Source organism: Anabrus simplex, chromosome 6 (assembly GCF_040414725.1).
Source record: "Anabrus simplex isolate iqAnaSimp1 chromosome 6, ASM4041472v1, whole genome shotgun sequence".
NCBI lineage: Eukaryota > Metazoa > Arthropoda > Insecta > Orthoptera > Tettigoniidae > Anabrus > Anabrus simplex.
The window spans coordinates 19,031,322-20,184,754 of NC_090270.1; the positions used below are offsets into that span (position 1 = coordinate 19,031,322).

General features: G+C 39.5%; 1 protein-coding gene across 2 annotated transcripts; it reads left to right on the top strand.

Annotated features, from left to right (window-relative positions):
• The first annotated feature begins 43,122 nt into the window (after positions 1-43,122).
• On the top strand, positions 43,123-694,773 carry snama (something that sticks like glue). Of its 2 annotated transcripts, XM_067149701.2 has the most exons (21): positions 43,123-43,399; positions 86,998-87,201; positions 144,447-144,534; positions 144,676-144,721; positions 183,511-183,567; positions 183,656-183,744; positions 184,211-184,325; positions 195,607-195,731; positions 214,042-214,208; positions 221,897-222,166; positions 250,265-250,627; positions 297,328-297,403; positions 348,499-348,777; positions 363,506-363,637; positions 417,801-417,856; positions 437,230-437,337; positions 453,159-453,237; positions 453,340-453,621; positions 482,845-482,958; positions 530,329-530,481; positions 690,375-694,773. In XM_067149701.2, the coding sequence occupies exons 2-21, from the start codon at positions 87,036-87,038 to the stop codon at positions 694,069-694,071; spliced, it is 6,462 nt and encodes a 2,153-aa protein (XP_067005802.2). In that variant the 5' UTR covers positions 43,123-43,399; positions 86,998-87,035; the 3' UTR covers positions 694,072-694,773. The 2 variants fall into 2 exon arrangements, with proteins under 2 accessions (XP_067005802.2, XP_067005803.2); XM_067149702.2 differs by lacking the exon at positions 363,506-363,637.
• The last annotated feature ends 458,660 nt before the right edge of the window (positions 694,774-1,153,433 follow it).

The following is a 1,153,433-nucleotide window of genomic DNA, read 5'->3' on the forward strand; positions in this document are numbered from 1 at the left end:
TCAATCAATCAATCAATCAATCAATCAATACTGATCTGCATTTAGGGCAGTCGCCCAGGTGACAGATACCCTATCTATTTTTTCCTAATGATTTCAAAGAAATTGGAAATTTATTGAACATCTCACTTGGTAAGTTATTCCAATCCCTAACTCTCCTTCCTATAAACGAATATTTGCCCCAATTTGTCTTTTTGAATTCCAAGTTCATCTTCATATTGTGATCTCTCCTACTTTTAAAGACACCACTCAAAATTATTCGTCTACTGATGTCAATCCACGCCATCTCTCCGCTGAAATGAAATGGCGTATGGCTTTTAATACGGGGAATGTCTGAGGACATGTTCGGCTCGCCAGGTGTAGGTCTTTTGATTTGACCCCCGTAGGCAACCTGCGCGTCGTGATGAGGATGAAATGATGATGAAGACGACACATACACCCAGTCCCCGAACCCGGGACTCCTGTGACCATAGGCCAGCACGCTAACTATTTAGCCATGGAGCCGGACATCTCTCCACTGACAGCTTGGAACATACCACTTACTCGAGAAGCTCGTCTCCTTTCTCCCACGTCTTCTCAGCCCAAACTTTACAACATTTTTTTAACGCTACTCTTTTTTCGGAAATCGCCCGGAACAAATCGAGCTGCTTTTCTTTGGATTTTTTCTTCTTGAATCAAGTAATCCTGGTGAGAATACCATACACTGGAATCATACTCTAGTTGGGGTCTTACCAGAGACTTACATTCCCTCTCGTTTACATCCTTACCACAACCCCTAAATACCCTCATAACCATGTGCAGAGATTTGTAATCCTTATTACAATCATACCGTACATACGTGATTACCCCAATGAATGATCCCCCCAAAAGGAACTTTCACCCCATCAACGCAGTAATTAAAACTGTGATTACTTTTCCTATTTGTGAAACTCACAACCTGACTTTTAACCCAGTTTATCATCATACCATGCCTACTGTCCATCTCACAACATTATCGAGCTCATTTTACAGTTGCTTACAATCTTGTAACTTATTTATTACTCTATACAAAATAACATCATCTGCAAAAAGCCTTATCTCTGTTTCCACTTCTTTACACATATCACTGATATATATAAGAAAACATAAAGGTCCAATAATACAGCCTTGAGGAATTCCCCTCTTAATTCTTACAGGAACAGATAAAGCTTCGCCTATTCTAATTCTCTGAGTTCTATTTTCTAGAAATATAGCCACCCATCCAGTCACTCTTTTGTCAAGTCCAATTGCAGTCATTTTGCCAGTAGTCTCCCTTGATCTACCTTATCAAATGCCTTAGATAGGTCAATCACGATATTGTCCATTTGACCTCCAGAATCCATGTTATCTGCTATATCTTGCTGGAATCCTACAAGTTGAGCTTCAGTGGAATAACCTTTCCTAAACCCAAACTGCCGTCTATCACGCCAGTTATTAATTTCGCAAACATGTCTAATATAATCCGAAAGAATGCTTACCCAAAGCTTACATGCAATGTATGTCAAACTGATTGGCCTGTAATTTTCAGCTTTATGTTTATCACCATTTCATTTTTACACAGGGGGTACTATAGTAACTCTCCATTTTCACATTCCTCAACAATTGCTTTAAACCCATCCCAGAATCTGTTTACTTTTTATTTACCGTTTTCCACCGACCATAGTTACTTTTCTAAAACTCCCTCATGCCTGTTTTATCTGTCATATGGTACTGGCTAATAGTTCTAATTTTAATACTTTCCTTTCCTTCACATTTATTTTTAAGTGCCACTAAAAATGCTTCGTGATCACTAATACCATCTATGACTTCGGTTTGTCTATAGAGCTCATCTGGTTTTATCAGCACCACATCCAAAATGTTCTTCCCTCTAGTTGGTTCCATCACTGTCTGAATCATCTGCCCTTCCCATATTAACATATTTGCCATTTGTTGGTCATGTTTCCTGTCGTTCGCATTACCTTCCCAATCGACATTTAGTAAATTGAATCACCCGCTACAATCATGTTCCTTTCCTTATCGTTTCCCACATAACTGATTGTCTTATCAAATAATTCTGAATCAGCGTCAGGGTTACCCTTTCCCGGTCTGTACACTCCATAGACATCAAGTTGCCTATTATGTATAGAGATGAGTCTTACACCTAGAATTTCATGTCATCTTTAATTTCTTCGTAGCTTACAAATTCTTCTTTAACCATAATGAATACTCTCCCTCATACCATTCCTATCCTATATCTACGATACACACTCCAGTTCCGAGAGAAAATTTCTGCATCCATTATTAATTAATTCATTAATTAACTAATTTATTTATTTATTTATTTATTTGGGAAACTAAAACTGCGAGAAGCCGAATTACAGAGTACAGCAACGAAAATAAAATATTTACAATGGAGTACCACATAGCAAACATAAAAAAATAAGTGGAAGAACAGTGAGGAAAGAACATCTAATGATAAAAATAGAGGAAAAATTAAAAACTAACAAAATAACTGTAGAGACACCAATTAACAACAAAACATTAAGGCAAAAGAAACAACGTGGAAAATTAATGATTGAACGTAAGACGAAGAGAAGAACTTATAGCTAAGCACACTAAGATAAATACAGATACAACACATACGTAATGGTATAGTACCGTACATTAAAAAGCTATTACGTTATGTACAAAAGAGGGGACAACAATTTCTCAGCCATGATTCAACTCCTATTACAATATCCGGTAATTGTATATCCATTAAATTACTTAATTCTATTCCTTTCTTTACAATACTTCTACAGTTCAGCACTAACATAAAAATGTTAAAATGTCATCCCTACTTGACTTCCAGTTCCCTGTTCCCTTATCACCGCTCCCTAGGCCACCGCGTTTCCCTAAATATACCTCCCTATAACCCTTCTATACAAATTTCCTAACTTATACGTGCCACTGCGGTTTAAATGAATGCCATTTGAGCACCGATCCCTATCTCGTACCCACCAATTTGGATCTAGAAATCTCACTACCAGTTTACCACATACCCACTTCATAGTCTCATTTAAATCCCCAATCACCTTCCAATCAGTATTCCTCCTACACTGTATTCAACGTGAATATAACAGTGTTATTTGTCGTGAGGAATGTACATTGTTTAAAATCTATTGTAGCTTATGTTAAGATGCTACCGTGAATACCAATTTGGGAAGGGTAATGTGGTAGGTCAGTTTTTGCAGCTGGGGTAACGAACGTGTTCACCGCACGCCACTGCCTTCTAGTTCGCAATTTTTAGTGCTGCAGCCGATAGCAGTAACACCGCTGGCAGTATGGGACTTGTATTACCATGGAATACATGAAAATGGTGGGCTCTAACAGAAAACATGTAAGTAATATGCACATTGACAATGATTTCGGATAACTCGTGTTACTTACAACATGTTTGTTTATCACTATGGCACATTACCTCTTGACATCTGGAAATACATAGAAAACACACGAAAGGTTATTTACAAATGAAAACATAACGCAACCTTAACGCGGAGTTCTCTTGGTCAACACATCTACTTCGACCCACCTTTTTAGCTGACTAAAGTATTAGAGTGGTTATTGCGTAGAAGAGGGCTCGGGTGTTGGGGCTGAGGCTGCGGTATGGTCACATGCTAGGAGAGGGTGTAAAAGGAATGTTTTAAAAGTAGGACAACTAGGCAATACCATATGGCTGATCAGAGGAATTGGCACATTTTTAAAAAGCAATTATTATCAATGAAAAATGATAATACAATTGTAAACAGTCTTTGGGTTGGATTTAAGCAATTGTGGCGGATTGTAAAACTAGATATGTGCTGTTAAAAGTGGTTAGGAATGGAAAGGACCCATTATATTATAAGAAGGAAATGAAGTGGTAAAAAAGGAATTGAAGATTAAAAAGAAATAGAGTTACGAATGGTAGTGGGAGTAAGGAGAGATTGAAGGAGCTCACTAGGAAATTGAATTCAGCGAAAATGTTAGCTAAGAATAACATGAGCGCAAAGAAAATTAGGAGCTAAATGAATTTTAGGGAGCAATGGAAGGGCAAGTATAGATACTTTAAGCGGGAAACAGGTTCTAGGAATGACATTGCTGAGATCATTAATGAACAAGGGGAGTGTATATGCGTGGACTTACAGAAGGCCTAAGTATTTCGTCAGCAATATGTAAAGGTAGTTGGATATAAATATAATTTTCTGATAGATGAGGAGTTTAATAATGGCAAAATATTGAAATTTACATATGATAATAAAGATATTTATAAAAAGATACAGATGGGTTGTGATACAGTATTTTATCTGAAATACTACATTATTTGATTACTGTCTGCATGAAGGATCTATACCAAATGAATGGTGAGTATCCCCAGTGTACAAGGGAAAGAGTGGCAAACATAAAGCGGAATATCATTTAGCTTGTAATGTGCAGTTTGTAAGTTCTGGGAAAGTAGTCTTGCTTTTACATTAGACACGATCACGAAATTACTTAGTGATTTGATAGCAGCTAGTTTGGATTTAGGAAAGGTTATTTCGGTGAAGCTCAACGTGTATGATTCCAGCAAGATATAGGGAGCGTGGAAACGAACAGTGCTGCACTTTGGCGGCAACTCGGGTGCTAGTTGGTGTGACAGCTAGATGCTGTAAAGGCAGATGTTCTGAAGTGTTTCAATTGAAGTATGATCGATCTTATGAATCCTTCAATGTGTCGGAGCGATTGTGCTGTTGTCGGGTAAGACAATGAAATGAAAACACAGATTGAGAAGGAAAGCTTGCTTTACACTGATGGAAAGGAGTACAGTTGATGGGAAACAATGGACTCTTAATCCCTGTTCTCGTGTTTGCAGCGCGTATTTTGTCAGTGTCAACTCTGGATACAAACCAACTCAGTACCTGATGTTCAAAGCTAGTAACATAGAACAGGGCACAGTGCAGACAATTTCGGCGAAGTATGAAAGGTCTATATGCCTCCTAGCTCAGCGGATGATGAGGAAATCGAAAGAACATATGAAGAGATAGAAGATTTAATACAATATGTAAAAGGTGACGATAATCTAACTATGATGGGAGACTGGAATGCAGTTGTAGGCCAAGGAAGAGAAGGTAATACAGTAGGAGAATTTGAATTGGAACAAAGGAACGAAAGAGGAAGTCGGTTGGTTGAATTCTGCACTGATCATAATTTAGTCCTTGCCAATATGTTGGTTCAAACACCACAAACGACTGCTTTATACGTGGACGAGACCGGGAGACACTGGAAGGTATCAAATAGACTTCATTATGATTAGGCAGAGATTCAGAAACCAAGTGCTGGATTGCAAAACTTTCCCAGGAGCAGACGTGGACTCTGACCACAACTTGTTGTTCATGAAATGCCATTTGAAGCTGAAGAAATTGAAGAAAGGAAAGAATGCAAAAAGATGGGATCTAGACAAGTTAAAAGAAAAGAGCGTGAGGGATTGTTTCAAGGAATATATTGCAAAAGGACTAAATGAAAAGGCTGAAGGAAACACAATAGAGGAAGTTTGGATTGTCATGAAAAATGAAGTCAGCAGGGCTGCTGAAGAAATGTTAGGAAGGAAGAAAAGATTAACTAAGAATCAGTGGGTAACTCAGGAGATACTAGACCTAATTGATGAACGATGAAAATACAAGAATGCTAGAAATGAAGAGGGCAGAGAAGAATACAGGCGATTAAAGAATGAAGTGAATAGAAAGTGCAAGGTAGCTAAGGAAGACTGGCTGAAGGAGGAGTGCAAGGATGTCGAAAGTTGTATGGTCCTAGGAAAGGTAGATGCTGCATACATGAAAAGCAAGGGAACCTTTGGAAAAAGGAAATCTAGGTGTATGAATATTAAGAGCTCAGGTGGAGAGCCACTTCTAGGGAAAGAAGACAAAGCAGAAAGGTGGCAGGAACATATCCAACACTGTATCAAGGTGAAGATGTAGATGATTTGGTTCTTGATCAAGAAGAGTCTGTTGATGCTGATGAAATTGGAGACCCAATTTTTAAGTCAGAGTTTGACAGAGCTGTGATAGACCTAAATAAGAACAAGGCACCTGGAATTGATGACATTCCCTCTGAATTACTGACTGCATTAGGAGAAACCAGCATGGCAAGGCTATTCCATTTAGTGTGTAAGATGTATGAGACAGGAGAAGTCCCATCCAATTTTCGGCAGAATGTTGTTATACCTATTCCCAAGAAAGCCGGTGCTGACAGGTGTGAAAACTATAGCACCATTAGTTTAGTATCTCATGCCTGCAAAGTTTTAACACGTATTATTTACAGAAGAATAGAAAAACAAGTTGAAGCTGAGTTGGGAGAAGATCAGTTTGGCTGCAGAAGAAGTGTAGGAACACGTGAAGCATTCCTGACTTTACGTCTGATCTTAGAGGATCGAATCAAGAAGCATTCGTAGATCTAGAAAAGGCATTCGATAATGTATATAGGAGCAAGCTGTTAAAGATCCTGAAGGAGATTGGCATCAGATACCGAGAACGAAGAATTATCTACAATCTGTAAAAAAATTAGTCTGCAGTGATAAGAATCGAGGGCTTTGAAAAAGAAGCAGAAATCCAGAAAGGAGTGAGGCAAGGCTGCAGTTTATTCCCCTCCTTTTCAATGTTTACATAGAACAAGCAGTAAAGGAAATCAAAGAAAAATTTGGAAAGAGAATCACAATCCAAGGAGAGGAAATCAAAACCTTGAGATTTGCCGATTATATTGTTATTTTATCTGAGACTGCAGAAGATCTCGAGAAGCTGCTGATTGGTATGGACGAAGTCTTGAGTAAGGAGTACAAGATGAAAATAAATAAGTCCAAAACAAAAGTAATGGAATGCAGTCGAACGAAGGCAGGTGATGCAGGAAATATTAAATTAGGAAATGAAGTCTCAAAGTAAACGAATATTGTTACTTGGGTAGTAAAATAACTGAAGATGTCAGAGGTAAGGAGGACATAAAATGCGGATTAGCACAAGTAAGGAAGAGCTTTCCTAAGAAAAGAAATTTGCTCACTTGAAACATTGATATAGGAATTAGAAAGATGTTTTTGAAGACTTTCGTGTGGAGCGTGGCTTTGTGTGGAAGTGAAACATGGACGATAACTAGCTCAGAAAGAAAGAGAATAGAAGCTTTTGAAATGTTGTGTTACAGAAGAATGCTGAAGGTGAGATGGGTAGATAGAATCACGAATGAAAAGATACTGAATCGAATTGGTGAGAGGAGATCGATTTGTCTGAATTTGACAAGAAGAAGAGATAGAATGATAGGACACATCTTAAGACACCCAGGACTTGTTCAGTTAGTTTTTGAAGGAATTGTAGGTGGTAAGAACGGTAGGGGTAGACCAAGGTATGAATATGACAAGCAGATTAGAGCAGATGTAGGATGCAGTGTTTACGTAGAAATGAAAAGTTTAGCACATGATAGGGTGGCATGGATGGCTGCATCAAACCAGTCTATGGAATGATGACTCAAACAACAACATGAAAGAATAACTCCGAAGCAAACTAATCTAGAAACAGAGAACTCCAACAATGCACGTTCTAATTCTAGCTTTTCTTCAGACAGACGGTGAAGTGGTCAGTGAACAAAACATGTGTTAAATATTTTATTTTGCAACTAGCAAGTATACTTGTGCTTCACTACGGTATTTTATATTGTATACGCATATAGAAGTAAATTACTGTATATACAGATATACATACAGGTATAGATAAGGAATCTGCTCCACATACAACAACTTTTGGGCTATGTTTGCTGGACTTAGCCTGTAAAACTGACCGTTCATGATAGCTTCCTTATTAATGCTCCTGTCGAAAAAATGCACATGAGAGAAAATATTTTAGAAATGGATTTCCATCAAGGTTGGTCGATTTCCAGTCAGGTTGGTCTAGTAAATATTGTGGGAGAGTAAAATCACTGTTTCGGTTCCCTATAAACCCCCGGTCCATTCCGGGAATTTGAAGTGGTATGGACCTTTAAACTTAACTTTGGAGAGGTAGATGCTAAATATGAAGTTTGGTTGAAATATCTTCAGTAATTTTCAAGTTAAAAGAAATGCGCTTTACACGCACCCGCTCTTGAGTTAAGTCCGGTGGGATATGTACCGAAAAACGGTTCGTTAATGATAATATCTCCCTTATTAATCCTCGTATAGAAATGATGTACATGAGATAAAACGTTTTAGAAATTGATTTCCATTAAGGTAGGTAGTTTTCGATTAAGTTTGGTTGTGTGTATTTTGTGGGATTTCAAAATCACAGTTTCGGTTGCGTATGAACCCCAGTGATTTCAAGGATTTAGAAACATTATTGTATCTGAAACTTACCCAAGGACAGGTGTATTCTAAATATGAAGTATAGTAGAAATATATCCAGTAGTTTTCAAATAATAGACAAACAGACAAACAAACAGGCACCAAAGCTAAAACAATGCAGATGGTTATTATTACACCTGAAACGGATAACTGTACGTAAATTTCGCCAAAATAGTCAATGTACAGACACACGGTCGTTACGATTTTAGTATATAGAAAAGTAAGCAGACAATGACAGGCTCGGGTCTCAAGAACAACTCTCGTGTTCAGAGAGCAAAGGACACATTCATCGGTTACAAATTTGTCGAACAAAGTGAACATCATATGCTGCTACTAGTAGCATAAAATTAGAAGTTGCGAGCGCGTTTGTCGTGCGGTTAGGGTCACGCAGCTATGAGCTTGCATTAGGGAGATAGGGGGTTTAAAGCTCATTGTTGGCAGCCCTGAAGGTGTTTTCCGTGGATTCCTATTTTCATATCAGACAAATTCTGGGCTGTAACTTACCTTTATTAGAGTCACAGCCACTTTCTTCTCACTTGTAGCCCTTTCCTATCTCATCGTCAAGTATCAAGTTTCCGGTACTTGGGAATAACATTTCAATCGGCTGGAAAACAATTTTCCCTTCATGTCAAAGAAAGATTAAACGCGGCCATTAAAGCAATGGGTGACATCAAACTTCTCAGCAGCTTGTCACTGACGACGGCCATAGAGTTGTTTCATCTCAAAGTCAGTTAAGTTGCGTCCTACGGAATAGAAAACATATGGGTGCATCTTACCAAGGCACAATTGCAAAGTTTAGAGAATGTAAAATCAGCATTTCTTAAAAGAGTACTTTGTCTATCCAAGTACACTTCCCTTTGGATAATAAACACACAAATAAATCACAGACTGAGCGATTTAATACAAAGTGATACTTGTACCTGTGCGTAGTAGGCCTACGAGGCACTCCTCTTTAATTCGATATCTCCTTTATCTAATATATAAAGATTACCTTGAAGAAAACTGGGCTTGTCCGTACATGAAAAAGGACATATAATTTTAAAAAATGATAATGATCTTCTGAATCTGAATCTTCTGAATCTGTTATCAAACAATCTACACCAAATTGAAGCCTGTCCATGTAGGTTAAAGACATACCGGTAATTGTTTAGAGTCAATAGAGTTTTTATATTCATGTTCTTCAATGGTGAAAATCCCAAATATATCTTTAGTGTCTGAACGTTTCATTACTATGTTTACCATCATTGGTGGAAATTCTGCTATACCATATGTCAACATATATTTTTAAAGATTCCAGCAAAGAAGGCTTAGCATCACCAGGACCGTTCATTGTGTTGGCATAAACATTTCGGGTGTACTTCCCTTTCATTGAGCGCTGAACATTAGTCATTGTCCACCACTTCGAAACTATCGCAACACGTTACGTTTCATAGTTCTCATGAGAGTGAAGAAATTGTGGAATTTCGCTCCTTAAATTATTTTTAAACATTCAAAATGATGTTATAAATATCATTTTAGCAGTTTTATAATGTATTTCCATCTATCCAGCGAAGTGAAATATAAGAGAAAACGTTATTTGACTAAGGGAAATGTCTAAATAATCAGCTTGTGGTTCTCTTTTGCTATGGGGTTGTCCATCCATTCTGGCTGAATTTTTTTGATTCTAGTTAATTATATGTGATGAATAGTTGTTGGCGAAGTGTTTTCATAGGTGCAACAATGATTTTCCCTATGATGTTACATTTATCATGTTAAATTACCACCGTTGGTAAAATATGTATGTGATCTTTTCGTAATTTCTGGCGGATTGAACCAGATATTGTGTAGGTAGCTCTTTCAGTGGTATCAACACAAGTAATTTAATGTGATGCCGGGCTGAGTGGCTCAGACGGTTGAAACTGTGGCCTTCTGACCCTAACTTGGCGGGTTTGGTTCCGGCTCGGTCCGGTAGTATTTGTAGGTGCTCAGATAGGTCGGCCTTGTGTCGGTAGATTTACTGGCTGGTAAAGTAACTCCTGTGGGACTAAATTCCGGCATCTCCGAAAACCGTGAATTGGTTTATCGTCGAAATGATGTTATTGTGTGCTACCCTAACCTTGATCAGTCGGCATCTACTGCGACCACGACGTCCAATTGTAGTCGGTCTTGAATATACAGACCTTAATTCCACTCTCGATCGTTCGAAGATGGCAAATCTAGTAGCCGGATTTGTTGGAAACTTGGGCTTGTTGTTTATGTATGCAGACGATGTAATTTCATGAACGTTGACGAAAATATTAGTTTATAGAATATAAGTGTGCGAGTGTAATTATGTGAGTGAGTGGACACTTAGCTTCTTTAATTATTCGCAGTAATGCGAGAATGTTTGTTTTGATCTTATTGAGAGTCGGGATTAAATTGAACTACGGCAATGTTTCTCATACAACTATTCGTATGTTTTCTAAGGAATAAAACAGCCAGAGGGAGAGGTAGATTTGGAATAGGCCTATACATCATGACTATTTTGAAGTCGATGACAAAACTGTAGTGTGCATACATCATTTTGATAATAAGTCTGAGATTAGGAAATATTTTTTTTCTAATATAAATGGTGAACCTATTCGCTTTCCTCCAAAAATTAATTTAGATAAATGATACTATTAATATGACGATGTTGTGTCAGTGACTATGTGTTTGAATGTGTCAAGTGATTTAGATGCAAGTGTATTTTACAGTAATTTGTGTTCGTCTGCGGAAATGTTTGGCTCGAACTTGGAGTGGTACAAATCCTTTATATCTGACATATGGAGCAATGTGTTCACTGTTACACAGAAGAAGTATTTGTAGTGCAAGCTTTAACAGTACCAGCACCTTCCGATTTATGCTGAGGACATGTGTTATCAAGCAGACTTCACCAAATTGAAGCTCACGCATGTAGGTTAAAGAGTCAACGTTTAGATTCGATAGATTTTTGCTCTTATGTTCTTCAATGCATGAAGATCTGTTATGTCTTTTTTGTCTGAACATTTCATTACGGAGCTTACCATCATTGTGTGAGGTGCTACTAGGATATATGTCAACATACTCGTATGTTAGCATAACCAAGGCCGTTACTGGGGTTGCCATAATCATTTAGGATTTCCTTTCCTTTCATTGGGTACTGAACATTAAAAATTGGCCACCACTTCGAAAGTAAGGCAACAACTGTTTCATAGTTCCCAAGAGAGTGAATAAATCTAGGAATTCGCACTTTAATTTTTTTTGAAAATTCTAAGTGATGTTATAAATATCATTTCCACATTCTTATCAAGTTGTTGCTGTTTAAGACACCAGTCCATAGACTGGTTTGATGCAGCCCTCCACGCCACCCTATCCTGTGCTAACCTCTTCATATCTACATAACTACTACATCCTATATCTGCACTAATCTGCTTGTCATATTGAAATCTTGGTCTACACGCACCGTTCTCACCACCTACACTTCCCTCAAAAACCAACTGTACATCTTAAGATGTGCCCTATCATTCTATCTCTTCTTCTCGTCAAATTTAGCCAAATCGAACTCCTCTCACCAATTCGATTCAGTATCTTTTCATTCGTGATTCTATCTACCCATGTCACCTTCAGCATTCTTCTGTAACACCACATTTCAAAAGCGTCTATTCTCTTTCTTTCTGAGCTTGTTATTGTCCATGTTTCTCTTCCATACAATGCCACGCTCCAGACAAAAGTCTTCAAAATGTTTCCTAATTCCTATATCAATGTTCGAGGTGAACAAATTTATTTTCTTAAGAAAGACCATCCTCGCTTATGCTAGTCTGCATTTGATGTCCTCCTTACTTCAGCCACCATTAGTTATTTTTCTACTCAAGTAACAATATTCATCCACTTTCTTGAAGACTTCCTGCTTCACCCGACTCTTCGACAGCACCCCATTACTTTTGTTTAGGACTTATTTATTTTCATCTTGTATTCCTTCCCTAAAACTCTGTCCGTACCATGCAACAATTGCTCCAGATCATTTGCAGAGTCAGATAAAATAACAATATCATCAGAAAATCTCAGGGTTATGATTTCCTCTCCTTGAACTTTGATACCCTTTCCAAATTCCTCTTTGATTTCCTTTATTGCCTGTTCTATGTAAATATTTTAAAAGGAGAGGGGACAAACTTCAGCCTTTCCTCACTTCTTTCTGGATTGCTGACTCTTCTTCAAAGCCATCGATTCTTATCACTGCAGACTGATTTTTGCATAGACTGTAGATAATTCTTCATTCTCGGTATCTGATCCCGATCACCTTCAGAATCTCAAATAGCCTGGACCAATCAACATTATCGAATGCCATTTCTAGATCTACGAACGCCATGTACGTGGGCTTGTCATTCTTAATTCGGTCCTCTAAGATTAGAGAAAATTTAGGAATGCTTCACGTGTTCTCACATTTCTTCAGAAGCCAAATTGATCTTCTCCCAACTCAGTTTCAAATTGTCTTTCCATTCTTCTGTAGTAATATGTGTTTTCCAAGCTTGAGATTCTAAACTAATGGTGCGATAGTTTTCACACTTTTCAGCACCGGCTTTCTTGGGAATATGTATAACAACATTGAGATGGAACTGCTCCTGTATCGTTCATCTTACACACTAAACGCAACAACCTCTCCATGCTGGTTTCTGCTAAGGCAGTCAGTAATTCTGATTGTGTGTCATCAATTCCCGGTGCCTTGTTCCTAATTAGGTCTCTCAAAGCTCTGTCGAATTCGGACCTAAAATTCCCCTGTGGGTGGGGGCGATAGAATAACACCCACGGTAACTCCTGCCTGTCGTAAGAGGCGACTAAAAGGGGCCCCAGGGGCTCTGAACTTTGGAGCGTGGGTTGGCGACCACGGGGCCCTTAGCTGAGTCCTGGCATTGCTTCCACTTACTTGTGCCAGGCTCCTCACTTTAATCTACCCTATCCGACCTCCCTTGGTCAACTCTTGTTCTTTTCCGACCCCGACGCTATTAGGTTTGCGAGGGCTAGGGAGTCTTTCACTTTCACGCCCTTCGTGGCCCTTGTCTTTCTTTGGCCTATATCTTCATTTATCGAAGTGTCGGATCCCTTCCATTTTTTCTCTCTGATTAGTGTTATATAGAGGATGGTTGCCTAGTTGTACTTCCTCTTAAAACAATAATCACCACCACCACAACCACCTGACAAAATTTGGGTCTCCCACGTCATCAGCATCAACATCCTGTTCTTGTTCCATAACATTATCATCTACTTCTTTACCTTGATACAACGGTTTGGTATGTTCCTGCCATATTTCTGACTTGTCCTCTTTCCCGAGAAGTGGTTTTCCATCTGAGCTTTTAATATTCATACTCCTACTTTTCCTTTCTCCAAAGGTTTCCTTGATTTTCTTGTATGCAGCATCTACCTTTCCTATGGTCATACAACCTTCAACATCCTTGCACTTCTCTTTCAGCAATTCTTTCTTAGCTATCCTGCACTTTCTATCTACTTCATCCTTTCTTCCCCTGTATTCTTTTCTGCCCTCCTCAGTTTTTGCATTCTTGTACTTTCGTCGTTCGTCAATCAGGTCTAGTATCTATTGAGTTATCCATTGTTTCTTAGGTGATCTTTCATTTCTTCCTAACTTTTCTTCAGCAGCCTTACTGATCTCATTCTTCATGACTGTCCATTCTTGCTCTACTGTGTTTCCTTCAGCTTTTTCATTTAATCCCTGTGTTACATGTTCCTTCAAACAATTTTCACACTATTTTCTTTCAACTTGTCTAGATCCCATCTCCTTGTATTGCTTCCCTTCTTCAATTTCTTCAATTTCTTCAACTTCAGATGGCATTTCAAGACCAACAGGTTGTGGTCAGAGTCCACGTCTAAGTCTTGCAATCCAACGCCATTTCCATATATTCAGTGAAGTGAAATCTAGAAAATGTTGTGTAAGTGAAAAGGTCAAAATTAATCAGCTCTTTTAGTGTGGCGCTCTCCATCTATTATCGAAGAATATGATTATGCGATTCTAGTTTACTTTATGTGATGGGTAGATGTTAGCGAAGCGTTTTCATTCGTGCAATAGTGCTTTTTCCATATTATGTTACATTTATCATATTAAATTACTGCCATGGGTAAAATATGTGGGTTATTAGTTATTAGATAATACACTGTAGGTAGCACTGGCGGTGCAGTCGCGTGCGAAGTTGGACGAGCGCGCTGTTTGGCAAAAGGTGGATTGTTAGGCACTGTTGGGCACTGTCACTACTAGAGTTTCTCGATAAACTGAATTCTTATGTTTCTCTTAAGGAAAATGTCACTCTCGTGGCCAGCGTATGGCTGTACAGGGAGGTTCACAAAGGGCAATGGCGTATCATTTCACAGGTATGTTTAAAAAATCATTTTCGTGCGAATAAAATAATAATTTGTGTGACTCGCGGTTTCTTTCCCTGTCGGCGTGAATGAGATTCTTTGAACTTTACCATAAAGACTGAAATTAATGTTTTAGGAAATATATTCGTTGATATTTTTATTTCACTGAATGGCCCTATGTCTTTGAAAGCGAATATCCAGAAAATCCAGTGAAAGTGTATACGAATATAGGCCTGTGTACAGTATACATCGTGTTGGCAGATCATACACATATGCATAATCCCAATGTTAGAGGTAGGTTAACAAAGACAAATTTGTTTTGAAACCAATAGTCTCCAATAGGTTGATACACTGTTACTCTTCATTATAATCAGAAAGTAATGTTGATTTCTCAACATATTTCTTACAGCACTCATTATATTAACGGGTATAATTGGCTCATCATGGCCATGATTACTCAGTGTTTAGAGGTTAATTTGATGTATTTATTTTCCTTCCTTGTAATGCCGCTGATGTGCATAATAACGAGCAAGTGGTTGCGGGTTTTGGGTAGCGTAGCTGTGAACTTGCGATCGGGAGATAGTATATTCGAACTCCCCTCTCGGTAGACCTGAAGATGATTTTCGGTTGTTTCCTATTTTTATACCTTCATTAAGGCCACGACCGCTTCCTTCCCACTGCTATCCATTTCTAATCCCATCGTCTCCATAAGACCTATCTGTATCGGTGCGACGTAAACAAAATATTATTGTAAATTTTTCTTCAGTTCACTTCATGACGCTTGTTGCTTATCGAAGGTCATCGGCCCTCAGTTCTCTTCATTCATATAATTTTCCACTTTCCAATAAAGGAAGTCATTTTACAACTTAAAATCTTAAAGGAAACCAAGCATTTTACGAAAAGCTAGTTTTAAAAACTCCGTAGTAGACTGAAAATACAACCGAGTGTGATATTTCCAATTGTAATCACATTCAGGAAACAGCGATGACGATAATAATAATTGTACCGGAAAGTACACATAAACCCCGCACATTTAAAAGAAGCGCCTTAAAGAACGCTATCTCTTATACAGAACGTGAAATAATTACTGCTTGAAGTTGGTACTTTAATCAGAAGATGTCACTACTGAATAACTGAGAAGTTTGTCATTTCGAAGTTTCCTAAACGTCTGGATTTCTTGTTTTGTTTTGGTGTAAAGCAAGTAGTCTGAAATTTTCTCCATATATGTCCTTACAAAAACTGAGGTCATGCACTCTGGTGCAAGGTGGAAGAACTTGTGATTTAAAGAGGTTTTGTGTCTCTAGGTTTTCATAACTAAATCCATGTTCATATATTTTTGGGTTGGTAACCTTTCCTTCTCATCCCGTCAGCTTTTGAATTTGGCCAATTAGAAAATTTTGTATTTATTTTTCAGTCTATCATAGGCTACTTGTAGGTTTTTGGTGTAACTTTTGATTCAACCAATAAAAATTGAGAGGGCGGGTCCGGATTTTGCCCAGAACTCTCTCGAACCGTCGCCTCGCGTATATAAGCTGCGGCCTTTCCAGCTACCTTGTCTTTTGATCGCCGTATTTCTGAGAGTGTGTGTGTGTGTTTAAGACAGGAGGCGGGACGCCTCACTATTCGCCAGGCAGTCCATCAGCCAAGGTAATGACCATCAGTCTTATTTTCCTGTAGCTACCTCTGCAGACTTACACGAGGGGAAGGTTCAAATTTCTAACTATGTAACTACATTTTTCTAAAATGTAAATTTTATTTCGGCTAATGTAAAATTTCATTGTCTTAAATTGTAAATCGGGGATAGAGAGTGCGTTACCCTCTCGAGTTTCCCTTTAACTTTGTTTGAGGTGACTACGATTATGTAACTTTTTTCCTTTCCTGTAATGCATTAAATTAACCTTCAGTCTAGACACCTCAGTAGCCTGGGACTAGCATTTGCTTCATCGGGCCGAGAGCCCAATTAGGATTTTATACTTAATTTTCTAGGAGCGCAAGTGAATGCCTTCATTCATTTTGTGTTCGGGCCAGTAATTCAACTTCTTCCACGAAGGCCCAGTAGGTTGGGTACTAGTTACCCCTATGTAAAATAGTAACTTGTAGGTTGGGCCTAGAGAGGCCGGAAACTGTATGATTTTGTGTAATGTTGCCTTGAGTAGGCTGTAAGGAAGTGGGAGCGCAGTCTCTATGATTAATGTTGGAGAGCATGTAAGCTCTTTTCTGAGATTTTTGTAACATTGGGGGGTGCCTCTGGAAGGCTATAGATTTGTAACCTTTGGAGCTAAGTGCTCTTGTTTAGGGAATTTTCTCCTTGTCTATGTAAACACTAATTGGCGATATTGTAAAGTCGAAAATTTGGGGCTTGAAGCCCAAATCTGTTAAATTCCCTAATGTTGGGTTTTCCAATTTTTGTATCTCCATTACTATTTTGTACCTGATTACCAGTACCTAAAAATATTGTTTGTTAAGTTTGAGATTCTAAAGGAAATATAACCTTTATTTAAAGTTTTAAATTAATTTTTGATATCGTAGTTAGAACCATTAAAGACCAGCACCTTCTTTCACCTCTTTCTGCTCAACGGAAACACCGTAATAATAATAATAATAATAATAATAATAATAATAATAATAATAATAATAATAATAATAATAATAATAATAATAATAATAATAATAATTGTACCGGGTGGTACACCTCCACGCCGCTTGTTCAAATATTGCGCCAATTGAAACTCCTTTACAGGAGAAAGTCTGAACTTTAAAAAACTGTATCAACTCACTGTTTCTCCGAAAATGGCTCTGTGTAAATTTTGATGTGTTTTTGTTTGTCATTGATCAAGAAGTGTGGACGTTCTCTACCAGATGTCTCTACAAAAACTATGGTAATACACTCTGGTGCAATGGAATGAACTTTCTTGAAGAAATTTTGTATTCATAAGTTTTGTCTTTACTAAATTTTGTTCTGTCATTTGTGGGTTGGCAATACAAATCCTTTCTTTCCGCCTGTTTTGAATATAGCCAATCAGGAATTTCTGTAATTAATTTTCCACCAATAAGGTGTTTCTTCCTCGTCTTGTATATTAGTTTTTGCTGTTATCCAATAAAAGTTTGTGGGCGGGTTGTTATCATTCATGAAAGGTCTCGAACTTTCCACGAGGGTATAAAAACTGCATATTTTCTTGTCTCCTGGAGACTTCAGTAACATCAGTGGATATGTAGCAGGGGGCGGGAAGCGCCTCTTTCTTCGGGCAACAGATCTCCAACAAGGTAATGGCCTTTTAACATCTGTATTCCTTGCTAGCTCAGCAGTTTAACTCTCGGGGAGGGTTCGAAACCTTTAATATGTAACCAATTCCTTTAAAATGTAAATTACGTTTCAGTATATGTAGAAACTTCAAAACCCCTTTCCATAAAGCAGGGATAGAGAGTGCTTCACCCTCTCGAGCTCCCTTTCATTTTGAAATCGAGGTGACTACGTTTTCATAACCGTTTCTTCTCTCCCTTAATGTATTAAAGCTTTTTCATACGAGTCACCTCCCTAGCTTGGGATTAGCCCCTGTATATCGGCCTAGAACCACTTAGGTTTTAATATTGTATATTTAGGAGTGCAAGTTCACGCCTCCAGTCCTTTCTGTACTTTGGGCATTTAACTTAACCCGATGTTTTGTTTTCTTCATGCGAAGGCCCTGTAGGCAGGGTATTAAATACCCCTGTTTCTTTGTATGCCTTGATGGCAGTTTGAATAAGAGTCTGTTATTGTCTTTATAGGCTTGAAATATCGAGAGCGGGTCAGCTCTTTATGGTGTTGTGGTAAAGGTGCCTTAGAGAGGCTTGAGGTTAATAGTTGGGAGCAAGTGCTCCTTATATGAAGGGGTTTTCTGCCCCTGGGATCTGAACTGTAACCTGGCAAAGTTGAGCTTGCAGCTCGAGGAATGTAAAACGGGGCTCGAAGCCCAAATCTTATAACGAACTGTAATTTGTAATTGCTTTATTTGTTGATCTGCTACTTGGTACCTGTTAATACTCTGTTATTTGTTTATTTTGAAAAGAAAATATAACCTTTGTTAAAGTTTTAAATTAACTTTAATTTTGTAGTTGAGACCTATTCCAGCCCGCACCTTCTTTCACCTCTAACTACCACGGATATCTCCGTAATAATAATAATAATAATAATAATAATAATAATAATAATAATAATAATAATAATAATATCATTTTCCAGGGTAACAGAAGGATTCGTCTTGCCCATCCAAGATTACGTAATTCCTACACGGATATACCGCAGATTCATCAGACAACTGCGGCCACTGTCCTAGAAATGCAGAGAGCATGCATCACATCATCTCTGGCTGCCCATACTTGGTCAATACTGATTATAAACACTGATAAGATCAGGAAGAAAATCATTCATCAAAATCGAAAATGTATATTATCAACTGCATATTGGGAATACACACCTCCACCCGTTATCGAAAACTCTTCATACCGGTACAATCTTCTATAGAACTGACATGCCATAACTGATGTCAAGATCAGCAACAGCAGGCCAAATAATCGATAAAGCAAAAATATCCCTATACCTTATAGGAACTGCTTGTCCAAACAATGCCCATCTGCAAACAACTATAGCTACAAAGGTATCAAAATACACAGAATTGGCAATCGTCGTCGTCGTCCGCCACTACTTGTATCCGAGTGTATGTTTTTCACTTGCAATTCATGTACAGTCGTTTTGTGTAAATGACGTTGATGACTCATCAGGCAAATTATTGCATGGAACATGCGATCACATTTGGCACACCTGAGAGAACGGTGTGGACGTGTTTGAGTTTGTCCGAGTTTTCTTCTAAGACGAGCCTCTGTTTACAGTCTTAGACGCTCATTTTGAAACTGCAGTACGGTATTGGATTTGACTGCGCGCCAGCGAGGGCGATCTTCAGCAAGTGTGTGCCAGTTTCTGGGGTCAATGTTTGTGCTCTTCAAGGTTTTTTGAGCTGATCCTTGTAGCGTTTCAGAGGTGCACCACGTGCCCTCCTGCCAGAACTGAGTTCACTGTATAGTATCTGTCAGGGTAGCCTATTGTCATCCATGCGTTGGACATGACGAATCAATCTAAGCTAGTGACTTATGATGGAAGCTTATATACTGTTCATATGTGCCCTATCATGTACTACACAATTGGAGGCAAAATCCTCCCATTTGATATTCATAATGGTGAAAACGTTCCAATTTCTTGAAGTCACAGCGGTACAGAATCCATGTTTCACATCCGTACAATACAGTGGAGACAACGCCAGCTTGGTACACCATCGGTTTAGTGGATATATGTAGGTCTTTATTAGAAAAGACTTTGCGGGACAGACGTCCAAAAGCACAATGAGAAGTTCGTATTCTCTTTTCTACACCCATCTCCGAGGTACAACGAGACGAGAGAATACTCCCAAGGTAGGGAAAGAGGTCTACTTGTTCCAGAGATGTATCTGAGATGGTAATGTTGAAGTCTAGCAACCTAGTTCCCGAAAAGTTTGTGCTAAGACCTTAGTTTTCTAAATGTTGATAGACAGGCCAAAATGCTCATAAGCAGCCTTAAAGCAATCGACTGACAATTTCAAGTCCTCTGGAGAATGAGCTAGATTAGCATTGTCATCTGCATATTGCAGTTCAGTATCCCGGGTGAGAGCGGAGCGGAGTCTTGACTGACTAAAAATCCCTCCATCAAGTCTATAACTAATTTATACACCAACAATGTTGCCGGATGTCTCATAAAGCAAAGCTGTCAGGTACAAGGCAAACAGTGTAGGTGCAAGCACACAACCTTGCTTTAGTCCATTAGTAATAGGAAATTCTTCTGATACGTTGTTTTGATAGAGAACCTGGCCAACCATATAATCATGAAGAGCCCGGACGAGTCCCAAAAATGTCCGGGGTAGCCAAACATCACACACATCGTATCTCTAGGCACAGTATCGAAGGCTTTTTCCAAGTCATAAAACACCAAGAACTAGGGTTTCTGTCGTCCTCTGCATTTTTCTACAACTGTCTTGCGCAGAAGATCATGTCAGTGGTACTCTTGGATGTGCGAAACTCACACTGCGATTCAGGGAGTAACTTTTCAGACAGAGTTTGAAGCCGACTCAACAGGGTCCTGGCGAAAATTGTACCTACTATAGACAGCAGGGATATGCCACGGCAGTTACCACAAATGCACGTTCGCCCTTTTCGAAGATGGTGACTATGATAGAGTTCTTCATGTTGGCAGGTACGTATTCTGTTTCCCATATCCTTAGGATCAGAGAGACGAGCCTCGTTTTGAGAGGTAGGCCTCCTTTAAGAATGAGTTCTAGTGGAATATTGTCCGCTCCAGGAGCCTTTCTTGGTTTGAGGCTGAGAGGAGCTTTCCTATATTCATGATAGGTTGGTGGCATTGACATCCAAGGTTGCACAGGATTTTCAGCGGCAGTAGAACTGCGGTTTAAAAGTAAACTGAAGTGCTCTTTCCAACGTCTCAGAATGTCTTGATTGTCTGTAAAAATTGTAGTGTTGTCGGCAGCTTTCAAGCGCGGACAGGCCCATAAATCTGTTTTACTCCAGCATAGAAATTTTGCAGGTCCCTGGCATCTGACAAGTTTTGTAGTTCTTTTCCTTTTTGTTGCCACCAGTTGTTCCTTATTTCCCTTTTTTGGTCTGACATTTCTGCTTCAGCTCTTGAAAACGTGATCTCTTCAGTTGAGAAGATGGATGTTGTTTGGATGATAAAAAGGTATCCCGCTTGGCATTGACAGTGATGATTATGGATTCACAATTATCATCAAACCAGTCTTGTATTTTCATTTTCTCAAAGCCAATAGCACATTCTGATTGCTTGCTAATTTTATGTTGTGTGATCCATTCAAAATCTACGTCATCATTGTTGACTGGGTTGTGTGACAAGTGGTTTAAAATTGAATTCTGGTATTCAGAGGCAACAGCCTCATTCTGAAGTTTAACAGTGTTGAATTTTCTCCTAGAAGGATGCATGAGATGGACACGTCGTTCTGATGGATAGTAATCCTGAGTCGACTAAGAAGAAGTTTGTGGTCCAACAGTCATCAATGTTTCTAGCAGTCTTTGTAATCATAATATCTCTTCTGTTGCGTTGCCTGGTGGTGACATAGTTAATGAGGTGCCATTGTTTGGATCGAGCGTGCATCCGTGCAGTTTTGAAGCGGTTGGGAGATTGGAATTGTGTATTTGTGATAAATAGTTCATGTTCAGCACACAGGCCTAGTATTTAGTATTTATTCATGAACATAACATGCTTTTAGCCCAAATACATATTCTCAAAGCAATAATCCTATTAATAATAATAATAATAATAATAATAATAATAATAATAATAATAATAATAATAATAATAATAATAATAATAAACCAGAATCTACATACAAAAAGACTAATCTAGCCCTACACTGACCTTGTATTCACCACATGCCGTCACAACAGATAGTTCTCAAAGTCCGCTGACACTACTTTAGAACAGATTCAGCTCAAGTCCTTGTATGTAATGTTGCTTACTTCGCAGTCCTTGTTCCTTGACCCACTTACTCTGGATTTAAAGTACACAGAATGTCAACAACTGCATACCATCCTGCGAGCTCGCCATCGGTAAGGCCTCTACATTTTATACATACCATATCATTTACTTACTCAACTACTTCGTAAACTGTATGTCCTTTGTTGTCACTTGGTCTTACTTAACCTCCAGGCTCTAATTCTACCTACCAAACAAACTCAATCCACTGGATACTGTTAAACAAGACCCACATAAACAATATAAACACACGTCTCCATTCCAAGCACATATCCCTTTATTCCCTCCAAGCTATACTCACCACCATCGCCCTATGATTCTTCTTCTTCCATTTTTTCACATAGGCATTTTTCACCGCACATAAATACCTGTTCAATTCTCCTCTGTCTTCCAATCCCTTAATAATCCGCTCATCCCCTATTCCTAATATTTTCCGATTTTTGGTACTCAATAGACTATTTCTAATATTACTTGTTTCTTCACAATTATCTAATAAGGTAAAAATCATCGTTCTCTGCCCCACGAAGTATACATACTGCCTTTTCTCTACCTTTGAACTATCCCTTATTTTTATGAACCCCATTAGCTACCATACCAAACCTCTCCTGTTTAACCTCTCAACGTATCTAATATTTATCCCCGTTACTTCTTCTACTTTATTAAAACACTAAGAGAACTTCTTAATCTACTTTCGGCCAATAATTTCTGCCTATACATATCTTTAATCCTCCTTGACAGCACCTTCATCCCTCTAGCTTCTGTCTTCGTCCCCACCCCTTCGCACATGTACCCCAAGCCTATCATCTCCAAGTATCCCTTAATCTTTTCTAGCCAGCATCCCTTATGCATGCTTTTCCGTTGTTGTTCGTACGCGGCCTGTAATACCTTCCCACCTTCCTGTTTTTTAAATCCTTTTCAGACACTCAGATTCCAAATCCTCCCCACACATCAATTCCGCTCCTGCATTAGCTGTGCCCTGCGGGTGCCCCATCACAATCTTACCGAAATTAACCCCCATACTTCCGCGCCATACAATACCCTACCGAAAATCGCCAATCTGAAAACTAACCTCAAGTTTTTATAACTGGTACTCGGATATTTAGATAGCAAGTTTTTGACTGAGGCTAGGGCGGCCAAATTTCTGCTTCTCGCCCTACTAATCAGATCGTTCCAAGCTCCTTTACTGTTAATAATGACTCCTAAGTATTCCAACTACCTTACTTGTTCCAACCTTTCTCCCTGCAGGACCCGTTTTCCGTGCTCCCCTCTTCCTTTTTTACCTGGGCTACTAACATTTTAGATTTATTCCCATTAATTCTCAAGCCCTGTTTCTTCGCGAAAACCGACACTGCATTTAAAACCTTCTGCATCCCAACTGAAGTTAGTCATCAATATCACATCATCAGCAAAAATCAATCCCGGTACTTAATCACCGGCACGGCCCAGTTGCTAGCCCCATGCCCATCCAAGATATCGTTAAAAAAATAGAGACAATATTGGCGATAATTTGCACCCTTGCTTTAAACTCTGCTCAATCTATCGTCTCCCAATTTTACACAAAACCTGACCACCCTATATGTTCCCTCAACTGCCCTCATCATCTTTTCCGAAACCCCTAACCTGCCCAATTTCTCCAATAGAGCCCCTCTATTCACTTTATCAAACGCTTTTTCAAAATCGATTGCTGCCACATCCACCTCACTTCTAGAGAGGCTCCTATACTTCTCCAAGACTGTCGTCACTATCATTATATATTCCACTGTTCTTTTCTTTTTTCTAAGTCCCCCTTGGTAATCTGTCAATACTTCATTTCTTTCGACCCATTCACTTAACCTGTTCGCCAACACCACCGTGTAAATTTTACTTACGGAATCTAACAGAGATATTCCTCCATAATATTGTCCAAACTGTTCTTACTACCCTTTCCCTTATATATTGGACATACAATACCTATTTTCCATTCCTTCGGATACTTCCCCTCATCAAAGATCTTATTGAATAGTTTTTTTTTGCTAGCTGCTTTACGTCGCACCGACACAGATAGGTCTTATGGCGACGATGGGACAGGGAAGGGCTAGGAGTGGGAAGGAAGCGGCCGTGGCCTTAATTAAGGTACAGCCCCAGCATTTGCCTGGTGTGAAAATGGGAAACCACGGAAAACCATCTTCAGGGCTGCCGACAGTGGGGCTCGAACCCACGATCTCCCGGATGCAAGCTCACAGCCGCGCGCCTCTACGCGCACGGCCAACTCGCCCGGTATTGAATAGTTTAACTATGACCTCTATCATTGTCACATTCTTGCTAATTTCTTTCCAGAACTTATTATTGATCCCATTACATCCCCCAGTCGACCTTCTTATTCTTCTTATCACTCTCAAGGTTTCTTCTCTTGTAATTTCCTTGTCCAGTTCATAATTTGCCACTCTTCTATTCCTCCAAATTCCCCTGTTTTTCTCCGCCATACTTCCCCCTTTCCACCGAGTAATTCACCAAAGTAACTCACCCACTGAACATCCGCAATGCTCGTTCTCTCTATACTCCTTCCACCCATAATAATTTTATCAATCCTTTCCCAAACTTTTCAATGCTGTTAGTCTTACAATCTTTATTTATGGCTTAATTTTGTTCCTCTAACCACGCCTTTTTTACCTCACAAATTTTCTTTTTATACTCCTTCCTCAACTTACAGAAAACCTCCCTTTCTTCACTCCACCTTTCTTTCTATTCTCACCTAAAGCACCCAACACCCTCTTCCGCATTCCTTCACATTCTCTATTGAACCATTCTTCACCCTCGTTCTTTTTCCTCCTTCTACATGCTACCTTCTGTGCTATCATATTTATTTCTAAGGCTTTATCAATATTATTCTCCTCTAACGAACCTTCCCAGCCACATTTAAGAAATTGTAATTCCTCTTTTGCTACTCTATCCCATCGCGTCCCACTTCCTCTGACAATTTGTACTTATTATATCCACTCCCTAGTTTATCCTTCGTCTTAACTTCCTTCCGTATATGCTTCTCTTTCCCCCTTTTTAACATAACCCACACTGGGAAATAGTGCGATTCAATCCAGTCTCCTATTTCCATCCTTACAATATCCTCCAACACTCCTTCCCAGCTTAAAACCATATCTATCACACTACCTCCCTTCTCTGTAACATAAGTAAATTTCCCCGTACTGTCACCCTCCATCCATCCATTCAGAATATACAAATTTCCCGCAGCGCACATCTCTAGGAGCTTCTCCCCATAACTGTTTATAATTTTATCCTCATTATTTATTTATTTATTTATTTATTTATTTATTTATTTATTTATTTATTTATTTATTCACGAAGCACAAGATACAGCTGCACTGAGCAAATTTCACTTGCACTGTCAACAGACTATTTAACAAACGCAAACTTTCGTAATAAAATATAACAAACATATCAAAATATAACAAGATCAGGTACACATCCTACTAATAACTGTCCAAATCGAAAACCATAGAATGTCCATGTTCATAGCCAAGTCGTCGTGGGTCAAGATGGCGGTATAATCCCTTCACATCAACTTATCTTTAAGATACTATTTACACACCTCTCGAATTCACTTTTATTTGATGCTATATCAAGCTCTTGTCTCCTATTAATATTGTTAAAGAGTGTTGGGAGGCGGATTAGGAAAGATCGTTGAAGTATTGAGTGCTGAGTGTGAGGAATGTGGAGAAGGTCTTTGGTTCTGGTGGAACGGGAAGGAACGCGGAGAGAGAAGAGAGAAACAAGATGTTCCGAGCGGTAATGTCCATTTAAGATCTCGTGGAGGAAACTCAGGTCAGCTACCTGTCGCCTGATGTGCAGCGGTGACACATTAATTGCCATTAATACCTGCTGCGTAGACAGATTTCTGAGCTTGGGGTTTCTTTTCCTTGCAGCAAAGAAGGACACTGCTCTGTCTAACTGCTTAGTATTGGAGGGGGCGGCTGTTGTCCAAATCGGAGAGCAGTAGTTTAAGAGAGGTTGAACGATCGTGAGGAAGAAGTGACGAAGAGCAATGGGGTCAGAGATTTCTGTGAAGCGATAGAGAATGCCTAGTAATTTCATAGCCTTGGCTGTATATGTTTCTATATGGGTCTTAAATTGTAATTTTGTATCGAATATTACACCTAGGTCACGCTGTTGCGTAACCACGGTGATGGGCTTGTCGAGTAGGTAATATGATGTCGGTAGAGGAGATTTACGCAGTGTTATGGTCATGAGGCTGCATTTTTGTGGATTGGGGATAAGTTTCCAAGTACGGCACCAGTTCGACAGGGCATTAAGTGAGGACTGTAGCAGAGCTGCATCTGCTGGATTCCTGATCTCCCTCAATATCTTGCAGTCGTCAGCAAAGAGTAGGGTATTCGCTGTTTCGTTGAGTTCGGACGGCAGATCGTCCATAAACAAAGAAAACAGCAAGGGGCCAAGAGTACTGCCCTGTGGGACACCGGAGGTGACTGGTAACCATGAGGATGAAGTGCCTGATATTACCACTATCTGCCAATGGTTATGTAGGAAGCCAGCAAGAAGGGTCAGAAGACTGCCATGTATATTAAATCGTTCGGAGAGTTTATGGAGCAACAGAGTATGGTCAACAGAATCGAAAGCTTTCGAAATGTCTACGTAGCAGATATCCAGCTGTGATTTAGCTGCAATGGCGTGTGATGCAAAGCTATGCAGAGTGGCCAGGTTTGTTAGACAAGAGCCACCTGGTAGAAAACCATGCTGCTTGGTTGAGATATACGGCAAAGTGAATGCGAGGAGACGCTGGTGTATAATTTTTTCAAAGATAAAGGATAGTGTGGGGAGAATAGAGATTGGTCGGTAAGATGAAACATTAAATTTGTTGCCTGATTTGAGAAGTGGAACAATATTTGCCTGTTTCCAGGTAATAGGAAAATAGCCCGCGGCAAAACATCAGTTAAATAATTTAGAGAGAGGGACGCAAAGAGTGCTGGCAGTATTTTTTAGGAAAAGAGGACCTATAGTGTCGGCACCGGTAGCTTTGTTGGTACGAAGAGTTTGAAGAAGGTTATGAACTTCATTACTTCTACTTTTCAACATACGCCTTCCATCTTGCCTACTATATACTGGGCTCTGTTCCCCTATTCTCGCGTTCCAATCTCCGAATAACAACATATCCTCTTCTCCTGCAAAGTTCTCTCTTATCGTACTAATAACCACCAATAGCTCTTCAAAAAGATGCTTATTTGCATATACTGAACTATTAGGATGGCAATATACAAACGCTAGATTTATTTTCTTCATCCTTCCCTCTAACCATCCCATACTAAATCTGAACCATATGGTTTCTTTCATACCTGTCTCTATATCCTCCACCAGTTCAATAATTTCTTCCCAATTAATACTATCATCCCTCCTGGGGCGCGTTCCATAGTCCTCTTCTTTCTTCTGTATTTATGTCCGACTCGTTGGCTGGACGGTCAGCGAAGTGGTCTTCGGTTCAGAGGGCCCTGGGTTCGATTTCCGGCCGGACCGGGGATTTTAACCTTAATTGGTTAATTTCAATAGCACGGGGGCTGGGTATATGTGTTGTCTTCATGATCATTTCATCCTCATCACGACGCGCAGGTCGCCTACGGGGTCAAATAGAAAGACCTACTCCTGGCGAGCCGAACCCGTCTTGGGATATCCCGGCACTAAAAGCCATACGACATTTCATTTCATTTCATTTCATTTCATTTCATTTCTATATTTATATTTAACCACAAACCCTTTCCATGAGCCACGTCTCCAAGAGTGCCACAACATCGAAAATATCTACTACTTCCCGAACCTTCTTATTTCCTAATTTGCTTATTAGTCCCTTAATATTCACACATCCTATTTTCCAATATAGTTAACTTTCCCTCCCTCCCTTCTAAATTTCCTCCCCTCAACTTACTCCTTGTAGTACTCGCCCCTTCATTCCCTATCTCCATTCCTCCTTTTTTGACAACCTATTCCGTTCCACGCCCTCCGTATCCTCCAACCCTTTACATACTTTACCCCACAGGTCTTTTAAACTCCTACTTCCTCCTCTGCTCATAACACCTTTACCTTCCTGTCGATCACTCTTCTCATGTCCTTTCTTGCTCCCTAGACCACTGCACTCTGCTCTCGCCGTTTCTTGCTGCTCACCTTCACTCACCCCTTCACTGTTCTGATCTTCTGTATCCACACTGCACTGTCCATTCTCACCTGAGTTGATCTCCTCACCTTCCTCGGCTCCACCCCTCGTTGTTACTTCTTCCTTCCTTCCTTCCTTCCTTCCTTCATTCCATCTTGCCATCTCTCCTGCCTCGGTACTAACTCGTTCGTCCATCTCTTTCAGCTTCGCCATTGTGTGCTCCCTAAGCCATCTTCCATTCGTCACCACTAGACTCTGACCTCTTATTCGGGCCTTTAGGTCCTGCTGTCTCGCTCTCCACAGGTGTCTGTTCGGAATATTCATAATTTCACTTCCTTCTTTTCCCATGTCTTTTTTTCACCCCTACTTTCTGTCCCTGTAAATTATTACCGTTCTTTATCACAATTTCTGCCATTAGGGTAGATAATTTTTTTTACCCTAATTGGCCTCCGTCCTTTATTTTTCCCCACTCTCTCCATATCGTCTATGTCCACTTCACTGAAGTTTATCTTCATCCTATCCCGTATGACCTCTACCACCTTGGAGATTGGTTCAATCTTGCCTTCCCTCTCACCTTCTTCTCCCCCTGTGGGTGAGGGCGGTAGAATAACACCCACGGTATCCCCTGTCTGTCGTAAGAGGCAACTAAAAGGGGCCCCAGGGGCTCTTAACTTTGGAGCGTGGGTTGGCGACCACGGGGCCCTCAGCTGAGTCCTGACATTGCTTCCACCGGGCGAGTTGGCCGTGCGCGTAGAGGCGCGCGGCTGTGAGCTTGCATCCGGGAGATAGTAGGTTCGAATCCCACTGTCGGCAGCCCTGAAAATGGTTTTCCGTGGTTTCCCATTTTCACACCAGGCAAATGCTGGGGCTGTACCTTAATTAAGGCCACGGCCGCTTCCTTCCAAATCCTAGGCCTTTCCTATCCCATCGTCGCCATAAGACCTATCTGTGTCGGCGCGACGTAAAGTCCCTAGCTAGCATAACTTCTTAATAAATAGCAAATTTTACATACATTACATACATACATTGCTTCTACTTACTTGTGCCAGACTCTTTACTTTTATCTATCCTATCCGACCTCCCTTGGTCAACTCTTGTTCTTTTCCGACCCCACGCTATTAAGTTTGCGAGGGCTAGGGAGTCTTTCATTTTCACGACCTTCATGGCCCTTGTCTTCCTTTGGCCGATATCTTCATTTTTCGAAGTGTCGGATCCCTTCCATTTTCCCTTCCAATTAGTGTTATATAGAGGATGTTTGCCTAGTTGTACTTCCTCTTAAAACAATAATCACCACCACCACCACTCACCTTCTTCCACACCACATATAAATATGGCTTTCTTCATTCTCTCCCGCCTGTACCCCTCTACTTCTCTCTTCATCATCATCATCATAACCTCCTCTTCTAGATGTTTCACTTTCCGTCTTAATAACTCTATTTCCTTCTCATTGTTGCCCGCTCTCCTGTTCCATTCCTCATTTTTCGTTTCTAGCCGTTTCTTCATGTTCCCTATCTCATTTCTTTGCTCTTCCATCATGTACTTTATTTCCTGTACCTTATCCCATTGACAATTTTCTTTTATTACTTCGCTCACTAACACCTTATGTGCTGCCAAGTCCTCCATGCGGAATTTTCCGCTGGTACTTGGGCCTGGATTTAATTCCACCCCCCCCCCCTCAAAAACTAGCATCACAGCTATCACTGTCGCTACCAGCAACGCTTCACCCATTTTTACTTCTTCTTTTCTTATCACCAGTCCATTCTTCGCCTCCTTCCTCTGCTTCGACCGCAATTTCCCAATCGCGGCCCGGTACTGCTCAATACCGACCATGTTCACGGTACGCACTGCACCATGCGACTTCACTCATCGGTTGCTCAAGCTAGACTGACACAGGCTAGTAGTAATAGACCATTTAAATTGCGATTCCCAACACCTTGATTCCCCATGACATCTTCCCATAGCCGGTTATCATTACCCACTCTAGCGTTGAAGTTGCCAAGCAATAAGATCTTATCTGTTGCAAGTATCTTGGTGAGAACTGTGTTCAGATGTTGGTAGAACTGATTTTTGTACCTTCCTCATCTTTTAGAGTAGGGGCGTAGGCGGAAATAAGTGTAACGGCACTATCCTTAGAAAGAGGCACCCGCAGTGTCATAATCCTTTCATTTACTGCAGTTGGTGTGAGTTGATGTTCATACACTAAATTTGTCTTGACCGAAAACCATGAGTACGTTTTTCTCCTTCCTTCTTTCCTTTCCAAAAAATGGTGTATCCGCTTCTTCCTTCACTGATTTGTCCTTCATCTGATAGTCTTGTTTTGCTCAGAGCAGCGATGTCAATGTTTAGCTTTGCTAGCTCATGGGTAATAAGAGTTGTCCTACTTTCGGGCCTATTATTTTCCTTCAGGTCAAGTAGTGTTTTGACATGCCACGTGCCTACAGTTAAAATCGTGTTCTCAATATTCAATTGATTTCGACCGCATGAATTGAGACGACTCTCTGCGTGCGGTTTCCCAGACGGGTTCGAATGTGATTACCGATGTTTAGCTCACATTTTCTAGGGTCTCCCCCCTTTGGTGTGGGCAGCGGTGGTCCTAAATAGGCCTGCTCAGTTATAAATGCAGGACCGGTTCCATGGGTAGTCACGAGGTCTCAGGAAGGCGACCACCACACATCTATCGCCAACGTGCAGGTCCAGACTAGAAGCTCCCAGTTTCACCCAAAGCCTGCTCCCACCGTCCTTATCCCAACGCCGTTGGACTTTTTGAATAGCAAGTAAAATGGCCATGTGCGTGACTTTGTTTAAGGTGGACTACAACTTATCAGGAAGTGGCTTGAACACTATGATTCCAGAGCCATTCACCGCGGCACATATAGCATGAGACATGCGGGATCAAGCACCGGAACTGCAATGAACTGCCGCAGACTCCACAAAACTTGAGTTGCGCCTTTGTAGCCAGTCCGTCTGGCAAAGCCTCTTCCGCTAGCACAGCCGTTGGGAACCAGGGTTATTATATTGGTTCCCCATCCGCCTGCTTAATTGTTGGGTGATTTTGTAATTGTATTAATCCCCTGTACCTGGGCTGCCTCTTCCGCCATCTCCACTGTACCAAAGCACATCTTCTCCACCGTAGATGCCGTTGAGTTTTCCACCCATTACCGAAGGCAAGGGCCCTCCATATTTATGACCTCTTGGAGAGAGGGTGTCCCAGTACTGTAAAGCCCCCAGGAATTGGGCTAGCTGTTGGTCCGCGGGTTGTTTTAGGTATTTCAACCAGCCCTACATACTGTACTGGCCCCCTACAGTACGTAGGGCTGTTTGCCAATAGAACAGCGCCTACCGGATGAGTTGGTGGTGCGGTTAGGGGCTGGCAGTTGTGAGCTTGCATCCGGGAGATAGTGGGCTCGAACCCAACTGTCAGCAGCCCTAAAATTGATTTTCCGCTGTTTCCCATTTTCGCACCAGACAAATGCTGGGGCTGTTCCTTAATTAAGGTCACGGCCACTTTCTTCCCAGTTCTAGCCCCTTCCCATCCCATCGTCACCATAAGACCTCTCTGCGTCGGTGCGACGTAAAGCAAATAGAAGTCAGAACAACGCCTGTGGAAACTGGAGTCAGTCATCACACTTCCAATAGAAATATCATTTATTCCGAAAATCTTGCACGATTCTCTCTGGCCATTTTAAACCTGCATTAACTGCCACATAGCGAGATAGTTTCTAGAAATGACTTTTCCTCTGCGTTAACCCTCGAACCTGTAGGTGACGATAGATCGACAGGTGTACGCCTATCTCATCCGCCACTGACGATAGATCGTCAGGTCTACTTTACCAGTAAATACAGCTAAAAGATTTTGTGAATATTTCCGTTAGATGGCAGAATTCATCAGACGTGTTTCCTCCTTGGAAAGTGGAATGTTTCGATGTTAAAAACGTTGCTTACGCTATAATACAAGGCCTTGAAATGCACTAATGAAAACGGGTGCATTTTAGTTTACCATTCAGCCACTAGGATCGCGTTCTTGCCCCTTTGTGTTCCCATGGCCGTGTATGTCTATAAGTAAATTATATCCTAAATAAAGAGAGCTGAATGTTGTAGGTATCTAAAGTTTTAAAACTTTCCTACTCAGGGGCTTCTTATCAAGTTTCTAAACTTTCTCACTTCCACTTGAGTGGCTCGAAGCAATGTTGTCTAATAAAGGTCTCAGAAATTTTTGGAGTAGAAAAAGAGGTAGTTCGTCGTTTTTACACTCTCTACACTTAATTTCACTGATGAACCTGGCTTTTATAAAAAACGTACACATTTTTTGTAACTGTCGTCGGGGTAAATACTGCACAGCAGAGGTGACAAATTCCGTCATACGCTGCAAAAGACCCACAAACGATGATTTCGGGTATCTGAGTGCTCCTTGATCTTGAAAACGAATAAGACACAATGTTGGATTTTCACTAGCTGGAGAAGAGATATGTTCTAAACAGCCTTCACGGTCTCTTTGTTCTTCTGCCACACGCACTAAGTATCCTGCTACCATAGCTAGAGAAATGCCAGGTATTGTAGATGTTGAATCTGAAACAAATTAATTACATTTATGTACTGGCGAACACTTAATAATAAAGTATTATTCACACAGATCTGATGTAATTTACCTTGCAAGGGTTTTGTAATGATAGACATTATGTCTTCAGGAAGCTGCGGAATTTGCACATCATCGCGACTTTCATTCCTTCTATATTTTACATCCATCTGGCACATTCTTCATTGTAGTAAACTGGTTCGTACATTGCGAATTTTATCTTCATCCCTCAGCTCAACATTGCCATGTTTTGATGCCGCAATAATTCCTGTATGGAGCGTTGTTTCGATTGCGTTCATTGTGTCATTTCATCCCACTTTGCATCGTAGATGGCTAAAGGAAAGCTCAATATCATCGCTTGTTAGGTTCCTCGTCAAAACATAATGAAAATGTATACTTATGAGGTATTTTACGCAGGCCACAGTGGATTGGGTAGTCAAGACCAACGCCTGATACGTTTCCCTCGTAAATCTTTTCTCTTTCTATGGATGCATTTGAATGTTCTAGATATATGACAGGATATAATTTTTTTAACCAACTAAGGCGTTCATCTTCAATGCTGAAAAATGCCAGTTTGTTCTCATTCCTGGAATATGTCCCATCCGAGGTGTTGCAGACATCATGGGCATCGAACCACTTCAAAAATGCTCCATAAAACAAATTGTTTGTTTTTTAAACTGTTCTTGTCTTTAATGCTCTCGGGAAAAACCACCTCCATACTCTTCAAACCAGCGGTTGTTTCAGGGGGAAATACAATTTTGGCTCTTGCTACATTCATTTTCTCCAAATTTGTAGGGTAAACTACTTTTCTGGTTAGTTTCCTCACCGGTTTCATAATTGAAGATTTCTGAAGTTTGAAAATACCTCTAAAATGATCGGCGGTCACGATAGCATTGTTTACAAAAAAGTCTCGTGACAAATGTTGGGATCGCACGTTTTTTATGACATAACTGGGATCAAAACTTAGGAACAGCTGCCTAGTTTCATCAGCTGGAGGTCGTATCTCATGCGTAATGCTTCCTCCACAGAATGTTTCAAACGTCGAAACATTTACCTGGGAATGGTCGGTCACAATTCTGATCACTCTGAAACCACACTCTTCAACAGCATTTAACGCATCCAAGGTTAATTTTGCAAGCTGTGAGCCCGTAACGGATGAAGTGAAATAGAAAGACACCGGTATTCTGTAATATGTAGAGAGTCCCTTAAACAAAATGCAGAGTAGTATATTGGCTAACCTATCTTCGATTCCAAGAGCGTCAATGTCAATATCATTCAGTCTAATAAACATATCTAATTTCCTGTCATACATAAGTCTCGGCTTTATGGACATTTCATCTATTATAAGGGAACCAACCTTTTCGTTATCGTTCACTAACGACAGTTTTTCTGCCAGTAATCGGGTTTTAGTCAGTGAAGTTTTGCCCGTTTCCCCTTATGAGTATCCAACATACGACTTCAACGTTCTTGGATGAGGAAGATGCAAAATATCGAGTGTTCTGAGAAGCCGATAGCCAGTTGGCTACCTTGAAGATAATAGCACACAAATTTTAACTGTAGTCTCCTGGTACCGGTATTTACATTTCTTTTTTCCAAAGCTCTGAAGTTACTCTAACAAAAAGTTTGCTTTTATATTACCTTCTTCTTCAACTTCCTTCTGAATTTTAGAAACTCGACTTGCAAGATTTCCGGGATCATTCTTTACCTTTCTAAGTTCTGCTTCCAAGTCACGAATTTTTACGCGCAACTTCTTAATAATGGTCACGTGCTTTCTATTTCTTCTGATCTCCTTCCTTATTTTCCTGGTAATGTATTTCGGTAGTGTTGATTTTAGGACGGGAGAAAACTGTGTACCTACTGTTGTGGTACCTACAATTATCAGGTCAGATTCTCCAGTATTATCAGGCACAGGAGTATCCGATTGTTCCACACATTTTCTCTTATTTCTTATATACTCATTTTCAATGTCCGGTTTATCAAGCTATCTTTTCTCGAGAGCTTTCCTACATTTCAAAGTGTCTTGTTTGTGTTTGGGAAACTCTGTAAAAACTGAAGGGACTTTATTAGGCAGGAGTGTCTTTTTAGATGTACTTATACTAAAGTCTTCTTCTCTGAAGTGTTTACTGCACACCCTTAATTTTTCTGTGGGAACCCAGAGAGATTCCGGTTTTTCTCCTCCGCGAGATATGGCAACAAGCCATCGTTCTTTTAAACCACTATTCACTGGGAACTTGTGAAATGAAATTCCATTACCTTTAATTTCTCGTGAATGACAATAAGGAACACAGCAATAAACCATGATTGAAACCGCGAGTACTTATTATCACAAGAATACACACATTCATAACCAACTCAATACACACATTTAAAGGCGCGAACCTGGTAAGCAGGGGGCAATAAAGCGATCCTAGCGGCCCGGCAATGAAATGCAGTGTGACCACTTCGATAGCGTTTTACGGGCTCTATTTCCAGGCCTTGTATTATAACGTAGGCAACGGTTAAATATATTCACTTATGTGTGATATCATTGAAACAAATGAGGGTCGCAATTCGTACAGCTTTGAAACACGTGTTGATTTTGTTGTGACACGCTTTTATTTTGTACTGTGTGTTATGCACACACGATGGCTACATTTTCGAATTTAAATTATGAAGATATTGTAATAGAATTAAATGGATCTGTAAATTCAAGGCCTACTGCAGCAGAATGGATAAGTGTTGTACCACCTGAGGAAGGTTGTGAACACCCACCGGTTAGAGCTCTATCAACTACCGTACTTTTTATTGAATAATTCCTATAGTATTAACACTATTCACATAAAATTTGGATGTCTAACATCAGAATTAATTTCTCTGAAACATGTATATTTTAAAAAGTTTCAGAAAAGCTGATTAGTCATTTATATTTAATGCGTAATTAAAAATATATTTGCATTTTTGAGAGGGCATTTAAAGGGGCGGAAAATTAAGAAAATATTACATTGAAGGTAAATGCAAACCACTTTTCAAATAGTCCAGTTCATGCTGAATGTTTCGGTGTACCATATGAGCACATTCTGTGAATAATACATCTGTCAGATTGATATACATCTGGTACTGCAAATGTGTGGTGCACATCCACCGGTTAGAACCGGTTCGAGGGTTAAGTTTAACAACGTGAATGTCCAGGTCCCAGTTTCAGTGATTGATACCGAAGAATAGATTCCCAAAAACGATAGATGAAAATAGTGTCTAGGGACATAATGTGTGCACATTTGTGTCGTAATTATTTCTGTTGTAAATATTTGTAGGTATACCTGTATAGTTTCATAATTAATTGGTGGACTCCTTGCTTAGTCCGAATATCCCGTTATGTTACTGGCACAAGTCGAGCCTTCCCAATTTGATGTAAAAATGTAGGGACTATTGCATCTAAAATATCGTCGTGCTGATCAATGAAATCAGTTGCACCGGGTGGTGGTGGTGGTGGGGGAGTTGGTAGAGCCCTGCCAGAATAAAATGTCAGGTACCTCTACAGCTTGGGTCTTAGTTTTCCACCGAATGGATACGGTACCTCGCAAGTACATGAACTAGGCATGATGGCGTAAAATTTGATAGACACATGGATCTCTTTATGTAGGTATATTTTACCTTTTCTAATTCTGATATCACTTGTTGGCATAATTTGCGAAAACGCAGGCGTGAGCAAAATATGGCTTCCACCGAAGTACCAGTCTCACTCATGGTTGTGATTATGTGGAAACTTTTGTGGTTTGTTCGTGCTGATTAATGACTTTCAGAGCACGATTCGTGCGTGAAAGTTTTCGTAAAGGTGTTACTTATAGTGTCAGTCATGCTGGAATAGCCCTTTCTGGTGGCCTAGTGCTAATAGCAATTTGCAGATTACCTCACTCTCCTGATGGCGCCTTTTTTCCTTTTTTAGCTGTATATATATAAAATGCACAGTAGAGTTTTCCACCTATTCAATACTAAGTTGTATTTACAATATTTACGTCACATAGGACTAGTTTCAACCCTCATCATCAGACATATTAAAACATACACAATATTTGGCGAAATCCTAAAACATGTGTTCTAGCGGTAAGAGTCTTATGAAAATATAATTTTACAATATGAAGTGTGGTTGAAATGTTGCAGATAAAAATTAAATACTACGTGTGATGTAGGTGAGTAATTATTTATACAAGTACATAATACATGCTAAGAATTCTCGAACAAAAGTACAAATAAGGTGCACTGTGTTGTAAAAATTTATAGACTCACGGAATTCAGTAGGTCCTGTGATACATAACGGTTGTGGACGGGGTGCTATGGCAATAAAAATGAACAAAATGTAAACTGACACATATATAAAAATATACAAGAATGTACAATGTCTGAGTTACAAAATGTGTAGTTGATACTCTCTAGAAAAAGAGTCGACTATACACTGTATCAGCTTTTATATATGTGTCAGTTTACATCGTGTTCATTCTTATTGCCGTAGCACTCGGTCCACAACCGTTATGTATCACCAGGACCTAATGAATTCCTTGAGTCTATAAAATTTAACAACACAGAGCACCTTATTTGTACTTTTGTACTTTTGTTCGAGAATTCTTAGCATGTATAATGTACTTGTATTAATTATTACTCACCTATATCACACGTAATATTTCATTTTCATTTGCAACATTTCAACCACATTTCATTATTGTAAACTTATATTTTCATAAGACTCTTACCGCTAGAAAACATGTTTTTGGATTTCACCAAATAAGGCACCCATTTTCAAAGGGTTCCTTGTCCACTTATATGAAAAATTCATGTTATGGTATCAATGGCTTCGTCTATGCATCATCTATTGATTGATACTTGTCTTACTGAACCAAAACGGCCCAAAACCCTCGAATATTGCATTTGAATATCCCATGCAGTTCCAGGTGACCCTTGTCCAATGCCAGAAATCCAAGATGGCAGACATAATAATATACAGTAACAAACGGTTGCTTGTCCCATTGCGAGGGTAAGCAAGCTGCACTACTTAGTTCCAAAGTGACCCTTGCCCATGTGTTTGATATCCTATTACAATACTTTATTTTAAATGGGATTATTAACTCTTTGCTTTTTTTCAGTGAATAATACGTGCTTTCCAGTTGGCAACATTGCTTTCGTAGATAAATAAAATCAAAACTTTCTATTTTCAAGGAACAGGACGCCTGTAAGGTTTATGTGAATTATTGGTTCGAATTAGGTGAGTAATTGCAATGTGCTTATGTGTTTTATACTTCATTCATTATTTAGTGTACTTTATTGGGTTCATAACGAGAATTCTGGTTTTACAATGTAAGTCAATATCAATTGCAGACATGATGCAAGAATCAACACGCAGTGAAAATGAGGTTAGGCGAGAAGGAACAGTGACACCGTGTCCTAAAGGAAAGGCCAGAAAAAAGAACGAAATCCAATGTTATTGAAGAAGAATATGCATAAAAGAACTCTTTACTCCTCAAAGTGCCTACCGAAATTACCAGATTGCCAACACAAGGACCACAAGGATCTTCACTGCTCAAATATCACAATAGGGATGTATAGAACTAGCACCGATAGAGCGCACTGCTGTTGTACTGGGTAAGCGCAATGCCCTCTTCATTTGTCTCCTGTGTACTCATGCCGCTAAATATCCACGAATTTAAGTTGCTTAAATTGTTATTTTTGTGACTATGCCGAGCTTTACTGTGTTCCTCTTTGAAAAATCAGGGAAGCCCATTTTCGTTTCACCAGTTCCCACAAAATAAAGAAATGAGGAAGAAATGGATACATGCTCTTAGAAGAAAAATTTCGGTGATAAGAATCTGACCGAAAATATTAAAGTGTGTTCCCATTATTTTCAACCCGGTGACTTCACGCAATTTTTTTTGGGTAAGTACGATTTACGAAGGGAAATAATTTCCATTTTCTACCTATAAACTGATTAGGCATTTTGATAACTACCGCCGAATTTATGCGTTTGTATTTAAAGGTGAGAGAGCAAGATTAAAACCGGGCGTTGTTCCATCGCTTTTTGCGTGGACCACGAACACAACAAAAGCAAGGAAGAGGCCATACACCAGAAAATTGCCGGATTACCACGATAAGCCTACAATATCGGAATATGCAGAAATCACCTCCTTTGAAGTACGGGAAGAAATCCTTAATATACCCGAAGAAGTGAATGTTACATTTGTGACTCCCATTTTCAAAGACATCAGCACTAAAAAAATACAGCAGGTAATTTGGTTGTTGAGCAAACAATGCGTAATCTTGATGCCATATTGCGCTATACAGGGTTTGTAGGCGTCCAACATTGTAATTTGGTGTTTGCTGTTCTGGGAGAAAACAGATACAGTTTACAGACATTCCGTCTTGAACCCAGACTGTGTTTCTTCTTGACAGTTATGAATCTAAGGACCAACAAATCTGACAAAGAACTAAGCCTTAACTTCGGAATCCATGAAACTACTGTTGGGATAATATTTAATATTTGGGTTGATTTCATGTACTGCCAATTTAAAGAGTTGAACATGTGGCCTGATAGGGAAAATGTCCTTGAAAACATCCCCCTTGCTTTTAGACAGAAATATCCCTCGACTAGAGTTATAACTGGTGCAACTGAGATTATAATAGCAAAACTTGTTCCAAGGCCAAACATTCCACTTTAATAGGGCTAACTGTCCTCATCCGTTTGCTACGGGGATACTGAAAAGTTTATAAATTTTGGCTGCATGTTTCTGAACACTGAATAATACCAGTCTTAGGGAAGTGCTTCAGGGTAGCTTACAGCAGCAATATGCTTACAACATGCCTTGGGGCCTGATCCAGCAAAACGTTCACATTCCCTTCCTATAATGTCGCCAGGTACTCTTAAAATAAACTTCACATTATAGGCCTTATGTTTTGTGTACTCGGATTTCACAGCACTGCATTTTAGAATTTCACCCGATTGAAATTAACCTTTTATAAACTAAACAAACTTTTCGCTGAAAAGTCTGTATCCAGCACAACACAATGATTTGTGTTTGTAAACAGGTGCTCCATCTATTTCCGATTTTCTAAATACGAAATCAACCGTTAGATGCAAATCTGTGATAATAGTCTTCACCTTATGGCTGATGATCAAATATTCAAAGGAACCGGCACTGGGAAACTCAAAAATATTCACATGCCTTTGGTGGTGGATAAAGGCTGTATCTGCAGGTTCATGTAAGTAAGCCATCAACCTTAAAACAATACATGAATCGAAGTCTATAAACAAGGGGAGCAAGTGCGTGTATAAATATCTATTCATGATTTAAGTCTTGTGGAGATATATTTATATATTTATCGATGTACAACACTCAAGTAATTGTAATCTTTAGGAAAAGGCATGCTGACTCCTATTCATTATTTGGATAATAAAGCGTGTTATAAAATATTCTAATTACCGCTGTACTAATTCTTCATTACTCCCGCTAGTTTTAGCGTTTCTGGTCCGTAGCTCATTTTGCAGCTGTTTAACGCTTAAACGCTGAAAATCGTGCGTAATATACTAGGGGATATACCTATACATTTAATTAATATAGTCTTCGAGTAAAATTAGAGAAGATACAGTCCGCTTTAGCTCAGAAAACTCGGTCACATTCTATATATATATCTCGCAGCTGACTGGGAGAGACATAAGACGATCGCCTTGCGCTTACCCAGTAGTACACGAGCGCTATCTGGCGCGAACTTTCTCTGCCTACATCCCTATTGAAGACGTTCGAAAGTTCCACAACATGTTTTATTCCAGGAAAATGGATCATAGTTCAGCTAAAATACATCAGGATACCATAATTTTGAAATATACCAGAACAGAATCTCCTAAATGTAATCGAGCCAGAGGAGAACGTAAGAAAACCACCAAAAACTGGCCAAACAAAGCAATACAAAATCTGTCAGACGGCATTTCTGTGCATTTTAAACATTTCGAAGAAAAGAGTTCAAAGAGTGTGTAGGGCTCATTTTCAAACTGGTGAAAATCCCAGAGCAACTCGTGGTGGTGATCATCGCTCACAAGCACATGATTAGCGAAAACAATCAGTCAAAAGTTTCATTGAGGCCCTCGTGCCATTAGAATCCCATTACTGTCGTAATATCCAGACAAATAAGCAGTACTTAGATAGTACGCTAACAATTGCAAAACTTCATACATTTTACAGTATTCATGTGCTGAAGAAGCCTTGAAAGTGAAGTATGAATACTTCAGGAATATTTTTCTAAAGGAATATAAGCTGAGTTTTGAATCACCTGCTGTAGATACCTGTTCAAAGTGATTGCAATATGAGGAAAGATGTAAGTCCAATAAACTGGACAGAGATCTTGAAATTGAAAACAGATGTAGAGAAAACCATCACATTTTCCTTCGACTGCCAGAAAAATCTAGTTCTTCCTAAGTTACCTGACCAAGCCACCTACTATTCGCGACAATTGCACTTGTACAATTTTACGATATGTGAGGGCACATCGAAAGATAGGCAGTCTTGGGATAAAACTTTCATCTATTCTTGGACAGAAGCAGATAGTCATAAAGGATCATGCGAAATTGCCTCTGCAGTTTATGATAAACTAACCTCTGCCGACTTAGAACATTATGAAGTAATACGGTTGTTTGCTGATGGTTGTGGGGGACAAAATAAAAATACAATTATGATAGGAATGCTGGTGAAAGTGTTGCCCAATGCCACCCTCAACATTCGTGAGATACAACTTATCTTCCCAGTTCCCGGACATTCATTCCTTCCACCCGACCGTGTGTTTGGGCGCATTGAAAAAGAACTTAAGAAAATGAACACGATATGCAAACCTGAACACTACTATAGTGTCCTTGAGAAGAATGGGACTGTCCTAAAGATAGGTAGGGACTTCAACGTGTACAATTGCAAAGGAGCAACAGGGGAAATTTTGAAGAAACCTAACCATTGACACTTCCAATTTGCTGTAAGCAAGAGATTTATTATCACTCGAGGAAGGACACCGAATGGAGATATTCTTGTTCGAGGAGAGCATACATACAACACAGATCTGGGTGTAGGGCGGAAGGTTACAAAGCCAAATAAGAAGGTAACAGACATTGATCCACAGCAGTTCAATATCGGAATTCCGGTGAAGCAAGTTAAAAAAGAGGATATCAAGAGGTTACTTCAACTTCATAATGGTGAAGATTGGCATACCGTACCTGATTTTCTTTTCTACAAAGAAATCATCTCATCAAATTGCGCTAGAGAAAATTCAGACGTATCAGAGGATGAAAATGTGGGAGGACTGATGAAGGATGTTCCTGATTCAGCTGAATAATTGTGGATATGTTGGTTTCTAAACAGCAATGCAATCTATTTTCAAGTTTTCTGAATAAATTAGCTAACATTACATCAAGAATAATTGTTATTCATATCGTTAAAACAGTAATTTTAATTCATACAGAAACAAAATCTCCCTTGTCCATTTCATACTGTTCCAATAAGGCCCTTGTCCATCTTGCAGTTCCAAATGGCACCTTGTCCAAGTTATATTTTTTATTTTACGAAGAATCGTTGGATTTTACAAGCTGTGATCCCTCCAAAAGGCTTCCATGATCAATAGTAACAGATGTGCAAATATTATGAGCATAAAATAACAGTATGTCTGATATACATTTTTCGCGTTTTCCCAGAAATTTCACCTCTTGGACAAGGAACCCTTTGGAAATGGTCGCCTCAAATATTGTGTATGTTTTAATATGGCTGATGATGACCCCGAGTAAGGTTGAAACTAGTCCCATGTAACGTATATATTGTAAATACAACTTAGTATTGAATAGCTGGAAAACTCTACTGTGCATTATTCATGTTATCTCAGTTCAATACGGACCAACAATAAGAAATTCATAACCCTTAATGTTTCCGTATAACCTATGGTGATTCTTTTTGAAAATCCAATCAGACAATTCTGACAGATGCTTACGTTTTATCGTACTGTGTTTTGAACTGTAGTATCCGCTTGTGCCACGTGCAGCGTTTCGACGAGGTCTTTTCATTACTAGCTCCTCTTTGATACACTTATTGTGGGTTTTCGTTTTATTCCTAGACCAAATTCGTAAACTTCTATGAAACGGTCCGATGCGATGGAAAATGGATGTAGTGGATATTTTTTGTAAATGTAATGCTTCTGTGGAAATAACTTTGTGTGATGTGTGTTGAATATGCTTTTATGTAGAGCGAGTGAATTTGTTTCAAACTTCGAAGGGAGGATTTCGTTTAATGTGATCCGTGACCACAAATGTGCGGTTTGCATAATTTAAACCGGAATAATGTGCGCGGCTTGAGCCGTGCGTGCAAGATATATATATGACGTCAAGAGCGTACGGTGCGTTGTTTTTCTCCGTGGTTGAGTAAAATCAATACCCTTTACGTGGTAAGTAGAAAGAAAATTCGAAAGTTATATGAATGAGATATCCTTAACAAAAGTATAAATACATTTTTTATATTTTAATGACTGCAGCGCTTTAGTTTCAGTGGAAATTTGTTCTTGTGATGGTAGGATTTAGATGATATCAATATCTTCATTAATATATCTGTTGTTACTTGTACATATGCATATCATATAACGACATCTACTGATTTCAGTATTGTTCCGTTTGTAGTAATTAATATACTTATTGGTCAGACTAGGAGTAATGCCATTTGTATCAAGGGTGCGTTGTCCATCATCATCCCTACCTTACATTGTGAATCGTCTTTCATGATCATTTTGTATTTCCTTCGTCTTTATTCTTAGTTATTTGTAGTTGTGTAGGGGACGTATTCTACCACCAATGTTCAACTCGTGTTCTTTAAAGCTTTCGATCAGGAGTGAAACCAGCCGTATATTATACTTGGAATGTTTCAGAATTTAACCCAATATTACCATGTACAGAGATTATACTAAACAAGTTTCCAGTACCTACTTCAAAAGTGTATCGTGAACTATGTTTCTGATGTGCTGTACTGTTATTTGGTATGTAACACCAGGCACATGCATACAGTTTTGTGAGATCCTTGATGCTTGCCATGGAACTGTAAATTAATAATAAAAAATGCTTTGTGTTATTGAAAATATTGCATTTTGAGATTGGTTTCAAAGTAAATTGAGAAAGGCTTTATTGCCATTAAGTAATTCGTTTGTCATGAAATGAAATTGCTGCCAGTATTGAAATTCATCTATTCATATTCCTTTTCAGATTCTTCCCCCCTCCCTGTATATATCAAAAATAAAACATCAGATTTGGTGTTGATTTCATTTTGAGGACATAGTGTAGAACTTGTTGCCTAAGCCTGAAAAAGCAGACTGGTGAAGATGGTAAGATGTACTGAAATGGAACCTTTAGGGAATATGTAAACTTGCACATATTTTCTATGTACTGCAGCTGTCCTTCTGTTTTCTTTGGGTTGCCCTTTACTAGGCAGGTGGAACTCATGCAAAAATGATGTAACAATGCAAATAGTAGGTGAGAGGAGAGATCCTTCCTTCATGCTTGCCAGGGACTCTTGAACCTGCCCATAGAACTATTTTTACTATTCTTACTTTTATAGAAAAATAAAACCCGACGGTTACGTGAACGCTGGTGATCCACGAAATATCACTGTAGTATTTGTCACAAATGGAAGGTAATCATTGATTTTCTGAAATAAAGTCTCAAATCCCAGGTAGATTAAGAAATACCGTCGTTACTAGCAAGAAATATGAGTACGTACATACGAGCTTGAGGTCCAGGACTGGCACCGATGAATGGGTGTGCTATGTCTGTGATCTTTGTTATCTTTGTCCATATGTCTTGCATTCCGCTGCTCGCGCCGTCGTTTGTTTTTTCTTAAGGTCCAGGGCTGGCACCAACGAGCTCTAGCTCTCTTTCTAGCTCGTTGGCTGGCACCGATGAATGGGAGTGCAGGTATTTTGTTGAACCAAAAATAGCATGATCCCTGGACCAATACATATATATATTAAAAGGAAAATAGCATGATTCCTGGACCAATAAATCGTTTAATGAATCAGTTATAGTGCTCTTGAAGTGACAGCCCATCAAATTACATCGAATGAGAAAAATCAATAAAACGACACCAAAGAACTTCAGTGAGCAAAGACATCACAGACGACAGTGTTGGACAAACAAAACACTTACGCAAGCGCTGCGACGGAGCAAAAATAGTTGTAAGACAGTAAAATATGTATTCTCTAAAATAAAATATTTCGTATTATTTCTTAATCAACCTGGGATTTGAGACTTTATTTGAGTAAAAACAAGTACTCTCTTCAATTTGTGACAAATATTACAGTGATATTTCGTGGATCACCAGCGTTCACGTAACCAAACCCGACACAATGTCAGTCTCTGAGATGCAGCCATTTACCGTCCAATATTGGCTTGCGGGCAGTTCCTGATGTTTCTTATAGATCTTGCATCATGTGTGGCTCACTGCTACCACACTCCGCAAAAATAACAAAACCGTGGAGTTTGAAAGCGATGTATCGTGACGTCAAATTCTCTCATGTTCTTTTCACTTATCCAGTGGTTTTTGACACTAACCAGTGTTCCTGTTATTGGCCAATACTGTCACAGTGGGTGCTAGAAGCCCGTGGGCTGCTTCAGGGCTCTACCCCATTTGCTTGCCCCCAACCCAATGGTCTTGCCACTAGCCAGACCTAACCAGTCCAGCCAAATGGTTTTGCCACTAGCAGGATCTAACCAGTCCAGACAAGTGGTCTTGTCAGTAGCCAGACCTACATTCAGAAGTTGGTTGCCTTGTGTTGTGCACTGTGACATCGTGTGATGTGTGCCATGTTGGATTCTTAACCTCCCTTTTGCAAGCTGTTTAGCAAAGTTTTACCTTTCTTTGCAAGGATTTCTTTTAACCTGTGGTATTCTTATGATCTACAGTGACATTATCCTTTTTGTGAATTAAATTCATTGGCATTTTCTGAGCCAACTGAGTTGATGGATATCATTTCGTTAAAGGCCTCGCTAGGTTAATATTATACCAAAAGGCAAATGATGATAATCTTTCTTCAGTCTGCTTGTATATTATTGTCCAGTTCCATGGCTAAATGGTTAGTGTGCTGGCCTTTGGTCACAGGGGTCCCAGGTTCAATTCCTGGCAGGGTCGGGAATTTTAACCATCATTGGTTAATTTCTCTGGCACGGGGGCTGGGTGTATGTGTCCTCTTCTTCATAATTTCATCCTCATTACGACGCACTGGTCGCCTATGGGCGTCAAGTCAAAAAGACCTGCACCTGGCGAGCCAAACATGTCCTCCGACACTCCTGGCACTAAAAGCCATACACCATTTCATTTCATATTCATTATTAATGCTAGGGACCCAGCAACCCATCCCTAGAATTAGATTTACTTTTAAAACCTAATATACGGAAGACTCGGGTTTCGTAACCAACCACCGCAAAATAAAAGATCTTCAACAAAGGGGCCAGAAGCTGACATTTACAGTAGCGGAGGCTCTCTCCATTTGAGAGGCTATTAGCCAAACACCCACGATGGGTTAAGGCCCGCTCCCACCTAGTGGAATGGAATCGAATCGAACAGAATTTGTTTTTAACGTATGTTTAAACGGGAGATAGAGATGACGATAGCCATTGGTTGAATTAAACTGAACGGAACAGGATTTTCTGCCAATATTTTTCGACTAGCGGAGTGGAATCAAACAGAATTATCGACATCTGTGCAACTTTGTAGATGATCGGGATATTTCGGACGGCCATTTGGCGGTAAATGTATATCAGTTTCTGCTGGAAAGTCGGCTGTTTCCTGCAGACGATCGGGAACTTTGTTTCGTTATGGTTTGTTCAACTTACCAAGAACAGACACGGAAAACTTACCAGTTTAGTTCAAAAATATAATTTCCTCTACGACAAGACCCATGAGTACCGTATTATTGCAACAACATTAAGAAATAATATCTTGGAGGAAATAAGCGAGGCAATGAGAAATCAAACTGTTTAAAATATTCAGTTTCATGGTACATTACTGTAGCCTATATCCAATTTGTCATAATTATTGACTTCATCACAAAATCATGTTAAGTTGGTGTCCACATACAGTGCATCAGTACGATAATTGACGTCATTTGGGATGTACAGTACCTTTAAGGTTTATTATATTGACATTTGAACAATTTTGTAAGTGGCATTCCCTGAGTTTGACACTGTAATACATGTGTTCCCAACAAACCATACTGCATACGAAATTGCTCTGCTGAGGAAAATAAATACACTTCACAGTTTTTAATTGTGGTGCCTAGTTCTGAAAGTCGACATCTGCTTTTTTCAGGTTTTTGAGAAAAGTGAAAAAAACTGTTAAAATTCATCGTAACATAAAAATTCAAGATATTTTATCCGATTTTTGTTACGAACTGTAATATAAACATAAAAATAGTGCTAAAGGTTGATTGAGCTATTTGTTTAGGAGATATTTAGCATTTAAAATTGCAGATGTCGACTTTTTGAAGTACAGTAATGGAAAGTCATATTTTGGAACTAACTACTTGCATATGTTGAGTTTTGGAACAAAACACTGGCTTTTGCTAAATAAGGATTATTTTAGCCACATAATATTGTTATGCACTAATAATTTAGTAAACACGAAATTTACAGTGAGTACAATTTCTAGCAAATTGCATGAAAATTAGTATGTTGTAACATAATAGTTTGCAGCAAATTGGATGAAAAATAGTATGTACTAACATGATAGTTTGTAGCATATTAGATGAAAAATAGTATACAGGAACATAAGTTTCTAGCAAATTGGATGAAAAATAGTATGCTGTAACATAATAAAACACAATGAGCAGTTCATCACATGGATTAGATTCTTAAGTCGTTATGCAGTTCCCTGGGTTCACAAACGAGGTAGTCTGTCACGTCACCTTCCGTCATGTTTTCTTGATCCATGCACATCTTATAATATTGAAGTTCTGCATTGTTTTTCCACCCTTCTCCATAGTGAAGCGTCAGCAGTTTGTTCATGTCATTCATCTTTTCTTATTTGACGGCTACACCAAAAGGGAGCTGAATTTAATGAAAGTTACTGTTTTTCCCTTTTTAGTAATCCCTTTGAAGTCAGTGAAGTCAATCCTATAATTTTGCTCTCCACGAAGAAGAGTAGAGGGTTTTCCTTTCCTAAATACAAATCTCTTGCAAGATTGAATTTTAAAATGCCATGAACCTCGTGTTTTGAAGGATGATTGCATGCTGCCTTTCCAGTCATACACCGGACAATCAACACCTAACGTTTTCACTGTGTCAAACTGCATGAAGATATTAGTGTGGGTCTCTGGTTTTACAATAGTGTCTCTTACTCTAATCTCCTATTCAATTCTCTCAAAGACTCTGGCGGTACGAAGGAGTGTCCTACAACGGGAAATACCATTTCCACTTCATCAGCCTGTGCGGGGGAATTGTTAAAAAACCAATAGTGTCCCCTATTTCCCGGACAGGCTCAACCATTACACCAGAGTCCCAGAGGTTGACCATTTGTGTACTGGCTACTCTTATTTTTAGGGACAGTTTAAGGAACAAGGACTGACGACAATAGGAAAACACACAAATAAAAAGAATACGGCTTGACATTTATTATAAATAGCACTCCTATGAAACACATAAAACAAAATATTTAACAAAAATCTTGATGTTGGAGTTTTTATTTCTTCTAAGATTGTTTGAACAATTCTGCCTATCTGCTCCTTCCACACTGAAGCATGATTTAAACTGAAAGGTAAATCAAATCAAAATTAGCCTAGTCTGGCTTATTGAAAACAAAGTAGTTTGATAGTGAAACTCATCCTAATGTTATTGAATTAATTCATATAACATACGGGCTATTGCATTACAATATTTTAATTCAGAAATATATAACTTCCATTTAATGAAAATGCTAACAACGTCTTGAAAATCTCATAAATAATGCTGAAATATTTATCTCATAATCTCATCTTAATTATGATTAAATTCCATATTATCCAAGTAATTTTTACAACTCAAATTTAAATAAATTATATTTCTTGAGAATTAGTTTTAATTAATGATTTAAATATTACATACTCTCTGGAAGCCTGCATACTAACATCAAAGGATTGTAGTAGGATTCAAGCTTGTGAAATGAAATTTCTTAGAACTGCCCTCCAAAAGACCCGACTTGATCGTGTGAAAAATGATGAGATCCGATCTAACCTAGGTCTAAATGAATCAATGGAGGAAAGACTTAAGTCATGTAGACTTTGAACGAATGAATAGCACAAGGTTACCATGTGCTTATTTGGAGAAGAGAATAACAGGTAGAAGACCAGCTGGAAGACCAAGAAGATGGATGGACCAACTGAGGGAAGACGTGGAGAGAAGAGGATGGAATTGGGAATCTGTCTTGGACAAAAATGTTTTTGAATAGGCAACTTTGGAAGACGTTCGTTTTCAAACACCCTACCCGGCTCACTGGAAGGACAAACCGATGATGATAATATGATTTAAACAATTAAGTCGATCCAAGGTAAATTATTTTCATACTGTAAATAAACACTATTCTTTGACTATCCTTCAACATGATTCAAAATAACTCTGTCATTTATAAGTTTACGTTGCTCAACGCAAAGGAAAATTTGACAACTGTTTAAATATTCCTGTCAATCGAACTTTGTTCGTACGAGGTTGAAATAATATGGGCCTATTCATTTTAATGGCACGTTAACAAAAAATGCATTTAATTATCCTATAACAATTCCTAAACACAATAAATTCAACCAATAAACTCAGCACGAACAACGCCAAAATAACCTAGACCCACCATGATGAAAATGTGGTCTGGTTAAAACCACATTTAATATATCAGTAGAAAATTTTTCTAGCTACTACTCTCACACCACACTCACACATATGATACACTAAATTATGTACAGTATTTACACTCGAATTCTAGGATTAATTATTATATTATGACTTTTAATCATACTCCTGTCAGTGGAATGATCAGATGATGGTATTTGATAACTCATAATGTTTGACAGTCGGTAGCATGTGATTGAATATTGGCAATCACTTTTGAAAGAAGTAGTAGGATTTACACAACGTTGATCACATAAAATTCAGCTATGTGCCATGCAGAAGAAATAGACCACAATTATCACCCCATTAATCTTAAATATTAGTGTCACCGGACATGTGGTCTATGAGTAGCGATAAATTATTTTTATCCCTAAATCTCATTAATAATATTCTCCATGTGCTCAAAATTCGCAGAATGCATGGTAACACAAGACGCATGGTTCTCCAAATAAATCTAAAATGAATCCCGCAGGATTCAGTCATATTCCAGACCCGTATTTCACCCATAGAGCACACATTAACAATATCACAAGAACAAGAAACATTATTACTCAATACCATTAATCTCTCATTTAACTGGTTCAAAAGTTATTATTATTATTATTATCATCAGAGGTGATTATTAGTTATGCCATAAGTCTGAATTTAATAAATTTAATAGAGCACACAATTTGTGTATATAAAGCGATTACATGTCATTTAAGCATAAGTCTATTATAGGCCTGTTTCTCTTAGAGTATTCCACAACATGGTAATGAGGACAAGTCAAATCACACAGTGCACACACACAACTATCGTCAAGTTCATGAAAGATCCTAGTTTTGCAGCGTTTATAGTGGTATCCATGAATTGCCATAGAATTGATCAAATGTCGGAGATCCTGGTTTGTATTGGTCCAAGTTCTATTAGTCATTGCTTCAGTCGAATAGAATTCAGGACAAATATCATTCCTTTTGGCCAATCTTTCATCCAAGCATTCCTTCCATTGGTCAGTATAAGGTAGAGCAAGCTTGAATCTCAAATCTTCAATTAAGAAAGGCTCCTTTGCAAGTTCGTAAACCAGTTTCGATCTAGTAAATCTGGACACACAGAGGGTTGTCTTTAAGAATCGGGCTTTGATTTTTTCTCGAGTGTGTAGGTTATTCTTTGTTAGCTTATCCCAAATGATTTTTGCGGAGTTATTGTGATGAAGGCAGATTTGAAGATGTTTTCTAAAACAGAAGCTGCAGTATCCAATTCATTTTTCATTATTTTGTGGTTTAAGTCAATGATTTTCTCAGTGCTTTGCAGGAGGACACACTCATTAAGTTTTCGAGCTATAGGCTTCATAACGATTGGTGCATTCCATGGGTGAGAAAGAACATCCAAACCAAAGATCGCTGAAACTGGACAGTGCTTCTTTAATATTGACTCTGGAGATGAGTAGCATACCTTATAATCAATTAGTTTAAGTCCAGCACCTTTGAAAAATAAAACATCAATTGTACTGCTTCCATTGTGGGCAAGGTACGTCTTGTCAGATTTGCTGTTGACAAGAGTGAATCCTCCTTCCTTCGTTTGAAGCAATTCATGAGGGCTAGTTTACACGGGTAGAGTAGCGAGGCGAGTAGAGTAGATAGTAGAGTAGCCACGTTACTCTACTCTACCACTGTCTGGTAGAGTTGACCCTTGTATCGTTCATACGGGAGTAGAGTCATACAGTAGAGTAGAGTAGTAGCACCATGTCAAGACGCAAGCACATCGTAACGAAGAGTTTAAAGACATTTGCGAACATATTAATGCATAGGTTAGTGAAGCATTAGAAGAAGCAAATGAGGGAAGAAGGGAATGGGTAAGAGGCTGGCTTAGGAGAGATACACTCGGGGCATCAACATTCATTCTGAGAGAACTTGCGACAGAGTATAAAGAAGAATACAGAAAGTGTATGAGATCGAAGCCTGATAACTTTCAGACACTGTTAGATGCTATAGCACCGCAAATTCAAAGACACAACACAGTGATGAGAAATGCAATAACACCGAGATTTAAGCTTGAGGTGACTCTGAAGTTCTTGGCATACTAGCTACTCTACTCTACTTGCTACTATCCCAGTCGTTTACACGATGCTAGTAGCTCTACTATCCACTCTACTCGCCTCGCTACTCTCCCCGTGTAAACCTGACCTCGATATTCATTGTTGTCTATCCTGCAATTTAAGTCTCCAGCAATGATTGTATTATTTTTCTTGATTCACGTTCGATAGAGCAGTCATAAGAATATATAATACGTCTTCCATTGCTGAGGAAGGATCGACGTATAATCCTATTACCGATAATTTGTTAGATTCCATTATGATAATGTTCTTAACTCTATAAGTGCATGACAACTTTCCAACAACGGGTTTAAAGAAGCAGGCAATACCACTCATGGGTCTGCCTCGTTGCCCTTGTATGGCGAGTACTTACTCTGAGTAGAATCCGGGTATGTTGATTTCTGTGGTCGCGAATGTTTGTCATGATAATATCTTGATTGTCGATGAGATTTTCCGTAGCTAAGTCAGTGTTTTTAAGCCCTTCCACATTCCAAAGGAGGAAATTGAGAGTTATATTTTTCTTCTTTTCCCTGTTGTCGAAAAAGATGATATCTCCTCACCATGACATATTCTGGCCAGAGTTCCAGATCGATGACCTTTCCAAGATCGTTGAAAGGGATAACCACTTTGTATGATTTAAATATTCCTTTTGTTTGGAGTTGTTCACATTCTATGACCTCTTCTACTTTCAAGTTCTTCAAGTGATTCTTTATCATCTCTACTGAAGTATTTTGATCCAGTCGGGCTATGTAGAGCCATGCTCTTCGGGGAGCCGCATGAAGTTCCATGTTCTTTTTATCTTTCTCCTTTTCTAAATCGTTCCGCTTTGTTCCAATGAAAGTTGGAGTTTTTATTGATGTTATAGGGCCTATAAAATCTCTGTCTATTTTTGACGGTTTCAACCCATTCTGCGTTATCAGATGACTGTTGTTAAGATCTTATTAATGGTGTAGTATCTTTACTGTATTGAGGAAGTTCTTCTTTACCACCTACATTTCCCTGGACCCTTTGGGTAGAAACATTTGTTAATTCGAAGACCATCTTGGGCTTAAGGTTATGATCAGTCGTGCGTGTTGCTTTACAAACCATTATTTATGTCCCTTCACTTCTTTAGATTCTTTACATGACGTCATGTCTCTTGAGTTTGTGTCAGGTAGCATATCAATATCTACCGAGTTAACCTTATTGGGCACATTCAGGGCTGATCCTTTATAATTTATCTTCAAATCATTTAGCAACTTTTGCAGATGTTCTGATACCTTATTCAACACACTCCTTTCGATGTCAAAAAAGTTGATCTTCGATTTACATTCTATGCATAGCCATGTTAGTTTGCAGTTCTTCCGTTTTGCAATATCATATTCTCCTTTAGTTAGTTCTGAACAATGAAAGTGCTGCCACTGATGGTAACTCTCACATTCATTTGCTTCGACCTTACTAGTTACCGTTAATGTAGAAGGTTGTGAATGACGTGACTGTGAAACTGTGTATTAAAAGTTACAAGTGAGCCTAACTCTGATAACAGAGATTAACTAAAATTGTCTTTTGAGGCACATTATTCGGCAATATAGTGTGTAGTGATACAAAATTGCATAACGACAGAATAGGTAAGAAGTGCTGTGTATCTGAAATTACTCACAGGCTAAAGTGAGGTTAAGTAGAACAGTGGTAGTAAGAAACAGACTGTGCATTTGATTGTGCAAGGAGATCTCAAGATGCCGCTCACCACAGAGTTTACTACCGTAGAGGACAAATGTAACATTTGCTCCAAAATAAGTCTGAATTTAGTATTTCATTAGATGACACTATCCTACCTAAGTTCACTGAAATGCATCAGATAAGAAACACATTGAAATTCTGTCAAATAAGACTTGACAAAATTCTGTCCCACAAGAGTTCACAAATCAAAGATCGTCCAGATTAAATTATCTTTTATCGGAAGGGTCCATTATTTTTAAATAATAGATTTAAATATTTGCCTGGATTAGAATGAATCTCAGAAGACACTCCATAGGTAACTACACTAATAGAGACCAAATAACATTCATACACAACGTAACTATACTACCATGACACCTAGAGAATGAAAATGGAAAATATTGCAGTGTTGCACTAATCTAATAGAAATACTAATTCAAATGAAGAGGCACATATTACTTCTACATAGACGGACAGTAAAATGTTACAAAAATGTACTTGAATTTTGTGATGTGACTTCATCTCCCCCGATGGTCGAAAACAGCTCACATTTTGGACGTCCAGGTCGTGTTTTCCCTTATGTTACAAAGTGCCTACATTTCGCACAGCATGATGACAGCAAAGTCCATTTTCTCAGATGAAATGCCTCTCCTCTTGTAAATTGATGAGACATCCAGATGTGGCTGGGTATGGTGATCTGTAGAGTTCCTCTTCTCTCTTGAAAACTCTGAAGGTAGCTGAAACAGACACAAAATAGTCTTAGAAAAGTTGTCAATTCTAACCACGTGGAATTATTAAGTCTACGAAAACACTTAACTTCGAGGTTCATGAAGTCTGTAGCAGTAGAGTCAAATAATAAAGGAGAGAGTTTTAATGCATTTCATTCGGGTTTATATTCCCTCAATTAAGGTGTGGCTCTGTTCTTACACTTAATTGGCTATCGTGTCGTTCTGTGATTAGCTGTAATTGTTTCCAGAAATTACTGGTGCTCCAAGCGAACTATGACGCGCGCTCACTTGCGGAAGTGGCCTTGAAGAATTCCCAGCTGGCCATGTGACTAATATGTGTTCTCGATGCTGGCCGGAAAAATCAATACTCGGGCCTGGCCCAAAACTTGTCAGACAGCTTTTCTAAATGAGAATAAAACTTGACACTACCGGTACACTTCGAATAAAAGAATGATGTTAGCAATTAAAAATACTTAATAAAATGCTTATTACAGGTCAAATTTGAAGGGGACATAATGTCCCTTGGTTGGAGATGATTTAGTCGGTAGATTAAATCATAGTTTTAATTATTTTACTGTAGTTGTGTTCCCTGAAAATTTGCTTTTACAAACTGGGTTCTTCCATGTTTCCCTTCTGTAGCAAATAATCTTGTTGTGCACCTAGTCTGGTGTTGTCAGCTTCGACTGCAGCACATAGCAAGCAGAATTTTACCAACGACTTACTCTGTAGATCCTGGCATTCCTTGCATATCTCCTCGGGCATGTCCACTTGTGTTGCCGCATGATGATAAGCTGGATCCTCATTTTTCTCCGTCGGTGAATACTTTTCGTCATAGACGACGTTGACTTGAACAGCTGCGGTTTGTTTGGGTGGATAGTAAATCTTTAAATTGGCCACATGTAGATTGCTTCGTAGGTCTTGTCTGGACTTTGAATTTTGTAAGAGTTATTTCCGAAAACTTGAATGATTTTGTATGGTCCAACAAATAATGGTGCGAATTTGGCATAAACCTCGCCAGTAGGCTCTGATACACTCGGTTTCTTGAGAAAGACGTATTCTTGTAGCCTCAGAGGTCTGTGAATTTTCTTGTTCTGTACCCTTCTTTGGCGTCTCAGCATTCCTGAGCGATTTAGTAGCCTGTTCAATGTTCGCTCTGAGAGTGGGGTTAAGGGTTCCTGGACACTGAATTATATTGTCCCATGGTTTTATAGGATATTTATCAAAATGAAGCACAGATGGAATTCGAGATGTGGACTCATTGACAGTATTATTTGAGCATTCCATCATAATAGGTAATATGTCTACCCATTTCCAGTGTGAGTCACCGCAGAAGATACGGCAGAATTTAGCTAACTCTTGCATAACTCTTTCAGCTGGGTTACTAGACGGGTGTCGCACAGAATTTAAAACATGCTTAATGTCTAGCTGAATCGTAGCCTGATGAAATTTGGTGGACGTAAATTGCGATCCGTGATCTGTTAATAATGCCTTGTGCTTACCCATATGCGGAATAATAATATGAGTGATTCTACGTAACATTTGGAATTTGCCTTTTGGATGGGATATAAAATAACGTATTTTGAAAATCCGTCAATTGTGACAATGTGCCGGTTACCCCTTTTAGATGTCTGAATTTAGCCGAACAAGTCCATTGCATATAATTGTTGCGGTCCTGATGGTATAATTGGAATTGGATTTTGTTGCAATAGATGAGAACTAGGTTTAACTCTGTGACATATGTCGCATGTTCTGACTTCACTTTTGACGCAAGATCCGAGTCCTTCCCACGTAAACTTTTTCCTGAATTGTGGCTATTGTTTTATCCATGCCGCCATGACCTGTAATCCTGTGTGCATGCCAAATGAGCGTTTCTTGTAATTTCTGTGGGACTATGGCCCTTAATTTTGATCCAGCAGAATCCACAAATTTATACAGAACTAGCAGAAGTACCCGTTCTTCGTACGGGTTATCAGAAACTGGTTTTAGTTACTCATACTGTGGGTGTGACTGACTTCATTAGATATTTATATCACTGTTGTATTTACTTAAGTACGTAGAAATTATATGTCATGTTTGGAATTATTGTGTATCTTCTTCTTTTCTTCATGGGGCCTCTAAATATTAGTTCCTAATTAGCGTCGACCTCTAAGATCTTTTGTTACCATGTTTTTCTTTCATTCCCACCTAGATATACCTGTTCCGTTCACAAAGCTGTAGTAGGTTTAGTATAAGTATACTTCCGCTAGATAGTACCACAAATATAAATATTATTGAATGTATTTGTTTGATCCAACATTTCGTAAATAAAAAAGGAAATACGCGATGCATAAAAGAAACTACTATAATTATCGAGAATTATAATTCTCAGGGCTTGTCACTCATATTGCACATCATATAATGAATCTGAGTATAGATGTTGAAAAATAAATGTGGACGAAAATATCGGCACTAATAACATCAGTGATCATACTACCGCATGATTTGATAGAAAATAGTTTAAACTATAGGTAACAGACTCCGCAAAATGCTGAAACCTAAGCCAGTACGTAAAATCCGAGGCCCGTCGGCAACCGGTGGTCGCTGTACTACGGAGATCTCCGGGGCTATGATTTTTATACTTCACTCCCTTTCCATCCCCGCCCAAAGGAGTGCTATGAGCGTATTACACAACAGTTTAATTTTTCCAGATAATAAGTCAATTTTGGTTGGCAGTTATGCCCAAACGTACATGCATAATCTAGCTGCTGTAGAATCCTGGAGTTTGTAACAATTTGATGAATCCTGATAAATAAAATCATGAATAAAATATGTAAATAAAATATATTGCTCAAAACTTCATAAAATACTTGAAATAAATTAATATTACTCAAAATAATGTATCGAAATGTCCGTAGTATGGGCGCCAGAGTTCACCAGAATGGATCCCTCGAATTTTTGATAGAGCATGATAAACTTTATATCCCAGGGCGTGTACATAATGCTGCGGACTGGTTCATCTGCTGCAGGCCTTACCTAACCTCCTGAAAATGACTAAATAGGTAGGAACTGCACCTAGGTTCATCAATAACTCCACTGATTCTAAAATAGCTAACTATATTCTTAACAAAATCCGTGCATGAGCACCTCATCAACATACAACATTATACATATAATACACACATAAAATATTGTTGGAAGACTCCATATTTACAACAACAACATGAAAACCGTGGGAAAACGAAAGCGAGAACTAAGCTACCATTTGTAGATAGTCCGATGAAAAATGTACATGTATGAAGATAAATACCCTTCACTGTCTCTATATCAATTCGACTTACCGATTCTCATAATCGGCAGTTATCACATCACACAGATACTGTACCTAGTAATACTGTGTTCACATATTTTAACACTTGTTGTAAAGATATGTACACACGTCTGTCGATCCTCAACATAAATTATGGAAAGTCTGAGATAGCTTTCACCAACATATAATGCCAGACCTCCACAAGTACTACAATACTTAATGCATACGCCCTCCACAATTTGTTGATCAGCCACTTTCCATGAACATAACAAGACTACGTTCCACAAACGTTTGAAGTCCAGTCCCTTGCAGCCGTGTCACTCCAGTACCGTGTATCAGCACCACTTCTTTCCCGTACAGTGTGTCAGTTATCCTTCTTGTCCGTACCGAGTGGTTCTCTTATACAGTGTCACTGGTTGTAGTTGTCTTCCTTCTCGTTCCTTTACAATGTCCCTGGTTGCCGCCGTATGATCAACCTTTATAGACATCAACATCCCCCTCCTCTCAGATGATATGTCTGGAATGGTGCTTGCCAGCCAATCATGAGTGAACCTCATCTCAAGACCATGCCCTGAACTCATACTTGGTCTCAAGACATAAACAAACGCTCTGGTTTATTACATGAGTCAACGAACTTCCCTAGTACAATAACATCAACAAACAATGGGATGTCCGCATGAGTCATCCGAATTACCAGGTTCCAATATAGCAATGTTTTCCCACTCGTGCAAAACTCATATCTACATATGTGGATATCTTCCAGCTTACAAATATTATTGAAAAAATATACAAATGAAATACTGACGATAATAATAATAAATCAAATACTGACAATATCTCTTACTTCTACATATAGTGCGAGGGTGTGATATATATACTATCACAAGTTGACATTGCCATGGTTACGTCCGTTCGTTTCTTTATCTGATTCCTAGAGCAGGGTTAGTGTGGTTCCAATATCTCCATAACGGTTGGTTTTAGGGCCTTAAAACATGGTTTTCAGGCCCGTAGGGTTTACCCAGTTTTGTTCTTTGCGTCAAGGGGCTTAAAATGAGCTTTGTCTCGTCTTTGTACGACAAATTCGATTTCGCCTATATTAGCCTATTTTAATATTTTTATATCTGCCCCCGTTGCCACCCCCTCGAATTGTTTTGATAATAAAATACAGCCCATGTTACTCAGTGGTAATGTAGCTTTCTAGAGGTGAAGTAATTTTTAAAATCGGTTCAATAGTTTTTGAGTCTATGCATTACAAACAAATATACAAATTTTTCCTCTTTATAATATTAGTATAGAAGTATAGATTTCATCCCTACACATACGGTTGCTGTCAGGAAGGGCATCCATCCGTAAAACAGGGTCAAATCCACATGTGCGACACAGTTCAGACCCGCAACCCCACAGGTTTGGGTAAAGCGATAGAAAAAGATACTCATTTTAAAAATCGCTTTTTTATTCTTTTCACCCCCTTTAGTGGATTTTCCAAAAAGAGTGTGTTCATTTTTAAAAGAGATTCCAAGTACCAATTTTAAAGTCTGCAACATCATCATTTTTGAGATATATGTATCCTCATATAAATAATTCAACTCCTTCCTCACTTCTTTTCACACACAGGCCCCCCCCCCCCCTCCCTTAAGTGGATTTTCTGAAAACGAATATTTGTGTTCTTTTATTTTCAAAGGGGGATTACAAATATCAGGTTTAATGTCTGTAACATATTAGGTTTTTGTGATTTATTGTAGATAATTTTGCCGCTGTAGAATCCTGGAGCTGACATTGCTATGGTTATGGCAGTTCATTACTTTATCAGATTCCTAGAATAGGGGTGGTGTGGTGCCAATATCTCCGTTACGGTTGGTTTTAAGGTCATAAAACACGGTTTTTGGGCCCGTAGGGCTAACCGAGTTTTGTTCTTTGCGTCATGAGGATTAAATTGAGCTTTGTCTCGTCCTTATATGACAAATTCAATATTTTGCCTATATTAGCCTATTATTTTTATATCTACCCCCCCCCCCCCCCCCGTGCCCCCACCACGAATCGTTTTGAAAATAAAATACAGCCCTTGTTACTCATTGGCAATGTAGCTTTCTATAGGCGAAGTAATTTTTAAAATCGGTTCAGTAGTTTTTGAGTCTATTCGTTACAAACAAATTTTTCCTCTTTATAATATTAGTATAGATATCATCCAAATATTGGTACTTCCGAGCCTGTCTCCTCACTTTTCTATATCCAAGTTCTCCAGGTTTGATTTTGCCTTCCAGAAAGTTAATTATATGTCTTATCTTCGGATCTCGCCTTTGAGCTTGCCTGATGTAACTGAGCTTACGTAGGAAATCATTCCTGAACTAATTCATGTTGATGAATATCTACAATTTCCGTGTTAGGATTGCGACTTAAACAATTGGCTAGCAAGTTATTCTTCCCAGAACAATGCACAGAGTCCATCGATATACACGTTCCGAAGCCATAGTAGTCTTCATCATAAATGTAAGAGCTCGATGATCAGTCCTAACAATAATAGGAAATCCATAGATCCATTTCTGCCAGTATTTTAATGACTAACAATAGTTAACATTTCTAATTCTGTGGCCGAATAGTGTTTTTCATGTTTATGAAGCTTTCTACTAACAAATGCCAAGTATGTCTTCTCCTCAGGATTTTCAGCCTTCTCCTGGAGCAAAACAGCACTGATCCCGATACCGGATGCATCCGTTTGTAGGATAAACGGTCTTCTGAAGTCAGGATATCCCAATTTGATATTATTCAACATCATCTCCTTAGTCTTTAAGAAAGCCTGTTCACATTCATCATTCCAGTGCCAACGGTTTCCCTTTTTAAGTAGGTCCTGAACTGGCGCAACTATTTGTGTGTACCGTGGACAGTGATTCGCGAAAAACTGACACATAGCTAAAAATTGCCGTACTTGTTTCACCCGTATTGGTTTCGGAAACTTGCTAATGGCCTCAATCTTGAGCGGGTTTGGTTTTATCCCATTGCCATTGATGATGTGTCCCAAAAATAGAATTTCCGATTTGCAGAAGTGTGACTTTGCAAGAATGACGTGAAATCCTGCCCGTGAAAGATTATCCAGCAATTTCTCGAGCTTGACCAAATGTTCGTCCAATGTTTCACTTGCAAGTAACAGTTCATCAATATATCTGGTGGTAAGGCTTTTTACTTCCTCTGTTAAACATCTATCAAGTGCTCCAATGAGTACTGCACCAGCATTATACAAACCAAAAGGTAATCTGCAAAAATGTATGTCTGCTGATCATACATAAATCCGGTTAGCAATCTGGACTTCTCTTTGAGTAGAATATGGTGATAGGATGACGTAAAGTCTACAGATGAAAAATATCTCATTCCTTTAAATTTTCGGATTATATCTTTAATCGTAGGCAGCTGATTATACTCCGGAATTCTCTTGACAGACATAAACTAATAAGCACAATAACTTCTGGCTTAAATAATCTTGTAAGAAAAAACTTCTAAAACCAGAATAAAAGATCAAGATTATTAACAAGTTTGTTTGGCCTGGTTTGATCTATCCTCTACTATGTGCCCCTCTCACACAACTATCAAACACTTTTCTTAAAGATCTGGACAAAATTATAAGAATTTCTGTAAAAGAAATAATGATGCTGCCAGTTGATACTCCAAATTCGATGGTGTATAGTGCCAGAAAGGTCAGGGGGATGGGAATAATTTGCGCAGAATGGGAAGCTGATATACAGCATTACAATATTTGTAATCGCTTACTCCGTGTTCAGGACGTTCATGTACCATATGTAAGGAAGTTACCTGAAGAACAAGATATGGCACTCTACAGACTTGACATTAAAAAAGAAAGTCTCCCCCCAAAGATTGACAGAAGAAAACTACGTGAAATTACGAGAAATCCTTTCAGTAATGGTGCCAGCTACCACATAAAGGAAAAGGAGTAGTATTATATTCAGACTGCCTGAAAGCAAACTCCTGGATGACTCGTAAATCACCTCTGTCCTCTTCTGAATACATAAATGCCAAAATGGCTGCAACGAGACAGAAACCCTTGGACATGTGCTGGGATTCTGCCGGCGTACTGAACTAATGCGCAGCCATCCCCACCACCCTGTAAGAACGTCGATTGCTCAAGGCTTGAGACAGCATGGGTGGGAGGTGCACGAGGTGGTTTACTGCATCTCTACCGATGACTCTAATCGGAGGGCGGACATCATAGCCATCAACAGAGAGGACATTAAAGCAATGGTCTTAGATCCCACCATTCGCTTTGAAAGAGACCTTAATCCGGCTCAGGATGTGGACCTAGAAAAGCAAGCTATTTATGTTCCATGCTTGCCTTACCTTTCATCTAAGTATAAAATACCAATCGATCGGTGGATAGTCAGAGGCTGCTATTCGGAGCAAGAGGCATCCTCCCTAGTCAGACATCAAACTTCCTACAAAACTTGAAAGTTCCATTCTGCGAGTTAGAAAAAATAGTAATACAGATACTGAGGGGCACTCTGCAAATAATTCATTTCCATCTGTGACTGAGAACATGATTGACATTCCTCGCCCCACTCACCCTGGGAAAAAAGACGATAACAGCATCAACGATTAAATTTTCATTTCTTGATATTCTTAAACTTCATTGAAATTGAAACTGTATTCCGGATCCAAATGGTCACCCTCATTGGAGGACGGATGATTTATTTCTTTAATAAATCTCTCTCTCTTTACAGCATGTGCATCTAAACAAACACGTAAAGAACCATCGGGTTTAAATACTATTACCAGTGGGTTTATGAATGGTTTACTAGCCTTCATAATAATACCATCCCGTTCCATCTCTTCGATAATTTTTCCAACCCTGGAATGAAATTTCTCGGGGATTGGGTATGGCTTCTTTTTAAATGGTAGCAGTCAGTCACCAGTAATGAATATTTGAAATCCGGAATCCTGCCTGGTTTGGAATCAGAGGTTTTTATATTTCAACAATAGATCTCAGAGTTGAGTCTGTTCCTGCTCTGACCCTAATGTTTGTTTGACCTTGGCATGTATGAGGTCAAATGGATGTGCGTTTACTTTGCCATCTTCTAAGATGTTATCCATGGCCACATGAATTTCTTCTAATGCCTGGTCTTCAGTTTCCCCCGATGATAAGGCGTCTTCCATATGGAAAGTGCACGGGTCATACACACCATGAGGATTAAATGATGCTATTTCAGCAAAATCAGCCTTCCGAAATTGTATCTGATTCAGATTCATACCAATGGTCTATCCTTCGGCTTATGAAACGGACAAAGATCATTGCTATCCTAAAACCAGGAAAATCTAACGATCAACCCAAAAATTACCATCCAATTGCTCTTCTGAGCATAGTATACAAACTTCTAGAAAGGCTAATCTATAACAGAATTAGTTCAGTCATTTTTCACAATTTGCCTCTTGAACGAGCAGGGTTCCAACCAAACCGTAGCTGTACAGATCAGGTTTTATCACAAACAACATTTATTGAGGCAGGCTTTCAAAAACAACTGAAAACCTCTGTGGCATTTATTGATTTGACTGCAGCTTATGATACTGTGTTTAAACAAGGACTTATCTGCAAACTACTACGTGTTTTGCCATGTAAGAAGATTGCACGACTTATTGATAACATGCTCACCAAGAGGAAATTTCGTGTAATACTGGGAAATGGCACTAGCAGTGAGAAAACTCTAAACAATGGTCTTCCCCAAGGTTCTGTATTAGCTCCTCTGCTTTTCAACCTGTACATAGCTGATATACCTGAAACTAGCTCTAGGAAATTTGGATATGCTGATGATTGGGCTCTGGCAGTACAAGATAAATTCATGGAAAACACTGAAGAAACACTCACAGCTGATCTTACCACCTTGGGACAGTACTTTCGCAAATGGAGATTACAACCGAATCCAAATAAAAGTGAAGTTACATGTTTTCACCTTAGCAACAAAATGGTCAGTCGTGAACTGAAGGTTCAGTTTGAGAACACTTGTCTTGCCCACAACAGATATCCACAATATCTAAGGATTACTCTTGACAGAACTGTCCTTCAAGAAACATCTTCAGAATACGGCTGCTAAGTTACGATCAAGAAACATCTTACAGAAGCTGTGTGGAACCACCTGGGGATCAATAGCATCTACCCTACGGTCTTCAGCTCTTGGTCTTGTGTACTCTGCTGCAGAATACTGCTCATCGATATGGCTGAACAGCAGTCACACCAAATTGACACTCAGCTGAATCACACTATGCGTATGATATCAGGGACAATTAGATCTACTCCCACTTTCTGGCTGCCTGTTCTATCCCATATTCCACCACCTCACCTCTGTCGAGAAAATGCTCTCCTACGAGATTATACGAAAATAAGTCAGTTGCCAATCCATGGTGACATGAATGATGCTCTTATTAACAGACTAAAATCTAGACACCCACCTGTTAGAACAGCCAGAAACCTAGCAGACGCTAACTTTAATCTGCTTCAGGCCTGGAAGCAAGTATGGATATCCAGTGCTCCATCAGAATATCACTATCTACCATTGCTGAAAAACAAACCAGAGGGTTTTGATCTTCCACGAAAGACCTGGACAACTATCAACAGGATTCGGACTGACCATGGCAGATGTGCTGACTCCCTCCGTAAATGGGGAGTACTTAATTCGGCAGCGTGCAGTTGTGGTTCTATGAAGCAAACAGTTCAGCACATTGTGGAGCAGTGTCCTCTCACTGCCTACCAGGGAAACCCAAGAGACTTTCTGCTCTCACCCTTGTCTATTGACAATGTAAATAATTTGAACCTGTAAATACTTCAAACTGTAAATATTATGTATTACTATTGTATTTATATGTAATGTGGTTAGCCATACACTAAATAAATAAATCATACCAATGGTTGCCTGATATGATGTCAGAAAATCGGCTCCAAGAATAGTGTTGAACTTAATATGTGACATGGCCAAAAATAAATTTGGAAATCGAGTGTTGCTGATTTCTACATCAAGAAATGTTTGTTGCTTGCAGTAAACAGTCTTGTCTGGGATTCTTCCTTTTATCGTAACATGTGATACTGGGATGATCGGTATGTCATGTCTGTCCCTTAAATTTCAAAGCAGTCGCTTAAGTGCGGCCAGTATCCAGTATTCGGGAGATAGTAGGTTCGAACCCCTCTGTCGGCAGCCCTGAAACTGGTTTTCTGTGGTTTCCCATTTTCACACCAGGCAAATGCTGGGGCTGTACCTTAATTAAGGCCACGGCCGCTTCCTTCCCACTCCTAGCCCTTTCCTGTCCCATCGTCGCCATAAGAGCTATCTGTTAAGTAGATAAATTTCATAATTCGTCCGTATTGAACCAAGATTACAATTTATTAAAATTCGTATCCACCTTATAATTCGTATCCACTTTATTGAATAATTGTCATAAGACCTATCTGTGTCGGTGCGACGTAATGCAAGTAGCAAAAAAAAAAAAAAAAAAGTCATTCAAGAATGAAGTAGAAATTACACTAATGGTTGACCCTGTATCTGTTAAACATTTGACATTTACATTGCAGATTTGAGCAGAAATTATAGGTAGTGTATTCGAAGATTTATAATTTATCTGTTCATTCTCCTCCAGAAGGTCTTCTGATTTAGTTAACCAGGAATCTATCTGTATGACTATCCATTCCTGACATCCATCGGTGGTAGAAATCCTAGAATTCGATCTGTCTCCAACTAGTTCACACCGTTTTTTAATTTTTTAATTGCACCTAGATTGTGCCCATCACTACTGTGACTATTCATCCTCTCACGCTGCTTTGCTTCCTGGTATTGCAAACTTTCCGCCTCTACCATGTCAGGATTTGTGTCCTGTTCATGTATTGCTCGTTTCCATTTTCCTTTTCTTGAGCAGTTTTCTGTAAAACTTTCAAGTAGCGTTCTCTCTTCTCGGTGGTCTCTCCTCTCCCTTGGTTGGTGAAAGTTCTGCTCTCTTCTCCATCCTTGGCGGTATGTGTCGTATGGCCTTATCCTAGGGTTTCTTTGATTATGATCCCGGGTTCGTCCATTTCCAGGTCTGTGTATAGGTGAATGTTTTCGTGTTGAATTCCTGTCTTCAGAATTTCTTGTCCACATTCTTCCTTGATTATGTGGAACTCTTTCTTCTTGCCTGCTTGTGGTCATCTGATATACATGCCGTTCAGAATTAGTGGTTTTTACTGGTTCCTTTGACGTCATGTCCAGCTGCCTTAACATTGCCTCAGTTTGAATAGCAGTCTGCATGTTTGATGGAATCATTATACGCTGCATGTAGATAGGTAGTTGTCTAACAATTACTTTTACCAGTTCCTGCTTTGCTGGAGGTGAATCTAATTCTCGTAACTTCCGAAGTTGACTAGAGAAGAAGTCTGCGTATCGAGTTGGCGTAGATGAAGCATATTTCCTTGCATACAGCTCTATTTTAAGATTGTGCTGAACATCTGAGTTTGAATATTTTTCAAGAAAAGCCCTCTGGAAACCTTCAGAATCATCAAGTGAAAATCTGAACGCCACAAACCATGTGTGCACAGAATTTTCTAGTTATCGTTCAGTTATGCGTAGCTGTCACTCTGGAGGAATTTTCGCATCCCGGAAATAATCCTGAAGTTCATTGATGAAACTTTTAGGCGTTATTCCTTTGGCGTTATTAAATTTCTTGGGCTGGTTCTCCTGAAGTCTTATTATATTCACAATATGGGTCTGCCCTGTGGAATTTAATTGATTTGAGCTTACATTATTATCAATGAATGGGTTAGTTGAGTTTGAAGGGTTGACCAGATTTTGTCCCTGATTCACAATAGGTGTTGATTTAATTTCACCAGATATACGTTTTTCTAGCAAGTTCTGCTTTTCGAGTAGCAAAGCTGTGACCAAGCTTGCGCTCTCGCGTTTTAATTTAAGTACCTTCATCTCGTGCACTACATCCTTAATTCTCACGGTGAGTTCTCTTCTACTTTCCTCCACTTCTGTTTTTGAATCTGCCTTCACCTTTTGGATTTCTTGAACAAGAGTATCCTTTACTGCCTTAAGATCCTCTTGATTTTCTTCCAGTGCCTAATAAAAGTAATCCATTTTTTCTGCACTATTTGTGTTAACTAATTTGATCTCGGCAATGATTCCTTTTTCCACCTTTTTTCTTTGCCCATGCGGATTTATTAGCCGTAAGGTTTTTGACTTCTATGTTCTGGAAATTTTTCTCCACTTCGTCTTTATACTTGTCGAACGTGCATGATATCCTGTTGGACCTGTTACAACCTTTCACTAAATTCATTCCACATGTTGGGCATTGACTTACAGGGAGCTCCCTTCCATTGGGGGCCTGTCTAAAAAAGAGCAGCTGCACCACCTCAGGATGAGGAAACAAGCTTACTTTAGTCGAGATATAATCATAGTTGTTGCTGTTCCTATTAATATAGGCAGGCAAGATCATTAACAAGGTGATCGTTTAATATCTCGTAACTCCGGCCAATATAGGGTTTCTTGGGAGAGAAGTAGGTTTAAAGCATGATAAAAACAATCCAATTACAGTTGTTTTACTTGCCACTGTACCTGACAAATAATAATAATATTGATTCTTTTATGTCCCCACTTACTTTCAACGATTTTCGGAGACGTCAAACAAAACATACTCGGGTATGCGTTAATAAAAAATGGGAGACAACAAACACACAAAATTAAGCATTATGATAATAAACACATTACTGCCACTCCTGGAGATATCCATATATGTGGCAAACTTTCCTGTTTTTTATTTTTTGTTCTTTCTGCTGTGGAACTTTTTGCACTATCCGGGCTATAGCGTACCTAACTTAAAAAATGCAGTCTCTCTTATTTCATTTACAGCTGTTTAGGTAAATCCTGATGTGATAAATGTAGAGAACAAGCATGAAATATACTTAAAAAGAAGGGTCTGGCTTTCGACAGCCGCAGTTATCAAAAGAATTCTTCCAGTCACTATGTATTACGTTTGGAAATACAACTTATAACATACGCTAGTTATCAGCTGGTGGCTTGGAACGTTTTCAACAACACGGCTTTTATTCAGAAGGAGTGGCTTCTGCTACACATGCACCAGCTGGGAATATCAGAGACCATCTCCAGAAACCATTTGGGAATAGTTTCGCACAGTTCGGACTCTATAGTCGGGAACGAAACTATTTTTGAAAGGTTCAAAAAGATGGGACCTCGAATGCAAATATGCACACACGGTATAAACAATGCCATCTATGCATTCAAAGCGATTGTTGTGCTGCATTGTCAACTCTCTGCATCGTAGCCACTAGTTTCGCCATTGATGTAACAGGAAGGGAGTTTTGAAGTGCTCTCTCTTGCTATTCGCTATGCCTTCACATTTAGTTTTCTTCCTAGGCCATCTAATGTAAAGGGAGTTCTTCCTTCCTTTCTGATCCCCTCTTGTCTTATTCTTCAAGCGATTGTTCCTTTACGATTTTTTCTCATTTTTATAATTACCTTAATTTTCCTTTTCTATGGACTGATGACCATACGGTTTTACACCTTAAGAAGGCAATCACGACAAAAACCATTGCCATAGGTCTCATAAGTTCCACGATCACATGTTCAAACCTGGTAGAGGTAGTTGGATTTTTGAAGAGTGGAGAAATTCCATTTGTTACGCCATGTCGTAATTTTCTTTGTTAAAATGGAAGCCAATTTTTTGTTTAGTTTTTACTCTGTTAATCTATAACTGTTATGCTCTTCAGTCTGTCAAAACTAATTTATGACAAACATATTTTGTTTCTTTTTAAGTAATTACTTCAGAAGTGAAACATTCAACATCAAATTATACCTGAAAAAGAATTAGAATGACATGTTTCGTTTTTGAAAGGACATAATCACATTCTATCAAATCAATATTTTTCTAAAACCTATATATTTGGAAATTACAGTAGAGTCCCGTTAATCCGAAAGTCCGATTAATCCGAACTGAAATATTAAATGTCTAAAAAATTTCCCCTTATTGAAATGAAAGAACATATTATAGATTGAAAATTTACTTGCATTTTATTAGTCATATTTTACTAGAATAAATATAAACATAATTACACATCGTAAATCTTCAATCATTGGTCGTTCAACTTTACACTTTTAGTTTCTTTTGCCGTAGTGACTGGAACCTACTCGAAGATGCAGTGTTAAATCAGCGTCTCATAAACATCAGATCAGTGGGCGTAGCAGCGGAGTGCATTTATTTTATACGATATTTTATTAATGTAACTGTTAAAGAATGGTCATTTTAAATTACAGTATGTACTGTATTGTTAAAAACTATTTTCCTCAGACGGTTAAGTCGCTGGCCTTCTGACCCCAACTTGGCAGATTCGATCCTGGCTCATTTCGGTGGTATATGAAGGTGCTCAAATACGTCAGCCTCGTTTAAGTAGATTTGCTGTCACGTAAAAGAACTCCTGTGGGAGAAAATTGCGGCACCTAGGCGTCTCCGGAAACCGTAAAAGTATTTTAGCGATACGTAAAAACAATATCATTATTATTAGAAAATATTTTCCGGTTAATCCGAAAATTTCGTAATCCGAACAGACTCCGGTCGCAATTAGTTTGGATTAACGAGACTCTACTGTATTTGGAAATGAAACACCATTGATGTTTAAATTCTACTTATACCCTTTAATACTAGAAAGTTAGAGCTGAACTTACTGTAGTCCTTCCTTTCTCTGTGCTAGTCAGGCAAAGAGTGCACAAGATGCTGATGGCATGAGGCCAGTTAGCTACTTTTCCATCAACAATCGGTTATGTCATGCCCCGGTGAGGTTAACAGCCATGTTAATCTGAACTTCTAGCTTATTATTATTATTATTATTATTATTATTATTATTATTATTATTATTATTACTGTTTCTATTTTATAGTACTTTAATTGTTTTGGAAATTATTTGGGGATTGTTTCATGGGCATTTAATGGGCTGGCTAATTTACCGGTAATTTTTGTTATGTCATTTTCGGTGATGACTGCTTATCGTGGGAAGTGTGGGCTACATGTATTATTATTAGCATTATAATTGTCGTCATTGTTATTGTCGTGTATTAGGGAGTAAATATAAGTCAGTGACTTTGACAAAACCATGTATGAAACTAAATTAAAGCGTATCTTGTAAGACCTTATTTTTAATGATTAAAAATCCTTACTGAAACGTCTTCATTGGCAAAGACTCTGCAAATTCAGAGAATTTACTACAGATAAGAATATTCTAACCCACATCCTGGGTGTTTAATTCAAAGTAACTCCTGTGTGATGCATTAAGTGCTAATGCAAAAAGTGTTAAATAGTGCGAAGAGTGGGATTTTTTTTAAAGGCATGAGGTCTTTGAGGTTGGCATAGTTTTTTTTTTTTCAATGTAAATTTCTGTGGCTTCTTTAATGCTCAGAAATTAGCTTTTATTTTTGATGGGTAAAAGTTTAGATCTGTGTTGACGTCTGTGAAATGTTGTATACATGCTCTCCGAAGGCTGAATACTGATTGTATCTAATTACATTTTTGTATTCTTTGTATCTGGTATGGGAATTAGGTTTTGTTTGGCCAATATATGGTGCTGTGGTTTGGTTCTTGAGATTAGAGTTCATGAACTACTGATTTGGAGCATTTTGTCTTTTAGATGAATATTGTTACTTGGGTAGTTAAATAACTAACGATGGCAGAAGTAAGGAGGACATAAAGTGCAGACTAAGACAAGCAAGTAAGGCCTTTGTTAAGAAAAGAAATTTGCTTATTTTGAACACTGGTTTAGGGATTAGAAAGGTGGGCTTTCGTCTGGAGCGTGGCATTGCATGGAAGTGAAACACGGGCGATTACTAGCTCAGAAAGAAAGAAAATAGAATGTGGTGGTACAGAAGAATGCTGAAGGTGAGATGGGTTGATAGAATCATGAATGAAGAGATACTGAACCGTATTGGTGAGAGGATATCGATTTGATCATGTTGTTTCAGTCTTGTCCGTATTGACTTATATTCAATTTCTATGAAACACTTTCCCCCCTTGCCAATATTTTACATGTATATACATAAAATAAGAGTTTTGTCTGTACATCGCTCAGAATTTGAAAAGAATGGTATTTCTGTATCGGTCATGTCCACAGTAACAACGGAATGCACTTTTTACTTTTCCGTAATTTCTGTCTGTCTGTATGTACACGCATCATTAGAAAACGGCTAAAGATAATTGAATGAAAATTAGCTACAATCTAGGCTATAAATAATTTTATTCAAGCTGAGTGACATGGTAGCTTAGGAGAAGGCCTAAAATTTAATTCTTAAATATTTACGTCATTTGTGGTCCTAACTCATTGAAAACTGGTATACAAAGTCGGAGAATGAGCCACTACAATATACGCTCAATGAAATGGTAGTGTAGGTGAAGGCCTAAAATTTAATTCTAAAAAAATTATGTTATTAGTGGTCCTATCGTTAAATGCTACATAACCAAAGTTATATAGAATTAAATTTCCAACCATTTCTGTCTTATACACTTTTACCGTACCGGCTATGATAACACAGATATTAATGAATTTGTATTTTTGTTGCCAAGTCCATACTGACGCCGAGCCACGAGAAAATGAGTTAACATAATTTAATGAAAATCGGTATATAGAGTCGGGAAATAAGAAACTACAGTCTAAGCTATAAACAATTTTATTCACCCTGGATGAAATTGTAGTTTAGAGGGGGTAAGGTAAGGGTGTATTCTGCCCGAAGGCAGGAATGAACCTCCGCAGAGGTGTGCCTGAGCCGGAGTTTACGTACAGTAGTGTGGCCAGTTCCTTTCCGCTCCTCCATTCCCTTACCCCCACCAACAGTGCGTGGCAACCCATCCAAATCTTGACCACGCCCAGTGTTGCTTACCTTCGGAGATCTCACGGGATCCAGTGTTTCAACACGGCTACGGCCGTTGGCTTTGGTTTGGGGAAGGCACCTAAAATTTAATTTTCAAATACGTATGTTATTGGTCTTATCGAAAAGTACTACCTAACAAAACTTACATAGAATACAATTTCCGATCATTTATGTTTTATTCAGTTTTACCTTACCGACTATGATGAGTGGTATTTCAGAGTCTGAAAAAAACTAAATGTGAAGGCCTACAATATCGAAAGCGCATAACATTGATCAACAGTAACATTACATTGACCATTGTTTGTTGTGATGTTGTTATATGTCTCTTATGCTGCCTCTCAACTCCGATAGATGGGATTACTGCTGCGTACCGAGTGTAATAGCCTGACTGAATATTGGCGGGAAATAGCCGGGGAGTTGGAAAACTTTCTTCTTTAGCATGCCATTCCTCTGGTTCATACATTTTCTGATACAGCTGGTACGTAACACACTGGTTTTTCATAGAATTCCAGTTATTTGATCCCTACTCTGATGCCCTGTTTCGAATGAGCAGTGTGCATACTTAAGGCAGAGGCTGACTTAGTAGTAGTATGGCCTGGTCTAGAATAACAATTTTGGCTATTCCAAATTATAGCACCACAATTCACTAAATAACTCAAAATTCAACCCTAAAAAGAGCCGTTTCTTAAGAAAAGCCTCTTCCTCTTCACTTTTATTAAATTCTACATTCATTTTATTCCAAATTATCAGTGAAGAGAGGGTTTCTCCTCCGGCTTGGAGGAAAAATTTGCCTCCAAGTCAGATTTTTCCACCACCAGTATAGTGAATTGATATTTTCCGACTCACCGTGTACTCCTGGGAAACAGATTAGTAAAAGGGCATAGCTTTCGCCCTGGAAGTCTCCACTATTCGACCCGCTGAAAAAAGACGAAGAGTGTTCACGAATCACGGCTGTCTGCGGCTTGGTCATTCCAGCTCTGGAACTTTGGACTGTAGTGTCCTGTTCGTTTTTCATTTGATCGAGTATAGCATATGAATAGAAGCCGTATTTTTTGGTAATAACGATATGCACGAGTTTTTTTGATATCTTCTTTCTTGTCTATATATGACTTCCCAGGTACAAAAAATACCGCATTTTAGCAAAATGAACTCGCGAAATATCGCGAAATCTGATTTATTGCGCAAAATACGCAAATAATCACGAAATATACCGCACTTGGTACGAAAAATGCGAAGTGGCATCGGAAGAGCTCTCCAATAAACGTTTAAATGCTTCTGAGAACTTGACTATCGTAGTTTCCTTCTCATTTACTTGATAGTGCTGTACATTCTCTACACAAATGCACACAAAGCGGTACGCACTGTGTATCGAAAGTGTGTATTCAGTTCCGCGATCTTTAAGGCAATCGATAAAAATCAATATCTCTTATCGATTATAGCAAATAGAGTTGTGGTCGTAACAGGATACCGGTTGTAGATACAGCAGTGCGCAATGAGAACTCGTTACTTACAAACATTTATCGAGAAATGTCCAACATTTAAGTATTAAAATGCCGAAAAGTGAAGTCACAACAGGTTTTTCGAGGGCCGAGGAATACAAAAGCGAGGGTTTCTATGTACCTGATGCTGCAAGAAAGATTCTAATCTGTCAATAGTGTACCGGTAATATTCGTAAAGTGGAAACGTGCGATATAAACTGCAGAGAATCAGAATGAAGCAAATTAACATAATTCTAATCGGCAAATAACAATCGGCTATACTTTACAGATCGTAAAGTTGTTGAAAAATTATAGAGAGCAATTTGTAATAGACAAAAACAAAAAAAACATTCATGCAAGCAAACATTCCTCCAGAAAAATATGATAATCCTGGCATGAGGAACAGAATTAATATAAAAGGAAAGATAAATAATACGGTCTTTACTGTAAAATATAACGGTATTTGTGGGCCTATTTTAAATAAATCGCCTGTTTGAGTAGTAATAATTTTATTGTTTTTACGTCCCACTAACCACTTTTACGTTTTCCGGAGACGCAGAGGTACCGGAATCTTGTCCCGCAGGAGTTCTTTTACGTGCCAGTAAACTAGTGACACAAGGCTGACTCCTTCAAATACCACTGGACTGAGCGAGGATCGAACCTGCCAAATTGGGGTCAGAAAGCCAGTGCCTTAACCATCTGAGCTACTCATCCCCGACTGGGTAATATGAGCATATCCATGAACATCTTCCAGGGCTATATGACTTTGAAAAATGTAATGAAAGCACATCTGGTTCAGGAAGCGTAAGAAGACAGTGTTAGCAAAGTATTAGGAGGTTTTATAAGAGATAGTGAATTTGCTTCCAAGTGTTCGCAAGCATTATGGTTTCCTACGTCTAATGTGCTCAGCGAGAGGGGCTTCTCTGCTTACACAAAGGCACTTTCTGATTGTCGCACAATTCTGCATCCTGATAATGTTGAAACCATGCTTAGTTTGTACTTTGGAGACAAGTAATTCAATGTCTAAAAATGTAGGCTGTGTATAAATGTATATCACAGGGCAGATCACCTAACTTCATTTCGAAGTATCAGTGATTTATGTATTTATTTCTATAACAATTTGCATATTTGGGTTTTGTAAGATTTAATAACAATTATACATTACAAGAGTTTACTTTAAAACCCCTTATCACAAAATTAGTTACATTTACCCCATACGCTACTACAAGGAAGATTTCGCAGAAAACATCTGTCAGTATAACAATTTATTTCACGAAATACCTACCGAAATAGTGTCAGTTTTAACACCGAAATCAACAGTTTTATTTCACCAAAAAATAAGGCCCCTACATATGAAAGCATTGCTTTTAATCACGCCATTCCTACTGACGTCATTGTAATGTATGTTCATTTCAGTTGGAGAAACCACTAAGACAGCCTTTTTGAGGATGTAAAAAGGCAGGTGGAGAGTGAGTGTCTCCCATTATAATGAAAACTCCCTAACCTGATTGTGACTGGTGTGCAAGCGGGTCTACCATTACAGTGAAAATTCCCTAATTCAGTCTTCAAACGAGAAAATATGTTTGGTGATTTCCCCGTTGCGTTTTTATGGTAACGTTAATAGCTATGCAATTTAATACAATCTTGCTCAGCTCGTATACACTAGAATTCCGTAGCGAAGCACGGGTACATCAGCTAGTTTTATTATAATTATCTGCCATACATGTTTCAAGACCTACTGCAACTGTATACAAAAATTTGAAATCTGCTCTGTTCTTGAAACTTCTCCTTTCCTTAAGTCATTATTTACACTGCTATAGTTCTAAGACCTTTCATATAAATCCGAATTTCTCCTGGTAATCCCGTCCGACCATCGAGCCATTTTTAACTGTCAAGTTCTTCAGTTTCAGCTGGTACCAAATTTGTCAACATTAAAACAACATTACACTTGTCTGAGCCAAACAAACATGTCTTTGCTCCTCTGCTTGCTGCCAATGACCTTTTATAAGGAAAGAAGAATAGAGCAGATTTTAAATTTTAGTACATAGTGTATTGGTGTATAATTATAATGACTAACTTATAGTTCCGTTTTTATGAGTTTCGACTTGACAGCCGGAAGTCAGCCGGTGGTGCCAAATTGCCACGAATACAAACAGCTGATTTACGATACACAACACGAACAGAAATGTAAATACTGGAATATGTCTATAATCGGTTATTCTTTGTAGCAACATATTTCACGTAAGATCAATAATGCACAACACATTTAGGATAAGGCTACAAGATAAAAACATGTCAATGCTCGAACAGATAAACAGTGAGAAAATTAAATTAAATTTCTACTCACCATGTAGAAGATCTCGCGTTGCTGTTAGGTTCAGTTTCCCGTAACGAAGGAAATAATCCTGCGAAGCGAATATACCATTCATTTCTCGGTCACTATTGGCATTGTCATCATCTGTTGAGGTTTCACTCTCGCTTGACCCTAAAGAGATAATAAAGTCTTCAACATAATCGTCTGAACTACTTTATGCCCGTTCCTTCTGGCTCTCCACCACATAAACTGGGTACTGGGGCTAGTTTTGTTTCAAGGGATGCATAAGATCGCCCTTCCCCATGTCATCGCGAACCGAAATATTGTGCTCGTTCAACCACTTAATCAACTCATTCTTTCTAGCCGCCATTGTTGGTGCTTTGTCAAGAATGACTCTCTAACATTACAAACAATTTCCTGGGCCCGGATCCTTAGTGGAGTACCTCGTCTGAAGGGCTTTCTTCTCTTGGGAGCTTCATCCATAAACGTAGGCGTCGACATGACAGAACATCAAATTCACACACGGGCCTAAAATTAACCTACTATATAACTACCGAACGAAATGTTAAACTAAGCTACTGTATAAAATAGATCACCTGTTATACACTATTTACTACAATATAACGTGCTATACTATTAAAAATACTAAACAATACATTTATAAACTCTATACTGCGAAATATAAATGAACAACAACTTAGCACAAAGACTGCGAAAAGAACTGAGCACAATACAACACACAGCTGATAGCACGTGGTTACAGTAAACAACAAATCGACAACACTGCTAACCGCAACTGGAGTCTAACACGCTCTATCGGAGCGATCGGCTGTCTATGATTGGCTGTTGATTAATTCGCTTACCCTCCGCCAAAAGGCAGCGCTCAAACGTCAAGTCGAAACTCATAATAACTGAACTATAATAGGTTTTATTAATTTTATGATTTGAAAATTATTCCATTTAAAAAAATTTTACTAGTGCATAGTAAGTGCAAATGAACAATTTAGACACAAAAGAAATATTTTCATGATTTCAAGATTTATGTATACCTAATTTGTTTTGTTCTTTATTTGAATCAAAAGTACAATAGAATACTGTATTGTACAAATGTATCAAGTCCAAGGATTTAGTTTGATGTTTTGGCTGCGCAGGAGAAGAGAGCAGTAGCTCTCGAAACGATAACGGTAGATAATTATAATAAAATGTAAAGCATTGACAAGGCGGACGGTGTTTCATAGAAAGTGGCTAAATTGGTTGAGAAGAAGAAATAGAATGATAGGACACATCTTAAGACAATCAAGACTTGTTCAGTTTTTGAGAAAAGTGTAGGCGGTAGGAACGGTAGAGGTAGACCAAGGTGTAAATATAACAAGCAAATTAGAGCAGATGTTCTATGCAGTGGTTAGTTTAATTCAGTAATGTTTTATTTTACCCGGCAAGATTAAGGCCATCAGGCTTTCTCGTCCATCTAACCAGGCACTGAAATATACATTTAATACCTTACAATAATTAGATTTAATAGAAATTAAATTAATAATAGTACTGTACAAGAATGAAGAGTGATAAGATTAAATTAAGATGAAATAAATTGAGACTAAATTAAGATTAAATAAATTTGATATAATAAAAGGATAAATTCTTAAAACTAATATACTACATGTAAAAAAGAGGTAGTACATAAAATTTAATAACATTTGAAAAACAAATTGGGTAAGAATGTTAGACTAATCTTCTACCAGGACACCCATGACAATATAATGGTTGTGAGTAGCAGCATCAAGTTTACAGATGATCCTTACTGGTGCATAAAATGTCTCCAAAGTGCTTCCTTGAAAGTGAGAATAGCGCTTAACCCTCTGATACTTTTGGGAAGGAGTATCTACTCATGGCAGGCAATTACTGTGAATGATTTATCGTAGATGGCAGTTCTGTGGGTACCGGTAGGTAAAGCAAGGATGGAATTATTAGTAGATCTGGTGTTAAGACTGTGATAAGAAGATAGGTATTTGAAATATGAAGTAAGGTAAAATGGCTGTGAAGAATGAAGTATTTTATGAAGATGGCATAGGGTATGCACTGTGTGACGGATTTCTAGATAGGTGGTTATATGAAGGAGTTACGTGGTCATAGTACCGTAAGTTACAGTCGTATCTCACACATGCGTTTTGACCACGTTGTAATCGGCTCTATAACTTGCACCGAGCATCTCTTTAAATTGCGTCACAATAGTATAAATGAGGGAAAACCAGAGCTTCTACCAGCATTTTTTCTAGTTTTTCAGGAAATAAGTATTTATACCCGCGCAGCATGTGCAATGCAAAGCATGTTTCCGGGGTGATGTTCATAATATGAGTTTTCCATGACATGTCAGCATCGAAATTAATGCCTAGGACTTTTGCTAATGATATGAATGGTATGTTATTATTACATAACCTTACAGATGGCATCTCTGGTCAATTGACCTTCACTAGTAATTTTGGATATCCAAGGACGATGGCTTCCATTTTTGCTGGGTTTAACGTAAGACCACATCTCAAAGACCAACAAGGAAACGATGTTAGATTCTGATTTATTTTGTCTATGGCCGAAAATATTAGATCTGGAGATATATGGAGGGACATTTGTACATCATCAGCATAAATATGGTATTTGCAGTGCGTTAGGTTTTGGGAGACATCATTAATGTAAATAGAAAAAGGAAGGGGTCCTAACACCAACTCTTGGGGCACACCACACTGCATGGACCACCATGTTGATTTGTTTATCCTATCTGTAACACACTGCTGTCGGCCATGCAGATAGGAATGCAACCAAAGGAGGGCACTGTCCGAGAAATGGAGGGAATACAATTTCGGGAGCAAAATGCCAATGTCTACACAGTCAAAAGCTTTGCTCAACTCTAGAAATATTAAAACTATCACTTCCTTATAGTCCACCAAAGTCTTCTGTGACCTTCAGTAGTACCGTTGTAGTACAATGTGCTTGACGAAAACCTGATTGTAGTGGGTCAAGTAAGTTGTAATTCGTCATGTAGTCTGTTATTTGTCTATGAGCGATGCACTCTAGCGCTTTGGATAAAGCAGAAAGTATGGAGATGGCTCTGTAGTCGGATGGTTCAGAAGGGGAAGCTACTTTTTTTAGAGGACGTATAATGCCCGCTTTCCATGTTTTGGGAAATGTGCTGTCTACAAGGGAAGTGTTAAATTTGTTAATTAGTGCAGCTGATATCACGTCCAGAATAATTATCTATATCTATATTTCTATACTGTCATTTCCTTTTGCCGTTGATGTTATCTGATTTATAGCAAACCTGACTTGTGGGTGGGTTGCTGAATGGAAGTAGAAGTTTTCTCTATCTGTTCGCGTCTTTTGCATAATTACTGTCTAGAACTTCCTGTTTCAGGGCTGCATTTACAGTAATGTGCAGTTAGATGAAAAAATAATAATTCAGTTTTTCCAAGGGTATACACTATTTTCGTCGTTGTCTCGTCCTTTGGTAATTCCAAAGCTCTTTATGCATTTCCACAACACAGCTATTGAAACATTTGGTAGAATTAATCTGTGAGCGTGTCATAGTTTTGCGTTTCGAATCTGTTGGGTCATAGCATTTCTCAGGCCCGGTTTCATCAACACATGTTAAATATATACTAACAAGTTGTTCGTTAATACCGAGTTAAAAATTTAACATCTTGTTAGGTTTCTTGCGTTTCATCAAACTTTTCCTGTGAAATGTTAACTAATCGCCTGTTAACTCCACTAACATTGCGAAGTGGTGTGGATCACGGAGGCAGTGGTACGAACATGCTGTTTTACAGCGCGCTCCGATGCGCTTTTGTTTGAGTACAGCTGTTAAATATGGCGAGTGAAGCAAAGAGGAATCGAAGTTCCAATTTCTCTTCCTTCGAAAAGGAGTTGCTAATTGAGTTAGTAAGTAAAAATAAGGAAGTGATTGAGTGCAAGCGCACAGATGGCTTAAGAATAAGAGAAAAGGACGAGGCGTGGGAGAAAGTCCGGGAGGGTTTCAATTCTAATCTCAATGTAACCTCCCGGACTGCAAAACAACTTCGCCAGTTTTATATCAATATTAAAAGGCTGGCGAAGAAGGCAAAGGGAGAAGAACGGTTGGAGAGATTCAAAACAGGAGGTGGCCCCTACACTCCAACTGCAACCAAAATAGACGAAAGGGTTCTATCCTTGATAGAAGACCAGATAGAGCCCTGCAGTAACGTGTACGACTGTGATGCGGTTTACTACGGTATGTTTCTTCAATTCCCAAGTTCAATCCAAGTTCATCCCCTTTGATGATTGTTTTTATACTCAAGGCCTTCACAGTCTTAATGATATTATAAAAATATGGATCCATTTTAGTTTTAGACTCTCAAAATTTCATGTTTAATCACGTTTTAATCTTCAAAACTGTTAATTTCACTCTCTTTTAACATACTTTGGTGCATTATCGTTGTTTTAGATGTTATTGTATAATGTTTTACGAAACCATTTTTCAACATTTTAACCTATAATTTATAAGTATATGTATTATTTTAAGATTGATATAGGCTGATGATGCCCATAAGGAGGGTGAAACATGTACCTTTGACTTTTATGTATTATGTATAAAAAATATTTGACCATATGAAATAGTGGATCATATTGTATTGTATTGAACAGGTGGACTTATAATATTGTAATAATACTTGAGACAATCATCAGTACAGTCGCTCAGATGGTCATTACCACTTTCACTGCTTACACTCGGACAATGAGCACGTGGTCGGGTGTTTACAGAAAAATCGCCATTATCACTGCCAATAACACTTTCACTTTCCCCTTCCTTACTTGTTGGAGGAATGAATTCCTCATCTAAATCTTGTCATCCTCTTCTTCACTTAAATTATTAAGATAATACAGCCAGTTCTTCATCGTTAACAAAATAACTTCCCCGCTAGTCGCCATTTTACTCACGCGGTATGGAGATCATACGTCGTAGATGAACATGGACTTTAGAAGTTCAATGCATGATAACTAATGAATTTACATGCTATCTAGCGGCGTATTTAAAATCTTATGACCATTCTCAATGGATTCGACACATAAAATGTTGCCATCTGACGGCCCAAGTTGAACTAACTCGTATAGAAAAGCGCGCTATCCAAACAATGATGTATCGTGGTTGGCACTTTATGCGTATATACAACACAACGTTATATCGTTGCCTGGTACTCTATAGGTTAAACAACAAGCATCATCATTATCATCACCACCTTTTTGAGGCAATGAACACCAATTCTCAAACTCACATTCACAGAGCTGTTTCTTAACGTTATGGACATTGATATTACCATTTTCTATGCTTATGTCTCTGTTACGGATGTTGAGATTCTGCAGGCATTCTTGGATTTCGTGGTCATAATTCCTTGTAGTGTTAACATTCTTTAGCTTCAGGAAGGAGATGATTTTCTGAAGGAAGGCTTCCCATTTTGTTTTAAATAGTCCAAGACCTTTGCACTTTCTTTTTGAAACTGTCTGGTGTATTTCTTAGCAGCTGTAAAATACCCTTTTGGACACTGTTAATCATAATATCATTGTCATTTACTGGGTATCTTAGTAATGAACGTAGGTTTATGTGGCTCATAGTATTAATGTACATACATACATACATTATCATTATAGACTGTTATGCCTTTCAGCGTTCAGTCTGCAAGCCTCTGTGAATTTACTAAACGTCGCCACAATCCTCGATTTGCAGCTAGTGTTGTGGCCTCATTTAGTTCTATACCTCTTATCTTTAAATCGTTAGAAATCGAGTCTAACCATCGTCGTCTTGGCCTACCTGTACTTCTCTTACCCTCCACAACAGAGTCCATTATTTTCCTAGGTAACCTGTCCTCCTCCATTCGCCTCACATGAACCCAACACCGAAGCTGGTTTATGCGTACAGCTTCATCCATCGAGTTCAATCCTAAATTACCCTTTATATCCTCATTCCGTGTACCCTACTGCCGTTGTTTCCACCTGTTTGTACCAGCAATCATTCTTGCTACTTTCATGTCTGTTACACCCAGCTTTTGCTCCCGTAAAGCAAAGTTGGTCTGAAAACAGACCGATGTAAAGATAGTATCGTCTGGGAGCTGACTTCCTTCTTACAGAATACTGTTGATCGCAACTGCGAGCTTACTGTATTAGCTTTAAGGCACCTTGATTCAGTCTCACTATATTACCATCCTGGGAGAACACACAACCCAAATACTTGAAATTATCGACCTGTTCTAGCTTTGTATCACCAATCTGACATTCAATTCTGATGAATTTCTTGCCTACTGACATCAATTTAGTCTTCGAGAGGCTAATTTTCATACCAAACTCATTGCAACTCTTTACAAATTCCAAGATATTAGACTGCAGGCTTTCGGCACAATCTACCATTAAGACCAAGTCGTCAGCATAGGCCAGACTGCTTACTACATTTCCACCTAACTGAATCCCTCCCTGCCATTTTATATCTTTCAGCAAATGATCCTTGTAAACTACGAACAGCAAAGGTGAAAGATTACAGCCTTGTCTAACCCCTGTAAGTACCCTGAACCAAGAACTCATTCTACCATCAATTCTCACTGAAGCCCATGCCTTTGATTTATTTTAATAATCAACCTTTAATTCCATAGTCCCCAAGTATAGCGAACATCTTTTCCCTCGGTACCCTGTCATATGCTTTCTCTAGATCTACGAAACATAAACACAGCTGCCTATTCCTCTCGTAGCATTTTCAAATTACCTGGCGCATACTGAAAATCTGATCCTGACAGCCTCTCTGTGGTCTGAAACCACACTGGTTTTCATCCAACTTCTCAACGACTGATCGCACCCTCCCTTCCAAGATGCCAGTGAATACTTTGCCTGGTATACTAATCAATGAGATACCTCGATAGTTGTTGCAATCCTTCCTGTTCCCTTGCTTATAGAGAGGTGCAGTTACTGCTTTTGTCCAATCTGAAGGTACCTTGCCAACACTCCATGCTAATGTTACTATTCCATGAAGCCATTTCATCCCTGCCTTCCCACTATACTTCCCATTTCAGGTCTAATTTAATCTATTCCTGCTGCTTTATGACATTGGAGTTCATTTACCATCCTTTCCACTTCCTCAAGCGTAATTTCACCAACATCATTTTCCTTCTCCCCATGAGCTTGGCTGTTTGCAACACCACCAGGATGATTTCCTTTTACATTGAGAAGACATTCAAAGTATTTCCTCCACCTCTCCAGTGATTCTCTGGGATCTATTATGTGTTCACTTGAATTACTCAAAACACTGTTCATTCCCTTTTTCCCCTCCCTTCCTAAGGTTCCTTATTACTGTCCAGAAAGGTTTCCCTGCTGCTTGATCTAGCCTTTCCAGGTTATTACAAAAATCTTCCCATGACTTCTTTTTGGATTCAACAACTATTTGTTTCGCTCTGTTTCTTTCATCTACGTACAAATCCCTGTCTGCCTTGGCCCTTGTTTGGAGCCATTTCTGGTAAGCCTTCTTTTTACGTGTAGAAGCTGCTTTCACTTCATCATTCCACCAAGATTTTTGCCTCTTGCCATCTTGTTCGTAGGCATTCCCTAGCTGTTTCTACTACAGCATCCCTGTATGCCACCCATTTACTTTCTGTATCCTGAACCTGCATACTGTCCACTGTTAGAAATTTCTCATTAATCATATCCATGTACTTTTGTCTACTTTCCTCCTGGAGATTTTCTACCCTTATTCGTTTGCAGACAGATTTCACTTTCTCTCCCCTAGGCCTAGGGATACTTAGTTCACTACAGATCAGATAGTGGTCTGTATCATCGAAAAATCCCCGGAAAACTTGTACATTCCTAACTTCCTGAATTCGAAGTCTGTTAAGATATAGTCTATTATGGACCTGGTACCTCTAGCCTCCCATGTGTAGCCTTATGCTTGAAGAATGTATTCGTAACAGCTAAACCCATACTAGCACAGAAGTCCAGCAAACGCTTCCCATTCCCATTAGCTTCCATATCTTCCCCACATTTACCAATCATCCTTTCGTATCCTTCAGTTCTATTCCCAGCTCTCGCATTGAAATCGCCCATTAGCAGTATTCTATCCTTGCTGTTGACCCTGACCCCGATGTCACTCAATGCTTCATAAAACTTGTCAACTTCATCCTCATCTGCACCCTCACATGGTGAATACACGGAGACAATTATAGTCCTAATCCCTCCAACTGCCAAATCTACCCATATCATTCGCTTATTTACGTGCCTAACAGAAACTATGTTGCGTGCAATGGTATTCCTGATAAAGAGCCCTCCCTCAGATTCTGCCCTTCCCTTTCTAACACCCCTCAAGTACACTTTATAATCTCCTATCTCTTCCTCGTTATCTCCCCTTACCCGAATATCAGTTACTCCTAGCACATCCAGATACATCCTAATTGCTGACTCAGCCAGTTCTACTTTCTTCCATAAGCCCCATTGATATTGATAGCTCCCCATCAAATTCCATTTCGTTCGCCAAGTTGTTTCCAACGAGTCCCTCGCCTATCAAATGGGAGTGGGACTCTGTTACTCCCATAGGTCTGATGCTTGCTTAAAATGTTCTGAGCTCGGTAAATTCATGAAGCAGGATGCTACACTACTTGCACATAGTCCAAGCGAGGATCTCTCCTCTAACAGGTTATGGACCACCGGTGAATTGTATAGTCCTAGCCGCCTGAGCACAAGGAGGGCGATGACTCAGAATATGTCCGAGATGCCCTCTCCCCTTTCCGTAGCAACTGGTATCCCGAGTCTCAGCACCACTTACTAGGCCACTCAGGTGTTGCCCATGGTTCACGAACTAGGACGTGACTACAGAATCCCACACCATGAACCATCAGTATTAATGTAAATAAATAAATGAATACTGGGTTAAAATCACTATTTAATGAAGCCGAGCTTTCAGCCAAATTGCATTGGCCTTCATCAGGGCATGTTTAGTTCTTCTTTTGACAGTGAGCAAAGGAATTGCAAGAAACGTGGAAGTCATGACCGTACTATCCATGGCCTACCCCACTAATTGGACTCAAGGATCGCTGTGCTGTGGTTCACCGCCCTCTTTCGATGGTTTTGTGAGTGCGCCCCGCTATTCCATGGTAATGTTATGCATGTATTTCTGCAGTACAGGTCTACAGGTATTTGATGACTTGAACCCGTCTTCCCTGTTGATGGTCTTTGGGTGCAGCTCTATCTCTATGGCTTTTCCTACCAGTCGAGCATAGAAGTCTTTTACAGGCGCGATGTGAGGTATCACCACCCGTGCCATAAAGGAGCTCTCCATCGAACGTTATTTACTAGGGTGAATAACGTTACAGACGCTGATAACCACTCAAGTGCATTAAGAGAACTGACACCATCCATGAAGAAAAACGGCTATACGTCAGGAGACATAGCACAAGATGTGAAGATCAAGAAGCCTAACAGGGATATTACCAACCAGGACTACAGTAAAAAGAAGAAAGTGTTCCTTCGTTACGTGGCAGGTATAACTGACAGAATAGGGCGCATTTTTAGGAAGCACAATATAATTCTAGTTTTCACCACAGACCGGAAGCTCAAATCCCTGTTTCGACCATTCAGAGAAAAACCAGATCTTGAAACACCGGGCGTGTATGAAGTTCCATGTGGTTGTGGTTGCTCATATATTGGCATGACGAAAGGGTTGTCAGCATCAGGGTGAAAGAACACATTAGGTCGGTAAAGAATGTCGCTGTTTCATCCTCCACGCAGAATGTCACAAGCAAGTCTGCCATAGCAGAACATTTCTACAGTACAGATCATGAAATCCTCTTTGACCGGGCGAAGGTAATTGCGCCTGTAAAAGACTTCTATGCTCGACTGGAAAGAGAAGCCATAGAGATAGAGCTGCGCCCACATAACATCAACAGAGAAGACGGCTTCAAGTTATCAAATACAAGGAGACCTGTACTGCAGAAAACCATGCATAATACCACCATGGAACAGCGGGACGCACTCACAAAACCATCAACAGAGGGATCACAGCATGACGATCCTCGAGTCCAATTAGTGGGGTAGGCCGTGGATGGTACGGTCATGACTTCCACCTTTCTTGCAATTTCTTTGCTCACTGTTGTAAGCAGAACCTAACATGCCCTGACGAAGGCCAGTGCAATTTGGCTGAAAGCTCGGCTTCATTAAATAAATATAGTGTCTTTAATCCAGTATTCATTTATTTATTTACGTTAACTGGGTATCTTATTTATTAGAGGTTCTGGAAATGGTATATTAAATTTGGAGATATGAAAGGTACAAATTAAAATTTTGGTAAGGTTGCAGAAGGGGAGAAGTTGTAAGTTGATCTAATTTTCTTTTTTTTTTTTCTTCTTTTTTTTGTCGTCATAAGACCTATCAGTTTCGGCAACCTGAAGCCAGTTGTAAAAAAATAATAACTTTGTTTTAAGATAGCAACGAAAACAGTTTACTCATGGAATGACATACCAAGGTTGGCTAGCAAATTGTTTCGTTTGGTTCAGTGCTGGCTATTTGTTCCTTCGTACCCAGCTTCAGTGGCTCATAATTCAGTTTTCACTGAGACATTGATATGGCTTCTGACTTGCCAAGGTTCATTTCCAGTCTGATTTCGTGAAATGTATAAATTGCTAATATAACAAACACTGCTGTTGATTCAGAACATGTAATTGTTTTCCGGGCTTGCAGGCCGTGGTCCATCAGCATGTGATGGTCCCGACGTTTCGCCTAAGACTGCGTTCGACATCATGGGTTTCAACTTTGGTCTGCCATGCTGGAGGGGTGGTCACTGATAGGCTGTTCTTTGGTCAATGATTGAACTAATCACCCGTTGCTTTTTCTTGTCTGCTGCAGCCATTGTGTCCTCCAGGATTTAAGGCTTACAGGACTGGAAACCAGGCTTTGTTTACCCATTCAGATATCTCCTTGTGGTTGAAGCTGTTGGTGTGCTTCAGGATTTCAATGGCTTCCCTTTGTAGCTGGGCATGTATGATACAGTAGTTGACAGTACTTCTGTGTCACTGTATTGTATGCTGTGGCTTGCTAGCAGCGAGTGTTCAGCGACTGATGATCTTTCTACTTGTCCCACCCAGCTTTGTCTGTTATACTCCTTCAGTCGTGCCGTTGGCCTGCAAAATCAAGAATGGATAAATTAGACATTGTAGGAACCAGCGATTGTTAACATTTTTCCACAATTTCTAACCCAGAAATTTCTTGAAATATATGATCCACGGTGAGATTATAAATAGCTGGGGAGAGAGGAGATCCTTGCATTAATTCATGACATTTGGCAATAGGATTGGTCTTCCCACTGTTTGTTTTGACATGTTGTAACTCTCTTATGATCACAAGTTTTTTGGGCACATCCAAGGTATGGTTTCCTGCAGTTGGTTGTGGCCTATGTTATTGAAGGCCTTACGCATATCCAAGAAAGCAGGGTGGCAGAATTTTTTATGGTGTTATTTCTAACTTAATAGGCTAGAGGCTGTTGAACAGTTGCAGAGAGACTGCTGATATGGTTAGGTATACCTGTCTCTTATGTCAGGCTGGAGTTCTGTTGATCATTTAAGTTCATTCTTCTGTAACCTGCATAGTGTCTACACTTTTTTAAACCAAGGAAATAATATATCATATTTCTTTGTTTGTATTTTAGGTATTGTTCTCCCACTCTGATGATGTGAAGGTCATAAGATGTCTGTTCATTATAAGTTCAAATCTGCATTGGAGTTTGATACTGTGACTTTTGATGGTCTACACATATCAGTGCGTGACTTGAAGAAAGCAATTCTGCATCAGAAGCGAATAGGGAAAAACACTGATTTTGATCTACAGATTACAAATGCTCAAACTAAGGAAGGTATGTATTTTTGCATAATTTTCTCTATACTTTTGATGACCTTGAAGAAATGCTCATCAGCATAAATAACATTATTATGACAAGTTACTCATATAAATCGTACCTCACAAGAGTTGTAGGAGTGTGCCTGGGACCTGTCAATCCATTCTTAGAAATATATTTACTTTTATAACCTATTATAAATTACGTAACATTTTTCCATTCTACTGTCGCGAACAGCCACTGGCATTGGCTGAAATTTATACAGTATGGTGTATTTTACACAGGTGTTATTACAGGCTTTGGCATGTGCGCACACACGCACCTGCTACTTTAAACCATGTCTAACTGCATATATGCTGTAGTGAAATCATTGATGGTGATAACTTCAGTTGGTAGTAGCTGGTACAAACTAATGCAAAAAACGGACATTTTGCTCGGCAGCTACAGCAGCGTTTTATCAAGTTTTACCATACTTTTCTGTACTTGTACTGTTCATGGATGGGTTTTCCTTAACCCTCAAATGGTCCATGTAAACGACTGTTACGGTCACACGATTTTCAGGATTTTTGTTTACTTTCACTCAAAATTCTTAAAAATAGGTTTTAAAAGGAAATCATGCAGTATAATACATTTTATTAAATCATAATATCATAGGCTATTGAAATAAATATATTTTTGTTTCGTACCTTTCATTATATCGCTACAGCCATCCTGAGTTTCCAAAAAAGTGTTCCAAAATGATATTATCAAAATGTTTGCGCCTATACCAGACACTAAAATACTCGACTTACCCGAGAAAGTCAAATCACAATGTTGTACACAATTTTATGCACTTCAAAAAAATATAAACACTTTAGACGTTATATACACAAATAAAGATATATATATACACAAGCACTAGAACGCCCCCGCGAAGTCACTCAGAGGAACTACCAGAACTAGACTGCTCTCTCCTTTTTCTTCCTCTCTTTTCAGGCCTTCAAAAGTGCTGTAAATTGTGGTAACACCCCCTGTGAACTGCACAGTTACAACCAGGGCACAAATGTCTGGTCCTTCCCCTTTTTGTTGGTCCGCAGATTACGCATAAACGTTCCCGCTTTCCAGGAAGTCTGTCAATGTCACTGTCATTATCATTCATATCACTCGCGTCACTCATTATTTCATCCAACATCTTCCGAATGGGACTTGAACCCAAATTTCTTAGGACTTGAAACTAAATTACTCGCCATTTACGCAAAACACTGATAAAAACTGCGCGATCAACAGAAGACACCGTGACGCGGCAAGGCGCCATATTGTACTGCGCAGTTAAGGTAACGAGCCTAACTACTGAATTTTAAGGCTGTGCAGTACATTTAAACGGCAGTCTACAACCTAGGAACTAGAGTAAAAAGAGAGACTGTAATCTGCTGTTTAAAATGATACTACATTGAGCACATTTGTGTGTTACTACGCATAACGAGAGCGTGTCTAATGAACAGCTGCAAAACAGTCGATGTATCGTCGTTGACCGCAACAACGTGTACAAAAAGGGCGATGCATCGTCGTTTAACCATTTGAGGGTTAAAGTGTATGTTTTTTTCCTAACTTTGTAAGTGATGTAGTAACTTTTTTCATTATACCCACCATGCATTTAAGTTCGTATATAATATTGGCTCTTTACCTCTGTACATACAAGTGAGGTACCTTACCTACGGTCCTTTTCTGGTCAGAGTATTACTTTTTTTTTAAATGCTTGGTTGCTCTCTCAAATCACTTGTATTTTGAAATGTTGAAGCAGCATTAGGTAGGTTTTTTAAACCTGTATATTTTCATGAGTGTCTGCTCTTCAGTTGTTTCTTATGCTATGCCGAATTACTCTCAACATACATTAGATGATGATGATGATGATGCTTGTTGTTTTAAGGGACCCAACATCGAAGGTCATCGGATACTTTGTGTTGAAAAAAAAGGTGGATCAATTACGCTTACCTCTATTGTATGTGAATTTCTTTTCAATACGGACCAAAGATGTTTTTAATTTTAAAAGAATTATTCTCAACATTAAAAAAAAAAAGCTTTATTTTACAAATTAGATATGGAATCCTGCTTTATCTATATATATAAAATATACGAGTTTTGTCTGTACATTGCTCAGAATTTGAAAAGAATGGTATTTCTGTATCGGTCATGTCCACAGTAGCAAGAAAATGCATTTTTTTACTTTTCCGTAATTTCTGTGTCTGTATGTCTCTATGTACACGCATAACGAGAAAACGGCTGAAGAGCATTTAATGAAAACCGGAATGTAAATTCGGGTGATGAACTGCTAAAATCTAGGCTATAAATTATTTTAATCACGCTGATAGAAATGGTAGTTTAGGGGAAGGCCAAAAATTTTATTTTTAAATATTTACGTTATTAGTGGTCCCATTTCATTGAAAATTGGTTTGCAAAGTTGGAAAATGAGCCACTACAATTTAAGCTATAAGTAATGCTATGTACTCCGAGTGAAATGGTAGTTTAGGGGAAGGCCTAAATGTAATTCTCAAATATGTATATTATTAGTTGTCGTATCGATAAATACTACATAACCAAAGTTATAGAGAATAAAATTTCCGACCATTTATGTCTTATACATTTTTACCGTACTGGCCATGATAACACAGATATTCATGAATGCGGATTTTTGTTTTAAGTCCATATCAGTGCCAAGTCACGAGAAAATGGGTAAACAGAATTTAATGAAAATCGTTATGTGAAGTTGGGGAATAAGGAACTACAGTCTACACTACAAGTAATTTCGTAAGGTACCCTAATATCACAGAGTCGAAAGAAAACTAAATGTGAAGGCCTACAATACAGAAAGCTCATAACACTGAACAACACTAACTTTACATTGACCATTGTTTGTTGTGATGTGCTTTGTGTCTTTTGTTGCCAGTCATGTCCGATAGACAGGATTAACACTGTATACCGAGTATATTTTTAATTTGCTTTACGTCGCACCGACACAGATAGGTAATAGGGCGATGATGGGATAGGAAAAGGCTAGGAGTGGAAAGGAAGTGGCCCTGGCGTTAATTACGGTACAGCCCCAGCATTTGCCTGGTGTGAAAATGGAAGACAATGGAAAACTATCTTCAGGGCTGTCGACAGTGGTTTTCGAACCCACTACCTCCCGGATGCATACTCACAGCTGCGCGCCCCTAACCGCTCGGTTAACTCGCCCGGTCGTACCGAGTATAACAGCCTGCCTGAATATTTGCGGGGATTAGCTGGGGAGTTAGATAACTTTCTTCTTAAGCATGCCAATTCTCTGGTTCATAAATTTTCTGGTAGGTACTACCGGTATGTAACAAACTGGTTCATCATAGCAGTCAATCCGTACCCTGAGGCACTGATTGGAATGCGCAGTGTGTATGTTTAACGGCACAATGGCAAAGGAGTGTTCATGGCTGTCTGCGGCCTGGTCATTCCAGCACTGGAACTTTGGACTGTTAGATCGGCATCGTAGTACTGTTCATTAAAAGTGAGAACGTGCGGGTTTTCATTTGATTGAGTATTTTATATGATAACATTGCTTTTAAACCCTACATTCCTACTGACGTTTTTGTAATGGCCTAAGTTAACTGTAGTTAGGAAAACCACAAAGACAGTCTTTCTGAGAATCCCGTTGTGAAGCACGGGTACATCACCTATTCTATATATATAAAATAAGAGTTTTGTCTGTACATTGCTCAGAATTTGAAAAGAATGGCAATTCTGTATCGGTCATGTCCACAGTAACAAGAAAATGCATTTTTTTACTTTTCCGTAATTTCTGTCTGTATGTATGTACACGCATCACGAGAAAACGGCTAAAGAGAATTTAATGAAAATCGGAATGTAAATTGGGGTGATGAACTGCTACAATCTAGGCTATAAATTATTTTAATCATGTTGAATGAAATGGTAGTTTAGGGGAAGGCCTGAAATTTAAATCTCGAATATTTGTTATTAGTGGTCGTGTCTTAATGAAAATCAGTAGACTAAGATGGGAAATAAGTCACTACAAAATAGGCTATACAAGCTGAGAAGAATGGTATTTTGGGGGAAGGGCTAAAATTTAATTCTCAAATATTTTTTTAAATTATTGGTCGTATCTTCACGAAAATTGGTATGCAAAGTCGGGGAATAAGTCGCTATAATCTAGGCCATCAATAATGTTATTCACACTGGGTGAAATGGTAGTTTAGGGGAAGGTCTGAAATGTAATCTACATATATAAAATAAGAGTTTTGTCTGTACATTGCTCATAATTTGAAAACAATGGTATTTCTGTATCGGTCATGTTCACAGTAACGAGGAAATGCACTTTTTACTTTTCCGTAATTTCTGTCTGTCTGTCTGTCTGCCTGTCTGTCTGTCCACGCATCACTAGAATACGGCTAAAGGGAATTTAATGAAAATCGGTATGCAAAGTCGGAGAGTAAGTCAATATAGTCTAAGCCATAAATAATTTTATTCACGCTGAGTGAAATGGTAGTTTAGGGGAAGGCCTGAAATGTAATCTATATATATAAAATAAGAGTTTTGTCTGTACATTGCTCAGAATTTGAAAAGAATGGTATTTCTGTATCGGTCATGTCCATAGTAACAAGGAAATGCAATTTTTTCTTTTCCGTAATTTCTGTCTGTCTGTTTGTCTGTATGTACACGCATCACGAGCAAACAACTGAAGAGAATTGATTAAAGATCGGTATGCAAAGTCGGGGAATAAGTTGCTACAATCTAGGCTATAAATTATTTTAATCACGCTGAGGAAAATGGTAGTTTTGGGGAAGGCCTGAAATTTAATTCTCAAATATTTGTTATTAGTGGTCGTATCTTAATGAAAACCGGTAAGCAAAGTTGGTGAATAAGTCACTATAATCCATGGTATAAATAATAATTGTATTCACGCTGAGTGAAATGGTAGTTTAGGGGAGGTCTAAAATGTAATTCTCAAATATTTATGTTATTGGTGGCCGTATCTTAATGTAAATCAGTATTCGAAGTCGGGAAATGAGTCGGTATTTCTAGGTGATAAATAATTGTATTCACGCTGAGTGAAATGGTGGTTCAGGGAAGGCCTAAAATTTACTTCTGAAATATTCATGTTATTAGTGGTCCTATCTTAATGAAAATTTGGGCCGATGACCTTCGATGTTAGGCCCCTTAAAACAACAAGCATCATCATCATTAGTAAAAATCAGTATACAAATTTGTGGAACAAGTCGCTATAATCTAGGCCATAAGTAATTTTATTCACGCTGAGTGAAATGGTATTTTAGGGGAAAGCCTAACATTTAATTCTCAATTATTCATGTTATTAGTGGTTGCATCGATATAAATATTACATATCTAAAGTTATACAGTATTAAATTTCCGATCATTTACGTCTTATTCATTGTTACCATACCGGCTATTATCACAGAGATATTAATGAATTTGGATTTTTCTTACCAAGTCCATATCAGCGCCAAGTCACAGAATTTAATGAAAATTGGTATGTAAAGTCGGAGAATAATGAACTACAGTCTATGCTATAAATAATTTTATAAGACGCCCTAATATCACAAAGTCGAAAGAAAACTAAATGTGAAGGCCTATAATATAGAAAACTCTTAAAATTGATCAACAATAACATTACATTGACCATTGTTTGTTGTGATGTGCTTTGTGTCTTCTGTTGCCACTCATCTCCGATAGATAGGATTACTGCTGCATACCGAGTATTGTTTTAAAAATTTACCTTACGTTGCACCGACACAGATAGGTCTTATGGTGATGATGTGGTACTAAAGGGCTAGGGGTGTGAAGGAATCGGCCTTGGCCTTAATTAAGGTACAGCCAAAGCATTTGCCTGGTGTGAAAATGGGAAAGCACGGAATTCCATCTTCAGGGCTGCTGACAGTGGGGATCGAATCCACTATTTCCTGGATGCAAGCTCTCAGTTGCGCGCCTCTAACAACACGGCCAACTCGCCCGGTCGTACCGAGTTTAACAGCCTGCCTGAATATTGACGGGAAGTAGCTGAGAGTTAGATAACCTTCTTCTTTAGCTTGTCATTCCTCTGGTTCATAAATTTTCTGATATTACTGGTACGTAACATGCTGTTTCATTGAAGCTATTCAGTCCCTACACTATTGCACTGATTGGAATGAGCAGAGTGCATATTTAACGGAATAATATCAGAGGAGTGTTCACGGCTGTCTCTGGCCTGGTCATTCCAGCTTTGGAACTTTGGACTGTTAGATCGGCACCTTAGTACTGTAGTACATGTAATAAATATCATTTTTGGTCCGTATTGATGATGTAGATTGAAATAATAACATTAAGTTATTTATTAGACCACCTAATCAATACAAAATCGTCTTGGATGATTTACATAAATTTGTTAGCTAATAGTGGGACATGTTTCGCCTTCTCTGAAGGCATCATCAGCCATAGTCTTAACCTTAAATTAAAAATAAGCGTCTAAATAACATGTAGTGATGAAATGAATTTTAAAATCTTGAAGAGATTTGAAGTAAAATAACATTAAAAATAACAATGATGGTTTGAAAATACAATGTGATGAGATACAATAGTGGAAGTATTAACAAAATTAACCTTAGAAGGCTGCTAAAATAAGTACAATGGAATAAAACAACAGATTGTTATACAACAAGTAGTAAGATTGCATAAAAGTAAAGTTGATAGTAATGGCGGTTATAATTAGACGATGGCGAAAAATCTTATGTAATCAAAGTAAAGAGGAGAGAGTAAAAGTCAAAGTTAGTCGAGAGATCCGAAGTTCATTATGATCTTGAAGATAAAGGATGAAAGTCAGATGCATATGGTGAAGTTCACTATTAGCTAACAAATTTATGTAAATCATCCAAGACGATTTTGTATTGATTAGGTGGTCTAATAAATAACTTAATGTTATTATTTCAACCTTAGTACTGTTCGTTAAAAGTGAGAAAATGTTCACCATATGCATCTGACTTTCATCCTTTATCTTCAAGATCATAATGAACTTCGGATCTCTCGACTAACTTTGACTTTTACTCTCTCCTCTTTACTTTGATTACATAAGATTTTTCGCCATCGTCTAATTATAACCGCCATTACTATCAACTTTACTTTTATGCAATCTTACTACTTGTTGTATAACAATCTGTTGTTTTATTCCATTGTACTTATTTTAGCAGCCTTCTAAGGTTAATTTTGTTAATACTTCCACTATTGTATCTCATCACATTGTATTTTCAAACCATCATTGTTATTTTTAATGTTATTTTACTTCAAATCTCTTCAAGATTTTAAAATTCATTTCATCACTACATGTTATTTAGACGCTTATTTTTAATTTAAGGTTAAGACTATGGCTGATGATGCCTTCAGAGAAGGCGAAACATGTCCCACTATTAGCTAACAAATTTATGTAAATCATCCAAGACGATTTTGTATTGATTAGGTGGTCTAATAAATAACTTAATGTTATTATTTCAACCTTAGTACTGTTCGTTAAAAGTGAGAAAATGTGCGGTTTTTCATTTGATCGAGTATTTTATATGATAACATTGCTTTCAATCGCTACTTTCCTACCTACATTTTTGTAATGACCTATATTGACTTGAGTTATGAAAACCACAAAGTCAGTCTTTCTGAAAATCCCGTGTCAGCTAGTTTGCGCTAAAGGTAGTCTTATGAGTCCATAGCTCTTGCTAACAGGGTTACACAAGCCATATTTAAGTTCATCTCAATTTCATGGTTCTCGTCATACCGTATTTAGTTCAACAACAATAAAGGTGTTTTAATTTAATCCACCTATTCAATACTTTTATTTTCACTTATCGTGGTTACATAAATAGACTCACAGTTAAATGGGACATGTTTCGCCCTCAATTAAGGGCATCTTCAGCCTAAAAACAATCATCAAGAGTACAACTAATATTAAAAGTGGAAGCTAAATGTTTAGCCAGTTATTAAAATTCGGGACATAAAAATGTGAAAAATGATACAATATATAAAGATGCTAATGGAAACACTGTCGATGATTAAACTATAATCTTGTCGGAGACTAAAACTTCTTCCATTAAAATTCCAATTAAAACAGTTCATTTAAAATGTTAGTGGAAAACCAAAGTGGTAATAATATACAGCCAATGACATGAGGGCGTGAACACAAGCATAAACATGATTGTCATAAATACAATATGTCCAAGGCCGCTGATGAAATTCGTCAGCATGAAGTGAGACAGAAGCATCAGTTGAAAAATTGTAAGTGGCCCTTAGCACCGGTAGGTAATACTATTGGCTGAAACCTTGCCAGGAAATATCAATAGATACTGAAATAATGTTTTCTGTAAGAGAAGGAAAAGATGAAATTAGAAGTTGAACGTAAGGAGAGAATTCGGATTACATAAAATGAAACAGATGAGGACTTACATGTTAGTTGAAAGTTATTTGTTATCTACTGTTGTGTTGGTTGCTGCTCTTCTGTTGGCTCTAAGTCTGGTGTTGTAACTGTGCTGCAGAGGCAGCAGTGAACTCGGAGGGGAAGGAATAGGGGAGTGTGGAAGGGAGGAGAGGATGGGTGGAGTCAATTGTGACGAGGCTGACAAAGGGGCGGAGTCAACCATATTGCTGGAAGTAGGCTTAATATCTGTAGGTATGGGGGGAGTATTAGAGTATGAAGAATTAAATATATTAGGTATCCTGAATTTATTCGAATTAACTGACTTTAATAATTTCGGCATTACGTCATGTAACATACTTTTACTGTCCGTGGTTTCATTAAGATTCTGTTGCTTATTGTACGTCTGATCTAAATAGATATATAAACTTTCTAATTCGTTCAACATTCTCCCTTTTTCTGTGTTTCTAACTATCGCTAGGTCTTTCTCTATGGATTCAAATCTGTGACCAGTCTCCCTCATATGCAGACTCATCGCTGAATATTTCCTATGTTTTTCCACGTTAACATGTTCCATGTATCTTGTCATAAAACTTCTCCCAGTCTGTCCAACATACGAAAAATTACAGACCGCGCATTGCAAGCATGCATCAATCATACAATATGTCTGTGTTTTGTAGTTAATAATGTCTGCCTGTGTAATGGTTAGCACAATTAGTTGCTGTTCTTGGGAGTCTGACTTTGATTCCTGGTACCGTACTGCCAGTGATTTACGAATGGCAGGAAGGTTGATACGCAGTAAAAGCGGTACATGTAACTCCCCTCCACTCTAGAAAGAGAAAGAGCTGTACCACCTCGGGATGAGGAAACGAGTTTACTTTAGTTGAAAAATATTGACGGTTATTGCTATTTATACAGCAGGCGAGATCATTAACAAAGTGGTTGTTTAATATCTCGTTTGTTGGGCCAATATAGGTATATATGTGGAGAGAAGTAAGTTAAAAACGTGATAAAAGCTATCAAATTAAAACGACTGTTTTACTCGCCAACGTACCCAATAATAATAATAATAATAGTAATAGTAATAATTTTATGTCCCACGAACTTTAAATGATTTTCGGAGACTCCAAACAAAACATACTAGGGTATGCGTTAATAAAAAAAGAGACAACGAACGTACGGAATTAAACATTATGATAATAAAACGCATTACGGCCACACCTGTAGATATCCATAAATGCAGTATATTTTTCTGTTATTTATTTTTATTCTTTCCGTCGAGGAACTTTTGGCACTATCAGGGCGATAATATACCTAACCTAAACAAGGTAGTCTGTCTTATCTCATGGACAGCTGTTTACGTAAATCCTGATGTGATGAATGTAGAGAACAAGCATGAAACATACTTAAAAACAAGGGCCTGTGTTTCAACAACCGCAGTTATCAAAGAATGTTTCCAGTTACTATGTATTACATTCGGAAGTACAACTCGTAACATACGCTAGTTATCAGCTGATGGTTTGGCATGCTTTCTACAGCACGGCCTTATTCGGAAAGAGTAGCTTCTGCTACATATACACCAACCTGGAATATCAGAGACCATCTCCAGAAACCACTTGGGAATAGATTCACACTGTTTAGACTCTATAGACGGGAACAAAATTATTTTTGAAAGGTTCAAAAAGACGGGACTTCATATGCTATCACTTGCAGTGCATGGCTCAAAGAGAATGAAGCACGGCTGACGTGACTGACGAGATGGCAGTGAAGATGACGTCACTTGCAATGCCGATACGCCGAAGCAGGGCAGGGAAGTTGGCGGCGCAAGGCGATAATTCAAATGAAAGCGGTATCAAGTTTACTGTGTGTTAGGCCTACTGCTGAACTGACGGAGACAAATGACTGGCCATCAAGTTCTTTTGTATCAATATTTAATTATATGATCCCTTTTTTCTACGGGGTCGAGTATGAAGTGAGACGAATCTTTGTAGCGAGTTTTTACGGCTGTATGCCCCTCCTGACGCCAACCTCACCAGAGGAATTAATGAGATGTAACGAATGACGTAATATGAGTAACTAAAACAGATTTTTATATGTACTGTAGACCTAAAAGTCGTGTTCAGCATTTATTGTCTTTTTACGTTTCGAAATGCTGCCTTCCGACGAAAATAAGTTTTACATAAAATCAGCTTCATGGTCCGTATCGCACTTCAATAGATTCACAATGAAGTATTTATTTATTTTCCACCTAGTCGATACAATGATTGCCTAAGGCAATTTTTATTGGTCAAAAGTGGTACATGTTTCGTATATTATCAACATCTTCAGCCACATAACACAGTTTAGATGAAAAATATAAAATTGACAAAGTAATGCTTTAGAGGAAGTGTCCTTGATAATATACGAAACATGTACCACTTTTGACCAATAAAAATTGCCTTAGGCAATCATTGTATCGACTAGGTGGAAAATAAATAAATACTTCATTGTGAAAATAAGTTTGTTAAATAATAGTATAGAATGTTTACACATACACTTTATAGCCTAGAAGTCATGTGTTCCCTGTACAAAATTTACAGGTTATCGCATATTGGACCCCCCCTTTACTATTTTTGGCTGTAAAAATGGGGGGGAAAATGGGGTCTATTACGCGAGTAAATACGGTAATTGGTTGGCACTGAATATTTCTGAAATACTTAGGATTTGTGCATTTAAATAAACATATTTTGGGGGACAGTTTGTCACTCTGGCACTTCAAGACTGCAGCATTTGTAAGGATGTTGTTTTAATAATAACCTTTGTTGACTTCAGGAAGGCGTATGTCTTTATAGACTGTCATACACTTTTCAGTATACTAGAATATTTTCAAAAGAAGACATTTCACAAACAGTCAATGGCCACAAGGATCCTGAATTTTTACAATTTTGGTGATGTTAACCAGAAATATTAAAAATATTGTAAAGAAAGAAAACGCTTAATGATTTATCATTTAGGAGTAGTATAAGTGTATAGCAGTAATGCGATCGAAAGACAACCAGAAGTTTTGCAGGGGAGTGTTGATACAGGCTGAACGAAAACTCCACCAGGTGTCATATAGACAGAAATCTAAGTTCTTCCGACTAGCTCAAAAACAGACAGTCTCTTGCATGAACCCGGATGCTAGTAAAACTGTTGTCAATCTTTCCTAGAAATCCTTGGATGAGAACCAAATGGCAGTTCTAGCTAGGGGTATTAATTTCGCTGTCGCTCCCTCTAAAATTCCCACTGAGGAGTTAATTACCTCTGTTGAGGCAGCCATCCACAAACTACCTACGAATGAGGCTGAGGAGTTAGACAGAAATGTGTGAGACTCATACGGTCCGCTGTTGTACCTGCTCCCAATTTAAGAAGAGACGAGAGGAGAGCTCTGAAGGAATTTGGAAATGGTTTAGAACTGACCATTCTCTCAGCTGATAAGGATAATGTGACGGTGGTTATCAGAGATGTCAACTATTACGATTCAATCGTAATAATTACGAGTTGCCCATCACAATTACGCCTTTACGAATGACACACCACAAATTACGATTTTTGTTGATTTTAAAATCTAAGTGTATGAAGTGTTCAAAAGGATACACAAAGAATGCCATTACAGCTTGAATTCTCAGAATATTATTGTCAGATTTCTCAGTAATAATTTATACCCCTTTCCTGTCCCTCGTTCAAGAATATTTCGGGTTTTGACGCGCCAAACGCAGTGTGTGCTTCCAGTAACGGAAAAATAGGCACCTGTGAAGTGGTATATCTTGCGGAGTTGTTGTCTTTGTTCGTCACATGACCAGACTTCCATGCAAGTATGCGAGGTCTTTTGTCTTTGTTTTGGTAGCAAAGTGGTAACAAATCCCGTTTCATTGTGGATATTGTGTGTGTGACTGTTGTAGAAGTATTTATTGTGATTTTGGTTGCCAAATTTACGTATATTGCTCTTCTAGGATATATGCTAATCGTGTGTTACAAGATGCGAAAGGTGTGAAATAATGAAGTGATTTCTTGTGCAAGAAAATACGTGTGGCAACGTTACCGTGATTAGTGACGCTAGTAATAAACCAAAAATAGTTCAAAACTTCAGGGAGGAATACTTGAAAGAATGGCCCTGTTTACTCCGTTCCTTAAAATCTCATTTTGTAGTGTGTATAGCCGCGTTTTTTCATTTGTGCATGGTGAGGAAGAACAAGACTGAGTTCCGTGCTAATATGAACACCGAACTGTTAAGTGCTCTGTTAGTGCAGAGGATGCATACGATATCAAGAGAAAAAGCATGTCACCAGTGTTCGTTTACCAAACAGCAACTACAAGCTGCTAAGGGAGCAACTACAGTACTCAACAAAAGAAATGATCCTTCAACCTCCACTCAGATATGCACTGCAGATCACCTGTTACTTTAGCAGGTAAGAATCACACACTCTTTATATACCAGTGTTTGAATATCTGGTTGAACTGTATGTTGTTCATTGATTTTTCACTGATATGTAAGTTAGTAAGATCTCGAAAAAAATTTTTACGCTCCCCCCCCAATCCCCGAACGGGTGCATTACGAATTGCCTTTCTTCAAAGTTGGCATCTCTGGTTTATGGATGCTGACGACCGAGCTCGATAGCTGCAGTCGTTTAAGTGCGGCCAGTATCCGGTATTCGGGAGATAGTAGGTTCGAACCCCACTATCGGCAGCCCTGAAAATGGTTTTCCATTGTTTCCCATTTTCACACCAGGCAAATGCTGGGGCTGTACCTTAATTAAGGCCACGGCCGCTTCCTTCCCACTCCCAGCCCTTCCCTGTCCCATCGTCACCATAAGACCTATCTGTGTCGGCGCGACGCAAAGCAACTAGCAACAATATGGATGCTGACGTGTATAATAAAATCTTGGCTATATTGTCAGAGCCTGTTTACAGACTGAATTCACGTGACACCACCACTCTTGTGTCCAACGCCACTGGAAGTTTTTAGGGCAATCTTCAATTCCAAAAGAGGAGGCTAAACATCTGCCCCCGGGGGACGCAGTGCTACCTAGATTATATGGCTTCCTTAGGTCCATAAAGATCCCTTCAGACCTATTGTTATTGCGATAGGTCCTCTTACGTATGTTCTGGCTAAATACCTAAGCAAATTGCTTCAGCTACACATAAGACGTACTGAATCATATGTTAGGGACTCGGTATTTCGTCAACAAGTTGTCAACCATAACCCTTCAACCTAATGCACTTTTGGTGAATTACGATGTGGAGTCCTTGTTTACTAAAGTGCCGATTGATCGGTCTTGTCTCTCATTGAACATCTGTTCCCCGGGGGACATTACTAAGCTATTTTACCACTTCCAGCTGTTTCTTGTGGGGTGGAAATTTTTACAAATAGACGGACGGAGTGGCTGTGGGAAGTCCACTTTCGCTCGTAGTGGCTAATTTCTTTATGGAGCATTTTGAGGAGGAGACTATTGCTTCAGCGCCCGTCAAACCGAAGATTTGGTGAAGGTATGTCGATGATACATTTGAGGTCTGGACAGAAGGTCCTGAGAAACTTCATCTATTTCTAAACCACCTAAATTAGCAACATCTTTCAATTAAAATTCACTATGGAGATGGATTCGGATGGATGCCTTCCTTTCTTGGATGTCCTAGTAAAAAAGAAATCGGGCGACTCCGTAGGATACATCATCCGTAAGCCTACCCACGCAAATCACTATCTTCAGGCAGATTCTCACCACCATCCAGCACAAAAACAAGGTATTCCCACGACACTCACCAAGAGGGCGAGATGAGTTTGTGAGCCATCAAATATCCAGGTGGAGATGGACACAAAGTTGTGTTCAAGGGTAATGGTTACAGCGATTTGGAGATTCATAGAGCCCTGCGTCCCAGAGAAACGATCAAGCAAAGCTTACAGAAGGAAGAATTGAAGAGAACTGCCTACCTGCCTTACACCGTGTTTGGCACCGTCACTAAAATTGTTCATTTTAGGTAAAATTGTCCTCACTTTTACATCCCGGGGTATGCGAAATTTCCTGTACTTGCGGCAAGGTAATATATTGGTCAAACATGCCGGTCCATTGGTACTCGTATCAAGGAACATGAATGATATATTCATCTCAACCAGCCAGGCAAATCAGCAATAGCTGAGCACGCTCTATCGTCGGGTCATGATGCCGTGTTCCATGATACTCGAGCTCTTACCCACACTAGACACTACAGGTCCAGGATTGTACGGGAAGCTGTGGAAATACATAGAAATCCTAACAATTTCAACAGGGACACTGTCTATCAATTATCCCCCTGTGGTGGTGGTGGTGGTGGTGGTGGTGGTGGTGATTTTTGTTTTAAGAGGAAGTACAACTAGGCAACCATCCTCTATATAACACTAATCAGAGTGAAAAATGGAAGGGATCCGACACTTCGAACAATGAAGATATCGGCCAAAGGAAGACAAGGGCCACGAAGGGCGTGAAAATGAAAGACTCCCTAGCCCTCGCAAACCTAATAGCGTCAGGGTCGGAAAAGAACAAGAGTTGACCAAGGGAGGTCGGATAGGATAGATGAAAGTGAGGAGCCTGGCACAAGTAAGTGGAAGCAATGCCAGGACTCGGGAGTCTTTAATTTTCATGCCCTTCGTGGCCCTTGACTTACTTTGACTGATATCTTCATTTTTCAAAGTGTCGGATCCCTTCCATTTTTCCCTCTGATTAGTGTTATACAGAGGATGGTTGCCTAGTTGTACTTCCTCTTAAAACAATAATCACCACCACCACCACTGTCTAACAATTAACCTGCGGTAACTTGCACAGCGGGGAAAAGACCCCATGCTGGTTCTTTTACTCTGCCATTGGTCGTGCGGCTGGCAGACTGGTTCCCACCTCCACGATATCCATGGTGGGTGTATTACCAAGCAAATATGCTGTTACTGCAGTCACACAGTCACCAGGAGTCTTGTCTGGAGTGAGACTATTAGACTGTGGTGTTTTAGACCACACGCGCGCTCTCACGTAACGTATGTTGTAGTCTTTTGGGCCACGCGCGAGTGCTTGTGTGCCATAATTTGTGTTGCCAAGACGAACTCTGCTGAACAAGAGAACACTCTCAGGTTGCTTGAAAGTGTTGAAAAAGAGGAGATACTTAATGAACAATTAGAAAGGGAACTAGATGCAGTGAAAAGAAATATGTTTGGTGATGAGGAGAATGAAACTAACGATGACTTGTATTCGAAGGAAGAACATATGAATAGTAACACAGTAAAGGTTTCCACCTATTCAGTACTAATGTGTATTTACAATGTTGTAACTTACATGGAACTAGTTTCGACCCACCTAGGGGTCATCATCAGCCATATTAAAGCATACATAAGTTTTTTGTCGAATCCTAAAACATGTTATTTTTAACTGTAATAATCGTATGGATTTTATAATTTATAAAGTGAAGTTTGGTAATGAGATGAGAAATGTTAGTATGGTACAGGTGAGTAGTAAATAATAATATATATACAAACAAGTTTGGAACAAAGTACTAGTGAGGTGCTTAGAGTTGTAAAATATAACCTCGTGGATGTCAGTAGTCATCGTACTAAAGAAACAATGTAAAATAACACATATAAACTTATATACAAGTATGTACAAAGTCTGGAGAGTAAAGAGTGATACTCTTTTAATGTCGAGTCGGCTTGACACTGGTCACTTAAGCGGAGAAATTAGGTATTTGGTGTATTAAAGCTGTGTTGGTCGGTTGCGTTGTTGATTGTGGACGTGAAGTTATTTTTGAATTTCTGGTTGAGAAGAAGGTGGAAACTGCGCGTGGATATATTGATTCTCAGTTCTTAGCGGAGACCAAATTGGACCTGTTTAAATGGAGAAAGTCGGTAAAAACAAAAAATGGAGATAGGAAAAGGTTAACATAAAGTGAAAGGACGCTTACCTCACGTTGCGGTGTGTGTAGTATAGCTGATGGTGTGTGATTGGTGGCGGGGAGAGAAGTGTGGGTAGAGAAGAGGGCAGGTGCGTGCGGGTTAGGAGGGGGTTAGGAAGAGTGGGGGTGGCTTGGGGTGAGGTGGGGGTGGGGAGCTTTTAAGGCGGGGCTGAAGGGTGCGGGAAAAAGGGTAATTGTCTCGGAAAAGTACCTTCGATTAGACTTAGGATTGAGTTTTGGTTGGCTGCATTATTGTTTCTGAGGAAAGTGATGAATAGATCGAAGAGTATGTTGGGTTTCTCTGAGATTTCATTGAGATTGTGACTGGCGTTGAAGTATTGGTCTAGGTGTATGTAGTAATTTTCCATTATGTTGAGTAAAGGGCCCTTGTTTGCTAATTCGAGGATGTCCATGTCCTGTTCGATATTGGTGAAATTATGGTTATAATCATGCATGTGTTGGCCGATGGCTGAAAACCTGTTGTATTTTATTGCATTAGTGTGTTCGTGGTATCTGGTATTGAAGTTTCTACCGGTTTGTCCGATGTAGGATTTTTCACAGGTGTTGCATTTGATCCTGTAAACTCCTGATTTTAAAAAACTGTTGGTCTTGTTGATGTGTGAAGTATTGTGTAAGACGTTCGTGTTCTTATTGTTGGTTTTGAAGGCTATTTTAACGCCTTGTTTCTTGAAGATATTGGTTAACTTGTAGATATCATTGTTGAACGTGAAGGTGGAAAATGTTAGAGGTTTAGTCACTTCTTTTTTGAGGGTAGTTTTAGGGCGATGTTTGTGTTTATTGATTATCCTTTCTATAAAATGATTGCTGAAGCCGTTGTATTTTGCAATTCCGCGAATTGTGTTAAGTTCGTTCTTTAGATCTTTCTTGGACATAGGTATGCTGAAGGCTCGGTGAACTAGGTTGTTGTATGTGGCTCGTTTGTGGGACTGGGGGTGCACTGAATCTTGGCGAATGGTGGAGGCTGTTTGGGTAGGTTTTCTGAATATTTTATAACTGAAAGAATCTGAGTTTCTAGTGATAGTTAAATCTAGGAAGTTGATTTTTTGATTTGATTCGGATGTGGCCTCCACTGTATGCACTAGCCTTGCGTCTTGGGTGGTGTGCAGAGTCCCAACTGACGAGCCTAACTTAGCACACGAGGGCGAAACGCAGGCAACCGGGAATGAGTTGGCTGGAAAATTTGTAATGTCCAATAATGGACCATTATATTGGTATTATCAGTATCCAGTATTCGGAGACAGTAGGTTCGAACCCCACTTTCGGCAGCCCTGAAAATTGTTTTCCTGTTTCCCATTTTCACACCAGGCAAATGCTGGGGCTGTACCTTAATTAAGGCCACGGGCGCTTCCCTCCCACTCCTAGTCCTTCCCTGTCCCATCATCACCATAAGACCTATCTGTGTCGGTACGACGTAAAGCAACTAGCAAAAAGAAAGTTCACTTATCTTACCTGAGAGTTATTAGCACTCTTTCCTCAGCACTCGCACATTTCCTCATATTTGTATTTCGCTGTGGAATAGCAGGCGCAATAAGCTGCACCAAGTCCATTAACTGTGTTTGGTCATACGATAAAAAGAAATAAATTTAGCATCCGTTTGTTCGAACTCCTTTACTGCTATGAATAATCTGCAGTGGATGTTCTTTTCAAGATATGGGTGAACCCAATACCTTCTTCTATTTTTGTTCCTGAAATAATGAAACACAATCATGTCTTCTTCGTCACTTGAGTCAGTGGTTGACATTCTAGCAACGTTAAAAAGCGATCTAGCGAGTCCGCAACAAACTTTACAAATGGCTAATGAGGAAGAATCCCTCACTGTACAGTAACTTCGTGTGTGGAGCCGAAACACTATTCAGTTACTAACCAGTTTGTGACCCCGGTTACAAACCAGTCACGTTCCTAATGAGTAGCTCCGTGTGCAGAGGGCCTAACAAGTACAGATATCAACAACACTTACTCACGCACTATAACATATGCTCTCTTGGAGCCCAACAGTCATTCGCAGTCCATCACTTGCCTTAGAGTTCAGCCTGACTGCCTCACTGACTGACATCTCGATATATATACTGTGTGATCAGATGTCTAGAATGATCGATTTCTGGAAGGGTTCTTACCATACTCTAATGGAACACACTCAAAACATCGATCGACCAGCTAGTCGAATGGAGTACTCGAACTTTCGTTACTGTTTACCAATACACATAGAAATCTCTTCAACATTCCTAATGTCTCCACATGTATCTGGATAGTAAACCTTACAGTAAGTTTCCAGAACCCTTCATATATACCAAATTATAGTAGAATAAATCTAATATAAGAATATTATAGAGTTTTCTACCGCTTTCGACTATATAGATTTTGAGGTTAAACTTATACACAATACGTATTTGAGGTTATACAAATTTTGTAATACGTATTTACATGGCAACCATGTATTAGTCATATTTAACATTTAATAAAAGATAATTTAGCACTTAATAAAATATAACGAAAATACCAAACACAAAAATTGAAGGTTTTACACCAGTTACGATGTCGTACCTACGACAGTTTTCCCCCCTAAAACCTTCAATATCTATCCTGTACGTCCCTTACTGTAGGTCTTAAATTATATCTAGGTGTCCTTATATCTATGTCGTCGTCTCTCTTAGTTCTCACTATTTAATTACACTCAGATTACCTCAATCACACTGTCTTCTTGTTGGCGCTGTTGCAGTACACATTTCGCAGCCAGATAGTTCAATCCGTGGCCACCACCTTTCAGTGGGGGATCCACTTGATCTGCAGGTCCTAGCGTGGCAGTCAACGCTCCACTGATTTTTCCCACGTTCGCACCTTCGTGTTCTGTCAGGGCCCATGCATCTTCGTAGTCCACCGGTGTGATGCACGGGGGAGGCTCACACATCACAAACTTGGCCCTGTTCAGTCTCCTCTTTTTCCGGGGTGCTGAATTCAGTGTTCCTATCGGCATATGATTTCGTGCCGGGATTAGTATCCTGGTCAGGGGGCACCCTTGTTTGTTGGCTGTTCGTTTGGACCCCATTGGCTCTCCATCTCCTTGAGGGGGTCCCCCTGGCCATGTTGTTGCCATCGCTACAATGATCCCGTCGTCCCGTGGAGTTGCCGTCTTCACGGCGCCGGTGCTGCCATCGCTGCTTGCAGGCTTCTCCCGTGTCTCCAGAGCTGTTGTACTTTCACACAGTGCACTCTCTTTTTCCGCTGGGCCTTGAACTACGGACTCCAAAGGTTGCAGCTGAGGAATTGTCTTCGTATATTTACTTTTTCCTTCAGCCGTGATATCATTTTGATCAGTGGTTTTTCTTTCAGTTGCAGTAATTACATTAATCATTCTGTTGTATAATGTGCATTGCTGCAAAGTGATGATACAGCCATCTAGTATCACTGGCCATTTAAAGTTCAATTTGAGGCCTGTTTGGTTTGTGTTGTACCTCTGTTAAATCAGCCGTCCTGATGGAGGATGAAAGAAGAAAAAGATATCACTGAATTCCACTAAGTAAGGCACTTCAACTACTGCCTGTGCACTAGCAAGACCTAACCTATGATTTTTGTGGTGACACTTTACTGTGAGTCCTCTTGTTTTTCTCTTTTAGCCACTTTATGCTTTTCAATCATGACAGCTGCACCATTAGACCCTAGGCCCTCAAAATTACTAGTTTTTAACCCTATATTTTCAAGTGTTTGTTAGTTTGCAAGTTACAGTTTCAGCTTTCACATCAATAGTACTTCAGGTTGATATAAATCTAACCTGCTCCTCTTTAAGTTGGTTCACATATTTGATGAACACAATCAGTTGCTTCAATACAGAGATGACAGTAGTTTCATCACACAGAACACTGAAGTAATCTGCTGAATGTGCAGATTTCAATTTCTGAAGCCTGAACATCAAGAACTCTTGCATTATCCTTTCTGCAATATACAATCAACTCTCAGTGTACCGTAATCGGATCACCAATGTTGTGGCTTAACCACGATATCAAAAACACAAAAAATGCACGAGTGTTAGGAGTTACAATAATACAGAATTACAAAGGGTCGGGGATAATATTGCCAGGATGATGCTGTCATCACTAAAAAACTTGTTATGAGAAACTTGAGAAGCAAAATAAAGAAAAAGCGTTTCTAGGTACAAAAGCAGAAAAACATGACTGATTATCAGAAACAGTAAAGTTAGGTAGTCTGAATATTTTTCTTTGCCTTATTAGTTTCAACGAAAAGTGTTGTTTATTTTTCCATTTATTAATTGTGTTAAGTGCTATTTTTACTGCAACGTATTGGGTAAGTTAATAAAAAACAATGCAGTAGTATCATCATTTAAACTGTACTTTCAGTACACGTATTCTGTTTTTAACTTTTTTGCAGGTTAACCGCGATTTTACTTATCCGAGAAGCCTTAACCTCACATTATCCCGGTTAATCGAGAGTTGAGTGTAATGTGCATTGCCACTAATATAAAGATGCTCAGCGTATGTACAACCCATAGGCTTACATTGCTCGATCAACTTTCCATACAGTGTAGTACTATGTAGCTCTTTTTTTGCAAACCAATACCTTGACTTTAAAGTTTTGAGAAAAGCATCTTTCTGTAAATTATTTAAAACAGAAGTAAACTTTTCTATTTCACCAATTCTTGCAATAGTCCCCCTGAGAGTCCAGCCTTAGCTTTATGTAAACAACAATTAAGTGGAAATGTGATTTCAGTTCTATTGCTGATAGTAATATCTTTTGCAGGAAAGTTGAAAGTTCTTGACTGAAGCTGTACACATGCTTCCTCATCTGAAGCACCCTGCAGTCAGGCATTGTGAAGCTAGGAGAAGGAAGGTAGTGCCTAGTCAGAGAGCTCATAAGATGTTCAGCAAACTTTGAGAAAGCTGTGAAATGTAATTGACAAGAACAGAAAGCTATTGAGAGAGGAAAAAGAAAAAAAACTTAAGTACATTACAGTCAAAGGAGGAAAGCTGTGAGAAATGTGTTGAATGAGTAATGTGAAAAACATCACATTGACATCAGTCAAATCCACACACATTTCTCTTCCTTGTTATTTAAATCTGACCTTGTGCGTCATGAATACTCTTCTCTCCACCTCTGAAATTGAGCACGTCATTGGAAGAGTCAGAGGACACAGCAGTAACCAAACAATAAGCCGCTGTTGCAGTTCAGGGAATAGCCTGTAGGTTCTGATCATGTGCTTATTAGGGCTCTAAAAGATGACGCTTACTATGAAGTTGTAGCGCTAATTGTGATGTTCATGCTCTCCAAACCACTAGTTCCTAATTGCTTAGATATGCTACAACAGTTTTGATATTTAAAGGTGGTGAATTGTCAGATCTAAATTACTGAGATGTGTAATAATGATCTGTTCGGTACTGAGAAGAATTCTGGAATGAATACTCAAAAAGACTATTGTGATCGTTTTTCAGTTTCTCAGAACACAGAGGCTTCACTACTTTGCCTCTTGGGACCATTAATACTTCTGAACTTGAATCTATCCTTTCCTCAGTCGGTGTCCCCCCCAGACATTTTCGTCAGCAGGGCGGGAAATACTACTTGAAAATGAATGTGATAAAATTTTAATTTAATCCCACCATAGCCTTAACAGTAATATCAGACATGTAAAGGTTAACAGTAAAATGAAACTATGTTATCATGAACAAGACATAACAGAGTATTTTGAACTTCGTGTTCTACTGCTTGTTCATAACCATGTAACACCGGTACTTGCCACTCTGTTGCTGTAGAGTATCATACGGGTTTGCAACGTCATGCGGAATCGAATTCTGGCATGTGATTCAACACTAATCCAGATACCGCTCGCGCACGGCATTACGTAATAGTCAAGCTAAACATTCAAACTCCGATATAATTGATGCAATAATTCTTACAATAATGAAGATTTTTCATTTAAATAAACAGTTTTACAGTATTTATGTTTTTATTTGGACCACCCAATGACTTAAATATGCATTAATATTATGTAACTAGCACATATCTAGGTTATGTTACCTGGGCGGTCTGCAAAAACGACAGGGTCGTAGGGAGAACACTGCTCGGTAAAACATCAGAGGAAAGACCTTGTATTATTTCTTAGTATCAGTATTTTGTCCTCTTAAATTTTATTTATTTTGCTTTGATCAATCAGTCAATCGATCAATTATCATAGATCTGTATTTAGTGCTGTTAGCCCAGATGGCAGATGTTGTCTGTGATTGGCAAATTTTTTCTCTTAATCATCCTTACTGATTGGGTTGTCAAATTGTTTACTGCATGTCGTTTTCAGTTATTGTTTGGATATTTGCACAGCTCTTCTCTCCTAAAACACTGAAAGTCAGTGCCGCTATTTATGTATACATTTCTGCTTTCCCCATTTGTTAGTTTCATCCATGTTAAGCATTTTAAGTTTGTGTTAACATGAGATGGATTGTGCATGCTTCTAAGAGCTCTTGAGATAGTCTTGTAATCCAAACAGTTGGGAGCTGCATATAGATTATTAAAGTTTATTAACAAAGAAAACTCCAATTGCTTTAATGTTTTGCTTTTCAATTTGAAACAAATTTTTTTGTTCCACTTCACAGTATCAGGACCCTTAGGAGACATTTTTTGTTTCTTTGTAGTGGTATTCATTAGCAGTTGATGTATAACTTTTGTTTTTCATTTCAGGATATTTTCCTTGATTCCATGAGTGGCCAGTGAATAATTTTTCAGGTTTGCAACATTCTATCGAAGTAGTTTATGACCCAGATGAATGTTATTTATGTAATTGTATTTTCAAATTTTAAATTTTGACTTTTATCAAGTGCACAGTTGCTTAGCATTCTGCACAAGTTTCAAGCTACCAAGTCCTTTGTATCTCTTCGTAGTCTCTTTGGGCTGTATGTCAGGAAGACAAGAACTATTTCATATTTGCACATTCTTGCAATGAAAATATATTGAAGGGGATAGCAATAAATGGTAATGTGCCTCTGTGTATTTGGTGTCGGTGAACCCACTGAATTGGGTCATTGCTGAACTATACTAATGGGGAGGTTTGGGTTATATCCTCTGTGCCATTCGTGAGTAGTGTTGTAGGAGTAGGGGAGCTTATTGTCATGAATGAGGGACATTTTCATGAGTTTCTGCACCTGAAAGGAGAGCTTTTATATTTTTATCCTTGTGCGTATAGTCCCAAATACGAATGCGACTGTTGAAGTCACCAATTACAACCGACTTTTTATGACTTGAAGTTTTCAGGTGGAGTGAAGTGAAGTGGAACTCCTCATTAGGTACTGTATACACTGATGTGACCATATTGTTATTAAGTTTCAAAGATATCACAACATTATTTTCTTTTTTGTGATGAGACGGCTGACCTTGTGACCTGGTTTCACAAAAACATCACTTCCCTGTGCATGCTATTGTTCTGCGGTGAAGATCATTCCTGTGACCCTTTAACATCTTTGTTATTGTACCCTGTGAATTTTTTGCATGCACAATGTGTCTCACTTCTTCCTTGGCATAGTTCATATTGCAGTTGATCTTTGGCAGTTGATATGCCTTCACTCTTCAGAGAAATGATTGTTATTGTTGGCCCTAAGAAAGGCCATTCGTATGATTGCATTTTAACAAAGATATTACATTTCTGTTGTGAGGCAATCAGCCGTCTTGGAACAGTCTTGTGTCAAGGGGATGTCTGAATGCAGCAGTAACACTTTTAAATGTACCCTCTGTGGAGGCTTCTGTTGTGTCTCCTCTCTGAATATGGGATATTTTATTTATTTACTGCAGAATTTCTCAGAACTAGGCATAGTTTCCTACTTTTTGGTGTTTGGATAGAATTGTTACAAAGAGATATGTTCTTTATATTGTTTGAAGTGTTATTATTTTTCAGATTGATTTACATCTGTGTGGAAAAGGAAATTTATGGGGTACTCGATCTCAGTATTGTCACAGCATTTCTGCCATTTTGTTTGTAGACTTTGTCAGGGTCTGGGAGTGGCAAGTTAGTTTGGTGCTACCTGTGAGTGAAACTTAACTTTATAGGCAGATATAAAAATACACAGTAGTATATGGATACAAATTACTGAACATATTAACCATTCTTGTCAAGCACTTCTTTCAATGGTACACCAAGACATCAATGCTGGGGCATGGAAGAAATCTGCATCCAGTCCCCGAAGCCACGAACATCATGACATGCTGTATTGTCGTTGAACTGCTTACCACCCAGGTGCTTCTTTAAGACGTTTACTCCCATATCCGACTTAAGTTAGATAACATTTCACCAGTGCCTTAAGCCGTTTGATGAGGAAAAATTTCAAGATTTAAAATTCAGTGTGCATTTAGCGTCTTGGGTTTACCGAACATTCTTATTGGGAGCTAATACCTTAACACTTGTATGTGTTGTGGTTTGCCGTAATGGAATATATACAGGAATTTTTTGCGATTACTATGCTAAGCATTTAACATTAAAAGACTTATCATTCCTGCCTACCAGCCATGGGTACATATTGCAAGTCACAAGTATACTTGCACAGCTGTAGGTCGGTAATGTCTTTGAGCTGAAGCCTGTGGTTGCTGGATTGGGAGGGTCCATGAAAATAAACGGTGGTTGGTACGCGTGGATGTTAATGGGAGTTGAAAGAGTACCTTTGGATGTGGGGCTGTTTTGCCGCCTGTTATGTTTACAAAAAAAAAAAAAAAAAAAAAAATGTCGCTGATGAATGTGTTTGATCGACTGTGTGCACTCCACAGAGGGCATACCATACCAGAAAACATTATGAATGGAAGTTGCTCAGGAAATGGCCAGGAGTGAACGTGGTAATGATCCAAAGAGATGTAAGCCACTGGGTGCCAGGTTCTGTACATCCCACTAGGAAGTGTTAACAGTTCATGCATGCTGTTTGCATCAGCCTAGAAAAAATCAATTCCTGTTACAGGAGATGGCTTAATTCATTTCTTTCCCTGAGTGCTAAGAAACACATCCCCACTATCAGCCCCGTTTCCGCTACTGCTAGGTTCCCCAGTCCCTTTTACCTTCAGTTCCTGGAGGCGAATACCTTTCTGAATAACAGTATGCTTTGAAAGCCCTAATGTTTGACTATGTTCCACAACTTGATCTGTAGGAACAGAAGAATGACAATGCAAGCGTACAAATTCCCTCTCCCTCTCGTAAAACTCGCGAGTTTTCTGCACCAATTCACATGCCTGACTATTAAGGGGGACTCCTCGGCGCAAAGGATGATCACTTCGTGATTCATCACTATGTTGTCGTTTCCGTGACATCGCACTACACTAGTTAAAACAATCTTCACAATTATCTTAAAATGAAAGTAGCAAGAATGATTGCTGGTACAAACAGCTGGGAACAATGGCAGGATGGTACTCGGAATGAGGAGATAAAGGCTAATTTAGGAATGAACTTGATGGATGAAGCTGTACGCATAAACCAGCTTCGGTGGTGGGGTCATGTGAGGTGAATGGAGGGGGATAGGTTACCTAGGAGAATAATGGACTCTTTTATGGAGGGTAAGAGAAGTAGAGGTAGACCAAGACGACGATGGTTAGACTCGGTTTCTAACAGTTAAAGATAAGAGGTATAGAACTAAATGGGGCCACAACACCAGTTGCAAATCGAGGATTGTGGCGACGTTTAGTAAATTCACAGAGTCTTGCAGACTGAACACTGAAAGGCATAAGAGTATATAATGATAATGTATGTATGTTCATAATTATCTCACACATAAAAATACCACTTTCATCAACGCGCGAATGACACCTGACCACGTGCTAGAAAGACAGAAAAACGGCAGCACTTCAATACAGAAGTGAAAGTAGTTACAGATGGCACCACTATACTAGCCATATTGCCAACAACCACCAAATGAAAATAGTTCATTTTTATTTTGCAGCTCGCTTAAACATTGCATTTTTTAAAGATGCTCATGTTTTTGTAAGTAAATGCAAGGTTATACTGACTATACAAAATTAGATACGATCTAATGTGTATAAAATGCATAACTGTATCTGACATAAAAAGTAGTGGAATATTCGTTCTTATCGACGGATGACATTCTTCAAATTTTTTGTAGTTGTGCCAACATGACCTACAACTGTCAAGTGCAACCTTGTGCCGGCCCACCTGTAATTCAGGTGGACTTGCTGTCTCAAACACACTCCTTTTGTTAGCTTGTGAATGGCTCTCTGGAGCTGCTTGTTGTTCCAGCATTGCTGGTCTAGGAATGCATGCCACACATGTATCGGTGAGGGCTTACCTGCAAATTTGTGTTGTATGAAAATGAGGGAAATTTAAAAATGTGCAAGAGTAGTTTGTTTTACCCTTTTACTGCATTCTTATATCAGCCTGTAAAATAAAGTTTCTCCATGTGTACTCTTGTTACCTTATTTTTTTAAACTTCTTTGTACTTTAAAATCTATGATGCATGTGGTATTAACTCCTCAGGCCATTTCTATGTATGCATGTATGCGTGCAGTTAATAGCCACAGGGGCGGTACACTGTATATAGTACATGTACACTGCATGAAGTACTATGCAAGAGCAACATTTGTGCAGCTTCTGTCGTGCATTGGTGGAAATTGCTTATACCAGTGAGTTCTAGCTGTTCGTAAGCTTGTTGTTTTATTCATCATTGAAGTAAAGAATAATTTGCCTTATATTCTGTTGAGATGACATAGAAACTATGGACTTCTAGGTGTATTGGTCATGACTGCCCTCTGTGCCAACTTCCTATATTATGGTACAGTCGAAAGAGGAAGGTGAATCTGTCAGGGAAAGGACAACAACCAAAGAAAGCCAGGACCTTCGCATGATCTTTCACTATATAAATATCATTATTGATCCTTATTGAAGATACTATATGTAGGATGTCACCTATTCAATACATTATAATTTTTAAAATTTAAAAATTTATTCTTATTTCCATATGGGACATGTTTCACCCTTCTTTGTGGGCAACATCAGTCATAGTACTACCTCAAGGCATAAATCAGGTACCTGATTTGTAATTAAATTGTAAATACTAAGATACAAAATTGACATATTACAGTGAGAAAGTCAAGAGAAAAACAATGTTCAGTGATGATATAGATAACAATATATCAGCCATTGGCTGTAAATTATCAGTTGTGCAGGATAACAGCGTCAAATTGTTAGGGTACGTCCTACAAAGGATGACTTAATTTTAACATGGGGCAGTTTAAGGGAAAGTAAGTGACTTGTACTAATAGGTAAGACCACAGGGTATTTGACAGTGTCCAGCAGCAGTGGTCCATATGAAGTATTGATGTTATATTATCAGAAATGCTGGTAACTGTTACTAACATTTTATTAAGAAACAGTGTTCATTGAGAAAACAATGTTCGTTAATAAATGGAGTTTAAAGGGGTTTTATTTATAGATACAGTAGTCGCACCAATGCGTAAAACCACAAGGTATTTTAGCAGTGTCCAGCAGTGGTGGTCTGAAGAATAATTGACGCTACTCTATTAGAAAATCTTTATTTACAATCTTTATTTATTTACAATCATATTTATGTAATTACCCCAATGAAGATCTTTCCTTATATTTATAAACTTTATAATTTCCTAAGATTTTCTAATAGAGTAGCGTCAATTATTCTTCGGACCACCACTGCTGGACACTGCTAAAATACCTTGTGGTTTTACGCATTGGTGCCGACTACTGTGTCCATAAATCACTATCACTACTAATCTGCATTTAGGGCAGTTGCCCAGGTGGCAGATTTCCTATCTGTTGTTTTCCTAGCCTTTTCTTAAATGATTTCAAAGAAATTGGAAATTTATTGAACATCTCCCTTGGTAAGTTATTCCAATCCCTAACTCCCCTCCCTATAAACTAATATTTGCCCCAATTAGTCCTCTTGCATTCCAACTTTATCTTCATGTTGTGATCTTTCCTACTTTTAAAGACACCATCCAAACTTATTCGAACCGGGCGAGTTGGCCGTGCGCATAGAGGCGCGTGGCTGTGAGCTTGCATCCGGGATATCGTGGGTTCGAGCCCCACTGTCGGCAGCCCTGAAGATGGTTTTCCGTGGTTTCCCATTTTCACACCAGGCAAATGCTGGGGCTGTACTTAAATTAAGGCCACGGCCGCTTCCTTCCAACTCCTAGGGCTTTCCTATCCCATTGTCGCCATAAGACCTATCTGTGTCGGTGCGACGTAAAGAAAAAAAAACTTATTTGTCTACTGATGTCCTCCCACGCCATCTCTCTACTGACAGCTCGGAACATACCACTTTTATCACTTGCAACATACCACTTAGTCGAGCAGCTCGTCTTCTTTCTATACTATACTATACTATTACTGTCACAGAAGGATTTTGCCTGTGTTTTAGATGTATTTTTACTTTGTTGAGGAGGTTATAAATTAATATAGAAGCAGATATGCTGACCACTCCTTAAGTGAATATCTGAAAGTCAAGTTTGTGTGTTAGGAGCCAGGAGCTAGTGAGAGACGACGAAATTAATGGGGTGCTTGATCTCGGTATTGTCACAGCATGTCCACCATTTAGTTTGTAGACTTGGTGAGGGTCTGGGAGTGGCAAGTTAGTTTGGCCCTACCTGTGAGCAATTGATGTCACTGCTAAACTATTGGCGCTGTGTTTACCACTCAGAAAGGACGAGCCATACGTAAATTGCCAGCCCTCCTCCTTATGTTACACTGGATTCTGGACACAACCTCTTTCTGGAATAATGTCAGAGTTGCTGGGTCAGCCTATGTAACGTGATCAGGTCAGCGAGGGGATTCCATTGTGAGTTTTCAGGTATTTTCTAAATTTATGTAATACGAAATTAGTACTGACAGACTGAAAAGAGCCTCACAGTTATATATTAAAAAAATTTTCCAAATTATAATCATCCATCTTCTTCTTCTTTGTCTTCCTCTTCTTCTACCATTTTTCCTACACTTTGATGGGATCACAGGTGCGAACTACCAGTATGTTGCACGTATGGACTTGGCTTTTTTTTTTTTTTTTAACGGGTGAATGCCCTTTCTGATGCCAACTCCCTTGTGGAGAGGTGTGTTCACTATTGAATGTTTCTGTGGCAGTTTGTAGTATAATGTGTTGTGTGTGTATGGAGAGGAAAGCATCGGGACAAACACAAACACCCAATCCCTGAGCCTGAGGAATTAACTGTATGAATTTTTTTTCCTGACCCAGCAGAAATTGAACCTGGAACCCTCTGATCTGAAGGCCTTGCTATGCAGCCAATAATGCAGAAATGAACAAAATACATGCTCAAAATAATGAAACCAGAATTTCTGCCTGCCTGCCTGCCTACCTTCCTTCACAGAACATCACGATTGATGAATCTTTGACCTTGTGGAAAAGTCAGTTAGGCCTAAAACATTATACCCCTCTAAAAGCTGCGAAGTTCAGAATAAAAATGTTCAAACTTTGCGTATCATCTACAGGTATTCACTATTCACCCCTAAGGTCATTCAAGACACCGTTGGTAAGTCACCCTGAAAATTTTATGTTGGTAACATGCATAGTTCCTGCAATATGCAACATTTGTTGAGGTGCTTCAGAATCTTACTCTGCTAGCCAATTTAAATACCACCATGTAGAAGCTTGGCCACTTAAATGCTTATTTGAGAGGTTAAATGCTTTCAAGCACTAACTCTGTAGATCAGAAATATTACTGTCTGCTGGATGCTTATTTCTAAAGGGTTCCATATTTATCTGCTATGTTCACATTAAATCGTATCTGAAAGATATCTCTTGAAAATACATTGATGAATTCATGTCTTTAACGGATATTAACCTTTGTTGTCCACTCTCTGCTACAACTTAATCTTCACATGTACAGTAATAGAACTGGAATTATATTTACATAACTCTGATACTGGGTAATTAAGGTGATAAAACAGTGACAGTTCAGTGCAGTGGGGAAGTTATTATGCATGCTGAGCTACAGTTTAAAATCTTCTGATTCATTCAGTTAGTTCATAAGAAAAGTATTTGATAAAATCTTCTGAGTAACAATGAATAAAACACATTTATTTATTTCTTCTTCTGCACGAATGGGTCACTTATGACCACAAGGAATCAACATTTGTTGAGCTTTCCTCCTTGCCCATTAGTTCTTCATTTTTATTGATTGTTGTAATTTCTGTTCCTCTGACCAAGTACGTTGTGCTGGTTTCTTCTTATATTCCTCAAATGTCCTTGTGTGAACAATTTTCCTGATTACTTTTTATTCTGCAGATTTGGTGATCCTAATTCAGTGACGTCTTTCTCTACTTGCTTGTACCATTTTGATCTCATACATGTGATTTGCAGAAATTTGTGTATTCGATAAGTAAGTCTGGTGTTATTCATTCTTTCCAAATGGTTTAAAAATTGAATTTGTCACAGTCTCATTGTATCAGTAAGTTTAGGTATTTTTAAATATATTTCCGACTTGGGTTTGGGGTAACATATTCCATTTTAAATTCTGAACTATGATTTTTCTCATGATTTTCCTTCCTTTAAATCTCTAATTGTTCCTTTATATTTTTATGAATGTAAATTGAGCGTTTCTGAAGCATAAAGAGCTTCAGGTTTGATCACTGTTTAGTAATGACAAATTTTACTGTTCCAGGTCAAGTATTTTTTGTTTTAAATATTCCTTGTGTGTTGAAAAGCAATTTCCATTATCTGAATTCTTGAACCTACTGATTTTTTTCATTGCCATTTTCAGTGATCCATTTACCGAAGTACTTAAATTCCCAACTCTTGCAATTTAATTCATATCAATGATAAGTTCAGATAGAACATTTTTGATACCGTATTAATCGACGTAATTTTCTCGCTCACCGAATTTTGATGAGTAATTATTAGGATTTTTATTTTGTCCGCATAATATTAGCTCTCTCAAACTGTAGGCTACTCCAAATCTTAGCTCGGGCTCTGAAGGCGATGACGTTACCCTTTGACGTCATCGCAGGCCATAGTCTAGTCTGACCTTGAACGAAATTGTATTCCAATCCCCATAACAGATACATGTTGAAATTTGTTTTTTGTGGTAGTGTGTTAAGAAACAGCATTGCAAGTTTTCATAAGTAGGTAGCACACATTAAAGTGTCTTAGTGTGCTAAGTGCTGGTGTTACAATTCATTAGTTAGCACGGGGAAGTGCAACAACAGTACAGCTGAATATACGAGGTGTGTTCAAAAAAAGACCGAACTTTGTCAATTGCATGCAAACCGCATTGTCCATCACGAGTTTGTACCCCGAGGCCAGACAGTGAACAAAGAACTGTACCAGAATGTTTTAACGCATTTGAGAGATGCTGTGCGCAGGAAGAGGCCTGAACTGTGGGAAAACAAATCCTGGATGTTGCACCATGACAATGCGCCAGCACATGCCTCACTCTCGGTCCGTAGTTATCGGGCAAAACACCAAATTCCTGTTGTGCCCCATCTGCCGTATTCTCCCGACTTGGCTCCAGCAGACTTTTTCTTATTCCCCAAATTGAAAACCACCTTGAAAGGACATCGTTTCCAAGACATTGAAGAGATCAAGGAGAATGCGACGAGGCAACTTCGCGCCATCAAAGAAAGTGCATTCCAGGAAGCATTCCAAAAGTGGAAGAAACGTTGGCAACACGCTGTTGATAGTGCAGGGGGCTATTTTGAAGGGGACAGTCTGTGAAATGATGTAAGCTACATAATAAAGTTTTTCTAGCCACAGTTCGGTCTTTTTTTGAACACACCTCGTAAACCAAACTTAATAAAATGCGTTGAGGAGAACAGCAGCTGCGCAGCAGAGTGAAAATTTTCCATCTCAGAGACACGTGTTCGCTACTGGAGAAAGCAAAAGGTGGCTCTATACAATGCTAAGAAAAGTACGCAAACCTTCAGAAGTCCAAAACATGGAAAACATCCTGAGATAGATAATGAGCTCTTAATGTACTTCGACGAATTAAGAAACAATGTAGTTGGGGTATCACATGAAATGTTTCAATTTCGTGCACGTGTAATTGCAGCACGGAGAAATATACCCACAGCAGATTTCAACGCAAGCTGTGGCTGGGTACACAGATGGATGAGGGGAAATAATATTGTACTACGAAGAAGAACAGCTATGTGTCAAAAGCTGTCTGGTGATCACATGGATGGTAAAAGTTATTGAATTTCATCGCTGCTTAATTAGACTGTTGGAACACGATTTGTATTTGTCATGAATTTTTGCAATGTCGAGGAATACAACATTGCAAGAGACAGGAACTTAAAGATTATTAATGAAGACATCAGGCGCAGAAAAACTACGATGCACCATCATGCTTGCAATTATTGCACATAGAAGAAAACTTCACCCTATTATCTTCAAGAGAAAGACTATGCCTAAATGTCATTTTCCACATGATATACATGTATGCGTGCAGGAAGAGGGCTGGATGGGCAGCGATATAATGAAAGACTGTGTAAAAACTGTCTGGAAAAGCTGCCCTGGTGCTGTACTTTGCCTACCATTCATGTTAGTAATTGACAGCTCAAAGGTAGAACAGACATGGTAGTAATTCCAGGTGAATTGACATCTGTTCTACAACCTCTAGATGTGTCAATTAACAAACCTTTTAAGGATCATATCCATCATTTTTATATGGAATTGATGGCAGCGGGCAGGCACACATTCATTCCTGGTGGCAAGATTCGGCATCCTTCTTTAGAAGTAACGTGCCAGTGGATAATAGGAAGCTGGAATTTAATTCCATGTGAAATGGTTACCAAGAGCTTCTGAAAAATGGGAATATCCAACTCTCTGGATGGTCTCGAAGGTAATGACTTGTGGAACGACAGAGAATCACACTCCTCTGAATGAGACAACCCCTCATCGGCCTAGAGCAACGACGAAATATTGAAGTGTACCGTAAGTTTAATCAGTGCTTTCTTTATTACTGACATGTTACTTGCATTTTGTTACAGTGTTCATAACATTAACTCTTAACGCATGAACTACCATATTACTACTTTATCATTACAGATTTGTGGATGCAGGTTTCTAGACTTTGTGGTAACTGGTGCAGAAAAGCTCCTGTAGAGTACTAATTTTTGATCTTAATGGAACTTACTTATCCCAAAGAAGTTTTCTCACAAGGTGATAAAACTGTGCTCCATTCTGTACACTACACTCAACTCTCGATTAACTGGGATAATGTAGGGTTAAGGCTTCCCGGACATGTAAAATCGCGGTTAACCCGCATAAATTTAAAAATAGAACAGGCATACTGAGAGTACAGTTAAAATGATAATAAATGATACTACTGTACTGTTTTTTTATTAACTTATCACAATACGCTGCAGTAAAAGTAGCACTTAGCACAATTAATAAATGGAAAAATAAACAGCACTTTTCGTTGAAACTAATAAGTCAAAGAAAAATATTCAGACTGCCTAACTTTACTGTCTCTGAAAATAATCAATCATGGTTTTCTGCTTTAATGCAGAGAAACACTTTTTTCTTTATTTTGCTTCTCAAGTTTCTCAAAACAAGTTTTTTGGCGATGAGAGCATCAGTTTGGCCCTCGATGTACTCCAGCAATGACTGGACATTTGGCAAGGCAAGCCCCATGCGAAACTGTTTGTTGTGCTTGTATTACTGTTACACCTAATACACGTACATTTTAAATGTTTTTGATATCACGGTTAAGTTGCAGTAAGGTTGATCTAATTACGGTAAATCGAGGTTTGAGTGTACCAGTGATTTCTGCAAATGGTCGGCTGTCTGTTTTCATTACACTGCCAAGATAGAACTGTTGGACGTGTTCCAACTTGGATTGATTTTTTGCGATGTTAGTACGGATATTCTGTCGACTAACAGGCAACACTGTTGTTTAGGACTTGCTTACTTTGAGACCAAATTGCTTGAATATAGCATTCCAGTCATTCAGCTTCTGTTGTACTTCAGCCTCACTATCACATGCAAAATTTGACCAGTCGACCTCCTCTTTCATGCCTTTGTCCCCGTCCAAATTCTCCTGCTGCATTACCTTCTCTTCGTTGGCTTACCACTGCATTCCATTCCCCCATCACAGTTAGATTCTCATCTCCTTTTACATATTGTATTAATTCTTCTGTCACTTCATATATTCTTTCGATTTCTTCATCACCCACCATTGCAATGGGGCTGGGCTGAGTGGCTCAGACGGTTTAGGCGCTGGCCTTCTGACCCCAACTTGGCTGGTTTGATCCCGGGTTAGTCCAGTCCGGTGGTATTTGAAGGTCGTGTTGGTAGATTTATAACTCATGCGGGACAAAATTCTGGTACCTCGGTGTCTCTGAAAACGGTCAAAAAGTAGTTAGTGGTGCATAAAAAAAATTATTGTTTATAGTTCCGTTTTTATGAGTTTCGACTGGACAGTTAACCGGAAGTCAGACGGTGGTGCCAAATTGCTACGAATACAAACAGCTGATTTATGGTACACAACACGAACGGAAATGTATATACCGGAATATAAGTCCATAATCAATTATTCTTTGTAGCAACATACATAAATCACAAAGTTGAACAATAACACACAACACATTTAGGATAAGGTTACAAAATAAAAATATGTCAGTGCTCGAACAGATAAAACATGAGAAAATAAAATACAACTTATACTCACCACGTAGAAGAGCTCGCGTTGCTGTTAGATTCGGTTTCTCCTAAGGAAGGAAATAATCCTACAAAGGGAACACACCACTAATTTCTGAGTCACTAACGGCATTGCCACCGTCTGTTGAGGTTTCAATCTCGCCTGACCCTAACGAGATAATAAGGTCTTCAAGATAATCGTCTTTGAGACTTTCCTTCTCCCAAGCTTTAATCATCTCGGATTTCGTGTGTTTCACAACGTTGCTCCAGTCCTCCGCACTTATACCTAGTATATAACTACCGAACGAAATATTAAACTAAGCTACTATATAAACTAGATTACTATTGTACCTTGTTACACACTATTCACCACAATATAACACGCTATACTATTAAAAAATACTAAACAATAAATTTATAAACTATACACTATGAAATATAAACGAACAACCTAGCACAGTGACACACAAAGACCACGAAAAGAATTGAGCACAATACAACACACAGCTGATAGCACGTGGTTACAGTAAACAACAGACCGACAACACTGAATGCTGGAACTGGACTCTAACACAATCTATCGGAGCGATCGGCTGCCTATGATCGGCTGTTAATTCACTTACGCTCCGCCTGAAGGCTGCACTTAAACATCAAGTCGAAACTCATTATAACTGAATTATACATTTTGTGGCCTTTATTATTATTATTATTATTATTATTATTGTTGTTGTTGTTGTTGTTGGTGTGTGGTCATTTGCTTGGTGTCTGTTTTGACAGTAATCCGTTTCCTATGCCAGTTGTCATAGCTTCCTCGCTGCCCTATTTTCCTATTCATTACTAAACCAACTCCTGCATTTCTCCCGTTTTATTTTGTGTTTATACTTGACAACAATAATCCGTTCAGCTTGCTGGTTGTATTAACTTGCCTGCTGCCCTGTTTTGTTATTAAACCGACTCCTGCATTTCCCTTGTTTGATTTTGTCGTGATAAATCTGTAGTCGCCTGTCTAAGCTCCTTCTCTTTCTGCTACTGTATTTCACTTATACCTGATACATCTAACTTTAGTCTATCCATTTCTCTGTTCAGATTCTCTAACCTACCGCAATGATTCATACTTTTAACATTCCATGTTCCGACTCTGCTGAATGTCTGTATTAATCTCTCTGATGATTGCCCCCTTTCGTGTAGGCCCCACCCCGGAGATCGGAATGGGAGGCAATTTTACCTCCAGAATATTTTACCTAGGAGGAAGCCATCATCAGTACATTATTCGTTCATACAGAGAGCTGCATGTCCTTGGACCGAGCTCGATATCTGCAGTCGCTTAAGTGCGGCCAGTATCCAGTAATCGGGAGATCGTGGGTTCGAGCCCCACTGTCGGCAGCCCTGAAGATGGTTTTCCGTGGTTTCCCATTTTAACACCAGGCAAAGGCCGGGACTGTACCTTAATTAAGGCCACGGCCTCTTCCTTCCACTTCCTAAGCCTATCCCATCCCATCGTCGCCATAAGACATATCTGTGTCGGTGCGACGTAAAGCAAATAGCATGTCCTTGGGAGTTAGTTATTGCTGTAGTTTCTTGTTGCTTTCAGCCATATAGCAGTATCAACTTAGCTAAACCATGTTAAATATTATTACAAGGCCATATCATTATACAGTAGTGTGTGTAATATTACTATTGATCAGTTTTTTGAATTTAGTACACCGATATCCACTGTGTTATGTTTTCTCCTGACTCCGCGATATTAAGGCATGTGAGGTCAGGGTAGTTGGCTCTGCCTCCTGTCCCTGCTTGACGACTGCTCTAGAGCCAACTTGCTCCTCGCCTTTTATAGCCGATTGGCCTGGCGTGTGTAAAGGGGAAGTTAGCACTGGCGCAGCCTCGTCTGGACAAGAGGCTAGACACTAAATTTTACACTTGAGATTCTTCCACCGTTTTGATACTTTATTTTTCCTTTTAGCAAATTTTTTATTTATATGTCAACAGTACATGTTTCGTTCCTTATTTAGGAACATCCTCAGCTGTTATAGTGGCTTAGGTGAATGGTTAAGATTTTAAACACATAGATTTACAAATACATTGATTCACTTAAAAACTAAACACAAATTAAGATAGATGATATTAAAAACAATGTGGGGTTAGTGTGTTACTGGTATGAGAGACCAGTAACATACCAGTAACACACTAACCCCACATTGTTTTTAATATCATCTATCTTAATTTGTGTTTAGTTTTTAAGTGAATCAATGTATTTGTAAATCTATGTGTTTAAAATCTTAACCATTCACCTAAGCCACTATAACAGCTGAGGATGTTCCTAAATAAGGAACGAAACATGTACTGTTGACATATAAATAAAAAATTTGCCAAAAGGCAAAATAAAGTATCAAAACGGTGAAAGAATCTCAATAGTGTAAAATTTAGTGATTAGATTTTGATACGGAAAATGAAGCTGATTACTTGCAAAACAAGAGGCTAGAGCCGTGAGGTCCCTCTAAGGAGGTGGCCCCACCCATGCTATTTAATTATTATGTACATGTACAGTAGCACGTCCACAAACATTGTAAACAAAAATGACAAAGAAAGAAAAGGCAATTAAGCACACAATCATACACAAATGAAAGAAATGCACTGTTCTACTGGAGTTTGTTCGGAGGCTTCTTGCGTCTGGGGCTGCGACGGATCACCATCCTGGTCTTCTTCATTCGTTGGAGGTGTGTGACTGGCATCTCTCGTTTCGATGTGGTTGGTGATGGCAGTGGATTCCGCCGGATCCAGGGGAGAAGGTCTAGTGGAGGTGAGATGGTGGACGCGTCTACTGTGGAGCAGCTGCTTGTGCTGGAGCTGCTGCCGCCCCTCTTCCTCTTCCACCGCGGCTGACTATCCGATGCACCTCTTCCCCGTGCTGGTGAGGTGCGGCTGACTGTCCGACGTGGTAGAGGCTGGAATAGGAATCCGGCTGGGAGCTCTACGATTTCGTCCCCGGTTGCCTGGTCGAGTTGTATCGCCGAGTTCCAACCCCTGGAGAGGGCAATGTATAGCAGATTCCCTCTGTTGAAAGTGTACTTCCTCTGTGCGTGGTCGAGAGAGTACCACGGCGAGAGGAGCCAGAACGTTGTGGCGATCCCTGCCTGTTGGTAGTGTATGGAGCATGCCTTCCAGTGTGGATGCGATTTGGTACACTCGGTGGTCTGGAGGTGTCTCGAGGCCCTTGTTGTAATTGTGGGGCCGTAGATTGCGAAAGGGCAGTTCTTGGTCCTCTGGAAAGTTGTCCCCACCCGTGTCGTCCAGTTCTTGCTCTGGTTCGAAAAAATGCTCGGTAAGCTGCTGCATGCTTCTAGCGAGCTGATTCACAATGTGCGTGAGGTCTTGCAATGTCGGTGGGTTCTGTGGTTCTGGAGGCTGTTCTGGCTGAACTGAACTGGTTGCTGCGCTGCTGGCTGGACCTGAGGTTGCCGTTCCTGAGACATGGTGCGTTGTATGATGAGAGGAGTAATGGTCTGAGGTCGAGGAGAGCCTTGAGATGTACGTCTGGTACTTGGGAGTCTGACGTTCTTTTTGTCTAGCTACGTGCTTGATGACCTTGTAGGACAATGTAGTTTGCTTCTGCTGGGGGCCGCCTGACATTCTCCGATGGTCCGGCGAGGAGTCTGTGTGGGGGTTGCCCGTGGTTCACACCGTGCTTCACTGGTTAGTTGGCTCTGCCTCCTGTCCCGCTCTCGCATAAGACCTATCTGTGTCAGGGCACGTAAATCAGCTTGTTAAAAAAATGCATGTTATAAATAAAAAATATGTTAAAAGATCCACCTTTTCACCACAACAAATAATCCCTTGATTATTTTACTTCTGTATTCTTGTAAATATAGTGGGACATGTTTTGTCCTTAGTGGACATTATCAGTCGCATTTCGTTTGCAAAGATGAAGATTTACACAATGAATAGGTCCTTAAAAATACTACAGAATTAACAAACCTTACCTTACCTATGACGCGACGGCCCATTTTTGGGTCATGGTCTCCCCAGTTGCTCTCCGCCAAACTTGTCGTCTTGCGCAGCAACTCTCCAATTCCGGATCTTGAGGATGTGTGCTGTGTCCTGATGTACACCATCTTCCCATCTATTGGCAGCTTGAATTCTTGCATGTGTTTCTACCATTTCCTCATTCTTGTTGGTTAGATGTACACAAAGATATTTAAACTCATCCACCACCTCCACTTTGGATCCTTCAGGGACAAGTTGGTCATCTCTATACTTCCTTCTCCAAGCCTGCACCGTTACGCTATCTTTTGTTCATTGATCTTAAGTCCAATCTCTATGCCTTCTCTACTCAAGTCTTCAAATGCTTCTTTAACTGTCCTTGTTGATCTTGCCAAGCCCACTGAAATGCATGCACTAACTGACCCTTTGAGTGATATTTTCACACCATTCATAACAGGGACTGGCTGCATGAGCAATGGTATTACTAACATCACTCATACCTGTCACTTTCATATTGTTAAAGCTAAGGATGAGACTGAGACAGGTCAGTGAAAGTAACAAATTTGATATAGCCCATACCAGAAGACATAGTGATCTGTGTTAAGGTTCACAAAAACTGCAGCTGATCGGAGACCTTGTTGAAATCCAGCTTCAACTAGAGTTGTCAATGTTAAAACCTGGTCGCAGCAGCTCCGATGTTTCTTAAAGCGTACTGACAGTTGTTCTCCGTTATATACTAGACTGTAATATTTCAAAGACTAAATGAAATGGCTGAAAGAATCACAATAGATGAAGAGAGGATAGTCCTGAAGAATGAGATTAGGGATGGCTAGGGAAGAGTGGCTGAAAGAAAAGTGCAGAGATGTTAAAGGTTATTTGGTTGTAGGAAATTGCAGTACATGCTACATACAAGAAAATCAAGGAAACTTTTAGAGAAAGTAAAAGTAAAACAAGGTGCATGAATATTAGTAGTTCAGATAGAAAACAATTTCTAGGGAAGGAAGACGAGGCACAAAGTTGGTAGGGACATGCTCAACAATTGTATCAAGGGAAACAAGTAGATGATACAGTTCTGGAAAGAGAAGAGGCTGATAGAGAGAACAATGATTTATCGTTGAACTGTTGACTTCCTGAATTTACAGGTTACCACTATAGACAGGTAAAACGAAATTGATATACACTGACTGACTGTGACAATGCAACACCAAGGAGGAGTGGTTCGAAAGGGATGAATGTTGGGGAAAAAACAGAGATGGCACAGACGAATAATTGATGTTTATTTCAAACCGATATGCAGGTTACACAATGCGCACGGCATCGACTCAGTAGGATGTAAGACCACCGCGAGCGGCGATGCACGCAGAAACACGTCCAGGTACAGAGTCAATAAGAGTGCGGATGGTGTCCTGAGGGATGGTTCTCCATTCTCTGTCAACCATTTGCCACAGTTGGTCGTCCGTACGAGGCTGGGGCAGAGTTTGCAAACGGCGTCCAATGAGATCCCACACGTGTTCGATTGGTGAGAGATCCGGAGAGTACGCTGGCCACGGAAGCATCTGTACACCTCGTAGAGCCTGTTGGGAGATGCGAGCAGTGTGTGGGCGGGCATTATCCTGCTGAAACAGAGCATTGGGCAGCCCCTGAAGGTACGGGAGTGCCACCGGCCGCAGCACATGCTGCACGTAGCGGTGGGCATTTAACGTGCCTTGAATACGCACTAGAGGTGACGTGGAATCATACGCAATAGCGCCCCAAACCATGATGCCGCGTTGTCTAGCGGTAGGGCGCTCCACAGTTACTGCCGGATTTGACCTTTCTCCACGCCGACGCCACACTCGTCTGCGGTGACTATCACTGACAGAACAGAAGCGTGACTCATCGGAGAACACGACGTTCCGCCATTCCCTCATGCAAGTCGCTCTAGCCCGGCACCATGCCAGGCGTGCACGTCTATGCTGTGGGGTCAATGGTAGTCTTCTGAGCGGACGCCGGGAGTGCAGGCCTCCTTCAACCAATCGACGGGAAATTGTTCTGGTCGATATTGGAACAGCCAGGGTGTCTTGCACATGCTGAAGAATGGCGGTTGACGTGGCGTGCGGGGCTGCCACCGCTTGGCGGCGGATGCGCCGATCCTCGCGTGCTGACGTCACTCGGGCTGCGCCTGGACCCCTCGCACGTGCCACATGTCCCTGCGCCAACCATCTTCGCCCCAGGCGCTGCACCGTGGGCACATCCCTATGGGTATCGATTGCGATTTGACGAAGCGACCAACCTGCCCTTCTCAGCCCGATCACCATACCCCTCGTAAAGTCGTCTGTCTGCTGGAAATGCCTCCGTTGACGGCGGCCTGGCATTCTTAGCTATACACGTCACGTTCTACAATGACTGTCGGCTGAGAAATCACGGTACGAAGTGGGCCATTCGCCAACGCCGTGTCCCATTTATCGTTTGCTACGTGCGCAGCACAGCGGCGCATTTCACATCATGAGCATACCTCAGTGACGTCAGTCTACCCTGCAATTGGCATAAAGTTCTGACCACTCTTTCTTGGTGTTGCATTTGCTCTGTCAGTCAGTGTAAAATATAGGCTACAGTGCTGTAAACTGTATAGTCTACATAAATACAGTACATTGTACAATGCTTTATATTACTAACTATGGAGATGCGATTTTAAAATCCCCAATGAACTACAGATTACATTAACCCATTTCCCGCGCACATTTTCACTCCACTTATCACCAGGTATCAACCTATTATTTAGGAAAAATTGAAGCAGCGTACATTGTTTGAGAGAAAGTTAAATATAATAAAAATTACTGATTACAACATATTCAATTATTCAATAATATTAGAAAACATATCATCACATCAATTTCTCTATTCATAGAGTCATAATGTTGTTTGTTCAAACCTACCCCCTCCCCCGCCTTTCCCGTACTAGTGATACTCGACTCAGTGGTAGGCTCACAATTATTTATTTATTTTCCACCTAGTCGATACAATGAGTGCTTAAGGCAATTTAATGGTTGAAAGTGGTACATGTTTCGTATATTATCAACATCTTCAGCCACATAATACTGTTTAGATGAAAAATATATAAATTGACAAAGTAATGCTTTAGAGAAAGTGTCCTTAAAATTAACATAAGATAGACAACATTAAAACAAACAAATAACTAATAATTGTGAATCTATTGAAGTGCGATACGGACCATGAAGCTGATTTTATGGAATCAGTGGTAGGCTGTATTTGTCATATTCTCATGTTGTCTGAATCCCTCTAAACCAATATTTATGTGATTCTGGAAGAGGAATGGTGTCCATGTATATCAGCTTTTATTTTCTCTGAGCAATCTCTTCCTCTTTTGTATCTATATTACCGGAATGTGCCTGTTTGAATGTTGCGTGGATATATATGCAAATGGTTATGTCACTAAATAGTTTGTCTCCTCCTGACATATGTAAAAAGAATCCATTTTTCGTAACACACTTTTGAAATTATGGGCGGTTTCAAAATCATCCGTATAATCATTCGGAGTAACGAAACAAAATGTTTGTGTTACCTGAAATGCTGTGGCATCGCCATCAGGTCCGATTTCTCGAAATCCGTTTTTCACTTATATCACAGTTAACACTAAAATTATCTTCGTTGATATGTTATTCACTCACTAAAAATTCACGGACAGCCCTACTCAATGATTCTGTGTCACTTTCTTCACCTATATTCAGCTCAGTTTCAATATCCGCAGTATTCAATCCTGCCATGTTTAAGAACGAAACAGCTGACCTGCACTCGCGGAAGTTCAAGACTGTTGCCTAGGCAACGTCAAGACATATTATCGCTCTTCTTTTATTTCCTAAGCCTTATAGATTTTCCTGCGTGTTCGTAAATGTCTTATAAACATTTCACTGTCGGAAAAAAAATACAAAACTATTGCATAGATCGCAGACGTGTGGAGGTAATGCAGCTGGGCGCTTTTGGGCGCTAAGGACCGGAAAGCAAAGTGAACAGTCGGGCGCTAAGGGCGGGAAAGGGTTAACTACAATGTCTTGTATTCCATTTTTTTGGCAAGTTAAACTGCTTCCAGAATTTCGTGAAGAATGCTGATACCTTACCGCGCGCTCCATGCATCAGCCCAGTTACTTCAGTCTCTTGTTTCTACTTCCAGTATTAATACATGCAACTTCAGCGTTTATATTGAATGTGATCGATCATCTTCCGTATAGATTTCTCGCCAAATGAACGAGCAAGCTCCCACAGACTTGGAAATGTGCTGTTGACAGATTAATAATAACCCACAATTCTGACTGGTTGTAAACAAATATTGGGAGAACATTTTTGTACAATACGGATCATTGATGAAGTTTTTAACTTTAAACGTTTTTGTAATAAATGTACTGACGGCAGTTGTTAGTTCCTTAAAAATAAAGGCTGAAGTAAACGATTGCTTAATTTTAATACAAGGTACTGAAGTAAAATAAGAACGTGATACTTCTTCTCAAGATACAGCGGTGTGTGTAACTAATTTCAGAGGTTAGGTTATATACTCTCGTGTCTGGTTAAATTTCAGAAAGGCTGTTCCCATGTAAATTTATGATGAAAAGGTTATTACTATACAGGGAGCTTAAAATATGTTTTTGTAATACATGCATGGTAAACCTAGGTTAGGTGACGCCGCTTGAAGTAAGAAACTGGAAACGTTTGCCACAGAAGCCTCTGGAGTGATGCTGTTACAACTTTCACATACGAGTTTACAGTCTATCAGAATTCGAAAATGCCATAGTAATAAGTCAGCCACTGTATGGAAAACATCCAAAAAAAGTTTCGAACAAACTGTTTTCTGTTTCATACCGATGTTAATGTGTTTTTACTTTTATGGAAAATCGTATGTAACCTTATGAGAACAACCTTTAACCGAAACAGTTTTGCATTCACTGACGAAAGCTATTGTCAATCTATTGACCAATTAAGAGACGTCACTGTAAGATGTATCTGTTATAATCTATAAGTTTCATCTCTGTATTGATTAATTCACAATATAAAGTCTAAAAGTCTCCACCTTATCAATACGTTTATTACCCACTATCACTCACAGTACCGGTTTCGACACTTTGAGGGTCATCCTCAGCTGACGATCACAACATGCAGTTTAAAAACATCACATAGGAATGTTACATAGTCATTACATTGTTTTGGTTTTGACAAACCGTCAGTAGTGATTGATATAGTTCAAAAAACTTAACATATGTTAAAAGTACATTTTTGGATTATAGATATGTCATATAATATGGGAAGACATTATCATTTTACAAATGTTTCTAATCAATATAAAATTTAAAACTTAGTAGTATTATTAGATGTACAATATGTTTGAAGTATCTATTTTTCTACATTAAAACTTTTAACTAAATAGATAAAGCATTTTGGTGCAAGTTGATTCTTGCGGCGTATTATATGTACACTATGTTGTGTGATCACCGTGTTCATTTATTGGTGGTGTAATGGTCTGAAGTGACATGAATATTATATAAAATTAGATAGTTTTCGATGCGAGACTTTGTGATGTATATGCATAAAACTTCTAATTTATGCTAAGATTGAGTTAATGGTGAGATGCGGGTTGTGAAAGTGGAAGTTGTTTACAGTGACGTGCTTCCTTTAATTAATATTATTGATTTCTTCAAGTGTCATTGTGTTCTGAACATGTCATGTTTTAGCGTAAAAGCTCCTCTTCACTTTGTTGTGGATGTGTATTATATAGCTGTTGACACTTGGTGTGTATTATACGGCAGCACGTCGATTACTGTCTAGTTTTTTAAACTATATCAATCACTATAGACGGTTTGTCAAAACCAAAACAATGTAATGACTATGTAACATTCCTATGTGATGTTTTTAAACTGCATGTTGTGATCATCAGCTGAGGATGACCCTCAGAGGGTCGAAACTGGTACTGTGAGTGATAGTGTGTAATAAATGTATTGATACGGTGGAGACTTTTAGACTTTATATTGTAGATGTATCTGTGTCGGTGCAACGTAAAGCCAATAGCAAAAAAAAAAAAAAAAACCTTTTAAATAAATGGTTTAAAAACATCTACAGTAATGGTTGAATTAAGAAACACCGGCGAAGTCATGGGTACATGCTAGGTATGAATATAGACAGCTTGAAACAAAGAATACTTCCTCTGATCACTGTCTGCTATTTTTTAAGCTCTTGGGAAAATTCCTGTTTTATCTAATTAAGTCTGAACTGCAACTTCATGTTTACATAGCACATGGCATATTTTATGCTATGGTAGTACTGTAGTTATTGATAAAAACACCAGATAAAAGTTCAGCAGCCAAAAATGTGTGTGCCAAGAGGTCATTCAACTGGCATGTAAATCTTCAGGTAACATAATTATTAGGGCTAGGTTTTTATGACCTAAAAATCACCATAATATGCACAGAAAAAATGCTCTTATAACCTAAAATTTACCAAAATATGCACAATAACATAAAAAATATGACCCAACAGTATTATACTTGAGGTAAAATTCCAGTTGTAAAATCAATTAATAAGTCAGTTCATGACAATGAATCATTTATTTATGAATAAAATGCACAAGAAATGTTAAACTATGCAATTTGATATTATAGTGTGCTTCTTATTTTGTTAAAATTGTCAGTACATAGTTAACGCATGTTGTGATTATTTTCACATGCATCTCTATTTTCAGTTTATGAGCCCTGAGTTGCAATATACAATGAATACCTTGTGCAAATTTTCAAATAAAAAAAAATTCCTATTTTCAGCCAACAAAGCTTTGTACTTTGAAAAACTTCATTCTACTTCAGCTGACAAAAGAGGAGCATATTTGAAATGGACAGTGTCATTTGAATCTAATTCTAAATGATTAATAAGAGATAACTTTTCACCGAACAAAATCATTGAAATGGAACACAATGTGTTCTTTTTTTTTTCTAACACCTTTTCCATTTTTTATTGATACTTCTTGTCCTACTTTACCTCAAAAAACAAGTTATTTTCACTATCTGCTTCACTAGTGGCACTTGTGATTGCTTCAAAGCAGTTATAGTAGCAGGAAGAAAACAAAAATTTGATTTGATGTCTGAAAGTTGACCTGAAATGTCAGAATTGGACATTAATTCCTGGGCTAGTCCAATTGAAGCGGCTTCACTGCTATCAGATGAATCAGTGGTTCTTTTCACAGTGTGGAAGTTCTGGTAGTAATAGTTCAGGATTCAATCCAGGATCCCCATCTTGTCAAAATGGGAGAAGGCAACAAGAGAATGTCTGGAGCTGGCAACTTAAATGATGCAACATGTGAAGGGGCTTTCAAGAAGACCTTTTTGACACACCCAATCAATTTATCAACTTCACTGAATTGACTACGAATCTCTTCTGTAACTCTGTGTAAGGCGTGAGCTAAACAAGTCACATGCACCCTTTTTCTATATAATGTTTTTAGTGATTTGGCAGCTTTCACCATATAAGGCGCAGCATCCGTTACGAAGAGCAGTACATTGTCATGTTGAACGCCTTTGGTCCATATGGCATGCAAAGATCTGTCAAACAGTTTACTAATGGTAGAAAAATGGACATTTTTTCTAAATGTTCACAGTTTATTAGAAACGTTTCACCTGGACCATCTTCTCCCAAAGTCCCCACAATGACATTCACAATATATCTTCTCATAGAGTCTGTAGTTTCATACATACCCATATTTTCTTATTTGCAACCCGTCGTCTGATTTCTTGCATAGTTTGTTCGTAGTTTCGGCTGATGTAGTCCTTTCTTAGAGTGGAAGGATCAGGAGATTTGCCGGTGTATTTTTCCAAGAATTCACAAAATATTGGACGATTCAGCTTATTTAAGGGAGTTTGGCTCAAAGAAAGGCTGTACAAAGTTCTTCACAAAATGGTGAATAAGATTGGTGAGATTCTCCTAGGAGCATTTGCTGTAGTGTCTTTTCATTTTCGAATCATTTTACTCCACGTTTGTGTTTTTCTGTTGCCACATGCTGCTGAACGTTAAATGACTTCTCCACAGTTACTGTTACACCGCACAGTTTACAATACAGTATTTTACCATCACTCGCAAACACTTTCTCACCATATTGAGACACGAACTGTTGTAATTTTACTTGAATACTTTGCTTCACTTTAGGCATTTTTTCTGAACTGTACTACACAGAACACACACTTCCGACTTCACAAGATTTAATAACCTCTGCGACATACCAGGTTACGAAGGAAAGGCTCAAGTAGCTGCTTGCTCACTGTTGCGCAGGGGTAAAATCCATATTGTGAAATCCACAGAAATAGGGGAGGAACGTAGGTTCTTACCATTTTCCAGAAAACAAAATGTGATGTGTAATTCTGAGAAATAAAACAACTCAATTGAACACGGAAGAAAGAAACTGAATGAGAATAGGTCTTTAATACTACTATTAAAATTACTATCTAAAATATGCTCTATCACATAGAAATGACCATTTATGCATAAATATAACTTAACAAAGTACTATATTTACTTCTTTCATAACAAGCCTTTATATATTTAACGAACTTATCAGTCTTACCTAGAAATATATGCTCCATCATGAAAATCCTAGCCCTAATAATTATATACCCTGACTTTTTGATTCACTTGCTGTTCTCAGTGAACTTGCTGATAACACATTATTTTTCAAGAAGCTCTTTAATTACATTTTTGTTAAAACAAAAGGTCACATGACCATGGCCTGCTTAATTCTGTAAATATGTTCAATCTATTTCTGATGATTCAGCAGATTCCTAGTCTTTTAATGATAATAGTACTATTGTAGTCAAGTTGCTGTCCATTAGATATGTTTGAGATCTGTTAGAAGTCTCTGAAATGAAGATACAGTGCTCAAAGAAAGTTTTGCATATTAAGATTTCACATGGTGTATGTCATGGTACTACAAACATGTTTGCAGTATGTACTGATGTAGTATGTATGTACTGTATGTAGTGATGACATCAAGTTCAACATTTGTCTGATAGGGGGCATTTTTCATGTTAGTCAGTTCTTGTAAGATCGGTCGTGTATGGGCAGTATCGGTAGGACTGAGATAAACATGGCAAGATTACCCATTTCTGCTACTTGCTTCATTGAATTTGTAACATTGCTGCAAGATGGATTACGACAAGCGGATGTCACTGCTCATGTTGATGTTAGCCAGGATGATGTCTCCAGAGTTTGGAAAATGTTCAGTAAGACACGAATGGTTGCTGATTGACAGTGAGTTGGGTGCCCATGCGAAAGTTCTCGTATCCCACTGTCAGCAGCCCTGAAGATGGTTTTCTGTGGTTTCCCATTTTCACACCAGGCAAATACTGGGGCTGTACCTTAATTAAGGCCACGGCCAATTCCTTCCAATTCCTAGGCCTTTCCTACCCCATCGTTGCGAGGTTTTGGTATTTGTTGCTTTCAGCACGTCATAGGCCCATTGCTACTGCCACTTCATTCGTCCAGGATCTTCGGAGGGCTACTGGTGAAAATGTGTCAGATCAGACAATGCATAATTGGCACGTAAAAGAACTCCTGCGGGACAAAATTCCAGCACTTCGGCATCTCCGAAAACCGTAAAAGTAGTTAGTGGGACATAAAAACCAATAACATTATAAGTTTGTGTGAGGTGGGCAACAACTTATAGCCCATGGTATCAGGAAGGGTTAAAGCGTTAAAGCAGCAAGGTTGTTCCATAATGTTTTGGGGTGAGATCATGTTTGGTTAACATACACTAAAAAACAAAATAATGTGTATTTCTTTTTTGAAGGAGACTCCAAATACCAATTTTCACGTCTGTAACTTCAGTTATGAGAGATAAGTATCCTCCTAAAAGGTATTCAACCCCTTTTTCGCCTTTGTTTCGCCCCCTTAATGGCATTTTCCAAAAACAAATATGTTTCTTTATTTTTAAAGGAGACTCCTAGTACCAAATTTTATGTATGTAAACTTTTAAGTTTTTGAGATATGAGGTGTGGCAATTAATGAGACTGCGCCCCTCCTACTCCGCATGGTGGGAGGTTGTCGTTGGAATGTAGTTGACCTTGATCCTTCCTGAGCAAGCACACTTTGTTTCATCATTCTACCTGCTTTAGTTTGCTTTTGAGACTTGGGGTTGTAGCGAACGCTGTTGTGTAGTCGTGCCGCGATCATGGTGGACGTAAAACTCGAGCAGGGCATTAACCTGAAATTCCCAGTGAAATTAAAGAAATCGCCCATGAAATGTTTTCAAATGTTAAAGGAGGTGTTTAGTGACAATGCTATGTCACGTGCACGAGTGTTTGAGTGGCACAAGCGGTTTTCTTACGGTCGGGAAGAGGTTGAAGATGATGAACGTCCCGGACGACCTGTGACTGTCAGAAGTGAAGGAAACGTCCAGAAAGTCAACGAAATTGTGCGGAAAGACCGACGTCTGAGTATTCGGGTGATTGCCGACATGTTAAACATTAACAAAGAGACAGTGAGACAAATTTTGCATGATGAATTAAACATGAGAAAAGTTTGTGCGAAATTGGTCCCAAAAAACCTTACTCAGGAACAAAAAGACAATCGGAAGAACATGTGCTCTGACATGGAACAACTTGCACATGATCCCGACTTGCTCACAAATGTCATCACAGGTGACGAAACATGGATTTTCCATTATGACCCTGAAACAAAACTTCAATCCATGCACTGGAAGACCCCTCATCGCCAAGAATGAAAAAAACACAAATGAGCAAATCAAAACTGAAGGCAATGTTGAACCCTTTTTTTTTTTTTGTTGATATCCAGGGTGTTCTGATGATTGAATGGGTTCCTGAGGGTCAAACCGTTAGTCAGCAATACTATAAAGAAGTCCTAATCAAGCTAAGGGAATCAGTAAGGAAGAAAAGACCAGATGCATGGAAGAATGGCTCATGGATTCTTCACCACAACAACGCACCAGCCCACATCGCCCTGTCTGTAGCTGACAATCGCATTCCTGTGCTAGAACATCCTCCGTATTTGCCTGATCTTGCTCCATGTTACTTTTATTTCTTCCCAAAAGTGAAAAGTGTATTGAAGGGAACACGCTTTCAGTCTGTGGAACACGTAAAAGTAAAAACGGCAGAGGTGTTGCGCAGGGTGACAAAGGATGACCTACAGCATTGCTTCGAACAGTGGAAGGCACGAATGCAATGGTGTGTAGTTAGGGGAGGGGAGTATGTTGAAGGGGATAAAAGTGTATTGTAACTTTGTTTGCAATTAATCACATTTTTCACATCAGTCTCGTTATTTAATTTCCGCACCTCGTAACCTACAAATTCTGTACTATTCTGGCCCACAGCCACACAAACGTTACTTGTACGGAAGCTGGACAGTTTCTCTCCCTTGGTGGCATACAGCCACACACATTGTTCGCATGGTAGTCAAACCGATTCTCTCGATCTTTCGAAGTGTCATTCCCTATATTTCCTGTTCAAAGCCTCTCAAAGTTTTCCCCTCTACTTCTGTGGAAGTAAGATGTTTTTAAGTCTGATTGGTTCACGAGTTCCTCCCACTAACTGATAGGGTGTCATGAAATTCACTCGAACAATTAGCTTCTTACTGCGTCAACAGTCTATGCAACATTTGCTTCTAGAAACATTTATAGAACTTTCTTTTGCGTTTTCTGTTGTACACTGACCAACACAGTCCCAATTTCGAACATACTCTTCTTCTTGTAGCAGACACCATTGGCATGTATTACTGCACTTATAAGCAACACTTACGCAGCACATTACATCACAACAGAGTGTCCCCTTTCGATCAGAAACTTATACCTCAAACTGAAATCAACTAACTTTGCATGACAAAATTGGTTGTTTACTTCACCACGGAATTAGCTAAGGACGCCGGATTCAAAATTTATATGTAGTAATAATAATGTCAATATACTTTTTTTAGTTATCAAAGCAACTATCAATAACAGCACACCGAAATTAAAGGGCAATCATAAGAGACAGTTTAACATCCACAATTTGGAAATAATCAGTGTTATATATTTTAAAGGCTATAGTTTGTTACGACCATAGCTTCGATAAAATGTTTGTAAAATGTTTACAACCAGAATTTCTACCTTACAGCAGTGGAGGGGGTAAGTGATAAACATGTATTATGCGGTCTTTCATTTTCAGTCACCAACACAGTGACATCGTGTAGCTGACTGTTGCACAACATTACACACGACTATCTTGAGTTGCACCTGCTTGCTGCAAGTAAAACTTGTATGATGTCGTATATTTTGAATCCTTATAACTCTCTTCCACTCCAGCCGTATTGTTGTGGCGATCAATGGTTGATTGGCCAGGGAATAACTCTTGTTTGATTTCTATCCACTGCGGATTGTATGTGAATGTGATAAATAACTCTGCTGTGCCATAATGACGAACATACGACATGGCATCTTGAGCATATTCATGCGTATGTCAAGGACTTCCGATGTATGTTGTTGGAAGAATGGTCATCCGGCCGACATACTCTGCATTTCCATGACTGTTAATCACATATCGAAGGTGAATATACTCTTCAGAACGGAGTTTGCTCTGGTTCAACTTGATGAATGTCAAACGCTCTGTTTCAATTTTGACATACATATCAACAGTATATTGGTGAAATAATTGCCCACATTTCAATATCTGATTGTTTTCATTTTCACGAACCATAAGGCGGTATGAATAATACTTCACTGAACTGACTTTTTTATGGTTTTTGGCACCTGTAAAAAAATTGTTTTAATGACAGTCATTGAACTTGGATATAATACATATAGTAGCTATACAAAATATCCAAAGTTTATAATTACCTGTAAGGGGATTTATCATCTTGATCGAGAAGTTGTAACCATCTTCACCTTGCCAAAATATGATGGGATATTGTAGCGCATCGTATGAGTGTTGTATTTCATACACACGCTGTAACTGATCATTCTGGCGATGTAAAACAATATCACGGGCTTCTGAATTTTCTTCAACTATAACAATGGCAACTTCATCAGTTGTTGGCGCATTGAAATGTCTTGCATGTTGGCCCACAGGAGTTTTATCAGCTCTGATTACAATTTTATAATTATCAGATGGCATGAGATCCAGTGCAGTTTTAAACAATGTAATCAACTGATTGTGTTCATGAAAGAAAGTTTGTAATTGTTCTACAATGGACCTCTTCACTGAACTGTTATGTGCACAATGCAGATCAATTTCTTGTATTGAATTGCCCATGAAATAAATTTGCAGGAATTTGTAGTTGCAATCTAACACCGGCAACAGTGAACCTGCTCTGTGATATATTTTGGCCTTGTATCTGTAAATTCAGGACAGGTTTATTATTTTTGTCACAAAAACTATAACATAAAATAAACAAAGCAATATGGGGGATAAGTCTGTTTGTTATATGTTACCTTGAAAGTTGGCATGCAATTGTCTCGAAGTACATTTGTTGCCCCAAATGAAGTCATTTGAAAGAATTTGTTATATTTTTGGATATTTGTGGAAATGTATGGAATCTGTTCCTAAAACCAATGAGTACAATGGATCTGGTAGTGGAACCAATGTCACTAATTTCACTTTGCCATTTGCGCAACACAATTCAGCGGCTTCATTTTTTGTATTTCATTGCCTTACAATTTTGGCAAACTGAGTTCATAGATCCAATAGCAATGCATTTGTAGGCACTGTAGTGAATTCAAACATCATAACTGAAAGCAGCTCAATTCAAACTTGGAAGATTATTAACTGAACGACGCGCTGCACGGGTTTGTGATATCCAAATCCTTTAAGTTTTATTTCACTCTTCATGTTGTTGTGCAGTCCAATTAGACTGGAAATTAGCTTGGCTTGTAGCATTTCGAGTTCTTCGACCAAAGTTGCTCTGCCCGCGTCTTATAGGCGGCATGAGTCTTGAAATGAGTATACTGTATATGGAAGCACACAGAATAAACCAATCAACCAAAGAAATCAATGAACTTGTTTGTTGAGAAGCGAAGATTTAAAAATAATCAGGGTAGGCAAAGGTCTCCAACTATAACAAAACACGACACTACATGCGACTGTCTGGAGGGCGTATGTTTGGGAGATCTGTACCGGCAGTCGAGGCAGCCAGACAGCAAGCCAGCCGGCCGAGTCACGCGCGAAACCAAAACCCATGGAGACTTTCTTTCTGTCACAAACTGAGAACTAAGCGAGATAGGAACTTGGGGTTTATTTTAAAAATAACTTCCATATCAATACCATTTTCCTCGCTTTGACGCCGCATACAAATTCAATAGCAAAGAAGTTGGCCAGCGACTGACTTTTTCGTGAAAATTTGAATTTATAATTCCACCTTTACAATACTGTAATTGTCTTTATTATAAAGACTACATTAAATTATACTCGTGAAACATGTTTCGTCCTCTTATGAGACATCTTCAGTCACAAATACAAAACATTAAAAATAACACGAAGACATGTTGAAGTAAGTGAATAAAAAGTCTTTGTATCCTGTGACACGGCGTGATGGCGTCTTGTCAATCTTCAATGTTAAAATGGTGTGGCGTGAACATGATATGAAGCATGAAGTGCAGTTAAAATCACAGATTAAATTGTTGTTCAAAACAACGAATTTTCGATTATTAAACAACATAAGTGGCTGTGGGAATAAAATTAAATGCATATTGTACATAAAACAGTGTGGTGGTAATGCCACATTAAAATCGTTTTCTTGATTAGGAGGTGGAGTTATACTGATAATGCAAGTTGAACTTGATTATGTGTTGACAATAGGGGCCTAAAAAGAAAAATATGAATGAATTGAAGAACAAATTCAATTAAAATGTGAACTAAGTGCCCATCCAGTCACTCACCTCCTTGCCTGTCCTACGTCGACCACTCCATCTTAAGCGCTAAAGCTAACTGAGTGATGTCCTCGAAGGTCGTTGAGGACTGACTGTGAGGGGAAGTTGAGATGAGTTTGATGTAAGAGGATAGACGTGAGGTAAAGTATTACTCACGCGCCTTCGTGAAAAGAATTTATTGATTAACTCCTCGAAAAGTATATTGATATCCTCCGATATCTCATTAAGGTTATAAATTGGGTTGCATTTTTGATCAATATTTATAAATATGTTTTCTAAAATATTCAATAGATTTCCTTTCTTACATAAATGGAGAATTTGAGGGTCTTGTTGTATGCCCATGGATGTATGTTTGGTATCGTCCATATGAGAACCGAATGCTGAGAATCTGCCGTACTGTGATGAGGCTGAAATGATACAGAAGAGACTGTTGTTTCCGATAGTTTATCTGCGATCTCGGTTGCAATAAGCAGTAGGCTTTTTTCACACCTTGACTGCATACATTCACCTGAGTTCTGGTCACAACCACCTGAGATATAAACTCTCTATATTCAGTGTGTACAGGTACTTGTTACCTTTGCAGTGCCTACAAAAAAAAAAAAAAGAAGAAAAAAATCACATTTTTGTGGTAAATGCAACATGCATACTTTATGCGGGATGTTACGCTGAATATGCATATCAGGACGCAATTCAGCAAACTTTGAGAAACTCGCTGGCAATTTTCATAGTCTTGTGTAATAAAGTGTGGGCTTCTTTTAACGTTACCATTAAATATCTGATTGGAACTTCATTGATCTCACCACTGACATGGATTTTCTTAAAATCGTTGCTTCCTGGAGCCTGATATGAGATGGCGTCATTACATTACCCATTTTCTTGTCTTGCTAATACCTAAACCCTCTTTTCTTCCAAATACACAAGAAGTTTTCTTTTTTTTTGCGGTGAAGAGGACAAGGCTTCCTCTACAAGTTTTCTTCAGTTACCATAATGCTGCCTACGTATGACTCCTGTGTCAGGCATCGGAATATCGACACGATTGTCAGCTTCCTGCACTGTCGCCTATTTGTCCCTTTTCTGTTGAACTTGTATTTTGGAATCTTAATCTCTCTCTTCCTGCTTTAGTCATTCTTGCTCTATACCTTTCTTTTTTTTCTGCTATCTTTACGTTTTCTTGCCATTCTTTACAATCTTTCCCCTTCAGATGCTGTTTGTATTCTTGTTATCTTTCTGCTGCTGATTTCCCCATATTACTGTTTGTTTCTTGAGATATTGTGGTGAATTGGGGAATATATGAGGGACAGAGCCAGTTTTCAATTTTGATCTATTTCTAGGAATTTCTACCTGTTTGCCTTATATTACAAAAAAATCTGATTTAACCATACAGTAAATTCATCAGAAAAATGTGAATCACACACACAACACGTAACAGAAAACTTGTCTTTTCTGGGATTTGCCCTTTCCCATTTTGAAAATTCTGCTTCATTTTTAGGTGGATTAAAGAAGTGTTTACCTTTTGTAGTTTTATTGCCAGATTTACAGCCTGGAACGAAGCAAGTAGGCATTTTTGTCCTTCTCGGTATGCTTGTAAGTTCTATAAACTCAGCACTATGTTTACACTAAATAAACGAAGTCCATCACCAAATGACACACTCTTCGTTTTCACCTAACAATAATGCACAACATGTTTTTGGCCCTCACAGAACAACACTACCGAACATTAACATATTACAACCACAAATACAGTAATGGTGCTGCCCCTAGCGGGCGATTCATCAAGGTCTCTATACTAGCCAACAGGGAACAACATAAGAGCCCACGCTTTCTCTTCCACTCGTTACGCACGTAGCATAATATTTTGGAACTTACACTTTAAAATCCTTTGAGTAGTAGGCTACACAGTGGCATTTGAGCAGTTTTCAAATTTAGGAAGTAATAAATAATGAATAAGAGAATTTTAAAATTTTGTTTTCCTGTAATCCCTTTGATATGTTCCACTACGTCTCTCAGGAGTGAGTAGTACAGGGTGGCGCATGAAATGTCATACACTGGAAATTGTTTATAGAAAATGTAATATACAACATATTGAATACAAAATTGCATTACAACATTTCACTGACATGTGCATGGTTAGTCCGTGTGCAGTACATGTTCAATATGTCCACCTTCTCGGTGTACAACAGCTTCGAGACAAACCCGCATGTTCATGATCACTCCGCGCCACAAGTCCTCACTCAACCCTTGGAAGAAAGTCACAATGGCCGTTTGCAATTGCTGTGCATTTTCTGGTTTATGGCGGTAGATTGTCTCCTTCAAATATCCCCACAGGAAGAAGTCGCAGGGATTGAGATCGGGGCTATGCGGTGGCCAGACTGAGCTGCTCTGAAAATGCTTGGGATATTGATGGGTCATCACACGGGGCCCGAAATGTTCATTCAGGAAATCCAGAACAACATTTGCTGTGTGCGGATGAGCTCCATCTTGCATGAACCATTGTGTCTTTATTGGTAGTCGTGATGCAAAGAGTTCTCGAAGGAAACAGTTTGTCAACATGTCCAAGTAATGCGCACTATTGACTGTGTCATTGAAAAAAATTGATATAATAATTCCATGACTGGAAATTGCAGCCCACACACACACTTTCCCACCATGACTTTCAACCTCGTGCACAATAGCAGGCCGTTCTTTCACCCAAAACCGGACATTCTGTTTGTTCACTGCACCATTGAGATAGACGTTTGCCTCATCCATCACTGAACTATGTGTTGTGCAATACGGGATCACCTTCTCCAATAGCTCAGTCAGCAAACTGTACTCGCCGTACTGTAACTCTTGACAAGCGCTGTTAGTTTATGACCTATTGTCATTTTGTATGAAAACACGTCAAGGTCGGTGTGTAGTATTCTCTGAATTGACCGACGAGAGATGCCAAGCTGAACACATGCAGTTCTGGTGGATTTGGAGGGGCTCCGAACCACAGCCGCTCTAACAGCAGCAACATTCTCCGGTGAGCAGACTGGCTTGAGGCAGGGCAGTTTTCTCTCCAGTATGTTGCCTTCTGTTTCAAATTCTCTGGCCAGTTCGTATACCGTCTGACGCCAAGGAGCCCATCGAGTATGGAAATGAACACGAAACCTTTCCTGGGTCTGAGCTATGCTCTTTGTTTCCGCATAAAACAACACTATCTTCAATTCTCTTCACGCGTCAATCTCCCTTTGTTCGCCTTGCTGTTTAACTGGCAGCCGGTACGCATGCGCGACATGTGGTGCTGCCTGTCGGTTCATGCATGAAATATGGTTTCTGTTCACGAAAGGACCTGGTTGTGAGCCCAGGTTTACACATTTTATAAAACATTTCCGATGTATGACATTTCGTGCGCCACCCTGTAGATCAGGTACCCAGCTTGATTTCAGAAACTTAGCTTTCAAGTTTCGAGGGTGCTTAGTGCTTTGCTCATTTCTTTCAGTATATTGTGATGATGGAGCTCTGATACCCAAAAATACATCCCTGATAGTTGCAAGGATACCACTGACAGCTCAGCAAAAGAAAGCCTGGTAAGACTATTTCTTCGCTCTAATAGAAAGCATATGGTGGCTAAAAGAAAGTAAGTAAGAAAATGACAAAATATAGATTCCTCACAATGTATTTTTCTTCTTGGTAAAAGATTTTATTTGTCTTATTTTGCTCTATTTCAGGGATCGGGCAGAATCGAACCAACAGCTATCAGGGATACCTAAAGGGGTAAGTATTTTATATATTCATCATATACCTAAAAATTTAGGAATATTCTTCAAGTGTATTTGATACCTCTACCACAGGGGTAACACTAAACAAGGCACAAACACAGTTAAAAAGGGAAGGTAAGAGTACAATGCACAATATAAGAAAACACTACACACTTGGAAAAACAGTAGCTAGCATTATGCGGGTCTCCAACAAAACAAGTACGTAACTATCAGTGGGGCCAACTAGTGAACGACAAAACGGGAAGATGGAAGGGGCTGGGAAACTACCAAAGGCATGGACATGGCTTAGATAGCGGATTCCGAAATAAATGGCCGTGATCCTTAGATTTTAAAAATATTATTTAAAAGATAATTTTACAAATACATTCCAAGTTACGAGCTATAAGTTCAGTGATATACATAGCTTATTTCGTAGCAGTGTAAACTCAAATTTCAAATCAACTATACATCTAGTTACCAATGCAGTAGTACAATGCAATTTACAGGTTATCCAAAATGTAGCGTACCTAAAGTGATACAGAACTATCAGAGGCAAACCCCAAGGGAAATCCTATTAAACTACAATATACATATTTTAGTGAAACAAAACGGGAATGCCTCAGAAACGAACAGTTAAGTCTAGCTGAAAAACAAAGGCGTCATAAGTAACTAATTTGGTGAATCTAGGCGAGGTTAGGGCAGACTCCTGTATGAAAAGCAAATCGGAACGTTACGGAAATTTCAGCAGGAACGGAATTCAAGAGTGCTTACCCGAGGAGAGCGCCATCCCGAAAACCGGGGGACGTCAACCAGATAGGCTGCTCGCAGACAGATGGACAAAGACCGACAGAATTCAGGATACAGAATTAATTCGAACACTGCCTCGCTCACTATATATAGGAATTACTGGCCTTGGAGGCAACCAGTCAGCGTGCACGTGTTCCCTATCGCCACCTAGACTCACCAATCACAACCTTACTTTCGATCGAGAACTTTGACTAACATTCTAGAATACGCATGATTGCGAAAGTCGTATTTTTCCAGAATAGACAGAACACATACCAACAAAGTAACACACCCTGTACAAAAGTTATGTAACTTTCTGGATCTTTCCAGGAACTATAGACAGAATTCTACTATTTACAAATGCCTATGTTACAACATTATACAGTACAGGTTAGGTCAATAAAAATAAAACATCATATCGTATTTTTCAAACAAGGTCTTCAAAAAAAAAAAAAAACAAAAAAAAAAACATTCCACTCACATTACATAGTTCACGTGTAACATCTTCCTCCCCCGGAAAGTCGGGCCCTGCTCGACCAATAATATAACATCACTGGGGAGAAAGCGATAGAACGTTTTCACACAGTACCAATAGTAAAGGTACATTACTTTAACCCACCAAATTTCTTGAAGTTAATTTTGTCATAACCAACAACACAAACTGTCACATAATTTTCAAAAATAATATAGATCCACCTCTTGAATAAATATCACAAAATCCACATGGATTGTCACATTGCACTTCAAAATGCCTTCTTTCACAGATGATTAGACAATTTGTAGTCTGTCTACCAAATCATGTACACCATACTTTCTTCCAAATGTTAGAAATACCAAAACCTCTCACTTGTTGCTAACACTTTTGCACTACTTTCCCACAACAGTCACAGCACAGCTAGGCCACAGGTTCTTGCTGATGATGCGGCTGCCGTAACGGCCGTTTGCTGCCAGCCTCCATTCAATGTCAGTCCAAACCTGACACCTAGGTGAGATGCAGTTCAGTGATCTCTTGCACCAAATAAGCCGGGGTGAGATACCGTCCAGTCTGCCTGCCACCAATGGGACGTTCCCCGCAGGATAGTGGTGCCGGATGGTGACGCCCAAAGCACACAGTGTGCCTCCCAATTTGGCACTTCAGGTTGCTGCCCGAAGAAGCTGGTCACTGCAGCCGCTGTAACACACACAAACCGCAGCAGACAGGGAAATACCTTGAGGTAAAAGTATGCTGCTGGGCTCAAGATCTCGCGTAGAGTTACCCGATGGGTGGCTTAATGAATATGCAGGAGGAATTCTTCCTCGCACACAGGAATATTAGGGCACTAGCCCTGGGGTAAGCACTGCTATCTACAATTCACGTGACAAGATTATGGTGGGGATGAAAAGAAACTACAGGAGGGTGCCCTAAGCCTGACCGTAAAAGGAAGAAAATTCCAAGTAGTGACCTTAAACTAAAACTCATCTAACTTATAATACTAAATCGATTACACTAGAGGATACCTAAAGTATTCACTTATACAATTACATACAACTAACTTACAATAAAACTATTATCTTATAGCTGAAACCTTATAAATAACCTTACAATAAACTTATTTTATAACTAAATTCTTACAAATACAGTAACATAGAACTAAATCTACAAGGTCCCCAACAATGGTATTTACCCTTCCCTACCAGACTTAAGGTACCTTGATCTGGGAGAGATGTATTCTGCTGATCCTTTTCCTTTCGGGATCACTCACCAATAATGTCACCGGGGTAAGGAACTTTAAGATGGTGCAGGGACCTCGAAATCTGGGGGCCAACTTACTGATAACATGGTCCGCAGCACTACTGACGGGATGTGTTTTAATAAACACCTGGTCACCCACAGAGAGATCGTGCGGTCTTCGCCCGTGGTTGTAATTACGCTGGACCTTAGCGTAATAAACCTTCAAGTTCTTTCGTGCACGGTGCCAATTAGCTCGGATCTTTTCTGGGCTGCCATTGTCGGGCAGAAGATCATTAATTGACCATAGGTTAGATAGAGGAGAATTTAGAGTAAAAGCCAACATCAACGAAGCAGGGGTTTGCTTGTGGCTTTCATGGACAGCAGTGTTAAATGCAAATGACAACCAATTCAATGAGGAATCCCACTTGGAGTGGTCTGAGGAGTGATAAGCGATGAGGGCAGATCGCAGGTTACGATTCACTCTCTCAGCATAATTGGGCTTCAGGTAATACGGAGTAGTGGTTACATGAGCAATGGATAGATCAAAACAGAAATTCTGGAACTGGGCAGAAGTAAAGGCTCTTGCGTTATCACTTACCAAGAAATGACAGGGTCCAAACGAGGCGAATATCTGTTTCAAGCACGAGATGGTGGTGTTGGCGTTAGCCATCCTAGTGGGGAACAGCCACGTAAAACGCGAAAAGGCGTCAACACACACGAGTATGAAACGATTACCATTCCGAGATCTTGGGAAAGGACTAATATAGTCTATAAACAGTCTTTCCATGGGGCGAGAAGCTTGCTCAGAAGACAAGAGACCTAGACGAGTATTCGTGGCAGGTTTACTGATGTTGCAAATCTTACAGGACTTGACAAGGGTACGGATCTCAATATCCATGGATTTCCAAATAAAGTGGTTACGGATTTTTTCTCTTGTTTTGAAAACGCCCAGATGACCGCCCACTGGGGATTCATGAAAGTATTTGAAGAGAGCCGGGACCAGGTTAGTTGGGACTACAATTTTGGGGTCTCTGCGACCACGAGCAGGACAACACAAGACACCATTCTTAAGAATATAGGGCTTAACATGCTCACCGGATTTAATCCTGTCGACAATGGCTTTTAACTCAGGATCATCCTCTTGATGTTTGGCAATATCCTTGAAAAAGAAGGGAGAGTCAGTGAGAACTACATTGACAAAAGCTGATACTTGTTCGGGAGATGAGTCTACTGGCTCGGATTGAGGGTCAGAGCTGTCTGGATGGAACATTCTACTGAGGCCATCAGCCACAACGTTTTCCGTGCCACGAATGTGGCGGGCTTCAAATTGGAAGGCTGAGATGTGCACTGCCCATCGTGCTAGACGACCGGTCTTTCGCGGCTTGGCCAGTACCCAACTCAACGCCTGATTGTCAGTTTCCAGATTGAAAGGGAGATGTTCCAGGTAAATTCTGAAGCATTCTAAGGAGAAGACAACAGCCAGGGCTTCCAACTCATAAATGGAATAATTGCGCTCAGCAGGATTCAGGGCATGGGAAGCATAAGAAATAGGACGACGCCCTTCTTGAAATTCCTGTAGAAGAACTCCGGATATGCCTGAGGAAGAGGCGTCAGTCTGAAGAATGAAGCGTTTAGAGAAGTCTGGCATAGCCAATACAGGGGCGTTACATAAGGCAGATTTGAAGTCCATAAAGGCTTCACGTTGGGCATCACCCCACACAAATTTGGCATCCTTTCTTCTCAAATCATTTAATGGAGCTGTACGTTCAGCAAAATTAGGAATGAATTTGCGAAAGAAATTCACCATGCCAATGAATCTGGCTACAGCCTTGACGTCCTTTGGAGGGGGAAAACTCTGGATGGCGACAGTACGAGACCCGATCGATTGAGACAACCCTCCCCGACACGATATGTCCTAAGAAGGACATCTGGGGTTGTGCGACGGAAACCTTGGATGCCTCGAGGGTTAGACCCGCTTTACGCAGTCTTTCCACCACTTCGTTGAGATGGAGTAGCTGTTCCTCGAAGGTTTCGCTAAAAATTACGAGATCGTCAAGGTAATTATAAACAAACTTGAACTTAATGTCCGATAAGACATAATCTAGTAACCCTGTAAGGACAGCCGCTCCAGTTGCTAGGCCAAAAGGGACGCGTTCGAATTCATATAGGTTCCAGTCTGTTGCAAATGCAGTGAGATGCTTGGATTCTTCGGCAAGGGGTATCTGGTAATAAGCCTGATTTAAATCGAAAGTGGTGAAAATTTTTGCATTAGCGAACCAAGAAAAACAAGAGTGCAAATCAGGAAGTGGGACAGATTGGAGGACTACCTTACAGTTCAACATCCGATAGTCCACAACAGGCCGATAACCACCTTGTGGTTTAGGGACCAGAAACATGGGAGAAGAATAGGCTGACTTGGACGGGCGTATCACTCCGTCAGCAAGCATTTGATCAATGATAGCCTTCAGGGCTTTCATTTTGGGAGGTGACAACCGTTACGGAGGAGAGCGAACAGGTATGTTATCTGTAACCTCAATTTTGTATTCTAATACATTGGTGACGCCTAACCTGTCGGTGAAGACATCAGGGAACTAATCGCAGAGTTTCCTAAGTTGGTTGGCCTGCTCTTCGGGTAAGTGATTAAAATCAAAAGCCTTGGGTTCTACAGAATCTTCGGGAACAGCGTTAACATGGCAAGGCAGAATAGGGGAGCGATCACACAGCTCAAATGTTCTTGCAGAAAATTTGAAATGGAATCTGTTGAACTGGAGGTCCAAAATCATGCCTGTTTTTGCAATAAAATTTGGACCCAATATGAATTGGCAGGACAAATCTTTTGCCACTAGCACTGGCATTTTCCAGGTGAAACACGGACTCTAATCTTGACCTCTAGGGACCCTACAATATTCAATGTATTGGAATTAGCAGTATGGCAGGTTAAGGACACGGGTTGTAATGTAGGTAGCTTGCAAACAGTTTTCATAGAATCATACCAGGTCTCACTCATCAAGGTGGCACTACTCCCAGAGTCCAGCAACGCACAGACAGGTTCATTATTTACCTCTATGCATAAATATGGTAGTTTACAAGAAGGTATGGCAGAAATCCTACAAGATTGTTTTTTTTTTTTTGAAGACCTTTATTGAAAAATACGATATGATGTTTTATTTTTATTGACCTAACCTGTACTGTATAATGTTGTAACATAGGCATTTGTAAATAGTAGAATTCTGTCTATAGTTCCTGGAAAGATTCAGAAAGTTACATAACTTTTGTACAGGGTGTGTTACTTTGTTGGTATGTGTTCTAGAAAGTGTGTTCTGTCTATTCTGGAAAAATACGACTTTCGCGATCATGCGTATTCTAGAATGTTAGTCAAAGTTCTTGATCGAAAGTAAGGTAGTGATTGGTGAGTCTAGGTGGCGATAGGGAGCACGTGCACGCTGATTGGTTGCCTCCAAGGCCAGTAATTCCTATATATAATGAGCGAGGCAGTGTTCGAATTAATTCTGTATCCTGAATTCTGTCGGTCTTGGTCCATCTGTCTGCGAGCAGTCTATCTGGTTGACGTCCCCCGGTTTTCGGGATGGCGCTCTCCTCGGGTAAGCACTCTTGAAATCCTTTCCTGCTGAAATTTCCGTAATGTTCCGATTTGCTTTTCATTCAGGTGTCTGCCCTAACCTCTCCTAGATTCACCAAATTAGTTACTTATGACGCCTTTGTTTTTCAGCTAGACTTAACTGTTCGTTTCCGAGGCATTCCTGTTTTGTTTCACAAAAATATGTATATTGTAGTTTAATAGGATTTCCCTTGGGGTTTGCCTCTGATAGTTCTGTATCACTTTAGGTACGCTACATTTTGGATAACCTGTAAATTGCATTGTACTACTGCATTGGTAACTAGATGTATAGTTGATTTGAAATTTGAGTTTACACTGCTACGAAATAAGCTATGTATATCACTGAACTTATAGCTCGTAACTTGGAATGTATTTGTAAAATTATCTTTTAAATAATATTTTTAAAATCTGAGGATCACGGCCATTTATTTCGGAATCCGCTATCTAAGCCATGTCCATGCCTTTGGTAGTTTCCCAGCCCCTTCCATCTTCCCGTTTTGTCGTTCACTAGTTGGCCCCACTGATAGTTACGTACTTGTTTTGTTGGAGACCCGCATAATGCTAGCTACTGTTTTTCCAAGTGTGTAGTGTTTTCTTATATTGTGCATTGTACTCTTACCTTCCCTTTTTAACTGTGTTTGTGCCTTGTTTAGTGTTACCCCTGTAGTAGAGGTATCAGTATTTATGTCTGGTAGTAGAGGTATCAGTATTTATGTCTGATAGACTTGAAGGTTCTCTTGCTTAAATATACACTTATGTAACTGGAGAAATACAAGAGAAATGGAATAATGTGATACAACGGGGAAAGAAAGATCTGTGCTATTCACAGTATAGACAAAGTTGCTATACACCCAACTCTTGATTAACCAGGATAATCTAGGGGTAAGGTTTCCTGGATAAGTAAAATCGCAGTTAATCTGCAAAAAGTTAAGTAGAACAGGCATACTGAAAGTACATTTCGTGCAGGTCATAATCGTCATCCTTTCTTCAGATGTTTTATAGCCTGATGCACAATGCTCCTATTTGAAAGCAAGAGTATGGGTTGGTAGGCATTTCCAATACAGGCCAGACTCATCCGCATTGTGAATTTGTTCTCGGACCAAACCCTTACCCAGAACAATTTTTTCAAAATCCGAATTGAACTGTTCAACAGCTTCGGTATTTCCACTTAACAACTTGCCTTTTACACTAACATCATGAATGCCATGTCACTGTTTAAAGCTTGTAAATCATCGGGATGATGCGTCAAACTCGCCCTCCATCCCAAGAGCTTTAAAGAAAAACTTCACTTTAGTCATATAGATCGGTCCCGATACTGGAGTCCCTTGAGCTCGCTGCTATGAAAACCCCTCCAACATGCATTGGTCAAGCTCCTCAATCGTAGATTATTTTCATAGTTTTTCAGATTGCTATACCACTGTTTGCATCGGACGAACAAGCAAATGATAGAAGTTTGTCTTTGTTGTGTAAAATATTTGGCATTGTAGAATTACCAGCGTTTCATTGGGCACACACCTGTTTAACGGTAGAACCTCATTCTATATTTTATACAATATCCAACTTCTGTTGAATTGTCAAAATGACACGCTTCAGTTCTATTGCCATTGTTTGCGAACTGAACTGGACAGAACTAAAACAAGATAATGACTGAGAGTGGGGCGGCATGGAGTAGAACAGGTACTCGCGGCTGGTGACACACCAGCTACAAATAACTTCAAGGTCGTGCCACTCCTGCTGCTATTACGACTCGGCAATATTATCCCGACCCTTTGTAATTCTGTATTACTGTAACTTGTAACACTCGTGCATTTTTAGTGTATTTGAAATCACGGTTAAGCCGCAACACGGTTGATCTGATTAAGGTAAATTGGGAATTGAGTGTATTTTCTTTTCTTAGTAGCTAAGGTTATAGGATGAAATTTGATGTCCATTGAACTTGCTGGATAGATATGTAGACAGAGTTATTCAGCAAGTTCTGTTGCATTTTCTCTAGAGCCTTTATTTTATTGCCTTGGAAATTAACTATCTTGGTTTATTAGCTACTTAAGATAAAAATGTTTGTATGAAGTATTTATTAGGTAGATTTGACCGTTACAGTTCCTTATTAAGGATATTTTATCTTATTTTAATTGTAAGTCTATACGGAATGCAATATGAATTTTATTACATTTAATTACTAGCAACTCGATCCATTAGCACGTATGGTTTACATTTGGACACAGCAAATGTGTAATTTTCAAATAGATTGTCTTCTCCTTTTAAGACCCCATCTCCTTACAAAGATTGGCGATCCAGTTGATTATGATTACTTGTGAAGCGGCGGCTCGAAAAATTTCAATAGAAGTTCATCTATATTGGTGGCACAGGACTTTAACTCAGGAATTTCTTTGTCTCCCCACAGATTGTTGTCCTTCAGTTTTCCTCTAGATGAGGAGTTGAAGTTCATATCAATTACCTCTCATGATGTACCCGATGTACTTGAGTTTTCACTCCCTGATGTTTGTTAGCTCTTTTTTTTTCTTTCTTATTTATCAAGTTGGGGACTTTCTCATTGGTCTTCCTTTCTGTCAAGGATATTCAAAGAATTCTTTTGTACATTTTGAAAACTTCAATCTGTCTCTCCAGCAAAGTTCTGCGTATCCAGCCTTCGAAACCATACAGAAGGATGGGAAAAACATAAGCTTGCAACATCTGAACTTGTAGCTGAATGTTGAGATCTCTACTGATGAATAGGGCTTGCCCGATCCTTGATAAGATTTCATTCTTGGGATTGCATTCGCTATAGTCGCAAGTATTTCAAGTATGGCACTTGCTGAATAACTGGGTTGTTAGTATGCAACGAGACCTGCTTTGATGTTTTCGAAAATACAATCGGCCTGGTCTTGCCCATATTCATGACAGCCCGAATATTGCACTGATCTTATAATGTTATAAATAATAATTTGAAGATCACTAAGGCTACTGGCTAACACAACCATATCACGGTTATTAGTAATGAATTTGCCATTCATTCTGAAGCCTAGGTTAACACCCTCGACAGCTTCTTTGAACGCACCGTCAGAGTAGGTGTTAAAAAGGGAGACTAGACAGGACACATCTCTGTCGCATGCCTCTCCATATAGCTGTGTCCTTAGTTGTGGCTCCCTCTATTTTGACTTCTGCTGTTTAGTTCCAATAGAGCTGGTTATGTAGATCAAATGCATCAGCACCAGTAGTTTTTAAAATCTCAGCAAGTTTTGCATGAGATATGCATTCAAATGTTTTTCAGTAGTCTCTAAAACAAGCATACATATTGACGTTCATACCAGGCATCCCTGAGTCAAAATATTCAAAGAGAAAGGAGCTTTGCAAATTCTTAGTCCATTTCTAAAATCAAACTGCGTCAGACAATTTGGTGTTGACATTTCGCATAGATCAAGGCCTCTCAGGGTGCATGCACTGTGCACGGCGCGAAAGACTACCTTGCTTGGTTGACCAGAGTGCAGACCTCCACTCCTCGATTTGGAGCAATAGCGCTGTCTCTCTTTCCCCACACTCGTACCGCTCGCTCTGCCTGTCTCCCTCTTCCTCACTTGCTCTGTAGCGCTCCAAATCCGAGCCGAGTAGCCCAAAGACGAAGCATTGGTCCGAGCCGAGTGGGACCGATGCACTGTGCACTGGAACTCTGCCTCAATTTGCAGGCTCTGACATAGATATAAGTGTGGATGATACGTAAGATACGAAGGGCGATCATGCGATCATCATAATGTCTAGATGAGCAAGAGATGCAGGGAAACCATTTTCACTGAATATATATGCAGGGGTGCTGACTCCAAGGGTGCTATGGTGCTTGAGCACTCTCGCAAATAGGGGGGGGGGGGGAAATAAAGGAAAAGGAAGAATCTTAATTTTCGACGTATTTTATAAATGATAATGGCGGCTAATTTTTCCATTGACCCGAGAAGAGGTATATCAAATTTGACTTCTGCTGAGATTTTACCAGGGATGAAAACACGTTCAATTCTGGAATTTTGCCACTGAGAATCAAAAGTGACGAAACTCGTAAATTTTTCTCAACGGTGTAACAATTCCTCTCTCGACAGTCCCTCGCGACTTGTCCAAAAAATTCAGTCGTCCATGCTTAGTGCTACTCTCTAATGGAACTTTCGAAAGTAGGTTCGCTGGGAGCCCGGGTGCCATTCATTCATGAAGTAGAGTTCTTTGTGTTATGGCTACCTGCTACCACTCCTCTATTGACTTAATTCCTAGTGAAGTGTAAGTTAGCTTAATATTTTTTTTTCATTTGTGGTTGACATCGTTGTACAACGTTTCCATAAGTTTTGTGTTTACATAACATTTTGTGTAGAAAGTTTCTTCGCAGTAGATACAGTCATTGTTTGCTCCTCAATGAAAAACATGATTCGGCTACAGTGTTATCAGGAAAGTGTGCTTCAGGTGGCCCGGGTTCAACTACTGCATCTAAAAAAAGAAAGAAAGAAAGAAAGAAAAAGAAGTGGTGCTGGTGGGCATTCTTTTTAAAAAACTGTGGAAAGACAGAAAATATAAGTATTGCTTTAACAACTATAAGCATGATGAAGTGTTTTGTGTGAATGAAAATAATTTCTTCTAATGGACCTTTCGAAGAAAGAAAAATTGAAGGAGATGAAGACGTGATAAAAGCACTTGTGCTAGTTGGGTTTTCTTCTTGGAACAAAGCCTTGCAAAGATTTGGTTCTCAATAGAAGTTGGATTTTCATAAGCTCACCGGACAAAATATTTGTCACTCCTGGAGAAATCCTTACAAGCATCATTTAACACCGTGTAACTCTGCCTCTGGACTTGATAACTGCCTGGATCCAGTTAGGCAGTGAGTCCACAAGGTTGTGCAGGTACGTCGTATCCAGGTTAAGCCACTTGCTGAGGATTTACACGCTTAATTTCACCAAATTGCGAGGATGCTGATGTCTGCATTTTCCCCACTGTTCCAACCTGTCACACAGATTTTCAGTGCGGTTCAAGTCAGGTGATATTGCAGGCCAGTCAAAATGTAATAGGATGGGGGAGGGTTCATAAAACCAGTCACATATGCGTCCAGCGCAAAGAACTTTGCTGTTATCTTGAAAAATCGGGGTATCAGTAGCATACTCATCATGCAGATGTTGACTGAAAGGCAACACCTGGTTATCCAGGATGTCTAAATAAACATGCTGGTTCATGTTAGTGGTTCATCTCAGTGAGCGGGCTCAGTCCATGATACAAAAATCACCCCCAAAACATTACAAATCCACCTCCAGGTTTAACATGACTTTGCACACATCCAGGATGAAATGCTTCATTTGGCATTCGGTGCGCTCAGCGATGTGCGTTATTAGAATACAGGCAAAAATGTGATTCGTCAGACCAATTTACGTTCCACCAGTCAGCTACTGTCCATGTTCGATGATTTCTAGCCCATTGAAGATGTGCAGCTTTATGTGCCTGTGTGTGCAATGGCCTCTTGCGAGGTGACCGACTCCAAATGTTCATTGCAGTTCCCATCACAATGTTCTCTTGCTAACAGGTTGGGATTCTACCTTCATTCACTGACTGCAGCAGTCCCTGTTGGGTTTGAAAGTGATTTTGATTCACAAGCCACGTAACGCGTCTGCTGTCTCTCTGTCAGGATCTTTTTCCGACCATAATGGTGACTATATGTTTCGTGGCTGCGGGTAATACACCACTGCTAGTAGACATGTTGAACAGTTCCCAGCAAAACACCAACAAATCCAGCAACTTCATGATGTAAAACTAGTTTTCAAAATCAATAATAGGAATGCAGAAGTCTTATACAATGCCACATTCATAAACAGGTTCAATAGTTTTTCGAAATCAGGAGTGTACAGGATTATTTGCAAGAGTTGTAATTTTTATGTTGGACAGTCTGGGAGGAGCTTTGATATATGGCCATGGCCAAACACGATTGCCCTTGTTTGCCACTTTTTCACATCTGTACCATCTACCCATGTTGATGTACGGTGTCCGCTTGAAACATCGATGTCGTACTGATCACTACTGCTTTGTGCTCAAATAGAGGAAGTGCACATGCAGTTGAGCACAGGATTCGTTTGCTGCGCCATCTGCACAGGCTTAACGATCCGTCTGTGTGTGTGTGCACTAGGGTACTAATATTTTGTCCAGTGAGCTTATATCCTGCTGTGCTACGAAAAGTGTAATTGATAAAGGAGTGAACGGGCTGTATTTGATCTCTAAAGGAATGGATGGAGAAATGAAATATGCAAGAGTAGCTCTCTCAAGAATTTTATCTTCGGTGCAAGAGTTAGTAAACCATGGCTACCCATATGAAAATTCTAATTATCGTTGATTATTAGCATTTGTTGCTGAATATAAATCCCATTTATCCTCTTAGCTTCAAGCCCCATGGGCTTTAAACTTGGATACGTAGTTTGGCGACCACAGGGCTCTTAGCTGAGTCCTGACATTTAATTAGATTTTAATTTATATTTTTATAATTTTATCAAAATAAGGCAAATGTCATCCTATTCAGTGGGTAAATTTTAATTTAGGAATATCATTTCATCTTAAACTACCAGAGGCTGATGATCAAGGCATTAGGCTTCTTTAAACAGGAATAATATACACTGATTAGCTAGAACATTATGACCACCTACCTAATAGCCAGTATGTCAACATTTGGCACGGATAACAGCGGCGACGTATCTTATAATGAAGCAATGAGGCCTTGGTAGGTCGCTGGAGGGAGTTTGCACCACGTCTGCACACACAAGTCACCTAATTCCCATACATTCCAGGGAAGGGGGCGTTGAGCTCTGACACCACGTTCAATCATATCCCAGATATGTTCGATCAGGTTAAGATAGGGTGAGTTGGGGAACCAGCACATCAACTGCAACTCGCCGCAGTGTTCTTCGAACCACTCCATCACATTCCTGGCCTGGTGACATGGCGCATTATCTTGTCGAAAAATGTTACTGCCGTTGGGAAACATGATTGTCACGAAGGGGTGTATGTGGTCTGCAACCAGTGTATGATTCTTCTCGGCTGTCATGGTGCCTTGGACCCATGGATGCCCGTGTCAATGTTTCCCAGAGCGTAATTGCGCCGTCGCCAGCTTGTCTCCGTCCTGCAGTACAGGTGTCAGGAGTTGTACCCTGGAAGATAGCGGATTCGCATCCTCCAATCGGCGCGATGAAGAAGGTATCTCGATTCATCAGACCACGTTAACGCTCTGCCACTGCGTCAGTGTCCAGTGACGATGGTCACGAGCCCATTTCATTCGTAGTTGCCGATGCTATGGTGTTAACATTGGCACGTGCATGGTTCCACTAAGTTAAAAAGAAAGTATTATGTGGTTCTACCTTTCAGTACTATTAAAATAAGAAATGTAAGTTTACATTCCTATTTAATTAAAATTGGTTCCGGTTTCAACCAGTATTTTTGGTCATCATCAGCTGATCACAAATAGGTGTAAATCAATGCACAGGTAAATAAATTGCGAAGCATAAAGAATTCTGTAGTTTGTTGATAGTAAAGCACTAAAATCTTTAGGGAGTGCTGTGCGTTGAAAGATGCACAGGTAAAAATATGAAGTTTATATGATACTGTCCGATGCAGTTTATGAAGCACTATAACACACGTATTTATCATTTGCAGTTTATAAGGCACTGTACAATTTTAAAGATACTGCGTGTCAAGTAAGACATAAGTGTTAGAGAACACTGTACGGTAATAAGTCCATAATCAAATACGTATCCAAATAAGGTACTGAGCAAATTCTTGAAGAGTTCAATTGCAGTTTATGAGAAACTGTATAATTTTAGGGAATAGCACTGCCCGTGGATAGATCCAAAAATTATGAAGAAGTCGCTGATGAAATACGCAAATGTACTACGGAGCAAGTTCCTGAGGAGTAGATCAGCACTGTGCTCTTAAAGGCTCTTAATTTCAATGTGTTCGAGAGCACTGTGTGTGAAGAAGTCCAGAATCATATACATATCTAAATGTAGCACGGTTTAAATTCTTGAAGAGTTCAGCTGCAGGCCACGAGGCACTGTATAATTTTAGGAATTAGCACTGCTTGTTGATAGATCCAAAAATTATGAAGAAGTCGCCGATCAAATACACAAATGTACTACGGAGCAAGTTCCTGAGGAGTAGATCGGCACTGTGCTTCCAAAAATTTCGTAAGTTAGATCAGTGAAGTTATTAAAACATATGACATAGTGAAAAAACAATTATGAAGAGAAAAAAAATACTAAAAGGAGCAATATTGGAACAGTTGAGGAGCGTGATGACAGCGTGAGATATATATGAAGGTAAGAGTTGAGGTCGAACTTAGAATAGCGTAAAATATAAATTTGAAAGTTAGAGTGGTCAAAATCATTAGAGATGATAGAAAATGCAATTCAAGTATTGGTTAAGATGAATGAAACAATTTTCTGTAGTTTTTTAGAAGGGGGCCCTTGTTAATAACTTTAAGTATTGATAAAGACATAAAATACTTCAACCCCAATTTGAATTTAAATGACATTTCTGAAAAACATAATATTTTATTGGACTTCCTTATCCGCTTTTTCAAAAAAATGCTAAATTTACAAACCCAAATTCAATATTCCATTCCTTAAATAGTTCCCACCAACATTTTCCACTTCTTATAACCCACCCTCCTGATCCACCTTAAACTACTTCACCTCCTCATTTATTTCCCTATTCTTCCCTTTATTTTATTCATTATTTTTCTGCTTCAACTTTTTCTTTCTCCATAACACTCCTCTTTTTTCATTCTCCCATTTGAATTACATTTTCTAACATCTCTAATGATTTTGACCACTCTAACTTTCAAATTTAAATTTTACGCTATTCTAAGTTCGACCTCAGCGCTCACCTTCATATATATCTCACGCTATGTCATTATGCTCCTCAACTGTTCCAACATTGCACTTTTTAGTATTTTTTTCACTGTCATATGTTTTAATAACTTCATTGATCTATGGTTCATTCCACGTTAAGAAAACAGTACTGCTCTTATGACAACAGGTTTGCCATATCGAACGGCTCTGCGCAACACTATCACGGGGTAACGGCGGCATATACATCTGTGAAATTCAATATTTGACTTCAAGATAACAAGCGGAATGAACTAAGTTGAAATTTTTTTGTATGAAGTAAAGGGGATGGTGAGTTTACAGGGGCTATTTTTGGTTTGTACAGAATCAGAGGTTAACTACGGCACATAAGAAACCTTAGCATTGAAGTGTGAGGTGAACCGGCGGAGAAAATATACAAATAATATTTTTTATGGGCTCGAAGGGTGAATGATGCATTTAATTGCATTTAATAAATTTCCCCAGATGGGCTGAGTGGCTCAGACTGTCGAGGCGCTGGCCTTCTGACTCCAACCAGGCAGGTTCGATCCAGGCTCAGTCCGGTGGTATTTGAAGGTGCTCAAAAACGTTAGCCCTGTATCAGTAGATTTACTGGCACGTAAAAGAACTCCTGCGGGACTAAATTCCGGCACCTCAGCGTTTCCAAAATCCGTAAAAGTAGTTAATGGGACGTAAAGCAGCAATTATTATTTAATTTTCCCAGGCAACTCGGGGTTCTACTGTGCTGTCGTATCACCTAACAAAAGACAATAGTAAAAATTAAAAGCGGTCTTAAAGAAAACAGCAGTAAATTAAATGCGCTTAAGAAAGAACAACTAAATAACAAAAGCAAGCACAAACAAAACACATGGCAAATTTTTGTATCGGTACAAGTTATACCATGACTTTTCACTGCACACCACAGCATCAAAATCTTCAGTAACAACTTCTGTACAGTACGAAAATAACAGAACACACACAAATACTGTGCAATATACAACCAAAGTAAAATATCTGCCATTAGACAACAACTTTATGGTACTCGCCGAATGTTACTTCCTTGCCGCTGCAGGCTGAAGTCCTCTATCAATCAGAATCGGACGAAGATTCACTGCCGACAGCAATGATGAAGGTCTCTATTCTGTCCTGGATCAAATGAGATTTCCACATGTCAGCTTCAATATTTTTCACGTGTTTCACGTAGTTCGCCCAGTTTTCAGTAGACACGTGTAGGAAACCTTCATTGATGAGTCTTTCCATCTCCCTTGTTTGGAATGTGGTGTTGTTCATAGCAACATAGTGCTTCAATTGCGCCCAAACAAGTTCAATAGGATTCAGCTCACAATGGTATGGTGGTAAACAAAGAACCGTGACACCACTTTCTCTTGCCATTTCATCGATTCTGTGGCGATCGTATTTCCATCGCACACTTTACGAGGGGCATCGAGTCTGTTCTCAGCATGTTCTCATCATACACTACACCACGTTGTCGAAGCCATGACCGCAGGTTCTCTTTTTTCCATGCCTTCGTAGGCAGAGCTTCTTTCTTGCGGCTATGATAGGAGGCATTGTCAAGAACAATAACAGAGTTTGGCGGCAGGTTCGGTAGTAGACGTTCTTTAAAATATTCCTCATAACAATCACCGTCCATTACGTCGTGAGCATCTGCGGTATTCGTCTTGCACTGAAACACGTACTTCGCCCCTGGCACAAACCTATTCTCGTTACTGGCATGAACTAACGTAAACTGTGGACCACGACCTGTAGGTGACTTCAGACCGCAAGATAGTCCTGACAGAAAAGCATCCCGTGGAGTTGAAATGGTCTTATCTTTCCATTCTTTCCCAACAGTGTGCCCAGTGTTAACCCATGACTCATCAATGTAAAATATGTTCCTTCCCTCGCCTCTATATTTCTTAACTGTTGACAGATACTTGTGACGCCAAGATATAATGTCCTCTCTTTCTGTCAAATGAGCTGAATTTCCTTTCCTTTCGTACTGGAAACCCATGTCTCTCAACAAACGATACAAAGTTGTTCTTTTGAACTCGGGAAGGTCTTTATCATTCTTCACAGACTGTAGGACTTGCTGCAAGGTTGGAGGTTGGTTTTTAAGGAAAAATTCGTTCACTTTACGCCTTACACCACTGCGAACAAAATCATTGAATTTGACTGACCTGCTGTCTTTCCTTGGTGCTTTACGTTCTCTTGTTTTAATCGGAGAAGCCAAAGGTCCTGTAGTGGCTGCTGATCGCACTTCATAAACAGTCCTCTCAGAAATGCCTGTTGCTTCAGCAGTTTCTTTAACCACCCAGCTGAGACATTGATCTGGATTCTTTCGAGAAAGGTAATTAAGTACGTTAAGCACAGTTTGCTTTTGTTTCTTCCTTAGTACCTCTCCCTGTTTATTTTTATGGCCGTTCTCACCCATAACGCAAATAAATCACTATTAATGATCACTATTAATGTTAAAAGAAAGAAATCACACATGTAGGCTAATCACATAACACTCAAAAGAATACGATTAGGCCTCTACTCTGATATAAAGGCTGAAAAACACATGCAACAAATAAATACCGTAAACGACATCTCTACAAAAGAAATCACGGTGTTAATGTTTAAAAGAAAGAGATCACACAAATAGGCACACAAGACAAGTACGCACTGATTTACAGCCTAAAAACACACATGCAATAAAGAACTTAACTACAGAAGTGATCTGCCCGCAGTTCACAGATGCTTGTACCAGAGCAACATAGAAGGCAAATGAAGCGAGGCAATGAAGCGAGGCAATGAAGCGGTGGCTGTTCCCGCCATTGTACTTCCTCCCTACGAATGTATTTATAAAAAATAAAATGTTATATAGTTATTTTAATATTTCACGGGCAAAAATGCCTCATCTTTTTTATCTATCTTTCATAATACATTAAAAAGTACAGTGTACTATCCCTTAATCACGAATGGGTGTCTCAGAGGGGGTATGTTCACTCGTTGTAGGTCCGTAAGAGCAATACTGTTTTCTTAACGTGGAATGAGCTATAACTTACGAAACTTTTGGAAGCACAGTGCCGATCTACTCTTCAAGAACCTGCTCCGTAATACATTTATATATTTGATCGGCGACTTCATAATTTTTGGATCTATCGGCAAACAGTGCTAATTCCTAAAATTATACAGTGCCTCATGGACTGCAGCTGAACTCTTCAAGAATTTACTCCCTGCTACATTTAGATACGTATTTGATTCTGGACTTCTTCACACACAGTGCTCTCTAACACATTGAAATTAAGAGACTTTTAGAAGCACAGTGCTGATCTACTCCTCAGGAACTTGCTCCGTAGTACATTTGCGTATTTGATCGGCGACTTCTTCATAATTTTTGGATCTATCGACAGGCAGTGCTATTCCCTAAAATTATACGGTGTTTCATAAACTGCAATTGAACTCTTCAAGAATTTGCTTAGTACTATAGTTGGATTCGTATTTGATTATGGACTTCTACCCGTACAGTGCTCTCTAACGCTTATGTCTTACTAGCGTTCATGATTGACACGCAGTATCTTTAAAATTGTATAGTGCCTTATAAACTGCAGCTGATAAATACGTGTGTTATAGTGCTTCATAAACTGCATCTGACAGTATCATGTAAACTTCATATTTTTAACTGTGCATTTTTCAACGCACAGTACTCCCTAAAGATTTTAGTGCTTCACTATCAGCAACCTACAGAATTCTTTATACTTTGCAATTTATTTATCTGTGCATTGATTTACACCTATTTGTGATCGATCGGCTGATAATGACCAAAAATACTGGTCGAAACTGGTACCTATTTTAATTAATTAGGAATGTAAACTTACATTTCTTATTTTAATAGTATTGAAAGTTGAACCAATTCATACTTTCTTTTTAACTTATTAGTGAACTCACTTCAATACGGAACAATATGAAATTCTTATCTCTTACACGTATAGGTCGTTGGCTGGGGAGTATCATCCTTGGGTGTGTTTGGTGCACTGTGTGTGCAGACACACTTGTACTTTGCCCAGCATTAATGTCTGATGTTAGTTCCACCACAGTTCGCCGCCTGTCCTGTTTTACCAGTCTGCCCAGCCTACGACATCTGACATCTCTAACGAGGGGTGGCCGCCCAGCCCATTGATGTTTGGGCGTGGTTTCACCTTGGTTTCGCCACTTGTTGAAGACTCTCACCACAGCACTCCTTGAACACCCAACAATTCATGCAGTTTCTGATATGCGCAAAACACACCTCACATAATAACTGAACTTGAAATTTGGAGCATGGATTGGCGACCACGGGGCCCTTAGCTAAGTCCTGGCATTGCTTCCACTTACTTGTGCCAAGCTCCTCATTTTCATCTGTCCTATCTGACCTTCCTTGGTCAACTCTTGTTCTTTTCTGACTCCGACGCTATTAGGTTTCCGAGGGCTAGGGAGTCTTTCATTTTCATGCCCTTCATGGCCCTTGTCTTTCTTTGGCAGATACCTTCATTTTTCGAGTTGTCGGGTCCCTTCATTTTTTTTTTTCTCCTCAGGGCTAACGACCTTGAGTAGACAAACCGTCACCCGCTAGGGTGGCCTCATCTACATACTCGTTGGACTCAAACATGAAAGGAAACATTAATACAAAGAATACCCCAGGTGGTAACAAATCCACCCCCACTTGTGATGGGGCAAGCAGGTCATCGGATTCTGGGGAGCCTGCACCTTCATGTACTCCATGTACTACAGCAGAAAAGAAAGAGAAATATCACCTACTTGGCTACAGTGAACATCAACTCTTTGCTAAAGACTGGTAAACTTAAACAGACTGTGGACGTGCTAAACAAATATAACATCAAGATTGCAGCGCTACAAGAAACACGATTCACAGACGAAGATGCATTTGAACCCCAAGGATACAGAATATGCAAGGGGAAACCAAGCATCAGGGTGATTAAGACAGTCCCACATTTTGGCACTGGCTTTGCTGTTCATCATAGCATGATTGATCACATAATAGGGTTCACTTCACCTAATGATAGGACCTCCTCAATATCTTTGAGGTTCCTCAATAGGGCATATACCATAATGAACTTCCATGCACCCACAAATGACACAAATAGAAATGACCTGGAAGCAGTTGAACAATACTGGAACATTTTAGAAGAAGCCCTAGACAAGATCCCACAACATCATACCACCATACTGATGGGTGATTTCAATGTACAGGTAGGAATGGATAAAAAATATCGCAGGATAGTGGGCCTCTACCCAGCCCATAAGAGGACAAATAAGAACGGAGAATGTCTTATAGACCTTTGTGACAAATACGGTCTTGTCCTAAAATCAGCTGCCTTCAAACACCTGCCTAGGAAGGTGAAGACATGGAAGAGCCCAAACCCACTACTATGTGAATTCCAGATAGAATTCCAGATAGACCATGTGGCCATGGACAAAAAGCATCAAAATGAGATTCAGAATGTCAGGGTGCTAAGGGGTGCTAACTTAGACTTGGACCATTACCTATCTCTAGTAAAAACCATCCTACAACCACTGAGGCGGCCACTGAATGTCGGCAGAAAGGCTAAAATACTGAAGTTCAGCATCCTCTGACTGAGTGATGAAGACTGTGATTTCAAAGTCACTCTGAAAGAAAACACACAGAAGCAAGGGTGGCTCAACCTACAAAAAGCTCTACTGGACGTTGCTCAGAAGACCATGCCTGCCTCATCCAACAAAGGAAAACATCCATGGTGGACCACTACATGTGACCATGCTATAGAAGATAGATGCAGAGCCTGGGTCATGTGGAACCAATGCAAAAATGAGGCTAACTACCAGGCCTTCCTTACCCAAAGGAAAATAACTGCCAGTATAGTACGACAGGCTAAGAGGAACCCTAACAAGGCTCTAATAGAACAGGCGGAAGAGGACTTTAAGAGGCACAACTCAAGAGATTTCTACAGGGAACTCAGAAAACAGACAACGAAGTACACATCTCCCACCCTTCATCTTCGTGGACCTGATGGGAAGCTTCAGTTCAACAACAAGGATTGTACCAGTACTCTTGCAGGGTATTTCAAACAGCTCCTCAATGCAGAGGAACCTAAAGAGAGACTCGCATTCTCTGAGCCCTTTTCCAGAAACCAAAACTCCACACCGCTAACCATTGAAGAAATAAGGGAGATTATCAAGAGCCTAAAGAACAACAAGGCCTCAGGTGAAGACGGTATAGTAGCGGAGATGTGGAAACATGCTGACGAACAATCCATACAAAGCATCCATCAGATCATAGAGGATATTTGGGCAACGGAGACCTTACCTGAGGATGGACCTCAGCGATGATCCATCCTCTACACAAGAAAGGTAGTAAGATAGACCTCGAGAACTACAGAGGCATCTCTCTAATATTTGTTACGTACAAGATCTTTTCTAAAGCCCTGCGAACCAGAGTGGTCAGTCAACTGGATTCCCAATTAGGTGAATATCAGGCCGGTTTTCGCGCAAATAGATCTTGCACAGAGCAGATACGGAACAATCCTGAGGTATAAGAATCGTGGCAGACACCAGTGGGTAGTCATACTAGTGGACTTCCAGAAGGCGTATGATTCAATAGGTAGGCAGACCCTCTTCTCCACCTTATGGGAATTAGGCCTGGATGAGAAGACCACCAGACTAATCCAGGCTATGCTGAAGAACACCACCTCCAAAGTAAAGTTTAGAGGTGAGCAGCTTTCAGAGAGTTTCTCTATCCAAACGGGAGTTAGAGAAGGTGATGGAATTTCTTGCATTCTCTTTAATTGCGTTCTAGAGAAGATTATCAGGGAATGGACTGGCACATTACCTCCAGGAAGTGGACTGAAAATTGGCTACAAGAAAGATAATCTCAGTGTACCTTGCCTGACCTTTGCCGACGACCCTACCTTATTAGCCAACAACATAGAAGAAGCTACTCACCAGCTACAGAGCCTCTATACCATATCAGCTAAAACCGGCTTGAGGGTCAATATAAAGAAAACTGAGTTCATGACTAACATAAAGGGAGTCCCACCTACTATGCCGTTGGAAAACACCACCATTCGTAAGGTTCCTGCAGTGAAGTACCTAGGGGAGTGGATTTCAGCAACCGAGAATGAGACATCAGCGATAGACACCAGATGCACCAAGTTGGAAGGGATCTACCATACCTGTAAGAGCATCTATACATCCAGTGCCTCTCTAAGAACCTTAAACTCCAACATTACAATTCAGCAGTAAGACCGTCCGTACTGTATGCCTCTGAGTGTCTTCTGATGAACAGAAAAGGTCCACTGAGGAAGCTACAGCTCAAGGAACGAAAAATACTAAGGAGGATTTTAGGACCAATAAGAGAAGGGGATGGTATTTACAGGATAAGGCACAACAAAGAGATCTATGACCATCAAGAAGACATAGTTACATCCATGAGGAAGAGGCGGTTGACTTTCTATGGGCATTTGACTCGTATGAGTACTTACAGACTTACCAGCAAGATCTTTACCACTACAGGCAGAGGGAAAGCGTCCAAAAATAAATGGATCACCACAGTGAAGTCCGACTTAGAACAGCTGGGGATTTCAGAACAAACCATGCAGGATCGTGTATTATTCCGGCAGTTGACCTTTCAAGGTGTCTTTCTGGAGTGTCTCACCAGCAGACAGAGTACAGGCACCACCCGACCGAAGTGGACCGAGGTAAGGAAACAAGAACACAGCAGAAGATGAAAGCTTTCTGGGCGAAGAAAAAACAGAATTTCCATATAAGGAGTCAAAACGAGCCCCGTGGTCCTCAGTAGGCCCAAACAAGAAGAAGAAGAAGAACCGAACTTGAATTTCTTTGAGATCCACACTAACAGTAAACAGCTAACATGACCTTGTCCCCATCATAAGGTGTGCACTGCCAGCCATTTCATTGAATCTCTTTCTGTACTTCTGTCACACAGTGCACTGGGCAAGCACTCTCCTCCTGGATAAAATTCACTGTATGTTTGCTCATACTTCTTGGTGTGTAGGATGTTTAACCTCTGACAAGTTGTGACCACTACTTCAGTCATCGTTCTCACTTGAGTCCACTCGTGTACTGCAGGCATGCTGAATTCTTAAAGCCTGCACTTGTGTCTATGGGTCCTATTTCACAGACCTGGTGTAGAGCTTTATTTTGATGTCAGCCACAAAGTTGCATTCCTGGTCACTATATCCTGTATGTCAATGTAAGCAACTGGCCTATTTCACATCATTTGCTAAGAATAATAAATAATAATAGTTCCTTTTTGCTAGGAAAAAGAAGTATGAGGGAGGTAATAACAAAGTTTTTTATAGGTGAAATGGTCATTTCTTCTTTGTCAACTTGTAAAGCAGTCCCTAATTGAAGACCTCAGTGCAAGAAGGGGATAACTCAAAGTTTTTCTCTAAACCATTTTTGAAAAGGAAAAAAAAAAAAAAGTGCTTCTTTTTGCTTGAAGAAAGAGAGATTTTCTACTCACATACCAGCCTTTTTTTTTAAGAATCTTATCCCTTATATCAGTTCATTGGAAGAAAGGGATAAATATTGGAGATATCCTTATTTTACACCAAACATTGTTTTAGGAAATCAGATTACTGGGGACAAAATCGGAAGATGAAAAGTAGCAATTTAAAGCTGAAAAATGGCACATTTAATTAAAGCAGATGTGTTTTATACAGACATTATAGAGAAACAAAAGAATCTGAAACATATATACAGACACACTCTTTTGACTAGCATCAAAATATGCCGTTGCCTAAAGAGCCATCTATTGATGCCTATTATTCTCATCAGATTTGGATGTATAATTTTTGTATGTATTCAGCAAAACATAAATATGCTCATTTTTATATTTTGTATGATGAATGCACAGCAAAGAAAAGATCAACTGAAGTAATTTCTTTTTTAAAACATTATTTTTTGATAATGTGTTTGATTCATATGTAAGGAGACACTTTGTTTTTCAGACAGCTGCTGTGCACAAAATAGAAACTATGCTTTGGTACAGTTTATTATTTTGCTTGCATAAGGAGCGGGAGATATGATAATGTTCACCGATTTCCAGAAATTGGTTACATTGAGAACAACATTAGGAAAACAAGAAATTTATTTATCTGAAGAATGTAAAACACTGGTTATAACATCACCTCTGAAGTTCAGGGTGTTAAACAGGATCATGTTCAGAACTATGTCAGTCATCTAGAGCCAGTGTTCCCTAAAGAATGTTAAGAGCAAGACGAATGCAAAATTTAGTGTATCTAGATATTGTATTTTCCACTATAGAACCACATCAGATGCTTTGCAGTGCTGTGGCCATCAGAGTGGAATGTACTATGAACGTTCTGTGTGATGAAGCTTGGGCAGCGAGTAACACTCACTGCCGAGCCTTCATATGACAGTAGGCTTCCTACTAAGAATGCAAAATTCAAGGATACAATGAAACTTGCATTGCAGTACATTTGTAAGAGTGACATTGTGCTAGTATGAATGTCTGAAATCGGGATCAGTTTTGTGTTCCGAAAGTGGTGGTTCTTCTTTTTAGAGAATGACTCATTGAGAATGTGTTCTAATATTGCATGTATTATTTACATATGATTGATAATATGTCAGGTAAGAACTGTGTTAATATAATTTTCAAAATATTTTATATAATTATAAGTGTGTACTTCTAGAAATGCATGCGTGCGCACGCGCGTGCATGTATCACTTTTTCACTGACATTTTTATTACAGTAGATCAGATTTTTTAAATTAGTTAAATATGGTATAATATATATTTAAGAATTAAAGAATTAAATGCTAGCCAATGTGAAACAAACAGCATTTTTCATTACTAGATGCTCAGGAATGGAATGAATGAGCCCCCATCTTGCGGCTAGGATAGGAATTGTGCCGGCTGCCAAAGCCTGTCACACTCCTCTGAGGCAATGATTAATGACTGACAGATGAAATGAAATGATAGTCGAGAGTGTTGCTGGAATGAAATGTGACAGGGAAAACCGGAGTACCCGGAGAAAAATCTGTCCTGCCCCCACTTTGTCCAGCACAAATCTCACTTGGAGTGACCGAGATTTGAACCACGGAACCCAGCATTGAGAGGCCGACGTGCTGCCGTCTGAGCCACGGTGGCTTTTCTTATAGGTACAGAGATACAATTTTTTAAAATCCCTTAAAAATGCCCAGTCCAGAACGTTCGTTAGGGATATTCAGACCCTGACTGGAATGGGTTTAAAAAAAAAAGCCCTACAAGTGTTCACTGCTATATTCTGTAGTGCCAGGCGTTAATGCTGAAACTGTGGTGGTTTAGAAAATACTTTATAATATTGGTAAATGTTATCAGAAACCAAGAATATATGCACCATTTTGATCAGAAAGAGTTTTTCATGATAAAGAGACATATAAAAAATTAAAATAGTAGAACTAAAGGGTCTTTATAAAAAGCAGTTATTTTGTTATCCTGAAAATACAAAGTGAACTTGCACAAAAAATCATAAAAAATGGTAGACATATAAAAAATTTCCTCACACTACGCTGAAATAACACTGAAAGTTTCGAGAAAATCTGTACACAATTACCACTCCTAGAACACTTTGTCACAATAGTGGAAAAAAGAAAACCATCACTTTTTTCTTGCAGCTGCTTATTCTGATTCTACTTCTTAGCATCATTAGGAACTTAAGCTTGTACGCCTACTGCTGTAGTAATAACATTTACAGAATTCCTTGATATTTGAGGATAATGAGACAAAGTCTCTCATAGTGCATTGGCACTGCCGGTGGCTCAAAGTAGGCTACATAATGGCCTCCACGGTATGCACTAGCTATGCGTCTTGGTGGGTATGCTATGTACCAACTGATGAGCCCAACTTAGCACACGGGTGCGAAATGCTGGCTACCAGGAATGAGTTAGCTGGAAAATTTATAATGTCCAATAACGGACCATTTATATTGGTATTATCTGAGGATAAGTCGCCTTTTGAAACCTATCTCGTAATTGGGCTAAGAAAACTGTATTTTGAGAAAAACACAATTACATGCGCATGACTAAATCTGGTCTGCAGTGGTATATCATCATCTGACAGATTTTTCAAACTTCCTCCAGTTTCACCTTGATTTTCCGTGTCCTCAGAATCATTTTCACTATCAATTTTATCATCTTTAAAGTCGCTACCCTCATCAAAAGCTTGTAAAATATCCAATTCCATTAGCAACATTTTTGATTTTGCATCTACCTTGTTTGTTTACTACAGTCATGTGACGACTACTAGATACGAGATTTGTATAGACACGAATCTCCAACAAATATATCAAAAGCAACAGTAGTCGTGATAAATATGAACTATAGACATTCGAGTTAATGTAGTATGAATGTTTCACCAACAGGTGGTATAACAGTCAAGAAAAACACACTTTTACTGAGGATCTCATTAAGCAATCCTGACACCACAGGAAGGCGCAGTGAGCCACTTCTTAGTGATCCTTGACACTTCTTGGGTTAAGAAAACTGTATTTTGAGAAAAACACAATTACAGCTTTAACTATTTTCTTACCAATTGTACAAAGTTTTCATGACAGCTAGTGGCAAAGATTCGAACTGCTGTGTAACTTAGTTTGTTATGAAGACCCATAGGTAGCGCAAGAATACAAAACATAAAAATGCAATGTTTACACCCCAGACACTTTACTTCATATCTGCGGTAAAATTTCCATTGCTGATTTTGGGTTCCTTTCCGTGCAACAGGTCACAAATCATTGTCTGAATATTCTTACATTTTAGTATTATATATTGCTGGCTCTCTCTCAATTTCACTGGTAAAATCATTACTATATTGCGATCAGTGGCATGATGTATGATTCCACAACACACGAATTCAAGTAACTGCAACCACCAGAATAATTATCTGCTTGCACTGACTGGCTTGAACGTGTGGGGTCTGTCATTAACGGCGATCACCGCCAACAGTTTCCTCACCCTCAAACTTAAAATTTACATCAGGCAACTAGAGCAAGTAATAAATAAATAAATAAATGGATTGCCCTATAACTCCTTAAGGAGCATTTTATGATTTTATAATTACTGTTGTTATGTAGACTTAGTTAGCAATAATGACTTAGCCACAAAGTATTTCACATTTGGAACATATTGCATTTATTTGTGGTTACTTTAATGACCATTATCCATTCAGTCACCCTGTTGATACCCATCTGGACCGAGCTCGATAGCTGCAGTCGCTTAAGTGCGGCCAGTATCCAGTAATCGGGAGATGGTAGGATCGAACCCCACTGTCGGCAGCCCTGAAAATGGTTTTCCGTGGTTTCCCATTTTCACACCAGGCAAATGCTGGGGCTGTGCCTTAACTAAGGCCACGGCCGCTTCCTTCCCACTCCTAGCCCTTCCCTGTCCCATCGTCGCCATAAGACCTATCTGTGTCGGTGCGACGTAAAGCAACTAGCAAACAACAAAATACCCATCTGGATAGTGTTCACTTAAATAACCACTTACTCTCATTGATGATATTTTCATATTGGAATTATTTAAAGTTTGTGTTGAAAAGGCACGATGTTTCGGAACGTAATAAGGTCAGTACGGTTTATATTATAATGACGCTATTTATTACACATGTAAATCACAGATGGATGCAATGAAAAGCAATAGACATGGAGATTACAATCATGACGTGTCAGAATGGAAAAAGAAAGCGTAGTGTGTAGGTGGTGCTACTTGATGGTGGCTCAGCCAGAGTCATATGAATATAATATATAAATATTCTCAACACCCCCTCTCGAAGGCTGAACCAGCTTCAACGTTTCAGTCTTCTGACACCCATACATTCTAAGCACTTCTAATGCTTATCCTTCGGTAGTCCCTTGGTTAATATATCTGCAGGCATCTTCTCAGTTGACAAGCATTCGAGGTGAATGTCCCCAGATGAAGGAACCTCTCGTACAAAATGATGTCGCACATCAATTGGCTTAGTCCGAGCGTGGAAAACAGGATTTCCAGCAAGCTTCTGAGCTCCAATGTTGTTGTTACATAGCTGTACAGTCGACACGCTGTGAATACCTATCTCCCTTGCTAGTCGTAATAAGTGCACTGCCTCTTTTGAAGCCTCACTCAAGGCATATATTCAGCCTCCGTTGAGGACAATGCCACTGTCCTTTGTTTCCTGGATTCCCAAGATACGACTCCACCTTACATTGTAAAGGCAAAACCAATGTATGATCTGCGATTGTTGATGCATGCGGCCCAATCAGCCCAATCAGTTAAATTACTGGTATCGCTTTCAAAGGTGATTCCCACGTGAGAAGAACCCTTCAGGTACCTTAGTACCCTCTTTGCCGCTTGCCGGTGTTCTTTGCCAAAAGAATCATTGTATTGGCTTAAGACACTCCCTGCATGTGATATGTCTGGACACGTTGCAGTTGATGGGTACATAAGAGCACCTATGAGCTCTGTGTAGGGAGGCCTCTCACCATCATCCTTGGACCAAGTGCTTGATCTTGACATTTTAACTCCATCTTCAATTGGTGTGTTTGTGGGCTTGCAATCAGACATTCAAAAGCGATCTAAAATGTCCGTAATGTAACCTTCCTGTTTCAAGGTGATACCGGATTCATCTTGAGAAAACTCAATCTCGAGACAGTACTTAATGTCTCCTAGGTCTTTGACCTCAAACAACTTTTGTAGAAATTTGTGGACGTCATCAATTTCTCTCGAGTTCCGTGACAAAACGAAAATGTCATCAACATAAACTATTATTAGGAGAGCATCAGCATCCAAACCCTTCACATAGACGCTCGAATAGCTGGACGTTGGTTTGACACCGAGCTTTAGTAGTTGCTCATTCAAGCATTGGTGCCAACAGTGGCCAGCCTGCTTCAAACCATACAGAGCTTTTTTTAATATGGCACACACAATCCCTGTTCAGCATCTTCAGCATCCTCTTGGCTTCAGCTATGTCTCGGATGTTCGCATTGCTTTCCTGTACGTTGAATTTGAGTATTTCTTCGGTGTAGTTTGGTACCTCCATAAAGATTTCCTCTTCAACAATTCCATTATGCAGTTGGTACATCGAATTGTCGGACATACATTCCATGATGAGCAACGAGTGCAATAGCCAATCGTATTGAGCTTAGTTGTGCTACTGGTGTGAATGTTTCAGTATAATCTATACCTGGCCTCTGGGAAAAACCACTGGCCATGACTCTAGCCTTCCTTCCTTGTGATCTCACCATTTGGTCCGTACTTATTCCTAAGGACTAAACAACTTCTGATTGTCGTCCTATTTTCTGGGCTGTCAGTGAGATTCCAGGTCTTGTTTCTTAGAATGGAGACAAATTCATCTGCCATCTGTTAATGAACGTGTTGAAAATATTTGTAAGAAAGCATTTCAAAGATTGGGTTGCATTACTAGATATTCTAGAGAATTTTCAAACTTAGCTACCTATCGATTGCTGTATGTGTCTATGGTACGCCCTATACTAGAATACTGTACACCTGTTTGGAACCCTTCTCATCAGACCTCTATCCATAGATTAGATTCAGTACAACATAAATTTCTTCGTTTATATTCATTTACAGCAGGATTCTCATATGATGTTGATTATACATCCTTACAACAGTCCTTAAATATGCATAGCCTGTCACAACGCCGTGAATTATTGGATACACTCTTCATTTTTAAATTGCTTCATTCCTTGGTGAATTGTCCACAACTCCTTGCAAAAATTAACGTACATGTACCAGACAGACGCACAAGGTTCAAGAATACATTGTCTACAAATTGGCATGGAACTAACTACGCATTCAGTGGGCCAATTGAACGAATGTCAAGATCTCTAAACAAACTGGATATTGATATATTTAACTGGTCATTGTCAAAGTTGTGAAATCACTTACATAATCTCCAAATTTGACTGTTACTTTCCTGTGATTACTTGTAATATAACCTGTGTATATATCTGTACATATTTTTCTAATACTCCATTGAACTTTCTTTTTAGTGTGTTTTGTTTTGTTTATTCTTCTCTACTGTTATGTAAAATGGTATTACCATTAATAAAGTATTAATTAATTAATTAATTCATTAATTCATTAATCGCCAGCATCCTCTAATTTTTCTCCGGGCCTGAAAATGCCATCTGAATTGGAACCTCAGCCAGACATTCCGAATCAATTTGTCCTCCACAGTGTTCCCGGTAAAGCTTTCGAGGTCTGCCTCGTGTTCCCTAACGAATCATTTTTGGTCTTCCTGGAGCATGTCGAGATTGTTGTATTTCTGGTTCTGGTTCATTTTCAAAACCAAGAAATTCTTCTTTTGAACAATCCGGATCTTTGATGCTTTCTGTACCTTCTGTGTGTCTAGGAGTTATGTTTACATTGATGAAAGGATCAACCTGCTCTGGCTCTATCCTGCGATGATCTTCATCAAAGTGCTCTACAGTTGGGCTCTGACTTGGGAAAATATCATGATTATTTTTGCTCTTTTCTATCTCCTCTCAAATTCTAGACATCACGTGAGATTTCCACTTGTCGTTCCTGTGGTATCCAAATTCTGAAATTTTTGGACTGCTCTGCATATCTGAGGAATATGCCCTTTTTTCCTCGAGGGTCGAATTTTCCTCTGTTTGGTGATTGATTTGGGCAGTAGGTCTTCTTACATCCAAATTTTTCAAATTGACAAACACTTGGAACTTTTCCGGTCCAGGCTTCATGAGTTCGTCCACCCAGTTTACTTATAGGGCACCTGTTCCTAATGTAATTAACTGTTGCAACAGCCTCTGCGTAGAAAGGAGGAGGAAGTCTGGACTACATTAATAAACATCTGGCCATCTCAACGAGTGTACGGTTTTTCCTTTCTGCTACTCCACTATATTCCAGGTTACGCAGAATCGTCAGGCGTCGTAGGATCCCACAGCTCTTCAACAGTGTGTCGAATTGGGAATTCACTTACTCTGTACCATTATCAGACTGCAGAATCTTTATCTTTGCCTTTTTTCTGTGTTTCCAAACATTTTTGAAGTCCTGAAACCATTAACGACTTCATTTTTCTGACGATGAAAATTCTCTTCGCACCATCCAGTCGCATCGTCGACGAATGTGATGAACCCGCATTTCCATTCGAGGAAACCCTCTTAGGGCCACAAATATCGGAATGAATTAATTCCCCCGTTTCCATTCTCCTATCGGACTTCGTCTTAAAGGGACACGTGTCATCTCTCCTTGGAGACAGATACCACATTCAAAATCCTCTTCAGTGTCGATGACTTAGATTCCCTTTATCCTTTTATCCTTCACTGCCTCACGTATATTTGTTAAGTTTAGATGTCCCAATCGAATGTGCCAGTCCATAATAGATCCTTTTGGCGTGTCTTGAGCTTCGGTGTACGACCCATTAACTTAATAAAGTCCGTCTTTCCTATGCGCTATGAATAAGGTACTATCGTTCTCATCTGTAACTTGAGCGGATGTTTTGTCAAACACTACACGGTGATCTCTGTCTACGATCTTCCTGACTGAGAGTAGATTAGTATGAAGATCAGGTACGTATAATGTATCACATAGGTTGAAACTTTTATCATGACCATCAATGCTCACTGACATTGTCACAACACCTTTTGCACTTATTTTGGTTGTAGAACTGTTGGCTAACTTCAAATTGTTAGAAACATCGGATTCTACTTGTGAAAATAGTCCAGAGTTTTACACATGTGCGATGTACAGCCGCTGTCAAAGCACCACACTGTATCTGTGTCCCAGTCCATTACGAACTTGCACGAGTTCAGTTCTGATGTAATATATAGCAAGGTACTTCCTTCGGTATTGTGAGCATTGGCATGATCATTTTTACTCGATTTGCATTCCATCTTTTTACAATGATAACAACAAAGAGAAGTGGATCCTCCCTTTTCGCCTTTATCGACTTACAGTAGCTTCTGGGCTTTCTATAATTCTCGTTCTTGTATTTTTGTTCAACAGTCATACAGTTTTGCATCATGTTGTTTCGGTCACTGCTCCTCGCGTCACTTTCTTAGACAATTTTTATGCGTAATACCTCGGGCTTTGGAAGTTCATCGCGAGTAATATGGATAACAAATGATCGTTGATTGCTACATTCATACCATTGAGCTTGTCTACAGCATCGAAAAATCTCTGCAGATGATTGCGTACATCCCCATCTTCACTCATTCTTTAAAGCCCGATCTGCTTTAATGATGTTGCTTTCCGCGCTGGTCCCTTTGATTGGTAAATCGACTCTAGTTTTAGCCACAGTTCGCGCAAAGTGACACAGTCTTTTACCTGTTTCAATTCGGAGGGTTGAATCGCCAAGATGATATCTGACATTGCTTCATTGTCACGTTTTTCCCAATCTGTAATAGCGGCCGCGTTCTTGCTGACCGGTTCAGGCTTAACCTTTATCCCAGCTACATACGCCCACGTACGATTTTTTACTTTACAAATAAAAGTATTTATAAAACCCTCCTTATCAATACATAAACATAAACAAATAAAGACTTTTATTTGTAAAGTGACGACCATCAATACGGAATGAGATTTATAACTTGAAATGATTTTTTACCAACACAGCCTTCATGTGAATTTTCCACGTGTCAAAGTTGTCCTTTGACAATGTCTTGATGCGCACCATACTTGAAGTGTTCATCCTCACACCTATTTCTTCGCAGAAGACACTTGACTAAATGTTTAACTCAACCTCACCACTGTGCGTGACATGATGTTTTCACGCGTCTATTTTTCAGTGTATTTTATCACTCCTCATTTAATCACCTTCCAAACGCGCATCCTGGGCTCATAACTTGTTGAAAAGGCACGATGTTTTGGAACGTAATAAGGTCAGCACAGTTTTTATTAGAATGACACTATTTATTACATACGTAAATCACAGATGGATGCAGTGAAAAACAATAGACAAGGAGATGACAATCATGACATGTCAGAATGGAAAAAGAAACCGTAGTGTGTAGGTGGCGCTATTTGATGGTGGCTCAGCCAGTCATATGAATATATATAAATATTCTTAAAAGTTTGTTATCAAATTGGAATGATGTACATGATGAACTATATTAACATTTGAAGGGTGTAGGGGAAGAAATTGATAACCACCATTTTACAAATTTTACAGGAGATGAAAAACAAACTTTGAAACGCTATAGTGTTTAGATATATTGACGTAAATCTCTTTTAAACTAATAATTTAATAGACTGACATGTTGGCTACATGTTTTCAAAGGATCCTTATGATGTGTAGTAATAACAAATATGTAATAGTTTTAAAAACAGCTTGAGTACATAATCTGCAGTGGAAGAAACACGTAACTCCTAGACTTAACAAGGTCTTCCATTGAAATCAATATTACCTGAATTTCCATGGATTTTTTTATGTATAACTTGCTCCATCTTCTATGAGTGCTTGTTGCCATAATTATGGCTGTTGACCATAGGGGAAGGATGATGACTCCACCGGAACTCGAACACAGAAGCTCTCAATTTCTGGCCAGGTGCTCTGACCACTGAGCTGTGAAATCAGGACACTTTATCTGCTTGGATCAGGTACTTGTTGCAGTGACAACAATACCATCCTGGGTTCAAGTCCCAGTGGGGTCAGCTTTTTCCACTGTGGTAGGAATCTATAAGGCATCTGCTACACATAGAATGGAGGGTGGCGCAGGTTAGATTTACAATGTCGTCAGCTGTAGATCAAAGTTAATTTTAAGACAAATTTTCTCCCTCACGCACTGACAGGGAATCGAAACATGTTTGCAGAGGTGAGAATTCACTTAATTATCTCGTCCGAAAAAGTTAATTGTTACCAGTGTACGGCACATTATGAAACCCAATAATAGTATTTCTCACATTGTTGTTACATCTTAATGTGGAAGGTTTGTGAAATACTCAGCTGCTTGGAGGCTGCAGTGGCCTTTCAAACTTAGAATGTCATTGTACTTCTCACAAGACACTGGCAATAGATCTGCAAGCAAAAAAGTAAAGGGTGATAATTTTTCTGAGAGATTTATATAATGAAATACCATAATATAGCCAAAGTTGTATACAAAAATAGTATCTTAACTGTATACAGTGTTTCAGGTAAAGTGAATTGACCCTCTTGGTAGCTCCGGTTTCTGCACCCTCTTACTTTTGGGTTGTAGTATTGCTGCTTCTAGCCATCCACCATTATAAGTTGTTCTGTAGAGAACCAAAGTAGTGTGCTGCTGCAGTACGTCATATTCCTTCACAGGTCTGGTTGGAAATGGCAATTTCTTTTTGTACAACCCTTCCAAATGACGTGTCCAGCTTTTGATCATTTCTTGAGTTACTTCTTCAACATGAAGAGGAGAAGGTTTCCTGCAAGAATTCTTAAATACATTCATCCAGTGTTCTTGAATTTCTGCTGTGGGTTTCTGATTCACCAAACCGGTATTCTTACCACATTCCAAGTATGAGTGACCTCGTATGGAAAGGTGATCTTGATGGACTTGAATCTTTTCTCAATATGCATCAAGTGGTGGAAAAGTCTAAATATAGTAATATTTTTGTTTTGTCCTCCACATGAGTCACAAAACACTTTCAGTACTGAAACATTTTTGTCCAAATAATTATAAACAAAATGGTGGAGAAACAAAGACAATTTATCATCCCCTTTTTACCTACAGTCTCGGGATACATGTAAAAAACACTCTTTCCACTAGATAAAACATGGACAATGAAAGCATAAATGGAAATATGCGTCATTGGTTGTTATGTTTGGAAATGCCAGGCGCAAAGGAAACATGAGTGGAGTTGACAAGTTCTTCCCCTCTTCAGTTGGCGTTACATTTTCACCTCCTGTACAGATATTTTTATTTGTTCAATATCTCTGGACTGATCATGTTGTTTTCCTTGACAATCTACAATCAACTTGTGAAAATTTGAATTTATAATTCCACCTTTACAATACTGTAATTGTCTTTATTAAAAATACTACATTAAATTATCTCTTGAAATGTTTCGTCCTCTTATGGGACATCTTCAGTAACAAATACAAAACATTCAAAATAAGGTGAGGACACATTGAAATGAGTGAATAAAAAGTCTTTGTATTCTGTGGCGCGGCGTGATAGCATCTTGTCGATCTTCAATGTTAAAATGGTGCGGCCTGAACATGATCTGAAGCATGAAGTCCAGTTAAAGTCCAGTTAAAATCACAGATTAAATTGTTGTTCAATACAATGAATTTTCAATTATAAAATAACATGAGTGGCTGTGCAAATAAAATTATACGCATATTGTACATAAAACAGTGTGGTGGTAATGCCACATTAAAATAGCTTTCTTTGTATATACACAGTTCAAAGAAATTAGGGGGATAAGTTTTTGTACGTATGCCATGCTCCGCAAAACAATACCTCACATCCAGGTATATTACCAACTAAACTTTTATTTTTTACCATTGAAGTATACAAAATAACATCAATGGATTCGCGTTCATTTTCAGAACACAAACATAAATGTTCAAATAGGGGTGAAAACAAAGTGATAACAGTCTTCTAGGATGGAATTTTGTCATAGTTGGACAGCTGTCGACGAAGGTCACGTTGCGGTATCAGGTCCCATTCTTTAGTGAGAGCTTGTTCGAGGTCTTGGAGAGTCTGTGGTGGAACAGGACGTGCACGAACACTTCTCACAAGCCTATCCCACACATCCTCGATGGGATTAAGGTCAGGACTTACTGCTGGCCATTCCACCTCTTGAATGTTCAGTTCTCGCAAGACAGCTCTGGTGATGCGCGCTACACGAGCCCTGGCATTGTCGTGCATGAGTACGAATTCAGGGCCAACACCGTATGCAGCAACCGACACATGCTGTAGCAGTAGCTGCTCAATGTACCTTGCAGTAGTAAGATTACCACAGACGACGACAAGATCCGTACGTTACATGTTATATGTTACATGTTATAAATCTCATTTTTGGTCCATACGACCATCAATACTGATGCCACCCGACACTGTCACAGAACCTTGTCCGAATCGGTCACCTTCCTGGACAACATTTGGCATGTACTGCTCACCACGGCATCTCCATACATGTTGATGTCCATCACTCTGTGTCAGGGGAAATCTGGAGTTGTCTGTGAACAACACAGGTCTCCATTGGCAGAGTTACCACTTGACTGGGTACGGGCAAACAGAAGGTGAGCTGCGCGATATTGCTGCGTTAAATGGGGCACTCAAACAGGACATCTGGGTTGTAAGGACACTTCTCTTAACCTGTTCCTTACTGTCTGGTCAGACATCATGACTCCAGTCACCCTTCTGAAATCTTGTTGCAGTTCTCTGGCAGTTGCTGAACGACGCCGCAACACACAGATGGTCAGATATCGGTCATCCTATGGGGTTGTCATGTGTCCACGACCTTGTCCAACCTTCCTTGTGAACTGGCCTGTCTCACTGTAGCGATTCCACAAGTGGTGAATAACTGACGGAGAGACATTGAGATCCACAGCAACACGACGAAAAGTCCTGTATCAAATTGACGGCCCTTTTGACTTGAACCTCGTTACGATGTCTCATGGGATGTGCTGGTTAACGTACAACGTGCTCAGAGGGCCGTTGTAGTCTGTGTACCTCACAACAACACACGGGCGCATCGCTGTTCATTTTGTTTTGAGGGGTCACCTGGCAGTTTAATGCATGGCTACGCCTAAAGATGGAGTATAACTTCGATTTGACATACCTTGAGTAGCTAAGGTCTCAAGGTATGCTGTACGACCATTGGAACCTCATCTACCAATTTAAAGTTCACATACCAGACATTACAAAACATGTTCCCCTAATTATTTTGAACTTTGTAGTTATAACTTAATATAGAACACTGCTTCCTACAGTACAACAAAGCCTAAGCCTGCCTAATATTTTCAGCCACAACTTCAATTATTCAGTTTTCTTGTATTTCATACATAGCACACTATCTGCCTAATAGAATCCTTGCACCAAATGCTAACATGTGTTCTTGAAGAGAAAAGAAACCAATAAGGCTGAGAGAATCAAAACGTCAGTATTAGAGATACTAGATTTTAAAAAAAAAATACTTGTTTACAAATGTAATTATAAATGTAGCACAGTGCATGAAAGTATACGTATTTACCTCAATTCATTTGCAATTTGAAGTCTCCGGGGTTGCTACTCATCAGATATGTCAGTCCAAAATCGTTCAAAAGATACCTTGTCGGTAAAAGTAGGAAACAAAGCCTTACTAATGACAAAAAGTGAGTAATAACATATGCTTGCACACGGGTCAGGCCGCAGGGTGGTAGTGGTCATTTATGTAACATATGTAGGCACATGATTTTTTCCTATTTATGTTCAATTTCACAAAATGGAAACAACTTTTTTGCGTTATTTCACGAAATAGGGCTACCCCACTTTAATTTTGCTTTTAATCCTTTCCTAATGTTATTCATGAAAAGTTTAACTAGTGAGATATGGGAATTATTTATGTGAAAGATAGATAAATAAAGAGAAGCAATATTGATAACCATTCATTATTCCTTATGTAATATTGATTAGAACTATAATATAGCCCTAATTGCTTTACCCTACATGGCCACAGCTTTCACCCTATATGCCATACCATTAAGGGAATTTTTTTTTTAATGTTAAGAATTTCATGTTTGGTCCGTATTGAATAGAGATTACAAAACAATAAGTTAAATTTTACAAGATCCACCTTATCTATACAAGATATGTTGTTGATAAAAATTACATCATTTATTAAATGCTACTGGTTTCAACATCCATAAATGTCATCATAGCCAAATAGGGTCGTCATACAAAGATACACATTAAAGTTAAAACACATAAAATTGACCCTCATAGTTAAAATTATCTATAACAAGTTAAAATATAAAGCATATTTATGCTAAATGTCCAGGTTTGATTATATAATTAGTACAAGATTGACAACTTGTTAGTCACTAATAAAATAAAAATCTGAAGTTGGGAAGCCTCGTAGAAATAAGTTTGAAGTCATTGTCAGTATTACATTTTTTTAGATTTGGGTGCTTTGTATAGCATTGGCATGAACGTATGTAGAGAAATGTATGCTTATTGCGATGCAGTAATGTTAAATACGTTGAAAGAATTGGATGATGTTCCTCTGTGAGCGTAAATACAATATTAAGTCACTAGATAAAACATATAAAAGCCATCTTCGTAAGTACAATGTTATGTCGTATTTCTTTGGAGTGAGTGGATCTTGTGACTGGAACTGTATGTTGAAGAAGTTATAAAATATTCTCGATCCAATGCAGGCCTGTAGTATGAAAGATAAAAAAGAGTTAACTCGGATAGTAGAAATGGGGCCCGTTTATCGCCCCTCCCCCTCCTCCTACCTAACACTCCTCCCTCTCCGCACTTGTGTGTGCTATTTAGTTTTTTAATATATTTTTCAAATTATGTTAGTAGGTTCCTGATACTAGTAAATAAAAATAAATTAATTTTTCATTATGAAAGTATTATTTATTTTTCCTAGAAATTGCCCATTCTTTGGATTAGGCACTATGTGTTAATTGCATTTTAGTTTTTACAAGTGCTTTTGCTTCCATTGTAATGATTATTTTGATAGTAGCAGTATTACCAGGAGAGTTATATACAGTGCATTAACATGTGTTTTTTTATTCCACATTCTTATTATGGACGTCTTTTCTTGTCATTGTCAGTAAGTTTTTGTAACATGCTGGTATTTGTATTTACCACTCTGACACTTTACAATCTGTTGCATGGAAATTCAGGAATTTTGTTTATTTTTTAGTTGCAGAGTGATATAGTTTTGGATGGTCAAGATCCGGGATTGCATCGGCTTGCCAAGGTAAGCTGAGTGAAGTTTATTAGTAGAGAATGAATTTTGTTATTTCATTCAAACATCACACTAATTGCTTCTGCAATTTCTGCTGTAGGCTGTTGATCTATCAAGTCTGGATGCTAGTGAGGAGGATAAGATACAGGCTATGATGACCCAGTCGACTCAGGATTATAATCCTTCAAAGTATGTACCTCTTGACTTTGTAAATCTGTTCATTTTATTCAAGAAAATATGCTAGTACACTGTTCTAGCATATATACCTTTCATTTACTCTGTTAGAAGGCTAAGTACTTTCAAAGTTTATTCCTGGTTATCTCTGTAGCACGTGCTCTGCTTCCAGGCTTCTTAATTTAAATCATTAAGGTTGCATAATGTGGAACGATGTTGTCTCATGTCTCATTATGATTGTGTTGTACTGTAGCTATGATCACAGTATCAATAGTCATGTGAAATTATGAATTTGCTTTTGGGGGGAACATATATCTGCTTATCATATATGTTCAAGAAATGAACAAAAATACTGATTTATGTTATATTTTTTAGTAATATTTTATATTTGGTTTTGAAAACAATATCTGATTGAAAGAATAATTTTTATTATTTACTGATATTGCCTAATATAGCTATTTATTTATTTATTTATTTTCAGTTATATGAAAATACGGGGTGCTAATCAAATGGGTGAAGTCCCTTCAAATTATCGCTGTTACAAGTGTCATCAGCCAGGACATTGGATTAAAAATTGTCCTCTTGGTACAAATACGGTAAGATATACAAAATTTTGATAAGTTTGTTGGAAAAGTATTCAGCATCGACTAGTCAATTTCGTACTCCTTGGAGTATATTCGATAAAAGATTGTAGCCGCTGTATTCACAGTACCATCTATGCTGGTTCCCTTCTGATTTGCTGTCTTTGAATCCTGTTTAATATTTCTGTAAATAATGTAGCGGCCAAACTGATCCTGTACAATTGGTCCTGTACTATTGAACACGTTACCTGTAACTGATAATATTTCAAGCTTAAGTAATTGACACGCCCCCTCCACAAGTGATAATAAAATGGTGTCCAGCTAGTGACACCATGGGGTAAGCGTATCACAACAAGGAAGCAATAAAATTAAAATGCAACCAAAACACCAAAATAAAAGTTAAAACAAATGTGGAAGACTGAATATATAACACAAGGGGACCCATTTCCCAAGGAAAAAAAAAGGGGTGGAATCAACAAGGGGAACCAGAACAAGCATCTACAAGAAAACACGTACACCCTTTTAAAAAAAACAATACTATAATTAACTCAAACATCACTACAAACTATTACATCATTAGTACCAAATAACTATATGAAAAGGATTCATTTGTCTAGCTAGAAAAAAAACTTAAGTTTCAAGTGAATGAAAATAAATTCATAGGGCTAAGTCATATCTACAATACCATTTTAAAATAATTTGGGTTAAATTTAGTGCTTGGTAAATAAGAATTAAAATAAGTTTGGTAAATTTTTGCTTGGTAAATAAGAAAAATATAATTTGTAAATACTAAGGTGAGGTTTTTAACAATAAATATACTCTCTCTTAATATGAATAACTAAATAAATAAATAATTTAGGTAAATTGTACTAAATCAACAAAAACATAATATTTTTGAAAATGAAATACGAACCTTAGGGACCTAATTAATAAAGGAGCTCCATAAATAAAACTAAATGTATCATTTTACCTGATATCTACATTTAAAATAAATTAATTTTCTAAGGATCATTATTAGTGGAAGGTTCGAACACCGAACGCATAGTAGAAAATGCTAAATGCAAAACGCGTCGCCCGAATAAATCACAAGGGCATCACTGGCCAAAAATACCAGTCACTTAGCACATCCCCAAAAAAGAACCGAATAACATAGTAAAATTTAGCATCACCAAAATAAAACCACCAACAGAAGGAAACGAGAAGACATCGTTCATCTGCCGTACACTTGAAGAGAGAATCGGTCAGGTAATACCAAAATTAGTAATCACATACTCAAATACACACTCGTAAGAGAGCAATAACAATGGGCCTAACCCCACGGAATACAGAAGCAGACTCCCATGCGATAAGATAATAACAATAATAACAACAATAATACAACGGTTACGTAGCGACCAGACAGAGATAAGAACCGATAACCAACAATGACAACAGCAACGGATAGAAGAGATAAGGGAACCCAACAAAGCAAGAAAGATGAACGTAATAAGCCTTCCATTAACAATGTCCTTACATACTACAGAAACACTACTCGTAAAATGAATCACAATGAAATTTTGTTGTCGCAAATAGTCCAAAATATACTTGTCTAGCAAAATATTTAATAATAATAATAATACACTATTTGGGAAAATTAGTGTCGGTGGAGGTTGCTCGATGCACCATTCAAAAGTTCCCTTACTGAGGAGAAACGAACCCGTAATAAAATGAAGAAGAAAAAAAAAGAACAAGAAGTCACAATATAACGTCGCACACTGGCAGAATTTACAAGCACGGCAGCAATAATTCAAATGAAACACAAGCATGAAGGGAACGTCACAAGAAACACACCAAATTAAGCAGAAATAAAATAATAAATATGAAAAATAAAATGGAAAAGACCCAAACACACACAGGATTTAACGGTCGTAACAGTGCACATACAACGGCTCCAATATACAAGAGCACATGGCGGAAAGAACAGACCTAAACGACGCCTCGCAAAAATAAGTAGTTCATACTACAAGGCGCCCACAAAATTTAGCAAACATATCCACAAATAAAAAGAAGTAGTACTTACATGAATGACGAACACAAACACAAACTAATTCGTAAGTGAACAATGCATCGAGCAACACCATGTCACACGACTAAATTAACTCAACCTTAACTGCTACATACTTTACGTCAAATTAAAATACAATAAATATTTATATGTACAACTAATCCCTAGCAAGGGATTCACCACACTGTTTTATCCTATTCCCGTGGGAAGTAAATGCATCCTGCAATATAACGTAGGCATTACAAGCTATCTGACACCAGTCAGTTCAAAATGCCGTCAAGCAAGCCAGCAGTCGTAATCAGACTGCTCAGCGCATGGAGCACAGGCGTGAAAGTAGAGTCAGGCGCTATCTGTCTAACAGCGTTCAAACTCACTACAGGTTCCATAGCGTGCCGATAGGTCGCGTTAATGTACACTTCAGGCAGTTGAAGGCACTATGTTACCAACCTAGGAATGTCAAATGTGCCTAGCAAACGACCCAGCAACACATACGAAAAGTCCAAATATATTATACAGATACGAAGACGTACACCGACAGATTTCAAGTTTATTTATTAATTGTAACGCCACATAATGTACCTAATATTCAGCAATGTTCATATGTATTAGAGCATTAAGTCTTTAGGTTTTTTTTAAACGAGAAATTACCAGCGTTTCATCCCAGTGCAGCAGTGGGCTCATCACTTGGAATGCTGCATCTTTCCAAGATGCTGGCGCTAGTACGCCGTTGAGACACCACTGCAAGCGTCCTATGTAGGGCAATACAGTGACGGTGCACTAGGGGAAGCGTGCACCTCCACTTGTATAAATGCCTGCCTTTGGCCTAATCAAAAAATAAGGTTCCTAGAAAGAAACCATAATTTAATTTTGTCGATTGCAGATGTTAAAAATTCAAGCTCTTAAGTCTTTAGGCTTTTTCAATTACGAAATTACCAGCGTTTCACCCCATTGCAGCAGCGGGCTCATCACAATTGAAAATCCTAAAGACTTATTTGCAATCCATGAAATTCAATTATGGTTTCTTTCTAGGAACCTTATTTTTTTCATATGTATTTTCAATACATCAGCTGCACAATAATTAACTATACACCACCACCACCACCACCACCACCACCACCACCACCACCACCACCACCACCCTAATCGATCCAGTTCTTCCTTGGATGACCCCTTCATCTTTCTCAGGCTACACCGTAGCTGTTCTTTGTGAGTTCATTCTTTTGAGATGACCAAACCATTTCAGCCTGGCTTTGGCACTGATCTCACTAACGGGGTTTTTCACTGGGACAAGATGGCATACCTCGCCGTTTTGTATTTTGTCCCTCTTTGTCTCCTGAATTGTAGTTCTTAAAAACTTCATTTCCACTGCTTGTATTTTGCTGATATTTCTGTTGGTTTGGGTGCAGTTTTCTACCATAGAGTTAGTAAATGATACACTAGAGGTAGCATTGGCACCACTGTCTATGAGAGAATCACTGTAGCGAGCGGAGCATGTTGAAATCGCAGCCGTTTGGCAAAAAGCTCACTTTGCTGTACTCATCAGTGTAAATAAGGGACTTTTAAAAACTGTGTGGATATAATCTTCATTCTCAGTTGCGTTCCTTCTCTCCAGTCAAAAAGAAAGCCCAAAAAGCATAAATACAGGAGAAATGCGTGATAAAAGAAGAGGACCGTGTTCAGGTGCAGTTAAGTAACACAAAATCAATTTACTGTTCATATTAAGTCTTCTAACAACATGCGTTTAGAATGGGGGTGCGTATATTTCACTATTTTTTGTGTAAATGACCAGGACTTTGGTATAATTCTGCCCAACGACTGAAAATGTCTTCTCTTCTACGAAGCGGATGTGCAAGTTTTTAGGCCTTAAAATGTTAGCAAGATTTTGGGGTAAAGCAGACAGAATATTATCCTTGCCGGTTTAAACCCTAGCTTTCTGAGCACAAGTTTGCAGTTTCGAGCCTGGCTCAGTCCGGTGATATTTGAAGGTGCTCAGATATGTCAGCCTCTTGTAGATAGATTTACCGGCACATGAAGGAACTCCTGTGGGAAAAAATTCAGACATCTCAGCGTTTCCGAAAACCGTGCAATTACTTAGTGGGACGTAAAGCCAATATTACTGTTATTATTGTTGATGTTTTCTAAACGTGATTACAAGTGGAAATATGACACTCGGTTGTGGTTTCAGCCTATTATGGAGTTTTAATTTAGTTTTTCTGAAATGTATCATTTGCTTTAAGATTTTAATTTGTAAGATGATTTCTGTTAATGGTAAATTATATGATCGAAGAGAACTGAAAAAATACTTATAATATTTTTTATAATTTACTTTACATCGCACTGACACAGATAGGCCTTATGGCGACAATGTGATAGGAAAGTACTATTAGTGAGAAGGAAGCGCCCGTGGGCTTCATTAAGGTACAGCCCCAGTATTTACCCGGTGTGAAAATGGGAAACCATAGAAAACCATCTTCGGGGCTGCTGACAGTGGGGTTTGAACCCACTAGTTCCCGAAAGCAAGCTTACAGCTGCGTGGCCCTAACCGCGCGGCCAACTCGCTCGGTCAATTATTTATTATGTGTGTATATAGTCCTATATGACATTTAAAGGAATAATAATATTGACGTAAGTAAATGACTCATATGTTCACGCGGTGTTGCATGTCTAATCTCTTTGCTTGTGGCTTTACGTTGCATTGACACAGATAGGTCTTACGGCGACGGTGGGATAGGAAAGGCCTAGGAGTTGGATTTTATTTCACAGGTTTCCTTTTTGTTGTTATTGAAGATTATTGTTATTGTTACAGGAGTTTGTAAATATTTAACTTATGTGTTCTCTAGTCTGCTGTGAGGCAGGCAATTTTTATCTCACTATATGATCATACTTAAGTTGTAGACTGCTTTTTGAACATGTCTTCATATTCTCAATAAAGCTAAATTATAGAGCCTAGGTTTCTCAAGAGACAGATTGTCACGTGATTCTCGTCTTTTGAGTCTGGCCTTCTTATCATACATACAATGTTCAAACACATCAGTTACAAACATGGCCCTTATACTGTATTAAAGTGAGGGACATGATCATTTTCGAGGTATCGCTAGTGTATTTTTGTAATAGTCTATTTTTCTGTCTTCTTATTCAGTCTGCTAAGAGTCACCTATGGGTTATCCAAAGGATTTGTGTAGATTGTTCAGTTTTTATACTGAAGTATATTTTAATATTACCACAGTCTTGATATTATGTATATTTGTCGCGTGTGTACATGGTAATGGGTGTAAGGTGTTATTAATTTTGAAGCTGTCATTAATTTTGTAGGGCGGATGTTTTTATGTGTACGAAATGTAAGTTAATGTTTAAATTCCATACGATCTTCTCGTCAAGCTGAGGCGCACCCACAATATGACGGTAAGCACATGGACATGTCTTCCCCAAGCTTCTGCGCAGCCAGCGGTGATGGGCCTTGGGCTCTACAATATCAAAAGGACCTATTGATGTGCCAGAACAAGAAAAGCTCACAAGGCGCTTTTAAACAACAACAATATACAGTTCCTTCTCTCCTTTGAGATGTATTTTACAAGACTATCATCAAGATTTTAATATGTTATTAAATTTTTTAACTTACACTTAGTCAAAAACTCATCATTAGAATGAGTGACTTTAATCTTCACACCAAGATTAATCAAGAATATTACATTGTTAACCCATTACAACTAGAAGTTTCATGTTTTTAAACTTTGTTGTCAATTTTTTATCTAGAACTTTCTTTTAAGGGGAATACTTGATATATGTTCTTGTACCATGTATGTGTATATTGTCGTATTTATTTTGTTTTCATGCTCGCTTTATCAGATTGGCTGATGATGACACTGAGAATGTGTCGAAACTGGTACTGCAATAAATATGGTAACATAATTTTGCACAACAGAATTGTATTGTATTGAAAAGGTGGAACCTTTAAACTTAATATATTTCATTGTGATTCTCAGTTCATTACGGAACAGGCATAAAGTTTTTAACTTTGAATCGTCTCCTGTCATTTTATATTTAAATTTTCACCATTATATAATTTTCAAAATACTGTCCCATCTCATCTCTTATCTTTGTCATTCCAAGTGATGTTTCATTCTTCTTTCTCCAGGGCCTTTATTCCTTCATAGCTGCTTTTCTTGCTTTTCACCACTTGATACAACAGTTTCTTGTTGTTCTTGCTGTCCTCTTCTAGCTTCTGTGCGAATTCAGTCCGGACTTTCTCTTTAGAAAAGATTCTTTTCATTTGAAGTTTCAGGTCTCTGTACAGCTGACAGAGTGCTTCTAACTCTTCTCTTCATTCCCACACCTTTCTGGCGTTCTCTGTCTCTTAGTTTTCTGATTTTATTTTTCTCCTTTATTGCTGTTCAGACAGTTTCATTCCACCATGGAATTTCTTTCTGTCTTACTTTGCTACTTGTTTTGCCAACAATATTGACTGTATTGTACACAAGGTTTTTCTTAAATCCAAGCCATTCTTCTTCAGCTGTTCCCACTTAACATTTGGGCAGTTTGTTTCTATTTTTCATCTGCTATTCAGACTTCTTATCTGGTTTTTCAAATTCCCAAATTATCTTAGGTTGGCTATGAAGTTTCCTAAGGTGGTTGCTAACAACCTATGGTCACTACCTAAGCTTTCTCCTGTCAGCACTTTTACATCTCTAATAAATGTTCTAGTCTCTCATGTCTGCAATGACGTAGTCAATAAGAGGTTTCTGCTCTCCATACCAGCTGTATCTTGTGATCTTATGACTCAACTGCTTTTTGAACCAGGTGTTCTTAATTATTGGACTGTTTTGTATGCAGAAGTCAAGGAGACATTCACTCTCACGGTTCTTATTTCCATATCCTTGAGGACCGATCACTGCCTCACACCCTGTCCTTACAGGTCCACCTGAGCTTTTATTTCTCCCATAAGAGTATTATCTTGTTTGACATAGTCTTCTAATTCTTGAAGAAAGTCATCTTTCTTTTCCTGACTGCACCCACTATGTGAACCGTACGTAAACTTGAACAATGGTCAGGGTGTTTTTGTTGATTTTTTGATGTAGCTTAATAATTCGTTCATTAACATATTCTATATCAGCCATAGTATCAATGTTCTTGTTGATTATGAATGCCAGAATGCCTCGTTTCCTTCTTATTTCCATGCCAGTAGAGTTTGTACCCTTTCTGCTGCTATTTAGTTCGTTTCCCCTCCCTTTCCACTTGGTTTTGCTCATTCCAAGGACTTCAGTATTTCTTCTTTCAATGAGATCTATAAGCTCCTCACATTTAGCAGTCGGGGTTATGGTATTTAACCCCTAACCTGCCAAGCTAAAATGCTGTAGTACTGCTAAGACGGCCAACCTAAATTAAGGCAAAATGTAAGGTTTTACTGAAAATTTTGTACTAGCCTCAGTTTTGAAGCTATATAGATGATTTTTTAAAATTTTTATGATTCACGATATATCCATGTATATGTCCTGTGGTGAACTATTTTGCGATTTGTCTTTATGTTAAAAAAATAAGGAATTATTAATTTCCACTTTCTGTAATTTTACAAATTTGAATTAGTATTTGGTATGGTAATAATTATCTCACGTACATGTTAGTGTCATTTTTAGAATCACTAAACTGTGTTGTCTTTTAATGTTAAAAGTTTTAAATCTCTATGTTTAAAAATGTCCAAATGATTTTAATTTTTAAAAATGAAAATTTAGGTTCGTTGTTTTGTTGACTTGCTTTTCGCTGGTTAACTTTAACATCGTTGTCATCATCTTCACTTTTGTCAGTAGTAGTAGTTTGAGGAGGGATAACACCATTAGGCCTAATAATTATCTGTGACGTGAACTGTTACTGTCTGTCTCACTGTTTTCATCACTGGAAGATATATTACTGTCACTTCCTAACAACATAGCCTGAATGTATTTTTAACACAAGTACTCCAAAGAAGATTTTAACACCTTGCCGTATGCAAATTAGCAGTATTATACTAAAAAACACGTTAAAAAGCAAGACCTCGCGTCAAAGAAACATATAATACCAATATGGGAATCAACATCTATATCATCGAACAAACTTGCTGCGCAACGTTTGTGGTGCACGACATGGCCAGTGCGTGCCAACCTCTCAAAGAAGTAGAAAATAAGATTGTTATATTCTCTTTGTCAGAGAGAAAATGGTATTTACTTGTAGTTACAGATACCATGGATCATCCGCCATGCATACGAGAGTTATTTGTTGCGTTAAACTTGAACAAATGGTATTTGAAAACCGGCATTTACGGCATCGGCTTACATCGGATCTGTCGATAAACTTAACCATAGTACCGGTAGGTATTTTATTTGATCCTGTATTGACTTGTCTATTTAAAATAGTTTGTTTAATAGATTTACATTGGATTTTCGCAGCCATTTTGTTAGTGTTGCTATTTGAATTTATTTTTCCATCTGAGAATTTTCTTCTTTGATAATTTCGTATAACTTCGGGCTTATCACAGTCATCCTTACCAGAATTATACATAGGAGGTGATCTATGCCTTGGTTTCAGTTTACAATTTGACAATTTCTTCTCCCCTTGTTGGCTTGCTGGGCGTAACACAGGGCGAGGTTTTTCTGTCAGGGTTAACTCCTTTAGCCTTTGATAGTCCTCTATCCAATCTGCAAGACAGCAGTGTTGTGAAAAATTTGTGTGTCATTTCCTACACACAAGTTTCATCAAAACTGCTAAAGGAGAACTACTCCGCCCACAGCCGTTAGTCTTACCTTAGTTTGCCTGGTTTGGTACTGGTCGCAAGTCCCTCGGCCCGACAGTCGCAGGTCTACTAACACATATGGTAGCACAATGACCCTGACTGGACTTTAAATGATTATCTATACATATGAAACATAAAACGTAATGCACAATTGCCTTCAAGAGGACTGATAGATGGTTGTACGTTGCAAAACTTCCCTATAGTAACTGTTTTCTCTGTTAGTATTCAGACAGTTCCGTATGTACAGTAAAACCTATCTTTAGTGGAATCGAACACGACTTGCAAATTTTTCTCTTAGAGATAGATTTATGGTTTAGGGAAGTGGGCCTATGCAAAAATATTTAAACCATGTACTTGCATATAATGGACATACTGAGAATAAATAAAATGGTGTACATACCTTATTCAGTGTTATATTTACATATTTCTGCTACAAATTAATACAGTACAAGCCATACTTACAATGAACAGAAAAAGCCATACTTACAATGAATAGAAAAACATCACTGTACACATGAATTTTTTTTTTTTTTTTAAATACTCAAGGAGTGTTTTCTGCACACATTACTGTTTTGCTGCTCAACTTTCCACAAACACTTTAGCCTGAGAAACAGCACCAAGCATATTAGAATCCTTTCGTTGTAGGCCAAAGTGCTTTAGTTTATTTAAACTTCACAGCATCTTGATGATAAGTCTTTTACCTACACTCTTCTTCCGTCTCAGTGCCATATCCTTCTTCCTCCACCTCCTGTTCTCCTTTCTGATTTTCCATTAAAAGTCTGTTTATGTAGTCCTCGGCATTGCGATTGAAAGTGGCTTCTTTAAATGTTGTTTTGTAATTCTTGCAATTCATCTTCATTTTCCCCACTATCAGTAACTTTTCTCTTTGGAAACTCTCCCTTTCCAAAACACTTGTCACTGTTTTTGGTAACAACTTCTTTACACCTTGGCTTATCCAAAATATAGTATCAACCAGGGAGATGGTTTGAGCTAGTTCGGATGTGAATGATGAAGAATTCACGTTGGCAATCAACGATTGTATTAACAGTTTACAATAATGCACTTAAACGTTCTAAATGATTCCCTGTTTCATTGGTTGAGTAACACTTGTATTTGGAGGGAACCAAGCAAGTTGTGCATTGGAAAATTCGATGTGGGGTTGACATGTGGCATTATGTATATATATGTATATAGGCGAAACATTTAGGTTTTGCCTTTTAATTCTTCCATTAAATACCATTAACCATTTTTCCTTTTTGTTGAATCTCCATTCAAAGGGTAGAGTTTTTAAAGCATCGTGGCTTAGTAGCCTTATGAACACTAAGGCACCTGACATAAAACCACATAAAGAAGCCAGTCAATCTTTCTTTGGACAATTTTCCTCCCTAACACTTCTCACCTTTCAAACACAACGATTTATTTGGTAATGCACAGAAAAATAGTCTCATCGCCGTCTGTTAGATTTTCAGCGTCGTATCCTTCAATCACAGAAGGTAATTCAGAAATCCATTCAGTGATGGTCTGACTATTGATGTACTCGATTCACCATGAAGTTCATTAAAAACTATCTGATGTCCTTTGCAGAAACTCTCCAACCATTCATTCCATGCTTTGAATTCAGTCTTGCCTAGTTTTTCAGCCGTCTTTTTAGCGCATGCCTGTAACGTAGGTCCTGAAATGCAATTATTTCTTTCCCTGACACAGTCCACTCCCACACTGTTCATTAATGTTTTGGTTTTCAGTTTTCTTATGTTCTCTCTTTATTTTTCCATTAGCACTGTTTTCCCACTACTTCAAAATTTCAGTTTTCTTTGTTAAAATCTCGTACACTTCAGTTTTAGTTACATTAAGCATTTTCATAATCTGCATTACAATTACTTTATCTCGTTCACTAGCATGAATCACTGTTACTCTCGTGTTAAGATCAGGCACAGCTCTTGCTTTCGGAGACATAGTGACTACTGACGAACTGTGTCAGTAATGTAGGTTTAGAAGTGCTGAGTTAAATGCTGAATTCTAAGCTGATTGACAAGGGCAAAACAAAGACAGGCATTAGTTGATTGACAACTCATTAAAGCGAGAATTTCGAAAAGCTTGGACTACAGTAAACAGGCAGTTAGCCATACACTTTAATGTGTGAGATGGAGAACAAAAGAATGAAGATCTGTTTGCCCTTGTTAGGTAGAGAATTAACCGTTACAGTAGGTAAGGTAGACTTTCACAGGATGCCTGAAAATGTTCTAAAAACTACCTCCCGGAATGTGAAAAATTTCCTTTAAAATGTGTATTTTTATTTCCTTGGTCTGCATAACACAGTTTTAGTTTAATGAAGGGAATTAAACATGCTTTTCACCCCTAAATTCATGGGACTGTCAAATATTTCAGTTTCATACAAGTTTCTGTTTAATCAAGGGTCCATTGAAGGCATATTTTACTGTATTTACATTTTATGACAATTGATTTAAAAATTGATACATTTTTGTATTTTGTAGGAGCCCATAGAAATCAAGAAGAGTACTGGTATCCCTCGAAGTTTTATGGTTCCTGTGGATGGTCCTTCAGTTCCTGGAGCAATGATGACTCCTACAGGACAGTTTGCTGTTCCAGCTATTGATCAGTGAGTGTTCATTTAGCTTACATAATCCTCTCCATTATTTATGTGCCCAACGAAGTTTTAAACGAACATTTAATTTATTTAATTTTAATTGATGGTAGTATAGGTTTCTATTGCATACACAGAAGTAGTCCGCAATAAATGGCATATAGCTTTTCTGTCCCATGAACCTTTATTAAACTGTGTATTATCCTCTGTTACAGCGAGAACCCTATCACTGATACATTTGTTATTACGAACGATTAAGCGTGAGTTTTTTCCTGTTATAGGTATTTGTGCACTCCAGCGATTATATTGAATGCGAACGATCATCTTTGTTATAGTTTTTGTGCTACTTGTACTAGCGAGCTCTCTCGTCGATATTCAAACTCAAACGGGATGTTGGAGTCGATTAGTAATTCTTGCCGACCGGTGTTCTGTAAACACAATTCGAACTACTGCTGTCGGTCATCGCATTTATTATGGAAACATGTTCTGTTTCATTTTCAATCAATCAATGGATCAATCATTCAATTGGTCGATCAATCATAAATGCAGATCATTGATGATTGATTGGAAATGAAGGAGAACATTTTTCCATAATAAATGCGTAGATAACGTGGCCAATAGCAGTAGTTAATTTCAGTCATTCCAATATAGAGGTCCGTTATTGGACATAATCAATTTTCCAGTCAACTCATTCTTAGTTGCCAGCGTTTCACCCCTGTGTGCCAATTTGCGCTCGTTATTTGGTAACCATCTACAACGACGCATGGCTAGTGCGTACTGTGGAGGCCACTGCATAGGCTACTTTGAGCTACCGGCGGTGCCAGTGCACTATGAGAGACTTTGTCCCATTTACAAAAATGTTAGGGCATCAGATGATATTGATTCCCATAAGGAACCTTACATTTTTGTCCTGAATGAGTAAATCCATAATTCCAATATACTCATTTACTCATATTTCAGGTTCCCTAAGGGAATTCGTATCTATATCGGCAGTAGTTAACTCGTTAGAAATAAAGGCTGAAGTAAGTGATCGCTTAATTTAATGTTATGTACTGAAATTCAGTAAGAATGTGATACACCTCAAAATACGGCGCAGAGTGGATGATTGATTTCAGAGGTTAGTTTATTCAGTAAACCATTGTTTGGACGTTTCTGCAGGGGACAAGGAAAGAGAATGTGTCGAGTGAGAAAACATATTATTGAATACATGGATCAGAACTATCCAAGAGGGATATGTAAACACTTTTTTTGTGACATGTCTGCTTTTTACGGTGTGTATGTATGGGTTCAGGCTATCTACTGTTTCTAAAGATGAGGGTATCAAAAAGCGTGAGAAAGATGAGATAACAAATACAAGAACTTTTTCCACTAGGGATTATTAAATAACTCTGAAAACCGTAAAAGTAGTTATTGGGACGTAAAGCGAATAACTAATAACAACAGTGTTTTAAAAGGTGTGTCAAACACCAGACAACAAATACAAAACGATTTGCACTGTGGTCCATAAAAGTAGCAGTGCATTATTTGCAGATCTTTCTAAAACAAATGTTTGCAGAAGCCTTTATGTTTTGGACCAGTGGTTTATTAAACATTGTTTTCTGATTACATTCTTTGACTATGAATTATTTTGAAGTTAAACTTGGCGATGTGCGAGAGGATTACTGTGATCGTTTTCTCGAATACGATAACACTTGGAAGGTGCGAGTTTCAACATACGTGCCATCACTGAAAGATGTGGATGCCTTAATTTTTTATTCATCAGTAAGCGATATCACAAGTTTTTCAGTATCCATAACTGGGCTACACAATAATGAGACTACTCTAGTCAACTTCACACAATTGTTTCCAATCCATACGTAGGCTATCACATAACAAAAATTCGCTGCCCTTCACTGTATCACTCAGCACAGAATAAATTTTTAACTTATGAATGGAATGTGAAATACAAGCACCAACAGGCTTTCTGGGTTATTCAGCAATATTAATGAAAACCGGAGAGCAAAGTGACTTTCCCTGACGTAAACAGCTTGCTTCCTGAAGGTGTAATTTATATTGTAAAGTTCAGGACTTCTAGGCCATTTCTTGTTTTTGCGCAACTTTCTCCTACCGGCCTCCTGTGGCAAGGATGCTAATCTTGGTTGGAAATCACGTTCCTTCCACAAGGGATGATAACATTTTCAGGGCTTGGAAAAATGTGATTGTACTAAGCACTAATAGTGAAAATTTGTGACTCGATAAGTGAGGTACTTTTAAATTGATTTAATTCGATGTGAATCGGTATGTCGGTATTTAAGGCGTGCTAAGTGAGAAATCCCTAACAAGATTTCACTGTATTTTCTTGCATATGATTAAATTTAGGAAATGCTATTCGCATGGAAATTTATAACGAAAACTTTATCATTACTTTACTGGCGCTTGAAATATGTTTTCATGATGCATATAAACTTGTGAAAATTTGGATTTTATATTTCCACCTTTACAATACTGTAATTGTCTTTATTAAAAAGACTACATTAAATTACACTCGTGAAATATGTTTCATCCTCTTATGGGACATCTTCAGTCACAAATACAAGTACAAAACATTAAAAATAAGTCGAGGACACATTGAAATAAGTAAATAAAAAGTCTTTGTATCCTGTGACGCGGCGTGATGGCATCTCGTCAATCTTCAACGTTAAAATGGTGCGGCATGAACATGATATGAAGCATGAAGTCCAATTAAAATCATATGTTAAAATTGTTGTTCAAAACAAAGAATTGTCAATTATGTTACCTCTACTACAGTGGTAACACCAAACAAGGCACAAACACAGTTAAAAGGGGAAGGTAAGAGTACAATACACAATATAAGAAAACACTACACACTCGGAAAAACAGTAGCTAGCATTACGCGGATCTCCAACAAAACAAGCACGTAACTATCAGTAGGGGCAACTAGTGAACGACAAAACGGGAAGATGGAAGGGCTGGGAACCTACCAAAGGCATAGACATGGCTTAGATAGCAGATTCCGAAATGAATCACCGTGATCCTTAGTTTAAAAAAATATTATTTACAAGATAATTCTACAAATACATTCCATCCCCGAAGCCGGGGGACGTCAGCCAGATAGGCTGCTCGCAGACAGATAAACCGAGACCGACAGAATTCAGGATACAGAATTGATTCGAACACTGCCTCGCTCACTATATATAGGAATTACTGGTCTTGGAGGCAACCAATCAGCGTGCACGTGTTCCCTATCGCCACCTAGACTCGCCAATCACAACCTTACTTTCGATCGCGAATCAGCGTGCACGTGTTCCCTATCGCCACCTAGACTCACCAGTCACAACCTTACTTTCGATCGCGAACTTTGACTAACTTTCTAGAATACGCATGATTGCGAAAGTCGTATTTTTCCAGAATAGACAGAACACACTTTCTAGAACACATACCAACAAAGTAACACACCCTGTACAAAAGTTATGTAACTTTCTGGATCTTTCCAGGAACTATAGACAGAATTCTACTATTTACAAATGCCTATGTTACAACATTATACAGTACAGGTTAGGTCATTAAATTATCTTATGCTCTACAAATAACAGTACAGGTTGGGTCATGATAAATAAAACATTATATAGTACTTCGCCAATAAAGTCTTAAAAAAATTACATTCCACTCATGCTACATAGTTCACTTGTAACATCTTCATCCCCCCAAAAGTCGAGCCCAGCTCGACCAATAATATAACCTCACTGGGGAGCAAGCGATAGAATGTTTTCACACAGTACCGATAGTAAGGGTACATTACTTTAACCCACCAAATTTCTTGAAGTTAATTTTGTCATAACCAACAACACAAACTGTCACATAATTTTCAAAAATATAGATCCACCTCTTGAATAAATATCACAAAATCCACATGGATTGTCACATTGCACTTCAAAATGCCTTCTTTCACAGATGATTAGACAATTTGTAGTCTGTCTACCAAATCATGTACACCATACTTTCTTCCAAATGTTAGAAATACCAAAACCTCTCACTTGTTGCCAACACTTTTGCACTACTTTCCCACAACAGTCACAGCACAGCTAGGCCACAGGTTCTTGCTGATGATGCGGCTGCCGTAACGGCCGTTTGCTGCCAGCCTCCATTCAATGTCAGTCCAAACCTGACACCTAGGTGAGATGCAGTTCAGTGATCTCTTGCACCAAATAAGCCGGGGTGAGACACCGTCCAGTCTGCCTGCCACCAATGGGACGTTCCCCGCAGGATAGTGGTGCCGGATGGTGGCGCCCAAGGCACACAATGTGCCTCCCCATTTGGCACTTCAGGTTGCTGTCCGAAGAAGCTGGTCACTGCAGCCACTGTAACACACACAAACCGCAGCAGACAGGGGATCACTTTGAGGTAAAAGTATGGTGCTGGGTTCAAGATCTCGCGTAGAGTCACCCGATGGGTGGCTTAATAAGTATGCAGTAGGGACTCTCCCTCGTACACCAGGGATATTAGGGCACTAGCCCTGGGGTAAGCACTGCTATCTAAAATTCACGTGACAAGATTATGGTGGGGGTGAAAAGAAACTACAGGAGGGTGCCCTAAACCTGACCGTAAAAGGAAGAAAATTCCAAGTAGTGACCCTAAACTAAAACTTAGCTAACTTATACTACTAAATCGATTACACTAGAGGATACCTTAAGTATTCACTTACACAATTACTTACAACTAACTTAAATAAAACTTATTATTATCTTATAACTGAAACCTTATAAATAACCTTACAATAAACTTATTTTATAACTAAATTCTTACAAATAACATACAACTAAATCTACAAGGTCACCAACAATGGTATTTACCCTTCCCTACCAGACTTAAGGTACCTTGATCTGGGAGAGATGTACTCTGCTGATCCTTTTCCTTTCGGGATTGCTCACCAATAATGTCACCGGGGTAAGGAACTTTAAGATGGTGCAGGGACCTCGAAATCTGCGGGCCAACTTACTGATAACGTGGTCCGCAGCACTACTGACGGGATGTGTTCTAATAAATACCTGGTCACCCACAGAGAGATCGTGTGGTCTTCGCCCGTGGTTGTAATTACGCTGGACCTTAGGTTCTTTCGTGCACGGTGCCAATTAGCTCGGATCTTTTCTGGGCTGGCATCGTCGGGCAGAAGATCATTAATTGACCATAGGTTAGATAGGGGAGAATTTGGAGTAAAAGCCAACATCAACGAAGCAGGGGTTTGCTTGTGGCTTTCATGGACAGCAGTGTTAAATGCAAATGACAACCAATTCAATGAGGAATCCCACTTGGAGTGGTCTGAGGAGTGATAAGCGATGAGGGCAGATTGCAGGTTACGATTCACTCTCTCAGCATAATTGGGCTTCAGGTAATACGGAGTAGTGGTTACATGAGCAATGGATAGATCAAAACAGAAATTCTGGAACTGGGCAGAAGTAAAGGCTCTTGCGTTATCACTTACCAAGAACTGACAGGGTCCAAACGAGGCGAATATCTGTTTCAAGCACGAGATGGTGGTGTTGGCGTTAGCCATCCGAGTGGGGAACAGCCACGTAAAACGCGAAAAGGCGTCAACACACATGAGTATGAAACGATTACCATTCCGAGATCTCGGGAAAGGACCAATATAGTCTATGAACAGTCTTTCCATGGGGCGAGAAGCTTGCTCAGAAGACAAGAGACCTAGACGAGTATTCGTGGCAGGTTTACTGATGTTGCAAATCTTACAGGACTTGACAAGGGTACGGATCTCACTATCCATGGATTTCCAAATAAAGTGGTTACGGATTTTTTCTCTTGTTTTGAAAACGCCCAGATGACCGCCCACTGGGGATTCATGAAAGTATTTGAAGAGAGCCGGGACCAGGTTAGTTGGGACTACAATTTTGGGGTCTCTGCGACCACGAGCAGGACAACACAAGACACCATTCTTAAGAATATAGGGCTTAACATGCTCACCGGATTTAATCCTGTCGACAATGGCTTTTAACTCAGGATCATCCTCTTGATGTTTGGCAATATCCTTGAAAAGGAAGGGAGAGTCAGTGAGAACAGCATTGACAAAAGCTGATACTTGTTCGGGAGATGAGTCTACTGGCTCGGATTGAGGGTCAGAGCTGTCTGGATGGAACATTCTACTGAGGCCATCAGCCACAACGTTTTCCATGCCACGAATGTGGCGGGCTTCAAATTGGAAGGCTGAGATGCGCACTGCCCATCGTGCTAGACGACCGTTCTTTCGCGGCTTGGCCAGTACCCAACTCAACGCCTGATTTTCGGTTTCCAGATTGAAAGGGAGATGTTCCAGGTACATTCTGAAGCGTTCTAAGGAGAAGACAACAGCGAGGGCTTCCAGCTCATAAAGGGAATAATTGCGCTCAGCAGGATTCAGGGCACGGGAAGCATAAGAAATAGGACGGCGCCCTTCTTGAAATTCCTGTAGAAGAACTCCGGATATGCCTGAGGAAGAGGCGTCAGTCTGTAGGATGAAGCGTTTAGAAAAGTCTGGCATGGCCAGTACAGAAGCGTTACATAAGGCGGATTTCAAGTTCATGAAGGCTTCACGTTGGGCATCACCCCACACAAATTTGGCGTCCTTTCTTCTCAAGTCATTTAATGGGGCTGCACGTTCAGCAAAATTAGGAATGAACTTGCGAAAGAAATTCACCATGCCAATGAACCTGGCTACAGCCTTGACGTCCTTTGGAGGGGGAAAATTCTGGATGGCGGCAGTACGAGACTGACCGATTGAGACACCCCTCCCCGACACGATATGTCCTAAGGACATCTGGGGTTGTGCGAAGGAAACCTTGGATGCCTTACGCAGTCTTTCAAGCACTTGCTTGAGATGGAGTAGGTGTTCCTCGAAGGTTTCGCTAAAACTTACGAGATCGTCAAGGTAATTATAAACAAACTTGAAGTTAATGTCCGATAGGACATAATCTAGTAACCGTGTAAGTACAGCCGCTCCAGTTGCTAGGCCAAAAGGGACGCGTTCGAATTCATATAGGTTCCAGTCGGTTGCAAATGCAGTGAGATGCTTGGATTCTTTGGCAAGGGGTATCTGGTAATAAGCCTGATTTAAATCGAAAGTGGTGAGAATTTTTGCATTGGCAAACCAAGAAAAACAAGAGTGCAAATCAGGAAGTGGGACAGATTGGAGGACTACCTTACGGTTCAACATCCGATAGTCCACTACAGGCCGATAACCACCTTGTGGTTTAGGGACCAGAAACATGGGAGAAGAATAGGCTGACTTGGACGGGCGTATCACTCCGTCAGCGAGCATTTGATCAATGATAGCCTTCAGAGCTTTCATTTTGGGAGGTGACAACCGGTACGGAGGAGAGCGAACAGGTATGTTATCTGTAACCTCAATTTTGTATTCTAACACATTGGTGACGCCTAACCTGTCGGTGAAGACATCAGGGAACTTATCGCAGAGTTTCCTAAGTTGGTTGGCCTGCTCTTCGGGTAAGTGATTAAAATCAAAAGCCTTGGGTTCATCAGAATCTTCGGGGACAGCGTTAACATGGCAAGGCGGAATAGGGGAGCGATCACACAGCTCAAATGTTCTTGCACAAAATTTGAAATGGAATCTGTTGAACTGGAGGTCCAAAATCATGCCTGTTTTTGCAATAAAATTTGGACCCAATATGAATTGGCAGGACAAATCTTTTGCCACTAGCACTGGCATTTTCCAGGTGAAATCACGGACTCTAATCTTGACCTCTAGGGACCCTACAATATTCAATGAATTGGAATTAGCAGTATGGCAGGTTAAGGACATGGGTTGTAATGTAGGTAGCTTGCAAACAGTTTTCATAGAATCATACCAGGTCTCACTCATCAAGGTGACACTACTCCCAGAGTCTAGCAATGCACAGACAGGTTCATTATTTACCTCCATGCATAAATATGGTAGTTTACAAGAAGGTATGGCAGAAATCCTACAAGATTGTAAGAAATGAAGACCCCAGTCAGACTGGGAGCAATCATTAGCCTCAGAATAAAGTAAATCAACCAAGGTACAGTCATGATCGACAAGACAAGAAGCCATGCCTTGGGATTTGTCATCAGAACAGGCGGTTAGTCATCTAGCACTACTACGGCCTGGGGGTCCAGAGCCAGAAGTGTTCCGTGGGCACTGCCTTGAGAAATGCCTAGTTGATCCACAGTTACGGCAAGAAGTATTGGTGGAAGAGCCTCCACCCATCGCAGGTTTCCTATTGCCTAATGTCCCGGCCTTGGGACAGTCCCACTTGAGATGAGCCGTGGAGCCACAACTGAAACATGAACAGGGATTATGCGAGTTGGAAGCAGGTGACGGGATGGTTTTAGAATCCTGAGTAGGGGGTATGTTTATAGGAGGTGGGGCTAATGCCAGGCGCAGCTGGTCAGCATATCGAATGCCTTCAGCGGACACTGTAATTGCTTCCAGCTGGGCGAACGTTGCAGGTCGGGGTGAAAGAGCCGGATATGATCTATAGTTCGGGGCAAGACCTTCAACTATGTTGGCAACCATCTGAGCCTCTGAATAGTGGAGCCGGAAAATCTTAGCTTGGCGCTTAATGTCTTGAACATACTCAGATAGTGACTCATTAAAATGTTGTACTCTAAAATAGTGCTTCTGCACTAATGCAGACAAGGCACGAGCAGGAATGAAATATTCAAGAACATGGGCATGAAATTGATCTACTGACCATCTTTCAGTAATGGTCAATGTGCTCAGAAAGAGTTCCAGAGACATGTGGGAGCAATCATTAGCCTCAGAATAAAGTAAATCAACCAAGGTACAGTCATGATCGACAAGACAAGAAGCCATGCTTTGGGATTTGTCATCAGAACAGGCGGTTAGTCATCTAGCACTACTCCAGAGCTCCAGAGACATGTGGGTATAGAATTTGAAATACGTTATCGTTACTGAGATTATACACTATTGCCTGATCCTTGAACTTGGTTAGAAAGCGAAGGAAGGAAATAACTTCATCAACGGAGTTAGCTGAAAATTTAGAGATACCCCTAAACACAGTGGTCAACGGGTGAGGCAGATTGGAGAAAATCTAGGGGAAGACAGGTGTAGAGGGTGCTTGGGAAGGCTTAGAATAGTCCAGAGGGTTTAGCAAGGCCTCGTGCCTTTGATTCGGATGCCCTTGTGAAAAGGACGGAGTACAGGATAGGTTAGGATTAACGTTATCCTGCAATGTTACGGGCGCAGACAACCTAATTTGAGAAAGGTTCTCACTAATCTGAGAGACCATTTGGGCATTAACCGGTTGTGTAGAGGTTATGCAACTCGATACGGGTGGCGCTAGGACAGGTGGGTGGTTTTGCACCATTGAATCAGAACCGGGTTGATTAGGAATAGAAGGTAAACACTGAGCTTCAACAGAAGTAGCAGGAATCATAGGAAAACTTGTACGGTTACCAACATGCAAAAGAGATGTATCATTAGAATGACTTACAGGTGTCCTAGGTCCAGACAACGAAACAGAAGATCCCAGGGCAGCATTAGTCACCTCAGACTCCTGAATAGGCCTAACACCAGCACTAGGTGTCAGATCGCACACTTGAGCAGCAACAGATGCCTCGCCACAATTAACACTGTCACTCATTCCAGATGGGGTCGACACTTGAATTTGAGAAACGGTGTTATTTAACTTATTACCTTCACGGAAACCACTGATTCTAAGATATACTAACAATTTGTTGGTTATTTTGATCCACCTTTTCAATTGATCCACCCTTTCAATTGAAAAGGTGGATCAAAATAACCAACAAATTGTTCGTATCATAGCATAGTTCAATACGGGTCTAATAATGAGATTAGTTACATGTAACCACTGATTCTGTCGAAAACTTTGGAAAACTGTTCTAATAAGATCTGACATTTCTGCCGCTTAACTTCCGGCAATTCCATAGACAACACATCCTTAATCCTGTCCAAATAATGTAATAACTGCCCCTTAACCCGCGCTAATTGGCCATGCGAGGGCTTAGAAGCACTAAAGGACACAAGAATGGCGTTAAATTCAGGTAACCTATCTTCAATCACGGCCAAAGACTCACGCAACTCGTCTGTAGTTAACTCAGGTATGGTTATAGGTAGGTCAAGGGACTGCTTCAACAGGCTAGTGTCATCTCTGACATTCCCTGTCGAATTAATTTTGCGAATTTTTAACTCGTAAATCAGTTCTGCCTTTCTTAAATGGAAAGGATTAGGAACAGCGCGAGCCATCCTGACAGGTAGAAACAAGATTTCAAGCGATATACGAACCACAACTTTTACGGAGTTTTAGGTTAGGTTTGATCACGGTTCACTTTTCTTCTTCCGCAATCTAGCGCTTGCCTCTGCTACCAAAATGTTACCTCTACTACAGTGGTAACACCAAACAAGGCACAAACACAGTTAAAAGGGGAAACACAATATAAGAAAACACTACACACTCGGAAAAACAGTAGCTAGCATTACGCGGATCTCCAACAAAACAAGTACGTAACTATCAGTAGGGCCAACTAGTGAACGACAAAACGGGAAGATGGAAGGGCTGGGAACCTACCAAAGGCATGGACATGGCTTAGATAGCGGATTCCGAAATGAATCACCGTGATCCTTAGTTTTTTAAAAATATTATTTACAAGATAATTCTACAAATACATTCCAAGTTATGAGCTATAAGTTCAGTGATATACATAGGTTATTCGTAGCAATGTAAATTCAAATTACAAATCAACTGTACATCTAGTTACCAATGCAGTAGTACAATGCAATTTACAGGTTATCCAAAATCTAGCGTACCTAAAGTGATACAGAACTGTCAGAGGCAAACCCCAAGGGAAATCCTATTAAACTACAATATACATATTTTAGTGAAACAAAACGGGAATGCCTCGGAAATGAACAGGTAAGTCCAGCAGAAAAACTAAGGCGTCATAAGTAACTAATTTGGTGAATCTAGGCGAGGTTAGGGCAGACTCCTGTATGAAAAGCAAATCGGAACATTACGGAAATTTTAGCAGGAACGGAATTCAAGAGTGCTTACCCAAGCAGAGTGCCATCCCCGAAGCCGGGGGACGTCAACCAGATAGGCTGCTCGCAGACAGATAAACCGAGACCGACAGAATTCAGGATACAGAATTGATTCGAACACTGCCTCGCTCACTATATATAGGAATTACTGGCCTTGGAGGCAACCAATCAGCGTGCACGTGTTCCCTATCGCCACCTAGACTCACCAATCACAACCTTACTTTCGATCGCGAATCAGCGTGCACGTGTTCCCTATCGCCACCTAGACTCGCCAATCACAACCTTACTTTCGATCGCGAACTTTGACTAACATTCTAGAATACGCATGATTGTGAAAGTCGTATTTTTCCAGAATAGACAGAACACACTTTCTAGAACACATACCAACAAAGTAACACACCCTGTACAAAAGTTATGTAACTTTCTGGATCTTTCCAGGAACTATAGACAGAATTCTACTATTTACAAATGCCTATGTTACAACATTATACAGTACAGGTTAGGTCATTAAATTATCTTATGCTCTACAAATAACAGTACAGGCTAGGTCATGATAAATAAAACATTATATAGTACTTCACCAATAAAGTCTTAAAAAAATTACATTCCACTCATGCTACATAGTTCACTTGTAACAAATTATAAAACGCCATAAGTGGCTGTGCAAATAAAATTATGTGCATATTGTACATAAAACAGTGTCGTGGTGATGCCACATTAAAATAGCTTTCTTGATTAGGGGGTAGAGTTATACTGATGATGCAAGTTGAACCTGATTGTGTGTTGACAATAGGGGCCTAAGAAAGAAAAAGAAAATATGAATGAACTGAAGAATAAAATTCAGTTAAAATGTGAACTAAGTGCCCATCCAGTCACTCACCTCCTTGCCCGTCCTACGTCGACCACTCCACCTCAAGTGCTAAAGCTAACTGAGTCACGTCCTCTAAGGTCGTTGAGGGCTAACTGTGAGGGGAGGTTGAGGGGAGTTTGATGTAAGGGGAGAGGCGTGAGGTAAAGTATTACTCAAGCGTCTTCATGAAAAGAATTTATTCATGAACTCCTCGAAAAGTTCTGTATATTGATATCCTCCGATATCTCATTAAGATTATAAATGGGGTTGCTTTTTTGATCAGTATTTATAAAAATGTTTTCTAAAATATTCAATAGATTTCCTTTCTTACATAAATGGAGAATTTGAAGGTTTTGTTTTATGGCCGTGAATGTATGATTGGTATCGTCGATATGAGAACCGAATGCTGAGAATCTGCCGTACTTTGACGCATTAACATGTTCATTATTACCTTACGTTAAAATTGCGGCCTGTCTGTCCAATATAACTGGCGGAACACTGCTGACACTTTAATTTTTAAACACCTGATTTCTGAAATTTGCTATTGCCATTATTGATAGTGTGCTGATTGAAGAAAAGATGAGCGTTGTTATTGGTTGTTTTAAAAGAAACTTTCATATTAAGTTTCTTGAAAACGTTCGTGATTTCGTATTTTTTACTGTGACTATAGGTTGATACTTTGACAATACGGGCTCTAATATGAAGTTTATAACGTGCAATGTTGATAGCAACCAGTCAGGTAGAGCTAACAAATATTTAAATCTTAAGACCAAAATTGCGAAAATAGGTAAGGTCCCTCATCCCTAATTTTTTGAAATCTGTTCAAAACAGGAATGTATTGTCGTACTGGCTTAGAAAGACGCAAGATAAATGCAACATTTATGGATCAGGAACGAAGTTAACGAAATTCTTTATAGGAAAAAAGCATTACTTAACACTCAGTTATACGAGGCCCATCTCATCGCGTCTGCCTCCATTGCCCCATTAGACTGGAGTTCGTTTTAAAATTACGTAAGTGATAAAATTGCATACCGACTTGTAGATAAACAGAACAAGTTAGTCAACAAAACTAATACACTTAGGTGCAATAGTAAGAGAACTGAGACTGATTCTCCCTCGTCTAAGTATCATAACAATCAGACTCATTCAACCATTCCTGTCTTTCAAGAGTCGGTTATTAATCTTTCAGAGACTTGTTTTGATAAGTCCGAAATAAGTGTTATGGAGAAAGGTCCCAAATTCAATTGGCCCGTTCGATTTAAACTTAAAGACGCGATCACGATCACGGCGGAAGCCAAAAGTGCAATACAAAAGTTACCGATAGAGAACCAAACAGAGACGAGATTTAATATAAAGGGAAAAACTTTCTAATTTAATAAATAATAACAAAGATAGGGTTTCTACAAATCATAACCAAACAATAGCTTCATTGAAACAGAAAATTAAGGAGAATGGTTTGATTGTGACTAAGGCAGACAAGGGGAATGTGACGGTCATTATGAATAAAGAATCATACATACAGAAAACTGAAACCTTTTTCGCAGATAATTCATTAAAAATTATTGAAAAGATAGACCCGACGAATATCATCCAGAGAAACTTAAAGAAACTTCTTAAACAATCTTGTTTCATCCTTAATGAAAGGGAGTCCCAAAAACTTATTAATATGAACCCGGGTATTCCAACGGCTAGGGCACTACCGAAGGTGCATAAAGAGAATATATCTACAAGACCCATCATTAATTTCAGAAATAGCCCTATATATAAGACGTCTAGATTTCTACACAATTTTTTTTAAAAACATTATAGATTTGAGGGTAATAAGTCTATTAAGAATTCCAAAGAATTTTGCAATCGTATTAAAGATTTAAACATGCAATCGAACCGTAAGATGTATTCGTTTGACGTCAAAAATCTGTTCTTGAATATTCCACTGTCAAAAACTATAAATCTTGTAAAGAATAATCTACTTATATACAGTAATTTGAGTAGGCAGGAGATAGCCGATTTTATTAATATTTTGGAGTTCATCGTCGCTAATAATTACTTTACTTTCAACGGCCAAATATGTAAACAAGAAGGTCTTCCTATGGGGGCCCCAGCTTCGGGAATTATGGCGGAAATTTATATGGATTTTCTTGAAAATAGCAAAATCAACAACATTAGAGGAATAATAAGCTGGTTGAGATACGTAGATGATACGTTTACAATAATTGACCATAGCATTACTAATGGACAGGAGGTACACTGACTTAGCAAATGTCATGGGATAGTCACCTAATAGCGTGTGGGGCCTCCTCTGGCCCTGCGAACTGCAGTGAGATGCTGTGGAAGTGAGTCGACAAGTCCCTGGTAGCCCTATGGACGCAGCTGACACCAAATCATTTGCAGAGCGGCCGCCAATGCTGGTCTGTTCCTGGGTGCAGGATCCATGGCACGGAGCCTGCGTTGCAGGACATCCCAGGTATGCTCGATAGGGTTCATATCGGGGCTCCTGTGTGGCCATGGCAGTCGTTGGACCTCCGCTGTATGTTTCTGGAACCATTCCCCGGGCGACGTGGGAGCAATGTGGCGGCGTGTTATCATCTTGAAACAACGTAGAACCGTCAGGGCGCTGGAAGGCCAAAAATGGGTGGAGATGGTCTCCGAGCAGCTCAACATACCACGTACCATTCAAAGTCTCTTCCAGAACAACTAGGAGGCCTATTCCATACCAGGAAAATGCAGTTACTTTTTCTTTCATTCTTCTTTGCATGTATATATTCATATTTTTGTCTTAAAAATTAGTGTTATTTGTAGTTCTTAGTATTTTAAGTTAATCAATGTCATTGTATGGAATAATAATAATAGTATGTGTGTGGTTAAGTGTAAGAAAGGGCCAAGAGCCCTAACTTCGCCACAGAAAATAAAGGCTTTATCTATCTATCTATCTATCTATCTATCTATCTAGACCATAACAGAGACACCAGCGCCCTGGACCAAACCTTCGAGGCAGGCTGGATCCATCGCTTCATGTGGTCTGCGCCATACACGGTGCCTCCCATTGGCATGGTGCAGTTGAAATTGTGATTCGTCCGACCATACCACGTTACGCCATTGTTCCAGTGTCCATCCCTGGTGACTGGCGACAAATGAGCGTCATTGTGCCCGATGACGTTGGGTTAACAATGACACCCGTGTGCGGCGCCGGCTCCCATATCCCATAGAACCCATCTTCCTACGGATTGTCCACTGGGAGACGTGTCTAGCACGACCGGTGTTGAATTAAGCCGTGATTTGTTGCACGGTTGCCCGTCTGTCACTATTGACAATCTGTCTCAGATGTCGCCAGTCACGGTCATCGAGGGTGGTTGGATGGCCGGTTGTTCGTCTGTTGTGGACGGTGACACCCGCATTCAACCATTCACGATACACCCTGGACATGGTTGATTGTGTGAAGCCGAATTCACGCACTACTTCCGAAATTGCACTTCCCATCCGCCGGGCACCGACTGCCGTACCCCGTTCGAACGGTGTCGGCTCACGACTACGTTCCATGTTACACCTGTCACATGCACAGCCACTGCTCACAAGGTCTCCTATACAACTGCTGCTGGCACAGGGGGTGTGTGGTGCGCAGACAACACACCTGCGCATCAGTGCTCCGCTATCCCATGACATTTGATCAGTCAGTGTATTAGAACAATTAAACAATATTGATTCACAGATTAAATTTTCTTTCGAAAGTGAAAATAATACAGCATTAAATTTTCTTGACATTACAATTATTAACGACTCTAATAAACTTAGGTTTAAAATATTCAGGAAACCCACTCAAACGGCAAACGTAATTAGACAAAATTCCATACACCCGGCAGCACATTAGAGGGCCTCCTTTTACAGTATGATTTATAGAGCTTATAATATACCCATGTCAGAAGCAGATCGTAAAAATGAGTTGGTCACTATTTATTTTATAGCAAGAAGAAACTGGTTCTACAGGCAATTTGTGGATAAAATTATTAGCACAATTGAGAAAAAATCATTTTCCACATTAACCAGGGATACCAAAAAGAAATACGATAGTTATGCCCTTTTTACCTATAGTCACAGTAAAATATACGAAATCACGAATGTTTTCAAGAAAATTAATATGAAACTTGCTTTTAAAACAGCCAATAACAACGCTCATCTTTCCTTCAATCAGCATACTATCAATAATGGCAATAGCAAATTTCAGAAATCAGGGGTTTTTCGAATTTAAAGTGCCAGCAGTGTTCCGCCGGTTATATTGGACAGACAGGCCGCAATTTTAACATAAGGTATAATGAACCTGTTAATGCGCCAAAGTACGGCAGATTCTCAGTATTCGGTTCTCATATGGACGATACCAATCATACATTCACGGCCATATAATAAGACCTTCAAATTCTCCATTTAAGAAAGGAAATCTATTGAATATTTTAGAAAACATTTTTATAAATATTGATCAAAAATGCAACCCCATTTATAATCTTAATGAGATATCGGAGGATTTAAGATATTACTAAAATTTATTAGGATCAACCTATTCAATATAATAGAATTTACAAAATTTGAACTTAATAGGATGTAAGTCCTAATTTTGTAAATTCTATTGTATTGAATAGGTTGATTCTAATAAATTTTAGTAATATCTTAAATTGATGTACATTTCAATACGGACCAAATATGAAATTTGTAACATGTAATATCGGAGGATATCAATATACAGTACTTTTCGAGGAGCTAATGAATAAATTCTTTTCACGAAGGCGCGTGAGGTGGAGTGGTCGACGTAGGATGGGCAAGAAGGTGAGTGACTGGATGGGGACTTAGTTCGCATTTTAACTGAATTTTATTCTTCAGTTCATTCATATTTTCTTTTTCTTTTTTAGGCCCCTATTGTCAACACACAATCAGGTTCAACTTGCATCATCAGTATAACTCCACCTCCTAATCAAGAAAGCTATTTTAATGTGGTATCACCAGAACACTGTTTTATGTACAATATGCACATAATTTTATTCGCAGAGCCACTTACGGTGTTCTATAATTGACAATTAGTTGTTTTGAACAACAATTTTAACATATGATTTTAATTGGACTTCATGCTTCATATCATGTTCACGCCGCACCATTTTAACTTTGAAGATTGACCAGATGCCATCACGCCGCATCACAGGATACAAAGACTTTTTATTTACTTATTTCAATGTGTCCTCGCCTTACTTTTAATGTTTTGTATTTGTGACTGAAGATGTCCCATAAGAAACATTTTTCACAAGCGTAATTTAATGTAGTCTTTTTAATAAAGACAGTTACAGTATTGTTAAGGTGGAATTATAAAATCCAAATTTTCACAAGGTGATACTTTGACAATACGGGCCCTAATATGAAGTTTATAACATGCGATGATGCATATGAGGTTAAGTTAGGTTAGATGACGTAGTTTGAATAAGAAAACTGGAACTTTCGCCATAGAAGCCACTGGCTTTCAGAACAAAATTGAACATACACTTTCACATTGCCTGGCAATTAGAAGATAAACGATTAAGCCAAAGTATGGAAATATGCGAAAATGCAAGTTTTGAACAAACTGATTGCCGTTTCATACCAATTTTAATTTGTGTGGGTTTTTTCCTAACTGTTTAAAAAAATTGAATATAACGCAATTCGCTATAGGAAAAAAATTGAATATAATGGCAATTTGCTGTAGTAATTAAAATTTCCGATGTTATGAATTTTCGCTATAACAGACTTATACTGTACTTACAGATTATTAATGGCGTTTAATTATCATACCATTATATACTTTTAAAGTTTTATTTTTTATGTTTGTGAAAGGAACCTTTTTCTTAATGTAAATAAGGGTAAATCAAAGAGTAAGTTTCCCTAACGTTTAGTTAGTGAACAGAAAAGACAGACCAAGATAAAGAATTTTGTTTTATTTGGATATTGCTGCTTTAATTTTTGGATCACCACCAAAGTGTCTTTGATGGTAGAACGTGTTTTGTTAATACCTCTTACCTGATTGTGTTACACACCTGTCCTGTTCCATTTCATCTATGTATTAATGAATATGTTTGATGTACAGCTTCTCTGTTCTAGTCTTTCGTAGTTGTTCGAGTCTATGGCTGTGAATGCGTATTTTGTGTCATCAGTCCAATTTCACCGCTAACACATCTGCGTATCTCTGCCCATGCTTTCAGTGGTGTTACACCAGCGAGACTGCTGCTGCTACTGCAGTACTGCTAATACTACTACTTAAGCTATTTTCTATTCACTGTATGAGCATTTAATGTTCTGGTATATTTTACTTGTCTGTTTGATTTCTTAATCTCACTCTCTCTCTCTCTCTCTCTCTCTCTCTCTCATCTTGTGTTATAGAATTATATCTCATTGCATGCTACATTTTTCTTTTCTGACAGCCAAGCATACAAAGAAGGCAAAAAGGAACGACCACCATTTCAACCAGAACCTGAACATGCTGTACCCAAAATGGAAATACCAGATGATTTACAGTGCTCAGTTTGTAAGGATCTCTTAACAGATGCTGTAATGATACCATGTTGTGGAAATTCTTTCTGTGATGAATGTAAGTTGAATGCACTGAGTATGTAATTGCATGCTTCCTTGTGTCGTGTAATTTCTTTAATTACATTATCTATTTATTTGTCAAGAGTAAATTCTGTTAGTTAAATCTGTTCTACAAAGGGGATAAAATATTAAGTTAATTTAGGTTCAGATGAACATCTCTTATTGAAACTAATTGGGACCAACCCTAGTTCGGATGCTCGATTGTTCTGATAACCAATCCTTATCTTACCTTATCTTTACCTTATCTTATTGCAGTCCTTGAAGCCCCAAGGTACATAAAATTTCAAGGTTTCTCAAACTTGCAGGCTTCTTCTGCTGCACTTACGACACCCTTGTGGGGTCGTGGGTGTGAAATTTCTTGCACCTGTGGACTTGGATCTGTTTTACAACTGGATTTTCATTCTGAGACCACCCCTATATAGAGGGATGCAGAGTTGCCAAGGACTGCGGATTTTTTAAAGTTTCTATGATTTTCTCTCATATATTACGGCAATACGGAAGCGGTATTGATTGTTACGGATTTCACAAAATTGAAGTGATCTTTATAAATTCTCCATTTCTCCTGCGGATATGAAAAAAATTTCAATTCGCTTTGCGTCGCATCGACACATATAGGTTTTATGGCAGCGATGGAATAGGAAAGGGCTAAAGGGCCAGAAGTGGGAAGGAAGCAACCGTGCCCTTAACATGCAGCCTACAGCAGTTGCCTGGTGTGAAAATGGAAAACCATGGAAGACCATCTTCAGGGTTTGTGAGTAGTGGGGTTTGCACTCCCTATCTATGATAAAAAATAGTTTCATCTGCTGGGGACTCTGTGTTTGAAGTCAGTTAATGCAAAATTGGTGAAATATTGACTTTGCGCCTTTAACAGATGGTGTAACATCTTGTAAATTCCCAGCATATGCGCTTGGTTTCTGTTTATCTATGATTTAGTAACGAGTTGCCTTTGCTGTTTATTTCTTTCGTTACATGCTTTTGCTGCAAATTTATGTTGTGTATTACAAACATTTATTGGAGGTAAAGTTGAGAACAACATACCGTATTTCTCAGAATCAGAATGTCACTGAAAAATCAAGGGTTTTCTAGAATTTGTGACCTAACAGTAATGAACACCACTGGCAGCTACCAAGGTAATCACACTGCTCCCTCCTCCTCGCCCCTTACCCCTCAACATCCGCATCTTTATTAGGCCTATAGGCTACATCGCTAGCCGTGGCAACCAGTTATACAGTGCCTCAGTACAGCGTCACTGGTTCTTGGTAAATAGTGAAGAGAGAATGACATTCTACTTAGCGGGAGAAAGGTTTGCTGTACGGGCGACTGGGTGAGCGGCTGTCCCCTGAATAGATAAAAGTCCCTGTATTAGCCTCTACAAAAACGTTTCTCAAATCTGCAGAATGGCATCAAAACATGCGAGCCTTCGAATTCTTAGAAAGGCCATGGCTACTCAGTGGCAGAGTTAGAATGCGTCTGCTGTACCTGACACTTAGTAAAATTAACAGTTTTACAGACAGCAGGAATATTTTCGTTATGGATCGTCGTATTTTAAAGACATGTAGAGCCGGTATTCCTGGCAAATTTTCAACAGGTTCTCATCGATATTATGATGCCAGTTTTACGTTAATGGTTATTGAACATGTAGAAATGAAGAATAATTGTGCAGCTGCATGCAAATATGGTACAACTACAGCCACTGTTCCGCATTAGTGTGAAGACAAACATTGCCTAAAAATGCATTCAGTGGCCTGTAAGAAGGACACTTTAAAGGTCTAAGATCAAATACTGAGATATGTGCATGAAAAATGCAAGGGCGGAATGGCATACCATGGCACAGTAAACTTTTTGACCTTCATTGTCCATGTTTTCATTATACATCACTAGCCACTGAAGTCAGCCAAAGCTGCAAGAGAGACGTACGTCTAGTGGCAGCTGGTTGTACTGTTTTATAGATAGCAGGAATATTTTCCTAATGGATCGTCATGTTGTAGAGACGTAGAGCAGGTATTGCCGGCAAATTTTCAACGGGTTCTCTTCGATATTACGATGCCAATTTTAATTTAATGGTTATGAAACTCGCAGAAATAAAGAATAATTATGTAGCCACAAGAAAATACTGCATAACTAAAGCCAATGTTCGGTGTTGGTCTGAAGACAAAGATAGTCCAAAAATGCGTACTGTACAAGAAAGGCATTCAAATTATTTCACAAAGCGCTTTTTAAGCCTAATTTAATTTTTTTGAAGGACAATGTGGGGGGTCGTCTTGCATTCAGGGTCGGGTTGGATCCAGAGAAATGCGGTATGTATTAAATAATAAGAAGTTGTGTAAACGTAAAAACAATGAAGAGCCGAGTGATTGTGGAGAATGACGATCTGCAGTGAATCAGTATTACCGAAAGCAGTACACTGCATGCCTAGGACCACCGAAAATGTCACCGAAGCACATGTTCTGTGGAACATGAAAATGTTGATTTTAAAATTAAACATGGAGAACGCGATAACTTCCCACACCGTGCAGTGCAGGATGCTCTCGTCGTCTTCTTCTTTTTTTTTACAACAAAAAGTGACAGTAATACCGTTATACGCACCGATTGTTTTTTCACACTTTTTTGGGGGTGTATGACAACCTCTTATCCGCAGAAGACCATGCCACTATGGGCAATCACCTTTGAAAGTTGGCATCTTTGGGGATGTTTTCGATATCAGTTCTTTCTCTGGTGGTTAGTAGTATAGTGTGTTATGTTTATATGAAGAGGAGTGTATTGGGACAAACACCAATACGCAGTCCCCTTATCAGAGCTAAAAAGCCAGATGTGTTAAACATCCCCGATCTGGCTGGGAATCAGATTCAGGACCCTCCGAACCAAAGACCTTGATTTTGATCATTCAGCCTAGGAGCAGGACACACACAGATTAAAATACTGTATTTACTAACATAACGCCTCCTGTCCCCACCACTGTGACTATTTCCCCCTCACGATTTTTAGGAGATATTTTCTTAATCCTATATTCTCGCATTTTTTGCGTGCTGCGTGATTTCTGCTAGCATCTTGTACTCCTAATAAGCCTGTTTCCCAAATTCCAAGCATCTATAAATACCTCTGCAAATGGAAAGTCCAAGGCCATTAACCGTCTCTTCCAATTACAGTAGAAGTCCATTATAGTGAGAATTCATAAGAACTGTTGTCACATTGAAGATGATGGTCATTCATTCTCTTGCACATGACCAAGTTTAACCTCCAATTAATTCATGACCGAAGAATGTGCCCCGAAAAAAATGTTTCAAAATCCACTGGTCTGAAATATAAGGCTTCAGCTGACATTTGTTTTAGAAAGGGTGTGTGATCTGCAATAATGCGCTGATACTTTTATGAGCCACAGTGCAAATGTTTTAATATTTGTTGTCTGGTGTTTTACATAGCTGTTGTTATTTAATAATCCTCAGTGGAAAAGGTTTTCATATTTGTTTTTGGATATTTTCCCCCATTTTAATAGTTTTTATTCTTGTATTCAATAATATGCTTTTTCGCTTAACACATTCCCTTTCCTTCTGCTCTGCAGAAACAACCTAACGAGGTTTTACTAAATGAACTAACCTCTGATATCAGTCATACACTCTGTGCTGTATTTTGAGGTGTATCACGTTCTTACTTAATTTCAGTACATTGCATTAAAATTAAGAGATCATTTACTTCAGTAGAGTTAACGGGTTAACTACTGCTATCGGCCATGTTATTTACGTATTTATTACGGAAACATGTTCTCTTTCATTTCTAATTTTGGTCACAAAACACTAGTCGACGAGTTTTCTTAATCTGTTCCGACATCACCTTTGAGTTTGTCGAGAAGAGTGCTCGCTAGTGCACATAGCAAGTATAGTCTAACGAAGATGATCTGTCGCATTCAATATACAGTAGAACCTCGATATTTCGAAATCACTTAATACAAAATCTCGCCTAATTTGAAGCAGCTCTCGTTCCCGGAAACATGAGGTACGGTTTTGCACGTTATTTAAATCGTTTAATTCGAAATGCAGATAATTTTTAATTCAAAGAACAATCTCGGTCCTGTTATCAAAATACAGATTTTTAATTTGAAACTCCTTTACATTTTGAAAAAAATTGTACTTTATTGAGTAATTTAAATTTAAAATTTCTCCGCGTCATGAAAGAACACGTCTTCTGGGATGTGCAGGGGTAACTTTGCGCACTTTCACCTACTTCCTTGTGTCTACAGTGTGCTTCATATCTGCCATGTTCGAGCGGTATTATAATTATTTTGTATTCGGCATTTTAAGGAATGCCACAATATCACGTTAGCCTAGCAGGAAGTGTGCCGAGAGATAGAATCCGCGAACACTGGCGATGGTGACAGTTGGTGAAAAAGCGTGGCTTATAGCCTATAATCAATTCATACGCACCAAACAATGTTGACAATGCCAATGAAACTGCATTGTTTGTTTGTTTGTTTTATTTTTTAAATGCTGAGGCCAAACGGACTTACGGTTTTTAAGGAGAGAATTGCCACCCGGGAAATGTACTGTGTTGCTATGCAGTGCACACGGAAGCGAGAGACTTACTTCCCCTGTCATAGGAAAGTTCGAAAGGCCACGATATTTTAAGGTCATCGGGCACTTTCCATGCCATGCCAGAACAAGGCATCTAAAAATGCAGACAGTACAGTAATCCAAAAGATAAAGCATTTGTACAGGGGAGCCAGCTTAATTTTTCCTCGTATTGGAATCGTGTTTTTCTTCCTTTCGTTGCGTGGGGTTATGTTTGCCATTGTTTTATACAAGTGCATTTTTTGAATAATGTAAATGCACCTTGTTGGATAAATTTCTGAAATAGTGTTTTCCATGGCATTTGAAAAGTTTAAACTGAGAATCAAGATGATTGCATGCATGGGTCTAAGAAGTGCCATGGCAGGAAATCGTGCAAGTATAGTCACTGTAAGTTACTGTTGTTGTAACGTTTGTTAAGCCGCGATGTTTTAAGGGTATTGGGTACTTTTGTGCAAGCACACGGCATCTAAAATGCATACAGTACAGTAATCCAGTGAATAAAGCACTTGCACAGGGGAGCCTGTATAGATTTCTCCTTGACTTTGAATCATGTTTTCTTTCTTCTGATTTCATTGCGTTAGGTTATGTTTGCCGGTGAGTTATCCAAGTGCATTATTTGAATACTGTAAATGCAGCTTGTTGGATACATTTTGGAAATAGTTATTCTCCATGGCATTTGAGAGCTTTAAACTATGAATCAAGGTTAATTGCATGCAGTAATGGGTCTTAGAATATATTGTGACGCCACAAGGGTTGGCATTTCCGAAGTATGTGTTGGCACTTAATTCAAAATCACGTAATTTGAAGTTGATTTTCGCGTCCCAATGACTTCAAATTAACGAGGTTTTACTGTAATCGCTGGAGTGAAAAAATATCAATAACGGAAATATAACCCACTCTTTAATCACTAGTAATAATGGATTCATCAGTGATTGGTTTCTCACAGTAACCGAAGGATAGTACACAGTTAAATAAAGGAATTTTCAAGGGACAGAATAAAACTGTCATTACAACAGAGTTCTCGCTATATGCTGTACTCGCTATAATGGACTTCTACTGTACTTGCTACCCTGGCCTGCCTCCGGGCCAGACGTACGGAAACAAACACCTGCATTCAGTCTCTTAAAGGAGCAAGATGAGAGAGTTGTGAAGTGATGTGCAAAATGAGACAAAAGAATAGTAGCACTGCGCAGTTTAAACTTACAGTTGTTTATTTTATAGAAAGTTGCTGAATCAAGTGTGTGGAAAGGGAGTTTGGCATAGAATCAAAATTAATTTGCTATTGGCAGGCTCAGAAAGAAGAATTAAAGAAAGCTATGTCCATGTGTCGATCGTTTCGTGGGCCGATGTATGAAAATTTCCCGAGGTCGAGAAAGAAGGCCTTGACTATGTAGTGGAACTGAGAAATAATGGCATTTGTGTATCAAATGAGATGATGCAAATGAAAGCAAAGGGCACAGAAAGAAATCATATCACTTCAAGTGCGCAATTTAAGGTGAGCATGTGATGATCTGTTTGTTTTACGCAGGGAAATGGACTTGAAGAGTATCTGACCAGTCGATAAACATAAGGAATAAAGGAAGTTGCTAATTGAAATTTCCAATACTGAAGGTATTTTATTATTATCTTTAAATAAAGTGCATTATTGGTACCCTTCTCAACCTGCTGTAAGGTGAGACAGAAATATGCACATAGCTCTTTCACTGCGTACTGTACAGGACTAAAGTGATCCTATGTGGTCATAAAACGAGGAGTAGAAGAAATACAAAAATTCAGATGTGTCACCACATCAAATAAAATACTACAGACAATATTTGTAACATCACATTCAGTGTCTTCCCATGACTTTTGGCCACTCAGTGTACATAGTAAGGATAAATTAACAACAAAGGAAGATACATACAGAGAGATTGGAACATGAAAAGGAACACAAAGTAGGGCAGACAGTATGCAAATGGTTATTGGAAGAGGGAGCAATAGAAAAGGAGATGAGGACAAATACAAAAACACTTAAGTACAATTTCCACGTCTTGAGTTAGATGGGCTCTCTCCTAATCAGTCCCAATTCTTCTGCACCTGTCTCTTCTGAACCCTCATGGTGCGCTCGTTTCTGCTTCCCCCGTCCTCATGAGGGTGGACTTGAACACTCATAGAGGGGCCATCTTGATGGATCTTGAGTTTTGTGTGGTAATTGTGGGATAGGAAGAAAGTGGGATAAATAGAGGAAAAGGGAACAGACAAAACGATCATGATGAATACAAATAGGAAAAGATAAGGAACACAGGACAAGCACAAAAGGAGAAAAGGAATCCTGAAATAAAGAAGTGTCAAAGTCATTTGTATGAATAGAGGAACATGGAAGATCAGTTTGTGAAGAGAAAGCTCCAGAAAGAGAAGATAAGGACAGAAAGGAGAGTCTTACATCTCTTCTTATTCTCTCACTGCTGTTTTCACTAAGAATGGTTCTCTCTGTATCACTTCCAGTTCTTTTAACTCCATTTCTTCTCAGCCCCTGACAAGCTCTTTTCAGGTTCACAGCTTCATCGGGAAAGCAAACATCAGTACTCATCTGGGTGGGGGGGGGCATCTAGACTTAATGTGTGAAGCGGGGAATAAGAAAACTGAATAAACACACAAGGTTAAGGTGAATTGGAATTTTTGAAAAGTAATTTTACTTTTATATTTTACTTTTTATTAGGTATGCAAGGTGACTTCATGTGTAAAATATGGTTTGTAATTGGATAATAATAATAATAATAATAATAATAATAATAATAATAATAATAACAACAACACATTTAATAATGACTTCCTCATTCTGTGTGCATTTTGTACAATGCCTGAGAAGACTTCTTCAGTTAAAAGCAACTTCCAAATTTCTACTTCCAACATGTGTGTGAGCAAGTTTATGCACAGTTTTATCTCAGCTTAGACTAATTAAAGACTCAAAGGTACACCCTAACATTACCAATCAATAAGACAATCATTTTTGACAAAGTAGCTAAGAAGTAGGTGAAGAATTACAATCACTTTCAGTGTTTTCCTGTTGGAAATTTACATGAATGTTGTATTTTGGTTGTGAATGTACCGTATTTAGTTTCTTGTTTGTCTGTGCTACTTCTAGGTATTCGTACTGTTCTTCTGGAATCCGAAGACCATGAGTGCCCTGATTGTAAGGAAAAGGATGTTTCACCAGATACGTTGATACCAAATCGATTCCTTCGAAATAATGTAAATAATTTTAAGAATGCCACTGGATATAATAAGGTTGCTCCTCGGCAGCCTGTGAGAATGAATTTGGTGACAAACAGTGTCCCTGCAATTCAGGAACCTCCTCAGGCTGTTCCAGTTTTAGGGGTGCCACCTGCTGAGTATAGCAGCATGCCTCCTCCAGGTAAGTTTATATATAGGGAAATTAACAAAAATTTAGAAATGCAGTAACCTAATTAGACATTAAATACATATCCAAACACAAAGGCCTCTGGGCTCCTAGTTGGAAAAGAAATTGTCTAGGGTTAATTGAAGTTCGTGCTACTTTCTACTTTCTTGCTGTTTAAACCTCTCCATTTTCCCACATTGCTTTCTCTGTGTTCTGAGGCACACTAGCCGCACCTTCAATAAACCACCCTCAGTTGTTGTTCAAGGTAGATTGCAAGACTGTCTTGGAGAATTCTCTTTTTCATAATCATCATTATCCTTGTCACTTGCCTGAATTTCTTTGCAGATGAGATCGATGATCTGCTCCTTGCAAGTGATCACCATCATCAGGTGGCAGTGAGGTCATTGAAACTACATAAAAACTTGTTTTATTTGTTCTCACTTTACCCTTTCTGTGCCTTAGAAAATCCACTCATTGTTTTTTTTCCTGAGGTACGGACAGATTTCCTTTTCTTCCACTGTTAATTTATTTGGGATTTTCTTTTTTCCATTCATTAGTTTATTTTTACACTTTCAAGTCCTTGGAGATATTGAACTTCATTTATATATTTCAAATATTAATTTTGATTTACTTTTTGTTTTGTTTTTGTATTTTTGTTTCAAAAATGTGTTAGAACGCAAATATTTGTCAGAGACTCTTGGCGCCAAGAGGATGAGCAGCGACCTTCAAGACATTTGTGGAATCGGTTTACAACCACCTTTCCACTCGTGTATGATACGGTATCAATATCAGCACATTGTGCATTTAGGATTACGTTAACATTAATTTTCATTGTGAAAGGGGCCTTCAAAATTATTCAGACATATGCATTCATGATGATGGTGCAAAAATAAGTACTAGTAAGTATTAATCAGTGAGAAAAGAGAGCAAGTGAAGGTCTGCACTGATATGCTCTATAGCTGACAGCTGATTTTAAAATGGCTGCTTGTGGCCAGTTAGGTTATGTATGTATGGTATGCTAACATAAACCACTTAAGAAAGAACTTCACAATTACTGCAAATTCACTGGGGAATTGGTGCCCATATGTAAACTTTCAACACTGTATTTTAATATGATCTGTCTTCTCATAAAAGCAGGGATCTGGCAGGGCCTAGTGGCTCAGACGGTTGAGGCGCTGGCCTTCTGACCCCAACTTGGCAGGTTTGATCCTGGCTTAGTGAGGTGGTATTTGAAATTGCTCAAATCCACCAGCCTCTTATCAGTAGATTTACTGACACGTAAAAGAACTCCTGCGGGCCAAAATTCCGGCACCTCGGCGTCCCCGAAAACCGGAAAGGTAGTTAGTGTGATGTGAAGCCAATAACATTTTTATTATTAAAGCAGTGAAGAGTCTGATAAATTGCGTGTGGAACTATGAGCACCTGAACCAGCAATGTGTTCTAATTGGCTGATTTTATTATGTTCTGGATCAGTGCAAGCGTAGAAGCTTGGATCATGCAAGCTCTTATACTAATGTTTAATTGAACACTTGTTTATATGTACTGTTCGAGTATATAACATAGCATCTGATTTTTGTGTTTGTTACATTAATGTTTAATTTTCATTGGAATGGAGCCTGTATCGTACTGTGCAGAGTGAGTGGAAAGGAGGTCATTTGAAGGAACTGACATTCCAGTATGCCTCCGAAGACATATTTAATTCTGATGAGACAGATCTTTCCTTTCTTAAATGTTATGCTTGACTATGGGGGGGGGGATGCACCATAAGTAGAGGTGCAAGAAAGTGTTTGTGTGTTTGATTTTTTTTTTTTTTGGAAAAAAAGTGTTTAAAATTTAGAAAGTGATCAGGGTTGTGTAATAAGTGCATTTAAACGCTTTTAAAATGAATAAAATAATAATCATCATCATCATCAATAATGTCCCACTCCAGTCGCCTGTGTGGTTAACAAGCCTCCTCCACGCCTTTCTGTCCTTCCAAATCTGAACCATCCACCTTCTTCTCGCTCTTCCAAATGGTCTCTCTCCCTTAACTTCTCTTTCTAATTCCCTTCTTGCTACCCGTTCCTTTCCCATTCTTTTTAAATGTCTGAATCATCTCAGTCTTGCTTTCTGTATGTTCTGTATTTAGCTCTTCTCTGATTTTAATATTTTGGATTCTATCTCTTCTTGTCTAACTGATGTTCTTAAAAATTTCATTTCTACTGCTTGAATCTTACTATCTTGTCTCTTATTAGTTTCCAGCGTTTCTAGCCTGTATGTTACAATTGGTATGAAATACTGTTTATATAATGTTAATTTCGTTCTCTTGGGTACATCATCCCATAAAAGCTTTAATAATGCTACCCAGATATGTAAACTGTTCTACATTCTCTAACTGTCCTCCGTCTATGTTCAGTTGGCTTCTCTTTTTCTCTTTTCCACATTGCATGACAACAGTTTTCTCTTTACTTATTACCGTTCCAAACTCCAGATTTTCATTCCACATGTTCAGTCTCCTTTGTACTTCCTTTTCTCCCTTTCCCCAAATCACCACATCATCTGCAAATACCAAAGCATTCACTTCATCACTACTGATACTCTGTTTTACACGTTTTATGATTTCATCCATCAGTATAATAAACAATAATGGCAACTTGCACTTCCTTACTTGAGCCCTTTTTTTTTTTTTGTATAAAATGTTTCAGAGTCACCACTCCCCACTTGTACACTGCTTTTACTCTCATGATACACCATTTTTATTTTGTTAATTACAGTAGAACCTCAATAATTCAAAATCGGTTAATTCAAAATCCTGCCTAATTCGAAGAAGCTTTTGTTCCCGGAAACATGAGATAGAATTTAGCATGTTATTTAAATTGTTTAATTCAAAATATGGATAATTCGTAATTTGAAGTACAATGTACCAAAATTCAGACTTTTAATGTGAAACTGCCTTTACATTTTAAAACAATAGTACTTTACAGAGTAATTTAAATTGAAAATTTATCCGCCTCATGATAGAACGCATGTTCCGGAATGTTGATGGTAAGCTTTTTGCACTTACGCTCACTTCGGTGTGTCTACAGTGTGCTTCAAAATTGCTAAGTTGAATGAAATTGGAATTCTTTTGCATTCAACCTTTTAAAGAACGCCGTAATATCACGCAGCAGGCAGTGTGCGAAAAAACAGAATCCACAAACACTGGTGATGCCGACAGTTGACGAAAAAGCGTGGCTCATATAATCAATACGTAGGCACCAAACAATATTGTCATTGCCGATGAAACTACATTGCTTCCTTTTAATGCCGGGCCCAAACGGTCTTATGGTTTTAAAGGAGAAAGTGCCAGCCGGAGAATTGTACAAGGGTGGGGCTCATTGTGCTGTGTTGCAATGCACACGGAAGCGAGAAACTTTTTCCCCTCTGTTGCATTTGATCCAAACACCTCTCTGGTAGCTCATTAAATAGTTTAAATTGCACTGAATGAAACCACATGTTTATTTGACACTATAGATCACTTAAAACTAACAAATACATCAAGCCAACACGCGTGCCTAGTCGAGGTCCTCCATTCACACACTTCCTCCCATCATGCAACTCTCCTCTCACTCAGAGTCCTTGACAAGTGCTGCCACTGTATCACATGTCGTCAGTTGAACTAAACAGAGCGAAGGAACCTAACACCCTCGTTAAAGGAAAGTTCGATAAGCCACAATGTTTTAATGGCATCGGGCACTTTCCGTACAAGTACGAGGCATCTAAAAATGCAAACAGTACAGTAATCCAAATAGTAATGCGTTTGCAGCTTTGCACAGGGGAACCAGCATAATTTATCCTCGTCTTTGAATTGTGTGATTTTTTTCTTTCTTTCATTGCGTGAGGTTATGTTTGTCAGTGATTTATCCAAGTGCATTATTTGAACATTGTAAATGCACCATGTTGGATTCATTTTGGAAATATAATTTTTTTCCATGGCATTTGAAGGGTTTAAACTGTGAATCGAGGTGATTACATGCATTAATGGGTCCTAGAATACTTTGTGACACGGCAAGTGTTTACATTTCTGAAGTACGAGAAAAATGCCATGGCGTGAAATCATACAAGGATAGAGTCATAGGAAAGTTCGATTAGCCACGATGTTTTAAGGGTATCGGTCACTTTCTGTGTAAGTACAGGGCATCTAAGATGCGTACAGTACAATGAACAAAGCACTTGCACATGGGAGCTAGCATAGATTTCTCCTCGCCTTTGAATCGTGCTTTTTATTTCCTTCATTGTGTGGGGTTATGTTTCTCAGTGAGTTATCCAAGAGCATTATTTCAATGCTGTAAATGCACTTTCTTGGATACATTTTGGAAATCCGTATTTACTCAGACCCCCCTCTGGCTTTTCGAGACGAAAATAAAAAATAATAAATCTCGCATATAAGACCCCCCAACGGAATTCGTCAGAGAAGAACAATGATTCCTCTTGGAAGTGGGTACAAGTCTTATTGCAGCTCTGATGACGTCGCACAAATTTGTGATTAGTTTCGTCCGTACAACCTATGCAATGAAAACGCGTCGAATCCATGCGGTACCTACATCTGTGTTTCGTAGGTAAGAAATGTCTGCCTCCATAGCATAGGTCTATTGCAACTATGATGGCGTCGCACAAATACTGTAGGTGAATAGGCTTAGCTTTGTGTCCGACCCGCACATTGCAAACATGCATCAGTCATGCTATATGTCCGTATTTTGTAGTTAATAATAATCCGCCAGCGTAATGGTTAGCACAATTAGTTGCTGTTCTTGGGAATCTGCCTTTGATTCCCGGTACCATACTGCCAGACATTTACGAATGGCAGGAAGGTTGATATGCGGTAAAAGCGGTACATGTAACTCCCCTCCACTGGGGGTGTGTCTAAAAAGAGCTGTACCACCTCGGGATGAGGAAACAAGTTTACTTTAGTTGAGAAATATTTGCGGTTGTTGCTTTTTATACACCAGACGAGACCATTAATAAAGTGGTTGTTTAATATCTCGTAACTCTGGTCAATAGAGGTATATCTATATTTGGAGAGAGGTAAGTTTAAAATGTGATAAAAGCTATCCAATTAAAACGATTGTTTTACTCGCCAACGCACCTAACAAATAATAATAATAATAATAATAATAATAATAATAATAATAATAATAATAATAATAATTTTATGTCTCCACGTAGGCCTACTTTAAACGATTTTCGGAGATGCCAAACAAAACATACTAGGGTACCGGTATGCGTTAATGAAAAAAGAGACAAAAACGTACAAAATTAAACATTATAGTAATCAGTCACAACTGATCTGCATTTAGGGCAGTCGCCCAAGTGGCAGATTCCCTATCTGTTGTTTTCCTAGCCTTTTCTTAAATGATCGCAAAGAAATTGGAAAACTATTGAACATTTCCCTTGGTAAGTTATTCCAATCCCCAACTCCCCTTCCTACAAACGAATATTTGCCCAAATTAGTCCTCTTGAATTCCAACTTTATCTTCATATTGTGATCTTTCCTACTTTTAAAGACACCACTCAAACTTATTCGTCTACTGATGTCCTCCCACGCCATCTCTCCACTGACAGCTCAGAACATACAACTTAATCGAGCAGCTCGTCTCCTTTCTCCCAAGTCTTCCCAGCCCAAACTTTGCAACATTTTTGTAACGCTACTCTTTTCTCGGAAATCACCCATAACAAATCGAGCTGCTTTTTTTTGGGGGATTTCTCCCAGTTCTTGAATCAAGTAATCCTGGTGAGGGTCCCATACACTGAATCCATACTCTAGTTGGGGCTTACCAGAGACTTATATGCCCTCTCCTTAACATCCTTACTACAACCCCTAAATACCCTCATAACCATGTGCAGAGATCTGTACCCTAGGTACTTACAGTGATCCCCAAAAGGAACTTTTACCCCATCAACACAGTAATTAAAACTGAGAGTACTTTTCCTATTTGTGAAACTCACAACCTGACTTTTAACCCCGTTTATCATCATACCATTACCCACCGTCCATCTCACAACACTATTGAGGTCACCTTGCAGCTGCTCGCAATCTTGTAACTTATTTATTACTCTGTACAAAATAACATCATCTGCAAACAGCCTTATCTCTGATACCACTTCTTTACACATATCATTGATATTTATAAGAAAACATAAAGGTCTGATAATACTGCCTTCTTGTCAGATAAAGCTTCGCCTACTCTAATTCTCTGAGTTCTGTTTTCTAGAAATATAGCCACCCATTCAGTCACCCTTTTTTCTAGTCCAATAGCGCTCATTTTTGCCAGTAGTCTTCCATGATCTACCCTATCAAATGCCTTGGATAGGTCAGTGGCAATACAGTCCATTTGGACTCCTGAATCCAGGATATCTGCTATATCTTGCTGATATCCTACAAGCTTTGAGCCTCAGTGGAATAACCTTTCCTAGACCCAAACTGCCTTCTGTCAAATCAGTTATTAATTTTGCAAACATGTCTAATATAATCAGAAAGAATGCTTTCCCAAAGTTTACACACAATGCATGTCAAACTGACTGGCCTGTAATTTTCAGCTTTATGTTTATCACCCTTTCCTTTATACACAGGGGCTACTATAGCAATTCTCCATTCATTTGGTGTAGCTCCTTCAACCAAACAATAATCAAATAAGTATTTCAGATATGGTACTATATCCCAACCCATTGCCTTTAGTATATCCCCAGAAATCTTATTAATTCCAGCTGCTTTTCTAGTTTTCAAATTTTGTATCTTACTATAAATGTCATTTTTATCATAGGTAAATTTTAATACTTCTTTAGTATTACTCACCTCCCCTATCTGAACATTATCCTTGTAACCAACAATATTTACATACTGCCGACTGAATACTTCTGCCTTTTGAAGATCCTCGCATACACACTCCCCTTGTTCATTAATGATTCCTGGAATGTCCTTCTTTGAACCTGTTTCTGCCTTAAAGTACTTATACATACCCTTCCATTTTTCACTAAAATTTTTATGACCACCAATTATGCCTGCCATCATGTTATCCTTAGCTGACTTCTTTGCTAGATTCAAGTTCCTAGTAAGGTGCCTCAATTTCTCCTTACTTCCATAACCATTTCTAACTATTTCATTCCAATCTGCACCTCCTTCTTAGTCTCTTTATTTCTCTATTATAATATAGTGGATCTTTACCATTCCTTACCCCCTTTAAAGGTACAAACCTATTTTCACATTCCTCAACAATTGCTTAAAATCCATCCTAGAGTCTGTTTACATTTTTATTTATAATTTTCCAGCAATCATAGTTACTTTCTTTAAACTCCCTCATGCCTGTTTTATCAGCCATATGGTACTGCCTAATACAGTAGAACCTCGATAATTCGAAATCGGTTAATTCAAAATCCCGCCTAATTCGAAGAAGCTCTCGTACCCGGAAACATGAGATACAGTTTTGCATGTTATTTAAATTGTTTAATTCGAAATACGGATAATTCGTAATTCGAAGTACAATGTCGGCCCCATTACCGAAATTCAGACTTTTAATTCGAATCTGCCTTTACATTTTAAAACAATAGTATGTTACAGAGTAATATCTACTCGAAATTTATCCGCTCCTCGTCATAATAGAACGCGCGTTCCTTAACGTGGAAGGATAGCTTTCCGCACTTACACTCACTTCGGTGGGTCTACAGTGCGCTTCATGATTGCTAAATTGAATGAAATCGGAATTCTTTTGTATTCAACCTTTTAATGAACGCCGTAATATCACTCAACAGGCAGTGTGTGGAAAAACAGAATCCGCGTACACTGGCGATGCCGACAGTTGACGAAAAAGCGTAGGCACCGAACAATATTGTCATTGCCGGTGAAACTGCATTGCTTTATTTTAATGCAAGCCCAAACGGTCTTATGGTTTTAAATGGGGCATAGTGGTGCGTTGCAATGCTCATGGGATGGAAGCGAGAAACTTTATCCCCTCGTCATAGGAAAGTTCGATAAACCACAATGTTTCAAGGGCGTCGGGCACTTTCCATGCTAGTACAAAGCATATAAAAATACGAACAGTACAGAAATCCAAAAAAATAATGCATTTGCACAGGGGGACCGGCATAATTTATCCTCGTCCTTGATTGTGTGATTTTTTTTTCTTTCGTTGCGTGAGGTTATGTTTGTCAGTGATTTATCCAAGTGCATTATTTGAACATTGTAAATGCACCTTGTTGGATACATGTCGGAAATAGTTTTTTCCATGGCATTTGAAAGGTTTAAACTGTGAATCGAGAGGTGATTGCATGTATTAATGGGTCTTAGAATACTTTGTGACGCGGCAAGTGTTTACATTTCTGAAGTACGAAAGAAGTTGGCGGGAAATCGTACAAGGATAGAGTAATAGAAAAGTTCGATTTTAAGGGCATCGGGTACTTCCTTTGTAAATACAAGGCATCTAAAATGCATTAAGTATAGTAATCCAATTAATAAAGCACGTGCAGATGGAAGCCAGCATAGATTTCTCCTCGTCTTTGAATCGTGCTTTTTGTTTTTTGTTTTTCGTTGCGTGAGGTTATGTTTGCCAGTGAGATATCCGAGTGAATTACTTGAATACTGTAAATACACCTTCTTGGATACATTTTGGGAATAGTTCTTTTTTCATGGCATTTGAAGGGTATAAACTGTGAATCAAGGTTAACTGCATGCAGTAACAGGCCATAGAATATTTTGTAATGCGGCAAGGGTTGGTACTTCTGAATTGCGAATTGGCGGTTAATTCGAAATCACGTAATTCGAAGTCCGATTTTTGAGTCCCAACGACTTCGAATTAACGAGGTTTTACTGTAGTCCTAATTTTAATACCTTCCTTTCTTTCACATTTATTTTTAACTACGACTAAAGCAGCTTCGTGATCACTAATACCATCTATTACTTTGGTTTCTCTATAGAGCTCATCTGGTTTTTATCAGCACCACATCCAAAATATTCTTTCCTCTAGTTGGTTCCATCACTGCCGGGCTGAGTGGCTCAGACGGTTGAGGCGCTGGCCTTCTGACCCCAACGTGGCTGGTTTGATCCTGGCTCAGTCCGGTGGTATTTGAAGGTGCTCAAATACGTCAGCCTCGTGTCGGTAGATTTACTAGCACGTAAAAGAACTCCTGCGGGACTAAATTCCGGCACCTCGGCGTCTCCGAAAACCGTAAAAGAGTAGTTAGTGGGACGTAAAGCAAGTAACATTATTATTATTTATTGGTTTCATCACTTTCTGAATTAGGTGCCCTTACAAACCATTATTCTCGTCATTATTCCGTATTGAAGAATAGCTAATCACAAAGTTTATACAAGGAGTAATTTTAATACCACCTATTCAATACAATTTAATCCACTCTTGTGTCGTTAAATACACTTGGAAATTACCAGAAATTTGAAGGATGCATGTTTCGCCCACTGTTTATTGGGCATCGTTAGCCTCAATCAATCTTAAAACACGCATGGTCTAAGGAGTCATAATAATTTACATAAAACGTATTGAAGAATATTGACAAGTGTTAATACTGTGGATGCAAAGGGTTTACAGTACAAAAATATTGAATAAAACAGAACTTATGCTAAAATCACTTTGAAAAATTGAAAGACGTTAGTCTAAAAGTAAATGTCACATTATTTTAAAAAAAATAATCTATGTCTGACACTGAAATGGATCTTTTTGATAAAAAGCTTGAACAATATATATTACATTTGGAAAACAGAATATAAAAAAATAAGGTATCTTAATCTATACCGCCTCCAATTCGACTACATATTTTCATCCTTATTTTAAATTTTGGCCTCAAACATGAGCAAATACTGTATCATTTAACAGTCTAGTTCTTGTCCTGTGACGCCTTATTTTTGATATTCTGTTTTCCAAATGTAATATATATTGTTCAAGCTTTTTATCAGAAGGATCCATTTCAGTGTCAGACAGAGATTATTTTTTAAAAAACAATGTGTGACAATTACTTTTAGACAAACGTTTCAATTTTTCAAAGTGATTTTAGCATTAGTTCTGTTTTATTCAAAATTTTTGTACTGTAAACATTTTGCACGCACAGTATTAACACTTGTAAATATTCTTCAATACGTTTTATGTTAATTATGACTCCTTAGACCATGTGTGTTTTAAGATTGATTGCGGCTGATGATGCTCAATAAACAGTGGGCGAAACATGTACCCTTCAAATTTCTGGTAATTTCCATGTGTATTTAACCACACAATAGTGGAATAAATTGTACTTAATAGATGGTATTAAAATATGTAGGAAAATATTTAAGATTTATTACCACCTATTCAATTTTCATCACTTGTAATTAAAATTACTCCTTGTATAAACTTTGTGATTAGGTGCCCTTTCCATATTAACTTATTTGCCATTTGTTGTTCATGCTTCCTGTCGTTCGCATTACCTTTCCAATTAACATTTGGTAAATTGAGATCACCTGCTACACACGTTCCTTTCCTTATCGTTTCCCACATAGCTGATTATGTTATCAAATAATTCTGAATTAGCGTCAGCGCTACCCTTTCCCAGTCTGTACACTCCAAAGACTTCAAGTTGCCTATTATTTTTAGAGATGAGCCTTACACCCAGAATTTCATGTTTATCATCCTTAACTTTTTTGTAGGTTACAGATTCTTCTTTCACCAGAATGAATACTCCCCCTCCCACCATTCCTATCCTATCTCTACGATACACACTCCAGTTCTGTGAGAATATTTCTGCATCCATTATATCATTTCTCAGCTATGATTCAACTCCTATTACAATATCTGGTAAGTATATATTTATTAAATTAATTCGATTCCTTTGTTTACAATGCTTCTACAGTTGAGCACTAACATTTTTATGTCATCCCTACTTGATTTCCAGTTTCCTCTTCGCTTAACACCGCTCCCTAGGCTACCCCGTTTCCCTGAATGTACCTGCTTATAACCCTTCTAAACAAGTTTCCTAACCTGTATGTACCACTGCGGTTTAAGTGAAGGCCATCTGAGCGCAGATCCCTGCCTCCTACCCACCCATTAGGATCTAGAAATCTCACTCCCAGAGTTTCCCACATACCCACTCCATAGTCTCATTTAAATCCCCAATCACCTTCCAATCAGTATCCCTCCTACGCAGTATTCCACTGATAACAATCTCCGCTTCCCTAAACTTCACCCGTACTGCATTTACCAGATCCCACACATCCCCAACTATGTTGGTACTTATACCTGCTTGCCTTACGTTGTTAGTACCAACGTGAAACAATACCACCTTCTCTTTTCCCTCTTCCTTCTCTTCTACTTTCCTCAACATCTGCCTCAACCTGATTCCTGGATAACACTCTACCGTGGTTCCCTTTCCTCCACACACTTTCCCCACATGTCTAACGATGGAATCCCCCATGACCAGAGCCTCAACCCTACCCACCTCATTTGAATCCCTCCCCTCCTGGTCAGCCCTATCTTCTCTCACTGCAGCAGAAGCTACTTCCTCCTCCCTTTTCTCCCTCCCATGACCCTGTTCCACCTGTCTTTTCCTTTCCACTACACTACATTTCCTTTTCCTACCTTTTTCCTTCCTCCTACTTCCACACATATCAGCAACAGTTCCCTGTTCCTCATCTTCCCTCGGTTGTTCTACCTGCAGTGACTCGTACCGATTTCTCACAGACACCTGTCCTGAATTCTGATCCTGACCTTGCCCTTAGCCTGCAATCTCCTTCCCCTTAAAACATTAGACCACCAGTCTTCTACAATTCCTTCATTTCCTTCCCATCCCTCCTTTACACCTACTGTATCCTGTACATTATTTGAGGGAGCCCTACTTTCCTTCCTGTCCTCTGAGAGAATCCTAATTATCTCCCTCAAACTCTCCAACTCCTCCCTCGTACTCCTTAATGCCTGGTCACACCCACAGTTCCTACACTTGCACTGCGTAGCCATTATTTGCGGAATAATGGGAAGGAAAGGAAAGAAATTAATATTGCCTATAAAAATGAAAGGAAAGAAATATTGTCTAGGATAGTTCACAAAGATCACACAACAACAAGGTAATTAATATAAGCTACTACTACACAAATATACTATTTAGTTGTATGATTATTTTTTCTACAACACCCTAACAGAATGAAAATTACTGTTAATTACTGAAAACCAAAGGTAATGAAAAATGTGTTAAAGGTCCACCTTTTCAATATAATGAATGTTTATTGATGTGAGTATAAATCACATAATCAGTGTTCTCCCCAGAAATTTTTGTCAACCGGGTGGCAGGAATACTACTACAAAAATGAGTGATAAAATTTCAATAAATAAATTGTTTATTCCCCTCTGGTTGATATAGGTGGGGCACATGCTTGTATTAACAATAATATCAGAGAGGTAAACATAAACTGAAAAATTGATTTCACTGTTATCACCAAGACAAAATAAGATATATCTTTTTCTACCATTAAAAAATTGAAATTTACTTTTAGCATGACATTTATATGTTGATTCTTCTTTTCTTCTTTGAGGCTCGGTTGTCTGCAGCTCGTACATAATTGAATTCTATCGAGTCTGGTCCCTCTAGTGAAATCAGCATCAAATTGTTGACTGTGCTCTGCTTCATACGATTCCTCAAAGAGGTTTTAACTCTCTTCAAAGCCAAAAATTCCCTTTCACATTGAGCTGTGCTCACAGGTATGGACAGTCCAATAGCAGCTAGTCTTGCTAAATTTGGAAAAGATTCCTTAAGCTCGCATATTGTTGCAAACTTCATCATTATTTGTTTAGGTCTTAATCCAATTTGGACTCTATTTATGACTGGAGGGCTTCCCATTTTAGAGTAGAAATCAATAAGCAACTCAAAAGCTTCATTCTGATCTTGACTTTTTGCATTAAACACACTTAAAAAGCAGGAAATGATGGGCATATCTGGAAATATCTGTTCTAGATGCTGGATAACAGTATCTATGTACTTGTTATAAATTGTTGTCTTAAAGGTCACAACATCGACATCTGTGGAAGTCTGACCATTCACCAGCAAGATGGTGACTGAGACGATGAAAATGATTTCCTGGAGTGTCTTTCAATTGTAAGACGCTGAGTTTTGTGGCTTCTAAGATTGGCTCAATTTCTGTCAAGTCAATATCTTGCATTTGCCAAGCTTTAGACAATGTGCACAGAAGAGGTGAGATATCTGAAAGCATCATAATTGCAGCTGAGAAATTGTATGTCTTCATGTACTTGCTTAAGCCTTCAGCTGTAATATCATTCCTTTCAGTGGCCTCTCTTTCAAGTGCAGCAACAACACTCACCATAGATCTTCTTAGAGACTGTACAGCAGAGTCATCAGACAACCATCTAGTATCACTGGCCAATTTTAGTTTAATTTGAGGGCTGTCCATGATATTCTGGATTTCAGTTAAACCAGCCATCCTGACTGAGGAATTTTGAAAAAAGAAAAAGAGTTGTCTTAAAATGTCATTAAACTTCACTAAATAAGGGCACTTCAGCTGCTGCCTGGGCACTAGCAAGTGCCAATCTATGGTTAATGCAGTGACAGTTTACCACAAGTCCATTTGTTTTCTCTCTTAGCAGTGTTGCTACTCCCTTTTGCTTACTAATCATGACAGCTGCCCCATCAGATCCTAGACCTACCAAATTACACGTTTTTAACCCTAAATTTTCAAGGACATCAGTTAGTTTATTTGTTATGGTCTCAGCTTTACCATCAATGATGTTGCAGGTTGACACAAAACTAACATTAACCTCTTTTTCAAGTTGATTGACATATTTTATGTACACAATAAGTTGCTTCAGTACAGAAATATCTGTAGTTTCATCACACAGAACACTGAAGTAATCTGCTGAATGTATGTTCCTTAATATTTCACATACAATTTTTGCAGCTATAACATCAAGTAACTCCTGCATTATTCTTTCTGAAGTATAATTTGCATTATCACCAATATTAAGATGCTTTAGATATGTACAACCCATAGCCTCACAGTGTTTGAGCAATTTTCCATATAATGTTGTGTGTGGTAGCTCATTTTTTGCCAACCAATACATTGATCTTAGGGCTCTGAGAAAAGCATCTCTCTGTGAATTATTTAAAATAGAAACTGATTTTTCTGTTTGCCCAAATCCAGTTTCTTCAAATGCACGTCTTTCACCTAAGTTTGAACAAGAATCGGTATGCAGCTTGCTTTGTTCATGGTCAACTAAACTCTCCTTTCGAAGTCTTGCACACGGTATAGTCACCCAAGTCACTTCCTTCTTTGTTGGTTTCTTCAATGAACATTTTATACATGTGGAACAAAACATACCATTTTCTTCCACAACTAACCACGTAAATTGCTTAAACCAGTCATCGCTGATGCCTGATAAGCGGTGTTTAGAAGAATGTTTCACTTGTGGTTTTTCATTTTGAATATTTTCACCAGATGAGCCGGCCATAGCAATGTCCTTTTCGGAAATCTCTCCTGGTGTTGAATTATTACTTTTACTAGGTTCTTTCTTAAAGAAACTTAGAAGAGTAGATGTTTGGCAAGATTTCCTGCTCATTTTGAGAACACAGAATTTGGCGTCAAAAACACGAAGAAATGAAACGGGCAGTTCATTTAGGTAATTCCCGCCAAGAGATTGAAAATAATACCAATATCCGTGATGAATTAGAAAGTAAAGCACAAATGGAAAACACTGACAACAATAGTTAAAATGTAATTAAATCGGAACTATAATTCAACTGAAGTCCATTGTTAGCAGCAGTAAATGTTAAAGAAACCAAAAGAACACCGAACAAACAGATTTGCTTCGAAAACAACTAATTTGGTGACACTGAACACTAACGCATACTATTACCGATTCGTATGTTTCATATTCGATTGTAGATCGATATTTTCCGTCAAAATGGCTGCCATAGCAAATGCGCAATACCAAATATTGTATTGAAGTATTTGGTAAAATGTTGTGATAAGCTAGCGATGGAGTGGAGTCGAGAAAGTCTGTCTCGAGTTGAGTTCTATGCCTGGAAATGGACACTGCGCCGGAATCGAGTCCATGGGAATACGCATCGGTATCTCTGACTGTTCGTAAAATTACTTGTAACAACGAAACTAGCGGGAATGAAATCGTGATGTAACAAAGAAAGTGTGTTTAAAATAACACTTAATGACTACAAGACAATGATATGGTTCAATATATATTCGAAGTACATACATTTCAAATCAAGAATAAAATAATGAAGAAACCCCAAACTCGGTTAAATCTTAACTTAGGATAATCTCAAATATTGGTGTGGTATTCGCGTTACCACTTCATGAAATTAAGTATGGAAGGACTGAATGTCAGTAATTTCTGTGTAGCTGCTAGTGATATTGTTGCCTGACCGAGCGGCTCAGATTGTTGTGGAGCTGGCCTTCTGACTCCAACTTGGCAGGTTCGATCCTGGCTCAGTCCGGTAGTACTTGAATGTGCTCAAATGTGTCAACCTCGGTAGATTTACTGGCATGTAAAAAAACTCCTACGGGACACAATTCCAGCACCTAGGCGTCTCCGAAAACCGTCCAAAGTAGTTACTGGTACGTAAAGACAACATCATTATTATCAGTATAACACTGTTAATGAATTCACCAAGGTGACTGGGAGGATGCCGGTACCAAGCATCACATTGGAATGCATGACTTTAATAATGCTGCTGCAACAGATAATCCTCCCCAATTGATTCGCAAATGTATTTCTATATTGAGAGAATGTAGTTAGAATTTTGTGTTTTAGAATGCTACTAATATATCACAATCACCATCTCGTTCTTATAATGGTCTCTTACGATCCTAGCCAATATTATACGGTGTATTTCTTCCATTTGTATTGCATGGAATTTGTTATAATCGTTATTAATTCAAGTATTGACAGAGAATTTTGAACTTCTGGTGTTCTACCGCTCGTTCATAATCGTGTATCGCCGTGCTTGGCCACTCCGTTGCTGTGGAGTGCCGTGCGGGTTTGTGACTCATGAGGAATCTAGACGAGTGCTCGCAAGCGATTCTACGCTGATCCAAGAGCCGCTCACGCACAACGCTACGTTATAGTGAAGCAAAACATTTAAACTCCTATGTAATTATGCTGACAATGAATTTTTATCATTTAAATAAACAGTTTCACAGTATTTTAATTCGAAACAACTAATGACTCAACTATGTGTTCAAATAATGCAACTAGCACACATCTAGGTTATGTTAGCCGGCCGGTCTGTAACACAATTGTTAAGGTATGATACACGAGAAAATAGTCCATGTAGTCGTGTATCATACCTTAACAATTGTGTTACTCTCTCTGGTTTGCTTTCATTGTTTTAACTTGTTACAATTTAACTTTTAACATTAGTCCTTGTATTTGCTGTCATGTGTTTTATATTTTAACTAGTCATAGTTTAACATTTGTTTTGTTGGTGCTATCATGTGTTATATATTGCTATTTGATAAGCTGTATTTTGCTCAATTGATTCATTGGCTGATGATGATGTGCAATGAGCGTCGAAACTAGTACCACTCTTCTTTAAACGTTATGTGATATTACTCACATCAATAAACATTCATTGTATTGAAAATGTGGACCTTTAACACATTTTTCATTTTACTGTAATCCCAGTTCAGTACGGAACAAAATGAAGTTTCTAACTTTCAACTGAAAGAAATACACAGGAATTAGGTCTACACAATTCTAAACTGCAGTTAAGTCTACCCTAATTACTGCAACGGAATTCTAGTAAGAGAGTTAATACAGATACAACAGATACTATAGATACCGGTACTACAGATACTATACTACACAAATATTTCACAGTAATAGAATGAACACACTAATTTATAATAAGATACCTACTATAATACACTACAATGATTTTAAACTACGTTCAGACGTATCCTAATTATAATACAACAGGTTATTACTAAGCACAAACTGAGATGGAAATTACAATTAAAGTTTGAAATTCGCAAGTCGAAGTTACTCAAAAATAATAGAATAAGCATTCTAATTTCTAATAAGTCAGTACAGTACACTACAGCAGTTTAAAAACTACGTTCAGACGTATTTTAATTACAATAGGTTATTATTAAGCACAAATAGAAATGAAAATTGCAATTAGGCCTAAAGTTTGAATAAAACGCATTACCCCCACACCTGTAGATATCCATAAATGCGGTATATTTTCCTGTTATTTATTTTTATTCTTTCCATTGAGGAACTTTTGGCGCTATCAGGGCGATAATATACCTAACGTAAACAATGTGGTCTGCCTTATCTCATGGACACCTGTTTACGTAAATCCTAGTGTGATAAATGTAGAGAACAAGCATGAAATATACTTGAAAATAAGGATCTGTGTTTCAACAGCCGCAGTTACTAAAAGAATGTATCCAGTTACTATGTATTACATTCAAAACTACAACTCGTAACATATGCTAGTTATCAGCTGATGGTTTGGCATGCCTTGTACAGCATGGCTCTATTCGGAAGGAGTGGCTTCTGCTACATACACACCAACTGGGAATATCAGAGACCATCTCCAGAAACCATTTGGGAATACATTCACACTGTTTAGACTCTATAGTCGGGAATGAAATTATTTTTAAAAGGTTAAAAAAGAAGGGACCTTGTATGCTCTCAATTGCAGTGCATGCCTCAGAAAAAATGAAGCATGGCTGATGCGACTGACGAGATGGCAGTGAAGATGACGTCACTTGAAATGCCGACACGCAGGTATCAGGGCAGGGAAGTTGACGGCGCAAGGCGATAATATTCAAACGAAAGCAGTGATCAGGTTTACTGTGCGGTAGGCCTACTGCTGAACTGAGAGAGACAAATGACTGGCCATTATGTTCTTTTGTATCAATATTTAATTATATGATAACACGATACCTTTATCACTTTTTTCTACAGGGTCGGGTATGAAGTGAGACGAATCTTCGTAGCGAGCTTTTACGGCCGTATGCCCTTCCTGACGTCAGCCTCATCAGAGGAATTAATGAGATGTAACGAATGACGTGATATGAGTAACTAAAACGGACTTTTATATGTACCGTAGGCCTAAAAGTCGTGTTCACCCTTATTGTCTTTTTACGTTTAGAAATACTGCCTTCTGACGAAAATAGCCAATATAAAATACATTCTGGGTTTGTTAAATAATAATATAGAATGTTTACACGTACAATTTATAGCTGTTTATAGCCTAGAAGTAATGTGTTCACTGCACAAAATTTTGAGGTTATCGCATGTTGGCCGTAAAAGTGGGGGAATAAAGGGGTCTAATATGCGAGTAAATACGGTAGGGTTTTTTTTTTTTTTCATTACATTTCAAAGGTTTAAACTGTGAATCAAGGTTAACTGCATGCAGTAATGGGCCTAAGAATATTTTGTAACACTGCAAGGGTGGGCACTTCTGAATTATGAAGTGGCGATTAATTCGAAATCACGTAACTCAGTCGATTTTTGAGTCCCAATGACTTCAAATTAACAAGGTTTTACTGTAATGATTTTGGTACATTCCTTTTCCATAGGCATTCCCATACGTTTTCTCTTAACTGTATCATAAGCTTTTTCCAAATCCAAAAATACGAAGGTGATTTTCTTGTTCCTTTCAAGGTGTTTTTCCATTATCGTTCACACTGTAAATTTCAAGTCTATTATTGATCTATTCAGTCTAAGGCCACATTGTTCTTCCTCTAACTGTGTTTCTATTATATCCCCCAGTCTTTGGTCTATGACTCCGCCATTGTTTTTTAGCCCATGTGATAATAGGGTTATATCTCTATAATTTTCACATTTCTTCCTATTTCCTTTTTGGACAATGGTACAATGCTTCCTTGTTGCCAATTTTCAGGTATCCTTACATCCTTCTATATGGCATTGGGGGCTCGGTATAGCCACTGTGGTCCACTGTTTCCTGCTGCCTTAATCATATCAGCATTGAATTAGTCTTTTCCTTTGGTTATTGCGTTCACTGCCATTTCAAGTTCCAACCATGTTATCGAGTTCTCTTCTTTTTCTCCATCTATTATTTCCATTTCCTTATCTCCTTCCTCCGAGCAGCCATCCTCATTAGAGAGTTTTTCAAAATATTTTGCCATCACCTTCTAAAGCCCTTTTTCGTCATGTACTATGGATCCATCTCTCTCTAATGCCTTGATTTTTTTTTTTTAAATTTATTCTTTTCGTTTTTATTACGCTGTGTAATAGTGTCTGATTTCCGCGACTCTCTTGCTCAATTTTGTTCGTAAACTCTCCCCATTTCTCCTTTTCTTCCTTGATATTCTTCTTTACTTGTAGTTTCAATCTTTTGTATTCCACATGTAACTTTTCCATCTTATCCTCATCCCTCTGATACGTTTTTTGCTTTTCCTTATCCATTTCTTTCTTCACCTTTGTCCTTTCTTTTATTTCTTTTTTATTTTGTCTGTCCACCATTGTGTCTCCTTTCCCTTTTGTTTTCCCGCATACCTCAATTGCAGCTTCCACAAATGTCTGTCTTACATTGTCCCACTCTTCTTCTCCACTTCGTATTTCTGTGTTAGGCAGCTTGCTTTTTATACAGTCTTGGAATACCCCCTGTAGGTGGGGGACGCAGACGAAGAATTCACCCACGGTATCCTCTGTCTGTCGTAAGAGGCAACTAATAGGGGCGACCAAAGGATGATCAAATTAGAACCATGAAACTACTTGTAATTAGTACCACCACACGGGGAACACCTGGGTCGCTTTTGCTTGCGCGTAGTACCACTATGTTGGGTACCAAATAAGTTTGTGAAAAGTAGCAAACTAGAGCGCGGCGGCTTTTACAGTACCTGTGATTAGTAGCACTGTGTGAGTGACACCATGGGATGAGGGAACCCACGGTTCTGGTTTGCGTATGATTAATACTCACTATATGAGATGGGATAGTACAAGTCCCTGTGGTACCCTTATGTGATGAACACCATAGGTTTGTGTTGCCTGTAAATGGCGCCGCAATGTGTGAACCAGCGTAGGTCTGTAATACATGTGCGAATTTCATTACCTGTGAGCAGTACCGTAATGTGTGGAATACCGCGAGTCTACGCTACTCCGCAACATGACAAATACTATGGTTTTACTTTCCTAGCGATCAGTACCATTGTGAGGGGATGCTGACTTGGATTTTGGACCCCTTTCGACTACAAGTATCATCGATTCAGTATTGTGCTATAGAAGCAGTCCCTTTGTCAGTAATACTATTGTTCTACGCCCGCTTCTGTGCATGTGACGCGCTGTGGGTCGGTTCCACTGATCGTTTTAAATTCATATCCATCCATTCATTCTTCGTCCTCACATTTTGAATTGTGGTCAGTGAATGTTTTTGGGCTTTTAATTTGTTATTTCATTTTGTCTCATTTCGTAGGATTAGGGGCCGATGACCTATATGTTAGGCCCCTTTAATCATCATCATCATCATCACAATTGTGGAATGCCATTCTTTTATCCTCCTCCTCCAATTCCCAAATCCTGATCTTTGGTTTTGAGCTTGCATCCGGGAGATAGTAGGTTCAAATCCCACTATTGGCAGCCCTGAAGATGGTTTTCCGTTGTTTCCCATTTTCACACCAGGCAAATGCTGATGCTGTACCTTAATTAAGGCCACAGCTGCTTCCTTCCAACTCCTAAGCCTTTCCTATCCCATCGTCGCCATAAGACCTATCTGTGTCGGTGCGACGTAAAGCCCTCCCCCCCCCAAAAAAAACCACTTTGGTTTCTTCTTCAGTACAATTTTAGAGATTTTTACTTGTTTTAATTCCACAGTTAATAATCTATGATCACCTTCCATACTTTCACTGGGGATTATCTTTGTATTCTTGATGTATCTTCCCCATTCTCGGTCTGTTATTATAAATTACATGTAATTAATCTCATATTAAACCGTATTGAAGATGATATATTAAAATTATAAAATTATGAAATTCTGGGTGGTTATAAATAAAAGAAATACTGTTGTTATAAAATCGATGAGTGTTCGATACTGTCCATCCGAACTATATCGGCTGATGTTTTGGCTATTCCTCTTCATAAACCATGTGTTCTTTATTATCAGGTTGTTTCTGATACAAAAGTCCAATAGTTTCTCTCCATCTTCATTTCTATCACCATACCTTTGTGGGCCCAGAACATTCTCATATCCCATTCTATCAGTTCCCACATGGGCATTCAGATCTCCTATTGTCATGATCCCATCTCCAACAACATGTGTTTCCAGTTCATTGAGGAAATCTTCTTTTCCTTTCATGCTTCATCCTGTCTGTGGAGCATACACCTGTACTATCTTCAGTAGTTCCTTGTTTACATGTATGTCCATTATTATAATTCTTTTATTTACATACTCAATTTCAGCTATTGGTTCAACATTCTGATTCACTATAAATTCCACTCCATTTATTTATTTATTTATTTATTTATTTTATGCCTTCATTTGTGGCGAAGTTAAGGCTCACGGCCCTCTCTTACACTTAACCACATATCTAATAAACTTTATAAAACAGAATAATGAAATAATTTAACAAAATATAAATCCTAACCTCATTCATTCTTCCATTCATACAGCCATTCTTACAAGCTGGTTATACATTTAATAGGTAATCTCGGCAAGACCACTTAAAAGAAGCTAAGGAAGTGCAATTTCTAACACTGACTGGAAGGGAATTCGATAGCCTTGCACCAGACACTTGAAAGGAGCAGTTAAATGAAGATGCACAGGAATTGAGAGTGTCGTAGTCGATCGTGTGTTGTGTTCATGAGAGGATTTTCTTTCGGGGTTTACTCCCTTAGTCTTTGAAGATCCCTCTTCTCCACAAGGCAGTGGTTTCCTCTTCTAATTTTCCCCAGAGAGGATGGGTTGCCTCATCCATCCATCATTTTCGCCATTCTGAAGGTCTCCTTTTCTGCCTAAGATGCTGTTAAGGTCTTCACCTGTAACCCTGGGCACGGGTTCCACGTTATACCCCGTGAGACTGGGTCCCTGCCTGAACTTAGCTCCACTTCATACTGGCCTACTGATGTGGAGGATACCGTCCCCTGCAACGTCGATGCGCCAGACAAGAATTACTCAAGCGAAGGATAGTGGCGGTGACCCTGTCTCCCTTAAGCTGGGTTAATGGTTGTGTATGATGCCACAACCGATTAATAAAACATGAAGTAAAAAAGCAAATAGCACAGTTAAACCGTTAAACGTGCCTATGGAAGAATGAGAAAACGCTTATAGGACTTCAATTTTACATTCATCTCCATGCAGCATCTCATTCACATTTTCAGTGAATACAAGTTACCTTTTTCTGTTTTGTCCAGATACTGCAATGAAATCATTGAAAGTAGATCATGTTCAATGTCTCAGCATTTGCAGCTGTCGATCGTTGCCTCTTATCACTTACTCTCTCTTCTTCTTCTCTATTCATTCCCTTTTCCAGATTCTCTCTGGATAGAGTAGTGTACCAAAGCCCTCCACCTTATTCGATCTATCCACCATTCGTCTTCTAGTACTTTATTGTTATCGACTCCTCTATGTGCAATAGAGTCGAGAACAGAGCACCTCTATCTCATTCTAGGCCGTCCCCCAGGCCTCTTTCCTATCACTTACTATGAGACTATATTTTGAAAATGACCTTTCAGAATCCACATTTGAGTATGGATACACCCACAGTTTAATGCGCAGTTGCATAGTGTTGGTGAGCAAGCCGTAATCCTGTGAGGATCTCTGGAACATTCACATTATCTTGACGCAGTTGGTTCTTGATGGCAGTCAAGTAAATGCCATGATATTCTAAAAATTGTTGAGACACCATCCTCTAAGAAATGGGGCATTCTTCTTAAACTGGAGTAGTTCTCTAGGAGATATGTTTTTAGATGCATGCTGAGGATCAAACAATGGCCCAATGGCTTCTACAATCTTCTTTACTGGATCTGTGGTCCTTGAAAAAAACCTTATATTACTAGACCAACACGTAAATTGGACTTAACCACTATCTGCATCTTTTGAGGAAGCTGTTCCAAGTTCTGGAGGATTGTCTAGGATTGAGCTTTACCTCAAGTTCTTAACATTTGCACCATTTACTTCGGGACTCGGTGAATGTTCATCAAGAAGACTTTCATACAAATCTCCTCATGAAAAAGGAAATATGGTGTTAGACTTTTAAGATAGTGATATATAAGTTATTGTCCTCGGCTCATTGTTAATCTACACCTTCAAAGTTACTAAGATTCAGTGAACTCTTGTTAAGAGGACGTTCACACAAAACTTTAAGATAATTGCTGCTACATTTTTAGAAGAGAGTACTTTTAGGTTAATGTTCATGTCTTACGTTTTTAATCAAGTCATTCCTCCTATCATTTATATGATTTGTGTACACTTTTATGCATTGTTTTTGCAACCTTAAGTTTTTTGATTCTGCCGGATGGGGTCTGTGTGTATTTCATCCTCTTCAAGACTTGTAGGGCGCCTACGGGCGTCAAATCAAAAGATCTGCACCTGGCGGGCCAGACTTGTCCTGTTACACTCCCGGCACTAAAAGAAATACGCCGTTTTATTTTCATATTCGTCTGTATCGAACTACTGTCCATTGGGTATAAAGCCTGGATCTAGGTCACTTCTTCTTCAAAATCGTCATCGTGTTCAAAATAGTCTATTTCTCTTTCGTCATCGGGAAGTTCAGTGAGAATATTCTGGATTTCTTCTTCCATGAGATCTCCATCCATTTCAGACTATTGACCATATACGAAAACCTAAAAAATATAGATACAGAGTCCCGGTGTATATTTCCACACAACTACTGAGTGAAATGTTTCACTCTGTGTAATAAAATGCAAACTGTACGGTGATCATTAGTAGCAGTTCGTCTTGCAGGAGAAAGTAGTAATAAACGTTTATATGTAGCACTTTGTATTGGCGACGACTACGATTTTAAAAACTGATTCTGAACAACCCTTACCTCCACTCTCTCTGCTAGCAGGAAGGAGGCTAAACATTGCGCTATGCACTGCCAGATGTATGTGGGGATAGAATAAAAGGGAGAATGGGGGGAAGCTCAAGTGTATCACGTGTATGTCGCGGAGGTGAGCGCTACAGTTCTAGGGTTAATGAAATCCTGCTTTGCCATTCCAGTATACAATGTTAGGTGTTCGAAAAACCATTCCCTTTCGTTGGCTCAAATCCAAGCGGCTGTCAGTCTGCTTCTCTCCTTTACATCCTGCCCCCCACTGGTCAGGACAATGACATGCTGTACTTCCCCTACAGGTGCTTTCACTTCTCGTAATTTTTTAGAACTGTGTTGGGCTTCTTTGTGAGTATTTAATGATCTGCCTATTATGCCGGTAATTTCTTTATTATTAAAAATAAACATAAATATGGGATGAGAAGGTCCCACAAAGAACAAAAATGACCCTGTACAAGTCGTATTTCATTCCCATCCTTACATATTCTCTGGAAACCTGCACACTAACATCAAAGGATTGTAGTAGGATTCAAGCCTGTGAAATGAAATTTCTTAGAATTGCCCTCCAAAAGACCTGACTTGATCATGTGAAAAATGATGAGATCCGATCTAACCTAGGTCTAAATAAATCGATGGAGGAAAGACTTAGGTCATCTAGGCTTAAATGGTTTGGGCATGTAAATGAATGAATAGCACAAGGTTACCATGTGCTTATTTGGAAAAGGGAATAACAGGTAGAAGACCAGCTGGAAGACCAAGAAGATGATGGAAGACGTGGAGAGAAGAGGATGGAATTGGGAATCTGTCTTGGACAATGAAATGTTTCTGAATAGGCAACTTTGGAAGACGCTCGTTTTCAAACACTCTACCCGGCTCGCTGGAAGGGCAAACCGATGATGATGATTTCCAAATATTGAATGTGACTTGATAGAATCTGATGTTCTTTTAAAAACAAAACATGTCATTCTTTGTTTAATAGCAGATGTTTTATTCCTTGTTTCATAATGTTGTTTTACAGGTATGTTATAGTGTAATATTTATATTGAAATTGTGTGTTCTGCAGACTGGATAGCTTTTAAGTTTACATTTAAACTGAGTTGACACTGAAAAGTATAGCTTCCTTTTAAAAGAAAACCTTTTATACAGCTGGCTACCATCTGACATGAAATCAGTAATTCCTGCACCTGTTTGCTGTAATTTTTTGCATGATGACCTGAATGAGAATTTTTGCAGTTATTTCATCACAAATGCATTTCAGCTCTAGCGATATTTAGTTTATTCTGTGTTCTAATGAAATTATGTTTCTGATTAATGAAATTACATTCCTGATTCTTAAATTTCCTCTTTAACAAGGCAATTATTTTCCTAGCGTTTGTGGCATAAGTGCTATTTTCAGCTGCTAAGCATATGGGCTGATAACTGACATGTTTCTGATTAAGGCTTTTAATAGATATAGATGTTCACATGGATTGCCTTGTCACTGGAGAGTTATGTTTCCTAACTGTCTTAGAGAGACATTTGGGCTTGTCACGAAATATATGGGGGAATGTTTCTAGTTTTAATTTCCACCTCTCTTTTGTTATTTTTACTCTTTCGGCATTCTCCATAAATGAATGTACTTTCATTAAGAAGTTACAACAAAAATTAAGATCACACACACGAAACAATTATGAGTTGGTTTTCTGTCTTTTCTTCGGACACTCTTCTAACATTTGCATTTCATCTAACATAGCAAGCCAGTGCGTTCATTTATTTATCTAGGCAATGCCGTACTATTCCATTGGCTGGCATGGGTGGGCAAGCAAATCTGACTCCTCCCTCATATTCATAGTTGTTGTGGGTTTAGTGTAATGGTATCCTCCTCCCTCACCTTTCTCTCTCCTTGTGCACATATTATGGTAATACCGATATCAGTATCACACTTGTTATTTAATATTTGCTGTTTTGATATTGATACTGGTTGTTCAATAATATCGCATTATCAGAAGAAAACCTGGTGTATGAATATCGACTCCTATTATGTAAGAATGATGATCATTTTTGCAAGAAATGAAATTCATTTTTAGCCCATATTGTTGACATTAACAAGCATTATGGTACTTTTAAGAGAATTCCACTGTGACAAATTAAACAAATCAAAGATTTAATGTTATTCTGAAAGGAATAAATGTAATTTTTGTATTGTATTTATGATAATTTTAGCGGAGACCTTGGTTACGAATTGAACGACTCCTTATGTCAGTGATTAAAAATCATAGAAGATAGTTCTAATATTTTCTCTTTGTTTTGCAGGAAATTCCATTTTTACATGTCAAAGCATGCATACTGGTGGCATCCATTAATATTTAGATATTTACTAAACCTGGGCATGTTTTGTCCACTATAAAGCAAAATAATGAGGGAAATGGTCAGTTGTGTCGCACAATAAAGCCCAGCATACGACTTAAAATTTTTTTCTGCAAGATAGGTCATACACATTTTCTTTTTAACTCTAATCGTTCTCCAGGAAATTACGCTTTTGGTCGTGAAGTACGTTCCAGAGCAAGTACTGGCCAAGCGCTGTTCGGCTATAGTCTTGTCCCAGGTGGTCTCACAACTTCAATAATTTACAAATAGGCCCTTGAAAACTAATTCACAGAGTTGTTAACTAAACTCATTTTGTTAATGGCGACTTAAACATGACAGCTTACATATTTAACGTTGAGAACAAATGTACGTCAGTGACATTGCCAACCATCAGCTTATCAACAATGGGCTACATAATGCATCCACTTATAATAAAAATGTTGTGAAGATTTTATTGATAATTTAATTCGTTAGTGTTCTTTCTATATTTTCAGGTTTGAAACTGTCTCTTTAACACTGCCAATATCGAATGTTATCTGATCATCAGTTTCTTTTGTGACTTTAGTATCAGTATTTTTGGTATCAAAATATCATACTGAATGAGGTATAACAATGTGTGTATGTGTACATCTCTCTCTCTCTCTCTCTCTCTCTCTCTCTCTTGGAGACAGGGTGCATCTTGCTTGGAGACTGGAGAGCTCTAACTATGAGCTGCATCGCTTGGCCTTTTTTTTTAAATCCCAAGGGGCTCTAAAATCTAAACTATTTAACCAGAAAACCTCTGGTTTTGGAACAGTTTAAATGGGAAAAATATGAGGGTAATCCCAAAAAAAAACGTCTCCAGTTTTTTTATAAATACAAATAACTGTTTATTTCTATATTATATACATCATTTAAAGGTTGAACATTTATCTACATACTGGAATCACCATTTTGGTCGATGCATTTTTGTACATGCTCTGACAGTTTTTGTATGCCCACGACATACCAGCTCGCCGTCATGCTGTTGAGGAAGCATTGAACCGCATGTTTCACCTTGTAGCCAGAGTTTGTTTGGATTTTTGCAGTTTGGATGAAGAGGGATGCTGACACTCACATGATTGTTGTTTGGTCTTTGCCGCTATGCAAACAAAAAGGGTGATATTTTAAACTCGGTTGTTACGAGTGACAAAACCTTGATGTTCCACTTCACACCTGAGACCAAACAACAGTTACACAAGTGGCGGCAACCCTCTTTGCCCAACGCGCAGAAATTCAAACAAACACAGACAAGGTGAAAATGTGGCTCAATGCTTTCTCAATGGCATGGTGGCGAGCTGGTATGAAATGAGCATATAAAAAATGTTGCAGCCTCTGCAAAAAAAAAACGGACTGAAAAGTAGATTAATGTTCAACTTTTAAACTAATATAAATATTATAGAAATACACAGCTTTTTGTATTTATAAAAGAATAGGGAAACCTTATTTTTGGGGATTATTCTCGTGTGTCTTAATGTGACTGATCACATGTTAGCTGGGAAAACTTATTATGGAGCGACTTCAAACAACTTCACTGTAAATTTTCATGGTTCTTCACTCTCCTGTATCATTTGCTTAATCCAGGGGATCATTTATCCTCAATGAGACATATTGCCAAGTAATTTATTTGATGGTATTTGTCCATGGTGTGAGAGCTAGTCGACACATTCCCTTTCCTGCTGTGTGTTTCTGAGACTGTTTTCTCCACATAATGTGTCTGGCAAAAAGTAAAAAAGCAGGACTACATGTAATGCAGTTGTATTACTTTCCAGATCAACCACGCGATGGAATTGTACCACAGGTTATTACATCTGGTGCTCTGGTCCATGTGCCAACAGCTGCAACAGTCTCGAGTGCTATTCCTGTGTTGGGTGGGCCAAAAGTTATACCTCTTGTGCCAGATACTAACTCTACTGGAATCATTCATCCACACCACCAAGAGGCACCTGGAGATCCAATACCTTCTCACATCCACGGCCCACCTCCACGTAAAGGCATTGCACTCCAGCGACCTGATACTACACTCACAGAAGTTAGTCGTCCAGAACCAGGAGCTAGTGTTCCACCCAGTGCTCTTCGAACTACTCTTCGACAGGAACCTCCTCCTCCACTGGGCCACACCCATTCGCTTGAAGGTAATTCACATTTTAGATTAATCAGTGTTTTCGTTGTATCCACTCAGTATAGAGATGAGAGTAAATATATTCCTGATATTGGAATGATGGTTGAAGGTAATTTTAGGATTTTATTCTGCAGGAGAAGGGTCTCTTCCTGATTTTATTATTTCTGCATCTAGCTCTTTACGAGTTTCCTGTCTGTTTCACGATTTAATTCAATTATGGTATGGCTTAATTTGCCTCACATAGTTAACAACATACATACATACAAATATACATTATCATTATAGACTGTTATGCCTTTCAGCGTTCAGTCTGCAAGCCTCTGTGAATTTACTCAACGTCACCACAATCCTCGATTAACAACTAGTGTTGTGGCCTCATTTAGTTCTATACCTCTTATCTTTAAATCGTTAGAAACCGAATCTAACCATCGTCGTCTTGGTCTACCTCTACTTCTCTTACCCTCCATAACAGAGTCCATTATTCTCCTAGGTAACCTATCCTCCTCCATTCACCTCACATGACCCCACCACGGAAGCCGGTTTATGCGTACAGCTTCATCCATCGAGTTCATTCCTAAATTAGCCTTTATATCCTCATTCCGAGTACCCTCTTGCCATTGTTCCCACCTCTTGGTACCAGCAATCATTCTTGCTTCTTTCATGTCTGTTACTTCTAACTTATTCATAAGATATCCTGAGTCCACCCAGCTTTCGCTCCCGTAAAGCAAAGTTGGTCTGAAAACAGACCGATGTAAAGATAGTTTCGTCTGGGAGCTGACTTCCTTCTTACAGAATACTGTTGATCGCAACTGCGAGCTCACTGCATTAGCTTTACGGCACCTTGATTCAATCTCGCTTACTATATTACCATCCTGGGAGAACACACAACCTAAATATTAGAAATTATCGACCTGTTGTAGCTTTGTATCGCCAATCTGACATCCAATTCTGTTGATTTTCTTACCTACTGACATCAATTTAGTCTTCGAAAGGCTAATTTTCACCTATTTTCAAGTTTCAAGATATTAGACTGCAGGCTCTCAGCACAATCTCCCATTAAGATCAAGTCGTCAGCATAGGCCAGACTGCTTACTACATTTCCACCTAACTGAATCCCTCCGTGTCATTTTATATCTTTCAGCAGATGATCCATGTAAACTGCGAACAGCAGAGGTGAAAGATTACAGGCTTGTCTAACCTCCGTAAGTACCCTGAACCATCAATTCTCACTGAAGCCCAATTGTCAACATAAATGCCTTTGATTGATTTTAATAATCTACCTTTAATTCCAAAGTCCCCCCGTATAGCGAACATTTTTTCCCGTGGTACTCTGTCATATGCTTTCTCTAGATCTACGAAACATAAACACAACTGCCTATTACTCTCGTAGCATTTTTCAATTACCTGACGCATACTGAAAATCTCTGTGGTCTGAAACCACACTGGTTTTCATCCAACTTTCTGTCAATGACTGATCGCACCCTCCCTTCCAAAATGCCAGTGTATACTTTGCCTGGTATACTAATCAATGAGATACGTTGATAGTTGGTGCGATCCTTCCTGTTCCCTTGCTTATAGATAGGTGCAATTACTGCTTTTTTCCAATCTGAAGGTACCGTACCAACACTCTATGCTAATTTTACTACTCTATGAAGCCATTTCATCCCTGCATTCCCACTATACTTCACCATTTCATCTATTCCTACTGCTTTATGACAATGGAGTTTATTTACCATCCTTTCCACTTCCTCAAGCGTAATTTCACCAACATCATTTTCCTCCTCCCCATGAGCTTGGCTGTTCGTAACACCACCAGGATGATTTCCTTTTACATTGAGAAGATTGTCAAAATATTCCCTCCACCTGTCCAGTGATTCTCTGGGATCTATTATGAGTTCATCTGAATTACTCAAAACACTGTTCATTTTCTTTTTCCCTCCCTTCTTAAGATTCTTTATTACTGTCCAGAAACGTTTCCCTGCTGCTTGACCTAGCCTTTCCAGGTTATTACCAAAATCTTCCCACGACTTCTTTTTGGATTCAACAACTATTTGTTTCGCTCTGTTTCTTTCATCTGTGTACAAATCCCTGTCTGCCTCGGCCCTTGTTTGGAGCCATTTCTGATAAGCCTTCTTTTTACGTGTACAAGCTGCTCTCCCTTCATCATGCACCAAGATGTTCGCCTTTTCCCATCTTTACACACAGTTGTTCCGAGGTATTCCCTTGCTGTTTCTACTACAACATCCCTGTATGCCACCAATTCACTTTCTTTATCCTGAACCTGCTTACTGTCCACTGTTCGAAATTTCTCACTAATCATATCCATGTACTTCTAATTTCCTCTTCCTGGAGATTTTCTACCCTTATTCGTTTGCAGACAGATTTCACTTTCTCTACCCTAGGCCTAGAGATACTTAGTTCACTACAGATGAGATAGTGGTCTGTATCATCGAAAAATCCCCGGAAAACTCATACATTTCTAACGGATTTCCTGAATTCGAAGTGGGTTAAGATGTAGTCTATTATGGATCTGGTACCCCTGGCCTACCATGTGTAGCAGTGAATAGCCTTATGGTTGAAGAAGGTATTTGTAACTGCTAAACCCATACTAGCACAGATGTCCAGCAAACACTTCCCATTCCGATTAGTTTCCATATCTTCCCCACATTTACCAATCACCCTTTTGTATCCTTCAGTTCTATTCCCAACTCTCGCATTGAAATCGCCCGTTACCACTATTCTATCCTTGCTGTTGACTCTGACCACGATGTCACTCAGTGCTTAGTACAAGCTTTCAGGAAATAAATCGTCAGAAGAATCCCTGTCATTGCACGTCACAATGATAACATGACCTTTTAGAAGATCTTAACTCGTTGTCCAGGCGTGCACTACTCCATTCTTTCCTGTGGACCGGCAACAGAAGCACACCTAGAGAAGTAGGATGAAATATAAGTACATGTAACTTTTAAATGACATGAAATAAATTATTGAAACTTGGCGAGAGCACTTACCAGTGATTCTAGTACTTGCTTCTAGTGTGGTATTTTGTGAAGCTGCTGCCCTTGTGCAAAGGAACTTGACAAGCCAAGCAGATGTACCTTGTGTCCTTGCGTTTCTTGTGTGCAGCACATACTCTGCAGGGCTTCTGAGGGTATTTTTTTACTGTTTTCTTCATTATTTGTCCATCCATCAACCTCACTGTCACTACTATCACTGGCATCTTCACTCGTATTGTCGCCGTCAACAGACTCGTCTGAACTGAATGTCGCACTTTCACTCCTGCGCGTATGTTTTGATGTTGACGGACACGCATCTTCATAATCACTAATACTTACACTTTTGCAATCACTAGGGACATCAGATAAACTATCAGCATGCAATTCTCCAAATATTTCATCATTGTTCAAGCTGTCTTTGCTACGGCGTGCCATGCTGATACCTTATAATACACTCGGTCACGCGGTACTGAGTTTTATGAAACCACACTTCCTGTGTTGAAAGCATTGTCAAGGAAAGAATATATCTCTAAATTCCGATCAACAAAGACTTCAGTTTGTAAACAACACAAAATATTTCGATTAATAGACGACGGAGAGGATAAAATCGCACAAGAATGAAGCAATGTGAGAAAATGTTAATTTACGTAGCCAGTTGCCGCGCACCAATACGAAACTACATTAATTAAGGTAGCTCGTCATTAATGTGTTAAACAACACTATAATTGCACTATATCAAATATCACTGCTGAAACTGCATGTAGATTTTAATATTCAGTTTACATCAGGAGAAAGTAATTATGTTCATTTTTTTTATGCCTGTTGTCATCATCATCAATTCTCCTTTTTCAGCCGACACTGGGTGGGCACAAATATGGTTCCTCTCCACTTCGTCTTGTCTCTCCACCATTACTCATCCAACACTGTGTTCCAGTCCAGGTTCCGTTGTCCTCTTCCTTGACATCCGTCTTTCCCGTGCTTATCTTGTGGCAGTCTTTCATTTGCTTGACCTGCCCAAACCACCATAATCTGTTCTGTTGTCATTTAGTTTTTGCACATTTAGGTCTTTTTGTTCTGTATATCTTCCTTTCTCAATTTATCCCCCCATTCCCTCTGTACCATACTCCTCAGGAATTCCATTTGAGCTGCCTGTTCTCTTTCATCTCTGAGTCATTGTCCAGGTGTCTGCTGCATTTGTCATTATAGGTAAGTAATATCCCTTGTGCTTTACTTCTTTAGCCTTCATATTAATTGCATATTAATCTCTGTATCTGGTAATAAAGGCACTCCCGAGTTGTATCCCTCTACTAATTTCCATATCCATTTGTTAGGTAAATTTAATGCATAATGTAGTAAACTTTATCTTGTAGGTTGGTAACTAAAATAAGTGCATTATTATAATACAAGATGTTGGAAAGTTTAGTTCACATTTATTTCATAGTCCTCACAGCCCAGATAAATTTGCCTTGAACTCCTACAATCCAGCGTCCCATGTAAGGTAATTAATGTAACCATTAGATTACAGTCACTTGAGTACAAAATTTCATGATTCTAATCAAATTCAAACCACTAGCACTACCCTTCGCCCAAAATCACAACTTTTCAAGCAACTCGCAGTTACGTTGTGGTACAACTAGCGCTACCATTCGCCCGAAGTCACAACTTCTAGTCAGCTTGCAACGAAGGTCCACAACCGTCCACTGCCACAACTACCCTGGCTAGTTCCATCGATTGATAAATTCACGAACCTTTCTAAAACGTTGTACAGTGGAACCTCGATTTTCTGTTTTTGGAGGGACCATGGGGAAAGAAACGTACAACACGGGAAAACGGAAAATCCGGGAACGAATGAACCATCAACAATTTGACTAAACATCACAAACATGGATTATGTATACTTATAATCTTACAAACATACCTAAACCCAACCAAACTAGCCCCAATGGGCCTTCCGCCTACCAAGAGACCGCTGCTCGGTCCGAAGGCCTTCTGATTACGAGATAATGCAGGGTCAGTGTGATGAATACTCTCGGCCGTTATTCCTTGCTCTCTAGACCAGAGTCACCATCTCACCATTAAATAGTTCCTCAATTAAAGGTAATCGTAGAATGAGTGAACCTGGAACTAGCCCTCATATCAAGATAAAAATGCCTGACCTGGCCGGGAATCGATCCTGGGCCCTCCGGGTGAGAGGCAGGCAAGTTAGACCACGGGGCGGGCTTTAAACATTACTTACCGGCACGCGGCTTAAAAATCTCGAAATTTTACATTCAGTTTTATCGGGGAAACTTCGTTAGTTTCCTCTGAAAGCTTCTTTCAGTTCAGCACGTTTGATCAGCCCAACTCTTCGATTAATCTAATCCCCATAACGCCAAGTCAAACAACAATCGACCACAGTAGTTTTTAATTCTCTAATCTAATAAAATACAGCACACATTAGATAGAAAAGCGCCCAACATGATGGCGAAATCCCTTTTTTTTAAATCTTTCATTGTAATTTGGCCAGGTCAGTTTATGGAAATCTTGTACCGCTTAAATTAGGCCTACATCGACTTTCAAAGGTTATGTTGAACTCGAGAATACAGTATGGTTTCAAATGTAAATTTTGATTCTCAAGTTTTTGAATGCATTATATTCAATTCGGCCCATCACTAATCACAATCAAATTGGAAAGAGAAAAGATATTAACACTCCAGAAATTACGGTCATTTGCGACCTTGAGCTCTGCTGGAAAGCGGGCTCGCTGTACAAGCCAGTACGAGTGCGAAATGATACGAAGTTTTTAAACGTAATGTGTGCAAATAAAACGACTGCGGTTTTTATAACATTTTAACGCAAAAACATGAAATTCCCAGTGTTATATTAGGACCAAAACAGTAATAGGCAATCCCAAAACCTCCCATGGCTTTATGTATGTAAGGTGTAACATCTGTTCTGGTCTCGATTACATAATCGTATACGATAATATTAAAATACTAAAAATAAGTAGTAGTTTCGATTGATGCCTGAAACACTCCACAGTGCCCTGAGGGAAGTGCCGAAAACCCGTTCGGCGATACAGTCTAAAAAAGGGGGAAAACAAAAAAAAACAAAAAAAAACAAAACAAAAAACAAAACAAACATCTAACCCTGGACATAACGTAGACGTTTTGCAAGTACGAACATTTGACGAAACTCGTTTAGTCTTCAAGTAGAGCTGTCAAAATGTACCCTGTCTCCTTCCAATTGTTGTGGACATTCTCTGCTTTATGATTTCCGAGGATTCTCTAAACAATACCACTCAAATGTGATGCTAAGACGGTCCTTTATGCAAATTCACCACCAATCGCTTTTCCAGTACAGTACTTCCTCAAATTACTGCAATGACGGGACGTTAAAACCAAGATCTGTAAGTATGCTGTTGCCGTCCTTTCGTGAGATACTGTTTCTTGAAAAACGCGTGATTGAGGATTTAGCGTTGATGGGACTGAAATTTCTGGACGGTTGATCCGGGATATAGCTTCATCGGGGAACGGATAATGCAGGATTTTTACAACGTGATTTAATTAAGGTGCTCACAGGACCAGGTCATTTGAATGAATAATACGGGAAAATGTAGTTTCCGGGAGCGTATAATCAAGGTTCTACTGTAATTAGTTCCCAATTACTCTTCCTTTCATCCAGAAAGTTACCTGTTACCTCAGAATTATTATTATTCACTACACATAACTTATCCGACTCTTACTCATTTTATAGCACCACAATATTATGTATATATATGGAAGAGTCCAACAAATGAACATTAACCAAAAGGCGAGCAACCTTGAAGGCTTGTGTAACTCGTATTCAACACTTTGTCGAATCGGAAACAAATTCTGCCGATATCAACCTCATTCAGGTTAAATTAAACAGATCGCTCTTGACCAATGGAGAATTCAAGTAAATTCAAAGCCAACTGGAGTTGTGTTATGAAGAAAATAAGGAATCTGAAACACGATCTACTGAGAAGAATTCAAAGACACAATCGACTTGCTGGAGGCCAAATTAAGAAAGCAGAGAGATGTTACGTATGCTCAGAAGAGCACAGACTGTATAAATGTCCTGATTTCCTCAATTTGAGCTCTCATGAAAGGTTCAAATTGATCAAGAATAGCAAGCACTGCAGTAACTGCCTTAGTCCATCACACACTTGGAAGGCATGTAGGTATGCGTGTAAGGTATGCAAGAAATACCACCACATGTTGCCACACCAAAACGACCAGAATGAGGAAGCAACTAACGCCAACAACACTATGGCACAAACCCACAGAGTAATGATATACTCCAATTGTCGTATATTTCTGTCAGATGTACTACAAACACTCAGGTTCTTCTAAGCACAGTCACAGCTAAAATCAGGGACTCAAACGGAAGATATTGCATGCGAGCCATATTAGATAGTTGCTCCCAAACAACTTCATATCCGAGCAGGCAGTACAACAACTTAAACTTAAGAAGAAAAGGACGACTGTTATATCCGTGAAAGCATTTGGTGAACTGACATCTGAAGTTGATTTCATCAGTAAACGTAGAAGTGCACTCGACAATCGGTGACTTTCATTTCAATGTGGAGTGTATAGTACTACCTAGGATAACTAGAAATATCTCTGCATCAAACATCGACCTCAAGGAATGGAACATCCCAAAGGTTGTCATCCTCACTGATCCAGACTTCCACCTTCCTTAGGGCTGGTATTATAATAGAGGTTTAAACTGTTGGTTCAGTTTAAACTTCGGTCATGTATTATAAAACTTAATCTTAAGTTTAACTAGAGATGAATTTTACTGCCACTCATCTACCGTTTAAACTGAAGTTTAAGAATACATAACCTTACAACATGGCATAACGAATGGATCTCGAAGATATTTTTTAGGTGTTTGAAGAAATGCTAAGCGGTGATGAAGAAGTTGTTCAAATTATTGGACGACCATGGGCACCACGAGTTTTTCGAGCAAGGGCACGTTACTTTCATATATGGAATGAAAAATAGTTTTTAAATAGGGGTAGGCTTACAAAACACACTGTCATAACCCTATTTCAGCAAATTGGTGCTAGAATAAAACATGAACGAAAAGTTAAGAATGTAAAAATGACTTTTTGAACTAATTGAATGTCAAAGGTGTAAATTTTAGAAAATAAAGTAACTTCCTTCTATTTCAGAAATCATGCTGTAGAACCCCTGAGTCAGCTACTAATAGCATTGCGGTTTTATGCCTCCCGTAGTATGTTTATCACAGTGGGAGATTTCGGAGGAATTCAGAAGGCCACTGTTTTACCGACTATATAAATATTTCTGTACTAATTGCACAAGCAATTCTATTTCCTTACAAGTAAAATTAGGACAACGTTTATTGCTTTTATCCGCCATTTTACCTACAAGAAGTAAACAAAACATTATCGACAGTCATCTTTTCTCGCAAGTCACTGCTACCAAGATCGTATACGTCCTTCTTCACCTCAGTTTAAGTTAGGCCGGCCATTATAAGACTCAACCGGTTTAAACTCAAGTTACAGTTTAACTCAATCTTCAGTTTAAACCCTCATTATAATACCGGCCCTTAGAGTACTCGCTTACTAATCGGAGCTCAGTTCTTTTTGCATCTCATGGAGGAGGGAAGGAAAACTCGCGCAGGATATCCCACACTTCAGAACACTCTGCTAGGATGGATTCTAAGCAGGGAGTACCCACATCAAATAAATAAATGGGAAGACAGTGGGCAAAGATCTAACTCATTCCTCATTAGGTCTGACCTCAGTCTAAATAATTGAATACAACGATTCTGGTCCATAGAGGAAATAAGTTGCGAAACTCGTTTACTAGAGCATGTGGAATGTGAGAATTTTTTTATTGATACCACCTTAAGGGATGAGAGTGGAAGATATGTAGTAGAACTGCCCATGAGAAAATAAATTAACCTAGGAGACTCAAAGGAGATTGCAAGGCAAAGTTATCACTTCCTGGAGAGGAAACTGCAAGTGCAGAGCAACCTTCGTCAAGATTATGTTTAGTTCATGAGGGAATATGAAGCACTTCGACACATGGTCTGACTTCAACCAAATTCCACACTAATACCACCAGAATATTACATTCCTCACCACGCTGTTCACAAGCATTCGAGCAGTACTACCAAGACAAGGGTGGTTTTTGATGCCTGTACAAGAACCGACAATGATGTGGCACTAAATGACATTTTAATGGTAGGACCGACAGTACAAGACGACTTGTGCTCATTGGTCATGTGGTTTCGTATTCATAGAATGGCCTTTACGTCTGACATAGAGAAAATGTACCGACAAGTAAGAGTGCATCCAAAACATCAACCCCTGCAATGCATGTTATGGCGAGAAAGCCGTCAGGACGAACTAAAATCCTTTGCCCTCACTACCGTCACATATGGCACATCATCATCATCAGCAGCTTACTTATCTACAAGATGCCTGATACAGCTGGCTACAGATGAAGCAACCAGATTCCCTCGAGCAGCTTCAGTCCTCTGCCATGATTTTTATGTGGATGATTGCATCTCAGGAACAGAGACTTTGGATGAAGCTCTAAGGCTGCAAATCGAACTTCAAGGCCTTCAGCTTGGAGGATTTTCATTGAGAAAGTGGTGCATAAATAGCCCAGAATTCCTTGAATCAATTCCAGAGAACTTACGAGAGTATAAGCATTCATTGACTGATAGTGAAAGCAGCATAGTAAAGACGTTAGGTTTGACTTGGCACCCTTCAACGGACCAATTGCAAGTCAACTGTAGCTTGAACCCACACCAGTCGATTTCAAGGAAATCCAAGTGCTCAAAACGTATGGTACTCTCCATAATATCATCAATATTCGACCCACTAGGGCTGATAACTCCTGTAGTTGTTCTCTTCAAAGCCTCCCTCTGGCAAGAAGGTTCATGATGGGATGATCAATTATTCGGGAATTTGCTCGATTCCTGGCTTGACCTATATCAACAAATATAACTACTTAATAATTTCAGAATTCCAAGACTGGCCCTCGGTGAAGGGATAGTGAAGAACATCGAGATACATGGCTTCTGCGATACTTCAGACTGCGTACGGGGCTGCCGTGTACATAAGATCTGTCAACCACAAAGCCAAAGCTTTTTGCAAAACCAAGGGTTGCGCCTCTAAAACAAATTTCAATCCCCCGTCTCGAATTATGTGGTGCCCTAATTTTGGCTCTCCTCATTGAGAAAACTCTTGAAACTCAATGCACTACCCCCGATGGTGTACTACTTTGGACTTATTCAGCAATTGTATTGGCTTGGTTACGCACATGTCCTGCAAAATGGAAAACATTCTTGACAAACAGCGTGGCAGAAATTCAAGACACTGTACCAGCTCCCCATTGGCATCACGTAGGATCACAGGTCAATCCTGCAGATCTTGCATCATGAGGAGTACAGCCATTGCTTCTTCAAGACAGTAAATTTTGGTGGGAAGGCCCCAGCTGGTTGCATCAAGACCCTGCATCATGGCCATCACAATCAGGATGCATTGCTTCGAAGATCTGTGACCAAGGAATTATAACATCACTTATCGTCATTCAACATGACTATACATTCCTGGATCGCTTATCATCCTTAAACAGGCTACTCAGAACTGTTGGTCAGTGTCTCAGATTCTCTTCCAGTTGCAAGAAGACTTGTAGTGAGCGCGATACATCACCACTGAAACCACAAGAGATAAATGCTTTCAATGTCTGTGTCAAAATCGGTCTCTATCAAAGAGAAACACACTGCCTCAAACAAGGTAGGGCTTTTGATGCAAAAAGTACACTGAAGAATCTTGTGGTCATCAAGGTTGACAATCTGCCTCCTCTTCAATGGAGAAGAGGATCGGTGGGAAGGGTCCATCTCGGAGCTGACTGTCTTGCCAGGGTAGGTACTGTTAACACCAGTTCTGGTGCCATCATGCGTCCTATTAACAAGTTGTGTATATTACCAGAAACGAACTGGGAGTGATCATCAAACTACAATTGTTGCGTTGTAATGTGCAAATGATAACTATGTCTTTCTTACAACACTTTATTACTACAACATAAAAAAGAAAAGGGGAATCTACAAGCGTAAAACTCCACTTAGTTACTAGTCTTCCGGTATGTGTCATTTGCTTGTACATTCAAACCTCAACATCCTCCCCACCCTGGTCGATTTCGAGAGGAATCACCAGTTGCACCGGTCGGCTGATTCTTGAACCATCTGGCAGACACAGGATGGCTGTCCTCACTCGGCCGTCTCTCCCCTGAAGGACTTCGTCGACTCGGGCTCTTTTCTTGTAAGAGGGTAACATCTCCTACTCGAAGTCTCGGATGTTTGCCGGTTGGAGACTTGACCTCATGGTAGTTCCGCAGCTGAAGGAGGTATTCCTTTTTCCACCTTCGCCAAAAGTCTTCAACCATTTTCGTCTTCGTGCGAAATTCCCTTATCAGGTCTTTCTTATTTACTGGCTCAGGTCCAACTGGAATGGTCATGAGTTTCTCGCCGTTGAGGAAATGTGAGGGTGTTAACACTTCAGAGATACTTTCGTCTTGAACAATGGGACGTGACTTCAGGGTGGCTTCAATGCTGATTAGAACTATGCGGAGACCCTCTTCATCGACCTGTGAACGACCTAGAACCTTTCTAAGGCAGCGCTTAGTGGAGCCAATCATTCTCTCCCACCGTCCTCCCCACCAAGCCGCTCGTGGAGGTATAAACTTCCACGTCACATTGTGATGTGCCATATATTCATGAGTCTTCGAACTGCTGAGCATGTCCTACAAAGCGTTGAAAAGCCATTAAGAATCTGTTGTTAGTTAAGTCCGTTGAGAGTTCCAGGTGTATAGCTCTCATGGTTGCACACGTGAACAGAACGATGTAAACCTTCTTGGTCGTGTTCTCTGACTTGACATAGAGTGGGCCTGCGAAGTCGATTCCGGTCACAGTAAATGGTCGAATAGGACGGACGCGATCTAAAGGCAATGGGTTTCTACCTCCTCACACCTTTTCTTTTGGGATATTTTGCACGGCAGGCATCCGTGCAACACCTTTTTGATGATTTGGCGGGCTCGTAGAATCCAAAATTCATTGCGAAGTTCAGTGAGTATTATGCGTACGCCCAAGTGATGGAGTCTGATATGGGTCTGCCGAATTAACAGGTGCGTGAAAGTGTGCGATCCATTCAAAAGCACTGGGTGTTTCTCAGCATTTGTCAAGTCTGCAAATTGTAGGCGGCCACCAAGACAAATAATACCATCTTGTAAGACGGGATTGAATCGCGAAATCTTGGATGATTTTGGCAACTGATGATTTTTCTTCGAGGCTGCCAGTTCAGCAGTGAAGCATTCCTCTTGAACCTGACGTATTCAATACACTCTGGCATTTTCGATATCTTCGGCAGTTAAATAATTTCCGCTGCCCTTTTGTTTCTTCTTCATACACGTAACAAAACGTAGGACCCATGCGGTAACGTGTAATAACTTCTAGTACGAACTGAAAAGTGACGCGAGGAGCAATGGTTCTGGAGCTGTGGCTACTAGGACTTGAAACGTCGTCTTTTCTTCTGGCAGGGTCATGTCCGGGACAGCGACGTCACGGGGCCAGGAGTTTGGATGTTCGGCAAGCCAGGAAGGTTACATGTAATTAATCTCATACTCAGTTTGACTCGTACTATTCAATAAACTCTATTTCAACTTTTGTTTTGCTCAATTTAAGAACTCCATAGTCAATAATTAATCCACGCTTCACGCATTGACATATATTTTAAGATGCACTATATCTATATCTTTTTACTTTAACACCTTAAGTGCCACATATGCAGTAAAACAAATGTCCATCCAGGCCATTCTTTCTTTTTTTACTATAGAGTATAAAATGGTGCACCTTATTACAGAAATGTACCTTTTAGTCACCTTGGGCCAAAATTGTAGTCATAACATTGTGTTGAAATTGTGGTGACACATTGGTCTCACGCGGCCACTGACACTACCTTCCAGCAGTATAGGCCGCGTGAGACCAATGTGTCACCACGTATCCTAGCACAGTTCTCACCTTCCTGACACACGGGTATACGTCTGTCTCATTAGCTCATGAACTACTAAAGAATAAAACTCATATCTTTGGAACATTGAAATCTAATCAGGAGTATAATCCAACCGATGTTACTAAGAGGAAGTTAGCAAGAGGAAAGACAAGAGCCTGTGAAAGTAACACTGATGTGGTTGTTCAGAAATGGCATGATAAAAGAGACGTCTTAATTTTGACAACTAAACACACTGGTGAGATGGTCACTATTCAGAGGAGGGATGGTGAAGAGCAAAAACCACGGAGTCTTATAGAGTATAACAAATACAAACCGTACATTAATTTATCAGATCATAAAAAGAGCTATAGTACTCCCCTGAGATGGAGTAAAATGGTACAAAAAAATAGCTATAGAGATATTGATCGGCACAAGTACAGTAAATGCCATCTATATTTCCAATCAACTTGGGAATGAGAGTATATCTGTTACCCAGTTCAAAGAAGACATTGTTGAACAGTTAACAGGTACCGGTATCAAAAATATTCACATTTCCTCACAAGTACCAAAGAAACAGGTATTACTCCACCGACTGGAGGATGTAGGCCGGCAGGGAAGACGGAGATGCAGTAATTGTTATGAAGAGATCCATCGGGAATCAAGAAGGCAATATGCCATGAGGAAGACTCTACAGTCTAAGTTCAAATGATCAACCTGTGAAAATTTCTTCTGTTTGGACTGTTTCTTCAAAGTGCACAGATTTGTAGTGTGATTATGATTGTAAAACACAGTTTGAATCATATTTCTTCAGAAAGTCTCATTTGTTATACTTTAAATTCATATGCAAAAAGTGTACCAATTTTGAGGTGTGATTGCGATTGAGACAAAGTTACAAATATTTTTTCTAGAAAGTTCATGTAATTTTTTTTGTCCTATGTTTTCAATTTGTCTATAGACCCTGATATGAGACAATGAGTACACTATACAGTACAATATTTTGTTATTTGTACGCATGACACGATCAGAAAACAATAAATAATGTCATAATTTATTTATTGTGGTTGATATATTACAATGACGTACAGGCAATTTGGTGCCACATCGGACTCGCAAATGGACAGGCCAAGAATAGATTTGTGACGTACTGGCCACCTACTTTCATTTAACATACGTTTACATGTCAAGTGTGGTGACAGTATGGCACCACGAGGCCTGAGACTTTGAGAATGCGCGTGAGTCCACAGCGGACTCACGCGGCCCGAATGGCATTAAGCTCTGTGAGTCAACGTTGGTCTCACGTGGCACTCAAGGTGTTAACAACCTCATGTTTGTTTTAACTTTATAGACTACCATCGTTCAAAGTATTCCTCTACATACTTGCTGTTAATCTGTACATATTGTTATAATTTCATGTCTAATGTTATCATTTTACTTTTTATTATGGCTTTGTCACTCTTTTAACAATTTTTATCATTCAGTTCAGGGCCCTGACCTAATCTTTGTAAATTAAGGCTGATGATGTTCGCTATGTCGAACGAAACATGTTCCTTTATTTAAGACACCTCATGATTATTTTATAATTCAATGAGTAATATAATGTATTGAGTAGGTGGTTGTTATTAAAAGGATTTTATAATTTTAATATAAGCCAGGAAGGTCCGTGCCAGCACGAATCCCTCGAAGCTAGATCTTGGGCTGTAATTCCTCTGGAGAGGCAATCAGCAGGATTGTCGATGCCGGGGCAGTGTCTCCACTGACTGGACACGGTATGCGTCTGAATCTTTGTCACGCGGTTGCAGACAAAGGTCTTCCAGCGGTTTGGATTGTTGCGGATCCATCCTAATGTGACGGTTGAGTCACTCCATAAGGTGGCACAAGAGGACTCAACTCCAGTCTCTTGGCAAAAGTAGTGAAGAAGACGGGATCCAAGCAAGGCTGGAAGCAATTCCAGTCTGAGAAGTGTGACTTTCTTCACGAGCGATAATCGGTTTTTACTGCAAACCAGCGTGACGGAGGAAGTGTTTTTGGTAGTCATCCGAACGTACAGCGCAGCACCATATGCCCTTTCGGAAGCATCACAAAACACGTGCACGGATAAATCGTCGTTAAATTTAGATACCAATCCATCGTGGAATGCGGATGGAAGACAAATACGGCAGGTTAGATGTCCAAGCTTGCCACCTCTGGCTTAGGACAGTTGGGAGGATTTCATCCCATTGCAGTCCCTTGCACCAAGTGTCTTGGAAGAGGATCTGTCCGGTGATCAGGACGGGGGAAAACAGCCCTAGAGGGTCGTAAATTCTGGCAGTAACTCGCAGAAGGTGGCGTTTAGTTGCTGGCTGGTCAAGTAGTGCGGCGGTTATATCGTCTGGAGTTGCGAAGAGGTAGGCAGATTCCGTATTCCAATTAACACCAAGGACTCGTGTTTTCGATTTCACCCCTCGACCTTCTGCTCTCCAGATGGCTTTCAGTGGCTCTGGATTTGTAAACCATTTCGACAACGGAAATTTGATATGTCGAAGTAGGCCTGTGAGTTCATAATAGACGACGGCGGCCAAGTTATCATTATCGACTCTCCCTGCAAAGTCGTCCATAAAGGTACAACCGTCCAGGAGTGCTGCTGCAGTGGGATATTTCTCCTGATGCAGTGTAACTAGTTCTCGTAGAGTAGCGGACAGAAGGAATGGGCTGCAGGTAAGTCCAAACGGTAATCGAGTGAAGCAATACGTTATGACGTCTCTAGTGATCTGGTACGTGCCGTCAGTGGTAGTTTGGACTCGGTACCACAGAAATCTTGTGAGATCTGTCGTTTTCATCTAGGGATAGCTGTAGAAAGGCTTGACTTCCATCGCAGACATTGGATGGATTCGAAAACGGAGCAACGTCGCTAGAATTTCAGGTAGCAGATTTGGTCCCATCTCTAGGGCATCATTTAATGCTAGTTGGCCTCGTTCATGAGAAGAGGCATCGAACACGATCCTCCATTTTATGCCCTCTCTCTTTTGCTTCTTCACAGCGTGATGTGGTAGGTAGAAGACATTTCCGGGAGTCTCATACGTCGGAGCTCTTTCCACTTGTTCTTTCTCTATGTAGTCCAATATATGCGTGTGGTACATAGTTTGGAAGTCCGCATCTTGATCCATTCGTTTCTCAAGGCTCTGAAATCTTCTCTCAGCTGTCGACCGGTTATCAGACAAGACGATGTCCTTTTTTCTTGGAAGTGATACAACTCTTCTTCCGTCTATGATCCGGTGTGTCTCATGAAATTTGTGAAAGATAGCGGCATCCGTATCGTTCAGTGTCCTGTCTTGTGTATCGCGAATGCCAATTGTTTCCAGATCCCAGAATCTTCGCATGGTTTCTGCAGATATCTCACTATTAGAGACTGAGACGTGGTGCGTCGTAACCTGATTTACTGAAGCTGCAGACCGGTTTCCCGTTAGTACCCAGCCGAAGATTGTAGGTAGCAGTACAAGGGAAGGCGTGATTGACATCGGTTGTTCCAGTTTTACAATTTTCCAATAATGGTCCGCACCGATTAGTATTTCAATAGGTGGTTCTTCGTTGTCAATTTGCGGGTCTGCGAGTGTCAGGTTCGGGAAATTCCGGGGGACACTTGGGTGAGAGGAATAGGTATTCTGACTTTCGAAGGCCGTGAGTGTTACGGTTGTCTTAGTTGAAAATCCAATCATGTCAAACTGGATAAGTCGGCGTGGCTTGGTAATGCTCGATGTCGCTTCGAAGGCTGTCACTGCAAGTTCTCGACTACCAGTCACGCGTAGTTGAAGAGCATTCACCAAAGACTTGGCTATAAAGCTGGACTGGCTTCCGGCGTCTAGCAGACATCTTGTTAGTTTAGATATTCCCGTTGGTCCTGTGATCCAAACACGAGCAGTTTGAAGAAAGGAAAAATTTGATGTGTTAACTTCTATTTTACTGACAGACATGGGTTGAGAGTTCGCATTACAGATTGATACGTGATGAAGTTGCGCATTTTGCGCATGAAACATTCCCTTTCTTTTAGCACTGGCGGACCCTATGGCCCCTATTTAGGCAGAGGAAACATCTTTTGGAAAGTTTTAGCTTGTCTATTCTGTCCTGAATGTTAGCGATTTCTTTACATCCTTGCACCCACTGGCCTCTACTTTCACAAAAGGCACAAAAGGGGGTTACTGTCGTCTTTATTTTCGTCTTAGATTTTACTGCTCCCGTAGTAACTTGAAGAGTAGCCGCTGTTGGTGTGTAAGGTGATGGAGGTGGTGTGCTAAATTCTCCTCGTATCTTCTGAGATTTTAGTGCTGCTTCTGCCTCTTCATTTAGGAATTCCATTAATGTCATCAAATGACCTGGGATATTTTTGCGTTTGGCGTGGATCAACCAACGTCTACAGATCTCAGCTGGAAATGCTCTTAGGATTTTTGTCGCCAGCACGCGACCATACAGGTTTACATCTTCCCCTAGGGCCTTGAGGGCTTGAACTCTTCGGTGGCATTCCACGTATGTCATATTTATTTCTTCAGGGGTCTCCGAGAAAGCAGGCTTTAAATTCTCCAGGAAGTCCAGGTGGGCCTGGATTATTCTGTTCTTGTCTCCGTAGCGTGCTATCAGTATTGTCTTCGTTTGTTCGTAGGTATCTGCGCGCACTGCAATGCCATCTACGAGTCGCTTTGGCTCCCCTTCGAGATACCCTCGCAGGAACACGTGCTTGTTTATGTCGGATATTGATGGGTTCTTGTCTACTGAGGACTGGAACTGCTCCCAGAACGTAGACCAAGTCTCTATGTCGCCGGAGAACGGTTCGAGCCTGATCGTTGGTAATTTTACTCCTTGAATATTCGTGGGATGAACGTCCGAACAGGGTGTAGAAGACACGCTAATTTGTTCTTTCTTATTTTCAAGAGGGCTATTAGCCTTCTGAACAGCGCGCTTTGAGGTATCTATATATTCTTCACAAGTGCATGCGTCTGCTTCATAATCTTCATCTTGTAACAAGTCATGTATAGAGTCATCTAAGGCTATTAACTGTTGCAATGTATCTTGAAGACGATCATGGATGTGTTGAATCTCACTGAGGTCTGTAGAGTCATTACAGCCTTTTAAAAATGTGATGAAGCGTGTAGCATTATTACGCTGAGTTGTTCTCTTCCGTTTAAGCTTCTTAAGCTGCTGTTCACTGTCAGTCATTGTGAATGGATAAGTGCCGGTCAAGTAGAAGTGAGGTAATTTATTGCTCTTCCAAGTAGGTATGCGACTGAGGGGTGGGGTGGGTCAGTTTTGATGTGTAGTATGTCGAAGACGTAAAGATAGCGCAGTATGCAGTGTTCTGACTAGTAGGTGCTGACAGATGGCAGCACTAGTCACGTACTTAATCGTGGAGACACCTAGAAGGCGGCAGATGGCCTTTCTATAGCTATTCAAAATGGCTATTCGTGCACAATGAGAAAATCATGCGTATATGCTCACAGTAATTTTGACTCAATCCATGCAGTAGTTGCGAATTCCTTTGCTAGCATGCTCTGTTAAGCAAACGATTCTTAATACACTGACTGACAGAGCAAATGCAACACCAAGAAGGAGTGGTCACAACTTTATGGCAATTGCAGGGTAGACTGACGTCACTGAGGTATGCTCATGATGTGAAATGCGCCGCTGTGCTGCGCACGTAGCGAACGATAAATGGGACACGGCGTTGGCGAATGGTCCACTTCGTACCGTGATTTCTCAGCCGACAGTCATTGTAGAACGTGCTGTCATGTGCCACAGGACACGTGTATAGCTAAGAATGCCAGGCCGCCGTCAACGGAGGCATTTCCAGCAGACAGACGACTTTACGAGGGGTATGGTGATCGGGCTGAGAAGGGCAGGTTGGTCGCTTCGTCAAATCGCAGCCGATACCCATAGGGATGTGTCCACGGTGCAGCGCCTGTGGCGAAGATGGTTGGCGCAGGGACATGTGGCACGTGCGAGGGGTCCAGGCGCAGCCCGAGTGACGTCAGCACGCGAGGATCGGCGCATCCGCCGCCAAGCGGTGGCAGCCCCGCACGCCACGTCAACCGCCATTCTTCAGCATGTGCAAGACACCCTGGCTGTTCCAATATCGACCAGAACAATTTCCCGTCGATTGGTTGAAGGAGGCCTGCACTCCCGGCGTCCGCTCAGAAGACTACCATTGACTCCACAGCATAGACGTGCACGCCTGGCATGGTGCCGGGCTAGAGCGACTTGGATGAGGGAATGGCGGAACGTCGTGTTCTCCGATGAGTCACGCTTCTGTTCTGTCAGTGATAGTCACCGCAGACGAGTGTGGTGTCGGCGTGGAGAAAGGTCAAATCCGGCAGTAACTGTGGAGCGCCCTACCGCTAGACAACGCGGCATCATGGTTTGGGGCGCTATTGCGTATGATTCCACGTCACCTCTAGTGCGTATTCAAGGCACGTTAAATGCCCACCGCTACGTGCAGCATGTGCTGCGGCCGGTGGCACTCCCGTACCTTCAGGGGCTGCCCAAATGCTCTGTTTCAGCAGGATAATGCCCGCCCACACACCGCTCGCATCTCCCAACAGGCTCTACGAGGTGTACAGATGCTTCCGTGGCCAGCGTACTCTCCGGATCTCTCACCAATCGAACACGGGTGGGATCTCATTGGACGCCGTTTGGAAACTCTGCCCCAGCCTCGTACGGACGACCAACTGTGGCAAATGGTTGACAGAGAATGGAGAACCATCCCTCAGGACACCATCCGCACTCTTATTGACTCTGTACCTCGACGTGTTTCTGCGTGCATCGCTGCTCGCGGTGGTCCTACATCCTACTGAGTCGATGCCGTGCGCATTGTGTAACCTGCATATCGGTTTGAAATAAACATCAATTATTCATCCGTGCCGTCTCTGTTTTTTCCCCAACTTTCATCCCTTTCGAACCACTCCTTCTTGGTGTTGCATTTGCTCTGTCAGTCAGTGTATATTTCACACAATGAATAAATATTGTACTTATCAAGAGTGTATCAGGTATTACTGGCTGCCGTCTCGTGTTGTGAAGTCCCGTGTCTTATTTAATGTAATCTGCACTTCACTTCACTTTACACTTTGTATCTTCGTCTAAGAATGTTCAAAGAACGTCGTCTCGTGATGCAGTGATACGTAATTTGAACCGTGAGCGAGTTTTCGGCACCAATATGTTGTGTTGTAACGTGCAAATGATAACTACGTCTTTCTTACAACACTTTATTACTACAAGATAAAAAACAAAAGGGGAATCTACAAGCGTAAAACTCCACTTAGTTACTAGTCTGTCCGGGATGTGTCATTTGCTTGTACATTCAAACCTCAACAACAATTTGCTTGAACATTATCAGCATACAGTAGAAGTCTGCCATATCAAGTACGGCATATAACGAGAACTCCGCTATAACGACAACTTTTTCTTTTCTGTCGCTTCAAAATTCCTATATTAAACTGTGTATCGTCCTTCAGTTACAGCGAGAGCCCTGACGCATCCGTTACTACGAGCGATTCAGCGCGCACAGTTTTTTCCGTTACCGATATTTATGCACCTCAGTGGTGATATTGCATGCGATTGATTACCTTCAGCATCGTTCCTCGCTATGTGCACTTGCGAGGTCTCTTGTCGACATTCGAAGGCGATGTCAGAGTCGATTAGTAATACTCGTCGATTGCTGTTCCGTAAAGAAAATTCGAAATGAAAGAGAACATATTTTTGTAAATAACTTGTCCGATAACGGTTTTTAACTCATTAAGAATTAAGGCTGACTAAACGACCGCTTAATTTTGAGGCTAAATACTGCAATTGAGTAAGAATGGGATACACCTCGAGATATGGCAGAGTGCTTAATTGATTTCAGAGGTTAGTTTATATTTTCTCATGTCTGGTTAAATTACGGAAAGGCTATTATGAAAATTTATAGCGAGAAGATTTCCCTACTGGCGCTTGAAGTGTGTTTTCATCATACGTATAGTATGGTTAAGTTTGGATAGGTAACGCTGGTTGAATAAGAAAACTTAAACGTTTGCAACAAAATGCGATCGATCATCTTTGGTACCTGTACGGTATAGTTTTCTCACTTTGTGCATTTGCGAGCTCTCTCGTCGACATTTAAAGGCGATGTTGGAGTTGATTGGTAATACCCGTCGACTGCTGTTCTCTAAAGAAAATTCGAAATGAAAGAGGATAACACATTTTTGTAATAAATATGCAAATAACGTGGCTGATAGCAGTTGTTAACTCGTTAAAAATAAAGACTGAAGTAAACAATATCTGTCCGGTTTTGTAATTTCGCTTCAGTTTCTATAATCAGATTATGTAAGAAGAGCGAGTGATTACCCCACTGCTTCAGAGTGCCTTGATGGGGCTGCCTTTCTAAGCCTGTGGCACCAGGATGATTTTCTGTCGGGGTTTCTTCCCTTAGCCTTTGAAGCTCCCACTTCTACTGCAAGGCAGCAGTTCCTATTCTGTTTACCCAGAATAGGAGGGTTGCCCCTTCCGCCAGTTCCACCGTTCTGAAGTCCCTCTTCTCCGCCTTCACTAACGTTGAGGTCTTCACTGTAATCCTGGCAAGGGACCCTTACATGGGACTACCAGGCGGGTCAGCTGGACCAAGGTTTTTTAAAGAGATGTTACTCCTCTATCACTTGCCCTTTGTCCTGACTTGTGACAGGCAGAGCCTGGCTTCTCAAACATTGGATCCAGGTTGGTGGGGTACTGTAACTACTGCAGACTATTGAAATACTGAACAGATAAACGTTGACTCAACTAAGTGTAAATAACAAGGATAATGGGCGCCACCTGCAAAACAATTGCAGGAATATTTAATTATGTAGAGCAACGAGCCACTCCCTCTCCCAAGGCGACGGTCATCAGGCTGACGAGGCTCCAGACTTGCTTTGTAACCTTACCTGTTGCTATATAACCCCTGAAATTAAATTTGGGTAACATGCCAGGTTCAGCCTTACTCCACTGACTAAAGACTCACTTAAAGTTTGATTCTATGACTTTACTCCCAGAATAAGAACTATTATGTGACAAACACAACAAAAATAAACACTTATGCAACCCACTTAGTGCTTGCTGTTTACATAGAGCTAATATACACAATACTACCCAACAAAATCATCTCTTCACGAGATTTATTCGTTTGCCGTCTACAAAGGCAAATTACACATCATTAAACTCACCAATAAAAATAGAACATCGAATAAGAACTAATATGTGACAAACACCAACAAAAATAAACACTTATGCAATCCACTTAGTGCTTGCTGTTTACATAGAGCTAATATACACAATACTACCCAACAAAATCATCTCTTCACGAGATTTATTCGTTTGCCGTCTACAAAGGCAAATTACACATCATTAAACTCACCAATAAAAATAGAACATCGAATAAGAACTAATATGTGACAAACACCAACAAAAATAAACACTTATGCAATCCACTTAGTGCTTGCTGTTTACATAGAGCTAATATACACAATACTACCCAACAAAATCATCTCTTCACGAGATTTACTCGTTTGCCGTCTACAAAGGCAAATTACACATCATTAAAATCATCACTAAAAATAGAACATCATTATACTTTTAACATACCTCCAGGTAAGAGCCCCACTGCACTCCACTGTTACCGTGAATCCTAATCTGGTAGAGAAAAGTACGACGACTATTTCTCTACATATGGATGCAACCTTCTTTACTAACAGCATCCCTAACCTTATTTACACTTCTTCGTCGTCTTGAATTCTTTCCAATTGCTGGCTGGACAGAAAGCGTTACATGTCCGGAGGCAAGCAAACAGCAAAATTCTCCATCAACTGAAGCTGCATACTCGGGTGACAAGTTCCAAACAAATACTTTCTTTTACAGAAAGTCCACTGCAAAGCCGGTCAGTCGTTGAGATTATACCATGTTCACTCCGTATCAGATACTCACGAACAATAGCAGATCGTATAGCAAAACTGCGCAAATACGTCGCTCCCGCAGACCAGTACAAATGAGAAACACACAGTATCAGCATCAGAGTCAGAAACAGAATCAGAATCACTCGCCGCACACGCGTACCCACTTATATATGCTTGCTACACGTGGTTATCGCGTCCTGAAAAGTTTACTGGTAGCAACGCTCACACCGGCACTTCTTCCCGCGTCACTCTGTCAACCCATACCTCGCTCAAAACAAAGCCCTCGCATTGGCTATCGAGTATATGATGTGACATAGACCGTCCACTCATGTATGTCCACATTGATTCACTCCAATTCTTCAACCGATACAACCTGCCGTACCCCGTGTTTTCAAGCCACTTGTTGCAACACATCCAACTGACTTCAACCGTCCTTCCCGATATAGTCGCAGTTTTCCCGGTTGCACAATCCTTACGGCTAGGCCATATTTACAGACTCTTACCCAAACGGAAATTTATACAAAATATAATGATGAACATATGCAATATTCCCTAACTATACATTCTTCTTATAATATTACATTTTTTACATGGTAAATAAACAAAATTACATGATTTTAACCTAACAAACTATATACGAAAATTTCCTAACCTAAAAACTCGGGGATCGTACATACGTACGGTTACAGTACCGGGACAGATAAACTGCGTAGGTTGCAGGAGGAAGCAGAACGTGCAGGTCTCATGATCAGCACAAGCAAGACTAAAGAGATGAGGATTAATTCGGATGTCATGACCAGCTTGACAGTAAATGGAAAGGAAATAGAGCGAGTTGAGTCCTTCCTCTACCGTGGAAGTATAGTTATAATGGATGGGGGAGCAGAGAAAGATGTTCGAAGCTGCATCCGGAAGGCAAATGGTGCGTTTGTCCAGCTCTACCCCATGTGGAAAAATAGAAACATCTCCAGGAAGACTAAGCTTCGCCTCTTCAACAGCAATGTAAAGTCGATTCTTCTTACGGCTGTGAAACATGGAAAGTTACAAAACAGATCAATAACCAGCTACAGGTGTTCATTAATAGATGTCTGTGTCGTATCACAAATGTGAGGTGGCCAGACATAATCTCGAATGAAGATCTTTCGACCATGATCAATCAGCAGCCGATTGACATCCAGATCAAGGAGAGGAAATGGCGCTGGATTGGACACACATTAAGGAGCCGTTGAGAGGGCGGCACTGGAATGGAACCCTCGAGGCTCCAGAAAGCGAGGTTGACCCAAGAAGGCCTGGAAGAGGACGATCGAAAAGGAAATCACAGAGGTTGGCAAGACCTGGAGCGAAGTGAAGAGAATGGCCGGGAACTGTACTGTGTGGAGAAATTTCGTCAAGGCCCTATGCTCCAGAGTAAGCGACAGGAAATAAGTCAAGTAAGTAAACGATATCTTGATTTTAATGTTATATAGGGAATTTAAATAAGAATGTGATACACCTCAAGATAGGGCAGAGTACATCACTGATTTCAGGGGACATTTCATATCTGCTTGCATCTAGTTAAATTTTGAAAAGGCTATTTACATGTAAAGTTTTCGCGAGTAGGTTATCATTTCTCTACATGCGTTTCAAATATGTATACATATATTGTTAGGTTAGGTGATGCTGTTTGAAGAAGAAAACTGAAGTGTTTGCCACAGAAACCTCTGGAGTGATACCGTATTTCTCCGAATCCAAGACACTTTTTTCTCAATCCCATGCGAAAACTGGGGGGTTGTCTTGCATTCGCGGCCTGACAATAAATTAATGGATACCACTGGCAACTACCGCGCTAACCACGCTGCTTCTTTTCACACGCGCACAAAACTCGTTGACAAACGACCGCCTCTTTACTATAGCCTACATCGCTAGCTGCGTCAAACGGTTGTACAGTGCCTGTGTGTAACGTCACTGGTTCTCAGGAAATAGTGAAGAGAGTATGGCATTCTATTAGCTTCTACAAAAACGTTTGTCAAATCTGCAGAATGGCATCAAAACATGCGAGCCTTCGAATTCTTAGAAAGGCCATAGCTACTCAGTGGCAGAGTTATAACGCGTCTATTGTACTTGACGCTTAGTAAAATTAAGTTTTATAGACAGCAGGAATATTTTCGTGATGGATAGTCGTATTGTAAAGATACATGGAAAAGGTATTGCTGGCAAATTTTCAACGGGTTCTAGTCGATATTATAATGCCAAGTTAATGGTTATTAAACACTCTGAAATGTAAAATAATTGTGCAGCCGCAAGAAAATACGGCATACAGTAGGCCTAACTAAAGCCAATATTTGGCGTTAGCGTGAAGACAAAGAGCTAAAATATGCGTACCATACTGTACAAAAAATGCGTTCAGTGGTCCGCAACAAGGACACTTTAAAGAAGTTAAAGATGAAATTGTGAGGTATGTGCACGAAAAATGCAAGGGCGGATTGGCCATACCGTGGTGCATTAAATTCGTTCGTTGACTTTCAACGTCCGCGATTAGGCCTATACATCGCTAGCCGCTGAATTTGGCCGAACCCGGCAAGCAAGACGTGCGTGTAGCGGTAGCAGGTTATATCTGATGCTGAGTAAAAGTAACAGGTTTATAGACAGCAAGAATAATTTTCTGATGGATCGTCGTATTGTAGAGACGCATGGAATAGGTATTGCCGGGAAATTTTCGATGGGTTTGCTTCGGTATTATGATGCCAATTTAAGTTAATGGTCCTTAAACCCACACAAAAGAAATACGGCATGATGAAAGTTAATGTTCGCCATCTATAGTCTAAAAATGCTTACGCCTACTGTACAACAAAGGCATTCATATGATTTTACAACGTACTTTTTGAGCCTGATTCAAATTTTTTGAAGGAAAAAATGGGGTTCATCTTGGATTGGGAGAAATATGGTACTATATTTTTTTCAGAATGAAATTAAACATACACTTTCATCTAGTATCGGATTTCGAAAAATAACAAACAAGTAAGCCGTAGTGTCGGCTATCTGCGGAAACACAAGCTTTGAACAAACTGATTGCCGTTTCATACCAATTTTAATGTGCATGGTGGGATTTCCGACATTTTATGCAAAAATCGGATATAACGACAATCCGTTATAGCGAGTAATTTTTTCGCTGTTATGAATTCTCGCTATAATGGACTTCTATATATGTATCGTATTTGCCCTATTTTCACCTGGTGCATTTTTTTGTGCATCTGTTTTATTTTTCTGCAAAAGGCCGATGTCTTTTGGTGGGGTGGTATGTTGGGTAAATTTATTCTATATAGTAAACTTTTTCTATATAAAATAAGTGCTTTATTGTAATAAAAGATGTCTGAAAGTTTACTTCACGTTTATTTCACCATTCTTCCATTTTCTGTCACCGAGCTCGATAGCTGCAGTCGCTTAAGTGCGGCCAATATCCAGTAATCGGGAGATAGTGGGTTCGAACTCCACTGTCGGCAGCCCTGAAGATGGTTTTCCGTGGTTTCCCATTTTCACACCGCGCAAATGCTGGGGATGTACCTTAATTTAGGCCATGGCCGCTTCCTTCCCATTCCTATTCCTTTCCAACATCCATGTGTTTTAACGTCTATGAACACCTTAAAAAATGATGTAACTTCTTCGAATATACAACAGCAAACTCAAGAAGCCAGCATTCAACTGATAATTCTTCTTTATAACATCTTTTAGTGTACACTGGACTTTTAATGCTATACGGCGCACTGAACTTTATTCATAAGTAAACAACATAACTTCCGCTCAGTGCTTCGTCAATTGGAAGAGTTATTATTTTTAATATATTGCTGCTCAATATCCCACATGGTATGTACTTTTAAAAAGACTGTACTTGTGTTTACATTGTTTACTTTTTCTTCGATATTTACGCTTTAATTTACTTCAGGCTGATGATGACCTATTACTAGGTCGAAACTAGTCCCTATGTAATTTAAACTATTTACATTTTGTATTGAAAAGGTGGACCCAAAATAATATATAAATTTACTCTATTGCTTTCCTATCCCATTGCACCGTAAGACATATCTGTAATACCAGCCTAGCACACGGGGGCGAAACGCTGGCAACCAGGAATGAGTTAGCTGGAAAATTTGTAATGTCCAATAATGGACCATTTATATAGGTATTAGAAATTTACTCATTCACAACAAATATTTCAGATTCCCTTTGGGATTCAACATCTTTATCATCAGACATATCTGTGTCGGTGCGACGTAAAGCAAAAAAAAAAGTCGCATTTTCTGTCGGTTACTTACCAATTATTTGAAGTGTTCTAATATTTCCAGTTCCTTATTTCAAATTTTGATAGTTCCGTTTCCTTCTTTACTTCCTCTACTCGTCACCACTGTCCTGCTCTTCACCATGTTGATCCTTAATCCCAGTAGCTTAATCCTTCTATTCAGTACATTCAGCTGTGGATGTATCTCCTCATCTCCTCTCCAGATCACATCATCATTTGCAAACATCATTACATTCATTCTTTTGTATCTGTAATCTTTGCTTGCTGCCTTTATGCCACCCATCACCATTATGAGCATGAAAGGTGACAACACACACCCTTGTTTTAGCCCATTTCAATTCAAAACGATTCTGATCTATCCACTGTTATCTTCACACAGCTGTAACATTTATCATATATTGCTTTTATCATTGTTATTAATTCCTTGCATGCTAAGTTGGAGTCAGAAAGGCCTGCGCCTCAACTGTCCGAGGCGCTCAGTCTGGCCAAACTTTTAATCTGGGGTTGCTGTCGTATGCCTTTTCTAAGTCTAAAGTCATTAATATATTCTTCCCATATTCCCAGCTCTTTTCCACTGTCTGTCTCAGAATGAAAATGGGTTCTACACTGTTGACCTTCCACTTCTGAATCCAAATTGTTCCTCTTGTAACTGACTTTCCACCTTTTCTCTAATTCTTCTTTCCAATATCCTTTCCATTATCTTTGCAACATGGGAGATGATGGTGATTCCTTGGTAATTACTGCACATCTTCTTAGCTCCTTTCTTGAATATTGTATTATAACCCCTATTTTACCAATCCTAGGGCACTTTTTCTTTCTCCATTCACACTTGAGTATTCTACAAATTCTGTAAGTTTGGGAAGGCTAGGTGCTTCAAGGGGTTACGTTATCTGCCTTTGTGAATATAGGCACAACACCAAGACATGGATGACATCCATGATATTCAAAGACTGGTTATTGTATCTGGAACATTGGATGAAGGTCAAAAAGAGGAGAAATCTTCTCATTATTGACAATTGCTCCTCTCATAATTGTGTGCCTCCTCACCATTTGGAGTATGTTTAAGTTTTATTTTTATCTCCAAACACTACCTCTATAATGCAGCTGATGGATCAGGGGATAATTCATGCGGTGAAATGACATTACTGAGCTCGTGTGGTCTGGCATGTGCTGTGTGATGTTACAGTTTATGAATATCATTGTAGAATTCTGTATTTTTTCTTGATTTATTAGTTTCTTAGTTTATTAGTACACGCCAGGCAGCAAAATCTAATGCAACTCAACCACGACAGCGATAACATACATCAGCAATTATAGACGAGAATAGAGCCACCATTCTGCAGTTGACACTTATGCACAAAAGCAGACTGTATTTTAATACTTTAAGGCAACATTCAATCACAGCTGCACATATCTATCTCTGGTTACATATTAGACTTGTCATCAATAACTGAAGAATCTATCAATCATACTAGTGGATAAGCCTAACATATAGCAGAATCCCAAGAGAGCACCGCCTATGAATACAAGCACGGACATTCTCCGTTTATATTGGATAAAAATAAGAAAATCGACAAACACAAGATGTTAAACTCATTTTAATGAAGTGTTCCTAGTCATTATAATGGATTTTAACATGAACTGTATATTTTAATATGTACTATATATTTTAAAGTGTTTATGTACCTGTACTTTTAAAATAAGTTAATCCACACGAATTTTAGGCCTAAAAGATACACCCACACTCATTTTTAGATTGTACTATAGCCAGCTTTTACTTTGAAACATGCCCAATTTGAATGTTGGACACATTCCATTATCATGACTTTTCTACTAGGCAAGGCATATTAACCAACTTTGACTTATGTGAAGGTACTAATGTACAGCTGAGGATGACTGTATAAAAAGTCGAAACCGATACTGTAAGTAGGATCTTATATAAATAAAACTTGTACAGTGGAACCTCGATTATCCGTTCCCGGAAAATACGTTTTCCCGGAATATGCGTTCAAATTACGTGGTCCCGCGAGCATCGTAATTAAATCACGTTGTAAAAGTCCCGCATTATCCGTTCCTCGAAGAAACGATTTCCCGGATCAACCGTCCAGAAATTCCAGTCCCATCAACGCTAAATCCTCGATCAATCGTTTTTTAATAAACTGTATCTCACAAAAGGACGGCTATGGCATATTTATGGATCTTGGCGTTAACGCCTCATCACTGCGATAATTAAAGCAAGTACTGTACCGGTACTGGAAAAGCGATCGGCGGTGAACTTGCATAAGGGACCATCTTAGCATCGCATTCGGGTGGTATTGTTTAGAGAATCTCGGAAAATCATAAAGCAGAGAGTGGCGACAACAATTGCAAGGAGACACGGCGCATTTCGACAGCTCTGCTTGAAGACGGAACGAGTTTCGTCAAATGTTCGCACTTATAAATCGTCCATATTACGTTCAGGGTTAGATGTTTATGTTTTTACTTTTTTCGATCGTACTGCCGAAGAGGTTTTTGGCACTTTGCTCAGGGCACTGCAGAGTAACTGGGCTTTCAGGCAGGAATCGAAACTGCTTCTTAACACAAATTCAGTATTTTTGATATTATCGTACATGATTATGTTAGCGAGACCAAAACAGATGTTGCACCTTACATTTAAAAAAAAGAAAACCATGTGAGGTCTTGGAATTGCCTATTACTGTTTAGGTCCTAATGTAAGACTGGGAATTTTACGTTTTCGTGTTAAAATACCAAAAACCGCAGTCGTTTTATTTGCGCACGTTACATTTTAAATGCTTGGTATAATTTCAAACTCGTACTGACATGTGCAGTGAGCGCGTTTTCCAGATGACCTCAAGGTCACGAATAACCGTAGTTTCTGAAGTTTTGATATTTCTTTTATCTTTCCAATTTGATTGGATTTGTGATGCGCAGAATTGAATATAATGCATTCGAGAACTTTTAAGAATCGATACTTACGTTCGAAACCATGTTTTCGAGTTCAACATAACCTTTAAAAGTCGACGTAGGCCTAATTTACGCGGTACGAGATTTCCAGAAACTGACTACGAACAGTATACCGGAGACCAAATTACAATGAAAGATTAAGAAATGAACGGATTTCGAATTCATTTTGGGTGCTTTCGTATCTAATGTGCTTTATTTTATTAGATGAAAGAATAAAAAACTACTTGTGGTCGATTGTCGTTTGGCTTGGCGTTATTAGATTTTTCGAAGAGTTTGGCTAGCCTAATCAAAGTCGCTGAACTGGAAGAAGTTTTCACGGGAAACTGACGAAGATTCCCCTGTAAAACTGAATATAAAGTATCGAGATTTTGAACTCGCGTACCGGTAATTAATGCGGTTTCGTGGTCTAACATGCCCGCCTCTCATCCAGAGGCCCGGGTTCGATTGCGACCAGGTCAGACAATTTTACCTGGATATAAGTCTGATTCCAGGTCCACTCAGCCTACGTGATTACCTTTAATTGTGGAGCTATATAATGGTGAGATGGCGATTCCGATCTACAGAGCCAGGAATATCGGCCGAGAGGATTCGTCGCACTGACCATGCGCACCTCGTAATCTGGAGTCCTTCGGGCTGAGCAGCGGTCGCTTGGCAGGCAAAGTCCCACTGGGGCTGTAGTTTGGTTTGGTTTAGGAGTTTTGTAAGATTATAATTATACATATTTCATTTTTGTGATGTTTAGCCAAATTGTTGATGGTTTTCATTCATTCCCGGATTTTTCGTTTTCCCGTATTGTACGTTTTATTTTCATGGTCCCTCGAAAAACGGAGAATCGAGGTTTCACTGTATTGATAAGGTGGAACCTTTCTTATCTATAATATACGAATTCCGTATTGGCGTTAACTTTGGTTTGAAAGAGGATTCCACCTTCCAATACTAAATTTATTAGCTAATCTATTAATTTTACGTAAGTTTAGCTCAATGTCTTATTGTCTGATTATAATAGTACACTGGACAAGGAAAAACAAAAATAGGGACAAGAACGAAATGAACAAGAAATACAAAGACTTCAAGGAGTATACAGGAACAAGAAACTTGCTGTAAAGAACATTGTACGGGTTATGAATTTCATGTTGTTGGTCCGTATTGAACTGAGAATGACATTAATTATAACAGTAGAGATTTCCACCTGTTCAATACTGAGAAGTTGTAAGGGAAGAAAAAGAGAAGTGGAATGAGTGTGCAGACAAACTGAAGAGGACAGTAGAGGAAATATGAAATTGCTATACAGAGTAGTGAAAAACAAGCAAAGGGATCTATAGACCGTAAAAGCAATAGAATGTGATGATGGAACTCTGGCACAAGAAAAGGGTGAAATTAAACAAGAAGTCAAGATTTATTTTCAAAAGCTGCTGAATGGTGATACAGAAAACATAACAGCGGATAGAGGAGAGCCAAGTCGAGGAACCTCAACTGAACCACCAAGCCATGTATGGCTTGAGGTTGAAAATGCGCTCAAGAACATGAAGAAAGGAAAGGGAGTGGGCATAGATGAACTAAGTGCAGATATGCTGAAAGCAGTGGGAATTCCAGGAATCCAATGTCTCTACAGACTGCTTAACAAGATATGGGAGGAAAATACTGTTCCTGAGGACTGGAAGATGGGCATCATTGTACCTCTGTTCAAGAAATGAAGACGACGAAAATGTACTAATTGGTCTAGATTTGTGGACGATACATTAGTAATTTTAGACAAACGTGTTAGGGATGCAGCGGCTACACTAGATGTACTTAATAACATTGACCCACAGATACTTTGGAGTCAGAAAGTAATGAATCAATTGATTTTCTTGACTTAAAAATCAACAGATTGGATTCATCTTTTGCTTATAGTATTTTTAGCAAGCCTACACAAACGGCAGTCACTATTAATTAGAAAAGACTCAGAACACCCACAGAGTCAAAAAAACTCTACATACAATAGTTTAGTAGAACGGGCATTTAGGATCCCCATGACAAAAGCTAATCTGAATAAAGAACTCAATATAATCCGTTCAATGGCTAAGGTTAATGGTTTTAGTGAATGCTTTATTGAACGTATGATCAACAAGTTCAGGTACCGTTTACAAACCACTTTGGCCAAAGACAAACATCTAAACGCATGTGTTAGCACTCCTCCGTCAACTGTCTTGAGTATGGTTTTATGTGGTTTCCATTTTCATTTCCAGGCAAATGCCAGGACAGTTTCTATTCATAGGCCACAGCTGATATCTTCCATCTCCTTACCAAATTTCAGTCACCGTCATTAACTTCGTCTTCATTAGCTGCTCAATTGTGGAGGGTATGAAGAAGGGAATCCAGCCGTAGAAACATGCCATATAATTTCATCTCACCTCATCCTTGACCCTGTATCAGAAAATGGGACTAATGGGTAGACATGCATGCAATATATACAAAGATTTGATTGAACAAATTACAAAGGGGCAAAGAACGTGCAGAACTGGAAGCTAAAGTAATTCAATCAATTAAAATAACTCTAACCTGTGCATGTTTGGCATTCTGGTGGATACAAAGAGTAAGCTAGTGTTGAATGTTTTGTATGTCATTGGAGCAGATATCAGATTCACTTACATTAACTGGAGCTGCAGGGATGGCTAGAAGTGGTAACAAACCCAGCATATTATTGTAAAGATGTCCAGTTACTGCACCAGGAAAGAGCAATTAAAAGAACAAAACAAACAACTTCAAGGAACACACGTGCAGATCTAGGAGGACCTTACTTCTGCCAGGTCGACATTCCTCAAGACGGCTTTCCCTGGTATCGAGATTGGCTGGATGATCTCGATCAAGACCTCTTAATGGAATCGTGCACTGCACTGTTCAAGTGAACTTCCAAGAGCTAATTTGTGTCACTATCTTGCATTTCTTTTTTGTAACATAAATCAAAAACTTGCCATATATTTTTAAATTCTCTTATAGGACATCGCACACTCATATTGAATTTCCTTCCTTGCAGACTCACTCCCACCCTATTTCCTCAAATTTTGATCTTCACTGAGCTAGATCAGGTCAGGTACAGCTAGGTCAGGTCAGGTACATCCTGCTACCGTATGCGACTGTAGACGGTACTACCTGCAATTTCCTGACCGAGGGTTGGGCGGCTGTTACCAAACCTGACAAACTAAGGGAGAACCAATGGCTATGGGCAGAGGAGTTCACCCTTAGGGGGCTTGTTGAAGCTATTGTTTAGGAAATAACACATAAATTCAACTGGAAGCTGCTGCCTTGCAGATGTGGCAGGGGACTGCTAAAGGCTAAGGGAGATAACCCTGACAGAAAATCTTCTCTAACGTTAGGCCTAGCAAGTCAGTTGGAGAGTAACTGCAGTTGCTTTCAACACTTATACAAGCCTTGGATGCAAACAAAAAACTCTGAGTAGACAACAGCACCCGCAGACCCACGCCAGGTATGATGGCTTACAGCCTGATGATAGGCCAAGCCTTGCGATGTGCAACAACCCTGGAGAAGTCAACACACTTGAATAGGAACAATCACTGTACTGAGTTTGAGTGGGAAATGTGAAGAGTTATTGGACATAATGGAGAGAAGGGAAATATCAATCGTAGGACTGAGTAATGGAAAGGTAAAGGAAGGAAAGAAAGAGTTGAGGAAAAACTATACCCACTACTAGAATGGTAACAACAGAGAGATAAGTGGAGTAGGATTGATATTGTCTAAGGAGTTAGATGGTATTACAGAGATCTAGTACATCAGTGAGAGGATAATAAAGGCAACAGTTCACCTTGGGAAAGAGAAGCTGACACTGGTGCAAGTGTATGCCCCTCAGACGGGTTGCAGTCAAGATGAGAAGAACAAGTTTCTCGAAGACCTAGAAGAGACCATCAGTGAAAAGAGGGCAATCATCATCGGGGACCTCAACGCACAGCTCGGAACAGACAAGAATGGCGATGAGAAGGCGATGGGACCACATGGCTATGGGAGAAGGAATTCAGAAGGCAAACATTTCCTAGACTTCTGCATAAGAAACTATGTCATTACAGATAAAGAAAGAAGTAGATTTAAGACTGATGTCAAGGTGATTCCAAGTGAGAACCTCAATATCGACCACCAGTTATTATTAGCAGATCTGAAAGACATTAATGTACCAAAGATAACAACCAGGAAATTACCTAAGATTAAGGTGTGGGAACTAAAACAGATTGGAAAAAGGACCGACTATCAGGACAGTATAAGAGGACAACTGTCTACGGAAGAAGTGGAGAGTGGTGAGGTAGAGTGGACAAGATTTAAAAACACCTTGGTAAAAGAAGCAATAGAGGTTTGCGGGATGACAAGTGCGAGAGTAAGGGAAAAAGAGACACCGTGGTGGAATGAGAGAGTAAGATCCTCAACAAAGGAAAGGAACATGGAACAAAAAGAACGAGATAGAGAGAAATCCAAGCCAGAATGGGTAAGGGACGAGCGGAAGATCAGAGACATCGAGCAAGTTTACCAGGACAAGAAATTGAGAGTTAAAAGAGTAGTAGAAGAGAAGATAAAAGTGCTGGGAGAAATTTACTGAAAAACTGAAGGAAGGCAGCAGAGGCAATATGAAACTATTGTTCAGAGTGATCAAAAACAAAAGGAATTCAGTTGGAACCATCAAAGCATTTGAGGATCCTAATGAATACCTGGCCAGGAAAGAAGAGGACATCAGAGAAGTTCTGAGGAATCATTTACCGAAAATGCTCCAACTACCGGTGAATAACACTTCTTTCTCATCGGCTTAAGATTCTTGAGAAAATCTTAGAGAGCAGCTTGCGAGTAATCTTAGAGCCACAGTTTGAAGAGGACTGTATGGCTTCAGGCCTAACAGGTCCACAACAGACCTAATCTTCAATGTCTGTATGTTAATGGAAAAATATTGGGGAAAAGGCAAAGATCTGTTTATAGTTTTCCTTGTCAGTGGAAGGCATATGACAGACAACATTGCAAGAGGGAAGATATGAGAGTGGTGGTGGTGGTGGTGGTGGTGGTGGTGATGATGATTATTGTTTTAAGAGGAAGTACAACTAGGCAACCCTCCTCGAAGATATGAGAATGGCTAAGAAAAAGGAATGTGCCAGAGGGACTGGTGAGGAAAGTTCAGATGCTGTATGAAAACTGTACCAGCTGTGTGCGATTGGGTGACGGACATTCATCTTGATTTAAGACCGAAAGTGGAGTCCAGCAAGGCAGTGCGCTATCCCCATTATTATTTATCACTATCATGGATGACATAATGAAGAACATTAAGAAAACCTGGTGAACTAAATGCAATGGCCTTTGCTGATGATGTTATGATCTGGGGAGAAACTGAGGAACAAGTACAGTCGAGACTCAATGGATCGAAGGCTAAGTTCCAGGAGTTCAATCTCAAGATAAATGAATTCAAAACAGTAGTGATGGCAGTAAACGGACAGGGATGACCAGCGAACATCATGCTAGGAAACCATCCAATAGAAAGTGTGGGAAGCTTTACATATCTCAAGATACACTAGCCACAAAGGAGGTGGCAAATAGAGTGCAGAAGAGTTCTCACTTTTACCAGCAAGAACAAACACTTCTTTGGGATCGCAAAGTACCAGTACCACCAACAGAATCAAAGCTGGTGATGTTCAATCAGTACTTAATACCAATCTTAACCTATGGTATTGAAACCTGCACCCTCACTAAAAAAGACTCATCAAGGTTGTAGGCATCCGAGATGAAGTTCCTTAGGTCCACAATTCAAGAAACCAAACTGAACAAGTTGAGGAATGATGTGGTTAGGAAGGATGCTGGGATTGTTACCTCATTGTTAGATCGAATCAGCATGTCCAGACTGAGGTGGTTTGGGCATGTAATGAGGGTGGAGCCAACAAGGACAGCATATGTTAACTGGGAGCGACATGTGGCAGGGAAACAAATGGTGGGAAGACCAAGAACCCACTTGGATGGACGTTGTAAAGATGGACATTGCATATCGGGGAAGGACACGATTTGTCCTTCTAAATATTCCAAATAGATTTCCAAGGTTATTCTTCTTCTTCTTCTTCTTCTTCTTGTCCGTTTCACCCACTTTGGGGTACGATAGATCTATCAATGGTTAGTGAGTCGTGTTTTCCTGTCCTCCCAGTAATTTTTCATTCTTTCAGATCTTGACTTCCTCTCTTCTTCAGAAATTCTGTATAGTCGTTTGGGCTTCACCCTGTCCTGAAACCTCTTTATTTTATCTTTGGTTATTTTCTTTGCAGATACACCTACAAGCATCTCTTCTGTAATTTGGAATTCTCGTAGGTCCTTCTCAGTTTCCTTAAACCAGTTCGGCTTGTTTTTTTTTTTTTTACGGAAATAGTCGAAGATTCTTTTAGTTATCCATTTCGTATCCATTCTGAGGATGTGGCCATAGAAGTCAATTCTCCTTTTCCTTATTGTGTCGGAAATCCTTTCCGATTTCCTGTACAGGGTTTCATTGCTGATGTGTGAAAGTTCGTTATTATGGAATTTGGGGCCTAGAATTTTTTGTAGTATTTTCCTTTCCTTTATCTCCAATTTTTCCATTGGACCATGTATAATTATAGATAAGAGTTTCTGCAGCATAAAGGGCTTCAGGCTTGACTACTGTATTATAATGTTTGATCTTGGAATTCCACGAGAGGGATTTGTTTGTTATAGGTGTCTTTCGTAAGCTGGAAGGCTGTTTCTATTTTGGTTCGTCGAGATTCCATTGCTTTCTTCTCAAGACCATTCCAACTGATCCATTCACCAAGGTATTTGAAATCTGTGACGATCTCTATTTTTGTTCCCCCACTTTCAAATATTTTGGAGGATTCTTAATGTTGGTTATTATTTTGGTCTTTCCAAAGGCGATTTTGAGACCTGTCTTCTCTGCTTGCTTCAGTAGTTCGAAAGACTGCTCCTTGGCTTCCTCCCACGTCTCAGCTAGTAAGGCCATGTCGTCTGCGATAGCTAAACATTTGATCTTGATACCCTTGTTTACCGATCCCAATCGAATTCCACCACTATTTGCCTTATCCCATTCTCTGACTACCTTCTCCAAGGCACAATTGAACAGTATGGAGGACAGTCCGGCACCCTGTCGGACACCAGTTTTGATCTCAAAAGGAGCCGAAAATTCTCCCATGAATTTGACTTTGGAAAATATATTAGTGAGAGTTTACCTGATGAAGTTTGTTGTTTTGTTGTCTAGACCGAATTCTTTGAGTACAGAAAGGAGACTTTCCTGGTCTAGTGAGTCATATGCCATTTGGAAGTCAATAAAGGTGATGACGTTTTTGCCCTAGATTTCTGGTATGCTATGAGATTTTTAAGGTTCAGGATTTGTTCCGGGCAGGATCTCCCCTTTCTGAATCCTGCTTGATATTCACCCAATTGATGATCTAACTGTGGTTCTGTCCTATTAAGTAAATCCTTTGAGAATATCTTATATGTAATATCCAAAAGTGATATGCCTTCATAGTTGTTGGGGTTCATTTTATCCCCCTTCTTGTGGATTGGGTAGATGAGGGCCATCTTCCATTCTTCTGGAATTCTTTCTTTGACCCAGATTTATTCAAAAACTTATTGTAGGGATTCTTTTTCTTTCTTGTTGGCATTCTTCCAAAGTTCGGCTGTGATCTGGTTTTCTCCCGATGCTTTGTTGGTTTTAGGGCTTGAAATGATCTTTTCTAGTTCCTCGAAGGTTGGCAGCTGTGAGTCAGGATTGGTATTTGTTCGGACATTAAATGTAATTTTTTCCACTCACATTTCACAGTTGAGGAGATTTTCAAAGTAGTCGGTTAGTATCTTGCAGTTATCAGTGTTGTTATATGCTGTATTTCCATTCTTGTCCTGTAACTGTAGAGTCGGTGGCTTGTACTTCGTTGTTCTCTGTTTAAAGATTTTGTAGGAACTTCTTGTCTTGTTTTTGGTAAAGTCGTCATCTATTTGAATAAGCATCTGGTTTTCGTAAGTCTTTTTAATTGTTTTGAATTTTTTATTGACCATCTTTCTGATATTCAAGAAATTTTGTCTATTGCTTTCCGTTTATTGCGACTGCCATTTGTGCCATGCTCTCTTCCTTTGTTTCAATAGATCGTCACATTCTTCCGACCACCAAGCATGTTTTTTAACTTTTGTTATAGGGGCAAATTTTTTGGCTTTTGATAATAAGATCTGTTTTATTTGATCCCAATTTTGTTTGTGTATATCCTTTGTCGCAGGATGGTATTCTTTTGAATTTAAAATTTTCTCTGGGTCATATCGTTTGCTTGTGTGTTTAAGGACCTTGTCTCTCCTTCTGGGGATGATTTTGATCTTTATCTTCGACATGTAATGGTCCGAGTCTAAATTAGCTCCCCTGAGGACTCTTGACATTTTGTATTTCCGTATTGAACTTCCATCTAATAGCCACATGGTCCAGTTGAAATTCACGCAAGTTAGGATTTGGTGAGATCCACGTTTTTTGTTTTCTAGGAAGCTTTTTAAAGGCTGTGGATTTCAGTATCATACTGTGGGCTTGGCACAACTCTATAAGTCTGACACCATTTTGATTGGTCCTGTTATGCGCTGGGTATTTCCCAACTACACGTGGATACTTTCTCTCCTTCCCTATCTGGGCGTTGAAGTCTCCCATTAGTATGATGTTGTGTTTTTCAGGTACCCATTGGATGACATCGTCCAACTGATCCCAAAAAGAGATCCACTTTCTCCTTGTCCTCATTTATGGGGGCATGGGCATTCACGATAGTGTATATTCTATTGGTAGATTTGAAAACCAAAGTTGATAGTCTTTCAGATTGGGGTCTCAAACTGGACTATGAAATCCAAGACATTCTTATTTATTATGAAGCCAGTTCCTAGGTGTGGCATGTTTTTCATGACTCTTTGACCAACTTGACCCTTGTATATCCTGAACCCTTCAGAGTCGAAGTTGTTTTCATTTATATATCTGGTCTCCTGAAGTGCCGTTCTTTCCAGTTTTAAGAAGAGAATTAGCATTGAAGGTGGCTATGAAATTCTGGTATTTGCATTTAATTTTGTTTGAGGTTCCAAGACTCATCTCTGTGTAACACTGCAGACTCCCCAGCATCCGAATGTCTGCTTGTGCACAACGGTGCACCTGAGGTAATTTTTTTCACATTACACTTTCCGATGAACGATAAACATGAGTTTGGGGTAACTACTTGAGTCACCAGTTTACAACTGAGGTTGTGAGCCCTGGAGGTTTCTTCCAAGATTCAATTCTTGGAGGTAGCTCATCCGCCCTCTCAGCCGTTGGAAGATTCTTCCCTTCATCCGCCATCGAGACCATTGGTTGACCAGTTTTCACCTAGTAACCCCAGGCAAGGTTTGCCCCTTCCACCATCTCCACCGTACCGAAGGTCGTCATCTCCACCGTAGATGCCGTTGAGGACTTCACCTATAACCCAGGCTAAGGGCCCTCCATATTTATGACCCCTGGAGAGAGGGTGTCCCAGTATTTTAAAGCCGCCAGGAATTGGGCTACCCGTTGGTCCGCGGGTTGTATTGGGTATTTCAACCAGCCCTACAGACTGTAGGGGCCCCCTATCCGCCACCTGGGGACGCACTCTGTAGGGGTCGGGTTCCCCTGGTTACTTTTGGAAGTTAACCTCACCCACAAAGGCTGAGGTTATTTGCAGAGATTATTATCATCATCATCATCCATCATCATCATCATCATCATCATCATTTAGACAAGATCGGACTCCAAATAAATACTACAAAAAGTAAGGCCATGTTGATGCCTAAAGGTCAGCTGATCACTCCTTTCTCACAATTCTAGATAGGAATACAATCAAGTGCATTTCATCAATGAAACAATACTTTGCCTAGGGGTAACATATCAAGACGAAATTAAATGTAATCCTTCTGCAGTAATCAACCAGCTCATGAGAAATTTGAACCATTTGGTTAGTTCACCCCTTCCCATTCCAGATCAGAAACTCAATATACTCAACCAATATATATTTGGCTGCAGCTTATTCACTCATTTGAGTGTACACCTCTGAAAGACCTGAGAATGAAATTTCTTGGTGACTTTGATAAAACTATAAGGAGTTCCATTAAATAAGTTATTGGATTACCTACTGACGCCCCAGGTGCAATTATTTACGCACTACGCTATCTTAGAGGACATGGAGTTTTCAAAGCTCAATAGTTGACTTTCATTCAGCATATATCTGTAAAAGGGCAACTCATCGCACGGAGTCAGTGTGAGGACTCGCGTCATTGCACAGTGGAGTGCAAAACAGAGCAACGCGTTAACAAGTTTTGCTTCACTGAGGCAGAATTGCAATGGAAACACGCAATGTTAGTGCAAGTTTACCACGCTCAAGCAGTGAGTGAAAAGTGCGTTTTTGACTGGTTTAAACGCTTTCGAGATGGAAAGGAAGGTATATATTTTTTTTCTAGGGGCTTTACGTCGTACCGACACAGATAGGTCTTATGGCGACGATGGTATAGGAAAGGCCTAAGAGTTGGAAGGAAGCGGCCGTGGCTTTAATTAAGGTACAGCCCCAGCATTTGCCTGGTGTGAAAATGGGAAACCACGGAAAACCATTTTCAGGGCTGCCGATAGTGGGATTCGAATCTACTATCTCCCGGATGCAAGCTCACAGCCGCGCGCCTCTACGCGCACGGCCAACTCGCCTGGTAAGGAAGGTATTGAGGACAAGGCGCGTTCGGGTTGACCAACCACAAGCACATCTCCAGACAACATCAAACGAGTGCAACAGTTGCTTGCGAATGATCGGCGACTGATGAAGTGGGTGTAGGCAAGGACAGTGTAAAGACCATTGTTCACGAACATTTGAAAAAGCGGAAGATTTGTGCCTGGTTTGTACCGCACAAGCTGACAGATGAGCAGAAGCAAACTCGGATGGAAATGTCAGGAGATTTCATTGACGTTTGTGACCAAAATCCGGAGGGGTTGAAAGCCATCATTACAGGAGACGGGTCGTGGTGCTACCAGTATGATCCGGAGACCAAGAGACAGTCAATGGTGTGATGTTCAGCGTTTTCTCCGCCTCCCAAGAAAAGTCGGCGCACAAAGTCCAAGATGAAGACAATGCTGATCGCCTTTTTCAACAGCAATGATGTAATTCATCATGAATTTGTACCCCAGGGTACAACTGTCAACGCGGAATTCTATGAGGGAGTTTTGAAATTGCTACTGCAATGCATCAGCCGGGTTCGACCTGAACTGTACCGGAGTGGACAGTGGACGCTCCTCCACGACAATGCCCGTCCGCACACCGCGATCCACGTGACCCAGTTACTCGCTGAACGCCAAGTGACTGTTCTTCTACACCCTCCGTATTCTCCGTATTTGGTGATGACAGATTTTTTTTTTGTTCCCCCCATCTTAAATTAGCCCTGAAAGGCCACCGGTTGGGCAGTGTAGCAGGTATCCAACAACGCATGACAAGGGTTCTCCGGGAGATTCAAAAAGAAGCATTTGCTGCCAGCTTCCAGCAGCTTTACAGTCGCTGTCAAAAGTGTGTTGTAGCTAACGGAGATTACTTTGAAGGCCAGTAAAGGAGTTTTGTGTGTAACTTACGTTATCTTTATTTCACGAGACCATTCACCGAACGTTTCGGACACAGGTTGTAGATTCTTTTCTCGCTGGAAGAAAGGAAACGCTTGGATCACTAATAAGAGATGCATGTCATGCGGACAATGGACAGAAGCAATTAAAATGAACTGTAATGTCATCCCAGTCTGATCTCTCCCTGGAAGGAGCCTTAATTCGGCCTGCTGCAGAAGATGTGACAAGTTTGAAACTTTACCTCATGTATTAGGTTTCTGTCCTAAGGGAGAGCTGATGACAATCAATCATCACAATACAGATCGCATATTGATTGCTGGAAGCCTCTGTAAACATTAAATCTTGGACGAGCTGATGTTTTCATTGACCGGGCGAAAAGTACGGTTATCTTGATTGATCCCACTGTAAGATACGAGGAAAATTAACAGCAGCCTCAATTAGTGTGGGAGGGGAAAAAAGGCCATATATGAACCATGCATTGAGGATCTCTGAATGAAGTACGAAATTACAAAATAGGAAGGCATTGGTCTTATGATTGGCGCTAGAAGCACAATTCAAAGTTTAAAACTTCAGAGTTGTTCCGTATTGAACTGAGAATCACAAAATTAAATAGAATTTAAGGGTTCTACCTTTTCAATACAATACAGTTCTGTTGCAAGGATTATGTTACAACATGTTTTATTGTGGTACCAGTATTGACACATTTTTTAGTGTCATCATTAGCCTAACACATAAAACCGAAGAAGGCGACAAAAAGAAAAAATATATACAGTATACACATTGATACAATTCATATAATGAAAGTTTCAAATAAAATCTGAAAGAGAGAATCATTCTTATGAAGGCTTGTTTTAGTTTTGAAAGCAACATTCATTTACCTCGGTGCAGTTCGCTTGCTAAGCGTAACACTGCAGAGGGTTTTCTGTCAGGGTAATCTCCCTCAGCCCAAGGCAGTCCCCTGCCACATCTACATCACAGCAGCACTTTGATGAATTTATGTCATTTTCTACACAAAGGCTTTATCAGGCCTCCTGAGGAAGAAGTCCTCCGCGCTTAGCCGTTGGTTCTCCCATACTTTGTCAGGTTCGGTAGTGGCCGCCTGACCCTCGGTCAGACAGTCGCAGGTAGTACTGTCTACTCTGTAAAATACTATTTATAAAAAAATGTAAAGATACTTTTGAATTAAAAGTCTGAATTTCAGTAATGGGACCGACATTGTTCTTCAAATTATGATTTATCCGTATTTCGAATTAAACAATTTAAATATAACATGCAAAACCGTACCACATGTTTCTGGCGGGCATCAATGCTCATTGACAGATTTTCGTTCTTGATGTGGGAAGTATGTAACAAGAAGAAAACTGGATAAACTCAGTTAAGAGGAAGAGACAAAAAGATAAAGATGAATACAGATTAAAAAATACTTTTACCATTTGTCACTTCTGTTTGAAGAGCCGGGAATTCCTCAGAAGCCTTGGAGTTTGCAGAGGATATGACATAACACACCACTGGTGATGGTCTTTTTATGTCAATGAGGTGTATGTGGGAAGAAAGTTCGAGTCAGCAATGTGGATGCAAATGATTATGGTTGTAATTCGCAATATTTGTTTAAGGGCTAAAAGGAGGTACAGTAAAGGTAGAAGTTGACACATAGAACAGAGTAATGGATAAGATTGTTCTTCAGAAAAGCCATGGCACACGTTGTTGTCATCGGGCGAGTTGGCGGTGTGGTTAGGAGTGCGCAGCTGTGAGCTCGCATCCGGGAGATAGTGGGTTCGAATCCCACTGTCGGCAGCCCTGAAGATGGTTTTCCGCGGTTTCCCATTTTCACACCAGGCAATTGCTGGGGCTGTACCTTAATTAAGGCCACGGCTGCTTCCTTCCCATTCCTAGGCCTTTCCTGTTCCATAGTCGCCATAAGACCTATGTGTCAGAGCGACGTAAAGAAAAAACCCCACAACGTTGTTGTTGCCTCACATTACACCAGTTTCTATTTAGAACTGTTTCCAATTCACCCTGAGTGAACCTGCTGCTGGATCCACAAATATGAGTGCAATTCTAGCAGGCTAAAATACCATATCGATGATTTCTGTAAGTACTCTTGAATGATAACCTTACTTTCTCAAGTGATATCTTTTGCAGCAGAAACTTACCATGCTGAATAATGCTATATTGTTGCAAGTCAAATAACATAGGGGGGAAAAATTAAAATAGGGAAAAGAAATTAAGTTTCAAGTAAGAACTATTCAAGACTTTGACAGTGTTGGATTTATGTATAACCATTCTTATTATATATAATATTGAAAGAATAATTAGGAAGTGCTTAAACAAAAACTACCAAGAAAATGGACATCCGAGACTAGCTTCTAATGAAACAGTCTACAAGGAAATGGATCCTGTAATGAGCACACTCGGGAAGAAACAAAGTTCATTCTTTGGACATCTGCTCAGGACATCAGAAAAAAGGATCATAAGGAGAATTAGAGAAAAATTATGGAATAGTAAGAGCAATATTAGGTGGATTATAGAAATCGTGGAAGATATGAGGGAACTACAAATTACTATAGAAGATTTAAAAAACAAAACAGACAGAATCAAGAAACTCACAAACAAACCAGACTACAAACCAAGCTCAACAGATGGACTATAGGACGGGTGATTTCAGGCAAAGGAAGTTAAGTTCCAAGAGAATGAAGAAGAACTGGGCTGACAGATAAACTGAAAAATTATTTTTATAAAATTGACCAAAGTGGTCCAAGGAAGGCCGTAAAATGTAAATAAATACTCATGGTCATAAAAACCAGAACACCTTGAAAGACTAGAGATAAGAAGATCATATTCATAGCACATGTGCATTAGTTTGTTCTGAAGAAATGATTAGCATTGGAACTATGTCAGCCCTCGTGTTCAAGGCCCACATCAATATCTCGGCGCACCGCCACCGACTGGTAAAATGTGCCTGCGGCACTCGTCGCTATAAACTGAAGGTAATGGATCGGTGTGACTTGAGCAGATGTGCTGGATGCCTTGCAGGCGTATGCAAGAACTGTACCATCAAATGAGTTAGTTTGAAAGAAGGCGCATAATTGGCTTGAGAGAACGTGATGCATCCATATGAGAAATTGCAGCTTGTGTGGGATGAAGTGTGTTGGCAATGCAGCGGGTGTGTAAAGAATGGTTCACAGAAAGCCGCAGAACACGACGAGATGGGTCTGGTTGCACCTCCCAGACCACACCCCCAGAGAAGATAGGTACCTCATCCAAATGGCATTGCAGGACAGATGTGCGTCGTCCTCAGCTGTGACACAACAGTGGAACAGTGTAACACATCTTACACTACCAGGAGTGACAGTCCGTCGCCGTTTATTATGGTCTGGATTATCGGCGCATCGTCCACTTCTCTGCCTACCTTTGACTAATGTGCATAAATTTGCTAGACTGCAATGGTGTATGGAACGACGTCACTGGGGGCAGGAATGGCAGCAGATAGTGCTTTCGGACAAATCCAGGTTCTGTTTGTTTGAAAATGATGGTCGCATTTTGGGTCGCCGCAGACAAGAGGAGAGGCATCACATTGACTGCATTAGCACAAGACATACAATGCCAATTCAAGGCCTTGTGGTGGGGGCTGAAAGTGGGTACAACCACAAATCACAGTTTGTCCTACGTGAATGATATCCTGCGACCCATAGCCATACCCTTTCTGCATAACATCCCAGACACCATATTTCAGCAGGACAATACATGAATACATGTTGCTGCACGAACATGTCTTCTTGTTGTCACAGGATGTCAGACTGTTGCCCTGGCCCGCCCAGTCAGTGGATTTGTTGCCAATCGAAAATGTGTGGGATATGGTGAAACGACGGGTGTGGCGCTATGACCCAATGCCAACCACCGAAGATGAACTGTGGAATCAGGTTAATGCAGCATGGATGGCTATACTTCAGGACTCCATTTGTGTCTTATACGCGGCGATGCCATCAAGTATGGAACGAGTTATCAGTGCCCATGGAGGACCCAGTGCATACTAGGCTACAGAACACATGCTGAACCTAGGTGACTGAAATGCTAATCATTTCTATAGAACGTATTAATGCACATGTCCTGTGAATATGAACTTCCTATCTCTAGTCTTTCAAGGTGTTCTGTTTTTTATGAACATGAGTGTAAATATCAGTATAGGCCTACAGTAGATCATCTGCATTTTAATGCCATATTTAGGATATTGCAACCTTGTCTTATTTCTGTAGTTCCATGATAAATCAAAGTTCAGTTCTATATTATGTTGCCATCAACTAACTTCTTAAGAAACGGTTGGTTATTTCTCAGAAGTTTACTTTATTGAAACTTAGACATAAATGTAGGTGTACCATGTGAAGGGGTTTTGTTGTTAGAGTGACACAACATTATGTTGCGATTTTTGCATTGTGCACTATGACGTATTGAATTGTTTTGCTGGGTATAATAACCACATACTTTTCATGATCTCGTAGATTAACTTTTTCATGTAATGTTACTATAATAATATAATAATCATCATCATATGGCCTCAGCTACCGTGTGCAGACATTTCAATTTGATGCCATCTGGCTGTCTGCTCGTCAATTTCGACGTTCCGTTTTACTCTAGCCCCACTAGATGGCAGACCTTGTAAACCGAAACTCTCTTGGGCGTCTATGGCTGAGATTTAATGAATTTTGTCGGGTAAACACCAAATGTGTCACCAGAGATCTTTTACATGCCGACATCGTACGACATGGAGTGTCGAATGGACTTTTTTCCCGCCCTTCAATAATCCGACTACCTCTGCCGGGTTTGAACCCGCTGTCTTGGGATCCGGAGGCCGACACTCTACCACTGATCCACAGAGGCAGCTATGTAATGTTACTGAAGTACAGTATATACTGTAGTTGATGCTGAAACCACCTCTCCTTGTTTTCCAGTGACTGCAGTTGCACCTGTGCAGGTTCCTGAGCATTCTCTGCATCGCCCTCCTCCACACTTGACTGGCCCTCCTGGGTAAGTATGTTATACTTTTCCTTCAGATATACACTGATGAGCAGGTGAATTAGATATACTTGGCTAGTAACATGAGCTATGATTTGATGAAGCATGGACTGTACAAGACACTGGGAAGCATTGGGCAATCATACTGATCCATGACTGCTGCACAACATCCCATACCAAGCTCGATAGCTGCAGTCGCTTAAGTGCGGCCAGTATCCAGTATTCGATAGATGGTAGGTTTGAACCCCATTGTCGGCAGCCCTGAAGATGGTTTTCCGTCGTTTCCTATTTTCACACCAGGCAAATGCTGGGGCTGTACCTTAATTAAGGCCACGGCCGCTTCCTTCCACTTCCTAGCCCTTCCCTGTCCCATCGTCGCCATAAGACCTATCTGAGTCGGTGCGACGTAAAGCAACTAGGAAAAAAAATCCCATAGTGCCTGGGGATTGGTCAGGGCAGAGTCCAAGGCATCTATATCACTTTCTACAACACCACAATTGTGTTCAAAAGGATTCAGATTGGGTGACTTTCGAGAGTTAAGCAAGCATCTCCATGTCTATGGTGTGTTCATCGAATTAATTTAAGATACAGTTCGGGAGTGAAGAACTGATGCATTATCTTCTGTGGCTTCTGGTCTTTTGCAGGGTGTTTGAAGTGAACTAATGGGTGAACATGATCGGACAGCAGGTCTCTCTTTTAATAAATTATTTTATTTTCATTTAATTTTTGTGTCCATTTAATTTGTTTAGAGAGGATGGTTACCCAGTTGTACTTAAAACAAAAGCCACAGAGCTTGATAGCTGCGGTCGCTTAAGTGCGGCCAGTATCTGCTATTCAGGAGATAGTGGGTTCGAGCCCCACTGTCGGCAGCCCTGAAGATGGTTTTCCGTGGTTTCCTATTTTCACACCAGGCAAATGCTGGGGCTGTACCTTAAATAAGGCCACGGCTGCTTCCTTGCCACTTTCAGCCCCCTTTCCCATCCCATCGTCGCCATAAGACGTAATTGTGTTGATGCAACGTAAAGCAACTTGGGGGGGGGGAACACCACCTCCACCTGTATTTTTCACTAGTGAGGCACATTGACAGATGTAGTTCCACATAAACAATCCTCATGTGAGGATACCACCACTGTCCTGAACTCTAACCTGCTAGCAAGAGTGAGTCTATTCAGGCAACCATTTTCCATGCTTCAAGAGTCCAATTGCAGACTTCCTTTGGCCATCATATAATAACCGCGAAAGGAAATAAATACGGAAATACAGAGCAGCAAATATGAGATTTATCTACTGCAGTTCCTATGCCCTTGTCAATTTTTGTGCCTCGTGACATGGGGAGCAGAGGTACTCTGGTGGGACAACAGCTTCTATACTCGTTTTTGAGCAGATAGTTCTGGATGGAATGGCCGCTCATGTTTCATAGTTGTCCACCATTGAATTCACGATTGATCTGCAGCACTATGGCCTGTCTATCTGCTTTTACTATCCAAGCTAACAGATAGTGAACCCTGTCATCAACCACAGGTGTTGCCCTGGTAGTGGTGGTTTTGCTTGAATCCATGTACCACAGTGCACACTCCTCATATAGCGGCCTGTGGAAAGTTCATTTGCCTGCACAATTTTGAAGATGGAATGGCCCATATATATGGCACCAACAATTTGGCTGTTATCAGATGTTATGAGCCCTCTTGTCTTAGCCAGCCTGTTTTTATCTGTTAATCGCATGGCCAGTACAAGATCTGATGATAGCGCAGTCATGTGCCACACCATACTATTACATTCACTGGCCATCCACATTGTCATTTTATCAAAATGCCAGCTGTCTCATTCAGCTATTAATCATTGTATAATAAATTTTAAAAAATAATAAAAACATTTTGAAATGAAATTTAGATGTTGTGATCATAATTCTGATTTTGAGTTAGAATACATCTTTAGTTTTGTGTACGTACTGAGCCCCATATAGAATTTTCAGTGTCACTCAGGAATGTATAGTAAGTTGTGGTTCATTCTTTGCTACTACAGGTGCTATCTAAATGCTTTACCTTGAGTTAGAAAGATGAAGGATGGATATATACTTTGAAATTAGTTCCCATAATTGTTGATGATACAGTGAGTGGTCCTAGTTTGTGTTCAAATTGAAATTTTTTGGGATGCAGTAAAATTAGTCTGGCTTACAACTCCATGGGGCTAGACCAGGGGTTCTCAACATGTTTTGGTTCGTGGCACACTTTCACCTTGAGGAATATTATGTCACCTGCTTTAGGAGGATTTCAGACACTAGGGACCAGTCCCAGTAGGCCACGAACACTTGCGTAAATGATATAAACCAGTGGGACACTGATGAAACGTATTGATCACTCATGTTCTATCTATACTACTTCAGTTTTTTACAACGTACGTGTGCGAACAGGAATTTTTAGTACTGATCAATATTAAAATAAGAAGTGGAAGAGATTTCTTCTGTAGGTTAAGAATTACAAATGCATTTGTCTGCAGTTCTGCCCTGTATTGAACAACTGAGTAAAAGTAAACAACCCCAAATTTCCCTCTGTGTTGCAACAGTAATTTAATTGCTGACTGACCATTCTCAATTTTTTAGTTTCTGTTACATATTTGCAGTACTCTAACGCTAATAAATAGCATTACTTAAATATTCAATCGTCGTCGTCATCATCATCATCATCATCATCATCATCATCATCATCATTTGTGTTCCGGGATATCTGTGGAACGCAGAGAAGTGAAAGGAGGTGTGGGCTTACATGGGTCTAACTACGATGTGCTTATGTCTTCCAGCGTGGTTGAAGATGACCCAATATATGTGGGGTCGAAACTAGTCCGAGTTTTATAACAATATACAAACTAATAGTATTGAATAGGTGGACCCTTCCTACCCTTTGATAATGGTGGTCTGCTTCACGGCTTTCCAAGACTTCGCAATGAAGTTAAGCGCATCCAGGATTGAAACTTTAAATGATGATGGATCCTTTCCAGCATCCATAAGGAATATAATTTGCTGCACCAGGTTCTTCCTATAAAGTGACTTAAAGGAGTGAATAACCCCTAAATCCATAGGTTGTAGCTTGCTTGTCCAGTTAGCAGGCAGAAATTCTAACTGCACATTCCTCAAATTAACATCCACGGGATGTGCAGGCCAGCGGGTGATGAAAGGAAGGATCTTCCTATTTTGCGTGCCCATTTTTGAATCCAGAGCAATTAACTGCTGTTGGAAAAGATCTGAGGTCATCCACGCTTTATGGTTGGCATCGTAGGTAGTAGGTAATGATCGCACATTCTTGAAGCAACGAGGCTTTTTAGATTTCCCTATCACATAGGGGTGGAGCTTCTCAGAGCCAACAGCAATGGCTCATATCATCACTGTGAGCCTCATCTTGCTGTGTTTCCCACCATGGCATTTATCTCCTTTGAATGCCAAAGTCTTGCTGGGCAACACTGACAAACAGTCCAGTTTCATGTAGGTTAAAAATGTTCCTGGGTTCGTAATCCTTGGTCAGCTCCTGCAATCTTCTATCGATCCATTCTTCCACAGTTTCATCACTCACTGCATTAGTTTCCACACAAACAGTTTTATAGGTTACGTTATACCTTTTCCTAAATTGGTTGATCCAGCCATTGGATGTGCTGAAATTTTCAATGCCAAGAATGTTTGCGACTTTAAGCGCCTTTCTCTTAAGAGCACACCATCAATTGGAATGCCTGCAGCTCTTGAAGTTTCAAACCAACTTTTTACAATTTTCTTGTATTTGCAGTATGACGCATTCTTCCTTTTCTTGGAGTTTGATCCGCATTCTGAAGCGCTTGATGTAATGCTTCCTCTGTTTTTCACAGTTGTATTCAGTGTGGATAGAGGAAGCTGCAATTTGCGTGCCAATGAAACACGTGTTCCATGGTACAAATCAACCTTTTCTAATATTCGTACTTTCTCATCCATAGTGAAAATTTTTCTTTCCTTTTTTCCCCATTATTAGCAGGAAAACAATAAAGCAGTAACAAAGAAGGATTAACAGATACACACGACGGGAAAGGAAGATCGCGGCAATTCACTTTGACTGCTCGACTCGCATAACAAGAACAAAAAACTTTTCCTTCTTGTGGCCTATACTGTACTTAGCAATAAAGCAAACACCTGATATCTTCTTCCCTTCTCCTTCTTCTTCTTCTCCTTTGTGGTTTCGTTGGGCTCTGTGTTTTGCCATTACCCAGATACTGTATGTGCGGTAGTATACATCTTTTTGATTTCTATTGGGTGTTTGTTTACTTGCATTCAAAAGTTATAGGATTATGGTGGAAAGTTTGTGTGTAAGTGAGATTTAGAGAGTTAATTCAACTTGCTGTCGGATTTGAAAATCAGGTTTAGGACATTGTGGAATACACCTGTTATCAAAGAATGCACTGCGTTGGTTAAGCGGAAGTTCAATACTGAGAGTTTTAAAGAGTTCAAATCAAATCAAAATCTCTTTATTTGCAAATGAGGTGTCTACCTTGGTGGCAAATGGTACACTAAAATACATTATTGTCAAGCACTAAATATTAAATTAACAAGGGAAGAAAATTTTCCTCTAATACAATATTATACAATTTATGCTAACAATTTTTTCTATTAAACTCACAGCTCATCCTTAATAAATTTGTATTGTTTACAAAATTCTACTTATAATATCTCCTGTACTACTTACAAATATAGTCAACTGATATACAGTATGTGGAATTACTTCAAATGATACTATACAACTGGTGTAAGATTAAACTTTACATTGCATTTATTTACTTATTTTTTATTATTATTATTATTATTATTATTATTTTTTTTTTTTTTACCCATTCTGGAACCTAAGTAGCATAACGACCTGCTGCGTCTTAACCAGAGCCCCTTTTGCCACCACTTTTCAGAGTTCCTGAAGGGCCTTCACAGCTACCGTAGCGGTCCCAGGGTCCTCGAAGTCCGCACTGTACTTCACCCCTACAGGCAGTCCCCTACTTTGGTTGTCCAAACTCCTTAGACCAGGGGATGGAATTAATTTATTCAAACACATTTTTTTGTTTACAATAATCTGCACTGGTCAAATGCCTTCTAACACTTCATTTATTTTCTCTGTTGCTGTTCATTCTCTTCTTGAATATCTGTACAGATTTTGGAAAAGGATCAAACACTACCCCTGGTAAACTGTTCCACTCCTTCACACCCTTCCTAATGAATGAAAATGTACCCCAATCGCTTCTGCTAAAATTCCTTCTAATTTTATATTTGTGGTCTGTCCTGCCGATGTAATTATTTTCCAACTGAAGTCTCTCAAGGATATCTCCCCATGCTTCTTCTCTTGTATAGGCTCTATATAATCCAATAAGTCCAGTTTTCTCCCTTCTCTTACTTAAAGTTTCTCACCCAAATTCCTTTAACATCTCTGATACACTACTCTTTCTCCTGAAATCCCCTGTTACAAATCTTGCTGCTTTCCTCTGCACACTATCTATTTCTTTTATTAGGTTTTCTTGGAGAGGATCCCAAACACTGTTTGCATATTCCAATAATGGACGAACCATACTTAAGTAACTCTTTTCTTTTAATTCTTTATTGCATCCTTTAAGTAGCCTCATTAAGACATGTAACGATCTGTATGCTTTCCCAACAATGTCATCAACATAACCCTTCCAGTGCAAATTAGTTTCAAATCTCACACCTAAGTATTTGCACTTGCCATCTTTTGGGATAACTACCTCATCCAAAGTATATTCAAATTCAGTTTTAAAGCTCCTGTTTGCAAAAGTTGTAACAGTTGATTTGCCTCCATTAACCTTCATATTATTTTCTTCAACCCATTGTTGGATAATTTCAAGGTCCCTTTGTAATTCTGAACAATCCTCATGTTATTTATTTCCCTATAAACAATTATGTCATCTACATACAATCTTATTTTTGATGTTATATTGTTCCCTAAATCATTTGCGTATATTAAGAAAAGTAACGGACTGATTATACTACCCTGTGCAATTCCCTTCCAAACTTTCTCTTTCTGCGATACATTATTTCCTACTTTGACTTTCTGAACCCTTGAATTTAGAAATGTTTTTATCCAACGTGTAACCCTTACATCCAATCCTATTCCCTCCAATTTATTTAAAAATATTCCATGTTCCACTCTATCAAAGGTTTTGGAAAGATCTATGGCTATGCAATCTACCTGACCTCCTGAATCCAATTGATCTGATATGTCCTGCTGAAATCCCACCAGTTGTGGCTCACAAGAAAATTTCTTGCTAAATTCATACTGGCTCCTCATGAACCAATTTTTATTATCACACATCCCTCTGATGTACTTTGATATTAAACTCTCCAGTATTTTACAAACTATACTGGTCAGGCTGATTGGTCTGTAGTTCTCTGGTTTCCTTTTATCACCCTTTCCTTTATAAATTGGTATTATTATAGATTCCTTCCATTCCTTTGGTATTACACTATTATTTATGACATAGTCAAAGAGAAATTTTAAATAAGGCACTATGTACCACCCCATTGTCTTTAACACCTCCCCAGTAATTTGATCACTTCCTGCTGCTTTTCCTTGCTGCAGCAGTTGGATTTCTCTGAAAATATCTTCATTTGTGAATGAGAAGCTTCTTGTTTCCCTCTGTCTCTCCCTCTCCATCTTCTGTTTCAGTTTCCAACTCCTGACGATCATTTACTGAATCTCTGAATTCCCTACTAAATAGGTTTGCTTTTTCAGTATTTGTTAAATAGTGTTCACCGCCTTCTCCCACCATTGTAGGAATTTGGATTCCTTTTCCTTTTTGATTCCTGATATATGAATACAGCTTTTTCCATTTCCCTTTGTGGTCATTACCCTCTTGAAGTATGCCATTCATATAATTCTCTTTTGCTTCCTTTTTCACTCTATTCAGTTACCTCATTAGCTGTTTTCTAGTTTCTCTACTCTCCCTACCCTCTTTGATTTTCCTGTTTACTATTCTACATTTTCTTTTTAAATTTCTTATTTCCCTTGTATAATAAACAGGGTCTGAGGTCATTTTACCCTTCTTAACAGGTACAAATCTCTTCTCTCCTTCCCAAATGATTCCTTTAAATTTAGCCCAAAGTGTATCCACATTACTCCCTTCACTTATCCAACAACTGAATTGTGATTTAAGGTAAGTCCCAAATTCATCAACTTTAGTTTTTCTGTACAATTTCTTGTCTTGTGTAACCCTCTTATTAAGCCATTTTGGTACGAGTCCTACATCCATTATTACAGCCTTATGGTCTCCTATTCCTTCAATCACCTCAGTTTTATCAACAATTTCCCATGGTTTAACCAAGAATACATCTAGTAAGTTATTGAGACGAGTCAGTTCTTGTTCATGGGCTTCACTTGCAGCTCCATTCCATTCAACTTCAGGCAAATTTAGATCTCCCCCAATTATTAGCATATCATTATTATTGTTTTTATGAGTATAATCTATTATTTTCTCAAATATTTCCATGTCTCTTTCCTCTCTTCCAGGCCTGTATGTTCCTATAATTCCCACCTCCTTCATATTATCAGAATCTAATTTTATCCCTAATATTTCATCCCTTTCATTGGTAAACCATTCATGTGAACAATAAGTTTCCTTCACCAGAATAAACACAAACCCCCCTCCCTTTTTATCTCCTCGGTCTCTACGATAGACTGTGTACCCTCTGGAAATACTTCTCTATTATCCACCCCTGCTCTCAACCACGATTCCACTCCTATCACCACATCAGTCTCATAAGATTCCATCAATGAACCGAGTTTTAATTGTTTATTTACTACACTTTGACAGTTTACCAAGAGCAATCTCAGACCCCTTTCCTCCCTAAAACTTGACTGTTGCAATTGGGTAACTTGAAATTCCTTACTTTCCTGACTTTCATTTTCTAGTTGACTGAGCCAGCTTGAAGTACAGCTGGCTCTTTCTACTAGTTTTCCTGGTCAGTGTTATAACTCAAGGGAGTTGCCTGTTTTACAGTACATATGTTAAGATTAATAAAATTTAGAACAATATTTGCTATCTTTCGTTTACCTGAATTGTTTAGATGGAGGCCATGTTTTGTATAACAGTATCTCTCAAAACGGCTGCATTCAATAACCTGAGAATTCCGAAAATGTTTACAAATTTTAACAATATCTGTATTGACCTTGTCCACTTCAATGTTCACACACGAGTCTCTACTCAAATCATGCCTGTGGGGCACGTTCACTACAAAGACGTTAGTGTGGGTCAGCTTCCCTAGTGTATGTTTAAGTTGTGATCTTACATTCTTGGCGTCGGCGTGAGCTATGTTGTTCGTCCCACCGATGATAAGCACTGCATCGCCGCTCCCGAAGTTCCTAGTTGCTTCTTCTACGTTTTCCACAACACTGCTGATAGAAGCTCCTGGATATATTGCTCCGGTTGCTGCTATATTCTCGTCGTTTATCACTCCTGCAATTCCCCTTCCTTGGCTATCACCAAACACAGCTACCTTTGCTGATTTAGGCCTAACTGGATCTTGAATCTGAAATCTAGGCCTAAATTTTAACCTCGGCACGGCAACAGCAGCGGATCGCGATGATTTGGTTTCACGTGCGCGATTACTTTCTTCCAGAATTAAATTATTTAGGGCAGAAAACCTATTTCTGATAATTATTTCCGGAAATTCATTAAAACCTATTTCTCATGTTTATTTCCGGAAATTCAGTTGTAGATTTCTTCTTAGCCGGCCATCCATGAACTACTTGACACCGCGTGCTAGAGTTTGTTACTGATACCGGTATATCACTCGAAGAATGGTCAGTCCCAAATTATAGCGATCGCAGTCTTTCTTTTAATTCTTGATTTTGAACTTTAAGAGCCTCATTGTCCTTTTGTAGAATGTTTGTATAATTTCTAATGCACTTTTGTATTCCTCATCGATTGTTTTCGGTGCTTCACCGTCAACGCCGTCGCCGACTACAACATTCCGAACACACTGCTCACAAATCCAGTCAACATTTTCATTAGTTTTCACGTCTCTAGGGCAATTTCCACACTTATAATGCCACCATCGATCACATGAATCACACGGCATTCCATTTTTCACTAATCTTCAACATTTTCCGCACTTTTCGTCACATTTTACGGTTAATTTACTCGGAGGATAAAACACTACGTCATCATTACCGGGCGCCATTTTGAAAAATTTATTATTGACCATGGTTGTTTTATTTGGTCATCATGCCATGGTTACTCAAAGCGTTATAGGTTAGTTGCGACGCCATTTTACCTCAAACTTTTTCCTCTTGAATGGCGGGAAGCATAAAATGTCACAAATGTAAATTGGAGGATTTTAATACATTGTGAGCATAGGAAATGTCATTGGGACCAACAAAAAATGTTGTAAAAGACGGGAAAATGTAAAAGCCGGGAACGTAAATGCGGGGTAATACTGTATGTTGATTCTCTTCTGTTCTCAATATGTGTAAAGCATCCCTCACTGTGCAGGCTATTGTGCTGTTAGTTTGTTCTGTTTCTTTACAAAGAATTAGATAAGGGTTACCTGGTTCATTTTGAATCGGCTTACCTACTACCACATTCACAACGAACCTGCCGCAACTGTCAGATATTTCATTGACTGAACACCAAATATAGTGATTGCCTATATCTTCTCTTATTTCATCTAATGTCTTCTGATTAACAAGATCCAAATAATTATTCCTTAAAGTGGATTCATTAGATATACTGCGGCCACTGATGTCTCCCAAGAATGTTTTCATGGTCAGGTTACTTAGCACGTTCCATGGGATGTTTTCAGACACCAACGCCTGACACAGGCATAAGTTAAAGTTATCTTCAGGCCTGCCAACTGTGGAATAAATAAACGTTTGCTTACTGTTGCTGCTGGACTTACATCTCCTCGCTACGCTAGTGATGTGAGAAGCTGCAGATTTATGTTGCACAATATGGGATTTCTGTCTGCATTTAACCTGAAATGGAGAATCCAAATTCTAAGTACTCTTCAGTAAGCGAGCTAGGGTATCGCAATGCACGTTTTAGGTCAGTTATGAGAAGCTTACTTCTTTGGAACATGCCTGACAAGACTACTCGACCAGCCGTGTCCATCTGTAGCATTCCATTTTCCCAATAAGTGTGATTTAGGCATTGTTTCGCTATGCAACAGTCACGGTTAGCAAATACTGCAGGAACCATTAACCACACTGTACTCTCTGTGGCCGACTGGAGGCGAAACTGTTTACGTTCCTCCTGACCTATCATGTGTATCAAGGAGCCACCAGATGTCGCTTGTGTAGCGGGTAACATGGGACGTGCTGAATTTAACGGTAGTAACTTGAACTATCTCCATCCTATAATTTTACAATGCAGTTCAATGAGGAAATAACATTCTTTATTTGAAGAAGGTAAAACAGCTGTTTAGGTTATTTTAGGTATCAACCCCTCATTTAGTTTGTTTTTTTAGGTGCAATGAAATTCATATATTCTGCTCCAGGAAGTGTGAAACTAACAAATATATTGAAATTTGTGAATTAAATAGTGAGGAAAAAATATTTTAAAACCAAAAAATCCAGGCCCTACTCATTACTGAGTGTCGTGACCCCATTGTTACATGCTTCACAAAGTGTCGCCATCCAACTCGGTCTTCAGTTTTCTTAGGACGTTCTGAAGAGGAAGGTCAGTTATCTTCCTAGCCTGATCTAGCCACCTGCTTGCTCTCCTATGTTGTCTTCTGCCTTCTATTTTGCCTTCTTTGATAGAATTCTCCAGATTGTCTCCATCCCTCCTTAAGATATGTCAAGGAACTGAAGTGAATAATAATAATAATAATAATAATAATAATAATAATAATAATAATAATAATAATGCAAACATCTTAATTTGATGCCACCTGGCTGTTTGGTCGCCAATTTCGACGTTCCGTTGTAGCTTACTCTATACCTACTAAATGGCAGAGTAAACTGAATCTCTCTTGGGCGTCTAAGGCTTAATTTTAGAACATTTTGTCGCGTAAACACCAAATATGTCACTAGAGATCATTTACAGGCTGACATCGTACGACATGGAGCGTCACCCTTCAGAAATATTAAAATTTTTTACAATTAATTAATTGAGAACCACCTATTAAATACTTTGAATTCTTTACGACTATGATACAATCATTATATTAAGGTTTAAGCACATAATGATACATGTTTCACCTGTCATTACAGGCATCATCAGCCATAAATTCTGTAATCTAGGTCAGCAGTAATATCAGACAGGTAAACTATTTTAGTGTTACTATGACGAACAAGATGTTCTAGTGTTCTACTGCTCGTTCATAATCAAACATCAGGGCTTACCATATGGGTTTGTGACGTCATGGGGAATCGAGTGCTCTCGTGCGATTCCACGCTGATCCAGACCGCTTGCGCACGACACTCCATTATAGTCAACCTAAACATTTAAACTCCGATGTAATTGATGGAATTATGTTGACAATAACGAAGATTTATTGTTTAAAACGCTTTACAGTATTTATATTTTAATTTGGAGCACGCAGTGATTCAAATATGTGTTTATATTACGTAACTAGCATGTATTTACATTACGTTAGCCGGGCGGTCTGTGAAAACGACAGGGCGTTTGCCCACTAAAATAGTCCTACGAGAACAATGGGTCTTTGTCCTTAGCCATGAGGGTCCATGTCTCACAGTCATATAAGAACACAGAAAATACTAGTGCTTCAACCGATCGAATCTTCGTGATTTTGAATATTGCCCTGTTCTACAATACACTGCCTATTTTTGTGTGTTCATATTTTCCTAATGTACTTTTTTTTGGGCGGCCCAACCAGTTGGTTTTGGGGCACTCTACCGTCCCGCAGGACACCTTTTGAGAACTGCTATGCTAGACTGTTGCAAATGGTATCGTTGCATTTGCCTCATATAACTCTACTAGTTTATATACAGGGAGGTCCGTTATAGCGAGAATTCACAATGGCGAAAAAATTACTTGCTGTAACGGATTGTCGTTATATCCAACTTTTCGTAAAAGTTGGGAAAAATTCCATACACATTAAAATCGGTATGAAACGGCAAGCACTTTGTTCAAAACTTCCGTTTACGCAGATGATATCCACTCTATGGCTTGCTAGATTCTTATTTTTCGAAATCCGATACTACGTGAAAGTGTATGTTTAATTTCATTCTGAAAAATATTATATCACTCCAGAGGCCTCTGTGGCAAACGTTCCAGTTTTCTTCTTCAGTCAGCGTCACCTAATCTAACCGTATATACATAAAGAAAATGTATTTCAAGCACACGTAGGGAAATGATAACCTCCTGGTTACAAAATTACTTGGGAACAGCCTTTCCGAAATTTAACTAGATGCGAGAAAATATAAACTATCCTCTGAATCAGTGATGTACTCAGCCATATCTTGAGATGTATCACATTCTTAATTTCAGTATATAATATTAAAAATTAAGTGATCATTTATTTCAGCCTTTATTTCTAACAAGTTAACACATTGCGGACCAGGTGCCCTTCACCCCATGCACAGCCCTGTTCCCGGCCACTTTCTAACTACCTCCAAACTGGAGTGCATGCATTCAAATAAACTGCCAGAACTTCACTAGCCTTTGAAGGACTACTGTGTTTTATTCTGGAGGCATTCCTGATTAGTAGTTGAAATGCAGTTAGGTAAGTATTTGCTGAAATCTATTTCGGCTGATAGTTTTCCGAAATTTATGGTTTTCTATTAGGGGATCGGTTGGCCAGTAATCTTTCAGATATGGTTTCTTAACCTGCCCTATCAATATACACAAAACAATTTTTTAATTTCCCTCCTAGGGACATTAGTCCACTTTGGGTTTTACGGGATACGTTATGAGAATGTGAATTCTGCTCATAGTATAAGTTTGTCTGCTCAGCTACATAATGAAAAAGTCCTCACAAACATAAGTACTGATACTTGTCCTACGTTTTCAGGTTCATTAGGCCATACCTTTATATCAGGAGCACGTTCAAAATCCTCTAGCCTAGGTTTACTGTTGTCCATAACCTAGTCGTCAGAAAACACTATATTATTTAAAATATTTAGAATATTTACACCCGTAACACAATTATGAGACTCGTCCTGCGCCACGTGAGTTCCACACCTTGAAGATAAGGATATCTAATCGTCATCACTTGAAACATTTCCGTTAGAATGTATTTCATCGTCGAACTCTAAATATTCAGCATCACTTCGACATTCTGAGCCAGTATCAGCACATAATACGCGAATAATTTCATCCCTGTCTAAACACGTGCGATCCCTGAGCGCTGCCATCTTGCAAACTTTGTAAACATGTTGCCAGGAAATGCAAAGAAAAGCTATGATATGAAGAATAATCGAAAAGAAATGCGACTATCGATTGTGTAGAACCATACATAAGAGTTCTAGCACCCTTGACCTCCAAATCGTTCCGGTATATATCAAAAGATAGCACTAAACTTCAGTCTGCTGCTAACACGAGATAACTCGGGACCGGTCCGCAACGTTCGGCCAGGCATGCACGAGTTTTCTCGGGACTGGTCCACAATGTGTTAACAACTGCTATCAGCCATGTTATTTTTGCATTTATTATGAAAACTTCTTATCCTCTTTCATTTTGAATTTTTTTTTAGAGAACAGCAGTTGACGGGCATTACTAATCAACAAGGGTTATGAATTTCATGTTGTTGGTCCGAATTGAACTGAGAATAACATACTGTGTTATAATTCATGTTACTAATCGACTCCGACGTCGCCTTCGAATGTCGAGGAGAGAACTCACAAGTGTACATAGCGAGAAAACGATACGGTACCTAAGATGACCGTATTTTATGGCAAATGTTGGTTTTCTTATTCAAACAGTGTCACGTAACTTAACCGTACTATACGTATCATGAAAACATATTCCAAGCTCCAGAAGAGAAATTATAACATTCTCGCTATAAATTTACATAGCCATAGCCTCTTAGACATTTAACCTGATTACATAAAATAAATTTCATCGTGAAGTCCGTATTGTCGTACGTATATTTGTAGGTTAAGTCAATATTCCACCTTTACAATACCATAAGTTCATTGTCTATTTATTTAAACAACATTGTTAACTATGATGGGACATGTTTCGTCTAACTTGTGGACATCATCAGCCGTAAGATATTTAAGAAAAAGCACAAAAAAGACAAGGACAGAACAACACATTAAAATAAATCGGGTTGCCGAACACGTCAACCAAAATAGCGAGTGTTCCAGATTGTTCCAAGTACAAACATTCAAAAGCTGTTGATGAACAAAATTAAAATCATACACATGAGACGATACATAAAGCTTGTTAAAGTTCTTCTTGAGGGTGCTGTTGACATGCAGCATTCAGGTGCGTCGCCAAAAGCTGATAATGAAGTGCATAATGTTATTTGTAGCAGAAAAAAGACGATCAACAAGCATGTGTAGGGAATCCAGTGAGAAGATGTAAAGAGACATTTCTTATTAAAACTAGGTGGAATATCAGATCGTATGACATACATAAAAATACAGTGGACGGCCCTAGAATGAGAATAAAGATTATTATAAAAATTGAAAAAATTGAAATTAAGCAAGCTTTTACGATATAAAAATGAAAGAATGAAAAAAGGAAGATTGTGGCACATCTGATTACTTGCGTTCTCGCTTCTCAAAGAGTAATTAGCTTAACAAATTTTTTTTTTTAGTCACTCGTAATAATGGACGCGTCAGTGATAGGGTTCTCGCTGTAACCGAAGGATAATACTCAGTTTAATATAGGAATTTTGAAGGGACAGGAAAGAACTGTCATTATAACAGGGTTCTCATTATATGCTGTACTCATTATTGCAGACTTCTACTGTATTTAAAACACTAGGCTGATTTCTGTTACCACGATTTGGGGAGAATGGCCGAACCCGTTGACATTGTAAAGCATTGTGACAAAAGCTTGTAGCCTGTAGATTTGCAGAGTGTCTTTAAAAGCATAAACATTTCTTGCTGTATATTCTTAAACTTGCTTTCGCTCCATCCCCAAACCTCCAATTCCTCTACATTATAAGTGGTCATTTGGAAAATTACTGTGACAAACCGGTACGTTGTTATAAAAAACGGATTGCGCCACCAGACGTACATATCTGGTCCTATAATATTTTCTCATACAGTATATTCACGATTTATAACAAAGATAGAGGTAAACGTTTCGACCTGGTGCAAATTACGTGTGATTCTCGGAAGATAAGAAATTATTTTCCTAACCTAATGGGCAGCTATAGTCTGGAAACTTGGTAGGTGTATCGTGGTTGAAACGTTTTACATTTTCGTTCCCTGATGTTTTGTCGCATTTGGAATGGGTACACCGTAGATTGGTTTAGAACCTTAGATTAGGAGTACAGTGTCCACATATTCCTTTCGTTTTTCCATTCTTACACGGTGCTAGAATCAGGCATTTTGCTCACATATGACCCACGGACGTTCCAATGAGCCTGGCGAATTTCATGATTCTATCCGTCTTATAAGTGTGTAAAACAGTAAAATTAATTATGGGAAATGTACAAAAGTGACTTCAAATCTGAAAATGCAGCTCTATCTAAGGCATAAGGGATCAAGATAGGACTAAAAGTCACGGGACCGAAATTGTAGATCTCTTCATGATGGGTTCCGAAGGTCTTGTACATTTGGCGATACGACTTAACGTTTGGCCACAAAAAACCTTGAAACGATGGTCTGCACTGTCATGAAAATTGCCTCCACTTTTTGATAATTTTTGTACCTAAAAAGTTACAACTGTTTGGAATTCCTCTGTCGTTTCCAGGTCAAGAGCTATAACTGTACCAGTATTAATTTTCTGGTGCACCGCAACGTATCGTCCACCATTTAGTTTAGGGAAAGGGAAGTAAAAATAACAGGAAATTGAACATTTGTTGGAACTTTTCCATAGATAACAGCCTAATAGCTATCACATTGACAAATTTTCAAGTTTCTACCTCATCTGGAAGGGATCCGTCTTTAATGTCAGTCAGTCAGCCGTATGGTTTTATATAATATAGATAAGCGTTGAAGATGTGCATGTTTATAAGTGCAGAGCTTCATTTGGAAATTGACTGTGGCAGAACGGTTGGTCGTATCGATAAACTGACTGCGGTATCAGATGGCCCCTTTAGTAGCCTACATTTTTGGTCTGAAGACATTTTCTCGTATCGGCTATTTATGGTGTAGATAAAGGTGAATGTTTCAATCTAGGTCAAATTTCGTACGTTTATCACAAGTTGAGAAATTATTTTGCCAACCTACCAGACAGCTACAGCTACAGTCTACAGGAGTATCGACCACGAAACGGTCTGTAATTTTTTGTTTTTCGATGTTTTGTCGTATTACTGTTGGCTTCACCTTAGAGTGCTTTAGAAGCATAGATAAGGCTTAAATTTGAGTAGTGTTTCAACAAAACCCTTCCATTTTCCCATAGCTACATGGTGGCAGGAATCGTGAAAGTCGGTTTGCGTATTATGACCATTGGATGTGGCAAGGGGCCTGATGAATTTCGTGATCTTACGTGTCTTATAGGTGTTTCAATCAGTGAAAAAATCGAAAAATGAAGTTCGATTTAAGGTAGGAGGAGTTGAGATATGGCAAAATGTCATTGGACCAAAGTTGTAGATTTCTTCATTCCAGGGAGCAAAACTGCTATCCATTTTTTGATAGGAATTGCAGTTTAGGCACAAAATACCTCGAAAGGAAAGTCTGCACCAGCATGAAGATTGCCTCAATATTTCGATATTTTTTGGGGGTAAAAAATTATTAAACATTGGAACTTTTTATTATGTCTCTATCGGTTAAAGGATAACAGCTATAATTTTGCAATATTTCTATTTTCTAGCATACCTGAAATTTGAGTGAGCCATTTTGGTTTTTTTTTGGGGGGGGGGCTAAATATGAAAAATTTAAAATTTTTGAAATTTTTCCTTGGGTTACAGCCTAATAGCTATCAGACTGCCGAATTTCAAGTTTCTATCTCATCTGAAAGCGGGTAAACATTGTCAGTGAGTCAGTCAGTCAGCCTTCTGGCTTTATATAATAGGCACTATTATAGAAAAGTGTAGCATTTTGATTGGGCAAAGTTCTCACCAGTACTTCAAGGCCACCTGCTGGTGCACTGCCGACCACGTACGTGACAGAAATTCTAAAGGACGTGCGTTCATGACGCATGCACCATTTGGTATGACGTCTTCTTGCCTTAGTCGATATAACTGAGTGGTGAGTCATGGATTTGTGGTTTGTCGAGTATTTCACATTGATTACACAAACATTCATCATCATTATTTTCCAGCTCCAGTTTCCCAGGTGTGGTGTTCAAGCGCTCACCATTTCTTTCTGTCTGAATAGCGTTTCTGTTCCTCTGCACCTTCCTATTTCACATTTTGGCCTTCCTACTTCTCAGCTCACTTCTCTGTCACAAACATTATCCACCTACCATCCTGAAAACCCAAAGAATTGTTCCTGTTTTAGGTGATGGAAATTGCTTATTTAGAGCAGTCTTGTACTGTTTATATCAAAACGAAGAACTTCATCGTGAGCTTCATTTACACACTGTTGCAAAATAGTTGCTGACTGTGATAAGTATAAGGATTTTATTATTCGTGATCAGTCTTATCGCCTTCCCCTCAAAAATCAGCATGAGTATGAAAGTCTCATGTCTCTGGATGGTGAATACATTGGTCATGCTGAACTTCATTGTATAAGCCAGTTGTTTATTGATTATTTGTTTAGAGTACATAACAACGAGACTAACCACGCTGTTGATTATGGAAATGGAAATATTATTTGCCATTTACTGTTTAGCGGCACCCTTGATGCAGGACACTGTAGTGTTATTGAATAAGACATTAATTTTGAGAGCAGTGGTACTGTAAATAAACCAGTTTGACAGAAAGGAACATTGACCTGTTATATAGAAGCTACAATTAGATGCAAAAAAATGGGAAATCAGAGAAAAGACGAAGGAATTTTAAAAATCCAATATAAATCTGCCATTTCAAAAACAATTCCAGATATGCCATACAGTTATTATTATAAATGAATGTAAACATTGTGCAGCATTGTACTTCGTTGTACTTCTCTTGTAAGAACTTGGCTATTTAGTCTTTGCTGTTGTAATGGTAAAATTGATGTGCCGGAATATAAAATACTTGACCAGCGAGATAATCGCACAATTGTCCAGAGCTCAATCGCTCAAGACTTGGAACACCAAGAAGGATGGGAAGAACAAACGTAAGGAGACTAGGAAGTTACCGGATTTGGTATGCAAATAGTCCGCATATCAGTGGAGCACCATTATAAGTAGCTCCTCGTAACATTCAATACGACAATTTAATCACATCATTATCCTTTCATTACCAATGCATGCATTTCTGTGGCATGTAAATGAACACAGTTTGGGTTCACAATCCATTAGGCTCGCAGAATTTGACAACACAGATACAGTGGAAAGTATACTACCAAACCGTCCATACATACAAAGATAAATGTCTCCAGAAATGTCATAACAAAATGCAGGGAACAGATACACAACCAAATATCACCAAAGTATCTTGCTTTATTTGTATGCAAAGCACAATAAGTGAAAATAGAAAAGGATTAACGATTACAATAATAATGCCGCTCAGAATCAGATGGCTGCACAAAGGAAAGGGAGAGAAGAAAAATAACCTGAACAAACCACATAATAAAATACCAAAAGGAAACATTAGGTTATCGTGCTGGTCAAGACATCAGCATAGACAAGAAGGGAACTTCTCTCCATTATGAGAGGTTAAAGGAACCTACGTATAACTTACCAACTTTCCACCATGAATGATTGATTACATACTGCTCCAATGCAGAATTCTTTAAGTGCTTAAATCATAATAAATGTGAGAAACTTCATGCTTATTTTCAGTAAACGATCCCCAATTGGGATTTCAAAGTGTCGCCGGTCAGGTAACAAAAAGGAGACGGACTAGAATAGCTCAGTCTAACTAGAGGTCAAAGATATACTTGGAAGGGACGGCAGAGATCACAAGAGCGATATCACTGCCATCTGTTGGAACCACCACATTAGAACATTACATCAGTTGATAATGCAGAATAGATAGGTTACAAACAACTAAGGTAATCAATGAATGAATAGAAGACAGGCAGGTATGTATATGAGAGACAAGGAAAGGTTTCTTGGCTCACAGAAGAAATAGAATTTTCCACTTTAATGCTAGAAATTGGTAACGGCGACTACCCCTATATGCATGGTGAGGAATGAAATGTTGAATTACCAGCCAGAATTTTAGTGCATGATGACATGACAAAGTGCGCAATAAGCATGTGCGAGGATCTTTCAAAGCTGTGCCCATCAGCGAGAAGATGGAGGAAAATCAGCTCCACTGGTATGGTCATGTTAGAAGAAAGCTCATGCCATTGCAGAGCCGAAGAGAGCAAGAGGTTGTTCTAAGGTAACATGGAAACAAACTGTTGAGGCTCCCTTAAGGAAAAGTAAGTTGCCATTAGATTTGGTGCAAGAATGTCGAACATACACTCTTTGAGTTAGATGAGCCAACCCTGAGTGAGCTGCATATACAACCAGGAAAGATGACATCTTGACTGAAACTTATAGCTAAACATTCACTTCTGCAAAGGATGTCATCAATTTTTTGAAAGATTCCATTTTACACAAAAATTGAACACTATAATGAAATTAATTTGAAAGTCATTCAACTTATACCTAGTACTTCAAAAACATACACTAGTGTTAACAGATTAATTCCCGAAGTAGAAGCCAGCTACTTTAATTTCCTACAGAATTCTTGAATTCCTTGGAATTAAGTGGTTTACCTTCACATATTCTGTAAAAGTTGGAGTCGTACAGTAGTTATGCTTCTTAGAAATTTGAACATTTCCCAAGGGCTCTTAAACAGTACCATATTATTGTAAGATATGTATGAAAATTGCTTGGATTTGGAAATAATAAGTGGAGATAAAACTGGTCAGAGAGCTGAGTTGATTAAACACCATCTGATAAAACACTTCAATTTTCTTTTAAAAGGTGCCAGTTACCAGTTCACTTACCTTACCTTACCTTACCTATGGCGCGACGGCCCGTTTTTGGGTCATGGCCTCCCCAGTTGCTCTTCGCCAAACTTGTCGATCTTGTGCAGCTACTCTCCAATTCCGGATCTTGAGGATATGTGCTGCGTCCTGATGTACACAGTCTTCCCATCTGTTACGTGGCCTTCCCACAGGCCTTCCTCCTCCAAAGTCTCCTAAGAATACCTTCTTTGGGATTCGGTGTTCTTCCATCCTAATTAGATGACCTGCCCGTTTAAACCTCTTCATTCGAATGGCATGCGACAGGGGTGCCTCCCCATACAGGGAATATAGTTCATTGTTATATCTAATTCTCCATTCCCCTTGTACGCATATGGGTCCATAAATTCTCCTCAGGATTTTCCTTTCGAAGGAATCTATCTTCTCCACGGCTTTCTTTGGGAGGGTCCACGTATCACTTCCATACATCACTATACTGCGAATGAGGGTTTTTGTATAGCATAACTTTCAAGCTCTGAAAAGTGGTAGTACTGCAAAGTATGCTCTGTTGGCAGCTTGAATTCTTGCCTGTATTTCCACCATTTCCTCATTCTTGTTGCTCAGATGTACACCAAGATATTTAAATTCATCCATGACCTCCACTTTGGATCCTTCAGGGACAAGTTGGTCATTTGTATACTTCCTTCTCCGAGCCTGCACCATTACCTTCGTCTTTTGTTCATTGATCTTAAGTCCAATCTCTTTGCCTTCTCTACTCAAGTCTTCAAATGCTTCTTTAACTGTCCTTGTTGTTCTTCCCATCAAATTTATGTCATCAGCATATCCAACTAGTTGAGCTGTTTTGTACAGAAGTGTTCCACTGGTGTCCACCCTTAACTTTCTAATCACTGACTCTAGTGCCAGGTTAAATAGAATTGGTGCTAAGCCATCTCCTTGCTTCAATCCCTGATTCACTTCGACGAAGCTGCCTACCTCAGTCTGAATTTTACCAGTTCACTTAGCATTCTGTATCACAATCAATAAAGGTAAAGGGGAAACTCTGAATGTGTAGGTCTCTACTCCACCCATTTATAAAGAATCCCAGCCAGTTTCTCAGAGTAGATTCAATTAGTTTTTAAGGGGGGTCATACAGTAGATACATACATACATACATACATACATACATACATACATTTAAAGATAAACATTTCATTGTTCCGTATTGAAATTATTAACATTAAAAATTAAATTATTGAAGTTCAACCAATTCAATACATAAAAGAAAGAAATGTAGTAATTACATTCTTATTTAAATGGGACCGGTTTCGACCTTAGTCCAGGTCATCGTCAGCCGTAAAAACAAGTAGGCGAAATCACACAATGTTTATGAATATTGGAGAAATGGGTCAGTTTCACACTCTGTCAGGCACGAAGTCACAACACTTACAAATAATATATGAAGATTATAAATAAACTTGAAGTCGCAGATGAATAGATTTGTAGAAGCAAACCGCCAGTTCCCGGTGATCAGCGCGGCACATTCAAGGTCATGCGCTGCGGTCTCGAACGCCAAAGTAGAGTGGAGAATGTCTTGAAGGTCCAATATTTGTCTCGGTTGCGGGAAGTTAAGTACGTATATAAAAAATATACGACGTAAATCAGTATAATTGAATGAGAATTTGTGCTCCTGCTAAGTTCTTGGAAAACAGTTGACTTGAAAAAACAATTGTAAAGAGAAAAAAATGTAGTAAAAAGCGCAATATCGGAAAACAAATGAAAACTTATATGCACAGTGCGCTATTTTTTAAATTGAAAAAATTATTAGGACATGATTGAAGTAGTCGAAGTTGGCGCAAGACAAGAGTTAAAATTTGAAAGAGGAGAACCAAAATGAAGGTCGATTGGTTTTTTTTTTAATATATAAATAGAGAAGGTAGAATAAATTAACAGAGGAAGAGTGATAGTGAAAAAAGAGAAAAAATAAAAGAGATTGAAGTTAGATGGTATTGAGGAAGGATAAGATAGGGAAAATGAAGGAGGGTGGGTTATTGGAGGTAGAAAATGTGGGTGGGAACTCTGTAAGGCATGGAAAATAGAATTGGGGTTTTGGAATTTGGAATTTTTGAGAAGAAGAATTAGGAAGTCAAAAAGGATATTGGGTTTTTCAGAAATGTCGTTTAAATTGAAATTAGGGTTGAAGTACTGGTCAAGGTGGATAAAGCAATTTTCAGTAATGTTTAAGAGGGGGCCTTTGTTAATGATTTTAAGTATATTCATGTCACTGTTAATACTGGTGAAACTATGCTTGGAGTCTTGTATGTGCTGTCCTATGGCAGAGAATCTGTTGTATTTAATGGCGTTGACATGTTCAGAGTACCTGATATTGAAGTTGCGGCCAGTTTGTCCGACGTAGGAGGAATTGCAGTTGTTGCATTTGAGTCTGTATACACCGGATTTAGAAAAAGCATTAGACTTATTTATAGATTTAGAGTTGTGTAAGATATCAAGATTTCTATTGTTAGTTCTAAAAGAAATTTTCATGTTATGTTTTTTAAAAATATTAATTATTTTATAAGCATCCTGAGTGAAAGTGAAGGTGGAAAAAGCAGTTGGTTTTATTGTGTCTTTAGATAAAGTGGTTTTTGGACGGTGTTTGAATTTGTTGATGATGCGGTTAATGAAGGAGTTGTTAAAGCCATTAAATTTAGCAATGTTGCGGATGGTGTTTAATTCATTATTTAAATCTTTTTTGGACATAGGGGTGTTAAAGGCATGAAAAATTAAGCTGTTATAAGTAGCACGTTTATGAGCTTGGGGGTGCGAAGAATCTTGTCTTATTGTAGTTGCTGTTTGGGTTGGTTTTCTGAAAATTTTGTAAGATAAAGAGGAACTATGTCTAGTAATAGTTAGGTCTAGAAAATTAAGAGTTTGGTTGTGTTCTGATTCGAGGGTGAATTTAATGTTAGAGTCTAAGTTGTTGAGATGAAGAAGTGTAGAGGCTGCGTTGGTCGATTCCTCATTTAATATTAGTAATGTGTCGTCGACATATCTCGTTCAAAAGAGGATGTTGGAGAAATTATTATTATTATTATTATTATTATTATTATTATTAATTTTAGTGTTTTCTAAGAAGTCGAGGTAAATTTCAGCAAGAACGCCAGAAGCTGGTGAGCCCATAGCCAAGCCATCTTGTTGATAAATGGTGTTGTCAAAGGTAAAATAATTATTGTTGAGAACTAATTTTAAAATAGACATGTAGTCTTGAATTTCAAGTTTACTTAGGTTACTGAATTTGTTTAGGTTGTTGTTTATAATGGGGAATAATTTTGAAATTGGAATACTAGGGTACATGTTCACAATGTCAAAAGAATGGAGAGAAAAATTTGGTTGGATTTCAAAATTCTTTAATTTGTTGATTAGATCAGAAGTGTTTTTGATAGATTTGTTGGATAAAAATCGATAATTTTTTAGTAAAAATGTTTGGATAAATTTAGAAGTGTTGTATAGGGGACTGGGTCTGTAATTGATTATTGGACGGATGGGAATGTTAGTTTTGTGAATTTTAGGGAGTGCTTTGGCAGTGGGTAGTCCTGGGTTCATGTTTATTAATTTAGTTTTTTCTTGATCTGTGAGGAGAAAGGAAGCGTTTTTTAAAGTATGTTTGAGTAGGCGTTGGATTTTTGTGGTTGGGTCTTTTTTTACTATAGAAAAAGAAGGGTCACTGAAAAAGTTTTTGGTTTTATCTAAGTAGTCAGTTTTTTCCATTATGACAGTAGTGTTGCCTTTATCAGATTTGGTGATAATGAGATTATTGTCATTGATTTTCTTTTTAAGATCTGAAATGATTTTATTATCTTTAATTAAATTATTATTATTATTATTATTATTATTATTATTATTATTATTATTATTATTATTATTATTATTAAGAGAAGTGTTTTTGTTATTGTTAATGAAGACTTTTTCGAGTTTCCTTTTTACTTCATATCTGATTTCATCTTGTTCATCTGTTGGCATTTTGTTAATGGCTATTTCAGATTCAATAATTAAATTGGTGGCTACATTGAAAGTGTTAAGATTGGGCCAATTGTGTTTGAAGCCGTTTGAAAGAATTGAGTTTTCAGTATCACTCAGAGTTGTTTTAGATAGATTTACGATGGGAGGATGGAATTGTTCAATAGTTTTGGAGGGTGTGTTACGGTTCTTAAACTGGAATTATTTCATGTACTGTCAATCAAACAACAAACCCTAGAGAAAAAACTCAAAATTCTTAAGAACAACTCTTCTTCACATAAATTCCATCCTCCCAACCACAAAAATCCAACGCCTACTCAAACATACTTTAAAAAACGCTTCCTTTCTCCTCACAGATCAAGGAAAAACTAAATTAATAAACATGAACCCAGGACTACCCACTGCCAAAGCACTCCCTAAAATTCACAAAACTAACATTCCCATCCGTCCAATAATCAATTACAGACCCAGTCCCCTATACAACACTTCTAAATTTATCCAAACATTTTTACTAAAAAATTATCGATTTTTATCCAACAAATCTATCAAAAACACTTCTGATCTAATCAACAAATTAAAGAATTTTGAAATCCAACCAAATTTTTCTCTCCATTCTTTTGACATTGTGAACATGTACCCTAGTATTCCAATTTCAAAATTATTCCCCGTTATAAATAACAACCTAAACAAATTCAGTAACCTAAGTAAACTTGAAATTCAAGACTTCATGTCTATTTTAAAATTAGTTCTCAACAATAATTATTTTACCTTTGACAACACCATTTATCAACAAGATGGCTTGGCTATGGGCTTACCAGCTTCTGGCATTCTTGCTGAAATTTACCTCGACTTGTTAGAAAACACTAAAATTAATAATAATAATAATTTCTCCAACATCCTCTTTTGGGCGAGATATGTCGACGACACATTAGTAATATTAAATGAGGAATCAACCAACGCAGCCTCTACACTTCTTCATCTCAACAACTTAGACTCTAACATTAAATTCACCCTCGAATCAGAACACAACCAAACTCTTAATTTTCTAGACCTAACTATTACTAGACATCCTTCCTCTTTATCTTACAAAATTTTCAGAAAACCAACCCAAACAGCAACTACAATAAGACAAGATTCTTCGCACCCCCAAGCTCATAAACGTGCTACTTATAACAGCTTAATTTTTCGTGCCTTCAACACCCCTATGTCCAAAAAAGATTTAAATAATGAATTAAACACCATCCGCAACATTGCTAAATTTAATGGCTTTAACAACTCCTTCATTAACCGCATCATCAACAAATTCAAGCACCGTCCAAAAACCACTTTATCTAAAGACACAATAAAACCAACTGCTTTTTCCACCTTCACTTTCACTCAGGATGCTTATAAAATAATTAATATTTTTAAAAAACATAACATGAAAATTTCTTTTAGAACTAACAATAGAAATCTTGATATCTTACACAACTCTAAATCTATAAATGAGTCTAATGCTTTTTCTAAATCTGGTGTATACAGATTCAAATGCAACAACTGCAATTCCTCCTACGTCGGACAAACTGGCCGCAACTTCAATATCAGGTACTCTGAACATGTCAACGCCATTAAATACAACAGATTCTCTGCCATAGGACAGCACATACAAGACTCCAAGCATAGTTTCACCAGTATTAACAATGACATGAATATACTTAACCCTTTAAGTTGCAAAAGACTGGGAGACTGAAAAAAATCAATTTTATTGTATATTTAGAATCAAATACAATAGACTACCATACATACATATTTATTTTAGAAAATCATATTCATTTAGTGATATATTTTTGGTGGGAAATATATATCCCACTGCCACTTCCCGACAGCTGACATTCTCGGGGTGTTCATTGGGATAATAATTTCCCACCTAGTAAATTACGTAGTATTTTGCACAAGTAGCATAACTTTCTGGCTGAGGCTTTTGTTCTCCAGTATTTCTCATAGCAGTGTCACTGTTGAGTAATTCGTCTTCTGAAAGAAGGGTTAAATCGCTGTCTGGCACAACAGCAGGGAATAATGGACGTCTTTCCGCTGTTGGAGAAGCAGGTATGCGGTCTGGATCAGCCAGCGAGTTGTCAGATAATCCTAATTCAGAATCATCTGACTCAGGTCGTTCTAACAATAGAGACCTACAGCATTTCCTCTTCGCTCTTCCTTCACCACTGTGGAAGGTTCCATTTCTGGCTGTGAATTAGATCTCCTTCCTAAGAGAAAGAAAATATCAAGCTTATAACATAATTTTTCATCAATCAACATCATGTATCCAAATGCCATCACTGCAATTGTTGGCACTATACAGTAATAATATTTTAATAGTCAAGCTAACTGCTAAATAAACTTACCAGAACTGAGTGAGCAATCTTCAGCATCACTAGCATCACTATTGCCTGCTCATCTGGAATTTCCTCTTCTAGCCACTTCGCAATATTCTCCATATCCCTTGGCGATAACTACGGGAAATCTACAAAATAAGCGTGTAAACATGTTCATTTGTATCATACTACAAATTAGATCATATACCCAGATGCTAAAGTGTACCTTACAGCCTTCAAATGTACACCAAGGTGTGTATGCTGATAAACTGGTGTGAAAAATCTGCATACATGACTTCAAGTTGCTATAACAACTTTGCCATGATAGAGAACAACAAAATATTGCATACACAAACAACTAAATATGTAATTCATTGATATGCAGTCCGATACTTGTGATCTGTAGGATCCAAATTTATTTCTGAAACATCAAAATTTGTAAACAAAAATTTCACCTGAATCATTACTTGACATTTAACATTTATAACTGTAAATCAATGATTCAAGGCGCAAAACTAAAGCATAATATTAGTTGTGTATATGTTACAGAAAACTATTCTTACCAATTAGACTTCCTCCTTGGCTTAGGTTTTCAATAAATTGCTTCAAACTCGCCAATTACAACACAACATCTTCTGTAAAGAACTTCAAGCAACCAGAGGGATATATATTTCCCACCTGGTAACATCTGACTTGCTGGTCAAAGAGTAAATATATGACTGAGGCAATTTATGCACTTCTTGTGTCCAGCACATGAAACTACATAATCCTTGCACGTTGGGAACTAGATATCTCCCTGGAGCACTGGCGTATACTAGGTGGGAAGAATATATCCCAAAGAAACTTAAAGGGTTAAAATCATCAACAAAGGCCCCCTCTTAAACATTACTGAAAATTGCTTTATCCACCTTGACCAGTACTTCAACCCTAATTTCAATTTAAACGACATTTCTGAAAAACCCAATATCCTTTTTGACTTCCTAATTCTTCTCAAAAATTCCAAATTCCAAAACCCCAATTCTATTTTCCATGCCTTACAAAGTTCCCACCCACATCTTCTACCTCCAATAACCCACCCTCCTTCATTTTCCCTATCTTATCCTTCCTCAATACCATCTAACTTCAATCTCTTTTATTTTTTCTCTTTTTTCACTATCACTCTTCCTCTGTTAATTTATTCTACCTTCTCTATTTATAAAAAAAAAAAAACAATCGACCTTCATTTCGGTTCTCCTCTTTCAAATTTTAACTCTTGTCTTGCGCCAACTTCGACTACTTCAATCATGTCCAAATAATTTTTTCAATTTAAAAAATAGCGCACTGTGCATATAAGTTTTCATTTGTTTTCCGATATTGTGCTTTTTACTACATTTTTTTCTCTTTACAATTGTTTTTTCAAGTCAACTGTGTGGCTACTCCAACCACTACTCTTATACTTACATCTCCTTCACACAATATACATAACATTTGTTTGAGCGCCAGTTGCTTTTTTAAGAAAAACAACAAAATTCGGTAGAGCATACCTCTTATATCAATTATCTCAAGGCGTGAGGTGATAAACTCACATATCTGGCAATATACAGGGATATGGATCAGGACAATATTAAATTACTGTTGCATTTCCACAATTGAGGATTGTACATGGAACTGGAATCACTTATTATAATTAAAAATAAAACTGAGTTTATGACTAAATTTACGTCACAATGAACAATCATTTACGTCTTTTAATTTAACAAAAGAAATATATCGTGAGATTTGCGGTACAAAGAAAAGGAAAATTTAATCTAAACAAAAAAAGCTATTGGCATGAACTTGAAGTGAGATGTGATATCGCCGCTGATTACACTCTTCTTCATGTTATGAATGCATAACATGTCTGATGCTTTAATTACCTGTTGTCTGCATACACCGCTGTTGAACTTGAAATTCTTGGGAAAACCTGTGAGCTGAAGTCGGGAGCCGTCTGTTGTAATCTTCTTATATAACAAGGAGTTGGCCTACATACCATGTACGCGTGTAGGGAGCTCCAATGTAATTACGTCCACTCAATATATTTTAAATAATTGGAAAATATTATTGAAACATCTTGTGAAGTCCATCCTCACAAGAAGATGATGTTTCTTTATCAGCATAGTACCCGTCTCTGCTCGGATACAACCACCACTTGTAGACCTCCTCGATTATTACTTCTTCAAACACAACTCTTAGCTTTGACCATCACACTAAGACCACTTCTTCCATTTTATACATCTGACTGTAACATATGATCTGCACGATATCAACTGCTTATGAACTGAGTAGATCTGATGAACTGAGTACTGTGAACTGCGTACTATCAACTGATTGATATCATCTGAATCTCTCACTACCGTTGCCTCGACTTATATCACCTCGCGATGACGACTCATCTCCCCACTCACTGTTCATCCCTTCCACTTCCACATACAGTAGCTGGCGAATACTGACACTTGGTCGCAATCACGTGTCCACGCACTGATGTCATCAGTCATGTGTCGTCTAAGCGTACCCAAGCGGTCCGAGAATGACTATACCGAATGCGTCACCGGGAAATCTCCTTGTACACAACATTCCCAGTTAAACATAGCCTCGATTGCAAAATACTATGCCAGCTCATCTAGCCAAAGTTACAAGCCACAGCATGACAATATGAAACCAACAAATCTCACTTACTACAATACAGAATAATTACAAACATATTCACTTAACCTATGATTAAATACAATAATATACGCGATACCTAATTATTACAGTCTAAATGATGAGAAACAGAATATATAAAATCTAATGAATCGGGTTAATAATGATAATAATAATAATAATAATGATAATAATAATAATAAATACTGAATGGAATCTGTAACCTAGTTGTACGGTTACAGAACGCCTCCCTCATGAAATAATCGATGAAATGAATCGATTGATTCATGAAATATATACAAAATCACCTGAAATCGAGTACACCATATATACATGTATAAAAATGACCTTTACAAATTTGGTACATAGTATCATCCATCTGGATGTTCGTTGTTACACATATAAAACATTGATCAATTATCATTTTCACTTTGATTATACAGTATTATTTACATACAGATTACATTTCTTTCTCACTTCTGTCGTTTCAAACGTTCATTGAGTGTTCAAAAGTAATTCTCGAAGACATTTCATTATATACACTTTCTCCAAGCACTGGAGTTTATTGCACTGCCGTGCCTCACTTATTATCGCAACACACGCTAATTTCACTGAAGTTCTGTTCGCAATGCCAGCTTCATAAAATATGGTGAATTAACATAATAATGAGAATTAATCAACAAACTCACATGATATATTTCTTAAGATTTCTTATATTGTATGTGCCTACGATATTTCCTTCCTTGTCTTCTAATGAATAAGCACATTTCCCAATCCGTTTCACTACGGTGAAGTATCCCTAATATAACAAGAAAAACTTAGAAAATTGACCAGCTTCTGCTGATGACGGGAGTGGCACTCTGAGTAAAACCTTGTCACCCAGCTCAAATTCATCCAATATAGTCTTACAAAAATTATCATGCACAATCTTACCGTGTTATCCTTCTTAGGTATAATAACAAGTGGATTTAAATTAGGACTACATGATGGTTCAATTATATTATAATCTAGCATAATGTCAATCTGCTCTTCAACAGCGCTAGCGTATTTTAACGGAATGGGATATTTCGGTCCTACAAAAGTTGAGTTATCAATAACATTAAATTTGTGTTCGTAAAGATGTGTTCTACCAGGCCGATCGCTAAAAACATCACTATGTGATATCAATAATTCACACAATTCGTCCTTCTGACTTTCCGCTAAATTACATTTCTCCACTGTCTCATACAATTCATCTCTAGAATCTCTCTGTATGGACACATGGCAGACATCAATATTTTTCCTAATATTAGGAATTTCACAAGATCCTTCCGTACTAGAACACACTTTATTCGCACTAATTTCTGACAAAACATCATATGGTAAACTGACTTCCCTGCTACTCTTTCCCCAAATAAGATTGACATTACACAGATCAAAATTTAATTTAGCCTTGTGACACGTTAACCAGTCGGTACCTAAAATAACAGCATAAACTAAATTAGGCACAACTAAGCATGGTTGGAAAATACATTCTCCACTTATGCTAATGGGGACAGCTATTTGTTTATTCACTCTTTGAGACTTGTTTCCAACAGCTGTTACGATGAACGTATTCCTCACTGGAATTTTCCGCTACCTCATACTTCTCTCTCAAAACTTCCTCATACAGCTTGGAATTTACACATGACTTCTCACTACCAGAGTCCAACAAAATCTTAACTTTTCTGCCCCATATCAGCAGTTCAATCGTCGGTGTAACAGTAACACTACTTAAATTATCCTCATTACATAATATAAGATCACTTAACAAATCTTGCCTTATATCTAAATTTAAATTACACTTATAAAATTTATTGTCTACGATTAAGTCGTCACTTAAAACATTTGAATTATTGCTACTTAGGTCACAATCATGTTCACTTACAACTATAGGCTGGTCGACATTGACATGCTTATCTACCTTATACGTGAACTCACCATTTACGGACTGTCTCAGTGACCTGTTTATACAGTCCGTTGCGCGTTTAAAGTACTAGGTTCGGTTACGACTTGTTGGTTACACACCTCAGTCGGCCTCCCCTGTTGCCTATTTCCTCTAGCGTTATTATTATTATTATTGTGGCCTGTATTCTCTCGCCTCCCAGCTTCTGGTTGATTACCATAATCACGCCTCCCAGTCCTGAAATTTTCCGAACTATTTTGATAATTTCTCTCCCTGTGGAAATTATTATTAGGTCTCTCCTGATATTCTCTTCTGTAGTTACGATTATTCATAGTCCTGTCCTGATTATTAGATTGGTTACCCCTTCCTTCTACATTCCTATTTAGTGTCCTACTATTATTCAAGCTACTACCTAAAGCATCAAAACTTTCCAACAAAATCTCCATTTCCTTAATAGTCTCCACTCTTTGCATACAAACAGCTTCTCTTATTCTATCGGGATAGTGCTTAGCCATAAGTCTAACTATATCAGCCTCAGGTCCAATACATTCTAAATTTCTCCACACCAAAACATGAGCCAAAAAGTATTCAGTCATTCTAACACCCTCGTTAGAATTATACCTGCCAAACATTACTCTCTCTCTCTCTCTACTCTGAACACCTTCACTCCAAAATTTAGCCATGAATTTCTCCTTAAATTCAGTTAGATTAGACATCGAGCTTTTATATACTTGAAACCAAGACTTAGTCTCTCCTACGAAAGCATTAGATAAGATCTCCAATACAGTTTCCCAGCTAATAATATTGTCTCTTAATTGAACAGCAAATGTCTTCTCTGCTACTCTCATAAATTCCATCGGGTTAAATTCTTTCCCAGACAACTTAGGTAAGTCATGATCTCTAGTGATTAAACCATTATTTACAATTATTTCGCGTACATTTCTACTATCACGCACTTCTTTCTGGAGTACTCTCTGGCAACTCAGAAATTTTTCTTCCAATGTTTCCTCAGCCTTTTCTTCAATTTTTCTTAACTTCTCCTGTAATTTTTCTTCCGATTCTCTCACCTTCTGTGATAATGATTTTTGTTCACTCTCTAGATCACCTACTTCTCCAAGTTTTCTTTCCACCTGTTCTACCCTACTAATACATTTCCTAGTTTCTTGCCCCACTGTATTGGTTATCTTTTCAAACCTTTCTTCTACTAACTCATTGATTTCTCCTTTATTAGACTCGATCTTGGCACCTAATTCATCAATCTTATGCCCTTGTTTAATGCATGTCTCACTAACTTGCTCTATTTCCGTATGGAGGTTGCTCCGACCCAATTCCATCTCAGCTCTGATGTCACTACACTCCCTATTTACCTTACTTTCTAAATTATTAATTTGCTTACTTATTTCTAACACCTTATGATCTATCTTATTACTAACATCATCGATCTTCTTATTAATACTAATACCCTGAGCTTCAATTTTCTCACTAATGACCGCTTCAATTTTCTTACTCATAATATTATTCTGAGATTCAATTTTCTCACTCATAATATTATTCTGAGATTCAATTTTCTCACTCATAATATTATTCTGCGATTCAATTTTCTCACTCATAATATTATTCTGAGATTCAATTTTCTCACTAATGACCGTTTCAATTTTCTCACTCATAGCATTATTCTGCTCAGTCATTTTGGACATCAGCAAATTAAATAAACCAAGGTCAATCACCCCTTTACTTTGATCTTGCATGACAGCGTTTTCCTCAGTTTCTACTATTTTCTGACTTTCAGCAGGTCCCACCTTAGTCACCAACTTCCTATTTATGTTACCACCTTGGATTTCCTTGGACACAATAACCTCAGCCTCATCACCTGACTGCATATTGCTATCCTTGTCCATCTTCGGTTTCCTACTAATTTTTCGCGATCTCAAAGCTATTTCCCCTTGCAATTCCTCTGACATTACCCCTTAAATACAAACTTCAACAAAATGACCTTCCTAACATTACTCGGTGAATTTAACATGTGCGTACTCCTTAAAAGAACTGATCCATGTATATTGCCATTCAGAAACACTTTTTCTGAACCTTTCGAGTCCCACGTTGCTGGCGACACGTTGTGGCTACTCCAACCACTACTCTTATACTTACATCTCCTTCACACAATATACATAACATTTGTTTGAGCGCCAGTTGCTTTTTTAAGAAAAACAACAAAATTCGGTAGAGCATACCTCTTATATCAATTATCTCAAGGCGTGAGGTGATAAACTCACATATCTGGCAATATACAGGGATATGGATCAGGACAATATTAAATTACTGTTGCATTTCCACAATTGAGGATTGTACATGGAACTGGAATCACTTATTATAATTAAAAATAAAACTGAGTTTATGACTAAATTTACGTCACAATGAACAATCATTTACGTCTTTTAATTTAACAAAAGAAATATATCGTGAGATTTGCGGTACAAAGAAAAGGAAAATTTAATCTAAACAAAAAAAGCTATTGGCATGAACTTGAAGTGAGATGTGATATCGCCGCTGATTACACTCTTCTTCATGTTATGAATGCATAACATGTCTGATGCTTTAATTACCTGTTGTCTGCATACACCGCTGTTGAACTTGAAATTCTTGGGAAAACCTGTGAGCTGAAGTCGGGAGCCGTCTGTTGTAATCTTCTTATATAACAAGGAGTTGGCCTACATACCATGTACGCGTGTAGGGAGCTCCAATGTAATTACGTCCACTCAATATATTTTAAATAATTGGAAAATATTATTGAAACATCTTGTGAAGTCCATCCTCACAAGATGATGATGTTTCTTTATCAGCATAGTACCCGTCTCTGCTCGGATACAACCACCACTTGTAGACCTCCTCGATTATTACTTCTTCAAACACAACTCTTAGCTTTGACCATCACACTAAGACCACTTCTTCCATTTTATACATCTGACTGTAACATATGATCTGCACGATATATACTGCTTATGAACTGAGTAGATCTGATGAACTGAGTACTGTGAACTGCGTACTATCAACTGATTGATATCATCTGAATCTCTCACTACCGTTGCCTCGACTTATATCACCTCGCGATGACGACTCATCTCCCCACTCACTGTTCATCCCTTCCACTTCCACATACAGTAGCTGGCGAATACTGACACTTGGTCGCAATCACGTGTCCACGCACTGATGTCATCAGTCATGTGTCGTCTAAGCGTACCCAAGCGGTCCGAGAATGACTATACCGAATGCGTCACCGGGAAATCTCCTTGTACACAACATTCCCAGTTAAACATAGCCTCGATTGCAAAATACTATGCCAGCTCATCTAGCCAAAGTTACAAGCCACAGCATGACAATATGAAACCAACAAATCTCACTTACTACAATACAGAATAATTACAAACATATTCACTTAACCTATGATTAAATACAATAATATACGCGATACCTAATTATTACAGTCTAAATGATGAGAAACAGAATATATAAAATCTAATGAATCGGGTTAATAATGATAATAATAATAATAATAATAATAATAATAATAATAATGATAATAATAATAATAAATACTGAATGGAATCTGTAACCTAGTTGTACGGTTACAACTGTTTTCCAAGAACTTAGCAGGAGCACAAATTCTCATTCAATTATACTGATTTACGTCGTATATTTTTTATATACGTACTTAACTTCCCGCAACCGAGACAAATATTGGACCTTCAAGACATTCTCCACTCTACTTTGGCGTTCGAGACCGCAGCGCATGACCTTGAATGTGCCGCGCTGATCACCGGGAACTGGCGGTTTGCTTCTACAAATCTATTCATCTGCGACTTCAAGTTTATTTATAATCTTCATATATTATTTGATAGTGTTGTGACTTCGTGCCTGACAGAGTGTGAAACTGACCCATTTCTCCAATATTCATAAACATTGTGTGATTTCGCCTACTTGTTTTTACGGCTGACGATGACCTGGACTAAGGTCGAAACCGGTCCCATTTAAATAAGAGTGTAATTACTACATTTCTTTCTTTTATGTATTGAATTGGTTGAACTTCAATTATTTAATTTTTAACATACATACATACATACATTATCATTATAGACTGATATGCCTTTCAGTGTTCAGTCTGCAAGCCTCTGTGAATTTCCAAACGTCGCCACAATCCTCGATTTGCAACTAGTGTTGTGGCTTCATTTAGTTCTATACCTCTTATCTTTAAATCGTTAGAAACCGAGTCTAACCATCGTTGTCTTGGTCTACCTCTACTTCTTTTACCCTCCATAGCAGAGTCCATTATTCTCCTAGGTAACCTATCCTCCTCCATTCGCCTCACATGACCCCACCACCGAAGCCGGTTTATGCGTACAGCTTCATCCATCGAGTTCATTCCAAAATTAGCCTTTATCCCCTCATTCCGAGTACCCTCCTGCCATTGTTCCCACCTGTTTGTCCCAGCAATCATTCTTGCTCCTTTCATGTCTGTTACTTTTAACTTATGAAATAAGGTATCCTGAGCCCACCCAGCTTTCACTCCCGTAAAGCAAAGTTGGTCTGAAAACAGACCGATGTAAAGATAGCTTCGTCTGGGAGCTGACTTCCTTCTTACAGAATACTGTTGATCGCAGCTGCGAGCTCACTGCATTAGCTTTACGACACCTTGATTCAATCTCACTTACTATATTACCATCCTGGGAGAACACACAACCTAAATACTTGAAATTATCGACCTGTTCTAGCTTTGTATCACCGGTCTGACATTCAATTCTGTTGAATTTCTTACCTACTGACGTCAATCTAGTCTTCGAGAGGCTAATTTTCATACCATACTCATTGCACCTATTTTCAAGTTCCAAGATATTAGACTGCAGGCTTTCGGCACAGTCTGCCATTAAGACCAAGTCGTCAGCATAGGCCAAACTGCTTACTACATTTCCACCTAACTGAATCCCTCCCTGCCATTTTGTACCTTTCAGCAGATGATCCATGTAAACTACGAACAGCAAAGGTGAAAGATTACAGCCTTGTGTAACTCCTGAAAGTACCCTGAACCAAGAACTCATTCTACCATCAATTCTCACTGAAGCCCAATTGTCAACATAAATGCCTTTGATTGATTTTAATAATCTGCCTTTAATTCCATAGTCCCCCAGTATGGCGAACATCTTTTCCCTCGGTTCCCTGTCATATGCTTTTTCTAGATCTACGAAACATAAACACAACTGCCTATTCCTCTCGTAGCATTTTTCAATTACCTGGCGCATACTGAAAATCTGATCCTGACAGCCTCTCTGTGGTCTGAAACCACACTGGTTTTCATCCAACTTCCTCTCAACCACTGATCGCACCCTCCCTTCCTAGATGCCAGTGAATACTTTGCCTGGTATACTAATCATTGAGATACCTCGATAGTTGTTCCAATCCTTCCTGTTCCCTTGCTTATAGATAGGTGCAATTACTGCTTTTGTCCAATCTGAAGGTACCTTACCACCACTCCACGCTAATTTTACTACTCTATGAAGCCAATTCATCCCTGCCTTCCTACTATACTTCACCATTTCAGGTCTAATTTCTTCTATTCCTGCTGCCTTATGACAATGGAGTTTATTTACTATCCTTTCCACTTCCTCAAGCATAATTTCACCAACCTCATTTTCCTCCTCCCCACGATCTTGGCTGTTTGCAACACCACCATGATGATTTCCTTTTACATTGAGAAGATGTTCAAAATATTCCCTCCACCTCTCTAGTGATTCCCTGGGATCTATTATGAGTTCACCTGAATTACTCAAAACACTGTTCATTTCCTTTTTCCCTCCCTTCCTAAGATTCTTTATTACTGTCCAGAAAGGTTTCCCTGCTGCTTGACCTAGCCTTTCCAGGTTATTACCAAAATCTTCCCATGACTTCTTTTTGGATTCAACAACTATTTGTTTCGCTCTGTTTCTTTCATCTACGTACAAATCCCTGTCTGCTTCGGCCCTTGTTTGGAGCCATTTCTGATAAGCCTTCTTTTTACGTTTACAGGCTGCTCTCACTTCATCATTCCACGAAGATGTTCACCTTTTCCCATCTTTACACACAGTTGTTCCTAGGCATTCCCTTGCTGTTTCTACTACAGCATCCCTGTATGCCATCAATTCACTTTCTATATCCTGAATCTGCTTACTGTCTACTGTTCGAAACTTCTCACTAATCATATCCATGTACTTCTGTCTAATGTTCTCGTCCTGGAGATTTTCTACCCTTATTCGTTTGCAGACAGATTTCACTTTCTCTACCCTAGGCCTAGAGATACTTGGTTCACTACAGATCAGATAGTGGTCTGTATCATCGAAAAATCCGCGGAAAACTCGTACATTCCTAACAGATTTCCTGAATTCGAAGTCTGTTAAGATATAGTCTATTATGGATCTGGTACCCCTAGCCTCCCATGTGTAGCGGTGAATAGCGTTATGCTTGAAGAATGTATTCGTAACAGCTAAACCCATACTAGCACAGAAGTCCAGCAAACGCTTCCCATTCCCATTAGCTTCCATATCTTCCCCACATTTACCAATCACCCTTTCGTATCCTTCAGTTCTATTCCCAACTCTCGTATTGAAATAGCCCATTAGCAGTATTCTATCCTTGCTGTTGACCCTGACCACGATGTCACTCAATGCTTCATAAAACTTGTCAACTTCATTCTCATCCGCACCCTCACATGGTGAATACACGGACACATTTCTAGTCCTAATTCCTCCAAATGACAAATCTACCTACATCATTCGCTCATTTACGTGCCTAACAGAAACTATGTTCCGTGCAATGGTATTCCTGATAAAGAGCCCTACCCCAGACTCTGCCCTTCCCTTTCTAACGCCTGTCAAGTACACTTTATTGTCTCCTATCTCTTCCTTGTTATCTCCCCTTACCCGAATATCACTTACTCCTAGCACATCCAGATGCATCCTCTTTGCTGACTCAGCCGGTTCTACCTTCTTTCTTCCATAAGCCCCATTAATATTGATAGCTCCCCATCGAATTCCATTTCGTTCGCCAAGTTGTTTCCAAGGAGTCCCTCGCCTGTCAAATGGGAGTGGGACTCCGTTACTCCCATAGGTCCGAGACTTGCTTAAAATGTTCTGAGCTCGGTAGATTCATGAAGCAGGATGCTACCCTACTTACACATAGTCCAGGTGAGGATCTCTCCTCTAACGGGTTATGGACCACCGGTGCATTGTATAGTCCTAGCCGCCTGAGCACAAGGAGGTCCAGGACTCAGATTATGTCCTAGATGCCCACTCCCATTCCATAGCAACTGGTATCCCGACTCTCAGGACCACTTACTAGGCCACTCAGCTGTTGCCCATGGTTCACGAACTAGGACGAGACTACAGTAACCCACAAACATGAACCACCATACAGTAGATTAAAAACTCATCATAGTTTTAGAGATATTTGCATTTTAGGGACAGCTTGCACATTGTGATGGGTGTGGCTACGAAGCAATGGGTGCAAATGTACAGTGTGAGAGAGTTGTGTGGTTTCCCTTTTCGTCAATTTCTTATATCACTGGCTGCGTGGGTAGTATATACGTAGGCCGTGCCTGTATCCTTGGTTTAGTGAGTTGTCTTTGAGAGTGGAGAGCTTTGAATTTATGTTTCCATGGTTTCTGTTGTGTACTTCGTGGCGGTAGTAGCAGTTTGTTTTGAAACTTTTCACGTGCTTTTATTACATTGTGTTGTGAATTGTGATCATAATGCCTAAGAAAGGGAACGTTGCAAGATGGAAAAAGAGGAGATTTGCTGGAAATCACTTTTCTGATGAAGAGAGAGGTGATAATGGCAATGTTATTGTTGAAGTAACAAGTAACCCTAGTGCATCAGCCAGGAAACTTGGGCCAGAGGTTAGGTTACCTGTCAATGATGCTAAGGATACTGACAGCGTGTCATGTAGTGTTAAAAAAAAAAAAAAAAATACAGTGAGTGTGCTAGTAACAACAGCGTAACGACACAGAGATGTATACTCTGTGGAGAGAACAGCTGTTCTTCTCATTGGAACTTTCATTGTATGAATAGTTACGCCATGCTATGCAACAAATGCTTTTCCTAATAAAATAATGGTAAGTACTGGATAAGTATATTTAGTAGAGTGTTCAGAATATAACATGTCATATAAGATTATAGATTTTTCTTCTTTGGTGGGTAACATAAGTGATTATTTGTGTTGCAAATTGTGTCATGGAAATGTGAAATTAACTGAAAGAAATATATTTGGGTTGGCAAAACAGAGTTACTGAGAAGATGTCTAAAAAGGAGAAACCAAAATGGAAATGATTCATTCAACTATAAAGTTTGGTCCATTTGTCCCGAAACATCATGCAATGGTAATAAAATTGTTCAAATAGCAACCTACAGTGCAGTGGCCAGTTTTAATGATGGAGCTAGCAGTAGTCTACACGTACTGAAGGGATTGGGAATCAAAGTTGGGAAGAATACTGTGGAAGCTTTGAGCAAGTTTGACAAGGTACGTGTAGATTCAGCTGAGAAAAAAAAAAAAAAAAAATTAAAAAGCTCAACTTTGGAGGCTAGAAGGACTAGGTGAAGACTCAGACTGGAAGAACAATCTAAGAACACCCAGCCAGAGGGTATAACATATGGCAGTGGAGCCTTCTAAGGTGAACTGTGAGTAGAACTGTGTGTGACAACTTTACATGTGATTTCCTGAAAACTTATTTTTTTCAAACAAGAAACGTAATATCACAAGAACCACTTGTCTGATCTAAATGAAACTTTGCACAGTTGTTCAAATAGTAATTCTATAGAGGATGAACCAGAATAATGGAACCGAGACAAAATTTAGGCATAATATAATGATATAACCTGGTCAAAAAATGTAAAAATTTATGTATATTTTTTAAAAATCTGCCAAATTTATTTGAATGCATTAACAGATTTCATCTTAGACCATCCTCTATAATATTCTGTCAGTTTCAATTCAAAAAGAAAACAACCCTTGAGCTTATATTTAAAGTGTTATCATGTTTTTGTCATATTACGTGGTTAAAAATTTTAACAAAATTAATTAATTAATAATGTGGCTACTTTCCATTAAACTTCGATTTGTACTATATCAAACAATAGATTAGGATGTTATATATTATCATTTTGATTTTCAATGTCCTACTTGAAATAATGTAGGAAATAGTCATATTTTTGTCAAGTGGTAACTAAACATGGTATGGCTAGTGTATGACCCCCCCTTAATGTGGATTCTGAAGAAAGAAAGCGGATGCCGATGCGCTGTCTACAGCATTACGTAACTATCATTCGCTCTGATGAATGTCCATCCAACCTGCACGTGGGTTTAACATAATGTACTCGAAGACTTGTCATCTTAATACTAATGCATCTTATATTAACGTAGAATTCAGAAATATACACCTCAAGATACGTTTAAACTTAGAATTATTTATTGTCAAAGTATGAAAATAATATTTAGGAAGAGAAAAATAAAGTTAATATGGGTTATAAAACTCGGAACTGGTTAATAAATCAATGTCTCTGACATTAAATTTATTAGTAATGATCATCTCCATCCAGTCTCTCTCACTTATTTACATTGAAATTGCACTGAAATCAGCTAGAGTCTCCATTATGTTCACCGTTAATATTAATAATGGATTTATAGAATCCTCTCTTATGAGAAAGGTAAATTAATTTACACAAACACTTGCTCAACTCATAACAATTCAATATCTGACCTATATCTGAAGCTAGCACAGTTAACTAATATGTCACTTCATGGCTTAATTTCTTTCGTTTGGATTTGTGGTGTTATCTCATGCTCGTGCATAGTTTCTCAAGCTGCAAGATAAGTTTCCATTTATTTCAGCTCAAAATATGCTGACAATACCTGAATTTAATCCATCATCTATCATATCTTAGAATTAGCATTCATGTGCACAATAACACAATTATAAAGTATTGTCTATCATGTATCAATTTAAGTGCACCTGAATAGAATAATAAGATCTCGCGTAAGACAACTAATGTTATGGCAATTCATTTCTAGAGACATATAGACCTTCACCAGCTTTTTAATCACATACATTAAGCCTGGTTCGCTGTATAACCAGTATTTGTGCCTTGGTTTGCTTATAAGAATATAGCTGTCTACCTCAAGTTCTATTTTACTGGTTCCAAGTGTAATAAATTGCTTGTTCCAAGAGGGATATGCTTTTATTCGATGACTGTGGCCTATCTTTCTAATTCTTACACGTTAACATACATTGTATTAACTCTACAGCATCTGGTTACTCGATAATCCTCATAACTTCACAGTTCAAAGCTCCTGTGATCCTTATTTGCGTCATTCTTTCCAATAAATATTCGATACATTCCCTATCTTGCTTCAACTCTTTCATTAATTTCCTTCACGTAACACATTACTATCGTAAATCATCTATCTCCATATTTCTTGAAATCTATAACTCTTCTTAGTATTAATAACGTCTCTTGACACCTAAATTCTCTGATGTTGTTTTAATATCACATAACCTTCCTTAATACAGCAACGTATTCCTTATATATGCGTTTTGAAACACATTGCCTACAATCATATGACATTGCTACTTGCAATAATTCACTTCCAACCTATTCTTATAATAAGAACTACAGCATTGGTTATGGCACAGTGAAACTTAGGTTAAATCTTGCTGCTGGTTTAGATTTTGATATGCTTATAGGTTAAAGAAGACTGCCTGACTCCTTATAAATCGATCTCTAGTGAAGTTACTCGCGAGAATATCTAGCACTGGTTATTTTTCTGGTGACTTTAGCGGTACCACACCTAACGAAGCTCCTTCTCCTTCATCTTTGAGCGACGTCCATGGTTGGTATCTGGCCTGGCTGTCATCCACGGGATGGGATAATCTTGTTTTAGCTCGGGTCGTCTCGTGAAGTCCACTCCCTCATCTTCTTACAGATTCGCCATGTTGCGGTACTCTGTCATGGAATCATAAAATACAGTGGGAATCAGCTGACATAAGACAAACATCTCTAAAGCCTTCCAAGTACTTAATTCATTTTCTTAATGACGTGCTTGGTTTAGTGTCTGTTATAATATCAGATTCTGCATATATCTACTGCCTTCACAAATTTTATGTGGGATATTCTTTTTAGTAGATTTTGGTAATGTTAATCTGTATTACGACCTCTTCCTTCTTTACAGCCATCTCGATGTGTTGGTGTTTTGTAGCTGGTTGGTCTTCCGATCTTGTATTTGATCTGCGTTGATATTAAGTATTTCTTATATACAGTATCTTCACGAAGTCTCGTGTTGGATTAATAATTGAGCTTCGCTAAAGTATTTTTTTTTAATATTCTTCTTTTCTTTCTTGAGCCTGCGTGGCTCAGGGGGCAGCGCATTGGCCTCCCACTGCTGGATACCGTGGTTCAAATCCCGGTCACTCCATGTGAGATTTGTGCTGGACAAAGCGGAGGTGGGACAGGTTTTTCTCTCGCCACTCCAATTTTCCCTGTCATCTTTCATTCCAGCAACACTCTCCACTATCATTGCAAAGCATCTATCAGTCATTAATAAATCACTTCTGGGAGTGGCGACCCCATCGTAATAATAGCCTGTATATGATTCATTCATTTGACCCGGTCAAAGACTGGAACACAGGTTGTAGGTTTTCATTTTCATTCTTCTTTTCTTGATGTTATTTGGATATTAAATCTGTAGCTTCTCTTCTATACTTCTGAATGCAAGATTTCTAGTCAATTTTTTATTTTTATTTTTAAGTGTTAGCTCTCTTCAACAATTCGAATCTCATACTTTCGTTTTTTTATACACCGCCTTCATGATTATTTATTTATTTAATTTATTTAATTAATTAATTAATTTATTTATTTAATGATGAACATAACATGCTTTTGCCCAATTACAATGTTCACAATATACTGTACAGTAAAGTAATAGTTACACTACTAAACATTAACTGGAAAAAAAAAAAAGACAGTACGAAGAATACAGTGAACTACCCAAAGAATACGAAGTTGGGAATACAATACAAAGTATACATTTACTACATTAATTATTATTTTACAGTGGTGCCTAACACAGTCACACATTCAGTTATACAGTTCGATTATAGAGTTTTAGTCTTAAAACATGACACATTTTGCAAAATAATATTCTAAAAAGAGAAATAAAGTGTTTAGTTTATAGGTCATTTGAAAGCTGTGAATTCAAACAGAAGGAGAGAAATAAAAGAACTATAATAATAATAATAATAATAATAATAATAATAATAATAATAATAATAATAATAATAATAATCGTATGGCCTCAGCTACCGTGTACAGGCATTTCAATTTGATGCCATCTGGCTGTCTGCTCGTCAATTTCGACGTTCCGTTTTACTCTAGGCCCACTAGATGGCAGACCGAGTAAACCGAAACTCTCTTGGGCATCTGTGGCTGAGATTGAATGAATTTTGTCAGGTAAACACCAAATGTGTCACCAGAGATCTTTTACATGCCGACATCGTACGACATGGAGTGTCGAATGGACTTTTTTCCGCCCTTCAAAAATCCGACTACCTCTGCCGGGTTTGAACCCGCTATCTTGAGATCCGGAGGCCGACACTCTACCACTTATCCACAGAGGTAGTTAACCATAAGAATGAAATAAGACATGTAGGGCCTACAGAAAACGGAGATAATATTCAGCAGTATGTGTATTGTAGGAAAGTATCACACGCCAATTCAAAGTTGATTTGATTAATGAAAAAGATATCCAAATTACATGTATTTAATTTATTATAAAGTTTCAGAATTTTATTAAGAGGAGAATTCTTATGGGCTTCTGTGTGGCATTTCTTAATGTAAAATAAATTCTTGAACCTGCCAGACTTCTGAGGAATATAAAATGGTATATTTCCAAGTAACTCTTCTTCATTAATTTTACTATTCAATATTTTATACAATAGAACATCATGGACTTTTTAGGTCTTTGTTCCAAACTTTTAACACCAAAGTGTGATAACATTGTGGAATAGGACGGAAATGTCAGGTACTCATGTGACTGTTTCCAGTACACATACTTCAAGAACGGCTTCTGTACTGTATCAATTAATTTGATGTACTTAGTGTCTGAAGGTCTCCAGTTAATAGAACCTTATTCTAGTTTCGGTCTTACTAATGAAAAATTAGCATCTATTTTTTTTTTTTTTCCAAAATTAGCATCTATTTACAAAGTTAAAATAATTGCAAGGTATTATTAATTTTAACGATTCCAAGTTTATGAAGTGCAATTATTGTCCTTGGTTCACACACAATACAAATTCATTGTTCAAACGAAAGCATTGTCAGTACTTCGGCATTGCTTTTTTTCAAATTGCACCGTCTCTCTGTAACCACTGTGTTGTAATGTGACAACACATGCTCGTTATCTACATTGTTCGTTGGGGTCCACAACAACTCAAGACAATATTTAGGACATATGCTGAACTCTGTCTAAACTGCAGTTAATGCAAGCATGTCATCACATTTTTCACTTTCTTTCTTCTGGGTTTGAATAACATGTTTCAGAGAACAGTAACCAGACCTGATATCGTTTCATGAGAGATTTGTTACACCAAACAATTTCTCAAGCTCATCTAATTTATCAGTGTTACTCAAAATTATATTTTTTGGATACAAAGCGTGAGAAATTGACACAAAATTCTTATGGTTGGGGTCTTTAGCTTTCAGTGTGGCTAGCTTGCACTGTGAAGAATGAGCAGCTTTGACAAATGTGTCTCTACATGTAGCCTGCCGTAGAGGAGTGAGCTTAATCAAGGCATCATTAGTTGCTGCAGAAAAATTCCCCTCACAAATGAAGGTAAAACTGGCGTCAAGGTTATTCAGTTTGGGGTAAGGGAGATGAGAGGTAGGATACAGAGACCCTTCAGTTCAGTAAGGATGTAAACCAATCCAGCTGCATGATCTGTGACAAAAACCATGTGGGAGTGAAGCCTATTCACTTCTTGGTCACTCAGATCAGTCAGGCACTTAATACTACAGTTGTTGATGTCTTTCATGTCAGACATCTTGAAAAATGTAACATCATCAGTAAAGTAAGTACTTAAATAGAAGACAGCCTGAAACCAGCTATTCCACTGGGTTATGACAGGTGCAAGAAAAAACTTTGCTTCCTTTGAAGCACCATACTTTGATGTTAAGAATTGTAGATAATTATATTTTTGCTCTCTGGTGTTAAAAAATGCAGACTTTACCAGCCGGCGCAACCACATGATTTAAATCTGTCATCACTGCGACCCAGCTATTGCCATCCGAGCTGATCTTACATGCCCAGCAGTGTACATGCATTAAATGAACCCCTATGACCACACTTAATGTCCATGAACCTGCTACGCAGGCGTAGCAGGGGGAGAGGTGATACTTCCACATGGCGCGTCCCAGGTGACGGATAGGGGGGTCCTAACCGGCTTGCTGGTGGACGTGAGGGAAATAAAATACCTCTCGCGGACCAAACACACACCCCCTGTGGGTGGGGGAGGCAGATGAAGAATTCACCCAGGATATCCCCTGCCTGTTGTAAGAGGCGACTAAAAGGGGCGACAAGGGATACTCCAATTAGAACCATGAAACTACTTGGAATTTGTACCATCATGCAGGGAACACCATGGGTTGCATTTACTTGCGCGTAGTACCACTATGTTAGGTATGCAATAGGTTTGTGATTAGTAGCGACAGTGTGTGAATCAGGATGGGGGTCCTGCAGTACCTGTGATTCGTACCCCTATATGAGCAACACCATGGGATTAGCGACACCATGGTTCTGCCTTACGTATGCTCAGTTCCCACTATGTGAGGAATTCCACGGGATACTACGGGTCCCTGTGGTTAGTCCACTTATGTGAAGAACGCCATAGGTTTGCGTTGCCTGCAAATAGCGCCGCAATGTGCAAAACACCATAGGTCTGTGTTACATGTGCGCATTACAGTACCTGTGAATAGTACCATAATGTGTGGAATACCGCGAATCTCCGCTGCTTTTGATTAGTACCGCAACATTACACATAGCATGGTTCTACTTTCCTAGCAATAAATACCATTATGAGGGGCCGATGACCTGGATTTTGGACCCGTTTCGACTACACGCACAATCGATTCCGCATCGTACTATAGAAGCAGTCCCTTGGTCGGTAATACGATTGTTTTGTGCCAGCTTCTGTGCATGTGTGGCACTGTGGGTCGGATCCACTGATCGTTTTAAATTCATCTCCATCTATTCATTCTTCATCCTCATGCTTTGAATTCGGGTCAGTGGAGGATTTTGGAATTTTAAGTTGTCTTTTCATTTCGTCTCATTTCGTACCATTAGGGGCCGATGACCTCTATGTTAGGCCCCTTTAAACAACAAACATCTATCATCACACTTAATGTTTCATAACTCCGGGTCATGTATGGGTCACTGTCACTAACAAACACTTTAAGGGCATCATATGGTATACTATAACTGCGCAGAGCTTCTAAAACAGCACGAGAGCAGTTTGTAGCATTTCCTGCATCAAGATAGTTCACAGGAACAACGTGCAGCTCTCTTTTCGATCCGGCTGGGACTTGGAATATGATGATAAAAACACAGTGGCCATTCTATCTGTAGTTTCATCACAGAGTATGTTGATGTTCTTCCCCACTAGAGCCTCTGCTGTTCTTTTCTGCTGGTCTGAAGCAACTTCTAGAAAGGAAGAAAGACCTCAAATTATAACAAAATAATTTAAAATTATTGGATCAATTGGGTACGGGTAAGATAGTTCGACATGGAAATCGTACTCAAATTCGGTATCCTTCAATTTTGTGCATGGTTTCAATGTCGTAATACCTAAGCCGTACCCAATCAGTGAAATCGAAACTTACCCGGTAAATATACTTCACGTAGAGTTCTCGCACATGGCAGCTCTTCATTTGAAAACTTGGTAATCCAGGCTCTTATCTCTTTGCTTTCCAGCTTTTCCAGAGGTATATTTGCTTTGGCAAATACTTCAACTGTGCGTTTCGAGAAGTTATCTCTGGAAATTGTTGGTCGTTTACAACTATCCAACTGTGTAAGCGCAGAAGATTGCTTTCTTTGAGATTTGCTAGCAGCAGGGGTTGAACTTTCGTTCTCACGTCGCTTACCCATGTGTTTTTCAGATTTAACATGTTTCATAATGCTATCTTTTTTCCCCCACCCAACTCTGCAATTACAATACTTGCAAAACACTCGCTGAATCTGTGGGATATAAACCATCCTTTACATGTTGCTGAGCCTTTCCGTGCGCGGTTTTTGTTGTGCGCCCCATAACCTAAGCGATCGCTTGACTTTCTACTCTTCACTAGTTTCAATTTTGAACAACAGGAAAGCTATGCTGCGCCTATCTCATTATTTCCATGACACTCGATTTACATTTTGATAATAATCGATACAGATCTTTTTCCCCTTGCTATTCCCATTGTAAATATGGGTTAAAGTCAATAAGCAGCAATCAATCGGCTACTTCTCTTCATTGATTGGAATGGTCGCAAGATTTATGCATCGTATTTTAAGTAATTCTGACTATTTTGCCGAAATAAGTTGTTTTTGCCAGTAAAACAGCACATTTTTGCAGAATTTGCACCAAAATTGTATATTCATACTAATTTTGCATTTTGGGTCACAATTCACATTTTTTCACACTTCTATTTTTGCGAAAAAGGATTTTATTTCATATGAGAATTAACGTAGGCTTGGATTCAGTACAAGATTAAAAAATTCTCATTTATCAGAAATGCGATGTTTTTTTTTTCATATCCCTACTAATGAGTTGTATAAAATAAATAACATTGTACGTTGAAAATTTAATGAATTTCGAAATATGAAACCCAAATTCCTATAGGCTTTATTAACTATATATTCAATATGACTTCCAAATTTCAAATCTATATTGAACTGTATACTTAAATCCATCTTCTGTGTTATTTCTTTCAAGACGGAACCATTAATGTTATAAGTATACCTGATGTGCTGGCGACATCTTGGTAAAAGACATTTTAACACATTTATTTACTTTGAATGGTATTTCTTTACTCCACAATGATATACCGTAGCATTTAGATCATTTTGTAAATTCTTACAGTCATCGGTGGATTTAATTGAAGAAAACGCTTTCAGATAATCGACAAAGAGTAATACTTCAGACTTAGACATAACATCTACAACATGATTAACATAAATTAAAAACAGAAAAAATCCTAGATTTGAGCCCTGAGATACACCTGAATTGGCTACAAAATTGTGAGATGAATATCCTTTGTAACACACATATTGTTTTCTGTTAACTAGGTAAGATCTTATCAAGGAGTAAAATCCCTGAGAGAAATTCAAGGTGTCGATTTTCTTCAAAAGTATATGATGATCTACTTTGTCTAAAGCTTTTGCCGGGCTGAGTGGCTCAGACAGTTGAGGCTCTGGCCTTCTGTCCCCAACCTGGCAGGTTCGATCCTGGCTCAGTCCGGTGGTATTTGAAGGTGTTCAAATACGTCAGCCTTGTGTCGGTAGATTTACTGGCACGTAAAAGAACTCCTGCGGGACAAAATTCCGGCACCTCGGCGTCTCCGAAAACGTAGTTAGTGGGACGTAAAGCCAATAGCATTATTATTATTGTCAAAAGCTTTTTGAATGTCAGTAAATACAACCATCACCTTGGCCTCTCTCACCCAAATGCTCTGAAATATACTCTGAAAATTGGATTAAATTTGTGGTGGTAGAATGCATTGGCCTGAAATCATGCTGACAAATAGAAATAATAGATTTTACATGATTCATTATACGTTCTAAAAGAATACTTTCAAATAGCTTAGCAGGAGTTGACAGTATAGTTACTGATCTATAATTACTGATTAAGCTAACGTCACCAGTTTTGGGAATAGGAGCAATTTTCGAATATTTCCAAGCATCAGGAAAAAATTGAAGAGCTAACAATCATATTGAACAGTATTCCCAATGGATACAGTCATTGATCTTTGCATCCCTTGAAAATAAACGGAGGAATACCATCTGGTCCTGATGATTTTGTTGGCTTTAGTTTCGTTATTGCTTTCTCGATCTCATAGATAGTTATAGATAGCACCCATGCACTCTTCTCCATATATAGATCTTAGAGATAGTTATTCTACCCTATTTCCGTACGGTATTAGCCTAGACTTGTGAGATTACTATAACATCTTAATCTGTTTAATTTCTTTGCGGATAATTTCTTTTACTCTACCAAAATATTACTTCTCTGAATACTGCAATGGTACACTACTTACCTTGGCAAGTTTTCAGTCAAGGCCGGTTATCTGTTACAGTGTCGAGAGTGCGATCATTTGACACCCTTAAAGAGTTACACTAGTGCCGAAATGTAATTGGACAAAGAATATCATATGTAAGGAATTTCCCCATTGACTGTTATGTTTTGATGGATTTCTACTAGTATTCAATAAATATTATTGTTACATCTAATTTGATTTACTTCATTTCTGCCAGAAAGACTCATTTTATGCTGTGAATGTGTTATGACAGTGCCTTCGACATAGCTATATATATATATATATATATATATATATTTTTTTTTTTTTTTTTTTTTTTTTAAACCCTGCTGGGTGGTTTCATGTAGAACTAGGTTAATAAATCATGTTGTGATGGTTCCTCTTCCAAAGTGGGGTTTTGTATTATTTGAGCTGATTGGTAGCTCTACTCACCTGGATCCCTAATTGATGTAAGGGATTTAATAACAGAGGGGCTAACCATTCTAACATCTGTTATAGGATTAGGGGTGTGACAGAATTATTACAGAAAACATGAAAATTTAAGGGTGCATTGAGTTATTCCAAGATTGATAAATAATATTTATTGAATGGTTGAGGTTAAAACAGAAGATATTTTATGTGTTAATTAAAATAAACTGAAGTAGTTCTTTCAGTTCTAAAGTGAAGACATACCCAAGATGGTATAATTAAGGAAAATACTTCTCTATACTGTCAATACCTTTGCAGGCCAATGGAAGTATTGACCAGTGACCTAATATTGCTGAAATAGAGTATGTTTTTAAAGCCCAATCCCCCTTTTCCTAGTTTTCCATTCTTTTAATTGTACCTTTTAAGGTTACTCGGCATCCTCCGGATGTTATCTGGAATGTTTTTTTAACCTTTTACCCTTGGCCTTTAATTCTCTGTTATGAAAGTTCATACTGACATTAATGAGCAACTATTAAAGTCAGAATCAATCAACCAGGTGCAACTTCGCATTTTACAGAATTTACAAAACATGTTGGGGCATTGTATCGTCATTAGCTTTGATTGCATGAGCACAGGAAGTTGTTGCAAAATGACTTGACAGTAATGTTTTGTTTTGGTGGTATACTTTCATTGAATTCCTTGAAGTGTAAATTCTTACTGCTGAAATTCACCACAGACTTCAGAGTGCTTATGGAGAAGTGTGCTAGTAGTGGTAGGAGATGGGTAAAATGTTTCAAACATAGAAACAACAGCATCCAACACTCTTGTAACATTTACTCTCGAATCGCCTCCTTTGAAGGCAACATGGGAAGAGTTGACTGCATCATTATAGTAAAAGAAGATTGACGTGTCGCTGAGGATGTATCTCAGGGAAACGTTATTTAGGACACAGTATAGTGCAGGAAGTTATTGCAAACTTAGGCTATTGAAAAGTTCGTAACCACTGACTTCCTACATTTATTTACAGAAGACTACAAAGTTTAGAGAGAAACTGTCACTCAAGACCCTAACCTCCTCCTCCTCCTCCTCCTCCTCCTCCTCCTCCTCCTCCTCCTCCTCAATCCTAGGCACATGTCCAGCATTTGCTTTACTGTACTGTATTGTAGCAGTTGCTGCTACTTGATGGACATAAACTCATAAAAATTTGGTTTGCAGAATTGCAGATAGATTTGTAGAATGTACTTAAATAGGTGTTCCAGACTTGTAAAAATATAAGTATTAATTATATTGTTTGAACTTTTCTGTTATCCAGTCTCAGGCGCTCTTTGGAAGAACGTCCAGGTACTCCAACCATTGATGAACATAATCTGGATACTCCTAGCCAGTTGCCACCCACACTTCCAGACACATCTGTACCACCTCCTAATTTCCCACCGGGAGAGGAACCTCAGTTCCACCACAGTACAGAACAACCGGGTACACATGGGTCAGTAGCTCCTGTACCTAGTTTCCAGATTGAGACTGTGGAGACAAGGGCACACCGCTTGCCATTTCGACCAGCTGAGCATTCTTATGGACCACCACCTCATAGGTATGTAGAAAGTTTGCTTTTCTAGATAGGGGGGAAATTCTCTGAGGGAAATTCTAGATGAACAGAAGAACTGTCATAGTGTTATATTCTGGTTAGTCCTATATCTGTAAAATAGAGTTGAAATGTATCATTTTGGTGACATGTACTTTGGCAGTATTGTTCTTTTATATGCTCATATTCTTCAATAACTCATATGATACCCAGTTGCTGTAAATTTGTTACTTGATGGCAAACCTTTTTTATTTTAAGTTTTTTTTAATCTTTCAGTTATAGAAGTGATTTTTTGATCATTTTTGAGCAGCATGATATTGCTACTATTATATAATAAAGGCATAATAAATTACTTTTTTTTTCCAGTTTCTGGTAGCTGTGCTCTGTTGTTGGAAAAATGTGTGAGAAGTGAAATAAGAAACTAATCAGTCACGTTTTCAATATTGAAGATCCTTTTTCTGGCCCCAAAACTACCCCTTATCACTACACTGTCATTGTTTTTGATTAAAACTACACCAGTCAGAACGTTATAAAAGTAACCTACTTTATTTTCACCTGCTTCTTCTTACTGACACAATAAAGTTGTAATTCCAACAATTACTGAGCTTAACCTACTTATACCATATTTAAGACTCCATGTAGACTTATCCCAAAAATTTTAGGTTACTCGGTTTGCTTTAAGGGATTTTTTTTGTAGAATATTGATGAATAATTTTGGCTGAGTAATTCAGTCACATGAATGTTCAACTGTTCCAAAGTTGCGATCTTGTCAATGTGTACTGCATTTAGTTTGTTATTTTAATTATTTCTCACTGACTTCATTGTGGGAAGCTCTGGAAATTATTGTCCATGTTTCATCAGTTATGTTACAAAATCTTGCTGAATAACTGGTACAGTAAATAGGCATCATAGTCTAGGTCATGATAGAAACGTCTTAACAAAGTGTTCCTTTAAAAACAGGATTGGATAACTCCACTTCTTCATCCATTTCCATTTCCTGACACACTATGGTTAGGGTAATGTACTGTCCCCTCCACTTTTCTGTGTTATCTGCCAGTCGTCCCCAGTCACTGTGCTGCTGTCTACATCCCTTTCCACTTCACAGTCCCTCCATCTCATTCAAAGTCATCCTCTGACTCTCTCTCCAGAGATTAATTTCCTGTCTCTCAACATACACATCATTTGTGAAAACTACTGTAGCTTTGCTCTGTCATTTCATTCTTGCAATTAACCAATGCCTACTCTTTTCTGTCAGTCTCTTGGGACAGGCCAGAGCAAAATATAGTTTCCACCGAAGTCCCAGTCTCATCCCAGGCTGTGACAGTATAGAAGCTGCTAGGGTATGGGTGGTGCTGAGTAATGACATTTGTTATGAAAGGTGTTGTGCGTAGTATCAGTCGTGTTGCAATAGCACACCCTAGCCCAGTGAAGAAAGCAATGGCAAATTACCTCTTTTCATCTTGCCTAGTATGCTTCATATTGGCACTGCTTTGCAGTTTCACTATGAACACACAACTTTTTTAGTGGGGTCTATCTTAGGATTCAACCAGCCTATGGGGTGATGACCTAACATACAGACTCTTTTCATATTTTGTCACTTGTTTATTTTTCCATGTATGCTCCTTAAGGACTTAATTTCTACTGCTTGAATCCTGCTCTTGTTTCTCTCAGTTAGATTACACTGGTGAAAGTAATTTTTATTATATATGACAGGGCCTCTCAGGGTGCATGCGCGTGGTGCATGCACTGTGCACGGTGCAAAAGACGACTTGGCTTGGTTGACCAGAGTGCAGACCCCCCACTCCTCGATTTGGAGCAATAGCGCTTACTCTCTCTTTCCTCATGCCTGTCTGCTCGCTCCGCCTGTCTCCCTCTGCCCCACTTGCGCCGTAGCGCTCCAAATTCGGGCTGACTTGAGCCGAGTATAGGCGAGTTGAGCCGAGCTTAGCCGAGTAGCCCAGAGACGAAGCGTTGATCCGAGCCATGCCGAGCGGCAGCGATGCACAGTGCACGGAGCTCTTGCGCCTCTATCTGCACGCGTGAGATTTTGGGCGTTTGAGAGGCCCTGATATATGATAAACAGTTAGGAAAAGAAAAATATGATCCTTCCAAGATGAAACTATGGCTGAAATCACTGTACATAATCATTGAAAGTTCTGTTGATAACTTGTAGCCACATACTTGCAGAAGTTAAACTACTGCAGTTTTGAAATAAAGCTGGTGGCAGTGTGGTTACCTTCATTTTTCACCAAACAAAATAGAAGAGCCGAGCAAACTCATCACGCAACGGTTTGTCGAGACCTTGTTCTGCCAAGACAAATGCCAGATGCTTTTCAGTCTCGTGAACACACAAGTTAAATGTGAATATTACACTATAACATACCTAAAAAGTATTTTAAAAAGTTATTAAACAAGGAGTAAAAGTGCACATTTTAAAACAAAGAATGACATGTTTCTTTCTGGTGGGGAAAAGAAAAAAAAAAAATCTGTCTGGTCACACTGAAATATTTAGAATATTTGTTTATTTCTGTTTAATATTTGGGAACTTAAAATCTGGAACTTATGTTAGTGATGATCTCCTTTGTCTCTACTCCAGCATTTACTGCAAGGTTTTTGGAAACCATTGCTCTGTCCTATGGAAGCCTTTAAGCTGTATTTGAGAGGTCATGATTGGGACAAGTTGGTGGAGAAAGAATGGTACAAGGACAGGATGAGATGGAGGAGGCTCATATACCACACCCGGGAAACTGGAGATGGTTTAGGATGATGATGATGATGATGATGATTGAGTCGACACTGGAAAGTATGGCTTCCTTCTTAACAAGACAAATGTTGCCCAGTCAGATGGCATAGAGATATTGGAGTGCCCTGTTTTTAGCACAGTGTCATTCTCAGTCATATTGCTTGGCATTCTTGTTTGGATACTATGCCTGTCTTATACAGCAGCTTCTCTGTTGGCCTCACAAGGCTAAGTGAACCATGTTCCAGCCCTCAGTCCTGAATGAAAATCCCCAGACTGGCTGGCACTCGAACCATGGGCCTCTGGGTAACAGGCAAGCACACTACCCCTACACCACGCATTTAGTAGACCTAAATATAGAGTCCTGTTTGGTTAGGAATCACATTGTCAGCATAAAGGGGGCGAAATGATCTCTAGAAACCATCAATACATATTTTAGAAATTGGTATTTAAGATGTTTCTGCAGTGAAGAGGGGGAGGGAATGTGTTAAATAGGAAAACATTCAATTGATTACCCAATTAGAAATCGCCCAACAGTGCTATAGAACCACTTTTTTTGTTTGACATGCATGGATAGAACATTATGTACAGTGAAAGTTCTTGTCTGTCATTTCTGAAGATTATAGGAGAGTATTAGGTGTGAAAAAGATGTGAAGAATGTGGCAATAGATATGGAAACATTTGCACTGGGACCCATAAAAGTATTAACACATTAATGCAGATCATTCTCTTTCTGAAACAATTGTGTAGTGTTGAACAGTTAGTTGAAGACTTATGTTTCAGACCAGTGGGTTAATAAAGATTGTTTTTAGGTCATGCTCTTCGACCATGAATTACTTCGATGTTACACTCGTCCTTGTGCAAGAGAGCAACTTTGGCTGCCATCTTAAATGCAGCAACACTTCGGTAACACCAGGCATAGGTGGACCGACTCAAGTCAGAGCTGCGAGTTCGAACTTTTTTGCCAAATCTGCACGCTCAAGGTGCAGATGCCTGTCCACTTTCTGAGCAATTTTAATTTTGTCTTCATTTAGTAAGATGACTTTCTCTGTACCCATAACTAGGCTATCGCAAGACAAGACCACATTACTGAACTTCTCATGATTATGTTCCTAGGTAGTCCATCACACGACAAATATTCACTACCCTTCACTGTACAACTCAGCACAGAATAAATTTCTAACTTCAGACTGGCAGTGTTGTACAGAATTTTATTTTGGAATAAGTAAATATATAGATATAGACTTTTCCACCTTTCAGTACTGTTACATTTCAATTTTTTACACTAAAATTTGCAGATTAGAATTAAAGAACAGTACATGTTTTGGCTTTTATTGAGCCTTCTTCAGCTGCAAAAAATTATGTAATACCTAGTCACACTGTACCAAACAAATATTCTTATAAAAACTTATTAATTCACTTGTAAAGGCTGACGGTAGCAAGTATTCTTGTCGTTAAAAGTTCATAAATTAAAATTTTCATAATGATGAGCTGAAAGGATGCTGCAGAATTGACTAGAATGTATTGTATATTGTGCATGAAGAATGCATTTGTTCAAGCATCAATCACCATGTAGAATTAAAATAAACAAATAAATCAGTTCATATTATAATCCGGGTTCTGTTGTAATACAAAACTGACTTAACCTGCCCAGCCATTGTGCCTTCTAATCTCCTCAGGGTATATGGACATATTCTTTTCCTACCTTTCTGTTCTTATAGCTGCAATGTCCTTCCTGGTGATTGTCCTCTGCAGTGAAATTCCTGATCCTCAAATATGTACAGCAGTTTGGAAATGGATTTTTGATTTTTCTTATTTGGTTTTTGTGCAGCAAGCTTAGGTAATTTGGAGTGTGTTCCAGAGATGAAATTGATGTGGAATGTGAAAGGTTTTATTATTTAATTTTTTGTTAATTTATATATGAAGTGCAAAACTTATTTAAAAAATCTACTCGCATCTGTGCTCGTGTTCAATGAAAATTATTTAAAGTAATAAATCTTTTAATTTTGTGAAGGTCCTTAGTGCTAAGCAGTAACTGAAGCTTCGTGTTAAATCATACAGTGAAACCTGTCAAAGCAGGCACCTCTATTTGGCAGTCACCTTAAGAAATATTCATTTTTTTCTTTAGAACCGAGTAATTTTTACATAAGCAAAACAACCTGCACCCTTCTTCTTAGCATACCTGTCTGCCTCGGACGTTGGCGATCAACATGGCTATTCTGGCTTTATCCATTGCAATTCGGAACAGTTCTGCAAATGTTTTGTTGAACCAGGTTTTAAGATTATCGAGCCGGGAAATTCTTCCTCGCTCAGGAGATCTTTTTCCTTCTATTTTTCCTTGCAGGATAAGTTGAAGCAGTTCATGCCTTTTTGATTCCTCATGATGTGTCCAAAATATTGTAGTTTACGACACTTGGGGGTATTGATCAGCTCTGGTCTCTTGGTAGCTCGGCATAGAACCTCAATGTTGGTAACTTTCTGAGTCTACGATATTCTCAGAATTCTTCTGTATAGCCAGAATTCAAATGCTTCCAGTCTAGCAGTGGGGGCTTTTGTAAAGGTCCATGTTTCCACACCGTAAAAGAGAACTAAAAACACATAGCACCTAAGGAGCCACATTTTGGTATCCATGCTAAGGTAGTGATTCTTGAAGGTTGAGCTTATTGAGTTGAAAACACTCGCTTTTCCAATGCGACACTTTATCTCTTGCGAATTGTTCCATGCTTCATTAGTGATGGTACTCAGGTACGGATACTGTGAAACTCTCTCTATACTTGCTCCATTGAGGAACAGATTCATGCCTCGGATATTCTTACTGATGATCATCAATTTTGCTTAATTAGTGTTGATGTCCAGACCATATCTCTTGCTTGTTTCAGAAATTTTGTTCATCAACTTCTGTAGCCCTTCCATCGTATCTGCGTAGCCTAAATTGTTGAGTTTGACATCATTCACCTGCACCCTGCAATTTGAAAAGCCTTGACCTACCAAGCGATCACTGTTTAGCTGTAAGGCCTGCAGATTATGAGACAACGTGTGGTCAGCGTGACAAATCTCCTTACCGAGCTTGATAGCTGCAGTCGCTTAAGTGCGGCCAGTATCCAGTAATCGGGAGATAGTGGGTTCGAGCCCCACTGTCGGCAGCCCTGAAGATGGTTTTCCGTGGTTTCCCATTTTCACACCAGGCAAATGCCGGGGCTATACCTTAATTAAGGCCACGGCCGCTTCCTTCCAATTCCTAGGCCTTTCCTATCCCATCGTCACCGTAAGACATATCTGTGTCGGTGCGACGATAAGCGGAAAAAGAAAAATCTCAGCTGTTATTTTGGCTTTCTACACAGGGCCACTATCTCACAATATGGAAGCTCCTGAATGGTTCTCATTAAGGCTGAGTAGATCTCAACCATCCCTCATATCCAGGGGAAAAATTCTTGGCCTAGCTAGGAATTAAACCCTAGGGCCTCTGGGTACAAGGTAGGCTCCCTGCCCTTAGACCGCAGGGCTGCCATTTTCCCCATAAGCCCTGTGTAAATATACTGTTGTTTTAGTGGTCAATTTCCACTGCGGTCAGCGGCTACACACATTTCGTACACTGACCTGTATTTTGCAGCTAGATACAGTTTTGTACTGAATGCTATTATTGTACGTCCGTCTGGAGTGAGCATTCTTTGCTGCTGACTGGCTGCTGCATTCACCAGTAAAACCTTCACAAGGCGCGTTGCAATTAGTTAACTTTCCACAACCTCTCTTGTTGCCTGCAAAGTTGAAAATTTTAATTGACAAAGAATGAGGCAGCATTATTGTCATTAGCTTAGAACGGTTGCATGTGAATTACTCCATAGTGGATATCATTCATCTTTTCCAGAAATTATCTGTTTGTAGTATTATTTCTTTTTAGAATTTCTATGTCTTACTTTTATGTTTACATTTTTAAATTCTGTTTATAGTGGTTAAGTGTAAGAGAGGGCCGTGAGCCCTAACTTCGCCACAAATGTAAGTCAGGAATAAATAAATAAATAAATAAATAAATAAATAAATAAATAAATAAATATCTCTGTCTGAAGAAAATGAGAGTACCGGGCGAGTTGGCCGTGCGGTTAGGGGCTTGCAGTTCTGAGCTTGCATCCAGGAGGTAGTGGGTTCGAACCCCACTGTCGGCAGCCCTGAAGATAGTTTTCCATGGTTTCCCATTTTCACACCAGGCAAATGCTCTGGCTGGACCTTACTTAACCCTTTCACTCCAGCGTAGCGAGCATGGTGGCGTGACCCTTTGGACATGAACAGTGGGTGGTTCACCGAGCCCGCTGTACGTGCTAATAGTCTCGCTTCGCTCTCTAGTCCACAGTCGGCTCGTGACGTGAAGAGAAGACAGGCAGAGTTTAAAAGTATTTTATTTTATTTGTAACGTATATTCGGTATATTGCTTATGACTATATTTTTAGCACTTTTCATCCTCCTCGCACAGAAGAGTCATGATACTTGTGTTGAAGGCAGCCGAAGGAAACTTAATATGCTAGCATTGTCTACTGAAAATCCACAGCCTGTTTCCAGTCGTTTGACTGGGTCAGGAATGGAATAAATCAAGGTCTGTCTAGGGAGGTCTGGTCACGCTACCACAATCCTTTGCGGTGGCGGCCATATTGGGTCTCAAATATCGTATTATTAAAGTCTTTGGGCGTGCCCGATGTAATGATGTGAGTTATTACTTGTATTTTGAAGGAAAATGGGATTTTGCGCCGCACTAAATTGTCAAAATAAGACCTCTGACGGAATTATGTAGAGTGTCTCGCTTCCCGAGAGGTAAGCAAAGGAGAGCTCAGTGGGTACAAAACTCTAGGCGTGACAAATGGCAACCTACAGATAATTCCGTCTTGTGCGAGGTTAGTGAGGTTATACATTCGTATTATTCCTAAAGAATAGTATGTTTATATGAACGATGTTTTATATTTATAGGTCTTATTATGTATTTTCTTCTAGCATCATTTTGAAGAATCGCAATTTGAACTAAAAAGGACGGATGGACGGAAACTACTCAAGTGGAATTCCATCCCAACAATTTTTAACGTCCCTAATCAACCCAAGGTTTTGAGATATAATAGGAAACCTCCCAAAGAAAGAGAATTGTCCTTCAAAATAGCAAGAAAAGTAACAGGAAATGTGTAATAGTAGTACTGATGTTTATGAACATTTCCTTTTCATGTGTCCGGCTCCATGGCTAAATGGTTAGCGTGCTGGCCTTTGGTCACAGGGGTCCCGGGTTCGATTCCTGGCAGGTTCAGGAATTTTAACCATAGGCCTTAATCGGTCAATTTCGCTGGCACGGGGGCTGCGTGTATGCGTCGTCTTCATCATCATTTCAACCTCATCACGACGCGCAGGTCGCCTACGGGTGTCAAATCAAAAGACCTGCACCTGGCGAGCGGAACTTGTCCTCAGACGCTCCCGGCACTAAAAGCCATACGCCATTTCATTCCATTCCTTTTCATGTAAAACTACAGACAGTAATCTTTCTAACCCTACATGCAACGTAGAAATGTTTCACAGATATTTGAAATGCTTGTTCCTGTTCATTTACCAATTACAATCACAATAAGCAATAGGCCCATCACTTCAAAGCAACAATTTATGTCCAGCTTGCCATCATTAGAACAATTTTATTGATAATAGCACTCTTATACTGTACTGTAGTTATTAATTACAGCTAAATTGCATTCATCTTAAATACTCTATAGAGTACATTATATGGCTGGACAAATACTTAAAGATCACAACACTCGCTTCTATCGCACTAACCAACTACTGTAATTTAACGTATAGTAGCCTAACATAATATACTATTGTAATCCCTAAAATAGCCTTCGCCATAAGACCTATCTGTGTCGATGCGACGTAAAAAGCCCCTAGCAAAAAAAATAGCCTAACCTAGGTTAACTCAAGTTAATAGTGACCGAATTTCTATTTCTTATGGAATCGTGTCTACCAATGGCTTTAATTTTCTTAACAATTATTATTATTATTATTATTATTATTATTATTATTATTATTATTATTATTATTATTATTATTATTATTATTATATGCATGAATATTAGGACTCAGCTAAGAGGCCCGTGGTCGCCAACTCACGCTCCCTAGTTAGGAGACCCTGACGCCCCTTTCAGTCGCCTCTTATGGCAGGTAGGGATACCGTGGTTGTTGTTCTAATGCCCCACCCACAGGGGGAAATCTATTTTGGGTTGTGACCACGAGGCCCTTAACTGAGTCTTGACATTGCTTTCACTATTCTAGCCCATCCGAACTCCCCTGGTGAACACTTGTTCTTTTCCGAGCACGACGGCATTAGCGCATTCGAGGCCTAGGAAGTTTTTCATTTCCACGCACTTTGTGGTCTTCATCTTTATTTTGCCGATACCTTCATTTTCGAAGTGTTGGACCCCTTCCATTTGTTTCCTTCTGATTAGTGTTTATAGAGGATAGTTGTCCAGTTGTACTTCATCTTAAAACAATAATCACCACCACCACTTTGTACTATATAGCTGCATGTGTTATCAATAAAACAGTTAAGAGTAGCTTAGAACATCACTCTTGTTGCATATGTGCAGAATATTTTTGCCTTAGAACCCAAAGAAATACCACATGAATGGATAACAAGAGTAACCATACGTAATTTAATGCACTCAACTCAAGAGGCATTCAGTGTTTGTCAACGTATTGGGGTAACCTTTTAGAAACGCAGTATCGGTAATTACTTTCTTAATAAAGAAAACGCTGAAGGTAATTTATTACAACTGTATTTTAGTACTTTAACTACAGTACTTAAAGTTCAGTATTTCATGTACCAGTAACCATAATATGACACAGGAACTGTACAGATTTCTATGTTTCTGTCAATAAGATTACATATTTGACAGATGATATTAATATGAAACACAGTAAGACCAAGTTGCAAGAAAGTAAAAGAGAAGAACAAGAGCTTTTCTGTTGATTCTTGTTTCTAAAAAAAAACAAAAAAAATCAGGCTCTGTTAATTATCTTCCTATTCAAATAGCTGTGAATGTATTCGTATCATTTAAGTGTTATACAGTTATATATACATGACCAGTAGATGCCCAATTAAATTATTTATGAAAAATAGTTGGTATTTTGTTTTTCTTTCAATGTACGATACCGAAATCCTCTAAATTCGAATACACTTGCCTTTGGTTACGCTCTAAGACCCAATATGGCGGCTCCATAAGTAGCATTCGTGACTTGACCTCCCTAGACAGACCTTGGAATAAATGAAGCCCCAGTCTAGCGGCGAGGATAGGAATTGTGCCAGCTGCCGAAGCCTGTCGCCCTCTCCTGGGGCAATGATTAATGAGTGACAAATGAAATGAAATGATATTGGAGAGTGTCGCTGGAATGAGATATGACAGGGAAATCCGGATTGCCCGGAGAAAAACCTGTCCCGTCTGTGCTTTGTCCAGCACAAATCTCACATGGAATGACCGGGATTTGAACTACGGAACCCAGAGGTGAGAGGCCGGTGCGCTGCCACCTGAGCCACGGAGGCTCTATAGCATTGTCTACTCAACTTTTCAATTCGGAATTAGCTGCCTCAAACTTGTGTTTCTTTGGATTCATGTTCTACTTTTTCCAATTTAGTTTTTTGCTCGGTGGTTCAGGCACCTGATCTTCATCCTCACTATCTTTCTTCAGTCAAATCATTGAAGTAGGCCGACATTTTAGACGATGAAGCGGTAAACGTGCTTGAAGTAGAATGTGTTCGAAGTCATTCCCGCCGGGCTGAGTTGCTTAGACGGTTGAGGCGCTGGCCTTCTGACCCCAACTTGGCAGGTTTGATCCTGGCTAAGTCCGGTGGTTTTTGAAGGTGCTCAAATACGTCAACCTTGTGTTGGTAGATTTACTGGTACGTGAAAGAACTTCTGCGGGACAAAATTCTGGCACATCGGCATCTCCCAAAACTGTTAATGTAGTTAGTGGGACGTAAAGCAAATAACATTAATAATTAAGTCGTTCCGTCACCTGAATCAGATGACAAATGCTATCATCGTCATCATCTTCTTCGAAGTCACTAACCCATATGTGGGCAAGAGCTTCCTCCGCAGTATATCTTTCCTATGTCATCAGACCTTTCACAATGTTAAAGCGATTGAAAGCTAAGTCAAGAAGCACAAGCCCGCCAGCACAGGGGAGCAACTAGGCGCAAAGTGAGTAGCATACCAGACAGATTACTTTCCTCTTCAAAGTGCTTGTTCCTGTCATCTGGTGATCACAGCCCTAACTATAGACTCCTAAGACAGCCGCGAGACAGTGAAGACCGAACTTCCACAGCAGTCTATCATAGTTAAATGGAAAACAGCCGAAAGGCATGAGACTTCTACAGCAGTCGGCTGGCTATGAGGCATCGCTACAGCATTCCACCGGGTGCATGTCACAGCTCCGTCCCGACTGCTACAGCAGTCAACCGGAGTGAAAGGTTTAAGACCACGGCTGCTTCCTTCGCGCTCCTAGCCCTTTCCTGTCCCATCGTCGCCGTAAGACCTATCCGTGTCGGTGCGACGTAAAGTCAATTGCAAAAGAAAAAAAGGAAATGAGAGTTCTTTAGAGTGACGTGGACGATGCTTGGCAACCTGTGTCATCTTGCAGTGAAGGGATTTTAGCTCTCCAAAATTTAGTTTAACAGTGTGACAAGAATGTGGTGTCTAGAACATCTTGAAACCTATGCTGCTAAAAGGGGATGTGCTTGTGCAAAATAAAATCACATTAAAATTTCCTTTTTGTGAAAGGAATGCACTCTAAAAATAATTTGGTATAATACGTATAGTTGTACTGTGCAGTAGTAGATTATAGGGGGTGAGGGGAAAGGTGTTATCAGAACATAATTATATATTTGTTATTTTCCTGCAGTAGTCGGTCTTTTCTTCCTCTGTCACCCTTATCCAGAGAGTTCTTGGGTTGGACTGTGGATCAATGACTTCCATCCACTGCTCACACCACTCTGCGGACACAGGTGATGCGCATCACTTCTGGGGATCTAGTCTGACACATCATATAAGGTATTACAATGGTCACGGCATCTTACTGGCAGGTTTCATTGGGAAAATGGACGAGATCTGATACTTCAAAGAATGAAGGCGACATCAAAAGAAAGGGACGGGCCACGAAGGGCGTGAAAGTGAAAGATCTCCATGCATTGCAAACGTAATACTGTCGGGGTCTAGTTGACCAAGGGAGGATGGATGGGAAAGGTGAACGTGAGGAGCAATGCCAGACTTGTCTAGGGGAACCTAGGTCGCCAACCTCTGCTCCCTCGCCCCCCTTTCAGTTGCCTCTTTTCTACAGGCACTGTGTAGTAAACAATATACAGTAACAATTTAAGATTTATCCTCTCATTCCATTATAGCATAATCTTAATATAGCGGTCCTCTGTCCCAGTGGCCATTTTCTTGAAGAGTGACTTATAGCTGCTTAAGACAAGTTTCACTGTATTTTTATGTTATTTAGGCAGTATTATGACCAAAAAAATATTGAGGTAAATAGATTATTAACTGAAGTAAGACAGTATGATTAAACCTCATAATTAATATATTTCTTCAGTTTGGTTTTATTCTACAGTATACTGTTTTTATACAGTGAGATTCATGGACTATAAATACATGTACCATAGCAAATTTTTCTGATGTTCAATTATCTTGGTATAGTCACTCATATTAATATTTCAAGTGTAGATCTTCAGCATGTTGAATGTATTTGAATTAGGGTTGCCATAATTCTCTTCTACGAAACCAGAAAAGAAGTGTACGCGACAAAAATCGGCATATTATCAACAAAAGAGCTTCATTTAAAATGAACATAATATGTAATAAAAATGGTAAAAAGAAACTCTTTCACACTATACCGATCAATTTTTCACACTGCAGTTGTATTTACAACAGTTAAGGTTTCTTATAAACCAGCCCCGTGGTTTTGGGTTAGGGAGTCTGTCTCTTACCCGGAGGCCTCAGGTTTGTTTCCTGGCCAGGTCAGGGATTTTTACCTGGTTCTGAGGTCTGATTCGAAGTCCATTCAGCCTGCGTGGGAGCAGTTGAGGTGCTATCCAACTGTGAGATAGTGGCCTTTGGATTGAGCAGCAGTTATTTGGTAGGCCCAAAGCCTATTAGAGATGTAGCACCATCGTAGGAAGTCTTATTATACAGTTCGTATTTTTCAGAAGACTACTTCATCAACGTACTTCAGTTTTCTTTTCTCTGCACATAAATGTAACATGTAACATGTTATACGAATATCTAGAATGACCCTGATGGATAAGAGTTAATCAGTTCTATAAAAATACAATTCTGAACCCCACATAATGGAATCCATACACCAACACATGAATTAAGCGAGGAGGAAACGGAATCAGAAGTATTCTTAGTGGATCTCAGTAGGGTTATTTCTGCCATCTACTGTTATTACTCCAAGATGGGCAGGAGAGCGGCTATTTGATGACAGAACTTTGAGTTTGTTCGATGTAATGTCATACTAAATATGTACAGTAGAGTCTCGATTATCCGACTTAAACGGGACCTGGAGTACGTCGGATCACCGAAAATGTCGGATAATACAGAATAACTTTGAAAATGTACTAAAACAAACAGGAAGGCTATAGTGTATTATGTGCTATGTTTTACGGGACTCTATTTATTGGCTTATTAATTCAATTGTACAGTAGATGCAGTACTCTTTCCTTACTACGCCTGTAGACGTGTGCAGACGTCTTGGCTTGGGCTGCAAGAGTTTTGATGTCAGCATCTTGAAATTCAGCCCAGTCTCATCACAATTAAAAATCTGATCACCGGATAATCCTTCAGCAAGAATTATTTCTTGAAATTGTCTTTTAAATTTCACAACCTTATCGGATTTAGCTGACAGTTTTTCTCCATAGATATTAAGCTGCCCAATGCTGTACCGTTTTTTCCACCGATCAAGCCACCCAGCACTGGCAGTAAAATTAGGGTCCCTTTATTAAACTCCTTCTGGATATACACCGCCATTTCTTGCAGAATGGGACCAGATATTGACAAGCCCTTTTCCTGCTTTTTAGTGAACCAAAGAAATAGTGCTTCACTTACTTTTTCATACTCACATTTTTCATTGTTTTTTTTTTCTAATTTTCAGTGCATCACTTGTTGCTCTGATAGAGCACCACTTTTCAATTTATTCCCTCGTATGTTTCCAGTCCCCCACTGTAACACGTCCAACACCATAATCTGAAGCCATTTTTGGAGAGTTTCCCCTTTGTCCAGTCTCTTTAACCCACTCTACTTGTCTTCCACAGAAACAATCACTTTCTTACGTTTACTCGCCATACTCACAGAGGATATGAAAACTACTGTATAACATCCGCACCCAACCAATACTACATTGAACAATCCTACCGCATGACTGCCAGGGTTTGTCCCACAGTCGCACCCTCCACACTCCGTGTCCTAGAATTGCATCCACCTAAATTTCAAATGAAGCCTACCAGTGTCGGATAACACGGAGTGTCGGATAAGCGAAGGTCGGTTGAGCGAGACTCTACTGTAATGGGTAAATGCAAAAGGTATAAGACTTTTACAGGAAGTCTACTGATCCAGCCGGGAGAGGTTTGCTGCTTTTGAGTCTGTGACAGTCCAGGTTTTTTGTGATGTATGGCAACCCTAAATTGAATGGTTCCTATTTTTTTCAATTTTTTTTTCACTTTAAATTTTTTTATCTGCCAAGATGGTTCTCCTCGTTTTATTGAAGTTTAATTTTTTGTGCTTGAATTGAGGTATCTACGCACCATTGAGGGCCATGGTGTGAGTTAATAAAATGTGTGTGTTTTCATTGCTTCTCTGAGTCAAAGATTGCTTTGGAAGTGGTTACAAATTTGCTTCAAGTGTGTACTTTTGGTGCAAGGATGTTATTATTATCATTTGTGGTGGGCTATTGTTTGTTGCTGTGGTGTATATCTGGTGTATATGTCAGGCTGGGAGGTCAATCTTCGGATTATCCACACCCTCGCACGTTGCCACCACCCCAACTGAGATCTGCCCCTCCAGAACATGCTAGGGTGCTCCTGCCAAGGCCTCCTCCAAACACCCAGCCGCCACCTGCTGGGTAAGTGTGGTGCTTCTATGTTACAGCATGGGAATGAACCTATGTGCATGAAGCTGAATGTTACCCTAATGACTGATGAACTGTACTACGTACACTTTCCTTCCTTCCTTCCTTCCTTCCTTCCTTCCTTCCTTCCTTCCTTCCTTGTTTGTTTGTTTGTTTGTTTGTTTGTTTACATTACAAGTAATAATGCTGCATGTAAGCCTTCTTAATTACCACATTTTCTTGCATAATTTATGCACCCCATCTTCTTGTTTTTGTTCAGAGTGGTTTAAGGAAATTTTTTATATTTGATGCACCTACTTCTCAATGATTCATTGTAGAGTCGTGGATGCGTTTTGAAATAGATGTTTAGTAGTAGCCTTCCTATTGTGAAACCTGGCATTTCAAATACTGTGCAGTCCTGTTATCACCCGTTAGGAAGTATCATTGCACTAGTTCAGTGAGTGAATCAGCGCAGACCTGACTAGTGACACGCTATTCCAGTCTGGTACAAAATGTTTGAGTGTTTTGGGTACAAGTGTGTTCTGTGATCTCAGATTTGTTTGTTATTCCACATCGAGCAAGTATTCAAGTAATACTGCATTGTATAAACTCGCCGAAACACACGGGAATAGGGCAGCAGGCCAGAAGTATTCGTTATCAGAGTGCAACATGTGGTACTGGCGGAAACGGAAAACCACACTTCAAGTGACCAACAAGCCTCGTTAAGTGTTTCACATTGCGAGCTGCCCACTTCATGACCGTATCAATGAATTCAATCAACAAATTATTAAACAAATTAATTTAAACACCACCTAATCAGTACTTTATTCCTTGCCTTTTGGCAGAATTATAAAAGCATTATCATATACAGGACATGTTTTGACCATTTAGTGGTCATCTTCAGCTGTCTTTAAATAGCTTAAATGAAACAATTTGATTAGCAAGTACATTAAAATTTCAAATTACTTTCCCATGGGAACTTAGAACTTGCTTAAAGCGCTTAAAATTTGGTTCGTGTGTCCCATGTGAATAGTATCTTTAAATGATTGTACAGTGAAAGGAAGATGAGCTGCATCTCTATGTCGAATTCGGAGGACATTAAGGCAGCAAAAGTATGAAGAGAAAGCAGAAACATTGCTGAATGGAAGTACATGTGTTCAGCCTTGGCCAGTTCACTGTAATTCAGAACCTGACGCTATGTCTTTAAGTCAGCTTCAGATAACAGCATCAAAAAATTCACTTTTCGCTCTTTCTGACACTGATATCCAGATTATGAGGCAAGCTGCCCAAATCTGAGGACTGCTATTTCATGCAACTTAATAGAGAAGTCACCATAGGACCATTTGTATATTAACAGTTCAACACAACCTAGTACTAAAAATAAAAAGCAACTTGAAATGAAGATAATCGACACAACAGACAATCAATAAGAAACTTGAAGACTGTTATACACATCGATTTTAACATGAGGAAGATCAAGCCCCTTTGTGTTTTTAGAAAAAGTGCCTGTTACAGACATTTTATGATTTTTTGAATATGTTCAATTAGAAAATAAAGTACCTTTTTACACACCACATCACTAAAATCCCCCCCACTTATTTCCCTCCCTTTTCCCAAATTTCAAATGCTTTAAGCAATAGTTATAAGTTCCCATGGGAAAGTAATTTAAGATTTTAATGTACTTACTAATCAAATTGTTTCATCTAAGCTATTTAAAAACAGCTGAAGATGACCACTAAGTGGTCAAAACATGTCCTGTATATGATAATGTTTTTATAATTCTGCCAAAAAGCAAGAAATGAAGTATCGATTAGGTGGTGTTTTAAATTAATTTGTTAAATAATTTGTTGAAGTGTTTCAGATCCCAAAAAAGTGGCAAATTTCTACAAGTAGAGAGGGATCTGGAGAAATATAAGATTCCATTACGCAGTGGTGGATATACCGTTTCAATGAAATGCTGTATTTTCAAGGACGAGGAATAACTGCAGCATATGGGGTCAGTATGACAGGTTTTGATGATGGTTGGGATCATAGGTAATACATTTCATATTATTCTGTATTGAAGAGCAATATAATGTAAAACAAAAGATAGTGCATTCTTCAAATTGGAAAAACTGAGAACTTACACAAGACTTGTGATTGCGATGAGTGTTTTAACATCTAAATCTTTACACGACTTGCACTGAATTTCAACAACACGTACTTGCTTCATAAATTTTATCTGTAATACATGTCTTGCCTTAACTTGATTTTGACTGATGATGGTCTCTAGCAAAACCGAAATTAGTTTCATGAAATATATGTAACATTTTTAAGGTTACAATAAATAGTATTGAATAGGTGGAAACTTTTAGCTTTTGTTTTACATCATGATTGGGAAGCTGAAAGTGAAGAAACACTTGCTTTCCCAAATAGGAAATGCAGATCAGATGCCAATCATTTTCAAAACACCACAGTCAAACAGTTGATAAGAAAGGGACATCAAGTGTAATTGTATGTACTATAGGAAGCAAAAAATGATCTATTGCAATGCTTGCTATAACAGTTGATGGAAGAAAGCTTGCACTTCATGTTCTTCTAAAATGCAAAAGAATGCCAAAAGTAACATTTCCACGAATACCCAAGAAAAAGAGTGGATGGACACTCCACTCCTGCTTACGGTTTGGCGAAATCTAGTGGAGTCTCTCCTTCGATGCCCAGCTCTCTTCATGTTGAACAGTTTTCTTGGCCTCCTGACGAAAGACACTAAGAAATCATAGGAAACCATGAAAATCGATTTAGCAGCGATTCCTGGTTGATGTTGGTACTTCAACCTTTCGTCATTTTGATTAATAAACCATTCAAAAACAGTGCGTGAAAACTATCAGTTCGGATGGTGGAAAGTGTACATGAGTTGACTCCATCAGGCAAGATTTGGAAACCACCTGTGGAACTCCTTTGTGAGTGGAAATTGCCCACTTGGGACAGGACTTCTTCGAAAGTGATTGAAAAGACCTTCAAGAAAATGGAAATCTCTAATACGTTAGATGGGAGTGAAGATGACTTTTTATGGACAAATGTGAGCTGCGATAGCAGCAACAATTCTTCCTGCAGTTCTGGTAGCAACATCAAGGACGGTAGCCTATAAAGGGTAACTTTTTTTTTTTTTTGCCGGCACATCGTTGTTACTTATGTAATAGGGACTTCAATGAATTCATATTTATTTTGCTTCAGGTCGTATTATCTGCTCATGATAGGAGGAATATTTTCCATTGTCCGTACTCCAAACCCACTTGCCCAACTGGACTGTTCAGAAGGAAACTTAAAAGACTATGTCAACCAGTTTGGTGTATATTTTAAATGTAAAAAATAAAAATAAAAAAATTGTAAATACATTTTTGGTTACCAAATTCCTTAAATAATTTAGGCACCTAAATGTTTTGGCTGTATTTTTCATTTAAAAAATCACATCAATTATGTGGAAAATACAGAAATTTCGAAAAGTGTATTAATATTGTTTCAGATGTTATGTATTTTATTTTGTGGATATGGACGAGGGAGGAGAAACTTGGATTCTGTTGAAACTTTTGTATAATGAACTAGTGTGTGGTCTATTGGACTTCTTACTTACAGTTAGGATATGATTTACTCAATGTTTCACGGATGTTTCAGCTGAGATCAGTGCTTTCTTTAGTTCATTCTTAAGTTGTCAACTTGGATTATAAGACAGTAATTGATCATCTAACTAATAAATTTTGTCGAATCATTTTAGTTTTCTTGTTCTGTATAATTCTGAAAACGATTGTCTCAGTTTTTTATATAAGTTACATAGGAGTGATTACAGTATAGATTTTCCCTCTAAAGCAAAGACCACCAGTAGTCATGGAACTTCCTTCAACATAGGGAATGCTATTGGAGGGAGGTGGGGAACTTTGAAAACAGGAGGAATTCTCTTGCACTATATGCTCATGTTAAGAAAATGTAGAGGAGAAACACGAAGTTTGTGAGCATATTTTAGCTACAGTATTACCCCGCATTTACGTTCCTGGCTTTCACATTTTCCCGTGTTTTACAACATTTTTTGTTGGTCCCCTGAGATTTCCTATGCTCACAATGTATTAAAATCTTCAAATTTACGTTTGCGACATTTTATGCTTTCCACCATTTACGCCACGACAGGCCGTTCGAGAGGAAAAAATTTGTGGTAAAATGGTGTCGCAACTAACCTAAAACGCTTTGAGTAACAATGGCATGACGACCAAATCAAACCACCATGGTCTATAATAACTCTTTAGAACTCTCAGTATTGAACTTCCGCTTAATCAACGCGGTGCATTCTTTGATATCGGGTGTTTTCCACACTCCCTGAACCTTATTTTCAAATCCGACGAGTTACGAAACCGCAACAAAAAGTGAGACAGCTGGGAATTGGCTGAAATTGACCACATTTCAGTCAATCAGTCACTACTGATCTTCATTTAGGGAGTCGCCCAGATGGCAGTTTCCCTATCTGTTGTTTTCCTAGCCTTTTCTTAAATGATCGCAAATAAATTGGAAATTTATTGAACATCTCCCTTGGTAAATTATTCCAATCCCTAACTCCCCTACCTATAAACAAATATTTGCCCCAATTTATCCTCTTGAATTTCAGCTTGCTTGTGTAACGAACGCCACGAAAGAAATGGAAAAGCTTAAGAAAAGATCAAGAGTTCGTAACTGGGATAGCATGGAAAACGTAGGCAATTGTAATTGAATCGGTGAGTTGAAAATGGTACACATTCCAAAATCTTTCAAGAGAAAGAAAAAACTGTTTTGTAGCTAAAAGAAAGGTTTGATAAAAAAAATTCCATTGGGCATTTATACATCATGTATCTGCATATTAAACTACAAAGTATGGAAATCATATTACGTACATTTTTCCAGTTAGGCCTATACCATTTTTTTATGTCAAGGAATATGTTCCTTTTTATACTCAAATTTGAGAAAGATCTTTGTAGAGGCAAATAATGTATAATAAACTTGCAATTTCAAAAGTCTATTAAGCAGTAATACATTATTACACAAAAATACGCCCAACCATAATTTCTTTTAGAGTTTTTCATTGTCATTCTGTCTCTTTAAAGTGTTTTACTTTACGAAGATGTCTAGCCTCCATAACCTCTAAATGGTGAATGATTGTGAAGATCATCAACGTTATCGTCCATTCTTTCAATGTGTGTTCACTAATAAATGGATAAGTCGAATATTTCACCACGATTATATTACTGCAGACAGTAAAATACCACGAAAATAAACACCTCATTCATTTCTCTTTCTGCTACTCGCTGCTATACAACGCTTATACAAGGATCCTGGTTTGTATAAGCAATTCAATGAATAACTATAACAGATGTATACACGGTTTATTAGTAACGAGTTTCACATAAATGGTGTATAAACCTTGTATAAAAGTTATACACTGTTTATTAATAAGATGATTTGTGTTGTTAGAGTTCGTTATTTCACGGTTATTGTTTTACATTTGCGTTTGTTCTTGGAGTTGTTAAAGTTATTGTCGCTGATTCGTCATATTTACTGTATTTTGTTATTTGTTATGTTTTTTTTTGTTCTGTTATGTGAGTCGAGTGGACAATATTATTATTATTATTAATAATAATAATAATAATAATAATAATAATAATATTAATGTCATTCTGAAAAAATATCACGTGAATTGCCGTGATCTTAGTTTCCTGTCATGTGTATTTGTTAATCCTTCTTTGTTATTGCTTTATTGTTTTCCTCCTAATAATGGAAAAAAGAAGGAAAGAAAAACTTTCACTATGGATGAGAAAATTCGAATATTAGAAAAGGTTGATTCGTACCGCGGAACACGTGTTTCATTGGCACGCAAAAATTGCAGCTTCCTGTATCCACGCTGAATATAATTGTGAAAAACAGAAGAAGCATTACATCAAGTGCTTCAGAATGCGGACCATACTCCAAGAAAAGGAAGAATATATTTTTAAGAGTGTTTATGTAACTGTACTTTTAACAATAGTCCATTTATACGATTTTCACATCATATTGAAGAAAATCAACGTACGCAAGACAAAAACTTATTCCAACAAAATGTTTCCTATTCATTTATTATAACAGATTTTACTTGAACTGTATATTTTAAGACAACATTTTACATGTATCACACATATTTTAAAAATGTGTTTACGTAATTATACTTTTAATAACAGCCCATTTACATGATTTTAGGCCTAAAAGATTCACATACACATTTTAGATTGTACATAGTCGAATTTACCCTGCAGTATGCTCAATTAGAAGTAAGATATATCCTATCATTATGACTATTATTATGGACAAGGCAAATCAACTAATTTGATTTATGTGAAGGTAACAGTGTACAGCTGAGGATGACTACATGTAAAGAGTCGATACCAGTACTGTAGATATTTGTATAAATAAATTTGTATTGATAAGGTGGAACCTTTCTCGTCTACTTGTTTCAAGAATGTCCGATCATTACCTACTGCCTACGATGCCTACGATGACCTCAGATCTTTTCCGACAGCAGTTAATTGCTCTGTATTCAAAAATGGGCACTCAAAATAGGAAGATCCTTCTTTCCATCGATCGCTGTCCTGCACATCACGCGGATGTTAATTTGAGGAATGTGCAGTTAGAATTTCTGCCTCCTAACTGGACAAGCAAGCTACAACCTATGGATTTAGGGGTTATTCACTCTTTTAAGTCACTTTATAGGAAGAACCTGGTGCAGCGAATTTTATTCCTTATGGATTCTGGAAAGGTTTCATCATCATTTAAAGTTTCAATCCTGAATGCGCTTCACTTCATTGCAAAGTCTTGGTAAGCCATGAAGCAGACTACCATCTCAAATTGTTTCTTGAAGGCAGGATTTTTCAAAAATCATGCAGAATCTCAGCTGCAAGAAGAAGAAGAAGAAGAAGAAGAAGAAGAAGAAGAAGAAGAAGAAGAAGAAGAAGAAGAAGAAGAAGAAGAAGAAGAAGAAGAAGAAGAAGAAGAAGAAGAAGAAGAAGAAGAAGAAGAAGAAGAAGAAGAAGAAGAAGAAGAAGAAGAAGAAGAAGAAGAAGAAGAAGAAGAAGAAGAAGAAGAAGAAGAAGAAGAAGAAGAAGAAGAAGAAGAAGAAGAAGAAGAAGAAGAAGAAGACGACGACGGCGGCCTGCTACCTGATGTATGGAGAATGTTGCAGTCAGACTGCACTATTGAAGATTTTCTTCAGGTAGATGATTCTGTGATCACTGCAGAGGAAAGAAGTGTGGAGGAGTTGGTTGCTGAGCAAACAGCAGCCGAGTCTCCCACCAGTGACAGTGATGAAGCAGAGGAAGACAGTGTAGTGATGCCTACCAGTGCTGATGCACAAGTGCAGCAGTGGATGTTTTACGCATGTATCTTGTAATCTGTAGAGGAGGTGAAAATAATTTTCATAACCTTTATGAGCTTGAAAAACAAATAGAGGTCATAAGAAATAAGAAGTGCAAACAGAGATCGATTATGGACTACTGTATTTTGGTAGGAAGCAGTGATTGTGTAGTTTTCCATCTGGAATAAATTTGTGTTAATGTTGTAAATACAGGTACAATAGTAGCAATTAAAATGTTCCATTCAGCTAAAATATTGCATCTTGGATAATTCTATAGCCATTCTAAGAACGTAACTACTGTATATTAGAAGAATATATTACACAAATGTTTAACCACCTACCGGTAACCTTCTCCTGCGCAAAGGATGAGCATTATTACAAAGGCAGTGTAGTCAACAGTTAATACAGTACAGTAATTAACTTACATGGACCTTTATTTGAGGTGAGTACAGTAAATCGATTGAGATTGAAATACTCTATAAATTAATAATATGTATTTGTGTAACATTTACCTCCTTTTCCAGAGCATTTTTATATATACCTGTACAAGTTGTTTCCCATGATTTACACTTTTCCCCCTTTTACACCAGTATTCCTTGGTCCCTTGAAAAGTGTAAAAGAGGGGTAATACTGTATATCTTTTACTACTGATTAAATTTCAAAGCAATTTTACTCTGTTTACATCAAAGCAGGTTACTGTCAAAGGTAATTGAATGCGTGAAAAGAAGTATATGTCTAAAACAACCAGGTGATGCAAACTCAGAGACATCTTTCACTAAATACAAAGGATGAGCAGTGAAAATGTTCATTTGTCAGGTACATACTGCTCCTGTATGTGACATTAGATGATTTTATCTGTGATTGTCTGGCCAAGGATTGGGCAGCCTTTACCAAACCTCACAAACTAAGGAAGAATCAATGGCTATGGGCAGAGGAGTTCACCCTTAGGGGCTTGTTAACTGCCTGATGTTGACCTCCATACGTTGTATAGACCACCTTTTCTTCACATGCTGATGACCTCCATGCATGGTATCAACCCCCGTAGGCCTAACTTCATTTTTTTTTTTTTTTTTTTTATACAGCTTGTAAAGTTTCAAAGTTGTTGAGATGGAAATGGAGTATCTTTGAAGGTGAAGATCTCTGCCTTCCTTGTATTCATGAATTGGTCCAAATCAGAGTTTCTTTTTCTTTTCTTTTTTACCTTTCTAAAGTATTAGTCTGACCTCGTTCGGCTTGAGAGCAAATAGGCTTAAATTTCTGCTGCATTCTAGCTGTTGTATGTTTCATTACAGGATGTTTCCTTATGTACATTGATAGTATAAATCACCATCTTGCCATTGATATGAATGTTGACATTATCTGGTGAGAATTCCTATAATTCTTTCAACGCCTTGAATCCCCTTACGACTTGTAATTACTTAACTCGCTCTCACTTTGAAATACGATATTGCATGGTGAAGCATGGCATGGTGCATTTTGAATGAAAGAGAAATAAGAAGTTTTAATAAATCAGACGATAACAGCACTACACCAGACTGACGCAAGCAAAGTAAGAGTGGATGCATAACTTCAACCAGTTGATAGCTATTGTCACAGTATTATGGTTTTTTGGACTATCACCCCTACGTGTACTTGTTTTTCTAAAAATGTATCTGAATAGTTCTCTCAAACATCTTTATAATTCTGGAACATGGTTAAGGAGGAACAGTAGTGGTTGGATAAAGGATGATGGAAAGGTGTCGTAAACATCTCAACCTGGCAGGAACTGGATGAGGGAAATGGATGGAGATTGTGATGATGATGATGATGATGATGATGATGATGATGATGATGATGATATACATGTTGAAAGTTTTGTTCTGTCTATATGCTATTAATATATTTGATTTATTTTATATTTATGAACTTTTTATTATCATTGCTTATTTAATTTTGTAGTTGTTTGCTTAAAAAAACCATTTCAATTCTCTTCAGATAAATTCTGGAGCTCTCGTAACAGTATATTACTACAGATAATTTTTTTTGCGTGTTGTTTGACACACTGCTTATTTGTAGGTTACTTGCTAATGATTTGCTTGTTCTGTTTCGCATGCTGATGGTGTGGGGAAATATCTGTAATGTATTTATTTTATTTTGTGAACATTTATCCTCAACCTTCTTTTAAGAATGTTTTCACTTTGTGTTTTTGAATTACTCTCAGTATATTGACAGTTTTAAACCTTAGCTGATACAGGTTGGTTGTATTAGTAGAGATTTTGTGAATATTATGCAAAATTTACCTACATTCTTTCAAACAATGAGGTTGTATTTGTTGGTGTAGGAATATTGTATATAAAAATGTAATAGCATTGATTTTGTTAAAATTTATTTTTTATTTTTAACCTTTCCTCTTATATTAGCGAGATTTTCATCATGTTTAGCGGGGTTGGCAGGAGTAAAATTATCAGGGTCTCCTAATATATAAGGTTTGAGAAGAGTTAATAATAATAGGATAGCTACTATAATGATAAAACCAAAAATGTCCTTGAAGCCTTTATTTAAAATTGCTAACAATGCCTTAGTACAGCAAAAATAAAACATATTTGAAATAATTGATTATAAAATTTGACTCGATAAATTGACTCATCTGATGATGAATTTACCATGTTATTGATTCATTGAATAAATGAGTTAATGTTAATTCTTTCAATTACAATAGGTATAAATCTATGGTTGGCCCCACAGATTTCAACTCTTCTCGAACCTTATATATTAGGAGACCCTGATAATTTTACTCCTGCCAACCCGTTAGTTACACCTGTTCTCATTCAACCATAACGCCTTCTCTTGAAAAGAGTGAAATATTGGCTACTTGTCTCAGTAATGTATGCCATTATATTCTGTAAATCCTTAATAACTCCATTGACAGTGGTCATTGTTAAAATAAATGAAGTACTGTCTGAAGGGTATCAGATTTGTGGCATGTATGTGGAATAGAAGACTAAAGAGACAGTAGATACCTACATGGTAACCACAGACACCTAGAAAGTAGTAACAGTTAGTCATTCAAGTAGATTCAAGTTTTAAGATATAGATAGGAGGACCAAGAAAAGGAGCACTGAATAGGACGAACGTAAAGGTAGGTTAGGGTTTTCAGAGGGAACAAGAGAAAGAGGAGAAAAAGATTTAAAAAACACATGAAAATACAAAAGGGCAAGGACAGTCTCCATACACTGCTGTCAAGAAATAGACGGGCTCTCTCCTCATCAGTCCCGGTTCTTCTACATCCATCTCATCTCATCCTCCACCGAGTTCGTTTCTCCTTTCCAGCTTCATCAGGAGGACGAGTATCAACACTCATTGAGGGGCCCTCCTGATAGATCTTCAGCCATGATGTGGGAAGTGTAGAATAAGAAATTTTGTTGTTTAAAATCTACCAGAACACTCATTATCATTTAAAAAATCACACACACACACACACACACACACACACACACACACACACACATCAACTAGCTTGTGTATAAATAATGCATTTTTGAGGAACGTCTGAGTGTTTAGGGACCGACAAAGCTGAAGATATTGAAGAGAAGATAAGCTGTGAAATAACATAAGATATTATAATTTGGAATGAGAATTCATGACCAACATATATGCAACATTATCAGTCTTAACACAATGCTGTCCGCTCACGTATCAATACGTGTTTCCAAGCACGGTGCTGTGCAGCCGATCACGTATAAATACGTATTTGTGCAAGTCTGTCTTCTGATGCCATCTAACGGTTATTGAGGAACTATTTGAAGATTATCGTTGATGTGCCTAAATGGTAGAAAAACTACGCTTCTTTTAGTACTGGTTTTGCCCGTTTTAGTGCGTCAGTTGCATTTGTTTTTGCCTTCGAATATCTTCCGTGTATCCATCAATGCTAGTAAACAAAAATGGCAGCCCCGGTAAACAAAAACAGTGGACTGACTCCTGGTGATATTATACATGAATTATACGCTGATAATTTGTTATATGTTTCCCGTGATTATGAGGAGAGTGAAGATGAATTGTCTAATGATAATTCTAGTGCGAGTGTCGTGCATTTATATGGAAGTGATGCGTTGAATGACACGTTTATTGCACCATGTGAGCAATGACCTGATGCTTCAGATAGCAAAGATGGTCTAGATGTAAGTAATGTTGATAATATTCTCCCTATTTCTGGCAGTGAGTGGCCGAACAGGATATTATACTGTTTTTGGAGTCTTTCTCGTGGACGCCTGGCGTTAAAATTTCGCCGAGTGAACCTGAAAATATAGGTTGTGATGTCAAGTTGTCCATTTGTAATGATTTGTTGGCGTATATGGTGGAGGAATCAAACAGCTATCAATACCAGAATGAACCAAAATATAAAATCTCACCAAAAACTTTAAAGTGGACAGATATAACTGTAAATGAACCTAAAATTATTAAATTATGATACCGTGCAATAACTCCATGTCTGCCAAAACCTTCCGGCCACAGGGGCCAGTTATACGTCAGATGGGCCGGACAGCAATGTGTTAAGATCAACTAGTGTAGTTTTATTAGATGATACTTTTTTTTAATAGTACACATGTTGCTAGAGAATCATTACAGTTAGGCTTCCTTCACCTAAAGAAAGCCTTTCACTATGCCCCCACCATCTCATTCAGTGCATGCTGTGTGAGTATGGAGTTCCGGAACTCCTTATCAACTAGATCCGTCTTTAACACCATTAGCTGTGTGAAATGCTTGTCTGAGATCTCCGATGATTTTCTGTTCAAGGTTCATGTTCACCAGGGCCGTACCATGTCACCACTCATCTTCGTCCTTATTTTGTGGATTCCAACACGTGCAACCTATAGCACAACATCCCATGCTGGTGATGTCATGCTAGCAACTACAACCAGGGAACAACTGCAAGGACAATCCTGAAACAATCTATTTTCCCAGTTACGTTGTTGAACACAGGTGTAGGCTCTGCCTGAGTCAAGGTCAAAGACCAATCTGTTTTGGTGCCTGGGATTTAACCTCCAGAATGATATAATTGATGACAGTGTTCATACTTGAATTGGCAAGATCTAGATGAGATAGAGAGGAGTTAACAGGAACTATGCGTGATCACAAGGTGTCAGACCATCGGAAATCACAAGATCTATGACAGTCATTCCCATCTACCCTACCATGCACATGGAGCTGTTGATCAGGATGATGATGGTTTCTCTAAGGAGATTTGGACAACTCGATCATCAATCCTGGTTACTTATTTTGTGTAAGGCAATAATAACCTTTGTTGATGTGGTGTCTGTTCTAATATATGTTAACCTATCTACTGAGAGAAGGACGTAGTTTTGGCTTAGAGAGCTGCAAGAGAGCAATGTATGAAGATATTGGAGATCAGTTTTTCAGAACTCTCTTTGTGTGTAATCACTTGCATTCAGATGTGGCCTTCGCTCAGTCAGCATTGCCCGGCCGATCGCTCCTCTGTTGTAACGGAGCGCTCACATTCAAACTCTGTACATGTAAGCTGTTCAACAAATACAGTTTCTGATGAAATTGGGTGTGACGTGTATGCACGTGCAGCACAAGCTAACAGGATCAGCTGAGCGTAAATTATATCATAGTGTTTGTTTATTTAGTTATCTTTATATTCAGTTGGCGCTGTTATGTGTTAAAAAAATTAGTTTGGTATTTGTAATATCAGTGTCGTTTGTTGTCATTCTTTGCGAGGTGTCATGCCGCTTCCCAGCTGATTAACCACAGTTTTCTTTTACTCACCTGCACACTTTCTTTGTATTTTTAGTAATTCCATCTCGTGGATACAGCAGAAACTATCGCTGTTGCCAACTTACATTTTCAAAATCCACTAAATTCTGCTAAAATTCCGCCCAGAAATCCGATCTCAAATAATGAGCAATAAAAAAATGAGGAATAACAATAATAAAAGTAAATGTCTGCACTCACCTGATCTGTGAGTTTTGCTGGGATTAACCCCCTGCCTGTGAGCTGGCGAGCTAAAACCCGTAGGCGTTTTACTGCTGGGTCCGAACTAGGTGAATCCCCTGCCTCAAGGGCCACACACAGAACAGGCCAGTTCATTAAATGGTCTTCCTTCATAGCATAAATATAAATCTACTCTCTCAGAGTTTCATTATCTGTCGTCATTCGTCAACTAAGAGATAAGTAACCTTTCCCCACGCATTACAAATTTTTGATACCATGATCTCATAACATCAGATCCAAATATATTTTCCTCATGTGACTGCTAGCTCCTGACAAGAAATACGGAAAAGCTCGGAGACAGACTGGAGTACAAATTTAAAAAAATGTAAAAAGGATAAAACACTAAAATTCTGCTGTAATAAATCTAGAATTCCGCCAAAATATCTGCTGTCCGTTAAATGATATATTTTTCCACCGACAGTCTTCTAATTCTGTCAAATTTTTCTGCCAGTCTTAATATTTGGTGTCGGGTCAGGTAAGACTCTGCTACCGTATTCGGCCAGTATCCAGTATTCGGGAGATAATGGGTTCCAACCCCACTGTCGACAGCCCTGAAGATCGTTTTCCGTGGTTTCCCATTATCACACCAGGCAAATGTTTGGGCTGTACCTTACGGTCACGGCCACTTCCTTCCCAGTCCCAGCCCTTTCCCGTCCCATCATCGCCATAAGACCTATCTGTATCGGTGCGACATAAAGCCAGTAGCTACCATATTCGACAGTAGACGGTACTACCTGCGACTGTCTGGCCGAGGGTTGGGCGGCCGATACCAAACCCGACAAACTAGGGGAAAACCAACAGCCACTGGTGGAGTTGTTTTCCCTTAGAAGGTTAGATGAGACGTTTGTGTAGGAATTGACACACAAACTCATCAGCTGTTGCCTTGCAATGAGACAGGGGACTGCCAAAGGCTAAAGGAGACAACCCCTGACAGAAAATCCTCTGAAATGTTAGGCCTAGCAAGTCAGTTGAAGAGAGAAATTTTAATTGCTTTCAAAACCAAAAGAAGCCTTGGAGTGATAATGACAGCTGAACGCTTGATGCTCCATCAAGATCCAGAAAGAGAACTAAAATCTACAAGACATCGACCACAATCAGAGTAGCAACTTGAATATCATTACTTTGACAGGGAAAATAGAAGAGTGTTGATTTGATGAAAATGAGGAACATTAATGTACTAGGACTGAGTGAAACCAAGTGGAAGGGACAAGGGTCAAAAGAACTCAGAAAAGTTTACCATCTATAATGGTCGGGAGGAAGTTCAGCTAAGAATGGAGTGAATGTTATAATGGATCATTCAATGAAACAGCATGTAATAGATGTAAACTTCAAATCTGACAGGATTATCCAAGTCAATCTAAAATTAAACCCTACCCAGAACATAAGTATCATTCACTGCTATGCCCCGCAAGTAGATTGTGATAGTTCAGAGAAAGAGCTATGTGACGAATCCTTGGAAGAGCAAATTAGAGGTGGAGGAACCATTGTTGTTGGTGAAATGAATGCCCAAGTAGGGTGTGATAGGCAAGGTTACGAGAGCATCACGCATGGATGGGGACCAAGGAACAATGAGGGAAGCAGACTCCTAGATTTCTGTCTGAAAAAGAACATAGTTATTGCTAATACCTGGTATCACAAACAGAAAAGGCACAAAATCACCAGATACGGATGGAATGGGCAACAGGAGTCCATCATTGATTATATTATGGTAGATAAACATATACAAGAAATGTTGATGGATGTGGTGATCTCAGGTGTGTCTCTTGACTATGATCATGGGCTCCTTGTTAGTTGTTTCAGGTTTAAAAAGTTGAAGGAAATAAAGGTATGGTAATTGAAGGATAAAGAGAAGGCCTCAGAATATCAAGGAAAAATCCAGCGGCGAATACCAAAAACAGACACTGGAACAGTTGAAGAAGAATGGAAAATTTTCAAGGAATGCTTAGTCAAGACAACACAGGAGACGTGTGGAAGAACAAATGGCAAAATGAAATGGAAAGAGACACCATGGTGGAGTGATAAAACCAAAGAGACAGTCCTTAAAAAGAACAATGCCTACCAAAAATGTTTCAAAAGTGGAACAGATAAGGACAAAGAACTCTATAAGTTGGTGAAAAAAGAATCTAAGCAGGTTGTCAGAGCAGAAAGAGAAAAGTGGTTGAATGAATGGAGTGATAAACTAAATGATGGTGGAGATGGCAACAGAAAAATGTATGGAATGATGAAGATTAGGAGGAGGGACAAAGAACAGATTATCTGCCTAGTGATAGTGGGTATCTCATTACAGATGATAAAGAGATCAAAGAAGAATGGAAGAATTATTTTGATAAATGTGAATGATATCACAAACATTCCATTAGATAGATTAGTTAAGGATGGAAGTCACTATAACAGATCTGACATGGAATGATATAGAATACGCATGGAAATACATCAAAACAGAAAAATCTCCAGGCATTGATGAAGCGTGTAGTGAAATGATCGGGTCTATGGGTGATGCAGGAAAGCAGTGGATGTATAGACTTTTTCACAAGATATGGAAGGATGGGGAGATACCAGCAGATTGGAAAAAAGGTGACAGGAAGAAATGTTCCAATTACAGAGGAATTACATTAACTTCCCAAGTGGGAAAGCTGTATAAAAGGATTTTAGAAAGGAAAATAAGACCATTGATTAGAATTAAAGTTATTAGAAGAGCACTACGGATTCCGGGAAGGCAGATTAACAGTTGATCTAATATTTGGACTGCATCAGTTCATGGAGAAGTATTATGAACATAAGGAGGTCCTTTGGCTGGCCTTCCTGGATATCAAACAGGCCTTTGATGTTGTAAGCAGGGACAAAGTCTGGGAAGTGCTGAGAAATAGTGGAATCAATAATGACATAATAAAACGAATTGAGAATTTATATAAAGACCTCAGTAGTCGCGTCAAAACACCATCAGGAATGACGGAACCCTTTAGAATAACTACGGGTCTAAGACAAAGTGGGGTTCTGTCACCTCTTCTCTTCATTACTGTGATGAATGAGATTCAACAACAAGTATACCAAAATGTTGGTGACAACAAAATGAAAGTCGTGCTATTTGTTGTTGACATCTATGTATGGGGAGATTCCAAGGAGGAACTTCAGGATCAGATCAATGCATGGACACTAACAGCTAAAGGATACAGCCTCAGATTCAGTCAGGAAAAAAGTGAAGTGTTGGTTATGCAGAGAAATGGTCAACCTGAAGGTTACATTGAAATAGTGGGTAAACAACTCAAGATGTCCAACAAATTCAAATATCTAGGAAGCATGATATCAGCAACAGGCTCCATTGAAGAGGAACTTACCAGCAGGATTCAAGCTGGAGGAACATTCTACAGTATAGAGTTGTCCGAGACCTAATATGGAGCCCAAAAGTACCATTGAAATGCAAGTGAAGTACATCTGACTTATTACATCCAATTTTGATATATGGGAGTGAGACCTGGACCACGAGGAAAAAGGATGAAGCAAGGATTCAGGCAGCTGAAATGTGATTCATCCAAGCTATGGTTGGCGAATCAAGACGAGATAAAATTCGTAATGAGGACATCAGGGACATAGCTCAGGTTGGCAGAAAGCAGGATAACATAACGCTGCATAGACTGTAATGGTATGATCACATGCGAAGGATGGTTCCTGATCGCATACCCAGAAAAAGGTATGATCTGCAGTTAAAATATTCAAGACTAAGAGGGCAGTCAAGAACGCGATATACAGACATGGTGAAAAACGACATTCAGCAACGAGGAAGGGACTGGGACAACATTGAAGAACGAGAAAAGTGCAAAGACAGAAGTTGGTGGAGGGGCTTCATTCGTCAATCCATCGTATAGATGGAACGACGTGGGATATGTATATGTATTGTACCAGGAAGGCCTAGGTCCTGGCACATATAAATTAAAAACTTTATTTCCAGCATACAATTCCATTCAGATACGTGAACGGCTGTGTGAAAGAATGTTCTAGTACCTACCACACTTCACGAGCAAGTCAAGCAAGGTCAAGTGATGTCACCGCCGTTTACTGCTTACTTCCCCTACAGATATTTCTAGACGTTTTTTCATTAACTTTTTAACTCCTTGACCGATTAAAATGAGACCAACACTAAACTGTAGCGAACATTAAGGAAGTAATGCCCTGCAAATTTCAAGTCAATCCATCCAGTAGTTTTCGAAATATAACGATTGAAAGTTTGGGAAGACTGAACACCCCTCCGTCAGCTGATTCATAGTGCCTCCCACCTGGCGTGTATATATATGCCACTGGGCCAAGGCCAGAGAGAGAGCAGTCTGACCTGTGTGGCGAGTACAGTCTGACAGTGCAGTCTTGTCAGTGAAGAAAGTATGCTCCGTCGCGATTTGCGAGGGCGTGGTTATGGCCATGATCGAACGCCGTTGAACTAGTACCGTACGTGAAGTTCCAATACACCGTGATGACGGTAAAATTCTAGATGTTTCCATAATATAACATTTGTGAAATTATTGACTGAATAAGATCATAATTCGGAGTGAGAATTCAAGTTACTGATATTTTACGGACTGGTACACTTTACTAATTTCATGTAATTGTGAACTATGACGATATCTTAAATTTTTCGTGTGTGGCAAAACGGAAATCATAATTTACGACAATTTTAATCATTCTAGGACACACTCCTTTGACAGTATAACAGTGAACTGTGTGTAACTTTACTTTCTTAACATTTGTTCCATAACAGGACAAGACTTTGCTATTTTTCCCAGTGAACTTCTCGATCTTTCGATCAACGCTATAATAAACGCAGAGAACATTAAGAACTTTTTATGGTTATATTAAATAATTCAGACTAGTGTCATATAAACACGACCATAAAATCACCTTAATCTGCCAACAATTGTTCAGAGACTGTGATAAAAACTATTGCAAATTACATTTTCAAGTGTTTGAACTGTGCTTATTACTTCGCAATCATAATTTCAGACGTAATCAGTGACGATTATGAACTGTGCTTTGTGCTACAAGGTCTGTAAATATTAATTTAATATCGTAAAATTAGAGTTAGAAGAGAACTGTGTATCACGACAGTGAGTGGTAATAATCTCCGTGATTACTGAATTGAATAGTGCCAATTGAACTTTCCGTGTGCTAATATCATCTCCAAGAGTGACGGAAACCTTGGTGAAATATTACATCCTGCTACATCGGACATCATTTCTTCATCTATGGTACCCATCGAGGGACGTCGACGTGGTCTCTTCACGGAACATCGCCGAGTTCGAGTCTTCTTCCGCACTCCGCGGAATGTTCCAGACGCCGAGTCTCCAACTTCAACATTCGTAAGCAGATATTTCTGTTCTGAGTGAGTAATTACAAACTGACTGATTTTTACCAAACAGTTAATCCAATACAGTGATATTATCAGTGCTTCGTGTGAAAAGTATCCCATAATTTTCTCGTCATATCAAAGAAGTTCACATTCTGAGACAAATTTATTTCAAAGTTAATAAGTAATTCAAATTCAAGTTACCTAGATAAACTTTAGGGTTTTCGAGTGCTTTATTATCATTTCTTACAATCCAGACTGAGAGACACTCCACAAGAGTTTAAATATTTTACTCAACTTTTTCATGATGAATGTGTGTGTTCATTTTTGTGCGATTTAAAACTTAGAAAGACTCTAGGTGCAAAATTGATATCTTATGTTCTCACGAGATTTAAAAAGACTGTCCCATGAAGGAGTGATATTTATTTTCAAACTGACTTCAAGAAGGTCACGATATAAATCTTTGATTTTGACAAATATTGATGATAGATTTGAGTTCTACAGTAAGATTGCAGGGTGATCTATCTTTTGATATTATGAATAAATTTTATAGAAAAGTATATAACCATCTATTATTCGCCCTGCGATTGTATCCTCTGTATCGGCTCCAAAAACACCGTACACTACCTGAAATCCTTCTCATGCCCAAAACCGACTATCATTTCCTGGTACAGAGAGGATAGAAGTAATAGATGGCGCCCGGAACGTGAAAGGGGCCGATTAGGGGCTGCGCCAGAAGTAATAGATGGCGCCGCAACTTTCAGGGCTCGATTTGGAGCTACGCCAGTAGGAATAAATGACACTCCATACGTGAAGGGCTCGGTTGGAGACATGATACTGGACGTAATAGATAAACTTCTATTTGAGTACAGGGTTCGATTGGAGTTACTACGAACGCGAAGAACTTGTCGTATCTTACAGTTGCCTTCATCAAATAGTCTGACAGCATGGATAATTTACTTGCAGCAATCGAAGCTCTTCGGGTTAGCATTAACGATCAGAACGCAAAAATTGATCGAATTAATATGCAAATGGTCGAGTCCATTAACCAATTACAGGCACAGATAATTGACTCTAATTCTCAACTGCAAGCGCAGTTAACTGAGTCAAACAGCAAGGTTGAAGACTTAACTTCTAAAATTGACAGGACCTTGGAAACTAAATTTGCAGAGGCCGATAACGTCATTAATAAAAGGCTCACTGGATCCAGTGTCCTTACTGAGCAACGATTCCGTGAAGCTGGAATTCGCATCGAAAGGAAATTGACAGACTCCAGCGCACAAGTTGAAGCCACATTAAAAAACATGCGGGACCAGTTCGTTGAAAACTTAGAGTCTGTCGAGGAAGAGATAAAGACAGAGGTCATCAAGTCTTTAGACAAAGATCTTAGAAATGTTCTTTCTTCTGTTCAAGAATTTTCCACTGAACTTAGAGACTTACGAACTGAATTTCAAGAATCCCATGGTAACCTCTCACAAGCTCAAGTAAACCTAGCTCAGGTTCAGAAAAACCTTCGCGATGCATTAAAGTATGACGTGGGTAAATTACGAAGTGAGATAGGGCTCATTAAAAGTACGCAAGGAGAGCTTGACAAGCGTATTACAGGACGGCTAGACAGCACTCATACACAGATAGCTGCTTTCTGTAAGGATGTACAAGTTATCAATACTGACTTGAAAAACAAAATAAAAGATTTAGACGCCTCAATTAATTCCAAAATTGAGAATTTGTCAGAAGAGGTCAATCAAATTAAACTCAGAAATCGTACGACTGACGTCACAATTCCTGGTTCATCGAGGGAAGTACACAGCACAACAACCCTCATTAAAGTACCGGATGACAAGCCAGTCAAATTTTCAGGACGTGACGATTACACTGCCCGAGAATTCCTGTTAAATGTCGATTACCTGCAAGAAAATAGGATAGAAGAAGATAGAAAACTCAGGGTCGTATCTAAGCTTCTAGAACGAGCCTTATCATGGTTCATAGCTTTTAAGAGCAGCTTTAAAAACTATGACAACTTTAAACAGGCACTTCTTAAACGTTTTTGGGATGCTGAGACGCAACACCTCGTCAAGATGCAACCATACGCTAGAAAATATAACACTTCAGTCAATACTTCTTGATATTCCGATTATTACCTAATGAAATTAAAGAAGCTCCAATTCTTGGAGATCTTGAGCTCATTCAGATCTTGACACTTCAATATCCGCCTCATGTTCAGGAGATATTAGTCGCTGCCAATAAAACATTGGAGCATTTCGACGCTACTTTGCGCAGACTTGACACGGCTAATACCCAATCTACTCCGAAGACTAGCAGAAATCGAGAAATAAGTACAACTCTACGGAGATAAAGCCGCCGGAGAGAGAAGAACCCAGGCCACGTGAAGAAGGCAGAATAAGTCCTACCAACCCAACAAGATTCTGAAATTTTAGACGTCAGAGAAATCAGGACAGACATCCTTACCGACCAAGGAATTCATTGAGATAGCAGGAAAGCACTCCTGAAGGAAACCGCGAGTCCAGAAGACGGGACTTAGAAAGAAGATGGAGGGATACACAGGAATACGTCAGGGAAAGAAACCGCAATCCTGATGAACCTGGAGCCTCGTCCCTGGAATACCAACGTCAGTTTGGACTGAGAGAGCAACGATGGCCTGACCCCGAATCAACAGGCGCTATTAAAAAAAAAAAAAAAAAAAAATTATTGTACTGCTGTCATCAATTACTGGCACATTGACGATTCTGAATTGCTGTTCGAAGACGCACAGACACCAAGGCCAACAATTACTCGTTCATTACCTGTTATTATTGCACGCGCAGGCAACTTACATGTGATTACGCTCATTGACTCTGGAGCGCAAGCTTCTTTAATTTCTGATAGACTTGTGGACTCACTTAAAAATCAGAGCAATATTTTATTATTACCTGTAGCTCAGATTAAAGTAAGAGGGGTAGTTCCTGATAAAGTAATTAAATGTAAATCACAGGCATTTTTGGAATTCGAAATAAATAGCCAGTCATTTGAACACATATTTCTGGTAGTTTCACGTCTTAACTTCAACCTGATACTTGGACCAGATTTTATGATCAAATACAAGGGAACCATTGATTATGATGCCAACCCCGTGAAATTAAAGAATGATTCCGTAGAACTGCAGCTGGTAGGACGAAGCGACCTGGAGGTTCAAGAAAATGGAGCCCGTTTCGAAGAAGCCGGTGGCGACTATATAGACCCCGCTGCGAGCGAGGAAGCACCAGCCGTAGCAGAGAGTAGAAGGGGTGACCAGAGTGAGGACAGTGTAGAGGCCCTATTCAATGAGAACTCCATAATAGGTCCGGATTATGTAATGTCAATAGCCAGTGTGGTTGAAGACCCGGAAATCAGATTGAAATTAGAGGAGGCTAAGAATGAAGTTTTACATAAATTTGCATGTGTGTTCGATGATAAGCCTGGAGAGACAGCTGGATATGAGTATCATCTCAATGTAAATGATTTATCCCCTTACCAGAAAAAGCCATATCCCATTCCAGAGAAATATAGGGAAGAAGTTCGTGATCTAATCCATAAAATGACAGATGATGGGATAATTTCGCATTGCGTAACTAAGTATTTGAATCCATTGGCCATAGTGCGTAAGCCTAACGGCAACATCAGAATTTGCCTCGACGCGTGTGTCCTCAACGACCGACTGACCTTAGAATATGACTGTCTTCCACTACTTAAGGATATCATCAGAAGATTCCACGGCATGAATTTCTTTAGTTGCCTTGACGGAACTTCGTCCTATTATCATATAAAATTGGATGCTGAAAGTAGACTTTTTACAGGCTTCTTGTTTGAAAATAGGACCTATGTTTTTAACAAAATGCCTTTTGGAATTAAGAACTCGGGAGCTGTGCTGATTAGAGCCTTAGAAAAATACTTGTCAGATGAAGTGAAGGACATAACTATGATTTACGTTGATGATATTTTGATTGCTTCGAGAACTTTCGAAGAGCACATGAGAGATGTCAACCTAGTCCTACAGGAGTTAGAGAAGAAGAATTTCAAAATAAATGCCCAAAAAAAGTCAGCTTTTTCAAACATCAGTGTTATTCCTAGCACATGTAATTAGCGGTGATGGAATTCAGCCCAACCCTGCCAAGATTAAAAGAGCATCATCGACTTTCCTAGACCCCAGCGCATTCGAAACGTGAGGCAGTTCCTAGGACTCTGTCAGTTTTTCTCTCAACATTGTCCAGGTTACACTGAAACTGTAGCTCCTCTTCAGCAACTTCTTCTTAAGAATAATAGATGGAAATGGACTGAAGAATGTGAACGAGCTTTCCTTGCCACCAAGGACATGTTGAAAAACTCTGTCAAACTAGTTTATCCAGATTTTTCCCTTCCATTCTTCATAGAGTGTGATGCAAGCTATATGTAAAGCAAATGACATTATTATTATTATTATTATTATGATTATTATTATTAGTTCCAGTATTTAATAAAGATAATAACATCAATCTAATAGGTATCAAATAGGTGGACCTTTCTTTACTTCCTTTGATAGTTGCTTATTAGTCAGAAATAGAGAATTATCAAACATTGAAAGAAAAATTGCCCTCGGTCATGATTTATGTTATTTGGTAAGAGAGAAAGAGAAAACCGGGATTGAATTAGCACGGAATTTAGAATACTACAGCAAAAACAAAAAGACACTGTTTTATCTAGTGGTGAGAAATAAGAAAAACAACAATGAAGGAATAAAGGCCCTGGAGAAAGAAGATGGAAACATCACTTGGAATGATAAAGAGATGAAATGGGACATTATTTTGAAAAATTATATAATGGTGAAAATTAAAATATCAAACAGGAGACCATGGTAAAAGAAAATATTCAAAATGTGGAGCCCCCTATAATGTGGAGGGAAATCGAAAATGCCCTAAAGAACATGAGTTAAGCCAAGGCATAGATAAGGTAAGTGCTGACATGATTAAAGCTGCTGGAGTGCAAGGTTTACAATGGTTGTTGTTTAGAGTTTTTAATTACCCGAAGACTGGACTAAAAGAGTCTCAATTCCTCTATTTAAGAAAGGAAATGAGATGCAAACCTGCACTACAGGGGCATCACTCTTCTATCTCATGGACTCATAATAATAGAACGTATTGGACCCTTTTTTAATTCTGGGATCTCGCCGCATATGGACGTCAGCAGGAGTCCTCTACACTCAAGGTCTTGACGGGTTCTTCTCGTGGGGGCTTTTTCAGAGAGTCGCAGTACCACGGCTAGCTAGGGTGTTTGGATTGGTGCATAACTTTGATAGTTCGAGTTTCTAAACTCTAATGGTGGTGAATCGCGTTGGTTGCGGGAACTGGAGTTGGGAATCCTATCGGGCGACCAGGTTTCTCGAGTCTAATTTGTGGAGTATCTCTCAGATTTCATGATGTACCTGTGTTATATGGTTTCCAATTCATCGATATCTTGCCTATACTCCCTATTATCATGACTCGTACAATGCATACAACAAAACTGACCTTGTTATTAATTTTGGAACTGTCTTATAGTTCATTGTGACCATGAGGTTGGAATTTAATTCACAGGTACGGTTGTTTACAGCTAATTAGTAATGAAAGGATGGAGATATTCTGGATTGGATTCCGTTTATTCATTGAAATATCCCTATCTAAGCTAAGACGAAACCAGAGCAAAACCAATCATTGAAATATCTCTACCTCAACATAATGCAGTGATATTGGTTTTATGTAATTCTCATTTTCCAAAAGCTAGTTATCAATACGGGCACAAGTTCACAATACCAAATAATTAATATCAGAGATGCCAACTATTACGGTTCAATCGTAATAATTACCAATTACCCATCACACACCACAAATTACGATATTTTTTTAAATTTTAAATCTAAGTGTATGAAGTGTTCAGAAGGATACACAAAGAATGCCATATCAGTTTGAATTCTCAAAATATTATTTTCAGTTTTCTCAGTAATCATTTATACCCCTTTCCTGTCCCTCGTTTAAGAATATTTCGAGTTTTCATGCGCCGAACGCAGGGTGTGCTTCCACTACCGGAAAAATATGCACCTGTGAAGTGGTATACCTTGCGGAATAGTTGTCTTTGTTCGTCTCATGATCAGACTTCCATGCAAGTATGCAAGTTCTTTTGTCTTTGTTTTGGCGGCAAAGTGGTGACAAACACCGTTTCATTGTGGATACTGTGTGCGTGACTGTTGAAGAATTATTTATTGCAATTTTGATTGCCAAATTTACATATATTGCTCTTCTAGGATATTATGCTAATCGTGTGTTACGAAATGCGAAAGGTTCGAAATACTGAAGCGATTTCTTGTGCAGGAAAATATGTTGTGATGACGATACCGTGACAAGTGACACCAGTATTAAACCAAAAATATTTCAAACATTTAGCGAGGAATACTCGAAAGGATGGCCCTGTTTACTGCATTCCTCAAAATCTCATTTACACGTGTTTTGTAGTGCGTGTGCAGTAGCGATTTTTCAGAGGGGCATGGTGAGGAAGAACACGACTGTATTCCATGCTAATATGAACTCCGAACTGTTAAGTGCTCTGTTAGTGCAGAGGATGCACATGATATCAAAAGAAAAAGCATGTCACCAGTGTACGTTTACCAAACAGGAACTACAAGCTGCTAAGGGAGCTACTACAGTACTCAACAAAATAAATGATCCTTCAACCTTCACTCATATACAGTAGAATCCGGGAGATAGTAGGTTCGAATCCCACTATCGGCAGCCCTGAAGATGGTTTTCCGTGGTTTCCCATTTTTACACCAGGCAAATGCTGGGGCTGTACCTTAATTAAGGCCACGGCCGCTTCCTTCCAGCTCCCAGGCCTTTCCTGTCCCATCGTCGTCATAAGACCTATCTGTGTCGGTGCGACGTAAAGCCCCTAGCATATACAGTATGTACTACAGATCACATCTTACTTTAGTAGGTAAGAATCATACACTCTTTATATGCCAGTCTTTGAATATGTTACATCTGGTTGAATTGTATGTTGTTCATTGATTTTTCAATGATATGTAAGTTTGTAAGATCTAGGGGAAAAAAATTCCACGGCCGTCACCGCCTCTCCCACCCCCCCACTCCCGTGCCCTAACAGCTGCATTACGAATTGCCTTTCTTGAAAGTTGGCATCTCTGTAATATTAACCTTGAGATTGATAACCATTTTTGAGATCTCATTGTACATGTTCTATCTGGATGAAATAACCTACTTGATAATATTCTTTGCGTAATTGCATTGTCTTTGATACCTTTGTGTCATATTTTATACCATGCATGGCGTACATTTTAAAGAAGTTTTACATTTATTTAAGTAGAATGGGTCCAGCCAATAATGCCTTTTCAAGGGTAGATTAACCTAAACTGAAATTAAATGATCACTACTACATCCTACTCAAATTACGTTGTCCTGAGGATGCTCACCTTAACGCAACAATAACTACACACCTATCCTCACACATACCTTCAAGGATCATTTTAACCTAGCACTAATGGATGATATGGATGATGAGGAGACAACACATATATCAACAAGAAATATTTACACTCGCATTTCAAATCAAAGCATCACATGATATCTACACTACATATAATTAATTACTATGTCCATGAAGTGCTACTCTTAACCTAACAGATATCATGGCACGCATCCTTGTAGCCATGTGTGTGGTAAGTTCCCTATATGCCGCAAGCATATCGCTGCCGCGCCGGCCGAAAATCATAATAACAGAATGTTAATCTCGAATACGGTATTCGTAAAGTTGTGACAATAGATCGAATCATAAGTCGACATAGCCTCGCAGTTAGTAATCATCAGCATTACAACCTCAACATACACGTACATATGAGGAGCATTGTTTCAAATCGTATTAAGTGCACAAATTATAATTTTACAGGAAGTTATAAAGACGTTTTACTTCTTAACCAAATAAGACCTGTCAAAATTGTAAACGGCAAAATCTAGGTACTGAGGTTATGTTCCCAAATCAGTCACGATTCAAATCATTTCCCAATACATGAAGGCATCATTCTAATTACAAATTTTCACTTAATATGTTTTGAACCAATTCACTGAACAAAATACGTTTTGATACAACCTTTTATTCACAATATACGATTTAAAACATTTATTTGATTCCTAAGATTTTTATTGACTCTTTTGTTAGCTACAGCGCATCATGTACAGTAAATTAAGTTATTATTAACACATTGTTAATGCTATATGAATGTTTACAGTCTTGCAAGTAATCCTTCTTCCTCATGCAAACAGTCACAGTCGTCATCATGACTCGGCCTACCAGTATCTGACGTTGAACCAATGTTTAGTGCTGAAATATAAAAGTGTAAACTGTCAAACTCCTTCCAGTTGTCTCCAAATCTGGCTTTTAGCAGGTTCTCGACATCCAGTTTTTTAATAATAATATAAGAGAATTTATTGGACTCCAACCTATTCAATACATTACAGGATGTTAACATTTTTAATTAAACATCGTTAAAATGGAGACATGTTTCGCCCCCCATGTGGGGCATCATCAGTCATATCAAAGCACCTCAAAATTAAACCAGACGTCTGGTTGGAAATTATGAACATAATATGTAAGAAAGAGTACATTTAAAAAAAACACGTTCTAGGTCCTGTCTTAAACGAAATAACAATAGACTAGTTACACATAGTAAAATACGCTAGTGGTTTCTTAATATTAAAATGAGGCCATCATATGTACAGTATAACAATGAAAGTAATCAAAGTCTATATGATATTGAGTTCGAAGGTAGTTCTATGTAGTATATACAAATTTTGGCAAAATAAAATTTACAATTACTGTACACTTATTTATAATTGTTAAAATTGATGAGGTAAAACATTCCAATTTGTTTATTTGTGATTTGGCTCCAACCAAAATAATTCGCCCTAGGATTCATGAGGTAGTCAACTCCGTTGGTCACTCTCTATATGAATGGAGTGCACAGTGCAAGTGAACAGCTTTTTGTTAATTATAAAATGAGGCTGTGCTAAGACAGAGTTAAAACAACACCGGCTTCAAATGAAGATAGTTAAAACATCATTAGATTCTTCCTAGTTGACTAGAGGTTTGCGTATATTTTTGTTGTTGAAGTGTGGGAAAGTCAGTTGTTGGTTGAATGGGCAACGGTCGAAAATGTTGTGCAGTACAATCGGTGTTTGAGCTGTCCTACATGTGAGGGAATCTGATAATGGAGGATTTGTCTTAATTAGTTAAGTGAAATGAACGGAAAAAGAGAAGAAAAGGGGGGAAATCATTGAGAAATGAAAATGTGAAAGTTAAAGCTTACCATGAAAGCTGTTGAGCTATTACCTAGTGTAATTGCTAGGAGGTTTGTGGAGCACTGGCTGTCGCTAATGTCCTGCTCCTCGTGTTGTACGTGTGACGTCTTAGAGGAGGGGAGTGGATTTGAGAAGGCGGAGCTGTGGGTATGTGATTGGCGCTTGGGAAGGAGTTGTGTGTATTGGAGGGAGAATAGGGGCGCGATGAGTTGAGCGGCTTAGTGGGGGTGCTTGGAGAGCTTGTTTTGAGGATGTTAACAAGTCTTTTGTCTTTCAGATTGAAACTATTGAACGAAAATATTAATTGTTCGTAAAGAGGGTTTCGGTTGTCTATTGGATCATTAAAATTTTTATTCTTATTATATTTTTGTTCCAAAAAATGTATAAATTTTCGAACTCCGTCATGAGCCTGCCTTTATCTAGTCTTTTTAAAATTTGGAGATCCTGTTCGATTGTGGTAAAACTATGTCCGGTGTCTTTCATATGGATGCTTATGGCTGAGTGTTTGTGCTTTTGGGCATTGAAATGTTCTGCATAATATATAAGTAATAATAATAACAACGTAAACGTTTCCACCTTTTCAATACTAAAATATATTCACAAAATTATAAATTACACGGTACTAGTTTCGACCCATCTAGGGGTCATCATCAGCCGTATTGGAGCAAAGATCACTTTTGGTGAAATCCTAAGAAAATGTTATTTTAAAGAATAACAAGTGAAATGAGATGTTATTATGGTAATAGTTAATAATACAAGGAATATACATACTAAGAGGTTTTTAACAAAAGTATAAATGGGGTGTTGTAAAAATTATAATCATGGAAATCAGTAAGTTCTTGTATTCTTTGTTAAAAACCTCTTAGTATGTATATTCCTTGTATTATTAACTATTACCATAATAACATCTCATTTCACTTGTTATTCTTTAAAATAACATTTTCTTAGGATTTCACCAAAAGTGATCTTTGCTCCAATACGGCTGATGATGACCCCTAGATGGGTCGAAACTAGTACCGTGTAATTTATAATTTTGTGAATATATTTTAGTATTGAAAAGGTGGAAACGTTTACGTTGTTATTATTATTACTTATATATTATTCTCAGTTCAATACGGACCAAAAACATGAAATTCATAACCATTAATGTTCTGCATATCCAATTGCAAAGCTTCTACCAATTTGACCGATATATAAACTGTTACATTCAGCACATTTCAGTCTATAAATGTCAGAGCCCGAAAATTTACTGTTGTCCGAGTTTATCTTATTGTGGTTGAAAAATAGCTTTTGATTAGAATTATGGGTCTTATAGGCTACCTTAATATCATGTTTTTGATGTATAATGGGGTTAATGTAGGTGAAAGATGCATATTTAGGCTTATTAATTTTTATTCGGGAGAGGTTCGTGGCCAATAAAAATTGATATAACTGATGATGCCCCACATGGGGGGCGAAACATGTCTCCATTTTAACGGTGTTTAACTAAAAATGTTAACATCCTGTAATGTATTGAATAGGTTGGAGTCCATTAAATTCTCTTATATTATTATTGAGATTCTTTCAATACGGAAACTAAAATGATTTTCATTACTTGTAATCCAGTTTTTTAGCGTCAGGTATTGCTCTCTGTTTATCAATTACAGGAGGTTCATGTACCTGGCCCAGCCTTACGCCTCGTTTCAGAAGGGTTACGAGTCGCTTTGAGGGGTCATCAAATCTGTATGTCGGTTCCATCTTTACTGTAACGTGGTACTGACCAAATTTCTCGCTTTTCTTCAGAATCACAGTCTTAATTTCTTTAATCCTGTCCAATTTCTTAAAATGCTTGGCGAGGATCTTGTAGTCCCTTATAACCGGTCTTTTCCTTGATGTTTTACAGTCCCCACAGACTGATAGATCTCTCGGTATTCTTTGGGAGTAACGATGTCAGAGCACTTATGAAGAAACTTTTCTACAACACCAAAAACCTTGTCTGCGGGTAAAATGAATGTCCTCTGATGGAAAGTTGACAACAATCATGGAAATGTTAGCGGGTGCTTTGGTTTGTAGCCAGTAAACTAGAGCATGGATAACATGCATGTTGTTGTTTTTGCCTCCGCATCTGTCTGCGAACAGGTGATCGATTTATCGAAATGTACCTCATCTAAAAACAAAGTAACAGCTGATGACACCTGGCCCTCTTCCAGCCCAGTTTCATTCCATACATAAAATTTTGGATTCTGAATACTGACATTGCTAACACACAGTGCGTAAAATGATATTTGGCGTGAATAGAACCCTTCGCCAATTGATAATCAAAACAGGACAACATTGTGTCAGCAGGTCGTTCCCTCATAAGTTTGTGAGAACTCTGTGAGTGAATTTTATCTGCTCCCATATCAGCTAGTAAACGGTTCTTTGTAGCACTATCTTTTTCAGATTTAATCTGAAAGAGCATTTGAGCGCAGTAACTACAAGCATCCGTGGATGGTGTCCCAAACCTAATGTTAAACTGTGTACGGAAAATATTCTGGAAGAACCACTTTTTTACTTTCAGGTCTGCGGAAACACACTCCTACGGGTGAGTAGCCCTCCATGGTGATTGAAAGTGAACGGGCGTGCAAGCAATACCACACTGTCAAGTACGATATCAAAATAGCGGGAACAGCCAACAAAAGGTCGGGATAAATGCAGGCAGGGAAACATTATCGTGAACATAATACGGTATGTTTTGAACCATTCGCCGTGCTGCACATAATACGATTTGTTCCGAATCATGTTTTTCAGCACTGAATTCCTATGGGAAAGAATACAAAATGACCCGATCTAACTCAACAGCGTTAAGGAGCATATCCTAATTGCCAGGAAACCACATTAAAACATATTCTGATCTCGACTGCATTTAATACGTTTTGAAACGATGCTTCTCATATGTAACATATCCATTAACATTGATTCCAAAGTAAACAGAACACACCTGAATGGCACGCTCTTCGTGACGAATTACATGGTGAACTTTCACTACCACATCTCAGACTAACTTCATGACTTTCATTACACAGCACATTTCACTACAAAAATCATTCAAATACACTTGAGCTCACCACAAGCTTCGTTAGCATATCACGATATCATACTGCACTGACTTACTAATTACTACCATAAGTATCAACATTGCTGGCACTTAATATTCACTTGGCACACAGATCATTATTTATGTATTCATATCACGTCGTCTCATATTATTATTATCACTCGTCCGTCTCGTTGGCTGAATGGTCAGCGTACTGGCCTTCGGTTCAGAGGGTGCAAGTTTATCTTAAGAACATACCAATGGCTATCGATACATAGGTGTCACCACCATCACTCTTACCAACTCTCGATATTTTACTTTACATGACATTACCCTGTTTGCATTCCCTTTGGTTTCGTCTTGTATAATACACTTCATAATCTACACACAGCTTAAATTTAACATTATATACATAAACTTATACATCGTGCTCAAAAATGAGTATAAATTCTCTGCCTTCACGTTCACTTTCTTGCGTTCTCGATGTATATAGATGAATGCAGGTCTAGACTGTTCCGGCACCATGATTCCGGGCCTCGTGTTCTCTGTCGTCACTCGCGCTGTCGCCCTCGTTCCACATGGAAACGGCACAGTATCATAGAACAGAGATTAAGAATCATCAATGAAGCACAGCTTGAGAGGAGCTGTGTAGTTGTTTGAGTCATCAGTCCATAGACTGGTTTGATGCAGCCCTCCATGCCACCCTTTCCTGTGCTAACCTTTTCATTTCTACGGAACTATTGTATCCTACATCTGCTCTAATCTACTTGTCATATTCATACCTTGGTCTACCCCTACCGTTCTTACCACCTACACTTCCTTCAATAACCAACTTTCTGAGCTAATTATCGTCCATGTTTCACTTCCATACAATGCCACGCTCCACACGAAAGTCTTCAAAAACATCTTTCTAATTCCTATACCAATGTTTGAAGTGGGCAAATTTCTTTTCTTAAGGAAGCTCTTCCTTGCTTGTGCTAGTCTGCATCTTATGTCCTCCTTACTTCTGCCATCGTTAGTTATTTTTCTACCCAAGTAACAATATTCGTCTACTTCCTTTAAGACTTCATTTCCTAATCTAATATTTCCTGCATCACCTGCCTTCGTTCGACTGCACTCCATTAATTTTGTTTTGGACTTACTTATTTTCATCTTGTACTCCTTACCCAAGACTTCATCCATTACGTACTGTTTTATTTTAAGTGACTCACAATTTCTACCCCCATCATCAATTTATATTTCATCTTATACCGATCCAGAGTTCACTTATTCTTTTTCATATGCATTGTTTTTCTTGTTTTTTATGTTTTGAACGGCTGACGATGACCTGGACTAGGGTCGAAACCGGTCCCATTTCTAATCACTATTAAATAAGAATGTAATCACTACATTCCTTTCTTTTATGTATTGAATAGGTTGAACCTCTTTTTCAATTATTTAATTTTTAACGATAACATTCTGCCGAAAATCGGATGGGACTTCTCCTGTCTCATACAGCTTATACACTAAATGGAATAACCTTGCCATGCTGGTTTCTCCTAAGGCAGTCAGTAATTCAGAGGGAATATCATCAATTACAGGTGTCTTGTTCCTATTTAGGTCACTCACAGCTCTGTCAAACTCTGACCTCAAAATTGGGCCTCCCATTTCATCAGCATCAACAGATTCTTCATGTTCTAGAACCAAATTATCTAAATCTTTACATTGATACAACTGTTGGATATGCTCCTGCCATCTTTCTGCTTTAACTTCTTTCCCGAGAAGTGGCTTTCCATCTGAGCTCTTAATATTCATACACCTAGATTTCCTTTCTCTAAAGGTTTCCTCGATTTTCCTGTATGCAGCATCTACCTTTCCCAGGACCCTACAACCATCGACATCCTTGCATTTCTCCTTCAGCCATTCTTCCTTAGCTACCTTGCACTTTCTATCCACTTGATTCTTGAATCGCCTGTATTCTTTTCTGCCCTCTTCATTTCTAGCATTCTTGCATTTCTGTTGTTCATCGATCAGTTCTAGTATCTCCTGAGTTATCCACTGATTCTTAGTTGATGTTTTCTTTCTACCTAACATTTCTTCAGTAGCCCTACTGACTTCATTTTTAATGACTTCCCACTCTTCCTCTATTGTGTTTCCTTCAGCCTTTTCATTTAGCCCTTGTGCAATATGTTCCTGAAACAATCCCTCACACTCTTTTCTTTCAACTTGTCTAGATCCCATCTTTTTGCATTCTTTCCTTTCTTCAATTTCTTCAACTTCAAATGGCATTTCATGACCAACAAGTTGTGGTCAGTCCACGTCTGCTCCTGGGAAAGTTTTGCAATCCAACACCTGGTTTCTGAATCTCTGCCTAATCATAATGAAGTCTATTTGATAACTTCCAGTGTCTCCATGTCTCGTCCACGTATACAGCCGCCGTTTGTGGTGTTTGAGCCAAGTATTGGCAAGGACTAAATCATGATTAGTGCGGAATTCAACCAGTCGACTTCCTCTTTCGTTCCTTTGTCCCAATCCAAATTCTCCTACTGTATTACCTTCTCTTCCTTGGCCTACCACTGCATTCCAGTTTCCCATCAGAATTAGATTCTAGTCACCTTTTACGTATTGTGGTAAGTCTTCTATATCTTCATATACCTTTTTGATTTCCTCATCATCTGCTGAACTAGTAGGCATATAGACCTGCACTATTGTGGTGGGCATTGGTTTGATGTCTATCTTGACGACAATGATTCTTTCTTTTAAACCTAAGAATTTCATTTTTTGTCCGTATTGAACTGAGAAGGATGATAGGAAAAACTTAAAACGGTCCACCTTTTCAATACACTATGCTGGTCGTAGTAGCTTACCCGCTGCCCTATTTTCTTATTCATTATTAAACCAACTCCTGCATTTCTCCTGTTTGATTTTGTGTTGATAATTCGGTAGTCGCCTGACCAAAAATCCTGTTCTTCCTGGGAACGTACTTCACTTATACCAACTACATCTAACTGTAGTCTATTTATCTCCGTTTTCAGATTCTCTAACCTACCACAACGATTCAAACTTCTAACATTCCACGCTCCGTCTCGCAGAATGTCAGTATCCATCTTCCTGATGATCGCCCTCTCTCGTGTAGTCCCCCCCCGGAGATCCGAATGAGGGACTAGTTTACCTCCGGAATATTTTACCCGGGAGGAAGCCATTATCAGTACATCATTCACACAGAGATAGCTGCATATCCTCGGCAGGTAGTTACGGCTGTAGTTTCCCGTTGCTTTCAGCCGTGTAGCAGTATCAACACAGCTAAGCCATGTTGAGTATTATTACAAGGCCGTATCAGTCAATCACGTAGACTGCCGCCCTTGCAGCTATCGAAAGGCTGCTACCCCCCTTTCGATTCCAAACAGGAAAATAATTTCACGCCCATATGAGTTACCATGTGGTTTAGAAGAGTACCTTTCTGAGAAAACGATCTAAGGCATTCTTGACATTGATACAGTATTTTCCCCGTATGAATCATCATGTGTTGTTTCAAAGTAGATGCTATAGTAGAGGAGCGGTATGGTTTTAGAAGGAATAGGGCAACAACAGATCTAATATTTTTTTTTTAAAAGAATGATGGAGAAGCACTGGGAAAAAGGAAAAGTTGTCATCTTCATTTTCTTAGATATCGAGAAGGCTTGTGACAATTTACAGAGACAGAAAATGTGGCAATGCTTCGTGAAAGGATATATACCATATGCTTTAATTAATAAAGTCAAAATGCTTCATAAAAATTGCCAGAGTTGTGTCCAAATAGGCGTAGAATATTCGGAGTGGCTTGTGACTAGGCAGGGTGTACAACAAGGTAGCTCACTCTCGCCCCTTTTATTCATAACTGTAATGCATGTAATAATGAAAAAAGTTAACAGACTCAACAACTGGGAGTTTAAAGCTCTGCTCAATCTTTTACTAACTTACGTGTGCATAGAGTGACCAAATCTCACTTGGAAGCAGTGGAAAGAATGGAAAAGCAATGCAAAGCCACGGGTTTGAGGATCACAACCAACAACGCATGCCTTTCTCTGGAGCTGCTATTCAAGCTAAAGCCAAGAGCTTGTATATACAGAGTAAACGAAAGAAGAGGATGATCTAGCAACTTTCTCAGCAAACTCAGATTGGATTGATCGCTTCAAGCATTGTTGTGGCTTTCACAACATTAAAATGACAGGAGAGGTTGCTGCGGCAGATGAAGTAGGAGCATAGGAATTTAAAAAGAGGTTTAAAGAAATTGTGACACAAAAAGGCTATAATGTGATGCAGGTTTTCAACCTTGATGAAATTAGCTTATTTTGGAAATGCATGCCTAGCTGCACCTTCATTTCTATATTTAAAAAAGCAGCACCAGGTTTCAGGGCTGCCAAGGACTGATGCACCCTTCTTTTTGGAGGAAATGCTGCAGGAGATTGCAAATTAAAACCTCTTTTGATCTACCACTCTCTCAAAATCCTAGGGTATTAAAAGGTTGTAACAAGAATAGGTTGGGAGTTCATCGGAGATGAAATAAAAGAGGTTGGATGACTTCTGCTACTTTCAGTGACTATTTTGTTTATGAACTGAATACAATTGGTAGGCCTGCTGTGAGAAAAAAATATAATCCTTTCGAAATTCTTCTCCTCGATAATATTCCCATCTACAGACTTTCCATTATTGATTCAAGTAAAAACATTGAAGTCCTATTTCTGCCACCAAACACTACATCTATCCTACAACCCAGTGAGCAAGGAGTTATTTCTATATTCAAGGCATACTATCTGCATAAAACAAACCATAAAGATTTTCTGGCGACAGTTTAGTATTAAGATGGTGATTGATATTATTGGAGACGCATGGACTGACTTACTCCGAAATGTATGAATTGTGTATGGAGGAAACTGGCCCGGTGCTGTGTTAGTGTTAGATGATGAAGTGATCAGTGACGTCACTGGTGCAACAAGAGAAATTGGGGTATGGCACGGCAGATTGGATTCACTGATGTCGATGAAGAAAATGTGTGTGACCTCTTAAACAGTCATTTTGAAGATCTGAGCAATGAAGATTTCATCCTTTAGATTGACAATAGTAATAAAGAAGAAACAGAAGTTGAGGAAATTCATCCCCTTAGAAAGCTGATAATAAAGATGGCCGAGGCCTTCGAAATGATCGACACTGCAATGGCAATTTTCAAAAAACATGATCCTGAAGAAGTAAGGAGTGCAAAAGTGAAGAGAGAAGTTGAACATTGTCAAAGACAAATTTGACCATTTTCGGTCTCTTAGTTTGTCTATATCGACTAGTTTCATATATTTATTTATTTACATTTTATGGCCTTCATTGGACCACTTGTAGCCAACTTTATGCAAAGAATTTTTTAGTTTCCTGTCAGCCCAGTACTTCTTCATTCTCTGATCTTATCCTTCTTTCTTCATCGGAAATCACCCTTCCTATTGTCTGTTTGTTGATTCTGATTTGCAGTCTGGTTTGTTTGTGAGTTTCTTGATTTTGTCGGTTTTCTTTCTTAGGTCTTCCACTGTAATTTGTAGTTCATATCTTCCTTGATTTCTGTAATCCACTTAATGTTGCACTTACTATTCCATAATTTTTCTATTATTCTCCTGATAATCCTGTTCTCTTGTGTCCTGATTAGATGTCCAAAAAATGAAATGCGTTTCCTTCTGATTGAGCTCATTACTCGTTCTATTTCCTTGTAGACTGTTTCATTAGAAGCTACTCTCCAGTGTCCATCTTTTTGATATGATTTGTTGATGCACATTCTAATGATTCTTCTCTCTATCTTGAGTATTTTGTCTCTTTGTGCAGTGTTAGTTGTTTTGAAGATGGTTTCGCTTGCGTATGTTATTTCTGGTTGAATGACTTTTTTGTAATGTTTTAATTTTGTTGCTATTGACAGGCCTTTTTTGTTGTAGGTATTCTTGGTGACATATTGTGCACTGGTCAGTTTATTTATTCTGTTATGTCATGCTGGCTTTTCATTGAGGATGATTTCTCCCAGATATATAAATCTATCTACAGTTTTGATTTCTTGGTTTCCTATGGCAATTTTGCTTATGAGTGGTGGGTCAGTAAACATGATTACTGTCTTTTCAACAGATATTCCAAGACCAATTTTCTGTGCTATTTCCTGTAGTGAAATAACTTGTTGTCTGGTTTCCTGAATATTGTTGGACTACAGAGCAAGGTCATCGGGAAGTCCTAGGCAATTTAAACTTACGTTGTCTTTAGGTCTACCAATTCGGATGTTCTTTGCGTTACTCTTGTACCATTCCCTCATTATATATTCCAAGGCATAGTTGAACAGCAGTGGTGACAAGCAATCTCCTTGTCTTTAGTCTGTTTTTATGTTGAATGGCTCAGAGAATTCTCCTCTGAACTTGACTTTTGATTTAGTATTGGTTAAGGTGAGTTCAATCAATTTGATTAATTTTGGATGGAGCCCGAAATTTCTTAATATTTTCAACATTGAAGGTCTATGGATACAGTCGTAAGCCTTTTTATAGTCTACAAAGGTTATTGCAAGAGGTTTGTTTTGCTTCTTGTAATATGCTATGGCTAATTTTAAAGTGATGATTTGTTCTGCACAGCTTCTCCAAGGTCTGAAGCCTCCTTTGTATTCATGTAATTCTTCCTCTAGTTGCTCTCTGATCCTCCTGTATAGGATTCTGGAGAAAATCTTGTATGTGCAGTTTAAGAGAGAGATACCTCTGTAATTATCTGGATTGCTTTTATCTCCTTTTTTGTGGAGTGGGTGGATTATGGCTGTGGTCCAATGTTCGGGGAACTTTTCTGTTATCCAGATTTTTGTTAGGGCCATTTGTAAGGATGTTCGAATTGTATCACTGGCATATTTCCACATTTCTGCGAAAACTTGGTCTTCTCCGCATGCCTTATGATTTTTCAACTCTTCGAGTGCTGTTTCCATCTCTTGGATTGTTGCGGGATTTATGAGTTCAGGCGGGGTTTTGATGGGTGTGTCTGTATTAATTGCTAAAAGTTCCTGGGGTTCTTCACAATTCAAAAGTTTAATGAATGGTTTTTGCGATGATTTCGGAATTTTCCTTGTCATTATGTGTCGTTTTTCCATCCTCACTTTTCAGCATTAATGTGGGAGGGGCAAATTTTTGTACTTGTCTTCCAAATATTTTGTAAAAGTCTCTGGAATTGGTTTTGTGGTAGTTTTCTTCTATTGAGTTGATTAGATCTTTCTGTGATTGTCTCTTGGTTTGCGTGATAATTTGTGTGAACTTTTTCCTGATATTTTTGAGGTTGGTTGCACTTTCTTCTGTTTTGTGTGTTTGAAATTTAAACCATGCGTGATGTCTTTCTTCACGAATTTTGTCACATTCTGAGGTCCACCAGGCATGTCTTTTACGTGTGTTCTATGGGGCTAAATTTTCAGCTTGTTGCCTGAGAATTGGAACCAGTTCTTCTAAGTTATCTGTCAGTTTTATGTTCTGTGTGACTTCTCTATATTTATCATTCCTAATTAATTGGTGTGGATCACAGTTCCTCTTTCGTTTATTGTGTTTTGGTTTCTTTTTTAGTGGTGAGAACGTAATTTTGATTTTGACTATGTAATGATCTGAATCTATATCTACTCCTCTTAATACTTTAACATTGTAGATTTCTCTGTGGAAGGTTTTGTCCATAAATACATGATCCAGCTGCCATTCCCCTTTTCTCCAATCAGGATGTTTCCAAGTTTTAAGTTTGTTGGGCCTCTTTTTGAAGTAGGTGGACTTTGAGATTAGTTTGTGTTCTCTGCAGAGTTCAACAAGTCTTTGACCATTCTTGTTTGTATGTTTATGTGGAGCCCATTTCCCAATGATATCTCGGTATTTCTTTTCTCTTCCGAGTTGGGCATTGAAGTTCCCTTACAGGATCTTAACGTTGTTAATATTTATTTGGTTTACAGTTTGGTCAAGGAGATTCCACTTCTTTCCTAGTCTTTGTTAGAAAATTCTTTTCATTAGTAGGGGCATGGGCATTCATGATGGTATAAATTTTGTTGGATGCTTTTAAACTCAAAGTTGCAATTCTAGGTAAGATAGCTTGAAAATCGATTAACGAATCTATTATTTTCACATTGACTATAAAACCAGTTCCAGATTGGGGGCATTGTTTCATAACCCTTAGTCCAGGTTTCCCATTGTAAATTCTGTAGCCTTGAGATTCAAATGGCTCTTCTGTAGTATTTATCATCTCCTGGAGTCCTGCTACTAAAATTTTCTGTTTATCTAATTCGTCTGTCAAGTTCTTTAGTTTTCCTGCTTTAAGTAGAGAATTAATATTATAACTTGCAATGTAGTTGATCTATCTTGTTTGACCCTGTTTCATATAATATACAACGGGTGATTGTTTGATCACAATGTTGTATAAAATTAGATATGATAATAAATTGACAGGGTGGACCAAACAATCACCTGTTGTATATTATATTGTCTTAAATGTTACAAGGAGCTGTTTAACCCCTCAGCGTCGCAGCCGTTTAAAGAGCTTCCTATCCCGCGGCCGGATGAGATTTCAACTACGCACGACTGAAATACATTGATTCACTTAAAGCGTTACTACTAGTATAAGAGTGGCCCGATATTCACGAAATTTGGAATTACTTATGGTATAACTATGTACATGAAGATAATTACATAATTGTTTCACATTTCCGTAGTAATTTAGTTCCGTGTGATAGAGTTCGAAGCACTCTTCGAGACAGAGACCCAAGGCACACTCCTGGCAGCAGTACACCGATGTCTTCTTTTCACCGTGTTTTGAACACGCGATACAACGTCTCTGAGGTTTGGATTTCTCACTCTTGGGTGCTAATTTCCTGATAAAACGTATTTCCTGCAACCTTGGAACTGTATTATCTGATGCGCGCCGGCCTTGAATATTTCGTTTCCCGCCCGAGAAGCGTATTTTGTACTACGTAAACAAACCTTCCATCAGCTGAAACTGATAAGATAACTGCTCAATGTTTGTCCCTGTGACTTGTCTAAATATTATTGGAGAATCTAGGAATCATAATTCACTGTTGAAAGCTTCCCTTTGACCTGTATGCGTATCTATAGCCTCCTACACGAAATTTCCAAGTACTGGTTCCTCCTCATCGTCACTCTCATCATTTACCACTGCTACATCATCTATTTCATTATCACTACTGCTAATACTGCCAGTACTACTTCCGACTAAACTTTCATTTGAATTATACAATATTTCAAGCACGCTACACTCAGCAGGAGCTAGCCATTGAGCGCGGTGCGTCACACAAGCTGATGAAGCTGCAGCGGGACCGAAAGCGGCAGGACGAAACTGAATGAGGGGAATAACATTTATGACGAATCAAAACAACTCGATACATATTTCAGATTAAAAGATCGATACATCGTCTTTCAAACGAGATATATACCATGCACAACTGCTTCCCGTGTCGTATGACAGAAAGCAGCACTAACTGATGCCTATACAGAGTACTCGTAGAGAGTTACGAAAAGACTACAAGCTGAGAAATAAAGACAAATATAATAAATAAACCGCACTCTTAATACAAAATTAGAGCAAAGAATATCACACGAAAAGACAAACTTCTCAGATCATCATTTCTTTATTTTATTCTGTGGGAAAGAATGAAGCAAACGGACTATTAAAAAAGCAGGGATTGGTGCTCAGACATAATTGACATATATTTATCCTTGCAAAAGCAGCTACACTTTAACGATTTTCAATACTTATTTAGAACACTGATAAACCCGAAAATGTCTTCTTGGAAGCAAAACAATTTGCATATCCATAACACCAAAACTCTTCGCGCTATAGCCGTAAATGCAAAACCATGTATGGGTCTATACCACGTATAGAGGTCGGCGGCTACGGAAGAAAAGCGGGTCTATACCACGTATAGAGGTCGGCGCTGAGGGGTTAATTAACTGGCAAGGAAGACTGTGCTGTCAACAATTAAACATTTCTTTGCAAAACAATGTGGCACTTCAAATGAATGTCAAGTTCCTAGCGAGAACACTTCAGCTATGAAACTGGAAACTGAACCAACTGTGGCATTATCAGATTCTTCCGATGTAGATGATCGAAAACTTATTTAGGGTATGTAGATGGTCTTGATGAAATAAAAATAAATAATAAAAATAAATATTTATTTTTATTTCATCAAGACCATCTAGTGTTAAATTTTTTAGTGTATAAATTTTGCATTAAAGTGCATTTCTGAAACATGATAATGGTTTTGTTGTGGTTGTAAAAATACTAAGAATATCTGGTATTTTAAACTAAATATGTGAATAAAAGGAAACCTAGCCCTATATTTAACATATAAAATGACTTGATTTACGCGAATTCGGTATGTGCGGCAATTCCGCGGAACGTATCACGTATAACGTGGTCTGCTTGTATTTTAATTATTCTGTTCTTTATTAATTTATCCTCTTTATAGGCACTGACTTGTTTTCATTACAAAGAAAATGTGTAAATAATCCTGATGTGTTTTGTTTCATCTTTGGGGAGTACACATTCATTCAGCAAAGAAAACCCATAACTGACTTTGTAAAAAAGAGTTTATTTGGCCTATTTCAGAGATAAAGCTTAGGCACTCACACACTCACATTGTATGTAAAACGTGCACAGAACATCTGTGACAGCGGAAAGTGGGAAACTGAAGTGCTTGAAATTTGGGGAACCACTGGTATGGTGAGAGCCAATAAACCACAGTTGTGACTGTTACTTTTGTTCAGTTAATGTAAAGGGCATCAATAGCAATAACTGGAAAGGTGGATGTGTATCGATCTATGCTCCGCTATACCTGTGCCAATATTTACCAGCCTTCCAGAGTCACTAGAACAAGAGGATGAATAAGCTGAAAGCTATGCTGAGCAAAATTACCGTGATTTCATAGGACCTTCATCAGTTGCATCTGGTTTTAATCAAGCAGAATTGAACAACCTCATAAGAGATCTAAGTCTTCTAAAGGAGTTGTCTGAATTGTTAGCTTCCAGGCTGGCAGAGAAACAGTGTCTGTTACCGGGAACAAAAATCACAGTCTATCGTAGAAGGAAAATAAATTTCCTGCCTTTCTTCACAACAGAAAACCAATTTGTTTTTTGCACCAGCGTTGAATGACTGTTAATGAAACTAGGTATAAGAAAATACTCACCAAATGAATAGCTGTTATTTATAGATAGCTCCAAACTTGTTACTCCAAACAGCCTAAAATATTCTAAAATTTGCACCCGTTGATAGAAATTCATTACTTATGATCACTATCACTATCAGCCATATTCAATCGTTTTTACGATGTGGTCTCTTTAAGTCCGAAGTAAGGTAGGTTTTTATGAGGTCTCTCCATCTGGGACGGTCTTGAGCGATGTTGTGCCAATTGGTCCCAGTAATCTTCCGGATGTCTTCATCCCATCTGTCTGGTGGTCTTCCCTTAGGTCTCAGATGATCTTTCAGACTCCACTCAAGCACAAGCTTTGTCCACCTACCATCAGTTCTCCGAGTAACATGGCCTGCCCACTGCCATTTTAGAGTAAACACCCTTTCTAAAATGTCACTGACCTTTGTGACTGACCTGATGTAATCTGTTCTCTTCCGTTCTTCGTGAAGCCTAGCATAAACCTTTCTATAGCTTTTTGGGATGTTCTGAGTTTTTGCTTAACAAACTCGCTCAATGTCCAGGTTTCACATCCGTAAGTCAGTACAGGGAGAACACACGGGTCTAAGACTATCTTCTTTAGGTGGGTTGGCATGTTGGATTTAAATATTGAAGAATTTCTTTTGTAGGCTTGCCATCCTAGTTTGATACATTGGAAGATTTCCGGTCTTAAGTCCCCTTTCATGTTTACAAGCTGCCCAAGGTAGACATACCCATTGACCTATTGTAATGTTGAGTTTCCCACATGCAACTGTCCTGCTGGGGCCCCCATTTGTTGACCATTACTTTGCTTTTAGAAAGGTTCATGGATAGTCCCACTTTTTGACAGGCTGAGACAAGATCTTGTATTAGAGTTTGTAGTTCATCGATGTTGTTGGCCAAAAGTGTAATGTCGTCTGCAAACCTTCAGTTGTTTAGCCTTTTCCCATTGATTTTGATTCCTGTACTTTTCCAGTTGATTTTTGACATGGCCATTTCTAATACTGCTGAGAACAGCTTGGGAGAAATGGGGTCGCCTTACTATGATTAGTGGGAATATGTCAATCCCAATTGGTCACTCAATTGCTATGCTTGAAAATCAAGTTATAATAAGGGACATTACTAGAGATCATCTCATACAGCAATCACCAATGGGTTATCTGTGTTGATCTCAAGATGGTGAATTTTCTTTTAAGACATCAAGGTGGCACACCAAATATCCAGGCTTTATATGACTATGGGTAAAGTTCATTAAAATTGTCACAATTAAATTCTGGACATATTCCAGTAGTTTGAAAACAATAGTGTATCTTCAAAGTCAGATATCATAACTGGGAGAGAATTTAAATTATTTTAAAGCATGATCGTTGGAGAAATAAAAACTTCATCACAGGACTTTGGTTGACACAAACATCATATTACCACCACTGCATATCAAACTTGACTTAATGAAGCAGTTCATCAAGGCATTGAATACAGGTGGAGAATGTTTTGGCTATGTATATACAAAATTTCCTGCATTAAGTATGGAGAAAATATAGCAGGTATTATACCCTACTGGCACATAAGTAATTAGATAAATTGAGTTGGTATGGGGTTATACAACTTACCTATCGTTCCTGTCCTTTCTGCACCGGGCTAGTCATCGGAGAGCGCTTGTATGGTCCTGTGGCCTTAATAAATATAAATAAATGGATCTGAAAGATCTAATTGGACAGGAAACGCTGTTGTGTGAGTAAATGAGGAACAAAGTAAGGTAAACAAGTTTTAATGAGCGAAAGCACAAAATGAAACTATAACAAGAAACTCAAAATTACATAATGCGAGTGCAATAAAATGCAATTTAAATTATAGGCCATGAAGTGGCAATCAAACTACAAATTCATGGAGACAGTGTGATAATTGCTTTTTCCTTGAGGGATTACGATAAGTTTGAACAGGCCTTTTGTATAGAATGCCTTGGCACAACGTTAATGATTTAGGATGTTAGGGGAAGTAATACTTTGCAGATCTATAAATTATCACTATGAGAGATTCTCTCACATACGGGATATATTTACACATGTTCATGAAAACAAGACTAAATTATTCCCTCCAAAATCACAGAAATTAAATGTGAGTCTGAATCTCACTGAACTAAGAATGGGATAGAACCCATAACCACTAGGTAGTTTGTGTGTTAAATCACTTTCTAATCAACAAAACAACAAAATATCAACAGCACAATATGACAACACACAGTAAGACAACAGATTCTGCCACACCTGAAAATTAAAACAAGCTAAATGGAAACACATTTCACTCTCAGTCTTCATAAAGAAAGGATCTCACCCTCTCCAGGGGTGCTGGGCTGTGTCACCTGACAGAGTGGGACGGGCAAGGCCATCTCGACTCAAACAAAAAATGTAAACAGACCCTTACATGGCCTAGTTCACACACAGCTGACACTGTCTCGACAAAATGGGACATTTAATCTTCTGCTTCTCTAAAAGCAGGTATACTTTTGGCTCACAGGGCCTCTCCATAATACCACATGGGATCGTTCTTTTCTCATTCACATAAAGGCCTATGTGCCAGACCTCTTCTCGGGTCTACTACATCAGAAAAAAAATAATAAAATAAAACCACACACAACACTTTCATGTATCTTTTCTTCACAAACTCTACAGAGTATCATCCATACAATATAACTCTTTGTCCCTAAGTCCTCGGTTCAGATCAAGTGTACAGTTGTGGAAAACTCTGCCAGTAAATTTAGAAAATCCTCTCTGATTTGACACTGCAAATGCATGCACACTGCTTAGCCCCTTTTTCTGAAATTCATGGCAACACGTATAATCATGTCAGTCCTATCTTTGTTAACTAACACTTCATAATGAATTCCCATTTGACATTTTAAGGTGGCAGAACTTTCCATTTTGAAGACACTGACTGTACAACAAATTACATAAACATGCATAAAGAATAAAATGAAATATTTACATGGTTGCAAACCTAAGTTATACGTATCTCCCTCTTTACCCATAAAGCAAGAGTCCTGTGAAAAATAACTAGTTGCCAGAAGGGCTTGACCAACATCTTATTTTCATTGAAAAGTTGCCTGAAAGGCTTAATCAACATCTTATTTACATTAAAAGAAAACTATCTCCGAAATATTACTATCCCTAACACATGCCAAAACACCTGTTCATTTATCTCATTGCTGATGACCTCATGGCACCTCCATTGCGGACACGGCTATTATATTTAGCCCATCATCAGGCTGCCGTCATCCTGGGTTGACAGTCCTGGTTTCAGCTCCTTGGATGGCTTCATGCTGATGAAGTCAAATAAATATTAAAATTTATTTATTCCACCATACATAGAGATTTTAATTAAGAAATTAAATCTTGAATAAAATTATAGGGACATGTTTCGCCCTTTAATTAAGGGCATCTTCAGCCTTAATCTCAGTCTGAAAGGTAATTAATCAAGTACCGAATTGTATTAAAATTACATATGAAAGTGAGGATGATGTTGGAAATGTCCTTCAAATGGTGAGCAAATGGTTAACAATAGTTATGATATTCTTAAAATACAAATAGTCATAAATTTATACACTTTCTTGAATGTCCTTGTTTAAAAATTGGTAAAAAATTGTATACTGGTAATTTTATAAGAATGTAAATTGTTACGTTAAACCTTGTAAAGTGGCGCCCTGTGGAGGTTGAGGGCGTTAGAATAATGATATACCGGGCGAGTTGGCCGTGCGCGTAGAGGCACGTGGCTGTGAGCTTGCATCCGGGAGATCGTGGGTTCGAATCCCACTGTCGGCAGCCCTGAAGATGGTTTTCCGTGGTTTCCCATTTTCACACCAGACAAATGCTGGGGCTGTACCTGTGCCGCTTCCTTCCAACTCCTAGGCCTTTCCTATCCCATCGTTGCCATAAGACCTATCTGTGTCGGTGCGACGTAAAGCCCGTAGAAAAAAAACAAAAAAAAAAACAAAAAAAGAATAATGATAAAAGAAAAAATGTAGTTGATAATTCCAAATGGAGTATTAAAACATATTAAAGCTAGTAAAGAGACGTTATCGTTGCTCACTTCAAGTGAAGTTTATAATAAAATTGTTACGTTGGAACAAGTAAAGCGGGGTCTTGTGATGGTTGAGGCTGTTAGATAAAATTATCGTGTTTTGAACAGTTCAAGCGTCAGGATAATGATGATGAATGTAGTTAATAACTTCGAGTGGAGTTTAACACAATTTTAAAAAATTATTAAAGAGACGTTTCTGCTGCTTAGAACAAGTGGAGTTTATAATAATATAAAAACGGTTAGACTGTTGTAACTCTCGTGCGAAGAGATAAAACTGTAGTCTTCTAACAGCACGAGTGAAGAAGAGTGCTTGATGGTAAGCAGCTGTGTTAAATATTAGCTGGAAGGAGCGATTGTAGTCTCTTATATATAGTCGAAAGGGAAATTAGGTGTGAGGTCTCTTTATTAATGTTGAAATTGGTAAACGTAAAGGTGAGTTGGAGAGAAAACGTTGTGTGTAATTTCATTTATTTTTAATTTTTAACTACAATCAAACACCTAATTAGTCGACTGCATTGCACAGGGGATGCTCCTACTCACTCTCATTGACATTAAAGCAGAAATTGGCAGTACGTAAAGCCAAGTGTAATTGTTATCTGTCCACTGCTCAACCGCACTTGAACTTATTTATGAAATGATTTCACTTGAAGGCATAAATGACAGCCTAGGTAGTTGAAACATAAATTGTTATTGTCTTGTGCTCAACTGCACACGCATATTAATCTGGTGGTAGTAATATTAGCTATTCAAGTCCAAATTTCTAGCTACACTCCATATTTACATATTTACATAGTTTGCCCATACAGTTCCTATGACAAAGTCTTTGTATACTATTATAGAACTATTTAAAATAGTTTTATTTGAGGTAATGGATGATTTTCCTGAAACATGTATGGTCAAATAAGTTGTTTTCTATAATTATAAGGTGTATTGACAAGGCATACTTAAGTAAAACTATTTTAAATTGTTCTGTAATAAATTCAGACAAGTCAATACAGGATCAAACAACCATATTAACCTATTATGGTTAAGTTTATCAACAGTCTTTGTATACGGCGTTATCATCGGTCATACAGTTTCTCGCGACCACACTGTAAAATGTTAGAATCGAATAGTTAAATCAAACCTGTTCTTACAATGAATTAATCGCGCCGTTATTGGCCGAACTAGTATATTTGCGACTGCACTGAAGAAAGTTGAGCCTTTGTTCTGTACAAAGTTTATGGCGCAATTTCTTGATCAAACGACATATGACCGCACTCAAGCAAATCTTGGAACGGAATGAGATGCCTCCCTCCAAATCTCTCAGTTCTTATAGGGAGCAGCAAGGCACGCCACACCAGGGAGTTCACTAGGAAACACACGTGAGATTGGTATGTGGCTAGCCATCTCGTTCCCACGGTGCATGCGCGAATGCTGTATTATTGAATTTATTATTTATTAATGTCTCAAGACACATCATAACGTTTGGAAAATTATGAGGATTATTGCTATGGTTTTATTTTCTCTAACACTCTGGGAGAGTAGATATAGCTTGATTTCCTCGATGTGACAAGCCTGCTTCTTGCCACTTTGATTTTTTATCAAGATGGCATGGTGGTTCCCCAAACAAAATCCAAGTATCTCTGTCCCTTTCTGACACATTCCTTCTCACTCACTCTTGGGTGCCACGCCCGTCTCAGTGGACTACACCCCAACTACAGCTTCCAACATGGCTTCGCGCCAATAGTGAATTGAGTCCTATGATTACTTAACTGAGTCCTATGAAGCAATGCTATCATTGCGTTAAATATCAATCCTTCACACCATGAACGATACGGTTCAGTATATTTTATGACCGCAATTCCTGCAGCTCATAAATGGCCAGAAATTTCTAGACTCAGTGAACAATACGGAGGCGGCTGTATGGTTGTCGTCCTGTATGGTAGTGAAGAATTTCCTTGGAAACTATAAGGCTCTTAACTATGATGAACTGGTGGAACATATGCTCACTGCTTTTTGTGCACTTGGTTGTAACCTGAGCATCAAATTACGCTACCTGTACAGTCATTTGACAAATTTCTAGATTGTCTTGGAGACGCAAGCTAGAAATAGGGTGAGTGCTTTCACCAGGAAATAAGTACAATGGAAAAGCGGTGTTGTGGACAATGGGATATACATTTGAAGGCTGTCTGTTGTTTGAGCATCCTGCGAGAATGTCCATGATCATACCATTGGAGAAAATCACAAAAACAAGTTTTCATCAACCTGATGGAAGAAAATTAATGAACCTAATGCAACAAATGTACGAAGGTGGGTTTTTTTTCAACTTCCGATCGCGCAGGTAAAGAACCACACAAGCTGTGGGAAGTGTTCGCGCATGGAAAGTGACTGCGCAAGTCCTCCCCTCTACCCCCTCTACCCGTGGTCACAGCCAACTTCCTCACACCAGTGTGAGCCGAGGTACTGGCAAGGAAACATGGCCGCTACTATTGACGCTCCCACCAAATGTGAGATGCATAGTGTGATACGTTTCCTTCAAGCAAAAGGGAATAGTGCAGCTGACATTCATCGACGAATGAGTTGAGTATACGGTCCAAACGTCATGAGTGATGGTGTTGTGCGTGAATGGTGCAGGAAGTTCAATGAAGGCTGGACCGATGTTCACGATGAAGGGGGGCAAGGACGCAAGTCTGTCGCTACAGATGACATTGTTCATGAAATTGACCAAGAGGTTCGCAAGAACCGAAGGTTTACAAAGCGAGTTGTATGAGAAATTTCCTGCAGTTTCAAGGTCGTCTGTGTACAAGATCCTAACAGAACACCTGCGCTACAGGGATTTGTGTGCCCGATGGGTTCCGAAGATGATGTATGATGACCACAAAAGTCGCCAGATGGCAGCAGCGTTGACGTTTCTTACCCGTTATGAGGCTGAAGGTGGCAATTTGTTGAAGAAAATTGTGACTTCGTACATCACCACCGAAACAAAACAACAAGCACATCAATGGATGTACACGCACTCACCAAACAAACCAAAGAAGTTTAAGCAACCTTCAACGAAAGGAAGATGATGGCTACAGTCTTTTGGGACCAAAAAGGTGTGTTGCTTGTTGAGTTCATGGGACGGGGTCTACGATCAATGCAGCTGTTTATTGCCAGACTTTACGACTGCGGAGGGCCATACAGAACAAACGATGAGGCACGCTGACGTCTGGAATCCTCTTCACTCATGACAACGCACGCCCTCACAGTGCTTGTGTCATCCAACAATTTCTGCTGGAGGAATTTCGGTGGGATGTTTTTGACCACCCACTGTACAGTCCTGATTTAGCGCCGAGTGACTTCCACCTCTTCCTGGGACTGAAAAAGTGGCTGGGAGGGCAGAGGTTCCAGGAGGATGAAGATCTTCAAACCAACGTTCAGGCCTATCTGAACTCACTGGCGGCAACATAGTGTGCAGAGGGGATCGAAAAGCTTGTCCACAGGTATGACAAATGCCTCAACCTTCATGGTGATTATGTTGATAAGTACAAAAACGCCCTCATATAATGATGTTTAGATAGATACAGTTGTTCATGAAAAAGAAAGTGTTTGATCCATCCAAATGTCTTTTGTACTTAAATGTATGCGAGTGATATAGTTGTATATGTGAACCAGTTTGGTTAGACTGGTATATAATGTGTATAAGCTATATCTCATAAACTAGAGCTAATAGGGCAAAACTGAAAGCATTTTTGGAATCAGTGACCTAAATATACCCAGAAATAGGTCAAAATTATAAGGCACCAAAATCACTGTGCCCCAGTGGTATCATTAACTGCTGACTCATCCAGACGCATCCTCTTTGCTGACCTGGCCATTTCCTTCCTTCTTTCTTTCTTTCTTCCTTCTTTCCTTCCTTCCTTCCTTCCTTCCTTCCTTCCTTCCTTCCATTAGCCCCATTAATATGGATAGCTCTCTGTCGAATTCCATTTCGCTCTCCAATTTGTTTCCAAGGAGTCCCTCGTGTGTCCAATCAAAGTGGGTCTCGGTTACTTCCATAGGTGGTGAGTTAGCTTAAAATATTCAAGCTTGGTAAATTCTGTAAGCAGAGCAGGTTTATACCCTACTTACGTGTAGTGTCAGTGAGAATCTCTTCTCTAATGGGTTACGGATTATCAGTGGATTGTTCAGCGCTAGCAGCCCGAGTACGAGGTAGGCCATGATTCACAGTATGTCCGATATGCCCACTCCTATTGCATAGCAACTTTTATTCCACACCTCAGGATACTTTCTAGGCCACTCAACCTTTGCTTGTGGTTCATGAGCTAGGACGTGACTATGGTAACCCACGCGCGAACCATAATTGGAAGGTGTTTTGTATCACTTAACCAAGCACCAAAATTGATTCATTTTTTAAAAATTGCTCCATAAACTTTTTTTCAGGCTTTTGTTCTCAAGATGGTTTCATGGGAAATGAATTTTAACCAAATGCCAACCCCTCGGTCATTAAAACAAAATTTTGTATAAAGCCATTTTGGATTCTATTTCATGTTATATGCTGTTATTATGTAAAGTATTGGTTTGGAGCTTTTTTCATGAGCAATTTATGGTTTAATTCTAATGTTTAATCTTTCTATTCTATTTAGTCATAAAATGACAAGCAATTATTGTGAACGATGCCTGTAGACGAATATGATCGGTAGCCTCTTTGATAGAGTATAATCCTGTACTTAAATAAGCAATAAAATTTGTTTAAAAAAACATATTCTACACTGCACTGAATTTTTTATAAATCAAATCACTAAATTACATTTTTCTCGGTTAGTCAAGTGAGAGGGGTAAAAGCCAAATCAATCAGTGAATCAATCAGTACTGATCTGCATTTAGGGCAGTCGCCCAGGTGGCAGATTCCCTATCTGTTGTTTTCCTAGCCTTTTCTTAAATGCTTTCAATGACATTGGAAATTTATTAAACAACTCCCTTGGTAAGTTATTCCAGTCCCTAACTCCCCTTCCTATAAATGAATAGTTGCCCCAATTCGTCCTCTTGAATTCCAACATTACCTTTATATTGTGATCTTTCTTACTTTTGAGGACGCCACTCAAACTTATTCGTCTACTAATGTCATTCCACGCCATTTCTCCGCTGACAGCTCGGAACATACCACTTAATACCAGTATGAATGGTCCGTTATTGGACATTATAAATTTTATAGCTAACTCATTCCTGGTTGCCTGCGTTTCGCCCTCGTGTGCTTTTTATCAAAAAGATCCATTTCAGTGTCAGACATGTATTATTTTTAAAAATACAATGTGACTCAATTACTTTTAGATGAACATTTTAATTTTTCAAAGTGATTTAGTTTATGTACTTATTTTATTCATTACTAGCTGATGTACCCGTGCTTCGCTGACTGACTTTGTGGTTTTCCTAACTGAAATAAACATAGGTCATTAAAAAAAACGTAAGTATGAATGTAGCGATTAAAAGCAATGCTATCATATAAAATACTCGATCAAATGGAAAGCCGCACGTTTTATCACTTTTAACGAACAGTGCTGCGGTTAGACTGCGGTGCCAATCTAATAGTCCAAAGTCCTAGAGCTGGGATAACCAGGCCGCAGATTGCCATGAACACTCATCTGCCATTATTTTGCTAAATATGCACACTGTTTATTCCAATCAGTGCCTCAGAGTAGGGATTGAATAGCTCGAATGCCATGATGATCCAGTGTGTTACGACCAGTAGTATCAGAAAATTTATAAACCAGGGGAATGGCATGCTAAAGAAGAAAGTTATCTAACTCCCGGGCTACTTCCCATCAATATTCAGGCAGGCTGTTGCACTCTGTACGACTGGGCAAGTTGACCGTGTGGTTAGCGGTGCGCAGCTGTGAGCTTGCATCCGAGAGATAGTGGATTCGAACCCCATTGTCGGCAGCGCTGAAGTTGGTATTCCGTGGTTTCCCACTTTCACACCAGTCAGTTGCTGGGCCTGTACCTTAATTAATGCCTAAGGCACTCCTATCTCATCGTCGCCATAAAACCTATCTATGTCGGTGCGACGTAAATCAAATTAAAAATACTCTGTACTCAGCAGTAATCCTGTCTACCGGAGATGAGGGGCAACAGAAGACACAAAGCACATCACGACAAACAATGTCAACGTAATGTTATTGTTGATCAATGTTATGAGCTTTCTATATTGTAGGCCTACACATTTAGTTTTCTTTCGACTATGTGATTTGTAAAATATTTTATACCGTAAACTGTAGTTTCTTATTCTCCGACTTTACATACCGATTTTCATTAAATACTGTTTACCCATTTTCTCGTTACTCGGCGCTGATAAGGACTTAGTAACAAAAATCCAAATTCATGAATATCTTTGTGATCATAGCCAGTACGGTATATAAGACATGAATAATAGGAAATTTAATACTATCAACCTTAGTTGTGTAGCATTCATCGATTACACCTCTAATAAAAAATATTAGAGAATTACATTTTAGGCCTTCCCCTAAACTACCATTTCACTCAACGTGAATAAAATAATTTACAGGCTAGACTATAGCGACTTATTTCCTGACTTTGCATACCGAGTTTCATCAAGATAGGACTACTAATAACAATATTTGAGAATTAATTTTTAGGCCTTCCCCTAAACTACCATTTCATTCAGCGTGAGTAAAATGATTTATAGCCTAGATTGTAGAGGCTCATCCCCCACCTTCACATACCAACTTTCATTAAATTCTCTTCAACCGTTTTCTCGTGATACGTGTACATACATACATACATACATACATACATACAGACAGACAAGACAGACAGACAGACAGAAATTACGGAAAAGTGAAAAGTGCATTTTCTTGTTACTATGGGCATGACTAATACAGAAATACCATTATTTTCAAATTCTGAGCAATGTACAGACAAAACTCTTATTTTATATATATAGATTTCTTGTGCTGTAATCATTATGCTACCACTGTATCATGACCATTAAGTGTTCATCAATATGTTTTATCAAATTTGTTAAGATTCCTCAGACCAGTGTGTGTTTTAAGATTGAATGAGGCTGATGATGCCCAATAAATAGTGGACGAAACATGTATCTTTAAAATTCTGGTAATTTCTATGTGTATTTGACCGCATAATAGTGGAATAAATTGTACTGAATAGGTGGTATTAAAATTGCTCCTTGTGTAAACTTTGTGATTAGCTATTTTCAGTACAGAATAATAAAGAGAATAATGGTTTATAAAGCTGGCAACCAATCCAAGACTTCATTCTTCTTTACTACAATGCAGAGCGTCATACTGCCGCTTTTACGTGGGAAAAACCTGGAGGAAATTCACTTGACACCTCTGAAACATCTTCCGTACAGCCCAGAATTATCGCCGTGCTACTACTATTTGTTTGGATCACTCAAACAAGACTTAGGAGGACAGCGGTTTGATGATGATGCAAGTGTAGAAGAGTTTGTGCATAACTGGCTCCGCACACGTCCCTCTTCTTTCAATTGGGACGGCATGAGAAAATTACCAAGCCGATAGAGAAAGCGTGTATCGAAGGCAGGATACTATGTAGAAAAGTGATCTCTATATGTGTGGGTTTTTTTTTGTTGGTAGATGCAATAAATTTTAAAAAGCAATTCCCGTTTATATCTGATCAGCCCTCATAGTTTAGACGGTGTCGAATCATTATGCCTGCATACCATAGCTGAGGCCACGTTATTACGATTGTGTAATAATTTTATATTTTACTGTAATTTAATGATCATTTTATTTTATTTTTTGAAATGATTATTTTGTTGTATTTTAAGATTTTTTGCAATCCGTTTCAGATTTATAATAATTTTTTCTCTTTTTTTTTGTTAAAGGAATTTTGGTCCCCGTGGTACTTTTGATGGCCCACCCACTTTTCATCCTGAACCAGGTATGTGTGTTACATATCTTTGATTTTATCTAACATATATTTTTCCTCTGTCCTTCTTAGTAATTTTTCTGTTTCATATTTTTCCAGACTTGCATGTGACAACACACACTGTTGTGTTGGAAGGGCAAAGTTTTGGAATTTTATGATTTGGGAAGAACGTCAGGGTGGAGGAACATATTTTACAATCATCATTAAACTTCTGTGGATTTCAACTTCTTGTTTGTCCACTGTTTCTAGCCATTATTACCTCGGGAATTTGTAGCAACCAAACTGTACTATATAAGGTCTTGTAGAATAAAGTACTTGTTCCCAGTAACTTCTATTTTAACTTAGATTACTATGAACAGAACTGAAGTTCTGTACTTGCAGACTTTGTCAGAAACAATACTTAATCCAGGTAAATAACATTTGCCATGGTTTGTCAGTTTTTCACTTCCTCTTCATGTTGCAACTGCTTCGTTGAAATACCTGGGTGTGCTCTGTCCGTTAGATTTTTGGCTTATAGTGTTCATTTTGCAAGCTTCTTTTAAATAAGTGCCTTCCAACTAGCACTTATAAAAATAAAAAAACACATTGAATTTATTAAAATATTGAGTCTAGGTTACATCTCGTTAAATCTTTTTCTGCTTCTCTTGCACTGCACTATATCTTTTCTGTATTCACGTTGTATGACTCCAGTGTCTAACATAGCATATTACCTGGTGTATTGTAGCCTCCGTGGCTTAGGCGGCAGCACGCCGACCTCTCACCTCTGGATTCTGTGGTTCAAATCCTGGTCACTCCATGTGAGATTTGTGCTGTACAAAGCAGAGGTGGAGTAGGTTCTTCTCAGGATACTCCGGTTTCCCTGTCATCTTTCATTCCAGCAATACTCTCCAATATCATTTCATTTCATCTGTCAGTCATTAATCATTGCCCCAGAGGAGTGTGACAGGCTTCGGCAGCCGGCACAATTAGTATGGTATCTTTGCCGGTAGATGGGGCTTCATTCATTCCATTCCTGACCTGGTCAAATGACTGGAAACAGGTTGTGGATTTTCACCTGGTGTATTAGAACCTGTTTTTATTCTTCTTTCACTTTTATAGCCACAAAAGGTAAAGTAGAATCCAATATGTGATGACCTTCCAATTGGTGCAGTGAACATACAAAGAATTGTAAATTGTACATGTTTGTATTCTAAATTATTCTGTAACTAACTTATGAGAGTATTCTGAGTCTTACTGCCTTCCTTTGTTGGAAGGTGGTATTTTAAAATTAAAAAATAACAATAAATGATGAACACTTGACTTTTAGGCCTACATATAAATTAATGTTCCTAGTTGCTAATAAGTCCATTCTCCAATGAGAGCAAATGTTAAGCGAGAAGCAGTGCTAATGAAACTTCTGGGTAATTCAACATCCGTCAAGTTTCTGTAAAAAAATAAATGTTTGTACTTAATTGTTATTACAGTTTATGGTGTGGATTGCTTCCTTCCCATTCTGAGCCCTTTCCTATCCCATCGTTGCCATATGGCCTATATATGTGTCGGTGCGACATAAGGCAACGTGAGGGGGGAAAAAAAGCGTGCTAATTCCAATGACTCAGGGGTTATATGTATGTGCCATTTTCAGCAATAGAATTCATCATAGAAAGACCAGCATAAGGCCTCACCAGAGGCCATACGACGTTGTTGTTCATGGTTCAGGCAGATGCCAAACTGTATAATCATTATGTCAAATTAACAGAAAATAGGCGTAAGTTTTTAAGGAAATGGAAATATGTGAATTCAAGAATAGCCTTTATGAATGTAATCTAACTTAATACAGTGCATGGAAGCAGATTTTCTGAAATGTTCACATTTTTCTATCAGCACTACATAGAGTCTAAAGACTTGCAGTGCCTAGTTTTGTAAATCATTGTAGCCTGATTCAAATAACTGTGTTATTTATTACACTGATGTGCAAAATTTATTGGACAAAAGTGGCTTCCATCGGTTTATCTCTCCTGAGTTTTGTGAATGTGGGAAAATCATAATGTAGGAACTTGTAATGTGCAGGTATGATGAGTGAAATAGTATACAAACAATAAAGGATACAAAGGCATCCAATTGAACATTTAGAAGTTACTTTATTTATTACAACAAGGGATTGTATTGCTTTTAAATGAAGGAAATAGTTCTTTTGGATACTCCAGTTGCCTGTTCACCTAAAACCTGGGCCTTAAGCAAAAATTTGTTTTTGCCGAATCAACGCAGCAAGTTAAGAAGCCTGTTCTGTAATGATAATTTCGGTTTGCAATGAAATGTGGATCCACCAAATTTAAGGAATTAATTAATTTAATGATGAACATTACTGGCTTTTTCTTTCTGTGGGTGGGGGCAGTAGAATAACACACATGGTATCCCCTGTCTGTTGTAAGAGGTGACTAAAAGGGGCCCCAGTGGCTCTCAACTTGGGAACGTGGGTGAGTGACCATGGGGCCCTGATCTGAATCCTGGCATTGCTTCCACTTGCTTGTGCCAGCCTCCTCACTTTCATCTGTCCTACATGACTTCCCTTGGTCAAACCCTAACGGTATTAGGTTGCAAGGCCTGGGGAGTCTTTAATTTTCTCGCCCTTCGTGAACCTTGTCTTCCTTTGGCTGATACCTCCTTTTTTCCAAGTGTTGGATCACTTCCACTTTTTTTTCTGATTTGTGTATATCCCTTTCTGCCCTGAGATATTTTCTTTGAAATTTGAATTTTTTTCTTACTTCAATGTACGTTATTTTGAGCCTAGTTTTCAGGAAGAATAGTTTTTAAAAATATTTTCTTCGCCGTTCTCGTGGAAAACCACCCACACGATCATGCTAGTTAGGGTTTATTTGAGCACATTTCTTTGCTGAATGACATGTTGAGAATATGAAATTCTGTTAGTTGATGATTTTATTTACAGTGCATCAAATATATGAAGTAAAATAGGTTATAAAAGATCAATATAGGACGTATATAAACAGAATATTCTTTGAAAAGTAGTCTTCGGTTCGATGCCGGTTGGGGACTCGGTGATTGACATGTAGGTAAATGATTAGAGAATCATTATCAGTAGAATAATTATCTCCATTGTGCTCTTCCTCTTAATATTGCCACCGTGAATAGAATCATCAGAATCATTGCCTACATGTGAAGATATAGGTTCTGGTACCCACTCATCATCATCATCATCATAATCACCATCTTTACTGAGTAAGTCCTCACAATCAGATGCATAGGTTAATCTCGCTATTTCTTCATCTGATATCCCTAAAATTCATATAAATACATGTATTTTGTATTCACATAAGTATACTAATGCTTAATTAGAGAAATCTTCCCAGAATACTAATGAGCACTTTTGAGGTTAGAAACACACCATTACCTCAAATTAAACCCTAACCCGCAACATCGTGCTAGTTGTAGATTGACAGTTTATTATAACCGCGAGGTTCAAAAAGTAGCATTGTTAAGTATATGTAAACCTACTATGATGATTTTAGGATCTTTTAAAAATATTCACAATGAAATCAGTATGAAAAAGACAGTATGAAAAGGGACATTTTAACTAGAGGCCGCATGGTATGTTTTGTTTACAAAAGTTTAAACACTTATGCTGCCTCCTTGTGCCCAGCTATCAAAATAAAAACAACTGCAATACGAAGCGTGGAACCCGCACAATCATTACAGCCCGGTGTGACTCAGGGAAATGGGCTAGTTTTCTTTTAATAAAATAAAAGCCCAACCCGCACGATCATGTGGGCTCGGGTGGAAAGGGATATAGAGGATGGTTGCTTAGTTGTACTTCCTCTTAAAACAATAATCACCACTACCATTACCAGCACTAACAGGCTTTCTGGCCAGTTGCAGTGTTCACAATATACAAATAAGAATTTGTAACATAAATTGTTCTTTACCCCCTGAAGGCGGGGAGTGCAGACAAGGAATACACCCACGGTATCCCCTACTTATCGTAAGAGGCGACTAAAGGGGCTGACCGAGGGGCGATTGTATTGGAACCATGAAACTACTTGTGATTAGTACCATCATGCGGGGAACACCATGGGTCGACTTTACTTGCGTGTAGTACCACTATGTTAGTTACACAATAGGTTTGTGATTAGTAGCAACAGGGAGTGAATCCGTATGGGTTTTCCAGTACCCGTGATTGGTACCATCGTGAGAAACATCACAGGTCTGTGATAAGTACCACTATATGTGCGACACTGTGGGTCTGCGTTGCCTGTGATTAGTACCCACTATGTGAGGAACACCACGGGAATACTGGCGCCCGTGATTAGTACACCTAGGTGAGGAACAGCATGGGTTTGTGTTGCCTATGTGTGCCGTCATTATGTGAGAAACACCATAGGTCTGCGTTACCTGTGCAACGTACAATACCTGAGTAGTACCATAATGTGTGGAACACCACGAGTCTATGCTACTTTTGATTAGTACCACAGCATGACAAATACCATGGTTCTACTTTACTAGCGATAAGTACTATTATGAGAGGCCCTTGACCTGGATTTTGGACCCCTTTAGACAATCGGCATCCTTGATTCAGGATTGTACTGTAGAAGCAGTCCCTTGGTCAGTAATACTATTGTTTATGATAGTTTCTGGGAAGGTGGGGCATTCGGGGTCGGATCCATTGATTGTTTTAAATTCATATCCATCCATTCATTCTCGATCATCATGTTTTTTAATTCTGGTCAGTGGATGATTTTTAACTTTTAAATTATCATTATGTTGCACCTCATTTGGTATCAAAAGGGCCGATGACCTAGATGTTAGGCCCCTTTAAACAAGAAGCATCATCATCATCATCATCATCAATTGTTGTGCTTTACATAATAATCTATGGAATGTACTTCTGTTCTGCAAGAGATGCAGCAACAGTTTCTGCAATTCAGGGCACTATTCCCGGTATTTGCGTTGCAACAAATTTCAGTCTGGATCCTGGTGTGTTTACCAATAAAATTTGGAGACCTAGGAAGTTAACTGATATTTCCATTCACACTTACTTTGTTTCTGCCTATGGAGTATCTGATTTTATCAAGTCCGTGTTCTTTGATTACAGTGATAATGATGAGATATACCATGTGTCTGAGGCAAGATATCACTGGAATATCATAAACAATAATTTGAACCGTCCAGCATCCCATGATTCAAGAAGAAGAAGGGGTATGATAAACAGTTGTCGAATTCCTCTTTGATTCTGTTGTGTCCATCAGAATTTGATCGAGCACGTCATCTTGCTCTTCAGTAAAAGGATGCAGGCTTGTGGCTCAAGGCTTTTCCATCGGCTAATGTTGGCACACTTATCGATAATACGCCATTTTAAATTGTAGTCGGCTTTCGTCTCAGTTGGAAAATATGCCAGTCACATAACTGCATATATGGAGTGGAAATCGACATTCGTGGCCATCATGCTTAAAGTTGCCCTAAGAATGCTGGTCTGTTTTCAGGACACTGTTTAATTAATGATTTGTCTGGCTCCATGGTTAAATAGTTAGCAGGCGTGGAGTTTGCCTATCAGACAACAACTCGACATTGAAATTAATGAAATCTTCAAAATTGATTTATATCTTTCGTTGTCGCACCTGTCCTGGAACCAGGTGGCATTAGTCATACAGATGGAAAACGCAACAGCGTTAATCTGCCGAGATATTTATGTTTACTGGTTCCACATTTCCGTACTTAGTATGGTATCATTCATTCCATTCCTGACCTGGAATGACAATAATGATTGTGAATAGCACCTAAGTGTTGCTTTTGCTATTTACAAAACCAAGAAATATTTATAAAAATACAAAATGAACACAATACATAAAGTGTAGAATACAATGAATAGAATTTAGGTTTAAGGATTCAATCAAGAAAAAAGTTGACAGTACAATACAAAATATGTAGCTACTATGATAAATGAGGAGGTGATGTTCAAAACCGGGTAAGTGCTACATTTTTCAGGAAAGGCAAAAACCTTGTAAAATACCCTTCACATTCATTGGAGAACTTTTATTTTTCATGGACACCTGCAAGGCAGAACATGCATTTAAATCTGTTATTCATACGTTTTTGTCATGAAATGCACTCAAGTTATTAAGAAAAAAAATTATTTGGGCTAGTATAGTTTTGATTGACATCATTTGGACAAATCTGGTTTTGATTGCAAATATCTTGTAATTTTTCTGTTTTGAATGAGATCTTAGCACATGAGATATAATTTCTTTCAAGGCAAGAAGTTTAATTGCTCTTAAATATTTACAATGTTTTGCTTCTTTGTTCCATCTGCCACCTTAATAATCACATTTCTACACTTGCACCCACAAACTTCTTCCAGACATTCGCAATGAGTTGCAGTGTACCTTTCTTCTTCAATACAGTCATTATGTTTATCATCAAGGAGGATGTCTCTGCACAACAACAATGATTTCTCTTGGTGCTGTCTCCAAATTGCTTTTTAAGAAGCTTGATAATGTCCGCAGAAGCTATCGTATGTTTCAGAAGTTGTGGAAGTACTGTAATATTACATAATCTTTCTTTCCTTTCTTCAAAATTGATAAATATCCATCTCTGTCAAATTTCAATTTGGAGTGCATCTGCCCTGTAACCAGACAAATTTAAGTTTCCTTTCTAGATAACCTCCTTCAGGGTGATGCGTTTCATATCCTGTATACCAGGCAGCTTCTGATGCACATCTTGCAACACTTTGATGTTAAGAATATTCCAGGTAGTTCTCAGAAACATTACCGGCCCAACTTCAACATATTCTTCTTTTGTTACTATGGTGGGCTGCTTCCTCAAAAGTTTCTCCACTCGGTTTTCCGTGGTTTCCCATTTTCACACTAGTCAAATGCTGGGGCTGTACCTTAATTAAGGCCACGGCCGCTTCCTTCCCATTCCTAGCCCTTCCCTATCCCATCATCGCCATAAGACCTATCTGTGTCAGTGCGACGTAAAGCCAATAGAAAAAAAAAAGTTTCTCCACTCTACCAAACATGTGATCTGCTGGCAAGAAACTATGGCCTTGAACACGAAAGTCATGCTTTACTTCTTTCACTTGGTCTGGAGATTGTTTATGAAGCCAGTGAGTTAGTGTGTGAAATGATGTGGGCATTGTTATTTTGGCCGTCATGTCCATCGCAGAAAAGTGTTCATCATCATCATCATTTTACAGTTCCAGTTTACCGGGTACTGTTGGCGAGCCTCTTCCATTCTCTTATTGAAATTCTGTTGTTTATGACGTCCTCCAGTGTCCTTCCCCGATCTGCAATGTCGCATCTTTATGATGTCCATCCAGTGGGTTCTTGGTCTTCCCACCATCCGTTTCCCTGCCACATGTCTCTCCAGGTTAACATCTGCTTTCCTTGTTGGCTCCATCCTCATTACATGCCCAAACCACTTCAGTCTGGACATGCTGACCCGATCTAACAATGATGTAACAATCCCAGCTTCCTTCCTAACCACTGAAGTAATTTAATTAAAATGGTGTCTTTCAAGTTGTGACAGCAGTGTTGAACTTACTTCTGTTGCATCCCTTCCCTCGTAATCCTTGGACCAACAATACAATGTAGGATTTTTACCATCCATGCCAATGCAACAAAGGCTGTAATAGTTTATTTTCCCTAAGAAGAAAGCATCTTGGATGGGTGTTCTGGGAAGGGGTTGCACTTGTTGCATATCAAAATAGAATTCTCTCTGGATAGTTCATAAAAAGCTTTAGCACTTACTTATGCACTTGAAGATTCATCATAGGAGTAACACATTTCTTTGGATCTTCTCCAGTCTTCAATTTGTTATTAAGAACACAAGCCATAAGCATCTGAAGCATGCATCTGAATACCCTCCAAAACATTGTATAGTTCACTGTTTTTGGTCCTCTGAATTGTTATAGAGGACACAAACTGAACACTGAGGCTGCTATCCAGATAGACACACTTTGATTTTGAATGGTTATGATGACTTCCTTTCTCGCATACACTATATTTGTCATTTGATTTGCTTGATTTTCTTTTGCCTCCTCTTTTTTCTCTTGGAATGTCACCTTTGATATACTTGCACAATGCTTTGACAGTCCCAATGTATTTAGAAAGAAATCCTGGTAAACTCTCGTATAACTTCTTGCTGTTGCCATCTGCAGTCAATGTAAAAACAGAAGTTAACTATAGTACTAAGAAAACCTAGTAATTTGTGAAAAGAAAATAATGTAAGCAATAAAAATCCTTACATAGTAGCTAGCAGGTGCTGAAGACTTGATTTTTTCTCTTTTCAACATCGTCTAGCCTAGGTCTTTTCTGTACTAGTTGGTAAGATGATAACTAAGGAAATGAATTTAAGGTGGAAAGTATGGTCAGAAAATGGGCAAAAAAGGTTCTGAAATTACTTACAAAAAGGTGCAGAATAAGGAGTTGATAAAATCATTTTATTAAGTTTTAAACCAGTTTCATGAACATTTATCACATTTACTCGGTTCTAATAATTATCCAACATATTACAGTATAGTGGATTACACACAATATTTCAACATTTTTTACAGTGAGTTGCTGGTGCTTGGAGCTCAGTAGATCCTTATATAGCGGGAAACTCCTCGACATCTACAGAGACCAATGAATTCTATCTTGTCAGCACTCATAAAGGGAGTTCAGTCAAAGTTGCAAAGGTTTCCACATGTGGATTGATCTTCAACTTTTTCTACTGTTCCTCCTCCATACCTCCTTCTTAACCTTCGACATGATTTTGTGTTGTGAAAAATACGCTCTGGTCCAGACTTGTAAAACACTAACATGGCTAACAAGAGTACACATTCATTCCATTACTAACTGAACTTAGTTTAAACTGTTGCTGCAGATTGACCATTCTTGCTGAGTTTGGCCATTGTTGCTGGGATATAAATGACTGGTGCTTTCCACAAATTATATTTTAATATTTATTTATTGACTGCTGTTGAGTTCTGATAAAAATGTTAAAAATCTGTTCAAGAAAGGAAAAAAAAAAGTCTAAACTATTTTAAAAAAACCAGATAAATATGGGGTGAAAAGGGGCTGAAACATGAAGTAGAAGAGAAAATATGACAAAATCTAGCAACCTTACAAAAAGATGCAAAAAATTGTGTTTATTTCACTTCATTTCATGTCCCCACATACATATATATTGACTTACCTGTATGAAAAAAAGCTATTTTTTAAAATGGTGCTGCACCTTAAAACTTTGGGTGCCACGTGCCGCCACATGGTGTCACGCTGGTCTTCAAATTTGAGATGGCGTGACACCATATGGCGGCACACAGGTCTTGAAATCATTCCAGCTATGTATTGCTAGTATGTGCCACCATATTGCGGCACAGTATTCTTCCGAAATCACTGACTGGCCAGTGGTCATTCTGACAAGTGAAAGCATGCCAGGCATTGGTTTTTCCTAGTTTACGTGCAAATTATCATTCGGTTTGTATAGTTGTGCATAAATATAAAGAAATGGAAGATATTGGTAATATTCTTAGTGGAAATGGTAAGTGACTTACCAAGAAGCGAATTAGTGAATTGGATATTTGTGAATTACTTATGGATTCTGATGGAGAGAAAGATGTATGCGTTGATGACATTGAATATAACGCTAGTGACGGTGAGTGCACTGACAGCATGACAGATGTATCGAACTGTGTGGAAGATGATGGCGATGCTGTTAGTGATATTATAGGTGGGAATGATGCTGGTGCAAATGGTGCACACAATCATGTGAAGAATGATGACTGGGGTCCTTGTGTAGGGGCACATAAAGATCCATTTACAAGCCAGGAGCATCCAAATCTTCAAATTGATACTTCTTCAGCCATGGGAGCACGCGCATCAAAAATTTAGAATCGGTCTACAACTAAACCTAAAAATAAAAATAAACAGCAGACCAATGGCCACATGACCCTTTTAGTCGCCTTCTACGATAGGAAGGGATTACCATACCTGCCAACTTTCCCAATTTAGGCCGGAGACTCCCGATTTTCGATACTTTTTCCCGCCTCGCGATTTGAGCTTTTTTTTTTGTTTCTCCCGATATTAGCTTATTTTTTGGTGAACTTAAAAAATTTGTTTTCAAATTCTGCCATTTCAGCATTATACGCCAGTGGCCGGAAGTCCTTCGCTCATTGGCCACTTTTAAATGAAATATCAACGTTTATTAATACGAGAAATGCGCGTGAATGTGTGGTGTTTATTCAAACCTGTATATCGTGACGCGAACATAGATTGTCAAGCTCTTGTTCTCCCGTGCTATGTTCGTGTTCCTTCACATCAGTCTAGTCGATTGTAGAGGTGAGTCGCTAGATTTGTAGTCTTTTTTAGTAATTTAGTGACAGAATTTCAAAAATAGCGACTAGTGACTTGTCGAGAGATTTCAGAAGCCATTTGGAGATAATTCTGGCGAATTTTAATTTATTACTTTATAAAAATAGCATTGCTCTTCGCATAATCGCACGGGCGCATGATGCAATATATTAATCCATGCATTTGCTAAGTAATGGCATCTAAGTGCATGACTGATTCACACGTGTGGAACATAAGTTCGTACTATTTTCGGAAGACTTATCAGAGACCAATCATCTCATTCACATACTTCCTGTGAGGGAATAGAGATGTGTAATTTTTAGCCTTGTAGCCTCGTATACCAACAGTCAGATTTTGGGACAATAAGTGTTATAATATGAACCATAGTACTTCTGTAATGCTATAATCTATCAGCTTCATTGTCCGTATTGTTAATTTAAGAACACAAGTATGAAGGATGAGTTTTCCACCTAATCAATACTTTATTTACAAAATGTTTAAAATTATCTAAGAAGGTTCACCAACAGCTGAATGGGTCGAAACCAGTACTGTTTTAATGTAGGTAATTTTAAACATTTTGTAAATTAAGTATTGATTAGGTGGAAAACTCATCCTTCATACTTGTGTACTCCTATAATGCGCAAAACATGTAGAAATAGCTGTTTTGACCAGTTCTATCTCCTGATTTTTCGTGATTTTCATATCAAAATCTCCTGATTTCTGGTTTTGTTAAGTTGGCAGGTATGGATTACCTGTGAACGTATTCAACCCTTCTACTCCATAGGGGGTCCAACACAGGGTACCAAACCACAATCCATTCCGCACCTAGGTCGCCCCTTTTAGTCGCCTCTTACGTCAGGCAGGGTATACCGGGAGGGTGTATTCTTCATCTGCACTCCCAACCCACAGGGGGTAACAATATGTAATGTAATATAAGTAGTTGTTTTGCATTTCAGTAGGTTTTCATAAATATTGTGTTAGCATAAAGAATGTTAGTTCGAATTAGCACATAAATTTGATGTATTTGAAATTTTTGTTGTACAGTACATTCCATATAAAGCATAAAATTTTTTTGTAACACCATATGGCATCACACTATAGTTTATGTTTAGTAAAAATTGATGTGACGCCATATGGCATCACACATGACCTTGGTATGATGAGATAAAGTTTACTTAGTACATCATATTAATATATTCCAAGATTATATAAACAGCCTACAAGGTGTACAATTGCTGTGCCACCATCAGAATACTGTTGAAATTCATGCCTGGCACCAGTGGAATAGTGTGCTACAATTGGCTCGGCACTCAACATGTTAAAATCCTTTCTCTAGTGATAACAGTTGTGTGAGAAATACGGTTTGATTATTATTTTTCTTGTACTGCGATTCTGATTATTCTTAATATAATCTGCAGCAACATTTTTGCTATTGAATATCTTCATGTCATGCTTACACGGCTGTTTAAATGCCTTCAGATTTTTGTACCTGTGAAGATGTGAAAGAAAGGTACAGTCCTTCATGCAGGCCCCAGCAAAGACAATAGTTCATATTATAACAGTTATAAATTAACTGAGTCAAAACTGAAAAGAGATGGCTTCAGATATTACACGAAGAAAAAGTAGTTCATATTGCTGATGAGAATTTACTATTATTAACATGTTCTTACTTGTTATGTCTTTTAGCTTAATCCTTTCATGGCCGGTTTCTGGAACGACAGTTACCTGTAGATGCATAGTTATCAGTGACTTAAGATGATATGTTCAAAATTAGTTTCCGAAACAACAGTTACCGTCTTCTTCACAGTTAACTGCGCAGTGACTGGTAACTGCAGCTAAAGCTGTGGTTACCTCTCTGTTAGAACTGATTCCAACAAATACCGATATGCAGCGCCACTTCATTACTGTTTCGTACAAGGTCTTGTATTCGTTTCGTAAACATTAGTAAGTGATAATCTGATTATAATATATTCAGTCATTTATTGTAGTGTTTACGTGCTTTCTTTTCTTTTTTACGTTATGGTAGATAGTCTGCGTTTATAGTATTGTAGGTGGTTTTACGATACTAATTCGTATCAGCAAAATGGAATTATTATTATCTTCATCTTCCTCGTTATCATCAAATTCTGTGGCATCAGATGAAGAAGATTTGGCTGTTTTGGGTGCTCTACCAATGCCACGAGTGTTCAGGGCTTAGAAAAATCCATTCGATCACTTTATTGAAACTGAATTTCAGATGAGGTACAGGTTAAGAAAACAGACAGTGATGAGGTTAGAACATCAAATTGGTCAAAATATTAGACCTGAAACACACCGAAACCAATCTGTAAGTTCATTAAATTAAATTCTGATTACCCTAAGATTTCTAGCAACAGGAGCTTTCCAAATTGTATTAGGTGATGACATTAACCTACATAAATCAACGAAATGTCGCATATTGCAGAAGGTGCTCCCTCAAATTGCTGCTTTGCGCGACGGTTTTATTTACATGCTAAGAAACCCAGTAGAAATTGCAGAAACGAAAAGAACCTTCCATGCCATTTCTGGCTTTCCCTCTGTAATAGGATACATTGATGGGACGCACGTGAAGACTCAGTCTCCAGGTGGTGAAAATGCAGAACGGTGTAGAAATAGAAAATCCTACTTTTCCTATAACGTTCAAGTAGTTTGCGATAAAAGGCTGCGCATCAAAGATATTGTTGCTCGCTGGCCAGGTTCAACCCATGACAGCACAATCTTCAGTGCATCTGCACTGAATCTCAGATTTGTTCAAGGAGAATTTCCAAACTCTTTTTTGCTTGCTGACAGTGCATACCAGCAGAAGAAATTCATTCTTACGCCAATTCTAAACCCTCAAAATAATGCGCAAGAACGATACAACTCAGCACATACACGAACAAGAAATTGCATTGAATGGTGCTTTGGAGTTCTTAAGAGACGTTTTCCTATTATGGCTTTGGGATTTCGCACCAAACGACAAACAACTTTAACAGCAATAGTGGCAGCTGCTATATTACACAACTTAGCAATAGAAGAAAAAGAGGATATGCCAGTCATGGAAATGGATGCAGATTACGACGACCCAGTACCCACAGAAAACCTACCTGATAATGAGGTAATGCTGTTCGTGCCGCAATTGTGGGAAGCATTTTCAGATAATGTAAATATGAAACATTTATATTCTAATATAAATTGATGTATTAGACTATAGATTAACATATTAACATAGGGTAATTTTCAGATTAATATGACACGCAAAAAAGGAAAATAGTATTTGTTTTAGATTGTTCTTACATCATTTCAAGTTGTTTTAATTTTATTTTGTAATCAAGTTCCTTAATTTTAAATTCATATTCTTGTTTCTCCAACTCCTTAAGAGCACTCTTCTTTTGAATGTCTGATATTTCACATTTTTTATTATGTTCTACTTCCTTCATTTCAAATTCCTTCTTTTTAATTATCGCAAGTTCATCTATATCAGTTTTGGGTTTATTTCTGTTTACAATGCTTTCACTGACGCTGTGGACATAATCTGATTTTCTTTTAGGTGCTGGTTTAGGCCTAGGGAGTGCTGGAGTAGACAACATTTCATTCACTACATTTACGTCCACCTTATCATTGTCTTCAGTCACTGATTCCACTTGGATGGTGTCATTTGTCCTAGCTTACAACCTCCTCGGTACATGACGCCTCTACTGTAGACGTATCTTCGAATACGGGAATTTAATCATTAAACAAAATAGAACTGGAATCAAATGGATTTTCATCTTGTTCAAAATGATCTTTCAGTGCACCTATAATCTTAAGATCTATTTTGTCAGCCTTTGTTTCATGAGTCCCACCACCAGTTAGTGAACACCCAATCTGAAATTAAAGAACATTCACCATTAATATTTACATTTAAATAATCAACATATTAGTTACTGGTATGCATTTAATATAAGCCTGCTGAATAATAAATACCGATTTTTCATTGCTCTTTTAATTTTATTATATCATTTAAACGGTGATGTGAGGTCTCATATACTCCCACGAAATATAAAACATCTGGACTTCTTTAATTATAAATCTTGCAGGGAGCTGTAGTTTGTTACCTTCTTATCTGTGTCAACACACTTCATACCCAAGATCAGGGTTAGCTCACTACAATTAAAATTCTCAAGTGGACAGCCAGAGCTCACGTCATCAGTTAGGAGAGTATTTTTGTCAATGCATGTTGCGTGGCCCGTGGAAGTAAAACATAGCAAATGGCTGGTCCATTGCAGTTACTAAGATTACAAATTCTCAGTTGGAGGAGTGTATTAGGGAACTACTATGAAAAATGTAGTGATAAGGCTAATATCTTTCGGCTATTGTAGATTGCAGTTTGTAACGCTTTCGTGTTGTTCAAGTTGCAGCCTGAAAGACCGGATAAAGTGGATTTCTTGAAGGGTTTGGGAGCTTATCAAGTAAAATTACATATAAAAGAAAAGTGCAAGTTGCCAGTTTGTTCGCAGTGTACTAAAAATATTTGCACCAGTTACATCAAGGACGAATGAGTGTCACATCATCAGTGCTGGTTCCAAAGTGTGTTACACGTTTTCATTTATAGGATTATATTTGTTTACGCTCGTTTTGTTTTGGATCAGTGAAAAGTGATCTGTTTAGTAATATGAACATTTTTAGTGACGACAACAATCAAGGTGAAATTTACGAGGATGTCTACGTACTGTGAGTAACAAAGAAGGGAATATATATGTAATTTTTGCTTTATTAGCTTCTACATCTATTCATATTGTGAGAGATTATTACAGGCTGAATCCGATAAAATAATAGTAGTACTTGTATAAGATGCCGAATGTTTCTCATTGAACTCTATTTTCGTCACAAGTCTCAGAGACCTCATGTCACCAGTGCACGTTACCAGTTAGAGGATATATCAGTACTTACTCTGTCTTCGTTACTGTGCTTTCTTGCTTTCCTTTTCATAACGAAATACAGTTCTTTTGACTGTTTTGCAGTCCGTCCTCCTGTCTGGCTGGATGCATTGAAGGCTTTACATAAGTCCTCCCAAGAACTTTTTTTCTGAGCTACTGTTGCCCCATCAGTCTTCTAATTCTCAATCACTTCTTTTCTTTGAAGAACGAGGTCTATTAACAAGTTCCTCTCGAAAGGACTGAAATTTTTCACACGTTTAGAATTATCCGACAGTTCTGTATTGTGTCGCACCAAATAGCTATCATTCACTGACTTCTTATAATCGCATTGGGATTGAGATGTCTATGTACATGTTTGCCAACCAATTTTCATTATAGAAAACTTCTGCTAGTAAATGTAATTAGATATTACCAAAATAACCCTAAAAACATTTGCGTAGAGACATCTATTGGAGGATGAGAGATACTAAACATAATGGTAACTGTACTGTTTATTACCAGGGCTTATAAATCTTGATTTAAGTTTCCGGGAACTCGTTAAAGTTAACAGCACACTTAAAGTTACAAGCGCATTTAGGTAACTCGCAGGTAACAGTGGTGTACCAGAAACCGGCCATCAATCAGATTGTTTTCTCATTCTACTACCGTTGTTGATATCTTCTATAGTTGCTGTAGTATCCATTGTTTAATTAAAATTACAAAACAGAATGTCTACTCTATTCAGACCACAACAGTATACTGGATTGCTTTCCTGCCTGTTGCTCTCTGACTTATCTACACTCTGCCAAGATACAGAAAGTTAAATCAATGCCCTCAGGACTTAACCAGTTGTATGGAATAAGAAGTCTCAGCTTCATACAACCAAAGCCATACCATCATACAACTTATAATATCAACATTCAGTACTTCCACTTTCAAATTACTGCAGCCATTACAAGCAACAAAGGATGTTGCCCCAACTCCTCGGCAATTCTATACATAATTTATAAATAAGCAATAGCTGGGTACATTCCAATTCTACAACCTCCGACTGCCTCAACATTAGCACTCTTGCAAGATTTAAAGTGTCAATTCCGACACCTTTTTAACCTAGTTGGCGGTTTGATTACGAATAAACGAACCTAATAAAGTGTTTACATTTTTAACATATATCTATTACATCCACGGCATCTACAGAAACTTTATTAGATACAAAACTACAAGTTTTTATACAAAATTTAAAAACTTCGCTTAAAATTGTGCACACGTGCTCAGTTATTGTCACTTGGACTCTAAGGAAGTAATTTAAAATTCAATGTGTTTATGTGACATACAATTCATGGCAACTACTTTAAATGTGTTTTTAAGGCATATAGTGTGTAAAATGTGTGTTAGTCCTGATACCTTTTCTGATTTATGTATTTGTTTGAACTGATGATGCTTACAAGAGAATCAATACTAGTCTTCATTTATTAAAGGTATAAATGATATAGATTATATAAAGGGTTGAATGTTGGAACATCCGTCGATTGATTATCATATAAGTCAAACATCAACATGAAAATGAAAGTTATAAATTATGACCTGCCCTTGAAACGAAATTGTGATCATCTTAACCGAAAGATGCTATGTTGACCATTCAGCTGAGCAGTCCGACTTTCATGGCCTAGATTTATAGACTCTATATATTTTGGGATTTCGCTGTATGAAGAAAAAGACTCTGCAAGTTCTGTGTAGTTTGCTTCTTTCACTTGGTTAAAATATTAAAAAGTATTGCTATTCAGAAAAACAACTGGTTGGGATTTGATATGGGGCTCATGAAGATGGGCAGTATTGGGTCATATTTTGACCATCCCATCTTTTGTTTTGTGAATCAATATACAGTTGAAACTCCACATCTCTAATCATCTCAGGAACTAAATTTCATTTCGAGTTATGAACATTTTGAGAAATATAAAATTCCAGTTTTTCAGTACGTATAGCACATGATCAGAGCTTAACCATAAAAAAAAAAAAAAAGAACCTCTTAAATATTTTATCACTTTTAGCAACTTCTTGAAGACTGATGCATGCAGTAGTGGAACATGAAACATACCTCCATTAACATTGTCTCTAACAAATCTGTTACTGAGTGAATTGGCCCTGAGGTTAGGGTCGCACAGCTGTGAGCTTGCATTTGGGAGATAGTGGGTCAGTAGCCTTGAAGATGGTTTCAGTGTTTTCCCCACTTTCACACCAGGCAAATGCTGGGGATGTACCTTAATTAAAGCCACGACTGCTTCCTTCCCAGTCCTAGCACTTTCCTATCCCATCATTGTCATAAGATCTATCACTGTTGGTGCAATGTTAAGGAAATTTAAAAAAAATCTGTTGGTCTCTTCTGGTTTTTACTCTTGTGCTTCCACATAGTTTTCAGCAACAGTGCGTTATTGCTGTGTATACACTATCAGTTACATTCGATCAAAGAATTGTCACTGCACTTAACTCCTGGTTTACTAATGGCGCAAGACAGAATTTGTGCCCGTCCCAACTCTTGCAGGTCATCTTGTTGTGAACCATCATCTTGGGGGAATCATCATCATCTTCTTCTTCTGCTGTAGGTTGCTCAGCCACTATAATGTCGGAGTCCATAATTATGTGAATCTCAATCAGCTGTGCAATTAACAAGCTGCTGATACTCCACTCATTCTTCAGTAACAGGTGTGACTTCCTTCTCCTAGTGTTCTGCAACTCTTGAGCAACCTTTGAAAATGCTGTTTTCCAGAAGCAGTTTACAATTGTTTCCTGCTTCACATTAGCCCGCAATTTGCTTAGCTACTACTGTAGGTTGATGTCGGTTAATGACTCCTTGGTTTGAATTCTTCTTAGGATTATCTGAACAGCTCTTTTCCTATGGTAGTGCTTCAAGTTTTTCATCGCCCCTTGGGGGTGTAGTTTGGATGTTAAGTTTGGTGTGATTCACGACTTCCGTTGCTTTCTTATGTGACTGGTAATGACTTCATTCCTGAAAAACAGTGAGCCTTAACTGATTTTCCAACCATTGGGAGGTTTTTTAATTTTTTGCTCTCGTTGCATTGGTTAGCCGCCCCCTTTCCACCCCCCCCCCCCCCCTCACCAACTTCTTTTTCTCCTAAAAATCTTTGTCGCCTGTAAATGCCATTGTCTTTCCTGGCAAGCATTTATACATTAAAGTAGTCTCATCAGCATTAAACACGTCATTAGGACTTCTCCAACAGGTCGGATAAAATGTTTTCTTGGTAATGTTTACCATCTACTGTCTGTACCACTTTTATCTGACATTTGCACAATTCCATTCCAAAGTTTACATTTTTCTAGCCACACAGAGCTGGCCTGAAAAATTCATAACCAAAAAGTCTAGGAAATATTTCTGCTTGTTCACAAATTAAGCTACCGGTGATGGGAGTGGTGTTCTCTCACGTAGGTCACCCACTGAATCATAGCTTCTTCATGCTCCGAGAAAATGTATGTTTAAAGTCACTGTGATGTAAATAGTGATTCATCTACCACTGGGTAGATCTTTGTCTTTTATTGCATTGAGTATTGTAGATAGTGTGCTGGGAGGAATGCCATACTCAGCTGCAATATCCTTCTTCTTTTTTTGACCTTTCTCCACTTTATTTATAATTCAAATTTTTTACTGACCCTTATACATTTCACTTTGCATTTCTCCTGGAGGACTGTAAGCAGACACTGAATGATTGGTCAAGAAGTTTCTGCAGGTTTTCCTGGTACTAATGTACTGAAGGGGGATGGCCCGTAGAGCCTTATCATACTGTCTCGTCCTGTCTCTATTGCCTATCGTCAGTGCCCCAGGGGTGAACAGAAAAGCTGTTATGTAAACGTACTGAAGGTGGCCAGGAAGATGTACTGTTGTACGTTTAGGAACAGTAACACATAAACCATAAATGCTGTATTGCACAGTTAATGTTATACAAAATTCGAGACTTTAGCTTTGAAAACACTATGTTTATCGAATGGTTCCATTTTGATCGTGTTCCCCGTGTCAATGAACAATGTCCTTTCATTGTCAGCACTGCTAGATCTTGGGAACAGTGCTATCTCATTTTGTTAACAACGGCTCATATGTTACTCTGCATAATTTTTGTATATTTCAATGTGGGACGTTGTTTAACTTTTTATTTTACAGGTTCTCGCCCACCATCTCACTATGAAATGGATAGAGAAGGCCATCCTGCTAGTCGTGGTGGTTATCGAGGTTATGGAAGAGGCAGAGGAAGAGGCATGATGCATGGTGGTAATTGTATTTTTCTCTTTGAGGGGGGGCATAAAGAATAGATTTATGCTTCAGCATACAAAATATTTGTTTATAAGCTGGTTGATGCTTTACGAAGGATGGCAGCGTTATTGTTGCTTGTGTCACCAGTCTGTAGACTAGTTTAATGTATCTTTCAATACCTCACTATGCTGTCCTGGTCTCTTCACCTCTTCATAACTCTTACATCCTATATCCATATTCAGATCTTGGCTTCCTTTCACTCCAAAACTAACTGTACAAATCCTAAGTGTCTCACGATGTGTCCTATATATTTTATCTTATAGGTAAATTTCACCAAGCCAGGCTGAGTGGCTCAGATGGCTCAGGCGCTGGCCTGCTGAGCCCAACTTGGCAGGTTCGATCCTGGCTCAGTCCAGTGGTATTTGAAGGTGCTCAAATACATCAGCCTCGTGTTGGTAGATTTACTGGCACGTAAAAGAACTCCTGCGGGACTAAATTCTGGCATCTTGGCTTCTACAAAAACCGTAAAAGTAGTTAGCGAGACAGAAAGCCATTATTATTATTATTATTATTATTATTATTATTATTATTATTATTATTATTATTATTATTATTATTATTATTATTTAATTTCACCAGTACATTTTTCTCTCACTATCTTTATTTAGTTCCTCTTTCTTCACATAGGGTTTTGGTTGATTGATATGGGCTGCTTACTGTGGCTCTAAGCTTAACATTTGAGAGATGGTGGGTTTGAACCCTACTGTCGGCAGCCTTGAAGATAGTTTTCTGTGGTTTTCCATTTTCACATCAGGCAAATACTGGGACTATAGTTTAATTAAGGCCACGGTTGCTTCCTTTTCAGTCCCAGCCCTGTCCTATCCCATTGACTAGGGCTACCGTAAATCCTCTTTTATCCCACCATATCTACGGGTCTGGGCACAGATAAAATCTTTTGTCATATGTCCTTGATTTGCTTGCAAAATTGTTCTTAATATATTTTGTAGCAATTTGTAAACGTAGGGTATCTCTAAGTGAAATGTTCGGACTTTGTTCTACAGTACTAGTATTTGATAAATGGAACTTCGGCTAGAAAACAGTCAATCAAATGATAATCAGTGATCTGCATTTAGGGCTGTCGCCCAGGTGGCAGATTCCATATCAATTGTTTACTTAGCTTTTAAATGCTTTTTCAAAAAGCTTGGAAATTTATCAAACATATCCCTTGATAATTTAGTCCTATAAAAGCTTGGAAATTTATCCAACATATCCCTTGATAATTTAGTCCTATAAATGATTATTTGCCCCAATTTGTCCTCTTGAATTACAACTTTATCAACATATTATGATCTTTCCTACTTTTGAAAGCTCCGCTCAAGCTTATTCATTTACTAATGTCATTCCACCCATCTCTCCACTTTTAAGTCTCTTAAACACACAAGTTGACATATATAACACTTTAACATTCTTCTAAAAAAATACACAGTATGAAACAATGAATAACCTGTTTCATTCTACATAAACATCCTCAGATTGTATCAAATCACTTTAAATCATCCGTTTATACGTGCAATGTTGATACGTTGCATTAACTTGACAATGATTGAGAGGTGGTGATAATTTGAACAGGTATTAACAAATTCTCAACAAATTCTTCTTAACATATTATACAGTCAATCAGGCAAATTACAAAGCTGAAATACTCAAGTCACTTAAAATCAAAATCGTGAATAATGACTTATCAATTACATTTAACAAGAAATATCCAGAATTGAACTTTGTTCTCAAGTACATACCCATAAAAAGCTATATCCATAACTACTTTGGCTAAAATATCAACATCCCAATCACAATTATTAAGGATCAGAAACTAAATTAAATTCACGTACATAAAGAAACAGGAAATCAACAAACAAATTCTACGCATCCATTTAAGCCTAAGCAACGTTTGGCACCCCAGTCAGTGGACATCCTACACTTATTTTTTACATGATTACATTAAAAAGGAAGGCATCATGAAACGAAAGATCATTGACAGTAAAATATGTAACCTAATCAGTAAATAGAAAAAAAAAAAACCAGAAAACATTAACCACAACAATCTTCCTAATTTTCACACTAGATTAATTAACCCTCTCCCGCCCATAGCGTAGAAATGCGTAGCGCGAAAGCTTAGGGCCTCCCGCCCATAGCGTAGGAAAGCGTACTTGTACTTCTAGTCGCATGTATGAGCCATCTATCGGCCGATAGACAAATATAACTTACTGTTACTAGCATGTGCACTTCCTAGAGACCAAAGATATTAGTTATCTTCTTTTAAAACCTTAGCAGGCGTATTAGAACTCGAAATACGGAAGGCAGTGACATATAGTAAACAAACACCTCGACGTTTAATTCGCGTGAAAATATTTTATGCGATAACGAAATTGAACGTTTGGTGAACGATAATTCTGACTGTGAAACTGTTAGTAGTGGCTCAGGTGAACTCAATGAAGTGGAAAGTGAAAATGAAAGTGACGATATTTCAGGAAATGACGACGTACACATGCGTGATGACATAGATTGCAGGCCTAACTTTCAGTGGACAAATACATTGTCTTACGTCGAACCGGCGGACTTTACTGAAGAGGCAGGACCTTGCCATTCTCTTCCTATGGCTAGTACAGCATTAGAGTATTTCTCCCTTATATTTGATGAAAACATTTTCGATTTAATTGTTCATTAGTTTTTGTACAATATACATTTTTATAAATATCTGCATTATCATAATGATGGCTGAAAAGAATTGCTTTAATTCTGGGGAAAACATGCATTTTAATATGGGCGGGAAAGGGTTAATAGATCAAACTCCACATTTTAAAATAGGGATAAGCCTTCTAGAAAATGGCCCCAAGTTCATCTGCCATGAACGTCATACTGAAAATAGCATTCAGCAGTTAATCACCGACATAGAAATTGCATGCAACAACATACCTATACCACAATGAGAAATAATAAAAAACTTAGCCACCAACGAAGCCCTAAAAGTAGTCGCACAAGAAAATACCACCAAACAACCAAATTGTGCAACTCAGTACTCTGCATTGAAAACAGAACAAAACAAAAAACGACAACCTAGTAGTCACAAAAGCAGTTAAAGGAAACACAAGTCGTAATGAAGAAAAGTGAGTACATAGAAAAAACAGTAGAATTCATGAACACTGACTGAATTCAAGAGTTATAAGGCGCCCCAACAAATAAATTTCAAAACAAAATAAAACAAGCGATCGAGAAAACAGACTTTATTCTGACAAAACAAGAAAAAGAAAGCCTTGCCACAAAAAATTCCAAACTCCCCACACTAAAAGCCCTCCCCAAAGTACACAAAAATTTGTGTCCCATTAGACCAATAGTAAATTTCAAAGATGTGCCAAGTTACAATTTAAGTAAACAACTCAACCAAATTCTGAAAGAAAAAAATCTAACTTAAAGATGATGTGTCAATTAAAAACAGCCTAGAACTAATTCAAGAACTAAATAAACTAAAAATAACAGCACACGAATGACATCCTTTGACATCACTAACATGTGCTCCAATGTACCAATAGAAGAATCCATTAAAATTATAGAAAAACCAACTAAAAGAAAACTACAAGAAACAAAAGAAATACTTAACCTGCTTAGAACAACAGTAAACCAAAATTGCTTTACATTCAACGACATTTGTCAAAAAGAAGGCTAGCCATGGGGGTCACCATTATCAGGTATAATAGCGAACATTGTCCTAAATAACTTTGAGAACATTTTTTTAAACAACCAGCATTCTAGAGGAGTAGATACTAGATGACTTATAATGCTTGTATGATAATATCACAAATGCACAACAGTTATAAAAGACACTAAATTCTTTACACAAGTCAGTCATGTTCACAATGGAACCAGAAACTAACAAGAAAACAAACTTCTTAGATATATCAATCAGGAGAAATAATGACATGTCATACAAAATATACAGAAAAGCCCACTGAGACATCACACACTATTGTCAACGAACCATACACACACAAGGTAGTGGGACTGAATGCTATGATACACAGAACTATTTCCACACCAATGAGCACAATAGATTTCAAGCCGGGCTGAGTGGCTCAGATGGTTAAGGCGCTGGCCTTCTAACCCCAACTTGGCAGGTTCGATCCTGGCTCAGTCCGGGGGTATATGAAGGTGCTCAGATACGACAGCCCCGTGTCGGTAGATTTACTGGCACGTAAAAGAACTCCTGCGGGACTAAATTCCGGCACCTCGACGTCTCCGAAGACCTTAAAAAGTAGTTAGTGGGACGTAAAGCAAATAACATTATTAATAGATTTCAATGAAGAGATACAAGTAATTAAACAAATCGAGACAGAAAAACATCCAAAGAACCACACATGAAAAGAGAAAAAATACATTGTTCTCAACTACGTTAACAAGAACACATACAAAACAGCTAACATTTTCAAAAAACAAGGTCTAAAGGCAGTTTGTAGAACTAACAACACACTGCAAACACACGTCAGCAAATTCAACCTAAACACAAAATACCTTTTTTTCCAAGTTAAGTGTTTATAAACTCAAGTGCCAAGAACCAAACTGAAAACTGCAGTGTCACATATACAGGCCAAACAGGACGTCATTTCCACTCAAGGTACAAAGAACACAAAAATGCGATCAAATAAAACTGGTATTCAGCCTTGGGAGAGCACATATGTGACAGTTCACACCACTTCACAAACATCAACAAAGATCTAAAAAAAATTCACATCGATAATAAAAGAAAATATTTGAATATTAAAGGAGCAATCAAATTTTACATCGCAAAAAAAACAAAAAACAAAAAAAAGAAACAACAAAAAAAAAACGTAACACTTCTGTGCATTAGCGCTTAATGAATCCCACAGGAGAAAATCTGTGACTTAAATGTCTGGAATGTGCGTTAGGATATTCTTATCTGTAGTAAATTCTCTGAATTTACGCACAGTGTATCGCCACTTGAGACAATTTTTAGGTTATTCTTTACCACTAAAATGAAATAAAAAAATAACATCTTACAGATACTCTTTAATTCAATTCCATACTTTTATTTAATCTAATCATTAGTTTGCATTTCTCCCTAATACATGAAAAATACATTAGAACATGAAGAAGCAACATACTGCTCCTCTTTCCAGTACACAGAACCATGGCCCACAACACTTCGCCCAACTCACCTACTTACCCTCCCCTCCACACGGAACAGAGTATATAACAAAAGTTTGAAATTAACAAAGCGAAAGCCAATCGAGCCAACAGAAATTAGTATACATGTATAACCCCCCCCTGCGTACTTAACACCTGGACAGCATTTACACTCTTTGCATTAGTGCGTAATAATCAACAGGAGGAAATCTTTGACTTACAGATCTGGAATCTGGGTTTGGATGTTCATCAGTATTAATTTCTCTGAATTTATGCACCACCTTTCACTAATCGAGACTATTTTTAGGTTATCATTTATCACTAAAATTAACATCTTTCAACATACTCTCCAATTAAGTTCCATACTTCATGTAATCAAAGTAATTAACTTACATTTACTCCGTAATACATAAAATACATTATAACACAAAGAATCAAAATAACCCTCTCCCCTCTCCTTGGAACAGAGTGCAACACCCACAGAAATTTTCCACTCAACCCCTCCGTGACCACAGTCCATAAGCAGTGGTTGAAGGCAACAGACTACACTTCAGCAGTTTAGATAAGTACAGAAGCATTTGTGTAAGTTAATACGGTGACAGTTGAATACTAATACAATCACTATTTGTTAATACTTGTTCATATTATCACCAAATCTCCAACATTGACAAGTCTACGCAACGTAAACAGTATTGTACATATATACGCATGATTTAATGTGATTTGATAGAATCTGAGGATGTTCTTGTAGAACGAAACATGTCATTCATTGTTTAATATGCTCTCTCCTTTACATGCTTGCTACAACCGCTAAATACCTTCATGACGATGTGAAGAGGTCTGTAACCTTTATTTACAACCTCGTTAATGTGATTACCTCGATGAAGATCCTTTCTTATATTTATTTATTTATATCATGTCAGAAGTATACATAAGTTTAAAATTAAATATAAGGAAAAACATAAAACATAACATAATTACTTCAATGATGAATAGCCGCATTAAACTATGTCAGCCCAAAACCTTGCAACATCAAGTGCATTTGGCTTTGCTTTAACCAGGTCTTCTGTTGTGCAGCTGAATGGGCATGAACTACATTGCAGCACATAGGCTGTGGCCTGCTCTTCTCCACATACACACAAGGTACTGTCCACTTCGAAACCCCATTTCTTCTGGTTTACCCTGCACCGCGTAACACCAGAGCTCAGTCCATTCAGTGCTCTCCAATTCACCCAATCTGTAACATGGCCAGGAGGGAGTTCCTCTTTTGGGGTCATCCATTGACTGTTACTCGTATGTTGACTCCTGACGCGCCATTCTTAAATTCTTGCTTGCTGCACTGTTCCTGCAAATGTTTCGGTTACTCTCAAGAAGCATTTCCTAGACTTAAGCCACTGGCATGGTGGCTCATATCCAAACAAAGGGTGGGCTTCAGATGTCAACATCTTTCTCTTTTCTTTCTTGGCCGCCACTTCACGGTGGATATCGGGAGGTGCTATCCCTGCAAGGCAATACACTTTTTCCAAAGGTGTAGGTCTGGAAACATCCAGTAATAATGCGGCAGGTTTCGTTGAGTGCTACATTGACTGCTTTAGCATGGCAAGATTTGTACCACACTGGGCATGCGTATTCAGCTGCGAAATAGCAGAGCGAAAGGGCAGATGTCCTCACTGTGTCTGGTTGTGCTCCCCAAGATGTTCCAGTTAGGTTCCACACAATATTGTTTCTAGCAGCCACTTTCTGCTTGATGTTCATACAATGTTTTCTGTAGGTTAAGGCACGATCCAGAGTGACTCCGAGGTACTTCGGGGTAGGATTGTGTTGTAATGCTATCCCTTGCCAAGTAACCTTCAGAGTTCGGGAAGCTTCTCTGTTGTTTAGATGGAAAACACAGGTTTGCGTCTTAGTTGGGTTTGGTGTTGGTTGATTCCTCTTGTAATGGCCAATGAGAATGTCTAGAGCTTTGGACAATGTTTGTTCAATCTTCTCAAAGTTATCCCCCTGAGAAGTGATCACACAGTCATCAGCATAGATGAAACTATTCATCCCGGCAGGAGGAGGCTGATCATTTGTGTAAATATTGAAAAGCATTGGTGCCAACACACTTCCCTGAGGTAGTCCGTTCTTCTGTATCCTCCACCTGCTTCTTTTTCCCTGGTACTCAACGAAGAAATTTCGATTTTGAAGTAGGTTTCTAATGGCACAAGTCAGATGAAAGTCCTTTGTCACACTATAAACCTTTCCTAGGAGAATTCGGTGATTAACAGTATGATATGCTGCCGAGAGATCTATAAATTCAGCTCCTGTGTTTTCCGGCTTTCAAAACCATCTTCTATGTGTTGACTTAATTTCAACACCTGCAATGTGCAGCTTTTCCCTCTCCTGAAACCAGCTTACTGTGGAATCAGAAGTGGCTCGATTTTATCAGTCAACCTATTGAGGATTAGTCTCTCCAGAATCTTAAAAAGATGGCACAATAAGAAGATTGGTCTGCAGCTCCTAGGGTCATTTTTATCTTTGCCTGGTTTTAGAATGGCTATGACCCTAGCCTTCCATTTTAGGTATCATGGGAGACTGAACGCAGTTGTTCACAAGTTCTACCAACCAGCACTTCACAGTAGGACCAAAGTTCATAATTTGTTCCATTCGCAGGTCATCGAGCCCTGCTGACTTCCCAATCTTACACTTACTGAGAGCTAATTCCAGTTCAGTTAGTGTGAAATGCTTAGATAACTCATTGCTCTCGTCTAGTTGTCTGACTATAGGATTCTTCCCTATTTTCATGGAAAGTTTTGGTTTATCATTAAGCAAAAGTTGGTGTGCTATTTGATCTGCACTCACATTGGCATGTGTGTTAGCTTGCGTAGGATCATTGTTCAAGCATTTTAAAAGTCTCCAAGCTTCTTGACTGCTCCTACCCATATTGACTTCAGACATCAATTTCATCCATGTCTCCTTCTTTGCCTGAGAGATAGAGGAAAGAACACTTTGTGCTGCTTGAATAGTTTGCTCACTAAATGGGTCTTTTTCGTGAAGCGTGTAGTAATCGTGCAGCAGAGCAGTTATTTCACGAGTTATACCTTGAAAGTAGTGTGTCCTGTAGCCTCTGGGAATTGTTGCCCGTGAACAGAATTTCACGATATCAATGAATTTGTCATAATCTTCGGGTATCCTCTCATCCAACATACTGGAAAACCTTTTCCAGTCAGGCTTTTGAAAGTTATATCTCCGTCTGAACCAAACTTCGTGTGGTCTTATGGATGAAGAGAGGTGACATATTAGTGGCCGGTGTTGTGTTCTTGGGATTGGTGAACCCATTTCTTTAGAACATTGCTGCTCAAAGCAGTTGCTCACAAAGAGAAGATCTGGGTTATACCCTCGGTGCCATCTTCCACTGCTGAAGGAGGAGGGAAGCTTACTGTCGTGAATAACGGAAAACTCCTGGGTTTCAGCCCATGAAATGACGATCTCTCTTCTCATCTTCTTGAGCATATCCCCAGACGTGACTACGGCTGTTAAAGTCACCGATTACTTTTGACTTTGTTTACCAAAATTTGCAGCTGGTGAGAAAGAGAACTTTTCAGTTGGAGGCTTGAACACAGATGTGATTGGTCATGTTGCTTAGCTCCACGGTGATTATTTCGATGTTGTTATCTTCAGTGTAATGAGTACTGCTGATCTGGAGACCTGGCTTTACAGATACAGCACTGCCATATTTCGCATGTGGCCTTTCTGCAACTAAAATAATTCCTGAAATCTTTGGACGTTTCTGATGTTCATCCCTATGAGTTTTCTGAATGCACAAGACGTCACATTTCTGATCTTGGCATAGTTTTTGTAAGAGTTCTTCTTTGGCAGCTGACAAGCCTTCAATATTTGTGGATATTATTGATTTCTTGTATTAACACCTAGGTACTTAAGTTATGTCCATGATGTACTTACTCTCATCCCATCAACACAGTAATTAAATCACTGGCCATCAATCTGGTGTTTTTTAATTAATAATTGTCCGAAGAATTCTTCTGTCAACTTTCCGCAGTTTGTCTGTTGTTGATTGGGTATTCAATTTAAATAACGTTTCACTTGCACATGTTGCTTCTGGCTTAACGACCGGGTTATAATGTCGAAATATAGCATTAATCGAAAGAGACTGTTTCTTGTAACTCGGCCAGGTAATTTGTTGTGTTTGTCTCAATTTTTGAGTTCTAATATCTATGGATGCTTTATCATTAGCATTTCAAGATATAATCTCACCAAAATATTTAAATTTGTCTACAACCTTTATTTTCTGAGTATTATTTAACATAATATGTGAAGTGTCAACTTGAAAAGATGGCATAATTTCTGTTTTTTAAAATTAATTTTCAACCCAACCTTCGCTGCTAATCGTTCCAATCCCTCTACTTGAAATTTAGCTTCTTCAGCACTATTTGCTAATAATGCTAGATCATCAGCAAATGCAAGACAATTTAGTTGAATATTTCTTCCAATCCTAACAGTTGGTGAATATACCTTATTCCATTCATGCATAATTTTTTCCAGCACACAATTAAAGCTGGATTGGATGTGGCGGAAGTAATGGAGCAGGAAAAGTGGAAGGACAGAAAGGAGTGGAGGAGGCTTGTTAACCACACCTGGGCAACTGGAGTGGGACATTGATGATGATGATGATGATGATGATGATGATGATGATGATGATGGATGATGATGATGATGATTAACCTTTTCACTGTCGACCGCGCGAGCCCTCTGGGCCGGGTTTTTTTAAAAGGAAGGAGCACTTTTACAGACACATATTTACTGATGCTAGGACTGATGACTCAAACAACAACAACATTAATGGAATGCATATCGTCCCCTTAGCCCAGCAGCCCAATACGGTGTCGGGGATGAAGTGAGATTATATTTTACACCATATTTTTATGGCTGGATGCCCTTCCTGATGCAAACCTCAGTTGAGAAGATAATAATAATAATAATAATAATAATAATAATAATAATAATAATAATAATAATAATAATAATAATAATAATAATAATAATCGTATGGCCTCAGCTACTGTGTGCAGACATTTCAATTTGACGCCATCTGGCTGTCTTGTCATCAATTTCGACGTTCCGTTTTACTCTAGGCCCACTAGATGGCCGACCGCGTAAACCAAAACTCTCTTGGGCATCTATGCCTGAGATTTTAAAGAATTTTGTCGGGTAAACACCAAATGTGTCACCAGAGATCTTTAACATGCTGACATCATACGACATGGAGTGTCGAATGGACTTTTCTCTGCCCTTCAAAAATCCGACTACCTCTGCCGGGTTTGAACCCGCTATCTTGGGATCTGGAGGCCGACACACTGCCACTGATCCACAGAGGCAGCTAGTTGAGAAGATAATGAATATGAAATGAATGATGTTGAATGAAACTGGGTAAGGATGTGGAAGGAATCAGCTGTGGTTTATGAATAGGAACTGTTCCGACATTTGCTTGGGAGTACAAAAGGGAAACCACAAAATAAAGCAAAAATAAAACATTCTCAGGACAGCTGACGGTGGGGTTCGAACTCACTCGCCTGCCGAGTGCAGAGCTTGGTTCCATAACCGTAGCATGTTAATACATGCGCTACTCCGCTCAGTGATACTGAAATATAATTTAAAATTGTTGATCCAAGAACTGGTAATATCAAAATCATTTACATTTGGGGAAAAAGTAATTTATCTGAGGAAGGGGTGACAATTTTGCTTGAGATTCACCATTACTACGTTATCTAGCACTTTCTTGTAGTTCAATATCGCCAGTTAGATATTCTACAGCTTCATTATCAAAATATAGCCCTCCGGAATCAACCCCACTCCAACGAAGCTGAAATAACCCCAGAACGCTTTCAAAACACGCAAAATGGAGTGGCATAGTTGCCGTACAGAACTTTTTTGAGCATTTCCACGGAATCTCAAAGCATGACACTGTATCGCGTTCATTTGTGAGATCAGTGAAATACACACTGCACCAAAATGTATATATATGGGTTTGGCAGACGAGGTACAGAGTTCAATAACGTGTATATATATACAGTGAATGATTCTCTTTGGCAGTGAATGGGTTAAACAACAACGGGGATAATCCATCTCCCTGTCGAAGACCAGTATGAATTTCAAATGGCTCAGAGATTTCATTTCTGAACCTAACTCTAGATTTTGTATTTCTGAAAGTGACCGCAATAAGGTTAACAAGTTTCCGATGTAAACCAAATTCAGTAAGGATATGCAATAATGATTCATGATGGATACTATCATAAGCTTTTTGAAAATCAACAAAAGTGATCACTAAATTTTTGCTCCTAATTCTTTGATGTTTTATAATCTATTTGATGAGACACAATTTTATCTGGACAGCTTCGTCGTGGACGAAAACCACCCTGATATTCACCAAATTCACTATAAAGTTGTTCATGAATTCTGGAATTCTTAGAAAAAATCTTATAAGTGTTATCCAGCAAAGAAATTCATCGATAATTACTAGGATCTGATCTATTGCCTGTTTGCATAGTGGGTGTATAATTGCAACATTCCATTCTTCAGGCAATTTTTCGGTATTACATATGTCAATGATATGTTTATATAAATTCTGAATAGTCAGTACACTTGCATTCTTCCAAAGTTCCGCTACTAGTTGATTCTCTTCTGCCTCTTTACAATTTTTAGGTGAATCAAAAGCTGCATGCACTTCATCGTAAACCGGTGGTATTCTCTTTTCCAGGGGTGTTTTATTTCTGGGGTACAGATCAAATTCAAAATAATCTTCAGGTTCATCACTTAGTGGTTTGAAGTATTCAGCCAAAATTATTGCATTGTCATAATCATTATGGGCCACCTTTCCGTTCATATCTTTCATCAGAAGATTAAGGCTAGTATAATTTGTTTGGTGCTGTTTAAATGTCCTATAATAGTCTCTTGTTTTATGGTGATTGAAGGCTTCATCAGTAGATTTTAATGGTTCCTTCTGATGGTTCCTTTTAACCCCCCTGAATTCTTTGGCCATTAATCATCTAGCATTGATCTATTCTTCCCTAGAACTTTCAGTTTTTGGTTGCTGGTCATTCAACCAAGCTTTATGCTGGCGTAGTATTGCATAATCACACTCTTTGTTTTTATCTTCATTTTTTAATGGGAACAACTTCTTTTCCTAAGGCTTCTAATTTGTTAACATCAGTCCCGAAGTTGTCACTTAAAAAGGTGCAACATCCCCTAACAATTATGGTAAATGACGTTCGGCTAGTAAACGTCATAGGGAAGTGCGCACACAAGAAAAGGTAAAAATAGAGCAAACAGACCAGAACATCAGGTAATAATACATCGAGCACACAAGGAAACAAGGAAGAGTACTGGAACCCACCCATAAATAAATAAAAACAAGAGGTTAGGATCCCAAGGAATGAGGCACTCACCAAAAGAGATACCAAAATTTTCAAAAAATTTAAAATAAAACTATAATTTGATAAATAATATTTACATTAAAATTAAATTTTGAAAAATCAATAATTTTTGGTGAAATAATAATGAAGAGAAACTTGCAAAGAACAAAAATAAGTAGTATAATTAATATTTACTAAATAAATAACTTAATTGTAAGTAAACATAGTTCTATAGTTAAAGGTACCATATTATCAGATAAAGAAAAGTCCTGGTGCACCAGCCTACTCCAAACATCACAAATAATGAACATATTAAATAGAATTCAAATTTTTAAGTGCGGCCATATCCAGTATTCGGGAGATAGTGGGTTCGAACCCCACTGTCGGCAGCCCTGAAGATGGTTTTCCGTGGTTTCCCATTTTCACACCAGGCATATGCTGGGGCTGTACCTTAATTAAGGCCACGGCCGCTTCCTTCCCATTCCTAGCCCTTTCCTGTCCCATCGTTGCAATAAGACCTATCTGTGTCGGTGCGACGTAAAGAAAGAAAAAAAGCATTCAAATTTAAATAAAAAAGGAAAAATGGATTGGATAGCTAAATAGAGGGCTTTTGACATAACCCAGAGAAGGATCGTTCCCGGCAATACTCACATAAACGATGGTCCCACAACACGTCACATTAAATTTAAGAGAGACCATAATGTTCACACAAGCCTGCACTGAATCAAGCATATTAAGCCAAATAATTAATTATTTAAATCACAAAGCCATAGTAGGCTAGGGAATCAATAAAACACCTGATATAAGTAAGAGAACTAGCCGGATCAATTAACATGACCAAGTCAAACACACGAACACCACTCAAGATGAAACAATCCATTATTATATTCGTGATGCCACACACAAGTTGCTGCTATTGCAGACAAGATAATAATGAATAATAATCAATTACGTAACTGCCAAGCATGAAGAGATAAGCTACAACAATGGGAAGAATAGATAAGAACCGAACTCCTGATCCCTCACACTAGGGCTGTCCAAAACCCTCAATTAAAACCCGTGAAGTTACAATTTATGTTACTACATTACTACAATAAAAAAATTAATGTGGGTTTAACAAAATAATTAGGACAATAATCTCATCAAACATCCACAGTAAAGTTGAAAATAAACCAATCTAACTCAAAATATATATATCCCAAAGAAATATTAAAATTTGCAAAACTGACGATAATAATAATAATAATAATAATAATAATAATAATAATAATAATAATTTAAAAAACTGTTAGAATAGGTGCAAACGTAGTATTAACTCGAAACATGGTCATGAGAAGGCCGAAACACACAAAAGTATGCACGGATAACTAGATGGAATTCACAGCACAAATAAACACGGATACGGCAGCTTCCAGTTGAATTTTTGTCATTTCCTACACAATGGCTTCAACAAGCCCCCTAAGAGTGAACTCCTCTGTTCTCAAAATACACTGGATTATTAATGACTGAACTAGGATCATATATTCTTTTCTTAATGGTTTTATGCGGTTTATTTTTCCTTTACGAAGTTGATTTGATTTTAATCTTTGAGATGTAATGATCTAGATCAACATAGACACCACGAAGAACCTTATCATTGTAAATTTTTTCACCTACTCTAATTCCCTTAGTTCTATTTCCTAGAAATGTAACCAGCCATTTGATTACTCTTGACTAGTCCAGTAGCCCTCATTTTCGTTGGTAATCTCCCATGATCTACCCTATCAAAAGCCTTGGATGGGTCAATAGCTATATAGTCCATTTGACCTTCTGAATCTAAAATATCTGCAATATCTCACTGGAATCCTGCAAGTTGAGCTTCACTGGAATAACCTTTCCTAAACTGGAACTGCCTTCCACCCATTCAGTTAGTAATTTTGCAAATTTGTCTAATATAATCAGAAAGAATACTTTCCTAGAGCTTACAAACAACATGTCAATCTGCCTTATAAATTATCTGCTTAATGTTTGTCACCTTTTTCCTCGGGGCTACTAGTGTACTAGTGTGACTGTATCCAATTTAATTGGATAACATTGCTAAACAACAGTTTGTTGTGGTCATAGGTTAAAACTTAAGTCAATAATATCAATTCAAAGTTTAATTCTGTATTTGAAAACTTATACAGACTTGTTCTATGAAGTGTCTTAAATAGATAGATTTTTAATTTAAAATCTGACCAATTCTACCAAATTGAAAGTCTTGAAATCGTGATAGAAATGGTCATAATTTTGTTTTCTCAAAGACTGTGTTGATAGTTCATATCTCCTCAAAATTAAGGAATAGGCCAATTTATTGTGTTTGCTGGAACGTCAACATGTGTAGAAGGTGGTGGTGGTGGTGGTGCTTGTTTAAAGGGGTCTAACATATAGGTCATGTTTTTCCCACTGATGAACTGCTGGAGAGCAGAAAAACGCAGTATGATGCTGGGAAGTCTGAAGTCTTTTGACTTAAGATGAAGTTTCTTATGAGCTGTTGAAGTTATCAACAAAAACTACACCGAGCTCGATAGCTGCAGTCGCTTAAGTGCGGCCAGTATCCAGTATTCGGGAGATAGTAGGTTCGAACCCCACTGTCGGCAGCCCTGAAAATGGTTTTCCGTAGTTTCCCATTTTCACACCAGGCAAATGCTGGGGCTGTACCTTAATTAAGGCCACGGCCACTTCCTTCCCATTCCTAGCCCTTCCTTGTCCCATCGTCGCCATAAGACATATCTGTGTCGGTGCGACGTAAAGCAACTACGAAAAAAAAAAAAAAAAAAAAAAACTACCTCTTTGAAAAGTACACAAATAGCACTTGACAGAGTCCATAGCTGCATTTAGCGCCTAATGAGTCATATCTCTCTCTGACTTGATTAGTGAGGTAAGATTATGTTTTACTAGAATGTCAGGGTTGTCCTCAATGTTTTCTTCTGAAATAGGGTAGCTGTAGAGTTGATGTAAGACCTGTCTTAGTTGGCACAACTTGAAACCAATTTACACTCTTTTGAAAGACCTAATACATTGAATTTTCTTTCTAAGTATGACTTCATGTTAGAGTTCATTGTTCTTAACTTGATGTGGCATGTTCATAGTGTGGTGTCTTAGTATTTGTTTAATCTAATTTTGCAGTGCATTATTCAATAAAATTTTATTACATTAATATCTTAATCTTTGTGTGCTACTACCAAAGTTACTTAAGTGGAGAATGTATTCTAGGATTTCGAGGAAGCCATGTCCATCACCAGCCACCACCTCCTGGATTGGGTAGAGGCTCACACAGTACTGGTCAGGCTGGGTAAGTCATACTTATTTACTCAGACTTAAGTACAGTTATTATTACTAGGTACTTTACAGTAAATGCAATTGCAGCATAATAAAAACAATTTTTTTTTTTCAGTACAATTGAAGATCCATTAGAAGCATTTCAGCGGATGTTACGAGAGAAAGATGACCGTGACCGCAAATTACGCCGAGGCCGACGTTCACGGACGCGATCGCGATCCTTCTCGAGATCTCGTAGTGCTAGTACTCGCACCTATTCACGTTCAAGGTCACGGTCCAGGTCAAGATCTCGGTCGAGGACACCTAGATCACGAACACCAAGGTCAAGGACTCCAAGGAAGAGATCAAGGACTAGGACTAGGTCAAGAACTCGATCCAGGTCTTTCACAATCAGCAGGTAAGCTCCCCATAATACGATTGCATGTGAATAGAAAAAAATGTACGAGAATGCATAAAAAATTAGGGTGGAGAAGAGAGGAATGTGAGCATCTAAAAATGAAGCATGTATTTTCTTGCATAATTAACACACTTTTCCCATGAAAAATACCAAAAAATGTCTGGTTCATAAATTATTCATAGAATTCAGATATACACAAAATTGGTTCAATTCATTTGCAGTTATTGTCGTTTGGTGTGAAATTACTTCTGAAGGGTCAGTTAGTGTAGGTCTGACATCAGGCAAGTTGAACATGAAACTTTGAACCATCGACAGTGGAAAATATTCTTCCAGTTTTGAACATATACCGGTAATACGACTTGAAATGATATACACATGAATTAACTGAATTGCCAATCACATAAGTAATAATGACATACCAGCAAGAAGGAAAAAGTAGGCTTTTACAAGGTTACCATCTTCAAAGTAGCTACCGGCACTGCAGGAAGATTGCTGCTGCTGTCACTGCTGACATCTCTCCATAAGAAGCCATCTTCAGAAGAAGAATCCACCTTGATCAATACAACAAAATGTGTCTTATAGGAAACTTTTAGTAAATTCGTATAAACGCTAGGAGGCTCAGGCGGCAGTGCGCCACCTCTCACCGCTGGATTCCGTGGTTCAAATTCTGGTTAGTCCATATGAGATTTGTGCTGGACAAAGCGGAGGTGGGACAGGTTTTTCCATGTCATCTTTCATTCCAGCAACGCTCTCCAGTATCATTTCATTTCATCTGTCAGTCATTATTCATCGCCCGAGAGGAGTGCGACAGGCTTCGGCAGCCAGCACAATTCCTATCCTCGCCGTTAGATGAGGGCTTCGTTTATTCCATTCGGTCAAATGACTGGAAACAGGCTGTGCATTTTCATTTTTTTTTCACATAAGCGATACAAGTTTCGTTTAAGACACATTTGTTGTATTGATTAAGGTGGAATAATTATGTATTTTCTTTACTACACAGTCAGTACAGAACAATTCAAATATGACCGTCTTAACATATTCGATATTCCTGTTTTCAGTTTTGTTGATTTTATCAAGAAAAAGTTCCACCTTTACAATACTTAAAATATTTATTCTTTAAAATAAAGTTAAAGGAAGATTTTTTCATCTCACTTGGGGAGATCTTCAGTCTTTTTAGCACAAAGCCATACAAAGGCTTGCCAAGACAAGGATTGACCAGTGAGGAAATAACACACGAGACCATCTTACAACCCAAGCCTGACAATTCAACTTTCAACAAAATATGAAAAAGTTTCCATTATATAAACAAGTTCAGTTTTACTGCACATCATTTTCAAATTTATCAACGTATTCTACTATACGAAGGTGGTTTGAAAAGTCCGTGCAAAGTCCGAGAGATGGCACCACCGGCACGTTTCGAGGTCATGTTTAGTTAGTAGCATCTCTTGAATGAAAACATCAAGTTTCAGTCATATTTGTCTATTTCTTTGTGTTTGGCATTCGTGTGAATCAAGGAAGTCGAGTGTTTTTCAAGAAATGGACGGAAAAGAATTTCGTGTGGTGATTAAACATTACTTTATGAAAGGCAAAATGCCTCAGGAGACTAAAGAGAAGCTTGATAAACATTATGGTGACTCTGCACCTTCGATTAGAACAGTTTATAAGTGGTTTCAAAATTTTCGGACTGGCCATATGGGCACAAGTGACGTTGAATGTTCTGGACGGGCTGTGGAGGTTACGAATCCAGAAATCATTGATCAAATCCATGATATGGTGATGGATGACAGAAGAGTTAAGGTGCATGAGATTGCTAGTGCTGTGGGCATCTCGACTGAATGGGTACATAATATTTTGCATAAACATTTGGACATGAGAAAGCTATCCGCAAGATGGGTGCCGCGATTGCTCACGCTTGACCAAAAACGGAATCTTGTAAAGTGTTGCAAGCATGGTTTTGCAGCTGTTCCAGACGAATCCGGAGGACTTTAAGTGTCGTTTTGTCATTGTGGATGAAACATGGATACATTACTATACTCCTGAGACCAAACAACAATCAGAACCAGGGCTGTCCAACGTTCGTTTCTACGTGAGCACATTCACATGATAACTAAGGGTATGCGGGTGCCAGGTACGATTCAACTAATTCGACTACTGTTATTGGTACTACAACGACTAAATAATAATAATAATAATAATAATAATAATAATAATAATAATAAATACTCTAGAAGAATTTCAAGTGGATAAAAAAACAAGAGAATTAATCAAACAAACATTACCTGGCACTACTACAAAAGGTAAATTCCTAGGCGAAATATCCGAGCCTTTTCCTGTTAACACCGGGGTCCGTCAAGGGGATGGTTTATCTCCGTTACTATTTAACTTGGTACTTGAGAAAGTAATCAGGACCTGGGAAGAGGAAACTAAAGGAATAACCCTTGGAAGACTACGTAAAGACAGAATTCACATGCAATGTCTGGCCTTTGCTGATGATATAGCAATCCTTTCCAATAATAGGCATGAAGCAATTCATTCCATTTAAAAACTACATGAAATTGCCATCAAAGCGGGACTTAAAATTTTGTATGAGAAAACTCAGTATATGGAAGGAGCCTCACGATACTTAGATGGACAACTATGATAACTAAATTCGGCAAAATTATTCAAGTTAACCAATTTAAATATTTTGGAGAAATTATCCAGCCCTCTGGTTTAAACCGCGAAGCAAATAAAGAAAGAATTTACAAATTACAGAAGGCATACAGGATCACTTGGAACAGGTATAATAAAAAAATCAATATCTCGGAATGCAAAACTTAGACACTGTAATACAGTGATCAAACCTGAAGCGTTATATGCCTAAGAAACCTTAATCATTGGTGGCAGATCTTTAACCAAAGACATTGAGAAACAGGAAAGGAAAATTTTACAAAAAATTTTTGGCCCAGTTTGTATAGATGGAATATGGAGAAAAAAATCATCCCAGGAGATATACTGTCATTCTGAAAAACATTCTCACACTTTTCGGAAAAGACGATTGAAATTTTATGGACACATTATCAGAATGAACACTTAACAGGCTAACTAAAAGAATTCTCAACCTGGCCGTTTCATTAAAAACCAAGAACAGCTGGCTTCGTGAAATTGAAACAGATCTCCAGGAAATCAACATCTCAGAAGACATTGTACAGGACAGATGTAAATTCAGAACCAAAATCGACAATCACCACTTTGAAGACGAACCAAACACCAGAGCTACTATAACTTGTTCAGAAGAATGAAGGAAGAAGCAGAGCGAGAGGTTGAAGAGATTTTGGGAGGAAAAGAAGGCCAACACATCAGCTAAGCAAGTTCAACCGTGCTCCTGAGTAGGGCATAACGATGTTAAAAAAAAAAATTAAAAAAAAAATCTAGAATTAAAAATTATATGAAAATATATTTACTCACATAATTAATGTGAAATCTGGCACTGCATGCTCGCTGCAAGTTGAGGAAAGTCTGGTGTGTAACTGGACATAATTTTTTTTGCCTTTTTCTCTCAAGTTTTATGGATATCTTTGAGAATCCAGACGTAGCTCTTCAGTTAAGTATGCCGCACATCCAGTAATTGAAGTCTATTTTGGAGTAACTATCGAAGAATGTGATGGCAAGTTTTGTGAAACCACTCATTATTGAAAGCTCCTCCTCTCCTTCATGTAGATTATCGTACTCCAGCAAATCATTCTGATGATACAGAACTCTGCATTTGTTTTGGTGAACACTTTGAAGTCTGAGGAAAAGTGCATATTCTTTAAGTCTGTTAGAAAGTGTTTCTCTTCATCACGTGACTACATGGTACACAAATTTCCGTTCAAAGATGAAGTTTTAATTAATGCAGAAGTTGCAAATATTTCTGCTATAAGTAAGGCATCATTTTGTAGCCTTAGATTTTTCATTACCAAGTTTCCGAACATTCTGACTACTGAAACGGAACATTTCGATAAAGAAACTGATATTCTTCCCTCCCAGTTCTGTAACTTTCAGCTTGAAGAAACAGACCTGCAAAAGGAAGAATTGATGTTCAATTGGTATTGGTAGGTCAGATGAAATCAGCTGATGATGTACTTAAATATGACAGACTCTCTAAGGTGATGCTTGCTATTTTATCAATTCCACGTAGCAATGCAGAATGTGAAAGGGTTTTTAGCAGAGTCACAAAGACAAAAACACAGTTCAGATCCTTGCTGTCTGAACAAACTTTGGAGAAACTTGTAACATTAAAATCAGTTCGGCAAGGCAAGTGCTTTGAGCAAAAATTTAGTTCCAAGTTTCTGATGTGGGCTAAGTCAGCTACAGATGTGTTGAACAACAATTAGTCTTAATGTGTTCAGCATGTTGAAGGATGAGAGGTCACATGTTCCTGAAGTTCAAGTATGTCCAGTATTTAGTATTCACATATAAATAATGAAAAACATAAATATGTAGGCCAAATAGATTTGTTAATGTACATATTGAATTATAATGTATTTGTACATGCTCTGCCATCGCTGCAAAATTTCTCCTGATTTTTTTTTTTTTTTTTTTACTGTCACAGATGACAGAATTCAAAGTGGAAGGGAAAAGCCCACTCCAAGAGTAGCATCACCAAAAGGCCAGGAACACTCTCTTACCTAAAGCTTTAATCCTTTAATATAACATAAATATCAAAAGTACATAAAAATGAGAGCTGTTATTAACAGATTATACCTGAAAAATATAACTATTATTTAAAAACAGAAAAGCGTGATTAGAGAGAGAGAGAGAGAGAGAGAGAGAGAGAGAGAGAGAGACTCTCTATAGTGCATAACTTGCTCTCTCAAACTTCAGACATAATTTAGATGTCGGGCAAAGTGCCTGGCGTCAGGAATGATGATGTCACCACAATGTTACCAAGCTGATTGACAGTGTCATGTGTCATAGGTATTAATGGTCATGAAAGCTGATGATATGAGAAGATCTACAAAACATATGTATACGAGTAAGTCTTTCTTGGGTTTCAGTGCACAGAAATAAACATAATTGTATGCATGAGTGAAAGTGTATTACTTCGATAAATATCTGGCCAATTTTTAAAGGAAGCACCACTGACCACACTCGCCACCCTCGCAGAGCAGACAACCAAAGGTATAGGTGTACTTGACTGAAAATATCTTGTGACAGAGTAGAGCCTTTGTTTTCTAGTTTGAAGGAAATGGAAGTTTAATCCTTTGATGGCCAGCCTCATATGCGATCTCCATGTCCTATACTGCCAAGGCCTAATGTGAACTTTTACCTTGCAGTAAATTATTCATAATAACTTCTATTCAATCTATGTAATTTGGATGGGCATTTCTTTGTTTTGAAGGTCATGATTCGGGCATTTTATTGGTGTAAATTAATGCACCTTTATTTTATAAATTTTTATTTTATGAATTAATATTTTCTTTCTTTGAAAAAATGTAGTTCAAGATCAAAAAAGTTCAGAAAAACTATTTTTACTATAAAAACTGCATTATTTTAGAGAGGTGGTGTTTCCTATGCCACATATAAAAAAATAGAACTTTATGTACAATATTAGTTACATTATTATTATTATTATTATTATTATTATTATTATTATTATTACAGTACATCATTATTACATTAACATGAAATTTTCTAAGCTTACATTATATGCAAATGGCTGTAGTTCCTGGTTTGTTTTAAGGTAAAAATGATTACTAATGTCTATTTCACACAAACTGAACATCCAAAAATTCACTTTTTGCCTTCAAAGTATGATAAACTATTTACTAATATTTACACATGTTTATGACATGCTCTAGCAAATGTGCTTATGGAGGCAGAAAGGGTGTACACCCTTCTTACATTGTGTACAAATGTATCTGGTCGTTTTTCTTTTAGCACCTTGACTAGTGCTAATCTTGCTGCATACGGAACAGTTGCGTTTTTTTTTAAAAGAGTAAGGGGTTGATTGCCGCTTGGTCACCAAGTCACTCGGCAGCAAGTTTCTCAAGTAATGAAATTGTGAAGTCAAGTCTTGGTAGGGTTTGTCTGTATTATCTTTATACAAAATGTACAAGTTGATTATCATTCTTCCAAAAATGTGAAATGTCACTTTTTTCCAATACTTTCGTGTCCGGCGCTCATATAAATAGCAGTATGGAATTTGATCTGATGAATCAACTCCGCTCATATAAGAATTGTACTGCTGAATAACAGATGGCTTAGTGGTTATAAATAACTTGTTTCCTTTCTCCTTTGATTTCATTTCAGTTTTTACCTCTGCCTTTGTAGAAAGGAGAAGTACTTGCTTTTTGTGTGATCTTTTTAGCCGGCTGCCCACCATCAGCATAAATCCTTTGCGGTGATATTTGGTTTGTTCAACTTGTATATAGTCTTATTTAATCCAATACTAGTCCAAAACATGTATTATACATTATTAAAATCGAATAAATAACTTGGAAAATATTTTTTGCTGAAACGTCCGATCAATCGGATGTTATCGTAATCTATAATTTTCATTTTCGTGTTGACGAATTACACAATTAGAAATACAAGTATTGATAGGTGGAAATCCTTTCCTATTTCTAACTAGCTGATGTACCCGTAGTTAGGTAGTGTAAACGTTGTGAGCAAGATTGTATTAAGTTGCATAGCTCTTAACGTTGCCTAGAAGCACGACGGGCAAGTCACCAATGTCTCTTCTTATATCAAGACTGGGTTAGGGAATTTTCATTGTAATGGTAGGCCACCTTGCCTACCGTCAGTCACAATCAGGTTGGGGAGTTTTCATTATAATGGCAGACACTCACTCTCCGCCTGCCTTTATAGATTCTCTTAGTGGTTTTCCCAACTGAAATAAACATAGGTCATTACAATGATGTCTGTAGGAATGGCGCGATTAAAAGCAATGCCTTCATATAAAATACTCGATCAAATGAAAAACCCACATTTTTTCACTTTTAACGAATAGTACTATGCTGCCGAACTAACAGTCCAAAGCTACAGAGCTGGAATGACCAAGACGCAGACATCCGTGGTCCATGAACAATCTTCGTCCTTTTTTCGGCGGGGGGGTGTTCAATTACTGGATAGTCCCAGGGCAAAAACTATGCCCGTTTACTTATCGGCTTCCTGGGAGTACCCGATGAGTCGGAAAATCTCAATTCACTACACTGGCGGGGGAAAGAACTATCTGGCATGGAGGCAATTTTTCCTCCAAGCCAGAGAAGAAACCACATCTTCGCTGCTAATTTGGAATAAAATTAATGTAGATTTAATGAAAGTGAAGAGGAAGAAGCTTTTCCTAAGAAATGGCTCTTTTCCAGGTTGAATTTTGAGTTATTTAGTGAATTCTGGTACGATAATTTGGAATAGGGCTAAAATGTAATTCCAGACCAGTTCATACTACTACTGCTACTACTACTAACTGAGCCTCTGACTTAAGTGCGCACACTGCTCATTCAAAACAGCGCGTCAGGGTAGGTATCGAATAGCTGGCATACATACTGTGATGCACCAGTGTGTTACATACCAGCAGTATCAGAAAATGTATGAACCTGAGGATTGGCATGCTGAAGAAGAAAGTTATCTAACTCCTCAGCTATTTCCTGCCAATATTCACTTAGACTGTTATATTCGGTACGCAGCAGTAATCCCATCTATCGGAGTTGAATGTCAGCATAAGAGACAAAGAACATTACAACAAACAATGGTCAGTGTAATGTTATTGTTGATCTATGTTATGCGCCTTCGATATTGTAGGCCGTCACATTATTAATTGTCTTCTGGTTCTGAAATACCACTCTTATCATAGTCGGTACGGTAAAACTGAATAAAACATAAATGATCGGAAATTATATTCTCTATAACTTTTGTTATGTAGTACTTTTCCATAGGACCAAGAACATAGGTATTTAAAAATTAAATTTTAGTTGCCTTCCCCTAAACTACCATTTCACCCAGGGTGAATAACAATGTTTATAGCTTAAACTGTAGTTTCTTATTCCCCGACTCTATATACCGATTTTCATTAAATTCTATTTACCCATTTTGTCGGGGCTCGGCGTTGGTATGGACTTAGTAACAAAATCCAAATTCATGAATATCTCTGTTATCATAGCCGGTACGGTAAAGATGCATAAGACGTAAACGATCAGAAATTTAATTCTACATAACTTTAGTTATGCAGTAAAATTATGTGGTATTTATTGATATGACCACTAATAATATAAATATTTGAGAATCAAATTTTAGGCCCTTCCCTAAACTACCATCTCACTCAGCGTGAATAAAATAATTTATAGCCTAGACTAGCTGATGTACCCGTGCTTCGCTACGGGATTCTCAGAAAGACTGACTTGGTAGTTTTCCTAACTGAATTCAACATAGGTCATTACAGGAACGTCAGTAGGAATGTAGCGATTGAAAGCAATGTTATCCTGTAAAATACTCGATCAAATGAAAAACCGCACACTCTCTCAATTTCAACGAACAGTACTACGGTGCTGATCTAAGAGTCCGAAGTTCCAGAGCTGGAATAACCAGGTCGCAGACTGCCGTGAACACTCCTCTGTCATGATTCCGTTACATATGCACACTACTCATTCCAATCAGTGGCTCAGAGTAGGGATTGTATAGCTCGAATACTATGATGAACCAGTGTGTTACGTACCAGATATATATCAGAAAATGTACGAACCAGAGGAATGACATGCTAAAGAAGAAAGTTATCTTACACCCCAGCTAATATACAGGCAGGCAGTTTCAGTCGGTATGACCAGGCGAGTTGGCCATGTGGTTAGGGGCGCGCAGCTGTGAGCTTGCATCTGGGAGATAAAGGATTCGAACCCCAATGCCGGCAACTCTGAAGATGGTATTCGGGAGATAGTGGGTTCGAGCCCCACTGTCGGCAGCCCCGACGATGGTTTTCCGTGGTTTCCCATTTTCACACCGGGCAAATGCCGGGACTGTACCTTAATTAAAGCCACGTCCGCTTCCTCCAACTTCCTAAACCTTTCCTATCCCATCGTCGCCATAAGACATATCTGTGTCGGTGCGACGTTAAGCAAAAAAAAATAAGATGGTATTCCGTGGTGTCCCATTTTCACACCAGTCACACCAGGCTGTACCTTCAAGCGAAGACCGCTTCCTTCACACCACTATTAATTTCCTATCCCATCGTCGCCATAAGACCTACCTGTGTCGGTGCGACGTCTAGCAAATTTAAAAACCTCGGTACACTGCAGTAATCCTATCTATCGGGGATGAGTGGAAACAGAAGACAAAAAGCACATCACAACAAACAATGGTCAATGTAATGTTATTGTTGATAAAGTTTGAGGTTTCTATATTGCAGGCCTTCACATTAGTTTTCTTTCTACTCTGTGATATTAGGGTGTCTTATAAAATTATTTATATCGTAGACTGTAGTTCCTTATTCTCAGACTTTACATACCGATTTTCACTAAATTCTGTTTACCTATTTTCTCGTGACTCGGCGCTGATATGGACTTAGTAACAAAAATCCAAATTCATGAATATCTCCGATTATATGCGGTACGGTAACAATGTATATGACATAAGTGATCGGAAATTTAATAACTTCTTACGTAACTACTACTAACTTACGACATAACTAAAGTTATATTAGTTATGTAGTATTTATCAATAGGACCACTAATAACATAAATAACTTATTTGAGAATTACATTTCAGACCTTCCCCTAAAGTACCATTTCAATCAGCGTGAATAAAATAATTTGTAACCTAGATTGCAGTGGTTCATCACCCGACATTACATACCGATTTTCATTAAATTCTCTTCAGCCGTTTTCTATTGATGCGTGTACAATCATACATACATAGGTACGGACGGACGGACGGTTGTCAATTAAATTTTAGGCCTTCCCCTAAACTACCATTTTTCTCAGCGTGTATAGCCTATATTGTAGCAACTTATTTCCCATCTTTGTCTAGCGATTTTCATTAAGACACGACCATTACAAGATAATAATAACATAAATAACATAAATATTTGAGAATTAAATTTCAGGCCTTCCCCTAAACTACCATTTCACTCAGCGTGATTAAAATAATTTATAGCCTAGATTGTAGCGGTTCATCACCCGACTTTACATTCCGATTTTCATTAAATTCTCTTCAGCCGTTTTCTCGTGATGCGTGTACATACATACCGACAGACAGACATTACGGAAAAGTAAAAAATGCATTTTCTTGTTACTGTGGACATGACCGATACAGAAATACCATTCTTTTCAAATTCTGAGCAATGTACAGACAAAACTCTTATTTTATATATATAGATTGTAGCGGCTCACCCCCCGACTCTATATACCGATTTTTATTAAATTCTCTTCAGCCGTTTTCTCGTGATGCGTGTACATACATACCGACAGACAGATAGACAGACAGAAATTACAGAAAAGTAAAAACTGCATTTTCTTGTTACTGTGGACATGATCGATACAGAAATACCATTCTTTTCAAATTCTGAGCAGTGTACAGACAAAACTCTTATTTTATATATATAGATTGTTGCAATCGGATGTTGGCGTTTTTAGACTGAAGCTCGAACGTCCGATCAGTTGGACGTTACAAGTAACGATTTTCATGTCTGTTCCGTACTGAAGATAACAATAATTAAGATTCTATTAGAATGAAATTTGTTGTAGCCACCTACTCAATACAATTCACCCTTTGTGGTGATTAAATTAGAATTAGAATTTAAATTTAAATTAGAATTTAAAATAGAATTTAATCACCACAAACGGTGAATTGTATTGAATAGGTGGCTACAGTAAATTTCATTCTAATAGAATCTTAATTACAGTTGGACGTTGGTGGTTAAAGGGTTAAACTTACGTGCATATTTTGTATGCAGCACATAAGTGTCCATCTCTCAAGCCTGAAACTGCAATTAAACATAGACAGTTATTGAACTTTTCAGTGTTGTTTTGAAGTTCTTATTATTATCTTGAGAGGATATGTTCTGCATATCTAGCAGCTATTCTACCGGTAGTTTCGAAATAATTCTGAGATTTTCCATTGAAATAATAATTATAGTGCGCATCACTTTATTTATTTATTTATTTATTTATTTATTTATTTATTTATTTATTTATTTATTTATTTATTTATTTATTTATTTAGTAGTATTTATTTGAAATTTAACTGTAGGCTCAGTAAACAACCGTATTTCTCCGAATCCCAGACAACCCTGAATACAGACAATCCCCACTTTTTCCTTGTAAAATATCAGGCTTAGAAAGTCCTTTGTGAAATCATATGAATGCCTTTCTTGTACAGTACACATTTTGAGACTACTTTTGACTTATAATACCAATATCGTTGGTCCATTATTAGAAATTATAAATTTTTCAGCTAACTCATTCCTGGTTACCAGGCAGGCATCAATTTTTGAAGATGAGACAAAGAAGATGTACAATATAATAGGTTAGGATCCACCTTTCAATACTCCGTAATAAGATGGTAAGAAGTAGTTACAACCTGTTTAATGGGACCGGTTTCAACACATTTTAAGTGTCATCATCAGCCAATTTTCGAAGATCTTAAAACAACTAGCACATTGAATACAGGCAAAAAATTAACAATGTATCATAACGTAGCAATTCAGTAAATGTTCAAAACACAATAATCACAGTCAAGAGAGTAAACAGAACATCACTATCTTGCGCCGAAAACAAATATAGCTGAAGTTCATAAGCAGGTCAAATATTCGCTTATGTAAAGTCGTTGCTAGGCAGGTCTTGTAGGCATTTGTTTTTCCGGCCGAAGAGCAAAAGGTGACGTGAATGAAGTCTTAGGAAAACAGTATAGGATTTAATTTCGTCAAATTTCAAAGTGGATATATAGGTTTTATAAAATAATTTAAAACGTTAAAAAAGAATAAAGCCAAATAAAAATATATTTTAAAAAAATAGGGAGAAATAATGAAAGAAATACGAGGTTCAACTCGAAACAACTTGCCGTAGTAATTGATAAAGAAATGATAAATAGAGAAAGGGGGGACGTTAATTAGAGGGTGGTGATGGTGGTGGTGGTGGTGGTGGTGGTGGTTATTGTTATTAGAGGAAATATAATTGGGCAAAAATCCTTAATATAATATGAATTCGAAGAAAAAAGAAAAAAGAACCGACACTTCGAAAAATGAAGATATCGGTTAAAGGAAGACAAGGGCCACGAAGGGCGTGAAAATGAAAGACTCCCTAGCCCTCGCAAACCTAATAGCATCGGGGTCGGAAAAGAACAAGAATTGACCAAGGGAGGTCGGACAGGATAGATGAAAGTGAGGAGCCTGGCACAAGTAAGTGGAAGCAATGCCAGGACTCAGCTAAGGGCCCCGTGGTCGCCAATCCACGCTCTGAAGTTCAGAGCCCCTGGGGGATGGAGGATGGGAAGGAAAGAAAAAATGAAAAAATGGAAGGGATCCGATACTTCGAAAAATGAAGATATCAGCCAAAGGAAGACAAGGGCCACGAAGGGCGTGAAAATGAAAGACTCCCTAGCCCTCGGAAAACTAATAGCGTCGGGGTCGGAAAGGAACAAGAGTTGACTAAGGGAGGTCGGACAGGATAGATGAAAGTGAGGAGCCTGGCACAAGTAAGTGGAAGCAATGCCAGGACTCAGCTAAAGGCCCCCGTGGTCGTCAACCTACGTTCCGAAGTTCAGAACCCCTGGGGGATGGAGGGTGGGAAGGAAAGAAAAATGGAAGGGATCTGATACTTCGAAAAATGAAGATATCAGCCAAAAGAAGACAAGGGCCAACGAAGGGCGTGAAAATGAAAAACTCCCTAGCCCTTCGGAAACCTAAAAGCGTCGGGGTCGGAAAGGAACAAGAGTTGACCAAGGGAGGTCGGACAGGATAGATGAAAGTGAGGAGCCTGGCATAAGTAAGTGGAAGCAATGCCAGGACTCGGCTAAGGGCCCCGTGGTCGCCAACCCACGCTCCGAAGTTCAGAGTCCCTTGGGTGAGGAGGAGGAGAACTAAGGAGGATCAAGGGGGGTGTTGCGGAAGGGGGAAGTGGCATGAGAGGGTGTTGTGTAAATTGTGAAAGATTGATTCCTTATTTGTTGACTTCAGGTTATTTAAAAAGGAGATGAGAAAATCGAAAAGGGGATTGGGTTTCTCAGAAATATCATTCAGATTAAGATTTGGATTGAAAAACTGGTCAAGGTGTATAAAACAGTTTTCGGTGATGTCTAGGAGAGGGCCTTTATTTAGAGTGCTGAGAATTTCAATATCCTGGTTTATTGTAGTGAAAGCATGTTTTGTGTCATGTATGTGTTGTCCCACTGCCGAAAATCTGTTGTGTTTTATTGCATTAACGTGTTCAAAGTACCTAATTTTGAAGTTGCGACCAGTTTGACCTATGTAAGAAGAATTGCAGTTGTGGCACTTAAAACGGTATACGCCTGATTTAGAAAAGACACTTGTTCTATTTAAGGAGTGGGAATTATGTAATAATTCAAGGTTTCTATTATTAGTTCGAAAAGAAATCATAGTATTATGTTTTTTGAAGACATTAGCTATACTATAGGTATTTGCATTGAATGTGAATGTGGTGTAAGCAGCTGGTTTGGGAATATCTTTTAAGAGTGTTGTGTTAGGGCGGTGTCTAAATTTGTTAATGATTTGTTCAATAAAATAAGAATTATAACCGTTAAATTTGGCAATAGAGCGGATGATGTTTAGTTCTTTATTTAAGTTATCCTTTGATAGCGGAATTTTGAAGGCGCGGTTAACCATACTGTTGTATGAAGCACGTTTATGTGACTGTGGGTGAAAAGAGTCTTGTTTTATGGTATTAGCTGTATGTGTGGGTTTTCTGTAAATCATATATGATAATGAGGAAGGTAATCTGTTTATTGTTATGTCTAGAAAATTAATAGATTTGTTTGATTCTGTTTCAAGAGTGAATTTAATATGTGGATCAATTTTATTAAGGCTATTAAGAGTAGAAGCTGCATTGAAAACTCTATCATCCAGTATAACAAATGTGTCATCCACATATCTAGCCCAAAATAATACATGTTTAAAGTCGTCATTGTTATCAATGAAATTGTGTTCTAAAAAGTCTAGGTATATTTCTGCAAGGATCCCCGAGGCTGGAGAGCCCATAGCTAAACCATCTTGTTGATAAATTGTATTGTCGAAGATGAAGAAGTTGTTAGTAACTACTAATTTTAAGAGGGTCATAAAATCATTAATTTCAAGTTTGCTTAAGCAACTATATGTATTTAAGTTATTTTCAATAATAGGAAATAATTTTTTGATATTAATACTGGGATACATATTGACAATATCGAAAGAGTGTAGAGAGTGGTGTGGTTGGATTTTGAAGTTATTTAATTTCTCAACTAGTTCTATGGTGTTTTTTACAGACTTATTCGATAAAAATTTGTAATTATTCTTAAGAAATTTATGAATGAATTGTGCTAATTTGTAAAGTGGGCTGGGTCTGTAATTAATAATTGGTCGAATAGGGATGTCAGTTTTATGAATTTTAGGGAGAGATTTAGCGGTTGGTAGGCCTGGATTCATGCTTAATAATTTTGTTTTTTCATGTTCAGTAAATAAGAAAGAAGAGTTCTTAAGGGTTTGTTTTAGAAGACGTTGAATTTGTTGGGTAGGATCTTTCTTTGTTATAGAAAAGGAATTATTGCTGAAGAAATTTTTGGTTTTCTCGATATAATCAACTTTATCCATTATTACTGTAGTGTTACCTTTGTCAGCTTTTGTGATGATGAGGTCCTGGTCTTTAATTTTCTTTTTGAGGTTAAGAATGTGTTTACGTTCAACGAAGGGAACAGTGTTGCTATTATCATTGGATGTGTAAATCTTATTAAGTTTTCTTTTAACATCAAGTCTAATTTCGTCCTGTAGTTCTAAAGGCATTTTTTTGATAGCCAATTCAGATTCAGTGATTGTATTAAAAACACTGTTATTTTTATTTAAGTTAGGCCAGTTATGTTTAGGGCCTTTTGATAGGATTAAGTTATCATTATCATCTAGGGTTGTTTTGGATAAGTTAATAACAGGGGGGTGGAACTTACTAATTATACTGTCATGATTTTTTGGTTCATTAGGTAATTTAGTAAAAGGTTTCCTTGTCGTAGAGATATTTTTGAGATTGTTAAGTTTTCTGTCTAGAATTGATTGCTTTTTGGAAAGTATGAAGAATAATTTATCGTCTATATGGGATTGAAATAAGTCCCATTGAGCACTTGATAGTAGGCGAGTTGCTTCGAGGTGAGATTCGTAAAGACGATTGTTTAGGAAAGATTTCTTCCTATAAAGGAATTTAATTTCATTGGTTAACCATATCTTGTTAATTTTCTTTTGTGTTCTTGAACAATCATAAGAATTGCGATGTCTAAAACTGGTAGGTTTAAGAAAATTAGGGGTTAAATTATGCGCGATACACTGTTTAAGAAAATTAATATCTTTGCCTAGCTTAGCAATCTTGATTTTAAGGCCTAAATAGTTATAGGCTTTAGATTTTGCTTGGTAAGCGTTATCATTTAAAGTTAAAAACTTCATTATTGTTCCGTATTGAATAGAGAAATAAGATGTACAATATAATAGGTTAGGATCCACCTTTCAATACTCCGTAATAAGATGGTAAGAAGTAGTTACAACCTGTTTAATGGGACCGGTTTCAACACATTTTAAGTGTCATCATCAGCCAATTTTCGAAGATCTTAAAACAACTAGCACATTGAATACAGGCAAAAAATTAACAATGTATCATAACGTAGCAATTCAGTAAATGTTCAAAACACAATAATCACAGTCAAGAGAGTAAACAGAACATCACTATCTTGCGCCGAAAACAAATATAGCTGAAGTTCATAAGCAGGTCAAATATTCGCTTATGTAAAGTCGTTGCTAGGCAGGTCTTGTAGGCATTTGTTTTTCCGGCCGAAGAGCAAAAGGTGACGTGAATGAAGTCTTAGGAAAACAGTATAGGATTTAATTTCGTCAAATTTCAAAGTGGATATATAGGTTTTATAAAATAATTTAAAACGTTAAAAAAGAATAAAGCCAAATAAAAATATATTTTAAAAAAATAGGGAGAAATAATGAAAGAAATACGAGGTTCAACTCGAAACAACTTGCCGTAGTAATTGATAAAGAAATGATAAATAGAGAAAGGGGGGACGTTAATTAGAGGGTGGTGATGGTGGTGGTGGTGGTGGTGGTGGTGGTTATTGTTATTAGAGGAAATATAATTGGGCAAAAATCCTTAATATAATATGAATTCGAAGAAAAAAGAAAAAAGAACCGACACTTCGAAAAATGAAGATATCGGTTAAAGGAAGACAAGGGCCACGAAGGGCGTGAAAATGAAAGACTCCCTAGCCCTCGCAAACCTAATAGCATCGGGGTCGGAAAAGAACAAGAATTGACCAAGGGAGGTCGGACAGGATAGATGAAAGTGAGGAGCCTGGCACAAGTAAGTGGAAGCAATGCCAGGATTTTTGCCCAATTATATTTCCTCTAATAACAATAACCACCACCACCACCACCACCACCACCATCACCACCCTCTAATTAACGTCCCCCCTTTCTCTATTTATCATTTCTTTATCAATTACTACGGCAAGTTGTTTCGAGTTGAACCTCGTATTTCTTTCATTATTTCTCCCTATTTTTTTAAAATATATTTTTATTTGGCTTTATTCTTTTTTAACGTTTTAAATTATTTTATAAAACCTATATATCCACTTTGAAATTTGACGAAATTAAATCCTATACTGTTTTCCTAAGACTTCATTCACGTCACCTTTTGCTCTTCGGCCGGAAAAACAAATGCCTACAAGACCTGCCTAGCAACGACTTTACATAAGCGAATATTTGACCTGCTTATGAACTTCAGCTATATTTGTTTTCGGCGCAAGATAGTGATGTTCTGTTTACTCTCTTGACTGTGATTATTGTGTTTTGAACATTTACTGAATTGCTACGTTATGATACATTGTTAATTTTTTGCCTGTATTCAATGTGCTAGTTGTTTTAAGATCTTCGAAAATTGGCTGATGATGACACTTAAAATGTGTTGAAACCGGTCCCATTAAACAGGTTGTAACTACTTCTTACCATCTTATTACGGAGTATTGAAAGGTGGATCCTAACCTATTATATTGTACATCTTATTTCTCTATTCAATACGGAACAATAATGAAGTTTTTAACTTTAAATGATAACGCTTACCAAGCAAAATCTAAAGCCTATAACTATTTAGGCCTTAAAATCAAGATTGCTAAGCTAGGCAAAGATATTAATTTTCTTAAACAGTGTATCGCGCATAATTTAACCCCTAATTTTCTTAAACCTACCAGTTTTAGACATCGCAATTCTTATGATTGTTCAAGAACACAAAAGAAAATTAACAAGATATGGTTAACCAATGAAATTAAATTCCTTTATAGGAAGAAATCTTTCCTAAACAATCGTCTTTACGAATCTCACCTCGAAGCAACTCGCCTACTATCAAGTGCTCAATGGGACTTATTTCAATCCCATATAGACGATAAATTATTCTTCATACTTTCCAAAAAGCAATCAATTCTAGACAGAAAACTTAACAATCTCAAAAATATCTCTACGACAAGGAAACCTTTTACTAAATTACCTAATGAACCAAAAAATCATGACAGTATAATTAGTAAGTTCCACCCCCCTGTTATTAACTTATCCAAAACAACCCTAGATGATAATGATAACTTAATCCTATCAAAAGGCCCTAAACATAACTGGCCTAACTTAAATAAAAATAACAGTGTTTTTAATACAATCACTGAATCTGAATTGGCTATCAAAAAAATGCCTTTAGAACTACAGGACGAAATTAGACTTGATGTTAAAAGAAAACTTAATAAGATTTACACATCCAATGATAATAGCAACACTGTTCCCTTCGTTGAACGTAAACACATTCTTAACCTCAAAAAGAAAATTAAAGACCAGGACCTCATCATCACAAAAGCTGACAAAGGTAACACTACAGTAATAATGGATAAAGTTGATTATATCGAGAAAACCAAAAAATTTCTTCAGCAATAATTCCTTTTCTATAACAAAGAAAGATCCTACCCAACAAATTCAACGTCTTCTAAAACAAACCCTTAAGAACTCTTCTTTCTTATTTACTGAACATGAAAAAACAAAATTATTAAGCATGAATCCAGGCCTACCAACCGCTAAATCTCTCCCTAAAATTCATAAAACTGACATCCCTATTCGACCAATTATTAATTACAGACCCAGCCCACTTTACAAATTAGCACAATTCATTCATAAATTTCTTAAGAATAATTACAAATTTTTATCGAATAAGTCTGTAAAAAACACCATAGAACTAGTTGAGAAATTAAATAACTTCAAAATCCAACCACACCACTCTCTACACTCTTTCGATATTGTCAATATGTATCCCAGTATTAATATCAAAAAATTATTTCCTATTATTGAAAATAACTTAAATACATATAGTTGCTTAAGCAAACTTGAAATTAATGATTTTATGACCCTCTTAAAATTAGTAGTTACTAACAACTTCTTCATCTTCGACAATACAATTTATCAACAAGATGGTTTAGCTATGGGCTCTCCAGCCTCGGGGATCCTTGCAGAAATATACCTAGACTTTTTAGAACACAATTTCATTGATAACAATGACGACTTTAAACATGTATTATTTTGGGCTAGATATGTGGATGACACATTTGTTATACTGGATGATAGAGTTTTCAATGCAGCTTCTACTCTTAATAGCCTTAATAAAATTGATCCACATATTAAATTCACTCTTGAAACAGAATCAAACAAATCTATTAATTTTCTAGACATAACAATAAACAGATTACCTTCCTCATTATCATATATGATTTACAGAAAACCCACACATACAGCTAATACCATAAAACAAGACTCTTTTCACCCACAGTCACATAAACGTGCTTCATACAACAGTATGGTTAACCGCGCCTTCAAAATTCCGCTATCAAAGGATAACTTAAATAAAGAACTAAACATCATCCGCTCTATTGCCAAATTTAACGGTTATAATTCTTATTTTATTGAACAAATCATTAACAAATTTAGACACCGCCCTAACACAACACTCTTAAAAGATATTCCCAAACCAGCTGCTTACACCACATTCACATTCAATGCAAATACCTATAGTATAGCTAATGTCTTCAAAAAACATAATACTATGATTTCTTTTCGAACTAATAATAGAAACCTTGAATTATTACATAATTCCCACTCCTTAAATAGAACAAGTGTCTTTTCTAAATCAGGCGTATACCGTTTTAAGTGCCACAACTGCAATTCTTCTTACATAGGTCAAACTGGTCGCAACTTCAAAATTAGGTACTTTGAACACGTTAATGCAATAAAACACAACAGATTTTCGGCAGTGGGACAACACATACATGACACAAAACATGCTTTCACTACAATAAACCAGGATATTGAAATTCTCAGCACTCTAAATAAAGGCCCTCTCCTAGACATCACCGAAAACTGTTTTATACACCTTGACCAGTTTTTCAATCCAAATCTTAATCTGAATGATATTTCTGAGAAACCCAATCCCCTTTTCGATTTTCTCATCTCCTTTTTAAATAACCTGAAGTCAACAAATAAGGAATCAATCTTTCACAATTTACACAACACCCTCTCATGCCACTTCCCCCTTCCGCAACACCCCCCTTGATCCTCCTTAGTTCTCCTCCTCCTCACCCAAGGGACTCTGAACTTCGGAGCGTGGGTTGGCGACCACGGGGCCCTTAGCCGAGTCCTGGCATTGCTTCCACTTACTTATGCCAGGCTCCTCACTTTCATCTATCCTGTCCGACCTCCCTTGGTCAACTCTTGTTCCTTTCCGACCCCGACGCTTTTAGGTTTCCGAAGGGCTAGGGAGTTTTTCATTTTCACGCCCTTCGTTGGCCCTTGTCTTCTTTTGGCTGATATCTTCATTTTTCGAAGTATCAGATCCCTTCCATTTTTCTTTCCTTCCCACCCTCCATCCCCCAGGGGTTCTGAACTTCGGAACGTAGGTTGACGACCACGGGGGCCTTTAGCTGAGTCCTGGCATTGCTTCCACTTACTTGTGCCAGGCTCCTCACTTTCATCTATCCTGTCCGACCTCCCTTAGTCAACTCTTGTTCCTTTCCGACCCCGACGCTATTAGTTTTCCGAGGGCTAGGGAGTCTTTCATTTTCACGCCCTTCGTGGCCCTTGTCTTCCTTTGGCTGATATCTTCATTTTTCGAAGTATCGGATCCCTTCCATTTTTTCATTTTTTCTTTCCTTCCCATCCTCCATCCCCCAGGGGCTCTGAACTTCAGAGCGTGGATTGGCGACCACGGGGCCCTTAGCTGAGTCCTGGCATTGCTTCCACTTACTTGTGCCAGGCTCCTCACTTTCATCTATCCTGTCCGACCTCCCTTGGTCAATTCTTGTTCTTTTCCGACCCCGATGCTATTAGGTTTGCGAGGGCTAGGGAGTCTTTCATTTTCACGCCCTTCGTGGCCCTTGTCTTCCTTTAACCGATATCTTCATTTTTCGAAGTGTCGGTTCTTTTTTCTTTTTTCTTCGAATTCATATTATATTAAGGATTTTTGCCCAATTATATTTCCTCTAATAACAATAACCACCACCACCACCACCACCACCACCATCACCACCCTCTAATTAACGTCCCCCCTTTCTCTATTTATCATTTCTTTATCAATTACTACGGCAAGTTGTTTCGAGTTGAACCTCGTATTTCTTTCATTATTTCTCCCTATTTTTTTAAAATATATTTTTATTTGGCTTTATTCTTTTTTAACGTTTTAAATTATTTTATAAAACCTATATATCCACTTTGAAATTTGACGAAATTAAATCCTATACTGTTTTCCTAAGACTTCATTCACGTCACCTTTTGCTCTTCGGCCGGAAAAACAAATGCCTACAAGACCTGCCTAGCAACGACTTTACATAAGCGAATATTTGACCTGCTTATGAACTTCAGCTATATTTGTTTTCGGCGCAAGATAGTGATGTTCTGTTTACTCTCTTGACTGTGATTATTGTGTTTTGAACATTTACTGAATTGCTACGTTATGATACATTGTTAATTTTTTGCCTGTATTCAATGTGCTAGTTGTTTTAAGATCTTCGAAAATTGGCTGATGATGACACTTAAAATGTGTTGAAACCGGTCCCATTAAACAGGTTGTAACTACTTCTTACCATCTTATTACGGAGTATTGAAAGGTGGATCCTAACCTATTATATTGTACATCTTATTTCTCTATTCAATACGGAACAATAATGAAGTTTTTAACTTTAAATGAGACAAAGACTCGCATAGTGCACTGGCACTGCCAGTGGCTCCAAGTAGCCTATGCAGTGGCCTCCACGGTATGCACTAGCCATGCGACTTGGTAGGTGTGCTATATACCAACTGATGATCCCAGCTTAGCACACTGGAGCGAAATGCTGGCAACCAGGAATGAGTGAGCTGGAAAACTTATAATGTCCAATAACAGGCCAACTATATTGGTATTATAAATTTACTCATTCGGAACAAATATTTCAGGTTCCCTATAGAAATCAACATCTTTATTTTTGTCATCACGTCAGTGCTGAACATTGGCTTTAGTTATGCCATATTTTCTTGCGGTTCCACAATTATTCTTTATTTCCACGAGTTTGATAACCATTAAATTAAAATTAGCATCATAATATCGAAGAGAACCCGTTGAAAATTTGCCGGTAATATCTGTTCCATGTCTCTACAATGCGACGATCTATCAGGAAAATATTCCTCCTGTCTATAAAACTGTTACTTTTACTAAAAATCACGTACAACCGGCTGCTGCTAGACACGCATCTTGCCTGCTGGCTTTGTCCGACTTCAGCGGTTTGCTATTATAATGAAGACGACGTTGAAGGTCGAGTTTATTGCGCCGTGATATGGCATCTCCGTCCTTGCGTTTTTCACACACATACTTCACAATTTCATCTTTGACTCCTTTAAAGCGTTCTTGTTGCAGGCCACTGAATGCATTTTTTGTACATTACACATTTTAAAACTATCTTTGTCTTCACGCTAATGCAGAACATTGGCTTTAGTTACATTTCATTTGCTTGCGGTTGCACAATTATTCTTCATTTGCGCATGTTTTATAACAATTAACTAAAATTGGCATCATAATATCGATGAGAACACGTTGAAAAGTTGCTGGCAATACTGGTTACATTTATCTTTACAGTATGGTGATCCATGATGAAACTATTCCTGCTGTCTGTAAAACCGTTGATTTTACTAAATGTCAGATACAGTAGATGTTACATCTCTGCTACTGAGTAGCCATGGCCTTTTCTAAGAATTTGAAGGCTCGCATGTTTTGATGCCATTCTCCCGATTTGAGAAATGTTTTTGTAGAGGCTAATACAGGGACTTTTCTTTAAAATCTGTTCATGGGATTGTCAGTCACCCGCACTGCAAGTCTGTCTCCCGCAAAGTAGAATGTCACCCTCTTTTCTATTTCCCAAGGATTAGTGACGTTACACAAAGGCACTGTACAACTGGTTGCCATGTAGCCTAAAGGCCTAATAAAGATCAGGACGTTGAAGGTCGAGTTTTATGTGCGCACAGGCAGTGAAGGGAAGCAGCTTGGTTACAGTGAAAGCTGCCAGTGGTGTTTTTACTGTTAGGTTGTGAATGTAAGACAACCCTTGATTTTTTTCACATGACATTGTGAGAAAATAGTAGTATTGGATTTGGAGAAATATGGTACTTATATTAGCCCTTCTTTTCCAATTTCCCAGCTTTCACAGGGAGGCCTTTTAACGCCTCCATCGTGTGTAGTGTTCCCACTGGTCTACTACAGTCATAGCATGTATGCCCCAATGGTACGTCGTGACATTTTAACACCTATGTGGATTTTGTAATAGTTATTTGCTTTATCGTGAGATGACAGGAAAAGTTACTTTCGACTATGCTCCAAGCTATCTGTTATCGCCAAGAGATGTCGCATATCTTCACAGTCATATATATATTTTTTTTTTTTTTAACTCTGCACATGTTTCAAATTTGTTTGTAAACATGGCAGGTCCTGGGAGAGTTTTAATTTACTCATTAATAATTAATTAATGAAATTAATCCAGTGTGAGAGTAATACAGAGGATAAGTTAGCTACATTAGACCCTCGATAATTCGAAATCAGTTAATTCAAAATCTCACCTAATTTGGAGAAGCTCTTGTTCCCGGAAATATGAGGAACGGTTTTGCATGTTATTTAAATTGTTTAATTCGAAATACGGATAATTCGTAATTCGAAGAACAATATTGGTCCCATTACTGAAATTCAGACTTTTATTCAAAAAGGCCTTTACATTTTAAAATGACGGTATTTTACAGAGTAATTGTACATTCAAAATTTATCCGTGTCATGATAGAACGCGTCTTCTGGAACTTGCTGGGGTAACTTTTGGTACTTTCACTGTACTTCTGTGTGTCTACAGTGTGCTTCATATTTGCTAAGTTGGTGTAAAATCATAATTATTTTGTTTTTAGCGTTTTAAGGAATGCCGCAATATCACGTAGCAGGCAGTGTGCGGAGAAGCAGAATCCGCGAACACTGGCTATGCCGACAGTTGGCAAAAAAGTGTGGCTACGTATTGAACAATATTGTCAATGCTGATCAAACTGCATTGTTTTTTAAATGCTGTGCCCAAACAGACTTATGGCTTTAAAGGAGAAAAATGCCAGCCGGGAAATCGTATAAGGGTGGGGGTCATAGTACTGTATTGCAATGCACACTGAAGCGAGAATCTTCCTCCCCTCATCATGGGAAAGTTTGATAAGCCACGATGTTTTAAGGGCGTTGCGCACTTTCCGTGCAAGTATAAGACATCTAAAAAATGCAAACAGTACAATAATCCAAAAAATATTTTTATACAGGGGAGCCAGCATAGATTTCTTTTTGCCATTGAATCATGCATTTTTTTCGTTACGTGATATGTTTTTCACTGATTTATCCAAGTGTTTCATTTGAATAATATAAATGCTCCTTGTTGTATACATTTTGGAAATAATCTTTTCCATGGCATTTGAAAGGTTTAAACTGTGAATCAAGGTTAATTGCATGCGGTAACGGGTCTTAGAATATTTCGTGACGTGGCAAGTATGAGTTGGAGGTTTATTCAAAATCATGTAATTCGAAGTGCGATTTTTGCGTCCTAATGACTTTGAATTAACGAGGTTTTACTGTATAACTTCCAGTGAAAATAGTGATGCTGATGACTTAATTTGTGATAATACACTGAGAAATTCAAATGCTTGGGTTGACTACTATAAAAAGTCACAGTGTTGACATGCAGCTGTCCAGGCATAATCAGGTTAGCATATGTTTAAAATACAGTAGAACCTCGATAATTCTAAATCGGTTAATTCAAAATCCCGCCTAATTCAAAGAACCTCTCGTTCCCGGAAACATGAGATACAGTTTTGCATGTTATTTAAATTGTTTAATTCGAAATACGGATAATTCATAATTCGAAGTACAATGTCGGCCCCATTACTGAAATTCAGACTTTTAATTCGAAACTGCCTTTACATTTTAAAACAATAGTATGTTACAGAGAAATTTCAACTCTAAATTTATCCGCGTCATAATACAACGCGTGTTCCGGAACGTGGAGGTTTCCTCACTTACACTCTCTTCGGTGGGTCTACAACGCGCTTCATGATTGCTAAGTTGAATGAAATCGGAATTCTTTTGTATTCAACCTTTTAACAGGCAGTGTGCAGAAAAACAGAATTCGCGAATACTGGCGATGCCGACAGTTGACGAAAAAATGTGACTCATATAATAAAATTCGTAGGCACCGAACACCAATTCTTACAAATAGCGTGAACACAATATTTTTTACACGTTTGGCTCCCAGTAGGCCTATATCACCGTCTTAGGTAACATTCCATCATGTAGCCTATTGATTCTCTCTTCTTGCCATGGAACAGATCCAGCCTCTGAAGTGAAGTAATCCTTGAACACTTCTCGTACATGAAAGGCACCTTTTGTTGCATTTCCACCCTGCATAGGCAAATTTTCAAGTCTTGTGTCTTCTGTACATTAATTTGTAAATGAAACTGCATTGCTTTATTTTAATGCGAGCCCAAACGGTCTTATGGTTTTAAAGGAGAAAGTGCCAGCCGGAGAATCGTACAAGGGTGGGGGATGGGGGTCATTGTATTAGTAGTGCGTTGCAATGCACATTAAAGCGAGAAACTTTATCCCCTCATCAAAGGAAAGTTTGATAAGCCACAATGTTTTAAGTGCGTTGGGCACTTTCCATGCCAGTACAAAGCATCTAAAAATGCATACAGTACAGAAATCCAAAAAATAATGCATTTGCACATGGGAACCAGCATAATTTATCCTAGTCTTTGAATTGTTTCATTTCTTTCGTTGCGTGAGGTTATGTTTGTCGGTAATTTATCCAAGTGCATTATTTGAACATTGTAAATGCACCTTGTTGGATACATTTCGGAAATAGATTTTTCCGTGAAATATGAAAGGTTTAAACTGTGAATCGAGGTGATTATATGTATTAATGGGTCTTAGAATAATTTGTGACGCGGCAAGTGTTTACATTTCTGAAGTACGAAAGAAGTGCCATGGCGGGAAATCGTACAAGTATAGAGTCATAGGAAAGTTCAATTTTAAGGGCATTGGCTACTTTCTGTGTAAATACAAGGCATCTAAAATGCATACAGTATAGTAATAAATAATATAGTAATATATAATAAAGCACTTGCACATGGGAGCCAGCATAGATTTCTCCTAGTCTTTGAATCGTGCTTTTTTCTTTCTTTCGTTACGTGAAGTTATGTTTGCCAGTGAGATATCCAAGAGCATTATTTGAATACTGCAAATGCACCTTCTTGGATACATTTTGGAAATAGTTCTTTTTTTCATAGCATTTGAAAGGTATAAATTGTGAATCAAGGTTAACGGCATGCAGTAATGGGCCTTAGAATATTTTGTAACGCGGCAAGGGTTGGTACTTCTGAATTTGCAAATTGGCGGTTAATTCAAAATCTCGTAATTCGAAGTCCGATTTTTTAGTCCCAACGACTTCGAATTAACGAGGTTTTACTGTATTACAAGATACAATATTATGTAATATGTTATTGTTATTATGCATTTTTGATAATTTTTCACCTGCCCATTTGGAAATTATAATGAAATTCATATGATACTGCACTCAAGCATTGGGAGTAGGCTAGAATTAAATTAGTGGAGCCCAAAGTGTTTCATTGTCATGCATGAGGGGTTAAATAATATGTTCATATTTATATGTATGTTTGCTAGCATTGAAAGTCAGAATTGAAATTCGGGTTGAACACTACTGGTAATGGTCCAATAACAAGTTATCTCTGATCAACTCCTCTGTCATGTTTCATCTATCTGCTCTTTGCCTAACAACAGCTAGCTGCTACAGGAGTAATACTGACCCTGTTATTCAACATGTCCTCCATGACCTCCCTTATAGTCAATACGGTCCTGTACTCGTCTCGTATGGCCTTCATATCCCACTGGTGGAATGTGCACCTTCATGCCACTGGAACTTTTCAAAGACACGGATGAGCTAACAGAAGAAATATCTGTAACACCTGAATCTCGCTCGAAGTTCTTGAAGGCAGCAATAACTGCAGCTAAAACTAACATTCCACGAACCTACTATGTTGGCATAGCAGGGGGAGAGGTGATACTCCCACGTGGCGTGTCCCAGGTGGCGGATAGGGGGTCCTAACCGGCTTGCCAGCGGACTTGAGGAAAATAAAATACCTCTCGCGGACCAAACACAAAACCCCCTGTGGGTGGGGGACGCAGACGAAGAATACACCCACGGTATTCCCTGCCTGTCGTAAGGGGCGACTACAAGGGGCGACCAAGGAATGATTGGATAAGAACCATGAAAGTACTTGCGATTAGTACCACCACGTGGGGAACACCATGGGTCTCTATTACTTGCGCATAGTACCACTATGTTAGGTACCAAATAGGTTTGTGATTAGTAGCACACAGGAGCAACGCGCGGTCAGGCTTTTAAGGTACCTGTGATTAGTAGCACTATATGAGCGACACCAGGGTTCTGGGTTGCCTATGATTAGTACCCACTATACACTGAACACCACGGGATAGTATGAGTCCCAGTGGTTAGTACACCTATGTGATGAAAACCACAGGTTTGTGTTGCCTGTAAATGGCGCCGCCATGTGCGAAACACCATAGGTCTTTATTACATGTGCGAATTTCATTACCTGTGAGTAGTACCATAATGTGTGGAATACTGCGAGTCTACGATACTTTTGATTAGTACTGTACCATGACAAATACCATGGTTCTACTTTCCAAGCGATAAGTACCATTATGAGAGGCTGGTGACCTATATTTTGGACCCCTTTACCTTGCAAGCATCATCGATTCAGTATTTTGAGCTATAGAAGTAGTCCCTTGGTCAGTTTTACTATTGTTTTCCGTCATTTTCTGAGACTGAGGCATTGCAAGTCGACTCCACTGATTGCTTTAAATTCATATCCATCCGTTCATTTTTCGCCTCACGCTTTGAATTCTGGTCAGTGGAGGATTTTGGATTTTTATTTTGTCACTGCATTTCGTCTCATTTTATACCATCAGGGGCCGATGACCTAGATGTTAGGCCCCTTAAAACAACAAGCATCATCATCAAAACTAACATTATTCAGCTAGAAACCCAGTGAAATGGATCAGTGCAGGAGTGATCTGCAGTCTGATTTTGTAACAATAACTATGCATACGATCACGACAATGGCTATGATGATGTATAATATCTTAGGCCCAAGCTTGCATAATTACTTGTAGCTAGTAGCTACTTGTATATAGAGTACCCAGCCTGAAGGGTGGTTGTACCCATAACAACTCCACCATCAGCTGTCATAGACGGCCTAGGCATCACTGAAGAGGCGTATAAGAGAAATGGGGAGTGGTGTAGTTTCCTGTTGTTTTCCTCACCGAGCCAGTAGGTGCTCTTATGTATCAGTCTGTCAATCCCACTGAAATGCATGTTCCAACTGATCCTATGAATGACATTTGCATACTATTCGTAAGAGGGATGGGCTGCATAAGGAATGGCATTACCAGCATCATTCATATATCAATTTCAGGTTGTCAAAGCCAGAGATGAAACAGACAGACAGGTCATTGAAAGTAAGAAATAACTTTTTCTAATGGTGAAAGAATTAGTGAAATCAATCGCGTGATTTCCAAGATTACTCTCCACAAACCAACGCTCAAACTTGCTTTCTTTATAATATTACACCTAACATTATAATTACAATATCAAGCAATGGCTTAATGATGCTTTGAGAGTATTGCTTGTGAGATTGTGATAATCTACTTCACTCAAATGTTTGAGGAGAAACACTACTTTATCTACTTTGTGCTGTAGTTGAAAACTTTAGCATTATTAATTGCAAGTCACTATTATTGCTTCGGTTGGCTTACAAGTTTGATATCTATTGAAATAATGAGGACCTGATATTAGCAGAGACGAGGAGAGATGTAAAAATACACGAGGCAAGGAAAAACTCTGCATCTTCTCCTAATCAAACTTTAGTGTGTGTTCCTATCCTCCTTCCCAGCTTCTTTCGTACTTGTGTTTTGTTTCCTTTGCATTTCAGATATGTTATTTAACTTTGGTTATTGATAACGGTCCAGCTCCTTGGCCGAATGGTCAGTATAGTTCAGGCGGCCCGGGGTTCATTTCCTGGCTGGGTCAGGGATTTTAACTGCATGTGGCTAATTTCCTCTTGCTGAGATACTGGGCGTTTGTGTTTGCTTTAGTACTCATCTACATGCAACACAACCACCACAGAAACATACAATAATGAATATATACTTCCACATAAGGTTAGTGTAGGCACCTCTCCATAAGTCTGGGCCAGGTCCTCAAAGTGCCGACTTGGAATTTGCTTCAAAGGCCTAGTTATTGATAACAATGTATGTGTATTTTTTTTTTTAAAGTTCATTCATCAACATCTTAAGTGTCCAGGAACAGGCTATTTGATGCACCTTGGAGGAGCAGGTAGTGAAATTGTCCTAATTTATGATTTTCTCTTTACAGATCTCGTTCTCGTTCATTTTCTCGTTCGCTTACTCCTAGAGGCCCCTCCCCTCGTGAGAGAGAATATTCTCCACGGCGGCGGCGTTTCAGGACTCCTACCAGGACTCCACCAAGGTAGAGTGATATTAACTTTTGTCACCTTTGATAATGTATCTCTGTTCATGTGTTGCCCCTTAAGAACTCTTGAAGTCCCTTTATCTGTTTGGTTTCTTTTCATGTCCTACCTTATCCTACAGTTATTCTGGAAATGTTCTTGCATAAGCTTTTATATTATTTAGTAGAGTGAAAATCTCTTAAGGCTGTGTGCATGCACACATTTTTGTTCACCGGGGAGGTAAAGAAAATGCTTGTAAAGGTGTATCATAATTTATTTGGATACTTAGGAGAGGAATTCAACCAGGACACCATTACCTTATTGAACTATAAACAATGGGAAAATATAAAATCCAGTTGGAAAACCAACACAAGTGAATTACCGAGCGAGTTGGCTGTGGAGTTAGGGTTGCATAGCAGTGAGCTTTCGTTTGGGAGATGGGATCAAATCCCACCATCGGGAGCCCTGAAGCTGGTTTTCCATGGTTGACCGTTTTCACACCAGGCTGTACCTTAATTAAGGCCACGGCCTCTTCCTTTCCATTCTAGCCCTTTCCCATCTTTGTGTTGCTGAAAACCTTAAATGTGTTAGTGCAACATTAAACCACTAGGTGGAGGAAGTGAATCATGGTAAGAAGTAGTGTCTTTAAAAAAAAATAACACAAAGCAAAATTTTGAAATTTTGTTCTGTGGGCCAAAACTGTATTTTTGCTCTCTGGTTTACAGTAGCAACATTCTACCACGCTTCTAACGCAAAAGTAAAAATTAACATTAAAAACTAGAATAAATTAAGGCGGCTCCCGGTGTCCACTGTGGCCCGTTGGGAAACTTACGTCAGTTTGGGCCAAATTCACAACTAAGTTTTCTTTTTTTTTTTTTTTTTTTTTTAAAGATCACAAGAAAAGAGTTGGAATATATCCACCTCCAGATAGCCTACGATGTATTCCTCCTCCTTTGAAGCTAAAGATAACAACAAGGAAATTCATGACACACCAATATCCCCCACTCCTCCACCTCCTCAAGTACGTGAACAAGAGAGAATGCATCATCACTACTACACCAGACACAAGACCATAAGAAAATGACAGGAGATACTGTTTCAGAGGAAAGCAGGTTTTAAAAGAATTGACAACTAGGAATTAGTAATATTTTCATCTGCAATAGTAATAGTAGCCACATCATGAAGTCTGGATTTCTTCATTTCGACAATTACTTATAAATGTATAGTTTTTAATTTATAAATTGGCCTTTTCTTCACGAACGTTTTAAGAAAGGAGTAATCATTAGGACATATTCTCTATGTATTTTTATACAAGTGTTTCCTTGACAACTGCTTTCAATTGTAGAAAGAATTTATATACTTTCTCTTAAGTATTTTGTTTTTAATATTGTCAATCTTTGTATGTAATTTTAAGGACACTTTCTCTAAAGCATTAATACTTTGTCAATATATCATCGTTGCCGGGACAAAATCTTCTATGTGATAATATTTTTGCAGATATACTGACCCACAGCACATACATAGTGAAGAGCGAGAATGCCTTGACAATATTCACACATTATTGCACCTTAGATGACAGAACCTTACTGGCCAAAGTTCTAAACTAAAACATTTCACTTACGAGGTTTTGTCTCGGCAACAATGATATATTGACAAAGTATTAATGCTTTAGAAAGTGTCCTTAAAATTAACATACGAAGATTGACGATATGTATGTTTCATCTAGACAGTGTTATGTGGCTGAAGATGTTGATAATATACAAAACATGTACCACTTTCAACCAATAAGTTGCCTTAAGCAATTTAGTGTATCGACAAGGTGGAAAATAAAAAATACTTAGTTGTGAATCTGTTTAAGTGCAATACGGATCATGAAGTTGATTTTATGGTTGGGGCCAAGGCGGTGATGCTAGTGGACACTAGCGCGCACGCCCAGTAATGTGCTGAATGTGTATGGCGCTACTTGGAGTGTTGTGTTGTACACATTCAGCACAGTACTGGTTCCACTAGCATGACCGCCTTGGCCCCAGCCAGCAGAAGTTTCCCAACAGGCCACAGCGGACACCAGTGTCCACCTTAATTTATTCTAGTTTTGGACGTTAATTTTTACTTTTGCATGAGAAGTGTGGTAGAATGTTGCTACTGTAACACCAGAGAGCATAAATACAGTTTTGGCCCACAGAACAAAATTTCAAAATTTTGCTTTGTTATAAATTTTGAGTCAGCTGACACCTGTGTCCTTGAAAATAAAATAAAATTTATTGTACCTGAAACCTGGTGCGTGAATTATAACTGAAGTGTTCAGTGCACTGTATGCAAAGAGCAGAATTCTTCAATGGAGAATATTTAGCTCAGCAACCTGCGAAAGCTGTATTGAGGTGCCAGAAGATTAATGGAATAAATTCACAGTCTGTTAGAAAACAAACCAAACAGGTTTTGGTACAGTTTTCTGTAGCCTCAGATTTAGAAAGTATTACCGAACCTACTTTGTAGGTAGTCTTGATAATTTAATCGAATTTGCACAACCAGTTTTTCTTGTTGATATATTGTATTTAGAATATTGATATTTCTCTGAATTCCTTGTTCACCTAATATTTCATGCTGAAATGAATTGGTGGGCTGTTACTTTGATTTTGTCAGTCAGTGGAGAATAGTATAAGTTCGAGTGATAGCTAGGAGTACACACATGTGAAAGAGAAGTACAGTATAGGAAAGGAATAAAGTCTCCAGTATGAACTTCGAATAGGGTAGAAGGCACAGCTGAGAGGGATGTTTGTCGCATACGTGAAATTTAACCCTTAAACCAGCATGGGCAGAGATTTTGTTTTTCTCTTAACTTCATTTTATCAAATTTGAAGATATTCATTGAAGGTAAGGGAACAAAAGCTTTTTTCATATACAGTAAAACCTCGTTAATTCGAAGTCGTTGGGACTCAAAAATCGGACTTAGAATTACGTGATTTCGAATTAACCGCCAATTCGCAATTCAGAAGTACCAACCCCTGCCGCGTTACGAAATATTCTAAGGCCCGTTACTGCATGCAATTAACCTTGATTCACAGTTTATACCTTTCAAATGCCATGAAAAAAGAACTATTTCCAAAATGTATCCAAAAAATGCATTTACTGTATTCAAATAATGCACTTGCATATCTCACTGGCAAATATAACCTCGCGCAACGAAAGAAAGAAAAAAAAAAAGCACGATTCAAAGACGAGGAGAAATCTATGCTGGCTCCCATGTGCAAGTGCTTTATTCATTGGAGTACTATACTGTATGCATTTTAGATGCCTTGTATTTGCACAGAAAGTACCCGATGCCCTTAAAATCAAACTTTCCTATGACTCTATCCTTGTATGATTTCCCGCCATGGCGCTTTTCTTGTACTTCAGAAGTGTAAACACTTGCCGTGTCACAAAGTATTCTAAGACCCATTAATACGTGCAATCACCTCGATTCACAGTTGAAACCTTTCCAATGCCATACAAAAACTATTTCCGAAATGTATCCAACAAGGTGCATTTACAATGTTCAAATAATGCACTTGGATAAATCACTGACGAACATAACCTCACGCAACGAAAGAAAAAAAATCACACAATTCAAAGACGAGGATAAATTATGCTGGTTCCCCTGTGCAAATGCATTATTTTTTGGATATCTGTACTGTTTGCATGTTTAGATGCTTTGTACTGGGATGGAAAGTGCCCGACGCCCTTAAAACGTAGCTTATCAAACTTTTCTATGACGAGGGGATAAAGTTTCTCGCTTCCATGTGCATTGCAATTGCAACGCACTACAATGACCCCCATCCCCCACCCTTGTACGATTCTCCGGCTGGCACTTTCTCCTTTAAAACCATAAGACCGTTTGGGCTCGCAGTAAAATAAAGCAATGCAGTTTCATCGGCAATGACAGTATTGTTCGGTGCCTACGAATTTATTATATGAGCCACGCTTTTTCGTCAACTGTCGGCATCGCCAGTGTTCGCACATTCTGTTTTCCCGCACACTGCCTGTTGCGTGATATTACGGCGTTCCTGAAAAGGTTGAATACAAAAGAATTCCGATTTCATTCAACTTGGCAATCATGAAGCGCATTGTAGACCTACCGAAGTGAGTGTAAGTGCGGATAGCTACCCCTGCACGTTCCAGAACACGCGTTCTATTATGACGCGGATAAATTTTGAGTTGAAATTACTCTGCAACATACTATTGTTTTAAAATGTAAAGGCAGTTTCGAATTAAAAGTCTGAATTTCGGTAATGGGGCCGACATTGTACTTCGAATTACGAATTATCCGTATTTTGAATTAAACAATTTAAATAACATGCAAAACTGTATCTCATGCTTCCGGGAACGAGAGCTTCTTCGAATTACGTGGGATTTTGAATTAACCGATTTCGAATTATCGAGGTTCTACTGTAAATTAGCTGTATGTGCTGTTAATAACAGCCTGCTACCATGCCGTACTGCATGTCCCTTATGAGAGTAAATTTTTTGCAAAGTTTAGTAATGCACTTAAGTTGCATAAATATTGAATGTGGTCCTGTCTGGTCTTTTATTTGGATGAAAATTGGACTGTATTTACAGTAGAACCCCTATTTAGCTTTTTTACAGGGACCCGATTTAAATGGGGGTTTACGTTAAATCGAGGTTTCAGTGGAAAGCACACTTTTTCCAGCTATCTTTGCCTGTATTATCACACATTATTTACACTGTGACAGCAATAAAACAAGGAGATATCTACCCTATGCACTATATTGTAGTTACAGCTTTGTACTGTTTGTGCTGAAGATTACTCTTGTGTTGAACCCTGCTATCTAAGCAAGATACCTATGTTGCACCATAACTAGCTTTGGCTCAGATTATTCTTTGAAAATAAATAAATAAATAAATAAATAAATAAATAAATAAATAAACAGAAAAAACAGTACGTCCGGGAGGAGGTGTGAAATGGACCCAGGAGCGAAAAGACTTTCACAGTGCAAGGATGAAGGGGTACTGGTCAAAGAAGAAAGCTGCTAGAGATAAGAACCACGTGGTCCATAACAGGCCCAAACGGAACTTAAAAAAAAAATTTAATTAAATAATTAATGCATGCATGCTTGGGTGCAGCCTAACAAATTTGTTCCTTTGCACTATCATCAGATTAACAGACCCATGCTATTTGCAGAACCCAACTGAATAATTGCTGAGGGCTACGGTTGATGTTTCTCATCACATACACAGGGAAATGTGGTTGCTAGATGATGGATCATTATCTCATGTATACATTTTCATTGTACACTGTTACGCTATATGCCTTTTAACATTCATTCTGCAAGCCTCTGTGAATTAACTAAGTGCTTCCATAATCCTCTATTTGTAACCAGCTCTGCAACTTATTTTAGTTACACACCTTTTACAACTTGGTCCCCCCCTACGTCTCTTAGTTGGTTAAGGAATTGTTTTCGGTGTTGTTTGGGAATATGTTTGCTATTATTTCTGATAATGGTGAGCCCTTCCCTTTGACAGTAGATTTTTGTCGGTGAATGCAAAACTGCTTCGGTTTAAGGTGGTTGTTATAAGGTTATACACAATTTTCAATAAAAGTCTGAAAAAACAGCAATCGGTTTGTTTAAAAAAATTTCGTGGATGTTTTCCAAACAGCAGCTTACTCATTAGCACGGTATTTTTTAATTCCAATAGTTTGAACATGCATATCCAGTTTCATTCTTAAAAACTGTAATAGTATCACTCCAGAGGCATGTGGTAAATGTTTCCATTTTCTTACATCAAACGCTTTGGCTAACCTAGGTTACATGTAATAAATTTCATGTTTGGTCAGTATTGAATGTTTATATATTAAGTTAAAACAAATAAAGTTTATTATATGGTCAACCTTTTCAATACATTACATTTATAAGAATGCTTAAGATTTATACATTACAATCAATTGGGACATGTTTCACCCTTATTGTAGGCATCCTCAGCCAAGTCCTTTTCCCCAAAATCATTTTTCCACCTTTTAGAAAGTTTTCAGCGAGTCTCCCATTCAACCACATTCAGCACTGTGGCAAGACTAATTTCACCTGCATCTTGGAATTTGATCTCATTCTACCTACTTATCAAGAGTAACAAAGCTCCTTCTGTCTGTCTGTTAGGTCATCAGCCCAGAGGCTGGTTGGATCCTCAAATAGCACCACCAAAGGTTATGCGGTTATAAGGAAACAGCAAAAACCAATGGCAGCACCAAAATGACGTGTACTAGGCAAGATGAGGAGTGAGGTAGTTCGCCATTGCTTTCCTCACTGGGTCAGAAAGTGCTATTGCAGCACGACTGACCCTATGAGCAACACCTTTCATAACACTCAGATGCACTAGTCGTGTTCTGAATGTCATTAGATAGAGCACCACCCATACCCCAGCAGCTTCCATATTGTCACAGCCATGGATGAGACTGGGACTTCGGTGGAAGCTACACTTTACTCTGGCCTGTGAAGTGTAGCTTCCACCGAAGCTTCTTAAACAACAAAAATCGACATAATTTAGAACATAATACTTCGAACTAACATTACTCTAGCATACCAACACTTCTTATTACAAACTTAAGGATCAAGATTTCAAGACCATTATTGTTTACATGCAAGGATTATGTCACAAGACAACTAAATACACTATTGAGGCCTATTTGAGTATGAATCCAGTATATGAATGTATACAGTTTTTTTTTTCTTTCAAATATGCAAGGTATTAATGTTTTTTACTACAAATAGGACATATTCCTAGAAAACAAATTGTGCCGTGAGTTAAGATATTTTAAAGGGTTTATCCAAACCCACCCTTCTCATACTATTGATTAGATGTTGTCAGACAAGTAGTATTTTAGATAACACCTGATTCATTCCTATCTAAATTCTGCATTTTCATATGATTATACGTAAGTGCCCTTATGTGTTTTTTGTGTATCCAAGCATTTAGTTTTTCATATTTAAAAACATTGTCTTAAAAAGACAGAACAGTACCTAACTATAAGAATTTTTAAAATAAGTGTCGATAGAATTTTAAGACTCTTTCAGGAGAATCACTTAATTTTAATTATTTGCTTTGACTGTTAGTATAGTTTTGATTAAAATGTATTTATTAACACATAGTATTGTTACAATCGAGTGTTAAGATAAATTATTATGAGAAAATCAGGATCCCGACGATCTGTGATTTTGGGGAAAAGGCTTTGGCTGAGGGGTGCCAACAATAAGGGCGAAACACATCCCAATTGATTCATCATCATTTCCCAACTCCAGTTTCCCGGGTGTGGTGTACAAGCGCTCGCCATCTCCTTCTGTCTTCATACATCTTCTGATCCAGTACATCCTCCCATTTGTATCCTCTCCCCTCCACATCTGATCTTACAGTCTCTATCCAACATTTTCTTGGTCTTCCCTGTGGTCTTCTTCCTACGAGATTAAGGTCGAAATATTTTCTGGCAGGTCTTTCCCTGTTCATTCTCATTATGTGCCCATACCACTGAAGTCTGCGTTTCTTTATGACACCGATAATAGGAACCTCAATACCAGCTACTTTCCTATTCACTTCATTTCTGATCTTGTCCTTTCTGGTTGTTTGGTTCATGGTTCTAATGAATCTCATTTCAGTTGCTTGGATTCTACTGAAGTCCTTGTTTAGTAGGGTACATGTCTCTAAACCGTACGTGAGGATTGGTACGAAGTAAGTGTGGTACATGATTGTTTTCGCTTTCTGTGGTATTTTGCAGTCTCAGAGGAGATTTCTGACTTGACTGTAGAAGTTCGATGCTTTCTGTGTCCTGCTGAGTATTTCCTGCCTAACAGTGTTGTCTTTTGATATTGTGCTTCCGAGGTACTTGAAATGGGAGGCTGATTCAATTTTTTCTCCTTCCAGAAATATATTTGAGCTTGTTCCTTCCCTGTTGATGGTCATTTCCATTGTCTTTGTTTTGCTCATCTTCAGTCCAAAAGTTTTGAATGTGTTGTTCCATTCATTAATTTTCTTCTGAACTTCAGCTTCTGTCTCTCCCCATAGAAACACATCATCAGCAAATACCAGGGCGTTTGGTTCACTGTCCATTTTCTTGATAGATTTGATGACCTTGTCCTTTATTATTACGAACAGGAGTGGTGACAGAGCACTTCCTTGTTGGACACCTCTCTTTGTTTCAAACCATTTTGATCGTCTGTTGCCTATCTGGACACAGCTGTAGCACTTCTGGTATGGCATCTTGACTTTGTCAATTAAGTACTTTGGCACCTTTAGGTCTTCCAGACATTCCCATATCTTGTTTCGAGGAACACTATCGTATACTTTTTCAATGTCCACAAATGCAATCACAAGATTTCTTCCGTATTCCCAGTACTTTTCTGTCAGCATCTTTACTGCAAAGATAAGATCCACAGTACTTCGACCTTTCCTGAACCCGTGTTGTTCTTCCTCAAGCAAAGGTTCCACTATCTTCCTAAGTCTTGTTTCTATGATCTTTTCCAGCAGCTTCAGTGAGTGTGACAACAGCGTGATGCCTCTGTAATTTTCACATTTCCATCGGTTGCCCTTTTTGAACAGTGGGATGATGACTCCTTTATTCCGATCTTCTGGAATTTTGTTACTTTCCCAAATCACTGATAAGTCTATATAGCCAATTCAAGCCTGGTATTCCAGCTGCCTTTATCATGTCTGAGCTGAGATCATCAAAGCCTGAGGACTTCCCATTTTGCATGCTCTTTAGTGCTGTTTCTACCTCAAGCCATGTTAGTGGGTATTTGTTGTTTTTGGCTTCATCTACACTACAATCATTGGTGGTGGTGTTGCCCCCATCTCCATTTAACAGCACCTGATCCCTTCCTCTGTTTGCACTAAGCTACCATCATCTGTTTCCAGTGCAAGGATGTTTATATTTTCATTTCTTTTACTGTTTCCTACTTCTTTGACAGTCTTCCTCTATCCTTGTAGTAAAGTCATCCCAGCACTTTTCCTTTTCTTCTTGGATCAGTCTTTTTACAGCCAGTTTCTTTTTCCGGTATTCCTGTGCTAGATGTTCAATTTCTAATTCATTTCTTCTATCATCTGTTTTCTGTTTTTCGAGGTCTAATTTTCTTTTTAGTATATTTCTATCTTTTACTGCTGTCTTCACTCAGTCATTCCACCAAGGTGTTTCCTTCTCTTTTGGTGTGGCACTTGTTTTTCCACAAATTTCTGTGGCTTCTTTTACAAGGGTTTCTTTGAATAAGGACCATTCTTCTTCTACTCCCCCTTTCTCAGTTTTGGGTAATTTAGCTGTTATCCTTGCTTCATAGTTTCCTTTCTTCTCCATGTCCTTCAACAGCCATGTTGTAATTTTTGGCATTTTCTTTTGTTTAATTTTGGGCACATGAACATCTTTTAGGTCAGTGATTAATAGCCGATGGTCGCTATCTAGGCACTCGCTGGGTATGACTTTAACATCTGTAACATACTGACCCGCTTTTCTATCAGTGATGATGAAGTCAATCATAGTCTTGAGCTTTCCATCCCAGCTGTATCTCGTTATTTTATGGCTGTCCCTCCTCTGATACCATGTTTTCTGGATGATTAAGTTGTTTCGCACACAGAAATCAATCGGGTTTTCTCCTTCAGAGTTTCTGTTACCATAGCCATGGGGGCCAACGATGTTTTCACAGTGCTCTTTCTCTTCTGTGGTACATCCTGTCTGCGGTGTATATTCTTGTAGGACAGTTTGATGTGCATTACCAACACTTAGTCTCATCTGAATGATCCTATCACACATATATTTGACATCTATCTGTGTGTCTATTAGTGATGGGACATTCGATTCATTTTACTGAATCGATTCATTTGATTCCGTTCACGTTACTGAATCGATACAGTGATCCGATTCACAGCTCATTGGTCACCGCTCCTACTGCATCTGTGTAGTATGTGCTGGTAAGACAGCAGCAACAGCATTCAGTGCTCGCAGCTGCCATCTGGTTTCATACTATGAACTCCTTTCTTAGAAAAAATGCTAGTTACTCTAATACATCGAAGGTTTCTGGCGACGCAGGGTGGGAAAGATTAGGATTAGGAAGGTAGCAGCCATGGCCTGAATTAAGGTACAGTCCCAGCATTTCCTGGTGTGAAAATAGGGAAACTACGGAAAACAATCTTAACGGCTGCTGACGGTGGGATTTGAACCCACCATCCCCCGAATGCAAGCGCATAGCCACGCGATATTAACCGCACGACAACTCGCTCAGTCATTTTTGAAAATATGTATTTTTCTATCAGATGAGGATTATTTTAAATCGTCATATTTTGTATAGGCTACCCGAGATGTACAGTAGCCCGCTAGTTTTCTGATTCAACATACTGTTATTGCGTCTGTCCACATATGATTGAAGTCTTGTGCAACAACGTTATATATGAACTGAGAAAATACTGAGCCGTTCTTCCCAATATAAAACAGGTACTTTTGAGTGGTCATGAGCATGACTCATAGTCATAGGGCAGGCTAGAGTCGAGTTTAATTGTCAGATGTCAACTAAGTTGTAATACTAAGATTCATTAAACTAATAAATAGTATAACCTAATAGCCTACCTAATTACTAGCTACTTCAGAATTATGTTGTGACTACCTTTTTAACACTGCAAATAAATCCATCTCTTATTTAAACCTCCCTGTAAGAAGAGGACAGTGAATGCAAATGGGTATTATTTTCAAATGAGCTGAGCTCGAGAGTCCATTATAGCATATGATTCTTTCAATGTAGCATGGCTCACTGTATGTCTCGCTGCAGCGGAAGCTCGGCTCTCCGCGTGTCCAGTGAGCCGATAAGGAGCCGTGTGTATCGTGTCTCGCTGAGCCGCGCTCGTTCACGATTCTTTCGATGTGCCATGATTCACTGTCTCGCTGCAGCGGAAGCTCGGCTCCCCGTCAACGTCCAGTGAGTGCGCCACTCAGCACTGTCCATTGGGAGTAAGCTGAATCGTGTGCCGTGAGCTCGCCGTTCCTGTGAATCGATTCACTCGGACACTTGAATGAATCGATACACTGCTTCGAATCATGCATTCAGTAGCCAACACTAGTGTCTATATCTTTATGAAGGAGGAAGCCAACTCCATTTTTGGATTCATCATTGTTCCCACTCCAGTACAGCACATATCCATTTCTCAAGGGCTTCTTTTCATATCCTTTCCATTTTGTCTCACTCAATCCCTATACCTTGAGCTTACGCCTCTCCATAAGGTCCACAAGTTGTTCAATTTTTCAGTTTCCTGTCAGCCCAGTACTTTTTCATTCTCTCTGATCTTATCCTTCTTTCTTCATTGGAAATCACCCTTCTTATTGTCTGTTTGTTGATTCTGATTTGCAGTCTGGTTTGTTTGTCTGTGAGTTTCTTGATTTTGTCGGTTTTGTTTCTTAGGTCTTCCACTGTAATTTGTAGTTCATCCATATCTTCCTTGATTTCTGTAATCCACTAAATGTTCACTTACTATTCCATAATTTTTCTATCATTCTCCTGATAATCCTGTTCTCTTGTGTCCTGATTAGATGTCCAAAAAATGAAATGCGTTTCTTTCTGATTGAGCTCATTACTCGTTCTATTTCCTTGTAGACTGTTTCATTAGAAGCTACTCTCCAGTGTCCATCTTTTTGGTATGATTTGTTGATGCACATTCTAATGATTCTTCTCTCTATCTTGAGTATTTTGTCTATTTGTGCAGTGTTAGTTGTTTTGAAGATGGTTTCGCTTGCTGCGTAGGTTATTTCTGGTTGAGTGACTGTTTTGTAATGTTTCAATTTTGTTGTTATTGACAGGTCCGTTTTGTTGTAGGTATTCTTGGTGACATATTATGCACTCATTGAGGTTATATGTTATGATTTCTCCTAGATATTTAAATTTATCTACACATTTCTTGGTTTCCTATGGCAATTTTGTTCATGAGTGGTGGGTCAGTGAACATGATTACTGTCTTTTCAAAAGATATTCCAAGACCAATTTTCTGTGCTATTTCCTTTAGTGATATAACTTGTTGTCTGGTTTCCTGAATATTGTTGGACTACAGAGCAAGGTCATCGGGAAGTCCTAGGCAATTTAAACTTATGTTGTCTTTAGGTCTTCCAATTCGGATGTTCTTTGGGTTACTCTTGTACCATTCCCTCATTATATATTCCAAGGCATAGTTGAACAGCAGTGGTGACAAGCAATCTCCTTGTCTTAAGCCTGGAATTTCATCTGCTATTGAGTTGTTTGAAGGGTCATTGTTTGACAATTTCTTGGACATCTGCTATTCTTATGAGATTTGGCCTGACACGAGTGTCTGTGTTCTGCTGGAGGAACATATCCGTAGAAATGGCTAGAGAATTAGTGAGCGGCTGAACAGTTTTCTTATTTTAGGTATAAATGTTGCATTATGGTGCAGCTCCATGGTTGAACTGGTTAGCATGCTGGCCTGCAGTCCAAGGGTTCCTGGGTTCAATTCTTGGCTGGGTTGAGGATTTTGATCTTCATTGGTTATTTGGTTATTTCCTCTAGCTCTGCACTGGGGATTTATGCTGCCTTCAACATTAGATTTCATCGCATGTATTGCCCCACTCATAAGTGGGCAGGTCACTCACAGGTTTCAAGAGCGGCACTCTGATGAAGTGAAAGTGGAAGCATGGCCTTGAAGATGAGAGTCTGAAGTGGCTGGCCCTGCGCACTGAAGAGGATACTTCCATACTCTGCTTTCTTGCTAAAATTTGTTCACATTGTTAAGGCCCGGCAGGTTGACTTTAAAAGATATATTTATATGTTATAACTGTCCGTGGGTCGATTCAATTAAGTGTTCGAAGATAGTGTAAGTACGCCTCGGCTGGTGTCAATGGAGTTACACGAGTCTCCACTCATGGGCTTGGACATTCGACGAGCACCAGTTATAGCTCATTTCTATTTAACATCAGGCTCTTATTACAATAGCAAGAATTCATTCTACTTAATTATGTAAGGCTATTCTAATTCTTAATTCAACAAAATGAAAATAGCAAGAATTCTAGTTTCTTGGAAGGATATTCCAATTTAATTAGTCAAATGGAAATGGAAATAAAATAACAATCATATTTACATCACAACATCAATGGTGTATGCTGGGATTAAGACATGGGCTACCACTAGACTTAGGTTACACCTTTTCGATGGTTCATTTCGTGAACGTCAAGCCTTCAGCGTTTTGAGCCGCAGCCAATAACCAACGGAAATGCCTGCTGTGTTGTCGAGGCTGCATCACAAGCTACTGCTCCGGTCTCTGCTACTGTCAATACCCAACACCTGATCAGTGTCCAGCTCCATGGCTAAATAGTTAGCGTGCTGGCCTTTGGTCACATGAGTCCCGGGTTCGATTCCTGGCAGGATCGGAAGTTTTTACCATAATTGGTCAATTTCGCTGGCATGGGGGCTGGGTGTATGTGTCGCCTTCATCATCATTTCATCCTCATCACAACGCGCAGGTCGCCTACGGGAGTCGCATCAAAAGACCTGCATCTGGCAAGCCGAACTTATCTTCGGACACTCCTGGCACTAAAAGTCATACGTCATTTCATATACCTGATCAATGGAGGTGGTAGCCTGAGGTTTATAAATTAAAGTCTGGCTTTGTGGCTAACTGGATAGAATGCTTGCTTTTGGTCCGATGGCACCAGTTCAGTTTTCATAATCAATTCCCTCATACTGTTAATACCCCTGGCTTTGAAACTTAGTGTTTTTGACGTCTTCACCATTAATTTTATCCTCATTAGGTTACCACCAAGCCTATACAGATTCCATGCACTATTATTATTATTATTATTATTATTATTATTATTATTATTATTATTATTATTATTATTATTATTACTATTACTTAGCCAGGCTTAGTGGCGCAGACGGTTGAGGCGCTGGCCTTCTGACCCCAACTTGGCAGGTTCGATCCTAGCTCAGTCCGGTGGTATTTGAAGGTGCTCAAATACGTCAGGCTCGTGTCGGTAGATTTACTGGCACGTAAAAGAACTTCTGTGGGAATAAATTCCGGCACCTCGGCGTCTCTGAAAAACCGTAAAAGTACTTAGTGGGACGTAGAGCAAATAACATTATTATTATTATTATTATTATTATTATTATTATTATTATTAAATAAACATGTTTAATTTTATGGCAGTCGTACTCATCATTCACTGGTTAATTAGCTTCCTCGGGAGATCAGTGTTGGGGTTCGACCCATGATCACGGGTTCGATTCCAACCAACAAAAGAGGACATTAAACCTGAAAGATTGCATTTCATTTTAGCTGATCTACCAATAAAAAGAAAACTATATTGCTCCTATGCAGCCCTGCAGTGACTTCCTACAAGGATGTAGAAGTATACGTGAGTGACATTCGAGTTCTCTGTTTTCTATATAATTAAGTCGGACGTATGAGGTGAGGAAGTATATACGATGAGGTCGATGAGTAACACATGCTTGATAGCAGTGGCGATCTGACAGACTGAAGCCTAGCCCACCTATCCCCTGGTCCCAGCTCTTATCTGAAATACAGCAGCAAGCCGCATGTGGCGAGTCGAGGAGAGAGGGACGAGAGTCTGGTCTGCAATACCAGTCTCCGATGCCTTGCTCTCAGAAATGCGTGCAACGCATTTTCTCATTGCTTTCAAGGTTTGTAAATGGAACAATGTGTCAAGTGCTTACATTATAATGTGGTTCAGACTTCCATCATTCTCATTTGAAGTTTTGGGCTTCACTGATAGCTTTGGTAGCCCTCAGTATACGCCACTGGACAACATGATCGGAAACTAAGAATAAAATCGACATTGCATGCTTTGTTGGGTTGTATAATAACACAATCACTTGTTGGTAATAAACTAATTTAAATTCAAAACTTGACTTGTAACGAATCCAACATGGAACTTGCTAAAGGCTTATTTATCATGGCACATTAAATCATTTGACTATATTTTCATTGTCGGCCAATTGTAGAATTAAAATTAAATATATTTAGTTATTTCACTCGTATTTGTCTCTCATTAGTTCGAGATTTTTATCTTTCTATAGTCCGTCAATATTTTGACTCATCACATGAATTAACTATCTGTAATAACTTGAATATCCCATAATAACCTATGTCCAACGCTGTCGCTTGTTAATAATGTAATCACATACAATTTAGAGACATTGCGACTAATTTTAACAAGTAAATTCAATCAAAGCAGGAACAACATCTCCAGGAGACTCGTATCCACTCCATCTAAAATACACAACATCTAACTGATAACATCATTAATAAATAAGACGACTTGGAAATGATCCAACAGCATCTGGCTTCACTGAGATTATTCTCCTGAAAATTATGATGATCTACTACTGTCTATGGAAATCCATACTACAAGCAACTACTTACATAAGTACTAGTCATGCTCTGCTTCAGGTGACAATAACATCACTTAGGTATGAGACATCTCATTACCTTCGTATCAATGTCGTCTGCTGTTGAAGATCCTCTGTCATTGATTATCCGTTCAAATATGTAATGTTTGCATCTTGTCGTGCCATAGCTTAATATTTTGATGACCGTACACACGTTTCAATATAATCTTCGGAACATTATGCAAAAAACCCTATCATCAAATCTTATCGCTTGTCTATTTCCGGTGCCACTTCAACTTCGCATGATGAACATGTTATTTAATCATTCTCAACTTCGAATTCATTGAAAATCTCGAAGACCACACTACACTTCCTTAATGCTTATTTTCAACAAATCATGTATCACAGCAACCTCATTTTATCATATTTACATTCTATCGACAACCCTATCATTTACAATTCACAATACCTTACATGCGCACCATACCCATTCATAATTATCCATCCAGAAATAAACAAGCACATATATCCGAAGAAACCATCTCGTCATCAAATACGTGTTAGAATCATCTTAGTATTAACTTGACGAAATACTCACATCTTACATAAATCATACGCGTACATGAAAGTTTTTATATAAGGTCTCCAAAAACGACAAATGACATCATCTCGCAAGAATTATCTACGCAGTAAGTAGTATGACATTTCAATTATGAGGATAATATTTCCTACATTCACGAACAATCTTTAGGAAATCCTGGGAATAATTACCATGAATGTGTGCTTTTACAAGTTGAATATTGCATGGGAGACATTATTCCAATATCTTGTTATTGAAAACTTAACTGCAATTACGGATATCATTGAATATTTGCGATGATCACATTATGTTACTGAAGTTGTATCTTAGTGATGTCACCTCATTACAAAATAAAGAAAAATCTACGCTACTGCTATGCATTCTATATGACAGAATAGAGGAAGGACAACATCTTGGGGTACTTATCGTTGACGGATTCTTGTAGCTCATCTCCATCCTCTCAGTTGGTTGAATTTTAAATGTTATTTCATTTCACCATAGTTTCAGGCCTGTCAGGACACTAATCCTGTTCAAGCCCTTATGGTTGATTTGCTTATGGTATTACAGTAACAATCTTCCACCTTCGTGGGCATTCTGACCTGAAACTTGTACAATCGGAACTAGTACAACGATATATGACACACAATATTTCAATGTTAATCCAAAAACACTCGCCTTGTTTCCTATGATAAACGCTAGATCTTATTACTATTATTAGAATTTTTTTCTGTATTTCTCTCACAATAACTTCTCAAGTCTTACAATTTTCAGTCAGCTTCCTTCTTAAGTGTACCTAGCAGTTCTGTCTCTCGACCTTCAGTCTCAATTTTTTTTACATTACCATTGTTCATATAAAACAAACTCCTATTTAAATATTATAATAACAACATTGGTTTGCATTTTATAATTTCTGACATATCGCTGGTTTATAATTTCCTTTCCATCTATTTTTGACATTTGAGGAATGCCATCTATGATAAAGTCACTCTCTTAATTAAGAAATCATGCAAAGGAACACGCTTAACCGTTCACTTATATCTTCTGATGTGTACATTCGATTGTTTCATCAACGCCTTCTTGATCACTGAACTTGCATTGTTCAAACCATGGCCTCCGCCGCATATACCAATGCTGGACCTGAATGTTACATACAGTATAAAACTTGCTTTATTCTCCCGCTGACATGTGTTCTTTCATTTTACTGGTTTCCGTTTATACACTAGATGGTGTTTCTCTGGGTATAATTATCCGATGTCCACGGAGTTTTTAGCTTATGAATTTACGTCTTTATCCTATTTCCATCAAAATTTCCTTTTCAAATGAGCAAGTTATCTTGGCTAACAGACACAGTTGGACGTATAGCAACTGATGTACAACGGCTGGACGCATACTTCCGTGCAATTTCCATTAGCCTCTTCTTCCGTCAATGGTTCTATAACTGATCTGGACACCATTGGAAGGTTATGATATTTTGGTTAAATGCATATATTTTGGTTATTTTCATTCATGCAAATCTCCCCAGCCTTCTTTTAAATTTGTGGTTTTGGACATGACACTGGCAGAGTTAAATCCTTCCCATCTCCAGCTTCTTCAAATTAACTACCTGGCATGAGGGTAAGAGCTTCCTGTGTAGTATACAGCTTCTTCGACATGATGGAATGCCAGTGTTCTCCCTAGGACCTTTTTAATGGGCACACTGCCCTGCCGTTTTTACAGACTGCCCGGCTAATATAACCTTGTTAGGGCCTATGTGCTAGTTACATAATATTAATATATATTTGAGGCATTGGGTGCTCCAAATTACCATGTAAATACTTTAAAACTGTTCATTTAAATGATAATCATCATTGCCAGCATCATTGCATCAATTACATCAGAGATCGAAAGTTTAGCTTAACCACCACGTAGTGTCGTGCGCAAGCAGGGTCTGGATTAGTGTGGAATCGCATGCGAGCCCTTTATTCCACATGACGTCACAAACCCGTATGGTAGTCCTCATGCTCACAGCAACCGAGTGGCAGGCCTAAGTCTACTGTTACATGATTTCGAACGAGGAATAGAACACTAGAAGTTCAAAATAATCTGTTATGTCTTGTCTCCGTGATAATAACACTAAAATAGTTCAATTTTGCAGTTAATCTTTAATCAGTCACTACTGATCTGCATTTAGGACAGTCGCCCAGGTGGCAGATTCCCTATCTGTTATTTTCCTAGCCTTTTCTTAAATGATTTCAAAGAAATTGGAAATTTATTGAACATCTCCCTTGGTAAGTTATTCCATTTTCCAACTCCCCTTCTTATAAACAAATATTTACCCCAATTTGTCCACAGAAATTCCAACTTCATCTTCATATTGTGATCTTTCCTACTTTCAAAGACACCACTCAAACTCATTCGTCTACTAATGTCATTCCATGCCATCTCTCTACTGACAGCTCGGAACATACCACTTGTATAAGACTATTTTAATGTTTTTTTACCCGTATTGAACTTAATACTAATTGTTACAATTCTTGTTTTATTTTCCACCTAATTCAATAAAAAAAAAACCAATTTTTATGTATTGAATTAGGACATATTGTTATAATACAACACTAACAGGGACATGTTTCGCTCATTTCGAGCATCTTCAGCCTCATTTGAACAAATATCTCAAGGTTAAGTCTTCACATTGAACTTTCATATAAACAATTTGATCATTAAAATTATTTTACACCAATAAAATATTACCATTACTTAACAATATTTAAAAAGAATTAACAAATTAAAATATAGCTGTGATGGACTTGACCTTGATTGCTTTTTTTTTTTTTTTTTGCTAGTTGCTTTACGTCGCACCGACACAGATAGGTCTTATGGCGATGATGGGACAGGAAAGGCCTAGGAGTGGGAAGGAAGCGGCCGTGGCCTTAATTAAGGTACAGCTCCAGCATTTGCCTGGTGTGAAAATGGGAAACCACGGAAAACCATTTTCAGGGCTGCCGATAGTAGGATTCGAACCTACTATCTCCCGAATACTGGATACTGTAATACCAATATAAATGGTCCGTTATTGGACATTATAAATTTTCCAGCCAACTCATTCCCGGTTGCCAGCGTTTCGCCCCCCGTGTGCTAGGCTGGGCTCATCAGTTGGTACCTAGTACACCCACCAAGATGCTGGCCAGCGCATACTGTGGAGGCCACTGCGTAGGCTGATTGTAGCCACCGGCAGTGTCAATGCACTATGAGAGACTTTGTCTCATTATCAAAAATTGATGCCTGCTTGGCCATCAGATGATATAGATGTTGATTCGCATTGGGGTACCTGAAGTATTTGTTCCAAATGAGTAAATTATAATACCAATATAAATGGTCCGTTATTGGACATTAAAAATTTTCCAGCCAACTCATTCCCGGTTGCCAGCGTTTCGCCCCCATGTGCTAGACTGGGCTCATCAGTTGGTACCTAGCACACCCACCAAGACGCTGGCCAGCGCATACCGCATAGCTTTAGTGCCTAGCTGTGCTTTTTGCAGTACTAAGACTATTTGTTATCGTGTTTCTGCTTCTTGCGTTATATGCATGGGGCGGGTGTGGTGGAGGGCGAGTAGGAGGGCTACGCGAAGGAACTGTGGGCGGAGCATTAAGCACTGGTGTAACATGTGGATGGCGAGTAGGGGGCGTGAGTTGGCTGGAAAATTTATAATGTCCAATAACGGACCATTTATATTGGTATTATAAATTTACTCATTTGGAACAAATACTTCAGGTTCCCCAATGCGAATCAACATCTATACTGGATACTGGCCGCACTTAAACAACTGCAGCTATCGAGCTCTGTGATCACAATTTACTGATGTCCAAGTCATAGTAATGTTCTAAACATCTCAAGATTTGGCTAAAAATCTCGTTAGTTCCCAGTTTTTACTAACACTATTTAGTGCTAAATTATTTTTGTAAGTCCTATTTAAAATTAATGATGTTAGAGGATTAAACTTGCAATGTTTTTCTCCTTTGTTGTACTTTCAGTTTAGTAGAGAAACCACTACATTATTAAAAGATTGTGTTTTGAAGGTTTATGGTCTATTGGAATCATCATACTAGTAGTCCGTCGCGTTCTTCACCTGGTTTGAGTCAGCCTATTTTAACACTGATCTGTTTGTTATTGAAGCATGGTTAAAAGGGGGACACCAATAAATGATGCTTAGTTGCTGGTGTATTGTTTTGCTGCAACATTTGTGGTTCAATGTCTGTAACAAAAGAATATTATGAGTGTGTTGTTTGTAGTTATGAGAAATTCTTGTGGTTGGAATTTCACTTACCCCTTTATTCAGGCTTTAGTGCCTAGCTGTGCTTTTTGCAATACTAAGACTATTTGTTATCATGTTTCCGCTTCTTGCGTTATATGCATGGGGCGGGTGTGGTGGAGGGCGAGTAGGAGGGCTACGCGAAGGAACTGTGGGCGGAGCATTAAGCACTGGTGTAACATGTGGATGGCGAGTAGGGGGCGTAGGGGAAAGAACTGTGGGCAGGGAGTTGGATACTGACTTGGCTTGTAGTGGGGGTTCGCTGTTTGTTTTTGAAGCGGGATTTGTATTTGTTAACATGTTGAAAGGTTTATAATTGAATATTTTGAAGATTTTACTATTTTCTGATTTGAGAACTTGTTGCAATTTTGGCAATTGCTCTATTTAAAGATAAAAATTTCATTGTTCCGTATTGAAATTATTGATGTTAAAAATTAAATAACTGGAGGTTCAACCTATTCAATACTCAAAAGAAAGAAACGTAGCAATCACATTTCTATTTAAATGGGACCGGTTTCGACCTTAGTCTAGGTCATCATCAGCCATAAAAAACATGTAAAATGTTTAAGAATGTTGGAGGTCAGTTTTTCACTGTTAGGCACAAAGACACGACATCACATTCTGTTCTGCACAAAGTCACAACATTAACAATCAACTTGCGAAGATCAAAAAGGCTTGAATTCGCAGACGAACAGATCTGTAGATGAAAGCCACCAGCTCCCGGTGACTACGTGGCACACTGAAGGTCACGCACTGCGGCCAAACACCAAAGCAGAGTGGAGAACGTTTCGAAGGTCCAGAACCTGTCACGGCTGCGGGAAGCCAAGTACGTATATAAAAATGTACGATGCCAACTGTTTACCAAGATCTTAGCTTGAGTACGGGTGCTCATTCGGTTATACTAATTGGCATCGTACATTTTTATATACGTACTTGGCTTCCCGCAGCCGTGACAGGTTCTGGACCTTCGAAACGTTCTCCACTCTGCTTTGGTGTTTGGCCGCAGTGCGTGACCTTGAGTGTGCCACGTAGTCACCGGGAGCTGGCGGCTTTCATCTACAGATCTGTTCGTCTGCGAATTCAAGCCTTTTTGATCTTCGCAAGTTGATTGTTAATGTTGTGACTTTGTGCAGAACAGAATGTGATGTCGTGTCTTTGTGCCTAACAGTGAAAAACTGACCTCCAACATTCTTAAACATTTTACATGTTTTTTATGGCTGATGATGACCTAGACTAAGGTCGAAACCGGTCCCATTTAAATAGAAATGTGATTGCTACGTTTCTTTCTTTTGAGTATTGAATAGGTTGAACCTCCAGTTATGTAATTTTTAACATCAATTGCTCTATTAACGGGCTTTTTATTTCGATTGCATCGTTTAGGTTTTTTCATTACTGAAATGTTTATCCAAATGAGTATAAATGTTCTCATACTTTGTCATTAACTTCCCTTTATCAATCCTTTTTAATATTTTGAGATCCCTGTCCACTGTACTAAATTGATGACCAGTCTCTTTCATGTGATTGGTCATTGCAGAATACTTGTTATGTTTTAATGCGTTATAGTGTTCCATGTATCTTGTAATAAAGCTGCGCCCAGTTTGACCAACATATGAGAAATTACACTGTGCATGTCAACCTATATATTCCAGATCCCTGATATTCATTGTTATTTAAATTAACTGTATTTTGGTTGAAGAAAATGTTTTTATTAGTGTTATGTATCTTGAAGGCTACTCGTAAATCTTGTTTTTTCAAGGAATTTGTAATTTGGTGAATCACAGGATTAGTGTAGGTGAAAGTTGCATATTTTGATTTTTTTTTTTTTTTTTTTTTTTTTTTTTTCTGGAAACACCTGTCTGCAGAAGTTTCTGTGAGGTCTAAATTTTTGGCTTGTTAGGAGGAGTAAGGTGATTAATTGAATTTTGAATCTGAACTTCAGGAGGTAGACCCCTCCAGCACAAACTCTATTTCTGCCTCCTCCATTTCAGCTTGGTGAGAAGGCTCTCCTACACCAGGTGCCACTTCCATAGGTGTTATAGAACTGAAAAAATGAAATAATTGCCGGTAATGCAATTCTCCTAAATTGGAGCTAAATTTTAGTCGGCACACAAGCCTTCTGTTTAAGAAATTATTAGTTTCAATAATTATTTTAGTAAGATTATTGTTAGGTTAAATTATATTATATTAGTTTCAGTTATATCTGATACATTAATGAACAGATGGGTAGAACTTATGGCCTACAGACTGCATTTTTCCCTCACTCTTTCATAACTAGAACACTGGTCTGTACTGTAGGTCTACTATTAAAAATAAATGTTACAGAAGTTTATCTTCTTCCAAACATTTCTTCAATTAAGTCATTAGAACAATAATTACTACTCCTAGTGTAACTTTCTTTATCAATCTATTCCCTATAATATATTTTACCAATAATTAATCTAAGATAACACTACTCATAAGACAATCATAATCAAGATAATAATTACTTACCAGTTTTCGTTCCAATTCTCGGCGCTACAGAATGCCATACAAAATCTGCGGTCTCCCTGTTACTATATCCAGGGAGTGTAGGATTATACAACACTTTGTTTTCATACAGTAACCAAATTGTTTGGATTTCATCAACAGACCACAAAGTTACGTCTGCAATTATCAATGGACTGCCACTGAAAGCAGACACGCTTCTTTTCAGAAACCAGTTGATCTTCATAGCTCGTTGATTGCTGACAATTGATGCTGTGCGACTGGTACAACTGTCCTCTTGCAGGTTTAATTCTCCAGTCGGTTGATCTCAGTCGTTCGATTGATCAAGTATGACAGCCCCCTAATACAATACATACATACATCATACGAATGCTTTCCTTATCAAGGGTTATGAATTTCATGTTGTTGGTCCGTACTGAACTGAGAATAACATATGAATAGTAACACAGTAAGGTTTCCACCTATTCAGTACTAATATGTATTTACAATGTTATAAATTACATGGAACTAGTTTCGACCCGCCTAGGGGTCAACATCAGCCATATTAAAGCATACATAAGTATTTTGTCGAATCCTAAAACATGTTATTTTTAACTGTAATAATCGTATGGATTTTATAATTTATAAAGTGAAGTTTGGTAATGAGATGAGAAATGTTAGTATGGTACAGGTGAGTAGTAAATAATAATATATATACAAACAAGTTTGGAACAAAGTACTAGTGGGGTGCTTAGAGTTGTAAAATATAACCTCGTGGATGTCAGTAGTCCTCGTACTAAAGAAACAATGTAAGATAACACATATAAACATATATACAAGTATGTACAAAGTCTGGAGAGTAAAGAGTGATACTCTTTTAATGTCGAGTTGGCTTGACACTGATCACTTAAGCGGAGAAATTAGGTATTTGGTGTATTAAAGCTGTGTTGGTCAGTTGCGTTGTTGATTGTTGGACGTGAAGTTGTTTTTGAATTTCTGGTTGAGAAGAAGGTGGAAACTGCGCGTGGATATATTGATTCTCAGTTCTTAGCGGAAACCAAATTGGACCTGTTTAAATGGAGAAAGTCAGTAAAAACAAAAAACAAAAAATGGAGATAGGAAAAGGTTAACCTAAAGTGAAAGGACGCTTACCTCGCGCTGCGGTGTGTGTAGTATAGCTGATGGTGTGCGATTGGTGGCGGGGAGAGAAGTGTGGGCAGGGAGGAGGGCAGGCGCGTGCGGGTTAGGAGGGGGTTAGGAAGAGTGGGGGTGGCTTGGGGTGAGGTGGGGGTGGGGAGCTTTTAAGGCGGGGCTGAAGGGTGCGGGAAAAAGGGTAATTGTCTCGGAAAAGTACCTTTGATTAGACTTAGGATTGAGTTTTGGTTGGTTGCATTATTGTTTCTGAGGAAAATGATGAATAGATCGAAGAGTATGTTGGGTTTCTCTGAGATTTCATTGAGATTGTGACTGGCGTTGAAGTATTGGTCTAGGTGTATGTAGTAATTTTCCATTATGTTGAGTAAAGGGCCCTTGTTTGCTAATTCGAGGATGTCCATGTCCTGTTTGATATTGGTGAAATTATGGTTATAATCATGCATGTGTTGGCCGATGGCTGAAAACCTGTTGTATTTTATTGCATTAGTGTGTTCGTGGTATCTGGTATTGAAGTTTCTACCGGTTTGTCCGATGTAGGATTTTTCACAGGTGTTGCATTTGATCCTGTAAACTCCTGATTTTACAAAACTGCTGGTCTTGTTGATGTGTGAAGTATTGTGTAAGACGTTCGTGTTCTTATTGTTGGTTTTGAAGGCTATTTTAACGCCTTGTTTCTTGAAGATATTGGTTAACTTGTAGATATCATTGTTGAACGTGAAGGTGGAAAATGTTAGAGGTTTAGTCACTTCTTTTTTGAGGGTAGTTTTAGGGCGATGTTTGTGTTTATTGATTATTCTTTCTATGAAATGATTGCTGAAGCCGTTGTATTTTGCAATTCCGCGAATTGTGTTAAGTTCGTTCTTTAGATCTTTCTTGGACATAGGTATGCTGAAGGCTCGGTGAACTAGGTTGTTGTATGTGGCTCGTTTGTGGGACTGGGGGTGCACTGAATCTTGGCGAATGGTGGAGGCTGTTTGAGTAGGTTTTCTGAATATTTTATAACTGAAAGAATCTGAGTTTCTAGTGATAGTTAAATCTAGGAAGTTGATTTTTTGATTTGATTCGGATTCTAGTGTGAATTTGATATGAGAATCAATAGTGTTGAGTTTTGAGAGGGTGGTGGAGGCATTAATTGATTGCTCATTCATGATTACGAAGACATCGTCAACATATCTGGCCCAAAAGAGAATGTTTCCAAATTCATTGTCAATTTTGGTGTGTTCGAAGAAGTCCAGGTATATTTCTGCCAAGATGCCTGAGGCCGGTGATCCCATTGCCAAACCATCTTGTTGATATATAACATTGTCGAAAGTGAAGAAGTTGTTGTTGATGATTAGTTTTAATACTGTGATAAAGTCTTGTGTCTCTAGTTTGCTTAAGTGGCTGTTTTTGTTTAAATTGTTTTTAATTATTGGAATTAATTTTGATACTTGTATGCTTGGGTACATGTTTACAATATCAAAAGAGTGGATGGAGTAATCCGGTTGCAAATTGAAATTGTTAAGTTTTTCTACTAGCTCTGATGTGTTTTTAATGGACTTTTTGGATAAAAATTGATAATTTTTTCTTAGGAAACGTTGGATGAATTGTGATAATTTGTATAAGGGGCTTGGTCTATAGTTGATAATTGGACGGATGGGAACTCCAGCTTTGTGTATCTTGGGGAGAGCTTTAGCAGTGGGGAGTCCTGGGTTCATATGTATGAGTTTGGATTTTTCCTGTTCAGTGAATAAAAATGAAGTGTTTTTAAGAGTTTGTTTAAGTAGTCTTTGAATTTTTTGGGTGGGGTCCTTTTTGATTATAGAAAATGAGCTGTCTGTGAAAAAGTTTTTTGTTTTTTCAATATATGCTTTTTTATCCATGATAACTGTTGCATTGCCTTTGTCAGCTTTGGTTACGATGAGTTCGTTGTCTTTGATTTTCTTTTTGAGGGCGTATATGCGTTTTTGTTCAGCTATTTTGTCTCTATTATTGAGCTTATTTGCGGGGTTGGTTAGGTTGGAGAGGATATTGTTCAGTTTCCTTTTAACATCGGTTCTAACCTCATTTTGCGTATCTTCCGGCATTTTGCTAATGGCTAGTTCCGATTCTGTGATCATAGTAGCGGCTATGTTGAGGCTGTTCAAATTGGGCCAGTTGTGTTTCGGTCCTTTGGATAAAGTTGAGTGTTCAATATCACTTAAGGGCGTGTTTGATAGATTTACGACCGCTGGATGAAGCTGCGAACAATCGAACGTGTTTCTGTTGGAGTTTCTAGTTTGAAGGTTATGTAGTTGGGAGTTTTTTAACCTGTTGACTTTATTCTCCAAGTTTGACTGTTTTCTGGCTAGTTCGTGGAATAATTTGTTCTCTACTTGTTGGTAGAAAAGTGTCCATTGTGCGTTTGAAAGTAGTTTTGTCGCTGCGAGGTGAGCGTCATATAATTTCTGATTCAAAAAAGATTTCTTTCTGTGCAAGAATTTAATTTCGTCTCCTAACCATATTTTGTTGGTTTTGTTTTGAGTTTTGATGGTTTGAGGTGAAATCCGATGTTTCTTTTTATTGCTTCTTAGAAAATTAGGTGTCAAGTTAAGTGATATACATTGTTTTAGGAAGTCGACGTCTTTTCGTAGTTTGGCTATCTTTAATTTTAGGCCTAGATATTGAAAGGCTTTCTGTTTTGCCTGGTAGGCTACATCATCAAGGGTTATGAATTTCATGTTGTTGGTCCGTACTGAACTGAGAATAACATATGAATAGTAACACAGTAAGGTTTCCACCTATTCAGTACTAATATGTATTTACAATGTTATAAATTACATGGAACTAGTTTCGACCCGCCTAGGGGTCATCATCAGCCATATTAAAGCATACATAAGTATTTTGTCGAATCCTAAAACATGTTATTTTTAACTGTAATAATCGTATGGATTTTATAATTTATAAAGTGAAGTTTGGTAATGAGATGAGAAATGTTAGTATGGTACAGGTGAGTAGTAAATAATAATATATATACAAACAAGTTTGGAACAAAGTACTAGTGGGGTGCTTAGAGTTGTAAAATATAACCTCGTGGATGTCAGTAGCCCTCGTACTAAAGAAACAGTGTAAGATAAGCACCCCACTAGTACTTTGTTCCAAACTTGTTTGTATATATATTATTATTTACTACTCACCTGTACCATACTAACATTTCTCATCTCATTACCAAACTTCACTTTATAAATTATAAAATCCATACGATTATTACAGTTAAAAATAACATGTTTTAGGATTCGACAAAATACTTATGTATGCTTTAATATGGCTGATGATGACCCCTAGGCGGGTCGAAACTAGTTCCATGTAATTTATAACATTGTAAATACATATTAGTACTGAATAGGTGGAAACCTTACTGTGTTACTATTCATATGCTTTCCTTATACACTATGCATTCTTAGACCATCTTTGTCTTCACGCCTTTGCCGAATATTGGTTTTAGTTATGCCAGATTTTTTCTGTGTCTGCACAGTTATTCTTTATTTCTGTAGGTTTAATGACTATTAACTTAAAATTGGCATCATAATATCAAAGAGGATCCGTTGGAAATTTGTCGGCAATACCTGTTCCACGTTTCTACAATACGGCGATCCATCAAGAAAATATTCCTGCTGTCTATAAAACTGTTACTTTTACTCAGCATCAGGTACAACTGACTGCCGCTACACACACGTCTCGCTTGCTGGGTTTGGCCGACTTCAGCTGCTAGCAATATGTAGGCCAAATAGAGACATGGACATTAAAGGTCAATGAACAAATTTATTGTGCCGTGGTATGGCCATTCCGCCCTCGTGTTTTTCATGTACATACCTCACAATTTCATCTTCGACTTCTTTAAAGTGTCGTCCTTGCAGGCCACTGAATGCATTTTTTGTGCAGTACGCATTTTTTAAGCTATCACTGTCTTCACACTACACAGAGCATGGCTTTAGTTATCCCTTTCAGACCTGAAAGAAAACTGACGGTGTGAATTTTTGTTTGTATGTAAAAAACTGACTAAAATGCTCTTAAATACATATATTTTTAGTTTATTCTACAAAATAAAAATTAACATCTGAAAAAAAGCACCCGCACAATTGTGTGTGTCAGGACTTAATTCACTACTTACAAAAAAGAAATATTACCTCAATGCATGTGAATATACATATGTACATGATCAAATGTTCTATTTTACAGTGGGGAATAATTTAAAACAATTAAATCTTCGTTCAAACACAAGTAAACTTTACATTTTCCACATTGAGGAGGAGTTTTGTTATTACTGCCCTTTTGGCAGCAGCAGCTTGTCAGACCTGAAGGAAATCTGGAGGTGTCTAAACGTCAAAAACTTACTGAAATGCTCTTAAATACATGTTTTTACAGTTTATTTTACACACTAGGAACTATCGGCTGAAAAACAGAACCCACACAATTGTGCGTGTCAGGACTTCATTCACTACTTGCAAAAAATAAAAAATTTAAAAAATTCAACTCAGTACATGTGAATATGCACATGTACATGATCAAATGTTTTATTTTACAGTGTGGAACGATTTTGAACAATTAAAATCTTATACATTACATTTCTCATGTAGAGTACGAGTTTTTCTTTCACAGTCCTTTTTGTGACAGCACCCAGCACTCCTGCATGCATTGGCTGTAAGGAAACCTAGCCCGCACATTTGTGCGTATCAACATTCAAAACCTCATGGTATGACATACGATGTTGTAAGTTCACAATTTACATTTGCTACACAATGTACACACTTAATTGATTATATTCTGATATTCAGTAAAGCTTCAAGATAATATGAATGCAATAAATAAATACTTACTTTAGGCATTAGTGCTTCCTGCCATATTCCTAATGAACTGTATTTTTAAACTCTTCTTCCTGCCCCCTGGTGGTCAAGTACTAAATACAAACAGCTTAAGTACATGCTACGTGTCCCACACAAGCACTGCAGTCCGGTCCAGCGCCAAGAAAACGTCAAATAAGCTCGGACATATATAAAATACGAACCCGCACGATTGTGCGTATACGGTCTCAAAGGGTTATACTGTATTTGCTTGTTGCTGCACAATTATTCTTCATTTCTGCATGTTTAATAAGCATTAACTAAAAATTGGCATCATAATATCGATGAGAACCCATTGAAAATTTGCTGGCAATACCTGTGCCACGTGTTTTTATAATATGACTATCACCGAGCTCAATAGCTGCAGTCTCTTAAATGCGGACAGTATCCAATATTCGGGAGTTAGTGGGTTCAAGCCCCACTGTTGGCAGCCGTGAAAATGTCTTTCCGTGGTTTCCCATTTTCACACCAGGCAAATGCTGAGGCTGTACGTGAATTAAGGCCATGGCTGCTTCCTTCCCAATACTAGCCCTTTCCTGTCCCATCATCGCCGAAAGACGTTTCTGTGTCGGTGCGACGTAAAGCAACATGAAAAAATACCCAACAACATGATGATTCATCACAAAAATATTCCTGCTGTCTATTAAACGTAATTTTACCAAGCGTCAGGTACAGTAGATGCGTTATAACTCTGCCACTGAATAGCCGTGGCCTTTCTAAGAATTCGAAGGCTTGCATGTTTTGATGCCATCCTCTGCGGATTTGAGAAGCATTTTTGTAGAGGCTAATAGAATGCCATTCTCTCTTCACTATTTCCAGAGGTCCAGTGATGTTACACAAAGGCACTGTACAACCAGGTGTCATGGCTAGCGATGTATAATACAGAGGTGAATTTTGATTTTCAATGAGTTTTACACCCCGCGTGCGCGTGTGTGAAGCAGGGTGGTTACCGTGGTAGCTGCCAGTGGTGTTCATTACTGTCAGGTCGAGAATGCAAGACAACCGTTGATCTTTCACACAAGAGATGGATGTCTGAGTGAATTTTTACCCAAATTGTACAATAATACAATTTTATACCCCACATAGACTCTTACTTAAGACTACATCATAACAACATCCTTCAGATTGCATTTCGAAGTAAGGAGAGAATAAGATGCAATAAGAGTCTGCAGTACCGTATGGTACCAACTCACTTTCTCTTGTAACAACAAATCTGGAAATGTTAACTATCTGAAAACAATTTCAATGCATAATTTAAAGTGATTATCCGTGTGATGTGAAATGGTATGATCTACATTTGTGTAGAAAATAATGTGACTTACTTGATGCTTTCAGCCATCTTATTCTTCTCTCAATACAGTCTCGGTTTCCAAACAATTCTCGATGTATACAAGCAGCACTAGAAACAGTTTGTTGCATCAGTGCGTTGTTGTGTGTATTTTCTTGGTAATATGTAACAGAGTTATCAGATTATGGTGCGATTGGGGAGTGGAGGATAGAATTCAGGATAATACACCGAGGTACCAGACGGTACTGCCAGGATGTTCCTGGGTTAGTGTATGTTTCATTTTGAACACATTGTCTTAGTAGTATTTACAATTGGATGGATTACAGAATGCAGTACAACCTGTCAGTGGAGATCAATGGATTCAGGGGTGCTGACCAAACAGTAGAATTTTTGCAACGGATAGCAATTATTTCTAATGCATGTGTGTAATAGGGACGACAGTATGCGGTATTTATTGGTGATGATAGAAAGAAGACAGAATAGTCATGCTCACAGTGTCATGTGAAAACTGTTATGACATTTGGTTTCTTTTAATGTGAGTGTGTGATGATGACAGTGATGTTGAAACTGACAGTGAATGAGGCTAAGTCTACGTGTTAATAGTAGCATTAAATTGTCAGTAATGTTTTGTTTTGCCAGTGAGTTATTATATTACTGTTTTGCTTAATTTCCAATTTTATGTTGCTGAATGTACGTACAGTCCCTTATGATAAGGTCGCTGTACCTAGAATCAGAACAAAAATGGAACACTTTTGCAGAACATTTTAATGAAATTATTTCATTAAGTCATTGGCATGTCACATCATCATTCTAACATACACAGAAAAAATAATGAATAGTATGTGTTTAGATTGATGCTTTCACAACTCGTAATTGTGGACATAATACGCTTTTGGGCTTACGCCGTGTCAGAAAAGGTGAGATTCCTGATGTTTTGCACAGAACGTTGCTCTGCATCTTCAGGAAAAAATCTTGTCTGTTCACGAGCAAGACTTCTCTAATAATGAAAATTTGAATTTAAGAATGCTTTACTGTTGGTCTACCGGTCTTGCTCATGAAGAGACAAGATTTTCTTCTGAAAACACCGAGCAAAGTTCTCTGCGAAGCATGAAGAATTTCACCTTTTGTTTCTGACATGGCAAAAACCCAAGAGCTTATATTATGTCCACAATGAATGGTATAACCCAACAACAAATTATTTTATTCACAAAATAGAGAGATTTAAAAAATATATTGGTTTTACGTCACACTAGATACTTTTACAGTTTTTCGGAAAAATTCTACGGTGCCAGAATTTTGTCACACAGGAGTTAACAGAACTCCATCTGATAAATATACTGGCGCGAGGCTGGTGTATTCGAGCATCTTCAAATACCACCAGACTGAGCAAGGGTTGAACCTGCCAACTTGGAGTCAGAAGGACAGCACTCGACTGACTGAGCTGCTCAGCGTGGAATAAGGAGACATTTCAACTGGAACATCCTTCAAGTTTTTACCAGCCTAGTGAGATGTAGATGGCTGCAAATTTATTTCAGCTGATTTACATACCGATTCTTGTATTTTTCTAATGAATGTCTGCTGAATGCTTTGTATCTAAAGAAAATGTGAAACAATAAAAGGGGATGATTTAATTAAACAATGGCCAAGTTTGCCACAGTGTAATGACACCTTGCTTTCATGTAGCCTTCTAAGTACACCTCATCTTGAGGAAATACTTCTCTGATCAGTAAGCTATCACAGACAGAGTACAGCTCCATTCCAATTTTTTATTTTAGATGTTTTAGGTGTTATTTGTATTTCCAGTCAATGCATAAAGAAAGAAACGGGACAATTATACATTCCGTTCAGTTTATATTGGGACAACAGGACAGGTACTAAAAGAAGGGACAATCCTTTTAAAAAGTGGGGCGACTGGTCACCCTATCTTAAGGAACTCTGTATGCTATATGTGTTTTGTCACATAAATTACAGTAGACAGCTGACTGATGCTATTAATCACTGACTCGTTAGTAGTGAGACCATCACTACATCGTCTGCAGTTGCTACTGGTTTGCTATAATAGTGATTTGTTTATTTATTATCTGCCAGTCGACCAACTAGGGACCAAGATAAGTTTCACTATTCATTCTGGTCTTTAGGAATTTTCTATTGATCCAGTAGGTTTGCATTAGCTTGTTGTGTCGAGCATGGTGTTCATCCGACAACTTTGCAGCATTCAAAGATAAGGGTTGGGTTTTCCTCCTGTTCAATACTACAAAATAATTCAATTATTAGAACATCACGTTTTTATTTAATGTCATTTCTGGTACCAGTTTCGGCAACTTAATTTGCCATCATCAGCCTAGGAGATTGTTGCAGGACATTTTTGATAGCTACAATAAAATACTTATACTAATTGTATCTACATAAACAAGACCTTCTAAACTAATTGTAAATAACACAGAACTTAGTTTTGTCCTGAAGCATGTTATCAACTAATCAATTTAAAATTTTCATTCTAGGAGGGCTTAAAAAATAAGGGGATGAGCAAACCGGGGTGGTATCAATTAAGTCAATATGAGCCTTGAAATTTTTTACTGTACCAAGAACAGGAGTGATAACATCAGAAAATTCCGTTAACAAAGAGACAGTTTGATCAGAATGAATTGAATTGATACTAGGGGACATCGGTGAGGTCAAAGAAGGATGATCAGCATTATTGATTAATGGAATAACTGTTGAAGAAAAATGAAAAGAAACCGTAGAGTTCAGTGAATAAAAAATCAGGCTAGTATGGGGAAAAAAATCATACCCTAAGATAATAGGCACCGAGCAGCTGCAGTCGCTTAAGTGCTGCCAGTGTCCAGTATTCAGGAGATAGTAGGTTCAAACCCCACTATCGGCAGCCGTGAAAATGGTTTTCCGTGGTTTCCCATTTTCACACCAGCAAATGCTGGGTCTGTACCTTAATTAAGGCCACGGCCGCTTCTTTCCCACTGCTAGCCCTTTCCTGTCCCATCGTCGTCATAAGACCTATCTGTGTCGGTGCGACGTAAAGTAACTAGAAAAAAAAAAAATTAGTTGAAGATAAGTCGAAAACAAAGAAGGTAAACGGCCAGGAAAAATGTTGAATATTAACAGTAAGGGAAATATGGGCATGAACATTAATATGTTGATTGGAGGCTGAAACACAAAGAACAGTAGAAGGAGAAAAGTGAAGATGGGGAAAAATCTTTTGCAAAGATTCCAAAGAAGATAAACTGATTAAGGAAACAGCAGCTCCAGAATCAAGAAGAGCAACTGAAGGTACATTATTAATGGTCAAAACAATATTCGACGTGCGAGGTGCGAATGAAGAACACTCACTCGGAAAAGGTTTGAGAAGAAAATTTAAGTGGCAAAGAACTACCATTGGAAACAGAGTTAGTAGGGAACTGAACAATAGAAGACAGATTTTCCCCATCATTACGTCTACTGTCTAACGATTCACAATTAAGTATTTATTTATTTTCCACCTAGTCGATACAATGATTGCTTAAGGCAATTTTTAATGGTCAAAAGTGGTACATGTTTCGTATATTATCAACATCTTCAGCCACATAACACTGTTTAGATGAAAAATATATAAAATTGACAAAGTAATGCTTTGTCAATTTTATATATTTTTCATCTAAACAGTGTTATGTGGCTGAAGATGTTGATAATATACGAAACATGTACCACTTTTGACCATTAAAAATTGCCTTAAGCAATCATTGTATCGACTAGGTGGAAAATAAATAAATACTTAATTGTGAATCTATTGAAGTGCGATACGGACCATGAAGCTGATTTTATGTAATACTGTCTAACGACGCGGGTAAGACGCGTTTCACAAGTAGGGAGTAGCGCAATTCCTAGAAATATGACACTTTCCTTTGCAACGGAAGCAAATAATAGGAGAACGAGTATTATCAGAAGAACTGTGCGTGGAGGGTAAAGCTAAAGAAGTAGAAGGTGGAGTACGAGGATCCACAGGGGGTGGGATAGATGAATAATAAGAAATGTCTCCCAAAGAATTAATGGCATGAAGTTGTGCTAGGTTATAGAGCTGAAGCAAGGACGTAGGAGGACTAAGAGCGTTAAAAAGCAGCTGGAAAGAAGGAGTAGCGTAAAATTGGACAATGGAAATTAAGTCATTTACATAGTGAGCGATGTTTAAAACATCACTGTAGGTTGCAATTGAATCAAGATAATCGTGAGCAGGTTCCGTGGTGAGTTGGTGGCGACGAATAAATTCAAGGCTGAGCTTACAACGTATTTCGTATGGTGAGAAATAGTTATGTATTTCATTGCGAAGTTGATACCAGTTTGAGAAACTTAACATATTATCAACCCCAAATTTGGTGAAAAGACCAGTAGTTTTTGGGGACAACAATCCCATTAATTGAGGAAAGGAAGCTAATTTGATGTTTAGAAATTTACGAGCCAAGAAGAGCCACAAGGTCAAACTACGAGGGTCACTAGATTGTAATTGGGGTACTTGAACAAGAGATTGTTTTATAATCTGTACATTCAAGGAGATATCAACAGAATTGTATTGTGTTACTGAAGGAGGGGAATAAAGGTGTGGATCCAGAGATATAGAATGTTGTTAAAGAAATGGAGAAGGTTTAATATCAGAATCGATTAATAAATCAGGAGAAGCAACATAAGAAGATAATATTGGGGTATTGGAGAAAGAAATTAAATCAGCAGTTGGAAAATCAGGTAACGAAAGATTATGGTGTAATGGGGGTGGGGATTAATTACTGTCCTGATATTTATCACATTTAATAATAATAATAATGGAAAATTATCCGAAGAGCAGGCCATAATGTTGAAACAACAACAAAGTGACAAAATTCGAGAATATGTAAGGAAAGATAATCACCTCAAATAGTATTAGTTTAGACAAGAAGTGTAATTAGAATGAAGAAAAAGTCTGCTACCATTTGTGGCGATTAGTTACTTTATTTTTCATACAAGCTATGCAATGATATCACCGTTGGTGAAAAAATGGACGTGATGATACACTATCGATTCCTCTGACAAAAATAAGCGCACCAACATCTTATGTAAGCAAAATTTGAAATGAGCAGAGTGACAGGAAGTCACACTGGGAGAGAGAGGGAGTAGTCCGTGGAAGGTGGGGGGGGGGGAGTGACCACCATTTGGTAACACAGATAAACAACTGTATTTGATCAATATAATTGACTTTGCACAGTACACACACATATAAAGATCTGAATATATCACAGCTAAACATGGACGAAGTCCATTGATTCTTTTTCTACTTTCTGGTTTTTTTTTTTTTTTTTTTTTTTTGTTTTTTCTGTAAGAGAACAAAAGTTACAATATTCACCTTCTAGGTGGAAGTACACCAAGAAGGGCAGTAAAAGAACAACTAGCCAAGATTTTACAATTTTCAAAATTGTGCATACATTAATCGCGTCTAATAGTATTCTTTTTAGGAAACACACGGAAAGTTTTCAAGAATGACATTTACGATAACAGTATAATATTTGGCCACGTATGAAATACATCACCTCCAGGGTGTTTTATAAAAGCCTAACAATTGAGCTAAAAACATCAAAGTGAAAGAAGTGGGAGGAGGGTAAAGGATAGTAGTAATAGCTAGGGATAAGAGAGGAGAGTAAAGTTCGAATCCGTGAAAGAAGTGATAGGAGGGTAAAGGAGAATATTAATAGCTAGGGATAGGGGAGGAGAGTGAAGTTCGAATCCGACTACATAACTTAAAGAAAGTTCATCCACCCATTACTGTCATAATTAAATGCATTGAGCAATTATGTCCACGATGGTCACTCTCAGTCCACATTAAAACTTTTCAAAACACATGTCATGAAAATTTAAATAAGCTGTGGATGGTAAATAAGAAGCTCCAATAATGGAAAAATTGTTAAGGCACAGATCAAGGCCTCCAAAAACCAGAGATTATAAACAGCTTGCCTGAAGGGCCAAAGAATTGTATGCAGATTTTTAGCTCACCCAGATCCCAAGTAGACGATATTAGAGTTCCAGTAGGACGGAAAAGATCACGTATCGCACGGACAAGACACACGAGGTTAATAGCCCCTCCACTCACACACACTGCGCAAAGATCGATGCCAGGCTGGCCAGATGAGCGAGGCTGTCCATTATATGTCGGAGAGGAAGTGGAGACTAGTAGATTTGAGAAGTTTTGATGATGTACCAGATGACATAGGTAGTAGAAGGTAGACGCAGAGAGACAGTCAGTGTGCAGTAAGTTACAGGAGCGGAGAGATGGGAGATAGGTGAGAACAAAATGTGTAGTCAATAACATCAAATAATTAATAGGTAAAGGTTTAGATGGTCGAAACAGGTTAGCATAATAACGTAGAAAGCAGATGATGATGTAAAAATGTAGATACGAAGATTATCGCAGGAACACGTAGAAATATAGATACGTTATGGCAGGTGCACGTTACACAACACACCCAGGAAAGAAAGTTGAACAGGAAGGAGGAAAAAAAAAAAAGCTATTACGGAAAGGTCACTTGAAGAGTTGCAAAAACGAGTACTAATAGCTAGTTTTCTGGACAGGGGTTGGTAGTTTTAAATGTCTTCTTTATCCATTCCGTTTCCAGATTCTCTCTGGCTAGGGTAGTGTACCAAAGCCCTCCACCTTACTCAATATTTCCACCATTCCTCTTCTAGTACTTTATTGCTATAGACTCCTCTATTTGCAATACAGTCCACAACAGAGCTCCTCCATCTCATTCTAGGACATTTCCTAGGCCTCTTTCCAGTCACTGTATCCATGAATGTTCTCTTTGGTTTTCTCTCTTCTGGCATTCTCATCATGTGTCCAAACCATTTTAGCTTTGCAATATCAAACTCTTCTTGAAGTTTACACACTTCCAAGCTTCTCCATATTTCCTCATTTCATATTCTATCTCATCTTGTCTTTCCCTGTATGCTCCTCAAGAACCTCATTTCAGCTGCTTGTATCTTACTTTGGTTCCGCTTAGTTAACGTCCAGGCTGCTGAAGCATAGGTCACTATAGGTTTATAATAGGACGAGTATAAAACCTTCTTGCACTTCATTAGCACATCTTTGTTCCATACAATGTCTCTTACACACCGGTAGAAACTTGCAGACTGCTGTATTCTTAAATGAATTTCTCCATCCAAGTTTCCATCTTTTGATATCATGCTGCCCAAATATTAAAAATTTTTCACTACTTCAAGAGGTTAATTTCCTTTTTTTATCACCCCTGGATTTTCTGTTACCTCTTGTCATGATCAAAGTCTTATTTGCATTACTAATCTTCATTCCAAAGTTATCTCCACATTCCATAAATCAACTTGTGTCTGTACTTCCTCTTCATTATCTCCGCAAACTACAATGTCATCAGCAAAGAGCATAGACATTACTTGCTCGCCTATCATCTTCTCCTTGGTATTATGTAGAGTAAGTGAGACAATACACTTCCCTGTCTTAAGCCTGTCTCAACTCTGAACCATTCAGTTTGACCCACTTTGGTTCTAACACAGCTTTCGCAATTTTGATACAATGCTATTACCATCTGCATTGTTTCATACCGAATCTGTGCCTCTGTCAATGTTTTCCATACCAAATTCCTTGGGACACTGTCATATGCCTTTTCAATATCTAAAAACGTTACTATCCTGTCCTTTCCATATTCCCAATACCTTTCCATCATTTGACGCAATGTGAATATTGGGTGAAATGTGGACCTGCCTCTTCTGAATCCATACTGGTGTTCTGCCAATTTTCCTTCTACTCTGCCTCTTATTCGTTTATCCAAGATTCTTTCAAGGATCTTAGTTGTATGAGGTATCAGTGTCACTCCTCTGTAATTTTCACATTGCTTCCTTTCTCCTTTCTTGAAAATTAGTATAATGACCCCTTTCGTCCACTTTTATGGAACAGTCTTTTCCTCCATATTGCTCTGAAGAGTCTATACAACCACTGTAGACCAAGTACTCTTGCTACTATTGTCACATCTATGGTGACCTCGTCAATTCCAGCTGCCTTGCCTCGTTTCATTCTTTTAGTAGCCCACTCAATCTCTGCCATGGACACCACCTTATCTTCCATCTATATATATATAACTAGCTGATGTACCCGTGCTTCGCTACGGAATTCTAAATTTTATACAGAATTCTAGGTTAGGTAGTGTAAACGTTGTGAGCAAGATTATGTTAAGTTGCATAGCTCTTAACGTTGCCCTAGAAACACGACGGGGAAGTCACCAACGTCTTTTCTTATATGAAGACTGGATTAGGGAATATTCATTGTAATGGCAGGCCAGCTTGCCTACCGTCAGTCACAATCAGGTTGGGGAGTTTTCATTATAATGGCAGACATTCACTCTCCGCCTGCCTTTATAGATTCTCAGAAAGACTCTCTTAGTAGTTTTCCCAACTGAAATTAACATGGGTCATTACAATAACGTCAGTAGGAATGGCGCGATTCTAAGCAATGCTTTCATATGAATTACTCGATCAAATGAAAAACCACACATTTTCTCACTTTTAACGAACAGTACTATGCTGCCAAACTAACAGTCCAAAGCTACAGAGCTGGAATGACCAAAACGCAGACATCCGTGATCCGTGAACAATTTTCATCATTTTTTCGGCGGGGGATTCGAATAGTGGATAGTTCCAGGGCAAAAACTATGCCCGTTTACTTACCCGATGAGTCGGAAAATCTCAATTAACTACACTGGCGGGGGAAAGAACTATCTGATGTGGAGGCAATTTTTCCTCCAATCCAGAGAAGAAACCACATCTTCGCTGCTAATTTGGAATAAAATTCATGTAGATTTAATAAAAGTGGAGAGGAAGAAGCTTTTCTTAAGAAACGGCTCATTTCAGGGTTGAATTTTGAATTATTTAGTGAATTGTGGTACTATAATTTGGAATAGGCCTAAATTGTAATTCTAGACCAGTTCATACTACTACTGGCCGACCCCGTGGTGTAGGGGTAGCGTGCCTGCCTCTTACCCGGAGGCCCCGGGTTCGATTCCCGGCCAGGTCAGGGATCTTTACCTGGACCTGAGGGCTGGTTCGAGGTCCACTCAGCCTCCGTGATTAGAACTGAGGAGCTATCTGACGGTGAGATAGCGGCCCCGATCAAGAAAGCCAAGAATAACGGCCGAGAGGATTCGTCGTGCTGGCCACACGACACCTCGTCATCTGCAGGCCTTCGGGCTGAGCAGCGGTCGCTTGGTAGGCCAAGGCTCTTCAAGGGTTTTAGTGCCATGGGGTGACATACTACTACTCCTACTACTACTAACTGAGCCTCTGACTTAAGTGCGCACACTGCTCATTCAAAACAGCGCGTCAGAGTAGGTATCGAATAGCTGGCATACTATGATGAACCAGTGTGTTACGTACCAGCAGTATCAGAAAATGTATGAATCAGAGGAATAGCATGCTAAAGAAGAAAGTTTTCTAACTCCTCAGCTATTTCCCGCGAATATTCAGTTAGGCTATTATACTCGGTACGCAGCAGTAATCCCATCTATCGGAGTTGAATGTCAGCATAAGAGGCAAAGAACATTACAACAAACAACCGCCAGTGTAATGTTATTGTTGATCAATGTTAAGCGCTTTCGATATTGTAGGCTTTCACACTATTAATTGTCTTCCGGTTCTGAAATACCACTCTTATCATAATCGGTACGTTGAAACTGAATAAAACATAAATGATCAGAAATTGTATTCCCTGTAACTTTTGTTATGTAGTACTTTTCCATAGGACGAAGAACATAGGTATTTAAAAATTAAATTTTAGGTGCCTCCCCCTAAACTTCATTTCACCCATAGCTTAAACTGTAGTTTCTTATTCCCCGACTCTATATATCGATTTTCGTTAAATTCTGTTTACCCATTTTGTCGGGGCTCGGCGTTGATATGGACTTGGCAACAAAAATCCAAATTCATGAATATCTGTGTTATTATAGCCGGTACGGTAAAAATGCATAAGACGTAAATGATCAGAAATTTAATCCTATATCACTTTAGTTATGTAGTATTTATCAATATGACCACTAATAATATAAATATTTGAGAATTGAATTTTAGGCCTTCCCCTAAACTACCATTTCACTCAGCGTGAATAAAATGATTTATAGCCTAGATTGTAGCGGCTCACCCCCCGACTTTACATACCGATTTTTATTAAATTCTCTTCAGCCGTTTCCTCGTGATGCGTGTACATACAGACAGACAGACAGACAGATAGACAGACAGACATAAATTACGGAAAAGTAAAAACTGCATTTTCTTGTTACTGTGGACATGATCGATACAGAAATACCATTCTTTTCAAATTCTGAGCCATGTACTGACAAAACTCTTATTTTATATATATAGATTGGATGTTGGTATGTTTGAATCTAATAGACTCAAAAACTACTGGACCAATTTCGCTGAAATTGTTCTTATTACATCTGAGAGGGATTATGATGTGGTTTGAACTAAATCTGATTGGTAGTTCGGCAATAAGGGGTAAAAAATAAAATAGGGGAAGATAGGCAAACCGCAAGGCAGCGGGTTGCCTACCCAACAGTATGTAAAGATTATTATGTGTTCCTCAAAACTTATTTCTGCTTTTATCTGGAAAAAATACTATAGGGTCAAGAAACCCCTAGCAGCCCTAAAGGAAGGGGGTGAAACTTAAAAATCCAAAAATGACAATATTAGTGACTAATTCATAGTCTTTGCGGTAGCTTAGATGAACTGTGACACTCTGAATGCTGTTTAAGTCAAAGTTCGTTCCCAATCTGTATGGTAAACATATAATGACTTACTGTTTGGGAAAGAAAACTGTAGGGTAAGACACACATACGGCGGGATCGTACAACTGAAGATGTTACAGACGTTAAAATTGGTATTTGAAATCTTCTTTGAAAATAAACACATTTTTTATTTTTTGACAATTCATAAACTATATTATCGGTATTAAATGTTCATAAAATCATTGAAATGGGCAGGAAAAACAATATGACTACGACAGGCATATCAAGATGAGTTATCGGACCTATTTGTAATGAATGCTGTGGAGTAGCACGGGTCCACTAGTCTGCATTAAATCTGGTTCTTCGATTTCTCCTTGTGCCGAGGTATTTTGCACATTGTAAAGCTGTTTAAAGTATTTTCCCCACCTCTACAATATATCCTGCTTCTGTGTCATCACTTCCTCCTGTTCATTTTAATGAAGTTAGCACCTTCTCCTGGGTTTTTCTTCTTTTTAACCCACTGGAATAAGATCTTTTTGTTTCCGGTTGTATCTTCTTGCAGAGATTCAGTGAATTTTTGCCAGCATTTCTTTTTCTCTTCTTGAACCACCTTGGAGCACTCCTTCTTGCAGTGCCTGTATTCTGTTCTGTTTCTCAGCCATCTTTTCCAAGCTTGTTTCTTCCTTTTAACTATATCTTGTACCCTGTCATTCTACCAGGGCATTTCTTGATCTTTCTTCCTGCCTGATACTCTTCTACAGGTCTTTTCTGCAGACTTGACCATGACTGTCTTAAAGTATGCCATTCTTCTTAGACCCTTTTGATTTCTTCCTTAGGTATACTTGTTTTAATGTGTGTCTGGAACTCTTCATTTATTTCCTTCTCCTGCAATTTCCACATCCGTAGCTTTCTCTGCCTAATCTCAGTCATCTTTTGTATCTTTACCATCTTTAATTTAGCTATCACAACTCTGTGATCTCTTTCGAAGGATTCACTTTGGAGGGCTGTTACGTCTACCAACATATTCCTATTACCTTTCTCGACCAAAATGTAATCTATCGGAATTTTGATTTTGTTATCCCAATTATATCTTGTTATCTTCTGACTGTTTTTCTTTCGAAACCATGTGTTACCAATGATCAGCTCATTTCTTCTACAAAAGTCTACCAAAATATCTCCAGCCTTGTTTCTCTTCCCATATCCAAATGTATCTATAATCTCTTCATCTCCTTTTCTTTCCTGACCTACTTGGGCATTCATGTCTCCTATGATCACAACTTGTTTGTCCTGTATATGGCCTTCCAGATATGTAAGGTATTCCTCCAGATCCATGTCTGTATTTCCTGTTTGTGGAGCATACCCTTGAATTATATCCGTAGCACCAGTTTCAAGTCTCAATCTGACCTTAATCAACCTGCCATTTATGTTTTCGACCAATTCTAGGTATTCCTTTAGGTCTTTGTAATTACGAGACCTGCACCATTTTTGGCTTATCTTCCTCCACTATAGTATAAGGTGTATCCTTTCTTTAGTTTCTTCTCACCTTTTCCTTTCCATTTGGTCTCACTAATTCCCATCAATCATAAAATCTACAATTTCTTCCACTTTCCCTGTTAGTGTCACTACATTGATGGTCGCTATTTTGACGTAATTGGTTGCTGGTCGTCCATTTCTCACATTTCTCCCAGCATCACAAGAATTACACGTCGCTTGTGAGGGGCGCCCTAGCATTTTGCACGTTGCTTGTGGGGGAACGCCCTAGCATTTTCAGAGTCTTCAGTACACTTGTCATATTATAGGCTTTTATTATGATGGGCAGCATTAATTCTAAAAAAAATTGAAGTCACTACAAACCAACATATTTCAAGAAAAAGATTTTTCAGTAATGATTTTCTCCTGCTCACTTCAGAAATAAAAAGGTTTTTTTTTTTTACAATTAGCTTGTCTCACTGACACAGATAGGTCTTATATCGATGATGGGATGGGAAAGGGCTGGGAGTGGGAAGGAAGCGGCCGTGGCCTTCATTAAGGTAAAGCTCCAACATTTGCCTGGTGTGAAAATGGGAAACCACGGAAAACCTTCTTCAGGGCTGCTGACAATGGGACTCGAACCCACTATCTCCCGGATACAAGCTCACAGCTGAGCGGCCCTAACCGCACGGCCAACTTGCCCGGTAAGGAAAGATTTATAGTATCAGGACCCAAAACATAAAATGACGAACTCTTAAGCCCTGGCACGAAAAAATAGTTTCATTCACTTGTTAAGAGCATGGTTTGAAGGCCATAATTATACGTATGTGTAATGAAATACTTCACCAGAAGCGCAGATGTAATACAGGGTTAAAACTGGGATGACTGATGTATGTATTATAATTAATAAAATATTATTAAAATGCACACATTTGGCAAGTACTTGAGTAACATTACAATCCATGTAGTAGTCTTGCCATTTCATCCCTTCTTTGTTGTTCTCTCTCGTGCATCTGCCCATCATCAGCTTGTACGACCTCTTCATCTGCATTCACAATTTTGAGAATTTCTTGATCCTCATCCCTGAGATATTTTGCTACATTGTGCAGAATGAAACAGTCTAAAATAACTAATGGTACTTTCTCTGTGGCTGTCACATTTTATTTTGAAGTATTGGAAAGCGTTGTTTTACCTGCCCAAAACACCTCCCTTCTATCACCCTCTCCTTTGTTATATACTTATTGTAGGGTGTTTGTTCTGCGGTTTCAGAATTTCAGTATGGGGTCATAAGCCATGGTGCAGTACATAATCTGCATCCCCAGGAAGGGCATTTGCACAATTGCCTATCATTACTTCCCAAACATCAAAGCTTCACCAGATTTGGGAATCGTGCACTGAACCAGGCCAAGTGACGTCCATACTAGTAAACTCTTCACTTGCGTTGCAAGTGGCTTGCACATTTATGTTTTGCTATTGGCTTTACGTCACACGGACACAGATAGGTCTTAAGGCGACGATGCTTGCACATTTATTATGGGTACCCCTTTCCTATTAATATATTCATTACCATGCTGACGTGGCTTTTTATTGTATGTAAGATAATGTGTACAGTCAACAGCCCCTATAGCATGAAAGAAATTATACCTTCCTTGCCACTGAATTTTGGCATCCTGTAGAGCTTGGATTGTCATTGGAAACTCTATCCAGTAATTAACTTTCACTTCAATTGCAATTGAATTATCGGAAATTGTACGGGATACTGTACTTTTATTAATACCTACATCTTCAGCCACGCCACTCTGGAAACCAGGATTGCCAACATAGTGCGGAAAAACCCCTCATACTTTCTTCATTGCTAAGAGCATGGCGTCTTGTTACATAATTTTCGTCCAGAAAATGCTGTGCCATCCAACTCACATTTTCCTTTTCAAACCTATAAACGTAATAATCAAGGATATCTGAGTTTTGGCGAAGTTCGTAGGTCTTCCTTCTTCCTGCAACATCCATAAAATACTCCATTATTGCGTGCATAGACCTTATAATTTCTTGCAAGTCAGCTGCAGTGGTAACTCGCTGATTTTTGCGTATAAACTATTGCCACTTGATCTTTATGCGTGCTACTCTGGAGCAATCGCTTCCAGAAATGTGTGTCTGCTTGCCTCCGCTCCACTGGGTGACGTCACGCACTTTGAGTGGACTTCTCACTCGTTCTTATGCATGCGACTACGAGTTAAAACTCCAAATATGTGAGTGGTAAGTACTTACCAAAAACAACTTTAATTAAAGAGCAAAAAGAGAAAAAGAAATTTGCAGTTCTAACTTTTCGAAATAAGCATTCTTATCAACTGGCTAAAATTTTCAGGAAAAAGAACATCAATGTCACATATAAAACGGATAATAATACTAATAAGATAATTTTCAATTCAGAAAAGATAGAGAATAAGTGTATATTTAATCAATCAGGAATTTACAAATTAACATGCCAAACATGTAAACAAGGATACATAGGACAGTCTGGTAGAAGTTGGGCTATAAGATACAAAGAACATGTTATTGCCGTTAACATAAAAGATATTCGGCAATGGGAGAACATATGATTGAAATGAATCATAAATTTACAGACATTTCCAATGACATGAAATTATTACATTCGGCCAAAAAGGGAAAATTAATGTTTTGAAAAATTGAGATATTTACCTTACACAAAAAAATAATTTTGAATCAAATGTAAATGAGAGAAGTGTAGAAGATAACCCACTGTACAGACTATCATATGATCATTTAAGGAGCAAAAAGAAGAAAAGAAAAACTTGAAGATCCTAAATTTATATAGTATTCTCATTCAGTTCAACCAAAATTTTATGTATTGATCATTTTTATAATATTTCTTTTTACTCTTTGATATGGTGTATTAGGACAATACTTCTTTAAATTGTAAAACAAAAGATTGTGTGATAATGTTTTGTACTTTGATATGACCACTGAGGAAGGGAATGGTTGAGATTTCCCGAAACATGTTTGGTTTAATAAATAGTTTTTCTTTCATTTAATGAGTCTATTGATCAAAGCGGATTCAAATAAACTATTTTAAATAGTTACATTATGCATAATAAGTACTTACTCGTCTTTATGCGTATCACTCATTATTTTAGGACTGTACCTTCAAGATATTGTGACATGGTCTAGTTGGAATTCTTTCCCATTGTTGTGTTTGGGGATCACCATGTATTATTATTATTATTATTATTATTATTATTATTATTATTATTATTATTATTATTATTATTTATCGGTGCAATCGATTAACCTCTGCTTTATTGATTAAATGAAGGTCCGTTTCTCATTAACATCATTCAAGGATATTAGTCTTCTTTTCTGTCAGTGTTCTCCAGAACCACATTTCAACAGCTTCTAGTCTTGATTGTGCTTGTTTTCCCGAAGTTCAGGTCCATAAGTTAGCACACTTCAAACAAAGGTTTTAGCAAATTTCTTCCTGGTTTCAATTCCTATGTGCTTATTTAACTACAGATTTTTCCTGCTTTGAAACTTGTTTTACCATAGCAATTCTTCTTTTGACTTCTTCAGGCACTGATTATCATTGGTAATAACACTACCCAGATAACATAATTCTTTAACCTGATCTATGTTTGCACAGCTTAATTTAATGTTTGTTTTCAATTCAGTCTTCTTATTTTGAAGACTACCATTTTCGTTTTCTTTGTGTTTATTTTTAGCCTGAACGTTTCTAACGTGTTGTTTAGTATACTGAGCATCCTAATCATTTTGTGCCCTGAATCAGCTATCAATGCAATTTCATCTATAAAGCGAATACTGTGAATTTGTTTACCATTAAAATTTATCCCTTTGGTTTTTTTCTTTTACTGTTGTAAAAGCAAATTGTCTGAAGATATTAAACAGATAAGGTAATAAGGGACAGCCTTGCCCCACTCTTCTTATTCTTGCTCCTCTTGTAGTTTATTTCTGTTTATTTTTGTTTATATCTATCCTTTGGGCTTTATACAGGTTAATAAAATGCAAACATCTGTCCTTCCAATCATGACCCAAAGTTCTCAGAGTTTGAAATAATAACCTCCAGTCAACCTTGTCGAATGCTTTCTCTAAATCAATGATATGTACATAAGTTTTTCTGTTAACTTCCAGTCTTCTCTCTAGGATTTGATGTGGGGCTACTTAAAGATGAAAATAAACTTATCAATCGTAGACATTTTTGTCTTCAGTCACCAGACAAACAATGGAGGGGGTATGATTTATGATAGAACAATAGCCAAGTTCCTCGAAATTTCCAAGGAAATGTACAACTTATGGATGTTAGACAAGCCACTCCTGTTAGCTAGAATTTAAAAAATAAATAAATAAATAAAAAAACACCTTATCATGTAGGAGGAGGCTGAGAATGACAGGTATTAAACGTGTCTTGACTGTAAGCATGGCCACACTGAGGTGATCCTGCACCCATGGCAGAACTCTCTCTCTCTCTCTCTCTCTCTCTCTCTCTCTCTCTCTCTCTCTCTCTCTCATTATTTAACAAAAATATTTAGCATGTTAGCATATATTACAATTAAGAGTTGAGAACATGTGAGCTGAATTCAATGAAATGAAAAGCTGTAAATAGTTTGAGTGTTAGTGGAAAATATTTTTAATCAGCCACAGAAGGCTTATTCTCAAATTATTCTTTTTTTTTACTTACACAGCAGGTCATACCAATCTGACCCTTTTTGGTTTTGTTTTAATGGTCTTTTTCTGCACCCCCTCGGTGCCTGCTCCCTTAGCAGAGGCCAATCTCGCCACCCCCTTGGTACGGCTCTGGCTGTAAGACCATACAGGTGTTGTCCTAAGAATAAAAATGTGAAAAATTAAGCAGAAAAAGTCTAATTGTAATTGTTCAGAGCATACAAGATATATTACTGTAGGAATTAACAAAAAATGGTTTCAGCCAGTATTTGGTCTATGTTTTAAATTTGCTTCTCTCGTGCAGTGTACTAATGTGTTGTCAAAAATAAAGATAGCTCTTCTACCTGCACTGCCGCTTGTTTATGTCTTGAGAGAATTAGAAAGTGGAAGCAAAATTGTAGGAGTATTTCTCACAATTTTGTTCTGTAATCTTGTATGCGCTGTCTCCATCTTACATTGCTGTATTTATACATAGGTATCAGCGACCCTTTAAGGATGTTCGCACTGACTATGAGCCAGCTCCCTACTTTGAGTCTGAGTACCAGTATGGTGGAGGGCGGGGACGTGGAGGGCGCTTTGGACCAAGAAAGGATTTCAACAAAGATTATTCTGATCAAAGTTACAACAGGTATCTAGTCATCTTCATGTCACTTATACCACGAAGTTTATCCATCAGAACTTTGGGTATGGTTTACTTGAGATATAGTTTAAGCTAATGATAAAATATATTCAGTCATGAAAATAATTCAGAAGTTCCTACATCTTGTAGTTCATTGGCATTATATAAAGTTGAGGCATTTTAGAACGTATTACAAATATATATATTCCTGTACAAATTATTTTTTTATGTCACTGTGATTTGTAAATTCAAAGAACCTTCTGTGATGTATTAAATAAATATTATTATTTTTGAATTGAAACCACCTGATATATCTTTAACATCATTCTGAAACTGAAATCTTAACAGCTATTATATCCTGAAGAGCTAGACCTAAAGTTCTGATATAGTTATTAAATTCCATAACTGTTGCTGAATTTGTACTAGAACCAGAAGAATTGTTCTATCTGCTAGTTTCTCAGTGCCACTGTAATATTATAGGTTTATGACTATTCTCTGGGACCAGTGAAGAATCTTATACCAGTTGAAGTTCATTTATGACATAAAGCATTGTGAACAGAAAATCATTTTTATTCAAGCCTAATGATAATCGGTTATTCCTTTAGAATAGCTTGGAGGAATTGTGGTATTGAATATTGATGTGAATGGCAATTATTTTTGTTTTTTTAAGCATCAATTTGCTAGACAAGGCCATGTTCCTGTGTACTTTATTAAAACCTGACTGTATGCTCATCTCATAAACAGTTGTATTATAAACAGTATTCATGGATCAGTAATTGTATCTGTGATATTTATAAATAGGCCTATAGGAATGAAATCCACAATATATTATATTTAGTGTGACAGTGATGAAGTGAAAGCTCAGTTGTTTTGGGTGCAAAGTCATTAATTTGGAATAATTCAAGATTTTTCGTATTAATTCTTACATGAATGTTGTTTATTCATTGAATAGTAGAAGGTGGACAAATATTGTCTTGGCAGAAATGAGCATGTCTTAAAGAGAAAATTTATTTTCATGTTTTTCTTATAGCTAATACCCAATTAAACTAGTTTGGTTTCTGTTAACTTAATCAAAAACCAGATTGATTGGTCAGTCAGTTGCAGAATATTAGAACTAGTAATGAATTATTTGAATCTGATTGCTGTATGTATCACATTCATTTGTCTAATATTGTGCAGCATGCCTTCTAGCTTGATTCTGTGAAAGCAGTGATTGATCATAACAGGCTTTCTAGTGTTGCAATAATTCTTGTGTTAAGCTGTGATGCATGGCATTAAGGATTTTCATTTTTAATGTTCTCCGCAACTGTTCGATTATAAAAATGTACCCAGATCATGCGTGCAGATACGGTAAGAAATTGGCAGTGTGGTAGAGTCATTTCTTTTAAACGTGACATTCAAGAAATATCATGATGCTTCTTTCCCAAAAATAAATCAGATGAATAGGAATTAAACATTGATCTGTCAAAAGGTGGTGATAAAAAAATGTATGATTCCATTCTGTGTGAACTGTGTTAGCCTTAGAGGAGAGAAAAAGTCCCTGGGGAAAGTTCAAGAAAAGAGTCTGTGTTTTAGAGCCAAATTATTTAGGTTTTGTAAATAAATAAAACATGTTAAAAATAAAGTACTAGTGAGACTTTCTGTAATTTATTTGTGTGTAGTATAGCAGATAACATATTAAACTATATGTTACCGAGACTCAGGTTTAAGCCTCTTAAGAACTTATTTTTTCAGCTCTTAAAAATACATTTCTAAGAACAGCGGAACCTCTTTAGTGCACTCCTCATTAAGATGTTCCCATCTTAATAAATCTAGATTAAAATGTCTCACTTTTAACATCACAAATTTTTGCTATTACCTTTTGATACAATCACGTATTTCCCAGTTCTGAAAATATTGTCATCTTTTGTGAATGGAATGTGTTTTCCATGCCCTCGCCGTGGGAGACAGGTCCTGGGAAATTGCATAATAACAGGGAAAGGCGTTAAGTTCTGAATTGCACAGGGTAAATTGCACCTTTGGGGTGCAAGGCATTATCCTCAGGAAAGTTCAGTTTTGTTTGCCAGTTAGCACTGAGATTGCTGAATATCCCAGCCTGTTTGTGCTTGAATTTCGCATTCCAGTTGGAAGTTAAAACTATTCTATGTTAAATGGTACTTACAGTGACTGGTATTGAATACTTATTGCATGATAGCCTATGTTGCAAGAGACTATCCTCATTTTTTCCGTATTGAAAGTCTTCTTCTTCCTTTTCTTTTATTACCACATAGGATCACTTTAGTTAGTCCATCGTTCAGGTCTCTTTGAAGGGATTATTTGGCCTTTGCGGTCTTCCCAGTACTTCTTCAGATGCTCCGATCTTCGTGCCCTTTCCTCAGTTGAAAATATGCGTGTTGTTGGTTTGTTTTGTGTAAGGGTAAAGCGGAGGTTTGTATTCTTGAGTTTTGTATTCAATTTTATCTTATTTGTGGTGTCTTCTGTTGTAAGGCCTATTTCCTTCAGATCCTCTCTTACTTCTTTGATCCATTTACATCCTGTTGTGGTATTTTTTGAGACGAGATTGTGTTGTACTAGCTGTTTCAGAAGTCTCGAATCCTGCATCCTCATGATGTGTCCAAAGAATCCCAGTCTCCTCTTACGCATAGTATCTGTAATGGTTCTAGCTCTTTGTACTCGACTTTGTTAGGTATTAACCGCCACTATCCATCCTTCTGGTATTTTTTGTTGATGCAGTTTCTTCCAATCCTCCTTTCAATTTTCTGAAGTCTGTCAGTCTTTGATTGTTTTATTCATGTGAATAAGTGTTTCTGCTGCATATGTAGCTTCAGGTTTTATAACTATGTTGTAGTGTTTTATTTTTGCATTTATTGATAGACATTTCTTTTTGTAGATGTCTCATGTTAACTTTTGTGCTTTAGCTAATCTATTTGTTCTTGTTTGGATTGAGATTTTTTCATTTAGGTTATGTGTTATTATTTCTCCAAGATATTTAAATTGAGTTACTATTTAGATTGTATTACCATTTATGGTAACTTCTTTTAGTTGTGTTGGTTTTTGGGGCATAATTTCTGTTTTTTCAAATGATATTTCGAGCCCAGTTTTATTTGCAATGTTTTGAAGTTCTGATATCTGGGTTTTTGCTTCTTTTATATCCACTGCTAGTAATGCTGAATCGTCAGCGAAACCCAGGCAATTTGTTTTAATTTTTCGGCCAATCTTTATTTTGGGGGGACATTTCCTAAACCATTCCCTCATTACCATTTCTAGAGCACAATTAAATAATAGTGGTGAGAGCCCATCTCCCTGCCGTAGTCCAGTTCTAATTTCAAATGTCTCTGATGTTTCACCCCTAAACTTCACTTTTGATTTGGTGTTAGTGAGAGTCAATTTTATCATGTTTATTAATTTGGGGTGTAGTCCAAGGTGTCTTAAAATTTTGAACAAAGATTCTCTATGGATGCAATCATAAGCTTTCTTGAAATCTACAAATGTTATCAGCATATCTCTATTTCTTCTGTTATTGTCGATTTTCATCTTAAGACTCATGATCTGATCAGGACAGCTCCTCCAGGGTCTGAAACCTCCTTGATATTGTAGGTCTATTAAAAGAAAAACAATAAAACTTTGATTTCCACCTATTCAATACATTAAAATTTTATTCCTTTTCAGAACATCATCAAAAGGACATGTTTTGTCTCTGTGTAGGAGACATCTTCAGCCAAAGAGCAAAGATATAGCAAAGATACACATGAATTTCTAATAAACTCCTATATCTTAAATATGTTCATGTCTTCTGGCTTGATTCTGTGATACCAGTGATTGATCCATGCTTTCTAATATTGCAATAATTCTTATGTTTAGCCTGATGAATGGCATTAAGGATTTTCATTTTTAACCCTCTGGTTGGCGTGCCTTAAGAAATTACATGGACAGGCGCACACCACATGGAGCGCGGCTCCTACAAAATACCACTTAAATACACATTTTTGGGAAAAATGAGAGACCATTTTCATGAAGATATGTTGCCAGCTGATAACTGGAGTAATAGTTGTCGGTGGTAAAGTTTTGGTTCAAATTTTGCGTCAATGCAGTCAATCTTTTTACTATGTCAAATCGTTTATTGGACGTTCCAAAAGGACCTGGTTTCCGAACTCCGCAATGCAGCTGAAAATTAGATATGTAATATGTTTTGCTGTCACACAAGGCGTATATTTTATGCCACATTTGGCCGGTTTGTTTGCATCACACGAAACTCAAGCGCCCTCGAAATCCTACGAGCATTTCATCTATATGTACTACAGAACTATTTTAAATAGTTTTATTTTCGGGAAGTCAACCATCAGTGGTCAGGAAGGGAATGGTTGACTTCCTGAAACATGTATGGTTCAATAAATAGTTTTCTTTCATTAATAAGTGTATTGACAAGGCGGATTCAAATAAATCCATTTTAAATAGTTCTGTAATACATTCAGACTAGTCAATATGGATCAAACAACCATTTTAACGTATCATGGTTAAGTTTATCAACATTTCATCTATTGTCACAAACTCACTATGCAAATAATTTAATGGACAATTATTGAGGAAGCTTGTATGCTATCCCCTAATAGCTGCTAACTTATTACATTGTTGTCGTTCTAGATGAATGTGCATATTATCAAATAAGTGCTAGCATCGAGAAACAAAACGGCTTGAGACTGAATACAGCTCTTAGGATAGGCATGCCAGTGCCGTATACTTTCCATAACTCTTCAGCGTTAATGTATCTTCCTTTTTTCACTCCAATCAGGAATAAAACCCCAAAAAGAGCCATTATTTCACAAATTCGGTGATGGAGCACAATTTGTCAGTACAAATATTAGGTCTTGAAATGATATTGTCAATGATATCAAAATCAAAGAATTTTAGAAACTCAAAATTCAGTTCTATTATCCCTTGCAACTCGTTTTGGAGCATGAAAAGTTATTATTACGGTATAATTCTCGACCCAGTTTAGACTGGTTCAGCAATCGGTTGATTACCCATATTGTGTCATAAGTCTTTACCAAATAAAATCTGAAATCATCTTTGTCTTTGTCAGGTTCACCTGCTCCCGAACCCACTAACTGATCCGTATCACTACACTTTTCTTCCTCCTCCACAACTGTGTATCTGTGATCGTCATCCTCTTCTCCATCCTCGTCCTCGTGGAATTCAGGTTGAAGATCAGTATCATCATTGGAAAGCTCTAGGATGTCCTCCATGGTTTCCAATTTTTCAGCCTTTTCAAAAGAAATAGATAAGTAATTTTTATATGTTTGTTTTGATCAAGAAACAATTCATGAACAAATCAAAAGGAGTCCTATATTTACGGTAACAAAATTGATCTGAAACATATTTGCCGATGTGGCAAATAATATTGGAACGTTCACAGCAAGAAGAGTTATTTGAATAATACTTACATCACAACAGACGAGCTGCCTGAACTATAAAACAAGCACACACGGAGCGAACACATCTTATACCAAGTGTGAAAGAAATTGTTATGGGAGTGGGCGTGCTCTTCACTCATGCGACATCATTGTACCTATCATCGTCCACAGCCCATATATGACTGATAAGAGGCAGATTAGCGATCATTTGAGTTGAAACCTAGTGTCATATAATGAACATAGCATACCTCGACTCCCAAGGTAGGAAATAACTACGTTCATGAGCAAAGTGAAATCAAACGAATTTGCCGCACTGAGTGCAGTCGCATGCCCACCAGAGGGTTAGTGTTCTCTGCAACTGTGACCACTTATACATAGAAAGGCTAATTGCTTGCTCCCCAAAGGTGCAGTTTACCCTGTGCAGTTCAGAAACTCAACGCCTTTTCCCGTTATGCAATTTCCCAGGACCTGTCACCCGTGGCAAGGGCTTATATCAGTGTTAAAAAGAAAAACCTTAACAAAAAACACAGTTTAATAATCAACAGGTTCAAAACATGCATGTCCTGGAGTTAAATGGCTGCTTTCTATTTTCTAGACTTCAGTTTCTATTTTTGACATAGGTTCTATAGCCCTTTATACTATCTACGACAAACTTAAGTATGGTGGTCTTTCATGAACAATCCTTATTTAACTTAATATCACTGCAAGACAAACCATAAAGAAAGAAAATAACCCTATTTAAAAAGAATATGCCTTTCTGTCCCCATTCCAGTTACAGTAATAATAAAATAAACACCATGATGCGGGGTGAACAAAAATGGCCACAAAAAACTACGCTTACATATTTAGTTGATTAAAAACTTATCTGTCTCCTTGTCGTGACATTTCAGCCCCCTGCAGGCTGTCCGTAGAAAGTTACCTCATCATCGTGTTGGTGACGATCTTTGGACAGGTCCTGGCTTCCATCCTGGTAATGAACATCACACTAGTGTGGCCATCTATTGGAAACAATGATTCATCTGCCGCTGCGGTACAAAGAATTGTAGAATGATTACCGTCTCTCGACACGCCTTTAGTAAGTTAGGCATCAGTGGAAAAGTACTAAGCGTGAATTACAGTAAAACCTCGTTAATTCGAAGTCGTTGGGATGCAAAAATCGGACTTCGAATTATGTGATTTTGAATTAACCGTCAACATGTACTTCGGAAATGCCAACCCTTGCGGCGTCACAATATATATATAATATTCTAAGACCCGTTACTGCATGCAATTAACCTTGATTCTCAGTTTAAACTTTTCAAATGCCATGGAAAACACTATTTCAGAAATTTATCCAAGGTACATTTACATTATTCAAATAATGCTCTTGTGTAAAACAATGACAAACATAACCTTACGCTCTTGTGTAAAACAATGACAAACATAACTTTACGCAGTGAAAGAAAGAAAACCCCGATTCAAACACAAGGAAAAATTATGCTGGCTCCCCTATGCAAATGCTTTATCTTCTGGATTACTGTACTGTCTGCATTTTTAGATGCCTTGTACTGGTATGGAAAGTGCCCGACGCCCTTAAAACATCGTGGCTTTTCGAACTTTCCTATGACAGGAAGGAAGTCTCGCTTCCGTGTGCAGTGTGCACTGCGTAGCAATACAGTACATTTCCCGGCTGGCAATTCTCTCCTTTAAAACCATAAGTCCGTTTGGCCTCAGCATTTAAAAATAAAACAAACAAACAATGCAGTTTCATCAGCATCACATTCTCTTTGATCAGCATTGACAATATTGTTTGGTGCGTATGAATTGATTCGAGGCTATAAGCCACGCATTTTCGCCAACTGTCGGCATCGCCAGTGTTCTACCTCTCCGCGCACTGCCTGCTACGTGATATTGTAGCGTCCTAAAAACGCCGAATACAAAATAATTATGGTTCCGGTTGAACGTAGCAGATATGAAGTACACTGTAGACACGCCGAAGCAGATGAAAGTGCGCAAAGTTACTACTTCACGTTCCGGAAGACGCGTTCTTTCATGACGCGGAGAAATTTTGAATTTAAATTACTCTGTAAAATACTATTTTTTTTAAAATGTACAGGCAGTTTCGAATTAATTGTCTGAATTTCGGTAACGGAACCGGCATTGTTCTTCGAATTACGAATTATCTGTGTTTCAAATTAAACGATTTAAATAACATGCAAAACTGTACCTCATGTTTCCGGGAACGAGAGCTGCCAATATAAATGGTCCGTTATTGGACATTATAAATTTTCCAGCTAACTCATTCTTGGTTGCCAGCGTTTCGCCCTCGTGTGCTAGGGTGGGCTCATCAGTTGGTACCTAGCACACCTACCAATACGCTGGCTAGTGCATACCGTGGAGGCCACTGCGTAGGCTAACTGGAGCCACCGGCAGTGCCAATGCACTAAGAGACTTTGTCTCATTATCAAAAATTGATGCCTGCTTGGCCATCAGATGACATAGATGTTGATTCCCACAGGGAATCTGAAATATTTGTCCTGAATGAGTAAATTTATAATACCAATATAAATGGTCCGTTATTGGACATTATAAATTTTCCAGCTAACTCATTCTTGGTTGCCAGCGTTTCGCCCTCGTGTGCTAGGGTGGGCTCATCAGTTGGTACCTAGCACACCTACCAATACGCTGGCTAGTGCATACCGTGGAGGCCACTGCGTAGGCTAACTGGAGCCACCGGCAGTGCCAATGCACTAGAGACTTTGTCTCATTATCAAAAATTGATGCCTGCTTGGCCATCAGATGATATAGGGGAAGTTGCCCCAGTGCCGGACACTTAAGCCTTTTGTCTATTTTATGGAAACCTTCTCCACGAATTAATATGGAACCCAGTTCCGAGGATAAAGGATAACATATGTAATAAGGTAAGACGAGAAAAGTGGATATATCTGATATTTTAATAGTGTAATTTTGAAATAAAAAAAGGGGTACTAATGACGTCATTCAAAAAACTGTTCCCAGTACCGGACGCATTATCTTAAGTACAAAAAAATACCAATAGTCAACAAACACATACAATTTCAAATGACAGTATGATACAGAAGTTAGTTATTTACTTCAGGTGAATCACTTAAGTCATAGCTTGCAACGTTCACACACAAAGTGATCAATGTTATCACTATCAGCACACGCAACGTGAGCCCAACCACTACAGGTGCAACACTGTACCCAGTCCTCCTCAAAACACTCTCCACAAATGAGACACTCAGTCTTCTTGGAATCATTTTCATTTGCTTTCCTATCCCAATCTTCTTTTCCGAACTCAATCCTCCTTTTCGCAACAGTGATATCCGACCTTGACTCCTTTTTTGACCTCTCTCCAATGTTTTCTTTTTTCTGCCTTCGTTGTTCTTGTTTTTCTTTCTTTAGCAACTTCACTTCTTCTCTCTCTTCCAGCAACTTTTTGTAAGGCGTGGATGTCAAAACCTCGCTTTTTTCTCCTCTCCTTTTTCTGACAGTGATTTTCCTCTTCGAAACATCAGTCACAGGGGAGATCTGATCGATGGCTTTTTGAAAGGCTTTAGACGTGGAAGAAACAGCCATATTGACTAGGGGAGTGTTCTGTTGTGGGACGATCACAGGAAAGGTGTTCAAGTTCCCTAAGGTCACTGCTTGTGGCTGATCAGAAGCACTACCCACTCTGGCATCTTCTTCTGGCACTGATCTGGTGTTTGACGCTGGGAGGAAGTCCAGTTCTGTAAACATTTCCTTATTGAATGGGTAGATCCCTGTGCACTCAAATGCTGACTTTGCTAGATCCATTCTGCAAATTTTTGAAAAGGCAGTTCCAACCAATCCGCAGATGTCCCTTTCAGTGATTTTCAGTCCATGTCTTCCATACTTGCTCATCCACACCTCACATGCTGAATTGAATGCAGTTTTAAAAGGCCTCATAATTGCTCGATCCAAAGGTTGGAGCTTGTGTGTGGTGTGGGGGGGGGGCAAACTCAACATATGAACATGGTGCTTCTTTGCGTACAGAACGACTTCGAGGTCTTTGTGAGTACTATGACCATCCAAGATAAGAAGAACTGGACTTTCTTCTGATGGAGTAGTTCTCTCAACAAAAGCTTTCAACCATTTCAGGAAGCCTGAAACTGTGATCCAACAGCTGTCTTGAGCATCAAAGATGCTTCCATCAGGTGCGTCCTTGGTCAACCTTGAATCCATTCGAATTCTGGGAAAAACGAAAAGAGGGGGGATAAACTGGACCCCTGCAGCGTAAATACAAAGCATCACGGTAATGTTCCTCCCTCGTTCACCCGACGTCAGCTTGCTGACTTGTTTTTTTTAACAAGTTCATTTTCTAACTCGTCCTTGAATGTCTTATGAAATCTACCCATTGATGGCGCCATTTTAATCAAGTCGCCCTTTTTAAGGGCACAAATACGATCTCCCAAAGAGCTTTTAGGGACACAAAAGTGTTCAGATGCTCTCCTAATGCTGAGTTCCCCCACGAGCACACCATCAACTGCCTTCATCATTTCATCACTCCACTTTCCCTTTCTGTGTGCATCCATCTCATTAAGTATCCCTAAAAAGAAACGACAGCATTAGTATGTTTGTCATAGGATTCTGTCTTTCTGTCCGGTACTGGGGACATGCGCAGTGTCCGGTACTGAGGCCACGCGAGAGGTGAAGGAATATTGCTTACTATTAATACCCAATGAATATTTCCTTTATCGAAGCACATTATCCTGTTCTCTATTCACATAGAATATTGACTAATATATACATAATTTATTTAACTCACCTAAAGAGGGTAAAATGATGCTGTAAAATTTAACTGCGTAGTACAAGTAGTATGTGACGCGCACTTCACAACGAATATCTCAACACTGGCAAACTCTACAAGCAAGTCGCGCGAACGTCTGCTTTCCTCTGTGTCTCCCTAATACATGTTTGCCTATCAGGTGCTTCCATCTAGCGAAAGAATGTGTAAACATCCACTGTCCGGTACTGGGATGCGTCCGGCGCTGGGGCAACCTCCCCTAGATGTTGATTCCCATAGGGAATCTAAAATATTTGTCCTGAATGAGTAAATTTATAATACCAATATAAATGGTCCATTATTGGACATTATAAATTTTCCAGCTAACTCATTCTTGGTTGCCAGCGTTTCGCCCTCGTGTGCTAGGGTGGGCTCATCAGTTGGTACCTAGCACACCTACCAATACGCTGGCTAGTGCATACCGTGGAGGCCACTGCGTAGGCTAACTGGAGCCACCGGCAGTGCCAATGCACTAAGAGACTTTGTCTCATTATCAAAAATTGATGCCTGCTTGGCCATCAGATGCTTCGAATTAGGCGAGATTTTGAATTAACCAATTTTGGATTATCGAGGTTCTACTGTATTGTTCTAGAACATTGTCTGTCCCTGCTGAAGGAACACTCGACTAAAATAGCCTACTTAAATTTATCAGGTTCTCTAATTCTCTTTCTTAGTTTCACGACTTTCAGTGGATTCAAAATGTTCTGTTAATTATTGTTCATTCCTCAAAATGGAGATAGATTTGCATCCCTTGTGACTTGTTTGCCTATAAGACCAGCGATGCTCCGCCCCCTGGGTTTATAAGGACGCTCTCATTCCACCAGCCTATGGGGAATCCCAGAGATACAAGAAATTTCCACTGTTCCTCTTAAAACAAAAATCACCACCACCACCACCTGTGCAATGAGCTAGTTAGTTCCTGTGGTCCTTCAAGTAACCTGCACATTGCTCACACCTTTGATTACTCCATTTTATTGTTCGATACTACCTTATAATTTACTTCTTAATTTTCAGTCAAATAATATTTGCATAAATTGGTCCAGTACTTGAGATCCATGATGCTGTCAGCCATGGATGTGCTCAGATTTTCTTCTCTACAGTTGGTTAGAGAATTCCCTAATTGTAACTGTAGTGTGTCTGTATCATAAAAAGTATTGCACTCTCTTTCTTGTCCGCGTTACCTTTCTCTCTCTCATCTACGCAGAGGAAAACGGACTGTCCCCGCTAACGCTTCACAGTTCGCAGCCTGGGAAGTATCTTTAGTGCACAGAATGCATGGAAAATTCAGTCCTGGAATCATTGCTTGATATGGGTCAGTACTGAAAGTTTGGCCATACCTTATTTTTACACCCTGTACATCTTGGTAGAATGGTCAGCATACTGGACTCCAGTTCAGAGGGCCCCGGATTTGATTCCCAGCTGGGCTGCGGATTTTAACTGCGTATAGTTAATTTTTCTGGTTCGGGTGTATGTGATCCTCTTAATACACATCTGCATAAAACACATCATACTACCAATCACCATAGATAGTGAATACGTCCCTTCACAGGTGTTCAGAAGAGCATACAGCTGTAAAATTGGACTTGATCCACAATTAGTGCTGACCCCAGATGATAGGTAAATAGGCGAGGAAAGAAGAAGAAGAAAGCAGATGTGTCTTGTTCATCTGAAGTGTTTGGTAAGATTTTACAACACTTCTCAGTTAAAAGGAAAACCTTTTCATCAGTTTCACCAAAAGCAGTTGGAACTACTGAGGATTTTACGAGCCAGGCTTTGCCACGTGAACGACTGTCCATGTTTCTTTCGTCAAATTTACATACATCATTTTCCCCTTTTCTTTTCAATTTTATGCCTTTCTTTGAGAATCTAAACATATGCACTGTGGATATTGTTGGAAGATTGTGATATGAAGGTTTGTAGAACCACACCTTATTAAACACTGTTGTACTCTTCTTGATGTAGGTTATCATACTCTGGCAAATCAAAAGGATGATTGTGATCTTATGACAGGGAATTCTACCTTGGCTCTTTAGACACTTCGAACTTGAGGGAAAAGTGTATATTCTTCATCATGTGTCTATTTGGTACCGTATAAAAATTTCCATTCAAAGATGAAATTTTAATTAATGCAGAAGTTGGAAATATTTTTTGCTACAATACAATCTTGCTTACTCGATATTTCATTTAAGTTCACAATGAGCACTAAGTTTTCCTCTTTCGTTTAATCGCTAAATCATTTCTGATGGTCACAATATAAAATCTGTGTTTTTTTCCCCCCTAACGTGACTTTGGTGTGTCAACTAGTGGAAGCATTTTGCAGTGGAAGTATTGAAGAAGAGGTACAGGTGTAAACTTTGTTCTTCTCTTGTCCTAGCCATGGAGGAAGGGTGAGACATGATTGATAAATGAAAGAAAATATGGTACATATGTCGGATGTAGTATGGTCAATATCTGAATCTTGGAATGAAATTGAGCATATAAGCCGTGTTCGTTCCTGGAGAAATTCGGGAATTGAGTTTTGAATAAGTAGGAAAGAGACAGAAAATTGCGAAATATTTTCTGAGGATGGGGTGATGTTGGAAATGGATGAGGCAGGATGAAAACTGTGAACTTTAGACAGTAAAATAGTTGCACTAGTGAAAGAGAATGAAGATAAGAATGAAAATGAAACGGTAGATGAAGAGATGGAAGACAAGGAAAAATTAAAATGATGACTCACAGGGAAGGACTACAGGCTCCTGAAGGAATGCTCCTTTACTTGGAGGAGCAAGGTTCATCTGCTATGGACATTTTGTTTCTCTGTTGCCTACATGATGAAGCTATACAAAGACTACTGTATATGGGTGCGAGAGACAGTCAAGCATCACAACATTCTTTCCTACAAAGAACTGGTCTTTTATTCAATTTTGTGTGAAAGTTTCTTTTTAATTTTTAATAATTATTTTGGAGTATGTTGTACTTTTCTGTGTCCTGTACCTGTTTTGCTAGAACCTTCATTAGAGTAATATGTACGAGATGTGAATAACCCACCCCATAGTCCATATATCTGTATAACTCCACATTTCAGAAACTACACCTTCTCAGTCCACATTAGGGTGAGTTTGCGGAAGTCTGCTGTATTAGTGAGGCATCATTTTCTAGCCGTAGACTTTCATAAACAAGTTCCTAACCTTTTGACTAGTGAAACATAGGCATTTGGTACTTTCCGTTCCCAGTTTTGTGACTTCAGTTGAAGGATATAACACACTTCGCAAAAGGGAGAATTGATTGGTAGGGCAGATAAGTTAGCTGATTGTGTTCTTAAAATACAACATTTTTTAAGGTATGCTTTTGATAATTCCACATAGCATTGCAGTGTGCAAGAGGATTTTTAACATAGTCACTAAGACAAAAATACTGTTCAGATCCATACTTTTTCAAAAATCTTTCAGAATATTTTAACCTTAAAATCTGTTCAGCAGGTCAACTGCTTTAAGCAAAAATTTAGTTCATCATTTTTGAAGAGGGTTGATTCTTCTGTGGTATGTTGAACAATAATTCATGCTAGTCATATGGTATTCAGTATGTTGAAGGATGAGAAGTCATCTGTTTCTTAAGTTCTAGGGTAAGTGCAGTATTTAGTCTTCTCATATGTAATACAATTGTGATATGTGTGGAATTTTATTGAATTAGTGCATGTTATGTCATTAGTAATGTGTCAGCATACGGCTCAATTCATCGCCATAATTCTCCTGATTTTTTTACTCTTGGAAGTTGGCATGTCTGGATGTGCACAAGGGAAGATCCAGAGGACTTATTACAGCTACAGGTCCTTCTTTGGTTATGATATGGAAAAGTTTACAATGTTGCCACGAAGTTGGCTACATAATGTGCATGGGAGCTAGGGGTTGGTAGTAGAAGTGTACGATACATTCTGAAAGTCGTTACGTGGAACGTGTTCATCCAAATATTTAAGATTCGTTAAAGTGTGTAGGTTTGTGTTTATTATTTCAGACCCTGCATTTTTTTTTTTTTTAACTAGCTAAAGTATCTGTTCTTCAAACATATTTATGAGCAAGAAATAAAATTGTTAAATTAAGGTAGCCTGCAAGTATGTGTGTGTGTCTTACAACACACTCTTGTGACAGTATTTACCATCTCATCAGTTACAAAAATACTGTATATGAGTTTTGCCCCATCAGCATCCGAGAGCATGTTTCGTAAAGCTGGCCGTGACTAAATGTGAAGTTGGTGCTCTACTTGTCTCGTGACTGACTAGCACTCGGCTCCATAGGTAGTGACTGGATGAAAGACTTTTTGTCTTCAGGCATATTGGCATTCTCTTGTCACAGAGCACCTCCCATTGCCTCCCTCCATCGCATCCATCCAGCATTTATCCTTGCTCGCACTTCAGCATTAATGTTGGTTTTACTACACAAATTAGATCCTAAGTAACGAAAATGATCAGTCTTTGGTAGGTTTTAACCATGTACTTCAATATCACCATCACTCTGGTTTGTAAGATATTCTGTCTTTTTGATGTTGAGGTGAAGACCAAATCTGCTGAGGACGTCATGCCAGGCTTGGACCTGGTGTTGCAGATAATGTTTAGTGGTACTGGCAAACATGACATCATCCGCACAGTCTGTAGGTCGTCCATTACACAAAGAGTAGAGGTGACAAGGCTGAACCTTGTTGAACACCAACTTGGATTGGAAAGCTGTCTGATATACCAGCGGCACATTGTACTCTACTACTGGTGTTAACATACACCATTTGAACCCAGTTAATGAGTTGTTCTGTAACTCCATGTTCTTGCAATACATACCAAATTAAACAGTGTGATATGCGGTCGAAAGCGGTCTCAAGATCAAGAAATGCAATGTGATTGGGCCTTCCTTTTTCACAATGCTATTCAGTGAGTTGTCGAGCTGCAAAGATCACACCAGTAGTTCTAGATAATGACACAAAAGAAATGAGGTTATAAACCCACTAAATATGAATCCTAAACCTACTAAAAATATTACAAAGGCTAGAAATATACATGTAATGCGATGGTAATGCTGATAATGAAAATGGCTGATTAACAAGTTGAGTGCCAAACCGATTTTCATAGGATTGCCGTCTAGTGCCGTGAGCTAATAACATCGAGTTACTCCCTGGTGCCAAAACGTTCACAGGCTTAACCAAGCAAATGATTGCTGAAATGAGGATGTATTTATGATATATTAGGTTAACTTATTATGTATATTAGGTAAAATATTGCGACACCATATGGGGTCGTATTGGTCATTACGAACTACACGTACACGCGCCCCCATATGGGATCGTACTTACACAGTATTTACTGTCCCGACACTCGGTCATATTTACATTTTCCTTTACAGGGACGCGTTAAATGCTGTTGATTATGATAGATGTGTTAGCTTGTTCATACTGGAGCTGTAAAAATGTACGATCCCCGATTTTAGGTCGGGAAATGTTTCTAAATGACGATTTTCCGATTTTAGGGTAGGGAATTTTTGTATAGAGTATAGTTATATAAAGTAGTGAAAATAATGTGAATTTGGTAAATTAGGATGTAACAGAATAATATTATAAGAAGAATTAGTAGGTAAGGAATACTGAACAAGCATACAATTTTGTTTGAATAACTTTTAATTTGAGTAAGAGAACCTAGCAGTGATGATTGTGCCACGTGCGAAACCAGTGACTATATCGTTGAAGACGGTCATAATTTTTGCAACAGCTGGCTTGAAAACCCGGGTTACAGTGGGGATACGTATGCTGAAGACTCTTAACATCAATGTGGATGAACGTGCGAGATCGCTATTTGCTCTGTACTGGGTTCATAATCTCTGTAACTATATACTTCGTCTACATCATCATTGTCAGACTTGTTCGATATATCGTCCAGACTATCTGCAATAAATCTCTTACTGTTCGATTTACTCGTAGCGGCTTAAAAAAGGAAAGGAAACTCACAGCACTGCACATTTACATAAACAATCCATGCGCGAGATAGACAATAACTTTCTCACCCTACAAAGCACTTTTGACCTACCCATATGGGGTCGCGCCAAAACAGGAATTGAGAAATGAGGGTGGACTATGCACATACTTAAATAGACGACCAGCAGATGGCAGGAAGAGACTTTATAGAGCTTCGAATCACATACTTACTGCGCACGCAAATGGGTTCGCACAGTTCTCGATTTAGAACGAACGTACGACCCCATATGGGGATGTGAAGTTCAAAAACTTGACTACTCTCACGTACCCAAATGGGGTCGCATGGCACTCAACGTGTTAAATAAACTAGACCATAGCAGTTTTTAAATATGGATAAGCAATTTTAGCATTCTCATCAATACAATTGTAGAATACAAACACTTTCCAGAGAATGGCATGTGCATTCTTCAGCTAGCCTGTTAAACAGTGACTTACACGTGAAATGAGTATTCTATTTATTTGTAAAGGCGACCACAGTCAAAAATACTAGACACTTAAATTTTCTTGAAAACCATTAGAGTTATGAAGAAAATGCATAATGACATTTCAGATAGAAAATTTAATTTCAAGGGCATATGGAGCACTTTGTTTTTCGATAAGGCCAACCGTTTGCCCATTATTTTAGTTATTTTGCCATGGACCACAGCCAAAAACACAAGAAAGCTAAAATTTCTCGTAAACGGTTACAGTTACAAAGAAAATGCATGTGACATTTCTTGTTGAAAATTTAATTTCCGGGCCAAGTGATGCACTTCATTTTTTGATAGGACCAACAGTTTACCTGTTATTTTGGTTGATGTAGGGTAAAAAATATGCAAATTTGGGACATGCCCCTGTAAAATCCTCCACTAATTTCAAACTGTGAAATATATCAGTATCAAAAGTATCCCTTGTGTGACTTGGAATTTCAAGCCATATTCTTACCAAATTTCAGCCTAATTGGGTCCACTAGTTTTCAAACCTATCCAAAAACAGACAGACAGATACCATCTCATTTTTTATTAATAGTATAGATTTCCCTGTAAATTATGGAGAACTCAAATTCCACTGATATAGTTATTACAGGACAACCATCGCTTTCACTGAAATGTGCAGTATTGACCACTGTGACATTTACTATATAAACTTCGTAAGACTTTAATCTGCTTATATACGAAATTAGAATGGATGTTTATGGTAGCCTCTTATCCGACCTAAACCAAGCTAAGGTCTACTTTTCTGTAGAATTTTGGTTTCTTGTTTAAGGAAATGTAAGATCTTGTTGATTTTTGGCTTTTATTATCTGTACGTATTAAAAAATACTGGGTGTTTTGATTTCTTTTGTTGAATAATTTTAAAGCAGCTTTCTTGTTGCTAAACAAGTTTAATGTATGAATACTTTTCCTATTTTTGGGTATTTGCAAGCAAGCCCTTTTATTGAACACATTGATGTCCTGTGCAATTAACCTTGTTCATGAGTTCATCTCTTCTTTTCCCAAAATTATTGTATTTCTGGTAATTGGGTACTTTCTAGCTGTTAGCAAATGGATGATGCACATTAACATTTAACTGAGAAACTCTTTTGACTGAACTCTTGAAGGCAGTTCTTGGTGTTTAATTTGAAGTGCTTAAAAATGTTTGAATCCACACGTTACATTTTCTCTCTTTTTTTTTTTTTTTTTTTTTTCTTTCTTTATTTTATTGGATGGTAACGAAAAATCTCTGCTTGACTAGAGTGCCTAACTGGTTTTGAAGGGAATGTTGGTATAGTTAATTTCTGAGAGGCAATATCAAGAAAGGTCTTGATGAATGTAGAGGAGTGTGTGTTGTTTTCTCTATATTATGAAGGTAGTATTGATATATGTAAATTTTTTTGTTATTTTTGGGCCAATAATGATTTTCTGTTTCAGCTGTTGAAATTATGTTTTATGTGTAACAAAGTAGCAGTTAATTGTTCTGGTTCACAGATTTACTATATAATTGGAAGTTTCCATACAGTTATGGAGTTTTGGTGTAGATATAGTAGAACATTTACTTTGTATATTGTGCTGTTATGTGTAGTAACCTCTGTTTTGAAGCATGTGTTATGCTGAAGCGACTTTTTAATTGTATATGAGAATCATATTGACTGTATGAGAGTCATACTGACATTACAAACTGAATATGTCTATTTTCTTGTATTTTATTTAATATTCTCATATTAATACTGTTTAGTATGTGATTTCCACCAAAGATATATTAAAGATCTATTTATTTACTTGCATATTTATTTATTTATTTAGTGTCAGTTTATCTGTACTGTATTTCTTGCTATGTTGATAATAAAGTCAGTTTAGGAGTAATTCACTCCGTCAAAGTCTGATAATGCTGATGATCCTGATGTGCATTGGTACACTCATTGGAGTAATTATTCCAAATAAACGAACATCATATTGTATGTTATCTTTTAAAATAATTTATGAAATTAATATTTATTCTAGACCACACCTAAGTAACAGTTGTACCTGTAGGCAGAGCACAGCTGTGGTCCAACTCTCTTTGGGGCCAGAATTAATTTAACTTTGCAATTCGTTGACCCTTGTCCTCGAACTTACTAGAACTTGAGAAATTGTTTATAAGGTGAAGTCAGCAACACAGTTCCTTGCCTTCAAATTCATGCAATGACATCAATCCTTTCCTTCATCCCAACAGTTATTTTTATAAGCATTAGCTGTGTACATTGAACTTTGTTATATGTGATTGCCCTGACGATAAAGTTTGAATGTATATCTGCTTGGAGAAATGTGCAGTCACATATACGTACGATGTACAGTACTTGGTTTGAGTGTATTTTGTCTGAGAAATTGTTTAATTTTCTGACAGCTGTTTTGTCTAAACAAGACTGAATAACTTATTGAATTTGGACTATATATATGATCATTTGAATGGTAAAACACAAATATGTCTGCTGTTAATCTTAGTAAACTTTTGTATGTGGAAGTTACCAAGAACACCAGTGGCAAGAATTATTTTTATATTGATTGTCAAACCTACCATCAGAGTTTCAGTTCAGTAAATGTTGTGAAGAAGGAATGTAGAAACCCATGTTTAATCTTGATAACAACACGTAAAGTACAAAATCATTAGAATCTCCAGAATTAGTTAATAAATAGATGTCAAAGACCTAAAATGAGTACCATCCGTCTTTTCTAAAAACTCTCCTCTGAATCTGACCAAAAGAAGAAAAATGGTGACTTTGATAGCTGTGATTATCTTTAATCATTTTACTGTACTGATAATTGTCAAGTGTATCCTTTTCTTTGATTTTCTCTTTATAATGGTTTTGGAGGTGGCAAAAAGTATTTGTAAATTTTTCAAGTATTTTATATTCTGATTGTTTTAATGAGTGGAATATAAATTAAAAAATTAATATGTTAAAATATGAAGTGCACATGCCTCATCTGTATAAAATGGGTGTTGGTAAACAAATCTGAAGTGCACACGCCTCATATTTATAAAGTGGGTGTTGGTAAGATGTGAGTAAACATACCTCAATGAACTTTTTGAATGTAGTTGAAGGATGTATACTATATAATACAGATATTTTGTTAGTATTTTTTAATACATAAATATGCCCTAATATAATTCAACTTAATTTAATTACTACTTAGAGGATGGGTTGTTATTAAGACTAAGCTGCTGCTTCTTCTTTCGCACTGTGCACTGTTCCCGTTTCTTATGAGTGTCCTCTATCGCTATCTCTCCTGGGCTTTTTCAATAATTAGGTTCTTTGCCATCAGGTCTTGTCCCACAGAGTTTATCCACCTCTTCTTTGGGCATCCATATTTTCTCTACATGCATGTTTGTAATCTTTTTTGCCAACATTGTCACTGTTCCTCTGCATTAGATGGCCAATCATAGCCTCCTCAATCTTTGTCACAATATTGGTAATTTTCAGTATGCTCCATTCGTAGTCATTTTGGATATCGTGATCTGTAGCGACATAGCACATCCATCGAAGCATCCTCATCTCCATTATTTCTAACATGCTGATATTCTTTTTTAGAGGCACAGTTTCAATACCATACAGCATACTTGGCCTCAAGGCTGCCCTTCAAATTTTTGAAGTTTTATCAGCACTTTTCTATCTCAGAGCACTCCTGACATCTCTCCAGTTGGATTCTTGGATTCAAGAAGACACTTCCATTGCAACATATATATCTTGTTCTCTAATTGAGCCCAAGTAATGAAACTAGGTTGCAGTATTGAAGGTATCACTTTGAAATTAAAGTGCATGCTTATGGCTGCCAGAAAAAAACAAAAAACAAACGCCAACAACAACCCACACTCATTTTAGACCTACAGTGCGAATGGAGTAAGACAACCAACAAGCAATTTGCGTTAATGAAGATAAAGGGACTAGTTACTGGGCATGCATACCTCATCTGAATATGAGATATATCCTCTCTGTGGGCGTTGGAGGGTCTTTTCTTTAGCGCTAAAGTATCGGCCGTCAAATGCACGTGACAATATTAAAGGAATTTGGCATTACTGAATGCCAAATTGATGATATATGTAGAAACGTTTTACAGTTCACATATTGCTCAACCATTTGTATGGCAATTTCGGGTTTAAGTTTCAATGTAATTTTTTAACAGTCCATTGTAAATCTTTGATGTATTCTCCCTTCTGAACCTTCATGGTTACCTGGAATCCTGGGCAGATGTTTCATTGAAATTACATATATATACAGTACGTTTTAGATAACCTTCTATTGCAAACAAACAAATGATTCATTTAAGCTCTTTAGGCTTTTTCAATCGTGAAATTACTAGCGTTTCATTCCAGTGTAGCAGTGGGCTCATCAGTTGGATTGCTACACCTTTCCAAGACGCTGGCGGTTAGTGCGCCGTTGAGACACCACTGCAAGCCTCTTATGTAGGACAATGCAGTAATGGTGCAGTAGGGGAAGCATGTGCCTCCACTTGTATAAATGCCTGCCTTTGGCCTTTATATAAAAAGGTGATATTGATTGCAAATCAATTAAATTAAATTATGGTTTCCTTCTAGGAACCTTATTTTCTGAAACAAATGATGTCTTAAAATCTGAAGAGAGCCTTTCAGTGCCAGCAGTCCTATGTCATGAACAGCTTGTTTGCTCACACCAAAGCGGGCACAAACATTGAGAAATAATTTGGGAATTGTTTCGTTGCAGCCTATAACTGTAATGTATTTAAATTTGTGCAATCTTTTGATATACTGTTAATTTGCCATGGATTTATAAATCCTCTTTTGTTATTAGTCCATTAGCAGTGGCTGATATTTATCAATTTCAAATCAATATGTAGGATCTGTGATGAAGCCTGATCTCATTTGCTTGTCAACTTCCAGGAGGTCTGCTCTTAGATTGCTTTTGTTGGTTGTCGTACAGTTCGATGGTACGGTGAGCTCATAAAATTAACTTGTCAAGACCAAGCTATAATCAATTAGAAAAATTTTATTATATTTAAAAAGACTATATTTAGGTTTTCATTTGCTAGGAATTTGATTATGTATGGTGGGCAAGAACATCATGAGGAAAACAACCATATACCAGTTTCACAATTTGTTATGTGAATATAAAGGGTTGTCAGGTCACTGTATTGTGCTCTTCCTATTGATTGGATTTTTTTTTAAATGTTTGGAAGTATAGTCTTAGTAAGGAAATGTTAATTCACTGAATTCAATTTAAATCATCATTTAGGAATGTTAATATAAGAGACTCTAGTTTTGTTTAATGTCATTACTCTGTGAGATAAGGTCAGTACTCTTATTTGACATTTGCAGAAATAGTCGAGACTGCAGTGAGTGTGCCATTTGTACTTGAGTTTCTTTTAAAATGAATGTGGAGCTACTTTTATCTTTGTTTTGTGCTACCTGTGATATGAAAGGATAGTGTATGGTGTATATCTTATATCGTAACATATCTGTGATTAAATACTGTGATAAGAGATAGGCTATCAACCAAGTCAACACCATGCGAAAAGTGCGTTCTAGCATATCATTGGAAGATGGACAGGACTGAAAAATTTTGTGATGTGTGAAATTATTCGTAGATTCAGATGATTGTTAAGAGTTCAACATTTGTTTACTGAACCATTTCGGAGTATAAAACAAAACACTGTGTTAATTTCTGCACCACTGGTGCACTAAGTACAATGTGGTTATAGAATCTATTTGACATCCTTCTTTGTTTTTTGTGTTGACGGTAAGTAATATTTTTGTGAAAATAATTTTATTCTTCTGATTTGTAATAAATGAAGTCTAATGTAAGAACTTGGTATTATTTGGTACTCTATATACCATACACCCTGCAACTGCAGAAGGTATGCTCTAAATGGAGGTTATTTTGATTCTGGTCCTGCGGGAAATGGCCTACATTGGGATTTTGTTATTAGGGATATCTCGTGTGACTTAAGATACATGTTAGGGAGTTATTGGAGTAATATATACTCGACAGTGACCAGTGGATCATTCATCTTTAGTCTTGTCCAAATTTTCTGGTCCAATTCTTCCTACTAATTCAGTACTTTCTTTGAATCTCAGCCTCTCTTGGTCAAAAATGTCCCTCTTCATGGTCTGTTGTACTCTTATTATTCCAGTGTAAAGTATCATAATTTTTTGACCTTATATTTATTGTGGTAGTTGCTTTGTTAATGTTTATTTGTAAGTCATCAGCCTATATGCAAGGACTCTGTAAACACACACATTGTAGTATAAATAGCGTTAAAAAACAGTTTGCTAAGGTTTTATTAGTAGGAGCAGGTGTATGGAGACCAACATGACATGAAGTGAAATATAAAATTGAATGTGTGTGATACTTCCTTGAAAGGGTGCAGGCAGAAGGGTAAGGGAGGCACTTTTTAATTGGTTGATCATGAAGAAAAACTGTCTAGAAGTAGATAGACATGTTTTGCCTTTATGCAGCTGCACTATAGCAGTGATGGAGTAAGTTCCTTTATTGCTGGGATATCTGATCATCTTTATATCCAACTGTTCACATAATTTTCCTTGCAAATACAAACCAAAACATCACTTTTTTTTTTTTTTTTTTTGTTAAGGTATGGTGTTAATGACTGTTGTAGGGTTCAAGACACCAGTATTATCAACCCCTTATCATATTTTAAACAGTGAATTGATTTAAGGGATTTAAATCATGTGTTGTGAGGTATAAATTCTGTATTGTGTTGAACTTTAATTCCACAGTCTTGAAATTGGTAAAACAGTTATTTGAAATACAGAAACTACAGCTATCTGCACAATTTTGGAGTTCATGAGAGGGCATGTATCAAAACTGTAGCAATGTTGTTTTTGGCTGTATTAATTTTCAACCTGAGCATAACAAATGCAATCAATCTTCCTAAACTTCACAAATCAGGTACCGTAGCTGGAATTTTGTTTCAATACACTTTGCATCCACTATTGGTTAGACGATTGTTGCATAATAATAATTATTAATCTTGTTTCAAAGACTAAGATGATTAAGAGTTGATACTTTCTCAAACTCTTCTTCATTGTAGTAATATATTTCATGAATCTTGATAAATTTATGGCCTACTTACAGATTGCGTACTTTTTTACCAAGGAAGTTTGTCATTCGAAACATACTCCAAATGTGATTATTTTCCATCTTTGATTTAGCAGCCTTCTGTTATAGCAACAGGTCCTGTATAGTTGGGGACAAAACATAAAGACCTCAGTTCCAGGAAGAGAGCTGGAAGCCAGTAGTCATTCTCACCCTGCACCCTGCTGAGTTATTGAATTCTAAGTGATCCTTGTTTGGTGTGGAGAGATTGCCAAACCACTTTCTTCCATACTCTCTTCAGTCTTTACCCTTCGTGCCAAATGCAATGGAGGATTTGGCAACCCCAGCTACAGTGAACGTAGTGAATCCTTTGAGCCGCTAATAGACACCGGGATGCCACTAGAGAGTAGTGGTGTGAGGCGAGGTCGTCATGTTTTATCCCCAACTATTCTTATTTTGCTCCTCATAAGCTTTGGTAATCAGCTAGCATGAGGAGGATTATTTTTGGATTGCAGCGAGTTCCTGGTTTCATCAGCGTCATCATCATCATCATCCCCTTGTCCAGCTCCTGCCAGGTCGGGGTGTTGATGGCACTTCTCCACCATTGTCTCTCCTTCCAGTATTTTAGTCCAGTCTTCTTTTTCTTATACTGTTCTTAACAGAGTCCATCCGTATTGCTCTGGGTCTCCCTCTTGCCCTCTTTCCTTCTGTCTTAGCCTCCAATACTTGTTTTGGTATCCTTCCCTCCTCCATCTTCATAACATGTCCAAACCATCTCAATTTATTCTTCTCCATCTATCACTCGGTTTTCTACCCCTATCTCTTTTCGGACTTCAACATTTCTTACTCTCTCTCTCCTTGTCCTCCATACAACACTCCTCAGGAACTTCTCACTGGCCTGAATTTTACTCTGATTTCTTTCTGGCAAAGTCCAAGTCTCTGGTGCATATGTTAATGCAGGGGTATAGTACGTCTTGTATATTATCTCTTTAAATTTCATAGGATCTTCTCTGTTCCACACCAGGTTCCTTACATTCTGTTAGATCATTTTACGCCACTATTTCACTGACTTTCTAGTAAAGCCATAAGCGGATGAAAAGTGATCTGCCAGATCTACCCCACCCATCTACTTCTTGTATTCACATACAACTTTTGGTTGCTTACTATCTTCTGGCTTGAATTATTGTGGTAGGTGCTCAGCATTGACGCAACACGTTTGTGTTTCCATAGTAAGGAAAGAACCCTGTCATCTTCCCAATATGAATGCACTTCATGTTTTGCTGTGGTTTTCACTGTTTTCTCAGCAGAAGTTGGTAACTCCTTCCTGTTCAACATTACCGTTCCAGTAAGATGATACCCAAGTTTTAGCAGCTCCACCGCTAAGTCATATCCTGTGTAAAACCTGTCTCTAAATTCATGGAAACATATCGCACCATTTGTGCTGATCAAAAGTATATCGCAAAGATGTAAGACAATCTGAGATGTAAATGACAGATGAGGTCGAGGAAGAGAACTTGTTGTAATGGCCCCATAATATGGCTCAAGTGCTACAACATACCCTCTTTCAGAATCAGCTAAAACAAATATTCTAAGGCCCCATTTTGTTGGCTTTTGTGGATTGTAGCACTTTAATATAATTCTTCCCTTGAAACCCACTGTACTTTCGTCTATACTCACTGCAGTTGCCTTACAGTTTGACAAACATGTAACATCCAGAATATTTGCATAAACCTCTTCTGGGGGAAAACTCTTTATAAAATGGATACTGTGGCGATTGTTTACTTTGTTTTGTACAAGCAATGCAATAATCACCGTTGATTGGGATTGGAAAACGGGATGTTTCAAAAGCAATGGTAATGATGCACCACCGATTCCTATGACAAAGATAATCGCACCAACATCTCGTGTAAACAAAATTGAAATGAGCAGAGTGACAGGAAGCTACACTGGGAGATAGAGGGAGAGGTCCGTGATAGGTACACAATTTAAAAAGAAAAAAGATGACCACCATTTGATAGCGTATTAAATAAATAACTTTGCACAGTACACACACGTAATATAGGATCTGAAAATATCAGAGATAAGCATGGATGAAGACGATTATTACCTTTCCTACTTTCTTTAAAGAGAACAAAAGTTACACTATTCACCTTGAAGGTGGAAATACAGTAAGAGGGCAGTAAAAGAACAAATAGCCAAGATTTTTTTAATTTTCAAAATTGTACACACATTATCATGTCATACAGTATTCTTTTCAGGAAAGCAGATGGAAACTTTTCGAAGAATGATGTTTTACCATAACAGCATAATATTTGGGCACGTTTTAAATATAACACCTTCAGGGTGGTAAAAACATCAAAGTGAAAGAAGGAGGTGTGGGCGGGGGGGTGGGTGATAAAAGAGGATAGTAATAACAGGGCTAAGAGAGGAGAGTAAAGTTTGAATCCGACTACGTAAACTTAAGAAAGTTCATCCACCCGTTACTGCCCTTATTAAATGCATTGTGCAAATTATGTCGATGATGGTCTTTCTTAGTCCACATTAAGGGCTTATTTAGAGTTCCAAAGAATAGCGTGAGGATTTTTAGCTCACCCAGGCTCCAAGTAGACGACACTAGAGTTCCAGCTGGATGGAAAATATCACGTTATCGCACGGTCAAACCACACGAGGCCAATAGTCCCTCCACTCACACACACTGTACAAAGGTCTATGCCAGGCTCTCCAGGCGAGCGAGGCTGTCCATTATATATACGTAAGGAAGCGGAGACTAGTAGATTCGAGAAGGTTTGGTGACGTACCAGATGACGTAGGTAGTAGAAGGTAGACACAGAAGGACAGTCAGTATGCAGTAAGTTACAGGAGCGGAGAGGCGGGTGAGCACAACATGTTTAGTCAATAACATCAAACTATTAATATGTAGAAGCGTAGATGGCAAAAGCAGGTTAGAATATTAAGGTAGAAGGTAGATGATCCTGTAGAAGCGTAGATACAAATATTATGGCAGGAGCCTGTAGAAATGTAGATACGAAGGTACGAAGATTATCGCAGGAACCCATAGAAATACGAAGATAATCACAGGAGCATGTAGAAACGTAGATTCGAAGATTATCACAGGAGCACTTTGCAATACTTATCTAACCCATCTTCTGAAAAATAGCCTTGTAATTCAGGCTTACTGTTCATTGCCATATTTAGGATTACGCCTAAACATGCTTTGAATTCAGGAAGAGTAACATCTACTCACGACCTCCAGAAAGACTCACATCTGAGGGGCGTAACCTTTTGAATGTTTACACTGACATACTGGTTAGTCTCGCGTACAATTTCCAACAATAACTCGTCACTCATTAATAATTGGAAAAAGTAAAGTTCACTCTTAGGTTTAGTCCCTTACAGTGGCTTATAACCTGATATACTTGTAAATGGGATTCCTTTGAAATCTATGTCCGTGTCATGGTATTCCCTCCTGTCATCAGTAGAGGTACCAGCACTGCCATTTAGCATACTTTTCTCATTATCGGGATCTTCATCACTAAACTCACCAACGCAATCTAGTTCCACAATATTTTCCTCACCACTAAACTGAAAATCACTCTCGCTGAAATCAAAGTCATTTTCATCTAAAAGTCTAGCTATCATCTTCTAATGTTGCTCAAACGACGCCATGTTGCTAAACGTCTGTTTACAAATACATATGGTCTTCAAAGAATGCCCACAAAGCTAGATTTCAAAGAGGTTAGAGCTAAACATGGATACAAATTATAGTCGAAAGATGGTAGTAGCTTACTGTACCTATGATTCATGCATGCGTAACCCGACAAAGGAGTTATATCAGGAAGAAAGTCATGTCAGACATTTGAAACGTTAACATTTGATAATAACCCCGCTTCTGTACAATCGATTGTTTGCATGGGTCGAAGGCAAGTCCACAGTAGTCGATAACTCATTCTTTGATTTCATTGGTCCTTTTAACGTGTTATGTTTTTTGTTGTCGTCATTGAAATTTAATTTAAAGCCGGGATAACAGTTCTTCCATGTGAATCTTAGATGTTGACAGGCTCTGTGCAAATTTTTTCTTCTGCTCCGTTCGCTTGTTGTGATTTAACCCATATTCTTTGATGGTGTGAGTGTTGTTCTTCGTTCATGAACTTGGCGGTCCTTGAATGTTTTGGCCTTTTAAGATTGACATATTTTAATTAAATGTTCAAGTTTTGTGTTATAACTTCGTGCTTCACGGTTTCCTGTATTCCTTCGATTAATAACATTCGTTCCATGTGTGTGTGTTATACCATGTACATATTCTTTGTTCATGAGGTTGGCATCGTTTTCATGGTTAAGACTGTGTGTTTTGACATGTTTTCATGAAGTGTTTGACTGCCTTGTGTGCATATTAAATTTTATGTGACGTTCAGTGATCCAGGTTCCTTTCAATGTTTTAGTAGATATCGAGACATTTGTTCTCGGGACATTTTCATGCACTGTATTCCTATTGTAGTATTCATGAATAAATCCAACAAGAAACAGTACTTCGAGATATTTAAAGAATCGTATTCTGTTGATTTTCCGTGCATATTAAAATCAAGAAAGGGAGACAAATTTGCCTTTTGCTACAGTATGTGAGTGTGATATTAATATTGCACATGGAGGAAGAAACTATTTAAGTAATCATGTGAAGTGCGGTCAAGACTTAAGTTCTGTTAAATCGAAGGAAGATAACAAAAAAAAAAAAGAAATTTCTTTAACCAAGCCTGGAAATATTGACAGTGACTTAGTTAGGGCCAGGCATCTGTTTACTTCCTTTTTGGCATAACACAATGCCCTTTAAATGCAGCTGATCATGCTGGTGCTTTATTTAAGATGATTTTTTTCTACATCAGAAGTTACAAAGAAATATATCTGTAGTTGCACGAAAATGACGTGCATTGTGAATAAAATGGCAAAAAATGCATCATCTGAAGTTGTTACGTACCTTCAGAACGCACCATTTTTTTTTGGCAACAGTTGGAAGCAGTGATACGAATACCAACTTGAATCCTATTGTTGTTACATTCTATGATATTCTGCGAGGAAAGTAGTGAGCACAGTGCTATGCATACCAGCATTAGATGGGGACTCAACAGGGCGAAACATAGGTAAGCTGATGTTGTTTGAATCATCAGTCTGTAGATTGGTTTGATGCAGCCCTCCACGCCACCCTATCCTGTGCTAACCTTTTCATTTCTACTTAACTATTGCATCCTACATCTGCTCTAATCTGCTTGTCATATTCACACCTTGGTCTACCCCTACCTATCTTACCTCCTACACTTCCTTCAAAAAACCAACTGACCGGGCGAGTTGGCCGTGTGCGTAGAGGCGCGCGGCTGTGAAGCTTGCATCCGGGAGATAGTAGGTTCGAATCCCACTATCGGCAGCCCTGAAAATGGTTTTCCGTGGTTTCCCATTTTCACACCAGGCAAATGCTGGGGCTGTACCTTAATTAAGACCACGGCCGCTTCCTTCCAACTCCTAGGCCTTTCATATCCCATCGTAGCCATAAGACCTATCTGTGTCGGTGCGACGTAAAGCCCATAGCAAAAAAAAAAAAAAACAACTGAACAAGTCCTGGGTGTCTTAAGATGTGTCCTATCATTCTATCTCTTCTTCTCGTAAAATCAACCTCCTCTCGTCAATTCATTCCAGTATTTCTCCATTTGTGATTCGATCTATCCATCTCACCTTCAGCATTCTTCTGTAACACCACATTTCAAAATCATCTATTCTCTTTCTTTCTGAGCTAGTTATCGTCCCTGTTTCACTTCCGTACAATGCCACGCTCCACACAAAAGTCTTCAAAAACACCTTTCTAATTCCTACATCAGTGTTTGAAATGAGCAAATTTCTTTCTTTAAGAAAGCTCTTCCTTGCTTGTGCTAGTCTGCATTTTATGTCCTCCTTACTTCTGCCATCGTTCGTTATTTTACTGTCCAAGTAAAAATATACATCTACTTCTGTTAAGACTTTGTTTCCTAATCTAATATTTCCTGCATCACCTGCCTTCGTTCGACTGCAGTCCATTACTTTTGTTTTGGACTTATTTATTTTCATCTTGTACTCCTTACCCAAGACTGTCCGTACCATTCAACATCTCGAGATCTTCTGCAGTCTCAGATAAAATAACAATATCATCGAAGAATCTCGGTTTTGATTTCCTCTCCTTGGACTGTGATTCCCTTTCAAAATTCCACTTTAATTTCCTTTACTGCCTGCTCTATGTAAACATTGAAAACGAGGGGGTACAGATTGCAGCCTTGCCTCCCTCCTTTCTAGATTGTTGCTTCATTTTCAGAGCTGTCTATTCTTTTCACCGCAGACTGATTTTTATACAGAATGTAGATAATTCCTCATTCTCGGTATCTGATTGATCCTAATCACCTTCAGAAACCTAAATAGCTTGGTCCAATCAACATTATCGAATGCCTTTTCTAGATCTGCGAATGCCATGTAAATGGTCTTGTCCTTAATTCGATCCTCTTAAGATTAGACTTAACGTCAGGATTGCTTCCATGTTCCTACATTTCTTCTGAAGCCAAATTGATCTCCCAACTCAGCTTCAACTTGTCATTCCATTCTTCTGTAAATAATATGTGTTAAAATTTTGCAGGCATGAGATACTAAACTAATAGTGTGGTAGTTTTCACACTTGTCAGCACCGGCTCTCTTGGGAATAGGTATAACAACATTCTGCTGAAAATCGGATGGCATTTCTCCTGTCTCATACACCTTACACACTAAACGGAATAACCTTGCCATGCTGGTTTCTCCTAAGGCAGTAAGTAATTCAGAGGGAATGTCATCAATTCCACATGCCTTGTTTCTATTTAGGTCTCTCACAGCTTTGTGAAACTCTGACCTCATAATTGGGTCTCCCATTTCATCAGCATCAACAGCTTCTTCTTGTTCCAGAACAAAATCATCTACATCTTTACCTTGATTCAACTGTTGGATATGTTCTTGCCATCTTTCTGCGTTGTCTTCTTTCCCTAGAAGTGGCTTTCCATTTGAGCTCTTAATATTCATACACGTAGATTTCCTTTCTCCAAAGGTTTCCTATGACCATACAACCTTTGACATCCTTGCACTTCTCCTTCAGTCAGTCTTCCTTAGCAACCTTGTACTTCCTATCCACTTCATTCTTTAATCGCCTGTATTCTTTTCCGCCCTCTTCATTTCCAGCATTCTTGTATTTTCGTCGCTCATCAATCAGACCTATTATTTCCTGAGTTATCTACTGATTCTTAGTTGATCTTTTCTTCCTTCCTAACATTTCTTCAGCAGCCCTACTGACTTCATTTTTCATGACTGTCCACACTTCCTCTATCGTGTTTCCTTCAGCCTTTACATTTAGTCTTTGTGCAACATGTTCCTCGAAACAACCCCTCACGCTCTTTTCTTTCAAGTTGTCTAGATCCCATCTCCTTGTATTCATTCCTTTCTTCAATTTTTTCAACTTCAGATGTCATTTAATGATCAACGATTTCTGGTCTGAGTTCACATCTGCTCCTGGGAAAGTTTTGCAATCAAACACCTGGTATCTGAATCTCTGCCTAATCATAATGAAGTCTATTTGATACCTTCCAGTGTCTCAAGGTCTTGTCCACTTATACAGCCGTCGTTTGAGGTGTTTGAACCAAGTATCGGCAAGGACTAAATTATGATCAGTGCAGAATTCAACCAGCCAAATTCCTCTTTCGTTCCTTTGTCCCAGTCAGAATTCTCCTACTGTATTACCTTCTCTTCCTTGGCCTACCACTGCATTCCAGTCTCCCATCACAATTAGATTCTCGTCACCTTTTACATATTGTATTAAATCTTCTATCTCTTCATATATTCTCTTGATTTTTTCATCATCCGCCGAACTAGTAGGCATATAGACCTGCACTATTGTGGTGGGCATTGTTTTGGTGTCTATCTTGACGACAATTCTTTCACTATGCTGGTCGTAGTAGCTTACCCGCTGCCCTATTTTCTTATTATTAAACCAACTCCTGCATTTCCCGTTTGATTTTCTGTTGACAATTCTTCAGTCGCCTGACTAAAAATCCTGTTGTTCCTGCTTGCCAATGTACTTCACTTACACCAACTACATCTAACTTTAGTCTCTCCGTCTACCTTTTCATAGTCTCTAACCTACCACAATGATTCAGACTTCCAACATTCCACACTCTGACTTGCAGATTCAGTATTCATCTTCCTGATGATCGCCCTCTTTCGTGTAGTCCCCACCTGGAGATTCGAATGGGGGATTAGTTTACCTCCGGAATATTTTACCCAGGAGGAAGTCATCATCAGTACGTCATTCATACAGAGAGAGCTGCATGTCCTCAGGAGTTAATTACGGCTGTAGTTTCCCATTGCTTTCAGCCACGTAGCAGTACCAACACTGCTAAGCCATGTTGAGTATTATTACAAGGCCATATCAGTCAGTCATCTAGACTGCTGCCCTTGCAACTTCCGAAAGGCTGCTACCCCGCTTTCGATGTTATCACAGCTGAATTCTCATTGCATATCAATTCAGAACTGTGTGGCTTTCTGCGTTGACAATGCTCCTGTTATGATGGTACATAAGAAAAGAATGCCTTCAGAAATTTCAGAACTTGCACAATAAAGAGACAAAGAAAATTATGAGACATGTCTGTACTAGGTGGTTATTTTTAGGCAGGTGTTTAGATAGACTACTGGACCAGTGGGATCCACTTCTTTCTTTCTTCAAGTAGGAAGTAATATTATGTACCCAAAACATTTCCATATGCTTGACATCTTTCAGAATACCTAGTTGAACAAAGTGGATTGAAAGAGTATCAGAAGAAGAGAATTCTTGATTATGCACTTCACATGCTCCTAAAAGAATAGCATATTCTTCCAAGTGTGACAAACCTATCCTCAAAGGTAAGACTTCTGCTACATGTGAGGAAAAATTGTTTATGTTCCTGTCCTCAAATTTGAATGAGGCCTTTTGCACTTTCCTTCATGTACTATTCCTGTATTTGACAAATTCAATGTTGCCCTTCAGACTCCCCACAAGTTCACTTTTTATTAGAATTTCTAATGGATTTGCTAAACGAGTTGTTCACCAAGTTTGTTTGGTGTACGGCTCTATGGCTAAATGGTTAGCGTGCTGGCCTTTGGTCACAGGTGCCCGGGTTCTATTCCCGGCACTGTCGGGATTTTTAACCATCCTTGGTTGATTTCGCTGGCAGGGGGGCTTGGTGTATGTGTCGTCTTTATCATAATTTCATCCTTATTGCGGCGCGCAGGTTACCTATGGGCGTCAAATCGAAAGACCTGCACCTGGCGAGCCAAACATCTCCTCGGACACTCCCGGCTATAAAAGCCATACGCCATTTCATTTACTAACTTTGTTAAGCCCAAAATTGTCGAAGGCTCCTCACTGCTTGAAGTTGAGTACACTTTGATTCAAAATCAAAGAAGTGATGATTAATTAGTTATTGGCATTCAGACTTAGAACATAGTAAATGATCTCCAGGATGCAGATAAATCCCTTTTCTCTTCATCAGTGGGAAACTACTTTTGTATTGTCTGTGACATCATCAACAAGTTTCCTCTCAAGGATGATGTGTTAAGGCATGCTCGAGTTGCTAGGTTAAACAAAATTGAAGATGCACAGTTTTCTTACATTAGTTTTTCCTTGGAAATGTTTCCTATCTTCTTATGCAAGGAAGAGAATGAAACTACAGATAAGGTGATGAATAAGCTTTAGGGGCAGTTCACAGCTCTTCATGTAGATGACATTTTGGCTGCAAATCAAGAGGTTGCAAGTGATTCCAGTTGGGCACAAATATTAAGAATTTGTGGAGCCGATGGGCTTGTTAAGTATAACCGAATTTCTAGAGTAATCGTTTGTCTGACAACAAGCTCTGTTTTAATGATTTCAACAATAACATGATGGATAAAATAATTAATACATTTTCGGAGGAGTGACAATCTCAATTAGCAATCGAAACTAGTAAAACTGAGAAATACATCAAATTCACATATCGTCCCTACTCTGGCAAACTAACGAATCTGCAAATTGTCAAAAGGTTAGGAGAGCTGAGAGAAGTTGTGATTGCTCATGTCAGATCAATGTTTATATTTAATGATTGGTTTTATGTGTTAGGCATACAGAGCGAGCTGCAGATGTGGGACTTTGACAGAGGGTAGACAATATATAAATAATAAAATATAGACCAAAACTTGAGAACTACAGATTCCCTAGTTTGTCACTTTCGCTAGTTTGCCAGAGTGGGGACGATATAATAATCCAAACATAATAACAAATTTTTTTAAGAGAAAAAATTTCAGAATCACATTTTCCTCCAATAAGAAAATGGAACAGATTTGGAAATACATAAACTTACATGCTTTGAGTGCAAGAATACATACTTAGGACAGTCTGGCCACAATTTTAAAATGAGATATTTGGAACATGTAAATGCTAAAAAGCATGGAAGATTTTCATTATGGGAGCACACATGACTGCCACAGGTCATAAATTTACCAGCATAGAGTAAGACCTCACCATCATAAGAAAAAGGCAGCTTAATGAACATGTATGAAGGTCTATACATTTATCTAGACCAACTTGTTAAGAAAAATTATAACCTTAATGAGGCTATAGAGTATACAAACCACCGGGCGAGTTGGCCGTGCGCGTAGAGGCGCATGGTTTTCTGTGGTTTCCCATTTTCACACCAGGCAAATGCTGGGGCTGTACCTTAATTAAGGCCACGGCCGCTTCCTTCCAACTAGGCCTTTCCTATCCCATCGTCGCCATAAGACCTATCTGTGTTGGTGCGACGTAAAGCCCCTAGCAAAAAAAAGAAAAGAAAAAAAAAAGAGTATACAAACCTGATATATGATCAAATTCTGGTGTATTTGAAAATACTTCAAAAAGATAGCAAAAAAAGAATTGGGATCTATCCACCTCCAGACAGCCCTATGACGTGTTCCTCCCTCCCTTGAAGCAGAAGATAACAACAAGGAAGTCCATGACATGCCAATATTCCCCGCTCCCCCACCTCCTCAAGTATGCGAACAAGAAAGAACACATAACTACTACACCAGACACAAGGCCGTAAAAAGACAAGAGAAACTGTTCCAGAGGAGAGCAGGATTAAAGAAATAACAACTAGGAATTAGTGATATTATCATCTGCAATAGTAATAGGAGCCACATTAAGCCTAGAATTCTTCATTTCGACATTTACTTAAAAATGTTTAATTTTCAGTTATAAATTGGCTTAAGAATAATCAAAATAATTATTGTTTATAAAATCTTTAACATGGAGAATTTTTTGAGAAAAGAATATTCATCTGGACATATTCTCTATGGACTATTGTGCAGGTGTTCCCTTGACAACCGCTAGATTACAAAGCTTTCAATTGTAAAAGGAGTTTATATTTATTTTCACGAGTATTTTGTTTTGAATGTTGTCATTTGATCTTATGCTATTTTTAAGGACACTTTCTCTCAAGGCATTGTAAACTTTGTCAATATATTAATTTTTTCATCTAAACAGTGTTATTATGTGGCTGAAGATGTTACAAAAATGCAAAACATGTACCACTATACTAATAAGTTGCCTTAGGCAGCTAATGTATCGACAAGGTGGATAATAAAAAATATTTAGTTGTGAATCTGTTTAAGTGCGATACGGACTATGAAATTGATTTTATGTAAGGTGGGGTATGTCGAAAATCGTTAGGTTTTTTGTTGCACATGCGCTTCTGGTAGCCCTTTTCAAAAGTTGGCAGGTATGCATTATGTATTTTGTGTGCATGGTATAGATGGCCAGAAAGCAATGTTTTGTACCTACAATGAGGGTGTGGCAAAAGAAAGCCTTGACAAGGTCTGTTCAGTGTTGAACCAATTCATTAATAATCACATTTTCAGCAGATGTTAAAATAATAAATGTGGTTAGTGATTCTTTACCTGGCCAGAACATGAACTGCACTCTAATAAGGTATTTTTCCTCTCATACGGTTAAAAACAGTTTGGTGAAATGTTTTTTTTCTTATCCGTAGACAGTTTTCTTCCATGTAACAGGAACTTCGGAGTCATTAAGTTGTTCAGCACATTGATTGCATTTACTCTCCAGAAGAATATGATAAAATTATCATAGGAGCGAAATATAGCCCCTTTATGTAGTGAATGACTCCAAAAATTGGTGGCCTTTCATTTTAAGACGACTTCTAAGAGTTTGACTCAATGCTCGAAAGAATCATTCAAGATATCGTCCCCACTCTGGCAAACTAGCGAAACTGACAAACTAAGGAATCTGTAGTTCTGAAGTTCTGGTCTAGATTTTGTTATTTATATATTGTCTACCCTCTGACAAAGTCTCACATCTGCAGCTGGTTCTGTATGCCTAACACATAAAACCAATAATTAAATATAAACATTCATTTTACATGAGTAATCAGAACTTCTTTCAGCTCTCCTAACCTTTTGACAATTTGCAGATTCGTTAGTTTGCCAGAGCAGGGACGATATGTACAAACATCTGACTTTCAAAATAGATAAACCAGGCTATGTTGCAGTTAAGGATTTCATTGATGACCTGTGTACTGAAACCTTTATAGACTGTTTAGAGGAGGAAATCTAAACTTTCCTTCACAAAATGCACATGACGGACAGTTCCCATTAGGTGGGGGGGTTTAAAATAACTTGATGTCATGAAAGTTACCTGCTATGTACCTGATCAGTATAAGCAGTTTTTATGAGGACATTTTAACTTGACCAACAAGGAGTGTTCCAGGCAATGATGATGACAGTGTCTAGTGTTATAAAAGACATACTAGACAACCAGACATTCTGGGAAATAAACAGTATAGCCCCCCCCCCCCCCCTCCAGTAAAAAACACCCAACAACTTAAGACTTAGACTTTCGCGACCACTGAATGACATTATAGTTTTGGGGATGTAAGGTTGTGTAATACAGTACTTATTATGTGCTGATGCTTTTCGAACATGCAGCCAGGATCATCTTCAGAGCAATAACAAAAGATTTTAGTGGCAACTGTCACTCCTTAGTAACTAGACTCAAGATAGAGTGACCCTGTTTAGAAATATAGTTCATTCCAGGGCCTCCAAAGTCAAGGAGAAAGATGTTGAAGGGTTGACTATGGAGGGTAGCCCTGATCTACTCAGTATATAGCCACCCTCTTTGTTAAAATTATTGGGGTGTATATATATATATTATTATTATTATTATTATTATTATTATTATTATTATTATTATTATTATTAGCGTATTCTCCCAATAATGGAAGACGTTAAGCAAACAACTCAATCAAGCTTTCTTTGGGTTCTTCTTGTTCTTCAAATAGGCTTTCATTCTCTCTGAGAAGGCTTGTTTTCGTTCTTACGACCATTTCGGTCTGCACTGTTTTTGCTTTGGTTGCTCTGATGTAACTTCCCACTTGTTGACTTTGTGTCTGAAGGTGTCTCTTTCTAAAATGTCTGTTGCACATATGTTTGCATTTTTGAGGTCCTTTCGAAGTTCGTCCAGCCAAGGTGTTGAATTCTTAAGTGAGCTAACATACAATATTCTTTTTGACAGTCGATTTTCTGGTAATCTTGTGAGGTGTCCAAAGAATTTCATTCGTCTTTTCTTAATGTCAATTTCAGTGTTTGAAACATTTTCTGTTGTTTTGATTGAGTGTAGCCTGTAACCATCTTGGGTATATCTTGGTCCTAGGATTTTCCTGATGATCTTCCTCTCTTGCTTTTTTTATTTCTTCTAATTCTTGTTTACTGTTAAGTGACAATGTTTCACTTGCGTAAAGGACTGTTAGTTTTATGACTGTGTTGTAATGCCGAATTTTTGTCTGTCTTGACATGCATTTTTTGTTGTAGATGTCTTGAACTAACCCTAATGCCTTCTTGACTTTTTGGAGACGGTTTTGCTGTGAGATCTTCTCAAGGCCTGTCTGTTCGATGAATTCTCCAAGGTATTTAAAGTACGAGACCCGGTCGATTTTACCGTATTTTGTTCTCAGGCTCGTGATATCTGTCTTTGAACAGAAGAATTTAGTTTTCTCAAATGAAATCTGTAGTCCCACTTTTTCTGCAGATTCCTTAAGTATCTCAAGCTGCTTGATGGCAGTCTCCTCATCCTCTGTTAAAATCGCCAGATCGTCCGCAAATGCGAGGTATGGTACGTAGAGGTTGTTTTTGGGAAAGCCCAATCGGATCGGTTTCCAAGATTCACGTTTCTTGAGTTCCTTCTCCCATTCTTCCATAACCTTGTCTAGGACGACGTTGAACAGAATAGGAGAGAGTCCATCACCTTGTCTCACACCTGTTTGAATGTTGAAGGTTCTGAAATTTCTCCCATAAATTTCACTTTAGATTTTGTGCCCGTTAGTGTTTGTTTTATGAGTTCTAGAGTTTTGGGATCTAGTCCTCTCTCTTCTAGAATTTGGAATAGTGAGGGTCTGTCTATCGAATCATATGTCTTTTTGAAATCTACAAATGTGCATACTGTAGGCTTTTGTCTGAGGGCTCGTAGTTTAAGTATGGTTTTGAGGTTGAAAATTTGTTCTGGGCATGACCTGTTTGGTCTGAATCCTGCTTGAAATTCTGATAATTTGGGTTCTAATTTTTTTTTTTTTCCCTCATGAATATTTCTAGGTATAAAATGTTCCTATTTACAAGTGACAGAAATTGCATAAAAATTATTTGGTGGTCATTATCTATGGCATGTTCAGCCACAGCAGACTTTTGTGGCTGGCAAAAACGTGAATGCCTGTTATGTTCCTTAACTCTTGTTGCTACTTTCCTACATGTTTGGCCAACGTAAAACCGATCCACAGGACCAAGGAACCATACATTTGCTAGCACAGATTAAACCAATAGGATCATTAAAAGATTGCAAGCATTTATGTATGATAATGTCAGGCTTAAAGATGGTCTTGGTATTGTGCCTTCTGAGAATATTGCCATCCTGTCCATGACAGATTGTACATAGAGCAAGAAAGCCAGACTCAAAGGATGAGAATCACATGACAAGCTGTCGTTTGTCTTCAAATGGAGCAGTTTCTGAGTCTGTTTCCTTGTGTAGCCATTGCTCGGGAATGTTCTGGTTAGGAACTCAAGTTTACTGTTTGACTTATCCTCCTCAGGAACCTCCCTTGTTTGGCTAATTAGGGGGTTAAGCACGGCATGCGTTTCGCAAGGATGATGGTAAAAGGACCCATGAAGATATCTATTAGTATGGGTGGATTTACGGTAAACGAATGACTTTCAGTTCCATCTGATTTCCTAGGAACCAAAACATCCGAGAATGGTAAATCTTCTCCCCATTACCTATGCACAGCTTAAGTTGTTCTCCAAGGTATTTGACCAGGTTGTATGTAGAGGAACCTATACTATTGACAATAGGTCTATCGGGGAACTCGGTCTTTATGGATCATAGGAAGACCTCAGACAGGTAATTGATAGTTTTGAAGTAAAACAGATTTTTATTGTACTGTAAATTATTTTGAGCGGAATCTTTTCCTTTTAATATCACCCATTCAAATATAAAAGCAATTTTTTAATGCCAGCACATGAACGCCATAACTGACTGATGGCCATGCCCGTGAAGGTTTCGTAAAACACCTTAACTGGATTATGGTACTGATTGTGTTAATAAAGATGTTACCCAGCACCTTTTCTTGTAAATTCTAGAGTGCCTAATGCATAGTTACAATTGTTAGGAAGGTTCTACATAGTTCTCATCATACCTAGTGTAATTCTGGATATTACAGTGTGTTGCACAATGTTACTGTGGATTATACTTCATATATACAGGTAATAATAAATTATGTACTATTGATTCCAGGTTCTTACGTTAACTAAACTCATATAAATGTACAGCACATGTTTCATGACATATCCTCACAAATAGTACGATCGTATTGACCGTACGTGTGTGAATTATACTAACACTAAATGGATGTAAACACTTCATAGCCATACCTCACAAGTCATAATAATAATAATAATAATAATAATAATAATAATGACTCGAGCTCGATACTTGCATTATTCACCCGTGGGTTTACGATTATTGTTTTCAAGTTAAATCAATCTATTACACTTGCATCAACATTATCGTCAGCATACTGAAGTTCAAGAATAGAAGTAGTAGATACCTTAGTGTTTGCTTGCAGTCTGCTCAGATTGAATAGTCCTCCATCTGTCCTGTATACAATTTCTACCCCCTATGGAATTTTGTTTTTGACCAAATGAAGTATGACACCAATATATATAGAAAACAGTGTGGGGGCAATCACACAGCCCTGTTTTACACCCGTTGCGATCTTAAATGGTTCTCCGGGTCCACTGCTGTTAAGGACTGCATCATTCATATAATCATGCAGTAATCGAATCTGTATGAATTTAGGGAGGGCAACCAATTATGGATAGGATCCTCCAAAGAGTTTCTCGACTGACTGAATTGAAGGCCTTAACAATATCAATGAATGCCATGTATAGAGACTGAACTTGTTCTCTTGATTTTTCCTGCAATTACCTGGCACAGAAGATCATATTAGTTGTGCCTTGATTGGGTCTAAAGCCACATTGAATTTCAGGCAACACTGTTTCGCCCAGTGGTTTCAGGCGGTTGGTCAGTATTCTGGTGTGATTTTTTCCAGCAACAGAAAGCAACGATATCCCTCAATAGTTGCCACATTGCGCCCTATCACCTTTTTTAAATAGGGTTACTTTCAGGGCATCCCTTAGATCACCAGGTATGGTTCCAGTTTGCGATATCTAGTCAGTGAGCTTGTGTGTGTGGTGAACTAGTGATGTGTTCCCTTCCTTGAAGAGCTCAGTAGGAATCCATCCATGCCTGGTGCCTTATTATTCTTCAGTTGGCTGATGGCAATTTTCACTTCTAATAGACTGGGAGCTTCGTCAAGGGGGTCTTGTATAGGCCTGTGTGGAGTTTTTGGGTTAAGATGATGTCATCAGTTTGTATGTCCCTGTTCAGTAGTTCTTCAAAATGTACTTTCCAGCAAGAATTGATGGGATTTTGTGTCTCTAAGAAGTTCAGTGTCATCCTTCAATTTTATGGGATTTATTCCATGGTGGGATATACAGTTTTAGTTACATTGAAGAAAGCATGGGTGTTGTTTGTGTCAGCTAGATGCTGCATTTCACGGGATTTAGATCCACCATTGGTTTTTCATGACCCAAGATTTCCACTGGACTTCAGCTTTTGCATTTTGATAAATTTGCCTTTTGGAAGTAGGGTTATTTTTGCCAGACATTGGATGCTTTCCTTTTCGTTTCTATGACAGACTGAATTTCTAGGCCGTTCTCATCAAATCAATCTGCATGTTTTTTTTGTTTTTTTTTTTGGCGAAACCAGCCGATTCTTCACAGTCTTAGTGCACTGCTGACTTGAACGTTCTTGATTGATAAATTTCATTTTTGTTCTGTATTGATAGTCACCAGAAGTCATAAATGAAAGAAAAGTTCCACCTAATCAGTAATATTTTATCACATGTTGAACCAGTTTTGACCTCTCAGAAGGTCATCCTCAGCTACACTAGAATTGCATTTACATACTATGCCTCATATTGAGAGCTAATGACATACTCTAGAATTCAATGTTTTACATAGTTACAATTACAAAAATTAATTGCTCTTATTATACTCAATGTACATATGTAAGAATTAATATAAGTTCGTCTTTTCTTTAACGTGATGAGTATGTCGGAGCATTTTTAACATAGGCATTTGCCTAGTCAGTTTAATTGATCTCCAATCTTATGAATATTTAGTCCTGTATGAAATTAACTTAGTTGAACAATTGTAAAATAGTCAGTATTATAGTCGTTTTAACAATAATTTATACTGAATACAGAGATATGTGTTGATAGTTCAATAAAACAAATGACTAGCCTAAATAAAACATTAGTAAACATGGTTTAACGTGCTTGACTGCACTGTTGGTTGTCTAATGCGGCAGGTAACAGTGGTTCTTGCATTATACAGTTCGTGTTATATTAGAATAATAAGAAGTTAGCCCATAAACAGAACACTTAAACACATTAAAACAATAAAAGTCACAATAAAAAATTAGTAAACATGGTTTAACGTGCTTGATTGCACTGTTGACTGTCTAAAGCGGCAGGTAACAGTAGTTCTTGCGTTGTTACAGTGCGTATTATGTTAGAATGATGTGAAATAGCTCATAAGCAAAACTCTTAAGCACATTAAAACATTAAAATCACTGTAATGTGCGTTGGACATAAACTTCAATTGACAGTCCAAAGTAATAAGTGACAGACACCTTCTCATGTTGTTTGCAAGTTATAAGCTTAAATTATTGTAATCATTGCCAATATGCATTGAATATTAAGTGTTCTGTTTATGGACTAACTTCTTATTATTCTAATATAACACGAACTGTACAACGCAAGAACCACTGTTACCTGCCGCATTAGACAATCAACAGTGCAGTCAAGCACGTTAAACCATGTTTACTAATGTTTTATTTTGGCTAGTCATTTGTTTTATTAAACTATCAACACGTATCTCTGTATTTAGTGTAAATTATTGTTAAAATGACTATAATACTATTTTACAATTGTTCAACTAAGTTAATTTCATACAGGACTAAATATTCATAAGATAGGAGATCAATTAAACTGACTAGGCAAATGCCTATGTTAAAAATACTCCGACATACTCATCACGTTAAAGAAAAGACGAACTTATATTAATTCTTACATATGTACATTGAGTGTAACAAGAGCAATTAATTTTTGTAATTGTAACTATGTAAAACATTGAATTCTAGAGTATGTCATTAGCTCTCAATATGAGCCATAGTATGTAAATGCAATTCTAGTGTAGCTGAGGATGACCTTCTGAGAGGTCGAAACTGGTCCTACATGTGATAATAACCTAGTATTGATTAGGTGGAACTTTTCTTTCATTTATGACTTGAACGTTTGTCAGTGGTGTTCGACATTCTCTGGATAATTCTCAGGCAGCTTTTCATCAAGGAGTTGGTGAAGTTTCGATTTAACACTATCATCTTTGAGACGTTCGGTGTTCACCCTACATTTGATATGCTTTTCCTGCTTTCTGTGTTTCTGATTAACGTGCAGAGCCATAACGGACCGTAGCAGTCGGTGGTCAGTCCAGCAGTCATCAGCACGTATTGAAGCCTTTGTGATGAATACATTACGTTTGTCTCGGACACGCACCATCACATAATCGATTAAATGCCAGTATTTTGATCTGGGGTGTTGCCATGAAGTCTTAAATTTGTTCTTTTGTCAGAAGAGTGTTTTTGTGATTACAAGGTTATGTTCAGAACATTTGGTTAGGAAAAGAGTTCCATTAGAGTTGCTTTTACTGACAGCTTCTTTACCAATTATACCAGACAAAAATGCTGAATCCCTGCCAACTCGGGTATTGAAGTCTCCTAGAACGATAATTTTATCTGGCTGTGGTATATTTTTTGGAAGCACATTGAGTTGGGAATAGAATTCTTCCTTATGGTCATCATCAGAGGTGTGAGTTGGAGTGTATGCACTAATTATTGTAACTCGCTGGTTATTAGTGAGCTTTAGGTGATGGTGGTGGTGGTGATTATTGTTTTAAGAGGAAGTACAACTGGGCAACCATCCTCTATATAACACTAATCAGAGGGAAAAATGGAAAGGATCCGACACTTCGAAAAATGAAGATATCGGCCAAAGAAAGACAAGGGCCACGAAGGGCGTGAAAATGAAAGACTCCCTAGCCCTCGCAAACCTAATAGCGTCGGGGTCGGAAAAGAACAAGAGTTGACCAAGGGTGGTCGGATAGGATAGCTGAAAGTGAGGAGCCTGGCACAAGTAAGTGGAAGCAATGCCAGGACTCGGGCTGAGGCCCCATGGACGCCAACCCACGCTCCAAAGTTCAGAGCCCCTGAGGCCCCTTTTAGTCGCCTCTTACGACAGGCAGGGGATACTGTGGGTGTTATTCTACTGCCCCCACCCACAGGGGGGTGAGCTTTAGGTGAAGGGTCATAAGCCTTTCATTTATACCACATGGGAGCTCATCCAAGATGATCAGCAATTTTATTCTTGACTAGCTGATGCACCTGTGCTTTGCTACGGGATTCTCAGAAAGACTGACTTTGTGGTTATCCTAAATGTAGTCAACATAGGTCATTACAAAACCGTTAGTAGGATGTAGCGATTAAAAGGAATGTTGTTGTTGTTGTTGTTGTTTGAGTCATCAGTCCATAGACTGCTTTGTTGCAGCTCTCCATGACACCCTGCCCTGTGCTAACCTTTTCATTTCTACGTAACTACTGCATCCTACATCTGCTCTAATCTGCTGGTCATATTCATACCTTGGTCTACCCCTACCATTCTTACCACCTACACTTCCTTCAAAAACCAACTGAACAAGTCCTGGGTGTCTTAAGATGTGTCCTATCATTCTATCGCTTCTTCTCGTCAAATTTAGCCAAATTAATCTTTTCTCTCGCCAATTCGATTCAGTATCTCTTCATTTGTGATTCGATCTGTCTATCTCGCCTTCAGCATTCTTCTGTAACACCACATTTCGAAAGCTTCTATTCTCTTTCTTTCTGAGCTAGTTATCGTCCATGTTTCACTTCCATACAATGCCATGCTCCACACAAAAGTCTTCAAAAACATCTTTCTAATTCCTATATCAGTGTTTGAAGTGAGTTAATTTCTTTTCTTAAGAAAGCTCTTCCTTACTTGTGCTAATCTGCATTTTATGTCCTCCTTACTTCTGCCATCGTAAGTTATTTTACTACCCAAGTAACAATATTCATCTACTTCCTTTAAGACTTCATTTCCTAATCTAATATTTCCCGCATCACCTGCCTTCGTTCGACTGCACTCCACTACTTATATATTTTCAACTTGTACTCCTTACTCAAGACTTCGTCCATACCATTCAGCAGCTTCTCGAGATCTTCTACAGTCTCAGATAAAATAACAATATCATCGGCAAATCTTAAGGTTTTGATTTCCTCTCCTTGGATTGTGATTCCCTTTCCAAATTCCTATTTGATTTCCTTTACTGCCTGTTCTATGTAAACATTGAAAAGGAGGGGGGACAAACTGCAGCCTTGCCTCACTCCTTTCTGGATTGCTGCTTCTTTTTCAAAGCCCTCGATTCTTATCACTGCACACTGATTTTTATACAGATTGTAGATAATTCTTCGTTCTCAGTATCTGACCCCAATCACCTTCAGAATCTTAAATAGCTTGGTCAAATCAACATTATCGAATGCCTTTTTTATATCTACGAATGCCATGTACGTGGGCTTGTCCTTCTTGATTCGATCCTCTGAGATCAGACATAAAGTCAGGATTGCTTCACGTGTTCCTACATTTCTTCTGAAGCCAAATTGATCTTCTCCCAACTGAGCTTCAACTTGTTTTTCCATTCTTCTCTAAATAATACATGTTAAAATTTTGCAGGCATGAGATACTAAACTAATGGTGCGGTAGTTTCCACACTGTCAGCTCCGGCTTTCTTGGGAATAGGTATAACAACATTCTTCCGAAAATCGGATGGGACTTCTCCTGTTTCATACATCTTGCACACTAAATGGAATGGCCTAGCCATGCTGGTTTCTCCTAAGGCAGTCAGTAATTCAGAGGGAATGTCATCAATTCCAGGTGCCTTCTTCCTCTTTAGGTCGTTCACAGCTCTGTCAAACTCTGACCTCAAAATTGAGTCTCCCATTTCATCAGCATCAACAGCCTCTTCTTGTTCCAGAACCACATTATCTACATCTTCACCTTGATACAAATGTGGGATATGTTCCTGCCATCTTTCTGCTTTGTCTTCCTTCCCTAAAGTGGCTTTCCATTTGAGCTCTTAATATTCATACACCTAGATTTCCTTTCTCCAAAGGTTTCCTTGATATTCCTGTATGCAACATCTACCTTTCCTAGGACCATACAACCTTCGACATCCTTGCACTTACACGTTATAATTCTCATGTTTGGTCCGTATTGAAATGTACATAAATACAAAGTATGTTACAAGTGTTATAATTTTTTTTTATATCCACCTATTCAGTACAAAGAGATCTTTTTCAGAAATTAAATATTATTATAAAATGCTGTTTTTTCACCATACAGGTTTGAGTTTGAGGCTGATGATGCCCTTAAAATGGGCGAAACATGTCCCTTAACATTTTATTATAATATTTAATTTCCAAAAAAGATCTCTTTTTATTGAATAGGTGGATATAAAAAAAATAACAACACTTGTAACATACTTTGTATCCTTGCACTTCTCCTTCAGCCAGTCTTCCCTAGCTACCTTGCACTTTCTATCCACTTCCTTCTTTAATCGCCTGTTTCTTTTCTGCCCTCTTCATTTCTAGCATTCTTGTATTTTTGCCGTTAATCAATCAGGTCTAGTATCTCCTTCTTAGTTGATCTTTCCTTCCTTCCTAACATTTCTTCAGCAGCCCTACTGACTTCATTTTTCATGACTGTCCACTCTTCCTCTATTGTGATTCCTTCAGCCTTTTCATTTAATCCTTTAGCAACATGTTCCTTGAAACAATCCCTCACGCTCTTTTCTTTCAACTTGTCTAGATCCCATCTTCTTGCATTCTTTTCTTTCTTCAGTTTCTTCAGTTTCAGATGGCATTTCGGGACCAACAAGTTGTGGTCAGAGTCCACATCTGCTGCTGGGAATGTTTTGCAATCCAACACCTGGTTTCTGAATCTCTCCCTTATCATAATGAAGTCTATCTGATACCTTCCAGTGTCTCAAAGTCTCGTCCACGTATAAAGCCATCATTTGTGGTGTTTGAACCAAGTATTGGCAAGGACTAAATTATGATCAGTGTAGAATTCAACCAGCCGACTTCCTCTTTCTATCCTTTGTCCCAGTCGGAATTCTCCTACTGTATTACCTTCTCTTCCTTGGCCTACCACTGCATTCCAGTCTCCCATCACAATTAGATTCTCGTCACCTTTTACATATTGTATTATATCTTCTATCTCTTCATATGTTCTTTTGATTTCCTCATCATCCGCTGAGCTAGTAGGCATATAGACCTGCACTATTGTGGTGGGCATTGGTTTGGTGTCTATCTTGATGACAATAATTTTTTCACTATGCTGGTCGTAGTAACTTACCCGCTGCCCTATTTTCTTATTATTAAATCAACTCCTTATTTCCACGGTTTGATTTTGTGTTGATAATTCTGTAGTCGCCTGACGAAAAATCCTGTTCTCTCTGCCAACATACTTCGCTTATACCAACTACATCTGACTTTAGTCTATCTCCCTTTTCAGATTCTCTAATCTACCACAACGATTCAAACTTCTAACATTCATCGCTCCGATTCGCAGAATGTCAGTATCCATCTTCCTGATGATCGCCCCCTCGTGTGTAGTCCCCACCCGGAGATCCGAATGGGGGACTAGTTTACCTCCGGAATATTTTACCCGGGAGGAAGCCATCATCAGTACATCATTCATACAGAGAGAGCTGCATGTTCTCGGGAGTTAGTTACGGCTGCAGTTTCCTGTTGCTTTCAGCCATGTAGCAGTATCAACACAGCTAAGCCACGAGAGCTGGAATGACCAGGCCTCAGACTGCCGTAAACATGTCCTGCCATTATTCCGTTAAATATGCACGCTGATCATTCAAATCAATGCCTCGAGTGTAGGGATTGAATAGCTCGAATGCTATGATGAACCAGTATGTTACGGACCGGTAGTATCAGAAAATTTATGAACCAGAGGAATGGCGTTGTAAAGAAGAAAGTTATCTGTTACACTCGGTACGACCGGGCGAGTTGGCCGTGTGGTTAGGTGCGCGCAGCTGTGAGCTTGCATCCGGGAGAGAGTGGATTTGAACTCCACTGTTGGCAGCCCTGAAGATGGTATTCAGTGGTTTCCCATTTTCACACCAGGCAAATGCAGGGGCCGTACCTTAATTAGGGCCAAGGCTGCTTCCTTTACACTCCTAGCCCTTCCCTATCCCATCGTCACCGTAAGACCTATCTGTGTCGGTGCGACGTAAAGCAAATGAAAAACAAATACTCGATGCGCAGCAGTAATCCTATCCATCGGCAACAGAAAGCACAAAACACATCACAACAATGGCCACAATGTAATGTTATTGTTGATCAATTTTGTGAACTTTATATATTGTAGGCCTTTCACATTTGGACGGTGTTATGTATCTAGCGGCTATGCATAAAATCTTAGTGTTGAGCAAAACGCCTTCGAAGTATTTCGTATTCAAAATCATCTTAGAAGAGAGATTTTTGTCAAAATAGATAAAGAAATAAATAAATATTTGGCCCAGTTACATAATGTGATGCATGTAATGCTATTATTCAGAAGAAAACTCATTCGGTGCAATATTGTTCTTGTTTTCTTCAGATTAACTTAGCTGTATTTGCAGTTTGCGGACCGAAGATACGCATCAACCAGCTAAGCGCCAAACTGTGGCGGTTAACTTGTTGATGCTCAGGGCTACGGAATATTAATTTACGCAACAACAGGTCATGCGCCACTATGTGAGATTTTGTTGTTAATAGCAAAGACCGAGCTTGATAGCTGTAATCGCTTAATTGTGGCGAGTATCCAGTATTCGGGAGTCAGTGGGTTTGAACCCCACTGTCGACAGCCCTTGAGATGGCTTTCCGTGGTTTCCCATTTTCACACCAGGCAAATGCTGGGGCTGTACCTTAATTACGGCCTCGGCTGCCTCCTTCCCACCCCTAGCCCCTTCCTGTCCCATCGCCACCATAAAACCTTTGTGTGTCAGTGTGATGTAAATGTGCAAAAAACAAAAAACAGAAAGAAAACAAAGAACCAGCAAGAGAATATTAGGTTTTCACTACCTATTACTATTTTATTGTATTACGATTTCAGAGAAACAGACTGACAAATAAGTGTCGAACTCGTAAAACTAATAGCAGAAAAAGAAGGAAGTGGTTGTATCATTACTAAATTCTGTGTATCTGACAAGGAATCGAACCAACATCTTTTCAGGTACACCTTTACCACCTACTTCATCTACTTCCAGGCCTTAGTGGATGGTTTATAATTAATTGTTAACAAAATTAAAGCTTATGACCTTGCTCTATTTATGACTAAACTGATTTTTGAAATATTTTTAATTAAATCCAAACAGCCAGCTGTACACTTATAGTGTGATACAGTAAAAAAACAAGCATGCACTAATGATAATGCACTGTAGACCCTATAGCAATAACTCTTACTACATACCTGTGATGTATGGGAAGATCTTACAGAACGCCAAATAACATTTAGCAAATCAATTGTTTGAATAAGGTGGATAGCCGGTTGATGCTTAACTCTTAAACCCGCATTATAATAGTGGCGCTTACGTTTTCTTCCCTTACAGCTGTTTAAATTGAAACAGAGCTCCGTGCGTATTCGAGCACTTTGATCGACTCTTTAGGAAATAGATGGTACCAGTATTCCGTTTTTTGAAAATTGTCGCTTAGCCGGTTGATGCATAACACCGTCCATTTAGGTTTTTTTTTCAACTCTGTGATATGAGGGCGTCTTATAAAAATTATTTATAGCATAGACTGTAGTTCCTTATTCTCTGACTTTACATACCGATTTTCATTAAATTCTCTTTACCTATTTATTGTGACTCGGCGCTGATATGGACTTAGTAACAAAAATCCAAATCCATGAATATCTCTGTGATCATAGCAGGTACGGTAACAATGTATAAGACATAAATGATCGGAAATTTAATACTATATAACTTTAGTTATGTAGTATTTATCGATACGGCCACTAAGAACGTAAATGAATGAGAATTTTAGGTCTTCCCCTAACTAACGTTTCTCTCAGCGTGAATAAAATTATTTATGGGCTGGATTATAGTGACTTATTCTCAGACTTTGCATACCAATTTTCATTAAGATAGGACCACTAATAACATAAATATTTGAGAATTAAATTTTAGACCTTCCCCTAAACTACCATTTTTCTTGGGAGTTTGATGCTCATGGTCTAATTGGCGAGGATAAGGCTGGAATCTAAAATGGTGTTAAAAATGTCTGTCAAGCCTTGAAAAAATCAATCGACCAGTCAAATGCAGCAGCACCTTGTAGTTCCTGCAACCTCCAGAAGTCAGCTGGTAGATCATGCGGCTTTTTGGTTTTTTGTGCATGTGATGGTAGAGGTGACCACCTCGGCTATGATGCATGCGATGAGCTCTGAAGTTGGGACACCTTCTGGAATCAGTAGGTGCAGGAATTCATTGTTAGCAATCTCATCAAAATGCTGCCACCATCCTTTTTAAGGATGCCATCCAAATCTTGCATTATTCCCTGTATTTTTTTTTTTCTCTGTAATGCATAAATTATGTTCAATATCCTGTGCTGATATGGTTCAAGATTTGACAAGGCAGTAGATTCTCTTCTTGCCTTCTTCTTTGGTGCCAAATGCCCTGTAGAGATCGTTATAATCATCTCTTGCTTCAGCAATTTCCCTAAAGAGGCAGTTAACCTCGAATGGAAACATTTGTTTAGTTTGTAATTTGTTATACTATACAAATGATGATTTACAATTTGGAGAAGGAGTTTCAGAGAATATTATTGACAATTTCTTCTAGTTCCAATATACTCATTCTAAAACTCTGAAGGAAGTCCATGCAGAATTTCGATATCACTCCTCGAGCACCAAATGGCAGTTCAATCACCTCCCAACTTCAGAACTGAATATTGTATTTTTCTTCCAGATGTTTAAAGTATGATTCATAGTGCCTCTTCTTTTCAGCATCAGCCTGCTCTGCTTGTGTGTTTCCTCCTTCAAACCTCACAGTTGGATCGATATGGAAGCTGACCATCTTTCTGTTGATTGCTATAATATCAGCATGCTTATGTCTGGCTCTGTGGCTAAATGCTTAGCGTGCTGGCCTTTCGTCACAGAGCTCCCAGGTTCGATTCCCAGCAGAGTCAGGAATTTTAACCATCATTGTTTAATTTCGTTGGCACGGGGACTGGGTGTTACGACATCTTCATCGTCATTTCATCCTCATCATGATGCGCGGGTCGCCTATGGGTGTCAAATCAAAAGACCTCATATAGGTTATTTACCACACAATGGCCATGAAGATAATTTCCATCCACTACTTCGTCCATTTGAATTTCAAGAAGTTATTAAAGCCTTGAAAACGAGTAATAATACTTCCCCAGGCCCAGATAACATCCATTACCCAATGTTACTCAACATGTCTAGCGATGGTCATAAGAAACTACTTAAGCTGATGAACAGGATGTGGTTTCAAAGAGTGCATCCTCCATCATTTAAACTCATTCGTCGGGTACCATTATTGAAGAATGGGAAAAATCCACGACTGTCTTCATCCTTGAATTGAAATAATAACATTAAGTTATTTATTAGACCACCTAATCAATACAAAATCGTCTTGGATGATTTACATAAATTTGTATTGATTAGGGATGTGGCGACCCCATCGCCCAGTGGGAAACCACTGCAATCAGCTACCCGAGTATTGGCGGGAAAACCATAACATATGCGGAGTATGGAGGAAATGCCTACTCCCAGTCCTGAACAACTAGGATGAACTTGTAGCACTTCATTCATCACCAATTCATACTTCATTAATCACCTTTCCAGATCACATCTGGAATTGTAAAGCCTGACCTTGGTCAGAAATGTTTCGATCGAAAGATCAGACAATCAATGATGATGAGTCTTCTAATGAATAAATCCACCGGTGTGGACAAACAACAACAAGGATCTGCACAAAGACACCACTCGGAATCGGTGGGGTGTCAAGTAGAAGACCTAGGCGAATCGGAGCGCCTGGAAGCCCAACAGACAATCGACAGACAGCTGACAGACAGTGGACTAACCCAACAATGTAAGAAGAGACTTAAGTTCAACAAATCAGGAAAATTTTCATACTTTGCAACATTAAACATTAATTCACTAAGTAAGGTGGGCAAGTTGAAACATTTAACTGATGTGATGGACCAACATAGGATTTTAATAATGGCTTTACAAGAACTTAGGAACACAGACCAGGACCCAATTGAATCAGGAGGTTATCGTCTCTACAAAGGACCTCCAGGAGAAAGAGTAATGAAGAATGTCCCTCAATTTGGTGTAGGTTTTCTTGTTCATAGTAGCATAATAGACTCAATTGAAGAATTTTCTTCAAAATCTTCGAGGATGGCACTTCTAACAATTAAAGTAGGGAATAAAACTTATACTTTAATAAATGTCCATGCACCAACAAATGACAAAAACAATAAAGATAGAGAAGGAGTTGAAAACTTTTGGGAGGAACTTGATTACATATTAGCGAAGATCCCTGATGAGCATATAAAAATCTTACTTGGAGATTTCAATGCTAAAATAGGCAGAGAAAAGAAGTATCGCACAGTTGTAGGAAAATGGCCAGCTCATAAATTAACGAACAAAAATGGCCAAAGATTAATTGAACTTTGTGCAGATCATAGACTCGTTTTGGAAACCACCAGATTCATGAGGCGACCACATAAACTTATGACATGGAAATGCCCTAACGTAAAATTGGGAGAGTTTCAGATTGATCATGTTGCCATGGATAAAGATTATCATAAAGAAATTTATAATGTCAGAGTCCTCCGTGGGGTAGACATTGACTCGGATCATTATATCTCAAAAATAAAAATCAAGTTAACACCAAAAAGGAAACACAAACATAATCATCTCAAAGCAAGGAGAAATTATGATCCCAGTTACTTAATAAATAATAAAATATATTTAGAGAGATCCAAAACACCTTTAAATGACAAATTAGAGACAATGATCAACAAACTTAAAACCATAGCTGAAGAAATTGCCCCAATCAAAAGGAGAAAGAAACATGCGTGGTGGAACGAGGAATGTGACAAAGCAATTCAAGCAAGACACAAGGCATGGATAAATGATCAACAGAGGAAAACGGAAAAATCTCGAGAAGAACTAATTAATGCCAGAAGACAAACAGCTAAAGAAATTAGGACAATTAAAAGGAATTATCAAAAGGAAATGCTTAGTACTATAGAAGAAACATTCAATCAGCATAAAACAAGAGACTATTACAAAACATTCAAGCAATATCAATCTAAATTTACCCCTCCCACACTTATGTTAAGAAATAAAAATGGTAAAATGGCACACAATAATCAGGATAATGCTAACATTCTTGCAGAATACTTTAAAGAGTTACTTAATTGTGAGGATCCTGTGGAACATTTAGAATTTGATCCTAACCCAAAAAATAAAACTCCATTACAAAAGATTATACCACCAGTTTACAATGAAGTGAAAACGGCAATTAATGCACTTAAAAACTACAAAGCAGCAGGAGAGAATCAAATAGTAGCAGAAATATGGAAGAATGCTAATGATCAGACTATTCAAAACCTACATAAATACATAATTGATATTTGGAGCACGGAGAAGCTTCCTGAGGAATGGAATACAGCGATAATCCACCCGCTGCACAAGAAAGGTGATCGCTCCGATCCAAATAATTATCGGGGGATATCCTTACTGGATATTACATACAAGATTTTATCCAAGATTATATACACAAGAATCCAAGAACAACTCGACCAAGAACTTGGAGAATATCAGGGAGGATTTCGACCAGGTAGAAGCTGTCCAGATCAAATCATTAGTTTAAAATGGATAATGAAGCACCAAAGACTTCGAAGTAAGGGTCTGGTCATCACGTTTGTAGATTTTAAAAAAGCATACGACAGTATTCATCGTGACTCATTATTAAAAAGCCTTAAAGAATTTGGCTTACATCAAAAACTTGTTAACCTCATTAATATGACTTTTAAAAATACGAAGGCAAAAGTTAAATTTAGAGGTGAATTATCAGAATCATTCACTATAAGAACTGGACTTCGACAAGGAGACGGACTTTCACCATTGTTATTTAATTGTGCATTGGAGAAGGTTATGCGTGAATGGAACAAGAAATGCCAACCAACTATCAAGATCGGTAGAAATATTAAACTCAACTGCCTTGCTTTTGCGGACGATTTAGCATTACTTGCAAATACAATAGAAGAGGCTAAATTTCAAATTGAACAACTAGAAATTATAGCTAAAAAAATGGGATTACAAATTTCATTTGAAAAAACAGAAATGATGCCAACTTTTAAAGTTGATTTACCAGTTATTCAGCTGAACAGTAATAAAGAGATTAAAATTGTTCAGAAATTCAAATATCTTGGGGAAATAATAACATGGAACACAAATGAAAAAGAAGCAATAGAACACAGAACAACTAAATTTAAACAAGCACAAAGACTTACCTGGCCAACCTATAAAAAAAAAATCTCTTTCGATAAACGCTAAGCTGAAACACTATAATTCCATAGTTAAACCAGAGGCAACCTATGCTAGTGAAACTTTATTCAAATTAAATGTAAAATCTACAACAGACAAATTACAGAAAACTGAGAGAAGAATTCTTAGAACAATTATTAATAAAAAACACCAAGTTGATGGACAGTGGAGATTGTTGCCTAACAACATTGTCTATCGTGAATGTGAATCAATAATATCTACAATGCGTAAAAGAAGAATTTCCTTTTTCTGTCACATATCAAGATTAGCAGACACCAGGATATTGAAACAACTATTCGATTACTTTTTGAAGAATAAAATCAATAATAATTGGTTCAAAGAAGTTCAGGACGATTTGGAAGAATTGGGTATAACTCGGCAACAAATCAAAGACAGAAAAGAGAAGAGGATTTTGAAGAACAAAAGCATAAGTCTCAAACTAAAAGCAGTTGAACGGAAACAATATACTATATCGGACACACAAAGGGCTTCCAGGTCGGAGAGGATGAAAAAGTTCTGGGAGAAGAAGAAGAAGAAATTAACTCAAATGTATTGATTTCAGTGCTCCAATGTGGGCGTAAAATATGTAAATAAATAATAATAAATAATAAATATCATCAATACGGACCAAAAATGATATTTATTACATGTAATGTCTTCATCCTATCGCTCACTGTCCTTGATATCCTGCTTGTACAAGACTATGGAAAGGATGATTAAGCATCGATTAGAATGGTGGGTAGAACATCACAAGCTGCTACCACCTCAACAAATGGGTTTTCGACGTGGGAAAGGTACAATAGATACACTTGTACATCTAATTACAGACATCCAACTTGGTCTGAGCAATAACAATTACGTTGTGGCATTGTACACTGATCTGTCTGCTGCGTATGACAGCGTGTTTATTCCCGTCTTAGAAGACAAATTACGATTCCTACGTCTCCCAGAGGACTTTATTGGGAACCTCAGTTGCCTTCTACAAGATAGACATCTCATCATGTTTCACAATGGCACTACAATTGGTCCTCGAATGACATCCCAAGGTCTTCCACAAGGCTCTATCTTGGCTCCGTTGCTTTTTAACATATACACAGCAGACCTCGCATCTATATTTTCTCCTGAGATTCAAGTTCTTCAGTATGCTAATGATATTTGCATTTATACCGAAGCTGAATCCTTGGACAAGTGTCAAGAACAGATGACGGTTGCCATGAGGACTTTCACTCCTTGGCTTCATAACAATGGATTAACGGTATCTGCAGAAAAATTAGCAGTCTCTATCTACACTCGACATTCGAGACCCCCACTGGACACGATTCATCTGGGTTCCTACTTATTTCCCTACAAGGTGTTGGTGCCTTATCTAGGACTTCTCATCGATCACAAATTGACATGGTCTCCACATATTCATCATGTGCTCCGTAAGTGTGATATTTCGGTCAATATCTTACGAGCCATTAGCGGCTCTTGGTGGGGCTGTGACCCGAAAATTGCGCTGAAACTGTACAGTACTTCGATTCGACCTCTCCTGGATTATGGAAGTGGATGCTTTTGCTACGGCTTCCAAAACATTGTTAACTAAACTAGACAAATGTCAGTATAAGGCCCTTAGACTCTGCATAGAAGCAATGCAGTCTACACCTACAAATGCTCTGCTACTTGAAACACTCGAACCTCCTCTCCATCTACGAAGGCAGTATCTAGCGGGGAAATATATTTTCAAACTTTTTCAATACAGGAAGTCTCCAATACTTCACAAGATATCCAAGCTGACTACCCTAGTACTGACTTCACGCTACTGGAGAAAGAAACGTCAACCGATCCTAGTGGATGAATTTACCAATCTCGATGGTTGCAGACATATTATAAGCACTACAGATACCCATCCCAGTTTTAACTGTTCTTTTGAAACTACTATTAAGAAACTGGATATTCGAATAGAAATATCATTTGAGATCAGTGTGAACTGTAACGATGTCAGCCTGAAACGTTACCTGGCAGAATGGCCACACGCCCGACACATCTACACAGATGGATCAAAAGACTGTAATACAGTGGGTAGCGCCTATATCGATGTTCAATCCGGCAGTTGTGGTAAATTCAAGCTACCTCCGACAGCATCTATGTTTATGGCTGAGCTTACAGCCATTTTGGGGGCCCTCGAATACGCTGCAAATCTTCCTGAGCGGTTGATTGTGGTGTTGTCTGATTCTAGATCAGCACTGCAGAGTCTACAAACCATTAACTCACGGACATCATCCTTGATTCTCGTACACGAGTTTATTGCACAGGTACATCGACTTGAGACACAGGGGAAGAAAGTTTCATTTGTGTGGGTAAAAGCCCATGTAGGAATCCCAGGCAATGAGCTAGCAGACAAAGCAGCACGATCTGCTGCCACTGAAGGCCAACAGACCTACACGACAGTTCCAGCATCGGTTTACACCTCCTTGCTTCGTCGACGGCAATTGACGGCGTGGAACGAGTGGCATGATATCCCAACAACGCGGAAAACACTTTGCCACTATCCATCCAGATATTCCAAGCGTTCTTTGGCACCATCAGCGTCCCTATTCGCGTCAATTAATCTGAGCAATCTCAAGAATGAAGTTTCATCATGGTTGTTTCCCTCAGCATCTGCACAAAATCCAATTACTACGATCTCCCTTCTGTTCATGTTCAGCTGATACAGTTGCCGATCTTAATTCATTGGATGTCCACACCACTTTGTACGCACTACTTGCCTTCTTCAAAATTTATTGGCATTGGGATACCAATTACCCCCTATTCTTTTGTCAATTCTCCACAAAAGTGACCAATCTGCTTACTTTGAGTTATATGCATTTCTTTCTGACACTGGACTGCGAATCTAAGTCCTTCACCTAGCATCGAACTTACCCTGTCAGAACTACAACACTCCTATCTTCTTCTGATCCACGGCCTAGTCACGCGTACCACTGGATGTTCTCATAGGCCTTATGATGCGAAGACGAATCCATCTCTCCTGTCTCCGAGCAATAAATAAATTAAAACATAAGTTCCTATAAAAATCCCTTCCATTCATAATTCACTGGTTGAGTGGGCTTTGACCCGAATGCCAAAAAAAAAAAAACAACAACAACAACAACCTGCACTTGGTGAGCCGAACATGTCCTCGGACACTCCCGGCACTGAAAGTCATATGCCATTTCATTTCAGCACACTTATGGAAGTCCCCAGATGAAATACATGGCACTTCTTCGAATACCTTATAAACTTGCTAGACTTTGTGAGACAACTAGCAATATAGCTCTGGACCCAGTGGTCTGTATTGTTTCTCAATAGATCCCCTTTGTGTCAGAAACCAAGAACATGGGGAAAAGTTTAATTCTCATTGCACTAATGGCATTGGGTTTCTTGGTCTGCCAGGCATACTGCAGACTGTGATGATGTTACAATTTATTTTTATTGAGATGAAGTAAGGCTTTTTGTTTGTGGAAATCCGTATGTGATTTTGACCAATCCGAGAACTGCAATCACTTCTACCCTAGAGAGATATTGTAAGTTTCTCCAGAGAGTGTGTACCTCTAAACATGCCTCTAAGTTTCCATAAGTTTGGTTCCTCATGGGTGTTGAAATCCAGATGTTTTATCTATCCTTATTTCACCCTTAAAATTTGTGGACTTGTATAAGTGGGTCAGCAGTGGACTTACCTGATTGCAGATATTTATGTGTTGGAGGAAAGCTTCCCATGATGCTTGAATAACTCTTAAGTTGGGAATCTTTCAGTAACCCATGGAATCAGGACTGTATATTGGTAAACCAATTATTTCTTTAATAGTGCTGTACAAGATAGGAAAATTGTTTCGAAACATCTTTGATAGCGTTCAGAAGAATGGCATCAGTAGAATGTTCATCTATAGAACAATGACTCTCTTTGGTGCGACCGGGAATATGCCTGACCACCCTTGTTTTGGCATCTGAGGTCTGCTAGGACACTAAAATCTGGTGAAATAACAGAAGGTAATGGTAGGAGAGATCGTTTAGAGTTGAACAATTAGCAGGGACCTTGGCCTGAAAGTACTGTACTTTGTCACTGCAGTGGGCATTTCCTAAAAACACAACTGACGAATCAGAGGCTGATCAGATGTGGAGCCCTGCTTAATCAGTACATGTGAAGTAGGCATTGGAAAATTCTCTTTCTTGAGGAGAAAGTTTTCACAATTGAGGGGCACTTAAACTATCAAAATGATCATGGCTGTGTGCAATCACAGCTTCTTAGATGGCACTGAAAATCCAGGGAGAGCTTATCATCTTGAATCACTGATGGTTTGGTGAGACGTTCCTTACAATGGCATGTCAGACATTCACTTTTGCGAGAAAGGTGTCACACATCCACTGAAGTGTACCAAAATAAGCTGCTATGATCTGTCGTTAAGCCCTTAAATCAGACTTTGTGATTTTAAGAGGACCCTGCTCCAATACATAAGGCCAAGACTACTCAAGAATAATTGCAAGCAAATGCTCCTGACTTCATTTCCATTGTTTTTTGGCCATTGGGCAGTCGAGATCTCAGTCCTTTGGCTTCTAAATTGTGGGCAATGCTAGAGGAAATGGCCTGAAAGAAGAGACATTGTAATATTGATAGCCTAAAAAGAATATTTAAGACTGGCATAACAGGGATTTCCATAATTATGTATGGTGCAATTAGTGTATTTCCAGAAAGAATAGTCAAGTGTTAGAGAAAGGCGTGGCCTTTTTGAATAGTATACTTGCCACAAATACATGATCTTTCCTACCTAAAAAGGTGTATTTCCTTTTTGCAATCTGGACTCATACAGTGTTATAAATTGAGGATGAATTCATGTGCATTAAAAATGGCAATATATGCATGCATATATGCACTGAGAAACAGCAATATATATACACTATTGCATACTGTGCAAAATATATATATATTTTTTCCCTCTATGTATAACTTTGGTTCTCCAAATATTAACTGATGAAACAGAATACTTTTAGCTGCTTTTTCTTTTGGCATGATTTCTAGTGGTACTGATCTTCATACAACAACGAAATGAAAGTATAGATTGTAGATCCATCATAGTGGCGGCTCCAGTGAGCTCACAATGCACTAAACAGGCTTGCTGACGTCGGCACATTATCCACAGATACTGAATAACACGAACGTTGAACGGTAAAGATTGGTTAGGTCCTGTTAGTGGCAAGACTATAGGCTCCGTGCGCTGATGGGAGAAATGCACCACTGCGTTGTGAGTGGTGAACATTGTAAATTAATGCGCTTCACCGCGCACATATTCTGTGCTGTCTCACCTCGTGCTGCTATGGCCGACTAAATAACAACAGTGGGATTTCAGTGTTTTATGCAACACCCATTGGCCACATTATTCCAAACTTCCAGAAAGTGGTCATGTAATAAATTTACAAGAAAAACAGTTCACAGGAAATAGCAACAGAGTAATAACTGCAAATGTGATCAGAAAGAACCATTGTTTCACTAGATAACCTACCATTTCACGGTAGAGGCAACGTAGTAATTCATGTATTAGTAGTGGTGATAATGAGATTACTGTTCATATAGACATTCAACAAGGCTGTCTTTAGAAAAGTATCCTTGGTCTATTTCTAATACGATATCACGTTAGCATAGGTTAATGCTGCTAAGGAGGCGATTAATTTTAGACTTTAATTTGAATTAATTTTTTTTGCTAGTTGTTTTACGTCGCACCGACACAGATAGGTCTTACGGCGACGATGGGACAGGAAAGGGCTAGAAGTGGGAAGGAAGCGGCCATGGCCTTAATTAAGGTACAGCCCCAGCATTTGCCTGGTGTAAAAATGGGAAACCACGGAAAACCATTTTCAGGGCTGCCGACAGTGGGGTTCGAACCTAATATCTCCCGAATACTGGATACTCCCCGCACTTAAGCGACTGCAGCTATCGAGCTCGGTTTAATTAATTTTAAACATAACCATGTTTTCCAAGGAAGGCCTTGGTAGCAATCATTATTTCATGAAGGCGAATAATTGTTTCCCTGAAATGTAAGCATATTTCAGCTGTTTTTTATGCATTTTGCTCAGAACATGTCACCTCGTGTACTGATCGACCATGTGAATGGTCTCAACCGCTCATCTCAAATGTAGGGAGAGAGAACTACAACAGGGGAAAAGAGTAGTGGAAGGAACTTTTTCTGATAAAAAGGCTCAGGGTCGACGTTGGATCTATTGAAATTCCTGATATTGAAACCACATGTACACTATCAAAAATTATGCATGAGAAGAAAAGTTCAGAATCACTTAAAGTTGCCAATAAGTGATTATTTATATTGTGTGTCTGTATTTATAATATGATCAAGTCCACCTTTGTAATATAACAGTTGGCACTACTAGCTGCCTTCCTCAGGGGTCCGGGCTTAAATCCTGACACTGCCAGAAACTTAAGATGGCATGAGAGCTGGTACGTGGTTAAAACGGTGCATGCAGTTCATTTCCATGACGGGTGTGCTTGAAAAGAAATGCACCACCTCGGGATGAGGACATGAATTTACGGATGTAAAATATGGTACTTTTGCAAGCTATTGATATTGCCTATTTGTGTAATTATATTTGTCTACTGTCTTTCCAAATCCATTTCATTAGGTTGTGATGGAATACTATAAAGTTTCACACTTTGGTCTGTAGTACAGTACGGTATAGGGCAATTCAGTACAATGTGTAATTATTATGATGTATGTACTCTAAAAAAGATGGCCTACTGAATCTTGCTTTGCAAATATAACCTTGCTATAATTTGTTTCTAATTGTTAACCTATTTGTAACCCGGTTAAAATACATGTTGTAAAGAGTTATTTTCTATTAATTAAAATGTATAAATCTCGAATTACTTCTTGCGATTTACTGTTATGATCCACTGTCTTTTCAAATGCATTTCATGGGGTCGTGAAGAAAATCTTTGTATCACAGTATCTATTAATACAGCCAACAACAAGTATATACCGTATAATCCTGAATACTGCCCGCACTTTTTTCCCCAAAACATTGGTTCTAAATCTTGGGTGCGGGTCGTGTTCAAGCCATTCATTCTCGTAAATATTTACTTCATTTACATAGAGTATTGAAATAGATTTGAATACGGTTACCATACTCAGTATACCACATGTAAACGGGCATTCAGGTCATATTGTGTTTTAGTTACGTTCTAGAAAACAATTTTTTCTTAATACGATTTCAGTGGCATGTAAATGTGAAATGTAAGGTAATGAAATACGGTAAATCAAAGAATATGGGTAAATATACAGTAAATATGAAAGCCGCTGCTGCGGATGCTCGATCGTCATTTGTTTCACAAATGTTGCTGGCATGTTGGGTGCGCGAATAGCTGATCTCGCGGGATATCGTACTTTGCGAGAGTTGAGACTGTTGGTTACGGAAGACTACCTCGCTCACATTCAAGTTCCATATCTGTCCTGTGAAAGTGCTCCCTCGATAGTAAATGATGTATTCGAAACGGCCTCTGCGGTCATTTACTGTACATGAGAAACTTAAAGTTGTAAGCGAAACTGAAATATACGGAAATCGTGCTGTTGGCAGAAGGTACGATATTGATGAATTGTGTATTCGTGATTGGCAGAAGAAGAAGAAAAGGCTTCTAAAAAGTAACAGCAATCGCAGAGCGTTCCACGGGTGGAGTGCAGTGTTTCCAGAAATTGAAGAAGGACTCCACAAATTTGTGATAGAAAAACGTGAGTTAGGATACGGTGTTTCTAGTGAAATGTGTTCACAACGTCTCCCTGGGGCGTATGAAGAAAAATTAACGGCTTTTCAGGGTCACATTATTCGCTTGAGGAAGCAAAATTCTTGTTTGCTGTCGCAAATTGCGAATGCTGACCAGACACCTGTCTATTTTCAAATGCCGTTAGAAAATACAGTGGATATGAAGGGTTCTGAAAGTGTAACCATCAGAACAGGAGGTAATGAAAAGCAACGATGCACGGTAATATTGTGTGTATTAGCGGATGGAACCAAACTCCCTCCATATGTGGTTCTGAAAAGGAAAACACTTCCGAAAGGAAACTTGCCGTCCAGTGTTGTTAGGACACGAGTCCGGCCGGATGGACAGTGCATTAGTTGAGGAGTGGGTGAAGTGCATTTGGCAACGTCGCCCGGGAGCTTTGTTACAGAAACGAAATATTCTTGTGACAAAAACAAAACTAGCTTGTGTTGGACAGTTACCGATGACATGCAACTGACGCTGTAAAATATATGATGAGGAAAGGAAAACCCGAGCTTGTGATAATTTCCAGAGGAATCACTTCTATTCTACAGCCGTTGGATGTGTGTGTGAACCGGCCTTTCAAAACTGCAATGAAACAGTTTTTCACAAAATGGATGTCTGATGGTGATCATGCGTTAACACCAACCGGACCAGTAAAGAGGCCTGAAGTGGGACTAATATGCAACTGGATCAAGACTGCATGGGTGTGCATTCCCAGTGATCTGGTGTCCAAGAGCTTTAAGAAATGTGGAATTTCAAATTCAATAGACAGTAGTGAGGATGACTGTTTGTGGAATGACGCCAGCGATGAAATTTCCTATGGTGAAACTTCGGATGACGATGGTGAATTGTGAATAGTCTGAGTATTGGATGAATTTTATTTACGATTTTTGTGATGATTTTATTAATTGTAAGCTGTTTGAATTTATATTTATGGTATATTTGAAGAAAATTAAATAGGTATGCAAGTTATTTGATTTTTTATCTTTTTTCTTTGTTTTGCCGTCTCAAATTTAGGGTGATATAGATGTTGATTCCCATAGAGAATCTGAAATATTTGTTCCGAATAAGTAAATTTATAATACCAATATAAATGGTCCGTCATTGGACATTATAAATTTTCCAGCTAACTGATTCCTGGTTGCCAGCGTTTCGCTCCTGTGTGCTAGGCTGGGCTCATCAGTTGGTACCTAGCACACCTACCAAGACGCTGGCTAAGGCATACCGTGGAGGCCACTGCATAGGCTAATTGTAGCCACCGGCAATGCCAATAACGGACCATTTATATTGGTATTTCAAATTTAGGGTGCGGGTCTTATTCGGTGGCGGGTGGTATTCGGGATTATATAGTAGTTCTGCCTGAACGTTATGACATTAAAAAATAATCATCTGAAGACAGCATTGTAAAATGATTCTTCTTCTTCTTCTATTTATTCTCCTCCTTAATTTATTTATTGGGTTCTGCTTTCGCGTTATACCCAGCCACTAGTCGTTTTATCGAGTAAAGCCGAAACTGTGAAGGATGATAAATACCAGCTGATGTATTGTTGATTAAACAGTGGCACGACTTAGCTGCACGACAGTGCTGCACCAAGAAAATTCAGAAGAAAATCACTGATTTTATACAGTGAGTGAGAATGTTAATGTAGAGTATGCACCTTTGATTAACAAAATTTATGCATTTTTATTTCGACATTTAACTTCCGAAAATATTTACCATGTGTCATCCGAACATACGCATCAACCAAAATGATTCCGTCCCCCTTAATTTCGGATAAATGGGGTTCTACTGTACTTAAAACTTCAAAATCAGTTGGATTGCAGTACACATTGTATGTCAAGCCTTTGTCCCATATCCCTGCTGGGTTGGGTATGAAGTGAGATATTTATTGATTTAATCGGGTCAGAAATACAAAATATGAAACATGAAAACATTTAAAAAAGCACAGAATGGACACAAATACACAAATGTGTTCATCAAGTACATTCAAACAGTTCCCACCCAAAACTTAGCCACTTCGAGAGCACCTGAATTAGCTTGTGTCAAATCACTTATTGTACATCTGGATGGGCACAACGGACAATATAAAAGATGTGTTGTTTGAAATTCGCCACATTCACATAGAACTGTGTTGGTCAGAAAATGCCACTCATATAAGTTGTCCCTTCTTCTTGCAACTTCAGCTCGCAGTCTGTTTTAGGGATTTTCAGATTGGCCAGCTCTCTGTGTGGCCAGGAGGTAGAGATTCCTTCGATCCTATCTATTCAGACAAATTACTAGTTGCTCTCCTTCCACATGGCATCTTGCTTTTGCAACTGTTCCTTGTAACGTTTGAGTGTTGTTAAGAAGCTCATTCTCGATGTTAATCTCCTTTCAGCAGGTTGATATCGGTAGAGTGAGTGTGAGGTCATAGATAATTTTCTCCTTTCATTGTTGGCAGCCACTTCTCTTCTGATATCAGATGCACTAATCCCAGTTGGCCTCAAACAACCTGAAATAATTCTACAATTCTCGTTTAAGGCAACATCAACCTGATTTGTATGGCTGAATTATACTGCACAGGACAGGCATATTCTCCTGATGAATAGCATAAGGCCAGTGCTGTTGTTCTTAACATTTGGGGATGGGTGCCCCAGGTAGTCCCTGCCAGTTTACAGAGAAGGCAGTTCCTTGAAGAGATCCGCTTCAGCTTAAGGCGCTGCTCCGTGTATGTAAATGTACAGTCCAAGTTATCTAGGATAGAAGCAGTGAACCAATAACATACCATTCCAGAATACTTAAAGTTTCCGGGAGAAGTGAGAGAGTTTTTACAACTGGATCCCTTTCCTGATGTCAACCTCATCAGAGGAATTGACGATGAAATGAGTGACGTGATGTACGATAGTAGGAAGTCTTATGAGTACTGCAGAGAGATTTGAAATTTAACCCAGGTTTTTGGCTCACAGTCTAGTGATTAGAAATTGTATATCACCAGCATTCTGATGGTAAAGGTTTTTCAACCAACGGGACTCGAGCCGGCTAACCACTGTGTCAGACCATATAGACTACACACCTTAATGATCATGGCCACCAACTGAGGTCCGATATTGGACATGAGCACACGGGGCAAAGCGCTGGCAACCTGGAATGATTTAGCTGGAAAATTTATTATGTCCAATAACAGACCATTTATATTGGTATTATAAATTTACTCATTCGGAACAAATATTTTAGATTCCCTATGGGAATCAACATCTATATCAACTGGGCTATTGCCGTACACAATGAAACCAGTAAAAGAAGATTAATGGCTGAAGACTCGGGTGTGCTGACCACACAGTGCTCTTTCCTCGAAGAATAGCAGTTATTTCCATAGTGTCTTTAAAGGGAATGACAATGTACATTCTGCAGTTTTTATAGTGTGTGTAGTATTCATTGGCGATGACGAGAAATTGGTACTGTGTAGTTCAAATTAATGTTTTGTAAACAATGCATTATGGTGCAGAATACACTGAACGGCTTATCACCCATTGTCACTGTAATGCCTGCAATAGTTAGTTGTGTTGATTGACGGTGTTTTTGCAATGGATAGAAATAAGTCGAAAAGTTACACAGCACATTTTACTGTAATAGGAGCAATAAATTGATAGTAATGTTTTACTGCTGAACTTTACTTCCAATTTTAAGTTACAATATGCTATATGTGTTTCATTGTGTAAGTTAAACTATCATTACTGGTTTACTATATTACTATTGATGCTATTTATTATTTCACATTCAAGATGGTGCATGTTTTAGTATATCTCATTTTTTTCGTTACAGATTTTGCCTTGCGTAATAGATGCACCCTAGATTTTTGTTATAAAAGTTTTGTGGAAAAGTGCATCCATTATGCGGTAAATACAGTACTGTTTTAAAGTACAGATATGCACACCATAGTAGTGTATGGCACATTGTGAAAATACTCTTATCAAAACTTGTAGGTGGGAATATAGTTTAGTGAATCACTTTGGTGATTGTGAAAGTAGCATGGGGAACAAGGCTGATGTTATATAAATATCCCCTTCAGTATTCATCCAGGTGAGTAATATTTAGAAAAATATGATCATCATCAAATGGATGCAACCTCTCTGGATCTCTGTTTCACAGATCATTTAGAAAGAGTTGGAAGTTCTCAGTTAAAAATGGCTAAGGCAATCAGATTCATCTTGCAAGTTGCTGAAAATCCATACATAACTAACATTTTCAATTTAATACCGAAGGATATCATTACGACGGTCAGGGATGGGTAACAAACGTGTTGCACATGAGAGACATCTTGTGAGCCTCTCAAGAAGACAAGGGGCACACTTCTGACTTCATGTACGCTAAGAATGGTAACAACCTGTGAAGTCTCAGTCGGACATATCATCTCACACGATTATATTATTATTATTATTATTATTATTATTATTATTATTATTATTGTACCGGGAGGTACACCTCAACGCAGCACATTCTAAATTAGCGCCTAAATGAACTCGATCAATCAAAAGTGGAACTAATAACACAACAAATTGGAACTTCACCACCTAAATATTATGTAATTTTGTTATTGTGCAGTTTCCTAAACCGAGTAAATTTCTCCTTGTTTTGTTTGCCATTCATCGAGAAGTTTGGACATTCTTCCATAGATGACACTACCAAAAAACTATGATCATGCACCCTGGTGCAAAGTGAAAGAACTTACAATCTAAAGAAGTTTTGCATTTCTAGGTTTTTGTAACTGATTGATGTTCATTTATTTTTGGGTTGGCAGTACTTCCTGTTTCTTTCTTCTAGTTTTGAATCTAGCCAATCACTAATTTCTGTAATTAATTTTCAACCTATCACAGGCTTCTTGTTCGATTTTGAGTGTTACTTTTGAACTAAACCAATAAAATTGAGAGGGTATGGCTAGTTTAGTCTTGAATGATCTCGAACCTTCCCTTAGGGTTTATAAACTGCGGCTTTTCACATTTCTTGGCGAATTGATCGTCATCTTTCTGAGTGTGTGTGTTAAGCAGGAGGTGGGCGGCCTCTTTCGTCGGCAGCTAGAACATCTACAGGGTAATGGCCACATAACTTTATTCTTTCTTGCTACCTCCACAGTTTAATCCGAGGGGAAGGTCCGAATCATGTAACCTACTTTTCTAAAATGTAAATCATCTTTCGGCTAATGTAAAAACGTCATAAACCCTCTAATTGTAAATTGGGGATAGAGAGTGAATTACCCTCTCGAGCTCCCCTTCATCTTGGTTTGAAGGGACTACGTTTTATAACTGTTTTTCATTCTGTAATGTGGTAAAGTATTCCTATACGAGTCACCTCAGTAGTTTGGGAATAGCCACTGTTTCATCGGCGTAGAGCCCTTTAGGTTTTTAAGTTTTCATTGCCTGGGAGCGCAGTGTATGCCTCCATTCCTTATGTGTTTGGGACAGTTATTTAACCTGTTCTGTTTTCATGGATATTAAATACTCCTGTATGAAGTTATTTTCAGATTGTAAGTCGTGCCTTGAGAGGCCAGTGATTGTAAATTGATGTTGCCTTGAGTAGGCTTGGAAAACTAAGAGCCTGTTTGCTTTTTTTTTCAAAGTTTTGTGACTGTAAAGAGTGCCCCTGTAAGGCCAGATATTGTATTTAGGGGCAAGTGCTCTGTGAATTAGGGGATTTCTGCCCTTGAATAAATTTGTGTTCTTTTGTAAATTTGAGCTGGGAGCTCAAGAATTGTAGAGCGAGGGACTTGAAGCCCAGGGCCTGTAGGATTCACTAATCTTGTATTTACCTTGACTTGTTTCAAGATTGCCATTGTACCTGATATATTATTGTGTTCTCTCAGTGAAAGATTGTTAAGTTTGAAGTTAAAGAAAAATATAACCTTTTACAATTTTAATTCAATTCTTGATATTGTAGATAGGCCCATTTATCCCAGCGCCTTCTTTAACCTCTTTCTGCTCCATGGGTAACCCCTTAACAATTATTATTATTGTCTTATGAAAAGATTTCAGAGATAGGTCTGTTGCTAAAGGTTGATAACTGGTACATTAGTAGAGTATACATTTCTAAATTGAGCTAGCATATTACGTTTCTGTTAATTTTTTCACTCGGGCGAAGCGAGAGTGGATGTGTGGGCTTGAGGACGAATGGTTAGGGTGGCTGTGCCATGCCCACTCTGCAGGATGCTTTTTGCTCTCCACTTTCCTGCTGGCATTCGTTCATCTTGTTTAGACTTGACAGGTTGACTACCTTTTTACAGGTGATATTCATGTTGTTCAAGTCTGATCAAAATATTTTTCGGTTTGCAAAATTGTTCCTCAAAGACTTCATGATACCTTCAAGCTTTGTAGTTTGCTGCTATAGTAGTTGTATTGGTAGAGGAGAGAGATTTTTTTTTTTTTGATGTTAGGAAGTCAGTCAGCACGTAACGTGTGCTACCCTATAGAATATCATGACCCCAGTTTCCATGACAGTGTCAACATTTATGAACATAAAAGTGTTGTCACTTCTTAGATGACAACAGTTTCTCCTTTATTACCCAGTAAGTAGTGAAAGAGTTTAGAAGATGCCAGAAGAGTGGTATTCACATATCAGTTCATTCTCCTGAACATCTGGGGAACAGCTGGCTATCTACCAGATGTATGCATAAGTTCTCGCCAGTTTTTATGATAAAGAAAACATGTAATTTTCAAGGGAAATTCATTTTTTGTTTATTCAAAATATTGGCCATCGGCTTCTACACACTTCGCCCATCTTTCAGGTAAGTTATGAATACCATGCCAGAAAAACTGCCTGTGTTTTCAGCAAACTATTCGTTGAGCCATTTTCCAACTTCCTCGAAATTGCCATTCTGCGAGCGTGTGCCACATTGATGCGAAGAGATGATAGTCTGGATAAATTTTAATGAAAATCAGTATTCGAGGCTTCAGGGGAAGGTCTAAAATTAAATCTCAAGTATCTCCGGTAATTCTGGTTTTTGCAAGAAATCAGCTTCATTTTCCGTATCAAATCGTATTTACGAAGACTTAATGACAATAAAAATCGTCCACCTTTTTGATACAAATATTTTCATTTTAGCAAATTAATAACCCACAGTACATGTTTCCTTTTTGGAACATCTTCAGCTGTTCACATTGCTTAGGTGATTCACTAAGTGTTTATCTTTTTAAGTACATCATAATCACATACCTTGTTCTTCTTAAATACTATGTAAATATAAATTAAATTAAAATGATTTAAAAATAGTGTGTTGGTTAAATGGGTTAGTGAAATGAGATGGAAATGGATTTACTTATAGATAGCCTATTATAAAAACTATTTCTATTCATTTGAACAATTGTTAAAATGTTTCCTGCACTTTTATCACTAAAATATTCCACTTGTCTTCTGATAAAAAGGTTTTGAAAAAATGTATGACTTTCCTTTGTCACATTTCTGAATATTGTTAGGTGTTCACGTCATTTACTCCCTCCAAGGTGGCTGCTATTTGTTTTGAATTTACAGAATGTGTCTTGTATTGGGTTGGTTCAGGAACCTTGAAGCTGATTGCCGTTTGCTATTGAGACATCATTTTAATTCAATTTATATTTACATAGTATTTAAGAAGAACAAGGTACCTGATTATGATGTACTTAAAAAGATAAACACTTAGTGAATCACCTAAGCAATGTGAAGAGTTGAAGATGTTCTAAAAAAGAAGGAAACATGTACTGTGTGTAATTAATTAATTTGCTAAAATGCAAATATATGTATCAAAAAGGTGGAAGATTTTTATTGTTATTAAGTCCTTGTAAATTCTGGTTCTACCAATAAATGCTACATAATCAGATAGTAACAAATCTCATTCTTTGGACATCAGGACACACGAAAAGAGGATCATCAGGAGAAATATAAAAAATTTATGGAACAATAACAGCATCATTAGATGGATTACAGAAATCATGAAAGATACGAGTGAACTACAAATTATAACAGAAGATTAAAAAAAACAAAAAACAGACACAATGAAGAAACTAGCAAATAAACCAGACTACATACCAAGATCAACGGACGGATAATGGGATGAGTGATTTCCCATAAAGAGAGAAAGTTGAGATCCAAGAGAATGAAGAAATACTGGGCTGACAGGAAACTGAAAAACTCTTTTTATAAAATTCATGAAAGTGGTCCAGTGAAGGCTATAAAATGTAAATAATAATAATAAATGCTACATAAAAAAGTTGTAGAAAATAACGTGCACTTCAAATTCATCTCATGATGAATAAGAGAACTATTTACAATTTGATATTTTTTTGTTCATTTCTTGTGTCATGCCAGTTTCAAAGAGCCTTTGTAACAAAGAGAGGAAGAATAGTAAATTCTGATTTTCCATACATCATACATTTGTTCTAGTAGAGCGGCTACTGGTCCCGGTGCTTGAATGTATTCTGCCCCAAAGCAGGCCATGAGTGGATGTCGGCATAATATGTGATCTTGCGAGGAGCTCAGGGGTTAGATAACTTCCTTCTTTATCTTACCATTGCTCTGGATCATAACATATTCTGACAAGTACTTGTACTTGACACTGAGCTCGATAGCTGCAGTCGCTTAAGTGCGCCAGTATCCAGTATTCGGGAGATAGTGGGTTCGAACCCCACTGTCGGCAGCCCTGAAGATGGTTTTCCGTGGTTTCCCATTTTCACATGAGGCAAATGCTAGGGCTGTACCTTAATTAAGGCAATGGCCGCTTCCTTCCCAGTTCTATCCCTTTCTTGTCCCATCGTCGCCATAAGACCTGTTTGTGTTGGTGCGAGGGAAAGCCAATAGCAATAAAAAAGATGTACTTGACACATTTGTCCGTTATATTATTCGTTATTCAAACTGTTCACACTGTACACCGGAGGCACTGATAAAAGTGGGGAGTTTACTGCTGCGAATCTTATTGCTATTCTCCATTTACCTGAACCACCTATATAGATTATCTGTACGATAGTATAATTTAAACTGTCTTATTTCTTACCACAAATCCATCATATTGCTGAGTAAATACATAGAAAGTAAAGATGCATAAAGGAATTGGGATCTGCCGCATGAAGATATACAGTATGTTTTTTTGAAGATATCTGGGTAGTTGAGTGGTGACGTAACACTTGAGTGGGAAGATTTGAAAGTAATAGCTATTTATTTCAATACACTAGTTTAGATTCTGGGACAAACTGAGAACATCTTAGAATGCCTCTCCAGTCAGACCATCCAGTATAAACTTACGGTTAGAGCAAAAGTGCTGTAAGCTTCATCTTTTAATTGTGGGAATGAGCTGACTGGTCATATACCATTGTTGCTTGTGTGAAAACATGTCTTTAACTCCTTCAAAATGTTGTTTCCAAGACTTGAGTATGGTTTCTGTGGACTGAAAGAGGCTAGAGAAAATTAAATCTTGCTGATTCATTTGTAGAACAGAAGCTTTACATCTAGAAACTAATACATTTATTTAAAAATCAGCTAATTCTTCTTGCATCAGCCCAGCTATCAACCAAGTTTCTCAAAAAATCACTAGGTGGGATGCAAGATACACTATATCAATTTTAGCTATTGTCATGAAATGGTTCTTTTTAAGAAACACAAAGGACACATTAACTTGGATTTTCAAAACCTGATTTATACTGGCAGTACTGCAGGTAAAAACTAGTTTTAAAATAAATGCTTTTCAGATGTGAAGCTATTGCTCTGCAAATAATCAGCAAGATACAATTTTCTCTCTTAAGTCTCTTACAGCCTACAGAATAAATCTCAAATAAACCTTGCCTTTTAAAGGTTAAATTAAACCTTCTGGCATGTAATACAGTACTTCCAAAGCTTATTGATGTTAAATGTACATAGCTGTTCAGGTTTTGAGGTGGTTATTTGATGACAAATTATTGTATTTCCTAAAATATAGAAATTGGAATGGTATTGTTTGTAGGCAGATGTTAGCTTTTGTCCCTGCCTCTACTTGCATCAATATGACGATTCTGCCCACACGTAGTTTTAAAACAGAGATTTGTAAACTAATTTGGTTCGCTTGGATAGAGAGAATTTTTTTAAAGCTATTTAATTGAGGGCTTCCTAAGGTCTCTCAGACTTTTTCGTAGACCTTCCTACAAACATAGTTTTAAGGATATCTTCAACATTATACGCAACATTAAGTCGAGCTTAAGAAATGCTCTTCCCGTACTTAGCACAGGGTTCCGTTGTCGGCAAATATAAAAACTGTAGATGCGCTTGTGCAGACTTTTTACTAATACACTTGTTACTCAAAGTTTGTAGATATTTTTAGCGGTTTAGGCAGCTTAAGCCAAGAAAGTGTTCGCATTCCATCACTTTGTTTGTAGTAGTTTTGAATAAACTGTTACTGCTCAGCATTTTTTCATCTCATTTAATGCGTGAAAACCTTCCTCGCAGGGATCCTCTAAGCAGCCTCAAAAACCACATGAAAGTCTGCCCAGCATCTCTCGAGTTATAACCAAACACCAATACTTTCAGCTAAATGGACAGGCATTGAGTTTTATATATATATAGACTAGCTTCTTCCCTTCATTATAGCTACTTCTCTGACATTTATTTACCTCATTCCAGTAGACTAACTACTTTGTGTCTGTTAACTTGAGGTTATAAATGAGATGTTGCTTCTCAGAACATAAATAAATACAAAATGTCAGGGAATTCGAATTAACGGGAAAAGCTGGAAATGTCAGGGAATTCAGGAAAAAATCTGGAAATTCATTCTTCTGCCAGATAAAATTGACATACCGTATTTATCCGTGTAATACAAACACATTTTTCAGTTTTTATAACATTAATCTAGGGCATGTCTTTTATGCCAGGAATAAATTTTAATGAAAAGTTAAAGTGTGATCTCGAATGTGAAGTAATCAATAATATCAATAGCTATATGATTGATCGATCGAATTTTCAATGTTTTGATCTGCTTACTATTGAATATTCTGTGTTGTTGGGGAATGGTGAGGTCGATGAATTAGAGCAATATTGCGTTCTCAGTTTTTTCCAGTAATGTTTCCAGACTCTGAAACAGCTTCGACAGTTCAACTGCACAGAACAAAAGTTGCATATACAATCGCTCATGGTTTGGCTCTCTATTTCCATAAACAAGTTCTTGAGATGGGTAGTAAGTGCACACATTTCACTGTTGGGTTTGATGAGTCACTGAATAAAGTTTCTCAGATAGGCCAAATGGATCTTGCAGTTCATTGTTTCAATCCTGATACTAATGAAGTATGCACTTCTTATTTTGATTCCATGTTTCTTGGTCACTCTACCTCCTCAGATTTGTTAAATGGTTTTTTGCAAGCACAGCAAGGACTCTATCTAAAAAAATTATAAATTTCAGTGGATGGTCCAAATGTTAATAAAAAGTTCCTTCAGGATTTTGGTAATTTATTAGATGATCTAGATGCTCCTATTTTGTTGAACATTGGATCTTGTGGCTTGCATACTGTGCACAATTCATATAAAATGGCAGTAAAAGAAGCCCAGTTGAATATCGCAGAGTTTCTTCGTGCTCTTCACTTCTTGTTTTGCTACGCTCCTGCAAGTCGTGCTGATTATATACATTATTCAGGTTCAAACGTATTTCTTTCGAAATATTGTGCTATAAGATGGCTTGAAAATTTTCAAGTCATTGAACATGCTATAGATATCCTACCTAATGTCGAAAAATATGCAGAAGGAACAAACAGAGACAAGAAAATCCCAAGCTGTAACAGCTTCAAAATAGTATCAACTTCACTTAAAGGTTCTTAAGGCCAAATTGTCATTTTTATTATCACTTGTTGGAGATTTGGAACCATTCCTAAAAGTTTCAAACAGATTTCCCATTTGCATCACTCCTTTACGAATCTTTCATTGATGATAAATATCATGACAAGGTTTGTTAAGTCTTGAGTCACTGCAGTCTTCAGAAAATCTCCTAAAACGTATTTAGACAGTAAAGAAAATCTTCTGCCTGCATCTAAAATTGACATAGGTTATGCTGCTAAAGCAGCACTTCGTGGCAATCCTGGATTAAATGAAAGAGATATATTGGTGTTTTGCACAGATTGTCTAAGAGGAATGGTAGCTTTGTGCAAATAGTTACTGGAAAGGTCGCTGCTGGCATATCGTCGTCATCATCTGCAGTTTCCAGCTGTTGGCCACATCTGCTCACCGCTAGCATATAAACTGACTGAATTAATTTCTTGTTTCGATCCAAGTGTAGCCAAGTAGCCTCTAAGCAGCAGACTGCTAAGGATAGCTTTAAATGCCTTTGTTGAAAACAAATGGATCTCGAGTAATGAAGCCATTCATGTACAAAGGGAGTTCACTTCTGTTTGTGAGAATGATACTTTGAAAGAAGTGAATTCTTTGTATTCTAAAGACGAGAGGTTAAATCACTTTTGGCTTTGCACTGTTCTTCCAATAGTAAATTTGAAAACAGAAAAGTTTCATGCAAATGCTTCACTTGAATGTGGTTTTCCTGTTAAAAAAAAATTATAGTAGAGAATATGCTACAAGTATCCCTTGTAGCACAAAGAATAATATATGATTCTATCCCAAACCCTGGTGGAATTGAAAAGGTCTCCATTAATAAGAACATGCTCCATGCTGCAAGGAGTGCTCATGCTTTGTACGTTCAAAATCTAAAGGAGAAACATGAAATATTGGAAGTAGAAGATTCTTTGCAAAAAAATAAGTGAAAGGCCGCTTTGTTGCTGAAAGAATTAGAAAAGAAGTGGAGGATGATGGCAGAAGCTCGAGTCGTTGGTGGCTACAAAGAAGTTTCTTCGCTGAAGCAGTAATGGTAATACATTAAAAAAACTTAAAGTGAATTTAATCAGACTAAATTAAACTTCCAAGTTTTAATGTGCACATTAATTGGTCATTTATTTTTTTGGATGTTAAGTTTTAAAAATGTATTTTAATATTACTGACACTTCTATAATTATGTTTTTTGTTATCATGTGTCAAGGAAAAATCTGGTTTTTATGTCTGGAAAACAGGGAAATGTCAGGGAATTTTAAAATCTGGATTTGGTGGACACCCTGCATTCGGTTTATATACAATTGATTTTCAAGGGTACTCAACTGATGAGATGCCTCACCACCACCACTATATGTTGTGTTGGACCCCAAGGAACTGTGGACCATTGCCTGATATCGAAGTTCTCATTGAAGTAAACTCTGGTGGAGCACAGGAAGTATTTTACATTCGCTTTCACAATTTTTTTATGCCTTGTGTATCATCAACTTAGCTGCATGTCTGAATCCTGTGATAACCTAAACCCATTTAGGAAACTGTCTTTGACATTCTTAAACAAAATTGCTGTGCCCCTTTGCATCGATGTCATGGTATGTAATTGCCCAAATGTGACCACTGTTGATGAGATTGACATATGCTTCATCCATTGTGATGACCCTGCCAGGTGCTTTTCATACAGTTTCTTGCAGTAGGAACAGGTGTACATGGGACTTACGAATGCACCTCAGCCTGAGGCACTTACTAATGGTTGTTTTCACTGTTGAAGGTGCCAAATGATAATCTCTGGGCCATATTATGTGGGGGGGTTACAAGAAATGTGCATGATAAAGGGCCATAACATACCCTTCTCAATAATGGTTAATTTTTTTTGTGCTATTTCATGTCACCTACACACTCACAATTGTGTCTGGTGCGAACTCCTGCCCTAAGTTGTAGTGTCACCTTGAGAGCGAATCTCTCACTCTCCCCTTCGTTGGTTGAGGGCCATGGTGCCTGTTGGCGTGGGATGCCATGCGTGAGTGATCGCTGGAGCACGATCACAGCAGGCCTGTAGATCCCATTCTCACTCACCAGGTGACTCTTAACAAATATAAACACTGTTATTATGGGCAAACCTTTAAGGTTAAACCAAATGACGTGTGAATTTTAAATGACCGAGGCAGAGTTGGGGCTGGAAACTTGCGTCCTTCTCAAACTATTCTGCAGATTATTAATAGAGAACTTGCTACATTACCTTAAATCTGTCTTACAGACTACCATCATTGTGTTTGAATTTACAATATGAACACTGAATATGGTGTACCTCCTATACCTTTGTTTCTGCTACATGGCATTCATTCATCGTAATGTCTCATTTGTACTTTTTACATGAGGGGACGTTGTAGCTGAGTAGTAATGTCTTGGCTTCTTGCCAAGACTACTGCAGTTCAAATCCTGATCAAGGCATATGGAATTTAAAAAATGAAAAGCCACATCTGTGTAAAACTGGAGTTTCTGAGTTCAAGATCATGACTTCAACAGTCACGTAAAGTTACAAGCTAGTAGAAGTGGTAAAACTCCTTATATTTCATGTTATCCATTAAGAGTTTATGTCTATTATTTTAATTAGTTCACTGAATGTTTTATTTTTCTGGACATAGGTCACCTTTTTTTTTTTCAGTGGTGAGGATTGAATAATAAGTGTATCTTAACATAAGAAGACCGGTTTCTACAATAGTACTGTATATTCCTGTTTTTTGAGCATACTGTAATAGACTAATTACTTGTGATGTAATTATATCTTAATGACGTACATTAAAATACTGCTATTAATTAAAATACTGTTGTTATTCCAGCTATCAATTTCCAACTAACCATACCCAGTATCGATTATTATCAAACGCGGAACAATCCTCAAACCTTGAAAGCAGCAGTCTGAAATGGGAGTTTATGGCTATACATGTTTCAATAAGTATTGAAAAGTATAATCTAATCACCTGCAATACGTATTCATTAATAAGAAATAAATATTTGTGTGTAGACTAAGATTTAAAGTCAAGAATTTCACGTTTGGTCCGTATTGAATAGAGATTTCAAAAACAATAAGTTAAATTGTACATGATCCACCTTATCAATACAATATGTGTTGTTGGTTAAAATTACCTCATTTATTTATGGTACCGGTTTCAACATCCATGGACTTCGTCATCAGCCAATTAGGGTCATTATACAAAGATACACATTAAAGTTAAAACACACAAAATTGGCCGTCATAATGGTTGTTTTATATACATACTCAGGTCTTAACAAATGCCATTATAGGCTTGTTGACTATTATATGAACAAATGTTTCTGTGTCCCTAGTCTTTCATTAGAAATGTTAACCTGTGCTTGATGTCAGCACTGCTGAACTTGGGAAGAATTGATGTGTGAATTAGCTGAAAAAAGGATTTATAGAATTATAATTCACTCCTAATCTTTATTTTACAAGAGATGATGAATGACAGCAGTACTGATACCTGAGTTTCTGTACTGTGTGGCCAAAGGACTCATGTTTAGATCATGAAATCCTTAACATGAACATCCTTAATCAATAATTGTGTAGTTGTTCCAGCATTTTTTGTTTTTGTTTTTGTGTGTTACAACTGTTTGAGCATTGGTACTTGTAAATGGTGGTATCCATTGTGTTGTGATGTATATTCTACTTTAAAATAGGATACAAATGCTGTTGTTCATCGTTGTAGTCTGCCCTGCAAACATTCAGAACATAAAAGTCCACACAGAACACTTCCTATATAATCTGAATAGTATTTTAATTATAATTTTGTAATTCAATAAACAAGTTTTATGTAAATAATTGATTGTTTTGTATGTTTGTAAACAATTTGTAAGCAGGTAAGTTTTATTTTTCATTGTTGAATATACATATCCGTATAACTTGTAAAATTAGTTCACATTTTGTATGTAACCTTTTAATTTAAAAGTTACTATTGCTGTAATGAGTATATACTGTCCTTAACATACAAGATGTGAAAAATTTGTAAAATTCTAATTTTTTCAGTATTGAATAAACATAATGAAATGGTCAAAATCATGTCTTTGAAATTGACAGTAGTATATTTTGTCATATTTCTTATGTATCACATTTCATTATTTATATTTTAATTGCATAGTTGATGAATTGCTTGGAATTTGTAAAATAATTTGAGTGTTTATTTCTTTTCAATTGTCTGTATCATTTCATGAGAAATACAAATATGTTTACCAGTTCCTTTTTCCAGGCTTGATTTTTACACATTGCCAATTTCGGCATTGTGTTTCTGTTCTATTAGTTTGTTGAAATGTAAAGTGGCAATTGAAATGTCTAGTATGCTTGGTAAGATCCAAGGATATTTTTATCCAATGCTTTTTATGAAGTAGAGCAAAATGCAGGTGTGCATGTACAGACTGTGTAGAGATACTTATCCTGCAAACATATCTGAAGCAGCTCCATTTGTGTGAAAAGTGTTAAGAGTGATCTACAGAGATAATGTCAGTGGTATGTTGTGCAAAGAAATATTTGTATTGTCAGATAACCAGCTTAAATGTTATTATTTAAATTGTTATTCAATTGTATATTTAATTTGAATTAATTTTTATACTTAGTTGTTTAATTGTGCTTATGGTTTAAAGTGTACATTCCTGACACTTGTTTTATTTTGACTTTGTATAATGATATGAATGGAACAGTATTATATATTCTAGAAAAGAGAGTATACTAGTTTCATTCTGGAAAGGTAGTCCTTAATTTGTGATGCTTCACAGTGGATTCTGTATGTGATAATTTTTCTTCTTGAGAAAATATTTTTAATCGTGTACCAGCTACCTACTGGTAGAAGTCAGTTACTGTATATTAGTTTTAACATGATATTTTGTTCAACTTGTACATTTTTACTGAGTGAGTTGGTTACGCGGTTTGCGTCGCGTAGCTGTCAGCTTGCATTCAGGAGGTAGTGAGTTCAAACCCCCACTGTTGGCAGCCTTGAAGATGTTTTTCCATGGCATCAGTTTTCACATCTGTACCTCAATTAAGACCACAGTCTTTTGTTGCAAAAGGACGTGTCTCTGTCAGTGTGGCGTTAAACAAATAGGAAAGAAAGAAAAACAGATCGTACATTCTATGTCAAATAGGTGAGTGACTATGGTGTAGAATTTGGATTTGAACTCTGATAGACAAGTAGGTGATAAAACTACTAGTACAGTCTAGAGGGTGAGATCTAACTTCTGTACCATCTCAAAATGAGATAGTAGGGGGAGAAATACCAGTCATTTTCATTCCATTGGAGTGGGAGTTACTGAAGAGAACTGAATGTAGTTTACAGTGTAACAGACTTGTTATAGGTTTTAATACTGATCAATAAAGAATGAGGGGAAAACATTTCATTCCTTTAGGATGTAAATTGTAGGCATTCTTATCAGGTGTGTGAGGTAACAAAGAGGGGTGAGATGATCAGTCTCCAAGAGATAAGTTTGTATTAATTCAAGTAAGGGCTAAACTTACAAACTCCTTCCTTTAAGAGGTTGTTATCAAAAGTGAGCTTGTTATGACTGCTGAACAATCGATAAACTTTTCCTTGTTAATCATGTTGTAATATGGTCTGAAATAAAGGTGGTCCCTATGTATACTGCAAGAACTTAAAATAGAAGGCTACTTTCTTTGAACTGTGTGGAAACAGCTGCATACCATAGATACTTTACATTGATTAATTGTACTACTTAATGTGTTTTTTATTATTTTGTCACATAAGGCTGAAGTTCATACAAGGAGAAACGTATAGCAATTGAAGTTTTCACGGCTGGTGTTACAAATCGTCATGTTTTCCGGGCTTGTAGGCCACGGTCTAGGAGCATGTGATGGTCCCGACATTTCACCGAAGGCTGCGTTCGGCATTATCAAGGGTTCCGACTGACTTCAATAGCAGTGAATCTCACAGTGGAATGGATGGTGTTGCAATTACACCTCATATTTGTACCTTACTGTCATCCTGCTTTCTTCATCCGGCTGCCCATTGGTAGAGATTCATGTTTGGTTCTTCAGTGAGTCAAATATAAACTCGCCTATACTACCGAAATCAAATCAGGACAGGAACTAACTTACCAACTTGTGAATGATAAATCAACATGTTACAGTGAACAAAAATTTTATAAAAAAAAAATACATAGAAATTCCCCCTTTTAAGATTCATAAACATGGTACCGAAATAATCACTGCAAAAATTTGTCAAATGATGGGTCTGTTCCCCACACAAAGATGGTTCAATAACAGTTTTTCGGTGATGTGAGATCATTGGCAGATTTAGTGGGTGGTCTGTAGGACTGCAGCCCCCCGCCCCCCTCCGGTTTTTCACACGTAATTTACACAAAGCAACATTACATATTCAATAGGGAAATATTGCCAACCCATTCTGCGAGTTCCCTTAACACTTTATTTTCAACTCCGGAATAGCGCAATAATTGAATGCTTCTCTTCACATGATAATGTCGTATGATTCAACTTCCCTCTCTTGGGACTGCCAGGACATAGCTCTGTTATCAGGCCATAAGGCTTTGAATCCGCTTCCCCCTCCGTGTGCGCTATAAGGCGCCCACCAACCATGCTCTAGCTGTCTGCATGCATTGCAGACCAGTGTGTCTTATTTGTTGTCCACCGATTGTGATAGTAGAAGTTCTAACAACAGCATGAGTATTATTAACTCAGTGCAGTTTTTAAAAACTATCAAACTTAACAGTTTAACCCTAAATGAAAAGTGTGATATTAAAGATCGAGGAAGACCTACCCCAGAATTGAAAAACTCCCAGATTGGTAAGAGCCATGACAAAGAGTATACAAGAATTTTCAATCCAGATGTATATAGTAAACATGAATGGTTTTTTTGTTTCCCATGCCTTATTTTTGGAAGTGCCAGTGAAGGAGCAAACAGTGCGTGGGTTGATGCAGGAGTTCGTGATCTGAAGAGGCTTATTGATAAAATAAAGAAACATGAAAAATCAGAAAAACATTTGAATGGTGTACTAGACTTAGCTCTTCCGTGTTCCGTACATGTGCACCAGAGTTTAAGTAAGGCCTATGAGGAATCTGTACAGTGTCGTAACAATGAAGTACGGTAAACAAAAATCGGCAATTAATATCCAGAATAAAAAACTGTAAGTTTTGTGGGTCAAACGAACTGGTGTTGAGAGGGCATGATGAGAGGCCAGACTCCGAGAATCCTGGTATATTTCTGAATTTAATTAAACACACAAGTGAACTAGACTCTGTTTTTAAGTCACATCTAGAGAGGGCTTCGTCTTTCAAAGGAACATCGAAAATGATCCACAAAGAATTCTTGCAGTGTATGCTGGAGGTATGCAGAGAGGCTATTTTGGAAGATATCCGAGTCTGAATTTTTAGCAATCATGGCTGACGAGACGACGGGTGTATCGGATGGATTTCAGCTTGTTCTTGTGCTAAGGTACTGTGATTCACAAGGTAATGTTGCAGAACGGTTTTGAGGATTCTTTAATCCTTCTGGTCAAATTGCAGAGGCTATTCAGAATGTATTCTTTCCCAGCTTGGCATTATTCTGAAAGATAAGAATAAACTCATTGCCCAGACGTACGATGGCGCATCTTGTTATGAGTGGTGCCATCAGTGGTGTGCAGGCGAGAGTTAAGGAAGTATATCCGAACACCCATTTTATACATAGCTTTGCACAGCAACTTATTTTTGATAATGGAGAGAGCTGCTAAGCAAAACACGAAAGCAAGAATATTTTTTGCAAATTTCCCAATCACTCCAAAGAGTGTCTGTTTTAGATTCTTGTGTGGCTAAACGGATACCTGCTGCTGGAGCCACAAGATGGAATTTTAAATTGAGAACAGTCGATACTGTATTTGAGAGAAAAGATGCTACTGATGTAACATCACATCACAATCAGAGAAGTATCGGCTTTGTACAGGTACCTTCAGGATGAAGAGTTCAACTTCTGGCTGAAATTCTTTCATCATATCTTGCCTCATGTTGATACGTATTTTATACAATCAACTTCAAAATTGGCAGGCACATGTAGCAAAAATTGGTTGCCATGTTTCAAACTTTGTTAAAACTGTTAATGATGTGATGAATACAATACTGGACTCCAACGAAAATTCTGAAACCGGAAATGTAAACAAACGATGCCATGTTCAAGAAACTGCGACAGGAGTGTCTGCGGCCAAGGAAGTCTGTGTCATCATAACCCAGGCAAATAGCCGGTTTCAATTTGCAAATCATCACCAAGTGTCAGCTCTGGTGATGCCATCAAATTTTTCTTCCTTCAAATAAGATTTTCCTGAGAAAGAGCAAAATGACTGTATACGACTTTTTCTTACTTTTGACAAAGAAAAACTACAAACTGAACTATCTGTTTTATACTCCAGAGAAGAATTCAGATCACTGTCTGGTGCGATCCAGCTGCTTCAGTTCATCATCTCGAACAATCTTCAGTCATCACTTTCAGAAGTAGTGAAACTTCTTCGCATTGCAGCAACTCTGCCAACTACCATCAGTGAGATGTTTCTCAGCCATAAAGAGGATATAAACACACCTCCACAGCACTATGGGTGAAGAAAGACTGACAGCTCTGGCAATGCTGTTAATGGAAACTTTTTTGATGAGAAATGTACCAAATTTCAATGAGAATGTTATCAGCATATTTTCAACCTACAAGTCTCACCAAATGTAGCTCATCTATAAATAAGGTAAAATTCGGTAATTATAGATGCTCCCCCCCTCCCCCCTAGTATTAAATGCACGAGCCGCCACTGTGTGAGATACCTTATTTCTCTTGCGGCACTGTGAACTTCTTAGTCTGAACAGAAATGAAAACTTTCGTTCCTAAACGTTCACTAAACATGGGCAAAGATTAGCAAGGTTCGCACTACAAAATTCCCTTAGGTTTAAAGAGTCATATATATAAACACTCGTCCAGGACCGAAAGTTTATCCCCCAAAATTCACTGACTCTACTATTAGCACGATTTCCAATATGCAAATGAATGAATTCAGAAACTTGCACCCATTCTGTAAGCAAATGGGCTTATTTCCCTTGAAACAAAGATACTAGTAGTACAAGAATTATCAAGCTGCTTTTATACATGCATGTGTGAATAGTGAAAATATGCGGAGTACCCGTGGCGAGGTAAAACCACGAGTCGTATTTGTTGCTAGTCATTGATCTGGGAAAAATGTACTAGATACACACCAAAGAATTATACACATTAAACACTGCACCTGTAAATACACATTTAAAAAAATACACTTATCTTGAGCAAGTAGGTAACATCTGGGTCATTCCCCATCCCTTGGTAATGCCTCCAGCAAAAATACAGAGAGGCAAGGCCGTCACCAAGCTCATACATTGATACCCTGGCTCTATAAATGAAACCTGAACAACTCCCCTTCCTAACACGGCAAGACTTCACATAGCGACATTCATCTTATCTCTGTGGCCATCCCTCTCTGGTTGGAAACTCAAGCACTCAACGAATTCCTCTTCTTTCCCTGAACCTTGAGCTTCAGTATCTCTTGGCATTCGCAGCCTGTCTCATAATGCTTAATATGTCTTTCATTTATCTAGTACATTTTTCCCAGATCAATGACTAGCAACAAATACAACTCGTGGTCTTGCCTTGCCACGGGTGCTCTGAACATTTTCACTATTCACATCTGTCAATAACTCTCATCTAACAAGCCCTGGTCCATTACTCTCGTGGTGCTGTGTCCTTTTCCTGCCGGTATTTCACTGAAAACTCTAATTCAACAACGTTGGTGACACCTTGTCCTCAGCCTTCTCTGGACCTCTGAAATCTCATGCTTATCATTAGTCTACCATGCATATCCTGCTCTTTGTGTTGGCTAGTCCTCAATCACACTCTCAGTCACTACTGATCTGCATTTAGGGCAGTTGCCCAGGTGGCAGATTCCCTATCTGTTGTTTCCCTAGCCTTTTTTTAAATGATTGCAAAGAAATTGGAAATTTATTGAATATCTCCCTTGGTAAGTTATTCCAATCCCTAACTCCCCTTCCTATAAACAAATATTTGCCCCAATTTGTCCTCTTGAATTCCAACTTTATCTTCATATTGTGATCTTTCCTACTTTTAAAGACACCATCCAAACTTATTCGTCTACTGACATCCTCCCACGCCATCTCTCCACTGACAGCTCGGAACATACCGCTTATTACAGTTGCTCTAAAACCCTCAAGATAAGCTAACATCTCAGCGGTCGAAGGGAATTCATAATATACTTGGCTAACCACTGAATGACAACAACATTCCCTTTCAACTAATACGCTCACCTCAACATGCCTAACAGCAAAGAGCCACACCTATCACAAACTCTTACCACATCAAAGATGATGGTCTAATGATATCTACACAGACTTCAATATAGCCTACAGCATCAACATTTCCAACTAATATTATCTCAAAAGAACCAGGCCATATGAAAATTCTTCAAAAATCTGTGAGCATATAAATGAAAAAACAATATTTATTAACTTCAAGAACTAACGACCATTACCATTGCTCAACTTTCCATAGGTTTTTAACAACACGCCATCTGAAAACTAAATGGAATGTGTTTTCTGATTTTTATCTTTATTGAAATATCTTTTAATATGTCATAATCCTCAAACAATTGTCATGTTTTTAGACTCCAATATTATCACAAATATTGTCAAGTAATAGCATACTACATTTTATATTGTAATAGTTGTTTAACGTTCTCTAATACATTTTACACAACATAGTTTTTAACAGCATTCATAAGTTATTTCCAACCAGGTACCTAATCTATTCTTCAGATGAAAAATATGGCTAATGATGCCTACTATTGATAGGCGAAACATGTACCATCTAATATATTAATTTCATGTCAACAATTTTTATAAGGTCAATGTCCTAATTTTTAAGATTGTATTGTATTGAATAGGTGGATGAATAATAAAACATACAAGTGTTATTTAATACATACCACTTAGTCGAGCAGCTCGTCTCCTTTCTTCCAAATCTTCCCAGTCCAAACTTTGCAACATTTTTGTAACGCTACTCTTTTGTCGGAAATCGCCCAGAACAAATCGAGCAGCTTTTCTTTAGATTTTTTCCAGTTCCTGAACCAAGTAATCCTGGTAAGGGTCCCATACACTGGAACCATACTCTAGTTGGAGTCTCACCAGAGACAAATATGCTCTCTCCTTTACATCCTTACTACAACCCCTAAATACTCTCATAACCATGTGCAGAGATCTGTACCCTTTATTTACAATTCCATTTATGTGATTACCCCAACAGAGGTGCCAACTATTACGGATTATCCGTAATTATTACGGATTTCACCTCACAATTACGGAATTACGGTCAAAGGAGAAATTATTACGGAAAAGCTGGCATTATCACGAAAAATAATTATCTACCTAAAACAAGAAAAGGAAAAATGTTCAGTCCTTTCGAGCCTTTCTCCTATATTGTCTTGGTCAATGCCTGTGAGTTGGCAACGATACTTATTCGATCGTGACTTCTTTTTGCTACCCATAAGCGTTGTGAAATTCATTGTGAATGAAGAAGCTCAGGTGCTCCTGTTCTCCACTACAAATCCTTCAATAATGTTGTGTTTGCTGTGTTAAGTGTATCTGACAGTTAACAGAAAAATTGAAAAAGAAGTAAGGCCTACATTAAGCACATCTGCACTGGAATCGCTTATGGTTCAGAAAATGAAAATGTCGTCACAGTCGGAGGGATGCTTCAAGAGAAGGTACACTTAAAATCAGCTATTGCGTGAGAAACATGCTACAGGGAATGTTTTATCACAGAACTAACAGGTTGCGTGCAAATATTATTGTGTAATATGATATACTTTCGGATAGATTGCTAGAGGGAAGGGCAAAAGGGGTGTCATCGAGAAGGAAGGAGCATGCTTTGGACTTGATTCAAAATTTTTCTTGGTTCGAACCCCACTGTCGGCAGCCCTGAAAATGGTTTTCCGTGGTTTCCCATTTTTACACCAGGCAAATGCTGGGGCTGTACCTTAATTAAGGACACGGCCGCTTCCTTCCCACTCCTAGCCCTTCCCTGTCCCATCGTCGCCATAAGACCTATCTGAGTCGGTGCGACGTAAAGCAACTAGCCAAAAAAAAAAATTTTTTTCTTGAGGGCGTAGTGCGATTACTGATAATCCACTTCAAAGGTTGGTACCTCTGCCCCAATGAAGATCTTTCATTATATTAATACCTAGGTATTTACAATGATCCCCAAAGGGAACTTCCACCCCATCAATGCGGTAATTAAAACTGAGAGGACTTTTCCTATTTGTGAAACTCACAACCTGACTTTTATCCCCGTTTATCATCATGCCATTTCAGATGCCGCCCACCCTCATCGGAGGGTCTGCCTTACAAGGGCTGCAGTCGGCTAGAAATAGCCACACGAAATTATTATTATTATTATCATGCCATTGCCTACTGTCCATCTCACAACATTATCGAGGTCATTTTGCAGTTGCTCACAATCTTGTAACGTTATTTATTACTCTGTACAGAATAACATCATCTGCAAAAAGCCTTATCTCTGATTCAACTTCTTTACACATATCATTGATATATGTAAGAAAACATAAAGGTCCAATAATACTGCCTTGAGGAATTCCCCTCTTAAATTTTACAGGGATGGTTAAAGCTTCACCTACTCTAATTCTCTGAGTTCTATTTTATAGAAACAGAGCAACCCATTCAGTCACTCTTTCGTTAAGTCCAATTGCACTCATTTTTGCCAGTAGTCTCCCATGATCTACCCTATCAAATGCCTTAGACAGGTCAATCGCGATACAGTCCAATTGACCTCCTGAATCCATGTTATCTGTTATATCTTACTGGAATCCTACAAGTTGGGCTTCAGTGGAATAACCTTTCCTAAACCCAAACTGCCTTCTATCAAACCAGTTATTAATTTTGCAAACATGTCTAATATAATCAGAAAGAATGCTTTCCCAAAGTTTACATACAAAGTATGTCAAACTGACTGGCCTGTAATTTTCAGCTTTATGTCTATCACCCTTTCCTTTATATACAGGGGCTACTATAGCAACTCTCCATTCATTTGGTAAAGTTCCTTCATGCAAACAATAATCAAACAAGTACTTCAGATATGGTACTATCAATTCCAGCTGTTTTTCTAGTTTTCAACTTTTATATCTTACTGTAAATAACATTGCTGTCATAGGTAAATTTTAATACTTCTTTAGTATTAGTCACCTCCTCTATCTGGACATTATCCTTGCAACCAACAATCTTTCTGCCTTTTGAAGATCCTCGCATACACACTCCCCTTGTTCATTAATTATTCCTGAAATGTCCTTCTTGGAACCTGTTTCTGCCTTAAAGTATCTATACATACTCTTCCATTTTTCGCTAAGATTAGGATGACCACCAATTATGCTTGCCATCATGTTATCCTTAGTTGACTTCTTTGCTAGATTCAATTTCCTAGTAAGTACGTTCAATTTCTCCTTTCTTCCACAGCCATTTCTAACTCTATTTCTTTCCAACCTGCACCTCCTTCTTAGTCTCTTTACTTCCCTGTTATAATATAGTGGATCTTTACTATTCCTTACCACCTTTAAAGGTACAAACCTATTTTCACATTCTTCACCAATTCCTTTAAACCCATCCCAGAATCTGTTTACATTTTTATTTACCGTTTTCCACCGATCATAGTTACTTATTAAAAACTCCCTCATGACTGTTTTATCAGCCATATGGTACTGCCTAACAGTCCTAATTTTAATCTCTTCCTTTCTTTCATATTTATTTTTAATTACCACAAAAACAGCTTCGTGATCACTAATACCATCTATTACTTTGGTTTCTCTGTAGAGCTCATCTGGTTTTACCATCACCACATCCAGAATATTCTTCCCTCTAGTTGGTTCTGAATCATATGCTCTCTCAAGGATCCTCTCGCAATTCAATTACTATAAGGCCCTTTCGTCCATATCCTCTGGATAATCTTAGCTCTCAAACTACTGTAACTCCAGAGAAGACAAGAATGACATTGTATAATATGCAGCAGAAAATTGATGATGATGATGATGATGATGATGATTATGAATATGCAGTGAATTAAACCTCTAACGCCTATCCCTCAATAACCAACTACAACCCAACCAAACCTATATACACTAAAATTACACATGCAACGGTCCTGAACCTATCTAAACTAACACTTGATTTGCATTAGAAATTCGTGAACCTCGCTATTCTGTCCCATGCTTATATCTGTTCAGAGTTATTCAGGCATTGTCACTCGATTGACTTAACACCTTATTGCACCCTGGGGGTCCATGGTTCGAATCTCTCTGGCTTGTCCTCCACTGCAATCCATGGTGATGTCGTCTACTCGGCCGGAATGAAGTCGAATGGTCTCGTTCTCCTCGTTCAACTTGTTCTCCCGGTTCAGCTCGTTCTTCTGGATGGGGCGCTGTTACTCACTGTAATCAGCCTAGAAGAATTTGCTGTTACCTGGGTGCTTTTAATACGGTCATTGATTGCACTGTGATGTAACAAGTTGGAAAGATATTCTCTGTTACTTTAATCGAGCTAATCCATACTTTAGCGCTCTAACTACTCATAGTATATTATGTCGTTCCCTCAATACGTTACATGCCCTATTCTAACAGCATTACTGCCTTTGAAATTTTTTTTTTTATTTTAAAGTAATTCAGTATTCCCACAGTCCTTTCCGAAAGTCTGCATAGTACTACTATTGTTCTAGCGCACTGCGTTACACTTCCATTGTCTCTTGATTCACACACCGTAATGCAGGTACAACCAGTTCTTTCTACTGCTACTTGAGAATAGCCTCGATGTCCCCTCGTTGTGCTCCCTTATATCCGTGGGACGACACACAGTTAGGTGAATCACTGACAGAACCGTGCTAACTCTTTGAATGGGCTTCGGTTCCAATGGTATGTTATATAATGACAAATTTTGAATAGTAGACATAACTTAATAGGTACAATCATCTCGAGACACTAGATAAATCCAAACAGTATTCTCTGTCATGTGGCTCCTAGGCATAATTACCCGTTAATCTTGCAAGCATTCCACTACTGTTTCTTCCCGCCTTTTTGTACTTGCAGTTTATTTATTTATTTATTAATTTATTTAATTATTTATTTATTTATTTATTTATTACACATGTCTGTAACAGAGTTGCACTCCAGTTACAACAGACATTACAAAATATAGTACAATGATACATATTGTGAAACAGAAAAAAATCATGAAAAATTAACAACAGATTTTGAAAAATTATAATAAATTTAGAAGAAAAAATGGCAAAAACAACAATAGGTTATATACAGATGAGGATTAGATAGTGTTGCAATTACTGGCTCCTGATTACATAAGTAAGAAGAACTAAAACATTATATGCAGGCACACACACATGCGAATAGGTCAGGTGCATGATTAACAGTCTAAAAATAATGTCTCAAAATTTATAGACAATTGAATTCCATTTGGATTAGTTTACGAAGAGATAGTGTAATGAATTCTATTTTCTCTTTATGAGATGCTATTTGCAAGGATTGTTTAAATATATTCACTAAAGAAAATCACTAGACATTTTTTGAAGTCTGTTTGGGACATTGAGATATCTATGTCGTGGTTTATGAATAAGTCATTAAACGTACTACACATCCTTACTAATGGCGAATTTTTATGAATTAATATGTTGGATAAGGGATTGTAAAAGTATGTCCAGTTACACAAGTTTGATTTGCTTATGTTAAAATGTATTCTGGCTAGTAGATCATCACTATCTATAACGTCATTTATAATTTTGTGTAGAAACAGTTGTTGGTATAATTCTCGGCGAGCGCTTAATGAATTGTATTTTGACCTCACGAATTAGTTATAGAGAACATATAAATTCTTCATGTTATTTATGTCCTTCCTGTTTCGTATGATTAAAACCTAGTTGTTTGAGTGCTGTATTTACTATTATTTCAATATGTGCACTGAATGATAAGTTACTACTCATGGTAACTCTTAAGTCATTTGTAGACTCGGCTCATTTTAGATTCTGTCTGTTCATGAAGTATTCACACTGAGAAGGACCCTTCATCGCAGAATAGGTCATCATGAAGCATTTGCTGATATTATATGTGAATTTATTCTTGATGCTCTGCATGTAGATATTCTCAATGTCCCTGCTTAGAGAAATGCAGCCACTAACATGTGATAATTCCTTGTACAACTTAAGATCATCACCAAACATGAGGCATTTGGAATTTACAACAACATCTGGCAAATTATTTATAAATAACATAAACAAGAATGAACCTAAATTTGAACCATGAGGTACACCTGAATTAACATTGAACACAAAAGATTTGGTCTGATGATAGGTGACAAACTGATATCTGTTATGTAAATAGTAGGAGATAAGTTTTAGCATAGGATTGTTAAATCCAAATCCCAATAGTTTTCTAAGAAGCACACTGTGATCAATCTTGTCAAATGCTTTCTCAAAGTCCGTATAAATCACATCAATGTATTTATGGCTTTTGAAAGCATTAGCCACGGGTTGAACTAGATTTGATAGGTTTGTGATAGTTGACCTACCAGGATAGAATCCATGCTGATAGGGTGAAATGTAGCTTTTAACATGATTAAAAATCCGCAAATAAATAATTGTTTCAAAAACTTTTACAGAGGCTCATATTATGGAAATGAGTCTGGAATGATCTCTGGCTTTATATATCAGGCATAATCCTTGACGTTTTCCACATTTCTGGGAGCACACCTGTATCTATTATAAGATTAAATATGTAACATAATGGTTGCATTAATATACCTCAACAGCCTTTTACTATGTAAGGAGGAATACCATCTGGCCCAATTGACTTAGTAGATTTAAGTTTCTTTATAGCCTGAATATATTCTTTTTTGCCTACATACGACATTGGGAGTGAAGAGTTTGTTTTCATGAGAGATCCTACCTCATTATTACCTTTGTAACTATTATGTACATATACCTTGCTGAAATATGTGGCAAAGCCATTGGCTATTTGCTTAGTGCTTTACAAAGGTTCACCGTTTAAAATCATAACCCCGGGGTTTGATGTATTTTTCCGTTTATTTTTAATGAAATTCCAAAATGAGATGGGTGTATATTTATAAGTTCTTCGTAACTTCTTTTGAACATTTTGTATGGATTTTCTATCAATAATTTTGAAAGCTTCCTCATTTCTTTAAACATGATTTAATTGTATTCCGAATTCTTCATACGTTTCCGATAATATTCCTTTAATTTTACGGTTTCAATAATTTCCTTTGTAAACCAAGGTGGATATGTCTTCCCGGTTTTTATTTTCATTTTTGGAACAGTTTTGTCCAATATCTTGTCAAAAACATTATAGAAGTATTTTAAAGCTTCATGTTTTTTTAGATGATCCCAGTTTTCTCTTTACCGGGCGAGTTGGCCGTGCGTGTAGAGGCGCGCGGCTGTGAGCTTGCATCCGGGAGATAGTAGGTTCGAATCCCACTATCGGCAGCCCTGAAAATGGTTTTCCGTGGTTTCCCATTTTCACACCAGGCAAATGCTGGGGCTGTACCTTAATTAAGGCCACGGCCGCTTCCTTCCAACTCCTAGTCATTTCCTATCCCATCGTCGCCATAAGACCTATCTGTGTCTATGAAAGTCTGCTTTTGAGAAATTGTGTATAATTCTTTCAGGGTTATCAATTTTATTCATTTTGTAACGAGTTTCAAAATCTAATAAGAGGAAAGGATGATGAAAACACCAACCAATGGAAAATCATTTCTAGTAACGTTAACGTTAGTCAATATTAAGTCAAGTGTCCTTCCGTTATGGTTCTTAACATAGTTCATTGATTTAAGGTCGTGATAGGAGAGAAAGTTTGCTAGAGCCCGGTAACAGGGACCTCCCTGTGTTAGGTCATATTAATGATCACTTATTGCTGGTAAATTAAAATCTCCAGCTATTATTATCCTATTAAATTGAATATCTGGACATTCATCAAATAGTTCATAAAAAGACAAGTATGTTTCCAGTTTAGAATTAGGCGAAAAATAAACTGTACTGATATAGTAAGTAAAGCCCCCTATGCACAATTTTATGACAATATATTCTATATTCTCTCTTCTGAACTCAATTCTATTAACGGTTAAAGAATCCTTCATGGCAATTAAAACTCCACCTACTCTAGCAAACTTTCGATCCCATCTGTACACAGTATATCTGTTATCAAAAAGCTCACCATCGCATACATTCTCCTTCAACCAGGTTTCTATGACGATGACAATGTCATATTCAGCTGATAATATGTTGTTATAAAATATATTTGTTTTTGTGTTTAGACCTTGCAATTTTGATAGTAGATTGAAATATATTTGGTACTAGACATACTGAAAAGTAATTAAGAAGTAAATTTGATAGACATCGTAAATTTTATGACAAAGTGGCCAGGTCTTCAACTGGTTTTACAGTATAAACATATCTATCATCCGCTTGCTTTTTCAACTTAATTGACCTGACCTGTCAACCCACACAATGGCATAATTTTTTCTTTCTTGATTTTTCTAGCTTCGGAGAACAACTTCCTTCTGAGTACTGTTAAACTATGGTTTACGTAAATAGGGTCTCTGAATGTGAATCCAATGTCTGCTGTGTTCAAATTCCTCTTCACCTTTCGTCGTTCCATAAAATTGTCCTTATCAGTATGTCTAACAAATTTACTACTATTCCAGCATTTTTCTGGCATTGAGACTTCTTCAACCGATTACAGGTGTCGATCATTTGATCATGGATGTCGAGATCCAGACTACGACTCACTGTTTTAACAATATGAACTATGTTTTCATTCGCAACTTCTGGGATCTCATGAAGTTTCACAGTGTTCCTTCTCCCATATTGTTCAAGATCATCGATCAGCATTGTTGCATTAGCTAACTGTGTTTTGAGAAGAGAGTTTTCATTCTTGAGTTCTGTTATTGTCTTCATGCAGTTTTCAATCATTTGATATTGTTGTTTAATCTGAAGATCATCCTCGTCTAGCTTCTCATGAGCTAGATTTAATGATTTTCCCAAGTCACCTTCAATTACTTTTGTTTGCTGTTGTAATTCTGTCATAGTGTCCCAAACAGATGTCAAACTCTTCACCTCACTGTTAATTTCCATCAGGAGATTGAACATTTGCTCCAAGTTGGGAGTATCATTTGCTACACTTTCTTTGTCTGCGCACTTTGTTGTTAAGCATTTTTTACAATACCATTTCTGTTTAATAATTCGTGAGAGTTCACCTTCGTCCTTGAAACCTGCTTAAGTACTATGGAACCAGTTGCTGCATAGCCCGCACTTGATTTTTCCAACTGTATCCTGAATGTAAGATGCCCTTAGAACACACAACGCATACACCCATAGTGCTGCCCTCTGTTATGCCACGTACTACTCTGATATCCTAGCACTACTGGTGAAAGGGAGTGTTACTACGAGCATGCAGCAACATGGTGCAGGAGTTAGCAGTTCTGCACTCTAAAATAGTCTTTCCACTTGTCACCGTTAACAAACACTCGAAACGGCATTGACTGATTCTTAATAACTGTTTTAAATTGAATACTCTGTTATGAACAACAAGTAACACACCTTTGTAATTACGTACCTTGTATTTGAAACTTATTTATAAAGTTAAGACGAGTCACCCTCCACCGTAGCGCTTTCTTCAACAATCCTGTTGGGGAGCTTGTCATTTATCGCTTCTCAAATGCATCTTCCCTTTCTCCAAGGTCCTGGCTAAGTCTAAAGTTCTCTTCTCCCAACTGCTCCTGTTCCTTCCTTTGCTGGAAATAAATATCTAATAGAGCTAGGAACTTCCTTTGGTTCCCCTGACATTCATTACAAGCCTCCTTTTCCTCCGTATCCAATCCCATATTCATTTGTTATGACTTCTGATGTAGCTATGTTCATCTGCTCTGCGCTGTTATCCATCTCTTCATCATCTACTTCTGGTTGGTCGTTTGTCCCCTCTTTGTCTCCCTCATCTTTATCATCTTCCTCTTCTTCAATCTTCTGCTGGAATCTCTCAATGATATCAATCCTCCTGGATCATATGCCGTAACTAAGGTCTTGCATTTAGGATCCCAGCTTACGTCCTATTGAGTTTACAACTCTGGACCTTCACTTTCAGCTGCTTGCTGCAACACGGCTATCCTCCACCTCTTCTGGCCCCTTCGGTTCCATTTCAGCTGCTCCATGTACTGTCTGGGATTCAAAATTCGCCCATCTACTTTTTCTTTCCACTTCGCAAGTTGTGACTTCGAACCTCTTCTGTGTCGACTCCTCTTCCTTGAATGCCATCTTCTCTGCTTAGTTTACTGTCTGTGCTTGTAGCAGTACCGTTTGTTATGATGCCGTCTTTTCCTTCAGCCTGGCGAGCCATTCTTCTTTCTTCTGGGCTGTGGTCTCCAGTTCGAATCTCTATCTTGTCGGAACTATTCATTCTCCGGCATCTGTCCACTTACATCCGATTGAGAATTTGCATTCGTGCTGAGGACTCCTTTCACTATTTCATTTTTTGTTTTAACACTAGAAATGCCGGAATATATTGTATACCGCTATTGAAATTATTATATTTTCATTCTCGATACGCACGGTTACTCATTATTATCATTTTACATCTGTTTCTGTACATTTATTTATGAGTTTCAATATTGATTTATCAATAAATAGACGCCACCCACTCGTTACACTATTGTCATCTTCCCAGTCTGCTACAGTCCACTCCCTGATGCCATCAGTACCTAATGGCGCATTATGTGGTCATGGGAGGCTTTTACGTTTGTTGTCGCGTCCCGTATTTTACCATGCTTTATGGGTTACTGTTTATACGGCTGTAATAGAATAATTGAAAACTCGTCAGTACTCAGCCTATGCAAGGCAGTAACTGTATGCACTTTTGCCATCGATATCTCAGTCTCTCCAGACCTTCCTGAAACCATTCTTTTGGGGTGCTGCATACCCATGCCTTGACAGCTGTGCCCAGTTCTGCAAAATCCGCAAAATGGCGACCATGCGGAGGTTTCTTCACGTTTCCTAACATTACTTCTTTGGCCGTGAACTGCCCCTGAGCTTCCATTGCATCGATTGTTTCGCATGTGGCCCATGGTAATGGAGCCATGTCTCATCACCAGTCACGTGCAGTTTTTACTCCATGTGACTCCAGTAGTCTACCTTGTCAGTTTTCTTCCCAATATATGAAGAGCAGCCTCATGGTTCAAGAGAGGAAGGCCATTAAGTCTGTGAATATGGACGAGAGTGCACTCTTTTTTCCTGCATATATGGGAACACCACTGTCATCGTGGCTACTAATGATTACACTGTAAAGATGTCGGAGATTTTGGACTTAAGAGACCTACCACAGACTACTGAAAGATCCATCCAATCAGATTCTTCGAACCACCAATAGCCTTATTAAGGCCTCATCATTGCTAGACAATGTGAAGAGGAAAACCTGCTAAAGTGTAACTCTACCCTTGAGACTATATGGCTTACCCAAGATCCACAAGAAAAACAGAGATTCAGGCCACTTCATAGAAAAGCTGAAGAACATCCAATTAGAAGCCGAAGACCGGCTTATCAGATTCAATGTGGTCTCACTCTTCACTAACGTACTTGTAAAGGAGGCCCTGGATTACATCACTCAGGACATTACAAACTTGTTCAACCATTGCCTCACCACAAGCCTTTTGCTGTGGAATGACTATTTCCACGAACAAATTGACGGTGTCACCATGGGCAGTCCTCTGAGTCCGGTAATCGAAAATTTCTTTATAGAAAAGTTTGAACAAACCGCATTTGAGACCACACCACTGAAACCTAAGGTGTAGCTGCACTTCGTAGATGACACCTTTGTAATCTGGAGCCACAGACAGGAATAACTACAACTGTTTCTACAGCAACTGAATAGTATTAACACCAATATTCGGGAGACAGAAAACGAAGGAAAACTCCCTGTCCTCGATGTTCTGGTAATGAAGACGGCCGATTTAAACTCAGGACACGTGGTGTACCGCATGCTGACCCACATAGACCGCTATCTTCAGAAGACATCCAACCACCACCCACAACAAAAATATGGAGTGATTAAGATCCTAGTTGACCGTGCAAGGAGAATTTGTCAACCTCAGCACTTACACGAGGGGCTTAGCCACCTCAATATGGCCCTATTCGCTAATGGGTATAGCCATAAAGATATCCAGCGAGTACTCCTTTCCAAACGTCCAACAACCAGGGAGAAAGACGAGGAGTGGCTGGCAGCTAAAGCCTTTCTGCCATATATTGAGGAGACAACTGACAGAATAGGGAGGTTACCAGAGACCCATTTGGGTAAAAACCATGTATAGGCCAATGAAGAAACTCTAGAAACTAATTAGGTCTGCTAAAGACAAGTGTCATCCTCTTTCTACGGCAGGTGTCTACAAGATCCCATGCCACGAACCTACTACACTGGCGTAGCAGGGGGAGAGGTAATACTCCTACGTGGCGCGTCCCATGTGGCGGATAGGAGGGTCCTGACCGGCTTGCCGGCGGACTTGAGGGAAATAAAATACCTCTCGCGAACCTAACACACAACCCCCTGTGGGTGGGGGGCACAGGCGAAGAATACACCCACGGTATCCCCTGCCTGTCATAAGAGGCAACTAAAAGGGGCAACCACGGGATGATTATAAGAAAATCATGAAACTACTTATGATTAGTACCACCATGCAGGGAACACCATGGGTCGCTTTTACTAGTGCGTAGTACCACTATATTAGGTACCAAATAGGTTCGTGATTAGTAGCACACAGGAGCACCGTGCGGTCGGCTTTTGCAGTACCTGTGATTAGTACCACCGTATGAGCAGGACCTTGGGATGATAGCTACCATGGTTCTGCCTTTCCTATGATTAATACCCAATGTATGAGGAACACCACGGGATACTGCAGGTCCCTGTGGTTAGTACTCTTATGTGATGAACACCATAGGTTTGCTTTTTTTTTACAATGCTTAGTAAAGCTAAAGGTTCCACCTATTCAATACGTTATTGTAATGGTCTATTTAGAACATCACATATTTATTTTACTTATCATAAAATACATCTTTGGGACCGGTTTCGGCAATCCACTATGCCATCATCAGCCATTGAGTTTTTTATAGCAAGGAACATTCAAAAATTTTTAAAAATATGCAATAGCAAGTCCTATTCTTACATGAAAAACATTAAAAATATAGCTAAATAGCATAGGCCCATTGTACTATACAAATAACATGTCTTTTTTGATAAATACAATATTATTTAGTGCATCTAAAATTATTTTTTATATATAATTGGCAAAGTCTATGATTTGGTATACCTTATGTACAATAGAATCATGTAAAATTGATAAAAGAATCTACTTTTGCCATTTAAACCACAGTTTTCAAAACAACAAGTCCTATTTTACATGGAAATATTAAAACTTGGCTAGTTAGTATTAACCCTTTTTTTATGTTATACAAGTAACATGTCTTGTTAAAAAATATAGTATTATTTGGTGCGTCTAGAATTGTTTTTTAGGTGCTTAAAAAGACTATGGTTTGATATAGTTGATACACAGAAAATTTTCTATAAAATTGATGAATGTTTCTATAAAAACCTCTGTCATTTTTTAAACATAGTTTCTTAGTTCCTCATAATATGCGACTTGTACTGTTTTAGATAATAAATACAGGTTCTTCTTCCTTAAAACTTATTGACACAACAGTCTGTTTGACTATGTAAGGAGTAGCAGATTCTGATGTGTTATTTCTTGTTTGAGTATTTGAACCTTGCTTCTAGTATTTTCCAATATAAATAACTGTGTGGCTGAGGCCGAAACTATGGTTAAGATCTTGAATATTATTTTATGTGCCAGATGGAAATGGGCCGTAAATAGTGTTAATCTCGAACCAGTACGGACCTCAGGTTGAATGTAACAGCGTGCAGAGAGAGTGAGGAACTCCTCACTGCACGCTGTTACATTCAACCTGAGGTCCGTACTGGTTCGAGATTAACACTATTTACGGCCCATTTCCATCTGGCACATAAAATAATATTCAAGATCTTAACCATAGTTTCGGCCTCAGCCACACAGTTATTTATATTGGAAAATACTAGAAGCAAGGTTCAAATACTCAAACAAGAAATAACACATCAGAATCTGCTACTCCTTACATAGTCAAACAAAGGAAGAAGAACCTGTATTTATTATCTAAAACAGTACAAGTCGCATATTATGAGGAACTAAGAAACTATGTTTAAAAAATGACAGAGGTTTTTATAGAAACATTCATCAATTTTATAGAAAATTTTCTGTGTATCAACTATATCAAACCATAGTCTTTTTAAGCACCTAAAAAACAATTCTAGACGCACCAAATAATACTATATTTTTTAACAAGACATGTTACTTGTATAACATAAAAAAAGGGTTAATACTAACTAGCCAAGTTTTAATATTTCCATGTAAAATAGGACTTGTTGTTTTGAAAACTGTGGTTTAAATGGCAAAAGTAGATTCTTTTATCAATTTTACATGATTCTATTGTACATAAGGTATACCAAATCATAGACTTTGCCAATTATATATAAAAAATAATTTTAGATGCACTAAATAATATTGTATTTATCAAAAAAGACATGTTATTTGTATAGTACAATGGGCCTATGCTATTTAGCTATATTTTTAATGTTTTTCATGTAAGAATAGGACTTGCTATTGCATATTTTTAAAAATTTTTGAATGTTCCTTGCTATAAAAAACTCAGTGGCTGATGATGGCATAGTGGATTGCCGAAACCGGTCCCAAAGATGTATTTTATGATAAGTAAAATAAATATGTGATGTTCTAAATAGACCATTGCGATAACGTATTGAATAGGTGGAACCTTTAGCTTTACTAAGCATTGTAAAATCTTGAGTCAATACGGACAAAAAATGAAGTTTTTAATACTAAAATAGGTTTGCTTTGCCTGTATATGGCACCGCAATGTGAGAAACACCATAGGTCTGTGTTATATGTCGAATATCATAACCTGTGAGTAGTATCATAATGTGTGGAATACCGCGAGTCTCTGCTACTTTTGATTAGTACCACAACATGACGACTACCATGGTTTTGCTTTCCTAGTGATAAGTACCATTATGAGGAGCCGATAACTTGGATTTTGGACCCCCTTTAGACTGCAAGCATCATTGATGCTATAGCAGCAGTCCCTTGGTCAGTAACACTATTGTTTTACGTCAGTTTCTGTGAATGTAAGGCATTTCGGGTCACATCCACTGATTGTTTTAACTTCATATCCATCCATTCATTCTTCGTCCTTACGTTTTGAATTCTGGTCAGTGGAGGATTTTGGACTTTTAATTTGTCATTCCATTTCATCTCGCTTTGTACCATTAGGGGCCGATGACCTCAATATTAGGCCCCTTTAAACAACAAGCATCATCAAGATCCCGTGCAGTTGCGGCCAGGTATACATAGGCACTACAAAACGCAGCATCGCCACACGACTGAAGGTGCATAACAGACATAGTTGGCTGGGACAAGCAGACAGATCATCAGTCACTGAACACTCGCTGTTAGCAGGCGATGACATACAGTACAGCAACACTATCAACCACTGTATCTTATCATGCCCGACTACAAAGAGAAGCCATTGAAATCATGAAACACACAAACAACTTAAACTGTAAGGAGGAATATAAACGGGTAAACAAAGATTGGTTTTCCAGTCCTGAAAGCCTTAATCCTGGAGGACACGATGGCCACAGCAGACCAAGGAAAGCAACGGGTGATCAGTTGTCTGTCTCCGCCAAGGCAGGTCGACGTATTACGGCCTCCTTAATGCTTCAATCATTGGCCGAAGAACAGCCAGTCAGCAACCGCCCCTCCAAGATGGTAGTCTGCACTATATAATGAGGTGGAATTGCAACACCGCTCCATTCCACTGTGAGCCGTGATAATGCCGAACACAGTCTTCGGTGAAACATCGGGACCATCACATGCTCCTGGACCACGGCCTACAAGCCCGGAAAACACTGACATGATTTCAAAGAGAAGTTGTTTCCATAATATATCACAATTTCTCACATTTTCATTTTCAGTAGTCTACATAGGGATAGTAAAAGTATGCAGATTATTTACAAGTTCTTTGTGTTTATTTTTACTGTAATTTTCTTTTCTTGTAAATATTTTCTTGTGTTTCATTTACCTGTTTAACTCGTCTTCTGTATTTTGTAGCTAATTGATCCTGACTTAAAAGATGGTTGTTATAAACATATGTATACTGCAAATGTACTCGCATAGCGTTACTCTAGAACTTCACAAACAGCTAGAAATATTGCAACTGGTAATAATTATCATATTGTTTTCACACATGAACAAGAGATCTGGAGTGGTTCCTGTAAAAACGATTCTTTGAATGCTAAGTTATTAGACTCCATTTACAGTGCTCATCATTTTATGAGAAACCTTCATATCATTCAGTTGCTGACCAACTTTATTTGTCTTAACTGCAGCATGGGAAGCCTGTTGACAGGTGGCTAAACATCGCAGCAATTAGATTCTTCTGAGAATTGCACTGGGACTTTTGTGCAACTGTTGCTTTGTGTATTATTGTGTATATGTACTGCTTGTGTATTATGTAATTGATTAGAAAATGAAGTATTCGGTTAAACAAGTAATTTATTTGGTGGAATGTTACAAAAAAAAAAAAGATTACTATAGAAGATACATTCGGAAATTTGCTCATAAATATCTTGGCACTAACATTCCTACAAAATCATGCATTTAGTAAGTTGGTGAAAAAATGGCATACAGAGGGCACTAGAAAAGTCTTGCAATGTGAGTAAACACTTTAGACTTTTTCAAAATAATTTCCACCACACTCAATTCACTTCTCCATACGTCAAAACCAGTCGCTGAACCAACTCTTGCCACTTTTCTTTGGTTACATTTTCATACTCTTGATCCCATGCTGCCAGAAGCTCCTCGTCGGATGCAGAACGCCGCCCTTTCAGCTTCATCTTCACTTCTGGGAAGAGTGCAAAGTCACATGGGGGCAAGATCAGGACTGTATGGAGGGTGATCAAGCACAGTCCACCCGGATCTGGCAAGAAAATCCATTGTTACATTAGCACGATGTGCTGGAGCATTGTCATGATGCAAGAGCCAAGTGTTGAGCCGTGACCTTGGACGGAGCTACTTGAGAGCCTGGATGATCTGAGGCAGACAAGACTCACTGTACCACTACACAGTAGCTGTCCTTTGTGTTTCTAGCACAAACTGAGTCAGGATGCCCCGTTTAGTAAAGAATACTGCAATCATCCTTTTCTTCACTGACCTTGACTTTCGCACAGTCACAGGATTACCCTCATCTTCTAACAGCCACACCTTGTTCTGGGATTTTGTTGGGACGTTATAACAAAGTCAAGTTTCGTCGCCTGTAACGATGCTACTGACGTTGCGCAAAGTCCCATTTTCAAACTATTTTAGCTTTTTTCGGCACCATTTCACTCGATGTGCCCTTTGTTCCTCTGAAAGTGAATGGGGCACCCAAAGGGAACAAACCTTTCTAACATGGAGATGGTCGTGTAGAATTGAATTAATAGCTGGTGCAGGGATGTGGAGGGTCTCTTCTACCTGTCGATATGTCAACCATCTCTCTTGCTGCAACATTTTCCTCACAGCTTCAATGTTTTCTTCAGTCACTGATTCAGACTGTCGCCCAGAACGCGGATCGTCTTCAGCCCCAAAATTTCCCCTTTTGAACTCTTTATACCAGCGGAGAATTGTTGTCTTTCCCCAGCACAGGAGTCATTTCCTCCAGGCACTGGTCAACAGTTAATCCACGAGCAAAATTGTAGCGGATAATCGCGCGATATTCACCTTTAGACCCGCGGCTTGGTAACAACTGGTATGAAGGTCGCACCTTGCTGCTGGACTGGTTTTCACCCCTCTTTTCATCCTTCACCATGACAGGGGTGTCCAGCCAACGGTTTTTGCGTATTGCAAAACTTTCCTAGTGCTCTTTGTACAACAGGTTCAGTTTGTGATGTACAGAGGAAGTGGAATAGACACATTTTAACTGAAGATAAACCTGGGGATATTCAGGCGTGTTTAGAGGCAAGACCCAGAAAATTCACTCAATCGTCCAGCGTAGGAAACAAACTTATCCATGGGATCGGCCTACAAAGAGACCAGATTGCTGAAATTTTGATCATACAAAATAAGGTCTGCGAAGGAACTTCACCAGACAGATTTTGATGCAAGATTGTTCTGTAAATGTTTACAATACAAATTAGGATCTTCGCTAATGTTTGTCTGATGAAGCATGGTTCCATCTTTCTGGACATGTAAATTCTCAGTGTGTGATTGTGGAATATTGAGAATCTGAATAGGAAGTATTACAGCAAACCGTTAAAATGGGTATAATGTACAGCAAGCACTTAGCAGATAATTCGACCCATATCTTTCGATGACTGCGTGAATTCAGATTTGTATTTGACAACAATTTTGCTTCAGTTTTTTAATGAACTAATGCAGGAAGAAAAGGATTAAGGATATTTTTAAGAGGATGATGCTACAACACCTACTTCTCTTAATTCTATACACACTTTACGTCCAGTTTTTGATGACCAGATAATTAGTACAGGTTTATGGACCCTAGATCAGCCTATCTCTGATTATTTTCTTTGGGGAACCCAAAGTTTACCAAAATAATCCTTGTACTGTAGAAGAACTGAAGACCAACATATCACATGCAGTACAGTCTGTTACCGAAGTGGAATTTTAGATAGTGACCAATAATTTGTTTAAATGATTTGAGCTGGGGTGTGTACACAGGCGATTGAAGCACTGGTCTTCTGACCCCAACTTGGCAGGTTTGATCCTGTCTCAGTCCGGTTAGATAGATAGATAGATTTATTTATCATCAACAGGTTATTTCCCCAATTAAAGATGATTCAATAAAAGATAATATACAGCAAATACACCTTAAGTAAATAACACTAATTTCCTAAAATAAAAACCAAATTCAAACTAAATCTAGAGACCATTTTGTATGCATATTTACAAAACCTTAAATAAATTAAATAAATAAGTAAATAAATAAAACTCAATCTCCTTAAATAATTGACATTATTAAACTACATCTAGTAACATTTACATATTTACATATCTTACATATAGGGCCTTACATTCATGAGGTCATTAGGGCATATCTGATTTTAGACGGGGGTGAGTGAAAAAGGTCCACTGATTCACCCACCTCATTCAGTGATGTTAGTGCCCTCACTAGCCATGAGTTAGCCCGAGCCACAGTTCTCACTTTAGGCATTTAGGTATTTGAAGGTGCTCAAATGTGTCTGCTTTGTGTCGGTAGACTAATTGCGGTGCGGGACAAAATTCCGGCACCTCATTATTTAATACCAATATGGGAATCAACATCTATGTCACCTCATTGGTTCTCAAAACCGTCAAAAGTAGTCTTTGGCACATAAAAACAATAACATTATTGTTATATAAATGATTTGAGGCATGTCTTACTGCAGGCCATTTTCAAGAGTATCTGAAATAAATGATCAGTAATAAGTTTGTATACATGTACAGTATTTTTAATATTAATGTTAAAATTTGTGGAGTTAGTTTATTCTGTAGTTAACAGATGTCCTGATGTAATAATAGTAGTAGCAGCAGCAGCAGCAGCAGCAGCAGTAGTAGTAGTAGTAGTAGTAGTAGTAGTAGTAGACCATGTTCCTCACATGAAAGTGTGAGCCGGATTCCATTGTAATCTGGTTTCCTCCTTTTGTCATCTGTCACCTTGGTTTCCCACACTGTAGTTGAGAGGGTCAGAAGTTGGCCAGTGGCAGAATGATCCAAAGTCTCCTCGTAAAATGAGAACATGGTAGAAAAGTCATTTTTAAGAGATGGAGAATTGATCATAGCAGTAGTGTTTTACTTAAATTTATGTTGGTTTTTTGACAAGCTGTAGTCTAGAAATTCAGAAGAAATTAACAAGATTTTTCTTTTTTACTGTATAACTTGATACGTAATTTAAATAGTGAAAATATTTTTCATGCATAGATAACTTGTCATACTACAGAAAAAAGATTACCCTCTGTGCATCATCTCCTCCATGTGTCTGTCTTCTAACTTGTTAGCACATATACATGTTTCTATTTTATATGAGATTTGCTTTAACTGAAATGTGGAAAAATTGTTAAAAAGCAGTGATTCATTGTTTAAGAATACTCACAAGGGTGGTATTTGACACATCCTCTGTTAGAAGAGGAGAGAAAAAGAGAACTTTGATAAATCACTGCTTTCCATTTGTTGTTTCTCATGTTACTTGTGAGATCATAATTACAGTAAGAGTGTGAAATGTTCATGTTGAAAGGAGTCATCTGGGGAGAACGTACCATAGGATTAAGAAGCATGAACATTGTACATTTCTCCTGCTTATTTCAGAGGTAGTAAATCACTTACTAACTTAATATTCCTATTTGCTGGTGAAGTGATCCCGTTGCAGCTTGCGTGTCACATAGCTAGACTCCATTTAGATCAGTTAAATCTTAGTAATATATGGAAATAGTTGTGTGTTAATTAATACTGAAGTTTCTGAATTGTGATATATAATTTTTTTGTGTGATTTTAATTTTGGAATAAGTCTTGTTTTTATACTGATTTGAAATAAAGCATATTGTGCATTATGTTGTTTATTTGTTAGGTAGACTGTACACTCTTCAAAATAAAATAAAACTGAATGGTCCATTTCTTAGAAAAGTTGGGCAGCTGTTTATTATTCTAATTCAGAATACAAATATGCTAAATACTTAACGATGTTTGGTGAGCCCAGATTTTATCATTCCGCACATCATACTTTTTTTAGCTACGGTATCGTTACTTCTTGTTTTGCCTTTTTTTTTTAAATCTATGAAGAAGTTTGCGGCAGTGTTCAAAACTAAACCGAAGATACTCATTCGTGTTAAAAGAAATGGCAATGCTACCCTGGTACACTGAAACTCTGTTGCAGACCTTGACTCAAGTATAAGACATGAAAGAGATACTGAGGTGAAATATGCCGGAAATTCTGAACTTTAAACTAAGATTATAGTGATAACATGATGACACAACTTTTATCACAATAACAACAACAATAAATATCATTGTAAATTTCTGTTTCTTTAAGAGCCCCCATTAATAATGTGACAGCTTTTTGGGCATAATAATATTTAAATTAAAAATTAACGCAAGTTTCTATTACTCTGTTTTAAGGCATCAGGGGTCTTACACCAAGCGATGAATCTGATTCGGTGCCTTGTTTGTCTTCACATCCAAACTGGATCCACTTTATGTGAGACAGATGACTATCTTGTCCATATATTTGTCCACTATTTCTTCCTTTCTCCATGCCTCTTTTGTCTCCTTCCTTACATGGTTTATGGCATTTGCTCAGTCTTCAGGAGTAACCTGCTTAATGCCTTCCCTGGCTGGCCTGTGTACCTCAGCTGCAGAAAATTTATCGTTATTTCAGGCAACGTAATCCTTCACTTGTGCCCAGGTGAGCTCTGTGGGGTTCAAGTGAGCACGGTAGGGAACAAGCTTGACGACTTGATGACCATGTTTTGTGGCCAGTTAATCAATTTCATAAACGGGGGTGTCTCAGCTTGTACGTCTGTTCAGCTTTCTTCATGTGAGGCTCTCGATACCCCGATACAACATTTTTTCGAAAAACATCAAGTTAGCCTTCCTCAAATGGGTTGTGTGAACTTTCCAAGTATTATAGAGTGGTATGGGGTATTGTCCACGATAGTTGATGACTTGGGGGCATGTTTTCGTAACAATGAATTCCAAAAGTGGCAGAATTCATCTCTCATAGAAGTTTTCTTGACCAGAACATGAGGAGACAGTTAGGGGTGAAACAGTGAGAACTACCCTCATGAAGGACAATGACCCTCCCTTACCTAAGGATGCTTTCATTGTACTCTTTGCAGTCTGGTCTGTCCATCCCTTCACTAATGTGTGGTCTGCATTTATAAATGTTTTGTCCAGCCAAATAATACAGTACTCTGGAATTCCAGCTCTTTCACAGTTCTCAGATGTCGACAGCGTATTGTATTGCTTCTCTCCGCCAACAATGTTTCTCATGCTGGAATGCTAGGGTTACAAAGCTGAGGTGGAGGAAAAATTTACTACCCCCAAGACCAAGGCTAAGGCTAATGGCTTTAAAGGGAATTTTATAGAGCAGATAATAAGTAAATTTAAATAAATTTACTGTAAAACTGCTGGTCAACAATAACTATTTCACATTTGATCAGACCATTTATAAACACAATGGCCTTGCAATGGGGTCACCGGCCTCGGGGATCTTAGCAGAGATATATCTAGATTTTTTAGAAGATACGCAAATAATTAATAATGATAAATTTAAGAATATCTTATTTTGGTCCAGGTACGTAGACGATGCTTTTGTTATTCTGGATGAACGCATATCCGACACCTCTACCACTCTGAATAATCTCAATACAATCAATACCGATATAAAATTTACTTTGGAATCCGAAATAGAAAAATCCATTAAGTATCTGCACTTGAAGATCAATAGGCATTCCTCTTCATTCTCTTTTAGCATTTACAGGTAACCCACACAAACTGCACTTACAATACGACAGGATTCGATACACCCTGCATCTCATAAATGCGTGACCTTCAATAGCTTGGTTAATCGCGCATTTAGCGTACCAATGTCCAAGTGAGACTTGCACAAGGAACTGAACATTATTCGATCTATGGCTAAGGCTAACGGCTTTAAAGGGAATTTTATAGAGCGGATAATAAGTAAATTTAAATACCGCCAAATGCCGCCAAGAATTGAATGTCAGATTGGTGATACAAAGCTAGAACAAGTCGATAATTTCAAGTATTTAGGTTGTGTGTTCTCCCAGGATGGTAATATAGTAAGTGAGATTGAATCAAGGTGTAGTAAAGCTAATGTAGTGAGCTCGCAGTTGCGATCAGCAGTATTCTGTAAGAAGGAAGTCAGCACCCAGACGAAACTATCTTTACATCAGTCTGTTTTCAGACCAACTTTGCTTTACGGGAGCGAAAGCTGGGTGGACTCAGGATATCTTATTCATAAGTTAGAAGTAACAGACATGAAAGTAGCAAGAATGATTGCTGGTACAAACAGGTGTGAACAATGGCAGGAGGGTACTCGGAATGAAGAGATAAAGGCTAATTTAGGAATGAACTCTATGGATAAAACTGTACGCATAAACCGGCTCTGGTGGTGGGGTCATATGAGGCGAATGGAGGAGGATTGGTTACCTAGGAGAATAATGGACTCTGCTATGGAGGGTAAGAGAAGTAGAGGGAGACCAAAGCGATGATGGTTAGACTCTGTTTCTAACGATTTAAAGATAAGAGGTATAGAACTAAATGAGGCCACAACACTAGTTGCAAATCGAGGATTGTGGCGAAGTTTAGTAAATTCACAGAGGCTTGCAGACTGAACGCTGAAAGGCTTAACAGTCTATAATGATAATGTATGTAATGTATGTTAAATACCGCCCCCCCAAACCCTGACTAAGATAAACCAGAAGAAAAAGAAATCGCGACCTTCACGTTCAATAAAGATAACAGAGTTATGAACATTTTCAAGAAACGTAACATTAGGATTGTGTTTAAAACAGAAGTACAGAAATTTTGCATAATGCATCAGCTGTCAATAAGGTCAACCCATATTCTAAATCAGGTGTATATAGGTTCGAATGCAAAGACTGTGGAAGCGGATAATATAGGGCAAACTGTGTGCAGCTTGAATGTCCGATATCAAGAATTCCGCAATGCTGTGAAATATAATAGATTTTCAGCCGTTGGCCAACACGTCCAAGAATAAAAACATAAATTTACATACATAGATCACGATCTTGAGATCATGGAAACACTAGCTAAGGGACCGAGGCTTGACATTATGGACGTGTGTCTAATACATTTAGACCAGTATTGTAACGCTAACCTAAATTTGAATGAAATTTCAGAGATTATACGATTGCTTGATTTTATTACTTGACAAGCTAAGAATTCCAGAAAATTCGTCCGTCTTTCGAACTCTACGTAACAGTTTCTCATACTACTGTCTTCGTCCACAACGCCCCCCGGACCCTCTCCTACATTGTCAACGTTCCAGAAACATTCCCTTTGCCGCCCCTACTTCCCCTTCCTTAGCGCTTCATCACATCGCACACGACATGAGCAGACACACTTGTCGTGCTGCAGTAGCCGCGCAAAGTACATAGCCGTTGAGGTGAGTCGACTTCATGAATATTTTGATTCAATCAGGTTTTTTAATATTTATCTCGCTTTCTATTAACATTGGGCTTTCATCATTACAGGGTTGTATTGAACTGAGAGGCTATGCTCGCTTAACAATGTTATGGCAACTAATCACAGTTCCAACCACTAGATATACAACATAAGAAAGAAGTTTCCACATAGCGAACAGCAAGTACTGTAATCGTGTGTCATAAACTGAGCAGAAAGCCGATTAAGATGATACGAGTTAGGAACAATTTTATTCACAACAATTATTCTTCAAATAAGTAGAAATTATCAATAAACATCAGAAGACGGTGCATGCAGTCTAGCAATTTAATGAACACAATGAGAATTTAATGAACACAATGAGTTTTTTATCCAATAAATGGCTACTAGTGTACCTGTGCAATTAACATTTTAACATTTTAGGACTTGATTCAGCTCAAATTTTCCGATTTTATGAATGCTGTTGAACTTGATTTTTACAAGTGTATAGAATAATAGCCATCACAGTATATTGAAGACTACTCATCACTCAGAGATGAGATTTTACAATTTTGACTCATAAGGATTATCTTGCTTGTAAATTAGAGTTTGAAACTTACCATTAGATAGTTATTAATTAGTTAATTACACCAGTATGTTGTTTTAAAATGTTATATCCCCAAGTTTCTCTACTTATTATGCAGCTGATGATGGTGCCTAAATGAGCGCCAAAACTATTTCTGCAATAAAATATATGTTGTAAAAACCACCTAACAACAGTGTATTTGTATTGAATAAGGTGGAACCTTAAAGATTTTTATTTCAGTTGTGACCAATGAGTAAAACAAAGTTACAATTTTAATTTGTTTAGTCTAAATGTAAAGATCTATTATATCACAGTTTATAATATCAGTGAATAAACTGTTATTAATGCTACATTACGGAACTACTATCCTATAAGGAAAGTCGATATTAAGATGTTAAATGAGATTACTTCGTAAATATTCTCTAGATTTTCAAATCTGTCTTTTTCATATTTTATTTTTTTTTTCTTTGCTAATGGTTATGTGCTAGTTTATATAGTGGATTTTCATTTGTAATTTTTTAATTTAAACTCAAATCGAAATTACTTTTCTGTGCAAGATAACTTTCTGAATTTTCCAAAATTTTCATGAATTTATTTTGTTTTACTTACTGATGTAGTTGTATAAAATCTCTGTCTTAAGGTAGACTTTGACAATTGAAATAGGTACGGTTGCGGATGAAGAGAATGTTTATTGTTCTGAAAACATGTACACATTTTTATGAACTAATAAGGTTCATGAACAGAGAATGTACTGGCAAGGTGGGTCTCAATAGCATACGGTACTATTTAAAATAGCTTTTAATGAGATTATACAAGTCGGTATAGGAATAAACGCACCTATTGAGGTCAAAATTATGGTAATGTCAGTGCAGATGATTACGTGGCCTTTTTTATAGAAGTTGAAACAGGGGCGGCGCTAGAAAACATCGGACAGTTCATCACCTATCACCTCTAAGAAAAGAAAGCGAAAATTATTGGCAATGATGATGAGAACGAAGACGATGAAGATGGCGGTTTTTGTAACATGAAGTCCTACTGACATGCCCTATCAGCCGTAAAGGATATTCATTCTTTTTCGCTGGCGAAAAATAACGTGAAATTGTTTGACAATCTTTGCCATGCCCTCATTTTAATTGAGAACCATGCTACAAGGGATAGTTGTGTCCAGCATACAATACTGGAAGAAACAAATGACAGTACTGTACAATATTGGTATTGGGGTCATTTCATTAAAACATACAATGTGTATTAAATAAGTGTAGTTGTACTACTGTGCACTGTGAGGAAGTTCATAGCAAGAACACATTTTTTGTTAGTGTCTATGAACTAGTGTATATAAGTGTGCGACTAGTGTCACTATTATGTCTGGTACTGCACAAAATCATATAAATCTACTGCTGGATTATCTAATGAAGGTATGTACTTACGATTTTTATTTTATGTTTTAACCTCCCTTAATGAACTGCAATCCTGCATACAACAGAACAAATTTCCAGTCCCTTGGTTTCCCACTGAGGACAGGTTTTACTGTATATACAAGTTATAGACTATGTGTAAATAAACAAATAAATAAATAAATGAAAGTGTAATGTTGAATCACAAAACTACAAAAGAGAACTTGCTCTTAATGGCAACACAGTCATGTGATATATGATCATAATAGTTGTGAAAAACTGATAGTCCACAAAGAAATAAACGGTAGCAGTCCAGAAGTAGATATTCCAAGAAGAAATAAACGGTAGCAGTCCAGAAGTGGAGCAAATCAAACACCACTGGCAAGCCTATTCAAATCTCTTTCAGACCAGCAGAAGATCAAATCAAATGGAGAGTTCATATTTGACAATATAAGTCATCGGATCATGACTTCTCAATAATGAGGAAAATCGTGTTAGAAGAAGCGCTCACTATTGCAACAAAATGTTTTCAGGCCGTGGTTGCTTCTTAGCACCCTTTCAAAATCTCTCTTGCAATTAATTATCTTTCGGTTTTTGTGCAGGATTTTGGCAAATTCTTTGTTTCACAGCAACAGTGAGTTGCAGAATTGATTGTTGCAGTAGTGATTTACTTTAATTTATGTTTATTTCACTGGCCTGCGAATTTAAACTTTCTGATCATTTCATTATTTTCAAATAATGAGTTTTTATACAAGGTGCATTCAACAGAAGTTACAAACAAAATACCTTTAGTCACTTTCAAAGTCTTCTCCAATGTCCACAATACACTTTTGGCAGCATGTATGCAGCTGGTGGCAACTGGCAGCGAAGGCGTCGTTAGGAATGAACCGAAGCATTGGTGCTGCACATCAGCTGGTATGTCAGCACAACATGCGCCTTCCCTTGAGGAAGTCTGCAGGTGCCAGATCCGGGTAGTACAGTGGATGTTCGCTAATTTATGCACTGCTTAGCAAAGTAGTTGTGCACACAGATCGCAATGTATGGGTGGGCATAGTCATGGAGCAGACTCCACTTCCCAGTCCTGTACAATACTGGCCAAACACGCCAGATGCGTAGCAGCAACAGTTCCAAAACATTTTTGTAGAATGCGACGTTGACAGTTTGATTGTCCAGTATGAATTCCTGGTGGATCATGCCATTGCTGTCAAAGATCATGATCAGCATTGTCTTGATCCTGGATTTTTTGGGATGTGGGGAACCCACTGACACTTGATCATCACTTGGTCGCTGGATCAAACTGGTAGCCCCTGCTCTCATCACCTGTGATGCTAATTTTGAGATGAAATCGATCTTGGTCACATGTATTAACATTAAAAATTAAATAATTGAAGTTCAACCAATTCAATACATAAAAGAAAGAAATGTAGTAATTACATTCTTATTTAAATGGGACCGGTTTCGACCCTAGTCACATGTGCCAATGAAATCTCCACCAATTTCCATCTGTGTTGCCTTCTCCTTGTCAGTCAATGTGCACAGCACGGATGCAGAACAGATCTTCTGCTTTCCCAATTTTATTTTATTTTTGCTAGGGGCTTTACGTCGCACCGACACAGATAGGTCTTATGGCGACGATGGGATAGGAAAGGCCTAGGAGTTGGAAGGAAGCGGCCATGGCCTTAACCCATATCTGCCCAAATTATTTTTCTGTGGAATATTGCGATATATTTCGTAAGTACAGTTGTTTGTAACCTTAATGAAAGGCTTATGATGATTTTAGGTTTCATTAACAGATTTACCGTGTCGACATATGTCGTCAGTGAGCATGAACGGGTAGGGTAAGAGACATGCTCAAAAAAGGAACTTTTCTTCGCATTTTAAGCTTATATGAATGTAATAATTAATCAGTTAGTGAATATTAGTCACATAAGTGTTGAATAAGCAGAAAATATTTAAAAAACATGATTCAAAACATAAATGAGGAGCAGTTTCGTCTCAGTTTAGAATGCATACTGTTTCAAAACAAAAGGATAATATTTGTATGTTTATAGTACTTGTTATACATACAATACCAAATTTTGAGCAAGTATGATCACTCTGAAAATAGCAACCAAAAAAAGGAAAACTACGAGTAGAATTTCATAACAGTTTAGTCTGCGTTTTGAGGTTATACTCTGCTTCTCTTCATCCAGTCTGGTTTAACGTGAGTGAAATGACTCGAAGCAAAGGACGTGGCGGGCAACGTTACATTTTTGCACTGTTTCCTGGCAGCTTTACCACAGTGAGCGCACCGCACTTTCTTCCTTCTTGTTTCCAGGTAGTGGGATACCCCATCAAAACGCACTTCTCGCAACATGCGTGAAGATACTTTCGTACTCGGTCTTCGTGCGTTAGGACGCGTAGTGGCACGAGATAGGATATATGTCCTAACGATGTACTGTGTGAAGCCGAGAAGGTCTAAATTTTCCTCTATGCCCTTTGGGGTCAAACGGTAAAGTTGCCATGCATTGTCCATAGAGACGTTCAGAAGGAACGCAATTAGAGGCCAGTACCATTTCTTGTTTTTGATGCTGATGCGGCAACAAGATACATTTTGATCCAATCTATCGACGCTCCCCATGTGCATATTATGCAGAATTATACATGCTGGCTGAATTACTGTTATGTATTTCATTTCAGCATTACCATTGTACCATTTTCACTTATTTTTGTACACACTAGTTCAGCATCAGCCCGGAGTTGGTTACCAGAGAGTCATAAACATCGCTATCTCCGTCGCTATGGAAAGCATTTTCAGGTTGTTCTATGTAGTGTATATATTAGCATCTAGGATGTTTTGCCATTCCTCTAGGATGATTACGATTTGCTCGATGGTCCCTCTGAGAAGAATAAATGAAAACTGTATATCAGTACTGAGGCAGTCCCATTCGTGCCCACTGTCGACATATGTCGACGTGGATATTTTTTGCTCTGCTAGACAAAAGCAACTATGAATCAGCCATAAATGAACTCAAAATCTGTTAAAGGCATGTTTCGTTATTACGTTTAACGCAAAAGTCCGATCTTACTTTCAACTGTAACAATATTATAGGAAAATATTACTCTCCGCGATGGAAGCTTCATCCTCTTGAGTGTATACGGAATGATATTTCATACGCAGCCACCCGATAAGGCGCGAAAACGAGTGATTCTTGTTTTCGTGCTCTGCAGTAAGTATCAAACTATGAATTGTAAATAATACACCTCAAAAATATTATTCAGGTTTACCGATGTAAGATCGACAATATTCAGATATTAACGTCGACAAATGTCGACAGTGGGCACATATGGGTTAATTAAGGTGCAGCCCCAGCATTTGCCTGGTGTGAAAATGGGAAACCACAGAAAACCATTTTCAGGCCTGCCGTTAGTGGGATTCGAACCTACTATCTCCCGGATGCAAGCTCACAGCCGCGCGCCTCTACACGCACGGCCAACTCGCCCGGTCTTTCCCAAATTGTTGCAAATGATGATATTCACACTGTCCTTGCTAATCCGTAATTCCTTCTCAGAGTCAACTGCCAGTTTTGTGCCAGCATCTGTTGCACTTGCTCAATGTTTTCTGCACTTCTGCTTGTTGACGGTCGACCTGGACGTGGTACATCATTAAGTTTCCTGTCCATCCCAAAAGTGCTTGAACCAGTCGTGAACACATTTTCTGCTTACAGTTCTGTACACTTGCACCAACATTGCGTGTCTCCATTGTTTTTTTTTTTCCAATTTGTTATACATCTTGATGCATTTATGATATGAATCTTCACATGCACTACGTAGGACTAGCCGCAGGAGCTCGACCTTCTTCAACTCTTATGTGTCTCAAGATATGTCTCTATTCACGTGCGCATGCACACACTGTTACCACATATTGCCGTTGCAATAACAGTCCATTCACCATACTATTGTGACATACCTTGTATTTTAGGCGTGCTGTATCCAGATCTAAATTCAGTTTTTCTCCATCACATCAGATTTCTTTGCAAAGTCAAATCGCAGACATATATGATTAATATACTCAATTTTTACATGCCAAGAATTCTTTTGTCTTGTTATTTGTACTTATCTCAGCACTCCTATGTTACACTGTTATATTTATGAGAATGGTATACAAATAATTAATAGATCGTGTAAATAGATTTAAAGGAAAAAATGTATGTTTAAACACCACTTTGCACCTTATGTTTTAATGGTAACATTTCCCTTAGATCCTGGTGGAATCTTTTTTCCTTGCTCTTTGCTCAGCATTCCTAGGTTCTCAGGGAATAGCCTAGAAGTGAATTTAACATGCTCATATTGCAGCCTAAACCTTTGAAAGAAACAAGCATTCTGTCCACTATTTGTTTGTAGTCAGGATCCTTTGTGTTGCCAAGATAGTTTCTGACTACATCCCGAATGCTTTCCCATTGATGGTTCTGCTGCACACTTAATGTCCACAAAATTAGCGTTAGAAAGAATTTTTCTGGTATCTGGACCTGCAGAGATACCCTCTTTGATTTTTGTTTTTCTGATGCGTGGTGATTGATGACAGATACTGAAAGCATTCACCTTCATTGTTTACAGCCTTAATGAATTGTTACACAAGCCTTAGTTTGATATGAAGTGGAGGTAACAATGTGTTGGAATTGTCAACAAGATGGTTTTTGTTTTGTTTGATGTTTTTCAAGCCTACAATCAACTGTCTACATGGCCATTCCTTTTGGGCTCAGCGATGTGACCTTGCTCAACTCTGTCCCACTAGCAAAGAAGGCAGGACTGCTTTTTGTAATGTGCTTGCTAACAGAATACCTATCACTTTAAAGTCGCCACACACTTGCCACTTATATTGCTGGTACTTTATACATCATCGTCTTAAGATTTCCATATGTTTCTCTTATAATAACTGAGTGTGTAACAGGAACTGAGGCAAGTTTGTTTTTGTTGGGAAGAAGGATGCACTTCAAAATACGCTTGGAAGCATGAATAAAAGAGTCTCTGGTCGGTAGGGTACTGTTTCAGCATAAACTCGGGATTACTGTTGCAGTAAATTTAAGTTCCGTCCTCAGAAAAGAAGGGTGCAAATTCTTCTTTGCGGTGTCTCTACCAATAGTACATCGTCCTTACTGCCAACACGTTCTTTCACGGAGGCTAGATCCAAGTGTTTCGATTTATTCCTTTTGTAAGATCAAAATCTTGGAACAAAGGCATTTAACGCTCTTTGCATCTGGGAGATGGTGGGATTGAACCCCACTGTCAGCATCCCGGAGGATGATTTACCGTGGATTTTCCTTTTTACACCAGGCAAATGCTGGGCTGTACCTTAAGGCCATGCCCCTTCCTTCCCATTCCTAGCCCTTTCCTGTCACATCATCACCATAAGACCTATCTGTGTCGGTGCGACCTAGAGCAAATTGAATTGATAAAAATTTTCTGCATCAGATTCAGAAGAGAAGCAATTGTGTAAGTGTTCTGGACGCTGCAGTACTCGTACATCAGGGCTATGGGGAACAGGTAAAATTGAGGATAAAATATTGCTTGGATACACAATCTCACGTTTGTTCCTGCTGTTAAATCCCTTCACATTCACAGAACAGAAATAGCAGTCCATACTGTGGTATAGGTTGTTTCCACACCATTGGAATTCCGAACGGTAACACTGTTCACCCCCTACTGTAACTGCTCTACACAGGTCCTACAAGTCTTACGCAGTGTGTAGGTCATGTCTTGGTCTCCCTGCTTGATGCCAAAGTACACCAAATAGGCCTTTCTCACAAACTTAGTTATTTTGTAGTGCTGTTTTGTCAGTACGAAACTTCCACACACATAGCTGAATGTACAGGAGCTGGTTTTTTTCAACCTCCAATGGGCTATAAAAAACCTACATTGACATAACAAAGTGATTTTATTACTAAAAGTTTGGTAGTTTCATACTTATTTTTCTACATAATTGCCAAAACGATTGAAACATTTCTTGTATTGTGACACCAGCTTTCTGATCCTCTTTATAAAGAAGTCTGCTTCCAATGAGGTAAGCCTTCTGAAGTTCTTCGTTGGTGGTGAAGCATTGTCGCCCAACCATGCCTTCAATTCTCAAAAAAGGTGAAAATCACTGGGTGTGAGGTCCGGATTATACGGTGGATGGTTGGAAGCTTCCCACTTGAAACGTTACGCTATGTGCATCAGGTAGCCTCCATGACACCACTTTCTAACTTGTAAGCACATATGCATTTTTCTGTTATCTTTGTTCCGAGTATGAGTAACGAAAAGCTTTGTTCTTTAAATTTGGAACCATTTATAATTTCCATTCTTTATTTTTTTTTAAGGAAAGAGAGAAAATTTAAAGTATGTTTTCTTAAAGTTTATGGAAAATGTGCTTGCCAAAATGGTTTATTATTCTCATACAGAAAAAAACTGATCAAGATTTGCATACACCAATATCTACACCAATGTGGAGATATTGATAGGAAGCAGTGAATTTTGGTTTAGAACACTTACTCACAAGGATGATATTTGACCAATCCTTTGTTGGAAGAAGAGAGAAAAGAAAACTTTGGTATATCACTGTTTTCTATTTGTTGTTTCTCAGGTTACTTGTAAGTGTAATTACAATAGAAATATGGAATATTCATTTTGAAAAGAGTCTTTTGGGGGATAATTTTTCATTGGATTAATATTAATGAACATTGTACATTTCTTCTACTAATGTCAGAGTTAGAAATTCACTTACTGCATTAACTTGATATTCCAATTTGCCGGTAAAGTGATCTTATGTGGTCCTTGCAGCTTGCATGTCATATAACCATACTCATGTAACTGTGACAAAATATATATAATGTTCAATCGCTGTTATCGTTATCAATAATTATGTACCCATATATTCAGTTAATTGAAATGTACAAAATAGCTTCTGACAGTAATATAGACACACACATTATAATCAACTGTGGTTTGCTTGTTATTAATTGAGGGGTTAAAATATGTGAAATGGAGACAATAATCAATCAATCAATCAATCAATCAATCAATCAAGCAAGCAAGCAGTCAGTCAGTCAGTCAGTCAGTCAGTCAGTCTTGTTTTCTAAATTAGAGACTGTCAGACTGGAAGAAGTGAGCCCAAAATTAAAATATGTTCTATAATGAAAATAATTGTTAACGTAATTGTATGTTGGGGATATTAAGTTGTGTAAGCTGATCCATTTCTTTCTTGCTATATAAATTGTCTTCAGAGTTGGAGCAGTGAAACTTATCAATGGCAATTGTTACTTTATAGAAATTTTCCCTGTATATCCAAAAAATATACAGGTGTTTAGTAATTTTAATTATTGGCAGGATTATTTGAATTCATTACTTCAGTACTCACTTACTCTTGAGTTTTGTGAATGTCAAACTACAGATTTTGCTGCAGTGCCTTGCTATATACAAAAGCTCTATTGTTGAAATATTCTTTCTGCTAAATATTGGTGTAAGATCACTGCACATATGAAATGGAAACCAATTCTTAGCCAGAGTACTGTTTTGAAGAGTGCTCTTAATATTACACTAGATGTACTTGTTATTACTTTGTGATTTTTGTTATGTTATCTCTCTTAAATGGGCTTAATTGTCAGAGATAATGTTTGTAAATACCAGAAGTGTAGTTTAGTGTTTGATCTTGACATGTAAACTGGAGGTTTGGAAGTTGTCATTCTTTGTGTGGTTTTTTTTCCAATTTTATTTCATTGTATAAAAACATTGTCTGTTTTTATGACTGTTAATACAGGGTGGGCAAAATAAAAACTGGCCTGGAAAATATTGATAAGACTGACGAGAATTGGCCTTGTTAATTAATGAATAGGAGACCTACCCATCACAGGAAATGCTGGAAACCATGATGTCGATGCACCAATCGGTTGTGGTCACGTCTGCGCATGCGCATCTCCCGAGTGAGAGGTGCAGATGTGTTTAGTGACCAATTGAATGGTACTCATGACAAAACAGCGTGTGTTCATTGTCGAGTATTATGCAAAGCACGATTCATGGAAAACCCATGCAGAATTGCTTGCACAAGAGTTTAAGACTGGAAAAACTTCCAGCAAAGTCTGCAGTGCAAAACTTAGTGGCAAAATGACTTGAAACAGACTCTGTAGGGAATAAAAACCATAAATAACGGAAAAGAGTTCGAACACCAGATAACATTGTTCGAGTGAAGAAAAGCCTAGAACGAAGTCCGATGAAATCTCAACTCTGTTTTTCTGTGCAAGTGGGAATTTAGAGATCATTGTGTCAAAACATTATCAAAGGGCACCTGCATCCATATCCTTAAAAATTTATTGTTATGTATGCGTTAAAGCGTCCAGATAAATCTTCATGAGTTGAGTTCTGAGTGAAGTGGTGTCAGGACTTTTGGATCCTCTGTTTTTCATTTATTCAGATGATGCCATTTCCAACATCATCTCATCATTTGTGATGTTCACTAACAAGGGTCATTCCAGCATCAGTCCTACTTTAAGTATTTTCCTGCCAGCTTTATTGTGCACACCCCTACACCCATATAAAATTAGGATCTGTGGGCATATTTGAAAGATGTTTTTCTTTAAATATTGTTCATGAAGTTTACTCAGATGCCAAATATTTTTGAGTTTTTATTTGACTACTCGAGTAGTATTTTTTTTTAAACTGTTGTTGAAGATTCTTTAATAAAATAAAATATTTCTATTTACATTTTGTATATCTTTTCAAACTTAAATGCTCAGAACAATGGTGATGATAAGATATCCCAAGTCGGTGGTAATCCTCTAGGAAGACTGAAATTATCATACATTTTAAGGATTTAACACGACATTATTTGCGTGTAACAGTATAGGAGTTCAGTTGTAAATAACCTTAGTCCTTTAAAGAATAATCCTTTTAGTCATTTTGTCTCACAGGTAGTGATAGTGATTGTTTTAAGGGGCAAGAAATTAAGGCATAAACGAGAAATGAGAGCTATATGGAAAACTTGATGACAAGAATGTAGATGTGCAATATACCGAGTGATACAGCTGCCACTATTCACTTAGTTTTATGCAACCCGTAGATTATAGCCTAACCTAAAAACATTAACCTTGGCTTCTCACAGCAATGTCTGGTCTTACTACGCTTTCTATAATTCGTTTATTTGTGTCAACAAAATCAGCATTAAAGATAAAATACCGAATTATGGTAAAGAATCGTGAAAATTCTGTATCACAGAAACTTCATACAGAAAATATGATGGCTGAATGACTACAAGTAGTGTTGGTATAAGGCTGGTCAACGACAGCTTGTGATAGCCGAGTGTGCTTGAAGTTAGAGGAGGAAAGCGGTGCTCGTTAGTCGGAGGTTCGAGTCCAATATAGGGCGATTTTTTTGTTGTTAAATGTTTGTGTGAGTCGCGTTGTTGAAGACAAATCTAAATCATGATCAGTTCTCATGTTGCAGGTACTCTGTTATGTTTGTTTCTAAGTAGTTCATAAAATTTCTTGGAATGTACTAGAATTAAGTATCTTACCTCGGTGGAACTGCTTTTATTTTTCAACATAGTCTACCTGTAGACTAATGCATTTGGTCCAGCGATGTTCCAGTGCCTTGATCCCGTCTCGAAAATGAGATTCCTCCAGGCCTGTAAAATACCTCTCCAATTCGGCTGTCAGTTCTTCCCTTGTAGAAAATCTCCATCCACCGAGGAAAATTTTCAGCTTGGGGAATAGATGAAAGTCTGATGGTGCCAAATCAGGTGAATAAGGTGGATGTGGCAACAATTCGTACCCCAGTTCATGAAGTTTTGCCATGGCAATAACACTTGTGTGCGGCGGAGCGTTGTCCTGATGAAAGATGAATTTTTCCTTGCCAAACCAGGCCTTGTTTCGCGTATCTTTTCCTGTAGTTGGTCTAGGAGGTTTGCATAGTGTTGCCCCGTAATTGTTTGGCCAGTAGGAAGATAATCTATCAGCAGAATGCCTTTTGCATCCCAGAAAACTGAGGCCATGACCTTTCCAGGCGAACGTACTTCCTTTGCTTTCTTTGGTGGTGGTGGATCAGCATGTTTCCACTGCTTTGACTGCTGTTTTGTCTGTGGGGTATAGTAGTGGACCCAAGTTTCATCTGTAACCACAAATCAGCGCAAAAAATCTTGTTGGTTGCACTGAAAACGGGCCAGACTTTGTTTGGACATTTCCAATCTGGTGCGTTTATTGTCCAATGTCAAGAGCCGCGGCCCATCTTGCGGATAATGTTTTCATACCCAATTCTTCGGTTAAAATATAATATACCCATTCAGAAGACATCTTTACAGCTTCAGCAATCTCCCGCACTTTCAGTCGACGATCCTCCATGACCATTTTATGCACTTTTGCTATAAATTCTGGGGTCGTAACACTTTTTGGCCGTCCACTACACGGATCATCATCCAAGCTCTCCTGACCAAATTTAAACTTGCTGGTCCACTTGGCAACAGTTGAAAATGAAAGAGCAGAGTCCTCCAGTGTGTTCTGAAAGTCGGCATGAATTTCCTTTGCTTTCATACCTTTCTTTACAAAGTATTTAATCACTGCTCGAATCTCAGTTTTTTCCATTGTCACAAATCACTACGCGGGAACAACAACAAAGAGTCATCACTACCACACTCCTGCAGCTAGAGCACTGACGCGCCACGTGTTCACTCACAAAGGATGTGTGATTCTTGCGCGGGAACCTCGTTGCTCTAGCACTGACATCTAGCGGTGATTCCGAGTTTTCAAACCGTCCTCGTATTTGCAGTAAAATAAGCTATTATCGATAGAGGTGCAATGGGCTTGTGCATTGTCATCGATTGATGAAGCAAATGTTCAGAATGGTCCTCTCCAGTTGTATCACCCGGCCCAAAGTCGCATGTTCCAGTACACTGCCTTTGAGGTGGTAAAAATGGGATCCCTTGCTGAATCTGAGGGGAAAAGCAACCCTGGAGGGTAAACGGATTAAGAAAGGAAGATGTTCAAAATGACCACCTGCTTCATTAATGCATATCTGAGCACGGTAGAGGTGAGTCATTCTTGCTTGCTACAATGTATGTGGTAGAACCTACCTGCACTTTGCTGTAAAGATTACTATGTGGTGTTTCGTGTGCCCTACGTATGAAGCTCAGTCGTTCTTCAAGTTGAATGTGATCATTTGCTTGATTGAACGGGTGTGTCATAATGTTGACAATAAGTGCAGTGCGCTTCATTTAGTTTATTTTCCAGGTTGAACCATGTTATTGTTTTCTGTACATTACGTACAGTTTGCCGACGTTTCAAATACATTGCAGTATTCTTTGTCAAGGTGACTGAAATACCCCTGCTCGATCCGAGGTAAACAGTCTCCCAGGCAGTAATCACATTATGAAAGTGATTCCTGACCTTGGTCTTGTATATCCTAGCCTAGCTTCATTCGTTGTAGCCGTTTTCCACATGAAAGTCGCATGTTTTTATTCCTTTCTGATGTATGCTTTCTTTTTAAAGGTGAAATGTGATTTTTGAAACTTACGAAGGTTAAACCTTAATAAGTTAAACCTTAATAAGTTAAACCTTGATTATGAAAGCCTTTAAGAGTATAAAAATGAAAAGCTCATAGCTAGACTTGAACTCTGAATCCATAAAATAAAAAAAAATCACATGCTGGCTGCAGTCAGTACCACGCAGCCACTCCAAGCGGCTAAGAGTAGGTCCCGAATCTCTGTACTAATGGAATAATCTATGCCATCATTTCTAAACTTATCTTGTATGTTACAAGTTCTGAACTCAAATGTGCAGACAGGTTTACCTTGCTGCAAACACCACAGTATACTGAAGAATCATGTCTCTATTAAGCCCACACAGTTGCAGCCATTCCCTGTGCGTAGAGTATGTACCTATTACTTGGTTAAATGAGGCCAGCATAATGTTTCAGGTGGTATTCACAATGGATTTGTGTGCAGTCGGTACTTACATGGCGATATTTATTATATTTGTTTATTATAAATTCCTCAGAAGAATATCTAAGACTTCAGAAAAGTCAAGTCTTTGTAAAAGATGCCTAGAAGAGTACAAAATGAAAATTTAAAAAGGCATGACTCAGTAACGTTTCCAACCCTCACCGGTCCAATTAGCTTATGCCTAATTCCGCGCAGCTACTTCCTCCGTGAATGTCCTGCTCTTACAACTCTGTATTCACGAGGAGAGTGAAAGTTCTCGCTTTGTAAAGTTACTGATGTGTTACAGCCTTATGGTCCAGTTTTATGACTTTATTGAACGCTGTAATGGTAGTAATTACATGGCGTAAGAAATCACATCTGCTATACAGCATTTGTGTGCTGTAGATTATAAAATACCGTGAAAAACGCGTTTTGTCATGTGATGAGACTATACAAAATGGGGGTGAATCAACATGTCTGTAATTGGTCCTAACCTATCACGTTTTCTACGATACCGAGACCACCCTTTTCTATCACAAGAAAATGGCCTCTTGAACCAATCAGGTGTGCAATTCTCTACCGAAAGCTAAAGGAGTGGCTATGATTTGTACAGAACAGTAACATTTTATAAAAATGACTGGAGTGTTGGACACTGCCCTACATAAAATGTTAGTGTTTTTGAGATGGGCCTCACTGCCTCTTGTACAGTTTTTGCATTGTGCGGGGAAGTCTAGATCAGGCTAACTGCACATAAAATTGCTGTAAGAAGTTGTGCAAGATAGGACATTTAATTCCTAGCTGTTCAAGGGTTATAAATTTCATTTTTGGTTCCGTATTGTACTACGGTAAGTAAGGTAAGGGTGTATTCTGCCCGAAGGCAGGTCCGAACCTCCGCAGAGGTGTGCCTGAGCCGGAGTTTATGTACGGTAGGGTGGCCAGTTTCTTTCCGCTCCTCCATTCCTTTACCCCCCACCAACAGCGCGTGGGCAACCCGTCCAAATCTTGATCACACCCAATGTTGCTTAACTTCGGAGATTTCATGGGATTCGGTGTTTCAACACAGCTACGGCCGTTGGCCGTATTGAACTGAGATTACATATAATTTAATTTCACATAAATTATATGGTTGCATATGTTCGGGGAAAAGAATAGGGGTAGCTGTACCACCCGGTATTGTGTGTTCAAAATACAATTGCACTCAGCCATGCCAAGAACTATTGCTCGTTTATGCTGGTACTTGGGTCATCCTGCTCTGGCCTGTACAAAAGCACACTCCTTAGAGATACAGTGGTTCCTTTGGCTCTGACATTCTGTATATTTATTATGGTGTTCACTTTTATTCCTTTCTAATGTATTCGCTGTATGGGTTTCACATTTGTAGCACTCACAAATTCTTCTCTAAAAACCATCTTCACACATTGGTAGTCTCAAGTACAATTGTATTTCTAATAACTTCTTACAGAGGAAGCCCTATTTAAAGATTAAAATTTCATTGTTCCGTATTGAAAGTATTAACGTTCAAATTGAATAATTGAAAAAGAGGTTCAACCTATTCAATACATAAGAGAAAGAAATGTAGTGATTACATTCTTATTTAATAGTAATTAGAATTGGGACCGGTTTCGACCATAGTCCAGGTCATCGTCAGCCAATCAAAACATAAAAACATGAAAAACAATGCATATGAAAAAGAAAAAGATTAAGTGAACTCTGGATCGGTATAACAGGCAATATAAAATGATGATGGGTTTAGAAACTGTGAGTCACTTAAAAGAAAACAGTGCGTAATTTTATGAATGGTGGTACGGCACACGCAATGATAGGTAAAGTCTCACAATGTTTATGAACAGCAGGGAACGGTCAAATGGGTCCGTTTTTACACACCGTCAGGCACAAAGTCACAAAACTATCGAACAACATATGAAGATCTATCAATATGTTGAAGTCGAAGACGAATAGATTTATAGAAGCAAACTGCCAGTTCCCGGTGATCAGTGCGGCACACTCAAGGTGCTGTAGTCTCGAACGCCAAAGTAGAATGGAGAATATCCTGAAGATTCAGTATTTGCCTCGGTTGCGGGAAATTAAGTACGTATATATAGATACGTACAACACAATTCAGTATAATTGAATGAGTAATTGTGTTACTGCTGAATTCTTGGAAAACAGTTTACTTGAAAAAACAATTGTAAAGAGAAAAAAATACAGTAAAGAGCGTAATATTGGAAAAACAAATGAAAACATATAAGCACAGTGCGCTATTTTTAAAATGAAAAAATTCAGGTCATGCTTGAAGTAGTCGAAGTCGGCGCAAGACAAGAGTTAAAATTTGAATGAGGAGAACTGAAATGAAAGTTGTTTTTTTTTTTTTTTCAGAAGAGGTAGAATAAATTAATAGAGGAAGAGGGATAGTGAAATAAGAGAAGAATAAAATAAATTGAAGTTAAATGGTGTTGAGGAAGGATAAGATAGGGAAATGAAGTAGGGGTAGTTTAGGGTGGGTTAGGAGGGTGGGTTATTGGAGGTAGAAAATGTGGGTAGGAACTTTGTAAGGCATGGAAAATAGAATTGGAGTTTTGGAATTTGGAATTTTTGAGAAGAAGAATTAGGAAGTCGAAAAGGATGTTGGGCTTTTCAGAAATGTCGTTTAGATTGAAATTAGGATTGAAGTACTGGTCAAGGTGGATAAAGCAATTTTCAGTAATGTTTAAGAGGGGGCCCTTGTTAATGATTTTAAGTATTTTCATGTCATTGTCAATATTGGTGAAACTATGCTTGGAGTCTTGTATGTGTTGTCCTATGGCGGAGAATCTGTTGTATTTAATGGCGTTGATATGTTCGGAGTATCTGATATTGAAGTTGCGGCCGGTTTGTCCGATGTAGGAGGAATTGCAGTTGTTGCATTTGAATCTGTATACACCAGATTTAGAAAAAGCATTAGACTTATTTAGAGATTTAGAGTTGTGTAAAATATCAAGATTTCTATTGTTAGTTCTAAAAGAAATGGCTCGGCTATGGGCTCACCAGCTTCTGGCATTCTTGCTGAAATTTACCTTGACTTGTTAGAAAACACTAAAATTAATAATAATAATAATTTCTCCAACATCCTCTTTTGGGCCAGATATGTCGATGACACATTAGTAATTTTAAATGAAGAATCAACCAACGCAGCCTCTACACTTCATCATCACAACAACTTAGACTCTAACATTAAATTCACCCTCGAATCAGAACACAACCAAACTCTTAATTTTCTAGACCTAACTATCACTAGACATTCTTCTTCTTTATCTTACAAAATTTTCAGAAAACCAACCCAGACAGCAACCACAATACGACAAGATTCTTCACACCCTCAAGCTCATAAACGTGCTAGTTATAACAACTTAATTTTTCGTGCCTTCAACACCCCTATGTCTAAAAAAGATCTAAATAACGAATTAAACACCATCCGTAACATCGCTAAATTCAATGGCTTTAACAACTCCTTCATAAACCGCATCATCAACAAATTCAAACACCGTCCAAAAAACCACTTTATCTAAAGACACAATAAAACCAACTGCTTTTTCCACCTTCACTTTCACGCAGGATGCTTATAAAATAACTAATATTTTTAAAAAACATAACATGAAAATTTCTTTTAGAACTAACAATAGAAATCTTGATATTTTACACAACTCTAAATCTCTAAATAAGTCTAATGCTTTTTCTAAATCTGGTGTATACAGATTCAAATGCAATAACTGCAATTCCTCCTACATCGGACAAACCGGCCGCAACTTCAATATCAGATACTCCGAACATATCAACGCCATTAAATACAACAGATTCTCCACCATAGGACAACACATACAAGACTCCAAGCATAGTTTCACCAATATTGACAATGACATGAAAATACTTAAAATCATTAACAAAGGCCGCCTCTTAAACATTACTGAAAATTGCTTTTTGTTTTTTAACAAATCATGTACTAGCTGATGATGGCCGTTAAGGAGCCGAAACCGATACTAGTTTAATCTATTAAAATATATTGTGTATTGAATGGTGGAAAAACACATTTCTTATCTATACTTTGAATCTGTCAATACGGAGAATGAAATTTATAAATAATAATTGCTTTATCCACCTTGACCAGTACTTCAATCCTAATTTCAATCTAAATGACATTTCTGAAAAACCCAACATCCTTTTCGACTTCCTAATTCTTCTTCTCAAAAATTCCAAATTCCAAAACTCCAATTCTATTTTCCGTGCCTTACAAAGTTCCTACCCACATTTTCTACCTTCAATAACCCACTCTCCTAACCCACCCTAAACTACCCCTCCTTCATTTCCCTATCTTATCCTTCCTCAACACCATTTAACTTCAATTTATTTTATTCTTCTCTTATTTCACTATCCCTCTTCCTCTATTAATTTATTCTACCTTTTCTTAAAAAAAAAAAAACACCTTCATTTCAGTTCTCCTCATTCAAATTTTAACTCTTGTCTTGCGCTGACTTCGACTACTTCAATCATGACCTGAATTTTTTCATTTAAAAAAAAGTGCACTGTGCTTATATGTTTTCATTTGTTTTTCCGATATTGCGCTCTTTACTATATTTTTTTCTCTTTACAATTGTTTTTTCAAGTCAACTGTTTTCCAAGAATTCAGCAGTAACTCAATTACTCATTCAATTATACTGAATTGTGTTGTATGTATATATATGTACTTAATTTCCCGCAACCGAGGCAAATGCTGTATCTTCAGGGTATTCTCCATTCTACTTTGGTGTTTGAGACTACAGCGCATGACCTTGAGTGTGCCGCACTGATCACCGGGAACTGGCAGTTTGCTTCTATAAATCTATTCGTCTTCGACTTCAACATATTGATAGATCTTCATATGTTGTTTGATAGTTTTGTGACTTTGTGCCTGACGGTGTGTAAAAACTGACCCATTTGACCGTTCTCCTCTGTTCATAAACATTGTGAGACTTTACCTATCATTGCGTGTGCCGTACCACCATTCATAAAATTACGCACTGTTTTCTTTCAAGTGACTCACAGTTTCTACCCCAATCATCATTTTATATTGCCTGTTATACCGATCCAGAGTTCACTTAATCTTTTTCTTTTTCATATGCATTGTTTTTCATGTTTTTTATGTTTTGATTGTTTTTCATGTTTTTTATGTTTTGATCGGCTGACGATGACCTGGACTATGGTCGAAACCGGTCCCAATTCTAATTACTATTAAATAAGAATGTAATCGCTACATTTCTTTCTCTTATGTATTGAATAGGTTGAACCTCTTTTTCAATTATTCAATTTTAATGAGGAAGCCGTAGTTTTACAGTGTTGACTGAATTTAAAAAAAATTAATAACATATTGTGTTATTTTTTACAGGTATGCAATAGTATTATATGTGTTATAATTAGTGTTTCAACTGACAGGGAAGCTTCAAAGTTGTATTTCGAATAGTTAATACTCAATCCAGTCAAAAGTATCCGGACACTCCTATCTACACACAAATCAGAGCCTATGTGTCACTGACTGCGGAGCGTTAAGAGATACCTGCAGAATGGGAGCTTAGTGACTTCGAACATGAAATGATTATTGCACATCAGTAAGCAATCAGTCGGGGTCAAGTCGATTGCTGGGAATGTAATTGTATAGTGAAAATTGTAAGACACAACCTTAACAAAACCACGACCTGGTAGGCCACGTGTGTTGGCCGACAGGGTTTATCAGCCATTGAAGAAGATGGCATGACAGCACATGATGTGATTTCTGCAGTGTCACTAATGTGCAGCCACTATGACTATGCACCAGGAGATGTGAGGCTCGGGCATCCATCCATAAACTACACATTTCACCAAACACCACATTTGATGGTGTAAACAGTGCCATCATTGGTCCATGGATGTGGAGTAATGATCATGCTATATCATATGGCAAGCAGATTGGAGGATTTGGGTGTGGTGATGATACATGCTAGCCTATGTAGTATCCACAGTGACAGGTGGTCCTCATGCAATACTACAGAACATACTAAAGACAGAAGGATATTCAGATGTTTAGACTATCTACTCATTGTCTATGGTAAAACTGTGCTCCCTCCCATAAAGTGGGGTCTGTTTGTGAATGCTTTGTGGACAAGGTTCCAGAAATGGACTGGCCAGTCCAGAGCCTCGACCTGAGTTCTGTCAATCACTTCTGAGATGAACTAGACCAGCAGCTTTGCTCCAGACCCTATCAACCCACATTTGGTGTACAGTCTCACCCCCACAGAATTCTAGGTGTAATAAAGGCCAAAGAACATCAACTACTGGACAGTTTTGAACAGGTGTCTGGATACTTTTCATCATATATAGATGCCGAATTGTACTTTATGTGCCTTGTTGCCATTGTCTCCAAGCTTTGTTGATGTCTGCACTTATTGTTGTCAAATCAGTCAGTCATCAATGATATGCATTTAAGGCTGTTGCTCAGGTGGCATTAATGTTTTCAAGGAACTTGGAAATTTAGTGGACTTTTCCATTGATAAATTATTCCAGCCCCTTATTCCTCGTCCTATAAATATTTGCCCCAATTTGACCTCTTAAGTTCCAACTTTATGATATTATGATCATTACTATTTTTAAAAGTGGCACTCAAGCTGATTCATCTACTGATGTCATTCCATGCCATCTCTCCACAGACAGCTCAGAAAATACTGGTTAATTGATTATTTTAACCATGTTGGTTCAATCTTGTTCATATTGACTTATATTCAATTTCTATGAAACACTTTTCTGCCTTGTCAATACTTTACATTTTATTATAATTATTTACCATTCATGTTTCAAGAGCTAGTATTCTCTTCTTCAGCGATGCCAAAACATCAAACTAAATCCTTGGACTTGATACATTTGTACAATACAGTCATCAACAAAACAAATTGTACATAAATCTTGAAACCGTTAAAATATTTCTTTTGAGTCTAAACTGTTTACTTACACTTGTTTTTAGTTAAAACTTTAAAATAGAATAATTTTCAAATCATAAAATGATTAAAACCTGTTAAATTAATCACTATATACTAAAATTTAAAATCTGCTCTGCTCTTGAAACTTCTCCTTTCCTTAAATCCATATTTACACTGCTATAGTTCTGAGACCTGTCATATAAATCAGAATTTCTCCCCTTAATCCCGTCTGACCATGCAAGCCATTTTAAATTGTCAAGTTCTTCAGTTTCAGCTGGTCTTGAATTTGTCAAAATTAAAACAACATTACCCTTGTCTAGAGGCAGCAAGCAGAGGAACAAGGACATGTTTGTTTGGTTCAGACAAGGGTAATGTTGTTTTAATTTTGACAAATTCAGTACCAGCTTCCCTTCATCAGTGATGTCAAATCAAGGAATAAAACAATATAACACTATCTTTTGTATTTCCTTTTTGTATTTTCTTTTTAGGCTGGAGAAGTATATACTTGTTGAGTTATGAAGAGAAATTTAAGAATATAAGAGATTTTCTAACATATTATGATTGTCGGGGGAACTCTTGAGAACAACCATAGTTGAAGTTAAATCTGAAGTTAGAATGTTGTGATAAGTCTGAAACGGAAGAAATTAAGTAGGAAGGGAGAAGACCCCTTACACTGATTTTATTCATTAACTTGGACATTGACTTGTTGGAAATTTTAACCCAACATGAATGAACATTTTAACTCATCATAATCACCATATATATTTTAATTGTCCTGTCAATTTTTATTAAATCCTTTTAGCTGAAGATGTTCCATAATTGAAACGAAACATGTTCTATTTATTATCACACTTAGAGATTAAGCTGTATGTCATGTAAACAATAAACTAGCTATAAGAAATTGTACAAGTATTGGAAGGTGGGAATCTCCTTGTAACATAACCTTAGTTGTGTTGAGCCAATACGGGACAAAATATGAGATTTATAAGCTGTAAATTTAAGATCTTCAAGTTTTTCTTCTTTTCTTCCTTAAATAATCAAACGGTAGTTTATACAATGGGTTCTCTTCTGTACTTCTTTCATTTAAAATTGATTCAAAGTATTTTTTTGTGCAAGTTAAATTTCTAAACTTTCCGAAACATTCATTGATTTTCACATTTTGGCCAAATGTATTAACTCCATGTCATTAAAAATTTCTATAAATTTATGATATTTTTCAACCATATCCTCCTCCATTGCCAAATATCTTTTATGTTTGACTGCATTAACATGTTCTTTGTACATGTCTACATGTATGGCATGTCAATTTGTAAATTCCTGATTTATTTAATGTACATTTATTCTCTATTTTTTCTGAATTGAAAATTATCTTATTAGTATTATTATCAGTTTTGTATGCAACATTGATGTTCCTTTTTCTGAATTTTTCAGCCAGTTGATAAGAGTGCTTATTTCGAAAAGTTAGAACTGCAAATTTCTTTTTCTCCTTTCGCTCTTTAATTAAAGTTGTTTTTGGTTCATTTTTAATTTTATTTATTATTCTGTTGATACGTTATCTTGAGTATCCATTGTTATGAGCAATTTGGTGAATTATATTTATATTATAATTCTTCCTAGACATAGGTATGTTCATAGTTGTATTAATTACACTGTAAAATGTTGCCTTTTTTATGGTGACCTGGATGATTGGAGTCGTTTCTGATAATAGCATCTGTTTGAGTAGCTTTTCTGAAAATTCGAAAATCGAAATGTCCAGAATTTCTAGTAATTGTTAAATCTAAATAACTTAAAGTTCCAACCTTTTCAGATTCCATCGTAAAATGTACTTGTTTATCAATTTGTTTTTAAAACCTGGGCAGTAATAAAGAATCTTAGGAAGGGAGGGAAAAAGGAAATGAACAGTGTTTTGAGTAATTCAGGTGAACTCATAATAGATCCCAGGGAATCACTGGAGAGGTGGAGGGAGTATTTTGAACATCTTCTCAATGTAAAAGGAAATCATCATGATGGTGTTGCAAACAGCCAAGCTCACGGGGAGGAGGAAAAGGATGTTGGTGAAATTATGCTTGAGGAAGTGGAAAGGATAGTAAATAAACTCCATTGTCATAAGGCTGCAGGAATAGATGAAATTAGACCTGAAATGGTGAAGTACAGTGGGAAGGCAGGGATGAAATGGCTTCATAGAGTAGTAAAATTAGCATGGAGTGTTGGTAAGGTACCTTCAGATTGGACAAAAGCAGTAATTGCACCTATCTATAAGCAAGGGAACAGGAAGGATTGCAACAACTATCGAGATATCTCATTGATTAGTATACCAGGCAAAGTATTCACTGGCATCCTGGAAGGGAGAGTGTGATCAGTCGTTGAGAGGAAGTTGGATGAAAATCAGTATGGTTTCAGACCACAGAGAGGCTGTCAGGATCAGATTTTCAGTATGCGCCAGGTAATTGAAAAATGCTACGAGAGGAATAGGCAGTTGTGTTTATGTTTTGTAGATCTAGAGAAAGCATATGACAGGGTACCGAGGGAAAAGATGTTCGCCATACTGGGGGACTATGGAATTAAAGGTAGATTATTAAAATCAATCAAAGGCATTTATGTTGACAATTGGGCTTCAGTGAGAATTGATGGTAGAATGAGTTCTTGGTTCAGGGTACTTGCAGGAGTTAGACAAGGCTGTAATCTTTCACCTTTGCTATTTGTAGTTTACATGGATCATCTGCTGAAAGGTATAAAATGGCAGGGAGGGATTCAGTTAGGTGGAAATGTAATAAGCGGTCTAGCCTATGCTGACGACTTGGTCTTAATGGCAGACTGTGCCGAAAGCCTGCAGTCTAATATCTTGGAACTTGAAAATAGGTGCAATGAGTATGGTATGAAAATTAGCCTCTCGAAGACTAGATTGATGTCAGTAGGTAAGAAATTCAACAGAATCGAATGTCGGATTGGTGATACAAAGCTAGAACAGGTCGATAATTTCAAGTATTTAGGTTGTGTGTTCTCCCAGGATGGTAATATAGTAAGTGAGATTGAATCAAGGTGTAGTAAAGGTAATGCAGTGAGCTCGCAGTTGCGATCAGCAGTATTCTGTAAGAAGGAAGTCAGCTCCCAGGCGAAACTATCTTTACATCGGTCTGTTTTCAGACCAACTTTGCTTTACAGGAGCGAAAGCTGGGTGGACTCAGGATATCTTATTCATAAGTTAGAATTAACAGACATGAAAGTAGCGAGAATGATTGCTGGGACAAACAGGTGGGAACAACGGCAGGAGGGTACTCGGAGTGAGGAGATAAAGGCTAATTTAGGAATGAACTCGATGGATGAAGCTGTATGCATAAACCGGCTTCGGTGGTGGGGTCATGTGAGGCGAATGGAGGAGGATAGGTTACCTAGGAGAATAATGGACTCTGTTATGGGGGGTAAGAGAAGTAGAGGGAGACCAAAACGACGATGGTTAGACTCGGTTTCTAACGATTTAAAGATAAGAGGTATAGAACTAAATGAGGCCACAACACTAGTTGCAAATCGAGGATTGTGGCGACGTTTAGTAAATTCTCAGAGGCTTGCAGACTGAACGCTGAAAGGCATAACAGTCTATAATGATAATGTATGTATGTAATGTATGTACTATTTGTTAGGGGCGTTGATAGAGATCTGTTGTCCCTACTTGCACCATGTGATATGAACCTGCGTGTAATTGGAATGGAGGAAGTGTAGAGTGTTAAATGTGAGGAAAGGAACGTTAAGGACAACACAAACATCCAGTCTCCAGGTCAGGGATATTAATCATTTACGATTAAAAACCCCTGATCAAGCCGGGAATCGAACCCGGGGTTGCCGGGTGACAGGCGAACGCGTTCCCCCCTACATTCAAAGTATTTAAATACTCTAATAGACCATCAGGTTTAACCTTTTGTTCATCGATAATAACAAATATATCATTGACGTACCTTAGCCATGTAATCAATCCATCCATTTTATCCACTATTTTATTATATTCCATGAATCCATGAATATGTTCGCTAAAATACCTGAAGCCAGTGAACCTATTGCTAGGCCTTTAGATTGTTTGTAAATTTTGTAAATTTTGATGTCAAAAACGAAATAGTTACGAGGGGGGCAGGGGGCGTCAAATATAAATGGGATTTTATTTTTTATTTAAATTAATTTATTGAAAAACACAAGGCAATGACAATTTATTTTTCCACATAGTTTCCTGCTTTGGAAATGCATTTGTCCCAGCATATGGGCAGCTTTTTGATGTCCTCATCGTAAAAAGAACAGGGTCGTGTCACCAGCCAGTTGCGCAAGAAGTCTTCGACACATCTCGTCTTCGAATCATTGCCCACCTAGAGCTTCTTTAAACGGTCTAAATGTATAGAAATCGCAGGGTGATAAGTCCAGATTGTAAGGAGGGTGATCAAGTGTAATACTGTGCCTCTGACAGACCTCCAAACATCTCAACTTCAGATTTTCGGTCAAAATGCGAGGTACCCTCTGGAACCCACTTTATGGAACAGTAGGTTGTTTGTGGTGATTGCTTGACAGCTCCCATAACTGATGCCGACTTGTTCAGCAATTTCTGATATTCTCGCCCACCGATCGTTGTCAATAATGTCTTTAACCTCACAAATGTTTTCGTCTGTAATGCTGGTCCGAGGACGGCGATCATGTTGCTGATTTTCCACACGTTCTCGTCCTTCCTTGAAATTTTTATGCCAGGCAAACGCATGCACCCTTGACAGTGTTTGAGTACTGAACTGTGCAGTCAATCTGTGGCATATTTCCGCCGCTGTAACTCCTTCACGAGCAAGAAATTTTATAATGTTGCGTTGTGCAGTGGAGGGGTGCATCTGTTGCTCCGACATTGTGAGCATTACTGACGAAACGGCAGGAAATATCTAACAGCATGCTCTCCCCAATCCTAACGGTCTCATCTAAGCATAGCAGAAGCGCGGGGCCAGTCCTACCAACTGCTGATTTTCAGGAACAAAAATCCTGTTTATATTTGATCGACCTTCGTATTTTCCAAAGTTAATTCTAATAATGTTAAAAATTCTTCAATTTCCACCTTACTTAATTTACTGTGTTGCATTAAATTCTTTTTTTACTATTATTACGTTATCTACGATAGGAATGTTGGAGTACATATCTTTGATGTCCAAACTATGTATTGTGTAGTAGTCTGTTAGCTCTTTGTTTTTGATTCTTTTACAAAAGTCAATAGTATTAATTAGGTGCATCTGGCTATTAAACTTAAAATATTCTTTTAAAAATCTTTGTATAAATTTGGCCGTCTTATATACCTGACGACTATTTCTAAAATTAACTATTGATCTAATAGGAATTTCTTGTTTATGAATTTTTGGTAGCGCCCTTAAAGTAGGTATTTCTGGGCTCATTTTAACTAGACAGTTATTATCTTTGGAGTATAATAAAAAATTATGTTATTGAGAATTCATTTAAGTTTTTACTGCATATACGACGTGGGATCTTTTTTTATCAATTCAAAATTATTGCTCATTAGAAAATTTTTAGTCTTTTCAAAATAATCTTGTTTTTCTGTTAGTGCAATAGTATTACCTTTATCAGCTGTCACAACAATATTATCTTCTTCTTCAGTAATTTAATATTCTTATTTAACTCCTTATTCTTCTCTACATTATGTCCTATCAAATTGGATAATGTTCTACTAACTTTGTATCTAAGAGTAACTTGTTCATCAACTGGTAGGTTAGCTATGGCCACTTCAGTTTCAGCTATTGACATGACAGAATCTTTTCCATTATTATCATTCTCCTTTTCCCAATTGACTTTAGGCCCTTTACTTAAAATGTTCATTTCATTAACATCAAATTTAACTTGTTATATTTCTAACAGGTTCGTGTTTATTATCATCCAGAATATTTATCTTCTTCTTATTACCCTTAAAGTGTTTTACTTTATTATCAAGTAAATTTTAGAACTTATCCAGTATCACTTGTTTCTTGCTCAAAATATTATACATTGAAGTTTCTATGTTCTTCTGTAACCTGTCCCAATTTTCGATGCTGTTTTGGCTATCATTAGATGCAACTCATATAACTCATTATTAAGACTGGATTTTTGAAGAAAAAGCGACTTAATTTCATTCCTGAGCCATACTTGATTAACCTTATTCTGTGTTTTTATTATAATAATAATAATAATAATAATAATAATAATAATAATAATAATAATAATAATGTCTTTCATTTTACGTCCCACTAACTACTTTTATGGTTTTCGGAGATGCGGAGGTGCCAAAATTTAATCCCCCAGGAGTTCTTTTACGTGCCAATAAATCTACCAACACGGGGCTGATGTATTTGAGCACCTTCAAATATCACTGGACTGAGCCAGGATCAAACCTGCCAAGTTGGGGTCAGAAGGCCAGCGCCTCAACCGTCTGAGCCACTCAGCCTGGCTGTTTTTTTATCTTATTAGGATTTAACCTTCCTCTTTTTTTTAAGTTCTTAAATCTGTTAAAACAATTTCTTAGCCTGGCTGGCATACTCACTGTTGATAAACTTAACCATAATAGGTACCTATTTTATTTGATCCTGTATTGTCTGAATCTATTAAAGACCTAGCAATGGATTCGCCGGGTTCAGGTACCTTAGTGAACATTTTCACGGATTACATGGAATATATTAAAATAATGGGTAAAAGAGATACGTCGATGATATGTTTGTTATTATCATTGAATGAAACGCTAAACCCTATGGTCTTTTAGAGTATTTAAATACTTTGGGTTATCAAGTACATTTTATACTTTAAGTTATTTAGATTCAACAATTACTAGAAATCCTGATCATTTCAATTTTCGAATTTTCAGAAAAGCTACTCAAACAGATACTTTTATCAGAAAGGACTCCAACCATCCAGGTCAACATAAAAAGGCAACATTTTACAGTGTAATTAATACAACTATGAACATACCTATGTCTAGGAAGAATTATAATATAAATATAATTCACCAAATTGCTCGTAACAATGGTTACTCCAGAAAATGTATCAATAGAATAATAAATAAAATGAAAAATGAACCAAAAACAACTTTAATTAAAGAGCGAAAGGAGAAAAAGAAATTTGCAGTTCTAACTTTTTGAAATAAGCACTCTTATCAACTGGCTAAAATTTTCAGAAAAAGGAACATCAATGTCGCATACAAAACTGATGATAATACTAATAAGATAATTTTCAATTCAGAAAAAATAGAGAATTAATGTACATTTAATAAATCAGGAATTTACAAATTGACATGCCATACATGTAGACATGTACAAAGAACATGTTAATGCAGTCAAACATAAAAGATATTCGGCAATGGGAGCATATGGTTGAAAAGAATTATAAATTTACAGACATTTCTAATGACAAGGAGTTATTACATTTGGCCAAAAAGGAAAAATTCACGAATGTTTGGAATGTTTAGAAATTTATCTTGCACTAAAAATGACTTTGCATCAAATTTAAATGAAAGAAGTACAGAAGAGAACCCATTGTATAAACTACATAACTACATAACTTCAATTATTTAATTTTTAATGATAACAACTGGCTTCGTATCAAGGTAACAGTTCAAATCTCTGCCAATGCATTCCACATAGAACTGCGGGTCTCATCGCTATCATTACAATATTAACATTCACGTAAATCTGCAAGCTGACTTTTCAAGTTAGGAATCTTGCTCTTTTATAAACACCTCTTAATAAGAAAGAATTACCAAGCTCGATAACTGCAGTCGCTTAAGTGCGGCCAGTATCCAGTATTCGGAAGATGGTAGGTTCGAACCCACTGTCGGCAGCCCTGAAAATGGTTTTCCGTGGTTTCCCATTTTCACACCAGGCAAATGCTGGGGCTGCACCTTAATTAAGGCCACGGCCGCTCCCTTCTCACTCCTAGCCCTTCCCTGTCCCATCATCGCCATAAGACCTATCTGTGTCGGTGCGACGTAAAACAACTAGCAAAAAAAAAAAAAATTCACTCAAATATATTGTTTTAATGTCACGCAGTGATGTTGGGTGGAATAGCTTACATGACCTAGGTAGTTCAAGTGAGATTCATGTCCTACAGATTCAGATTAGGTCTTACGGGTTATGACAGGCAGTTAATAATAATTTTGTATGGCTAGTATTAGCCTGATGTTGCTTTGTAAATCAGACCCTCCAAGAAGGTTGGTGGTGGAGGAAGTACAACTAGAGTGAACGGACACCTGCCATGTATTGAAAATTACATGGAGGGCAATGTAGTGTGTGAGACAGCACAAATGTCCAGTCCCTGAGCCAAGGAAATTATTCATTCACAATTAAAATCCCATGACACAACTGGGAACTGAACTCAGGATCCTGTGGACTGAAGATCAAAATACTATCAGCCACAGGGCCATGTTCCCAAGATTAATATTCCAAGCTTGCTTGCTTCATCATTAGCGTATTAAACGGTTTCTAGTACAAACTCTTGGAGGGGTCTACCCCTGACTCCAGTCCAGAAAATTACTGCTGTAAAAAAGAGAGAGAGAGTGGGGGGGAGAGTTCCTCTGTGGGGTTGGGTATGAAGTGAGATGAATCATCGTAGCAAGTTTTTATGACAAGATGCCCTTAACCTCATCAGAGTAGGTAATAAGATGGTATGAATGATGTGGTCTGCTCAAGGCTTTACGTTGCCATCCGATGGACGAATCAAATATTCTGAAGGTAAATTTTTTCGACCAGCAGGATTCAAACTGGGTAACCATGGTACCAGACAATATAAACTTCGCATATTTACAATCATGGCCATCAGGTGACCTTAGAAAATTACTGCTGTATGTAAAATAAAATAATTATGTATATCAATAAGATGACTAGATTCTGGATGTATGTGGTGTAATTTTTAAATTACTATTCAGTTAAAAGTTGACCTGTATGGTCAACAATTTGAGGAGACTGATTATGTTGTTTATGTCATGTGCTTCATTGTGATCTGTTTTCAAATATAGGTTTTTAACCAGAATTGACTATCTGGAGAAGATTTTATTTTTTTAGAGTATGGCCTTCAGTACTAAGTGTTTCCGAGGACATGTTTGGCTCGCCTGATGTAGGTGTTCGTATTTGATGCTCATGAGTAGCGCATGCATATGGGCGTAAGATGATAATACTGAGGTAGAGAGAAGGTGAAACCCAGTGTTGGCACATAGCCTACTGCTGTTGAATAACACCAAAGTGTGTGCTGAAAGCTGACTGACAAATAATCATCTACAGTGTCATATACAGTCACTCCATATGAACACCGCAGACAGGTTTGGAATTGAATCCAGACTTCTGGCATGCAGTCTAGTGATTACAACCTTCTCTCCTACCCTGCTGGGTTGAACATAATTTTTCCACCAGTGGGACTCAAAGTGGCTAAGCATGGTGTCAGGCCATATAGACTTGATGCCTTAACAATTGTGACCATCAAGAAGAGATTTGGATGCAAGATGAGGAGCATAATTTCAAATCATATTAAGTGCACAGATCATATCGTGAACATAATACGTCTTGAACCGTTCGCCGTGGTGCATGTTTTTCAGCACTAAATTCCTATGGGAAAGAAATATACTGGTGCTATTTAATTTGGGAAAGAATACGAAATAACCTGATCTAACTCAACAGTGTTAAGAGAGTGTACCATAATTGGCGAGAAATTGCATGAAAGTGTATTCTGGCCTCGAGTGCATTTAATACATTTTGAAATTATGCTCCTCAGATGATACCAAGATTTCTTTCTGCAATGGTAGGACCAAGGTTTGAATGTCGTTGAAATGATGTTCTTTTTCCTCGTTGTGAAGGTAATCACATAAAATTACTGTACATCAGGATACTAGAGGCATTGCTTCCAGCTGCTAGTTAGGACTGTTCATCAGGAATACTATTGCATGCAACATAGTTTCTGTTAGGCACGTAAATGAATGAAGGATGAGAAATATCTCAGTCTGTTCACCATGTGAGGGTGCAGATGAGGAAGAAGTGGACAAGTTTTATGAAGCATTGAATTACATCATGGTCAGGGTCAACGGATCCTCCTGAATATCTCGCTGTCTTAGAAATCTAGTTGAGTGTGGAGTTTTTAGAAACAAGTTTCAAAACACAGGCCCATGTTGCAATTTGGACATCAATAGTTGCTCTTCTTCCTGTTCTTTGTGCAAATCACACATTTTTAACAATACTGATTGACATAAAAATCCCAACAACTAAGTAAATTTCTTCTCAAGTGACATCCTTCCACTGATTCATTCGGGAACAGCTCTCCTTTATTACATTTGTCACATACCTATTCATCTCTCTCACATATTTTTCATCAAAAAATAACATAAAACACTTCCGGGAATTTAGTTGCACCACATTCACTCGTAAATGGGATTTTTGTAGGTGCATATCATGAATCGACGGATGTTCAAGACCGCTCAGGTTGTTCATCACTAACCCTCACTACTATCTTCAATGTTCGCTTGATAACTGCTGGGAAGTTGCACATAATCATCCTTGCTGTATATTTATGTTCAGTCTTCAGCCCTAAGGCTGGTTGAATCCTCAACAGCTCCGCCATCGGCTGTCATAGATGGCCTAGGCAGGCGTGTTAGGGAAATTAGAAGTGAGGTAGTTTCCTGTTGCTAACACAGTCATAGTAACGTGACTCAGTCTTGTCACTACTTTGATAACTGCATATGACTGCTGAGTATCTTGCAGTGGAGCAGTTCATTTTTTATATTCATCTTGTGACATACATGCAGATTATTAACAAATTATAAATGAGACACTATGCAATGAAAGTTTCATAAGATGAAACAGAGATACATCAAGCCTTTCCAGCCACTGTTGAGCCTTGTCAGATAAACTGTGAAGTCCTTGCTTGATAAACCCGTTGAGTGCTTTCTTGTGCTGAACAGTCTTCTTCAACTCTCCACAACCACACCATGGGAATGATTGCATACCCCACTTATGAATTAGGATCCACATTTTCCGTGGCCTTTTCTAACTTGACTGAGTATTTTGTGAGGAATCAAATCCTAAAGGAGGGATTTTTCTTATTAAACAGTGCTTTTGAAGCAGAATGTCTCTTCAAGATACCTTGGGTTGGAACTGTGAGGTAACGGTATGCTATTCAGAGTTGCAGAGGAGTGGAAATGCCTCGCTCTGTTTTGCTTGTGGTGAGAGCCAGATTCCCTTTTCTGAAGAACTGCTTAAGGACGTCATGATCTACATTGAAAGTTTTCTTAATTACATCCAGTCTAATGTGCTGAACAACTATTGTGAGATCATCGGCATAGGTAAATGTGTGGGAGATGGTATCTATCATATCAGCAATATGTTTGGAGGAAATGACAGCTTCGAAGAAGATCGTTGTTGAGGACTTCGGGTTTGTTGCAGTTATTGAGTAGGGCAGTTGTGCGCTACAAGTACAAGCTCTGTGTTCTTTTTCCTTTTTAGTTCTGAATCCATACATTAATTATGGATTATTTATTGTGTCAGTGTTTTAACTGCAAAGTTGCATTATACTTACATTACAGAACAACTGTTACTAATTACTCCGATTTTAATGACTGGGGACTTTACATCCAAATGTTCAATCTTACGAAGTTTTACAGAACATTAGCTAATGAAACAAAAGATCATTTCTGAACTGTTCTTCTTTCTTCTTTTAGTGGTAGTGGGCAAGAATTCAATTTTCAGCTTGTGTTAGGTCAGCTGAGGAACTGTATAATCTGAGAGAAAGCTACGCAGTATAGCTGACCAGGTGATGCTGCAATATCTGCCCATTTGACTTAGCAGCAGTGATGTTGGCTGTACCACGTTCTTAATAATCCATTGAGACTACCTGAACTTAGATAATACTCTGATGTTCCTTTTTACTCTGGCAGAGAAACAGATCTCTTCTGGGCGATCTACGGCTGAGTTTTAATTAATCTTGTTGGTTAAACACCAAGAGATCCTTTACATGCCGACATCATACGATATGGCATGCCGATGGACTTTCTTCTGCTTTTCAAAACTGCTGGCTTGAGCCTACGATCTTGGGATCTGGAGGCTGACAATGTTCCACAGATCTACGGAGATTGCTCCCGGTATACTTGTATTATCACTGGTCCCATGGTATAGGGGTAGTGTGCTTGCCTCTTACCAAGAGGCTCCACGTTCCGTTCCTGGTCGGTTGGATTTTTACCTGAATCTGAGGGCTGGTTCGAGGAGTTATCTGAGAGTGAGATAGCAGCCCCAGTCTAGGAAGGCAAGAATAACAGCTAAGAAGATTTGCCGTGTCAACCACACGACACCTCGTAAGCTGCAGGCCTTGGTGTTGAGCAGCGGTCACTCGGTAGACCATGCCGCCTCGGGGCTGTTGCACTATGAGTTTTGGTTTGGTTATACTTGTATCATCTACTACCAGTATTAGAATATTATTTGACAATGCATTTGAATTTATATTGAATGTGTACGTGGTGGATATGGACATGGTGTGCGAATGCGAGCCTTGGAGTGTGACAAGACTTTTGAAGATAGTGATAGTGGAGGGTGTGAAACTTGGATTGACTGTTTGATGGTACAGAGAAAAGACTTGAAGTTGGTAATGGATTCCAGGTCATTCCATCAGACAACATTGTTCCCCAGCATAAGCTTTTGATCCTATATTTCCACATTAATCTCCGCCTTCCCACCAGGCCCATCACTACCACCGACAATATAAAGTAGTGGAAACTCCCCAATCAAAAATTGCAGTTCGTGGATTCCATACACCCACTGCCAGGCAAAATTGACCACCAAACATGGGAAAGGTTTACTATCCAGATCTGGGCATGAATGAAAGAAGTCTTGAAAATAATAAAACCAGGAAGAAATTTCATGGACAAAGAAGTCTAGTGGTGGAACGAGGATGTACAACAGACTGTGAAGTGTAAGAAGGTTGCCTTCAAACATAGTCTTCGGTCAAGAACTGATGCTGACCTGGCCCAAAACTGTTGGCTCAAATCTCAAACCAAACAGGCTGTCATTGCTGCGAAGTCCATGTACCATAATGGCCCCTATGAATTACTAGATAGGCTTCAGAGGGAAAACGATGTGTACAAATTGGCCAGATCTCAATGTCCTGTTGTAGGGGATGGAATGGACATCATCTACCAAAACCTGTAGACATTGTCAACTGATTCCATATGCACCAAGGAGTTCCCATGTCCACTGCTGAACTTGTTCAGGGTATAGTACCACCTATCACCCCAGATGAAGTTGCCAGAGGCATAAGTGCCCTGAAAAATGGTAAAACAACGCTGACATCTCCTCAGAAGTCTGCAAGTAGTAGGGGCAGCAGATGCAGAATATTCCGTGCTGAGTACTTGAACAAATGCATTAAAGATAACTGGATCGTATTGCCCCTCGAACCTAGTGCTACAGTGCTCATATGCAAGGGCAAGGGTGTTGTCACTAACTGCCGGCCTGTTCAACTCTTTGGATTTGGAGAAGGCATTTGACCAGATCTGACAAAGTGATCACGTCGATCTCATGGTGTACCAGAGGCTTATGTCTGGCAGGTACAGTTCCTCTCCAGAAACGCCACCAGCGCCATCCCTGCACCACTGGTGTCACTGAATCATTTGACATTCAAGTGGGTGTTCATCTAGGGCCTGCTTGTCTTTGGTCCTGTATATCCCTTGTTTGGACACAGTGAAAGCAGTAGGAGTTAGATCCTTGGATGCTACTGTATCATGCTGGCCAGTTAGGTTAGGGAGTTCATCGAACATTAGATCAGCCAGTGGAAAACAAGGCTCTGTGAATTCGGATTATTGCTCAATTTAACTAAGACCATGTACCTTGATAACACCAATGTAGTAGACAGTACTCCACTACTGTAGGCTGTTCCCTAGTTCCCATGTAACTATTGATAATGAGATCCCAGAGCAAGGGTAAGTGCTACCTGGTTGAAGTGGTGTCGGAGATGGATGTTCTATGTCAGTGTATAATCCTATTATGCCTGAAGTCATCCATCATATGGTTTTGTATGGATTAAAATGTTGGCCTGTTACAAAGAAACACGAGCAACTGATGCATTCAAAATAGGTACGGATGCTATGGCCACTAGGCCTTACATGATTAGATCATGTTAAAAATGAAGACATTTGGAACACCTAGGGAGTTGCCCTGATATCAAAATGAGGGAAGCAAGATTGTGGTGGTATGTGCACAGAGCTTGAGCAAATGAAGACTCTATCATCGGAAAGGCACTGGTTCTGAACCCAATTTGACGCATCCGTGAGGAAGAGACCGAAAGAGTGATGGTTGGATTGTCATCAAGAGGATAGGTCCACTGCTCATGCAGTGGATGGAATGAAATGGAGGATGAGGTGCAAAATGATATATCCCGGAACATAAATGGGATTAGTACCAGGAAGAAGAAGAAGAAGAATGAATGAATGAATGAATGAATGAATGAATGAAGGGGTAGGAGATGTTTGAACTTATTTGGAAACAAGAAGGGGCAAGATCCATAATCAAGTAATACATCACCAGGCTCAGGTTAAACAGTCACTAAGTGAAACCTTATCTGAAGCCGGGCCAAGGTGGTTTGTCTATTTAAAACGGTTGGAACAATGAAGAACTGTTAGAACTCAGCTGGAAACTGTGGTTGAAGAAGAGATACTCAATGGATAACTGGGCTCGATCAGATCAAGCAATATATGGAGGACAAGGGCTGGAGTGACAGGTGATCCAACTGGAAGAAACCTACCTAGTCAGACACTTGTATACTGCACTGAGGCAGCTGGGGATGATCTAATGATAGTGATGATTTAGGTTATTTGTATGGTGTGAAATATATACTATACTTGGGAATATACTTCCTGTGTTTGATTATTTTATAATGTACAATAACTATTCTCACTAATACATATATAAATCTGAATGTTCTGCTTTTGTTTCTTTCACATAAAAACTACTTGACTGATCGAGGTGGCACCTTTGGTTAACATACAGACTGCTTACTATCATGCTCTCTCATAAGAGGACCATGCAGCGAAATGAAATGTGAAGCAAGTCAGAGGAAAATGTACGTTTGGGAACCTTCAAGTGAATAAAGAATGGAGCCTACCAAGTGCACTTAAAATTCATTTACTTTGAAAGAATGTTTCTGCATCCCTTTTCCTAAGATGTACAGATCCTCTATGTGGGGCATTGTACTTTCTTATTTTGGGCAGCTCTGTGTTCACTAGATGGCATTGCTACTGTTGTCCTATTTGCCAGAGCCCCCGATGGGTCAGTCATTCTTCTATTTTTGTTGTACTGGTATAACACCATTGTTGGGCGGAGAAGGCGGATATACATCTCTTATGGGGCAGAGTCTGGTCATATGGGCGATGAGCTCAGCTTCTTTACAGGGGATTGTTTCCATTCGGGTGATGTCCACGCTATCGTAAATTCAGTTCGTAGATCAACATCTTCGAGAAATGTGTGCATTCCAGGTAAGAAGTACGATACAATACAGTAGGAGTACTCAGTTTTCATATCTTATTATCACATCTTTTCCTTTGTGTGAAGACTGTTATTTTGAATGCCAAATGTTCACCCCATTATACATGGCAGAGGACATCCATGGACTGCATGTACTGTCCACTTTGAGGAAGCTCTGCTTCAAGTAGCATGCAAGCTATTACGAGAGAAGTGGGTGCAGTTTAGTGGGAGGTCCTCATAACAATACTGTTTATTCTGTAATTAGTGTGTGCAGGCTGTGGGGCCTGATGACTATCCTGCTTGTGTACAATTGAAGAGGTAGATTCCAAAACGCGGCACCAAGTCAAAAAATAGTATTTTTCAGAAGCATTTTATATGTTTAGGTATTGTAACCCGTCTTGGCGAGGGCGTACACAAAAATTAAAACATAATAATAAACGTTATAAGGAGAAATAATGATTTTCAGACCCAATCAAACAAAATACAACACTCACGCACGACAAGTACAGGAAAACATCAGAATATAACTTCCAGGTTAGGCAACATGACAACTAAAGGAACGAAGATGGGAAGTGGTTGAGACCCTACCCGGGCTGTGAGAAGGTATTGTGTTGCCGAGGAAATGAAATTAGCAGTGATTCTATTTAAGTACTACATTTTCTGAAATAATAATAACAAATAGAAAATAGCATAACAAACGGAGCCATCAATGACACAAGTAAAGGTTAACATAACAAATTTAGAGAGAGCCATCACACCAAGAGTACAAGCTTCAAGGCGGTGAGTTCAGAATAACATACAGAAACAATAACTTTTTTCAAACAATTTTGTTTAAAAGAAGGAACACGTGCTCACAAACCACACCTACATGTTAACACATGGGTGACGGGCCCTGAGAAATCTCGTAGTACGCTCGCCAGCGGTAGGTGACAGGGCCCGAGAAATCTCGGTTTTATTCACGACATTGTTTTCGGTCTTCCTGTGACATCTCTTGACCATATATTGAACTATTTCAGACTTGCACATTGAGCAGAATAAATCGTAGATGTATATCTGCCACTTTTCTTTTATTCTTTGATTCAGTTTCGAAACGTCGACTTTCTTTCTGCCGGTTCAGTCAATGACAAGAATTATATGGCGATGATCGTTCAAATGGATGTAGTGACAATGAATTAATGGAAACTGAATGTTAGAGTGATAGTGGAAGTGATATTCAAGCCTCCACGCGCCGTAATTTACCTAGTGTGCTTATTTATTCAAGTGATTCTGACAACGACAACAATGTAAACATTAATGATGTGTTGTTGAATTAACACGCATTTGCTTGCTTATCTTACATATGTTGAAGTACTACTAGGGGCATTGGTACTCATACCAACTTTAAAGATAAAATCTTGACTGATTTAATATTTATGTACATTTTTGTAATCAAGTTCACCTTAGTATGCTTAGTAGAATAATGTCCGGTCTACAGGGTATGTGACAAGCTCAAGCATCCGGTCAGCAATGTGTTAAGACTCAAAAAAGGAAGGAAAAGGTGAAAAATATAAAAATCTTAACCCAGAGCCCGCTCAGGAAGCAACCTTCTCTAAAACACTACCGAGTAAGGAGCTTATCCTGAACGAGAGCATGCTAAGACGAAATGGCACTACCTATAGGCAAACCCGAGGGACACTTAAAATTTTACATATTTTACACAATTAAAACAAGAAAAGGGGAATAAAATTTTATGTAATTACAGCACAATTAATCAAGCCAAAAGGAAAAGGGAAATGCCTCTAAAAAAAATGAGTATGACTAGCCGCGAAGACTAAGTCGTGTGAAAGTAAAATTGGCGAATGGAAGAAGTCTCGGGCAAACTCCGGAGGGTAAAGAAAATTTAAATTAAGAAATTACATTTGAAAGTTAAAAACCTGAAACATGCTTATCTTGGAGGGCACTGATGGAGGAGACACCTTCTCCCTTCGCCGGTCCAACCAAAAGACAAGACGGGACAAGCTTGGCTCTGGCCAAGTGGCCAGCGGCCGGAAGTCACGAAATAACCAATTAGCACACCCGCATTTCTTGCATTTGCCAATAGGAAAGAGTTTTATTTTGGTCAATGAGTCCCAGAGAAAACTGATGACCAAATACTGGTCGTAGCTTTGAGAAATTTCCATCCAGATGCAACCGGAAACTACTTGAAGCATCTTACCAAACCCAGCACGTGCAACTACACCGTGCCCCGAAAGTTATAAAGACAATACCTTTATAGGAAAAAAATGATCTGCACATAATAAAATAGCTGAAAACAAACAACCCTAAAAATCTTCACATTTTTCACTTAAAACTCACATTTAAGAAAAATTCTCTTTTAAATATTACACAAAGTCAATTCTTCAAAGTCCAACAAATAAACATATTTTACCAAAACAAATGAACATATTTTACAACCACAACATACTCCCCTTTGCCAAGCTCGAGACAACTAACTTACACTTAATTGGCAATCATTGTTGCCTTGCATTGAATATCCAAAAATATTAAAATGTTACTACATCAATTTTTAAGTCCACTGAAAATTAACATAACAAAATACAACCCTGTTAAAAAAATATATAATCTTCAACTTTTATGTCCACTGAAAAGTACATATTATAAACAGAACATGGCACAATATAACATGTAAATTTTTTTTTTCTTTTAATCTTTGACTTTTATATCCACTGTAAAGTATAATCAATAGGTGACACAGATCACATTCACTTCCTATAAGAAGGCATCCACTATTCCCTTCATGACAAGGTTTGAAATGAGTAGATCTTGCATTAGTTTTCACTCTAGGTACATGATTGACTTCACCACACTTGACCACTGCTTATCGCTGAATATGTGGCTGCCGACGTGGCTGTTTGTCACCAGCCTCCGTATAAGTCCAGTCTACACTCGGTCAACGGGCAAGTTGTAGCGCGGCCCATCCTTCTCTTGAGCCAACGGGTATCAGGTGGCGAAATAAGGCTCATTCCAGCATGACTGCCGCCATCTGAACATCTGGCCGCTGGGTTGTGGTGTTGGACGATAGTGCCCAAGACATACTGTACAATGTGCCCCTCAACTGGCACGCCAGGTTGCCATCAGGTAGAAATAAGGCTGTCGCCATCTGGACATCTGACCGCTGGGTTGCGGTTTTTTACGATAGTGCCCAAGACATACCATGTGCCTCTCCACTAGGCACATTAGGTTGAAACAGAGATGCAGCCACTGCAACATAAATCCATACGCAGCAGATGAGGGAATACTAAAGCCAAACCCAACTCGGTGGACAAAAGGTATGAGTCACCCAACTCGTGTCTCAATGACCTCCATAGGAAGATCCCCTCCCACAAACTTGGGAATACCCTCCCCCCGGACAAGCACTATTAATTATTTCAAAGGACAAGTGGTGAAAGACTAAAAGAAAATTTGCCAGAGTTTACCCTTACCAGAAAATTTTGCAGAGAACCCCTAGTTATGAACATGAATGAAAATCTTAATCTTACCCAAAAGACATTATACTAAATTATACCTAGCATGGTCACAAACGACCATTCTCATTACAACTGAAACAATTTCCTAATTAAACTATATGGCACGTTAGGTTGAAACAGAGATGCAGCCACTGCAACATAAATCCATATGCAGCGCTGGCCAGCTTTACTAACTAGAATTTGCTTACAACTAAGATTCCTTATAACTACCCAAATATCTTTAATGGTTTCTAAAGTATCATCTCATAACTAAGGGATCTTTACTTGGGACAAGTGAACACGACTGATCCTCTTTCTCTCAGGATGACTGATTAATAATGACACAGGGGTTAGAAATTTCAAAATTGTACAGGACCTCGAAATCTGGGGGCTAACTTACTAATGACTTGGTCCGCAGCACTGCTGACAGGATGAGTCTTTACATAAACCTGGCCACCCTCAGACAGATTGTGCGGTCTTCGCCCGTGATTGTAGTTGCGTTGAACTTTAGCGTAATAAACTTTTAAATTTTTATGCGCACGGTGCCAAGCAGCACGGATTGTTTCTAGATTTATGAAATCAGGAAGAAGATTGTTAATGGACCACAGATTAGAAAGTGGAGAATTAGGCGTGAACTTTAGCATTAATAAAGCAGGAGTTTGCTTATGACTTTCATGAACGGCGGTATTGAAAGCAAATGATAATCAAGTGATAATCCCACTTAGAGTGGTAGACAATAAGAGCAGATCTAAGATTTCGATTGACTCTTTGAGCATAATTCGGCCTCGGATAATAAGGGGTAGTAGTTACATGAGAAATTGACCAATCAAAACAGAAATTACATAATTGCACAGAGGTAAAAGCTCTGGCGTTGTCACTCACCAAATACTGACAGGGTCCAAATGAAGCAAAGATCTGTTTCAAACAAGAAATAGTAGTGTTAGCATTAGCCATACGATTAGGAAACAGCCACGTAAGATGCGAGAACGCATCAACACACACAAGTATGAGGCGATGGTCGGTCCGTGACCTCGGGAGAGGACCAATGTAATCAATAAATAACCTCTCCATAGGGCGAGAAGCTTGCTCAGATGACAACCGGCCTAGGTGAGTATTAGGAGCAGGTTTACTAATATTACAGGTTTTGCAGGATTTGACAAGGGTACGGATTTCACTATCTATGGATTTCACCATCCATGGATTTCCGGATGAAATGTTTACGGATTTTCTGTCTAGTTTTGAACACACTGAGATGTCCACCGATAGGGGATTCATGGAAATATTTAAAGAGAACAGGAACCAAGTTAGCTGGAACAACAATTTTGGGGTCTCTGCGACCGTGAGCAGGACAACACAGAACACTATTCTTGAGAACATAAGGATTGACATATTCGCCGGACTTAATCCTGTCAATAACAGCCTTTAATTCAGCATCATCTTCTTGATGTTTACCAATGTGTTTGAAAAGAAAAGGGGAATTAGTGAGAACTACATTAACAAAGGCCGAAACTTGTTCAGGAGAGGGATCTACAGACTCTGATTGAGGATCAGAACTGCCAGGATAGAACATCCTACTGAGGCTATCAGCAACTACGTTTTCAGTGCAACAAATGTGACGAGCTTCAACTTGAAAAGCTGAGATGCATACTGCTAGCCTTAAGGGTTAGCCCTGCTTTACGGAGCTCTTTCTGAGCATATCATTAGAGCCATTTCTGAAAGATGGATAGTGGATCAGTTTCATGCACATGTACTTGAATTTTTTATTCCTTCTCGTGCCTTGCCTTCCTTGGTGCAAAAACATTAATTCAGAGTGCAGCATTTGAATGAATCGTTGTCTGAGTATATTCAGGATATTAAATTCTATGCTAGGATTTTTATGCTCAACTATTCTGAGTCTCAAATGGTTGCCAGCATTGTTGAGGGTCCTGCCCCTAATTATCAGTCGTATCTTGCTCCTTCGCCGCGACCAGCTACTTTTGCTCAATTGGAAGCTATCACTGTTTCTGCTGAAGGTATTAGATATGCTGACCAGCTATGTGTTGCGTTAGCTCCCCCTCCTATGAGCATGTCCTTTCCACAGGTTACTAAAACCGCTTCTCCTTCTTCCAAATCACGTAATTCTCGTGCATGTTTTAATTGTGGCTCCACTGATCATTTCTGTGGAATTGTCCTAAGATTGGGTCCTTAGGCAATTCAAAACCTGCCATACGCGGCACCAAGTTAAAAAATAGTATTTTTCAAGGGAAGCATTTTTTATGTTTAGGTATTCTTCATAATGTTTGTACCACAGCCTTTCTTAATTGGCTCTTAAAGGTAGAATGATTATTATTTTTATAATACAATGGTCCATTCCCGGAAAAGTACTGGATTTTAATGCTGGGTATTTCCAAAATGTACTAAGTCATGCTGACTTAGTGCATTTTGGAAAAAAGTATAAGTGGTTAAGTACATAGATTATAAAAACAAAATCATTCCTGAGCACTACCTTCATTGAAACACAACTAAAGTAATATTACAGCTTGACATCAGGGTTTTATTACAGAAAAGGTTCTTCTTCAACCCAGTGAACATCGTCATTGTCCTTAGCTAGCGCTGTGCAGTGGCCCAGAGCTTTGTCATAAAAGGCTTTGTCCTTTGGATTGAGCTGCGCAAATGTTAATAGTTTCTCCACATCCTTCTTCTTTAACTCACTTATCTTGTTCTTCTCTTCGATTTCTGAACAGGATTCGTAGCACGATCTCCAGAAAGAACCTGATATACGTGACAAGAAAATTGTCTTGCTCAGGTTTGGTTTTTAAAACATACAACTTACTGTGAAAATCAACAATGTCTTCTTTATTCAAACCCCCTGCCATGCATTATTTCGTTATATATTGTTTTACACTTCATTTTTTTTGTATGTCCGAGTATGGTTCACATTTCACTTTTGAAGGTGGTGTCGTGTGACTAGTATCTTGTTCAACTGCTCCACATACAGGGGTCAATGAATGCACTCGTCATAGCCATTTCATAACAACACTGTCAGCGTAGGAGCAGACAACATGGAAGGCAACCGTCAGGGACAGCGCTATACGATTTGGTTCGTATGGAAAGAAGGCGTGACCACTGCAGAAATTCATCGGTGCTTGGTGGCAGTCTGTGGAGAACCTGCGCTGTCACGGAAAGCAGTTTACAACTGGGTGGAAGGTTAGAAAACAGGGTGGACATCGGTGGCCATGTCTCAATACCAGTCACAAGCCTAGCCAGAAGTCGGCTGGATCTTGATCATGGCGTTGCAAAAGTTCTCTGCACACGTCCACACGTTTCTGCTTTTTGTCTGCAGACAAGAGTCTAGGCACCCACGTGGATGACACCTTCCCCAACTGTAAGTGGCTGTGCACAATCCGCTGCAGGGTGTTTCGGCTAATTCCCATGGCTGCCTCCATTTCCGTAAATTTGTTTCCTTGGATGGCCTGTTCGACCCGGGCAATATTGTCTGGTGTTGACACTGTCACATTCCTTCCAGAACTGGTTCTCTTATCCACCAATGTTTTCCAACCCTCCACCCAGTTGTAAACTGTTTTCCGGGACGATGCATGTTCTCCACAGACTGCCACCAGTCGCAGATGAATTTCTGCAGTCGTCATGCCTTCTTTCCATAGGAACCAAATCGTACAGCGCTGTCCCTGATGGTTGCTTTCCATGTTGTCTGCTCCTACTCTGACAGTGTTATGAAATGGCTATGACGAGTGCATTCCTTGGCCCCTGTGTGTGTGTGCTGTTACCAAACAGTGGAACAAGACAGTAGTTACACATCACCCCCTTCAAAAGTGAAACGTGAACCATACCCAGATGTACAAAAAGTAAAGTATGAAACATATAGTATGCCCCTCATATAATGATTGCAGTCTTTGCTAGGAACACCATGGTCACCACTACTATTCCAAGCATACTTGCATTTATTTTTGTCCCAATTTTTTTGTTTCAGTTTTCTCTTCCTACTCTTCTCATTTCTCTGTGCGTTAACTAAACACTCTAAATCAAAATCACACATTGTTCCACAGTTCCACAAGAAATGTCGTGGTAAAATATTACTACTATGTGTCCTACTGCTCATGTGCAATATAGCAGACTTAGAACGTGACAGAAATGGATTACATCAGTTACCTTAGCACAGTTCAGAAAAAAATCTCAGTTTTTCCACCTGATTATCTATGTGACTAAGAACCACTTGGCAAATATTCTTCTCTCAAAAATGATACATCTATGCCTTCTAAACGATAACAAATGCAAAGTGTAAAATAACAGAAAGTTGACTTAGTGTGTTTTGGAATTCACCTCTTCAGTTTGCTTAGTGTTTTTTGCCAGAACCCATTAGATGAACATGATTTTGCACCAGTTGTTTTATTGACTGATGAAACTGCATTTATCTGGGAGGGAATGTACGATTTTCATAGCAATTATGTCTCGACCTACGAGAATCCACATGCTACTATTCAACCTGACAATTGATACAAGTTTTCTGTTAATGTGTGGACGAGTGTTCCTGGAAACTACCTTACCGGACCATACTTAATACCCAATCATCTGGACAGTGGAGTGTACAAGATATTCCTGGAGGAAATCCTTCCTGAACTACAAGATGTTCTTCTTGAAATAAGACAGCGAATGTGATTATGGGCCAATGAAATCCAAGCTCACTACATTCTACTGGAGCATCAGTACCTCACTGGTAGCATTCAACTCCGTGGCTAACTGGTTAGCTTGCTGGCCTTCCATCCAACAGTTGCAAACTGTTTTCCGCGCCAGTGCATGTTCTCCACAGACTGCCATGAAGTGCCAATGAATTTCTACAGTGGTCACACCTTCTTTCCATAGGAACCAAGTCGTACAGCGCTGTCCCTGATGGTTGCTTTCCATTTTGTCTGCTCCTACTCTGACAGTGTTATTATGAAATGGCTATGACGTGTGCATTTGTTGGCCCCTGTGTGTGTGTGTGTGTGTGTGTGTGTGTGTGTGTGTGTGGTGTTACCAAACAGTGGAACAAGACACCACCTTCAAAAGTGAAATGTGAACCATACCCAGACATACAAAAAATAAAGTGTAAAACAATATAGTACGCCCCTCGTATAATGATTGCAGTCTTTGCTAGGAACACCATGGGCACTACTACTATTCCGAGCATACTTGGACACTATGTCCCTGTTTCCACACACTGTGCCGGTGCACAGTTATGTTCTACTGTTCCGGAACACTGACTGTCAGTTGTTCCGAAACATTCTCAAGCGAGACCGAGACAGTGACTCGCTATCCCGTCAGAAACTCAGACTGTTGATACTGGCAGTGTGCTGCCACGTGTTGGAATATTCCATGTTCTGTCATATCCTCTTTGTTCAGTGAGTTCCGTTGCACCGGCTATTGGCCTTCAGTACATGCGAATAACTTAATGTGTTTTGTTTTGTAAGAGTTTTTCATTGAAGCCTAGTAATATATATATTGTTTGAAAAACGGTAACCTTTGTATAATGTCGCACTGGAGTCCTGTTTAGGACATTTTTACTAGAATAAAACTGCACAGAGTGAAATGCAATTTATGTTCTTCTGTTTTGTCTGCAAAGGGATCTTCAACTGGCACAGTGATGAGATATTTCAAACTTAAACATCCCACAATTTTTATTTTCATGTTCTGCTTGTATAGTTTTATTTTTCATCTCCTGTTTCGCTTGTATATACTGTTTAATTTTTATCGTCATGTTTTTCTTGTATGGGTTAATTATTTTCGTAATCCGCTTGTACAGTATATTGTGTACGTAAATAGAGTACTGACCAATGTTTCTTCAACTGTGAGAGTATATTTTTATTTGATGAAAATAACATTTGTACACACATTTGACATTTGTAAACACATCTACTGCCAGTGTAATTGTGACAGGTGTATTTCAGAATGAATGAATGAAAACATTCTTATCCTAAAAACAACATTCAGACACGATTTTTTGGGTATGTATTTCAGAGTTCCGACTGCTTTTTCACGTGAAATAGGTGTTGGTTCCCATAGGGAACCTGAAATGTTTGTCTCAAATGAGTAAATTTATAATTTAAATTTATAATACCAATAATACCAATTATAGTGGTATTATAAATGTACACATTCAGGACAAATATTTCAGGTTCCTTATGAGAACCAACACCATATCATCTTATGGCCAGGCAGGCATCAGTTTTTGAAAATGAGAGGAAGTCTCTCATAGTGCATTGGCACTGCTGGTGGCTCCAAGTAGCCTAGGCAGTAGCCTCCACGGTATGCACTAGCCATGCGTCTTAGTAGGTGTGTTATTTACCAACTGATGAGCCCAATTAGCACACTGTACCGAAACACTCCACCTGAAGCTCTTAATGTTTCGGAACAACTGAATTCCAGTCTCTCCAACCCTAGTTCCAGGTTCAATTTCAGACTGGTTCAGGGATCTTAATTTTCATTGGTTCTTTCCTCTGGCTTGGGGATTGGATGTTTCTGCTGTCTTTGAAGGTAGATGCACAGGTCACCCATAGGTGTGGCCTTAAAAGACCTGCATCAGGCCTCTCTGGAGGCTCACTCCATTACTGTTATTAGTTATTACTTAAATATAACTTTCCGAACAGGTAAATAGGTTGAGGGGGATTTGTTGTTTGACCTCCCAATCTCTGGACTTGAATCCTCTTTTTGTAGGGTAGTTACAGGAAGAGCCAGGTTTATGTGATGCCAGATGAAAGCGAATAAGCGCTGGTAGCAAGGATCGCCATTGCTGCTGAAGATGTTTCCACAATGCCATACACTTTTCTGTGAGTCACTACTCTGGCGATTAACTCCTTGTAATCAAGGTAGGAGGAAGATATTTTGAACATTTGCTGCAATTAAGCAAGTGATTCATAAGGAAGTACAGTGCCTCACATGAAGGATGCGTGGATCCTAGGAAAAAGGGTGCTGAACCGTGCAACCCTTTTTCTGTCATGCCTTTAGTTACCTACTTTTTGGGGTAGTATTTCCAGAACACTCTGTATACTAGGGAGTTAGTTGTTCATTAGAAAGACAGGCTGCTTTATGCTTATTTTTATTTTCCTCAGTACTATAGGGTAGGGATTTTTGGAGGAGGGGGATGGGGGTTAAAGATGAGGGAGAAAATCTGATGATTTTTAATTTTTTTCTTTCTTTTTTGACAGCGAGGGGTGGCTCACTTCTTTGCAAGAGCAGTGTTTCATTTTATACTTAATAAACTCAGACCAATTTTGCTTCATGTAAGTAAGAGTTTAGCATAGCTTAAAGTATATAATCTGTTGTTGGTTTGTGTGATACTTCATCTTTATCCCAAGGATAGAGATGAGAGTTACATATCTTAACATGATACTGTATCCTATTCCATCAGTGTAAGCTGTTCCAGAAATATATTATTATTTTCCACCAGAGACCCTTATACAAAAGTAACTGTCTGAGCGAAACCAAGGGAAGGTTAGGAGTTTCTGATTGGCTAACAAATATTAGAACGCATAGCAGCTCGCTTTAAGGGCATACTCCTGCACAGGCGCGAGCAATAATTTTGTAACAGCTTAGAGGCAGTACAGCCGGCCGCGTGGTGTAGGGGTAGTGTGCTTGCCTCTCGCCCGGAGGCTCCGGGTTCGATTCCCGGCCAGGTTGGGGATTTTTCTCGACCTGAGGGCTGGTTCGAGGTCCACTCAGCCTACGTGATTAGAATTGAGGAGCTATCTGATGGTGAGATGGTGGCCCCGGTCTCGAAAGCCCAGAATAACGGCTGAAAAGATGCGTCGTGCTGACCACACGGCCCCTGCTAATCTGCAGGCCTTCGGGCTGAGCGGCGGTCGCTGGGCGGACCAAGACCCTTTCAAGGGCGTTAATTGCCGTGGGGTTTGGGGGGTTTTTGGAGGCAGTACTGATATTCCTACCCTTTTACTTGTTGGCTGGTTACCGATATTCTTTAATTATTCGAAGTGCTTTGTATTAGGCTTACAGGTGTTTCATGGCATATTGTGTGGTCAGAGAGCTAAAGACCTGATACGATTGATGTGGTCAAAAACTCAATTGCAGGGAAAGGGTTTCTTAGAAACATGTTGTAAGAAGGTGCATAATAATAATAATAATAATAATTTTTAATATTCAACTGGTTAATGTAGTTCTCATTAATGTACATGACACTCGAGTATCAGGTCCTGAAATGCCATCGTAAGTGCCATCACGTGTATCTGTACCTCCTGAAACTTTGTCATTGACTGCAACCTGCAAGGCAATGCAGCAACAGTTGTTATAATTTTTACCAGTACAAAGGAAAAAGAGTGCTATATAGAATAAGACACTGGACAAGTCACTTACACAGTTGTTTACCGCATATTCCCAACCTTCATCCTGTGGTGGAAGATGAAGATTTTGGAGACTTTTATACTGGATTTCCAGAGTGAGTTGGCTACACACTTTGCGTCACGTAGCTGTTAGCTTGTATTCGGGAGATGGTGGGTTTTCACCCTATTGTCGGCAGCCCTAAAGATGGTTTTCGTTGTTTTCCCCATGTACACACCCAGCCAATGCTGGGACTGTTCCTCAGTTGAGAGCACTGTCGCTTCCGTCCTAGCCCTGTCCTGTCGTATCCCATCGTCGCCATAAGATCAGTCTGTGTCGGTGCCATGTAAGAAGACAAAAACTAAAAAATAATTAATAAAATAGTTCTGGATTTAACTCTGCTTTTGTCTTGCCTGGTAGAAGGACTGTTTCCTCATCTCTTATTCCGCTGGTATCTGAAGTGTATACGACACTCGTTCATCGATATATTTGGTAATGTCGGGTCCGAGTGTTTGTTTAAATACAGATCCTTGGACATCTAAGAATACAGAGAGGTACCTAGCAATCACGGCAATTTTTACAAATGAAGGTTTCAAAATATTAGTTCTGGGTGTGTATATGGGTCACTGCAGACATTTTTCAGGAATAGTTAAGAATGTGAGTGACGAGCTGGCAAAAGGGAGAGTGGAAGAGAAGGAAGCAAAGTAAAGATGTAGTACTTACTAAGGTGCGGTTAGGAGCTGCAAGAGGCTGCAGGTATAGTGGATGTTACTCCCAAAAGTTGACCTGCAACTTGTATTATGTTACTTTTATATCCTAATACTCCAACCTAATACTACACTGTAATGGATACACAGTAACATGATACTGGAAAGTAACAGTTTGTCCCAAGTCCTACCCAAGGAGTGTTATGATTGTCGCAGTTATGCTTGTTGCTATTAGTATGCACAGACTGTTGTACACCGAAAGAAGTAGAAGTGGGGAACATTTCATCCTGGCAAAAATTCCAAAACATTCTTAGAACATATTAAAATACTATAGGAAAACAAAAATTGTGCTTACGTGGCAAATATGTCACCAGAGATCCTTTACGTACCAATATCATATGACTTGGAATGCTGAAGAGATTTTTTTTCACTGTTAAGAGGAACATATAAAGTCACTCGTCCTTGAAGTCTTGATGGAAGAAATTACTTAAAAGGTGTGAACAGTGGTTATAGATGTCAATTTTGTAAGATACATAAAAAAATAATCATCATGTAGAAGGTCTTCTTTGAAATTGATAATTAGAAATTTTTTTTAAACTGTTTTATGAACTTTATATTTTGTTTATAAGTTTATGGGGCCAAAACATGTACCTGTTATGTGAATTTTCTTAAAGTTTCCTTAAGATGCATTTGTATATTGACTAAGGTGCATTAATTCTTCTTCTTCTTCTTCTTCTTCTCCTTTTTTCTTCTTTCCGATGAGGCCTGCGAAGGGCCACGTGCCAATTTCAATTCAATTTTTCATACTTTGTTGTTTTTTCTTCCGTTCCTTCCAATATTCTTTCATCCTTACACTATGCTGTTTCTTTCTGTCCTCAGACCACTTCGCACCAGGTTTCTTGTTCAATCTTCCTTGGAATCCTTCCATACTTACTACCCTCTTTCTAAAAATCTCTCTATCCGTAATTTCTTCTTCTCTTATATTATTTCTTTCTAAATCTTTCTTTACTTCTTGAATCCAGCTAGTTGTTGCTTTTTTGTCCTAAAGGTACTTGAAAATCCTATTTGTTAATCTGCAATCATCCATTCTGTAATTATATATTTTTCTTCTTTTGTTTTCTTATCATGTCTATTATTACAAGCCGTGAAAGCATCAATATGAATATTACAAGGAAGATTTGAGTTAGCAGGTGTAAATGTGATTCAAGAAAATATTCATCAATGTTCAACATATTCAAAGTAAGCAATGGAAAGAAACAAACATATGTCAAATCAAGTTATGTATAGAGAGGTAGGAACGTGACAGGGCAGTGTGGAAAGAAGAGACCTTGGCTCCCATTTCTTCTCAGCCTCTGACAAGTTCATTTCTGCTTCCCAGCTTCTTCAATACTTTTTCCCACGTTTACCACGCTTTCTTCTTATCCTCGAGACTGAAAATTTGTCAGGATGATGTCTCAATGAATGTTAAAAGTCCACCCTCCCAGTGATGTTTGGAAGCAGAAACTGGCCTGTTATTGTGTTCTTATCTCTCTCTGTCATTTAACATGTTCAAAGTGGTATTCTATTTTATTCTGGCTGTTATGAAAGTTTTCGTGTTATTAATCCTAACTCTGCTAGTAGTAACCTACAAATCAAGATAGGTAATTATTCCGAATGTACCTTTTATCATTAAGAGGAACATAGTACTCATGTGCAAACAGTTGTGGAGTCGGCTGTAACCCTCTCCTTGTTATTGCATGGCAAAATATATAGAAATATAAATGTTGAAATGAATTGTGTTGAAGTATTATTCAGTTGTATTTGTGTTTACTGTACATAAATTTAAGAAGATACTTTCTTTGAAATTCAGAATGTATATTCATGATCTATTTATTTGCAATAAAATCTTTGATTGTTTAGAAATAAATTGTAAGTAAATAAGAAGTGTTTATTTTTTCTTCTACTCTCTCCTCTTTTCCAAACAACAAAATAAGCTTATCTTCTAGAGTAATTTTTGACAATTAGTCCATATTAGTGTTCAACTTTCTTTGTCGTTTGTGGCACACTTTTACCACTGCTATCAGAGACTGGAAAAAAGACGTTAAGTGAGAATTATTGTTCCGGTGTTCTAATCACAGAAGAGAAATCTGGAGACTGCTTCACTAGACCCAAGATGTATTTAGTGCTTTAGAATAGCTCCATGAAAAATACTTTGACTTTCAAAGAGAAGAAAAGGATAGGAATGTTAACAGAGCAGTAAGACATTGCTCGAAGAGAAAAGTCAAGATATCATAGCATGAGCATTTTGAAATATCAGTAATGGATCTTCTCCATAGTACCTTCCATTTCCTTTTCCTGTATGTGGAAGAATTTCCACCTCATTGCTTTTTAATAGAGGCATGACTCGAGTACAATACTTTATTTCTGTTATTTTACTAATATTTAGCAGTATTCCAAATTATATAATACAATTGAACAATCTACAATAATTTACCTTTTTGTATCTTGAAAGGTGGAGGACATTGCACGAGATTGTAGCTCGTTTATTTCTCACACACTCGCTGCCCTGAGTGGCCCAGGTTGGTGGGTTCAATCCTAGCTCAGTTCTGTGGTATTTGAAGGTGTCCAGATATGTCAGCATCATGTCGGTAAAAGAACTTCTCTGGGACAAAATTCCACACCTCTTGTGTTTTTGAAAGCCATAAAAGTAGTTAGTGTGGTATAAAACCAATAATAATAATATATTTCTCATGCAGATGAGTCCCTCATTCTCTGTTACCTGTAACAACTCTGGAAGGGGAAATGGGTCAGTTAGATTTTAATTAATATTTGTAGATTGTACAACTGTGTTTTATGTTACTGGAAGTATTCCAATCTTCTTTCCAAGAATAAATTGTTAATATTTGCAGTAAGATTTCTTTGAGTGTTCAACACACGCAATGAAGAGAGCATGTTCGTATTTGTTGGATGGTAACACTCTTTTTCAATTTTTGTTTCAGGTATGGCAGTGATTATAGGTACAATGGCCCTGGAGGTCGAGGAGAGCCCTTGCCACACGTCCCAGGAGTGGGCCGGTTCGACAATCCGCCACCGAATCGACGGTTTGAGCCCTACGATGTCGTCCCTCCAGGAACAGGACCTGATATTCCTATCGGTTCATCTCGCTATGATCGTGGTTATGAAGGACGTCTGCCACCTGATGACTACCTTGCACCCCCAGGAGTGGATCATCGACGACCAGATTCTGCCGGCTATGGTAGTTCGAGGGATCGAGATAGAGATGTTGGACCGCCAGGGATACGAGACAGGGATATAGTGCCTTCCGCTGCCAGAGATCGTGACAGTGTTCCTTCTGGTGGAAGAGATAGAGATATCATTCCTTCAGTGATCCGTGAGAGAGATGGACTCAGAGACAGAGATATGGTATCTCAGAGTTGGGAAACTAGGAATAGGGAAAGTGATGTAGTGTCTTCCGGAAGAGATGTACGAGATACTGTGCGTGGCAGTTCTCCCGATAGATTGCGGGATAAAGATAGGGAGAGAGACATGTTAAGCGAAAGAGAGCGTGATCGGGGTCGCGACTACTATGACTCTGAACACAGACGCTCGTATGGCTATAATTCTCCCGACGGTAAGAGAAGGCGACAGTCGGCATCGCCGCGGCGGGGAGGAAGTCGAGAGAGGTATTCAAGCAGTGAGAGACACCACCGTCATGGTAGCCGACGCAGGAACCCAACGCGAGATGGTGGGAAAGAAAACAGGCACGCTTCGCAACAACCGGTTGAACCTGTAGAACTGACTCATGACAGGGACAGAGACAAGGAGAAAGAGATACAGAAAAGGGAGCGTGTGTTGGTTGAAGTGCGTAAGGAGCCCTCTGTGGAGAAAGAGAGGTCCAAGAAGGAAGACAAACCAAAGAAGGAAGAAGAGAAAGACAAAAAGACCAAAGAAAAGAAAAAGAAGAAGAAGGAGAAAGAAGCTGATGCAGGAAAGAAAAAGAAACGGAAAGAAAAGAAAGATGCCAAGAAGGAAGGTCAAGAGAGTGGGAAAGAACAAGAAAAAGTTAAAACACCTGTAAAGAGCATTGATAAAAAGGAGAAAGCTGTACATAAAGAAAAGCCTATCCCAGAAAATCATAATGATCAAAGACTGGAAGACAATTCTCCATCAGAGTCGGGGGCTAAGGAGAAAGTCCTCCAGGACAAAAACAAACCTGCGGTGCTGGGGAACGTTATCGAGAAAGTGAAAGGGTCCATGCTGCGTACTTTTGATGCTCCTCCAACCGAGAGTATAATTGATGGCTTGTATGGCGACATGGAAGATACTCGTATTGACGACAGTGTGATCGCAAATTACGGTAAAGTTGTGTCGGCGGACAACAAAAATCTGCCTGACAATGAAAATGATCAAGGTATTGCTGATCAAGAGGAATGGAGATCAGAAAATGGTGAGAATATGAGGCACGGTGCAGGAAATGATGTTGTGAAAACTGAACCTGTTCATGACTCAGAAGGAGTAGCTAAAGTTGTTAAGGTTACATCTGAACCTGCAAAAGCTAACATAATGTTAGCACCTCTTCCAGAGCCATCCAAATGGGAATTAGAAGAAGAAATGCCTGGTGCAGATGATAGAGTAAATGAAGAACCACTTTCTGGAGGTACCTTGACCCCTATGGAAAAATCAGGAAAAGTTGTTACTTCAGAAGTTCTTAAACGAGCTGAAAATGCTATCTTTCAGAAGGCCATTAATGCAATCCGGCCCATTGAGCCTGTTAAAAAGATAGTTAGTGAAAGAAAAGTTTATACTAATGCGGAGAAGGAAAAGAAAGTTTCTACAGATGCAGTTGTTACAGAACCGACAGAAGCAAACAGAAAGGTGGTAGAGAAAGATGCTCGTGAGGCTAGAAAGACAGTAAACTCAATTCAGATCACGATTCCTATTGCTGGTCATGTAGAGAGGTCAGTGGAATTATCCCCCTTAGAAAGTGCATCAGCTGCTCCAAAGAGCAAAGGAAAGTTGGATCGCTCAAAGTTCAGCAGTGGTGGAAGTCAGTGGGGTGATGGAAATGAGAGCATGTCGCCCCAAAGGGTACCAGCAAAAGAAAGGTTAGGGGCACGTGTCGATGTTGATAAGGACGATAGTAGAGTAAAAGAGAGATATGATAACAGGGAGAGAGATGATCGGAGTCGCAAGACGTTGAAACATCGAAGTCGAAGCGATAGCAGAGAGCGGGAGAGAAGGTCGAGGAAAGGTCTGAAGAGCGCCATCGAAAGGAAGAGGTCTATTTCCAGGTCACGCTCGAGATCTCCACACCGCAGGAAACTCCCCTTGGACAGGAGAGAAGTAAAAGATATGAGTATGTTCATCGAACCCGTCGTAGATAGACGATACGCTGAATTACCACTCGACATTCGGGACCGCAAGTACATGGAGATGGGGGATAATCGGAGGAAATACGTGGATCATGGAAGTAGGCGAGGGGAGAGAGAGAGTCGTGAGATACGATACGCTGACCAGGACAGGGATCGCTGGTTCATGGAGCAGAATGTGAAAAGGAGTGACAGTAGGGAGAGGAGAGAAAGAAGAAGAGAAAGAAGTGAGAGTCGTGACAGGAAAGTTAAAGAAAGGGAAAAGTCTTTAGAAAGAATGAAGGGAAAGCACAAAGCTAAGAAAAAGACTAAGAGGAGTGATAGTAGGAGCCGTAAGAAGTCTGTTTCGGACAGAGAATCCAAGCGTGGCAAAAAACGAGACAAAAAGCACCGGAAGGAAAAAACTAAGAAACATAAACAGAAGGACAGTAAAGATGAGAAGAAAGAGGCTGAATCAGCTAATGAAAAAGATAGTGCCAAAGAATCAGATACTCTTGCAACGAAGGATTTTAAAACGAATCCCGCCAATGATGTTTCAGGTAATGGTGCTTCTGAGGAAGGAAAGGCTGCACCGGCAGATGCTAAGTCTGATGCAGCAGATCAAAAGGAGAAAGTTAGGAAGACTGCAAGGCGTAATCCTCGTTTGGCTAGCGATCGTAAAAGATCTACTTTGGATGAGGCTAGTTTCGAGCCTGATTATGATGCGTCCTCGTCTGTTGATACGGATGTCGATGAAGCTAATACTGAAGGGGAGAAGAAGAGTGAAAATGGTGAAAAGAAGTCTGGAGGACTGGGTGACTCACCAACGAAGAAACGGGACAGGTCGGGCAGTGTGGATGAGGCTTCTACTGCAGCTTCTTCATCCCTCGAGAAGAAGAGGCAGAAAGCTGAAAAGGAAAGTGATAAAACTTCAGTTGAAGATTCAAAGAAGAGCAACAGATCTGGAAATGGTAAGAGTACAAAGAAACGTGGTAGGTCGGCAAGTAGTTCTAAAGACGAGAGCTCGGACGATGAGAGCTCCGAGGAAGAAAGTTCGAGTTCTGGAAGTTCCTCCAGCTCGGAGGAAGAGTCTTCTGATGATTCTTCTGTCCACAGGCCTCGCAAGAAGAAATCTTCCCGCCGGCGGCGGCGGAAAAGAAACAAAAAATCCTCCAAAAGAGCAGACACAAGTAGTGACAGCGAATCAGATTCCGACTCGGAAGATATCTCCAGTAGTGAATCTGATGGAGGACGAGGGCGAAAGAACCAAGGAAAAAGCAGTAAAAAGCGTCATCACCGAAACAGAGCAAAGGGTAGCAAAAAGAAGAAAAAGTCTAAACACAGGTAAATGATTTGCAAAGACTTTCGTAGAGTTTCTTACTGTATATTGTTTCCTATACTGAATGAATGGTGTGATATCTGTTTGAGTAACTACACTTATGGTAATACGAACATGCATTTCCCAGTGTCGTTTAGTTAGCGACAATGCTGTGTGAACAGTGAATGGTCGGTGACGAGAAATTTGTATAAGACTGCTACAACTCTCATCCTGTAGTACTGACACAATACATATTTTCATAACAAGAACTGTAATATAAGGACATTGTATGTATAGCTCATTTTACTGTAGATATTGTGGTTCACCAAGTGATATTGTGTTAGGAAACTGTTTGTTTTTGGTTACGTACACTAAGTCATTATTGAAGCTTGTTTATTGTAGAGATCAGAGGGTGTATCACACATGTATGTAAATAGTCATGACACTACTCCACTGTTCCTGACCTTCTGAAGCACACTGACTACTACCATTCTTTATCCTTTTCCTTACTTTCTCTGTTGTTCTCTGCCATTAAATTTACAATCAATTATATAATTATTGAGAGGCTTTGTTAAAACCATTTTGTTTAATATGCATCATGTAAGGTCTACAAAAGTACTGATGGACATCCTGGCTTGTAAACAGTCCCACTGTGTTTAATTATGCATAAGAATATTTGCCGAATCAGAGAACATGATCCTTAACTGAAGAAATATGACTGAAATAAATGGATTTTACTCGTATTTACTTTTCTATTCAACCTTGAACAATTTTCCTTTGTATAAAGTATAGCCTGTAGAGAGACAAATATATAACTGCTGTTGTGTTGAATATAAAGGTAAAGATGGGAAGGCAGTTTAGAAATTGTGAAGTCTTGTGGGTAAAATTTTCTTTGAACACCCCCCCCCCCCCCTTTTTTTTTCTTTCAAGAACTGGACAAATCCAGAAAGGTCAATTTTAATGAAAGTAATTTTTCTTCATTATTTCAGTATCACTTTCCACAAAAAATCCATGCATCATGCATGGTGCAAAAAGTCACTGAAAGTCTCTTTTCAGTTAACAGTATTGTATTATTCAAAGATTTTAGGCTTTACAAAACTCTGGATGGGGATAGTCATTTGTGTGATACTGTAATAGCTGTAACATCATCTACCCTTGTTTCATATCGTTTAAGCAGATCTCTGATACACAACATTTCTTCCCTGATGTGGAACCATCATAATTACTGTAAGCTATGTATGATTTGAATTCCATGGACTTGATTCTCTCTTTCTCATTTTATTCTAGTGATACCATAATTTTTCCTGTGTTTTCTTCCTTGAGGAACAGAACACACAATATTGGCGTAATTGGGGTTATTGTCCAACATGATTATTTCTTCACTGAGCATGCCTGAAACACATCAGCTCGACTCAGAGAATATAGTAGCATGTTAAGTACTCTGTGTTACAAGTTGTTTACTTCATTCAATGGTGCCAACAATGGAGTACACTCGGTCCACCTTTCAATAAAATAGCCATCATAATACCAATATTTATTCTGTATTCATCGCAGTGAGGGTAGAAGATGCACAAACGGAATATTTAAAAGTTGGATTTTTGTTGTTGTTGTTGTCGTTGTTGTTCAGCATTCATGTGTCTGGTTCTGCAGAGTCTCAATGAACATCAGAAATATATTATTCCTGGTTGTCAAAACTCATCTTGGACTTAGAAAAATGGTCTTCAGTTCAGTTTAGTCCTAAGGAAATTAATTGTAACTAAGATAACTAGGAAGAAGCAGCTCTAAGAATTTGCTAGACTAGCAGTTAACTTCTGGTGGATTCTAAACATTTTATGTCCGGTAGCCATGAGCTGATCAGCTCTATTCCAGGGGGCAATTAAATTTGACACAGTTTCGCACTGCAGACAGGAAGAAAATTCATAATGAACTTTTGGTTAATTTTTGTGATGAAGTGATACATTTGACATGCTGAGGAAAAGATGTCCGTTTGTGTTGGTTACGATATTATCTAACTACAGTGGACACCCTCTTAAACAGCCTGCTCGGACTTTGAAATCTTTACTAATCACTCTGGGTGAAGTTCTTTTTTGTTGAGGTTTTCCAAACATTTCTTTCTCTGCAATCAAAGCTTGTGGGCTTTTTTTTTTTTTTTTTTTTTTTTTTTTGCATTGAATTTGTACATTAATTAAGTACATAAATGTCAGACACAGCTTGCATAGGTCATTTTCTTGTGTTAGAAAACTATGACTGTGTTTTCATTAAAACAAAAATTCAACTGATCTTTGTTGTAAAATAAAAAGAAAGAAAAAAAGGCCAATTAACAGGTTAAATGGTGCAGAACAAACACTATGAATAAACAGCACAGTGATTATTTACCATGTTTTAAGGACTTTTATGAGTGGAATGTCCAAAATTACGCTCGCATCCAGCACATCTCCATGTTTAGAGATGAAAACACTCTGAAGGTATCACATACCATTGACTTGGGCAGCAGTTCTGCCATCTAACAACACACAGTTCTAACTAAACACTATAATGGCATACACAGTTCATTCCCAATTTTTAATGTCTTGTCAAAACCTACTGCGGGCTATGCTCGCACCTAGACAAGAATGTATTAAGCAGCCTTCTTGGAACTGGACCCTTGGTCAGCGTACTGGCCTTCGGTTCAGAGGGTCCCGAGTTCGATTCCCGGCCGTGTCAGGGATTTTAATCGCTTCTGATTAATTCTTCTGGCTCGTGAACTGGGTGTTTGTGTCCATCCCAATGTTCTCCTCTTCATATTCACACAACACACTACACTACCAACCACCACTGAAACACGCAATAGTGATTACATCCGTCCATATAGGGTTGGCGTCAAGAAGGGCATCCGGCCGTAAAACAAGGCCAAATCCACATGTGCGACGCAGTTTGCACCTGCGACCCCTCGGGTGTGGGAAAAGCTGTATGAAAAGAAGAAGAAGAAGAAGAAGAAGAAGAAGAATACAGCATTATAAATTATTTAAACATGAAAAAATAATAGAGCGTACAGTACACACATACCAATGTAATTGCCATGATATGAAGTGTTAGATCCAGTCCATAGTCCAACAGCTGCATTTATCACTTCACAACACAATCATTCACTTAAGTGAACTTATGAAAAAAGTCTGATTCTGTCATTAAACTATGCATAACTGTAATACCAATAAAATGTATTTATGACTGATCTGTAAAAAGTAATGGTTTTTTAAGTTGAAGTGTCACTATTTCCTTAACATCTACAGGAGACAATTCTCTTTGTTTTTCAACATATTTCCTACTTGTGATCATAGGGAACTAAAATTCAAAATTATTCACCAAGCTGCCTCATTAAGAGGGTGTCAACTGTACAATTATTCCTCTGCAAAATCTTGTTCCATGTTCAGGAAGCAAACGGATGTTGGCGTATCTCCTTTACTAATCTGTAATTTACTTCACTTCTGTACTTCTCTTAAAGCTTTGAAATTCTTGCAAATATTCTAAACTCCTGGTTACTGAGGCTAATGAAGGAGAGGACATGCACAGGAAACATCGATAATGCAGTTCAGTAGCTTTCTCTCTACACATACATTACTTAGGAACCACTGTAGAAGTGTGATATTTAATTCCAGAAGATTAACTTGAAGGTCTGCTATCATGGTTCTGCACAAAATCCTCCAGCTTGACTTTTTTTAAATAGCAGACAGTTTGTACTACTCCTGTCCTATAAACAGCTGCCAACTTAGTAACTGAATTGCCCTTCTAGAATTTTTCATAGTGTTCTTCTTCAACTTCCTATTTTATTGCTTGAGTTAAAAAATAATTTCTGATGAGATAAAACTGAAGACCATACAAGGTTGTTAATAACAGAAATGTACAATTTTTACAGACTGAGTAGACTGATAAAAAATATACCTTACTCTACTGACACATGGGGTGAAGTTTGTTGTTGCCATGAAACATTTCGTTACAACTTAAAGAAAGCATAGTTCCGAAGCATGCAAAGTAATGTCTGTTACAGCGCATTTCTTCTTCTTTCCAAATCATTTGGGACCGAGTTCTCGTAGCACTGCGGCACCATGTTGCTTGACATTGTGTTGCCACTGGCGGTAAGTTTGTGATCTTGATATCTTTTTGTATGTTTTCCCACCATGTTGCAGTCCACCTGTCTGTGTGCATGTAGTATACTCAGTAGTCCTCTGATGTCTTGGGAATAGTCTTTCCTCATTACATGGATGTACCATCTCATGCGACTCTCTTTGAGTTTCTCTTTAATCGGGGCAACTTAAAAGGAGCCTCGCATGTAAACATTCCAGATCTCATCAATTCAGGTGATACCTGATAGCATTTTCATTTCATTTACGTGCAGTCATTGTCCAAGTACCAATTTAGTGCTCCAGCATTCTGTTATGTTTATCATAGCATTTAGTATACCTTGCCTTTGGGTCTTATTGGCATGTTGGGAACTCAGAGTACATCCAACCAACAGTGATCTCCACTTCAACCAAGGCAGTCTTTACCAATGTGTTACATCTTCTTCAGCACTCAGGTTAATTGTCAGTACAGAACTGTTGAGACACTTGGTTGGTGATTACCATCTGTCCGTATTTTGCAGCCTGTTCTCTCACTGACACCAAAATCACATTCCATGTACTCTGTCTTAGAGCAGCTGACATGTAGTTCATGCCATTTCAGTGCTGATACCCACTGATCAAAAATCTCCTGAACACAATTTTTGTTTTGTTTTTGGTGAGGAATGTTTTTAGGTTGCATGATTAACCTACAAACTGAATAATCCATGCATAAATAATCAGGGGTCTACTTTAAGTTATAACTATGGAGTGGATTTCTATGTGCTAAAAAGATTGACATTATTTATTTTCTTATATAGTAAAAAACTGAAAAATATGTTTTGAAGTATTTTGTTTCAATATTACAAAATTTTAAGCACAAATTGTAAAAGATCACACATCTGTCATGTTGAGACACTGTTACAGCAAACAGCAAAGACTTATTCCAAGTTTTCAATCACAAATCGATGTTGGGTGTCTTGGAACAAAGCACAATACTGTGAGAGGACTGTTCATTGTCAGAAGAAGTCTTGCGAATTTCATCAAAGAAATGTCACTGAAACACGAATTCTCAGTTTCACCAATGTCTTCTTGCCCCTCCAAAACTTTGGTAACTTTATACGTAGTTTGAAATCGATAACTTTTTTGAAACACACTTTCAAATTTCTGTTGAATACCTTCTATTTAGGTCCTGCGAGTGAATTAATTTTTTTCTCAATAAGAACTGTCTGCAAGTCAGTGTTCATTAGCTGAAGAAGGTCTCAGACTGAAACGTACTCGTAGTAGATATATTTATATCTTACATAGTATTGAATGGTAGTGTGGTGGTAGAAATATAAATCATTCCATTTAAAGGAATAATTATTTTATTAAGAACTGTCTCAGTCCGCAAGTTGATTAATGTTTTGAATTTCTTTATGAAATGACACAAATTCTCAAGTTTGCAGGTATATAATCCATATTTAATGAACTGTTAATAAGTTCTGAAGAATTTCAACAGATGAAGCATCACCCTTCTTTAGTTCACCTTTCTTCAATATTGTCTGCCTAACACATTACTACTAAGTATGTCTTCCAATGAGTAACTATCTGTCTATGCGGAAGTGCAAGATCTGGATTTTTGGTTTTGATCTAATCGATTCGTTTTGGGGCTTTAACGAATACTTGCCATTTAAAATTATTTTGTCCACTTTAGGATGTAAGGTATTTACCTGCTCACATACTCTGTGTAAACCATGTACCATTCAAGTTGTGTATATCAGTCTGGGAAGCTTACAGAAAGGTCTTCTGCTGTCTCCATCATAAATGGAGCAGCATCCTTAAGTAAGCATAAAGCATTATCAAATTTACCCCATTTGGCCACAGCAAATACAGATGTTCATTGAATAAGCAAGCCATTGTTCCAGGGTTCGATGCTGACATTTCTCTACGTGCTAATAGAAGACACTGCTTGGAACATATTTCATTATTTTCTAGCCCACGTACCACAAAGTTCCCCACCTGGTGAAGTCTGGTGATTTGTCCATGCTTTACTTTTTATATTTTCACATTCCAGCCTGACCTTTCCTAATTCTTCTTTAAAACACACAAGGACATACAATTTTCTTATTGTTGATTCGTCTGGTGTTTCGAAATGTATGTATTTTGTAAGAAACTATCGAAGCCATGGACTTCAATATCAGATATAAGAAAAGCTTTGCATTAATCAGCATAATATTCGGAACGTTTTCAGTATGCAGAATGAGAAATGGAAGTTGCTGCACCTAAAAGAACCTGTCTAGAGGTTGCATGTGAAGTAGCCATTCTTTGTTTATTATCTGCTAAGTGCTGTTAGACTTGAGATCACTGATCCACATTTATATATTTTCCAAATTTTTGACAGAATATAGTTTTTCCATCACTTGTAAAAATTCCACTAAATTGAGCAACGTATTACTGCCATGAGAAAGAACATTTACCTTCACTTTTGGTGTTATATCACCAGTCACCTCACTTATGTACCAGTACTGTACAAGCAATCTGGGTTAATCAAGGCAATGCCATATGAGTCGTTTCATTTCATAATAAGGGATGCTCCTTTGAAGGGAGAGCGAGCGAATGAAGGAGCCAGCACGTCAAGTCAAGGTCACGATGCAATACCTTTGGGAAAGATATTAATTCACATTGTGTTTTTGTTACTATGTACAGTGTTTTGAATGAGTTTTTGGAGTGAATTGAAAAATATAACAATTCATTGTGTATTTATAGAAGATTTATTGAAGACATGTATTTACATTATTATTTTTACATAAAAATAACATTGAAGGTACAAACTAAGATTAAGAGGTAATAATATTGTCAATGATTTCTAACAGTAATTTCTGTTGGCATGTAAAGGAAATCTTTGTGCTGTCATCTGTTCGTCCGATATGCTCTAGAGTTGTGGTATTAAGTAGAGAAAGACCCAGTTTGTAGTTTTTCTGGTCCATCTTCACATCTTTAAACAAAATGGGAATGATTGATGTACATATTTTCTTACTGTATTGCAGTTTAGGTGCGTTAGGAATAAACGTCATGCAAAACAGAATTAATTTTAATTATGTGGCTGCCATTCTCTCCTCAAACAAAACTGCAGCACTATTAATAATTAATCTCTCTTTCAGTCTTTAAAATAGGTGTAAGTCATCTGCATGATGCCTGAAGAAACTGAGATGGGAAAATGAAATCAATGCTATAGGCTGTGTAGTCATCATGCTGGCTGGCATTATTTAGGAAAGTGACATCAATAAAGCCACCTGTGAAGTTACATCATATTAGTTTAAGTTAATGTTTTATAAAATACAGTATAACAAATCTCCTAGTGTCTGAATCCGTCTTACTGTATGGTACCATCGGCATGGGCCAATTCTTATATCCCTGCCTCATTTTATTCCCAAGTCATTTCAGCAAGTCTCAGATCAACTCCCATTGTTATTGGCAAACAAATGAAGGGAACCCAGAAAATGGGAGGATTTATCTTTAAGAGGGAATTTCAATTTATTCTACTCTGCCGAAGTGTACATTCATTTTAAGAAGTGAAGGATGAGTAAACTAGTGTGGTTTTAAACCTTCACTGGAACTGAATGTCATAAATTCAACAACAGCCCCATGAGTAACTTCTTTTTTGTAAGAAGCTGCTCAATAAAATAAGTTATTTTCACTGGATACTCAGAACACTAGCATACAAAATACAAAGACAAAAAAAGTAAAAATAAATGCCAGTACTTGAACTATGGGTTCATATACTTCTTCTGCGAAAACAATTATTATATACTTTTAGAGAAAAGTAAGAGAGAATTTGTATCATCTGGAATATAAAATTGGTGATATTTAGTGTTTTTTACCATATGAAATGAAGCTAGCCTGATTCCCAGGTTCCGTGCGCGTAGAGGCGCGCGGCTGTGAGCTTGCATCCGGGAGATAGTAGGTTCGAATCCCACTATCGGCAGCCCTGAAGATGGTTTTCCGTGGTTTCCCATTTTCACACCAGGCAAATGCTGGGGCTGTACCTTAATTAAGGCCACGGCCGCTTCCTTCCAACTCCTAGGCATTTCCTATCCCATCGTCGCCATAAGACCTATCTGTGTCGGTGCGACGTAAAGCCCCTAGCAAAAAAAAAAAAAGATTCCCAGGTTGGACATGGCATTGTGAAAGACATTCAGCCTTGAACCGAACCCAGACGAGCGAGGGTGGCTTTAGCAACCTGGGATAAGGTGAAGAAAGTATAAGTAGTAAAGTATTCATTTTCTCTAACATGAAGAATAATACCACTTTAAAAGAATGCTATTTGTTTGGGGCATCATCCTAGAAAGATCTTTTGCCCCTATAATACCACTTATTATGAAAGATGTGTTCAGTGTGGTCTAGAGACCTTGGCAACAATGTGTTCTCTTTTGTCTTCAGATGAGAACAGCATTAAAAAGCCAATCTATGACCACCTGTTCTAAAATGTCTTACTACATGCAACAACTGTCACGTTGGAGCAACAAGTCTTCATTGTTATCACCATTGTCCCAGCCGATCTTTCCCTAGTCATTCATTTGGCCAAAGGCTCTTAGTCCTCAGTCTCCAGACTTCATGTATCATAGTTGGCTCTCCTGGTTTCTTGTATCACACTTGATGTGTTTAGGGGTCTACATCTTCCACGTGCTATTGTCGGGATGTCAAGGACCTTGCGTTATATGTTGTTTGGACCACCTTATGACCTGTATCCTTTGTCGCAAGCTTATCTGTCGGGTCTTAAAGATCTCCCTGGTATTGGTGTTCTTTATTTTATTTGTAAGGGGTACTGCATTGCTGGTCCTGTGTTGTAGGGGTAGTATGCCTACCTCTTACCCGGAGGGTCCGGGTTCGATTCCCAGCCAGATCAGGCTTTTTTACCTGGACCTGAGGGCAGGTTCGAGGTCCACTCAGCCTATGTGATTACAGTTGAGAAGTTATCCGACAGTGAGATAGCATGGCGGCCCCGATCTAGGAAGCCAAGAATAACGGCCGCGAGGATTCGTCATAGCACACCTCATAATCTGCAGGCCTTCGGGCTGAGCAGCGGTCGCTTGGTAGCTGGTCTCAAAGCTGGTTTATAGATTTTGCCTTTGATCCAGGTGGTCATGTGTCAGTCACACAGCATATCTGTCAATTGTTTCCAATTTAGCCATACTGCTAACAATTGTTAGAGTATGTTAAACCATCAAGAAGCTTTAGGTGAATGTTAACAAGTACTGCGATAATCCGGCAAGCTCAGAGATCTACCAATGCCACATTATTAACTATGCCAGATTATCGAGGTCATTTTTAAAAACCTTGTTTAAACGAAGGGATATTAAAATGTATGGTTTTAACGTACAAAACTGAGTGTGGTAATTGTTATTTATTAAACCCAACAGTTAAAAGTGTGTAGTACTGTAGAAACAAAATTGAATTAAAAATCAAATACTGTACTGAACAGTTTTAGCAGAGTTCAATATAAATAATATTTTAGGCCTGTTATAAAATAAAAAAATAAAAACCACCATGGCTTTGACAAAATTAAGAAGAAGTTAATTTTAATCAAATGAAAATAGTTAAATACCAAGAATTTGGTGCAGTTCAATCTGAATCACTGTGTCTGCTTAGTATAGGTGTCGGATGATTTCGAGTGCATGGTACATGTCGGACTAGTTTCTATCACTGATGAGATAGCTTGAAATTCCGTAAAGGCCCCCTGAAACATTGCAGGGATTCTTAATTGTTTCTTAGATTTAGCTCTTATTCGACAAAAAATATTTTGTACAGTGTGTAGATTAATAACTTCTGTAACGTTATATTGTTGGCTCCTTTCTGTGAATTTCACAAAGGTGATAAAATCGTAATGATACTAGCAGAAAGCTGAGATGGCGACTGGCTGATCCTGGCAAGAGCATCCTCGCACAGAGAGGCAGACAATAGTGACTGATGAAGTGCTGAACATGTTCGACTGTACTGCCAACCGTGCCGAGTGCTATAAATCCCTCAAAATACAGGGAAAAATGTATTTCTGATGTGTGCCAGATTATCAAGTGCTGGATTATCATGGTCCTACTGTATTATGTGTTTAATGTACGATTGCACTCTGCCAAACCAGGAACTGCTGCTTGTTTATGACCGGGTACAGTAGTACGCTAAATCTACAAATGCTCAGGTAGTCAGTTGATCAATCTCTCTTAACATTGTTCCTTCAGTACTGATCAAATAGTCGCCAGCCTTTGAATGATCAAAACACGTTCTATTCTGAGTTCCCCTATTATTTTTAAATTTGAAACACTCGTAGAATCTTTTCTAAAATTAGTCTTGTCCTGTTAGTAATGTGACATTAATATACTGGCCCGCTGCTGGTCCTCTACTGTATCAGCTGCGATAAACAAACAGTAGCACCTCGTTGCCCAAGTGTAATCATATTTTGAATAAGTAATACAATGTTAGGAGGTGCTCATTCCTTTCCTGAGGAAATTAACGTTTTCTGAATGTGGAGTGTCTGTGACTGGAGCACAGTCATGTGAAGCAACAAAGCACATTGGAGAGCGTAGGCCTTTAGATAATAGGTCCGCTGCCTCTCATATAACATAATCACTGGCTACTCTCCAAGACAACTGTAGAGAATGTGAGAGTTTTGACATCAATGTGTTTCGGAATCCACATAAAACTGGGAGGTTCCATGCCATATCATTAATCATGGAAAACTACACTCTTGTTTTCCTTATATCAGACAGCTTCTCAGCTGGCACCACAAGGCTGAGCAAACCCCTTCCAGCCCACAGTCCTAGACTAAAATGCTTGGACATGCTGAGAATCAAAGCTGGTGCCTGCAAGTAAGAGACAGATATGTTACCAAGTACCTCCCCACTGGCATTTAAATAATAAACAAACAAAATAATCCCATGGTGCTACAGCTATGATGGGCCCTGGCTTACCACGCCCGAAGTTCTGAAGATTCAGAGGTGATGCGTGGTCAGTGTTGCGAATCATCTAGGTCGTTATTCTTGGCTTTCAAGACTGGGGCCTTGTCTCACCTTCAGATTGCTCCACAGTCGTTCTCACATAGGCGGAGTAGACATTGAACCAGCCCTCAGAGCGAGATAAAAATCTCTCACGTGACCAGGAATCCAACCAAGACTCCTGGGTAAGAGGCAGGCTCACTACCTCTAGACTGCGAGGGCAACAAAATACAAAATGAAATATTCAAAGATAGAGCCTGTTATGGCTTGAGAATGCAAATAAAATATACTGCATTTCATTCATCCTGGCGGGCTGAGTAGCTCTGACCTTCTTAGCCCTGATCGACAGGTTTGATCCTGGCTCAGTCCAAAGGTCTGTCAGTAGGTTTACTTGCACATTAAATAACAAGACAAAATTCTGGCACTTCAGCTTCTCTGTAAGCCATAAAAGTTGATAGCAGGATCTTAAACCAGTGACATCATCATCATCATTATTATTATTATTATTATTATTATTATTATTATTATTATTATTATTATTATTATTACTGTTATTATTATTATTATTATTATTATTATTATTATTATTATTATTATTATTATTATTACTGTTATTATTATTATTGTTGTTGTTGTTGTTGTACTACTTATGGGGATATAATAGGGGGATGTTATAACACTTTGAAGGAATGTAAGTTAATTCTGATGTGTGTGTATCTACCTCTTACAAGGGGATATTCCCTACTCGTCACCACTGATTTCGCTCAAATTTATAGAAAATAAAGGGCTTGGCTAGAAATGAAAGTACCCAAAGTGGGAACTCCAGATGGCCAAGCATATAGAAAATAAAAATAAAAATGTTGACGCGGCTCTCGCACCGTATAAGCCACTTATGTTAGTGCACACGCCGAGCAGTAGTTGGCGTAGCGGTAAGAGCTCGGACTGGTAATTCGATGGTCGTGGTTTCGACTCCCCGTGTGGAGGCTGGTTTTCTTCTGTCAACTTTTACATTATTCATTTTCCAATTACGCAGAGAGGTGAATAATTCATTTTATTTATTGATTTTATTTATTTATTTATTTATTTATTTATTTATTTATTTATTTATTTATTTATTTATTTATTTATTTATTTATACGCAAAAGGCATAGAAAAGGAAAAAATGGGATTTCATTGTCATCGTCTACCTGCGCCAAGAATCTATTGTTTATGTACAGCCGCCAGGAGGAACCTTCACTTGTCAGGTGAAAACGAATCTTACAGCAAAACGACTATTCACGTTTATGGCACATTCCCCAAGGAAGGGAGATAGCCAATAAAGGAGAAAAAAGAAGAATTTCTGTTTGAACACGTCGGGAAAGTTCGCAACACCAAATTTTCTACTATTGTGCGCTCATTAAAAAAATAACGCCCTATATGCCTTTTGCATATAAATAAGTAAAATAAATTAAAATAAATTAAAATAAATGAATAATAATAAAATTGAGAAAAATAGTTTCCACACGAGGAGTGGAACCCACGACCATCGGATTACTAGTCCAAGCTCTTACCGCTACGCCAACTCCTGCTCGGAGTGTGCACTAACGTAAGTGGCTTATACGGTGCGAGAGCTGCGTCAAAATTTTAATTTTAATTTTCTATATGCTTGGCCATCTGGAGTTCCCACTTTGGGTACTTTCATTTCTAGCCAAGCCCTGCATGTTCTATAAATTTGAGCGAAATCGGCAGTGACGAGTAGGGAATGTCCCCTTGTTAGTCCCATTTCCTGACACAGGGTCAGAGATGAGGTTTTTTGATAATATTCGTTAATATTAATGTGGAATTAAAATCAAAATTAAATTGTATTTATTGAAATATCTTTCAGCATCTACAATCTTGGCAAACCCCAACAGCATTTGCAGGCAGTCTCAAGGTTGTGTAATTCCTTGGTTTATGTTTACAAAAAGAAAGATTTACAAAGCTTTATTTTTAAAAAATGTCTATTTCTTATTCATATCACATTTTAGTATAAAAATTTTGCATTCAGAATAAATTTTGTCTCATTTTCAAAACATTAAAAGGTGGTTTAAAGAAAATACAAGAGTACAAGCCTATATAAGCTATAAGCACATGGTTAACAAAGATCTTATTCTACATTTAAGATAATTTATGAGCCATAAATGTAGAGAATTTCGAGTTCTTATTTTACGTTAACTGAGGTACAACAGGAATCTCTAATAAATATTTTGTCTGGAATGAATTGGGTTGATTAACTCATGTAATAAAATTTATATCACAAAGGAAGAAAATAATTGTTAAGTGGTAAGATGTCATTCGTGTTGGCTTATGGCTGAGGCGACATGCATATCATAATTCAGCCATCCACTCAGCTGATGGGCCATACTCCACCATTCTTCTCTATTCATAGCCTTCAGTATGGTTACTCAAAGAGAACTCAGTCCAACATGTTGGTACTTCTCCTCACAGTCTGGCCCTCAACAATTAACTTTTAAAGGCTATTTTCTTGGAGCATTAGACTACTTATCCAAAATAGCATACATCCACAGGGATACTTTGCATGACAGACAAAATTTTATTTAAAACTGGTTCAGAATCTGTATGTTCCTGCGATGGGCCATCCATTGGCTTTACTGGGACAGTTAATAATCTATTTTAGCAGAACAGATGTGGAATCAGAAAACTTACTGTGGTATTTCCATTGTTTGAAGAGAGTGAAAGAATTTAGTTCCTCTGATCAAACATGATGATGTATTCTTTCCAATATTTGGAACTTTGCGAATGCTGTGTGTTAAAATTAAGATTAAACTTTCTTCCTGTTCAGGTTGTATTCATGGGGCAGTGAGTAGTTGGTTAAGAGAAGAAGTTTGTGGAGGTGATGTCTTGGAACTTTTATTTACCTATGCCTGTATTTGAACTTTAGATGAATTTTTAGGCTGTAAGATTAGCAAAGTATTGTACCTTTGATGTACACCCAACATTTCTCTTTACACAAAACTATTAAGATGCTTTACAGTGGTTTACTTACTTATTAGTTTTTAAATAAATCTTCTACAAGGCTCAATAGGTGAGACTTTGAGTTCAAAAGTGGAAATATTGTAGTTTGAATTCCAATAGAAGCAGGACTTCAAAACTCTTCCTTTGTTTTTAGTAAATCCTTATGAACTGAGGCAGTTAGCCATGGATTTCCCCAGTTATAGATTCCCTCTAAGGATTAAGCCTATCCATGCATAGTGGTGACCTGATGGGCATCAGTGCCATCACGTGAGAATATTCATTTTTCTCATATTCCATGGATATCTTTAAATTCAAGTTTGAGCATCATCTTTTTCTTAAGAATGACAGGAATCCAGATTCAGATGCACTATCAGCAAGTACCAATTATAAACTGTACTGCATACCTTGCCTGGAATATTCCGAGACTGGTTGAATGACTAGGACAATTTTTTGCTCAACAGTTATTATGTGTCCCATGCTCCTACAGAGTAGTTCTCTACGGAACTGACGCACATCTGCCCGCACCTCTTGTGAGTAGCTCATTTGTCACGGGCCCCTGGTTACATGCAGCATTTCTATGCCATGTCCACTTCGGCAGCCCTTTCAACCATAGAAAGAGGAACGTGTCACACAGAAACATAAGGAAGTATGGAGGATGTGGAAGAACTGTGATGTGTTGTGCCTGAAATTCCTAGACAGACAAATCAGCATGAGGTCTTGTGTTATCATGCAAGACAAAGCCCACAAATCAGGTTGTCACCTAATTATGTACTGTAAACATTTCAACACCTTCACATAGAGGCACATATTCCTGGTGAACAGTTGAAGAAAGCAAACAACAATGTTTCTTTGTTTGATGGTTGCCTCCTGACTTTTTTTACACTGACAATCTGGGACTTTGCCCTTCAGTACTCAGTTGCTTGGTTAGGGGTTCATAAACATTACACCACGTTTCATCACCGGCAGTGATGCATCTCCCTTTCTGACAGGTCTGAGGCCATGGGTGTTGATGCTCCTTCTGCTTGCTTGCAAGCATGTTAGGGGCAGTTTGTAAGTTCAGTTTTCTATTCCCCTAGTTCATGTCATAATATCTTGTATCTGTGTACAGTGATGTGGTGGTCATCTATGTGAATGACTGTCAGTTCATCTTCAACTATTTCCCTGCAGTTCACAAAATTTGTGTTTGTGATATCAACTGCTCACCATAAGCCATGGTTTCATGTTTTTTGTGGCCGTCTTTCCTAACTTCTCCCATAATGTTATGTTCACAAACTGTTTGATTTTCCCACCTGTGACAACAATACCGCCACATTGCAGACACCTAACTGACCTTTATAAGGCATTGACCTGACGGAATTGAGCAGAATCACAGCCACAGGTCAGTTTGATGGACTGTATCACCTGGTGACAAAGTTACTGTAGTTAATCCTAATTCTCATTTCAACAACAGCCCCAATCTCAAAACGTTTCAGATGAAGGCAGTAATGTATAAACAAACAGAAGTTAAATAGGGAAGTTATCATCAGGTCAAGCAAATAACTTGCAAGGAATTCTGCAAAATCCCATAGATACTCATACAAAGCACAGTTATTAAACAGGAATGTGAGAAGGTTGATCTCCATTAAGGAGATCATAAGTGGACCGGAGTCTCTTGGATGTAAAGTGAACTTTTACATCATTATTATTATTATTATTATTATTATTATTATTATTATTATTATTATTATTATTATTATTATTATTATTTCTTTGTACTTTTGAGTTGTATTGTCACATGGACGGGTAAAAAAAGTGTGAAGTTGATGTCAATCTTGAAACATTTCTGTAAGCATTCACAGGTTTGTTACAGATTTTGACTTCTCTCTCTTTACCTTCCCATGTGAGTTATTGATCTAATCTTCTCACTTTGTTCTACCTGCTGCAGCAAGCTTGATCCTGAGTCTGCCTGTTCAGGAGGGGTCACTGTGACGATACACTGTTGCTGACCATCCTGCACCCTTCCTCTGCATGTCCCATGTTCTTTTTTTTTAATTTTCTTCCCTGCCGCATAGTGTGTGATTGTAACAGTGAAATAGAACAGTTTTTGTTGAAGTCTTGTACAAAGAAAGAAGCTGTATCATAAAGTGTAAACCTCTGATGTACTACAATAAACTTCAGCTTCAAAGTGATAATGAACTTTTTTTTTTACTCTGTGGAGTGAAATTTAATACATTGCTGTTAAATGTACAAAAATTAATGAAATGTTCTTAATGTTTATTTTTGTTTGGCTTTAATAAATAAAATATATATAGAAAATAAAGTTTTCTCTTCATTATCCCCCTCCTTTCTTTCCTGAAATGTTATTATCTAACGTAGTTTTCTTAAAATATATTTGAGACTCTTACCTACTTCTTTACAATATTGGATGGTTCAAAAGGTTAACAAGAACTGAAGTAGCCCATAGAGAGGGTCAAAATACAACAACTTTGGAAAGTATACAATAGTGGCGATTTGGGAGGGGAGGCAAGGGGGAACAGTCGCCCGTCCACTTTGTGGAGATAGCATTACATTTTTATTCTATTTTAGCCAGCTGAAACTAAGAATTATAATAATATTTTTTCTAAAAAGCCATTTTTACAAGCCCCGTTGTCTTATCTGCTAATTCTTTTCTATATTTTGTATAATTATTAACAAAATCATTAGCAGATATGCAGACAAAATGTTTGCTGTGGTTAACCGACTTGTGTCACAGCAAGTAGTGCAAGGGTAGCAGTGGTATATTCTTTTATCAAGGTCTAGAACACTCTGGTATGATTCACCCATTTGCCACGCGCATTCTTCGACTGCAAGTCTCATTAGTGTGTCCCAGTTTCTTAGTGTGTAGTCAAATACTAAATTATTTTAAATTGTATATTTACATTGTACTTCTATTTAATTGTAATACATGTGTAATATCCTGGTCTACAAAGCCAAAAATAACGGCCGAAAGGATTTGTCGTGGTGACCACACGGCACCTCACAATCTGCAAGCCTTTGGGCTGAGCAGCGGACACTTAGTAGGCCAAGGACCTTCATTTTTTTTTTTTTTTTTTTTTTGTATAGTATTAAAATCTTAAAAAAAAAACTATTATTATCATATTTAAGTTCGTAAACCTCTCTCTCGAAATTCACTCAGGAAACATAAAAAACTTACCACTTTGTAGTTTTTTCCAGTTTTGATGCATATACTCCCCCTCCGCCTACTGTATCCCACAAACCCGGCTACTTTCTGTTGTCTGTACATAATTTGCCCCCATACTTCTAATTCCCAATTACCACTACTGAACGTATAGTCTATGATGAAATCCTGCATCAGGGCAAGCTTGTGGAACAACATACTTCTCTGAAATGCTCTCCATTCTTAAACAGTGGACACACAATGAGTGGACAATGGAAGCTGTTTGAACCGTCGCCCACCATTATGTTCTTGACTTTACCATGTTTGGCATGACACAGTTTTCAGCCTTAACTATAAGCAAGCACTGTATGGGCTACTTCAAAGTCTGCACTTACCTTTTGAAACACCTGGTATATATTTATGGATTTTACTTTCAAGGTGCAATGAATATACGAGTATCAGGCTAGCCCCCCACTTTCTGGAGAAAATATTACGTTTTTATTACATTTAGGCCGGCTGAAACTAGGATTTATAATTTTAAAAAAGCAATTTGTACAAACCCTGTTGTCTTATCAGCTAATTCTTTCCTTATTTTCTTTAATTAGTAACAAAATTTTTAGCGGAAATACGCTCAAAATATCGTTTGTCCTGGCTAACTGATTTGTATAGTGCCACAGCAAGTAGTGGAGACTTTGCATGTGCTGTGACAAAGAGTTGCAGGGGTGTATATATATATAATGTTTTTTTTTTTTGCCAAGGTCATGGACACAGGTATGATTCACCCGCTTCGTCAGTCTGGCAGTCTCTGTAGTGTCTGTTAGTTTCTTAGCGTGTAGTCAAATATAAAATGATTTTAATTGTATAATCACGCTGTACTTGTTTTTAATTGTAACAAACATGTAATATTGTTCCTTTGGTGAAAGTTTAATTGTAGAATCAAAATCTCAAAAAACTATTATTACTGCACTTAAGTTAGTAAAATGTCAACCTTTACCCCTCTGTCAAAATTTGCTCAAAGAATATTAAAAAACCTTACCCTTGTATAGTTGTATACTATTTTCTTTGCTCCCACACTTTTAATTCTCAATCGCCGCTTCTGGGCTAATCTAAAAGTAGCACCCATCAAAGATGAACTTATCAGAATCATGTTTGGAATGGTGCAGATCCCATTAATTTGTCTAAAGAAAGGAGAACAAGGCAGATCTGTAACCACTTAGCTGACTACTGTCCATAGGGACATGAAAAAGTTATGTCTCACCGAAGAAGGTGTAGTGGACACTGGGCAAGGTTTTGCCCCAGTCCAGTCATTGATTTTACTTTCTGGGATACCAGTCTGCATGGGGATCTCCGTCACATTCTTAGAACTAAGGTTTACCAAAGAGGAAGAAATGACACCTCAAGATTAAGAGAGCTGCATGTGCATGTTCAAGAAGCAAAATTCATTTAAATTTAACTATATTCCTTGCCGAGTTAACCAAGGCTTGTTCTAATTCTGAGGTTCCGGATACAGTACACACACCAATGATAATGGTAATAATAATAAGTACCTCAACCTTGAATTTTTATCTTCAACCTTGAATTGTTATCTTGATCTAAAAACAATTCAACCTAATGATTTTATTTGGTTCTACTATATTAATTTAATTGACAAGATATTGAGTCACTCTATTCCTTCATTCACTTGGTATAATTTTAATTTCATCTGTAAGTATGAATGTGTTGATTAAAACCTTTTAAGTATAATGCTGTGGTAAGGACATGACATGGTAAGGAGGGCTAAAACCTTATGTGAGTACTAGTTCCCAGCCTTTTAATGAATCTACTCTTGGACTGGGCTTCTCCCTTCCACGTTAAATTTTGTCATCGGTAAGTATTTTGTTCCGTGACAATAGTATTGTCAGAAGAAATGGAGCTCCCTATGTATTTGAAGTTATTGATAATGTCTACTTCTTCATTTTGCACTCTCAGGAGGACTGCTTCAGGATTTCAATTCATCACTAAACCGACGGTTTTAGTTCGGCTGATGGTCATTCCCATATTTTCAAATTCTTCTTGCAAAGATCTGGTTTAGTTTGAACTTCTGCTTCCGTCTCACCCCATAGTATACCATCTTCAGCAAATGCAAGTGCATTTATTGTCTGATCCTTCATTTTCAGTGCTTTTATAACCTCATCCATTATAGTATTGAAGAGAAGTGGTGATAGATAACTTCCTTGTTGGACTCCGCTCTTGGTTTCAAAACAGTTTGACCTGCCTCCTTGAATTTGCACGCAGCTCTTTGTCTCTCGATATAGTTGTTTTACTCGAGCTATAATCTCACCTGGCATTTCTTTTTCTTTTTTTTGATAGTGGTTTTACGTCGCATCAACACAGAGAGGTCTTATGGCGATGATGGGATACAAAAGGCCTAGGAGTTGGAAGGAAGCGGCCGTGGCCTTAATTAAGGTACAGCCCCAGCATTTGCCTGGTGTGAAAATGGGAAACCACGGAAATCTGGCACTTCTTTACGTCTTAGACATTTCCACATATGCTTACATGGTACATGGTCATACGCCTTCTCAATATCCAAGAATACAACTATAACTGTTCTGTTCTTATCCCAGTATTTTTCAAAGAGCATCCTCGTTGAAGAAATCCATGCTGTTCTTCCTCAAGTTTAGGTTCAACAAATTTTCTGATTTTTCTTTCCAGGATGGTCTTGTATATTTTTAACCCATGGGATAGAAGGGTTATGCTTCTATAGTTGTTACACCTCTTTTGGTCACTTTCTTAAATAGTGGAATAATCACTCCTTGCCTCCAGTCTCTGGGGATTTAATTTTCTTCCCAAATTTTATTTAGTACTCTGTACAACCATTGTATTCCAGGTTCTCTGATCATGTCCACACTGAACTTGTCCAATCCTGCAGACTTGTTGTTTTTCATTCTACATATTGCTGTTTCACTTCCAGGCAGGTAAAAATTTCTACACCTTGTGTGTCGTCAGCTGTAGTTCAGTAATTGATTGAAATATCTACCTAACGCCTGTAATATTTCATTTTCATTTCTAGTTACCTCTACTGTGTTGATAGTACTATTATCATTTCTTTTGTTTTTAACAATGCTATAATGGAGCTTCTTGTGTGTGTCTTGCCCTGTTCTATTGGCAAGATCTTCTTTGCATTTCAGTTTCTCAATTTCAACCATTTTTTTGACCTGTAATCTTTTTTATTTATTTATTTAATGTATTTAATTGTTCTATCACTGACAAATTCAATCTGTTACAAACATTAATATCTTTATGAAGTATAAACCCCACTCCGTTCTTAACTCCCAAGTTATTTCCAGACCAGTATAGTTTATAGTTTAGATGGAGGTGTCTCATTCCTGTTGCCTTCCGTTTGGTTTCACTCAATGATAGTTTATCCTCGATTTCACTCGGATTTCCTCACACTCTGGCATGATAAAAAGCTCTTCTTGCACCATTTCTAGCTTTGATAGCACCTGTTACATCCTCATTCCACCATTCTGTTTTTTTGATTTTCTTATTTGGCTCTGCCTTCCACGTACTCTCTCAGCTGTCTTCGCCAGTACTCTCCTCAGGTTATCCCATTCCTCATTTGCGGATCTTGGATCCTCTTTTGGTAACATCTTCCAAACATTTTCTCGAAACATTTCCTTTGCCCTTGGTTCAGAAAGTCTCCAAGTTTTTATTTTTGGTGTTCTTTTGTTATAGACTTTAGAAGGTCCTCTCTTTGTGATATCTGCAACCAGCAGCCTGTGGTCTCCATCCAAATTTTCATTAGGAATTACTTTGACATCATTTACAATCTTCCAAACTTCTTGGTTGGCAAGTATATAATCAATCACAGTTCCATATTGATCGCCCCAATTATATGTTGTGATCTTATGCGCGTCCCTTTTCTTGAACCATGTGTTACTTACAATCATATTGTTCCTCATACAAAGATCTAGAAGATGTTTGCCCTCTGTCGTCCTGTTACCCATTCCATGAGAATCCAGGGAGGATTCATAGCCCAGTCTGTCTGATCCAACCTGAGCGTTAAAATCTCCAATTACTACCAAATTTTCACAGTCCATATGTTTGTTCTTTGAAGTTGGACAGAAAGGCTTCTTTTTAGTTGAACATCCTGATTTGTGGAGCATAGACCTGGATTATATGATATTTGTCTCCATTCCAATTTACTGACACTTTAATTATTCTATCACTGACAAATTCAATCTGTTACAAACATTAATATCTTTATGAAGTATGAAGCCCACTCTGTTCTTAACTCCCAAGTTATTTCCAGACCAGTATAGTTTATAGTCTAGACGGAGGTGTCTCATTCCTGTTGCCTTCCGTTTGGTCTTACTCACCCCCATGATAATACATTTCCTCGTTTCCATCATATCAACTACTTCTTCAGTTTTATTCGTCAGGTTCGAATCTAGCAACTGGGTCTTGATTTAGGTTTCATAGCTGGTGAAGTTTCAGGCTGTAAGCCATCATATGCACCTAGCTGTTGCCGTTGTCTTGAGTTCTTCGATCCGAGGCTCGTATTTGTCTTGAAAGCAATTGCAATTACTCTCCATCTAACTTGCTAGGCCTAACGTTAGAGAAGATATTCTGTCAGGATTATCTCCCTTAGCCTTTCGTAGTCCCCTGCCACATCTGCAAGGCAGCAGCTTTCTGTTGAATTTAAGTGTCATATCTTACACAAAGGATTCAATAAGCCCCCTGACGGTGAACTGGGAGAAAGCAAGGGAAAAGAAAATGTTGAGCCTCTATCAACTACATGTTAACAACTGATTTTATTTTCAGTGTCTAGATTTTACTCCTGCTGGCTGTGACATCTGACCTGTATCTCTTAAGTCCATTGATCAGTGCCTTCTTTTGTTCTTCCTTCAGAGGCATCCACCTTCTTCAATGCTCCAATTCCACTTTAAACCCCAGATAGCTTTTGACTATTCATCTAAATTTGTCCCAGTCATTGATTTTATTTTGTCGGATACCAGTCTGCCTGGGATCTTCCTCATATTCATAGAAACATCCCAACTTTGTCACCTTCGGGCTTTTGAAATTCCAGATTACTTTAGTCAATCGTCAGTCATACAGAAGATGTGCCTGTCTTTTACATTCCTTTCTTTTTAATTGATGATGCTTTTGGTTCTATCTTGCTGTATAGATCATATTAGATCTCAATCGTACTTACCTGCCAAACTATCTGTTGCCTAAAATCTTTATCCGGCATTCCATTTTTACTAGCTGTAGCTTTTTACTTGTAGCTGTCTACTCATCATATAATTCTTCTCGTTTAACAACCGTGCCGTATTGTCTACCTTTGATCCTATATTCAATGTCTCCTTATTATACACTGACTTAGCAAATGTCATGGGATAGTCACCTAATAGCGTGTGGGGCCTCCTCTGGCCCTGCGAACTGCAGCGAGACGCCGTGGAAGTGAGTCGACAAATCCCTGGTAGTCTACTGGACGCAGCTGACACCAAATCATTTGCAGAGCGGCCGCCAATGCTGGTCTGTTCATGGGTGCAGGATCCATGGCACGGAGCCTGCGTTCCAGGACATCGCAGATATGCTCGATAGGGTTCATATCGGGGCTCCTGGGTGGCCGTGGCAGTTGTTGGACCCCCGCTGCATGTTCCTGGAACCATTCCCGGGCGGCGCGTTATCATCTTGAAACACCACAGAACCGTCTGGGCGCTGGAAGGCCAAAAATGGGTGGAGATGGTCTCCGAGAAGCTCAACATAACCCGTACCATTCAAAGTCTCTTCCAGAACAACTAGGGGGACCATTCCTTACCAGGAAAATGCACCCCAGACCATAACAGAGACACCAGCACCCTGGATCAAACCTTCGAGGCAGGCGGGATCCATCGCTTGATGTGGTCTGCGCCATACACGGTGCCTCCCATCGGCATGGTGCAGTTGAAATCGTGATTCGTCCGACCATATCACGTTACGCCATTGTCCCAGTGTCAATCCCTGGTGACTGGCGACAAGTGCCCAATGATGTTGGGTTGACGGTGGCATCCGTGTGCGGCGCCGGCTCCCATACCCCATAGAACCCATGTTCCTACAGATTGTCTACTAGGGGATGTGTCTAGCATGGCCTGTGTTGAATTGAGCCATGATTTGTTGCACGGTTGCCCGTCTGTCACTATTGACAATCCGTCTCGGATGTCGCTGGTCACGGTCATCGAGGGTTGCTGGACGGCCGGTCGTTCGTCTGTTGTGGACGGTGACACCCGCATTCAAACATTCACAATACACCCTGGACATGGTTGATCGCGTGAAGCCGAATTCCCGCACCACTTCCGAAATCGCACTTCCCATCCGTCGGGCACCGACCACCATACCCCATTCAAACGGTGTCAGCTTATGACGATGTTCCATGTTACACCTGTCACATGCACAGCCACTGCTCACAAGGTCTCCTATACAACTGCCGCTGGCACAGGGGGCGTGTGGTGCCCAGACAACACACCTGCGCATCAGTGCTCCGCTATCCCGTGACATTTGCTCAGTCAGTGTGTACTGTTTTGATCAGCTGATATGCCTGCTTTTATTTCTAAACCTTGAGATTGGTCATCATCATCCTTTAACCATCTCCAGTCGCCCAAGTGTGGTACAAGAGCGCTCTCCATCTTTGTTTATCCAGGCACATTTCTTCCTTCTCTACTTCGCGCCATTCCACTCCTCTTCCTTCCAGGTCCTGCTTTACTTCACTGATCCACCGTTTCCTTGGTCTGCCTCTAGGTCTTTTGCCTTCCAGTTCTTTTTCTAACCATTTTCTTCCTGTTCTCATTATTTGATCCATCCTTTTTACATGGTCATACCGTTTGAGTCTTGATGTTCTTACATTTTCACTTAGCGACTGGTTTACTTGTGTATTATGACGAATCTCTTCATTCCAGATCTTAAGCTCTTCCTGTTTTCTGTAGCATTGACCTCGGGAACTTCATTTCTGCAGCTTGAAGTCTGCTACTATCTCTACTGTTGATTGTACAGGTTTCAAGGGCATATGTAATTATTGGCGAGAAATATACCTGATGAAAGGTTCACCAAGCTTGATAGCTGCAGTCGCTTAAGTGCGGCCAGTATCCAGTATTCGGGAGATAGTAGGTTCAAACCCCACTGTCGGCAGCCCTGAAAGTGGTTTTCCGTGCTTTCCCATTTTCACACCAGGCAAATGCTGGGGCTGTACTTTAATTAAGGCCAAAGCCGCTTCCTTCCCAATCCTAGCCCTTTCCTGTCCCATCGTCGCCATAAGACCTATCTGTGACGGTGCGACGTAAAGCAACTAGCAAAAGAACAAAAGATAAAAGGTTCTCTTTCTACATAAAGGTATTTGGTTATCCCATAGAAGAGACCTAACTTGGTAATAAAATTGTGCTCCTTTTTGGATGCTGTTAGGGATTTCAGCAAAGGACCTTGCATCACTAGTTGCAATACTACCAAGATATTGGAAATGGTTAATGTTTTCTAGTTTTTCACTGTTCAGTTGGATGCTGACCTGTAGAGCTTGCCTGTTGACTGGAATCACTGGAATTTTTGTGTGGCTGATTTTTAGGCCAAACTGCTTAAACTGCTGGTTGCAAGTGTTTAATTTCTGTTGAAGTTCTTCTCCTGTTCCTTTCCAAATCATCACATCGTCTGTGAAGATTAATGCATGGAAGTCCTCATTAGATTCATTCTTGACTCTTTTTACTTTTGAAAGTGTATGCAGTTACTTTCCTTGCTGACTTGATAGGCCTAATGCTAAAGAGGGTTTTCTGTGAGGGTAATCTTGAGATTGGTGGCTTAATATATTCATATCCCCTCATAGCACCTATTAACATATGTCGTACTGAATTACTACTTTTGATAGGAATAATAAGAACACCTGCAACAAGAAGACACGTTGCAATGGAAGGGACGAGGATCTGACCCGCGCCATCCCCTGTTCGTAAAACCAGGAAAGGACAAGGAGTAATTCCCAGTTTTACGGGAATGAAAGATAGAAGGATCAGCAGTCAACAACAACATTTATTATAATCTTTCAGAAAAAAACAACAATAAATTATTTGAGTAATTTGATCCATGATTAAATACGAAATTCAAGTGACGTACACCTAGCCTTGAGCCGAACTGACCACCGGCCGTGCACATGATAGTGATTATAAATGGAAACTGAGAAAATTCAGAATTATCTGAATATTGCATTAAATGTGAAAGGCTGGCGCAGCCAAACCAGTATTGAAACTTTACATAGTAGTAAATGAATATTCAAAAACATCAAATGACGAAGCTAAATAGAAAAAAGCATGGGTTGCTTTAACAATAGATTGAAAAGGACACAAAATTTAATAACGAACTTGAGGTAGACTTGCAACATTAAATTCTCCACCGGGGAGATAAAATTAAAAATAATGAAAACATTGAGCTGTCAGATTAATAGTCCAACACTGCAGTGTAAGATACAAATCCTTTTAGGCAAACCAGCTCAGTAGAAAATGTCATCTTCTAGATCAGACATGCCCGACAAACGTAGATTAAAAGTGTCCATAAAAGTAAAGCAGAATGCTAACTCCAGGCTGGCATTAATGAATTTTAATAAAATAGAATTGCTGAACAGGCCAGCTGGTGCGAAGCAGAAGGTACTTGGCTTGACATAGTTTTGTTTGTACAAAAGGGCAAGCCCGTGTCAACGGCCCCAAGCAGGGCGAAGTGATTACATGTCATGAGAAATGCCGCTTCCAAACACGCGGCGAGGCTTGCAGGCTGGGTGCGTAGTCCGCATGGACGTTGCTGCGAATTGACAATTCTAGCGGGCTGCCCGTAGCAAAGTGAGGAGCCAAGTCCTCACGCCGAGTCCTCAAGTCGAGCCTTGGAACGGAGTCCAGGTTCGGAGTCCAGTGCAGAGTGCAGAGCAGAGTGGAGTAGAGTGAAGTGAGGAGAACATGTTGAGTAGCAGTCCATAAGAAGCACTGTAGAATATTCCAGATTCAACAAGAAGTAGTGCTGAAGACTAACAATAATAATTACTAAAAAGTACATGAGAAACCTTACCAAAAAATACAAAATAATGAAAAAAGAGAAGTCCAGAAAGAATATCCATAATTTCCACACAATTAATAATATAATAAAGGCAAGGGGAAAAACAGAAATAACCAATGAAAATATAGAAAGACGCGGAAGAAAACATTCTCGGTACTAGTAGGAGACAAGTTACCAATGACGCAAGTAGTCATGTGAAGGTAATGTGACCAATCAACAGGCGACGAAAAAATGACGTAGGTTAACGAAGCGAGAGGAAGAAGATAAGCAAACAGTGTTCGTAAGACCTGTAACATGATTGCACGCCATGGGGAACTTGTTATAAATCAACGAAAAATAACTGAACGTAACATAATTAAAGGTAAGCGCAACATCATACTTAAATTCAAACAAGTAGAATAGTACCGAAAATAGTGAGAATTGCCAATAAATCATAAGTTCATGGGCGCATGAACCATGCTGGGGGGAGGGCGAAAAGAAAAATGATATTCTTTCGGGACTTACAATAACAAAGGTTACAACTTCATTCATATACATCAAGAGGGTCTAACAAAGATTCCATTACTAGTGCGGATCTTTACCACCCTAATCCTTTTATCCTGACCAGAAAAAACTTGAACAATTCTGCCCAACGGCCATACTAAAGGAGGACTTGGATCTCGCAAGAGAACCAAATCGCCTTCCTTAATGTTGGGTTGCTCAAAGTTCCATTTGCTCCTTACCTGAAGCTGCCCCAGGTATTCCAGGCGCCAGCGCTGCCAGAATCTTTCACGAGCAGCCTCTACTTTTCTCCACAAAATCGGCAAAGATAAATCTAGCCTTCGGAGCAGTGCCGGAGGAGAGGAGACCATAGATTGCCCTATCAAGAAATGTGAAGGGGTAAGGGGAAGAAGATCTTGAGGGTCCTGAGATAAAGGGGTGAGTGGCCTAGAATTTATCACAGCTTCAATCAAAATAAGTAGCGAATTAAATTCTTCATAGGAAAGAAAAGATGAATTCAAAGTTCTCCTTAAATGCCGTTTTAGAAGTTTAACACAAGATTCCCATCTGCCTCCATGGTGGGGCCCATATGGAGGAATAAAATTCCACTTAAATCCCTTTAAATAGGAAAAATTTTGAATTTCCTGCTGAGCTGAAGAAGCAGCAATAGCTCGTCTTAATTCTTCGGAAGCTCCACAAAATGTTTTAGCATTGTCAGAAAAAACTTCTGAAGGGAACCCTCTACGAGAGAAGAATCTAGAGAAAGCAGCTAAACAATAGGAAGTAGAAGCATTAGTAACAAGCTCCAGATGTATAGCCCCAGTGACCATACAAACAAACAGAACAACATAAGCCTTAGCTAAAGTCTTAGAGGCAGGCCTTAGAGGATTGGTTTTGTAAGAAAATGGACCAGCATAATCAACACCGGTGTACTCAAAGGGGCGACAGGGTTGAGATCTAAAAGAGGGCATATCACTCATGAGCTGAGATGAAGGTATGGGATTGGCACGAAAACATTTTACGCATTTACGTATCACAGAATTAACCCCATGAATCCCGTTAATAATCCAATAATGTTCACGAATAAGGTATAGCAAAGTGCGAGCACCGGCATGCAAATGCTGATAATGAAATTGTCTTATAATCAATTCAGTAACGTGATGTTTAGAAGGTAAGATGATGGGGTGCTTCTTATCCTCTGATAGAACAGAAGAAGACAACCGACCACCTACTCGTAAGAGATTATCTTGATCAAGATAGGGGGACAACGACAGAAGTTTACTGCCCTTTTTTAAGGGAGTGCCCTTACTAAGTGATCGAAACTCCTCCAAAAATACTTCTTGCTGCACTAAAAACAATATTTTATTAGTAGCTGTTCTTAATTCTAAAGCAGTTAAAAAGTGTCGAGGCCTTAAAGGCTGATCTAATACAAAAAATTTCCATCTGAGAACATAAGCCATAACTCTTACGAGCTTGTGAAAAGTGGAAAATTTGTGAAGCAATGGATAAGTTGCAATAGCAACATGCGCAGAAATTAAAGTCATGCGAACTTCAAATTGCTCAACAGACTCTAAATTAGGATGGCTAGGCCATAGAGAGGTAGGTTGAACAAGCCAATTAGGACCGTGCCAATATAAAGCAAGGTTAGCTAAACGCCTAGGACTACAACCTCTCGAAATCACGTCAGCAGGGTTCTCGCGAGAAGGAACATACCGCCAGGAGTCTACTGAAGTTTGTTCCTGAATTTTAGCAACTCTGTGAGAGACAAAGGGATGCCAATGATATGAAGGTTTAACAAGCCAAGACAGAACGATAGTCGAATCAGTCCAGAAAAAAGTTTGAGAAATGTAAACCTTTAAATTTTGAAGTAGTTTATTAGACAATTCCACAGCAAGTAGGGCTGCACAAAGTTCTAACCGAGGCAATGAAACGACCTTCAAAGGAGCTACCTTGGATTTCGAAGATATAAGATTGGAAAAAAATGGTTTGTTTCTCGAAACAAGGTAAGCACAACACCCGTATGCCTTTTCAGAACTATCAGAAAACAAATGGAGTTCCAGAATATCAGCAGGGGGATGCTTAATGAGAACTCTAGGTATAAAAATAGTAGAAACCTCAAGAAGGCTGTCTCTATATTTAATCCATTTTTGAAGATAACTAGGGGGGACAACTTCATCCCAAGTTGGTTTCAATGTCCACAACTCATGCATGAAAAGTTTAGCCAGGACAACGATAGGAGCTAAATATTGCAAAGGATCATAGATTTTTGCAATTTCAGAAAGGATTTCACGTTTAGTGATAGGCGGCTCTGAAGAGAATGTCAATTTATAAGTGAATATATCCTGCTTAGGACTCCAATATATCCCAAGAGCCTTAATGGTAGTTTCTTCCTTAAACAATTCTACGCAATCATTAATCAGATCTCTATCCTTAAAGGCGTTTAAAAATAGGTCGTGATTGGAACACCACTTGTGTAAGACGAATCCACCACCTTCAAGCAATTGAATCAAACCCTTAGCAACCTGGGCAGCTCCTTCGATTGAATAAAAAGAGGACAAGAAATTGTCCACATAAAAGGATGTAGTTAGAGCCTGACTTACCTCAGGAGGAAAAAGATGACCATCTAATTCAGCAAGATGATGAAGAGTTCTGATTGCCAAAAAAGAGGAAGGTTTCAATCCATAAGTCAGAGTTTTTAACCTGAAAACCTTTAGCGGTTTCGTAGGATCATCGCTCCAGAGGATCCTTTGCAGGTCACGTTGAGTGGGATCAATCAGAATTTGCCGATACATTTGTTGAATGTCAGCCATCAGGGCAACCGGGAACAATCTAAAATTTAACAAAATAATAGATAAATCAACTTGAATAGAAGGACCAGCCAAAAGAGTATCATTTAAAGAAGTTCCTTGATCATCCAGGGCTGAACCATTAAATACTACTCGTATTTTCTTAGATTTTTCATTCCCACTCTTCCAAACGGGATGATGATTAAGATAGACAGAATCAGTAAGAATAGTGTCTTCAAATTTCCTGACTACTTCCATGTGATTTAAAGCTTCATACTCTTCCATGAATTGAGCATATTGAAATTTAAGACAAGGATCATTCCTAAATTTCGATTCAATAGCTATCAGGGCCTTAAGAGCACGAGGCCTAGTATTACTTAAAGGAGAGGGGTTGGGGACACGAGGAAGTTGAACCACGAATCTACCATCATAATTACGAAGAGTAGTTTGTTTATAAAGTTGTTCACAAATTTGCTCCTGCTCAGAGAGCTGAAGTGAATCTAAAGAACATTCTTCCAATTTCCAAAATCTTTCCAAATAATGTTGATCCTGAGCGGAGATGAAATGACATTGAGGTTTAATAGCTATAAGATTCTTAGGGAGGCGCCCAGTGAGAATCCAACCCAGCTTAGTTTTACGGGCAAACACATTGGGCAAGATTTGCACCTTCTCAGGCAATAATACTTGCCAAAAATTATCAGCACTTAATAAAAGATCTATTGGTGCACTCTCAAAGAAACTAGGGTCTGCTAATTGAACTTGAGGGGGGATGTCCCAGTCCTTAATATCGAAGGAAAGATGAGGTGTGTTACTACTGATAACTTTCATAGCTAAACAATTCAAATTAAAAAATACATTGTTTTGAATAGAGTCCCTTATACAGATCCTAACAAAGCTAGTAGAACATGTTTTGTTGTTATTGATGCCTGTGACCTCCACATCGGTGGGCATTTTTTGCAATCCTAACCTTTCTATCAGATTTTCATTAATAAAGTCATGGGTGGCTGCATTATCCAACAGACATCGAACAGAGTTCCACTGACCTTCGGAATCCTTTATCTGAACAACCGCTGTGGAAAGTAGTACTTGAGAACCTCGCAAAGTGGATGAGCCCTGAGTAAAGGTTTGTGCACTAGCAGATGGAGTTCTGTCTTGAACAGAGTCTGCCGATGAAGCATTAACTCCAGTTTTGATATGACGGTGTATTAAAGAATGATGCTTAGAGCCACAATGCTTACAGGAATTAGTAGAGTTGCATTTGTTTAGCAAATGATTGCTGGATAGGCAATTAAAGCAACGCTTGTTTGCCTGAAGAAATAACCTCCTGTCATCTATGGACAGCGATTTAAATTTAGGGCACAAATATAATAAATGACCTTCCGAACCACACGCGCATTTGGCATTTTTGGTCTGAACATTCAACACCTGAGGTTTTGAAAATGATCTGAATTTAGAGACCTTTGTGGGCAGCGGAAGTTTATTCGTCAATTTTGAAGGCTGACCATTCATTTGAAAATCAACAGCTGAAAGAATCTGACATCTCTGCTTTAGGAATTGAATTACATTTTTATAAGTAACTGTTTGAGAATTGGAGACCTCAGACTCCCAGATTTTTAAAGTATCCTGATCAAATTTAGAAGAAACCAAATATACTAAAAAAGTATCCCAGTGTTCAACCGGTTGGTTTAAAATCGCCAAAGCCTTAACATGAAGTTCAACAGTGTCTAATAATGCTCTAAATGTTTGAACCTTATCTACCCTTGTAGCAGGTAAATTAAATAGGGCTTGCATATGCCGATATATCCTCAGACAGGGATTAGGATAACGCTCCTTCAATAACCCTAGAGCAACCTTATAATTATCATTAGTAAGAGAAAGAGACTCAACGAGTTTCAACGCCGAACCCTGTAACAAAGAACGAAGGTAGTGAAATTTTTGAATGTCAGGAAGCGACTCATTCTGGTTGACTAAAGAGTCAAACAATTCAAAAAAAGAATCCCATTCTTCTTCATTACTGCGAAATGGAGGAAGCTGAATTTTAGGCAAAGAGGCCTTAGCAGGACTGTCAGGAGTTTTCAACAATCCTGACCGGGGAGTAGAATTTGAAAGTTCTTCCTGCTTTAAGGAATGAGTAAGACGTCTAATAATTTGAACAGCTTGAGCGTGTCTTTCATAATAGAGGTTCTCAACCTCCTCCCGATCAACTGACTGCTCCGGACATTGAATTTCTAAATTCGTTTGGGCTTCATCATAACGACTGTAAGCCACCTCATAATTTTTCAACCTTTGAACAAGATTGTCAACATTACAAGTTTCGTCTTCCCAGCTGGTAAGGAACTTACGAAACAGGCTTAGTTGTCCCTTGTAGGCCGCGCGAGCACGTATCAGCTTGTCCTTGGGCAGCATGCTGGCTTCCGGGTTAACTGGGGCAACTGCAGGCTGCATCAGGAACGCAATGAAGTAATTACAAAATCACCTTCTGAAACAATAACAATTCAAATGAATACAAAATGGTAATAAACCGAAATCTGCTGATCCTGGTCACGGCACCATATGGTAAAACCAGGAAAGGACAAGGAGTAATTCCCAGTTTTACGGGAATGAAAGATAGAAGGATCAGCAGTCAACAACAACATTTATTATAATCTTTCAGAAAAAAAACAACAATAAATTATTTGAGTAATTTGATCCATGATTAAATACGAAATTCAAGTGACGTACACCTAGCCTTGAGCCGAACTGACCACCGGCCGTGCACATGATAGTGATTATAAATGGAAACTGTGAAAATTCAGAATTATCTGAAAATTGCATTAAATGTAAAAGGCTGGCACAGCCAAACCAGTATTGAAACTTTACATAGTAGTAAATGAATATTCAAAAACATCAAATGACGAAGCTAAATAGAAAAAACATGGGTTGCTTTAACAATAGATTGAAAAGGACACAAAATTTAATAACGAACTTGAGGTAGACTTGCAACATTAAATTCTCCACCGGGGAGATAAAATTAAAAATAATGAAAACATTGAGCTGTCAGATTAATAGTCCAACACTGCAGTGTAAGATACAAATCCTTTTAGGCAAACCAGCTCAGTAGAAAATGTCATCTTCTAGATCAGACATGCCGACAAACGTAGATTAAAAGTGTCCATAAAAGTAAAGCAGAATGCTAACTCCAGGCTGGCATTAATGAATTTTAATAAAATAGAATTGCTGAACAGGCCAGCTGGTGCGAAGCAGAAGGTACTCGGCTTGACATAGTTTTGTTTATACAAAAGGGCAAGCCCGTGTCAACGGCCCCAAGCAGGGCGAAGTGATTACATGTCATGAGAAATGCCGCTTCCAAACACGCGGCGAGGCTTGCAGGCTGGGTGCGTAGTCCGCATGGACGTTGCTGCGAATTGACAATTCTAGCGGGCTGCCCGTAGCAAAGTGAGGAGCCAAGTCCTCACGCCGAGTCCTCAAGTCGAGCCTTGGAACGGAGTCCAGGTTCGGAGTCCAGTGCAGAGTGCAGAGTGCAGAGCAGAGTGGAGTAGAGTGAAGTGAGGAGAACATGTTGAGTAGCAGTCCATAAGAAGCACTGTAGAATATTCCAGATTCAACAAGAAGTAGTGCTGAAGACTAACAATAATAATTACTAAAAAGTACATGAGAAACCTTACCAAAAAATACAAAATAATGAAAAAAGAGAAGTCCAGAAAGAATATCCATAATTTCCACACAATTAATAATATAATAAAGGCAAGGGGAAAAACAGAAATAACCAATGAAAATATAGAAAGACGCGGAAGAAAACATTCTCGGTACTAGTAGGAGACAAGTTACCAATGACGCAAGTAGTCATGTGAAGGTAATGTGACCAATCAACAGGCGACGAAAAAATGACGTAGGTTAACGAAGCGAGAGGAAGAAGATAAGCAAACAGTGTTCGTAAGACCTGTAACATGATTGCACGCCATGGGGAACTTGTTATAAATCAACGAAAAATAACTGAACGTAACATAATTAAAGGTAAGCGCAACATCATACTTAAATTCAAACAAGTAGAATAGTACCGAAAATAGTGAGAATTGCCAATAAATCATAAGTTCATGGGCGCATGAACCATGCTGGGGGGAGGGCGAAAAGAAAAATGATATTCTTTCGGGACTTACAATAACAAAGGTTACAACTTCATTCATATACATCAAGAGGGTCTAACAAAGATTCCATTACTAGTGCGGATCTTTACCACCCTAATCCTTTTATCCTGACCAGAAAAAACTTGAACAATTCTGCCCAACGGCCATACTAAAGGAGGACTTGGATCTCGCAAGAGAACCAAATCGCCTTCCTTAATGTTGGGTTGCTCAAAGTTCCATTTGCTCCTTACCTGAAGCTGCCCCAGGTATTCCAGGCGCCAGCGCTGCCAGAATCTTTCACGAGCAGCCTCTACTTTTCTCCACAAAATCGGCAAAGATAAATCTAGCCTTCGGAGCAGTGCCGGAGGAGAGGAGACCATAGATTGCCCTATCAAGAAATGTGAAGGGGTAAGGGGAAGAAGATCTTGAGGGTCCTGAGATAAAGGGGTGAGTGGCCTAGAATTTATCACAGCTTCAATCAAAATAAGTAGCGAATTAAATTCTTCATAGGAAAGAAAAGATGAATTCAAAGTTCTCCTTAAATGCCGTTTTAGAAGTTTAACACAAGATTCCCATCTGCCTCCATGGTGGGGCCCATATGGAGGAATAAAATTCCACTTAAATCCCTTTAAATAGGAAAAATTTTGAATTTCCTGCTGAGCTGAAGAAGCAGCAATAGCTCGTCTTAATTCTTCGGAAGCTCCACAAAATGTTTTAGCATTGTCAGAAAAAACTTCTGAAGGGAACCCTCTACGAGAGAAGAATCTAGAGAAAGCAGCTAAACAATAGGAAGTAGAAGCATTAGTAACAAGCTCCAGATGTATAGCCCCAGTGACCATACAAACAAACAGAACAACATAAGCCTTAGCTAAAGTCTTAGAGGCAGGCCTTAGAGGATTGGTTTTGTAAGAAAATGGACCAGCATAATCAACACCGGTGTACTCAAAGGGGCGACAGGGTTGAGATCTAAAAGAGGGCATATCACTCATGAGCTGAGATGAAGGTATGGGATTGGCACGAAAACATTTTACGCATTTACGTATCACAGAATTAACCCCATGAATCCCGTTAATAATCCAATAATGTTCACGAATAAGGTATAGCAAAGTGCGAGCACCGGCATGCAAATGCTGATAATGAAATTGTCTTATAATCAATTCAGTAACGTGATGTTTAGAAGGTAAGATGATGGGGTGCTTCTTATCCTCTGATAGAACAGAAGAAGACAACCGACCACCTACTCGTAAGAGATTATCTTGATCAAGATAGGGGGACAACGACAGAAGTTTACTGCCCTTTTTTAAGGGAGTGCCCTTACTAAGTGATCGAAACTCCTCCAAAAATACTTCTTGCTGCACTAAAAACAATATTTTATTAGTAGCTGTTCTTAATTCTAAAGCAGTTAAAAAGTGTCGAGGCCTTAAAGGCTGATCTAATACAAAAAATTTCCATCTGAGAACATAAGCCATAACTCTTACGAGCTTGTGAAAAGTGGAAAATTTGTGAAGCAATGGATAAGTTGCAATAGCAACATGCGCAGAAATTAAAGTCATGCGAACTTCAAATTGCTCAACAGACTCTAAATTAGGATGGCTAGGCCATAGAGAGGTAGGTTGAACAAGCCAATTAGGACCGTGCCAATATAAAGCAAGGTTAGCTAAACGCCTAGGACTACAACCTCTCGAAATCACGTCAGCAGGGTTCTCGCGAGAAGGAACATACCGCCAGGAGTCTACTGAAGTTTGTTCCTGAATTTTAGCAACTCTGTGAGAGACAAAGGGATGCCAATGATATGAAGGTTTAACAAGCCAAGACAGAACGATAGTCGAATCAGTCCAGAAAAAAGTTTGAGAAATGTAAACCTTTAAATTTTGAAGTAGTTTATTAGACAATTCCACAGCAAGTAGGGCTGCACAAAGTTCTAACCGAGGCAATGAAACGACCTTCAAAGGAGCTACCTTGGATTTCGAAGATATAAGATTGGAAAAAAATGGTTTGTTTCTCGAAACAAGGTAAGCACAACACCCGTATGCCTTTTCAGAACTATCAGAAAACAAATGGAGTTCCAGAATATCAGCAGGGGGATGCTTAATGAGAACTCTAGGTATAAAAATAGTAGAAACCTCAAGAAGGCTGTCTCTATATTTAATCCATTTTTGAAGATAACTAGGGGGGACAACTTCATCCCAAGTTGGTTTCAATGTCCACAACTCATGCATGAAAAGTTTAGCCAGGACAACGATAGGAGCTAAATATTGCAAAGGATCATAGATTTTTGCAATTTCAGAAAGGATTTCACGTTTAGTGATAGGCGGCTCTGAAGAGAATGTCAATTTATAAGTGAATATATCCTGCTTAGGACTCCAATATATCCCAAGAGCCTTAATGGTAGTTTCTTCCTTAAACAATTCTACGCAATCATTAATCAGATCTCTATCCTTAAAGGCGTTTAAAAATAGGTCGTGATTGGAACACCACTTGTGTAAGACGAATCCACCACCTTCAAGCAATTGAATCAAACCCTTAGCAACCTGGGCAGCTCCTTCGATTGAATAAAAAGAGGACAAGAAATTGTCCACATAAAAGGATGTAGTTAGAGCCTGACTTACCTCAGGAGGAAAAAGATGACCATCTAATTCAGCAAGATGATGAAGAGTTCTGATTGCCAAAAAAGAGGAAGGTTTCAATCCATAAGTCAGAGTTTTTAACCTGAAAACCTTTAGCGGTTTCGTAGGATCATCGCTCCAGAGGATCCTTTGCAGGTCACGTTGAGTGGGATCAATCAGAATTTGCCGATACATTTGTTGAATGTCAGCCATCAGGGCAACCGGGAACAATCTAAAATTTAACAAAATAATAGATAAATCAACTTGAATAGAAGGACCAGCCAAAAGAGTATCATTTAAAGAAGTTCCTTGATCATCCAGGGCTGAACCATTAAATACTACTCGTATTTTCTTAGATTTTTCATTCCCACTCTTCCAAACGGGATGATGATTAAGATAGACAGAATCAGTAAGAATAGTGTCTTCAAATTTCCTGACTACTTCCATGTGATTTAAAGCTTCATACTCTTCCATGAATTGAGCATATTGAAATTTAAGACAAGGATCATTCCTAAATTTCGATTCAATAGCTATCAGGGCCTTAAGAGCACGAGGCCTAGTATTACTTAAAGGAGAGGGGTTGGGGACACGAGGAAGTTGAACCACGAATCTACCATCATAATTACGAAGAGTAGTTTGTTTATAAAGTTGTTCACAAATTTGCTCCTGCTCAGAGAGCTGAAGTGAATCTAAAGAACATTCTTCCAATTTCCAAAATCTTTCCAAATAATGTTGATCCTGAGCGGAGATGAAATGACATTGAGGTTTAATAGCTATAAGATTCTTAGGGAGGCGCCCAGTGAGAATCCAACCCAGCTTAGTTTTACGGGCAAACACATTGGGCAAGATTTGCACCTTCTCAGGCAATAATACTTGCCAAAAATTATCAGCACTTAATAAAAGATCTATTGGTGCACTCTCAAAGAAACTAGGGTCTGCTAATTGAACTTGAGGGGGGATGTCCCAGTCCTTAATATCGAAGGAAAGATGAGGTGTGTTACTACTGATAACTTTCATAGCTAAACAATTCAAATTAAAAAATACATTGTTTCGAATAGAGTCCCTTATACAGATCCTAACAAAGCTAGTAGAACATGTTTTGTTGTTATTGATGCCTGTGACCTCCACATCGGTGGGCATTTTTTGCAATCCTAACCTTTCTATCAGATTTTCATTAATAAAGTCATGGGTGGCTGCATTATCCAACAGACATCGAACAGAGTTCCACTGACCTTCGGAATCCTTTATCTGAACAACCGCTGTGGAAAGTAGTACTTGAGAACCTCGCAAAGTGGATGAGCCCTGAGTAAAGGTTTGTGCACTAGCAGATGGAGTTCTGTCTTGAACAGAGTCTGCCGATGAAGCATTAACTCCAGTTTTGATATGACGGTGTATTAAAGAATGATGCTTAGAGCCACAATGCTTACAGGAATTAGTAGAGTTGCATTTGTTTAGCAAATGATTGCTGGATAGGCAATTAAAGCAACGCTTGTTTGCCTGAAGAAATAACCTCCTGTCATCTATGGACAGCGATTTAAATTTAGGGCACAAATATAATAAATGACCTTCCGAACCACACGCGCATTTGGCATTTTTGGTCTGAACATTCAACACCTGAGGTTTTGAAAATGATCTGAATTTAGAGACCTTTGTGGGCAGCGGAAGTTTATTCGTCAATTTTGAAGGCTGACCATTCATTTGAAAATCAACAGCTGAAAGAATCTGACATCTCTGCTTTAGGAATTGAATTACATTTTTATAAGTAACTGTTTGAGAATTGGAGACCTCAGACTCCCAGATTTTTAAAGTATCCTGATCAAATTTAGAAGAAACCAAATATACTAAAAAAGTATCCCAGTGTTCAACCGGTTGGTTTAAAATCGCCAAAGCCTTAACATGAAGTTCAACAGTGTCTAATAATGCTCTAAATGTTTGAACCTTATCTACCCTTGTAGCAGGTAAATTAAATAGGGCTTGCATATGCCGATATATCCTCAGACAGGGATTAGGATAACGCTCCTTCAATAACCCTAGAGCAACCTTATAATTATCATTAGTAAGAGAAAGAGACTCAACGAGTTTCAACGCCGAACCCTGTAACAAAGAACGAAGGTAGTGAAATTTTTGAATGTCAGGAAGCGACTCATTCTGGTTGACTAAAGAGTCAAACAATTCAAAAAAAGAATCCCATTCTTCTTCATTACTGCGAAATGGAGGAAGCTGAATTTTAGGCAAAGAGGCCTTAGCAGGACTGTCAGGAGTTTTCAACAATCCTGACCGGGGAGTAGAATTTGAAAGTTCTTCCTGCTTTAAGGAATGAGTAAGACGTCTAATAATTTGAACAGCTTGAGCGTGTCTTTCATAATAGAGGTTCTCAACCTCCTCCCGATCAACTGACTGCTCCGGACATTGAATTTCTAAATTCGTTTGGGCTTCATCATAACGACTGTAAGCCACCTCATAATTTTTCAACCTTTGAACAAGATTGTCAACATTACAAGTTTCGTCTTCCCAGCTGGTAAGGAACTTACGAAACAGGCTTAGTTGTCCCTTGTAGGCCGCGCGAGCACGTATCAGCTTGTCCTTGGGCAGCATGCTGGCTTCCGGGTTAACTGGGGCAACTGCAGGCTGCATCAGGAACGCAATGAAGTAATTACAAAATCACCTTCTGAAACAATAACAATTCAAATGAATACAAAATGGTAATAAACCGAAATCTGCTGATCCTGGTCACGGCACCATATGGTAAAACCAGGAAAGGACAAGGAGTAATTCCCAGTTTTACGGGAATGAAAGATAGAAGGATCAGCAGTCAACAACAACATTTATTATAATCTTTCAGAAAAAAAACAACAATAAATTATTTGAGTAATTTGATCCATGATTAAATACGAAATTCAAGTGACGTACACCTAGCCTTGAGCCGAACTGACCACCGGCCGTGCACATGATAGTGATTATAAATGGAAACTGTGAAAATTCAGAATTATCTGAAAATTGCATTAAATGTAAAAGGCTGGCACAGCCAAACCAGTATTGAAACTTTACATAGTAGTAAATGAATATTCAAAAACATCAAATGACGAAGCTAAATAGAAAAAACATGGGTTGCTTTAACAATAGATTGAAAAGGACACAAAATTTAATAACGAACTTGAGGTAGACTTGCAACATTAAATTCTCCACCGGGGAGATAAAATTAAAAATAATGAAAACATTGAGCTGTCAGATTAATAGTCCAACACTGCAGTGTAAGATACAAATCCTTTTAGGCAAACCAGCTCAGTAGAAAATGTCATCTTCTAGATCAGACATGCCGACAAACGTAGATTAAAAGTGTCCATAAAAGTAAAGCAGAATGCTAACTCCAGGCTGGCATTAATGAATTTTAATAAAATAGAATTGCTGAACAGGCCAGCTGGTGCGAAGCAGAAGGTACTCGGCTTGACATAGTTTTGTTTATACAAAAGGGCAAGCCCGTGTCAACGGCCCCAAGCAGGGCGAAGTGATTACATGTCATGAGAAATGCCGCTTCCAAACACGCGGCGAGGCTTGCAGGCTGGGTGCGTAGTCCGCATGGACGTTGCTGCGAATTGACAATTCTAGCGGGCTGCCCGTAGCAAAGTGAGGAGCCAAGTCCTCACGCCGAGTCCTCAAGTCGAGCCTTGGAACGGAGTCCAGGTTCGGAGTCCAGTGCAGAGTGCAGAGTGCAGAGCAGAGTGGAGTAGAGTGAAGTGAGGAGAACATGTTGAGTAGCAGTCCATAAGAAGCACTGTAGAATATTCCAGATTCAACAAGAAGTAGTGCTGAAGACTAACAATAATAATTACTAAAAAGTACATGAGAAACCTTACCAAAAAATACAAAATAATGAAAAAAGAGAAGTCCAGAAAGAATATCCATAATTTCCACACAATTAATAATATAATAAAGGCAAGGGGAAAAACAGAAATAACCAATGAAAATATAGAAAGACGCGGAAGAAAACATTCTCGGTACTAGTAGGAGACAAGTTACCAATGACGCAAGTAGTCATGTGAAGGTAATGTGACCAATCAACAGGCGACGAAAAAATGACGTAGGTTAACGAAGCGAGAGGAAGAAGATAAGCAAACAGTGTTCGTAAGACCTGTAACATGATTGCACGCCATGGGGAACTTGTTATAAATCAACGAAAAATAACTGAACGTAACATAATTAAAGGTAAGCGCAACATCATACTTAAATTCAAACAAGTAGAATAGTACCGAAAATAGTGAGAATTGCCAATAAATCATATGTTCATGGGCGCATGAACTACCTGTTGTGATACCAGAAGTAACCAACCAATCTTAAGGTCAACATGACCACTGTTTCCCTTGGAAATCATCGATTAGAATTGTGAAAACTTCAAGTATGATATCCACTGATGAAACAGAGAGGAACCTGTTGATGGTTTCCAACTACCCTTCACTGCCTGGAAATCTCTCAACTGACAGCACTCCTATGTATTAAGGTGTTTAAGTGGCACTGAAAAGACACACTCTGGTACTGTGGGCTAGTCCAAGATGAGGAAAATCTTCTGGTCAGTGGAAATCTGACTTAAGAAAGCTCTCATGATGAAATTTGTATAGAAGGGTTATAGGGAGGTACATTCAGGGAAATGGGGTGGCCTAGGGAGTGGTGATAAGGGAACAGGAAACTGGAAGTCGAATAGAGATGACATCAAAATGTTAATGCTGAACTGTAGAAGTATTGGAAAGAAAGGAATAGAATTAAGTAATTTAGCAGATATATACTTACCGGATATTGCATTAGGAGTTGAATCATGGCTGAGAAATTATATAACGGATGCAGAAATTTTCTCACAGAACTGGAGAGTGTGATATAGATGTTGATTCCCATAGGAAATCAGAAATATTTGTTCCGAATGAGTAACTTTATAATACCAATATAAATGGTCCGTTATTGGACATTATAAATTTTCCAGCTAACTCATTCCTGTTTGCCAGCGTTTCGCCCCCGTGTGCTAGGCTGGGCTCATCAGTTGGTACCTAGCACACCTACCAAGACGCTGGCTAGTGCATACCGTGGAGGCCACTGCGTAGGCTAATTGTAGCCACCGGCATTGCCAATGCACTACGAGAGACTTTGTCCCACTACCAAAAATTGATGCCTGCTTGGCCATCAGATGATATAGATGTTGATTCCCATAGGAAATCAGAAATATTTGTTCCGAATGAGTAAATTTATAATACCAATATAAATGGTCCGTTATTAGACATTATAAATTTTCCAGCTAACTCATTCCTGTTTGCCAGAGTTCGCTGGAAAATTTATAATGTCCAATAACGGACCATTTATATTGGTACTGGAGAGTGTATCGTAGAGATAGGATAAGAATGGTAGTAGGGGGAATATTCATTCTGGTGAAAGAAGAATTTGTAATCTACAAAAAAGTTAAAGAGGACAAACATGAAATTCTAGGTGTAAGGCTCATCTCTAAAGATAATAGGCACCTTGATGCCTTTGGAGTGTACAGACTGGGAAAGGGTAATGCTGACGCTGATTCAGAATTATTTGATAAGATAATTAGCTATGTGGGAAACGATACAGAAAGAAGCGTGATTGGAGCGGGTGATCTCAATTTACCAAATGTCAATTGTGAAGGAAATGCGAACAACAGGAAGCACGACCAACAAATGGCAAATAAGTTAATATGGGAAGGGCATCTGATTCAGAAAGTGATGGAACCGACTAGAGGGAAGAATATTCCGGATGTGGTGCTCTATAGAGAAACCAGAGTAATAGATGGTATAAGTGATCACAAAGCTGTTTTTGTGGCAGTTAGAAATAAATATGAAAGAAAGGAAAGTATTAAAATTAGGACTATTAGGCAGTACCATATGGCTGATGAAACAGGCATACGTTTTTAAAAAGTAACTATAATCAGTGGAAAACTGTAATTAAAAATGTAAACAGACTCTGGAATGGGTTTAAAGCAATTGTTGAGGAATGTGAAAATAGGTTTGTACCTTTAAAGGTGGTAAGGAATGGTAAAGATCCACTATATTATAACAGAGAAGTAAAGAGACTAAGAAGAAGGTGCAGGTCAGAAAGAAATAGAGTTAGAAATGGCTGTGGAAGTAAGGAGAAATTGAAGGAACTTACTAGGAAATTGAATCTAGCAAAGAAGTCAGCTAAGCATAACATGATGGCAAGCGTAAATGGCAGTCATACAAATTTTAGTGAAAAATGGAAGGGTAGGTATAGGTACTTTAAGGCTGAAACAGGGTCCAAGAAGGACATTCCAGGAATCATTAATGAACAAGGGGAGTGTGTATGCGAGGATTTTCAAAAGGCAGAAGTATTCAGTCAGCAGTACCTACCGTATATAAAGATTGTTGGTTACAAGGATGTCCAGATAGAGGAGGTGACTAATACTAAATAAGTATTAAAATTTACCTATGACAACAATGACATTTACAGTAAGATACAAAAGTTGAAAACTAGAAAAGCAGTTGGAATTGATAAGGTTTTGGAGGATATACTAAAGACAATGGGTTGGGATATAGTACCATATTTGAAGTACTTATTTGATTATTTTTTGCATGAAGGAGCTATACCAAATGAATGGAGAGTTGCTATAGTAGCCCCTGTGTATAAAGGAAAGGATGATAGACATAGAGGTGAAAATTACAGGTCAGCCAGTTTGACATGCATTGCATGTAAACTTTGGGAAAGCATTCTTTCTGATGATATTAGACACGTTTGCGAAATGAATAACTGGTTTGATAGAAGGCAGTTTGGGTTTAGAAAAGGTTATTCCACTGAAGCTCAACTTGAAGGATTTCAGCAAGATATAGCAGATATCCTGGATTCAGGAGGTCAAATGGAATGTATCATGATTGTTCTATCTAAGGCATTTGATAGGGTAGATCATGGGAGACTATTGGCAAAAATGAGTGCAATTGGACTTGACAAAAGAGTGACTGAATGGGTGGCTATATTTCTAGAAAATGGATCTCAGAGAATTAGAGTAGGCGAAGCTTTTCTGACCCCGTAATAATTAAGAGGGGAATTCCTGAAGGTAGTATTATAGGGTCTATCCTATGCAAACTTTTGCCGCTAGATGGCATGAGTGTACTACTCAGACTAGAATGAGATTGTTCTCAAAACATGTAGTACATGACTAGGTCTAGGTTTGCATAGTAAAATTATGAATGTGAATAAGGATGATGTGCCGTATGTAATATTTATCTGAACATAAATAAAAGAAGAGTTGAGGAAGCAAGGTGGGAGAGTTGGTGGTAATAAACAAGAGCTTTGTCAAAGGTACGATAGAGATCTTTTACACACTGTCTGTACGAAAGTATTTTAAATGATAAATACAGGGATATAATCAATACCGTACATACTGGTACTATAATTATCTATGAATGTTCATTTTAGATTGCAGGCTTATATGAAAATGTTAATATATCTGACAAAGGAGACACGAACAGAGAATAGGATTACCAGTATATTTCCAAGTGACATGAACTTTAAAGATTTATCAAACTTCTTTCTGCCTCATGTGAAATTATCACATATTCACTTGATGGACTACTTCGTTTTCAGAAAATCCGAGATCGATGGAGCTCCAGTGAAGGATTACAAGTCATTATGTGATGCCGGATATAATTTATTTAATGAAAGGTTCATTAAAATCATTAAGTGTGTGTGTGTGTGTGTGTGTGTGTGTGTGTGTGTGAGTGATAGGGTATTTGTACTGTTTTCTGTGAGATCACAATTCACAAAAAACAAACAGTACACTGTTAAGTTGATACTAGATCGCTGTGGTTCTGGCATTCTAGCAGCAAGTTGTGAGTGTGTAGAAGGTGTTGGACCCAAAGCCTGTTGTAAGCACAGGCTACTGTTGCCCTTTGTTATGCCCTTGAATACTTCAGCAAAACTGATTTGATAAAATGTTCAGAAACACCAACTGATGTTTTACAAACATTTCACCAGCCTGCATGAAAAAGGAAAGTACATGGAAGTCCTGTAAAATTGTCAAATCTACCCATAGCAACGGGTTCACGGTTATGAGTTGATCCAAGACCAGCCTCGCTCAGAAACGAAGAAGGTTATGAGTCATATGTGAGACATTTAATTGAAAATTCAGGAATGAAACTGTCTTATTTGTCGTCACTTCCCAAATCAAATGTTAACATCTTGTCTGTTGCACATGATCATTTTTATGGAACAGACACAAACTCAAATTATTTATCTGAGTTAGTGTTTGTCTCTGAGGATTCCATAAAAAGATATAGAAAGGGAAACAAGAGGGCAAACCAGATGTGCACTGTGGTTCAATGAAAGGAAGTACAGGCTAACTGCAAGTTATTTTGATAGAATATGCCACACTATAGATGCCAAAACTTTGGCCAATACAATATTGCGGGCAGCCAATACCAAAATAAATTTATGAAGTGGGGTTTGGATAAGGAATGTCTGGCAAGGAGGAGGTATGAAGAAATTATAGACCATAATATATCCAAATGTGGGTTGATTATTCATTGCACCAAAAACTATCTAGCAGCAAGTTGTGATGGACTCATTGGGAATGACAGAGTGCTGGAACTGAAAGGTGTGCCAAGCCATGAATATGACAAAGTATCTGCCAGTATTGCACCTTATTTAATTGAGGACAAAGATGGCATACGTTTAAAGCAGTCACACAATTATTATTTTCAAGTGCAAGGACAGTTGTTTATCACTGACAGACAGTTCTGTAGTTTCACTGACAGACAGTTCTGTAGTTTTGCTGTCTACACAGCTGTTGATATGGTAATAATAGACATTGAGAGGAATGAGGCGTTTATTCAAGAAATGCTGCCACAGCTTGAGAAATTTTTCTATGAGTATTTTATTCCAGACTAGCAAATGTCCCCGTGCTTCGCTACGGTATTCTACATTGTATACGGATATCGACGTAAATACTGTGCGTGCAGTAAATGAGATTGTTTTAAAAATGCATGTGTCTTAGCGTCATCCGAGAAATAGCATTGGGAGGTCCCCATACGTTGTTTCCAATGTAAAGTGAGGGTTGCGGAGTTGTGATGATAACGGCAGGCTCACTTGCCTACTGCCATTCACAATCGAGTTGGCAAGTTTACATTATAATTGCAGGCCCCATTGCCTACTGCGCGGTCACAATCGATCTTGGGGAGTTTTATTTACAATGGCAGACCCATTTCCTACTTTCAGACAGATTACAGTTGAGGAGTTTTTATTATAATAGCAGGCAACTTCCCTACCACCAGTCAAAATTGAGTTGTACAGTTATCATTATAATGACAGGCCCATTTTACTGCTGCCAGCCAGCTTACTGCCAGTCACACAGAATAAGTGAGTTTCCATGAAAATAGCAGGCCACTATGCCTAATGCTAGTCAAATTTTAGATTGGAACATTTGTTTTTAATGGCGGGCACCCTGGCCTAGAGCCAAACACAATAGGGTAGGGGACTTTCGAACAAAACTGCATGATCCCTTGCCTTCTGCAAGACAAATCGAGGAGTGAATTATTCATTAAAATGGTAGGCCCTCCTTACTAATGCCAGTTACACAGGAGTTGGAGAAGGACCCCATTCCTACTGCCAGCAGGCAAAGTTGGTGTAGGGAGTACTGATTACAATAGCAGATACACACTTTCTCAATCGCTACAAATCGACATCAATGAATATATATAGATGGACAAACAAAAGTATATGCATGTTTACAATATTGCAGACCCTCATTTACAGATTAACTGCTGCTAAACGGTACATCATATTGACGAAGCATTGTACCGTAAGGTGCAGTATTTAGCGATCTAAATGCATGGTCCTATGATATTTTCTTGCATCTCATCTATTCATGGGTCAGATTGAGTCAGAAACGTTGAATAGGTTGAAATTTGTGTAAGATTATCTTACATTGCATTACTTTTCGGATAATTATGTGACATAGCATTTGGCTCACATATGGGTACTGGGTGGGCCAATGTTCATGTAGAGTTTGATCATACTATCTTTCCTGTAAGTGAGTGAAAGTATGAATTATATAGGTAAAGAGTCCAAATTTACTTAAAATCGAGAAATAGGGACGAATCTAACGTATAAGCGATACAGATACGACAAAAAGTCATAAGACCAAGGTTGAAGATCACTCCTAATTCAACGAAGATTGTGCCATCCGTTATGTGATAGGACTTACCGTTTATCCCACGAAATACCTCGAAACGAAGGTGTGCACCATCATTAGAACTGCTTCCATATTTCGATATTCTTCGGGGATAAAAAATGAAAAAATTAAAGATCCGTGAAGTTTTTCGTTCGTTACAGGCTGAAACGTATAATTTTGCCAAATTTCAATTTTCTTGCTTATTTGGCAGATTATGCTGCAATCCGGATTTTGGACGAGGGGGTAAAAACTATGACTTTCAGGAAATTAAACCGAAAAATATGCGGAAGATCATTATTACCCCTCAAACGGGTATCTGTACGAAAATTTCAGCAAAATAGTCAATGTACAGGCACACACAGTCGTTACGATTTTATTTATATAGATAGATAAGGAATCTGCTCCACGTGCAACACATTTTGGCTACATCCCCTGGACTTAACCTGCAAAACCAACCGTTTATGATATCTCACTTATTAATCCTCCTGTCGAAAAATTCACATGAGAACAAAAGTTTTAGAAATGGATTTCCATTAAGGATTGTAGATTACGATTAATTTCGGATGTGCATATTTTGAGGAAGTGCAAAATCATTGTTTTGGATAAACCCCCAGTAAATTTAGATATTCAGAAATAATATTGGCCCTAAAACCTACACAAGGACAGGTGGATTCTAAATATCAAGTTTGGTAGAAATATATTCAGTAGTTTTCAAGTTATAGAAACTCATACAATCAAACTGACAAACAGACACCAAAGTTAAGAAATATGCAGATGGTCATTATTACAACTGAAACGAATAACTGTATGGAAATTCCGCCAAAATAGCCAATGTATAGACAGACGGTCGTTGCGATTATATTTATATAGATGACAGATAAGCATGGGCACATTTGAAAGCGCAAACCTTCATTTCGAGATTTACTGCTCCTAAACGGTACATCATACCAACAAATGGTTTGCACCCTCAGACGTCCCTTTTATCGTTCTACATGTTTGGTGTTAAAACATTTTCTCGTATCTCACATACTTATGGGTTCGATTGAGTTACGATATTTGAATGGGGTGAAATTTGGGTACATTTTCATCATTTTACATTATTTTTCACATATTTATGTGGAAGCTAGAATCATGAAATTGGTTTCGCATATAGCCGTTGGTCGTGTCAATGTGCGTGCCAAATTCGATGACTCTACCTTTCCTATAAGTGTGTCAAACTAAGTAATACACGTGTAAAAAGCACAAAATTTACGAACCATCGAAAGATATAGCCGAATCTACCTTATAAGGGAGAGAGAGAGAGAGAGATACGACAAAATATCACAGGACCAAAGTTGTAGATCACTCGAAATTGAACGGAGATCGTGCCATCCGTTTTGTGATAGGACTTACCGTTTAGCCGCGAAATACCTCGAAACGAAGGTATGCACCGTCATTAAATTGCCTATATTTCGATATTATTCGGCTAAAAAGTGAAATATTTAAAGATCTTGGAAGTTTTCCGTAGGTTACCGACTAAAACGTATAAATTTGCTTTATTTCAATTTTTCAGCTCGTGTGGCAGATTATGAGGCAATCTTGATTCTGGGCGAGGGGGGAGGGGGGTAAAATTTAGGACTTCCAGAAAACTATAGCTAAAAATATGCAGGTGGTCATTATTACCCCTTAAACGGAAAGCTGTACGAAAATTTCGCCAAAATAGTCAATGCACAGACACACGGTCGTTACGATATGATTTATCTAGATAGATAAGGAATATGCTCCACGTATAACACCTTTTGGGCTATGTCCGCTAGACTTAGCCTGAAAACCGACCTTTCATGTTATCTCCCTTATAAATCCTCCCGTTGAAATATGCACATGAGAAAAAGAAATTAGAATTGGATTTCCAAACAGTTTGATCGATTTTCAGTGAGCTTGGTCTTGTACATTATATATTGCGGGAGAGTAAAAACACCATTTCGGTCCCCTACAAAACCCCAGTCCATTCCGGGAATTTGAAATGGTATAAACCTTAAAACCTACCCTTGGAGGGGTGGATGTTAAATGTAAAGTTTGGTTCAAATATCTCAGTAGTTTTCAAGTTGTAAGAAATATGCTTTACGCGCACCCGCTCTTGCATTAAGTCCGGTGGGACTTGTACCGAAAAAACAGTCCGTTAATGATATCTCCGTTATTAATCCTGGTATCGAAATGATGCACATGAGAAAAAAGGTTTAGAAATTAATTTCCATTAAGGCAGGTAGATTTCCATTAAGTTTGGTTGTGTATATTTTGAGGGAGTGCAAAATCACGGTTTTGGTTTCATATAAACCCCCAATTAATTCAGGGATTTAGAAACAATATTTGCTTTAAAACCTACCCAAGGAGAGGTGGATTCTAAATATGAAGTTTGGTGGAAATATATCCAGTAGTTTTCAAGTTATAGAAAGACAGACAAACAGACCAACAGACAAACAGACCAAACAAACAAACGGTCCGTTAATGATATCTCCCTTATTAAATCCTGTTATCGAAATGATATACATGAGAAAAAAAAAGGTTTAGAAATTAATTTTCATTAAGGCAGGTAGATTTCCATTAAGTTTGGTTGTGTATACTTTGAGGGAGTCCAAAATCACGGTTTCGGTTTCATAAAAATCCCCACTTATTTCAGGGATTTAGAAACGATATTTGCACTAAAACCTACCCAAGGATAGGTGGATTCTAAATATGAAGTTTGGTGGAAGTATATCCAGTAGTTTTCAAGTTATAAAGGGACAGACAAACAGACACCAAAGCTAAAAATGATGCAGATGGTCATTATTACACCTGAAACGGATAACTGTACGGAAATTACGCCAAAATAATCAATGTACAGACACACGGTCATTACGATTTTATTTATATAGATTTAATGGAGAACTAAGTCCATGGGCCTTTGGTATAAATGAACGAATAAGATTGTTTTTATATCATGCTTCCAGCAATTGCTCACTTGTAACATAATATAGTCTACCTACCATACTTTGCTTTAGTAGGCCTAATTTTATTGTAAATATAAATTTACTAGCTATCACATGATTGATCTCCTGAAATTGCACAACATGTAACGTACAAAAATAATCCTACCTGACAGAGGAACTTTGCTTATGTGAAACATTGTTCGTTGAATTTTGTAAATTTTCCCTAAACCTATAACCCTTTCAATGTGTATTCTTTTGGAATCAATTCTCCTTGTCATGGTATTTTTCATGGTGGGGAACTGCCTTTTTTTTTTCCTTTCAAGAAGGGTGGAATATTACACTTACTCCCTTTGAGCAAAGTAGCTCTTGAATTTGAAATCCTCGGTCAACCATTACTGAGTCACCTTCTTCCAGCAAGTCAGTAATATTAGATTTTATAAACACCTGCCTGTCTGAAACTGTTCCACCATATGCATCTGATATAAAACACACAAATCCTGATGGATTTATTCCAATCAGTACCTTCACAGTGTTACAATTTTTGTACATAGAAAATGTTTCCTGTTGGGCCAAGAAATCTTAGGCTTCATGATTGGAATTTCAGTACAGTCTAAAATTACTAGGGTATTGTGTTAGGATATTGCTTCTTAAATTCCATTGGGGAGTTTTCCCTCACAGTCTTTTGATCAACCCAAATATTTAATTCTTTGCACCAGCAATACATAAAATGTATCCATACAGAAAAAATTAGCCCTACTGTTGTTACATTTAAACCAAAATCACACGCAAGTTCCTTATCTGTTTTGGCCATTCTCAATTTCATCATAGTTAAAAAGAAGCAGTATTCTGGTGAAACTGGAAATACCTGCAGACAAAATCTACCCTATCGTCGCCATAAGACCTATCTGTGTCGGTGCGACGTAAAGCAACTAGCAAAAAAAAAAAAAAATCTACCCTTTCTCAGGGCTTGAAACACTAAATTAAAATGAGCTCTGTTGTCAAAACCTGTGAAGAGTTGCACTGCACCAGATATTGTTAGAAGTCTTTAAATGTCAAGTACACACTCACTGTCTTTGGTTTGGCATGCAATATCCCTAACTAAGTTACCGGTACAGCTTGATAATGGAAGGTTCATATTTTCGTTAACACTAGATGACTGACACTCTTCAAATGCTGCTATAGGTAAGTCATTGGTGACCAGAAACACAGCTGTGTCTTGCCTTGTCATCAGATCATCTTCCTTCTTTTCTCTGTTACGTGCCCTAACCTCTCTCATCTTTACATCTGAGCCGGTGTCAGGAGTCCAGGAAAATACAGATGGCACAGCATGTAATTTCAACCGCGACCTTTCACCTACAAAAACAAAATATTCATAATCATTCGAACGATAATACTACAATTACAAATTCAATTGCAAGTGGCATCTACTTCTCTGCTGTACCTCCACAAGCACTAACATATTTAATGTGAAATAGCCTATAGGTTACTAATGATCATATATACATATCTATTAATACATAGGTAGGCTACCTAATAACGTCGTTCTATAACCATCGCTCCTAAAATGTGCTGAACAGACTCTATCATTCTTCATAATCTGGCTCAGTTTCAGATTCTTCCTTCTGACTGAATGTATCCACTGTTTTCTAAGTTTCACATCTTTTGGAAACTGATGGAACGAAAATGGCATGCCTCGGTTTTTGTACAATGGCACACAACAGTAATCCGGCATTTTTACTGAATCTCAGGATACCACAATAGTACTTATGAGTCATTTAATGCATTAAATAACAGCAATATCGTAACCTTCAAGCCCTGAAACAAATGAAGGTCGAATGGCGCAATCCGAGTAGTACACGCGCACTATCTATTGGTACTAGTTCAGGATAACCCTATTGGACCGTTGCCTACGAGATAAGTAAAGGCCTCTGCATGCGCGGTCTTTTCAAGTACTAAATTGGCAGAGTAGCAGTAGTTCAAATAGAGCCGCCAGATGTCAGGCTAGCCCTCCATTCCTCACCACGGTTCGAATTGGCATTTTCGAGAATAACTTACACATAGAAGCACATTATAAAGAAAACACATTGCGTTTTGACTAGAAAAGTGATACGACGTTTAGTAACGAAAAATAAATGTATCACACAGTAATTCAAGAAGAGCTCATACTAGTCAGATCGTACAGTTGCGACTGGAAAGTAGGGCCATACTAGCAAGGTGACCTGAGAGGTGTCTGTGTTTTTTTTCTTCATGTCTGTATCTACCTTTCTATTCTCACCTTCTTAAATTTAATTCTTCTTACTGTCTAGCCTACCTCACTGCCTCGGGTAGTTAACCCTGTGGGTGGGGCGGTAGAATATCGGCCATGGTAGCCCCTGCCTGTAATAAGAGGCGACTAAAAGTGGCCCCAGGGGCTCTAAACTTGAGAGCGTGGGTTGGCGACCACGAGGATTTTAGCTGAGTCCTGGCATTGCTTCCACTCACTTATGCCACCTCGTCACTTTCGTCCACCGGTATCCTACGCGTATTCGACCTCCCTTGATCAACTCTTGTTCTTTTTGTCCTCGACTGTATTAGAGTATTCGAGACCTAGGGCGTCTTTCATTTTCACGACCTTCGTGACCCTTGTCTTTCTTAGACCGACACCTTTATTTTTCGAAGTGACGGAGCCGTTCTATTTTTCACTCTGATTAGTGTTATATAGAGGATGGTTGCCCAGTTGTACTTCCTCTTAAAACAATCACCACCGCCATCACCACTCTCTTCGCTCCACTTGTACGTCGTTTGAAACATTTGTATTTGCCTGCGAGAATGCATTTCCATAGCTTCTTTTCTTGGGCAGCTTACGCGTTTTATTATGAAATACGATGAATACCCTGAAAGAAGTGTTGGAATTGAGTGTGGAGGAAAGCGTCTGGTTTTAGCAGAAACGCTAAAGCACGTGCTTTCAAAATGGCCACTACATACTATACTTTTCGAGGAAGGTTGCCACATGCTATTTTTCTCGTCACACTGACGTGATATAATTTTGACCCATTTTTCTCGTCATTCTGTATTTGCTGGGAACTTGTGGAAAGAAATTCCGCTACCTTTGTGAAATTTACTTTTGCAGAATGGTTCATAGCAAAAAACAATTGTTGAGGACGCGCAATAGACATCCTGTGAATAGAATGTTCACAATAAATATTCTTCTTTTCTTTCTTCTTTTTCTACCGCTTTTTCCCACAGTTGTGGGGACGCGGGTGCCAATTGTATCGCACATGTGGATCCGACCTTGTTTTACGGCCGGATTCCCTTCTTATCGCCAACCTTGTATGGAGGTATGTGATTACTATTACGTGTTTCTGTGATGGTTTTTAGTGTAGTATGTTGTATGAAGAGGAAAGTGTTGGGACAAACATAAACACCCAGACGCCGAACCAGAAGAATTTAACATGAAATGCGCGATTAAAATCCCCGACTCACACGGGACCCTCTGAACCGAATGCCTCAACTCTGACAATTCAGCCAAGGAATCGGACGTTTACAATAAATACTCCCTCGGTGGTAAGTACAAAACCTCGTATATATTTATAACTATTACTTTATCTTAAACTTACATTTATATAGAAAGTATATACTCCCTACAAGCTGAATACACAAATCAACACCTTACATAATTATTTTTAAGGTCTACCTGATCTAAAAACTCACTAACTTAACATTTTGCTGCACAATTTCTATATACGTCAGTGTTAAACAGTGGAGGACTAACACGAAGTCTAGCGGCGACTCTGGAACTAGAATGTATTTCACGCTGTGTAAGCTGCCATGCGGAGGCCTTTTACTGATCACGTAGGCAACGATTGGACCCACCTGGACCTTTATGTTTTCTTATATCAATGATATGTGTAAAGAAGTGGAATCAGAGATAAGGCTTTTTGTAGACGATGTTATTCTGTACAGAGTAATAAATATGTTACAAGAGTGTGAGCAACTGCAAAATATAAACCATCACTCTCATTTTTGTTCCGTATTGAAAACAGTGATCTTACTTAGCTCCTAAATGCAGATCAGTAGTGACTGATTGACCTCTCAGCCAATGTAGACTACTGGAAGTTTATATTAGGTTCTTCGGTCTACCAAAGCTAATTTTCAGTATATAAATTTATAAACTATTTATAAACAAAGAACAGGGGATGGATCATACAGAAAGAAAGGAAATGAAGAATTATATCTCAAAATGGAAAAGATCTCAGATACCAGATATCTACAGAATGAACCTGGGAAGAATGATCAATCAGATAATAAGATTTTTTGAGATCAGTAAAACTACAATGTGCTGGTATCAGGAGATGAAGAAGGACCTAAAAGAAATGGGAATACAAGGAACAAAATTCAGCAACATGGATGCTTACACATCAAGGCTGAAGACCATTAAAGGTTATGAACTTCATTCCATTTTGACAGTTGAATTCTTACAACAGGATTTACTGTCTTCATCTTCTTCTTCTTTGTGATACGGTATGCAGGTTCACAGAGCCTCTTCCAATGTTCTCTTTTTTTTCCCACAGTCTGTGGTTCATCACTGTCTCCCATTGTAGTCCTCTCCAATTTACACCATCCTCTCCTGATCCCTTCATCATGTTCGTGGTCTTCCAATTGGTCCTCTTCCAGATTCTGTTCATTTCAGAGCTCTTCCTTCTTGTCCCATTCTTTTGATGTGGCCGAACCATTTCAGTCTATTTCTTTGCATAGTTTCTTTTAGGGGGTTGATCTGTAGCATGTTTCATATTGTTTCATTTCTTATCTTGTCCCTCCTCATTTTACCCAAGATTCCTCACAGAAAGCACATCTCTGTTACTTGTAATCAATCTACTTAGATATTTTTTTTGTGTGTGTCCAAGTCCAGCATTCTGATCCATAGGTCAATATTGGCAAATAACATGATTTATGTATCATGATTTTTGCTTTGGTATTAATTTTCAATTTCTAATTATATCTGATACACAGTAATAAAAGTTTGAGCTATTTCGTATCCTCTCTGAAATTTCTTCCTTCATGTTTCCTTTTCGAATTAGCTTACTTCCTAGGTACTTAAAACATCTACTTCTTTTTAAGAATTTTTCCATTATACTGTACCAGGAAAAGTTGATGGGTTCATCAGCATGGGAAAGATCTCAGGTAGTGTGCCGTACTTAGGAGCTGGTACAGAGAAGGAATTTTTGCAGGGCGAATAATAGATGGTATAAATTTTTTCTGATAAATTTATTCAAGCTCTGAATGACAATCACCCTGCTTCTATCTTGCATTTAAACACTAGAGACTGTCTTGAATTTAAAATTAAATTCCAGAACTCCTTTCGTCAAATATGTTTTCTTGACATTTGAAAATATCCAAAATTAACTCTCATTCTTAATAATTTCACTTAAATAAACACTACAGTTCATATAGGTTGATTCCTAAAGTACAATTATAATCCTGACTTGCAATTCATAAATTAAATGTGACTCAAAATAAACACTTATTTCATGAATTGTTCTTATGAAAACCTGAAGTTTGAATTAATTCATCAACTGAAAAAGTTCAAAATATTGATTCTCATAAATCACTCCTGTGAAATCCTAGAGTATTTTTAAATTGAAATTCACAGATTGAATGTGGTTTCAGAGAATATACACTGGCTTCAGAAATACTAAAGATCATCTAAATTCACTTATTTTCTTAAATAGACCTACAGTTCATTTACATCAATTCCTACAGTTTATCTAGGTTGTAGAATTGGAATTCACATGAAAATAAAATTTTCATGAATTAGACACTTGGATTTAACTAACGTAGCACTCAAGTATTATGATTGATAAAGTGCCTTTGCTATGAGTCAGTGATTGTCTAGTGCAATATTTAAAAGTTATTCACCAGAGAAAACTTGTGAAGTGCACTCATATCACCTGAGTTCAGCAAACTGGAACTGATGAAATGTGGCTCCACGATGATCAGCATGAGGTCAAACCAAGCACCAACAGTGGTGTACCAGGTTCCAAATCCCTCGACGTACCACTTATTATCTCTCGATGTACCATGTATCTCCTCCAACGTTGTAACCAGTCCCATGTTGAATTAGATGTTAGAATAAATATGAGGTTTTAACACTTTGTCAAGATTTCTGGTGTTGTCTGATATAACTGACACATGAGAAAGTTCAGTTGACACGGTAATATGAAAACGTAGCACTGTCTGTTAAGAGTGACTAGTATTGCACTTTGAAATTACATGAGTCTGAAATCACAGTTCATAATTGCACTTCGTAATGCAGCAGTTAACATAACTCTCAAAATAATATAGTCTTTTTGCACAGCCTGAAACACAGGTCTCTGTTTGAAGTATTTACAGTAAAATGGTCTCACTTCTTAAATCACAAGAGCACAGTTTCTAAATGCACAGTTTATGTGATGAGAGATTTTAACACTGGATACAGTTTATGACATTTAAAACACATTAGTAATAAATTCAGAATGAAATGTTAAGGTCACAGTTCATGGAAATATTAAGCACAGATTCAGTTCATACACGATGTATTCAACAGTCTCTAAAAATCCCGAACACACATTTTATTTGGATTTTTAGTGTAAGTTAGCCTTACTAAAATCCATGTTTCCTAGAACCAACATAAAATGTTCTTAAGGTCCAGTCACTTTCCTAATACCACTGTTCAAACATTCGTTAAATAGGTGAAAATTGTCCACATTTTATCCTAATAATCACTGAGTGTTTGACTATCATAATATGTTAAACAGTTCAAAGTCATACTCAAATATGCAAACACACGTAGAAACGTCTTTAAATTCATAAATGCGTCGACAATAATAAGTTCAAATTATTACACATAGTCCTTTCAATGTCCGTAACGCTGTACCTGAGAGTGACAGAGTTCGAATACGCGTTGAGAAATCAACAAGTCCACAACATAGTACAAATCTGTAAGTCACTTGGAATGTAAAAACCCTGTATAAACTTGGATCCTTCAAAGTCCTCAGTCAACAGTTGGAGAAGTATAGAGTGGGAATTGCTGCAATTCAAGAGACTACAACATGCGTTCCATAAGTAATGCGACCAATTTCTTTCTGACGCAACTGTACACCGCAGCGTGTTCTAACCTGCTGGGCTAGGTGGAGGGGGGTGTTAGCTTCAAACGCTCTTTGCCTCATTCAGCAGCGAGCTGCTGGAGAGTCAGGACGTGCGTTTCCGTCAAGCCCGTTTTGAGTTCATGTAACACGGCACAATGGATCGTTCTGTAGAGCAAGAGTACGCTATCCAATTTTGCGTTAAACTTGGGAAGTCTGCCACCGAAATGTTTCCATTACTTCAGCAGGCCTTTGGGACTGATTGTTTGTCCAAATCACAAGTTTTCCGATGGCACAAGTCGTTCATGGTGGGCCAAGAGGAGATCACCAACGAACCTCTCAGCGGACGGCCATCAACCTCACGAGTTGACGAAAATGTGACGCATGTGCGCGATTGTTTGAACTCTGAGAGATGGCTGAGCCTTCAATTGATAGCACAAACTCTAAACATGGCAAAAACAATCGTTTTCTGCATTGTAACCGAAGATTTGAACATGAGAAAGGTGTGTGCCAAACTGGTCCCAAAAGTGTTGACCGACGAACAAAAGGACATGCGAGTGCTTCGGTGCCGAGAAGTATTGGAAATGTGTGAAAATGATCCTAATTTTTTAAACTCAGTTATCACTGGTGATGAGTCATGGATTTTTTAGTACGACCCTGAGACAAAAAGGCAGAGTTCAGAGTGGCACACCCCATCGTCGCCCCGTCCCAAGAAGGCACGCATGAGCAAGTCCAGGATCAAAACCATGTTCATTGCCTTCTTTGACATCAGAGGCATTGTCCACCACGAATTTGTACCTACCGGGACTACAGTGAACTCAGCTTTCTACTTGGAAGTGCTCAAAAGACTGAAAAGGAGGGTCTCGCGCTGCCGAAGCGACATCAAGGACATGTGGAAAGTTCATCACGACAACGCGCCGAGTCACAGCGCCTTCATTGTCAACGACTTCCTGGCCAGGACCAACACCCCATTGGTTCCCCAACCTCCCTACAGTCCTGACCTGGCTCCCGCTGCCGTTTTTTTTGTTTCCTCCGTTAAAAGGAGTCATGAAAGGAAAACATTGGGACACGATTGAAAGAACCCAGGCACATGTTACATCGGCTCTAAAGGACATTCCGGAAAAGGCCTTCCAGGCATGGAAACACCGCCTCCAGAAGTGTGTCGACGCAAGAGGGTGCTATTTTGAAGATTTTTGATTATTTGTACGAATATATTCAATAAATGATTTTTTATGAATTTGGTCGCATTATTTATGGAAGGCACCTTGTAGATTATTTGGTAATGGTATACAGGACATGGAGAAGTATACACTTTTTAAGAATGGTAAAGAAACTGGACCCCACAAATTTGGTGCTGCATTTTGTGTCCGAATTTCACTAGTATTGTCAGGGCTGTCCTTTGAACATGTTAATGAAAGACTATGCTATTTGAGGGTACATTCTAAATGGTTTAACATATCACTGGTGAACTGCTGTGGCCCAACAAATGACAAGGATGATCACGTTAAAGACTCCTTCTATGAGGATTTGCTAGAACTGTGGAATAAATTACCCAAACATGTCAAAATGATTTTGGATGATTTCAGTGCAAAAGTTGGAAAGGAAGAAATTTTTGTGCCAACAATAGGACAGGAAAGTCTGCGATTGATATATCTTCACAAACTACGTGAGTATTCGACTCCCTGTGTTTCTCCATTTAGCTTTTCATATGTCCTTTCTGCTTTACACTTTTCTGAGCCTTTGTTACCATGTCTACATACACCATACAATACCTATCTAGGTACAAACGCAGATCAAAACAGTTGTCTTTTTTACCACCATTCCACCGAACAGTTCACAAAATTGAATGTGCGACATGTAAAGGTAACATCTACAATAACAACAACAGTTTCACACTCCAAAGGCAAGAGAGTGCCCTTCCTTTACCTGCTCATCTGCCCTCCTAGGAGGTCATTGGCATTTGGTAGAAGGTGGTGTCCTTATACCAGGAGATAACTCGGTCCCTGCATTCGTTAGCCGCCTGTACATAATATACTGTATATACAACCGTTGCCCCCTCTCTACCACGGGGCGGTGAATGTCAGGATTTCACCGTCATTGAAACTGGGACCAAAAGGCATTTCCCAGTTTCTCTAGCTCTTTAGAGAGGAATAATAATAAATAACAATAGTATCCAAGCAACAACAGACAAACTGCAGAAAGTGGATAGGAGAATTCTCCGGACAATTATTAATAAAATCATCAGGTTGATGGCCAGTGGAAACTTTTACCCAATTCAGTAATTTACAAGGAAAGTGAATCAATTATTGACATGATGAGAAAACGGAGGATTGCATTTTTTGGACATATACAGTTTGCCAAATTTTAGACTCCTAAAACAGCTTTTTGATATCTTTTGGAATAGTAAAACAAAAAACAAAAAACTTGGTTTAAAGAAATACAGGTACAAATTAGATTTGGATGAATTGAAAATTACTACAGAGCAAATTGAAAATAGAGAAGAGAAAAAGATTCTAAACAACAAATATACAAAACTATCACTTAAAACATCAAAACATGAACAGTATGTTGCATCAGCAGAAGAACGGGCTGCAAGATCGTCTAGAATGAAGATGTTCTGGGAAAAGAATAAATTATCAAGTTTTTAAAAAATAAACTTATTTTTTGATGTACTGGTACTTATTTTTTTTGAAGATTTTATTGTATAAGGTTGATTTTGGTGCTCCAATTTGGGCGTAAACAGTGTAAATAAATAAATAAAAATGCATGGCATCTGTATAGGCTTGGTGGTGACATAACGAGGATAAAATGAATGGCGAAGGCATCATAAATTCTGAAGATTGAACCGGGGCTATCGGACCAAAGGCATGCATTCTATCCATTTAGCCACAAAGGTGGACTTTAATTTGCTAAACCTTAGGCTACCATCTCCACTGATCAGGTGTTGAGTATTGTCAGTGGCAGAGGCCAGGGCAGTAGCTCGTGAAGCAGCCTTGACAACCCAGCAGGCTTCTCCGTTGGCTGCAGCTCAAAATGCTGAAGGCTTCACGTTCACTAAACCAACTATCGAAAAGGGTTAAACCAAGTCTAGTGGTAGCCAACTGCTTGATCCTAGCATACGCGTCTGTGGTGTGGGATCATACAGTTTCTTGAAATTAATTCTTTAACATTAAATTTGAGGGTTACGCCATTTGGCTGGGACTGATACAAATTCAGTGTAGGTTACAACAATGTATATTTTGGATTACACTGAAAATCCACAGCCTGCTTCCAGTCATGCAACCGGGTCAGGAATGGAATTAATGAAGCCCCATCTAGTGGTGAGGACGGGAATTGTGCCAGCTGCCAAAGCCTGTCACACTCCTCTGGGGCAATGATTAATGAATGACAGATGGAATGAAATGATAGTGGAGAGTGTTGCTGGAATGAAAGATGACAGGGAAAACTGGAGTACCCAGAGAAAAACCTGTCCTGCCTCTGCTTTGTCCAGCACAAATCTCACATGGAGTGGCCAGGATTTGAACCACGGAACCCAGTGGTGAGAGGCCAGCGCGCTGCCACCTGATCACATTTTGTTGATTTTTGTTTGTTACGTATTTGGGGATTGCGAGCAATAATGTAACGTATTATTGTAGATTTCAAATCTCTGTCTGTTAAGTAGTCAAGGCAAGCACCGCTGTGAAGACGTCGCAAAGTAAAAGGAAAGTAAAATTATTACATAATATTGCGATTAGGAAACAAGTATCAGCATTGCGAAGGAATAGCGTGCATCACACTGAACAATTTGGAAAGTCAGAGAGAAAATCCAGTTTTTTTTAATGTAAAAATCAAACGTGCCACAATATCCGAGCATAAGAATCGTAACTTGGAGGGTTTAAGCAGCAAAGAACAAATAATGTGTTGACCTCCTCTCAGTCCCACTCCACCGTACTTATTTCAGTTATGTTTTTGAAGTTCTAACTTACTATAATTCTAAGTGTGCAGCCTAAAACTTAGAGATGATATTTTTTCGCAACAAAACAAAAAAACTGGTTCATACAACTATTGGCTATAACGAGCATTGATTGGTGGTCCCTTCCGCATCGCTATAACCAATTTCAACTATATTAAACATATATTGTTACAAATCTGATTTATTTATTTCATATGGCTGAAGGATACAAGTTTAGTTGATCCCCAGGTGGTGCTAAGAAAGCAACAACATTGCCTGCTGGACCTAAAGCTCTGATTTTGAATTTTGGATATCCCAGCAATTAGAGGGTACACTACTATGGGTACAAATCTAATAACTTAGCACTAAAATACATTCTTCGTAATTAATTGAGCTGCTTTCCTTGTGATTATCAACAGTTCTTGATTTTTTCAGGATATAATTCCTTAAAGTTTGCTGCGTCTGTTCTTGAAATTAATGTTTAAAAAAACACTTAAAAGTTTATGTAATGTAGCATCAATATGATGTGGAGGAAAATCAGCAAATTATGAATGTATTAGGACTCAGTATACAGTAATATTAATGTTAGAATTATAATTACAATATTAAAATATAACACTATGATATAAAATTTTAAACACCTAGAGGTGTGCATTCAGATGGTGATTCAGAATTTGACAACTCTTCTTTAGTACTATGGTGACTATCAGTAGACCTGTTACATCAACGCATTTGAGTTTATACCTGTCTTTGAAATAATTAACAGTAGGTTCATAGATAGCTTTCTCTTCTTTATCTACCTCCTCAGCTTAATGTTATTAAAATCTTATGGTCCAGCTATGATGAATTCATTTTTTTAAACCCAAAAATTCAGTGCCTGTGTTAAATACTTGTTTCTGCTACTCCGTTTAACTAGCTTAAAGATACCTAATGGAGCGACCTTGTTTTTTGATGATGTTGGCACAATATAAGAACAGTATGGATCCAAAACATTTTGTAGTAACATTACACAGTACTGCCATAATCTCTGTTAGTACTTTTAATGCATATAACTACTAAATAAAACTATGCAAACCCATTTATATGCATACATTCTGAGAAACCACAGAAAATGCTACATTCACAACTTCTTTTCTCTATACACACCTAGGACGGTCTGATCTGATGTGATTAAGAGTTGCACCTGTTTGTTTAAACCGTGCTATTGTCTGAAACATAAATCGTTCTTTGATACCCAGATGTTTCAGTGTAGAAAAAATTTCCTCAGCTCGCTTTCCACAACAAAATAATGCCCATACAGCAATACAATTCTCATCCACTTCCCACTCCATCTTTCACTGCTGCCTGCTGCTGGCACACTGCAAGCCGGTTACTGGCGTAGTCATGAAGCTAACCTTGTGGATGACGACATACAGCCGTTGCCATGCTTCTTCACTCATAATTACTCTACTACAGCGCGTTTAGATTTTACTGATAAAACTTATGGCAGTACTGTGTAATATGTGTGAATCTGCCAGGTTGTGTGATGTTCTTATTTCTGAAATAAGAAGAGAATTAAAGTTAAAGAGTGTCAAAATATGAATTTAAAAACCTAATATAACATGTTATTGAAGTAATGCGAGGAAACGTAAATTTTTAAAAGTGGCAGCAAGATTTGTGTTGCTCTGTAGCCAAACATGCACTGAATGAAGGAAGGCACTTACAAGGTTTGAGCATGCTGGGAGCAAGGGAGGGAGGGAGAACTTAACTTGTGAGTGTAGCAAGAAGATGACGTCTCCTTGGGAGGGACTTGTGGCTTGGGTTCGATGTTAGAATTTTTATTTCAATTATTGTTTATATTATGTTTCTGCGATAAACATATCACTTAGTCGAGAAGCTCATCTCCTTTCTCCCAAGTCTTCTCAGTCCAAACATTGCAACATTTTTGTACCGCTACTCTGCAGGTAGCAGGTAGGGACCCCTTTCGGAGGCAGCCCTACCCAGGGAGTGGTGCCCCTGCCTGTGTGAGTCCCAGAGCACACTGACCCGGTGTGTAACATCTGGTAAGGGTCCCAGTTCAGGGTTACGAGTGAAGACCTCAACGACTTCTACAGCGGAGAAGGTGGACTTCGGTATGGTGGAGATGGTAGAAGAAGCAGCCCTGTATTCAGGGATTTATATGAGTACAACCTGCTGCCTTGTAGGTTGAGGTGACTGGACACCAAAGGCTAAGGGAGAAAACCCTGAAAGAAAATCGTCTGTGTTAGGCTCAGCAGGTCAACAGAGGGATTACTGAAGAAGTTGCTTTCAAGAATAATACGAGCCTCGGATGTAGGAATTCACGTCAACGACGACGACATCAGTTTGGTGCAAATGATGGTTTACAGCCCGATGTTACACCAGCTAGCCAAACCAAAAGAAGACAAAGTATCAGAGTGGGAACATTAAATATCCTGACATTAACAAACAAACCTGAAGAGCTGGTCGACCTCATGGAAAGGAGGAAACTTCTGATCAAGGGCCTGAGTGAAACAAAGTGGAAGAAAACTGGGAAAATGAATATCAGATTGGACTATAGTCTCTACTGGTCTGGAAATGAAGTAGAGTCTAAGAATGGAGTAGGATTTTTAATACATAGAGACATAGATGCTTGTTGTGAAGTTGAGTTTGTTAGTGAAAGGATAATTAAGTTATCTGTGAACTTAGGAGGGAAAAAGTACAATGTGATCCAAGTCTATGCTCCACAGGTAGGATGCTCAAAAGAGGAAAAGGCCTACTTCCTTAATAACTTGGAAGAACACACTGAGTATGACAATCTAATTGTAATGGGTGATTTTAATTCACAAGTTGGTTCACAATGAACAGGATATGAATCCATACTGGGCCCTCATGGAATGGGAAACAGAAATGAAGAGGGAGAAAATATGCTAGTTCTATGCATGAGAAACAACCTGATAGTGAGTAACACTTGGTTCAAGAACAGAGATTCTCATAAAATCACAACATATAGCTGGGATGATAAAATAGGTACAGTGATAGATTATATTCTGATAGATCAAAATGTATGGAAAAATGTCAATGATGTTAAGGTCATTCCAAGTGAAGACCTTCCATAGACTGTTGGTTGCAGTTAATGCAGAGAAAAGACCTCCCAATGTCTGTAACAAAAGAGTCCCAAAAATAAAAACTTGGCAACTAACCGAGCCAAGTGTAAAGGAAGAATTCAGGGAAGGTTTCCGCAGGTTGTTGCCGAGAGAAGAACTGAAATTGGTAGATGAAGAATGGGATACTCTAAAGAAGGTTGTGGTTGGTGCAGCAGAAAAAGTACGTGGACGACAGAGTCAAATAAGAAAACCTAAAGAAACTCCCTGGTGGAATGATGATGTTAAAAAAAGCTATCAGTGTCAGAAACCATGCAAGAAGATCCTTATATCAAGCAAGAATGCGGGGAGATCAAATGAAATAGAGGAGAAGCTGTCACTTTACAGAAAGAAAAAATTACATGTCAAACAGTTGGTTGTAGCTGAAAAGCAGAAATGCAAGGAAGATCTGGCTACCAAAATAATGCAGGATGGAAATAAAAAACTGTTATACACTGTTGTTAAGAATAGAAGAACTCAAAATGAACCTATCCAATCTGTAGAACTTCCTAATGGTGAGGTGGCTAGGGATAAGACCAAAATATTACAGGAGTTCCAAAGGCACTTTGAAACTTTGCTGAACTGTTATGAAAATGTCACCCCATTAGACGACAAACCTTATGATTTTAGTAGCACAAATACCACTAATCTGACATGGTTGGAAATAGAGACAGCAATATCTAAGCTGAAAAACAACACATCAACTGGATCAGATGAATTAAGTGTTGAGATGATCAAAGCACTAGGATGTGTGGATGTAGTGGGTACTAAATAGAATCTGGAAAGAGAATGTAATACCCAATGACTGGAAGCAAGGAGTCATCATCCCAATATTGAAGAAAGGTGATAGGAACAAATGTACCAACTACAGAGGTATAACTCTGCTGTCACATGGCCTCAAAATCTACAAATCCATCCTTGAGAGCAGGATTATAAAATATGTTGAACCTACACTTGAGGAGGAATAACATGGATTTAGACCTCATAGATCAACTATAGACCTCATTTTTGCCACCAGAATGCTCTCTGAAAAGTATTGGGAGAAAGGTAAAACACTTATAACTGTTTTTCTGGACATCGAGAAAGCATATGACCATGTACCATGCAGGCATATATGAGAATGTTTGAGACATAAGAAAGTGCCCGATGACATCATGGCACGAGTACAATGATTATATGATGAAACCAAGTGTTGTGTCCAGGTCCAGGATGGAAGGTCAGGTTGGTTTGAAATGAAGAGTGGAGTCCAACAAGGAAGTTGTCTTTCACCACTTCTCTTCATAATCATAATGGATAAAGTTTTAAAAGCGGTTAAGAGAAAGGATCCAACAGCTAATGCCCTGGTTTTTGCTGATGATGTAATGGTATGGGATGAGACAGAAGTGGAAGTACAAAGTAGACTAGATCTCTGGCAGGAAGCTTTTACAACCTTTGGTCTCAAAATCAGCAAAACAAAGACAGTTGGCTTGGTGATGAGTAGAAACTCTCCAACTGTTTGTCTAAGAATTGGAGATGAGGATATGGATATTGTAGACAACTTCCAGTATTTAGGTAGTGTTCTGTCATCAGACAATACCATACATCAAGAGATCAGTAACAGAATACAGAAAGCTTCCAAATTCTATCACGCTGTACGTCAAATACTTTGGGATGAAATATTTCCGTTAGCTTCCAAGATCAGCTTGTACAAAATATATCTAGTACCTATATTTACATATGGCCTGGAAGCAGCAACACTTATTGGACCAACAAAGAGTCGTCTTCAGGCAACAGAAATGAAGTTTTTCCGTTCTTGTCTACAAAAAACAAAAATAGATAAAATAAGGAATGTGGATATCCAACAACAGCTTGGATTGGAAAGAAGCTTGCTGGAGACTCTAGGAGAGAAGAGATTGCAATGGTATGATCACATGAAAAGAATGAACCCTCACAGGACTCCTTGGACATACTTTGAACACAATGTTCCAGGGAAGAGATCAAGAGGAAGACCTTGTGATGTTTGGGAAAAACAGATAATGAAGGACCTTGAAATTAGAGATGTGAACAGGTGTCGCATATATGAGCAGCATCTGTGGATGGATAGAACAAACTGGAGGAGGCTCGTACACAACTGCACCCGGCTTGCTGGAGCGAAGAAATGATGATGATGATGATGATGATGATGACTTTTTTGTATAAATCACCTAGAAAGAATTGAGCTGCTTTCCTTGTGATTTTCCCCAGTTCTTGAATCAAGTAATCCTTGTGAGGGTCCCATACACTGGAACCATACTCTAATTAGGGTCTTACCAGAGACTTACTGGACATAACTCTACAAAACAATTACTGTAGCATAATTCAGGCTACAGAAATAAGATTCATTAGAACTATAAATCAAACAACTCAAAAGGTCAAAATCAGCATTGAAGTAAATGGGAATGACAATTTACTTCATCAATTTGCACATTAGTTAGTTGGCCAGAGTGGGGGTGATATGCTGTCCTTGTTGGCTCCATCCTCATTACATGCCCAAACCACCTCAGTCTGGACATGCTGACCCAATCTAACAATGATGTAACAACCCCAGCTTCCTTCCTTTACTTGTCCAGTTTGGTTTTTTGAATTGTGGACCTAAGGAACTTCACCTCTGATGCCAGCAACCTTGATGAGTCTTTCTTAGTGAGGGTGCAGGTTTCGATACCATAGGTTAAGATTGGTATAAAGTACTGATTGAACATCACCAGCTTTGATTTTGTTGGTACTTTGGGATGCCAGAAGAGTGTTTGTATTTGCTAATAAAAGTGAGAGCTCTTCTGCACTCTATTTGCCACCTCCTTTGTGGCTAGTATGTCTCGAGATATTACACTGCCGAGGTATGTAAAGCTTTCCGCACTTTCTTGTGGATGGTTTCCTAGCATGATGTTTGCTGGTCGTCCCTCTCTGTTTATTGCCATTACTACTGTTTTGGGTTTGCTTATTTTAAGATTGAACTCCTGGAACTTAACCTTCCATTGAGGTCCCTAAAACTAGTGTAATAACGAAGCACAGACTTTGGTGGTATGGGTACCTTATGAAAATGATCAGCGAAAAGCATGCCAGAAAATACTTTGATCTTACTGCCCAAGGAAAAGAGACCAAGAGACCAAGGGGAAGACTAAGGAAATGCTAGTTAGAGATAGTAAAATCAGATGTAGTGGAGAGAGGTCTCAGATAGGAAGATGTTCTGGAAAAAGAGGAGATGGTGAACACTTGTACATGACAACCAGGAAACTGGAGTTGGAAAATGATGATGATGATGATGATGATGAAGATGATTATGAATTTGTTTAGTGTGAGCTCACTTGTACTACTCTAGGCTAGCATATTCTGCAGCAGAGTAGCATAGAAAAAATGCTGTTGTCCTAATTGTTTGGAGTTATGTTTGGCAGTTTCTAGAGAAATTGTCTCTTGAACAGACCTTTGGCAGAAGAACTCTTTGAAGGTGAGTGGCCACTCCAATATGACACCAATCGGAGGTGGAAGCAGAGCGAGTTGCCAGGTATGAATCCTACCAAGAGCAGCTCTGAACATGATTTCCTGTGGTTTCTCATTTCCCCTTAAGGCAAATACCTGGCCTGTACCATAATTAAGTGCATGACCACTCTTATTCATCCCAGTGACACTTTAAATCTAATTGTGATGTAAAACCTTTTCTCCTTCTTCCTAAACATTCTCATTTCTTTTGGAGTCGGCTCTCCTAGTTTGGATATTCCAGCTAAGTCTGCCCTGGATGGATGTGATGCTGGACCTAACTCAGCCTTCTTCAGGTCCCTGTTGGCTGCTCTTCCTCTTGGCTTAGTTCCCGTCTGCATCAATCGTATGGTCATGTGCCCATCTTAACTTGAAGTTTCCCTGATTATGCTCATAGCATTTCAGTAGCATTTTGCCAATCCTATCCATGAGAGATTGTACATATGGCAAGAAGGCCACACCCAAAGGAGAAAAATCACATTTTTAATTTAATATTTATTATTTCACATTGCCTCAGATTATATGCAGCTCTGTTAAATACAATATTCTGTTGCTCTTCCATATCAGATAGAACTGTACAAACGTGCCGTTCACTTTACGAATGTGTAGTGAGACATCCTCTTTGGCTACTACTCTGCCACTATCCACATGTTCTATTGTAGGAGTAGTCAAAGCCTTGACTGTGGTCTACTAGTTGGTGGTGTCTGTGATATGGACCGTGCTGATAACTATCATTTTATGACTCCCTCTAGCGTGCTAGCAAACGGGTACACAGTTATGCATCAAAGAATACAAACTCTTTGTGAATCAGCATTTTCTATGAATGCAATAAGGAAAATATACAGTGAGGAAAGGATCCCTTAATATTCTGCCTGAGAGAACACTTATGTAACATGATAAACTCGGTGATGGAATGTAGTGTCTTCTTCTTTCTCGAAACTTTTTATACTCTCAGGCTTGGATTCCTTCAGTCCCTTGATTTTGCTTTCCTGTCTTGAACAGGGTGGTGTTTTTCCTCCTCTGCTGCCAGTCTTTCTGCAAATTCCTCCCACTCTACCCTTGGGCATCCTCTCTCCAGCCATACCTCCATTGCTGCCCTCATCTCCCATCCTACATAAATTCTGTTGCCAGCAAATCGTCTCAATTACTGACTATTGTTGGAACTGGCCCAGCCACTCTCCTAGTTTCACTTCCCTTTAGTTGGCTCGTATGTTAGCTCTCAGTGCCATGTGAGATGGTTTTATACAAGATATTTGAGTAAATGTGTGTAAAAATTAGACTGAAAATAGAGGATTCTGTATTGACCTAGGGTCAGAGAAGGAGGCATAGGCTTAAACACGTCTTTTACTGATAGTGTCTTCTATGGTTTCCCATTTTCACACCGGGCAAATGATGGAGCTGTACCTTAATTAAGGCCACGGCTGCTTTCTTCCCACTCCTAGGCCTCTCCTATCCCATCATCACCGTAAGACCTATCTGTGGTTGCTTGGTTAAAGATGAAGAACATTTTAGCTACCAAATCCTGACTAAGGATGATGAAAATAGCTGGATAAATAAAGTAGCCTACAGTCGACAGCAGTTCTCAAATATGGATTAGCACACTTAGTGCTCTCAACAATATAACTGTAGCCTCCAAATGCTTTCTGCAGTTTGGAGCGCTCATTCTTCAGCTCGCCTGTCAACAAACAAACAATGACTTTTTACACAAATAATGATGACAATTGAATAGTTAAACAGGTTGAAGGAGGAAGAAACAACAAATAAAAGTATTGGCAAAGTAAATGGAAGAGCTGTGGAAGGCAGGAGAATGCTCTTTAGGGATCAAATGATCTAATACTGACAGGATCAGAAAAGAACAAGAATTGGTGAAGGGAGGTTGCACAGGAAGGATTACAGGAGGTGCTTAGCACCAATGCCTGACGCAGGTCAAAGCCCGTGTTCATCACACCACATCTCAGAATAAAATATTAGAAAAGATTTGACTATAAATTAAAAAGGGAGGCCTGGGTTCAATTCCCGGCTCTGCCACGAAATTTGAAAAGTGGTATGAAGGCTGGAATGGGGTCCACTCAGCCTCAGGAGGTCAACTGAGTAGAGGTGGGTTTGACTCCCTCCTCAGCCATTCTGGAAGTGGTTTTTTGTGGTTTCCCACTTCTCCTCCAGGCAACTGCTGCAATGGTACCTAACTTAGGGTCACGGCCGCTTCCTTCCCTCTTCCTTGTCTATCCCTTCCAATCTTCCCATCCCTTTACAAGGGCCCTGTTCAGCATAACAGGTGAGGCCACCTGTATGAGGCAGTGGTTCTCCTTTACAGTTGTGTCCTTGACCCAAAATCTCATGCTACAGGACACTGCCCTTGAGGCGGTAGAGATGGGATCCCTTGCTGAGTCCAAGGAAAAAACCAACCCTGGAGGGTAAACGAAGAAGGAAAGAAAGAAAGAAAGAAAGAAAGAAATTATGAGTAATCCCAACTCTGAATATACCATAAGCAGCAAACAGTCAAGAAATTTTTTGCTAGTTGCTTTACATCGCACCGACACAGATAGGTCTTATGGCAACGATGGGATAGGTAAGGGCTAGGAGTGGGAAGGAAGCGGCCGTTGCCTTAATTAAGGTACAGCCCCAGCATTTGCCTGGTGTGAATATGAGGAAACCACGGAAAACCATCTTCAGGGTTTCCAACAATGGGGTTCGAATCCACTATCTCCCGGATGCCAGCTCACAGCTGCGCGCCACAACCGCACGGCCAACTCATCCGGTTCACAGTCGATAATATATTATTTGAACTCATTTAGTTAATTAAGAAGCCAAGAACTTGGTTTAGAACTGAACACCTCAAAAATGACAGGCAGAATAACAACTATCCAGAAATAAAGTGCAGTGGTCACTTTGAAGTGTCAATGAATACATCTTTCTTGGATCTCTGATAACAAATTCTGGGTCACCTGGACGAGAAATAAAACGAAGAAGCAATCTGGCAAAGGTAGCAATGAAAAGGATTTACAACTCTATGGAAAGACCAACTGATTTCTAAGAACCTCAAAATGTTGTTGTTGCTTGAGTCATCAGTCCATAGACTGGTTTGATGCAGCTTTCCATGCCACCCTGTCCTGTGCTAATCATTTCATTTCTGTGCAACTACTGCATCCTACACCTGCTCTAATCTGCTTGTTATATTCATACCTTGGTCTACCCCTACCGTTCTTACTGCCTACACTTCCCTCAAAAACCAACTGAACAAGTCCTGGGTGTCTTAAGATGTGTCCTGTCATTCTGTCTCTTCTTCTCGTCAAATTTAGCCAAATAGATCTCCTCTCACCAATGTGATTCATTAGCTCTTCATTCGTCTTTCAATCTACCCATCTCGCCTTCAGTATTTTTCTGTAAAAGTACATTTCAAAAACTTCTGTTTTCTTTCTTTCTGAGCTAGTTGTCCATGTTTCACTTCCATACAATGCCATGCTTCAGTCTTCAGAAACATCTTTCTAATTCCTATATCAATGTTCGAAGTGAGCAAGTTTCTTTACTTAAGAAAGACCTTCTTTGCTTGTGCTAGTCTGCATTTTATGTCCTCCTTACTTCTGCCATCGTTAGTTATATTACAACCAAAGAAACAATAAATTTCCACCTTCCTTTAGACTTCATTTCCTAATCTTTTCCTGCATCACCTGACTTTGTTTTATCTTGTACTTCTTCCCTAAGACTCTGCCCAAACCCTTCAGCAATTTCTCCACAACTTTTAGTGTTACAAGCGCCTATCATCCGACTCTATGAACAAAATCTTACAGTCACCTGAAAAGAAATCCACGCCAAAAAATATTAAAGGTACTTCAGTCCATTTAACATTATCTCAACATTTTAAGAATGTAAAGTTAAAAAAACCCTCTTTAAGAAAGACAATAGCGTAAACATACAGTAAATTAAAAAAAAGATAACCGCCATGTCAAGCACTACAAATCTTCAAGATGATAAATAAAAATTCGATAAACAACCAGTATAGATTTTGTTAACTGGATTATAATTATTGGCGTAATTTGAGCATTTCGACTGGTGGGGGAGGGGGGGGGGGGCAGGAGCAAAGATTGAGGGAGGGTCAATGGCCTTCGCTTTTGAGAGCAATTTGCGACCACAAAATTATTTTTAATATTTTCTGTCTTTCCTTTAATATTCTGTATTCTTCTTAAGACGCCGTCTCCGAGCGGAGGTTGGCGATCCACGTAACTAGCTCTGATCTTGACTCCTTCTTGTAGCCAAACAGCTCCTCTCCTGGGCGATCATGTCGCCGTAGTATGGTTTTAAACGCCATAACCATAACAATTGAAGACATGGATGGAAGAAGGGCGTAACTCAAAAAACACTCTTTTGAGATAAATGAGTTTAAAGAATTACAACATCAAACACTTTTCTCAGAAATACAGAATTTTGGAATAATATACTTAACTACATTTTTGATTATTTCATAATATGTACATCAAAAATATTTATAAATTTTGTGGTTTGTTGTCAATATTGTATTTTGGAGTTACGCCCTTATTCCATTTTCAAGAAACATTTTCATTGAAAATTAATGTTTTTTACATTGTTGGAAGCATGTAGACAAGTCTTACAACCAGTCTTCCTCATACAGTTCCTTCAGGAGAGTGACATAATATCACATACTTTGGAATAGAAAACTTAAGTCCTTTTGTTTGTGGTGTTGCAAATGACAATGGGCTGAGAACGGCAGAACATTCGGATAGTAAGGATTTAGTTTCCGAATCATTTGACAGGTCACAACATATTATTAGGGGACTCACTATACCGAGAATTTCCTACTCCCACAGATTCAGCTCCCCGGAAAATATTTTCAAACCATGCACGTGCACCTGCGCATAGAAAGCTTACTAAAACTTTAACATATTTTAATTTCGCAGGTTCAATACCTACATGAGGGACTGGAAAGCTAACCAAAGTATCTACAGACCTCATATCCTTCAATAACTGAAACTTATCATGAAACGTAATATTATAAGTCTGTCTTCCTCATACAGTTCCTTCAGGAGAGTGACATAATATCACATACTTTGGAATAGAAAACTTAAGTCCTTTTGTTTGTGGTGTTGCAAATGACAATGGGCTGAGAACGGCAGAACATTCGGATAGTAAGGATTTAGTTTCCGAATCATCTGAGATTTCACTTGGTATATATTCACTGTCATCTGCTGAAATATCAGATGTTTCTCCTCCTGACATTACTCCTGCGTCAGCAGTTTCGCTTCTGATGAGTGATGATTGCTGGCTCGCCGTAAGTCAGCATTGGAGTGTATTTTAAGTCGGGCACGAGCATATTTGGAAGAACGGCGCAACTCAATATAGCACATCACACGCCATCTATTGACACTACCGAGAAGCCATTTAGGTAGAATCTATAACAGCCTCCAAGGAACGTATATATGCAATTTACCGAATAACGCCACAACCTCACTTAAGCCCTTCTTCCATCCATGTCTTCAATTACCCTTTACAGGTTGCTGAATTAATTGGAACTGTAAAATACAAATGGGGAAGTTCACAAATGAGGGTGATCACACTTTTCAAATACTACTGTGTAAGAACGACAGGTTTTTCCTTGGATATATTTGAATCTTCCATTTGGTTCATTGACCAACATTAAACAAAGTAGCGGAAAACGTATTTGTAAATTGTGTTTTTCTATGGCTGTAATATTATGAACATTTTGTTTCCTTCAAATTATTGGAGGCGGGGGAGCAACTGCCACCCCGCAATTATGCCTATGATTATAACTGTAAGAATTACGAGATAAATGGACCATGGATTGAGTGCCAGGACTGCAATACGCCGTATCATGAAGTGTGTGTTGTGGGGAAAAGGAAGGTGATGCTTTGGCTATGGAAAATGTGTGTCCCAAATTGTACTTTGTGTGATCAGATTTGTACCACCAGATGTACAATTGTGACCAAAGACAGGCTCCTCAGTTTCGTACAATTTTTGTGATGAAGGTTTATTTAAATGCTATTATTAATAACTAGCTGATGTACCCGTGCTTCGCGACGGAATTCTACAAATGATACAGAATTCTATGCTAGATATTGTAGGCTACACGTTGTGAGTAAGATTGCGTTAAATTGCACAGCTCTTAACGTTACCCCCAGAAACACGACGGGGAAGTCACCATACGTCTTTTCTCATGTGAAGACTGGGTTAGGGAATGTCAATTGTAATGGTAGGCCCGCTTGCCTATCATATGCTATCATATGAAATACTCGATCAAATGATAAACCACACATTTTCTCACTATTAACGAACAGCACTACGCTGTCGATCGACACAGATATGTTTTATGGCGACGATGGGATGGGAAGGGGCTAGGAGTAAGAAGGAAGCGACCGTCACCTTGCTTAAGGTACAAGCCTAGCGTTTGCCTGGTCTGAAATGGGAAACCACAGAAAACCATACTCAGGGCTGCCGACAGAGGGGTTCGAACCCACTATCTCCCGAATTCAGGCTCACAGCTGCCCGACCCTAACCTCACGGCGAACTCGCTCGGTCTTAAACGTAGTTAGTGGAACGTAAAATAACATTGTTATTTAATATTTTCTCTACATCTGGAACTAACGATTTTGATACCGACAACAATGCCACAGACTGTTGACACTAAGTGGCCTGTGTAACCTGAACATTGAAATAATTTAAGCTCTCAAATATTCACAAATTATTTGCTGATGAGATGCGGTTTTAAAGGAAACTTAGCGATACTTTCTTGCAAACTGTACGTTGAGTGGAACATAGGCCTAGTGCAGTTCAGTTAATCTATTTGCAAACAGTGTGAGATATTTTCAATCTATTCTAAAAAAAAAAAAAAAAAAGGTTTGATAAAAACGGTGCGTCGTAGCCGAGTGGCTTGGCCACTGGCTTCTTACCAAGGTGGCTTTGGTTCATATCCTAGCCAATGCATGTGGGATTTTTGAAAGGAAAATTCATATTCCTCTGCTTTGGTCTTTTTTCCTGTAGGTGGGGGTGGTATAATACATCACGGTATTCCTTGCCTGTCGTGTTGGCGACCACAGGGCCCTTACCTGAGTCTGGCATTGCTTCCACTTACTCGTGTCAGGCTCCTCACTTTCATCTATCCTATCCGACCTCCCTTGGTCAACTCTTGTTCTCTTCTCATCCCGGCTCTATTACGTTGCGAGGCCTCGGGAGTCTTTCATGTTCACGCCCTTTGTGGCCATTGTCTTTCTTTGCCCGATACCTTTATTTTTCGAAGTGTCAGATCTCTGATTAGTGTTATATAGAGGATGATTGCCCAGTCGTATTTCCTCTTAAAACAATAATCACCACCACCTCTCTCCACATACTATTCAATATTTCTTTGTTTGTGCCACTTGGCTTACTTTATGAAGTAATGGTCAGCGTAGTTGCCCTCAGATCAGCAGGCCCTGGCTTCGATTCCCGGCTGGGTGGGGATTTCAATCGCGTTTGGTTGACCCCTCTAGCTCGGGAGTATGTAATCATTATTTCCTCCTTATTCCTGCCTCTGTGGATCCGTGGTAGAGTGTCGGCCTCCGGATCCCATGATAGCGGGTTTAAACCCGGCAGAGGTAGTCGGATTTTTGAAGGGCGGAAAAATGTTCATTTGACACTCCATGTCGTACGATGTCGGCATGTAAAAGATCTCTGGTGATACATTTGGTATTTACCCGACAAAATTCATTAAATCTCAGCCATAGACGCCCAAGAGAGATCCGGTTTACTCTGTCTGCCATCTAGTGGGCCTAGAGTAAAACGGAACGTCGAAATTGACGAGCAGACAGCCAGATGGGGCCAAATTGAAATGTCTGCACACGGTAGCCGAGGCCATACGATTATTATTATTATTCCTCCTTAACATTTTATAATGTTACTTCGTACACGAATCAATGAATGAATTAATAGCCATGAATAATAACGATAATAATTAGGGGAGACTGGGGTACAATAAGCCATGGAACACTTTGGAATAATCTGTCTGAGAAATGTCATTTGCTCTTAGGTGACAGTTGGCTTAACTTGATTCCCGCGTATTAAACGAGTTTTGTAGTGGCTACCATCATGCATTGTTTGTAAACTTCGTTCTTCCTGAAGCAGAGGAGGTAAAGCAATTTTTAACATCCCTTCTGTTGTTCCGTTATTGTTAAGGGTATAGACTTCCTTCGATAGAACTTATATTCGATTTGTTGCATCAGGCCATGCATATTAACCCCATAATCAACATAATTTTAAAACTGTTACATAACCTGAAAATAACGTCCATGTGTATAATGGACATTCGGGGTAGAATGAACCACTAGTACCTGGGGCACATTGAGTCACTGGTTCACTGTGCCCCACTGTATTCCTCGTGCGTATAATCACGCAGTATTATCAAATAATAAATGCATTTTAATATATATTTTAAAGAATTATTTCCTTTTTATGAGAGTTCATTGTTTACAGCACAAACGGAAGACAGGAAGGGGAAATGAGCAGGAGACAATGAAGGAAGCTGTGTTATCAGTTAAAACTGGGCTCTCTATTCGGAAAGCAGCTTTACGACACGGTATACCATATCCTACATTACGGAGGTATGTGTCTAAGGATGTAGAAACAGCGAGGTTTGTCCTAGCATTTGACAACAGGAGGATATTTACAATAAAAAAAGAGAAAGAACTAGTGGCTGCATGTGTTAAAACAGCTTTTGAGAAAGCTCTTACTCACAGCGGGATTTCGAAAGACAGGCATTTATCCTTTTGCTGGAGACATATGCTCTGACTCGGATTTCCTTTCACGCGAGGTAACATACCGTGATGAAGATGATCAGCAGCCTCACAGTTCTCAACCGAAGATTCAATTAGCGATGACCTAGTGAATGAAACTGAGTTTTGGTAATTTTGACATTTCAGCCTGAAAGGAAGACTTTTTTGCTTGCCTGATTTAAGGATCAAAAACGTGCGGATAAGGAATTGTTTTATGTTGCACAGATATAGACGGAAAAGATAGTGAAGGAGATTTTGAAGTGGAGTATTTGAGGAAAATTCCAAATTTGATGGTAATTTTTTCTTTCTGAGTGTGCCAGATATCGCCTCGTTATGGGAATCAGATATCGAAATGTTGCCTGAACCTCTGTTGCACGGCACGACCAAAAGCCAGCAATCTTACATTTCTTTTTAAATCGATTTTTCAGACTGGCAATTCCATTTAGCATTGCAGTTCATTCTCATCTGATTTTTTATATTCGGTTTCAACACTCAGAAATAAGTTATGGGTATTTATTATAAGCCCAGTGCTAATAAGTATGTGTAAATTTGTGATTATTTGGTATTGTGAAAACATTTTAGCTGGTGGTTTAGTCTGCTCCACATGTGGGGCCAGGCCCAGATTTCAAGTAGTTAGCGCCCTGGGCAAACAATATTTAGCCGCCCTCCACCCCCTGCTCGTTTTCCTGTTCCTCTAAAAAATAATTGTTTACAAATTAAATATTACAGTTTTCAAGAGTATGAGTTTTAAAACAGCACATTATGCAAATGCAGTTAATTCTCATAATTTAACTTATCAAGCCAAATACAGGTAACAGCCAAATAAGAATCAGGCTGTTTCTATTTTTCTTTAAAAAGCCGTTGGTTTGTATGTAAGTAAATAATTTTAGAAAGAAGACACATTTCCTTTATAAAATTTAAATATATAGATTAAATTCAGGTTTTAAAGTTAGAATAGTTCAAAGTGTTTTATATAGGCTAATAAAATAATTGGAATAATTTGTGGAATGTAAAATTAATTTGAGTGTAATGAATTTAAGACGTAATTCACGCAGGCCACAATTACTCGATCCGCCAGCCGCCGCCCCTCAAAAACTGGCGCCCTGGTCAAATGCCCAGTCCGCCCATTTGTAAATCGGGGCCTGTGTGGGGCACAATGAACCGTAGAACAATGTCAGTTTTTTTAATTATTATCGTGCCAGTGATAACACCCCTTGATTTTGTGAAATTTTTCAACAATAGCTAAGCCATGTGCTAATTGTTGTGTGTAAGTTAAATATTGAAAATATGTTACACGTGTCGAAAATATGTTCCTAAAACAAGTGGTTCAATGTGCCCCAGTCTCCCCTATAGATCCCCATGCGCTAGTGATGAATGAGATGCCTAGTCCCTGGTTTACAAAGGGGCACTACAACGTGCTGTATTTCGGTTGTGAAACAATTAGCAGTGAACACAATCACTACTGATCTGCATTTAGGGCAGTCGCCCAGGTGGCAGATAGTCTACCTGTTGATTTTCTAGCCTTTTCTTAAATGATTGCAAAGAAATTGGAAATTTATTGAACATCCCCGTTGATAATTTATCCCAGTCCCTAACTCCCCTTCCTATAAACGAATATTTGCCCCAATTTGTCCTCTTGAATTCTAGCTTTATGTTCATATTTTGATATTTCCTACTTATAAAGACACCACTCAAATTTATTCGTCTACTGATGTCATTTTCTCCACTGATAGCTCGGAGCATACCACCAAGTCCTCCCAGCCCAAACTTTGCAACATTCTTGTAACGCTACTCTTTTGTCGGAAATCACCCAGAACAAATCGAACCTCTTTTCTTTGTATTTTTTCAAGTTCTTGAATCAAGTAATCCTGGTGAGGGTCCCATACACTGGAACCATACTCTAGTTGCGGTCTTACCAGAGACTTACCTGCCTTCTCCTTTACATCCTTATCAACCCCTAAATACCATCATAACCATGTGCAGAGATCTGTACCCTTTATTTAAATCATATTTATGTAATTTCCCCAATGAAGGTCTTTCCTTATATTAACACCTAGGTACTTACAATGATCCCCAAAAGGAAGTTTGACTCGATCAACGCAGTAATTAAAACTGAACTCACAACCTGACTTTTAACCCCATTTATCATCCTTCCATTGCCTACTGTTCATTTCACAACATTATTGTGGTTATTGTGCACTTGCTCACAATTTTGTAAATTATTTATTATTATTCATCATTTACTATACACGTTCTGTAAGAGGCTACGTTTGTAAATACGCGAAAGATGCAGAAAATCGAGTTTAATAACTCATTAATTTACCACGTACAGCCATTCCACTCTACCAAACAGTTTGTTGCATGTGGCACGTGCCTTGTGTGATCCATTAGCTCTTAATTGCAACTCTGTTCGCGAAATATTTGGTAGCTCCTGAGGATATCGTCTGTGAGCTTCGGCTGCATTCTGCGTATGACTGTGTATTCGTCGTTGCTGAACACACCAGTCGATATCTTGACAGCAAGTGTAGTGACGCTGTCCCTAACACCACCCTACCACTGAGCCTTACCAAGACAAAGAGACGCATTAGTTGGGCAGCGCTGAGGAATATGCAGCAAGCTGCCGTCCGTTGGTTTATCTTTATATTATACTCCTGTGAAAATAAGTTATTAGGCAACCCATTCATCACTAGTGCATGAGACCACTTAATTTAACGTTATTATATAGAGTGGGATGTATTTTACTTTATTATGTATATTTTTTGAACTAGTAATTGCTAAATACTTTAATATACTCAAAATTGGCACTTGGTTCCTTTATGCATTATTGATTATTTACTATAACGAATATTTTAAATGGAGCCAGACACTTGGTTCCTTTATGTATTTTTACATATGGAGCATAGCTGATATTTAAGGGGGCTGATACCGATGTTTCATAGGGATTATTTAATTAAAAGGAGGTACCTTAGACATCTAATAAATAGAAATCACAAAGGCAAAAAATTGGCTTTTATATTATTAAATTTGTACACTTTATATGAACATTATAAATACAAACAGAAAAATTGTCATTGGAATACAAAATCAACTTCTACTAATGAACTAACAAGCGAAGATGAAATCACAAAGGCAAAAGATTGGCTTTTATATGATTAAATTTGTACACGTTATATGAACATTATCAATACTAACAGAAAAATTGTCATTGGAATAAAAACTCAACTTCTACTCATGAACTAACAAGGGAAGATGAACAGTTCATTAATCTTCAACTTCTACTTCAAAGTCAATACTTGCATTAAATCCTTCGATGTCATCAACTACATTTTCATCAGCAAAGACATTCCTGTAAAAAGGTTTCGCGTCAATTGGAATCAAATGCATTATGGATTTTATATCCTTCATTTTAGGTTGTGATATTGGTTTCTTTTGGGGCCACAGAAAAGGTTGCTCCATTGAGAAAGGTGCAGCAGATACTCTTCCAGGAGCAGTTTTCTTAATGTTTATTTCTTGGGTCTGACCGTCAAAAGTGGTCTTTACAAAAATAGAATGAGGCGCATCTTTGCGCACTTCTACTTCACGGAAATGAAGCCAGTTTATTCCTTGATTGTTGGTATCTTTCTTCCTATTCACAACAGCCTTTTCCATTAGGCTGGAAGAAAAGAAGTCTTCAGATTGCGTTTGTGTTACAATGAATGGGTTCTTCCGCCTACAAGTTCTCATAACATTAATATAATCTTCATCCGTGTACAGTCTTTGTTTAGTCTTTAACGCACTTTCTACATCTCCAAATTCGGAATCATTTGGCAAGAAGGAATGCCCTGGTATCAAAAATCGAAGAGTGATCTTTTTCAGGGAGGTATGGCTGTCTAAAATGTGCTTTAGCAGCAAAGTTATTTTTATATTCCGGTTTTGGCCTCCACAGGAATCAGACCATAACACAAGATCTTCAATGTTCTTGCAGTTGTTCTGTATATACTTTTTCAAGCACGATCCTACTTCCTGTGCGCCCCTTCCAGCAATGTTTACAGTCCAAACATAAAAATGTCCCTTGTTTGTCTTGCCTGAATGGATTCCACAATTATACAGCATTATTTGTCTCTTATAATAGATTAAATTTGTTGAAATTCGTGGTAGTGTATTTTCAAGATCAAAAGTTAATGTTTCTATGTTCTCTGATTGACGAGCATACTTCAGGTCCTCTTTAAGCTTCTCCCTTGCATTTTCTGCCGTTTCCAGGTGTGAATTATGTTGTTTTCTAATATATTCTCTCTCATCAGCACTTTCTGCTGATGTCAGTTTGCAATTTAGTAGGTCGCATGTACTGCAGGTATCCTTTTTAAGAGGCTTTCTCTTTAAATTGAAGTTCTTGTAGAAAATAGCTTTATATGTTGCTTTAGAAACTGGATTTCTATGTTCCTCTTTGTACATGTCATACATAACAGTAAGTATCTGTTGATAAATAATATGATTCAGTCTTACCACGTGCATAATGGGATCTGTATCTGGAGTATTTCTCAATGTGTGCCTTCACTTCTTCAATTGTTTCTTATGATAGAGCTTATTTGCCCCACCATTTCATCTCTTGTCTGAAATATTATTAGTCCTCATTTTCGTTAAGGCTGTGTTAATTCTTTTAGCAGAGATCCTGAGTGTCTGACAAAAAATGGTGCGACAAACTACCTGGTTCCTCTGCGAACCATGTGACCTTGCCGCGGTGGGGAGGCTTGCGTGTCCCAATGATGCAGATAGCCGAACCGCAGGTGCAACCATATCGGATGGGTATCTGTTGAGAGACCAGACTAACGAATGGTTCATCGAAAAGGGGGTAGCAGCCTTTCGGTAGTTGCAAGGGCGGCAGTCTAGATGATTGACTGATACGGCCTTGTAATAATACTCAACATGGCTTAGCTGTGTTGATACTGCTACACGGCTGAAAGCAACGGGAAACTACAGCCGTAACCACCTTCCGAGGACATGCAGCTCTCTCTGTATGAATGATGTACTGATGATGGCTTCCTCCCGGGTAAAATATTCCGGAGGTAAACTAGTCCCCCATTCGGATCTCCGGGTGGGGACTACACGAGAGGGGGCGATCATCAGGAAGATGGATACTGACATTCTACGAGTCGGAGCGTGGAATGTTAGAAGTTTGAATCGTTGTGGTAGGTTAGAGAATCTGAAAAGGGAGATGGATAGGCTAAAGTTAGATGTAGTTGGTATAAGTGAAGTACGTTGGCAGGAAGAACAGGATTTTTGGTCAGGCGACTACCGAATTATCAACACAAAATCAAACAGGGGTAATGCAGGAGTTGGTTTAATAATGAATAAGAAAATAGGGCAGCGGATAAGCTACTACGACCAGCATAGTGAAAGAATTATTGTCGCCAAGATAGACACCAAACCAATGCCCACCACAATAGTGCAGGTCTATATGCCTACTAGTTCAGCGGATGATGAAGAAATTGAAAGAATATATGAGGAGATAGAAGATTTAATACAATATGTCAAAGGTGACGAGAATCTAATTGTGATGGGAGACTGGAACGCAGTGGTAGGCCAAGGAAGAGAAGGTAGCACAGTAGGAGAATTTGGATTGGGACAAAGGAACGAAAGAGGAAGTCGACTGGTTGAATTCTGCACTGACCATAATTTAGTTCTCGCCAATACTTGGTTCAAACACCACAAACGACGGCTGTATACGTGGACGAGACCTGGAGACACTGGAAGGTATCAAATAGACTTCATTATGATTAGGCAGAGATTCATAAACCAGGTGTTGGATTGCAAAACTTTCCCAGGAGCAGACGTGGACTCTGACCACAACTTGTTGGTCATGAAATGCCATCTGAAATTGAAGAAATTGAAGAAAGGAAAGAATGCAAAAAGATGGGATCTAGACAAGTTGAAAGAAAAGAGTGTGATGGATTGTTTCAAGGAACAGGTTGCACAAGGACTAAATGAAAATGCCGAAGGAAACACAGTAGAGGAAGAGTGGAGAGTCATGAAAAATGAAGTCAGTAGGGCTGCTGAAGAAATGCTAGGAAGGAAGAAAAGATCAACTAAGAATCAGTGGATAACTCAGGAGATACTAGACCTGATTGATGAACGACGAAAATACAAGAATGCTAGAAATGAAGAGGGCAGAAAAGAATACAGGCGATTAAAGAATGAAGTGGATAGAAAGTGCAAGGTAGCTAAGGAAGAATGGCTGAAGGAGAAGTGCAAGGATGTCGAAGGCTGTATGGTCCTGGGAAAGGTAGATGCTGCATACAGGAAAATCAAGGAAACCTTTGGAGAAAGGAAATCTAGGTGCATGAATATTAAGAGCTCAGATGGAAAGCCACTTCTAGGGAAAGAAGACAAAGCAGAAAGATGACAGGAGCATATCCAACAGTTGTATCAAGGTAACGATGTAGATAATTTCGTTTTGGAACATGAAGAGGCTGTTGATGCTGATGAAATGGGAGACCCAGTTTTGAGGTCAGAGTTTGACAGAGCTGTGAGTGACCTAAATAGGAACAAGGCACCTGGAATTGATGATATTCCCGCTGAATTACTGACTGCCTTGGGAGAAACCAGCATGGTAAGGTTATTTCATTTAGTGTGCAAGATGTATGAGACAGGAGAAGTCCCATCCGATTTTCAGCAGAATGTTGTTATACCTATTCCCAAGAAAGCCGGTGCTGACAGGTGTGAAAACTACCGCACTATTAGTTTAGTATCTCATGCCTGTAAAATTTTAACACGTATTATTTACAGAAGAATGGAAAAACAAGTTGAAGCTGAGTTGGGGGAAGATCAATTTGGCTTCAGAAGAAATGTAGGAACACGTGAAGCAATTCTGACTTTACGTCTGATCTTAGAGGATCGAATCAAGAAGGACAAGCCCACGTACATGGCATTCGTAGATCTAGAAAAGGCATTCGATAATGTTGATTGGACCAGGCTATTTATGATTCTGAAGATGATAGGGATCAGATACCGAGAACGAAGAATTCTCTACAACCTGTATAAAAATCAGTCTGCAGTGATAAGAATCGAGGGCTTTGAAAAAGAAGCAGCAATCCAGAAAGGAGTGAGGCAAGGCTGCAGTTTGTCCCCTCTCCTTTTCAATGTTTACATAGAACAGGCAGTAAAGGAAATCAAAGAGAAATTTGGAAAGGGAATCACAGTCCAAGGAGAGGAAATCAAAACCTTGAGATTTGCCAATGATATTGTTATTTTATCTGAGACTGCAGAAGATCTCGAGAAGTTGCTGAATGGTATGGATGAAGTCTTAGGTAAGGAGTACAAGATGAAAATAAATAAGTCCAAAACAAAAGTAATGGAGTGCAGTCGAACGAAGGCAGGTGATGTAGGGAATATTAGATTAGGAAACGAAGTCTTAAAGGAAGTAGATGAATATTGTTACTTGGGTAGTAAAATAACCAACGATGGCAGAAGTAAGGAGGACATAAAATGCAGACTAGCACAAGCAAGGAAGAGCTTTCTTAAGAAAAGAAATTTGCTCACTTCAAACATTGATATAGGAATTAGAAAGATGTTTTTGAAGACTTTCGTGTGGAGCGTGGCATTGTATGGAAGTGAAACATGGACGATAACTAGCTCAGAAAGAAAGAGAATAGAAGCTTTTGAAATGTGGTGTTACAGAAGAATGCTGAAGGTGAGATGGATAGATCGAATCACGAATGAAGAGATACTGAATCGAATTGGTGAGAGGAGATCGATTTGGCTAAATTTGACGAGAAGAAGAGATAGAATGATAGGACACATCTTAAGACACCCAGGACTTGTTCAGTTGGTTTTTGAAGGAAGTGCAGGTGGCAAGAACGGTAGGGGTAGACCAAGGTATGAATATGACAAACAGATTAGAGCAGATGTAGGATGCAATAGTTACGTAGAAATGAAAAGGTTAGCACAGGATAAGGTGGCATGGAGAGCTGCATCAAACCAGTATATGGACTGATGACTCAAACAACAACAACTCTCGTGTAAACTTCCGTTTGTCGGATTCCTACACTCTTTTTCTATCTATGGGTTTTTCTTTAATCGACGCACATATGTATGCTGTCTGTGTATTGTAATATCCCAGTTCCCAAAACTGCTTGAAGAGGCCTTCTCGAACGCAAACTGATACTTTCTCATTGCACTTGCAAGTGCAGTGAAAGTCTCTGAAAGTCTTTGGTACAACTTTAGCACCCTTCTGGTCGATATATTCTTTGTTGGAATTTTTCAACTGCTTTCGAATAGCTCTTGTTTGTTCGGGGTGTTTTCTTTTTCTGCCTTTCCTTGGTCTGCCTTTCCATGTGGGTTTAGTATTGTTCTCTCCATCCTCATTATTGCTGTTATGTTTCTCGGCTTTTGATAAGAAAGGGAGGTTATCTGTGGTTGGTATGCTTTCTTGCTGAATTACATCATCCACTGTATCATCAAGCTGACCATTTTCCTAAAAAAAAGAAACGGTAACACAAAATTAGATTGTTTTAGTTTAGAACATGTTGGGGTAACTTTCACAAATATAGGCTTCTTACAAAATGTGGTAGTGTTATATCATTCCAAAAACTGTCATTAAGCCCAACAGTTCCATTACTCTTGCAAATACTTGGCCCAGGAATTGACTAAAAAGAAAATATACCTTTGTTAAATATTATATTACTTTTGGGAACTTGGCATTATACACCTAGTGCACTATACTGACCTCAGTTTCGTTTGATGAGTCACATATACTATCATTTTCAATAATCTCCTCTTGGCCACGACTACCTGTTTCAGTTTCAGATAAGTTATGGCTCATATTATTCAGCATAGTGAATAACTCATCTGATTCAAATACAACTTCCATATTCGCAATATCATGTAATTCGATGTTATCCTGAAAGAGATAATTTAAATTTTGTACATATATACATATATTATAAAATGATAACGAACTAATATGCATCATAATATGGCATACTTACAATTACTGGAAGCTCATCAGGCTTTTCTGTAGGTTGAGTAATTCTGTCATTGTTATAACGACTCATATCACCAATGTGAGACATTTCGCTAACGCACTTTTCTGATTCATTTAAGTTGCTAGTTCTTTGAATAACATAGGAAAGATAAAAATAGAGGGTAACTTATTATAACCTCAAGTTTTGTATTGGGCATCGTAATGAATATCATGCTTTATACCGAACTGTTGATTTTGTGTTGCCTCCTTGCTTGTTTTTATATTTTCTTGGCAGTGGCGTATCTTGGAATCTCCACTGAGGCATGCAACTAGTAACCATGCAGTTAACACAATGTATTAAGTAAATTTCAATTCTACTCACCCTAATTACATGTAGGTGAACTCGAGCCAAACAGTTTTACTGTAAGTTTCTGGATTGAACGTGCGTACACAATTCTTGTTTTCTGTTTTTAAATTTACGAGGGTCCGCCTCTGTGGTGTAGTGGTTAGTGTGATTAGCTGCCACCCCCGGAGGTCCGGGTTCGATTCCCGGCTCTGCCACGAAATTTGAAAAGTGGTACGAGGGCTGGAAAGGGGTCCACTCAGCCTCGGGAGGTCAACTGAGTAAAGGTGGGTTCGATTCCCACCTCAGCCATCCTGAAAGTGGATTTCCGTGGTTTCCCACTTCTCCTGGCAAATGCCAGAATGGTACCTAACTTCAGGCCACGGCCGCTTCCTTCCCTCCTCCTTGTCTATCCCTTCCAATATTCCCATCCCCCGCAAGGCCCCTGTTCAGCATAGCAGATGAGGCCGCCTGGGCGAGGTACTGGTCATCCTCCCCAGTTGTATCCCCGACGCAGAGCCTGAAGCTCCAGGACACTGCCCTTGAGGCGGTAGAGGTGGGATCCCTCGCTGAGTCCGAGGGAAAAGCCAACTCTGGAGGGTAAGCAGATTAAGAAGAAGAAGGAGAAGAATAATAATTATTTTTTTGCTACGGGCTTTACGTCGCACCGACACAGATAGGTCTTATGGCGACGATGGGATAGGAAAGGCCTAGGAGTTGAAAGGAAGCGGCCGTGGCCTTAATTAAGGTACAGCCCCAGCATTTGCCTGGTATGAAAATGGGAAACCACGGAAAACCATCTTCAGGGCTGCCGATAGTGGGATTCGAGCCTACTATCTCCCGGATGCAAGCTCACAGCCGCGCGCCTCTACACGCACGGCCAACTCGCCCGGTAAAGAAGAAATTTACGGGGGAAGGTAGAATCTTTTCATCAAACGAACGACCAGTAAATGGCTTTTCAAACTGATTTACAATTATATCCGTTTTAGACTCATCCATCGTTAATACCACATGTGCGCAAAATATAATAAAACACCGAAAACGACGAATAGCACAGGAACACACAGAATGAACTCACTAATCAGCAAAACACACAATGAATTAACTCACTAGTTAGCCACAACTGAAGCACTGGAGGTAAGTCACTGGCATTGGCCAGTTTCGTCACGTTGGGTTCTCGCTGGGGGGTAATTGTGGGTCCCGTTCGCTGTAAACAAGCCGACTTTCTCCAAGTTGCTAACAGATGGCAGAGGGTAGCAAGGGTATGGGGTGACAAATTCTGACCAAGTTTCAATTGCAGCGACATCGTTCGGAGGGTTTCAGAACTACGTCTGCCACCGAATGCAATTTTAAGATTGAATGCCTTACATCCTTAACTCCTCCATTTGCTGTCTCTTTCTTCCTAGAGAGGAGCAGACGGCGAGACTACACCAGCACCACACGTAGTCAAGCAACGGAACTAGTACAGTTGCGCGGACCTTTTGAACTTCTGAGAGATGAAATCGTTAATATTTGACTTGAAACAACTTAAAATCGTACATCAGACAGTTCTTTGTGTTATCATAACGCATGCAATGAATGCCTTGCATTCAAGGAGAATACGCCCCTGTTTCTTGGCCAGTTTCATTCTTTGTTAGTTGCATTATAAGTTTAGTCCAACTTTTAAAACAATTACTCATGGCAGAATAATTAAAAGACAATTAATAACTCGTAAACAGCACAACAAAACATCTTCACAAGGCACTTGGTTCTTTTATGCAGAATACCCAATCACAGATTCTACCGCACTATAAAGATTCCTTGGCACTTGGTTCCGTTATGCGTTTTTCCTAATGTGTGATAGAAAACTAGAACTTTTTCAATCCTAGATTTTAAAATAATTATTCCATGCCCAAAGAGCATATTTGCAGCACACGTAGTTCAAAGATTTTTCTACAAGATGGCACTAATAACTCAATTTCAGCAAAATTGGCGCTTGGTTCCTTTATGCATAACATGGTCATTTATCATCCTTCCATTGCCTACTGTTCATTTCACAACATTATTGTGGTTATTGTGCACTTGCTCACAATTTTGTAACTTATTTATTATTATTCATCATTTACTATACACGTTCTGTAAGAGGCTACGTTTGTAAATACGTGAAAGATGCAGAAAATCGAGTTTAATAACTCATTAATTTACCACGTACAGCCATTCCACTCTACCAAACAGTTTGTTGCATGTGGCACGTGCCTTGTGTGATCCATTAGCTCTGTGTGGAGGTTTTCATCTTCTTGTGAGCCAAAATCAGTCAAAGTGGAGATTGCGCTTCTGAAAATAAAAGACGGAATTTCGCTTGGACTAATCGCTATGTTCCCGATTTGGAAGAGCAGAGATATCACTTTGGCTACCAAGTACAGGTTAGTCAGTGCGATTATATTCCCCTCCAAAACACTGACCTTGAGGCGGTAGAGGTGGAATCCCTAGCTGAGTCCCAGGGAAAATCCGACCCTGGAGGGTAAACAGATATAGAAGAAGAAGATTATATTCGTACTGTTCCTTGTGTGGATGTGAGAGCTAGACACTGATACAGGCCGACGAGAGGAACATCGACACTCTTGAGCTCGTTATGAATACCAAGGACTGTAAAAATCACCAATAAGGCAGTTTTGGAATTTTAAATTGCTTTTCACGCAGTAATTTCGGCATCCAACACAGACTTACGCACCAGTTATACATATTTAACTAAATATTTAATTGCTGTACATGTAATCATAATATTTCGAAATTTAACTTACTAAATACTTGGAAATTGTAACTTCGTTTAAATCAGCAGGAGCAGCAGAGACTTGTATGAAATTCGGTAAATATAAAGGCTACATTTCTGAAACGAATCTTTCATGTTTCAGAATATACAGAAATACAGTTTACATGGTGGCCAATGAGTCATTCTTCTTGGAAGGTATTTTCGATTACCATATATTGTTGCATCGATCGCGCTGCTGGAGTAAAGATGACAGAAAGCTCAGCAACACGGAGGTACCGTAGTAAAGACCGGTGTCTGGACAAAGTCTAAAGTAAAACTGCGTCACATATACAGTACACGCGCTTCGACATCCATGGTTTCCATAGGAATATAAGTCTAACCAAAGGATGACTGTATATGCTGACTTTGCGGTAAGCGCAGTCGTCGTAGCACCTAATGAACTGCGTCAATAGAACGCATCCTCTCCGCGTATTTACTAAAGACTGGTGAACCGAGTGAATTGGCCGCGTGGTTAGAGTCGCGCAGCTGTGAGCTTGCATTCGCGAGGTAGTGGGTTCGAACTCCACTGTCGGTAGCCCTAAAGATGGTTTTGCGTAATTTCCCATTTTCACACCAGGATTACCTTGATTAAGGCCACGGCAACTTCCTTCCCACTCCTAGCCCTTTCCTATCCCATCGTCGCCATAAGACCTTGTCGGTACGACGTAAAGCACATTGTAAAAGAATAAAAAAGGAAAAGGAGTTGGTGAAAATTTGTGGATGATGTATATGACCTGGATTTTAGATGTAATCCTTGCGTTCATCTTCCACTACATTATGTATGCATAGAGTTATGATTTTTCGCATTCACGATAAGCGTGACAGAAATATTTTGAAGTGATTGTGAGATTTCTTAACGAATCATGTGATCTTGATTAGGAAGATAGTGATTGTGTTTACAGCGAATTAAAGGGATAAGGCCAGTTTAAAGTGAACTTTCCTTATTTTGCAAAAAGTGTGATTCTGTAGTGAAATTTCTGGAAAAAACGAACTTGTATTCCAATATCACGTGTGTGAAGGGAAACACGAGGATTTCTCCATTCGACAAAAATACCTGTTAGTTTTAATATTCTAGGAAATTCCTTAATGGTATGGCCATGTAGGGTGAAAGGGTAATATATATAAATATAAGTGTCCGTATATTTCACCTTGCAGCCGAAACTACCCCCCGCAGACCACTGGTGTTTGTGTGCGGTAATAGCCTCGAGTTTCCTATCGTGCACTATGGTGGTGCTGTGGTGGATATGGGGAACTGAAAGTAGCCAACAGCATATGAAATGTATTATCTATATATATAAAAGAAATGTCCTGACTGACTGACTGACTCATTCATCATCGCCGAGCTAAAACTACTGCATATAAATTAGAAATGAAATTTTGAGGATACATTTATATTACAATGTAGGTGATCGCTAAGGGAGAATTTTTGGATATTCCGTTGCTAAGGGTGTGAATTTTAAAAATGAGTGTATCTATATTTCAAAACTTTAAAAGTTTGTGGATGTAAAAATTGGTATTTACAATCTCCTTTAAGAATAAAGAAACACGTATTTTTTTGTTTTCAGAAAATCTCATAGGAGGGGTGAAAAAGGGTGAAAAAGGGGTTGAATGCCTTTAATGATCATAATTATATCTCAGAAACTGAAGATATTACAGACCTGAAAATTGGTATTTGGAATCTCCTTTAAAATAAAGAAACACGTATTTTTTACTTTTGGAAAATCCAAATAATGGGGGTTAAACAGGAGTGACAAATGGGGTGAATTTTTAAAAAGACTCTATCTACAGTATATCTCAGAAACGTAAAATGTTACAGACGTAAAAATGGAATCTCCCGTAAAAGTAAAGAAACATAGGTGATTTGTTTTCGGAAACTCCACTTAAGGGGAACTAAAAAGGGGGTCAAATTTTAAAATGAGCATGTCTACAGTATATTTCAAAAACTTAACATGTTACAGAAGTGAAAAATGGTATTTTTTATCTGTCTACCAAATCAATTGAACTAAAGCACTTCTATGCGCAACATATACCAGCAACGCAAGGACCAAGAGGGAGACCAATGCGCGGTATTTCATGCTACTACAAACCAAGACTAGGTAAAATTTTAAGTACACACCAAGAACAGGATACAGTGATAATAAACTTTAAATGGATCTCCGCGATAGCAATATACGCAGGGCTACTAACACCAATTGAAGAACTAATACCAATCATCATGTCCTCCATAAAGAAAATAGCTCCGGGCAGAGAAATAATACCTGCCGGAGACCTAAACTGCAGACTTGACAACAACAATCATAGAGCAAAAGAGCTCCTGGAAATGATGACTGAGGAAGGTTTCAACCTTGTTAACAACTTCGAAGATAGAACGTACTTTACATATACAGGGAGTAGTACTATAGACTTAATCTTTTACAAAGGTCAAAACATTAAGCTAATAAATTACTCCGTATGTTTCACTACAGAAGAGGCGATGATAAGGAAACACTGCCCTGTCTCGACGCAATTTAATGTCTCAAGAATAGAGAAGAGAGAGAATTATGCAGATGCCAAAACCTCAAGACAGATAAATAAAATTGTACTCAAACAACAAACCAAAGAACGGAAGGAACTTGAGAATAACACAGAGAACTATGACATAGATGCAGGTGAATTATCCCTGGAGAAGACAATCGAATCAGCACTTCTGTATAAGCGGAAAAGAAGATCGCGAATACGGTTCGATAAAGATTGCTATAAGAAGAGAAAGAGCACTATTAAAGCCATGCATGCAGCGAAGAACAACAAGAGCATTGAGACAATAAGGCAATATATCGTCATCGGGTAGGAATACAAGAAACTGTTGTCGGTAAAACGCGATGAACATATGGAAAAGGAAGCGATAAAAATCGTGAATGATGCCATCAAGGACCCGTTTGTAGCATTAAAGCCTAGGAAAGTGCAAAGAAGTGGAATGATAGAAATGGATACATGGGACGATCACTTTAGGAATATACTAAATGTTGATGAGGACGTCAATACTGAGGCTGCGATAACAGGATCATACCAAGACGTTACTGACCCGTTCACAAAGGAAGAGGTGTACGCAGCTATTATGTCACTAAAAAATAACAAGGCCACAGGACCCGATGGCATTTACATCGAACACATAAAAGACTCATCAGAGACACTACTACCGGCGATTTCAAACCTAATGAACCTCTGTCTACAAATATGCAACATCTCCACATCTTGGAGAACCTCAACTATGAAAATGCTGTACAAGGGAAAAGGCGAACAGTCAGACCGTAACCAATATAGAGGAATAGGTATAGAAAAATGCATGCTGAAAATACTGACAAAGCTTCTCACAAAAAGAGTCGCAGACGCAGTAGAACACAATCTCCCAGAGGAACAGTTTGGATTCCGTAAAGGAAAGAGCACCCTCCATACCATTAACAACCTCATCAATGACATTGAAGAAGCCCTCAGACATCCAAGAGGCAAATTCCATGCAGTAATTGTTGATTATGCAAAAGCTTTCGACACATTAAGCAGACCACTAATAATCGCGAAGCTGGAAGCCATAATGGGGAAAGACAAGCTTACGACTCTAATAAACAACATACTGACGACAAATTACATACAAATTGATGATCAAGTCGCGACTTCGAAACCGATCATGCAGACCAACGGAGTACTCCAAGGAGACCCACTAACCCCTTGTTGTTTAACATTGTGACGTATGATGTGGTAAAGGTTACTCAGGAAGGAATAGAGGATTTGAAAATATCTTTATACGCAGACGACATGGTCATTGGATCAAGTTTCCTACACGATGTGCAAAAAGCTGTAGACAATCTAGATAGATGGGCAAAAGATAACAAGATGAAAATGAACACAGAGAAAACAGTGAAAATGACATTTCGGAAGTGGCCGAGAGGCCGCAAGTGACAGGATATACCTAGGATCTACAGTCCTCAAGACTGTCAATATATTTAGTTATCTAGGACTGACCATGCAAACCACAGCAACAACCTATAGAATTCACATAAAGTCTAGAGCAACGACAGTCACTAAAGCAATATATGATATTAAAACAATTACCAGGCTTTCACTAGAAACTGCTATGAAACTATTCGGTGTGAAAATTGCGCCAATTGCCACATATGGACTGGACATTATATGGGATAAACTGGTTCGGGCTGAGCTGAAGACAATTGAAGCAGTCAAGTCGCGCTTCCTGAAAGCTACACTGGGAATATCAAAATACACAAAATCAAGGCTTGCATATGAGCTTCTTCATCGAGGACCTCCGAATGAAGCGAGGGCTTCCATCCACAGACGCTTGGGAAAAATTACTGCAGGACAGAGTGAAGAAGAGGGAAGAAATCTGGCTCGATTTTTACACAACGGAGGCGATGATGAATAGAACATGGACTAAAACTAATCAAGACATGCGACATTTCGTTAACTCGATGGCGGTCCATGGGTATCACCATAAACTGTGCAACACTGAGTACTTCCATGATCCTGACGAAACCTGTGTTTGCAGGCTGTGCAGTGAGCATTGCAGTCGATATCATGTAATCACATGCAAAAACCGGGGATTATCCATTGTGAACTTATGTAACAGTGAGAGGTGATAGTACTTATGGCAAAACTTTGTTTATACCATACACAATTTGTGTGCTGTATCTTTATTAACTGTGATGATTAATAAAGTGTTTATTATTATCTCCTTAAAGATAAAGATGCATGTTTTTTGTTTTCGGAAAAAGCACTTGGGTGAGGGTGGGGTAAAATGACTGGAAATGGGGTTGAATTATTTTTATTAGGATACTGATATATCAAATATTGAAGAGACGTGAAATTTAGTATTTGGAATCTTCTTTAAAAATAAAGAAATACGTATTTTTTGTTTTCGGAAATCCACTTAAAGGGGGTGGGATTGAAAAATTATTTGAGTTATTTGTATGGAGATACTATTATCTCAAAAACGAAAGATGTTGCAGACGTGAAAAATGGTATTTGGAATCTGATTTAAAAGTAAGGAAACACACATTATTTCGATTTCGGAAAATCCAATGAAGGGGGGGTGAAAGAATTGAAAAATTAATTGAATTAACTGTATGAGGATACTTACATCTAATAAAAATTAAAGTTGTTGAAGACGTGAAAATTGGCATTTGGATCTCCCTTAAAAACAAATAAAAAGCCATTTGAGGGAAAATCATCTTGGGGGGCGGGGGTGAAAATGAGTTGAATTCCTTTTATGAGGACACATGCCTCAAAAATTGAAGATGTTACAGTCGTGTTAATTGGTAGTTAGAAGATCCTTTACTAATAGAGAAACAAGTATTTTTTGCCGGAAAATTCACTTAAGGTGGGGGGAGGGGGTGAAAGGAAGTGAAAAAAGTGAATTCTTTCTATGGGGATACTTATATCTCAAAACTGAAGGTAACAGACGTGAACATTGGTATTTGTAATCTCCTTTAAACGTAAAGAAACACGCCTTCTTTTTTTGGTGGGGGGGGGGGGGGTCAATCAACTTAACGGCGGTAGGGTGTAAAACGAGTTGAGACCAATTGATTTTACTGTTCATAATGTATTTGATTCTGATCATAAACCGATCATTTTTAATATTTCCTGGGTTCCTTTTCAAGAGCCATCTTTTCCTTGGAGAACTTAAAGTTAGATTACAGTAGATTCTCCTGGCATATAAATAAAAATTTAAACACCTTTGAAATAAACGATAGGAATGATATTGACCGTGCAAATGCTCACCTCTATAATAAGGTCAATAATGCGCGGAAGTATATCATTCGTATCGCCAGAAATCCCGCACACTTGCCTACGGGCGACTATAGTGATGGTCGCATTGTCAGCAATGGTAATGGTAGCAGATGTAATTTACTGCCAAGTAGCGGTCCAGAATAATAATAATAATAATAATAATAATAATAATAATAATAATAATAATAATAATAATAATAATAATAATAATAATAATAATAACCTAAATTCAACTAATATAGCCCACCGTAATAATAACAATGTTCAGGACCGTCGTCAAAATGTGAGGACCGCGCTGGAACGGGTCCTGGCCGGGTAATGACTACGAATGCAGTCCGGCCGCGGGTTCAGTACCGCCAAGGAACCCAAGACGACCACGCCGGATCTGCTCATGGATTTGATCCATATTAAAAATACTTATAGGAAAAGATGGCAAAGATTTAGGGACCCAACTGACCGGTAGGAATACGTGGAGCTAGCCCGGGAAGTACGAAATCGATTGCTGGAAAGAAAGATTGGAAAATGGGAGGAACTTTGCCGTCAGATCGCGAATTTTGGCGGATTATGTATAAAATGTTTAGCATTCAATTTTAAATTTCAGTATAATACCGTAGCGAAGCTAGTATCTATATAAATATAGACGTGTGTGTTCGTAAATTTCATCTTGCGCCGAAAAGTACCCACCGCAGACCACGGGTGTTTGCGTACTTTAGTAGACTCGAGTCCCCTATCGTGCACTATGGTGGTTGTGTGTCGGTAGCTGCGGTGGCGTGGGAGGTGTGGGTGTTGAAATTGGCTTACTTCGTCATTTCATGTATTCAAATGAGTGAGAATGTACTGGAAGGTTCGGAGTGAGACTGTACTCAAGAAGGCTTCGTTTTATATACCATCTTTGATTCTTCTGGCAGGAGAATAGTGATCTCAGAACCATAACAGTTTGCTGCTTGAGTACATTTGTGAGTATTTTCTGTAATCCATGAATCTAGAGCAGATACTTACTGAAACAGCTCCTTTACAATATCATTCAGGCAGAAATCCTAACGGGCAAAGAAAAATGAAAATTGGTTTTTATACCAAGGAATCCATTGATCTCAAATGATATGTTATTTTGTTTCAAACGATTACAATTTCCAGTGTTATTAGCTTATTGTATGAGTATCAGTAGGGTCGAGCGTCCTGTTTCACACATGGTCAGCTCGACGTTGCTTTCTCCCGTGTCATACAAGCAGAAAATGTGTGTGTGTTTTCGCTAGACAACAAGATAATAAATGTGGTGTATAAGAATGTATTTTTATGAAATGACTTAGTATGTAAGATATTTATGTACCTCGAAAATAGAATAAAAATAAGACAAGAAACATAAAAAGGGCAGTCTTTAATGAACGTCTTCTCTATTATATACAGAAAACCACACGGATGTAATAAAAGAAAGTCAGCGAAGTGGGTCATCAGCTGGTTTGGTATATAATCTTTATTAGGACTATTGGGAATAAAGAATTATTATCAATATTGTTTCCCTTTATATATCTATCTTTCACGTAGGTAGGTAAGGGTTATTCTGCCCGAAGGCAGGTCCGAACCTCCGCAGAGGTGTTCCTGAGCCGGAGTTTACGTGCGGTAGGGTGGCCAGTTCCTTTCCGCTCCTCCATTACCTTACCCCCACCAACAGCGCGTGGCAACCCATCCAACTCCTGACCACGCCTAATGTTGCTTAACTTCGGAGATCTCACGGAATCCGGTGTTTCAACACGGCTACGACCGTTGGCTCCTTAACGTAAATCATTCACAAATCACATGAACGAGACTTTTTGTGAATTATTTTAGAAAATGATTACCCCGAAATTCAAGCGATGGCTCAAGTCCTATTTCGTGCAAATAACGCGAATATTTCTTTCTTTTTGGCGAAATCGATCATGAATTAATGCGAAAATGTCATACCTCTATGTATACACATTGTGCTTAATGACATGAAAATCCACAGCCTGTTTCCAGTCATTCGACCGGGTCAGGAATGCACCTTCTAGCGGCGAGGATAGGAAATGTGCCGGCTGCCGAAGCCTGTCGCACTCCTCTGGGGCAATCATTAATGACTGACAAATGAAATGTTAATGGAGAGTATTGCTGGAATGAAAGATGACAAGGAAAACCGGAGTACCCGGAGAAAATCCTTTCCCGCCTCCGCTTTGTCCAGCACAAAACTCACATGGAGTGACCGGGATTTGAACCACGGTATCCAGCGGTGAGAGGCCGGCGTGCTACCGCCTGCGCCACGGAGGCTCGTTACATTGTGCTTAATAATTTAATTAATCTCTAGTTTTAATTAATTGTAGACAATTTACGTAAAATTAACATTCAATTTGTTATTTTCTGCCTTTTCTGGCGATATGTAGTGTTTACAGTGCACTATGTCTTCTGGTATGGGCTAGAATAAATTTGTTACTTTCATTGGCCTGTCTCTGTCTCATCTTTGGCTTTGACAATATGAAAGTGACCGAGGTATGAGCGATGCTAGTTATACCATTCCTTATGCAGCCAGTCCCTGCTGTGAATGGTGTGAAAATATCACTTACAGGGTCGGATGGTGCATGCATTTCAGTGGGCTTGGCAGACTGATATGTAATAGCAACATGTGGCTCGGTGAGGAAAGCAACGGGAAACTACCTCACTCCTCTTTTCCCTCGTATGCCTCTTCAGTAACGTCTGGGCTATCTATGACAGCTGTTGGCAAAACTGTGGAGGATCAAACCAGCCTCCGGGCTGAATACCCAACAACATCCATAGATATCAATCAAACTTTCCGTGCTTCGTTTTAAAGTCCACTTAACATACCTACTTTCTTTCAAATAACCTCCGATTGCTGTGCCACTGATTTTAGCTGCACCGAGCTCGATAGCTGCAGTCGCATAAGTGCGACCAGTATACAGTATTCGGGAGATAGTGGGTTCAAACCCCACTGTCGGCAGCCCTGAAGATGGTTTTTCCTGGTTTCCCATTTTCACACCAGGCAAATCCTGGGGCTGTAACTTAATTAAGGCCACGGACGTTTCCTTCCCACTCCTAGCCCTATACTATCCCATCGTCGCCATAAGACCTATCTGTGTCGACGCGACGTAAAGCAACTAGCAGAAAAAAAAAAGCTGCGATTTATGTCCAAGTACAGTGGTACGAGCTATAAATAACTTGTTATACGTGCTACTGCGATGAGTACCTTAATAGGGATAGTGCCGATGATCTTGGGGGAAACCTGCTTGAAGAGAGGTGCATTTATCGCACATTCTGAGGTAGTCCGGTTTATCGTTCGCAGGACCCTGTGAAGAAGGGAGATAGCGTGGTCAGTCTGAACCATGCCAGCAGACACAGAAGTGGACTGGAATATTTCTAAATATATATTATAATTGTCGAAGTTGTTAGTGGATTAGTTGGTGCGGTGCCGATGCGCACGTCCAGGAGCGCGCAGACGCTGGTAGACGCTCACCGTCCCCACGCTCCGCGCTGCTCACCAGTTGACCTGTGGCTTCGGCGCGCCCTGGTTGCTTGTCGTAGTGTCCGCGACATGAACAACCTGTAAACACCTAGTGTCCTCGTGTTACTGTCGAGAACTTCAGCTCACCATGATGACACCAAGCAAGGCCCTCTGGTTCATCGCTGTCGGCTCCTGCATCATCGCCGTCACTTATGCAGGTAAGAAATGTGTATTTCTCATTTCCAAGCTCGAGCAGTTTGAATTATGCGCCTCGACTCGGTCACACTTTACATGGGAATTTGGCGCTGTTTGTTTTCTGTCTCAGCGGTAACCAAATGCAGATCATTTGAACCTGCCCTGTTTTGTATATGAGCAATATTTTGTGTTACTGGTGGATTTTAATATCTACTGATAGGAAAGTGTTCAACGCATGAATTTCATCCCTATTTGACGTACAAAAATGTGATATACTTTTAAATTAATGTTGAATATCGTGTGAAGATTTAGTAATTGAAATATTGTTCGAAATTACCGAGTTATGTACTATTTTCCTAACCAAATTAGAATAATTACTTAAATATTCCTGTAAACTCAAGAAAATCAATCGAATACTTTCTTTACCTAAAATAACGCAAATTTAAATAAATAAATAATTACTATACCAAATTTTCTGTGTATCGTGATATTATACCAAGTAAAGAAAGGCAAGTATGTGAAAAAAAGGGAAGGGAGTGAATCTTTCTGAGAAGTTCTGTACGTGACCGCTTATTCTAGTTGATGTTACATTGAGCTTGCTCGGTGCCATTCGTATCGAGAATATTAAAGGGAAGTTTTAAATATTCATGACTTGTACAAAATCATCCAAAACTCATAAATTGTTCCAGTATGCATAAGAATATGCTATGGATAGCTTGAGCCACAGACTAAACTGCAAATATTTGAATTTTCTGTGGAAAATATTTATTTATAAATTTACCATTGAAATATCTCTTTCACTATACCATAGAAACTTAGTCGACCTAGAAATATCTCCCTTACTTCAAAGACTAGATGTGAAGTTCTCAAGAACTCCCTAATTAACAGAGCATTGAAATTACTGTATATTTTTAGTAACTCTGTATTTAACAGAGACCAGAAAAAAAGGGGTAATATATTCGCTATATTCCTGCGGTTTTTGTTAGTAGCCTATGGTGTCTTGTGTGTATGTGTGTATGTTAAGGCAAATATAAACCTCCATCCCCCTATCAGTCAAACGCGGCTAAAATTTTCGGCTCGGACGGGAACCGAACCGAAGTCCGCAAATCGGACAAGGAGTCGGACACTTGTTTAGTAAAGTAGGGGCGCTGGCCTTCTCACCCCAACTTGGCAGGTTCGATCCTGGCTCAGTCCGGTAGTATTTGAAGGTGCTCAAATACGTCAGCCTTGTGTCAGTAAATTTACTGGCACGTAAAAGAACTCCTGCAGGATTAAATTCCGGCACTTCGGCGTCTCCGTAAACCGTAAAAGTAGTCAGTGGGATGTAAAGCCAATAAAATTATTAGGAAAGTAGGAAGTGTTGTCTAGCCGCTCTACCGTAATGTAGCTAGAGTAACATAACTGTAGGGGTACTCGGTATTCCTACTGTTTATGCAAATCTCATAGCAGAAGTGTTGAGCAAGCGGCGTATCCTAATTGTTACTCGCTTCTGCACGATGAATTTGAAGAGAAAATATAATGTTCGAGGTCTACTTTCCTTTTGGTACGAATGTTGAAACTTATATTTCATATATTTAAAACAATTGCCAGGGGGATCACGTGATCACCGAACGAGCTGCGTAACTGTGAGCATGCATTCGGGAGATGGTGGATTCCAACTCCACAGCCCTGAAGATGGTTTTTCGTGCTGCGCTGTACCTTAATTGCTGATGGTGGTAGTGATTATTGTTTCAAGAGGAAGTACAACTAGGCAACCCATCCTCTATATAACACTAATCAGAGAGAAAAAATGGAATGGATAGACTCTTCGGAAAATGAAGGTATCGACCAAATAAATACAAGGACCACAAAGGGCGTGAAAATGAAACCCTAGGCCTCAAGTGCTCTAATACCGTCGGGGTAGGAAAAGAACAAGAGTTGATCAGGGGAGGTGGGATAGGATAGATAAAATTGAGGAGGCTGGCACAAGCAAGTGAAAGCAATAGCAGGACTCAGCTACGGACCCCGTGGTCTCAGACACATGCTCCCAAGTTAAGAGCCTCTGGGGCCCCTTACGGCAGGCAGGGGTAAAGTGGGTGTTATTCTACCGCCTCCAACCAGAGGGGATTAATTGGTGATGGCAGGCAGCTTCAGTTCACTAGTATCTTGACGGATCTTGTACATGCATACATTTATCTAGGCTCAGTTCTAAGTGATAAGGGTGGCTGGGAACAGGAAATTAAAAGAAGAACAGGTATTGGACGCTGTGAGATTGGAAAGTTGAAAATCGTCTGGCGTGACAGAGGAATATCTAGAAATACCAAAATTGGCTTGGTGTAGACTCTCGTTTCTTCAGCATTTTTATACGTTTGTAAAACCTGGACATCAGCGTATTTACGCCTTTGAAATGTTGTGCTGCCAAAGAATGGACATAAAGAATAGCGAATGTGACAGCCAGGAACGAGTTGGACCTCTTTCGTTACTATGCTACCGGAAGATATTGTAGTTCTTCGGCCACATCACAAGACGACAACTTAGAGAAGCTATAAAAAAAAAAAAAGCAGCAAGTAGATGGGTTGGATCAGGTGAAGGAGGTCTAGAAGCTTTTAAGGAAGGTCAGACGAGGGGGAGAAAATGGACAACAATGGAAGCAGCGAGTCATATCTAGAACAAATTGACACAGCATGTATGAGGTCACGATTCTCAGTCATGACCAAACTGGTTTTTGAGGGAGATTAATTAAGGCCACGGGGGCTTCCTTCCTAGACCTTCCTCGTTTATATCATACTGTGCAACAGACACTGTGTTTCCTTGCGACTTCCTGCATGTAATCCGTGTTACAACCTGAAATTCTAGAAACAATAATTTGATCATCATCAAAGTAAAGTGCAATGACTTAGTCAAACTTCCGTGTTGCATAACAGTGAAATGTAATGATCAGAGCATTATGTGTGTACAATCCTCTCTGTAGAGTCGGGTATGAAATGGGCGAGTTTTTACGTCTGCATTCCCTTCCTGACGTGAACCTCATCAGCGGAGTTAGGGAGAAGAAAGAATGACGTGATACATGGTAAGTAGGAAGGGAGAGAGTGAAACCCGGTGCCGGCACATAGCCTACTCCTGTCGAATAGCAGCAAGGGGTCTGCTCAAGACTTTATATCCCCATCCGACGGACGAATCACCATCAACAGTGTCATATGCCCTCAGCAGTGGAGAGAGGTTTGGGACTGAATCCAGGCGTTTGGCAGGCGTTCTAATGATTATAAATTGTATAGCACCGCCTTGCCTACACTACTGACCAGCTGGACTCGAACCGCCTAACCACGGTGTCAGGCGCTTTAACGGTCATGTTGGTACTAATGAAGTCATCACATGACGAAATTGTGTTAAACTTTCTTATACTTTACCGTATTTGTAACATTATTCCCAAATGAAATGTTGTTTGTACATCACCCTGTGGGAATTACGAAACTTCGTAAACGACTCGACGTGTCTGTTACAATTGGCCATTGTATTGAAGATTTAAACGGCAGTTCTACAACACAGCATGACTTAAAACGTAAAAAATAACCTCTTAATTTGTTTTATAATACATTATTGTTCAAAGGAACACTGTTCAATCCTTGAAATCAGCAAGATGGAGAAAAATATCTAGTCAACTTGCTACCTTTGTCAAGGATGGCTCAGCTGACTGGGCGTTCTATTCCATAACCCAAAGTCGCGGGTTCGGTTCCTCTCTAGAGGACCCGTGGTGCTCCATGCGCTGCCCGGGTACATTTGTAATGTTTGCTTTTAGGATTTGTCCAATCTGTGTGAAGCGAATGTTTGCAGATTTATTTATTGTTACATTGATTGATATTTTACGACCAATTTCATAGCTGCAAAGTTACTGTTGCGTGTTTAATTTGAAGGTTTAGATTATTTTGTTTCTCGTAGAACTTACACCCATATTGCCTGGGAAGAAGTTGATCCTTTCAAATAAATAAGTGATGACCGTATGTATTTACACGTCGGACTACAGTGTGTTGTACACGAATCCAACTGCCATTGAAACTGTCTCCAATCAGCAAAGCGAACCCAGAAACTAGCGATTGAACACTAGTCTCCGGTCATTTTGGAAATTTTATCTTTCACTCCTTCTCATCCCCCGCGCTGTAGGTGGCTGAACTTGGACTATTCTTCTCACTGATCTCGAGAACTATGGATTCAACACTAATATAAGTCGTTTACGGTTATTTACATGTCACCCGCTGGGGGTGCTAGGTGCGTCTTACTCGCACAGCATTTCTCTCCAGAAGTCATATGTGTGTACCACATGGGTTGAAAGTGCAGGTTTGACTAAAGACTCCATCATTTTTTTATCATTTAACTTCGCCGATGTCTTTACGTAAAGATATTGCTCCTTAAGTGTTTGGAACCCGCCAAGTGCAGATGTATTGCGGGCTAGAGGCAAGTCTTGGCCTGCAATTACTGGAGTGGTTATTTAGTGATTTGATGTTTGGATAACTGGAAGTTGACTGAACGTAGAAAGCTATCAATGCCTGATGATTCACCAGCCGGTAATTCTGGAGGGAATAAAACATAAATGAAGTTAGTATGTCCAGTAGAACGGACGGACGGATTGGACAGCTGTTTTCGATAAACTTCTTTAATATATAGACTGGAGGACCAGTCATATCATTTATCCCGCCCTTTTCAAAGGCTTTTATGAACATTTAACAAGAAGTGATATGTCACAGTTCACAGTCACAATTCATACACTCATACGTCATCATGCCATCTGTTTGGTAAAATATCTGTCCATGTATTCGCTTTTTTATCCTCTAGTTGTTCATGTAAAGCTCGGTAGGAGACAATGGCATTTTAAATCGCAGTCCTTCTACACAGAACGCTTGACTTGAAGGAGCGTTTTTGCCAGGCAGAAGAGAATCTCAGGTTCGATTCCCGGGCCGACCGGGATTAATGCTTTTGGTTCACGGACTGGTTATTTGTGTTTGTCCCAACAATCTCCACTTTATATTCGGACAACACACTGCACTACCAGTCACCAAAATAAAACGCAATAGTAATTACACCCCTCCAGAGACGGTTGGCGTCAAGAAGGGCATACGGCCGTAAAACAGGGTCAGATCCACATGTGCGACACAGTTCACAACCGCGACCCCACAGATGTGGGAAAAGCGGTGGAAGAAGAAGAAGAAATAATGTTAGACTGAAAAGCTTTTAAGTTTCATGTATGTATGTACGTAGGTACAGTGTGTGTGTGTGTGTGTGTGTGTGTGTGTGCGCGCGTAAGTATGTACAAATATTTACGTATTTTTAGTACCTTTTTATTAACAGCATGTTCCATTACAACTAAGTCCGCCTGGTGTCCATGACTATTAAGCATCAAGTCTATACGGTCTGACACCGTCCCGTTGGTTGAAGAAATGTTCACCATCACAATGTTGGCCAGCAGGGTAGGAGAGGTGGTGGTATATAATTTATAATCTCTAGATTGCGTACCAAAAGCCTGGATTCAATTCTAAACCACTCTGCAGTGTTCATATGCAGTGGGGGCATATGACGCTGTTGATGGGGATTCTTCCGTCGGATGGGGCCGTTAAGCTATACACGTAGCCCTTGGTGGTATTCGACATGAGTACGCTATGTGTCGACACCGGATTGCACCCTCACCCTAGCTCCTTACCATCCTACATCCAGACGCGCAGGTTGCCTATGGCAGTCAACTGGAGAGACGTGCACCAGGCGAACCGAAAGCCATACCATGAACTAGCAAATGTACCCGTGCTTCGCTACGGTATTCTACATTTTATAAGGATTTCTCCGTAAATTACTGTAAAGAGTGGGTAAGATTATAGCCTATTAAATTTCATGTTTCTTAGCGCTATCCGAGAAACAAAATAGGCAGGACGCCAAACATTGTTTCTGATGTAAGGTAAACATTGGGGAAGTTTTGTTGATAATGGCAGGCCACACTTCCTACTGCCAATCACAATCGAGTTAGGGAGTTTCTACTATAACGGAAGGCTCACTTGGCAACTGCCATTCACAGTAGAGATGGAGAGTTTTCATTATAAAGACAGACCCCTTCCCCTAATGGCAGTTACAATGGAGTTGGAGAGATTTGATATTGCTGGGCCGTTCCGCCTGATTGTATCACAATTGTACCAAATTCGCTTCTCTCAGAGTTCATATGGGCCTTCCGTTTGAGTATTCTTTGTACACATGCATTTTGGATCATCTGTAATTTTGAATCTTTGGAACTATGCAACAAATTTTCCACGACCTTTAAACATGCCAATAATATTATAGTTTGACATTAGGTTTATTAGTGGTGTACTTTGTACGCTGGAAAAGTGTGATTTTGTAACATATCCGTTTACTGTTCTTTACCACTCATCTTCACATGCACGAGCACTTTCGTCTCTATTTCTCATGCATGCTGCTTGTTTTTCTGATATGGGCCTAGACCCATGACAAATAATGTATTTTCCAGTTTTTTTAAAAAATTTGCTTTACGTCGCACCGAAACAGATAGGTCTTATTGCGACGATGGGACAGGACAGGCGTAGGAATGGTAAAGAAGCGGCCATGGCCTTATTTAAGGTACAGCCCCAGCATTTGCCTGGTGTGGAAATGGGAAACGACGGAAAACTATCTTCAGGGCTGCCAACTCGCCCGGTTTTTCCAGTTTTCCAACTGTAGCATTAGTATCTTCATTTTAATCTCTTATGTTTATGGTTACGTTGTAAAAGGTAGGTACATTGTTACTTTGATGTCTGTATGAACATGTTCGTCATCCAGGTTCCATCGTTTCTCAAGAACTTCCCGATCCCTGTGAATGGGGGCGGTAGAATAACATCCATGGTATCCCTGCCTGTCGCAAGAGGCGACTCTCAACTTTGGAGCATGGGTTGGCAACCACCTGGCCCTTAGCTGAGTCCTGACATTGCTTCCATTTAACTTGTGCGAGGCTCCTCACTTTCATTTATCCTACTCGATCTTCCTTGCTTAACTCTTGTTCTTTTCCGATCCCGGCGGTATTACAGGACTCGAGGCAGAGGGTGTTTTTCATTTTCATCCCCTTTGCGACTCTTGTCTTGCTTTGGCCGATACCTTCATTTTTCGAAGCGTCGGATCCCTTCCATATTTTCTCTCTGCTTAGTGTTATATAGAGGATGGTTGCCTAGTTGTACTTCCTCTTAAACAATAAACATCACCACAATCACTTTTCAAGAGATTTTAGTATAGCTACTTGTTCGGCTTGGTTTTTTGAACATGTATTGCCGAGTCTGTAGCAGAGTTGGTAGACTAATTGATTGTTGATGTAGGCTACTATTCCGGACCCCACTCCCATCTGTATACATATGGATCATGTGCATCTCATCTTCTCTCTTTTCTTGTAACATGATATTTTCTGCAGAAGGTGTCCATTCTCTATACTTGTTAGTTCTATCCAGATCTGTTGTATGATTTGATCTTACTCTGATTGTGTAGTAAAGCAGAAACTTCGATATTTATCGCTATTGTACCAGCTACTATACACAGTGTCTCATGGGACGTCGTTCTAAAAGCTTCGGTAATTTTCAAGTTAATCTGTTTACTCGCCTTTTATTAGCTTCAGCTTCGAAAATGAAAGTTATTCAGATGAAATGGTCACACGTAATGTGAAAAATATTCTCCTAGCAATGTCCATATTGGGGAATGTTGATAAACTATTATCATTATTCATGTAACTGTGCAACTTATGAATATTAATATTTTCTTCTCATTATCATGTCCAGCATATTTAGGTCTACTTTCAGATATGTAGCACAATGGTGACATTCAGACATTAGCTATGAAGTAATAAGGTCTCCATTATAGAAAGTTTTAAGGTTTTCGCAGTGTTTTGTAATTTCTACACTCTCTAACACATGCAGACTTTATAAGAACCAACCCTATCAAAAATGTGTGTGTATCCTTTACTTCGGAGTTCTAGACTGTGTGTTAACGGTAGGAGTGTCTTTACTCTGTACTTTTCTGTATCCCAAAGTTCCTCATTACTACAGCCATGTCTGCAAATGCAAGGATGCATCTACGTTTTTTATAAGCTTTTGTTTATTTTGTTATTTTTTCACAACTGATTTCGCTGTTGATCTGGACAGTCGCTCTTCTCCTTAATGAAGACAAAGAATTCACCATCTTTACTGCTACAGACAAATTCGCTTTTTACTTGGATATGTTTTTAGAGCGAGCGCGTGGCGGCGTGGTCTGGGTATGATCCCGACTGTTGACAGGCCAGAATACGATACGACACATGATCGCCAACTCCACTGTGCATTGGCTTGGCTACGATGGGAGTAACAGGCGTATTGACCTGCCAGCTAGCAAGGACTGATCTTAGATCCCGCAGTACGCTTCGAGTCGCACGTTGGCCAGCCAGAAGAGGTGGACGCCGAGAAGAAGTTGAGTTTACAGCCAACCGTAAAATATTACAAAAGCAAATATCACCTAAACAACAGCTCCATCTATGGACTCAAGATCGCTGCTCGAAGCATAATACCTACATTTCTTGTATATCTGTGTGGGGTTCTCTCGGACTGGACTTCACGACATTGCTATCGCCGCAATATGAGGTTCAATAAACATACTCCAAACACCCGCGTTAGATTTTCTAACCCGTTCAATTAAATGCAAAAGAAAAACTATATTTATTAACATACATCGTTTTCACCTGTAATATTGGTGGTTTGCTATTATTTTAATATTTCACCTCCTTTCAACCCCCACCCGTAGGGGTGTCTTACCCTACAGTTTTCTTTCCGTACAATAAGTCATATGAGTATCCAGTTTGGTTGAGAGCTATGCTGAAACATACACACACATTCACCTTAAATCCCTGTAATTTTCGACATTTTCTTTCTTCACTCCTTCTTACCCCCTATGCCATGGGAACTGAACTTTGATTTTTCATTTTTATACACCGTTTATAGAAGAAGGAGAAGAAGAAGATACGTTTTAAGAAACACATCATAATCTTTACATACTGTTGGTTAGGCAACCCGCTGATCAGACTTGTCATGCGGTTTACTTACCTTCCCCTACTTTTTTCCACCCTTCTCACCCCCTATGCCAAACTACCCATCAGATTTCGTTCAAACAACTTTGCGCTCCCTGCAGTACGGCCTGTGCATCACGAAGGCAGTGTTTCAATACAGGCTGAGTGTTTAATAAAACATGAAGGGCAAATTAAGTTCAATAAACTTTGACCCTTCCCTAAGCTCGTGCTAATAATTTCATCATTTAAGACAGAACACCTTTTTACCGATAAGTTTGAGATATAATGAATAACAAAGTGATCAACTGCTGATAATAGATTATATCAATAAATGGGCAATATAAAAAAATCAGTCAGGGCATAGCCTATATTTTATCTATCAAGAGCTCCCTCTGGGGATCAGTAGTAGAGTGTCGGCCTCCGGATCCTAAGAAACCGGATTCGAACACGGCAGAGGTAGTTGGATTTTTGAAGGGCGGAAAAAATCCATTAGATACCCCAAATTGTATAACGTCGGCAGGTAAAAGATCTCTGGTGACACATTTCGTGTATAACGGACAACATTCATTAAATCTCAGCTTTAGACGCCCAAGAGAGATTCAGTTTACCCTGCCAGCTAGTAGGCCAAGAGTAAAACAGAACGTCGAAATTGACGAGCAAGACGTCAGATGGTGTCAAATTGAAAGGCTGAGGTAGCTAAAGCCATACCATTATTATTATTATTATTATTATTATTATTATTATTATTATTATTATTATTATTATCATCATCTGATATCCATCAGTCAGGCATAAGGAAGTTATAACACAGAATATGACACTCACCACATTTGTATTTGTATAATTTAACGCGGATCGTTAACTGTACACTCCAGGAATAAAACTACGACAATTGTAAACTAACCACTAATTAACTAGCAAAAAAGTATTATTCGGAAAACAAGCAATAAAAATAGCACAGTGCCACTCCCAATATTTTATTTTTAAAAGTTGTTTTACGGCGACGATAGGACAGGAAAAGACTATGAGTGAGAAGGAGGCGACCGTGGCCTTAATTAGGGTACATACCCAAATTTTGCCTGGTGTGAACATGGGAAACCACGGAAAACCATCCTCAGGGCTGCCGACAGTGGGGCTCGAACCCACTTCGAATTAAAAAAGCTTTTTTGTATAATAAAAATCTCTCCTATGGATCTGCATGTCTCAGAACCTACACGTTGTCCCTTTGCATGTATGTATCAAAGCTACGGAAGTTTCAAGGAAAGAGAAACTCACCTGAGGTTCGTCTCTACATACCTTACAGATATTCTCTATCAGGAATCAATTCGTATTTGTTTATATATTAAATACATATGGTGATCGGGATGAACAAACCCCTACGTGAACACATGCCCACGGTGCTCGAGTTTTTCGCTTGGCAGGCAATTTAGAAATTCGAAAGTCTCCTAATTAATTTAATGCCGCGATCATGAGGACCGGCAGGGATACGATCTAGCACACCTAGAGCTGTCTTATTAATGTAGCGGCGTATGGTCGGTATCTGTACGGTTGTGTGTAGTTTTCGTGAATCGTGGGGAGTTCGTCATTGTGGATATTACTCTGTTCGGAACCACTGTCTCCAGGCTTCGCAGCCGTACATCAGGGTCATTACGGCAAGTTAAATTCGAAGTAGCCGACTTCCCATACGATTATCGAAGACTTCCAAGGAACCTATTCTGACTCGAGATCTGCAAAGCATAATGTGGTGTATCATCATACCTGCTCAATATTACCTGCTAATGATAGCGCCGTGAATCGAACCAGCAGCCCTCCAATCTGAAGGCCGCTATTCTCAACATTCACCGAATGAGCAGGAGAATGCCGGGCTGATTCGCTCGGACAGTAGAGCGCTGGCCTTCCAAGCTAATAATTATAAAAATACTTCCCCCTCCCATGCACAAACTCTGTCGATATCTATAAAAAGCATTATACAGTAAAATCTGTCTTAAACGGAATAACAAGGGACCAGCATATTTCCCCGCAAATTCCAGGTTTCCGTTTAATGAAGGTGCACTAAAAATGGTGTACGTTCTGCATTTATTACCACTGGACACTTGAAAACACGTCAAATATTAACAGAATACATGCAACTGATCAGTGATCTGATCACTTCTCTTACGGGCACAGTACTGTATATTCTCCAGAAGGTGAATATAGCTTTCTCAATTCTAGTAGTCTTATTCTTAATGGCCTGATCCTCCACTTTAGTCTCATAAATTACAACGAATACTTCCAACGTAAGGCGAATTCCTGCAGTTTCTTTATTAAACCTCTCACGACGCCTTAATAAGTCTTCAATCTACTCTTAATTGTTTTCTTCTGTGCTTATTCCAGTAGTGAGAACCACTGAAGAACAGGTGGTGAATTTCTGAGATGATAGCTACACTGGCGGGAAAAAAAAACTATTCCAAGAAGCCATTGTGCTAGATAAACGAAATTCGGAAGACGTGCTTGTACATCTGAAAGATGATGCTTATTGAAATTTGCGGGCTACTCGACGAAGAGTAGTGCTAGTAGCGCTAATATTATCTTTCTAATGAAGTTTGCTTTAAATACGTGCTGTACACTTCGTGAACGTTAGTCATCATCCAGTGTTGGTGTTGTGAAGAAGGTGTGTGTCAGTCATGCCTTCAAGGAGATGAAGAGGAAGAAGAAGAAGAAGAAGAAGGCCGTATTAGTAGCTTACTGAGTTTGAACGAGACCGTGTAAGGTGGGTGTTCTTTACGCGATATTGGAGAAATACTTGGCAGGGATGTATCCACAGTGCATTGATGTTGGTAACAAAGGTCTCGGGAACGCACTGTCTCAGGAAGAAGGAGAACGAAAACCATTGGATGTGGTGGATCGCACTGCATCTACAACAGCCATTAGAACATCATTTGGCACCAGAGTGACAGTGAATTGTAACAAATCGGTTACTTGAGGCAGCTGCGAGCCAGACGTCCTGTAGCGTTCATACCACTAACTCCGAATCACTGCCATCTGCAACTTCACTAGTGTAAATCTAGAGTTCATTAGAGGGCAGAGTGGAGAGATGAGAGATGTGGCAGTAATGGCCATAGATTGGTAAGGAAGCCAGGTGAGCGCTTTGAACCATGCTGCCATCGGCGTCAACACCAGGACCTATACCTGGAGTTATGGTGTGGGGAGCGACTTCTTTTGACAGTAGGAGCACTCTCGTCGTTATCCCAAGGACCTTGACAAAGGAGTTGTACGTCAGACTGATTGTGCTGCCATTCATTGGCAGTATTCAAGGGGGTGTTTTCCTACAGCATAACGCTGTCACCTAAAGTGCTCTACAGAGTGTCGACCAGTTGCCGTGGCCTGCGAGGCCATCAGACGTGTGGCACATTGAGCACGTATGGGACATCATGAGACTATAAATGCAGCGACATCCAATGCCAGCATTAACCGTTGCTGATTTCACTAACCAGATGCAACAGGCGTGGAACTCCGTCCACAAAATGACTTACGGCACCTTTGCACGTTTGTATGCCTGCATTCAAAATCGTGGCGACTACATTGGTTATTAATGCACCAGCATGTGACATGTCTTTTCGTGCATACTTGAACCTGTAACCTGGAAACATTAATCAAATAAGTAATAACTGGAGGACCCATGCTGCTCCACAGCATTCGATAGGTCAGGTAACTCGTCTTGATACGTCTGTCGTAGTCATATTGTATTGCCTGCTCTTTTCAATGTTTTTATGAACATTTAATAAGAAGCGCGTTGTGGTATGCCGCAGTTCGTAGTCAGAATTCATCCATTACGTCGTCATCAGGCCGTCTGTTTGGTGAAAATCAATCCATATAGTAGCTTTTTTATCCTGCAGTTCTTGATGTAAAGTTTGGTATTCTGTAGAAGACAATGGTATTTTTGATCACTGTTCTTCTATATGGAACGGTTGTCTTTTGAACTCATAGGTTAGTCTCGAAGGAACGTTTTTTTTTTGCCAGGCGGAGAACTTTTTTATGATACATGGCCTTCAGTCTTTCTAGGGTAGCTAGGCTGTGCTTCGATGAGTGTTCCCAGATAATGTCTAAGTCGTATGTGATGATGGAGTCTGTTTGTATATGGACATGTTTCTCTTACCAGCATGTAAATTAATAGGAACGCTCTGCCATCTGTTGAATATGTTTGGAAGTTGGGAGAGATTAGAGAATCAAAGAGTATCTAGCAGCAAGTAGCAGTGATTAGAGGAAGAGTGTACGCTCTGGCTTGGCAGTACTAATCAAACATGATTGCATGAAATTATATTACTAAGTATGAAAATCACATATATCATAATATTAATGCAAGTGTTAGTCACCTGAAATCTGCTAAGTACAGAATGTATTGCCGCCGCCTGTAATTATTAGAGTGATCGTTCAATAATTTGATTTTATGATAACCCAAAGTTGGCTGAACGTGGAGACCTATCAATGTCTCATGATTCACCGCCAGGTAATTTCGGAGAGAATAAAACAAAAATGAAGCAAATAGGTCCGGTAGAACAGACGGGTGGATTAGCCAAATCTGTTCTTAGTAAACCCTTTTAATTCATAGACCACGTAGACAATTTTTTAGCCTAAATGACATTCCTCGAAAGTAATGTCTTCTAGGTGTTGGGATTTCATTTACTGCCAGTGCATTTGTGGAGAACAGTGGAGAACGGAATGTAAATAGTCCAGAAGGTGCAGTTGATTCACACAACAGAGAGACTGGTAACGAAGGAATGTACTGTACCATGTGCAGTACCTGTCTTTATGTCACAGAATGTATACGTTGGTTAAAATATTTGCTGAACGTTCCACTAGGGGGATTGAAAATATTCCGTTTGAGCGCATGTTATGGATTCCGTTTCCGCGTTTGGCAAGTTCCTATTAATTCAGAGTGATTTGCAATAAATTTTGTGCAAATTAATGAAATGAGGTAAGTTTTCTTTAAAGACAAGTTTCCCCTTCGTAGTCCGTCTCCATGGCTAAATGGTTAGCGTGCTGGCCTTTGGTCACAGGGCCAGGAGCAGTTTTCCGGCCCTTGTGGACCGCTCAGGTTTGGGCTTCTTCTCAAAACTTTACTCCGCAGGGGTTACGAGGTTTCCTTTGCCCAAGGATGATATACAGATGGTGAAACGGCTTAGCTGCTTGCCTTCCTCACGGCGACCTTGGTTTGATTACCGGTATTGCTGGGGTGGAATTTTCAATTGAATATCCCGTGGTGCCAGGAAGGGCATGCGACCTTAAGTTCTTGCCCACAACTCTTACATGCTTCAGTGCGTGCAGCGACCCTGAGCAACTGACATAAGCTGCGGATTATTATTATTATTATTATTATTATTATTATTATTATTATCATTATTATTAGGGGATGTCCGTGGTTTACAGAGGGATAAGAAGCGTGTGGGTTGAATAGTTGGACAAAAAATTACTTAGAACAACTTTAAAGATAACAATTTTTTTATTTCTTTCCTTTCATTCTAGCTTAAAAATTGAGAAATGAAACATTTGAATAAATACGAACAATATTATTGAGCTTGTCAGCTCTAAAAATATAGTGGACTTAGAAGTCCGATCGTCAGGTACAAAACTTGTAATAATTAGCAGGCAGTTACTTTACATAGAAAAAAACCTTGTTGTTCTTGACAGGTGCAAAATTTTATAAGAGGCGGTTTTGCTCCCACAAGTTACATTACTCGAAAGTCTGAGCTCCACAATACCATAGTCTAACCTCGCGGAGGCCTTATTCTCTTACTGCGCATTAAAATTCCACCTCATATTAAAGTGTTCATGCACGGTTGCCCCAATTTGGGCTTATCCATTTCACAATAGTTACTGTTCCCAACTGGATCCAACACAAGGGATATTTTACGCTCCGAAAATAATATACGTAGGCATAAAAGCCCATACTAGGTGGGCTTAATGGTAAAAGGAAAAGGTTGCACAAGACCGGTCATAAACAAAGGGCAAGGGGGTGAAACACTTGCATCCTTCAAGAAATAGTTAAGATCCTAAGTTGGCTTATGGCCCGAAGATACCGAGGCTAATCCTATACCACACCGGGGTGACTAAATGAGAAACATCAATGCCCAAAAGGTTTACCAAGTTTAGAGGTTTGAAAACTTCGAGGTTGAATAGGATACGGCACAGGGTCAACAGTCTTCGTTCCCTTACATTACCTATTTCCAAGCAGGGAATAGAACAGTATCCTCAGACTTGCTGAAAATTCTGCATTTAAACCACCAGATTTATACATTTACATTAAATAAAAGAGGTTCGAAACCTTCCACTCAAACAATTTGCGGGTGCTATCACATGTCTAAGAAATTTCTGACATTACCTCGAGTCGCTGGGCCTTCCTCACGCAGGCCGCGCCCCTGCCTCCCTCCGGACACGCCGCACTCACAAGCACTGGAGCAATTCAGACAATATGGCCCTAAAGCTCCCTGCTCTTATAGTACTTTAAGGGGAAGCTTCCAGAACTCTTTACTGATAGGATGTATACCTATACACACCCCCAAATTTAATTGGCTAGAGAAAATATTTCCAAGTTTTTGATAGGTTGATTACAATCGACGAGGAACCAGCTGAAGTGTTGACAACTTCGGAACATTAAAAATCAATCCTCAGAACCAGGTTTATAAACATCAAAAATAAATATTTCTCTATGAAATAATTAGAGTTTAGCCCGCTAGAGGGAGCAAATAAACCGATGGTAGAGACAAAGTTTCTTGTAGTTTACAAGTTCAAGTTTGTTTACCGTAGCCTTAGAGAAGGCGCACTAGCCGGTGAAGGTTTATCCCTGGTGTTATTATTATTGTTTGGCATCCAGAAACAATAATTTCTTGTGTCTGGTAATCGTAAAATAGTCGTGCTTTGGGGGTACGAAGATAAAACAATTGAATTTTGGGGGTACGCCAACCAAACAGTTCAAATACCACTAGTTTAATCAGTGTTCTTCTGCTTTATTTGAGGAACGCTGTAAACACGACCAGAGTTAGATGAAACAGAACAGTCTTTTCAATGTGCGTGTTTCTGACGTGAAACTGGTTTATATTTGACCGCTGCCTTCAAGGAAGATATATCGTCGTCAATAACAATCATCCGAGGATTCTACAGAGGCCAATATCAGAAGTTTTTCCCATTCTCTGCACGTCCCATAGTGTGGCATTTAAGAGATGTGACAGAGATTCCGGACTGCCTCGATAAGATTTTTATTTGAGTTTTATGTCGTCAACGTTTAGGTTTGGGTGAAGCATTGCGCTTTAATAACAATAATAATAATAATAATAATAATAATAATAATAATAATAATAATAATAATAATAATAATAATAATAATAATAGAAATAAAAACTTTCTCTTTCTCGAATACTTTCTAACCGTGTTTTAGAGAAAGTGATCAAAGACTTGCAAATCGAACTGAAAGAAAAATATATTCAGGAAATTAATTAAACGGTTTAGAAATATGTAATGCGATTCGATTTATCGGAATTCGTTATCTCTTCTGTCGATGGATTCAAAGGATGCATTATCTGCATGTTGTAAGGAGCTACTAAGTGGGCGAACAACCAAAGAATCTGTACTAGGTTTCTCTTCTTCTAAATCCAAAGCTATATCCATGATTCTATGCCTTCCCATGTGGAAAGAAAATGTATGAGTGCGAATTATTTCAATGTCGGTTTGTTTCTGAGAAAGGAGATCATGCGAGGAACAATAACGTGCCCGTAACTCCACTCCTTCTGATTTCTTGCGTACACCTTCTATCATTTTGGACATTCCTTTCGCCCCTTCTAACCCCCATCCCGATTGGGAATGAACTTTGGCTCAAACGGGATCCAGAGTGTCACGGTTCATCTCAGCTACCTCAAAGACTATGAACTCACTGCTAATATCGGTCAGTTTTCGGATTTTTACATTTAACCCCTTTCTTTAGAGGTTCTAGAGGTTTCTTGCCACTACAGCAATTTTTCCAGATAGTAAAGAGATAGTAAAACTTATATGTATCCAGTATGGTTGAGAGCTATGCTGAAACATACACACACATTCACCCGTAATCTCTGTCATTTCTTCACTCCTTCTCACCCCTATGCCATGCGGGCTGAACTTGGACTTCTCATTTTTATGTACCGTCTATAGAGAAAGAAGATGAACATGAACAAGAAGAAGAAAAGTTTTAAGAAACACTTCATAATCTTCATATACTGTTGCTTAGGCAACCCACAGATCAGACTTGTCATGCGCTTTACTTACCTTCCTTATTTCCTTTCCTTTTCACCCTTCTCAACCCCTGTGTCGAACTATCCATCAGATTTCGTTCAAACCACTTACTAAACCCTTCCAGGAGCAATAAGAACAAACTGTGAAATTTTCACTCAGATCGCTCCAGTAGTTTTTGAGTCTGTTCGAGACATACATAGGTTACAAACAGACATTCATTTTTTATATATAGAAATAATAATAGGTTTCGGTATTCTATCAGTCTGTCCAGCGACGCTCATGAACATCGAAGGTTCACCTTGTTGAATAACATTATCAGCCATCACTTATTGAAGGTCAACTTTGTTCGTTGCTTACGTCTCCAGCCTTGTGTTCATTCACTGAAACGCCTCACCACTTGAGAGACGTAAGCCTGAGAAATATATGAAGACGTGGCTGCAAAAGCACCGCACTGCAACATACACCAATTCCAGTGAAAGTGTGACTGAAAATCAGAAGAGGCACCTTGGTTTGCTTTTAATAATTAGCTTGAAGTAGGTCCAGTACACAACTACTGTGTAAGAAAATTAACATTTTCGAACCAGTGCATTCAAATATGGCTTTGTCGGCATAAAATGTCTTATACATGCGTAATTTATGCCAAATTGAGGGAACTTTGCTGTAACTAGCTGTAACCCACTAATGTTAAAAGTCAAGGTGGTCCTGCATCCGGAATTTGTCATACCCTGTCTTAGAGTACACCCTCTGAGAATTTTGGGACTACATCGCTGCCTAAGGGACACCCCGTTTGAACGGGTATTTAAAAAGAAATGTGGGCAGTGGTACTTACTTTTACTAAATTTGTTTTTATTGATGCATTAGGACAATTTTCTTTGTTCTGGGTTATTTTATATACGTTTCTTTTTCTTCCTTTTAGTGTGTTTTTATAACTATATGTAATGTTTAGTATTATAGTGTGTGTGTGTGTGTGTGTAATTTATGTTAAACAGTAGGGTTTGTCAGAATAGCAGGCTGAGTCACGCCATTGACATAATAATAATAATAATAATAATAATAATAATAATAATAATAATAATAATAATAATAATAATAATAAATGGATCCAATAACGACAGGCTGAGGTGCGTTACTGTCCCTCGCCTGACTTTGGACTGTCCTGATTACCTTCATCGCTGCTAGACGACGTATTTCGCACGTCCTGTATTCATAAGAAGTACTACATTAAACTGTATTTGAACATCGGATCCAGGAACTTCATAAATTACGCTTCACTATTGCCGGGCCCCAACAATTTGTCTCCATGCAGCCCGGTCTCGGGTGTGATCAAGCTGAGTGGCGCTCACTAGTCCACGATAAGAAGTGTCACTCTTCCTAATGAAGATTTATTTCTCAGCTAACCTCCTCTCCTTAAACATGGAGATAGATGATATGCCTCCTTAATTTGGTTGCAGCTTTAGCACGCTCTCTATAATGTCTGAAGTTACTTTTGGAGTTATTTTCAGTAAAAAACGGGTTGAGACGCAAGATAATTTAAATCTAACATAAGATAGATTTTTGTCACAACAGATTAGCGATCAGCAAGCATTAATGTTTCCTACTTGGTGTTTCGCTGTGTGAGTTGCGATATCGTGGATGCCGAACAAAGTCCTGTATAATTTTCTCCACCCAACTCCTCATCTCTCCTCTACAAAGGCGCTTCAAAAGATAAGGTAACAATTGCTCAAAGGCTCACACAGAGAAATTGTATTTTACAAGTGAATTTATCGATACACAGTAGTAGGGCATTGTTAGACATTAATTATTCAACGTAGACATCATTCTTGTCCAGCGTTACACCAAGACATCGATTTCGGCATGGAAGAACTCTGCATCAGTTCCTGAAGCCACATCATGACAACACTGTGAACGGCCGTACTGTCACTGAATCTCTTACAACCCAAATGCTTTTTCAACGGTTCGAAGAGAACACAGCTGTTATGTCGGGGCTGTACGGACGGTGATCCAGATGGCTGATTTGCTCACCAGGAGAGTGAAAGTTAATGTTGCCATTCACTGTGACACACTGCAACGTTTGTGGGTAGCAATTGACAAAAACAACTTAGATTTCTCTCAACAGGTGTCGCGTTGCTGCACGACAACGCCAGGCCACACGCAGCCAACAGCACGCGGAAATTGTTACTGCGCTTCCGGTGGGATGTGTTCACAATGGAAACTGACGAGACAAAGGATAGTTCCGAAGAGAAACTAAGGGAATACATAGGTATTCTCGGAAGAAGAATTAGCGAGAGAATGAAGGAATCCAGGAAAATGCTGGGGCTGTATCTTGATTAGGCCACGGTAGCTTCCTTCATAGTTCTATCGCTGTTCCATCCCATCAGTGCCATAAGGCCTGTCTGTCTCGGTACGACGAAAACAAAAAAAGGAATGCTGGATAAAGAGAAACGGAAGTGAAGGAAGTTGTGATAATATAATAATAATACAAAAATAATAATACAATAATAATAATAATAATAATAATAATAATAATAATAATAAGGACGAATTAAGGATAGGGTACAAGAAAGAAAACATCGGTATCAACTGCTTAGCACTCACTGATGACCTTGTGCTGCTGTCAGAGAACATCGAATCAGTTATAATTAAAGTTCGCACTTAAGAGGAGATGGCAGTGAAAGCCGGCCAGTAGATACCGTTTAAAAAGACCCATTTCAGGACCAACATTAAAGAAGCCCCGAGAAAATTAATGAAAACAAAGGAGAATAAGGTAAATAAAGTTGTTAAATTCAAGAACCTTGGTGAGATACTACAGCCTAACGGGCTCGATGAAGAAGAAAACCGTGAGAGAGCGAGAAAAATGGAGCTTACATTCCACCTTACGGAAAAAACATAAAACAAGAAAGAGATTTCTATTAGGATTAAACTACGACACTATCAGACAGTAATCCAACCAGAGTGTCTGTAGGCTTGAGGAATAACAGCCAGAAAAGACATTGAAAAATCGAGAAGAAGGAAAGAAAGATTTTAGGAAAAATTCTCAGACCAAAAAGATGTGCTGACACATACCGATTACACAGCAAGAAAGAAGTATATGAAAACACAGCAGGAATTCAGCTACAATACGAAAACGAAGGGTTAAATTCTTTAGACATATTTCAAGAATGCCCGACGACAGACTTATTTAAGAATTTTTGTTAACCATTTCAACAAACCCAATAGGAAAGGCAACTCTTATGACAAATAGTTTGTTGACACCAAGAAGGCTCTGCAAGAAATGAACATCATGGATCAAGACATCCACAACAGAACCGCTTTCAGAAACAAGACACACACATCTGAGTGGTTCCTAGAGCCAGAAACAGTGACCAAGAAGAAAGAACATTGGACGGCTGAATAGAAAGAATCTGTAAGCAAGAGAATGGAGCCCTATCAACCCCCTAGAAAGCATCAATAGCAGATTGAGGCTCAGGATCTCGACAGGTGAAATCAGATTCAACGGAACGGACTAGGAAAAACCATGGTAGATGATCGAATCTGAAAAATAACGAGAACATATAGCCTGACAAAATACATGTATAACATGAAGTGAAACGCCGAAATAGGCGCTACATCAATGTGGTCAAAACAGAACGCCAACGAATGCCTGTCGATGAACTGCTGACTAAAGAAGCTAGAGGTTTTAGAAAGCAGAATTCTTAGGAATATCATGAACGCAGTTCAGACTGAAGAAGGATGGAAACTTTGAAGCAAGAACGTGGAGAGAATGTCTGAGACCATGAGGAAAAGGAGGTTGACATTTATCGGACACCTGAACAAAATGAACAAAAAAAGGGATCAAGGAAACAGATCTTCTCATGTTCCTTGCAGAGAAAGTACCTACGGCATGAATCAAAGAAGGTCGAAAAGCCCTGGCAAGGTGACCCATCCCGGAAGTTCGAAAGTTAGAAAGTCGTACGCTTTGGGGCAGAGTGCAAAATTTAGAATAAGACTTACGAAGACTGGGCTGGACATATGAGCAAGGTCAGCGAATGTATGAAGGGAAACTGGTAATAACGTTGCACCGTGTTCGTAATTGGTCAGCTCGGAAAACAAAAGTAATTATGCGCTGTTTTTCGGTGATGGAAATTGTGGGAAAATAGTTGAAGAGATTTCAATGAGAGACCCCTCATTATAATTGAGGTCTTGAGGTGCTCGAAATAATAGTAGGAGTGCCGTTTTAACTACATTCTAACACAGCCTTAATCACAGATCCCACATCAGGAAGGAAACAAACGCCGTCGATCAAGGAAAAGAGAATATTTATGAAAGCTTCATTACTTTCTGGAAGAAAAGAAAGTATCGGGAACGCTTCACTGGTCGAAAGTTCATGTTCCATGGCCTCCTGTTTGGTGGTTGGGGAACTTCAAGTTGATTTGTGGCTGTAAATGGAGCCTGGGCTAGTTAGAAAATGTTGTTATAAGTATTCATTCAAATAAGAAACATGCTTGTTACTTTATTACTTAATAATATTAATATCAAATATTTTAGCTTCACAAGATTGTGATGACGCATGTTTTGGTCTGCCACGGCCAGGATTTCAAGCTTTCAGGACAGGAGAGTTGCTGTCTCCGGCCAGGCAGGTCGACCAACGCCAGGCTCCACACTGCTTCAATCATTGTCGGATTAATAATACTATTCCTTAGACGTTTTTCGATATCGGTAATGAGGAGAACATCTCTAGTGTCCGAAGAAGAGAGCCAACATAATATTTGGTCACTTTAGGCTTATAGGTACCTTGTTAGTTCGTACTGCCCATTCTCGGTTCGAATCATCGTTAATTCATCCATCACCTCTTTTCTGTAGTAAGAGAGAAAATTAAGCGAAGTGAACTGAAAACTGAAGCTAATGTTTGAAATAAACTTCATAATACACTACGCTGCTCCTCTCAGTTCTCTTCACTTCCTTGTAGTCTTTACATCAAGTGTCTCACATCCTCTCTTCCTTGGTCTTCCTCTTCCTTTCTTTCCTAATAATGTTTCTTCAAACACGTTTACTATGAAGTCATTATGTCTCAGGATATGACCTACAAGTTTTATCTTCCTTGTTTCCGTTATTCAGTCCTGCAGGTCCTCGCCATTTTACTCCGAATCCAAATTTCAGTTGCTTCCAATGAATCTCTTTCCTTTTCCCCAAGAGTCCAGCTCTCATAGTCCAGACGAAGGATTTTACAAAGGCCTTACTTACATGTGTATTTGTTAAAAGACTTCTTTTATTTTGAAAGGCCTGACTGTTTAGCAAGAGCTATTCTTCGTTTGATTTCCTAGGTGCATCTTCAATGATAATGCTTCCTAAGTAACAGAACTATTGCACTTGTTCTATTTTCTAATTTCCTATTCTTATGAGTGTATTAACTTTCCTGTCATCTTTGCTCACAACTAAAATTTTGGGGTATCAAATTATGTGCAAGACAAGTGAAATATTGAAAAGATAAAATTTTTATGTGAGTGGTTTTGAAGAGCAACATCTCACTTGCTTCAAGTATGAACCTTCAACATCTGTTGATGTGGAGGGAAGTTACTCGATGCTGTCTGTGAACCGACGATCCTTTACAGCTAAGAACCTGGAGATGACTCTTGTGATACACTGCAAAGCCGACTGAGGTCAGGTGTCTGTAACCCGAGTGTGGTTAAGACAAATATGATTTCTTCTAAATTCTGCAAGTCCGTTTCGTAATAAACACGGGATTCTTTTTTTAAAGTTATATTAATGTAAAAAATATCTAAAAACATATAAAATATTTAAAAATATCTAAAATATCTAAAATATCTAAATTTATAAAAACATATCTAAACATACCCACACTATCTGAAATATCTACTGTGTGAAAGAAGAAGTATTTCACTGATGTATTTTTGCATTGTGTTGCATACCAACAGGATTTTGCATTTTTAAACACCATAGTCCGTCACTAAATATGTACTTAAAACTGAAATTATCGATGAATTTGGATCGCATTTTTACGTACTTTTGGTCAGTTCTTACGTCTGTTTTAGGCAACTTATAGGTCTTCATCTTCCAAGCCTTCGTCATACGATCTTATCAATACTACAAAAACATGTAAACAAATTATCGATAATCACATAACTACTATCGATATAAAAGTATCAATATTTATAGATAATATCGATAATATCGCAACATCCTTGCACTGAAGTGGTTTGCTCTTGATCGTATGTCTGCTTTGACTTGAGTTGCAGTTGCGTAGATTTCATGTTAGGAAAGGATGCCTCTGTTGGAAATAGTGAACATGGCTAACTTACTCTATGCCCACTTAATCATAGAATGACGATCCTTGGCTCTGGAAGACGCCAGGACTTCATAATTCCAGCCGAGTGACACAGCCCGCGGCGCGGATCGATCTCAGATATTAGAGGCTGTTCACACATCTCCCAGTCTCTGATCCGTAGGATCAATAGGAGGCTGAATGTAGCAAACAGAGCTGCCGGTGAAATATGTCAAGGTTCACATTCCTTCGGCGGCCGGATCACTTCTCGTATTACCAGACGGCAAGGCTCTGCTATTCATGTTCTTAATATTAATTGTTTTTGGCCTGGGGACTGTCTGAAATTAGCTTAATAAATTTCGCACACACAATTTTACGTAGACAGAAAACTAACACCGTAGTTACCACTATTCGTCATCTTCTCCCTCACGTTATTACCGTGCGCCAATTTTCTTCTTTGTTGAGGGCGAGTACCCGAGAGTCCCAGCGCGAAAACTATGCCCCTTTACACATCTGTTTCCGAGAAATGTCGATGATTGGGGAAAAATCTCTGATTTTGCACTGACGGGGAGAAACGGATCTGGCTGAGAGGCGCTATTCACCTCCCGTCAGGAAGAAACCGCCTTCTCGCTGAGGAATGGGGTCTAATTTGGAGTCGGAGAGCTATTTTCAAGTGGGAGGAGAAGCTTTCCTTCATAACAACCGGCCCCTTTCAGGGGTACAATTTTGAAGTTATTCAGTGAAGAAAAGGTTCAAAAATTTGGAAAAGGCCGAAACAGATCCATACTGTACCGTACCCAGGGGTAAATACCCTCTAGGACGATGCCTCCATTCCTTCATGAACATCCAACTAACTCAAGGCTGGGCAGAGAGTGGGTTGGTCGTCGTTGGGTCAGGTTAAAAGTCGAAGTTCCACATTTAAATATAAGTAAATGATAGGGAAATGGAGGTATAACTCGAATGAGAAACAATAATATGGGGTAGGATGAGTTTATTCATAAATCTCCCCGAATCATAGTAGTAAATATCAAATAAATCAACTAATAAAAATGACATTATAAAATCTGCAAAATTAAAGAAAGAAATGGACATGAAAAACGTTAATTGATCAAAGAATCAAATGTGAAATAAAGTATCAAGCACACGTTGAATACTTGAATACTTTTAGAAATAATCTTCTTCTTATTGTCCATTGTTCATGTCATATGATAACATATGTACGCATATACTGATACGTATTTAATTCGGATGGAGTCACACTTGAAAATATCACATTGATACGGGTTACGAATTTACTTTAGATTTAGAGTCGTCGCAAGATTAAACGTTAAAGGAAAATTACAATATAAAGGAAAGTTACGATAAAAAGAAAAACTAAGACGCAATGGGACATGATATGAATTATGAAAAATACTAGTGGCATTTCCTACGCTATATTTACAAAGAACAAAAATAAGCAAAATATCACATCTATTTACATCGGATAAAGAGAAAAAGTCTTACATACTACACTGATTCTATGTGAATCGCGGTTCACCACAAAGGATCTAGTGAGAACTAGATTGACCATCAATATAACTCAGCACTCGGGCTGTTCCCTATTAAACAACAAGACAACATCTTCAAACAACATGAAACATCAATAAAACACCCTCCTGTAAGAGATAAACATATAATATCCATCATGATTCATGTAGAAAGCAATGGGCAACATTGCCTTCTTCTGCTGCATTTGCGCACTCAACAGCGCGATCATCTGTCATGTATTTCCTGCTATGCTGTGAGATGAAAGGAAATGTTGGAACTCAACACTGTACTAAGGTTTGGTTTCTGTCCCCCAAGATTGTAACGCGGAAATACCATCTCATTCACGCTGTCTAAGGAAACACGACCAATATATCAGCTTGCAATGAGATATCATCTTTCTTCGGCTATACGGAAACTCACGTACAATCATATTCCTTCCTAGCATGCTTCGACAATTTAACACACGTCAGACTCATTGGTCGGAATCAATTGCGTCAATTCTGATAATTAATATTCCCTCAGAAGACAATAGCAGGTACATATCCACTGCACATAATTCTTTCACTTATCAGGCATGCAATCGGCCTGCATAAGCACTTTATAACTCCGCATGCATTATAACTTCTCATACCTCTTACAAATCACATCAGCCTTTTACACTATGAGACCAGGTTCGTTTCCTGTGCAAATCATTGGGCAAAAAACAGATTCCAACCTAAATTCGAAGATCCTATTCTTTCAACGTTGTTATGCAGCTCCTTACGTACAGCTTCTGAAATACCATGCGTCATGCAATATAAGTGTTACTATCACTCTAAATGACCGAAATGAAATAACGTAGCAAGTGTTTAACTTTGAAATTAGAGGAACTTGTCAATCTAATCCTCCTAGCACTAATATACACGGAAAAATTGGAATAATACTAACTAAATTATCATGCATAAATTACAACAAATAATCCTAACAAATCCCTCACTCTCCCAACTAACTAGTCATAGATCAAAATGAAAATATAGAGAACATGCATCTCTCTCTTATCCGTATATACAACAATATAAAAGTGAAATAAACACATACCGTCAGGCATACTTTACGTTAAATAAAATCCCTATTCTAAACTGCACTAGTATTTTAACATAACCCATATAACATGCCATAATTAACACATGCGCCTTATCTTGGACGACTCTCTGGATACATGGCAGCGGCTCACATCCCCGCCTCGTTGGGTGTCTACTCCATGCTGATAACAGCTTCAACACATAGAAATACACTTCCTTCTTCCATAGGCGAAGCCATCTTCTTGCTGAAAGTTATTGAACACTGCAAGACAGAAAGCTTTGGATGAATATCTCTTCACCGCTCAATTCTGCACGTGCCGAACAATCCTTTCTTGGTTATAAACTCAGCCAACACACTGACATATAAATACACTGTATATTTTATACTTGAGGGTTTATGTACACAGTTATTGAGAGCGGCACGCGGTACGTATCGAGAGTTCCTCGCGAAACGCGACCGACACGAAAGTATGAGACCACGGAACGTCTCTCCTGTACTTTCCCAACTGCGGCTAATTATCACCGTCTATTTATTGGTAGTGAACTTTTCACTATAAAAAGATCTGCAATTTGACTCTGGATCAGTTAATTTATTCCACTGCATGACTGAAACACTGTTTATTGGTCTTAAAGACCATATACTGGTACTGATATATTCACGTAGCAACTTTTAAGTACAATTCTTGGAGCACATCAAACAACGTCCACCTCACGTCAGTATCCGCGATCAGAGTGATGCTCTTCTTCACTATCCAAACTGCGCGATCAGAGTGACGCTCTCCAGAGCTTGGGGTGTTAAGCAAGCGTGGGTAACGCCGTTGTAGCCATGGATTCCCGCATGTCTAGACAAACCACCAATCAGAAAGCTTGCCATTCATAATGACACAATATTAATTATAACATATCAATAAAACACAGTTCAAATAATATCAAATCTCTTCCTATAAATTTATATATCGTACTCCTGCTCATATTTCACTTATAGACCTGTGGAAATCCGTCGAATAACAGAATTTATCTCAAGCAACTGCACATGTTGGTCAACCTGTGATTATGACTTCGCGCGATGTAGACTCCATATTTGCCATAGCCTTACGTTCTCACTGGCTGAATATTTCTCATGGTCAGCATCTTGTACACGTGCCGAGCTGTGCCAACGCTTGGTGACGCTAAGCCTTTCTCACGGTCCCGAGGAAGTATTGGGCAATATCCAGCGACTTGCTGGCTCCATAGACTTCCGGTCTCAACTACCCTGCGCTTCATTGCTTTACCATGTATGATTGAAATTCATACATACATACATACATACATACATACATACATACATACATACATACATACATACATACATACATACATACATACATACATACATACATACATACATACATACATACATACATACATACATACATACATTATCATTATGGACTGTTATGCCTTTCAGCGTTCAGTCTGCAGGCCTCTGAGAATTTACTAAACGTCGCCACAATCCTCGATTTGCAACTAGTGTTGTGGCCTCATTTAGTTCTATACCTCTTATCTTTAAATCGTTAGAAATCGAGTCTAACCATCGTCGTCTTGGTCTACCTCTACTTCTCTTACCCTCCATAGCAGAGTCCATTATACTCCTATGTAACCTATCCTCCTCCATTCGCCTCACATGACCCCACCACCGAAGCCGGTTTATGCGTACAGCTCCATCCATCGAGTTCATTCCTAAATTAGCCTTTATCTCCTCATTCCGAGTACCATCCTGCCATTGTTCCCACCTGTTTGTACCAGCAATCATTCTTGCTACTTTCATGTCTGTTACTTCTAACTTATGAATAAGATATCCTGAGTCCACCTAGCTTTCGCTCCCGTAAAGCAAAGTTGGTCTGAAAACAGACGGATGTAAAGATAGTTTCGTGTGCGAGCTCACTTCCTTCTTACAGAATACTGCTGATCGCAACTGCGAGCTCACTGCATTAGCTTTACTACACCTTGATTCAATCTCACTTACTATATTACCATTCTGGGAAAACACACAACCTAAATACTTGAAATTATAGACCTGTTCTAGCTTTGTATCACCAATCTGACATTCAATTCTGTTGAATTTCTTACCTACTGACATCAATTTAGTCTTCGAGAGGCTAATTTTCATACCATACTCATTGCACCTATTTTCAAGTTCCAAGATATTAGACTGCAGGCTCTCGGCACAATCTGCCATTAAGACCAAGTCGTCAGCATAGGCTATACCGCTTATTACATTTCCACCTAACTGAATCCCTCCCTGCCATTTTATACCTTTCATCAGATGATCCATGTAAACTACGAACAGCAAAGGTGAAAGATTACAGCCTTGTCTAACCCCTGTAAGTACCCTGAATCAAGAACTCATTCTACCATCAATTCTCACTGAAGCCCAATTGTCAACAATGCCTTTGATTGATTTTAATAATCTACCTGTAATTCCATAGTCCCCCAGTATAGCGAACATCTTCCTCGGTACCCTGTCGTATGCTTTCTCCAGATCTACGAAACATAAACACAACTGCCTATTCCTCTCGTAGCATTTTTCAATTACCTGGCGCATACTGAAAATCTGATCCTGACAGCCTCTCTGCGGTCTGAAACCACACTGGGTTTCATCCAACTTCCTCTCAACGACTGATCGCACCCTCCCTTCCAAGATGCCAGTGAATACTTTGCCTCGATAGTTGTTGCAATCCTTCCTGTTCCCTTGCTTATAGATAGGTGCAATTACTGTTTTTGTCCAATCTGAAGGTACCTTACCAACACTCCACGCTAATTTTACTAGTCTATGAAGCCATTTCATCCCTGCCTTCCCACTATACTTCACCATTTCAGGTCTAATTTCATCTATTCCTGCTGCTTTATGACAATGGAGTTTATTGACCATCCTTTCCACTTCCTCTAGCATAATTTCACCAACATCATTTTCCTCCTCCTCATGAGCTTGGCTGTTCGCAACACCACAAGGATGATTTCCTTTTACCTTGAGATGATGTTCAAAATATTCCCTCCACCTCTCCAGTGATTCCCTGGGATCTATTATGAGTTCACCTGAATTACTCAAAACACTGTTCATTTCCTTTTTCCCTCCCTTCCTAAGATTCTTTATTACTGTCCAGAAAGGTTTCCCTGCTGCTTGACCTAGCCTTTCCAGGTTGTTACCAAAATCTTCCCATGACTTCTTTTTGGATTCAACAACTATTTGTTTCGCTCTGTTTCTTTCATCTACGTACAAATCCCTGTCTGCCTCGGCCCTTGTTTGGAGCCATTTCTGATAAGCCTTCTTTTTACGTTTACAAGCTGCTCTCACTTCATCATTCCACCAAGATGTTCGCCTTTTCCCATCTTTACACACAGTTGTTCCTAGGCATTCCTTTGCTGTTTCTACTACAGCATCCCTGTATGCCACCCATTCACTTTCTATATCCTGAACCTGCTTACGGTCTACTGTTTGAAACTTCTCACTAATCATATCCATGTACTTCTGTCTAATTTCCTCGTCCTGGAGATTTTCTACCCTTATTCGTTTGCAGACAGATTTCACTTTCTCTATCCTAGGCCTAGAGATACTTAGTTCACTACAGATCAGATCATCGAAATATCCGCGGAAAACTCGTACATTCCTAACAGATTTCCTGAATTCGAAGTCTGTTATGGATCTGGTACCCCTAGCCTCCCATGTGTAGCGGTGAATAGCCTTATGCTTGAAGAATGTATTCGTAACAGCTAAACCCATACTAGCACAGAAGTCCAGCAAACGCTTCCCATTCCCATTAGCTTCCATATCTTCCCCACATTTACCAATCACCCTTTCGTATCCTTCAGTTCTATTCCCAACTCTCGCATTGAAATCGCCCATTAGCACTATTCTATCCTTGCTGTTGATCCTGACCACGATGTCACTCAATGCTTCATAAAACTTGTCCACTTCATCCTCATCTGCACCCTCACATGGTGAATACACGGACACAATTCTAGTCCTAATTCCTGCAACTGACAAATCTATCCACATCATTCGCTCATTTACGTGCCTAACAGAAACTATGTTGCGTGCAATGGTATTCCTGATAAAGAGCCCTACCCCAGACTCTGCCCTTCCCTTGCTAACACCCGTCAAGTACACTTTATAATCTCCTATCTCTTCCTCGTTATCTCCCCTTACCCTAATATCACTTACTTCTAGCACATCCAAATGCATCCTCTTTGCTGACTCAGCCAGTTCTACTTTCTTTCTTCCATAAGCCCCATTAATATTGATAGCTCCCCATCGAATTCCATTTCGTTCGCCAAGTTGTTTCCAAGGAGTCCCTCGCCTGTCAAATGGGAGTGGGACTCCATTACTCCCATAGGTCCGAGGCTTGCTTAAAGTGTTCTGAGCTCGGTAAATTCATGGAGCAGGATGCTACCCTACTTGCACATAGTCCAAGTGAGGAACTCTCCTCTAACGGGTTAGGGACCACCGGTGAATTGTATAGTCCTAGCCGCCTGAGCACAAGGAGGGCCACGACTCAGAATATGTCCGAGATGCCCACTCCCATTCCATAGCAACTGGTATCCCGACTCTCAGGACCACTTACTAGGCTACTCAGCCGTTGCCCATGGTTCACGAACTAGGACGTGACTACAGTAATCCACAAACATGAACCATATATATATATAATTCATATCAATAAAATAATAATCCGAGTATCTCTTATGGACTAGCGGGATACGGCTCAATACTTCAAGTTAAAACAGGTGGTAAGTGAGCCAACGTGTGTCCGGCTTCTTACTACCTGTTTTGAGATCACGAGGATTCTAGCTTTGGTCATCTTTACTATCTTATTTATCTGAGATCTAACAGTCGGAATACGAAGTTATGTTCGTATCTTTCTGTTACACTTCAGTCTTGGTGCTTTTGTCATAATTCGAAAATCTTGTTTTTGAAAACCTGTAATTGGAAAGCGGAATTTTAGCAATATAGTCCCAGGCCTCACAGCCATACAGCAGAATGGGCGTGCTACATGCCAGGTAAATATTTTTCCCGTGCCGTGGCACGCTCTAAGGCTTGTTCTATATTATACCGCCCGGACAGATTTCTGTCCGTAGCAAGGCCAAATTATTTAATTTTCTTTGTCCAAGACAAAGGGATATTATTAATAGTAAGATAACCAAATTTAGGCCGACGGTTGGTGAGTTTTCGTGGCTTTTATTTTCACCTTGTTTCGGACACACCACTCCCAGAAATATGCGATCCATTGTTGCAGCGTGTGGACAACATAGTCATTTCTCCCCCTACTGGTGTAAATGGCAATGTCATCCCCGTATTGGTGGACGTCCACTCCTTGACGGGTTGGAGGGTCGTTCACATATAGGCCGTATAGGGTGGAGGAAAGCCCTCCTCCCTGTGGGACACCGTGCACCAAAACTCTGCCTTCTACTGTATATACAGCAAGTAAAAATAGCGCCGTGTTTTAGACGAGTTTCCACTGTGATTGGCGTTTCGTAGATGGCATCAAATCAAAATTCTCGCACCATAGAGTTATTATTATTATTATTATTATTATTATTATTATTATTATTATTATTATTATTATTTTTATTATGTCCGCCTCTGTGGTGTAGTGGTTAGTGTGGTTAGCTGCCACCCCCGAAGGCCCGGGTTCCGTTCCCAACCTTAGCCACCCTCGAAGTAGTTTTCTGTGGTTTCCCCATTTCTGCTCCAAGAAGATGCTGGGATTGTACCTAACTTAAGGCCATGGCCGCTTTCTTCCAATCTTTACATCCTCCACAAGGCATCTCTTCAATATAGCAGGTGAGGCCGTCTGGGGAGGTTCTGGTCCTCCTCTAGTGTTGTATTCCCGACCCAAAGTCTCAAGCTCCAGGACACGGCCCTTGAGGCGGTAGAGGTGAGTCCTAGGGAAAAGCCAACGCTGGAGGGTGAACGGATTAAGCAGAAGAAGAAGAAGAAGAAGAAGAAGAAGATTGTTATTATCATAAACATCGACTCAACTTTATTGAGACGGGAGAAAGGAAATAGTGAAGCTGTCCTTGTGAAAGACTCCCCAGGCCTCATAAACTTGATATCGCTCTATAACTTTTTGAAATGGATTTTTCATGTTCATGGAGTTCTCTGCTGCTGCACTGCCATCCCTCTGTAAGGGCCGAGGCGGTGTAGGCACGAGATTTCCACTCCCGGAGGTGCACACCACCCTGAGGCTCACTAAAAACGAGTACCAGGTTAATTCCTGGGGGAAAGGGGCGTGGCGTACAGCTAACCACTCTGCCCCACCAGGTGCCGAGGTTACGGATAGTGGAAGCCTTTACCTTGCACCCTGTATGGGTCTTCATGGTCTGTACATAGTTCACCTTGCTTTGCTTTTATTTCTAAGGACTCTCTGAAAGAAGAAGCATCATCAACACCTCGAAATCATGGTTGAATATGTACTGGATAACGCAATTCAAATCCTTTCTTTTATTTTGTGAGTTAAGAAATGCTATTTAACGTTATTTCATCGCTCCTGTGCCAAAACCGCGAATCTGACAATGCTCCTCCTATCCATTATTTACCGTAAGACTGGTGACGCTTTCCACCCACATACGCAGTCCATCAGAAAAACCTCGTTCAGTTCATTTTCCTGTCGGCGCGTGTGCAGGTAAATTAACCTTCCTGTATCGTACTGTAGGAATGTATGTTTGTATGACACATTTACCCACTCCTAGAGTATGATACACTGAGGTTAATTTTTCTGTACACACGCGGATAGCAAAATGAACTCAACGAAATTTGTTCTGATGGACTCCATATCCATATGTGGCTGGGAGGCGTGACCAGAGCATTGTGACATTGGCACAGGAGCGACGATATATAAAATATTATTATCCTGAGATGTAATTTAACACTAATAAGTGGTTAAAATTCGTAAGAAACAACTTTTTAATACAACGAGCTCATTAATCCAGAAATATATTGAAAAAAATTTTCTCATTTTGTTACCTTTCAGGATATTAGTTTCTTTTTCAGAATTTGTTTTCTCTAAATGCGTTAAGTGGAAGTAATCCAGACTGAATTAGGAGTCCGTGATCACTGTCAACCAGAGGAAGAACTAGATGTTCGACACACAGTAAAAATGAACGACTCCTTACATCTGACGAACCTAATAGCATTGGGGAGGGGTATAGACGAGAACAACAATGAATCAAGGAAGGTCGGGCTGGAGAAATTGAATGGGAAGTTTGGCATAAGTAAGCAGAAGGAATATTATACTCAATAATGGAACCCGTGTTTCTTCAATTGGCTTTATGTAGCACCAACCCAGATAGGTCTTATGGGCACGATTGGATAGGAAAGGCCTAGGAGTGGGAAGGAAGCGGCCATGGCCTTAATTAAGGTACAGCCCCAGCATTTTCCTGGTGTGAAAGTGGGAAACCACGGAAAACCATCTTCAGTACTAGGACAGTGGGGATCGAACCCACTATCTCCCGGCTGCAAGGCCAGAGCTGCGTGCCCCTACACACACGGCCAACTCGCCCGGTTATGGACCCTGAGATTACCAATCTACGCTCTTAAGTTGAGAGTCCCTAGAGACACCCTGTCACTTGCCCTTACGACAGACAGGGAATAACGCGGTTGTAGTCCGTTGCTTTCCTACTCAAGTCGACAACCAACATCACCAGCATCGTGTAACATTTTAAGTCTCGAGTTATATGTCACTTTAGGACCCGTTTGATCTAACAGCTCAGAACCGAACTGACAGAAAGGTTAGAAAATATTATTAAGCACGTTTTCATTCCTCCCCTGAAGGGGGAGGCGGGCCACATAGAAGCTCAGATCAGGAGATACAGGCAGGTTAAAGCTTGTTAGAAAAATAGGCATTTCAGATTAACCCAGCATTCATACAGGATGAACGTTAGAGGGCTGGCCATACTGATATGTAATTAAAAATAATACGTCGATATCTCGGGTTTGCGAGCCATGCCGAGGAATGAGCATCGAACACTAACACGCGGTGGGTTTCAGTGTAGCGTGCTTGCTATGGGCCGAACTTATCAGCAGGGAGGTCCTTCTTCAAGTCTCCCCCCCCCCCCCGTCGAGAAGTTTATTTCTTATACTGGCACTCTCAAGCCGGTCATGAGCCACGTGAAGATTTAGCAACACCGCCTTGCAAAGCCAATCTGAATTCGCCCGCGAAGCGATCTGATTGGCTAACTTCAGCAGCTGATAAAGCGACAATGGCGCGAGGTATCGACGTATTTTTTCAATTCTTTATCAGTATGACGAACCCTCTAACGCTCGTATAGCCTGTTCATGTTGCTCCCGACCACCCTGTATTTGACTCTTCAAACAATTGAGAAATGAGTTATTTCTTCTGAATATGACTTAATTAGTCCTGTATCTTTTTCATAAAAAATGTGTTAAACATCTCTTTATATGTGCTGTGTATTCTACAATATTCGGCAAAATGAAAACAACAACAGTAGTTAAATCATCATATTCTCTGCCTGAAAAACAAATTGAAGCATCGAGAATGGGAGTAGGAAACGAAATCAAACTTCACGTGTTAAGGGGGTATGAGATGTTATTTCTGTGATTACAAAATTGAGTGAAATTTACAAAGAAGTTGCTTGTACGAGCCCACTTATCAGTATGACGCTGCACCCTCTCTGGCCTGATTCTGTTGGGAATCCTCTCTGGCCCACAACTGCTTTACCTGGTCCTTGATATCCTGGATACTGGGGCTAGGACGGAGATGACATCCGATCTAGTCCCACACATGTTCTATCGGGGACAGATCTGGGGATCTTGCTGGCCACCGGAGTACCTCAACATCACGAAGGCACTTCATAGAGACACGTGCCGTGTGTGGACGAACATTTGTTCTGTTCAAATATGTCTGCTCGATACTGTCCCATGACAGGTAACGGATGTCCATGACGTACCTCTGTGTCATCAGAGTTCCCTCAATCACCACCAGCCGTGACGTGGGGCCGAATTCATAGTCAACACTTATACATAAGTGGAACCCTTAAGTAATAAGGGATCACTTATAATAAGTATTCACTTATATGAGTTTACATTTCATAGAAATCACTTAAAGAGCACACTCATTGATATAGTAGGTATCACTGGAGATATGGCAATGCTGTATATTATGCCCATGCTTCCTGGATCGTATAGTTCTGGCTACCGAATAGTGCGATGATCTATTGTGTTTTGTTAATCGGAGGACATCGTGCGACCGCGCGCAAAATTTTTGAGGTTAAAAGATCGTCTATATTGTGTTAGGTTATCAGAATGGATAACAAAACAGCGAGCTGAGACGGCACCTGCAAGAACTTGTGTCGAAGTACATGCACATAATATAGAACCAGTAGACCGACGCAGTTTCTCATCAGAATATGAATGACGTGGGAAAAACTTGTTGTAGACAATGCAAACTACGAAAATGCCCAGAGTCTAATTTTCTTCTTAATATAATATGTTTATAGTTATCCAGGTACTCGAACGTATACAAATATTAATCTAAATGTAGAATATCTAACCTTAGAACGCTTTTAATTATTTGACAAATATATCCGTAGCCGTTAGGTTGTGATAGGCCTAGTTACTTCCCCAATAAAATGTAAATAGTATGTTTTGATGTGCGATGCCATAATTTCAGAAACTTCTGATATAATCCGGCAAACGATTGGTTGACTAAGCTGATATACTTTGCACAAATCAACCTTAAAATAAACGGTGGTAGTGCAACACGTTCATTTTGCTTATAACTCAGTACAGTTCTTTACTATTTCATAGGCCTACTGTCTTGATAACTTATGAACTTGTAACACGTTACCAATTAATTAAGCGAAATACCGGTAATGATGATGGTGATGATAATAACAATAATAATAACCTGAAATTACGAGGTGGCATAAAATCTCATAACAATATCTTAATTAATGGTGAGGTAGCGAGTCCTCTAGAGGTTATGTTCACTCTCTCAATCAAACGAACAAGAATATTCATAACTCTCACTTTTCTAAAACGAAACCTTCTTTAAATTGTTGGTCACATTATATTTCGACAGGATTTTCCATTCTACCATGTGCACGGAAAGTATTCTGTGAATTAAATGTAACATATTCATCAAAATCATCCTCCATCTTGCTGCAACATAAGTGTGTCACTTGATGTGTGTGGGAGGTCCACTGAAGTAGGTAATATGAAATGAAACCTGGCTTATAAGGGGCACTTCTGTATAAGTGCTGTCTATGAATTCGGCCCCTGATGTCGTAACCGATGGCTCCCCACACTATGACGCCAGGAGTAACAGCGCTGTGCCTCTCCAAAACATTGGAATCGTTTGTTGCAGAAACATCAACTCTCCAGTTTTTGACACTATATGAGTTATTAATACTGCCATGATTTCGTGCAGAAAAAAACACTTCTAACATATATCTCTGCCTGTCAGTCGCGAATGAATGTTTCCGTTTAGTGCAGAAAGAACACTTATCCTCGAGAGGTGTTGTTTTTACTTCAAACCAGCCCGCTTCACAAAGTAGTTGTGTTTGCTTTTCATAGGAGGCGCTGAGAATGCTTTCCCAATTTCCCTCCAAATGTCAACGTCCTCTTCCATTTCCGTTCATCATATCTAGTAGTGAGGAAGAAACTGTTGTGTCGGAAGTGAAAAAGAGGAAAAGAGGTGTGAAAAATGTTGAATACAAAACGAGAGCAAGTGAAACGTGCGAGAGTAAAGGGGGTAGAATATACAAACTATGCTGGAAAGGTTGTTGAGAAGAATGATTGAAAGTGAGTATGTTGACTTCTTATTGTGTGTTGCCAGTTTTTCTGTTCTTAGATTTGATATTATTGTAAAGGGATGTTAATGGATGAGACCTTTAAAATACGTTTACATTCTGTTTAAGAATGTGGCATACAGTACAGTAACAGATAAATATTATACTACTGTTATTTAAGGCAAGGTAAGGGTTGTTCTGCCCGAAGGCAGGTCCGAACTTCCGCAGAGGTTTCCTGAGCCGGAGTTTACGTGCGGTAGGGTGGCCAGCTCCTTTCCCCTCCTCCATTCCCTTACCCCCGCACCAACAGCGCGTGGCAACCCATCCAACTCCTGACCACGCCCAATGTTGCTTAACTTCGGAGATCTCACGGGATCCGGTGTTTCAACACGGCTACGGCCGTTGGCTGTTATTTAAAATGAGCTCAATTTGTTCTAGGTGTAAACGGAGGTGTTTTGAAAAAGTACCGGAGGGGAATCGGGATGAAATATTTGTGAAGTTTTATGACAAGGAAACTAAAAATGAATTAGATGCATATTTACAAGTATTGATAGAAAGCGTTCAAGTTAAGAGGAGACGTCCTACAGGAGATGCATGCACAAAGTCACGGGCAAGTAATTTCAAATATTATGTAACATCTAGTTCTGGAAGACATGAAGTATGTGCCAAAGCATTCCAAATTATGCATGCCGTGACAAAAGCTCGCATTCGTCGTTTATCATCTTTGTTGCTCTCTGGTAGATCACCAAAGGACTTACGAGGTAATACTTCGGCAAATGCAACATCAGGGGAAATATGTAAATTGATTGAAGATCTCATACGCTCATATCCTACCAAAACATCGCATTACTGCGCTAGAGAAATTGAATATTTGTGTAAGAAACTAAATCTGAAAACAATGCATACCTGCTACATGGAGAAATATCCTGATAAACAGGTTTCCCATTGGCTGTACCGCAATATTTTTAAGGAGCGTTTGAATCTGGCATTTGGAAGACACGTGTTGTAAATGCGAAGAACTGTCGGTGAAGATGAAAAGTCCATCCCCAAATGACAATGCCAGACGTGTAGCTGCAGCAGAATATAGTGTGCACCAAAGAAAAGCTAAGGCATTTACCCGAAACATTGAGTCACTGGCGAGTCTTTGCAAACAAGATGACGAAGTTGCTGCAATATGCATGGATTATATGCAAAAATTTGCAGCTGCCGCAAATACCTGTCCTTAGACAGCTCACTGTTAATGTTTTCAATATCCATAACTTGAAAGATAATACAGTGAAATTGTATATATACAGTATCATGAGGGACAAGGTAAGAAGGGTCCAGATTAAGTCTGTTTCTTTCTCTTAGATTATATTAACAGTGAGCTACCAAAGTCGACAAAGTACCTGCACATCGTCTCTGACGGTTGTCCAGGTCAGAATAAGAACAACACAGTTGTTAGATTTCTCCAAACACTTGTTATTAGTGGCCAATTTAAACAAATAAACCACTATTTTCCGATTCGAGGTCATTCTTTTATGCCTTGCGATCGTGACTTCGCTGTGGTGAAAAGGAAGATTCGCAGAATAGACAGAATTTATTCCCTCAGAGAGTATGTTGATTTGATAATTTTGTCAAATAATAATAACAGATTCACTGTTAAAATTGTGCAAACTACAGACGTTCTTGATTTCAACAACTGGTGGAAGACATTCTTCAAGAAGTTAGTTCCTTTCACTCGAGTCGCTAGGAAGAGGTGTGAAAAGAGATGCAAAAGTCGCGTTTCATATAAATCAATTTATGGAGTTTCAGTATGAGGCAAATCATGTCTTAGGAAAATACTGTATTGATGGACTGTGCGTTCATACTTTGAAGTTGCTTATTTCTGCAACTCGTCTCCCTGTGTTACCAACTAGACTTGCTTATCCACAAGGCTGTGTTCCATTAAATGAAAAGAAATTAGCAGACATAAAGAAGTTGGAATCTTACATACCGGAAGAACACCACGAGTTTTATAATGAACTGTTTGCATGGACAACATCAGTGCAATAGAAGTGAAAAGCATTGTTAAAAGATAAGAGTCTTAAACGTTACTTGTATTATATTGTGTTGTTTTGTTTTATATATATTTTGAACTTTGGAAAGGGACATAAAAGGAGTATTCTTCTGTTTATTTTTCTATACATTGTGGTCTAATCATAATATGTGCAAATAAGTAACTATTAAATAATGGGTTTTAACACTGTATTTCCTCAGTACAAATAAAGTTCCTTTTGAAATTGAAATGACGTTAAAATCAATGTTACACTTCCTTATATTCTCATTAAAGGTGTTTGTTGCAGAAACAACACGTCTCCACCACTTTCAACAAAGTCTGTAAAGGAACGTATTGGACTAATTCATACAAACAACCTATCTGTCATAGTCATTTCAACAGTAGAATAAGCATAATAAATATCGGAAGGATAGAAATGACATTACACACTACAGACAGTTTTTCATGTTTTCTGAACAATTTGGTACGTTGGAGAAGTGTCGTTTCTGAAACAAACGATTCTTTATTTGGAAGAATGGGACATCTCCCCATACTTACAGACGATGATCATCCGTGGTAGTGCAGCCGTTTGTGTTGTGCTGTTAACAACAGCCTACGCACGGGACGGTAGTTCCCTGTTCCAGTTGCTGCTAGTCTCCGACCAATGGTGAGGGATGACACAGAATACTGCAGGGAGTCCATACTTGTTCTCAGATGGCAGGTGCTCAATATGGCGTTCCTCCCTTGTGGTGGTCAGACGTGGTCGATCAGAACCTAGACGACGAGCATGTCTGCCCTCTCGATCCCATGCAGTCCGACAGGGGCCACTGTCACATCCGAATGCCGAATCTGGATATTACATGATTCGAACAGCCGACCAAATGGAGAACCACAATACACAAAGTGTGTCAGATGCTGATAACACTGTCTCGTGGCATTTCCGTCTCCTTGACAGTGATTACTCATCATCTGACGCTGTTCACGCCCCTTATATACCCCACCACCTCTGGTAACAATAGCGCACTCTACCTGTGTACAGGTAGGAAGTTACACTGACATCTAACCATTTCTTCTGCGTGCTTCAATTTTTGTCAGGCAGTGAATACAGTATAAAATTTCGTGTGTCCATTTCTAACCGGGGGCAGCCCTAGTAAGGCAGACCCTCCGAAGTGATTGGGTGGTAAATGAAATGTCGTATGGCTTTTAGTGCCGGGATATCCCAGAACGGGTTCGGCTCGCCAGGTGCAGGTTTTCTATTTGACTCCCGTAGGTGACCTGCGCGTCGTGATGAGGATGAAATGATGATGAATACAACACAGACACCCAGCCCCCGTGCCATTGGAATTAACCAATTAAGGTTAAAATCCCCGACCCGGCCGGGAATCGAACCTGGGACCCTCTGAACCAAAGGCCAGTACGCTGACCGTTCAGCCAACGAGTCGGACATTGGGTGGTATCTGCCGTGTATGGGAACTGCGCGTTATTGTGGTGGAGGATAGTGTTATGTGGGTTGCAGGGATGTTGGGGACAATACAAACACCCAGTCCCCGAGCGAATGGAAATAACCAATTAAGGTTAACATCTCCGACCCAGAGATTAGTTTGCATTCTAACCTATTACTGCCAGTGCTGCATTGGAACTGAACAAATAACGGAGTATTGAACTGTACAACAATATAGGTTAGTTTACCAATAATAGAAGCCATTAATTTGATAGCAGCACGCAGTGTTAGTAAGTTAATCAAGCGATCCCACTGCACACATTTAAGGAACGCTCTGATGAGAGTTTTCAAGTTAGTAATGGCGAAAGAATTGTGATAAATGTCCCCAGTCCCATTACAATGAGTGCGTATTTACAGAGATACAGTACTACGGGGAGTTGTGCACCGAGTCATACACGTTGAGTTAGGCTAGGGCGAGGACTGGAAGCGGCCGATGTTCATAAATATGAAAATGGGGAACTGCTGCCGACACTGTATTTCGAACCCAGCTCTGTAACTCGAGCCCCGCAGTCAGCTCGCTCACTGCCTTGTATCACCTCTAGCTCGCTTCGTGGTCTAGGGCTAGCGAGTTTACCTCTTACCCGGAGATTCCGGGTTCGATTCCTGCCAGCTCAGGGATTTTACGCGCATCTGAGGGCTATTCGAGGTGCGCTGACTCTACGTGCGAACAATTCACGAACTGTCTGACGGTGAGATAGCGGCCCCGGTCTTGAAAGACAAGATGAACGTCCTCTCGCTAACCACACATCGCCTTGTTACCTGCAGCTGAGCTGTACGGGATTTGGGTTGGCTCTATCGGAACCCCTGTTCACCACTTGATCTTGTGTCAAGTTTTAAAAATTATATTTTTCCTTTACGTCGCACTAGGTCTTATGGTGGTGATGCGATAGGAAAGAGAAGGAATAAGGTACAGCTGCAGTATTCGCCTGATGTGAAAATGGAAAACCGCGGAAAACCATCTTGTGGGGTTCGAACCCACATGTGCCCAAGCCTTGTCTCGTTTCTCTACGGGTTCGAGTACGAAGTAAGATAAATCTTCGTAGAGAGCTTTTATGACCGGACCGGGCGAGTTGGCCGTGCGCGTAGAGGCGCGCGGCTGTGAGCTTGCATCCGGGAGATAGTAGGTTCGAATCCCACTATCGGCAGCCCTGAAGATGGTTTTCCGTGGTTTCCCATTTTCACACCAGGCAAATGCTGGGTCTGTACCTTAATTAAGTCCACGGCCGCTTCCTTCCAACTCCTAGACCTTTCCTATCCCATCGTCGCCATAAGACCTATCTGTGTCGGTGCGACGTAAAGCCCCCAGCAAAAAAAAAAAAATTATGACCGGAAGCCCTTTCTGACGTCGACCTCATCACCCGGGTTAATGAGGTGAAATAAATGATGTGGTATATGATAGTGGGAAAGGAGAGGGTGAAACCCCGTACCGGCACATAGCCTCTTCTGTCGAATAGTACCAAGGGTCTGCTCAAGGCTTAACGTCCCCGTCCAATGAATGAATAACGATTAATAGCGCCATATGCCCTCACTCTATATGATCAGTGGGGAGAGGTTGGAATCGAATCCAGGCCTTTGGCACACGCGACCTAGTGATGATAAATTTCATACTACCACCTCTCCTACCCTGTCGGCAAACATTCTGATGGTGAAATCTTTTTCGACCAACGGGACTCGAAAACCACGCTGATAGGCCACCAAATGGGCTAACGTCACTTGCACATCGTATCGTCTGAAGAAGAAGTGGGATAAGATTTCTGGATGTCCACGTTGTCAGAGTATGCGCGTTGACCCACGAAGTCGTAGGCAGGCTGCTATCATGGATCGTATAATGAAATATGTCCACCTGGACTAATTAGCCGTAATGGGGGGACATTGTGAAAGGTCGTGCAGAACAACCCCTGCCCGCTCAATTGACATGACCACTGGCATCGATTAGCGATGGCGGTATTGGTACAGCTCTTTAAGATGTGACAATACAAACTAAATCTTTGATTTTGTTCGAAGACTACTATTCCATACTTAATCTGAGAAAAAATAATTACAAGGAGTTGAAGAGATTTTTTCTGTCTAGCAAGATTAAGCCTGTTATTCTCCCTCTTCCATCTAACCAGACTGGGCGAGTTGGCCGTGCGGTTAGTGGCGCACAGCTGTGAGCTTGCAATCGGCAGATAGTGGGTTCGAACCCCACTGCCGGCAGCCCTGAAGATGGTTTTCCGTGGTTTCCCATTTTCACACCAGGCAAATACTGGGGCTGTACCTTAATTAAGGCCACGGCCGCTTCTTTCCATTCCTATGACTTTCCTATCCCATCGTCGCCATAAGACCTACCTGTGTCGGTGCGACGTAAAGCAAATAACAAGAAATAACCACCTAACCAGAAGATATAAGATTTACATTTTCCAAATGTGGTCCACTGAGCCTCGGGAGGTCAACTGAGTAGAGGGGGGTTCGATGCCCCACGTCAGCCATCGTCGAGGTGGTTTTTCCGTGGTTTCCCACTTCTCACCCAGGCAAATGCCGATATGGTACCTAACTTAAGACAACGCCCTATCCCTTCTAATCTTCCGATCCCCTACAAAGCCCCTGTTCAGCATAGCAGGTGAAGTCACCTGGGCGAGGTACTGGCCCTCCTGCCCAGTTGTATCCGCGACCCAACATCTCTCGCTCCAGGGCACTGCCCTTGAGGTGGCAGACGTGGGATCCCTCACTGAGTCCGGGGGGAGAAACCAACCTTGGACGGCAAAGTGATTAAATAATATAAAAATATATATCTCAAAACTTGTTCTACATTATTTTCTGCTCTCAACGACAAGCATACTTATGCGGAGTTGATAATGACAACAGGACCTATAGCAGCGCACAAATGTACTTTAGTTTATATTTTTCCAATGGGCCGTAGTTTCGCTGCAAGTGGAAACAAAACAGAGTGGACTGGCTGTTCAGACGAGAGATCTGGTGCTTGTGCCGAGTGCTCATAGCTGTTCCTACCATCAATACACTTCCAGTGGATGATAGGGACTGGGCCGTAAATAATAAAACAAATTTTTATGGTCACTTCAAATATGTTTTGTGCCTTTTTATTACTCACGCTAGTACTGACATTTAAAAAAAGTATGGAATGGGGTTGTGTCGAGGATAGGGCCGTGGAATGGGCGCCGCGTGAAGATCAGTCACTGGATTTTGATAGCATGTCTTTTATTACAAGTTGCTTAACGTCGCACCGACTCAGATAGGTCTTATGGCGTCGATGGGAGAGGAAAGGCCTAGGAGTGGGAAAGAAGCGGCCGTAGCTTAATTAAGGTATACCCTCAGCATGTGCCTGATGTGAAAAAGGGAAACTACGGAAAACCATCTCCAGGGCTACTGACAGTGGGGTTCGAATCCAATATCTTCCGAATGCAAGCTCACAGCTGTACGACCCTAACTGCAAGGCCATCTCGCTCGGTGGGTCAGATTTTATCTGATGCATCGTGCACATTGCTTAAGTTAAATACAAACCCTGTTCATGACTCCCAGATTAGAGAAATGCATATTTTTAAGTCATATGTTCGTCATTTTTGTAAGTATTTTATTTTTAGGTCAATTTTTCGCTTTTTGTGTTATTTTGCCATTTTAATTGTTTTTAATTATTGGTGATATTGAAGTATTTATCTTAGTGACGGACTATCGAATGAAATCCACCAAATTATTCGATAGTCGTCAACAAACGATTGTTTCTGTTTGCATTCGCGTTTTCATTCGGATTGCAAATTCCAATTGTTTCCACTTGTCGGCGCTGAAATCGACTCCTCTTGACTGGCGCGAATTAAGATGTAAACATAAACTAATAAAGCGAATAATACGTTTGGATATATTTCTTCCTCGCAGACTCTGATTCAAATTTTCATAATGATAAATGAAATTGTGTTATTGTGCACTTCAATAATGGATAATATGTTATAGTTTTTATAAGTACTTTCCATGTACTAACAACGAACTTCTAATGATTTAATAATAACCTTACCTGAACGGGCCAACGGGTAACCATGTTGAAACACCGGATCCCATGAGATCTCCGAAGTTAAGCAAGTTTGGGCCTGGTCAAGATTTGGATGGGTTGCCACGTGCTGTTCATGGGTGGTAAGGAAGTTGAGGAGCGGAAAGGATCCGGCCATCGTACCGTACACAAACTCCGGCTCAGACACACGTCTGTGGAGGTTCGGACCAGCATTCGGGCAGAATACAGCCTTACCTTACCTTAACTGAATGGAATTATTCTTTCTTCCTTTCTTAATCCGTTTACCCTCCAGGGTTGGTTTTTGCCTCGGACTCAGAATGGGATCCCACCTCTACCGCCTCAAGGGCAGTGTCCTGGAGAGTGAGACTTTGGGTCGGGGGATACAAGTGGGGAGGAGGACCAGTACCTCGCCCAGGCGGCCTCACCTGCTATGCTGAACAGGGACCTTGTGGGGGATGGGAAGATCGGAAGGTATAGACAAGGAAGAGGAAAGAAAGCGGCCGTGGCCTTAAGTTAGGTGGGTTCGATTCCCACCTCAGCCATCCTAGAAGTGGTTTTCCGTGGTTTCCCACTTCTTCTCCAGGCAAATGGTGGGATGGTACCTAACTTAAGGCCATGGCTGCTTCCTTCCCTCTTCCTTGCCTGTCCCTTCCAATCTTCCCATCCCTCCACGAGGCCCCTATTCACCATGGCAGGTGAGGCCACCTGGGCGAGGTACTGGTCATTCTCCCCAGTTGTACCCCCGACCCGAAGTCTGAAGCTCCAGGACACTGCCCTTGAGGCGGTAGAGGTGGGATCCCATTCTGAGTCCGAGGGAAAAAACCGACTCTGGAGGGTAAAAAGATTAAGAAGAAGAAGAAGAAGTTACTAGCAAATGATTTATTACTACTTACTAAGAGTCGTACATCGCAGTACAAAACGCATTTTACTATTTTCTAAGCAATTTCAAACTGAAAGAAAACTATCTCACGCTTCACAATCTACCGATCTACCGATAGTTTAAAACATTCGATATTCTCATCTTCAATTTATCCACATTTTTCTTCATCCTTTAACGAGATTATCTATAGTTACCAGAAATTTAACATGATTGCTCAATTTCGCAAGTTTGGAGTAGGGTTTTATTTATAGGAAAATTATTTTCCTTTTCACATCGTTTCTGTTTACAGACTTCATGGTATCAAAACAATTAAGACCTACAAATCTTCTCACGTTTTGTTTCTAAGGGATACCGAGATGAAAAAGAGACACTAATGTGAAAACTGAAATCCGCAGCCTGTTTCCAGTTATTTGACCGGGTCAGGGATGGAATGAATAACGCTCCCATCTAGCGGCGAGGATAGGAGTTGTGCCGGCTGCCGAAGCCTGTCGCACTCCTCTGGGGCAATGATTAATGAATGACAGATCAAATGAAGTGATATTGGAGAGTGTCGCTGGAATTAAAGTTGACAGAGAAAACTGGGGTACGCCTATCCGGAGAAAAACCTGTGTCGCTTCCGTTTGGTCCAGCACAAATCTCACGTGGACTGCCCGGGATTTGAACGACGAAACTCATCGGTGACAGGCCAACGCGCTGCTGCCTGAACCACGAAGGCTCTGAAGTATTATAATGTAAAAGTTAAAAAATATATATACCGGACGAGTCGGCCGTGCGGTTAGGCGCGTGCGGCTGTGAGCTTGCATTCGGGAGATAGTGAGTTCGAATCCCACTGTCGGCAGCCCTGAAGATGGTTTTCCGTAGTTTTCCATTTTCACACCAGAAAAATACTGGGGCTATACCTTAATTAAGGCCACGGCCGCTTCCTTCCAACTCCTAGGCTTTTCCTCTCCCATCGTCGCCATAATACCTATCTGTGTTGGTGCGACGTAAAGCCGCTAGCAAGAAAAAGTATAAAAAGTATAAAGTAAGACTATTTTACATACCTAGTCTTTCAACGTAGAGTCATAGGCGGTAGCCTCCTATGTCTATTGGGCACCGACAGCGGCCCCTCTCCTGACGGCTTGTTTGTGAGGTGGTGGTGGTGATTATTGTTTTAAGAGGAAGTACAACTAGGCAACCATCCTCTATGTAACACTAATCAGGCGGAAAAAATGGAAGGGATCCGACACTTCGAAAAATGAAGATATCGGCCAAAAGAAGATAAGGGCCACGAAGGGCGTGAAAATGAAAGACTCCCTAGCCCTCGCAAACCTAATAGCGTCGGGGTCGGAAAAGAACAAGAGTTGACCAAGGGAGGTCGGACAGGATAGATTAAAGTGAGGAGCCTGGCACAAGTAAGTGGAAGCAATGCCAGGACTCAGCTTAGGGCCTCGTGGTCGCCAACCCACGCTCCAAAGTTCAGAGCCCCTGGGGCCCCTTTTAGTCGCCTTTTACGACAGGCAGGGGATACCGTGGGTGTTATTCTACCGCCCCCACCCACAGGGGGAGCTTGTTTGTGAGCCTATCACACTCCACTAATTGTTAATGCGTGGCATGGTGATTTTAGTACCTTAAGATGGCCCGTGACGTCTAACCGAGCTCGATAACTGCAGTCGCTTAAGGTGGTGGTGGTGATTATTGTTTTAAGAGGAAGTACAACTAGGCAACCATCCTCAATATAACACTAATCAGAGGGAAAAAGGGAAGGGATCCGACACTTCGAAAAATGAAGATATCGGTCAAAGAAAGACAAGGGCCATGAAGGGCGTGAAAATGAAATACTCCCTAGCCCTCGCAAACCTAATAGCGTCGGGGTCGGAAAAGAACAAGAGTTGACCAAGGGAGGTCGGATAGGATAGATGAAAGTGAGGACCCTGGCACAAGTAAGTGGAAGCAATGCCAGGACTCAGCTGTGGGCCCCGTGGTCGCCAACCCACTCTCCAAAGTTCAGAGACCCTGGGGCCCCTTTTGGTCGCCTCTTACGATATGCAGGGGATACCGTGGGTGTTATTCCACCGCCCCCACCCACAGGGAGGGAGTCGCTTAAGGGCGACCAGTATCCAGTATTCGGGAGATAGTGGGTTTGAACCCCACTGTCAGCATTCCTGAAAATGGTTTTCCGTCATTTATCATTTTCACACTGGGGCTGTACCTTAATTAAGGCCATGATCGCTTCCTTCCCATTTCTAGTTCCTTCCTGTCTCATCGTCGCCATAACACCTATCTGTGTCGGTGCGACGTAAAGTAACTTGTAAAAAAAACCTGTTATTGCTAGATGAATTACATTGGTTCGAAGGCTGGTTAGATCTCCACTATCGACTGGCATACATGGCCTACACTTCACTGAAGGGGTGTTGTACGAAAGTGTCGTAATTTCCCATTGCTTTCCTCACTGAACTGTAAGTTATCGTTACATTTCAATCTGCCAAACCCCCTGAATATGCATACTAAAGTCACAGGGATGACTGCTAAGGCGGCTTCTCTAGCGTCGTTCAGCCTGCTCTTGTTTCTCTTTTTACAATCTGCTTTACGTCGCACCGACACAGAGAGGTCTAATGGCTACGATGGGATAGAAAAGGCCTAGGAGTTGGAAGGAAGCGACCGTGGCCTTAATTAAGGTACAGCCCCAGCATTTGCCTGGTGTGAAAATGAGAAACCATGGAAAACCATCTTCAGGGCTGTCGACAGTGGTATCCGAACCCACTATCTCCCGGATGCAAGCTCACAGCCGCGGGCTCCTAACCACACGGCCAGCTCGCCCGGTCCTCTGATAATTACCAAGAGCATTTTTTCTTTCTTTCAAAGAGGACAGATTCCTTCACTCCTTTGTTTCTTTATCTGGCGTGAGTTCGTATATTTTTAAAATTGTTTTTTATTTTATTGTTTGCAGTTCTCAGGTCGTCCATCCTGGCGAATAAGACGTGTAATAGCAGACAGCTACCTGATGCAGCCCGAGTCCACCGCATGTTCGTGTGAAACTCTCACCTGTGAGAAATATTATGTTCCGTTGACTTGATTAGGTCCGAACTGTTCATTTCTGTATTTTTTTCTCAATATCATGCAGATATTTTTATGATATTGCTAAGAATGACAAAAAATCAACAGCACTTCAGAGAATAGAAAATGTATAGAAATTGAAAAAAACTGGTATGAATAGTTAAATAAACTGTGTTTTTCTATTTATTTTACGTCGCAGCGACGGAGGCACGTCTTACGGTGACGGTGGAGTACAAAAAGGGCTAGGATTAGAATCGACCGTGGCCTTAAAACAGGCTACAGCCCCAGCATTTGCCCGGTGTGAAAATGGGAAATCACGGAAAATCATCTTCAGTGGGGTTCTAACCTATAGTCTCCCGAATACAAGCTCATAGCTACATGACCCAAACCAATGCAGACAACCTGTTCGGTTCAGTCAGTTTTGAAGCCAAGAATGAGATTGAGACAGGTCAATTTGTTCTAGCCTATAGCAGAGGACACAGTCCACTTTGCACGTTGTATCTCACCAAAGATGGACCTTGACAGCTTATTAGTCTTAATATCTGCTAATCGTAGTGCTCACTTTCCTCTTTTATTATATATGACACTTTACCTGCCTTACACCCAAGCTTCCGTGCAACCACCAGAGGGTGAGGTCGTGTGTAACAGCGCTGCGTCTTACATCCACCTATACAGAAAACCTGCGCTTCTTTCGTATGTTCTGAGGAGTATTTGTGGCTTATTTGGGGTGCTGAGTTTGTGTTAGTGTTATCCAAAGAATATACTCTCGTTTGGTAGTGCTTTCAATGTAATATTTATTATACATTTTGTGCAGTAAGTGTCAGCCATCTTGTTAACTGCTACAATAGTTCCACTCATTATGTTCGGCTAACATCTTTGCCCTCACTTTCACCCATTTTGTTTCTTTTGTCTTTGCTACCATAGAAACTACGATGAAGATTGGCACTCTGTTTAGCATTCTTAGCGTTGCCTAGGTCACACAGCCGGCCCGTATTGTCAGCCATCTTTAAGATGAGTAGTGAGGCTTCTGTACTAACAACATATTACAGCTTGCGTGGGGTTTGGCTCTGAAATGAATAGGAGCTAAACATAACCCTGCGTGAGACACCGGGGTGGGGGGCCCCAACCCCGACATGGCGCGTCCCAATGGCTGATAGGGGACGTCCTCTAGATATAGAGGACAGGTGCGAATAAGGCATGATCAAATAAGCACCCGCGGATCAAATGAGGCTAAAAAGAAAATGGTCAACGGTCTCTAAGACGGAAGAGGAGGTCTCCCAACGGGCTGGAGGGCGGAAGAACCAATCCCAAGTCTTACCAAATTGGTTTTATTCTTGGATAGAAGATACGGACCGAATACCCCCCGGGATAAGGGGACCCCTCTACCAAGTGCCAACGGCCTCAAAGGAGGGCGTTTGAGCGGGTAGAGGGTAGGGCACTCTCTTGCCCTTGGAGTGGGAAACTGCTCCTGAAGGCGGATGAACCAGTATGGTCAACGGCATAGGATGGAGAAGGCCAGAGTGAAACCACTCCATTAAAGATCCACTGCTCGTTATGCAGCAATGATGGTGGGCTTTGGAACTAAATGTAATTCCGGAGGTAAAATAGTCCCCAGTTCGGATATTCGGCTTTGGTCAGGGACAAAGCGTGGAAGAAACACAAGAAATATTACTTTAGGAACTTGGAATGTACGATCTCTCAACATTTGTGGTAAATTAGAGATGGCTAAACACGACATAGACATATTAGGAGTGAGTGGAATGAAGTGGCCTGGGAAGGGGGACTTTTGGAGTGATAACTTTAGAATTATATACTCTGGAGAAAAAGGAAGCCATGCAGGTGTAGGAATTGTATTAAATAAAAACGTAGGTGTACGAGTTCAGAGCTATGTACAATACAGTGATAGAATAATTATGGTGTGAATAGAAAATGAAGCAGCTGACATGATAATAATACAGGTGTACATGCCAACAACGAATCATTCAGATGAAGAAGTGGATCAGGTATATGATCAGTTAGAGGAGTTGATGGATACGTTTAAGGACAACGAGAACCTCATTTTTCTTGGAGACTGGAACGCTTCTGTTGGTGAAGGAGAAGACGGGAAGGCTGTAGGTCAGTATGGTCTTGAAATAAGAAATGACAGAGGACAACAACTAATAGACTTTTGTAAAGCAAAAGGACTAATAATTACAAACACCTTGTTCAAACAACCCAAGAGAAGGTACACCTGGACTGCACCTGGAGATAAAGCGAGATACCAATTAGATTATATTATGGTAGGGGAATGGTACCGTAACCAACTCAAACAATGCAAACGTTATCCAGGGGCTGATGTAGCGAGTGACAACAACCTAGTATTTTTAAAATCTGATTTAAGACTAAGAGGAAAAACGCGGAAAAATATTGCAGATATAATGTCAGGAAACTAAAACAAGACAGAATCAAGGAAAACTATCAAACACTGGTAAAACAGAACGTCGCAGAAATACCCAATGTTACAATAAATGAGAAATGGATGGGCCTTAAACACTCTATCATGAAAGCTGAACATCAGGTAATAGGGAAAGCGACAAAACAAGCACGAGAACCATGGGTTACAGATTATGTGCTTGAACTTATAGAGGAAAGGAGGAAATTTAAAAACACAAAGAGTGAAGAAGGAATCAGAAACTATAAAAGACTCCGAAACCCAGTCAACAGAGAAGCAAAGAAGGCTAAGGAAGAATATATAATGAGACAATGCAAAGAAATAGAAGAAAGAATAGAGAAAGGAAACGCGGAAACTGCTTATGAATTGATTAAGAAACAATTTAGAACAGTCACTGGCCGTAGTAACAGCATATTAGGTGAAAATGGGAAACTGTTGTCTGACAGCAAAGAAGTGGGAGAAAGATGGAAGCGATACATTAGAAACATTATATGAAGATCCTACTGACATAAATGACCTTGAAAATGAAGACAACATAACAAGTGATCAACTGGGACCCTCGTTAACAAAAGAAGAATATCTTAAGGCTGTGAAAGAATTGAAACCTAATAAAGCGCCAGGATGCGATGAAATAACTGGAGAAATTATACAGAGACTGGATGATGAAACACACGGCTATATTTTTAAACTGATTACGGAAATATATGAAACCGGAGAAATTCCAGAAGATTTTAAAAAGTCTCTCATAATCTCTATACCAAAGAAACTTGGAACTCTAAAATGTGAAAAACATCGCACCTTGAGTCTATTGGCGCACATGTCAAAAATATTGACAAGAATAATACATAACCGAATAAGCAATAAAATTGAACCACATTTAGCTGAAGATCAATTTAGATTTAGACGAAATAGAGGCACACGAGAAGCTATTCTAACATTACGACAGGTTATAGACAAAATGCTAGACGTTAGAAAAACTTTGTTTATTGCATTCGTGGATTTAGAAAAAGGTTTTGATAATGTGAACTGGAATATGTTAATGAAGATTATGACTAGTGTTAGTCTAGATTTTAGAGATAGACGAATAGTATATGAACTCTGTAACAACCAAAGAGGCATCATAAACATAAATGGTGAAGTGTGGGAGGCTTATATAAAGAAAGGAGTACGACGGGGATGTGATTTGTTACCAGTGCTGTTCAACGTGTATATTGGGAAAGGCATTGAGGAATGTAAAGAGGATATGGAAGGGATAAAGATAAATGGAGCAGAAATTAAAATGATAAGATTTGCTGATGACATAGTTGTCATAGAAGAGATCGAAGAGAAACTACAAAGTGCATTAATAATGAATAAGATAATGAGAGATAAGCATAACATGAAAATTAATACAAAAAAGACCTAAATTATGGTATGCAACCGCCAGCATATTGCAGTCGACATCAGAATTAATGATATACAACTAATGCAAGTAAATGTCTTTACCTACTTAGGAAGTAAAATCACTCCAGATGGCAGAAGTTCACTCGACACAAAGAGCAGAATTTCCCAAGCAAAGATTGCTTTTTACAAGAAAAGGATACATCAAGGAATTTAAATGTGGAGACCAAGAAGAGATTTATTAATTGCTTTGTCTGGGGTGTGGCCTTGTATGGTTCAGAAACGTGGACTATTAGTGCAGGTTATAAGAAATGTCTGGAAGCATTTGAGATGTGGTGCTGGAGGAGGATGGAAAAGATCTCATGGACAGAAAAACTCACCAATGACGAAGTCCTTAGACGAATAGGTGAAATAATAACAATAAGAAAGAGAAGAGACCAATTAATTGGCCATCTTTGTAGGCACAATGGTTTCATACTTAATGTCATGGAAGGAATGATTCAAGGTAAAAGAGGAAGAGGAAGACCTAGACTGCAATATTCAAGACAGATCAGAGATGACGTAGGAACAGGCTCATATGGGGAAATGAAGAGATTAGCGGATTACAGAGAAGAGTGGAGAAGACGAATTGCTGCCAACCGATCTTAGGATTGAGAATTGAGAATTGAGAAGAGAAGAGAAGACACCCAAGCTTACTTACACCTATGTTACATGGTTTTCAGAATATACATAATACAGACTTCAGTTAACTGTAAAAATTTACAAACTACACGCCGTTTTCCACCAAGCAGCAAATCTTAGAGCTATCGTATTTAAAAAAAATCTGATAACTTTAGGCAGACTTTAGCCAGCTGTAGATTACATGCGAGTCAGGCGGCTGCAACTCCATCCTCTGAGAGCACGGGGGAGTAACTATTGTTGAAACAAAAACTCTGGGATCGATAGAGCACTCGGGACTGGCAGAAGATAAAACTAATTGTGTTCTGTACGGCCGGAGCAGTCGATACAGTTCACACCTCACGTGTGATAAGTGACTTGACTCGTAGAAGTCTGGAGGGAACGAGATTTCTAGCGCTCAAACCCGTACCCGAGATTAGTTTAAAATTAATCAGCCGAAAGCCATCCATGTGGACTTTTCTATTATACCTCTGTAAATATTTGTAAAGACCTCTCTTTGTTGTAGTGGTTAGTGTGATTACCTGCCACCCTCGGAGGCTCGGGCTTGATTCCCGGCTCTGCCACGAAATTTGAAAAGTGGCACAAGGGCTGGAATATGGTTCACTCAGCTTCAGAGGATCAACTGAGTAGAGGGGGATGTAGTTTTCCGTGGTTTTCTACTTCTCTTCCAGGCAAATGCTGGGTCACGGCCGCTTCATTCTCTCTTCCTTGTGTTACCGTTCCAATCCCCCCCCCACAATGCCCCTGTTCAACATAGCAGGTGTGGCGGCCTCGGTGAGGTACTGGTCCTACTTTACAGTTGTATACCCCGACCCAAAGTTTCACGCTCCAGGACATTGCCCTTGAGGCAGTAGAGGTTGGATTCCTCCCTGAGTCCGAGGGAAAACCAACCTTGGACGGTAAACAGATTGAGAATGGCTACTACTACTACTACTACTACAACCTGTTCGGTGTGACCTGCTCCCCGATGTAAACAATGATTGGCTGCCGGCTCTGCACCACTGTTCAACCAATATTTCCCCTTTTATGACGTTCACGACATCTTTTAACTTTATTAAATACATTCCAAAACATGATGTTTGTATTACAACGTTAATAAGTAAATTTTGTAGGGAGGGATTGTTTCGTACGGCAAATCTGAGTGTACAGTCACGTTTAATTAATAATTGGACCATTGCATGAAGATGGCAGAAGTGGTGAAAAACAGTTGGTTTTAAACGTGTTCCACAAATTTTGTGACAACTATCCGCCATTAGTGGTCAATGTAATTGATTTGTTAATGGAAGCGCTTACGTGAATGTCAGCAAATACTGTAGTGTTAACGAGTGCAACACAACTTTTAGGTTAAGGGACTTTGTTAAGTCATTGACTGGTTCACCAGTTCATTAGTGTAAAGAAACAATACCTCCTATCTCCCAATGTTCTTCCTTAAGACTGGCCACGGCTCCCAGCCACATATTTATATACAGTCCATCAGAACAATTTCCATTGAGTTCAGTTTGGTATGTCTGTGTATGAAGGACAATGAACCTTACCGTACAGCACTGTGGAGATACGCCTTTGCTACAGCAAAGATTCATTTTTCTTTACACGCAGCCATAGGAAAATGAAAACAAAGAAAATCAACGAATATTGAATTTTCACGACCGCATTGTAATCGAAATGGGCTTTCAACCAATCAGGTTGTGCTATACGTACATAGTACGTGTTGAAGAGATGTTAAGTACAGAACAAGAATGGCCAATCGGACACCAGTGGGATCCGAACCCACAACCTCACGATCTCGCGTCGGTTGCTCTACCTATTGAGCTATGGTGGTCAAGGTCAGCTTTTCATTGTTTATATAAACATATATTTCCAATAAAATTTAAACATAAATTAATCGAAGCTCTTGTAATGCATTGACTATTGCGATGTGAGGTCACCTACTGTCCCTGAGGCTACAACGCGCTCAAAATGCATGTCTCAGAAAATACGATCACGTGTCACCATCTTTCCTGGAACTAAAGTGGTCGCCACTCCACGTTCGTCGTAATCATCATACTTTGTCTCTCCTCCACAGAGTCCTTGCTAAATCTTCCCCATCTTACCTTTATTCGCGTTTCCATTACTTCTCAAATGTTCATAATAGAAAAAATGAAATGGCGTATGGCTTTTAGCGCCGGGAGTGTCCGAGGACAAGTTCGGGTCACCAGACTGACTACCGTAGGCGACCTGCGCGTCGTAATGAGAATGAAATGATGATGAAGACGACACATACACCCAGCCCGCGTGCCAGCGAAATTAACTAATGAAGGTTAAAATTTTCGACCCTGTCGGGAATCGAACCAGGGACCCCTGTGATCAAAGGCCAGCACGCTAACCATTTAGCCATGGATACGGACTTCAACACGTACTGTGTACGTATAAAGAGACCTATTATGTTCAAAGAGCGATTTCGATTACAACGAAAATCGTTCTAATGGACTGCAGGTGGCTGGGAGGCGTGACCTGTGGGTATTGTGGGATAGGCGATGAAATGCTTCATAATCATCAAGTGTAGGCGAGGACTCCGACACGAATATGAAGCGAATCGGACCATTGCCGGAAGACGACTAATGAGACAACGAACATTCAGTGTCACGAGGATGCTTTCAACGTGTTCAAAGAGAGCCAGAACAATTAAATTACATAAAATAATATCCTGTCGAACCATTTGCTCCGTGACTAGAAGAGTAACAGAAACAGTCCTAGTGAATTTTAATGAAAATCGAAGAGGTTCATCCAAGAACACTTGTAAACCTGTCATTTCTTGATGAATTATTAAAAGCCACAATAGAAAAGAAAACAGATACAACAATCGTTTTTATTTGTATGTCCAAAGCGTTCGGCAATATTCCCCTTACCCATTAAAAATTGGCTCTGGCTACGGAAGGAATCCCGGCTAATATGCGGGACTTACAAACCGACAATACTGCAGAAGCACAGGCAAAACTAAACCTATCCATATGCGGAGAGGAGTAATGTAGGCTTTGCCACTGTCGCCAACACTAGCAACTGTTCATATTCTGGATGAATTATCCGAGGAAGGCTTAGCTTTGAAATATGGCTGACACTTACACCCGTCACTGCATATGACACCGTTATTATCGGGGGCTTTAGAATAAACGGGTTTTGCCATGTGGATGTTTCCTGATATCGGTCTTGAAATAAACCCTCAAAACTGCTTCGGGGTAAGTTTTAAGAATGGAAAATTAATTGAAGATACTTTAGTAAGTGAGGAGAACTGTGAAATTCAAACGATGAAATATGGTGAATCTTTTAATCACGACGTCCCTTTCAGTCAGACAATTACTTTCGATGCCAACACAGTTATTAACAAATTATGTAGAAGATTGAAAGCACACCTCTTCACCGCTGCTTAAATCGTCTCACAAATTTGTCACCCTGAATACAGAAATCTGCCCCAGTCTTATTTACCTATTTTAAATTGTTGAACTGGCTAAGATAGCAAATTCTTTTCTAAAAGACGCCAATAAAATAATCAAAAGGACATTGAAATACATGTCATTGCTATCTACTGAGGCGAATGAAAGGGACTCTTAACTTGGGAGCGTGGGTTGGAGTCCACGGGGCCCCTCAGTTGAGTCCTGGCATCACTTCCATTTACTTGTGCCAGGTTCTTCACTTTCATCTATGCTAGAGGTGCTCAGCTGGACACCCGTTAAGGCTAGCCCAGTGCGGCCCGGCTGGGCTGAGGTAAATGCGGGCAGCTTACGTAGCAAGCATACGTCACAGTGAAGTGGGAGAGCGAACACACTTGAGAGGGATGTGGAGCGGAGACGTTCGATTGTGATTACGAAGCTCTCGTCCACTACTCTGAGAAATGTTGATAGGTATACCGTATAGTATTAAAAAACACATTATAATGGCCAGAAGACCGACCTTTTCAAGATATTCCGGTTTGATTTATACTGCGCTCGATATGACCGCTCAGTTTTATTTTCTTATATTTATACTTATGCATTCAAAGAAACTGACACGATATCAGTTTTGTGTTACAATTTACAAAGATATTTATTTATTTATTTATTTATTTATTTATTTATTTATTTATTTATTTATTTATTTATTCCTGACTTACATTTGTGGCGAAGTTAGGGCTCACGGCCCTCTCTTACACTTAACCACTATAAACAGAATTTAAAAATGTAAACATAAAAGTAAGACATAGAAATTCTAAAAAGAAATAATACTACAGACAGATAATTCTAAGACTACCGGTAAGTTAGGTCTACATATCAGTACAGCAATTAATGTGATAATTACTAATAATAATAACAATATTAATAATAATAATAATAATAATAATAATAATAATAAATTAAGAAAACCCATTCACACAACATACACACATTGACTCACACAACTCAGTTTTATGTTACCAGGAAAAACTTTCTGCAGGCAGATTTGAATTTATGAGAGGAAGTAAGGTGCCGAATGTCCATTGGGAGTGTATTCCAGAGTCTCGATGCGGTAACTAAAAAGGAATGATTGTAGGAATTCGTTCGACTTAGTGGAATTTCAAGTAAGGAACCAGAATGGGTACTAATTTCATGGAATGAGGAAAGGAAACGAAAATTAGAAGAGAGGTAAGTAGGAGTGTTCGTCGAGAGCACTTGGTAAACAAGTGTCATTAGGTGATAATTCCTTCGTTCATTTATGCGTAGCCATTCCAATGTTTTGAAATATGGTGTAACATGAGTGTTATGTCGCAGTTGGAAGGCATATCGTATGCATGAGTTTTGTGCTCGCTGAAGTCTCAAAGCTTGTTCAGCATTTAGATTGAGTAGTACTGTATCACAGTAGTCTAAAATTGGGAATAGTAGTGCTTGGATTAATTTTAAATTAAGTTTTTGAGGAAAAGAATTCTTGTGACGTTTCAGGGGATATAGAGCTGCATGAACCTTTCTACATACATTTGTTACGTGTTCATTCCAGGTCAGATTCTCATTGATGGAGATTCCAAGATTAGTTACATTTTTTAGGTACGGTACAGCAATGTCATTGATTATGATTGAAGGAGGATTGATATTGCTTATTACATGTAATAATTTAGAGTTTCCGATGATAATACTTTGTGTTTTACGAGGATTTAGGAGTAAGTGGTTGTTTTTAGCATAGGCGGTAAGCCTTTCAATATCCGAATTAATGTGCTGAACTGTTTCATGTAAATTGTTTGTAGTGGTGTGTTTGTATATCTGCATATCATCAGCATATTAGTGGTAGTTGCAATAATGGAGTGTGGAAGATATGTCATTAATATGCAAGACGAACAGTAAGGGCCCTAGAACAGACCCTTGAGGGACACCGGGTGATTTTACAGCCCATTGGGATCTTTGATTGTTTACCACTACGCACTGGCGACGATTTGTAAGGTACGACTTAAAAAAATTAAGGGCTATCGGGCCGATATGCAGAGAGCGTAGCTTGGATAATAGTATGTCTATATTTACCGTGTCGAACGCACTACTAAAGTCAAGGAGTGTCAGTATCGTCACCTGCCGTTTGTCCATTGCTAGTCTTATGTCATCTGTTACCCGAAGAAGTGCAGTCGTAGTACTGTGTCCCTTTCTGAAGCCAGATTGCAATGGGTCAAAAAGAGAATGCCTGGTTAAGAATTCTACTAGCTGCTCGTGATACAGGCAGGGTTTAAGCATACAAGCTACGATTCGCAATTCCTTGGATGTAAATGACAGTATTTCCATTTAAAAAGGTAAAATTCCTGTTATTCAATCAGCAAAGTCTAATATATTTACATAATTTAACAAGTTTATTTTTTTATTTTGCATATTGTTGTGTGGCTCTCCATTTTAACTGAATTTCTGAAAACATTACCTAAATCTTATCAGGTGTCCGATAATCACTCAGCTGTATACATCCACTCTTGTCAAGTGTCTGAGGCAAGGCTATGGAACACTCTTCCTGTCAGTATACGTATTAGCACTTCAATAGTCTCATTTAAACGGTCTTGTCGAGAATTCCTCTTAAATACATGATTAAATTGTATGAATGTTAGTGTGTATTAGTGCAAGTATGATTTAGACCTAGGTGATGTACATAGATATTATTAATTATTAAAAACAATTATAATGAGTTATAGGCTAATATTACTCCATTAATTTAGGTCGTTTTTAATGACTGTTAACAATGCCATTTTTCTAATTCATGTGACTATGTACTGTATGTAGTGGTTGAGTGTAAGAGAGGGCCGTGCGCCCTAACTTTGCCACATACAAAGGCATAAAATAAATAAATAAATAAATAAATAAATAAATAAATAAATAAATAAATAAATAAATAAATAAATAAATAAATAAATAAATAAAAATAGCTAGCATCTAAGTGGTGAGAGAGTTTCATCACGAGTGAAGGCATAGATATTTACTGTCCAAGATAAAATTACAACAAAAAAAATATAAATGTATCTACCAAATAAATATACAGTAGGGGAGGATCGAGAGGTCTCGGACGGCGGCTGGTGTCGGACAATCACAGATGTCTTTGTTAGCAGCATGTGGCAGAACCTGTTTAGTTCCTCACAGGTCCGCCTGCGCGTTTGAAGGGTGGGTACATCCTATTCAGTCGAAAGGCAGTCATTTATGAGTGGTGGTGTATTTTTGTCCTTTGTGTGATTCCGGCCGGCACGGATTTATTTTTACCAAGAAGTAGCAGCAACAAGTATAAGTTGCATTGAACTTTAAGTACATTAGCAGGAACAGTGTTCCTTACTCTGTAATATCGTGGGTTTAGAATCAGTTTCGTTTCGAACGTTCTCGTTCAGTTCCACTTGTTTCTTAAGGGAGTCATTCGGGCGGTATCGGACACGAAACTGGCGTGTGGTGTCGGACACATATGTTGCAGTTCCGTCCAGGTTACTGATAGTACTATCCTCTGTCTTAGGTAAACATGGGGAAGATACGGGGATAATGGGAAGAAGGCAATATGATATTAGCCATGAATAGTATCAGGGACAATAGAATGAGTATTAGAGAGGCCAGTCAATGTTCCTCTGTTCCTCAAAAGCACGTTAGATGGTAGAATTAAAGCTCTTGATGCTGGTAAAGAATTTCCAATAAAAGCGTGTACGGCGAACAGTGAGACTTATCATGAACACTCTCAGATGAAGAAAAGAACCTGTACGTTCATATCGAGGCCTCGACAGCCAGCTCGTGCCACTCGACAAAACAGAATTTTTAAAACTTGTGTATCAGTTTGCTAAGGAATGGAGAGCTGAACATAGGTTTAATAAAACTAAAATGATGGCAGGAAAGGCCAGAAAAGCCGTTTTAGGACGGCTGATTACCAGCTTTCAGCGAGCAGTAGGCTTCAACAAGGAGCAAGTGGACAATTTTTTTGAAAAGTTAAATGATCTTATGACCAAATATTTGTTTGGTCCATCAAAAATCTTCAACGCTAACGAGTGTGATATTTGCAGAATGACTAAACGTTAATTTGTTTGTATTTTGGATGTGAAAATATCTCTTTTTGTTGAAAAAGATTGACCGTCCGATACCACCTTCCATTTTTCAAACCTACGAAAGTGTAATGACATAAATTGTTAATATTGTCCGTGTTTTTAATTGTGATTTAACATATTCTAGTGAGTACGTTAATATAAAAATATAGATGCTTATGAAATGCATTACATGATTTTTTTCGTATTCCATAAACAAATTATGGCAGAAAAGTTAAACTGTCCGATACTTCCCGACATTCCCCTATGCCTTCAAATAAATAATCTAACGGATGTTATTCCCTATAAGGATGATTGGATTGTTGATGTGTTTATCAGATAATTTGAATCCAAGTCACACCTTATCCACCTTTACTCCATATTATGTTAGAGATGTTTGTAAAAGGACCTCTTAAAATATAATAGTAAAAATGATAATTCATTACGTACAATCGTATTCGGTCAAAAGACATAAACTGCAATAAAAATAAATAACATATCTTGCGACGTAAAGTGCAAAGGACGTTATTCTATCGTTATTTTATGCTTCCATTTGAAACTCGATTATCGCCGCACTGATCGAGAGAGGACGTTGACAGCCTGTGACGTAACCACAGCGTCACTGGCTGAAGAGCGTACGCTCATCGACCTCCCTTGGTCAACTCTTGTTCTTTTCCAAACCTTACGGTATTAGGTATTGAGGCCTAGGGAACCTTTCATTTTCATGCCTTTCGTGGCCCTTGTATTTCTTCTGGCGATATCTTCATTTTTCGAAGTGCCGGGTCCCTCCCATATTTTTCCTGGGATCAATGTTAATAGAGGATGGTTGCGAAGTTGTACTTCCTCTTGAAACAATGATCATCACCACCACTCTCATCTGTGTAGCCTTTACATTATTCACTTGACTACTGCACACTTTGTCTCTTGGTGGCTTAATAAATCGTATTTCTGTCTATTCTTGTGATATTTTTTAGAAGTTCAGTCACGTGCCTGAGTTATGTTTGTTTCTACGAATATAATATTATAGGTTCGATATCGACGTAATTGTTGCAGTTAGTTCGTGTTCATTATATTATCACACTCGCTAGGCTGTACTTCAGATAGGTAAATTTTACTGGTTTAGGAGGCCTATTTTGTATTTAAATTCGCTTTAAAACTCAATTATTTCTGATCTGCATTTAGTGCTATTACCCAGGTGAGAGATTCCTTGTCTGTTCTTAAATGATTTTTCAAAAATTTGGAAATTTATCAAATATCTCCCTTGATAAGTTATTCCAATCCTTAATTCCTCTGCCTGTAAACGAATATTTTCCCCAATTTGCCCTCTTAAATTCCAAATTTATCTTCATTTTTTGACCTTCTCTGCTATTAAAAACTCCATTCAAGCTTATACATTTATTAATGCCCTTCCAAACTAACTGCACATTGACTGCTCGGAACATTCCGCAAGCGAGTCGATGCAAGGTTTGAATCACGTAGCTGTCAGCTTGCATTCGGGTGAGTGTAGGTTCGACTCCCACTGTCGGCAGCCCTGAAGATGGTTTTCTGTGGTTTCTTGTTTTCGCGCGAGATAAATGCTAGAGCTATATTGTGACCGTACCAGCACAATTAGTATTTATTTCAAGTGATATGCTTGGTAAGGAAGCTGGCAGCAAGCTTTCTTTGTGTGGATGCTGGGGGTATCGTCAGGTTGTGCAATACGAAGCCCGCCAGAGAGGCGCCTTCACCCGCCCACTGGGTGGCTTAAGGAATCCCCGAGCTAGGTACACGTCATAGAAGAAGCAGGAGAAGAACACTATTTAGCGACTCCATATTGGAAAACATCTGCCAGCGTACAGCGATGCCAGAGCGATCGGGCTAAATTTAATGCATTTTTGGCGTAAATAAGGCTTGATTAACAAAACTGCACCTGTTAGAGGAGTGTGCTGAATTTGGGTGGAATTATAAAGTCAAGAGTTCTGATAGAAAATACTCTCCAAGCGAAAGGCGTTGGTAAACAAGTTATATAAGACCCATAGCGTACGGACGCGGTGGCTGAAACCAGATGCCTTTGGGGATTCCCTATTTCCCCTCCAAGCTGATTAATTAATTACTGCAGATCCGCCGAACATATTCAACTCCGCATATCATAGCGTACTTGTGCATATCCAAGTCACACAGTCTAGCGTATTGCTAATTTCGACAGGCTGGTTTATCCAGGAAAGGCCAGAATCAGAGTGGGGGTAGGACACGCTAGCCATCCCTATTACCGGTTTGGCTATAAGTTGTTGCAGTTTCTCGGGGGAGTGAGTAGTCGAGAACGAGCTTCAGAAGGTGGAACTACGTGCGGTCCGCGAGCGAGGTCCACCTCTTCTTTGTTTGAATAACTGACACAAAGAAACGGGAGTGAAGTTGTAAAAGTGTTTTCCAGTGTGCAGTAATAGTAGAAAATGTAACTATATGACAGAGGTATTTGTGCGACATCCGATCGCGAAGTAAACTCTGAATATTTGTCATTATGTCTTAGGTAGTGACTGTAAAAGGCTAATGTCTGTAGCAGTAAGAGAGCTCAGCTTTCGAGGAGTCTAACTTTGGGATTTGGTAAACTTTGTTTCAAAAGAAAATCAGATCGTGTGAAGAAATACTATCAGTTAAATCCATGTAACATTGAGAGCAGGATTTCCGGAACAGATTATAACACCAAGTAAAGGGGAATGATAAGTACAGGATCTGGTTTAATCGAGATAAGAAAGTAAGAAAAGGACGGTTGATATAAGTCACGGACGTAGGAGGCGATAGACTTGGGAAGGAGGAGACCATGAATTTAAAACTCGCCTAATTTAACTAAATAGACTAGCTGAGATATCCATAATAATTAGCATCACGTAACTAGTATCGCTCTAGAACGATAGAGGGGAAGTTGGATGGTGTCGAGTGATCAACAAGTGTGCAAGATTGTGTAAATATAATTGCAGTGATTTGTTCACCAGGAAGATGGATTACTCCAGCAAAGTCATCACACTCCTAGAACCAAGGACTGCACGAGCCAGCGACATGGAGTGAGCACCGATGGCAGGCCCCTGAAAACTTCGGACGGGGGCCAGAAAAACATCATAAACTGTTGAGTATTGAGCTAATTTCTTCCAATGTTAGTATTTCCCCTTGTAAATAAAGTTACTGTAAAGATAGGGTTAATAATGAAGTAATTGATAGGTTAATTACCTGGAGTGGTCGGATGACCCTTGTTTAATTTGTTTTTGTAAGTAGATATGGGAAGGAAGTGAACCAGGAAGGATGTATGGAGTTTGGGACCCCTTTTAGAAGCTGCATGCTATACTATATTATATATTTTGTCATGAGTGCTGAGAAAGATTTGAGGGGGGAAAAATGAATAGAAATTTGGCCAGGTTAATGCCATAATTTCATCTGCGTGACTGCATAATACGAGCAGGGATTAGCAGGTGTCAGTATCATTAACATGTGCCTATACAGAAGTTAATGTGGGATAGTGACAGCACTCAAGTCATAAAAGTAGAGACAGTAGTTAGTTTTTGCATGCTAGTGTATAAGTTTGGCTGTAACTGAAGACGTTCGAGAAAATACGTGCGGAGGTTCAAACCTGGCCCCACCCTACACATTAGCTAGGCTAATAAAGTAGAGATTTTCTAGTTGAGTTTGATCATGTCTGAATATTATTATTATTATTATTATTATTATTATTATTATTATTATTATTATTATTATTTTCTTAATGTAACTTGATCAGTGTTTTATACTGATACATTTTTAAGCAACAGATTAATGGATTATTATTATTATTATTATTATTATATGTATTTTCTTAAAGTAATGTGATCGGTGATTGTTATATACCGATATATCTCGAGTAGTAGGGTAGTATATGAGAGGTACACAATCTCGCCTCAAGGGAGAGATTAGGGGACATTGTTCTTTGGGTTAAAGGCTGACGTAACTGTGGTAAAAACGTACGACGGAAGAAATGTATGGTTGAACCCCAGACTCCTGGAGAGTTGACGGGATTTTTGGTATAAGATAGCGGCTTAATTTGAGAAATTATTCAAGGACATAATGATAGTATGAGCTGGTTCGAGCAGGTGTACCCTGCATTAGCTCGATTATATGATTTTGATGACTCGGTGACTGCCGACATTGAGTGCGTTAAATGGTCTCTCGCCGCTGTGCAAAGGGAAGATTTATGGCCCCAGAATGGGAAGGTCCTTGTGAGAGGGCAGCTGAGGGAAGTCGTTTGGCCGAGAAGTGTTCTTTTAAGACGGTGCAGTCTTCTGTGAGAATAAAGACAGAATATTTACGTAATTACCACACACGATCCACCAGCCATAATCTAAAGGCAATGTAGGAATTTATGACTGTTCTTGACATGATTAGGTTAATTAGAGTTTTTATTTCAGTGTCCCTGATGGAGACGACCAGAGTCTCAGGTTCGAACCTCAATAGAGCACAGAAGGGACCGATAGCTCGCTCAAGTAGCGGGTGCTGCGAGATGAAATACAGCCATTTATACTTTGTGTTGGTGTATAATATGTGTTTCTTTTTTCAGAGTGTGATCTTGTTTTGGGTTATGTACTGTTCTGCGCGAATTTAGACTTCGTGAATTTTTCACTGGTAGTTGTTGGAAGTGACGGGTTCGTTGTCGAGCCTGTGTTCGTGTGATTTTTATTTCATTTGTCTTCCAATTGGTGGAGACGCGCAATATTATTTCCTTTTCCATGGTTTACGTAAACATATGATTATTTCTCCAGTATATTTGTTTTATTCACGTATAGATATTTGGTGGCGGTAGATATAAGATAAAATGACCACTCCGGGGTAGTTGAATTAGTGTAAGTAAATGTTTAACTTCATGACATGGGATTCGGTCCCAGGGAATACTGATATTTGGAGGAAAATGGTTCGAATTGTAACTGTAAATAGGTAATCTGTGTTATATTTTGTATGTGTAACACTCAACAGTTTTTGATATCCAACGGGAGATAGACAGACAAAACAAATGGTATGGACGTAGTGTGTCAACGAGATTGGACATCCCTCGGGGATGTATATTTTTCTGTGTATGTCAAATCAGGTATCCATCAGCTTGTTAGTTTGGATGGAAGTATTCTTGCATTTGAAATATCCTTAGGAACTGTGGTCATCCACATAAATATTCTTATGGAATGTGGATGAAGTTTAACTGATGGATGGTAGCACGGATTTTACCGTTGCTAAATATTTGTATTCAACTTGTCAATTTATATTAATTTTCCAAGGATGTCATAGTGTATGTGTATATTTCAACGAGCGCCTTAGTAAATTTGGAAAACTTATTTGTGCTTATTCTTTGCCGAAAAACAAGCATCCAAAATCCTCTTCCGTTCATTGTAGGCCTTTAAGGTAGTTTATGTTTTATAGCCTTTATTTGCCGCGAACGTTCTTCGGCCCTGAGGAGTCCGTGTTCAGACCTCAGGAACGGGAGAGTAGCTCTGATCTAGCTGAGTCGAATGGTCGATAACCCTTCATGTGAGTGGATTAAGTATACAATCCCAATGAGGAGAAATCGGCACAGACCGAAAAGATCCCTTGACTATCGACTTCCGTGGAGCATGGTCCCATGTGTTCGTGACCCGAAAGGGTTGGTTTGTTGTCACATGGTCCCATGAGTCATGGGGGACGGTGGGAAAGGTTCCAATATCTTAATTAAGGCTACGGTCGTTTCCTTCCCATTCATCGTCCCCTTAAGACCTATCTGTGTCGCTGCGACATAAGACAAACTGTAATAAAAAAGATCCCGTTAGTCGAGCAGCTCGTCTCCTTACTTCGAATTCTTCCCAGCCCAAAGTTTGCAGTATTTTCGTAACACTAATCCTTTGTCGAAAATCACCTAAAACAAATCGTGGTGCTTTACTTTGAATTTTTTCCAGTTCTCGTCCCATACACTAAAACCGTGTTGTAATTTTGGTCTCACCAGAGAATACATCCTTACTACAACCCTTGAACACCCTCATAACTTATGCAGAGATCTGTACCCTTTATTTACAGTCCGTTTATGCGATTACCTCAACGCAGAGCTTTTATCATATTAACAGCTAGCTACTCTCATCCCATCAACACAGTAATTATAACTGAGAGTACTTCTCCTCTTCGTGGATCTTACAACCTGATATTTCACCATCGTATCATTGTTCGCTGTCCATCTCACAACATTCTCCAGATCTTTTTGCAGTCCCTCGCGATCCTGCAACTTATTTATTGTTTGCTTGGCATTTTATATTGAGATCGACAACAACTATAGTACCTAGATATTCTCCGAAACCTGTGGAGATGGAATACATTTGACGCAAAGTAAGCAATGAGTGTTGATAATCATCCTACAAGAAAGATTTGAATTTTAAACATATTGTTTATTCATTCTTATGTATATTACAGAAGTATGACGTTACAATGTTCCTCACAACTGACGAATTATGGATGACAGCCCTGTCAGACGGTTGGTGGGACGGTGTGTGGATGGAGTCACGAGTACACCAGATGTGGCTACACGGCCAATAATAACATCCACCTCACACCACATAGGGAGAGTTCTGTTTCGCAGACAAGGTGGCTCATAGGAATTTATTGATTTTAATTGAGATATGGATGTGGATAACTATGACTCTTACAGTTGGATTGGACGTGAAAGAAAAATAACACCCACCTTGGAAAAATAGAAAAGAAAAAATAAAAAACTGAAAAAAACATGGCCTTAGAATACGAGAGAGCGACTTAATATCCACAATTCCACTCTCAAAGTTGAGAATACAGTGTGGGTACCTAGGAAACACGCGCCTCTGTGCAGTGGTGTCGCGTGCTTAAAACCGCAAACAGAGAAGACAATAGATAAAACAAAACTACGTATAAGTTGCTCCTCAGTCCGGACGGAAGCCGACAGAGGCCCGGTTTCATCAACACATGTTAAATATATACTAACAAGTAGTTAGTTAATACGGAGTTAGAAATTTAACATCTTGTTAGGTTTCTTGCGTTTCATCAAACTTTTCTTGTGAAATGTTAACTAATCGACTGTTAACTCTCCCAATATTGCGAACTGGTGTGAATCAAGGAGGCAGTGGTACGAACATGCTGTTTTACAGCGCGTTCCGATGCGCTTTTGTTTGAATACAGCTGTATAATATGGCGCGTGAAGTGAAACGGAATCGTAGTTCTAATTTTTCCTCCTTCGAAAAAGAGTTGTTAATTGAATTAGTAAATATATTGTACCCGTAAAAATGTGTTCATATCTTTAAGGCGCTTGATATTAAATGAACGAGCATGATGCTTAATCTCAGTTGTGGCTTTATCATTGGAGCTGGTACAGAGAGAGGTATAGTTATCAAATTGAGAGATTATTTTGATAAATTGAGTTTATTTATCATCAAAAGCAAGTTCATATCACCTTCATACAGCAGCGTGGAAATGTCGTGGCTAGTTGGTACCTCCAAGTCCTGGGAAGATGCTGGACATCGACTGGGCAGGGACCACACCTGCTCGGATGAGGAATTCTGGAACGTCTGGAGGTTCTGGAAGTGTCTCGACGTTCTGGAAGTCCCGACGTTCTGGAATGTCTCGAAGATTGGTACGCGTTCCTGGGTTCGATTCGAGACGTGATTCACACCTGAATTTCCTGTACGGCACTCCACATATTCAGGGCACTGTCTGAACAGATATGACCTTTTTAAATATGATTACTGCAAAAACGTTCTAGAATAATCACTCGAAGAACAAGTACTGGTAGAAATGCAAGTTCATAAGGCAAGCTCACTGTAAGTCAGGATGTTCTAGAGGATTACTGTTACTGCAGTCCTAAATGCACAGTTCTGAAGGTTGAAAACATATTGGCAATGAACTGAATAAGTAGCACTCGGAAACTGTCCTGTTGCATTAATAAGCGAAGTGAATAGCCATTAAAGAAAATAATATTCGAAAGAAAAGTCTGACTTCATAAATTATGGATCACTCAAAATACTGGAAAGTTCTAGGCTTTAGGGAAATGCGATATGCGTATTCCGAATTGTCACAGTCTTTAAGAATCAAAACATAAGTCCCTGTGCAGCACTTGGAAAGCATTGCATATTTCACAATTAAACGTAATGTTTAATGTCCCCTAAGTTCAATGTTCCAGAAATTGATTCAAAAATATAAGTTCGCGTAAGTTCAATGCGATACACAACACACGTGAAAATTCAATCGTCGTCGAATAGGTAAGTCCTTATGTGGCACTTAAAAAAAAACAAAGTTCCAATGTGCAAAAATGTTAAAGTCCCAACACGACACTCGAAGAAAAACAAAGTTCCAACGTGTCGAAATGCTAAAGTCCCAACACGGCACTCGAAGAAAATAAAGTTCCGATGACAATGTTCCAGTACGTCACCTTAAGAAAATAATAAAGTCTTATCGCGACACTCGGCGAAAATAACTAAGTTCCAATGAGACGCTTCAGGAAAAGAAACAAAGTTCTTATATGGCACTTTAAGAAAAAAAAACAAAGTCCAATCACGACACACGACAAAAAAACAAAGTCCCAATGTGTCAATATGACAAAGTTCCAATACGATGTTCGCAGAAAACAAAGTCCCATTCAGGCACTTCAAGAATATGGCAAAGTCCTGATACAACACTTAGAGAAATACCGAACTTGGATATCGCAGACTGTCGACTAGAAGTTCGACACGCACAACACTTCTCTTGTCACCCGTGTCACAGAGACGGCGGAGTGACAGACACTGAATTCGTAGGTCGGGTGGTCTTCCTTTTATACACGTTCGCATGGAAGTGTCTAGAACTCGGGTACTATCTACCCTTATAACTTCTATAATACTCGGCGGATTTTCTTGAAATCTGAAGAGATGATGTCTATTGTAAGGGCCTTTAAGATGGCAGTGTCAAAATAGCGATAAGTTAGCTCAAAGATGTACTTTTGAGGACGAGCTGGATCATTACCATATATGGTAGCGGAGAGCTGGCTTACGGCGGCCACGTCACTCGCTGGGTACGTCACTGCGTTCGGCGGGCTGCCTACCTTCCATCTCGCGCGAAGTTCAACAAACATACTTCGAACTTCTCTCGTAGCGGTGTTCCCGGTACAATATATAAGTTATTGAGTGCAAGCGCACAGATGGCTTGACGATAAAATAAAAGGACGAGGCGCGGGGAAAGTCCTCGAGGGTTTCGATGGGGTAAACAGATACTTTTTTAGTGGGTATCCGCTGTCACCTAACAAAATCACTTCGTTAATTGTCCCTACTTCAAACTGTGCTCCGATATGGGAGTTATTAAATATTGTATTGTCGTGTGCAGAACCAGACCACCTAGCAAGTATATCCCTGATTTGTAGGTTAGGCTCACTAATCACCTGAACATTAACATTAACATTAACTGAGAAATATCCCTTCCGATTACGATATATTTCGGCCCAATTGCCTCCAGGTGATTGGATTCTTACATGTGTGCAATCTATTGCACGTAGAACAAACACCAGGAAAACGGCTTATTTCATACAAGTCGGGATAATTTGCTGACGCTCTTATACTGAAGGGAATGTTATATACCTCCTTCTCATGGATGCTATTGCTGCAGACACTCGACAAACAACTCTATTAACAGTGGCTTTAGAAATTCCAGCATTGTCCCGGCCATTATGCGAAAATAACCAGTAGCAAAAACTCGTAATATTATCAGTACATGCAACATTGGAGAAAGAGGTAAGTTTCTCTTCGTAGGATATTCTAACCTCACTTGAATTTCGTCAACAACCTTAGCAACGACTGTTTTCGATAACATGTATCTATGAAGAAATTTCGGATCCGTCAAATTTTCAAAGTCATTACGTCGCTGAACTCTTCTTCGATCAGGATTGTTTTGTAAAAGATCTAAATAGAGGAATTCCGCCTCGAAAGCGAAATTCACAGCAGCCATTTTGGAACAGGTTGCTAAATGCTAATGTTAGCCATTTAACATTGGAAATGGCTGACGTTAACTTTAATACGCAGTTTAACATTTGTTAATGTTAACATGTGTTGATGAAACCGGGCCTACGTCTATGCTGTGTTGTTAATAATACTATAGAATAAAGGAGCTTTTGGTAATGTTGACTGGACTAAGCTATTTGAGATTCTGAAGGTGATCGAGATCAGATACCGAGAATGAAGAATTATCTACAATGTACCTCGTATATAAAACAGTCTGCAGTAATAAGAATGGAGGGCTATGAAGAAAATCTGCAATCCAGAAAGGAGTGAGGCAAGGGTGCAGTTTGTCCCCTCCTCATTCTCATTGTTTATACAGGACAGCCAGTAAAGGAAATCGAAGAAGAATATGGAAAGGGAATCGCAACCTGAGGAGAGGAAATCAAAATCCTGAGATTTGCCGATGATGTTGTGACTTTATCTGAGACTGCAAATCTGAAGAAGTTGCTGAATGGCATGGACGGAGTCTTGGGTGAGGAGTACAAGATGAAAATAAATCCAAAACAAAAGTAACGGGGTGCAGTTCTACGAAGTCAGGTGATGCATGCAGGAAATATTAGATTACGAAGTGAAGTCTTAAAGGAAGTGGATGAATATTGTTGCTTGGTTAGTAAAATAACTAACGATGGCAGAAGTAATGAGGACATAAAATGCAGACTAGCACAAACAAGGAAGGACTTTATTAACAAAGAAAATTTGTTCACTTGGACATTGATATAGAAATTAGGAAGATGTTTTTGAAGACTTTCGTCTGGAGCGTGGCGTTGTATCGAAGTGAAACATGGACGGTAACTCGCTCAGAAAGAAAGAGAATAGAAGCTTTTGAAATGTGGCGTTACAGAAGAATGCTGAAGGTGAGGCGAATCGAATTGGTGAGAGGAGATAGTTGTAGCTAAATTTGAAGAGAAGAAGAGATAGAATGATAGTGCATACTTTAAGGCACCCAGGACTTGTGCAGTTGGTTTTTGAGGGAAGTATAGGTGGTAAGAATGGTAGGGGTAGACCAAGGTATGAATATGACAAGCACCGAACTCGATAGCTGCAGTCGCTTAAGTGCGGCCAGTATCCAGTAATCGGGAGATAGTGGGTTCGAGCCCCACTGTCGGCAGCCCTAAAGATGGTTTTCCGTGGTTTCCCATTTTCACACCAGGCAAATGCCGGGGCTGTACCTTAATTAAGGCCACGGCCGACTCCTTCCAATTCCTAGGCCTTTCCTATCCCATCGTCGCCATAAGACCTATCTGTGTCGGTGCGACGTAGAGCAAATAGCAAAAAAATAAATAAAAAAAATTTAAAAAAATGACAAGCAGATTAGAGCAGATGTAGGATGCAGCAGTTCTGTAGAAATGGAAAGGTTAGCACAGGATTGAGTGGTATGGAGAACTGCATCAAACCAGTTTATGGACTGATGACTCATACAACAACAAAGGGGCATGAATACAAATATTAAGTTAACACCAGAAACTTAAAAAAAACTTATATACCGGTGATATTGTTGTAAAACAAACGCTCTCTTCCAGATTAAGGAATATATATACTTCCATCCTAGCGAAGAGTTTCCAACATAGTTGTAGGAATTGTAGTTCATTTATATATTTAACTACATAAGCTGAAAGTACAAATATATTTTGTTAGCAAGCAGTTAACTAAAATCCTCTTTGGTTCATTATGCTACATCTACGATTGACAAGAACACGCCGTGTGGTTGGCAGTGGCGTGCGGTCAACACATTCGTTACCTCAGCTAAATTTTTAAAAAGCAATCGCAACATCACCTCTCTCTCTAAAGCTAACATTACCTTTTTATAAACTAATTCCAAAACTAAGTGGAAATATAACGAGTAAACAGAGAAGATAATAAATAACTAACTAACTAAATAAATAAATAAATAAATAAATAAATAAATAAATAAATAAATAAATAAATAAGATATTAAAGAAATTTATTATAACTCACTTGAGTAAGAATATTTTCAACCACATACTCGCACTTATTTCCAAATTGGTATTCACGGTAATGGCGGTACAATCATAATTTAAGCTGTACCAGATTTTAAAAGATGTACTCACCGAGTTTCACCCACCGATGCTTCTTAATAGTACAATCATGGTTTTCACTGAAACATACGGGGACTAACTTCATGTTTTAAATTTTTCTCATTCAGTTTACGTTAGACTTTTATTTTATCGTCACCGAAGTTTTACAATTTCACTCGCTTTCTGAGAGTAGATATAGCAACGACAAACGAGGGGGAATATTCCTCACCGCGTATACCACTGTTAGATTCACGAAGAATGCCACAGAACTAGCGAAAACTACACCTATCATCCAAGAGGACTGATACAAAAATTCACAGTATACCATCATTACCTGAAATCCAAAAGTAAAATAAAAGATTTTTACAATTGATTTTATAACATGTCTATTTCTACTAGGAAGACTATCTGCTAATGGCTGTACTGCTTCTTTTTCTGTAGCATCTGTTGTGTGGCGCTTAACATGTACCCAAGCTAGCTGCTTCCCCGCCGTAAGACGCTGTCAGTCTCCAGCTATCACCCCGCCACCCCAAGGAGAGGCGGCTTGAATTTCGCTGGGGTAGCTCTCTCTCGTGCCAGTAAAGAAACTCAGCTTGCTGGAGACAACTCGACTGCGGTAGAGTGAACGGGTTATCCAGAAAGCTGTACTTGCCTTGACTTAGCTGTTTTCATTTACATGATAAAGAAACGTTCTAAAGAATAATAGGAAAATTTAAATACAAAATTCTTTACCCCAGCACCGCTGGTTGGTCAGTTAACTATTCAGTGGCCCTAGTCCTGTGCGATACATGCTGCCATCTTTGGGATTTGAGAAGAACGTTACGAGACGGGCCAGCGGACCGTGATCACTCAGGATATTGTGCTCATATTCGCTATACCCACAGCATTACCCCTTCAAGCCTCTAGCTATGCAATACGCCGTACTTTGTAGTTCTAAACTGGGTTGCGATCAGTTGGCGTGGCGCGTGATTCAATTTGAAACGAAAGTGACAGCTTCGTAAGTACGTTCTTAACGCACAGAAATCTTATTCTCATCGTAGAATATCGCGTGAATATTTTTTGGGATTACCAGGGTGTTTACGTGCTCGTGTGATCCTCAACACAAGACGTCCCTGGAGTACGGTATCGAGTTGGGAATCTATTGGAGGAACGAGATATTCCGCTCGATACAACTGTGCATAAACTTCTCGTCTTCTACGTCGCCGCGAGTAAGGTTTGCAATATCACCGCTGGCTTTAACGTGGCGAACAAACGAATACGCATAATCTTCATCAGCATGTAGAGGAAATGTTGAGGCTTCACTCTGCGTCTGTCTACGAATTTCTCTCGTAGCCACCGCGAACGAGTGACGTGCTCGATCTGGAATGTACGCGGTTCACCGAGGTAGATACTTGGGACCGAAAGCTCTTCCACGTGTTCATCGTACAACAAACTGATCAGTTCGTGTTCCATGTCCGGTGCGAGATCTACGTCCACTTTTGAGTGTGTTGCTTAGCGAGAAGAAATCGTATAGAAATTCGTTGCAGTCTGGGATCGAACTGAGAGCTTACGTTATGATATCAACGTATAGATGACGCATACGCCAGATGGTAGAAATATTCCATTCGCTTCAATGAAGGATAGTTCAAGTTTGATGGTCATCATTACATTGTTCTTGTAACCTATATGTGGTGCCAGGTTCAGCCTCTCAAACGTTTTCTCAACAGCAACAAGTCCATTGACGGCTGAGCCTGTAAAATGCACCCTCAGTTCGTTCGTCAAATGGTTTTGGAGGAATGATTATTTATTTTCAGATCTAACACTAATTTGAATCCCATAGAACTGGTATGTTTCAAAAACCGTACCTCATTTAACATCTAGGAAGCAGCTCTCAACCAAAACCGATAAAAATATGACTTACTATCTGGAAAAAATGCTATGGGGGTAAGAGATACCTAGTCCCTTAGGGTAGGGGTGACATGTACACATAATCGAAAACGACCGATATGTGAATCGAATCCATAGTTTTTTGGGATCACTGATATGAATTGTGACACTCTGATTGCCGTTTAAGACAAACTTCAATCCCAATCGGAGGGAGGGGGGGGGGGTTTAGAACGAGTGAAGAAAAGGAAATGTCCAAAGTGACCGAGTTTATAGACGTAAGTGTGTTTGTTCTAGCATATTGGTACACATATGACTAACTATCTGTAAGAAACTACTATGGGGGTATGATGCCCCTAGCACTCCTAAGGGAAATCGTAAATTATAAAAAATACGGAAAGAGGGGTGGAATATAAAAATAATATACAACGAAAAATTTTAATGTACAGTCCGACACTCCGGATGTCGTTGAAGTCCATTTTGAGGCCACATCGCCATGAAGATGAGAAGTGGTAAAAAGGAAAATGCCCAACATGGCCGAAATTACGCGTGTATTTGTGTTTCTTCCAGAATGGCACTCATACACTACTATATTGGTACTCATATGGCTTACTACCTGAAAAAATACTGTTGGAGGAAAACAACCCTTGCACTCCTAGGGGAGGGGATGAAATGTAAAAATAAACGAAAACAACTGATATTAATGTCGAATCCATATTTACAAGGTCACTGAGTTGAACTGTGACACTCTGGGTGGTTGTCATACTTTACGCGCGTTCAGTGTGGAGATTGAGAAGGGGTTAAAATGAATGTAAAAGTGACCAAGAGTATGGATGTATATGGGTATGTTCCGGAATAGCTCTCAACGAAACTTGGTACACATATGATTTACCATCCAGAAAAATATGTAGATGAAACATCTCAACCCCCGCTACGGGTGGGGAATGTGAGGGAATGGCATGTAAAAACAATGGAAAATAACCTATATTAATGTCTAATTGATCTTTATGTGTTACTGAGATGAACTGTGACGCTCTGGATACCGTTTAAGTCCACGTTCAGCTTACATTGAGATGGGGGCTGAGATGGGGGCTGAGATGGGCTTAAAAGTAAACAGTAAAGTATTAAAAATGTCAAAAAGGAATTCTATAAAACTTACCTCACATATAAGTAACTGGCAATACAAACCTTAAAGGTGAATATTCAATAACTATCCGGGAAACGCCGTTTACTACTGGTAGTTATATAATAAAATAAATATATTTCCGTTGACTTTCCAAGAAATGTAGGATTTTTCCTGTACTATTGAGACGATTTGGAATATTTTCGTACAAACCGAAACTGTCAACTCGCTCTGAGTTTTGTGAAACATACACGTTAGCATCTTGCGTATCTCTAATTTTGGGGCATTTACGCTAATGGTCTATTAAAGGAAGGCCCTTCCAAGAACGTAGATATCGGCAAAATTAGGGCATGGGCGTAAAAATGAAAGCCTCCTGAGGCCTCAAAAACAACACTATGAGATCGGAAGAGAATAAGAGTTGACCAAGCGAGTTCAGATAGGAAAGATGAAAGCAAGGAGACTGGCGCAAGTACAAGCAATGCAAGATTCAGCTAGGAGTCTGTTGTCGCCAACCCACACTCGCAAGTTAAGACCCCTCGGGCCCTCTTACAATAGGCAGGGAATAGCGTGTAGTTCGATAAATAACTTGTTTCAAGGTTGTTAGAGATTACTAAAATCAAAAATGTCACATCCAAAGATGAGAATCCAAGAGAAATCTCTCTCAGAATCCTATTGAGGCCTATAACATAGCTATCCCGAGTTTTTCCTACTTTTTTCACTCAATGTGTCCCTAAACAATCATGGAGCAGATTGTATTCGCTTGAAAGGAAGCAGAAATCAAGCGCTTACGTCTTTAATTCCGACAGGCATTGTCAAATAAGGTTTGAAGGAAGACTTATACAATTCTATAATTACGTGACGTCTTCGTTTGGACTTAATGAAGTGACTTCAACTCAATTTCTCTCCAGAATTGACACAAATTGGATCAGCGTTCCTTCAATTTACCATAAACCATATCTAATTTGGTCTACCAAGGAGAATCTTAATTGCATGACCTTTGAGGGGAATAATTTGAGAGCTTCTGCGTAATATTTTATTACTTGAATTCCATCTCTCAAGTGGAGAGGAGGATACGGCTAGGGCTTGTTCTATGTAGGGAAGTCAAGTAGAAAGTTACACATTGTGAGTGACATAAGGAAATGTGGTTTGTTTCACGGCCTTATACATATTAACAGGGCTATGGCCGAAGACAATAGAATGAGTTGAAGTCAAGTCCAGTGCATGACCAAAGCTATAGCTTCCGGCTGAGGTAACTAAATGAAATTCAGGAATTCAATCGTCAATAGCTACCAGTGTTTCGCCCCAGTGCTGCATGGGCTCATCAGGTAGATACTGCACCTTCCCAAGACACTCGCCGTGTAGCACGCCGGTAGCGACACCACAAGTGATAAGTACATACGCAGTGCCGACGAACCACCGGACTTAAGTCCGTTCGCATTGTAATTCATAAGTCGGGCATGTTCAGCCTGGAAAGGCAGCAACCCGATCTACAGCGGAGGTACAGCAGTTGCCGCATAACTCATTCAGCGTTCCACGAACAATGTGTGTACCTACGTGTCCGTGACGTCGCTAGCTTCTGCTGCGGTTTGTGTACGCTAGTGTTTATTTACATGGAAAGTTTAAACAAGAAATTGGGATACTTTATGCTCTATCGTTATCGCAAGGGAAAAATGCTTCACAAATTTGCTGTGAAGATAAGGTAAACTACCGGACATGCCAGAAAAGGCGTTCTAGCTTTAGATCTGGAATTCGTTCCTTAAAGGACAAATCTAGTTCCGAAAGACCAATTGTTACAGACGGAGAAAGACTCAAATAGCTGGTGACAGCGAGAGAAATGGCTTAAGTGCTGAATATTGTACCTGGAACGTTGGTACATGAAATATTTCTCAAGATGTTACCGTCTCGTATAATTACAGTGTTACAGGGAGCGGATAGACAACCCGCCTTGGTCAATGACGTGTAGCTTCGCAGCGAGTGGGGACAAATCACGTCACAGACATTCTAGATGCTTCCATGCCGAAAATTTTACTAACTTCTATAACCATTAAGATATCGGCAAAATGAGTGACGTCATCGTGTGGATCGTTTTACACACATCTCCAGGTATCAATTTCATTCCAGGGAAATCAGAGTTATTCCACACAATATAATCAATCAATCAATCAATCAATCAATCAATCAATCAATCAATCAATCAATCAATCAATCAATCAATCAATCAATCAATCAATCAATCAATCAATCAATCAATCAATCAATCAATCAATCAATCAATCAATCAATCAATCAATCAATCAATCAATCAATCAATCAATCAATCCTGATCTACATTCAGGCAGTCGCCCAGGTGGCAGATTCCCTATCCGTTGTTTTCCTAGCCTTTTCTTAAATGATTGCAAAGAAATTGGAAATTTATTGAACATCTCCCTTGGTAAGTTATTTCAATCCCTAACGCTCCTTCCTATAAACGAATATTTGCCCCAATTTGTCCTCTTGAATTCCAGCTTTATCTTCATATTGTGATCTTTCCTACTTTTAAAGACACCACTCAAACTTATTCGTCTACTGATGTCATTCCACGCCATCTCTCCACTGACAGCTCGGAACATACCACTTATTCGAGCAGCTCGTCTCCTTTCTCCCAAGTCTTCCCAGCCCAGACTTTGCAACATTTTTGTAACGCTACTCTTTTGTCGAAAATCACCCAGAACAAATCGAGCTGCTTTTCTTTGGATTTTTCCATTTCTTTGATCAAGTAATCCTGGTGAAGGTCCTATACGCTGGAACTAAACTCTAGTTGGGGTCTTACCAGAGACTTATATGCCCTCTCCTTTACATCCTTACTACAACCCCTAAATACCTTCGTAACCATGTGCAGATATCTGTACCCATTATTTACGATCTCATTTATGTGATTACCCCAATTAAGATAATTCCCACCGAGCTCGATAGCTGCAGTCGCTTAAGTGCCGCCAGTAACCAGTATTCGGGAGATAGTAGGTTCGAACCCCACTGCCGGCAGCCCTGAAAATGGTTTTCCGTGGTTTCCCATTTTCACACCAGGCAAATGCTGGGCCTGTACCTTAATTGAGGCCACGGCCGCATCCCTCCCACTCCTAGCCCTTCCCTGTCCCATCATCTCAGTAAGACCTATCTGTGTCGGTGTGACGTAAAGCAACTAGCAAATAAGATCTTTCCTTGTATTTACACCTTGATACTTACAATGACCCCCAAAAGGAACTTTCACCCCATCAACGCAGTAATAATTAAAACTGAGAGGACTTTTCCTATTTGTGGAACTCACAATCTGACTTTTAACCCCGTTTATCATCATACCACTGCCTAATGTCCATCTCACAACCTTATCGAGGTCATTTTGCAATTGCTCACAATCTTCTAACTTATTTATTACTCTATACAGAATAACATCGTCTGCAAATTGCCCTATCTCTGATTCCACTTCTTTACACATATCATTGATATATATAAGAAAATACAAAGGTCCTTGAGGAATTCCTCTCTTATTATTATTATTATTATTATTATTATTATTATTATTATTATTATTATTACATTATTAAACTACAGTCATAGGATGACGTCAGCGCTCTGGCTGTATAAAAACTGGCTGCTTGAACACTTGATATGATTACATCTCTGATTCGCGCTAAGCAACAGTTCCCAACCTGTGTAAGTACACTACCAGCGACTAAAGACAAAAAGGTGTATATTATTATTAGAAACTATGTAAAAAAGACTTTGCCTACAATTTGACTGATTTTATATGGATCTTTATGTGATTATAATGTGAAGTTGTGCAAATTGTATGTCTTTTATATATACTCCAAACTGGGTAAATGAATCGTAAAGTTCACACCAGCATGTTGAAACATGCAGATGGCGGTTTGGTCTCACTCTGACTTAAGCCACTAGATATCTTAGTGATCACCGCGAGTTCAGCCGTGTGGAGCGTCGTCGTTAAATATCGTCCTACAATGAAACTCTGCCCGAATACGACTTTAATTCCACACTTTATCTTCGAGTGCGAAGTGGACTTAGAATCTCGCAAGTGAGATCGAGACTTATAAATTTCACGAGTGGAACTCGACTACAGACTTATAAAATTCAGTGGTGAGTCGAACTTGTATTCACACCATAGTGTGTTTGAACTGCTACAACTTTTTTCAAAGTGTAATTTATTCTCAACTCTAATAGATTTTGACTTCGGTCATTACATAAACATTTCGCATGAAATAAGGTTGAATTCTTTCATAAAATGAGTAACGTTTAGGAATCAAACTTTCCATTTCCAAATAGACACTTGTAATGATAATGTTATTGGCTTTACGTCTCCCTAACTACTTTTACGTTTTTCGAAGACGCCGAAATGCCGGAATTTAGTCCCGCAGGAGTTCTTTTACGTGCCGGTAAATCATCCGACACGAGGCTGACGTATATGAGCACCTTCAAATACCACCGGACTGAGCCAGAATCGAATCTGCCAAGTTGGGGTCAGAAGGCCAGCGCCTCAACCGCCTGAGCCATTCAGCCTGGCAATAGAAACTTGTAATAAAAAGCGAGTTCCGTAGTAGGATAATAATATAAACAGAACATTTCAGTGTTAAATTGTTATTTCATTGGACACTCCATCCCAGTGCCGACGTGTGTATTAGAACGTTTTCAAATGAGTAAATGGATTTTAAATGGATTATTACTTCAATGCAAACAGACAGTGTTAATTTTACATTTATCTCTCAATATTAAACTTTAGTTTATGTGAAAGTGGGTGGATTAGGACTGATGTCCAGTCACTTGGAAATCTTTCAGTATTCCAGATTGCATGTATGATCTCCGTTGATTTCTCCACTGCATTGTCACTAGCAAACTTCCACAATTCAGCTATTATCGAATCTTCACTCGGCGCTTTATTATTCTTCAAGGATTGGATAATCTGTCTGACTTCCTCTCTCGTAGGTGGAGCTGAATCTCGGTGGACTGTTGTTTTATCTTCAAATATGAATCTGGACATTGGGGCCTCGCAGTTAAGAAGGGATTCGAAGTATTTTGCAACGATCCGGCAGTTTCCCTTGTAGTTATGGGCTAGTTCTCCATTGGAATCTCTGAACTGTAGGCTCGGTGGGTCGTATTTCCTCAAGTTGCTTTTAAATTTTTATAAAAGACGAGTGTACTGTTCTTCTTCAAATCCTGCTCAATTTGAGCCACCTGGTGTTTATCAAAAGCACGTTTAACGCTGAGGATTGTTTTTGCTGCACACTTTCTCTCATTCAAGAAGTTTGTCCAGTTGACTTGGTTCTTTAGCGAGTTCCATTTCTGCGAGGCGAACTGTCTTTGCCTTATCGCTGCATCGCATTAACTTTTCCACCAAGCATGCTTCCTGAGCTTAGTAATCTGAACCGTCTCTTTAACTGTTTTGACCAGGGCCTCGCGCAGTTGTTCCCAGTTCTCTGCGTCCACCGATTGTAGTTTCTGAATGAACTCATGGTTAGATCCTAGTTTTTCTCTATCAAATCTTTCAATCCTTTTGGCTCGAACTCTCCTTGTATTTCTCGGGAGCAGTTTGATTTTTATCTTGGATAGACAGTGATCTGAGGTCTGTTTTGCTTGTCTTATAACATTCACATTCTGAATTTCTCTTTGAGCCTTCCGTGCGATCGCGACATGATCAATTTGGAATTCACCAAGGTGGTGATTTTGGGCATTTCCAGGTCTTTTGTTTCTTGGGCAGGTGTTTAAAAGCAGTAGACTTCATTACGAGTTTAAATGCCTTTCACAGCTCTATTAGCCTTTCTCCATTACGATTTGTTTTCTGGTGAGCAGGATAGTTTCCAACGAGATTGCGGAACTTTTCTCTCTTTGCCTACTTGGGCACTGAAATCTTCAAGCACGATTATGGTATGTTTGTCTGGAATCTTGGATAAAATCTCGTCAAGTTCTTCCCAGAATCAATCAGTTCCCTCTGGGTCTCACTTGTTCGCTTGGTTGATCGGCGCATGAACGTTCACAATAGTATACATTTTGTTTGTGCTTCGAAAGGACAGAGTCGAGACTCTGCTATTCACAGAGGTGAAATTTGTTATTGAGTCCAAAATCATTTTGTTGACTACAAATCCTGTGCCGAGGTGGGAGACAGTTTGTATGACACGTTTACCAGGTTTACCCTTGAAGATCCTGTAACCTTCAGATTTAAAGTCCTGCTCATCTGTAAATCTCGTTTCCTGAATTGCTGTAATCAAAATTTGCTGTTCCGAAAGAATATCTGTGAGATGTTACAGTTTTCCTATTTTCTGGAGAGAATTGGCATTAAAGGTAGCAAAGAAATTCTTGGCTCTATGTTTGATCTTTCGTGGAGTCTCCGATACCTCCGAGCATGTCGGTGCAGGCTCCCCAGAATCCAAAGGTCCGCTAACGTCGTACAAGACGACGGTGGATTGGTTACCGCCTGGGGTAGTAGCTTTAGCTGAAATTTCCTCCATGCTTTTTTCACAGTTGAAAAACTGTAGACAGGGATCGCTGATATTTCGCACGGACAAATGTACTACCAAGGTTGTGAGCCTTGGAGCCCCCAGCACTGATCGGTTCACTGACCCTGTTTCCCGCTGGGATTGATTACCCAACCTTTCACTGGGTTGCTCGGCTTAACAGGGACACCTCTTGTAGGTTACGTGCTGGAGTTCGAGTGAAAGAGGCTATTTGGATTCTCTTGCCGAATCCAATAGTTTATTGTTGCAGATGGTCGCAACGACGCATTTCCCTCCTATTTGCCTGGGCCGTGAAGACCCCTTCTAGGCTGACCCCTAGGACCCTATTATTATTATCATTATTATTACTCCGTTAGGACCTTCTAGGGTCCACGTGACAATTTCAATGCTTCCTCCTTTTGTTGTTACTTCTTCTTCCTCCAATACTCCTTCCTCTGCTCGTTATGCCTCCTTTTCCTCTTCTCGGACCATTTGATGCCTGTTTTCTTTTCCTCCCGACTTTGGAATCCTTCCATTTTTAAAACTTTCTTTCTCCGTTGCTTCTTCTTCCCTTAGGTTGTTTCTTTCCAAATCTTTCTTGACTTACCGAATCCAGGTTGTTGTTTTCTTCTTGTTTGACAGATATGTTATTATTATTATTATTATTATTATTATTATTATTATTATTATTATTATTATTATTACTCGTTCGGTACCAGCCATCTAAGGACCGTGTTAAACCACTACTTATTTCTTATTTCTATCGGTAGACTCCTGGAAATCCTTCCACATTTTGAGTTGTTGTCTGAATCTTAGTCTGCCTCTTCTTCTTTCATATTTTTAGGTATCTCTGGTATCCAGGTGCATTTTTCTTTAGGTTATTGTTGAAGTGAGTGATTAGTCTCTTGGTTCGCCTATTGTCGTCATGCATTCTTACTAAGTGTCTGTAAAACACTCGTCTCTTTTTATTCATTGTATCCGTTCTTTTCTCAGTCTTTCTATATACATTCCACCCATTCTGTAGTTCTTTATTACTTCTCTTAATGTACAGGTCATTTTTCTTACGTGCACCTAATATTTTCTCTATACTTTTCTTCTTTATGAATTTCCTCAAGTTCATTCTCCATCTTCATTGTCAAGCATTCTGCTGCATATAGGCACTCTGGTTTAACCACCGTGTTTTAGTGTCTGATTTTTGCATTGATGGATCAGAATTTTTTGCTGTATACGCTACTTCTTTGGTCAGTTGTTATGTCATTTCTTCATTTTTAGCTCTAATTTTCTTTGATTCTTTGTCGAGTCCACTTGGCTGTATTATTATTATTATTATTATTATTATTATTATTATTATTATTATTATTATGGGTGAATGGTCCCTTTCGGAACACACTAAGCTTTATTTATGACTTCTTTTTCGGAGGATCCAGGGTGCCTTCATCTCTTCACTAATGATCCTCTTCCTTTCTTCCATCCACTTGGTACCTGGTCGTTTTGGTACTTCATTCTCTGGAGTAACTTCCCACTTGTCAATTTTATTTCTATTTTTATTTCAAATCCCGCTACAAGATGATATCGGTATTATTATTCTTATTCTTGTTCTTGTTCTTATTCTTCTTCTTATGTCAGTATTATTATTTTATCTGTGAGATTAATATTATTGTATTATTGTTATTATTGTTCAATTCAATTCTGCAATGCTTGTCGCTTGCGTGATTGTAGTCAAATTGTTACGTATATATGAGTGTGTAGATTAACACTAAAAACATGTACAGTAAGAGTTGCTGTATATCAGATGTGGATGTAGTGTGTGCAATAACTTGTGACATTGTAATATTGCGAAATACTGCTGGAGTAACTGCAGAGTCATTGCTATGTCATCGTGATCATTTAGCGGTGAGCTCACTTTCTTGGAGATACCTAGGCTGCCGCCGGCGGTTTCACCATAGGGTGTAGTAACATTTGTCGCGAGGTGGGAGTAAATCATAGTTATTTCAGGAGATTGCGTAGGTGTGTCAACCAACGTTTATATAAGGTGGCTGCATATTGAAGCGTCAGTCATTATTCAATTGGAAGGAGAGGCCACAGTTGGTCGGAGTGTCAACAGGAAGGAGAGGCCTCAGTCGGTCATTAGTTATTAGTCAAGTGGATGGTGAACAATGATGGAGTCAAGTGGAAGGTGAGACCTCAATCGGTCAGTTCAGTTAGATGGATAGACTTGCCATGAAGTCATATAGGACAGACTTACCAAGAAGTCATGTGGATGGAAAAGAAGTAGTCACATGGATACTTAGTCGTCAGTGAAACAAAAAGGATACATCGCCAAATTAGACTTGAAACATCTACAGTAAAACACCAACTGAAATGAATACGGCGTAATTACACTCAAAGTGTTGAAGCTACAGTCAAGTAAAACAGTGAGGGATATATTTTGTATAAATTGTTAAATGTCCGGTCAAGAAGAATTCAAATTCATGCCTAGTTTCTTTCAGTTGCAATGTCATAATTTCATATTCTCATCCGTTTTATCGCAACAAGACTCACAATTTTTTATATATTATTTAAAGAATATATTTTGTTTTATCAAATGAATTCATAGTATTATTTCAATGACAGTAAAATATCTTAACCTCAAATTTAATGTGGAAACCGAACGCCGATCTCCTTTTCACAGAAATTATAGGGTATGTTGTCACAAGTAAGCTTATTACCCCACACTCTAGAGATATTCAAGATTCTCATTCTATTATTGCTGCACTGAGTGGTAGCTGGCGCCCTTCAAATACCGTATGTGTAAGTAATCAGGTAAGAACCAAGTGAGAGTACAAGGTCCAACGAGTGATTATTTTATTTAATGAATATGAATTTTCATATTTTCTATTTAAATGCAGTTTTATAAAATTTTAAAGTAAGTAAAGGAGTTAGGAAATCTTACAAGGTTGACTTTGTGCGTTCTTCATGTCCGCTTTTGTTTGTTGTATCCAAGGGAAATTCTTCAGTTTATGAACTCTTTCAAGAATTTGGTACCGAGCTCGATAGCTGCAGTCGCTTAAGTGCCGCCAGTATCCAGTAATCGGGAGATAGTGGGTTCGAGCCCCACTGTCGGCAGCCCTGAAGATGGTTTTCCATTGTTTCCCATTTTCACACCAGACAAATGCTGGGGCTGTACCTTAATTAAGGCCACGGCCGCTTCCTTCCAATTTCTAGGCCCTTCCTATCTCATTGTCGCCATAAGACCTATCTGTGTCGATGCGACGTAAAGCAAATAGCAAAAAAAAAAAAAAAAAAAAAAAAATAGTGGGTTAGTCTGATTTCTGGAAGCCTCTTAACATGTCCATAAAATTTTAGCCTTCTTTGCCTGAGGTCTGTCGAAATATTAAATAATTATTCTGTGGATTTCTGTGTTCGGAGGCGGTACCCTTTCTCCGTGTGCCTTGGTCCTAAACGTTTTCTCATGATTTTTCGCTCTTCTTTTAGGATATTTTCCAGCTTGCCCTGTTTATGAAGTGTTAGAGTTATCCCTGCATATAAAGCCTCAGGTTTGATTACAGTATTGTAATGTTTAATCTTAACGTAGAGAGACATACATTTTTTGTTGTAGATTTATCTTGTTCTCCCATATGCTCTTATGAGTTTTTGGACACGGCTGTTTTGGGCTATTTTTTCGTGTCCGGTTGGTTCGTGGATTTCTAATATATTGAATGTTTAAGTCTGTAAGGGCCCAGGACACATTTGGTCTTCTGCGACGTTGTAAGGGTTCCAAAGCTGTTCTCCGGGGTGAAAGAGCCGATAAACTTCTTTTCTTTGCGATGATCTTGTTCCCTTTCTCCACTCCACTTCGAATGCAATTATTCCTTAAGCCCTGGAGATGTTACATTTAACAGAGTTATTGCGCCATCTATCAAATGAAAAGAAAGATAGCGTGCCACTGAAAAAGTTGCTCCCGACCTAGCGGCACTCACTCATGTTGAACACCCTGTAAAAATGAATTGTACGTACCGGGTTTTATTATTTCCCATCCACTTAATAGTGTAATCCATTAATTTTCATCGTTGAAATGAACTCCCATTCGTTATGACAAGTCCTGGAGCAGGGATGTCCTTCTTAGCCCACGCAGCCTGTACATGAGCAACATGGGCCGCGTGTTACTGTGTGCTTATGAACCTATATATTTCTTTTGATTGAAGTACGTTTTCTTCGAGGACGTGCTTGTTGAAAAACGACTTACGGACCGCTGTACAGCGCATGCGTATACTTTTCGATAGTTGTACTTTACATAAACCACATTACATCGCAACACCACAAAGAAATATAATGATAGTAATCATTCCGGTGTATTAATACAGGGGATACCTAGTCGAGGAGGTGAAGATATGCTCCGTTCACCTGAAAGGACGTGGGTTCGATTCCCTGTCTGGAAGCCGAAACATTTAAGAAACGAGATTTCGGCAATTGGAGATGCGCATGGCCCTGAGGTTCACTCAGCCTACGCCAAAACAAGTACCAGGTTAATCCCTCGGGGCACATGTGGCCGGGCGTAGAGCTAACCACTCTACGCCATCAAGTGACGGGGTTATGGATAGTGGAAGACTTTACCTTCCACCCCTCCAAAGGCCTTCATATTTTTGACATAAATGCGTCTTAAACGTGGGTGTCATTCGAAATTGCGTGCAACGAAATATTGTATGTAACAAAATGTGTAACGGACGTGTAACCATAGCAACCGTGCAGGCTGTGATGTAAGATATGAATGGATGGTCAGAAAATGTTACCTAGCAACCGTGGAGGCGTGATTTAAAATATGGATTGATGGCGAGACCAATGTTACCTAGCAACCGTACAGGCCGTGATGTAAGATATGGATTGATGGCGAGACCAATGTTACCTAGCAACCGTGCAGGCTGTGATGTAAGATATGGATTGATGGCGAGACAATGTTACCTAGCAACCGTGCAAGCTGTGATGTAAGATAAGGATGGATGGTCAGAAAATGTTACCTAGCAACCGTACAGGCTGTGATGTAAGATATGGATTGATGGCGAGACCAATGTTACCTAGCAACCGTGCAGGCTGTGATGTAAGATATGGATTGATGGCGAGACAATGTTACCTAGCAACCGTACAGGCTGTGATGTAAGATATGGATTGATGGCGAGACAATGTTACCTAGCAACCGTACAGGCTGTGATGTAAGATATGGATTGATGGCGAGACCAATGTTACCTAGCAACCGTACAGGCCGTGATGTAAGATATGGATTGATGGCGAGACAATGTTACCTAGCAACCGTGCAGGCTGTGATGTAAGATATGGATTGATGGCGAGACAATGTTACCTAGCAACCGTACAGGCCGTGATGTAAGATATGGATTGATGGCGAGACAATGTTACCTAGCAACCGTGCAGGCTGTGATGTAAGATATGGATTGATGGCGAGACAATGTTACCTAGCAACCGTGCAAGCTATGATGTAAGATAAGGATGGATGGTCATAAAATGTTACCTAGCAACCGTACAGGCTGTGATGTAAGATATGGATTGATGGCGAGACCAATGTTACCTAGCAACCGTACAGGCTGTGATGTAAGGTTCGGATGGATGACCAGAGAATGTTGCCTAGCAACATCACAGCCTGCACGGTTGCTAGGTAACATTGTATGACCATCCACATCTTACATCATAGTCCTTCAACTTTCAGCACAATTATCTGCTATGAATTTTTTTCAACATTAATAACAAAGATGATGAGTAACGGAATGCGTGGACTTGACCGCCTCCTTTCCTTCTCTGTTTCCAACTCAGTTTATGATGTGACGAATCAGAGCCTTTTGTCTTTCTGCTCATGAAACGGTGGGGTGACGTAGCGGTTAGAAAACGATGTGAAAAGAAAGAATAATGTACCGTATGCACTATGGAACATGGTTTGTTCTAAACATGAACAGTAGTTTTTATTCATTAAAAATGCTTTGTTAGCATTGGATATATACTGTCTTCATTTACTTTAATCTAAAACGTCAAAAGCGTTTCTGAACTACAAAAAATATATAGTAATTCATATCCCAAAATGTTGATAATCTGAACCCACCTTTCTCCCGTTTTTTCGGTTAGCAGAGTTATACTGTATTCACTACATAAACCTATTGTACAGGAAAGTTTTCAGGAAAATGCTAATTACTTAATGTTGAAAACATTTCTTAGTAGATAAAGTGGGGGTCCCCATACTACGAAAAACGTAAAGTTAAGCAATTTTATCAATTGTGTCGAAAATTGAAGGGTTAAAGGGCCCAGAAAGATTTTAAAGTGTGAGTCTTGGATAGCTCTATCAAAATAAAAAACCTATTTCGAAAATCACTTCCGGCCTAAATGCAGTTCCGGAAAAAACAGCCTAAAATAGCTTGTCTCTTTACTCGTTTTTTATATTCATATCCTGGCCAAATTAACTTATTTACATAATTCTTTCTTTAATATGTTCCTTCATTCTTATACCCTCAGGCGATTTTTTATTTTTGAAAAATATCCACACCACATATAGTTTTAAGGGCTTAAGTTAAACTCTGCATTGACTCACATTAGCGCTCGTAGTGGTGCTTATGTGAAACAATGCATGAACTCACATTCGCGCTCGTAGTGGTGCTTAAGTGAAACTCTGCATTGAATCACATTAGAGCTCGTAGTGGTAGAAAAAGGCAAACTGCTAATGTAATCACGGCCGAACTGATCCCTCGTTGCGCTCCTTGCTAGAGCGACGCATCAAGTCGGCCGTGATGTAATCGACTGGATAACGATGATTAAGAAAAGGACTGTAATTTTTAGGAATAAAGTATCCTCATATTTTATTAATCTAAAATTCGTAGCTCAGATCCCCAGGATGTTTTCAACACTGAGTTGCTTGCCTGAAGGGCGGATTTTTGAATTACCCTTGAACAAGTAAGAGGATGAAACATGCACAGAGGATCACATTACGTGCGGTCTCGACATGAAACTTACTTTTGGTCAAGTTCGCTAGCTACGAACACAAGCACAAGGAAGACACGACAATCAATCAGCATGTTAGTTTGAACGTTGTATAAACGTTCCAATCCTCAGCTGCTGCTCTTCCCCACGCTTTGTCCTGCGCTGCTGCTGATAATCCGCTGTCGAGAGGCTTGGAGTGAATGTGTAATCGGTGATAGCAAAATCCATTCAGGTCATTCAAACACAAATAATGCCAGTCATGCTTGTTTTCGCACAGAGGATATTACTAAAATGTACCCCAGGACGAAAAAGCTCTACTGTTGTCCTGGTCTATTTTAAAATGACGGGAGTATCTAAAGGCTAGAGTTGGTAAGTAATGGAGTAAAGGTAATAAAATTATTTGCAACGATAACTTTGGGAGAAATTTTTACTAATTGGTACTTTATACGAAATTGATACTTCTTGAAATACAATTGAGGCCTTGAGATAAAAATTGGGACCTGTCGCTGATTAGTAGTCTTGTGATATATCAATGTTTTTATATAATTCTGAATAATACACTGAGTGGCCAAAAGTCATGGGAAGGGGTGTCCCATTAGAAAATGTGCCTTTTATGACCCCTAAGTGTTGTGGCTAGCTGTGGCGTAGCTGACCAGTCTGTCACAGAGACTAGTGTGGTGAAGATGGCAACAGACTTTGAACGCGGGATGATCATCGGCGCATGGGTTATAGCATTGTGGAGTTTACACGCAAATTCGCGTTTCCGAAGTCAACGTTGTCGAGGGTTGATATTCAATATCGCAGAGTAAATGTTACCACCAGCGTAAACCGCCGCACGGGAAGACCACAGGTGCTTAATGAACGGACATCACGTCATCTTCGCAGAACCATACTGGGCGCTCGACGGGCTACTGTGAGTCAGATCACCGCCCACTTGAATGTTGGGAGTCAGGAACCCATATATACCAAGACTGTAAGGGGGCAACTGCACCACATAGGCTTCACCAGCCGACGACTAACTCGTGTCCCTTTGCTGACACCTCGACACAGAGCTCAACGACGTGCATGGGCCCGCGAACATTGGCGGCGTGTGGTATGGTCTGATGAATTCCGGTTCCAGTTGTATCGAGCTGATGGAGCGTCAACAAGGTCGTGTCCAGGCGAGGTGGCTCAGTTCTGATCTTGGCCTCATTCTCATGGTCACAATTAGGCGCTATTGACCGGCTGCAGGGAGCGCTGACAGGTGAACGTTATGTGTACATTCTTTCAGACCATCTGTATCCCTTTCTGGTCCTAGAGTACCCTGATTGAGATGCCATATTTCAACAGGACAATGTGCCATGTGGAGGCACGCAGGTGGTTGGAGGATGCTGTCCATGCTGGTGTACGCTACACGAACCCCGTACCAACTACACAAGACCAATTTTGGGTAGCAATGCAAGGTGTATGGATCCAGATCCCTCCAGAACGATTTCAACGCCTTGTAGAGTCGATGCCTCACCGTATGCTGCCGATTCGAGGACTCGCGGTGGAGTAACATCACTTTCAGTGTCTTTCTGTCACTCAGTGGAATATTCTTACACCGTTCAGTTAAAGTCATAAACCAAAACATGTAATCATAATAAAGACACATACCAGGAAATTGATATAGAAAATGACTGACATGTTCCACAACGCTCATTTTACCATTTTACCAAAAATAAAATGTAAAAAATTAGTACAATTTTATAGAAACATATGTTTTATAATAATACATTTTCCAAGTAAGTGGACAGACATAACAAAATGTACATATCGAAATCGGCGCTGTCATGGAAAGACAAGTCAATGGCTAAAAGGTTAGCCTGCTGGCCTTTCGTCACAGGGGTCCCGGGTTCGATTCGAGGCAGGGTCGGGAATTTTAACCATCATTCGCTGTCACGGAGGCTGGGTGTATATGTCGTCTTCATCGTCATTGCATCTTCATCACAACGCGCAGGTTGCCTACGGGACTGAAATCAAAAGACTTGCACCTGACACATATCCTCGGACACTCCCGGCACTAAAAGTCATACGCCATTTCATTTATTTTCGTTTCATATCATCATCTTCGCCTGTAACATGGAAGAGGTAATACAAAACGGTTTTGTACTAAGTAACCCAGCTTATTTAGTCAGACAACTATGTTCATATTTGACTTGGACGCCAGATTTTTCACTCCTGATCACTGTCCCAAATTTTGCTTTCGCACGACACAACATTTGAACACTGGTTTGGACAGGGAAAGAGTTACCGAACAAGTCTCATTTAGCATCAACAGATAAGAACCACAGTAATAACTCTTATACCACCAAAAATATGACTAGTCCCGCTTTTTATCTCAACGACTGAATTGTAATCGTCACATTGTAGTACTGTCCGACTCGTTGGCTGAATGGTCAGCGTACTGGCCTTGGGTTCAGAGGGTCCCGGGTTCGATTCCCGGCCGGGTCGAGGATTTTAACCTTAATTGGTTAATTCCAATGACACGGGGGCTGGGTGTATGTGTTGTCTTCATCATCATTTCATCTCATCATGACGCGCAGGTCGCCTACAGGAGTCAAATAGAAAGACCTGCACCTGGCGAGTCGAACCCTTCCTGGGATATCCCGGCACTAAAAGCCATACGACATTTCATTTCACTTTCATTGTAGTACTACAGGGTGGCCAAAACAACGTGAACCGGGTATATGAGCGTTAGTGGGTTGGTCACACTGATAAATAATTTGAAAAGGATAATTCGATATCTCACCACGTTGTCGTTTCATCAGCTGCTGAAATTAGTCAATCAGATCGCTTCGACTGGGCTTTGTGAGGCGGTGTTGCTGAACTGCACGTGGCTTATGGCGGTGTGTTGTGTTTGGTATGGCTCACAAGCCGGTCAAATTTACAAGACCTCATCAGTTAATTAGCCAATTGTTTTAAAAGGGTATAAACTAACACAGAAAAATGTATTTCCCATTTGAAATAAAATTCTTTTGCTAATACTAGAGCTAAAAAGAACAAATATTGCCATTAACAGCTGCAACAGAAAAACAGGGGAATTTTCAATAATTCAGTGTCGTCTGTATTGAAACTAACAACCTTTTCATCCTGTGTTACTTTAGAACAGAGTCCGGTATTCGTTTTATTTCCTACCATAAATATTTGACAAAGGCAAAATTCGTCAAGATATTTTGTATCGTGAAGAGGCTTACTGACTCCCTGTATTGAACTGTTCAGACAAGATGTAACCAACTCACCTTCATGTACCATGAATCAGTAAAGAAAAAGAAAGACGCAACGTGCTCTAGACAACATATCTTTTGACTGTTTAGTTTGATATCGACCGGTGGGTCACTATCAGTAGTGTAACAGTATTCATCTTATTAGTGTATACAATTAGACCCCACTGTAAGTCGTTGAGTGCAAGCAACGCAAAGCGATCAAATTGATTAATCTTTATTATCGATGTCTATTTTCAGTGAACTGTGTATTATTATCTGCATGTTTAAATCTTGCTGTTTCCTTCTTGCTGGGTTTGAGTCACGTAACAGACAGTGGGTTCAAACCCCACTGTCGGCAGCCCTGAACAAGGTCTTCTGTTGTTTCCCATTTTCATACCACGTAAATGCTGCGACTGTACCTCACTTAAGACCACGGTCGCTTCCTTCCCACTCCTAGCCCTTTCCTATCGCATCGTCGTCGGTGCGACGCAAGTCTGATTGTAAAAAAGAAGGAATTTGTATATTTACCATTTTTGTTCTGGAGGATATCGGCAATAACGCGGCAGGGAATGGAGTGAGACAGCATCCCGACAATCTCCTCACTTGTGCCCTGCTTGTAACTCAATCGATGTGATCAACTTGGATTTTCCAATTACAGAAACATGTTTTCCCCTGCAGTAACATGGACGTCTGCCACGTCATCATAATGCCAACATGGTATTCATTTCCATTTACGAGCGGTTTCTCCAAATCAGGAACAAAGCTGAAATATCTCAACATGAGATTCTCCTATAAATTATAATGGAAGGAAATGCCAAAGACAGTCTTGGGACCTGGCTCTCATCCAGACCTTTAAATATCGCGCTAGCTCGCGGTCTCCTTACTGCGGTTACTATTCTTCAGCCCCTAGTGACAATACAGCTGTTTCCCTTCATTTTCTCTTTCAAAATATTCATATTTATTTCTGTAAGCCCCGCCCCTTTTACTGAAGAAGAGAGCACATAATAAAAGGTACTTATAAAACAAGTAATGATTTGATAATCCAAATTAACAAACCTGAAAGAATAACGTCAGCCGATGATACACCAGGAAAAACATTTTAAATTTCAACAACACATGGCTACGCAGGATAACCAACATGACAACTAGAGAAAGGATGTATGGGAAGCAGGCTGGGAAACCCTACAGAGGAAGAGATCTTACGTGACGTTGTAGGGAAAGAAACGTGAGAGCATTAACACTTTTGTCTGATTTTACTCAACATATAGAATTTAAACAAGGTAAAGAACACCAATTACGAGGATAACAGCATCAATTAAGAAAAGGTTAAATCGAACCACGAGGTTCCTAACGGTGGTTCTTCAGAAAATTAAATAACACCATATTACAATTACATTTAAGAAGGTGAGAATAACTTCGACGATGAAATTCACAACGAAAATTTAACAGGGAATATGACACAATTACAACCATTTCACAAGGCAAATACAAAAGTGTTTACAAGGAAAGAAAACAACGGAAATTTAAATTTAGCGCAGAGGCCTTTAGAGGGGCAGTCCTCTCCTAATACACACGAGTTTAGAAGACGCCACAACCAGGAATTGTACTTGCATGTGGAGAAAATAACCTATGTGATGCGAAAAAGGAGTATTACTTTTTATGGACACATGGCCCGTTGTCTTTGACTGGACCTAAGATTTTTCTCAAATCTTTCTTTCCTTCGTCTCCAATTTCTCCATCATGCCTTTTTTTGTTCATAGCGAGACATTCCGCTGCATATAGGGCCTCTGGCCGGATGACAGTGCAATAGTGTTTGATTTTTGAATTATTGCATTTGGAAAATCTCTTGGAAATTATTTGTTTTGAATTTCGTGAGACGTCCACATACTTCTTACAAATAATCTCTGTGTATTCGGAAGTTAATTGATCTGAAAAATTTGGCATGTATTTAAATTTATTTGTTTCAACATCGTGACAAATACTTCAAGTTTACTCCGGAATGATTTTATGATTTCAAAATATCTATCTGCATTATGGCCCTTTCCTTGCAGTTCCATATTCATATCAACAGTCCGGCTTCATGGCTAAATGGTTAGCGTGCTGGCCTTTGGTCACAGGGTTTCCGGGTTCGATTCCAGGCAGGGTCGGGAATTTTAACCATAATTGGTTAATTCCCCTGGCACGGGGACTGGGTGTATGTATCGTCTTCATAATCATTTCATCATCACGAGACGCAGGTCGCCTACGGTGTCATGTCAAGAGACCTGCACCTGGCGAGCCGGACACCTCCCTGCACTAAAAGCCATACGCCATTTCATTTTAACATTGTATACTGCTGTAAAATCACGGAGAAACATTAAAACTCACAGCCAAATAGGGCCCGTGAGTTCTGGAAATTCTTCCTATTTTTCTATCATGAAGAAGTGAATTTCGTCCAGGAGGTCGACAAGCCTTTGGAGTACTTGACCACGACTCAGCAAGCGAACTTTATTGGACATTACAAGTCCGCCCTAGTGAGAACTGGCGATTATTTGGAGCACGTGCATATATGAAGTTCACAATTGTAGTTACCACCGAGAGTACTCTTTCCAGTGACTGCATACCTTCTTTCGCACATAGGGCTTCCTGGTGTAACATACCATGGAACTGTAAAGTAGTGTGTTTAACTTCTTCTGTAAGAAATTTCACAAACCCTTTATGAATACCCACCATACTTGGGGCAGTACCAGTTGTCCAGAAACAATATTCTTTAAGTTAAACCTCATCTATATATATATAAAATAGCTTGTCCTGACTGACTGACTGATTCATCATCGCCGAGCCAAAACTACTGGACATAATGAAATGAAATTTTGGAGATACATTCATATTAAGATGTAGGTGCTCGCTAAGAGAGGATTTTTGGATATTCCGTTGCTAAGGGGGTGAAAAGGGGGGGTGAAGTTTTAAAATGAGTGCACCTATATCTCAAAACTTTAAAAGTTTACAAATGTAAAAATTGGTATTTAGAATCTTCTTTGGAAATAAGGAAACACGTATTTTTTTGTTTTCAGAAAATCCCAATAGGAGGGGTGAAAAAAGGGTGAAAATGGGGGAAAATGTGTTGAATGCCTTTAATCAGGATACCGGTACTTATATCTCAGAAACTGAGGATATTACAGACCTGAAAATTGGTACTTTTGATCTCTTTTAAAAATAAAGAAAAAGTATTTTTTTGTTTTTGGAAAATCTAATTAATGGGAGGGTGAAGAGGGGGTGAATTTTTAAAATTAGTGAATCTCTATCTCCAAACTTTTAAAGTTCGCAGATGTAAAAATTGGTATTTTGAATCTTCATTAAAAATAAAGAAACACGTATTTTTTGTTTTCGGAAAATCCCAATAGGAGGTGTGAAAAGGGGTGAAAAAGGGGTTGAATGCCTTTAATGAGGCTACTTATATCTCAGAAACTGAAGATATTATAGACCTGAAAATTGGTGTTTGGGATCTCCTTTAAAAATAAAGAAACACGTATTTTTTTGTTTCTGGAAAACCCAATTAAGGGGGGTAAAAAAGGGATAATATTTTAAAATGAGTGTATCTATATCTCAAAACCTTTAAAGGTTATAGGTGTTAAAATAGGTATTTAGAATCTCCATTAAAGATAAAGGAACACGTATATTTTGTTTTCGGAAAATCCTAATAGGAAGGGTGGACAAGGTTGAAAAAGGGGTCGAAAGCATTTCATAAGTCTACTTATATTTCAGAACCTGAAGATATTACAGACCTGAAAATTGGTGTTTGGGATCTCCTTTAAAAATAAATAAACACGTATTTTTTTGTTTGTGAAAAATACAATTAATGGGGGGTTGGGGTGAAAAGGGGGTGAATTTTTAAAATGAGTGTATCTATATCTCAAAACTTTTTAAGTTTATAGATGTAAAAATTGGTATTTAGAATCTCCTTTAAAAATAAAGAAACACGTATTCTTTTGTTTTCGGAAAATCCCAATAGGAAGGGTGTAAAAGGGTGAATAATTGGTTGAATGCCTTTCATGAGGATACTTATATTTCAGAACCTGAAGATATTACAGACCTGAAAATTGGTATTTTGGATCTACTTTAAAAGTAAAGAAACAGGTATTTTTTCGTTTTTGGAAAATCCAAATATTGGGGGGTGAAAACGGGGGTGAATTTTTTTAAATGAGTGTGTCTACATCTTAAAACTTTAAAATTTACAGATGTAAAAATTGGTGGTTAGAATCTCCTCTAAAAATAAAGGAACACGTACTTTTTGTTTCCAGTAAGTCCTAATAAGAGGGGTGTAAAAGGGTGAAAAATGGGTTGAATGCCTTTAATGAGGATACACATATCTCAGAAACGAAGGATATTACAGAACTGATAATTCGCATATGGGATCTCCTTAAAAAATAAAGAAACACGTATTTTTTAGTTTTTGGAAAAGCCAATTAATGGCGGTTAAACAGGAGTGACAAATGGGGGTGAATTTTTTGAAAGACTATATCTACAGAATATCTTGGAATCGTAAAATGTTACAGACGTAAAAAGTGGGTGTAAATCTCCTGTAAATGTAAAGAAATATAGATTATTTGTTTTTGGAAACTCTACTTAAGGGGAACCCAAAAGGGGTGAAATTTTAAAATGAGAATTTTTACGGATATCTAAATAACTTAACATGTTACAGAAGTGAAAAATTGTATTTTTTATCTCTATTAAACATAAAGAAAAGTGTATTTTTAGTTTTCGGAAATACCACTTGGGTGGAGGGCGGGGGGGGGGGGGGTAAAAGTGACTGAAAATGGTGTTGAATTCTTTTAATTAGGCTACTGATATCTCAAAAATGAAGATGTTACAGACGTGAAATTTGATATTTGCAATCTGCTTTAAAAGTAAAGAAACACGTATTCTCGGAAAATTAAATGAAGTGGGGGTGAAAGAATTGAAACATTAGTTGACTTAATTGTATGAGAATACATACATCTAATACTAAAGTTGTTACAGACGTGAAAATTCGTATTTGGATCTCCTTTAAAAACAAAGAAAAAGGCGTTTTGGTGGGGAAACCATCTTCGAGGGCGGGAGTGTAAAGGAGTTGAATTCCTTTCATGAGGACACATAAATCAAAAACTGAAGAAGTTAGAGTCGTGATAATTGGTATTTAGAAGATCCTTTACTATTAAAGAAACAAGTATTTTTTGCGGGAAAATTCATTTAGGGGGAGGAGAGATTATTGTGAAATGAAGTGAAAAAAAGTAAATTATTTTTATGTGGATACTTATATCTCAAAACTGAAGGTAATAGACGTGAACATTGGTGTTTGTAATCTCCCTTAAACATAAAGAAGCAAGCATCTTTTAATTCTTTTTCGGGGGGGGGGGGGGGGGTGGCTGTAAATAAATTTAACGGCGGTGGGGTGTAGAAGGAGGCGAGACCAATTGATTTTACTGTTATTAATTTACTTATAAGGATCCTCCGTTGCTCAGGCGGCAGCGCGCCGGCCTCTCACAGCTGGGTTCCGTGGTTCAAATCCCGGTCACTCCATGTGGCATTCGTGCTGGACAAAACGGAGGCGGGACAGGTTTTTCTCCGGATACTCCGGTTTTCCCTGTCATCAGCCATTCCAGCAACACATAAAAGTAATAATAATAATAATAATAATATTGCGGACCGTCGTCAAATTGCGGACCGCGATGGAAACGGCTCCTGGACGGGTAATGACTAAGAATGCAGTCCGGTCGCGGGTTCAGTGCCGCCAAGGCACCCAGTATGACAGCTCGCCGGATCTCCTGAAGGATTATATCCGTATTAAAAATATTATAGGAAAAGATGGCAAAGATTTACGGACCCAACTGACCTGGAGGAATACCTGAGCCTAACCCGGGAAGTACGAAATCGATTGCTGGAAAGGAAGATTTAAAAATGGGAGGAAACGTGCCGTAAAATAATAGATCGGGAATTTTGGTGGATTCTCGCAAAGAACGAGTCAGATCGCGAATTTCGGCGGATTATATATCTAAGACAATAAGCATTCAATTATAAATTTCAGTATAATACCGTAGCGAAGCACGGGTATCTTGCTAGTCTATATATATAAAATAGCTTGTCCTGACTGACTGATTGATTCATCATCGCCGAGCCAAAACTACTGGACATAATGAAATGAAATTTTGAAGATACATTCATATTAAGATGTAGGTGCTCGCTAAGAGAGGATTTTTGGATATTCCGCCGCTAAGGGGGTGAAAAGGGGGGTAAAATTTTAAAATGAGTGTATCTATATCTCAAAACTTTTAAAGTTTACAAATGTAAAAATTGGTATTTAGACTCTTCATTAAAAATAAGGAAACACATATTTTTTTGTTTTAAGAAAATCCCAATAGGAGGGGCGAAAAAGGGTGAAAAGGGTTGAATGCCTTTAATCAGGATACCGGTACTTATATCTCAGAAACTAAAGGTTTTACAGACCTGAAAATTGGTACTTTTGATCTCTTTTAAAAATAAAGAAACACGTATTTTTTTGTTTTTGATAAATCCAGTTAATGGAAGGGTGAAAAGGGGGATGAATTTTTAAAATGAGTGTATCTATATCTCAAAACGTTGAAAGTATACAGATGTAAAAATTGGTGTTTAGAATCTTCATTAAAAATAAAGAAACACCTATTTTTTTGTTTTCGGAAAATCCTAATAGGAAAGGAGGAAAGGGGTGAAAAAGGGGTTGAATGCATTTAATGAGGATACTTATATCTCAGAAACTGAAGATATTACAGACCTGAAAATTGGTGTTTTGTATCTCCTTTAAAACTAAAGAACCACGTATGTTTTGTTTTTGGAAAATCTAATTAATGGGGGGGGGTGAGAAAGGGGTGAAATCTCTAAAATGAGTGTATCTATATATATCACAAAACTTTTAAAGTTTGTAGATGTAAAAATTAGTATTTAGAATCTCCTTTAAAAATAAAGAAACAGGTATATTTTTATTTTAGGAAAATCCCAATAGGAAGGGTGGAAAAGGGTGAAAATATGTTAAATGCCTTTAATGAGGATAATTATATTTCAGAACCTGAAGATATTACAGACCTGAAAATTGGTATTTGGGATCTACTTTAAAATAATAAAGAAACAGGTATTTTTCGTTTTTGGAAAATCCAAATAATGGGGGCGGGGGTGAAAAGGGGTGTGAATTTTTAAAATGAGTGTATCTACATATGAAAATTTTAAAAGTTTACAGATGTGAAAAATGGTATTTAGAATCGCCTTTAAAAATAAAGAAACACGTATTTTTTTGTTTTCGGAAAATCCCAATAGGAGGGCTGTAAAAGGGTGAATAATGGGTTGAATGCCATTAATGAGGCTACTTATATTTCAGAACCTGAAGATATTACAGACCTGAAAATTGGTATTTGGGATCTACTTTAAAAGTAAAGCAACACGTATTTTTTCGTTTTTGGAAAATCCAAATATTGTGGGGTGAAAAGGGCGGTGAATTTTATAAAATGAGTGTGTCTACATCTTAAAACTTTAAAATTTACAGATGTAACAATTGGTAGTTAGAATCTCCTCTAAAAATAAAGAAACGCGTATTTTTTGTTTCCTGTAAATCCCAATAGGAGGGGTGTAAAAGGGTGAAAAATGGGTTGAATGCCTTTAATGAGGATACATATATCTCAGAAACGGAAGATATTACAGAACTGAAAATTTATATAAGGGATCTCCTTTAAAAATAAAGAAACACGCATTTTTTTAGTTTTTGGAAAATCCAATTAATGGCGGTTAAATAGGAGTGACAAATTGGGGTGAATTTTTTGAAAGACTATATCTACAGAATATCTTGGAAACGTAAAATGTTACAGACGTAAAAAGTGGGTGTTTGGAATCTCCTGTAAATGTAAAGAAACATAGGTGATTTGTTTTTGGAAACTCCACTTAAGGGGAACTCAAAAGGGGTGAAATTTTTAAATGAGAACTTTTACGGTAAATCTAAAAAAACTTAACATGTTACAGAAGTGAAAAATGGTTTTTTATCTCTATTAAACATAAAGAAACGTGTATTTTTAGTTTTCGAAAATACCACTTGGGTGGAGGGGGGTAAAAGTGACTGAAAATGGTGTTGAATCCTTTTAATTAGGCTACTGATATCTCAAAAATTAAGATGTTATAGACGTGAAATTTGATATTTGCAATCTGCTTTAAAAGTAAAGAAACACGTATTCTCGGAAAATCCAATGAAGTGGGGGGGGGGGGTGAAAGAATTGAAAAATAAATTGACTTAATTGTATGAGAATACATACATCTAATAAAAACTAAAGTTGTTACAGACGTGAAAATTCGTATTTGGATCTCCTTTGAAAACAAAGAAAAACGCGTTTTGTAGGGGAAACCATTTTTGGGGGCGGGAGTGTAAAGGAGTTGAATTCCTTTCATGTGGACACAAAAATCTAAAACTGAAGAAGTTAGAGTCGCGATAATTGGTATTTAGAAGATCCTTTACTATTAAACAAACAATTTCTTTTTGCGGGAAAGTTCACTTATGGGGGGGGGGAGCAGTGTGAAATGAAGTGAAAAAAGTGAATTATTTTTATGGGGATACATATATCTCAAAACTGGTGGTAATAGACGTGAACATTGGTGTTTGGAATCTCCTTTAAACTTAAAGAAACACGCCTTCTTTTAAATTTTTCGGGGGGGGGGGTTGGCGCTAAATAAACTTAACGGCGGTGGGGTGTAAAAGGAGGTGAGACCAATTGATTTAACTGTCCTTAATGCACTTATAAGGATCCTCCGTTGCTCAGGCGGCAGCGCGCCGGCCTCTCACAGCTGGGTTCCGTGGTTCAAATCCCGGTCACTCCATGTGACATTCGTGCTGGACAAAACGGAGGCGGGACAGGTTTTTCTCCGGATACTCCGGTTTTCCCTGTCATCATTCATTCCAGCAACACATAATAATAATAATAATAATAATAATAAAAATAATAATAATAATTGTTACCGAGTTTTTGTGGTAGTTAAGCATGAAAGAAGGTGCTGGGTGGTGAATAGGTCTCAAGCTACTAAAGAGAAATTAAATTTTAAAATTTAACAAGGTTATATTTTCTTTTCAAAATTAGGTAACAACAAATAGAACAGGTACTTAGTAGCCGAAATACAACTTGAAATGTACAATTACAGGGATTAAAGAATTTGGGCTTCGAGCCCTGAAAACACAATTCTTGAGCAACTAGCTCAACTTTACGATATACCAATTTCAACAAAAGGGGCAGAAGACCCCACTCAAACCCTGGAGCCCTTGCTCCAAATTACACAGCAAAGCCTCCTCGAGGCATACAACTCTCAATTTTAGAAAAGAGCCACTCGCTCTTAAAGTTAAGCCTCTCCCAGGCCACACCAAACTCAACTTTCAAGTTGTCCTCAAAGGACATATACACAGGGGTAAAATACCCAACCTACTGAGGTCTATTAGGTGAGAAAAGATTAATACATGACCTCTAAAATACAACTTGAGAGGAGGCGAACTTGCACTCCTAATACACTTTGCTTAAGACCTACTTGGCACTAGGCCGTTAATACAAGGGCTAATCCCATACTACAGAGGTGACTTAAAGGCAATTTACATTACATTACGGGAGAATTGGTTGAGAAAAATAAGTTCACCTCAAGACGATGTGAGTGGGAACTCGAGAGGGTTAGCACTCTCTATCCCATAATGTAGCTTTACAAGAGAATAGAAGAAAAGAGTAGTTACATTTTAGGAAAAGGTTACATGATGGAAAACGCTTCGAACCCGCCGCGAGAGTTAAACTGCCGACCTAGCAAGAAAAGAAGATATTAATAGGCCATTACCTGGTAGTAGATCGCTGCCGAGGAAAGAGGCGCTTCCCGCCTCCTGCTATGTACTTAATACACTGAAAGATGGAACAGAAGTGGCCCGGAGACCCTAAAATCAGCAGTTTAAATACTCTCGCAGAAAATTCTAGGCGTTAGGGGAAAGAAAACACCCTCCCACAAAGATTTTATTGGGTAGGACCCCGCAACAGATACAAGATGGGGGAAGATACCCCTGATTGGTCAGAAATTCATTGAAGAAATTCGTGATTGGATACATTCAAAGCAAGGGGAAGAAAGGGGTAAATATTGCCAACTTAAACAATGACAGAAAGAAATTTAACAAAGAACAAACTCCTGAAATTAAATTTTCTCCAACAAAATAGTTCTTTGACTCCGCACTAGGTTGCACTATTGTTGATCTACAGTAGTGTCCTCTAGAAGAGAAAGTTCACACTTCTTAATACAAGCAAAACAAAAGTACGTCGAAAATGACACAGTTCACAAACTCAAAATTTTCCAGGTAGTGACATCTTCAGAGAAATTTGGAAATTAAGACCGTAGATAAAGTTCAGACTTCCTCCAGAAGAGGAGTTTCAACTGGCGCAACTTTTAAATAAACAGAGTAGAGGTGTACCGCCTGGTACAGACCTCCCCCCCCAAAAGTTCCTCCAGGGGTGACACATGAAATCAGTTTGAAACAAGTTCCAAGTTATAAGGTGAATATGAAAATAGATTACAAGATTTTCAGAATGTTGTGTGATTCAGTTTCACAATTTGTTGTTGCAGGTGAAGCAAAGTCTTTCTGTTTGTAGAAGTAGAATTTCTGAAGATAAGCTTTTAGTACTTAAAGGTGAAAGAAAAATTTTGCAATGTCCACCAAATATTGTAGTTGAATGCCCAAGTGTAGTTATTGCTTATGGTGACTGTCGATATAGTTGATGTAGATTGAGTCGAATGGCCGGACCGGCCGTTGCAGCTTGCGTCCAACGGAGGCCGCTCGGACCCCTCAAGTACCCTGAGATACCGCTCGCCCGCACTATGAGGGGAGCAGAGGTGTTGAAGTACGCCGCGCCCGCGGTGAACAGATACAGGCTGCGGGCATGTAGTAGGTCGTGCGCCGCACATCAGCCTTGGCCGGGAGGAGAGCTCCGGCTCGCCGTGCACATGTCGTCCTCGCTGGAGAGGAGGGGGCCCATCCCCCTCCCCAGTCGCTGCACGGTGCTGCGCGGCTGCGGGGGCGCTGAAACATTAAAGCTAGGCGGCAGAATTGTGTTGGACAATCATTTTCTTTGAGGGCACAGGCTTGTAGAGAGAGTGAGGGGCCAGCGGCGTGCAGATATTCATGGTATTCATTAAACCACTGTGTAGAGTGGAGCAGGAGACGGGAGCGTGGTAATGGCCGTGGCAAAGACAGGATGGCAGTTTAATGGGTCGGGGCAGGTTTCACAAACATGCTTACATAAGAAACAAAATCCTATAGAAGGGGCAGAATGCCTTAAAAGTGAAACTCAAAAAAAAATATAACCTTCATATCCTTTCAAAATAATATGGAGCAAGTTAACACAGAAATTACACCGGTTTCACCTGGGACAGGTGAACTCTAAATATCCGCTCGGTGGCTGGATTACTTAGCAATAAGGTAACCGGCGTAAGAAAATCGAGAATGATACAAGGCCCATGAAATCTGGGGGCAAGCTTGCCCGCGGGAACAAAATTTTTGACCATAACCTGGTCACCTACCTTCAAAGTGGTGGGTCTCCGTCCACGATCATACCTTTCCCTAACCTTTTCATGAGACACTTTAAGATTGGCTTTAGCCTTCTTCCAAAGATCTTTAATGTTGTCCGGATCTATTGTCTCGGGCAGAATGTCACTCAGAGACCAGAGGTTAGAGAGCGGCGAGTTGGGAACAAACTTGAACATCAAAGAAGCTGGAGTAAACTTGTGAGATTCATGAACCGCCGAATTCAAAGCAAAAGCTAACCAATGCAGGGACGTGTCCCACCTGGAAGGATCTTCATGATGATAAGCAATGAGAGCGGACCTGAGATTACGGTTAACTCGTTCAGCCAGAGATGGTTGCGGGTAATAAGCAGAAGTAGTTACATGAGATATTGATAAGTCAAAACAGAATTTACGAAATAAATTAGATGTAAAAGCCTTAGCATTATCAGATACAATATATTGACACGGACCAAAAGAAGCAAAAATAGAATTTAAGCAGGTAATGGTGGACTGAGCGGTAGCCAGCTTAGTCGGAAATAACCAGGAAAATCTAGTAAAACCATCTACACATACAAGGATAAATTTGTTGGCATTTCCCTTCGACTGGGGGAAGGGTCCTACATAATCAATATACAGGCGTTCCATGGGGCGCGATGCTTGATGAGAAGACAAAAGGCCCACCTTAGTGGACCTGGTTGGTTTACTAAGCAAACAAGATTTACAGGCTTTTACAAGTTCACGAATTTCACCGTCCATACCTTTCCAGATGAACCTTTCACGAATCTTTTCACGGGTTTTAAAGATTCCAAGATGCCCCCCCAATGGGGTCTCATGATAGTATTTGAAGATCATAGGCACGAGAACAGCTGGAACGACAACTTTCATCATCTTGTCATGCCTCGAAGGGCAACATAGAACACCATTCCTCAGAACATAAGGGACGACATGCTCCCCAGAAGAAAGGGTTTCCATTATCGGAGCCAGCGTCGGATCTTCACGTTGGTATTTCTCGATATCCCTAAAGAGCATGGGGGTATCAGTTAAAATGGCATTAACATCAAATAGTGTGGACTCGGGAGGTGATGAACGGTCGACCGGTTCATGGTTCTCAACGTCGCCTGAAAACATACGGCTGAGTCCATCAGCGACAACATTTTCGGTACCTCGGATATGCCTGACATTGAATTGGAAGGCAGAAATACGGATGGCCCAACGGGCTATACGACCAGTACGACGCGGCCTACCTAAGACCCAGCTTAATGCTTGATTATCTGTCTCCAGGTCGAATTTGACATGTTCCAGATAGAGACGGAACTTTTCTAAGGCGAATAAGACTGCCAAACCTTCAAGCTCATATATGGAGTACTTTGCTTCTTGAGCTGACAATGTTCTAGACGCATAGGCGATGGGTCGCCTCCCTAGTTCAGTCTCTTGAAGAAGAACTGCAGCCACTGCTGACGACGATGCGTCGGTTTGGACGATGAATTTCTTCGAGAAATCAGGCATAGCAAGTACAGGGGCATTACAGAGAGCTAATTTCAGATCTTCAAAAGCGGCTTGTTGAGAAGGTCCCCACTCGAATTTGATGCCTTTCCTACGAAGAAGGTTTAAGGGCGCCGCTCTATTAGCAAAATCAGGAATGAACTTCCTGAAGAAATTCACCATGCCAATGAACCTGGCGATACCTTTAATGTCCTTGGGAGGTTTAAAATCACGGATGGCCTGTGTTCTAGAATGATCGACTGCTACACCATCAGGTGACACAATATGCCCAAGGAAAGACATAGAGGGCTTAGCGAAGGCAACCTTGGACAACTTAACAGTTAACCCCGCCTTACGAAGGCGATCGAGAACTTCTCGCAGATGATCTAGATGCTCTTCAAAAGTCTCTGAAAATACGACGACATCATCCAAGTAGTGATATAAGTACTCAAATTTGATGTCGGAGAAGACCCTATCTAGTAGCCTAGTGAGTACAGCTGCTCCCGTGGGGAGCCCGAAAGGCACGCGGTTGTATTCATATAAATTCCAGTCCGTGGCAAACGCTGTAAGGTGTTTAGACTCTTCGGCAAGGGGAATTTGATTATAGGCCTGATTCAAGTCCAAGATGGTGAAGAACTTGGCCTTACGAAACCATGAAAAGCAAGAATGAAGGTCGGGAAGGGGCACAGATTGCAACACCACCTTCCGATTGAGAGCCCTGTAATCAATGACAGGCCTGAAGCCTCCTTGGGGTTTCGGGACTAGAAAAATAGGCGAAGAATACGCTGACTTAGAGGGCCTAATAATACCATCCTTCAACATCTGATCGATGATTTCTTTCAGAGCCTTCATTTTAGGTGGAGATAGCCTATACGGTGGAAAACGGACAGGAATCGAATCCGTGACCTCAATTTTGTATTCGATCAGGTCAGTAACGCCAAGAGTATCAGAGAATACCTCGTGAAACGACTGACACAGATTGCGAATACTATCAGCCTGCTCCTCAGGTAGATGTCTAAGGTCTAACAACATCTCATCCTGGGTAGGCGAAATAGAAGAACATGACACAGAATTGCACTTTAACAAGGGAATTCTACAATTGGACGCAAATTTGAATGTGCACGACCTACTCTGGAGATCGAGCACAAGACCAGTGTGAGAAATGAAGTCCGCTCCCAATATGATGGGGCAAGACAAACGCTTGGCCACAAACAATTTGATCTTCCATTTAAATTTAAAAACCCGAATTTTGACATGTAAGGAACCTAGAATTTCTAATGGAGATGAATTAGCCGAAACATATTTAACAGGAGATGAGTCATAGTCAGGGAGTTTACAAACAGATTTCAATTTAGAATACCAATCAGCCGAAATAATGGAACAAACACTGCCTGAATCTAAGAGAGCTGTTATAGGCTCGTTATTTAACTCAATCTTAAGAAAAGGAACAGGTGCGGGGGTATCCGCCGCAATCCTAAGACACTCTTTAGGGCATTCAAAAGATGAATTTGAAGGCTGGTCGATCTCTGCATTTACAACCTGTTTACTAGGGGCTGAGTCTCGGGAAGATGGATTAGTCGGCTCAGCCGACGCCACTAGTCACTTTTTATTATTGGCATAGCTGGAATTTGCACCAGAAGTTGAGCAGGAGGGGGTGCTATTTGAGTTTGGGCAATTCTTGGCGATATGTGAGAAGGCCCCACACTTAAAACAGCCTTGTGATGACTCTGCTCCATTCCTTGTCCCACTTGACTTGATCAGAGGACACTTATTCCGCAGATGGTCAGGCGACCCACAAGCATAACATTTACGGGGATTGACTGATCGGCGAGGTGGAGGCCGAGTATTACTAAAGGAAGGCGGGGGTTCTTTCGCGACACGCAAAGAATCGGCGTATCTAACTCCTTCCGCTGAAACGGCCAATGCTTCAAGTTCCGAGAAAGTTTGCGGGCACGCCGCGAAACACAAATATGACCTATAGGGAGGTGAAATTCCCTCTACAATAGCCTGCACAATCTGATCTTCAGGAAAGTGCAGAGCAAACACCCTAGTGTAGAATTTGATATCTTGTATGAAATCAGCCAAGTTTTCATCCAAGCGCTGTACACGGTAATAGTACTTCTGAATCAGGGAGGACCTGGCCCTAGCCGGGATGAAGTTAGCTAGCAAATGGGCATGGAAATCCTCAATAGATGATTGCTCGGCAATGGCTCTTACGATTTTATCAGAAAGAATACCAATAGCATACGGGTAGATAATTTGCAAAATTTGACATGGCGAAAGAGAAAAAACCAGAGCATGATCCTGAAATTCCACTAGAAATCTTAAAAATGAAATTACATCACTGGTGGTGTTGACGGAAAACTTAGAGATACCTCTAAGCAACATTGCCAATGGATGAGGCAAGCTGCTGAACCCAGGTGACATAGTCGTTAAAGGTTTCAATGGCAAAGAAGTTAATTCAGAGCGGATGTTACTCAATGACGCACGGCGTTCAGATTCGTTGTTCGATGGGGCAGAGATAGTTTGAGCAGCAACGGTTATCCTATTGACTTCTCCCTGAGGAGGAGGCTCTTCATCGCTACCTACGTTCACTGTGGCGGGTTGATCAGTTTTGGGAGGAGCTTCGCCGGTTAGCAATTGAGTGACCTTATTAGACAATTCAGAAATAGTTTCAAGGAGCGTATTAGCTTGCTTCCTCTGAACGTCATTCACCTTTAGAGACAACAGATCATTAACTCTATTTGCAAAGTGATACAGCCTGCCTTGCACACGCTTAATTTGATTAGGAGGCGGATCGTTTTCATCAAAAAAACTAACTACAGATGCTAGCCCAGTAATATTTTCGACGATCGTGGAAAGAGAATCATCAATTTCTTTCTCTCCCAAATTGGGGATGGAAATGGGTAAATCAAGGGACTCTCTAAGCTTGTTAGTGTCTATTGCAACCGTGCCTCCAGATTGCACATTTCTAATAGTCAATTCATATATCAACTCCTCCTTGCGCAAATAGTTAAGAAGGAGAACATCGCGAGGGCCGGGCATGATGACAGAACGAATTTGAAAAACTCACAAATGCCAGCAACTGAGAAAATGGTTAGAGTTTGAATTAAAGCAATGTTTGACCGTCAAGAGGGGCAAAATTGAGACCCATTCAACCACGCTCTGCTACCACTTGTTACCGAGTTTTTGTGGTAGTTAAGCATGAAAGAAGGTGCTGGGTGGTGAATAGGTCTCAAGCTACTAAAGAGAAATTAAATTTTAAAATTTAACAAGGTTATATTTTCTTTTCAAAATTAGGTAACAACAAATAGAACAGGTACTTAGTAGCCGAAATACAACTTGAAATTTACAATTACAGGGATTAAAGAATTTGGGCTTCGAGCCCTGAAAACACAATTCTTGAGCAACTAGCTCAACTTTACGATATACCAATTTCAACAAAAGGGGCAGAAGACCCCACTCAAACCCTGGAGCCCTTGCTCCAAATTACACAGCAAAGCCTCCTCGAGGCATACAACTCTCAATTTTAGAAAAGAGCCACTCGCTCTTAAAGTTAAGCCTCTCCCAGGCCACACCAAACTCAACTTTCAAGTTGTCCTCAAAGGACATATACACAGGGGTAAAATACCCAACCTACTGAGGTCTATTAGGTGAGAAAAGATTAATACATGACCTCTAAAATACAACTTGAGAGGAGGCGAACTTGCACTCCTAATACACTTTGCTTAAGACCTACTTGGCACTAGGCCGTTAATACAAGGGCTAATCCCATACTACAGAGGTGACTTAAAGGCAATTTACATTACATTACGGGAGAATTGGTTGAGAAAAATAAGTTCACCTCAAGACGATGTGAGTGGGAACTCGAGAGGGTTAGCACTCTCTATCCCATAATGTAGCTTTACAAGAGAATAGAAGAAAAGAGTAGTTACATTTTAGGAAAAGGTTACATGATGGAAAACGCTTCGAACCCGCCGCGAGAGTTAAACTGCCGACCTAGCAAGAAAAGAAGATATTAATAGGCCATTACCTGGTAGTAGATCGCTGCCGAGGAAAGAGGCGCTTCCCGCCTCCTGCTATGTACTTAATACACTGAAAGATGGAACAGAAGTGGCCCGGAGACCCTAAAATCAGCAGTTTAAATACTCTCGCAGAAAATTCTAGGCGTTAGGGGAAAGAAAACACCCTCCCACAAAGATTTTATTGGGTAGGACCCCGCAACAGATACAAGATGGGGGAAGATACCCCTGATTGGTCAGAAATTCATTGAAGAAATTCGTGATTGGATACATTCAAAGCAAGGGGAAGAAAGGGGTAAATATTGCCAACTTAAACAATGACAGAAAGAAATTTAACAAAGAACAAACTCCTGAAATTAAATTTTCTCCAACAAAATAGTTCTTTGACTCCGCACTAGGTTGCACTATTGTTGATCTACAGTAGTGTCCTCTAGAAGAGAAAGTTCACACTTCTTAATACAAGCAAAACAAAAGTACGTCGAAAATGACACAGTTCACAAACTCAAAATTTTCCAGGTAGTGACATCTTCAGAGAAATTTGGAAATTAAGACCGTAGATAAAGTTCAGACTTCCTCCAGAAGAGGAGTTTCAACTGGCGCAACTTTTAAATAAACAGAGTAGAGGTGTACCGCCTGGTACAATAATAATAATAATAATAATAATAATAATAATAATAATAATAATAATAATAATAATGTTCCGGACCGTCGTCAAACGTGCGATCCGCGCTAGAAACGGCTCCTGGATGGGCAATGACTAAGAATGCAGTCCAGCCGCGGGTTCATTGCCGCCAAGGCACCCAATATGACACCTCGCCGTATCTTCTGAAGGATTTTATCCATATTAAAAATGATTATAGGAAGAGATGGCAAAGATTTACGGACCGGGAAGTACGGAATCGATTGCTGGAAAGGAAGATTGAAAAATGGGAGGAAACGTGCCGTAATCTAATAGAAAACGAGTCATATCGGGAATTTTGGTGGATTCTCGCAAAAAACGAGTCAGATCGCGAATTTAGGCAGATTTATATCTAAAACAATAAGCATTCAATTATAAATTTCAGTATAATACCGTAGCGAAGCACGGGTATCTTGCTAGTTTTAAATAAAAGTCCATACTTCACTTCCTTCATTATATCTTTCCCTGTTGTCGTAGTTCGTAAGCTCAGCGATTTAACTAATTCGTCTCTCATCACATTTCCACAAGGAACTCGGACAACAACAGCTATCCTTGCTTGTAAAGTTACATCCGTGCTTTCATCAAGACGTAGTGAATACATATGAGAGGATTTCGAATCAGCTTTTAATTGCTCCGAAACATATTCACTCATTCTTATTATTCTACCATTGGCATTATATCTGCTGGCTGGCATTTTTAAATTCTGTTAATTATTTCTTGTCAGCTATGAAAGTATTAATATAATGTGTCGGACGTCAATAAGAAGGTCTCTTTCAAGAACTTCTGGGAAATAGAAAATTTTAAACTCTCTGTAAATTCTTAGACTTTGGTTTGAAATCATATTTTTGCTTTGAAGTTGTTTTCAAAACGGATGTGATAGTAATAATATTTACCATTTTTATTAAATTTAGGTCTGCTCTTACTTCTACTACGGGATCTATGCCTATTGTGACTTCGGCTTCGTCTAATTTGGCTTTGTAATCCTTCAATACTCAACAAGAGTTCTTGAACAGAAAGCATGGAAATTGATCGTAATGGTTGTGAAAGGGTAGTTTGCACCTCATCAACAGTTCGCATCTCCAGCATTTTTTTCAACATTTTCATCACAAATACTTAAAATACTTCTAATGTTGCTTGCTAATTTATCGAGCCAAAAGATTTTCAAAATTTTATCAGAAATATTTGTCCCACCATTGCCTTTCATTTATCTAAGCAACTCACTTGGTTTCATATCCTCAAATTAGAGTTCGCTAACTAGCTTTTTTATTTGCCGTTCTTCGCTTTCTTTAAATAAAGTAAACAGCCTGTCCTTTAAAAGAGAATATTTATTAGTTTCTGCAGTTGTCACAAGATCCCAAATATTCTCGACAAATCTTGGCTCCAAGTGGGCAAGAAGATAGTTGAATTTTGTTATTTCGGTAGTTATTCTGGCGATAAGAAATTGTGCTTCCGCTTGGCAAAACTATATCTCTGGCTTCTCGACCCAAAAGGAGGTAATTTGACACTTACATTGTCAACTTCCAGTTTAGCTTCGGGTTTAGGTATGTCACTTAATGATACTCGTTCTTCGTTCACGTTACTCGTTTTCACACGATCGTCGGCAGGTCTCCAATTGTTAGTCTTATTATGTTCACAACCACTATGTGAACTAGCAAGCAAGATATATTGTTTAACTCAATATCGAGTACAAACATTACAATAACACTTCAAAGAATATATATCAGAGGATACTTATGTACACAAAAATGATTTCAAACCTAAGTCTAGGAATTTACAGAGTGTTTGTAATCCTGTATTTCCCACCGTCAAAAAGCGGTTTCCCATGCTCTAATATGCAGTGAGACGTATGGAAAGAGCCGCACTGATGGTTTGTTTTGTGTTTTGAACGATTTTTGAGACGAGCTCTCTTCTTTCTTCATTTGGCATGAGACGAACGTTTGAATGATTCGTCTCGATGTGGGGGATGGAACTGTTTTCGAACACAGGCAACACAAAGCTTTATTGCTTCTTTCTATCATTCCGAATTCCCTTGTCCACTGTTCTTGAAGAATCCGGTCACTACCTTTGTTGAGTTTCTGTTTTCTTCGGCACCGAAAATATGTTCGTGTGGTCCGTATGCAAACGACATTCATTACACAGTTACACACAAAGAATAATTACCCGTTACTTCATACAAGTCGAACTTCACTTACTGACTGAATTAGGGGCAGATTTTCTATGTTTATTTCGTACACGTAAAATACTATGACTATACGATGTACGAGATGTGTATAGTTTGTAGTAAAAGATGTATATTGTGGCTACTCCAACCACTACTCTTATACCTTCATATCTTCCACACAATATAAATACCATTTGTTTGAGCGCCAGTTGCTTTTTTAAGAAAAACAACAAAATTCGGTAGAGCATACCTCTTATATCAATTATCTCAAGGCGTGAGGTGATAAATTCACACATCTGGCAATATACAGGGATATGGATCAGGACAATATTAGATTTTGATTGCATTTCCACAATTGAGGATTGTACATGGAAATAAAATCACTGATTATAATTAAAATAAAACTGAGTTTATGACTATCATTTACGTCACAATGAACAAGCATTGACGTATTTTAATTTAACAATAAATATATATGTAGTGAGATTTGCGGTAATATATAAAAAGAAAATTTAATCTAAACAAAAAAACTATTGGCATGAACTTGAAGTGAAATGTGATATCGCCGCTGATTACATTCTTCTTCATGTTATGAATGCATAACATGTCTGATGCTTTAATTACCTGATGTCTGCATACACCGCTGTTGAACTTGAAATTCCTGGAAAAACCTATGAGCTGAAGTCGGGAGCCGTTTTCTGTCATCTTCTTATGTAACCAGGAGTTGACCTACATGCCATGTATATGTGTAGTAAGCTCCAATGTAGTTACGTCCACTCAATATATTATAATAAATTGGAAAATATTATTGAAACATCTTGTGAAGTCCATCCTCACAAGAAAATAATGTTTCTTTATCAGCATAGTACCCGTCTCTGCTCGGATACAACCATCACTTGTAGACCTCCTCGATTATTACAAGACCTCTTCAAACACAACTCTTAGCTCTGACCATCACTCTAAGACCACTTCTTCCATTTGGTATATCTGACTGATACATATGATCTGATACCTCTCACCACTGTTGCATCGACTTATATAACCTCGTGATGACCACTTATATCCCTACTCCCTGGTCAGCCCTTCTACCTCAACATACAGTAGCTAGCGAATACTGACACTTGGTCGCAATCACGTGCCCACGCACTGATGTCATCAGTTATGTGTCGTATAAGCGTACCCAAGCGGATTACAGTTGACTACGCTGCATGAGTCACCGGAAAACCTACTTGCACATAACATTCTCAGTTAAACATAGCCTCGATTGCAAAATACTATGCCAGCTCATCTATATGAAACCACCAAATCTCACTTACTACAATACAGAATAATTACAAACAAATTCACTTAACCTATGATTAAATACAATAATATGCGTGATACCTTATTATTACAGTCTAAATGATGAGAAGCAGAATATAAAATCTCATGAATCGGGTTAATAATAATAATAATAATAAATACTGTAAGGAATCTGTAACCCTGTTGTACGGTTACAATATAAAAACTTCGCGTGGCATAGGTTCGCCATCCCTGCCCTGGAGCATTGAGACACTCTGTATATAAAATCTCTATTCCCCACTTTAACAGCGATATCGACAAAACGAGAACTTTTAAGCAGCTGAAGGTAACACCAGATATAGCTTATTACCTCCTGTTCCCAAGAAAAATGCAATGAACGTCTTATGGCCACAATTTTCAACCTTGGTTGTATCAACTTCGCCATGCTGATGCGCAACCCTCCGCACAGTTGGAACTACAAATCTTTAAGCAGTGGGGCATTACGTCGGCCGTGCATTGAACAGTCATGCTAGACCGTTTAGAAGGCCGAAATTGGCACCACCTATGCTATAGGTTACAAGAACAGTACCTTGATGGCCACAGCTTAGTGAAGCATACTTTCTATCAGCGACGTGAATGAGTCTTCACCATTTTTGCGTATGCAGCGACATTACCTTCATCTATTGCCCTGGTATAGAACTCTTGGCACTGAGTTTTCGGAAGGTCTGCTCGTGTATATTTCATTTTAGGTATTTTCGGGGAATGCGTACTGTATGATTCGGGCAAAGTGATATTGGTACGGGGTTCGTGGAGAGTACACCAGCATCAACAGCATCCCATAAATGCTCGATTGGATTAAGACCGGGAGATCTGGAGGGCCAATCCGTGTTCGTAAGTTCACTGGAGTGCTCCTCCAACCACTTGCGTGCCACCACAGAGCGGTGACAAGGTGCATGGTCCTGCTGAAACATGTCATCTCCATGAGGGTACTCTAGTGCCAGAAACGGGTGCAGATGGTCTGCAAGGATGTCCACATAACGTGCACCTGTCAGCCCTTCCTGCAGCCGGACAGCGAGACCTAATTGAGACCATGAGAACGCCACCCAGACCAGAACTGAGCCACCTCCCGCCTGGACACAACCTTGTTGACAGGCAGGGTCCATAGCTTCACTCTCACGCGCCCATCAGCTCCATGCAACTGGACCATACGACACGCCGCCACTGTTCCATTGCCCATTGCCGATGTTCGCGGGCCCATGCACGTCGTTGAGCTCTGTGTCGGTAGATGTATCGGCAAAGCGACACGAGTTGGTCGTCAGCTGGTGAAGGTTATGTGGTACGGTTGCCTCCTTACATTCCAGGTAGAAATGGGTTCCTGACTCCCAATATTCAACTGGGCGGTGATCTGACTCACAGTAGCCCGTTGAGCACCCAGTATGGTTCTGCGGAGGTGACGTGATGTCCGTTCGTTAAACGCATATGGTCTTTCCGTGCGGCGATTTACGCGGGTGGTAACATTCTCTCTGCGATATTGAAGATCCACCCTCGACAGTGTTGACCTCGAAAACGCGAATTCGCATGTAATCTCGGCAATGCTATGACCCATGCATCGTGCGCCGATGATCAAAGTCGGTTAACTCGCCACATGTTGCCATCTTCACGACACTGATGTCTGTGACAGACTGCTCAGCTACGCCGCTTAGGGGTCATAAAGGGCATGAGACACGCCTTCCCATGACTTTTGGCCACTCACTGTACAAGTACCTAAGCATTACCTGTTGCCGTTTATCGACTAAAGGATGAAACATGGCCTTGCTTTTATTAACGCCGTCTCTGGAATGCTGTCTGCTGATATACCAAAACTAGGAACGAGAGATATCCATTCTACACTCATTGCATGTTATAAACTATTCCTGAAGACGTGCAGGCAGTATTGGAGAAACAACGAGAACAGTGTACTGCATTTGAAAATCATGAAAGGAAACTCTGATTCATGTGGTGTTGGTGACCGAAGCACTCATTGAAAATGATACCGATGTTACTACACTGCCCTTGGATTGGTTTCCAGCTGAAGTATTGTTTCGAGATCTTTTTTCTCTTACCTGATGATATTTTCTCCGCTCCGATATGGTGCTCCTTATACTACGCGGCGATACGAACTGTCTGCTTGCCAACATGTCTTACTACTTCTCAGACTGTATCCTTTCCTTGCGCATCCACCGTGACGTCATCGGCCTCTAGTAAGTTCTAGATAGCGCTCCCCTGCCATATATATACTCCTCGTTTACTTCTTTCGCCGATCAGCTGTGATTCAACTTTGTAATAGGCAGTGGGAGCTGGACTTCTGGACACGGCTGGACCGTGTCGATTTTAACTTACATCGTGCATCAAAACTGACTGGGTGAGCAGATACCTTTTATTTCTATCTCATTTTCATAAAAGGCCTTATTTTCTTGGCTTCTGCTTTGCCACATGGTGTGGATTCGAACATTAGTCCCTTCAGGACTTATCATAGCCTTGGTGCACTTAATTTTGCAATGAAGACATTATTATTTGGAATGTGGTGGCCAAAGTGCTCTGGACTGGCAATATAATAGTGCTCCCTGAACTTCACGTGTGGTGTGGTGAACTTTGTTTCGCGTCATTTCGTGCTGGGGACTCGGCAGCCTGATCCCTTCTCGATTTCCCATCCCTTTGTTGTTATTTCCTGATTTTTTCTTGTCTCTTGTTTACATTTCGAACTTTCTAGTAATTGCCCCTTCCCAATGCGTGTGCTAATGCTTTGCAGGACAAAATGTTATGCTACGTTCGCTCGTTAGTCTAGGGAATGTTTTGTACTACTTGCAAGAGATTCATTATCTATTTTAAAAAATTGTCTAGGTGTGTTGAGGTTGTAAATTTCATGTCCAAGTCTATTACAATAATAATAAGAAGAATTCGCGTGGTTCTTCCTTTCACGAGCTGTGTTTACCAAAGATAAGGGTGATACCAAGAGTGGTTCATCCTTTATTGTATCTGTAAATATCTTGTGTCAAAAAAAGAGAGAAAAGTTATCTAACTGTGACTTCCATGGTTCCCTTTGTTCTCGTTTTGATGTGTGATGTTAATAGACATTAGATGCTTACACCAAAGTTAATAAGAAGCACCTGTGTAATTCTGCCTTTTCTCGTACCTGGATGTATCTGCGATAGATATATTTGCTTGAATGATTTGCATTAAACCTCAGCAGCTTTTATTTATCCATTTTATGTAAATATTTGTCATCTCCTTTGAATTGTTAGAATATATTCTGTTATTGAAACTTGTTCTTTGGGCAGTTTTCTATATATGTTCCCTTCCTTATCGTATTCTTTCTGTATCTACCGCGGAATTCTCTTGGGTTATGGCCCGAAACTTATTTGTACGATGCATCGCTAGTGTTTAGGGAACTGGTTTGCGCTGCTTGTGGAAACTTGAACTGAGCAGAATTCTTATACCACACGCTTCCCTGCGTTCTGCTGCACGATGCTCCATCAAGGTTGAGTCATTCACTTCCTGCTTGTTGAAGTGCTGTTGTTTACCTTTCGCCAAGAATAGCTAGTACTTGACAATAACACTATTCCATCGAACTCTGATTATTGAGACATAACTAATACCTTTCCACCGCCACAGTATTACCCGATAACTTCACGTAAAGTCAAGGGGAGTTTCTCCCAGTTTAACAACATTTTGACAGAGATCATTTCTCATTATAGTAATCACTGCCTCAATGGCATTTCTAAAGAAACTAGAGTGTGGTGTTATTTTGTAGCTGCAAGAAAAGTAGGGAATTGGTAGTGACTTTGAAAGGTCTATTTTACAATTTTAAATGCCTATTTCGATTGTTTTTAGTATCTGATACTCAGCAGCGTGAATATTGGTATAAAATAGGCATATTGCAAACCGAACACTCAGGGAATGTCTGCCCCTCAGTTTCCTCGACCTACTGTATATGCAGCCATGCCTCAAGGAACACGACACAGCGGACAGCATGTACGTGCTGCGAGCCCTCATGTCAACACCAAGCATCTCTCAGTGCAATGCGCGCCCTGTTTACTGTCAGCGCCCAAGAATGTGCTGCATCCCAGATTAAATCTCTTTCCTTTTTTCTTGTAATTGCTACAAGATAAGGCCAGTTGTCGACCAAAAGTTCTGGACGTTCTGAAGTAAACCAGGGCTAAGAGCAAATTATCCTCGTTGTGTCCGGCTCCATGGCTAAATGGTTAGCGTGCTGGCCCTTGGTCGCAGGGGCCAGGGTTCGATTCCAGACAGGGTCAGAAATTTTATCCATATTTGGTTGATTCTGCTGACACGGTGGATAGGTGTATGTGTCGTCTTCATCATCATTTCATCCTCATCACGACGCGGAGGTCGCCTACAGGAGTCAAATCTAAAGACCTGCATCTGGCGAACCGATCATGTCCTCGGACACTCCCGGCACTAAAAGCCATACGCTATTTCATTTCATCTTCGTTGTAGGTCCAGAGTGAAGTCTGCTAGAGAAAGTATAAAGTTATATGGAATAAGAAACTTTCGTATTATTATAACTTTCTAAAAGTACGTACTTTAATGTCGAAAACCTTTCGTAGCAGACAAAGTAGCGGTTCGCATGCTAAAATAATATGTAGAATTAAGCAATTTCCTCAATTGTTCAGAACGTTGAAGGGCTAAAGTTCCCCGAAAGGTTTCAAATTTGAGTCTTGGATAGCTCTATCAAACTAAAAATAAAACAATTTTCGAAAATCACTTCCGGCCTAAAGTCGCTTGTTGCTTTACTCGGTTTCTTTTCGATTCAAATCCTAGCCAAATTAACTTATTTACATAATTCTTTTCGTAAAATGTTCCTTGGTTCAATACCCTCATGGGTTTTATGATTTCTTGAAAAATGTCCACCCGAATGTAATTATAAGGGTTTAGGTAAATAATAATAATTTTGTGTGGCTATTCCTAGCCGAATGCAGCCCTTGTAAGGCAGACCCTCTGATGAGGTGGTGGTGATTATTGTTTTAAGAGGAAGTACAACTAGGCAACCATCCTCTATATAACACTAATCAGAGGGAAAATATGGAAGCGATCCGACACTTCGAAAAATGAAGATATCGGCCAAAGGAAGACAAGGGCCACGAAGGGCGTGAAAATGAAAGACTCCCTAGCCCTCGCAAACCTAATAGCGTCGGGGTCAGAAAAGAACAAGAGTTGACCAAGAGAGGTCGGATAGGATAGATGAAAGTGAGGAGCCTGGCACAAGTAAGTGGAAGCAATGCCAGGACTCAGCTGAGGGCCCCGTGGTCGCCAACCCACGCTCCAAAGTTCAGAGCCCTTGGGGCCCCTTTTAGTCGCCTCTTACGACAGGCAGGGGATACCGTGGGTGTTATTCTACCGCTCCCACCCACAGGGGGAATACCTCCGATGAGGGTGGGCGGCATCTGCCATGTGTAGGTAACTGCGTGTAGTGGTGATGGTGGAGGATAGTGTTATGTGTGGTGTGTGAGTTGCAGGGATGTTGGGGACAGCTAAAACATCCAGTCCCCAAGCCACTGGAATTAACCAATGAAGGTTAAAATCCCCGACCCAGCCGGTAATCGAACCCGGGACCCTGTGAACCGAAGGCCAGTACACTGACCATTCAGCCAACGAGTCGGACAGGGTTTAAGTGAAACAAGGCATTTACTCACATTAGCACTCGTAGTGGTATGAAAAGGCAAACTGCTAATCTAATCGACCAGATAACGATGATTAAGATAAGGATTGTAATTTTTAGGAATAAATAAAGAATATATTCTCACACTTTATTATATACTAGCTGTAGTACCCGGCGTTGCCCGGATAGTTTTTGAATGTTTACATCTAATATTTGTATTACCAGTTAGATAAGTGCGAAGTGAATGCTTATAGAATTCTTTTTGAGATGTTGATTTTACGACTTATCATGTAGTTTTATAGTTATTTAGATGTATCTGACTTCAAGCTTTAGATTATTTAATTATCGAGTAAACACTAATCTCGGTCATTTTATACTATTTACTTTTAAGCCCTTCTCAGATCCTGCCTCGATGGAGGCTGAACGTGGACTGAAACGCTATCCACAGCGTCACAGTTCGTATCAGCGACACATAAACAATGGATTTCGACATTAATATTGGTTATTTACCTTATTTTTGCACGTCAGCTCCTCTAATTCCCCAACACCAGCGGGGGCTAGGTGTATCTGACCCCCACAGTAATGTTTTCTATATAGTAAGTCATGTGTTCACCAAGTTTGATTGAGAGATATGCTAAAACATACACACATACTTAAACTCTGTTCCTTTGGACGTTTTCAATTTTTTGCCAGTTCTCATCCGCCTGCCGAGTAGGACTGACCTTTATCTTAAACGGCATCCAGAGTGTTACAGTTCATCTCAGCGACCCCGAAAACTATGGATTAGACATAAATTTCGGTCATTTTCGGTTAATATTTACATTTCGCCCCTACTTTAGAGGCTAGGAGTCTCTTACCCCTAGGGTATATTTCTCCAGACAGTAGGTCCAGTATACACACATACATCCATTCTCTCGGTCATTTTCAAAATTTTGTTTTTCTCTTTTTCTCACCGCTATGCGAAAGGAGGCAGAAATTTGACTTCTAAAAAAATTGGAGCGTTACTATTCATTTCAGCGACCCCGAAAAGAATGGATTCGACACTATTTTCGATTATTTCTACATCTCATCCCGTCGTAGGTGTGCTAGGGTTGTCATACCTCCACGCACTTTGTCTCCTGATAATAAGTCATAAGTGACCAAGTTTGTTTGAAATTGTTCCCGTAGTCCCGAAATGTATGGATTCAACACTAATATCGGTTATTTTCAGTCTTAATTACATTTCGTACCCTTATCTAAGGCTTCAAGGGGTGTCTTTCCCCCTTAGTATTTTTTTCAGGTAGTAGGTAATATTTGTATTAAGTTCTGCTGACAGTTATACTGGAACGTACAAAAAACATCCAATCTCGGTCATTTGGATATTTTCTGTTCTTGACTCCTTCTCACCCGCCTGGCAATTGGGGATCAACTTGGACTTAAACGACAATCGGAGTGTCACTCAACATTTAAGCGACACCTAAAACCATGGATGTGACATTATTTTCGATTATTTTATATCTAACTCCCTTCCTAACTACTCACCACAAAAGGGGCCTTAATTTGGACTTTAAAAGTCCAGAGTGCCACTATTCACCTCAGCGACCCTAAAAACTGTGGATTCGACACTAATTACGATTATTTTTATATATCACTCCCCCTTGCCCCCCACCCTAAAGGGGGCTGAACTTGAAATTAAGAATTTCGCGGGATGTCACTGTTCATCTAAGCGACCCCGAAAAGTATGGATTCGACACTATTTTCGTTTATTTTTATATATGACCTCCCCTTGTCCCCCGCTCCTAATGGTTCCTGGGGTGTCTTATCCCCACGTGGTTTGTCCCCAGATACTAAAAATCCGGAGTGTCGCTATTCACTTTGGCGACCCCGAAAACTACGTATTCGAAACAATTTTCGATCACTTCCCCCTCGCCCCCACGCCAAAGGGTCTGAACTTGGACTTAAAAAAAAAATTGGAGTGTCACCATTCATCTTAGCAACCCCAAAAAGTATATATTCGACACTACTTTGATGATTTTCATATCTCAAGCCCCCCGCCCCCCAGCCCTAATGGTTCCTGGGGTGTCTTATTCCCACGTGGTTTGTCTCCCGATATTAAAATTCCGGAGTGTTACTATTCACCTCGGCGACCCCGAAAACTGTATATTTGACACTAAATACTATTATTTTTATATCTCACCCCCTTGCTCCCCGCCCCAAAGGGGGATGAACTTGGACTTAAAAAAATCCCGGGGTGTCACTATTCATCTAACCGACCCCAAAAGTATGCATTCGACACTACTTTCGATGATTTTTATATCTCACCCCTTCGCCCCCCGACCCTATGGGTTCCTGGGGTTCCCTACCCCCACGTGGTTTGTCTCCTGATAGTAAAAATCCGGAGTGTCAGTATTCATCTCAGCGACCCCAAAGAGTACTCGACATTCTTTTCGATTACTTTTCTACATGACTCCCCCCCTTGTCCCCCACCCTAAAGGGGGCTGAACTTGGAATTTAAAAATTCCCGGGATGTCACTATTCACCTAAGCGACCACGAAAAGTATGGACTCGACACTATTTTCGATTATGTGTATATATCACTCCCCCCTCGCCCCCACCCCAAAGGGGGCTGAACATGGACTTTTAAAAAATTCGGAATGTAACTCTTCATCTCAGCGACCCCGAAAAGTGTGGATTCGACACTATTTTCGTTTATTTTTATATATGACCCCCCTCACCCCCCGCCCCTAAGGGTTCCTGGGGTGTCTTACCCCCACGTGGTTTGTCTCCTGATACCAAAAATCCGGAGTGTCGCTATTCACTTTGGCAACCCCGAAAACTAAATATTTGACACTATTTTCGATTATTTGTATATATCACTCCCCCCTCTCCCCACCCTAAAATGGGGCTGAACTTGGACTTTTAAAAAATCGAAGTGTCACTATTCATCTCAGCGACCCCGGAAAGTGTGGATTCGACACTATTTTCGTTTATTTTTATTTATGACCCCCTCTCCCCCCCGCCTCTAAGGGTTCCTGGCGTGTCTTACCCCCACGTGGTTTGTCTCCTGATACTGAAAATCCGGATTGTCGCTATTCACTTTGGCGACCCCGAAAACTATGTATTCGACATTATTTTCGATTATTTGTATATATCACTCCCCCCTCGCCCTACCTCAAAGGGGGCTGAACTTGGACTTTAAAAAAATTGGAGTGTCACTATTCATCTCAGCGACCCCGAAAAGTATGGATTCGACACTATTTTCATTTATTTTTATATATGACCCCCTCGCCCCCCGCCCCTAAGGGTTCCTGGGATGTCTTACCCCCCACGTGGTTTGTCTCCTGATACTGAAAATCCGGAGTGTCGCTATTCATTTTGGCGACCCCGAAAGCTATGTATTCGACATTATTTTCGATTATTTGTATATATCACTCCCCCTCGCCCCCACCCCAAAGGGGGGATGAACTTGGACTTTTAAAAATATCGGAGTGTCACTATTCATCTCAGCGACCCCGAAAAGTATGGATTCGACACTATTTTCATTTATTTTTATATATGACTCCCTCGCCCCCCCCCGCCCCCAGGGGTGTTTGGGATGTCTTACCCCCACGCGGTTTGTCTCCTAATACCAAGTCATAAGTGTATCAAATTTGGTTGAAATCGCTCCAATGGTTTGGGAGGAGATGTGGTACAAACCCACCCACCCACCCACCCACATACATACGATGACTTTTATATACACTGACTGACAGAGCAAATGCAACACCAAGAAGGAGTGGTTCGAAAGGGATGAAAGTTGGGGAAAAAACAGAGACGGCACGGACGAATAATTGATGTTTATTTCAAACCGATATGCAGGTTACACAATGCGCACGGCATCGACTCAGTAGTATGTAGGACCACCGCGAGCGGCGATGCACGCAGAAACACGTCGAGGTAAAGAGTCAATAAGAGTGCGGATGGTGTCCTGAGGGATGGTTCTCCATTCTCTGTCAACCATTTCCCACAGTTGGTCGTCCGTACGAGGCTGGGGCAGAGTTTGCAAACGGCGTCCAATGAGATCCCACACGTGTTCGATTGGTGAGAGATCCGGAGAGTACGCTGGCCACGGAAGCATCTGTACACCTCGTAGAGCCTGTTGGGAGATGCGAGCAGTGTGTGGGCGGGCATTATCCTGCTGAAACAGAGCATTGGGCAGCCCCTGAAGGTATGGGAGTGCCACCGGCCGCAGCACATGCTGCACGTAGCGGTGGGCATTTAACGTGCCTTGAATACGCACTAGAGGTGACGTGGAATCATACGCAATAGCGCCCCAAACCATGATGCCGCGTTGTCTAGCGGTAGGGCGCTCCACAGTTACTGCCGGATTTGACCTTTCTCCACGCCGACGCCACACTCGTCTGCGGTGACTATCACTGACAGAACAGAAGCGTGACTCATCGGAGAACACGACGTTCCGCCATTCCCTCATCCAAGTCGCTCTAGCCCGGCACCATGCCAGGCGTGCACGTCTATGCTGTGGAGTCAATGGTAGTCTTCTGAGCGGACGCCGGGAGTGCAGGCCTCCTTCAACCAATCGACGGGAAATTGTTCTGGTCGATATTGGAACAGCCAGGGTGTCTTGCACATGATGAAGAATGGCGGTTGACGTGGCGTGCGGGGCTGCCACCGCTTGGCGGCGGATGCGCCGATCCTCGCGTGCTGACGTCACTCGGGCTGCGCCTGGACCCCTCGCACGTGCCACATGTCCCTGCGCCAACCATCTTCGCCACAGGCGCTGCACCGTGGACACATCCCTATGGGTATCGGCTGTGATTTGACGAAGCGACCAACCTGCCCTTCTCAGCCCGATCACCATACCCCTCGTAAAGTCGTCTGTCTGCTGGAAATGCCTCCGTTGACGGCGGCCAGGCATTCTTAGCTATACACGTGTCCTGTGGCACACGACAACACGTTCTACAATGACTGTCGGCTGAGAAATCACGGTACGAAGTGGGCCATTCGCCAACGCCGTGTCCCATTTATCGTTCGCTACGTGCGCAGCACAGCGGCGCATTTCACATCATGAGCATACCTCAGTGACGTCAGTCTACCCTGCATTTGGCATAAAGTTCTGACCACTCCTTCTTGGTGTTGCATTTGCTCTGTCAGTCAGTGTATATATATAGATTATTTACCTAATATTCGTAGCACATATCCCCTAGGATGTTTTCAACTTTGAGCTGCTTGCCTGAACGGGTATAACTGTGGATTTTTTCAACAGCCAACTTTGTAGTTAGAGGAAACTTCATGGTGGACATGTCGTAATTGATATAGTAAGAGGGAGAGGGGAAGGATCACTCATAAGTACAGTTCAGATATTTAGGAACTGTAGTCCAACCCGCTCTTCTGTAATGTAGTGTGAGTAACATAAATTCTAGAGGATCTCGTGTGCCGTACCCCTGTTGTTTATGCCAAGCTCATAGCATAACCGTTATGCAAGCTAGCATGCTTGAGTTAGTTTCTCGCTTGAAAACCAGAGTTTTAGTCTTAATAGTTACACGAAAGTTTCATCAGAATATCGTTCGAACCATTTAGAGCCACCAAGGTCATCTTCCTCATATGAATGGTTTTCAGTGTAATAATTACAGAACTGTGGTGTGTTGTACGTTTAGCTGCTACTTTTACAGATGCTATAAGCGGTAGTTGGCGACCACGGGCCATCCAGGTGAGGCTGACTTGTGTCAGGTTCCTCAGCTTCTTTTTTCGAAGTGTCATGCACCTTCTATTTTCCCTCTGATCAGTCTTTGTCCAGTTGTACGTAGACCGTGCGAGTTGGCCGTGCGGTTAGGGGCGCGCAGCTGTGAGCTTCAGTCCGCCAGATAGTGGGTTCCATTCCACTGAAGATGGTTTTCCGAAGTTTCCCATTTTTAAAGCAGACAAAGGCTGAGGCTGTACCTTAATGAAAGCCACGGTTGCTTCCTACTCCTATGAAGACCTATCTGTGCTGATGCGACGTAAAGCATGTTGTAAGACAAATTGTTAAAAACCAGTTGTAGGTAGGCCATCCGTAAATAAAGTTCCGCTAATCCTTTTATTGTAGAGTAAACATATTTAGCCGGGAAACATGAGCACATGTGACAGAAGTATGAGGTAGCAATCATGTACCGGCCGGACAAGTGTCAGTAGCGCAGCAGGAGTGGTTCGTATTCTTTCTCCGCTGCCTGCGAGGTTCGGTCTGTGATAGTTTCTGCGGAAACTGCGATGTGCAATTCAAAACAAGAGACGTGGAATGCTTAGGGCAGGTGTTGTGGGGATCCATGGCTATCCTTGCCCACGTACGGCTTGGCGCTCTGTAACTGTTCTGCAGAGTTCCGCTCGGAAGCGTTTGATCATCCACCGTAGAGTCCTGATTTTGCTCCCAGTGATTTTCATCCTTTCTTGCACCTCAAGAAATTCCTATCGTCCTGTCAGCATTTTCACACGGACGAAGAGCTGAAGACGAATGACACACGCTGCTTCCATTCCCAGGCGGCAGACTTCCACGACACCGGCATACAAAAGTTAATCCTACGATTTGACAAGTGTCTCCGTTCTGGTGGTTGTGTCGACAAACACCTCCATTATTGCTGTATCAGTTACCTATACAGTTTTTCATGTAATTATGTTGTTTTTTAAACTGGGAAACTTAATTTCTGGATGCCCTCTTACATCCTCTTAATTTACCTTCGAACAAGTCATAGATGATGCGACTGTTTACTACTTTTCCCCGCCTCTCGTTGTGGTAACGCGAATCGGACAATCCAATATATTGTTTCGGGTTTTCCGAAGAGGTCATTTTCAGGATCTAGAAAAGAATTCTTGGGAGCTTCTCAAGAGGCTAGACAGTGACTGGAGAGGTTGTATCTTATATTGTGACTCACCAGTGCTTTACTGCCTGTTAGTTTTTGACATATCTGTTTGGGTAGATACCTGCAAATGTTGATATTTTTAAATGCTCATATGAGGAGTGCCTGTTCCAAGCGCGCTACTTACACCTTTTGAAAGTTGTGGAAAAACGCGAGGAAGCCTATAATACAAGGCACATGGAATAATCCCATAATAATGTATGGCACAACTTTTAAGGGACTTCATCTTTCTGCTCTGAATTGCTCAAGGCATTCGACAATACTCAATTACTGTAATGCATGTGGACGAAATACTAAAAATGCTTAGCTCTAGCCGTTCAGGCAAGCAACTCAGTGTTGAAAACATCCTAGGGATATGAGCTACGAATTTTAGGTAAGTAAAAAATAATAATGTATGTGGATATATTCTTTACTTATTCCTAAAAATTACAATAATTTTCTTAATCATCCTTATTCCGTCGATTAGATTAGCAGTTTGCCTTTTTCTACCACTACGAGCGCTAATTTCAGTGGACATTTTGAAAACATTTTAAAGATTATTGAACCAAGGAACACATTACAGAAACAATTGTGTAATTAAGTTAATTTAGTTAGGATTTGAATAAAAAAGAAAACGAATAAAGAAACATGCGATTTTAGTCGGTTTTCCCAGAACTAAATTTAGGCCAAAAGTGATTTTTGAAATTTGTTCTACTAGTTTGATAGAGTTGTCCAAGACTCACAATTTGAAACCTTTCTGGGACCTTTAGCCCTTTAATATTCCGCACAATTTTGGAAATTGCTTAATTTTACGTTTTTGTAGTATTGGGACCCTACCTTTCCGCTAAGAAATGTTTTCAACATTGCAATAAATTGAAGTGGAAATAGCACTTTCGAAGAGACACTCCTCATGCCATAATCTAAATAAATAACCAGTATACAGATGATAGCTCATTTTTGTCTTTGTGGCGTGCAATTCTCGGTTTCTAAGGCCCTCTACACACGGAGCTACTCATTAGAAACGTGACTGGTTTGTAACCGGGATCACAAACTGGTTAGTAACTGAATAGTGACTCGACTCCACACACGAAGCTACTGTACGGTGACTGATTCTCCCTGATTAGCCATTTGTAAAGTTTGATGCGGACTTGCTAGATCGCTTCTTAACTTTTTTCTATGAACGTAAACTGTTTGGATTTCTGAAGCCTAACGAGTAAGTTGGCTGTGCGGTTAGGGTCGGGTAGCTGAGAAATTGTATTCAGTAGAACGTGGGTAAGAATCGCTCTGTCGGCAGCCGTGAAGATGTTTTTCCACGGTTTCTCATTTTCATACCAGGCTAATTAATGGCTACGGTCACTACCTTCCTGACCCTTACGGGGATGAAAACCTTCGTGTGTTAGTACAACGTTAAACCACTAACAAAAACAAAACCTTAAGAGTCACTTCTAAGTGTAAAATAATGATAAATCCATGCGTCAAGCCAGCTGGAATGGCCATCATATCTCTTCGCTTCGAGGATCGTTGAGGATTAGTCCACGCAGTGTCCACTGCAGTGTAAAAGAAACCGGCAACATGGCACCACCGCACGCCTTGTCCAATATCGGTCCAAGGCCATCCCAGAAGGCTGCCGGCTTTTGTCACTCCCGTAATTTATAAACTACACGACACATTTCGATGGAATAAGCGATGATTGACAGATAAACGGTCAATATATCTAACTTGACCTGGAGTTGGAAGAGGTGACATCTAGCGACATGCGGGATGGGGAAGCGTTTGCACGAGTTGGAGGGTCCTGCAGTGTGACTCGAGAATGAGAAGAGAGAGAACGTTCATAGGGATGTCAAACGATTTGTAGCGGATCAGGTTAGAATATTAATTGAGCAATAAGCAGCAGTTGAGAAGTTAGATTGGAAAAATCACGAGTAGATTTGAGTGTATGTATTGCACGTGTAACGCAAGCTGTACAAGGATACAGTATGTATGTATGTATGTATGTATGTATGTATGTATGTATGTATGTATGTATGTATGTATGTATGTATGTATGTATGTATGTATGTATGTATGTATGTATGTATGTATGTATGTATGTATGTTGGGTATTCTGCCCGAAGTCTGGTTTGATCCTCAACAGCTCCACTATGATCTGTTATAGAAGGCTCAGGCACCACTGATGAGGCGTACTAGAAATAAATGAGGAGTGAGGTAGTTTCCCGTTGCCTTCTTCATGGAACCAGAGATTGCTTTTACATATCGGTCTGCCAAGCCCACTGGAATTCTCGCACCAACTGACCCTATGAGCAACATTCTCACACCATAATAGCATGGGCTGGCTGCATAATTAATGGTGTTACTAGCATCGCCCATACCTCAGTCACTTTCATATTGTCAAAGTGAAGGGTGAGACTGAGGCAGGTATTTATTTATTCGAGCGAAGCAATGAACATATTTGGTTATACATATTACAAATGACTCACACCATAGCGGACCAGTGACGTGCAAACTCAGTATCGTTTGGTTTCCTAAGGAGAATATTTTCCACTGTACCAGATGCAGGGCACAGCATGCAATCCTGCGGATACTCCACAGTCTGGAGTTCTCTGCAGTAGCACTGAGTGCTGTCGACAACGAAATGCCATTTCTGGACATCACTCTTGGATTTTCCAATTACAGAACGAAGACGACTGAGTAACTTCCACACGGTCCAGTTTTGTTTGTCGCCCTGTGGGAGACTATTTGTGGGGCGAGGTCAGTTAGAGTTTATCTCTTCTTGAGAAATCCATATTTGTTTCCTTTCTGCAGCTGCTGTAGTTTGCAAGACTGCAGAGGTTTTGAGGAAGCTTCACCTGGACTTCAGTCTAGGGGTAGCTGGTACATTTAGACAGATCAGTGAAAGTAACGCATTTATTGTAGCCCACAGTGCACTGTAAACACTAGGACTCGTTTATAAAGACACCGGATTTGAGTAAAGAGAGACAATTACAGTATAAAGGCACATGCAGAGCTACGTGACGGATAGCAGGTGATAGAGCGCGTCGAAAAGAATAGAACAAGCCTGCATTTAGAAATGCTGAGAGCTGAAGAAATACTATCCAGAAATAGTACCGGTCTGGTAAGTTTAAAGCAGAGATGTATTGGGATATATGCCGCTGAGTCCTCGCCATACAGCTCTGCAGTCAAGATGAAAACTTGACTTTTTCACTGTCAATTTGGAAAGTTTTCTCCTCGAAGCGCTGCGTTATGAGTGCAGTTGGCGCTAATTACCGCTCGTAACGAGGTCTGTCTGCAGCTGGAGGCCCTTGAGCTAGTTTCTAGTGCCAAGAACATAACTTCTAGCGCGGTCAAAAGAGTATATTTTTAAAGACGACAATATTCTTGTCGTTCACGCTGGTCTTTATAACACATATCAGCCTGGAAGATGATTGGAACCACACACGGTACCAGGCTGATTGGCTTAGACGGTAGAGACACTCGCCTTCTGAGTCCAAGTTCGTGGGTTCCATCCCTGCTCAGACCGGTGGTACTTGAAATATATAAGCCTCCTGTCGGTTTACTATTGCTGATGTACACAATTCCAACACCTCGCCGTCAAAGCTGGACGTAAAATCAACAACATGGGCGTGATTTACAAGGAAATCTCAAAATACGCTGTGATAATGTGTTCTAGTCAAGTTTGCCATTGCTTTCCGTCTTTGAAGCAGAAAGTGCTATGGCAGCAAGTGAGACGCTCTCAAAGTAAATCGGTGACATTTCCGCTTCCAATAGTTATATTATATATTGAAATAAAAGTACTGTAATATGGGTGAAGTAGTTGGTTTATGAGCTTCTTTCTATCTCGTGTCATTGGAAGGAAAACTTCAACTCCTCCTTGTAGTTAGGCAACTTTTATTGACAAAATGTAATCTAGTAGTTCCTATCAGAACATGGATCTTATTTGAACAAAATGACTCGGACTGAGTGGCACAGATGGTTGAGGTGCCGGCCTTCTGAGCCCAACTTGGCAGGTTCCATCCTGGCTCAGCCCGAGAGTATTTGAAGGTGCTCAAATACGTCAGCCTCATGTCGACAGATTTACTAGCACGTAAAGAACTAATGCGGGCCTAAATGACGGCACCTCGGCATCTCGGAAAGCCGTAAAAGTAATTAGTCGGACGTAAAAACAAGTAATATTATTATTATTATTATTATTACTGAAAAAGGTGGTAAAAGCTGTTATAAATTACTTGAAAACCAAGCTCGATAGCTGCAGTCGCTTAAGTGCGGCCAGTATCCAGTATTCGGGAGATAGTGAGTTCGAACCCCACTGTCGGCAGCCCTAAAGATGGTTTTCCATGGTTTCCCATTTTCACACCAGGCACATTTTCATACCTTAATTAAGACCACGGCCGCTTTCTTCCCATTTCTAGCCCTTTCCTGTCCCATCGTCGCTATAAGACCTATCTGTGTCGGTGCGACGTAAAGCAACTTGCAAAAAAGAATTAGTTGAAAATGGAAATTTAATGTGGTAATGAAACGTGCCAGCCCCATGGTAGCCCCATTCAGTACTTCCAGGAAGGGCCTAGTGGCTCACACGACCTGGGATCTCCCAGCCGGCCTTTCCGTGTGTTGTTCTCGTCGGCTGGCTTACCTGTGAGTTTCTTGGAGATAAAACGGGAATGTTCTGCCTGTAGTCACCTCGAGAAAATCCTGGGCCAAATCACCCGACCTATAAGAAAGGAAGCTAGCCGCGGACAGTCAGTCACAGTGGGCTCCGCGGTGGAGTCACGGTCAGCGTTGAACTCCATGGTGAAGTCAGTGAGAGACCCAGTGTATTAGGGTTCGGTGGTTGGGATGAGGGCGATAGAGGTGTTGGCTGTCACTACTGCCCCCCCCCCCCCCCGAGGTCTGAACGAGGAACGGTTGTGGTGGTGTCGGAGAGACCATTGTGGACCGAACCCGTCCCTTACCAAGAACAATACCCCAGCATATACACACACATCGGGAGATTGTGAGGCGTGGATCGCGACTAGGAAAGGCCAGATAAATAGCCTTGAATTGGAAATGCCCCTCATTATCGATGTAAATAAATATGGCACTAATACTACTAACAATGAAATTCAAATTAAGATTAATGAGGGTTTATTGGTATAATGAAATTAAGAAGCAAAGAAAATGAAGCAAACACCTTAAAAATATAAATAACCAAAGGATACATACATGAGCAGAGTCTGTTGAATTGATGTGGCAACATCATTTCGTGAGCAAGGCATTTTTCAACTCCAACTTACAACGGGCTCGCCGCTTTAAAAGTAAGACTGTACTGTGTATTCCTGTGGACTGAGGATCGCTGTGAGCCAGCGAGGAAACGCACTATTGTGAGTGTGAGGGTAAATGTTAATGTTCGCTGTTGTGAGTATCGTCCTGCTGTTGAATACTGTTGAGCTGTTTATTTGTTCGCTGCATGTGACTGTGTGAATTACTGGACTGTCTGTGGAGTCGAATCAACGAACAGTCGTCGTGTGTCGAATGGCCCATAGCCCTGTGTTCAGATCCAGCGTTCTACACACCAGAGTCCTGGAGAGAGGCCCAGCCCATGAGCTGCTTCGGCGGTAGAATGCAATGGGCTTTAAAAGGCTCGAACATCGTCATTGCACGGGCCGGTCTGGACCAGCGCTCTGTCATTCGTACGCGGTGAGCCAAGGACAGCGCTGTGGTAGTTCTATAGGCTTACTGCTTCAATGTGTACAGTGTACTGCATGTCAGCGGAGTACGTTGCATTACGGTCGAGTGAAGCCCATCAAATTTGCTGTGGTTTTGAGTTTGACTTCTCTGTCTATCCTGTTATCGAAACGAATGTGGACTGTAGTTCCAAAAGAAAAGAAACCGTGGCAAAAATCGTGAAGTAAAAAAAAAGACGCAACAAACGAACTAAAAACCGCACAATACAAGAATTCTGAACCGGATCCTAAACTTAAAAGTCGTATTTGGTTGGCATTCGAGCCTGTAGTTGACGGTGATGGAAAAGACGTTAATTTTGTGTGCTGTACAATCTGCGGTGAACTTTATGTACTCACTAGCAGTTACCCACGGCTTCTCGCGTGGATTTCGTAATTTGATCAAAGTAATCGTTCCTCGGTGCTGTACTAAGAAATTATCTGAAAATCCCTGAAGTATAAAAACTCACTGAAAAACTGAGTTTCATTTACCCCAGAAACTCTTTGTACACCAAGTTTGTGGTATTGGTTTTTGGGGCTGAGATGACCATGCGACATAGAACTGTACACGTGAGAACGTCTTCTCTTAAGTAAAAAAAGGTGTCTTTACTTTAAAAGGAGATTAAAAAGGCATATTTCCACATCTGTAACATCTTCAGGTTTTAAGATAAGTATCCGCATAAAAAGAACTCAACCCCTTTATCAGCCCTTCCTCCACCCCCACCTAAGTGAATTTTCCAAAAACAAAAGGGAGAGACATGTTTCTTTATTTTTAAAGGACATTCCAAGTACCAAGTTCCATGTCTGCAACATGTAAGGATTTGGACATACACTGTATATATACCGGTACTCATTTTAAAAATTCACCTGCTTTTTCAATTCTCTTCAGTCCCTTAAGTGGCTTTCCGAAAACAAAAAAATACGTGTTTATTGATAAAGGAGCTGCCAAATACCAATTATCACGACTGTAACATCTTCAGTTCTTGAGATATTTATATCCTCATGAAAATAATTCAACACCTATTTCAACCCTCCTCCGAAGTTAATTTTACCCCCCAGAATTGAGTGTATCTTATTTTTAAATGTGATTTAAAAAACCCACTTTCACGTCTGCAACATCTTTAGGCTTTTTAGATATAAGTATCCTCATACAAATAATTCAACTAATATTTCAGTCCTTTCATCCCCTCTTAAGTGGATTTTCCAAAACCAAAAGAATACGTATTGCTTTATTTTTAAAGGAGACTCTAAACACCAATTTTTATGTCTGTAACAACTTCGCTTTTTGAGATATCAGTACCCTAATAAAATTAATTCAACACCCTTTCCAGTCCCTTTCGTGTAGCTAATCCTATACGTGTTCAGTACATCATGTTTCTGTGATGTGGTGTGTGTACACGAAGAGTTGTGCACTGACAGCCAGAGAAATTATACAATATACACTGACTGACAGAGCAAATGCAACACCAAGAAGGAGTGGTTCGAAAGGGATGAAAGTTGGGGAAAAACAGAGACGGCACGGACGAATAATTGATGTTTATTTCAAACCGATATGCAGGTTACACAATGCGCACGGCATCGACTCAGTAGGATGTAGGACCACCGCGAGCGGCGATGCACGCAGAAACACGTCGAGGTACAGAGTCAATAAGAGTGCGGATGGTGTCCTGAGGGATGGTTCTCCATTCTCTGTCAACCATTTGCCACAGTTGGTCGTCCGTACGAGGCTGGGGCAGAGTTTGCAAACGGCGTCCAATGAGATCCCACACGTGTTCGATTGGTGAGAGATCCGGAGAGTACGCTGGCCACGGAAGCATCTGTACACCTCGTAGAGCCTGTTGGGAGATGCGAGCAGTGTGTGGGCGGGCATTATCCTGCTGAAACAGAGCATTGGGCAGCCCCTGAAGGTACGGGAGTGCCACCGGCCGCAGCACATGCTGCACGTAGCGGTGGGCATTTAACGTGCCTTGAATACGCACTAGAGGTGACGTGGAATCATACGCAATAGCGCCCCAAACCATGATGCCGCGTTGTCTAGCGGTAGGGCGCTCCACAGTTACTGCCGGATTTGACCTTTCTCCACGCCGACGCCACACTCGTCTGCGGTGACTATCACTGACAGAACAGAAGCGTGACTCATCGGAGAACACGACGTTCCGCCATTCCCTCATCCAAGTCGCTCTAGCCCGGCACCATGCCAGGCGTGCACGTCTATGCTGTGGAGTCAATGGTAGTCTTCTGAGCGGACGCCGGGAGTGCAGGCCTCCTTCAACCAATCGACGGGAAATTGTTCTGGTCGATATTGGAACAGCCAGGGTGTCTTGCACATGCTGAAGAATGGCGGTTGACGTGGCGTGCGGGGCTGCCACCGCTTGGCGGCGGATGCGCCGATCCTCGCGTGCTGACGTCACTCGGGCTGCGCCTGGACCCCTCGTACGTGCCACATGTCCCTGCGCCAACCATCTTCGCCACAGGCGCTGCACCGTGGACACATCCCTATGGGTATCGGCTGCGATTTGACGAAGCGACCAACCTGCCCTTCTCAGCCCGATCACCATACCCCTCGTAAAGTCGTCTGTCTGCTGGAAATGCCTCCGTTGACGGCGGCCTGGCATTCTTAGCTATACACGTGTCCTGTGGCACACGACAACACGTTCTACAATGACTGTCGGCTGAGAAATCACAGTACGAAGTGGGCCATTCGCCAACGCCGTGTCCCATTTATCGTTCGCTACGTGCGCAGCACAGCGGCGCATTTCACATCATGAGCATACCTCAGTGACGTCAGTCTACCCTGCAATTGGCATAAAGTTCTGACCACTCCTTCTTGGTGTTGCATTTGCTCTGTCAGTCAGTGTATATATATATACAATATTTATTTTTCTTCAGGTCTACAGTACATGACCTTAATGATCTATAACGGAGAAAAGTAACAATGTCTAACATTATCAGGATATGATCAATCAATATGCATTTGCTGCAAAGACAAACCAACAGACAAACCAAAATAAATTTCCATGAAATCATCAACTCCTACATATCAACACGCGAACCATTACAACTTGCTGAGCCAGACCAACATTGAAACATCCGCTGAGTCAGTGTCCTCTATTTCTCTCAAGTATCTTCCTAGTACATTGTTCTACTTCCATAATCTAATATGGAACCAACCATTGTAATCACCATCACTCTTAATCATACTAAATCTTATATTCTAATTGTAAACAAACGTATCACACCAAACTCCTCATTAAAATATACTCCACTACTTTCATTTCCGTCTCATAACAAGCCAAACTCCATTAAGCCAATGCCTCAACATAACTCCCATCCATAAACCATCACGCACAAATCTCTCCTCTCACTTTATACCATCACTTACAATTCAATTATCAAACCTGGCCACCTTGCGTTATCATCTACAAACTTAAGTACGAACACACTCCATTAAAATAAACATTCCTGAATTCACAATTCACTTCACTCACCTTCCAGTTTAATCCTTCTTTCCTTCGTCAGAACAGACTCCACATATCTACCACGTATAAACATCTTGCCATTCAAACATATACAACCATAATCACATACTGATTTCAACCCTTCTATTCACTCACTATATACCACCAATTCAACCTCTTTTTCCACGTCTTTCTAATAATCATTTAACTTCATAAACACGTATTACTTCCTCCCACCACTCCAATTACATTCATCCACCACTTTCTACAACATTCATTAAATTATTCAACCATCTTTGGCCACACTCACTTTTAGCAACAATCACTCAAAATACCGACACATACCACCAAATCAACTTCTTATACCAATAACAACCCCGCTCCATCCCCTTCCAACTTATACTTGATTAATAAACACTTCCACTTATAATTAAAATCTATTTAAGTATAATCAGACCTCAAAATCATATTTAATCATTAAGTTCACTATACATTTCAAAAACCCATTAACAAGGACACTCCACCACCTTTCATAATTTACAGTCACTACAAGTATCGTCCGACTCGTTGGCTGAATGGTCAGCGTCTGGCCTTCGGTTCAGGGGCTCCCGGGTTCGATTCCCGGCCGGGTCGGGGATTTTAACCTTCATTGGTTAATTCCAATGGCCCTGGGGCTGGGTGTTTGTGCTGTCCCCAACATCCCTGCACTCACACACCACACATAACACTATCCTTCCACCACCATAACACGCAGTTACCTACACATGGCAGATGCCGCCCACCCTCATCGGAGGGTCTGCCTTACAAGGGCTGCACTCGGCTAGAAATAGCCACACGAAGTTATTATTACTCCAAGTATCACTCCAGATAAAACCCGACCAACTCCACTCTCCTCGCAGCTTAATCCTTAAATCTGCTTAGCCTAACCGGCTTGTCGGCGGACTTGAGGGAAATAAAATACCTCTCGCGGACCAAACACACTACCCCCTGCGGGTGGGGGACGCACATGTAGAATACACCCGCGGTATCCCCTGCCTGTCGTACGAGGCGACTAAAAGGGGCGACCAAGGGCTGACTGAATTAGAACCATGAAACTAATTTTGAATCGTACCATCACGCGGGGAACACCATAGTTTGCCTGTACTTGCGAGTAGTACCACTGACTTCGGTACGAAATAGGTTTGTGATTAGTGGCAGTAAAAGCCTGGCCTGGTGGATTCCAGTACCCGTGCGTCGTACCCATGTGTGCAACACCGCGGGTCTGGGCGTAGCCTGTGAGTTGTACCACTATATGAGCACCACCGTGGGTCTGCGTTGCCTGTGATTAGTACCCACTATGTGAGGAACACCACGGGAATACCGGCGCCCGTGTTTAGTACACCTAGGTGGGGAACCTTCTCGGTTTGCGTTGACTCTGAGTTGGGCCATTGTGTGAGACACACCATAGGTCTGCGTTACTTGTACGTATTGCAATACTTGTGAGTAGTACCATCTTTTGTGGAACACCGTGAGTCTTCGCTACTTCTGATTAATACCCCAACATGACACATACCATGGTTCTATTTTACTCGCGACATGTACCATTCTGTGGGGCCTTAGACGTGGATTTTGCACCCCCTTTAGACACCAAGCATATTGTGCTTTATAAGTGGTTCCTTGGTCGGTAATAATGTTATTTTCGATTTGTATTGAGTCCGATCCACTGGCTTTTGTTTGTTTGTTTTGTGTTTTGTTGAGTTCCTGTCCATCCATTCATTCTTCATGCCATATTTTACTTTTATTTTGGTCAGTGGATGCCTTTGCAATTTTTGTTCTTTCATTTCGTACCATTAGGGGCCGATGACCTTCGATGTTAGGCCCCTTAAAACAACAAGCATCATCATCATCATCAAATCTGCTTAGCTATAATCACCCCTAACAAAATCACACTTAACAACCAAATTCAGTATACATTTTAAATCCAATTCAACCTACATATCAAATCCTCACATTGACTATAACTTACTCCTTCTTAACAACCGAACCATCTTACCTTATATTACCACCAAATCTTCGTCCACTATTCCCTTACTTACTTACTACCTTTACTTGACATTTTACTTCTTGTTACTATGCCCTCATCATTTTTTTCATTCCCCACAGATGCCATAACGTCGCTGCCGGGACAAAACCTCCTATGTGAAATATTTTAGCTTAGAACTTTGGCCGGTAAGGTTCTATCATATAAGGTGCAATATTGTGTGAATATTGTCAAGGCATTCTAGCTCCTCATAACGTATGTGCTGCGGGTCAGTATATCTCCAAAAATATTATCACATAGGAGGTTTCGTCCCGGCAACGACGATAAGCTCTTTCTCCTCCCTTTGTTCATAAACAGTTCTATTCTCTCTCTGTCAGACCTTTCCTATTCAATCTGTCTAACCATTTCTTCACTGTGTTCACCTCTCTGCCTTTCCTCTTTCCTGCCTATGTCCGAGCTGCTTCTCTAAACATTTGTATTCTCATACTGTTGTCCACTGCTCTTTCCTTACCACTATGCACGGCCACTCTTTCACTATGTTCGTCTTCCTGCCTTTCCTCACTCGACTTCCTTTTGCCCTTTGATCTTTCCTTGTCACCATGTCCGTCTTCTCTGACCTTGCTTTCTAAAACTTTCCTTTTTCTTCCACGCTTTTCCCCACCACTTGTTCTTGCTTCCAATTCTCTTCTAATTCCAGCAATTTTGTCACTGTCCAACATCTGGTCCATTGGCCATTGGTTACCACTAATTACTGACCCCTAATGTGAGCTTTTAATCGTTGAAGTCAGGCCCTCACTAAATGTCTCTTTAGGGTTTTTATGTTCTTAATCCCTTCTCTTCCCATGTACCTCATAATCCAAATGTTTGTACTCTGTAGATTACCCACGTTTATTATCACTATTTCCGCCATCAGGGAGGATAACAACTTTACTTTCATCGGCCTGTTTCCCTGTGCTTTAACTATCCTTTCCCTATCGTCTATGTCCACTTCACTGATGTTAATTTTCATTCGGTTTTGGATGAATTTCACAACTTTGTAAATTGTTATCATTTTGTCTTCTCCTTTTTCTTTCAGCACTCCATATATAAATAAGCAATTTCTTCCCGTGTTCCTGGGTACTGTCTTCTATTTCTGCCTTCAGCTTCATCACCTCTTCTTCCATATTCCTTACAGTATTTTCTCTTTGAGTGACACAATTTCTCTCTCGTTTCCCACTTTGGTCGTTATTTTATCTGTTTTTCCCTGTATCCGTTGCCTCATAATTTCAAACTCTTTCACTTCTTTCTGAATAATATTTTTTATCTGTTCAAATGGGCATACTTCTTCCACAACCTCCTTTACCCCCTCCTTATGGCCTCCACATCTTCCCAGCTCATGCTGCCACTGGAAGTCGGGCCGGGGTTTACTTGCACGTTCCTATAACTAGCAGTACCATAATCACGGCTACCGCCAAATATCATCTCACCCTTCATTACTTTTTTCCACTTTGTTTCCTTCTCTTTCGGCTGTGTCCATCCACTGCAATCTTCCAATAACTACCCGATTCTGCTCCACACCGATCATCTTGCACTTACCGCTCACTCTCCACTCCCGCTCTACCGGTACACTCGACTCAGCACATCTGCAGCCTATGTGAGCTTAGGCTAGACTGAGTCAGAGAAATTAACAAGACGTTGCTAAAATCTTCGACCTGGCTGAGAATCGAACCTAGAACTCCGTGAACCAAAGGCTACGACGGCGACCATTCAACTAAGGAATAGGACATAACACTGAAGAATATAGCTTTCAGGATGTAATGTCCGTCGCTCTGTTTTATCGGGCTGAGCCATCGACAGTTGGACGCGAGATACGTCACAGTACTGCTGCTGCTGGGTGGAAACATTTCAAAAACTAGAAACCAATTATTGATAAAAAGTTAGAACAGTTTATCACTCGGGAAGCCATCGAGCGGTTATAAATCACTTATCAATTACATTTCAGTCATTTGCAACAAATCAGGCAGATAAATCGCTTTGCTAATGGTTCGGCTCCGCACTCCCGAGTTCATTTGTTAGTGGCTTCATCTCGTACAACTAAGAGCGATGTGCGTGTCAAAGGCTTACCTCAGGGGTCAAGGTTCAACCCGGTGGTCCAAAACAATTGTTAGCATATGTTTTAGCAAAACATTTACTTATCTTTATATCGAAGTTGATAAAGTACACACATTAAAGTGAAAATTGTATCACAATTTAACACCCATTTTGGCTCCTTGGCTGAATGTTCAGCGCCGAGGCCTTCAGTTTGTAGGGTCCTGGGTTGTATTCCAGCCTCGTTGGCCGATTTTAACAGAGTTTGGTTAATTCTATAGACATCGGAGACTGCCTTTTTGTGTTTTTCTCTTCATTCACATGACAGCATTCACTACCAACCATCGCAGACATCCGCAAATGTGTATACATCTGTCAACATATGTTAGGCGTCAGGAAGGGCATCCGCCCGTAAAAATGTGCAAGGCCCATAGGTAGCATCCGGGTCCCACAAGGGTTGGAGGCAAAGGGAAGCAGAGGATACCTGATACCTACAACATGCCTTAATAAATTGTCCTCTTAACTTAATATTATTGTTATGAGATGTTAAATGGTAGATCATGCGATACCATTTTTATGAGTGGTTTCGCTTCTCCTTGGGCCCTCAAAGGCTGTTCGGTTTCACAAATGTAAGAACTTGGTATCGGACGATGTTCTTCTCATTATTCCCCGAAACCCGAGGATATGATCTCTGTGTTACAGATTTCTTGAATACGTTTTCATCTTTAGCGTCTATTGCCATGTGGGTTGCTTGTTCTGGTAAGAGGTCATCTAAATTCTCGATGACATATCCTAGTGTTTTAGACTCTACCTTCTTCACGTTCTATATGTCACCAGAGAACTGACGATGTCTTTGATAGTAAACTGCCGATATCCTGATGCTAAGCTCATTGCTGATAAATGTTGCGTGACGAATGTGAGTATTCTTACTGCCGTACCATATCTCAAACGAGTTCAACTTTGGCATGTCTCTAACTCTTAAGGGTGGCGTTTGAGAAAGCCATAAAATACGAGCATCAGGATTAATCTTATCTTCAGATTTACTGAAATATAGCGATTCGTTTTTAAAAATATTCTTTATTCTGTACCCCGAAGAGGTAGTGCGGCCCTCGTAGAGGGTGACGCCCTCTCTCTGGCCAGGGGATGTGCAACGGCGATTTGATTCGAGGTGAAGGAGAGAGGAGAACGGCCGTGGTTAATACCAGGAAATGTACGGGAATTCGCCTTATTGCAGGAGAATGGAAAACCACGGAAAACCATTCTCACGACAGCCGACTGTGAGGACAAGTCCTTCTTCGTCTCCGGAATGCAGAGGTGTAGATCCACAGTAGAGTCGTGGCCACCCCTCCTCTGCTCGGTTGGTCGATCAGAGTGCAGAGCTGTTGGACTCGGGACCAGCCGTGGCCACCCCTCCTCTGCTCGGTTGGTCGATCAGAGGGGAGAGCTGTTGGACTCGGGACCAGCTGTAGCCACCCCTCCTCTGCTCGGTTGGTTGATTAGAGGGGAGAGCTGTTGGACTCGGAACCAGCTGTAGCCACCCCTCCTCTGCTCGGTTGGTCGATTAGAGGGGAGAGCTGTTGGACTCGGGACCAGCTGTAGCCACCCCTCCTCTGGTCGGTTAGTCGATCAGAGTGCAGAGCTGTTGGACTCGGGACCAGCCGTAACCACCCCTCCTCTGCTCGGTTGGTCGATTAGAGGGGAGAGCTGTTGGACTCGGGACCAGCTGTAGCCACCCCTCCTCTGCTCGGTTAGTCGATCAGAGTGCAGAGCTGTTGGACTCGGGACCAGCCGTAGCCACTCTGCAACCGCCGACGCGGCGATTCTTCAAAATATGAGACAGCCAGGATCACAGTAACGAAGGAAGCGTGGACAGTGTTTTGTGCGTGTCATTAAGAGTAGCAGTCAGCTCGCTGTATACGGCGGACATGTGAACTACATGTGCGTGGCGTTATCAACGGTATTTTCAACATGAGTGCTTCCCTGATTTCAAAGTTGTTCAGGTGTGTACGACACTTGGCAGTCGTGGTGTAGGCAACACAGTCAACACAGTTGTTTAGCGGGAAGTATGACATACACTATTGTATAATAAATAATTGACGAATGCTACTTATTATAAGAAGATTTTAATAACTTGGAGGCAATGGTTTCGATGTTTAATCCGCTTAACCCCTAGCTGTGGAGTACTTTCAGCTGTTTACGTCTGAGGACCTTGCGTAACACTATATTCCTGTCAAACTTCCTCAGCCAGATTTAGAGAAAGAAGAAGTATTCCACTCGGCCATGTTCCCTTAGAAATTCAGTCAGACACTGCGATAAATAAACTCTGGTCGAGGGATAAACTTTTCTGTTTTCTTCCTAAAGATTAGAATACCACATTTCAACTTTCAAAGGCGGACTTAAGTAATGCATGGGGTGATCGAACCTTGGTTTTCCGAGTGAGAAAATTTTAAACTAAGACCTAGATCACGACAGGGATCCAAAAATAATAGACGGCTGAGTAGCTCAGACGATCGAGCGTTCGCCTTGTGCCGGTAGATATTCCCGCACTTAGAACAACAGATCGTGCGGGACAACATTCCGGCACCTCGATGTCCATGAAAACCTTGAAGGTAGTGCGCGTCTGCGAACATCCCCATGGTGAATTGAAATGATGAACACGGCACACACACCACACGCATACAAGTTAACGCATTAACTTGCAAATCGCAGAACTGGCCGGGAATCGAACCCGAAGCCCTCTGGACCAAAGGTCAGTATGCTAACCATTTAAAATTGGAGCTGGATAATAATAATATGCAAGAATGAGGAATCATCCAGCAAGGAATCTCATGAAACCACCATACCATTACACAGAGGAATATTATTATAATAACAAAGGCGAGCCTAAATCAGCGGTGAAAGAGAAGTAAGAGTATTGGGAGTAACAAAAGTCGGGCTGCTTTCCCAAATGGTCAGCGTAGTGGCCTTCCATTGAGAGAGTCCTGGGTTCCATTATACAGCCAGCCTGCAAATTTTAACAACATGTTGTTAATTTCTGTGTTTGTCTCAATACACATCTCGTCATTCGGTTACAGCACACTGAACTACTGTAAACAGCAAAGAACTACAAAGTTGCTCACATCCGCCCTGATAGGGCTTGGGTCATGAAGAATATTCGGTCACGGCATGTTGTACACCATGAACAAACGTTTGCCAATAGGAAATATATTAATTATCTTCGTCAACAGCAAATTTATCTTCTAGGTTTTGTTAGATTATTTGCTGAAATGAATAAAATTGCAGGAAGGGATTAATTTGGGTGGAAATATCGTCATCAATTTGGCCTAAGGCGATGACTTGGTTTCACTGTTAGACTGTGTTGAACATTTCTTTGCTTTATAACCTTGATGGTGAAACCAAGCCTCGAATCTCCGAATGTTCTTCCTATCCTTTATTCTCCATAAGACTTGTCACTCCTCCCAGCCACGCATGGATATGAAGTCCATCACAATAATTTTTCTTGTGTGCAGTGAGCTCGCAACGATATTCTGTAAGAAGTAAGTCAGATCCTAGACGAAATAATTTCTACATTGATCTGTTTTTAGGCCGACATCGCTGTAGGAGTTATAGCGGATGTGGTCTTGGGGACTGGGGGGGGGCGGGGATTCATAAGGTGGAAGTAACAGCGAGAATGATTGGTGGTACGATCAGTTGACGTCAACGGCAGCAGGCACTAACACTGAGAAGTGTCAGCAGTGAACTCAGTGGGCTCATAAACTGGCTTAGGTGCTGTGACGATGCGAGAGAAATGAAGGAGAACATTGGAGTCGGCCATGAAGAGACAGAGGTGATTCACTTTTTAGCGGCCACAGAGTTACTGGTAAACAGTTCACTAACACAGGCTTGCAGACTGAAGGTATAACAGTTTGTAACGAAGATGTATGAATGCTTCAGCAACAGGAGCTCTTTACTAGTTTTCCAAAGAGAATTTTGTCCACTAGGATATTTATTTTTTACAAATTTGCTTTACGTCGCACAGACACACATACGTCTTATGGCGACGATGTGATAGGAAATGGCTAAGATTGGGAAGGAATTGGCCGTGACCCTAATTAAGGTACAGCACCAGCATTTTGCCTGGTGTGAAAACGGGAAACCACGGAAAACCATCTTCAGGGCTGCCGACAGTGGGGATCGAACTCACTATCTTCCGGGTGCAAGCTCACAGCTGTGCGCCCCTAACCGCACGGCCAACTCGCCTGGTCTCTACCAGTTTTACTACTAGGGAAATTTCCATTAAGTTTGTCAATAAGGACACTGTCCTACTTGCAACTAATCTCCACGATCTACGGCAACTATTTCATTTTGTCACTGAAGCCAGCGACGCCAATGACTTGAGGCCGAATGTAAAGAATACCAAGAAGTTGGTTGTAAGTAGGAAAGAAGATGGCATTAGGGGTAGTCTGAAAGCAGGAGGAGACCGGATCGCGAGAGTGGCAGTATTTACACGTCACGTTATTGATGACTGGGACTGCAGCAGGCCAGAACTTCTTTTCAGTAGCTTATAGCATTTTGACCTTTCCATTACACTACGGACAGGAACATTCCGATGCTCTGTTTTCAACATCCAACTACGCTAATTAAGACCATGTGCAAGCGTTTGAAATGTGGACGTACCGAAGGATGCTGAAGATACCTTGGACAGCTAAAATGACCAATTTTGCTCCGTATGAATGAAGAACCAGAAATTCTAGTGAGAAGGTAGCTAGAATACTTTGGTCAATTGATGTACCTTCTACAAGTAACGCTCCAACGGTCCGGAGCGAGGTTGTACATCCTTATTCAGCAACTTGAGCTAGTGGTTTCGGGTGACGAAGCTTTTTCCGTTCAGAACAGTTATGAACAAACAACAGATTGTACTAAAGATCGCCAATGCTCTGCGAGGATATGGCACATGAAGAATAAGAATAAGGGATAACTGAGTTAATCTCTCCAGCCGGAAGTATCTCGTTGGTCTCATCGTAAACAAAACTAATACAAGTTTTTATCACTTCTAACTAAAAAGTTAATTTGCGGGAAATAACAGAGGAGGAAATTTAAATATTTCAGGGACAATAAGTTATGCTTGAACTCCACATAGCTTCCGTAACTTGGAGACTACAAGACAAATGTGGCATTCGACTGCCGATATAACCAAATTCTTGAATACGAAACTTGTATCAAAAGTAATGCACAACCAACAGGCCACTGCAATTCGTTTAGAGAAAAAATGAAAATACGGGCTGTTAACAGATGACATTAACTAATCGTTATTTCAATTCGGAACTGCGAATTATCTTGCTCACGAGCATAGCTGTGAACGTAATATACTAAACCAAACCCCACGGCGCAACAGCCCCGAAGGTCATGGCCTACGAAATGACCGCTGCTCAGCCCAAAGACCTGAAGACTACAAGGTGTCGTGTGGTCAGCACGACGAACCCTCTCGGCCGTTATTCTTGGTTTTTAGACCTGGGCCACCATCTCACCGTCAAATGGTTCCTCTATTGTAATTGCATAGGCTGAATGGCCCACGAACCAGCTCACAGATCCAGGTGAAAATCCCTAATATGGCCGGGAATCGAACCCGGTGTCTCCGAGTAAGAGGTAGGCACGATACACCTACTGTATGCCACCGGGCACTAGCAGTCGAATACAATACAATTCAATACAAGCAATACAAAATTTGAATAACACTTATGAAAATAAGTCCTTTATAAATCATGCCTTACTTCTTGAGGGAGTTTTGACTGAGGGAGGGGGTGAAGTCTGAGGAGGAAATATTTTTGGACCGAGGGAGTGGCTACGAGGTTTGAGTAATGTAGCTACCAGCTTGCATTAGGGAGATCGTGGGTTCGAAACCCTATCGGCAGACCCGAAAGTGGTTTTTCGTGGTTTTCCATTTCCATAGCAGGAAAATACTGAGACTGTGTTTTAATTAAGGTCACGGTCTTTCCTTCCTACTCCTAGCCCTTTCTTGTCCTATCATCGCCATAAGACCTATCTGTGTCAGTGGAACGTAAAGTAAAATAAATTATAAAAGTATTTATATATTTATTTGGATGGGAACAATGTCGCTTCATATCTTTTCCGACCGGTATGCGGTGGATAAGTGAGTTCTCATACTTGGTGGAAGTTCACTGTGTCAGCTTCTTAAATAAACACCTTGATGAGTAGGTTATAAAGCTAGTTTATGAAGTTGGCAGTGCATGTCAAAGGAGACTAGCGAGTGTATTCTACGGACTAGACCTTTCATGGGAAGGTCTAATAAAGTGGGTCATCGTGTTCTCTTCAAAATGTCATTTGCATGGTAACTGAAGCACGGTGAATGTCAAAGACTGACATTTTACTTGCCGCCAGTCTAGAGACCAGGAAGCTGAAGATCATACCTGTCCAGGTCTCCTATATCAAATTAGTTTATGGACCATAGAATGAGGGATAGCAATATTAGATATAATATGAATGGCTTAGTATAAAACAATTTTTGGGTTATCCTTTATGAAGTCACTCTTTGCTACTCCGTCAAGAGGAAAGTGATTCTCTGGTAGACAACGTTCAGTTGCTATGTCTAGTTAAACTGATGGTGGCTTGGATAAATGATGCTACAAAAGGCGAGCAAGTGTCGCTGAATATTGACAGCCGCTCCAAGTAATATCTGGATTAATACAGACGAGAAATTAAATAACGATGGCGGGATAAGTTCGTTACTATCGATTTCTGTTCTTTCGCATCCGCTTCTATTTCCTACAGGAAAGTGAGTTTATTGCTCCGGAACCCGAGAGGTGGAACAGTGGGTCTTCGTACTGATACAGTGAATATATACCGTAGTAGGGACAAGTAAGATTCATAATCGTACGGTTATGAGGGTATTTAGGATTTGTAGTAAGGATGTAAAAATAGGACGTATTAGTCTCTAGTAGGACCCCAATTAGAGTACAGTTCTCGTGTATGCGACCCGCACCAGGATTACTTGATACGATAACCGGTAAAGATCCAAAACCAGGACGGTTTGTTATGGCTGATTTTCGACAAAGGAGTAGTGTTACGAATATGATTTGGGTCGGAAGACTTGGGAGTAAGGAGACGATATGCTCTACAGCGAGCTATCAGTGGAGATATGACATCGAATGATATTAGTAGACGAATAAGATCGAGCGTAGCTTTAATAAGTAGGAAAGATGAAGATAAATGTTGAATTTAAGAGAACAAATTTGGGCAAATATTCATTTATGGGACGAGGAGTTAGGGATAGGAACAATTAATGAAAGGACATGTTCGATAAATTTCCAAGTTATTTGAAACCATTTAAGAGAAGGCTAGGTAAACGACTGATAGGGAATCTACCACCTGGGGAGAGCCCAAAATGCATATCATTGATGATTGATTGAGTTCTTCTGGGGACGATGGGAGGAGAAATGGCTAGGATTGGGAAGGAATTGACCCTGGCCTAATTAAGATACAGCCCAATCATTTGCCTGGTGTAAAAATGGTAAATTATGGGAAAACATTTTCAGGGCTACCGACAGTTGGGTTCGAACCCACTGTCAGCTACGTGACCGAAACCGCATGGCCACTTGCTTGCTCAATAAAATATCTATGTTATTAGGGAAGCAGTGTTGTCTACCTACACCAGTAATTTACTTTATGCCTTACACCCGGTAATCTTCCACTTCTCTTGTTGCAGGTGGGTGAATGAGCTTCTAACCCTATGCAGCTCGACGGTGAGTGTAACGTCACATTATCTTAAAGATAAACACATGTTTGCACTGTGTGTGAAAGTACAGATGTTTGTAGCCTATGTTATGGATAGACAGCAAGAAGTGAATAAATGTGACTCAAGATCTTTACATCTTATTTGATTGATCGTTGGTGGTGGGTAACAACAAATGACAGCATTTCAGAATGGCAACCTAGGAAAGTAGACATCCCTCAGGGTAGTGCTTTAGGACCACTACTCTTTTCGCTGTACATCAATGACATCTCGTCTACATTAAAATCATGCAGTTACGTCTTATTTGCAGATGCAGTGTTGTAAGGTCTACAAATAAAAATTCGGTACATTGTACGTAAAAATGTTGGGAATTTTTATGAAAATGTCGGCAGTTTCTCGAGCACGGGAATGTTATAATAAAAATAAATTAAACAATGCAACAGTCATGTGAAATTATGGGACATATATACATTTTCACTCACCCATGCTCTCTGGCCACTATATGTTTCTTGTTCTTCCCACTTTTTCTGTAGATGTGGTTATTCATCAGGTGTAGACAGTGTGTGTCAATTCTGAAGTTGTAGCACGATGCAGATTTTATATAACATATGCGGGTCGGGGATTTCCCTTGGAATGATGCAGTCATGCCTGAGTTTTGAGTTCAATAAGAGGGGAAAGATTACGTAATTCGAGCCTAAAATGAATGCGGGGAAGTACCTAACGAGTGATGTCATCGATGAAACGTCACGCGGTGAGACGAGGGAAGTGTTTTGCGGCACAAATACATTATGTTTCATTAATCAGTTGATGAGATTGTTACAATTTCCTTGCTCTTAATTTATTTACTTCTTTATCAAATTATTTTACGTGGTCCTCAGATGGCCAACATTGATTAAAGATAATAATAATATATGCAGGTTACTGTTACATTTGCCTTGAGAGTCACTTAACTACAGCTTTTGACACACATAGAACATAAAACCACCGTAAATAAAATACCGAAGAGCTCGTCGTACACGTTTGAGGATGCCGCAAATGCCCCTAACTTATTCTTATTCTTATCCATAGTAAGTATCACAGCTATTATTATCGTTATTGAATACTGACGTTATTTTCACCCCTCATTATTATTCGTTTCCCTTAACTTTGGATTAGAAGAAATTTCTGGAGATTTTTTCGGGTTTTCTGGCGTGTTGCAAAAAATCGAGAGATCTCTGAAATTTTGGGAGACCTGGCAACACTGTGCAGGTGACCTTCAAATATATAACTAATTATCAGATGCAGTGCAAAACATAAATGCTGACTTGAAATGGGCCGATGACCTTCGATGTTAGGCCCCTTAAAACAACAAGCAAGCTGACTTGAAACAACTAATGCCTCTTACGGTAAAATTTTCTGTCAAATTTATTGTACAATAATTTAATTTTATAAAATTTCTGCTGCTCACGGTCAAATTCAAGTTTTATAAAACCTTTGATAAAACTTTTCATAAAATAGGACATGTTCTACTCGGTCAAATTAATTTTACGAAACGAACCAATCAGCGAAGCTGACATCACGATGATGCTGGCGCTACGTCGTGAGAAGATTGTGAAGCTCGATTGTAAACAAACACTTCTTTCTAAAATGGCAGGAACCGGGTGGACTAAGGAAGCTGTTAGTGTTTTACTGGACGAATACCAGAAATATACATATTTGTACGAGTCCAGCATTTCCTGGCATTTCTTTTCTTCCTTTTAACCACTCTACAGCCGCAAGTTTTGCTTTGTTTGTAGGAGCCATACTCTCAAATACACTGTAAGTTGAACAGCTGATTCTTGGCTTAAAAGTTTATCGACAGATGGCAGCATATACACTTCTTAGTTCAGAAGTGAGTTCATAGATGGCCACCCTGATGCTTTCACGGATTTTATAAAATAATTTTACCGTGAGCAACACAACTTGTTTTCACCAAATTTTTATAAAATTATTTGTACAACAAATTTTACGAAACATTTTACCGTGAGCAATAGGCATACGAGAATACGCTTCTCATAAACCCATCAAAAACACAAGCAATCATTGTCGGTTCTCGTAAGCTCTTACGAGAGATGGACAGTGTTCATACTCCACCAACTTGATCAATAACACAGCGACTGGTCTATAATATTGTTACACGTGTCTGTTGGCTTCAATTCTGGCTGCACATTGGTGACGTGCTCTATCGTATCAAGACCAACTACAATATCTCAGACCGTAATATCAAAATGAAAATGGTGGACATCATAGGGGAATCAGCTGCCGACTGTTAAAGGTTAGGGAGTCATCTAAATAACTTTGACGCAAAAGCTTTGCGTATTAGATTAGTTTCCTCCAGGAACTCCAAGACTAATGTCATAATATGTACGTAGTAGACAATAATTGAAATGATGCACAATAAAGAAGAATAGGACTACGAACGAATCCATTTTAGTTTAGCATCGTTTAAAATATGAATAACACACACTGATATAATGAAACATGCAAGTAAATAAATATGACATGCAATAGATAAATGTAATGTAACAACCAGCTGGTTCCACATAACATAATTAGTATAATAATAATTTCGTGTGGCTATTTCTAGCCCTTGTAATGCAGACCCTTCGATGAGGGTGGGCGGCATCTGCCATGTGTATGTAACTGCGTGTTATTGTGGTGGAGGATAGTGTTATGTGTGGTGTGTGAGTTGCAGGGATGTTGGGGACAGCACAAACACTAGCCCCCGGACCACTGGAATTAACTAATGAACGTTAAAATCCCCGACACGGCCGGGAATCGAACCCGGAACCCTCTGAACCGAAGGCCAGTACGCTGGCCATTCAGCCAACGAGTCGGACCATGGACGAGAACATCGATGTATTCCAAGTTATTGAACAACATACGATAGGCTTTTGAAGTACAATCCCGGAGTTCGTCGGGTTTTTTGAGGCATTGGAAATTTGCGAGTGAACACTTGGGGAGTATGTTTAAAATAAATCCGTTAACATCGCATTCCGAGAGGCGTATTCAAATATAAAATATACGGCTGTCTCTGCGATCAGCATACCCCGTGTACCTGTATGTTCAGTCCCCAGCCCCGAAGGCTTATTGAATCCTCAACAGCTCCACCATTAGCTGTCATGGATGGCCTGGACATCGCTGAAGAGGCGTACTAGAGAAATAATGAGTGAGGTAGTTTCCCGTTGCCTTCCTCACCGAACCAGAAGTTGGTATTACATATTAGTCTGTCAATCCCACTGAAATCCTCGCACCAACCGACCCTATGAGCAACATTTTCACACCATTCATAACAGGTACTGGCTGCATAAGGAATGGTATTACTGGCATCGCTCATACCTCGGTCACTTTCATATTGTCAAAGCCAAGGATGAGACTGAGACAGGTCAATATTCTAGCCCAGAGGTTCTCAAATTATTATGAGTTTGTACCCCTAGATTTGAAAATATGAATAACTGTCTAATTATTAGTCTAATTACTAGTATGCAAGCCTGTCTTGAGCTGTAAAAATTAGCATGTAAGATGTAATTGGAAATTTGAAATGGTACATCTTAGTAACAAAAGTTACACTTCCCATGTTACGTCCATGTCAATTGTATAGTATAGTAACAGGAATTATGGAATTTCCTCGTGACCAGCATTGAGTGCAGTTGTAGCTGGGAGTTGTACTTCGATGTTTAGGGATCTGCGAACTCTTAAGTTACTCCATAGGTAAACACTGGAGTGGAGAGATTCACCTCAAATCTATTTAAAGTTTTGTAAAGTTTGTCCATGTGCCTTGTTGACTGTGACAGAAAAGGCTAAATTTAGTGCAGATTGTCTCCGCTTAAGAATCAATGGTCTGTCAACATTTCCAAATCTATTCTTGGCATAAAACACGTTCATCCTGAAGCTGAACCAATCATAATTTCTGTCTGAATAACATTTTTGTCTAGCTTTACTACAGTCAAACTTGTCCCGCCATTTATATGTAGATTTTCCATTTCTTCCCTAAGTTCGGAAACCTTCATTTTTGTGGCTTCTCCTCTCAAAATTTCAATAAACCGAAATAAAAATCCTGAATCCTTGTATTTACTTTGAGTACAGTGACTTGAGCACTAACAGACAGCAACCGGTCTCCGGTCTGTAATATTGTAGCCCAAACAATATGGTGGTCACGCGTGTCTGTTGGCTTCAACTCTGGCTGCACATTGGTGAGGTGATCTATCGTTATACACGATGTTGCTAATATGGCGACGGATAATCTTGGCCTCAGCGCAACGTAACTAGAATACTCCGCCCTCTCTATGTTACTCTGTGCTCGTTGGCAATTATCTACAGTGAAGCTTCAGACACGTAATTCCCTTAAACAGGCACCAGATTCCTGGTTCTGAGAGTTTCATTGCATTTTTCCTGTGGAAGAGAGGCTAGGGGTGTCTTGCCCCCACAGTCGTTTTTTTTTTTTTTTTTTCAGATAGTAAGTCATATGTGTAGCAAGTCTGGTTGAGAGCTATGCTGGAACGTACATAGTTTCATCCGTAATCTCGATCATTCTGGACATATTCCTTTCCACCCCTTTTCATCTCCGTGCCAATGGGGCTGATCTTGGACTTAAATTATAACTGGAGTCTAACTATTCCCCTCAGCGACCCCAAAAACTATGGATTCTACATTAACATAGGTCGTTTCCTATTATTTTATAGGCTGATTCATCCCCTTTCCATCCCTGCCCAAAGGAGTCCTATGAGTGTCTTACACAACAGTATATTTTTTCCAGATAGTAATTCATACGTGAACCAATTTTGGTGGGCAACTATGCCGAAACGTACATCCATCATCTCGCTGGTCTACAATCCTGGAGCTGACGTTGTCATGGTTACGGCAGTTCGTTTCTTTATCCGATTCCTAGAGCAGGGGTAGTGTGTTGCCAATATCTCCATAATGGTTCGATTCAGGGCCTTAAAACATGGTTTTCTGGCGAGTTTTGTTATTTGTGTCAAGGGGCTTAAAGTGGGCTTTGTTTCGTCCTTGTACGAGAAATTCGATATTTCGCCTTTATTAGCCTATTATTTTATATCTCCCTGCGTCGCCACCCCCTCGATGTTTTTGAAAATAAAATACAGCCCATGTCCCTCAGGGATAATGCATATTTACATTAGTAAATGAATTTTTAGAATCGGTCCAGTAGTTCCTGTGATTATCCATTACATAAAACAAAGTATAACCTCTTTATAAATTAGTATAGATTATACGTATATATTAAAATTTTCTTGTGATGTGTTGTAATTTCACAATCTTGTCTTATTTCCAATGTGTATTTAAAAGAATGGTTTATAATAAGATAATATATATATAAAATCCCTTTTTCGTCTGTCATTCACAGCGATAATGAAAAAACCAGGTTGTTTCAACAGCTGAAATTCACACCCAGACATTGAAGAACCCATAGTTTTCAAGGTTCCCGTGAGGAACTGTGACAATGTGAATGCTGTTTAAGTCACAGTTCAGCTCCGGTCGGATGTATGTATGCTCATGCAAACTTGGTACACATACGACTTATTCTCTGGGGAGGCGAAGACATGCAAACAATGCACATTGGTCCTGTCGAAAAGTACTGTACTACGTAACAAAAGTTATATCTAATGAACTTAACATTTTACACACGTGAGCATTAGTATTTGGAACATCCTTTAAAAACAAACAAACACTTATTACTTGTTTACGAAGAATGAACTTGGGGGAAGGGGAGTTGAATTCTGTTTATGAGGATATGTACATCTCAAAAAATGGAGAAGTTACAGACGTGAAAATTGATATCTGTAATCTTTAAAAATAAAGAAACACTTTTTTCTTCAGAAAGATGACTTAAGTGGTTGTGGTGGAAATAAGTGAAGAAGGAAGTGAATTCTCTTTATGATTGTACTTATATTTGAAAAACTGAGGATGTTACAGACGTGAAAATTCGTATTTTGTATTTTCTTTAAAATTAAACACGTTTTCGGAAAATTCATCTCAGGGGATGAAAAGGATTGTAAAAGCGCGCGAATTTTTAAAATGATTATATCTACAGTATATCCCATAAATTTAACATTTTACAGACGGGAAGACTGCTATTTGGAAAATCGTTAAGTAAAGAAGATCGACTTGGGGGAGAGTGTTAAAAATAAGTGAAGGAGTTGAGTTCTGTTTATGAGGATACTTACATCTCAAAAACTGATGATGTTACAGATGTGAAGATTGGTATTTGGAATCTCCTTTAAAAGTAAAGAAATACGTAATTTTCGTTTTCAGAAAATCAACTTAGGTGGACGGGGATTAAGGACTGATAAAAGGGTTGAATTCTTGTTATGAGGATACTTGTACTCAGAACTGAAGATGTTACAGACGAGGAAATATATATTTGGAATCTCCTTTAAAAATAAAGAAATACATTTTTTTGACTTGAGAGGGGACTGCTTCTCCCATGTACAGTTCAATGTGGCATGTTCCAGAGTTAGCTCTGCCATTAACCAGGTCATCTTAACTCCAAAAGGCAATACCACAAACGTGGTTTACAAATAGTTTCTGGGGTAAATGAAACTGAACTTTTCGTTGAGTTTTTATACTTTAGGCAATGTCTTAGTGCACTACCGAGGAACGATTACTTTGATCAAATTATGAAATCCACGCGAGCTAAGCCGCGGGTAACAGTCAATACAGTAACACAGGATACCCTGTCTGTATGAAAATTTCACATAACGCTAGATTTGGGCTTAAATATAAACTTAATAAATAAGGATGAACAATTTTAGAACTTGATTTTGGAATTCAGACATCGCGAACCATTAATGGGATGGGTGGGCTGCATGTCGTGACACAGGTGAAACTTTCAAGCGAAGCGTGGCTCCATATTGAACTTTTTCGTATTTATTTCCATATTTCTATTTTTCTTTTCATTTCCTTGAAGGCTGCTCGCGTACCCCACAAAGAATCTCAGACGTATCCGCGTACTATAGATTGAGTACCAGTGATCCAGCCCATACCAGAAGACACAGTGCAGGTCTCGCCAGAAAAAGAGAAACTATTTTGATCTCTTCAATGAATCGGTGAACAAGAAACAGAATAAATTACTTTTATTTAACGCGGGGCCGGTTCAAGCCCCACTGTCGGCAGCCCTGAAGATGGTTTTCTACGGTTGCCCATTTTCACACCAGGCAATTGCTGGGGCTGTACCTTAATTAAGGCCACGGCCGCTTCCTTCCCAATCCTAGGCCTTTCCACTCCCATCGTCGCCATAAGACATATCTGTGTCTGTACGACGTAAAGCATGTTGTAAATAAAATAATAAACTTACCGTGGGAGAGGTGCATTTCTCTGTCGATCGACGTGAAAGAAGATATAAGTGTTAAAGTAAAGTGAATATCTCACTCAGGCTAATTACTCATTTCGAACTCCACCAAATGATCGCGGAAATTGTCAGCATAGATCTACATATCATGGTAAAACCTATAAGTAAACAAGTCATTTTCGGACGTTTGCCCCGTCACTAGAGTGAATGCTGGGATTTACCGGCAAGTTGTAGGACTTGCCAGGTTTTGGACTTTTTTACCCTCCCTCCCTCCCTTTCTTTCTTTCTTTCTTTCTTTCTTTCTTTCTTTCTTTCTTTCTTTCCTTATTACTCCGTTTACTCCGCACGGTTGCTTTCTTCCTCGATCCCAGCTGAAGAGCAGTGTCATGGAACATGAGACTTTTGGGTCTGCGTTAAAACTGGAGAGGAGGACCAGTACCTCGCCTGGGCGATACCACCTGCTATGCTGAACGGGGGCCTTGTAGGAGGATAGGAAGATTGTAAGGGGCGGACATGGAAGAGGAAATATGCGGCCGTGGCCCTAAGTTAGCTACCATCCCGGCATTTACTTGGAAAATAAGTGAGAAACCACGGGAAACCTCTTCTAGGATGGCCGGGGCAGGAATCGAACCCCTTCTACTCAGTTGACCTCCCGAGGCTGAGTGGACCCCGTTCCAGTCCTCGTACCACTTTTCAAATTTCGTGGCAGAGCCGACAATCGAACCCGGCTGATCATGCTAACCACTACACCACAGAGGCTTTTTGTATATCATATAGTCCGGCTCCATAGCTGAGTAGTGAGTGTTTTTGCCTTCAGTGCTCGGGACTCCGAGTTTGATTCCCAGCTGGGTCCAGGATTTTTGCCTGGATCTGTAGCCTGGTTTGAGGTACATTCAGCCTAAATAAGAAAACTTGATAGCTATCTGAAGTTGAGGTAGCCTGGCCGATTACGTCGCGCTGACCATGCGTCACCGCGTAGCTGTTGTGCCGTGGTTTCTCTGAGTTAGGAATAACACACGGTTAGACGGGAGACGGTGTCTGTGGTGCTCGCTACTATGATACAGCGAATATTGTCATGAAGTGAAATGTCAACGGACTGGTTGTAATTTTAATCGGGCCATTAAGAGCGCTGGACATGTGACGAAGAATGAATCATTCAGGCCATCATTTAGGCTGTCAAAGTGCGCTCTGGGCGTCATTAATTGTCCCACAAACAGATAGTGTGTGTGTGATTCATGAATAATGGAAGTTGGTGTCATAGGCAGCAGATTCATACACAGCTGATCCACTTCCATGGACAATCTTCTGTATCTGACTGACATGCATTTGGCGGGTCATTCAATTCTCAATGAAGAAATACGCGTGGATGATATTCTAAACGAGATTATGATTCACATTTTTGGGACTCTGCTCTAGAATTACAGACGCCGACGGACGTTCAACATTCACCAGAAGAAATACAGCAACACAAGCAAAGGTGAACGGACCTACTCTACACTACCGCTCTCTGCCAGTCTCTACCGAGAGAGTTGGCCGTTCGGTTAGGGGCGCGCAGCTGTGAGCTTGGTTGTTCGAACCCACTGTCGTCAGCCCCGAAAATGGTTTTTCCACTGTTTCCCATTTTGACACCAGGAAAATGCTGGGGCTGTACCTTAATCAACACCATGACTGTTTCCTTCCCATTCCTAGCCCCTTTCCTATCCTGTCCCCGCCAAATGATCTACCTGTGTCGGTGTGACGTAGAACCAATTGTAAAAGTTAAATAAAAGCCTAATCTATTAGTCTTTCGAAGAAATCAGATCAATATAACACAGTGAGTTTCTCTCATTGGTTGGCCGGCTTATCTGCCTCCCGTTGACTCATCACTTCCCGGTACACAGCGCAATGCCCGCACTTCGCAGTTCAGGTCCGTGCTTAGAACGTGTATTAAGTGTTGATCTGTCGCTCCAACTGTTCTCGAGTTGTGAAGTGTTATTTCGGGGTGTAATTGTCATAATACCTGCATATGTATACACGGTAGAAAAAGTGTATTTATGTATGATAATTATGTAAAAACAGAGTCTTTCAGGCGATTTGTGACATAATTTCCAGGTGTACGCCCTCCACACTAACCGACCGTGCGGGAACTTGTAAATAAATTAAGTCGAACTGGTTCCTTACTCGATAAGAAGCGAAGTGTTAAAAAAGGTGTAGTTAACGAGGAAGAGGTAAATGAAATCGCAGAAAGATTAGAACATACGCGTACAAAATCCCTAAGACGAGTTGAGCGAGACGCCGGGGTTTCGAAGAACTCAGCATGGCGGGCTACAAAAATGGTAGGCACGAGCTTATGTTCTTACTTTTAATTATCTTACGTGATGCACAGATAAAGTGAGTGAAGTGCTGTCCTTGTTGTTACGCCGCGGAGCGGGCAGTGATGAGTCAACGGGAGGCGCGCCAACCGCACTGTACTTGGAGGCTGGAGGATAATTTTAAGATATTTTTGTCCTTGTCTGGTTTGCATGCTTGAAATATTAGTGTTACGAAAATCATCTTGTATATGACAGGCTGTTTCTAGCAGCCATAAGTGATACATTGAATACTTCGATATCACCAGATAAGTTTGTTTTCGGGTCACACTGACAACCACGGGGTTCGTCTTGTCTCCGGCCTTCTACTTTTTGGCCCAGAATGCTTTCCCTTCGGTCTGGTGCTTCTTAGTGAGGGACAGTGGGAAGACACGCTGTAGGATAGCTTGTCGGTCCTGCGTGGTCTCTAATGGAGTCTGCAGTATTTCCAAGTCTCATTTCACTGAGATGATGTACTTGTTCTGCGAGGTTTTCCCTCCACTTCTTACGGCGAGGATCCTGGGATTCATGCGAGTCAAGTGTCTTCCTGGTGTTCGAAGACTCCTTGCAGGTGCCATCTTATGGGCTCTAATATCAATTTTAGGTTTTTCCTTTTTCCTTTCCTTGAGTTCTAGTTTCCTTCCTATTCCTATTCATCGCACCTCTACTGCCTCAAGAACAGTGTCCTGAAGCGTGAGACTTTGGGTCGGGGATACAACTGAGGAGGATGACCAGTACCTCGCCCAGGCGGCCTCACCTATTATGCTGAACAGGGTCCTTGTGAGGGGAGAGATGGGAGGATTGGAAGGGTTAGGCAAGGAAGGGGGAAGGAAGCGCCCCTGGTCTTATGTTCGGTACCATAGGCCACTTGACTAGTGCCAGTCAGAATCAAGTTTGGCAGTTTTCATTATAATGGCAGACATTCCTTTTTTTTGCATCTTCAGAATGACTGTCTTTGTGGTTTCCCCAACTGAAGACAATATAGGGCAGTACAACGTCACGATTAAAAGCAATGCTATCATGTGATCATATACTCGATCAAATGAAAAACCGCAGATTTTCTCATAGTATTTCGCTGCCGATCTAACAGTCCAAAGTTCTCGAGCTCGAATGACCAGGGCGGAGTCAGTCGTGAACATTCCTCTGCCTGCCCTTATTCCTGTAAGTGTGCACACTGCTCATTCCAATCAGTGCCTCAGAGTAGGGATCAACTAGCTGGAATACTGTGGTGAACCAGTGTGTTACGTACCAGTAATATCAGAAAATATGAACCAGAGGAATGGCATCCTAAAGAAGGGAGTTTTCTAACTCCCCAGCTACTTCTCGCCAATATTCAGGCAGTTGGTTATACTCGCTTCGCACCAGTAATCCCATCTATCGGAGATGAGCGACAATACAAGACAACAAATGTAATGTTTTGTTGATCAATTTTATGAGCTTTCTATATTGTAGGCCTTCACATTTAGTTTTCTTCCTACTCTATTATATTAGGGCATCTAATGTAAAGTGTGTCCTCCTTCGTCTCGTGACTCCCTCTTGTATTATTCTTCAAGCGATCGTTCTTTTACTATTTTTCTCACTTTTATAATCATCTTCACAATATTCCTTGTCTATGGGCCGATGACCACACTTTTTAAGTCAATCATGACATAATCTATCGCCAGTTATTACGATCTATGTCAACAATGCTCGGCGTAGACATGGACTTAGCAACAAAAGTCTCAGTTCATCTAAATTCATGAATTCATCTTAAAACAATAATCACCACCATCAAGCTTATCACAGTCGGCAGAAAGTACAGTAATTTAAGATGATTTCGTTTTGAATTTGTAAATTATAATTATATTCAGATCTACATATTTGTAATTTCTGTGTTATATAGTAGATTTTTAAAACATTCCATTGGGGAGTAGGTATGAAATTAACTCGTCTTCATGTTACATCGTTTAAATGTAATCAGACTGACAAGTTAGCGGTAACCTGCAAGTTATTCATAATTCTTTATAATCTGGTTTACGTCGCACCGACAAATATAGGTCTTACGGCGACAATGGGATGGGAAAGTGCTAGAAGTAGGAAGGAAGTGACCATGACCTTACTTGAGGTACAACCCCAGCATTTGGCTGGCCTGAAAATGGAATACCACGGAAAACCATCTTCAGGGCTGCCGGCAGTGGGATTGGAACCCACTATCTCCCGAATGCAGCTGATGCCTACCTTACCCAAGCCTCATAGCCACTTGCTCGGTGAATAAAGTTATGATATAGATGTTGATTCCCACAGGGAACCTGAAATATTTGTCCCGAATGAGTAAATTTGTAATGCACTAGCTATGCGTCTTGGTGGGTGTCCTGTTTACCAAGTGATGAGCCCGACTTAGCACACAGGGGCGAAACGCTGGCAACCAGGAATGAGTTAGCTGGAAAATTTATAATGTCCGATAACGGACCATTTATATTGGTAGAATAAAGTTATATCACTACTGTCGACCACAAGCTGTTATATTCATTCAACTTTGGAGATTGTTTATTAAATAACCAATAGGCCTATAGAAAACTTTAGTCATGTAGGCGTGGAATTTAAAATTTAATAATTTTTATGATCGGTGGAACGCAGGAAGTGCCCGTTTTTAAACGTGTTTCAACCATTCGCCAAGTTGAAGAACGTATTTCTCAAGAACACAATATATGGTCGAACTAAAATTTGAACTGTTACACTGTGGACACGACTGATGCAGAAATACCATTGTTTTTAAATTCTGAGCAATGTAGAGATAAAACTCTTATTGTAGACTATATGTAGATTACTAAGTGATCTGACCCGAGACTTTATATGCAGCTGAATGTTTGAACCTGATAAAATCAGAATTGGTCAAGTATTTGGAACAGGTGGAGAGAAAGATTCTCAGGAAGATACTGGGACCCCAAAAAGCAGAGGACTGATCAAAGAGAGAGGAAGGAAAGGAAGAATTGTACGTCAAGATTGAAAAGATCTCAGCTACCATCCAGAAGAGAGAGCCGTGTTCTTCGGACATATCTGCTGAATGAATCCGGGAAGAGAGACCAATCAGATAATAAGAGCTTTTGAGACCAGGAAAGCTACGCTGTGCTGGCATCAGGAGGTGAAGAAGGACCTGGAACAAACTGGAATACAAGGAACGGAAATCAGCAACAGGAATGCTTACAAGTCGAGGGTAAAGACCACCAAGAGGTTTTAAGGAGAAGGCAGATCCCGTTCCTAAGGGCCATGGACAGAAGAAAGGAGGAGATTGCTGAGTGAAAGGATGAAGGAGAACTGGATGAAGATCAAAGCGCAGAAACAGATGAAGATGAATACGAATTATCGTGGCCCATGTTATTATTACTATTATCATTATTACTATTATATTTTGTTTCGGACAGCTATGGACCACGCAGTTTCAACCCAGTACTCTCTCATCCTTCTTCGGTGAGCTTCCTTCCGTTCTTCGGTCTACGTCTTGCCTGTCTTCATTTTAGGTTTTGCTCGAAAACTCTGTAGACCTTAATGTTTCTTCTTTAAAGGGTCGTGGTTCTAGATGTCATCACGCAAGATCACCAATTCTTGTAAATCCTTTTCCACAACAAGACCGCTTTAGTTTTCTTATTCAGAAAGTAGGCAAAGACACTCTTTCTGGTCTCGTTCGTGTTAAATGACCATAGGAAGAAATCCTTCTTTTCCTAATAGTGTCTGTTATTTTCTCTATATGCAGATATATCGTTCATGACTGTGCCTTCTCCTATATTCTCCATTTTCCTTTATTACAATTATTATTATTACTACTATTATTATTGTCCGCCTCTGTGGTGTAGTAGTTAGTGTGATTAGCTGCCACCCCTGGAGGCCAGAATTCGGTTCCCGGCATTGCCACTAAATTGGAAAAGTAGTACGAGGGCTGGAGCGGGATCCACTCATTCTCGGGAGGTCAACTGAGTAGAGGGGGTTCGATTCCCTCCTCAGCCATCCTCGCCGTGGTTTTCCGTGGTTTTCCATGGTTTTCCACTTCCCCTCCAGGCAAATGCCAGGATGGTACCTAACTTAAAGCCCCGGTCGCTTCCTTCCCTCTTCTTTGGTAGCGCCCTACCCTAGGCACTCCTGTATATAACACACAACTTCGCGAAGAAATATATATGAATTGTACCTTAAAATCCTTTCAGAAGAGAGATGTGTTCATTACCAATGCCAGGGACCCACCAACCCTCCCAAAAATGTATGTTTACTTTTATAACAGAACGAAAATTTTCACGCGCCATGCACCATTAGCCGGCCAGCTACGAGCACGGCCATTGGCCGATATGACGTCATTCCCATAATTCGTAACTCGCTGGTTCCGTTACCAACCCGTGCAGAATAAAAACGCAGCAAGAAACACACCAAGAAAAATATGTAATTTAGTAGCTGTAACCTATCTTTCCAAATCCAGGCCAAGCTCTGTCATGAGAACAGTGGCCCCCTTCGGGGGCCACACTCCCTTCGCGAGGCTCTTAACTATCGCCGCGGCGCATACTGCCCGCTCGGCAGGAAAAAAAGTAATTTTGTGGTTGTAACCTAAAACGAATTTCGCAACAGTCCGTTGGACATTTCCTTAACAGTTGGCAACAATTCGGAGATCGCTGACAGATCGTACAGGACGCTTCTATCGGCAATCCTGTGAACTAAAAATAAAAGAGCCTCACCGGCCGCGGAGCTCCGTGTACAGCAAGCGGAGTGAGTGGAGTGCCTACACTAGGGCTATGCCCTCTTCCTTGTCTATCCCTTTCAATTTTCCGATGTCCCAACAAGGCACTAATTCAGCACAGCAGGTGAGGCCACCGGGGCGAGGTACTGCTCCTCCTCCTCAATTGTATTCCCCGGCCCAAAGTCTCACGTTTCAGGACACTGCCCTTGAGTGGTAGAGTTGGGACCCCTTCTCACCGCTGGGTTCCGTGGTTCAAATCTCGGTCACTCCATGTAAGATTGGTGCTGGACAAAGCGGAGGCGTGGCAGGTTTTTCTCCGGGTACTCCGGTTTTCCCTGTCATATTTAATTTCAGCAACACTCTCCAATATCATTTCATTTCATCTGTCATTCATAAATCATTGCCCAGGAGGAGTGTGACAGGCTTCGGCAGCCGGCACAATTCCTATCCTCGCCGCTACATGGAGGCTTCATTAATTCCATTCCTGACCCGGTCGAATGACTGGAAACAGGCTGTGGATTTTCATTATTATTATTATTATTATTATTATTATTATTATTATTATTATTATTATTATTATTATTATTCAATGAAGTCAAAAGCCCGTCACTTCTTGTCAACACGGTTGATGGTCGCCATGTTACCATGTATCTGTGTCGGTTTATCTACATGTGCGGTGAAGATGATAGAGAGCTGTCCTCGCCTTTGACAAGTCAATTTCCTCACAAATACTCGCTGTCGTCTTCATCTGCCGCTAGCGCCCTCTCCAGCGCGTTATCGAAATCCCTTCCCTGGCGTATTACGGGGATCTTCTCACTGCGACGGAACAACCATTCGCATCGCAGAGAAAATTGTTTCTGTCCTGGTAGTCAATAGATGTGCGCTAACAGTCCAACTAGTCGATAGTTTCAACTGCCGACAAGTCGACTGAATTCAACCGCACTCCCAATGGCACAGACGCGATAATTGTTGTCATTGTTCGAGGATAGATGTTCATTGTCGTCTCTCCACGTTTCACCAGCAACAAGAATAAATCCTATTCGTATGAAGTTGATTCATATTAGGGGCATCTCTGGTCATCTGCCGTATGTACGTTTGATAACCTGTGTAACCGTAATTATTTGAGCCCGGGATTAACCCGAGAGTCTGTGTCTGTTCTTAATGCCAACAGTAACGTTGGGTGTCCTCATACCCCCATACATTTCTTGTCTTCTGTGGTATTGGAATGAAAGAAACACGAAATTTTATTAACTAAACGATAAGAGAGGTTTTAACCCTCAAATGCTACCATATAATTTTGTAATGTAACTGATATCACGGTGTCTACGAGACTCCTGGAATATACTATTAAATTACACAATATTTTACTTTTTTGTTGTTGATTGAGATTAATACGTTGAAAGACATGTTTTCAAACATGTCACAGCAAAACTTAGGATAAAAAATTAAAAAGGCAGAAGCAAATATAAAAATACTAAAATGAACCCTCCTACGGCACTAGAGCCCTTGAAAGGCATTAACCTACCAAGCGGCCGCTGCTCAGCCCGAAGGCCTGCAGGTTACGAGGTGTTGTGTGGTCAGCACGATGAATCCTCTCGGCCGTTATCCTCGGCTTTCTAGAACGGGACTAAAATGAAACACCGGAAAAGTAAACCTTCCGGTTTTTGTTAAAAATCTAGAAACAAAATTTTTAATCCTTACTATTGTGCTGTCAGCCCTTTTATAAAGAAAGTAGGATTTGAGAAAAAACAAAATTTATGGAAAACTCAAAACATGAATTCACATTTTGATGTCCAAAATTCATGTGTGTTGGATCACTTTTCACCTGTTTCTATGTCCTCCCCCCATCCTTATCATCCGCTTCCTGTTCTGAATCCGTTTCGTTGTCCCTTTATATCTCGTAAGTGAGATCAATATCACTGTCCTCTAACATTTCTCTAAACCAAAATAATAGATATATACTTACCAGATATTGTAATAGGAGTTGAATCATGGCTGAAAAATTATATAATAGATGCAGAAATTTTCTCACGGAACTGGAGTGTGTATCGTAGAGATAGATTAGGAATGGTAGGAGGGGGAGTATTCATTCTGGTGAAAGAAGAATTTGTAAGCTACGAAAAAGTTAAAGATGACAAACATGAAATTCTAGGTGTAAGGCTTATCTCTAAAGATAGTAGGCAACTTGATGTCTTTGGAGTGAACAGACCGGGAAAGGATAGCGCTGTTGCTGATTCAGAATTATTTGATAAGATAATCAGCTATGTGGGAAACGATAAGGAAAGGAACGTGATTGTAGCGGGTGATCTCAATTTACCAAATGTCAATTGGGAAGGTAATGAAAACGACAGGAAGCATGACTAACAAATGGCAAATAAGTTAATATGGGAAGGGAATCTGATTCTGAAAGTTATGAAAACACCTAGAGGGAAGAATATTCTGGATGTGGTAAAACCAGATGAGATCTATAGAGAAACCGAAGTAATAGATGGTATTAGCGAGCACGAAGTTGTTTTTGTGGTAGTTAAACATAAATGTGAAAGAAAGGAAGGTATTAAAATTAGGACTGTTAGGCAGTACCATATGGCTGATAAAACAGGCATGAGGGAGTTTAAAAAAGTGACTATGATCGGTGGAAAAAGGTAAATAAAAATGTAAACAGACTCTGGGATGGGTTTAAAACAATTGTTGAGAAATGTGAAAATAGGTTTGTACCTTTAAAGATGGTAAGGAATGGTAAATATCCACTATATTTTAACCGAGAAGTAAAGAGACTATGAAGGAGGTGCGGGTTGAAAAGAAATAAAGTTAGAAATGGCTGTGGAAGTAAGGAGAAATTGAAGGAACTTACTAGGAAATTGAATCTAGCCAAGAAGTCAGCTAAGGATAACATGATGGCAAGCATAATTGGCGGTCATACAAATTTTATTGAAAAATGGTGAGGTATGTATAGGTACTTTAAGGCAGAAACAAGTTCCAGGAAGGACATTCCGGGAATCATAAATGAACAAGTGGAGTGTGTATGCGAGGTTTTTCAAAACGCAGAAGTATTCAGTCAGCAGTATGTAAAGATTGTTGGATACAAGGATAATGTCCAGATAGAGGAGATTATTAATACTAAAGAAGTATTAAATTTTACGCATGACAACAATGAGATTCATAGTAAGATACAAAAGCTGAAAACTAGAAAAGCAGCTGGAATTGATAAAGTTTCGGGGGATATACTAAAGATAATGGGTTGGAATATAGTACCATATCTGAAGTACTTATTTGATTATTGTTTGCGTGAAGGAGCTATACCAAATGAATAAAGAGTTGCTATAGTAGCTCCTGTGTATAAAAGAAAAGTGTGATAGACATAAACCTGAAAATTACAGGCCAGTAAGTTTGACATGCATTGCATGTAAACTTTGGGAAAGCATTCTCTCTGATTATATTAGACATGTTTGCGAAATTAATAACTGGTTTGATAGAGGGCAGTTTAGGGAAGGTTATTCCACTGAAGCTCAACTTGTAGAATTCCAGCAAGATATAGCAGATATCCTGGATTCAGGAGGTCAAATGTACTGTATTGCGATTGACCTATCTAAGGCATGTAATAGGGTAGATCATGGGAGACTACTGGCAAAAATGAGTGCAATTGGACTTGACGAAAGAGTGACTGCATGGGTAGCTAGATCTCAGAGAATTAGAGTAGGCGAAGCTTTAACTGACCCTGTATTAATTAAGAGGGGAATTCCTCAAGGTAGTATTATTGGACCTTTATGTTTTCTTATATACACTACAGGGTGTCAGAGAAGTCCTCGTACCCCTAGTTTCATACGTTTCATATTATAGTGGAGACCTTTGCATTGCCCTTTCGGAAGAATGGGATCGACTGCCACAAGAGCTCTTAGACAATCTGATAGGGAGAGCCACGTACGCTGCGAAGCGTGTGTGGCCGTTAGGGGTAACCATATACCCTATTAACAGCATATTTTGTTGTGGAAGATGTACCTTAGCTATCAGAACCTTTTTGACACTGTTTTCTTGGACAAATTATGTGACATATGGTGTGTGAGTCAGCTTCCATTTGTTCAGCAATCCGTCTGGCATTCCTATCAGGCGGTATAGCCTCGTTTAGTGATTATGCTTAACTTTGGACACTGGTGTATATCAATGATGTGTGTAAAGAAGTGGAATCAGAGATAAGGCTCCTTGCAGACGATGCTATTCTGTACAGAGTAATAAATAAGTTACAGGATTGTGAGCACCTGCAAAATGACCTCGATAATGTTGTAAGTTGGACGGTAGGCATTGGTATGATGATAAATGGGGTTAAAAGTCAGATTGTGAGTTTCACAAGTAGGATGAGTCCCCTCAGTTTTAATTACTGCGTTGATGGGGTGAAAGCTCCTTTTGGGGATCATTATAAGTACCTAGGTGTTAATATAAGGAAAGATCTTCACTGGGGTAATCACATAAATATGATTGTAAATAAAGAGTACAGATCTCTGGACATGGTTATGATGGTATTTAGGGGTTGTGGTAATGATGTAAAGGTGAGGGAATATAAGTATCCGGTAAGACCCCAACTAGAGTATGGTTCCAGTGTATGGGACCCTCACCAGGATTACTTGGTTCAAGAACTGGACAAAAGCCAAAGAAAGGCAGCTCGATTTGTTCTGGGTGATTTCCGACAAAAGCGTAGCGTTACAAAAATGTTGCAAAGTTTGGGCTGGGAAGACTTGGGAGAAAGGAGACGGGCTGCTCGACTAAGTGGTTCCGAGCTGTCAGTGGAGAGATGGCGTTGAATGACATCAGTAGACGGTTAAGTTTGAGTGGTGTCTTGAAAAGTAGGAAATATCAGAATATGAAGATAAAGTTGGAAATCAAGAGGTCAAATTGGGGAAAATATTCGTTTATAGGACGGGGAATTCGGGATTGGAATAACTTAACTAGGAAGATGTTCAATAAATTTCCAATTTCTTTGCAATCATTTAAGAAGAGACTAGGGAACAACAGATAGGGAATCTGTCAGCTGGGCGACTGCCCTAAATGCAGATCAGTAGTGATTGATTTACCTTTTTCTCAAATGGAGGATTGTGAATTTTTTTGTAAATTCACACAAGGTTGCAGACTTAACACTAAAGTAATAATAATAATAATAATAATAATAATAATAATAATGATGATGATGATGATGATAAATGACGTATGGCTTTTAGTGCCGGGGTGTCCGAGGACAGGTGAAGGTATTTTCGATTTGATGCCCGTACGCGACCTGCGCTTCGTGATGAGGATGAAATGAAGATGAAGACGACACATACACCCAGCCCCCGTATCAGAGCAATTAACCAATGATAGAATCGAATCCGTGACCCCTGTGACCAAAGGTCAGCACGCTAATCATTTAGCCACGGAGATGAAAATAATAATAATAATAATAATAATAATAATAATAATAATAATAATAATAATAATAATAATAATAATAATAATAATAATAATAATAATAATAATAATAATAATCTAGTGCCTTTTATTTTTTGCTAGTTGCTTTACGTCGCATTTTCCTGGTGTGAAAATGGGAAACCACGGAAAACCATCCTCAGGGCTGCCGACAGTGGGGTTCGAACCACCTATCTCCCAAATACTGGATACTGGCCGCACTTAAGCGACTGCAGCTATCGAGATCTGGACGTGGCGACTCCGCTTCTGTAATGAAGATACATGTTCTTATGTACGTATACGTCCGGCTCTGTGGTGTAGTGGTTAGCATGAATAGCTGCCATCCCCCGGAGGCCCGGGTTCGATTCCCACCTCAGCCATCCTCGAAGTGGTTTTCCGTGGTTTCCCACATCTCCTCCAGGCAAATGTCGGGATGGTACCTAACTTAAGGCCACGGCCGCTTCCTTCCCTCTTCCTTGTCTATCCCTTCCAATTTTCCCATCCCTCCACAAGGCCCCTGTTCAGTATAGCAGGTGCGACCACCTGGGCGAGCTACTGGCCCTCATCACCAGTTGTATCCCCGACCAAAGTCTCGCGCTCCCGGACACTGCCCTTGAGGCGGCAGAGGTGGGAATCCGCGCTGAGTTCGAGGGAAAAGCCAACCCTGGAGAGTAAACGGATTGAGAAAGAAAGAAAGAAAGAAAAGAAAGAAAGATGTACTTATAAGTAATTAATATTATTTTTGGTTTTTCGGTTTTCGGTGACACCGAAACTCGAGATGCCCCAACAGTTCTTTTTCATGCCGGTAAGTCTACCGACACGAAGCTGGCGTATTTGAGCAACATTAGATAACACCTGATGAAGCCAGGATCGAACCTACTGCTGTACCACCTAAGCTACTGATCCCCGCATTATTATCATTATTAGGGAAAGACATTTAATGACGTTTACGTTCACAATATATGCAAACTAAAAATTCAATTATGACCCAACAATAGTACAATAATTACCAAGCGGTTCTGATTATTGTTTTGAAAGGAAGTACAGCTGGGCAACCATTCTCTGTATAACTCTAATCAGAGAGAGAAAAAGGGAGGGATCCGACACTTCGAAAATGAAGGTATCGGCCAAACGAAGACAAGGGCCACGAAAGGCGTGAAAATAAAGGACTCTCTTGGCCTCGAGTACTCTTATACCGTTGGGGTCGGAAAGGAATAAGAGTTGACGAAGCGAAGTTAGATAGGTTAGATGAAAGTGGGGAGTCTGGTACAAGTAAGTGGAAGCAATGCCAGAACTCAGCTAAGGGTCCCGTAATCGCCCGCCCACGCTCCCAGGTTGAGAAGCCCTGTGGCCCAATTTTCGCCCTTTACGACAGGCAGGGGATACCGTGGGTGTTATTCTACCACCCACATCCAGAGGGGGACAAAAATTACCAAACACTTTTATAATTGACAATAAACATTTGATTATTTTGTATGACAATTGTTTTATTGGTGAATAACAGAGTTTAATGAATTTGTTATTAAAATGCACTCTAACTTGAATTAATTTTATATAATGTAATTTAATTAGTAGCAGTTGAGAAAAAAAATGTTCGACTCCTTGGTCGAATCGTCAGCATTAAGGCCTTCGGTTCAGAGGTTCGCGGGTTCTCTTCCCGGCCGAATCGGGAATTTAATCCCGTCTAATTAATTCTTCCTGCTCGGAGACTGGGTGTTTGTGTTTGTCCCAACACTCTCCTCTTCATCTTCAGATAACGCACTACCAACTACCACAAAAGCACGCAACAGTGATTACATTCCTTCATATTGGGTTGTGTCAGAAGGGGAATCCGGCCGTAAAACGGGGCCAAATCCACATGTGCGATACAGCTCGCACCTGTGACACCACTAGCTGTTGGAAAAGTGGTAGGAGAAGAAGAAGCAGCACGAGAAAAGAATAAGAATTGAGGGACTTATACTGAAGTGTGTCTATGATATTTAACAACACATGTGAATTACAGTGTCCAATGAAAACTTGGTGGAGGCTGTCAAAGGTAAAGTATTGTCTATGGTGTAGACCAGGGACTCTCCAATGCCCAAAATTATATGTGTGCAATCCGACGTGCAGAGGTTCTGTGCACCATGCATCGGCCCGGCTCGGCTCAGTTCGGACGAGGGTTTTGTCTCGGGGCGACTCGCCTAAGTTCGGCTCAGTTCAGCTCAGCTCTGCTCCGATGGTGGAGCACTGCAGAACAAGTGAGGAAGAGCGAGACAGTGCTGGTCAAGTCGTCCTTTGCACCTTGCGCCGCGCAATGCACCGGTCCATGCACCCTGAGAGGCTCTGGTGTAGACTTCTCTCCACTTCAAGGAAAACTATTTGAGGATACTCAGATCAATGCCTTTTGGATTGAACTCACAGTTAGCAAGGGGCAAATTTTCACCTGACAAAGATTTGCCAGTTAAGCCTTCTTTTTCAGTGCAGTTGCTTCACCCACTTTACCACTCACATTCCACTTGCCATTATTCAAAAGTAGTTATGATATCGGAGAGAAACCAAAAATTTATTTTGGTGTAGGGAAGTCCACCATCATTTGTTTATCAGAGAGACGTTCTTCTGATGATTTTTTTTTGATAGGGGCTTTACGTCGCACCGACACAGATAGGTCTTATGGCGACGACTTCTGATGGTTTGATTGCAGTTATGTCAAAATTATCAGTTACTTTCATCACAATATCGAAGTTCTGAGAATAATAATTGTACTCGTAGGTGTCAATGCTCGTTGCCTTTCTCTTCAGAACAGGTGAACATGCTAAAGGAATGTCCGGTGTTTCTGTTCTAAATACTTGAGCTCAAGAGGGAGATTCTTGAGAACTTTTATTATTAGCACGCATCCTCTCCCCTGTTCCGTGTAATGCATGTGCTAACCATGTCACATACAGTAGAGTGCACCTAAACATCCAGCAGCAAATTATTATTTCTAATGCCGTCGGGCCACAGTATTCTCAATAACTCGTCAAAAACTCTGCAGACTGTTGAGTGGTCAACTTTGTCTAGCTGTTCGCCTCGAGGTGCCTCGAGATGTTCGTGGCTGTGGGCAGGCATTTCCTCCTAACCCAAAAGGTTATGGTTTTCCAGCCAATACTCGGGTGGCTGATTGCAGTGGTTTCCCACTGGGCGATGGGGTCGTCACAACCCTACGCAAATTATTATTATTATTATTATTATTATTATTATTATTATTATTATTATTATTATTATTATTATTATTATTATTTTCGTCATGCCCATTCATAGAGCGCGTTGGAACTTGTTCATTGGCTTGATGACTTTCCCCTTCCTATTCTTCCAAAATCTCTTCTCGAACTCACTGTGTTGCCTCATGCGTTCTTCTGACCACTTTGTACAGTCCTGCTGCTAGTTTTCACCAGAAATGTGTGTATATTTACTGAGGTCTCGAAGACTTCACGATTTTCCATCATGTCTTCCCTGATGTTCAATTCATTCAGCTCCCATCTTGTTTCCTATAGCCAATTTATTCTCCTGTTTTGGGAATTTATTACACTGAATAACCTTCTTGTGAGTCTATTGTTAGCCATCCTAAAAATTTGTCCAAAAAAATTTCAAACATATCCTCTGTACAGTATTGAAGAAACTATCTGTGCGACTATAGAGGTCTGCAGTTCGCCTTTTGATCCAAATTCCATTTTCTTGTGTGGGGAAGAAAATATTCTTAAGAATTTTACGTTGTTGTTTTTCAATATCTGCAGTTAAGGTCTGTGATGCATATCGAGCTTCCGGTACGGTAATTAATTGTTTTGTACTGTTTCAATTTAAGCAATACATGACATTACTCATGTATTATAGTGATCCCCTCTTAGTGTAAATGCCCTCTGCCTTGATACCCTTTCTGTATTGGCGGAACTTTTATGCCGGAGGAAGAATTATTTCTCCAAGGTATTTTAAAAAAGATACCTGTGAAACTGTCCCATATACCGTTTCAATTATGTTACATTTCTTGTACTTTTACTGAAAATTCTGCATGTACTTGGTTTTCTCGAATGATATCTGAAGAACTGCCTGTGATGGCATTATTTTTATATTATTATTATTATTATTATTATTATTATTATTATTATTATTATTATTATTATTATTATTATTATTAACGTTGTCATCATCACCTTTGCTAACCTGTTCTAAAAGTGGTCTAGTATCTTCATACGGGAGGTCTTTGCTGTATGATACCATCTCCTACACGTGTATCTGGTTGTGACAAGTGCCGATGGGATGCGAGCTTCCTCGTTAAACTGGGATTACTTCACAGATAACGACCAGTACACATCCTGACAAAGGCTAATATTTCCTAATCTACGATAGCTGATTGATGAATATTAGTAGGAAACTAAGCATTTTAATGACTAATGATTCGTTATGAAGAAGAGGGATTTGATCACACGAAATTGGAGAAGATATTCAGTTCAACATACCTTTTTTTTACAATTTGCTTTACGTCGCAGCAACATACATAGGTCTTATGGTGACGGTGGGACAGGAAAGGCCTAGAAGTAGGAAGTAAGCGGCCGCGCCTTATTTAAGGTACATCCCCAGCATTTGCCTGGTTTGAAAATTGGAAACACCGAGCTCGATAGCTGCAGTCGCTTAAGTGCGGCCAGTATCCAGTATTCGGGAGATAGTAGGTTCGAACCCCACTGTCGGCAGCCCTGAAGATGGTTTTCCGTGGTTTCCCATTTTCACACCAGGCAAATGCTGGGGCTGTACCTTAATTAAGGCCACGGCCGCTTCCTTCCCAGTCCTAGCCCTTTCCTGTCCCATCGTCGCCATAAGACATATCTGTGTCGGTGCGACGTAAAGCCAATAGCAAAAAAAATTGGAAACCACGGAAAACCATTTTCAGGGCTGCTGATAGTGGGCGTCGAACCCACTATCTTCCGGATGCGAGTTCAGAGCTGCGCACCTCTAACCGCACTGCCAACTAGCCCGATGTTCAACATTTTATGGTTGCTACATTGTGGTCACTCAGGTTATTCAATGTAATAAATTCCCAAAACTGGAGATTAAATTGGCTATAGGAAACAAGGTGGCAGCTGAATTAATTGAACATCAAGGAAGACATGATGGAAAATCGTCAAGTCTTCGAGACCTCAGTAAATATACACATATTGCTTGCGAGAGTCAGACCTCGTTCACAACAAAGCACTGCCCTTAGCACGGAACTTCGTCCCAGACTGAACTACAAAATCAGACGCGTTATTATAGGATCAGGATGTATATGCACTAAAAACAGGTAAAATCTGCATGCAAAATTTAGTTATAATTTATTAGTACACTCAAAGACAAAGGAAGGAATGCCCCACTAAAATGTGTTATATATATAAGTTATATATTTGCTTTACGTCGCACCGACACAGATAGGTCTTATGGCGACGATGGGATAGGAAAGGCCTAGGAATGGGAAGGAAACGGCCGTGGCGTTAATTAAGGGAAAACCACGGAAAGCTATCTTCAGGGCTGCCGACAGTGGGATTCGAACCCACTGTCTCCCGGATGCAAGCTCACAGCTGCGTGCCCCTAACCGCACGGCCAACTCGCCCGGTGTTCAATATTTGTAGGTAATAATCGTATTCTATAGTTATGAAGAATGTTTCTCGACATCACATCAAGTGATTGGATAAAACTTCAATGAAGCACGTTCATCTGGTTTTAGGTCCACTGCTTCACATTCCTCACCTCGTAGCATTTTACTCTCTACTTCCACCCTGGAGTTCGTTGGAGATAGCGTCTACCTTCCCAGATGTTTGCTCAAGACGACCCCCAACTTCTTACACAATCCTAATGCACTCTCCTATAGGTAATTCCACGTTAAGGAAACACTATTGCTCCTATGACAACAGGGTTGCCATATCGAGCGGCTCTGCTCAACACCATCACGGCAAAATGGCGGCACATTCATCGGGCAATCAGTATTTAAGTTCAAGGTACGTACGCACTGATATAACGACTTATCATATAAATAGACAACATTCCGACAACAGTGATGAGTTGTAGGCGACCCACAGAGTAACGTTACATGTACCGGAGCGACACAGAAGGAAGACAACAAGGCGATGGCTGTTCCCGCCATTGTGCTCCCTCCCTGCGAATTTATTTTTAAAATAGAAAATCTTAAGTAGATATTTTAATAACGCACGGGCAAAAATTACCCACCCCTCTCATCTTTCAAATATAATATAAAGTATATTTTAAAAAAAACATTCTGATACCAAATGACACAGAATAGCTCACACGTTCTTTGAAAAAATAACTCAATTGTTGGTTTCGAAAAAAAAATTATGTAGTGAAGAATATGAACATTTTTATGCTGTCAGGAGGAAATTAAATACTATACTTTCCATACAAATGGCTCCGCATTATTGCCACTGAGAATTTTATAATCGTGGTAACAATTTTGTCTTGAATATTTCTGCCCAGTACGATTGCCGCCATTCGATTCCTTAACAGCGAGGAATTGTGGGCGTCTAATAAGGGCCCCATAGCGTCCGTCTTACCTGCGCAGTTCTAAGACGACAGATAAGACGGACCGTGTGTGGGAGAATTTTCATCCCTGTACCGTCTTAGGCTTGGCTCGAAGTGAATCTGGCAGCGCCTGATTTTTCTGTGCATGTACAGTTAAGTCGGCGAGCAAGTTGGAGCGTGTGTGGGGTCTTCAGACTTAGCGTCAGTTTTAACCAATTGCTCATACAGTGCAGTTCGCTCGTAGGACACAATGTCGGATTTAAGAATCATGCCTCGAGCGTTTCTAATGGAATTCATACAGCTATACCGTTGTAATCCGTGCTTGTGGAAAATCAAAAGTAAAGAGTACACGGTACAGGGTTATTTTTACATGTTTTCCATCAACCGCACCCAGACAATTTGGAAAATTCCATTTTCTTTCAAACTTCTGTCCATTACATATCCATTCATCTTCTTTTGTTGGAAACTGAAACAAAATAAAATTATTATTATTGTTATTATTATTAAATCATGCAACTAAAATATAATTTAACCCAACGTAATTAACCCATATTTTTTGTTTTTAGGTTGGTTGGACGAAGACTGTTAATTTTCACACTCCGTTATATAATTGTTTCTTATTGTACTCTAAGCATACATTATACCTTGTTTTATATTAAATTAACATGAAATACATTTCCTTTTAAGTTGTGCAAGAAACTTATAAATAAATTTTACTTACTTTGAGATACTGATTCTTGCGCACCTTATATATATTGCAGAGCAAGTCTCAGGAATTATTACTCCCAAAGACTGGACTGAAATTGCAGCGGAAAATTTCAGATCTTCGTAACTTCTACCGGTTGCTAGGAAACGAACTGTGACGTTGAGTCGTTCATGCGGTGTTATTGCCCGTCTCATTGCACTGTCACTCTTTCTGATATGGGGCGCTACCATGTGAAGAAGGTATAAATACGTTTCACTGTCCATCCTCAAATAATTATACCAGTCACCTGGTTCAACAGTTAAATCTTTCATTAAATTTATATGCGACAGTGTATCTCGTTTAACTAACCAAGCTTTTGCCCATTTTGATCAAGCCCTTTTCCTTTTAGCTTTTAATCTCAAACCTAATGCTAGAACGGTGTAAATTAGAAGTTCCTCTAGCATGTTATCCGTGCACGAGTAGCGAAAACTGAACGCAAGTCTAACAGCAAAACGGAGCGTCTGTGTCCTCTTCCGTGTTCCGTCTTACCTCTCATCTTTTATTAGAACTGCGCAGGCAAGACGGACAGTAAGTCTATGGGGCCCTTAATTGCGGTGTGTTCACTCCTTGTAAGTCTATAAGAATAATACTGTTTTCCTAACATGGAATGGCTTCTCTTATCCATGATCTGAATTATAGCGTTGTAACAAAGCAACATTTACAGTACATAAATGCTGGAACAAATGTCATTTGAGTCCTCAGTCACAGAAAAGATGGGCATGCACGAATGAACTTATCACTTTATTTCAACCTTGGCCTACCTTTCCATCGGTACAGAAGTTGGGATCTCCAGTGGTCCACTGGTTCAGTAAGTAGGAATTGGAAGACTTTCCTTTAAGCATTTCCGAACACACTTCTTCAAAGTAGATCTCAGCACGATCTCAAGACAAAGCGTTCAGTAATTTGCAGCGTGAGGAAGGTAGGTGACAAGTACAACATAGTTGATTGGTTCTCGCATATCATCTTAGGAGGGAGGTGGGAGATGTCGAATTGTTCCCTGTTTGTAAACTCCAGAAGCACTATCACTGGACACTTCCGATAAATCTCCTTATCGTTAGTTGGCGGTAAACAGATGTTGAGAAACGAGAAAATATTTCTGTCGACCGCACAAGCTAAAATATAATGCACTGTAAGGAAATTAGCTTCTTTGAGAGACTGCCAAATGACAATTATATTCCAAATGGGAAGGAATCCCTCAAATAGGCATTGACAAGCACATTAAACCCAAAGAACCTGAAACGGGTTTATGTCTTAAAAGCATACGTTTTCTCATACTCAGGAATAAAAGGGCCGGGCTGAGTGGCTCAGACGGTGGAGGCACTGGCCTTCTGACCCCAACTTGCCTGGCTCTATCCTGGCTCAGTCCGGTGGTATTTGAAGGTGCTCACATACGTCAGCCTCGTGCCGGTAGATTTATTGGCACGTAAAGAACTCCTGCGGGTCTAAATTCCGGTACCTCGGCGTCTCTGAAAACCTTAAAGTAGTTAGTGGGACGTAAAACCAATAACATTCTTATTACGAATAAAATAGGTAAACTCTCATCCCTAGTTATATCTGTTTCACGTCGCACCGATACAGATAGGCGGGATAGGGAAGGCCTAGGAGTGGAAAGTAAGCGGCCGTGGCTTTAATTAAGGTACAGCCCCGGCATGTGCCTGGTGTGAAAATGGGAAACCACACAAAACCATCTCCAGGGCTGTCGACAGTGGGATTCGAACCCACTATCTCGCGGATGCAAGCTCACGGCCAACTCACCCGGTAGTTATAATTTTGTGATAGTCATAAGGAATCACCGCACCTGAAAACTGATCTTCCATTTGCTTAGATTAGTACCTTGCGCCTCAGTCTGTCGAAAACTTGGTGACAGTGTTGAACAACAGGGCGTCAAGGTACATTTTATTTTTTACACGTCGCTTTACGTCCCACCGACTGTGACCTTAAGCTATATTGTTCATACAGTCAAGTTATAAATTGTATTGTTCATCACAAGCCTGCCAACTAGCAATAGTTTAATATAACTTATATGGCAATATGGCTGCAGTAATGTACCGTCACTGCACTGTCCTACGTAGAGGCTTGTGGTGTCTCAACGGCGCACTAGTCGCCAGCGTCTGGGATTGTCGGTAGATGCAGAGTGGGTCTCGGCCCTCAAGTGGCCACGGCAGGTCCGTATTCCAACCGCTCTGTACACCGACCGACCAACCGAGCAGAGGAAGGATGGCCACGGCTCCTCCGTGGCTCTACGCCTCTGTATTCGAGAGATGAGACAGGGCTGGACCTCACGGCTGGCTCCCACTGTCGGCTGTCCTGAGAACGGTTTTCCGTACTTTTCCATTCTCCTGCACTAGGGCGAATACCGGCACAGTTCCTATTATAGGCCACGGCCGTCAACCCTCTCACCTTCTCGTTCTCCTGGCCTGAGAGACGGCGTCACCGTCTAGGAGGCCCGCCCGCCCCCCTTCAGGGGAGGAATGAAAACACTTTGTACTAGCAGCAGTAATACTAGGAAATATATGTAGTGTTGTGTGCACGAGATGTTCAACTTCCTACAGGTTATGAATACTGAAGACCTTCTGTTATATATTCAGGTCAGCAGTGAACAGTTTTACAACGTCCACGTAAGAAGTTGAACTTGGCCCCTGAACTTGACGTTCTGAGAGCCATCGACCTGACACACGTGTTGTTGAGGGAGGATAACAACAATATTGATCAGCTGGCTGCTATCGACTGGACTGACCGTGCGATAAGGAGGGGAAATACACATTTAAAAATGTGTTGCGTATCAAGCAAGCTTTCCTAACATTCCAAAAATATGTGCATACGTGGTCGACTTTTCTGGAAAATTGATTGCCATAAACGGGCAAGTCGACACTATTTCCTGGACATCTTGCTACAGTTCAGTCTCATATACACGTTCGTGACATCCTTTCGCATGGGATGAAGTGGTGGTGTAACCCTTTTACACTTTTCCCAACTGGCCGCAAGGAATTCAGTTTGTCCCATTCGTATATTCATTTTTAAAAGCATCCACAAATATAGAGAAATGTTGTTCAAAAGGGTATATTAGACTGAACTGCTGTTAACTCATTACAATCAAACTAATACAAGGGCAGCGACAACAATCCCTTTTTACCATCATAAAAAGCTTAATGAGATATGTTATACATACACGCACTGATGGTGGTAGTGATTATTGTTTTAAGTGGAAGTACAAGTCATCATCCTCTATAAAACACTAAACAGATAGAATAACTTAAATGGAAGGGAGACGACAGTTTGAAAAATGAAGGTATCGACCAAAGAAAGACAAGGGCCATGAAGGGCATGGAAATGAGAGACTCCCTATGCCTCGCAATGTAATACCATCGGGGTCGGAAAAGAACAAGACTTGACCAAGAGAGGTCGGATAGGATAGATGAAAGCGAGGAGCCTGGCACAAGTAAATGTAAGCAATGCCAGGACTCAACTGAGGGCTTCGTGGTCGGTAACCTACGCTCCCAAGAACCACTGAGGCCCCTTTTAGTCACCTCTCACGACAGGCAGGGGTGCCGTAGGTGTTATTCTACCGCTCCCACCCACACGTTGGATTCATACATCTCCATTATACACTGTTATGACTTTCAGCATTCAGTCAGCAAGCTTCTGTGTATAAACGAAGCACCTTCACAACTGTCTATTTCCAACTAGGTCTGCGGTCCCATTTATGTTCACACTTCATATAACAAAATTATTAAAGAATAAATCTAACCATCGTCGCCTTCTCTTACATTTCATCGCCAAGTCCGTTATTTTCCTAAGGAATCTATCCTCCTCCATTTATCTCCATGACCCCACCACCGAAGCAAGTTTATATGTAGAGATTCATCCATCGAGTTTATTCCTAACATGGCCTTTATCTCCTTATCCTGAGTACACACCTGCCATTATTCTCACCTGTTTGTACCATGTCCGTTGCTTTCAACTTATGAATAAGATCCTGAGTCCATCCAGCTTTCACATCCGTAAAAGTTTGAAAATAGGTAATTTCGTCCGAAACTGCCTTATTTCTTACAGAATACAAACTGAACTCACCTCATTAACTTTACTGCATCTTGATTCAGATTCACTTACTATACAAAACAATTCTGGGAAATACACATGCTAAATACATGAAATTTAACGTTCAACTTTCGTATTTCCTAACTGATATTCATTCCTCGCAGGTTCCTTTTCTACTGACATCAGTTTAGTCTCGGAAATGTTAATTTGTATATCATACTCGGTTACATCTCTTTTCGTACTCCCAAGTTATTAGATCGCAGTCACTCAGCACAATCTTCCGTTAACACTTTCAACTCCATGTGATACACCAGTAACCACAGCCAGAAAGTTGATAAATTCACCCACAGTCCAAGGCTTACCATTGCATGAACTCATTTTCCTGATGACCTAAAAACATTTTCCCATTTTCATCTCTCCTTTATAAGGCGTGAGTGAAGAAGATGGGCTATGAATAAGCTATGAGTTTTTTCTTAGCAGCTCATATGTATCAATGTGATACACAATTTAAGCATGCGTCCTTTTGATACACAAACAAACAAACAAACAAACAAACAAACAAACAAACAAACAAACAAACAAACAAACAAACAAACAAACAAACAAACAAACAAACAAACAAACAAACAAACAAACAAACAAACAAAAATAAGTTTCAAAAATTTATCTGCTTAATTTTTGTTAGTTCTCCCTTCCATGCCAATTTGGACATTGTTTTATCACTATCGCCATTGTCGCAATCAAGGTCTGACAAGTGTACTGCCGGATCCTCTGTCTCACTGATATTTCTAAAAATACTAACTTCACTACCACTACTACGCTATCTGAATGCATTACGATTTCTTCTCTTATCTCACGAGAATCTATGTTTCTGTGATAGTATACAAGCACCGGAAGAAATCAATACTATTTGAAGACAACACTGGCAGAAAAGAACAGGTGATAAACATTATGTGGTTCTGGCAACGTTCGACCAGTATACGACCCACCACTGCCCTGCGGATCCACATCCCCGAAGGGCCTTGGCCTACCAAGCGACCACTGCTCAGCCCGAAGGCCTGCAGATTACGAGGTGTCGTGTACTCACCACGACGAAACCTCTAGGCCATTATTCTTGGCCGCTATCTCACCGTCAGATAGCTCCTCAATTATAATCACGTAGGCTGAGTGGACCTCGAACCAGCCCTCAGAACCAGGTAAAAATCCGTGGCCTGGCCGCGAATCGAACCCGGGGCCTTCGGGTAACAGGTACGCACGCTACACCTACACCGTGGGGCCACATTATTACATTTCCACTCTACTAAATTACACCTTTTAGCAAATGATCCATGGAAACAATTATCAGCAAACGTGAATAGTTCTGATTCTCAATGCGGCGCGGTTATTAAGAGAAATCCTTTGATCTACCCATACGAAACATGACCACAACTGTCTGTACTTCTCGTAACTGGACACATACTTAAAATCTGGTCCTGACTGGTGTTAAACCGCACTGGCCTTCAGCCAACTTACTCTCCAATATTGATCACACCCGCCTTTCAAAAATGTCTGGGTGCACCTTACCTGGTATACTGATCAATACTATACGGTAGTTCAATAGGTGTCGCAATCCTTTCTGTTCCCATCCTTCAAGATAGGTGGAATTATTGTTATCGACAAGTCAGGAGGTACCTTACTCACATTCTACGTTAATTCTATTACTCTGTGAGACCATTTCATCCTTGTCTTCCCAATGTATTTCCTTAGTCTAATTTAACCTACTTCTGCTGCTTGATAACATCCTTTACACTACATCAAGCGTAATTTCACAGCCAATATCGTTCTCCGCGCATTAACGTAACTGTTCACGACTTCTAATCATTATAAAATATCAAAGCCATATTAACAACAGTGCTGATGATAGTATTTATTATTATTATTATTATTATTATTATTATTATTATTATTATTAATCAATTAGAACAATCCTATCAGCACACTATGTTATTACATAATCACTTTTCGGACTCTAAGGGCCATCATCAATGTTAAAACTATTTACAACATTCAAGTCCGCGTGAGCGTGTCGTCAAAATGAATTAAAGAATGAGTTAAAACGGAGCCCTATTGAGATGAACATAGGAAAGGCTGGCTGGTGCTGGTGCTAAGGCTGTTGGTCAAGTGGACTTATGTGGACTCAAATGTTGTAAGTAGTTCTAACACTGATGATGGACCTTATAATCCGAAAAACGGTTGTGTAATAATATAGTGTGCTGATACGATTGTTGTGATTAATAATAATAAAAATAACAATTTCACGACTTGAGCAGAAATATTTCCCTTTGCGCAAAGAAATATTTTAAAAATATTCCTTCCATAAGTCCAGTACTTACTAGCATGCACTATGAGATCCCCTCATTTCCCTTCTCTCTCTCCTATTCTAAGATTCGTTATTACATTTCAGAAAGGTTTTCCTCCCGCTACGCTTGAAGGAGCCTTTCCAGGTTGTTACCAAAATCTTTCTAAGATTTTTTCTTGGACTCTAAGACCATTTGTTTCGCTCCGTTTCTTTCGTCTACGTACAATTTCCTATCTACGTCAGTTCTTGTTTGCAGGAATTCTTGATACGCCTTCTCGTTACATTGTCTTGTTCATTATTTCCCATTTTTGCATACGTTTCTGCTATAATATAACATCCCTGCATACCACCCATTCTCTTTCACAGGGAGGTTAATAAGACGCTTTCGTCAAGAGTTCCTTATTTTAATTTACATTCCTTTACAGAATTGTTCGAAGTGGTAACCTGGTTTCTCGATACACAACTAAAAAAGCTTAGACAGAATAACTAATTACTTAGATCAATTTTCACAGATTGCTGTTCGATCATCAGTTACAACTGATACAGATCGTTATGAGCAGGAGTATTGATTTTCAGGATACACCATAGCGAAAAATCCATAGTTCTATACCTTCAGACAAGCAACTCAATAATGAAAACATCCTAGCGATATGAGCTACGTATTTTAGGTAAATAGAATGTGATAAAGTAGGACAATATATTCTTTATTTAGTCCTAAATATTAAAATCCTTTTCTTAATCATCGTTATCCGATCGATTAGACTAGCAGTTTGCCCTTTCCTACTACGATGAGCGCTAATGAGAGTGAAAGCATTGTTTCACTTCATCACCACTACCAGCGCTAATGTGAGTCAATGCATTGTTTCACTTCATCACCACTACCAGCGCTAATGTGAGTCAATGCATTGTTTCACTTTAGCACCACTGCGAGCGCTAATGTGAGTCAATGCAGAGTTTTACTTAAGCACCACTACGAGCGCTAATGTGAGCCAATGCATTGTTTCACTTAAGCACTACTACGAACGCTAATGTGAGTCAATGCTTTGTTTTACTTAAGCTCCACTACGAGCGCTAATGTGATTCAATGCATTGTTTCACTTAAGCCCTTATAAGTATATTCGGTATGGATAATTTTCAAAACATTAAAACATGGCTAAGGGTACTGAACGAAGGAACACATTACATAAAAACTATGTAACGAATTTAATTTAGCTAGGATTTGAATGAAAAAGAAAACGAGTAAAGAAACAAGCAATTTTAGGCTGTTTTGCCGGAATTGCATTTAGACCGGAAGTGATATTCGAAATTTGTGCTTTTAGTTTGATTGAGCTATTGTAGGCTCATAATTTGAGACCTTTCGGGGCCCTTCCTTTAGCCCTTCAACTTTCGGCACAATTGAGGAAATTGCTTAGTTTTACCTTTTTGGTAGTATGGGTACCCCTACATTGTCTGGTAAGAAATTTTATCAACATTAAAATCACACGGTTTTCCTTCTACTTTACCACGCCTTTTTAGGTTATTTCATAAAGGGACTCACAAATTGGGAGTGTGCGTTGTCATCCATGTTTTCCCAAGCAGAGTCTGACATTACGTCCAATTACTTGAGCCGAGCTGGATCTTTCCTATCCCACCTCCCTTGGTAAATTCTTGTTCTCTTCCGACGCCGTAGGCATTAGGATTTTGAGGTCTACATGCCCTCCGTGGTCCTCCCCTTTGTTTTAGCGATACCTTCATTTTTAGAAGAGTATGACCCATTCTTTTTCCCTACGATTAGTGTTAATAAACTGCGTGACAAAACACTGAAGCACTCCGAAGGCAAGGAGGAATTGAAATGAAGGTCCACGTGTTGAGAGGGTAGGTGATGTTATTTAGTGATCATAAAATCGAGTCAAATGTACAAAGATCTTGGCAGTACGAGTCCACTTATCTGCATCATGTTGCACCCCGTCTGGCCTGCATGCATTCACTGATTCGGTTAGGAAGAGTGTCATAAAGCCGTTGTGTCCTCTCCTGGCTCACAACTGTTGTAACTGGTCCTTGATATCCTGGATAATGGCACTGAGACGGAGTTGACGTCCGATCTGGTCCCACACATTTTGTATCGGGGACAGATCTGGAGATCTTGCTGGCCACGGAATTACCTCAGTACCACGCAGACACGTGCCGTGTGTGGAAGAGAATTGTCCTGTTTAAAAATGGCACCACGATACTGTGGCATGAGAAGTAACACAGGATGTCCGTGACGTACCGTTGTGCCGTCAGAATTCCCTCAATCACTACCGCCCCTGACGTAAGGTTATACCCGACGGCTCCCTACACCTCGACGCCAGGAGTGACACCGCTAGGGCTCTCCAAAACATTGGAAGAATGGAACCTCTCCCCAGATCGCCACCATACTCGCAAACGATGGTCATCCGAGATAGTGCATCGCTGAACACACTGCGACGCCATTCATCTGCAATTCTTGCTTCCCGGTCACGGCGCCACTCCAAACGGCAGCGTTCTCATGGGACGGTAATTCCCTAGTCCGGCTGCTCCTAGTCTCCGACCAATGGTGCAGGATGACATAGAATGTTGCAGTGAGTCCATTACTTGTTCTCGGATGGCAGGCGCAGATGTGAAGGTGTTTGTGCTTGGTGCACAACACGGTTATCCTCGCTTTTACTAGTCAGACGTGGTCCACCGGAAACTCGACGACGAGTATGCCTGCCCTCACGTTACCATGCAGACCAACATCGGGCCACTGTCAGGTACGAATGTCCCACAAATCTGGATATTACACGATTCAACCAGCCGGCCAAATGGAGACCCACAATGAGGCCAGTTTCAAACTGTGTCAGGTCCTCATAATAATGTCTCATACGATCATGCGGCATGTCCGCGTCCTTCACAGTCTGACGCTGTTCATGGCCCTTATGTATCCTACCATGCCTGGTAACAAAACTAAACACGAGCAAGACAACAGCAATCTGGTCGCCGTTCGACCTGACCCACTCTAATAATTTACATATCCGCGGGTAGTGTGCATGTGTACGAAGTTACATTGACACCCGTCGTTTTTTGGGAGCTTCAATTATTGTGTCAGGTAGTGTAGTTAATAGCTGAACTCCCCGTTACCACTGCAAACCATTTGTCATGTCGCATGCCGTTATGCTGTGCCACGACAAGTAGTCCACTATTCGTATTGCTAGTTCACTCCTACACCAGAATGATGCGGTGCTTCATTTAGCTGCCATATCAGTAGAACGGGGACTGTTTTGAATATCGCTGGTGTTCTTACTGTGCACGTGGCATGTAAACACGGTGTTCTCTGGTGGATTTAGCTGGCAGTACACACAACAAGTGATGCTCAACAACGAATATTTAAGAATAACTTAAATAATATATTTAATCGATCCGCCTATTCAATACATCTATAATGTATTAAATCTAGTACATGTTTCTTTCCCTAAGGGGTAACATCAGCAACAATAAATCACACAATATACCAGATACAATAATAATATTACTAGACTGGTAAAACAAATTAAAACAGTTTTATACACAAGGACATTTAAAATACAATATTAGCAATGTTTGTTAAAGTTTCGAGTCATACAGCCACTAAAATTGATGTGAATTGTTCATTAAAAGTCTTGATGACAATGTTTTTGCAAACTAACATTTGTATTCTTAAAATCGTAACATGAACATTACCGAGCTCGATAGCTGCAGTCGCTTAAGTGCGGCCAGTATCCAGTATTCGGGAGATAGTAGGTTCGAACCCCACTGTCGGCAGCCCTGAAAATGGTTTTCCGTGGTTTCCCATTTTCACACCAGGCAAATGCTGGGGCTGTACCTTAATTAAGGCCACGGCCGCTTCCTTCCCACTCCTAGCCCTTTCCTGTCCCATCGTCGCCGTAAGACCTATCTGTGTCGGTGCGACGTAAAACAACTAGCAAAAAAACCATGAACATTGATGTGAATAAAAACCTTCAATTTAAAATATTTCTTAATAAAGGATCCTTAAGATCTTTGATATAAATTCCCTTAACTTGCATTTAAGAATGAACTCTTCAGGATTGTAAGTCAACACGGGGCCGACACAGTAAAGTTATTTATAGAATTGAATAATGTTCATTTTCCTTGCTATTGGCCCCGATGCGCGGAAGAGGACTCACCTCTGCCCATCTCATAGACACATGCCTCAGGAGTGTTTTTAATTTGTGGTACCAATCGATTAATGTTATTTTTGTATCTGATATATTGTGTGATTTATTCTAGCTGATGTCCCTTAGGGAAAGAAACATGTAGTATATTTAAAAAATTATATATATTGAATAGGCGGATCACAAAAATATAATATTTAAGTTATTCTTAAATATTCGTTACTTGATTTTATAGTTAATACGGATTTCTATCAAACATGGTGCTGTTAAAGCCTGTTACATGTAGCGCAAGAACATGATTGCCAATCCACCACTTGCTATTCCCTTGAAACCCTACCGCGGATATTGTCTCGCCCACACTGCACACACTGAACCTAGCACTTTTCAACAATCATATCCATGTACAAGGCCTCTCCGCCACCCTCAGACTCCCTATGTTCGTCTGACGAGAAGTTCCCTGGATGCTTCGCACGCGCCAATCTCTAGTCTCAAGATCTGACAATAAACATCTGTTCTGTCCACGGTGATTCTTGTAAACTGAGGTGCTGTCATGAGGTTCCAAATTGCTAATGTATTGTGCTTTAGTGATACATTTACTATAAGTACTGCCGACCCCCATCGGAGGGTCTGCCTTACAAGGGCTGAACTCGGCTAGAAATAGCCTCACGAAATTAGTATTATACTATAAGGTAATGAACAAGCAGAAGGAAAAAAATATGCTCTAAAACAATGCGTGCTGCGTCAGTATTTTCCCACGCTTTTTTGAGTAGTAAAGGTATGTGGATTCTAGGTTACTGAACTCGTAACGTGCCTGCAAGGGTACTTGGCCGGGTTCAATGATCTCTCGGTGAGGGTAAGACGCAGGTTGGCCAGTGACGTTAGCATTGCCCTCGTACGTAATGATATGACGTCATAACCTCACCTAGGGGTCGAAACACCCCAGGTTGGGCAGTGAGGTTAGTATTGACCTCGTACGTAATGATATGATGTCATAATCTCACCTAGGGGTCGAAACACCCCAGTTTGGGCAGTGAGTTTAGTATTGACCTCGTACGTAATGATATGACGTCATAACCTCACCTAGGAGTCAAAACACCACAGGTTGGGCAGTGAAGTTAGCATTGCCCTCGTACGTAATGATATGACGTCATATTCGTCTGCAGACTGATTTCTTTTTCTCAACCCTAGGCTTAGGGATACTTAGTCCACTGTCAATCAAATAATGGTCCGTATCATCGAAGAATTTTTTAAAGAAACGCAGGGTAGTGTGGGGTATTTTGGTGGAACATTTTTTCAAATCCTAAAGTGCTTACATGCTCACATTTTTCTTTTTTTACAATTTATTTTACGTCGCAGCGCCACACATAGGTTTCATGGCGACGATGGAATAGGACGAGATTAGGAGTGAGAATGAAACGGCCGTGGCCTTAATTAAGGTACAGCCCCAGCATTTGCCTGGTGAAAGTGGGAAACCACGGAAAACCATCTTCAAGGCTGCCGATAGTGGGGATCGAACCCACTATCTGTCGGATGCAAGCTCACAGTTGCGCACCCCTAACCCCACAGCCAACTCGGCCGGTAAAGGGCTCACATTCGAAGGGGTCAAGGTATGACTAGTCTGAGCTACTTGTTGTCAAGTACAGATACTAGAAGCATAATATTTGTATGCCAATATTGGATGTTGATAAATAGGGATGCTCAGACGTAGTGCGAGATATCCAAATTACCCTACTAGGGAATACTTTCGTGCTGTTTGACTATTTGCTGGCACTTCCAGTTTTTACTGCGCTTTGATTAAATGAGTGGCAGTATGTGCTGTAAGTTCTTTATTTTTCAAATTTTCTACTGTTACACTTCTCATTCATCTACAATGCCTCAGATAATTTGTTTGAAATTTAAAACAATATCAAGCTACGGTATGTCATCAAAGTAGACAATACAAACATAGTGTCAAGTGACTCAAGGTACAACATGCTTTTGTACCATGGGCCATGGGACGTTGTACATTGAGTTGCCAGAGATAAAGTGTAGTTTAGCTTATAAATAATACAGATAAGTATTGGTAACATCAAATACATTTCTGATTAATTACTGTCGTAATGAAACATATCGTCGCTGCAATGCCAAAAGCGCGAATGCGTCAATGCACTCCCTATCCATTATTTCCCTAAGACTGATCACGCCTTGAAGCCACATATGGATATGCAGTCAATCAGAACAATTATCGCTGAATTAAATTTCCCATGCGCGTGTGTAAAGGAAAAAGAACCTTAAATACACTGACTGACAGAGCAAATGCAACACCAAGAAGGAGTGGTCAGAACTTTATGCCAATTGCAGGGTAGACTGACGTCACTGAGGTATGCTCATGATGTGAAATGCGCCGCTGTGCTGCGCACGTAGCGAACGATAAATGGGACACGGCGTTGGCGAATGGCCCACTTCGTACCGTGATTTCTCAGCCGACAGTCATTGTAGAACGTGTTGTCGTGTGCCACAGGACACGTGTATAGCTAAGAATGCCAGGCCGCCGTCAACGGAGGCATTTCCAGCAGACAGACGACTTTACGAGGGGTATGGTGATCGGGCTGAGAAGGGCAGGTTGGTCGCTTCGTCAAATCGCAGCCGATACCCATAGGGATGTATCCACGGTGCAGCGCCTGTGGCGAAGATGGTTGGCGCAGGGACATGTGGCACGTTCGAGGGGTCCAGGCTCAGCCCGAGTGACGTCAACACGCGAGGATCGGCGCATCCGCCGCCAAGCGGTGGCAGCCCCGCACGCCACGTCAACCGCCATTCTTCAGCATGTGCAAGACACCCTGGCTGTTCCAATATCGACCAGAACAATTTCCCGTCGATTGGTTGAAGGAGGCCTGCACTCCCGGCGTCCGCTCAGAAGACTACCGTTGACTCCACAGCATAGACGTGCACGCCTGGCATGGTGCCGGGCTAGAGCGACTTGGATGAGGGAATGGCGGAACGTCGTGTTCTCCGATGAGTCACGCTTCTGTTCTGTCAGTGATAGTCACCGCAGACGAGTGTGGCGTCGGCGTGGAGAAAGGTCAAATCCGGCAGTAACTGTGGAGCGCCCTACCGCTAGACAACGCGACATCACGGTTTGGGGCGCTATTGCGTATGATTCCATGTCACCTCTAGTGCGTATTCAAGGCACTTTAAATGCCCACTGCTACGTGCAGCATGTGCTGCGGCCGGTGGCACTCCCGTACCTTCAGGGGCTGCCCAATGCTCTGTTTCAGCAGGATAATGCCCGCCCACACACTGCTCGCATCTCCCAACAGGCTCTACGAGGTGTACAGATGCTTCCGTGGCCAGCGTACTCTCCGGATCTCTCACCAATCGAACACGTGTGGGATCTCATTGGACGCCGTTTGCAAACTCTGCCTCAGCCTCGTACGGACGACCAACTGTGGCAAATGGTTGACAGAGAATGGAGAACCATCCCTCAGGACACCATCCGCACTCTTATTGACTCTGTACCTCGACGTGTTTCTGCGTGCATCGCCGCTCGCGGTGGTCCTACATCCTACTGAGTCGATGCCGTGCGCATTGTGTAACCTGCATATCGGTTTGAAATAAACGTCAATTATTCGTCCGTGCCGTCTCTGTTTTTCCCCAACTTTCATCCCTTTCGAACCACTCCTTCTTGGTGTTGCATTTGCTCTGTCAGTCAGTGTACATCACACTTTAGGGGTGGGTAAATATATCATGCAAACATATATTCATACAGTGCAGTGCAATAAGGTTCGTTTTCCTTTACACACGTCCATAGGGAAATGAAATCAATTAAAATTGTTCTGATGGACCGCATATCAATATGTGGCTGGGAGGCGTGACCATTCTTAAGGGAAATAATGGATAGGAAGAGCATTGTCACATTCGCAGTTTTATCACCGCAGCGGCGATATAATAAAGAGCAACGCACTGCAGTGGCATACTTTCCACAATCAAATCGCTAGGGAATTAAATTTACGTTCGGATATGGTACATTTGAAACACGCCATCAAGTTACCTCCACATCCCAATTACCCCTCTCTACCCTATTTACGTAATACATTTTCTGAATTCAGAGTGAATTATGATATAATCTATTATGGATCTGGTGCCAGTTCCATCCTATGCGTAACGGAGAATAGGCTAATGCTTGAAGAATGAATTCACTAGTAATAAATCCCAGATTAGAACAGAAGTCTTCATATCAAGAGCCACAAATGCTTCTCTTTTCTGTCATTGTCCAACAAATGACAATCGGACACTAACGGTCACTGATTTTCCAAACGGTATAATAATAATAATAATAATAATAATAATAATAATAATAATAATAATAATAATAATAATAATAATAAAATGAGATGGCGTATGATTTTTAGTGCCGGGAGTGTCCGAGCACATGTTCGGCTCGCCAGGTGCAGGTCTTTTGATTTGACACCCGTAGGCGACCTGCGTGTCGTGACGAGGATGAAATGATGATGAAGAGAACACATACACCCAGCCCCCGTGCCAGGGAAATAAATCAATGATGGTTAAAATTCCAGACCCTGCCGGGAATCGAACCCGGGACCCCTGTGACCAAAGGCCAACACGTTAATCATTTAGACATGGAGCCGGACATAGTAATAATAATGCCATCAGAAGAAAACGGCTTGCTTTCTATGGACACCTGTACAGAATGGATTCCCAAAGACTGCCTTATAATATCTTCAAAGTAGCCAGCAAGGGTAAAGCAACTGGATCGCTGTGGATCGAGCAGGTAGAGAAGGATCTGGCAGAACTTAATATTAATAATTCCATCATAATTAACAGAACCAACTACCGTTCAACTATCAAAACCAGAACTTCCTAACATCCCTTACATGAACTAACCACAATAGTCCGAGGAACGCAAAATACAGTTCAGTCAGAGAATGAAGGATTACTGGGCCATTAGAAAAGCTCAAGGTACCAAGAAAAAGCAGCAGCCAGACCTACCATTAAGAACACCAGAAACAACAACAACAACAACAATACAGCTAAACACAAGCACCGTAGACCTCAGGTGGCCCAAACGAACCAAAAATAATAATAATAATCACAATCCGTCACAGATTATTGAACTCCGAACACATACTAGGGACATTTATAGATTTTAAAAAGGCTTTTGACTCTGTTGATAGGGAAATTCTAGATAAAATAAACCGAAAATTCGGAGTTAAAAGCAGATTGGCAAACCGAATCCGTAAAACCCTTACAGACACTGTATTAAAAGTAAAATTTTTGGGTGAAATATTTAAACTATTCGGAATAAATACAGTTGTGATACAAGGTGGTGGTTTAACTCCATACCTCCAATCCTCTTCAAATACGTCCTGGAGAAAATAGTAAGAATGTGGAATGAAAACTGATAGAACATAAGCTATCAGAAAGAACAGAGGTGTTGAACTAAACAATCTGGCATTCGCAGATAATTTTGCCATACTTTCAGAAAACCTGACAAATGCAGCAATGCAAGTCAATCTCTTGGAAGAGAGAGCCAACAGATCAGGTTTATGAATTTCTGTAGATAAAACCAAATTTATGAAAAATATAAAAAATTCTCCAGAATTTCTTCTTCTTCTTTACCTGTTTATGCACCAGGGTAGGTTTATCCCTCGGACTCAGCGAGGGATCCCTCCTTTACCGCCTCAATGCCAGTGTCCTGGAGCTTCAGACTCTGAACTCTGAACAAGGGCCTTGGTGGGGGATGGAAAGATTGGAAGGGATAGACAAGGAAGAGGGAAGGAAGCGGCCGTGACCTTAAGTTAGGTACCATCCCGGCATTTGCCTGGAAGAGAAGTGGGAAACCACGAAAAACCACTTCCAGGGTGGTTGAGGTGGGAATTAAACACACTTCTACTCAGTTGACCTCCCGAGGCTGAGTGGACCCCGTTCCAGCCCTCGCACCACTTTTGAAATTTCGTGGCAGAGCCGGGAATCGAACCCGGGCCTCCGGAGGTGTCAGTTAATCACGCTAACCACTACACAACAGAGGCGGGCTCATAGAAATACATCGTGAGTAAATGCTCCGATGTGAGCTGTTAGGTGTGGATTATTATTTGTGTGCGTTGGACTCTGGAGGTTATGGACGCGAATCCCATGCTGGCCGTCCTGAAAATGTTTTTTCTCGGTTTCCAATTTTCACCACCAATCAAATGTACCTTAATAACAGACCAAGGCCGATTTCCTTTTCAATTCTTCCTCTACCCATCCTCATGGGAAAGACCAATAGCAATTTTTGTTATTATTAGCATTATTGTATTACCGCTAAAATGGAGCGCACCAGGCGAGTTGGCCGTGCGGTTAGAGGCTTGCAGCTGTGGTGAGCTTGCATCCGGGAGATAGTGGGTTTGAATCCTACTGTCGGCAGCCCTGAAGATGGTTTTCCGTCGTTTACCATTTTCACACCAGGCAAATGCTGGGGCTGTACCTTAATTAAGGCCACGGCCGCTTCCTTCCAACTCTTACTCCTTTCCTATCCCATCGTCGCCATAAGACCTATCTGTGTCGGTGCGACGTAAAGCCACCAGCAAAAAAAAAAATGGAGCACCTCTTTCGTTAAAATGATGTGTCCTATGGTGGATTCGAACTACTACGGCGTCGATACTCGCGTGGGTTGTCCTCCAGCCCTTCAGCGACGATGCTTGCTGGAGGTTTAGTACTTAAGTACGGCCGTTCCACCTCGAAAGTTAACACATGTGTCAAAGTCTTCAACGGAGGTTTACGGTGTTCATTTAACTTCCTTACGTTACAGAGCACGTGGCATAACATATTAATTCGATCGTATTAGAAGTACCTGTGTTATTTCGAGCCGCAATAAATCACATGTTTGCAGAAAGGTCCTTAGTATTTGGCGCGGAATTGTGCAGAGTAGTTTTTCCTTTGCTAGGTCCATGGATCAATTTACACCGATGACACACAGTTAGGGGAGAACCTTATCAACCATAAGGAGAAATTTCAAGTTATTTCAAGTTCATGAAATTAAATGATAAAGATCTTTAGGTTATGCACGTTATTTGGGTTGCCAGTCTCTGAAAAATAAGGGGCTGGTGAACCACCGAGTATACAATATACAGAATGGAAAACAACAGATCTTCAAATGTCTTTGGAACAAGAAGTCAACAACAAGCTGGATTCATGATGTCAAGACAATTTGAGAGTAAGAAGCAAGAGAAAGAGAGAGATTTTTAGATAGAATGTGTTAAAAATGGAAGGATTCCCAGGTCATAAGGGAAATAAAACATGATCAAAATGGTCTGAGGAGAGGAAAAGGACGCAGTGAGAGTATGAAGGAGTATTGGAGAAAGAAGGAACAACAGAGGATGAAACACTGCACTTGACACGTGGTTCCTGGAAGGTCCTAACGGAGAAACAGAGGATAATAAATAAATAAATAAATAAATAAGTAAATAAATAAATAAATAAATAAATAAATAAATAAATAAATAAATAAATAAAACCAACGTTGCCGGTACGTCCTTTAACGCTTTGTTGTACATGCACCCACTCTTCGGGGCAGTAAGTGTTGACTCTCGCTCTTGGCTGAGAATGCAGATGCTCTGTCCACCACTCATAGTTCCCCCCAACGAGCTGCTCCGTGTGTCGATAACGAGCAAATCGATATCTCGCCGGTGCGTTCACATTCCACAGGCGCGTCTCGACTGTATCTTGTCATGCCAGCAGGTTACGTCACGGCTCGAAATTTTCCTCCTAAATTATGCAGCCAGCAGCGCAGCGGTAATGAACTTAGACGACAAGGTCATTAGTGTCATTTCGAAAGGAAGGCTTCTAGGAATGTTGAGGTTCAAGGCATTCTAATGTAATCCGTAGCATCGCTTTGGAGTGGACGGAAGTTGTATTTTTACCGTCTTACTAATAAACAATGTATAACATTTATTCAAGGTTTATACACCGTTTATGTGAAATTCGTTACTAATAAACCGCGTATAAGCCTCCTGTGTATACATCTATTTTAGTTATTCATTGAATTGCTTATACAGACCAGGACCCTTGTATAAGCGTTGTATAGCAGCGAGTAGCGGAAAAAGAAACGAGTGAACAGTTTATTTTCGTGGTATTTATTGTCTACAGTAATATAATCGTGGTGAAATATTCGACTTATCCATATAACATTGAACACACATTGAAAGAATGGACGTTAACGTTGATGATCTTCACGGTATTTATACATAGAAGACATACACCATTCAGAGGTTATGGAGGCTAGACATCTTCGTAAAACAAAACACTTTTAAAAAGACGGAATGGCAATGAATGACTATAAAAGAAATGATGGTTGGGCGTTACTGCTTAATAGACTTTTGAAATTGCTAGTTTATTATACATTATCTGCCTCTACAAAGATCTTTATCAAATTTGAGTACCCTAAAAAGGGACACATTCCTCGACATAAAAAATGGTATAACATGAAAACCGTATGTAATATGATTTCCATACTTTGTAGTTGAATACGCAGAAATATGATGTATAAATGCCTAATAGAAACTTTTTTGATCAAACCTTTCTTTTAGCTACAAAACAGGTTTCCCTTTCTCCTGAAAAGTAAGGATTTTGGAATGTGTACACTTTTCAACTCGCCGATTCAATTACAATTGCCTACGTTATCCGTACTATCCCAGTTAGGAGCTATTGATCTTTTCTTAAGATTTTCCATTAATTTTTTTATCGTTCATTACACAAGCAAGCTGAAGAAATGTTGATATCAGTATAAGCCAATTTCCAGCTGTCTCACTTTGTGTTGCCACTGCCTTTTCGATATGCCGTGCTACTGCGCGACTTTCCGGAAAGTTTTGCTCGTAGATAACCAGCAGAAGCGATCAAAAAGGCGGTGAAGGTGCGAAAAACGCCAGTGAACTGCAGGAAGAGATTCCTACGCCTTGGAAGGAGTGTATACGTGCTGTATAGTAATACAATGCGTATACCACATTTATTAGTAAGAAAAATAAAAAACGCTTATACAGGGCTTATTCACTGTATAACTATACAAGTATTAAACAACTGTATAAGGACTTTTTATTAGTAAGAGGGTTAATTTAGAAATGACAACTATTTTACAAGCTATTGCTTAACATTGGAAACACTGAAAATAAAGACTTGTAATCTGTTTATATTTTTCTTCTTCTTAATCTGTTTACCCTCCAGGATTGGCTTTTCAGTCGGACTCAGCGAGAGATCCCACCTCTACCGCCTCAAAGTCAGTGTCCTGGAGCTTCAGGCTCTGGGTCGGGGATACAACTGGGGAGGATGACCAGTACCTCGCCCAGGCGGCCTCATCTGCTATGCTGAGCAGGGGCCTTGCGGAAGGATGGGAAGTTTGGAAGGGATAGACAATGAAGAGGGAAGGAAGCGGCCGTGGCCTTAAGTTAGGTATCATCCCGGCATTTGCCTGGAGGAGAAGTAGGAACCACGGAAAACCACATCCAGGATGGCTGAGGTGGGAATTGAACCCACCTCTACTCAGTTGATCTCCCGAGGCTGAGTGGACCCAGTTCCAGCCCTCGTACCACTTTTTCAAATTTCGTGGCAGAGCCGGGAATCGAACCCGGGCCTCCGGTGGTGGTAGCTAATCACACTAACCACTACACCACATAATCTCTTTATATTAATTAATGAATTTATTTATTTCGAAACCTTCCTGCAGCGTTTACACGTTGCCAGGATGACGAAGTGATGGTGATGATTATTGTTTCAAGTGGAAGTAATAATAATTTCGTGTGACGATTTCTAGGCGAGTGCAGCTTTTATAAGGCAGACCCTCTGATGAGGGTGGGCGGCATCTGCCATGTGTAGGTAGCTGAGTGTTACTGTGGTGAATGATAGTGCTATGTGTGGTGCGTGATTTGCATGGATGTTAGGGACAGCACAAACACCCAGCCTTCGGGCCATTGGAATTAACCAATGAGGGTTAAAATGCCACACCCGGCCGAAAATCGAAGCGGGGACCCTTTGAACCGAAGGCTAGTACGCTGACCATTCAGCCAACGAGTCGAACTTAAAAAGAAGTACAACTAGGCAACGATCCTCTATTAACGCTAATCAGAGAGAAAAATGGAAGGGGTCCGACACTTCGAAAAATGAAGATTTCGGTCAAAGAAAAACAAGGGCCGTGAAGAGCATGACGGGGTCGGTAAAGAGCAAGGGAGGTCGGTTAGGACAGATGAAAGTGAGGAGAATGACATAAGTAAGCAGAACAAATGCCAAGACTCAGCTATCGTCCCCGTGGTGGAGAACCCACGTTTCCAAGCTAAGAGCGCCTGGAGCCCCTTTTAGTCGCCTCTTACGACAGATAGGGTATACCGTGGGTGTTATTCTACCGCCCCCACCCACAGGAGGGTGATGATAAAAATTACCGAATAAAATAAATCGATTATGTGCAAGTCAGTAGTTTGAATGTCGGCCTCTGTGGTGTAGTGGTTAGTGTGATTAGCTGCAACCGGCGGGACCCCGAGTTCGATTCCCGACTCTGCCATGAAATTTGAAAAGTGGTACGAGGATTCAGCCTCTGGAGGTTAACTGAGTAGAGGGGGTTCCATTTCCTCCTCAGCCATCCTTGAAGTGGTTTTCCGTGGTTTCCCACTTCTTCTCCAGAGAAATACCAGAATAGTTCATAACTTAAGGGCACGGTCGCTTCCTTGTCTATCCTTTCCGATCTTACCGCCCCCCCCACCACAAGTCACCTGTTCAGCATAGCAGGTGAGGTCGTCTGAGCGAGGTACTGGTCCTCCACCCAAGTTGTATCCCCGATCAATGTCTCACTGCCCTTGAGGCGGTAGAGGTGGGATCCCTCGCTGAGTCTCAGGGAAAAATCAACCCTGGAGGGTAAACAGTTTAAATAAATAATGATAAATACGCTCATTTGAACTGAATAAGAACGATAACAAAGCAGCAGGAATGCATATCTAATTACAAGAAAACATACTAGGAATTCCATAGCAATGTGCAAAGATCGTCATAAATCGAACATTGTTGATTGATATTTACTTATACTGTAGCTTACCGTACGGGAATGAGATACTTCTCTTGCAGTATGCTGGCGTTTTGTTTATTTTATTGTGGCACTGAATATAGACAGGGATGTGCCTTATACTTAGCAAGTAATGCACACATAACATTTCTCAGTCATGAAGCCGAAGCCATTTGTGTTGTTTTGATTCCGGGCAATCCCAGCATGCCTAGCGGCCTGGCGCACACCGTTAATGCTCATATTGCATTGTTGAATTCTGTCTAGGACTTCGCAGTTCCTTGATGGATTACAACATGTTATAATTCACTTTGAAGACTTTTGAAGACTTCTGAAGTATTTTCAGCGATTTGAGAGGTACACTTCTGAAGTCCTGAATATGACAAACATTTAATAGTATACAACCGTTGCCTACGAGATATACAAAACCGGGACATAGCTACTATAGTTCAGTTATTATGAGTTTCGACTTGACGTTTGAGCGCTGCCTTTTGGCGGAGGGTAAGTGAATTAATCAACAGCCAATCATAGACAGCCGATCGCTCCGATAGAGCGCGTTAGACTCCAGTTGCGGTTAGCAGTGTTGTCGATTTGTTGTTTACTGTAACCACGTGCTATCAGCTGTGTGTTGTATTGTGCTCAGTTCTTTTCACGGTCTTTGTGTGTCTTTGTGCTAGGTTGTTGTTCGTTTATATTTCGCAGTGTAGAGTTTATAAATGTATTGTTTAGTATTTTTAATAGTATAGCGCGTTATATTGTAGTAAATAGTATGTAACAGGTGATCTAGTTTATATAGTAGCTTAGTTTAACATTTCGTTCGGTAGTTATATAGTACGTTAATTTTAGGCCCGTGTGTGAATTTGATGTCCTGTCATGTCGACGCCTAAGTTTAAGGATGAAGCTCCCAAGAGAAGAAAGCCCTTCGGACGAGGTACTCCACTAAGGAGCCGGGCCCGGGAAATTGTTTGTAATGTTAGGGAGTCATTCTTGACAAAGCACCAACAATGTCGGCTAGAAAGAATGAGTTGATTAAGTGGTTGAAGGAGCACAATATTTCGGTTCGCGATGACATGGGGAAGGGGGATCTTATGCATCTCTTGAAACAAAACAAGCCCCAGTACCCAGTTTATGTGGTGGATAGCCAGAAGGAACGGGCATAAAGTAGTTCAGACGATTATGTTGAAGACTTTATTATCTCTTTAGGGCCAAGCGAGAGTGAAACCTCAACAGACGATAACAATGCCGATAGTGACTGAGAAATGAATGGTATATTCACTTTGTAGGATTATTTCCTTCGTTACGGGAAACTGAATCTAACAGCAACGCGAGATCGTCTACATGGTGAGTAGAAATTTAATTTAATTTTCTCACGGTTTATCTGTTCGAGCATTGACATATTTTTATCTTGTAGCCTTATCCTAAATGTGTTGATCTTACGTGAATCATGTATGTTGCTACAAAGAATAACCGATTATGGACTTATATTCCAGTATTTACATTTCTGTTCGTGTTGTGTATCGTTAAATCAGCTGTTTGTATTCGTGGCAATTTGGCACCACCGGCTGACTTCCGGCTAACTGTCAAGTCGAAACTCATAAAAACGGAACTATAACTTGCCGCTGAAAAGACTGCCCGACCGTGTTCACGGTTTGGCCGCTAGATGTCAGATTTCTGTTCTGCACTTGGAGGACATTGTGATGTACGGAGTAATTGTGATGTTGTGCTGATTTTATCCAATTTATTGTGCGTATTGCCCCTGTCGGTGAGTGTCCGTGAGGTTGAAAGGCATGGTGCACTGTTGTGTGCCTCTATATACTTCGGATACCGCTGAAAAGCAAGAAAATGTGACGTTCCATAATTTTCCTTCGGAGTGCGGTTTAAGAGAGAAATTTATTTATTTAGCGTATGGCTAACACATCACATTATAGATAAAATAATAATAAATAATATTTACAATTTGAAGTATTTACAGTACAGGTTCAAATTATTTACATATTCAACACACAAGGGTGAGAGCAGAAAAAAGTCTCTTGGGTTTCCCTGGTAGGCAGTGAGAGGACACTGCTCCACAATGTGCCGAACTGTTTGCTTCACAGCACCACAACTGCACGCTGCCGAATTAAGTATTCCCCATTTATGGAGGGAGTCGCCACATCTGCCATGGCCAGTACGAATCCTGTTGATAGTTGTCCAGGTCTTCCGTGGAAGATCAAAACCCTCTGGTTTGTTTTTCAGCCATGGTAGATAGTGATATTCTGATGGAGCACTGGATATCCATACTTGCTTCCAGGCCTGAAGCAGATTAAAGTTAGCGTCTGCTAGGTTTCTGGCTGTTCTAACAGGTGGGCGTCTTGATTTTAGCCTGTTAATAAGAACATCATTCATGTCGCCATGAATTGGCAACTGACTGTTGTTAGTTATTTTCTTATAATCTCGTAGGAGAGCATTTTCTCGGCGGAGGTGAGGTGGTGGAATATGGGATAGAACAGGTAGCCAGAAAGTGGGAGTAGATCTAATTGTCCCTGATATCATACGCATAGTGTGATTCAGCTGAGTGTCAATTAATTTGGTGTGACTGCTGTTCAGCCATATTGATGAGCAGTATTCTGCAGCAGAGTATACAAGACCAAGAGCTGAAGACCGTAGGGTAGATGCTAATGATCCCCAGGTGGTTCCACACAGCTTCTGTAAGATGTTGTTTCTTGATCGTAACTTAGCAGCCGTATTCTGAAGATGTTTCTTGAAGGACAGAGTTCTGTCAAGAGTAATCCCTAGATATTGTGGATATCTGTTGTGGGCAAGACAAGTGTTCTCAAACTGAACCTTCAGTTCACTATTGGCCATTTTGTTGCTAAGGTGAAAACATGTAACTTCACTTTTATTTGGATTCAGTTGTAATCTCCATTTGCGAAAGTACTGTCCCAAGGTGGTAAGATCAGCCGTCAGTGTTTCTTCAGTGTTTTCCATGAATTTATCTTGTACTGCCAGAGCCCAATCATCAGCATATCCAAATTTCCTAGAGCTAGTTTCAGGTATATCAGCTATGTACAGGTTGAAAAGCAGAGGAGCTAATACAGAACCTTGGGGAAGGCCATTGTTTAGAGTTTTCTCACTGCTAGTGCCATTTCCCAGTATTACACGAAACTTCCTCTTGGTGAGCATGCTATCAATAAGTCGTGCAATCTTCTTACATGGCAAAACACGTAATAGTTTGTAGATAAGTCCTTGTTTCCACACAGTGTCATAAGCTGCAGTCAAATCAATAAATGCCACAGAAGTTTTCAGTTGTTTTTGAAAGCCTGCCTCAATAAATGTTGTTAGTGACAAAACCTGATCTGTACAGCTGCGGTTTGGTTGGAACCCTGCTTGTTCAACAGGCAAATTTTGAAAAATTGCGGAACTAATTCTGTTATAGATTAGCCTTTCCAGAAGTTTGTATATTATGCTCAGAAGAGCAATTGGACGGTAATTTTTGGGTTGATCGTTAGATTTTCCTGGTTTTAGGATAGCAATGATCTTCGTCCGTTTCATAAGCCGAGGGATAGACCCTCTCTGCAGGATGTCAGAGTAGAATTTAGCAAGCCATATTCTAGCATATTTTCCACAGTGTAACAGAAATTCAGGGTGAATGCCATCAAACCCAGGGGCTTTGCCTGACTTCATACCTTGTAAGGCATTTGATATATCTTGTGGAGTGAATGGTTTGGAATAAGTACTCTCTTCTGGAATGGTTGCCCTCAATGTTTTCAGTTCACGTCTTATCCGTGTAGTATGATCCCGATCTTCTGGAGCTTGTGAATTGTTCACAATCTGTGCTGCAACCATATCCGGAGTTACTGGAGAACTAATTCGATCTATCCGACACCCCTCTCCTAGCTTTCTTAGAATGGACCATGCTTTTCGACTTGAGCGTTTGAAGTCAAGGTTTACAACTGTTTCTGTCCATTTCTGCCTGCGGGCAGCATCCAGACTGTGGATTAATTCATCTGCTATGCACGGGTCACCAGTTGTAAGGAACTCTTGGTAGAGAATATCACTGTTTTCATTCCAACCAGGGATATATTCCTTTCGGTAGCCTCTAGGTATAAACTTCTTTGCTGTGCTTTTTATAGCACCAATAAATCTCTCATAGTTGTCTTTTACAGGTGGAATCCATCCTAGGCACTTATCAAGGTGTTCAGCATAGCCAATCCAATTTGCTCTCTGAAAGTTCCAGCGTGGATGAGGAATTGAGGATACTATTGGAACTTTAATTCCAATTTCCACTACAACTGGTCGATGTTGGCTATGGGGAAAATCAGGGAGAACTCTTCGCATGGTTGGTAGAGGAACAGTATTGCAGTCGGTAGACACATAGCATAAATCAGGATTGTACTCTCTCCTCCAAGCAGCTGATCTGAAAGTACGCCGATCTTTAGAGTCACAAAGAAGATGGAAATTGTGCTCCTCAGCCCACGAAGTCAAAGCGTCTCCATTGGAATCAGTCACAGAATATCCCCATTGCTCATGGTGACTGTTAAAGTCACCTAGATAGACAGTTGGGTGAGGGTATGGTTGAATGACATGTGCTGGCCAGATGGTAGCAGGAGGTTTGTAGATATTGATGACTGTAACATCTCCTATCTTGATTACAATGGAATGGACATCATCTCTTGTGCTTGTAGAGATCAGGGAAGCATTCTCTACTGTATTTCGTATATATGTTGCACTTCCATAAGCATGATGGAATGTTGCACCTAGAAGTTCATAACCTGGTATTTTACCTCTGGTACGCAATTGGTCTTCGTTTGCTACGTGAGTTTCCTGCAAAGCAATCACATCAATATTGTTTTCCAGAGATAATCTTGATAAAAACTGACACTTTGATCTGCTTAGCCCTTCTATGTTGATCTGCATTATTTGAATACTTCGACCTAGTCTCCTATATTGTTGTTGTTGTTGTTGTTGGTCCTTATAAGGACCGTTTCCATGAAGTCTTGCCATTGTGATATGTTTTAAGCCAGGAGATCCCAAGGATTGTCTGGCTGCCAATGTTGTTGCTTTCTTAGCACCACCCAGGGGTCACGTGTAGGGCACTTTGAGGTTAAACCTACGGACGTGAAGCAACAGCGTACCCCCAAGAGAGAAATGCAGGCAAGCTATTTTGAGGCACGAGTATGTAGCTTGCATTTTAATACATCAGATTTCAGTATAAGCATAGCAATCAAGCGAATTCTCTCCAACAAAGTTCGTTCTGTTTTTAGTGTATATCTTGTTCACAACAGAAAAGTGTCAAACGCAGGAAGGCTCCAGCTCCAAGAAATGACGTATTGCCATCAAAATTTAGTAAAACTTCTTATTCAGATAACGATGAACATACCATATCTTCAGCAAATAACTGATCTACGTCACCTACAAACAAAAAAAGGAATACCTACAAGTCTCATTTCTATGTCAAGGAAAGGCTACGAGTATCTCAGTTAAATCTATATATACATATGGATGAGATTTCAAATGCCAGAACACGGAGAACAGTCTTTATATTGAGAAGTAGGATACGGTAATGAAATCAGAAAAAAATGATTTAAGGTATCTGAACTTGAACAAAAAATGAACCAAATTGAAATAATGGTACAAATGATCATTTAGGAGCGTTATTGCTGTTAGAACAAACTGAATCTTACGGGAAGAAAAAGTGAAATACGGAGAAACTGCGCTGAAAAATTGCGTCCTCTGGCACAGGAAAGCAGCTACCGGCTACAGATTTGAGATCCTTGCACTGCCTAACTGTACCACATCAGAAGATGCTGAAAATTATGTAGGATTTTCTAATGGCGAAACGGCGCTCTCCAAACAGCGGCTTCAATACGAATGTCGCAACATCAGATGTGTGGAGGAAAAGGTTAGGATAGCTGATAATTTATAAGATGGTGATTAAACCCAAAGTTATTTATGACCGCAATCTCGAACAGTTTATCGGATACACTGAGACAGAATTAGAGAAAACGGGAAGAAGTGACAAACTCGCTATAAGACTTCTCTGCTTCTTTCGTGAATTACTTATTTCGTTTAAGCAAAGTGTAAGAAATACGATGTAGACAGTAAGTCATACAACTGCTCTTGGTCTATTTATTTATCTCACATCTGTTTGGTGTCTTCTGAAATTGGTAGTTTTAATGAATTTTTGTAGGTTTTCGTACTGGAACGTGTTGCAACGAGCGGGCGAGACAGCTCAGTAAAGAGAACTCTAGCGGCGCTTGTCGGAAGTATCTCGAGGCCGAATCTAGTGTGCTGTATTTCCCGGCCTTATGTATCTCGTAGGCAACGGTACAACAGGCTTAATGCAAGAAACGCCCAAAATGTCGACCATGCGCCTGAATGCAGACCTGAACACGCCACGTCATTAATTGTTGGATACGTTCGAACACTCCAAGCATCGATGGCAAAGTCTAGATATGCCTGCCTGACTCTAAACAAGGTTAAGTGAACACATCGTATCCATGCAATGTCATTGTAATTGTTTATAAAAACGTGAAAATGTGATCAAATTGCTTAATAACTTTTGTCCTAAATGGAGGATGATAATAGCTTTCGTACAAATCAACAGTAAAATTATCGGTCAATTAATACATACCATTATTGACATGATACTCTATAGGCTTTTGGGATTATATCGTGTCAAGAAAATTTAGGGCTAAATTTCAAAAGCTCATTGTTTAAGAAGCCTTTCTCGCGGACAGTCGAGATTTTCTTCTGATGACGCAGAGCACAGTTCTCTCCGAAACATAAAGAATTTCACCTTATTTGCTTGACACGCCATAAGCCCAAAAAGCCTATACAGTATCATGTATGTAAGTACGGGCTGTGAAAGCATCAATGGCAAAATACCTTTATTACTAGATAACTACAAAAACGTACCTACAGCCACCATTTCGCTGTAGACACGACTGTTCTGTGGCACTACGCTTCATCGCTGCGTCTTTTGTTTCCTTCCTGAGGTCCAGAGCTGGCACCGACGAATGGGAGTGCTGTGTCTGTGAATTCTCAATATCGTTGTCCATAATGACTAGCGCGGGCAGTTCAAACGGGAAAATGGAGGCGAAAAATATATCGTAAATAACACAAAAATGGTGTTCGTTGAAACTGAAATTGCATGATCCCTGGACCAATGAAAAGAGATGAAAATCCACAGCCTGTTTCCAGTCATTCGGCTGAGTGAGGAGTGGAATGAATGAAGCCCCCATCTAGCGGCGAGGATAGGAATTGTGCCGGCTGCCGAAGCCTGTCCCACTCCCATGGGGCAATGATTAATGACTATTAGATGAAGTGAAATGAAATTATATTCCAGAGTATTGCTGGAATGAGAGATGACAAGGAAAACCGGAGGTCCCGAAGAAAATTCTGTCGCACCTTCGCTTTGTCCGGCACAAAACTCACATGAAGTGACCGGAATTTGATCTACGGGATTCAGCTGCGAGAGACCGGCGCCCTACCGGTTGAGCCACGGGGACTCCCTCCTGGACCAACAATTATATTAATTAAAGAGTTGTGGTCACAAATCAGCAACTAATGAAATTTCATAATACGTGCTCTTCTTGAGAATATCAGTTCTTTTTTCTCCAACATATTTTTCTAATAATTTCCACATTCCGATAAATTTTGAAATTTTCTTGAGAATTAACACATTCGACTTTTGCCTGCAATTTTTCAAAAACTCGATGAAAAAGTCCATGGGACAACCATTTCAAAATAAATAAATAAATAAATAAATAAATAAATAAATAAATAAATAAATAAATAAATAAATAAATAAATAAATAAATAAATGACCGTCAGCGGTACTTCAGTCCACTAGTCCACAGAAGTTTTCAAAAGTATATAGGTCATAGGTTTTTGTCACCAATCAATTCTTGCATGTCGTGGTATAATTCGCGTTTGTCCTTTCTTTACAGCACTACTGTGACCAGCAAGAATCGCTAATGGATTTCAACTTCAGTAAATGATAACACAAAGCAACATAAAGCTAATCAAAGAGGTTCAAGGAAGTTAAGTGAGCAAAGACTTTTCACAGAAAAATGTTGCATGAACAAAAGTCATAAGGTGGCCAAATTCCCACCCGCACCTAATTTCGTCCCCCTCGGGATTTCCAGTTTGTACGGTTGAGCCACGCGCACACGCGTAGACTCATCCCGTTGTCTTGTTGTGAGAGTTGGTTGTGAGCACCACGTTTAGTTTCCGTGTACAAGGAGGATTCAGTTTTCACGCTGAGCTCAGTTAGTGCAGCATTCAAATTAAGAGCCTGCTATTCCTAGAGTGAGCACTGATATGTGTATGCAATACTGGACTGCATTTCAGTCGTGTGGTGTAGTTCCTGGCGTGTAATCGCTACAGTTACTGCAGCGGCCATTAACATAAAACAGGGAACGTTCGTAATTTCGTCCCCCTTAATTTTATTTGTTATTTATGAAGATTATTATTATTATTATTATTATTATTATTATTATTATTATTATTATTTTCAGATGGAGACACTCAAAATTGGAATAAGGAGGCTATGAAAAAGGCGATTAAGGCAGTGAGGGACAAGATAATGGGTTATAAACGTGCAAGTAAAGCTTTTAACATCCCACGAGCGACGCTAAAAGATTGTGTTAATAAGAATACCAAGAAAACATATTTTTTATAAATGGCCTTCAAGTAATTCATTATAGGGAAAGTGTTTGGTAAGGTTAGAAAGGAGAAATACATTAAGATTTACTGTACTTTTCATAGATTTGGTTGGCGACGAAATTACGAACACATTTATGGTAGTTTAGACTCTGCAAGTGTTTATGTTTGTATCAAATATTGACTACATTAGGTTATACGAGTTTCACTGTAACTTGCCCGTAAGTAGAGAATGTATTCAATAATATGTTGAAACAAGAACCATCCGGTTACGTCTACAAATGTTCGTAATCGAACTGGAGACCACACGGCCTGCTTCATAAGTTTAAATTGTGCGCGTTGTAGTCTGTGACGCAACACATGTTGCTAGCGAGCTCGGCTGTGACCACCGATAGAGAAGGCCTCAGCTTTGCCTGGCGAGCTATGAGTGGTGACACCATCACCAGTTTTCTGTATGTACGGAACGTAATGGTGGTGACGAAGTTGTGGTGAGTTACATTGCATTTACCTGAGTGATATTTGCGTTTTTTGTCAATTCTGTAAACGAGTCGCGCAATACAAATCAACTCAAACATCCCATACTGCTCCTCGGTGTCCAGATATAATGGAAATTACAGGAATGAGCAGAAAGTAACGGTCTACAACTTCCCAAAGGAACCAGAGTTACTACAGAAGTGGATAGGTGCAATTAAACGAGATTTTCCGCCAGCTCCATACAGCAAGGTAAGTGTAAAGAAACGTTGTACAAATTGGACCAACTTGTTTAGGAATATTTCTGTGCTTTAGAAATGTACGATGGAAATCATCACTTTCTCTGCCCCCTAACCTTAAAACATTCTGAGTTCTTACCTAAATCTTCATTCTCCAGATTCCTGTAAAAATGTTTACGTACAATACCGGTACTTCTAAAGCTATTTTAAAATCATATTATTTTGTTGGCCTATTCCTCATATCTGTAGATTTACTGTAAACGTAACCAGGCCTGTTATTACTTTGGCACTTCTCTAGTTAGGAAAGTGATCATTATAAAATAAATTTAACATACCGGTAGGCTACCCAAATGTGTTAGCCTTGTTTCTGGTTACATAAGATAAGCATGGCCATAGGGCTAGCAACAAGTTTGCCATTATGAAGCAAACCTAATAACTTACGGTATCCAACCAGCCTTCGGGCTGAGGACTGAACATACATTGCTAAGTTGGATTCTGATAGGTTATGGTAGGCCTATTTTACATTATGACCTATTATAGTGTGATTATCATTGACCCTTCGAAGGATGTAATACCGGTAGTTCATGTAGTTAATTAGGCCAGTGTGGGACGTACAAAACTTGGTGATTTCATAACAAAATAATATCTACCGGTACCACTAAAAACATTTCATTTTCCATGCCTTATTGAACTTCAAGTGACAATATGAATTTTTTTCTCATGTCACATGAGCTTATTCTGTTGGAAGAGTACTCAGTTTTCTCTTATTTCTTGTTCTGAAAGACCTTTCACTGTTCACTAATTTACAGTAATTGTTCATCAGGATATTAACTTAATACAAATCCATATAATTTTTCCCATACCCCCTTACATATATGCTGTGTACAAAATTGATACCGGTACATAACAAACTCATCGATGGACCTTCGTTTAAAGAAAAACTTGGCCTTCCAGTATGGTTTTATTTATACTGGAAACTCAACTAAGCCTTTCTCGACCAATGTTGAATATTGTTAAATGGAATGTTAATACACTGTAAGTAATTTACAGAAAGAAAAACAAATATGGTAACAAAAACAGCAGTGGAGTCATGAGTCCTGTTGGGCAGTCAATGCTCTTCATAACCCAGTACTGACCAAAACTTAGAAGCGCATCTTGAGACGTGATTTACATTAGTTATTTAAATAAGGAAACAAATATTGGTGAATTATAAATTAACTATAGAATAATGAATTACCAAATAATTATAACTGAAAAATACAAGAAATTGAAATACCTGTGTGTGCTGTCACCCTAACTTTTGTCTACTTCATGGTACAGGGCAAATTTACAACTGAAAATTAGAGAACTTGAAATACTTGTCAAAATATGTGCCCTGCCATGCTAACTTTTGTCTACTTCATGTCACAGGACACATTTACAGCTGAAAAGTATATAAAGTTGAAATACCTGTCAAAATATGTGCCCTGTCATGCTAACTTTTGTCTACTTCATGTCACAGGGCACATTTACAGCTGAAAAGTATGAAGCGTTGAAATACCTGTGAAAATATGTGCCCTGTCATGCTAACTTTTGTCTACTTCATGTCACAGGGCACATTTACAGCTGAAAAGTATGAAGCGTTGAAATACCTGTGAAAATATGTGCCCTGTCATGCTAACTTTTGTCTACTTCATGTCACAGGGCACATTTACAGCTGAAAAGTATAACAAGTTGAAATACCTGTCAAAATATTTGCCCTGTCATGCTAACGTTTGTCTACTTCATGCCACAGGGCACATTTACAGCTGAAAAGTATAACAAGTTGAAATACCTGTCAAAATATTTGCCCTGTCATGCTAACGTTTGTATACTTCATCCCACAGGGCACATTTACAGCTGAAAAGTATAACAAGTTGAAATACCTGTCAAAATATTTGCCCTGTCATGCTAACGTTTGTCTACTTCATGCCACAGGGCACATTTACAGCTGAAAAGTATAACAAGTTGAAATACCTGTCAAAATATTTGCCCTGTCATGCTAACGTTTGTCTACTTCATGCCACAGGGCACATTTACAGCTGAAAAGTATAACAAGTTGAAATACCTGTCAAAATATTTGCCCTGTCATGCTAACGTTTGTATACTTCATCCCACAGGGCACATTTACAGCTGAAAAGTATAACAAGTTGAAATACCTGTCAAAATATTTGCCCTGTCATGCTAACGTTTGTCTACTTCATGCCACAGGGCACATTTACAGCTGAAAAGTATAACAAGTTGAAATACCTGTCAAAATATTTGCCCTGTCATGCTAACGTTTGTATACTTCATCCCACAGGGCACATTTACAGCTGAAAAGTATGAAGAGTTGAAATACCTGTGAAAATATGTGCCCTGTCATGCTAACTTTTGTCTACTTCATGCCACAGGGCACATTTACAGCTGAAAAGTATGAAGAGTTGAAATACCTGTGAAAATATGTGCCCTGTCATGCTAACTTTTGTCTACTTCATGTCACAGGGCACATTTACAGCTGAAAAGTATAACAAGTTGAAATACCTGTCAAAATATTTGCCCTGTCATGCTAACTAAGGTCTATTTCATGGGACAGGGTAAAGCAGTTTTTCTTGTCATTACAGCATTTGTTTCAAGATCATTGCACAGTTAATCATCATGTTCATAGTCATCACCATTATCAGGATTAGCACCTATAAATTAAACAAATATTCTGTTTATAATAGCCTTCAAACTATTCTAGTAGGTAGCTGTAATATTTTATGATGATTAGGCCTAGTCATCACCATTATCAGGATTAATACCTAAAAATTAAACAAATATTCTGTTTATAATAGCCTTTGAACTATTCCAGTAGCTGTAATATTTTATGATGATTAGGCCTAACACTAAAACTGAAGAGTAGGCCTACTCTCGAATAGGACCTTTCAGACATCACTGTGTATTTGCCTATTAACCTAAATAATAGGGAAAATAAATAAATAAACAAATACTAGTACCTGTTCTCTAACATATTATGAGACTAACACAAAATTAATGAAAACTATACTCGAGAAAAAGTCTATTCCAGTATTATTGTATATTTGTATTACAGCAAAAATATTAGGCTATTGACGGACAAATAAAAAGATAATACTTACAGTCAGCAGCTTAAAATTCTGTATCAAATACTCTGATAAAATTATCACTGTCTTCTAAATCCATTACATTCCCTTCACCTACTTGGATAGCTTCAGTTAATCCTCTTGTCTTGGGCCTAAACATTTTCAATATTGCACATGAATTGCAACTACCACAACGTGCATAATTATTACTGCCCTTCAATGACACTAACACATGGAATTTGGCACTAGTGTCACTATACTGAGAGTCAACTCAAGACCTTAGCGGTCCCTTTGATGTTAGTCAGGCTTCTGGTCGGTGAAAAGGCTTCCGCAGCGCCAAATAGTTCCCTAGGTTTGTTACTTGTTCCTGAAGTCAGGAGCTTTCTCCAGTTTGGTTAGATATTCTGGTGAACTGACTTGATGAATTAAAATTTTTGCCCTGTATAAATATGGAAAATATATCACAGGTTGTATGTTAATCGCAGGGAGTAAAGAATACAGGGAGCTGCTCGCTACACTACTCTCTGTGGCTATCGCTTGAAGCCAACGATCACGCCCCCCATGGTTACCAAAACATGGCAATTTTTACGTTGAGGATATGTACAAACTAAGGCATTTTCTCGGGAGTAGGAAAACTTCGAATCTCTCAGTTTAGTACAGTCGTTTCCAAATAACACGGCGATTAACTGTAACAAAATTTTCTGGCAAACAGACCTATTGATGCCTTTTTACTGAGCTCTAAGGAAGCGTTTCTCATGACCCGCAGCCTTAAATTTACTCTCTCGCTAGTTGACTATCGGTACTAATAAACCGAGTATCTTAAAATCAGAAAATAAAAATATTCACCAGATATCAGTAAAGATAAGGACTAGACTATTATTAAAGGCATACCACAATCTGAATGCTTTACGGGAATGCGCAATAAATAATCAAACTGGGCGTAGCAACATTGCTTACTCCATATTTTGGAGGGTGGTGGTGGTGAATATTGTTTTAATATGACGTACAAACATCAAGTAAACCATCCTCTGACACAAGTGGAAACAATGCAGGACTCAGGTAAGGGCCCCTTGGACGCCAACCCACACTCTGAAGTTAAGAACCCCTTAGGCCACTTGGACGCCAAACCACACTCCGAAGGTAAAAGCCCCTTAGGCCCCCTAAATCGCCTTGTAAGAGACGTGGTGGTAAATGAAATGGCGTATGGCTTTTAGTGCCGGGAGTGTCCGAGGACATGTTCGGCTTGCCAGGTGCAGGTCTTTTGATTTGACTCCCGCAGGCGACCTGCGCGTCGAGATGAGGATGAAATGATGATGAAGACGACACATACACCCAGCCCCCGTGCCAGCGCAATTAACCAACGATGGTTAAAATTCCCGACCCTGCCGGGAATCGAACTCCGGACCCCTATGACCAGAGGCCAGCACGCTAACCATTTAGCCGTGTAGCCGGACACACGTGGTGGTGATTACTGCTTTAAGAAGTAGTACAACTCGGCAACCATCCTCTATTAACACTAATCAAAGAGAAATGAAGATATCGGCCAAAGAAAGACAAGGGCTATGCAGGGCGAGAAAATGAAAGACTCCCTAGCCCTCGAATCCTTTTACAGCCTCGGGTCGGAAAAGAACAAGAGTTGACCATCGGAGGTCGGACATGAAATTAAAATTAGCCTGGTAGAAATGGAAGCAAGGGCCCCGTGGTTGCCAACCCATGCTCCCAAATTGAGAGTTCCTGGGGCCCCTTTCAGTTGCCTCTTACGAAAAGCAGGGGATACCGCGGGTGGTGTTCTACTACTCCCAACTCCACAGGGACTTTTACGACAGGCAGGGAATACCGTGGGCCTTTTTCTATCCTCACCCATAGGGGGATATGTGTTTTAGATTTGGTGGTAGTAATTATAGTTTTAAGAGGAAGTACAACTGGGCAACCCTCCTCTATTAACACTAATTAGGAGGAAAAATGAAAGGGTTCCGACCCTTCGAAAAATGAAGGTATCGGCCAAAAGAAGACAAGGGCCACGAAGGACGTGAAAATGAAAAACTCTCTAGGCCTTGAGTGCTCTAATTCTGTAGGTAAGAAGGGAATGATGCGAAAATAGTAGGTACTGCATTCTCCTCCAAAACAAATTTATTCATGGACCGATCAAACAATTCCGGTTTGAAATGTGCTGAACATATTCTGATGACGTTAATCCACTCTGTTCTCCTTTCTTCATGAACCTTAGGAAAAATTGACGACAAACAACAAGTCTAACCTAAAAATTGTTACGAAAAGCGGACGGTGCTTCTGAGACTCCGAAATACTAGCACAATAACAATGGAGGTAATATAATACGCTGTACTACATATTACAAGCCATACTTAGAATCTTATCCGTGAAATGTTATTCCAGGAATATTTTAGGATTTCCGATTCGTGCAACCGTATGCAAAACACGAGATTGTAAGAGCTACAACAACATCAACTACAGTAAATATTAGTATCTTTTTTACGTTTTAGCGTGTCGTACAGTGTTTGCATTTGAAAATTCCCGCAATTACAATTTGCGTTCACCGTATTCACTTCAATGAGCTGTGACAGATTTGACTATCAAAAAATAGCATGCGTTCTCGCGCCTATTTACGACCACGCCCCCTATGTAGACCACTGTCATTGAGCTTCACTCTCAGAGCTTCAAGGCATCTCCCTGTATTCTTTACTCCCTGGTTAATCGGGTTCGTTCCCAACTCTCATATTTCATACGTAGATGGCTATGAATAGTTATTGTTCTCAGTGGTGTATGTAGCAAAATCATATTTATTTAATATGATATTGATATCTTATTGCAATGTGTACTTAGTAAGTTTGTTCGAGTTCATTCCTCTGCTGATAAGTTCGCATAATATGTGCGACGTTGAAGATGGATCCAAGAAAACTGTTGGCAATACTGGCTGCAACAGCGTGTTCAGTATTCATAATGGCTGCCAGCTGTGAGCGAGACGTGTGTGATGCTGTGAGGCTTGAGTCCCCTGTAAAATACTTTAAAGCTAATAAAAGTGGAGAAAAATAAAGTAGAAAATCTAAACCAAATTGTTTTAAACGTTTACAGTACGGTAGCCTACGAGATAAGAATCCACTGTGGACTGTGGAGGACGTGAAAAAGACCGCGCAGCTGATCGGCGTTTCGCTTGGAATTTAAACTCCACGGAAAATCCAAGTCTCCAGCGAAAGATCGATGTGTCCGCTCAGGACTCGCCGTAAATAAAACAGGAAGGGCCTCAACACGGTATGGGAATAGGATCCTTGGCGTATTCGATGATGATGATGATGATGATGATGATAATGATAATAATAATAATAATAATAATAATAATAATATTCAGCAAAATGTACTTGACAAAGAGGCCGTAGCAGCAAGAATCAAGAAAATGGAAGTCACTTTCCACACCACCCGCAACATATACAACAAAAAGTGCTTTTCCCTGAACACAAAACTTCGTCACTACAACACTGTCATCAAACCAGTATCGCTGTATGCATCTAAATGCCTTATCCTGTCTGAGTAATGTTTGCTTGCGGATTTAGAGAGGAGAGAAAGAAAGATCCTGCACACCATACTTGGTCCAAACTACTAAAATGGCATCTACATTAGAAAATCCAGGCAAGAAATATACTCTAAGATAGAGAAGATCACGGACACAATGCGTAAAGGCAGAGTTCGCTTGTACGGTCATATACGACGGATGATCGACTCTCGATGGACGAAACGTATCTTCAGTATATTTGACTCAAAACCAAAAACGGCAATGCCATGGTACGTTAATGTCAAGAAAGATCTTAAAGAACTGGGCCTACAAGCAGAAGATGCACAAGACCGAAATCTTTTCAGAGCAGCCATCAAGACTTTTGGGACTTTGCGGGACGAAAAACGGGCAAGTGGTGCTAAATGGACAGAAGAACGTCGTGCTAAACACAATGAGCTAATGAAGATGATGTGGATCAAGCGAAAAATGAACAAATGCCAGAATGTAAAGTGAGGCTTATCGTGGTCCCTAGTTGGCCGATTAGCGAAGTTGGATGAATGAATAATAATAATAATAATATGTACTTTACTTTATATTCGTAACCGCCCTCTACCTGCAGAAATGTTGTCATGAGAGGAACATGAGTTCGTTTTCACCTTCCGAATGACGAGACTACAATATTTACAACATTCCGGGAAGCATTGTATTTTGCAATCGCACTCACGGGTGGGTTTTTCAGCTTTTTTAACTGTGAGAAACTGCCACTGACAGTCGTTGCACGTGAGGGGAATTGTATACTTACCTTGTAACTCTCCATGTGCCTCACACAAAACGCATTATGAAATAAAAATAAATCTTGCTTCTCTTGCCTCGGTATTCGTCAGTAATCTGTAGGTTTAACATGGTCAATAAAGGAATAAATAGGTATGGTTCGTAATCAAAGTACAGCTATGTGGAAGGAAGTGATTTCGTTTGATGCTTCACTATTTCGGAATGAAGTACTGTATTTGTCAGATGGACGCACGGAGTTAATGATAAGCTGGTTGTGGCGGAGATGGAGAACAGCGACGAGAACAGGGGACGTGCTCACGTGCGGAAGTATACTTTTCCTAAGCTCTTGACTTGAACTTCAGTATAGCTGCCCACTGAGACTTGTCCCACTTAGAAATATGTGAATATTTATGATATTATGGTTATAAGCCCTGTCCAGTGATAGAAATATATTCCTAAATATGCATGTTTCCTAATTATAATTTCACATGATTCTTTATACTCTCACAGAAGCTAATAAAAATTTAGAATTGGTTACACTTTATCCATAGTCAGCTATATACCACAGCTTAGTTATAACCATTTAACTACCACCTATTGACCAGTAATCACAAGTGTAACGCAATTCTCAATGTTCAAACGCCATCTGTACTCTGTCAATAAAATGTGAACGCAGTTTCATGACAGTGGGACTTTAAAGTCCCAATGGTCAAGAAATACTTACATAATACACTGACTGACAGAGCAAATGCAACACCAAGAAGGAGTGGTCAGAACTTTATGCCAATTGCAGGGTAGACTGACGTCACTGAGGTATGCTCATGATGTGAAATGCGCCGCTGTGCTGCGCACGTAGCGAACGATAAATGGGACACGGCGTTGGCGAATGGCCCACTTCGTACCGTGATTTCTAAGCCGACAGTCATTGTAGAACGTGTTGTCGTGTGCCACAGGACACGTGTATAGCTAAGAATGCCAGGCCGCCGTCAACGGAGGCATTTCCAGCAGACAGACGACTTTACGAGGGGTATGGTGATCGGGCTGAGAAGGGCAGGTTGGTCGCTTCGTCAAATCGCAGCCGATACCCATAGGGATGTGTCCACGGTGCAGCGCCTGTGGCGAAGATGGTTGGCGCAGGGACATGTGGCACGTGCGAGGGGTCCAGGCGCAGCCCGAGTGACGTCAGCACGCGAGGATCGGCGCATCCGCCGCCAAGCGGTGGCAGCCCCGCACGCCACGTCAACCGCCATTCTTCAGCATGTACAAGACACCCTGGCTGTTCCAATATCGACCAGAACAATTTCCCGTCAATTGGTTGAAGGAGGCCTGCACTCCCGGCGTCCGCTCAGAAGACTACCATTGACTCCACAGCATAGACGTGCACGCCTGGCATGGTGCCGGGCTAGAGCGACTTGGATGAGGGAATGGCGGAACGTCGTGTTCTCCGATGAGTCACGCTTCTGTTCTGTCAGTGATAGTCACCGCAGACGAGTGTGGCGTCGGCGTGGAGAAAGGTCAAATCCGGCAGTAACTGTGGAGCGCCCTACCGCTAGACAACGCGGCATCATGGCTTGGGGCGCTATTGCGTATGATTCCACGTCACCTCTAGTGCGTATTCAAGGCACGTTAAATGCCCACCGCTACGTGCAGCATGTGCTGCGGCCGGTGGCACTCCCGTACCTTCAGGGGCTGCCCAATGCTCTGTTTCAGCAGGATAATGCCCGCCCACACACTGCTCGCATCTCCCAACAGGCTCTACGAGGTGTACAGATGCTTCCGTGGCCAGCGTACTCTCCGGATCTCTCACCAATCGAACACGTGTGGGATCTCATTGGACGCCGTTTGCAAACTCTGCCCCAGCCTCGTACGGACGACCAACTGTGGCAAATGGTTGACAGAGAATGGAGAACCATCCCTCAGGACACCATCCGCACTCTTATTGACTCTGTACCTCGACGTGTTTCTGCGTGCATCGCCGCTCGCGGTGGTCCTACATCCTACTGAGTCGATGCCGTGCGCATTGTGTAATCTGCATATCGATTTGAAATAAACATCAATTATTCGTCCTTGCCGTCTCTGTTCTTTCCCCAACTTTCATCCCTTTCGAACCACTCCTCCTTGGTGTTGCATTGTCACTGTCAGTCAGTGTATATGTTATATTTGTACCTATTCTTATTGGAAAAGAAGTAAGTCAATTAGCTCCATTTTTTTTAGCACTTTCAGGTCTGTGAGCTTCATTTCACATCCCATGACATTATCATTGGTAGTCATGGCTCGGCTGCAGCTTTCCAAGGCACGACCGTGACGTCAGCGAACACGTGGCCTGCACGCCAGAAGGAATGATCTAGAAGCTTTTTCTATCTCCGCTTCTTGATGAGATAATAGCAAATGGACAATGGGACCGTCTAGCTAGCAATAACAAATACCTAGTACTCAAATTTAAAGTCAATAGCTACATTATTTACGGTAATATTATGATGTTAATATATCGGGCGATATCCATTACGTTCACGGTCAGAGTCAAGTTTTTGTATAAAAGGCCAGCCTAGAGTCTGAACGACACACAGCGACCGACAGCAGAGACCAGTGGAGGTCGGCTGAATGACGTAGTACCGGCGAGTATGCTTTGACTTAGTGCGTAGAGTACTAAGTTCCGAACGTCTGCCAACTTCGAACTCAGTATCAGCGAGGCACGGCCTAGGTGAGAACTTTGACTGTAATAGCAGTGTAACATTATACTCTAAAATTTTTCGTCCACATCTAAAGGACTTATTTAAAAGCATTCAAACACTTTAACATATTACGTCGCTTGCTTGAAAATACAAGAGTTATACTATGTTCAGTGGGACATATTACTTTTGTACCGTGTGCTACAGAACTGTCAGTAAATTTTATGAAGAGGTTTACGTATTTGAACTTCTGCAAGTGAACAGCCATTTAGGACTCTGTTTCTTAAAATTACGTGCGCATTATTTCACGTAAGAGAACATAGACTGTGAAACTGAGCAATAATACTTTATGGTGTGCGAGACAGGCAGTACAGACTGTTTCTTGAATATCACGTGCCCATTATTTCTTGTGAGGGAACATAGACTGTGTAATTGAACTTTACGACATTATCGTGTGCGAAATAGCATGTACAGACTCTGTTTACAATTCACGAACTGTATTCAAACTTACAGTTGGGAACACAGTGCATTCAGCGTATCTAACTTGTACAGTTTGACAGTGACGGTTTTATCGCATTGTTAAGTGGAACCTTGGTTCAAATATTATCAGTGAAATTTCCCTACTACGTTACACTTGTTAATCATGAACCGACAGTGCTATGACACAGCGAGTAGCGTGAGCAATTTGACGCCACATGCGTAGACTTCAGCACCCGTATTATCGTGGGAACGTGTTGATGATGTTCCGGATCGTCGGGGGACAAATGGTGATGTGTTCCTGGTTGTCGGTGGATTCGTGGTTTTCTGAGGCTGCGAGGACGCAGTCAGACGGAGCCAGCAACTTCAAGATCCAGAGCAAATTAAAGGTGGTCTGTGTTGTTTGAAGAAAAGTCAGTTCGAACTTTATGAACTGTGACTTCCAATTTAACCTTCAAGTTCACAAGGTACTTTCAATAACTCAAGTAACTATCAATTTCTCAAGTGACTTTCAATCTTACAAATAACTCTCAATTTTACATGTAAAGCCAGTGTAATATTAAGTCTTATGAGGGCTCGTCCAAAGCTCAAACGAACTTGCTAACGAGTGGAAAGAACTTTGAAGGACATTTATAGAACGCAATGGAAACGTATCCATTTCGTTAGATCATTTCCCCTTTTTACAGTGAATTAGAAGTTGAGAAAAATCAATTTTACTTCTTGCCTCAAGAGTGAACTCTATTTAATTTACGATAATTTTTGAATTGGATATTTAATTTAAAACATAAAGGGTAAACTTTATTTATTTTCATAATAAGTCGACCGGGCGAGTTGGCCGTGCGGTTAGGGGCGCGCGGCTGTGAGCTTGCATCCAAGGGATAGTGGGTTCGAATCCCATTGTAGGCAGTGCTAAAGATGGTTTTCCGTGGTTTGCCATTTTCACACCAGGCAAATTCTGGGGCTGTACATTAATTAGGCCATGGCTGCTTTCTTCCAAATCCTAGACCTTTCCTATCCTGTTGTCACCATAAGACCTATCTGTGTCGGTGCGACGTAAAACCACTAGCAGAAAAAATGTCAAACTGAATAATTCCAAGGAACTTTATTAATTTCGTTATGATTTTGATTTGAGTGTTTGCTTGAAACTTCGAGAACGAACTTTGACCATTTTACTATAATTAATTGTCAATCACTAGCAGAATTCAAACGTCAGTGTAATGTTAAGTCTTACGAGAGCTCCTCCAAAGCTCAAATGAACTTGCTATCGAGTGGAAAGAACTTTGAAGGGCATTCGTATCAAATATTTGTGATATGCAAGTTCCATTTGACAAGGATGTCATGACATCACAGGGAGTTTATTTACATTTTCCAATAGTAATAAAAGTTAGTGTGGCGTACTATGCAATATTTATTCAACTGCAAATCCTTCTCTGTACCCTCTCCTGCTCTGAGACTGGACACACCCTGCGTACTTCTCATGCTCGATCACGCACGTTATTAAGCGCGTGTCTGTTACTGGTACAATATATACTAATTTCTAGCCTTGTCCATGATATTCCTGAATTTCTACAAGTCCAAATCTACTAAGGGGATGAAATATCATACCATACTAAAAGTGAAGTAAACTAGTGTCCTTATCCCAAGGTGGTGCAGCTCAGTTTAGGTACACCCCACCAATGGAGATGAGGTTCATGTTTCATTTCAAACACATACCAGCCCTCCTGTCATTCTTAACTTTCTGGCAGTACCGGGAATCGAACCCGGACCCCCGAGGACAGCAGCTAAGAACACTAACCGTTACGCCACGAAGGTGTACCTTACCATACTAAAGCGCTGTGACGTAGAAAAATTCATAGTCGTAATGTAGCGAAGTATGTTCCTTTATATTTCTGTAGTAATAATGGTATTTATTCATTTACCGCTAATTTTACTATCGATTTGCGTGAAAGTAATTATTATCCTCCATTTATTACAAAAATAATTAAATTCCATGGATACGATTGGTTCACATAACCTTGAGACCGAATTCTAAATACGAAGCCTCCCCCATTTCGACGATAGGTTGCCACTCGCTAACGAGTATGATTGTTTCCCTCAAATGTTACTAGTGAGTCTATGAGTTCTTGGATGACTGTGGAGGCCAATCCTCGAGCCACAAATTGTTCCACAGCGGTGGCAAACATTGCCAGCGTTGAGATCCAGTTATTGGGGGTTATTCATCCTCAGGAACGCCCGCACTTTCCGATCAATTCTCTTCTCAGTTACAAATCTCCGGCGTTGTTCTTCAAAGTTCTTAGAACCTTCGTGGATAAGACGCCACCATACCTGTTAGTTGTGTTCATGTGGCAATTCTTCATGCCTGACTTTAGTACGTCCATGATTGTTTTGTTGTTGTTGTTGTCCACCCTGGTGTCGGCGGCCACCCTTGAGTTGAACTTTGCTTTGAGAAGCGAACGTCAGGCGTACAAACGACGTAACCTGTCCAACGAAGTCGATGTTTTATGATCATAACCTCAGTGCTGATGGTACAAGCTTCTTCCAAGATACTGATGTTAGTTCGGTGATCTTGCCATTTATTCCTAAGGATTATCCTTAGACAGCGCCGATGGTATTTCTACAGACACTTTATGCGCCTCTTGTAAATGGTCCGAGTTTCACAGCCATAAAGGAGTGTTGTTATTACAATAGCGTGGTACTGATGTTACGGTTATCAAAGATCCTTTGGCGTAGGCGACCGAATACTGCACTAGCACAGTTCAGACGATGTTGAATTTCAGCATCCATATTAACATTTATCGAGATGTGACTACCAAGGTAAGCCAAGTTTTGGATGTTCTGCAAGATCTAGTCGTGGACCGTGATAGTAGGAGCAGTAGCAATGCCTTTGGGTGAGGACTGATGCAATATCTGTGTCTTTTGGATGTTGAGACTTGGAACGATGCTCTTGTATGCTTTTTGAAAGCATTTAGGATGGTCTGTAGACCTTCTTCTGAACTGGCCACAACAACAATGTCATCTGCATACTGGAATTGCATAATCCAGGCAGTAAAAATATTGGTCTTCGCACGCAGTCTTCTAAGGTTGAATAAACCTTCTTCAAACCTGTGCTCTACTTCTATGCCCATTCTAGCTAATAACTAAAACAGGTGTAGTTCCTAAACGATGAATGCTCACCCCTGGATTCTTCCCAGATTTTTGTTGCATCCCGTACTGAATATAAATTTCATTCCTGTAGAATAAAGATTTCTTCAAGAGAAATTGTGCTTTGTATTACGATTTGAGCAAGCCTCGTGCATGTCCCTGAGGAGATGGGGGAAAAGTGCTTAAAAGAAAGAGCATTGAAAAACCACGAGGGAAATACTGTAGAGAGATTAGAGGATTACCATTAAAATAAGTAAAACAAAGAAGAGAGAGTTTAATTATTTAAAAGTTTCTTTAGCCGCAAGTATGAGTAGCAAACACGAAACATGGATATTAACGGTGAATCTCTAAAGTGTAATGAAATTTGCTTCCATTTGAAATGTGGAATTAATGGACAAACTTGGAGGAAGATCTCAAATGTAATGTATTATTATTGGAGAGGAGTTTAATATAAACCAATTAGTGAGAAGAACTCCTTAATGGCCCCAATTCCCCTGGGAGATGCCTCCAGCTTTTCTTAATGGGAGCTAATTTTTCATCCGGATGATGCTTTTATCGTAATTGTTATCGTGGAGGAGCCACGCTAAGTATCGAACTCGATCTCCAGAATAACGCGCTGTTTATTATTCTACAATTAAATACAATGCATTCGAGTGGCCTTTTTGTCTGAATGGTCAGTCTACCTGTCTTCGGTGCAGAGGGCCCTGGGTTTGATTCCCAGCCTGTCCGAGGGTATTCACTGTGTACGGTTAATTCCTCGGATTCGGGAGTTAGGTGTTTGTGTTCGTCTTATTGCAGACAACACACCACACCTTCAAGCACCACAGAAACATGCTGTAGTGAGTACATCTCTCCCGGGAAACAACGTACACAGGGTATTTCAGCGTTACAGGGTTGGTCATGCTGATAAATAATTTGAAAAGTGTAATTTGATATCTCAAGCCGTTGTCATTTTATCAGCTGCTGAAGTTAGCCAATCAGATCGCTTTGCGGGCGAATTCGAATGCGCTAAATCTGCAGGTGGTTCAGACCGGCTTGAGAGCCGTGCATCAAACACAAACACACCGTGGGGTTCAGTCAGTGTCACTACAGCGCACTTGGTGAGGCGCAGTCCTGTCTACTCGGAGGTTCGTGTTCCAAACCCTCCCATGGCGAAGTTTTAATGTTGAAAACATTCCTTAGCAGGCAAAGTAGGGATCCCCATACTACGAAAACCGTAACATGTTGTAAAGTACTCAATTGTACCGAAAGTTCAAGGGCTAAAGGGCCCGAAAAATTTTCAAATTTTGAGTCTTTGATAGCTCTAAGAAACTAAACAGTAACAAATTTCGAAAATCACTTCCGGCCTAAATGCAATTCCGGAAAACAGCCTAAAATCGCTGTTTCTTTACTCGTTTACGTTTTGATTCAAATCGTAGCCAAATTAACTTATTTACATAACACTTTTTGTAACTTATTCCTTGGTCCAATACCCCCAGTCGTTTTTTGGTTTTTGAGAAATGTCCACACCGAATGTAGTTATAAGGGTTTTCCACTGAGTCACGTTAGCGTTCGTAATGGTGCTAAAGTGAAACAATGTATTGACTCACATTGGCGCTCGTAGTGGTACTTAAGTGCAACAATGCATTGACTCACATTAGCGCTCGTAGTGGTACTTAAGTGCAACAATGTATTGACTCACATTAGCGCTCGTAGTGGTACTTAAGTGCAACAATGTATTGACTCACATTAACGCTCGTAGTGGTACTTAAGTGTAGCAATGTATTGACTCACATTTTCGCTCGTAGTGGTACTTAAGTGAAACAATGTATTGACCCACATTACCGCTCGTAGTGGTACTTAAGTGAAGCTCTGCATTGAGTCACATTAGCGCTCGTAGTGGTACTTAAGTGCAACAATGTATTGACTCACATTAGCGCTCGTAGTGGTACTTAAGTGAAGCTCTGTATTGAGTCACATTAGCGCTCGTAGTGGTACTTAAGTGCAACAATGTATTGACTCACATTGGCGCTCGTAGTGGTACTTAAGTGAAGCTCTGCATTGAGTCACATTAGCGCTCGTAGTGGTACTTAAGTGCAACAATGTATTGACTCACATTAGCGCTCGTAGTGGTACTTAAGTGCAACAATGTATTGACTCACATTAGCGCTCGTAGTGGTACTTAAGTGTAGCAATGTATTGACTCACATTGGCGCTCGTAGTGGTACTTAAGTGAAACAATGTATTGTCTCATATTAGCGCTCGTAGTGGTACTTAAGTGAAGCTCTGCATTGAGTCACATTAGCGCTCGTAGTGGTACTTAAGTGAAACAATGTCTTGACTCACATTAGCGCTCGAAGTGGAAGAAAAAGGAAACTGCTAATCTAACCGATCGGATAACGATGAATAAGGGAAGGATTGTAATTTTTAGGAATAAGTAAACAATGTCATGATTTATTATATTTTGTATACATAAAATTCCTAGCTCATATCCCTAGGATGTTGCTTGCTTGAAGGGTAGAACTGTGGATTTTTTCTTAGACTGGTGTTCTCAAGCCGTGTTATTCACGTGCAGATTTAGCAACACCGGTGCGCGAACCGATCTGATTGGCTAAATGCAGCTGCTGATAAAATGACCACGACAAAAGGTACTGAATTACTTTTTTCAAATTATTTATCATTTATCATTGTGACCAGACAGTTATGCTTGTCAGCTTTCAGTCTGCAAGCCCCTGTGACTTTACTAAACTTCGCCATAATCCTCTATTTCTAACTAGCTGTCCAACTGACCTCGTTATGTTATGTTTAAATAATTAGAAACCGAGTGTAGCCATCGTCGTCTTGGTTTCCATCTACTTGTCTTACCCTCCATTACTGATGAACTATTCTCCTATGTAACATATCCTTCTCCATTCGCCTCACATGATCCCAACACCGAAGTTGATTTCGTACAGCTTCATCTCCTGCCATTGTTCCCACCTGTTTTACTATCGATCATTCTCCCTACTTTCATGTCTGTTACTTATAACTTACGAATAAGGTAGTCTGTGTCCACCCAGCTTCCACTCCCATAAAGAAAAGTTGGTCCGAAAACCGATATAAAGGAAGTTTCGTGTGGGAGATGACTTACTTCTTACAGAATACTGTTGATCGCACTGCGAGCTCAAATTTGCTTTATGGCACCTGGGAGAATTCATATCCTAAATACTTGAATGTTACAGCTGTATGTTCCCAATGTGACTCTGCCATCACTTTAGACCGGCCGTAAAACGGGCTCAAGTCCACATGCCCTGCCGACCTCAATGTCAGGAAGAAGTAGAATAAGATTAGAGTGCATTCGATTACTTTTAATAACTGACAATTTCTCGAGTAGCGTACTGTAGAATCTTCATAACTTGAATACTGATTTTATCCTACGTATGTAGTTCTCGGATACATCAGTATAACAAGAATAGCGGCTTTGGGTTCGTTGCGCTGGCCACGCAACATCTCGTAATCTGCAAGCTTTTGAAGTGAGCAGTGGTCGCTCAGTAGGGCAAGGCTGTAGCTCGTAATGTTTCGGCTGATGGTGCGACTGGCCGTTTTAGGAATTAGTGATGTTCGGGTAAGGGGAGACAACGAGGAAGTTGAAGGTGTTCTCAACACGACAGATGAGGACTGTTCATCACGAAAATCATAACACCCCCCGTAAATGAACGAATGATGTGCGTGAATTTGATGACTGTAGGAATAGGGACAGGGCCTGTCTCAGTGTGGGCCTCTGTAGCTCAGGCGGCAGCGCGCCGACCTCTCACCGCTGGTTCCGTGGTTCAAATCCCGTTCACTGCATGTGAGATTTGTGCTGGACAAAGTGGAGGCGACACAGGTTATTCTCCGCGTACTGCGGTTTTGCCTGTCATCTTTCATTCTAGGAACACTCTCCAATATTATTTCATTTCATCTCATCTACACTGTCATTGCAACCATTCTCCTCTCAGTTCTCTTCACTTCCTTGTAGTCTTTGCACCCCATGAAGTATGTCTTCCTCTTCCTTTCATTCCTAGTATTTTTCCTCCAAAGATGTTTACTAGGAATATGACCTGCGAGTTTTATCTTCCTTCTTTCCATGTCCTTTATCAGTCTCCGCTGTTCATTGATTTCCTTACAACATTTCGACTCGTCTTTTTTCCAGTCCTGCAGCCATTTTCCTCCAAATCCACATTTCAGTTGCTTCCAATGATAATCTTTCCTTCTCCAGCTCTCACAACCGCAAAGTAGTAACGCACACTTCAGACAGAGGATTCTTGTCAGTCTTTAGTCTTTGCCCCAGACGAGTGTGACAAGCTCCGGCAGCTAGCACAATTCTTATCCTCGTTCGATTGTTGAGGCTGCGGATGTTCATTCACTGTCATCATGTGCCGATAAAGGTTTATGAATCACTGAGCGGTGTAAGTTCGCCGGACAGGTGTTTACTAAACATGGCGGGATTGAATACTGCGGATATTGAAACTGAGCTGAATATAGGCGACGAATGTGACACAGAATCATTGAGTAGGTGTGGAGGTGAATTTTTAGTGAGGGAATAACGTATCAACGAAGATCATTTTAGTGATAACAATGATGTAAGTCAAAACGGATATAGGGAATTCGGACCTGATTGCGATGCCGCGGCATGCCAGTTAACACAAATATTTCGTTTCGCTACTCTGAATGATGATATGGATGATGCTGAACCTGTCCACAATTTCGAAAGAATATTACGAGAAATATATTATTTTTGACATATGTTAGGAGAAGTCATTCAAAGTCGAACACGTCCCCTTTTCTCTCGGCCTCCGCTTGACAGGTACGTACAGCGTTACCAAACGTACCTTCCGGCTTTAACTGTAGATGGCTCTGGTTTCCCTGATAACTCTGAAAGTTTATAAGATGTTAAGATGAAAAGTTGCGTATAAGTAGATTTCACAGATAAAAAAAGATAAATTAGAATTATTGAGCTGGCTTCATTTGTTAACTTGAAACATATTTTCAACTGAAAATGAATGAAAAATTGGCTACTTGAAAATATCTTCATTAAAAATTATTTATACTCAATGGACTTCACTAATTCTAGTACATGTTTTAGCTATAACATTACTTTTCATAATAAAAAATAATCATAGAAACATATTCGTGTGTTTGGAAGTTATCAGGCAAACGGGAAATAGTGGCCACTAGAAATGTACATTACCACTGACATCTCAAAATGCCCACCAGAAAATTCCCATGATACAAGTGAGTCTTAACTTGTTTAGCACTTCCATATCGGGTCTGTACTGATGGAATCAGGCATTTCTAATTTGCTACAGCAAAACTGCACTTTTCCGTACCACCACCACTGCAAGCCTAGAACCTCCTTCATCCTAATTTTCATTTGACTTTCTAGGACTGAAGTGTAGTAACATTGCAGTTACAACCACTAAGCTACAGTATCAGTACTGATCAAGCCTTCTTTCTATGTTGTCTCTTAAACTTCCCTAGCAGTAAATAATGTAAGTACTTTCACTGTTTCAAACGAAAATGTTTGAGTAACTTTTCTTCCTTTTAGTGTAAAGTTCAAATTGTTCCCTTTAAAATATAAGACAGGACAAAGAGTCTGTGCTTTCACCGCTTACCTCACGAACCACTGTGGGATTGTCAAGCATTTTAAACATATTTCTTTGTACACATTCAATACTAGCAGTGGCGACTGTATAATGTAATAATTATTCATTTAGTTGAGATCATTTGGATATTTTACTCTCAGTTATGTCAATTTCTTTTACCGACACCTGATAACTTGCAGCTGCTTGCTTGTTGTTTTAAGGGGCCTAACATCGAAGGTCATCGGCCCCCCTGACCTGATAACTATTAACATATACAGAGACGTTCATATCTGGGTGAATTTTGAGTAAATGGCTTACATTTGGCAAAACATCCATCTTCTTGTTTCCCCTACTCTTCATTTCCAGTCTCTTACCTTCAGGATCTTTTCTGTTAACACTTTCCGATGACAAATATTTTGGAAGATTTGGTAAAGTAATTGGACATGCATTAGGAGGTAGTATAGTTGCGTTGAGTGTACTATCACAAATTGAATTCCCTGTTGAAAACCTTTCGCCTGTGAAATGTTTTGAGCACACGACTGAATCCTTCCCAGATGCTCCAATTATCCCGTTTAAAGCGACAAATACATTTTTGTTTTAATTTCTCGTCTGAAGGAAACCTCAACGAGATAACAAAACCTTATTTTTTCATGCTGTAGTTGTTATGATAAAAATTCAGTCTGCGCCTTGACAAATAATAATGTTATTGATTTAACGTCCCAGTAACTACTATTACGGTTTTCCGGAGAAGCCTAAATGCTGGAATTTTGTACCATAGGAATTCTTTAACGTGCCAGTAAATCTACCGACACGAGGCTGGACTGAGCAGGCTCGAACCTGCTGCGCCTTCACATATTTCGATAATAGCTTCTACGTATGCTTATTCAATCACTTACCTTGTTATCAACTCGAACATATCCATGGAAAAAAAAACAAAATACAAGACGAAGTTCACTACACATCAACATACACAGATAGCTCCCGCGCTTTCATCTTGGCCTCCGCTGCACTTATATGACTCCTGCTCGTAACTGTAGTCCGCTATGAGGGAAACGGTTCTGAAAAAGCAGAAGTTGCGAGAAACGAGCAGTAAACTTATCACTAAAGGCCAGACAAAATTTCACGCTTTTGGTCATAACTTGGAGAGTTTTAAATGAAAACATTCTAAAATAATATTTTAGGTCGATCAAAGGTGTTGGTCCCTCCTTAAATATGTCCACAATAAGGCACCTCCCTGCGTTCGATAGCTCTTCCAGGTCTTGTTAACACCTCCTTCTAAGTAATCATGTCCACCAGCATGATCTACCTCAACTAGATTTCAAATGCTTCGAGAAGTTCTGCTTTTAATAAGGGGCCCATAGACGTGCAATATTATTGCGCAAAAAAGATTGTACAATATATTGTTAGCTGCCCACAGACGAACAATATTATTGCACAACAATCGGGCTTGTGCAATAAATAGAATCGTGTGGAGATAATATTGATGGTTGTGCAATATATTGTGCAAAGTGGTCATAGACGTACAATATGCAAGGCAAAATATATAGTCAGTCCATGCCGGTATTTCGTTTGGTGAACATTTTCTGTATCACGAAGCCGCTTCACTTCCTTCCGGAAGTTTGTACGCAGAGGACTGATTTTTTAAAAATAACTTCTTGCTTGTCGGTGTTCGGGTATTTTTGGCGATATTTTTCAATAAGCACCTCATTCTGTTCACCTTTATTAACGCGATTTCAGTCATCTTTGCTCGTAACGTCCCATAGAGCCGGAAGGCCATGGTACACTTCGATAAACTCCAAAATAAACTTTTTAACCGCCTGTTTGTATGCAATCACGATGCGTTCTCCCACACTTGTTGATACCAACTGGCGGGAGGATGGGATATTGCACAATATCCCCAACACATGGCACAGTATTTTGCGATTTGCGCAATATATTTCAAACTTTTTTGATTTCGTTCAATATATTGCACAACCCTTCAATATTAAATACACACTATCAATTATATTGCACAAACCCAGATATTGCGCAATAATATTGCACGTCTATGGGCCCCTTAAGAGAACATGTTTCACTTCTACGACAATACTGTCAGATATACGGTAGATTTTTAACAGCTGTTCCATGCAGGTTTAAACTGTCGTTGTTGGGGCTGTACCTCAATTCAGGCCACGGCCGCTTCCTTCCTACTCCTAGACCTTTCCTGACCCAACGTCCCCGTAAGACCTGTGTCGGTGCGACCTAAAGCATCTTGTAAAAGCAAATAAATAAATAAATAAATAAATAAATAAATAAATAAATAAATAAATAAATAAATAAATAAATAAATAAATAAATAAATAAATCTATATATATATATATAAAATAAGAGTTTTGTCTGTACATTGCTCAGAATTTGAAAATAATGGTATTTCTGTATCGGTCATGTCCATAGTAACAAGAAAATGCACTTTTTACTTTTCCGTAATTTCTGTCTGTCTGTCTGTCTGTATGTATGTATGTATGTATGTACACGCATCACGAGAAAACGGTTGAAGAGAATTTAATGAAAATCGGTATGTGAAGTCAGGGGATGAGCCTTTACAATCTAGGCTATAAATCATTTTACTCACGCTGAGTGAAATGGTAGTTTAGGGGAAGGCCTAAAATTGAATTCTCAACTATTTATGTTATTAGTGGTCTAATGAAAATCGATATGTGAAGTCGGGGGATGAGCCTCTACAATCTAGGCTATAAATCATTTTACTCACGCTGAGTGAAATGGTAGTTTAGGGGAAGGCCTAAAATTGAATTCTCAACTATTTATGTTATTAGTGGTCGTATTTTAAAGAAAATGGGTATGCAAAGTTGGAGAATAAGTTGCTACAATCTAGGCTATCAATAATTGTATTCACGCTGAGAAAAATGGTAGTTTAGGGGAAGGCCTAAAATATAATTCTCAAATATTGTTATTAGTAGACCTATCTTGATGAAAATCGGTATGCAAAGTCAGGAAATAAGTCGCTATAGTCTAGGCTGTAAAATATTTTGTTCACATTGAGTGAAATGGTAGTTTAGGGGAAGGCCTAAAATGTAATTCTCAAATATTTCTTATTAGAGGTGTAATCGATGAATGCTACATAACTAGGGTTATATAGTATTAAATTTCCTATTATTCATGTCTTATACATTGTTACCGTACTGGCTATGATCACAAAGATATTCATGATTTTGGATTTTTGTGACTAAGTCCATATGAGCGCCGAGTAACCAGAAATGGGTAAACAGTATTTAATGAAAATCGGTATGTAAAGTCGGAGAATAAGAAACTACAATTATGGTATAAAATATTTTACAAATCACAGAGTCGAAAGAAAACTAAATGTGAAGGCCTACAATATAGAAAGCTCATAACATTGATCAACAATAACATTACATTGGCCATTGTTTGTCGTGATGTGCTTTGTGTCATCTGTTGCCCTTCATCTCCGGTAGATAGGATTACTGCTACTTACAATGTTTTATTTGATTTATGTCGTACCGACATAGATAGGTTTTATGGCGACGATGGGATAGGAAAGAGCTAGGAGTGCCTTAGGCCTTAATTAAGGTACAGGCCCAGCATTTGACTGGTGTGAAAGTGGGAAACCACGGAATACCATCATCAGCACTGCCGACAATGGGGTTCGAATCCACTATCTCTCGGATGCAAGCTCACAGCTGCGCACCGCTAACCACACGGTCAACTCGCCCAGTCGTACAGAGTGTAACAGTCTGCCTGAATATTGATGGGAAGTAGCTGGGGAGTTAGATAACTTTCTTCTTTAGCATGCCATTCCCTTGGTTTATAAATTTTCTGATACTACTGGTACGTAACACACTGGGTCATCATAGCATTCGGGCTATTCAATCCCTACTCTGAGGAACTGATTGGAATGAACAGTGTGCATATTTAGCGGAATAATGGCAGATGAGTGTTAATGGCAATCTGCGGCCTGGTCATCCCAGCTCTGGAACTTTAAACTATCAGATTGGCACCGCAATCTAATCGCAGCACTGTTCGTTAAAAGTGATAAAAAGTGCGGCTTTCCATTTGATCGAGTATTTTATATGATAGTATTGCTTTAAATCGCTACATTCATACTTACGTTTTTGTAATGACCTATGTTGATTTCAGGTTAAGAAAACCACAAAGTCAGTCTTTCTGAGAATCCCGTAGCGAAGCACGGGTACATCAGCTAGTAAATAAATAAATAAATAAATAAATAAATAAATAAATAAATAAATAAATAAATAAATAAATAAATAAATAAATTGTCGTTCTCATAGAGCGAGGAATTTTGATTCAGAGTTAACTCAAACCTTTCGGAACTTTTACAACAGGCTTCGAGAAATTCCAAGTTTCCCACATAATTTTTCTCATTTCACATAACAAGAATCCAACAATCATTTTGAAATATTTGAGGTTCACGCTTGATGCACTATGCCACGGTCCTGTGAACTGGTAATTAACTTCTTAAAATTACGTAGTTCACCTCCGTATTCCAGGCATTCTAGAGTTCCTGTGAGCTTGCATCCGGGAGATAGTAGGTTCGAATCCCACTATCGGCAGCCCTGAAGATGGTTCTCCGTGGTTTCCCATTTTCACACCAGGCAAATGCTGGGGCTGTACCTTAATTAAGGCCACGGCCGCTTCCTTCCAACTCCTAGGCCTTTCCTATCCCATCGTCGCCATAAGACCTATCTGTGTCGGTGCGACGTAAAGCCCCTAGCAAAAAAAAAAAAAAAAAAAAAAAAATTCTAGAGTTCAATTAACATGCCAACTCTTGTCAAGAACTCTTTACCTCAAAAGACTTTCCTTTGTTTCTTTATTCAAAAGATGCAGCTAATTATTTCTTTGAAAACGGCTTTTATTATTTAAAGAAACCAGGGGCACTGCGCATGCTCCGTGAGTAACGTGTGGCGTCATTTATTACAGGGAGGCATTGTGTTTAACACATCAGGAATGGCACAATTCTAAACTGGATGAGAGGCTGTGTTTAGAGAGTTCTTTCAGACAAAGATGAAATTAAGTGCTGTTTCCTTTTCGCTCTACTGACACGTTATGTTGATATTAGGCCCGGTTAATTCAATCTCAGTTAAAAGACCACTAACGCCCTGTTTGTTAACACAGCGTTAAAAACGTTAGCAGCATGTTAAGATTCCTGCGTTTATCCAAACATTTCCTGGGAACTGTTAGGTAACACGGTGTTGACTGTCACAAGAGTCACCGTCAGTGAGAATCTAGAAGGCAGTGGCAGAACCATGCAGTATTCGAGCGCGCTCCGTTGTGTTTTTTTTTTTTTTTATCCTGTCGTAAACCAAGGCGCGTGAAGTCAACATTTATTCGATTTTTTTGTTAACCGTGAATTTTCTGTTGGTCTATAGACCCATGTGAAAAAAACTGAGAAAGGAATGCGTGGTTCAAATTTCTCTTATCTTGGATATTATTTCCAAGTATATATCTATTATAGAACGTAAGCAAACTAATGGATCCTTGCTCAAAGCTAAAAGTGACTCTTGGCAGAAAATTTGTACTGAATTCAGCTGAATTCAACTGCATACTGAGATTAGCCAACTGAAACAACTGTATGAAAATGATTTCTTCTGTTTCTAACTCTTTCTGGAAAAGGCCTATCATAATGGAAATATTCAAGATACAGAAGTTGCACATCTAATGCACCTGCAATATTTTGAGCTAACAGAGAATTTAACTGCTTCAACCTGGGCAGCTAAGTTAACTGAGCGTTTAACAGATTGTTATCCCCCTGTGGGTGGGGGCGGTAGAATAACACTCACGGTATCCACTGCCTGTCGTAAGAGGTGACTAAAAGGCGCCCCAGGGGCTCTGAACTTTGGCATGTGGGTTGGCGACCGCGGGGCGCTTAGCTGAGTCCTGACATTGCTTATACTTACTTGTGTCAGGCTCCTCACTTTCATCTATCCTGTCCGACCTTCCTTGAACACCGTTTGTTCTTTTTCGACCCCGACGGTATTACGTATGGAGGGCCAGGGAGTCTTTCATTTTCATGCCCTTCGTGGGCCTTGTCTTCCTTTGGCGATACCTTCATTTTTCGAAGTGTTGGATCCCTTCCTTTTTTCTCACTGATTAGTGTTATATAGAGGATGGTTGCCCAGTTGCAGTTCCTCTTAAAATAGTAATCACCACCACCACCACTAACAGATTGTTAGTGTTAACCACTGCTGATTAGGTGCTAATTTGGTTGAGTTTACTGTTAAATTTTTTCTACTTGCTTTACGTCGCACCGACACAGATATGTCTTATGGCGACGATGGGAGAGGAAAGGCCTAGGAAGTGGAACGAAGCGGCCGTGGCCTTAATTAAAGTACAGCCCCGGCATTTTCCTGGTGTGAAAATGGGAAACCACGGAATTAAATTATTTTAACATGCAGTTAAATGTTAAGTGGGTTTGAATAAACCGGGCAATAACTTGATTATGACGGGACGTTTCGAGAAAGTACTTCTACTTCTACCGAGAGAGTTGGCTGTGCGGTTCGACCGTGTAGTTGTAAGACAGTAGGGAGCCTATGCTTTTCCATTTTCACACCAGTTAGAGAAGGCCGCAGCCGCTTCCTTCCCACTCCTATACAATCAACACCGTAAGACCTATCTGTGTCGTAGGCATAATAAACCACTAACAAAAAACAAATTAAAGCTTCCCACTCGTGCATTTCCTCCACTACACCAAGAAACATAGAATCATGGGTGTGTTTTGGGTTCAGAGCACGAGAGAGCAAGTACAGGTTCTTTAACGTACGTAGACTTAGGTTCCTCGACAATGGCTTCATGGAAAGAACAATTTTGAGACGCTTTTAGTGTCTGTGTGGAACGCGAATATCATCGAGAGTATTTAATTTACCATTATGTTTAATGTCGCAGTTGACAGGTAAAAGAGGAGGCTACCTGTTGTTTAATAATAATAATAATAATAATAATAATAATAATAATAATAATAAAAGCGTGATGTTACGAAATGCAAAACTTCGCCACTACAAGACTGTTGTTCTTCCGGGAGCTTTGTATGCCTCAGAAACCACATCTCTAGGAGGCCACTCTAAAATCGAAGAAATTGAAAAGCAAGAACGAAAAATTCTAAGGAAAATATATGGCCTCGTTCATGTAAATGGTATATGGATGAAAAGAAAAACTGTAGATTTGTACAAAGCAATCGACAAGCTCACATATACGGTACACAGGAGACGATTGAAATTTTATGGCAACATCTGTAGAATGGATGACACTAGAAATGCAAAAAGACTGCTTGGTATAATTAAATCAAAGAAGGTCAAAATAAGCTGGTTAGAGGAAATAAAGCAGGACATAATAGAAATGAATATCACAGAAAATATAATCAGCGATCGCAAGGCTTTTGGGAATCTGGTTGCAAAGCACACGTTTGCGGAAAAGGCTAAAAGAACACAGCGAAACAATGGACGGAAGAACGCAAGAAACAGCATAGCGAGTTCATGAAGAGACTTTGGGAGGATAAGAAGGAAAACCTTCATCAAGCTAACAAGTTCCAACGTGCTCTGTAAACGGGCATAATGAAGAAATATTAATAATAATAATAATAATAATAATAATAATAATAATAATAATAATAATAATAATCATCATCATCATCATCATCATCATGAAAGCACCTTTGCAGATGACTTGGCAATCCTCTCTAACAAAAAACAAAAAGCACTCCAGTCCGTAGAAAACTTCATGAAATAGCGGGAGGAACACGTCTGCAAATGTCTAATGAAAAGGATTTATCAACCATTCTCTAATCACTAGATATGGGAAAACCTCCCAAGTAGATAAAATCAAATACCTAGGTGAAATTATACAACCAAACGGGATAAATGTGCAAGCAAACAAAGAAAGAATGACAAAATTACAAAAAAGCACATAAAATTGTCTGGAGCAAATAAAACAAAAAAATCTATATCCCAAAACTCTAAATTACAACACTACAACACAGTTTTCAAACTAGAAGCCCTTCATGCATCAGAAACTCTGATAATTGGTGGTAGACCACAAATAAAAATAATCGAAGAACAAGAGAGGAAAATTCTCAGGAAAATTCTAGGACCTAAATGCGAAAATGGTATTTGGATGAAAAGGAAATCACAAGAAATCTATCAAGTAACAGACGAAATTAGACACCATTATAAAAAGATGATTAAAATTCTATGGTCGCCTGATCAGGATGGATAACGATTGACTAAATCTCGCAGTATCTCTAAAAATCATAACATTTGGCTTACAGAAGTAAACAAAGATCTTGAGGAAATTGGTATAAATGAAGAAATCTTGCAGGACAGAAAATATTTCAGGAATCTCATAAACAAACACAAATTTGCTGACCAACCAAAAAGACAAGCTACAGGATGGATGGAAGAACAAAAATAAAGCACAGGGAAAGCATGAATTGATTTTGGGAAGACAAGAAGAAACGTTGTGCAAAATAAGTTCACACACGCTCCTTAGTTGGCATAACGAATGAAAATAATGAGAGTAAAACCGAAAAATCACGTGAACTCAAAATGCGGGAAGCATAAGGGAAAATCGCAAACATCTGCAACAAAAAATGCATGAACATTAGCAAAAAAAATATATATCGACATTATACGACGGTCGTCAAACCTGAAGCACTCTATGCAAGTGAGACCTTAAACCTTAAACTCGAAAATATCAAGAAAGTTGAAAGGAAAATCATCCGAAAAATCCTTGGCCCAAAACTTTCAGATGAAGGATATCGCCTACAATCGCACAAGATCACAGATATATACTCAAACATTGAAACAGAGATTTCCTCAAGCTGTTAGTTACAGGAAGAAAGCGCACAGTGGAAAGATGACGCTACTGACCTGGTACTGATTGTCATGGTTACAATTATGTCGGCAAACTGGTGATTGATGGACACGAAGCTCAAAGACATATCTATATTAAAAAGAAAAGATTTTGGTTCCGAATATTTCTTAGGAGTACAGTATCACACCAACTTTATGAATATGTATCTTTACAACCTTGGAAGCTAAAAGTTTGAATTCTAGAGGTATTTTTAACATCTATTGTAGTTTCACTGAAGTAGAATTTCCTTCTGCTTGTCTGTACGACCTCCTGAGAGTCTTGCCCTCCTGTAAGGTAGCTGTCATCTCGTCTCGCTATTATTTCACTTCAACTGTTTCAAATCCCCTTCCACGTCTTCCAGTTACTTAAGTCTTCTCCTTGCTAAAGAGTGCCATGTAACACTTAACACATTTTTATGTGCGCTAGCCACTTCCTTTCAACATCACCACAGTGTGTAAGGCTGTGTAGTTCGAAGAAAAAGTCACTTAGTGAGTTGGCTGCACGGATGGGTCACGTAGCTGACAAGTTGAATTCGGGAGATGGTCCTTTCGAATCCTACTGTTGGCAGCCATGAAGAGAGTTTTCCGCTGTCCCTTATTAAAGACCATGGCCGTTAACTTCTCAGTGCCATCGCTTTATCATCCTCGCGTCACCGAAAACTTTCGATGTGTTATTGCGACGATAAGTCACTACAAAAAAATAAAATAAAATAAGGTATGGTCAGCTAAAAGTTTGTCTCAAAGTGCAAGCACAACAGAGATAAAGGACTATAGCGATTTCTTGATAGCTAATACCGCGTGGGCAAGTAAAACAGCCTGAAAAATATTTGTTAATGAACAGGACAACAGCCCATCAGAGGCAATGCTGGCAACCGTGATTTCGATGCACCAATCGGTTGCTTTTACATGTCTGCGAGTGCATCACCTGAGTACGTCCCTGTGAGTGAGAGAGAGGAGCAGACGTGTTGTGCTCACAGCGCGTGTTCGTGGAAAACTTGTGCGGAAGTGCTTGCACGGGAAGTGTTTTGGCAAAACCTCCAGCACAGTCTCCAATGCAAAACTTGGGGGTAAAATGGCGTGAAACTGGCTCTGTAGTGAATAAATCCGTAACTATCGAAAAAGTGTTCGAACACAAGAAAACACTGGTTTAGTGAAGGAAAGTCTGGAACGAAGTCCGACGAAATCTCAACAGCGTTTATCTGTGCAAGTGGGAATTAACAGATCGTCGCACCTGCGTTTGTATCCTTACACATTTACTGTTGTCTGTGCGTGAAAATGTCCACACCAACCTTTGAGTTCTGCCGGTGGTTTCTGAGCGAAGTTAAGATTTTTGTATCCTCTGTCTTCATTTCTTCACATGAGGCCATTTCCAGCATCTTACAAGCGTCAATACCGCGTCAGTCAAATCTTTTCCTCCCAGCTTTATTTTCCCGTCCAGTACTTGTGAATACAAGTCAGTAACTTCAAGTATTTGGGAAGTATGATCAGAGATGATATGTATTGCACAACAGAAATTAAGAAAAGAATTGCCATAGCAAAAGAAGGCTTTAGGAAAAAATCAAAATTACTTGTGGACCACTAAACAAAGATCTAAGGAAAAGACTTGCTAAGTGTTACATTTGGAGCATAGCGCTGTATGGTGCAGAGACTTGGACATTGAGAAAGAAAGATGAGAGAAGATTGGAGGCACTAGAGATGTGGGTATGGAGGAGAATAGAACAAGTGAAATGGGAAGACCTGGTAAGGAATGAGGAGGTATTACGAAGAGTTGGAGAGGAACTTAGTATGTTGCAAATCATTAGAAGGAGAAAAACGATCTGGATCGAGCATTGTTTGAGGAGGGACTGTTTACTGAAAGAAGGAATAGAATGAATGGTGAAAGGCAAACGAGGAAGAGGAAGTAAACAATATCAAATGTTCGACAATATCCAAGGAAATAAATATTCGGACATGAAAAACTTGGCGCAGGACAGGCAGCAGTGGAAGAGGTTCATCCCATGACAAGACCTGTCATAAGGCAGAATACCTAGATGATGATGATGATGATGACTTGTCAATAAATGAGAGCAGTTCCGTGTTCTGAGGATATTCATAACTTGTCATTTTGCTAATATGATGGAGCTAGTCCAAGTGTGTGTTTGACAAATTTATATCAAATGGTAAGACGTTTCAAAGCGTATTTATGTCCACTGAACGAAATGTAACAAGAGAAACAAAGAACTTGCTATAAGTAATCACGATGCAATAAATGTGGCATTATTCTATGATATGCATGCACCCACCTACCACGAACATTAAAATCTTGTCAGAGAAAAGCACTTCGGATGTAATACGATGTGATCCGCAGTATGGTAATAGAAATGTTCACAATTACATTGAATTACTAAATTATGAAACTTCATTGTAAGTATTCAGCCTGGAGTGAGGGCATATGACACTGTTAATGGTGATTCGTCCGCCGGATGGGGACATTAAGCCTTGAGCGGAAACCTTGGTGTTATTGGACAAAAGCAGTCTATGCTCCGACAACATTTTATACCCTTAATGCCCCATCATCATCATCATCATCATCATCATCATCATACCATGCGAGCTGGCGGTGCGTTTACGGGCACGCAGCTGTGAGCTTGCATTCAAAAGACAGTAGGTTCAAATCCCACTGTCTGCAGCCCTGAGGATGGTTTTCCGTAGTTTCCCATTTTCACACCAGGCAAATGCTGGGGCTGTACCTTAATTAAGGTGATGGCCGCTTCCTTCCCACTTCTAGCGCTTTCCTATCCCATCGTCATAGGGGGTTTGTAAGACCTGTCTGTGTCGGTGCGACGTAAATGAACATCATCATCTCATACGCAGATGAGCACGTCACCCATGGGCGTCAAATAGATTGACTTGCACCAGATGAGCCGGACATGGCCGTTGAAAGATATTCCACACATTGAAGGATTTAAGGTGCCGTAATAATTCTTTCCCCTAAAATAAATAACGACAATTAGCTTATTTTTAATAAAACGTACCGTTTTTAAAAAGACCGAGTATTTCGCATCAATTTCGCATTTTATCGCTAATTCGAAAAAGCTAAAAACCAATCGTAGGGGTCATACATGACTGACAAAAGCTTCAAAATGTTTCGCATTTATCGGAAATGCTAAAAACCACAAACTCTACCTATTAGTTATTTACCTAATAGTTTCTTAAAAGAAGTTGGAAATTTATCGGACATGTATGTTGGCTATTCAACCCGAAGACCGGTTGGATCCTCAACAGATCTACCACCAGCTGTCACTGTAGACGCATAATAGGAATATGAGTGAGGAAGCCCCCTGCTTTCCTCACTGAGCCGGAAGTTGCTATTACTCACCAGTATGGCAAGCCCACTGAAATGCACGCACCAACCGAGCCTATGAGTAGACCAGTGCGCGGATATACAAAATAATATCCGCATCCTGGAATGTTATCCGCGGATATTATAAATAATTAACTAAAGTGTATTACATCCAAATTATTGAAACTGATAGATCTGTTAACACAATACAATAGGCCTGACACCTGGCACAGAACCCTTACAGTCAGAACTACAGACGTATTGACCTCTGTTCCTTGCTTCCACTAATTGCGGGCAGGAACCAGTTAGGCTGAGGTCAGATATGGTCTCAAGGCTCTATATATCACAAATCTCCCATACCAATGACGAGGATCGCGTAGCCACAAGCAACAGTAAGAGTATGAAAGTCAATAAACATCATTAGTTTGAAATTATCAGCACAATTATCCACACTGCCATACAAGACACTAACTTCGCGGATATCATGATCCGTGCAGGGCAACATTTTCACACCATTCCTAAGCATAAGGAATGGCATTACTAGCATCGCTCATACCTCAGTCACTTTCATATTGTCAAAGGCAAGTCTGAGACAAGTCAATGTTGTAGGTCACAGTGCACTGTAAACACTAGGTCTCACCCGGAAAGGCATTTTGGTAGTTATTCCCATCCCCAAATTCTCTTCTCATAAATGAATACTTGCCCGAATTTGTCCTCTTCAATTCCACATTATCTTCATATCATTATCTTTCCTACGTTTAGAAAAACCATTGAAGCTTATTCATCTACCAATGCCATTCCACGCCATATTTCCACTTACCGCTCAGTCGAGTTCCTCTACTCCCTAGTCTAGGTTTGTAGCATTCAGTGTTTGAACCTTTATTTCAAGGCCAGACTCCTCGGCTACTTCGTTCATGCTGTTCCGAAGCAATGACAGGTCATCAGGGTGTGATCCGCAAAGCGAATGGTGTTTATTAACTTCCCGTTCACCTTAATTCCTTGATCAACCTCTTCATGGGCAATTCTAGAAATCTCTCTATATAAAATCCCTATTTCGTCTGTCATTCACAGTGATTATGTAAAAACGAGACGGTTTCACAACTGGAATTCACACCAGATACATGTTGTTGCCTCCGGTTTACAAGAAAAATACAACCAAACTCTCACAAACCAGGAATTTGGTTTTTTAAAAGAAAATTCCGTGTCTGAAGCTTTACTGAAGATGACTGACAACGAACACATGACGCAATGCATTCGCTCACTGAGGCCATGGTTTGTGCCCGTCACCATATTAGCAGCGCCGCCTGTGCCAGCCAACGAACACGCTTGGCCGCCATATTGTTTGAGCTGTCTGTTATTGATCAAGTTACTATACTTAAAGTAAATACCAGGATTAAGTATTATTATTTGAGTTTATTGAAATGTTGAAAGAAGATGCAACAAAAAACGATGGTTTTGGAACTTAGAGAAGAAATGAGAAATCTATGTATACATGGTTGGACGAGTTTGACTGTGGTAAAGTTAGACAAAACTATTGTTCATGCAAAAATTCTGATTGGCTCAGCTTCAGGAAGAACTTGTTTCATGCCAAAAGAGATGTTGAAATGTTCACATACTATAGATTCTTAAATTTATACACAATTTAGCCTTTACTGTCACAGGCAACAAGGCACATGGACAAACTTTACTGAACTTTAAATAGATTTGGGGTGAATCTCTCCACTCCAGTGTTTACCTATGGAGGCCTATGGAGCACCTCAAGAGTTCATAGATCCGTAAACATCAAAGCACAACTCCCGTCCAGAACTACACTCATGAGGAAATTTCATAGTTCCTGTTACTATTCTATACAACTGACATGTACGTAACATGGAAATGTAAGCTTTGTTCCTAAGATATATTAGCATATTCATTTCAAATTTCCAATTACAGTTTTATACTGATTTTCAATGTCAAAGACAGGCTTACAAATTAGTTATTATATAAATGTAAGTAACATGGCACTTACTATAGAACCACGGTTATGTTCTAGTTTATCGAATTCATATCATTTGGAGCACGAAGCGGTTTATTTGTTGGCCGTCAGTCCCAATAAGGGCTCCCTCGTTTCGTGCTGGTCATCCGCTGGTCGCATGTCAGTGCGGAGTAGACGAGTTATTACATAATTTATTGGATCACCCTCCAAATAATATTTCAGTAAGGTGAATCAATAGACTAACTCCTGTGCTATGGTGACTGGATATTGGGGAGCATGAGGCATGAATATACGCTAACATTGCTTATTGAGAGGAGGAAATGATAGCCCAACTCCTTTGCTGAATGGTGGGTTCAGAGGAACCTGGTTCGAAACCCATCGGGATCAGGGATTTTAATTTTTTGTGTTCGTCTTAATACGCATAATTGTTTACAAGCACATGACAAACCACCACAGAAGCACGCAAAGGTGAGTACATACCTCAACATAGTGTTGATGTCAGGATGGACATCTGACCGTAAAACAGGGATAAATACATACAAGTAGCTTACTCCACTTCACTGGCAAAAGGCCAGGAAGAAAAGAGGAAAAAGAAGGAGAGAGTGGGTAATTAATTATATATTCCACTAAACAGAGTCGAAAATATGAGCAAAATTTTCAATATCAGAAAATATCAGTTGCAGACGTGAAAAATAATTTATTATGAGCAGAACAAATAATTAATTGAACATTAACGGAACAAAGAATTGTACGAGAAGACAGAAGGAGTGCATGAAATGATGAGGAAAAGCAGGGTACAGTTTTATGGACAATTATTTAGAATGGACAGAAGAAGTCTGACGATTTTCGAATTCTTCAGGAAGAGAGGGACAGATCGTAAATGGTTTCGCGAAGTGACAACGATCTGGCTAAGAAGAAGGCAAGGCGGATAGGGATCGGGTCAAACAACTAACTAAGGAGTTCAAAAGTTTCCAGGAGACGAAGTACGAGCAGGTAATGAGAGAAACATCCTACACGGCAGAGAAGTAGAAGAAAGTGGGGGAAGAATAGTGGCAGAGAGCGAAGGCAGAACAGAAATGTAAAGAAATATACATCAGAACTCTCAACTGAGTAGTTACCTTGACATAGTCTACATATCCGCACCTGAACTCCGTGCGCCAGTCACTTGGATGCCGAGTTTCTAACGGAGAGTTCCCGCGTTTGAATCTCGCTCCTACAAACTGATATTTAAACTTCTATTACATACGCATATGTACGTAATTATGTGTTACTTCTAGGCGTTTCGAGAAACAGTAGCTTATTAGCGTCATTTCGTCGGATGTAAAAGCGACGGTTCTTCTGTACGAGGGCATGCATAGCGTTCCGGCTGAGCACTGCAAGTGGGAACCGAGTTCGTCTACTGCTCCCGTCTATCCTGTGGTGGGAGATGCATCCGAATATAGTCAAGAATATCGATAAAGATTGGAAATAGAATGACGTGACAACATTCGCAAAATGATATCTCTCTAAAGCTAAATTGAAGGGTCGGGGGAAAAAACCAGGCAAGTCACTTTTTCATCGAAATTGAGATATTGTTACAGTCCGCTTCAGAGTGATCATACGCATCTATTGAGAGGTCGGAAATGGGAAAAAAAGCAGGCAAGTCAGGAGAAATTAGCACTCAAAGTTTCGCTGTTAGGGGAAAGAAATAGGGAATTCAAGCACAAAAGTTGCTTTTTCTCAAGTTGTACAAATATTGACTCTCCTGCTTTTTTCCCCTGACCCTTCAATTCTACTCATTCACCGGCGTGTGACCATGGCTCCGACACAGTCACCGTCCGCATTTTATCCCGTGGGAGTTCATTATGTGCTAGGGAATCTACCGATTCGAGCCTGAGCTGAGTGGGGATCGAACCTGAGACAGTAGAGAACTGGCACTAATGAAAGAAAGGAATGCAATACGACACCTCACCAGAAGACCAGTAGTCACGGAGCACACTCCCAAGTCAAACAAGAGTTCACCAGGTACGAAATATATCACAAGCAAGTGAAAGCAACGCCATACTCATTTACGGGACCCTGTGGTGCCAACCAACGTCACAAACCCTTGGGGATTTCACAATTTCTCTTAGGGTAAAGCCAAAGCCTTCTGTCTACCTGTGAGTAGGGGAGGTAGAATAACTTCTGCAGTATCCCCTGCCTTTCGCAAGAGGCGACTAAAAGGAATTTCAGGGGCTATCAACTTTTGAGCCTGGGTTATGACAACCGGGCCATTAGCTGAGTCCTAGCAACGTTTCAATCTACAGTACTTGTGCCAGGCTCTTCAATTTCATCTATCCTTTCAGGCATCCCTAATAACAATACAGTAATCATACGTACAATATTGTTATATGCTTTTACGGTTTTCGGAGATGCCGAGGTGCCGGAAATTTGTGCTGCAAGAGTTATTTTACGTGCCAGTAAATCAACCGACGCGAGGCTGACGTATTTGGGCAACTTTAAAAACAACTGTACAGAGCCAAGTTCGGGTCAGATGGCCAGTACCTCAATCTCTGAGCCACTCAGCCCGGCTCAGAACTCCCTTGTTGGTCAACTGTTGTTCCTTCACGACCCCGACAGTGTTAGGTGTTGAGGCCTAGAAAGACTCATTTTAACTCACTTTGTGATCCTTTCCTTTGTCTGGGTGATAACTTCGTTGTTGGTGCAGATTGAGTGAACCTATGACGGAGAGAGGGGGTGGGGTGGGTTATGTCCCACTCCAGAAGTGGAAATCTATTTTCTTAAATTTTTCTACTTCCAGATCCAGAATAGCACCCATTTCCTTCCGCCTGAGCTGAGCACGCGTTTACCACCTCGACCCTTCTTTTAGGGTGCATAATGTTTTTCACGTTCTTTATCTCTGTTTCCTCTCAACACAGCCGTACTCCAGTTTCACCCGCTGTTTATTCTGCTCTTTCCTCACATCAAACGAAAGCTGTAAGTAGTGTATGGTGTCTTTGTCGACAGCTCCCCACCACGGGCTGTTTTAGTCTAGACTCAAACAACCCCTCGTACACATGCACAAATTCAGATATTTCAAAGTTTAAATTCAACGAGGTCTCTGGCAATGGAAGCAACTCCTACATTCATATTTTATAATTCACACATTTCCTGGAACGTTCTGTCTACTCTACCCAGTCTAAACGTGGATAGTCCGAGATGGTCACTCACGATTGCTGTTTACCGGGCGAGTTGGCCGTGCGGTCAGGGGCGCGAGGCCGTGAGGTAGCATCCGGGAGATAGTGGGTTCGAATCCCACTGTCGGCAGCCCTGAAGATGGTTTTCCGTGGTTTTCCATTTTCACATTGGGCAAATGCTGGGGTTGTATCTTAATTAAGGCTACGGCCGCTTCCTTTCGTCGCCATAAGACCTATCTGTGTCGGTGCGTCGTAAAAACACTAGCACAAAAAGAAGGAACGTATTTTCAGTATCACCCCTTCGAGGAGTAATGTCTGAACTTCCGGTGTTAACGTGGATATATTTTTGGACTGAGTGTCCATTTGGAATTAGTGTCATTAGCTTTCGATACCATTGAAACGATCGCAACCTGTGTTTTTATATGTACTCTAGGTCAGTAGTGTTATCTATACGTTGCTATGAGAATGCAAGCTTCATATGTGCGAGTACCAATTACCACCTGACGTACTTGGTGTGATTTGAACTTCGATCTGAAGTCAGCACCATACGTGATACGTTCGCCCTCCACCTCGAAGAGTAGTAGGTGCTGTGTTCAGTCGTCACGTAACCCAGCATTACGTTTAGTACTTCTCGTGTCACCGTCCATTACTGAGTATAACTAATGTATTTATTATCAAAATACTGTCTGCTATTGGAGATAGTCCCACCGGACTCAGTACACTCTCCAAATATTCTATGTTTCTTTTTTTTTACAGTGAACAAATTTTCATTTATGTGTAGGTGATGGACTAAAATTTAACACCATTTCTTCAGTACCACTGTGACAATTTCGTCTCGTAAAGACTGAGATAATCCGAATTTCTTCCGAAACGATTCAGAGAATTTCGGAATGACATTGCGAGACCTTATTAGAAGTCTTTTTACTTCTAGATGTTTCATATGATGTTTTTTCCTTGAAATATCCCATTGTTTGCTCATACATATTCTTCGACATTTACTTCTTCCGGCTGATTTCTTCCCGTTTCAGATCTAATTGTTGGATATGTAATGAATCCATTTCTGGTGACTTTTGAATATACTAAGATGTCCATTCATCTAGTGGAGCCGTTTGTTGCAATACAAGATACCCCCACCCCAACTTCCCATGATTTGTCTTTCAATGCTGCTGCTATTAGTTTCATTACTTGAAGGCGCCGAGAGTTTCTGAGTAATAAATCTAGGTCGCAGTGCACTTGAAGGTGAACGAGGGTGTCCATATGTGCACTGGGAACCATCCAAGGACCGACCGGGAACTATCGGTATTCTACCTTTTGTTCGCGAAGGGTATACACAGTTGGAACAAATAGACCATTTCAAATATTTAGTATGCGTATTCTTTCCCTTATTTTGAATTTGTTTTACGTCGCACCGACACAGATACGTCTTATGGCGACGATGGGGAGCGGCCGTTGCCTTAATTAAGGTACAACCCCAGCATTTGCCTAGTGTGAAATGGGAAACCACGGAAAACTATCTTCAGGGCTGCCGACAGGAGCATTCGAGCCCACAGTCTCCTGAATGGATGTGTATTGTCGTAGGATGGTAGTACAGTAATTGCGATTGAGTCAAGCTGCAGTAAATGCGAGGAGCTCTGTAAGAAAGGGGTCAGCTCCCGGTCGGAACTATCTCTACATCGGTCTGTTTTCAAAAGAACTTTGTTTCAAGGGAGTGAAAGCTGGGTGAACTCAGGACTTTTTATTGATAAGTTAGAAGTAACAGACATAAAAGTAGCGACGATGATCGCTGGTAAGAAACAGATGGGAGCAATGCCAGGAGGGTACTGGGAATGAGCAGATGAAGGTTAAGTTAGCAATGGACTCGACTGATGAAGCCGTAGGCATAAAACGGCTTAGGCGGTGAGCTCAGGTGAAGTGAATAATGGACTCAGTCATGAAGGGTAAGAAAAGCAGAGGGAGACCCCGATGACGAAGGTTAGACTCAGTTTCTAATGATTTGAACGTAAGATGTAGGGAACCAAAGGAGGCCTCAGAACATGTTACAAATAAAGGATTGTGGAGATGTTTAGTAAATTCATAGAGGCTTGCGTACTGAACGCTGAAAGGCATAACAGTTTGTAATGAAGCTGTATGTGCGTATATATGAAAAATACACAATTGCATCTCTGCACGCCTGTACTCCATTATACAGACACTCGCACATTTTCTCCGCTACTTGTGAAAGCATAGAATTGTGGATATGTACTCGCTATCTCGTCTTCTAAGCCCAAAACACACCCATGATTATGCATTTCCTTGTAGTGGAGAAAGTGTACGAATGCGAATATTCCTTCCCTCTGGTCACATCGAGCTAAATCAAATGGTGCCTTACTCGCCCCTGCGTGATAGCTACCCGCCAAGCTACTGTGCGCGCTGAGTCGCATACCGTCTTGTGAAGAGGAAGGACAAGTGCATAGTACTCGTCTCCTAAGACTAAAAAACAAATTTCGCCGCGCTTTTCTCTTTTTTTTTAATGGCTCATCACTGATGCCAACTTGACTAGTTACGTATTGAAATCATGAGATATAACCATCAACAAACTAACTTCAACATAAGTAACAATAATGAAAGTTCCCTTACCCAAGTAAATAATAATAAATGATCATCAAGATCTTCATAAAAGTCGGTTTTCAAGCTCAGTGAGGAATTAAGGAAATGTACACTCTCTCTCATCCTCACTCATTTTAATGTTATACATTCCTGCCCTTATTTTGATATACGCATTACTATAACCGTATTTGTCTTGTGTAAATACGTCAGCTCCTTTGTTAAAAGTTGCCCTTACTTGTCGGACTAAAGTGAACCCACGCTGTAATAATACACACAAGCAAATATATTACATGTTGATATGCCGTAAGACAATAAGAATACACAAAGGTAAACCGTACCAAAGTCGTGTTAGATTCATAACGAACTTTCCTTCCATTTGAACTGAACTGACCTTTAGAGAAGAGGTAACGTTGATATCCTTCTCGGAGGAGTTATTTCAGATTTTTCTTGCTTCTTAGACATTATCAACGAATTCTATATGTGAATATTGGACGAAATAAGAGCGTAACTAATAAAATGCTGCGTTAGTAAATTCACACCAGCTACCTTATTAAACGCCACAATTGTATTTACCTGGTATTACCCAAAGGGATTTACAATCCAATAGATGCTTTAATTATATCCACAAATGTAACGCTAGTGAATTTAACATTACGGCAGTGGCCATACGTAACTCTGGCAAATCACGAAATAAAACTTTACTGAAGAGTGCCAATGTGCCGTATTAACAGTAACTGTAAGACGTAGTATCAGCAAGTAGGGTCCCTAAACTGTGTGGTTAGCGACACTGAACCGAACCGAACAGTTAGAAAATAACTGGAAAACACTACCTTCAGTATTAACAGAAGAGAAAGTAAAGTTGTTCCCTTAGAGTATAGGCTTACGTGCCAGGGAGCATACCTAGAAACAAGAGTCTGCAAAAGGTCATCCTGATATTATAATGCGCCAAGGACAAGATATCAAGCGAATCGGTAAGAAGTGATAGGGAGGCAGCAATTCCGTCTACGGCTTCTATGCAAAGATAAATGTCAAATACCTATTTCTTCTTCTTCTTTTTAATCTGTTTACCTGCCAGCGTCGGGTTTTCCCTCAGACTCAGCGAGAGATCCCACCTTTACCGCCTCAAGGGCAGTGCCCTGGAGCGTGTGATTTTAGGTCGGGAGATACAACTGGAAATGAGGGCTAGTACCTCGTCCAGGCGGCCTCACCTGCTATGCTGAGCACAGGCCTTGTAGGGGGATGGGAAGATTGGAAGGGATAGACAATTAAGAAGGAAGGTTTAAGTTACGCACCATACCGGCATTTTCCTGGAGGAGAAGTGGGAAGGGAAACCACTTAGATGATGGCTGAGGTGGGAATCGAACCCGGGCCTCCGGGAGTGACAGCTAATCACACTAACCACTACATCACAGAGCTGGACGGCTGTAAAGTTGTGTTTAAATATGTTTATGTTCAACTTTATACGGAAGGGGTTGCATTTTATTCAAAAGGTACGTGAGAAGAACAGTTAAGAACCGCTGTTCGAAAGGGTGTTTCGTTTGAAATTTTTATGCACCAGCGCACGTAATTTCCAGTTTGTTATTAAACAGATTTGCACCAGCGCTGGTTGTTGGCACAGAAAGGTGATAGGCCGAGCCACTTCACACGAATTCCTTGCATAGCTTCTGTCCACGATATGTTTTGTACGCACTGGCATTCCAAATGACATACGGCGGTAAACCGCTTTCGGCACAAAGCAGAGGCTATCTCAGATCAACTCAACACACATTACTGAAAATTCATTCTTGTTCCGCAGTTCGCTAGCGAGCGCCTTACCTCCCACACCTCAGGGCCTGGGTTTAATTCTCGAATTGGTAGTGGGATTTTAATCGTGTACAGGCTTTGGGACTCGATGTCTGTAGTGTCCCCAGTACAAAATACTACGCTCCACCACAGCACCACGTCACCCAGACCCAGTCTTACCAGGCCTGCAACCAGCCGCACAAAAATATCGTTACTGGAAATTGGCAGGGAGATCACTTTGTGTCCGCCCCTGTGGCGTAGTGGTTAGTGTGATTTTCTCCCATTCCCGAAGGCCCGGGTTCGATTCCCGGTTCTGCCACGAAATTTGAAAAGTGGTACGAGGGCTGGAATGGAGTCACTCAGTCTCAGAAGGTGAACTGAGTAAGGGGGGGGGGGTCGATTTCCACATCCTCGACGTAGTTTTCTGTGGTTTTCCACTACTCCTCCAGACAAATGGTACGTAAATAAAGGCCATTCCGCTTCCTTCCCCCTTCCTTGTCTATCCCTACCGATCTTCCTATCCCCCAACAAGGCTCATGTTCAGCATAGCATGTGAGGCAGTCTGGGCGAGTTACTAGTCCTCCTACTCAACTGTATCCCTCGACCCAAAGTGTCACTCTCCAGGACACTGCCCTTGAGGCGGTAGAGGTGGGATCCGTCGCTGAGTCTGGGGGAAAACTCGACCCTGGAAGGAAAACGGATTAAGAAAGAAATGAAATATCTATGAGCATTTCTGATAGTAAATGACCGGATTCACCTTTCTTTAAATCAACCAAAATCCCCAATTTGTGCTTAATTGTTAAAACGACTACAGTATTTCCCGCTTCGAGTTCGACGTTGTGCACAGAGAATACTAAACAAAGCAGAAATAAGCAGAACAGCTGTGTACCCAGAAACCGGCCGGCACTTGCCACATTCTCGCCTCCTAATTCAGGATTCCGTTAACTAATTTCCGAATAATCCAGTTTCTACAGTAACTAGCGGGATGTTAACGCAATTAAATTTTATTATTCTCTTCAGAAAGCTTATTTTAGTGTTTCTTTTGTTACGTTTTTAAGTGAACTTTAACGGTAACTTATCGCTGCGGACATTTTGGGCTGTAAGGATTTAAAGGAAATTTGCAAGAACAAAGAAGAAAACACATTAACTTGCGAGATGAAGCATGAGTAAAGTGCTATAGCTTTAACTTACACCTCGGCTCATTCTTAGGACTTCCAGCAACACTTAACACATTAAATGTGCAGCCAGCCGGTGTGAAATGATTGAGTGAGCTCTCCTTGGAAGTGCTTTATAGAGCGTAATTACAGCTCCGGGATAATACGTTAAAAATATTCCCTCTCCTAGCTACAAGCATGTTTCCTGCAGCAAAGGATACTCAGCTACTGTAGTGTTCGACCATTAACAATACGCTTCTTTGTAATCACTCGAGGAAAACAAGTCGTTATGGGAACTATCGTACGTAGCAGAGCACTAATATTGCTCACGTACTAACAATAAACAAAATGCATCTTTGTTTGTTTGTTAAAAATTAAACCGCATTTCCAACATCGACTCTGTTCAGTTAACTTTAAATTCTCCGCTCTGTCGAACACTAAATACTACAACTACAACACTGTAACATGCCTGTAAAAACTACAGTACTGAACCAAGAAAAAGCAACGCACTATTAAACAAAGAATTATATGTTTCGTTTTTGAAAGAACATCAAATTCAATCAAATTACACTTATTTTCCTCTAAGGACGTCCTACTGGGCACTTCGCTAAGATACGTTATAACATTCAAATATTAAAGGATATAAACAGAATTTAAACATTAATGTTTCTTCATTTCTAAACTACCGGCATTCGGGAGATAGTGAGTTCGAAGCCCACTGCCGGCAGCCCTGGAGATGGTTTTCCGTGGTTTCCCATTTTCACACCAGGCAAATGGTGGGGGTGTAGGTCACTTTTTCACACTTCTATCCCATCACCGCCTAAAGGCCTATCTGTGTCGGTGTGACGTAAAGCGACTTGCAATAATAATAATAATAATAATAATAATAATAATAATAATAATAATAATAATAATAATACTATTTTTTAATTTCGTGTGGCTATTTCTAGCCGAGTACAGCCCTTGTAAGGCAGACCCTCCGATGAGGGTGGGCGGCATCTGCCATATGTAGGTAACTGCGTGTTATTGCGGTGGACGATAGTGTTATGTGTGGTGTGTGAGTTGCAGGGATGTTGGGGACAGCACAAACGCCCAGCCCCCGGGCCATTGGAATTAACCAATTAAGGTTAAAATCCCCGACCCGGCCGGGACTCGAACCCGGGACTCTCTGAACCGAAGGCCAGTACGCTGACCATTCAGCCAACGAGTCGGACATAATAATAATAATAATAATAATAATAATAATAATAATAATAATAATAATAATATGACATATTTGTTATTGCTATAACATAAACGCCGGGCTGAGTGGCTCAGACGGTTGAGGCGCTGGCCTTCTGACCCCAACTTGGCAGGTTCGATCCTGGCTCAGTTCGGTGGTATTTGAAGGTGCTCAAATACGTCAGCCTCGTGTCGGTAGATTTACTGGCACGTAAAAGAACTTCTGTGGAACTAAATTCCGGCACCTCGGCGTCTCCGAAGACCGAAAAGTAGTTAGTGGGACGTAAAGCAAATAGCATTATTATTATTATTGCTATAACATAAAAGTAAGACATTTCACAGCAACGTTATTATATGTTGCACACAAATTATTCAGTTTCTGTGACCTATTCGATGTAACACATGGTAGTACTTCTGTTCTTCTAGACCAGAATTGCCGCCTGTTGAGGCTAGCCAGGTGCGGCCGGGCCCGTTTGTTTGAAATGCGGGGAGCCTACCTACCAGGCGTATGCGGCAGGCGGGTGATCGAACACTCTCGACACGAGACAGAAGCAGGGACGTTCGGTTCTGACTAAGAAGCTACCCTCGCAACATATACAAATTAGTATAATCTCAAGAAAAAAGTACCTTTAAAAATATCCAGGTTTTATTTATACTGCGATGTACAGTGTATTAATATGCATGGTTTTATTTTTGTGTATTTTCACATTCAAAGAAAACTGATAAGCTTCACGTTTCGTATTACAGTGTACGAATATATGGAGTTGAAGCGTGAAAGCTACAATTTCTTGGGTGAAAATGACAGAATTTAAATTAAAGAAGTTTCCGAAGATATCATTTGAAACTTATCATCATTTGATAATAGCTAGCCTCCAAATAGCGAGTGAGTTTCATCTCTAGTGAAGACACAGGTGTTTAATGTCCAAGTACAACACTTTAAATTCAATAACAAATAGATTTATATAGTTTGTCTTCAAATAAATAATCTATGTAATGTCGTTCCCGGTGAACATGATTGGTTTTCCGATGGGTTTGTCCAATAATTTCATTTCGAGAAACAACAAGCCACAGCTTTATTTATTCTTTGCTACAAGTTTCTAGAGCATAGACTTGTAAAAATATAATACTGACAATTGTAATTCATTGCGTGCAGTAGGAAATATTTTGAGGGACCGGTAAACTTTCTTTTCTTGTCTAGTCATTAGCTTACTAAATCAGAAAATACATAACATTTCTCACAACGTTGGTTATGTTGAAGATTTCTGTCCACTGTAAATAAAAATAAGGTCGCTGTTGCAGTGAACAAAGAACATTCTCACTAACGTTTAGTTCATAAACCGATGTCGGTTTAATAGCTTCTACTCTGGGGCGATTTGAATGAACTATTTTTTCCCAATGCCATGCAGTTCATCCTTACGGTGTGCGCGGATTTCTCTGGCCTAAGACGGAACCTCAGCTTCCAGGAGACACTGGAACTCAGACTAGCCGATGACACGACTACTGCTTATCTCGTCATTCACTTTATAAATGAGTGGATTAATCAAGGGCATATACATTTCAAGTCTTCTGTACTCAGGGAACTTTAGCTACAGTTTGATGGGTTTATGTCCTTTTCGGCTTAATAAAATCATTATTGTTTTATTTTTAATTCATTTTTAAAATTTTTCTTCGTTGAATGAATAATGGTACTTTGTTCCCGCTTAACTTTTTCCTCTTGAAACAAAAATCACCACCGCTGCCACCAATGCCATGCTGTTCATTAATTCTCTCAGTCAACAACTTGGTCGATATTCCTTATTGCTTTATAGAGTGACGCAAGTGACTCAAATTTTCAGTTAAGATAATTCATCTTTAATGAAGTGTCCTTAAGCAAGTTCTGATGAATCATCATCCTTATTTAGTTCATCTATCACTGATTTAAATTTTTTAATGTTTGCATAATAGACTACTGCTTCTTGCCCGCTAAGAGAAATTTTCCCATTTAAAATAAACAAATTACTTATAGAAAATTTAATTCTACCAATTTTTGACTACGGAAACGTTATATACAGCACATTCAGTACCAAATTACAGCGGGATCCGCTTTATCTTCAATAAACCGAGACATTGCCATATCTCGGTCAGTTATCTTGGCTATATTTAGAGCAGAGACGAAAGCTGCACTCCGTGTAATTTCTTCATAGTGTTTTACGGAACGAAACACCGGTTTACTTGACAGATGACCTCCAGTAACTATCAGCCAGAAATAGTCACCAAACAAGGTCATTAACTAACCCCATGCTAAGTTTTCCTACCCATCGCACTACCAGTTACAGTGATTCGTTCATCTCCGCTACTAGCCGCCTGTGGAATTCCCTGCCGGCTGAAATTAGAAACATTCCTAGTGCTCAGCTGTTCAAAAGAAGGTGTTACAAACATTACTTACATATAAGAACATAATCTATAGCACTTATCTAAGATAATTTAACTTACTTTCTTCATGTAAATATTAACCGTAGGAACTAGATTATTGTGTTATTATTATGTTATTATTTTTTTTCCTGACTTACATTTGTAGCGTCGTTAGGGCTCACGGCCCTCTCTTACACTTAACCACTATAAACAATAACATAAAAAATGTAAACATAAAAATAAGACAGTAATTCTAAAAAGAAATAATACTACGGAAAGATAATTCTAAGACTATGTTACAAATCAGTACGGCAATTACTGTGAAAATACTACTACTAATGATAATAATATAAATAGGAATAATATTAATACTACCGAGCTCGATAGCTGCAGTCGCTTAAGTGCGGCCAGTATCCAGTAATCGGGAGATAGTGGGTTCGAGCCCCACTGTCGGCAGCCCTGAATATGGTTTTCCGTGGTTTCCCATTTTCACACCAGGCAAATGCTGGGGCTGTACCTTAATTAAGGCCACGGTCGCTTCCTTCCACTTCCTAGGCCTCTCCTATCCCATCGTCGCCATAAGACCTATCTGTGTCGGTGCGACGTAAAGCAAAAAAAATATTAATACTGATAATAATAATAATAATGATTTAAGTACATAATAGATAAAAGAAAACTCATTCACACAGCTATATGTTCCCAGGAAAAGCTTGCGGTAGGCAGATTTGAATTTTTGAGAGGAAGTAACGTGCCGAATGTCCATTGGGAGTGTATTCCAGAGTCTCGATGCAGTAACTAAAAAGGAATGATTGTAGGAATTCGTTCGACTTAGTGGAATTTCAAGTAGGGAACCAAAACGGGTACTAATTTCATGAAATGAGGAAAGGAAACGAAAATTAGAAGAGAGATAAGTAGGAGTGTTCGTCGAGAGCACTTGGTTAACAAGTGTCATTAGGTGAGAATTCCTTCGTTCATTTATGCGTTCGTTATGTAAGTGACAGTTGGCCCATGAAAAGGTTTGGAAGTTTTACTCGTGCTTAGTTGTTTATTTTTTGTATATTTTACATGTTAACTTTAGTATGTTGTAGAATTCAACACGAATTAAACAGTGTATTATTGTTAGACATAATAGCAGGCTCTATAGGCTGATCCACGGCATACAAAACAAGACTAAAATAAATAAGTGTAATTTTGAGTCTAGGTAGAAGTAAAAGATCCAGATTTTTTACTTTGAGAAAATGAATTATTGTTGGGGCTTTCATGAACACTTTTTTCCGTTTGAAAGTAATTCATAAGCATACTATAGGACATGAGGCACGTACCTGTGATATTCCCTGTACAGCTCGTAATATGTAAGGTACGTGGAACATATTGGGGAAGTTTGCAGAAAGGTTTTCTGTTTGAATTGCATGTCCACCCCTTAGTTACGTTTCCTGATACGGAGTCGGGGATGAGATGGGCATGTTTTACGGCCGGATGCCTTTCTTGACGCCAGACTTAACTGAGCAGCTAATAAAGATGAACTGAGTGATGGAATTGAACAAAGAGGTGGAGTAAACAGGAATTTCCCGACATTTGCCACGACCGACGGTGGGGATCGAATCCACTTGTCTCCTGAATGCAAAGCTTGGATCCTTAGCCATTGAGCATTAACATTCGCACCTACTCCACTCCCATTATTATTATTATTATTATTATTATTATGATTATTATTATTATTATTATTATTATTATTATTATTATTATTATTATTATTATTATTATTATTTATATATACATCGAGTTGAGCCTGTATGGTCTGCGTGGTAACAACCAACTTCATTTCAGTGTCTAGGTCTTGTTCTTGTTCCGGCTTTGACTTCCTGCCAGTATCTTCTGAGCCCAGCGACGAGTGCCTGTTTATGCTCTTCAGACAAAGGTCCTTTCCGTCTTCTGGAAGTTGATGCCATTTTCAAACCTTGGTAGTTGTTCACCAATCTTCTGAATGTGCTCCTGTCCTGAATTTCTTGGTCTGAAATACCAATCTGCCTCAGATCTTTTCCGCATTCCTGGAACCATCTCGGTCTTGTTGCCTTAGATTGAATAAAATTCCATATTCTTTTTGTTAGTCGCTCATCAGTCATCCTCAAGAGATGACCGTAAAATAATAGCTGTCTCTTCTTAATTGACGCTGTGAGAGGCTCTGTCTTGCTGTACAAATACTCATTTGGTCTCGTTCGCCACTGTCCATCAACCCACCTATTACCTAGGATTTTTCTTAGTATCCTGCGCTCTACTTTTTCCAGACGGTTCAGCTTGTTTTTTACTACTTAAGGTCAAAGTTTCAGACGCATATAATCCCTCAGGTTTTACAACTGTGTTATAATGTCGGAACTTCGTCCCTATACTCATAGACTTTTTATTATAGATATTCTTTGTCATTTGGCATGCCTGGTCCAACTTCCTCATCCTGACATTAATTGCTTCCTCTTCTATTCCATTCTGCTGGTTGAATTCACCAAGATATCTGAAATTCTTGACAAGACCGATTTTTCCAAGATTAGTGATCATCCATTCATTATTATCCATTATTATTATTATTATTATTATTATTATTCGTTATGTCCGTTTACAGAGCGCGTTGGAACTTGTTAGCGTGATGATGGTTTTATTTTCTTCTTCTCCTTCCTAAATCTCTTCATCAACTCGCTTTGCTGTTTCTTGAGTTCTTCCGTCCATTGTTCCCTGTGGTTCTTTTAGCCTTATCCATGAACGTGTGCTTTGCAACTAGATTCCCAAAAGCCTTGCGATCCCTTATCATATCTTCTGTGATATTCATTTCTTTTAAATCTTGCTTTATTTCCTCTAACCAGTTGATTTTGACCTTCTTTGAATTAATTATAACAAGCCGTTTTTTTGGGGTATCCATTCTACAGATGTGGCCATAGAATTTCAATCGTCTCCTGCGTACGGTATCGGTGAACTTATCAATTTCTTGGTACAAATATACAGTTTTTCTTTTGACACATATGCCATTTACATGAACGGGGCCATATATTTTCCTCAGAATTATTCGTTCTTGTTTTTCAGTTTCATCAATTTTAGAGTGGCCTCCTAGAGATGTGGTTCCTGAGACATACAAAGCTTCCGGAAGAACAACAGTCTTGCAATGCCCAAGTTTTGCATTATTATTATTATTATTATTATTATTATTATTATTATTATTATTATTATTATTTCTTCGATCTCGGCCAGCTGTAGATTACGTGAAAAAATCGCATGACTTTCTTCCTCTCATTGCCTTCCTGTTTCTTCAATATTTCCTCCTTCTTTCCTCCGCCGAGAGCGATTTTCCTTGCTTCTACTCCTTCCTCTGGAACCCCTTTTCCTTTTCCTGAACATTATTTGCTTAATATCTCGTTTTCTGTTATACCCATTTCAGCCATATCCTATTTTGTTATTCAGTCATCATCGTCATCATCATCATCATCATCATCATCATCATCTTGTCCTGCGCCATTAGGGAGTACCGGTATGCGAAGCAGCTCCGTACAGACGAGCTTTTGCACGACTGACCATCAACATGGGCATGTGCAAGATTACCTTTTACTAGGTAATTAATTTCCTCTTGATCGCCTCAGAAGTTACTGTTTGGGCACCCCAAAGGGGGGCCTTTTTGGGTGCCACTACCGGTGCGCTTAATTGCGCTCCTCTCCTGGCCTGATTCATGAAAATAAGTATAATAATTTTAAAATTGTTGATAATAATAATAATAGTAATAATAATAATAATAATAATAACAATAATAATGTTGAACTTGATCATTTGTATCGTGATTTGCGGTAAAGTGAAAACTGAGCACAGTTCAAACTTCGCGTTGTGCGGACCATGGCTGTATAGGTGGTAATTTGAACTGTGTCTAAATTGTTTAGTGCCGGCGACAAGGGCCAGGCCTGGGTGGTCACCCAACCAAACCTTAACCACGACCGGTGTTGCTTAACTATAACCGGACCATGCCGCTGGATTGTTCGTTAGAATACACTTATATTCATATGTGTCAGTTATTGAGGACACATTAAATTTAGAAAAAAACAGCATTTGTAGTTGCAGCTTATGTGAATATCCCGCCCCGGCGTCCGGATTAGTTTCCAGTGCTTCTTTTAAGGTGGTGGTAATTGCTGTTTCGTGAGGTTGTGTTTGTTTTGTTGAAGATTTTGTCTTTGGTAGGATGTGGGTTTACTGTTGTTAGGGTGGAAGGCCGTAGCTGAGGCCGAAGTGAGAAATTTTCATGGTTGTTTATGCTTGGCTTGGAGGGGTTGGTTGCTTGGTGGGGATGGTTACTTAGGGTTATCATGGCGTTTCGGGGGTGGGAGCTAGGTGTGGCTTGGTTTGAGTCGAAATTAGGTTTAATAATATATCAATATATATATATTTGCTAGTCGCTTTACGTCGCACCGACACAGATAGGTCTTATGGCGACGATGGGACAGGGAAGGGCTAGGAGTGGGATGGAAGCGGTCGTGGCCTTAATTAAGGTACAGCCCCAGCATTTGCCTGGTGTGAAAATGGGAAAACACAGAAAACCATTTTCAGGGCTGCCGACAGTGGGATTCGAAACTACTACCTCCCGAATACTGGATACTGGCCGCACTTAAGTGACTGCAGCTATCGAGCTCTGTAGAGGTTTAATAATAATAGCTGGAGCAGGGTGGTTGCGTCTTCGGTGAGTGGGGTGAGGGAAGTAGTGATGGGTCCCGGGTTCGGTTGCGGGGATGGTGGGATCGGTAGGCTGAGCAACGGGGGTGGTTGTGTGGTTGGATGTAAGTGTCGGGATTGTCTGTAGTGTGCTGTAATTGCTCTCTTAATGAATGGGCAGCTAGGAAAAGGGGGCTGCATGACTGCCTTGGCAGTTGGCGAACTTCGCCTGGTCCCTTGGTACCTTTTAGTCGGTGTGACGGTGGAGACCGCCACACCTATTGCAGCGGGTAGATTTAGAGCAGGTGCGTGCTGTATTGTTTAGTTCTAGGCAATTAAAGCACTGTGTGATGAGGGATGTGTGTGTGGGAGTTAGGGATCGATTCTGAGATGTTACTGTGTGAGCAGGTTTTTTACGTCTGCTCTTGGTCTGTGTATAAGTGGCTGTGGGTTGGTTTGGGCTTCTGAGGATTGAAGATGGTGGCTGTGGTGGAGTAGGTGATGATGGTTTTGGATCGGTTTGAACTGCTGTAGACGTGACCGGTGTAGGTGTTGAAGGTTTGGGATGTGGGGGCAGAGTTTCTAGTGGTATGGTTTGGGTTAGTTTGGTCTTGGTTTTGGTTTTCTGGGTTTGGATCGGTTTGTGTTTGTCTGTTTGTGTGGTTCTGGTACGGGTTGGTGGTTTGGGGTTGGTGAGGGTGCTGGCGTCGTGAGTTTCTGGGTAAAATGTGGGGGTGAAGTTTCGGTCGGAGGTGCAGTGGAGGGGGTTGATCAGAATAGGTTGTGGTAGCCCAGCATTCTGAATTGTTTCCACAATGATAGGGGTGAATTTATTCTTAATAGGGGTGGTTAGGAGTAGGTTATTGTGGGTTTCTCCGGCGACTGCGATCAGGTCTTCTAGGATGGGTTGGATTGCTTGTGAGACGGTTTTTATTGTGAGTGGGACTGGGCCGGATGTATGAAGTGGTAGTATTAGGACATCGCATTTTTCTGAGGTAGGGAATGGGGAGTCAAAACGGAAGTAGTGAAACGGGGTTTCATAATCTTCTTCAGTGAGGGGGGGGGGGGAGTTCTATTCCAGGGCTGGTGGGGGATTTCCAGGACCAGTTACTGTAATCGAAACTGGAGTCGGTGCTCATAATGGATATGGGAAGGGCCGAGGTCCTGGCTACTCGATCCACCAGGATTATCCCGACTCAGGGTTAGAGGGTTAGGAACTGTGGCTAGGTGGGGTCAGGGGTGCTTGAAGCACTGGAAACGGTCAAACTCAAACTCGGTTTTAGGACCGGCGTGTTAGTGCGCTCACTCAGTGGACACGGTCGAAACAGGTATAGTTTTGCCGTGTCACAACGGGACAAGTTTCGAACGAGTGACCACACTGAGGGCTACTGACAAATCGCTTTCGTGTGCCTGCACAGTGGAGGCTGACAGGCTGGCTGGTATGGCTCTGCTATTGGCTGGAGTTCTTGGTCCTGCCCTCTGATTGACTGGCAGGCTGAGCGGGGGCTCGAGATGTCTCACGTTCGTCCTCTTGATCGCGTTCATTAGCTACCTACTTGTGTCAACTTCCCAATTTCCACCTTGAAAGCCTTGCAGGCGGCCTAGCGCCTGGGATCTTGGTAACCAGTGCCGAAAGGGGATATAGGATGTTTTAAGGGAGGTTTCCCATAACTTCTCCTTTACGGTAGGGGGGGAATAGCTGGCAGACGACTAACCTTTTCACCTCAAGTTATTCGGTACTCTCGTGTTCCTGCGTTAGTAGTCGCTTTTCGATCATTCGTCAAACAGGCAGGTCACCACGGGCTGCGAGGCGGGGTCGGAGCCTCACGGCACCCAACACTAAACAAGGACACATCACTACTCACTTCATCTCACCTAAAATGAGGCAAACCTGGTCAATTCTCTTCTCCAAGCGGGGCTGAGTGGCTCAAACCGTACAGTGCTGGCCTTCTGAACCCAAGTAGACGGGTTTGATCCCAGCTCACTCGGGTTGTAGTGAAGGGCCTCATGTCGGCTTTTTGCCGACTAATAGTTTGAAAATTTAAAAATTAGAATTATGAAAACTTTATGTAATTATGACAAAATTAGTAAACATTAGTAAAATTAGTAAACATTAGTAAACGTTCCCTAATTACAACACCAAAAGCAAGCAAGCTTGTGATTAGAGCACGTTCAGATTCAACGTATTTTTCTTTCTCTAACGTTACTTCGTATTTTATAATTTTTGTCATGAATTGATGATGTGGGTTAGAGCCGTGTAATGAGCGAGGCTGAGCTCATACCGTCTCCACTTCTACTGCCCAGCTCGTCACTGGAGAACGAGCCTTCTGCTCAGTCGAAATAAGTGATATTTGAGCAGTGCAAGTGCACCTGTACTCGATAACACGCTCACAGCAGCAGGAATATTTCAAGAACTTCAGTTCCTTGAATTTTACGTTCTGATGCCAAAATATACCGCCACATAGTTTAGATTTTAATCGAGGCTAACCTCAATTTGAGGACCGTCCAGTAGAGGAACTCGCCATGTGTTGAATCCCTTCTCTTTTATGGTCATCCGGACAACATGCCACTTTATTATTATTATTATTATTATTATTATTATTATTATTATTATTATTATTATTATTATTAACTTTATTGGCCCCATTGGACGACTTGAGTCTTCCATGTACACTGTGAAGGTTGTACTGTTTGATTCTTCTTATCTGTCCAGTACTTCTTCATTCATTCCGATCGCAGTGTTCTTAATTCGTCTGAAATCTCTACAGGCCTTCTGTGCATCACTCCAGTTGAAAATTTATGTTTCTTAAGAAGGGTGGTAATTTTATTCTTGTTCTCTGCATCAATAATTTCGAGTCCAACTGTTCTGAGATCCTCTTAAATTTCTTTGATCTAATACCCTCCTGTCTTCTTTCCCAGATTTCCCATCACTAGTTGTCATAAATTCCTGTTTTCTGGTAATCGTAAGATATGAAACAAATAAGAGATTCTTTTCTTCTTCATTGTGCTGGTAACTGAGTCAATCTGTCGATAGACAGTTTCATTGGGGAGGATTCTCCAGACTCTTTCAACCTGGTACTTTTTATTTATATAAGTCTGATCATTCTTCTTTCATTTTTAATTCAGAACAAGGTTTTGCAAGCATAAATGGCTTCAGGAAATTTACAGTTTTGTAGTGTTGGGTCTTAGTGTCTATTGACAAGCATTTGTGTTATAAGATGATCGGGTTAGAATTTTTTATTCATTTTGTTGGTTGTATTTATCAGCGTTGCTTTCTCACTTAAGTTGTGCATAATGATGTCTCCAAGATATTTAAATTGTACGACTATGTTAATTTTTGATAATTTATGATGACAGTGTATGTCAAGGGGTTTTATTGGCATGACCTCAATTTTCTCAAAGGATATTTGTAATCCTATTTTAATGCAATTTTCTGGAGACTGGTGATCTGAGCATGGACTTCTTCCATGTCAAGGGCTAAGGGAGCTAAATCATCTGCATACCCTAGGCAGTTTGCCCTTATTTAGGGCTAGTTCCAATTTTGATTTTAGGTGCGTTTTATTTTTCGCCAGGTTTTCATGATGTAATCTATAGCCACACTGAAAGGCAGTGAGGATAATCCGTCACATGCCACTTTAATAAAATAAAATATAAAAAATCTGGCGAACCACTCGGTAGGTGATGAAACTGCGAGTTGTGTTATATGCGCTAGAGCTCGAGCAGGCAGGCAGCCCTGAAGGAGCGGGACTCACTTTCAGAGCTCTGATATGGAGGTATTGGAGAATGTTCAAGATTTATGGGTAAGCCATGTCACCATGTCGTGCTGAGAAAAAAGCGAGAAGGTTTAACCCTCGCAAAGTTAGGAAAACAGCCTATTTAGGAGACATTTTAAAATTTTTACAATTTGCTTTTACGACCTACCGGCGATGGGATAGGAAAGGCCTAGGAGTGGGAATGAATAGGCCATGGCCGTAATTACGGTACAGCCTGGCGTGAAAATGGGAAACCACGGAAAACAACCTTCAGGGCCACCAACAGTGAGGTTTGAGCTCACTATCTCCCTGATGCAACCTCACAGCTGCGCGCCCCCAACCACACAGCCAACTCGCCTGGTATTTAGGATACATCTTCCGAAATGATAAAAAAAAATTGATGCAACTGATAACAAAGTATTGTATAGTCCTCAGTAACACGAGTATATTAACATAAATACATATTACTTGATGGATGGGGACGTTAAGGTCGGAGCGAGCTATGTACCGAGCCTGAGTTTCACTTTCTCATTACATCACCTCACACCCACATCTGCAGGTCACCTATGGGCGTCAAATATAAAGACCTGCATTAGGTGAGCAGAGGATATCCTCGGACACTCCAGGCAGTAGAAAACGTACGCTTAATAATTACAAAGTTGATGTATAGTAAATAAATTGTTCGCTCCCTCCCATAAAACAGCTCCTAAAATTTATCCGCTTCTCTCTCGAATGGATTTCTGTTCACTTCACTTTCCCAGCTGTCGCGTGTCAATCGCATTTTTCTTGACGATCTTTTGGAAGCTTTAGCTTTTAGGAGATGAAATACCACTGTTTCCTGCACCGCACACAACTGCGGTCTTCTCTTATTGAATTACACAACGCAATCTATTTCATTACAGCATCACTCTTGTTGGAGTAGCCTTGACCCACAACCTTCCTCGTGTTCGGTGTGAGCGAGTCCTATAATATATTTTTAAAAACACTTGTCATGAAAAAAGCACACGCAGATGGTTTTATAACAATGAAACGTCATAAACAAGTGACTAACAACAACACGAACTCAGCTAAGACAAACACTCGGTCTTTGTGGTGTAATGGTGGTTAGTGTATTTAGCTGCCACCCCTTGACGCCCGGGTTCGATTTCGAGCTCTGCCACGAAACGTTGTACGAGGACTGGAACAGGGTTCCCTCAGCTTCGGGAACTAAACTGAGTAGAAGGGGGATTCGATTCCCTCCTCAACCATTCTTGAAGTGGTTTTCCGTGATTTCCCACTTCTCCTGCAGGTTCATTCGTCACCAGATGGCTTACCGTATGCGATACAGCGCTAGTATTTGAAGCGAACACCATCAGAATCAGTCTCAGAGGTAGTCACATAACAGTGTACACATATGAAAGTATTACACTGACACAACCATATAATGAAACAGCTGGTGATGTGGAACGTAAAATACCGGAACGAAATAACAATAGTGAAGGGACAGGGAAGGGAACTACTTACTTAAATAATTAATGGCTGGTAACCAGGTGTTAATCAAATGATAGCCAGTGTCTTTGTTGAAATGGTTAGGATTTCTACGTATTTCCACACCTTCTCGTATAATCCTGGACCTGTCGTGTCTAGTGTAGGTCAGAGCTCGAGCATCTTGGAACACATCATGACCTGACGATAGACCGTGCTCAGCTATTGCTGATTTGTCTGGCTGTAATGTTCCTTCATACGAGTACCAATGGATCGGCATGTTTGGCCAATGTGTACCTTGCCGCAAGTACAGGGGAATTTACTGAGACGGCATAAGCCCAAAATGCCTATATCGTGCGCGGCGTAAAAACATCAATGCTAGTCTGTATTACTGTTTCGATGTTCACGTCTGCAGAATTTTACTAACATGCTACGCAAGTTTTATAAGGAAGTAAAAACGATGCCAATCTTATGTGGAGTAACTTTTGGAGGAGAGATGTCCAGGAACTCACCAGCCCGCCCTCAGAAGTACATGTACTTTTATAACCTAACTAAACGAAACACGCCAAATTCTCCATTAATAACATTTCCATTGGCGAAATATAATTCTCAGCAATCAAGACAAATACATTCAGTTACCAATCCGCGCAGAATAAAAAAATCAGTTATGCCCCGGGGACTTGTCTCATCAAATTGACTGCAGTTTCGAGGCGCTGCCTACCCAGAACCAGTCCACACTTTATCACTATCCGGAATACTTAATTAGTTCAGCTTTTTACTACTAGCCCAGATATAATGCGCTAATATCGCCCTACGCCACCAGCGCCCCTTAGCATGACCACATTCCAATGGTTATGTCAATGTATATGTAATGTTCAGTACCCAGTCCAAGGGCTGGTGGGATATTCAACAGCTGCACCATTAGCTGTCATAGATGGCCTAGGTATCACTGAAGAGACGTACTAGGGATGTGAGCAGTGAGGTAGTTTCCCGTTGCTTTCCTCACTGAGCCAGACGTTGCTATTACATATCATTCTGCCAAGCCCACTGAAATGCAAGCACCGACTAACCCTATGAGCGATATTTTCACACCATTCATAACAGGGACTGGCTGCATAAGGAATGGTATTACTAGCATCGCTCATACCTCCGTCACTTTCTTATTGTCAAAGTCAAGGGTGAGACCGACAGGTCAATGAAAATATCAAAATTGCTCTAGCCTATACCAGAAGACCTAGTGCAGTGTCAACACTACATCCCGCCAGCAAAGCCATGGTTATTGTCAATAGCGACAGCTAACAACAATGCAGGCCTACAGAGATCGTGTTTTCCCTACTTCCTAAATTGGCAAGTTGGCAACCCTGTGCACCGCGTTCGTCCGCCAGAAAAGAAAAAAAACCACAGTCGTACCACGTCTAGATGTCAACGCTGCGAGTGGTGACTGATGGTACTAATGTTGCGTAGCATAAGGTACTATGGTGGTCTGAGGAGAAGTGGCGTGATTGCGGGGTGAGTGGTGCCAGGGATGAGTATGGCTGCTGCACATGCGCACATCTCAAACCAAGGCCTGACAATAAACATCTGTTCCGTCCGCTGTGATTCTTGCGCATATTGAGACGCTGTCGTGGAGTTTCAAGGTGGTAGAGTAACTGTGCCTTAGTTACACATTTGCTGTATGTAGTGTATAATGAACAGTTTGATAAGGAATATGCCTTGATTCAGAGAGCTCGCATTGTCTGGCACGACTGATGTTTGTAGCAAAGAGCGTAGTATCTGTTTCTCCTGCCGGGACTTATTGTCAGACGCAGATAGTAAACCTTTGCATTCACGTCAATAAGTACTTCAATGAGATGAAAGAAAAGAGAGAAACGATATAATGTAGAAGACAGAAGGGAAATATGAATAGAAAGGCGAAGATGATTATACATTTGTAACTGAGTACTAAGTACTTTGTACCAGTCATTGAAATATGTACTTTATATGAATCTTCATGTTGCTTTGTCTTTTATGACTCTTCTTCTATTCCGTAATAACATGGCTTTTTTCCGAATTCTTAATAAACGTGTACGTTGTTATTCGCGTGGAGGCTTGTGGAATTCCCACACGAAGTTAATTTAATGCTTAATTTATAAGATACCGGTGTAGAGAAAGCCACGGCTCGTTAGAAGCTTTATGAGGATGTATTGAATATTTTAAAGTTTCACACGTCTGGTGACCGTGATCGTTAAGACGGGAAGTCTATGTGATCTAATACTGTGATTAGCCGGTTCGAATACCGTTGCTGAAAAAAAATCACCATCAGAATGTTGGCCGGCAGGGTAAGTGAGATGGTAGTATACAACTTCTGATCACTAGATTGCGTGCAAAAAGCCTGGATTCACTTCCAAACTGCTCCACAGTACTCACATAGAATGAGGGCATGTGACGCTGTTGATGGTGAGCAGACCACATAGTGCTATTCTCAAGTCGCGGAACCGGCTTTCACCCCCTCCTTTATTAATAACATACATTTCGTCCTTAATTTCATCTCATTAACTCCTCCGATAAGGCTGACGACAGGAAGGGCATCCGGTCGTAAAAACTCGCTACAAATTCATACCCGACCCCGTACAGGAACGGGACAATGATAGGACATACATACAAAAAATGAAAATCCACAGCCTCTTTCCAGTCATTCGACCGGGTCAGGAAATGGAATGAATGAAGCCCCATGTAGTGGAGAGGATTGGAATTGTGCCGGCTGCCGAAGCCTGTCTCACTCCTCTGGAGCAATGGTTAATGACTCACAGATGAAATGAAGTGATAGTGGAGAGTGTTGCTGGAATGAATGATAACAGCGAAAACCGGAGTATCCGGAGAAAAATCTGTCCCGGCCCCACTTTGTCCAGCACAAATCTCACATTGAGTGACCGGGATTTGAACCAAGGAAGTCAGCGTTGAGAGGCCGGCGCGCTACTGCCTGAATCACGGAGGCTTTTTGGACATACATGCATTCATCATTATTGTGATTGTTCAAATCCTCTTACGTGATATTTCTCAATGTGTGGAGATGCATTTATCAACGGTAGCAAGGCCGAGTTTACAACACCGTACCACTAGATGTCACAACCATCGCTGTTCGCTCAGCGCTCATTGCGTTCGACCTACAGCTGTCCAGTATTGTCGTAGTACGCTAGGGGGCGAGCTGGGGCAGCATCGGAGGTAGGTGGCTTTCTTCATCCTGACCATGTAAACTTACTTGAGTATGGAGACGGGAAGATACCATGTTCCCGTCTAGCACGTGACGGTTAGGTTTGTGCCGTGTCTACACATTTTCAATGTGAGGTTTTCTGTAAAGGATGTAACCACCCAGGAAGGACGAGTGTAGACCCTTGTTTCCCTAATTTATTCCTGATTTCTTGTGACTAAATTTTCCTAAATATAATATTTCACTTCTTGAATTTTCGGTCGTTTTGTTTTCTATCCGTAGTCGCAAGGTAGAATGGATTAGCCATCGCATCACTGGACCTCTTGCCCCATTAGCGTTTATTATGATCATGTCATGGGTTTGGTCAAGTGGGTTCAACATGCCCTTCTCTTTGTGTTTGATATATTTCTGCACCTGTTTGGGTTTTGTTGCTTCCCTGTGGAATAAGGGCAGTGAGCTTCAAGTGTGTACTTCTAGCAAAAGTTCGTAAGCCTTGAAGGTTTCTCTTTCTCGACAAGGAGGTGCCTCAGTTTTGAAACCGGTTCCTAAAGATATTGAAAAATACCAAAGATTTATCTGAATTAGATATAGACTAATAATCTTTGAGGAATTGTGAGTTCATTCTCCCCAGTAAATGCAGTGAGCTCGCAGTTGTGATCAACAGTTTTCTATAAGAAGGAAATCAGCTCACGGACGAAACTATCTTTACATTGTCTGTTTTCAGACCTACTTTGTTTTACGGGAGTCAAAGCTGGGTGCACTTAGGAACAGGCATAAAATGTCCCCTGGTAAAGTACAGGTGGGAACAATTCCAGGAGGGTACTCCGAATGCGGAGATGAATGTTAAGTTAGGAGTGAACACGACTGATGAAGTTGTACGCATAAACTGGCTTTGGTTGTGAGGTCATGTGAGCGAATGGAGGAGGATATGTTACTAGGAGAATAATGGACACTATTATGGAGGGTAAGAGAAGTAGAGGTAGAGCAAGGAGAGGATTGTCAGACTGAGTTTCAAACGATTTAAAGATAGGAGGTATAGAACTAAAGAAGGCTACAGAACTCGATAAAAATAGAGGATTTTGGCGGCGTTTAGTAAATTCACAGAGGCTTTTAGACTGAATGCTGAAAGGCGATAATGAAGATGTATTATATTATTATTATTATTATTATTATTATTATTATTATTATTATTATTATCGGTTTGTCGGTTTGGAGAACACTTCAAAGCTGTTACGAGAACATAAGTTCCGTCAGCACTCTTGTTCTCGTGAAGTTTTCAGAGTGCTCTCGTACTCATGACGCACGTGTACAGTCGTCAAGGAGTTTTGACCGTGTGTAAGGCTTAGCACTATCTTGGTGATAATGATCATCATTCTGTCCATTAATCATAACAAATGTGTTAATACATTAACGGCCCGTGATGTTCGCTGCCGAACGAAACATGTCCCATTATTTAAGACACCTCACGATTATTTTGTAATTCAATGAGTGTATTGAGTAGGTGGTTGTAAATAAAAGAATTTTACAATTTTAACATATTATCTTCAATATGGTTCTATTACTAGATTAATTACGGGCTATGTAATAACTTCTGAGAGGCCTGTTTTCTTCAACTGTATGTTAAATTTTACTTAACAAATGTTAACTAACAATTGTTATTAATTTAACAGTTCGGTTAAAAGTACCGGTACCCTGTTTCACGAGCATATTTCCAACATTTGTTTTGCGACAATTGTTAAAGATAAATTAATACGTTTCCATAAGCTTTCTGCGCGCAGTGAGCGTATCTTGTTTCTTTACATCGAGCGCTCCTAGCGGCATGTCGGAGTAGCATTTTGTCATACATAGTTGACATTATTATAGGTTATGGTTAGCGGAGGTCGCTAAGACGTGAATGTGTCCAGTAAGAGGCAACAACAACGTTATTATGATGAATGCGTGACAAATGTTGTTATAGATTTAATTTGAATGTATGCAAGTGTGCTTGAGAAATAAAAGAACGGAGGCTTATATCACAACGTATGAGAGCAATCAAGGGCTCCTACAACACCGGGAAAATGTGATAATTGATGTATATATCGAAAGATTTTTTTTTACTGCGGAGAAAATAATGTAATGCCTTGTTAATGCTACAATGGCAAAAGGAATTTTTTGCAGAATTCTACACACTCTTATCTTGCAGTGATGAACATAGTCGCCTACAATTACATTAATAATAATCATAATATCTAAGAAATATAAGGAACTGCTGGACTGATACGTTTCAATCTGTGGGAAACTCAACCTATTTTCAATTTCTTGTAGCACCTTGTTCATTATTCCTTTGGTATCTTCGTAGAAAACTTTCTTCTCACAACACTGAAAAGTCGTTTTAATGATGGAAACATTTCTTAGCAGACAGAATAGGGGGCCCTATACGATGATAAACGTAAACGTAAGCAATTTACTCAATTGTACCGGAAGTTGAAGGGCTAAGGGATGCTTGGATACCGGTAGCTCTATCAAACTAAAAGAACAAATTTAGAAAATCACTTCCGGCCTAAATGCAAATTCCGAAAACTGCCTAAAACAGGTTGTTTCTTGACTCGTTTTCTTTCTTCTTCAAATCCTAGCTAAACTAACTTATTTAGACTATATTTCTGTAATGGCTTCCTTTATTCAATACCATCAGGAGTTTTTTGTTTGAAATGTGTCCGAATCGAAACCGAACATAGTTATAAGGGCTCAAGTGAAACTTTGCATTGACTCACATTAGTGTTCGTGGTGGTAGAAAAAGTCAAACTCCTAATCGAATCGACCGGATAACGATGATGAAGTAAACGATTGTAATTTTTAGGAATAAATAAAGAATATATCCACATAATTTATTATATTGTATATACCTGAAATTCGTAGCTCATATCCCCAGGTTGTTTTCAACATTGAGTTGATTGCCTGAAGGCATGAGTCGTCCATTGCCTTCTTCAGTTCATAAACTGCATTTATACAGCAGAAACGCTTGAAACGTCTTCTTCATGATACAATTTTGAAATTTTAACAGCTATTTAGAGATTTAACACAGGGTTGCTGCCATGTTTTAACACAAGTATTAAAACTTTGGATGAGTTAACAATTCTTGATGAGACGGCCATTTTGTTAAATTCTGTGTTAACACTTAAGATGCGTTGAAGAAACGTGGCCTTAATTTTTCTTTGGTATTTTCACATACAGTTCGAATATGTACCTCTTTATAAGTGTGTTTATGTTCGCAGAGTCGGCTCCGTGGTGTAGGGATAGCGTGCCTGCCTCTTACCCGGAGGCCCCGGGTTCGATTCCCGGCCAGGTGAGGAATTTTACCTTGGCCTGAGGTCAACTCAGCCTGCCTGATTAGAATTGAGGAGCTATCTGACGGTGAGATAACGGCCCCAGTCTAGAAAGCCAGGATAACGGCCGAGAGGATTCGTCGTGCTGACCTCACGACACCTCGTAATCTGCACGCCTTCGGGATGAGCAGCGGTCTCTTGGTAGGCCAAGGCCCTTCAAAGGCTGTAGTGCCATGGGGTTTGGTTTGGTTTATGTTGGTGCCAGTTTTGACCCCACATCACCATTTACGTGTATAAAGTTCCATATCGCCATTGCAGGGTTAAAGGAACAATCATCACTACCACCAATCACCATCGAGCCTGACCGTGGAAAATCATGAAAATAATTTCTACGGTTTATAATTTCCACACCCAACAAATACTGCGGAGGTACTTTCATCAATTCTACGGCCACTTCCGTCTCAGCGCTATCCCTTTCTCGCTTGTGTCGCCAAAAACTAGAGAAGACAAAAGGAGTGGTTATTCAGTAAAACTCATACATGTGATATTGCTCAGTGTAAGCCAGCTCCGAGTTTGCACAGCCCTGGTAATGGAGAGCGGGCTCGTTCTCGAGGGGCTATTATATTAATGGTGGAGGAATTATTAAAATGACTCTTCGTTTGGAGCTATCTCCCCGGAGATGTATTGTGCTCGCGTCACGTCTAGTTTACATCAATTTCCCTTTAATATCCATGACATTCAGAGATAATGTAATCTGGGATGAATCCTCCTCTAAGAGCCAGTGAAATCTGTCTTTTAATTTAGTTTCATTGTCAGAATATTCCACTAAATGATCACTTGTCTCAGTCCTTTGTAATGTGCGTTACCTACGCACGTCTCATGTTCGAAATCGTTCTTCTGTTTGTTGAAAAATATAATAATAATAATTATACTCTGGAGTTTTAGTCAGCAATGCTAGCCCGCTCTTCCGTTATGTAGCGAGAGTAACATACATTCAAGGGGTTCTCATGGACCGTACCTATAATTGGGTAGACGACACTTGTTACTCAGTTCAGTAATTTTGCATGCTTACCTATTACTTCCCAAAAAGTCTGACTCTATTGGGATTTAATACTTACTGTAGGTTTTCATTAGACTAGTTCCCTCCGTGGTTCAGTTGTAAACTGCCGGCCTCTTGATCCCAGCATTGCGGGTACAAACCCGGCACTCTACGTCGTACGGTGTCGGCATGTACAAGTTTTCCGTTGAGACAATTTCTTGAAACTTAGCAATGAATTGCCCAACAAAGGCCTGGTTTATTCTGTTTACTCTCGTAGAGTAAAAGAGGTACGTCGAAATTGACGCGCTGGCAGCTTACTGCACACTTTAGCTGAGGCCATTAATGTTAGTGAAATTCTGTTAAAGGGGAGGCCGTTTCGTTTAGCCGACACGAGTGTTTTGGGTTCATTTCCCATAGATTACATGTAAACATTCACTGGAACCAGTGCACGCCGGTAGGAAGATTATCCACTTCACAACACCCGTCAAAACCCAGAAAAATTTCGTTGTGTTCATTTTCAAATGCTGGTGAGTAAGGGAAAATTACCATTACCGTATCGCACTGCAGCAATACATGTTTCCATGACGTATTTACGCACGCCTACAGTATAATGTATTTGAGGTTCATTTCGCTTCACACGAGCGCATAGGAAAATGTGCCCAAAGAAATTTCTTCTGATAGACTGCATATCAATATGTGGCTGGGAGGCGTGCCCCGTCTTAAAGAAAGTAATGGATAGGTAATGCATTTCCAGATACGCGATACTGCTTCTTAAGTGGCGACATGCAACCGATCATTAATCTGATCATATCTTCCCGGTAGAGTTGACACTCTAATGCACGTCAAATATCGTTAAGTTTCTCACCGGTACAGTCTATAGCCTACATTCTCCAGCAGTCAGTAGCGTTAACCTTGCAGAGATCTTACTTTCGATTACCTGAGTTTCTACTAAAACTTTAGCCTCAGAAAGTACAACAATCATATCCTAATAATTCTTCCCTAGGGTGAATTACTGCAGTTCCTTTTTTTACTTCTGACGCCATCTTCGTAAGACTTCAGTGTTCACTTCTCTCCTTCTTTCTCCCGTAGTGAGAACTACAAGTGCCAGTCGCTCAAAGGAAATAACCAAACAGAGTGTGTAGTACCTGCCCTTGCATCCAGACTGTCTATAATGTATAGAATGTTCAAAATATATGATAAGCGATCGATTCTTTTCGATCTGCATTTAGGGCAATCGCCTAGGTGGCGGATTCCCTATCTGTTGTTTACCTGGTCTTTTCTGAAATAAATGCAAACAATTTGGAAAATTGAACATCTCCTTTGGTAAATTATTCCAATCCCCAACTCCTCTTCCGCTGAATGAATATTTGCCCCGATTTGTCCCCTTGAATTCCAAATTTAACTCCAAATTGTGATCTTTCCTACTTTTAAAAACACCACTGAAATTTATTCGTCTACTAATGTCATTTCATGCCGTCTCTCCACTGACAGCTCGGAACAGACCACTTAGTCGAGCAGCTCGTTCCCTTTCTCCCATGTCTTTCCAGCCCCTAGGTTGCAACATTTTCGCTACTCTTTTGTCGGAAATCACCTAGAACAATTCGGGCTGCTTTTTTTCCATTTATCGAAAAAGTAATCCTGATGAGGGTCCTACACTGTGGAATCATACTCTAGTTGGGGTCTTACGAGAGACTTATACGCCCTCTCCTTTACATCCTTACCACAACCCGTAGATACCGTCATATTTACAATCCACTAAAAGTATTTGAAATTGTCCGTTTAAGGCAGGTTTTACTGAAGTTTGTAATAATGCTGTTTAATGTAACTTATAAATTGTGAGGGGTGTAGTTTGAGAATCTTGCTGTTGTTAGTTGTAATCGCGGCAAAAGCACCGGAGCCGTGTCAACCTACTCCTTTTTAAAATTGCGTTGTTATTATGACAAACTAAGTGCTAATAAGAGAAGAACGCTTATCTGGTGACTCACTAACAAATTAGATCTGCTTTATTACTCTTCTAGCCATCTGTAATGAATATTTATACTAACGTTTTAGTGGATTACAAATTATTGCCTGTCGCTCATGTTTAAACAAATCTATTTGAACTGGGTTGTGTGGTATCCATCAACATCTGTCACTGTGATGTTTATGTAACACAAACAATTTAAAACGTACTGGCCTCATGTTTTACAATACTCTGCAAATCGCACAGTGAATTATGGTCTTTTAATAAAATTTCTGACACAGACGCGCCTGGTGGCCATGATCGTTAAGGCATGGAGTCAATATGATCCAATATGAGCCGGTTAAATTCCTGTTGGTGACAAATTTCATACTCAGAATGATAGGCAGCAGGGTTGGGGAGGTGGTGGCTTACAACTTCAAATGACTAGATTGCGTACCAAAAGTCTCGATTAAGTTCCAAACCTCTCCGCATTGTTCATAAGGAGTGAGGGCATATGACGCTTTCGATGGTGATTCGTCCGTCGGACGGAGGCGTAAATGCTTGAGTAGGAGCCTTGCTGCTGTTCGACAGGAGTAGGCTATGTGCTGGCACCGGATTTTACCCTCCCTCTTCTTACTATCATATCTCGTGTCATCCATTTCATCTCATTAACTCCTCTGGTGAGGTTGATGTGAGGAAGGGCATCCAGTCGTAAAATTCGCTACGAAGATTCATCTCACTTCATACCGGACTCCGTAGAGAAACGGAATAACTATTGGACTTATATACAGTAGAATTTATAATAGTCACATGCAAAAATGGTCATAATAGTTTAGTAACCTGGAAAAGCACTGTTGTCAGGTTTTCCAACAGAAAATACCTACAAAATTGTTAACCCTTTACTGCATGAGTTATTTTTTTGTTTTCGTTTGGTGAAGAAGATTTCAAGCTTTAATGTTCAACTTACGTAAAATGAACGGTGGTTGGTACGCGTGGATGTTGACGGGGTGGAAGGAGTACCTTTGGTCGTAGGGCTGTTTTGTCATGTGTTATGTAAACAAAAACAAGGCATGACTGGTATATGTGTTTAATTGACTTTACAGCTGAAGGTGTACCGGCACACAATCTGTATCCATTTATACAGGTGAAAAGTTATATGTTGCCTGAGGGCAACAGTAGGCAGTAAAGGGTTAAAAATGTCCCTGATTTGAAGGTAGAAACGCGCATTCACCGTTGTTGGATCCAGACTATATTACCTCTATTGTAATGCAATATTCATGGGAAAGAACATAACAGGGATGTCGCGAGAGTGAAGACAGCTAAGCTGCCTTGACACACGGAATCAGCTGATTTGAGAATTGTTGTTATCAAACACGTGAATGTATTTCAATATGCGTGACAGCACATTTCAGAGTTGTCGCGTTGACCGTACTGTAACGTCTCGGGGCGAGACTTTTAGAAAGAAAAAGAGATCAATTTTACTTTCAGGATGAAATGTAAGGGGATGTAAAATAACTAATATTTAAACACATCGTCGAAATGTAAACTGTTGGAAGTTAAAAATAAATTAAAAATCCACAGTTGTAGCCCTTCAGGCAAGCAGTTCAATGTTGAAAACATCCTAGGGATATGAGGTACCAATTTTAGGAAATAAAAAAAGTACTAGAGTACCCACGCCGCTCCGCAGCATTCGTTATAAATAGGTCAGATAACTCGTCTTGATACGGCTGTCGTAGTCATATTGCTTTGCCTGCCCTTTTCAATGGTTTTATGAACATGTTATGGTTATGGCGTGTTATGGTATGCCACAAATCGTAGTCAGAATTAATCCATTTTGACGTCAATACTCCGCCCGTTTGGTAAAAATCTATTCACATATTCGCTTTTGTATCCTGCGATTCTTGATATAAAGCTTGGTACTGTGTCGTAAGTTTATTTTTTGCTAGGGGCTTTACGTCGCACCGACACAGATAGGTCTTATGGCGACGATGGGGTAGGAAAGGCCTAGGAGTTGGAAGAAAGCGGCCGTGGCCTTAATTAAGGTACAGCCCCAGCATTTGCCTGGTGTGAAAATGGGAAACCACGGAAAACCATCTTCAGGGCTGCCGATAGTGGGATTCGAACCTACTATCTCCCGGATGCTGTCGTAAGTTAGAAGACAATGTTGTTAATGGGAGTTTTTCTATATAGAACGGTTGTCTTGTGAGCTCACAGGTTAATTTTTGGAGCGTTTTTTTTGCCAGGCAGATAAAGGGTCTTTACTCTTTCTAATGTAGCTAGATTATCTTTCGATAGCTGTTCCCAGATAATCTCTAAGGGGAATGTCATGATATGGTCTGTTTGTACGTAGACTTTTTTCTCTTACCAGCACGCAACTTATTAGGAATGCTCTGCCATCTGTTGAATATATGTAGAAGTTGAGAAAGCTTAAAGAATGAAAGAGTATCTAGCAAGGAATAGTATTCTTCCGTGATCAGAGGAAATGTACTCTCTGCCTTGACAGTACTAATCAAACATGGCTGCATGCAATCACATTACTAAATCACATGTATCCAACTATTAACGAAAGTGTTAGTCGCTTAGCAATCTCCTAAGTACAGGGTAAGCCTTCAGCTGTAATTACGCGAGTGATCACTTAATGATTTTATTTTATGATTACTGAAAGTTGGATGACTTAGAAACCTATCAATGTCTCACGATTCACCGTCGAGAGAGTAAAACAGAAATGAAGCGAAACTGGCCCAGTGGAACGGACGGACGGATTTGCCGAAGCTGCCTTTAAAACTCTTTTAATATGGAGATGAGAATATATTCTTTATTTATTCGTAAATATTACAATCCTGCTCTTAATCACAGGCAATACAGAGTTTCACTTAAGCCCTTATAACTACACTCGGTGTGGACACTTGTCAAAAAATTTAAAAAACCGACCGAGGATACTGAACCAAAGAACACATTTCAGAAAGGATTGTGTAAATAAGTTAATTTGGATAGGATTTGAATAAGAAAGAAAACGAGTATAGAAACAAGCGATTTTAGGCTGATTTCCGGAACTACATCTGATGAGGGGTTGATGGTGAGTTTGGCGGCTCCTTCCTTTTCGGTACCTTGAGCTTTTCTGTTGGCCCAGCATTTTCTTGCCGAACTTGCGTTATTCGGAACACTCCCTGGTCTCATTGTGGATGTCAGGAAGGGTCTGGTTTTGACAGTTGAATGGTAGTTGATTCTGTTAATTATTATGGTATGATTAATATTAAGTTCTCTAAGACCTGCTCTATCCACAGGGATCCAATGGCTTTACCCTTGCTGGATACTTTGAAGATCTTATCGAACAGCCTGCCGGAGTCCATTCTATACGGTTGTCTTCTGATGGCATGTGTGATGGTTTCTTGGTGTTCTAGTTCGCGGTCTCGTTAGTACCATTGCCTTCCATCTGAGAGGATCCTTAGTCCTACTATCTTTCTCAGAAACATCCTTTCTTGCACTTCGACGGCTCCTAGTGGGATCTTCTTAGTTAGAGATAGGCACTCTGCTGCGTAGAGGACTGCATTACATTGTCGTAGTTCGACATTCATCGATAGGTGTTTGAGGCGTACTGTTTCCTGCAGGCATGGTATGCTTTGTCTTGTTTGGTTCTCATCCATTGTAGAGTATCTGTTTCACCAACCAAGTTGAATGGGAACAAAAGAGAGTGAAAACTCTTTATTCCCTTAATTTACATGTTTCCCAGCAGGAATTTGAAAAGAGTCCTCAGACTTGCCGAAAATTTACATTTAAACAATGACTTAAGAACTTTACAGTAAGAAAAGAAGTTTGAAACCTTCCCCTCAAGTCATCTGCCTGGATCTATCACATGCCATTGCCTTGAGTAGTTGGGCCTTCCAAACGATGGCAGGCATCCCCTGCGTCTTAATTACGCCGCACTCACTAGACCAGAGCGATGCAGATAACAATACGACCCTAAAGCGCCCAGCTTTTATAGCATCACAGAGGGGAGAGTTCCAGAACACTGTAGATAGGCTGGATGCCTGTACACACCCCCAATTTTAATTGGCTCGAGAAATACACACGAAATTCCTGACTGGTTAATAACTAAGGAACAAGGAAGCCGTAGGAGTGTTGACAACTTTAACACATGAAAAAAAATCTACAAAAACTTAAGGTTTACAAACATTGAAAATTCTCTTAAAAATTAACTATCCTTAATCCTACCAGAGGGGGCACGTAGGCCGATAGTAGAGAAATCTAATGGTTGAAGGTCCAAGTATCTTGTATTACACAGTTTAAGATTTCTAGCACAGATGGCCTTCTAGAAGGCGTGCAGTTCAATGGGACGGAGAAGGTGTACCCCCGGTATTATTATTATTATTATTATTATTATTATTATCATTATCATTATTATTGTAATGTCCGGCTCCATGGCTAAGTGGTTAGCGGGCTGCCCTGTGGTCACAGGGCTCCAGGGCTCGATTCCCAGCAAGGTCGGGAATGTTAACCATAAAATTGGTTAATTGCCTTGGCACAGGGACTAGCTGTATGTGTCGTCTTCATCATCATTTCATCCTCATCACGACGCGCAGGTCGCCTACGGGAGTCAAATCATAAAGATCTGCTCCAGGCCTCTCCGGAGGCCACACGGCATTTAATTTCATTATTATTATTATTATTATTATTATTATTATTATTATTATTATTAATTGCATGAACTGAAGTCAACCCGCCCTTAAGTACTTGAAACGATTCACCTGATCCAGTTTTGTATTCCCGACCTGGCATTCATATGTTGCCTAGTGACACCACCTTAGTCTTAGCACAGCTGCACCGCTTTTCAAGCTCCAGATTGCAGGCCTTCAGCACAAAGTCGTCGGGAGAGGTCCGCCAGCTACAGTAGTGATTGGCAAAGAGATCCAATATCATATTGAAAGGAAATGTGTTTGTTTCTGAACGAAATAGTAGTGAAACATTCTGATGCGTTGTTTATATCAAGACTCGTTGATCTCCACAGTCAATATGACGGTGGAGAAAGGAAGATTTTAAGATAGTGAAAGTCTAGCGGAAAATAAACATATCATCTTGGAAGCAATTCTAAGCGATGTTTTTATTCTCTCCTTTTTTCTTTCTTACCTTTGAGCTCTGCTGCCATCCCGGAGATTGAGTGTAATCAATGACATGAATGTTGATCGAGGTGAAGGGAGGGAAGTGTCGCCTGAGTTCCGAGAGCTATTGTGTAACAGCACTTCGGGAAATTAAAGTACCTTGCGCTGAAGCCGGCTAATCAAACCGGCCGGCGCGCCGCTTTAAATCTGGTTGTCACCAGTGGCCTGCTGGCGAGGTACCGAACACTGCATGTAGCGTTTTCCTAGGAGCAGGTTTGCGAACCAGTGAGGGACTCATCACGATATGAGTATAACACATTTCAAGCCCTGTGTTTGCGCTTCCCTTCAAAACGAAATTCTGGGCGAATCAGCTGTTCAGTCTGTCTATAGATAGTTTATGCCTCTTCATGCGTGCACTACTTGTTCAGGACGTGCTTTTCAGTGGCACATCGTGACAAGTTGGTCTGTGGCTACGTAGTGTAGTGACGGAGGACCTCTGCTATCATACTATACAGAGTGTTAGGTGTATACCTGCAGATATTTCTTCTAGCAATAGAGAACGATGTGACGAACCACTATATATCAAACTTTTAGTAATTCTCGGAAGTTATTTTCGAGAGCAAAGAGATACGATGTTTTTAGAATAGGTAGTATGCCTTGTTCTTGTGAATGAATAGCTTCCCTTTGAGAACAGGCGAGTCACGCGCCATGCGTGCCAAACTGGTTTCTGTTTATGTTTACGTGCAACAGCTGAATGCTACCTATGATATGCACGAGATGTTACGTAACATACTTGTCAAACTGGTTTTATGTTTAAGAGCAACTGAGCTACGATAACAGCTGAAGGTGGCTACTACAGTAGCGTATGCCTTGTTACGTTACATTCTCGCCAGACTGGTTTCGTAGTTGTCAGTATTCAGTTTCCGTCTTAGGGGCTTCAGACAACCCTGGTCATCGGTTTCGGACCCTGGAGATGTACCGAATTCTCAGCGTTAATACTGGTTCATTTGCTGTTATGTCCTTTAAGGGATTGGGATATGTGTGGTCATCAGCCCCGTGGTCTAGTGAGTATGGAAATGACCTGAAAACCTGAATCGGTGCGGGACCTGTACGAGCGTGTGATATAATTATTGGTTGGGATAGGCGCGCCGGGACGTGAAATACAGTAGATCCCCGTTGTGCATTTCGTAAAGGTAGAAGAAAGATGGCAGGTCCTTACGCCAACGAAAGCAGTCATGGGATGCCCAAATGAGTAGCATCGGAATTGATTTATCGAAACACATCGAACGTTTAGTTTCAAAGGAATATTGGACATGTTATACAACTAAATAAATTAAACGTACCTACATTTCGTGCCTCCTTCCGGGCTGAGTTGCTCAGACGGTTGAGGTGCAGGCCTTTTGACTCCAACTTTACAGGTTTGAACCTGGCCCAGTCCGGTGGTATTTGAAGGTGCTCAAATACTGTAGGTCAGCCTCGTGTCGGCAGATTTTCTGGTACATAAAAAGAACTCGTGCGGGACTAAATTCGGGCACCTCAGCATCTCAGAAAACCGTAGAAGTAGTTAGTGGGACGTAAAGCACTTAACGTTATTATTATTATTATTATTATTATTATTATTATTATTATTATTATTATTATTATTATTATTATTATTATTATTATTAGGTAATTAAAAGCTGAAATACGTGGAAGAAAATAGTAAAATATGCGTGGTTTAAGAGGAAACAAGATGAAATGTATGTCACGTGAGTTAGCATCGGTCGCAGTAGTTACCTACAGATTACTATGCGTAAAACGAGAACCAGGTCAAGCTCGTGAGGATGAGTCAGCTGTAATCTCGTATTGTGTATAAACATCAAACATACACATCAACAAATATAAGAAACATAAACAAGGATACACGTTAGAGACATGTAGCTATTAACCTGAACGCCAGGCCGACGGTCGCTTTCATGAGTACAGATGAGTTATCAAATTATACACAATCCACAGATGTCGAACATATCTAAGAAGATTCCGCCACAACTATATTACATTTTACTATGATGGTGCTAATAACAAATCGCAGCAGCTATTGGCTTTACGTCGCACCTACACAGATAGGCCTTATGGCGACGATGGGACTGGAACGGGCTAGGACAGGGAAGGAAGGGGCCGTGGCCTTAATTAAGGTACAGCACCAGCATTTGCCTGATGTGAGAATGGGAAACCACGGAAAACCATCTTCTGGGCTGCCGAGAGTGGGGTTCGAACCCATTATATCCCGAATAATGGATACTGGCCACACTGAAATGAAATGTCGTATGGCTTTTAGTGCCGGGAGTGTCCGAGGACAAGTTCGGCTCGCCAGATGCAGGTCTTTTGATTTGACTCCCGTAGGCGACCTGCGCGTCGTGATGAGGATGAAATGATGATGAAGATGGCACATACACCCAGTTCCCGTGCCAGCAAATTTAACCAATTAAGGTTAAATTTCCGACCCTCCCGGGAATCGAACACGGTACCCCTGTGACCAAAGGCCAGCACGCTAACCATTTAGCCATGGAGCCGGACTTAAGCGACTGCAGCTATCGAGCTCGGTAAATCGCAGCAGATTACGCTACTGCGTGTTGAGATGATAATAATAATAATAATAATAATAATAATAATAATAATAATAATAATAATAATAATAATAATAATAATCGTATGGCCTCAGCTACCGTGTGCAGACATTTCAATTTGACGCCATCTGGCTGTCTGCTCGTCAATTTCGACGTTCCGTTTTACTCTAGGCCCCCACTAGATGGCAGACCGAGTAAACCGAAACTCTCTTGGGCGTCTATGGCTGAGATTTAATGAATTTTGTCGGGTAAACACCAAATGTGTCACCAGAGATCTTTTACATGCCGACATCGTACGACATGGAGTGTCGAATGGACTTTATTCCGCCCTTCAAAAATCCGACTACCTCTGCCGGGTTTGAACCCGCTATCTTGGGATTCGGAGGCCGACACTCTACCGCTGATCCACAGAGGCAGATGATGTCGGTAGAATACAGTATACCTGTTAAGACATAAGGCTGCAGTAGAAGAAGAGGAAGAAGAAGGTGACGAGAGCCACATAGTCAAGCAGCACACAGCTGAACAAAGTGCACATTAGTGACACAGACATAAGAGTGGCATGGTCGCGGGAACTACAGTCGCATTCGTAACACTCTGTTGTAGAAAAATAATGAACTAACATACAGCACGGGCTCCGTAATTCCAGGTGGACGGTAACAAGACTATCTCGAATAGAAAAGTACGGATTTACGAACGTACACGAAAACGCCTGTGAACAACATAATGTACCTATGTTAAACATTACAGTACAACAGTTTAGAAAACAAAAACATACAGATTGCATTAAAAGAAATGATAAACTTTCTTTTGTAAATTAACAAAACACTCTACGCAATCTTCTTAAGTTAAATGTTAACTTATAGTTCCTATTTCAGTAATGATGAATATAAAACGATTATTTTATTGAATATTTATACGTGACGACGACGACGATGTTGATGATGATGATGATGATGATTGCTGTCTTAATATCATCGGCCCTTAAAAACGCAAAGTGTCCTCTGTTTTAACTCGTAGGGAATAAGAAACAAAATATAAATTGCTGGATGCCTTTCCCGATAGATTCATGAAGGGCGACCCGTGTTCTGTTCTGCCACACGATACACTAGAAGCATATAATGGTATTCGTGGTATTCATACACTGGCATTATTCAAATACTACTACTGATGCTACTACAATGAAGTAACTCGCGTACTAGTACGGACGATAATTCGCATCTCTGACAGCTGTTATTCAGGTCAAGGTCAGACAGACCGGTTTCATGTAGGGGTGGGGAAGCCGTCCAGCGACATCCCCGTCGCTAAGAACAGCAGACAACCGGCATGTGACAGGTCTAGTGCTTTTGTCGAACTGCTTACGTGGAATATTCTCCCACAGTGCGATTTCAATATCATGGTCTTTTGGGAGTCCAACTCGCCGTATGCAGAAACAACCCGAGTTGACGTGTACGTAAATAAAGTTTATTACGTCAACGAAAGAATGCATGGGATAGAATTTCAAAGTGAGTAGTATCGGAATTGAAATGTCAAAACACATCGAACGTTTTACTTCATACCAGTAAGGGACATGTTATAAACATAAATTAATTAAACGTACCTTCCTTTCGTGCTTCCAACCGAAGAGAACATGTTTAAATGTAAATGAGAACCTTCTAGCTTACTGCTGATTTTGCAGTGCCTATTCAACGTATCAAAATAAACGTTGCCAGGCTGAGTGGCTCAGACGGTTCAAGCACTGGTTTCATGAACTTAGCAGGCTCGATCCTGGTTCAGTCCGCTGGTATTTGAAGGTGCTCAAATACGACCGCTTCTGATCGGTAGATTTACGGGCACGTTAAAGAATACCTGTGGGCAAAATTCCGACACCGCGCGTCTCCATTGGCACGTGAAGATTTATTATTATTATTATTATTATTATTATTATTATTATTATTATTATTATTATTATTATTATTATTGGGCGAGTTGGCCGTGCGATTAGCTTGCATCCGTCGAAAAGCCACTAACAATATTATTATAAAAACTGTGTTAGTCTATTATTACTGACTATTATGAAAATAAAAGTTAATCGCCCCACTCAAACTTCGTGGCTCGTAATCTGTCAGAAAACACTAAAGAAAATAGTGAACTTTTAACAGGTCCGAATTATTATTAATATTATAATTGCAGACATGTCTCCGAAATTACCGAAACATGTACTTACAAATTGTTTTACGTCGCACCGACACAAATAGGTCTTACGGCGACGATGGGAGAGGAAAGGGATACAAGTGGGTAGGAAGCGTTCGAAGTCTAATAAAGGTACAGTTCCAGCATTTCCCTGATGTGAAAATGGGAAACTACGGAAAACCACCTTCCCGGCTACCGACAGTGGAGTTCGAACCCACTATCACCAGAATACAAGCTCACAGCTGCGCGCCCCTAACTGCACGATCAACTTACTCTAAGCTCCAATGCCGGTCTGCGTAGCTCGGACGATAGAGCGCTGGTCTTCTGATCCCACCTTGGCAGGTTCGATGGCGGCTCAGTTCGGTGGTATTTGAAGGTGCTGAAATACGCCAGTCTCGTGTCTGTGGATTTACTTGCATTTAAAAAAGTACTGCTTTACAAAATTCTGGCACTTCAGCGTCTTCGAAAACCGTGAAAATTAGTTAGTGGAACGTAAAGATATTAGTAGTAGTAGTAGTAGTAGTAGTAGTAGTAGTAGTAACATTATTATTACGGACGTTTTAATTAAACGGGTCCGTTACATTACCTATCGGCACTTACTGTCCAGTAATTAGCCTTCTGTCCACCTCTGTGGTATAGTGGTTAGTGTGATTAGCTGCCAACACCCGGAGGCCCGTTTTCCATTCCCAGCTCCGCCACGAAATTTGAAAAGTGGTACGAGGGCTGGAACGGGGTCCACTAAGCCTCGGGAGGTCAAGTGGGTAGAGGTGGTTCGATTCCCACCTCAGCCATCCTGAAAGAGGTTTCCCGTAGTTTCGCACTTCTCCAGGCAAATGCCGGGATGGTACCTAACTTAAGGCCACGGCCGCTTCCTCCCCTCTTCCTTGTCTATCCCTTCCATTCTCCCCATTCCCCCGCAAGGCCTACACAAGACCCCTGTTCAGCATAGAAGGTGAGGCCACCTGGACGAGGTACTGGTCATTCTCCCCAGTTGTATCCCCAGACCCAATGTCTCACGCTCCAGGACACTGCCCTTCAGGCGGTAGAGGTGGGATCCCTCGCTGAGTCCGAGGGAAAACCAACCCTGGAAGGTAAACAGATTAGGAAAAAGAAGAATAAGGCTTCTATTAGAAATGCCCGGCGGCAATTCCACAGTAGACCGAGCTCGATAGCTGCAGTCCCTTAACTGCGGCCAGTATCCAGTATTCGGGAGATAGCAGGTTCGAACCCCACTGTCGACGGCCCTGAAGAAAATTTTCCGCGGTTTCCCATTTTCACACCAGGCAAATGCTTGGGCTGTTCCTTAATTAAGGCCACGGCCGCTTCCTTCCCACTCCTAGCCCTTTCCTGTCCCATCGTCGCCATAAGACCTATTTGTGTCGGTGCGACGTAAAGCATCTAGCAAAAGAAATCAACAGTAGCTATTTTTCCTTCGAGCAATGTTCACGCATGGTTGCAACTACGGTTTTTGAAATCTGTCTCATTAATAACAATATGACTGAATACTTACAGCCTTTTCTTTCAGTGTCCACCGTCCTTTCATTGACCTGAAAAGTTTATGAATAAGCATAGACAACTCGGATTGTCTATTGTCAGAAATTCATCGTAGACTGTCGCAATAACAGCACAGAAATGTTGCGCTCATTTTTCATTTACTTATTAACTATTTCCTTTCATTTTGTCAGCTTGGATCACTGAGTAATGCCATTGACGTCTTATAAATCACACACAACTACACAATACTTTATTCGCACGCATGTGCTGGTGCGTATCTTCGAGGTCACTGTAAGGATCCTGTGTACATTTCACACAGAGTACCCTAGACCGGTTTTCGAGTACAGCAAGTGGCCTGGCACGCGAGTCATCCTCTCCTACTTGCCAAGGCTTTAGGGGAAGTGCACAACAACATGTGTTGGCCTGCGATAAGAAACAGGTTCAACAAGCCCTAGACTCTGCTACTGTACTTCCACTACGCGTGGACAGAATGACGTAACCGGCACATCCTGCTACGGCCGTTCAAAACACATTAGGTCCTGATATATTTGGCTCAGTTATGGGCAAACTAATAGGACAAGATAAAAAGTACATAGCATATATTGTGAGATGTCTTTTTCTTTGCCGACTAGCTTAATATCTGCACGTATACACCTAACACCCTGTATAATAACGCGCTACCATAGCAGTCGGGGTGGTAGCGTGTTGAGACAAAAGTACAAGTAACGATAAATAATCAGAAGTACGCAGTGGAATATGCAAAGATGTATAGCGATACGGAAGAGAGCTCAGCGTACTAGAATAATAATAATAATAATAATAATAATAATAATAATAATAATAATAATAATAAATGATGATGAGGAGTAGTATAAATCAAGGAAAATCGCGCAGTAAGGAAGAAGCTAGGCCAATAGAAGATCACCAAAATAACAATGCGAAATAGAATATATATTTAACAACCATAATTTAACAAGATAAATAATTGCAAGTAGAAGAAAAATCCAAAAGGTGTGCCACATTTACAAATAATTATCCAATGGTACATAAAAGGAAAGCCTGTTGAACAAATTGGAAGTGTACAATATACATCGAAACAGAACCCTGAAAGAGAAAAAGCATGAAAGGGAGGGGGAAGGGAAGTAGGATGAGTATTAGGACGGGGAAAGTATTTTCTTCACCGGGTATTGCTGAAGTTTAGTAATAGCATAGATCTAGGATGACATCAGAAAATAATTTACAATCGTCCGTAGCGCAGTGCGTGAATAGAAGCAGTCTAAGTTATGAGCTTTTAAAAGGGAAGCATAACCACTCGACAGAAGAAAGTATTACAGCAGGCAATAGCCCGAATGAAAGTTTAGAGTCCAAATGCAGATAAATATTATAAGTCTTGCTCACCAAGTCGCTGTAGATAGAGTCCAGATGAATTTGACATGATTACAATGAGCACGGTATTAGTGTGTGGTCCACCACTCCGCCACGAAGCCCGACTCAACGGTGGAACGGCGGAGAGAGCAAAATATAGTAGAAAGGAAGATTCCAGAAAAAAAGCGCAGGCTACAAGCCAGTGAGTTCTAGAAGCATAATGTCACGTGGTTACACAGCGCACAGGCAGAGCGAAGGGCAGCGAAGATGACGTAATCAGTCAAGTAGACGACAGGTGAGTGAGGTGCATGGTGCGGCGAGAAGGAAGTAGAAGCGAGCAGCAGTAAGCAAGGTAGGAATATGTAGAGTAGATTCGGCGATCGTAATAGTAGTCACACATAGCATTAAACTATAGGTGTACAATTTGTCTAAGTACAGTACTGCATTTTATTTTAAATAATTATTTGCGACCATTTTTATTATTAAAATTAATTTTTATTTGAAATTAAGTCATAATAAGGTGTCCGCCCCTGTAGTGTAGTGGTTAGTATGATTAGCTGCCACCTCTGGAGGTGCGGGTTCGATTCTCAGCTCTGCCACGAAATCTGAAAAGTGGTACGAGGACTCGAACGTGCTCCACTCAGCCTCAGGAGGTCAACTGAGTACAGGGGTTATACTCCCACCTCAGCAATCCTCCAACTGCTTTTCCGTGGTTTCCTACATCTCCCCCAGGCAAATACCGGCAAATTTTATGGCCATGGTGATTTCCTTGCCTCTTCCTCCCCTATCCCTTCATCTTCGGATCACCCACAAGGCCCCTGTTCAGCATAGCAGGTGAGGCCGCCTGGGCGAGGTACTGGTCCGCCTTAGCAGTTGTATCCCAGGACACTGCCCTTGAGGTGGTAGAGGTGGGATCTCTCGATCAGTCCGAGGGTATAAACAACCCTGAAGAGTAAACGGATTAAATAATATAGTCATAATAATTTTCAACAACTTATATTTTAAAATAAATGTGAATAAAGTAGGGCTATAATTTTGCTGTTGGCTTTCATTTCCATGAAACTAAGGGCACAAGGAAGGCAGTCCTTTTCATTGATGTTTGGCGCTCATGCGTAGTTTCTCTATATTTGATCTCACTTTTAGCCTGACCGGTGGTTTCCAAACATGGGAACCCGCCACGCACGCACTAGCCTGCGGGAAGCTGTTATCGTGCCTAAGATCTAACCTGAATTTCACATTTCCCTTTCAGTAGCCTCTTACGACTGGCATGGAGTACATCACGCTGTCTGCAAATGTGCTTTAGAGAGTTTATTAGAGGCCTCCTCTAACCCGGCAAATAGATGCCGTTTTGTAGCCGCCTCTCTGGGGTATAGTTGGGGACAAAACATGACGGCCTCAGTTCCTGGAAGCGAGCTGGAAGCCAGTAGTCAATCACACCCCGCACCCTGCTGAGTTAACGAGTTTTAAGTGATCCCTGTTTGTTGTGGAGAGGCTGCCAAACCACTTTCTTCCTCATTCTCTGTAGTATTTTCCTTTTCTTCGTGTCGAGTGCAGTTGCCGATTTGGCAACTCTGGCTGCAGTAGAGGTAGTAAATCCTGTAAGTCGCTAACAGACACCGAGCTGCCGCTGGAAAGTAGTGGTGCGAGGCGAGGTCGTCATGATTTGTCCCCAACTATACAGCTGCTACTCAATGGGTTCTTCACTAAGGGACCATCGCCCTCTGCCCAAAGCTGTCGGCTGACCACCCACCACTCGCTGGCTGTACGCTGTAGGTCTGCTGTATTACCGTAGAAGGACAACCTGAGAAACACAGAGATGCCAAGAAACCAAGACAAAAGGAAAGACCTGCGCACAGTTTTCATCGATATTGAAAAGACAGCGATGGCGTACCGACTACAAGCTCATGACTAGAGCTGGGATTTTTATGTAGTATCAGGTGGCATAATATGTGCATAAATATGTAACAAAAGCACCAAAATATGTAGCAAAATATGCAGAATGGGAAAAAATATGTAATATCATATAATTACTATAAACTTACCATTTTGTCAGTTATAACACACTAAACATGCTTTATATTACATTTTGTAGCACAATGAACAATTAAGTATTTTTCAGTGTTCTTTCGAACCATATTATTATTATTATTATTATTATTATTATTATTATTATTATTATTTGCGTATGGACCCTGTTGGATCACGCATTACTCAAAGCACGTTTATTCCTTAAATGTTGTAGCACAGTGAACTATTAAGTATTTTTCGATGTTCTCTGGGGTCATGGAAAGGCGTTTGTCACTTAGTATGTTCTTATATGCAGAGAAAGATCTTTCAACATCACATGATGTAACTGGAGCAAATTTTAGGAGAGGAATTTTCGCTATAGAAATGTCCTCAGGACGATCAACGTCATCTCCATTTAGAATTCGGCACAGCACACACTGTGAAATGTCGAAAAACCAGGATTTCTCTTCAACTCTTTTTGCAATTTACTCAATACACTTGCATCACTTTCCCCATGCACAGCAATTAGTTTTTCAATAGCATCCTCTATGATGGCAATAGAATCTTGCAGTGGCAGTCCTGATGTTTCTAGACGTTTGATGCTTTCTGGAAGCCAGCAGAAGTTGCCCCTGATGTAGGTGATTGAGGAGACCACTTTGGAATCACTAAAGGCAGTTTGTGATTCACTAGTAGATACGGAATTATCAGGATCAAAAAAATCTACCACAGTCTTTATAGCATCTAGATGCTCACTATAGAAGTTAACTGCTTCTATCCATGTCCCCCACCTCGTTAACACTGGTTCTGGCGGCAGTGGTATCTCTGGCAATTGCTGTTTGTAAGATAGCACTCGTTGTGGAGCTTTTAGAAAACCTTTCTTTTTTTTGTTGCTGAAATTAATCTATTCACTTGTGGAAACCTAGTTCTAATATCTCCGGCAACACGTTGCAGTCCATGAGCCAAGCATGTAAATTGGAGCACATTGGGATAAAACACCTTCAAAGCAGTTGCAGCCATAAGCATATATGCTGCAGCATCAGAACACGTCACTAATACCTTTTCTTCTTTAATCTCAGTCAGCTGCAGAGCTCTTAATCCATCATTCACAAATCTTGCAATAGTTGAGTGATTTGTACAGTCTAGCTCCGTACAGTAGATCAAACACGGTTTTGAGGCGCTGTCAGGTTGTAGCTTCCCTACCACAAGATTTGCAATACATCTACCCATAGTATCTATTGTTTCATCAACATATATGAAAGAATTTCCTATATGCTGTCTTATGTTGTGCATTACCTTGTCGTAGCAGACTTGAAAATAATTCCTGCGTAGTGTTGATTGGTTAGGAACATGTTGCTTGCAGTATTTTCTCAGAAAAGATGTGAATTCAAGCACTTCAAGTTTATACCATGGAATATTGACTGCAATCATTACACTGCACAAGTCTTTATAAAAAGGGTTGCTTGAAGGAGAAGGCTGCATCTGTGTTAAAAAGATTTGTTTCTTTTTGTAGACCTAACTGTTGGTTTCTTCTATGCAGAGCACTTCGTGAATGTTGTTCAAGCTGGGATTTCATGGAACATGCGATGTGTTTGTTGCATGCTTGGCAAATCACTACTTTGCCATCATTTGCAAAGGACTCGTCAGCTGCAATCCATGATTTTAACTTTGAAGCCAGCGAGGACGCTACTGGTGCCGTATTGACTCTAGAGGAAACTGATGTTCATGAACCATGTTCTTCAGCTGTTCAAAAGAAACTAAAACCTAATTGAGACATTTCAGAGGAAGACAGCTCTAAGAATAGATTTGGAAATTCCTAAGTACATAACAAAGAGGTCACAGAATACATTTAGAAAAATATTCCTGGAAATTCCAACATGAAAGTGGCTAGTTGTAAAGCAATTAGCTCTAAAAGGGATGGAAGATATAAGACTGGCACACGTAAAGTAACAGTTTTCCTGCAGCTAATTGGAACCTTTAGAAAAACCTATTTCGCACCTGCACCTATCATCGTCTCAAATATCTGCCACTCATAATACCTTAATCCCCCTGTTTAGAGGACAGACAACAGCCCCACATTAAGTTTGAAACTTCAATTCAGCAATTTATTTCATATGAAAACAGGAAAACGCTAAAATATGTAATTTTATGTAATATAGGTAAGAATATGTAGAATGCCCACAAATATTAAAAAAATATGTAAAATGAAATTCGGTAATAATAACCCTAACATAGTGTTTTGTGAACATATGAGTTTTCCCAGCACCTAAATAGCAAGGAACAAAATATGTAATTACATAGAAATCCCAGCTCTACTCATGACATTCCAGACTCTTATCTGAAAATGATCCGATACATGTTAGAGAATGCAAACATCCGCATGAGATACACTGCAGATACATCAAAACAATTTCCTGTCAAAGTTGGAGTTCACCAGAGCATCACTGACATCAGAAATCACAGAAGCACTTCTATGAGGCATTACTGTTTGCTGATGATGTGCCATTGATCTGCGACAATGTGGTATTGCTTCAGGATGGATCCGAAAAGTGGCGAAAGGTTCTAGCACAATATATAGTTCCTAATGTTAAGTTTGACGCTTTCACGGCCCGTACTTGTAGACATGATATCGGCTTACGCGGTGTCGAGAAAACAAGGTGTAACTCTTTACGTTTCGCAGAGAACTTTGCTCTGCGTCTTCAGAAATAAATCTCGACTGTTCTTACATCCTGTATAAAAAGGCACAATCCAATACAAAATGCCTCGGAAACGCGGCACATGGCAATATAGAATCCTCGTTGCTTACCACTCTGCAGCACCTCGAGTGCAACCGTCCTAGACCATCAAAGAAGACACCGAACATTTTCCTTTCTCAACCCGTTTACCGTCCAGGGTTGGTTTATAGCTCGGACTCAGCGAGAGTTGCCACCTGTACCACCTCAAGGGCAGTGTCCTGGAGTACGAGACATTGGGTCGGCGGAACAAATGGGGAGGAGGACCAGCAGCTTCCCAGGCGGCCTCACCTGCTAGGCTGAGCAGGGGATGGCGACATAGGAAGGGATAAACAAGGAAGAGGGAAGGAAGCGGCCGTGGTCTTAAGTTAGGTACCATCCCGGCATTTGCACGGAGGAGAAGTAGGAAACCACGGAAAACCATTTAGAGGATGGCTGAAGGGAGGGGATCGAAACCCCCATCTACTCAGTTGGCCTTCAGAGTCTGAGTGGACCCCATCCCAGTCCTCGTACCACTTTTCAAATTTCGTGGCAGAGCCGAGAATCGAATCCGGATCTCTGATGATGGCATGGGCCTTGTGGTCCCGGGACCTGAGCGGCAAACTGATGGGGCGTCAACAATGAAAATATCTAATACTTTGAAAACGAGTTTTTCATTTTCGAAGTATTCAAAAGCGAAAGCTCCCGACATGAATAGCGGAATTTTCGTACCGCTTGTGCGAAAGCTGTCGGTAATAATACACTGACTGACAGAGCAAATGCAACACCAAGAAGGAGTGGTTCGAAAGGGATGAAAGTTGGGGGAAAAACAGAGACGGCACGGACGAATAATTGATGTTTATTTCAAACCGATATGCAGGTTACACAATGCGCACGGCATCGACTCAGTAGGATGTAGGACCACCGCGAGCGGCGATGCACGCAGAAACACGTCGAGGTACAGAGTCAATAAGAGTGCGGATGGTGTCCTGAGGGATGGTTCTCCATTCTCTGTCAACCATTTGCCACAGTTGGTCGTCCGTACGAGGCTGGGGCAGAGTTTGCAAACGGCGTCCAATGAGATCCCACACGTGTTCGATTGGTGAGAGATCCGGAGAGTACGCTGGCCACGGAAGCATCTGTACACCTCGTAGAGCCTGTTGGGAGATGCGAGCAGTGTGTGGGCGGGCATTACCCTGCTGAAACAGAGCATTGGGCAGCCCCTGAAGGTACGGGAGTGCCACCGGCCGCAGCACATGCTGCACGTAGCGGTGGGCATTTAACGTGCCTTGAATACGCACTAGAGGTGACGTGGAATCATACGCAATAGCGCCCCAAACCATGATGCCGCGTTGTCTAGCGGTAGGGCGCTCCACAGTTACTGCCGGATTTGACCTTTCTCCACGCCGAGGCCACACTCGTCTGCGGTGACTATCACTGACAGAACAGAAGCGTGACTCATCGGAGAACACGACGTTCCGCCATTCCCTCATCCAAGTCGCTCTAGCCCGGCACCATGCCAGGCGTGCACGTCTATGCTGTGGAGTCAATGGTAGTCTTCTGAGCGGACGCCGGGAGTGCAGGTCTCCATCAACCAATCGACGGGAAATTGTTCTGGTCGATATTGGAACAGCCAGGGTGTCTTGCACATGCTGAAGAATGGCGGTTGACGTGGCGTGCGGGGCTGCCACCGCTTGGCGGCGGATGCGCCGATCCTCGCGTGCTGACGTCACTCGGGCTGCGCCTGGACCCCTCGCACGTGCCACATGTCCTTGCGCTAACCATCTTCGCCACAGGCGCTGCACCGTGGACACATCCCTATGGGTATCGGCTGCGATTTGACGAAGCGACCAACCTGCCCTTCTCAGCCCGATCACCATACCCCTCGTAAAGTCGTCTGTCTGCTGGAAATGCCTCCGTTGACGGCGGCCTGGCATTCTTAGCTATACACGTGTCCTGTGGCACACAACAACACGTTCTACAATGACTGTCGGCTGAGAAATCACGGTACGAAGTGGGCCATTCGCCAACGCCGTGTCCCATTTATCGTTCGCTACGTGCGCAGCACAGCGGCGTATTTTACATCATGAGCATACCTCAGTGACGTCAGTCTACCCTGCAATTGGCATAAAGTTCTGACCACTCCTTCTTGGTGTTGCATTTGCTCTGTCAGTCAGTGTATTATAAATACCACCACATTGTTGAAGCACAGCCCCTTCGGTTCTGTGTATGGGTATCAAGATGACTGCGGGGAGCAACTTAGTCAAGCAGGCGGTGGATCAGCACCACCTAGAGACAACTGCTTGATATTGAGTGTATCGAGAAGGCCGCTCATTTATCATAATACCAAGAGTTGTCGGCGAATTCCCTGGAAGTCAAAGCTATTTTTATTCATTTTGTGAGAGTTTTATTAAGTGTTTTTGTGTTGCTTACACAACATGGATGATTACGGTAAGTGGCGCAAATTATCGCAGATTAGCAGAAAAGATGGAAAGGGAATTGTTCTCTGAAACACCAAAATTGGATTTGTTCTTCCTCAGGATCCAAATTATAACTGAAAAAACTTCCTCTCATGCAACTGCGAAAATAAAAATGATGATACCGGCACAGAAATCTCTGCTGAGTTTACGCCTACTTTTAGTTCCGTTTCCATTCGTCTGCTGTTGGAACTGTAAGTGATAATCGTGAAGACGGTCTAGTACCAGGGCAATTTCTGTAATTATGTGCGAATGTATGCACACAAATAGAGATTACTGAAAAAAGTACTGTTTGAAAGAAGTCTTTTAAATGAAGACATTACGAAACGCGAATATCTGGTTTATATCTGCAGTTAACGATCTGTTTTTGTGCTCCTTACTTCTTTGGAGGCACATCCCTATTTGCAACAAATGACTTCAGTGTTTGGAAGCTCGGAAATCAGCAGTTAACGGAAAATGAGAATTCCCACTCTTATCGTGATTACGGGCTAAAGTTTGAAAGTCGGGGTGATGAACTGTGCAGAGTTGACAGCCATCTGCTCTCTCAGTTGTACTCTCGAAGGCATTCTATCGCATTATTATTTATTACTTGCTAAACCCGGCCACGTGGCTCAGTCTGATGTGAAATTAATGGACAAGTAAATAAATATATTCTAGTGAACATGAGGTCAATCGCACTTTTCCATATCCGAAATAAATTATTGTTGTCATGTAGCATTTTTTGCAACGACTCAACAATATGCCTTCTGATTCCAGTAGAGATTTGGCAGCTTAAATTCAGCTGGTCATTTTCATCTCCGATGAAATAGATGTTGAGAAATTTGTGATTATTTCTGGGAAAAGGTATCAAAGATTAATGATCTATGGTAAATTTGTCCCTGAATTTCAATATCGGCATAAAATGCTATGCTATAAATTTCGCGCCGAATGAAGTCACCTGAAAACAGGAATTGTAATTTATTATGTGTTTGAGGAAATGTTTTGAATAGTCAGTTATTTATTCAGCGTATGGCTAATACATCACATTACATATATATAAATGCAGTACTAATACATAACATTTACAGTTTGAATTATTTACAAGTTCAAGTTATTTACATAGTCAACACACAAGGGTGATAGTCTCTTGGGTTTCCCTGGTAGGCAGTGAGAGGACACTGCTCCACAATGTGCCGAACTGTTTGCTTCACAGCACCACAACTGCACGCTGCCGAATTAAGTATTCCCCATTTATAGAGGGAGTTGGCACATCTGCCATGGCCAGTGCGAATCCTGTTGATGGTTGTTCAGATCTTCCGTGGAAGATCAAAACCCTCTGCTTTGTTTTTCAGCCATGGTAGATTGTGATATTCTGACGGAGCACTGGATATCCATACTTGCTTCCATGTCTGAAAGAGATTACAGTTAGCTTCTGCTAGGTTTCTGGCTGTTCTGGGTGTCTAGATTTTAGCCTGTTAATAAGAGCATCATTCATATCACCATGGATTGGCAACTGACTGTTGTTAGTTATTTTCTTATAATCTCGTAGGAGAGCATTTTCTAGACGGAGGTGAGGTGGTGGAATATAGGATAGAACAGGTAGCCAGAAAGTGGGAGTGGATTTAATTGTCCCTGTTATCATACGCATAGTGTGATTTAGCTGAGTGTCAATTAACTTGATGTCACTGCTGTTCAGCCGTATCCCCAGGTGGTTCCACACAGCTTCTGTAAGATGTTCCTTGATTGTAACTTAGCAGCCGTTTTCCGAAGATGTTTCTTGAAGGACAGAATTCTGTCAAGAGTAATCCCTAGATATTGTGGATAACTGTTGTGGGCAAGGTAAGGGTTCTCAGACTGAACCTTCAGTTCACGATTAGCCATTTTGTTGCTTAGGTGAAAACATATAACTCCACTTTTATTTGGATTCGGTTGTAATCTCCATATGCGAAAGTACTGTCCCAAGGGGTAAGATCAGCTGTCAGTGTTTCTTCAGTGTTTTCCATGAATTTATCTTGTACTGCTAGAGCCCAATCATAAGCATATCCGAATTTCCTAGAGATAGTTTGAGGTAAATCAGATATGTACAAGTTGAAAAGCAGAGGAGCTAATACAGAACCTTGGGGAAGACCGTTGTTTAGAGTTTTCTCACTGCTAGTGCCATTTTCCCGTATTACACGAAACTTCCTCTGGGTGAGCATGCTATCAATAACTCGTGCAATCTTCTTAAATGGCAAAACGCGTAGTAGTTTGCAGATAAGTCCTTTTTTCCACACAGTATCATAAGTTGCAGTCATAAGTTGCATGGCGTCTGTAAAAGAAGTGGTAAAATTAAACGAGAAAATATTCTGTAAAAAGTTGGCATTGTCTAAGGGTGAGTTCGACAGAAAATAGTCTCTCCCTTTTCCGCTCGCGCAGCACATTCCAGAAGTTTCTCCTTTAAATTTCATTGCTGTGCTATGCGGACAAATTATTCCACTTTTTCCGATTTGAACTAATTTACATGAGGTATTGTATTGAATATACGGCTGGTATGAAAAAGCAGTTCGGTGATATGAAGTTCGATCATTCAGATATTAAAACTGCATACGTCTTCGCTGTTGATATACTTGTTCTTAGTGTTGTTGAGATGATTGTGGAGCACTTATTCTCGATTCAACCCGTAAGACTTTAAGTTTTCTTCCCGGTAATCAGGTGATCCTTCTGATCGCCTTTGAGAAGTTCTGACTCTAACATGTTCATTGTCGTCTAAACATTCTTGATCAGTGCGATTTGATATCCATTGAGCGTGTCGAGAACGGCGGCCTATGTTCGAACGTGGGCAAGGCATTACCGATGATTAATTAATGTGGTAATATTACTTAAGGATATGAAGTTCGATCATTCAGATTTTGCAACTTATACGTCTTAGCTGTTGATCTAATTGTCATGGGCATTTTTGTGACTATTGTGCTTCTTCTTCTTCTCGATTCAATTCATAAAACTCGTACTATGGCTGTCCAAAACACAGACGACGATCGACTACTTTTAGTGTTTTGCGAGCACAGGACACATTGATTCATATTTATACACATTTATTTAGATTTATAATAACAGGCAATGGGTTTCCTAGTTACATGAAATTCCTAGCAGGAAAGATCCCTCATAAAACATGGCGGTGTGTTCCCATCCTATATACAGCAGTTCATACCGCACTATAATGATATAGCATAAGTGATTGTCGCTTAGCGACAATCTGTCCACCAAGGGCGATGCAATCTTGGTGCGGCTTTGTAAATATTTATAAAAAAAAAAATACTAATTGCTATTTTGTCTTATGAAGTTTGAGGAGGGGGCAAAATAATTTGGGCGCAGAGGCTTTGCAGTAGTTAAATTCGGCCCTGATCTACACCACAGAGGCGGACTGGGTTCTCATTCTTTCCTGTAAAATAAACGCTAGGACAGAGCAGGCTTCACGTGTTGTTGTGAACTGCAGCTTCCACTGAGCTACAAGAGACCAGGGCGTAGCCGAGGGGCTGATTGAGTTGTTACACAAACAATGAAGGTTTATCGGGTTCTTAATGCTAGGCACTTTATAATAAAGTTGTAACCGGGCCCTCTCACCTCGACTTACGATCCATGAAATGGGGACATTAAGGACAGCTGCAGGCGATATGACATCTGTGATAGAAGTGGTAAAATAAAACGAGAAATTATTCTGTAAAAAGTTGGCAGTATCTACGGGTGAGTTCGGTAGAAAATAGTCTCTCAGTAAGATCCGTTGTTTTTCCGACTTATTCAACTGAAAACGACATACAGTTCTTACAAAAAGTTTTACTCGCCAACATATTTTAGACAGTTTTCTTAAACGTATAAAGCTGTGCGAACGTTTAATTGTTTTCCTATTTTGCAATCTAAGGCGAGCATTTGGAGATGAAAACCATTCTACGTTACTTAGACCTCCGGATATGATATTCTAAAGAAGTAGCAGAGATCAAAAAGACTCTGGTTTCTGAGCATGTTTTGAATATGCACAGCTATAGAAAAGTGGTCAAACTTGAACAGTGAATATATTCTAAGTTCTACTTCGGATCCCGGTGCTGTTACACCATGCATGCGCTTGTAGATGCGCAGTAGAAGCACTGTGAACTCTACTGAACTATGGTGTAAGAAGGAGTCATTGTCACTGTGTGAGCAATACCGCGTATCTGACAATGCTCTTCCTATCAATTATTTCCCTTAAGACTGGTCACGCCTCTCCTCCACATGTTGATACACAGACCAGGAGAACTATTTTCGTTACGTATATTTTCCTATGCTAATGTGTAAAGGAAAATTAACATTAAAACATTATACTGTGGATCAGTGGTAGCGTGTCGGTCTTCGGATCCGAAGATAGCGGTTTGAAACTCGGCAGAGGTAGTCGGATTGTTGAAGGCCGGAAGACAGTCCATTCGACACTTTATGTCGTGCCCTTAATTAAGCCACAGACCCGGCGTTTTTCTGGTGTGAAAATGGGAAATCATGGAAAACCATCTTCAGTGCTGCCGACACTGGGGTTTGAACCACTATCTCTCGAATGCAAGCTCACAGCTGCACGACCCTAACCACACGGAGTAGGAGTGTGTAAAAATGTCATGCAAATATACATACATTCCTGCAGTACGCCAGGGTAACATTCGTTTTTCTTTACGCATAACCATTAGAAAATGAACACAACGAAAAGTGTGCTCGTGCAGCGATGATATACTTCTTGTGGAACAGCGGTAACTCGCTCATTTAATGATTCGTTGGTAATTCGAGCCTTGTTGAATTTATCACTTTACTTTATAATTAATTAATTATAATTAATTAATTAATTAATTAATGTAAATGTTAGGTTTGGATCAATACAACTGCATAATATTAGTGTTAGTTTTATTGTTCTTAAATTTTTACATTATATTGGGAAGTTATTAAATAAATTTAGATTAAATTAAAATATGATCTTTTACTGAGATGGTTGTTTATTGTTTCTTTTAGGTAAGCGACAGACCTCAACGAGGACTGACACAAGTTTCGACAGTACCGAGGAGATCCCTTGAACGTGGACTCTTAATTAAGGAGGCTCTTAAAATCTGGTAGGATATTTATGCATGTATTTATTTATTTATTTATTTACTTATTTATTTATTTATTTATTTATTTATTTGTCATTACTGTACATTATACGTTTCTTCTTAGTCATGCAATTCTCGATAGCGAATCTGCCGTGTGGAAACGATGCATCGCATTATTATGGTTTCCTATTCAGAAAATTGGACGTCACAAGTAGTGTAAAATTGTAAATTCCGACCATAACAGAGCTTGAATTACGGGAGAACTGCTGATTACTATTGATACGTAACGTTGCTTAATTGTGCCAATTAATTGTACATTATGATTTTCACAAACGGCTAAAGTTCATACACATAGAAGCCGTTGAATTACAGAATGCAACGTGCTGAGTTTTGATAATGTACGCAAAGGTAGTCAAATTAAGAGAGCAGGTAAGATGATGATTAGTGCAAGAGGAAAGTTATTTGTAAAGATGAGATGAAGAGAAGAACGAACCTCTCCCAAAATAAAGCGAAATAGTTCATTAAATAGCATTTGCGTGTACTTTATTACAGGACAAGCGAAGTCAGTTAACTTTTACTACATTTCCTAGAGGCTTTCTTCGTATGGGCGTTATGGAGGCGTAATGAAACACGAAATACAGAAGGCGGTGACAAATGGTAGGTCGACATAAACAAACAAGATGCCGTCGCCGTCGACTAACTTGTGTGGAAATAGTAGATGTAATTTTAAGGAGTAATTGTCAATGGAAATAAAGGTTATACAACTGTAAGCAACATATTTAGAGTATTCAGTGAGTGGAAAATGAAAATGACATTGATGGCAGCCACACACACGTGAGGACACTGGTTGTGGATCACACTTTAATTAGCGGATAAACTGTGTTACGTCGACCCCCAGTAGGCTATGTACTGTATTTCAGCGAAGAACCTCATCATATTTTCCAGAGGGTAGAATGGAGAAAAATACTGTAATCTTCCTTATACTGCCTCTCAATCCCATACTGATCAGTTAAGTGCAAAATCACTATTATTGTGATCTCGGCTTACATAATCAAAGAGTATGAGAAACCTCGCATTAAACTCGAGAACACACAGTATATTTTTCACTATTACACATTATTAGTTTTCATTTGGTTAAAGAATTACAGTTATGACTTTTTGGACATTCGTACAATATTAAAACGTTTTAATCTAGCCAGCTGAAAGAAAGACTATAGCTTTGTTCGTGCAGCAAGTCTGAGATAGTTTATGATTTGTACAAGAGTGCATGCGCGGATTAGGAACAGTTGGAAACGGTTTTCGATTCTTTGCTGCGCGAACGGTCACGTAGCAGTAAAAAATTACCATTAGATGTCAGCACCATTCCCAATTGATTTATACTGGATTTAATTGATTGATTGATTGATTGATTGAATGATTGATTGATTGATTGATTGATTGATTGATTGATTGATTGATTGATTGATTGATTGATTGATTGATTGATGTTGTGTTCTACTGAATGTAATATTTTATCATAAATATATCACTCATTTGGACTGAAAAGTAGAAACATTTGCTTGCAACATTCAAGGTACGAATAAAACAACTTATTTTGAAGTCTATTCTACGGATTTTTACAGGATAGTATTAAGCTCAATCAGTGACAGTAATAGGATACAAAGATGAATGAATATTTATTTAAAATACAACATTATTATCTTCATCCTTCGGCCTTGCTCTATTCAGATCAATATCATCAAATAAATCTAGATTGCTGTCATCAGTTGAAGATTTCTGAACCATTGTGACGGAGGCTGATGCGCATGCCTGATTTAGAAATCCCAAAACAATCCCCAAATTCTGTTGACTGTTCTCAAACTGCACGAAACTGGAATCCACACCTGCAAGAACAGCAGACTAGCAGTCAGAATACCAAATTCTCGCTGCACGAACGCTTCAAATACAGCGAAATCCATGTGCGCATGCGCCTGACAGTTTGGAATAGTTTCGTATTGCCGCACGAACAAAGCTATTACTTCCGGTAAATTCCCAGCTCGTCCGTCTCAGTGGTGTAATGGTTAGTGTGATTAGCTGTTACCCCCGGAGGCCCGGGTTCGATTCCCGGCTCTGCCAAGAAATTTGAAAATTGGTATGAGGGCTGGAATGGGGTACACTCAGACTCGGGAGGTCAACTGAGTAGAGGTGGGCTCGAATCCCACCTCAGCCATCGTCAAAGTGGTTTTCCGTGGTTTCTCTCTTCTCATCCAGGCAAATGCAGGGATGGTACCTAACTTAATGCCACGGCCGCTTCCTTCCCCCTTCCTTATCCATCCCTTCCATTCTCCCCATCCCCCACCAAGGCCCCTGTTCAGCATAGCAGGTGAGGCCGTCTGGGCGAGGCACTGGTCATCCTCCTCAGTTGTATCCCCGACAAAATGTCTCACGCTCCAGGACACTCACCTTGAAGCAGTGGAGGTGGGATACCTCGCTGAGTCCGAGGGAAAAACCAACCCTGGACGGTAAACACATTCTTTTCCAGAGGGTAGAACGGGATGAAAATATTTCTCCTTATATTATATTACTACTGGGCGAAATAATTGTTCTGGACTTAAATACTAATCAAAGGCGAGTAGAAATAACGCATTCAAATGAAGAACACACAGTCTATTTTTATTATTACTGTACCGGAGGTACACCCGGCCAAACTAGCGCCTTGTAGAAGGCCATCTATAACGTAAACCTTGAAACTGCGGTAGAAGAAGTTTGAACGTTTTTCGACAGAGGTCACTACTGTTTACCTAGATACTCCCTCTGATGAGAGGATGGACAATTCAGTTTCAAGAGAAACTTTTAGTTATTAGTTTGTAAAACTGAATTGTTTTTAAATTGTTTTTCGTGTTCTAAAGTCACACTTCTATCTCTTCCCGCCAACCTAATATTGTAGCCAATAGGTAATTTGTACATTTATTTATTCACCGATGAGAAATTTTGCTATTTATTTTAAGGTCCAATGGAAATTGTGGGTGTGTCAGTGTTTTGGCCCAGAGAAATCTGGAACATTCCTCTCCGCTATAAAAGTTGGGAGATTTCGGGCCATGTTGTCTTTGTGATCGCTCCGGTCTAGAGTGTGTTCGTAACAGAGGCAGGGGGAAGGGCTGCCTCGTCCATCTTCGGGAGGTCCACCAGCTCAAGGTAATGGCAGACTCTGTTCAACCATGTAACAGTCTTTGAAAGCTAGCTCGAGGGAAAGGTTTCAAATTTCCTTCATAATATAACCTTTATTTCTCAATGTAAAATTTTTAAACTAGTCTAAAGAACTCAGGGAATAGAGAAGAGGTACCCTCTTGTATTTCCTCTCAACTTGATATTGAGGTGACTACGGTTTTGTAGCCTTTATACTCTATCTCTTAATTTTGCAAACTCTCTCTCCATCTAGTCACCTCCGTAGTATAGGCTTGGCCTCTGTAACTTCGGGCCATAGGCCCACATAGGGTTTAATGATGATCTGGTGAGTTCCAAACGATTGAAAGAGTTCGCCTCCTTACATTTTGCTTTTCGGCCAGTAAATTTAACCTTTTGTTTTTTAAATAAGGCCACGTAGAATGGGTTCTTGTTACCCCTGTTTTAGTCAACTATTTTTGTTCATTTTGTGTCTTGGTAAATCAGACTGTTGAGCGATTAAGACAATGTCTACCGTTTGGTTTTGTTAAATGTAGCTAGGCGCTTAATTGGTCTGGAACTTGTAATTTTGGAGGATTTCCTCCTAGAAAGTAATTGTGTGGACCAAAGACGCTCTTTATACTGATGTAAAACTAGGGAGCTTCAAGCTCAAGTAGTTAAAGGGTTATTATCTGATTATTCGAGATTTCTCTAGTATTGTAAATTAAGATCACCAGCTAGACATTGTACCTGATTTTGTTCCTTGCTTAGCAAAAAGTAAAGTTTCATTTTTTTGTTTTACGTCGCACCGACACAGATAGGTCTTATGGCGACGATGGGACAGGAAAGGCCTAGAAATGGGAAGGAAGCTGCCGTGGCCTTAATTAATGTACAGACAGCCCCAGCATTTGCCTGGTGTGAAAATGGGGAACCACGGAAAACCATCTTCAGGGCTGCCGACAGTGGGGTTCGAACCCACAATCTCCCGGATGCGAGCTCACAGCTGCGTGCTCCTAACGACACAGCCAACTCGCCCGGTAGTGTAAAGTTTGAAAATAAAAGAAGAATAGGAATATATTCCGAAAAAAATGAAATGATATGGCGTATGGCTTTTAGTGCCGGGAGTGTCCGAGGACATGTTCGGTTCGCCAGATGCAGGTCTTTTTATTTGACACCCGTAGGTGACCTGCGCCTCGTGATGAGGATGAAATGATGATGAAGACGATACATACACCCAGCCCCCGTGCCAGCGAAATTAACCAATGAAGGTTAAAATTCCCGACCCTGCCGGGAATCGAACCCGGGACCCCTGTGACCAAAGGCCAGCACGCTAACCATTTAGCCATAGATCCCGGACATATATTCCGAAATTTTAAAGTTTCAATAATTTCTCTATCCATCCATTCATGCCCCACCTTCCTTCACCTCTGACCACCACGGTATACCGGAACAATTGCAAATGATTAGAATAACATTTTGCTCTTATCTGATATTTGTACAGAATAAGTGTCTACGTTTTAAACTAGCCAGCTGAAAGAAAGACGTAGAATTCTAGTCGTAATACTAATTCATGCTAATGAGATAATATAAAGAGCAAGTTAAGAAAGAAGCAATATTGCCAACATCCGCCCAAGCCACACCTGAAAATTCGCTAAAATTCCCTCAAAACTGAAACAAACATTTCAATATAGTGTGTCGGTATTTTCTTTCAACAAGTCAAATCCCTCACCGAGGTTCATTAAAAAACACCTTTTCCAAGTGCCTCCAGTTCTGTGGTTGAGATTCGGAATTTCTCTGTGTTTTGGTAAACTTTCATCGTTCCAATTTGCCTGTGGATATTCTCTGCTAGGGTATAATATTTACAGTTTTGTTTCGTATACCTTCGTCAGGCAGATTTATTCTAAATCGAGTTTACGATTTCACATTTCCGTCTGTTTCTGAGGGACGTTTTCACAGCGTTTAGTAAGCTAAAAGCTCTTCCGACATCAGCATTAGAACATAATAGGACATACATCATGAACGATCATGGAATGTGTTTTGAAGAATAGCACCTTTATACGATGCAACCTTATTCGAAATTTCTTTTGTTCTTCCTTTCTTTCTTTCTTTCTCAGTCCGTTTACCCTCCAGGGTTGGTTTTTCCCTCTTACTCAGCGAGGGATCCCACCTCTACCGCCTCAAGGGCAGTGTCCTGGAGCGTTAGACATTGGGTCGGGATATACAACTAGGCAGGAGGACCAGTACCTCGCCCAGGCGGCCTCACCTGCTATGCTGAACAGGGGCCTTGAGGGCGATCGTAAGATCGGAAGGGATAGACAAGGAGGGGGAAGGCAGCAGTCGTGACCTTAATTAAGGTACAGCCCCAGCATTTGCCTGGTGTAAAAATGGGAAACCACGGAAAGGTGACATGTTTTTCCTGATATCAAAAGCCAGTAGACCTCTCCTGTAAAGTATTAAATATTATTTGGTCAAATGTTAGTATCCATTGACATTTCGTCGTCCGCCTGTGTGGTGTAGTGGTTAGTGTCATTAGCTGCCACCCCCGGAGGCCCGGGTTCGATTCCCGGCTCAGCCACGAAACTTGAAAAGTGGTACGAGGGCTGGAATGGGGTCCACTCAGCTTCGGGAGGTCAACTGAGTAGAGAAGGGTTCGATTCCCACCTCAGCCATCCTGGAAGTGGTTTTCCGTGGTTTCCCACCTCTCCTCCAGGCAAATGCCGGGATGGTACCTAACTTAAGGCGACAGCCGCTTCCTTCCCTCTTCCTTGTCTATCCCTTCCGATCTTACGATCGCCCTCAAGGCCCCTGTTCAGCATAGCAGGTGAGGCCGCCTGGGCGAGGCACTGGTCATCCTCCCCAGTTGTATCCCCCGACCCAATGTCTCACGCTCCAGGACACTGACCTTGAGGCAGTTGAGGTGGGATGCCTCGCTGAGTCCGAGGGTAATACCAACCCTGGACGGTAAACAGATTAAGATGAAGAAGATATTTCGAAATGTGCTGTAAATTACAATAGCACTCGTTCAAAAAGAACACTGTCCATTTAAACCATATTTTTTCCTGCTGATGTTAAAAATCCATGAATTTAAAACGAAAATTCCACTAAATTGGCAACATAGGAAAGAGAACGTCTCATGAAGCCGTGTGTATGTACAGTCTGACAGGACCCACTGATTTCTCTCACACGTAACATCAGCCTTGGCATAGTCACGGTTATTACTGTAGTTGTAGACACTGTTCCGTGACAGGCCATGACTAATTTTAAGAGTTTATATATTAATATTATTTAAATTTAAATCAGGCAAAACACATTGTCCGACTGGGTGAATGAAGTCTCAGTGATTATTTTCCAACAACCCCCTTTTCACTACACTCAAGCTTTTGAGCGTGCAGGAGCTACCATAAATGTTCTCATATCGTGTCTACTTTGATTGAACATGCCAAGTTTACCCTGTTCGTACTGTTCCATTATTCTCTGAATCCTTTTGTCCAACATGACGTACTATTTCTCTCATGTCTTTCAGTCTAAATTTATCTCCATTCTCATAAAAAGGTTATAAGAGTTACACTATACAACCAAAAATAAAAATAAAAGAAGTCTTTATTCTGGAGGAAAAATGCGTGATTCTTATTGACATTGTAACGCGGAATTCCAATCTGGTTTTAGTTTTCATACATGAGTAATGCGATTTTTATTTTTTTTAAATGTTTAATATTTTTGTATCATTATAGTATATATATATATATATATTTAATTTATAGTCAGGGCCGATGACCTTCGATGTTAGGCCCCTTAAAACAACAAGCAAACAATTTAGAATCATAGACATACTGCCAGAAATTCAGTTAAGTAATTCAATAAACGTTAGTGCTCACATAATATTGTTACGTTTTAACATTCATTCACAGGAATGCCTATAAATGTTTATAAAAAAAGAAGATATCGACAGAAATTTGCCACAGCAATGTTTCGCGTCTTACTTCTTCCTTTTGTATCGAACCTCCTTCTTGTCCCGAATTATACTCCAGCAATAACTAACATTGTGGACATCCTTCATACCGTTTCTCCACAGTTGGTGTGTTTTTATCATATATTCCTCCATACTCCTCTGATACATCACTACAACTCTCTGGACTCTGCCACTGTTTTCAAGCAAGTCAAAACGACCTTTGTCTTTGATTGAGGCCTCCCTGAAAAATTGTTAATCTTGTTGTTCAACAATTCTACAGCGTTATAATAGTCGTGTGTGTTCTTCCGTAGCAACTGGGCTAGTGGAGAGGGTTAACAGTTTGTTTACATCCAAAATAGGAAATCAATGACAACACGGTCTCTGTGCGATTGTCACAAACCCTCCGTTCAAAGATTGACGTGCGCGAAAATGTAGCAAATTTCGGCATGTGTTCAATTGTCATATTGTATTTGGAGCCATTTACTGGAATACAATTCTTGCATGAGACGTGTTCAAGTTCTGTTCCGTTTTCTCTCCGTAGTAGAGTTGGTACCTGTCCGAGTGAATACTAACCTTATCCACATCCACATTTCGCAGCGATAGTGTGCTCTAGTGTTTGCTCCGAGAGAACCAATTTTCTGCGTCGGCTTGTGGGCACAGAAATATCGAGGTAGTGAAACTTTCAAACTTTGTCAGCGAGCACGAGTTGACCAGTCTGTTAATTATTGAGCGGAGGCTGCAACTTCCCGAGTTATGACTATCCATAATAAATGTTTAGACCAACTCCGAGCACGAGCTGTGCTCTCGCTGAAGATTTAATTTTGGTCAGTTCCAGTTGGTGCAGGTTAGGCTATATTCCACTCTCACTTACACAAACACAACCGTATGGAACTTTACCACAAAAATCAACGAAATGAAGTAAGGCCAAGAGACTGAACTTTTCTCAAAGATTTGCAAGATAGCTTGTGTGATAGTGATCGTTTTAAGGCTCATGGTCAGTGCCACGAGAATATCAGCGCTACCCTACTTAGTGAAAAATGCGAAATGTTACTTTTTTCATGCTGAACTTCAAACCACTGCCCTCAGTAGAATGATCCATAAATCAATTCCATTTGTTTCTTACAACTGCTAATGTTATTAGTTTTACGGACTGCTAAGAACTTTCGCGGTTTACGGACACGCCGGTGGACCAGTGGACTTATAATAAAACAACTAATTTGCTAACCTAATTTATCGCACATTTCACTACCTGTTGCGCAATCAAAAGAAGAATGACAATTTACTTTACGTCGCACCGACACATATAGGTCTTATGGCGACGTTGGGATTGGAGAGGGCTAGAAATGGGAAGGAACCAGCCGTGGCTTCAATTAAGGTACAGCCCCTGATGAGAAAATCGGGAAGCTCGGAAAACCATCTTTTGAGCTGCCGACAGTGGAGTTCGAACCAACTATAATAAGAAGACATATCCGCCTCTGTGGAGTAGTGGTGAGTATGATGAGTTGGCATCCCCGGTGGCCCGGGTTCGATTACCTGCCCTGCCATGAAATTTGAAAAGTGATACGAGGGCTGGAACCGGGACCACTCAGCCTCGGGAGGTCAACTGAGTGGAGGAGGGCTCGATTCCAACCTCAGCCATCCTTGACGTGGTTTTCCGCGGTTTCTCACTTCACCTCCAAGCAAATGCCGGGATGGTACCTAACTTAAGACCACGGCCAATTCCTTGTCTGTCCCTCCCAATCTTCCCATCTCCTAGAAGGTTTCTGTTCAGCATAGAAGGTGAGGCCGCCTGATCGAGGTACTGGTCCTCCTTGCCAGTTGTACCCCTCGACCAAATGTCTCATGCCCCAGGGCACTGCCCTCGAGGCGGTAGAGGTGGGATTCCTCGTTGAGTCTGGGAGAAAACCAACCCTGGATGGTAAACAAATTAAGAATAAGAAGAACTTATGATATTTCTTCTTCTTCTCCTTCTTCTTGCGTTAGGGCCTAGTAGGGACCACGTTCCAATTTCCGTTCTTCATCCTTTGTTTTTGTTGTTCCTTCTCTTCCAATATTCCTTCATTATTTGACTATGTTTCCTTTTTTGTTCTTCAGACCACTGTATGCCGGTTTTCTTTGTCTCCCTCCCTTGGAATCCTTCTATCTCTAAAACTTTCTTCCTGAAAGGGTCTCTTTCCACTACTTCTTCTTCTCTGATGTTGTTTCTTTCCAAGTCTTTCTCGATCTCTTGAATCCAGGTGGTTGTTGACTTTTTCTTCCAGACCTTTTTCGTTGGTCTATTGTAGTCCATTCTGTAAATATGTCCAAAAAGTAACAGTCTCATCTTCCGTACTGTTATAGATATGTTTTCTATGTTCTGATAAATTTCGTTATTACCTCTTAATTTACGAAATTCTGTAGTTTTTAGAGGACCTAATATTTTTCTTATATATTTTTTTTCTAGTACTTCAAAACTTTCAAGTTAATAATTGAGTACTAAGCATTCTGGTTTCGCAACTGTGTTGTAGTGCTTTAAGATATATAGATACACATTTTTTGTTGTATGCATTATTTGTTATACCATATGCTCTTTCCATTGTGTGTGTCCTTGCCTCTATAGCAGATTTTTCAAAACCATTTTCTTGGATTGTTTCCCTCAAATATTTGAATTGCTTTACCCTTTCGATTGAACCAGCATCTGTTCCTAGCAATTTTGGAGCATTTTTTTTATATTTGTCATGAATTTTGTTTTCTCTGCAGAAATTCTTAAGCCTGCCTTGTTGGCTGTTATTATTGTTATTATTACCGTGTTTTGGTGGATCAGCACAGCTGAAAGAAGGTGCGGACTGGAATGGGTCTAACTACAAGTCCGAAAGATGAATTTAAAATTTTAAATAAAGGTTATATTTTCAACAGACAACAAAATTTAACAACTTTTCACTTTTCACAATGAAAATTCAGGGACGATAGTAGTTTTACAAACGAAAGCACAAGTTAAGAGGTCTTTACAAATTCTGGGCTTCGAGCCCCAAGTTACAATTCCTGAGCCCTCAGCTCACAACCACAAATTACCAAAAGGGCAGAAAACCCCTCATTACATGGAGCATTTGCTCGCACCTCGTAATGTCAAGCTCCTAGAGGCACCTTTCAAAATACCAGAAAGAGCTGACCGCTCTCAATCTTTCAAGCCTATCAAAAGGCCATAAACGGACTTTACTACAAACTGCCCTCAAGGAACACTTACAAGAAACAGGGGTATCTTGTACCCATTCTACCGGGCTTTAGTGGACAAATACTAGGTTAATAAAAACGGCCCAAAACGCAAAAGGAATGGAGGCGTGAATTACCACTCCTAAATACACATTTTAAAACCTAAGTGGCGCTAGGCCGATACACAGGGGCTATTCCCACACTATATAGGTGACTTGTATAAGAAAATTTTAACACATTAGGAAAGATTAGAAAATCAGTTACGAAAACATAGTCACCTCAAGTCGAAATGAAGGGGAGCTCGAGAGGGTAAAGCACTCTCTATCCCCGCTTTACATTTAAAGCAATAAGAAAATGTTTACATAAGCCGGCACTAAGTTACATTTTAAACAGGTAGGATACTTGAAAAGGTTTCGAACCTTCCCCGGGGGTTAAACTGCTGACCAAGAAAGAAATAAAGATGTTAAGAGGCTATTACCTTTGCTGAAGAGCTGCTGCCTGAAGAAGAGGCGCTTCCCGCCCCCTGCTACAAATCCACACACTGAGCTAGATGTTGTTCGAGTGGCGAAGAGCCGAGAAAATCAGCAGTTTTTAAACCCTTGTGGAAGCTTCGAGACCTTTCATGAATAATTAAGACACACCCACTCAACTTTATTGGGTAGGTAAAAGTTATACATCAACATTGAAGAAGAAAGACACTATTGGTCAAAAATTAATTAAAGAAATTCGGGATTGGCTGAGTTCAAAACTGGCGGAAAGAAAGATTAATATTGCCAACCCAAAAAATGAAAGAACAAAATTTAGTAAAGACTAATTTTCGAATACAAAATTTCTTCAAAAGGTTCCTTCCTTTCGCACCAGGGTGCATGATCATAGTTTTTTAGTAGAGACATCTGTCAGAGAAGGTCCACACTTCTTGATCAACCAAAAAGCAAAAACAAATCGAAATACACACAGTGGAATATTCTGAGAAACTGTTGGATTAATTCAGTTGTTAAAGTTCAGAGTTTCTCCGGTAGAAAGTAATTTAAGGCGGAAAATTCAAATGTGCGGCGTATAGGTGTACCAACCGGTACAATTATTATTATTATTATTATTATTATTATTATTATTATTATTATTATTATTATTATTATTTAATTAATTAATACGCCACGATTATGGAACCAGGTTCTACATTCGGGAGACGAGTGGGCTGAACCCCACCGACTACTGTCCAGGGATTTTTTTTTTTTTTTTTTTTTTTTTTTGCGTTTCCCATTTTCACTGCCAGTCAAATGCCGGGAGTGTTCCTGTTGATACACCACAGCCGACTCCCTTCACCTTCTTACCCAGTTTCAGTCACAAACTGATGTTTGTGTCCGGTCCTAAAAGTATGCCACATAATTTCATCTCCGACAGCGTAACAAGAAACGGGACTACGGGTTAGACATACATTGCTGCTACTATTGTTATTTCCTGGGTCATGGAGTGTGCTTCCACTATCCGTCACCTCGGCACTTGGTGGGGTAGAGTGGTTAACCACCTTTGCTCCCAAGAAGTAACCTGGTACTCATTTTTGGTGTAGGCTCAGTAAACCTCAGACACATGTGCACCTCCGGGAGTGGAAATCTCGTTTAATAAATTCCTCACGGAGAATCGAACGCACCTCCTTTCGGGTGAACCATTCATGAATTTAACGCCCTGCTCAGGCGGCCAATTATTATTATTATTATTATTATTAGTAGTAGTAGTAGTAGTAGTAGTATTATTGTTGTTGTTGTTGTTGTTTCGGGGGTACCCGTTGATCAGAAAGAGGTTAAAGAAGGTGCCGGGGTGAATGGGTCTATCTACAATATCAAAATAAATTTAAAACTTGAACTGAAGGTTATATTTCTTTTAGAACTTCAAACTTCACAATATTTCATAACAATGAAACATCAGGTACAATGACAATTTCAGAAATTAGAAAATTCAACATTCAGACCTTGAAATTCTGGACTACAAGCCCCTAGGTTACAATTTCACAGATACCGGATCTAGGTTACAACTTTAATTCAAACAAGGAATCATTTACTCAAGGGCAGAAATCCCCTAATTCAAGAGCACTTGCTCTCAAAATACAATATCTAGCCTTCCAGAGGTACTCCTTACTATTACAAAAACTTGAAAAGAGCTAACAGGCTCTCAGTTTCTTACAGCCCACTCAAGGCAACATTACATCAAACTATTACAATCTCCGGCCTCACAAGCCACGAATTACAAATGGAAATTGCTTAATGCAGGGGTATCTAGGACCCAACCTACAGGGCCTTTGCGGAAAAGAACAGGTTAAATAAAACGGCCCGAACATAAACTGAATGGAGGCGAACACTGCGCTCCAGATAATGAGATATTAAAACCTACAGGGCTCTCGGCCGATGAAACAGGGGCTATTCCCAAACTACTGAGGTGGCTCGCATGGAAATAACTTTAACATATTACAACAAGGTTGCAAAACGTAGTCACCTCAAAGCAAGATGAAGGGGAGCTCGAGAGGGTAACTCACAGTTAAAGATTTTATGAAGTTTTTACATTAGCCGAAAGAAAGTATTGTTACATAATTAAAGATTCGGACCTTCCCCTCGAATAAAGCTGCGGAGGTAGCAAGAAAGAATGAATTTATGTAGCCATTACCTTATAGATGTTCTGCTGACCGAAGAAAGAGGCGGCCCGCCACCTGACTGAACACACACACACACACACACACACACACACACACACACACACACACACACACACACACACACACACACACACACATATATATATATACACACACACACACACACACACACACAGAAAGAAGATGATCAATTGACAAGGAAACTCAAAAACCCGCAGTTTATATACCCTCAGGGTAGGTTCGAGATCATTCAAGACTAATCAGGACACACCCTCTTAATTTTTATTGGCAGATTCAAAGTGAACCAAAAAATGAGGGATTGGTTGAAAATTAATTACAAAAATTCATGATTGGCTAGATTCAAAACTAGCGGAAAGAAAAGCAAGTATTGGCAACCCAAAAATAAATGAACATACATTCAGTTATAAAAACCTAGAAATACAAAACTTCTTTAAGTTGTAAATTCTTTCACCTTGCACCAGAGTGCATGATCAGAGTTTTTTGGTAGTGACATCTGGGGAAAAATGATCTAACTTCTTGATGTATAGCAAACAAAACAAGGAGAAATTCAGTCAGTTTAGGAAACAACACAGTAACAAAATTACTTAATATTTCAGTGGTGACATCTTCTGATTAAAGTTCCAACTTGTTGTGTTATCAGTTTCACTTTTTGACCGATAGAGAAGTTCATTAAGGCACTTATTTTGAATGCGCGGCGTTGAGGTGTACCACCCGGTACAATTATTATTATTATTCTTGTCCGTTTCACCCTCTTTGGGGTACGATATATCTATCAATGGTTAGTGAGTCGTGTTTTCCTGTCCTTCCAGTACTTTTTCATTCTTTCAGATCTTGCCTTCCTCTCTTCTTCAGAAATTCTGTGTAGTCGTTTGGGCTTCACCCTGTCCTGAAACTTCTTTATTTTATCTTTGGTTATTTTCTTTGCAGATCCATCTACAAGCATCTCTTCTGTAATTTGGAATTCTCGTAGGTCCTTCTCAGTTTCCTTAAACCAGTTCGGCTTGGTTTACTTATTACGGAAATAGTCGAAGATTCTTTTAGTTATCCTTTCGGATCCATTCTTAGGATGTGGCCATAGAAGTCAATTCTCCTTTCCCTTATTGTGTCGGAAATCCTTTCCGATTTCCTATGCAGGGTTTCATTGCCGATGTGTGAAAGTTCGTTTTATGGAATTTGGGGCCTAGAATTTCTCATAGTATTTTCCTTTTCTTTATCCCCAACTTTTCCATTGGACCATGTGTAGTTAGAGACAGCGTTTCTGCAGCATAAAGGGCTTCAGGGTTGACTACTGTATTATAATGTCTGATCTTGGAATTCCAGGAGAGAGAGTTTTTGTTACAGGTTTCTTCTTCTTTTTTTTTTTTTTTGCTAGGGGCTTTACGTCGCACCGACACAGATAGGTCTTATGGCGACGATGGGATAGGAAAGGCCTAGGAGTTGGAAGGAAGCGGCCGTGGCCTTAATTAAAGTACAGCCCCAGCATTTGCCTGGTGTGAAAATGGGAAACCACGGAAAACCATCTTCATGGCTGCCGATAGTGGGATTCGAACCTACTATCTCCCGGATGCAAGCTCACAGCCGCGCGCCTCTACGCGCATGGCCAACTCGCCCGGTCACAGGTTTCTTTCGTAAGCTGGAAGGCTGTTTCTATTTTGGTTCGCCGAGATTCCATTGCTTTCTTCTCAAGCCCGCTCCAACTGATCCATTCAGCAAGGTATTTGAAATCTGTGACGATCTCTATTTTTTGTTCCCCCACATTCAAATATTTTGGAGGATTCTTAGTATTGGTTATTATTTTGGTCTTTCCAAAGGCGATATTGAGATATATCTGCTTGCTTCAGTAGTTCGAAAGACTGCTCCTTGGCTTCCTCCCACGTCAGTACCTTAACAATCCCTTTGTTGAATCTAGGTGTTTCAATGACTTGTTTTTATCCTAATTTTAACTGTCCTCATTCTGTTTATCGTGGACTGCGATTCCCTAAGCCCGTACATCCACTTGTAGCGTAGTTATCACAAGGAAATGAAATAATATTAGACTTTATGTTCCTTGTCGCTTGAGGAATAGCCTATTAAGGTTCGTGCGAACTTCACTGAGCACGTCCTGGCCATTTCTTCGGCCGCCTGACGTCTCTGATTCCACAGTGAGGGTAAGTTGAAACGCTCGCCAAGTACATTTTAAACTTAGTTCATCCAGTTTAATGGTATGGAAGGTGATTTTTCTTGCCAACTTCCGTCTCTGCTGATAACCGGAGCTAGGAAGTAACGTAGCACACTAGCTTTAATAAGTTCTCCGCGCTCTTGTGCGAACAAGTCTCACATCAAGATGGTACTCCTTGAGTTGTTATACAGGGAGTACCTAAAATTTTGTACCGGGCCGTTCGGTTAGGGCCGGTAGCTGTGAGTTTGCATTCGGGAGAGAGTGGGTTGAAAGCCTGAGGATGGTTTCCTGTGGTTTCTCATTTCCACAACAGGAAAATGCAGGGGCAGTACTTTAATTAAGGCCGCGGTCGCTTCATTCCCACACCTAGATTTTTCCTATCCCATTCTTGCATTAATACCCATCTCTGTCGCTGCTAAGTCAAGCAATATTGTTAAAAAATACATAATTACATATAACAAACGTCGGGTGGCATTTACCGGGATCAAAACAAGAAAACAATTTCCTATGAATGTGTATCGTACAATGTGTCGTTACAGAGTTACAGGGCGTACAGTGAGCACACAACAGGAGATGCTCAAAGTGCCCACCAACATGGAGAGGCGAACATACCTGGGTTCTCCTGTACACCTGCACACGGGTTAGTGATACGCTGTTCGAGGTTGACGATTCCGTCAACTAGAGTAGCGCACACCACACATTTTATGTGTCCCCTTAGATAGAAACCTCGTAGATTCATTTCAGCCGACTGAGCAAGCCATTACACTGGTTCTGAACGCCCCTACAGTTGTGGGAAGGTGTTCTAAAAGAAACCGCACTTTTCTCTTTGCGAAAATCAATTAATCATAAATATGTCTCTCGGTCATGGCCATCCATCACCGTCTGTTAATTTCAGATGACCACCAGCCATCAGACATAGCCTACATGGTTGCTAGGTAACACTGCCTGGTCATCCATCCGTACCTTACATCACAGCCTGCACGGTTGCTAGGAAACATTGTATGGTCATCCATCCATACCTTATATCACAGCCTGCACGGTTGCTAGGAAACATTGTCTGGTCATCCATCCATACCTTATATCACAGCCTGCACGGTTGCTAGGAAACATTGTCTGGTCATCCATCCATACCTTATATCACAACCTGCACGGTTGCTAGGAAACATTGTCTGGTCATCCATCCATACCTTATATCACAGCCTGCACCGTTACTAGGTAACATTGTCTGCACATCCATCCATACCTTACATCACAGACTACACTGTTGCTAGGTCACATTGTCTGACCATCCATCCATAACTTACATCACAGACTACAAGCTTACTGCAGCCTGCAGGGTTGCTAGGTCACATTGTCTGACGATCCATCCATACCTTACATCAAAGTTGGAAGGTTTACACTTCCCTAACACAAATTTTCCGATGGCCCCCAATAATAACATATTTTGCCAAAAATAAATAAAGGAAACCGGCGTGCTCGCAAACTGAAGTGCGCTAGAGCCCCATCATGGATTAACCACATGGTGCGGTGAACTGCTAGGGGCACGTGTTCCAGCGTGTGCTCAATAATCTCAAATATACCGGTCGTAAGTGTAGCATGTATGAGCCGATCAGTTGGTCGTGGATTAGTACAGCACTCATTGCGTTCAAAGCGCTCTTGATGATTAGCGGCAGCCGTATCGTGAGGATTTTCAAATGTCCAAGCATGTCTTATTCAGGTTTATGATGCTGTCACGTATGCCTGTTGCTCACGGCAAAATTTTCTGTCAAATTCAATGTACAATAATTTAATTTTATAAAATTTATGTTGCTCACGGTCAATTCAAGTTTTATAAAACCTTTGATAAAACTTTTCATAAAAAAAGGACGTGTTCTATTCCGTAAAATTCATTTTACGAAACGAGCCAATCAGCGAAGCTGGCGCTACGTCGTGAGAAGATCTTGAAGCTCGATTGTAAACAAACACCCCTTTCTAAAATGGCAGGATCGGGTGGACTACGGGAGCTGTTAGTGTTTTACTGGACGAATATCATAAATAGCGTTGTTTGTACGAAGTTAAAACGCCACTTTACCGCAACATAAATGCAAGAAGAGGGGCAGAAAAAACAATCGCCGAATTCCTATATGAATGCTGGTCTTCTAACCTCCACTAATTTTCGACCAAGGACAGGAATCCTCTACCTTCTTCTGTTTTATTGATTCAATTCCGAGTCCAGCATTTCCTGGCATTTCTTTTCTTCCTTTTTACCACTGTACAACATATAATTGTAGCTAAAGCAGAAAGTTTTGCTTTGTTTGTTAGACCCATACTCTCAAACACCCTGTAAGGCGAACAGCTTATTCGTGCTTTAAAAGTTTATCGATAGATGGCTGCATATACATATCTTAGTTCAGAAGTGAGTTCGTAGATGGCCATCCTGATGCTTCCACGGAATTTATAAAACAATTTTACCATGAGCAACACAACTTGTTTTCACCAAATTTTTATAGATTTAAATTTACAACAAATTTTACGAAATATTTAGCGTGAGCAATAGGCATTACAAATATGACCCACGACGGACGACAAATTCTTAAGTACGGTAGCGGCCGTGTGTAACGCCCATACCTCACTATGGATGCACATTAGGACATATGTTGTTTGATCTCAGGAATCACTCCCGAAGTTTGTTACAAATGTTTAGATAAGTATATGTTCAGATTCGATATTTAATATTGGTCATTGACGTGTATAATATCTAGGCTTATTCAGAGTGGAAGACGGGAGTACCACAGCTAATAAATCCTGAGGACAACAGTGAAATTTGGTACGTTACAGCTTTGTAGCTTGTACTGTTACGCAGAATTAGTTTAGCAAATTTTGGCAGGATAATATTGTCTGGCCATCCATTCATACCTTGCAAAACAGCCTGCACGGATTGCTGTAGAGATCCAAAGATATAAAGTAACAGAACCGAAGCGTATATGGTCTCTTTCGTGTACCTTCAAGTGCTGAGCAGTAAATGAGCCCTAATATCTTACGCCAAGGGCCTCAGAAAGTTCTTGCAATGCGGCGAATGAGTCACGTGACTGGCTCGAGTACAGCCGATTGGCTGGAGGGTCGTGAGGCGAGGAGTGGCTGTGACATAGGCTGACACGTGTGGCCCTAGCGAACATGGTCGTAGATATCGCTTAGCTATGACATAGTTCAAAGTTGAGAATAGCCGACATGAGAAACTTAATACTTACCCTCCCCATTCCACCCCTCCGGACTAGTTGGACTAAAGGCGGCCATACACGAGCGGGATTTCCTCAAGGTTCGGCCAGAACAGTCCAATCCGTGAGGTGGCATCCTTGAGGCCAAGCAGGCCGGACTTTCCCAGTCTCTTGCTGCGTGTATGTGTTGACGGCAGTAGGCCTTGAGGATTTGTGAAGTGAAGTGATTGTCGGGGGTGCCCTACATCGCCATGTATCGAGAACTTTTAACAGAATTTATACCAATATACCAGAATGAACCTTTCTTGTGGCAAGTGAGTTTAAAAAATTACCATGATGAAAATTACTTGCAACACCACGTGAACCACCGACCACCACCAGTCAACCTGGAGTTGAACCTTGAGAAAATCCCCCTTGATGATATCCTCTCCGTGTGTGGGCGAGGGTTCGGTTGAGGAAATCCCCAGGAAATCCCGGAGGCTTTTTCCTTGAGAATTTCCTGTACGTGTATGGCTAGCTTTAGACGTGTTTTGTTTACAGAGCAACGTGTATCACTAAAAATTACATTTTTTAAAACATTTACATTTTAGGAATAAGATATATTTTTGCTTTAACTTAATGGAATTTATAATAATTATGGTCATATAATTAATTGTGACATATTTCTTTATTAAAGCGTGATATTAAAATACCGTACGCTATGCATCTAGATATCCGACCTATTTATTACATGTCAAAATATTAACATATATTAGTATGTTGTCTGACGTGCCATACAAGTCGCCTACGCGTATCATAAGTTCTCCATCACTTACCCGCTTACAGCATCTAGATGATAGTTGATAGGGAGATAAACAGAGAAGCCTGTCTCGTATAAAGAAGGAAATACGTGTAAGAATACAGTTGATAGGTAGGATGGGCCTGGGAGTGGAAGGATAATGAGTGATGCCGATGGTGGGAAGGGGAAGAAAACGAGTAAGCGACAGTTCATTGTAATTGAGTGGTTAGTTCACACTAGCGAAGCGTTAATTTCGAACGACTCATTCACGAGCTAGGAACGTCAAGGGAAGACCTGCATCACTCGTACCACCTGCAGCGTGATCGGCATCTAAAAGACGTAACGATACGTTCTGGAAGAGTTACTTCCACCACTGGTAGAGGTTGTTTCTCTCAACTTCAGACGGAGCATGCAGTTCCACCATGATGAAGCACACACACCTACTAGAGCTACGGGAATTTGCGGCTGCTCACGGGATCAGTCAGCCGTACGTGGTACTGAACCGGGTCCAAAGGAATTTTCTCTGAAGGTGCTGAGTGTAATTACAGCTTAATGGTGGACATTTCGGAAACCTGCTGTAACAATGTATTACGTCTGCTTCTAATGACGGGTTCCAATTTGTCCCACGTGTGTTCTCCTTGTCGTATTATCACTGGAACTGGACAAGTTACGTTTAATTTCATTGTATTTTATTCTGTTATGGAATATTCGTACATGTAATTCGTGAGTACTGTGGAACTGAATGCATTGCTAGGGGTAAAGTGTTAATTAAATCCTGTAACGGACACAAACATTTCATTTCACGTATGAACATTCCTTTCATATATTTGTGTGCATTAAGTCACACTTTTATTGCTGTTCATCTGCAAGAAGTACGATATGCGAGTTGTTCTTTGCAGTTATTGATATTGAGCGTTCAACAACAGGATACATTATGTTCGAGAGACGCATTCTTGAACCAGCAGCCGCAGTGTTGAAATTAACAATACGATGAAAGAATACGGGGCGAGCTGTGTAGTGACTAAGTCTACAGGCGATGAGACCGTCTGGGTTTGGCAGAATCAATTTACTTGTTAGTGGCATGAAGTGAGAGTTCAATGGTGGTGTGTAAGCCATGACGGTACGAGAAATAGGATACCAAGTGTAGAGTCTTGTCTGTGATGTGCCTGGCGAAGTGCCTTTCAAATATGTCGGGGCTAGCGTATTGCAGACGCATTCTAGGTTGAAGGTGTTTTCGACGAAGCGCTCGAATTCGGAATTGGTGATGATATCGCCGCAGAGAACAAGGAGGACTTCGGAGTCGCCGCCGACGTGTAGCGTTGCGTACTGGCAGTTGTGTATGGTGTGGCTGATGAACTTGACGTCCAGTGGCTTGATGAAGACATAACCTGTAGACGGTCACTCCGTCCGATACTTAGGTGCTCGATAAGGTGCGAGTTGTTCCGTGCGATATTTTAATCCTCTCTCCAAGATTTATTGGAAATTATGTTTCCCGGTATCAACACCCTTCCATTCTGAATGATTTTACCTCAATTAGTTGATGGTGTAGTCACCAGGTTTTCTCCAAGGCGGTCCACTTCGAGTCCCGTATGGGTTGTTTGAAGTGATTTTTCATAGATCTTAGTAATGATCATGATATACGGCATTCATGACGTCTTTCTTCAATCATTAATATATTTCATATGCAAGAGCAATTTAAGCTACATGGTAGAAATTTCAATACCCGTTACTAATAACATGGTAATGCTTAAAAGCACAATCGATTTTCAGCTATGAAATGAACTTATGTCAGATATCCATCATGAATTCACATCCATTGAAGACGATCTGTTAATGTTCCATAGATAAAATAAGGACAAATTACTGGAATTCTATGAAAACTTTTTTATTCATTTATTCATTTGGATCCAAGGATTAACCCCACTTTCCCGATCGAGTTGGACGTACGGTTAGGGCCGCGCAACTGTGAGCTTGCATTCGGAGATAGTGGGTTCGAACCACTTTGTCGGCAGCCCTAAAGCCGTGGTTTTCCAATTTCACACCAGCCAAATGCTGCAGGCTGTACCTTTATTAAGGCCGCGACCGGTTCCTTCCCACAGCTAGGCCTTTCCTATCCCATCGTCGCCAAAAGACATATCTGTGTCGGTGCGACGTAAAACAAATTGTGAAAAAAGGAAAAAGAAGTTGCACCAAATGAGCTCTAGCTTGGAAATAAACCGTTTCTGCCCATGTCCATTTACATATTTTCTTTCCCTACATGTGAGAAAGTTACAGCCTGTATAACGAAGTAGTCGTAGGACACACGACGTGCAAGTTTGATGGCCATCTGCGGAGTTGTTGTAAACTGTTTGCAGTCAACAGTTGCAGACAAGTTTGGAACAGACCACTCCTCTCCTCTTGAAGCAAGCTCAATTAATTGAGTAGAAGGTGGATGTTAATTATTTACATTATATGTTGTAGTCACTCGGTAGTTCCTCCGGCCCCGCGGTGTTGGGGCAATGCGTCCGCCTTTCACCCGGCGGCCCCGGGTTCGATTCCAGGCCGGGTCAGGGTTGTTTGATTGTAAATGATTAATATTGTTTGTGCCGTCCTTAACGTTCCTTTCCTCACATTCAACACTTTACACTTCCGCCATTTACAAAATACACGCAGGTTCTTCACACATGGTGCAAGTAAGGGCAAAAGATCTTTCTAGGTCGACGCCCCGAACAAAAAGCATTAAAAAAACTCGGTACGTCAGAGGTAGTGTGTCTGCCTTATGATCACAAGTTCTCGGGTTCGATTGCGGATGTGGTAATTTTGATACTCCATGACAGTGTTGTTGGCATGTTAAAAATCTCTAGCGGGGCTGAGTAGTTCAGACGTTTGAGCGCTGGTCTTCTGACCCAACTTGGCAGGTTCGATCCTGGCTCAGTCCGGTGGTATTTGGAGGTGCTCAAATATGTCAGTCTCGTGTCGTTAGATTTACTGGCACGTAACAGAACTCCTGCGGCACAAAGTTCTGGCCTCTCCGTGTCTCCCAAAACCGTAAAAGTAGTTAGTGGGAGTTAAAACCATAACATTATTTATTATTAATAGACTTGAATCCACCCTTTTGGCACGCAATCTAATGCTTAGAAATAGTATACCACCACCTCTCTACTTTGCCAGTGGACACCGTAACTATCACAGCTACGAGCATGTTAGGCTGATAACATCTGCTGGCGCAGTGCGGAAGGCAACGGAATACTACACTATTTTTGATTCGTCTTTTATGTCTCTCCAGTGATGTCTAGGATCAGACAGCCTTTTGGCTCAACACAAACGAACATAACATAATAATGTTATTTATTGGCGTTACGTCCCACTAACTACTTTAACGGTTTTTGGAGACGCCGAGGTGCCGGAATTTAGTCTCACAGGAGTTGTTTTAGGTGCCAGTAAATCTTCTGACACAAGGCTGACGTATTTGAGCATCTTCAAATACCACCAGACTGAGGAAACTCAGCTAGCAATACCTAATAATTTACCAGATTGACAAGTCTACATTCGCGAATTTGAGGCAAAAATTTCTGTGATAACAAATGTATGTACAATACATACAAATAGAAAGAAGAAAATACAAAAATACTGAAATGGTATATAATATAAGTAAATACATAAATTAACAATTGAAAAATAAACTAGGAATAACAAATATTTTAATATAGTAATAATAATAACAAGACACATTCATCCTTTATTAAGAAATTAACAGCAGTCCGCGAAAGTTCTAGTTGCAAATGTGCATGTGGGAAGAGAAGTCCTTGGTTTCATAAGTTTGTAGTAAGTTGTTACAGCAATAAACAACAGAGAACACAGTGACAGCGTAATCTTCTTCTTGAATTTTACCCACAGTAGTGCAGCGATGCTCGGCTGCCATGGATCTTGTGATACCGAGTGTATCAGTAATTCTTGAACAAACGGTGGGGGCGTGTTTTTCATTCCAAAACAAGGGAAAATGCTTCCTTTAGAAAATGTTGGTAATAGTAATTTTATTTCTTGTCTTTTGCCATTGAAAATATTCCAGTTACAATATTAAAAATGTTAATACAATACGGCACTTACAATCTTTAATAAGTGATTGTATGCGCAAAAAAGAGAAGTTTACATTTACGAAAGGCTGATAGTCATGAATATGTCTTTCAAAAATTGAAATGCAATGTTATATCAAGGAGAACTGCAACTTGTAGCCGCAGCATCTTTGGCGATCAAGGCCTGCGGTAGCGACTAATGTGACGTCACTGGCGGTATACTTTCTATTTCAACACACTCTATTTATAGAAATCCACAGCCGCAGCATCTTTGGCGATCAAGGCCTACGGTAGCGACTAATATGACGTCACTTCCGTCACACATTTTGTCGCGTTACGCTACACAAATTTTCGGATGCTCCCTGGCCATGAACATATTCATGTAATATTTAAAATAATTTATGCAATATTTTCTCCCGTTGGTTTACGAGTTCTCTCATCCACACCTCCTTCGTTCAGAGGAATACCGCCTGTTTCTGTCCTCTTTGTTCGTGACGTATAACAGGTGTCTCAAGGTTTCTTCCCCTTCTCCGTACATTGCCCATTGCTTTTTATCTTCTTTATCCTGGTACTTGTTTGTCAGAGCTTCGTTCCCGCACTTGAATCTGGCAATGATGATTGGGTCTTTTCTGCGTAGGTATTGCGGTAGATCCGTTGCTCTAATATTCTTATACATTTGACAGTACTGCACTGACAGACTTGCTGATGTACGTCTCTACCTTGTCCCGACCTCGTTCTGACTTATTGTGGTGACAGGCCGTTTGGGGTGTAATATTCCCGCCGTCTCGTCCTGTAAGAACATTTTACAAAGACGCATTACCTGTTTAACATTTGCAGTTCATAGAAAGTGTTGAACATATAGCAACCAAAAGAAAATATTGAAAATGTCTTCCTCTACATGTGTTTCAAGCCGGCACGGCTTAGATCGAACCAGCGACCTTGGGGTTATGGGTACAACGTGCTAACAACCCACCCATCACTAACAACAGTCGATTATATCTGACCAAACACACTTACGTTGTTCGGGTGAACCTCAAACATACACATGATTATAGGACAATCTTTGCTTGTTTTGCTGGGGAACGCACTCCCCACCGTGTATCCACCGGTTCAACAGTTCAACCATGTTAATATACACGTGATGCAGGCCTGTAACGTTTTTCATCTCAAATGTCCAAAATATATTGAATTATATATATATACTATTACTTTCCCATAAATTGATTTAAAATTTGTACTGTAATACTTTGCCAATACAAGTAATTTGTTTGGTTTCAATGTACAGTGTGACCCAAAAGTCTGTTGACATCTGACAAGGCAATACTTCACGAAGTATTGGAGGTAATGATTGACGTGACATGGGGTTTTACTGACACCAAAGTAAAGTACTCAAAATGACCAACAGATGGCGCTGCATACGATCCACGAGCAATAATTCCCATAACAATAGAGGTTTAGCAAAGACGATGTTCCATATAGCACACGTTCAACATGACAGCCGTCATTCATCAACAATACCTGCAGTCGGGGGACAATATTGTGAACAGCACTGTACAGCATATCCGTAGTTATGGTCAGAAATTGCCTACTACTACTATCAGTGTTTTCATTTCTCCCCTGAAGGGGGAGGCGGGCTGCTTAGACGGTAATGCAGTCTCTCACACCAGGAAGATGTTAGAGAAGGTCAGGGGGTTGTCGACGGTGGCCTACACTAGGAACTGACCTGTCATTCGCCATAGTGCAGGAGAATGGATAACCATGGAAAACCATTCTCAGGACAGCCGATGGTGGGGATTCGCCCCTCACCTTCTCCCGAATACAGAGACGTAGAGCCACAGTAGAGCCATAATCACCTCTCCTCTGCTCGGTTGGTCGGTCGGAGTGCAGAGCTGTCGGACCACGGACTAGCCGGACTTGTGGGCCGAGACCTACTCAACATCCGCCGACCGAGGGAAATTGCCGTCGGATATTGTCTTTTAGCATCCCTAATAAGGTCGAGCGATCGCAGTAGATTTGTGACTTCAGGTCACCCCACAACCAATAATCACACGGATTGAGGTCGGGGGACCGTGATCGCAGGCGCATATGGCGACACCTCCTTTTATACCGTACACGGGTCTCATGCGGCTTCACTGACGTCTTGCTGTCCAGCTTTGTGCACTGCTGTTGGTGTTAATAAGCATGTCAAGCATATGCGGCCATTTGCACCTTACGTGTTGCTGTCCAGCGCCATCTGTTGGTCATTTTGTGTACTTTATGCTGGTGTCAATAAAACCCCATGTCAAGCCGATTATGTGTGTCAATTAATACCTGTCTACCTCTAATATTCCGTGAAGTATTGCCTCGTCGAAAGTTAACGGAATTTTGGGTCATCCTGTAGCTTATATTACTGACATAGGCTATTCTAATTTATCCTGGTGTTCTTTTATGCAGAAAACAACGATCGCCACTTAATCCAGATGAATTATATTTTACTGTAGAGAGTATTTGTCAACCGACCGACCAACGGGTTCTCTTTATTGATCGATTATATATCCTGACCTCCTTAATATCTCGAAAAGTTCTTAAAACTTAATTTGAGCGTTCATGAAAGTTTTGAGCTCACAGAAACAGCAGGTGGCCACTGTAAAAGAAAAAGCTTCCCACCAGCTGAACTGATGCTTACACTTGCATACTGTACTTGTACTGGTTTGCTTCTGGCCCCTAATTTCGTGCACTCCAGTTCTGATCCGTCACAGAGTCCGGAAATTCACGATTTTTCTATAGATATTTGGGGGGAAAGGGAAAATGGGGTAAGTGAGCCCTCAAGGTAAAAGAAGAACAGTAACATTCATTATATACAAAAACTCGAAGAATTTTTTAAGAATAAAACTATTGGACATTACTAGCTTTGTTTATCATGATATAGTTTATATAGTTATATAGTTTATCATGCAGGAACACGATATTTACGTATCTTAATTTCCTGCGCGTGGATGCACTTGCCCCGAGTTAAAATCATAACCGTTAAGTATATTATGTTTCAGAGTGAAGTTATAAGTAAATTTGGAAAATTATAGCGGGAAACCTTTACTATGGTGTCTTATTAATGGTGCTATTGAAGGCGGAAATGAGTATATGCATTGTCTGTAATTTCACGTGTATTACATGAAACTTGAGTTCATCTTCCATTTTCGCTAGGAATCTAGGCTTGTATCTTCCATTATTGATGACCCTACAGTAATTTCCTCTTTGTATTCTAGAAGTGGTGTTGTGCGTGGAATACCATATCCAAGAGTTGCTCGTATTTCCTGTACTGCTGTCTGGACGTCAACTTCATCCCACCTTCCGTGTAGGGGCTCGTGCCATTTCCACACTGAAAGTCTCTGCCTCTGTGGTGTAGTGCTTAGTGTGATTAGCTGCACTCCCGCAGGCCCCGGTTGGATTCCCGGCTCTGCCACGAATTTTGAAAAGTGGTACGAGGTGTTGAACGGGGTCCATTCAGCCTCGAGAGGTCCACTAAGTTTCGGGAGGGGTTCGATTCCCACGTCAGCCGTCCTCGAAGTGGTATTCCGTGGTTTTCCACTTCTCCTCCAGGTAATTGCCGGGATGGTACTTAAGGGGCCTGGGAAGTGTGAAAATGTAAAAAAAAATGCAATTTTTTTAAATTGCAAAAAATTCCTGGGAGTTTCCTGAATAAAATGATATATATATCAAGTATATTGCTGCATCATTTACGCAGTATAAAAAATATTTAAATAGACCATGCGTCATTCAGTTCTGTAGTGCCACGCCCCTCCTTACAGGCTTTGTTTCTCTCTGAAAGTGTGGCGTTGAAACTCCTTGGGAATTTTTGTTTACGCACTTAGTTATGTTGGCAATGTGTCCTGTGTCCGCATTTATTTTTCTTTTGTCTCAGTTTTGTTCACCGAGAATGCTTGTTTATAAACAGCAACAGTTATTAGGTCTTAATTTTGTAACTTACTTTGCTAGTGGTGTTTTCATTCCAAGTGTACTTCAGAAGTTATTTAACAATGCTGAGAAGCAGTAGACTGTTTAAAAAGCGTACATTCTGTGGTAATTAGCATTTAAATAGTAGTAGTAATGACAATAATCTGTGCACGTCTTCTAACCTAAAAATACAGCATGTTGAAGAGCATGAAAGCAGGGAAAGTGTTTCCAGTAAGGAACTGTCTTACTTGAAGGATGAGTGTTCAACTGATGGAAACAATGAAAATGTAAAATGAAGGTACAACATGCCAACACAAACATTCACTACCTATACAGTAATAGAAGCTATCAGACCAGTATACAGGGACTTGACAGATGACAAACTGTTGAAAAGATGGTTACATGGAGCCACACAGAACTTGAATGAAAGTTTTAATTACTGCATTTGGAAAACACTACCAAAAACTGTCTTGGTAGAGTATGACATGGAGGTAATAGGTGTCTGTGATGCTGTGGTGACTTTTAATGAAGGAGCCGTTCGTAGGCTAAAACTTCTGGAAGGGATGGGCATAAAATCTGGTTTCAATACCACAACTGCTTTGTGAAAAGTTGGCAAGGAACGTGTGTCAAATGCCCAAAAAGTTTCCAGTCTGGCATCTAAAAAAATAGAGTGGAAAAAGGAAGAGAACCAAGACCCAGGAGGCACTAGAAGCAGATGATGATGATTATTCTCCAGGAATGTACTGATGTAAGTTGTGAAATGAAAGAGTTTTCTTTAAATGCATTTTTCTCAGTATACAATTTTTATCATCAGATGTTCCTTTTTCTCAGAACCTGTTAAATATAACACACTGATACTTAACTCACATACTGCATACATGCTACTTTATGTACTGAAGTAGAACTGAGAATGTAAGTTAAGTAGTTTGGAAAATATGATTTTTTCCTATTAAATTTGAGGCCTATTTTTAGTCATAAAATACCATGGACAAATATACAAACTTTAAAACAACATCCGTTACAATTAGATCAACAATTCTACTTCCATAGCTAAATAATACTGTCACTATGAAGTAAAAAAAACTAAAATTAAGAAAGTGTACTATATTTTCTGAGAAAAAGGAACATGAATTTGAGACTTATTTCTGTGTATTTTTAAATCCGACTAATTCTTGTAACTTAATAGCTAAGAAGAAAATTTAACTAGATCATTGATACATCGTGTGCTTATTTGCCAGTTTATGATAAATAACAAGTTAATTTTTTAACCTAATACGTTCATAAATTCCAGAGAAATTTGATATTGAACAAAGGTATACATTTATGGGGGTTGCACACTTCCCAGGCCCCTTAACTTAAGGCTACGACTGCTTCCTTCCCTCTTCCTTGTCTGTCCCTTCCCATCCCTCTACAAGGACCCTACTCAGCATTGCAGGTGAGGCAGCCGGGGAGAGGTACTGGTCCTCCTCCTCAGTTGTATCCCCGACCAAATATCTCATACTCCAGGACACTGCCCTGGTGTCCCTTGCTGAGTCCGAGGGAAAAGCAACTCTGGAGGGTAAACGGATGAAGAAAGAAGACAGAATTCCCTGAAAGTTAAAATAAAACTACGTTCACGCCTGTTTTCCTGGAAATGGTAGTAATTTGCACTGAATGAGATTTATATTCAGCGTTAAACCTACTGACACTTTAATCATCACCAAAGTACAGTCTACTTGAGATATGGCTTGAGGCCGCAATATTTCCCTTGTGCCACCGCCAGTCGTGATACTGAAGCAAATCAACAGAGTACAGACTGAGTTCGTATGTAAAAATACATGAGAAATGACCTAACCTCTATGAAGGGGAATGTCACTGCCGTGGATTCACTTCTCCCATCTTTAGACTTTATACTTTCGTGCTTTTCTGCTAATATAACGAACCTTGTGAAAACTCCCCATAGTGCCTTGCATTGGACAATTCAACTTTATTTTTGCAGGTGGTTTTTAACGACGCACTAACACATCGAAAGTTTTCCACGATGGAAGAATGGGGAAGGGGTAGCATTGGAAAGACAGCAAACATAGTCTTAATTAAGGTATAGCCCGAGCATTTGGTGGTGTGAAGATGGGAAATCAGATTCAAGTATAACTTCTGTTATAGGAAAAAGAAAGTATCTGTGACTTCCAGCCTGACCTTGATAGCGGTGATTTCACCGTGTAAATGCAATGTTCACAGAAAGAATGAGTGCATTCTTGATAACTGCTTTTGCATTTGGTTGAACTGTCAGCAAGGGTAGCTACAAGACCTCCTAGTGATTTCTTAAAAGCTCCACTATAGTTATATCTCGTTGCTATCAAAGATGTGGGCGTTACCTTACACGATAGTACCATATTTATTACGACAATGTTTGACGTACGTATTTCTTATGGCTAGGGGTCATCCGAAATACCTGTGTAGCGTGACTCGAAAAATGTGTGAGAGAAGTGTAACAATAGTAACCGTGCAGGTTGTGATGTAAGGTATGGAAGGATGGCAAGACAATGTTACCTAGCAACTGTGCAGACTGTGATGTAAGGTATGGAAGGATGGCAAGACAATGTTACCTAGCAACTGTGCAGGCTGTGATGTAAGGTATGGATGGACGACCAGAAAATGTTACCTAGCATCTGTGCAGACTGTGATGTAAGGTATGGAAGGATGGCAAGACAATGTTACCTAGCAACTGTGCAGGCTGTGATGTAAGGTATGGAAGGATGGCAAGACAATGTTACCTAGCAACTGTGCAGACTGTGATGTAAGGTATGGAAGGATGGCAAGACAATGTTACCTAGCAACTGTGCAGGCTGTGATGTAAGGTATGGAAGGATGGCAAGACAATGTTACCTAACAACCGTGCAGTCTGTGATGTAAGGTATGGAAGGATGGCAAGACAATGTTACTTAACAACCGTGCACGCTGTGATGTAAGGTGTGGAAGGATGGCAAGACAATGTTACCTAACAACCGTGCAGGCTGTGATGTAAGGTATGGAAGGATGGCAAGACAATGTTACCTAACAACCGTGCAGGCTGTGATGTAAGGTATGGAAGGATGGCAAGACAATGTTACCTAGCAACTGTGCACGCTGAAATGTAAGGTGTGGAAGGATGGCAATACAATGTTACCTAGCAACTGTGCACGCTGTGATGTAAGGTATGGAAGGATGGCAAGACAATGTTACTTAACAACCGTGCAGGCTGTGATGTAAGGTATGGAAGGAAGGCAAGACAGTGTTACTTAACAACCGTGCAGGCTGTGATGTAAGGTGTGGAAGGATGGCAAGACAATGTTACTTAACAACCGTGCAGGCTGTGATGTAAGGTATGGAAGGAAGGCAAGACAATGTTACTTAACAACCGTGCAGGCTGTGATGTAAGGTATGGAAGGATGGCAAGACAATGTTACCTAACAACCGTGCAGGCTGTGATGTAAGGTATGGAAGGATGGCGATACAACGTTACCTAGCAACTGTGCAGGCTGTGATGTAAGGTATGGAAGGATGGTCAGACAATTTTACCTAGCAACCGTGCAGGCTTTGTCTTCTGGCTGGTGGCGATCTAAAATTAACAACTGTTGATATATGGCCATGACCGACGGACATATTTATGATAATTTGATTGTCGCAAAGGTAAAAGTGGTTTCTTTTTAGTTATTCCCAGGAGTTTTGTTCTTTCGTTCGAGGAAAAACAACATGGAAGGAAATATAAATGTGCCCTCTAAGACTTCACGTCAGTCTCTATTAAAATAAATATCAGATACAGTCAAACACTAATCGGTATCAATGTATGCCGAATCTCGTGTTCTATGATCGGTGGAAGTCGATCGGGTATAGAAGCAGCGGTTGTCTGGAAGAACCCGTCCTTAAACGTCAGTTCTTCCCAAAGGCTGAAAACCGTTGGCGCACATCTCTTCCTTTGAGGTAGGGAGGGCGATGGCTAGGGTAACGACAGCGTTGCTGTTAGAAGCTAACGCGCTGTCGTGATATCCAATGCTGGAATCAAAAGCTGTTAGTAAATCTCGGCGTTGAGAGTTCGTCTAATTCTCAACAGCATTCTGGCACCGTGTGGTTTTCAACAATCCCTGCAATGAACTCTACAATGACCACTTGTGACAACGTTTTTATCGTCATACCTGGTGCTGGGTTTACTATATACCCGAATCTCTCCTATCTCCAACACGAAAACTTGAAACCATCGCTTAAGACAACATCTTCCCACGTGGCATCTTCGTATCGGCTCGTAGTTTTGGAGTCCCACATCCCTAATTCGGTTAGCTGCATACTGCACCACACCACAACCCTCAGTGACTCAGCTGAGACGGAGGGGGGCTCCTCTTGTGCTGTCAGGAGGGCTTCATGTTGCTCTCTAGTAGAGATGAGTGGGCGGTATGTGCCCCTTCGCATCTTGATCATTCCTCCGACAACATTTGGCCCAACACAGCTGACGTGCGGTTACAAGCTCCGCCATTATTGGCATCTCAGAACCTGCGTACTGACTTCACGATATTCCCTTGGAGATCACAAGCGCGCAGCTGGCATCCGGGACATAGTGGGTTCGAACCTTTCTGTCGGCAGCCCTGAAAATGGTTTTCCATGGTTTCCCATTTTTACACCAGGCAAATGCTGGCGCTGTACCTTAATTAAGGCCATGGCCGCTCCCTTATCACTCCTAGCCCTTTCCTGTCTTATCGTCGCCATAAGACCTATCTGGGCCGGTGCAACGTAAAAGCAAATTGTGAAAACAAAAAACAAAGCACGTTACTTAGCTTACTTTTTGCCTTTAGGTTCTTCACTGACCGTTCATTCTCGGTATCTTCAGTTGTATTTACGTGAATTTTCCTTTTTCTATGTTGTTAATGCAAGTATATAAAATATAAGGTTTAATTTTCGTTAGGAATCTGCAGTTTATTTTGTGTAAAATTGTGTTGTTGTGTATTTCTCATTTTAGATTGTTTGCAACTAGTGTACATAAGACATTTGTCCGACTCATTGGCTGATTGGTCAACATTGGGGCCCTCGGTTCAGAGGGTCATGGGTTCGATTTCCCGCCGGGTCAGGGATTTTAATCGCGACTGATTAATACTTTTGGCTCGGGGACTGTGTGCTTGTCCCAACACTTTGCTCTTCATATTCATACAAAACACCACACTACCAACCACCACAGAAAATAGCAACAGTGATTACATCCCTACATATAAGGTTGGCGTCAGGAAGGGCATCCGGCCATAAAACAGGGCCAAATCCACATGTGTGAGTCAGTTCACACCCGCGACCCTACAGATGTAGGAGAAAGCGGCAGGAGAAAAAAAGAAAGAAGAAAATTGTGCATAAGGGATTTATTACGGATTTTTGTAATTCGGAGCTGTGCTCTTTTTGATTCTCAATAAATAAATAAATAAATAAATAAATAAATAAATAAATAAATAAAGAACAGCTGACGTGAACTTGAATTCCTGACATTCCGTCATTCAGTTGCCCGGATAATTAAATGACGTTAGACATAAAATCAAACTGTTCTCACCGTGCGAGTGGCTGTATGGTGTGTGTCACGTACCTGACAGCTTGCATTTGGAGATAGTGGGTTCAAACACCACTGTTGGCAGCTCGGAATGTGGTTTTCCGTCGTTTCCTATTTTTACATCAGGCAAATGTCAAGGCCACTTTCTTCCCGCTCCAAGCCCTTTCCTATCCCATCGTCGCCAAAAGACCTATCTGCGTCGGTCCGACGTAAAGCATATTGTAAAATAAAGAATAAATAATAAAATAAATAAAGAAATAATTAAATAAATACATTCTAAATTGCGAAGAATGGTAAATTGTCCTGATACACCCTCTTCACAAAAAACGTTCGACATCGTCACTGGTGGATGTGACTACAAAGAGCAGAACCTCCGCTGAATTGCCAACTTGGGAACTATCAAGCAGAGTATAGGAAAGGAAGATCTTGCCCTGAACAGATATTAAACCTCAGAAACATATTAGCATACCAGAAACAGAGGGCGAAAACTTATATAGTGGCTTCTGTAGACTTCCAAAAAGTTTACGATTCCATAGACAGAGGGTCGTAGTTCAATATTTTGAAGGAGTTTGGCTTGGATGGGAAAACTTTAAATATCATCAAGGAGACGCTCACGAATACGTCCTCTAACGTCAGATTCGAAAAGACGAAAATCATGACGAATATACGTGACACTCCTAAGAGAATATTAAAGTAGGAGCTCAAAAATAGAGGTGGTGAAGTGTTTCAAGTACCTAGGGGAATGGATTGAATGGAACAACCTTGAAGGGAAAGCAATAGAAGCGAGAATGACCTAAATGGAACTAGCTTTCCAGGAAACCATAAACACGTACAATAAGAAAGCCCTCTCATGGAACACCAAAATAAGTCATTATAACACAGTAATTAAGCCGGAAGCACTCTATGCAGGGGAAACACCAGTCATGGGGAGGAAAGGGCAAATGGATAATTTAGTGGAAGATCATGGGTGCCAAATTCCAAAATAACAAACAAGTTTTCTATAGAAGCGAAGCCCTCTACGTAAAATCAGAGAGACTGTCGGATACCATGAGGAAAAGTAGGATTGATTTCTATGGACACACGTTCCGAACGAATCCTGACAGATTAACTAAACAGAGCGTTAACTTCTTTTACAAAAGAGCAGGTTGAACCCAATTGGTTTAAGGAAGTGGAAAAGGATCTGAGAGATCTTACGGTTACCGAAGTCATGCTAAAGAATTGTACAGCCAAGACCATCACCAAAGACAAAACTAAGACTTTCAACACCAGAAAACCGATTCAGATATCAGAGGAGGAAAGAAATAGCAGATCAGATAGAATGAAGAACTATTGGGAGAAGAAAAGAGCACAAGCATCTAAGAAGTGATTGATGTGACATATCCCAAGGATGGGTGTTTCGAAGTGAAGAAGAAAACAATAAATAAACAAAAACGTTCTTCCTCTTAGAGCAACAACTACTAAAACGCTTTGGTATGGGGTGGATCAGATTTCTTACTTCCATTGATCTGTCTCAGTCTTATCCTTGACTTTGACGATATGAAAGTAACTGTGGTATGAGGGATGAATGGCATTCCTTTTTTAGCCCTTTACTGTTATGAAAATTACACATATAGGGTCGGCTCGAGCGTGTATTTCAGTGGGCTTGGTAGACTGATATGTAATAGCAACTTCTGGCTCGGTGAATAAAGCAACGGGAAACCACCTCTCTCCGCATTTCTGAAGTATACTTCTTAAGGAAAACTTAGGCCATCTATAACCGCTTATGGTGGAGCTGTTGAGGATCGAACCAGTCTTCCAGCTAAGTACCGAACATGCGTGGACTTCCATTTATCGATACGCGGGATGACCCAAGGGAAAAAAAAAAAACATTCTGGAGAGATGTGGTTAAGGCACATTTGTATCTCATCTCGTCTTAGCCAGTGAGTGTGATGAGAGCTTATTACAAGAGGGAAATAGTCTCCTAGTCTCGCTCATATGCGTACGGCCAGGAAATAAGGTGCTCTCCTTAGCATCTGCTCGGAGAATTCCTATCTCGCACCCTCATATTGCATAAATAACGCTTTCACATTAAAGTACGCACCGTTTTTATGACCCACGGCTTTGAATAGGCGTCACGTTTCTTTTTCTTTTCAATTGAACATTCCACTGAAAGTACCTGGTTGCCACAACACAGTGCTTCACAGATTTCATAGTTGTCGCCATTAAATTTCACCCCAAAACCAATTTATCTGTTGCAGTGTGAAATAGCTTGGAGTAAATACATGATAGACACGATCAAACGACATGTTGCCTGGATACATGAGATATAAAAATGAGTACTGTCCGCACACTTTATCTTGATGCATGTGTGTACGGGTTTGAGGAGTAAGGAGGGAGCTGTCCCGGTATCGATAGTGCTGTCTCGTGCTGCCAACTGAATGAAAATGAAATCTGAATTGAATCGAGAATATGATCGATCGATATGAAATTTCTAAACCGTTATCATCTTAAGCCAACAACTATGTCACATACACATTATATAACATTATAAAACATATCTCTCGATGCGAATCTTGTTCCTAGCATGAATTCTAAACTTTGGCTTTGATGTGTAAACAACAACAGTACGAGTACGTAAAGTGTACGCCAGATGTCGCACAACGATGCTTAAGCGATTCATAGTTTGTGTTTCAAAGGTTGCCAGTACGAATCTCGAAGATCGCAGATTCAGCACTAGGATGTAAATGCACCAAGATAAAGTGTGCGGACAGTACATTGGATGGTGGTGTAAATATGTCGTTGATAAGGAGCAACTCTCCACCTTTCAATAGCTTCCTCTGTGGGTAAGTGGTAGAGCGTCAGACGACGGATCTGAGGATCACGGGTTCAAATATCGCAAGAGTAGTCGTATTTTTGAAGGGTGTGAAAGGGTCCGTGCGACATTTCATGTCGTACAATGGCGGCGTGTAAAAGATCTTTGCTGACACATTTGGTGTTTATCCGACAAAATTAATTAAAACTCTGTCATGGACGTCCAAGAGATTCAGTTTTATCTGCCATCTAGTACGCCTAAAGAAAAAGAACACATTGAAATTGATGAACACACAGTTAAATGGCATCCAATTAAAGAGGCTGCATACGGTAGCGGGCACCATACGATTTTTGCGGTATTTTTGTCCTTCTCTGCCTTTACTCTCTGCCGGTATCTTTTCATTCTTTCTCCTACTTCCTTCTTCTGATCTTCTGTATAGGATCTCCCTTTTCTCTATAGTGTTTCCCCAGTCTCCTGGAAACCTCGGAACCTTCACAAGATATTTGAGTTAAATAAATTTTGAAGTTTTTTATCACGTCGTAGGAATCCGGACAGTCATGCCCAAGTTTGACGGCCAAGGCGGCGGTCACTTCCGATGCCGGGGGTGGGGTCCCCCGAACCGCCCAAGTACCCTCAGATACCTCGCCCCGCTACCTTGAGAGGAGCAGCCAAGGTTATGGCCACCAAGAGCCAAGTGGCACAGTTCCGCCCGATGATAGAGTGGGCGGTTGGGGTACAGCCTTCCAAGCTACTCCCAAAGTTCACAGTCCCCAAGTCGGCCGTTATGAGGGAGACGTGACCGGAACGAGGCGGTCCCTTACCCCGCGCTGGCACCTCTCGCCAGTTGTTACGACGCGGCTTCCCATGATATCAGTGCACAGCAAACAATTAATTCCTTGGCCACAGTAAATTTTTTTATAGACAGTGTTTCTCTTTTTTTATATTGGTTGGCAGTTAAGTTTGGTGGCATATAAGATGAGTGCTCGGAATTTCTGGCTTAGGCTTAGAGGCAGGGGCAAGGTAATGGAAGACAGGGAAATAAATTAGTGAAAAGGAGGTTTTTACTATAGGCAGAAAAAATTACAGTTTGAACCAAAATATTTACAATTCGTGCACCATAAACAGTGGCAGAAAGCCTCCTCTTTTAAACTTACTTGTGAAAAATTTAAGATTTTAAGCTGTTAAGGAAATAAATATATTAAATTGGCTGTGCCATAACTTGGTGGCCTGTACTGAAAGCACAGATTTTGTACCGGTTTTACTAGGGAGAGATAAACCCTAAAATGCTCTCTGTGTCTGGATTGCTCACCGGCTAGAATAATACAAGGAAGATGAAATCTGGGGGCAAGCTTGCCTTCCGGAACGAAATGTTTGACCGTGGCCTGATCTCAGACCTTTAATCTGGCGGGTCTCCGTCCACGATCATATCTCTTCACTTTCTCATGAGAGGCTTTGAGCTTACTATTGGAATTTCTCCGCAGATCCCTGATATTATCGGGGTCTATTGTCTCTGGCAGAATCTCATTAATGGACCACATATGGACAACAGGGTGTTAACCATAAGAGATGCGGGAGAAAATTTGTGTGACCCGTGAACCGCCGAGTTGAATGCAAAAGATAGCCAATGCAGTAAAGTGTCCCACCGAGAATGATCTTCATGATGAAAAGCGATCAAGCCAGATCGAAGATTACGGTTAACGCGTTCAGCTAGGGAAGGGTGAGGGTAATAGGCTGACGTTGTTTTGTGTAAGATGGCTAGATCAAAACAGAATTTACGAAAAAAATTAAAGGTGAATGCCTTTATATTGACAAGGACCAAAAGAAGCGAAAATAGTATTAACGCGAGAAATAGTGTACTCAGCGGTGGCCAGCTTAGTCGGAAGTAGCCATGAAAACCGTGTGAAACAGACTACACACACAAGGATGAATTTGTTCCCGTTCCCCTTGGAGTGAGGGAAGGGTCCGACGTAATCTATGTATAATAGCTCCATAGGGCCAGAAGCTTCATGAGATGACAATAGCCGTAACTTAGTAGGTAACGTGGGCTTACTAAACACACAAGATTTACAAGCTTCAACCATTTCCCTAATCTCACCGTCCATCCTCTTCAAGATGAACATTTCTCTAATATTTTTCTCTAGTTTTGAAAATGTACAAATGTCCCCCTAATGGGGTCTCAAGGTATTACCTAGAGATCATAGGCACCAGAACAGCCGGAACGACAATTTTAATCATTTGATCATACCTTGAAGAGCAACACAGAACTGCATTCCTCAGAACATAAGGGACAACGTGTTCCCCAGAAGAAAGGGTTTCAATAATAAGCATTGGATATTCACGTTGATATTTTGCTATAACATGAAATAACATAGGAGCATTAGTCAAAATGGCACTAATACAAGGAGGCATAGCAATAGAAGGAGAAGAAATTTCCTCTTGGTCAATGGAATCAACCTTGCCAGAAAACATCTGCGACCACATTCTCTGATCCCCGAATGTGCCGCACATCAAATTGAAACGCCGAGATTCTAGTAGTCCAACGGGCTATTCGCCCTGCATGACAGGGCCTAGCCTAAACCCAGCCCAGAGCGTGATTGTCGGTCTCTAATTCGAACTTATGATGATCTAGATACAGGTGGAAAATTTACAAGGCAAACAGGACAGCTAGTCCTTCTAACTCGTATATGGAGTACTTGGCTTCTTGAGCCGATAAGGTTCAAGACCCATAGGCAATTGGCCGCCTTCCAAATTCAGATTCTTGAAGAAGGACAACAGCGACTGCAAAAGGTCTGAACGATGAATTTCTTAGAGATATCTGGCATAGCTAAGCCTGGGACATTACAGAGAGCTAATTTCAAGTCTTTGAACGCAGCTTGCTGCGACGGACTCCATTTCAAACTTGACACCTTTCTTTCGGAGGAGGTTTAGGGGCGCCGCCCTATTAGCAAAGTTGGGAATACATTTACTGAAGAAATTCATCATGCCGATGAATCTAGCAGTCCCTTTAACATCTTTAGGAGGCTTAGTCACGAATTGCCTGCCTTCTGGAATGATCGATTGAAATTCCTTCAGGTGACAGAATATGCCCTAAGAAGGACATAGATGAATTAGCAAAAGATGCCTCAGATAACTTGACTGTCAATACGAGCTACATGTTCTGCAAAGGTTTTTAGAGAAAATAACGACATCATCTGGATTATTTATTTATTTATTTATTTAATTAATTTATTGTGCTTTTGTAGGTGGCAAAGTTAGGGCTCTTGGCCTTCTCTTACACTTAACCACTGTAGTGATACACCATTGGGAGCAGAGTTTGAGTACATAATATTATATAGTAAATAATAACCTACACAAAAATACATTACACTTTTCTAACTCACATTCATTCGATCTTCCAGTCATACAAGTTAGTCAGCTGCATTTAGCAGGTAGTCTCGGCAAGCAGACTTGAATTTAGGTAATGAGGTAGAATTTCTGACACTGACTGGCAGGGAATTCCAAGTCTAGAACCCGCCACAACAAAGGAATTGTTGTACATAGAGGATCGGTGGACAGGAATAGAAAGGGAGGAACCAGAGCGGGTATTACTGCTGTGAAAGGAGGACAAATACTTAAGCTGGGATGAAATGTATAGTGGTCTGTCTTCAGAGAGCAGTCTGTATATCTGTATCAGTATGTGATACGTTCGTAGTTTGTCAGGTTACAGCCATGAAATAGTGTGATAGTGTGGGGTGACATGTGTATCATAACTCAGACTGTATATAAATCTAAGGCAACAATTAAGCGCTCGCTGAAGTTTCAAAGTCTGCTCTTTTGTTGCGTCTACCAGAATGACGTCACAGTAGTCGAGGACGGGAAGAACTAGCGTTTGTATGAGTTTGACTCTCACATTACAAGGTAAAATATCGCTGTTTCTTTTAACCGAATAAAGTATCGAAAACATTTTTTACACATATTCTTAATATATTCAGACCAATTTAAAGTTTCGTTCATTGTCACTCCAAGATTTCTCACAGTTTGGCTGAATGGAATAACTCTACCATTCAGTATAACTGGAGGAATAGTTTCGTATCTTAGTGTGGCCAAAAAATTTTGAGAGCCAATAAGGATTGCTTGTGTCTTGGAGTAGTTAAGAAGGAGGGAATTTTTCAAGGAGTAATCATTAAGTCGCTGAAGGTCAGCATTGATGCCTGTTATGGAATGAGGCACTTCAGAGGTCTTACAGTGACAGAAAATTCGTAAGTCGTCCGCATAAAGATGGTAGCTACAATGGTACAGATATTTGAATTTGATTTCGGAGAAGACCCTATCTAGCAGTCTGGTAAGGACAGACGCACACGTGGGTATACCGAAAGGCACGCAGTTATATTCGTACAGGTTCCAGTCGGTAGCGAAAGTAGTCAGAAATTTCGATTCTTCCGGCTGGGTTATCTATTTATTTGCCTGATTCAGATCTGGGATGGTGAGGAACTTAGCCACCTGGAGGTTTCAGCACAAGGAAGATGCACGATGAATATGCCGACTTTTAAGGCCGAATAATACCATCTTTCAACAATTGATCATTAATATCCTTTAGGGCCTTCAATTCAGGTGGAGAATGTCTATATGGAGGAAGCATTACCGGGACCGAATCCGTCACCTCGATCTTATATTAAATCAGTGACACCAAGATTTTCCTGAAATACATCGGGATATGACTGACATAACTTGCGAATGCTATCAGCCTGACCCTCAGGTAGATGTCTAAGGTCTAAAGACATCTCACTCTGGGTAGGTGAAATCACAGAAGATGACGCAGAGTTACATTTTAAGAGGGGAATATGGAAATTATTCTTAAATTTGAATGTGCAAGATTTACTTTGAAGATCGAGCACACGACCAGAATGTGACATGAAATCTGCCCCTAATATCACAGGACATGACAAATGTGTGGCAAAGAACAACTTAAACTTACAAGTAAATTTAAAATGCGAATTTTAGCACGAATAAACCCTAAAATGTAAAAGGTTAAGAATTCACCGAAACATATTTAACAGATGAAAAACTATAAACAGGAAATTTACAACAAACGTTCAGTTTGGAATAACAGTCTTCAGAAATAATAGAGCTACACTTCCTGAGTCTTACAGTGCCGTGACTGGTTCATAATTTATTTCAATTTTGAGGAAGGGCACAAATCCTGGGGTCTCAGAGGCGATTTTGAGACATTCTCTCGGACCTTCAACAGATGTATTAGAAGGTCTTCCCTCCTCAGAGAGTTCGGTGCCCGACCTGACCTGGGCTGAGCTTCGAGAAGCTGAAGTTGGTGACTCAGCCGAGTACGCTAGTCACTTCCTTTCGCCTAGTTTAGCGGAGACAGCATCAGAAGTACAACAAGAAGGTGTGCTGTTAACTCAAGTACAGTTTATAGCAAGATGTGAGAACGATCCTCACTTAAAACATCCTTGGATGGGCCTACCCTATTCCTAGGTCCATTAGATTTCACGAGAGGACACTTATTTCTAAGATGGTCCACCGATCCACTCGCATAATATTTTCGGGGAGAAAAGATTCGGCAAGGTGGTGGCCGAGAACTATTAGACGATGGTTGAGTTTCCTAGCGACTCGAAGAGTGTCACCGTATCTGACTCCCTCAGCGGACACTGCCATAGCCTCGAGTTAGGAAGATGTTTGCGGCCGAGACGCAAAACACGAATACGATCTGTAAGATGGAGAAATCCCTTCGATAATGGTCTGTACAATTTCTTCTTTTTTTTTCTTCTTAGTCTGTTAACCCCCCGGGTTCGGTTTTTCCCTCGGACTCAGCGAGGGATCCCACTCTCTACCGCCTCAAGGGCAGTGACCTGGAGCTTCAGACTCTGGGTCAGGGTATACAACTGGGAACTGGGAACCTCGCCCAGGTGGCCCAACCTGCTATGCTGAACAGGGGCCTTGTGGAGGAATGGGAAGATTGGAAGGGACAGCCAAGGGAGAGAGAAGGAAACGGCCGTGGCCTTATGTTAGGTACCATACCGGCATTTGCCTGCAGGAGAAGTGGGAAACCTCGGAAGAGCACTTCAAGGATGGCTGAGGTGGGAATCGAACCCACCTCTATTCAGTTGACCTCCCGAGGATGAGTGGACCCCGTTCAGCCCTCGTACCACTTTTCACATTTCATGGCAAAACAGGGAATCGAACCCGGGCCTTCGGGGGTGGCAGCTAATCACGCTAACCACTGCACCACAGAGGCGAACGCGTACAATTTGTCATTCAGAGTTGTGCAGGGTGAACACCCTTGTATAAAATTTTATATCCTGGATGAAATCTGCTAGATTCTCGTCTAGCCTTTGGACTCGGAATTAGAATTTTTGTACTAACGATGACGTAGCTTTAGCAGGAAGGAAAGTAGGTAAGAAATGGGCATGGAAGATTTCTACAGAACTTCTATCCGTTATGGCCTTTACTGTTTTGTCGGAGAGTACGCACACAGAGTATAGGTAAATGATTTGTAAAATTTGGGGATGTGAGAGACCAAACTCTAATGCATGATCCTGAAATTCCACAAAATACTTAGAACAGTTACATCATTAATAGTGTTGACTGAGAATTTCGAAATGCCCTTAAGCAACATGGCTAAGAGGTGAGGTAGACTACTGAAACCGGGTGATATTACCGGAGATGGTGTTGGAGGTTGAGGGGGTTCGAAAGCCGCGTTACTGATGATGAAGGGTGGAAGCTGTGGTGGATGATTAACAACATGATCAGATGGGGCAGAACCTTGTTTTGGGTCAACAGATTTCCTACTCTCAGAAGACTTTTTAGGGTCCTCTACAGTTTGTACATTTACTGGGGTAAGATAGTTACTCTTTGCGCTAGCGGCTCCGGATAACATTCGAATAACCTTATTTGACAACTCAGAAATGTGTTCAATCAGAGTGTTAGCCATACTAGAATGATCCTCGTCAAGTTTAAGAGAAAATAGCTCCCTCGCCCTATTATAAAAATGGAATAACCTAGCTTGAACAAGCTTAAGTTGATTTCCTGAGGGTTCACTTCCTTCAAAATACTGAGAACAGAGGCAAGATCAGAAATATTGGCAGTGATGATGGATAGAGCCTCACCAATTACTTTCTTCCCATACACCGGCATACTGATGGTAAACTCTAAATAATCTTTAACTCTAGCTGCGCCTGTTGCAACAGTAACACTATGTGACGTACTCACTCTGCCCACAGATGTGTGACAAAATTATGACGTGGCAGGTCACGTTAATATTAATATAAATAAATAATATATCATTGTTTCTCCATAAACAATATCCCATGGGCGCCAGCCTTCAAGCTTATGGCTTGAAAACAATATTTGTAATTAATAATACGTAATGAGACTCAAAAAACTCCCAGGGGTGGGGTGACGGAACACAAACCATTAAGTACACTAACTTACAAGTTAAGGATCATTAATAATCATTTCAGAAAATACAAATTAAAACAGCTATTTATTAGGATGAAAAACGTGACGTAACGGCGTATTAACGAAATCTGAACTTCCGAAAAAAAAAATTTGAATGAAATAAACTGTAAGAAAATCAAATGTTGCGCGAAGACTTGCAGTAATTTATATGCCGTTAGCTCACAATTTGTAGACTCTGTTATGTAGAAGCTAATGATTGATGGATCTCTCGTACAGGCGGCGTCATCTCTTGTGGATTCCAGTCCTACTTCTGCTTTGTGCATAGTACACTAGCTGTATTATATCTTTCCTGCCTTTAACACTTCCTACTGTACTCCTTACATAAAGTCGTAGTGAGTCCTAATTTTAAAAGCAAAACCACCATGGGCTATGTTCATGGAGGGAATACACTTGTATTCTTCCGTATTGCGGAACAGTAGCGTAACTAAATTCATAACAAAAGCTCTCCTGCCCTATACTAGTCAAAATCGGTCTCCCGTTGACTTTAACTCTCGTCATTGAGATAACAGGTCCCAATGAGAGTAACTTTTGAGTAGTATACTACTCAGATGTGAAGTGAACTAAGTTAAAATCCCCGATGTGCAGACGTAGAATCGTCGTAAGAGTGTCTTCCAAGAGTACGAGCACCAGTGTGAATGTGAGTGTGAATGTCCTCTCCAGCTCTTGTCGTCGAGTATACAGTATAGCCGTCAAAATCTCCCTCCATCAACCATATCACATGGTCCAGTAAGATTCGAGGTCTCATCCCTTCTCCTATGTATTGCTGTGAATCCATCATCTTGCTTCATTACATCCATTCACATAGGCTGAACTTTCCCGCGGAAATGAAGCGCCAGGTAGCGAACTTCGAAAAGTAGGCGTTCATAAGGTTTCAACTGTCTCTTCAGAGTATGGGAGGGGTACGGTCTCTCGTAAGCTTGATGACGTACATTTCCTGGTAATGGGCTGAAATTAGCCTGCTGACTCTGGTCACCTCACTATGGCTATTGGGAAAATTACTGCAAGCTATTAATACGAATGATGTTGAAATACTTTACACAATAAGTTGTTCGTTCAGAATACGTTATAGCCGCGATGCAAAGAAATGAAATGATGATGTGAAATGGATGATTAAAACCCTATATATATATACATAATAATTTAAAAATGACCTACCAGTGATTAAATATATACATCTTATCAATTAATTATATACAGTAGTTCAATAATTTAATACATTCAGTGATGTCCCAAACATCACAACCAGACTGGACCTTCCTCATTAAGAGGTCGTAAATTAGTTCTTCCTTGCGCAAATACCACGGTGCAAGATCTTCTCTAGGAGCAGACAAAATAGAAGAAAATTTGACAAATTTTGAAAAATCTGGAAACAGAAAAATGTTTATAGTTCAATTCCAAATTGTACGAAAAGCAGTCAACAGGGGCTTTGTCCAGACCCATTCCAAAACGCTCATCTGCCCCTTGTTCAGGGAATTATATGGGGCGCAGATGTGTAAGAAGTTCGCGGGGGTGAATGATTGGACAGAGAAACGATCAAACACTAAAATTTGAAATTCTATTTCTTTCTTCTGACTTTAAACTCGATAAACAAATAATAGTAGGATAGAATAATGGTGAGCTCTTGTAACAATAGTGATTTGAAAAGGTGCTATAGAGAAAATTATTGATATAATGATTTTGAAGAGATGAGTTTTGTCACTCAAACGTTACACTGTTTCAAGGAGCACTTTTACTCCACTCAGGTGAGCCATAAAATTTACTATATTCCAGCCTCTCGAAAACGCAAGTTTCTAATCCAAATTTTACTTTATATTCCTTTGACAACAATGTTCAGTCATTTCAGCTCGAAAGTTAGACCCGCAATAGACTATGAGTAATATTAGGAATTAACAGAGGCCCATTTTAAATTGCCTTAGTGGTCAAAAGGAGACGTTTAAGAAATCGGGCGTAAACAATTGATAGGAGGTGAAACACTTGCATTCCTTTTGAAATATACCTTAAAACACACGATCCTGTATGAACTTACGGTCCTAAGTTACAGAAGATAAGCCTATACTACAGAGGGTGACAGGATGGGCAGAAATATTAAGTTCCAAAAGAAGAGATAAAAGTTAAAGTTTTACAAAATCATAGTCACGCCAATACTAAGTTGAATGGAAAAATGGAAAATGAAAGAAGGTGAACACTCCTTATTCCATAAGTTTCAACTTTTCTTCGCAGGTATTTTTAGACTTGCTTGAAAATCTACATTTAAAAGGTGATATAAAACTTGAGATATTTATATTAAGAATGAATTTTGAAACCTTCCTCTTAAGTCAGATTTCTGAAACTATCACATAATTAAAAGATGTCTGCCATTACCTTGAGCTGGTGAGCCTTCAGAAGGTGGGCAATGTTTTCCCCTGCCTCCACAACGTACGAAATACCAAAACTCCTTTGAAAATTAATTGTCCGTTCCCCATCAGAGGGCCAGATAAGTTGATAGTACAGACATCTGAAGGTTAAAGTTCAAAACTTCTTACAATACCCAGTTCAAGTTTCCCAACACAGATGACCTTCTAAAAGGCGTTCAGTTTAAATGTGCTGAGAAGGTTTACCTCCGGTACTAATATTATTATTAATATTATTACTATTATTATTTTGTTATTCAGTGTACATTCACTCTCGTGAGTTCTTGAAACTGAGGGGCTTAGTTTAGAATATGCTATCTCTCTCTGTAATCTCCTGGGATATCTTCTTTAAGAACATCTTACGTTCATTCTTGTTATTTGCGAGACTCGAGGCCATCCGCTCTGAGTTTATAATACTCCAAAATGAGCTACCAACGTTTCTTTTTTCATGCTACACTTAGCACGCTCTTTGCTTGCTTGTGTCTGTGGTCCTCAGATAATTTAAATTTAAATTAGTAACAAATATAATTTGTTTGTACAGTAGTCTTTGATTGCTCTTGGATGTGATGCTCAGAAAACTGTTAGGTTGGAAATTAATGTAAGTAAATCATTCAAGTCTTTTTGCTAAGATAAATTTACTGGTTAATACGTTCTTCGTCGCCACAAGAGCTATCTGTGTCGGTGCGACGTAAAGCCACTAGCAAAAAAAATTGTTAGTTATCACCAAACACTGCAGTATTTCTTAACCTCAAGACAGGATTACTATTCAAAGTTTGACTTCAGTAAAACAACATGTTATCGCTAGATTTGCCTCCTGATTTAGTTAATCTGCAAATACTGCAGTATCACGTAGTCTTGTCCGGTATTCAGTAGATCTTACGAGGTTGGGTAAATTCTGATTCATCCCTAATTGTAAAATATAAATCGAACCCTGGCATTCTTGTAAGGGGCAGGCACTCAGCCCCTATACTTCGGGCTAGCTGTCGGGTGGCCCATATATAATTGACCATACTTTGACTTCTACCAGTCAGCATAAAATGAAAGCAGATGGCCCTTTAATATCATACTCCAATGTGAAATTTTCTCTGATTTATTTCCAAATCTCTTAGTTATCTTAAATTTAGGTTAAGGATGTTTTCCGGTTACCTTACTCTTTATTTGTGTTTTTCTTCTTCTTTCTTAAACTGTTTACCCTACAGGGTTGGTTTTTACATCAGACTCAGCGAGGGATCCCAACTCTACCACCTCAAGGGCAGTTTCCTGGAGCGTTAGAATTTGGGTCGGGGATACCACTGGAAAAGAGGACCAGTACCTCGCCCAGGTGGCCTCACCTGCAGTGCTGAACGGGGGCCTTGTATGGGTTAGGGGTATGGGAAGATCAAAATGGATAGACAAGGAAGAGGGCAGGAAGCGGCCCTGGCCTTGAGTTAGGTACCATCGCGGTATTTGCCTCCAGGAGAAGTGGGTAACCCCAGAAAATGACTTTGAGGATGGCTGAGGGGGAAAGGAAATCCCCTCCACTCAGTTGACCTCCCGAGGCTGAGTGGACCTCGTTCCGGCCCTCGTACCACTTTTCAAATTTCCTGACAAAGCCGGGAATCAAATCATGGCCTCCGGGGGTGACACTAACGACTACACCACAGAGGCGGACACTTGTGCTTTCACTGCATCTTTTTCAATTATACTACACGTTTTCAACTTTTGTAAACTACATGTATGGAGACGTAAATTACGATGTGCAATTATGGTACACGGGTACTGTCCCATTTTAATACGCTTAGTAATCACATCTTTCAGGACCGAGGGAGTTGGCCGTGCGGTTAGGGCTGCGCAGCTGTGAGCTTGCGTTTTGAACATAGTGGGTTCGAACTCCACTGTCGGCAGTCCTGAAGATGGTTTTCCGTGGTTTCCCATTTTTTCTTTTTAAATTTGAGGTATGAGGTCAGGGTAATGGGCTGGCCATTCTCATTCAATTGGTCCGCCATATCCAATCCAACATCTCGGGAATGCCTGGTCGAATCAATTCCATCGTGCTATCACCACAACTGATCCAAGTGACTTTCTGTTGGAGTAAAGGATAAACAATGTAATCAATGATCGTCAGGTAATTTTCACCATCGACGCCATGTTTAAAGCAGAAAGTGCCAGTGACAGTTTGTTACGTAACATTTCTTCAGACCACATGACGTCGGAACTTTTATCATCGTACTAAACTACTATATTTGAATTTCACTTACGTCAGTAAACACAATTATGTCTGTTTACACTACCGGAGAGGTGAAATTTGGCTTCATTAGCCCACACAACACTCTGTTCCAACTCTCCGAACCACTCTTCAGCAAACTGCAGGAGGCGATCAAGATCATCCTTACTCAACCTGTTAATGATTTTCGGGCAACATGGTTTCAATTTCAGCGTTTGCTGTAATTTTGTTCTGGGAATTCTCAATGATGCGGGCAGACGGCGTGTTGCAGTCACTACTTGTTCTCGGCCGTGTTGACAGTTTGTGGGGTGAACACCTGTTGCAGTCACTACTTGTTCTCGGCCGTGTTGACAGTTTGTGGGGTGAACACCTGTTGCGGTCACTACTTGTTCTCGGCCGTGTTGACAGTTTGTGGGGTGAACACCTGTTGCAGTCACTACTTGTTCTCGGCCTTGTTGACAGTTTGTGGGGTGAACACCTGTTGCGGTCACTACTTGTTCTCGGCCGTGTTGACAGTTTGTGGGGTGAACACCTGTTGCAGTCACTACTTGTTCTCGGCCGTGTTGACAGTTTGTGGGGTGAACACCTGTTGCAGTCACTACTTGTTCTCGGCCGTGTTGACAGTTTGTGGGGTGAACACCTGTTGCGGTCACTACTTGTTCTCGGCCGTGTTGACAGTTTGTGGGGTGAACACCTGCTGCAGTCACTACTTGTTCTCGGCCGTGTTGACAGTTTGTGGGGTGAACACCTGTTGCGGTCACTACTTGTTCTCGGCCGTGTTGACAGTTTGTGGGGTGAACACCTGTTGCAGTCACTACTTGTTCTCGGCCGTGTTGACAGTTTGTGGGGTGAACACCTGTTGCAGTCACTACTTGTTCTCGGCCGTGTTGACAGTTTGTGGGGTGAACACCTGTTGCGGTCACTACTTGTTCTCGGCCGTGTTGACAGTTTGTGGGGTGAACACCTGCTGCAGTCACTACTTGTTCTCGGCCGTGTTCACAGTTTGCGGGGTGAACACCTGTTGCAGTCACTACTTGTTCTCGGCCGTGTTGACAGTTTGTGGGGTGAACACCTGCTGCAGTCACTACTTGTTCTCGGCCGTGTTGACAGTTTGTGGGGTGAACACCTGTTGCGGTCACTACTTGTTCTCGGCCGTGTTGACAGTTTGTGGGGTGAACACCTGTTGCAGTCACTACTTGTTCTCGGCCGTGTTGACAGTTTTTGGTCTCCTTGCACGCGTAGTTACATTAAAGATTTTCTTTTACACCAACTCAAAAAGCCGTGTCTTTTAAGATAACCGGTAGAGGGACATATCCAGTAAGGTGCGAAGTGTTTATTTAAACGAGCAATGGTCTTCGGGTTTGATGCGTTCATTCCAGATTCAAGACACATGTGACGATCAACTTCCTGCACGTTTTTGGTCTCTGAATACAGGCGTATGCACCGAATTTGTTTCTCCATAGTTACCATATAAGTAGTTCAAACTGTAACTTGTAAGAAAAAAATCATTTTATAACATTGCAAAATGACACTCCAGTAAAAACCTGTCTGAAAATGCGCTTCGGCTGAATGATATGGCGATTCAAACTGTGAACTACTACACTCCGTTGTATATTATTATTTATCGTAACCTTCCTTTCTCAATTATCTAAGGCCTGCAATAACATCTATTAATCCCAGTTTTAAAGTCGGATGCCTGCCTTGACGCCAACCCTATGTGGAGATGTCTATTCATTGTTGTGTGTTGTGCGGAGATTGATAATAAAATATTGATTAAGGCGACCACAAGCACCCGATCCTCGAGCTAAAGGTATAAACGAAACGTAGATAATATCGGGAATAGAACTCGAAGTACTGTGAGTCGAAGGCCTATGGCGTGACCTTTCAGTCACGGAATCTGTCCATAAATATGTAGTTACATTAAATATTTTCTTTTACACCAACTCAAAAAGCCGCGTCTTTTAAAATAACCGGTAGAAGGACATACTGAACGTAATCGCAAGAAGTTCTTTTCGAGGAAGGAAGTCTAGATCGCTCATTCATCTCGAGAGTAACAATCGATCTTTGAGGAGCCAGTAAAGACACTTTCAGTGACATCCATCTTCACTACCTGAATTCTTCTCTGGGACCATTACAGTACCCGAGGTTCTGCTCCACCGGGAGTACATGGAGCTATCAGCAGTTCACCAGCTCGCCAGTGGATTAATGACTCGCTAGCGAGGTCCTCAGATTGGTCCTTCTACAATAACTCTAACATCACTATTCACTTGCAATTATTATTATTATTATTATTATTATTATTATTATTATTATTATTATTATTATTATTATTATTATTATTATTATTATTATTATTATTATTATTATTACTTCGTACTCAGAGCTAACTGTAGTCTGCTCAGAGCCCATGACGAAGAGGTAATTCTGTGAGTGTGCGCCGCTGTATTCCATCGAACTGCTTGTGTCCACTCGCCGGTGTTATTGATTGACGCCTCGCGTGATAGGAATTAATAGGAAAGCCTGGCATTCCAAAAAGTTACATTATTTTCGTGTTCACGTTCACAGCTTTCTGCTGATGGAAAAATATTATCTCTCAAACTGCAGTCGCTTTAGACTGACATCGACCTGTGGCTGCAGTGGGCGTGAAATCTAATATAGAGCCAGCCGGTAAACGTGGCACGGAACATCTCCCTGAGACATGTGTCGTTTGGTGGTATGAGCCGAACTATCCGTCCGAACGGAGAAAGTTTATCTCTGAGAGATCATCACAGTCCGCTGCTAGCGAGCTCTACACCAACGAGGTAAAATTAACTCTGCCTAAGCAATCGTCCAGTAAAATTTCGTTACACTGAGAGATGTAGATAATTGTCCACAGGCTACCTTATTGCAGAATGGTCGAGAAACTCAGCAGCAGAGTTCATATAATGATGATAATAATACAGAGTAAGTGCCTGCGGGGTTTGGATCTCATACCTATACGTTCCTACTCGCGAGACCCCACTGTAGGCAGCCGTGAAAATTGTTTTCCGGGATTTCCAATTTTTACACCAGGAAAATGCTGGGGACTGTACTTTTATTGAGGTCCCGGTCGCTTCCTTCGCACTCCTAGCCCCTTCCTATGCCATCGTCGCAATAAGACCTACCTGTGTCGGTGCGTCGCAAAACCAATTGTAAAAAAAAAAAAAAAAAGTTAACTCTTCTTTACTCTCCTCTTCATATTCAGACAACAGACCAACACGCAATAGTGATTACATCCCTCCATAGAGGGTTGGCGTCAGGAAGGGCATCCGGGCATGTTGTTGTTGTTGTTGTTAGTCGTTTAGTCGCTTTCGACTCTCCGTGACCCCATAGACCAAAGTGCGCCATTTCTTCCTGTCGTATACAATTTTCCGAAGTCTTTCTAAATTGAGAGCCGGGCATGAAACAGGGACAAATCCACGTGTGGAACACACTAATCAGCCGCGAACTCACAAGTGTAGGAAAAGTGGTAGAAGAAGAGAAGAAGAAGAAGAATACAGTGGATAAGATTTTTAGATTCCTGTCCCTTTTTGCCCGTCACACGGCTTAGGGATAGCGTTTCTGCCTCTCACCCGTAGGCCTGAGGTTCGATTCTCGTTCAGATCACGGATTTCGACCTGGATCTGAGGGCTGGTTCGAGTTCTACTCAGTATACTTTATTAGTATTGAGGAACAATCTGACAGTGAGTTAAGGACCCTGGTCTACAAAACCCAGAATAACTGCCGAGAGGATTCTTCACAGTGACCATGTGTCACCTCGTAATCTGCAGACCTTGGCACTGAGCAGCGGTCGCTTGGTAGGCCAATGGCCATCTGCGATGTAGTGGCATAGGATTATTTGGAACTCTTCTTCCTATAAAGAAATACGAAACCAAACCAAACCCCATGGCGCAACAGCCCCGAAGGGCCGTGGTCTACCAAGCGGCCGCTGCTCAGCTCAAAGGCCGGCAGATTACGTGGCGTCGTGTGGTCAGCACGACGGATCCTCTCGGCCGTTATTCTTAGCTTTCTAGACCGGGGCTGCTATTTCACCGTCAGATTGCTCCTCAATTGTAATCACGTACGCTGAGTGGACCTCGAAATACACTAATATTTGACCCAGTTTGTCCGCTTGAATTCCATGCAAGATGCAAGGATGCTTTCTTCATGAAGAACATTATTTTAGAACTTGGCTTGTTCAGTCGTTAAACAACAAAACTCTAGATTTCTTCAGGGGGAGAACTGAAAAATTGCCCTAGAGTTGGCAGAAAGTCATAGATAATGCAGGACATTATATTGCACTAGTGAGTACTTTGAATCCCAAATGGGCAGCAATTCAATGTGTAATGATATTCAGTAGCGGGAAATGCAAATTAAAACTTGTGGGAGGGGGGGGGGCGTAGACATGAAAATTGATATTAAAAGGTAAGTTTTTCATGCTCTCTCAGCGAATTTCGATAGAGACATAAACGTTGACAGTCTAGCAACTTGGGTGCGGTAAGAATCGTACTATACAATAAAACTTTAAACAAATGAACAATAATTACGCATGTATTAATTAAATAGAAGCACGGCGTGAATATACAATTAAAATCTCATTTAGTACTTGGCTACACACTAGAAGAGAACTGAACAGACACACTGAGTGAAACTACCAGCCTGACGAATGCGCGCCACCACCGCTACCCTTCGTCGCGGAACATGCTACACACTACTACGCGAATCTTCACTATACTAATGTCGACGAGGTTTAGCGCCACCGGCGAGAAAAAGTTGAATAATGCTGCTCGAAAATGGTCTGTTGCTATGGCAACGATAACAGCGATGCCACAGTGAAGGAAGCAATCGCCACATGGGTTGGCAGGTGTCCGGACATTTGCGGTCACTGCAGCAGGGGTTGGGCCTCATTAGCTTAATCTCGGAGTTCCCCGCTAACCTGCCTGAGCTCCTGCTCGCTCCTTACAGATCAAATTATTCTCTCTCGATACCTTCAGACACAAACAAAATTCTATATCGAAACTTCCTGGTGTGAGTATTTACTGTTGTGTGCTGTAATGGATTTGACAGTTACTAATAAGGCATAGGATTATATGTACAGGAAGTATAGGGAAAGTCAACATGAAGTCGTCACCTGGGTGTGTCTGAAGGAGAAAAACAAGTCATGTCATGTTTTTGGAAACATACAATTCTGCAGATGATGAATAAATATATTCCATTCTATTTCTTATCCGGCCACTCTTGGTCAACACTTGTTCTCTTCCGACACCACGGTACGATATTTGCCAAGCCCGGGCAGTCTTACATTTTCACGTCCTTCGTGGCCTTTCCCTTCTTTTTTTCCCAAAATAGAGTCTGACCTATTCGACTTTTTTTCTGGTTGTTGTAAGGGAGGATGGTGACACCGTTCAATTTCTCACAAAACGGTAATCACTACCATCACAAAAAGTTCCTGCAGCTACTACGACACAAACACTCACGCAGATATACAACCTCGTATGTTTGATATTTAAACTCTAATACACCACAAAGTGAATTTTTATATACAAACATCAGAGGCTAATTCAAATAATAAATTTCCTGTTTATTTATCGTAAAATAATTAAAGGTAGACCAAGGTAAAGGACACTGTTTTATTCCGAACCAGTCCTTCATTTTTAGAAAAAACAAAAGTCAATCAATCGTTAATTAATTTCTTTATTTTTGGTAGTCTAACGTCACGCTAATATATTTTTCGGAGAACATGGGATGGGAAAGAATTAGGAATGCCGGATATAGTGGCTCACACGATTGAGGCGTTCGCCTTCTGGCCCCAACTTCGTAGATTCGATGCTGCCAACCCATTTAATCGCCTCTTACGACATTCAGGAGATATCGTGGATGTATTCTTCGTCTGCGTCCCCCACCCACATGGGTCACAACCTATAAATTCGAGTACATTTTGTTCCTTTGTACATACCTGTTTACATTAGGATACCTGAAGCAGCAAGAAGATTATGCTAGTTTTTTCTATGTAGGAACTTGCCTTTAAGCAGGACCTGATATCGCTGGTTTCTTCATATTTCTTGAGGGTTCATTCAATCCTGGCATCTTTATTCACATATTTCGTCTTCCTCCTCTTACCTTCAAGATTGAGCTCCAGTTTCAGGTACATGCAGTTCGTCGCTTCTGCTTCCTTCTTTAAACAAAGCACCAAATCGTCAAATCGAGGATGTGGATTTCCAACTAAACAGTTGATCTTGTGATGCCATGCCTCTACAGCATTTGTTGTTCGATGTCGCTTTTTGTAACAGCTCCACATAGTGATGGGTATCTCGCTGTTTTCAAGCCACAAGTCTACAAAATTGCCGAAGAAGCCAGTAAGCTTTTCTGTTCTCTTGTTGTCGCTCGTCAGGCAAAGTTCCTGTACTTTTCTCCACAGACATTGCTTCATGTGAAAAAACAGCCACTTAACACTGCTGAGGGAAATACTTCTCGTAGGGCTGATATCGTAGCTGCTTCGAAGTCAATAGTGATTTTCTTAGGATTCCATTGGGAAACCGCTTCCAAGATAAGGTGAAAGAAACGAATATAAGTTTCTTTCTTTTTGTTAGGCAGGAACGCAAAGAGGACTGGATAAACGTTGCTTTCATCCTCCAGTCTCCAAGGTCTGCGTAAAGAGTATATATCTGAGCAAACTGTTCGCAGCAACTCTTGAACGTGCCATCCATTTAAAAAATGCGCACAATGCCTAAGACTTTCACTACCTTTTTCGGCACTAAAAATTATAATTCGTTAGTAGTATAATTGGATGGTTCGGCGGCCACCTCCACCTCAGGCTCCCAGTGGCCACCTCCACCTCCACCTCAGCCAGAGGCCTCCCAGTGGCCTCCTCCACCTCCACCTCAGCCAGAGGCCTCCCAGAGGTCTCCTCCACCTCCCGCGGGAAATTTGAATTTGTAAACAAAGCCACATGCTTTTTGGCAGCTGTCATCGACAACAACGCATCGCTAACCTCAGTACTGCCATCTGATGGGCCTAAACCTCAGTAGTGCCAACTTAACCTAACTAGCGCGAGATAAACAAAGCCACGTGTTTTTTGACAGTCATGTGCTTTTTGACAGATTTGTAAACAAAGCTACGTGCTTTTTGACAGCTGTCATCGACAACAACGAATCGCTAACCTCAGTACTGCCATCTTGACGGGCCTAAACCTCAGTAGTGCCAACTTAACCTAACTAGCGCGAGATAAACAAAGCCACGTGTTTTTTGACAGTCATGTGCTTTTTGACAGATTTGTAAACAAAGCCACGTGCTTTTTGACAGCTGTCATCGACAACAACGAATCGCTAACCTCAGTACTGCCATCTTGACGGGCCTAAACCTCAGTAGTGCCAACTTAACCTAACTAGCATGAGGTAAACAAAGCCACGTGTTTTTTGACAGCCACGTGCTTTTTGACAGATTTGTAAACAAAGCCACGTGCTTTTTGACAGACAACAACGCATCGCTAACCTCAGTACTGCCATCTTGACGGGTCTAAACCTTAGTGGTACCAACTTAACCTAACTAGCATGAGGTAAACAAAGCCACGTGCTTTTTGACAGCTGTCATCCGCCATCTTTAAACCACAAAGCACTGTGCTGCCCTCTTTATCGCAGTAGCTGCAAAATTCGTCACCTGTCATCCGCAGTGCTGCCATCTTGACGGGTCTAAACCTTAGTGCTACCAACTTAACCTAACTAGCGTGAGGTAAACAAAGCCACGTGTTTTTTGACAGCTGTCATCCGCCATCTTTAATCTATAGAGCACAGTGCTGCCCTCTTTAGCTACTTACCTTTGAAATGTGGTGGCGGATAATTTGAAAAATGCTTTTTGACAGCAGCCATCTTTGTACACCGTGCTGCCCTCTTTAGCTAGATACCTGTGGTGGCAGACAATTTCACGTGACAGCAGCCATCTTTAATCAAGAGAGCACCGTGCTGCCCTCTATGTGGTGGCGGCAATTTGAAAAATTCTACATTCTCTTGTTTGGAAACAAACCCATGCGCTTTTTTTGACAGCTGTCATCCGCCATCTTTAATCCAGAGAGCACCGTGCTGCCCTCTTTAGCTACTTACCTTTGAAATGTGGTGGCGGCAAATTCCACGTGCTCTTGTTTGGAAACAAAGCCATGTGCTTTCTTGACAGCTGACATCCGCCATCTTTAATCTATAGAGCACAGTGCTGCCCTCTTTATCGTAGTAGATGTAAATTCGTCACAGCTGTCATCCGCAGTGCTGCCATCTTAACGGGCCTAAACCTTAGTGCTACCAACTTAACCTCACTAGCGTGAGATAAACAAATCCACATGCTTTTTTGACAGCTGTCATCCACCATCTTTAATCTATAGAGCACAGTGCTGCCCTCTTTAGCTACTTACCTTTGAAATGTGGTGGCGGATAATTTGAAAAATGCTTTTTGATAGCAGCCATCTTTGAGCACCATGCTGCCCTCTTTAGCTAGATACCTGTGGTGGCAGGCAATTCCACGTGACAGCAGCCATCTTTAATCATGAGAGCACCGTGCTGCCCTCTACGTGGTGGCGGCAATTTGAAAAATTCTACATGCTCTTGTTTGGAAACAAACTCACGTGCTTTTTTCTGACAGCTGTCATCCGCCATCTTGCATCACAAACCTCTGTGCTGCGCTCTTTAGCTAGATACCTTTGAAATGTGGTGGCGGCAATTTGAAAAAGTCTATGTGCTCTTGTTTAGTAAACAAAGCCACGTGCTTTTTTTTGACAGCTGTCATCCACCATCTTTAATCAATAGAGCACTGTGCTGCTATCATGCGGGTAATTTCATCACCTGTCATCCGCCATCTTTAATCTACAGAGCACCGTGCTGCTCTCTGTAGTAGCGGGCAATTTGAAAAGTTCTGTTAGCTGTCATCCGCCATCTTTAATCAAGAGAGCACCGTGCTGCCATCTATGTGGTGGCGGCAAATTCCACGTGCTCTTGTTTAGTAAACAAACTCACGCGCTTTTTTGTCAGCTGTCATCCGCCATCTTACATCGCAAACCTCAGTGCTACACTCTTTAGTTGAAATATGGTGGCGGATAATTTAAAAAGAAAAATTCTACAGCAGCCATCTCTCGGCGCTAATTGCACAAGATGGTGGCTATACATGACTCCTTAAAGGTGCTTATGCAAGATGGCCGCTATACATAGACTCCCTTGGGATGCTTGCGCAAGATGGCGGTTATACATGGCTCCTTTTGAAATATGGTGGCGGATAATTTAAAAAGAAAAATTCTACATCAGCTATCTCTCGACGCTAATTGCACAAGATGGTGGCTATACATGACTCCTTAAAGGTGCTTATGCAAGATAACCGCTATACATAGACTCCCTTGGGATGCTTGCGCAAGATGGCGGTTATACATGGCTCCTTATGAGACGCCCTAGAGATGCTTGCGCAAGATGGCGGTTGCTCTTATGAGGTGGCTTAAGGGTCCTTGCACAAGATGACTAGAGACGCCCTAAGGATGCTTGCGCAAGATGGCGGACACAAGATGGCGGCTATACACAACTCCTTATGAGACGCTTTAAGGGTGCTTGCGCAAGATGGCTGCTGCTCTTAGCTTAGAGGCTAACGTGTCGTGCTAGTTCGATTCATTAAATTTGGAGCTTAAATGCAAAATGTTAAATATCTCGAAAGCAGTGCATCGTAGAGCAAAACGGACAAAATTTTTCTGACCAATGATTTAACAGCTGCTGTTATGCATGCGGTGGAGGGCAATTTGAAATTCTATGTGCTTAATCAACAGAGCACCCTGCTGCCCTCTTTAGCTGAAATGTGGTGGTGGATAATTTGAAAAATTCTTTTGACAGCTATCATCCTTAAACAATGGCGACTATACATAGGCTGTTAAGGCCTTATCATGCTCCTCCTCCTCCTCCTCCTCCTCCTTCTCTACCTCCTCCTCCGCCTCTTATGTCAAGGCATAGCTTTATATCGAACAAGTTTAAACCTGCATCGCGAAGGCAAGCGTGTGCAGCGATAACATTATTGTGCATGTTTAGACTTTCGAAACATAAGAAGAGTAGAATCAAACGCTGTACTAGATACGACATGTGATCAGAACATTGATTGATGCGTTCAGAAAACAAAATAAGTGATCAAGACTAGAATCGAACACTGTACTCAATACATCATGTGTTTAGAATATGTCATGGGATACCCTTGATCAGATTGAAACATAACAAGACTAGAATAGAACACTGTAATCGATGTTGTTAACTTCAACATGTGATCAGAACATTGATTGATGTGTTCAGAACACAAAATAAGTGATCATGACTAGAATTGAACACTGTACTCGATACAACATGTGATCTGAACATTAATCGATGAGTTCAGAACACAAAATAAGTGATCAAGACTAGAATCGAACACTGTACTCAATACAACATGTGTTTAGAACATGTTAGGGGGTACCACAACCTCATCGATCGCTATCAGCAAGAACGCTTGTACTTTGTTAAGTGTAGAAAATTAATCTTTATTGGTAAATGGTTTTATGTTCAGAACAAGGAATGGAACCTAGGGGTTACGTCTTACCTAATAAAATCCCTGAGGTGCGATGAGTTACGTTTTTCGAACTAGTGTTTGGAACACTGAACTTTTCAAGATGGCAAGAGTGAGGTTAGCAATGTTCTGTTGTTGGATTTTAAATTCTACGCTATAACATGCATAAGGTGGCAGCCTTGAGGTTTACCGCCGTAAAGATGGCGGATGTCAGCTGTCAAGAAAGCACATGGCTTTGTTTCCAAACAAGAGCACGTGGAATTTGCCGCCACCACATTTCAAAGGTAAGTAGCTAAAGAGGGCAGCACGGTGCTCTCTGGATTAAAGATGGCGGATGACAGCTGTCAAAAAAAGCGCATGGGTTTGTTTCCAAACAAGAGAATGTAGAATTTTTCAAATTGCCGCCACCACATAGAGGGCAGCACGGTGCTCTCTTGATTAAAGATGGCTGCTGTCACGTGAAATTGTCTGCCACCACAGGTATCTAGCTAAAGAGGGCAGCACGGTGTACAAAGATGGCTGCTGTCAAAAAGCATTTTTCAAATTATCCGCCACCACATTTCAAAGGTAAGTAGCTAAAGAGGGCAGCACTGTGCTCTATAGATTAAAGATGGCGGATGACAGCTGTCAAAAAACACGTGGCTTTGTTTACCTCACGCTAGTTAGGTTAAGTTGGTAGCACTAAGGTTTAGACCCGTCAAGATGGCAGCACTGCGGATGACAGGTGACGAATTTTGCAGCTACTGCGATAAAGAGGGCAGCACAGTGCTTTGTGGTTTAAAGATGGCGGATGACAGCTGTCAAAAAGCACGTGGCTTTGTTTACCTCATGCTAGTTAGGTTAAGTTGGTACCACTAAGGTTTAGACCCGTCAAGATGGCAGTACTGAGGTTAGCGATGCGTTGTTGTCTGTCAAAAAGCACGTGGCTTTGTTTACAAATCTGTCAAAAAGCACATGACTGTCAAAAAACACGTGGCTTTGTTTATCTCGCGCTAGTTAGGTTAAGTTGGCACTACTGAGGTTTAGGCCCGTCAAGATGGCAGTACTGAGGTTAGCGATTCGTTGTTGTCGATGACAGCTGTCAAAAAGCACGTGGCTTTGTTTACAAATCTGTCAAAAAGCACATGACTGTCAAAAAACACGTGGCTTTGTTTATCTCGCGCTAGTTAGGTTAAGTTGGCACTACTGAGGTTTAGGCCCGTCAAGATGGCAGTACTGAGGTTAGCGATTCGTTGTTGTCGATGACAGCTGTCAAAAAGCACGTAGCTTTGTTTACAAATCTGTCAAAAAGCACATGACTGTCAAAAAACACGTGGCTTTGTTTATCTCGCGCTAGTTAGGTTAAGTTGGCACTACTGAGGTTTAGGCCCGTCAAGATGGCAGTACTGAGGTTAGCGATGCGTTGTTGTCGATGACAGCTGCCAAAAAGCACGTAGCTTTGTTTACAAATTCAAATTTCCCGCGGGAGGTGGAGGAGACCTCTGGGAGGCCTCTGGCTGAGGTGGAGGTGGAGGTGGCCACTGGGAGCCTGAGGTGGAGGTGGCCGCCGAACCATCCAATTATACTACTTTCGTTCTCCCTTGCCATCGTCAGCTAAAAGAAATAGGCTGCCATTAATCATCATTAAGAATTAACTGAGCACTTGTTTTCGGCTCTACTTGAAATCCACTTGCATGATTTCGTTGCTGACGCATTGTTCTTTTTGAAGTGTCTTGAGCTGGCATATCAGTGACAAAGTCGTAGCCCCTGTTGTGCAGATCACCCAACTGTGATAGTGGAATCGCTTCTTCTCTCGCTCTCTTCTTGCCTCTCGAACCTGCTTTTTTCACTGTGAAGGTCGCTTCTTCAGGTCGTCCACACTGATGAACGACGGTATGAAGTATTTCTTCGCCTCTTGTCGTCAGCCGTCCTTTACACTGTTTCTTCTCCTTCAGACACACCCAGGTGACGACACCGGGTTGACTCTCTCTGTACTTTCTGTACATATAACCTTTGTAAAGTGCACAAGGATTTCCCTGATTAGTAACTGTCAACTCTGTTACAGGACACGATAGTAAAAAGAATACTCACATCAGGAAGTTGCGGTATAGAACGGTGTTTGTGGCTGAAGGTAACAATCTCTAAATAATGTCCGCGAGAGAAAAATGTTGATCTCCAAGAAGCGAGCAGGTCCACCTCCTGTTGCAGTGACCGCAAATGTTCTGTGACAACTGGTGAAGTTCTGTGAGTGGGCACACGTTTATCTCAGTGACCCCAAATACCCGTGACCGCAATTGTGCGGCAACCGGTTGGCTTGCTCTCAGCGGTATTATTTGTAGTGTTACTGTGTTAGCTGTTGCTGCTTTATGTATTTACGTGTTTTTTTCTCAATATTATTATCGTTATTAGTTTATTTTTTGTAAGTTAATCAGTGGCTAGCTGTAGAGTTCTATTCTATTTGTTGAGGTTATTGTCAGAAATATTATTTTGTTTGTGATTATCAAAACTTCATATTTATCGGCAATGACCTGTTCTGTCGTAAATGACGATATTATCAGCTCGAGCTTCGGAACGGGTCACATTTTATTGAATTGCATTAGACCTACTCATCCTGTTTGAGAGGGTGATATGCCGCAGAATGAGGTAACTGTGACAACTTCGTAGTTACTGCTTTCACCGCTCAAATGTCAGACTCCAACTCTCGTGGGCTCAACTATACCTGCTGTGGCGCTGTGCCGCGACGAACGACATTTTGTACGTGTTTACGCTAAGTAGTTTTTTATTAATAAAATAAAATATGGATAGAAATAGCCGAAAAGACAACAGGGCTTATACAAATTCCTTTTTAATAATTCCCGGTTTAAGGGGGATAAAATAGAATAATATTTTAATTTTTCCCCACAAAGGGGGACGGGGCGATCGCTGTTACTGATGACATTAACACCCCTTGTCACCACTAAACTGCTACGGACTTACGCATTACTTTCGTTGTTCTCTATTTTTGAATTGAGGAAAGTAACATGAAAAATTAATATGCCTCGCCCTGAAAAGTGAGATTTATTAATCCATCAGGCGTCGTGTAAATATTTTAGATTCCCTTTAGTCTGGGAGAAACGCTGATTGCGCAACATTAAAATGAGATGCGGTTCCACTAGGATCCTGTTAAAAAATTCCGATTGTTCCGCGCTTGAAGTTAACTCCGGCCAGCTTAATAGACCATCCATTCTGAGAGCAGTGGATCATTGAATATTTATCAGCGTGTCGGAAGTTCTTGCACATTACATCCGTGATTGCAGGCTGGTGATAGAGTATCCCCGTCCTTAGAACGTTTCTGTTATTGTTAAATATTGTTTAATAAACACTGTGTGTACATAACCATTCCTGTCCTCTCGCGTTGGAGAAGGGGATCAGAAAGCAGCGACCATCGGTGAAGACTTCTACTTAACACCCGCCCTTAATTCAAACCAGTGGCGTTTCCTGTGCCAGAAGTTCAGGAGTTGTTATTGATTAAATTAACGGATTAAATTTAAGTTCACCTATTTCTCCCGCCCCCCCCCTTTCCACTATTTCTTTTACAACATTACCGGGCGAGTTGGCCGTGCGCGTAGAGGCGCGCGGCTGTGAGCTTGCATCCGGGAGATAGTAGGTTCGAATCCCACTATCGGCAGCCCTGAAGATGGTTTTCCGTGGTTTCCCATTTTCACACCAGGCAAATGCTGGGGCTGTACCTTAATTAAGGCCACGGCCGCTTCCTTCCAACTCCTAGGGCTTTCCTATCCCATCGTCGCCATAAGACCTATCTGTGTCGGTGCGACGTAAAGCCCCTAGCAAAAAAAAATTACAACATTATTCAGATCAAAAATAAATAAATGCAATAGAAAGACATGGAGAAAGAAAAAAAGTCCGCAGAGAATTACAATTTTCTTTGAATAGTGAAATACGTACTTTGGCCAGTTCAGACACTTCATCATTGTAAAATTGTATATGCTGTAATAACATACGAGGGCAAGTCAATAAATATAAGCAATGCATTTTTATAATTTATTACAAAAAGAGTACGCACTTTTTAACGTAGTTCCCCTGCTTTTTCATTGCACATGGTCCACCGTTACACAAGCTTCCTAATACGCTCAGCAAAAAAGATTCTTGGTTGCACTGCAAGTCACGTATGCACCGCTTCTTCACCTGGCTAATCTGCATAAGATTCGCCACGTCATCAACAGTCAATCGTCTGTTATTCAGGATCATTCACGCACTTGTTCAATATTAGCATCAGTTACGGCTGCAGCAGGATTTCCGGATCTTTCCTCATCCTTCATGTTCGTGCGTCCACTTTTGAACTGTTCATTCCACCGATAAACACTTCGCTGTGGCAAGACATTGTTCCCGTATTGTTCTGGAAGTTTTGTATGAATTTCCGCTCCTGGTACACCCTCAGACCACAAAACACGGATTATGGAGCGCTGTTCTGCCTTGGGACAAACAGAGAGAGGCGCGGCCATGTTTACAGCGCAAGCTGTACTGATCTGATACCTACCACCGACGTAGACAACGGCGCCATCTAGCGGATGTCTTCATAGAGCCAACCTAAAGACAATTAGAGCAAAATTGCAGATACTTATTGACTTTCCTGCGTACAAGTGCAAAACTAAAGCACAGAAAATTAACAGACGTCCTTCGGCAGCCCTGAAAAAGGCTGGGCATGGTCAATCACTTTTTCCACTATAAAAGTGTGATGATGAACTAGTGTTTGATTATTGTTTTACGCTGTTTTCTCTCCTATATTACAACAATTAAACCTCCCATTTGATTGCGTAAGCAATAATACACTCGCGCAGAAGTCGGAAACAACAATCAACACAAAGCGTTGCAAACAGAAACAATCCCTTGATCAGGTTTAGCAAGCACGAGGCAAGGAGACTGGGAGCGAACACGCTCATGCGCATTTCATGGAGTGAAGCAGCCGCGTCGTTGGAAACAGAACCGGGCGGTGTTGAGAGTAACTACAGTAGGCTATAAGGAGCGGAATAAGAAACGATAACGAAAGAAAAACGCACTACAATGTAACATTACATGTAATAAAATGAAATAATGTATTATTTTTCCTTCGATTTTATTTGGGCATTGACACACAACTTACATGCCCTGAGAAGACGCCACTGATTCGAACGAAAACGAATGGAAGGAGATTAACTTGGCAATGCGGCTCCTCTTCATTAGGACTGCGGCTCACGGCTCACATTACAGGATCTGTGACCAAAAAGGATTTCACCAGACATCGTATCAGTGCTACTGCACTCTCTGTCTACATTATCATATACAGTGTTTGTCCGCCTAGCAAGAACTAATTCATTGGCGTGTTTTACACTTCTGCTATTGGATCTTATATTCTTTGATATTTTGCAATAATAATAATAATAATAATAATAATAATAATAATAATAATAATAATAATAATAAACATAAGGGAAGAAGAAACAACAAAGAGGCAGATTTTTAGAAATAAAGTGTTAAAAATAGAAGGATTACAAGGTCGGGAGGGAATGAAAGCAGGCTCAAAATGTTCCGAGGAGAGGAAAAGGGTCATAGTGAGCAGATGAAGGAGTAATGGGGGAAGTAGAAGGAGCAACAAATGATGAAGCCCTAAAATTGTCACGTGGTATCTAGAAGACCCTAACTGAGAAAGAAATAATAAGAAATATCTGAGCCTTTACGATTAATTCAGGGTTAAGACAGGGAGATGGTTTATCGCCATGAATTTTCTATTGTGCTCTAGATTACGTGACGAGTGAATGCACGAGGAAAATCCTAAGAACATAAAATTTGGAACTAAGAAAGATCAAATGAACTTAAGTACTTCGCATTCGCAGACGACTTAGCGTTCTTTCTTAATCTGTATACACTCCAAGGTTGGTTTGGTTTTTCTCTCGGACTCAGCGAGGGATCCTACCTTTACCGCCTCAAGGGCAGTGTCCTGGAGCGTGAGATATTGGGTCGGGGGGGGGGGGGCACAACTGGGGAGAATAACCATTATCTCGCCCAGGCGGCTTCACCTGCTTTGCTGAACAGGGACCTTGTGGGGGGATCGGAAGATTGGAAGTAATAGACAAGGAAGAGGGAAGGAAGCAGCCGTGGCCTTAATTTAGGTACCATTCCGGCATTTACCTGGAGGAGAAGTGGGAAACCACGGAAAACTACTTCCAGGATGGCTGAGGTGGGAATCGAAGTCACCTCTACTCATTTGACCTCCCGAGGCTGAGTGGACCCGGTTCCACCCGTTCCACCCGTTCCACCTCTTTTCAAATTTTGTGGCAGAGCCGGGAATCGAACCCGAGCCTCCGGGGCTTGCAGCTAATCACACTAACCACTACACCACGGAGGCCGACTAGAGGAGACATACGGATGCGAAACTCAAAGTCGCTCAGAGAAACAGAATCGACACAACCCTAAAAGTTGAGTGAATATTAGCTAGAACATGCATAAATAAAAAGTACAAAATAATATGGACCAAGTGGATGGTGGCAAATGAAGTAGTATAAAGAGAACTGGAGCCCAATAATAATAATGTTATTTGCTTTACGTCCCACTAACTACTTTTTAAGGTCTTCGGAGACGCCGAGGTGCCGGAATTTAGTCCCACAGGAGTTCTTTTACGTGCCAGTAAATCTACCGACACGGGGCTGTCGTATTTGGGCACCTTCAAATACCACCGGACTGAGCCAGGATCGAACCTGCCAAGTTGGGGTTAGAAGGCCAGCGCCTTAACCGTCTGAGCCACTTAGCCCGGCGAACGGGAGCCCATCACAGAAGCTACACGGAAGAAGAGGATATAATATATACTTTTTCGGTCACATTCTCCGTGGCTCACACAACAGCGCGCCGGCCTCTCACCGATGGGTTACGTGGTTCAAAACCCCGTCATTTAATGGGCGATTTTTGCTAGACAAAAGCGGAGTCGGGATTGGTTTTTCTTCGGGTACTCCGATATTCCCTGTCATCTTTCATTTCAGCGACACTCTCCAATATCTTTTTTTTTTTTTTTTTGCTAGGGGCTTTACGTCGCACCGACACAGATAGGTCTTATGGCGACGATGGGACAGAAAAGGCCTAGGAGTTGGAAGGAAGCGGCCGTGGCCTTAATTAAGGTACAGCCCCAGCATTTGCCTGGTGTGAAAACGGGAAACCACGGAAAACCGTCTTCACGGCTGCCGATAGTGGGACAATATCATTTAATTTCATCTGTCAGTCATTAATCATTTCCGCTAGATTCGGCAGCCGAGGGAGTTCCTATCCTCGCTGCTAGATGGAGCTTCATTTCCATTCCTGACTCGGTCGAATGACTGGAAACGGGCTGAGGATTTTCATACGAAGAGACGAGAAGTCAGATAACCAAGAAAACTTATAGAGAGACTGTGGAATCTGAGGCAACAAATAGGATGGATGAAGGAAATTACAGAGGATATGGAAGAACAAGAATAACTCTGGACGATTTGCAAAACAAATAAGAAAATTGAAAGAAACTGAAATACGCCCCTGTGGTGTAGTGGTTGGTGTGATTAGCTGTCACCCCCGGAGGCCCGGGTTCGATTATCGGCTCTGCCACAAAATTTGAAAAGTGGTACGAGGGCTGGAACGGGGTCCACTCAGCCTCGGGAGGTCAACTGAGAAGAGGTGGGTTCGATTCCAACCTCAGCCATCCTCGAAGTGGTTTTCTGTGGTTTCCCACTTCTCCTGCAGGCAAATGCCGGGATGGTACCTAACTTAAAGCCACGCCCGCTTCCTTCCCTCTTCATTGTCTATCCCTTCCGATCTTCCCATAGCGCCCGCAAGGCCCATGTTCAGCATAGCAGGTGAGGCCTCACTAGTTGTATCACCGACCCAGAGTCTGAAGCTCCAGGACACTGCCCTTGAGGCGATAGAGGTGGGATCCGTCGCTGAGTCCGAGGGAAGAACTGACCCTGGAGGGTAAACCTATAAAGAAGGAGAAAAACTGAAAAACATAAAATAAGATTTAAACCAAAAATAGACAAACGACAAACAATTAATCTCAGTAGAAGAAACAAAATTTATTACAAACATCAAGAATGCTCCAAACTTTTTGGCAACAGGTATTGGTCCATTGGAAAGAGTAACGAAACTCAAATATCTGGGTTAAATTATTCAAGAAAATAGTTTAAACAAATCTGAAGTAGAAGAAAGGGTGCACAAGGCGGAAAGGGCATGTGGTATCACAAAGAAGTTTTATAACTAAAGTGCCTATCTAATAATCTTAAAACAACGCACAACGCAGTACACTACAGTCTTGAAACCGGAATGCCCATATGCAAGTTAATGCCTGGTACTAAACTACAGATTAGATAAACTTGAGGTGCTAGAAAGGAGAATCATGTGAAAAAATATTTTAAACTGTCGTGTTTAAAGTTTATTTATCACAAAACTCTGATGTATATCTTTCATTGTGTAAAATAATAACAGGTTGTTTGGTTCGCACTAAATGTAACAAGGCAATTGGACAGACATACCTATGTACAATGTAAGAATTACAACTTACAATCCTACATAGTGTACATTGTATTATATCTTAACTTATGGCTGGGGGCATCCGAAAATTTGGGTAACGCGACAAAGTATGTGCCGGAAGTGACGTCAGCGTCGTTACCGTAGGCTGTCTGAACATGAGATGGAAGTGTTGGGGCGAACACAGACACCCAACCCCCGGGAATCAGAAGTGTCGCAAGAAGCTCATCAATATGTCTTTCAATAAATAAAACAAAATATCGATAACGAGCGATTTGTTTGCATAATTTCACAGAGCATCTTTGGTGATTAAAATCCCTGACCCGGCTGGGAATTGAACCCGAGAACCTCCAAAGCGAACGCCTGAATGCTCACCTTTCAGCCAAGCAGTCGGAGAGTATTTTTTAATGACTGTTTAATGAAATTAGAGTCGTTCCCAGTATTATTACAAATGTGTGTAAAATAGATTTCTTTGTTGAGAGCTTGGTTTGTAAGTTTCGCATCTTTTTTATTTGTGCTACCTTATGTCACCTATCTCTATTTCAAGCATCAGTCACGAACGGTCCACCCCTGTGGTCTCCCTTGACTTTTGACTTCTAGACGTGGTCAGTATGTATGGATTAATTTAAAAAATTGGGTGAAATGATGCACAAAATGGATTAGAACAGGGAGCCACCGATGTAAAGACCTGCCAATTAGAGTGGACATATTAACTGACCGAAAACATCTCTGACACGTCAGTCTTATAAAATAGTTCACAGACGTTTGATAACCCATCCAGTTCACCTACTCCAAGGCATAGGAAAATTAGCCATAGATTGCTTAGCATTTGCGGACAACCTAGCAGTACTAACATGAGACATTAAAAAATCGCCCAAATCAGAGTGAACTGCTGAAAGAAGTTGAGGTAAATGTCTGTCTTCAGATATCTTTTGAAAGGGCAGAATAAATAACTTGCGAAAAACATGCACCAAAATTAATGGAAAAATGGCAAAATTAAATGAGTATCACAATAGTAACTTAGTGAAACAATTCACGAAAATAGAAGGATGGAAACTGCACATCAACTAGCC

Coding starts and splice junctions, on each gene's coding strand:
- snama (XM_067149701.2), top strand. CDS start 87,036: ATGTCTGTTCATTATAAGTTCAAATCTGCATTGGAGTTTGATACTGTG. Junction 144,535..144,675: donor GCTCAGCAAAAGAAAGCCTG/GTAAGACTATTT, acceptor GCTCTATTTCAG/GGATCGGGCAGAATCGAACC. Junction 453,238..453,339: donor CACAGTACTGGTCAGGCTGG/GTAAGTCATACT, acceptor TTTTTTTTTCAG/TACAATTGAAGATCCATTAG.